This window comes from Stegodyphus dumicola, chromosome X2 (genome assembly GCF_044657685.1).
Source record: "Stegodyphus dumicola isolate Sdum_Otavi_A_Nest chromosome X2, ASM4465768v1".
NCBI lineage: Eukaryota > Metazoa > Arthropoda > Arachnida > Araneae > Eresidae > Stegodyphus > Stegodyphus dumicola.
The window spans coordinates 18,327,528-19,480,960 of NC_140781.1; the positions used below are offsets into that span (position 1 = coordinate 18,327,528).

The window sequence follows — 1,153,433 nt, forward strand, 5'->3', positions numbered from 1 at the left end:
GTTTCACGTTCATTTTATTTTATTTTTTTAAATTATTTTATTTTTATTATAATGTGCTTTTCTCTTCAGACACTTTCTAGTGCATTAATGCTGCAATAATCTCACTGAAAGGATTTAAGTCTGAGTGCTAGATTTATTTCTTTGAGTGAGATTTAAGTCTGAGTGCCTGAATGCTGGAGCAAAAAACATCCAGCGTTTACAAAGATGCGCAACTCACGAAAATGCAACTCCCATTTTTGATGGAAACGGACCAATGGGAAAAGTTTCTGTCACTGACGCAAGCACGGTCGTGGGGGCCGAAGCGAAGAATATCCGTCGGAAATCTCCTCAGTCCTCACCCAGAGAAGCATGAGACTGGTGGTGTTCGCCCTGTTTCTCTCGCTAGTTTCTGGCTCACCCCTCTTATCCTGTTACCTGGAGTGCGACACTAGATGGGTACGTTACCAATTTTTGATATTTAATACGTTTTATTCAAAATTTACCTGCTGCTCTTAAAATTTTTTTAGTAACATTTACTTTTTTTGGTTAAAATTGCAATGTACCTTTCCTATTTTTGTGAGTTTTAGAAACGTAACGTGATACTCATATTGCTATTGCTAGCATGCGTGGTGTGAATAATTGAGTTATACGTAGCTAGAACTCATTTAATCTGACTGAGGCCGTAATTGTAACCGTAATTAGAGCTATGTCTTCTAATTTCTGCAACAGGGAGGAATTTAAAAAATTACTCCCCACCCAAATTATAATTTATTGCATTTTAATTTTTCAGTTCCCGCAGTATTTTATTTCAGGCAAGTGTTTAATTCGTATTTCCATCGCCACATGTTTAGTTATGACAGTTAACTTGGAATTTAAACGAAATATGTGATACATTTCAATTCAGCCACAGGTGGTTCGTTCATCATGATCATTATCGTTCGTTCATTGCCATGGTCATGTTCGTTCATTGCCATAATCGACTAGTCATGGTACGCGAAAACTATTTGCTTTAAGAGAGGCGAAGAGCTATGTAAAGTATAATTACAAGAATTTAAATGAATTTAAAAAAATGCTGTTGCATTTCCAAGTTAAAGTTATTTATAAAGTACCGCTTAATATTTCGAGTACACTTTCAATATTTTCAACTCAAAATTTTTAATTCAATTAAGAGAATAAAAATCTAATTTTTAACAGTTAATAGCAATCTGATATCTGCAGCTTGTTTTGTTTTTTATGTTTTCTGTGATAAAATATGCATTTTCTGATTTTTATTATAACACTGTAAGTTTGGTTTCATGACTGTTTCTGCATTTTCCGCAAACGTAAGAGGAGTACGAGTCATTTTCCTTAAAATGTTCTCGATAAAGGTATCTTTTTTCTTATGTATACAGCCCTCTAGCGCTTTGCGGTGTTTCTTAAACAAACTATAAATTCTAAATTTTCATTCAAAGTTGCTGATGTTTGTGAGATGAAAATGTCTATCTATATATCGAAATGATGAATTGAAATTTACGAAACTTTTAATATGAAAATAAATAAATAAATAAATATATTCAATTTCATTTTTTATGTTTCGTAAACTATGGATATACAAATTACAAAAATCCTTTTTTTTACCAATGACTAGTAGATTCTCTACACTTTTATGAATGATTAATGATCTACAAAAAAGACTATAATCCAAAAGTTTATTGAGCTTGAGCTCTATTTTCCCACAGTTCAGGAACCAGACTCTCTAGTCAAGGGATAGCCAATCTTTTGGTACCTACGAGCACATTCTAGAATATCGGTGGGGTGGCAGACACATTTATTCTTTCGGGGTAAATTTATAGGTTGACGTAAGTAATAATATACAAAAAACTTATTTAAAAAAATGTAATTTCAAGATGTAAATAGTATTAATGGTATTCCTAAGTAAAATAAATAATTACTAAAAAGTGCAGACAAAAGTTTACAAATTCTTTGCTTTACAATTCCTTTTCAAATTCTTTGCAAAAATTTCTTTCTAGAAATGTAATTCGTAAAGTCAGTGGGATATTTGACATTTTATTTCATAGGCCATTTCTTCATAATTAGGAGAGTATCTTGATATTCCTACTTGTAAGCCATAATCAAGTTGCTCATCTGTAAGTCGAGATCTGTACCCTGATTTGATGATATTCGTTGTCCGAAACAATGATTTTGAAACTTTTTAAATCTGAACAAATAACTGGGTCAAAAAGACAAATTGGTACGGATGTTAGGACTATAACTTCAAAGTGGGACAATCCCGATTTTTAAACGAATACGCTATAAGTAATTACTAACTATAAAAAATTTTATGTATCATTTTATTGAACACTGTGTAGAGTCGTTAGGTTAATTGGAAGCAGAAAAGATGAAAAATATGCTACCGCCTTCGCCGGGAATCGAACCACGGACCTCTGGAATACCGGCCCAGCGTGCTACCGTTACACCACGAAGGCACGCTAGGGAAGTGGGAGAAATACCTTATATGCTCCCCTTTTTTAAAGGGCGACTAGGGTTTTAGGGGACATAGTCGCCAAATCCTGGGTGCGGAGAATCATCATCCACAACCCTTTTAGTTCGGGCGCAACTTGTAGAGTCAATAAATTAATTGGAAGCAGAAAAGAGGAAAAATATGCAACCGCCTTTGCCGGGAATCGAACCACGGACCTCTGGAATACCGGCCCAGCGTGCTACCGTTACACCACGAAGGCACGCTAGGGAAGTAGAAGAAATACCTTATAACTGTAATAATTTTTTATCGTGGTTGCACAGCAGTGGGCACAGGTAATACCGCTGGCAGTCGCAGTGGTGCCCTCTGGCATATATTTGGGGACTCCTATTCTAGGCCTATCAGGAAGGATTTAGAGCTCCTTCTAAATCCCTCTAGAGTAAGGGTAATGGACACCCCCAAGATCATTCTGCATTTCCTCGTAATAACGAATAAACTGTTTTTCTTCATAATACAGAGGAACTTGGATGCTAGGAGCGCCTGAAAGAAAGGGTCTCAGTCTGACTTAATTGGGCCCTGCTGGTATTGGGTCTCGGATTCGATTCTCGGAGACTGAAATGGCTGACTGCGTAGGGCTTTCGTGATTTTCCATCCTGTAAAGCGATTACTAGCCAGTTTCTTTTAATAACTCATCCCCACGGTCATATTGTTGAGACAGAATACTTAGGAGTACCATTGAACAGTAAACTATTAACTTGCTCACCCGATCATGTTTTCTGACTTACATACATCATTAGAATTAGAAGTCTAATCTTTGTGCCACAACCTTAAACAGAAGTGTATGTGAATGTAATAAATTAAAATCTTCATAAAATTCTGCTTTTATGTTTAATTTGTAACGTTTGCTTGTTTGACTGATTATGGAAAAGCACGTATCTGTCAAAGTGGAGAGAGAGGAGAGTCAAAGTGGAGAGAGAGGAGTGTGGAGAGTGTCTCTCTAAAGAAAACTGATTCGTATTCACCTTAAACATGCAATTCGTATCGAAAACTAGTGATCTGAAAATACCGCTTAAGGTTTAAAAGAAAACAAGAGAATAAGGGGGAAGGAACAAATATTTCTGTACCAAAATATAAAAGAATACAAGTTACTCTTTGCATAAGACACCTATTCGCATGTTATATTATGTATACATATGTAATATCTGTCAATTATAATAATGCTGCTGACATTTCTAAAAATTTTCAGTTGCAAATAAATTACATCAATTAAATATATATAATTAAATTACATCAATTAAATATATTATAATTTGCATCAATTAGATATACATTATTTTATGGATTATAAGATGCATTTTCTTTCTCATATAAACACTGCTAGAAAGAGATGCGCCTTAGAATCGCAGTTTACTACTAATATTATGGTGTGCGTCTTAGAATCTAAATGCAATATTATTTAGAACATGAAATGAGAATGGTTGGTTTGGTTTATTTAATTATGGTAAAGCACACTAGGGCTATCTGCCTGAGGGGAGGGATGCCTTCGTGGAGGACTTTCTAAGGGAAACTGGCTCGTATACACGTTACACATGGGGAAAACTACGAAAACGTCCATGCAGCCAGCCCGTTCCCGGGATTCGAACCTCGGACCGAACTACCAATGTTCAGAGACTTTACCGCTCGGCCGCTGGTGAGCCCATGAAATAAGAATGTAAAATAGAAGTACACTCATTGTTTTAATCACTCATTTGGCTAAGCAAATGCAGTTACAGTTTGAGAGATAAATTAATGATCTTATGCTGCTTTGGTTAGTTATTTTTTCAGATCGCGTGGAAGTTAAATTATTGCGCTTCGCCTCAATGACAACACTAGAGATATCGCTGGATGATAAATGCTCTGGTAGCATAGTATAACATAGCATAAATGAGGTAACGGCTCTAAGAATTAGAAAAGCTGCCCTATAAATATCTCAATGTCATGTTCATTATTCAGTTTGTACAGCTAATGAAAATTCAGTTGAAGTTTAGGTATTCGACTTAAAATTAGCTTTGGCGATTTATCTAAGATTAGAATAAGAAAGATGTGGAAAAAAATTGATGTATTAGATGTTTAATAATTTTTGCCTTCTCGCTGAAGGTTATCAATAAACTCTAGTTAATTGAAGTTAAAAAAGCGCGAGCTATGCTTACAAAACCGTTTCCATTATTTCCAGCAGTAGAGAAATCCACATATGGGACGTTAGAAACCGGACCATGAATAGGTCTTTCCCCGCTTTTATTCTCGCACAGGAACTTGAAGCAATGACAACCTTGGAAAATTCACACTCAGTTATGCGCTAATGAACACTGTTGCCTGAAATTACCCACAGCCTCTTGCCAGAGGACGATCCATTTATGAACTGACATTTGCGTGTAATGAGTTGATCTTCTTTTGGCACAAAAGTTTGCTGAACAGAACTGAGTAAAAGCAATGCAGAATGTTTATGCAAAACTAACTGTGGGTTTTTTGTTATAACAAATGGCATAATGTTGCACGGCAGTAAATTTCGAGTGAATTAATATTACGTCGACTTTGCTTATTCTGTTGTGTGGAAAGAACTGGGCAAAAGCAACATATATATTCTCAGAGTGTTTATGTAAATATAACTTTTAGGTACTTTTAATTCTTAACATACGGCATAATTCTGCCGGGCAGTAAGTTTCAAAAGAATTAATATGTCATGGAATGAATTAATATGTCTCTCTTTTGCTTATTTTGATGCGTGGAAAGAGTCATGAGATTTGTCTGAAATTTGGACTAGGAAAAGTTTAAAGATTAGAACAAGCAGAAGTATGTAATAGATTGAGATGGTAAGGATCCGATTGCTTGGGGAATTTAGTAGGTAACTGGAAACATGCTGTAATTATATTATCAACTAAACTTTCATTTTATAGGTTAAATTTAAAATTAATATTGAAAGATAAAGAATCACGTAATCAAATTTTTCGACGTCACAAACATTTACAGGCTTAATCTTTCTATATTTCCAGTTCCATTATGTTACATTACTGTACCTTACGATGACATTTATCACCCATGCGGCCTGGGCATGTGTTGCCATTCCACAAGGCGTAATATATTTAATTTATTATTTTAGCAACCTGGCAGAACTACCACATCTCAAAGGTTTTGCCATTTGCCGTGTTACAGAAGCTTCACTGGAAGAATACTTGAGTGATTTTTAAAGTAAAATATGTGCATCTTAATAATTTATATCTTTATTTCATTTTGTAGTAAGTTGCTCTAAATGATGTATTTTATATTACACGCAGTTCAACTGACTTATTTTAGCTAACTGATATTTTTTGGAACCATTTGCATCATTATTCTAATTGACCAAAATTTTTTGCAACTGTCTTACTTTCATATTGCGTAAACTGATGCAGGAAAAGCGTTTGTGCATCACCTAATAACACGTTTTTTATAAAATTTAATTAAAAAAATATACACAACTCTGAAGAGAAAATTTGTTTTAATATGCAGCTTATTTGCTGTTGCGAATTCATTAGAGAGGTAATACATTTCTATAAAAGAAACAGTAGTCATCGCGAACCGGAGTTGAATGAGTCTCATGCCTCTGAGTCCGAGTTCAAATCTCGGGTAAAGCACAAACAAATGTTACGACACAGTGTTTGAGGCATGGGAGCACTTAAAATCTGTAGAGACAGAAGTCCTCTCGAGAGGTTGTGGAAGCGGATAAAGGGAAGAGGGCCTCAGATTCTAACATCCGCGAATCTCTTGGTCAAAAGCGGAATGGAGTTTATTTAGGTAGCCCTCGTCTGCTTTGTCTAAATTATCCAATCCTGTCAATAACAGTAAATTAACCAGTTTAACTATTTAATCAAAATGATGATAAATTAAACAATATTTAACGAAAAGTTTATATGAACAATACATATGAATTTATTATTATTATTATTATTAGTATTTTTTGTTTTTGTTTATTATGTGCTCCTCCCTTGGGCACTACACGGAAAGGGAGGGATGCCCCGTGGAGGTCTTTATAAGGGAAACTGGCTCGTATCCACGTTACACATGGTAAGAACCAAGAAAACGCTCATGCAGCCAGCCCATTCGCCGGGACTCGAACCCCGGACCGAACTACCAGTGTTTGGCGTCTTTTACCGCTCGGCCGCTGGTAGGCCATACATATGAATTTATTTAATTTTTTTTATCAAATGAGCTTCAAATTAAAGCATTTCGATTTGTTTTTAGTTTCTGATATATTTAAAGTACAAATAAATTTTATTATTAATTAATAACTTATTTAGATGAAAGTGAGGAGGATGGAAGGATGTGTTTGGTTAACAAAGCTGCTCGAGTTCCATTCGCACTGTTTTTAAAACAAATAAAAATAATTTTTACATCTGTATTCCTTTTCACTTATTTATGTATTTAATGTTGTTAAATACCAATAACCAGTACCTCAGATTGAAAAATATTTATTTAAATTCCTTATTTCACTCATTTTATTGACTACGTAACAAGAATTAAAAATTGGACTCTTAATCTAATATTCGAGGACGTTAGTAGCCATCTTAATTTTTAGATGGAATTAAATGTTGAATATATGTATATACGTGTGTATGTGTTAAAATATGTTAAAATGAATTTCAAAACTTGCAGAGATATTAAATATTTTAGGAAAGCAATGCCCTCGCCGGGACTTGAACAACGGACCTCTCGAATACGCGCTCGAGTGTGCTGGCGACTACACCACGAAGGCATGCTACCTTACAAACCCAGTACTAAAGCAGCTAGGATTGTTATTTAAAGTAAAATTATTAAATTAAAACTTTCCAGGAATTCCCTGAAAAATCAGCCTAAATTTGCTCAATTGGCAACATCATTTCTTGTTTATTTTAATGTTTTAATTTTCATATGTTTACATATAACAATTTACATCACCAATAATAATTTTAACCATAATAGTAATTAATTATTAATTAAAATTAATAATAATTAATTATTAATTAAAATTAATATTAATAATAATAGTTATTATTATTAATTAAAATTAATAATAATAACTAAAATTATTATTAATTTTAGCCTTTTAGCCTTCTTAAAGGCTAAAATTAATTTAGCCTTTAAGAAGTTACCATCTATATCTTTCTCACAATTATTCTCATTTCTCGCGCTTTATATTTCTAAAATATATTTTATTCTAGAAAGTTTTAATTTAATTTATTTTATTTAGTTACTTTATATATATTAATCGATAATGATTAGTAGCGCACTGAAATATACCAGACATGATTCAAATCAAGAATATAAAATTAATGGAATTAAAAAAATCGACAGCAGTATAATAGATACAACGCCTGAAAGCATGACTACTCTGATATAAAGCAATTCGCACAGACTGGAGTAAGGTATCATACAGTAAATTTATATTATATTAACAACTTCATGCTTGTAAAAAACTAACAAGCTGCACAGTGTATTTCAACAAAAGCGCAATGATTTGCTATTATTTAAGTCTAATACTAAGATCATGAGTTTTAATAGTGAAGTCATTTATCGTAGAAAATAGTTGCAGGAACAATAAAATAAAAGAGGTATTTGAATGTAAAACAAAGGATTTCAGGTCTTTATTCATTGTAAATTCGTGTAGTTACAAACTACTGAGACGAATAAAATAAAATTAAAAAAAAATTAAAGCCATTTTTTCTGATTGTTTTAGAAACAAAATAAAGTACAATAGCATTTATCATTATCATCCCAATTAATTATTTATTTACTCAGCTTTTCAGTTTTTAGCCCACTAGATGTTTCTATATATTCTCTGTGAAAGCTTGCATGATCAGACTCTAAATTGGGTATATTTTGCAACCTGGATGATTTGATAATTTTTATCTTTCTTTTTCATTGTGGAAATGCAAGTGCTTCGAAGTGTCCAGAGCGGGAAATGGACACAATTCTGGAAACATCAGTCGGGATGTGAGCGAATTTTTGCTGTCCTCTACTGAGTTAGTTGTCTAGCGTGATTAGTGATTGAACCCTACTTTTCCCGGGACATTTGAATTTGTGTCGGTTTTTTTTGGTAGGGCGCGATACAATGCGTTTCCTGACGGCGCGCTTCGGTGCCTAGGCTTCCGCCGTCAGCTGCGTCCCCTCTCTTCGAGCCGCTCGTACTACAACGGAAGTGGTTTTTCCGCTCCACCGAATTATGATCCCCCCCCACCACATACACATGGTCCAGGGGTACTTTTCATCGTAACAAAATAGTTTCAAAGGTAGGAAGTGATCCGCAGTCGATTAAAGTTCGACATGAGGTAATATTATCATCAGAAGCTACTTATTGGTGGTGCAGAGTTTACTTTTTAGATTCTTCTTCCGAGGATTCCATTCCGCAAACTCGTTTCTTTAGTTTTACTTTGTTAGTTCGCCTGTAACTTAGCCAGAAGAGGACTGCAATCACTTGTTCGGTTATTGGATGACTTCATATCTTGTGGTTTATATTGGAAGCGGACAGCAGTGGGAATGCGCTCTCTCTTTCTCTGCTTTATATCAAAACTTAAAAAACATATTCTAGTTGCAGTTTTCCAAAGGGAAAGGAATTATACGGGTTCTCTAATTCTGTTCTGTCCCATGCATTCAGTCTATTTTCCCAGCGATTTTTTGCTAATGTTGGGGTCGGTTCTGTATTAAAATTTATTCAAAATAGTTCTGAATCCATTTAGAATATTAGTGTTGTAAAATGTAGCCTTAAAAGTATTCTACGAGTTGTGGATTTTGTGAAAGATGACTACAGAGAGTGTCTCAAACTAAACTAAAATAAAACAGTTCATTTTTCAATTAATTTTTTTTACACGGAGTGTTTTATTGTTATTAAAAATGTAATACGTAAATGATTAAAAGAAGTGAACGATTCTGTGCCCAAATATGTATCATATGGCCTTAGAAATCTCTTTTATTAATTGATAACGATGCTACAAATGATGATAAAAGTATAAATAAGATAATATAAAATTTTAATTCTGTTAAGAATTTAATTGATCATGCATACTAAACGTACCCCGATCAAGCATACCAAATGTACATCAACTTTGATAATAACTACTGATATGTATTTTTCTTTGATCTATATTACACTATTATTCAAGAACTCGAGCATATTTAGAAATATTTTGTTCTGTTTATTATTGCCAACAGGCAAGAAATGCACATAAAATTTGCTTTAAAATATATACACACACACTGCCCAATGAATTAGAAAAACCTTTGAGATTCTAATGTGAATGTGTGCTAGGAATGAAGTATGCAAATTTTTTATGACGTGGGTTACACGTGGTTAGAATGCTAGTATAAGTAAGGCGGAAGAATGCTTTTCACTATGAATGAAGTAAAATGGGAAAAACGACAGATCTTTCATCATTTGAAAAAGGGCTTATTGTTGGATGCCCGTTTAGCAGGGGCCTCGATTTTCAAGACAGCAATTCTTACTGGGTTTTTAAAAGGCACCCAATCAAAGGTTTTCAAAAATTGGAATCAGAACCCACAGTTCTTTTCTAGACGTAACAGCGGTTCGAGCACATATTTCTAAGAGAGTGATCGGCGTCGTCCCCGACGAATTGTACAGGGATTGGATTATTTAATTATGGCAAAGCACACGAGGGCTATCTGCCTAAAGGAAGGGATACCTTCGTGGAGAACTTTCTAAGGGAAACTGACTCGTATACACGTTACACATGGGTAAAACCACGGAAACGCCCATGCAGCCAGCCCGTACGCGGGATTCGAACCTCAGACCGAACTACCAGTATTCAGCGTCTTCACCGCTCGGCCGCTGGTGGGCCTACAGAATAGGGACTCTACCGTGCTTCAACTGACGCAGACCGTCAACCAAGGCTCTTTCCAACAGATTTCAGCTCGAACCATGGGCAGCAAACTGCAGAGGATAGGAATGCATAGTCGGATGCGTATGAGAAAAACCACTCATTTCTGCCCGACATGCAAGAACTCGAGCAGTGGTATCGGGAAAGAAGACACTGTACATATGAGGATTGGAAACGGGTAATGTGGTGGGATGAATGTGTGGGATATGGTGGAAAGGCGCATCCGACAGCACTCTCCTCTTCCGTCTAATTTACAAGATCTAAAAGGTTGCATAGCTTGTTATTATCTGGACGTAAATGCACTTCAGAAGCATTTAGATTCGATGCCCAAATGAATTAGAGCAGTTATCTGTGCAGTGGTCCAATAAAATATTGATATTGGGTTTGTAATTCATTGATTGGCCAGTGTCTGTACCAAATGCAGATAATAACAAAACTAGTTAATTGAGTTATCTTCCAGCTAAATGAAAGACGGGATTTTCATAAATTCTGAATTAATATAAATGTTAGTATGAACAAAGGACAAATTAATTAGAAAAAAATAAAAAGTTTATGAAAGTATTAGGATTAAATTTCAGTTTTGTAGAGATTTTTCCAAACAGGAAAAAATAATTTAAGCTAATAATTAAAACAAAAACAAAACAAAACAAAACAAAAAAACAAGAGCATGAAATTAAAATGCTGTCGAAAAAGAAAGCATATTTTGCACCTCTTTTCATGTTTATGGGGAAAAGATAACAAATTTAAAATGTCAGAAAATTCCTAGGTATTCTGAATTCATGTTTTTTCCAATAGTTTTAGAATTGGCATCATAATAGTAAAAGTACCAAGTGAGAAACAATATGAAACCAGTAAATGTTTTCAGGACATCTGGAATAGTATAATTTTATTTGGATTCGTTATAAGGTTTATATTCGTTATATATTCGTTTCTGCATTATTCGTTATATATTCGTTTCTGCATTCCTTCGTGGTATAACGGTAGCACACTCGGCGCGTATTCGAGAGGTCCAGGTTCGAGCTCCGGCGAAGGCCTTGCTCATTTTTTCATATTTCCTACATAAAAATAACCTAATGACTTTACATGGTAAGATATTTGTAAAACTAACCTACAGGAAGCCCGATGAATCGTCGAAAGTACATACAAACATTCAACCTAAGATCTAACTTGCTAATTAAACTAAGCACCACGTACCTTACTACTAAGGCATGCTAGAAATAAAGAGATTAAAAAATTTGATTTGAATTCTACTTATAAATAAATATTAAATTTTTGCACATGTTTCTATAAATTAATCCATATCATTTTTACGAAATATAATAAAAGCTTAAAACCTCCCCTTCACGCGAGTGATCGTCTATAATCGGAAGTACTCGAGATGAGTTGAACTGTGCCTTTAATAACAACAAGTGCGAACGAACGATCAAGTAATTGAACGAATCGGTAGTGCTCTAATTAGGCGCTGAATGCTCGAACTTCCTTTTTATCTTCCAATTAACGAAGCGAGGTGGAAAAATAATATTTTTCTGATCTTTTTCCGTGATAGAGCAACACGCACCAAAATATTTTCTGTAAGAATATATTTATATGCGTCAACTTGATACTTTCGACTAAATACTTTACTTGATTCTTATTTATGTAACCTCATATTTAGTTGTCGAAATAAAGATTAAAAGCTTATTCGAAATATTTAACCGATACTGTTGCTTCCGGGCCATCCTTAAATTAAAGACACATTTCTTATTTTCAATTTTAGTGTTGCCAATAAAAATATTTTTAAGTATGTAACTCTGTTTTAGATTTTTATTAAAGGAATTAACCCAAGAGACATATTTTTTTAAGTTTAGAAAAATTTTACCAACGCATTTTTCTGTAACGAAAAAAATACTAATATTTCTCGCATTTTGGAGCTCGATTTTTTTCCGGTTTTTGAATATATTTTGGCACCATTTGAGATGATGGGAATATTTTGTGTTATTATATGAGGTAGGACAGGAAAATAACGCTGTATCGAAAAGACAACTCCAAATGAAAAAAATATTAATGCATACATAATGTATATTGATTATTAAATATAGAAACCACCAATTTTTATCAATTCTCTCTAAATTTTAAGAGGTTTTTCAGTCCTCCTTTTTAAAGAATTATGTTGAATTTGATCACACCCAAAACATTCATTTATTACATTTTTAACTTTCTGTTCATTTTGAAAGTTAAGAAAATGCTGCAGTGACTTAAACGAGTGGTGACTGTAGAGGAAGGATCTAGTAGGAATATACGTGAATAACTAAGAAATTTCCATTATTAAGCTTTTGTCGAGTCATTCTTGCAAAATACGATTTCCTGTTATCCCGTAGAGAATCATGTCAGATTTATTCAACAATGAAAGACGCTTAGTGGTTTAAAACCCGTTTTAAATTACTTAGCTGAATACAACAGATATTTGCGTTAATGGCTTGGTTACTTTCTAACAGTTCAAAATAAACCACACCTTCAGTACTCCATCATATGCCCAGCAAAACCTTCTTTGGATGTAATCCTGGTGTTTCTGCGAGATTTTACATATCGTTTAGGCTCAGTCATTGTCTTTTTAGAGAAACATTTAAAAAATAAGCCTTTCTCATACCAGGTCACTTCATGTCTTCTGAACAGACAAACGCAAATCGATATTCCTAGCTGCGAATTAATTTAAAACACAAATACTAGCACAAGCATGTTTGTGTTATTTCTGCTGTTCATTATTTCTGTACTGGTGGCCCTACGAGCTCATCAAACTACGAGTAACTCATCATCCCCCATCTCACTTCTTTCCTGTTTCTAGGCTCGTCTTCAAAATTAAAATGTCTCCTTTGGAACTTCTTAAACTAATCATCCTTAGCATTAACAGTCACTATTATCTTCTGAGTATACAGGATATAAATCTTCTGACTAGCTTCCTGCAACGTTTGTTTATAAGGAAGGAGAATATCATAAACCACGATACGGAGATTATATAGCTTATCATATGACATCATTTACATATGAATAAAAGTGATTAAATTTTAATTCAGAAGAGGTGCGATAGAAAAGACATAGGATAAAGATTAAAAGGTAAAATATTTTTTTTGCAGGACCTCTTCAGTGTACTTCTGTGCACTTAAATTTTGGCGAGTCAAAATCCTACTTTACTTTGCTACAAAGTCGATATGCAGTGAAAGCTGTTTAACTGCCCATCTAAGAAAGAATAAAATTATTAATTTTATTTCATTACAATCATTTTACAAAAGAAAAAAAATACTTTGTACGTGAAATTTAAATTGCATAGGAATTCTTTCAGGGAGATTTTTGTAAGGGCATTGATCCATATTTTCACTAAACATTCGGAAACCCACTTGTTATATTACATTATTGCAAAGGGATTGTGGAAGCTTGTATTGAGTGTATAGAGGTCCAGCAGCGAAATTCATGAGACGACATCAGCCTCTAAGGATTTTTTTGGTAACTACGCACTATAATTATATACTATATTCCGAACGGCCGGCAGATGGCAGCAAATGGAAGGCATTCCTCCCAGTTGGCAGATTGCCCTAGAGTGCTTTGCTGTAATTAAGTAGACCAATTAAGTAATTCTAGCCTTTAAACCACAAGCCGCGCGGCGAATAAACAAGTATAAGGGTGGGGATCAAAACGCACTCTGAAATTCCTCGGGCTCACATTTAATAGACAAACAATTTTTCAAAATTGTTATACACTTTATAACTATGTCATCAATATATTCTAATTTAATAGTGAAAGATGTAAATTAGCTATCCTTTATATTTTGCTACAATTTTATTTATTTACTCCTTTATACTCTAATTCTTATTCTTTTTGTACTGCAATATATATAACAATATTCTTTTTATACTGTAATTCTTATCGGAGTTTTATTAACTCAATTCAAATTTTTTTGTTTTGCATTTAAATAATGTAGCAAAAATGAACAGCTTAGGAATGTAATATATAGCAGCAAATTTTTTACGTAACATTTATAAATTTTAAGTAATATTTTTTATTTTAAGTGAAAGAATTCGTAACAATAATTCCCTAATACTTGCTGGTGTTTTCATATTTCTAAATAAATATAGTGAAGTTTGTTTCGAATTTATAACTTTTTGTAGTAAGTATGAATGCTGAAATAATATTAGATAACTGTCTATTATTATCGCTAAATTAGTAATAATTACATATTAATTGATAAAAGTTATTTTAGAAACAGGTCAAAAGCATATTGAAAAAATATGTTGATGTGTAGTCTCCTTGATGTGGTTTTAATTTTTATCAGCGCGGTTGTAATTTTCGTATTTCTTTATTGCACTCTCAATGTAAAGAGAGCTGTTGAGAACTTGATAAACACTACATTGATAGTATTGATAGTACAATTAGTTTCTGTTATTAGAGGTATCAGTTTAACCACAGTCGTTTTTTAATTTCTTAACAAAACATCATATTATTTCAACATTAAATTATTATAATACAGTAGTTTAAATAACAAAATAATAATAATAATAAAGTTACGCCTACCCCCTATCAGTCACTAAACGCATGTTACCTTTCTTCGCGTTTCAATTTTAAAAGTAAAGCGTTGTAACTTTCAAGCTTGTATTTTACTTTTTAATTTCTGAGTATTGCTTTTCATACTTGAGAGTAGTACATATAATATAAAAATATGTGTGAAATCCGTATAGTAAGATTAAGAAGCGAGCAATATGACAACCGCTTGGAAATATGGTCAAGATTAATAAGACATAGCATTCAGTAAACCACGAAAAAAATACATATTATATAATATATCGTTTCTCATTATGAGTTAGTTGCAATACAGGAAAACACATTTTTTTTTTTTTTTTTTTTAAACCATGAATGTTATTTGACGAAGTCTAAATTTCGGCAAGAATGGGTCACTAAATCTTTGTTTTACCAGCTGGATTTTGCTTATTAAAATTTTACTTGCATCAAATCAACAAGGATAGTAATTTAAGGATCACTCAATCTTTCAAAAGTGTCATAAACTCATAGCCTCGAAAAATTGATGTGAACTTCATTGCGACAAGATAACAAACTCTGAATGAAACAAAGGATCTAATTTCCCGCCTCTTTATTCATTAGTCAGTCTTGTGGCATGGGCTTGAAGTGACAGAAGTGGCCTTTAATGTGCTCCCGAATTAACGATGGGGTAACTTCTAAATAAACAGATTGTTAACCGTTAAGTCGAAAATGTGTTCGATACACTATAGTGTTATATTTGATCAGATAACGCTATTTTAGTCCAATTATTCTAACAGACGTGAAGCGAATTATTGCTGTGTCTGTGAACAATGAAAAGAGAAAGTTAATATAACCTTTCAGTTTAAACAGAATTTAGAACATAAAGTATTTTCTTGTGTTACAATTCCTACAACTCTTGGTGATGGATGTAAAGTAAAATAGAAGAGTCCAAATTAAATAAAATGTTTAACAGATATCGAGGGTTACATAATTAAATACTACTAGAAGCTGTCTCACTATCTCTACTGAAGCGTCAGAATTAAAGTGTCGGCAGCGAGAAATCGCAACGTTGAATAATTTCAATCACTAGAACTGGCAAGAAATTAACCACGTAGCGTGCACGCGATGCCAAAAACATGCTTTGTCTCAAATCCGGAAACCTCAGCTTAAAAGCTCAGTTCTAATTTACATTCCGGTGAGGAGCACGTGAAGAAGTTACAGTGAAAACTAAAATTATAAATAACGGGATAATAACGGATTATAAATAACGACAGATTTCCTACAGCGTCTAACTTAACGGGAACCTTTAACATCGCAGCTTAGCAGCAATGTTTCTCATTCTGTGAGCTGTGAAGGCTAAAAGCTATGTCATGATATTTTTGACTTTAAATATACATTTTATACCGCAGAGACGGCTTATTCTTTATTATTAATATTATTATTATTCAGCCTACGTATGGCTGTTTCATCAAAATCCTGCTGTATATTTACCATGAAACATTAAGATCAATCATTCTGAGACAAGCTCTGCCAAATTATCATTATATGTATAAATACTTTATTCGCCGTCCAGCTGAGATAGTAGTTAGCGAAGCTGATTGTCGTACTGAAGGACCTAGGTTCAAATCCCGGAAAAGGCGTGAATGCTTGTAAATATATAGTGTCTGTGCGGCATGGAGGCACTCTAAATATGCGGCGAGCCGAAAGTCTTCTCGAGAGGTTGTGGTAGGTGAAGAGTGGTGGAAGACCCTCGGACCCGTCCTCCGGATGGTCTTCTTTAAAATTGGGGGAGGGGGCGGAATTGAGAAAAGTCGTACTGTCACCTGTATGGCGCTCGAGGCTGTTGCCACGATGAATTTCGTGGGCTTGTTCTGATGTTACTGTCAGACAAGTGAAGTAAGTCACAACAACAACAACATACTTTATTCTTTCTTTCCGCTTAGTCTCAGAATAAAGAAAAATAAATGTCTTCTGGAAGGATCATGACAGGACTGGTAAATTTGCGAGGGACAATTGTCCTATGTTTTGTTCGGTAAGACATACAACAAAATAACATTCATCCCGAATTTATGTAATAAATTTTAGGAGGAAAAATATTTCGTAGTACAAAAATTTGTACAAGGCCACAAATAAAGGACTTCCCATTAGATCTTAAGATGCGCTTTTATTTCAGTCTATCTTTCATTAAATAAAAAAATTCTACTTATCATCTCAAATGAGATTCCTCTAAAGCAATCATATTCTTTAAACCTCAGTTCTCGAATATATAGTGCAAAACGGTTTATTATCACTGGAAGCGTTTGGAAATGAAGCCATCAATCTGAAACATAACTTTCGGAAGCTGTGGAGTTTGCTCGCATAAGTTGCGATACTCTTAGAAGATCGATAAAGAAATTAACTTTCGCAAAACGGATTTTAATTTTCCACGTTAAGAATAAGGTAAAGACTTGGCGATATTGCTCCAAAAGTCTCTAATTTGATAAATTGCGTAAAGTGCGGTTAGCAAGTTTAAATTTAGAGTTTCAAATTGTTGGTCTGATGATGTATTAATCGGACAAGTCTGTTTTTTAAAGCATTAAAATCTTTATGTAGTTTTGCTTCGTTTTAAATTAAAGCAATATTAGCTTTGCTAATCAAATTGCGTTGCTTCATCAGCAAAAGTGAAGATGCGTTAAAGCAGCCTTGTCAAAACAAACAAAGAAAAAGTGATTTTTGTTTTGGATGCTTGTTTAAAATATTAAGAAATTAGATAAGTGGGAAATAAAAACGTATATTTAGCATATGTGTTTCATATTTAAAATTTAATTAAGATAAGTTGTTGATATCCCCAATTTAAGATTAATATCCTTTAGTCTTTGACAATCGTTAAATTGAAATTTGATTGTAATTTTATATTACAAGAATTTTGAAGAACTGAAAATAACTTTGGTAGAAACATCGTTACAACCAACCGAGTGCTCTGGAAATTGAGCAGGATGTCATGTCAAAATAAATCACGAAGCTCCTTCTCATCCCTTATTTCGCCCCACAGTTTTGTGTCGAAATGAAGATTGAAAAATTAAGCATTCTTGCTTGAGAGACGAGATTTCCCGTCCCAGCTGCAAATTCCGATTAAATATTTCCTCTTGAAACTGAAATGTTCTTCCCTATTTTCGTGTAACGTACAGATGAAGTGTGTGAATCGAATCTGGAACTTTTCGAATCTCAACTTAGATAACCGTGTTCTCAAAATCAGGTTTTTACAAAATCTCATTCCTTCTTTATTCCTTTTCTGAATTCTATTTTACTCAGTGTGTCATTTTAGGGATCATTCAAGACAGACAACCTTATATATGAAAATAAACTCTGTTTCGTTCTGTGTTAAATGGTAAAGATTTCTGTATTTTAAAAATGTACATTTTAAGGTATTTTCCAGCATGCCTTCGATGTGTAAAGGTAGCAGCACACTTGACGCGTATTCGAGAGGTCCAGGCTCGAGTCCCGATTAGGGCATTTACATTTTTCACGTCTCCTGCTTTAAAAGAACCTAACGTCTCTTCAACATTAAAACAATTTTTAACAGTTTCTTCTATCCTTTATTTATATTACACAAAAGTGTGCTGGCATAAATTTAGCACATCAATATTTAAAGTAATGAATAAACAGGAAATATTTTAGTCTAATCTATGACAAGCATCTCATTAGAAATTATTTTAATGAAATATAGGTCACATTAAAATAATTTTAAAAGCGCATTTTAGAAAATGAAAGCCGTTAGTGTCAATCAAGTTCATTTTACTGTTTACTAGTAAAATTAAATTACCAATATAGCGTAATATTAAACAGCTTTGGAATTTGGTATTTCAACCTAACGTCTCTACAACATTAAAACATTTTTTAACAGTTTCTTCTATCCTTTATTTATATTACACAAAAGTGTGCTGGCATAAATTTAGCACATCAATATTTAAAGTAATGAATAAACAGGAAATTTTAGTCTAATCTATGACAAGCATCTCATTAGAAATTATTTTAATGAAATATAGGTCACATTAAAATAATTTTAAAAGCGCATTTTAGAAAATGAAAGCCGTTAGTGTCAATCAAGTTCATTTTACTGTTTACTAGTAAAATTAAATTACCAATATAGCGTAATATTAAACAGCTTTGGAATTTGGTATTTCAACCTAACGTCTCTACAACATTAAAACATTTTTTAACAGTTTCTTCTATCCTTTATTTATATTACACAAAAGTGTGCTGGCATAAATTTAGCACATCAATATTTAAAGTAATGAATAAACAGGAAATATTTTAGTCTAATCTATGACAAGCATCTCATTAGAAATTATTTTAATGAAATATAGGTCACATTAAAATAATTTTAAAAGCGCATTTTAGAAAATGAAAGCCGTTAGTGTCAATCAAGTTCATTTTACTGTTTACTAGTAAAATTAAATTACCAATATAGCGTAATATTAAACAGCTTTGGAATTTGGTATTTCAACCTAACGTCTCTACAACATTAAAACATTTTTTAACAGTTTCTTCTATCCTTTATTTATATTACACAAAAGTGTGCTGGCATAAATTTAGCACATCAATATTTAAAGTAATGAATAAACAGGAAATATTTTAGTCTAATCTATGACAAGCATCTCATTAGAAATTATTTTAATGAAATATAGGTCACATTAAAATAATTTTAAAAGCGCATTTTAGAAAATGAAAGCCGTTAGTGTCAATCAAGTTCATTTTACTGTTTACTAGTAAAATTAAATTACCAATATAGCGTAATATTAAACAGCTTTGGAATTTGGTATTTCAACCTAACGTCTCTACAACATTAAAACATTTTTTAACAGTTTCTTCTATCCTTTATTTATATTACACAAAAGTGTGCTGGCATAAATTTAGCACATCAATATTTAAAGTAATGAATAAACAGGAAATATTTTAGTCTAATCTATGACAAGCATCTCATTAGAAATTATTTTAATGAAATATAGGTCACATTAAAATAATTTTAAAAGCGCATTTTAGAAAATGAAAGCCGTTAGTGTCAATCAAGTTCATTTTACTGTTTACTAGTAAAATTAAATTACCAATATAGCGTAATATTAAACAGCTTTGGAATTTGGTATTTCAACCTAACGTCTCTACAACATTAAAACATTTTTTAACAGTTTCTTCTATCCTTTATTTATATTACACAAAAGTGTGCTGGCATAAATTTAGCACATCAATATTTAAAGTAATGAATAAACAGGAAATATTTTAGTCTAATCTATGACAAGCATCTCATTAGAAATTATTTTAATGAAATATAGGTCACATTAAAATAATTTTAAAAGCGCATTTTAGAAAATGAAAGCCGTTAGTGTCAATCAAGTTCATTTTACTGTTTACTAGTAAAATTAAATTACCAATATAGCGTAATATTAAACAGCTTTGGAATTTGGTATTTCAACCTAACGTCTCTACAACATTAAAACATTTTTTAACAGTTTCTTCTATCCTTTATTTATATTACACAAAAGTGTGCTGGCATAAATTTAGCACATCAATATTTAAAGTAATGAATAAACAGGAAATATTTTAGTCTAATCTATGACAAGCATCTCATTAGAAATTATTTTAATGAAATATAGGTCACATTAAAATAATTTTAAAAGCGCATTTTAGAAAATGAAAGCCGTTAGTGTCAATCAAGTTCATTTTACTGTTTACTAGTAAAATTAAATTACCAATATAGCGTAATATTAAACAGCTTTGGAATTTGGTATTTCAACCTAACGTCTCTACAACATTAAAACATTTTTTAACAGTTTCTTCTATGCTTTATTTATATTACACAAAAGTGTGCTGGCATAAATTTAGCACATCAATATTTAAAGTAATGAATAAACAGGAAATATTTTAGTCTAATCTATGACAAGCATCTCATTAGAAATTTTTTTAATGAAATATAGGTCACATTAAAATAATTTTAAAAGCGCATTTTAGAAAATGAAAGCCGTTAGTGTCAATCAAGTTCATTTTACTGTTTACTAGTAAAATTAAATTACCAATATAGCGTAATATTAAACAGCTTTGGAATTTGGTATTTCAACCTAACGTCTCTACAACATTAAAACATTTTTTAACAGTTTCTTCTATCCTTTATTTATATTACACAAAAGTGTGCTGGCATAAATTTAGCACATCAATATTTAAAGTAATGAATAAACAGGAAATATTTTAGTCTAATCTATGACAAGCATCTCCTTAGAAATTATTATAATTAAATATTGATCACATTAAAACAATTTTTAACAGTTTCTTCTATCCTTTATTTATATTACACAAAAGTGTGCTGGCATAAATTTAGCACATCAATATTTAAAGTAATGAATAAACAGGAAATATTTTAGTCTAATCTATGACAAGCATCTCATTAGAAATTATTTTAATGAAATATAGGTCACATTAAAATAATTTTAAAAGCGCATTTTAGAAAATGAAAGCCGTTAGTGTCAATCAAGTTCATTTTACTGTTTACTAGTAAAATTAAATTACCAATATAGCGTAATATTAAACAGCTTTGGAATTTGGTATTTCAACCTAACGTCTCTACAACATTAAAACATTTTTTAACAGTTTTTTCTATCCTTTATTTATATTACACAAAAGTGTGCTGGCATAAATTTAGCACATCAATATTTAAAGTAATGAATAAACAGGAAATATTTTAGTCTAATCTATGACAAGCATCTCATTAGAAATTATTTTAATGAAATATAGGTCACATTAAAATAATTTTAAAAGCGCATTTTAGAAAATGAAAGCCGTTAGTGTCAATCAAGTTCATTTTACTGTTTACTAGTAAAATTAAATTACCAATATAGCGTAATATTAAACAGCTTTGGAATTTGGTATTTCAACCTAACGTCTCTACAACATTAAAACATTTTTTAACAGTTTCTTCTATGCTTTATTTATATTACACAAAAGTGTGCTGGCATAAATTTAGCACATCAATATTTAAAGTAATGAATAAACAGGAAATATTTTAGTCTAATCTATGACAAGCATCTCATTAGAAATTATTTTAATGAAATATAGGTCACATTAAAATAATTTTAAAAGCGCATTTTAGAAAATGAAAGCCGTTAGTGTCAATCAAGTTCATTTTACTGTTTACTAGTAAAATTAAATTACCAATATAGCGTAATATTAAACAGCTTTGGAATTTGGTATTTCAACCTAACGTCTCTACAACATTAAAACATTTTTTAACAGTTTCTTCTATCCTTTATTTATATTACACAAAAGTGTGCTGGCATAAATTTAGCACATCAATATTTAAAGTAATGAATAAACAGGAAATATTTTAGTCTAATCTATGACAAGCATCTCCTTAGAAATTATTATAATTAAATATTGATCACATTAAAACAATTTTTAACAGTTTCTTCTATCCTTTATTTATGTTACACAAAAGTGTGCTGGCATAGATTTAGTGCATCAATATTTAAAGTAATAAATAAACAGGAAATATTTAAGTTTAATCTATGAAAAGCATCTCATTAGAAATTATTTTAATGAAATATAGGTCACATTAAAACAATTTTAAAAGCGCATTTTAGAAAATGAAAGCCATTAATGTCAATAAAGTTCATTTTACTGTTTACTAGTAAAATTAAATTACCAATATAGCGTAATATTAAACAGCTTTGGAATTTGGTATTTCAAGAAGCTGGCTAAAGTTCTAGACAAAACTTCCAAGAATATTTTTGAATGCATAAAGTGAACAAAATTGTTTTAGACGAACATCAATTGAAACGTGAAAATATCATTGCATGTAATAAGCAGTTTCTTTTACTGTTACTTGAACTCAAAAGGACAAATTTTCTAACTGTCAAGCTTGTGAATAAACTATAGAAGGTTAGATACTTAGAGGGAATTCTTGCTGAATAATAATATAAAATAAAATAGGTTTTAGGTACACGGTAAAAGTGCGGATGAACTCGCACATTTTAAAACTTTTTTAAAGCTAAAATAACAGCATTACCGAATGTAAGGTTACACAATGTAATTTAAACAGACATTCTGGAATGCATTTTATAAGAAACCATCTATGCAAGTTAATGAGCTATGTACTATAATCTAAGTTAATGAGAATATTGTGGATATTCATGCGAAAAACAGGCTCACAGAAAATCAGTGATAGAGTTTACATTTTCAATAACTCATGAAGATAGTCTTAAGATGGATAAAATTTGATAATAGACACATATTCAGAAATTCGTTCAGTGATCATAAATTTTTTAGCCTAGCCGCGGGCTGGAAATAAAGACGTATTTGGTGTGTATTGAGAATACGGCAAAGCACACTAGGGCTATCTGCCTAAGGGGAAGGGATACCTTCGTGGAGGACTTTCTAAGGTAAACTGGCTCGTATACACGTTACGCATGGGGAAAACCACGAAAACGCCCATGCAGCCAGCCCGTTCGCGGGATTCGAACCTCGGACCGAACTACCAGTGTTCAGCGGTTTTACAGCTCGACCGCTGGTAGGCCCGAAAAAAGACGTAATAGGCCACATGTGACTCGCGAGGCACTAATTACATCGTAAATTAAGAAAAATTTATTTCCATAAACATCTCTTTAACGTTTAAATAGTTAAATAGTTAATATAATTAAATAGTTAAATAGTCTCCGGCTTTAAATAGTTTTCCGGCCGTGTGAGATAGTTCTAGCATTTTTTGCTTCTCCAGATTTCTGGAGAGTAAAAAGAGGATGTAATTACGGTTGCAGCTAACACAGTGGTCAATTACATTTATTCAATTTTAATACAAATTAAAGAGATACCTATTTATTAAATGTTAAATGCGCGTGCTCCTGTATTTTTACTTTTCTTGCATAGCTATCTATCTCTTAAAATTTGTTTCGCGCTGCATTGAATGGGGAAATAAAACAATTATAATTATACTGGAATTAGCTATTTAAATACAAAGTTCGTAACAATATCCTATAAGATGTTATGTGACAAAAGTTGTAATCTGAAACCTCATTTTATGTCATGATTTTTTTAATTGGGAACCTTTGTCTTATGCTTAGTTGTTGAAGAGATATTTACGACTGAAAAACCTTTTAAACTGTTCTTTTTTTATCTGACTAGTTTTTGCTCATAACTTCGCTGAAAATAGTAGGAATAAAAATAATAATTTTTTATTTTCTTTCCCAGAATCACAAAGGAAAAGAAATGATAAAAATGTATACTTTTATATCTTTTCAGGACTTTCTGTTTCATTATTTCAACATTTTTTCCCCAAGGGGTTTTAGAAAGTGCTTCTGTGAGAAACTAAATGCTTTTAAAAAAAAGATATTAAGAAGACAACTGAATATGCATATTTCTTTCTTCTTTCTCAAGAGAGATTACGTTTGATCGTGTCAACGAATTCCTATTAATTAATTACTACATTCTTCTTAAGCCCTTTATTTCCCCTCCATAGATATTTTTTTCTTGTTCCGTGTGTTTAAAATAGGAATTCTCAATAGTATTTCTGTCTTAATTACACATGCTTGCTGATTTCTCAGCTTCTAGTTTCAAATTAAATGTTACTTAAAAAAACTATTGTGATATTAGAGGAAAAACTGTTAAAAAAGTGATAATATATCGCACTGGTAGAAGTATAAAAATTTTTAAACATCTGGTTCCATTACTGCTATCTCAAATGCTAGTGAACTTGTATCAAAAGAAAAGATAATAAGCAGCCTGTTGAATATGTATATTTCTTTCATCTTTCCCGAAAACGTTGCGTTGATAACGACACAGAAATCTGATTCTCACACTAATTAATTGGCACTTTCTTTCAAATCTTTTCGGTATGGCTCAAGGACACATTTTGTCTTGCCGCATGATGATTAAGAGTGCGAATTTTCGATAGCACGAATGATTATCTGAATCTGATCGTATGCTGACGATTGAATCTTCTGATTTCAAAATAAACTTCTAATTTAAAAATTATCCAAATATTAGGAAAAAAAAATAATAAAATAACTAGCTGAATTATAATTTTTTTCAAAAGTAACTGGCTTAATCCCTATTAAAGTTGTTACTATTAAAGTTGTACTATTAAAGCACTATTAAAGTTGTACTATTAAAGTTGTACTATTAAAGCACTATTAAAGTTGCAAATGATAATAAGTAGCTATATGAATATGTATATTTATTTCTTCTCTCCCGAGAGAGAGTTTGCATTTGATCACTACTCAGAAATTTGGTTTTATTGCTAATTAATTATTACTTTCCAGTTCCACAAACTTTCCATATCTCTTTCGGTTTTCCCAAAGGATGCTTTGTATTTATTGATTTTTTTACACTCTATGTTTAAAGTAGGAATTCTCGATAATATAAATATCTATCAGAATATGAACGCTAGTTAAAGATTTCAAAATAAACAGCTAATTTAAAAGACTACCGTAATTAAAGATTGAAAAATAAGAGAAAAACTACTGATATATTCTACTGTAGAAATATAAAAAAATATTTGATGCTATTACTAGCATCTGAAACGTATGGTAACAGAGAAAGAATGATAAATGCAACACTTTTCTGTGACTTAACACAGAGTTTGTCATCCGTGAGATGAAAAGAAAATTTATCTATGACTGGTTTACAAGTGAACGAAATCATGCTTAACTTAATGAACACACGCTTTACGCAAAATTGAAGTTACAAATTCGATTTTTGAAAATAAAATATAAGTTGCGAAAAATTGGCTTAATTTCCCAATCATCTCGAAGCGACATTCTGGTAGCTACTGTTGCCAAGGCAACGGGATCTTGGAGGCAAAATTTGAATCGATAATTGTGCTTCACTTTATAAACTCCCATTTGACGAATTGCTGTTATTAATGAATTAGTTCATATTCCCCTAGTTATCTAGGCTTCCTGGTCGTGGCTACGCTGATGAGCTTACAACGAGCTTTCTCTATTCTGTTCTGCGAAACCTTACGGTTCTGCAATATTACTATAAGGGCTCCAAAAATATAAACATTTGAAATTATTTCCGGTATGTTTATATTTGGTGGACGAACAACATTTATAGCAGTTGGTTTTTATTGCGTAATTTGCATAGTAACTACCTTTGCAGATGCCTTTTATCATAGCCTTTTGTGCTTGTAAAAAAACTGGTGCCTTGTACTGGATAGTATATCTTTAAAATTAAACCTTTCCATTGCTGTAGAGACCATTTTGCGAAACTGGAAGCCGTACCGAGATTTACTTCTCTCTCTCTCTCTTCATTTTTCTTTGGTAACTGACAATAATATATACACAAAATATATATGAAAATTACAATTACAATTATATAAAATATTTTATGAAATAATCTAATAATTGAATGCTTTCTTCAAAGGTTGAAAGTGTTCATATATATGTGTAATGCAATATGACTTCTACTGATGGTGTAGAACGTAGAAGCTTAAATCCGTAATGAAGAGGAAACTGTCAGCCGAGGCAGAGTAAATCTCCACTATTTGGGCCTCTTTCAAAAAGTTTACATTTTTGATACTTTGCAGTAGAAATAGTAATTATAATTTGCAGAAGGAAGCAGCAGACATCAGCCCAGCTAGGCCGAAGAGTAACAAGCGAGTGCGTTATGTTCAGGATAAAATCTTAATTCAGACTGAGTTACTTTCGATTCTCAATAGATTTTGATTGGATAATGCTGCTGTAAACTTATTATTTGCTGTTAGAGTTTTAGTTCCACTTTACATCATCAGAGTTATGTAAGAGTCATAGGACATGGATTAGTCTCGAAATGACGATGTGTAATGAGAGATTACTATTTTTAGAGTAGAGAAGGGAAATTAATTTACGCTGCTCATTAAAATTATAATTTATCTTTTACATATTCTTTATTCTTCTTAAACACACACACACACATATACATATACATATATAGTAAACAAATATTCTTATCAAATCTGGAAAAACGTTCTGTAGTCCTTCGAAGGTAACGTTCTCCGTTTGCAATGCACTTTTGACGATGACTGTATAGTTGTCTGTCTGGAATATCCGAAAACGGTTGTCTTTTGTGCTCGTTTGAATCGCGGAACAGAAAGGAGTCTACTGGAGGAAGATCAAGTGAGTAAAGTGGATGATCGAGGCCTCTTCTACAGGTCATAAATTGTTTCACGACGAGAGTCGAATGTTGTCAAAATTTATCCTGGAGATGGAAACATAAATCTCTTGGTTGGTGCACGATGTATCAACCAAAGCTTGTCATATTCTAAACGTATCCAATGTATCCTTTGCAATAAATTTGCTTGATTATCATTGTACGTGTCAGCGTTCATTATTCTCATTCTGACTGACACCTTCTCCATTTTTACAATATTTTCGTCATTGCGTGACGTCGTAGACATAAAACTTCAATTAGCACCTTCAAAGGAATCCGCCGTGCCCCCCCCCAAAAAAAAAGAAAAAGAAAAAGAAAACATTAAACAAGTCATAAAGACATTTTAAAGATACGGTCCCCTCTCCTTAAAATTTGGTTGATCTTATAATCTTTCTCAAATTTCGCAGCTTGAAACAGAGCTTCAAATTCGTTCGAGGTTCCATTTTGCTACATCTTTGAGCGTTAGAATGCCATTAATGCCTAATCCTACGTCGTTCGTAAACATGCTATGGGGTACCTTTTTTTGCGTTTCATCGTTTACCATTACCAGGTCTGCGGCTCCTGTGACGTCATTCACCGAAATTTCATTGTCTTACGCTTTCATCATTTTGTTTTCAGGGTCTCAGTTTATTTCATATTGCGTCAAAAATAAACTTACGCTCCGTAAACCGATTTAATGTTTTGAAAGGAGATGTGAAAATTGAGCTATGCTCTCGCCAGGACTCGAACCTCGGACCTGTCGAATACGCGCCGAGTGTGCTGACCATTACAACACGAAGGCATGCTAAGAAGATGAGGAAAATATCTTATAGTATCCTTAAATTCTAATTAAACTGTATCAAGGGAATTTTCACTATCACTGGACTTAAATCAAAATGAGAACAAACGAACGCGTAGGTATACTATAATAGTATTTATAATATTTATGGTTTACTATTTGTCTTAGCATTTACGCAAACTCTCTGTAATGAAAATTTTAAGAGGTCTCCTGAGTTTGCAGTTTACATGGTCAAAATAACCTATGATTAAACAGCAGTCTAGATATCATTAGTAGGCATGTGCAAATTAAAAATAATAGGGTTCCTTCACTTTGAATGTATAAACTGAATTAACTCTCAACGGCAAAGAAAGATTTTATTACTGATGCTACAGTTCACTTCCAACAGCTACCCTCTCAGAAGACATTGAGTTGTCAGGTGACAAAGCTCGATACAGGTTACAGCTAGAGTTATTCTGTGATCGTATGTTTGATCAATTTGGGTTTTATTTTTAAAATAAAATTTATACAGGACTACTATAAATCATTGGTCTGGTTTCAAAATATTATACTTTTAAAATTATTACATTTACAATATTATTAATACATTACAAGTAATATTAATGCATGAAAGAAAAGGTAATTCACCAGTTTTCCCTCATGCTTATAAATGTCCTTTGTATGCCATACTGGTCATAGGACACGCATCTAGGAGGTAATCGAGTTCAGTCTCTACATTTTACAGCATAATTCTCACACAGCTTTTGATGTAATGCCATGTGCCATGTTCCTTTGGACCTTCACAGTCAACAACTCTGGTAGAACTAAAAAAAAAAAAAAAAAAAAAACGCATCAGTCCTGCTGTGATGACCATCGCGTGCCTGATAATTGTGTATATGTATATTAGTATATATATTAGTTTATCCATCCAATCGCATACAGCATCATTTAACATGTAAAAATAACAGTACCAATTACTTGCCCTAGCACTGTATTAAGAAACTAATATATGAATATGAATATGTATATGTATTATGCGCCTAATGTATATGTACCCAATGACAATTATGCACCTTATAATTGCGTATAAATGCATTATTTTTAAAATACTGTATAATTAATTCCATCAATTATCCTCAACGGCCCTCTACAATGTACCATCTGCTCATGTATATAAATATGCCCTGTACCCATTGATTATGAAATCGAATGATATAAGTATTGTAAATAGGTAGTACAGTATAGCATTGTAAATAGGAAGCTGCACCCATGCATCCGGATATATTTCTACGTAACGTGACACAGTAAGGCAAACTATCAACCTAGCGTCCTGTTATGAAATTACTAAGCATCCATTACTAGTTATAACATTATTTTATGGATCTAGAGTTTATGTAAGTATGTGAAGTAAGTACCACATGTTTATGTCACCAATGAATATTATGTACCAAATATAAGCTTATATACGCTTTTGTCTATATGTAATTGTGTCTGTATGTCCTTGTTTATGTGTAATTGTATCCATGTATCTACTAGCATTATCACATATCTTGGCACTGTATAGTTAATATACATCTATTACGCAATGAATAATCATGTACCTAATGTGTCTCTACACAAAATGTCTGTATATATGTATGTGAATTTATGTTCTGTATATACTCGTATGATAATGTAACTATGCATCTGCACATTTTATCCTGTAACACGGCACCGTATCGCAAAAATGAAACTAGGGTTCCACTCTAAAATTAACTGCACCAATTATCTGTTCAGCATTGTATTAAGTACCTATTGTTAATGTATGTTAAAGTAGTACTTACCTAACGCTTGGGTACCCACTGATTACTGTGTACCTAATACACGTGTTTTAATATCTTTGTACATAGGTTAATGTACTTAGGAAACAGCACAAATAATCCAGTAGCAAGACACTGTACCACATAGTACTAATCTAGGGTCTAACTTTTAATTCACTGTACTAATTACTTATTCTAGCATAACATTCCGCACCTAATATTTCAGTATGTACATGTCTTGTGTATCTAATGATAATGCTTCAAAGTACTCAACATATGAGTACACAACGTTATGCGTTATATGCTACCGTATCCATGATTTTGCATACACCTTGTAACATGGCAATGCATTATCTAGTGTCTAACATTAATTATCTTTAACGCCACTGTATTAAGTACCAAATTTGTATATATTTTTATGTATTAGTGTATTAGCACAATCACCACGTGTGATTATCTAGATAAAGGTGGACGTGGCGCCTTACTGATTAACCGTATTGGTAGAGGGGTGGTGCCCACGTCCTCCGTCGCATGTCGCATGTGATGACCGCATTAACAAAGCAACGTTACAAATGCGATCTGAATAGAAACTCAGTTGTATTTAGATGTGTGGACATGTTATTGATAGAACATGCACAGAACATTTGTTAAATGTAAGGGACTTGATCAGTTTTTCTTTTAGGTTTTTTTTATTCCTTTTAGACAGCAAGTATTAAGGTATATCTATTTTTTAAACTGCTAAACTACAGTGCTTTGAAACACGGTGAACCATATATAATAACCCTCTACAATAATTTATATATCTATGGAGTGAGAAATATCAAGAATAAACTTAAATCTGAAGCTTGCATAGTTTAAGAGAATTATCAACAAAAGTGTTTTTCAAGAAAAAATAATTCTTTTAAATATCTAATTAAAAATTATTCTAAATTAAAAATGATCCGGTTCTTTCACTCTGAATGTGTAAAATATAACTTAATTAACTCTCATCGGCAAAGAAAGGTTTTATTACTGATGTCAAGCTCACTTCCAACAGCTACTCTCTCTGAGGGCAATGAGTTGTCGGGTGACGAAGCTAACCACGGAAAGAGAATTATTCAACATTAATCATAATTTTCTTTGACTAAATATCCATACGAAACAATTACTGTGATTAGGAGTTTTCTATCATTCTTTAATTTGGTCAATAAACCCTGTTAGGATGCAGGTGACTGATCTTAAAATGTTAAATATCAGCTACTGCCAGCTTCTAAATAAAGCATTAATCTTTTCGAAAATGTGAACATTCTATGTACGGAAATCAATATCTTGTGAAAGATATAGTATCGATACAGATTCCTTGCCGGAGTGCAGGAATTTCAGTTACGTAACTTTGCCGAAATATTAGAGGAATTTATGCTTAAACATCTCAAAAGACTACGATTAATGTGTTTAACTTATGAGGGTATATAGAGGACAGTGAACTTGCGTCCATGAAGCTGAAGCTCTGATCACATGTCGTGAGATATTAAAAATGAAAGCTTTATTTAAGGTTTATACGCAAAACAGTTTACGTTATTTATGTTTCTGTTTTGCAGAATTTTTTACAATGCTACATTTCTTAAAATTTAAATGTGAGGAAAATGACATATTAATTTCTGAGTTCTGAACTTCATTTACACATAAGTAACAGCGAATGCAATTATGAATCGTTCTAATGATATATTCTGGATATTAAGTCAGTATTAAATGCTGAAAAAAAAGGGTTTGGAAACGAATTTCATCTGGCATGAATATTAATAATAATAAATTAATTATAGTTAATAAACAAATATGAAGGGTTTCAGATTTTAAATTACGTACAAAGGGGCATTTTTTTTAACGTTTTGTGTGTTACCTTTATTTATTAACTATCATGTTCTTTGCACTTAAACCATAAAATTCAGTTCAATAGCAATGTGGCAAAATAATTTTAAAATGAGCATATCTTTAAAATTTCCGGATATACAGTTCCGCGCGCAGGGGAAAAAAGGTTTTTTTCCCCTCCCAGTAGAGTGTTGCTATTGCTCGCTTTCAAATCGTTGAATTTGATACTCAAAAATTCGTTTACAAAATAGGACGTAAATAAGTTTTACAAAATAGGAAATCAATAATAAAACAAATTCCAAATTTCAAATTTGGTCTTCCACATGCCCATATTCGTAGGAGGATTACGTCATTCAAATTCGATGGCTCTATGTACCGTTGTTTTATCACAATGCGAGATATATATTTTTTATCTTACATACATGTTTTATCACAATGCGAGATATATATTTTTTTATCTTACGTTCATATATATACATTATATATAGAGAGAGATGTATATATGTGCGTGTGTGTCTGCAAAAGACAAATTACTCAAGATTCATTGCGTTATCATATAAATAAAAGATAGAATTTGAATTTTCGCTTCAATTTTAGCGCTATGTCCTCCATCTTAACTTTCGTGGTTTTTCTCTAGCTACGAATATTTTCGAGAATAAAATAAAAAAATAAAAAAACAGAAATTGCTCCACCGAAGAAGTATCAAAGAAAACGTAAACATATTAATCATCTTTACTGTCGCTGGAAACTGGGAAATGGCTCGAGGCTAAAAGTCAAAATCACCTGAATTAGCTTATCTCTTTTCCGTCTCAAATCCCCAATCCCATGTATTAATAACATCAAAGGAAAACATATTTACAGTAAAGCATTTAAAACAACGTAAATAGAAAGAGAAAGCGACAGCAGAAGTTGTAGCCCATTTCTATGGCTATTTAAGAAAATAACTACACATAAGGTGTAGCCTTCATAGAACAAGTTTGGTTAATTTTTTTAAATAACATTAACAAAGTCACTTAAAAGTTCTTTTTTTATTACCGTAAAGTTAACAGTGTTTGATAAAACATTATAATTTTTTATAGCTATAACTATCCAGTGTGTTTTAGACGAAAAGAGCAGATTTTACGTGCTTGGAAAATTGTTATAGCATGAAGCTCAAAACTGTGTCATATGTTACCTGACATGCGCAAGAAGAAAGATAAATCTTCCCTATATACTTGCGTTTAGCATGCCATAAAAACAAATTGTTCCTCACAATTTAATTTACATAGCGCCGTCCAACCGACACAGTGGTTTGCGTCGCTGACTGCTGTGCCGCAGGGCTCGGGTTCGAATCCCGGAGAAGGCATGGATATTTGTAAATGCATAGTGTCCGGGCGAAATGGGAGAACGCTAAATATGCGGCGATCCGAAAGTCCTCTCGAGAGGTTGATGATCGGGAAAGAGGGTGGAGAACCTTGGACCCGTCCTCAGGCGTATCTTGCGCTCCTTGCCATGAAGAATTCCATGTGCTTGGGTTGCTATAGGTCAGACAAGTGAGCATTAGTCAAGAACAATTTACAAAGCGAGCAAGATTACTCTGGGTTGTAGTCTTGGTCTCTCAAACTCCCAGTTTGACCGCTTGTAACTTTTTGCTGTGGCGACAATGACATTTAGTACTATCCTTCCTTATTTACCGATTAATTGGAAATTCTGGAAGGAATTGTGGTAGTTGTCCATTCCATTTTGAGAGATGAGAACCTAGCTAGGCCCAAACAGAATTCAAAGAAATGATTAGTAATTTAATGAATTTTATGCATCTTTCCAATCCGGTTAACCACATTTAACACAATTAAAAGCGACAATATATTACGCTAATTTGTTTTTCTCTTTTGTAGCTGTTTATTTCCTCTAAATGATTGTACTGCTTTCGGATGGTAATTTTCAACACCCCAGTGCATCATTTTTTGTCAAAGGGTGAATTATAATTGCTTGGAACACCGAAGGGAATTAGAGATGAGAAAGCGTTTCGATATACTAAACCGTAAATTATGTGATATTTCCTAGAGAAATGGCTTAGCTCTAGAAAACTACCGAACTGTGTTTCCAAATAATACCTGCTTGCATCTCAATAGATTAATGACCCAATTGAGAGCATATTCACTGAATGAAAATCCTTTTGTACGGTTTTGATGATCAGTTGCGTTCCATCGCACAAAAGAATCTTTTTAAAAGTAGAAGTTGCAAACGACCTCCAACCTTATTTTTTATTTATTTTTTTTCTCTTTTTTACCGTCGAGAGAATTAAATTATAATCCTTTGTCAAAGAGGAAAACATACAATGGCATTTAACGTGACGTCGAACGTTCGACGACACCTTTTGCTGTTAGATATAAATTTGCGCGTTATTAAAAAATGTCATAAAAGATTCTTAACTTCTTATTTATGATTTGTTTTTACAGAATACATTTGTCTGAAATTTTTTTTTTTTTTTTTCAAGGAAAAATGTTACTAATTAATTTAGTAGAAAAGCTCAAAAATGCGATCTAAATTCTAAAGCAAGAAAATGAAGAATAAAGCGCATTGGAGGTTTATGAGATATAGGCTTTATGAGAATGAAATAATTATGAACACTTTTCACATGAACAAACAAACACTAACGGACATTTTTCACTCGTTAAAGGTTCACAGATCGGTTATTGATTGAATGCGGACTATAATAATTAAGAAATAATAAAAATTGCTGCATTACAGGAAATATTTCATGTCGCCAAAAACTGATATTTGATTTTACAGGTTACGGTAGAATTAAAATGAAGTATTTTAATTTTGCTTCATGCATTTTTCTCTAGTAAAAAGAATTGATAACACTGTAGAGTTCCTCGCTCTTATTCTACTAAATTAAATGTCGAGGAACTAGTGAACTGTTAAGCGAATTATCACTTAGTTCAAATAGCAGAGATCGTAAACTCAAGAAGAGTTAATTACCCTACTCAAAATAGGTTGAACAGTCGGTCCCTTTCTTCGGGCTTACAACAAAGCCATCCCTGGGGCTTAAACTCAAAAATATGAAATAAGAACTAACTATATCTAACTAATAGATTTAGCAGAAGCTAATACAAGTCTAACGCATTTGGCCTTTAGTTTTAAACTAGCCGGCGAACTATCAAGAGGCACGTAATACTGTAAAGGCTCTTATTTTCGCGAGGCTTTAATTTTCGCGATTTTCGCGAGCCCGTCGTAATCGCGAAAATTAAAGCCTCGCGAAATACTTTTTTTTTCAACTTTTTCAACTTTACTTAGGTACTTTTGAAAATTTTCAACTTTCGGTTCTGTTCATATAAAATTCGCGAAATCACCGATATATTCATTTTCGCGAAAATTACGCTCCGCGAAAATAAGGGCTTTTACAGTATACGGCCAAGCGTAACAGCAGCAGAGAGACTTAAACCAAATTCAAACGCGAGCTACTTAGAATTCCTAGCTGTCTCTCACGAAGGAAGTTGGACTTTCCTTAAATACTGCTTCTTCCTCATTTGCATTCAACGTGATTCTCAAAACTCATTCTAGTAGGAAGTTGTATGTTGAAACGAGGAATGATAGGAAAGGTTAACTAAATTAAAATACCTGTTATAAAATTAAAATATTCCTTACAACACTCCCGAAGAAAACTGCGTTCGTCGACACCATTAAGGAATTTTATAATTACATTTGGATTAGCAGTCAACAGAGATGAGGTTTGTGGTTGGAAGTTAAACCAAATTTTACAAATCACTTATTTCCTAATAGGAATATCTATTTATGAAACATAATTTGCGTTGAAAAGTATTAAGAACCATTTAAGTTCTCAAGAGGATTTTGAACAATATCTGAGAGATAGTTTAACTTGCGTAGATTTCTTTGAGTTGTTCATTTTATCTTGCAGGTTACCTCCGTCTAATGTTAACTGTTGCATTATTTTAATGTTATAATAATACTTCATTATAAATTGATCATTTTGCAAAGATTTTGGCATTTCTAATCATTCTACTCAATGATTTTACTCAAACTTTTATTTAAGCAATTGACAAGAAAAGTCAATGATTTTTGACATTTTCTGGAAAAGAAAGTAGCTCAAAATATAATACAGCCGATTCAAAATAAATTATATATTATCTAGATTTTTAGCCAACATGCTAGGAAAAACAGGTACGCTGACAGACAACAAACCTTCGCTAACTCAAGGCTTCATTACCGAAACCAGAAGGGTCGGAGTTCCACAAAACCTATCAGGAACGGCAAACAAAAACAAACAAATAAATAAAACGTAATTTAATTTTATGAGAGGCACAGAATTTTATAAATTAAGCTAAATTAATGATAAATAAATAAAGAATCAATTTATTTAAAAATATATCATAAAAATTTAAAGGAAATTATGAAACAAATGATAACGGTAGATAACAATGAATTTAAAAGAAAGGTAAATATTTTGAACAGTGTGCGGTCAGATAAGAACCGTTTCTTTATTCAGGCTTTTAAGCCATTTAAAGTTTCTTGACGAGCTGGATATAGCTCATAAATATATTTCTCTTCTTCATAGGCCTACACTTCGATAGAGAAGTTTTCTTTCCAGTAACGCTTAGCTTCTTTCAGAAAAGCTTATCTGGGCCTGTGTGTGAGCGATTGCGAAGAAAGTGGTTAACATATTCAGCTAACAACTGGCAGTTCTGTTATTTGAGTCTCGACGAGTTATACATCGACCTTTCACACTTCCCCCTCCCAAAATTCCGATAGTTTTTACAGTGGAGTCTGAAATAAAATGTGTTAATGATAAATCTTCAGCCCTTAAATTTGGTCGATTAGGTTTTACACCTCTCCCTGCTTCCATTTTAATTGAGAAAGAGAAATGCAAGGAACGGTATTCCACCCGTACGTGCTTTTAAGGCGATAAATCTTCAGTCCTTGAATTCAATCGATTAGGTCTTGCACCTTTCCCTGGTTGCGTTTTAATTGAGGAAGAGGAATGTAAGGAATGACGGTATTCCTCCCGTGAATGCTGGACATTTCCAGCTATAGTCTGTTACTTTAAAATAGGAAGTTCGCAGTTAATTTTCGACACCCGATTTGACTCATAACCATAGAAATAACAGCTGCTGGAAAATGGAGATTCTCTTAATTTTCTTTTTTTGTCACTTCATTTTCGTTTAGCATGTTTCGCTTCATGAAAAGCACATGAATGAAGGCTGATTTTAAGTCTGATTTCAGATGACTTGGAGAAAATAAATGCTGTACAACGATGACGACGCGAGTAACGATCGCAAATGGAGGGCGACTGGCAATGGAACTGAAGTACCTATTTTAAAGTAACAGACTATACCAGTTGGAGGATTTATAAAGAACTATTGCATTATCTCCTGCTTGTTGTCGGGTTATAGACAAATGCACCTGCAGCTGGCAGCTGGAAGATCCGTGGTTCGAATCCCGGCGAAGGCATAGATAATTTTTATAATCCCTGGTGCAAACACCTCCAGCTGGAAGATCCATGGTTTTAATGCCGGCTAGGGTGTCGTTGATTTACCTTATTCTCTGGTGCGAAATATCTAATTGATTTTACCAGTGGTGCCATTAAAATGTATGTGGACGACAATTCTTCATTACTTTAATTTTGTCGACTAGATATCGTAGTTCTCCTCAGTGGCCTTTTAACTAAGAAATGATTTAAAATAATCTCATTTCCACGCGTATGCTATCAGAATGTAAGTGGTGGCATATCCAGCAAGCAAATGGAAGATCTGTGGCTGGAATCCCACAAGGGCACGAGGGATTTTTCATTTTTCCTGGTTAAGTATCTGATGGTTTCTGTAAATTTATATTTCGAATCTCGACGAGGACGCAACTGAATTTTCATTTTTTCTTCAGTCCAAAAATCAATCTGTCCCAGTATTACACTCTTTCCCGTTAGAATGAGCAATATGTTTAGTAGTTTATATTGATATCAGTCTTTTAAATATTATGAATTCTTAAGAACAAAATTTTCAGCTGACAATGCGATTCAGTTCAGCAGTAGAGTATCATTAGCTTATCTGATTTAGAACTCCAGCTGGAGTTACAGTTTTGCTAAAATGTTTGGAAGTACCGAAATGAACCGGTCAGCTGTACTTAAACCTTGCCTAAAATTTAGGCGGAATTTAAATTTTTGCAAATAGTTTCAACATGTTTTGCAACCTAAAGGGGGCCGATTCTGAAATGGCTACTGCCGGGTACAGTTAAAGGTACTAGCGTGAAGAAAGCTAAACTTTGTGCCTTTCATCATCAGGTGTAGCCCTCATATGTTACCTATTTCTAGATGTAGTGTCCTAAGCATTAATTTCGAAGTGGGAAATACTTAGGATAAAATATAATGGAATGGCTTATGAAATTTTTCATTGCAAGTGGTACATAAGCAACCTTGCTATGAGACTATATATTGCTGAAGATAATTAGGCGCTTAGATACGATGTTTTTATGTTCAGCGAATTTATTGCAGTACGATGACTGGAAGCTTATTTCTGCGATTGCTGACAGGTGCGTGCAGATTTTGTGAAACTGTTTAAGCATATAATTTAATTCTCTTTGTTCTGCTTAATAAATCAGTGCTTCACGCATTTAAGTTCAGTTTTTTAGAGAGGCTACTTTCAATGCGAAAAAAAAAAAGAAGAAAATTTGAAGCTAAAATTGCAAAGATGAAATAACTGAGAAAAAGTCTCCATTTGATTTTGAAAATCCCGGACAGAGAGGTAGACCAGAAAGCAATACTGTTATTCGACAAAAATGATTTATAACGCAATCTAGGAAGTACTTTCTAATACTAGAAACTGTAATGCTATGCTAATGCTATAACTCAACAAATGTATGTTCATCTGTGTGATTTAATAAACCGTACAAGGAAGTTATGTCATGTCCGCATGAGATTATTTTAAAATTTTCTGCCGCAAATTAGCTGTTAAAATTTTATTAGAGAATGGTTTTGAAACCCTCAGGTAAATATAGAAAAATCTTCACACATTTTATTACACTTTTCTCAGCGAGAAAATTTAGTAGGAAGGGATTTTATTGTATTTATTCAAAAAATTTATCATGCTCATTACTTAATATTTCCTATTCTTTATATATAGTCTTTATATATAGTTTTATTAATATTAGAGAAGGTGAAGAGAAAAAATGGGCGTGGCGCGGGTGCGCTTAGCTGATCTTACAAGGTCAAAAGGAAAAACCTTTTCCCTCCTATATTCTCGCAACATGAAAGAGCGACCAAATTTTTCCCTACCTGCATGCGAGATAATTACCACATCAAACCAGGAGGACGTGCATTCTTTAGCATTAAATTTGGCTCACTTTATCATTAAGTTTCAAGCATTATTATTAATATTTAACAATGGTTTTACCCGAAACATTGTGTAAAGTGAAGTTTTCCATTAATTTATATTTTGTTAACTTTAGTGCTCATTGTCGCGAAAATTTTGTGTTAGTAAATTTTGTGTAAAAACAATAGAAAGAATAAAATGATTGATTATAAACAATAAAATAATGAATAATTGTTTTAAAACAATAAAATAATTGATCCAGCTTCGTTTCAATTTTATTACTATCATTAATTATTATTTAATTTAGATTAATCTTCGTTTAGCTTTATCTCCAAATCTCAAAATTTATATACGGTATCAAAGGTGGATTTATTTTCTACTTTTTAATTCCCCCATTCTTAATCCCGCGCGCTTCATACCGTAGTGAGTTTCACGCGTTCGCTTATTCATTTCGCTAGAGAATCGGGGGCTTACGAGTGTAATATGTTGGGGAAGACACGGAAACTCTGCGCAGCCAGCTCGCTTACCTGGAATCAAATCCAAGAATAGCTATCAGTGCTTATTGCTCTTGTCCACTTTGCCTCAGGTAAGATTCAGATTTTATTCAGAAAAATTCCACATTCTAAGACGTTTGCGAAACTTTCTCTGTACGGCTACAGGTATAGGAAATCGATCTACGAAGGAAGTTAGTTTATAATGTTGTAGTGTGCTTTAAATAGAAGTACTTGTACATTCGTGCAGTGCATGAAATATTCTTCTAAAAGTTTATTGTCAGTGCTTTGTGAGATAGAAAATAAATGTAAAATCTTATTGCAAGTACGATCAACCGCTAAAAGGGTTGATACAAATAACTTGGTGATTTATAATGCACTTGTTCGTTGTTTTTAATGCACTTGTCTGTTGGTCTTTGAACGTCACAGTTGCTCATTAAATGTCTGTCTTCTGTCACACTTATAAATAGATGTAAACACGGTTATCTAAACGCATCTTTTATTTGCGTTTCAATTTTAATCACCTTTGCTTCTCCTATACAGAGCTTCAGATAAACTGAACGAACAAATTATTGTACATTTTTTGAAATAATATGAAAATCAACTGTGGCACCTTACATCCCGTTACAAGCTCAAACTGATAATGGTTAAAGCGGTTCTGGATGCTTCGTAAAGTGTGTCACGCTCAACAACGAAAATACCACATGCTATAGCAATGTCCAAAAGGAACAACTTCGATGTTACTTAAGAAATATTATTTTATACTTAGGAAGAAATTTAAGTTCATTACCCTGGTGCCAATTCACTTCTCAAATTTCACAAAGATTATTTTACATTAACATAAGTTCGTTACTTAAGTGCAAATGCACTTCTTAAATTTATGCTACATATTTGTGAAAGGAAATATACGAAGACGGCATTTGGTATATAAAAAAAAAATTTGAAACTGTGGAAGGAGTTACAGAAGGAGAAAAAAAAATTGTCTGTAGGAAGACGGAGTAGGGGCCCCAGATACTTGAGAAAGATAAAGAGTCACGCATATTGTTTGACCCGCTGCTCAGCAGCCAAACTTACTGCTGAGACGATTCGATTGCGAGCATTGTTATAATACGCCGATCTCCTCGTGTCATATTACTTGAGTTACGTTCAATAAAGCGCCTGATGTAATAGCCACTGTTGGACTGTATACCACAGGTCTTTGCGAAACGGTCTGTCAGCAAGTAATTTTGCATAATATTCAAAAATAAAACTCTGATCATGCTTATAATCCAACCTATCTAAGTAAACTGACAGATCTAAGGGAGCATATTTTTAAATCAAAGTAATCTAAAAAATAAGACTAATCTTTATGATGTACATCTTAGGAATGAGATAATATTTAATATGGTTTTATTTATTTTAACACAGTATTTCAAATTTCTGGTACTTACATATCTTATTCATGCCCTCATTCTCTATGGAGTATTATTTAATTTATGACTGTTTAAATCTTTCTGATCTTTGAACTTTTGTCCGATATTAATTATTGATCTTTCATATTAATTTGGAGCCTTTTTAACGGGACAACACAATCTAAAAGTGTTTTCTGATTCTGACCTTTTTGAAGCATCTAAATACATCTTTAAATTCGCATTGAAACTGCACTTTGACTGAGTATTTAAACAGTGCTGTTAAATAAAGCTTTTGAAAAAATATAAAAACACTTACTCCTCATTCAGCGCCGTCCCCACAGTGGCCAAATGGTTAATAAGACCCTTAAATATTGGACGTTTGCCCCGGGTGCGAACTCAGATGAATGTGCTGGCTGCTTGGTTAGTTTTTGCGGTTTTCCACGAGGCAGTTTTCTTTAAAAAGCGAAGGCTATAAATTAAATTAGCAACGAATGAATAAAGATGAATAACATAATGAAAACCTGATCGACATAGTTATCGAGCTGCTAATTAAGTAGAAAATTTAAAAAAAAATCAAAGAATTTGCAGCCAGTTTTATTATAATATCAGAGCGTTACATGAGACACTAGTAATCTAAAAACGAGATTTGAATTTTATTTATATTTTTTTTTGTTAGCATATACGTAAAAGTAAATATTTTCCTATGCTAGGAATGTGTGCAGTTTAATATTTTAGTTCTTTTTATTCCCGTTATGTTATGTTGCAGCAAGTTTAGTTACCAGGACATTTTTTATCCGCATAGCTTGTAAGTTTTGCCGTTAAATGAGGCATAAATATTTATTTTGTCATCCACTTGTCCTGGCAAATTGTCATCTTCCAGAGATGTTGTCAACTGACGATTCTGAAGATCTCTAATTTGTGTATCGACGATTCTGAAGCTCTCTAATTTATGTATAGACTTAACGGAACAATTTTTTCTCTGTATAGTAAGTTCTAAATTATTTTAAAAGAACCCTAATTTTTGTAGGTCAGTGATGACTATTAAGCATAGAAATGGTAAAATTTTATTGATTGTACGTGAATTAAGCTTGAACAATTTTTAAAGACCTTTTTGGTGGGGAAGGAGAAAGATATTCTACTTTCGCAATAATAAATGTCGCACAATTTTAGTCATCTATTGCTCTTAGCCGGGTTTCGGCAGAAGTTCCTTTTGGAGAAAATTGGATTAAATAATACGAATAAATCTAATCTATGAGTGAAAGAACCAGCTTATGACTCATAATGCAACTTTGCAAATTTTTATATAATATACTCTAAAACATGCTTCAGAAACTGATTAGCAATTATACACCCTTTACAGCGTAATTTCAGTTACGTAAATCAGGAAGATTGTGAATTGCATGCTTGTGAGAAAGCAATCTAAGACAGGTTTGTTTATGTCTTAAAAGGTCTACAGACAATTTCTTACGATAAATATGCACAAGATGCTGCCTTCGGAAAGAATTCTTCCTTGGGTATAATGTCACTAAGAAAAGTTGCTTTGTATTTACATAGTACATGGGAAAAACCAGAAAAATATACGCGCATTTCATCTGCTTTTCCTGGGAATCACCCCAGGTCTGAAACAGGAACGTATCGGGATCCCGTTCACTCGACCACTGGTATCCCTACAGGAACCTTTAAAATGGAAAGTGGAGGTGTCAACGTACTTAACACTATAACTGGACCACTGTATGTTCCAATACAGTTATGACGTCTATCTGAAGATCATGCATCAAATGCGTACAAACACTGGCTTATTAATACCAATACTCCAAGTTATAAAGAAATGTCATCTTCCCACATTACGTGATCCCTTGGTGTGAGTGAAAGCAAGTTCTGTTAGCATCCGAAGACCTGAAGTTTGAATCTCGGCAAAGGTATATCCGAGTATGTGTGCTCTCTGCTCTAAATAAATCTCTTATAGCTCTACAAACTCTTATAGCTAAAATGTGGTGACCGATGTTTCGTCATTACCTGAATTAGAAGACTAAATCTCCTCCGTCCCCAGTCACCTTTAAGTTAGGGAGAATATACTAAATTCTCACCTTCCGCATGACGATTTTTCCTGGGATAAGTGAGGGCACGACTGACTTGAATCGAAATATCCGAACCTCGAATCCCGCAAAGGTGTATCTTATTTTCGTATTTCCTCCTCCAAATAAGTCCCCAATAATGCTACAAAGTTAACTCAGAAATATGCAGCTCTTAAGTTCACATGGATTACAAAGATCGCATAATGTATACTTAACTTCAAGTTTTTAAAGTTAATATGACCAATCAACAATGCTTTACGTTTTGCGAAAAAAGGTTTGAAACGTTGTCGACAAAAGTTAGTCAAATTACTTCTAACACGAAAATACGCTTTGCCAGTAGCATCAAATGTGATTATTCTTTAGCTTGTACTAAGCAATCATTGCACGTTAATGCAGAAAAAACTGAAAAATTGTTTAACATTCAATATTTAGTTTATTAAACTCCGTTCTCATTGAATCACTTTATTTACCAGACTTCTGTTTTATTTCTATTTATGTAGAAAGAAATTGAAAAGTTTACAAAACTATATGTGGGATAGACAATTACTAATGTGCTGAAAGTTAACGATTCCCAAAGTGCTGAAAGCGTGCAATTACATATTTGATAATGCTTGCATAAATCTTTCCTCCATCTGATGATATTATCAAAGTTCATTGATTTTCATCTTGTTCCCTTGTAACACACTGTTTAGATGATCTTCAGATCAAGTGAACGTTTTTATCGCGTAGAGCCGTTTGATTATTTATTATTCTCTCTTTCAGTAATCTGATTGCTGTTGCTATATTAAGTGTTGCTGAAATTTCAAGCTTCTTATTCAGCGTAAAAACATTTACATCTGCCCTGCATTTGGTACCATTTAGATTCGATTGGACAGATAAAAATCTGTATCTTCTTCATGAAAGGGATAAAATAATATGTTAACGTATGTTGAAATAACATGTTTATTATGTTGACTATATACTCGTATTTCCTGAGTATTATTCTATTCCATTTAATTTCTTTGCTTAGTTAATTATTTTAGTTTTGGTACCTAAAATTTTGCTAAATCTACCAATAACTATTTGAATGATTTAATCAAGAATTAACATTGATAAATTGAAAAGTTTATTGCAATTAATGCTTTGCGATTAATTCCTCGTTTCCCAAATATTTCTTGCCTGATTGTAAAGTATACGTCGCCCATCATGTAAGTAGAATATCTTCTAGTATAAAAACCTAAGATATAGTAAAGATTGGACTCAGTAAAGATTAGTATATGACCAGATTTTATATTTATTTACTAAAGTTGAATTACATTATTATCATTTTGAAAAGTACTGACTGTTTTGACAAGTAGCGAAATAAGTGACTTCTATTTGCAGTGGTATTTTTGAAAAATTATTTGTCTGTAGGTTAAAATAAAATTCAGTGTAAGAAACTAGATATATAGTTTTATTATAGTTTTTTATTCACGCTATTTTTATTTCATTTCACGATTAAAACTCTCGAAATATATGGAGGTGGATATCATGCACACCCTCGCATGATATCCACCTGCTAAATTTTATCATGTTTTGATGAAGATAGTAATTTACATTGTTACGAATTTGCTATAAATGTAAACATTTTTAGTGAAATTATACGTGAAATTGTAGTATTTGTTTGCATAATGTAACACGAAATGTTTGAAAGAGACGAAGCTCTGCTGGAAAAATAAGATTACAGAGCCAAGTCTATTTAACATTGAAGCAAATGGCTGTCTCGCTCAATTGGCGAGATATCGGCAAGCTGGCTAAGGTTTTTTGTCACCAAATTTGGTACGAAATCGCCAAAAGTCGCCAAACCTGGCGATCAGTTGGCGACATTTTTTTCCGGTCCCTGTATAACTCTAACTGGTGCTGTAATTGAATAACTGTAACTAATCCCTATATCTAACTGTAGCCTGCTTGCCCTTAGATGTAACTTTGACCGTATATGCTTTCCAGTAATTTCGAGAAATGGAAGGTGTTAGAGATTTCTCGGAGGCGGGGGAAAACTATTTAAGTTCAGAGAGAGCAGTAGCTCTCAGTTTTTGTTCAGAGCTTACTTCATAGCATTAAGATCTATGTGAGAGCTTTGCCTTTTAGAATTGCTTTCCATTGCGTTGTGCTTAACGTTCACAGTAGTCTGAAATGTAACTATTGATTGCACTCTGCGATACTGAGAAGAGCTGCACAAGTACTTTTGTGGATAGTTCCAGAGTTATTCTTTTGAGAAAATAAATTTTATCGAGCTATCATCAGTTCAGTGCGCATTCAATCCATTATGAACCGGCACGCACGCAACAGTATATTATGAACCGGCACGCACGCAATAATATATTGCAGTATTTCAACAGTATTTCTCTCATATTTAATGAAATAATTTCATAGATTGTCCTCCACTTAAAGGGAGATAGGAGAGAGGCACGAATCCGAGACGACTAGATTTAGGTCTTAATTAATTATCAAGTACGGTATTTTTGATCGGTTGCAACTGCAAAATTAACTGAACTCTCTCCAATTTTTTACCAACGAATTCTCTAGTTTCCAGATGAATGTGCTAATCACTTAAACCCTAGAAGCATACACGAGAAAGAGGTGGGGAAATGCAATAAACCCTTACAAGGTAGAAAATACGAAACTCGTTATTTTGGAATCAACTCATATCATCGCGTAAATAATTATGAAGAAAGAACCATTGATGAACAAATTTAGGACAAATGCTAGAAGTAAATGACGTCACCATGCACTACGCTGCTATGATCTTGCCCTTTCATTTGAGAGGTTAATTGCTGACTAATTATCACATTAAATCTTCTAATGTTTTTGCTTCCCCATCCAGTCCTCTTGGTTATTTTTTGTCCTTAATATTGCTCTGCAGTCAGAGCTTGGTAAAATAAATTGTGTATATTTAAAATTCGTTCGGGGAATTTGTTATCCTTAGCTTGTGATTTTTGTGCTTGCTAATGTTAAATTATAACAATAAGAAAATAAAGGGGGCAAGGAAGAATGACGTAAGGTTAGAAGCGTTCTATAAATTATGCAAAAGAACTGAAAAAATAATTTACATGTATTATCTCTATGTATTGTTTTAATTTTTATATATCTCTTTGAAATTTATTGTTTTGGCTGATAGCAATTAATCCACAGGAAAAAAAATAGAGGAAGTAAGTTTAAAAGAAAGGTGCTTGAATTTTATTATTCTTGACTGTGGTTTTCGGATTTATCAAAGTTAAATTACAGTGTAGAGACTTTAGGTATTTCCTGAAAGCAGGAAAGATGAAAAATATGCAACGCCTTCGCCGGGAATTGAACCACGGACCTCTGAAATACCGTGCTGACCATTACACCACGAAGGCTCGCTAGGAAGGTGGGAGAAATACCTTATATACTCCCCCTTTTAAAGGGCGAGCCCACCAGCGGCCGAGCGGTAAAGTCGCTGAACACTGGTAGTTCGGTCCGTGGTTCGAATCCCGCGAACGGGCTGGCTGCATGGGCGTTTTCGTGGTTTTCCCCATGTGTAACGTGTATACGAGCCAGTTTCCCTTAGAAAGTCCTTCACGAAGGCATCCCTCCTCTTAGGCAGATAGCCCTCGAGGCTTTGCCATACTCACACACACACACACACACCTTTTAAAGGGCGACTGGGGTTTTTAGAGGACCCAATCACCAAATCCTGGGAGGGGCGAAATCATCACCCACCACCCTTTTAGTTCGGGCGCCACTGTAGAGACATTAGGTATTTTTGGAAGCAGGAAAGATGAAAAATATGCAACGCCTTCGCCGGGAAGCGAACCACGGACCTCTGAAATACCGGCTCAGTATGCTGACCATTACACCACGAAGGCTCGCTAGGAAGGCGGGAGAAATACCTTATAACAGTAAGGAGGAGAAAACCACGGGCTTGAAGAATGTAAGGTTTGATAAGTTACATAAGGCCGCCCAACTGGGATAGTGGCTGGTGAGTCTGACTGAAGTACTGAGGGCCTCGGGTTCGAATACCGGACAAAGCACAGATGTTTGCAAATGTATAGGTGTCTGTGCGGTATGGGAGGCATTCTAAATATGCGGTGAGCCGAAAGTTCTTTCGAGAGGTTGATGGTAGGAAAAAGGGGGTGAAAGACCCTTGGACATGTAACCCTCGGGGTGCTCTCCATCAAAATTGGCGGCAGAACCGAGCTAAATCGCCTACTAATCGCATTGCCACCTGTAAGGTGCTCAGGCTTTTGCCAACGACAGGAGTATCTCGAGGCGTACCTTTCCACGAAGGATTTCGTGGGCTTGGGCTGGCTGCCTATAAATCAGAGAAGTGAGCAATAGTCAAGAACAATTTATAAAGCGAGCAAGATTACTCCGGGTTGTAATTTTGGTATCTCAAGCTCCCAGTTTGAGCGCTTGTAACTTTTTGCTGTGGCTACAAAAGGTGCTCTTCCTTAGAATTGGGGCGGAGCTGAGCTAAAGTTGTGCTGTCAGCTATGGTGCTCAAGGCTTCTGCCAACGACATTGGCGCATTTGACTCCTTCCACGATGAATGTCGTGGGCTTGTGATGACCATTGTCGGGCAAGTGAGACTGGTAACAAAAATACTTACGCAAAAGATTTGAAAAGCAGATAGCAACAACAAAAAGGATTTTACTTACTTTCGTGTATTTTAGCTATTTTATTTGCCTCTTTGAATTATGTTTAACTGATAGTTATTTTTAATCAGCAAGAAAGGATTTTTTTTGTGCTTATCAAAGTTAAATTACAACACTAAGAAGCAAAGCAGTGGAAAAGTAATGTAAAGTTTGAAGCCTTCTGTAAGTTAAATAAAATAATTAAAAAAATATACAACGGAAAAAATAGTTAACATGAATTCCTTTGCATTTATTCTTATTTTTATCCATCTCTCTGAAAAGCTGTAGTTTTACGCAATAAATATATTTAACCGAAGGAAAAGATATACTGTAGAGAAAAATGTTTTAAACACTTTGGAATAAAATTTGGGATTGGGATTATTCACTTATGGCAAAGCACACGAGGGCTATCTGCCTAAAGGGAGGGATGCCTTCGTGGAGGACTTCTTAAGGGAAACTGGCTCGTATACATGTTACACATGGGGAAAACCACAAAAATGCCCATGCAGCCAACCCGTTCGCGGGATTCGAGCTTCAGACCGAACTACCAGTGTTCAGCGGCTTTACCGCTCGGCCGCTGGTGGGCTTGAATGAAATTTGGAAAATTTACGATTGAAATGGTAGTGAATTTTAGATTTCTTTAGATAAGACTCAAAAACCAGTTTAGAATAATTCAATATGCTTTTCGTTGCTTTATTAAATTGATTAATTATTGAATATTTCTTGATCTCACTTAACTTAATTTATTCTTTAAATAAAGTGCAAATGTAATTCACTGTATTTATGGTAGGAATGACTTAATATAAATCTGAAAATGCATCAATTCGCTTCATGTCCTCTCTGAGGTGAAATTAGAATTATTTGGAAAATCCCAGCCACAAAAACCGCAAACGGAAGTTTTAATTTGATGGCCTTTCAAAACAATTAAAAAAAAAAGAAAAAAACTGAAACCGAATTTTTCAGTATTGTTTTTATGACTATTTTATTTAGCATCATCTTAAAACACACCTGTAAAACACTATTCACTTGTGATTTTTCTCTAAGTAGTTTTCTGGATATCGTTACGAGGCAAGTTGTTTTAAGAAATCACAGCGTTGTGCAGTATTTATCCATCACCTGAAGACAAGACACAAAGCGTAATATTGTTTTCTGTAAAAACTACAATTATTATTAGTCTTTTTCTGCATTTATTTTTTGTCCTTAACTTTGTATGTTTTAAAAAATTAAATGTTTAAGAAAAAGATAGCAGAAACATTCCTTTACTTTTTGTAAAGACTTTGTTCAACTGCTGCTTTTCACCATAAAAGAAAAGGCCGTGATGAGCAAACTGGTTTCTTAAAATCAGAGTACGAGACAAAGTAAAAACCACGACTTTAAGTTCTTATGTTTCATGATTTTCTCAACGAATCTTAACCCGATTAGTCAGAAGATTTCGTTTGGGGAGAAAAAAAGAAAAATCCCCAGTATATGGAGGGATTTCCCGTCCGGAAACAGGATGCTCTTATTGTTCAGAACTGTCCCGCTCTTCAATACGCAGCATCCTCATTATACAGCATTTGTTGATCAACTTTCAATCAGCAGGTCGTAAACCTTTTATAAATTAAAAATATTGTGATTGGCATTAGCTGTTCCTTAAGCAATTTAATTAAGCTGAATTACGGTTCCGCTTGTTTAGTGAAATAAAATCATAGACTCATGCTTTTTACGATTGTGTTGACATCTGATAAATACCGGAACAGTATTTATTTTTTAATGCTTTATATATAATTCCTGTTTATTATTTATGTGATAAAACATTGTTTAATTTTGTACTATTAGATTGGATTGTATTATTTTTTGTTGCCGAAAGTCTTAAAGGAGATGGAAGGTATTAACAAACATGTAAAACGTTTGTCCCTTCCCCCCCAAAAAAAATCCAACGCTGGATTAATGAACTAGAGAAAATTTAAGATGAAGGTTTTAATGCTTCAGAAGTTCTGGATAGCCTCTTCCCACAGAATAAAACGTACGGAACATTCATTCAATCACATAGAACTGTCAGAAAAGTCCTTGTTTAGGATCTTATTCAACTTGTGTGTCATTGTGGCTTGAATGTCGGTTGTGTCATGATAGCGTTGACCCTTCATATGAAGTCTGATTTTCGTGAATAAAAAAAGTCTCTTTGCACCAAATCGGGTGAATATGGAGAGTGGTCAAAAAATGGCAGATGTTTTTCCGCCAGAAACTGCACAGCAATCCCAACAGTGCGAGCCCGCGCATTGACGTGCGGCAAATATAAATCCCTCTCCTTCCATCGTTCCAGACGAACCCGCTGAATCCTCTTGCACAACCGATCTGTGTCACCCGCGAATTGCATTTCCAGTTTTATTCCAGTAATTATCCCCGAAGATTTTCGAGAGAAAAGATTAGTTTCGAGAAAGATTTTCTTCTATATGTCGACAATAACATATATGCTCTGGTGTAGGTCGAAAAGAGAGGCGTATATGTACACACTGTCATTGCAAAAGGAAGTGTACCACAAATAAATGCATTTGTAAAAGCAAGGGCCTATTGTTCAATTAAAAGTGTCATAATAGTTTAAGTTGTTGCAATAAATAAGATTTGAAGCACATAATTTAATAAGTTTTTAACTTCTATTACTTTCCTTTCTCATTTTGAATGTACTGTGTGTTTTAAATTCTTATATTCTTATTTTAAGTCCCAAGTGCGTTTTTTCGCGACTGAATTACGGATAAGAAAATATAATATTCTTATATGTTGAGCATTCACAATTAGTACATGGTGAATGTCGACATTTACCGGTGTAAGTCAGAAATAAGAGTATTTGGGAAATATTTCGGACATACACCAAGAGACTATGTGAATATTGACATTCACCGGTGAAAGTCGACATTCTCCAGATTTCGGTGTTTTACCGTAACATCTCTATTACTATTCATTGGGTTTTTAAGTTGCTCACTAACTATTCTATTGCTTTTAATAAGATTCCCCTTTAATACGCCTTCTTATTTAAGAAGTTCCTAACACTTTCGCTTTGGAAACTTAACGAGGTTCTTCTGTATATAAACATAAATACCAAGTATAATGAAGGTGAAGTATGTTAACTGTAGCACAATTATATATGCCGTAAAAACGAGAAGACAATTTAAGTTCTATTAAACTGAAGACATTAAATTTCGTTACGTAAACGTTCGAACTAAAATTGAGGATCTGAAACTGAACAATAAATATATAGTATTAAATTTCCAAATTTCCTCAAATCTACAAGATTTACTAGAATTACTTAATTATTAGCCTGTTAATTTTAAAATTTATGAAAATGAGTAATTTTAAAGGTTTTGTGTTTATAATAGGGGAAACACACTGGATGATTAAGAGTTCATTCTTTTTAATCATTCGAATGCTTCATTCTTTATTATTATTATTCTGAGAATTCAATTTTTGTTCTGGTTGAATTTTCTTTAAATTAAAAATTTTGAAATGAGAATTTCCTGGATGTAAACCAAGAGTGCATAATGTTTTTAACCCAAAAATCCTTAATTTAAAATTTTAAAACAAGAATTTCCTGTACCCAAAATTTTTAATTTAAAATTCATTCAGAAATGGAATCAGAACAATGGCGGATTTTGATTATGTTCATACCCGCTCCTGATGACGACCAATACCATATCAAAGTCATTCTTTCCCTTCCTTACTCTCAGTTATTTTGAATTGTGGATTTTGTTCTTATTTTTTGCCAATTAAGCTTTCTTTTACTTGATTTACATGAGAAACAAAATAAAATTAAACAACTTTGATACAATTGCTTCATTACTTATTTATATTATTTTTATAAGAAATTTTCGCACAAAGACCGAAATTGGAGAATGTCGACTTTCACCGGACAATATCAACATTCACCAAATACGTCGGTGAAAGACCGAATATTTCACTACATTCTTGTATATTCGGACCCTCACCGGTGTGACAATCACAGATATGCTCTGGTGAAAGTCGAAAAGAGAGGTCATAAAGTGCCATAATAGTTTAAGTTGTTGCAATAAATAAGATTTGAATCACATAATTTAGTAAGATTTTATTACTGTTATTTTATTTTCTCATTTAGAACGTACTGTATAATTAAGTAAGTTTTTAACTTCTGCTGTTTTCCTTTCTCATTTTGAATGTATTGTGTGTTTTAGGTTCTCATGTTCTTAAGTTCTTATTTCAAGTTTCAAGTGCGTTTATTCGCGACTGAATTGCGGAGAAGAAAATAGAATATTGTTATATGTTCAACATTCACCATTAGTACATGGTGAATGTCGACATTGACCGGTGTAAGTCAGAAATAAGAGTATTTGGGAAATATTTCGGACATACACCAAGAGACTATGTGAATATTGACATTCACCGGTGAAAGTCGACATTCTCCAGATTTCGGTGTTTCGCCGTAACATATATATATATATATATATATATATATGTAATAAGATGACTTGGGGTAAGCCGCAACAAACTGACGATGGTTCTCCGCGTTGTATCCTGGGAAGACCAGACTGCGGATTTAGAAAGATGACACTGGAAGAAAAGAGTTGTAGAAAGACATTGAATATAATTTTTATTGGTAGACACGAACTAATTATGAAAAACATATTCTTGATCACACATGATCATGGGCGCAATATGCACCTCACAATTTTATATAAATTATCACATTTTAGATAATGGGGTAGCAGCACGACAAAGGAAACGGAGTGACTGCATTAGGGTCTGTTGAACTGCAGGAGTATCGTGACTGCAGGAGGTATGAAGCTAAAAGTCCGCAGTTATCCAATATGGAGGCTCACCAAGAGAAGTTCAGATTAAAGAGGTTTAAATTAGAAAGGTCTCGGCTCTCAAAATTATGAGTTCAGGTTACGAGTTAGCTGATGTCCGCCGATAACATCGCGGACGAAAACGTCACGGAGAAAAACATGCAAGGCGAAAGCGTCGTGCTACAAAACATCGTGGGAGAAAACATCGCAGTCCTAAAACATCGTGGTACAAAACATCGTCGTCGAAAATAAAGCGGTTAAAAAATTTCGCGGTTTAAGAACATCGTCGTCGAAAATATCGTGGTATCGTATCTACAAATCATCGCATGACGATAACATCGCAAACAGGCTTTTTGGAGCATTAACAACTGTAAATGGAAATATGGTTCCCATAAGGATTTGTGAGCGCAAGCTGTAAAGAAGGATAATTTTTACTTTCACAGTTTTTTTTATTGACTAATAAATTTTTACTGAAAAAGTAAGAAGGAAACTTAAACACAGAAAATTAAATGCAACTTATAGATTAGGCAAAGAATCTCTCCTTAGAGATTCTTTGGATTAGGGATTCAAGATGGCGGATAAAGAGCTTGGCGCGTTTTACACGTCTCTTGAAAAACATTTTGATACTATCAACACAGCATTTGCATCTAAATGTAATATGAACGGTGAGCTGCGTGAACATGCTAGGACTGCTTTGGGTGAGTTAAAATCTCTTATAATTAAAAATTTTGAAAGATTACAATCTGCTAATTATAGCGAAGCTTGTGTGGCAAGTTTGAAAACCTCTGTTATGAGACCTTCCTATGCTGAGGTGGTATCGCCATCTAGCGGATAAAATGTAAACAAACAGTCAAATGACTGTAATTTGCTTGTTTCGGCAGCTGCTGGATTGGAAAACTTTACATCTCTTGACGTTAAAAAACTTTTGAAGGAAAAAAATTAATCCTACAGAAAAGAAATTAGGTATAAAAAATATTAGGACGATTTCTAATAACAAAATTTTAGTGCAATGCTCTCCCTCAACTGGTCGTGATAAACTAAAAGATGAAATCAACAACAAACCTGAACTAATTTCTTCTCTTCCAAGACAGAAAAATCCTACTCTACTTATTAAAAATGTGCCAAATGAAATTGATGATAAAGATGTATTAACTGCTCTCTTTGATCAAAATCCTGACATTTTTTATGGCAATGAATGTATTAATGACATGAAATTCTGTTTTACTCTTAAAAAATTCCAAAACTCAAAGCATATCGTTGTCGAAATGAAACCCGAGCTATACAGAAAATGCCTATCTTTGGGGTATTTGCATTTTGAGTGGTCGGCTTGTAAAGTAGAGGAGTTTATCATAATAAATAGATGCTTTAAATGCCTTGGCTATAATCCCAAAGGAGCTAACTGCAGAAATTCTGTTGCTTGCTTCAAATGTGCAAAAGAACATAAAAGTGAGCACTACCAAACTCAAGAAACTCAAGCTTGTGTAAATTGCATTCGTTATAATAGCAAAATCAAGGATGTTGGCAAGAAAGTTGATGTCAAGCATAAGCCTTTCTCCAAAAATTGTACTTATTAATGATTAGGGCTGAAGCTTCGTTAAATTATGTTGCTAATCCAGATCCTCCATTTACTATGTCAGAAATTAATAGTGTCATAGAAAACCTTAAATGCAATAAAGCTCCTGGTCTTGATTCTATTTCAAACGAAATTTTGAAGCAAGTTCATAGAATGTTTCCAGATTTATTCTCCAAAATCTTCAATACTTGTCTGAGGCTTGGTTCATTTCCTCTTTGCTGGAAAACAGCGAATGTCGTATCCCGCATTTAGATAACTTGAGATGCATTAGTCTTCTTCTCAATTTAGGAAAATGCCTAGAAAAGATCACATTTTTATGAAGAATAGAATTATTTCTCAAATTGATTATGGCTAACTTTCCCATTTCTGTTCTTAAAATTATTCAACTTAATCTTCATCGTTCGAAAATGGCTACTTAGCAGCTTGTTTTAAGTATGGAAAATTCTAACATTGATATCGCTCTTGTTCAGGAGACTCACTCTTATAAATGCTCTCTTCCCAACTTGTCTTCCTCTTACCGGGTTTAATGCTAATAGTGATACCATTAAAACTGCTATTATTGTACGGAATCAAAAGCTGTCTACTCTGCTTGATATTAATAATCTTGATTATAATATGGTGTTTCTTCATGTTACTCTCAATACTCATGATTTTATCTTTTTTTTTCCTATTATTTTGAACCTAATAGAAATATCGACTTGGATTTGCATAAAATTAATGTAGCATTAGCTTCAAAAAATTGTAATAGATTGATTTGGGCTATGGATGCCAACAGCAAATCTGAAATTTGGCATAGTCCAGTTTCAGATTCTCGAGGGGTTAAACTTTGGGAATTTTTAAATATGAATAATTTGTTCGGTCTAAACGAAGACTGTGGTCCTACTTTCTGTAGTACTCAAGGTTCAAGCTATATTGACATTACGGCTGTGGAATCTGACCTTCTTGCAAATATTTTGTGTTGGTGTCAACCAGATTATAAATCCCTTTCTGATCATTGTACGATTGAGTTTGAACTATCTGTAGCTTCTAATAACACTCTCTATGACAGAAAAAAACAACAAGATTGTTTTCAGTGTAAAGAAAGCTAACTGGAATATTTTTTACAATACATGTAAGCAGTCGATTGATGAGTTGTCGCAGTTTATTGAGTGCTGTACGGATAAGCATGCATTAAACTCTCGACTAGAAAATTTTGTCTCGATTCTCTATAACGCATCCAAGGCTTCCATCCCTCTAAAAAAGTCAAGAGTTCATAAGGTACCTTGGTGGACAACTAAAATCGAATGTATGAAAAAGCAGGTTAACGCTGCTAGACGTAGGTTTCAACGAAATCGTAACTCTACTCTTAGAGAGTTATATAAACAAAAATATCTTCACTTAAGACATAGTTACAGCTTAAAGCTCCAGGGTGCAAAGCTTAAGTCTTGGAGAGAATTCCTAATGAGTATAATGAAAGGAATGTTTGGAAAAAAATATATGCGAATGGTATAAGGAAAAATTTTATGAAAGGAATTGAAGTCAGTGGAATTTTTCTCCCATCTGGTAATTGTACAAAGTCGCTTGAAGAAACTGCTAATGAGGTTCTTAACAGAAGCTTTCCCACGGACCATTTTAGCACGGATAATTCGTTTCATAGAATGATTAGGGTTGAAGCTTCGTTAAATTATGTTGCTAATCCAGATCCTCCATTTACTATGTCAGAAATTAATAGTGTCATAGAAAACCTTAAATGCAATAAAGCTCCTGGTCTTGATTCTATTTCAAACGAAATTTTGAAGCAAGTTCATAGAATGTTTCCAGATTTATTCTCCAAAATCTTCAATACTTGTCTGAGGCTTGGTTCATTTCCTCTTTGCTGGAAAACAGCGAATGTCGTTTTAATCCCTAAAAATAGTGGTCCTCGTATCCCGCATTTAGATAACTTGAGATGCATTAGTCTTCTTCTCAATTTAGGAAAATGCCTAGAAAAGATCACATTTTTATGAAGAATAGAATTATTTCTCAAATTGATTATGGCTAACTTTCCCATTTCTGTTCTTAAAATTATTCAACTTAATCTTCATCGTTCGAAAATGGCTACTTAGCAGCTTGTTTTAAGTATGGAAAATTCTAACATTGATATCGCTCTTGTTCAGGAGACTCACTCTTATAAATGCTCTCTTCCCAACTTGTCTTCCTCTTACCGGGTTTAATGCTAATAGTGATACCATTAAAACTGCTATTATTGTACGGAATCAAAAGCTGTCTACTCTGCTTGATATTAATAATCTTGATTATAATATGGTGTTTCTTCATGTTACTCTCAATACTCATGATTTTATCTTTTTTTTTCCTATTATTTTGAACCTAATAGAAATATCGACTTGGATTTGCATAAAATTAATGTAGCATTAGCTTCAAAAAATTGTAATAGATTGATTTGGGCTATGGATGCCAACAGCAAATCTGAAATTTGGCATAGTCCAGTTTCAGATTCTCGAGGGGTTAAACTTTGGGAATTTTTAAATATGAATAATTTGTTCGGTCTAAACGAAGACTGTGGTCCTACTTTCTGTAGTACTCAAGGTTCAAGCTATATTGACATTACGGCTGTGGAATCTGACCTTCTTGCAAATATTTTGTGTTGGTGTCAACCAGATTATAAATCCCTTTCTGATCATTGTACGATTGAGTTTGAACTATCTGTAGCTTCTAATAACACTCTCTATGACAGAAAAAAACAACAAGATTGTTTTCAGTGTAAAGAAAGCTAACTGGAATATTTTTTACAATACATGTAAGCAGTCGATTGATGAGTTGTCGCAGTTTATTGAGTGCTGTACGGATAAGCATGCATTAAACTCTCGACTAGAAAATTTTGTCTCGATTCTCTATAACGCATCCAAGGCTTCCATCCCTCTAAAAAAGTCAAGAGTTCATAAGGTACCTTGGTGGACAACTAAAATCGAATGTATGAAAAAGCAGGTTAACGCTGCTAGACGTAGGTTTCAACGAAATCGTAACTCTACTCTTAGAGAGTTATATAAACAAAAATATCTTCACTTAAGACATAGTTACAGCTTAAAGCTCCAGGGTGCAAAGCTTAAGTCTTGGAGAGAATTCCTAATGAGTATAATGAAAGGAATGTTTGGAAAAAAATATATGCGAATGGTATAAGGAAAAATTTTATGAAAGGAATTGAAGTCAGTGGAATTTTTCTCCCATCTGGTAATTGTACAAAGTCGCTTGAAGAAACTGCTAATGAGGTTCTTAACAGAAGCTTTCCCACGGACCATTTTAGCACGGATAATTCGTTTCATAGAATGATTAGGGTTGAAGCTTCGTTAAATTATGTTGCTAATCCAGATCCTCCATTTACTATGTCAGAAATTAATAGTGTCATAGAAAACCTTAAATGCAATAAAGCTCCTGGTCTTGATTCTATTTCAAACGAAATTTTGAAGCAAGTTCATAGAATGTTTCCAGATTTATTCTCCAAAATCTTCAATACTTGTCTGAGGCTTGGTTCATTTCCTCTTTGCTGGAAAACAGCGAATGTCGTTTTAATCCCTAAAAATAGTGGTCCTCGTATCCCGCATTTAGATAACTTGAGATGCATTAGTCTTCTTCTCAATTTAGGAAAATGCCTAGAAAAGCTGTTTGTTAATAGAATTACCTGGTTCTTGCATAATAAAAAACTGCTAAATAAAGCACAGTTTGGTTTTACCCCTCATAAGAGTTGTGAAGATGCTCTTTTGTACTTAAAAGACATAGTGGACGAAGGTAAGAAGAGAAATTTACACACAGTTTTAGTGTTTCTTGATATCAAAGGTGCTTTCGACCACGCCTGGTGGCCTGGGATACTTGTTTTTTTTAAGGAAAGCTGGTATTCCGTGTAATATTTTCCGCCTTATTAAAGATTTTCTGCATGACAGATCTGCATTGCTCTCCCTTGGCCACGTTTCTTCCTCCCGAATTTTGGAAAGAGGTTGCCCTCAAGGCTCGGTTTCCGGACCTTTATTGTGGAATTTAATTATGAATGATCTACTCAATAGACTCTCACATTGTCCGAGTTGTAAAACAATAATTGCTTTTGCTGATGATCTACTAATTTGCTTTCAAGAGAAGTGTCCCATTACTCTCTTTAATACGGCTCAGAACACCCTTAATATTATTTCCAATTGGTCCAGAGAACAGAAATTGGAATTCAATCCTAATAAATCTAAAATTATGATAATTAAAAGAAAGCATGACAGCTATACAAACCAACAACTGTACTTGGATAATACCTTACTCCAAACGGTGAATGAAATTAAATATTTAGGCGTTATTCTTGATCATAAGTTTTGTTGGAAAAATCATATTATGTATTTATCCAATAAGTGTGAAAATATACTTAGAGGACTTAATCGTGTCTCTTGCAATACTTTCGGTTTAAAATCTAATGTTATTGATATGATTTATAATCAGGGTATTGTCCCCTTTATTTGCTATGCTTCTAGAGTGTGGGGAACAGCTTTAGAAAAGAAGATTAATTCCTGTATACTTCGCAGAATTCAAAGAAGAATTTTACTAAGAGTAGTGCGTGGCTACAGAACAATTAGCTATGAAGCCTGTTTCGCAATTTCAGGATTTCCTCCGATTGACCTTTATGTTTTAAATGACAAAAAGTTTAAAGATCCCATCAGCAAATTTATGTTCGATACCAAGGTGTTGTTTGAAGGTCTTCCTCATCCTGCCAATCGTTTGCCAATTTAAACTATCATTTATGACAATTCTGTTGATGATAAGTTCCCTGTTGTGTGTTGTACAGATGGCAGTAAAATTAGTAATCTAGTTGGATTAGCTTATGTCGTTTTCCATCATGGTTCTGAACTGGAATACAAACTCTTTAGAATTCCCAATGAATGCAGTGTTTTCCAAGCCGAATTACTGTGCATTAGTGAGTCAATTAAGTGGATATCTAACAACTGTTCGCTAAGTGCTAAATTTCTTATTCGCACTGATTCTCTTTCATCCTTGTATTCTCTTAGGAATAACTTCTCATAAAATAAATTAATTGTCACTTTCCATGCTCTTCTTAAAGACCTTAATAATAAAGGTGTTGATGTTATCTTTTCTCATGTACGTGGCCACACTGGCAGTCTAGGATATGAAAGGGCTGATTGGTTGACAAAACAAGCTACACATCTTCAAGTAATTACTCCAATGATACTTCCCAAGTCGTTTTACAAGAACAAAAGTGGGAATGATACAATACTCAAGTGGAATGAACTATACAGGAATTCTACTACTGCCTCTTTGACTAAACTATATTTTCCTTCCATTCCTCACAGACTGAATAATAATCACTTTTTCTGCAATTCTGAAGTTTCTCAATTTCTAACTGGACATGGTAAATTCAATTCATAGCTGAAGAGATTTAGATTATCTAGTACAGACTTGGGTTCATGCAGTTTCGGGGGAGTGCAAAATGTCGAACATTTGTTGTTCTATTGTTCAAAGCTAAAGGAAGGACGAAAGGAACTCATTTCTAGGTTAAACTCTGTGAATATTACATTTCCTCCCCCTCTTCACGTATTTGTCCAACATAAAATGGCTTTCTCTTTCTTCTGTAAATTTATCTCTTACGTGTCATCTGTGAATTTGTAAGTTTATTTTATTTTGTGTTGTGTTGTTGTATTTGTTTGTTTTTTTTACTTACCTCTGTAAGCCGTGTGTAATACTATATGGTGCACAAGGATTTAGAATTTTCAATTAAAAAAAAAAAAACTTATAGATTATTCTTTTCATGACAAATTACCAGTAAAATCTTTATAAAAATGATTTATTAATGGCCTTTGTTAGTTAACTATGTCGGTTTAAAATTCTATTGAGTGCTATAAGTTGCATTAATTTTCTATGCTTAAGTTTCCTTCTTATTTTCTCAGCAAAAATTTATTAGTTAATAAAAATATGAAAGTAAAAATTATCCTTCTTTCCATCTTGCGCTCACAAATCATTATGGGAATCTCCATTTACTGTTATTAAATCCTGAAAAAATAGGACTGCGATGTTTTCTCTGCGTTATTTTCTCCCACGATGTTTTGTAGCACGACGTTTTCGCCTTGCGTTGTTTTCTCCGCGTCGTTTTCGTCTGCAATGTTTTCGGCTGTAACCAGTTAGCTACGTCATCAGCGTTACGCAAGCCATGTAAGATAGATTGGTCTAGAAATGACGCAGTCCAGAAATGTTGTTATTCTTAAAGAGACGAAATACCCAAATTAAAAATGAGGAATTAACAGACTATTACTAAATTTAATTATTAAGTTGATTTACATATTTTTAATGTATATATATATATATATGTGTGTGTGTGTGTGTGTATACACATCGTGATCGTTATACGTAAACGATCAAAAAGAAATATTATCAAAAGAATCCCTAATTGGCTAAAAGATACAGTAAATTTAGAAGAAATAAAGCAAAATACAAAGCAATTTCTTATAAGTTTTTCCATTATATTAAAATATAAGGAAAAGAAAAAATCAAAAGAATTAAAGATAAAAAAAAAGGGACATGCCTTTTAATATTTCTTTACGAGGTTGGAGCCATAAGATAAAAGTAACAAGATATCCATAGTTCTGAAATATATGATGTATAATGCAATAACGGAAAACATTCCATTAAAATCAAAATAACAAATTTCCGTAATTTTGCACATATATAAAGTAGCTAATTATTCATCACCGTAGTCTCTCCCTACGTGCCTAAAAAGAAGCACGTGCTACGATCCGAACTGTCTAGCAAACAAATTGAATAAACTAATCTTGGACCACAATGGACGGAATGACATGAAAGCAATCAGTTAAAAGCAATAAAATCAAAATGTCAAGGCTTAGAAAACTGCAGTAATCATAAAAAATAATCTATAGATTATTTACTTCTAAAATGAATTATTTGTATGATTGTTGCAACCTACAGGAAGAAGAATTTTAATAAAAACCTTTGCATAATAACGAGTGTCATATAGATTCTTCAAGAGGTCTTATTTAATAAATAAGTATTTATTAACCTACTTCCTTTCTTTTGGCTTATTCGTACACTTGCCAGATTATCTACAAATAGAAGTTTCTTTATTAGCGGTTAAAATCGAATGTGACCGCAGTTTTTCTTCTGATGCCTAGTGCCAAGTTTAAGTAATGAAAAGAATAGAAAATAGGAAATGGTAGAATGGAAAAGACTGAAAATAAATAAGAATCGGAGGGTGTTGAGAGTAATAAAATGAAATGATGTAGAGGATGGGGAATAGTGAGGTTGAAAAGGGCAGGAGGATATAAAAGATTTCATTTCATAAAAGGATTCACTTAAACAGCAGAAGCAACAGAAATATAAGTCGTTAACGTTTAAATAAAACTTTAAGATTAGCATTCAGTTTGAAAGAACTTAATAACATACAGTATAGTCTTGCACTTTTAGGGAACATGCAGTATAGTATTGCTCTTTTAGGTAGCATACAGTAAGGCAAGCCTCTAAAAGACTTAAACGAATTATCGCTATGTCTAGTGAATCACACAGAAACTACGAAGCGTGTAAAAGACCCTTGTATTAAGAACTCAATATAGTTGAACAGAAGGCACTTCTGGTGCTTATGAAACTAGCCAGCATTTATGGCGTAACTAACAAAGGTAAGGAATTCAAATTTAAACTAAAGCTAGGTCGTTAAGTTAGCCAAAGACTACGCAGAAATAGTAAACGTGCAAGTCATTATTATTATTAACGTGTTCCGCCCTAAGGCACTAGAAGGAAGGAGGGATGCCTTCGTGGAGGACTTTCTAAGCGAAATTGTCTCGTATTAACCCTTTGCGACACGCATATTTAAAATATATTTTAATCTTTAAAAAAATGCCGTAGAATAAGTCAGATGGACTTACTTAAGTGCCTTTAAGGCTTGAAAAAAATTTTGCGCTTTTATTTTTTACGGGGGAAGGTGGGATACCGTTTGTCCCACCATGCAACTAGCACATGTCTTATAGCATATTGGTGTATAGCAGGAAAAAAAATCATATATAGAATGAATAAACAAAATAAAGCGTGCATTCTAAAATATTCATAATAAACACACTAAAATGCATTTTGTACTTATTGCATATATGCATGACTTGTAAAATTTTGCATATGCACATTTTGCATATATATATTTAATATTTTTAAATTTTAGGAACAAAAGAAAATATTTTCTTGAATATTATTTTAAGATTAAAATTTGATACTTGTACATATGATACTAAATAAAATATTAAAATTGGCACTTGATTCAAAAACATTTATATATGATTAAAACTGAAAAAAAAAGTCATTTTTCATGAAACTTTGAAAAACATGTTGTTTCATTCTTTTGTATGCATGGAGGCACTTCACATGTTTCGCACATCCAAAATGTTCGTCGTTCTTCTTTCGATGTGCTGCAATATGCACATCTTCTCCTGCTCGTTCTCTTTGGCATGTGAATTACATTTTTTAGTCTCTTTTCTGGTTGTACGAACGGGTTTTTAGTTTTTATTTGAACTGGGGATTTCAGTTTTCTTTTCAGCTCTTTCTTGCTTGCAAGTGCCATTAGACCTTCTATAAATGAGAGAAGAAAATCTTTCATTGTTTTTACATCATGATCGGGTTCGCGAACAAACTTTACTATACTCGCATCTAAAAAGTAAAAAAAAAAAAAAAAAAAAAAAAAATCATGTGCCACCATTTCTTGCTTTTGCGGTCTATTTCATATAGTACTTTCAGTTGATCAATCAGTCGACATATCCCATATTCTTATTGTATGAAATAATGCTATTTGGGCACAGTACTTTTTTTGTCTTTCCATCTCGTTCTTTTATATTAATTTCTTTCATTTCAGTTGCCTTTTCCAAGCAAGACAGGATAGAAACATATCTTTTATCCTTCCATTTTATGCAATAAATTGAATCATCGCTAACTGAAAAGTCTATATATTCTCTTGACATACATTTGTCTTTTAAATTTTTGGGTAGATACTTCCGATTCATATTTACAGTGCCACATGCATAGATGGCAGCCACATGCATAGATGGGTCTGTGTCTTTAAAAAGCGAAACAAATTATAACTACTTCCCTTTCTTCTTCAGCAATAAATTCAACCTCAGTTATTCTCTCCTGGATTTCAATTTCATCTGAATCAGAACTTACATCTGAAGCATATGAGTCGCAATCAAATGGCAGTTCAGCAAAAAGATCCAAAGCTTCCTGAGTTGTTAATTTTTTTCTAGACATTTTAGCACATCAGAGCATACAACGGATGTAAAAACGCGCGCAATCACGAAAAAAGTAGATGGAAAAAAGAAAAGAAAAAATAATCGTGAGTGCTGCCATCTATTGAGCGAAAATTCAAGTGTGTGGTGGGACAAATTTTAACCCACTTATTTCAACTGCAAAATTAATGTTATAAAATATTGAATCCAATTAAGATTTTTGAAAATAAAATACCTTTGAATATTAAAAAGAATCATACATATCATAAATTGTATACCAAAATGTTTAAAATATTGAAAAATGCGAGATACATGGATATCACTCTTGTGTGACCCTATTTTGAATATTTTTTGCTTATAAACTTAAGCCCTGGTATAGTAATAACATCTACTGAGAAAAATAATAACTAAAATAGATTATTTTTAAAAGATTAGAAAATATCTAACGGAAACTGCTAACTGAGAAAATAAATATTAATTAGGTGGGACATATATTGACCCACCATGCCGCAAAGGGTACGTTACACATGGGAAAAATCACGAAAACGCCCATGCAGCCATTCGAACCTCGGGCCGAACTACCAGTGTTCAGGGACTTTACCGCTCGGCCGCTGGTGGGCAAGTTGGTTCAAACCTAGACGGACGTGACAAGCATTATTGACAAGAATAAAGCAACGCCGAAGACAGAACGCTGTTGTAGAAAATGTACCTAGTAACTTGGCCTTTAGCAGGTGAAACGCGCTCTAACTAAAAGCAATTTAAAATCTTAATACTATCTTTTTCTACCACATTTAAAAACGCGCGAACTAAATTTAGCATTCTGGCAGGAAAGCCGAAAGGAAGTGACAGTAAAGCTGCGTAGCGCAAAATAATTGGTTAATTAAAATAAATAAATACAATATAATCAAGTTCCTTAATCCTCCAAAACATTAGCCACCCCTCCAATAACTTTACATGCGATTATCCTGCCTGCTAAAAGTTTGCATTGGTAATCTTGGAGCCGGGAGGAGAAGAAGAAAAAGGTAAAATTATAATTGGAAGTTTTAACTGCTCATTGTTTGTAGGAAAATTTTCAGTTTCCTTCTAAAAGTGGAGAAAATATATCCTGAAAGCAAAATAATACTATAAAACGCCCTAGAAGTTAAAAATATTTGATATAACCAATAAACATTGGCTTTCAGTGTATGTGTTTCAAAATGTCATAACTGTATTCCAGTGGTTCTTAACTTTTCTTGTTTTTCCATGCACCCCTTTCGACCATTACTAGAAGATCATTCCCCTCCTTCCTTAGGCTCAACAGCGGCCGTCGATCCGAGGTTCGAATCCCGCGAACGGGCTGGCTGCATGGGTGTTTTCGTGGTTTTCCCCATGTATAACGTGTATACGAGCCAGTTTCCCTTAGAAAGTCCTCCCGGAAGGCATCCCTCCCCTTAGGCAGATAGCCCTCGAGGCTTTGCCGTAATTAAATAACCTAACCTAACCTAACCTAACCCAACAGCGGCCGATCGGTAAAGTCGCTGAACACTGGTAGTTCGGTGCGTGTCTCTAATCCCGGTAAGCGGGGGCGGCTGCATGGGTGTTTTCGTGGTTTTTCTTATGTATAACGTATATGCGAGCCAGTTTCTCTTAGAAAGTCATTCCCTTAGGCAGATAGCCCTCGGGCGCTTAGCCATAATCAAATAAATAGAACTAAATCACCCCCTCCTCTTCCAAACTCGAAAAAAATATATGGTTATTTCGATTTAGATTATTTTTGAACGTGTCTTTATAAATTAAACAGTAAAAATATATAGAAAATATTGATAAAGGGCAAAACTTGAGTAAAAGTAGTTTTTTATGTTCATAAATTAAAAATTAAATAATTAAAAAATAAATAAAAGGCTGACTGCATACCCCCATCTGAAACTATTAAGTTCCCATCTAGGAAGAATTACCCCCTGGTTGAGAACCCATGCTATGTACAGTGAGAACTTATTTATAATTAAACAACTATTCTGCTTCCACTGCCCTTTGCAATATGAATTAAGGAAATTTGCTTCGCCTTAGTCGACTAATGTTACTATTATTGTCTCATATCTTTTGTTAGAATTAAGTAGTTTTCTTCTTTTTCTTCCTTCCCCCTTGTTTTTAACAATTCATAAAAATTCCATACATTTTATTGACGACAAAGAAATTGAGTTAGAAGTCAAACAACAAAAATCAGCGTTATATTTTTTAATATTTTTCAAATATTTATATAGTTATTTTTCAAATTGGTTTTATTCATAGGAAAACGAATAACATTCCGATTGTATTTCCTTAAAATAATGCTTTTTTTTTTTTGAAAGTGCTAAGAATAATACAATTTAATAAATTTCTAACAGTACATTTTTACTTAAAAAGCAATCCAAAGATTTACAATTATGTTACTTTATTTGACTTGAAAAGAAGACACAAAATCCAATTCAACAGACAAGATGTGATACTTAGCATAACCCTTTTGGGAACGAAATACCGAAAAATTATAGCTCAGGAATCATAACGAGTTTAACTATATTTACATAAATATAACTATATTTAAACTTGTTATGATTATTGACTAGTCAATAAGTTGGAGAAACGAATTATTCCACGTTCTATATATTAGTAGTGAAAATAGTTTAGTAATGCGGAAGATTCCAGTTTTCTTTCTAAAGTGGAAAAAATAAAGCGTATTTGATTGCATGAATTTATTGATTTTGACTAAAGTAAGTAAATTTTTAAATCGAAATTATGTAAGCACGTAGATTATGATGGTTTTTAAGAATTATAGCTTTCCTGCCAAGACTTTACTTGTGGTGTAATAGTAACACATTGAACTAGAAATTTAAAGATCTGTGTTCGATTCGATTATTCAAGCTATAAAATATTATTAATCTTATTAATTATAATTAAGATTATTTATACAAGTTATCAATGTTTATAGGCTTTATTTATTTCTGTAATCTTTACCTAAAAAGGTGGCAGAAATGGAGAACGAGTAATCTTGATCTAAGCAATAGAAGATAAACAAAAAATTATAAATAATACCTATTTAGCTTTGTATTTGTTTCATTTTCTACTCCAATAAAAAATGTTGTTTTGGGTTCTAGCTGCTACTCGGTTATTAAGTAAGCTACTTAGATTGCAAGTACGTGTGTTTGTCGAATCTTAAGGATTGGACTCCTGTCCAATCCTTAAGATTAGATTTAGGCCAAGCTTGCGAGGTAGGACATTAATGATAAAAGCTTATAGTCCTGTCATTTGCAGAAATACATTCATAATAAATAAATCAGAAATAAACAGCCTTTTCAAACAAATTCTAAATACTGTAACATATCTCAGTATACATAAATTGAATTATTTTTCAAAATTCGAAAGATTTAACTTAGTTCTTAAACTGTTAATTTCTCAAACTTGTGTAAAATCTTCATCAAAAGGAAAGAAGTTCTTAAACTGTTAATTTCTCAAATTAGTGCAAAATCTTCATAAAAATAAAAGAAGGTCTTAAACTGTTAATTTCTCAAACTAGAGTAAAATCTTCATGAAAATGCAAAAAATACGTAACACTTTTATATTGTATATTGAAAGCATTCCTATTGCAGCCTGAGCTCGAAATCTCACCACTGTCACAGTTAAATCATCATTAAAACATGATTTCCTACTTTCATAATCCACGACTCTTAAATAATGCGCACAGATATCATTCCACAGAGGAAGCACAGTCATCTTTCTCTTTTCAGAGGGAGCCAAGTAGCAGTTCCCCAATTTGGAGGGTTGAGGGGAGGTAGCTATCATTAAAGTAAATTACGAGTGACTGGATCCTGCACAATTCTTATCTGCCCATAAGCTTGATTCACCCCTCGCTTAAAAACGAAAATCTGGAGGGGACGTAGATGCAGAATAAAATTCTCACTTTTTCCATAAAAAATCCTTGCACGTAAAACGGAAATCTTAAAAAATGGAATATGAAATTTTTAATTCAGCCAAAATGATGCTTAGACTAGCTAAAGAAAGAAGTTACTAATATTGCTTGTAAGAAATTTTATGTGGAAATATATTTTAATCGTCAAAGAGGGCGTAAATCTTTCATGATCACTTCTTCTTCTTCGATCTGGCAGTGCCAGTTGAATGTGTGTTAGGTTTTTGTCCCTAAAAGGAGAAGTGACTGGATTTCAACACTAGAGAGAGATTCTCAGCAGTTCCCAAAGGGAAATAACGATTTTCTATTAATACATGACTCCAATTAATAGTTTAAGAATTTTACAAGGTATATAATTTGCATGAATTAGGAAATGGAGCACAGCCAGTTTAACAATTGAGCACAATCTGCTGATCAAAGATCGAATAGAAACAAACGTATACACATAACTCTGTGTCTTAGCTTTTCTTCCAGCTGGAAAATGTAAAATTATTCTGTGCAGAAGAAAATAAAATAATGCTGAATAGAACAGAATTATAAAATTAAACTCTTAGGAATACCATATAATTTAAAACAGTGAGTAATAAATAAGCTAAGTTAGGCTTAACTTATTTATTACTCACTATATTGAATCTTCTTCTATTGAATATTAAAAAATATTCAATAGAATATTTTTCATACAGTTTATGTTATTATTTTGTATAAAAGAAATATTAAAGCATTTCCAAATACTTTACAACATAGGGCAATCATGAAAAGCAGAACATCAAACAAGAGAAAAAGGAGAATATACTGCTTGCTTCTTAGTCCTCTTAGTAAAACGTCGTCAGTTGACAGTGTTTGGCATTACCGAGATAAGAAACAAATTGCAACAAGGTTGTTAAAGAAGAAAAAAGAAAATCACCTTATAAGGCATTTCTCCCGCCTTCCTAGTGTGCCTTCGTGGTGTAGTGGTTCTGCACGCTGGGCCGGTATTCCAGAGGTCCGTGGTTCGATTCCCGGGGAAGGCGTTGCTAATTTTTCATCTTCTGCTTCCAAAAATACCTAATGTCTCTACAGCCTTATTGAAGAATCTATTATTACGCATTCAAGCAGTTTTTATAAATATTTACAATATTTGCAAGTATCATTTACCGAAGTGTTCTGATAATGATTTAAAATGTCCTTTGTAACGAAACAGTTCCCTAATTTTATGTTGTTTAACTTAAAATGAAGTTTCATATTTCTATTCTTAATGCTCAACATAAATATATTTTCTATCTTTACATGTATAAAATTGGGCAGTCCTTGGTTTCAACTTGTAATTAATAACGCAGCTGAATTTTCAGAAGACGCGTTACAAGGGTAGAATTCCTTCAGAAAGTACAAAAGAGATTTTTGTATAAACAGGTTATACAGAAACATTCCTGAAGAAGACTACAGAACATAACAGCCCTGGTGCATGATATGATTTCTGATTCCATGCCATTTTGCAAGTCATTATCTACAGATAATTAATTTAAGAAGAAAATATATTTAGCGAAAATAATGCACTAATTCCAGAAATCGCCATAGCCCTTTAAAAATGCGAAATTCTACACACATTTATAAAGTGGTTCTACTGTATTGGCCAACTCCGTGTACTTTAAGAATACTTACTGCTCTTCCCTGCATCTGTCATGCAGATTAGGGCCCATTCTGCAGTTAAGGACATACGATAGAGTAGCTCGCTCAAAATACCGGCATGTCACGTACACATAGCCATTTCTTTCAGCGTACTCGTAAGTACTAAGCTTCAGAATCCTGACAGGTAAGAAGTTTATTAAACGTGATTAAAGGCGATAATTTGTAAGCAGTTTGTAAAGTTTATTTCTTCGCAAGCGCTCAAACTCTGGTTTAAAAAATCATTACAAATAATAAATCGCATATCATGTGATAAGTTTGTGAAAACGAGATGTAACAGAGATGTTACTCGTTGATAAACGGCTGAGAAATTGGGATTCTAAAAGGGATAAATTTCACCTAAATATTGGCTTAAAAGTTAAAAAATGACTAGAAATAGATAAGACTTGTTGATAGAACGAATGTTTACCCGCTCCTTTAAGGTCGATGCCCAAACTACCCGGGATCTGATAACACTGGAGGTCGAATAGCTTGTATAAGAATGAGCATAGTTTCCTCATTCTCTGCACAATTTCAGTCTCATAGATCACTCGAAAGCAAGAAAATATAAAGATAAGATATTTAAAAGGTCAAATATTTAGGCTTTATATAACAGATTTATGATGTTTCTGAAAGCCATCAAATTGGTAATCCTGAAAAGAAACAGAATTTCAACTTCGATTATTAATGTTTCTTTGTTTTGTAAGACTGCGGTTTAAATAATCAGCTCAACTCTGTAATTAGGACTAAGAATCTGTTTAAAAAACGTAATGCGTGGTCAAAGATTAGATATTTGATTCTTAACTAAGCCAAGAAGAATCGCCTTAGGTCAATACTGATAAGTTCGTTTATTTATTATTTTCACTCTTGGATTATACTGGATTTTACTCTTGCAGCAATTAGAAAAAACAACTGTTAGATCATAACAGTGGATTGCTTTTATAAATTGAAAGAATCCTATTTAATGTATTTAATCTTGCCTTAAGATTTTTAGAATTGCTATGTTTCGATATCTTATTCTTTTATTTCTTTACCCACTATAAAGAAAAGATAAAACTAATTTTTAAGTGCCCTAAAGATTTTAATAAACGTTTTTAAAGACTAAATCTTATTTAGATAAATCTTACTTAGAATTTAAACAGAATAATGCTGAATCTTAGGAGCTGCTTTTAAGGTTCTAGGTTCGGAGACCGAATGAACTATTCGCACTGATGCTTTCGTGATTGTGTTTCGGAATAAGATAAATAAGATAGTAAAATAAATATCTCTAGTTTATCACAGAAAATCCTCCATAATAGAGTTATTTCCGAAGAGGATACCTTTAGGGTTTACCTATATCATTTTGTTGTGATTTGACTTTTGTAAATACAAGTGACACATCTCAGAAACTAATTATTATACTTCAAATCTATATGAGCAGAAATCCTACATCTCTCGTTTTTTACAGATGACACGCAATTCCAGGAGTCTTTTGCGTCCACAATATGCATCTCTCAGTAAATCGACAGAAAATCCTCCATGTCATCCAGTAATCAAGCATACTTCTAAGGGAATGTGTGATGTGACTTCATCCGCAATGTCTTAATAAGAGCATACTTCCTGCGTACCAGTTACCTGCGGCAATAGGTATCATCGTTTCTTGAAACACTAATTACCTGTGTTCTAAGTCCTATATCAGTTTACTCAGCTCAAGTAAAATTTCCGCTGAATATTCATCTCAGTGGGAAGTACTTCAACAGCAGATTGAAAGGAAAGACTTTATCGCATGGCCTTCCCAATTCCCTTCTATGAATCCGGCTAATTACTTAACAGGGCAGCCAATGATGGAAATTTATGCTCATACCTTTGTTACATCTGACGAATTCTAGTAGCGGACTAAAGACGCTGCCATACGTTTCGATAGCCCTCCTAGACTCTTTTTAACATGTACGTTCCTCTCCCGTCCTACAGTTTTCGGCACATATTATAATAACCACATATGTATGTTACCTGCCATTCATATCATTGTATTCTCTTCCATATTAAAAGTTTCGTATGTTGCACTCATACAAGTCTTTCAATTCGTGAACTATGTGTTTCCTGCACGAGAAACATTTTTTTGGGATAAAGTCGCAAAATTTTTTTGTTGACCTTATCCCATAAAATGTTTCGCGGAATTTGAACTGAATTCTGGGCATCCTGTATATGTATTTATGAAGACAAATACATTAGATTCCAAAAACATCAATTAATTAATTTTGGTAATAAAATCGAGTTATCCGCCTAAAGGGACGAGTGTTTTCCCAGAAGATTTATTACAGAAAACTGATTTACATTTACGGTAATTCCAAAAACATAAATTAAATAATTTGGGCAATAAAATCGAGTTATCCGCCTAAAAGGACGAATGTCTTCCGAGAGGATTTATTAAAGAAAATTGACTGATATTTACGTTACATGCAGTGAAGCAATATAATCCTCAAGCACCCATCATTTTCGATGAGTGATGAATCGAAATGCGATGAATCGAAATATTAGCAACCTCTGGCTTTATCTAATTTGCAACCGGCGATCCATCACGTTCAGAATGTCATACCAATTTAGCAATAGATTTAAGGGCATGGATCTCCAGTACTTATAAAGCTTCTTAGAATATGATATATTGTATTTACCCGAGTATTTTTTGTCTCTCATAATATTGTTGCGTGCGTACGGGTTCGTTACGAAATGAATGCACAAATCCGATGAAAAACGAACAAACATTTATTTTTATCACAACAAATATGATTAAATGTACTCCAATAATCGTGCAGTATCACAATATATCACAGTAGTTATCTTCTAACTACTCAAACGTTCAAGAGAACTTAATTCAAAACAGCTAAAGAAAGCTAAGCCGCGAATTCGCTACAGTCAACAAGAGCAGTTTTCTAAACAACAAAAAACTAACTACTACAACGAACTGAGAGGATTTCCTCCTTTTATAAGATTTTAAAATCGCGCGCGAGAATTTTCTAGTACTTTCTCGAAATCAAAAAGAGATATTTATTAAATGTTACATGCACGCGCTTTTGTATTTTCAATTTTCCCGCTTAGCTTTTTTTTAATATTCGTCACGCGCTGCACTGCGTGGGAAATAAAACCATTTAATTTACAATTCAACTAACATAAGCTATTTAAATACCAAATCCGTAACAATATTTCCCTTAGCATTTTAGCACAAGATGCTGAATTTTTTTTTAAGTATTCTTGAGATTTTTCAACCTTTTCAAGGCCTTCAGAAAGTAAGCTGTCCTTAATTTTAAAATGAATTCGTCCACGTAGTGGCTATTGTCATCTTACTAATTGATTTGCTCGTAGATTTTGGGTGCATGGGCTCTGACTGATGAAGCAATAATAGTGACGATCTTCAAGAAAACCGGGATATTTAAGGCTGTTGATGTTTCTGAAGATCAATGCACTAGGATAGACGGACTGAGCGGTGACGAAGAAGATGACAACAGGAAATACGACGACGACTTGCTAGCTGTAGCAGACAATGCACACAGAACTAACAGCAGCATTAAGTGATTTGAGTTCCAGGGACTAGCAATGAATAACAATAAGAGCGTGCGAGATTTTAGGGAAGTAGATTGGATTGCATTGGATTATTCATTTATGGCAAAGCACACGAGGGCTATCTGCCTAAAGGGAGGGATGCCTTCGGGGAGCACTTTCTAAGGGATATTGGCTCTTATACGCGTTACATATGGGAAAAACCGCGAAAACTCTCATGCAGCCAGCCCGTTTGCGGGATTCGAACCTCAGACCGAACTACCAGTGTTCAGCGTCTTTACCACTCGGCCGCTGGTGGGCCCTTTAGGGAAGTAGAAAAGAAGATATTTTATTAGACACTTTAATGTTAATATACGTGGTTTTCTTTTGAATATTGATTTCTTTAATTTCTTTTATATATTGTGGCAGTCACCGATAGTTTATTCATAAATATTTTTCATTTGTTATGCTCTTACAAATACTTTTCTCTGTAAATAATAATAAAAAAAACTTTTCTGGGTAAATAATTTTAAAATATCTTTCACTTGTTATGTTCTTACTGTAACCACGTCCGTTGTAAATTACATTACGTGCATAATTTTCCCCCTCTTGATTTTTTCACAATGAAATTAATAATAAAAAAAGATGAAAATTATGTATATCCTGAAACAGAAAACTAGACCGGCGATTTTTTTTCCACTCATTTTATGTCTCTTTCTAGCAAGATATTTCACTGCGTTACCAGAATATAATAAATTTCAGGTACAGCTTTTAGTTTTTTTTTAATTTGTGCTATCAAAATGCTGTAAATTTAATGTAGTTAGTTTCACCAAATGAAGCTCTAGAAATTTCATTTAGAATTAGCTAAAAGATATTTTGTCCATTCTTTCCGCGCTTTTGTGGTATGACCGGGTAGCACGTTCAGCTGGCAATCAGAAGGTCCAGGTCTGAATCCCGGGGAGGGCACTGCAGATTTCTTCAGTTTCCGAACATCGAAAAATTCTGAAAGCCTCTGCGAGTGGCGCCCGAGCTAAAAGTTGACGGGCGATAATTCGTCACCACCAGGACTTGGTGACTGATTCCCCTCATCTGCAGTTCGCTCTTTAAGGGATGGAGTATATAAGGTATTTTCTTCCTCCTTTTCCGCATGCCTTTGTGGTGTAACTGGATAGGACGTCTGGTTGTCAGTTCGGAGGTCCGGTGTTTGAATCCCGGCGAAGGCACTGCGGATGTCCTCAGTTTTGTGCTTCAAAAAAACCAACTGACTATACAGTGCTGTGAAATCTGTATCAACGAAATGGAAATATGTAATTGTTTCGTAAAAAACCTAAGTATAATTTTACAGCCAGTCACTAGATGTAACATTAACTCTGCAGGCACATAAGTAATCAGCCTATGAGGTATAATTGCATATCAAAATATTTTAGCGGCTATTGAAAATTCGATAGCCGCTATATAACGATAAACTGCTGTATCAAATATATAGATTTAAAAACAATAATATGATCTTTTTTTAGTGAAACCATACCGTAATGTAAAACGCAAAATTATATGCCTGCTATTGGCAATATTTAAGTTATTAAATACTCATCACAAACTCTAACTCGATTTCCCAAATTCCTAACTTAAACTACTGCGCTAAGTAATTTTGCTTTACCGCCTGTTATGTGTGAATGTACATTAAGATGACAAATTACAGAATATTTAAAAAGTAAAATACAAAATTAAAGGAAATATGAAATAACTCACAACAATATATTCACTTCAATACAAATTAGTTTATTTAATTACCGGTTACAATCAGTCTTAATTATTTATAACCGTCCTTAATCTTCCACGGGTTATCTAATTTATATCTTCTTTTAAAGTGAATTCTTCTGCTTATTTCATAAGAAGAGAGAGTAAAAATTTAAATTACCTGTCTAGGAATTTAGGGGAAGTATCTCTGCAGTAAGAAATAATCATGTAAAAGAGAAGCATGTAAAGCATGTAAGAAAAGAGAAGCATGTAAAGCATGTAAGAAAAGAGAAGCATGTAAAGCATATAAGAAAAGAGAAGCATGTAAAGCATGTAAGAAAACAGAGAGAGAGCATGAGCATGAAAGAGAGCATAAACATGTAAGAAGAGCATAAGCATGTAAGAAAAGAGAAGCATGAAAAGAGATGCACGTAAGAAAAGAGAAGCATGAAAAGAGATGCATGTAAGGAAATATTTCCTCTCACCTTACCGACCTTATCGCTTGCCCGTGTAAGTCGTGTAACTAGAAAGCATGTCCGGTTAGAAATCGGAAGTTGGCAAAATCAATATAAAATATAGGACATAATATGTATGTTCGAATCCTAATGAAGACATTGCATATTTTTTGTGTTTTCTCCGTCAGTAAACCTAATTGACTCTAGAGTGGCGTCCCGAGAGAAAAACAAATAATAATTCGTCACCTACAGGATCTGGCGATTGGGTCCCGCCTCCCAGTTGCCCTTTAAATGGCGGAGATTATAATGCAGGGGTTCTCAACTGGTGGCACGCAATGAAGCAAAGTATTTTTAACTATTAAATTTAAAAATTAAAACCCTAGTATCCTGATTGAGATTTTCTCTAACACTTGTAAATTTATGCGATCTGAGCTATGTTCAAGAGTGGTGGTGGTGGTAGTAGTACTTTGTAGTGATGGTACTAAAGGTTTTTAATTTTTGTTTAGATGGTACGCGTTAGTCAAAAGGTTGAGAACCGCTGGTATAAGGTATTTCCTTTCTTCTTACCACGTGCCTTCACGGTTTCATTGGAAAGTACGTCCAGCGAGCAATAGGAATGTCCCGAGATCGAATCCAGGCTAAGGCACTGCACATTTTACATGATTTCTGCTTCGATAAACTTAACTCTGCTCGTCTCTACAATATTAAGCGCAGCACTGGCAATAAGCAGAATTGCTAAATAGAATTCCAGGGAAAGTCGTGTTAGTTGATATAAATTCTAGTGAAAAACGCGCACACATGTAAACAGCCGGAACGTATGCAAACCAATTTACCGACGAATGTGCGAGATGGCTTGCATGCTTGTGAGATGTCTACATTTTCCGTTTCTTTTAAAGCCTTGCCTGACCTTACATCAGCCATATGATTTAAAATTGTTATTTAATATACTCCAAATTTTTGTTTCTAGCTCCCAAGCAAAGAGTGCTAGTTTTTGAAATATGAAAAATAAAGGAGAGCAGAGGTTAAAATATGAATGATAATTACCAGCAGCTTTAAAAAACCATAAGCTGTGTCCATAGCGTCAAAAAGTACCGGAAGGAAGATTCCTACATTTTTCATAATAAAAATGAAGGTAACTTAAACGGCCTTTCTATTATAGAATTTTAATTTATTTCTCGATATAGTGATTTAGTGTTGAAAGGAAGAATAAATATTCAGTTTTCTGAATAAGAAAGCCTGCAGGAAAATCTTGTATTTAGTATATATTATTTTGATGCGCAGAATTAATTTCCAGTTGTATTAAGACATGATAAACTTTTTTGCATGCTGTCGTACTGCAATCAATTCTTTCTGTTCCACAACCTGAAAATTCCGCATTCCGAAGACGCTGGCTGTCGTAGAAATGCTGTCCAAGACACAACAAACAGAAATCTAGGCCCTGATGCAGCTCGATAACATATCCATTTACGGCATCTTCCCACGATATTCGCCAACCAATGATTTCTTGTAACTCATCTATATTTCGCTATTCTTCATCACATCCTGCAATCTCTCTTTCAAGCCACATTATCAACACAAATACGATTTTGAATCATGAAATTTCTGCATTTATTCAATAGTAATATTTTGTTTATAGCATTTAAGTTCCTGTTTTTGTTTTACTTCAGATAAAAATCGGTGCTTCTGTGTTAATTGTAAAACTAAATATGCCACTCTGTTCTTGGAGTATTTTTTCATTAATTATTACTATTTTCAATTAAATTTGCTATTTAGACCAGAGCATCATTACTTTTCATGGAAGAAAACTCTTTTGACTGGTGCTGCTAATCCTGATAATCCTGATAGATGATTGCATAAACTTGCTCACAAAAGTCCTTACCGGCTGGTACTAGACATATACTTTTAGCAAAAGTACATGTCTAGTACAGAGCAAGTACTCATGTTTGATATTTTCAAATTATAAAGAAACCAGCTTCATAAAAATTACGAAATGTAACAGTTTAATATCATATTTCTTTCCCTATATTTATATTTAGGAAGATTTTATATTCTTTATAAAAAATGAAAACTAATAAAATAAAAAAAAATGACTCTCTTACAACCAAAAATGGCGGAGATGTATAATTTCAAAGTATTGGGTATTTGGTGTAATTTTTAACTTGCCTTAAGAGGTTGCTAAATAAATAAATTAAAATTGCCTAAGTTTCATCCCCCCCCCTTAAATACCACACAATGATATTCTTTTGTCATTTACTACTGAGTAAAATTCTTTAATTTATCATTTTCTTTCAACTGGTCTGTCGAAAAAATTTTCACACATGTTTCCAAACGTTAAAAATACGTTACTAAAACTCTCATGGTTTTGTTACTTTACAGCAATAATCTAATAATCATACAAATAATTCATTAAATTAAAATTTTCATTTTTAATTTATGAAAATAATGCTATGAGTTCACAATGTTACAATACAGAAACCTGCCAGGGTTTCCTAGAACACAAATTCTACAAGATTCTCTGAATAATCTCCTTCTTTGAAGAAATTGTTATCGATCAATACTTTTCCTGATAACGTGAGTAGAAATGCTTGTCATTTAATTTATTAGCATTAGAAACTTTTTCCCTAAGCTGTTATTTTATTTTTAGCTAAGAGCAAATGCAAATATTTCGCTTTTCAGTTTGTGTACGGCCTTTGAATATGATCTGCAGTTTATCCAAAATGAAATTTACATTTTTCAAATCTAGATTTTAAAAAAGTTAAAAGTTCCACATAAAATATTATAGAGGGGTTCTGAAGCCTCTTTGAAAGTGTAGGATCGCGGAGCACATACCTCATTTGCTCTGAGTAAATAAGATCTTGTACGAGAATATTGTTTTGTTAATTTTTCACATATTCAAAACTTGAACAGTTTTCTAAATTATCATGGTTTGATTCTCTCTCTTCTTTATTTTAATCATTTTAAGTACCTCGTACCAAAAATAACCATACTTAATGTGGGTTCCGATATCCTTTCATAAGCTTCGCACATTATTGCTAATTTTTTTCAATTTTAATTTTCAAATCTGGGATTATTATTTTTATAAATAAAACTTCAACAAAACATTTGTCCATATCAGCAACTCCTCCTTTAGAAGCGTGTGTGTATTTAATTATGGCAAAGCACACTAGGGCTATCTGCCTAAGCGGAGGGATGCCTTCGTGGAGGACTTTCTAAGGGAAACTGGCTCGTATACACGTTACACGTGGGGAAAACCACGAAAACGCCCATGCAGCCGGCCCGTTCGCGGGATTCGAACCTCGGACCGAACTACCAGTGTTCAGCGACTTTACCGCTCGGCCGCTGGTGGGCTCCTCCTTTAGAAGAAACTATAGAATTAAAAATTCTTGGGGGGACTTCAGAAGTTGAGCACTATGCTCAAAATCCCGCCTTAACTATATTTATTCATTCCGGGGCTCTGCACCTTCAAAATTCTCATTTCGAATTACGTTACTAATAATATACCTAATTATGCTCTTCAAAATTTTCTTCATTTACATCCCTTTTGTTGGTCTAGAGCAACGATTCTCAGTAGGTAGTACGCAAGAAAAAAATAAGCGGTACGCAAAGTAGTTTTAACTACTAAATTCAAAAATCTCGTGAATAACTACTAAATTCAACTACTAAATTTAACTACTAAATTCAAACTACTAAATTAACTACTAAATTCAACTACTAAATTTAACTACTAAATTCAAACTACTAAATTAACTACTAAATACAACTACTAAATTCAACTACTAAATTTAACTACAAAATTTAACTACTAAATTCAAAAATCTCGTGAAGAAAAAGAACACTTCATAGACATTTCCTATGATTGAACTAGGACCCACTCTTAGCGGCCGAGCGGTAAAATCGCTGAACACTGGTAGTTCGGTCTGAGGTTCGAATTCCGCGAACGGGTTGGCTGCATGGGTGTTTACGTGGTTTTCCCCATGTGTAACGCGTATACGAGCCAGTTCCCCTTAGAAAGTCCTCCACGAAGGCATCCTTCCCCTTAGGCAGATAGCCCTCGATGCTTTATCGTAATTAAATAACCTAACCTATGATCGAACTCTAACTGATGGTTCCAAAAATAGCACACTTGTTAACTTTTAGCGAACCGAAAAAAATAATTTAAAGGCATTTCAAATAAAGCTATTAAATTTTTGTTATTTTTTTGCACAACCTGTGTGAACAAGGATTTTTTTCCATGTTATATTTGAAAAATAAATACAGAACAAAGTTAAAAGTGGATCCTAATTTACGATTAAATTTAAGTGAAATAAGACCAGGCAGACATAATTAAATGATCTCTCAACAATCCCAAATTTCACAATAAATTTTAGAATTAAATTATTATAACTTAAATTTTGATAGTAAAAATGCTAATTAATTTTTAATCTAATATTTTTATGTGTTTAATTTTAGTATAATAGCCCAAATAGGTTGTGCAAATGGCAAAATATTTTTTAAATATTTCTATTGAGTAATTGAGAAATAATCATTGAAGTAGCGGTACTAAAGTTTTTCAATTTTTGTTTAGATCATACGCGTTAGTTAAAAGGTCGAGAATCGCTGGTCTGGAGAAACAAACTGCTTTGGTTTGCAAATCAGGGGTGGGATTAAAAGTGCCCTTTTCCAGCTGCTAATGTCTCTTTCAATTAAGTTGTTTCACAGCTTTTTCTGGGTTTTAAATATTATTTTTTTATTTCTTTCTGAAAAGTTAAACGAGTATTTTGAAAAATAATTGAAGGATGAATTAGTAAATAACGACAGTAATTGATAGGATTTGAAAAAAAAAAAAAAAAAAAAATGCTACGCTTAGTGTTTTGCGCAAGAAATTTTACACTGGGAGAGAAAATGACATGTGAATTTAATATTTTCATGGGGGCAGCTGTGAATTCTCAATTATGAGTGCTGTTCCAGCTTTCTTGCTACGCTTAGTGTTTTGCGCAAGAAATTTTACACTGGAAGAGAAAATGACATGTGAATTTAATGTTTTCATGGGGGTAGCTATGAATTCAATTATGAGTGCTGTTCCTGCTTTCCTGCTACGCTTAGTGTTTTGCGCAAGAAATTTTACACTGGGAGAGAAAATGACATGTGAATTTAATGTTTTCATGGCGGCAGCTATGAATTCAATTATGAGTGCTGTTCCTGCTTTCCAGAACAGAATCAATCAACTAAATAGACTATATTTCTTTTACAGTATTTCGTTCTTAAATTTGGGTAAAAGGTATAGAATTTTATAACAGTTAGCATTGAAAAATTATTAAAAGTAAAAACATTCTGAAGTAGCTCCGCGAGTTTTGCGCGTAAATATATGGCATCTTTTTTATTTAACAGATAATAATGAACATTTTATTAACCGAAATTTTTATTTACAAAGACAATATAAAAATTATATTTTATAGTTACAGGACAGTCGCACCACAGTGCCAAAACAATTTTTATAAAATTATTTATCCTATTTTCAGGCAGATGGGATTAGCATACTTTGCCATAAACTAATAAATCTAAACCTTACGCGTTTGTGTTTCGCTTTATATTTCTTGCATTTTATAACGCAAACTATCGTGTAGCTTTGTAACGTTAACGATTTCAACTTATCGAAGAATTCTTCATTTTCATTTGTTTCATAAATTTTACTGAGAGAAATTTCTTTTTTCTTCTTCCCTTCTTTATACAATGAATCCTTTTTTAACATTTAATCGCATAGGTACATACGTATTGACTTTCGAATTTTATTTTACGAGTCTCAGAGACTGATCATCATGTTACACTATGGCTAGGTTCATTTGCTGGGGATTATTACATGTACCTCCGAACTTGAATCATTTTCAACGAAGCTATCTAGCGTATTTTATCTCAAATAGAACTTATTCATAATTTAAATGAATAACTGATTATATATTGGAAACACTCAAAATTATAATTTTATTTTTGGGTCCATAGGATATAACTATATAAGTTGCATACAAATTTTCACCGTACGGTTTAAAGCTCATTGATATAAGCCAAATGTTTAGATATTTATGCCTAGTATTAAAGTGATGAATAGAGACTGAAAATCTGTTTATAAAAATTAAGAAAATGATTCGTTGAAAGTTCCCTGGCTAAAAATGTTTTCAAACGTTTATTTTCCCTTTCCATTAACATGTTTAAATTTTGAACTTCTAGAAAACTGTGTTGCGCAGATTATCAAAGAAATTTATAATCTCACATTAAATAAATTAAATGCAAACACGTAGATCGCGATGATAGGCAATTAAGACAGTGAAATACTTCAAAAGACAAGACAGTTTGAAATGGTCTTCTTAACTTCTAGTGAACACGCAACATTATTCAGGAATTGTGGAGAAACCAACACATGCGTTGGCGACCATAAATCGCTAAAACAGCCCGGAAAAATAAATCTTCGTAACAATTTGCAGAAATCATAGGAAAATATTTCCGGGATAATGATATCTTCTGCGACTTAGCTGACTTGCAGAAAGAAATTACTTGGAGTTCAGAATTGAGAAACATGAAGAGTTTACTTTTCACTTAAGCCATAAAATTCAATTCAGCAGCAATATCGCAAAATAATATTAAAATGAGCATATCTTTAGAATTTCCGGTACACAGTCTCGCGCGCTGGAGATAATTTTTTTTTTTTTTTTTTTTTTTTGTACAATGTTGCCATTCCTTGCTTTGAAGTCTTTGAGTATTTTAATCAAAAATTCTTTAGTGTCTGACAAAATATGAAATAGGTAATAAAACAAATTCAAAATTAGAGCTTCCAGATGCCCATGTGGAGGGTTACATTATTGAAAATTTGATGGCTCTAGGTACCGTTGCTTTATCACAATGCGAGAAACATGTATACATTTATGTAGATTCTTCACTATTTAATTTCTTTAAATATAACACAGGGCGATAGTATTTGGTGGCAACAGTCTGAAATGTGAAACAGACATTTAAAGCTTTTGACTCAAAATGCCAAAACGAAATTAATAGCCCTTCTGGGCTAACGCCCTTTGGGATTAAAAAAAAAAAAAAAAAAAAAAAAAAAAAAAAAAATTACTTCAGCTGTATATGAAACTAAAGGGTTAAAATTTGCTTCTTTGTTATATACAGATTGTGTAAGGACTTTTTAAAATCAAACTGTCAATGCAATTTAGTTTCTGTCTTCGCATATGCTGTGTAATTATGAAGTGAATATATATTCCACGGGAAGAATTAGTATTGAAAATTAGTCTAAACAATGGTAGCTTACAATCTGAAGCGTCATATGAAATGCTGTACGTATATATATATATGGACGAATGTATGAGTGTGTGTACAGCTTTATAACATTAGAGAAACTAACAGTGCATCAAGTTACCCCAAATACCTTTTCCCTATTTCTATGATTGTGATTTCAGGTAAAATTACATTTTTCAGTAACGTATCACTGTTGAACGGTTAACGTAGACATATTTTTGTTTTGTTTGTAGTTATGATAGTGGCATAAGCGTTACTGAGCGGTAAATTCGCTGAACACTGGTAGTTCCATCTAGTATCAAATCCCGACGAACTGGCTACATGGGGATTTTCATGGTTTTCCCCAAGTGTAACATGCATATTACGCTCATAGATTTCAAGTGATTTGCGAAACTTACGGTAATCTTACGGAAACAGATAATCCCATGTTTTATAGTCAGCCAACTGCAAAAGTAAAGTGATTACATTTCTAGGCAACATCGTTATCATTTCGTAACATTTTATCATCTTTAATTTGTTCCGTTTTGAACTGAAGTTCTCCCAGTTATTGAGTACAGAAAGTTTTCGAACAACGAGACTTTATTCTCCGAGAAATACTTTTGTTAGAAGTTTATTTTACATATCTTGTAAACAACAGTTAAACACCTCAGTTTGTTATCCAGGGAAGACCTTCGTTCCTATGACTACCCATAAAGAATCACGCGATAAGTAGCTAATTTAAATGAAGGGAAATATATTTTTAAAGGATTTCCAATTCAAATTTAATCTTTTAATGTTTCGTTAACTGGAGTAAAAAATTAAAGAGTAACAGAAAAAAATAAAAATACCTACTTAAGTTTGAAGTACTTTATCTAGTCAGAATTTTAAAGTTCCTGCTTATATAAGAATATGCAAATGAGGAATTGAGTACGCAGCAAAAAATTGGTGTTAAAACACTGATAATTTGTTCAAAAATATGTCTTCAATCAATGAGAGAAAATCGTGATTATTGTCATAATAAGAAGTCATTTGAGCATCTGGGAGACAGTGAGAACGGTTGGAAAACTGGAAACCAGGAAAAGTCAGTTAAAGGTATTCAATGTGTTAGATCTACCTGAAAAATATTCTGTAGAGACAATTCAGACGGACGGAGAAGAGTAGGCCAACAATTAAGTCAAAGCACTAATTTGTTGAATTATCAGCGAACAGAAATAGGATAATTGGATAGAGTAAGAGGCGCTTGCTCTCAGATGGTGGTTCACATACAGGGACATTAATGCTATGTTATATTTTTCAATGGTGCATCGCGCACTGCATCTAGGTTCTTAGAAGAACGTGAGTTTTTATCCCGGGTGAGTTTAGATTTTTGCTTTAACAAAGATCAAAGATCTAGATACATTGATCTAGAACAGTAATCTCCAGACGTTTTGGATCGCGTACCCCTGAGGCGAAAATAATTCTAAGTTGCACCCGATGTAATATAATATAATATTATATCACTCACTCGATCATACACTCGCAAGTGATCGTGAGTTAACTTCTTTGACTTACCTGAAGTATCTCTGGTGTACGCGTACCTCACTCTGAAGACTACTGATCTAGAAAATGCCTAAAATAAGCAGCATTACAAGAAGCATTCCAAAAAGACATATATTTAACTGTGGAGGGAATAATATCAAATATTCGCATAAAACTCGCAAATTCTTCAGGGTGGTTCCTTAAATGCTCAGATGTTTAAAGTTGAGATCTTGGATTTATTATAAAAAAGTTTTATAGAAGTTACAGACAACAAATTCCTTACATGGAACATGGTGTGCTATCTCATCGAGCAGAGCTGTCTGTAAGTATTTGATAAGTAAGAGTATTCAGCAAATCCGTGGACTAAATCCAACTGAAATACTTCAGACTTTAAAGATCGCCTTATAAAGTAGTTATTTCCTCCTTCTAGCATGCCTTCGTGGTGTAACGGTAGTAAACTAGGCGCGTATTCGAGAGGTCCAGGTTCGAGTCCCGGCGAGGGCATTTAAAAGGGGGAGTATATAAAGTATTTTATCCCTCCTTCCAGTATGCTTTCATGGTGTAATGGTAGCACACTGGGCGCGTATTCGAGAGGTCTGTATTTTTGCCCTTCTTCCAGCATGCATGCATGGTGTAACGGTAGCCCACTCGGCTCATATTCGAGAGGTCCCGGTGACGGCATTGCTCAATTTTCCTGTATCCTGCTTCAAAATAACCTAATGACTTTTCAGGCTATGTATAATCTAATAGTATTTTAGAATTTCGTCTTCTTTAACGTGCACTATAGGAGCTAAGAGTTGAACTGAAAATATAAACATGAAATTGCAAGAGTTTTGTGCCACTATCATTTTATTATCTGGAAAGCTACAGACGTTATGTCCGTTTTTGCTAATATTACCTTTTCATGCCCATTTTAATCCTTTGCATAATTTAAACAGTTTCCTCTTGTTGTAAAGCAAAGCAAAAATACCATCTTCTTTCACATACTGAAAACAAATTTTAATGGAAATTATTATGAAAGATTTTCCATATGTAAACGAATGACACTTAATTCCTTTCCATTGTATACAGTCTAGTCCTGTTCCTTCCTAAGTTATTATTGTTTTGCATTTCCTGGAAAAGACATTCAGGTTTTGGATATTTTTATGACAACAAATGATAGGTTTCTTTTGCATTTTTTTTTTCAGATTTTGGATGAAGAGGACTTTGATGTCGCATGCAATGAAACCTGTAAGGTACAAAAGGTAAGAACTTTTATTTACATTTTAATAGTAAGCTCTGTTACATTTTATGGATACACTAAGTGAAGCTTATTATAAGCCCATATTAAGTGAAAGGCTTCTTTCAGCACCTCAAAATTCTCAGAAAAATTTTGCGAACGTTTTAAAGATCAAATTATTTTTTTAATTTACCTTTTTCTCTCCCTTTCTCTCTCGCCAAAATTATTAAATTTCTCTTTTGCTGAACTCAGAAAATTTTTGAGGTAAATTTTGTGACAGGTTTACATTCATTAAAAAAGTAATGCAGAATTTTAAATCAGTGATTAATTATTTGGTTTTGCTAATTTCGTGCCTTAAGGAAAGCTATTTGTAGAGAATTTAATGAAAAAAGGGCATATATATATATATATAATTTTTTAAACCGAAATAAAACTTTTCAAATAGGCTTTAAATGCAGTGACTATTGAAGCAGTAAATATATAAAAGTGGTAAATAGGTAACTTTATGCATATATTATTTGAATTATTTCATGATTTATTTTTTATTATCATCCAGATATAATTCGGAAATATGAAACTTGGCTCTGTTGAATATATTTTTTCAGCTCCTACTTGAAAAAGACCAAATTATTTTCAACTATTTGTTATATTATATTATTAAATTTTTATTTTATTTTAATGAGTTATTTTTGTTTCAGTTTTGATTTGCTTCAGGTTCATATATATATATGTGTGTGTTGTGTGTCTGTTTATTATTATTATTATATGTTTAGAAATGTAATGAAGCCTACAGGGTACAAAAGGAAGGAAGAGCTTCCCTTTGCATAGTAGATAGTAATTTCTATTGCATTTTAAGAATGTTATGATTGAAATTTATTATAAATTTACAGAGAGGCTTCTTCTCCGAACACATCAAAATTCACAGAAAACATTTATGAACGAAAGCGAATTAAGGCGAAATAATTTTTATATATAATATAAAGGTGAACATGTAAAGCTTTATATATATATAAAGGTATTTATTTACTGCATTTTGCTACATTTATGGACTTATTACTTTTATGGCTACTGCAACTTAATATAAATAGCTTAATTTTATGCACACACACAAACTGTTTCTCTCGGAAAGATTACTCTTTTGAGTAAATACTTGTTGCAGATTCTGTCGTAAACTCATGGCTCAGATTTAAGATATGAATCAAATAATGTGGTACGTTTTAACGTACAGACGAGGTTAGTTTTGGCCGCGTGATGTTTTTTAGTGAACAAATATTCAAAAATAAAATTTTATTACTTACACCGCACAGAAAGCTTTCGAGTTGGCAGGCAGCTTCTAATTTTTCTTAAGATCTTTTCAGCAAAACTGGCGTTTAAATATTTCAAAATTATTCAAGACTATTCAAGACTTAATTCACTGCCTGTAAAACACAGACTGAGAATAGTGTATTTTTTTCAGTCAGATAAAGATTGAATAATTTTGCATAAATTTTTAACTTTAGCGATTGAGCAAATAGTAATTCAAAACAAATACTTTATTAGGTATTTTCTCTCTCCTTTCCGCATGTCCTCATGGTGTAAAAACACCACAAGTATCACCCGAACTAAAAGGTGATGGAAAATAATTTGTCCCCACAGGCTTTGGTAATTGGGTACCCTAATCCCAACTCGCCCTTAAAAAAGGGGGATTATTTAAAGTGCTTTCTCTCTCCTTCCAGCATGCCTTTGTGGTGTAACGATAGCACACCACCCATTCGATAGGTCCAGGTTCGATTCCCTCGAGGGCATAGCACATTTTTCAAATTTCTTTCTTTAAAATAACCTAATACATCTACAACTTGTTTAATCATATACGTTTACCCAAAAATTGAATCTTTTAGAAACTTAATTCCATTTGTTTTCGTAAATATGTTTAGTCATATTATTGTACCTTATTCCAAAATTGTCGTGAAAGTTACTCGTTTTATTTTTGATTTTCAGACGATGGAAAAAAATGACTAACATGATAAGTGGAAGTAATTTGCTCGCTGAAATTTCTTTTTGCTGTGCCTTGTAAAAATTTCAGCTTTATATATTTTTGTTAGATGGTGAGCAAAATTGCATGGTTTTAAAAATCTGCTGCGATTCAGTATGTAAACTCGATTTTTCATCACCTGTTCTGCAGATATTGAGCCTTGCATTATATATATATATATAAACTTAAAGCATCTAAAGTTAATATTCAATTAAGGCAATCTCTCAGCAATATTAATAATTATAACCTTGTATAAGAGGTTGAACACAGTATCTAAACAAATCAAAACTAAAATAAGAATTGATAGTAGAACAAACGCGAAAAATAAAAATGCGAAAGGGAAAATATACAAAATTATAAAAAAATATATATATATAAAAATAGAAATCTCCTTTTGCTGAAACTCCAATTCAGAACTCTTTAGGGGAAAATGAATTAAACCTTCATAAAAGTCGATTAATATGTTTCGTTCTCCTGGTTCATTTGAGATCAAAAACCGAAAATAGATTCAATTAAATTTTCATTTAAGACATTCAACTTCCTATAAAACCGGAAAATCGAATCTCAAATGCGCCAGAATTTTCCCTAGAAGCTTTGGAAACACTTGGAAAAAGAATAAAACATAACATGTGCCAAATTGACTACTCAAAAAAAAAAAAAAAAAAAAAAAAAAAAAAAACTTTACATTATTAAAAAGAAACATCTAAAATCATTATATGTAATTTCGAAATTCAAAAGCAGTTACAAATAAAGAGCAAAACAAATATACTTTAAACCAAATTGTCATTTAAACAACACTCAAAAATTGGTTGGTCCCCGATTATGCCAAACTATTAATACCAACAAAACGAAAAAAATTTCATAGCGATTTCAATTAATAATAAGAACTAATCTGTGGCCTTAAACGGCTAAAAACTGAAAACCTACTTGAAATAAAAATTGAAAAAAACGCAAACTTACTGAATTATTAAAACGACCTTCTTAACACAAACTAATTGAATTGTTAAGACAACCAAACTGTGTTCCTTGCAAAAGAATGTAGAATTCAAAGCTGCTTTGGAAAAGCCAAAAATTTGTAGTTCCTGGAAAACGTATGCGATAAGGTTCAAAGCGTCCAATAGCAGAACTAAGTATTATTTATATACAGCATTTTTTTGGGACATTCATAGTATTTAATTAAATAACCCTCAAATCTTGTTTTATAGAGACCCTAAATGCTTTGCATTTTTGTGGAGTTTTGTATCATTTACCTAAATTGACCGCTGTATTTTCTACCGCTTCAATAATACACATGGATAACATGGATAACAATAGAATTATTCTGATGCTAAATCTGAAGTGTATTTCTTCCAGATGCTGTAAAATAACAATATTTGTGGCGTAAATCAAATCTAAGTCACTTATTATCTGGATTGCCCGTTTAGTTTTCTGGAACAAATAATGAATTCTCAGGACGGTGAACTGATTGATACAGCTATGCACAGTATCGCAGATCGTTGTCAAAAACATTTGTATCTCGCTGCAGTGTAAGTCAATCATCATTCTAATTAAGTTCATTTATGTTCATTCCATAGCGCAATCACCAGATAACTTTAATTCAAAAGGGGAGGGCGAACTGCGTTTAATGTTATTCCTACCAACAGAAAATGTCCTCAAGTACTCTTTATCCAGAGTGGATAACACTATTGAACACGATTTTCCTCTCCGTTTTAGGCTCATGGTTTTGGGTTTACATGACCTTTCATGAATTTTTAAATCTGTGACATAAATATGAGTAACCAGCCGTTGGTGTTGGTCTCTTAAGAACCAGAATGTCATCTTTCCTAAGAACCTTTAAGCGCTTTATAATAAGCTTATAACATAGCTGACCGTCTGGGAAAGCTGTCTATATACACAAGCAAACTGCTGTTGTATATTTTAATTAACATATCAAAAGTTTCACCTTTGACGTGTATGAAGAGTTAAATGAAGACTAATTAAATGGTAACATATCTAGGGATAGTATAATTTAGTATTTAAAAGAAATATCATACTCAGTAATAATTATTACAGCTATTGATATTTATCTATTGGTATTTTTCCTTTTTCGTAAAGAAATAATACTTTATTATAAGACTTATTAAAAGGTATGAAAAAATTTACGTAGAATGTATTTCAGTTTATAATCACTCTCACAATATTCGTCACCGTATAAAAAGGAGAATGGAGAATTAAAAAAAAAATGCAAAGAGAAGAACACATTGAAAGTCCTTTCAAGAAATGCAGCACATTTCTTCTTAACGAGAAAGAGGCGTTTACCACTGAAGCAGATCTCATTGCAGGGAACTTCTTGAAGACAAAAGACAAATAAGTTTGCCCTTCATATACAGCACTAGTATAAAGAATTTATAATTGGTCTTGATAACAACACATTTAGCTCTTTAGATGAAGCATAGTAAAATTATTAAAACTCAGTAAAGAAAAACACTTGAGATGAGTAAACTCTTGAGTTCGTGAGGATATTTCTTAAATTCTTTTATGTAACAATTCCTTAATTGGCCAGCATTTTATACTGACTTCTTAAATATTTCAATATTCAAGCATATCGATAATTACTGATTATAAGGACATAGATAAGACACCTTTAACGCAAAAAATTTATTAATTTGGAAAATGTCATGTCCGTCTTGGTATTCGTATTATTTTCAATAATAATATTGAACATATTATGTCTCAAAATGAAAATCCTGTCTATGAATAACTGATTAAAATTTTGTATGACAAATGTTTGTAAATACCTACTACCTACAAATATTTTACCATATTAATTAAAGGCTGTGCATATATTCCTACAGTCAATAATTTGTTCAATTTCGATCTTATAAAATAATTGAGAAATAAAAAGCAAAATCTTTTATTTGAAAACTTTAGTGATATTTCATTAACTCGCTTAAAATATTTAAAGTCTATTTGGGAAACCAGACATGAGAAGAGAATTTTGGATGAACTTACTTAAATTATACATTAAGAAAGTCAGTATAGTTATCTTCTGATTTTAATTTTTAGCTTCTCGAAATCATCAGTAATTATAACCAGTCTTTAATATTTCTAGAGTTTGCTGCATTATTCACAGTTATTTAATTTCATGTTTAGAAACAACATATGCCATTGTTAATGAAACAGATAAATGGAACACAGTTAAAAGCTTTTCAGTTAATACAACAATTAATTTACAGTTAATATTAATTGTGAAAATAGAGCTAAAAATCATAACCTAATATTCGAGATTTCATCATATCTATTTATTAATCAACAATAAATCACTTCAAAAATACGTATGAAGCTACAGCTATAGGTATTTCATTCTTCATAAAGAATTTAAGTTTATTTAAGCTTAGGTATTTGAATAAAAAATTAGATTTTGAAAGAATAGCACCCAAAATATAAAAAAAAAAAAGTTTATGTAACAATACGTATATTTACACTCATGTCCATAAATTAAGGATAATTCTGAGTCACGCGGAAATCGAACTCTAAAATAAATATATCACCTGTAAAATCACTACACACATCTTCAAGAATCATACGCAAATTTCAGGAAGTAACCAGATGACACCGATGGTACTTCACAATGACGAGAGTGTAAGAGAGTGATATATAAGGAATACAGGCAAAGAAGTAAAATTGTTCGCAGGCGCTTTATAAGCATTTCAGTGCAATAACCGAATAGTTATGACACAAAGGACGCATTTGGATGATTTTTTACATGGTAGAATTATCGGCTGTCTGGAATGTGGGCGTACCCAACTGGAAGTATCAGACGAACTTGGAATTTCCCAGAGTGTCATCTCCAGGCTTTGAAAACTATTCTAAGATGATGGTAATGTGAGTAGACGTTACAGCACAGGTCGCCCCAGAGTTACAACGCCGAATGAGGACCGGTATTTGGCAGTTACTGCCAAAAGAAACAGGCGGAGCACAGCCTCAGACCTGTCTCGTCAGCTCTCTTCAGCCACTGGTACGACAATTTCAAGGCAGACCGTGTACAGACGCTTAGGGCAGATTGGTCTATATGCTCGTAGACCTGTCAGATGTGTTCCACGTACTGCAACTCACTGTCGCCTGCGGTTAGCCTGGAGTAGAGAGCATGCATTGTGGACACCGCAACAATGGGCTTGTGTGATGTTTTCCGACGAGTCCAGGTTTAGCTTGCAGTCTGATTCTCGCCGGACTTTCATATGGAGAGCTCCAGGTACCCATCACCCCCAAGAAAACATCATTGAACGACACCGTTACGGTGGTGAAGGAGTGCTCGTTTGGGGTGGAATTATTCTGGGTTCCAGAACTGACCTGCATGTTCAAATTGCAACCATGGCAAGCCAAATCTATTGGGACGTCATTCTGGAACAACATGTACGTTTGTTTCGGGGCGCCATGGGTGCACAATTTGTGTTTATGGATGACAACGTCCGTCCTCACCGTGCAAACATCGTAAGCGAATGCCTTCAATCGGAGGATATCACCCGTATGGACTGGCCAGCATTCTCACCGGACTTGAATCCAGTAGAGCACGTGTGGGACATTCTTGGCCGACGAGTTGCAGCCCGTCAACCTCCTCCTACATGTCTGCCGGAACTTCGGAGAGCATTGCTTTTTGAGTGGTGTAATATCCCCCAAGATCAGATCGATAATTTGATACTCAGCATGCCTAGGCGTTGTAAGGTCTGTATTGCATCGTCTGGGAGACATACAATGTATTAACAATCATACTAACCATGTAATATTGTTTTTTTTTTTTTTTTTTTTTTGTAAATAGGTTTTTTTGTAATTTGCTCCAGGGAGAAAAAAATCGCTATTTTTTTTAATAATATCAAACATATAGCATCTTTTTTTGCTCTTTACCTTTTGTTTAATAAATAAGCTTTATAAATAGTCAAATTTGTTTTGCTTCTAACTGTTCCTTTGCCTGATTTTGCATTATCCTCAATTTATGGACATGAATGTAATTCACATAATGCGTAATGAATTAACACCAAAACTGTTCAGTTTGGTTAAAATGTGCAGAAAAAAATGAATAAAACATATATACACATATTTTCTCCATCTCAGAATCTAACTCGCATACTTATAAAAAAAGTGTGCAGAAGTTTGGTTTTCGAATAAATTCCTTTTTGTTACTAGTGTATTAATTAATATGACTATTTATTAAAACATTATATCGGACATAATTTTATTTTAAATGAATCGTAGGGAATGTAAAGAATGCAAATTAGCTAAATTATTTTTCATTTAGAGAACAATATAATATTGAAGTGCAGAGTTTATCGGTCTTGACATTTATAAATACAAGTCGTTGATAAGTGTAATCTGTCTCAATTATAATTTTCTAAAATTGTTTCAAGATGAAAATAATAGATGGATGATGAAATAAAATATTGAAGCTAGCTCTACTAAAATATGAAATTATGTGAAAGAAATGGTTTTAAATTCTGTGAAGACAATAGAAACACTTCTAATTACTTCATTAAAACTAATGATATCTAAGGCCTGTTGCGTTTTTACCCTCTTTAAGAAAATAGGATTATTTTTTACTTTTTCTTTTTTAAGAAATTTTTATGTTCTTTTCTTTTCGCCGCTGGTAAGACAGCTGACCTACTTTAAAGTTTGCAGCCTTTGTGTTCCATTAGCCAATGTCGATCGAAGCTAATCAGATCTTTGTGCAAAAGATCTCTCAGATACCCTTTAAATATTATTTAAGCAAGATAAAAACAGCTTATGCTACTTAAATTAAGTTTTTCGACACATCTGGCGCTGAATTAAGCCTGTTGCCTCAGGCGATATCGGAATAGCTTATTCGAGCGCTGCCACCATTAAAGAATTTACTTTCCCTATATTTACATAAATATAAACTTATTAGCATTTCCACTAGATCCAACTTTTGAAAACTTAAAGGATACATGAAAGCGAACTTAAGAAAAACTTCGAGAAACCATTATGCAAGATTTTAAGTAACTCTTTAAAAGTGTAGCATTTATTTTGTTAAAAATAATTTTTGACACAACTGGCATCCTACCAAACTCAGAAGATTAAACCACTGCCCGTATGGTCCGCTTTTTAATCCACCTCTGGCATCAGCAATGACTTGCTCTCCGAATCAATGCATAAACCTAAATTTAAATTCCTGTCTAGGAGGTCCAGCTTCTGAAAACTTTTATGAAACATGGAAACGAAATCAGGAAAATGTTTCCCAAGGTCTTATGCAATGTTTTAAAATGTTTTAAAATGTTTTTTTTTTTTTTTTTTTTTTTTTTTTTTTTTTGTCTCATTCGAAATAAATTAAATTTCTGTTTGCCGCATTTAGTAAACGAAACGCATTTATTCATTAAAAGCGGCGATAGGATTAATAAATTTGTTGGTGAAGTTTTAAAGTTCCGGACTTCATATTTGTAGTTAGATTTAATCATGTTAGTGAAGTATTCTGAAAAATGTAGGAAATATAACGCAAGTGCTTTTAAATATTGACATATCTGCTAAAAAATTAGCTCGTAAATTTAAATAAGGAACGTATCTGAGTTTACAGGAAGAAAGAATTGAAAACTTTTGGATATTCACACACGCAAAATTGAGCGAAGAACAAAATTTGGGTTACAAATGACAACCGGTTCAAAATTTTAATGTGTGTAACTGGATTGAATGCCAATGGATTTAATTTGAGTTTCGGAACAACTTCATAAATTATTTAAATAAATAAGTCTGAACATTCTTTCGGCATGTATACATTTTGAAAACTTAAGGGACTTTTTTTTTTTTTTTTTTTCTGCACATATGGTTTCATAAATGTAAACTGTGTAAATGGCAAATACACTAATACGGTGTCCAATAACAGAGTGGTGCAAAACGTCCATTAGTTATGTAAAAACACAAATTTGAGGGGTCCGCTCAACTACCAAGCGCCCGGGCAAAGCAACGAATGCGTGCATCATTCGCATAATTGCTTCTGAAGTCAGTTGGCTGCTTCTGAAAAAAAGGTTAGGGACCTCATTGCTGCGGAGCGACACGATAATTGCCCTTTAGCCTCTCCCACTAACGAGTCACTTCCTTATTAGACTCACTCTGTACCTGCAACGGCATAAACAAGGTTTCAGCTTTGCTGATGGACATACAACAACGGCTACTGCGATAAAAACACCCGACTTCAATCTTCTGCTCAACCAACTTAAAACCCCTCCCATCTCATAATTTTATGAAGCGTGCCTGAAAGGAAGTATAATCATACGTTTGAAGATAATGTCGAAACCTGATGGATTACTTCCAAACGTAAGGATTATTTTCTTTAACTGATACAAGACATGCACTCCAATTTGAGTATTGAATATTCATCAAAAGCCAACGCTTACTTGATTTTGATTTTAAATTAAATTTGGCGTTATTGGTGGAATTTTGCGAGCGGCTATTTTCTTTAAATAAATAGCAAAAATTAATGATATTTATTTCTTTAGTAAAGACACGATAGAAAACTAGCAGAATAAACCCGCCTCTGTAATTACTGTACATGAAATTTATATTTTTAAATGTGCTTCGTGAATGAAAAGCTGCAGAGCATAAATAAAACTTTAAGTGGCGTTGTGCTTCCAGATGATGAATATTGATTCTTCCTTGCCACATTCCGATCAGTTTGATACCTAATGCATAAACAAATCGTTTTTATTATTACTTTTATAGTGCTGCTAGACTTTTTCTGTAAATAATGGTATTTTAAAAATAATTTTTAAGTTAATTGAATTATTTTAAAATATGTAACTTTAAAAAATTACTCCTCATTAAAACGAATGGAAAATTTTGACTCGATAATGGCGTAACCTTTAGCTGCTCTAGAACGATTTATGGTTAAAATGTATTTCGAATATGTTCCTTAATCGTATTTAATTACAATTAAGTAAATCCTTTTTAATTAGTTGTGCATACACACACTTATATATATATATATGTATATAAGTATACTTTCTCGTAAGATTTTAATAAGTGAGAAATGTAGATCCACATGGTTCAGAAAAGATTTTTGAAGGAAACGGAAAAGAAAACTAATCTGTTTTTAATAATTCAGGAAAAGATCCAATTAATTGCTAAATATTTTCAAAATTTATTTAAATAACATTTAAAGCAACTTATGGCACACATACACACACACACATACATATATATATAATGAAGACGCAATAATTAAATCAAATATAGATCAGGAAGGAGACAACTTTCCAACTGGAAATACTGATATTAAACTATAAAAAAAAAACTCAAATTTCAAATCTATTTTGAATTGTTTTTGTTTTAATTCAAATTTTAACTTCAATTTTGTTTTGAATATTTTCTATTGAGGAGTTAGTCATTTTCGTGATTTAATTATTATCTGTTAATTATTCAATTAAATTCGCAGCATACTGCGTCACTTTAATATACATCATCTCAATTTGAAATTTCTTAACTTTTGTTCATATATATAGCTTAAGCCCTAATTATTAAAGACCGATTTAAGCTTTCCTTTTTTATTGCTTTTAAAAATCTGCTCTTAATAACATGAGTTATATTTCTTGTGTTTAAAATCTTACGGGAAGGTGTGCTTCTTTTAAATGATGCTAATTTAATTTGAAAAGCGTTCAGATTTATCATCAAAATCTCCAAAATGTTCAGTACTAAAAATCTAAAATTGTAGAATTTTGCTAATACATGTTATGGGTAAATAACCAGAAAAGTAAAACTAAATAGATAAATTTGGTTAGTCTCGAGATTTCAGTTAGGTTAAGCATTAAGTTAACATTTAAACTATTTTTGCATTTAAAAATTTTTTAAGACTAACTACTTCTATCAAATTGTTGCGTTTCTGTACGGGTTCGTGGATTTGAAGTGATTAACGAAGCCACTTGACGAAGTATCAAAACACAATTTATTAGCCAGTATTACTCAGGACAGCTCCAAAACAGTCGTCGAAAAGCTATGACAAACCCGCTGAAACAATCAGCGATACAGCCTTCAGGGTATAACGGTGGAAACAGCTTTACGGCAAAGCACCAAAGCACAGCTCCCGACTCGGTTCAGTCGTTCTTGGTACTTTCGAGACTCTCCACGCTACAACTAGCGATGCACTCGCTAGACTCACGATATTCCTACGACCAACTCGCTAGACTGGACACTGACTGACTGACTAGACTAGATTATCACTCACTCACTGCTACACCGTGTGCAAGCAGGGTTTATATAGCTTTTGGGCTGCCTTCGAGAACATTGTGGTCCGAACCGGTAAGAATTCGTTCATGAAGGTTCTCCATCCGTCTATGACATAGCACTAATTTTGACGCCGAATGGGCGCTTTCTCGCCAAATTTGGCAACCTTGCCTTCCCTTGCCATTTTCTAGCAACTCGAAACTAGCTTTCAGGGAAAGCTATCTTACCGCGGCTGGACATTTCGTAACAATATGATTGTTAACTACTAATAACCAATGATAACTGCACCATTATGTATGTATGATGTCAATTTTTAAGCTCAAATTTGAAAATTATATTATGTTAATAACAATTTCTTTCTCCTTAGTGCCACGAAGGTTGCGACTTATGGACAAATGCCATTGCATCATCTTCATTTTGTCATGATGTCTGTGTAAGTAATTTAGCGCATATTTTCCCATATATTACTCAAATGTATTGAATTTTTGTACGCTAAACATATCCCATTAATATAAACAGGAAGAAAAGCAAAATAAATTATTTACTTTAGTTCCCAGAAAAATCTGTCGAATTCCGCAAAAAGTGTTAGCGGTGCACTTTTTTCATAGTTTTTATTCAAAAAGATGTTGTTTAATTCCATTGATCTTGAAAATCTTTGTTACTATATAGTTCAAATATAGGGGTTAAAAATTATTATCATTCTAGTCAGAAAACAAATAATCGAAACGCTCAGGTAATTCTTTTAAATAATCAAATCCTGAATTTAATTTTAAAAACTTCAATGAACTAACAATCCAAATAATGTTCTTCACTGCTTGTGGTAACAGTTGACTGAAAGACATCTTTAAAACATGTTGCCTGTACCAAGTAATATTTAACTAATCCCGGAATAGTTGACATATTTGTACTTCGAAAATATAACCTTGAAAAAAAAATTGATGTTATTCTTCCATTGGAGAAATCTAGATTTGCAAAGAAGTGAAAATGTTTTATTTTTGCTACTGAATGAAATTATAATATTGCTGCTAATTATATAATTGGCCGATTCTCCAATGGAAATTAGCTCCCCCTAAACTTTGATTCCAACCCGCCTTTGATATTAATTCAAACTTTAGTCACTTAATCTGCATATTAGTTCTTGAAGAATATTCATTAGCATTTATATGATATCTTATTATTTAGAAAAGGTCTAGAAAAATTTATTTAGCCAAATATAATAAAAGTGTAGAAGTTATGATATGCTATATACATTCCTTCTGCGTCAGTACTCTTATTGAGGAGTTCATAGTCCTTAGATTGCTGTTAAAGTGCAACTTTCAGACGTTTGCTTCTTTGCCGTCCACCCAAATAAAATTTTGAAAAAAGAAAAGAAAAAAACCACTTGGAGAGTCATTAATTTCTATTTATTTATTTACTGTGAGTAGGAATTCTAAAAATTAGCCTTTCTTGCGTTAGGAATTGAACCAAAGCCTTTCACTCAATAATATAAAGGAGAAAATATTTTTAATCCCTTCGATCTCTCTGACACCAACGTAGAAAATGGCTGGGTGAAGGAGGAAAGGCACTGTAGGTCAAGCTGATGGGGATTTATCATATTTATTCCCTATCTATAGCTCTGACCAGGCCCTGGAATATTGCTCTGTTTCAAAACTTTTAAGAACAACCAAACACAAAACTTTCATGTTTTCCAAACCCTCCGTTCACTAGTGGCTGAGTAGATAATACCTCTGAACACCGGTAGTTCGATACGAGTTAGAATTTCGTCGAATGGACTGACCCTGTGTGTTTTTATGGTCTTTTCTATGAGTGAAGTAAGTATGATGCAGTTTTGCTTAAAAGGACCTCATTTGGAATCTCCAACTGACTAAATAACTAAATGGCTTCCTGCTATAGCAAAGGGCAGAGCTGCCATTAACTTCGAAAATGCATAATATGCAAATTTTTTCAAGATAGTTGTACATCAGGACACTTTTCAGCATGTCTTTTCAAGTATTGTTTGAATGTCTATCTCCAATGTAAATTCTGTGTAGCAGTATTAATATAGTATTAATATATGTACAACGGATTTGTAAAGCGCACTAGTTTCGGAATATAATAGTCTATCATAATATTGAACTAATATTATGATTGTATCATACCACTATATTTATGTACCTGTACTGGTGTACCAGTATTTTGTTAATGCACAATATTTTTAAGTGCTTATGTTATGAATTGTATTATACAGCTTATGTTATGAATTATCTTCTTTGAGTAATAGTTTATTGTTATGCATCTATTTTCCAACGAGTACAGGAGTATGTTTGTAACAGTATAGTATTTTGAATGCCCAGGAAAAAAAAAAAAAAAAAAAACAGCTCTGTTTTTTAAACCAAACCAAAAGAACATGACATGCATCGCCCTCTTCAGCTTAATAGTAGGGCAATCAAAACAGACTACTTTAGCCGCACGGCTGACTTCATTCTTTACACTCTTCTTTCGTTACCCTTTGCTTTAAAGACAGCTCATTTCATCCAACTTTCTTCCAATGACTGGCAGAGTTTAAACAGGCTGATAACCACCATCCTTAATCGGATCATTTGCTTTGTCAGTGGAATGAAGAAAAGTAAAGTTAGGATGGTAGCTTATACATGCTTTGCCTATTAACAACAAACAAGCAAATCCCGAGGCCTGTGGAATGCAAAACATAAACTATTTAAAGAGTTAGCTCAAGCAAACCACGGATGAGTTTTACAGACCAATAGCGATCAAACAAAAAAATTTGACGAGCTTTTTTAGTTTGGGGGTTTGAGGGAAACATGGATGTCCTATGAGCCAATTATTTATGCAATTCTGATAAAAGTTGTAAGTCATTTGAATATGTCAGTAGGAAAAGTGATAGGATTAAACTGCCATTACCACAACTTGTCTGTTGTGGTAACTGCTGTTACCACAACATGTTCTCTTAATTTGTAATGAATTCTCTACATGCCTGCTTCGAAGGTTGTTGCTTCTATTATTGTAGCATTTTACTTGAATCACTTGTTGTTTGACTTTTGAATTAGCACTTGCAGGACTTTGAAATTCTCCCATTCCGCAAAGAAAAGCTCATTTTATACACTATAATAATTTATTTGAAAATGGTGCAAATACGGTTTGAATATTAACCCTGAAAATTATAGGATACACCGTGTATTATTGTATAAGTGCTACTAGTCCATCAAAATGGCTGGTTTTAGAAGCAATGTACATTCCGAACTAGTATTTGTAGTTTTGAAAATAGTCATTATCAACATTGTTGATAATGTTAGGTAAATTATCCTTTTGGTGAATTTTTTTGAATTTTTCAAACTACGCTGAAAATCAAGGACAGCTCAAGTTACTTTGAGTATTACATCTCGAGATAATGAAAAGTTTCAGAAAATAAAGAAGAAAATACAATATGCATTCTTAGCATGTTAATATCTACTATGTGCCGAAGTTCTATTACACTTTGCAAACAGAAACTGAAGTTACAGAACAAAGTGCACAGTGCAGATTTTTGAACAATAGAATAAAATGGCTATGCATTTTCTCGACATAATATTTCAAAATAAATACATCAAGAACGAAGTACTTGAAATTTCGTGATTAAGCTACGGAAATTAAATCCTGTTCAGAAATTTTTTCTATTGTCGACATCGTGATGGCGAATGTCTGTTGTTTCCTTGAACCTGTAAGGTTTAGACGTGACTGCAGACTCCTACTTTATTTTCTTTCAGAGAAATGGAATTTTGATAATGACGCATCTGAAGATTCTTATTTCCTTTTATTTAATTTTCCAGTATTCATTAATTCGAAAATGGCAACGTTAAATATTAATTACTATGCGTGTCTTTTAAGCTTTTAATTAACTACAATGCGGGAAGTTTTTAATATACTAGCCTCTGCTATTGTTGCCATTCGTAAATAAGAAATTATAGAAATTATTGATTACATAAAAAGTCCGCCGGTTTTCAGGTCAATTTTGTGAAAAAAAGCAAGTAGGTATCATGAATGAAGACTTGTTAAATATTCACAAGCCAAAGACTTATTAAATATGCACAAATTTTTGTCCAGTTTTCTGATGTTTTAGGTCTTAAATTTTGTACATTTGGTTTTTTAGTTTCAGTTAGAAATGAGAGTTGAGAGAAAAAATATGTTCTGTCAAGCAAAGCTGATGACTGCCTATATACATGACAATGATTCGTTAAGTTGCTTTACATTGCGCATTAAAATCAAAAAGAAAACGAAAGAGAAGAATTATTAGAAAGCCCATTTTTCAATTTCAGTTTCAGTAGCCGCAAAGCGCTTATAAAAACGAATATTCAGTGGAGATTTTCCCATTCTCTCAAACTTATTAAATGTTTCAGTTGGATAGTAAAAATAAAATCCCCAACCTTTGTTTTACTTTAAAAATATGTTTTAAGAGCAAGAAAACGTTGCCTTCCAGCTTCGAATAGCAATAAAAGCTTAAAATATACTCGGAAAATTAACTACTACTATTACTAAAAGCATACTTAGCAACAATTAATTGCAGTAGGGCTGAATAATGTTAAAGAGACAATAGAAAAAATTATTTAAAAAATGGCTCTTGATATTTGTATGCTTTTTTTTAAAAGTACAGTGATACTCATTTATAAATTTTATTAATTCGTGCATAAATTTTAAAAAGAGTTATCTTTTATACTAAATGTGAAATTTCCAGTGATTTAACAAATCCTAGCGATTACGGAATGAACTAAGAAAAGTTTGTGGCATTTCATTTGGGCTTGAAATTTTATAAATTTTTGTCATTAAAAAACATGGTAAAACCATTAATACATGATATACATGATAAGAGTCTTCAAAACAAGTTAAAATCATTAATATTTTCCCTTGTAATGCATTTTCAAGTTAAATTCGGATTTTAATTGTTTTTATTTAATGAATCAAATATTTGTAACAAAATTTTACTATTTTCTTTATAGGTCTAGCAAGTAAAATATTATTTTAAAGCGGAGAATCAAAGTTATTTTATATCTAAGGTGAATTGAAGGAAAACAAAATTTAATGATTTGTCTGAAACAGAGTGGCGTAAACAGAAAAAAAAAAAAAAAAAAAAAAAAATGTTTTTTTGGTCTCTCTCTAAAAGCCTCATTATATGTAACTTTAAGGAAATTTGAGCACGTTTTTGAGTTTCTGAGGTCCTTACAGCTATTTTATTTCAGTAAGCACGTGTAAACCAATAACGTAGATAAAAATATCGTTGCGAAATCTGAAAGCATTCAGATTGGTCTCGCTTAAAGTTCCTCGGTAAATACCAATTTTTTTTTTTTTTTTTTTTTTAAAGCAGCGGGCACTTGCTTTTTAAGCATTGACCACTCCTAAGGCCAGAAGTAGTGGCCACTTTATTGTGAAGGCACCTAATAGGCCGCCACCGTTACCCCTTATAAGAGGGCACACAATTTACATCCATGCCTTCTCCGGGATTCGAATCTGGGGCCTTTGGTATCGCAGTCAACTCCCCTGACAACTGTACCGTCTGGGGGGGGGCAGAAATACCTAATATCGCTACTAAACGAGCATTTAAGCTCTCTTAAGAAAAATAAATGTCAAACATATTTACCTAGATTTACTTGAAATTTTGCTATGGATTTAGTTTTCTTAACTCCTTCTTCATACCCTACAGAGTTAAAAAAATATTATCTGTCTGGATTATATTTTATTCAACGTTTGCTATTATTTAAAAAAAAAGAAAGAAAAGTAAATAAAATTAAAAATGAATAAAACTTTGCTGTTAAGCGGCGCTCAGTTTATTATTCTGTACAGAAGCTAATCAATATATGGAGTTAGAAATTTCTTTCATCAATAACTCTAGGAGTGTAAAACGTTATACATTAGATATATTACAAATTATATTATTTATATATATTATAAGGTATATCTCCCGCTTTCTTAGCATGCCTTCCTGGTGTAGTGGTCAGCACACTCGGCGCGTACTCGAGAGGTCCTTGGTTCGAGTTTGGGCAAGGGCTTTGCTCATTTTTCATCTCTCCTGCTTTTAAAAAGTATCTAATGTCTCTACAATATTATCTATGAGATGTCGTTCTGTAAATTACATCAGTTAGATATGCTATTAAAAGAAAAGGAAAACGGATATTTAAACTGAAATTTAGAATCGGTTTTAATTTGTATTCTAAATTTTAGAAAAGAAATTAAAGGTTTTGTATTGTGTGCAAAGTTCAACATCTGTCATCATATTTTAACTCCGGAAGACGATAAATTAAAAAAGAAAGAATAAACAATAATATAAGAAATAAAACAATAGACCATCTCATAACTAGTTATACTAGGTAGCGTAAATGATAAATGCACTAATAGGGTAACGTAACGTACTGTAATGCAAGTAATTTAAAGACGTTATTAATGGCGATACGTAATTCGCTCTATAAAACATTCTGTACTGTCACCTAAACTACATGTCAGATACAATAATAGTAACAATAAAAATTTTTTAAAAATGCCTTAATTTTCCATGAATTGTGTTTGGTTAAGTTTAAAAGCTTTTCTATAGCTTCGCAGTTTTCAAAGTGATGTAAAAATATTTACTTCTTTTTAATTAGAAGCATGTCCGAAAAAAATTTAGATTCTAATGCCAGAATAATTAGAGATACGGATACGTAATTTTCGTATTTACAAAGAGATGAGAATAAAGGCGAAATTTACCAATATTAATAATTAAATGAGAAATACTATTTGTAAACCTTATTGAACAAAAATGGATGAAAAATAGGTATTTAAAAATAATTCGCCTGACGCTCGTCGACCAGCGTCTCACTACATGTTCGAAGTCTCTTCTTACACATAACTGTCGCCCATCTCCCCCCTCTACGTATTCGGTGAATAGTCCTTATCAGCCGTCCTAGTGTTCATACCTGCCCTTACCTATCACCTGTACGCATCCATTCATTTGCCTCGCGCCAGTCATCTCACTCAGCCAGCTCAGTCGTATGGCAAAATGTGAAAAAAAGCAAGTGTTTCTTTTGTTTTTGAACATAATTGAACGCGCAGTTGAATTTAGTGGATGTAATTATTTTTTATCATATCAGTCGCCATAATAAAAGGTATAATTGACGGAATAAATTACTTTTCGGTGTAATTGACAGAATAAATTACTTTTTTCTGTCAATTACAAGTTTTTGACTTATCTTGTAAGGATCTTAAGTTTTACTAACGTTTATTTTATTTTAAATCTTTACTATCACTTCTTATTTTCTACTTCCGGCCAGAATTATAAGCGTTAACGTAATTATGCAAAGTTTGTCTGGCGAGCGCCAAGTATTTAAGTTGTGGCTTTTTGCCAAGCGAGAGAGAGGAAGCAGTGAGTCGAAGCAGGCCGCTTACCTTAGAAGTTTTACTCAGTTGCTGGTTGCCTTCCAGGCCAGAGGTTTTAATCCTCTTAATAATTTTTAAACGTATTGTAGTGTTCACAGTTCTCTGTACTACATACGGCTTCCTGTTAATATAAGGCCAATCTTCCACGTTTATTATTTTAAAGTTAAATTAGAGTTTAGTTTTATTTTTTATATTTTTACGTTAGACCACAAGTAGCGGGTCTGTGTATTCCGAAGTACGGAAGTTATTGTAAATAGAGAAAAATAAAGGGTTTTGTATACCCTTCTTGTGTATCCTGTCCACTTCCCACAGTGATTGAACATAGCTTTAGTAAGCTCTCTGTTCCGAGTCAGGTCCTTGCATGTTCCCGAAGAAAGTAAGACGGAACATTGAACCTGATAGTGGCGCCCAACGAAGAAGAATAACCATGGCCGAGTTTCAAGAAGAACCTGTGCTGCCTGCAGAAGCGGCTCAGAATCCAGAAATGCCAGCGGTCGCCCTGGAAGGATTTGGTTACATCGTCCAGACCATGCGCGCTTCGATGAAACCAGAAGCAACATTTAATGGAAATTCACCGGTAACCAGTTTTTTGGAAAAATTGGATGACCACTTCATGCTCTACCCCGTGCACGAATTTCAAAAAATTACCTTAGCTACCAGCGCTTTGAGGGGTCAAGCGCTTAACTGGTTCAAATGTATATGCAGAAGTCTCTTGGGTCAAGCAGGAAGTCCCACCTATACTTACGAGAATTTCAAGACTGCCCTACTAAAAGCCTTCCCTGTCGTAAGGGATCGTGCGAAATTAGAAACGGAACTTTTTAGTATATATCAACAAAGAATCGAAAACCTCTCAAGCTTTATTTTAAGAAAAATTCACGTCTTCAAACTCTTGTATGGAAACCGTCCGTATCCTGAGATAATTCCAGTGATTTTGCCGAGGTTACTGCCCCAAGTGCAAGACTTTATTGAATTAAGAAATCCGACTACACTGGAAAAGTTATTTGAGCTAGCAATCCAGTTTGAAAGTAGAAGAACGGCGGACGTCGAAAGAAGACGCCAATATCAACAGCGAAACCAATTTGGTGCGCCAAGACAACAGCAAACTCAAGCACACGGCTACGGAAGCAAAGCGAATCAGTGGGCAAGGAAACCCGAGCATTCAAAAACAGCCGGCGAACGTCGACAGTTCAATAGCAATCCAGGAAAAAAGTCTCAAGGCCAGGGGAAAAAGAAGGAAAGCACGGAAATGAAAAATAAGTTAAACTAAAACGGATTTCTGCTGACGGGAGGGTGCGGAAATCCGAAGGCCAAGAAAACCCCTCTTCCTTCAAGTTAAATACAGTAATGGTGAAAAATTTGACTCTTCCGAAGATTGAAGTGTTGGTGAATAATATCCCAGCCACCGCACTCCCGGATACAGGCGCGCAGTGTTCCTGTGTGGCAGAAGATTTTTTTAGGAAGTATTTTCGGAAATACCGCATATATAATTCGGATAATACGACAGTGTTAGCGGCGCAAGGAGAAAAATGTAAGTGTATAGGTAAAGTACCGCTGTATGTCCGTATCAAGGACGAACAAGTAAAGGTGATGTTTTTCATAGTAAAGAATCTGCAAGCACATATGATCTTAGGAATAGATTTTCTTTCAGAGGCACAAGCAACGCTGGATTTTAATGAAGCGTCCCTTAAGCTGACGATGAAACCAGTTCGTGCAGAAAAGGCTGAACCGCCCATGTTAAATCTTGACCACCTGCCTAATGACGAGCAAGGAAGAATCCGACAAGTGGTAAGTGAATTTGCTTCGTTATTTAGTGATATTCCAGGATTTACTCAGGTTACTAACCATAGTATTGACACCGGAGATTCAATGCCAGTTCGCCACAAAGCATACCGGTATGATAAGAATAAGGAAAAAATTATAGAATGGCATATCACCGATATGCTACGTAAAAAGATCATAACGCCCATCTCAAGTAGTTATGCTAGCCCGGTGGTATGTAAGAAAAATAATGACTATCCTTTGACACATCCAAAAAAGTGGAGATTCGCAATTGACTACCGTAAATTAAACTCCATAACTAAATATCCGGTATATCCGTTACCTATTATTGAAGAAATTCTAAGGAACATAACATCCACCAAATATATGACGACTTTAGACTTAACGACTGGTTATTTTCAAATAGGGGTTAGGCCTGAGGACGTGCCTAAGACTGCTTTTATAACCAAGTCTGGCACTTATGCATTTTTGCGTATGCCGTTTGGCCTTTCAGGGGCGCCGGCAACATTTCAGCGATGTATGGACATTGTGTTAAGACCTGTTCTTGGAAAGTCCACATTTATCTATTTAGACGATATCATTATTACTAGTGATAATCTCGACCAACATGTACAGGATTTAAGACAGGCGTTTTCTTTATTAAATGAGGCCGGTCTAAAAGTTAATGTCGAAAAGTGCAAATTTGCAGCCCCTGAATTAAAATATTTAGGTTACAAGATATCTCAGAAAGGAATAGAGACAGACGAATCAAAAATAATCGCTGTACAAAAGTATCCGACTCCAAACACGGCAAAGAAGCTCTCTTCTTTTCTAGGACTTTGTTCATATTATAGGTCCTTTATAAAAAATTTTGCAGCTATTGCTGAACCATTGTTAAAATTAAAAAGGAAAAAGGCAAGATTCTCGTGGACGGCCGAAGCCAATAGTGCTTTCGAAAAATTAAAACAAGCATTAACGCAAGCCCCTGTGTTGAAATTTCCTGAAAAGGATGAAAATTTAGAAATTTCAGCGGATGCTTCGGATTATGCGGAAGGGGCGGTACTTTCGCAAAATCAACAGCCCGTGGCATTTTTTAGCCGAACTTTAAATCAAACACAAAGAAACTATTCCGCGACCGAGAGAGAGGCACTTGCAGTTTTGTTAGCAGTGCAAAAGTTCCGAGTCTATTTTGGAAAGGCGCCAATAACAGTGTACTCTGATCATGCGGCGGTAACTAAATTGTACTCAGGGAAAAACTTATCCCCAAGGTTAATAAGATGGGCACTCAAGCTACAAGAATACAATCTGGTAATCAAGCATACCCCCGGAAAGGAAAATATCGTAGCAGATGCCCTATCCAGAATTAAAATAGATGAAGAAGGTAATACCGTAAAGGTGGCAATGCTCACAGCATGTACAATAAATTCCCGAGAAACTGTAATAACCGAACTGGGTAAGGATCCTGAGTTTGGAAGCATTTATGAGTATTTAAAGGATCCTGAAAATTTTAGCCACCAAGATATTGTGGCGATAAGAAATAGGGCGGCCCATTACGAACTAATAGATGGTCTATTATTCTATACAAAAACTACGAATTCCAACAACGAATTTCGACCTGTTATCCCAGCTAGTCTTAGATTAAATATCCTGCAGGAGCTCCATGACAGCCCTTTAGCTTCTCATGCTGGTAATCGAAAAACTATCCAACGCGTACGCGAGGCAGTCTATTTTCCTGAACTGCAAAAGTTAACAAGGGCGTATGTCCAGTCCTGCCCAATATGTCAAGCAGTTAATTATATTAATTTCCGCCCGGCCGGGTTTCTAAATAGTATTAAATCCGAATTTCCAAATGAAATAATTGGCATCGATTTATTGGGCCCTTTCCCAAAAAGTCAGTTAAATAAAAGTCGCTATCTCCTTGTTATGGTTGATCATTTTAGTAAATGGACCGAAATCCTTCCCTTAAAACGAGCCTCCGCGAAATTAGTTACTGATTCTATTTTAAATAAATACATTTTAAAATACGGGGCGCCCCTAAAAGTTATATCGGATAATGGTCCTCAATTTGTAAGTAATGTATTTGAAGACATGTGCCAAAAACGGGGCATACGTCATTTAAAAATGGTCCCGTATCGGCCGCAATCAAATATAGCGGAACAGGTCAATAGAAATATAGTGAAAATTATCCGTAGTTATGTTAAAAATTTTCATAAAAGCTGAGATAACTATGTCAATGAATTTGCTTTCGCCCTTAGGACCGCAAAACATGATACAACGGGCAAAACTCCTGCTGAGTTATTTTTAGGCAGAAAGATTATAACGCCGTTAGATAAATTATTTTATGTGCAACAAAGAGCCCCAGAATTTAAAATGGGTGATATAGAAAAACTAATTAAGGAAGCAAAGAAGAATACTGAAGTAGCACAGAGAAAACAAAAACTATATTATGACATGAAACGACGGGGAGTAACTTATAAAGTAGGGGATGAAGTTTTAAAAATTAAGCATTCACTTTCTTCAGCACCAGAAGATAAAACTGCCAAATTTTTTCGACGATTTGAAGGACCATATGTCATAGAAAAAATAACTCACGCTGTAGTAGTGTTAAAAGCTAGAAATGGTGAAACCTGCTCCGCAAACATTGATCAAATCAAACCCTACTATGATCGTAATAAAATGAAAATCTTCCAAGATCTTTTGCAGGACCCGGCACGGCAGACAGCGCAGGCACAAGCTCCAGAGGTGGAAAAACGATAAGTACAAGGGCAAGCCATTAAGAGGCAGGAGCAAGTGAAAAGAAAGTTTCCCCGCGGGAAAATTGAAGGTAGCAAGAAAAAGAAGCCGTTCCACCGTCCAGAAAAGAGAGCTCACTAACACCCCCAGAATGAAGAAGGGAGAAGGACGACGTATGCAAAGAGAGCCAGGAGAAATAACGGCAACTATAACCCGGCTCTAAAACATAAGATCTACTCATCCGACAGGACTCTCCGCAGCAAATGTCGCCGAACTGCGGAAGGGCCACCAGCGGCGGAGGAAAAGTTACAAGGAAAATTTGAACGGCCAGCAACGAGGTCCAAGCAGGAACACGAAAGAAATTTCCCGGTTCCGCCAAGACCAGCTGCCATCAAACGGCCAAGACCACAGGCAGAGGCGAAAAAGAAGTTATTCAAGGGTGACCGAACTGGAGAAAAAAGAAAGCATCTAGAGGAAGGCACTGAAGGGCGAGCCCGTACAAGAAGGAGGATAAATCAAACAACGATCTGCACTACCTTTCAGGACTGGGCCCAGAAAAGAATGTCCGAATATCACAAAGATAAGTAAAATTTTATGTTACTTTGCAAACTTAAGTTAATCTTTCATTCTTACTGCAAGTGGCAGATTTCAAGAAGTTTTACCTCATGCGAGGTCTACCTTTATCGCCAAAAGGGCGAGAAATGAGTTGTTACCGATTTTGGTATTATGTTTTTCAATTACTCGCGCGTAAAACTACAGTTGATGTATAATAGCGTTGTGTAAAGACTTAAATATTGTAAAAAGTTATTGTATAAATATTATTTAAAACATTCTGGCAAGAAAGAAGTTTTAGTCTGAAAGACATTTTGAAATGTATTATTTCAATGTAGAAAGAATTGGCACTTGCTTTGAAAAGAATAGAAGTTAACAATGTACTACTAATGTATGTTTTCAAATGTATAAAATTAACGGCATGTTAATATGTTCTTATATACAATGTGAACTGTTATTTTAAATGTTAAGAAATACCGTGATATGGTAAAAGTGAAAGTAATGTTAAAATTTTTTTTTATTCGTGTGACTGTAAAAAGACTAAATCATGGTGGATATGTGTTAAAGGTTGAATGATGTAGTTAGGCTCTCTGACGCTACACTTCAGAGTTAGCCACTTTCAGAATAGTACCTCAGGGTTTAGAATTGAAATTAGGGTGTGTTACGAGGTCTTGGTATGTTGAAGTTTAACACGTTAGTGTTTTGATTGTAGGAGGAAGTGTTGAACACATAGACATAAACACATTCGTGTTTGGTGTTCTTTTACAACACATGTCAGAGAGCACGGGGAGAGATAACTAAAATAGTTATGAATGAAATAAGAATGTTAAGAGAAATATAATTATACATGTTACTTGCCATTTCATTGTGTAACATTTCATTAAACTAGTTTTCCTTCCAGATCTCTGGAAGGAACCAGATTTGAATAAAAGCTCCTGTTTAGATACAGTACAGATAAAAAAAATTGTGTCCTGGGAGCTGCTATTGTAAAAACAAATTTCTTTCTTTTAAATTTCTAGTTTCTAGCGAAAAATGTTTGTAAAAGATTGGCCTCGCGTTAGATTCTAGAGCTAAAAGTTTTCAACAAGGTCGTTTTAGACCTCAGTTTCAAACTAATTAACTCTGGCGGGAAGTATGTAAGGATCTTAAGTTTTACTAACGTTTATTTTATTTTAAATCTTTACTATCACTTCTTATTTTCTACTTCCGGCCAGAATTATAAGCGTTAACGTAATTATGCAAAGTTTGTCTGGCGAGCGCCAAGTATTTAAGTTGTGGCTTTTTGCCAAGCGAGAGAGAGGAAGCAGTGAGTCGAAGCAGGCCGCTTACCTTAGAAGTTTTACTCAGTTGCTGGTTGCCTTCCAGGCCAGAGGTTTTAATCCTCTTGATAATTTTTAAACGTATTGTAGTGTTCACAGTTCTCTGTACTACATACGGCTTCCTATTAATATAAGGCCAATCTTCCACGTTTATTATTTTAAAGTTAAATTAGAGTTTAGTTTTATTTTTTATATTTTTACGTTAGACCACAAGTAGCGGGTCTGTGTATTCCGAAGTACGGAAGTTATTGTAAATAGAGAAAAATAAAGGGTTTTGTATACCCTTCTTGTGTATCCTGTCTACTTCCCACAGTGATTGAACATAGCTTTACTAAGCTCTCTGTTCCGAGTCAGGTCCTTGCATGTTCCCGAAGAAAGTAAGACGGAACATTGAACCTGATAATCTGATGCATAATACCCTTTATTCTTCCGTGCACGTAAGTCACAGGATGATGTTTCTTAAGTGATTCATATATTCTTATGCATAATTACTGTAATTTTCGTTTAGAAGGTTACAAAAAGGATACTGCAACCAGACATACGGGTAGTGCTAGTCATTTAAAGAAGAAAAATGTAGCCATCCCAGTGCCATACGGGATTCAGCAGCATACTACATTTGTCAATAGTTTTCAAGTGCAAGAACACGCCGAAATGAAAAAGAGAAGAATTTGTTGAGGATACGGGGAAAATGCATTTAAAAACCAATATTCTGCTGCATTAACTAGATCACCTAGCTGTGTGTGATAATTCAGTCAAATACGGACCTGCTCCAGATTATTTTCCTTCCGTTTTAGTGGTTTTCCCTTGTGTAACGTGTACACGAGCCAGTTTCCCTTAAAACGTCCTCCACGGAGGTATCCCTTCCCTCAGGCAGATAACTCTCTAATGCTTTCGCGTAATCAAATATACCCAATCAAACAATGAATTTTATCATGGTCAGGAACCCAGGGTTGCCTCTATAGTCGGCATTGGCCTTGAGCACATTGTAAATGACAGCACAAATTTTCTGAGCTTCGTTCCAGTTTCGAAAACGAATCCCACAGGTAACTTATCCCAGATTCACCTCTCTTTCGTCGCCGAAACTCTTGAAAGGACTTTCGGTTCGCCGTGTATTTTAAGTGCCTTCATGTTGCAAAGACATTACACACTTACAAACATCCAAGCCTTCTCCACGACTGAAACCCAGAATCCAACAATACGGCAGTCAACATCGCTAACCACTATACCGATCAAGGAGGCTCCAGCAATAGTTGACTAGTTGAAGGAATATGAAACGCCTAATTTGTTGAAATAATATGAAATAGAATACTCAAGTAAAAGATCTACTGTAGTAGCAGACTGTGCGCACTACGTAACTAATTCAACTTACTGAAACTACATCACTGGTGGCTATATTTTGCTCGTTTAATGCTGGGCGCATAAAGTGAATCTTGATGGTGACGTATTTATAAAAGAATCTAAAGAATAAAATACAGTTTTATTCAGAATTTTACAGCCGAAATAAAAGCGGTTTTTTTCCGCTTGAAAATAATTAAAGTACTAAATGTGTACTAAGTTAGTACTAAAAGAAAAGATTTTTCAGTTGGTAGTAAAGTTTATTCTGCCCTATGATAAACAGGTGGAATTCTAAGTTTGAAGCTGTCGTTTATCATGCATTTCTCATTGAATATGAGGGTGACAATTCGGGTATCGCTTTTCTAAAGGAATGTTTTGAAAATGATATTCTATGTCGTAAACTATTGGCTCAAATGCCTTCCTTTTCTCAATTCTGTCTAATTGTTCCCCGCGTGTCTTGATGCTGTAACTGGAAAATACGGCCGGCTAAGTTATCAGAAAGTCCGGCGCTCAAGTGCCGGCGAGAGCGTCGCACATTCATCATCTCTCCAGCTCCGAAATAAAATGCCTAATGACACAGTGACGCCAGAACTAACTCATTCGCCAAAACCTGGTGGACGATAATTCGTCACCACCGCGATTTGGCGAATGAGTCACTTTCTCTCCAGTCGCCCCTTAAGTTGAGCGTGAGTATAAGGTATTTTAAACCTTTTTCCCCCCCGTATCTTCTTGGTGATTCAGTTATCAAAACAAATTCAGCTATCAATCGGAAGTTCCGAAGTTCGAATCCCGGCGAAGCCATTGCACATTTTTCACGATTCCTGCTTCGATAAATCTAAAAGACTCTACAACATCACTGGTAATAGGCGTTTTTAAACGGAATTTCAGAGTAAGTCATGTTAGAACGCATGCAAATGTAAATAGTCCGCACGTATACAAGCCAAGTCACTCGCGAATGTGCGAGGTGGCTTACATGCTTGCGATATGTCTATACCTTTCCGCATCTTGTAAAGCCTAGCTCTTACGAAGGCCATATTATTTTAAAATATTATTTAATATGGTCCGAATTTTCCTTTGTATTTAAAATAAATCCTCTACTCCGCCGCCAAGCAACGAGTGCTAGTTTGAACGTCGTTTGCTCGTCACGTCTCTTGCTCTGAAATAAAATGCTTAATGGACTTTACCATTTCTTCTCTTGAGTGTCGAAGTGATGGTTATTTTGTCCATAAGACGTGTCAAACGAGAAGGGTGAAGTTGATCAGAAACAAAGAATGATACTTTTGTGGTTCGGATCTTCTCACCTTTCTTACTTTCATTTTGTGCTCTACGCATAAATCTTGTAAGCAGATCTGAAGATTATTTTCAGCATCTGTGAGCACGAGCCCTTCTACATCAGCTATGAAGCCAAACTTATTGTTGGAAAGGATCTTTAAAATATAATTTTTTAAACAATTCCAAAAAATAGGTTGATCCATAATTCCAAGAATTTTCATAAACAAAATCGTACAATGGTCAGTAAAAATACTTAGTATGTTGATATTATGCAGATTCTTAAAGCAACAGCTTTCTGTCGCAAAAGTTTTGCAAAAGCAGCTATTCGAAGCTTTCGTATTCTCGCTGTAGCGCGGATGTCAAGAGATATCTACAACATCGGCAATTACGAACAGATGCCAAAGTTTCAAGGAACAGAAGATTGAAACATCGGCGATGTTGAATTTCAGTTTTTGTTTTTTCTTCATGTTATTGCAGTAGTTTCTTTGACTATAGAAGACTCTAAAAACAGGGATTTATATTTTTTATAATTTTTTTGCGAATAAACGTGAAATTTTCATATTTGATTTTTTTTATATTTGCTGAATTTCCATTTATTAACGCTTAAAATGATTTATACAGCTTATATCTTTGTTTTTAATAGCTGTATGGACCAAAACAAAATCAAATAAGCCTGGATATAAGAAATAATTGGTGCAATTCTATCCTTAATTCTTTCTTGTTTTATTCTAGCAGGCCATACATATCTTCCATCAAGATCTTAAATCAGTATTAAGAATGTGACATAGACTTTTTTATTTAACATCTAAAACACATAGTCAATCTATAAGCAGACATATTAATGTACATTTCTTATACATAAGTATGAACTGCATTATCAGTGAAGCGAACAGATAATACCTTAATCTGTGAATCTGTATCCAAAAATACTGGTAAAGTTTTATTTACTGAGAAATTTAGGAAACCAAAAAACTATGTAATCAGTCTTATAAAATGAAGTTTATGATTTAAAGTAATTTTCTGAAATGTTAGATTACTTTAATTAACAAATTCAGAGAAATTTTGCACAATCATATCATGCCTCTCTTTCATTTTGCGTGTTCCGTTAATTAAAACGAGTTGTTTTTTCTCGTTTTGTCCAATGTCTTTTAGGATTTCTAAACCTGAAGACTAAAAAAAGTTCTTGTAAATTTACTTATCATTCAGTGTTATTTACTCGCACATTCGCCACTTAACAAACGTTATTTTTTTTTAAATCAAACAGAGATTAGGGTCGGTTAATCGAATATGGCGAAACACGCAAGGTCTATATCTTTAAAGGAGGACTTTCTAACAGAAATAATTTGTATACACGTTAGACACGTGGAGAACCACGAAAACCAACCATGCAACCAGCTCTTCGAATGTGTCGAAATTCCCATATTCAGTGGTCTTAACCGCTCAGCGTCTGGTGGACAAGGAAAATATTACACAGTATGTATCAAATCTGAAGAGAGGTCTTAGATGCAGAACATAACATATTAGAAAAGCACAATATATAAATATACATACTAATATTACTACATTTTGTATCGGAAAAAGTCAGTTTTGCTATCCAATTTACTCTTAACTTTAGAATCTTGAAGTCTATTTTACTTCAATCCTGCAGCTATAGCGCAGGAAGGGTATAAAAGTTTGTTTTTAATTTTAGCCTCTTGTTATTTTTCTTTCTGTATGTATTGTATATATATACTTATTTGTAGTTGAAATAACTGTTCTTAAAGAAAACCATAGAAGTCTCATAAAAATTTATCTCTCTCTTCAAATATAGGAAGAAGACACAACAATATTCAAGAAAAAATCGGTAAGTTCTAAATGCTCTCTAATTAAATCTGAATAGGATTAGTATTACTTATTCTAAATTAGAATCAGTTCTTTGTATAAATAAAGAAATTGTTAAGTGCAATTTGAAAGGTTTGAACAGTTGAACGATGGAACTCTGTCGAGATCTTCTAATAGCTGACGATACCACAAATTCCAACTTTCCTGAAGAATTGCTTATTGATCTGTAAAGGTAATTTTTCACGAGTTCTAGCTTAAATATCTCTGTGAAGTTAGAAGTAAACTACGATTCTCCCGTAATATTCTTGAAAACTTATTTTTCTGAAGCACTGGAAATGGTTGTATTCTCTGCTTGAGATGGAAATCAAAGCTGGGGACACATCGTAATGATTGGGCAAATGAAAGTGTAAAGTTTTCTGGCAAGACTTGGTTGAATTCTCATCCACAGTTGGCTTCAGTTTGATAAGATGCCATAAATCTTGCCTTTGACTTCGTTAGCCTATTCTATCCACGCAAAGCTTTCGTTAATTGTGACCCGCAAATAGTTAGTCACATTCATAAAGATTTTCTATTCCTTGCTTCAATTCTTGTTTTGCATGATTTTCTCCTATAGCATGGTTAGATCATCATGATTTTATCGCAATTACAGTATCGTCCATCGTACAGAGCATGCCGTAAGACAATGCCTATCATTACTGAAGCAGGGAAGACCACAAGTATAAAACAGTTACAATATTAATCCAAGGTTTTTTTCCGATAGGACTCCAAACTGGTAGCCTTGAGTGAGGAGCCATCAACTGTACTCTCTGATTTTAAAAATCTGCTTTTCAAGAAAGAAGATGGCAGCCAGATACTCCAACCTTACTTCTAATTTAATAAGCTTATAAAAGAGAGCCTCATGCCGAGCGCTATCTGAAATTTTGGACAACTACAACATAAGGAGTGCTATACTTTATATTATGTAACATGTAGTTTACGAATTCCATAATTCTAAGTAACTGCAATCTAACTGTAAGTCCTTTCCTGAATTCAAGCTGAAATCAGATACTTTATGTAGATGCTTACTCAGCCTATTTCAATTTTTCAATTTATCCTTTCAAGTAGCTTACCAATGAAGAGCGTAATGAACCCAAAGAAGAACTTAACGGTCTGTAACTGCCTTTGAGCTTTACATTCATACCTGGTTTCGAGATGAGTAAAATGTTATTTTCCTTTTAAATAGCCAGAAAATATGAATGATAAAGACAAGCATTAAAAATGCTGCAAAATTCGGCAATTATTTTATCTCGTAGATCAATGGGCATATTATTATTAACGTTGGAGCTTTCTACGTATTTAACAATTTCTCTCCTTTTACTAAAGGATCCAAATCGATGCAAACGATGTGCTCATTCCTCCTACTCGGGTTAAGTCTGTTTCAGTTTCCCTTTGCTCACCCTGATTACCAGTAGGATATACAAAGATAGTTGTATATATAACCTATTCAAAAGCTCACTGGGGCACATGTGTCTCTTAAGTACATAATAGCTAAACATTAATATTTTTCTTTGTTACAATAAAAAAATTATGTTTATTTCAACAGATCAATTCATCAAAATAACAAAGCAAAATGCTTACCTTTAAATACAGCATAAATAGTCTTCAGTTTCTTCTAAAATGCAATAACTCTGGAGCAAAGTACATGAAATAATGGAAATATAGGTTTTTGAGGTAAGATGTGTAGTCAATCAAGTACATGAAAACTCTACTTGAAACACCGCTATATGAAATAAGAATTAAAAAGGGCTTTTTTATTTCACTAAAATAGAACTAGGGGTGGCTGAGACATATATATTCCGTTGGGCCTGAAAAGGCTATAGAGTTGATTTTGTCTGAAGTATTGAATACGGCAACTGTTTGTCGCACAATGAACAAAACTTGTATTATTAAAATTAAATACTTGATGAATAATTAATAACAGGCATTAAATCATTACTTAATTTACTTTTGAGTTTAATTTTATTTGTTTAATAATACAAAAAGAAAAAGTAAAGATAAATTTTAAAAGTATTAAAGAAACTAAATCATATAAAAATTATAAAATAAAAGCAGCTATATGTTCGATATTTGCTTAATATAGTGGATGTGTGCCTCAATAATACTATTCAATAAATCCACAATATTGAGAGCAATAGTTCTGTGCTAATATAGAGAACGATGTTCCCTATGAATAGCCCAGTAAATATTTCTGAAGATTAGACTACGTTTTTCTACGAGTCTTCTAAATTCAAAATATATTCGTTCATAGCCACAGTCTTATCAACGCAAACATTATAGCAGTTTAGTTAAAGGAGAGAGAAAATTAGTACTACTAATGATAATAATAATACTGATAAACATATTTCATACAACTTTACATTTTAATATACACCGAAGTGCCACTGAATTAGGGATAGACATGGCTATGCAAATTTTATAGCGCTGCGCGGCATCTGTGCTCACTTGAGAAAGTTGTGGTAAATGCACATACAACTAAAACTATGGTTGATGTTAAGGAGTTGTTTCAATTGCCAGTATGGGTAGAACTTCTGATTTAGACAGCTTTAATCTCGGACATATAGTAGGCACTCGACGCATGGGCCATTCAATTTCCAAAATCCTCAGCGAGCTAGTATTTTAAGGTTGACAGTGTCAAGAGTATACCGAGAATACACGGATGGTGCAAAAAAGATCTAGTCATGGGCAAATTGCAAAGGGCAGTTAACCTAGAACAAGCGTGGTGTGAGACGGCTCAGTAGTCAACGAAGCCAAGCATCAGCTCAAATTACCACCCTTGCAGCGCTTGCTTCGCCATATGGGCTTCCGAAGCCGTAGACCCACGAGAGTACCTTTGCTGAATGCATGTCAGCAAGGAGTAATGAGTCTCGATTCCGACTGATTAATACCGATGGGAAGCTGAGAATATGGCGTCAGACTCATGAAGCCATGAACCCTGTATCGCAGATTGGAACTGTACAAAGCCATGGTGGCTTAATCATGGTCTGAGATGTTTTCTCTTGGCAGTGTTTGGGATCTTTGGTACTTGTACCAACCTCCCTCAATGTGATTTGGTGCGTAGAGTTGCTGAGCAATCATATCCATCCATTTATGTAGTCCTGTCATTCACACGAAAATGGAGTATCCCAGCAAGATAACTATATCTCTCACAGGTCCCGGTTGGCTACTGCTTGGTTGGATCAGCGTCCTTCTAACTTCTCTGTCATAAACTGGCTACTTAAAAGCCCTGACTTAAATTCTACTGAACATCTTTCGGATGTTTTGGAGAAAGGTTTGAAACTTCATCACACAACACTAGCGACTCTTCCTAAATTACAGACAGTTCTATCCAATGTTTGGCAAGCCATTCCCGTAGAATGCTTCCAGAAACTTTTTGAATCTATGCTTCGTCGTTTGGCAGCCATAATAAAGGCCAGAGGAGGCCTAAATCATGATTGACTAGCTATCTCTAATTCAGTGCCACTTCAGTGTATTTTAAAATAACTGAAAATTATATGTTTGCGATTTCCTTTCATTAATTGAAATAGATTTTACTGAATTTCTCTTGAAAAATAAATAAAAGTCTAAGAATAGCAGTTGTTAGGAAAAGATGTTTAAAAAATTATTGTATAACACATTCATTTTAAACTAATAATTCGAAAAATTAATTTAGTTTAGAAAATTGAATTTAAGCTCAAAAATTTAATTTTGCTTCAAAGTAGCCCTCTAAACCTTCCAGAATTAAATTTGCTTCCATCATATATTTTTCTTCAGCTGCATTTTCTGAATTTTTTTTTTTTTTTTTTTAAATTTTCTCAGCATTATAATTTTCCTTCTTTTTCATTTTCCCCCATATCAAATAAAAATATTATTACAGTGCACTCACAGTAGTTTTATTTAATGAAAATATCCTGTTTATTCCTTCCTCTCTTTCGTGAGACCATAACGTGGTCCCTTGGGTGTAGCGTCCGAATAGTTTATGGAGTTCTGATTCGTACTTTTTCACACATGAAATTGGGTGAGATAGAAATAGAGTAGCTATCGTTTCCCCTCCATTAAAGATGGTCGAAACTTCTTACTTCTAAGAACCTGACTATGAAAAGAATAATTCCTTTTTTTAATTAGCATTTCTTGGAAAATCTTGTTTCTGTGAGTCACAATACTATTAGCTGGATCCATCTTTTTCAGCGAAAGATACTTTTACTCATTCTCCCTGCTGCCACCTGTTATGGGAAGTAAGCAAAGAAGCAAGAAATCTTTCTAATTTAGGATTTAGAAATGTTAATATTTCTTATTTAATTAAAAAGAGCTATAAACTAGAGGAAAGAAAAATTTAACTACGAATATTAATTTCGTTTAATTTTGTACCTATATTAAAATTTGTGCACATTAACTGGATAATACAAGTTTATTTGATAACTTCCGTTTCTAACCTCCTTGTTCTCAAGCAAGAACCCTTCTACTTTTTCCCGTGGTGCCATCTATTGCTCGATATACAAACGTTTCTAAGAACAAGAAGCGGAAGATCTTTCAATTTTAAGAAGTGAAAATTTTCACATTCCTAATTTAATTAAAAAGAGATATACACAGTCTATTAAAGGTAAATTTAATATGAAGTTAGTTTGCTTTCAATTTTCGAATGAAATATTCATTTATTCATTTAGTTAATGAAAGGTAATTTAATGGCTACAGTTTTTTCTCAGCTGCATTTTTCTCGTAGCGCCATCTGTTATGCAAAATCTGAGGCTGTTTGAATTTTGTAGAATTGTACTCAATTTGAATTGTAGTCAAATAAATAGATCTTTCGATTTTAGAATTCGGAAATTTTCACATTTATTGTTTATCTAAGAAGAAATATAAGAGAGTAGTAAAAGTAAAATTTACTTGTGAATACAATTTTAATTCAAATTTATTCCTCTAATGATTCTTTTATTTATTAAATGATTTCATAAAGGCTATTTTATTCGATTTTTCGTCAAGTAAGAATGCTGCTTCTTTTTCCAGTGGTATGGTGTCATGTGTTGCGGGAAAGTTACACATTTCTAAATGCGAAGAATTAGGAACTTTGTTAAATCTAGGTTTTAGAAATTTCCGCAGTTCTAGTCTGAATAAAAAGCATTTATGGAAGGAGAATCCGGTCCCATACAGAGAATTTTATTAAAATTAATTTTTTTCTTTATGAGTAGAATTGATAAAATATAGTTTAACGCATAATATAAATAGCATTTAGATTAAATCCGTTACGTTTTCAGAAAACTGTTTGGTTCGGGATATGATGTGAATTTAACTGTACAATACCCGAGTCAAGAGTTCTTGGTTCAACTTTGTGTTATTTTTTCGGCTTCGCTTTTGTTTAGTGTATGAAAGTGTTTATGTTGGTATTGATCAAAATTAACTCTTGCTATTCACCAATCATCTAAAAAATTTATAAAATATTTATTGTAATTTAATTATCATTTAAAGTACAGAATTGTTATTACTGAAGTTCTTGAAACTATTACAAAATCCTTATATGGAAGGTATGGTTTTTTGTGTAAATTTCGCAATACTGTAATTTCTGTTGTCATGTTTTCGAAAAATAATAATTAATAATCTTTCTCTGAAAGTTCATCTTTGCAATAAATCTTAATGCAAAATGAAAGGTGTTAACAAACATTTTGTTACCAGAAAAGAAGGCAGAAGGTATCAAATTTAAAAGAAAGATCATTCGCTAATAAAAGACAGAACACTGTAGTGTTAATCCATTACGTACAAAGTTTTCAAGTGTCCTTAATTAGAGGGCTTTCATGGTGAGTTCTAATGATCTTAATTAAATAAAGTTAAAAAATTACACTTTTAAAGAATGACCCGTCATTTATCAGAAAGAGAAAATAGTTAGGACATTCGTTACTAGATGGCGCTAAAGTACCCGTATATTGCTCGAGTAGTGCTCTAATGGAGTGGTTCCCACAGTTTTTAGGATTGCGACCATATTTACATAACTTCAATTTATTATGATGACCAGTAATGTTGTTTTTAATGTGTAAAAATGTATGGCAGAGAAAGAAGAATCCCAGATGAAAATATGTAGCAATGAAATGATAATAAATAAAATTGTTTAATTAATAATAATATAAACTAAAATACATATAACTATGTAGCACAAAAGTAAATCTTCAAACCTTTTTGCAATTGATCTTGAGTAAGGACTTTCGACCTTAATGCCTATAAAACGTAAACGATGCCGATGTACGTAGAGGATAATCCAGCCCGGCTGGCAATATTCTTGCTGAAAGAGGCTTGGCTTTGAACGACCAACGTATTATTTTGGAAATAGACTTTGAAATTGATAAAGTTAAACTCTCAGTTAACAGTTTCGGAAAAGACAGGCAGCCGCTGATACAAGCACCACCATAACTGATGGTCTGGCACAACAGCTGCTCTCTTTGAGGAAGGAAGCTAACATCTTGAGGGAAAAAATGAATTTGTCTGATAATTCAGGTTTAGCTATAACCAGGAGCAATTCTAATATTCTTAAACGTAAAGTACTTAATGCGAAAAATGATGCTAGAAGTGGTAATATTGTTGATGAAGTTTTTAAACTACTAAAACTTCAGAGCAATTAAAAATAGATTTATTTTAAAGATACTTAAAAATAAATTTCATGATCTTCAAAATGGTCCGGTTGAAAGCCCTCAGACACGCCAGGCTGTGCAAAAGAATCCTGAGGCAAAAGCCCTTGACATCTTGCCAATTAAAGTGAATCCTAGAGCATGTTCGTTTAAGGATTTTTATAAGTCAACTTGCTCATACAACTGCCAAATTTCTCGGAAAATTTAAAGGCGAGTTCCTAAAAATATTGCCCTGTACGGAGGATGACCATACAGTTTGTGGTAAATTTACTATTTCGAGAGAAGCATATTGGAGAATTATGGCATTAATGCCAAGTACAATCGACCCATAAAGATAGATTGCCGATTTCGGCCGAGAAGGATAAAATGAAAGCAACACTTCTCGAAAAAGGATTTGCAGTATTAAAATGAAAGCATTTGTGGACATAACGTAAGCGCGAAATTTCAACTTTTAGGAAAACTAACCCTGCGAAATTTCCTTTAAATGCGTATAATTGAGTAAAATCAGAATAGATTTATTTTAATGGTAAACGGAGAAGATGTAATAAGAACTGTAATGAGTTATTATGCAGCCTTAGCCAGAATCTTCTTTTTCTCAAAGCCAGCTATCCTCGTTCTTCTAGAAGCTACTGATGTAGAGTGTAAGTTTTTCTCACGAAATATATCGAGCAATTGACTTCATTTATAACCCCATAAACATTTCGGTAATGTTCTTTTTTATCCATGAAAGGTTATATACGAATAGTGACTCATTCTTTTATAATCAAATTTTTTTTATTCTTTTGCATTTTTGATATGATTTTTCATTGTAAATTTTGCTTTCTTCTATGATGTAAAATATTTAATTACACATACATTGAAACTGCATAATGGTATTTGAAATACATTTCATTATATTAAAGACATTTTTTGTAGAGTCTTTATTGCGTCAGAGGTTGCAACATAGCAATAAACCTATATATTCAATCTTTGGAAGGTAAGCTTCATTTCATACATTATAATACATTACATCTGCCATTTGTAAACCGTTTCATGTATAAAAAAATAATTTTTTTTCCTCTTTCTCCCTTTTCTTTTTTTTCAGAAGAGATAGGGACTCCCGCAGCGCCATACTTAGTGGCTGAGACGCGGACAAATAGCTCCATCACAATCGAATGGACGGCGGCAAGTCCATATCTCAATATATCTTATCTGGTGCAATACCGATATTCTCATTCGTCTGACTGGGAATATTACAAGCCTCATAATTTGCTGAAAGACAACTGGCTCAAAGTTGAAGACTTACATCCATACACAAAATATCGAGTGCGTTTGATTTTATTATTACACGGATTTGTAAAGAGTATTATACTTAACGAAAAGGCAGACTTTAAATATAAATAGAAATTGTATTTCTTCCTGTGTTTCTCAGATAAATTTCTTTTCCTAGTATTACATTATAAACTCTTAAATATCTAAAGCAAAATGCGTTTTATGAGGTATACATGAACAAATATAGTAATCGATCTAGAAAGTGTTTAATTAAGGCCACAAGATAGCCCACGACCAGAAAACTTAATATCCTTACATCATAAAGGCATACATATCTAGTGCAAAGTTTACAGCATTCACACTGAATGTTAATGTAACAAAATGTTTCACAGAGGGAATAAAATACTGTCCAGATTTTTTTTACTGATATAAATATGATACACAAAAATTACCGACACATGTTTGGTAGGCAAAATTTGCAAAAATTCAAAACTTTGTTTCATAGGATCACTAATATACACAGTGAAAACAAATAAGATAAAATTTACACAGTGAAAACAAATAAAATAAAATTTGCACAGTGAAAACAAATAAGATAAAATTTACACAGTGAAAACAAATAAAATAAAATTTACACAGTGAAAACAAATAAGATAAAATTATAAAAGGAGGAAAACTTAAATGTTTATTAAACATATATAAGGGAATTAGATACATACTTTTCTGTGTTTTGTGGTGTTAAGGTTAGCATATCAGTGCCATGATCTGAAAAATAAGGTTCGATTCCCAGGAAATGCACAGTGAGTTTTCCAAAAATAGCACTTCAAAGATCACAATGTCTTTAAAATGTTAATTTAGCTTATTTATCATTTCTTCCTATAAACGTTGAGAAACATCATGCAAAGTATATTGTTGATCTATTAATAAGTGAAAGACATTAAATAAACCCTAAATTGAGCATAAATTTTTGAATGTTTGAAGTATTATGATACTTAGTTTAAACTTTGATTATTTAATATCAAAGAAAATGTTTGGTAAAAGATATTTTTGGCAGATCTTAAAGATACATAAACGGACTGTGATCATTTAAACTACTTGCTGGAATAACTATTGCATGTCATACGTTTGTATAAAACTACGTTTATTATATGAATACAGAAGCTTTTTTAAAAAAAATAAGAATTTAACAAATGGCATTTTATAACTGATTTTCAGTAGAATAGATGAAACGAGTTATTTATATAATCGAAAACTCCGCAATAAACCTGCCAAAATTCAACAGTTCTTTAATTTATTAGCGACTTCCATTTAGAAAAACATTTTTTATTCATTGCTACCAGATAATGCCTACTGCAATATTAAAACTATTCTAATTCACTATATTTTCCTGGTTATTTGAGAAACACTAAAATAGTGCTGTTAGAAAATAGAAGTGTCAACGAAATGATGAGTAACTAGTTATACTTTTCTTGGACACTTAAAAAAGGCGTGCTTGTAAAAACAATGTGTGTCCAGTGCTGATACTGTTAATTAGTTCAAAATTTAAAATTTCTATTGCTACACTTTCCATTTCGGATTGCTGTCTACTTTTATCAATGTATCAGCTGTTTGTTAAGATGAATGTTTTTTAACCTTATACTTGTAATTTCATGAACACGTTACCAAATTCTAAACCGAAACATTTTTTTTTATATTTACTTGATTTTTAAACTGCATCATTTATTTTTTTTATCTGTTAAAATGTTACTTTAATTATTTAAATACTTTCATGAATTGAAATGTATTTTAATATGTGTTAATTACGTTTTCCAGCTTTAATTTAATAAACGTACTAATATTTAATTATGTACTAATTCAGAAGTCAAACAACAAAAATCAGCGTTAATTTACAAAATTTTCACAGATGTTCTTTGACGCGAAATTTTAAGGCTCTCTTAGTTTGGCCAATGTAAATTAAACCGCACTGGCAAGGAATCCTATAAATACCCCAGGAATTCATATCCGGAATGGGGTCCTTGAGTATAGAAGTTGGAATTTTATTGATGGGAGAGTAAACAACCCGAAAGTAAATTTCGCGTCAAAGAACATCTGTGAAAATTTTGTAAATTAACGCTGATTTTTGTTGTTTGACTTCTGAATTAGTATTTATTCGGCGTGTTATTGTGTCTTAATTTAATTATGTATTCAATTGAAATCCCAGATCTTTTCCGTTATAGGACAACACGTGCCAAACAGTTTTATTTAGAAAGATATAACCGTCATTTTGATACTACCAGTAGGAAAACATACTTTCGACATCAGCTATTTTTGACTGAGATGAGAATTTTCTGAACATAGAAATAAATACATCTCTTAGGTTAGTTAATATTTTTAAAAAAGAAAATATAGAATAATGCGATTCGAAACATTTTACTCACAATAACTCCCTTCGAAAACGAGAACATTATTACTACAGGTAAGACCAGTACATTTAATTTAACAGAAAACGTTCACGCATATATCTCGTTGCAGAAAGTTATTTAGCCCGTATTGTCCTATAACAGGCAAGATTTGAAATCTCTTCTGATAGTAATTCGAATGTCTTTTTTCTAAACAGTTTAGAGTAGCTTGGATTCTTCTGGAAAACTATCCTCCTTTATTTTCAGAAGAAAGTATAGTGATATCCACTTTGCCATATGGAGGTATAGAAATATATATTTTTATGAAAACATTTTTATTACTAGCATGAATAAAATGTCAGGTATGAAACAAACATATGCCTTTAATGATAAATGTTGCATGAAATGGTAGGTAAAATAGATCTCGGCTAATCTTTGGAATATGGTAACAGGTAGTTTGGCGACATTTTGGTAAGGCGATAAAGGTTATTAGCCAGGACTTTAGCAGTGTACATGGATAAAGTCAATGCCCTTTTTTTGCAATTCTGGGATGTTTTTTTAAGTGAAAATAGGTCGACGTATTGGATACCGTGTTTGTGCAGTTCTTAAGAACGCAGCAAGCAGTTTGCGATTCTGCACTTTCTCCCAATTTCGCACCTAATCTTCGTCATGATTAAGCATTTTTGTTCCATAAAAGTTCTAACATAAGCGTAATTAGGCTAGCAGATTGTTGGAAAAAAATGTTGAGTAAAAAAAAAAAAAAAAAAAAAAAAAAAATGCCTTTACTTCGTGAAAACAAAATGGCGTCCAAAAAAAACTAGCAGGTTGCTGTAGCAGGGTTGGTCGCCAAATTTTCGCCAAAAAATCGCCAAGTTACCATAATTTGGAGATTAACCCAGATCTCAGTTAAAAAGTAAATCGGAATACACACTTCGGAACTTCTTCATTTCTAAGAGAAACTAAATTCTTTCGAGATGCACCGAATTTTTTCTTTGATAAAAATCCCATAACTTTTCGTTCGACACTTGAAACGTTTACTATAAGACAAAATTGTGCATTGTGTAATATGTTGACAGCTACTCATGATGTTGAACGGATCATTTTAGGATTTCCTTGTTAAAATAGTCATCGTGCAAACCTTTTGAGAGATTTGAAATTTGCTTGCTATTAAGTGGGTAATCAAATTTGCCAGTATTAACGAGTATTCGCGTTAGTTGCTTTATGCAATTAAGCACCTGTTATTTTATTATTAAGAACAAATGATTTGCAAATGAAAAGAATATCTTCAAATTTTAAATATTTATTTTCTGAAAAGAAACCCATTTATAGAAAGTCAGTGCGTTTGCTGTTCACTGTGTGAGTCAGAAATTTAATTTTTAATCAATGATTATTCTGTTACCAACGAGTTTTATTATGTATTTAGATGCTCGCATCAAAAATCACTGGTAAGTTTATTATTTTGAATGGAAAAGGAAATCCTCTTCTGGAATATTGTGATCAAAATTATGCGTACTATTATATACTATTGGTATAGTTAAGGCAAATAAATGATGTTTTAAAATGTTTTTCTCTATAGCTTAAATCAGGCACTATAACGAATTCTTTCCACTTCCTTCATTTGAGCTTGGAATTTCATTTTAAAATTATTTGCATTTAACTAATTATTTTTTATGTTTTGTTTGAGTATTATTTTTTAATGAAAGTTCTTGGCTGCTTTCCGTTGTGGCTTATGATCCATTATGTAATCCATTATGGCATTATAGCATTGTAAATATTCCATTATGAAAACCTTCAGTTCTCTTCAATTTTTTCCCCTATGAAATCTGATTTATTTAAAAAGGAATCATAATATTCCTTTTCTTATATTTCTTATACGACTGAATAGACTGGCAGTATACGCAAGGTCACAAAATTATTTGGCTACCTTCAAATCAGACAAATTTAAGCGACTGAAAATGCTAAATGCGTTCAATATCAAAAAGAAACACAGCATTTAATATTCTGTATTTGATACTATTTTACACCAAAAATATAAGCTAATTGATTCAAAATAGCAAAAAAACTCTTAAAAAAAAGGGTTAAACTATCGTCACGAAAGTATTAAACCACTTGCCGTAAAGAAGAAAAATAAAATGTTAACTTAAGTTAAATTAATGTTAAACTTAAGTTTAACATTAATATTTTGTTACATTACATCTTGCACATGCAACTGCTTTAAATGTTTAAGTCATTTTTTACCAAATGGGGGGCACTTGCCTATAAGGGCACTGGCCACTCGTAAGGCCAGAAGTGGTGGCCGTTTTGTTGTTGAGGCACTTAACATGCGGTCACCGTTACCTCCTATTGAAGGGACAGACAATTTTTGCTTCCATGCCTTCTCCGGGATTCGAGCCCGGGCTCTTCGGTATGGTAGTCAGGCTCCCATAACCACTATACCGTCTGTGCGGCATGTTTAAGTCATATATTTGATCAAATTTTAGGTAAAATTGCTACCAGTTTTATTACATTTTGCTTGAAGACGCAGTTTCAATTTATATATTTAATTTTTCTAGAAATTTTATTCAAAGAGTTTTTAAAAATTCTTCCTATAAATGTTCAGTGAGCTTTAAATCTGGTGACTGAGATGGAGTTTCAAAACATCTAGGAATATTATTAAGTGCCATTACCGCATATTCGCAGTAGTGTGTTTCGGATCACCGTGTAGTTAGAAAGCGAAATTGTCCTTTAATTTACAGGCACTCTTTTAGAAATTTCATTTTAAAATACATATATGTACATATCGATCACTAATGCTATCGATCACTAATGAATTAAAATATACCCACTTACTCGCTGATACACATCCTCGAATTTTTATTGAATTCTCTTTATAGTTGACAGCTGCGCCAGAACTGAGTTCATTTAAATTCTAATCTGTGAATTCATTTAACTACTTCCCTCTTACATGTGTTAAATTTTGAAATGTTTATAAATCCAGTCTTTTTTTCTCATTACTCCAACTAATACATGGTTTCCTCCGAGCAACAAGTCACTATAACCATTATTTCCCAGTTTTCTATATACAGTTTCAATATTTCAATTCTTATACTGAAACGCAGCGACTTCAGAAATAATTTCCATGATGGTTTAGTAGGATTTGCTGTGGCCTAATTCACAGTTTTCCCCTCTTCGTGACTACACAGAATTTTTGATCTCTCAATTCTGAGTTTATTTTTTTTAGTTTCTTGCTGATATATTTTCAAGATTCTTTTCAAGATTGCTGAACATGTAATTCCAATCAGTTTAGAAATTTATCTTTGTGATAGATTATTTTTTTCTTTTCAATTTGATAATGACTTATCTTTCGCTGGACGAAACTGCCATGTTTTCAACATTGTGAAAGTCAAAGTACCACTTTTATCAATTTTAAACTACAAGTTACCTCAAATAAATAATGCAGTCACAAACAAAATTAAAGAATGAGTGCTCTGCGACGCAAGTGTAAATGCGGTGTGATTTTTGGCTCTTGTTATAACTATTTATTCAATTCGACATCTGAAATTATCAAGGCGGCCATTATTATTCGTTCAATTTCTATATCTGCTCTCTTTGGTTTAGAAAATATTGATCATAACATGGTTACTCTTGATATTTCAGTTGCGAATTTTCTTTTGTAATAATGCGTTTAAGGTTAAGTTAACATTATCTAAAATTGCAAAAAGCATAGAAGGGTTATAGGGAGGATGCCTTTGGAGGAATTTCTAAGTGTAATTTATCCTCAGCGTTCAGCTCTGTAATCACTCGGCCATGGTTGGACTACTTCTTTTTAAGAAGAATTCTACTTAGAACTCTTGGGCTACCACGTTGTTTTTTTAGGAAAACTTCAAGGTTTTTGTAATTCGAAAAGCTATATGCAGCAAATTGAAATGATTTTCCAAAGTTGTTTTGCATGATCTAAATTATACATAAACTCATACAAGATTATCCTTAATTGTTAAACGACGACAATGTAGTAAATCTCTGACCTGATCGACGTACTGCTGATTCGTTGAAGTGATACATGAAAGCCGAAGCTGTAAAGTCACTGAACACTGGCTAGTAGTTTGACTGGGGCAGCGAACGGGCTGGCTGCGTTGGATATTTCTTTATGTTCCCCATGTGTAACATGAATAGGAGCCAGTTTACTTAGGAATATATCTCAGGCAGATTGAGAGGGAGTTGTTTTGCCTTAATCAGTTAACCTAAACCATTAGTTGATGTGGATCGTCTGAAAAAGCATGGTTCATCTTCAAGCCATTCTCCGCCTTCTTTAAGCGCCTAAAACTTTTGTTTTTCATTAGCTTTCGAAGTGCTCAAAGGCCTATATGCAGGTTTTGAAGCGTTTTTATAGCAGAAATGCCATTGCGAAAACAAATTTTAGTAAATGTTGTTTGCTTAGTAACATTCGTCACATAGGAAAATTAACAAAGCAAAATACTTCATTCATTAAAAACAAATTTATGTGCAAAGGATAAAAGGAAATACGGCTTGTTGCAGGATGTCTATGAAATTCATAACAACTTCAGAGAAAATTTTGTACCGATTTCTGCTCGCACTTACTTTAAATGAATCATTCTCTATATTTTTTGATCGAAGTGACTAAAAATATTTACAAATGTAAGGACATTTGCGAAAAATATCCCAGGTTACTAGAATTCGATAGATAAGCTGTAGAGTTCCTCACTTTGTAAAGGCTAAGTTGCTGTTGAACGTGAAGAATCTTAGGAACTCCTAAGCGAATAATTGCTTAAGTTCGTGTGACAAGAAACAACAAGATGGAAGGGTAACTAACCCTTTATTATTCAAATAAGATTTAACAGAACTCCGTCTTGGAGTGTACAATAAAAGCCGACACTTGGGCTTGAACTTAAGAGGCTAAGAAATAAACTAAAACTAATCTAAACTAAAGAGATATAGCCGAAGCTATCAAGAGCCTGAGTACGGCCGAGCGTAATAATAGCTTTGCGAGGGAGTAGCCAAAAAGGCAGACGCGCGCAAATCAGAAACTCTGATTCTCTCTAACTCAGCAAATAGAACTTCGCGGTTAAATACCGCTTTTCCTCATTATGTTGTGACGTTACAGCTACTAGCACCCCCCCCCCGCGGGCACAGGTGCTGAATTATAACTTCCTGTTTGTTCGCGGACGAAATGGACCATACCTGCAAAAAGCAGGACTGCAGATAAAACCCCCTGGGAGTTTCCGGACACAAGGAACTAATTATGTTTCTCTTCGCAGATAACAAAACGAGTGAAATCTTTGTGTAAGACTTCTTCATGTGATTTTAAGGTGACAGGACGCATCTTTTACGTTCTAAACCACGCCAGTGGTTTTTGTAGAACAATAGTTTTTTTAATCTGTAACTACAGTAAAAAGGACGCCTTTTTGCGTCCAATCTGCGTTAGCGGATATTGTAGGATTTAGGGCTGTAATGATCAGATTATTTTTATGTTTTAATCAAGAAATCTATTTTAGTTTATCAAATAAATAATTTAAAAGGCAACCTGTCTTTCTTTCACCCGACACGGGTGTACTGACGTTACAATGTATTTAGAGTGATTCTAAAACTACATTCTGGCCGGAAGTAGTAAGTTGAAGTTAAGAATTTGACAGGAAAGGAACTTTAACTTAAAATTTATCTGTTAATAAAATTAACATAATCCTTGCAAAGCTATCGTGTTAATGTAATTGCAGGCTCATAAAATTTATGCTTTATTAAATATTATTTAGACTTTTTCTTCTCTAGCCATAGCTCATAAATATAGATTTTTAAACTTAACTAATACCTAATGCTAACAATATAGTTACAGTACATTGTTATATAACATAAACAAATTTTCTTACCATAAAATGAGGGTAGGGATTAGTTTTCTGCCATTTAAAACTGTTATTTCTGAAACGAGTCTAGAAAGTTCCGCTTAAATTTAAATTTTGAAACATCGAAACGTAATCTTTCCATTGTCACTGTTCGGGTTCATAATTTATGTTACAATTTTCAGAATACATGTTCGTTCTGTATATCCATTGTTTCTGGTATGTATTTCACATATTTCATTCTACCTTAAACTTATGGAATAGTGTATATATATATTATGCGTATTAATCATTTGAATTGTATATATTTTTAATTACCTTATTTGGCTTTAACATTTTCTTTTCACTTAGCCCCTTCAACTCCACCTACTATTACTTGTCTTACTGCTGTGAGCTGTACTCGGGTGTCTGTAAGTTGGAGTCCTCCACCACTTGCAAATGGACCTATTTTATCTTATGTGCTGTATATTCGTGAATATCCTGCGGGCAGCACAATGATAAAGGTATGTAATTCATTAATTTTCAGTCTATGATTTCTCGAGGAAAGCGTTGCGAGTCAATCATTAAAATCGCGAAGCAAGGTTAGTAAAATTAACTTCTCTACTATAAGGACCTTCGTCGCGAAAAGTGAAACATAATGGTCGTGCTGACCGGTGATCCTCACAGACTCAGTGGTATCGAGATTAGGGAAATGTTCAGCATGTTGAAGGTGTTTTAACTCATTTTTATGTTTTTCAAAGCAATCCTTGAACAATTTTGAGGAGTGAATTTGTGCATCAGCTTTCTAATACTCAATATGATTTTTTAAATATAAAGTTTGAGCGACAGAGGGGATTTGGTACATGGATAGTCTTGAAAATGGATCAGGTAGGGTTCCTAGAGATTTCCAAATTACTACTGTGCAACTTATTATTAATCCATCTCCATATTTCACTTGGAGCACGAGACAACCCGGATCATATGCTTCTGAATACCTCCCATCCCCCACCCACATCAGCTCTCCCAGAAGTGGGGGAGAGGGTGAAGGGGGACTCATTGCTGAACATTATACATTTTGGATTGCGAAGTGTCTTATAGTCTGTTACCTTAAAATAAGAACTTCAAAGTCATTTTCCGCCGCCCGCCGACTTTCGTTGTAACCATGGGAACGACAGCTGCAATAGATGATATAATTCGAGTCGCCTGATTTTTTTCCCTCCACTCGATTTCTGTTTAACGTGTTTCGTTTCATGAAAAGTAAATGAAGGAAGACTGACTTGAACCGCAGTCTCAGATGAGTTGGTGAAAATAAATGTTCGGTGATGACGACACGTTTCTATTTTAAAAAGCAAACTAGAGTTTTGCTCTTCTGGCAGCTATGAAATTAGCATTTAGTATGGGCGTTGGTTGCTATTGTCTGGGCTATGGCTATTCGAACCTTGTAAAGCTTCCAGTAATCAATCCTTACACAAACTTGAGAGACTAGACGTATGTTAAAGACTTATTATTTCAGTAGTCGCTTTATGTTTTTCTGGATACAATTTATTTTAATACTGTAGCAAATTTCAAGCAACTTTCTCTTATTTCTGATATTATTCAGACTGGATTGAGTTCTTCGTTCTGTTTCCTGCTCATGCAGGTACGAGCCTGGATATTGTCGTCCTCGATGCATCCAAGAAACTTGCTCTCCTGCGATATTAGTTTAATCAGTCGAACTTTAAAAATTTATCTTCTTTTGAAATTCGATGTATCCCATATTTATATTCTTTAATTCGTAGAATTGTTTACTTCGGGACAGAGAACTAAAAATATCTGTGAAGTCCTTGGCGGGATTCGGACTCTGGACATGCCTCATGTTTTCAATGACAGCACGATGGCGCGTAGTAAGGAGAATTCTTTACATATTTTTAGAATTCGAATTTATTAATTTTAATGATGCTGAAAATTCAAACTTCGCTCTGTCTCTCAACTGCTGTTCTAAAATTCAAGATCATTCAGAGTTCCGAACGACTTAAACGCTAGATTGAAATTTGAGAGGTAATTTTAAAATTAAGAAAATGTACAAATTTTAAAAGCAGGCCATAAAGCTGAAAAGCATGAAAATCTAGAAATAATTCTATCGCATTTCAGTTCAGCCTGATTTGTCACCTTCTTCTGCGGTGTCCGCCGAAAACATCGCTGGCGAAAACGTCGCGGAGAAAACAACGCAAGGCGAAAACGTCGTGCTATAAAACATCGTAGGAGAAAAAAAAAAGCAAAGAAAAAACATCGCAGTTCTGAAACATCGTGGTACAAATATCGGCATCGAAAATAAAGCGGTTCAAAAACTTTGCAATTTAAGAACATCGTCATCGAAAATATCGTGGTAAAAAATAAAGTACTTACAAATCATCGCATGGCGATAACATCGCGCACGTGCGTTTTTCAGATTTTAAAAGCTGTAAATGCATTTTCATATAATGATTTGGGAGCTCAAGAAGGAAAGTGGAATATTTTTACTTTTATATTTCATATTTTTGAATGAACTAATAAAGTTTTACTGAAAAACTAAGAAGGAAACTTAAGCATTGAAAAATTGAAAATGAGTAGAAAATTAATGCAAATTACAGCACTTAATCTAAGTTTAAATTTACATAGTTAATTTACAAAAGTCATCAATAAATTAATCTTTTTCTATAAAGTTTTACTCGCCCAGGAGACGCTGAAGACTTAGAGACTGCATAGTATTTATTAAATCATAGCAATTTTTCAAAAGGTAAGAGTTATTTCACAGCATTGCAAAACCCGCTCTCCCTAGAAACTTTTTAAAGAAAACATATCAGAATTGTCTTACCAGTTTTGCGTTTTAGATATTTAGAATTTTTATTCCATTATTATTCAATTTTTTTGAAGTAATGTTTGTGTTTTTTTTATATATTATGTTAATAATTCTCATTTACTTTGCAAACCTCGTGCTATACATTGCAGCAGATTAAGATGTAGAATTAAGGGTAAACCCCGAAAATGATAAAAAAATAAGGCTGACTTTTATATTTTATGTCCTATGGGTTTATTAACTAAAGAAATTTCAAATTTCAGAACACATTTATAAGTAACACTGAGAACGGCAAGTATCAGCCTCATATTTTTGTAGAACAATAGGAATCTGGTTATAGTAAAAATAGTTTAGAAGCAATGTATTTAAACTATTTTCAGTTCATACATGTTACGCTGATTTCTGTCTTCTAGGATATATCAGATACTTCTGATGGTTTGCATTACATGATAAATGGTTTGAAAGCTTCAACGACATATATTGTTTCCTTGAGCACGAGAAACTCTATGGGTGAAGGTCCAGCTGATGTTAGATATATAACTACTCAGCCAAAAAAAGAAATATCAAGTAAGAAACAATTATTTTCAAGTTAAATTTAGACTCAATTGCAAAGACATCTTTTTTTTAATCAGAATTATTATTATTTTTTTCTTTAGTTATAAATACCTTCAAAATATATACTTCTATTCAATTTTATGAATGAACATCTTATTTTCAACTAATAATAGTAATAACAAATTTGAAAGTAAATAATCTTAGTTTACACTTTGGGAAAATGTTTCAAAGACAATAATGGGCTTGTTTAGAACATAGGTTTGGTTTGGTTTATTTGATTATGGCAAAGCACACTAGGGCTATCTGCCTAAGGGGAATAATACATTCGTGGAATTGTGTGTATAGTCACAGGCTACCTTACCTACATTTGAATTTAAATTTATCTTTTGTTAGTTTAAGTGCCCGCAAGTAGGGGAGGTTCGTCTGTCGCACAAATGTGGACTTCTGTTCGTTTAATAGTTAAATAAAAAGGTTATTTTAAACTTCGTGCGTCATATGCTCTAGACTAAAGCAATAACTCGCTTCACAGTCTATAGGGTCTGCAGACACTGAGACAAGTTTATAGACATAGCAGAACCCTTCAGTTTCAAAAATAAATTCTATTAACATGCAGCAAAACACTGAACACCAAACGAAACAAATATTAAAGTTATTTTCAAACTATTATTATTAATTTCGGATAAAACTACTGAACTTCTAATCAGTGACAAAAACTGGGAAAATAGACGTAGTAAGCATTTTCCCTATCAAACAAGCTGACACTTATTCAGCTTTTTTAAACTAATTTCATAACTTAATGTAAAAGGGCAATTTAAATATTAATATTTTATTTTGTAGTAAAACTTATTGATGATAGTAGATGCAATCTCAGGCACCTGTGTGTTTGGCGGACCAGCTCTGGTATAGTCCACTATGACTATCTAGAAAGTGGAAAAACCAAAACAGCCGAGGTCTACTCTGCTGCAACGAGTTTCATTTGCATTGCATCAGAAGCAATAAACACTGGTCAACAGAAGAGGAGTTCTGCACGATAATGCCATACCTCATACGGCAAAAGCTACCAAAGGAGGTAATCAAACCACTGGACAGAGAAACACCCTGTTCCTCGGACATCACTCCATTCGACTATTACTTGTTTTCGGTCGTGGATAACCACCTGCAGGAACAGCAGTGGTCATATTATGAGCCTCTCTTTCAAGAAGGGCATGAAAATCTTTGCCACATGCACCAAGTGCCGAGAACATCAGGCGTCTGCCGAGCACATATTAAGCTTCTTCGGCCTCCTAGGGAGGATATTTACTCCAGTCCCCTCCTTGTGCTCGACTTTCTTAGAGTCAATGGTCTTTTGGACCTTGTCTGACTTCCTCAGAACCGGAGGAAAAGCAACAACAACAATGACAACAACAGGAACAGCAATTCCGGAAATGCGACGATGTCACAACGGCTGTATTACAATTTTTTGACTCCAGAAAAAAGTATTTTTTTCAAACAGGGCACTTACAAGCTTGCGTCTCGTTGGGAACATGTAACTGAAGTCAGTGGTGATTATTTGGAAGAATAAAATGGGTGTTTAAGATTTTTGTAGGCCGTTTTTGATGTGTGACAAAAACTGCACGAACTTTCTCGGTTACCTGGTAAATAAAAAGTAGCGAGAAGGTTTAAATGATCTTTTTATTTAAACAGACTTAAAAACATAAACGCATTTTCTTCTGCTCACAATATCAGTCACAGCTCATGTTGATGCAACTAAAGGAAAAGTGAAATGCAGGTTAAACATGGAGCAATAGCCAAAGACTACACAGTTTGAAACTTACTCGAAGCTGACTCAGTAATTCGCCAAAATCACAGTGTCGACACCAATATAAAGGAAAGCCGAATAATTACAATTATCAAAACTGGCAGGAAATAAATACGCCTCTGTCTCAAAATTATAAAACCTGAATTCAAATTCTGGCTACTCATTTGTCTTCTGGTGAGGAAAACGGGACGGAGAAGTTATAATAAAGGCTGAATTATAACTAACTGGTTAATCTATATAATAAACTTACAAAATGATAAGTGACAGATCGGAATTACTTAAACGTAATATTTTAATAAAATAATTAGAATTCAGGTAATTTTTGCACAGATTAGGAAAATTAGTGAAAGGCAATACAAATTTAGTTTTATACTATCAGGGTCGCCAGTTACTTGCAATTAATTTTTTTTATACTCATTCTAAACACATTTGCGACTGCATTAAAATTCTGTACATGTTGCTATATTTTTTGAATACTGGCTATTTCATTTTTAGCTTTAATGTTTTTCGGATATACCTTTTATGTTTAAACTCAAGTCATAGTCATTAAGTTGTAGGGTTTATATTTATTTTAACTAACATTTATTTTAAGTTTAAACTATCTTTCCTGTCAAGCCTTACTTTCCCCTGGAATTGCCAATGCCAGAATATGTAAATTTTAGTAGAACGCGCAAGGATTCAAATTGTCAGCGGAAGTAATCTGAGTTAAATAGAAGGGAAACGAGATCGAAGGTGGGCTTTTTTGCTTTACGAGCGTGGAGGTGGCTAGTTAGAAATTGAAGAACCACACGTTTCGGCCTGTGTGCTTGCCTCGGCAGATTGTTAAATCGTTCAACGTAATATTCAGAAGTTTGCTGAATTATCAGCGGTATCTTAGAAAGCGGTTAGGTTAGTTACGTTTAGAGAGCCTCGTAGTTAGTCACTTGTTATTATTCTTTTTTGAGTTTCTTATTTTTATTTTATCGCCGGGTCGGCGTAGTTTGTGAGCGTCAAGAGTACGCATTTGTAATTTCTAAAGTTGAATAAAAAGGGATTTAAACCCTTCTCAAGACTTTGTCTACTTTCCAGTTCTTAGCAGTCACCACTATTGTTGCGTGCAGGTTGGAAGCGCGCAACATTACAAAGTGAAAATATATTTGTAACTGAACTCTTAATTACATGAGAGTTTTATAAGATGTTTAATTTATACTTTGTAGTTTGTTTAAGACTGAATGCGCAATAAAAATTATGTATATCCCATGGAGGTAGAAATATGTGTTTTCTACTGATATAAAAACAAGCATTTCTTTTACATGCCACATTTTATTCCTATCTCATATTAGTTTGATGTTTTATTTTCATGCTATGTCACTTTCATGTGACACTACTTCAACGTTTTCTGATAGCTTTCAAGGTTTTTAAATTTATTATTAGAGCTGATGGGATTCTGTGGTTCTGGTGAATATAAATAATAATTGATTTCTTATAATTTTTAAAATGCATCGAATATTTTAAAACTGGTGTGACTGTTTACATAAACAGGGATAAATACCCATGCATTTCTTATAACGTGAAACCTTTAAGAAATATTTGATCATTTACTTATCTGGAGATTACCTTTGTACTTAAATATCTGAAGTTTTTTTGGTGTACTTACAGTAACTAAAGATTTACTGTATACCTAGAAAGAAATGAGAAATTAATTATTTAATTTTAAATTAATTACCTATAATTTGTTTTAACTATTCTTTTTTTTTAATATAGGCTCACGTCATACGCCTGCTTATCTTGTTTTTGCTGCCAGACAAAAAGTACTTAAACAAGGTCTTCGAATATTTGATGAAGCTGAAGTTTTGTATGACGTTAAAAATAAAACTGCATTTGTAACAGGTAATCACATTTACATTTTTAGTTTTAATTCGAAAAATTCTTCATTTGCGTACATATGCTGTTAATAAATAAATTATACCAGGGATTCTCAACCAGGGTTTCAAGGGGGAGGAATGCGGTCAGCCTGTAGAGTTTCACTTGATTTGGTAATTCTAATTAGTTCGATAACACTAACAGACATGAAGAATTTTATTTTATATTTCTGACAGAATTTTATTCTTTAACATTTCTGCAAAATGTTGTTCTATTGTTTCCCACCCGATAGTCCAACCACATTTTTAGTTGGATTCGAATCACGGTTCTTTCAGTTGTTAATTGATCATACTAAAACATTTATACCACAAGATCACACACTGAAAATGCGAAAATATCTAACAAATGTGTTACAGCAAATTCATTTCAAGATATTTATTGTTATGTGTTGCTTTTTTCAATAACGTATAGAAATAAAAAGGAAACATACTTTTAATTTATGTTGTTGGGTTTCGACTGATCAAACCCGATAGACAGTAACATCAGATCAGGTCTCTGACATCAGAGCAAGCCCACGAAATTCATCTTGGCAGGGGTAAATACCGGGCGTGTCGTTGGCAAGAGCCTTGGGCACCATACAGGTGACAACACAACTTTAGCTCGATTCAGCTCCTAATTTTGAGGGAGCGCAACTCAAGGGGGCGGGTCCAAAGGTCTCCCACCCATCTTCCGCTAAACCAACCTCTCGAGATGACTTTTGGCTCGCTGTATATTTAGAGTGCCTCCATGCTGCACAGACTTTTACAAATATCCATGCCTTATCGGGAATTCGAACCCTGTCCCTTCGGTACGGCAGTCAGCGTCGGGTTGGGAGTTACTTTTAATTTGTTATTTTTCCTATGATAAGTCAGTTATTTTAAACAGTTTTAATAATAGTTTAATAATAGTTTTAATAACAGTTTTTTAATGTATGTATTATAGGAACTGCTCTTCATGTTAAACAAGATTTGGTTTTTATAACTGATTCGTATGGCAATCTGCATAGCATAACATTGAAGAAACCGGAAAAAGTGGATAGAATTATAAGTTCTAGGGCATCTTATCCTATGAAGCTGTCTTTTGATTGGTTAAATGGAAAATTATACATGGCAGAAGATAAACAGGTAAAATAGTTCTTAATAATCTGTTAAAATGTGATAAGTAATGAAGCAACAACTAACCTACGGCAACATTTTTCAATAATACTAATATTTCTCTTTTCGAAAACTTCTTGATTTTAATGCATAACATATCCGATTTGATTCAGTGCTATATTGCCCATCAGCGGTCAGGCATTAAGTTTGCTGAACATTCGAAATTCGACGCCGGCTCACATATCCCGGCGATAAGCTGCCTGCATCGTGGTTTTATTCCATGTATAACATGAATACAACACAGTTTCCTTTAAAACAACCTTCATGAAAGCATCCCTTCCGTTAGGCAAATAGCCATCATATGCTTATTTCATACAATAAGCTTATACAATAATCCATATAATCTAATCAGTGTTATACTGAGGTTTTTAAAAACATTATATGATACTAATTAAAACAAACTTCATGCTTCTATTTCTGCATAACAGTCTGCTTTTGTAACATTTGTTTGGTTTCGTTTAGGTTGTGTCATTAAAATGAACGAGGTAAAAGCTTCTTACTTTGAAATGTACTTGCATCTGGAATTAGTGCTCATTGTAATATGTAATAATTAAGGAAATTAATGAGTAAACTTGAATCTGCCAGAAAGAAAACTGATGAGACGAATAAAAGTAAAATGCACACATTTATAAAGCAGATAATTTCGGCTCTGAAGCAATGTAAATATTCTATTAATTTTCTTAAAAACTTTTAGAAAAAATTAGTAATAATTTTTGAAACGATGGAAAGTAGAAGTCTTTACTTGTTAAAGTCTGGATTTAGTTCAATTTGCATTGCTTTAATGATCTGCTAAATAACTTAACGCTGTTATCGAAAATATATAGTACACTGAAAAAACTCTATAATGAATTAATGACCACATTTATTCCCAGAATCCAGAATAAACGCGTTGAATTGTTGATGCAAATTGTACTTGCTAACGCTGAAGTATTTAAGTTGTGGCTTTTTGTCAAGAGCACAGTTAAATGGAGAGAGAGTTAACCTTCTTGCCACTATACTTCGCGCGAGCTTGCAATCAGTTGCTGACCGCCTTTAAGACCAGAGGTTTTAGTCCTCTTGAAAGCTAAAGATGTATTGTAGTTTTCCGCAGTTTGCGTACTACATACGTAATAATTTAAAGGGCCAGTCTTAGTGTTAGTAACTTGTGTAAATTAAGACACAATAACACGCCGAATAAATACTAATTCAGAAGTCAAACAATAAAAATGCGTTATATTTACAAAATTTTCACAGGACTAGTTTCGATGGTTTTACCGAACCACCATCCTCAGCTGCAAAACCGCAAATGAACAAGATAGGAAATAATGATTAGATAAGATAAGAAAGCCTGGACAAGAATAAGCAAGTGGCGCCATCTGTTGGTGAAACCAGAACTAAAACATAATTTCTTTAAAGGCCGAAGGCAAATTTGAATTGGAATTAGGATCGTTAACTAGAACAGAAAGATTTTTATGAATGTGAAATGCCTCTAGAAAATACAGTTTTCCAATGGAAGATGTTTTTTGAATAATTTTGGCAGCAGAAAAATTGAAAGTGAGGTTTTCGGACCAACAATGTTGAGCAACAGAAGACTTCTTGGTTTTCTTTTTTCTAACATATGCCTCATGTTCCTTGACGCAAAATTTTAAGGCTCTCTTAGTTTGGCCAATGTAAATTAAACCACACTGGCAAGGAATCCTATAAATACCCCATCGGTTTGCCTTCCACCACACTTTAAATCATGTTATCCGACTAAACAAAAGTTAGCTTCATTTTATTCCTATGTTTTCCGTGCTCTTCAAGTTTGCTCCTCCAAACTAGCCCTTGATGAAGAACTAAATTATTTAAAAGCAATAGCTATTGACAGGGGCTTTCCCCCCAACATTATTAATCAAGCAGTTAAAAAATTCTCATCTCAACACATTAAAAGGCACACTCTTGTTTTAGAAGATTATAAAAATTCTGTTGTCATTCCCTTCTTTCCATCAATTAGCTATAAAGTTGAACATATTTTGCAGAAATTTAACTTTCGGTTGTTTATTCTTCCATCAATAAAATTCCGAGTTCCATACTCAAGGACCCCATTCCGGATATGAATTCCTGGGGTATTTATAGGATTCCTTGCCAGTGTGGTTTAATTTACATTGGCCAAACTAAGAGAGCCTTAAAATTTCGCGTCAAGGAACATGAGGCATATGTTAGAAAAAAGAAAACCAAGAAGTCTTCTGTTGCTCAAGATTGTTGGTCCGAAAACCACACTTTCAATTTTTCTGCTGCCAAAATTATTCAAAAAAATATCTTCCATTGGAGAAATGGATTTTCTAGAGGGATTTCACATTCATATAAATCTTTCTGTTCTAGTTAACGATCCTAATTCTAATCCAAATTTGCCTTCGGCCTTTAAAGAAATTATGTTTTAGTTCTGGTTTCACCCACAGATGGCGCCACTTGCTTATTCTTGTCCAGGCTTTCTTATCTTATCTAATCATTATTTCCTATCTTGTCCGTTTGCGGTTTTGCAGCTGAGGATGGTGGTTCGGTAAAACCATCGAAACTAGTCCTGTGAAAATTTTGTAAATATAACGCTGATTTTTGTTGTTTGACTTCTGAATTAGTAACTTGTGTAAAGTTTTCAAAGTTAACTCCTATGTTTAGCTAGTTAGCAGTTCGCATATTTTTACGTTCAGAACACAAGTGGTTAGTCTTTGTATCCCGAAGTGCGGGAGCGCCCGTAATGTGGAAGGGTAATTAAACCCTTCTCATCTTGTAGTCTCTCCTACACTCCATAAGACATAGTTTGTAGTCAAACTCACTGTCTAATCAGGACACGTCATGTTCGCCAAGCACATTAGGAGAAATACAAGTCCTGATACATTTAACTAATAACTTCGTTTTATACTTATTTTTCAGTGATTTCTTTAAAGATAATTAAAGTAGGCTGGAGAAATTAAGTATGACTGAGTAGCTAGCCCATTAAGATACCCATACCATGTTAATCAAGATTTTGACTATGCTGGCTGTAATGGTAAAGATTTAACTAAATATTTGTTCTTAAAATCTTCAGATTTAGCTAACGTTTAGTAGCTTTTGATTATTAAAAAATGTATTTGTTTTCGAAACAATGGAAACAACTCAAGGAATTGTTATAGTGAGAGTTTACCTTTTTATTTCAACAATAAAATAATAAGATAAATATTTCCATATATCGATCCAATATAAAAACTATAAATATTAAAGGATTTTTATGTATTTCATCTTATTTATAATTGCATGAATGCATAATTAATAGCATAAAAGAGTCTTTCACAAAAACGAGAAGATAATAATATATATTTGCCCTGTATATATCCCAGACGAATCAAAACTAAACTTTAAAATTAACAGTAGCATATCCCAGAGCATTTTATATTCTCGTTTGAATATCTATTCAAAAGCAAATTTTCAAGATATGCGACGGATAAATAGCCTGACCTAGGGAATTTTAATTATTACTTTTCATCAAGCAATTACTCTTTTTTAAATTAGGCAAACCAACAGCTTATTTTTGGCGTTGATTTTAAATAAAATACTTTCGATTTCGGGGGGTGATCAGACATAAGCCCTTTTAATTCAGTAGCAAAAGATTTCTGAAAAGAAAGGAGGAATGACGACCTATTTTTCTCAACTCTATGCTCATGTTCATTTTGCCCCGTTCATTGTTTCTGATATAAATGCGGTCCTTGCTCTTCCTTTCATTGCAATTTTTTTTGGCTTCTGAAGAAAAGAGACATGTGTCTCATCTCTCTCGAAACCGACATAATTTTACTTAAAATCTACGTCAAAATAATTTCAATGTTTTGCCTAATTTTAAGTTTTACATTGGAGAGTTTCTCTTCCTTTTTGATCACTTACTATGTGGAGTCTCGCATTTTGGGGAAGCATAAACTAGTAAGAAAACAGGGAACGTAAAAAAGGGTGTAAAAGGACCTTTTATTAAAGCTCAGTAATTTAACAGGAGACGCTCCTTGCGCTTACAAAACCAGCCAGCATTCAAATTAAAACTAAATTAAATCGTAAGTTAGCCAAAGGATACACAGAGTGAATAACGCACAATTTGACTGAAACCTATGCCGGCGTGACAGGCACTAATAGCAAAAATAAAACAACACCGCAGACCGACAGCTATCGTAAAAATTCAAATGGCAACGTGGCTTTCAGTAGACAGAGCATACTCTGATTAAACAATCTAAAATGTTCCTTTCTACCTCATTTGAATATGCGGAAACTAAAACTGGCACTTTGAGAGGAAAGCGGAAAAGAAGAATGACAGTAAAGTTATTTTACGTTAAAATAAAAATAACTGCTTAGATAAAAACACATAAATCCTTACAATTGCATATTTCTTCATTGTTTTTGCCTTCTTTTAAACCAGTGGTATTCCAACTTTATGGCAGTGTGATTCCGTAAAAATGTAAACGACCCCGAAAAACAAATTCCTTTCCCTAATCAGAACATTGACCATTAGTTATATACCACCAATTCAGAATTTTTAGGATTTTTATCTACCTTGTTAACCCACTATAAGTTTTTGCGACCTATAGTTTGAATACCACTATTTTAAACTATTGAAGATAGAGCAGCTGCAATAAGATGCCTGCTCAATCTAGCAAATATTCTGCTTTAAGAGATAAATTTAATTTTCCAGCTATTAATCATTCGCACAATTCCCAAGCAACTAAAGCCTCGTCGGTTTCTATTCCCGGTGGTGGGATAGCTTGTCTGCTTGCGGTTTTGTCTGTAACACAAGTAAAATTTGGATTCAATTAAAAAGGTCTCCATGCAGCATTTCTTCATGCAGGCACATAGCTTTTTAATGTGCATTTCCATAATCAAATAATCCAATTCAGTCATTCATAAAATTCTTAACTGAGATAGTATCTTTTCCAGTAATCTGCTGCAGCTTAAGACAAGCATTTGCAGAAGTTTATAGTGAATCAGCCTTAATCAAACATCATAAACGTTTCATTCTACGATGGTCTTGATTACATGAAATTTATTTGAAATTTGATATGTAGGAGTTATATTTCAAGACTAAGCATTTTCATTGCTGAATTTTCCAGAATGTTTGTGTTACATTTGGGGGCTTATGTTTGTGTTTACATTTGGGAAGGAAAAATACTCTAAAAATCCGCACAGCCATATAACCTTTTCCTAGATATGAAAGATGAAATTTTTTATCAGATACAACTCAGTACTAAACATGAAACGAATAATTTGAATTTAAACCAGTAATCTCTTATTAACTCTTTAAGAGCACTTAAATATGATTTAAAATTTTAATTTTGTATCTTATCCATCTGTTTCGAGGTGCTTCTAGATGCACAGTTAGTTTTGAAAAGCAGTATTCATTGTTGCCCGAGTCTTACTTGTTTGTGTTAATTTATATGCATTTAGTACCTTTTATTTAGAATATGCAATAAACTTAGATGCACTTTCTTGTGATTTCAGATCACAAGATGCGATATCGACGGTAGTAACTTCGAAGTTGTTGTAGGTGACATGGAAAACCGAGCTACAGATCTACAAGTGGATCCTCTGAACGGGTAAGAAAGCTAACCAAAGCTTTTTTCAATCTTGTTTTCCACTGCATAATATATATAGTAAAATGAAATTGATTATACACTAATATTCGATATGAACTATAAACGTAAGCTTATAAGTACCTAAAACAACATTACGTTCAGCTGCATTTAAATAGATTACCAGAATTATATAACTTAATGCACAAAATTTCGATTTGCGGTTAAAAAGGAAATTGTTTTGGTAAGTTATTCTCAAAGATATTATCTTTTCATATTTCTAAGATATAAGTTAAGTAAGTAAAATAATAATTCCGAAAATAAATCAAAGAGATTTAATTATATTTGCATAATTTTCAAAAATATCTTAATTAGTTTTTACCGCTACTACTCTTTTATTCAAATCAGTTGTTCTAAAACAATGCAAATGTTATTGTTATTTTTACGTACGTTTCAATAATTCTCAGAACTACTTTTTAATTACTGTTTTCAGCTATTTGTATTGGACGATGAAAGACTTATTCTATGGAGGTGGTCTCTACAGAGTTGATTTGTTGGAGTTTAATAATGGCTGTGTGCCTTTTGGAAAATCTCAACTAATCGTTAATGATAATCAACTCGTGGCATTTGCAGTCGATTACAAAAATTTTCGCTTGCTTTTGCCATCAGCAGCTAACAATACTATCGTATCTGTTGCCCTGGATGGAAGTGATGTCACTGACATCAGAGAAAATGTTGAAACTGCACTATACACTAACGTTAAAAGTGTTGCAGTACATCATGATTTGTTATATTGGACTTCTGGCAGTTCAATCTATGGCGAAGAATATCATAAGAAAGAAGATAAATTTTACCAAAATGTGTTCTCAGTCAGGAACGGGCCTTTCTCATCGTTAAATATATACCACTCTGATTGCCAGCCACATCCAGGTAAGGGGAGAACCTTTTTCATCTTCCTACTATTGTTGTCTTAGATGTTTATGGTTGTAATCTTTTTCTAAACTTTTTTTATATATTTTCAGTGCCTCTTAATCCCGTTGAGGCTGTGGAAGCATTATTTGGTAGCGACACTGCAAAAATAAGGTGGGCAAGCCCAAGATTACTTGGTGGCCAAGGTAAATGAAAACTGTATTTCCATACTACTCTCAATCATAATCACATATATACATCCTCCATCATGAAGGGTTTTACCCATGCAGTCTTTTCTATATTTAGAAAAATGAATATGGTTATCTTCTCTGATATAAAACATAAAATATTTCTTACTCGTATTTCCGTTTGGAAGAATTTTAAGAATTTAGTTCGTTAGAGCAATGGCAACAAAATTTAGTACTGTGCATTTAAATTTGATCTATAATATTAAATCTGTTTATTTCCGTTCAATGTAATGAACTCAGTCCCTTAACAATGATAAACAGAAATATTTTCTCATATCCTTTTCGAGTTTGATAATATTTTAATTGATTTAGGCCAGACAGCTGCAAGAGCTTTCTACTCATGACGGACGCCCTAAGGTATTTTTCGCATCGTATTATTTCGTTAATTTTTTTTAAATGGCCGGGCGCTTTATTTAATAGCCATTAGCCTTGTGCTGGAAATGGTGGCCATTTTATTATATAAGCACCTAATAGGTGGCCACCGTTGTCTCCTGTGAAGGGACGGACAATTAAACAACCATGCCTTCTCGAGTATTCGAGCCCGAGCCCATTGCTACGTCAGTCATAGTCATTAACCACGATATCGGCTAGGCAGTTTTCGCATTATAAAAGGAGGAAAATAGGAAAACATTAATTAAGGTAAAATAACACGCCGAACAAGTAGTAATTAAGAAGTCAAACAATAAAAATCAGCGTTATATTTGCAAAGTTTCACAGTATAATGCTGATTATGTACACACACACACACACACACAGTGTAACTCATCATATAAAGCTGATTTTTGGTGTTTGATTTCTAAATTAGTTTAATTAGACCTGTGTTTCCCTGTCAATACACTGTGACAAACTGATGTGCTACGAAGTCCCATAACACCTAAATATTTGAATTTTTGCCCTTCAAAATTTTCAAACCTATATATATTTTGTGAAATTCAGAAAGACTCTGACCAGAAACCTATTGTATATTTACCAAGAAATCGTAAATGCAATGATAATTTTTTCTTCCTGTACAAGCGTTGAGTGACAGGGTTTTTGGTTTCCTAATGTGTAATGTAAATGCGAGTTAGTTTTACTTAGGAAGTTCTGCTCTTGATATATATTTAGAGCTCTTCTGCAATTCAACAATCGATTTTTAGTATCTAATGTACAAAATATCTCCTCTTAACTAATGCTGATGATATGGAGAAAATTATTAAAAAATTATTAATTTTTCGAGCTTCGACATTGAAAAGCAGATTTGCAGACACTTCAACCCCTTTCTTTTGATTTATGCGAGATGTGACTATTTCAAAATCTCAAATGAAACAATAAAATACTTTGATTTATAAGTCACAACAATACAACGTTTTTTCGATTCCTTGTAAAGGCCATGTTTGGTCTTTCAACTATAATACCACACAGTGGTCAGCAGTATAGAACACTTCAAGTTCAGACTTCATCAAAAAACAAACGATAGAATAATATTCTGATTATCACAACCAGTATCATCAATATAATTACAACCACTAAATTAGTACTGCTACAACCAAACTACTACCATTAACGATAATAAAAATAACGATAAATGAAACTTAGTACAATAAGATCATGGTTGTAATAAGTTTGTCTTGTGCCTCTTACATCTGCTTGACAAAAACATGGGTGTCGGGTTAAACGTGTCATTAGTTGAAAAGGATTAGAAATTAGGATTGAAACTGTAATATAAAGTTGAACCTCTAATGTTTAATGAAGCTGTCTGCTCCCTCGCTGATGAGTCAAAAAGAAAATGCACCGAATATTGAAGAAAAAGGCGAAAAGCTTTGTTGCAATGAAAAGTACACAGTTTCCAGTCATTCATTTGAGTGGCCGTTGCTTTTAATTAGTGCCTGATATCGTAGCCTTATAAGGTATTTCTCCCGCCTTCTTAGCATGCCTTCGTGGTGTAATGGTCAGCACACTCGACGCGTATTCGAGAGGTCCGAGTCTCGACGAGGGCATTGCTCATTTTTCGCGCCTGTCAACATCACAAATCCTAATGTCTCTACAGTGGCGCCCGAACTAAAAGGTTATGGTTGATGACTCTTCACCACCAGGATTGGAGATTGGGTCCCCTAATCCCCAGTTGCCCTTTAAAAAGGGCAGTATGTAAGGTATTTCTACCGCCTTCTTAGCATGCCTTCGTATTGTAATGGCCAGCACCATCAGCGCGTATGCGAGAGATCCGAGGTTCTTGTACCGGCGAGGGCATTTTCTTTTTTCATGTCTCCTGCATCAAAATAACCTAATGTCTCTACAGCTTTACGGTCAGACGCTTTATTGAACATGTTTTATTTTTGATACAAAAGTGCAAATACTGCGAACTTTTTGTAATCAGAAATTAATAATTCTTTAACATTAATATGAAGCTAGAAAGGTCTAGAGAGAGAGGGAGAAAGAGAGAGAAACTGAACTACTCAGAATAGACGAAAATCAACTTGAAATTTTTTATTCGATTCGTTTGAACACTCTTTCCTTCGATTTTCTCTAAATAATCATTATGCAAAAATTCAGACAGAATTTTAAGACGCTAACTGCATGCCAATTACTTTGAGCAATCAATATGCAATTAGTGCCTTAAAACTTTTGTTTGGACATGTGTCCTGTCATCTAAGTTTCTTAATTGTTTACGTACTGCTATGCTGTTTATGGTGAATAATAATAAAGGCAAGATGATTTTTTATATCAGTGTACGGCGCGCGAAAATTTACTCCCTATTGAAAATTTAAAAAAAAAAAAAATTACTTAATCAACTTTCATGAAACAAAAATAATTTTGTTTCTTACAATGTAAGAATGGTTATGCTTTGCTAAAATTGCACATAAACAATTTCATTATTCACTAGTTTTTGTAAACTGTTGGGGATGCTTGCGACAGGTACCTGCGGTACGTTTGAAAGAACCTGGTGAAATCACTCCTCCAGTGCATCAAAAAGTTTTGGTTTTGTGCGATAAACTTTCTCTTTTACCCTCTTCCCAGAGAAAGAGGTCTCAGGTCGTTAGGTCAGAACTTCTAGCAGGCCACTCCAGTGGGCCGCGACGTCCCAACCAGCCTCCTCAAATAAAGGTATCAAGCCACTCACGGTCAGTACGCGCGAGATGAGACGAGGCCCCATCTTGCATAAAGATTGTATTGTAATTGTCTTGCATTGAAATTGCATTGTAATTGTCCCACGTCCATACAATACCGAGACCACAGTCTTCAAGCAATGTTCGTGGAATTCATGCGACACCATACTGTGACCTTTGGGAGATGTTGGCTTTTTTCAACAACAACGATTATCCTCGAATCCTCTTCTGCCCAATAATAACAACTGAGTCGGTTAATAAACTCTCCATCATGCAATATGGCTTCATCTGACCAAAGGGTATTACCGAACAGATAGGACTAGTCTTCATACAAAGCAAGCATCATCTTCCCATGCTGAAAGCGATCTAATTACGTCTCATGATCACAGTCTTCTAGTGATAATTCCTGGCAGCAATGTGGTATCTGTAGACGAAAATTCAACTCTTCATTCAGTACAATTCGGATTGTGTGATGGATTTAACCACTTTCACGAGATGCCTGTATATGTGCTTTCTGAGTACTTCGAGTGAACATTTCTTGAACCGTTTGCACATTTTCCTCCAGCCTGAAGGTTGAGAGGCGACCGTTTTTCCTAATATCTGTAACAGAACGTGCGTTTGTCAGCTTCGGATGACAAATCCTTGTGGTCTCTGCATATACCGAGTCATTATGTCCTCTTACACATCATCGCCATCTTTGTACTTGTGCCACGGACTGCCATACTTCGTACCGAGATGCAAGCTGAACCCGGTCACACAAAGTTAGATGTTCCGCCATGCTCCGCCACTGACACCTGCAATGATATAAGTGAAATATGTAATAGATTCTTATATTATAAGCAACGAAATGCTTTTTCATAAAAATTGGTTAAGAATTAAAAAGGTTATAAACAATTTTGAATACGGAGTTAATTCCTCACCACCCTGTGATTTACACCAAACAAATAGCTGAAATAAATTTAACAAACAAGCGTCATCTATCCAAGAAACATTGTTTCAATTCATTTCGACTATTTATTTATCTTTTGTTCCCTCCTTGGGCAGAATATATTTGTAATTTATCCCCAAGCGGAAGAGGGACGTAGTTGTCCGATTTCTTTGAAACCAATAGAGGATTTTCCATAAAACTAATGCAATTTTCCTCCTAAGATTATATTTAAGATTGGCATGTATCATTTCCTAATAAATTTGCAACTGTTTATCGAAATTAAAAGAATGAGTAAACGAAATCCATGATCGAAATCTTGCATACATCATTAGTATTCTCCTAGCATTTTACAAATTTAACATTAGTGGAGGAATAAATTATGAAACGGAATACCAATCACTTATGTGAATTATGAATTTACTTCCAGCTAACTTTAAAGTGGATCATTTGACGATGAAATTGAATCTTGCACAGTTTTTTGAGCTGAGATTGAAGCATACGACACACTCCATTTGTCTAAAGTGGGTGCATAATTTCAAAAACCTATCTTCCCTCATCTTGTTTACCTTATATTTCCAGTTCACATTATTTCAAGAAATTGCATTTATTGCTACTATACAAAACATAAACAAATTTACATTTTGCAAAATGTAAAATACAAAGCATAAACAAATTCATAATTTTATGAATTGTAGAGACATTAGGACTTTTTGGAAGCTGGCAAGATGAAAAATTAACAACGACTTCGCCGGGAATCGAACCGCGGACCTCTGGAATACCGGCCCAGTGTGCTGACCACTACACCACGAAGGCACGCTAGGAAGTCGGGAGAAATACCTTATAAAATATCAAAATCAGAATTTGATGCTAACAGCTTCTAGTACCTCATTACCTTCGAATTTAAGTCGTAGAAAAATTTTAATATTGATAAAACTAAAAAGTAATAAAAAACGACCTTATTGTAAGTGTTGCAAAAACATTTATTCTGAAACCATTTTGAGTTTTAAGACCTTACTTATCTTAGAAAAATTTATCACTTACTTATTTTAGACACATTTATTTAGGACATATTTATTTATTATTTATCATTAGTGAGTGGGAGATGGACAGAAATAAGTTAAAATTCGTTTTGAGTTTTATGTCTTAAAAACTATAATAAAAAGCACAGTTCAAATTCAAAGAAATATTCTATTTTTCATAAAATACTCTAAATGATTATTATAAATTATATTGTATACTTATTATAAAGACTTTATGTTTTTAATATTTTGTGCTCAGAATAACGTTTAATGCATACTGTTTTAGGAAAGGGATCTTGGCAGAAATGGTTGTATGAAATTGAACTTTTGGATAGAAGAAGTACATTAACTGTATTTGGAGTAAGCATTAGCTCAAATGCATATGACGTCAGCAATCTGAAACCTAATACAACTTATTCTGTCAAAGTGAGAGCTTATAGTGACGGTGGTAAAGGACCATGGTCTTCTGAATTTACAGGAACCACACTTAAGAAGAGTAAGGATATTTACTACAACAGATATTCAGTTGGTGATAGCGTATTATTTTGAGATATCATCTTAGATTATGTAAATGAGTAAAGGAAATAAAAATGTAACTTTCAGATTTAATTTAGAAGTAAAAAATAATTTAATTTTATATTACATTCTGTAATATATTGTTTTAAACATATAAAAAACTGAGCCTTTAATTCTGGCCATTAAAACACTTTTTTATCTTCCAGGCAGAAAAGCTGGAGAACCATTTATTCTTTGGGGAGCTAGAGAAGGTTTACTGAAATCTGATGTTCTTGGAGAAAACGTTCAAGTTCTCATACATAAGATCAACCTTAATAATGCACATATTATAGGTAATTATATAATAAGTAACTTCTTTGCTAAACACATTATTATGTTCTAAATGTTAAGTATTGATCAATGTGCTTACACACCATGAAAATGGCAGCTTTGCTAAAAAATTAATCCAGTTGTTCTTTGGTTCTTTGGTTTGATAATCTTTCTTACTTATCAAGTTTCTTTGACTACATTAAAGTGTTATAATAACATTTTAGTAGATAATAAAACGAGCTTGTTCTTGATTTTTAAAGGATCAGGCTAGTGGTTAAGGAAAAATTCAACTTCAAGTTCCGAAACAAATTTAGTCATTGAAGTCCATGAGGGAGAGTAGCTTGTATTTTGCTATAGATGTAACTGGAAAGTGCTCAGCAAATAAGAAAATGTCTGAGTTTAAAACATTCGGACGCACATATTGAAAAACATCGGACGGCAATGGCCGGCAATTGGAAAACGTCGGAGGGTCACTCAAACTAAATTTTCTTTCATTGAACTTTAGAATCAAGATCCTTCTAATGGTAGTTGCCTTGAACTAAAAAGCATCAGCTTTGTATATAATATTTATTGACATTCTGAAGCATGAAATATTAAAGAGAAAAATTATCTGCAGCACAGTGCGGCTAAGAACGCTATTCTACTGAAAAAACATAAACATGAACAACTGATGCCATTCACACAAACTCAATAGTAAAATAAAGCATGTTGCCAGTAACAAGATTATTATAAAAAATCATAACATGAAATTAAAGAGTGCGAAAATAAATAAGGCAAAGAAAAAAAGAAATGCAAATATTAAATATACATCCAACAAATGGCATTCACTGACTTTAATTTAAAGGGAGCTCAGCATTTTTTAGGTAAATAACTGGAGGAAAGATACTTTTTCATTTCGTAGCCACATTGAGCACGGTATAGAAGTTTGCAGATGTAGAGTCAACAGATTTGATGACATTTCTTCAACTATTGCATGCGTCTCGCCAGTTTTGTTTCAAAGCCAGAAAGATTTCTAGCACCAGAGCTGTAAATATTTATATACGTAAAACGTATTAAGCTGAATCGTAACGAATGAATACATATTCCTGCAAAAGAAAAATGCTCGTAGAGGAGCTTCCGAAAGCGGGATACCTGAATAACAGGTTCATCTTTTATAATGAATATATGCGAGGAACGTTCTTATCACGTTGACAGAAACTCGAATTTTAAATGTGATAAATTTCGCAGGAAGAAGAATTTTTTAACCGCTTTTATAAATCTTGTACCTGCGGTCAAAGGGTTAATATATATAAACAAATACTCCAGTTTAAATTTAACCAAAATTCAATCATAGATTGATGTAGCTTTTTTTATACAGAAACTCTGTGCACTCAGAAAAGAAAAGAAAAGACTCACATAGATGGCAGAAAGTCAAGCCAAAGGTTAGATTTTGCGTAGTTTTAAATATAAATAAATTAGCACAGAAAATAAAACAAATTCTCGCAAATCTTTAAAAAAATTGCAAATGAATATTTGTACTGATTTGTAACACCTAAATTTACTGTTAACTGTACTTTTATGCTATTAAACTGGTAAAAGTGCATAGGGTACTATAGAAATTATTACAGGATCGAACAGGTATTGCCCCAGTACACTATCCAGCTACAGTTTGACAACCCCGAAGTGGTAGCTTGAGTGGCTGCACCAAAGGGAGCGGGAGGTAAAAGTTTTGATCGAAAGATTTGAATAGACTGGTGTGCTCTTTCTTCTAAGAAACAATGTAGTAGTTACATTTTTACATAAGTGAATATTAACATAAAATCAGGAAAAGCTACATAACAGAAACTGTTGAGTATACTCATCACATAATTAGATTACGCATATACAATAGAACTGATACTTTGGAGATCGTTGCACTGGAATTTTAACATTTGACTACCCTAACGGAATTTCTGGTGTTTGTAACGTGAGGATGTTTGTTACAGGTAAGATCGTGCTAAGGCAAATTCAACAGTTTATGGAACATATATACTCCATTTTTAATTTTTGCTTAGATGTATGAACAATGTTATTGCCAGTGTTAACTGCGGCTTCCGTATTTTGCATTTTTATGTACTTTTTTATTAAACGACTAATTGCACATTAGCCTTCTAACAACATATGGAAAGTTAATACAAAAATTACTCAGATGTTTACAATGACTTTTTATGTTTGCCCCTCCCCCCAAAAAAAGTGTTTTGTCACTAGCAAAGTAAGAACTTCTGTTACGTTATATAATTTTAAAAGTCAATTTCGGGCTAGATACTGCACTAATTTTCTTTTCCACAATAATATTATGTTTGAAGCTCATTACTGTACTCAGTTTTAAAACAGAAAGCAATATTTTACGCTATCTATTATTTTGATGAGGTATGCATAAAATATCTTTATAGATAATTGATAATTTCCTAACATATATAAGCTAAGAACTAAATAAAATTTGCTTATTTCTGATCACTTATTATTTAAATGAAAGGGGGATATACACTGGTGTGCAAAAATTAAGGACGAAGTCGAAAAATTAGCATATCAGCTGAACGAAGAGGCAGAGCGGACAGAAAGACCAATCAGGAGATTAAGTAAGGTGATGTACGGTAGCACATGCGCAGATATGCAGGTAGACGTAATGGGGGAGTGTCTGAGTAGTATAAAGCATGTTGTCGGTGTAAGATCAGTATTTCTGGCAAAGAGATTGCACGCCGTATAGCAGTTAAAATCACACCGAGTTGCTGCCTCAGCGAGAAATGGCGAATAATCAATCTGTTAGACGACATCTGGATGCTTTTACCCGAGGTCGAATCATTAGGAAGTTGGAGGAAGGCCGCAGTGTGACAAGTGTGGCTTCAGAGTTCGGAATTGCTCACAGCATCGTTTCACGACTTTGGAGACAATTTCCAACTACAGGAACAGCTATCCGGGGGTTTAGTAGTGGTCGTCCACGAGGAACCACACCCGCAGATGACCGGTATATTGCCTTACAGGCCAGAAGAAACAGGCGGCAGACAGCGGGAGAAATCGCTAGACACACGACACAGACGACTGGACGACCGATATCGCGTTTTACCGTGGCCAGAAGACTGCACGGTGGTGGTCTGTTTGCACGACGCCCTGTACGGTGTGTACCTTTAACGCCTGCCCATCGGAGAAGGCGTTCTCTGTGGTGCTGGGAACATCGGAATTGGAGAGACAATGAATGGGGACGAGTACTCTTTACAGATGAGAGCAGATTCAGTCTGAGTAGCGATTCTCATAGCATACTCATCTGGAGAGAGCGGGGAAGCCGCAATCATCCCTCGAACATCATTGAAAGGGACAGGTATGGAGGTGGCGGTGTTCTCGTTTGGGAAGGCATCATGCTTGGTAGTCGTACAGACCTTCACATCTTCGACGCAGGTTCAGTCAACGGGACCCGTTATTGTAACGAGATTCTTTTTCCATATGTGCGTCTTTTTAGAGGCGCTATGGGTCCGTAGTTCCTTTTCATGGACGACAATGCACCTTGTCATCGCACAGTAGCTGCCGAACAGCTCTTAGAGAGTGAGGATATTGAACATATGGATTGGCCGGCACGATCTCCGGATCTCAATCCCATCGAGCATGTATGGGATTTTCTAGGCATACGCTTGGCAGCTCGTACCTTACCACCAGTAAAGATTCCGGAGCTTCGATTGGCGCTGCAAGGCGAATGGGCAGCAATGCCTCAACAACTCATTGACACCCTCATTCTCAGCATGGGCAGACTCTGTAAAATCTGCCTAGTAGTCAGGGGAGATCATATCCCCTATTAAAGACCGGATGTTGCTTGCTGGACACCCATCACAGGGATGTTTCGGCCTTCAGTCGCATTGCGCTCCATGCTATTTTTTCAATAAAGCTTCTTTTTATCCCTCTAATTTCTCTTTTAGTAAGTGTTGCTTACATTACTCATGTCCTTACGTATTGGGGATCTTACGGTATTAAATGTGTTGATTTGGAAAGCTTTTGTACAAAGTTATATTGAAAAAAACCGTCTCGTCCTTAATTTTTGCACACCAGTGTAATGTTTTGCTTATGTATACTTTGTTGATAAATGAAAAAAACTATTGTAAATTATTTAAAGAAATGCTTTTATTTATATTTATACTGTGCAAGTTTTAAGGCAGCTGATATATCTTTTAGGGTTATAATTTAAATTATCAAACTCTAACTCGCTCGCTCCATAACATTTAGCAAGAAATTCATTATAGTGTTTGTTAATGTTAAACAAAGAAGTTTAATTAGTTCTCATATAAAAGGAGAACTTTCCTTTAACAATTGGGGAAATATAATAGCACATTGAAGTGTTATATATAATCTTATTTTTTATCTGTTTAAATTATTCTTTTTTATCTCATTTATCAAATTTTAAACAAATATTTCAGTTTTTTCCTTAAATTTGAGGAAATAAATTTTAAAGTTTTTCTCTTTTTAAATAAATTGTGCATATAAAATTAAAAATTGAAATATATTTTGTTTACAGATATTTGCTGGTATGATAAAATGCTATTTATTAACACAAACACAACATTTGTGTATGTTTACAACACGTCTGTTCACAATTCGCTGACCCGGATGCAGAATATCAGCATGGCCGCTGGAATTGCAATAGACTGGTTTGCGCCAAAATTGTATTGGTCCACTCCCGTGCAGCAGATGGTGAGCGTTATTTTCTGTAAAGTTTGTAGTGCAATATATTTTCAAAAAGAGAAAAAAATGAGAAAGATATAGAAAATAATCAGAATTCTCTTATTATAAAGAAATGGTCAAAATATAAGACAATACCGGAATTCATTTATTATTAAGAAATGGTCAAAATATAAGACAATACCGGAATTTACTTATTGTAAAGAAATGATCAAAAATGTAAGACAATACCATTATTTAGTTTCTTTAACATTTTGAAAACCATGCTAGTTTTAAATATGCAGCCAGACTAAGATTTTGAAAATTACAGTAAAGTAATTTGTTCAGTATTGTTTAGTTTTATTACAAAAAGTATACTTCTTTAGTTTTACCTCAGGCTAGTATATTTCAATCGCTTAATTAACTGTTTTCTAGAACACATTCAACTTAGTTAGCTCGTATATTTGATACCGCCTTGTATGCAAGCCATTTTTTTATTTCTTAGCTCAAATAATTCAGGATTGCCTTTATACGTGAAAGTTGCTTATATTCTGTCGAATACGGTAACAGTTTCATACAGAAATTCTTTCCGACGATGCCCGTTGACAACAGATCATCTCAGATCATAATCTCTTTGTTATTTTATCATTTTCTTTGACATATAAGATATTTCAGCTTCAGTTTTTTTGTTTGCACACACTATAATACATTTGTGCGGCAGTTTTTAAGTTAAGTTCGAATGCTGAAACATGCTCATCGTCCCTCTACCTCCCAAAACATGTTCGCTGCCCCTGTCGCCCAAAACAAATTCATTGTCCCTCAGCATTCTTCCACTGCCCCTTGAGGGGAGGTATCGACCCCGTTGAGAACCAACGGTTTAGATATAATTTGTTATTTAATATTTTTAAAGTATTTTAAAATCGTAAACTGACTATACAAAAATTCATAAGCCTGTAATTTTATGTAGCAAAACATAAGTATCTGCATATTTCCAATTTCTAGCAAGTAATTTTAAAAATTCAAAACTCAACCCTTATTTTTTTATTCTATTTATTACATTAGTATTAGAGAGCACTGGAACAAACATTGAAGAATCTGGCCGTTTCATTTGAGCTTGACATATGTATGCCAAGGACATATGATCGACGTAGGCATTACCTACCCCAGGCAAGAGGAAATACGTAAAGGATTTATTAGATTCTATAGGTTCATTATTTAAATTTTTTTTTATCTGATGCAAATTCAACATACGTGTCTTTTTTTATAACGTAAAAACATCTCTTGGCTGCATTTTTAATTTTAGGTTATAAGTAATATGGTAATAATGTAAAGCTTTTTCCCCTCTTCTTACTCGTGATATAATTGGAAACCACGTTCAGCTAGCAATCGGAAGATCAGGAATTCAAGTCCTAGCGAGGACATAGCTCGTCTTTCCCATTACCTGCATAAAAAAAAACAAAAAAAAAAAAAAAAAAAAAAAAAAAACTACTGACTCTACAATATGACATGCCATTTCTAAATAAATAGAGTAGTTTGCTCATTCTACTCGCAGGTTTGAGAACAAAAACTATAGCATATTGTATAACAGTCGTCAATCAACATACTCAGGTTTCTTATCTTTAAGCAACATACTCAGGTTTCTTATCTTCTTATAATTAAATACCTGTTCAATGATCAGAAATCTGTATCTGGATGGTATTCAGATTAATGAACTCCAGATAATTTAACAAAATAATGATTTCACAAAGCATTAGTATTTAGAGAAAATAATATTTTAGATGTATAAATGTTTTATATTTTTTAACTTAGGCTATACTTGGAAAATAATGTAACTTCATTTTATGATTTTAGAGAATTTTTATGAAATACTGTAAATATATATGTTAAATACGAGAAAAGGAGGATTTCTTCTTAAAATAAATTACTCCTAAAGTATGTTTGGCTAGAAATTATATTTGAGTTTTATTTAATTCTAGAAAAATTTATATTATTTTTATCTATATTATATTTTTATTTTGATTCACGTCACTGTTAACTTCTTAATTCTCAAATTGTTATGCTGACAGGTGTGAGTTAGCCTGCTTGAGCAAATATACTACTTGTATTTCATATATAGTTTGATTGAAAAAATGACTTCAAGTTCTATTTCTTCAAATATCAATCCTTGTCATGTTCATCCGACTATAAAGTGTCTTAAAACAAGGCAAAGGATTTTATGAGAATAGTTTTACACTGTAGATTGGAGGGTATTGTAAAAATAGAACTTTAATTTTTATATTGTTCCTGAAGAGCGAAAATTCCTGAAAATCATTATAAATTAAGTGACGCCTCATGCTTAACTGGATTTCAAACATTAAAAAATTCCTATCTTTACAAGACAAATCCCCAGAGGTATTATTAATAAATTATTTCAAGCGACCAGCTGCACATATAATAACAAATATTGCTCTTCTCAAGGCAGAGTCATTGACCGCTAAAACGAGTAAAATATGTCTTTTTGGTTGTTCCCTAAATTTGTTTTCAAAGTCTTGCACTACCTCGGTAACCGAGAAGGAAAAGTGGTCTTAAGATATTCTTTCGCGAATTTTGTTCATAGAGGTATAGAATGTTTTTGTTTTAAACTTATTACAATATGATTACTATTTTACTAACAGGAATTTTTAACTCTGGAGGCGGTTATATAAAAGATAAGAAAGATTTTTATTTTGGAAAAGTTTTACAAAACTTGATACTGATAAAATTATCTACTTTATTATAGGGAAAATTCCAACTGAAAGTACTAACTCGAATCTAATATATAAGGAAATAATGCCTGTAGTCACGTTTTTCAACATCCTGTTGTAATATATACGAAAGTGCAAAGCACTTTCGTATATATTACAACAGAACCGGATTAATTAACAATCAGAACCGGATTAATTAACAATCAGAACCGGATTAATGAAACTTAAGATTAACAGTTCTTCTGGGTTACTTTACGCTAACGTTTAGACTATAATTTGGTAACTTTTTTGTCTTTGACAGATACAAATGAGAAGCAATTGTTTAAAATTAATTTAACATTGCATTTAAAGTGATTTTGATTGCATTGGTATTTTGCTTCACATTACTAAAAAAAGGTAAAAATTATTTTTTATCTCATTTTGTCGTAGATTTCTAGATCTAACCTTGATGGAAGCCAACCAGAACCGCTTCCGATTTTGACCATGGCGAAGGAAATAGCAATAGATTCTGTAAATGGTTACCTTTATTGGGCAACTTCCCACAGTGTAGAAAGATCGCACCTAAATGGGGCGGATCATTTCATTTACATGAAGAATGCTCTCTTTTCAGGAGCACATGGTATATTTTATTCTTGTATTTTTTAAATTAAGTTTTTTCGCTCGCTTTTTAATATAATTTTTATCTTTCGCTTCTAGACAGTGCATGTGATGAGGCGTTAATTTTAATAAAATTGCTTAACAGTAAGTTCCTAGTATTGGTGTGCCTTATAAACCATACTTAATAAAATATTTCATGACGTGACTCATCCAAATAGCCCATGATAAAATAAGCCGCGACGAAAAAAAGCCCGAGATATAATAGACTGAATATCTTATATCTAGTTTCAGTTCTAAAATATTTTTATGCTAATATCGACTTTTTATATCATTTGACAAAATTCACATACAGCTTCAGTATTTAAAAGTAAATAAAATATTTTCTATACATACTTTTTAAAAATAAAAAAAAAGGCCTGTAAGACAAGTAAAAACAACTAAATCAGTGATTCTTGACACTCATATTTCGATAATTGCGACGACAGATAGGGATTTGCTCAAAACATGTGAATCTTCTGTAAATTGTGTAACAATTGTAATTTAGAATACAGTCCCTGAGGATACTACACTTTTGGATGCCACAGTAACCTGTAAGTGGAATTACTACTGCAGAGTCGTGGCTTTTTGATGTTGGAGAAGTAAAACATGAGCCATGCCCTCGCCGAGACTCAAACACAGGACCTCTCGAAAACGCGTCAAGTATGCTTCCAATTACATCACGAAGGCATGCAGAATGGAGGCAGAAAATACCTTATACTCTTCCCCTTATAGAGTCATTAGGTTAATTGGAAGCAGAAAAGATGAAAAATATGCAATCGCCTTCGCCGGGAATCGAACCACGGACCTCTGGAATACCGGCACAGCGTACTACCGTTACACCACGAAGGCACGCTAAGAAGGCGGAAGAAATACCTTATATACTTCCCTTTTAAAGGGCGACTGGGGTTTTTAGGGGACCCAATCGCCAACTCCTGGGTGTGGAGAATTATCATCCAACATTCTTTTAGTCCTACTCAACTTGGTTAAGCTTGAAGTAGAATTTATTCTTGAAGATATTCACTCCAGTAAGATTCCAGGTAGAAACAGAGCAGCACCGCTGCAAACGAGCTTTTCAGTTGTGTACAGATGAGGGGTAATCGGCGCAATCGGCGAGGTGAGTCTGTAGAAATATTAGGTATATTTTTGGAAGCCAGAGATGAAAAATATGCAACCGCCTTCGTTGGGAATCGAACCACGGACCTCTGGAATACCGGCCCAGCGTGCTACCGTTACACTACGAAGGCACGCTATGGAAGTGGGTGAAATACCTTATATACTCTCCTTTTTAAAGGGCGACTAGGGTTTTAGGGGACCTAGTCGCCAAATCCTGCGTGCGGAGAATCATCATCCACAACCTTTTTAATTCGGGCGCACATGTAGAGTAATTAGGTTAATTGGAAGCAGAAAAGATGAAAAATATGCAACCGCTTTCGCCGGTAATCAAACCACGGACCTCTGGAATACCGGCCCAGCGTGCTACCGTTACACCACGAAGGCACCCTAGGGAAGTAGGAGAAATACCTTATACCCTTTTAAAGGGTGACTGTGATAAGGGGACCCATCCTGGTGGTAACGAAGTGTCGTCCACCAGCTTTTTGTTTGGGTACCACTGTAGATTCATTAGGTTTTTTGGAAGCAGGAGACGTGAAAAATGGGCAATGCTCTAGTCGGGACTCGAACCTAAACCTCTCGATAACTCGCCGATTTGGCTACCGTTACACCACAAAGGCATGCTGGAAGGAGAAAGAAAGTACCTAGTATTACTACGGCACCCTATTTCACAATGATTGTGAAACATTTCGGCCAGCATATGTAAATATGTGTTCAACATCAAATGTAAACGTGTTTATTTTTTATGATACATTTGAGTGCAAAGACGTAATTACTAACTGATATATACGTCGCGGCACACTTTTACATCGTCTGCATATATTTATATACTAAAAAATTTAAAACCCTTCCAGTTCAGAATCCTTTGAATTTGGTTTATTTTGCCATGGGCTACTTTTTGGGACCTTTTTTTTTGTCATGGGCTATTTTATCGTGGTACTATTTTATGAAACTTGCAAAATTATTTGTTATTATAATATCACTTTCTTAATATATTCTACAATACGTCAATTTGTTTTCGATGTGTTCAGAAAATTTGAAAGTTTAAAATTTTCATGATTTCCTTCACTAGAATTCACATTTAAATGGCCTGTCATATCAAACAATACTGATAGAGAACATTTTTAACAAAAAATCTTTTAAGTAGTTTTATGTAAAGTAACCAGATTAGCTCTCGCATATTCTTTATTTAGAACATTACTGTAAATTTTTGAATTTAAGTATTTTTCCTTTAAATATTTTATTTCCTGATTAATTTTCTTTGTTCTTTTAGTTATGGGTTTAACTTTGGATTTTGAGAGGAAAAATGTGTATTGGATGGTTCGAAGTTACGAAGGCTCAGTCATGTATCGTTCCCATTTGGCTGGTCAAAATGCTGAATTGCGCAGTCTAGAGAAACCGGAAGTTGTTGGTCTTCTTTCCGAAAATGGAATGTATGTATCTAAAAATATTGTGATAAAAAATGGGTTGTAAAATAAAAGGACACAGTCTTAATTTACTTGGTTTTTAGCATTATTGCTTAATCAAGAATTAATAAAGTTCTCGTTTAGTGATATAGGAACCTGTATTTATCTTCTTTATTACGTAAAGAGCTTCTATGTACTATAATTTAATATTACAATGAATTAAATACACGTAATATTTATGAATATCTGTTACACAAGGTGTCATTTATTTCAAATTTTTATATATGTCGAAAATTTGCAAAATCCTAAATATGCATTTTGAAACTTAATTAACATGTAAATATATAAAAAAATGTACTTTGAGGCTCAGATGTTCTTTTTATTAATTTAGACATGGGTCTATGTGGTACTTCAGTAACAGACTGTTTTGGCTTCATGAAAAGCTGAAAGCATTTGTAAGTGACATAAATGGTAAAAATTTTGCTGGCGTAGAAGGTTTAGGGCTAAATGGGTTGACGTCACTGGAAATAATTGATTCATCTTTGCAGCCACATCCAGGTAAGCATTTTACTTTTCATAAGTAATCTTGCAAGTTTTAGCGTTGATTGACTTTGTTAGTTACTTAAGTATTTTTTATTATTATTTAGAAAGTATAAACGAAGTTATAATGTCTTTCAAGATAGAAGAAAAACATACCAAAATAAAACATAAATTAGGCAACACAGCAACCTTCTGCTTGGTGTAAATTTTAACCAAGACTCCATCGATTTCGAGGGCAAATAGGCGCATGTCCCTCATCGTCAGAAGCAAAGAAATTCTACAAAGGAGGAGCTATATTTAAACCAAACGGAGAAATGTAAAACGTGCGAGAAGGTAGCGCCACCTGTTCATAGAAACAGAAACATGAAAAATTAAGTTAATATTATTTTGAAAGTGCTCAGAAGAACTGGATTGGAATTGAAGTTATTAACTTGTAGAGTTATTTGAAAATTTTGAAGCAGGCGATGTGAAAAATGCGCAATGCGCTGGGACTCAAACCTGGACCTCTCGGAAACGCGTCGATTGTGCTACTGTTGCACCACGAAGCATGCTGAAAAGAAGTAGAAAATACCTTGTAGAGACATTAGGTTATTTGGAAGCAAAAGAGATGAAAAATAAGCAACCGCCTTCGCCGGGAATCAAACCACGGACCTCTGGAATACCGGCCCAGCGTGCAGAACCACTACACCGCGAAGGCACGCTAAGAACTAAGAAGGCGGAAGAAATACCTTATATACTCCCCTTTTAAAGGGCGACTGGGGTTTTTAGGGGACCCAATCGCCAACTCCTGGGTGTGGAGAATCATCATCCAACATTCTTTTAGTTCAGGCGCCACTGTAGAGACATTAGGTATATTTTTAGAAGCAGGGGAATTGAAAATGAGCAACGCCTTCGCCGGGAATCGAACCACGGACCTCTGGATACCGGCCCAGATGCGGAACCACTACACCACGAAGGCACGCTAGGAAGGCAGGAGAAATACCTTATAAACTAAACAAGATAAATCTTTGTGAATGTGAAAAGCTTCAGGGAAATCCAGTTCTCCAACTGAAGGAGCTTTTTGGATAATTTTTGCAAAGCAAACTCTGATTAAGCTCTCAGTTAGGATTAGATTTGTTTATTTCCTCTTTTCGGACATAAGATTCGTATTCCTTGATATGAAACTTTAACGCTGTTTTAGTTAGGCTGGTATATCTAAAATGGTATTTTTTGCTTAGCCGGTTAACATGATTTAGTACGGGGAAGGAAACAAACAGAAAACGGTTTATAGTAAACAATAGTACTAAAATTAGATTCATTGCGCATTATAAGAATATCAAGAAAGGGAAGTGGATTGCCAGTTTTAATTGTTTCCTGAAATAAATCTTGTCTCCATATTGAAAGATTATCCGTGGGTAATCCGCTGAGACCTGTGCTTTCTTGACATTTATATGCACTATTTTGAGGACAAATTAATTGATAAAATATCTTTCTATGTTTTGATTCGCTACATAGTCGACACTTTCGCGATTTTTGTTGGTAATAAAAACTGAACTTTTTGTTGGCTTTTATCTTTTATAAATTGGATTAAACAAGCTATCCAGTTAACTTTTGAAACTGGATCTGACAATATCATAAAACTTGTAAGGGGCGCTGGGCGAAATGAACCTCAGGAAGGGAACAATGAGCTGAAGACTTTTGGAAAACTAGGCACTAAATGCGCACATAGTTTTGAATTGAATGGGATTTCGGTCAAGAAAGAAAAAAATTATTATATGTTATTTTTGCTTTAGATGTTTGTAATATGTAGATAAATTTAGGCCTTTTTCTTATACATACATACATGCTATGTAACTTAATTTATCATATTTACACTGGTTATCATAAAGTAAGGAAAAATTACAAAAATCACTATTACTGAAAAAGTTACATGTAGAATTTAATGAAACTTACCCCCAATATACAACACATAGTAAGGCATCAAATAACATAAAAAGAAATCACCAGACAAATATGGTAGTATAGAAATTAGCACATGTATAAAATGAACAAATCGAAGGTGTCAGTTTGGTATAGGAAAAGTGCCTTCAATATTGAATATGATCGCCTCTAGAAGCAATACAGCACATACAGCGATGTGTGATGCTTTCAATTATGTGGTCTATCAGTTTTATAGGAAGCGAGAGCCATTGCTCTTGCAAAGCAGTTGAAAGCACGACAAGGATCTGAAAGGGGGGTTGAGAGCAGCTAGACGTGTCACTAAAGCATCCCAAACGTGCTTGATAGGATTCAAGTCCGGGGATCGAGCTGGCCACTCCATGCGCATAATTGTTTCCTGTTTAAGATAATTATCTACGATGCGAGCCCTGTGTGGTCTTGCGTTGTCGTCCTGTAACAGGAAAGCACCACCTATTGCATATGGGCGCACATAAACATCAAGAATGTCATCTCTATAAATCTGAGCATTCACGGTTCCCCTTGGAAAGACATGGAGGTTTGTGCGTCCACCCAAAGAGATGCCACCCCAAACACAGACACTGCCCCTTCCGTATGCATCTCTTTCACGGATGTTTGACGGATGATAACGGGTGCTAGGTTCTCTCCATATCAAATAACGCCTACTATCGCTTTCTAGACTAAACCTGGACTCATTTCTAAAGAGAACCGCCCTCCATTGATCAGGCGTCCAGTAGACATGTTGTCTGCCCACTGAAAATGGTCTCTCTTATGGCGTGACGTGAGCGGCACACAAATGGCTGGTCGCCTCGCATACAGACCACCTTCTTGAAGTCTTCTACGCACAGTTGACGTTGATACGAACCTTCCTGGCAGCAAGGGGTATCTAAGAAGAGTCGGAGTAGCGGTTCTATTCCTGCGTGCACATAATGTCAAATATCGGTCATCGGCGCTCGTCGTAGCAGATGGCCGTCCTTGGCGGAACCTCTTAGTGGTTCCGAATCTGTGGTTTGAAATTGCCTCCAAAGTCTATGAACCACAGAAGGACTCACATTTAGCCATCTGGCCACTTCGTTTTGACTTTGTCCTGCCTCTAGTCTCCCAATGGCCTCCATCGCAGTTCTGCAGGCAAATGATGCCTGGAGGTCATTGTTACGAATTGGCTATCTCAGATTTCTGATGTTACTGAGACAGTGAAATATGTGGGCTTGCTCTCAAACGTGGACTTTTATGCTCCTCGCTGATGACGTATTCCGAAAGCAGCGCCACTGATTTGAATATCGCAGTTTTACTCAGCTACTCTTACTTCGCAACATATTCAAATTTTACACGGTTTGCCTTATTTTTGAGGGAGTTGTCGCTATTTTTGTGATTTTTCCTTAATTTATGACAACCAGTATCGTTTAGTTTTATGAACTCTTAAACTAGCTAAATTTAACGCTCTTTTCAAGTGCGTAAAACAGTATTTTGTTATATCTGCAGAAGGCTATGATGAGGACACAGTCAAAGTCGTCCCACATTCAGTTTACGAAGATGAGATTAATATTGAAGGCACATCGGACAGTTTCAATATAACGTGGAGTCCTGTTTTATCTGTGAACTATGGGACTGTGTTCTATGAAATAAGCGTAGATGATGGCGATGAAACCTATAATTTGGTAAGAACCAATAAGTTGTTTTGTAATAAGATTGCTTCTTTCACACGTAAGCCTTTTAAATTGTATAACTTGTATGAATATAATGCAATCTCCTGTTTAACTTCAGGTTACAAGTGACACAGTCTTTGTATATCCTACTATGAAATATCTGTCGCCATATACCCTGCTAAAAATAACGATAAAGGCTTACACCTATTGGGCTTCGTCGAGGCAAACATCAGTATTTTTGCATTCACCTATGTCAGGTATTTATAAACCATATTCTTATTTGAAATGTTCTGAATATCAATATTTACATCTTATGTTAGCCATAGGAAGTATGCACTTCTCCACTTTCAAAGCTCTATGTCTGACTTTGTCTATTTCTAAACTGAATTTCATTTTATTAGTTTTCAGGTATTATAAGTACAATAAAAATTAAATTCTTGCATATTCAAGAATTTGCTTTTTAAAATGATTCTTGTTTGTTAAAGTAAATACCTTTACTATATGTATGTATGACATAAAAGTATAATTTTCTTTAAATCAAAATTTTTCTGTCCAGCTAACTTGTGAATACGTTGTGTAAATTAACTTGTTAATTTTAGTTTACAAATTTCTATTTTAATATAACTTTGTCAGGTTTAAAATAGCTGCTTCGGCGGAAACTGGGATACTTACCTTTTCTTTTCTTTGTTTACGAAGCCATATATAAATACTTTTGCTACAGTATCGCAATGACAACATTTATAAAACTAAAAAAAAAAAAAAAAAAAAAACTCTAAAATTCAGTAAGTTAATTTATTTTCAATTCATTTCCAGTTATTCTCTTAATAAATGAAAGGAATCGTTTTAAATTTAAAAGGTCACTTAAATTTAAAAGGTCACAGCAATCTTTTACAAAAATAATATGTATACAAAAATTTTCCTAAAGTAAAACCAAAGAAATAATTTAAAACATTTAACAGTCAACTAAATCTTCTGAGACCGAGTTCAATAGTGATCTACAAGATGTGAGAGATTTCTTTTACTTGATCTCTTTTTAACGATTAGCCAATGATGAAGTAAATTCAAAACTATCTACTTTAAAATTTAACATTTTATTTTCAGAAAATAGTAAACGAAGACCTATGTAAGCGTTTGAAATCTAGAAGCACTTTTTTTGCTTTTGTATTTAAAAAACATAAAGGAGTAACATAGGAGGAATGAGAACAGGGGAAGAAAAATGACCGTAAATGCTTAAAAAGCTTGAAAGAAAAATTTATGAAGTCGTACCGTCACCTTTCGCTAATATATGGAAAAAAAGAAAAAAAAAAAGGAAAAATAAAAAAATTCCATGTTAAAGCAGAGAAAAGGAATAGTAAAAAAGGTATGAATTTACACGTTTAATAACTGCATACTTAAGAATATATATGCAAAGTTTTCACCTAAGTATCTGATTCAAATTAAACATTTAAATTATGCTGACAAAAGAAAAGTATTTTACTGACTTCCAGACTCCTTTAACGATGTGACCAACTCTTATTTTCTAACACAAATTTCATATTCTTTAGACCAGAATCTCAAAGCCAGATTTAAGATTTTTTTTAATTATTTATTTTATGTCATATTTCATTTTACTTTCTGCTAACGGTTTTGGCAAGATCCCCCAGGTATAAAATGTTGTATATGACCCTCAGGAATTCATAACGAGAATGGAGAGTATTTCAGAAGAATGAAAGAATAGATAATATTTCTTCCAGTTTTGAAATATTTATGATAAACGCCATTATTACAAAGGGAGGAATTTTATTAACAACACAATCTGAAGTGGATAGATACAAACTTCTGTCAATAACAATCACCTTCAAAATATTCAATTACGATTGTAATGCAGAAAGCGGGGAAGATTTATAGACTAATTAGGGAAAAGGGATATTGTAAGAAACACCAGTTTTATATGCATAAAAGTATATTTCAGAGTTAATTGAATGTGGCCACAGAGAAACCAAAAGGAACTGGACAATTCTGCAACAAAAGTAAATCAAGTGTGAGAATCATTGAATATAATACTAGATGATACCGTAGGTCTCGCAAAAAATATTCTCTGAATAAGCTAATACACCACACTATAAGACTTCTCTGATACCAGATTTTTTGACTTAGGCAGATTTAAGCTCCAACTAATAATTGGACAGCAATAATACAGGATAAAATTGGGAGAGGACCTTCTAGACCTCTATACGTTGTAGGGTTTATATTTATTTTAACTAACATTTATTTTAAGTTTAAACTATCTTTCCTGTCAAGCTTTACTTTCCCCTGGAATTGCCAATGCCAGAGTATGTAAATTTTAGTAGAACGCGCAAGGATTCAAATTGTCAGCGGAAGTAATCGGAGTTAAATAGAAGGGAAACGAGTTCGAAAGTGTGCTTTCTTGCTTCACGAGCGGGGAGGTGGCTAGTTAGAAATTGAAGAACCACGCGTTTCGGCCTGTGTGCTTGCCTCGGCAGATTGTTAATCTTTCAACGTAATATTCAGAAGTTTGCTGAATTATCAGCGGTATCTTAGAACGCGGTGAGGTTAGTTACGTTTAGAGAGCCTCGTAGTTAGTCACTTGTTACTATTCTTTTTTTTAGTTTCTTATTTTTATTTTACCGCCGGGTCGGCGTAGTTTGTGAGCGTCAAGAGCACGCATTTGTAATTTCTAAAGTTGAATAAAAAGGGATTTAAGCCCTTCTCAAGACTTTGTCTACTTTCCAGTTCTCAGCAGTCACCACTATTGTTGCGTGCAGGTTGGAAGCGCGCAACATTACAACGTAATACAACACAGCGTTACAGAATATTTAATTAGCTTGTATCATTATATTCTTTCTTTAATTGCTAGAAACATTCTGCTTAAAATCTTTTGTCAAATGCTAATTTTGACGTGAATCCTTTTATACGGGCAACAGACTGTAGATCTGAAAGTAAGACTTATGGAAAGTTTAAAATTTTAATTCTTGGTGACAAAATACAATCAGCTCTGAATCAACCGGGTTACTGGCGAGGACGATCCCCGCATTTAACGTGAAACCACCTTTAATCTTAGGCAGTGAAAAAGGTTCAGAAAAAAGACTTACATATACTTAACATACCTTTTAACAGAAATTACTTACAATTACTACTTAACATAAAAATGCTATCATAAAATGCTTGTATTTTCAAGCAGTTCAAATAAGAGAATTAAGTTAATTTAGCTGCATAAATGTTGGTTTGAAGTAGGAACTTTTCCATTGCACACAATAAACAAACATAGTCTCTTTAGATAAGACCTTTTAATCCATCCCATTTAATGGCACTGTAATCACAATGATAATATTTCTATATTAAACACTGTATTCAGGGGCAGATTTACGACGTGATGAGGCCCACGTCCTGGAACTTTGAGACCCTTCCCATTAAGGCACAGTATATGTTTGCTGTTTCCACACTTTTACACTGGTTTTCCTTGATGGAAAACTGACAAGTGATTTGAAAATCTTCTTGAAAGAGGGCTCCTTACAATTGTAACCTATGAAATCCGGTAAATCAATAACTTTTACTACTTTATAGCAAACATTGTATTTTCGTAACACTCAATCTTGATAGAATATTTTTATTCTTTTTTATCTTGAAGAGCATTTTGTATGACTTGATAGAATTTTGTCTTTGTAAAGTATTCGTAGTTACTTTGTATACTTTTATGCTTAAAGGAAATTTTATAGTTAGATCCTTGCTTTTCGTTTTTTTTTATTATAATACTCTAATAGATAAATCTTTGATGAAAATTATTATAATATAAATAACTCCTTTTGTATTATGGTATAAAAACTAGAAAAGAACGCCGCTTTTGTTAAAAAAAACAGTTCATTAAAATTTCAAGCTCGCGTGTATCCTCGAGAAGGCAGAATTATTATATTATATGTATCTGAAACGAAACATCATATATTTACTGCAATTTCTTGTGTTGTATTGAAATAACAAATGTAACTTCTGAACTTATTAATTAAGTATGATATTTAGAGGGTTGTATTATGTCTTTCTTTTAGTTCCTTCCAAACCTTTGCATCCAAGGATTTTCATAACACACAAATCGTCACCTGTTCATGAAGACGAGGATATTATAGCAGATTTCCGGTGGTCTCGACCAGAAATGGCGAATGGACTTATTGTGAATTACAGAGTTATTTGCTGGTTGAATATAAGCTCTCTTAATGTAACACTGTGTGACGATATAGTAAACGGCAACACACTGCAATTTCAGAGTCACTCATTGATCCCCAATACTACTTATTATTTTCAAGTGAGTCACATCTTAGTTTTATGTTAAGAAATTTGTGGATATGTATTATAGCTTGTTGCACTTCTAAAATTTGTGATCGATAAATTAATGGGTATTTTTCGATTTAGAAATGTAAATTATAAGTGGATTGTTATGGCAGTAATTTTTGAAATGCTACAGTGTTAATCATGTGCGTTTAGAAGAAAGAAATGTTTTACTGTTTAGCAAACGTGTTTTATAAGATGGTAATTATAAATTTTCAATTAAAGATTAATTTACAATAAAAGTCCCCATTTCATTATTAGTCATCCAAGATTCAGACTGCCTCATAAGCATTTGCATATAAAAACATTTCTTTTTGCTTTCTATCATAACTTATCCATATAAGAACTAACATTAATTATTCTTTAAATTAAATTGAATGTAGGTACGAGCCATCACTGATGCAGGTGAAGGAATGCCAAGTGATACTGTGGAAGCTCAAACATCGATTGAACGTCCAGTACCTCAATTATTATTAGCAAAAACTGATGGAGTGAGGGTGGCCGATTTTGATTTTCACGAAGAAAAGCTATTGTATAGCAAAACAACTCATCCTGCTGCAATTGCTTATCTTGCTGAAGAGAAAAGAGTATTTTGGATGGAAGAAGAGGGTGCTATAATGGTCTCTTCATTAGATGGAACCAACATTTCTTTGGTATTTGAATTATGTCCCATTAGATATATTATTAAAAATAAATTCTTCAAGCTATAGCCTATTAGCTAAAGTGATGCTTCGGTTCCTTTGCAAAAAAGTATAAACACAAAGTAAAGATCCAATTGTAATGCAAAATGTAAAAACATAATATGTATGAAATACTAATTAAGAAAAATAGCAAAAGATGAAAGCTTAACTTGATTCAAATTTAAAAGTTAGAGTTTAAAATAAAGAAGATTAAATAAATGCTGAATTTACCATTTTTGATTTACAGATAAAACATTTGGCATCAGAGGGTACCTGCCTAACAGTTGACTGGGTTGGTAGGCAATTGTATTGGGCTGAAGTGAACAAGAAAGAAAGCTCTAGTAGTGTGTGGTCAGTGGATCTGAGCTACAATACGTCTCCTAAACAGATATTTAACCGCTCATCAATAATTAAAAGTTTAGAAGTCGAACCATTTTCCAGGTATATTTTTTTAAACGTGCATCTAGTTATAAAGTTTCTTATTGGTTATAATATTTTACAATTTGGAATTTATTGACATTTCTTTTATTCTTTTTGACCCTTTTCTAGGTATATGTTTTCAGTGCCTATCTAGTTATAATGTTTATTATGAGATTTAATATTTATACTCTTTTGAATTTATGAACATTTCTTTTATTCATTGCATGTTCATTTAGATTCCTTTTCATACCGCCCTTCCCCAAATTTGTATTTCTATTTTTTTAATTTTTGCTTTACTTTCAGATCTTTAATATGGACAATAGTGTCAGGCAATAGCTGCAGTTTAATGATTTCTGATGTCAGTGGATCCAATATACGTCCTTTTTTTTCCTCCCGGGCATTAGAGTATCAAACAAATAAAATGAAAGTTAAAAGAATGACGGGAAAGAATGTGTCATGCAACTGTAATCCATCAATTATGAGAGTCGGACAAGCTATGACAGTTGACAGCACAAATTCGTCGCGGCCTCAGATTCTATGGGTGGATGGAAACTTCGGACATATTTGGTCATCTGATATCAATGGATGTCATTGTCAACTTCTCATAAATACAACCGAGATCAATGTTAATGGTAGGTTTATCGAACAATTTAATTTATAGTCTCTTTTGTTAAAAGCTGCGTGTTAAGAAAATTACATATGTGCTTACTGTTATATTTTATACCATATATTTAAGGACTATAATAGCATTATAATTCAGAAGATATCTACCGTTTTTAATAGAAACACACAAATATATTATTATAAAGCCATTAGATCCTCCAGAGCGAGGAAGCATGAGAAATCAAGTATGCCCTCGCCGGAATTTGAATCGCACATCTTCCAGCTGCTAGGTAAACGTGCTGCCAGATAGACCACGAGGACACACAGGCGAGAATATAATAATTCCTTATATTATGACTAAATGTATTTTTATTTAAAAGTTAGAATTAAATAGCGACATTTTTTTCATTGTTAACTTCGATCGATACAAGAATTTTTAACTTCTTCGGTATTCAATGAAATGAAGTAAAACGATCTCTCTTTTGTATCTGAGTTAATTAAAAATTAAAATTTATACTTAAAAAATTGAGGGACTAGTTAGTTTTAAAAATAACCTCATTATTATAATTAATAGTTGCAATGTGGGAGACTTGCAAATTTCTCTTATTATAATCCAGTTATTCCATCTCATTTTATCCCACTTCTTGATATTGAGTATAATATTCTTTTTAAATTCTATCTGGTCTTTCAGTTTATTCATTTCTTTTAAATGGGTGATAAAAAACTGTAAATATCCCCCTTTCGTTTCATCTATAGAGTTGCTCAAATAATTTCTTATGAAGTAGCCTTCTTAATTATCATATTTATTGCAATTATATCTTCCTTTTATTCTCTTACTCAAATCAGTAAACGCCAAACTGCATTAGAATTTTTCTGAGGAAATTTAGTTCTATTCTTGAAATGAATTATAAGATGTTTAGCAGAAGTTAACCGCAGACCCTTTGACTTTATTGAAGGAGAATGAAAACTAATTTCAAAGACAGCTATGGTTAAATGACATCTACTAGAAATAAAAGGACAACACATTTTTTATAAATTTCAGTTCAGCTGAAACAAGAGAACGTTTGTAATGTGCACAATATACCTTTCGAGAGATTACTTGTTTCCAAAATGGTATTACTTGAAAGAAATAAATTTTGCTTTAAAATTGAAGTTGCCGATTTGCAAGGGCGCAGATAGCTATTCAAATAATATTTTTCAAACTGCTATTCTATAACGGCTTTCTTGAATTCGTTTTTAAAATATAAAACACACATTTCGGCCTACTGAGTCATTAACTACAACTTGGAGACTAAGATATTTTATTATTATGCAACGTGTAATAAACTGATAAAAACCTAAGACTTAAATATACCTTCTGTCTTTTCAAAGCAGTCAAAAGTTGTTATTGATCCTGGATATTATTTCAATAGCCGTGAATTTGCCTTTCCAATCTCTTCCCCAATATTCAAAGATTTGTAAAAATTTGTATTTTAGGAAATAGAAACATCTGACAGAGGCTGTTTACAGAACTTCATAAGAATTTAATTTTGCATTCTATAATTTTGAGGAAAAAACAGGCAAATTATAGAATGCTTATCGAATGATGAAGGACATATTGTTTCATCTACAGGCTACACAGATCTTTCGTCGTAGACTTAAGAGATTTCATTTGATGACTGACTGAAAGATAACTTCTTTTGCATAAGAAACAAAATAGAAAAAGACTTATTTCACACAAAAATGATTACTTAATAAACTATAATGTCGCACAATAATAAAGGGAACATTCTGTTTCTATTATGAAGAAGTTTTTCCTACGGACAGCAGTAGTAACGTTCTATATTGTTACGTTATTTTCTTCCTTCGCGTTCGTACGGGATTCGTAGATTTGGAGTGAATAACGACGACACTTGATGAAGTATCGAAACACACTTTATTTACTAATTAATATAATAGATATTCTCAGGGCAGCTCCAAAATCACGTTGACAGTCGTTGAAGATCTCCTATAAACATGCTGAAACTCAGCGACACAGCCTCCAGGTTATCAGGCTATAACGGTGGAGACAGCTTTACTGCAAAGCACCAGGGTTCAGCTCCCGACTCTGCTCGGTCGTTCTCAGAACTCCACGTACTCTCGACACTCTTCATGCTACAACTCGCGATGCACTAGACGGCACAAAGAGCACAGCTCCCGACTCTTTGGTTCAGTCGTTCCCGAAGCTCAACACGCTCTCTCGACGATGCACTAACCGCGATACACTAAGAGACATTCTTTCGGTGCACTCGACGACCCACTCGCTGCCCGGCTGTCAACTCGATCGACTCCGCACGAACTAACTAACTCGAGACTAACTATCTCGCACTCTAGACAAGGCACTCCCTCTGACTGCGGACCAGCAGGGTTTATATAGCTTTCGGCTTGTGTTTGAGAACATTCTGGGCTAAATCAGTAAGAATTCATTTCAGAAGGTTCTCCATCCGTCCATGGCATATCGCCAATTTTGTCGCCAAATGGGCTATTTCTCGCCAAATGTGGCAACCCTGCCTTCCCTTCCCATTTTATGGCAATCCTAAACTTGCTTTGCGGGGAAACTATCTTACCACACCTGTACATTTCATAACAATATCATTCTTTTGAAGAAAAATATAAAATGGACCTCACTGAACCAAGAATCAGACAAAAATTTGCAGTGATTGTGATCCTCTGTATCAACTACTATGCTGATACTCTAAAAGCAACCATGACTGCGGGTATTTTTGAATTCGAAATTCTGTCATAATGTGGAACAGAAGTTTGCAGAATTTTACTTGCTTCTTATTCGGTGGTTAAAGTTGGTGACAAAATGATTCTTGCAGACAGCATTGATACTTTAACGATTAGTATAATGACCAAACATTAAAACAATAACCCTATTAAATGCGTTTAAGTAAGTTTTAATTTTAACGATCTTTTAAATCTTTTTAAAAAGTGTACTCTTTTTAAAAACTGCATTCTTCGGAGATTTGATTGCATTATGTCCTTCTATTACTAAAGCACAAGAATTGCACAAGGCTCATTAAAATTGCGGTTAATCTATAAAATATTAAGCCTTTATATGCTTGCGGGAAATTTCAGCTTTTTAAAGAATGAGTCTTCTTCTGCAAGATTTTGATTTTAGCTGTAGCGGTAACAATAATGCTAAAATTCAACGTTAATTTTATAAAATGCAGAAGCAGGCCTCCTCCTGCATTCTCCAATTCAGTATCGGTAGTTTCGGTGATTTGTGGCTTACAGCGCAGAAGGAAAACACTATCCCAGTATGTTAGGAAATGAACTTCAAGAGATAAGAGGCCGCAGCATAGTGAAATATAGAACCTTAAACACAGCCTAGTGCTGTCTTGCATCAGCAGTTACGCGCTTGAATACTCGTTTTACATTGAATTATCTAAGCAGGTGGAATGAAAATGGTTATGGCGGAATGTTATGTGTATTCTCAAGTTACAAAATATTTTCATAGTGATTTGATAGACAGAAATATGTTGGCAAGAAATCGTAGCTGTCAGTACTCATAAAGGATTTAATTTGACCTGTCTTTCACTATTTCAACATAAGTTTGTCCAATGCTGCAAGACTACTTCTTCCATCTCAGTTTCAGTAGTATAGGAGAAAAGGAGGTTTTGTGTTTTTCTCCACATGTAACTTAAAAGTGATCCAGTTCCCCTTGAAATATATGCCACGAAGGCGTACTCCCTCCTTAAACAGAAATCCCACGTGTGCTTTGCCTCGTCTAAAATAATCTGAATCTTTCTACAATTTAAGCTAAAATATCCAAAGCCTTGTTACATATTGTTCTTGGAACTTATTACTCTCAGATATGGAGCACTGCTATACGCTCTGTTTTAATGATTAAATGTCAGTTAAACAGCCAAAAGGATCCTTTGGAACAATCTTAACTTTATGGAAAGAACATTTTCTTGAACTTTGCATTTAAACCGTAGCACGGTAATAATGTTACCAAAATAAGAAAATAAGCAAAATTACTTGATTAGCATTTTGACAATTTCCAGTTTTTCTAATTGACACTAAAGCTGTTCTGTAGAATGAATGGGGATATACTTGTATTTTGGGCGCGATAGGTTTTCATGAAATTTATCTCTGCATCGTATCTCTTTAAAATAATACAAAAAGAAATTAGGTATTTTGCTTAAATATGTGCAACATTCTTCTGTATAATTCTACTTTTAATTGAACTAAAATTCTATTTCAGGACTACCTCCAACCTCGTTAACTGTGGACAAATCTCACATATACGTGCTGTATTCGAATAAAACACTTGGTAAATTATATAGTATGAGCAAAGAAAATGAAATTTCAGAGTATTTAACTGAAAAGCCTATTTTCATGTCACACCAAAGAAACCCTATAACAGCAGAAGCAATTACAGGCATCCGAAGTATTCGAGCTATTGGTGGTCATTTACAGCCTTTCCCAAGTAAGAAACTATATAACTAAGACGTTTATACTCAGATAGAGACGAAATAAATTTATTTAAAATATGTAAAATTTTCTTAGTTCCGTGAAGTGAACTGGAATGTAAACATTTTCTTTTCTAGAGCGAAAAAAATGTATCTCATTTTTTTTCAGGTGCAGAATGTCTTATCTCAGAGCTCTATAATGAAACTGCTGAGCTAGTAAGCCGGACATCTTACAGCCTAACGCTATATTTACCTGAAGTTCAGAGACCTGAAATTTGCAACAAAATATCCTCCCCCACTGTTCTTTTCACAGTTTATTACGGACCATCAAATATTGTTTTGACCCATGAGTGCTTTGAAGAATCGGATAAACTGCTATGCAGTAAAATAGTGAGTAATTAAGTTTTATCATATTTTAAATGTGAAAAGTATGTGAACTCATTAAGTCAGTGTCAAATGCCACGTAAAATTATGAAGCTTTAATATTTGATACAGCGCCTTTAAAAATAACTGTAACTTTGGGAAAATGTGCACTAGCTTTTAAACTATGCCCTATTGCTCATTCTTGGAGCAAATGTGTGTTATTTCAAATTTATACACTTCTTTTCAAAAAGTAAATTTTCAAAAATGTTAATAATTCTTTTTATTTTTTCCAAATTTTTCTCTAGAGCACAGATAATAATACAGTAACAATTCGTGATCTACATCCTTTCACAAATTATTCAATACGTGTGTCAGTGAGGAATTACTATACAAGAGGAAAATCACTTTTTGGACCCGAAGTTATTTATCAAACAGCAGAAGGAGGTAAGAATTAAAAGCTACTGCATTAGTGACATGCCTTTACAAATATTTTTTTAAATATGTATAAATACGCATATATATATATATATATTATAAATATATATAATATATAAATATAACGCATAAATATAATATATATATATATGATATGATACGAATGATTTGGAACTTGGTGGTGGTGTAATAAATGCATAGCGAAGGATCTTGACAAAATTAAGTTAGGCGAATCACCATCTTTATTTTTAGGCACATCAAAATCATTTCTTTATAGGCAATATACCTTTTGATCATAAGCAATTACAATAATTTTTATATAAAGCATAGCAGCGCATAGATGTTTTTGTAGGAGCATCTTGCCAGGAGGAAAGCGTAAGCGAAAAGTGACGCAGTAACCCAGAGGAAGAAGGGAGCTAGTTAAAAGTTTCAGTTCGAGTTAAAATAGTTTTGATTTGCAATTCGTTGATTGGTCAAGAGGTATCTATATTAAGCGTTACGTAGGATCTTATGATTAATTTGAATGACGCAGTTTAGACTTATAGCCCTATTTTTGAGACGGAGAGAGGAAGTCCCGAAATTAAATAAATATAAAAGAAGTTATAGCCCTATTTTTGAGACGGAGAGAGGAAGTCCCGAAATTAAATAAATATAAAAGAAGTTATAGCCCTATTTTTGAGATGGAGAGAGAAAAGTCCCGAAATTAAATAAATGTAAAAGAAGTTATAGCCAATTAAAATTAGAAGTTTGTTTTCATGTTTATCTTACACATTTCCCCCTTCAAAGAGTATAAGGTGGAGCGATAGAGAAGCCTTTCTGAGAGAAAAAGCATTAGAACAGCAAAATATGAGGGATATGATTTTGAAAATACAAACTATAAAATTAACTTTTGCACAGTTAAAAAATTAAAAGTCGTAAAATTTTGAAGTCAATAATAATTTTAAGCACTATATTCTTTTAAAGTAATTGCCCATTTTTAGAGCCTTATTAAGATTCGAGTCCAATCTGTAAAACGTTCTTGTTTCTGGAACACTCACATCATAATTTTTATACTTCAGGGAAAGATTTCTAAAACTTTTTACACACAGTATCACAATTATAAAAATTTTATATACCCATTAATCATTACGAATAAACATAAATCTTAAAATTTTGCACCATACTAATTTTAACTTACATAAGTAATATTTTATCATTTGTAATAGCATTATTGAAATTATAGTTTTTTACTTTTATTATTACATTTTACAAATTTCTTATTTTACGCAATCTGGAAGACCCCACAGCTTTCTCCTAGTACACACATATCCAGTTATTTAGGCATAACCACTTTAACAAACTCGTGTATTAAATTTTCATGATTGGTTAAGGGTTTCATTGGCAGTCACTTATAAAGGCCTCCGTTTCTTGTTTAAAGGCAACTGGTCTTTTGAACTTCACTATACATTCCATTTATTAAAAAAATGACACTCCATTATATGATAAAAATAAAATTCCTACGTAAAAAATTAAACAAAGTGAGAGCTTTCAAAGTTTACATTAGGAGTTTACATTCCTTTTACATGAGGAATGTAAAAGGAACAATTATGCAGAGGTAAACCAGGCCTCTGTTTTGAACCAACACTTACTCAATATACTTTATGTTTAGCACACAGTTATTGATAACTATAACATTAATTTACCATAATTCCAAGTAAATTTTAATACATTTTTGTTCTTAATTAAATTCTCATATAAATTTTATTACGTTTAATCAATTTCTTAAATCTTTGGGCCCACCAGCAGTCGAGCGGTAACGTAGCCGAGCAATGTTAGTTCGGTCCGAGGTTCGAATCCCGCGAACAGGCTGGCTGCATGGGCGTTTTCGTGGTTTTCCCCATGTGTAATGTGTATACGAGCTGGTTTCCCTTAGAAAGTCCTCCACGATGGCATCCCTTCCTTCAGGCAGATAGTGCTCGAATGCTTTGCCGTAATGTAATAAATAAATCTTTGGAATTTTTATATAAATTTTAACAACTTTATGTTGCTTGGCTAATATATTAATGCTTTTTCTGTCACCCTTCTCTCCCGACCTTTCTTTTGAAGGAGAGGTATGTAATATATAACAAAATACAATGGCTGCTTTAAGAATAATTGGCGACCTCAAATCAACCATTCTAGATTTGGTGCTGTCCCCCTAAATTCATCTGTTCTTCTAAATTTCAAACAACGCAGTAAAATACTACACACATATATATTAGATTTTTATGTTTTGTAATGTAGAAATAACAGCATGCGAAGTCAATCGGTCATGTTTCAGATCTGTTGGCCACGTTTAAATAAACAGTGTCGAAAATCGTATAGATTACTTAATGTTAAAACGAAATGAAATGATTTTATATTCCATAAAAACAAAATCAAACATAATTTTAAAACTGCCATATTTATTATCATATGAAAGCTACAAATTTCTGAATATGAGGTCATATAACCTGGAATGTCTGCCTACTCACAGGATATCACTGTAATTTTAAAAATTCGCTATGTATACAATGAAACTTCATAACATGAATTTTCCATCTTATTACGCATATTCATATATACAATCTTATTACGCATATTCATATATACAATCTTATTACGCATATTCATATATACAATCTTATTACGCATATTCATATATATACATGGGCGCCAGATGTGTTTTAAAACCACGAGAATCTTTGTCACCGGACTCTTCATCTGCAAACACGATTATAAGCCGCAATTTACACCACTTAGTGACGTGATGATTGGTCTTTATATCTTTCATAGCAAAAACCAAAACAAATATGATGCCTTTCAATGTAAATTTTCGCTGAAAGTTGTGAGCACTACCATCGATGTTCTCATATTGACGCATGATAAGGATCGGCAGTTCGTCTTTATATTCGAGATAGTTAATCGGTTGAATAAGGCTTGTTATGTTGGCGGCAGAAACATAACACAAATGTTTTCCGCATTAAAGTATTCAGGTTATAAGTTCATAATATATTTTTTAAGCCCACAGGCCTAAATTTCGGATTTAAATTTAGACTTTGGAAAGTGCCGTTATTTTGATTTTACCGGATAATTGGGTGCTGTTACAAGAGATTTTATTGTATACATTTATACAGATAGATATACATATACACAGATAGAGAGAGGGAGTAGGAGATACAGATGTAGATATACACTCAAGAGCCAAAACATTATGACCAGCCCTACATTTTGCGATGAATGCGCCTGGATGATGTGGAAGGCGCGTGATCCTGTGGAAGTGGTATTTAACTGCTGCTGGAGAGTCTGAAGAATCATTCTTTCACTTACTTCTGTGTGTGATGGAAAAGGCTGCGGATCTAAGCGACTTTGATAGAGGGCAAATTGTAATTGCTCGAAGGCTCGGAACAAGTATTTCCGAAACTGCACGACTCGTGGGTTGTTCCCGATCTACAGTTGTTAGTACGTATGAAAAGTAGATGAATGACGGTGAAACCAGCAGTAGACGACATGGTGTTGGACGTCCACACGCTATCAAAGAAAAAGGTCGTCGGAGACTGTCTCGCATGGTGAAACAAAACTGGAGCCAGGCAGTGGCTCAGCTGACAGCCGAATACAATGCAGGGCCAAGTAGAAAAGTATCGGAGCACACTGTCTAGCGGACACTGTTGGATATGGGGCTACGCAGCAAACGTCCCACTCGTGGGCCTTTGCTGACCAAGCGTCATCGCCAACTGCGCCTGCGCTGGGCCCGGGAACATCGCGACTGGTCCATGGATCAGTGGGAGAGAGTTGCCTGGTCAGATGAATCACGGTTTGTCATTCATCACGCCGATGGCCGTGTCAGGATACGCCGTTTTCCAGGCGAACAATTGCTCCTTCAATGCACAGTAGGTCATACACAGGCCGGTGGTGGCGATATTATGCTCTGGGGGACGTTCTCTTGGGCGTCTCTGGGACCCGTGGTTGTGGTAGAGCAGACCAGGAAATGCTACAGGGTATCTGAACATCATTGCGGACCAGTTGCACCCTTACATGGCCTCTGTTTTTCCAGCTGGAAATGGAATGTTCTAACAAGACAACGCCCCGTGTCACAAGGCTACAATTGTGTTGGAGTGGTTCCAGGAACATGATGCTGATTTCCATTTAATGTCCTGGCCGCCTAACTCACCGGATCTCAATCCGATAGAACAAATTTGGAATGTCATGGGACGGCAGCTCAGAGGTCAAAGACCACCAATTCGCAATATCTCGGATTTGCGTGACCATTGCTACAACATCTGGTACAATCTGTCTCCGGCCATCTATCAAGGACTTGTGGCATCCATGCCAAGGCGGGTTGAAACTGTGTTGCGCGCCAAAAATGGCCCAACTCGTTATTGACAGGTGGTCATAATGTTTTGGCTCTTGAGTGTATAATTAGCAGACATTGTGAAAACCTAATTCTACAAAATTAAGTTAAAATAGCAATTTTTTTAAATACGCAGTGTGCGCAAAGTACGGTATTATGTGTATTGTTAATATCTGGAATAGAAAATAAATTAAAAAAATTAAATGTAAAAAATATAAAACAAAAGAAAAAATTGGCTACATTAGCAAGACTCGAACCGCCCTAGACTTAGAAGTACCTAAATTTTAATCTAGAGGGATTTTCCATAATGAAATAATTTTAAAATTTAGAACTTAAAAAATTATAAAAATAACTTATTTATTACAAATAGAACAGGAAATAGTCTCACTGGCATTGGCATTAAGTGCATTAACAGTAAAAAATATTGAGTGGGTAGCGTTTCGAAGGAACACATTTTCTAACCAAATATGACAGGTTATTAGAGCTTAATTTTAAATATATACTTGCGGACATTATATACAATAATCTTCTCCCACTCCACATCAGAACAATTTATTTTACCCAAATACAAATATTATATCCATTCCGAAAGATAGAAAAAAACACAAATTTACCCAGTTTCAAACTCTCATGTTAGTCTATGGAATAAACGCAACTGCCAAATATGACGGCAGAAATCACACCGCCACATGCCAAAGAGACGTTGCGAAACCAAGATTCTAATAAATTAAATCAACACATACAATACATGCGTAAATATAATTAATATAAAATTAATCCAGAAATAAGGTTCCAGTCTAAAAAAAAAATTCCAATAACCTTTCCAATCACATATATACGCAATTCTTTGCATCCACATACATACTAAAGTTCAGCTTTGATTGCAATATTTCATAATAGGAAAAGCATGTTTATAATTTATTTACGCTTATGTATAATTAAATGTATAATTTTACACGAAATATAAAGAAAATTGACCTCCCTCTTGTATTAAAATTTAGTTACTTATATGTCTAGCATGGTCCCGTTCTTGCAAGCGAAGACAATTTTTTACAGTAAGACCCCGCTTAACGCTGTTTCGTTTAGCGCTGTTTCGGTTTAGCGCTCTTTTATTTCAACCCGGGGATTCCACGAAATCGCTCGCAGCATACGGGGATTCCCCGAAATATTATGCAGCGATAGGTTTCAAATACATATCCGAAAGAGTGTACTTGTATTTCTTGTTTGGTGCGGTATTGTACAGACATATTTTGAAGGGGTAAATGTGGAAGATGTCGAAGAAATAATTCAAGAAGCAGCGACTAGTCTTTCTAATGATGAGCTCAAGGAATTAACTGAACAAGAAGAAAACAAAAATATTGACAGCAGTGATTCAGAAGAAGAGCAAAAAGAACTTTCGATGGCGTTTGTAAAAAGGAATTTGTCTACCATAACTGAAATAATGGATCAATTCTTTGAAAATGATCCGAATTTTGACAGGAGCTCAAAAGTAAGGCGTGGTGTTTATGAAGAACTTTTAAGAGAACAACGCAAAAGAAAAAGGCAAACAACATTAGATGCTTTTGTCACAAAAAGGCAGAACACTGAAAACGCGGAAGGCTAACTAAATATGACTGACTTAGAATTTTATTTGTTTTTTTTTAAGAATATTCGTTTTGTTATTTATATTTTGTTTTTATTTTTGCAAGAAATAATAATGTGGTATTAATTTGGGCTTTAAGAAATAAATGTTTGGTTTTATTTTCATTAAAAAAACATACTTTTTAAATTTAATACCTAACCAATTTCCTAGCCATCTTCCCCTAACCCCAATATTTACATGTAAAGATAGCCTTGTTTAGCGCTGTTTCGCATTACGATCTACTTTGATGGAACGTATCCCCCGCGTTAAGCGGGGTCTTACTGTATTTAATTTTGAATGTACAGATTTTATTGACGCACAACTGTATTTTGTGCAGACTGCATATTTTAAAAATTGTTATTTTAACTTCATTTTATCGAATTAGTTATTTTGATCATTACTGTATGCAAATTATTTTTATATTTATCAAGAAATCTCATATCTTTGCTTAAAATTAAAACTTGTAAGTACTTAAATGTTACTCTTCCTCATTCATAATCCTGTCAGTATCATAATGTTGAAGACATCACTTAAAATCTAAATCTTATCAAATATAAAGTGTTAGCACATGGTATTAGCGTGCTATCTTCTTAGTGAGCTACAGATTTCTTTTTAACAACACGTGCTAAAAATTAATTATCCGGGACTTTCCATTGTCATACCTCCTAACACATAAAATAATTTTGTTTCAGTCCATATATGACCAAATCTATTTTAATGAGATTTTATATAATAAAAAACTATCTATCCCAATTAATGCCATAGAAGCATACATATATTTTAAATGTAATAAAGTAGTTTGATATATTATAATTAATTATATCCAGAATCCAATAGATAATACTTCGTTTTCTTTAATTAACTTATCGCAGAATTAAGGATAATTTAAATACCTAACTAGTTTCTTCATAATTCTGACACATTCAATAAATCCGTTTTCATTACTGCAGAGATTAATGCAATCAAGTGTGTAGTTTTTTAGTAAATATTTACAGCGTGATCCGGGTTGTGTTGGATGTGCTCATTATTTCCAAATTTAGAACAAATAATTTCATTTTTAATCGTATCATCTTCATTATTTCAACTGAGCTGTAATAATATAAGCATTTTGTTTATTATTTGACAGTTCCTTCTCCACCAATGGCTATATCAGCTAAGCCAGTTACACCATTTAAAATCGATGTCACTTGGCTGCCTCCTTTATTTCCAAATGGGTATCCGATTTCATATGAAATTCGATGGCGAGTGAAAGATTATTCTAAAACTACATTGTCCGCTATTCATTCTGGATGTGGAGAGCCTTCTGGTGCTGAATTAGCCATGTCAATATCTTCTGAACCTGGGAAGGACCATTACATAACGGTGGGTATACATTTTATTAAGTCCTATTTGGATAAGAAGCAGATATCCTTTAACCTTGTTGCAAAGTTAAGCAAAAATTACATAAAAATTCTGCAAGTTACCAGGAGAAGTCGTTTGTTATTGAGCATAAATAAGTAACACTATTTATTTATATTCTGTATAAGTTTAACTTTCTTATATATTATTAGATTATGCTTTCTCTATCATAGAATTTTAAATGCAGAAATAGACTTTTTTTAATAACGAACACTTAATGAAAAAAAAAAAGAAAAGAAAACGAAGCATTAAGTTAAACAAATTGGTTGACAACAGCAAATGTAGCATAGAACCTGAATTTACCTGAATTCAACACAAGATCCGAGAAATCACCTGATTTATTTTGACTTTAACCTCGTGATAGCAAGTTTGGTACCATGAGATAGCAAGATTTGCTATCACAAGATAGTTTTTGCTCGTGATAGCAAGACACATTATTTTCAGTTACATATCCAGAAACTTATTTAAACTATAATATTGGACCTTGAAGTAAATCAGGTATGAAAGGTGATACTAGTTAACTTCCGGATAAAGACATTTTTAGGGTGTTTTAGTAGTTTTCGTAATTTTATCTTATATGTGTAAAATATTTTAATATAGGTACGAGCTTACTCTTCGAATTGTGATATGTACAATGACAGTGAAGAGGTGACAGTGACTTCATATATTCTTCCCAGCAACTTAACATGCCAGAATTCGACACCCTCATCTCTTACATTGTCATGGATAGCTCCTAATGATAGCAGTGTTTTATACTTTTCTTTAGAATATTTACAGGTATGATAAAACTAATTTATTTTAAGTAAAATTACTTTACTTTTGAAACTATTTTTTTTAATTTACATAAATCAATGAAATAGTTTATTTTAGAAATGAAATTTTTTTCGTGTGTTTCTAAAATTCTTCTGTAACTAAATTCAGTATTCACAGTTTTCCTAATGCCACCTTTTTTTACTCTGGAAATATGATTATTTTGCTTTATACCATTAATTACAGAAAGCTTCTTTTTGTCAAGTACTTATGTATCTTTTATATGATATAAGAAGTCTTGGTGTAAATTGTATAGAGCACGAAAATATGTAGCCTTGTTTTCGAATAACTTACCTGATATTCGACATGAGAAAAGTGAATAGTGTCAATAGAAAATATTGGTTTAAAGTTATATATTTGTAGTAATTATTCATTTAATATTTTGTAAGGTACTATCAACTACTAAATGAGATTTTAAATACTTGTTTCTCTTTCTTTAGGATGATGGAATAGAAGGTTACGAAAGTTCAACTTCTAAAACACAAGGGTTTTCTCCGCAAAATGTAATTACCATAACAAATTTGACTCCTAGAACTGAATACAATTTTAGATTAATCTTAATATACAGTGGAAAAGAAGAAAAACTCATCTGGCCTCAGAACTCTTTTTTTCAATGTACAACAGACGGCGATCGTCCAAGTACGCCAGGAATACCTCAAGTGAAACACATTGGACGACAAGGGCAACTTTACCAAGTCTTTTGGCAGGAAGCTATTAACAATGGTTATGAAGATCTTATTTACGAGCTCGAAATGAGGTAGCCAAAATATGGAAGTAAATTACAGAATTTTTTAAAATTAAAACTTCTGATGAATCTTATTTGATTATATTTATGTTTAATTTTTAATTGATAGGTCAGATCATTTGGAGTCAGATTCAGATGGATGGGAACTTGTGCACAATAACTCTAACACACAATGGATTGTTGATCACGTCTCGGGAAACATCAACTATCAATTTCGAGTCAAAGCCACTAACGAATACGGAAGCAGTAACTATAGTTACTCTGAAAAGCCTTTTTATTTGCCTGAGACAGAAGCATATATCGATCCTGGAGATAAAACCGTTAATATTGTGATTTCTTCAGTAGTAGCTATTATTATTATACTGTCTGTAGTGGTTGCTCCTCTCTGTATCAGTAAGTGCAATCTAGTATGTTTATTAAATGTAACTAAGCATGTTTATTAAATGCAACTAAGCATGTTTATAAAACATTTCTAAAGGAATGTCTCTTTCTAACATTTGTATTTAAAATAAGTAAATTGCAAGCCTCTTTGTTTAATAATAAAGATAATTTTAAAAAAAAATCTATATATATATAACTTACCCTTGTAGAAAGAGAGTTCGTTTATACGTGTTTTTTTCGATAAATGTATTGGCAGTCTTTGGAGATTTGAAGCAGTTTGAAACATTGACTGGCAAAATATTTAGATTTTCTGTTAAAATAACTTCAAAAATTAAGTAGCTGTTGAAAGCATAAAATATATCTGTATATATTAATCTGTTTTATCAAACTATCATAAAATATACACATATCTATAAAAAATTTCAGATTTTCCACGATGCTAGCAATCAGACTTAACATACTATTACTCATAGTTAGAGAAATGTAAATAAACGTTAAGATGTAGCATTAAATCATAGCTGTAGAAAATTAACTGTAACACATACTGGCTATTTTAATAATATCATACCTTTCTGCTATTGAACTATTAGAGTTAGACTTAAGTTCTGTTAATGGTTCATCAATCCAATAAGTTGACATTTTCAGCAGTTCCTGGTTATAGTGTTTAATTCACTCCTATAAATATTAACAATACCATATACCACATAAGAAGTTTTATTAATGATAATGGCATTGTCTGTAAAGAAGAAGTTAAACTATTTAATATGTACTTTAGATACTTTCAATGCAACAATGTTTTACATTACTTTATTATAAATATGATAATAATCCTGTATACCATAAAGACTTTATTGACGGTTCATTCATTAATATACAGCAAGGGTGCGAGAAAGTAACGCGGATTTAAGACTCCTATGAATATAGTATTGTGAATAATATATATATATATACTTTCTTTACAATGTTAGAAATTTCTGGTCATCCAATTTACTTTATCGTAAGACTACAGCTTAAATACCTGAATATTTAATAATATATATAATTACCCGAATATTTTTATGTAGTCGAATTTTTAAAATTTCATAATATTTTATTTTGTGTACCCTTTTTACATAGTATATTTAAAGAAGGAAAAGTGCAAGAAGATATTACAAGAAGTGACGCCAAACAATCAGTTAGTGTCTGATTTAGAACTGGCGACTTTACAAGATTTACCAATGAATGGACATTTTGTACATGAGACAAATGCTCTTTACAATTTAGGGTAAGTAAAAAATAGTCTTATAAAATGCGTATGCAGAGAGCAGGAAGTGAAAGCATGTTAAAAACTTCAAAGTAGTTGTTTGGTATTTTTGACTACTTCAAGAAAAATCCCTTGTTTTTATAATGCTTTCAATTCCACTGAATCTTCAATGAATCGATGCTTTATTTCTTTCTCTTCCTAGCACTGTAAAAGTTTGTATAAATAAAATAATTAAAAATTTGTGTAAGCCAAAAATAATTTAATAATATATAAAATATATTTTAAGAACACATTTATTTAAAGAAACTTTCGTTTAACCGGTTGCATAATTGATGAAACCATAATCTTAATTTCAGCTGAAGTACAGAACTGATTTATCATCTTTAATTAACTTTTATTCTTAATCTTCAAAGTGCTTCTTTCAATTCATTTTAGTCCAATTAATACAGGCATATTTTACGAAGATCTTACTAACTTTACGTATTTACAAGCTTGTAAATAAATATATATAGAAGTAGTAATTATTAAATCTTAAGGAGTATTATATATATATTTATATATACCCTTTATTATATGTAAATAAGAATCATAAAAATAATAGGGGGACCGGAAAGTAATGTCGTTTCTGCGCATGTCGACAACAACATGCTAAGGGCAGAAGTAGAAGCAAATCCATGTCAAACACTCTTAGCCAACATTGGTCGACCATCAAAGAACATTTAAAGCAGAATGGAAAAATAAGCAAAGCAGGTGTTTGAGTCCCCCATAATCTGCACGAAAAGAACAAAGCCACCCTACCCATCACATGCAACGTATTGCTTCAACGGCACCATACAGAACAGTTTTTGATCGTTTGGTTAGTGGAGACAAAAAAATAAATCCTATATGATAATCCAAAACTCAAAAGGTAGTTTTAATAGGGATTACAAAGGGTTTACATCCCAAAAAGGCGCTTCTGGGTGTTTGATGGAGTATTTGCGGAATTGTGCATTTTGAATTGCTGAAACCTGGACAAACTGTTAATGCAGAACTTTCTTGTGAGCAGTTGGATGGAGTGAACCAATCTTTAATCGAAAAATAATAGTTGTCAACAGAAAAGGCGTCATTCTGCAACACGACACTGCAAGACCGCACTGTGCAAGACGAACACTGGAAAAAATTAATAAATTGGAGTGGGAGGTCTGCCATACTCACCCACCATACTCGGCCGATATTGCAGCATTGGATTTCCATTTATTATGATCCCTACAACATTTTCTTAGTGGCAAAAAATTTGGATTATGTCCAAAATGTCCTCTCGAGATATTTTACTAAAAAACCAATTGATTTTTATGGGTCTGGGATTGAAATTCTGCATATTAGATGGCAAAAGGTTATTGATAACGAGGGTGATTATATTAGTGATTAAGAATAAAAACTTGTTAAAAATGTATTCGTTTGAATTTAATGTAAGAAAGCGACATTACTTTCCGGTTTCCCTATTGATTTTGTTCTTTTTAAGATTGATTGGGCAAATTTTCACCCAATTGAAAATTCTATTTTCTGTGACATGTCCTCCTTTAAGTATTATATGACACTGCTTACAATAAATGAAGGGTACTGTAATTAGATTTATTTCGCATATATTGTTACTATATTACAGTGATGAACGTTTCAAATATTTTGATATATAATAATGTTTTAAGCGCATAAAATTCATTTATTAGGTTTAAAATGTAAATTTCAGCTGTATGAAAAAGACTATTATATTTTCCTAATTCATTTTTATAATCAGCGCATCTCCAGAGTTTTAAGATTCATTCCGTAAAAAATCGAGATTGGAAGGAGGATTATGCTTTTACTTATGTTCAATTTCATCCTGTTTATCTCTTGGCGCGTTCATAAAACTTCTAGACTGTTCCCTAGAAGTAAACTTTTAAATCATTCTTTCATGTAATAATTGCAAGTTTCTGAATTAACCGAAATGAATCCTCATGTACCAAATCGCTAAAGTAAGGAGGGTGATTAAAGCCAATTAAGCTTTTTCTTTCAATGACAGTTAAATTGTGCGAACTTTGCCCTGTATAATCACTAAAATTAATAATGGCAGATAACGAGTTTATGAGCTAAAACATAGAATTCTTTTTTTAGTGGAAACAAATTGAAATACGTTAAGGAACATTGTTAAATATTTACTATTTGTCTTTTACTGGGATTTGGTTGAAAAAATTATGAATAAATCTTTGTGAACGTTCTACATGTGATATCTTTCTGATTAAATGAAAAGCGTATAAAATTTCATAAATGATCAACTTTCTTTTTCTTTTCTACATCGACAGAACAGCTGGCCAACGGGGTTAGGTGTTTTTCAGCTTGCTGCCTCCCGTCGATGGAATAAAAAAAAAGAGCCTAATAGGGTGTCCTCCGATGAATAATTAACTGTTGAATTCCGAAATTTGAAGATGTTTTTAGAAAATTAAGGGGTTATGGATCAGTTGTAATATAGTGGTATCTCAGTATAAGTCCGCTTTGAAATAAGTTCTGCCTGAACGCGAAAATTTTTGTTTGATATACGATATTTGTTTAGAATTCGGGTCTGATGAGTCACGACTGCGCGCACTGCACCTATTCACCTGTTTCGATACAATGCTCCAACTGCCCATGAGCGTCATTACACCTTTTGCTACTATTTAATAAACAATTTGCGCTATGACTGAATTTTTCACGTGGTTTTTGCTTTTTCGAGTATATTTATTGTAAATTTGTTAACGATGAGTTTTAAGAAGATTAATCAAAAGAGTCAAGCAATGAAGAAACTGGTTAGGATTTATCCCCATGGAAGTGAAAGAAGAGATTGTTGAAAAATATTAAGAAGGCAATGCGTTTCCGGGACTTGGCTATTGCATACCGTATCCCGAGAACTACGGTAACTACGATAGCGAAAAACTATCAAATCGGCTATGGCTGAAGAAGGAGTAAGTCGACAACCAAACAAAGTTAAGAGACATTAAAGGCATGTTGAGAAACTGCTTTTCATCTGGATAACAGAAAATTATTTATTCAGAGTATACACTGACTACCAATAAGTATTTGGACACCTATGCAAATGACGATATCTGCGGTCCTAAAGTACGTCCCAGACTCCGCCGTTATATATCGTGTAGGAAACAGCATCGGCTTTAGTCGCATGCAAGATGCCTCGCAGTTCGGAGCTCTCGGATTTCAAGAAAGGTATAATTATCGGGTATCACAAACGTGGCCGATTCTTAAGGGACATATCTAGCAATCTGAAGTATCCAAAATCGACAGTGGCCTATGTGATTAAGAAGTGGAAGGTGAGCGGTGATTGTCGAAATGTTCCCCCAGTCGGCAGACCAACGAAACTGGGAGATAGAGACCGACGAGTGCTGTCCAGAGAAATTCGGAAGAACCGCACCCAACCGATGGCCCACATCGGCGAGGAGTTTCAACAGGCATCCGGGAGTATTGTTTCAATGAATACCATCCGTAAGGCAGCACATCTGCTTGGTTTTCATCGTCGTGCTGCTGCCCATAAGCCTTTGATCACAAAGTCCAACCGCGCTGCTTGGTTAATGTGGTGCAAAGCACATCGAAATTGGACCGTAGATCAGTGGAAACGAGTTCTTTGGAGTGAGAATCAAGGTTCACCCTTTACCGTTCGAATGGCAGGGTCTGGGTCTGGCGTCTACCTGGAGAACGTCTCTTGCCAGAATGCATTGTGCCAACAGTCAAGTTCAGCGGAGGTGGAATTATGGTCTGGGGGTGTTTCTCCTGGTATGGGCTGGGACCCTTGGTACCCATTCATGGTAAGCTACACTCCGATGCCTACTGCACTATTTTGGATGACAATGTGCTTCCTTCGTTGTGGCAGTTTTACGGGTTGGACCCCTGTTACTTTAAGGACGACAATGACAGTTGTCATATTTCGACGTTAACCAAGGCTTGGTATGGGGCCAATGGAATTCATCGAATGGACTGGCCTGCCCAGAGTCCAGACCTGAATCCTATCGAGAACCTCTGGGACGAGTTGCATTGCCGAATTCAGGGGTGCACTACCAGTGCAAAATCGGTGAAGGAACTTCTATGTCTTCTCGAAGCCGAGTGGAAAAAAATACCACTATCTGTCATACAAAGACTTGTGGAAAGTATGCCCCGGAGGGTCCACGTTGTAATTGTCTCTCGTGGAGGGTCTACCAACTATTGATTTTGAATAAAGTTAGTTTTTCTTTTCTATCACAGGTGTCCAAATACTTATTGGTAGTCAGTGTATATTTCAACCACTACATTTGTATTTTAATAATAAAAAGTTTTAAAATAATAAAAATAGGACTCTTTTATGAGAACGGAATAATTAGTTTTCATTTCTTTCTTATTAGAAACGGTTGTTTGTTATACGTCCAGTTTAGTATAAGTCCAAAGATCTGAAATGGATTGATACCAGTGTTATACAAATACAAAAAACTAATGTATAAGTTATTTTGATTTCTTTTATGTTATATTCATTGTGCTTGTTACTTTTACCTTTTGACATAATTTAATATGAACTTCACTTTGACAGGGACTTGCCTTCAGATGAAGAATTAATAACGTTGCCACATATTCAAAGAGACAAAATTATTCTGACAAAATTTTTAGGAAGTGGAGCGTTTGGTGAAGTGTTTGAAGGCGTAGTGTTTGATCTAAATGAAGACGAGCCATATCTTAAGATCGCTGTAAAAGTGCGTATGGTTTTTAACAAATTATGACTATTTTAAGCATACTTGTGCATATAGTTAGAATTTGCCTCATATTTCTTTGATGGTTATAAACTCATCAGTAAAATCTGTTACTTTAGAATTCAGTCTGTTACTTTAGAATTTAGAATAAGCATTTCAAGACCATTCCTACAAAGCCATGCCTCATAACCATGGTTACGATTACTGAAGGGAAAAAATGTCGAATCTCCTAATTTGCTAAAATCCCCTCTGAGTAAGGATGACGACACAAGTTATGATCGTAAATGAGGGAAGGGTCGCTACGATCTTGATGTGCCTATTTCAAAATATCAGATTATAATGATACTGTACTTTTCCATTCATAGAAAAATTCTCAGAGAGAGTTTTCATTTCACGTAATTCATAAGTTAAAGGTATCATTGAGTCTTTAAATGTAATAATTACTAGAACAAGATTTAAAAAATCCTAATATAACGTACCTCTTTCCATATGCATATTTAAATTTTTAAAACCAGTCAAAAAGAATATTTCAAGAATTTCCGGAAATTAGCATACGAGGGACAATAGAAAATACCATAATATTACTTTGGTGGTCACTACACTTCTTTGATCCCTCCTAAATAATTTTATTGCTTTACTAGTTCTGCTCCGCATTATATGGTCACAGTATCATTATATGCTTTGCGAAATATTATGCTTATAAGGGTGCCAAGAATATACAGCATCAAAACTTAAAATTAGGCAAATTGCTTTTTAGTTATAAATGTGTGTACCGATGTAAAAAATATTTTTAATTTACATATTTTAACAAGCATTCAAATTTTAGGATTATTTCGAATTTTTTGAAAAGTTATGAAGTTTTTGTTAAAATTTCGTAATTACTTAAATTAATAATTAAAAAGTAATTTTTGGAAAATTAGAAAAATTTCTGAAAGATATATTTTTCTCAATTCTCCTTCCCGTAATTATTAAACATCATCTTACTCAATTTCACAATTATTATTTTGTTGCATTAAAGCTGTATAAATTTTAAATGAAATGAGACATATGACTAATATGTAATAAAATATAAGATAGTAAGTAATCCAGAAAAGAAAAAAATATTAAATTTTATTCTATTGTAAACTAAGTTTTTATCTTATATTCTTCCTTGTCCGAGTTCAGTACGTTTCTTTCCTTTTGTTAGACTCTGAAAAAAGGAGCAACTCAGCATGAAAAAGAAGAGTTTCTGAAAGAGGCCAAGTTAATGAGGTTAGCAACAAGTATTTTTATTTTTGTGCACAGAAATTAGACATAAAATTTTTATGTTAATTTCAAGAATGTTGACTGTTAGGCGCACTTCATCTTTTTTCAAAATTTCTATCAAAGCTGTTTATTGTATTTAAATAGTTACTTTTGTTGATATATTTTAACATTTCTACGCAGAAGGTATACAAACAACACGGACATTTTGTTTCCGCATTATGGAAATTTCAAAATGCATTTGTTTCAAAACACATTTGAATAATTGCCTTTCCCTATATGTGCTCTCGTGAGCCATCCAACTAGCAACTGGAAGAACCATTATTCAAGCCTTGGAAAAGACGCAATGGACTTTTCATGTTTCTTGGCCATAGTCTGTACTTATTTATTTCAACAAGATGTGAAAAATGTTGCAGCATTCATTTACACATGTGATCTGGGAGCATAATGAAAGGGAAAAGGACTTTGAGACGTCATCCATTGCCTTTTCTTCACATATATGTTTTTACTACCGATTTAATCACATATCTACACATAGCCATTTGACATTACCATCACATTGCAATAGAAAAGGAACATAATGCAACAACTGCGGGTCACCCTTGAGGTATGTTTAGAAGAAACAAAGATGTTTCTGTTGAGACTGGAGCACCAAAACATTTCCGCGCCTATGTTGGCTATGTTGAAGTTATGTAGTAGGAACATAATCTACAAACGACAGCATTTTGAGGGGTATGTAAATACGATTTTCCAATTTCTATGCAAACAATTTCTTATTAACTAACAAGCATAGAGCTGTGCATCAGAAGCATAGAACTGTGCATCGCGATTCAGTCTCATCAATGATGATCAATGAATCAGAATCTTGGCGACTTGAAGAAGATTGGTTGATCATTTTCTGACGCCATACCGTACGTGAAACATACCGTACGTGGCTTGTGATGGCACCTGCATCAACGGTCAGTCACTTCATATGCGTAAAGGATACACTGATGGCCCGCACGTGCGTTAATGAGATGCTATACCAAAATTGAATTTCTGATCACACCCAAATAGTATTTATCAGCTTATTAACTATTTATCAGCTAGCATCTGGCCATCGCGGAGGCTTTGTCAAGTGGTTACTTCGCATGTACAGAATTGAAATTTCTTGCAACATCTGGCCATGATTGTATTATGGTTAAGACATTGGGTTAGTACAGCTAACGTCTTTTACAAATGACAAGATGATTCTTTGACGAGCATTATTTTGAGATCTGTCACTAAAAGGAATCTACGGAACATGGTTTTCCGTTCAATGAACGAATATTCATCAAAGCCCTCACAGTGAGAAAGAATTAGAGATCTTTGCTCAATTCTGCATGGCCTACGAAATCTCAGAACAAAATTCGAGTATTCATTAAGCCAATGTCACGTCTAATTAACTGTTTATAATCTAAAGATGTGGCAACCCTGCCTTTTTAAGAGTTATCCTGCGAATTCGGAGTGTTTAACACCTGTAATTGTTTGAAATTAAAATTATTCTTCGTATTATTTTCAGAATATACTTCTTTTATTAGTGTGCAAGTTTTGTCTTATTAAAACATGTTCTTCCCATGCTGTTGTATTTTCTCTGTGGAAAAGTGCATGTTGCATCTTTTTTTTAAATGTTTAAATTATTAAAATACGTTCTTTTGATAAGGCAATATAATGCCAAGGGATATTTTGCTGTCACAAGAAAACAGTCTCACAAAGTTCTACCTGTAATAAGAAAATTTATATCTGAATTAATTACGTGGGATAGTTAATTGCTTAATTAATCATGCTTGTTAATCATCATCATAACATACAATTTTTAAGAGATGAAAATCTGAAAATCAACTTTTAGTTTTCGCGTACTGTTTATAATGAATTATGACCAATGATTTATAACATTTTCTCATGAAAACTAATTGGCCCACCAACGGCCGAGCGGTAAAGTCGCTGAACACTGGTAGTTCGGTCCGAGGTTCGAATCCCGCGAACGGGTTGGCTGCATGGGCGTTCTCGTGGTTTTCCCAATGTGCAACGTGTATACGAGCCAGTTTCCCTTAGAAAGTCCTCCACGAAGGCATCCCTCCCGTTAGGCAGATAGCCCTCGAGGCTTTGCCGTAATCACACACACATGAAAACTAATTATTCATTTTATTTTTAATGTGATTCGTTTTCATTGTATTTGCCATTGTAGTCTCAATATTTCTTATTAAATCTTAGCGCACGCATACTAAGATTTATTGCACGCACACCAAAAAATATAGCATCAAATCATAAGGTACTAACTCATACCTATACGCAGTTTTAGGCAGCAATTTTTTTGGAACGACCGCATGATTATATTTATGTCTGATATTTGAAAGAGACCTAATTTTCGTATTAAGCACTATTTTTGAGGTATCGGTACTTGCATATTAGCGTAACTTGTTTAGTGAATTTTTGCAGGAGAAAAAGAATGATTTCTAATTGTATAAACATATTTATTACGTATACATTTTAATTTTAATTAGGTATTTATACCAAAAAGCAATGAATAAAACTACTTACAATATGCTTTTGGTCCCTTATCTTCTGGTTTAGTTTTGTAATAATTTCTTTAAGAATATATTCAAAGCTGTTGTATCCTTTAGCAACTATTTCTGCCTACAGTGGCGCTACCTGCTTGTTCGCTTTGCTCCTTTTGGGTATATATAGTATATACAACCGTGGCTTCCCCTGCGTTGCAGATTTCTTTGCTACTGATGAAGCTCCCTGCACTTGGTTGTCTTCGAAATCGATAAATCTTGATTAAAATCTACGCCAAACACAAGGTTCTTGCTTTGACTAATTTTATGTTTTACTTTGACGTGCTTTTCTTCTCTCTCTTAATCCTTTGACTAGTTTAGCGGCCTGACCTTGGTGCCACATAAATTCCTCTAATTACGATTCAAAGTGGTTAATAGTTGTTCCTTGCATTTCTTATAATACTATTTTGCGGATCCCTTCAGTCTTCCTATGTGCTGCGTATGTATGCCAGTTGCGGGATCGATAAAAGTTGTATGTATGATTAATCGTTTTGTGCATAAATGTAATTTTTTGTGCATAAATGTAATGATATTTCCGTGCTTAATATTCTCGCTTATTTTCTGCATTAACATAGTTGTTTTTGCATTATAATGCTTAATTAGGAACTAGAATCAAGAAAGTTCCTTTCGTTTCCGGCAGATTCCTTTCTAAACATATTACAACGGTCGAACACATCCAACATTGTGATTTCGTTTTGTAAACAGATTTCTGTTTAAACGATTAGATTTTTTTCGCCATTCTTTTCTGTTATTTGACCTCCTTATCAAGAATGCAGATGACTCTCTTCTCCGTGAAACGGTGTTTAGTACACCAGGGTACCTGAGCGACAAGGCTCTACCCCTTGTAAAACAGTTTGCAAATTGCGAATGGTATGATGAAATAACCTAAAAGATATCTAAGTACTTTATAATAAAGTTTCTAAAATGAATAATTAATAATTTAAAATTTATATTTAAGCCAGAAGTTAGGAAATGCTAAATAAATTGTAAAACGATGTCAAATGAATGCGGCAAGGTTAGGCAAACACTGGTAATTTGAATCCGATTAGTAAATGCAGATGTCTTTCTTATACCTCATTTTCCCTTGTATAATAAACATGCTATGAATGATAGCGTCTTATACAAGGTCACCCGAAAATTGAGAAAAAAATTTTTTTTTACCTGACGGATTATTTCTTTTTATTGGCCTGCTGGATTACAATTTAATAGGATAAAAATATTGCACAAAGTTATTGCAATTAGATTTTATTAAGTATACAACTCGTAATCAATGTTAGAACTCCCATTCATTAGCTGCACCTCATCTGTGTACCACCTACTAAAGTACATAAGCCTCAGGTTCCCCAAATGCATTGTATCAGTTAATCTTTATTGCAGACAGTCTTGTCCTAAGAAGTTTCTTATCTTTAAGATGACTTAGTATACACTCGAGGGAAAAATCTTTTGTTAGGAACTAGAAACGATATCATTTGAAATCTATACACCACTTTGTTCACCAATGAACGGGGGAGGAAAGAAATTTTTGTGAATCTCAAATGAAATTTCAGATGTTTTGGTATTTTAAAGAAGCAGTTAAGCGAAGACCTTGGCAGTCTAAGGATTAATACGCACGCCCCATATACGTCGTCAACGCATATGGTTTAGTTTGGGTTCGTTGGCCGCAAATTTATGATGTATATTATTGTTAACTATTAAATATCTAAACTTTATTTGAGTCATATTATCTACTGTGTTGTTTTATACGTATATAACTCATTATTTTACATTTATCTTGACTATGTACATTTGTAGGTGTTATTCGTTTAATATACGAAATATTCAAATTCAAAATTTATTTCCAGCAATTTCAAACACGAGCACATTCTCCAACTCTTAGGGGTTTGTATAGAAAGTAATCCAAATTTCATAATTTTGGAACTAATGGAAGGTGGAGACCTCTTGTCGTTTCTCAGAAGCAATAGGCCAACTGCCGTAAGTATTATTCATAGCTAATTAAATTCACTATTAAAGTCACTAAACATGACTTAATGTAACGAGTGTTTTTTCTTTTTATTTATTTAGTTTCACAGCAGTAATTTGACAATGGATGACTTGTTGAGCATTTGCACTGACGTGGCGAAGGGATGTAAATATCTCGAAAGTTTGCATTTTGTGCACAGGTACGTAAAAGCTTAAGAAATAAATTATTTTAAAAGGACGTTTTTTATAAATCTTTCAAACTAATGGTATTATATTGAACTATTAACAATAGTTAATTGAATGTTAGGATTGTTTATAAAAAATATGTGCCATCATGAATGGTACAATAAGAACCTTGGTACAGTCTCCCGGGGTAGTCTCCATCAAACTGAGATTAAACTTCTCCGTTTTCGGGGGTGTAAAATGACAGTGGGCAACGTTTTCGGAGATGAGATGGCTAAACGACCGATTCGTATTAACGATTTTTGACGAATGCAGTAAGTTATAAGTTTCAGGGCATTTGCAACAACAGCAACATACATGATCTTACTTCATTCTAATAAATAACGTTCCATGAGTGCCTTAATGTCATTGGAAAATCACGCTCAATGTACTTACCCAGTTGCAAACAGAATCCTGAAGTTGAATCATTCTTTAAAAATTCGGGGATACCAGATTCTTTATTCGTTGATCCCTGGACACGTTGCCATTAAGGGGAATGAATTGGCGGATATTGCAGCTAAAACTGCAACCACAATGTGCAATCTTCAGATTCCACTTGCAGACATCAAAGGGTTTGTCAAAAGCAAAATTCTCAGCAAATGGCAGAAGCAATGGGATGACAAAATATATAACAAGCTGAGAAATGTAAAACTCACCATTGGATACTGGCCATGTATGGTTAATAGAAGGGAGGATGTTCTCTTGACTCGACTGAGAATTGGCCATTGTCGTCGCCTGACCCATGAGTATTTTCTGAAGGGAGAAGAGAATCCCAGCTGTCCAAACTGCAATGCAGATCTGACAGTCCATCACATCTTGGTGGAATGCCAGAGTTTTAGTTATTTTCGCCAAAAACATTTTAATTGTTCAGACACGCATTTATTTTAGCATTTATTTGCTCAGAACTGGACTTAGGAAATTTAATTGGAAAAACACATCATCGTAATTTGTTTCTGTTTCTAAAAGATATTGGCTTTTATAATAGACTTTAACCTGTGTTTTAAAAGATATTAGCTTTTATCATAGACTGTAATCTGTCTCTTTACCTAAGCTGGAAGTTCTTACAAATGACTAATTGCATTGTTACCATTTGTCTGGCTCAGATAACCTGGACAGGTTTCGTGCCAAATTACAATAATCCAATCCAATCCAATCCAATCACGTTTTTTAAGTCCCACAGGAAAGGGAGCGTACACGCACTTTAAGGTAACGAGATCCTTTAATCCCTAATTGAGAAGACTGACAACATTTTAAAGAGCTAGTAACAAGACTATTAAGCAACTTTGCCAACCTTTTAATTGGAATAAATCGTGAAACTCGCGGATCAAAAAAGCTCGTATGTTGCAAAAAATCATAATAACAATAAAACTTTGGAAATAAGCCCCGGAGTTAGACATTACGACAATACATAAATTTTGTATTCTAATTCTTGTAGCAAATGCAAGGAAAGCAAAAATCAAGGAATACAAATTTAGAAAAATAGATTTACAAGATAAAGGAATAAAAAATTATTTCTTAAGGTAATTTATATTTTACCATGAAGTCCCACGCTGAGTGAATGCTAAGCCTGGCATTGCTTTTGTTTGCATTAGCAGTCAGTGTTTGTCCGTGTATATGAGATAGCGTTTGGTACGGTTATTCTATTATTTTCGCTTTTGAAATATTAGAATCAGCTGTTTGGCTAAAATAAATGCGTGTCTGTAATTCTTAACACAGTAGATAATAGAGGTCCTTGAAAAAGAACGGCCCCGTCTACGGAGCATAGTTCGATTATGAGTCTGTGGGATCTACCCAAAAATGAAGGTGATGTTATTAGTTTCTTATAAGAGTATAATATATTGCCGAGTAAGTGTCAATGTTCCAATTTTCACATTTATACGCAAAATATCGAACGGGTATAGAGGTTTTCAAAATGGTGGAACAAGAAGCATAGGGATACGATTAGACACTATTTTTGAGGTCGTTACTTTGCGAGGTTATGTGGGAGTGAAAATTTGAAGCTCAGGGAAAAAGCAAAAAAAAAAAAAAAAAAAAAAAAAAAAAGAAAAGAAAGGGGGGAACCTTTCGAAACTATTTTAGAAATGATTGCCAAACAGGTTTTACTCAACATAAAGAAAAACTAATTGTATCAAATTAACCAACTCTTCTACGCTAACACGTAAGTACTTTTTTTTATACTATTTCATGTTAGTCTGCATCGATCTCCTTCATCCTCTGACTATTGATAGGCTTTTGCCCTTTGTTAAGACTAACATCAAATAAACCTTTCTTTTCAAATGCTTTGACTTTCATTTTTTTACATCTTGATAGTAAATAAAATTGACAGGTTTGTATTGGCATTCCTTTGCATGCCTGTACGTTTTCGAAATAGGTACTTCAACTTTGAAAATTATGTACATTATACTGTTTCATATCCAGTTATTATACATTTTTTTTATTTATACAGAGATTTAGCTGCAAGGAATTGTCTTGTATCCAGCTACGAGAGGGAAGACAGGATAGTAAAAATTGGAGATTTCGGATTAGCTCGAGACATTTACAAGAATGACTACTACAGAAAAGAAGGTGAAGGTCTTTTGCCAGTGAGATGGATGGCTCCAGAATCTTTAGTATATGGCGTGTTCACAAGTCAATCTGATGTCTGGTTTGTGTTCTCTTTCATCTACTCAGATTTTAACTATTCTGTTTATAAAACATGCAGAAACTTTCGAAGTTAGGAACCTGATTATCTAAAAATTGAGTATTTTTTTACTGTTTAGGGCATTCGGAGTTCTCCTGTGGGAAGTGATGACTTTAGGTCAGCAACCATATCCAGCTCGCTCCAACATGGAAGTGCTACATTATGTAAGAGACGGAGGACGTTTAGATAAGCCAGAAAATTGCCCTGATGATTTGTAAGTGTAACCGATGCATAGAAAAAATAACTAGATACGAAAATAGAGATGATAATTGTTTTCAATAATATTTCAACTGCAAAAAGTTCAAGGTGCATATCGGTTATCTCCGCTGATATTTTCTAGACCATAATTGTTTTCGCTTCAGGATTATTTGGCAAAAACATACCATTAACCACTTTTGGTTCCACTTACCTGATTATCTCTAAATATGGCATCTGGGTTTGCCTTCTGCACATTTTATAAGGTATACTTGCTCATCATTATTAATTAAATTTTTAGCTGCTCAAGTAAAGAAAAATCAGCGAGTGAAACTGATGCACTGGAAGATTTGAATAAAACATATGAATGATTGTTGCTGTCTTTCATAGAGGATGAGGGGGGAAGCTAGAGAAAAGAAGCAGATAAGGATTCGCAAAATGCCAAGGAAGATATTGTTTAACTAAAAAGTTATCTTCAAGAAAGTATGAGCTGGGAAAAACATTCAATACTGAAATCTATGGCTAAAATTTAAAGGAATTCATTTAACAGCTGCAGAAAAAATGAGTACCATTTAGCTTCCAAAATATGTGGAAGTCTTTACCTCATTATCACTCTTGTACTTATTTCTAATTTTACCTCCATCTAATTTTACCTATCCTCCAGTTCCAATTTTTATTCATTCTTTAAAGGTAGTTGCAGTATTTCTATGATATTCTTCCTGTAATTCATCATGATGTATTTTTCGGATGCAGTGCAGATGCTGTTTTGATTCATTTTCATTTTCAGAAAGAAAATAATGTTCATTTTCATTTTCAGAAAGGAAATAATGTTAAGCTGCTGGAGCTATGATGCTGATGATCGTCCAAACTTTTGTTACTGCTTACATGCCCTCGAAGAATTAAGGAGAAAGTTAGAACCAGCTACATTAGTCATGCCGTCTGTTTACAATTTCGCTTATTATTCTCAAGGTACCTTTTTAAATCCCTACATTCATTCTATAAAGTATTAATTTTTCGACATTCAAAAGGTTTCAAATCAGTATGTTCAGTCTTCTGTTTTCACATCAGTATCAAACGTGCGAGTACATACAATTCAGAATGCAAAGTGACATGAATAAAAGCCACGAAAATAAAATAAATTTATAAAATACTATTATATAAAAGTTTGTAGTAACATATTATGATATGTTTTTATGATTTTTCCGCTATAGTAAATTTCTTTCATAAATAATTAAGGTAAAATATGCCTGTGCCTGACCATCATAAATTTCACGTAATAAAATTTTAAATTATTTATTGTTCCAAGAAAACTTCCATAATATTAGACTGATATTCAATTTATTCTACCAGTATCAGGTAGTTTACTAATGGTAATTATTATTTACATTTATGTTATAATTAATAAATAATTATATTTATATCAGCTGTTTCTGTTGATATGTTATTAATTCTAGAAACTGTAATCCTTAATGATTTACTTAATAATAATCACTAATATTTATCTCTCTCTTGATAATTTATGTGATCAAATGTCTCTAATATTTTAATCTAAAGCTTTGCATCAGGATATTTGTCATAAGAATGAATTTTATTATTGATTTGTTCTTTTTTAAAATGTTGATGCTATTTTAACTACGTAAACATGCTTAAAATAAATATTAATTGAAATTTATTGAATTAATCACCTATCATTGTTATTTTGTAAGCTTTATTTGAGAAGGAATAAGTAATATTTGAAATTTTGAGCCATTTTACAGAATTTCCTTTCCATTAGGTTTTGACAATTTAGGTTACTGTGAGAATGAAATGACTGAAATCTCACACATTTCAGCTAACAATACCAATGATTCATATAAAGCAGAAACACCAGGTAGATTGCTTGATTATACTGCACATTGTGTTGCACACATCAAAACTTTCAAGCACTTGCATCTTCTTCCAAAAACCTCTTTAGTGATTGTCTTCCTTTTTTACTACACTTTATTTAATTGAAATTTTTGTATTAATTCTCTGGTTTATTAATGCCACTTCAGAAGGTCCAGGACACGAAATTATACATTTTCTTTGTTTATGATTATTTTTGTAGAATTTACCCTCGAAATGCGTGTTTTAATAAAGATGCCTCTATTTATGAAAAAGTTTAAACTTTGTAAATAACTAGAAATCTTGTTTAGAAATGTTTTAATTCCAAATTTTGAAACATGTATAATTTTTTAAATAACTTTTGAACCAGTCAATAAATGTTTATAATTATTTTCACTTTTGGGCTCAGAAAAATATTCCTTCTTATTTGGTTAAAATGTTTATAAAAATATTATTTAAAAAACTTTTATAATTCCCAAGGTAAAAAAAGAAATCCACATTCGTTCGTTTTGGTTTGAGGCAAATATTTTCCCATTTTCAGTCAAAAGCTTAAAATAGAACAAATGAAGTATGCAGAACATTTTATACATATACTTTATAAAGAAGTTTATATACAGCTATTTAAAATTAAGAAGTGATGAAGAAATCATTCCAAGATTTAAAAAAAAAAAAAAAAAAAAAGTTAAATGATTTTCAGCAGTTATTTTTCAACATATTAATAATGTCTTGCTTTTTACCACCTAAACTCATAAATCTACTTTGGTTTATTTTTATACAAATAATGCAGAATAACAGAAAAACGGATTTGATAGTACGTCTGAAATTAAATTTTGAAGTATATAATTTGAGCAAAAACTGTAACGAACTAATGTCATTCTGTTTTATAATGCTCCAAGTTTAAAGTAATTATAATGTTAGGAAGTTTCTCCTTCCTTTCAGAGGGCCTCCGTGGTGTAATTGGAAGCATATCCGGCTGGCCGCTGGAAGGTCCGGAGTTCAGATCCCGATAAAGGCATCGCTGAATTCCTTGTCTCCTGCAGTGCAAAGACTAATAGATTCTAGAGAGCAAAGAGTTTAAATTCTACTGAAAATTTAAATTCCGTTTATAAATTAATAATTTTTCATGCATAGTAATGGTAGCTGGTTGGTTATATGAATAGAGCTAAGTACACGATGACTATCTGCCTAAGGAAAGAGATACTTTTATGCAGGAATTCCTATGGAAAACTGGCTAGTATTCACGTTACACTTGGGGAAAACCAAGATAACCAGCCATGAAGCTAATCCATTCGCCTGGGTTTGAAACCCAGGACGCATAATCACTATTCAGTAATCGTTAGCCAATTAACCAATGGTGAAGCTTCATAGAAATGATATTTTAATTTTAATCGAAAGTAAATATAAAACTTGTAGCAATATTCTATCAAAACAGGTTAAATTGACACGTCACAAAACAAATGATGAAAACATCGGAAGTAGATAAATGTTGCAAGAGTATAGAAACTCACAAAATCAAATAACAATTCGTTTCACTTCGTAAAGCTAACAAATAAAATATATAAATAAAAGTAGAACATTCAAGGAACATTAATTTTTGAATACGCAATAAGCCAGAATTAGACATAAATCCTAACAGAATAATGCAAGAAAAAAGATATTCTATCTTCTGATGTAATTATTGTAAAAATAGCTCTTGTGTTACTTGATTATAAATTTTCTGCTCTATGTTTTAACTCAAAAGTATTGAAGTGTAATTTTATTGAGATTTTCGTGTCCTGGTCATTTTATGGCTATTTTGGTATAGTTTGGTATACACGTGCACTGTTCATTCTAAAAAATTATAAATTAATCAGCAGTCTCTAAATGGTATATTAACAAATAAATTTTAAATAAATTTACAGGTGCTTATATTGGTCAAAACAATACTCCTAACAATGACGGAACCAAACTACAGGATGATAATATAGATTCACGAAGCACTCAAAGTGATCCATCAGCAATGACAATGCTAATGGTAAGTTATACACATTTCTCTATACCTTCATATTCTATACATAAAATAGATTTTATACAGTTTATATTTATTTAAATGAAAAACAGGTTTAAAAACCTTAGTTAACTTTAGAGACCCAGTTTTACTTGCACAATTTCGAAGGTATTAAAATGCTTTAATTTTTATAGCTTGACAGCATGACATTTGGGAACAACTTCAATGGACTGGCAATGATTTTTTGGCTTTGTAATAACTTGGAAAGGCTTTAAGTGCGTAGTTAGAGAGTTGGCATTTGAAGGCAGACATGACTATAAATTCAACACATAATTTTATTCTTTGATAACTAATCCTTAGGGGAAATATTTATCTTTATGGGTATTTAATCCAATCCAATGCTTCAAACAGAAAAACCGCTTGATGACAGAAAAGCCTTTTTAGAACAAAACATTAGAGCGTTAGCGAGTGAAGATAAGTATAATTTTGGAAAAGACATAAAATTTTTAATCTAATTTTTTTTTCAAATTACAAAATTTTGTATATAAGATTTCCAACAATAAATGCACAGTTTAGAGATCTCTTGAAATTTTCAGTGCAATTTCAGGAATCTGCAAGTGCGTTCTCTCTTAAAATATCATAAAAATTTTCCAAAATTTTTCAAGAAATAATTGTAAATGTTCACAATTCTTGGGATCCTTGCTTTTTAAGTCCACATAAAGTCCACATCATTGTTCTGCTGCAGCGCTTCAAAAAGTAATCCAGCCTGGGTTTTATATTAAACGCGATGTGGTGTTTTCAGAGACTGAGGGTACGAACTTTTCAAATCATTACAATTTCCCATTCCTAGTACTTTAGAAGGTAGTAATCTTTGTTTAAAGAATGAGCTTTAAGTTCGCTTGCCATATACCGGGTGATCAAAAAGTCAGTATAAATTTGAAAACTTAATAAATCACTGAATAATGTAGATAGAGAGGTAAAAATTGACACACATACTTAGAACGACATGGGGTTTTTTTTAGAAAAGCAATAATTAGAAAAGCAATAATCTGATCAGAAAAGCAATAATTAGCATAACAAATTAAGACAAAGCAAAGATGATGTTCTTTACAGGAAATGCTCAATATGTTCACCATCATTCCTCAACAATAGCTGTAGTCGAGGAATAATGTTGTGAACAGCACTGTAAAGCATGTCCGGAGTTATGGTAAGGCATTGGCGTCGGATGTTGTCTTTCAGCATCCCTAGAGATGTCGGTCGATCACGATATACTTGCGACTTCAACCAAAGCCAATAATCTCACGGACTGAGGTCTGGGACCCTGGCAAGCCAAGCATGACGAAAGTGGCGGCTAAGCACACGATCATCACCAAACGACGCGCGCAAGAGATTTTTCACGCGTCTAGCAATATGGGGTGGAGCGCCATCCTGCATAAAAATCGTACGTTCCAGCAGGTGTTTATCAGGCTGGCTGGGGACGATGCGATTCTGTAACATATCGGCGTACCTCTCACCCGTCACGGTAGCAGTTACAAAACCAGAATCACGCATTTCCTCGAAGAAAAAAGGCCCGATAACAGTAGATGTGGTAAATCCAACCCATACCGTGACTTTCTCGTCGTGCAATTGAGTTTCCACGACAGTTCTAATAAAACCCCATGTCATTCTAAGTATGTGTGTCAATTTTTACCTCTCTATCTACATTATTCCGTGATTTATTAAGTTTTCAAATTTATACTGACTTTTTGATCACCCGGTATTTATTTTGACTTCTTATCTTCTTCATTAGTGTTATGTTCGTCAGTCAAAAACCTCAAAATTACGATACCCAGTAGAACGTTTATCCATAGCAGAATCTTCTTTCAGTCCTATTGTATTAAATTATAGTCACTTAGGTGAAAAAAAGCTCAAATAGTGGTATATATTTTAAAATTTAACCTCAAGTGGTTTAAAAATAAGTTTTAATTAGTGCAGCTAGGATTATATTATTATTATATAGAAAAATAGTAATAAAAATGATACTTGAAAATTTAAATATGTAATCTATTTTCTTATTATATCGGATTTTAAAAATTTAACACTTTTTTATAAAAATAATTAACATTTTATGGTATCAAGAGGTTTAATATTTCATAATTACGTATAGTAAAATTAATTAATGAATTTAAAGACTTTTAATTGATTTATTTATTGAAAGCTATTAAAAATTACTTTATTCATAATTTTATATTTGAATTATTGTTTAAAAACTTATTAAATTAATTATTTAAAGAATTATTTTAAGAATTAATAATCATTTTAAAACTGGCATAAAAATGGATATAAAGTTGTGTTTGAATATAATGTAGAAAGCATAAAATGTTTTGATATTAAATATTATCGTTATGGATATAGAAGTGCGAAAAATGATTGAATGACTCGAGTAATTGTGATAAGTTTATATGACTAATGTAATTTAAAGTAAAATTGATTTGACATTGTTGTAAAAGAATGTTATAATGATTTAGTAATTGCATTCAAAGACAGAGTATGTTGAGTGAGTATTGGTTCAAAAACAGAGGCCTATTTTTAGGCATAACTGATCCTTTTATCCTCCTCATGCAATATAAACTTTAAAGGTCCCTCCCCCCACCTTATGAAAAAATGAAAAAAATGAAATTTTTTATATAGATTTAGTTTTATTTGTTATTTTCCTTACAATGGAATGTGGTTTATTTATCTATCTATCTATCTATCTATCTATATATATATATAATGGAATATTTTCGCGCAACTCACAAACGCCAGCTACCTTATGTACGGAACGGAGGCCTTCATAAATAACTGTACTTTAACAATTGTACCCTTTAACAATTGATACCCCTTAACAATTGGTAAATTACACTCAGTTAAAGTGGATATGCTTAATTGATGGAAGTGATTGAATTTGGAGAAAGCTGTCGTGTTTTCCAGTTTAGTGTAAAATAAAGAATTACAGACGAAATAGCCAAAAATAACCATAATTTCAATATGAATTATAATGTTAAAATATCTGTTATAAAAATGAAAATTAGCTACGTAAAAGATTTAAGACTTGTTACGGTTATTCAAAACAAGTAATGGGTGTTATAAAATTTTTACATTTGTGATACTTTGTGAAAAGCTTTGAAAACCATTCCATGACCAAATGTGATTATGTGAACTCTAAAACAGACTTTTGGCCTGAAAATTGTAATATGACTCTAAAATATTTTCGCCTTTTTTATTTTGCAATTATTTAAATGATTATTTTGGTTAAAAATTTATGACTTGTTCCTCTCAAATTATATTTCACTTTTGCTAATGCTTTGTAGCGTTTTCTCTCTCAATACTGTCGCAAAGCCTTTTCTCTCTTTGAAGGGGAAGAATATGTAAGATAAAAAATATGAAACAAACTAATATATTAATTTTGCAATAACCCCTTTTCTAATCCCCCTAATTTCTGTTTTAGTTTGGACACTTCCCCTTTCCATCCTTTAAGTAACGATGATGAGGTAACCAATTCGTAACTTAAAATTTCTAGAACCGAAAGCTTTCTCCTAAATTAAGCTTCCACATTGAATAACTACCCACTTTGCTTCTACGCCTCAGCGAAGGTAGATTGCTGCTTGCTGTTTCTTTTCTTATTACAAAGCTATCAGAAATGTAAATGTTTTGAATTAGGCGCGACTATAATGTCGGGTGAAACTGCGACCACTAATATCAATTTAGATAAAAATGAATATTTAATCTGCTTCGGCTGCCAAGTTTGTTGTTTATTATGGATCAACTTAAATCCTATCAGACATATGCAAGATAAAAAACAGGTAAATCAAAATTGTAACTTAAATTAGAAATATCCGCTTAATTCTTCATTTTAATTTGGGTATTTCCCCTCTCTATTCTAAAAATAGTAATAAATTTTTCTGAACTGCGTCGCTTCTAGATTGATACATATCAAATGACTTTTACATAACCATGATGACGTAGCTAATTCGGAAGTTAAAATTTCGAGAACCGAAACCTTTCTCCTAAACTAAGCTTTCACACTGAATAATTACGCACTGGCATAGTTAGACCGTTGCTTGCTTGCTCTCTTGTAATCGCGACTATATCAAAAATGTAAATGTTACATTATTAACAGGCCCGATTAGAATGTCAAGTGAATTGTAGCCACAAATATCGTTTGAAATAAAATGAATATTTAATCTGCCTCAGCTGCCAAATTTGCCACGGGCTGTCATCGTCTAGTTAGATTTTGCGCCAACGCTTATGCTTGGTACTAAATATCCCCGTTAACAGAAAAATATCACAAACTTTGAATTATGCATATGATGCGCATAACTAAATTTTATATTTTATTGCAAAAATATATTATTGTGATTCTTCTATAGTTTTCAGAAAAATGTGTAGAAATTAACTAAAACGTATTTAGTTAGTCATGTATTGATAATTTCATTCATACATGTATCTGATTTTTTTCTTTTGTCTCAGATTTTGCTAATAGCTTTATTTATTTATTGATATTTAGCACTTTAGAAACGAACAGAATGAAATTTCTGGACTTTAAAGAGCTAAATTAAGCTTTCACTTAATTCTGCTCAAAATATTCTCAATAAGTCTGTTGAGATCTCAAACCGAAATTCATGTCTTAAATCATGTAGAAAACTTAAACCATGTAGAAATGTATTTCGTGAATAACAATTTTTTCTGAAATTTTTAGACATTTTATTTTCCTAAACAACATCTTGAGTGCTTACGTACTGTCGGCCGTAAAATTATGGAACCATCAAATTATGAAAATTGGCGAAGATACCTGTGAAGTTACGGCTATCATTCTTGCCGAATTCTGAAGGAATTGTTCGTGTAAAACAGTATTTATTAACAATAAATACTGTTTCTTTACTCTCTTTATTTCATACACAATCAGTATTCGACCCACTTCATTTTGGCGCTTCTCAAAACGTCCTCCGTTGATTTCTACCATTTTGTTAGGCCCCTCGATTTTACCGGAAGCTGTGGTTACAGCACTATAAGTACAAATTTCCGCAGATAATTTCTCCATTGCAGTTTTGTTGCCCATGTTCAGCTGACCATATCGTGTTCATTTATACACAATTTTTTAGGAGTAGGATCCCATAACGTTGAAAACATTCCTGTTCTTGCTGTTCTGTAGAAAGTAGGTTCCAAATTTTAATCATTTTTTTAGTGCAAGGGAAAGATGGATCAACAAACAGTTAATTTAAATCCTCGTTCATAAAAACTAAAGATTGCTTAGATGGCTCAGTCGAAATATGGCTCGATCGGGTTTACATCGAACGAAAGTGCAGATGTTATAGTTGTGTTGTTACGTCACGCTTACCCATAAATGACACTAAATCGCTCTATTTGGCAAGAGTGTCATGGTCGATGGGATAATATTAATTTAAATCCTCGTTCATAAAAACTAAAGATTGCTTAGATGGCTCAGTCGAAATATGGCTCGATCGGGTTTACATCGAACGAAAGTGCAGATGTTATAGCTGTGGTGTTACGTCACGCTTACCTATAAATGACACTAAATCGCTCTATTTGGCAAGAGTTTCATGGTCGATGGGATAATACGTAAGTACCATATTTTGTATGATTTAAAGGGGGACCGCAGTAATTCTATTATTGATATGATGAATTGGAAACCATACATCTTTACAAAAAATATTTTGTATTAATTATTTTACGGAAATAAATCAATCTTTTTAGCGTTTATGCCTAGTGGTAGGCAAGATATTATATAAAAGGAAGGTATCAGAAAAACGAACAAAATAGTAGTTGAGCTATTTTCCTGTCCAGCTCCAACTTCATCTTGCTTAACTTAGATGACCGTTTAGAAATTTTGCTAAATTTTAAATTATGGTACAAAAAAAGCAATTTTATAATCTTTAAGGGAAACGTTTCATGCAGCTTTTAAGTAAATATGTTTGTTTTATTTACAGGCTGAAGCAAATTCTGTAAGAAGGTCACTTTCTTGGACAAACTTGATGTCCGAAACGCATAATGAGAATCTCGGAAGCAATGAAAGAAGAGGCAACAATAGATCTAACAGGAAACATGTAGTAAATAAGTATTTGGAACTGCTCGGAGACAATGAAGATTCTGATGGCTATCAAGTTCCAGTAAAGCTTGCAAACTCATCTAAAAAGGCAACCCACATCCCTGAAAGGAAACATGTTCTTGGAAATATCGGTGCTCAGTCTTCATCAAATGCTGCCAAAGACTTATATAATCACCAGATAATAAATTCTTCATCGCTGAATGCTATTGGAGGTTTACCTAACACATCAAACTATAAAAATGAGTTTGATGTAACTAGTCCAGAAGCGCTTAATTCAAGGATAAACAGCAGTCAGCTAACTGAGAGATTTAATTTAAGCCCTGAGTATGAAACAGCGACTGAGGAAGCTGAAGCATCAGGTATATGCACTGAAAATGTTTTACAGTGGATGAAAGACTGCGATGAATGGTCTACATCTACGGCTTCATTAACCACTTACCATTTTGATGCTTGTAGAGATAACCAGAGGAATAGCGGCATATCTGCGCTGTCTTGTGTTTCAGGTATCGATATGAACTATACCTGTAAATCATCATACTGCTAAATGTGATTATCATAGTCACCTGATACACCTGAGAAGGACACACTTAGCCTAATTTACAGGACATCGTGTAGTAAAAAATCGATAACTGTCTCTTAAAATTAAGTTGAATTATTCTGCAATTGTTTCGAAAAAGAGGTGGATGAAGAACGTATGCCATATATTGAAAATGGCATACGTTCTTCATCCACCTCTTTCCTAAAGATAATTGATTAAAGACCACATGTCCGGGTTGAGTAGCCTCATATACTCTGATACTTGTATAAATTAATATAAATAAATCTGAAATTAATGGTAGTGTTTAAGCTTAAACATAAAAATAATAATATTTATTTAAATATTTATTAACTGAATCTGGTTAGGTAAGTTATTTGAATACTACAAACTTCAAGGACTATCTACCTAAAAGATGGATGCCTTCATGGGGAACTTTCTGAGGGAAAATGTCTAGTATTAACGCTATACATGGAGAAAACCACTAAAATCAATCATTCAGCCAGCCCACTTTCTTCGGTTTTAACCAAGAACAAGGTTGAGCTACAAGTATTCAGCGGTCTTCACCACTAGTGGTGGGGACTACAGTGCCGGAACACTAGTGGCAACTGAACCCGGATGTGATGGTTTATAATTGCTCAAAATTCGAAAATAATTAAAGTATAACGCATATTTATGTATTATTTACTATCAAAATATTAAAATTAAAATTTGCTTTTAATGTTATATGCTGTTGCAGGCAACATAAATGCATGCTATGCTAGTCTTATATTCACTGTCATAGAAGGCGCAATTATTCGTGATTTTTGCAATTAAAAGTTAATGAATGGTAAAACATTTATAATTTCATATCACAACTTATGTTCTGACAAGATCTATTGTTGGCTTTACAACGAATATTATCCAGTTGTAATGAGTTGTAGCTAGACAGTACATTACAAAGTCAGATCCACAAATAATAGAATATTCATTGCAATATTTAATACATTACATATCCAAAAACAGTAAATATTACCTTGCATTAAAATACTTAATCATGGGATGCACATCCTCGGTGAACGAACGTTCATTTGTAATGGCCGCCTGGACCCAGCATAGCAATAATAATTTTTTTTTTTCGAACGTTGAAATTAGCGTAGAGAATGTTCGCAAAGAAATTATGGCAGTGAAGTAAGATGAAGCAATTATGGCAGAAAGTCGGTGAAAAATTCGTTGAAAACTTAGCAGTTGTAGAGAATGAATTGAGGTAAAGTCCTGAGAAAGGCATAGATGAAGAAGTTGAATTTGCGACGAAGAACCGGACATCGATGACCTTCCAGTCAGCGAGAGTTCGAGGCTGAATGAAAGGGAGCTGGTTCAGTAGCCAGGGTGAAGGTAGGAACAGGGATGATTTCGATTGTTGTGGAGGAGTTACACTATTGTCTACAGTGTGCTCAGTAAAATTTGTAAAACTCTCTTCTTCTTTGGGCCGTTTCCTGTGCTGAGTTTCTGTAGTAGTTGAGAACTGGGATTGTGGAGTTGTCTGCCTTGATAATATCATGGTAGAAATTTTTCTATAGTTTGACCATTACTTCAACAATTAATGGGATTTTGCATTCATTGTGAATTGCGTCGTTTCTGATATACGAAGGACAGTTTGCCAGTTGTCTCAGTGTTGTGTTTTGATGTTGTTTGATGTTGTAATTTTAGTAATGTACTTTTGCAAGCATAATCGCAGACTTGACATGCACATGTAAGTATAGGCCGCATCATGGAAATATAAATGAGTAATTTTTGGTCTAAAGTTAAAACGCTGCTTCGAGCGATTAAGGGGCTAAGTTTAGATTTACTAGCTTGAAACTTTGTAGCTATGTGTTTAGTGTGAGACTTCCATGTTAAATGATGATCTAAAATTGCACCTAGGTATTTGATTTCTTTGACCCAGGGAATAGGAGTATTTCAGAATGTGAGATCTTCATCAATAATCAATTTTTATAAACATGACAGCAATAGTTTTTTCAACATTAATTTTTAATCTTCCATTTATTAAGCCAGAACTCAAGTGTATGAATGTGTGTTTGTAGCTGTTGTATAGCTGAGCTAATAGATGCATTTTGTGTGAGGATCGCAGTGTCATCTGCGTTCATAGCGAGTGTGTTCTGTGTGTGTGGGATATCGTTCGCGCACATACTAAAGAGTAAGGGTGCCAGGACATCCGCGCGTATTTTTTGCTTAGTGGAGTATGTGTTTTTGACGCGAGCGACAAAATAACTGTCTAAAAGATAGGATTAGAGTGTTATGATGATGTCTTCTGGAAACCCCAGAGTGATTAATTTGTAAATACGTTCATCGAGCCAAACGCGATCAAATAGCAGCAGTGTTCCGTTATACATTCCACATTGCATTTAAAGCTGAATATATGGTGCTATAATAATGCATTTATAAACTGAATATATGATGTATTTTTAACTTCTTTTTAATGTGTGTATGTTACAGTGGATTTCTTAAATCTTTTGAAATGATGCATTTTACTTCTGTAATAGACTGGAAGTAAGGCAGGGCTTTATATTAGTAACAATCCTGCAATTCAAAACTTTTTTGCCAGAATAAGAAATCTTTGTCATATTAAGCGACTTTTCTATACATTAAGTGTTAATTGCCTTAGCTATATCCAGGAAAATAGCAGCAGTGTTGAGTTTTTCTTGTACCCCAAATGAAATCATTTCTGTAACTCGATCAAGCTGATGTACAGTAGAGTGATGTTTTCTGAACCCATATTGCTAGGGGATCAGAAGTCCTTGGTTTTCAGCATGGTTACTGATAGATTTGAGGATAATAAATTAAGCTATTTTGCTACAGACTGGCAGGAGGTTGATGGGACGATAAGATTAAGGTTTAGTGGCTGTTTTTCCGGGTTTCGGAATTGGTTCTATGACAGCTGTTTTCCACTGGAGAGGAAAGTATTGAAGATTCACAATATATTCTTGTTACTAATTCAGAAGTCAAACAACAAAAATCAGCGTTAAAATCATTTTGCGGTTTTGCAGCTGAAGATGATGGTTCGGTAAAACCATCGAAACTAGTCCTGTGAAAATTTTGTAAATTAACGCTGATTTTTGTTGTTTGACTTCTGAATTAGTATTTATTCGGCGTGTTATTGTGTCTTAATTATATTCTTGTTAGTTTGCAGGTTATCAGAAATCCCATTTTCTTCACTATCTTGTTAATGTAATTATCTTGTTAATGGACTGTTATATAATATAGGAATAACAGCAGACATAGATTACAGTGTTTGCGATAAAGGGGTGAACTTCTCTGTAGTTTAACACAAGAGAAATATGAGAAAAGTGCATTGCATTGCTCTTAAACACATCAGTGTCTGTGTTACAGGGTTTGCGCATTGAGACGATGTTTAACAGGAAACATAAACCACTGTTGAGCTGAGCAGTAGGTTACATATCAATTATTTTACGTGAAGTGTCCTCATGAGTTGCAGTCCCATAACAACTGAATGTATGTTGTTTCAAAATGCATTTAGAACTGAATATATGGACCTTCCGTTATACATTCCACATTGCATTTAAAGCTGAATATATGGTGCTATAATAATGCATTTATAAAATGAATATATGATGTATTTTTAACTTCTTTTTAATGTGTGTATGTTACAGTGGATTTCTTAAATCTTTTGAAATGATACATTTTACTTCTGTAATAAACTGGATCTAAGGCAGGGCTTTATATAAGTAACAATTCTGCAATTCCAAACTTTTTTGCCAGAATAAGAATGTTTGTCATATTAAGCGACTTTTCTATACATTAAGTGTTACGTGTTGAGTGTTCTACAATAAAAACAATTAAATACTTTCAATAGTATAGAACTATGTTTCATAGACTTTAAAATTAAAAAAGGAACTAAGTAAATGTGTTTTGTTTAAGTGTGCAATTTAAGAAATAAATTGTAAATTATGTTATTATATTTTGTGCATATTAAATTAAGTATAAAAATGCTTTGATATTTCAGAATGCATTTTATCATGTTATTTGTTTATATTACTTATTTTATTATGTTACTTATAGGATCACATTATTTATAAAAGTAATCTGACCCTATATTAGATCTAATGCAGTAATTTGCGATACAAGTACATTAATTTATAGTTGTTGCCGAAACGTCTCCCTACTTCGATACTAATCACAAAAATATTAATATATCTGTGCTTTTATATGTTTTAGATATTGCAATTGCTCATCAATATATCTTTTCTGCTAAAATGTAGGTTTGTTGCGATGTGCGTTTTAGTCTTGTGAAGTAGTAATTTCATATTAAATTTTGACATTAATATCATGCTGTTGGAAATTTATACATTTTGTTACCTGGTCTTACTACTTTGTAAAATAACTACAGAAACAGGTATATGTGTTCTGTCTGGGTTCTCGACAACGAATTTCTTATCCAAATATTACACTTAAGTTTTATCTTTGTGTGTAGGTGCTATAGCTGAATTGTATCCCTCTGAAGTTGTAAATTTTTACTTTATGATAGTTTAGAAGCTGCTAAATGTTTACCAAAAATGTTTGTATATTTGTATAAATGTGTTGATGCTTTTTCCATTCTCATTAATGTGCAAATATTTTATGTCATTCATACATTCCTCATTTGTTGCATTCATTCTAATCAGTTGTATAAAATATAAGTTCTATATACATTTTAGGATCATTGAAAGTCAAAAATTACCTTTGTACAGTGTAAATATTATTTTTAAGTATCATTCATTTTTATATTTTTACTTAGGTTGTACTTTATTATGTTCATAATTTGTAAATTATTTCATTTTTGTATATACCTGTGTTGGATGTCTAACGTTAAATGTAATGTGACGATACGTCATGCAAGTTTGTTACTTTTTAGTTTTAATATTGTGTCGATCTTAAATACCACCTCGGTTGCATTGTATTTCGAAAAACGACACGGTAATCTTATCAAAAAATCATGGTTATTGTGTTAAATAAATTTTAATGTAAGCAATGATACTTGAGAGGTACACTGAATGGACAAATAAATGTTGTCAATGTTGGAAAGCTTTCTGTTTAATATAACATACTTTCTCATTTACTCCATTATTTATGGTTTGATTTGGTTTATGTGATTATGGCAAAGCCTCGAGGGCTATTTGCCTAAGGGGAGGGATGTCTTCGTGGAGAGCTGTCTGAAGAAAGCTTGCTCCTATACACGTTTCACATGGGGAAAACCACGAAAGGCCCGTTTGCGGGATTGGAGCCTCGGACCGAACTAACAGTATTCAGTGACTTTACCGCTCGGCCGCTGGTGGGCACCATTATTTCTGACATTAAATGTATTTAAAAAATTGCTCATGAGCATAGGTTAAGAATAAATAGATTAACTTTGAACTTTGTAGAAGTTTTATAGAATATCATTGCATACATTTTACAGAATTCTAGTTTCAAATTTACCGAAAGTTAAGAAATTTTAAGCCACAACTATCATGATATTCCAGGGAATTTGGATGAAGTTTAGGTGAGAGGTTGTTTGGATTACTTGTAAGGCATACAATGGAATGTTAGAAACCAGGAAAACATCTTTCTCCAAAGAAAAAGCTTAATTTTCACTATAAAGGCATATTTTATTTTAGAAGCGCAAATCATGAAGTATAGAAAGATTATCCCTAAAATAAATAAAGGAGCTATGATAACAGAATTAGTTTTAATTTTAGTATAAAAGAGAACTTAATTCATACTTTCCCTAGAATTTTTTTATCATTCCTATAGTCTTTATTTCGTATACTACCAAATATCCTTGAAACGCGAAATCGATAAAATAATCTTTTAACCCTTTGCTGCTCAGTGTTCTACTACATGGAACACTCAAATTGAATCGCTTCTGAAACCTTTAAATTCAACCGTAAATAGATAAAAATGCCTTTATAATATACTTTGAACTTTTCTTTTTAAACAGTAAATAGCAGCATATCACAAGGAGAATTTTCATTTATTATGTGTTATTAAAATCACTTTTTTTCAAGTAATTTTCTCTATTTTTTAATGATATAAACATTTTTATTTGGAAAAAAAAATTAGGCATAATTTTGTTGGCTGTACTCCAAATAATTTGTTCTACATTTTTTAAATCTTTCGTACAAAAACCATACGCAGAATCATTGAATGAAACCGGGTGTTAAATTAGCGAGAACACTGCGGCTTTAGCGATCTCATGCTGTTACGAATCAGAACATCTGTGCTTAGGAGAGGACATCCGTTGTTTACGTTTTCTGTTTCCGTTGTTTTTTTTTTGGGGGGGGATGAATTCAAACAAAGCAGTATTGAGGGGTGAGGTGTGTTTTGTGTTATGAAAGCCTTAATATTGGCATCTCGGGATCATTTTGGGAGTAGTTTTTAGGCGGGAATTTTATTAGCTTGACTCATCTTTACTTAGACCTGCGCGAATTTTTTGCTGTCGCATTTTAGTCTCATTCCCGCTTATTTTCAATAACTGTGTAGATATTTTTCGTGTATGTATATATTATAGGCTTATTTTTCTTTATTGTTAATATTAATCGTAGTTAATTTTTTTATTATTAATTTTCCATAAATTGCGCGGAGAGGTCTAACTCTTTTCGAAGCACTCTTTTCGAAAATTTGTAAATATTTTTGTATATAGGACTTGTGTATATAGATATTTATCTCATTTATCCGTATATATTCAAGAATATTGTGTATATCCAGGAAACCATGTATACTATGGCTGTACAGAGTTTTTTCATTCTTATACAAACGCTTCTACTCATTTTCGTAATTTCTACTTATTACATTTTCTCCAAATTAAGTAATTATCACTGCAATGCTCGATTAGTCGCACTTTTAAAAGCTCTGGCGACGCAGTGTTCCACCTCGTGGAACTCCCACAGAATTAAAACGGTAAGTGCAATTTTTACAAAATTTTACCTGTAATTATTTTAACGAAGAGGGGTTTCTTAATTCCAAAAAATTCTTTACGTACGGCAGTAACCTTTGCAGGTTAACGTACGGTTCTTAACGTAACGGCAGTAACCTTGGTAGGTTAACGTACGGTTCTTTAGGACTAAATAGACTGCATACAACTTTTTTTGTTGAAATTCCGACGTTAACGTATAGTGCGCCGCAAAGGGTTAAGAGTTCATCCACTTAGTTTGAATAGTCGGGCGAGTTAGAAAACAAAGGCAGATTGTCCCTGGCAGTTAATGAGTCGAATTTCTGATTTTGACCGCAATCGTACTACTATCCGAAAGGAAAAATAGCAGAAGAAAGAAGTTAAAATACTAAAGTCAGCATGTAAAAAGGAATAACTCCAAACTTGAACTACATAAAGCGTTGCTTACATAGGGAGGCAAATCTTGAAGAAAGTTCAGTATCCTCTCGTCCAGAGTCAAAACATGACCTTCGATATGCCAAACCAATAAGCTAACTATTGCACTACAAAATCACTTGAGAGAAATACCTTAATTTCTTTCACACCATCTCAGCAGAAATAGCCTAATGTTAAAAAAAGTAGCATGCTAGTGGTTCCTGAAGATATGAATATTCATTTCGAAGGAATTCGGAATTCCTGAAAGATTGTCAAAGATTTTGAATACTTACTGTAAAACCAAGAAACAGATCCCTTGAGAATGCTATAAAATTTCCTTAAAATGTAATCTAAATCAAGAAAATGACTTTATCATTAAGTCTATTATTTAGAATGTATTAATAGAAATATTAAACGAAAATGAGTTATTGTTTTTTCATGTTTCCGCATGTTCACTATTCCTTGAAATCAATGCCACAGGAATAAAGCCTTGAAGAATGACATTTTTAGCTGGATCAACTAATTGTCCACAAATGCTATAAGAAACGAACAAAAGAACACTTGCTGTCACAGAGCTAAACAGAAGGGTCCACTTATCGAAAATCGTTTTATTTTGGCTACGGCCACTTTATCTAATACAACGAAAAGTTCTGCCAGGGTCTGATTTTTTTTCTACCTTGAAATCTCTTACCTCCTCAGCTTTAGGTTAAGTTCCCACTGAACCTTTCGTAGAACTCGCTTATACTTATTTTCTGACAGACACCGAGATTCAAATTGCAACTCCAAATTAAGTAATTATTTTAACGAAGAGGGGTTTCTTAATTCCAAAAAATTCTTTACGTACGGCAGTAACCTTTGCAGGTTAACGTACGGTTCTTAACGTAACGGCAGTAACCTTGGTAGGTTAACGTACGGTTCTTAACGTACGGCAGTAACTCGAAGCTGAAGTTAATTCTGCAACTTCAGCTTCGAGTTTCCTTCTATAACTTTCACAATTTGCATTCCTTAAAATAAAAGCTTTTAAATTCTTCCCCACGTATTTCATATTTTCCATGCAATTCAGATCCTAGCAAGGCACGGTTCCTAACTTCTTGAAAAGCTCTTAAACGTGTGGCCTTTAATACATAGTTATAGGATTTAGGATTTAGGAACGGGGAAGACGGGCACCACATCTTTACCATTTGGTTAATTGGTTTAGCGCCGCCTCCCCACTACGTGATCCCAGCCGTTTATTGATATTAGCAAACAGATACATAATTTGAAATGAATACAAAATTTAGAATGATACATTATTGAAATGAATACATAATGTGGAATGATACATTATTGAAATGAATACATAATGTGGAATGATACGTAGTATGGAATGTAAAAAAAAAAAAAAAATTGAAGCATAATTATAAATGTACAGAATTTTGAATGTAATACAAAAATTTTAAACATAATATATAACATAACTCTTTAAAATATGTGCGGAATTTTGAACATAATATGCGACGAAAAGAAATAGTAGTGATGAAGAGCAGTTTGGAGTTCCAACTAAAGTCTATATTCAGAATTCACAGTTCAAAGTCTATAGTCCATATTCTATAGATATAGTACAAAATCTATAGATCAAATTCTGCAAGTTAAATATAATACATAGTAATAGTTAAATATAATACATAGTAATAAAGAGAACTTATAATTTTCACCTCTGATTTCTCCTAACACATTCTTCTCGATGCCATCGAACCAACTGAGCTTTTTACTCTAAGTGCGGCCTTTGCTCTGACTGTTGTTTGCCAGAGGAGGTAGCAGCAGAAGATCCCAGATGAAGAAGTAGACGATATTTTTCAAATCTTTCAAGATTCGCGAAATGAACGATATCGCAGAAAGAATTAAGCATTTGAAAACTATCACGGAAAAATTAGTTATAGCCTTCGAAGCAGTGAAGATAACTCTTGAATTTTCAGAAAACGAAAATTAAGCCTTGATACATTTTTAAACCGAAGTTCTTTATGCTCTCACTAGATGGCGACTCACTTAACCTGCTAAACTCCTGAAATCTTATATCGAATCCGTCTTTTGTCTCGCATTTTTCACTTCTTCAATTTTCGACCTTACTCACTTTCCTTCAACTTCCTCACATGTTATGCCTACCACCTCTGCTAACTCTTTACTGCCAATCTCTGCTAGCAACTTCAAAACTCTTTTCTGTCATTCCCATGCTATATTCAATGTTCGAAAAGTAGATTTAACTGCTATATTGGGATAGTGGTCTGACCCAGGAGCCCGATTTCATTGAACTTCGTTCGGAGGTAGCAGAAAGTGGCTTTCTAGTCATTCTTAAACCAAAATTGAATTTCTTCTAACGAAGCTGATGGTTGGCTTAATGGACGCTCGCATGGTATCCACTTATGTAACCAAACCCTTCCATAGAAATTGCCGATGTTGCACCAACTTGAAGTCTTGTGGAGGGGATTAAGAATTCCACCATCTCTTGACATCACTTACTTCTGGGCGCCAAATGTACGTTTTCTCTCTGTAATTTAACAAATGTTCTTAAACCCTAATAAGACCAAAAAACTTAGTCATGTGAGTTATCGCTCTGCTTATGAAATAAAAACTGAGTTTCGAGAAGCTTTAAGCAAGCATTTTTATTAAAAACTTCAAATTGAACAAAATACACAACTGGTACAGTTCAATTCTTCTTAGCTTGAGGAATATCTTTAGCAGAAAATATTAATTTATAATCTAAATTAAATCTATGCTGGAGTATACAAATGCAAAAAGGCCTGAGTAAGCGTTGGCTAAGTTTTACTAAGTGCGTGATTTACTTCGGCTAGCAAATTGGTTAATGCCCTGTGTCTGAAGCTTAAAAAAAAATCCGACTTAAATACTTTTAACTCGTTTATGTGCTGTTGAGAGCTAACGAAAGAAGAAGTAATAGTAAAGTTTCAAATTATTAAAAAAGGTTTAATTAACATCAGATATTACCAACAAAGAACCAACAAACTTAGAACATTACCAACAAAGTCAGTGTCATTGATAGGAGAATGCCCAAGAGATAGGAACATGAAACATGTTCAACTGTGCTTTCAAGAGGATTTTTAGTTTATCTGAATATTACAAAAAACACGAGGGCTATTTTCTTGCCTTGGAAAAGGAAGGAGGGGAGTTTTAACTTTTACCGTAAAGCTTTAAAATATCTGATATTTGAGAGGTAATAAATTATTACTAGTTTCATTTTAATTCAAATAATAAATAATAAGTGAAAACATCAGTTTTTACATGAATGACATACAATTTTTGGTTTTTGATAAATTACCTTACATTGTTTTTTACTTTGAATTTTTTTTAAATAATGCTTAAATAACTAGAAATTTCTTGAAATTATATCGCTATTTCTAGAAAGTCTAGTTGAATCTGATGAACATTTGTCCATTTTAACATATGGCTTGTGTGAAATTTGGCTACGCTTCTCAAAAGTCATACAAACAATTCTGAAAATGTAAACACATTTTTTTTATTAACACAAAAGATACAGTAACCTGATACCTGCTTTGATTATTAACATAAAATCTGGTTCACTTAGTATTTTATGTGAACATCGAAAACTCAACGAATTAAAAAGACTAAGTTAGACCCCTGACATTTTTCATAATTATATTTTACAGTTAAATTTTATCTAACGTTTTAAAATTCCCTCTGTTGTAAAAATGATATATGCATACAGAAGGAACTGAGCCACAACTACGAAATTGGACATTAGTAAAGAGTTCCAGTTACTAAACAAATGATCAAAACCTTGGACCAAAAAAAAAAAAAAAAAAAAGCGGGTTATTTACTAGTAGCAATAAAAAGAATGGGAAAAATAGTAGGTGGTAAAGCCACTTCTGGCAGCTGTACAAACCAATACCCGGCTGGGCATGGAGTTTACTAAGTTGCCAAAGTGCCTTTCTGGAAGACTGTGCCACAAACGCAGCAGCTGGCCAGCGAGTTGCAATGTATTTGCACATGGCTTAATTTACCTGCCCAGCATGTTCTAAACATGTTTCCCGAAGATGTTCTGGAAGCTAGTCATAAGGAAAATATAAATACTAAGCCTATTATATTCCAAAAATCTTCCAGAGTGAGTACAAACACGGATATATTGAATATGGTGTTGACCTTATCAGATTAGGTAAGTGCTGCCTACAGAAACCAACTCAAATAAGAAACTAACATACACAGAAGACCCTCACTCAGATTTTTAACAGATGTGATTGCCACGTTTGATATTCCAGACTTACATGGAGTACGCATGGACTGAACTGATGATATTCATACCTATAAAGACGAAAAGCAGTTAATAGTAAGAAGTGTTTTAATTTATGTCTATTTATGCATTATTTCACTGTACTTATAATAAATATTAAAAAAAAAATTAAGCACTTTTAATCTGAAATGTCTTAAAATCTTTATACTACATAACATCCTGCCTGAGACAGCCTTCTTTATTTGTTTCGCTTGCTTAAAATGTTTTAAAATCCTTTGTTTATTTTTTGGTCTTGAAGTACATTTTAATACATTGTAACGTGGTTAAATTTACTTGACTAAGGATTTCATTTTGTGATAATGACCCTTTAATGATTACAGTTAATTTTTATTTCATTTACATAATTTTAGGTAAATTTTCGCGGGGAAAAATTTGCGGGGTGTCGAACAGCGTACAAACTTTATGTGTCCGTTCTTCCTCAGAATCTGTTCCCGTTTTCGCATTAATTCTTTACCCTTCGAGGAAGGGGGCAAGTCTCCCTTCGATATTGTTAGAACGTCCAGTGGCTTCTACAAAGTCAAGCTGTCCACTTTTTCAGAGTGTCGGGAGACACTATAATAAAAGACTTTTGGGATTCATGAACATTCTTTAGCTATAGTGTACCCTTTAGAGCATGAGTTCCCAAAGATTCATTTGAAACTTCTCCCTACTGCCGAAATTGAAACTTCCTCTGCCCCTTCCCTAATAATAATAATAATAATATCTAACTATATAAGGGTAGTAAGAGCAAAAAACATGAAGGTTTTATTATGGAAATATACTGTTTGAGACACTTACCAAAGGAATTTAAAAATATACAATTGTATTACTTGTATATTATGAACTATGTAAGCATATATTATTAACTAGTATATAAGCATGTGTATATATGAACTATGTAAGCATGTATTATGATAGAGGGTCAATGTATTCCCTTATAGGGCCCATGAGATGTTGCCCCGGATAGTTGCGGAACCTGGACTAGACCCGAATAGTCTAAGTAAGCCGCACGGGTGTCCAGACTCGCTCTCAACTGTCAACTGTGCAAATAAACCTCCACCTAGACGGCGTAGAGGTTAGTGACGCAGACTGTAGTACCGAAGAGCCCCAGTTCGAATCCCGGAGAAAGGTGAACGTTTATAAACCTGTAGTGTCTATAGAGATGCAATATCTTCAAATTTTTTTTAAACATATAAATGCCTTCCTCAAAAATAGACGAAGCTTTATTCTTTATAGTAACGAAACCATCATTAGACAGCAAACAAGATGTTGTCGACAAGTGTCTTGTATAAGTGCGGATCTCTGAAATATTACGTTTAACAACATCTTCGATTGCCACTGGCCATTCTATACAACAATATTCGTATTTGCAGATGGCACTGCCTTCGTAGTAAGCGGATTCACAAGAGAAGAACTTCAAGAAAACTGCAACAATATTTTAAATATCTTTAATTATTTCTCTAAAAGCATTAAACTACACAGTTCCCATAATAAATCGTTAGCTCTCATTATATACAAGCCAAGTCACAATATCAACAGACTGCCAATTCTCAAAATCGATAAGAATAAAATCAAATGTGTTAAGACTATCAAATATATTGGTCTCATAATAGATCATAAATTCACATGGATTCCTCACCTTGTTGAGTCATTAGGTTAATTGGAAGCAGAAAAGATGAAAAATATGCAACTGCCTTCGCCGGGAATCGAACCACGGACCTCTGTAATACCGTGCCAGCGTGCTACCGTTACACCTCGAAGGCACGCTAGGGAAGTGGGAGAAATACCTTATAAACTATGATGTAAAAGATTAAAAGCAACTAAACTAGCAAATTCCATCAAAAGGATTAAATATTACAAATGAGGCTTCAATTACCACAGAATCAAAATCCGTCTTCAACCTGTAATGAACAAAATAATCACATAGAGTTCTGTAGTATGGGAAGTACCAACGACAGCAAGAAAAATCCGAAATCCAAAGTTCACACAAAAAGCATTCTTAATTAATACAACTAAAGCCTTCAGCACGGTTGCCATGTATGCACTTCAAACCTTAGCCGGCATAGAGGATCTCTGTATAAGCTGAGATCGATGCAACCGTTGTCAGAGTCATCCATTTATGAAGACTAGAACATATGCTGGAGTAACACACCTACAATAATAATTATTAAAAGAAAGCCAAATATATAAAACACCTAGTTATATCACTATAGAACCTCTTATGTATTATAGATCAACAGTCACCAATAACTGAGTTCACAGCCTTCACATACGGCTTCAAGATATAAGAAAAAGTTAGAAGCCGCATATACATTATCTCTCATACAGGGTACGAGTTCACCTAACTAGAATACCTGCATAAAAACAATACATCAAGAGAAACTAATAGTAGTTAAACAGAGCCTGAACCTTCTCCTATAACTTCCAACCAATAACATCCATGTTGTCACAGATAGCTAGTCTTCTATATCTGAGATTAAAAACAGACATCCTAACTCTCTAACAGTACAGATTCAAAAGAGCATAATTAATAGCGACAAAAACTTTGTAATAATTTAGAGAAAACGTCATATTTATGAAGGCCAAGAAAGAGCAGCTATTCTCGCAAAACAATCTGTACTTGATCATGATCCTCATTAAAACATAAATTAAAAATATCATCGCAAAGAAAATGGCAACATCAATGGGATGCAGAGCCACAAGGCCACAAAATGTGTCGGGTTTTACCTATTAATGACAATATCATTATATTAGCATATTTTATTTCGCAATATATCTTCAGTCATGGTCCCTTTCCCACCTATTTATATGCTAGAAGGTTAGGTTATTTAATTATGGCAAAGCCTCGAGGGCAATCTGCCTAAGGGGAAGGACCTTCGTGGAGGACGTTCAAAAGGAAACTGACTCGTATACACGTTTACGCCTGGGGAAAACCACGAAAACATCCATGCAGCCAGCCCGTTCGCGTGATTCGAATCTCGGACCCAACTACCAGTGCTCAGCGACTTTACTGCTCGGTCGTTGGTGAGCCCCCTCAATGCTAGAAGGGGAAAGAAAAAATCCTGCCAACTGTTTCTTTACATGTTCTCTAACCGAGAGATTTCAAGCTAGACACCTAAAATAGCTATGACATCAAATTAAAAAGACTGTTGATGTGCCATTGAAGGATATATAGCAAACTTAAATCCATCATCGATAACAACAAGAAGTCCTCAAACTGTGTCACACTTAAACTCTACTCTTAGAAGCGTGCCTTCAGATATTCCATAACCAACTCTGAACAAGAAAAACTTATTCAAGTATTTAAAAGAAAGACTTGATGATCTTTCTAATATTCCTGCAAACTAACGGGAAACTACTTTATTAACATGTCACTAAGAATTACCTTCTTTTGATCTACTGAATGAACTTACTTTAGATATATTTATGTATTATACTATTTTGAAGTATCAAAGTGAAGCGATTCTCCATGTGTAACGTCACTTTAAACAGCTTCACTGAAGGGTGTATAACACCCCGTAATCATTTTCAAAACCGTAAAGCCCAATCTAACCTACTAATTACCGAATTCCGAAACAAAATCTAATCTGTCTATTACACCATTAATGTTATTACTTGAATTCAATGAACTGTTTACAACCCTAAATTATGGACTCGGTATCATAAACTGCTATATGAGCTATATTACAAGAACTACTAATCTAAATTATGTTTATAATATTTAAGGATTTATTTAGATCAAAATTCTAACTATACAAGTGTACAGTCATATCTTCTATATATATAGATAATTATATCTCATACGTAATTCCATAAACGTTTTGTAAAGAAGTTATAAGGTATCTTCTCCCTCCATTCTGAATGCCTTCGTGGTGTAACAGTAGCACACTTGACTCGTATTCGAGAGCACCACGTTCGAGTCTCGGCGAGGGTACTACACATTTTTCACATCTCCTGCTTCAAAAAGTGGCGCCCGAACTAAAAGGTGGTAGATAATTATTCTTCACCACCAGAATTTGGCGATTGGGTCCCCTAATCCCCAGTCGCTCTTTAAAAAGGGAAGTTTATAAAGTTTTTCTCCCTCCTTTCTGCATGCCTTCGTGGTGTAATTGGAAGCATACTCGACGCATATTCAAGAAGTCTGGGTTCGAGCCCTGGCGAGGGCATTTTTCAAGCCTCTTGCTTCCAAATAACCTAATGTCTCTACAAAGTATATATTAAGTTTTTTATACATGAAGTATATTCATTTTTATGTAAACGTGTTTCTATAATTTTGCTTTAAGTTAGGTACCCCTGAAAGGGCCATGTTTCCTGATGGTTTGTGTGTTTTTTCTATGACGCTGTTTTGGTGCTGACCTGACCTGTACGATTACATCAGTCTGTGACACAAACTGCTAACAGGTCTGCTCAGAAAAATGATGCACACAATGTAGTTCAGAAAACTCAGCAAAGAGATTACGGAAGTCACTAATCAAACTCGTTTTCCTAGTGTAAGAGATTGCGTGTGGGTTATACATTGATTCCAGCCAAATAAAAGTGACAGTTTTGCATGAAAAAATAATATATGTCTTATTTTTACAGCGAATTTGCGTGACAATTCGAAATCAAAGTTGTTGAGTCATCAGGTTATTTCGAAGCACGAGATGTGAAAATTGTGCAGTGCCCTTGCTAGGACTCGAAACTGGACCTTTGAAATACTCGCCGATTGTTCTACCATTACAGCTTCGAAGTTATGCTGGAAGGAGGGAGAAAATACATTATATACTCCCCCTTTTAACGGGCGACTGGGGTTTAGGAAATCCAATCGCCAAATCCTGGTGGCAACGAATTATTGTTCATTACTTTTTAATTAGAGAGCCACCGTACAGTCCTTAGGTTTTTTTTGAAGCAGGCGACATGGCCCACCAGCGGCCGAGCGGTAAAGTCGCTGAACACTGGTAGTTCGGTCCGAGGTTCAAATCCCGCGAACGGGCTGGCTGTATGGGCGTTTTCGTGGTTTTCCCCATGTGTAACGTGTATACGAGCCAGTTTCCCTTAGAAGGTCCTCCACGAAGGCATCCCTCCCCTTAGGCAGATAGCCCTAGTGTGCTTTGCCATAATTAAATAAACCAAACCAAACCGAAGCAGGCGACATGAAAAAGGTACAATGCACTCGCCGGGACTCGAACCTGGACCTCTCGAATATGCGCCGATTGTGCTATTGTTACACCATGAAGGCATGTTGGAAAGAGGGAGAAATTACCTTATAAAGTTATTAACACTTCTTTCCTGATATATGAGTATGTGGGTGGTCACATTCTGGCCACCTTGTATAACTTTTGTACAGTTGCATTTTTACTTACAAGTAAATAATTTTTAATGGATTTTTTTAAAATTCCTGTTATCTTTATGAATTAATTAGTAAACATCTTCCTAAGCTTGAAGAATGAATAACAGGCATTTAAATTAATTGCAATTAACTAAGTAACAAAGAAAAGTGAAACTATGAAATATACTTCATCCCTGTTTAAGATATATTCGCAGTTACTATATAAATAGAAATCTCTTATATGTGAAACTAAAACCCCTGCGCAGAAAACCTTGATTAATCTTTTCTGCGTCATTGCTTCTAAAATAAAGCATATAATTAATTTTTATAAGAACTAAAGATCAGATCAGAAATAACAGGAGAAATATAAGCAATTTTCTTTGGTCATTTGCGCAGGTTAAAGGTATAATGTTCGCAGAATGTATATATATCTCCTAACTAGGCAGTTTTCCAACTCACAGCAAATTAATACTGGAGTAATAATAAATTGATTTGTTCTTAGTGAACATAAAAAATATCTTTCAAAGAACATCTTAAAATAAATGGTGATTTCAAAATTTTATTCGGGCAAATGAGGGAAAGAGGAGGTTAGATCAAATATAGTGTAGCCAATCAGAAAACACTGATTTCCTAAGACCAGCCCTCATAAACGCTGTTTATATATGTTAGAATTTGAGCTTGAAGATGAAAATAATAGAGCTAAATGAAAAGGTTTATTAAAGCAGTAATTAGTGAAATGACCTTTCTGAGAAGTTTGCATGATAGCGGATAAAGAAGAAAAGTAAAAAGAGCTGTAGCACTTAAAATAGTAATAAAGAATTGAAAACATAGCTAGATATATTTTGCAATTGCTGGAAACATTTTTCTTAATTTTCTGTGATAGCACTGCAGTACTGCCTTTGGAAACGTTAAAAATAAATACGAAATTTCTAAGATTAATTTTTGTCGTTTCAGAAAATGGTTTTTAATTATATTTCGACTTCAGAAACTTATTATTCAGAGTATTAAAATGATTTTCTTTCTAAGTTTTCGGATAATTTTCTGAAAAATTATGTTTAGCAAATTGAAAAGGTAAGCCTTAACTGATTTCAACAATCGCACTCCATTTTATTTTTGCAACTTTCACCATTCGTTACTCCCGTTCGTGAATCATGCGAGTATTTTTGAAAAATCCATTACGCTTAAAACCGTAAAAAAGCTTCAAATGAATGACGGTAATTCGAGAAATAATTTTAATTAAAGTGAAATATCCAAACGGATTTGCGAAGTGAATAATTTTTTATTTGCTCTCAAAATTGGTGAAAATAATTTGAGAGCAAAGCAATGTTGGAAAGTTGGAAATTATGCACTGCGGTGACATTTAATGAGGAAACAGTAAAGGAAATAAATTTGAAAATACAGAAATTGGCGGAAACGTATGTTTATGGAAATGTTTCAATATTTTATGACTCTCACTTTGAAGTCGTAAGAGGCCTTTTGAAAAGACTTATCTTTTTAGTAGAATTCACTTATCTTTAATAGACTTATCTTTTTAGAAAGATTATCTTTTTAGTAGAATTCACGAATCCATTGCCATGGAATTTTGTCATTACAAAAGAAATTATAAAATGAAATTATTGTCATATATTAGACGTAATCATGCATAGTAATTTCATCTTTTTATGCAACAACATCATTATTGCCTTTAAATAATGAAATTGAGAAGGTGTTTCACAATGGGGTGAAATTCGGTTACAAAAATAGCTCTAGAAGGCAGTTAAATTACACTTTTAAAAATTAAAATGTTAAATTACTGTTTGAAAGGAAAGCCTTTGAGGTTTTGCAGTTATGAGCTCTTTTTCGAATATTGTTTGAATTTCAAATTTATTTTGTTCAAGATAAATTATTATTAATTTGGAAATACCAAAATTCCACTCTTTTGAAACTTCACGCACATTTGATAAATCTCTAAATTTAGAAATTATGCAAGGGTTTTAGTTATTTACTTGCATATGTTTCGGTTTTGAAACCGAATTGTTACTACGAGTACATTTACGATTCATTTCTCAGATTATTAATTACCTAACAAAAGCTGATGATGCCTATAAAAAGAAATTATGGCAAATATTTGTAATTTAATTTTAGAACTTTTTGGATGCTCTGAGTACACATAATTTAATTCTAAAGTTAAATTACATTTGAATAAGTAAATTCAATTTAGAATTGGTTCTTTCATGTTCAGTAATTTTTAGAATTTGTTTTAATTTTTTACTTCACAAGACATAAAAAGTGCAGTAAATCATGAGCTGGTTCCATGAGAATTTCACTGTTTTGCGCATGTGTAGATTATATCTGGCGTATTCCTCGAAAAATGCATTTCATGGTTCTGTCAGATAGACTTAATGTGATTAAATTATCAAATAAGTTTAGTTTACAATACATAAGAAAAAAAATTCCTCTACTGATAAACTGAAACCTATTCCATGTTCCGATTTTTAAAGATTCCATTTCTGCCCTTAATTCTTGGAAAATTCATAGTATATCAGTTACAGTCGAAAACATCGCGGCAAAAACATCGCGGACGAAAACGTCGCGGAGAAAACAACGAAAGGCTAAAACGTCGTGCTACAAAACATCGTGGGAGAAAACATCGCAGTCCTAAAACATCGTGGTACAAAACATCGTCGTCCAAAATAAAGCGGTTCAAAAACTTCGCAGTTTAAAAACATCGCCGTCGAAAATATCGTGGTAAAAAATAAAGTATCTACAATTCATCGCATGTCGATAACGTCGCAGACATGCTTTTTTCAGGCTTTAATAACTGTAAATGGATATTCTCGCAATGATTTGTGAGCGCAAGACGGAAAGAAGGTTAATTTTTACTTTCATATTTTTTTTTATTAACTAATAAATTTTTGCTGAGAAAATAAGAAGGAAACTTAAGCATAGAAAGTTAATGCAACTTATAGATAGAATTTTAAATAGAATTTTATAGTAGAATAGAATTTTAAACCGACATAGGTAACTAACAAAGGCCATTAATAAATTATTTTTATAAAGTTTTTGCTAGTAATTTTTCATGAAAAGTATAATCTATAAGTTGCATTTAATTTTCTATGCTTAAGCTTCCTTCTTACTTTCTCAGCAAAAATTTATTAGCCAATAAAAAAATGCGAAAGTGAAAAATATCCTTCTTTACATCTTGCGCTCACAAATCCTTATGGGAACCATATTTCCATTTACAATTATTAAAGCCTGAAAAAAGCGTTGTCTGCGATGTTATCGTCAAGCGATGATTTGTAGGTACTTTATTTTTTACCACGATATTTTCGACGACGATGTTTTTAAACTGCGAAGTTTTTGAACGGCTTTATTTTCGACGACGATATTTTGTACCACGATGTTTTAGGACTGCGATGTTTTCTCCCACGATGTTTTGTAGCACGACGTTTTCGCCTTGCGTTGTTTTCTCCGCGACGTTTTCGTGCGCGATGATTTTGCCGCGATGTTATCGGCGGACACCAGTATATCTTGTCAGCATGGTTTAAAAACATCGGCCAAACAAAAAGAGCTTTAAAAGTTTCGCATCGCGGAACACGAATCTTATGTCCGAAAAGGGCGAAATTAACAAGTTTTCGAAATCTAATCATAGTTCGAAATTTAATTATAATTTAGACTTTGATTCTTCAAAAATTATCCAAAATGGCTTCTTCCAAATTATCCAAAAGTATTGGTAAATTGGATTTCCTTGAAACCTTTCACATTAACAAAGATTTATTTTGCTTAGTTAGTGACTTTAATTCCAATCTAATCCTTCCTAATGTTTTTAAAATTCTATCAACTTAATTTCTTAATTTTCTTACTATTTCTGCGGACAGATGGCGTTACCTTCTCATTTGCTTTACTCCTGTTAGGTATGAATGCAAACATGGCTTTTTCTTCGTTGGAGATTTGTTTGCTCCTGATGAAGAGGGTCCTATGCCTTCGAATGCCTGTATGCCTTCGAAATGGATGAAGTCTTGACTAAAATCTACGCCAATCTTTGAAACCTCTATTCAGTTCTTGCTGTAATCAATAGCAAATCACTTTCGCAGATTATTATCATTCAGAATATTCAAGTTAGGAAATTAAAGTTATTTATTCCATAAATGCGAACGAAGTAAAATTAAAAAGCTGTGACAACTAGAGCATTTGCATTTCTCGGTACATATTCATCAGGGTGTTGGTATGCCAAGAAATGCAAAAGAATAAGATTGTTTCTGAGTCAACAGATGCAGAATTCAAACATAGTATATAAATTAAATGAAAAATAAACTGGCTTATTTTTTTGCATTTATTGGTGCACCAAACCCCCGAAGAAGGTATGCCGAGAAATATGAATCTTTTTCTTTACTTTTATCTTCAATTTGATTATTTTTACAGTCATTTCACGGCGTTTTTTGCAACATTTGGGGCCATTTCTTTTTCCATTTTACTAAACTGATTATGATATTTGAATTTGATTATGGCCACAAATTTACTGCAGCTTTAAGTGCGTAATTTCAATTTCGGTTTTATATATATTAAATATATATTAAATATATATATATATATATATATATATATATATATACGGATATATATTACCGTGAAAAACCGAAATCTGGAGAACGTCGACATTTTCCGGCGCATGTAAACATTCACATAATTTCTTGGTATATGGTCGAAATATTTCCTAATTATATGACTGATTTTATACAATTTTATTTATTGCAACAATTTAAACTGTTATGACATTTGTCTTCTAGGCTTCTCGTTTCGACTTCCGTCAGAGCATATCTGTGCTTATCAACATACACCGCTGATAGTCCGAATGTGCAAGAATATAACCAACTATTCGGTCTTTTACCGACATATTTGGTATGTGTTGACATTCGTCAGAGAATGTAGACATTCTTCAATTTCGTCTTTTGCTGTAACACACACACACGCATATATATATATAGACCAAAAAACCGTTAACCGTGACATAAAAGTCCGTTGGCGTTTTTAAGTTCAGTGATTCACTGAATAGTGTAAGTATAGAGGTAAAAACTGACACGCATGCTTTAAATGTCATGAGGTTTTATTGAAAGCAAAAAAAGTGCTTAAAATAGCCAACGGATGGCCCTTCATATGATAACAAAAGCAATAATTAGCAAATTAGCAATTGAGCTTTAGCAAAGACTTTATAACAGAAGTTCAATCTGTCGGCCGTCATCCGTCAACAATACCTGTAGTCGAGGGACAATGTTGTGAACAGCACTGTACAGCATATCTGTAAGTATGGTGAGAAACTGCCGTCGGATGTTAGCTTTTAGCATCCCTAATGATGTCAAACGATCGCGATTTCAGGTAACCCTACAACCAATAATCATACGGATTGAGACCTGGGGTCCTAGGAGACCAAAGCGTGACAGACTTGGCTGCTCAGCTTGCGATACTCACCAAACGATGTGTGCAAGATATCTTTCACACGTGTAGCGATATGTGGTGGAGAGCCATCCTACATAAAAGTCATACTTCCAACGTGTGGTTTATCAGACAGATTAGGGGTGATGCGGTTCTGTAACATATCAGCGCACTTGGCACCCGTCACACTGACAGCTTGAATTGCAGAACCACGCATTTCCTCGACGAAAAAGAATCCGATCACGATTGTTGTCATAAATCCACATCACACCGTGACCAACATTTCGAGACGAGGATAGAAAAGTGACAGTCATGAACGGAGTGATTCCCTCTCTCACTACAGCTCATTTCATGCACGATTCTCATGCGTTGTCACTGACATTTCATTTAGCTGCCCAACGCCGTATGTTGGCCTTTTTTTTTTTTTTTTTTTTTTTTTTTTGCAGCTTTTTTTTTTCTTTCCTTTCCTTTCTTTCTTTTTTTGCTTTTAATAAAACCCTATGTCATTTCAAACATGCGTGTCAATTTTTACCTCTCTATCTACATTATTCCGTGAATTATCGAATTTTCAAATGTTAACGGATTATGGGTCACCATGTATATTCAAGAGATAATAATTGAATCAAAATGCAATCACGGAAAAGAGCTAACTTCCGATCACGAAATACAGGTATCAAAAATTAAAACAAGAACATTTCAAAACTGTAACAAAAATACAATAAAACTCTTAAAGCAGTTCAGTCAAATTTATAAAACTGATATAAAATACGTAAAAAGGAGTGTTGAAAATTCCTCGATCTTTTTCAAAGAGTAGCTGAAGAATTTTCAACAGAACCACTCTTCTGAATTATATGTAGATGATTTTTAACACTGGAAACATCTGAAAATAAAAGGAAATTGCCAATTATGATAATTTAATTAAAATTAATCAAAGTGCTTTAAAAGTGCAACAAAAATTATATAATTTAATTAATCGTCAGGATGTAATTTGCTCCGATGTAACCCCAAAATAAAAATTATAAGTGTTTAAAAAAGATTATAAAAAGAATTCTTTAGAAAGAAATTGGAATAGTTATTGGGTAAATCGAAATCAATCTTCTAAACAAATATTAATTAAACATTAATGAAATTTTCGAATAAGAAGCTAGAAAAAACGTTGGGTTTGGGTAAATTAAAAGCAATTCTTCTAAACAAATATTAAAAGAAAATGGCTAACATATATATATATATGTATAGGTACTTACGTAATTATTTGAGCCCACCAGCGGCCGAGCGGTAAAGTCGCTGAACACTGGTAGTTCGGTCCGAGGTTCGAATCCCGCGAACGGGCTGTCTGCATGGGTGTTTTCGTGGTTTTCCCCATGTGTAACGTGTATACGAGCCAGTTTCTCTTAGAAAGTCCTCCACGAAGACATTCCTCCCCTTAGGCAGATAGCCCTAGTGTGCTTTGCCATAGTTAAATACACTTACGTATTATCCCGTCAACCATAAAATTTGGGGTTATCATCGAGCCACGGAAGTTGGAGGATATTGCAATTGCGCCAATGGTTTCTACGGAATTCTAAAGGAGCTAACCCTCTTTTATTTAATTTTATTTAATTAAACAATCAATATTAGATCAGCTTCATTTTTGCGTTTCGTAAAAAGCTTTCGTCTATTTCGACTGTTTTGTTAAGCCTTCCAATTTTATACAGGGAAGAACACTATGAGTACGCACTTTCGGCAAGTAATTTTTTAGTCCATTACTGTTTTGTCGGCCATGCGCAGCTGACCATATCGTGTCCATTAATGCACACGTTTTTGATGGTAGGATCCCATAACTTTTAAAATGAATCATTGGTTGTTGTTTTTCAGAAGACAGTTTCCAAATTTTAAACATTTCTTTTACAAAATGGAAGGAAAAACATAGCTGTAACAATTAATTTATATCTTTGTTCATGAAAATAAAATGTGACTTGTCGTGAAGTCGAGTTACATCAACAACGGAAACGTAGATGTTATGAGTGTGTTATGTCACCCTTATTCGTAACTGAAGCTAAATCGCGCTGCTTGGGGACAGTTTCACGGTCGATGGGTTCACGTAAGTGCCGATATATATATACTTGACTAGCTAACTAGGATTTGTACCCACTCCTGTAACTTAATGTAACTACGGGGGTCTCACCCGTTAGCTCGTATCCTCCTTGTCGGGCAGGAGACACCATTCTAGGAGGAGTCGCACTCTACGATTTTCAACACACCAAGCCCCGAAGCCTTTGCTAACATATAACCCTCGTGTGGAGGCGGCTTCTCAGGAAACCAAGCAGAATTTGGAGATATTTGGACCGTCGTCAAAACCAGTCGTCAAAACCAGTGATAAACCAGTCGTCAACCGTTGCCAAGGCTGCCTGCATACAGATCCTTTAGATAGCACAATAATATATATATATATATATATGTGATGTACCAGCTTTTGTCCGGAATAAATAGATTGGTGAAGAATCATAGATGTAGTCGTAGCTTAAATTATCAGACGATAAGTTTAAAAAACAGGATCCATTTATTATGTTTCAGGAGAAAATAGCAGTTACCAAAATTAAGATCTCCGGAGTAAATAAAAAATAATTACTAATAACTTTTCGTATGAAGTTTACTGCATCGTGACATTTAAAAAAAGCCCCCGATATTCCTTTGCGAGTCCTTTTATAGCCTCTGGAAAGACGGAGCTTCCAATAAATGACGTCAGCCATTCCAGTTCCATATATATATATATAGCTGTCCTGATTATCGTCAAGTATATATATATATATATAATTTATTTACTAAATACTGATTAATTGATTATATTATCTGATAAGTTTAATTATAGTAGGATTATCTTAAAAGAGTGAATCCATACTAGTAAGTTATATTTTGAAAGATGTTTTGAAGTAACTTGTAATTAAAATGTTAAAAATGTTTTAAAGGAGAATATATATATATATATTAAACTGTTTGAAATGTGCAACAGAACACACATTTCACATTTCAAACAGTTTACATTTTTTATTCACAATACCACTTAACTTTATTTTTCTTCAAGCAAACTTACATTACTTATTGATTGGCTCAGTTACTTAACTCCCTAAATAATTGATAATTACTACCTTTAGGATTTTTAATTTTTAATTTTTAATATTAATGTTTACAAAAAATTTTTTACTATAATAAAGATAGCAGCTTAACACTCAACTTTACCTACATAAGCGCCATCTATATAATTTGAACAACACTTTTGCAGACCCCAACACTCATATAGTAGGTAAGTTAGAATTAAAACTTACTATTTACTTGCTTTAAGTATTCTTTAAAATTTTTTATGTAGTATTTAAGTATTTTCTAAATATGAAATTATATTTTTAAATATATATTTGTTTTTTAAAATATTGTGAATTAGTTCTTTTTGTTTCTTATTGGTTTATATGGATTATGTCTAGTTCTTTTTTAGTTTCTTTTTATTGATATGCATATTCGTGTCGGGGAGGTTTCTGTAGACAAGGGTTTCTAAAATACATTGGTTTCTTATTATTTTTAGGAAAATAATTTTTTAAAAAATTTAATTTTTTGAAAAAAGTTTAATTCTTGACTTTACTTGTTTCTCAAGACTTCATTAGTATTTTCTTTTCAGAACTTTAATTCTTAATTATTAATTCTTAAATGTTAATTCTTAAATGTTAATTCTTAAATGTTAATTTCTAAGGGTACCACTTTATGGGTATTACTTTTGGTTTTGACTTTTACCCTTGCCTGCATGAATGACGAAACACGAATTGAATGATTGGAGAGTTAGGTTTGGAGGCAACTTCCCCTTGATAAGTCTGTCTCCTGCCTACTCAACGGTCATTCATTTATGCATTTTTAAAAAAGAAATTGTTTAATTTAATTTTAATTTACTAAATTAGTGAATTTATTTTCATGGATTGATTTTGCACTTGATTTGCTTATGCTTCTGAATTTAAATGATATTGTAGATTAGTTCGAGAATTAAATCTTTTATGTGTTTGCACATTTTTTTAAAAATTATTTTGGCTTTTTTCCTTTTTTTAGGATTTAAATTTGCTTTTTTACTTTTATACGTGTTAGATAAAAATTAAATTTAAATTTATTTAAATATATATATATATATATACTTGACGATAATCAGGACAGCTGTAAGTTGTACGCTATTCCTACATCGGTAACGGTTGCACTGAACCTCAGGGGGAAAATATGCAAAACTTGCAGAACAAAATTATTTGCTCTGTCCTAAATGTTCCATGATATTAAAAAAATTCTCCGAAATCACTGTAGTTTTGTAGAAACATTAGGATTTTTTTTTGAAGCAAGACATGCGAAAAATTAGCAATGGCCTCGGCGGGACTCGAACCTCGGATCTCTCGAATATCCGCCGAGTGTACTCACCATTACACCACGAAGACATGCTAAGAAGGCGAGAGAAATACCTTATATACTCCCCCTTTTAAAGGGCGACTGGGTATTACGTGACAGAGTCGCCAAATCCTGGTGAAGGAGAATCATCGTCCAGCATCTTTTTTAGTTCGGGCGCCACTGTAGAGACATTAGGGTTGTTTTAAAGCAACAGCTGGGAAAAATGAGCAATGCCCTTGCCGGGACTCTAGCTTCGGACCTCTCGAATACGCGGCGAGTGTGCTGACCATTACACTACGAAGGCATGCTAAGAAGGCGGTGAAAATACCTTATAGTTTAAAAGCAAATACTATTCGTAACACTATTCTGACTACTAACCCCAATTTCTTTAAAAGAGGTGATGGTTAAACATGCGCAGAAATTCGAAATTCATTGAATTACATCTCTGCTTTGGACAATACCTTGAACATATTGACAACACATTGAGCGCCTCTATATTGAACAATTTTTCGTAACTCTATAAAGTGTTATTACCGAATTATAAAGTCTCTTACTATATTTTATTTAGATCCTCATTTAATCGAAATATAGCTCAGTTTCTAAAGATCCGTTGGCGCTTTGGTGATATAAGTGATAGCACATCCAGTTAGTAGTTGGGAGATCCATGGTACAAATTCCTTCAAAGCATAGTTGTCTTCTCCGCTTTCTAGCTCTAGAAATTACAAATGTCTCTATAGAGAAGCTCGAATTAAAATGTGGTGGACGATAATTCGTCGCCATCAGTAATAGATTATCGATTAGATCTCGAGCTTTTCCCATATCGCCTTTTAAGTGCGTGTGGTGGTGTGGAGAAGAATTTAAGGAATTATAGCATTTCATTATGCGTGCTTTCGTAGTGTAAATCACAGAATATCTAGTTACTAATTGGACGATCCGTGGTTCGAATTTCAACGAGGGCATAGCTGATTTTTTATGTTTCTTGCTCCTGGGAGAAAAATAAATAATAAAAAAAAATAAAAAAAAACACGACTCTATAACCTAAGGGCATTTTATTACTTTAGAATTAAGGTACCGTTTTTCTTAACATTTTAAGCTTCCCCCCCTTAAGGGGACTCATACACCTTAAACCCCTCATGATCTTCGAATATGTGACTGTTGCAAGAATTGAGATATTTTATTTATTTTAAAAGCCATTACTTCCAACCTTTTACAGCTAATTACATAATATAGCTGCTTTGGAAACTAGTCACCAGAAAGTTTGTGTTGCCACAAATATTTTTGCAATTTAATCCTCTTTGTAATAAAATATTTCGCCATGTTTCCACCTTGCGCGCATTATATTTTATAAATGGCTAATGGTACATACTTGAAATTTGATGGAATTCTTTATATGGGCACTATTTTCTAACTGAACCAACAATCTGATGAATATTTTAATATTGAAAAATTTTATGGACGAAAACATTATAAAATATATTTTATTAACAAAATTTGTAAACTCAACTCAAAATAAAATAAAAATTTAACACGAAATTTTTAGAATTTTTGGTTCACAGTAGTTCCCAAATGTTATAAAAGCTGTATATCAAATATGGAATTAACTTATGAAACAGAATGTTTTAAACTGTGCGCGCAAGTTGGAAACATGACGGAAAATGTTGTCACAAAGCGGATTAAATTATAAAAATATTTGTGGCAACACAAGCTTTCTGATGACTATTTCAGAAAGCAGCTATATTATGTAGTCAGCTGTAAAAAGTTGGTAGTAATTGCTTACAGAATAAATAAGTCATCTCAATTCTTGCAACAGTCACCTATTCGAACATCTTATGGGTTTTAAGGTGTATGAGTCTCCTTAAACGGCGTGTGCTTGGGTATGTCGGGATCGGCCACTCCTAAGGCCAGAAGTGGCTGTCTCTTTATTATGGAGGCACCTAACAGGTGGGCCACCTTTGCCTCCTTTGAAGGGACAGACAATTTACATCCATGCCTTCTTCGGGATTCGAACCCTGGCCCTTCGGCATCACAGTCAGGCTCCCCTAACCACTATACCGTCTGGGTGGCACATTTTAAGCTTCATCGTGCATAAAAAAACTTTACTATTGCATTAAAAATATAACGCAATTTTATCGGTCATATAAGTTGTAGGTGTAATTAGCAAAGTAAGGGACTTGACTCCCCCCCCTGCGTAGTATCCTTTTCCTGCAGAAAGAGAGGATTTATTAGTCTCTCTTCCTCAAATCCTTCGACCTTCTTCTAAAATAAGGACTACTCTAAAGCTTTTACTAATTTTATATTAAACATTGATATGCATCTCTTCAGATGGATGAATGAATTGTGAAGGATCTTGCCAGCCTTAGCCTTCATGTAGCTGTGAATAATTTAATAGTAATAAATTTTAAAAATATAAAAATTTTTTCTGTCGATTAAATTTAGTATTTATCGGAACTAACTCAAAGAAACTATTTCAGATAACACTTCCTTCTCTTCAGATATCTCATGAAAATCATTTTTAGCAAAAAGAAATTTCATTTAACACCTCCTTCTTTTCATATGACCCGTGGCAATTATTTTTGGCAAATAAAAGCAGAAATGAATATTATCGCATTATCAAGCATATGTATTACAATATATTTACGTATATCTGCATAATTTACTTATACGTATGTATTATTTAAAGTAATGAATGATAATTTCTGGTTTTTATTTTTATTTCGGTTCTTATATCATTTTTGAAAGCAATTTGCATACATGAAATTCTTCAGAATTTCTCTCTGAAACTTCTTATTTTCATTTAAATTACGCAGAGGAAGTAGAATTGTTTGATTAATTGGTAAGATATACATGATTTTTGCATTAAAAAATTGGAAATTTGGCAAAGATAAAAATTTCACATTTTTTTGCAATAAATAAATAAATAAATAGTAGGAAACAGAAATTACTGTTTCTCTGCTCTTACAAACTACTGCAATAATATAGAAAAAAAAAGTAATCACATGTTTAATCCGCCATTAAAATTTCTGATTTATCTTTTAGTTGTTATTTTATTGTTTCTTTCCTGCAATATACGCAAGGTGGTATATACTTAATATTCAAAGCATCTTCAGAAGGACGTTATCTGAACTAGGGACGTCATTTACTGAATAATTACGCATAGCTGTATGTTGTTGTAACTAATGTTACGGAATATTGGCGTTTAAACGCGTTTTTGGCGTATCCTAACCAAATATTTCTTTTTCCATCTGGCACGTCTTTACACTTGAAAACTACCGAAAACGACAGTCAGTCGCTTAATCCTTCTTGCGTTTTGGGGGCGGGGTAGATTATTCTTCACTAAATGGATAGCATTAGTACTATATTTGTTTGAGTATCCCATTACTGGACTACTACAAGACCATTGTAATATTTACGCTTGACGATATGTGTCTCTCACTTACGTACGGATCCTCTTGTATACGAATCCTCTCCCCATTTATTCTTTAAATTCTTGTAATTCATTTAATCGAAATATAGTTCAGTTTATAAGGATTCACCCCATTTCTCCGTAGGCACTTTGGTGATATAAGTGACAGCACATCCAGTTAGTAGTTGGAAGATCCCATGGTTCAAATTCCTTCAAAGCATAGTTGAAGTTCTCCGCTTTCTCGCTCTAGAAATTCCAAATGTTTTGCGAACTCTTGTTTTTTTAATGAAGGGCCATATTGATAAAAATTTACGATCACTTAGTTGAACTACGCACCGGTTCCCCAAAAGTTATACGTAGATATATATACTTCTAATTACAGATCTTTTTAATGACTTAACTATTCATATTCTGCCATTTTCAAATTTAAAGAACTCAATTTTGTAAAAACTAATAAATGTAACTTTTTATAGCTTCCTTTGGATCCTATACTTATATTTAGAAAAATGTTATACTCGTCATAAAAAATATAGCCCCAAAGGTTTGACTTCCATAAAGCGCAAATTAGCCGAGATATTTAATTTGAAAATTTGCGATTTTTGACTTTATTAACAGTTTGCACTCAGGGGCGGTTAATAAATAAATTAGAATAATTTGAGGTTGATTTTTTAACGCCATTGCATGATTTTTCTTTCGTGATTTGCTTTTTTTGATTCATAATTTTGTGGCATTTGGTATGCCGAAAGAATTTTCACACAAATAATTTATAAGTTTCCTCAGAGTTTAAATTACGTTATTAATATTCTCACGCTGTTCTATTACTTTAGCTTCATTATCTGGTAAAGGAATTCATTAAAGTGGAAATTTTTTTATTATTGATTTATGCAAATAATTAATATTACGGGCTGATGCGTGCCAATCCTGAAACTTGCATTTTCAAGACCACTTTTTCTCTAACCTTTCGTGAATAAGAGCTCCATTTTGAAGAAAAAAATATATATAGATATTTATCAATTTTTTTAGAAAAAATTTGCACGACCATGCTCGTCACTTAATCTCTTAACATTAGAAATCTTTTTCTAAATGATCCTTTATTTTTAGTTACGTACGCGAACATTTCGCTCTTCAATTTGTGTACGGTCTCTGAATATGGTTTTTGAATTTAATATCAAATATCTCGGTCAATTTTTGCCCTATGAGAGTCATACTTTTCGAGTTTTAATTTTTATAACGAAAACAACATTTTCCTAAATAGGGACAGGAGGAATGTATCAAAAGTTACATTTTGCAGGTTCTACAAAATTGATTTTTTAAATTTAAAAATGATAAAATATGAATCTTTGTGTCATTCAAAATATTTTTGTAACTGACAGGTGTATGGCTATGATCAACGGTTGCGAAAATAAAAGAACGGGTAAGAACTTTTGTGTACACGATGTACACTTTGCATATATTATATTTACATATAGCATTGCTCTAACACAGATATTTTTAAACGAAATCGGACTTTTTCTGAAATGACACGCCGATTGTTTTCCATATTTTATTTCTACGATTCAAATTACACCCAAATATTTAATTTTCTAAAATATAGTGAGAAACTTAACGAGAAATTTAAAAATTTATGTTGGGCCTTTTTTTCAGTTTGCTCCAAGAGTAATTCACTTGACGAAATTTTTAATTTATAGTAACTTATTTTCCTTTCCCTTTTTTCATTATGCACGAGAATGAAAAAAAGGTGCATCGCTCATTTTTGCATATATTTTTAACCGAGTGCGTAAAGCACATTTTGCATTATTCACGCTTATAACAAATATGCCAAATATGAAAACTCACCAATATATAAATTCACGCATATCTTTGCAAATTTTGAATAAATAACTCTATTTTTTTGCAGGTGCGCCTAGAAATACATCTACTTTTAGGTGATGGCAAAAATTTTATAATTTATAATTCAAAAATGTTTCGAAAAGTGTATAAAAATTACTAAATACAAATTTCAAAAACAAATCATAAAATAGTTACGAATTTTATTTGGATTGAAACAAATTTCGAATAGTGAAGGAATCTAGTAAGTTTAATAAAAAAGAGGTATTACTAAATATATACCAAATTCAATTAACACTAAAAAGCTAGAATTTTGAGAGCTAATAGTTTGAACACTACTCTTGCAATTTTTACAAAACTTGACATTTTGGCATAATTTAAGTCGTAGAATCTAAGTATGGGAAAAAAGTCGATGTGTCATTTCAGAAAGAATCCGATTTTTTGACGAAACACCTATGTTAGAACAGTGCTGAATTATAAATCAAAACTATATCCAAAATCGCGCTTTCGAGACATGAAAAACGCAAGTTAAATTTTATCAATCGGCCTATTAGAACGAGAGATATAGATGTATGGTGTATATTTAGAAAGCAAAAGGAAAAAAACGTAGGCTTATTCTCCAGTTTGTGATACGTGTGTGTGATTATAGCAAAGCCTCGAGGGCTATCTGCCTAAGGGGAGGGATGCCTTCGTGGAGGACTTTCTAAGGGAAACTGGCTCGTATAGACGTTACACATGGGGAAAACCACGAAAGCGCCCATGCAGCCAGCCCGTTCGCGGGATTCGAACCTCGGACCGAACTACCAGTGTTCAGCGACTTTACCGCTCGGCTGCTGGTGGGCCCCATAGTTTGTGATACGACTAATGTAGATCAGTGAAACGATTGGTGCGAAACGAGTCAGTAGACGCAGGAGGGTTTGGTTTGGTTTATTCGATTACGGCAAAGCACATGAATGACTATCTTCCTAAGGGGATGCCTTCGCGGAATGTTTTCTAAGAGAAATTGGCTCGTATACACGTTACGCATCGGGACAACCACGAAAACACCCTTGTAGCCAGCTCGTTCGCCGTGGTTCGAACCCAGGACTGAATTATCGGTATTCAGCGACTTTACCCCTCGGTCGTTGGTCGGCCCGGTGTGGAAGGGAGAAAAAAATTAGTCATAGTTCAACAAGCCATAGTTCATAGCGTCGCTTGACAGTGAGCCTTATGCAAATTAAACAAATTAACTATGAGTACCTGTTTTTCACCAATTTTCTTTCACTAGTTCATAAGCAATATTTCACAATTAATCGCTATTCTGGTAAATTTCACATTTATTGGCATCTATTTCGTAACTACGATAATTACGTATCCAGAGTAATAACCAAAACTATGTAAGTATTTTTATTTTTGTGGCAAATATAACTTTTTCCTCTGCTGTGCTTAAAACGTTTAATCATTTTTGAGCTTCTACCTTTTCGTCTTCTCCCCAGAATGTAAATTATGTGAATTTAAGTAACAAGTCAAAATGTAGGCTCAGAGAGACAGAGATTTGGCAACTTAGCTTCGGGACGCTGTAATGCTTATTCGGCCTACTGGTGTACTGTGCTGATTTTTCGTGATTTAGCTTTCATTTGAAGCCCGGGATTATGCTGGTTCTTCGTGTTTAATATACGATTTCTAAATAATTGAACAACTGATGGATTCTCAGAACCGCAAGCACTAGAAACTAAATTTTTTGTTAATTTTATTTGTGTAATCTCAAGTTGAAGAGCTGTTGAATGTTTTAGTTGTTTTTTATACGATAATGCTATCACTAGAGTTTTATGGATTCTAAGCAAGGTTCGGGACGAAAATTCGTCTAGTTTAGTTTTATTCATTGTTTAAATAGAGTGTAATTAAAGCATAACATTATAATTGCATCAGTTTCCACCAACTAAATTTGAAAAATTGCCCGAAGAAAATTAACGGTATAGTTTAAATGCACGAAGACTGAAAAAATAAATAAAACATAATATAACAAACAAATTTAATAAAAAAAAAGAAAAGAAACTCATTATCCTGTAAATAAACATGCGTTTCTCGTTTCATAAATCTGCTTCTGAAACACCACCAATATGAGTGATTGACCACTGAATAATTCCTTTATAACAGGGTAAACTTTATGAGAAATATCTTACCTTTGATGTTTTCGCTTTCAATGAGCTCTTTTTTGTACAAAGTAATAGGGGGACCGTAAAGTAATGTCGCATTTTTACATTAAATTCAAACGAATAAATTTGTAATAAGTTTTTATTTTTAAGCAATAATATAATCACCCTCGTTATCAGCAACCTCTTGCCATATAGTATGCAGATTTCAATCCCAGACCGATAAAAATCAATTGGTTTTTGAGTAAAATATCTCGAGATGGCATTTTGGACGTCATCCAAATTTTCAAATTTTTTGTCACTAAGAAAATGTTTTAGGGATTGGAATAAATGGAAATCCGAGGGTGCGATATCGGGCGAATATGGTGGGTAAGGCAGTACCTCCCACCCCAATTCATTATATTTTTCCAGTGTTCGTCTTGCACAGTGCGGCCTTGCATTGTGGTGTTGCAGAATGACGCTTTTTCCGTTAACAATCGCCGAATATTTTTCGATTAAAGTTTGGTTCACTAGATCCAATTGCTCACAATAAAGGTCTACATTAACAGTTTTTCCAGGTTTCAGCAATTCAAAATGAACAATTCCGCGAATACTCCACCAAACACCCAGAAGCGCCTTTTCGGGATGTAAACCCTTTTAAGTCCTATTAAAACTGCCTTTTGAGTTTTGGATTATCATATGGGACTTATTTTTTGTCTCCACTAATCAAACGATCAAAAAATGGTTCTGTATGGTGCCGTTGAAGCAATACGTGTCCTATGATGGATAGGTTGACTTTGTTCTTTTCGGACGGATTATGGGGGACTCAAACACCTGCTTTGCTTATTTTTCTATTCTGCTCTAAATGTTCGTGGATGGTCGACCAAGGTTAGTTAAGAGTGTTTGACATGGATTTGCTTCCACTTCTGCCTTTAGCATGTTGTTGTCGACATGCGCAGAAACGACATTACTTTCCGGTCCCCCTATTAAATTTCAGTTGAGACAATCCATCAATAACCGTACACAAAATCCACCTTTGAAAATGTCGTTTTACTTTCCTTATTTTATCTTATCGTACAGAGATGCCAATTTCCATTTTAAGTATATTATTTATTTCTGAAAGATGGAAAAAAACGGAAAACAAAAATCTAGTGATTATTGGTTTTAGGACTGATTTATTCAATATACTTTCTTTCACCATTTTCTGTTATACCTGAATTTAATTTCGTTATACCGGTTAAATTCATTTAATCGTGATTTTACAAAAAAATCAACTTAAGCCACTTCTACTCTTGTATACAATGTACATTACAGAAAAGAAAAGACAGGAGCTGCACTTCTGCGGAATTTACTAAATGTGTATTCAGCTGTTACTCTCAGTTTAATTGTTGTTCACCACAATTCATTCTAAGTGTAAATTCAAAAGCTTGAAATTCTTTCAAATGCTTTAAAAATGCATTTTATCTTTGCAAAAAACTCGATATTTATTGTGAAAAAAGTGCCTGATTATCAAAGTGAACAAGGAAAAAGTCTTGTGATTATTCCTCACAACTAATAAGTAACTTTTGGCTCAGTACAACTACTATCTTTCACTCATTTCGCAACTTTTAAAGGGAATACGACGCGAATGGAGTAAAAGATTTGTCACTGAAAACTCTCAGTTCTTAAGACAGTTCTTGAAGGACTGTTAATTCCAAAGACAATTATCATCAAGCATAGTCTTCATTAATTGAGAAAATCAGAACATCGTTAAACATATTCCTCCTTCATTTTCACGACGTACTTCTTTTCATGAAGCATAAAAAGCATAAATAAGTCCCATGTTTTCAGGTCCCACACGTTTCGGAGTGACTGAATTACAGTGCCATTGCAAATCTAAGCAATTCAGTTACAATACGAATGCTCTTCCATTGCAATTGGGATCACTTGTAATGACAATTAAAGCTATTACACTGTAATTGTAATTATATAAGTCAAGCAATAACAATGTAATTTCAGTTAAAATTAATTCAACTACAATGTAATGGTATTATAAATCGTATAATTACAATGTAACTGCATTTGATTTAATTACACTGTAATTGCAATTACAATTAGTTCAATTACTATAATTATAATTGCATTACAATTACAAGTACGTTAAAATAATAGCCGCAGTTATAGTATACATCAACTAGGATTCCAATGTAATTACAAATAAATTTGTTAGTACTCGTCGTATATTGCATCTTGATGGAAGCTCATAATTTTTGTTATTATATAAAATATTGTACTTATTATTTTTACTTATGATCTAAAATATTGTGGGGAAAACAAAATCTGCATACACTATAACGCCTATGAAATTGAAGGACTAAATGAACGTAAATAATGTATAAGTCACATTCGGAAAGTGCTATCGATACGCGATATATAAAATCTTAAACATTCATGTGCCCTCGAGTGCAGAGTTTTTTAGAATGTTCTCATTTCACAAAGCTTAAGATCTTTAATTTATTTTTTAAATTTAAGCTATCTTTTATTAGCTGAACAAAGTTGGTGATTCATTGTAATTAATTTTATTGTTAAAACTGTAATTAATGCAGCTATAATTACCGTTATAACATAATGGCATTTACAATGTAACTGCAAACTCAATTTAATTTTTAGCTTAGCAGAGACCAAGTGGTTAAGACTTCTTACATTATTTGTAGATCGACCCCGGATAACCTTTGTGTGCTTTTCTTAAAAAGTGGAAAATAGATGGTACAGATGGAATCACTTGTAAGTAAATAATGTTTTTAATATTAATTTATTAAAAATTTATGTTGTATTTAATAATAAACTAATTAGCACCCAGCATCCTTACGGGCAATCTTAGTACACTTAGCAATTAAGCAATTGGATAAGAGTCATGCTTCTTCCAGCTAAGGTAGCTAAGGTAAAAAAAGGTAATTCAAACAAGAAGACTAAATGAAGTTTTCGTGATTTATTTTTCATGTGTAATATTCTTTTTTCTTTCTTTAAAGATGTCCCTTAACAATTCAAAAACAAAAGCATCTCATTCCATAGGCGTATAGTCTTTGTTTGCTTTCCCTTAATTAAATCCACATATTTGTCGGCGAACACCATAAATATACATATTTATTTAACAAAATTATGCGTAATTAGTCCTATATTGAACAGCCATAATTAGTGTCTTTAAATGCACTCCGCTTTAACTGTATTTCTTTTGCAAATTTACTGAAAATGTATGAAGCATTTAACAAAGGAAAGCTGTAGTGCATGCAGAAATTAACCAATATGATTCTAGACGGAACATACTAATAATTTTCTTATATGCTATTGTAAGGATCTTAAGTTTTACTAACGTTTATTTTATTTTAAATCTTTACTATCACTTCTTATTTTCTACTTCCGGCCAGAATTATAAGCGTTAACGTATTTATGCAAAGTTTGTCTGGCGAACGCCAAGTATTTAAGTTGTGGCTTTTTGCCAAACGAGAGAGAGGAAGCAGTTAGTCGAAGCAGGCCGCTTACCTTAGAAGTTTTACTCAGTTGCTGGTTGCCTTCCAGGCCAGAGGTTTAATCCTCTTGATAACTTTAAACGTATTGTAGTGTTCACAGTTCTCTGTACTACATACGGCTTCCTGTTAATATAAGGCCAATCTTCCACGTTTATTATTTCAAAGTTAAGAGTTTAGTTTTATTTTTATATTTTTACGTTTAGACCACAAGTAGTGGGTCTTTGTATTCCGAAGTACGGAAGTTATTGTAAATAGAGAAAAAAATAAAGGGTTTTGTATACCCTTCTTGTGTATCCTGTCTACTTCCCACAGTTATTGAACATAGCTTTAGTAAGCTCTCTGTTCCGAGTCAGGTCCTTGCATGTTCCCGAAGAAAGTAAGACAGAACATTGAGCCTGATACTATTATTACTTTATTTTATTTAAAAACTCGGTATGCAAAATGGTGAACCATTTCGGATGTACTGTTATTTACTGCAATTTTCATTTACGATCGCTATTTCACTAAGCTATGTAACAGAAATTATCAGAAACAAATACTTTGCTATTTAAGTAATTATAATTACCAACTGCAATTACAATTACAATTATGTTCGAATTGTAATTACTTTCATAATTACACTGCAATTGTAAATAGATTATATAACTGCAACTCCACTGTAATTTTAATTAGATTATGCAATTACTTGGTAATTATAACTGCAGTGGGATTGGAATTGAATTTTAATTAGATTTCCCAATTACTATATAATTGCAATTTGATTATACAATTACCTTGTCATTATAATTACAGTATAATTGAAATTACATTGTAATTGCAATCAGATTTCAAAATTACAGTGTAATTATTGTAACGTTCCATTATGGTAATTAAACCCCTTATATGATTTAGAGCTTTACTGTCACTTCTCCTCTCCGTTTCTATGATTAATTAGTTCGCATGTATTTAAACTGAGGTTTTTAAAAGATTGTAAGTCACAGCGTGTTCTGCTCCTCGAGCCACGTTACTTATTTGCTACTAGCTCAGATAAGAATTGTAGACTTCTGCCTTGCATTATAATTGCCGATATTTGAATATCTATGCAGGTTAGGTTGTGAGACAATTTCGCGTTTAATTGAGTTGTGTAGTCTTTGACTACTTGTTTATTTTAAGTTTGAACTTACTGCTATTTATGTTACCTCGTCATAAGTGCTGGCTGAGTTGTAAAGCAACAGGTGCACCTTCCGTTCTTCTAATGATCTTTTACACCCTTCTCAAGGTTTACTTGTTATTTTGGACTTCGAGACAATTCGCTTAAAGTTTACCAAGAGTTTGGGCATTAATTGATGATTGTGAAACATACCAATTTGCATACTATAATTACATTGTAACTGCAATTACATCGTAATTTTGACTGAAAAAGGAACTACTTTGTAATTGCAATTACAAAGTGATTGCACAAGCTTATTACGGCTACAATGTGAGTACAATGCTCCAATTAAATTTGCTCCAATTACAATTACAATATAATATTAATTGTAACTGCAAGTACATTTTACCCAAATTTGGTTCAATCCAAGTCCAATGGGCTAGCTGCATGGTTGTGTCCTGTGGTTTTCCTCATGTGTAATGCGAATATGAGCTAGTTCCCTTTAGAGATTTCTCCACGAAGGCATCTCATCCTTAAGGCAGATAGCTGCCGTGTTCTTTGCCATATTGAATAATCTAATAGACATTTTTAGCTCAAGTAACAAAATCGATCTAGTAATATTGTCTCTTATGAATAGAACCAAGGCAGACAACATCTAGTCTCAGATGAGTGTAGAGGCTTCAGATCACATAATGTACTTTTTAGTCAACATTAAGTAGTGTGTCCTTTAATAATAAATTCGATGAATGATTTAAAGACATATTTACTTCAAATTAACTTTTGTGAATAGCTTTGCAGATAAAATAACACAGAGACCAGAAGTAATACTGAAGAAACTCAAAATGCTATTTTCGAGAATTTTTTTCTAAAATAATTATGGCCTTAGATTATAATATGAATAAATGATGAAACTTCGCTCTTCACGCGAAGCAATGTGTTTACCGAAACCAATTTCCAACTGTGTGCTTCTCACATCTGTGAACTGTATTTTCTAAGAATAAAGTAGAAAAATATACACGTATGGAAGAAATACACAGTCAACTATAACAAAAATATTTTCTTAACTATACAGAGAGTTCCAGAAAAGGAATCCTTGGTTGCATACCTTCAGAACTGCTATCAATTGCCTCTCACTATTTTGTTTACTTGTTAAGACGTATCAGAAAGGTCAGATATCTATATTAAATATGAAAATAGAGACTATTTTCATGCTACTGTATTTAAAATATTTGAAACCCATCTGTTGAGAAAGATTGCGTGTATGTTTGTATGTTTACGCATCATAGTAGTGGAGATATTTAAAATCATCTGTATCCAGTTGTTCATAAGTAAAAAAATATAATACAATAATGAAACAATAATTATACGCACAATCGTTCGCTTCAGAATAAAGAGAAAAACTGTTTCATATGTCAAGCATTGATAATTTTGCTGGAAGAAAGGATGAGCAACATACACGTGTTAAAATTTAGGTAGAGGATTAAGATTTAGTTTTTCTAATAATTAACAACTTAAAGTTCATTGACTAGTGATGTAGTAGACACAAATAACGTTTTCGTAACATAACATTCTCTATAAAAGATCTGAATAAAATACTTCTGAATACTTTAAATCATATAGAAAATATTCATACGTAAGTCGCAAAATTTCGTTTTCTTTATTTAGCTTTATAATATTTGAAATACTTGAGGGCGCTGTGCTCTTGAGCTGTATGTATTTTTCCTCAAGGAACGTAGCGGTAAGTTGCAGCTGGGTCAACAAGACACAGATTAGAGCATTCGCCTCCATCTAAGCTAAAACCGTTTGCGCCGCTGTAGTAACGATTACAAAAATCTTTCTTATAGCGGCGATCTTACCAATGTCACAGAACGAAGGCTTTCGTACTCTTGGGGCTTCAAAAAACGCGTCAACGAACATAAAAACTTTAAAAAGCTTAAGAAATAGTAGATATGCTGCAACAAACGTTTCCGAGACGCCTACTATTGGTTCGAGGCTCTTTGGCTTGGAAAAAAGTGATACTTCTTCCCCAAATATCGAACAAATTTCACCTGAGAAGCTGAATCCCAGACTGGGTAGTATTCTAGATAGAAGTCCTAAAAGAGACGTGAAGAAACCGCTTCCGTTTGAAATAGCTGATGTTCGAGCTACGACATTCAATCATCCACGCCAGACATCGTCTCTTCCGCGAAATGTTGTAAATGCACCTATTTTGAAGTCGAAAATTCTTCCCACCGCTTTAACATCTTCAAGAAAGGTTACAGAAAAATCTCATTCAGCGCAAATAAGGAAGCCACCGTCATTTGCCACTGAGCAAATATCGCCTTCATCTGGATATGAAGAATTTAAAACTTTGCATTCTAAAGTTACTAATCCTATTGATCGATTTTCTTTAAAAAATACTCGACACTTATCTTCTTCCCTGAGTCAACTGAATGCTGATAATACAAAATCTGGAACTGACAGAAAAGACAGCTCAGCTAAAAGGTACAGTGGCTTATTAGCGTACGAAATACCATCAGTGACAGAAAAACGGGGAATTTTCGAAGTACAGTCAAAGAGCTTTGAATCCCTATCTAAACTCCCAAATGTTTCGCAAGAAAAAACGCATTTTTCAAACCTACCTAAAAGTGAAATACACAAACATTATGATGAAGACAGTAAACAAAACACTTCCTTACAAAATTATTTGCCTGATTATAATGACAATAAAAATGAAAAGAAAAACGAAAACCTAGAGTTATCTAATATACAGAGTAAAGTTTTGGCCCTGAATGAAGCCGGTTCAAATACATTTCAAGATAAATCTGACTTAAAGAAGTTCACAAATAATGCCCTGAAGAGATTCTACCCTCCTCGGGGATCTAAATTGCTTGAGAAAGAAAATGTTTTATTGAAGAAAAATTCTGATATTTATCAATCTCCATTAAAAGATATAATATCAAATACCCAGCCGGATAATCTAGGTGTTCAAGATATAGCAAATGACAATGAAAATAATACGGGTATGGATAATATGCAGCAGCAAGAAATACCAAAAAGAGATCTTAAAAATATTAGCCCTTTATTATCTAAAAGTGAAATTTATGCTCCTGTTTTTAACGAATTAAGTTCGAAGGATCAGAGCAGAGAAATATTAAAACTGAATCCTAATTATGACAAAGAAATGCCAGCTGTCAAAACGTTAGCCAAACAACAAGACAGCAACAGTTTTTCCATACCAGGTGGACCAAGAATAGGAAGCAATTTTAGTGAAGCAAGTTCGGATACTCAGGTAAAAGGAATATTTAGACCAAAATATGAAAACCTTAGCATAAATTCTTCAGTAGGTAATGAAATGCAATGCAAAGAAATATCAAGGTCTGGAAGTGAAAATATCCCTTCAATATCAGATACCGAAAAGTATCTATCTATGTATCCCATGACAACACTTCCTATTAAGTACCGTGGACTTGAAAACAAAGCAGTTAGTTCGCTGACTGCTGCACAAGAAAGTACTTTGTCTAAATTCAAAGCTGAGGAAATGTCTGATTCCTCAGAATTTTCTCAAGCATTTATGAATAGTAGAAGCTCAAAAAGTCACGAAATATTCCAAGGAAGACAAGAATTATCAAAGATTTCACGTTTTTCGAAAGATAATATTTCTTATGTGAAACTACAAAATCAAGAAAGAAGTTCCCAGAGTAAAGAAATGAATGTAGAAAAGTCGATTAATGCAGCAAAAAGTAACTCAAATGACAGTAGCTTAGTCAAACTGGATTCAGAAGACAGTTATCCCTGTTTTGCAAACTCTGTTAAAACAGATGTGTTCTTCGAAGACCGAATAGTAGATAACAGTTTACAAGCATTCGAAGAAAAGAATCAGGAAGCATTTACTTCTAGCAGTCAGTCAGTAAATGAAATGATGGAGTCTTCCGTCATGGAAAAACGAATAAAAAGCTGTGGGAAAAGCGCGGTACACCACAGGAAGGAAGCGATACAGGAAGCAGTAGCAGTTCAAAAAGCGAAGTCTTTCAAGACCATTCAAGAAGAATTTATTTCCGATCAAAGTGAGAGGAGTTTAAATGAAAAGGATTTAATTTCACAGAAGTCAATCATGTCCCAAAATAATATTAAAGAAAATGACAAACTTTTAGCCACGAAGAACATGGTAGCTTTAGAAGATATGCTCGACTTCAAAGAAAATTCAAATGATCTGCAAAATATTGCCTCAGAACTGGATTTTGAAAGTAACCGTTCTGCTTTCTCAGGAAAATCTAGAATGGGAATATTTTCTGCTCACGAGAAACAGGAACAGCAAAGATCTTTCTCTAAACGAGAGCATACCGAATTCCAATCTTTAGATAAAAGCCCTGATTTCTCATTCAGTGACAGAAGAAGAGGAGTTTTTGAGAGACCAAATTTTCATTCGACTGACTTCCAGGATGATGAAACCGCCGCTGAGCGAAAAATTAGTTGGAATCATTCAGTGAGTCAAATAGATGAAAAAATGAATGAAAATTTTAGTGCGCAAGAGGAAACTAATTTTACTGAGGACAATAATGTTCAAAGTGAATGCAGAGACTCTAGCTCAAGATTTGAAAAAGAAATGAACAAGGAAAATCATATGTACAGCAAAGTGAGTTCAAAAAGTGCTGCCATTCGGACTGAGAGGTTACAAAGGTCAATCGTTCTCAACCAAAGATCATCATCTTCTTCTTCTACCGTTACTAAAAGGATGCAGATAGGCCAACGTACGATCCAGAGGACTTCAAGATACACACGGTAAGTCATTAGTTTATTATGTTACCTATTCTCTCACAAAACATGCCTGTAATATTTCAGTCCAGCTATAGTATGTGACGGCTTATAATTTTGCACTAAACTCTAGCAGAGTTTGGTACTTCGCGATCAATAATAAATTATTATTAAATAATAAATTAAAAAAGCAATATTTGGATTGTAAGACTGAAATAATTAGAAAACTGCAAAGTAATATATTTTCGTTGAAAAGTGTGTAAAATGCAAAAGTGCTATGTATGTAAGAGTAATAAAAAACACATCTCCTCTTCCTTAAATTACCTGGAATTTTAGGGACCTACTATAAAGGAACTATGAAAGAATATTGATATTATAAGAAACTGTTAAAATCTCGATAATTCATGCACGTCCAAGACTCTAGATGCTTTCTCAATACTTCTAGATAATCTCGCAAGTTAAATTTATTCCTTTTAAAGGATACTTTTATCTCTCACATGTAATAAATTTCGCTACTTTAGATTCTTAAAATTTATTAAAGCATTTTGTTAATTTTTTATTATTTTACTTTCGCTTAAAAACATGCAATTCTAAAAGTTACCTAAATTCCTTAGAAAGAAAATACTGTACTACAGTAATATGCTAAAGAGCTAACGAATGCTAATAAAATTACCTCCTTTATACTATACAAAACTATTTCCATTATCATTATGTAAATGAAGTTTTATTTCAGAATGGCTGAAAGCTAGCATTTTAAAACACAAGTAACTACAAAAAGTACTGTATTATATAATGTACAATTTTAGGAAGAGTCATGAATATTAACGATTTTTATTATCGACACTATAATTTGAATAAATAGTTGCGAAATTATCAAAAAATTCACAATGAGAGAGAAGACATTCTTTCTTTTAGAAAAACGAATTGTTGATCCACTTGTATATTTCTAGGCAATCAAATTGATAAAGCTACATTTAATGAAAACTAAATAAGGATTATTAAACAACAGCTATGTGAAAGGCATGAATAGGAAACCTGCTTGAAATGAATCAACATCAGTTACTGCAACAAGTATACATCTTAATAAAAAATTATAATACATAATATTAAAATATGCATATGCATTTATATATTCCACTATCTATGTCACTTATCCCTCTCTCTGTCTCTCTCTATATATATCGTTATATATATATAAATGTAGCAAACTATTGCATTCTAAAGATGAAACTAAATTTAAAACAAATATCTTTCCATGTACACTTTCCATATAAGCACACCCTTATATTTAAATACTGTTGTTATATATTGATCCAAGGAACTCAGATTCGCTTGATAAATATCAAAATAAATGCATAATTCATTTACTGACGAAGCTTGAATAGTTTTGGTTCATATGATCCATGTAAATTCTCTTTCTTTTCGTTAGCGCTGATGATTGAATAAAAACTTTATATCATAAGCTTCAAACGAAATAAATCTTATTCGATTGGAGAAAATTTCAAATTGTAAATAAGGATAAAAAGAGAAGACACTGCCATATAAAAATTCTAAGAAGAATTTTAAAATATAGAAAACATCGCTGAAACGCTTCGGCTATTACCTTTAAAATTATCCCCTTTATCTCCCTGATTTTCAAAATTTTTTAACTTATTTACGTATTTATTAAGTTTCTACTGCATTGATGTCCTGTTAGCTGGTGTTATCTTTAGAGTACTCAATAAATTGGTGGGTGACATGAATTTCTTACTTCTAAATTGTTGTCGAAATAAACCTTATTTTGTATGGATTGTGTTTCCATTTTCTACTGCGGTTTTGTTTTAACTTCATAAATGAAGACTTTACCCAGGTTTTGAATTTGATTATTATACAAGTATTCGATTTCTTGGTCCAATGAATAAAGTGTATAGTATTAATATTGCAGTTACAGACTTTACGGCACACTGTCGCACACATCTAGTATAAACTCAACAAAAATAGTAACACACGTTTTTGAAAAATCTTTCGATACATATACTTGACATATTTGATTTGCGTACGTGTATATGTATAGAAAGATTTTAATTTTCTTAATCAAGCTAAAAAATATTATTTTTAATTAAGCGAGCTTCCTAAACCTACAGCCAGTTTGACAGTCATGAAAAGTTGTAAAACCGACTAATAGAAATTAAAGTAATTTGGCATAATAAGAATTCTGCTTATTTTTACATAATAATTTTTGTTTTTTAACTTACTAAAAAAATCAAATTTCTGATTTTGGCGTATGCAAGATGGATAGGTCAAAAACCAATTTATGGATTTACACAAGGAATCGCACATATGCCGCCCGCTGATGAGATATATATGCAATTTTGTGTATCTTTTTTTTTTTTTTTTAAATTAGTGTATACGAGCCAGTTTCCCTTAGAAAGTCCTCCACGAAGGCCTCCCTCCCTTTAGGCAGATAGCCCTCGTGTGCTTTGCCATAATTGAATAATACCAATATACCAATACCTTTTTTTAATTCTTAGATTGCTTTTCTCTTTTAGTTTAAACGAAAGAAAGTTATTGATTTTTTCAGAAGTGAAATTCGTGATTAGTTTCAGAAGAAAGGAAGCTAGTGAAATTTTTGCTTGCGTTTTTGTTGTGGTGTGTTTGCTTCAATATTCACTCATTTGCGCTTTTCTGGAAATATTTCCCTTTGTCTCATATTTAAACAATAGAGTTAAGAAGTGCTTCTTACCTCCATAATTTAAAAAAATTCTCATTTTGTGTTGTACTACCTTTAAGCATATATTAATTTTGTGTGCGTGTTTACATATCTCTGTAACTCTTAGTCTGACTCTACGTGAGGAAATATAGCCTTAATAAGCATTTTCTTTTAGCCTAAATAGGTAAATTTAAATCTTTATTAATAACTTTATATAACTGCATGCTCCAATATTCACACATTCGCGCTTCTTTGGAAATATTTCACTTTGTCTCATATATAAACAACAGATTTAAATTTACCTATTTAGCCTAAATAGGTAAATTTAAATCTTTATTAATAACTTTATATAACTGCAACTTTATGTACATTTTGAAGTGAGTATGTATTATATTTTGTTTCTGTTTTACAATTTTATTTTTTGACTTTAATTTTTGTTTTGTTTTTATAGTATGCCTGTGTGTGTATATATATATCTCATAGGTCCTTTTTGTTTAGTTCATAAGCTTTCTTTACAATATATATATATAAATTCTAAATGAAAGTAAATTATAAAGCCTATGACTTGCGCTAATAATTTATAAGTAATAATTTATAATTAGAAAACTATTTATATCCCAGTATTGCTATAATATACCACTACTATTCGTGACTTCTGATTTGGCTCTTGCAGAATTCAATTTGATGCTTACTTGGAAGAAAGATGAAATACTCTTACTTATTTTAGTTATTAATTGATGGTAGATTGGTTTATTCCCTTGATAACTCGATTAATATGCGATTAATGGCAATAGCTGCTTTTTTCAATACTTTAAATTTTACTTTTGATTTTGGTATTTTTGCGTTTAAGGATTTTTCTTTACAAATTTTTATGTTTTTAAAGCAATAAAGGTCTAGTTAATACTATTTAAATTACTGATTAAAATACTGAAAAAAAAATTTAATAATTCATGTTTTTTATTGAATTTATGCCCCTTGGAGATGGTATATAAAATGTGGTCTAATTATAAACTATTGCTTTATATATAAGATAAATATACGTAAATCAAAATTCTAAATTAAATTTGTAATATTATTATATGTTATCAGTTTTAATTACGTTAGTTACACTTTCTGTTTTGCTGAAAAAAGCAGTTGTAAAATTTTTCTATTTTGTTTTTCCACGATTTTTAACATCTGAAAGACTCTTTGCTCTTTTTCCTTTGCTATTCCTTTCCTGGCAAAATGCCAGTCCATGCGTTATAACAACTTTTCGCGTATCTTAGGAATGATAGTAGTAAATCGCTATCAGGATAACAAACAGAGCCATTTAAGAAATAAAGTGCGGTTTACCATAATGTTTTGAGATACCTTTCGACAGCAGCGAATTCGTTAATGCTTATAATGAGTAAACGATATTTCATAAGCTGTACATTATGTTCTTCTATTGCTGAACTTCTGCAGAACTCTCCTGTCTCCTCTACACTATTACACTGATCGCAAGTTAAATCTAGTGATAATAATAAAAGTTTATGGAAACTTTATTTGTTTTATTAACTTGTTTTAGCTTTAAAATTGAATTTTGCAAGCTTTTTAAAAATGAATTTTCGTTTTCTCTTTTTCATTAAATTCCAGACACTGAATCGGGACAATATGAAATTTCGACATTTCCGTTTAGGTTAGTAGCTGTTTTCACATTTTTCTGTCTGGGAATTTAATGTTTGGTTACTTAAGTTGAGTTTTGCCTTAAATTTTTTTTTTAAATATACGTTACATTGCGTATTTATGTTTTGCATCTTACTTGGTTTTCACCATGGTACATTTTGCTTATTCTTGGCACCTTTTCTTGTTTGATTTGGTTTAGTTTATTTAATTATGGAAAAGCACACGAGAGAGCACACACACACTGTCTAACAGGAAGTTTGTCTTCGTGGAAGAATTTCTAAGGCAAACTGATTTGTATACATATTACATATGGGGAAAACCGCGAAAATGTCCACGCAGCCAGCCCGTTCGACGGGATTCCAATCCCGGACCAGTGTTAAGCGACTTTGCCCGTCGGCCGCTGGTGGGCTGGCACTTTTTCTGAAGAATTCTTCTTTGGCTTTCGTTTAATGCAATTATGTTTAATGTAACTCGTTGCATATTTTAAATGCGTAGCCATTTAAAATTATTCTTTGCTTAGGCATTTAAAATATGCAAAACGGAATTTATTATGAACTAATAAGATTTTATGCTTAGGCATTTCGTAATTTTGTTTTTTTTTCCCAATTTTCTTTCTGTTAATAACTATCACAGTTCTACTTTTCTGGTATTCCAAGTTAGCACTTTTAATTTTTTTTTTTTTAATTTTTCTTCCCTTGTTTCAAAATTTAGGTACGAGAACTTTCTCCAATTATTTCCCTCATATTTATTTTTTAATTACAGTTTTTGTTCACATTAAATAGCTACTTTCTGTCGAGTTGCTTCCAGAAAAGTTATATCATCATGAATGCTTTTTCGAAATTAAAAAAAAAAAATTCTTAAAAGTTTCCTTTAAAACATTCACTTAAAGGTTTTCCTTAAACTTTTACTTGAAAAATTATTTAAATTTATTGTAATTTTTTTACTCTTGTTTTAAGTTTAAAAAGACTTTCATTTGTTTATTTTACTTTCTCAAGCCGTGCAAATGATTCAGAAACGTAATTCTTTATAACGTTTTTAGCTGCTAGTTGGGGGAAAAAGAGAATTATCACCTTTTATTCCATTTTTTGCATTAAAATATTTTTGTATTAAAATTTATATTAAATTATTTATATTTCACGTTTTTTTTCCCAGTTCTTGTTTGAATTTAATTTTATTTGTGCATTCTTGTTGGATAGTTTATCATTCCTTTCTGATGTAAATATCCTATTTATTTTAGCTTTTTATTATTTTACTCCCACATAAATATTTCTTATTTTGAACACTTAAAAATATATATTAAATTTTAGATGCCTTCTTGATGATGTCGTGTCTATGGCAAAGTGCAATTTTATAGCTCCGAAGTTGTCAAAGACAGCTTTTGCAACCTCGGCAGCTCTATCAGTATAAAGTAGGTCCACTGGGTCTTCAATGCCGATGTTAAACAGTCTGGCCTGGATTGCTGGGCAGCTGAAGATGTGATGGCGAGACAATGGGATGTCATCTGGGCAATGAGGACAAATGTTGGTGTAACTACGCTGTCCGTCTGCAGAAATCCTCATCCCTTTTAAGTGATCTGTCTTAAGTCTTGTTATGATAGTCGATATGGCTCTGTCACAGTTCAATTCCGGGATGGAGTTTCCTTTAACTTGACCGATTAGTCTTTGGCTGGCAATTGCATTGGCATCAACGAGGGTTAGATGCCTTCTTAAGTTGTAGAAATTATTTTCACCTTCGAAAGTATAGTATATCAGGCTTCACTATCACTAGGGGAATTATTTATGTTTTGTTTTGTTAGGGCGTAGCCCTAACAAAACAAAACATAAATAATTCAAATAAATAATAATCATAAATAATTTAATAACAAAGTTTGCCCTATGACCCAAGAGGGAGATTTATGTATCTAATTTTTGCAAATCCTTATACCGACAATGCTAAATTGCCTATTTTCGATATACCTGTTCTCAAACTCTGCTGTAGATACACGCTTGAATTTTTTTTTTTTTTTTGTAATTAAAGCACACCTATCTCATTATACTTAAATGAGCTTTTGAAACGTTTTGAATTTGAGTACTTTATAGAATATTGTATTAGGCATAGAAAAATTTAGCAATTTTCTCACAAAAAAAATTCGTGAATTTTTTTTCTTAGTTTATCACAAAAAAGCTCATTTCAGTAACTATTACAAAACATAATTAAAAAAAAATTATAAAAATGTTACATACCTGTGAGCAGTAGTTCCTGAGAAAAGGTACATCGAGTATAAAAAATCACGTTTGGAGAAAACGCGTTTTTATGTAAAAATCGTCATTTGTCAAAGCATTCGATGATAAATTAAAACTAGAATTTTTACAGGTCTAATTTTCATAGAGATGGTATTTTTAGAAAGCTAAACGTGTAGAGAATTTGAAAATGGAAATATCCAAAATCACCATTTTATGAAGAGTTTTGGGTTCCAACACCCCAAGAAGAAAAGCGACATATTTACGTATTTTTTTAATTATCTGTAATTAAAATATGGCCCTTCGTCAAATTTGCAAACTACCATTCTGATTTAGTTTACATATGCTACGCATGTACAAGTAGATCTGTCTTATCTTTAAAAAAATACTTGATTCACAGTTTACGAAGAATTTACACTTTTCACATTAAAAGGTAAGAACAGGGTCACGACCCAGATAAACATTTCATGCATGTGTCTTTCTTATTACACAGTAAAGTACTGTGTATGCGTCATTCAAGAGATTCTCAGAATAGCCGTATAAAAGCGAAAGACGTATAATCGCAGTTTCGGCTTAATAACAGGAAAAGGTACGTTTTGCTGCAGTATCTTAATGCTATTACCGGACTACTGCCATTATACAAATTTAATTTTATCAACCAATTTTTAGTTTACCTAAAATATTATCCTTATTTTAAAAAAAGGTAAAAGTTTTCAATTTTCAAGTAAAAAATATTCAAACTAGATAATACGTGTTTCATAAATGAAGATGACCGCACCTTTATTTCAATTGCCCAATTTGAATAAAAAATATTCTTTTCCAAAAAGTTTTAATCAAAACTCAATTTTAATTTTGACTGAAAAATTGAATGGTATCTGTTGTGTCGTTTGATTTTGAACATTAAGCAAAGCTCCAGTAACGCAAAAGGTAGGATTCCCATACATTCCGAATATATAGTACTATATATGGAACTGTCACCGTATTTCATTATTCAGTCCGGTTTACTATTTGACCCGTTTTCGTGAAAAAGCCGGCCCGCAGTGATACAAAGCTCACTTGGAGATATAAAGTATATTACTGCAGATATAAATTATGCAGTACTGATTAAGACTTCATTTCTAATAAAGCTTTGCGAAAACGTATTTGTCATTCCAGCCCACAAAGCAACTGTGGAGAAAATATTTTCTCTAATGTCAACTCGGTAGTCGGACGAAAGAAACAGGTTGCCAGTGTGGAGACAACTGAAGAAATTTAGATCTCTCATTATACTTTTTAAATTAATTGCGCCCAATTTTATAATTTTATGAAAGAAGAAAATGATTTAATTAAGAAAATAAAATCAACTTTAAAATATGACTGGGATAAAAAGGCATCTTTTTTATTATTCTCATTGTTTGTTTTATTAGCTCGCTTTACGGACTTTTTTATCAGCGTAACCATTACCTTCCCACAATTATCACGTTTTATTTATTTAGCACTTAAATGTCTCGTATCAATGCTTGGCTATTATGGCCCAATCCTAGCGAAAGGCAATAACAATGCAGGTAAAGCTAGCTTACTTAAAAGACATCGGAATGAAGCAAACCCGTTATACCTAACGTCTTCCTTTCTCCTCATATCCAAAATTACAGATCTTATATGCTAAAAAAGGCTATTGAAAGACACGCATAACTTTCAGAGAGACTGTCAGAGCTGAGAAATAAAACGGCAGTGAATAATTGAGGGCTTAAACGATGTGTAATCGAAGTAGCATTCCGTAAATGAAACTTTTATTACTACCATGAGTAAGAAGGAGTTGGGATATAATAATATATGACCTAATAAAATATAAAAGACGAGTAAAAGAATAATGGCAAAATGTATCTTCAAAATGCTAATAAATATTGTAAGCTATATTTTAATTTTATAGCAGTTATTTTAATTTTGAAATCCTTTCCTATCAATTCTTGTTTCCAATTACAACTCCCTACCAGAATGAATTTTCAGAATCGTGTTGAATGCAGATCAGTTAGAAGAAGTATTTAAGGAAGGTTAAACTTACTTTGATAGAGAGTGCTAGGAGTCGTTAGTAGCGCATGTTAGCCTTCTGGATAAGTCACTCTTGAAGCTGTTACTCTGGGCCATACTATACTTGCCTTTTGATATTCGCTGGCTAGTTTAATTTAAAAGCCAACTTCGTTAGATAATTGTGTCTAGCTTCGGATAAGTCTCGTTTGGTTAAGTATAGTTTCTTATTTCTTATAATGAGTTAAAGCCCGAGTAGAGGCTTTCTGTAAGCCTGAGAAGGGACCGAATGTTATTCTTATTTGAGTGAATAAATGGGAAGTTTAATCCTTCTCGAGTTTACGTCTTAGTTGCTCTGAAATCAACGATAAGTCACTACATAGTTCACTACGCTCCTCGATGTTCATCTTAGACAAAAGGAGTTAGAAACACTACAAAGTTTTAACGCATCCACCTTGACGCAGTTTGGCGGGTCTTACAAAAGAAAAAGATAGTTCTGGGAGTTTTCGCGTGTCAACTTATAATGGATATGGCTACCTAAAGAAGTCCAGTTTAGTTAGTTATAGTTCAGTTTCTTATTTCTTATTCTGAGTTAAAGCCCGAGTAGAGGCTTTGTTGTAAGCAAGAGAATGGTGCCTACTGTTATTCTTATTTGAGTAAAATAAAGGTTATTTTAACCCTTCTCGAGTTTACGTTTTAGTTGTTTGAACTCAACGATAAGTCGCTACACAGTTCACTAGATTCCTCGACGTTCAGCTTAGACAAAATAAGTGAGAAACCCTACAATATATAATATTTTAGAAAGTTCTTTTTTAAATTTGTTTTGTTGTTCTGATTAGAATAATTTATATCAAGCATAAGATGCCCGGATGTTATTTTTAATTAAAGGCAGAGGTAACTGACTATTGAATCAATATTCCACGTCCTTAAACCACCATATGAACTTTTAGTTAAAATATTTATATTAATATAAGTTCCGAGCAATTTTTGCCGCTCTTATTAAATATAACCATGCATATAAAATATTTCACAAATATCTGGAAGAAATAAATAATTCAGGCTCAAATTAAACGGCATTTATTAAAAAGTGATAACATACTAAGTAGGCTCTAATTCTGCGAAATTCTTCATAGAGAGGTGCACTATATTTTTTCCTGTTTCTGTTCAAAATTCAAAGTATACGTAATAAATAAGGCATTTAAAATTTCAAAATCAAGGCACATCAGAAAAATCTTTCCACTCAGGTTTTCAAAAGTTTTATAACTCTCAAACACATGCATGGCCATAAAAAAGCATCTTTATTATCAAGTCTGATGATGTGAAGTCATCATCATTAAATGTCAATGTTGAGATTATGTTTTCTAAAAGACTCTTATTCTAGTCTCTAATAATTTTTAATGTAAAGTACCTTCCCACTCATGAATTTTGCTAAAATGTTGTTAATCATAAGTAAGACTTTCTGTTTATGTGAATATGAAACGATAAATAGAAAAATATATAACTTTTAAGGTGTTGAACTAAATAAGATCTCCTTGTTTTCAAGCTTAACAGGGAACTTAAGGAGATATGTCTAATGCCTGGAGAGTTATCGCCTATCTTAATGATCAGCTATGAATATTGTAGAAGAAAAACTCAAAATTTAACGTAGAAATCTTTTAGCAACCTGGAAGCAAAACTATGCAAAGGCAATAACAAAATATATTATTGAGCTCCTGTCTACTATCAGCTATAGCGACCTGCTGCTAGTTACGGTTACGAACATGATTACATATTCCGAGTCCGACACCTATTCATTCATTCACTTATTCAGACTTGCAACGTCTTTTGCGAAATGCAACGCTTTTTGGGAAAACCAACTAACTTTCTAACGATTAACCGACTCGGCGAATCTTCCGACTGTTCTAAACTTTCGCTCTGCCAACGTCTTCCCCGTCGGCAAAGCGGCAGTCAACGGAGTGAATTCCGTTCACCTGGAGCTGGTTAAGATTTATCTTACTTTAACGAACGACGCTTGCCATAAATTTTGCATAAACCTTTGGTATGAGTAGCGTAACGAGTCACGGCATGTAGGAAACAAGTTAACATAAAGTTAGCTGTTAGTAAAATTTGATAATAAGTGTTACAAAAGTGCAGTTTTTTATTGCCCAAACTGTCAAAATGGCATTTCATTTCAAATAGTTTATTGCTAGGTTTTAGTTTCAAGAAAAGAAAGAACTGTAACGATACATACAAACTGCCGTTAAAAAAGTTACCAACTATAGTTTTTTTTTTAAAATCTCTATACGTCCATAAAATGCGTTAAGTTTCATTTCATTCTGCACTACTGCATGCATTCTTTAAAATGATACAAAGCCAATACATTTTTGACTTATCCATTCAATATACGCCGTCATATAATAGATAGTTGCTTTAAATACGAACTTCAAGCAAAATTCCATTTCATTTTCGAATTCAGTAAATTGCATGTTAGAAGAGAGTACACCAGTTTGAAATTGACATTTCCTCAAAACTGAACCTTTAAACGTTAGCATAAGGTTTTATTTTGCCTTAAATTGAATAGCAATCGCCGATTCATACATGTGTAGGATTCATGATAAGAAGTCTAAGATTTCAAAAGTTTCAAACGAAAAATTAATAAATTATGAGTTTCCGAATCTAAAATAATCGAACTGTGAACATGAACTACAACCTATAATATGTGAATTATGATGAATAATATATTCATGATATGTGACAAATATATTTATGATTACTACTATGGTATGGGAAGAATACCCATCATTGAAAGGAAATAGTGGAAGAATATTATACAGTTTAGACATACGTATGTGAGAAATATGTTCCAGTCCTATTGAAAGCAATTCGCTTTTCTTCTTCGACCGGACCCCGTTTCCAGGCTAACGGGCTGACTCGGTGTTTGGCTTTCGCAGATTTTTACTCATCTGTAATGTGAATAGGAGTTATTTTCCCTTAGGTTCTCCACGAAGGCATCCATTCGCTAAGGCAGATAGTCCTTTCGTTCTTTGCTGTATCCGTAAAACCTCACCCTTTTCGCCTTATCTCGATTTATCTGCACTGCCAAGGTATTTTTTATTTCATGATGCAAAAATTCAATTGCATAGAAATAGAGAGTTCTGCAGTCTGATATAAACTTGGAAAAGTTGATACATTTCGTTTTGTTTGTTGTATGTCCTTACTTCGAATTGTTATTTGGTAAAAAAAAACCTTGAATTTGAAAATGCTAGAAAATACACTACTTTCCATGGAACAGATGTTATTGCATGACTTTTCCTATTTTTAGAATTTTTACATCTATACCCGTATAATGGATAAGCAGAAGGCTGTGCATATTGAATAGATAAAATTTCGAGGAAAGCAAATTTAGTTTTTAAATATTAAAATCTCGTGTTAAAATCTCGATTAAATAATAGAGTAACAAAAACCTGCCAGTTATTTTAAAACAAATATTCTTTTTCCCCTCCAATATTATTTAAAGTTTATATAAAAATATCAAACAAAACAACCAAATTTCTTTTTTTTTAATTTGCATTGCTTTCCTTGCGTTATTTTAATATTATTTAAACATTTTGTAACTAAAAATTCGTTTTTAATCTCAAGATTGGAAATTTCTGCAAAAGAATCTAAAATATCAAGAAATGGGATTAATAACCAATCTAGAATTTTCGAATTTCAAGAAAGCAAAAATTTCGGCAAAGCGCAATTCCAAACACAGTTTTTTCAAATAATTAAAATAAATGTGCTCAAGTTTTAAACTGGTCTTTTTTTTTTCAATCCAGTTAAACTGCAGTGCTGAAATAGAATTACAGAGGATACCGCAGCCAATCTGGTTCATAAAAGGAATCAGTAAAACCGAATGGTATGATGATCCTCTTATACCTTATTTTCAAAACGAGTGCGTGACTGTGTAAAATAAATTTATAAACATTTTCTTATTTCTCGTTACTTTTGAATCAAACGAAAATACTTAGATTCTCGCATTTGCAAAAATTTATGAAACAGCCTTTTACATTTAACAACAGCAAACCGCTCAAAGGCTTCCTGCATAGTGAAGAATGCCTTCGTGAAGAACTTTCAACGGAAACTGACTCGTATTTAAATTACTAATGGGATAAACATGAAAGTGTGACAAATCAGCCATTTCAGCTGTCGAACGCGGATAAAAGACCTCTGCGATCTAACTTAACTCTGCGAGTGTACGTCGGCTTCAATCACTCGGCAAAGCTAAAATAGCTGCTAATATACATGTTGACAAAGGCGTTGTGTCATTCCAGAGACCACTAAAAATAATCCTCTGAATGAGGAAGACGAATCGAAATCTCAATTTAAGAATGTGAAATGTATACTTTTCTGTGGAAATTTAATGCTACTACTAGACTGCTGCTATTATACAGATTTAATTTTATCAGCTTGCTTTTAGTTTGCTTAAAATATTAGTCTTATTTTTAAAAAAAAGTGAAAATTTTTCATTTTCAGAGATAGCAATTCAAACTAGAGGATTCTTAATCCATAAGGAAAATGACTACACTTTTATTTTAATTGTTTATCTGGAATAAATAATATGTTTTTCCAAAAGGATTTCATCATAGAAACAGATTTAATTTTTCCTAAAATAAAATTCAGATATTGTCCAATATGTTGCTCGATTTTGAACCTTAAGCAAATCACTAATAACGCCAAAGGCAATAAGAATGTAATTGAAACATGCCTAGTAAATGCTGTAGGAACGAAATGTCTTCCTCAAGAAATCCGTCTGGTCAGCAGTTACTTTATTTTATCCATCTTTGCGTTATCCCTTCCTACTCTAGCCGGATTTGAAACCCTCTCTGGTTTGAGATACCAGCATCTTCATTTCCCCCGGTATCCAGAATTATAATTTGCTACTAAATGCTGAAGAAAGAAGCAAATGATTTTCGGAGAACGAGAAATTTAGGAGAGCAAAGGATTTTTGTATGAGCTGATAAAATAAACATCAAAGAATAGGTCAGGACATAAACGACATACAAACGAAGTATACATTCTGTAAATGAAATTTTTGCTGTTAATATGAACGGGAATAAATCGAGGCAGAGACAAAATGACGTAAAAATTTAAAAGACATACAAACGACGTTTCACTGTATTAAGAAGTATGTAATATTTTGGGAAGATCTTTGTTAAATTTGTTTTCCTGTTTTTATTTACAATAATTTTCATCAAAAATAAGGTGCTCACAGATGTGATCTTTAACGAAAACAACGATAATTGATAATCGCATCAGTACTGCACATACAATAACACTGCCACTTTAATTTTTAATTAAACATTTTTATATTACTATAAGTTCCGAGCAATTTCCTCCCTCTTATTAAATGTAACTATGCTTGTACAAGTATTCCATAAATATTTTGCGGAATGAATTTAGACTTGAGCAATTTTCTTTCTATTCTTATTAAATAGTTATACAAATGTATAACTATTTAATAAGAATAGAAATATTCATAAATATTTCGAAGAAATACATAATTTAGATATTAATTAAAAGCCACTTAAAATGATAATAGACTAAGCTGGCTACAGTTCTACAGATAATGTCTTCTTAAGAAACTGTAGGGTTCCTCACTCTTTTTGGTCTAAGATGAACATCGAGGAACCTAGTAAACTGTTTAGCGACTTATCGCTGAGTTCAAACAATTAAAACGTAGACTCAAAAAGGGTTAAACTACTTTTTATTTCACTCAAATATAAATAACAGTTGGCCCCTTTCTCGGGCTTAAAACGAAGCCTCCACTCGAGCTTTTAACTAGGAATAGGAAAAAGAAACTAAACTATAGCTAACTAAAGGAAACTTAGCCAAAGTTAAACGCAAGTATCAAACGTAGTTGGACCTTAATTTAAACTATCCGGCGAATATGAAAAGGCACATAATAACACGGCCGAGTGTAACAGCTTCAAGAGTGTAACAGCTCAGTCTTCCGAGCTCTCTATCACGAAGTAAGTTGAACCTTCCTTAAATACTTCTTCTAACTCATTTGCATTCAAAGCGATTCTAAAAGCTTATTCTGGTAGGAAGTTGTAAGTGGAAACAAGAATTGATAGGAAAGGAACTTTAAAATTAAAATAACTGATTAAAAATATACAAGACATTATTTATACTCTCATATTCTCTTCCTGCTCAAAATTCAAAGTTTACTTAAACACGAAGGTATATAAAATTTCAAAAGTGAGAAGTCTTATCGATCAGGATAAAAAAGAAGTTTTTAAAAATCTCTAAGACACGCGTGACTAACAAAAGAACCTTAATGAATAAGTCTGATGATTATGACAACTATTTAATGGCAACAAAAAAGTTAATGCTTGAGTTGATTATTTTATTCCAAATTATTCCGGTCTCTAATAATTTTCAAAATAGCGTACCTTCACATGGATTTTACATGAACATTGTTAATCACACATAAGACTTTCTGTTTTAAAATAATATGAAACTACAAAATTTAAAGTGTGTAACGTTTTGAACTTGTTGTCAGCTTAACATCTGAGCATAAAACAGGTATATCTAATGGCTAAGGAATTATCGCTTCTGTTAATATTTAGCAATGACTACAAAATATGAAACTTAAAATAACTGAATACAGAAATTTATTAGTCACTGAAGTAAACGAAACTGTATAAAGCGAATAACAAAATGAATTATTAGACTTCTTGTGAACTATCAGATACTGCTAGCTACAGTTTTGAACGCGATTGCACATTCAGAGTCACAACACCTATTCATTAATTTACCTGCTCAGAGTCATAGAACCTTTTGGATCTTATGGAAAAACCATTTAACTTTCTAACGATTCCCAACCTCGGCGAATCTTCGGCCGTTCTAGCCTTCCCCTCTGCGGACGGCTTTCCCTTCACAGTTTAACCGCGTGCCGTCGCTTAGTTAACCGCTGATTAGTCCCCTTGCCGTACATTTCGCCTAAAACTCTGGTAAAAGTTTTAGGCAAAACGTACGGCAAGACAACTATTTTCTTCCGCATTACGAACCATATCATATGGAAGAGAAATCAACATAAAGCAAACTGTTAGTAACACTTAAATCATAAATATCACAAAAGTGCAGTTTTTTTTATTGACAAAATTTTCTAAGTGTCATTAGAATTCAAACAGTTTATTGCTAGATCATAGTTTTGAGGACGGAAAGAACTGTAATGATCCATACCAACTATACTTTAAGAAAAGACTTAGCCAATTATTGCTAGTTTATTATTTATACATCGTTAAAATAGCTTTCACTCGTTTTAATGTTACTTATATCCTTTAAGATGATTCAAAACTGAGATAGTTATAAACTTATTCAAAATATGCCACCATTAGCAGTCAATTCATTTAAATACTAAATTAAGGAAAATCACTTCTCTTTTTCGAATACAGTAAATTGCTTGTAAGAAAAGAGTACACTAGGTTGAAATTAAAATTTCTGCGAAGTTGAACCTTTGAAACAGGGATTCCCAAACTTTTTCTTGCATCGATCCCTTTCAAAAGAATATTTTTCTTCATCGAACTTCTTACAGTTTCCTTCATAATCTACAACACGCATTATGAGCATAATGCAAATAATTGCTTGTAAATAACTTAATTAGATTAAGAATTAGACCAAGGATGTGAACAAAAATGTTGAAAAACAATTGATTAAATTTACGTTTTATTGTTTTTGTATTATCATTTTTAATTTTAAGGGAACTCATACACCTTAAAACCCATAGGATGTTCGAATAGGTGACTGTTGCAAGAATTGGATAACTTATTTATTTTAAAAGCAATTACTACTAACTTTTTACAGCTGACTACATAATATAGCTGCTTTGTGAAATAGTAATCAAAAGTTTGTGTTGCCACAAATATTTTTAAAATTTAATCCGCTTTGTGATAACATTTTTCGTCATGTTTCCAACTTGCGCGCATATTTTAAAACATTCTGTTTCATAATTTAATTCCATATTTAACATATAGCTTTTATAAAATTTGGAAACTACTGTGAACCTAAAATTCTAAAAATTTCATTTAAAATTTTTATTTTATTTTGAGTTGAGTTTATAAAATGTATTTTATTAACAAAATTTGTAATGTTTTCGTCTATAAAATTTTTCAATATTAAAATATTCATCATATTGTTGGTTCAGTTAAAAAATAGTGCACATATAAAGAATTCCATCAAATTTCAAGTATGTACCATTAGCCATTTTTAAAATATCATGCGCGCAAGGTGGGAACATGGCGAAATATTTTGTCACAAGAGGATTAAATTACAAAAATATTTGTGGCAACACAAACTTTCTGGTTGCTAGTTTCCAAAGCAGCTATATTATGTAGTCAGCTGTAAAAAGTTGGAAGTAATTGCTTTTAAAATAAATAAAATATCCCAATTCTTGCAACAGTCACATATTCGAAGATCATGAGGGGTTTAAGGTGTATGAGTCCCCTTAATGTAAACAAATGTTCAGATTCTAATTGCACAAAATCTCGACTTTAATTAATTTTTTTATTTTAATTTGTTTAATATTTATCATGAAATTGCTTAACTTGCTTCTTAAATTACTTCGTTCAAAATATTAAAAAATTTTCTCCTTTTCCATAGTAAACCCGTCAGCGGTTGTGAGGTAAAGTCGCTGAACACCGGTAGTTTGGTCTAGGGTTCTAATCCCGCCGAACGAGTTTTCTGTGTATACGAACTAGTTTCTCTTAGAAAGTCCTCCATGAAGGCATTTTACCTTTTAGGTAGATAACCCTCGAGAGCTTTGCTCTAATTAAATAAACATAAATCTAAAACATTTCCGTAGTTAAATTATTGACGTGATTGTTATTATTTGACTGTACTGGTGAATTATTATCTTCTTCCACAAGGTAAGAAGAGGGAAATGTCAAAAATCTTATTTGATAGTAACTTTTATTTTGGGATATTTCTCTCGGATGATTTTGAATTTCCGAAACTTATGCACATATATTCTAAATAAGACTAGCGCCTGAAAATCCACCTTTCAACGCAATCAGCTCATCTTGTATTACAATATCAACATCAGATATATTTCAGGTCTGAGCCTTTCTGTGAGCCATGCTGGCACATCCAAATTTTCAATATCATGGAAGTGAACAGTAAAAAATCTTCTCTTAAATTTTGCAAGCGACTCATGTGTAGCAATATAGCTTCTGAGAACGTTTTGTGCCCTTCGTATCTTTTGATTGTGTTTTCTTGTGTTTCTGTCTTTCTTATTCTTTTTATGTTGCACTTTGTGCATAAAAAGAATTAATGTATTTTGAAAGCGTATTATTGATTTTTAAAATGTAATTAATATTTTTGGGTATTTTCCGCCTTATATGTTTTTATAAGATTCTTAACTGACTCTTTTAAAATTTCACCAATCCCCAGGGAATCAGTACTGATCTTGTTGTGAACCCCTGCTTTAAAACTTTTGTCTTAAATTAAAGGGTAATTGGCAATGAAGTATGTATAGGATTTTCGATAACAATAAGGGCAAATAGACAACTCAAACGCTGTTAACAGATGTTTCTAAGGGAAATAAGGCGAAACTTTAAATTATTCAGAAGACTTTGATTCTTTCATTTTAATTCGTTTAAAATAATATAAGGTCAACCAAGGTTATTGCCTTTCAAGGTTAAACCTTTTTCTTTCCTACGATTGAGGCACTTGCATATAATCATGTGCTCAGTGATGTCACTTTACTTACAGAAGTGACTGGGTAAAGCCTTGCTTTCGAGCAAGCAAGGACGTCGACGTCAGCACGCTGTTGACACTGGTCGAGAACAACAAGCCTAATTTTGTTTACGAGTAAGAGTAAAAAAAATAGCTTTTCAATTGCTAACTGAGAATATTCAATCGCCGAGTAGTTAAAATTATTGATCATTGCAGATTGTTCCATATCTGACATTAAAAATCGGCTGGGATGTTTTTAGAGATTTTTTTTTCACATACAGTAAGGAGCTAGTTTTTTTTTTTTTTTTTCGAAATTCCTCAGCAAAGTTACTTCCCTAAACAGTTAGCCGCTAGATGCTATAACTAATCTAGCATCAGATGCTAATCTATTTAAACATTTGTATGCATTTGGCACAAAGGCATACATTAACTGCTGTGAATTTCTCGATATAGCGTTAGCAAAAATGCTTACTTCTTTTACAGCTGAATCATTCATGAATGTGTTTTGCTGTTCCTAGATACTGACTAACTAAATATTCATATTTAGCATTTTGAGGCTTATTAAGATATTAAGCATGTAGATGTAATTCATAGCTATGTGAATCATATGTGATTTCAGACTTTTTAAAATTTGCTTCATATTTAAAGATAGTTAGAATACATTTTTTATTCTAATATGTAAGTAATCACTTCGCAAAATGCTTAGGTTTGTAATTGTAAATGAAATTCTACTGCTTTTTAAGTTACGGCTCTTATTAGATGTGGGATAATAAACTTCTTGATTCTGAAGTTATAGCAATTTCTATTTGAGTGTCAAAAAATATACTATCAGTTTTTTTTTTTTTTCAGATAGTGATTGGCATTACCTTAAATTCAAAATTGCTTGTATGATATGCAGTGCTTTCATTAGACATTTTCTGCAGGGAAATGGCGAATTCAAATTTTAGAAAGCCGCTTTCTGTAGCAGCTTTAAAATATTCATAATGTCACTTTTATTCAGCAAACAATCAAAAATAAACTACCATATTTTCTTCGTTCTTTTAAAATGCTCCTCGTATTTTACTTTTGCATCAGCAGCTGTACTTCTCTCTTATTTCAATCGATCGCTCTTTTTAATCCCGGCTAGAATATCCCGGCAAGATTGAAATGATTTCAAAACACTACGTCATATTCGCTTTCTTTTCTCTATATGTATTTTAAAATGACGAGTTAAATATACACTTCCTGTAGGGTTCTTAAGAGTCTTATTGTTTTAACATTTCATTGGTAAATTTCATAGATATGATATGTTTTTGCTGCATTTATTATTTCAAGGCTGAATAAAATGCGTAAAAACACTGGTTTCTTTTGTTACATAAGATAAAAAACTTCTGCAGTTCAGTTTGGGCACGTCGTGGAGGTTCAACCTCCAACTATTACCCTCCAGAGGAGCAGCGCACCACCTGGAAATCACCAGGCAGCACCTGTCGTCTAATGCTCCTACCAGTCGCATGGGCGAGCCCGTCGCAGTGGGCCGTTACCCAGCAAACCGGGGGGAACCAAGCCCTCCGGCTACGGTTCCACACCGCTCAGGACATGCCAGTCCCCGAGGCCGGCCAATAAGTGACCTTTCCCAGGGGCTTCAGAACCACCAAGTTCATAAATTTTATCCTCCGTGGCCGAGACTGCCTAGGTACAGATCCTAGCCAGTAACTTCGCAGAGTTCTCTACGTCGACCCCCGGAGGGGACATACTATGTAACTGTAATAACTTCTTAGACACCTCCTGTTGCCTGGTGTTGAAATGTTCTCAGGAAGAGCCTGCTTATGACGTAGGCTATTACAGACTGTCGATTGAGATGTTAATCCTAAAAGGGTACCAAGTGTGTCAAAACGTTAATTTAAATAAAGTAAATGGCGTTGAAAATTGATTGCTCTACACCCATTGTTCTGAAAGGAATAAATATTTTTTTATGTTTGGTTCTTACGTATTAACTTAACCACCTTAGTGGAAGTCGCCAAATTTTCAGAATGTGCCAAACTCTGGCAACCATTCACATAACTGTTCTTCCGGCAACCATGCTCATAACAATCCTCCAGTCAAGCAAAGCCGCCGTTTTCGTTTGCTTTCTTTTTGTTGTATTCCAAGTTCCAAAGGATTTTACACAGTTGGGAATTTTTTTATTAAATTTAATTTCAAAATATGAGCTTGTGGGATATGCCAGCAATGGAAGAAACCGCGGTAAAGTTTCTGCAGGAATACAGAATTTTGTCGAAATTTTTTTAAGGAAACAACAAAGAAATGTGTTTCCTAGATAGCCAGTGTTGGACTGCACGAAGTCGAATATCCGAAATTCTCTGATGTTATTTTTAAGCTAAAGCAAATCGCTGTGTACTTCGGGAAAAGAACAGCGCAAAAAAATCACAGAAAGATTTTAAGAAAAATGTGTTTTATTTCTTTAATGTATCCCCTAATCCTTATTTAATAATTCAAATTTGTATTTTGAATTGCTAAAGTATCATATGTTGACAATGTTTACCGACTGATAATAAATATCTATATTATGGGAATCTTTCTGAAAAAAAAAAAAAAAAAAAAAAAGAAGCGTACAAAGCACCAGCTTGCACCCAATAAGTAACTTTTACCTTTTCATCTGTAAAAAATTGCCAAATTGCGATACGGTGGTTGCATTAATAGGCAAGTAGCCGTCTAATATCAATATATCTTTTGCTATTAAGGAAAAAGAATAAGGAACAACCAAAGAATATCGAATTAAAAGTCATTTTTATAAGGTGTGGTATGATAGCGTATTCATGAAATCACATCACGAGCGAGCAGCTGCTATTATTATATTAAACATTCTTTAGAATTCTCTAGGTCAAATAATAGCTCCACGAATTTTATTTATCACTGAATCTGTTCCTTGTTATACGACGATCCCGGTACAATTCCTTCGGGCGGTGTTGGAAGTTGTTTAATACTCGTCCTAGTGGTCATTAAGAGTTCTGGAGACGATAATTCGTATGTGGTCTTTCAGTTCCAAAATTACGACACAGAATGTTTTAAAATTTCTCTTTTGAAGTATCACCTTAAGAACCTCGTTATTCTTGAAATTACAGAAACATTATTCTTCAAATGTTTTCATCAATGAAAGCTTGATTCTTGACAGTCAGACTCTCCAATTTAATGTTATGGTGCATGGTTTCTTATGAACTATGCTAGTCAAAACATTTTAAGAATGTTGTCAAATTCTGCTAAATAAACGCTCGCAGAAACACGCCTATAAACTGACACATATGCTAGACATAGTCACGTAATCGTGAATTGTCAAAACATGTTATGTAGTTCATTCAGTAGGAAGTATTTAGTTTTCCCGCCATGTGACCATCACTAATATTTCAAAAATTAGCTTTTAAGGAAAGACAATTAGTTAATAGTATCATAAAATTCGCAAGAGTTATATGCTGCCGTAAGGGCCCTTCTGTGGAAAACTGCTTCGTGTTAATATTGAGATAAAATAATATAATTTTGGGCATATAGTTAAATCTAGAGGGAAGGCCGTTTAGAAGGAATAGTTTTTTACTGTCAGTAACACAACTTTCATTTACAAATGTAGCTTTTTTATTGTCAGCAACGCAACTTGCATTTAAAAACGTAAACTTCTCTTTCTTACGGAGAAGTAATACGTATGGACTATGATTTCTTCTCTGGTAACATAGGTTAGGTTAGGCATAAATGCAAGGGCCACCTATTATTTACCCTAAGTAAGTAGGTATAGGCCCCTTACACTAGATATCCAGAGTTGCAACGCTTTCTTGGGGCCCGCGGTACCATGGTTCTGAGCGTTGAGGTGCTGCTGTTTGCATAATGATTTGGGTCGGATCACTCTGTGTTTCAGAGTTCTAGACCCTTTGATGCCAGAATATCCATTATTTGGGTTATGCGCTTCCTCATATAGCTATTACTGATTGCGCATTTAACGTACGGAATCACATTTTATTCTAGTCTTGGTCTTCTCTGTTGTTATGATGCATGTGAACAGGTAATGCTCTGGATCACCCCTCTCCCCACATACGCATAGATATGAATGGGCGAGATTCCTCTTGAAGAAATATGTAGGGAATCGGTCATGGCTTGAATTCAGCCGTGTTGTTTGTCTACTGACGACGTCTGGGGTGGAATTTATTCTTGGATATAGGTCGTATGTGCGCCTGCCCTGTTCGGCAGAATCCCACTAGTGTTGCCATGCTTTTTGAAATGTATTTTAGAGTTGCATCTTGAGGTGGGAGCTTTGCCATGGAGCGGTTAGTTTTCGTTGCATTTATACCTTTAGCTGCTCCTTTTGCTAAGGCGTCCTCTTTCTCATTTCCCTTGTGCGCTTTGGTACATGGTATTATGAAATGCTGGTTGGCAATGTTGAGGGTGTCCTCGATTATTGGGAATCTATTCGTTGGGGAGGCTATTGAGTGCATTGCGGATAAGCTATCTGTAAACAGATAGGAGGTTTTAAAGGAGTGGTGACTACTGTATTTGATGGCTTCTAATACTGCAATTGCTTCTGTTTGGAAAACAGTATTTTTTATATTTAGTTGAAACTTTTTATCTTCTGTTGACTGACTGTTGAGATATATTTTTGACGAACATCCCTTTCCACATTCTAAGGCGGAGCCATCTATGTAAATTTGTGGAAATTTGTTCAAGAATGGCTTTTTGTTGATGTAGAGAGTTATATTGTTTGTTCTTCATTGCAGGATGTCGCTCAAACGGATGTGATACTAGAGTGAATTTTAAAGAATGCATTTATTCTATTGTGGTTTATGCGCTGTCGGCGAAGTAGATTTAATTCAATCCAATAAGTTTAAATGAAATGCAAGAAAAAATGTGTATAATTTAATATTCCGTACAAGGAAGTCATGTGGTGTACACATCAGATTTTTTATTATAGTGACGTTAAAGATATATATTTTACAATATTTTCTGACTTTGGCTTTTATTAGGTTAAGTTAGTTAATTACGGCAAAGCCCCGAGGGCTATCTGCCTAAGGGGAGGGATGCCTTCGTGGAGGACTTTCTAAGAGAAACTTAGCATTCTGCTTCCCCGGTAACATAGGATACTTTTATACCCATATTTCTTTTTATTCTCGGAAATTAAAACACTTTCCTCGCATATCCTGGAAAGTAAGCATTAACTCGGCCTAAATGTATTTCTTATTATAATGAATAGAAGATATGCAGTTCGAATTCCGGCGAGGGCTGATTTGATTTTTCTAGCTTCTTGCTATGAATATTCTAATAGTCTTTAACAAATTTTGAACTTCAAAGCTTTAGCTATCGCGGCATAAAACTTCATTCAACGCAACTCTACTGTTATTGAAGGAATCGGCTTAATTTATCATCTCAAGTAAATCTGGGGAGAAATTACAACTATTCAGTAATTTTAACACCTTCGCCACCGTTTTCTTCTATGATGAATGTCACTAAATAACACAAAATGAGGATATTAAAGAAACACGCAATTTAAATCATAGCAAAAATATCATGGAATAAAAATGTGTCAGGATAGGGCACAGCAGATATAGTCTTTGAAGGCAAAGTGGCAACTATATTTACACGCTTAAAACCAGTAATGTCGATAAATAAAAACCACAAGCTTCATGCATCGTTCCACCTGAGGGCATGTGATAAACAGTTTCAAATTCGTGTATTTTGTTTTGTTTTATTGTTGTTCATTTTACCTTTTCTTCATTTATCTGATTTTTTGTCCAGAATTCGTTCTGTGGTCTTGACTTCTGTGGTCCAACAAAATCAACTTTTTATTTTAATTTTATTTCCATAAAGTCTTAATTCATGAACATCCGCAGCTTTCTAGAACGTATAAAGTATTGCTTTATAAATTTTAGGGTTAGTAGTTAGGTTAACAATATCAGCTGCTAACGCTAATAACACCCTAATGATATTTTTTTAACCCTAATTGCTCGTTATTTGAAACTTTGTCTAAGTTTATTAATCTTCTCAAATTCTAGAAGTTTCTATAAAAAGTTAGTAAATGCCGAAGGTCTGCATATTGATTTTCAATTAGGAAAAGCTGTCTATAAGATGATCGCTATTCTTCGATTAGAAGCAGTAAAATATGTTTCAACGAAAAAACACGAGTCACGCATAGAGACAACAAAAAGATTTTTAAAAAGCAACACATGATTATTATTCTTCTATTTTCTAATCTCAGTTTGGGTAAAGAATGAAATTTAAAATAAAATCATATTAGAAATTTCAGACAGATTGAAATGCGTTTTCGAGTAAATTTCCAAGCAGAAGGTAGATAATTTTAAGCAATAGAATATACGTATATGTCAAAATCATCAAGAATAGAATAACACGAATGTTATTCAAAATTTGCCGTTTCTTTGAGAATTAAAGTTCTTCTAGTTATATCCGAATTTTGTGACATATGCTTTACTTTTTCACTCAAACTAAATGTTAATAAACGAACTTAACTTTGTGTCTAATGTTTTCAAAATGGAGGTTATACTTTTCTATCAAGTGGCATTAACATATTTATGAGAGTATATAAATATGTAACTAAAAATGTTCGATGAAGTAAAAGATGAAAGACGAATTTGCTTTATATGGCAAATATTCGAAACTAAATAAATACAGATAACGTATGTGATCAGAGATTGTAATATTGCTGAAAAAGAAGTCAAGACCACAGAACGAATTCTGGACAAAAAATCAGATAAATGAAGAAAAGGTAAAACGAACAACAATAAAACAAAACAAAATACACGAATTTGAAACTGTTTATCACATGCCCTCAGGTGGAACGATGCATGAAGTGCAATCAACGGAATCCAATCATATTGCTAAGTGTACTTTCGAAAACTTTAAGCAAATTCGGAATGTCTGAATGGGGGGACATAACATTAATCGATAGGTAATTAGGAAAATAAATAGTAAGCTGGCTACCTACTATTGAGGAGACAAGACAAGATCGGTATCTTTAACGATAAAAAAAGTGAAGAATAGTAATGTAAAATGTATGCGTTTATGTAAAGTGTGCAGTAGCAGTCTATGACTGTAAATTAATGGAATTATTTTGTAAAAACGACGTAATAAGTATAGTGAATAAATATATAAATTATTAAAAAAAGATTCATCTATTTAGTATTACCGAAATTGAAAATAATAATGCACACTTAAAACAGGAAAACTGTTAACTTTGACAGTAACTGTCAAAAAATCGCGATAAATTTGTCTCGCAAGGCAACTCATGTAGTATTAGAGAATGTCTCAGGTCTGCAAATTTTTATCCATTTTATTCTATATATTTTAAGCCCCCGAGCGGTAAAGTCGCTGAACACTGGTAGTTCGGTCCGAGGTTCGAATCCCGCGAACGGGCTGGCTGCATGGGCGTTTTCGTCGTTTTTCCCATGTGTAACGTGTATATGAACGAGTTTCCGTTAGAAAGTCTTCCACGAAGGCATCCCTCCCCTTAGGCAGATAGCCCTAGTGTGCTTTGCCATAATTAAACACACCACTTGATATCTATATATTTTAATGCTATTTTTAGATTTATTTCAGAGTTTATATTTTAAGCCTTTAATATTGTTAATTTCCTGTTAGTAATGCAGCGTATTGACGTACATTTATACTTTTACAACTTTTTGTCTTTTGCTTTTCTTGCTGTTTATCTGACGTATAGTTCGCTCTCTTAACATTGCAATGTTATACTAGTTAGATATCAGTTTTGTTTACCTTTACTTCTCGTCCAGCAGTCTTCTATTCTCATATCAGACTGCATTCATTTACTCTATTTGTTTAAACTTTGGAATGTATATATACGTATGTAGTATATATTCGTAGAAACATTTTGAATTGAATGTCAGTTATGCTTAAAAAGCGTGTAACTGCGAAAGAGCAATAGAAACTTAACAAAAACAGCATAGAAGTGTGGAAAGCTATACAGAGACAATATTATAAGAGTGACGTGTATGCTATGTTTATGCTAGAAAAAGAGAATAAACTAAGATTTTATATGTAAGACGAACAGCTACTATTTCAACTGACAATTATTTGAGTTGGTGTTATTCCTTCTCTAAAACTTAACTAAACTAAACTCGGCGGCACAAACACTCGGGCACTAGGCGCTGATTGGTTGCTGGATGCTATTAGTAAACTTGATAATTTCTTCGTATAATTTTTCCTTGTTTGTGACTCCAAGTTAATGGGCTGTGTCTCTATAAATATTCTTGAATAGATTTTTCAGTTTGTAATTCCAGTTCTACTGTTTAGGGAAAGAAGTAAGCTGTTGATGTTTATTTGCAGCAGTATGGGATTGTTTGTGATTTGAAGAAAGGGCAGAAATTGCTGAGATACTGCAGCTGTAGTTCATATTGTTGGCAAGGGGAAAATCGATTACTGAAGAACTGTTGTAATCGTAATGAATAGATTCATACAATGAGTAAATAGTAAAATTTTTGCTCTGGTCAGTTTGCAGATTTCTCTTCCTATTCACCCAGATTCCAGCATTGATGCTTCTCGTCAAATTGTTAAATTCCTCTCCGACTATAACAGGAGTATTGAGACGTTATCTGTTTCATACAAAACTGGGAAACTGTTGGGTGGTATGTAAATGATTGAAATGACACATTTTTTGTGTTCTATTTCGATTTCCATTAATTTGCTTTCAAAAGAGATAGAGTAATTTTATTGCTTATATTTATTGCTCCTTTTAAGGAAAGTGATTATCTCGCCTCCCCGTCCAGTCTCTCAACTTGCACGGTAAGTAGTAGAGTTCGCATATAAAACTTTCAAAGATGGCTTTAGGCGAGTGTCTTTCATTAATACAACGTTGGGTTCAAGCTCCAGATTTAAGTCTCCAAACTCATCTTGTAGGGTTTCCCTTAGTTTGAATAACCAATCACACTAATTTTGTTATCTTTTCTGAGCTCCTTAATTTCCCTTCTCATTTCTTCACCAGGATGCAAATTAAGGGAAGAAGGATATTTAAAAAGGCGGAAAGAGAAAGTTAGTCAGAACATGATTTCGCTAGCATAGTGCATGTTGCTATTTTGTTCATCTTGCTGTTACTCTGAGCTGCTTCTGGTCGTTTGTTTAAAGTCTACTGAAGGTGTAGGTTGCCGGGTCAGCATACTAGTTTTAAATAGTACAGCAGTACTCTTTACTTACCATTTATTATTAATTTATTTTGAAGTTCCCACCGCAAGTTGTTGGTGTTATTTTGAGAATAAAGTACGTGCATTTTTGTTAAAGAGTTATGCAAATAAACGGCAATTTAAACCCTTTCCCTGAGTGCTATTTCTTCTCGCCTGTGCGAGAAGTCGCTTGGCTTAGTAAAATTGTTTCCTTGCATAACAGCCAAAAGGGTGCAATCTCACAATCTTTTTGTTGTTTCTTCCATCTTTAGAATAGATTTGTCATGCGATAGTTTGAATACTTCTCATGTTAATACTGCGTGCCTTACTAAAGGTTATGATTGTTATTTTTCTGTAATGTTCTGTATTGCAGGTAGTTTATGTATGAGTGAAACCCTGTTTCCCACGGTTTCTAGTCCTTTTACTATGATGTTCCAGATTATTGTTAAGAAATGCCAAGCCGCGGTAAGATAACTTTAGGGTTGCCAGAAATGGGCAAAGAAATGCAGGGTACCCAGATTTGGAGCGAAATCGCCCATTTGGAGACAAAATTGGCGCTATAGCGTAGACGGACCGAGAACATTCATGATCGAATTCTTATCAGTTTATCCCCAGAATGTTCTTGGAGGCAGGTGAAAAGCTTTATAAAACCTGCTTGTACGCGGAGTAGTAGCGTATCGTCGAGTTTATCGTTAGTTTTATCGTGAAGAGTATCTTGAGTCTATTTATCTCCGAGAAAGAATCGACCGAGTCGGAAGCTATATTTAGTGTTTTACCGTGAAGCTGTCTTCACCGGTATAGCCGAAAGGCTGTGTTGCTGATTGTTTCAACGTGTTTTTCGTAGTTTTTTGACGATATTAAACTTGTCTTTGGAACTCTCCTGTGAAATACTGACGAATAAATTGTGTTTTGATTCTTCGTCAAGTGTTTTCGTCAGTCACTCCAAATCCGTAGAACGCAGCACTATACTTAGAACCTTGGAGAGCATGGGGTTCGTACTTTGATTTTCTGGTTTTGATATGTTTTTATCTTGTCAGTACTGCGAGTGGTAAAAAGTCGTTGTGCTGCGTTCTGCGCGGTTTTTTTGCTACTGGTGGACGAACTAATTTTTCGGTTCTTGGCCTTATCGGACAGTAAGCGTAATTGAGAGAATAAAGGCCTTTGCACTGACGGCAGGTGGTTGTTTAAGTAGGAATGTCTTCGCGCAGGCCATTTTAAGGAAATCTGAGTCGCATTACTCATGAGTTATAAACGTTACGCATGGGAAAAACCATGAGAAATCTAATGCCGTTTCTTATTCTAACCAGATTCGTTGGGTCGAACTGCCAGTGTTCAGCTATTTTACCGCCTAGTCAATGGTGATCTGAACAACTTTCTATTATTTACTTCTTCTTCTAGCCTATGTTGTTTAAAATCTATCATCTTATTTAATTTGAATGTAATTTTCATTTATTATTTAGTTCAAAAGTTATGCAATTATGAATTACGTTTTTCACGAAATTGCTTTGTTTTCGAAAGATATTTCGAATCAGTGTAACCAATTTTCGAGATTATTAAAACCCTCTAAGCGGCAAGGTCGTATATATTTTTTGTGATATCTGCAAGAACGTATATATAGTACGTGCATATTAAAATATGTCAAAGAAATTAAGGCAATATATAAAAAGTACGCAAATCCAGGTATGAAATACTGGGAGAGTTTTTACATTAAAATCAAAAAAATTATTTGTTCTCATTCTAGTTTGGGGAAATTTGTGTTTTCTTAGCGAAAATCCTGGCCGCTCAGAGGGAAGAAGCTGTTATAATTTTTGTTGAAAATTCCGCAGCTAAAACAGCATTACTTTTTCCTGGGTACCGTATTTCCCTCCTTTGCTTACTTTCCCCTAGGTTTTTAGCGCCAGTTTCTGAAATATTAGAAAGTATTCGCATAATTTTCCCCTTCTTCAGGGTGTTTAGAGAGCGAGCTCCAATTAATTTTAAAATGGATTCACTCATGTAGTGATTTTGTTTTCATCTTACTAACAAAGACAAACTCTTACAAACTGTCTGGAAGGTCACCTTTGATACTTTGATACTGTTGGGTAGGCCTTGTGTCATCAGGAACCTTATCCCGCTATTACAGGCACCTCAGATACCCCGATTAGGGTAAACCTGACATGGGAAACCTCAGATGTGATCACTGGTGTGTGAAATGATTGTGTATAGTAAAATTTTAGGGCCTGACCTGAGAAATATTGTGCGATGTGAAGCCCTATGTGATGTAAGTATAATAGATGGAACTTAATTGATGAAGTCACCAAGGTAAGAGCTGACAAATCCGGGAGAGAAAGGGTGTGATATAATGATTGGCTGGCGTCAGTGACGTGGGAGGTCACCCTCCTAAGTACTTACCGCCGCTAATGTTGCTTGAAAATAAGGAGGTAGGGAAATTTAGATAGTTATTAAAATGAGAGATAAAATAGTTAAATATCATATGTAAAAATACTTGTTGCATAGGGACGTAGGATAAATCTTCCTCTAGTAGCTCATATTTGAAATTATCGGATTGCCCTTATTAACCCACCAGGCGGCTCGCATTCAAATCTGTTTACGTCTCGAAAACTGCAGTAAAAACTAACCATGTTTACAATTTTTTTTTCATTTAGAGTGAACCAAAATTGTCCTGAAAACGGCCTTTGTTAGATTTTCTTCCCCCCTCCTTGTAGGGCGATCAACAAGTCGTTTCACTTAAGTGATGGTTTCCTACTGTCCTTTGATTACCGCCTAGAGGTGTTTAAGCAGATGGGCTGCTTTTGCCCTTACGGAGGAAGGAACACGTTTTGTGTCCATGCTTTGGTTAGACGAAAAAAGATATTTTTTTCTGGAAATCCAAAACAGAAAAGGAAGTTTTGTATTGCCATGTTACTAATTTTGTGCATATTTTTAATCTTAATTGCTTATCAGAGCCGTGCCAAGATATTTTTTCACCTGAGGCAGAAAGGTCAATGCGCGTCCATATAAATATAAAAATAGCTACACTTGTATTAAGCAAAAGTAATTGTATTAAATCAAAATATCATAACTATTATAGCATAATTATACCATAATTCTTAAAGTATTTTTTAATCGTAGTTTTATAAATTCAGAGAAATGATGTAGCCAATTATTTATAATTTTCAAATGAAAACGTTAAAAAATTCGTTTTTGATAAATAAGAAATAACACTGAAATGCATATTGCATTAATTTCCAGGTTTTCTTGCAATTTTTTTGGTTTGTTTTATTGATTTAAGTTTGACGAAGCCTATTTCCCCTAATAATTAAAGTAATTTTCGAATTCGTATAGCCAATTTGGCGCCTCTTCTAGTGATTCACATGAGCCCGGCTTTGTTGCTTTTTAAGTATAAATGTCATTGATTTTTATTGCGTTTCGGTATTTTAATGTACGTTTATAGAATGTTAATTTGTTTTTATATGCATATTTCAGTAATATAATCTTACGACTAGTGAGACAGTGTAGTTTAACTAATTTTCTGCTTTTGATTCATGTTATCGAGCTTTAACGCTAAGAAAAAATTTATAAGAGGCTTAAAATACCTAATTCCTATTTAAAGCTACATGTAATTGATAATTAAATTACTATTAAAATAACAAACACATGCTCAGTGTCAGTCATTTCGACATAATGTTTGTAATTCATTTTACCACAAATTTATTTCGTTTATCTTGTTTCATATTTATAAAAGGGAAGTTTACCTTTATCGCATTTATTGGTTGATAGAAGTTATGAAATATTGAATATTTGAAACAAATTTCAGTCATAATAACCTTATTAAAAATTTTCTACATATAGACAAGATGTCACAGATACCTCTCAGTTTCCGAACTAAATTACATGGTACTGAAATTCGGTACATTTTCATATGATTATTTTTGACAGAAAGAGTTACCTTACGTAAATCACAAAAGAACATTGTTTTAATTCTTAATTAAATATAGCACTTGTATTAAATTGCTAAAATTCATTGTTAGGAAAATCTCGCTCTAAAAAATTAGACATTTTTACCTTTCAAAGTAGTAGTGGTTTTCTCTGTGCATAATGTGGGGCCGAGTAAGTTTTTCTTAGAATGTCCTCCACGGAGGCATTCCTCCCTTTAAGCAGATAGCTCTCGCGTGCTTTGAAGGAAAAATAAAGCAAACCAAAACAAAAGCTTCAAAATTGGTGTTTAACATTTTTTTGGGTTCAAATACGCAAATTACTTAGAGATCTCAATTCACATTATCAAATGTTATTATTTAAATAAATAAAAGCAAGCTGAGGATTTCCATTTAAATTGTTTGTTTTAAAATAAAAAATAAGAACAGTAAGTTTTGAATAAATCTTGTCAACATCAAGCAGGGACAGGAACATGCCAATGTAAAATTTAATATTAGGCTAAAAAGAAACGCTTTGACGTAGATTTTGGATAAAACTTAATCAAATTCGCAGGCAGTCAGAGACAGGCCTTTCTTCAGTAGAGAGAAAAAAATGTTTCTGAAGTATTTGTGTATTTATTACATAAATGTTTTAATGCTTCCATAGCACTGCTAATCGATAAAATTTATTTGATGAAAAGTAGGAAGTTTGCTTTTAAAATTCCGATTTTTCAACCTTTTTCAGTGACATATGTGGCATCGAAAAACACGTCTGGCCAGGAGGCAGATTAATGGCTGAAAAATTCTTAGAATTTAAAGAGGCATCGAACAAGAAAATTTAGGGATGGCGAAATTCTAAGAATTTGGCACTTGACAACGGCAAAAGTTTTAGAATGTAGAGAGCTACAGAATTTAGGCAGCGTAAAATATTTTAAATTTATAGAACATCGGTCAGTGGAATTAAGATCCCACAGCGATTGCACTGAGAAACAAATCGACCTGCTTCTCGATTATGCGGATGGACGCAGATTATTAACTTCCGAAAGCTCAGTGAAGCAAGAGCCATACATAATGCAGCTATTTACGATTTCTGCTATAATAAACTGAAATTTAACACTGTATATCAGTTTACGAAAACATGATGATACTTTTGAGAAATTTTCTTTAATTCCCCAGTACACTAAAAAAAAAAAAAAAAAAAAAGTACAATAGATTATATAATGATATTACTAACAAAATGATGCCGATGACGCATTTAATTTTTATCTTTTTATTAATCTAAATAAATTTGTCATTGAGTTTTCCATAACTTATAGTTTTGCAAATTAAAAATGTTCAATAATATAATATGTGATTATGGTATTATTGGTATTGTACTATTCAAGGCAAAGCACACGAGGGTTATCTGCCTAAATGGAGGAATGCCTTCGTGGAGGACTTTCTAAGGAAAACTGGCTCGTATACACGTTACACATGGGGAAAACCACGAAAACGACCATGCAGCCAGCCCGTTCGCGGGATTCGAACTTCGGACCGAACTACCAGTGTTCAGCGTCTTTACCGCGCAGCCGCTGGTGGGTAATACGTGATTATGAAAGCTGTGTAAAAGAAGAAAAATTCTTGCACATTCGTCAGGCAGCATACGATGGACACCTGCTTGAGGAAAAGGATGCGTTTGTAGATGACTTTTTCAGGGAAACTGGTTTGGTATATTCAACCTAAAATTCACCAAAATACCAAGCAACGAACGCATTCGCCGGAATTCAAACTTAGACAAAACTACCAGTGTTCAGTTGAAAAAGAGAGTTAACAACATAAACAGGCAACATGTCTGAAATTAGTATTTATTGCATCCAACAGTGATATGATTTTCTGATATAATTTAATGGAATATCACTGTAAAAGAACGGGAATCTTTTCTTTTTTTTTTTTTTTTTTTCCTTTTGTAAGGAGAATTTTTTTCCGCTTTGTTTTCAACATTTGGTTGAAATGCAAATTAAATAAATATTTACAAATGCAGAATATTGGATAGTTATTGATGATTTCGAGATTCAGTTTCTGAAATCCATTTCATGTGTCATTTCCTTAAAAAGGTGATACTGAAACCAACTTTCGAGGAGTAAAATGATTACTAGAAAAGAGTTTCCGATTTCTTTCATTCTTTTATTCCCATTATAAATTTATCCCGTAGTTCTTAGAACATTCTTCTATCCGTAAGTGATGATTTGCTTTCTGAGAAAATTTTCTGAAAGGAATAAATTACTTAGTCTTCAAACCATGGGAAAATCTTGCCATCGCCGGTACTTAATTACCTTCATTTACTGAGATAACCTGCTTTGTTATAAGTATGGTACTTGTTTTCTGATTTTTACTGAATTTGCATGCTCAAAGCTATCTAAATAAAGAAACGCTATTGTGAATATCAGGGTATGAGAACATATATGAAAATGTTATATATTTTTCAGAATTCCCCTATGAGCTGTTTATTCTTAGGGCAGGAAGAGGGAAAAGCTTGCATACATCGCCATTCCCGGAAACTAGACAGTACCGAAAACATTACTATACAGTCCGGTTTACCAAACAATAGAGTTTATCTGATTCCTAGTTGTAAAAGCTGACAGTTATAAATTGTTATGTCCATGGCGACCTTCAGAAGGCATGAAATTACTTCAAAAGTTCCGCTGCTATAAATTCTCAGACTGCAATTTTGTTCCTTTAAATTTTCGAAAATACCTATTTTTTAAGTATTTTTCGGTACTTATATTAATATTGATACAAATAATATAGAAAGCACCAAACGTAGCTATAATGTATTTCAATTTGTCCTTAGTATTTTCTCACATATAGTATTAACACTTTGTCTACACGTTTCTAATGTTTCACCATAGTAAGCCTTCTCTTTCCGAATGTATTCAGTTCCTTTTCGCTTTCGTTTTCTGCTTCTTCTTCTTCTTTTTTTATTTTATTTTATTTTATTTATTTATTTATTTAATGTTACCATATCCTGAGTTTTACTCTAGCTATTAGCTAGACTAGCTACTAGGTAGCATTCATTATAGTACATTCATTATATTCATATAGCTACTAGCTAGCATTCATTATAGTACAAAAACTAATATAGCTTGTCAATATCAACACAATTTTATCTTCAATAAAATCCACTAATTCGATTGATGCTGTAAAAATTACAATTTAATACTTTAGCCAATTATTCTGATTATAGTGATTTAAATTCGATTTTAGGCAACATATGCATTCTTTTAGAAAACGCGATATATTGAGCACCGCTGTTACAAGTAAATACTGTACATTCGACCATTTCATAATATGTAAATGTAGCATAACTCCTTTTCGAGTGCTTGCACTGAGAGTCTCCTTCAAGTAAACCTTAATGGAACTTTATTTCATGAAAATTTAGAAGTATTATAAAAGCCTCAGAATTATTTCCATTGCAAACATTTATGAATTATGCAGAAAAATATATAAGAAAAACATCAATGAGAAACTATTATCGAATATACATTTCATGACAGTAGTAAAACATTTTTTCAGTACCGACGGTATGAAAAAGCTCAATATTGTGATAAGCTAAATAAAATAAAACGGTATTAAAAGTTTAATATTGTGATAAGTAAAAGTATACTAATCTATAACACTCATTTGATATTTTTGCCATTAGAAATATAATGTAATTCTAACCGTTAAAGTAACATTGTATTTGTATTAACTAGAATTATAATTGTAATTTCAATTAAATTTAACAGTACTCGTTGTTTCCTGCACCTTGAGGGAGAGGCATTATTATTTTTTTTCTATTATATAAGATACTGTCCTCAGAAAAAAATATCTCTAGACATGATTCTGTCTCCAAAATTAATGGATGAGGTGAACAGAAATAATCTTGGAACAGCCTTTGGGCAAGTGCTGCAAGTACGCGAAATGTAAGACTGTAATTAAACTTCGACCATCCTGGAAACTACACTCTCTTAGAATATTGCCATTCGACAAATTATAAGACCTTCCATTTATCTTTAAAGTTTAAGCTATCTGTTATTGACTGAGAAAAGCTGGTAATTCATTGTAGTTACTCTGTAGTTAAAACTACAACTAATGCAGTTATAATTGTAATTATGCCGCCTAGATGGTTTAGTGGTTAGGGAAGCCTGACTGCGATACCGAAGGGCCTGGGTTCGAATCCCGGAGAAGGCATGGTTATAACTGTTCGTCCTTCAATAGGAGGCGATAGCAGCCCACATATTAGATGCCTCCATAATAAAGTGACTGCAACTTCTGGCCTTGTATAGACTAATGGACTGTATTACACTGTAACTGTTCCCAATCTGCCCTTGGGGAAAAATTAAAATAATAATAATAATTGTAATACAATGATTGTTCGAATTACAATATAACTTCAAAAGCAATTAGATTTTTCGCTCAGCAGAGTAATAAGTCGTCTTTTGAATATTACTAATTCAAATCGGATGCCCATTTTGGCAAACAATCTAAATGTTTAGATAGCTCCGTGGATTTCCTTATGTGTAAGATGAATACAAATCATTTTATTTTAGAAAGTTCTCTATGAGTACATCATTCTTTTTAAACGTTTCGTTGCATTCAATTAAATAAAGATCTTTTCCTGCTTTTATGAACGGGTGATGTGAACATGAGCCAGTTTCCCTTAGAAAGTCCTCCACAGAAGCATCTTTGCAGTCTTTATCGTAATCCAAATAATATGACAAGCACAGGTGCATAAGAAAATTGTACTTTTATTTATTCTTACGGGAAACAATGATGGAAAATAGTTCATGCAAGTGCTTTCACTTGTAACTGAATAATGCATTTTAACTATTTATGGAAAATGTGTGTTATGTTGAATAAAAGACCAATTCGTAATTTTTTTTTTTTTCCAATGGCAGGTAGTAGCCGTTTATAGACATTGATCACTACTAAGGCCGGTCATGTTATTAAGGAGGGAACTAATACGTGGGCCACCGTTGCCACCTATGAAGAGGACGAACAAATTACAGTCATGCCCTATCCGGGATTCGAACCCAGGCTCTTCGGTACGGCAACCAGAGTCACGAACCGCTTTACTGTCTGGGCGGTAATTCATAATAAATGGATTTAGTAAAATGTCTAATACACACAGCAATTACATACTGATTGCTGAGCAGAATCCTTTTTTACCAGCTAAAGCAATAGGTTGGATAAAATTATGAGACTTAGTTTAGTCCTTGATGATCTCCTTTCTGAAAAGAAAAGGATAAATGTAATTTTTATGATTTATTTCTTGTGTAATGTAAACAAGACAAGCGTCTCGTAACAAATCCTTTGCGAAAACATCCCTTTGCACTGGCATAAACTCTGCTTGCTTTCCCTTAATCTTGTAATTTAAGGTCACATGTATATCGAAGATCATAAACATACATATTTGCTTACTAACGTTATGTGCATTTCGGTCTATATAAAATATTTCCTTTAAATAAACTCCTATTTATGCTGGTACCACAAACTACAATATATGTAAGATGATTCAGAAGACATGACAGAAAATATTAATATTTTTCTTATAGGTGATTATCCCGTTGTATTATTTAAAAAACTCAGTATCCAAAATGCAGAAACATTTCGAATATAATATTATTGACTGTAATTTTCAAATATTATCACGATTTCCTTAGCCTATGTCACTGAAATTATTAGGGGCAGTTGTTTTTCTGATTAAATAGTTACAATCATCTGCTGCGCAATTTTAATTAAGAGGTCATTACAATTGCATTGTAATTTTTATTAGATTATATAATTACAGTTATACTGTTTATTCAATTAGATTTCACAATTAAAATGCAATTATAATTAAAATGCATTTGAGTAAATTGTATGTGTAATTAAAAATGTTACATTGTAATTACAAGATAATTGCATAATATTATTCCATTTACTATGTGTTTTCAATTGCATTCTGCAATTACATTTGCAATTAAGATCATGATTTTCCTGGGCTACGTAACTGCTTTTATCAGAAACAATTGCTATCCTAATTACATTATTATAATTACTTACTGGAGTTACAATGACAGTGTAATTGTAATTAGATTATATGATTGCAGTTGCATTGAATATGAAATTGGATTTCACAAATATAGAGTAATTGTAATTTAAATGAAATTACTTAAATTGTAATTGTAATTAAAAAACAGCTACTTTTTAACTATAACTACTTAGTAATTGCATAATTTTATTACAATTGCATACTACACTTAGAATTACAATTATGATCATAATTGCACTATGTTAAGTAATTCTAATTATCAGAGACAATTACTTTCCTAATTACGTAGTTATAATTACCTACTGCAATTGCAGTTAAAATTACGTTGTAATTAGTTAATATTACCGTAGTTGTGATCAGATGCAATAAAATTTGTAATTGTAATTAGATTATATAATTATAATGTTTGTGATTATCATTGCATTGTAAGACTTAAGAATTAAAATGCAATTACATACATTATTGTTGCATTTAAAAAGTACTTACTTTCTAATGTAATTGCGAAGCTAATTACAATTGCAATATAATTGAAATCACATATTTCAAAATATTGTTGCAGTTTCTTGCAATTTTAATTTTAATTCCAATTACATTTTGCCAAACTGCATCTAAAATTTATAGAATAATTAGGCTGGAAAATGAAAATTCTCTTTACGAACATAAACATTTAAGTTTACTATAGCTGGTATAAGCACAGAACAGCTAGAAGTTTTGAACGAGCTATTTATTCCGAGCTGTTATTCAAAACCTAACGATAAAACCCATTTGTCCCTAGCGAATAGATAGTTTCCTCTCCTCAATTACCTCCCGCAGAGAAAAATTATCACCTGTCAGTTTACATTAAGAGCAGAGAGGGGAGGGCACTCTGAGACAGGCCGTATATATGCTGCTTTGCTGTTTCGTGCCAAAATTTAAGTTTACGTATATATGCTGCCTTGCCGCCATGAGGACCAAAATATTTGGACGCATATATGCTGCCTTGCCGCTATGAGAGCCATTATTTTCGAACGCATATATACGGCCTTGCCGCCTGGAGGGTTAAAGAAGTTCATATGAGTCACTCGATTAATGCTTTAATATCCTGAATTTTTAAGTCTTTATGTAGGTAAGAATTTTGTATTAACCATGGGTCTCCAGTAAAGGAAATTGTTCTGGAAGGTTTGTAGCTTGATGAAATCGGTGTTTGAAACAGTGCACCAGCCTGGAGAAGCTTAAGTGAGAAATGGGAGAAGAATGGAGGTGTACATTCGCCTTTTACTTGCGAGATCAAATGTTTTTAAGATGTCGAAAGGAGGTTGTTACGTAGTTTCCTTGATATTCCAGAAGCTTTTCTAATGGCAGCAGGGACATGCGGATTACATGTGAGGGTGGTATTAAATCTTACATCTAAATACGTCGCTTTGGTGACCAGCGGCACATTTTCATTAAATAGTGTCAAGTCGACATCTACATGTTTTCTGCGATGCCGACCGATGAGCAGCAATTGGGATTTTGAAGCGATAATACAAGTTCGCCCTTTTCTGCATCAATGCTCGATCTCATGGATCCTGCCCTGAATGCGAGTGACAGAATGTCTGGGATTTAGTGATGAGGAGAGAATTGGAGTGTCATCCGCATATCGGGTGGCAATACAGTTATTGTCATAGAACACAGGAAAATCCATTGCATGTATTAAATACGAGCCTTGCGGAACTCCCGCTGATATTTTTTCCGTGTGGAGTATTGATTTAATAGTCTGATGCTGAAGGTGCGGCCGTTAATAAAATAATTTATGAAAAAGGACCAATTCCCGGGCAGTGTCGAGATTGCTGAATTTGTAAATAAGACCATTATGCCAGACGCAGTCAAAAGCTTTGGCCACGTCCAGCATAAGAAAAGCAGTGATTTGATGCTTGTGTATGGCAGAGCAAATAAATTCTACTATTCTTACGAGTTGTGTGGTAGTGAAAAGACCTCTGAGGAATCCATACTGCTAACTGGGCACCGCACAGAGTATCGGATCCCAATCGTTTGTAAACAATCCTTCCCAATATTTTTCCGAGCGACGGGAGTAAACTTATCGGGTGATAGTTTCTCATACACGTATGATTTTCTCCAGGTTTTGGAATTAAAATAATTGTGGCATGTTTCCACGTCGTCGGAAAGTAATTCAGATAAAAATAGGCATTTATGATTGCATAGACCATGGCGATGTACACTCTTAGAGAAAAAAAAACGACGCACCACGACGCACCGAGGAGATATAAAGCAAATTGGACGCAAATTGATATGCCTACAGGTTTCGACAGAAAATGCAAAATTTTACATTTTGGCTGCCAATGAATGAACGGTTGTCGCTACAGCGCATCTGATCTGCGCAACTGGCAAGATATTTAAGAGGAGAAATTACGAATACAGGTCATATATTCTTCACGAATTTCATTCCGTGTACTCTGGTAGACAGTAACGATGCTTCACATACAGGTGCGCGAACGATATGCGCAGATGTTACAATTTGAGAGAGATAGTGTAGTTGAGCTCAAAGAAGCTGGTTGGTCTTATCGGCGAATAGCTCGACATTTGAGCAGGAGCGGTGCCACTATTAGACGATGTTGGCAGAAATGGGTGAATCATGGCCGCACACAGCATCAAGAAGGAAGCGATAGGCCTAGAGAAACGACAGAACGTGAAGAACGAGCAGTCGTCAGAGCGGCACTCACAGCCCCAGATGCAACATTATCATCGATTCTACATACAACTAGTGCTTCAGTGACCGCAAGGACCATTCATAGACGGCTCACAGAAAGAGGGCTGAGGTCACAGCGCCCCTAACGCCGACTACCATTGACCTCTGTAGAACGTCAAGCTCGTTTGCAGTGGGGTCGGGTTCATTCGCACTGTAATGTCACTGACTGGAATAGAATAGTCTTCAGTGATGAATCTCGCTTTGAACTGAGCCCCGATGAACAGCAAAGGCGAGTCTGGAGTCTGGAGCCGCCCCGGACAGCGGTGTGATACCAAACTGACTGTCTTCCGGCAGACAGGCCGACAACCAGGAATGCTGGTCTGGTGTTCCATTTCATTTCATAGCAGGACCCCTTTGGTTGTCATCCGTCGACGAAGTTCTAAGGCTCGTTGTGTTGCCCTTCATGTCACGCCTCCCTGGGCTCACATTTCAGCAAGATAATGCCCACCCCCACACCGCACATGTTTCTACTGCTTACCTTAGTGCTTGCCGACATTACGTTGGCCAGCAAGGTCGCCGGATCTCTCTCCTATTGAGCACGTTTGGAGCATTATGGGCAGGCTCTATCACTTCAATAAATCATCCAATTGTTTTCAAACTGTAATAATTTGTTTTTCTGTACATGTACATCACTTCTACCGATTTTCGTCCCATTCGGATAATTCCTTCTTGGCGCGTCGTTTTTTTTTTTTTTTTTTTTTTGTCTAAGAGTGTACATGTTTGGGAGGTTCTTCATCAATTTTATTTCAGATATTCTCATAACCTGGTGCTTTTCTATCATGCAATTTAGTAACGAGATTTTTAATTCAGTAGGTTCTGCGAATTTCGGCAGACTGTTTACAGCAGGCTGTAGAATCCACCTTTCAACCTTGTTGTTGACATGAGTTGCGAATATCGGATCAGCGAGGATTTCATTTGGCGTGACTTGTGTTTCGAAGTGATTATTTTTTTTGCATTTGTGGTAAAGGTGACCGTTGCTGGTTTGAAGGGGCATATTTTTTATCTTTGTTGACTTCTGGTTACGTAGAAATTTCCAGAAGGCACCATCTTTCAGTGTTAAGGTTGTCTATTTTGCTACTCCATATGTCTTTTCTATGCTCTTCAATCCGATTCGTAATTTTTCTGTTTAATTCATCGACACATGATTTGACCGCAGGATCGTGGGAGTATGTGTAAATTTTTCTAAGCCGACTGCGTTTGCGAGTCATGTTTTTTATGTCCGGAGGGAGTTTCATCATATGTTTTTAGCAAACGTGTTCAACTGTGGAGGTTTCAAAGGCATCTCTTATATTGTTTGAGAGAGTGTGTTTTGCCAAATAAATTGTTTTAAGAGAGCTTGAGTTGGGGGGGGGGAGTTTAAATTTTCCTTAAACTTGTGCCAGCCAGTAATTTTGTAGGTACTTGCATTTTCTGATTTAAAAATTCCAACATAAGCAAGTATAGGGACATGGTCAGAGCACAGATCATCGATTACCTCCAGATTAATGGGGGTATTTAAAGAAGCGAGGAATAAGTCCAAAATATCCGGGTATTGCCTGCGATTGGTAGGACTGAATGTGAAGTCTTCTGGCGGGTGTAAGTAGTAAGGGTTGTCGTATAGAAAATTATAAAGTATGTCACCATTACGATTTGTTTTCCTGCAACCCCAACTAGTGTGTTTTGCATTGAGATCACCACCCAAAAGGTGTGATAAGTTCTATCTAGTAAGTTAATTAAATATTGGTCTTGTAAGTCTGGAGGGTTGTATAGAACCCAAAATGTCATCTTTTCCCAATTTGGGAGTTAAACAATAACACGGATTTCCTGAAATCCCTTAGTGTTATCTGAACTCAGTAAGCAAGAATTAAAACTACTTTTTTACGCAAATAAGGACTCCTCCGCCTCGGTGCCGAATCCTATCTCGACTGTAGTTTGATGTGCTTAATGTGTTTGATGGAGTTGAGTGTGTTTCAGTAATCATAACAATGTTTATGTTATGTGTGATAAGGAAATTATGTAGTTCTCCCATCTTCTTAGTGAGGTTCTGAGCGTTCCAGTTCATTAACGTCACAGGTGTCATTCTAAGTGAGTGTTTATTGTTCATAATTATTTTCAGTACTTGGCCTCACTATTTTTGGCTCGCCGGCCAGGTGACTTGAATTAAAATTAGGTCTGAAAAGTTAAATTAGGTCTGATAGGTTTCTCATGACTTTGTGCCTCACCGCCTTCTGGATTTTTTCGGCAAAAATGTCTGTTTTAACTGCGCTGGCATGAGATTTATTAATAATAAACCTGTCATTTCCAGGCAGATTCTTTTCAATCACCTCAGATTTTTGTTTTAAATAGGCTCTCATATCGCTTAACCAGCTGCCTTTCTAATTATTTATAGATGGTCTGATACGAGTAACAAAGACAGCAAAAAGAATGGACGAGTTTTAAGGTTAAATGAAGTAAATATAAAGATACCTTATTAGATATAAGGTTAATATTACTATGTATTCTTATTGAAAGGTAAGTTTCGTTTAAAGAAATAGCATTCTGATAGTGTCCTGTAGTTTATCTATGACCATTTTTCATTTTTTTATGTTCTTAATATAACCACGCCCTTCGGAAATTACATTATTCACACAATTTGCTCCTCTCGATTTTGGGATTAGAATATTAGTTAAAAAAAATAGTCGAGGGAATACGGTGTAATAACGAAGACGGATGAATACTTTATTTTTTCAAGCTTATCTTTAGTAGGTGAGGGGTAAAAAATAAAAAGTTCATTAAATTGAAACAGTGTATTTTTTGTATTAAATGGAAACAATGTGTGTACAATTCTTTGTAACAGACATATTTTTTAAGAAAGACAACCACAATACTTTTTTTATTAACGTCTGGCCTGGAATGTAGATTTTCTGAATCATTCAATTACACACATAGTTTACGATGCAAAAAGTGATAATGCTTGTACAATAGGTTTTCGTAGTCTTTTGTCATTATCTTATACACATATTTGTTAACCGATATTAGGTAAGCGTACTGCTTCAGTGAGGTAAAATAAACAGCAATAAATATCAGCCACATATATATATTTCTTTCGATTTCTGACACTTTCCTATGTAAGTTATTATCCCTCAGTACGTTTCTGCTTCACTAAAAATGCTTAATGAGCATGATATAAAAATAATTTCTTTCAAAGAAGCAAATACGGTGATGGTACCATCTTCATATGGGTAAAATCTGACAGAAAAAATTTAACAAACACAATGTAAAACAAAACTTCACAAAGTGCTGTAAAATAAAATATATTTTTATATAGTTATTCTTCTACAAGAAAGAACTTATATTGTAGAATAAATATTTATCTATAATTGTAATTCGGAAAATGTAAGGTGGCTCCATCTGTTGGATACAAACTAAAATTTATTGAGAGGGAATTTTAAAATATCAATGTAAGCGCTTCTACATTTGTAACTGTTAAACATGATGTTTTATAATGCATGATAATGCAGTTTTACAGTCAATCATAAATATATTTATGCGGAAACGTTACTCAGCGCTTTGAATACAGCGCAAAGTGTAATACGAATAGCTTAAACTAGTTTGCTCTTTATGCAAGCCTCTTAAAAGCAGAAATATACTTTCGCTATTTAGACGATGAATATGTAAGTAATTTAAAATATATATAAATGAATAACATTCCCCTTTTTACTCAATACTTCCAGGTTATTATTCGCTATGTCTTAAGACAAATTATTAAATTTTCCTTGCATTATTTTCTAAAGGAGTAACGCTTATCACCAATGCAAATTAGAATGGGTCTTCTGCATTTGAGCTAAGTATCATAAAGTTAAACTGCAATGATCAATTTAGCATTCCTCAGCTAGGTAATATAATATACTCTAAATTTTTTATGTAATCTACTCAGCTGCAAAACTTCTGCCGTTTTGTTTTTGAAAAACTTTTACTTCCTCTTACTCTTATTTTCCTTTTTATATGCTTTTTAGACTTGTTAATTGATTTTAACATAAAAGCAAAAGTATTGCTAGATACTTCAAAATCCTTCTTTTGGATTAATGCCGGATTTCAAAGTCCCGCAGTAAATACAAAAATAAGATCTTTGGTTTCATCTCCAGGGTCATAATCGTGAAAATTCTGCAAAGAATGGTGCAGCGGTGCATTTTGAAAGTTTTTTGAAGCCACAAGACTACGTCTTCATAAATTCTGCAAAATACACTGAACACAGACCTGCCATTCGATAGGCAAGGGCTCATATCGTTATAAGAGCGAATTAAAATCTAAATCATTGTTAATTTTAGAGTGGCATCAAGTGAAGAATGTTGAGAATCACTGCGCTGGATTATAATAGCATTACATCTATTCCTTTGTTCAATTTCCCACCAGCTGTTAGCAATAAAATCCCTGAACACTGGTAGTTCGATCCGAGATTCGAATCCCCGAATGTGCTAGCTGCATGGGCTAATAAATGCCATGTTTCTAATAAGAATGTGACTAAACATTCTATAATGTTAAGTGCTATCCCTTAAACAATGAATAAATAAATTTATATTTTGTAATGTGAAATATTGTGGTACCTTCTAGATTTAAATGAAGTATTGCGTTGTCTTTCAAAAAGTGTAGAATCAAGCGTTCCATTTTCAAACAAAGAGCAAATGAATTTGCGTTTTGTAATGTGATACACTTGTTAGATCACTCCTCCTATCTTAACTGTAGTTTAATTTCTCTCCGAAGAACTATTTTTGTTATAATTCGGAAAGTTTGAACAAGAGCAGCTGTAGAATGATTCAATTCAAGTGTCTCATATGTGAAAGAGTCTTCTTTTATGCACGAAATGCTTCAATTTTAAAATAGTAGCTGAGATACAAAATAACCAGGGATATCAGTTAATATTAACTATAAATATATATATACGTAAATTTAAAAGGTAAACGAAACATAATATACAATTTTTAGATAAAATCAGAGATGGAAATAATAAAATTTGAAATCATGGGTGGGAGAAATTTGTATAATTTTGATACAATTTCATTTTTCATAATTGCGGTAGATAGTTTTTATCCCAGAACTTTTGAATAAACATCTCATTTTACACTTTAAAATAGACTAAATACTCCATGCAGTAGAATGTACTTAAATTGTACAATTTGTCGATTAAAGAAATTAGACTTCTTTTAATTTGATCAAAAAATGTAGCTTAAACCCTGCGTTTGACTCGATCACATTACTATTTTTTTCCCTTACAAATATTTGAAAATTAGAGACTCAATAGCTTAGGCTATTAAGTCTGTAATTTTCAAAATAGTGAGTATAATAGAGTAGTTATATTAATAGCCTAAGTTCTTATAATAGAGTATAACAGCTTAGGCTATTAATATAACGCTCTCGAAATAGTTGCTTTTTGTATTAAAATAAATCTTCTAAAGCATGATAAACAGCTCTCAGAAATTAATATAATATATAGTTTCGTCTAATTAAATTAGCAGTTCTTAAATTTTAAATGATTTAAATATAAATAGAAATTGTAAGTTTGCTTGAAATACATATTTCGTTGATTATTTTTATAGTTCTCCTTTTAGATCTAATGTCCATAGTTAGGGGGACACAAAAAGATTGCATTGAAAACTTACGCTTTTTACAACATATTCTTTTTAAAGTTGAATAGTTAGGAGCCATTAAAATAATTTTCCTGTAGAATATGAGAAAACGCTGTCAGTTATTTACTTATTTTGACACCTACCAAAAATTTTTCTTTAGTCTTTTCTAAAGGCAGATAGCCCTCGAGAGCTTTGCAGTAATTAAATAAATCAAAACAAACCTTACTAAAATATAAATTACAATTTTACGAAGCATATTGTAAGTTTACTTGTCGAATTATAAATTCTTCATTAAATTATATTATAAGTAAAAATAACATGAATAAACTATAACTTCTTTTGTAATATTATAACTTTACTAATTAACTTCTTCTTTAATTTAACAAAAAATTGATTATAAAACTTTCTTTATCTTACGTATATCTCAATTTTATTTGAAATATTTCAGTTATTTGTGCTTACTGCCTTGACAGAAAAGAATATAAAGTAATCTTAAAAAGAGAGACGAGTTTCCAATTCAACAAAAAGAATCGTTTAAATGATTAAATGATGACCCTGCTATTGCTTCTAGCCTTGCTTAGTCTCAGCTAAGACGTTAACTCTTAAAGGTACATGTAGCTGCTGATAAGCTGATCTAAATCCAGTCCGGAAACTGAATTCCCGGGGTTTATTTATATTATATTCAGTAGTTTGAGGTTAGAAAGGAAAATTGTGTAGCTGGATTTAATATGAACAACCATAGATTTGGTCTTTGGTTGAAATGGTCTCCTACTGTATAGCTGTAAATTATATTTTTATTTATCCTAAACTTAAGCCTGTTTCTATTGTAAATAGTATTTTGTGCATTGCTAAGTGCGAATATTGCTTTGATTTTGATTAAAAAACCTAAGTAAGGTTTTAATTCGATTAATAACCTAAGTAAGTTTTCTTACCACATTTTGAGTCTTGTTTATTACTAAATAACGAAGAAAACTTGTTAATTAAGACTCATATTTTTGATAAAATTGGTTAAAAGTATTAGTACAGACGGAAAATTTAAAGTATCTAAAATCCTTAATAGCATACAGCAACCTAACTTCAACCAAGTTTACGCCTTGATTTGTAAGCGAATAATCTTTTGTATAAACTACATACTCTATAAAAATTATATTTTTTACATAAATTCTAGAAAATTCTGAGGTTAAACGTTTACATGCATGAGAATTTCCTCATATTGCAAAACAAAAAACATAATACATAACACATTGTTTTATTGTATTATCAATTATTAATATGGCATGTCTTCCTCATGGAAAACCGAGAAGCTCTAGCACGAAAGCCGAGAATTTCGGAAGCTTTTTCGAGTTGTGTGGCTTCGCCAGTTCAAAGGGACTCAAAATTGACTTAAATTCACTTAATAATGCATGATTTAGCTTATTGAACTATCTCTAATATGATTTTGATGTAAAATGAATTCATTTTTACTTAGATCTTTTAAAGTTTAGGTTTTTTGGCTAATTATTTGGTAATTTTCTCTGAATTTTATGCTGAGAAAGTCCTGAGTAGGAAAGGAAAGCTTTTCTTTATCAAATAAATTTGAAATAGCATAGAAATAAAATTAATAACTTATGAACGCACTGTTGTGTATATAAATTTGGTAATGTGTCACTAATTGGTGTAAAATTAAATTGAATACAGATATTAACATTGATTAACACTAGTTGAATCTTTATAAAAAGTTCTGCAAATAATTACAGTAAAGTAAGATAAATCAAATCAAGTAAAGTTTAATACGAAACGTTAGGCTGGAAATCAGTAGGAATGGGAGAAATGTATCTGCACAACTTAAGTTTCCTTCATTCATGAATTTTATTAATTGCTGGGGATAATTTCCTTAGTAACGCTAAAAATTAAAAAACTGGAAAATTCGATGACCAACCAGGAGACGGGGAGGCGTAAAACTGGGAGTCTTCATATAAAATTGAGAGAGTTGGCAGCTATGACATCTTGACGTACATCTACACACAGTATCTTCAAGTTCATGAAGTACACTTCATTTGAAATGTTCAGAAAACCTAAAGATATAAAATGAGCTTATTTTCAACATGTAACGTTTAGCTGTCAATCAATTTATGCAGTAGCGGAAGCGCAAAATATCAAAAGACATTTCGAGTGTTTTATCGTACTTTTACTAAAGAAGCTCTTGAAAACCAAAGATACGACGAGAGTTGTTCATTCATTTTTTATCACAAATAAATACAGGTGCAAAGAAGGTAATTTTAATCGCTTTGTTGCGGTATAAGTTCCCATTAAAAGTTACATATTCATACTGAATCATGCTGAGAAATGAAACTATTGAAATAAGATTACATGAAGTTTGAATAGCTAATACTTATAACAAATTGAATATTTAAAAGTTAAGAAGTAAGAGAGAATAAGAGTTAAGAAACTTGAATGCCTGTAAAGGAAAAATTTATTTTGTAATTGTTTTAATGATTATAAAATAATATATATTAGATTAGTATCAGAATATTTAATTAAGAATAAATCTTCATGAAGTTTTCATATTATGACTACTTAAACTGCTAAAACATAAAAATTCATTTATTCGGTTTTTAAAATCTCAAACAGGAAAAGTTAATTTAAAAAAGTAATAATAATGGGATAGTTATATGCTAATATAGTAAAATTAGAAATATAAAAATAATGCAGTTTGAATAGTTTTATAGCTATTGAAATCCTCGTGTAACATTCGGTCAGAAGTGTCAGGTTTATGCTTCATGTTGTTGTTCGAAAAAAGTAAATTTCCAAACTAAAGTTTGATTAAATGGATTTGAACTGATATTAAATTAGATGAACCGAAATATCCTAGTTGAATAATTAATATTTTAGGGAAACTAAGGTCCTCAAAACCAATCAAATGATAAAACTAATTTAAAGACTAAACTAATCAAATGACTAAACTAATTTTAAAACTAACTTGAACATAAAGGTGATTTTTTTCACCAGCCAAGCTAAGTTTATGCATTGATTTCCAAGCGAATAATTGTTTGTATAAACTACATACTCTACAAAATTATATTTTTTACTTAAATTCTAGAAAATTATGATGTTAAATGTTTACATGCATGAGAATTTCCTCCTTTATAAGAATTCAGCTCCGGTTAGTGCAAAAAAGTACACTAAAATTTAGAAAGGGGGGGGAAGTGGGAACTTTGTAAATTAAAATAGAGGACACATATATTTTGAAAAACTCCTTTTACCAAGTTAATTTAATTTACTGTCTCTTTTTTTTTCTTTCTACTTCGTGTTTTATATGCGCAGAAAAATGCGCATTAGTAATCAAGCAGCAGAAAAATGCGCATTAGTAATTAGAGATAAAAATTTTCAATATTTTAGACATTTTCTTAACGCTAATTTCGTTAATATAATTATTGAAACATTTGTAATCTTTAAACCTGGTATGGGGTTCTATCCCAGGCAAATGGGCTGACTGCATGGTTGGCATTTGTGGTTTTCCCCATTTGTCACGTGAATACAAGCTAGTTTCCCTCAGAAAGTGTTGCACGAAAGTATGCCTCCTGTTAGGCAGATAACATTCGTCGCTCTGCCATTTCAAATAAAGAAATAAAAAATCTAATAACAAAGATCAAATTCTCTAGCGCCTGTTGCGACCTTACATGTTTTCTCAGTAAGCAATTATGTAGAGACATTAGGATTTTTCCAGGCCGTAGAGATGAAAAATTAGCAAACGCCTTCGCCAGGAATCAAACCACGGAACTCTGGAATACCGGTCCAGTGTGCAGAACCACTACACCACGAAGGCACGCTAGGAAAGCGAGAGAAATACCTTATAATTATATTCAAATGATAATACATTATATAGAGCTTTTAGACTTTTCAGTCTCTGCAGTTTTTCATTGAACCTGGTAAGCTATCCTTTGAGATGTTTACCACAGAAAATATTTATGTGACGTTTTTGAAATCTTCTGTGAGTTATTGAGCTTTAGTAAATATGTTACAGGAATAATTTTTTAATATTAGTAAAGGACACTGAATCACAAAATGCTCTTTGATTTTGTGACACTGAAAATTTGCTGAATCACGTATAGCTTTGCAACAGCTGCCTGATGGTACGCCAAAGTATTTTGATTCACTATGGATATTTCAACGACATATTTGATTTGAGAGATGGTAAATTCAGTGCGAAAACCTTTTACATTTATGACTGGAACCTAGCATTAGAACATAAATCCTGATTTGTGACTTTTGCGAAGCGCATTTATAGGTAATCAAAGTATTTTGATTCTCTATGGATATTTCAATGACAGATTTGATTTGAGAGATGGTAAATTCAGTACGAAAACCTTTTACATTTATGACTGGAACCTATCATTAGAACATAAATCATGATTTGTGACTTTTGCGAAGCGCATTTATAGGTAATCAAAGTATTTTGATTCTCTATGGATATTTCAATGACAGATTTGATTTGAGAGATGGTAAATTCAGTGCGAAAACCTTTTACATTTATGACTGGAACCTAACATTAGAACATAAATCATGATTTGTGACTTTTGCGAAGCGCATTTATAGGTAATCAAAGTATTTTGATTCTCTATGGATATTTCAATGACAGATTTGATTTGAGAGATGGTAAATTCAGTGCGAAAACCTTTTACATTTATGACTGGAACCTAGCATTAGAACATAAATCATGATTTGTGACTTTTGCGAAGCGCATTTATAGGTAATCAAAGTATTTTGATTCTCTATGGATATTTCAATGACAGATTTGATTTGAGAGATGGTAAATTCAGTGCGAAAACCTTTTACATTTATGACTGGAACCTAGCATTAGAACATAAATCATGATTTGTGACTTTTGCGAAGCGCATTTATAGGTAATCAAAGTATTTTGATTCTCTATGGATATTTCAATGACAGATTTGATTTGAGAGATGGTAAATTCAGTACGAAAACCTTTTACATTTATGACTGGAACCTATCATTAGAACATAAATCATGATTTGTGACTTTTGCGAAGCGCATTTATAGGTAATCAAAGTATTTTGATTCTCTATGGATATTTCAATGACAGATTTGATTTGAGAGATGGTAAATTCAGTGCGAAAACCTTTTACATTTATGACTGGAACCTAGCATTAGAACATAAATCATGATTTGTGACTTTTGCGAAGCGCATTTATAGGTAATCAAAGTATTTTGATTCTCTATGGATATTTCAATGACAGATTTGATTTGAGAGATGGTAAATTCAGTGCGAAAACCTTTTACATTTATGACTGGAACCTAACATTAGAACATAAATCATGACTTGTGATTTTTGCGAAGTGCATTTATAGGTCTTTTAGGTCTTGAATTTGCTCTAGGTCTGCGTATAACAAAATGTAAAGATTGATAGAAGAAAGAGAAAAAAACCTCAAAAACCATTGAAACTGAAAGAAATCACTATTAAAACGCTATCTGTGCCCCTAAACAGCCTACTGTAAAATTATAATAACGAACCAATTAAAAAGAGCATGCGTGCTTGATTTGGAGTAAACTTCCAGCATAATTAGCTTCTGCACAAAGTTAAACTGATTTGAGAGCTACGTATGCTGGAATCGTCAAAAGATTTACAAACGTCGATCGAAAAATCGGTTCATCGAAAATTAAAAATTCTTCACTCCGGCCCCTCAGTAATGAATGGGAGAAATCTGTCAGCTGTATAATGAATATTTTCCTATCAGCAGCCTCAACGCCATGTAAGCAAACTTCCCGAGAATTGTTTTCTTTACATGGCAGAGAAGAATCACTACCTCCATGTATATCGGGAGAGTGATGTGGCAAACAGGGAAAAGAAAAATCGTGAATCTGTAAAGACAGAAATTATTACCTTCTTGTATATTGGGAACGTGATGTTTCTAATAAGGATCGGAGGAATCATTGATAAAATTAAAGAGAGAAATAATCGTTACCTCTATATATATTAGTTGAGTGATATCTTAAATAGGGAGAAGGAAAATCATCAGTCCATTTTAATACGTTTCTTCCTCCTTTCCGCATGCTTTCTTGATGTAACTGGAAGCATGCACGACGCGTATTCGGAAGGTCCGAAGTTCGAAACCCGGCGATGGCACTGTACAGTTTTCACGTTCCTGCAACAATATAACTTAATGATTCCGTACCAAAAACGGAGAAATAATTAACTCCATGTATATCGGAAAAGTAAGTGCTTAATAGAGAAATCATTAGTTTGGTTTAAAATAAGGAGGGAATTCAGTAATCAGTCCCATTAAAGATATAAGATCGGACTTTTCCATACTAGCAATGTCACTCTTATGTAGATAGATAAATTCAGTAATTTCTCTGAAGTAGGCAGGCAAATGTGAGAAATATTGCAAACGTAGTCATGACAATTAACTGACAATATGTTAAAAATGTATTTTTTTAAACTAAGGCATATATAGGGAAAATTACGCGTGGGCTTGTTATTAAGAATGACTGTAAACTGTTTAATAAAGATAAATGTTTCCTCGCTCCAACAGAAAATTCTTTAATTGCTGTTAAGAACAATAATTGTTTTCCTAAATTTTGGGTTGGACTGCATTTAAAATTCGCTATAAATATCCGCACAATAATTTTCTGTAACTATTTCCCGCTGCGTGTAAACTGTTAATACCCTAACTATGAACGTTTTAATAAGATGTATAAGAAAATTCGTAATCGAAATAAGGTGATCTCGATTTTCATGTCAAATATCTACTAGATGACCTTTCATTGGCACTTTGGCAGCTGAGGAAGATGGTTCGGTATTTAAATCATTGAAACTAGTCCTGGAAAATTTGCAAATATAACTCTGATTTTTGTTATTTGACTTCTAAAATAATCTACCAGATGGTTCGAAACTCTGAATATATTTTTTATTTGAGATATGAAATAAAAATGTAACGAAAAAGCTTCCAGATTTAAAGTATATATTATTTAATAATAATATTATAGGTTTGTATCTCTTTCATTTCAAATATGATCAGTGACGAATCCTAGAACAAAGTATGATTTTACAGATTCATATTTGCTTCAATGACATATTAGTTTTTAACGTTTGTACGTTTTTTTCCTATATTTAATCCATCGTCTGAAACTTTGTTAAGAAAATCTAAAACCATAGAGTTTCCCTTTTTGGATCGGAGTTTACGATAGGTCCATCACATGATATTAGTGCTTATTTTTAAGGACATTAAAATTACGTTGTGTTTAAAAAATGAGAGAGTGCGTGTCAAAAATATTGTTTCTTATTTCTTATAATTTTTTTCGATAGTACACATAAGCAGAAGAAATTGTTCGAAATCAATGAAAGCCTTTTTTTCTCATTTCAATAAACTAACTATAACACAAAACAGTGCTTCTAAAAACTAATATTAATGATTTCCACCAGCCAGATCATTAACGTTCATTTATCTGTGACTGTAGTTAAAATTTGCTTAATATTTTGAGGTTTTAGGTATAAAATATATAAATACTGCGAGAAATGAAAGCATGGAAAATGTTCAAAGATTAGAAAATTGAGTTTTGTTCCAATGGAGAAATAATGCGTCTTTTTTCCTGAAATAGACTTCTGTCTCATTTTAAGTCGTAAGTTCTCATGCCTCATTTTACTGACCGTGTGATGTGGGTTATTTAGTACCACAAAGCACACTACAGCTATGTACTTGTAGAAAAATGCCCCCAATGGAGAAAGAGATATGATTTCGCTTTATAAAAGTAATAAAATGCTAAAATGTCACACAACTGGCCCGTTCATTGGCCGGAATAGGACGTGGCAGTAATGTATAAGAGCTTTATCTACTCGGTACCACAAAGTGCACAAAGCACACTACAGTGCCACAAAGCACACTACAGCTATGTACTTGTAGAAAAATGCCTCCAAAGGAGAAAGAAATATGATTTCGCTTTATAAATGTAATAAAATGCTAAAATGTCACACAACTGGCCCGTTCATTGGCCGGAATAGGACGTGGCAGTAATGTATAAGAGCTTTATCTACTCGGTACCACAAAGTACACTACAGTACCACAAAGCACACTACAGCTATGTACTTGTAGAAAAATGCCCCCAATGGAGAAAGAGATATGATTTCGTTTTATAAATGTAATAAAATGCTAAAATGTCACACAACTGGCCCGTTCATTGGCCGGAATAGGACGTGGCAGTAATATATAAAAGCTTTATCTACTCGGGCACTAAGGAAATGGCCGAAGTCACGGAACGCATGGTATTTTGCTTTCAGTTAGATTCTCAAAGGCTGAAAAGGAATCCAATCTAAGGCGATTTCTTTCAATCTCCTGCTATTTGTGTCGAGTTTTCATGTTTTTTAGTACGTGGAATGCAACCGCGAAAAAAAATATTTCTAAAAATTCCTTTATGAAGGGACCACCCCTTCTTGGAATACAGCCCCTATAAATGCCATTTAAATAGCATTTTAATACTTTGTTGCAATTAACTAACCAACCAGTCATTATATGTTAACACGTGCTTCACTGCACTCGTTTTAGTCTTTTAAGTTTTCAGATTAAGCTTTTCTATTAAGTTATATGATAGAGCGTTTAGCAGAGTTTTTAGCGTTTACAGGTGAAAATATTGTCAAAAGACACTTTTGTTTTCGCACTATATGCTTAAAAACCCTGTGTTTATTTATCTTAGTTGAAAAGTGCTTTTAAATGGATAAATTAAAATTTTTTGGATTTTGAATTTAGCAGATTTAAGTACACATAACTTAAATATCCATTACAAAAACTAAAATGATATTTAAATGCAGTCATCCTAATTAAAAATAACCATTTTAAAATTGTACTTAATAAATACAGAGGAATACATTTATATTATGAATTTTAAAGAAAGTACTAAAATATAATTTTTATGCAGTTTTTGATATGTCGCACTATCGGAAAACGGTTTATTTGTATTTAAAATACAATCAAATGTTTTCTACCTTCTATAATTGACACGGATTTTGATAATTGTAAGGAAACAAGACAAAAGAAGAATTATGTAGAGATGTCCTTCAATTTGATTAGTTTAAAATGTTTGCTATGGCAGAATGACAGTTGCCTTAGATTTACTTACCGTATTCTTATCTTGGATAGCAAAGAATTTTCGGCCTAGCATTTAATGGATTTGGAAAACTTTTTTCTGTATTTAATCTAGCAAACCATTGAGCAAAATCACCTTTATTTGCGTGTGTTTTGAGCCAGGCTGATAAGAAGCTCTTATCATTATTTTTTGCAGGTTGTTTAAATGTCAGATCATTGGTTAAAGAGCATTCTGTTGCATTTACCATTTTCTTCTATTGCAGCGAAAATGTAAAATGTAAATTTATGCGAAAAGAAAAAAGTTACATTTTGTTATATTTTCCATTTTCTTTTATTGCAAAGAAAATGTAAAAAATACATTTATACGAAAAGAAAAATTTCAAATAAAATATAAGAGACACAGTAATTAGTATTACTTTAACCTTTTAACTGTCATGCCCGAGGCACTGGTGTTCGAAAATGTCACGCCCGAGTATTTCTCGGGGTAATTTTTTTTTTTTGAGTGCATCGTATTGTCATACCCGAATATATATCGGGAGATGTTTATTTCGGCTACATTTGGTTTTTCCAATAAAAAAATTTGACAATTTGTGTACCCAAATCATCAAAATAACTTGCCAGTTAAAGGGTTAAAAAGTAATAGAAAATGCATTTTGTATAGCTGTGTCCTTTCTATATTGCAGTGCACACTACTTAATTTACTGTAAAAATAGTTTTATAATTTTAATATTCATTTTAATGCTCATCATCACACAATTATTTGAATATAAATATTCCTCATTTTAACTTAAGATAACTATTAGACGAAAATGCAAATTTGTCTTAAATAAACGTTCAAGTAATTTACTGAGTCATACGCCATACTATAAAAAAGACGGTTACTTTCTTTTTATCATTTGCTAGTTCTTCAACAATGGGATTTTGTTCCACTAGGGTTTGGCATGATATCATCGTCGATTTCCACAGATCTGCCAAACCCAAACTCGTCTTTTAAGTTGTAGTTTCCCGTTCAGAATTTCTTTAGACACCGTTGATACTGGCTTACCCTTATTGTCCAATCCTCATGTACTGCATTAATATTTATTGAAAATTATTTAACTGAACTCGTGAAGCAAAATATACCGACGAATATGTTTCTTTGTCACTTTCATTAGAGTTTTGACAAAAAAAAAAAAAAAAAAAAAAAAAAAAAACCCTTAAACTGCATTTTTTTTTAAAGCTTGCGCTAAGAATAAGAGCAAGGCAAAATTACTTCTTGTCTTTACAGCAAGTTGATGGAGGCCTCTTCCGACATTTAGTCCATACAGTTGAAAAAAACTGCATTAGTTATGAGAGGAACCACTATGTAGATATTTTTTCAATAGGAAAAAAAGCTCTCTTTTCTTCCTTGTCGTAAATGTTTGTTCGCCATCATTCTTAGCTCAAATTATTATAATTTTGAAGAAACTGAACTTCTTTTGAGTCCCAAAATAATTTGAAGCAGAAATTTCATTTCTAGTTTGAGAAATCGTCCAAGAAGGTGCTAATACTTTATTATTTACTGCCCTTTTCACACTCTCAAAGAATAGTTCCGAGCGCTTCTTTGATTTTTATTTTTAAAGGTATTTATACATTAATATGATTATCATTCTCATAGTGACTTTAAAAGTAGTTTAAAAAATATTGTTTCCCTGAGAATTGTTTTCCAGAAATCTAATATTTGTACTGAAAATTTTTAAAGCGAATTTTTATAAATAAAAATGGAAGTTAGTGATTTTTTAGGGTAGGTATTTTGTAATAGACTGTTTATTTAAAGGAATGTTCTCGTAATATAGATACACTTATTATTTGTAAATTGTTATTGTTTTGTGCGCGAATTTGAAAACCGTTCCCAACAGAAATTTTTATCATACGAGAACCTGGGTTTCATTTGGAAGAAGTTTTTGCTGGTGATAAACAATAACAAAAATATAATTTAAATAATTTCGCTGCTTTCTTTATGCTGAAAATTAGTATCACAGTGAAAAATTTCTTTATGTTAAATATTCATTCGGATCAGAAAATAATTTGCGCGCTTAATATTTGCTTACAATAGTTTGCGTGAAATTAAGTTCAACATTTCTTCATTAATTATTATTTTATTAATAAGTAATGTACTTTTATGCTAAATATTATTTGTTTCGCTGTTACTGAGTATTAAAATGTGGCAGTTAATAATTCAAAGTCAGGTTTTCTTAAGTGTTTTTGTGGGGGATGGGGGGAATTGGCTTTTTATTTCTCAGTTTCTTTGGTAGCCAGAAAAAGGGAGAAAAACCAGAAGTAGTACTAGTAATTGAAAACTTCGTTTTCCCGCCGTTAAGTTTCACCAACTATCCTTCAAAGAACGACCGGACATTCGGCCCGGACGAATGGGTGTCGCTCGGGATGGGACGACCGAGAGGACCACGTGACAGTTGCAGCAGCAGGTATCGATTCCGATGGCCGGAAGCTCCAAACCAAGGCCTCGGAGAGCACGAAGCGTATCGTCCATGTTTCCGGCCTTATCACGTCGTCCAATGATCCAGCTGAGAGATTTGGGAAACTCTTTTCCTCCTGCAGTTTCTCGTGGACTCGCCAACACCTGCGCCCCGTCAAAGGTTGTCACCTCGCTTTGACGTCACGAGCGAAGGAAATCGGTGCGCTACTCGAATGCTCAGGAAAGTCGGAATGCAACGCCATCTCCTGTTACCGCAGGCGCTGCCCCGAAGACGGCACTCGTGGATGTGCGGGTAAGCTCTTCGTCGGATCTCCTAGAGAGGCGCAACTTTTGCCTATTCTCTCTTTCTCTCTCTCTTCCGCCCCCTTAAGAGTTAGAACGTGGGTTGTCGCGCTCCGTTCTCTATCAGCTGGAAGAAAAGTCATGTGCGGCTGTGCCGCGTCCTTTTTAAAAACACTTTGCGGGACAGTCCGCGTCGCAGTGCGCGCGAGCGCGATCAGATTGTTTCGAAGATTGGAAAAACTGAAGAAAACAAAACGTCGATACTCTGATATTGTTTTCTTTATTATTATTTAATAGCGCTTATCTTGTTCAACCAGTATAGATATAACTATGAAAATCCTTCGAAGTACTTGGAATTCTTATTGAATTGTTATGTTTCCCAAAGAGTGGTAATAAATGCCTTTACGAAAGATAAACAATAAATACTCTTTTATTTAGAAAGGTAGAATTTTATTAAAATCCTTTTTCTCTATTATCTTTTTAAGTATTTCAAATTTTATTTGACATTTTGAGATCAAATGCTTAAAAAATTATTTCCATAATATATATTATCTCTAAACAGAAATGCTATATTTGTTTTGCCATAACCTCATATTTATGTTTACAACTATACCGAATGCAAATATTAAGCATCCCAGCTTCGCTCAAAGACCTCGATATATTTTTTCGCAAGCAATGACTGTTGTTTCATGCTTCTTCATCCCTTGGTGTAATCTGATCACTTTTCTCACCGCAAATTGTTTAGTGTGTGGAGCAAAACATCTATGAAGTATGTTTGAAATGTATTCACTTTCAAACGCACGTTTATGAATATTTTAAAGATTTTCTATGTTTAGCGTATGTGTATATATTAAAAGATTAGCTGCTAAATACATATAAATAGGACACTAGTAAATGATATTTGTAAATATGCAGAAACAAACATTATAATAAAAAGGAAAATGTGCAGAAATTAAAATCGTTTACTTAGCTTCCAACAATGCTCAGCAAATGTTTTTCTGCGAAAAGATTCAATTATGTTTAATTAAAGGCTTGAAGCTTATCGACTGTTATTAGCTCATCATTACCCACTTATACGTTGATAAGTGCTTGTAAAGTAGAAATTGTTTATTTTCACAATGTAACGTGTTTTCACGTGCATTTTTTTTAATTTAATGGTGCATTCATTTTTTAATGCATATCAGTAGAAGTCTGTCCAGGTTTTTTTTTAAATATTTAAGTACCGATATTACAGGAGACAAGTAATACAGTAAAGAGAAAAATACTGATTAGCTCTAAGGAATATTACGCATATATTCTTTAAGAAAAAGATTTATTTGAAGACTTTATTTTCCTAGATTTCATTATATTAAAGGTGATATTTATTTAAACATAGATACTCGTTTGCAAGTCGAAATTCGTTTATTTGCTAATTTTTGCAATGCAGTGAACGGTTTTCTTTTTAACTGACTACTTAAGATCTTCAAAATATTTCAATGCATGTTAACTGTTTTCGTATTTTCATCCAGTTCTTGAAATATGCTCAAATTCTGTGTTTCGTAATATTTCTCAAAATTAGTATTAGAATTTTCTTGTCGTCTGAGGAATCTTTAGTGCTGTTTTGCTCGAGGAAAGATCAGATCAGAACGTTTTCGTTCTGGGAAGAAATTGCGAAAAAATATATGAAGTGATTGAAGGAATTCCCTTCTGAAGGATAATCGGGAATTCTATCGCCAACGACTACGTGATCTGAATTGTTGAGATAATTTTCCACTACCGTTTTCCGTCCAATTCACAGTTCCTTATATGAGAACAGCATGCCTTTCATGTAATACGTGCTTTGAATATTTTTAAAGAAAGAGAATATACCGTTGTTTTTTCTCTGTAAAACATGTTTTAACATTCAACATTGGCTCTACTTATCATTTTATAATTGAATTTAGCATATGGAGTCAGTTGCGATTTCCTCCAAAATACTTTTTCTGTATTTAAGTAATGCAAAACACTGAATCTTACTTACACAAAGTTTATCATTGCAGAGGTTTGCTTCCGTGTTTTTATCGTTCTAAATCCAGAATATAAATTAATTGATATCTACAAAACACATACTTTAGTTCTTAAAGTAATTAAAAGCAACTGAGTCAGAGTTTAATAATCTATAATTTTTTTCATGCTTGCTGTCATTAAATGCATGTAAAAATGGAAACGTTGTCTTTAAATTTATTAATTTAAATCATTATTAAATTAGAGATATGCTTAACGTTTAAGTATCTTTTTGCTTTAAAAAAATATGCTGACGAATTTACAGTTAGAATATTTCTCGAAGCATTAAGATACGAAATTATAATATAAATAAAATCTGTGAATGGAAAAATATATAGTATTATGCAAATTAAAGTAATGAAATTTTAAAGTATTTAAGTCATACAAGATTTTAAAATTTCAAATGGAAACGTTTATAATATATTAAATAGCATGTCAGAAATGAATTGAAACATGCTTTAATAAAAAAATTAAATTTAACATTTGTAAAATGTAAGTAATATCATTTGTAAAATATAAAGTATTTATGAGAGGAAGAGTAACATAGATTTGCTTTTATTAAAAAATCCACTTCACTACAAAAACAAATGTTTGCGTCAGTAAACGAAAGTTATCATATTACATTTACACTCTCCTTTCAAAAGGATAAAAAATAAAAGAAATTTTTCTTACTTCATTTTATGATGTTTAATAATTGTGCTGCCGTATCACTTTTTATCCACCTCATATTATTCCATGTATGATGGAAATTTATCTCTGAAATGTCTGTTAGGGGATTAGGCAGTTGTTTTAGAAATGGTTTCCCTGTACAATATGTAATTTTAAGATTGATTAATGATTAATAAGTAATAATTTCATAATCATTATAAAAATGATATTATAATAGTTCTAACAATTTAATAATGATTAAGTTATAATAATCAGAATTTTATAATTAGATTTTCTTAAATAGTAGACGAAAATTTCATTTAGTGTTACATTAATGCATATCATTCAAATTCTTAAATTTAGGTATTTTTTTAAAACTAGAAATGCTGCAAATTTTTAATGAGGGATGCAGTTTGTACTGTTTTCTGAAATACTCTTTATCGTGTTAAACTAAATAAAACAAAAACAAAAAAAAAAAAAAAAATGAGAATTACGTCTTAAATTTAATAAAAAAAGTAATTTAAAATACCTTAAAATAACTTATAATATCACGCAAAAGTAAAATGTGTTCTCTAGGACGCAATACACAGTAAAACTGAAAATATTTCTTTCCTTTTCTTGCAATCTGTAGTTATAATTCATTAGTTTTAAATGCCTTTTTAACAGCCTCTCTTTTTTGTTGTACTTTGAGTACTTTGTTATTACTATCTAATAACTTACATAGACATTAGTGTACAACAGCAGAAAAAGACATTTTCTCAATAGTTTTGTATTTACTGTTTGTTACCAAGGTTTTGAGCACTGTAAAATGAACTGTCGTTTATGGAAACTATTGCTTGTAGGTGAAAATATATAACAACTTAAACAGAGCTGCTTTAGGTAGCAAATAATAAAAGAAGAAATTCTTGGCTTCCTCAAAATTTACAAAAGTGAAGCTATGTGCCATGAGGAAACAGTACCACCTATTCCTGTAACTAATATACTATGTTACATGTATACATAGGAAAACCTTACTTAACGCAGTTGAGTGATATGTAAATTAATGCTCGTTATGTGAAATCACGTTAAGCGAATGCCGACAAAATATAGGAATAAATATGATTCTTCCATAATTTAGCGTATGTTCGAAAAGCTCTAAGTGTTACAGTATAAAATTATAGCAGTTAATGCAATCAATAACTTAATTTTTATATTATGTCTAAACATTTTACTGGCGTTTTTTTTTTTTTTTTTTTTTTTTTTGTGAGCAACAACTTCAGCAAAATGTTTTAATAATGTTAATTTTTTTTTTAAATCTTGCCATGCAACTTCTAACAGTTCATAGATATTTTATGTAAATTTTGCGCGACTATGGAGTTTCGTTTACAAATGGAGGGCCCACCAGCGGCCGAGCGGTAAAGTCGCTAAACACTGGTAGTTCGGTCTGAGCTTCGAATCCCGCGAACGGGCTGGCTGCATGGGCGTTTTCGTGGTTTTCCCCATGTGTAACGTGTATACGGGCCAGTTTACCTTAGAAAGTCCTCCACGAAGGCATCCCTCCCCTTAGGCAGATAGCCCTCGAGGCTTTGCCATAATCACACACACACGTTTACGAATGGATCAACATCAAGCAGAATTTCCTTGATGAGATAAATATAATAGACAAGTAGCTCAAATTCTTTTGCATGTAGCTTAAAATTAATAATAATACTCCTTTATGTTATAATATGTTAATAATGTTTGCATCCATATCTTTATGTTTTTATATACATCTCGTTTAACTTTTGAATGCGAAGAGAGCAAAATTTTGTATCATAATCATTTTTATAAACTTTTCATCTTTCGATAGCTTATCTTTTATTAAACGTTTATCTTAAATATTCTTCTTTTAACTTTTCACATATTTTAATCGCGTCGATTTGTCCAATAAAGTTATGTGTCCGGTTATAAGAAGTTATCAGCTGGGTAATGTAAAAATCTTTTTAACTGATTAATCACTCGCTTAAAGCGGGAAATAGTAACATTTCATTCAGTCGCTCTGACGGATTATCTCGCACATCGATTTCACATTAAGCGAGCTTTCTCTGTATGGTTAAGCGCTTAACCGTTCAGCTACCTCCTTGGCGAACATGTAACGTTGAGCATGCAAAGCAACAGAAATCCTTTACCTCTCAATACCACTCAGATAAGATGGACCTATTCTCATAATAGTCAGCACCTTTATACCTACTGGCAAAACATCTATTCTTTGTTAAGTATTTTATACAATCTTCTGTAGAAAGGGCTTGTGAATTTTGATCTCAGAAGAAAGCGATCAGGATCCAACTTAAGAAAATCTGGTTAATAATTTAAATATTAAAATGAGGCGATATCTTGCGCTGTGTAGTTTCCAATATTCTAAATCGTGATTTAATTCTGGAAATATTTTATGTATATTTTCCCGATTGCTTTAATGGTCTTCCGTTAGCTTTTCTTTTTGATTTGAAAGATACCGATCCATTTAATAAGATATAAGATTCCATCTGTGATGAAAGTCGCAGACAAAAATTTCCATATCTCTAAATGCGCTTATCTTTTTTAATTTAAAATTTGAAAGTTTTTTTAACGTCTTTTTTCAAAGAAAAATGCACTTATACTTCTAAACCTTTAATGTTTCGATAAGTATGAAAGAATAACGTATGTTAAGACATATATCTCAAAGAAACATCTTCTGTCTTAAGCTAAAACCATCGTAAACTAATATAAACATGTTTTAGAAATTATGTTTACTTTTACGTCACAGAAATGAGGAATCCTGATTAATTTGTTAAATTAATTGCGTTTAAATGAAAGCGATTGATTTTTACGTTTTTCTTTAATTAATATTCTCAAATTTTGCAAGAAATTATTATTATTATTATTATTTTTTTTGTGTGTGTGTGTGTGAAAGGAAAAACTTATTGAAAATGCCTTTTATCAGGAAATTATTCCTTTGTATTTCCGAGCAACTACGTTTCCATAACGAAGCGGTGTACCAGCGCCCAAGTGGATACGGCTGCTGAATACTTGTAGTTCGACTCAGGTTCAATGCCCGACGAGCAGACTGGTTGCATGGGCGTTTTCATTGTTTTCTAATAAGTGTAACGTAAATAAAATTCAGTTTTTCTTAGAAATTCCTCCACGAAGACGTCCCTCCTCTTAAGCTGATAATCGTTGCGTGCTTTTTCATAACCTGAATAATCCAGTCTTTTAGAAGTGCTTCACGAAGGCACGCCTTTCTTTAGGCACATAGCTCTAGTATACTTTGTCATAATTTGATAAATACAGACTGAAAACACATGAAATTGAAGTAAACTACTGATCCGTTCCCAACATTTTTTAAATGTCTTACACTTTTTTAAATGTCTTTCACTGTTTCAAAAGGGAGAGCAGAGTGCACTGAAAGTATAGGAATATAGGAATAATACACTAGGTTTATTATTCCTATATAAGGGAGAGCGTATCCTGTATAAGGGAGAGCGGAGTACACCCCTTTTTTTTCATACAGTAGTGGTCTCAAACTAAAATTGCATGCGGGCTGAATGCATCATCTGAAAGTACATAACGGGCCGAATTATTTTCTTTTCTTTTTTTCCTTTTTTATATCAAAAAGGGAAAAAAGTTGTTTAGCAAACCAGACTTTTTAACTTTGTTTGTTAACTATTTATCAAAACATTCATAAATGATAATAATACTGACTCTAAGGAAAAATTTTCAATTTCTATTTATTTTCTGCTTGAAATGTAGAGATTGGTATCTGCAAGAAATTTCTGATGGTTACACTTTGTAATTTAAACGTATTGATAGCTTAATGTTAACTTTTCAGGCTGCCGTTAATTTCAAATAATTCTAGTATATTGAATAAACCACTAAATAGCTTGAATAAATTACTAAAAATAATCAAAATCTTCTAAACATTCCAAGCGGGATAAAACTTGGGAATAAATAATGATAATCTATTAGCTTCCTTTTTTATTTGTTAAATTTTCTTTGGTGCGTACAGGAAAAATACATTTGCATGTACATAATTATAGACTTCTTTATTTCTTACTACAACGCCTCATGATATGTCGATTTTGATAAAGATTATAACCTTGTAGAAAAATTTGTAGAAATTACCCTTCTACAAATTTTATATCCTCATCCATCAGCTTTTTTTTTTTTTTTTAATTACGGGGAAAAATGTTCACATATAAATATATTCCTTATTATTCTTTCGCAAAAATTCGTAACAGAGGATATTTATTTTTTGACAAGTACGAAAAAGTGTAAATCAAATCTATGTTTTCAAATCCTTGAATAAGATTCATGTTACTAGGGGCCCACCAGCGGCCGAGCGGTAAAGACGTTGAACTCTGGTAGTTCGGTTCGAATCCCGCGAACGGGCTGGCTGCATGGACGTTTTCGTGGATTTCCCCATGTGTAACGTGTATACGAGCCAGTTTCCCTTAGAAAGTCCTCCACGAAGGCATCCCTTCCTTTACGCAGATAGCCCTCGTGTGCTTTACCATAATTGAATAATCCAATCCAATCCAATCCATATTACTAGGTAAAGTATTTAGCTCCATTTGGCGATATACTGGGGCATTACTTACTTTCGTTTTTAAGGGGACTCGTGCACCTTAAAACCCATAAGATCTTCGAATAGGTGACTGTTGCAAGAATTGGGATAACTTATTTATTTTAAAAGCAATTACTTCCAACTTTTTACAGCTGACTACATAATATAGCTGCTTTCTGAAATAGTCATCAGAAAGTTTGTGTTGCCACAAATATTTTTATAATTTAATCCGCTTTTTGACGACATTTTTCGTCATGTTTCCACCTTGCGCGCACAGTTTAAAATATTCTGTTGCACAATTTAATTCCATATTTAATATATAGCTTTTATAACATTTAGAAACTACTGTGAACCTAAAATTCTAAAAATTTCTTGTTAAAGTTTTATTTTATTTGGAGTTGAGGTTATAAAATGTATTTTATTAAAAAAATTTGTAATGTTTTCGTCCATAAAATTTTTCAGTATTAAAATATTTATCATACTTTTGGTTCAGTTAGAAAATAGTGCCCGTATAAAGGATTACATCCAATTTCAAGTATGTACCATTAGCCATTTTTAAAATATCATGCGCGCAAGGTGGAAACATGGCGAAATATTTTGTCAAAAAGAGGATTAAATTACAAAAATATTTGTGGCAACACAAACTTTCTGGTTACTAGTTTCCAAAGCAGCTGTATTATGTAGTCACTTGTAAAAGATTGGAAGTATGTGCTTTTGAAATAAATAAAATATCCCGATGCTTGCAACAGTCACATATTTGAAGATCATGAGGGGTTTAAGGTGTATGATCCCCCTTAATGATAATGAAAATAATGTAAAATTTAAATCAAAATATTTAGCCTCTGTCCAGATTCCTAAATCAATCATTGTTATAATAAAAATGCTAATTAAGTTATGAAAAATGTAATCGCGGGCAGCGTAAAATTGCTTCTGAAGCTACATGTGGTCAACGGACCACCAGCTTGAGGCCATCGCACGCAAAACCAAGAAAATTACTCGTAATTTATTACTTTTCACAATACGCATTGTATGTCTATGGTGCTCAAGCGTCATGTTAGAAATCTGTCACACGGAATATAAAAGAACATCGACATGGAAGACTATATTCTAACTGAAGTGGGACTTAGTATATATACTTTATATACAATAAGGTATACCGTAAAATTTCTTTTCTGAAACTGGATTGGATTATTTTAATTAATTAAGATAAATAAAGAGTTCTATCCCGTAAAGGTAAAGGACGTCTTCGTGAAAGGTCTTCTGAAAGAAGGAAGTTCATATTTAAATTTCAGATTGGGAAAAAATGTAAAAGCTCCATGCAACTACTCCATTTAACTAGTCTAAATCCAAACCAAATCCTGTATGCGCTTACCAGTGCTTCGAGGTCCTAGTCACCCTAGTAATGGACATATCTGTAATTAGAAGTATGATGTATGTTTTCTTTAGGTTACTAAATTATTTTCTGACTCTCTGACCGAAGGCAAAAAATTCATAAAAGCGTAACAATTATTTTTTTCTACGAAATTAATCATCTGCGAATATGTTCTCGATACTTATAATTTAAATGAAAAATTTTGCTAAAATGCGAAATAAAAATATTGATTTTCATGTACCGCTGAAGTAGTAGCCGCGATAATCACATTTCCTTAAGCATTTATGATCGCGTTCACAAAAGCAGTCGCTATTTGCGAATCCTGCTATCACAGTATTAAGTAATGGTAGAAATAAACAATATGCTTTAATAGAAAGAATTAAAAATGCAAAAAAAAATGCACCTAAAATTCTAAAAAAATCTGAAATTAATTTAACTTTAAGTCTGAAAGTAAGTTTTAGTCATTAAGTCTGAAAAAATCTAAAAGTAATTAAAAGTTTGAAAGTAACAGAACCTGAGAACAGATGTTTTGCACATTGAACAAAACTATTCACTGCCTTTGGGGAGAGAAAGCAAACATTTACAACGAACACTAGTTCTATAGATTCAGAATTAAGGAATTTTCTACTTAGTAAATAGTCATTCTTATAAAATGGATAGACACACTCAAAGGTATAGAAACAAAACATATAGCAACTTAAATTTAATGCCAGCATTGCCTGAATATTCAAAGTTAGTGAAGGTGCTAAGGCAATAAGAATCAGCGTAATATTCATAAATTTGCAGGATAGGTTTCGAAGGTTTAAATATAGAACCTTCTGCTTCAGCTGCAGAAATGCAAATGACGAAAGTATTTGCACTTCTGCAGGTGAAGAAGAGGTAGTTTTTATATTTAAACCTTCGAAACTAGGCCTGCAAATTTATGAAATATTACGCAGATTCTTGTTGCTTTAGAACCTCTAATAGTCGTTGTTTGGAGTGTCATTTTAAGTCAGATTCAAAGCTGTTAAAAACTTTTCACAACACAATTACTCAAATACTTCCCGACGATCTACTGCTACTTTCCTCCATGTATAACGCCTTCATAAGCCAGTCGTCTATCTTCATTCGCTAGATTTTAAGCGTTGCTTGAACCAAGAAGTAGTATTTAGAGGCGACCCAGAAACAAGATCATAAAGTCTGTTTTTAGACCAGGTACATCGGGACATATTCCTCTCATTTGTACCGAGGAGTAGTAGGAGGGACTCTTACTACTTAAGAAAGCAAAATTCAAACAGTGAAAAGTTGTATAATTAGACTATAGAATTACTTAATTAGAATAATTTGGAATGTGACTAATAGAAATGCTAATTACGTAGCAAACATTCTCTAATATATTTATTTATTTTTATAATTTTTTATTTAAATTCCTTCCAGCTGTGCTACTCTGCAATAATCCTAGTTAACACAGCCTCTATTCGCCTAGCCAAATGATATTGAATATCATATTTTTTACTTTATTTTCATTTTTCTTTGGAAACCGGCAGCGAAGATAAACGACGCGACACGACACATTAAAAAAAATGCAATATTTCGCCGACTACAACACAAAATTTTAATAGGATGGCGATAAAAATAAAATATTTTTGCGCATGGCACATAAATCTTCCAAATCCAAATACTGGATCGTTCCCTTTGCTTCGCCCTCTTTTCAAAAGCTTTCTGTTGCGTTATTCAGCAACTTTTAACTCTCTTTATGTGAAATGAAGAATTTTCAATCATTATGTAAATCTCTTTATTACTTGGTACTGATTTTAAACGAAAAGATTCATTGTTTTTTTAGAAACAAACTGATTCCTACAATTTGAAATTAACTGAAAATAACTGATGCCGATTTTAACGAATTCGTATAGCTCTTGATATTGGTTCGCAAATCTTTTCATCTGTCAGCTGTTAGTTACTGATCTCACACTGTCACATGCCAAAACGAATAAATTGAATTAGCAGCAAACTGAATAAAATCTAATTATTTGCTGAGTAAGTTCAGTCCCGTATTGATCTTGCTCCAATATGTCCGCAACTTTACATTCTCAAAGGATTATCAAACTCCCTATCAGTTTATGTTATACATTTAACGATATCATCACTAGTTTAGGATCCTAGCCAACATTTTATAAAGTCTTCTACAGTCTTTCGGCTTGTTGACGTTTCAGAGTAGACGCTGACATCAGTACGGTGCATTAATTTTCGCTTCACTGTCCAAGGTCGATATGTTATTTAATTGTCAAGCGCTTGAGCTCTGCGGGAAGAAACATTTTTGTCCATGCGCTATTACGTCACACATTTGAACAAGCTGGAGATAACTTTCCTTAATTCCAACCTTTCACTTTTATTTCCTAACAGTGATAAACTGGTCACCAGTGTAAAAAGAACTGATTTAATTTAATAAAATCGAGTATTTTTTTTAATTTAAATTTTTGCTTATGTTAGCAGTTTTGGTTCCTTTTAGATATCCTGAATAATCTGAATTGCATATACCGATATCTCGCAGTCTGAATGAGCTTTCAGTGATGAAACATAAAAATCAGTGTTAAGTTACCATATTTTTATTCAAGCCGAAATTCAATTTACACAGCAGCTCTCAATTTACACAGCAGTTCAATTACATAGCAGTGAACTGAAATATCCTCCAATTCTGAGCGTCTGACTTCTGGATTGGTTAACGGCAATTCGTTCTTCAGTCTAGTCTAGAGTGCTGGCAATAAATGTTTAATGTAAATATTTTTATTTAGTAGTCAGACCTTGAATCTTTGCAGAGAAGCTCAATTACCTCCCAGGTGCTGGAAACGTGAGACCATTTATTGAATGCTACGGTAGCACTTACGTTGCTTAACCAATTGGCAAATAATTTGTATTCATTATAATTTATCAATTTTGATTAGTCATGTTACTATAAAATTCTACTATCAAATTAAACAATAAGAGTTATTTAAAAGGTAAGTTTACAAGAGTTTTGTAATTATGTTAATGTAGTTTATGATATATTTATCTTAATCCGATTAACTCAAATCTGCAATTCTTTTTCTAAAACCTATTCAGTTATCAAAAATATTCAGTCGTTGTTATCTGTGATGCCTGCTGTAGTACGATTTTACTGCTTTGTTGCTATGAACAACGCTGTAGAAATGACAGATATCCAGCTCCTTACATCTTATATATACTACTCAAATGTAGCTATTTCAGATATAGTTAGGCAAAGACGTAGAAAACACTATCATTTAGTGCGTGGAGAAATTGGGCAAGGGCTTAAAATTTTCAGCAAATTAAAATATGTATTCTTATATTAAAACCCAAAATCAAGGAGAAATGATTTCAGTTTTCTTCTGGTTTATTTTCTGAATCGCTTTCAAATTTATTTGGTTTATTTATTAAACACGGAAGAATACTTGAGGGATGCGGGTCGAATGCACGATCTTAAAGTAGCTGATGGACCAAAATGTTTTTTTTTTCCTTTGTAACCAAATAAGAGTGAATACATATTTCCTTAATGGAAAAGTTTTCTTGTCGTTGTAAGGCAGATTTCTGAAACTTAACGTTTTTTACCTCAGTTTGCCTACAAAATTTTGCTTTACGGTTCGGTTCGTTCCGTAATGGCAACTTACGGTGTATTCTTTTCGAACTTTCCGAAGTAATCAGTTGTATTGTTCACAACTCCATGCCCTTCGTCCACTCTTCTTTCACCTTTGCAGATTTATCCCTTTATAAAAATCATTACTTTAATTTTCTTTACAAATTTAATTCAACAGGATGAAGTTTCATGTATAGGTAATATTCAAAAGTTCTGCAGAGTTCTTAACGATAGGTGTTAATATAATTAAGATCTATAACACGCACAAATAAACACGTATTGTAAGCCAATTTTTATAGTTTGTTTTCATCTATACAGCAATAGAAACTGCGCAGCTATGCATCCTGCTAACCAACTAGAGACTGATTCAAGGAAAGCGTATATCGGAAGTACCGATTCAATAGAAAAAGTCGGTAACTCGAGAATACTAGAGCTTCACCAACTGCGGCTGGCGAACTAAATTTACTGATTTCACCTGCATGGGAAGTTCTCCCACCTTAAAATAACTATATGGCCTAGTATACACGGATAAAGTGACAAAGGCAAAAACCCTAGTCTGTTCATTCTATCTTATTTTCGCGTCAATACAGTCTCGCACATAAGCTCAGTCCATATTTCTATGTCTCTAAAACTGGTAGAACTGTATTTACAATTAAATGCATAACTGAAATGTGCTTGCCGGCCCTTTCGGGACCACCAGTTTGAGAACACGGTTCTAAAGAATTTCTTTTATAATTCTTCTAGGTTTTTAGATAGATTCTACAAATTTTTCAACAGCCTCCAATCATATTATCGAGTTTATACTATTGGCTACTGAATGAATTAATCACTAGAATCGAGCCCATATGAGCTTTAAAATATTTCTTGGAATTACATATCTTTACATTTTAAGTAAACACCATCAACAGGCCACCTGTTTTATATTAACAAAACTTCAAAAAGAGAAAGTCGAACCACTAGTTAAACGACGACGCATCAGGAATTTAAAGATTAAATACGGCATTACGTTAACATGTAAAAAGGGAAGAATGTCTTAGTAAAAGACGTTAATAGATCTATACATGTAGCTTGTTTTTTTAAAAAATTATTATGAAACTGGGATACTTACATATAATGTAAGTATTGTTATGTTAACAACTTACATTATATGTAATACTTACATTATATGTATACTTACATATAATGTAAGTATTACATATAATGTAAGTTGTGTGTGTTCGTATATACAAACACACACATATATATATATATGCATATAATTTTGATGTGGTGTTGTAGAATATTATGAGGGAAACTAGTACATAAAGTAATAGTAGCATTTATGGTCAGCTGCGCACTTCTTTATTGCTACCAAAAGTTTCTTAAATAGGAAATACACTGCTCAATTATAGAAAAATGCTCACACGATGCTCAGTTATAACATTTATACTTTTCATATTTAATATATTTGAAGTAAGAAAGAAAAGTGAGTTGTAGCGTACTATCAGGACAAGGAAGCTGAGTTAGGGTTTCTAATTTGCAAAATTTAACACTGTAACTGGCTAAAACTCTTTTTGATTTATGCAAGTACATTTTTCATGAACTTTATGAAAGAATCATATGACAGAGATTGATTTTGAAATGACACAATTCAGAAAGATATATTTATAAGCATACTGATATTTTTAGGATAGAAATGAGAAATAATCATGTAGAATCATTAGGTTTATTTCGAAGCAGGAAACATAAAAAATCAGCAATACTCTCGTCGGGATTCGTACTCTTGATTAGTTGGAATTTTATCTTACCTATATTTTGTCTTGTACTACAATATGTGTCCATAAGCAATTAAGAATAAATTACTTTTAAGTAATCTTAAGTAAATAAATTACAATTTGAAATGCTAAAAAAGAATGTGAAGTGAGCATTATAATAAAAAATAACAAGCTCAAAAAATACTGCCTATATTAACTAATATCGAATGTAAATTATACGGTTCTTAGATGGTTTTGTTTTTTACCGTACTTATTTAAGTGTGTTGGTACCGAAAGATTGTAACTTTTTAAGACCGCATTTACATCTGAATATATCAACGCGAATTCAAAACGTCTACATTCTATTGCGAACGATTTTTAACAACGTTTAAAGGCAACAGTCCATTAAATGGGTAATTGCGGAGAAGTAGCTTTCTGCTTCTGCCGGAGAATTACAAATGAGCTTCACTTGATGTTAAGAAAAAGCAAAGGAATTGAAACTCCTTTAAAGAAATTAAGAAACAAAGAAAGAATGAAATTTCCTTTTTTTATTTTGATTAATTAAAAAATTGCGAGCTTTGTTGCAGAAGAAAAGAAAATCTCCTAAGAAATACCACCGTTTATCTGAGGGAAAATCGAAAGCAGATGTCATTACGAAAGTGTCCTTCTTTCTAAACGAAAATTAGTTTGAAGACACGGTTAGTTCCATTAACAAAGTTTGCTTAAATTGCGAAAATAAAAGCCGCTATTCTTTAGGAAATATAAAAATTAAGCTCCGCTAAGTGTACGCCAGTCCTTTTCCAATATTAATAGTTCAAATATTGAGCAAACGTTTGCTCAAACAAATAAAAAACTTACGTGCATTATAAACAATACTTATGTGGAGTTACAATAACCACTGTTGTGTGTTATTGTAACTTTATTAATAAATTACAATATTTACAATCTGTGCATGTAACTATTTCGATATCAATTCAGTTTAAAATGAGCTGAGTGATATGACTTTAAATCATAACAAAGCTTTGGTGTATTCCGTAGTTGCATTCACGAATTGTGGCGTTGGTCTTCTTTTCGTACGATGCAGGAAATCGTTAAAAATATATGAATTTGATTGATTGCTGTTTCCTTTTCATTAAGATTGTTTAAATTATCTGAAAGGATGCAGATAATCGTGGTATAGCCCAGAATTTTATTTGAAGATGGGATGTAGACATTTAAAATTTCCTTGTGCGTTCATTGATGCTGTAACAAGTCTTGAAATATGAAGAAGCTGAAAGTAAAACGGAAAATATAATTAGAAATTAGCTTCAACTTTATTCAGTTTTTGAGTTTATAACTCTACTCCAAAATGGGAGCTGCTACAGCATGGTTATATACAATGTTCAGACTCGAAGCATTATTACACAGGGATTTCATTTTAACTTCTGAGGCTATATAAATTAAAGTCACCAAAGCCGTATATTTTATATCACTAAGTGTAACAAAAATGTGAATGACGCCATTGGAACGATTTTAGAAACCTTCGGATAAGTGCACACCAATTTTACGATGGAAAAGGTAAATTAATAACGAAATCATTTCGGGTTTTCAAGAAAGTTTATGCTGCATGCAGTGAAACGCGGAGAGTACCTCTAAAAGAGACGTCGTCCCCTGAGAACATAATTAATGATACTGAGCATCACCGTTAACAGTGTTCTGTGTGTTTTGTATGATGACCAGCTTTACATAAAATCAGCAATAAAATCGTGTTAGGAAACTTTTATTTTGCATTTGTGTGTGTGTTCGTATATACAAACACACACATATATATATATATGCATATAATTTTGATGTGGTGTTGTAGAATATTATGAGGGAAACTAGTACATAAAGTAATAGTAGCATTTATGGTCAGCTGCGCACTTCTTTATTGCTACCAAAAGTTTCTTAAATAGGAAATACACTGCTCAATTATAGAAAAATGCTCACACGATGCTCAGTTATAACATTTATACTTTTCATATTTAATATATTTGAAGTAAGAAAGAAAAGTGAGTTGTAGCGTACTATCAGGACAAGGAAGCTGAGTTAGGGTTTCTAATTTGCAAAATTTAACACTGTAACTGGCTAAAACTCTTTTTGATTTATGCAAGTACATTTTTCATGAACTTTATGAAAGAATCATATGACAGAGATTGATTTTGAAATGACACAATTCAGAAAGATATATTTATAAGCATACTGATATTTTTAGGATAGAAATGAGAAATAATCATGTAGAATCATTAGGTTTATTTCGAAGCAGGAAACATAAAAAATCAGCAATACTCTCGTCGGGATTCGTACTCTTGATTAGTTGGAATTTTATCTTACCTATATTTTGTCTTGTACTACAATATATGTCCATAAGCAATTAAGAATAAATTACTTTTAAGTAATCTTAAGTAAATAAATTACAATTTGAAATGCTAAAAAAGAATGTGAAGTGAGCATTATAATAAAAAATAACAAGCTCAAAAAATAATAAAAAATGTTTTTGTGAAGAAATTAATAACTGAAGAGTAATATTAGTATAGTTGTGATAAAACCTCCTTTTAAACCTTTCATTCAATATATTATTCTTTCCATTCATCTGATTCACAAAATTTTAAATTCAGATGCTGTATTCGGTTTAAAGTTCTAAACTTATGTTTAGCGCGCAAAGTTAAATCTTTGATTAGTGTTGATTCATCAAAGCTAAAAATGCTTGAATTTTATAACTTATTAATATTCTAGCTAGTATTCAACTCGCTAGTCTATTATATTTATGGGTTCAATAGTATTTAAAAAAACAGAAAATTTAATAGTCTAACTACGTTGAACAATTTACAAGACTATGCTTTAAAGCAGCGGTTTACAATCATTTCATGAAGAGGATTTCTATCTCATAGGTGAGAATTGTTGACTCCATCCCGACAAAGGATTAAGTAGTTTAACTGAGTGCTTGGTATTTAACAAATGCCCTCCAGAAAGTTTACTAAATGGACCTATTTGCATTTCAAATGAATATCTTATTATACCCTAGAATAAGCTGCTTCGTAAATACAATTGCTCATAGTCTATTCTCTAGATATCAGAAATGAATTTATTAATACAGATTTTCTGACTGAATAAAATTATCTTCATACAAGATTTAATACTCATGCACGATAAATCTGTAAACATGATTTAATTTTTTATTTATTATATTTGACATTAAAGATTCCTTAGGATTTAATGCACACATTTCGAATATGAAATGAAATCTGAACTTTTGAATTGATCACATATTTTCTATGGATAATATATAAGAGAAAATGGTGCTCCAGTTTTACTAGATATGGCAACAGTTACAGTGACAATAATTTTCGTGAAAGGAGACTTGTTTTTGAATTACATTCAATGTTGAGATGGATGAAAGTTTTTCTCGTGGCTTAAATTTAAATGGCTTGGGATGAGCAGATCATTTTTAAAGCATATATACAGAAAGAAAAGATTTTTTAAATCTCTGATAATGGCATATCTTAAATAAGCTGAGTACTGGCTGAATTAAAAATGAGGTCGTACATTTTAGAACTGCTTATTTTCGCCTGCTGTTTAATGTTGTATTTGAGCCTTCGTATAACTAATCTAATAAAAACATTAAGGCTTGTCCCGCTAAAATCTAACACACCAAGCACTAAAGCAAGACAAACATCCAGTTTGCACAGTACCTACCAATCTTAAATGCTAATATCTGGCTTCGTAATGAGAGTCAGACGACTTATTGCCCCGTTCTAATCTTTCAGGAATGTGATACCAACTTAAAAGCTTTGAAATAAATAATCTTCTTCTAAGTTGGTATTACTTTCCTGAAACTTCGGCCTAGCAATTTACTGCTCGCGTAATAACAGAAGGCTCTACTGATTGCCTAAACAGCAGATAGTAAAAGTTAAAGTGTAAATTATGTACATGAACTATGATAATTAATGATAAAATCTGCTTATAAGTCGTGGAACAGATCCTTGATTAAGGCGATCGTACACGACAAGCAAAGACCGAAAAACATTCAAGTATATATAAAAGCTGCGGGAAAATTGTATATATAGCTTTGAGACTAAGTTACAAGAACTTATTTCTTTTAGATGTTAACTAATTTGCCTCGTTGTGGAAACAGTGAAAGTAGAAGTTTAGTGAAAGTAAGACAATAAGATAGTGTATATGTGGACAGTACAATATGTGGACAGTACATGACCTCCCGCCAATTCCATGCTTTGGATTGCATGCCGCCGTACGAACAAGCTTTAAGCAAACTATCACTTCCGGTTGATCTTTTGCCAATAAAATCTAATTTTTTAAAAAATTTATTACTCAATGTTAATTATAAATGCTATATATTTTTTATTATCCTATTCCCCTCATACAATTGACAATGATAGCTATAGGTGACCATGTACACATTTCATTCTCATGCTTTGAGCTGAAAATATCGCATCAGTTGTAGTATATCCTCTGATCACAATACGGTTTCGGATTCATAAATCAATGACTTAACAATCACAAAATTTTTAAAAGCAGCATATCTTTAGAATTCCCGCTAAAGTGTTACCATACATTTCGTGTTTAGTCTTTCCTCAGATTATCAGTATTCAACTGTCTTAATAAGATTACCAAACGTTTTTTCTTAGCACTTAATGTCACATAAAATTCAACAACAAAATCACAAAAATCATTAAAATTAAGCATCAAATCACATCATCAGCATCAAATCACAAAATCATTAAAATCAGCATATCATTAGGATTCCCCATAGTGTGTTAATTGTTGCCATACATTTTTTATGTTCACTTTATATTTGCTCTATCATTTCTTTAAAAATAATACATAGAGATAAAATTTGGTGGCAGCATCCTTTTACTTGAAACTTGATTTTACACAATACTAAAACGAACAAAAAATTAAGGGATAATACGTTTAATTGTTTCATAGCTAGAGTTCTTCATAAATAGCTTATTCTCAATGAATTTAGCATAATTCAAAGAATACATTTAATACTTATATGTGTAACACATTGCTCTCAATCACATACCTATTGTAAATACCAGATTTGAGAAATGTTGTATTATGTCATAATATATTTTTGGACAGAAGTCTGTTTAGAACTTCAAGTAAATTATCACTTTCGATTTAGCATTTTTATCCAAAATCTAATATGCTATTACCGTTAATAGAAAAGGCTTAAGTATTGAAATTAGAAAGCTTTGGATTACATTTTAATATTTTAATATAGGTTTTCATTAAAACGTGCTATGGGCTTATTATAAAGTACCGATTTCTGTTGTCCATTAAAGTCTGTTATGTGCTTTCTCTAAAGTACCACTTCCGGTTGCCAAATTTTGTCCCAAATCTAATCAACTCTTTATATGAACGTAGAAAGATTAAACACGGAAAATATAAATTTATTGAAAGTTTCATGTAAGAGTTATCGAGGATGAAAAACTCGTCCCACACGTATTGATATACAAACATCATTGTAAAAGTAGTAAAAATGTGTGGTGGTGTCCCTGATTTGTGCTCATTTGAAAACTCACTATATGCATATAAATTGGCTGTCATTTTGATAATAAAAAATATTCCCATCACAAAATGCTAAACTAGACTTTTGCAACATAGAAAATAACAGCGTCTACAACATAGTAAATCTTATCACTATAAACATATGTATATGTACATAACAGAAAAAATCTGATGTATACACCACATGACTTCCTTGTATTGGAATATTAAATTATACGCATTCTTTCTTGCATTTCATTTTAACTTATTGGATTGAATTAAATCTACTTCGCCGACAGCGCATAAACTACAATAGAATAAATGCATTCTTTAAAATTCACTCTAGTATTTGTTTACCACAGCGACACTCTGGCGCTAGATTCACTTAACAATATTAATTATATAACAGTTAACTTATATAATAATTATGTAACAGAAACTAAGTTAACTGTTATATAATCCAATAATTATATAACAATTAACTTATATATTTCGTTCATATTATAACTCATATTGCGCAAAATTTATATCATTTAAAGAATAGAATTATCTAATCGTTGCCACATGTTCTATTCAAATACTATAATAAGCTAGAATGATGTATAAAAGAAATTAAACAAACAAAACAAAAAAGAAACAGTTTTTCACAGACGATTGAGTATTTCTCATTTAATTAATTCAGTTCTCACTTCGCGAGAAGGCAAAAATACATAAAAACTCAAAATATCTATATTAAAAACTACGAAGTAAATCTCAAACGCTTATTTCCTCGAATAAATTCCAGAAAGAATTAAGCATGATTTAATTGGCAATAATAAATGAATGCGTTATCTTTGTTGTTGCGAAGCTAAGTTTCTCTAGATTGGCAACAAATCCACTAGTCTCCTGTTTCAAATGTAAACATCAATGGCCGCCATTAAAAAAAGGCTTAGCGGCAATTAAACAACTTTAAAATTGCTGATAATTCTAAAAATATTGCACACAGATTCACTAAAGGCACAAAATCCTTAACCGGAAGATAAAAACAACATAATTCAATCATTTTTAAAGCAAAAAATGTACAATTTACAAACATATAAGAGTAAAGAAACTGAGATCACTGAGCCGGGTAACAGAGTGGATATATATATAAATATATTTGTATACGTTTGGTGCGGCCGATTGTAACCAAAATATGAGGTGCACATCTACATGTTATAGCAGTCCTATATACAAAATTTCAACGTTCTGAGGCTACTCGTTTTTGAGTTATGCGAGATACGTACGTACGCACGTACGTACATACGTCCGTACAGACGCCACGAAAAATTATCTTCAGAATTCATTTTAAAGCAGTTTTATAATTTTTTTGAAGGAAAAGAGTATTTTATTGTGTCCTTACGTACAGATATCACGCAAAAACATAGTTAAATTGCATTCGATAGCGGTCAAAATGGATATTTTCGTTGAAATATGCTGCCTGAAACTTTTCGCGATTACAATACTTCCTTTTTACTTCGTACAAGGGAGTAAAAACAATGCACAACATCGACAACCTAACCTTGTAAGATATCTTATTTTGTAAAACATTCTTTGCGCAGCAAAATAATGTTATGCGTCATTACCCCCCAGTGTTACATGTATGGCAAAGTATGAAACCCCGGCATTCTATAGAATACCTAGGCACTTTATAGTATGCCTCGCATTTTTTTGGCAAAGTATGAGATATGAGAATTATTATGTACTTTACCTAGGCATTGTATAATATATCTAGGCATTCTATAGAATAACAAAGGCTCTTTAGGCAAAGTATGAAGAAAGGCCATGATAAGGCTTTTATTTAAAAGGCGTTTCATTCCTCCAAAATACAAATGTTGTTCTGAAAAGATAATGAAAGAGTACCATTAAAAATTATTCAAATTACATAATGAAAATCGTACGAAACAAAATTGATGCCTTTTTTAATAAAGAAATCAAACTTTTCGTATAAAAAAGGAAATTAAAATTAACCTATTTGTTGCAACATGGTAGACCTTGAATGACATTTTGAATTCCCTTTATTACTTTTTTCACTGAAAGACATTTCATATTTCACCAATTTGTTTTACACATGCACTGGACGAATCCTTGGCCCATTGGACTGAACAATTACAACTGACCAAAGATGAATTTCTTGGTCAGGAATATCTACAATTATAAGCAGGTTCTTAAGACATAAAATGAGCTGGGATATCCTATATAGCTGTTCTAAAATTCTTTCAGCCGCCCAACCGGTATAGTGGCTAACGTAGCTGACTGCCGTGCCCGGGTTCGAATCCCGTGTGGCATGGGGGCGCTCTAAATATACGACCAGCCGAAAGTTCTCTCGAGAGGTTGGTGGTGGAGGAAGAGAGGTGGGAGACCCTCGGACCCGTCCCAAGGTGTGCTCTCCATCATTAGGGCCGGAACTAATTCGCACTGTCATATGTAAGATGCAGGAGCGCAAGTTTATGCCTCGTGGCAAGGAGCGCAAGTTTATGCCTTGTGGCAAGGAGCGCAAGTTTATGCCTCGTGGCAAAAGCTCCTAAGTCGGTAGAAACTATCCTTTCTTACATTCATTACAACTGCCAGTACATTTCATGTATTATTGTGTGCTTTGCCTATGTATTGTATATAATACGGAGATGTATTTCATACTTTGTCGGTTTTTCATCTGGTATTCTATGCCAGATGATTCTATAGAATCATTTATAGAAACGGGTTTCGTATTTTGCGGTTAACATATATAACAATATTGACATGCAATATTAATATATAATATATAATAACATATAATAATAATATATTCATATCTTTTGTCAGGAAGTCCATCTATTTTTTAAACCTGTACGCTAATCTGGAGTTGTAAATAATAGTTATTGTCATTTGAAAATATTTTACTGCATAATTCTCTTCTAAATGCGAATGTAATTTGATATTCCCAAATATACAGATCTGCTTCTTCGTCTACCTTTTACCATTTACGTCGATTATTCACTTTGAAGAAAGTATTTATATATTGTTGACTGTTGTTGCCTGTGTGCTGGTACAACCTAAGCCAAATAAAAATCTGAGAATTAATGAGATTCCGAAGGTTGTATTAACGTGTTACACTTTCCTTCCTATCAACCTATTCTTCTTAACACTTTTCTTTGAATTGTTTCTTAACCAAATTTCCGATGATTATCTCTTAAGAGAGAATATTAAGAACGATATACTTTAAAAGAGTTGCATATTTCGCAAACGAGGTAACCAATTTATTACCACAAATGCCAGAGAGACTACTTTTCCAGAAAAAATTCCCTACGTAGGGATAAGGAATATTAACATCTGATTCTTGATTAACATTTTGTAACTGATTGCGTTTGCACGTTATTTTCTCTTCAGAAATTTTATCAGAATATAACATTTACAAATAGCTACATTTAATCGACCTTAAACCATATAGTACCGCTAAATCGGCGGCACGTAATTCAAAGTGATAAACTGATATTACGTTAACAGAGATAAGTGAGAAAAAGTAAGATAATTTCTTCTACTGGTTCCAAGATAGCTGTTGTGCAGTCAAATAATAGTTACCGTTAAAAGACAGAATGAATAAATGTGATAACAAAGCACTATTTTAAGTAAAACATAAAATACTCAAATTGGGCGATAAATCGTTCTTCTACAGGTGAGAGAATGAGGAAATTGAGAAACAAGCTACTCCTCAAGCTAGAGTCATCAAGGTAAAATGTATACATCCTTTACTTGGAACGCATTTGCGGTTATGTACGTAGCTAGCTCGCGTACTCTCTGAACAGTTCACTGGCCATTCAGTTCCGTGTTAGCTGACGGACTTGGGCCTACTCTGGCTTCGTCTGATGTAAGATGTCTAGGGAAACTGTTTCTGAGTAGTTCTACGTAAAAGTTTTAAGCCTTATTTATTTATTTATTTATTTAGTGGTGGAGAGAAATTACTTTAAATTTGGAGATGAATGTTTATTTTAAAATTTTAAAATTTAAAATCAGCGTTTTCTAGTTAATAAATTTATGCCTTTTTTCTTTATGGCCTGTTATATTAGGAATTATTCCAAAGGCACGTTTATCGTATTATATTCAGATATATTCGTCTACAGATCAGGATTTAATTTTTACATATTACAAATATCTCAGTGTTTTCAATTTGTAAATTATGAGCCTATATGCTTTCAATAGGCAGTGAAAACTTCTAAAACACTTGAATTTTATCCACAAAATAGCTTTAAAATTAATCACTTTTCTTACAAAAATAATCGCATTACCTTAGGCACGTTTATCGTAATATATTCAGATATATTCGTGTACAGATCAGGATTTAATTTTTACATATTACAAATATCTTAGGAACTTCTAATTATCTATCAAGAACATATTCCATAATTACCTTGGGAAACGTTTAACTTTGCATTTTTTATACGAACGTTCATTGGAAAGTTATTCGAAATTAAGAAAAAGAGAAGAGTAAGGAAAATATTTATATAGCGACGCGATTTAAATAAACGCACTACTTAAAATGTTTACAGTTACTTTTTCATATAACCGTCGGCGTTTGATGTATTACTTTCTTGTTTTTGAAGTCTGAATAAACTTTTATTGTATAAATTGTACGCCGTTTCTATGCTTAAAACGTTTTTTTATCTCAAATTGTTTATTTTTTCCTTTTTATTTGTAAATTTTTTGGGAAGGATAATCAGTAAGTAAGCAATCACATAAAATACTACGTAAGGTGAAATGTAATTTTATTTCAAATTCTTATACTTTACTTGAACATATTGACAAAAATTTCAAATTTCACCCTTTCGTAACGAGTTGTTTATCTGAGAAGGATAAATTAATTCAACTAATCAAACTGACAGCCAATGACAGGATTTCGTATTTTGAAAAGAGAAGTTAAAATAAAGTTTAAACAATGAACTAAGGTTTTCTCCTATTTCAAAATTACATTTAATGTTTAGGATATTGAGAAAAATGGCTAAAAGTAAGTCTTATGTTATTAAAGTTTGAATTGCAAAGTAGTGTTTATGAGACCCTGTATGATAAAAACCAAAAACAGCATTTATATTTGAATAAATTAGTAGATTATGGAGCAGCACCGTTATTCGGTTCGCTAGCTCGGTTAAGGTAAAATTGCGAAGGAAAAAAGTTCTGAAAACATTATGGATTCATCGAAGCAAGAAGCGTATCATTAAGTACAAGTTACTAGATATCTTTCCGACGCTTTTGCTGGCGTACTGGTACCTTTTTGTTTATCTGCTTTCTCCGCTAAAAGCAGTAGTTGTTATTTATGTTAAGGTTTTAAAACTTCCACATAAACTTAGTACATATTTAGCGAAAAGCTGCGTTTCAGAACTCATTACATATCCCAGGTTGCTGCCAACATTGAAATGTTTTGACAGTAAAAGGTGGAATTTACAGAGCATCCATGAATAGTTAAGTTGTTAATGATGTTTGTTCCGCCTTAAATACATTTAGTCGTATATGGTATCACTACACCGTCATTTTACTTATCTCGCTATGATGCATGGTAGAGTATTTCATAAAGAATCCTAATGAGTCGTTTCAACAACATGTATGTAAGAATCATTAGCTCATGATCATTTTACATTGGTAAAATAAAAGCGATAAAGAGAAAATTAAATATTGTTTGGCTCATTTTATCAGTTAAAAACACATATTTTTCACACAAATAGCATCTATGAAAATATTTCTAAAGTGAAGTTTACATTACAAACCATAATTACGATGAAAAGAATTGCTAACATTTTACTGAAATTAGTTTCTATAATATCAAATAAAAGCATTTGTCTCAACGTTTTTCGTCTCCTTGTTTTGCATAAATAACAGTTTGGATCATATATTATTTTCTGCTATATGGTGTTAATTTCAATTCAAAAAGACAATAAGGCGTTTTAAACACAAATCGCGGCACCACAGGTTTGGCAAGTATAAGAATTACATTTTCTTCTTAAAAATGCCAGTGTAGCATTGAATAACGTTTTCATTAATTTCAGGCTGTTTCTGTATTTTTCCTCTCTATTTTTTTAACTCTGATGCCAAATTTTCACCAAACTTCTGATATTTTCGGGATTCCTACATTCACAAAAATCCTGAAATCTTTGGCAATCCTAGATGAAATTTTTGGACTCTAAATCACGCGCAGAATTTTAATTCCCGACTTCCCTGAAAATATTCCGAGCATCTAACACTAAAGAGGAAGCGGATGATTTGGATCTAAGTGTAGTGGTATTTCTTTCTATGTATTTGAGTTATTAGAGTTTGCATTCAGTGGTATGTTCTGTGTTCTACATTACTGCTATCGTTAGGAGGATTTCATCTATAAATTTTAATATGACAAAGGATGAAGTGGTGTTCATTACAAATTTAAATATATGCAAGCCTGTTGTTTTGGATTGACTTTTTATTAAAATAAACTAGCATTTCTAGTATCATTTCCAGCTCTGATAAAGGAACAGATTATAAGTACCAAAATTTTATTAAATACTAAAACCAAAATTTGTGAATGTGCATAGAATTGAGTTGAAGTTAAAAATACATATTTAACGGCGCGGAATATTTTTCAACTTCCGGTAAAAAAAGATAATATTTTCTATGAATAATTTCTGTTAGAATAAAATTAACACTTAGTGTCATAAATTATAACTTCCTTTCTAAATTTAGGCGTTTTCGTGCACAGTACAATGACGTATAAAATCATTTAAATGCATGTAAATAGCACAGAAAACCTGTTAGAATCGGTATCGGAATGGCAGAAGTTAAAATTAAAAAAATTGCTCTGATAACTAGCCTTAGGAAGTATGTTCCTTTCCATCTTTTATTAGCCGGTGTAAAAATTTGTAGAGTTTAATAGAACGTTTTTTGGTTAGACGAAGTACCTGTTCTGAAATTTTAAGCATGTCTTTTACTCGTATTACTTGACTTCGATTTTCTCGATCAGCCGAGTAGAGTTTTCGAAGGTTTTAACCGTATAGTCTTCGATCAGCTTGAAGTAGTAACATTTTCAAAGCTTATTTATATTGCCTTATTTGGCTGACAGAATATGCGGCTGAAATCTAGGAAGGGGAGTCTAAGGATTTAAATTTAATACCACCGTTTATTTCCATAATCTTCCTTTTACGTAATTTTATAGGGAATTAAATATCATGAATTAATACATTAACGTCCTCCCTTCATCTAAAAGTATTTTAAATGACCTGTTTTTTCTAAGTGTCAATGCAAATTTTATTAATTTCTGATTTACAGCTATAATTCTAAGCGATGAGATGTATTTATCGCAAATTATTTCAACATAGAGTTTTGTGTTAGTGTATTATTTGTATTTTCCTCATATACGAATAAAAGGTCCGGCCAGCGGCCAAAGACTATAAGGTATTTCCTCCCATCTTCCAGCATGCCTTCGGGGTGTAACGGTAGCACACTCGGCGCGTATTCGAGAGGGGCAGGTTCGAGTCCCGGGGTGGACATTGCTTATTTTTCCCGTCTGTAATATAAAAAAATTAATAACTCTAAAGGGCCACTAAATACTGATATTTCGATCCAAGATCAAACGCAGGAGAATGGGTTCTCCGCGTGACTGGATTTCGTGATTTTCCTCACGTGTAAATTTTTGCGTTCTGGTTTTGGCAACACTGATCGCGCAGAGGAACTAAGGGAGTTTGTGAACTTTACATTACACCAGTATATAATATATCAATATTTGGTAACAACAAGTTTTCTGCTTTTATAAAATTTCCAAATTTGTAATTCTTTTATTATCAGTCATGTTTAATAATCTTTGTTTGTTAATTTAAATATTCTTTAATTTTTATTGACTTACGATGTTTTTTAAATAGTAAAATAGGTAAAAAAACATTAAAAATGCATACACGGTCAAAATCATCGCATCTGTGACTTGTGTTAGAATGAACATTTGTTCTTATAGCTATACTAAATTCTACTATCTCTCTGAAATAATACATTTATTATATTGTTATTCAAGTTAGATTTGCCAAAATACATTGTACTGCTTCAAACCTCTTTGCATCGCAATATTTATATGAATCTGCCGGTGTCCGCCGATAACATCGCGGCAAAAACATCGCAGACGAAAACGTCGCGGAGAAAACAACGCAAGGCTACAAAACATCGTGGGAGAAAACATCGCAAAGAGAAAACATCGCAGTTCTAAAACATCGTGGTACAAAACATCGTCGTCGAAAATAAAGCGGTTCAAAAACTTCGCAGTTTAAAAACATCGTCGTCGAAAATATCGTGGTAAAAAATGAAGTATCTACAAATCATCGCATGACGATAACATCGCAGACATTTTTTTTCAGGTTTTAATAATTGGAAATGGATATTCCCATAATGATTTGTGAGCGCAAGATGTAAAGAAGGATAATTTTTACTTTCACAATTTTTTAAATAACTAATAAATTTTTGCTGAAAAAGTAAGAAGGAAACTTAAGCATAGATAATTAAATGCAACTTATAGCTTATACTTTTCATGAAAAATTACCAGTAAAAGCATTACAAAAATTATTTATTAATGGCCTTTGTTAGTTAACTATGTCGGTTTAAAATTCCATTAAGTGCTATAAGTTGCATTAATTTTCTATGCTTAAGTTTCCTTCTTATTTTCTCAGCAAAAATTTATTAGTTAATAAAAAAATATGAAAGTAAAAATTACCCTTCTTTCCATCTTGCGCTCACAAACATTATGGGAATATAAATTTACAGTTATTAAAGAATGTCTGCGAAAAGCATGTCTGAAAAAAGCATATCTGCGATGTTATCGTCATGCGACGATTTGTAGATACTTTATTTTTTACCACGACATTTTCGACGACGATGTTTTTAAACTGCGAAATTTTTGAACCGCTTTATTTTCGACGACGATGTTTTGTACCACGATGTTTTAGGACTGCGATGTTTTCTCTTTGCGATGTTTTTTCCCACGATGTTTTGTAGCACGACGTTTTTGCCTTGCTTTGTTTTCTCCGCGACGTTTTCATCCGCGATATTTTTGCCGCGATGTTTTCGACTGTAACCGAATCTGCCACTACATTCGCATTTTGTATTTCATTTTACTTTTTATTTCAGCATCTCTATGTCATCACTATTTGCAAGTGAATTTATACGCAATACCTACATCAATGATTATTCGTAGTAATTTTAATCTAAGAATACTTATTACCATTTTATTTTGATGGAAATTTAGTAGAAATACATTTCGAAATAGAAATGAAAAATAATGAAATTTATTAGCCATTCATTGAAACTAAACATTATGATATTACTTTCTAATTTCGTTCTCCTGGCATGAAAATTCCAATATTTGGGAATTGTTTGGTTGGATCGCGAACTTCAAGCATTTCTGGTTAAAACTCGCAAGCGATAGGATTAGTTACTATAGTTTTGCATTATTGTGCCAAATTTCGTGATTCCTCCTTTAGCAGTACAATTTGCTAAATCTAGTGAAAGCTGGTAATTTCCTCTGTAGTTCAGTTCTGAGAAAAAATGAGTTAGCAATATCTTCCTTTAAAATTGGGTAAAAATACAGCACTTTTCATTTTCAAAAATTAAACTTACGTATTTTCTATGTCTTTATAATAAAACCTTAATGCAGAAATTCAAAGAATTATTCGCATTCTTTGTGAGTAATGCAATTAAAGCGACTATAATATTTTTTGTCGTAAATCGCAGTTTTTCATTTGCGAAAGTTTTCTACAAAACCCCTGTTTATTTATAACCCTGTATAAGGTAATTATACCATTTAAAGTCATTTCCAGAGGCTTCACAGTTCTTGCTTTATATTTAGTTTGATATTAATACTTATTACTGCAGAGAGTTACATAATGACTTAGGCTTACGAAATTCTCAACTGTACCACCACTTGTGCGTAGTATACTGGTATATTAATATTAAAATTTAACTTCGAGCATCGCAACTGTTTTGAGAAGACAGCAGTCGCAATAAGAGCGCCTTAGGAATCTAGCACGCAGTCATCTATCTATGTAACAAATTTTTAAACGCTTACTAAGATATTTCTCCCGCCTTCCTAGCGTGCCTTCGTGGTGTAGTGGTCTGCATGCTGGGCGCGTATTCTAGAGGTCCGTGGTTCGATTCTTTGCACATTTTTTAAGTTTCCTGCTTTCAAAAATTCCTAATGTCTCTACAGTGGTGCCCGAGCTAAAAGAGTTGTGGATGATGAATCTCCACACCCAGGATTTGGCGATTGGGTCCCCTAAAAACTCCAGTCGCTCTTTAAAAGGGGAGTATATAAGGTATTTCTCCCGCGTTCCTAGCGTGCCTTCGTGGTGTAGTGGTCAGCACACTGAGCCGGTATTCCAGAGGTCCGTGTTCGATTCCCGGCGAAGGCGGTTGCTAATTTTTCATCTCTCCGGCTTCCAAAAATCCTAATGTCTCCATACGCTTTTATGCTCTGTACAGATTTAAAACTGTGATATAACCTAAAAATACTTTTGGAGTGCCTTTTATGATTAAAAGCTTCGAATGCTGTGATTTAGTAACTGTAATAGCTTACCACCTTTGGTGACGTCTCATAACTGTTAGATGCTAGGTGCAGAATAAAGGGGGAAATCATTTCATTCGGTAATTCAGAATCACGTGCCATTAAACAGTTGGGAATATCCATGAGAAGGGTTTCAAAAGGGTTCAGCTTCAAATCCCAGCGGAATCTAGATTGTTACAGGATACGCAATTAGACAACTTTAGAAAGCCTAGGCAATTAGACACCTAATTATTTATTTTATGCAAAGATTTCATTACTAATTAAAAGCAATTAAATTTCCCACAGGAAATTTAGTGCAATGTACCTTTTGTAGTGAAAACAGTTGTTATCGAAACAGATATAAGTTAAAACTGAAACGTTATGTTGTTTTCGGAATCTGATTCAAATCAAAAAGCAGATTGACGTCATAAGCCAGATGATCAACTTGTTTCTCTCTAACTGCCACATGTACTTACAGCGTTTGTCCTAAAGAACACATTTGTATCATATTAAACAATTTTTCCTGGTACATCTGCAATCTTTGAAGTAGCGGGAAAAATAAACACTCGTTTCAATACTGATTAGTTTTATCTGTGTTATACAGATTTACTTTCCTTAAACGCATTTACAAATTTTGCGTGTATAAATGATCGAATGCGTTATAGCTTGTCTTTAAAAATGAAGAAAATATAGAGAAGCATGACTAGTTTATTTAAATAACCGTGACATAACATCAATAGTAAACAAGTAAAATTTTATGCAGAACGTACTGAAAGCTGTTTTAAACACTTCACAGATTAAAATCTGTTTCAAGAGAGGAGAAGAAATGAATACTTTTTGGTTTTGAGAAAGAAAGGACCAATTATAACACATATCTTGTCATAATGCAATTTTCTATTAGTTGCCTTGAACCTAGGTAACATCTTTGTTACATACAATTCAATAAGTTGGTTATAATTATTACTAATGTGTTGCATTTTTATTTTAAGAAGCAGTGTTTTTTTTAACTAAAAAGTGGAAGCAACGTATAAGTGAACACTCAGATACCCCACTCGAAGTTTAGCATTTGTCAACGAAACTAATTTATCTCACAAACTTAAGTAGAATCCAGGAAAGGTTTGGTTTGGCTTATTTACCTATGGCAAAGCACTCGAGGATTATCTACCAAAGAGGAGGAGGTTTTAGGAAGCTAAGCTTGTATACACGTTACACGTGCGGAAAACCACGAAAACGCGCATGCAGCCTGCCCGTTCACCTGGATTAGAAAGACGGACTGTACTACTAGTGTTCAGCCACTTTACCGCTCGGCCAAAATCAGATGAAGGAAGTTAGACAGAGATCAGCCGAAAGAAAATTTAGTGTATATTTTTACTTTTTATACGCATCTTACTGTATATGATACAATATACACCATGATGTGATACTATACTGAAACCGATTAAAGGACTTAATAGTGGAATATTTCCGTATTATGCTACACTTCCTGATTCATAGACAAACTGATTACAGATACATCATGCAGTCCATATACACATGCAATAAATGTAGATAAAAAGATAATGATTCAGAAAGGCAGTTAAATGCATTATGCACATGAACAAAGTATACGAGGGTTACGTTGCAACAAAAGATACTGAACTGAATGTAATAAACAATATTACAACGCCACTGTTCGGGGCTTATCAGGGAAAAAGATAGTAGTAAATGTAATACATAGTAAAGGAATTCGTCAAGTTGTATTCATAGACTGCAATTTTAATTGACCACATGAGTGGAAGCAATGTATAATAGTTCATCATATAAATATGCAAGAAAGCGTAAATTTAATTCTACCAAATACGTGTTTCCAAAGTGTTATTAACTTATCATTCCATGCAACGATAATTAAAATTTTAATCATCGTATAGCACAAGGATTTAAGTAACAAAAGTTTTTATTTCCCCACAAGTGGAGATACAACTCTAAATATTTAACGTTAAGGGGTCTCAAATACAACACCACTAACTGTGTTGTATTGGAAACCCCTTAACTTTAAAGAATTGTGTCTGCCATCTAGAATACCGCAAAAAAAATCTCCCAGATGTTTAATTGGAACTACCCTTCTGATAACTAAAAAACAGTGTAGTGTTTCTCACTTTTGGAATTCTAAGTTAATGTTGGAAGTGAAGAATCTAAGAACTGATAAGCGAATAATCGCTTGTGTTCGGTGACAAGAAACAACAAGATAGAAGGGTAACTAACCCTTTATTATTCCAATAAGATTTGACAAAACTCCGCCTGGGAGCGTATAAGCAAAGCCCACACTTGGACTTGAACTTAAAAGACTAAGAATTAAACTAAAACTAAGATTAACTAAAGAAGTATAGCCGAAGCTATCAAGGTTCAAAACGAGTTGGCCCCCTTAACTTATTTGACCACGAAGCTTAGAAAGGGCCTGAGTACGGCCGAGCGTAATAACAGCTTTGAGAGAGAGAGTGGCCAAAAAGGCAGACGCGCGTAGATCAGAAACTCTGATTCTCTGTGAGTAAGTAACTTCGTGGTTAAAATACCGCTCCTCCTCATTAAATATTCAGCAAGATTCCAAAACTACGTTCTGGCCGGAAGTAGTAAGTTGAAGTTAAGAATTTGACAGGAAAGGAACTTTAACTTAAAATTTAACTGTTAATAAAATTAACATAATTCTTACAACAGTCCTCCATAAAAATCTCTTTAGATTCTTAATTTTAGTTTAAAAATCCTCAAGTATATACCATGTCTCACAAAAATATTTCTTAGTTTTGCCTTTGATAGTAGTTTTTATTATTCTAAAGAAGCTTTATATGCTTCGTAAAAGCCAAATATTAACTAAGCACTTTCCACGAGAAAACCATGAAAATATCAATCGGACAGTTTTGGTTATAAAATTAGTTTTCGTTTTCCTATCCTTTTTCCAGTTTTTATTTTCTAAAATATTTAGTACATAGCAGCAAATTGTCCTTAACTAACAATATTTAGCTCATTTTTAAAGCAAATAACATCCATGCTCTTTTTTTAGGCATGAGTAATAATGCAATACAAAGCTTTCTTTGTGCAGCTAAGATACCGTTTTCTCAGCTGATATTCCAATTAATTATTATCGCGAAAGCGAAACTTTTGTTACGCGGTCTTGGTTGTTACAACTAGAAATTACTGTACATTTTATATCATCAGTAAGATAAAATTCAACATTTTACATTTTATATTCTATTAACAGTAAATAACTTATTTTACTCGTTTCCCCTTTTTATGCTTAATTCTAATTGTTACTGCCTATACAACAGAAAGCTCTCTTTCATAAATGACAGCTTGTTTTTTCTTATTAAGTAATAAATTGTCTCTTATGTGGATGGAATTTCTGATGTCTATTATTTTCTTGTGTTAAATGCAGTATGTTAGATATAAATGTTACGCTCTATTACGCAAATAATATTCTGCATTTGTGGATAAGTTGTAGCTTAATTGCTGATGTTTCAATTATTATATGGCACCTTGTATGAAGTCATCGCATACCCCCGTGCTTGTTCTCGAAATATTGCACATCCAGCTAGCAACTGTAAGATCTGTGGTTTCAACACCGACGAGCGCATAATTGATTTTTCAAATTCGCTGCTTCGGAAAAGCTAATAAGATCTACACTGATGCTCTAAGGAAAAGTGTGATGAACAATAACTCGTCACTACCGGGGAAGTCTTTTTCCTCTCCACAGTACTTCCTTAAATGGGGAAGAATTTAAAGATTCATCAATTCTCCCCTTGCATTGTCTCGTAATGCAAGTGGTTGACACATTTAAAATAGCAACTGGAGGTTCGAATGCTGGCAAAGACACAAAACCTAGCAGTTCCCGCAACCTAAACGAGATCGTTCGTGGGTAACTGATATTCTAATTTTTCTGTAAATAGCTAAGCATTCCATTATGCATGCTATACTCTGATTTCATGTAACTTACGATGCTGTGCTGATGTGCAAAGTGTACTTTTTAACGCAGTACTTTTCTTTTGTTCTCGCCGCCTCACCTGCGGTTGGCCCATTAAGACTGCTGAATACTAGTTCGATCAGATTTGAAACTCAGGGTTTACGACTTAGGGGAATGGTCTGAGTGCATGGTTGCTTTTTGTGGTTTTCCCCACATTTAACGTGACTAAGTTTATCTTAAAAAAATCTCTACGAAGGCATCCGTTCCATTAGGCAGGTATCCCTTCTGGCCTCTGCCATATTCAATTAACCTAACGTTTGTTCTTACCTGCCATTGTTACTTCTGATCGAAAAAAAGAATCCTGTTTGTCAGAACACATTTTAACATTAACAGAACATTATTTATCATTGGTTTACATCTGAGATATTAACTGAAATATTTTTAAAGAGACTTAATTTTATTAGATATTTTAACCACTTTTCTCATAAGTCTGAAATTTTTATTGTGTTTGTAAATGAAAACTTCATTATTTTGCGCACGTTATAGTTCTCCAAGCAGTTTTAAAGACAGTAATCTGCTTCAAGTTATAAAGACTGTTGGTAACAGCTGTTCTTTGAAATATTTTATGATCTATTTTTAGTTATATTATGTTAGATCTATTATGTTTTCATCCTATATTCAATTAGTTACAATTACTGAAGCAGAGAGAGTGATAAATTGATAAATAAATTTGTGCATCTTTCTTGGCAATTAGAGAACCAGTAAAACGTTCTGTCTGTTTTGGCTTCTTCATTACTTCCCTATTTAATGTAGAAGTCCATGAAATTGCTTCAAAGTTTTCTTATTGCTTTTCTGTACTGTTCTATTAGTTATTTCTATATTTTTAATTTAAAAGTCCTAATGTACTTTCAATGCAAGCTAAAAGTGCTGTAATTGCAAAGAAATCAACTTTTGTGACTTTTTCAATGAGGAAAAGTAACCTTACAATAACTCGTTTCTTTTAGCGTAGCATGATACTGTGATTAAAAATATTTTCTTACTACTACAACCCAATTCTATTACGTCAAGTGCTACAGGATTCTGCCTATGAATTTTAAGGTAGTAATGCATCTATTTCTACTAGTTAGAACTTTAATTACAGAATAACATTTCGAATCATTATAAATGCATTGGCATATTTCATCACGATGTTAAAACTGCATCATAATACGTTCAGACAGCTTGCTATTCAAAACTAAAAAAAAACACTAAGGCTTTCCTTGAATTCTTCATTTTTCTTTATTTATTATAAATAGTAATGGTTTACTATGAAAATTCAATTAGTCGTTAGAGAAAAAGGGGATTTACCTTTCAGTTTCCAATATTGAAAATTTGTTTCCGAAACTTCCAAATTATGATACAACGTCATCCAAGTTGAAGGCAATTTCTCTGCATGAATGTCCGAATATTAAAGTTCATTCTGACTCACTGTGAAATAAATGTTCCCCATGATCGTTTAGGAGATTCCATACGGAAGCAGACGTTGGTTGATTACTTTACTTCTATTCTCAGAACAATGCTAAAATCATTGCAATGCTAAGCTAAGGATTTCCAGTTGCCACAACAGTTTGTTACTGGGCATAATAATGATTTGTCGTGGTTACTGAGTATCATTATTAGAACAGTTACTTCTCTGTAAGTGCTCGCCGTGTAAAACGGGCTCAAGATTTAGAAACGTTTCTAAATTATTATCTACTAGTATATAATAGTTATATCTGGAGTCTAGATTGTGGACCTGAATTCCATATGTAGCACGTTTGGCATGTTCTCTGAGGAATACTTACAAAACATCATTTCATTTCCAGCACATTGCAAGAATGAAGCGACACTATGATGTATAAGGCTTATTTTGCTAACAATTAAGCTGTTAATTATCAAAATATGTGTTCTCTTTTGTTATTTCTATTAAATCCGATTTTCTGCTAAACCCCAAATTATGTAAATAAATTGAAGAATACAAGGCAACACTTGAAGCCACAACATAGATTATAACGGTTTGCAATATAGCCTAATACCTTCTGATATTCATTGGCTTTGTTGAGATGCATAATCACTGTTTCTATGGACTTCAGAGGTTTAATAGTTTAGTGAGTAGTTGCGTTTACTATTTAGTGGACGGAATAAAGTTGGTTTGTGGAAGAGAGTTCCTATAAAATCCCTCTGAAAGAGTCAGATAATATATGTTTCTTATGAGCTAGAACTGAAGCTTCCCAACTACAATTATTTTAAGTTGTATAATTGAGTTGGTTAAAAAATTTAATTTTGGTATTACTCTTTAAGTCAGTGGTTCCCAAACGATTTTCCAAGTCGTGGCGCCTTTCTTCAATTGAAAGTTTTCCTTGGCACCCTATCTTAAACGTATGACTAATCGTAAATAGATGAAAATAAATCCGTCTATCTTCATTACTTAATATGTTTTTACTTTATTAATATTAAATTAATAATTAATGTGACAGATGAGCCTGCAAATGACTGCACATTTTCTCTCGTGGAATTAAACTAGACTCACATTTCGTTTTCCAAACTGATTTTTACTCTATACTTGCATTTTACTATAGCGACTGCCGAAAACTCAGCTTCGCAGAAATACGATGTCGAAACTGAAATTAAAATCACCTCAGCCTTATCAGTTACAGGATATTCACCTTTCATTAAAATCCAAACTTCTGTAAATTCTATACTGCCAAATGTTTCTTTCAAACTGTTATCGTAAGATAACTCAATAAGATTCTGTTTTACCGCAGAAATAAATTCGGAAGTAGCACTAGTGTTAAATGGATCTTGAATCCATGCAAATCTATCGATATTTTCATTTTGAAAGTACTTCTCAAACCTGATGAATTAGTTGTGATAAATGCCTTTCAAATTTGGTTTTTATATCTTGAGAAAGATAAAGTTCATTTGAAATAAAAAATTACTGAAATATTAAAAAACAAATCTTTGCCTGCATATTCATTCAGTTTTCTTATCCATAGTTTGAGTTTTTTTTTTTTTTTTAATATAAGAGCTGATATTTTTCAGTTGACCTCAAAAGGTGAAAGCTTTCTTCCCCACAGGGAGAGATTAAGAGAATTCAGCTTTTAAAAAATGTCGTATAAATATGCCAGTCTTATTAAAAAATCGGCATTAGCAATATCTTCTGCACCTTTGTATCCTTCCTCTTTAAGGAAAAGAAACATTTCTTGCCGCATTTCAAAGGTACATGATAAACATTACCACAAAAGAGCCATTATGCACCCAACAACAAAGAAGAGTGTTCGGCTCCAATATCCTCACATAGTTCTTTTAAAAAAAACTCCTTAAAATTTAAGGATATTCTATAATATCCTTAAACGGAAGGATATTATAAAATTTACCACATTTACAATATATTCAAACACCTGATTCAGTTCAGGATTCAGATGCTTTGACAGAAGAGCTTCTCTATTAATAATTAAATGGATCTGCAGTGCATTTGGCATTTAAACCTATTTAAACCTATTTCCATATAAATTATTTTACGTTCCTAGACGAAATGTTGATTATTTTAATTTTGCTTTTAGACATCAGAGTGCACTCTTAATCAATACGTTCGGTTCCATTTTCTACAAAATTCAATTATCGTGCAAAATCTAGGCTCCTATCTAATAAAATGTTTCTCTACGCTGTGGAATAACAGACGCCAAGTAAGGTAATTAAAAGAGGAACGTCTAATTGTTTGGATGTTGTATTTGACTATAGTCATAAAAAAGAGTAATAAAAAGACTATGGTGTTATGTTATTTATTTAACTGAGTAAAAGCATCGAAGGAACTTCTTTCTTAAGCATAGAGGGTTATTCATTAAAAAAATATGATTTTTCAGGCGCTGTTTCACACATTTTGTTTTTGTGCGAAGACTATTAACAACCCATTTTGTTTTATTGAACGGTGGAAATAAGTAATTAGATAAGACATTTTATTTTTTTATCAGGTAAGATAATTTGTACTCATAAAGTTTATTCGTTCTCTCAAAATGTACTTTGCCTTCTTTTTCAGTTCAGTTAATAAAATTAGAATAAATGATTACTGCTGAAGAAAAGCTGGTAGTTACTAAATGTCAAAATTAATTTCGTTACACTATTTCTTAAAAATATTTTCTGTGAAAAGTATACATTTGTTATTAGAGACGTTTCTACAAGTTCAAGTTTCAGAGCAATATTATTCATATTGTGTTGTTGCTGTTATCTTCATATTCATATTATGTTGATAAACGTTTCATAACTAATGATACATTATCCTTCTATAGCAATTCATAAAATTATTATAAAATATTCTACAGATTCTGTGGACAAGATTATCTGTTTCTGAATTTTCGAAAATTTAAACTGATTAAATAAAAATTGTTTCATTAGAAGTCGTTAATGAATTTTATTATTGCAATAGAACCCATTTGTCTAAATTAGGGAGAAATCCCCCAATTTCTTATTTACCTGTTGAGTACTGAGTTTGAGTTTATGAATATAAAAAAAAAGAAAAAACTATTTTTATTCAGGTTTTTCCATTTATCAATATTTTGTATACTTTTTCTTGATTAATTTATATAATACATTAAAAAGTAATTAAAATTGATGTAGGTAGACTTCCAAGATTCGAAATCGAAGGAAATAAAATAAAAATAATTAACTCCCTAAAATATTTGGACATCATCCTTTATAAAAAGCTTCACTTTTTAAAGTTTACCTAGACTATATTAAAAGCAAGACGTCTAAAATCATGACCAATGTAAGAATGAAAGAAATAGGTTGGGGATGAGCAAACCAACCCAAGGTCTCATCTAACGTACAGTAATCGGGAAGATTGTCCTATAGGCGTCGGCCATATGAGCAGAACCGATGGCAAAAAGAAAGCAAAAATAACTTCATGCAATCCAGCGGCTTTTCCTTCTCAATTTCACAAAAAACAATATAACATCAGATGGAGACTTCTTTTAAATCGGTAACCAGCGCATCACATTTTATACGGGCTGAAAAAGAATTCTGCAAGGCGAATAGCCGCTATAACTCCCTAGAACTTACAGCAGAGAAATACGAGACACCGACACACCCATACAAGCATCACTCAGGAAAGAAAAATAACATCAAATTAAGCATGGAAAAAAGTAGCAAACAAAAAGAAATTTCCCCATTTCTATACAGGCGGTTCCGGCCTAGATCGTAAAGCAGAGCAATCAAAATCTACCTAGACTTCAACTCGGAAAATGAACAAAAGTTTCACTTATAAATAGCAAAACATCGTATTCCAAGTAGAATCAACCGCGTTCCTAGAGGTAATAAAATACAGCGTCACAAACTTCTTAGACATCATATATCTTCCCCGACAGTCCTTCAGTGATGCTCGCCACCGCAAACTCACACCACAGATCAAAATTAATCCAAGAAATTACAGAAACAACTTCAACATCACAAAATTAATATTTCTTTGTCTTTTGCTCGAAAGCACATGCAGGTACAAAAGGCAATGAGAAGGCTGACATCTTAGCCAAAAAGCAGTCTGTGATTAAAATGTGCAAAACTCATGAGTGTCACTGCCTAGCTCGCACCTCAAAAAATTAAATAAATAAATAAATAAAGAAATAAAAACCCATAACCAACGAATACAAAGGGGAATTGCAGAACTCGTTCGACAACACCGAACAAGGGAAAGGAACATATCAAAACTGTTTCCAAAAGTAGGCACTGCACCTAGTTCAATAACAAGAGAAATAATGTGGTTCATACCGAGGCTTGGCCCCATTCCCACGTATTTTTATGCAAGAAACTAACTTAGCTACATCAGAGCAGTGTGTATGCGAAGAAAGAGGCAGCCCCAAAGACTAATTATTTAAATGCTCTCTGAAAGCTAAATATCATCTAAAATTCAAGAACTCAGAAAGTGAAATAAATTCTTTTATAAGATATGCTATATAATGTAGCTTTTATAAGATATATCAAGAACAAACATCTCAGAAAAGGAATCATGCACATAATGAACTTCCTGTATACAAGAGGCACGGAGCTATGTATCATAAAACACAGCAACGCCTGGCAAAGCCCCTTGTGGGCCCTGTGAACGATAGTTATCTGACTAATTAATGCAGCTGGACAGTACCTACAGCATACTTCAGCATATTCATGTCCATATGCATTGCGGCCCATCAGCGGCCGAGCGGTAAAGTCGCTGAACACTGGTAGTTCGGTCCGAGGTTCGAATCCCGCGGACGAGCTGGCTGCATGGGTGTTTTCGTGGTTTTCCCCAAGTGTAACGTATATACGAGCCAGTTTCCCTTAGAAAGTCCTCCACGAAGGCATCCCTCCCCTTAGGCAGATAGCCCTCGTATTCTTTGCCATAATTAAATGCACCAACACCACCACCATATGCATTGCAGAGACATTAACTTATTTCGAAGCCAAGAGTCATGAAAAATGAGCAATGCCTTCGCCGAGACTCGAGCCTCAGACCTCTCGAATACGCGCCGAATATGCTGAACATTACACCACGAAGGCATGCTAAGTAGGAGGAAGAAATACCTTTTATACTCCCCCTTTTAAAGGGCGACTGGGGATTAGGGAACCCAGTCGTGAAATCCTGGTGGTGGAGAATCATAATCTACCATCGTTTTAGTTCGTGCGCCACTGTAGAGGCATTAGGTTATTTTGAAGCTGGAAAGATAAAAAAATGAGCAATGCCTTCATCGGGACTCGAACCATGGACCTCTCGAATACGCGCCGAGTGTGTTGGTTATTACTCCACGAAGGCGTGCTAAGAAAGTGTAAGAAAAACCTTATAGCATAATAGCAAACTACTTAAACCTTAGAATGCATACAGAGGTTGTGCACAACTTCATAGTTGTATAAATTTGTCATTTGTTTTATGATCCGAAAGTTGTTATCTTTGAATTAAAAGGTATTCTGTTAAGAAGTAATGTGGTTTCACTTAAACTCTTAGAATTATACTTGTTTTTATAACGAGGTAGCTTACCTCCCCATTTATCCACTCTTGACTGTCAAAATTATGTATCCATTCTAGGGTTAATGAAGAAAAACAGGCGTAAGAAGAGAAAGTGTTATGTTATTGACATTAGATTGAGAATGGCGATGTTACTTTATTTCTCTATAAAGAGATACAGCACAGTTTTTTTATTCTTGCTTAGTTAATTAAGTTTCGGTTTTAATACAATTGGGTTTAAACTTTAGACCCACTTTTGCCGTTATGTAAGTATGCGCAGTGTTCGCTTTATATACGAGTAATACGATAACTCTTTATTTTGGAATGGTGCACTCGAGCAACATAATCATTTTACTGTTTTTAAGATATAAACGGGGATTAGCTAAATTAAGAAGGTAATTTAGAAGCTGTTACAAACTGAAATTAGAATTTTATCCTACATACGTATTTATATTCATTGCGTTCAGATACCGAATTATTAAAAATTGAAGGAAAAAAGTAGTATTGCTGAAAATAATGTTATCGTAATTAATGAAATCTCATCTTTTTAATTTTTAATTTATGCGCCTTAATAACAAAAAAAATTATTTAAAAGTCGTACTTGATGAATGAACGATTTGCAATCCAATCAAGTAAAATAATCACATGAGTAAATTTAAATCATTTTATTCTTATTTATTCCCCAAATTCACGCTTTAATAATTTGCTCCTTTAATTTTCCTCTCTCGTCCTAATTAGCGTATGCTTTTATATTTCCTTTGATGTTTGCCGCTCATACTTGTGGGCTTATGTTTCTCAGTTGGGGGTTCAGAATTCCACAGAACTCTTTTAATGTATCTGTTAATAATAATAATGAACAGGAGAGTCTTATGTAAATAAATGAATAATCGTTTGCAGTGTTTATGTAAGAGTTCATCTCTTTTTGTCACTCTTTATGTTTTACAAAATACGTATTTACCTTGTAGGGTTCCTCCCTTTTATCTACTAATTAAGTGTTGAGTAACCTAGTGATAATCACTTAAGTTCAGAAACAGAAACGTAAACCCAGGAAGGGTTAATTACCCTTTATTGCCCAAAAATGAAGATATACAGTCGGTCCCTTTCTCAGGGCGTACAGACTTTACTTGGGCTTAAAATCAAAAGTGTAAGAAATAAGAACTTAATTAATGACTAACTAAAGAGATTTAGCCGAAGCTAACACAAATCTAAATTAGTTGACCCCTAAATATCGAATTATCTAACGAAGCTATCAAGGGCACGTAATACGACCGAGCGTAGTAACAGCTTAGAGAGGCGTAGCCAAAAGACAAACGCGCGCTATTCTGATACTCAGACTCTATCTCCCTAAGTCAGTGAAACTTAAATATCACTCCTTCTCATTTGCATTAAACGCGATTCTCAAAATTCATTCTGGTAAGGAATTGTAAGCTGAAATTAGGAGAGATACGAAATTTGCATAAACTTAAAAATAACTGTTATAAACTTAGGATAAACCTATGAAGTATTTCTTCCGTCTTCTTAACGACGTGCCTTCGTAGTGTAGTGGCCTGCATGCTGGACTCGTATTCCAGAGGTCCATGGTTCGATTCCCGGCGAAAGCGTTGCTCATTTTTCAAGTGTTCTGCTTCCAAAAATTCCTAATGTCTCTACAAACCTTACATCTTGAGTATGAAATAAATTTTCATTTTCGTTTAAAGTAAAAATGCACTGTAACACGTCTCATTAACTGCACTAGCAAATGAGTCGTTCTAGAAAGGAAACTTAACATCTTGAAAAATATTTGAAAGGAGAAGGAGTTCAATAAAATCACTATATAAAACAGATTAGAATGCTTTCCAAATTTGACAATTTTGAAATGTTTTAAACATAGAGGGTTTTTTGTTAATTATTGATGTATGTAGTCCTACAAAAATTGCGCGTACTCACTCGAGTATTTTTTATTCCTTATGGTAGCATATTTTGGACTGAATTATTTGATTTAGGATAAGAGCACAAGAGTTGCCTTCCTAATCTCCTATAGAGTGATAGCGAGATCATCCTGAGGAACTGAATACGAAATTCATGTGCGACCTTTTCCTTATCACGAAAGCTGTCTTCTTAATCTGTTCTGAGAAGACTTGGCGACATGTATAAAATACCATCGTTTTGCTACACAAGAAGACATAGAAAAGTCATTCCTTATCTGGGATTCGATCTTAATTCATTGAGGTCTACAGTCAGTCGTAGTGACGATGTTAACCGTCATACTATCAACAAATTCTGTAGTGATATTTAAGATAACGCTTTCCTTTAATATGTTTTATACACGACTTTCTAAATGTCGTATGCTTATTGTTCATAATGGAAACATTGTATAGCATGTTTTACATGCTATGTATTTATGCTTATGTTTTGGTAAAGGTTTCTTTTATGCCGAAATTACAATAAAATCCAAATAAAATATTGTAACATCAGCGGATAAATAAGTCACAAATATTAATCTTAAAATGAAGATCGCCAAGTTTTATGGGTGTCATTTAGCATTCCTCTATATTAAAGAGCGAAACAACCATTGTTAAAGAAGCTCATTAATGAAAATCCGAAGATGAGGTTAAAGTAAGCGTCTATATCAAGATTAAAATGAATATTATTTTATCGATGGTTGAGGGTGTGCATTTTTCTTATCTGTAAGATTAAACCCATTAAATATTATTTTATACGTAGATGGCATGATTAAGGAAGTTCGTTATACGATAAGGAAGTAGATTTATTCATCAAATTAAAAAGTGTATCGTTTTCACCCAGACTAATCATTCGTATGTTTTCGTTTCTTTCTTTCTTTTCCTTTTCAATCAAGATTACATGAGTATAGCATTTATTCTACATATAAGTGGAAGAAACAATAATCATGAAAAGAAAATTACGTAAATTCTAGGACGAGGCAGCTGAAGTAAAACCTCTCGCTATGAGTTAAATGCTTTCCTTTCACCATGATTAAATGTGCGTCTTTTTATCAAAAATAAGCGCTTGAAACTATGTCTTATGCTATACATAACTGTAAAGAGACATAATCTAAGCTGATCATTAATGAAAATCCGAATGTAAGGCAGGGTTTGATAAACTCATCAAGATTAAATATTTTACTAAGGTTTTAATACTTATACAGTCTCGTTCTCTTTGGTAACATAAACTATGATAACTCTACCTAAGACGAAGAGACTTATAGCTATGTCTTGGAAATTACAACAGAGACTGTGAATGGCCTAAAAGACCCTTTTATTTATCTGAGATTCAAAGTTAACAAAAGACACGTCTTGTGCTTACAGAATCAGCCATTATTTATGGCCTAACTCAAAAATTAAAGACCTGAAATTAAATTTAAGTTAATCTAAGTTAGCCGTAAAGGCTACGCAGACAGAAGAAGCGCAAGCTGTCGTATGAACATAACTTCTTGCATTGTAAATAATCTGTAATAGTATGATAATGCTATGTCCTATCAACATAACTTCTTGCATTGTAAATAATCTGTGATAGTATGATAATGCTATCCTATGTGTTGAAGTATGTTCTAACAGTATGTTGCGCTATGTCCTATACGTTGTTAGTGCTATGTCCAATGTTTACTGTAATCAGGTCCCCTGTGGAAATGGACGGTGCCAAAACCAACAAGCTCTATAATGAACATAACTTCTTGCACTGTAAATAATCTGTAACCATAAGTTAATGCTATGTCCTATGTGTCGAAGTATGTTGTAACACTATGATGTTCTATGTCTTATTGTCTTATTCGTTGTTAGTACTATGTCCTGTGTATACCGTAATCAGGTCCCCTGTGGAAGGGGCGGTACGCCAGAGAGGTAGTGCATGGGGCTATACCATTTTTGTCAATGGCTATGGCGTACAGGGGGCACCCCTGTACTTATTCCTGTCCTGGCTCAGACCTAATATCGACGCGTCAAGCCTAATGGCGAGAATAACGCAACGCCGCGAATATACTGCTCTCAAGAGAGTCAAGAAGCAAACGTGGCTTTCAGCAGGAGGAACGCGTTCTAATCCTTCCCTCTAAAAATACCTTTAAATACTATCTCTGTTCTACTTCATGTGGATACACGCGAACTAGAAATTGGCAATCCGGAAGGAAAATGGAAAGCCAGAAAGGCTAATTAACGGTAAAATAACTAGTTATTGAAACTAAGTGTATGCTCTATATACTTTTCTAAGATTAAACTTCTTTACTAAGATTAAAAAAGCGAATCATTTTCCACGAGATTAAATATGTACCTTTCTCACAATTCATATAATCTTCGTGCTTGTGCTATTATGTATTACTGAATTCCCATTATACATAAATGAAAGAAATAAGAACCAATTCGTTTACTGCCAGAAACCTTAAAATGAGACAAGAGAAATCTATTTCTTCAAATGCTAAACAAGCGAATCTTTTCAACAAGAATATACGTGTACGTGTTTTATTAAGATTCAAGGCTTGTCATTAAGCAACTTACTACAGATTATAGCTAAACGAAAGTAGCTAAAATTCCTAAGAAATTGACTAACATGTGGTTTAAGATTGAAGTAAATTTCTTCAGCATGATGAACACTTTTTGATAAACAAGATTAAATGTGTGTCACTATCATTAAGATTTAATTCGTGTTATTATATATTATTCAGCAATGAAAGAAACAGTTACCTTGGACAAAAAGTGCAAAAGGAAATCTTAAAATAAAACAGAAGTAGTACTGTTTCTGGCAAAAAAAAAAAAAAAAATCTGGTTATAAAATTTTATCATTGGAATTTTTTTTTTAAATGATGCAAGAAGTACATTTCTTTACAAAGATGAAGATGAATATTTCTTTTAGAAAGATTAAATACGTGTCTTATACGATGCATAAAAGAATAAACGACATCGTGTGTTGAAACGTTTACTAATGGAAACTCTAAGATCAGTAGAAATAAATAAATTTATTCACAAAATGTCTATTTCAAACGTTCTTTAATAAGTCGCTAAGATGTTTCAGTGATTGAAAATTATATTAGAATACTCGTTCTGCAGGGAAAACATGGTTTTAATACTTTTTATTCAAAGCGCTAATTCGACAGTTGAGCATTTGTGACATATAAAAGATACCACTGAAACTCTTTGACTAGCTTACACATTCCTTGTAAAGTGAAGTTACCAATATTTTCAGGACTTTTATACTCAGTAAACTGTGCTACGTATCATGTTCTTTTCCTTCTTTACGTAAAAAGTACCAGTGACTCTTTATTAATTACTTTGTAGAGTCATTATGTTATTTTGAAGCAGGAGATGTGAAAAAAGTTCAATGCCCTCACTAGAACTCGAACCTTGGACCTCTCGAATACGTGCTAGTATGCTTCCAATTACACCACGAAGGCATGCGGAAAGGAGGGAGAAAATACCTTATGTACTTCCTCTTTTAAAAAGATACTGGGGATTACAGGACCCAATCGCCAAATACCGGTGATGACCATGCACCACCTTTTAAACTCGAGCGCCACTTGTAGAGTCATTAGGTTATCTTGAAGCAGGAGACGTTAAAAATTGTGCATTGCCCTCGCCGGGACTCGAACCTTGGACCTCTCGAATACGCTTCGAGTATGCTTCCAATTGCGCCACAAAGGCATGCGGAAAGGAGAGAAATTGCGCATAACTTACATTGTATACTAAAAGAGAGTTTAACCAAGCTAAAGCACCGATAAAGTTTGCGAAGCTGGTCAGTTGATTGAATTGAAATACTGAATACTCCAAACGGATTACTTAACACTTTAAAATTTAACATACCTATTCTGATACTTTTGCTTTCAAAAGTTTAAGAAAATTTTGAGTTTTGCCGTCTAATTTTTATATTTTTTTACGAAGCAGTTATTTTGAATTAGATTTAAAATTGAAAAACTGTGACTGGATGGCACTACATTAATTACTGTGCCACTTTGTTTTCCTCTTTGTTTCTCTACGCGCAATTCAGTATAAAAGTTTAATTTGAAAAGCATAAAGTTAGATAAAACTAATGCATTTTCCAACTAGAAAACACTGACAACAAAAAGTGCAAAAAGAAAAGAAAAAACACTGCGCATTAACTATATTAATAGTAATAACGAGCACTTAATTTTTTTTTTCATCTGATTAAAAAACTGGCCTCTGATTTGTTCACATATGACTTGCTCAATTGTCATCTTATTGCTGATTTGTCCAGATTTCAAAGACTAAAAAAAAGTTCTACTTGTTGCTACGTCTCCTGATCTGAAAATATAAATCTTGACCATGCCCTTCACCCACTACCTTTCTCTGATTGGTTCCTTATGCTCATTATTTTATGAAAGAAATTATCTATTCATAAAAATCATCTTAAGCTTCATGCTTCGTATATAGAAAAAGAGAGAGAGAGAGAGAGTGTGTTATACGATCTTCTTTGCTCTGAGAAACTAAAGGCTATGCGCGAGCGAATGATCGGTTAACTGCGACACAAAATCAAGGGGGTGGATCGTAAAATAGTAAAGAGGGAGGCCCCTACTTCTTGTGGCGCCATTCCCTCACATATCCACAATTAAAAACCCGCCAAAGTCTCAGTCAGAGATGCTTCCGTCGTCGGCAACGCAGGCTATGATGTCGAGTACCGTTGAGGGCATTTTTTGCTTCCTGACTCCTCCACCTTCTTCTCGTCGGCGCCACTCGTGGACTCATACCAGGTAAGGACCACGTATTTGCATCCATGGCAAGGAGCATCTTCTCTGCAAGCTCTGGCTATGCTCCTGAGAAGATCTCAATTTCTATCATTTCTTGACTACTCTTTGCATCTTTTTTGGAATTGCGTTTATTGAATCCAAGGCATAAATGACAGTCATAAATTTCTGAATTATTTAACTTCGCGTCATTTCGAAATAATGTTTAAAATATCCAAAAGTTATTAAAGGCGTTGAAATTTGGAGTTAAGATCATTTAACAGAAAGGGAACGGAACTGCATTACTTCGCGATAATTACATATTTGATGTTTTTAACATGTATTTTTATTTCTGGTGAAATGGAGTTCTAAGTGATTACCAGAACGCGAGCGTGAAGTTTTATTTTTAAAACAGAGTGACTTCCTCTTTTAAAAGTTCTTAAGCTATTTTCATTTATCTAATGTGAATCTTTCAGTGATTTTAACTTATCCGTTGATTAACTGAATGCTTTTAATACCGACGTTTTCTAAACTTGTAGGGCTATATGTCCGATTACTGTACTTCATGTTACATATAATGCAGTTTATACGCAAAAGTTAAGATCGGATATAAATAAATGAATGCTTGAGATCGGATCTTTTTAGTGTCAGGTCAAGTCACGGCTGTCAGGTTTTGTCAAGATTACGCAACTTAACCAAACCAGATAGCTGTTTTCCACGCTAATATTTCTCTGTCGTAACTTTAAAAATAATTTCTTAAAGTTTAAAAATAATTTCTAATATATAATGATATTTCAAGTTTAAAAATAATTTCTAATATATAATGATATTTCAAGTTTAAAAATAATTTCTAATATATAATAATATTTCAAGTTTAAAAATAATTTCTAATATATAATAATATTTCAAGTTTAAAAATAATTTCTAATATATAATAATTTTTAAGTTTAAAAATAATTTCTAATATGTAATAATATTTCAAGTTTAAAAATAATTTCTAATATGTAATAATATTTCAAGTTGAAAAATAATTTATTAACATACAGTAAGTCGTACGCACAAAACGTACGCTAGTACGTCGTACTTGCGGAGTAATTCAAATAATATCTCTGTAAGTATTTGAAACGCAAAAACAAAACATTAAACTGCTTTACAAAATTCACTCTTTTTATTACTTGCAAGGCTACATACATATCACCAAATATGTAAAATGATTAAATGTGGCTCAGAAAATTTTATTTTTAATTAGCATATAATTTTGTGCTCATATGAAGAAAAGAAAGACTTTCGTGTTAATAAAGTAAATTGAAAAAGAATTTTCTTCTGCTAATTTAATTAAAGATTAAAGCCATCAAGTGCAAGTATATATTTCGCATTTCAGGTTTAGCCTAATTTCTGAACTTGTTATCTTAGATAGCTTATTGAACTGCAATTGAAATTTAAATCTTACGAATGCGAATTAATGGATAAATGAATAAGAAAGCTGAAATCGAAATATTGAATTTAAACCTTAATAGATCGAAATGATAGAATAAATGATGAGGCTTTGATTATAGAGAGGTGATTTATATTTAATGAAATACAATTTTTCATACAGTCTTAGCCAGTAAACAGATTGTTGAATAAGGAACGGTTATTCATCTGCTGTGTAGCTTAAACTAAGCATTCGCTTTTCGACAGTTATTAATTTATATAAAAACGATCAGATCCACGAACTCAAATGGCATTATTGATGGAAAAACAGAAATAATGTTCGTGATTGCCAAATCAAAATAGTCTAATTACCGTAGTTATATTTATGAACGTTTCGAAAATAATTTTGAAAGTTTATTATTAGCTACTGAGCATCAAATTATTACCTTTTTGAGAAAAAAATGAAACATGAATATTTGATAATGTATTTAAAACGCGTTCTACAAGACAGAGCGAATCGAAATACAGGTTAGATAGAAGTTCTGTGATGTTCATTGCCGTTTCATCTTTATTCATCACATGAAAAAAAAAGTTCTCTTTTTTTTAATCAAAGTAATTCTCATGGTCACCAAATGTAATGATGGCAACGTGCCTACTTCTGGAAGTTCAGAATAGCTCTTTACATGCTTAACGAGATGGGGGTGGCAGTAATTGACTCGAGTTCAAATGTGTTTTTTTACAACTGTTTCAATGATTCTTGTCGCCATCCATAAATCCTCTACCCATTTCGGGGAATCCAGGAATTCCAGGCATGTTACTCTGTCCGAAGAATTCATAAAAATGACTCTCTTAGTGATACAAAATGAACCGGGTATGTTATCATACTCAACAAATATATACAGAATAAGTTTTCTGCGCTGAGGAAAATGCTAGTTTCCTCCCCGTAAATTTTTACTCTTAGAGTGTGATATATCATAAATATATGTCTAGCAGAATTCTATTTTTCTCTAAAATTTGTATCAGTCTTTCAAATAAATGCTTTTTTAATATTTAAAGTGGCTTATAAAGCATTTTCATCCTCCTTCCGCCATACCTTCGTGGAGTAACGGTAGCGCATTCGGCGCGTATTCGAGAGGTCCAGGTTCGAGTCCCGGCGAGGGCATTGAACCTTTTCCACATCTTCTACTTCAAAAAATCCTAATGACTCTATGGTGGCGCCCGAACTAAAAAGTTGGTGGATGATGATTCTCCCCTACCAGAATTTGGCGACTGGGTTCCCTCATCTCCAGTCTTTTAAAGGGGCAGTATTTTCTCCCTCCTTTCTGTATGCCTTCGTGATGTAACAGTAGCACGCTCGGCGCGCATTCGAGAGATCCAGGTTCGAGTCCCGTCGAGGCCACTGCTCATTTTTCATCTCTCTTCCTTCAAAATAACCTAATGACTCTACAGGCTTCAGTAAATTTTCTTGGAATATTACGGTCATTTTGATACGATTCTTTCTTGGAACTTTGCTTATCTCTCATTCAAAGGCTAATTTCTTTGAGAATGAATATGTTAATTAAGTTCATTATAATATGTTAATATATATATATATATATATATATATATATGAATGCTTGAGAATGAATTTGTTAATTATGTTCATTGTAATATGTTAATTAATGTAATATGTTAATTAAGTTCGGGTAATTTGGATAAATTAGGCTGAAGTGCTAAAATGCATTTCATTGCTATTTATAACCTCTTGTTAAAGGTGCTAAGGTATCCGTATCTCTCTTATCTATGGTACGCATTACTGTCTAAGTAAATTCACGTCTCCGTCATTTTTATGTAGCATTTCGAAGTGTTCCTGTATAGTACCTATTCACTGAAGTGTTAAGTGTTAAGGAAAGAGCTCTTACACAATCTATTTAGAATTCGTATATGCATCTCCTCATAATGTATTCTACAGGAGCTAATTTTCTTCTACTTGGAAGTTTTAAATGCGAAGTAAATTCTCAATGGCTCATTTCCTATGCTATGAAAAATGTGCCAGAGAAGTTGAATGTGGTGCATCGTACAGTTAATATCATCATAGTTGTGTGTTAAATTAATGCTAAAACTGCAAGCTTCCAAGACGGCGTAATTCCTAAGAAATCAAACACGGCAGCTAACATGGAGATGTACAGCATTGAAAATTTTATTAGACTAAAAAACGGTTTAAAATCATTTGACAAAGAATTGTCATGTCTTTTAGTAAACTTTGCGAAATTTCTGCAAAATACATCTCTGTCACCCATACGCAGAAACGTTTTTGTCTGTATATTACGTATGAGTCCCATTCAGTACTACAATTGTGTTTAGTTTGAATTATCATTAAGGGTATTTTTATGAATGTTTGGTAAATTGATTCAAACAGTCTAATTTCTTGGTAAAATTAATAAAAATTGTTGAACTCGAATTTAGTATGACTTAGACAACCAGTATGCTAAAATGTACCTCCTATAGCTTAAGTCATACTACGTTTAAAATTTGAAAATTATGATAAAACATTTTTTCTCATAAAATTTATTTACACAGTTAACTACAACAACGATCACAAATATATTTTATAAAACTTTTTTGTCAGCTCCAGTACATAACTCGTGTACCCCTCCTTTGCATTTTAGGTACTTAATCATATTCTTAATCCTCACAAATATTTCAAGAAGACGAAGATCACGGTGTGAAACAATATGGTTGACTAGTGGGATAACTAGTTTTGTCGGAAAAGGCGCAGTTGACGTGATATTACGCCTAATATTTAAGACGTACGGCTTAAGCGGTCGTACGACTTGCCGACTTGCGCAACCTTAACCTAACATCAGTTGATATGCAGTCATAGTTTGTTAAATGTTAATTTGTACTGATGATTGAATGATTAAATGTACACTTCAGTCTCATTTTATGCAATTCATTTATGAAGAAATTTTTGTTCCTATTTCTGGATATATGAAATAACATGCAAAATATTTGCATGGCGTAGCTTCTAAAGCGCATGTCGTATTAGAAACATTCTCTTCTGTTTATCATATATAATATGGCATTTAGAAAGTGTTCTAGGAACTGTTACAAAATTATATTTTTTAAAAAACGGAACATGAGTTATTGTTCTAGAGTCATTAGGTTAATTGGAAGCAGAAAAGATGAAAAATATGCAACCGCCTTCGCCGGGAATCGAACCACGGACCTCTGGAATACCGGTCCAGTGTGCTACCGTTACACCACGAAGGACGCTAGGAAAGTGGGAGAAATACCTTATATACTCCCCTTTTTAACAGGCGACTAGGGTTTTAGGGGACCTAGTCGGCAAACCCTGGGTGCGGAGAATCATCATCCACAATCCTTTTAGTTCGGGCGCCACTGTAGAGACATTAGGTATTATTTTAAAGCAGACAAGATGAAAAATATGCAACCGCCTTCGCCGGTATTCGAACCATGGACCTCTGGAATACCGGCCCAGCGTGCAGAACCACTACACCACGAAGGACGCTAGGGAAGTGAGAGAAATACCTTATATTGTAACTAAAGTGGAAGCATTAGCGTAAAAATAATATTTACGGATAACTACACAAGTTTAGCATATCTAATTTGAGATCAATTAATGTTTTCCCCCTTATGGGAAATACATGCAAATTTTAAGAAGTTTCCTGAGAGATAAACGTATATTTGAAAGATAAAAGGATTGTGATTTTTGTTTAGAACTGTTATAATACCTACTGTTTGCAATGAATATTTTCACGAAAATCATCAGTGAGTGAATCAGGTTGAACTGTAACGCTAAGAGTGACGAAAAGCTGTTTCAACTGATAGGTAAATATTTTCTTTGCTGCTTAAAAGCAGATGCAGTGGTGTAAGAGGCGAGAGAAAGGAAATCATAACATCACGTCTTGATGAAGACAAATGTTCTGTTATCCAATGAAAGTTGTATCTGTCTTTTCTTTTCGAATGTTTTATAGTTCTTAGAGAAAAGATTTAATTGGAACTAAATTAAACAATATTTAATTTTTCATTTTAACTATTATTTAAACCAATATACAAGGTTTGCATTATAATGTGTAAGATTTAATTATTTTGCTAATAGTTAAGATTCCTTTTCTTTTGTGCTATACTCTCTTATTTATCGCAATATCTCAACCCAGAGGTATGCTGATGAAAAACTTGAAGCGGCATTTAAAAATATGCGACTTTAGAATTGATTGATTACGATGAGATTGCTCTTAATCTTAGTATCTGCGAGACGGCATGTTATAATGGGATTGCAGACGTTGTTTTCACTTGGGAGTTGCGGACACTGCTAATTGCCCATAAGCCCTAAATTCCCATGAAATAAATTCTTTACTTGAATAAACACAGACATTATTTCGGATTTAAAGTTAAACTCGTTTAATTTGCATATAGTAGAAAATAAGCGTTCTGTAAAAAAAATTCAAATTGCAAACTTTATCGTTCATTATTAAAGTCATAGTTGCCTTCGCTTTTAATGTGCTTTCTATTAAAACGTTTGTTAGAAGTTTTTTGTTTGCTTAAAACTCTTGCATGCGTTTAACGTTTTCACTTAGAATTTAATTGGTTAGACGTGAAGCAAATATTTATCAGAGAACATGGAGTAGTTTTGATACGTATTAAATGTTGGATTGGGTAATGAATTATGGCAAAGCATTTCAGGACCTAGGAAAGGACGCTTTTTTGGAGGGCGTTTCGAGAACAACTTGCTCGTATTCCTTATAAAGTTGGAAAAACTCAAAAGCACATACGAAAGAATCATGCTGCCTACAATTTCCTTAGATTTGAATTTATTCAGAAGCAAATAACTTGAGTTAGAAGAAACTTAGTTACAAGTCAGTATTATTTCTTGTAATTATGAGATTTTCATCATAATTAACATGCTTAGATAATTATCTAAGGAAATCTCCCAGCCTTTGTTTATTATATTTTAAATAATTTTTTATAGTTCCGAAGTATAATTCAATAAACTTTACAATTTGAGGTTATTTCTATTTTTAGTTCGATTTAAGTTCTGTTAAAAGCAAAACTTTTCTGGGGGAATTAATTAAAATATAGTAAAAAAGAATGACAGAATGTATTTCTCATCTTCATCTCAAGACGCAGGATATCAAATGCTTTTCACAGACAATATAACATTTTCGGGTGCCCAAAACCAGTATTTGAACTATATACGTAACTTGACATATTGGAAAGCTCAATCTGTTTGCGATTTATGGAAGAGTACGAAGAGCACATGATGTCCTGCTACATCATGGAATGCTTGCAATAATATGACGGCACTCTTCATGCGAAAGATAATGAAGATACTGTATTTGTATTGGATATTTACTTGAAGATTTTAAGCAATAAGATTTAATAGCTGTTTAGATAGCTTAGCGCACAAATGGAACGCCATTGGGATTTGTTCCGATATGAGTGCAATTTTTTAGTCACGTTAAAATCTCCTACCAATAACAGAGTGAGTAAGAGCACTGTAGTTCGTTTCAGGCTCGGTTCCCGATAAACGGGTTGTTGGGCTGAAATTTTCTTGATTTATCTCCTCTGTGTAACATGAATATAAGCCAATTTCCTTATAAAAGTCCTCCTGGAAGATGTTCAACCTATGGCAGATAGTCATTGTGCTATTTGCCATAATAAGTCAATTAACAAATTCTCTATTCGCATGAAAAACCTATAAAGCTTTATTTAAACTTACTAGTTATTTTTATGTTAATTGTTTTCCTTCTTTTGTTTTCGACATCCTTCTTCAGTAAACTTTCAAAAATATATAAATTTGGCTAACTAAAAAAGCACCAGGGTGAATTTTTTAGTTAGTTTGCGTTGCCAATATTTACTGCTCATTTACAAGCGATCAACTTATCCTTGTGAATTTTGAGGTTAACTACCAAGTTGGACCTATAGTGGTCGCATTAATTTAAAGTTTTCCTTTTCGCTTTTCTCCCTTCCCGCAAGTAGAGGTGAAAAACTGTTTTTCATTTTTAGGTAGTAATGTTCTACAAGTTTCAGTTTATATGTATGTAACGTTTTAGTTGTCCTTGAGCTAGAGCACGAGAGAATTCGCCTCAGAGAGATACGATCTCGGCCGGTTGCGAGATTAAGCAATTCTTTCTTCTCAGATATGCGCGATATTGTCAGTCTTCAACTTGTAATGCAAGATGTGTTACTTTGCGACCACTGCGGTGCGTAAATAGAATGCGAACTGAATACGTTGATGACCATGAAAGCATTAAAGACTAAGTAATAATTTAATGAAGAACGTACTTTCAAAGAATAGCTGATTCATAAAACATGATTAGATCCTGATAAATAGCATAGATGAGAACAAGGAAGTCAGAACTCCGAGTACATGGCACCTGGATGTTGAGCATAACGTAGGTTTTAAATATAAACCTTTACCAAGATTTAATGTTAGATTTAGGAAGACATTAACGCGTATGCATAAAAGGTTAGCATGACTACATTAAAAGCCAATCACTCAAGGTTAGATATTTTTGTATTGAAAAAGAATAAGTAACTTGTTGAGTATGATGTGGAGCGGGGAGACACTTCGAAAGATTATCTGGTAGTCTGGAAGAGTTCTTGTGTGAGAATCGTAATAGATTTTCCATGATTAATACCATTAATTAATATCAGTAATGAAAAAATAATAAATAGAAGCCGTATCATTTTTGTCTTGAGAAGAACATTGTATGGACATGTTCTAACGGAGTGCACGACAGTTTACTAATCGATTTTTGTAAAATTTCCGAGCAATTATTGAGAGTCTTAAAATAAATATATATGTGAAGAGAGAGAGAGAGCAGACTTCTCAGAAAAATCAAGGATAAAGCTCTACGAAACATTCATATTATTTAAATTCTCTTCTACTAATTAGCAGCCGTTGTTAACCTTGTAGTAATTCCAGAACCTTGCTACTTGAAAGTCGCGAGGTTGAAGTTATCGGATTCTTCAATAGCTTTAACGTTAATTTTTTAAAGAAAATTTATTCATAACAATATTTTAAAGGAATGACACAAAAAATAAAGCACTCCGAAATTTCGAAAGTTAGTTCCTCTGAATCTTTGCTTACCAATGAACTTAATTATTTGAGAGCAATTGCGATTGACCGTGGATTTTATCCCGTGATCATTGATAAAGCCGTTAAAAAATTTTCAGATCCCATCAAATAAGACATTCCACTGTTAGAAATAATAATGACCTTGTCGTACTTCCATTTTATCCTTCTGTTAGCTATAAAATTGCACGGATTCTCCAGAAATTCAATTTTCGAGTCGGTTTCTCCCCTATTAAAAAAATTCATCCTTCGATTCTAAAAGATTGCGTTTCTGTCTTGGATTCTTGGGGAATTTATAGTATATCGTGTCAGTGTGGTTTAAGATATATTGGCCAAACAAAAAGAGCGTTGAAGTTTCGTATCAAGGAATATGAATCTTATGTCAGAAAAGGCGAAATTAACAAGTCTTCAATAGCGTATCATAGTTGGACATTTAAACATAATTTTGACTTTGGGTCTGCAAAAATTATCCAAAAGGCTTCTTCCATAGGCGAATTGGATTTTCTTGAGGCTTTTCATATTCACAAAGGTTTAGCATGTTTAGTTAATGATTTGAAGTCCAATCCAGTTCTTCCTAATGTCTTTAAAATTCTACTATCTTAATTCAGTTATTTTTGCCGATAGATGGCGTTATCTCCTCGCGTTTGGTACTACCAGAGGGTATAAAAATCCGTTCAGTGGTTGCTTTCCATTCGAAGTTCAGACTTTGAGCGCGAAGGTGCAGTTGCCCCTCGCTCCCTATTTTTAACTTCGCTAATTTTTCTTGTCCTTTGTGTTACATGTTTGATCAGATAGCCTGGCTCAGTAAAAGTAGGCGGCCAGTGTAACTCTGATTAAAAATCCGGTTATAACCACGTGCAGTGCTGATAAAGACACGTGTTTCTGAGACTCCTACCCCTTTATTCTTTCTAGGTATTTCTTTCTCCTGATGAGGAGGGACCTTTAGCTGCCCTCGAAATCGATTGTTCCAATATACTTACGCTAAATACAAGGTTGTTTTTTACGATTTTGATTGTCACATTAGCGTGTTTCTCTTCTAGTTCTAGTCTACTCCGAAATGTTCCACTAGATGTGATTTGAATAAATTTACTTTAAACTAATTTGTAATAAAAATGTTTAAATATAAAATACTGGTATCAGAAGCATTCGATATATGACAGTTTACCAAATTCCACCTTTTATTCATATTACGGGTTCGTGCAACAGTAAAATATAATGGCAGAAAATACGAATCCACTTTATGTTGAAGAGGATATTGTGGGAGAAATGTTTGTAAAAGTTAATGGCAAAACACTTTTTCCTTGAATTTTGATGAAACGTTATCCCGAAAGAATGAAAACTGAGAATAATCACAATTTTTCAATGTGCCTTACTCCAGTATTTTTGTTTTAAACTTTAAAAATAGGGCAGTAAGTTAGAGCAAATTAAATCAGAAACTGGTTTTTGCACAAAGTTTAGTACACCGTTTTTGCATTAATCTCTATAAAGTACTCTGATTGTTAAATTTTCTCTCAAAATAAAATAGCATTAAAATTTAATAGCATTGATAAAAATACATATTATGAATAAAAATTTAAACTGGGATAAAATATCATTTATTCATTGCATACAATCTTAGTACTCTATATTTCTACTTTTTCATATAAATCAGTTTTGAATAAATTTGTTGAACTGCACAACAAATTAGAATAAGTGCCAAAAACGTATTGCTTTAAATCAGAAAATTTTGTCGCACATTTTGTTCTGCATTATTCCCTTAAAATTCATTCATTTCTATGAAAATATAGCAATAAAAACACCGGAAGCTGCCAAAAAAAGGATTTCGATCTTATGTCCCCGGGTTAATAACTGTAGTCAATACAACCCGATTTGCAATGCTCGCTTTTAAGAAGGGAATTCAAATAATATGAATATTGCGTAGAAGTGTATGCTCAATTTTCTCGCTTATTTCTGAGGCGTGAGTGCAATCTTTCCATACACAGTTTTCTATAATCATGCAGATTGCGAACGAAATCGCTAAAGCATCGGTAATGCTCTCCCGTTGTAAGAATAGTGGCTGCATGTTAACTTTATATCAAATGCATTAGTGTTGAATAAAATCACTATTGCGTAGTTTACGAGATTGTGGTTGAAATGTGATAAATATTCAGAGTCTAAACAGGTATGTAACAAAGAATATTTACCTATCGTACAGAAATCAGACTTTCATTAGTTATTACAAGTATTTAGCTTGATACTTATGCTTTCATGATTGGATCTTTATGTATACTTATGCCTATATCTATATTCACTTATGCTTTGATTGGATCTTTATATATACTTATGCCTATATTTATATTCACTTATGCTTTCATAATTGGATCTTTTATATATACACATATAACGATTGATTAACTTGTTTACTTATATATATATATATATATATATATATATATGATTAGTTAGGGAAGGTGTAAAGAATAAATCAAATACTATCTAGCCACGAACAGCTCGACCTAGTTAGTATTCTGCCGAATATTTAAATCGTTAGATTCACATCGTCCGAAGGCTAACATAGAAAGACACAGGAAGTTAGAACGACGTTTTCATAACTTTCGCCTCATATCTTAATGTTATTCATACGAGTAAGCTGCACCTCCCCCTCCTCGATTTCTTTATTGTATTTAGGGAAAAAATGATTCCTTTTCGCAAAGATGACAGCCAACCATTTTTTTTCACTGATAAATCGAATCCACATCATACACCCATGAGGTTTTATATTGATGATCGCAGTACATGTGGAAAGCAATATTTAGACAGCGTTTCTGAATAAAGTTGTAATAATTTCCCGTCATATATTTTAAATGTTCGCTTTAATCCCTGTATAAGAACAAATGGATAATCCTAATAAAGTTAAGATTCCAAAAAGGTGTTAATTTACTGCTATTTTCCTCGCTTGTTTATATTTCTAAATATGTGTGTTTGAAACGTTAGCAGATTTCCTATAGCATTAAAATAAAAACTGTAATAAAAAGAGTAATATTCACTTATTACAAATTCTGATATATGCAGTTGCCTTCAAAGTTAATATGTTGAAAAGTAATGTAATCTCCAAGGCAAAAAAATTATTTAAAGCAAATGTTTTTAGATGAATGAATAAAAGTTGTGTTTAATGAATAAAAAATACCACCTTGAATTAGTCGAATTATCATTTTTACAAACTGCATTCTAAATAGAGATTACTAACTACAACAGATGCTAACTCAAAAATGCTAAGTGAAAAAAATAATACTTGATGCATTTCTTATTTGGAATCACTGCGTTAACGAACAGAATGAGTGTCATATTTTGTACAACTGTTATTATTATTAACCTAGAATTTATTGAAACATTTAGGAGACTAAACTCTTGAGTCTCAAAATTCGTTCTTTTAAACAACTCAGGTTATAAAATACACATCCTAGGAAAACTGCAATGATAATCATAAACGGATGCATATATTAAAATATATTTACCCAATAAACCACAGTAAACTAGGCAAATAAAAATAGACGATTTAATGATTTCAAATTGGCTCAGTTACAATTTTGTCCGGAGAGCATCCAACATAAATCAAAGTGACTGAATTCAGTCAAATATAAGTTAAAATCATAAAAAGCGTCACTTGATTATCATCATCATTGTTTCCTAAAATGTAGATCTTGTAGTTGTAACTTATCTCACTTCGTAGAGTCGTGTTCTTTTTGGGTGCATAAAATGTAGACCCTAATGAAGACGAGATAGCGAATTTTCGCTATGTTTTGAAAACAGATGACTGCCTACTAAGGTTATAACAACCTTTCTATTTTAACTAAACTGAACAGAACACGCACGCACTCGGTGCTCACAATTAACCACCACTTATGGCTAAGTAACTTAAACACAAAATAGTATGTACAATCAGAATGAATTAAATTTTAGTTACACGACTGGCTTCTGCTTCAATGTAATTCAGCGTTATCAGCTGCACACAACCAAACCGAGTATAAATTAACAATATAATATAAAGTAAGTAGCTAGCACAAAAATTTAGCTGTCGCTGAATACTACACTTGCAAAACACGCTATTTGCAAACTACTCGTTATCGGCATAAACCTCTCTACTCGTAACTAACTCTTCTACTACGAACTCTTAAATTCTGTTACTTAAATACTATTTCTGAACTCATTGGATTTTGCATATTTGCATTCTGGCGGAAAATTGAAATCAGAAAGGGAAAGGAAAGTTTCTTAAAATAAAAATAATTGATTAGTATAAAATAAGGTCTTTACAACTTGCCTGACAGTAACAACAGAGCCAGTCTACGAATATTATCGTGGCTAGATTGCGTCTGTCATGGGTCTTGAGAACCTTGCCGATGACAGCACGACGTTGACCAATTCCGTCCCAGTTTTGATGAAGAATTTTGCAGGGGTAAATCCAAGTGTCTCCCACCCTATTTTCCTTACAACTAAACTAATCCAGAGTAATTTCGGCTCACTGTGAATACTAAGCCACAAAAACAGTACACATTTACCAAATATCTAAACCTTTTCTGGAGCCCGAGCCTGAGCCCAACTATATGGCAGTCAGCATACCGCTTACGGCAGCCTGTAGATAGTAAATACAGTTTATATCAAATAGTGACTAAAACTAAATAAAATAAAATGCTTAAAATCAAGCTAAATTGAATTTCATATTTATGTTCGAATACCGTGTTAATAATAACAAATGCAAATTTCTAAAATGAGTGAAAATATACCATACTTCACACACATTGGCAAATTTGAGAGTTGCAAATGAAATCAAAATACGCGTATGGTCAATACCGCAAGTTAAATGCTGCCACTGATTGATGAATTGCGAAATTAAATTGATTGATATGGTAGAAAATCGAGCAGATGTGTGCAAATGATAATTAATAGCCTAAAGGTACAATCTAGATACTAATAATGCAACTACAGAGAGATCCGCCAGAAAGTATTTGACCAAAGCTCTTGATCTTATGCTAGCGTAAGCCAAGTTTTATATTGGTACAAGCACTTCATTGTACTTCGACTCCTTTAATACACCTGAAAATATATAAAACATTTTATTGAAAGTATTATAGAAAGATTTGGCATAAACAAAAATATTTATTTTGTCTGAAGTAGGAAGGTAACTCTCGTAGGGATTCGGACCGCGATCTTCCAATTCCTAACTGGACGTGCTAATCACTTTCACCGCGAGAGCTCGCATAGAAAAATGTGCTAAGGGATCACGAGAGAAAGTGCACGATAAAGAAATAGTTGCTTATAACACATTATTCAGCAAAATTCATGTAGTAAGATGCATTGTGTATAATGCACCAAAAAAGTAATAAAGATAAGTCAAACCGACCAGGAAACTGTTCAATCTGACGCTGCAATACGCAGTCTATTCCTGTGAGTATATCAAAAATCAAAAGCCAAAACGGCTCATGCACCAATAAAGACGGTTATCTGAGATTCTGGAATACGGCCAAATGAATCAAGAATTTACGATGCCCTACGTACTAATTATGCATACGATGATGTTCCAAATGACATTGCAGTTCTTACCAAACCATGAGGCCCTTACGAACTTGCAAATGTATTCGCATTAAGAGCTCTCTTAAGCACGTGCCTTTATTTTCAAGTACTTTAATGCAGTACTATAATTCATCGAAATGCGTACCCTTATGAACTTCCTCCTTCCTTTAATAATGCAGCTGTTTGGTAAGACATGGTTTAGATTACTTATAGTATATTATAGTATAGTACACATGTCCTATACGTCTGCCTTTGACGTATATTTGCGTTTTGCAATGTCTTTATACGTAACGCAGTGCGACAGGCATACCTGCATCGCTAATGACAAAGCTTCTGGTGTCCTGTCCACTTACTTCCATCCTGTCCCCCATGGAAGAGGATCAAGCTTTTCGGGTCTACATTCAGATAACATAACATCATATTTAGTGAAATGGTATTTAAGTGCTGCATCTCACCTTTTGATAAATGAAAGAAATTGCTTACAAATTATTGAACTGTGTGATTTACAATTCATATTAATGAATATTCAACATGCTGTTGATTCTGATTTCAATCAAAATAAAACATTAAGTTATTTATTATTTATATTGATGTCTATTTGAAAAAAATAATAAAATAATAAAAGTTAAATAAATCTATGAGTATGTTTAATGAAACTTAATTATGTTTATTAAATTTGGTATGTATATATACAAATAAGAAAGGTACTAGGCATTGCAAGAAGAAAAGCTGAAACAAGGCAACGATGACTCGAAAGTGTTTGAGAAACAGTATTGAACAATGCTCAAGAAACTGATTTACATGAACTCGTGGAAATTAGTACATGGGCAGGTTGCCTACAAATATATACATTATTATAGATAGGACTTATTAATAAAAATGATGATATTCATGTAAAATTTAAGAGCTTCGAAATGTTGTTGGCGGAGTCCAAAGTTACAGGGAGTCCTTCTATATTTCCAGTTCATTATTCTCGCTTTCTGAACGTAAAAGCAAAAGTAATTTTTAATCGATCCTGATATATAATGTTTTTGAGTGTATGCAATTAAACTGAAATTTTCGTAATTTCTCTTTAGTAGTTTGGTGTGCTTTATTTAGTTATGGCAAAGCACTCGAGGGCTATCTCCCTGAGGGGAGGGGTGCCTTCGTAGAGGTCGTTTTAAGGAGAACTAACTCGTATACACTAAACCACGAAAAACGCACATGCAACCAGCCCGTTCGCCGGGATTCGAACCCCAGACCGAACTACCAGTGTTCAGCGACTTTACCGCTCGGCTCTTGGTGGGCCTTCCTTTTGTTAATCTACTGTTCAAGATTTGCCTACTGCATAGTATTTCTGTTTAACGATGTATTAATAATGATTTTTACAGCTACGGGTTTTTGAAATTTGGTTAGTTTAACAATTATTAATACATTTACAATTAATTATACCTCTTACAAGTTAGATGTTTTATATAGCAATTCATGGAACTTAAGTAACAGACATTAATCATTTGTGTTTTTGCTTGTTTAATTTTTAAAGCATTTATTTTAGAAGTATAACTTTCTTTTATATGCAGAAAAATGCTTTACCAAATTTTTTCTGCATGGCTATTAGATATGTACAACGACTGCTTTCTTTTTGAAGTTGCGAAACATGAAGAATCCATAATGTCATTGCCGGGATTCGAACTTCGGACACCCGATTGTTAGCTGGACGTGTTTTTAGTTAAACAACGAAGGCACGAAGTAAGGAAGAAGAAAATACCTAACAGATACAGCGCTAAAATTCCTATGAAAAAAAGGGAAAACAACTCATCGTTATCCTTAATAAAATATTTACAAATTTGACTGTTGCCTACAGCTAGTAATGTTAAATTCTCCAAGCAATAGTGCTGTATATGATGTATTGCATCATCTTACGTAGTTATATCATATAAATGACTCGTAAAAGTTTTTATTAATTATATTTCGATCAAATTTATAAAAGTACATTATTTGAATATTCATATGCTATTCAGCTGTTCATCGGTGAGTGCAGGTTCGTTATGAAATCTGCGCAATAGTCGGTACATTAACTTCTAAGATCGCCCATTTGCACTTACGCTTTCCCCGCTTCGCGTTTGAACGTCTATGTTTTCATGCGTTTGATACTCATATGCTGAGAATGACTTTGTTAACGTTTTTTGTTTTTATTAGATAAAAAGTACCTGTTTCTGCACAAAATCTCATTATAAATCTCATTATAAGTTTACTTTTAATACACTCAATTATTTTTACTTAAATTGAAATTTGGATATTGTTGCGTAAATTTTTAGAGATGGATGAAAAGCTTAAAGATGTACCGATTTCTTTAAAAGAATCGTTTTCTAGTATTAATGCTCTTTATAGTACTTTGTTATGGAACTAATGATATTCTTTTTCCCGAAAATGTTTCTCATTTATTCGTAAATTTCAAAATGCATATAAAGAAAATTACGTCAACAGATGAATAGCGGTGGGATCTTTATTCATCCTTTTTACGAAGAAACATTTTTCTGTTGTATTTCTGCGTGTAATGACAGCATTTTTGCCAGAAACAACTGCACGTAGGCTTCGCGTTAACCAGAAACGTCTTAGTTTTCCCAGCAGCTGTTGCTGACGTCTATAAGCTTCCTAAAAGTGCACGCTGCGTTCGTAGAAGGGTATAAAAAGATAGATAATCAAACCTGCTCTACTGGCTGGCAATTGCTTCTATTATGACTGTGAAGATGCATAGTGACACGACGTTGTCAGACTGTTTATATTTTGCATAGGTAGCCTTGATTCCTCCGTAATTCCTCGAGTTAGAGGAGGTACTCACTGGCCTTGATACGTCGCTACACGTTCAATCTGAGATACTCGCTGCTGAAACAAAGCATATTACTTCACGTAAGAAGAGACATTTTCTTAGTATAAAGCATAATTTCCTCTTAGTAAATTACGCATTTTACTAAGTGTTTAATGCTTAGCTAGCATTTTAAGGAAACCGAGGCTTGAAATCGTAGTTGCTGTATTTCTCACGCTTTATTTTATTTTATCTCTTCTCTAAAATACTGGTGACATGTAAATTATGGCTATAAAATATGTCTTGTTTTATAATCATAAAATATGTGGAATTATTGCTTTTGTTTAACCAGTGATAGACGTCAGAACATTTTAGAAGCAAGTAAGATAAACTAAGCATAACTATGCGCTGTTCTTAAAAACATTTTCTCATATTATCCACCATACATGGTGATAAAAAAAATAATAAAATTAAAAGAAAAAAAACTTCGAGCGAAATCAGATCGCAAGAACTTCCGCAGAATCAATCGTCCGGAAACGAATTTTTCTTCCCTCTGTTGATGTTCTTTTCATATCCACAATTCCATCTGGAATTTTCACATCGATAACTCATCACCGTCCACAGACTTTCTTACCGTTAAACGTACATTTGAGTAGCAAGTGAAGAGGAGATTTTCAAACTGGTTCAACTGACCAATAAGTTGGATTTATTACTTCTTGTCACGTTTAGAGGTGAGAGAGTTTTAAAAACAACACAATTTTATAGTGTATTTATAAATAAAAGTCATTCCACCAGGATTGCTGGGATGTACTAACCCTCTACTTCTAATTACTCCTTTCGGTTTGGTAATAACCAGAAAATATTGCAACTGTTCCTTGAAAAACACGGATTCAAACTGCATGGCTCGACGAATCCGAAGATGTTTTATTGTATATGTATACAGGAAAAATTATTCGATTGCTCTTAAAATTTATAGATGAATCACGCGGCTTAGAAATATCTAAAAATTTAAGAAAAACGTTGAGCGTATTTTGAATAAGAAACATATCAGCAGAGATATGTCTATTTTTAAATTCCCAACTATTAGCAAACGTTCTCCCTATATCTTGTTCAAATTTTCAATCGTTAATAAAATACTTTTTATTCATCCACTCAAGTTCAAATACATTTTTTTAACTTGTAGTGGACGACACTTGATGTTAATACAGATTTTTCACATATTAAAAATAATTTTTTTTTTAATTTTTCTTCGTTGACCTAAGTAGGACTTTTTTATTTTTTTATATTACTTGTTTATTTGCTATTATAAGGTAAACTCATTATTAAAAAGCTTTCCGTTTCTGTCATTTGCTATAAGTTTGGTTTATTTAATTATGACAAAGCACACTAGGGCTATCTGCCTAAGGGGAAGGATGCCTTCGTGGAGGACTTTTTAAGGAAAACTGGCTCGTATACACGTTACACATGGGGAAAACCACGAAAATGCCCATGCAGCCAGCCCGCTCGCGGGATTCAAACCTCGGACCGAACTACCAGTGTTCAGCGACTTTACCGCTCGGCCGCTGGTGGGCCATTCGCTATAAGAAATAGACCTGAGATTGCACTGTAAACACGTAGCCTTAGATTAGCATAAAAAGATTTTCAGGCTAAACTGACAATGTCTGTCTTCTTCAGGATTACAAACATTATTCATAATACACAGCAATATAAGGTTATTTGCTTGTCCAATTTTAAATTATTCATTGATGTGTTTCTTTTGCAATTCGATGTGCGGTTTGTTGCCAGCATGAGTCGTTAAATAAGATATTTAACAATACAGCACAGTATTGCAAATGTGTTTTCTCTTCCTCATGTGATATTTTGTCTAACATTTTCTTTCTTTCCTTTAACTTAATATTTTCTAAGAATACAGTATATAAGGCGTATAATGTAACCAACACTTCTTAATCGAATGCTGATAAAATCGAGAATGCTACCATTCAGGGGTACGCTGTTACTCCCTCTGTCCCCATAATAGTAGCAGTTGATGAATTTAATTTGTCACATAATAATAGTAGCAAAAGAAAATAAATATAGAACGCAACTTTTATTATCAAAAAGCCAAATTAAATTAAACTATAAATTAAAAGTAGTACTCCTAATTTTTATTTTGAATGATCAGATAGTTTCTGGATTTTTCATTAATTTCGTTACCTGCATTTTAAACTTGAAAGCAAGATCTTTAAACTTGAAAGCAAGATGTATTCAGTATTTTGGCAGAAATATTAACAAAGGCTATGTATATTTCTTCTGTGGTGAGTCTTCTGTTAAGAGGCTAGGTTTATTTTTTCTATGGCGCGTCTTATAATAAGAGAAATATGTCTAAGTTTTCTTAACAATCTTCACATTTTTATTTTTTCAAACACTCGAGCATCGGCGTATAGAATTATTAGGTTTTTTTAAGTAGGAGACGTGAAAAATATGCAATGCCCTCGCCGGTACTCGAACCTGGACCTCTCGAATACGCGCCGATTGTGCGAAGGCATGCAGCAAGGAGGGAGAAAATACCTTATATTCTCCCCTTTTAAAGTGCATACAGCAAGAAGGGAAAAAATATCTCTCCCTTTTAAAGGGCGACTGGGGTTTATTGGACCCAATCGCCAAATCCTGATGGTGATGAATCATCATCCACCACCTTTTAGTTCGGGTGCCACTGTAGCGACATTAGAATTTTTGATGCTGAGCGAAGTGAAAAATGAGCAATGCCCTCGCCGGGATCCGAACCTGAACCTCTTGAAAGTGTGCCTGGTGTGCTACCGTTACACCACAAAGGCATGCAGCAAGGAGGGAGCAAATGCCTTATAAGCAAAGATTATCCTTGACAATTACTTTCAGAAGCACATTTCCAAATTCTTAATATGATCATTCTGTTGCACTTAAATTGTTTTGCAACTAATGCAATTGCACCTTTCGGCAACATTTCTCTCTCTTTTTTAGTGCATCAAGAACTGGACAAACGTAACTCGATCTTTGCTTGAAAAACTCTGGTTCTTCGTCTAACATTTACAATGGGTTGATTTCAACTGAAACAAAACAACTGATTTCGATCATCGGATGAAATTAGAAAAAGAGTTGTAATTCGTAATAATTAGGTGAACCTAAAAATTAAAAGATGTGTCGCAACAAATTACAAATATTCATTTTGATTGAAGGCTTCGCAATTTTGCGCTACAACATAACTCACAGCTCTGCAGTAGCCTCTAATTCCCGTTTAAATATTCACTTGCTACTGTAAATATGAGAGAGAGGGAATGCTCACATTATCAGCCCACCAGTCGGCGATACACTATATCCGTATCCCTAATACTTGTGTTATTCAATATTACGTGTATTTCGTAAACATTTAAATTTTCCGCAGTAATTTTATTAGCATCTAAACTTACTAATATAAGATCGTGCATTCGTACATTTCATATTTTTTTTCACTTATTTCACGTTCTGTTTATTAAGGAACATAGCGTCTAGATTAAAATACTTGAATTTAAATATTTTCAGGACACTTTTAAGCATAGCAATTATTAAGTGAATTATCAAAGAAAAATCGTTACAGGAGTACATTGATGTGCTTAATTTCCTAAGGTTTTCTACACTTATTGAGTCACAGTGTATTTTTTTTTTTTTTTTACTTATTACGTGCTTCGTCCTTAGGTACTATACGGAAAGGAAGGGATGGCCTGCGGGGTCTTTTTAAGGAAAACTGGCTCGTATCCATGTTACACATGGGTAAAACCACCGAAACGCCCATGCAGCCATCCCGTTCGCCAGGGCTCGAACCCCAGACTGAACTACCAGTGTTCAGCGGCTTTTACCGCTCGGGCGCTCGTAAGCTTTATGGTGTATTTAAGTATTAAAATTTACAGATAAATATAAATTTTAATGAGTTAGCTGGATACAGACTGTTACAATTTCAAAGATTATGATGATATGTGAATACCTGGTACGTAAAAATATGAGGCAATTTTAATTTTAAAAAAAAGCTGATATTTTTAGTAGGGGCCGAATAACACTTTGTTTTATTTATGTTTATTTATACGAATCATATAATTTATTTTAGCTGTATTACGTCCCTGAGATTGAATTACATTTATTTTAGAAAATGAATAGATAACCAGAGAGTCCAAAAGAAGCTTATGGGTTTTTATTTTCTCAAATATTGTCTCTTAAGATATGTTTCACATCACATGTTTTCTTGAAATAAGATGCAGAATTTTATTGGAACAGTTTAAATATTTATGGGGGGAGGGCTATTTAAGAAATGTAGTTTTTGCTATGCTGTTTCCTTACAATAAATATTAAAATTAGTTATACATTCATTATATTTTATATAGTTAAAAATGAAGCGATTTTTACCGAAATCTAAGAGACAACCTATAAATTTAATAACAAATGTTCTTTAACTTCTTAGTTCCTTACTCCTTCCTTTCAAACATTAATTTATTTAACAGCAAATATTTGTAAGACAAATTTTTCTTCCTTACCGAGTGCCTACGTGCTGTAATTTGGAAGCACAGCTGGTCGAGAGGTCCATAATTCCAATCTGGCCGATAACAGTGCTGATTTTTTTTGTTTTCTGCTCCAAAAATGCCTAATGTCTCTAAACACATTTAAGTATATTAAGAAAATTTCTTTTCATGAACATAATGATATAAACATTTTTTGAAGCTGTCCGGATTTACTTGTCCGTTCTCTAAAGATTTCGCAAAATATTCTATTATATATAATATATTCTAATATCTTCTATATAATATAATATATTCTAATATCTTCTATATGATATAATATATTCTAATATCTTCTATATAATATAATATATTCTAATATCTTCTATATAATATATTCTAATATCTTCTATATAATATATTCTAATATCTTCTATATAATATAATATATTCTAATATCTTCTATATAACATATTCTAATATCTTCTATATAATATATTCTAATATCTTCTATATAATACATTCTAATATCTTCTATATAATATAATATATTTTAATATCTTCTATATAATATAATATACTCTAATATTTTCTATATAATATATTTTAATATCTTTTATATAATGTATTCTAATATCTTCTATATAATATAATATATTCTAATATTTTCTATATAATATATTCTAATAGTCGTTTGCAAAAAATCACTTACAGAAGTTGAGCATGAGTGAAAGATGGATGAAAGTACAATGCCTAAACGACTTATCTTCTCAGTAGAGAATTGTGCTTTCAGGACAGTGGCACAAAGATAATCGGTCTTCAAGTATTTAGCCCAATGTAATGCAAACCTCAGCCCACTTTGGCAGAATATCCTAATTTCTTTGCTGCTTAAAAGTGATCTGCAAGTTTACTAGCAATGTAACGTCGATTGTTTTCAGCTGTTTAACGAAAAATATCGGGCATCTTGTGCTGTCGTAGCGAAAACGGGAGCTCCTACATTATGTTCGGAATACATTCCAGTAGTGCGAAATTCTGCCTAGAAACAATATTTCGTGCATCTAGAAACTCCACTGTAATTTTGGGGATTTTAAGGTTTTGTTACAACTTTCCTATAATGTCTCTTCTTCGGTTATTTGGATTATGGCAAAGCTAACGTGGGCTATCTGCCGAAGGGATCCCTTCGAGAGGGATTTTTTTTAACGCTCGCCTAGTTAACTCGGTTATTATTCCGAATTAACTTGGTCTCAAGAATTTGTCAAAAATAATTGTCACAAGTTAACTTGTGATTCATGTTTCATGACATACTTTTTGTGTTTGTTTCGAATTAACTCGCAATTATTTTGTGGTTATGCTGGAGACCTTCAAGATGTGTTGTTATTAGGATACATGAGTTTTATGCTACGCACCTTTTGACTCAGCATTAATTTCACAAATCAGATAATTATTTAACATTTATTTTCCGTCACACAAATATTAAAAAATACAAAAATTTTGGAATCATTTTTGTAGAATCCTTTGTTTTGTTGTACTAATGAAAAGAACACAGTAAAAAATGGATAATATATGCACGGAAACTTAAAAATAAAGGGTTAGTTAAGAAACTGGCTCGTATTCATTTTACACATGCGAAAAAAAAATACTCCCATGCAGTTAGTTCTTTTTCCGAGATTTGAATCCAAGTTAAACTACCAGTTTTCAGCTATTTTACTGTTAGTCCTGGCCTTCCGCGTAGAAAAATGAAGGGAAATGTCACGTCTTTCCTTCAGCATTCAGGATTATTGCAATTTACAAATGGTGATAATTTCTTTTTCACTTGTTTTCGTAGTTACCACCTGACTTCTAAGCGCAAGAATCGAAAATATGCATTTCACCGGCTTTTTGCTGCGCGCATTCTAATCATGGAAATCACAACAACTTGGTCCATCGGGTTCCAGCAGAGCTACCACTTATGATGTTACCATCACTTTTAAATTAGCAAAAAACAAATCAAACAGCCAAAAAAACTGTATTCATCATTTTCTTCACCAGACATGTAGTAATGTGAACCCGTTAACCCTGGAAACAATAATAGAACTCATTTAACTCATTTGAACAAAGCTTTATCGATTTCGACAGCGATCAGACACAAGTCTCTCTTCATTAGGAGCAAAATATTTTCGTTATAGCATGTTATAGCAAAGGGATGAAAAACAGTTTTTTTAATTGAAAAACAGTTATGGTCTTGTAAGGCCACATTCTAAGTGTTTAGTAATGCTGTGTAAGAAAGATTTATATATATATTTTTAATTAAAAACTTTTAAAAAAATAGTTAGAATATCGTGTTAAGTCATGAAGTAAAAGCCGAAAATTGTGTTTGAGAAAACAAAGATGTAAGCAAAGTAATAGGATAATTATACAGAAATCGATCCTTGAACATGCATATTGAAGCATGATCGCTTCGATATGATATCTCAATCTATTTGAATTCATTTTTTAGTTCCTTGATCAGTGGCACAAGTATTATTTTAATGCTCGTATAATTAGCAGATACTGTATACGTACAGACTTGCGTATTATCAGTAAGTTTCAAAAATACAATGTTATGGAATCAGATAAATCCACAACCTTGAATTTAGAGTAACTCCGAAAGGAGTTCAAGTATAACGCATGCAAGAGAAAGTCTATAACTTGAATTTTAATATCAAACATCATACTTAAATTAGAACGTGGGTTTCTTATCTTCCATAGGATTATTAGAGGCCAAATAGGTAGAACTATTGAACAGAGGGAGTTGAAAATAGATTTATTTCCGGATTAAGGGGTCGTTAGCAAAAGGTTTCCATGAGTTACCTCTTGTGTAACGGAAACATAAGCTAATTTCTCTTAGAAAGTCCTCCGCAAATGCATTCCTTTTAAGGAAAATAGGCTTCGTTGCCGTATTAAGTTAACTAACTTTCTCAGTCTTCTTCGACTAGAAACGTTATTTTGCATCTCAATGAAAAACTTCAACGCTTAAATGTAATGAATAAATTATACTCAATAGTGAAGAATACGGTGATGAATTTTAAAATGTCTTTTCCTTTTCTATAAAGAGAAGAAACCGAATCTTCATTTTCTTAATCTGGTAGGAGAAAGGCAATATATAAGAAAACTTTACAGGAAATGTTTTATCAATACCTATTGCAATATGTAGAAATAAAGGACCATTTAAAAAACACGTATATTGCAAAATTTCTCTTTCGTTACATTTTATAATGACACCCGATATCGTGTAATCACTATCTGAAACTATGAAGTTCTTGCTGCCTGTTTGGAATAACCTTATTTCAGATAACCTGCATTGTATTATCAGCAAGTAACTAAAAATCAAATTTTATAATCTTTTACGATAAGAAATAGCTAACACTTTCAAAGTATCTTCCTTACCCAAAAGTAATTTATTTTATCATCTTTTATCTTCAAAGCAGATTAAATCTGAAACCTACCAGCGATGGAACATTCCACTCCTTCAGCTTAAATTCTTTTAATGTCGTCACTAACTTGATTTCTACTTTAAAAAATCCACTTATTTTCCTTACGTTAGTATTTTTTTATTATTTTGTTTTTATTTGATACTTCCCTTGTGTTGTTACTATGAGAAGAAGCAACGAGTGGTAATGTTTCAGGGTGAAACGCTTATTATGTAAATAGTACGTTCTTGGAAGGTTACTTGTTACTTACGGTAACAGAAAAAAGTTATTTTTATGGCCAAGACACCGAAATGTCGTTAGTGATATACATTCAAGTTAAGCTTTGGGCAGGAGCACAAAATACAATCATAGAATGTTGTTCCTACGTATCGATTAATTTTGGTGGAAAATGAAACGTATTTCTCCCATTACGATTCACACCGAATTCACAGAAATCCTTACCAAATTTGTATTTTCCTGCCCTTTGACCGTATACTTCCAATTATAAAAAAAATTAAATGACCCAAAGATTCATATTTTGGCAATTTTAAGTTTAAAAAAATGAGGGATCTAACTTAAACCTTTCTCTGGCCTCTTTATTTATATTTAAGAAATCTCTCTCTCTCTGTATATATATATGTGATAATAGAATTCCTATATATATATATATATATGTAATAATAGTCAAGAATACACTTAAAATTTTAACTGTATGTTCTTTTCATTTTAAATTTGAAAGTACGTGGAATTAAATCCATAGCCTCGTAGTCAAGTTGTTTTTCATGCCTTTTCTACACTTACAGTTATAGAATGTTCTGGAAATATTTAATGCGAACTGGATTGGCTGACGAGGCTGACGTCATTTCTTGGAAGCTCCGCTATTCCAGAGGCTATAAAAAGACTCGTAAAAGGAATATCGGGGCTTTTTCTTAAATGTCACGATGCGGTAAACTTCATACAAAAAGTTATTAGTAATTCTTTTTATTTACTCCGGATATCTGATTTTTGTAACTGCTATTTCTCCTGAATAATAATAAATGGATCCTGTTTTTTAAACTTATCGTCTGATTATTTAAGCTGCGACTAAAGCTGATACATCACATATATATACGTATATATTATATTTAAATTAAAATTCAATTAGATTAAACATTCGACGTCTCAAAGGCAGAGCAGAGAAAGGCCTTTATCATCTTGAAAATAAATCAATTAATGATGTTTCTCGTAAAATACCTGGCAGAAAGTAAGCATGTGCATTATTATTCTGCTTTCCAGGGATTCAGATACATAGGATTATATGATAAATTGAAATATAGGTATAAGATAGTTATGTTTCGTTTGAAAAAAAGCATACATTGATTAAGACATGATTATATACTAGCAGAATATTTATGAACATCTAATTGCAAATTCACACTTGCTATTTAATGTATTTTTTCACTTCTGGAAATACTGTTAAAATTTCAAAGCATTTTAATCAGGATAAGTTTTTTTAACTGATTAGTTTAATTATTTATGATGTATGAGCGCTCTACTATAGTGAAGAAATAGCATTTTCTGTAGACTTTCATAAAATGAGTAACAACAATACAATTTTAATCAAATGTGTACATAATACAAAAATAAATTGTTAAAACAATGTGTAGGAAAGTACGAGCGCAGTTTTGTCATGTTGACCGAAATATGTGAAACTACGTAGTTACGTTCACTAATTTTTCATTTTCTGTTCATTTGCTTTTGCTATTAACATTTTGAACATGGATATTTCTAAAAGTTAGAACTTAATGTTTGTTAAGTATAACTTTTATCGGTTATATCCCTAAATTTATGCTAATGCTTGTATATGTCTTTTAATGTAGCTTGTAAGTTATGTTTCGAGGTTAAGTTTTATATTACGACAACATTTATATTTATGAACAGACATTTGTGATCAGCTAACTATGATAAAACAGAAAAGACTTTAAAAATTTTGTTTGAAACTGACATTAAAATTTTGTTTTCATAAAAACATGTTATAGCAAAAGGACGACTCAAGAATCTTCTTCAATGGCCAGACAGCCCAGGATGGGCCCTTGCCGTTCTCAGAATCGAATTTCAAACTCTTCTATTCCTGGCCATGGATATCCAATTGGTTATTTTTAAAATTTTTAAGTCTGTTTCCAAACAGTCGAGCCACCTAAGTTTAGGTCTCCCTCTTTTTCGGGTGCCGAATGGTCTGGCCGAGAAGGTCTTTTTAGTTACTCGATTTTCATCCATTCTGCACAGGTGTCCTGCCCATTTAATTCTCTGAATCCTTATGTATTTTACTATATATATTTCGTTAAAGGATTTATAGAGTTCAGAGTTAGTTCTTCTTCTCCAGATATTGTTACATTTTTTGCCACCAAAATACTTCTTTTCTGCTAGTGAAGTTAGACCTTCAAGTATTTTTTGAAACCGAAAAAAACATCGGTTAGCATCTGTGACTCTACTACGAATATCAGGCATTAAATCATTGAAAGTATTAACTTCTGATCCTAAATATTTAAATTTGCTCACAGTTTCAAATTTGTAATTCCCAGTTTCAAAATAGGGGCTGCTGTTATTGCAACATGGTATGTATTTAGTTTTATTCTGGTTGATTTCTAGATGCATTTTGCTGAATGCAGCTTCTAGAGATGTTAAGTGAGAGCAATTGCGTGCGACTATGTCAATATCGTCAGCAAACGCAAAAATCTGAACAGACTTGATAAAGATAGTTCCACGAGTATTAATGTTGGAGTCTTTTATGATTTTTTGGAGGGCAAGGTTAAAAAGCAAGCAGGCCAGTTCATCACCCTATCTGAGCCAATTTGAAACAACCAATAGGCTCAGAAAGATTATTCTGGATTTTAAAAGTTTTGTCTCAGTAAGAGTAATGGTGACCAAATTTATAAGCTTTTCAAGTATTGCAAACTTCGGGTAATGCATTGCATGATAATGCTGGTTTGAAAAAATGCGCATTGGTAGTGACGAAACAATTAAAAGTTAATATTTCACATTGTTTTAACCCATTAGCCGCTGGTGTTGCGTTGACGCAACGGTCAAAATAAATGCGTATATAAATATAACTACCTAAGATATTTTATACCAGCAGATGATTTTGTGTAGGGAATATTATGAAGATTATTTCTGTAAAAAATATTTGCCTTCAACAATCATTTTGTTTATAATAATTAATCTCATACTTTAAGCAAAACTTTCGACCGGGTATTTTTGCTGAAAATATTTAACGAAAGAATCTCCGTCTTTATGAGTGATCTATTTGTAGTCAAGGTCACCGTTTATCAGTGAGATGTTTATATTTGTGTTGGGAAGGAAGGGAAAACAGGTGTTGCGTTGACGCAACGTCAGCAGGAAACGGGTAGTCAATCTCCTTTTTCACTCATTCCTTTCGATGTTCTGGTTCATGTTCTGGTTGTTTAAAAATGCCAAGAACGAGGTATCTTACATTAGAAAAAGCCCTTCAAAGATTTTTTGATGAAGAAACACATGATGATAATGTTAATAAAGACCAGAATGAAACTGATATTGTTGTTGTTCCCCCAGAAATTGCAGAGGCTAGTGACGAAGAAAAAAGAAATGGCAATGTTTTAAATAATGATAATGATATTTTACCAAATGATACTGCTGAGGAAGTTGAAATTCACGTAAGAAGTAAGTTTCAGCCTTCTAAAAGCAGTTATAGTCACACTAAAAAGTTTAAAAAGCAGAAGACTGAAATCTTGAAATGGATAAAAAAAGGAACTGTTAGTTATGTCTCAGGAAGAACATGACGAAAGAGATAGAAGAGAAATTATAAAAGACAAAACACAAGGTAAAACTAGTGCACAGATTTTCGATTTTCTTTTTGGTTTAGACATTTATTCTCTTCTCGTTGAACAGACAAATATGTACGTTCAGAAAAAAAGCGCAGAATTTATTGCATCTGAAGCCTATATGAGAAGATTTATTGGAATATTATTGCTTACGGGATATCATTCTTTACCTCATGAAAAAATGTATTGATCTTTTGATAAGGACATTTCTGTTCCTGTTGTACGAGAATTGATATCACGTTTACAGTAAAAGAATATGAAGCAGAATTTGCATTTGACAATAGTCAAATTGACAATATTGATAAATTATATAAGGTGAGACCGTATCTAAACATACTAAATATCACCACTTTTTACTACTGGAAATATAACGGCTTTTTTAGATTTCAGACGCAAGAATGCATTATTCCTTTTGCAAACTCCTACTGAGAGTGTAGAATTGGCCAGAAATAGATCAGCAACAGAATTCAGCATTCAAAAACGATTGCATGGAGATGGTAGATATTTTATCGTAAAGTCTGTTGATAACAAAAGTGTTGTAAAGAGTACCATAGCCAGACTGTTTATAGATGCAAAGTATGTAATGTAGCTTTACATCATAATTGTAATCAAACTTTTCATGTTTGAATCTTTCAAATGAAATAATCTGTATTTGTAAAAGAAATAAATTGTATATTTTAATATTAAATTAATTACAAGTAAAATGATTTGTAGATTTATAAAACGTTATACAGCTAAAAAGTAATCCTGCGCTCCACTCAAAAGAAACATCACACGAGTACAATCCCACTCACTAAACATCCGTAGTCTTATTCCGCTGACGTTGCGCGAACGCAACACTCGCTTTTTCCACAGGTAAGAGCATTTTTTTTTTTATTTTCAATGTAAATTTATGTTATAAATGCTTAATTTAATATTTATTATTATTTTCATGAGAAAAGAAACATTCCTTGTAGTTTTCGCGGTTAATGGGTTAAGATATTCATTGTTTAGTATATTTTACGGTAAAACAGACTTTTCTCATATTTTGAGATAAGTGACTTCTTGCTTGTGCATCCGAAGGGAAAGCTTCCCAAAGCTTAAAACGTGCTTTTATGTACTAACTTAAAATAGAGAAAGGGAGTGAAAGGGTTAATATGAAGACCTTTTGCTCTAACATTTTAAAATCATTATTTTTCTACATAGCATTTCCGCCCAGTATTTTAAATTGGAAGTAAATATTCGTGAAGCGAGAACAGAATGCAAAATAGGTAACGAAGAACAGAAATGTGGCTTTTAATGAATCTTAAAAAATATACGTTACTAATATACTGCTATATTTATGAGTTCTAATTTTGAGTTTTATTTTCAAAAATAATCTTTCGTGAATGTCTGGGATTATTTGCAGTACGAGTTAAAATTTTGGAAGATAAATTTGCAGTTTATAAAATGAATGTCCTATTTAAGAGCCATACTTCACTTTTCTATTTTCGCTTTCTGGAAAGATTATTTCTGAATGTGCCCTCAGTTTTACATTCATCCATCTTTTTATTTTTATTTTTACTTTTTTATTTTATTATCAGTGCCGTGTTGAGGAACGTCAGCTAGCTCGTAAATATTTATAAACATTTATTATTATTTCTAAGCCAAAAGAAAAGAAGTTTGTATAATTTAACAATTTTGGAGTTACACAGTAAGCACCGCATGGTATTTGAGAAAATAAGTCCATTAATCTTTACTTTGAATGTTTCGTAGGGAAAGAAGCAATTTGGGGGAAATACGAAAACTTCACGCTATTAAAGTTTGTATGTAACTCTCATCGTGATTGTGACGGATGGCAGTTTGCGGTGCTGAAATAGCACGGTTCATTCTTTTACGTCGCACCGAATTTGTTGCTGATAAACTTACATTTAGATATAGTAACCGAAATAAAATATTTTTCTGCTTTTTAATTTACTTTCTCATTGCACTGTCAGAAGATCCAACTGAAAATGTATGTCATATTTACGTGCTTACAGGTATATTTTTTCAGATTTATTAATTAAGATTATTTTGTAGTCTCATTCAGCCGTTTAGACAGTGGTTAAAATTATAATGCAACGAATCAAAGCATCTCTTTTGATGATTATTTGATGATTTTGACTCATAAATCAAAGCATTTCTTTTTATCATTACTTTGCGTCACATTTATCTTTTTTAACTGCTCAAAAAAGTGTTTTAATTATCTTGTCGTTGCTGTTGTAACCTATCTAATTTGTTTGACGGTGTAATAAAATATGTTGTGCCAAATGTGATGATAGAAGTAAGTGTTCTAAAAGGGAATATAAAATTAAAGTAACTTACCCCCAAAAGATGACAATTCAAATAATGTAAATTAAGTAATATTTATTATATCTTGACATCATTAAATTTTGAATCAGTACCAGCATAGATTAAGTAAATATCGCCAGACAGAAGCTTATTAACCGTGATCGAATAGCGGCTGAAAGAAATAGTCCTACCATTTTGAATCTTAACCTTTCGTACAAGAAATGCGTAATATTCCAATCAAAGTAAATCTCATTCCATCGCCTTTAAACAAAGTTTCATGATAAAAATCAAATTTTATAACGGAGGAAATTGAGTTGGCTGGTTATTTCAATATATTTTTGATGAAACACAAGGCGAATATTCGTATCATCAGGAAAACGGAACACATGCACATGAAGTCCTTTCGAGGATATTTCAAGTCGTAGAACATCATTAATTTACTGCAGAAGTCAGAATCTAGATAATTTTAGTTGAATCTTCAGTACCAATTTCTATTTCCTAGGAGAAATGCATTACTCTACAAAGAATATGGAGATGGCAGTCAAAAAAAGGAACGAAAAAGAACAAAATGGCATACAAGCGTCATCCGGGGTGAAAACGGCCAGAAGACCGTCCTACACCTTCGGAGCCCAGCAGCAGAGGAAGGAGAAACCGGTTGTAGCCGTCAATTTCGCTCTGTCATTGAGCGGTCGCAGTGAACAGACTTGATAGTGAATAAATGTGGAGGCTTGCCTGCAAAGACGGTATTATCAGAACAAGCCCACGAAATTCATCGTGGCAAGGACAGCAAGATTGTGCCTGTAGTTGGCAACAGCCTTGAGCAGCATACAGGTGACAGTACGACTTTGCTTAGCCCATTCCCCAATTTTAATGTAGAGCATCCGGAGGGACGGATCCGAGGGTTTCTCGCCCCTCTTCCCCTACCACCAACCTCTCGAGAAGACTTTCGGTTCGCCGCATATTTAGAGTGCTCCGTGCAGCACAGACTACATTTATGAGCATCCATGCCATCTCTGGGATTCGAACCCAGATCCTTCGGTACGGCAGTCAGAGTCACTAACCTCTGTCCCGGTTGGGCGGCGTTTCAGTTATCTTTATCGTTACAAGTAAAGACAGAAAACATGAGAGTAAATTGTTGCCAGTAGATGATGAATAAGTTTTTTTGGAAGGGGTATCTTTTTAAGTTACATTTAAATATTATTCTATATAATGATCACAAACACTACTGATGTTGCCAATGAAAGATGCATAAGAAATTTTATTTATCATTGTCAGTTAGGGATAAAACTTGATTCTTTACAAATAAAAGATCAGAACATTCATTACAAATAAAAGTCAGAAGTATGGCAGCACTTTGCTGCCAGTCGATCTTATTTGATAATAGGAAACTTCCTAAAAGGTAACGTAATGGATGCATATTTACGCCACAGATAATCTTTAGTCTTTTTTCTGCTCACTTATAAGATCAAAGAATGCAATGATCTCGCCTTTGAGTAACCTGTTGACTAACTTCAGCTCTAACATGTACAGTAAACTGCATAATTTTGCCGAATTTAAAATTAAATTTACGCAAACCAAGCGGAAAAAATGTTTCGTACAGCTGTTCGTAAAGGTGGCTATAGGCTTATTTCTTTAAGCTTTCGTCCTAGACATGCATTTCTTACCACGAAGTTTTTCAAAGTAAAACAAAGAATTTTTATAAAAAATTTCAGCACTAAAAAGTTGAAAGGATTTGTAAATATATAATCTAACAGTTTATATGGGCTCATACGAAAAAAAATGAAATAAATGAAACAATCACTAAGCTTTAGTAAGTTTAATCATAAAACGCATTGTACCCTTATATGTAATTTAGCAGAGATATTCGAGAACAAAGGTACGAAGACGGTCTTTCCCTTAGAAAGATAACCCTCGCGTCATCGCCATAATCTAATTAATCCGAATACTCTATTGTTTTCAAATACATTCAGTTTATCAGTGACAAAAAAGATACGATGATTGGAATACTAGTCATTTTTAGCAGATGTGGATGCTGGCCACCAGACCGGTTACCTGCAGATATTTTTATACCTCGTTACTCTGTGTAACATGAGTACGGATAGAACGAACTAGCTGCATAAAGATTTTAGTTTTTCTTGACCATGCTCTAAGGATGAATCAGTTTGGTTCAGAAAGTCCTCCACCACAGACATAGATGTTGATTTATTATTCCCGAATGCTTTGCCGTCATATAAAACCTAACTTAATCTGACCATTTGAGCTCAGATTAAGCGTAACAAAACAGAAGAGAAACACACCAAAATGAAGCATAAAATTAGCAAAGCAACAGCCATATGCTTGGCGTAGATTTAGTCAAGATCTTAATTGATTTCGAGAGCAAACAGGTACAGATTCAAAGGAGCAAAGAAATCTGCAAGATTGGGAAAGCAGCGGGAAGGGAAGGGTATTATCAAATACCCTTCTTTTCCTTGATATTCTCATAATTCGCAATGGATCTGATTTCAGAACTACCGAAAATGCTTTTCTGTGCTAAGTCATGTTACCCGGCTAAGCAAAAAAAGGCATCTTTTTTACTTACTATTCGCACTCTCGAAGTTCGTTCCTCAGAACTTTTGCATGCTAGTGGACTCAACTACTTGAGATCAGTTGTTATTGACGGAGGATTTTCTCTCGCGGTCATTGATAAAGCCTTTAAAACTTTTTCAGCTTACCATCGAAGAATACATTTCGATATTAGAAATAACATTCATAATTCTGTCGTGTTTCCTTTTAATCCTGCTGGCAGATATAAAATTGCACGGATTCTCCAGAAGTTCAATTTTCAAATCATATTCTCGCCTATCAATAAAAACCATGCCTTGATTCTTAAAGATTCCATTTCTGACTCGAATTCTTGGGGAATTTATAGCATATTTTGTTAGTGTGGTTTTAGGTATATCGGCTAAATTGAAACAGAATTAAAGTTTCGTTATCAAAGAACATGAATCTTATGTTCGAAAAGGCGAAATTAACAAGTTTTCGACAGCTAATCATAGTTGGAAATTTAATCATAATTTTGACTTTGGGTTTGCAAAAATTATTCAGAAAGCTTCTTTAATTGGTGAGTTAGATTTTCTTGAGGCTATTCATATTCAAAAAGATTTAATATTGTTTATTTTATAAAGGTATTTCTCCTGCCTTCCTAGCGTGCCTTCGTGGTGTAGTGGTTCTGCACACTGGGCCGGTATTCCAGAGGTTCGCGGTTCGATTTTTCAATTTTTGCTAATTTTTCAATTCGCCTGCTTCCAAAAAATACCTAATGCCTCTACAAGTTAATAACTCCAGTCCAGTCTTGCCTAACGCTGTTAAAATACTATTAACTTAATTTTTTAAAATTTCGTTAATATTTTTGCCTGCAGATCGCTTCTCATTCGCTTTACTGCTGAAGTGTATTAATACGACCATTGCGCCCATTGCTTTCTAGTCTTGCATATTTCTCTGCTTCTGATGAAGAGGGACCTGTATTTGTTTGCCCTCGAAATTGATTGAGATCTTGACTAAATCTACGCTAAGCACAAGGTTGTTGCTTTGCTAATCTTGTGCTTCATTTTGACGTGTTTCTCTTCTGTTTTATTATGATTATTCTGCGCTAAAATGATCAGATTAAGTTAGATTTTGTATGATGGTAAAGCATTCAGGAGTTATAAAACAACATCTATGTCTGTGTGGAGGCCTTTCTGAGGCAAACTGATTCATCCTTAGCGTTATCTATGGTCAAGAAAAAAATTAAAACTCTCTACAGCTAGTTCGTTCTATCCGTCCGAACAGAAGGTTGTTGCTTTGGTAATTTTAAGCATAACAGTATAGATTAATATTGGTGCTGTGCATAACAGTATAGTTTAATATTGGTGTGGTGTTTAATATTAGTATGTTATAGAACGGATCTCAGCATTGGACTTAGTAACAGAATATTACATTTTAGAAGTATATAATACTTTTGCAGTAAATGGCTTCGCTATTTTTTACTTCAGAATGGAGTTTAATAAAGATTTATTTGTAATTTGTATTCTGCTTATTTACCTGTGGTAAAACCTGTTTTCTCTACACGGAAGATAACAGTATTCTTATCATAATTCCGTTATAAAACGTTAATTATTACAAAACATTTGTAATTAAATTTTTCGCATTTTATTTTCTTCTCTCGTTATTGACCTCAAATGATTAATTATTCAAGAAATTGTCTGAGAAATACATAAGTTTAAATGCTTAAAAATGAAAATCGTATAATTATTGCATTAGAAACAAGCAAATAAATATATAAAAATAGTCAGGAAAATTAATTTCTAATCAACTATAATTAAAGTCACGTTTTGTAAATGTGAAGGGATAGACACATTGACATTTAACAAAATTTTATGACCTTAAAAAAAAAGTAATAGGGCATTTTTTTCTGCTACGGCAGAGATTATAAAACCAAAATTTAAATAAAATGCCATAGAATTCCAGTTATCCAGGCCACATGGGATTTCAGCCATCTAAATAATCAGAAAATCCAAATAATTGGGTTGTCTTTACTCTTTAGGCCAAATGCGTACATTATAATGCAAGTGAGAGAATGTATTTCCTCGTTTATCTTTTTTGATTTTAACAAAGATTAGGCAGTTCGTAAAGACGTTACACTTTACAATTGCCTCAAGAATAAGGAATACAGAAATATTCATTACTTGTACAGAAAAGTTAACGAGAAGTATAAATAACCAATTGCAGTAATATGGAGCCATTTTTAGGTTTTTTGAAGCCGGGAAACAAAATCCGGCAGTGCCCTCGCCGTGTGGTGTATTGAGAATACGGCAAAGCACACTAGGGCTATCTGCCTAAGAAGAGGGATGCCTTCGTGGAGGACTTTCTAAGGGAAACTGGCTCGTATACACTTTACACATGGGGGAAACCACGAAAACGCCCATGCAGCCAGCCCGTTCGCGGGATTCAAACCTCGGACCGAACTACCAGTGTTCAGCGATTTTACCGCTCGGCCGCTGATGGGCGCCCTCGCCGGGATTCGAACTCCTTACCTTTTGAGTGATAGCAAGACGTTCTTCTAATTAAACCACGAAGCCACGCAGTAAGCGCTACGTATTGAAGGAAAACATTCTATCATTGGTGAGGAAACTCATGGAACGTTACCTCTCTTATTTTACTCGTTTAGAAAAAAAAAAAAAAAAAGTTATTGAGTTGTAGAGTATATAGGTTATTTTGAAGCAGAAGATGTGAAAAATGTGCAACGCTCTTGCCAGGACTCGAATCTGTATGTCTCAAATACGCGATGAGTGTGCTACCGTAACGCCACGAAGGCATGCTGGAAGGAGAGAGAAAATACCTTATAAAAACAAACTGTGATTTATAAAGCCAGCAAAGAAATGATCTATATACAGTATGGGATTCCTCATCTAGTAATGTCAGAAAGCTGCTTGTTGATTAAATGATGTGTGATGCCAGACTATTCAATTAAATTCTTCAAATGTGCATGATGTATTTATTCGCTTAAACTAGTTTTTAATGTAAGTCAGTAAGCGGGTTACATGCATTCGTCTGAAACAATAATTTCTTAAAATTATATACTGCATTCTTTTAATCTTTCGTACAATTCAAGTCAAATAAAGATTTAATAGGCATAAGTAAATTAAAACAAGGCTAACTTTAAATAGCCTCGGAGGGGGGAAACAAGCGATCTACTTTATTCGATTGTGGACATTTGAAGTCAAGATACGTGGAATCCTATCTCTAAACCAGATCTTTTCAGGTCAGACATGTTTCGAATCTTGTCAGGCTGTTTTTCTACATAATTGATGTTTATTGATGTTGCACAAAGATAAATATTTGAACGAACTTGCCGACTGGAATACATAACCTTGCAGAAATATCAGATTATATCTCTAATATAATCCCTGAAACACAAAGTGATCTTTATTAAAGAATAAGTTAATTAAAATTAGAGAATGAGATTATGAATAATTGTTAAAAGAATGAAACTTTATAATTAATTTTATATATAAGGCATGTACAAATAGCAATGAATGGCAAAGAAGTGACACTGCATACATCTTTATATCCGATCTGTGACGTCAAACTTAAAGTTTGTTCTAAATTGTTCACAACTTCACCATTAAAATCAAGTAAAAGCCCATCTTTTTCATATTTTTAAAACAACCTGTTATTTTACATTTTAAATATACAAAATTTCTAAGAAGACCCGCATTGCTAAAATTTTTCGACAATTTGTTAAATTAAACTAAATCTTCTAATATATTTTCGTGAATACATTGCATCAGACGTATTATTTAAAAGAAATCATAATCATATATGTTACAACAGAAACAGTTTACGCTAATTTCATGATATTCACTTGTTTAAGTTACTATTGTATCTTTTCTTCAACGTTTCTTTCATTTTATTCATCTGTGAAAGTTGAGTTTGTAGATATCAAATGTGTTCTTGGAATGTGGAAAATGCTGTGCGCATTTTAATAATATTCTGCTGCGGATTCTCCTCGCAGAAATATCTGCTCATTTATAAAAGTCTGAAAATTTTCTCAGTTGTTGCAAGCCACTGTCATATTCAAATATGGGTAGAATCAGTTACATCGGTTACTTCAAATTTTTATTTCAGTTACATCGGCCATGATATTTCAAAATAACTTGCACAGGCATAAAATGCTTTTGCTGTAAACGAGACTGCTTAAAAACGCTCTATTAAACGCACTTCTTTTAAACAAATTAGCCCTAACGTATAAATGAAAAATCTGTGGGGAGTGTAATATCAACGATTAATTTCCACCAAACAAATGGGCTTAATCATATTGGCTCCACCGATATTAAGCTATAATTCCCTTGTTTAATGGGGTAAACATGCCTTGATTACATACGAAAAATAACTTGCAATCTTTATAGCTAGCGCTGAAAGATCATAAAAGCATCAAATCATTAAGACTATCATAATCTACGTCGCTTCAAAAGGCGTTACAGATTCAGGGATCAAAGTAACAGCTTGCCAGAATGGCACCTGATTTATGAGTATTTATCTATACTGATACTCAGTGCTCCAAATTGAGTTTAATAGGAAAATGATATCGATAATTCCAGTACGCAGAGGGCAAGTGCTATCTCGTCAGTATCTTGATATACTTCTTACATCATACATTATATTTCGTTTTTACCCAAGATTTTAAAAACGTACTATTTTTAGACATAATGTTCTCCGGGTAAACTGCAGGATATGCATTAAATTAAAAATGCATTAAATATTTGACAAACATTTTGTGACAGAGGATCAATAGCCTTTAAACATTCTTCGTAACGTGATATATTACTGATGTAATCATACTTATAATTTATATTTCTATATAATATAAAGCTTGGTTGATTAATTATAGGAACGTAGCTGAGAAATTATCTGCCTAGTACCATCTGGAATAATTTCTTGATTAATTTAGCTCATATATTTGTGGCACTCACAAAATTATAAAGATTCCCCATAGAACTTGTCCCCGCCTGTGCTCTAATCTTTCTATCACATTAAAGCCAGAATTAAATGTTAATTAGTATAATAAGTATAGATTATACATTTTATCTGAAATCCTCAAAAAATTCTTAGAAAGCAAAGACAATTTTTTTCAACTCTTATGCCATACCAGTGTTCGTACTTTTATATAAAGACGTTTTCATGTGTTCTAATGTAACTCATTCTGCAATAGAAATATTTGCTTTCGTAATTTTAAAAATTAGTAATTATAAGGCCTAAAGGAAAATACAGCCAAAAATGTACTTTTTTATATATCTAATTCACGTAAATACTTTGAACGGGACTTCTGAACTTCACTTTACTAAGTCATTTGATAACAATTATTAGTATGTTAAACCATTACACATGTTCTGTGCTTTTTGAGACGGTATTGAAATCTATCAAAATTCTTCCCAAATTGATACCGTCCTAGGGTTAAATCTTATAGCATCTGAAAATTTAATAAAGTAATTTTATCTGAGAAAACATAATAAAGAAGTAACATAAAAAAATTTCATTTCTTGCAATAACAAGGCCCAGTTCCATTTAGCTAATTCTTATAGTAAAATCTTAATTAAAAAAACATAAGGATAAAATTCCATTTAAGTCATTCTTGTTTTTATAGTAACAGCAAATAAAATTATATCTAAATAAATCTTTAAGTAACATTTTGGAAAAAATTTCATACCAATGTAAGTTTCATTTTAACAAATACGAAATATTATATTCATTCAGTATTTAAATTAATGCACTCTGTGCAGTTTGCTAGTAACTTTATAATACCTCCTTTAATATTTATAAATAAATATTTAGAAAATTCAGTGAAGTTTGTGACAGCAGACATTTATTATTATTATTATTATTATTTATTTTATTTTTATTATTTATTTATTTATTTTGTTAAAACTTAAACCTGAAATTTTCGGAATTTACAACACTTACAGACTGTTTGATAATTTTAAGTACTGGCGTCGTTCGGTTGAGAAAAAGTATTTGTTATAACACAGATTGTGGGTTATGTTACAGGCTAGGTTATGTTAGTCAATTAAAGCAAAGCATTCAAGGGCTCATGGACCTTCACCAAACTTCATCTGTGACGTTATTATGTGTAGCGTAATGCATAAATGACAATGTCTTTCATTAGCCATGAGACTTTCACGTGCAGTGTATGATGCTAACAAAATTCCAATAGAGTAAGTAATCTAATAATAAAAGGGCTAACACAGATGTTTATTTAAACATACTGTAACGTTTAAGTTTTAACATTCTGTCTTGCCATTGGTGATATTATAAATTATTTTAGACTTTACTGGTTGAGAGGATGGTACAAATTATTTATGGACTATGAATATTGCGATTATATTACGTTTTGCTTTAAATTCGCTTAAGCAATTTAAATTTTTTATTAACTGAAATACAATAGCCATGATTGGAAAGTTTAGATTATACAAAAATACTTATACCAAGTTACTTATCCTTGTTTTATCCATTATATATGATAGTATTATCCACTATACAGAATAGTATTTTATCCACTATACAGAATAATGCAACAGCGTAGTAACCTCTAAAGTTAAGGAAGAAAGTAATCTTAACTGACACAGATTTTTGAGTAAAACGTTTCCGATTATGAGGGCGTTCAGGCATTACCTTTTTGCTTAGTTTTAAATTGTACACTAGCGTTTTTATTTGCCGATTAGTTCTGTAGCGATGGCCCATATTGTAGGCAGAATTGTACCCAAATTGTACACTAGCGTTTTTATTTGCCGATTAGCTCTGTAGCGATGGCAGAGTAGGGCAGAGATCAGATATTATAGCCCTGTAAAAAAACAGTAAAGATTAAAAATATATTTCTTCAATAATCTTTATTAAACAAATAACTTTATTTTCACAATTAACCCTCTAGTTTCACAATTTTAATATTTAAAAACTTAAAACATCATTAAAAATCAAGAAAAATGAAAAATGTAAAAATCAAAAAATCAAGAAAAACAGAAGTAAGAAGCAGAAGATATTCAAAAAGAAACAAACGTAATTCTGCAAATATATTTGTTCAGAAAACGTTATGGAAATAATGTCTACTAAAAATTAAATTCTTAGCATAATTCAAAATTACAAATTTATTCAAAGCATATATGGAGTAACTTTTCATTTATATATGGCAACTCGAGGCAGCAAGTAAAAAACTATGCATAAACAGGAGAAGGGCATGAAAGTTTGCCAAGTTTTCAGTTGGTAATAAAGGGCGAATAACATGCAGGATAAGAAAAATAATCAATGATTTTTATTTAATGAACCAGATTTTACACATAAAAGCTTAAAAAATTCATAGATCGCAAAATTTTAAATATATATTTTATTTAAATTAAAAATTGTGCATATTTACATTAGAATAAAAATGAAGATTGCTTTGCGTTTCGTTGAAAACTGCTTTTTCACATTACTTGACATAAAAATGTTAGGCATTACATATATCCGTAATCTGAATCTAGTGAAGAAGAAAGATTGTCCAAACATCTGCGTTTTTCCCAATGCTATTTAATTGGGAGATTTTCCTTAAATCACTTTTCGCTGTCAAGCCCTTCATCATTATCGTATCCCGTAATTTGATTGGTTACTTTTTGTAACGCTTTACAAGTCTATATTTTCTATCTTCATTAACTGAAATGACGTTATTTTCGACGTATTAAATAGCTCCGTGAATGATTAACCACTTTGAGTTTGAATAAAAATTGAGGATGTATTCCGCTTATCTTTCCCTAAACTAAAAATTACCGAACATGTTACACAGACGGATATGAAATGCAAAATGAAAATGAGCTGCTATATTTTATCAAAATAATTACCCTTCATTAGTTGCCATTAATTCTTTCAAGTTTAAGAAAAAGTAATGGACTTCACTGATAAAATCGTAAAGATGTTTGCAAAGACGAAGCAAAGTTCAGGGATAGGACAGCAAATGCCATTCCTTAAAGAGTTATAACCGCAAATGGAGTATAGAAGACGAGAAGGAGTAGAGAGAGACCACCATTTCGATATTGAATTTCTTTTAAGGCCGCGTGTAAAGGGAAAGAACATCGGGGAAATGTGAAATGGAAGTTTATGTGACATATAACTGAGAGTTTCCTTTTAAGTCGTGTTGTACAAACGAAAATCGAATTACATTACTTCGCCATACGTTTGGGTTAAAACCACTAAAAACTGGCGCAGAACTGAGAGAGAAGTGTATTTGAGAGGCGAAAGCATTAATTAAATTTGTGAACTTAGCTTAAATCCTGCTGTCATTCCATCTGTAAAACGAATTTAATGCATTCCTCTAACATATTTTATTCGTTAACTTATTTAAGATATTCAGTTGAGAGCTTATTGAATATGAATGAATAAAATATCAATTTGCTCATTACAAATAATTTCATGAGAATTACACGAATTATCATTAAATTATATTAAATTCAATAAAATATAAATTTTAAAGCCAGTATTGTGGTGTTTAAAAGCCGCAACCAATGTGTTGGTCTATACTCAGAATTTCTTGAGCAGTCTCATAATAAAAGTGTATTAGATGATCGAAATCCAGACTTGTAAATCAAAACTGAAACAATAGCTTCTTATCTTCCAGTTCAAGCAAACTCCGGTTACTTAAATTAAGATTAGGTTATTTCTTACAACAAAGTACTCGTAGGCTATGTGCTTCAGAAGAGATGCTTACTGAAAAGATTTTCCGTTGGAAACTGGCTGGTATAGGCTTCACATATTGAGAAGCCCATGAAAAATCCATACAACTAGCTCATTCAGTGGCCAGAAGCTGAATTCGGGATCTGATACTAACGCTCACTGGTCACATCTAACCGGCTACTGTTGAGCTTCAATCAGTATTAATAAAATTACATTTCCAGAACATGTTGATCACAAACCTAGTTTGAACCTCTTAGAGCATGTACATCGAGAGAAATTAAATTAAAATGTGCAAAAAGGTGTTTGCTGATCCTCGAAAGATCTGGCATATGTCAGATCAGCTCCAGAAGGTTGTTGATCGCCAAAATATCAACAACAGTAAGAGGAATGGATGTTAAGTCCCCCTTAGAAAGTTCGATGCAACTCAGTATGGATCCGGTGAAGCTGGATGCTCACAGGAGTTTTTACAATCGGGATGGATTTTTCTTCCACTATCAAAGGAAAGACATTTAAGATGGCCACTTGTTAGTCAAGCCAGAGCAGTCTGGAAGCCACGGTCACATTTGATTGCCAGCAGAAAGCCAGGGGATACTCCTGTGCACCATTGGTGCGTGGGTGGAATACGCCATATTATACTGAGTTTAGATCTTTCATTTGAGTAGCGTTCTTGGTGAGTAAGCAAGGAACCAGTGACCGTTTCATTCTCACTACCTCTTTAGCCAGTCTGTCAGCGACCTCATTATCGCTAATGTTAACATGCGATGGGATTCATTGAAGGTGGACGTAGTGGGTCTGAGAGATCTTCTCAGTTTGAGCAGAATAGATAGGCTGGTTTCATCGTTTGCGGAAGACCAGTTACCAAGATGTTGTGCACTGCGGCTGTCCGATAAATTCCATAGTTCCCCAAAATCACAATCATAAGACATGATAGCATCAAACCCCACGTTAATCGCAATTAACTCGCTCCTGAAGACAGTGCAAGTGTCAGGGTTGCGTTGCTTTATTGAAGTTTGAAAGTGGGGGGGGGGTCCTAATAAAAATACCGCTGCCAGTATGAAAAGTGATTTTAGGTAAAGAAAACTATGATTTAAAATCTTTATTCAATTTTCCATTGTGTTGCTTGATCATATTTCGTTATTAAACATTTATTTTTCTTTCATATTGGTTAAAAATTATTTTTCGGTATTCAAGCTCAAATAATAAGTCACTTATGCATTTTTTAACTATTAGAAAGAAAACATGTTCTCTAGAAAATTCATTCTTTGAAAAGTCGATCTTCACACAATTTCTTGTCGTTTCAACTGAAAACTTCTATATGAGATGAATCCTGTCATTGCATATGCTGTTTATACTCAAACTCCCTGAATTCATACCTCCACAAACGAAAACGTTCTATCAATTTTCATTAGTCCAGCGTGTACCAGTTTTCCTAATCAACGTTCATATGCTTGCAATTTTGATAGAATATATTGCAGTTCTTACACACAGAAAGTTTTGAACCAAATACGATCTCATGAAAACATAGCATGACTATCATCGGCTCCTTTTGAGCTAGTGAATTTCAGATTTTGACAATCTTAAACGTATTTTCCTGAGCAATAATCTTTTATTGACCTAGTATTTTATTTCCTATAAGCAAATAAATATGACTGAAATAGCTTCACGTTGGTAAAGAAGTTAATGTTTGTCGGGGGGAGGAGGTAGTTGAGATCCTTAAGCCTATTAAAAAAAAAAAAAAAAAAAAAAAAAAAAAAAAAACGAACTCAGTTTGGTTTGCTAACTATGCCATAAAGCTCTAAATTTCCTAAATATTTTACATGGCCTTAAATTACTTAAGAAGAATCAATATTTCCATTTTTAGCCTTCTAATAGCAAAACAGTATCTCAACAATTAAAAAAAGTCATTGATGATGAATTTGGATTTAGTTTAATGTAGAATGACATTAAATCTAAGATTCATCATCTATTTTAATACTATATAAGTGTTCCATTATATAATCACCCTACCAGTGTGATAAATGTTAAGTAAGATTGCTCTATTCGAAAGAAAATTGCATACTGCTAGTTAACATTTTCGACAATATACTTTTTTCGTGGTTTTAAAGGAAGTTAAGAAATATGCTGTGCCTACCTTATGAAAATCACTTTGTAAAATATACATTAACATCGTTAATTGAACATACCTGTTCTTTAAGTATTGCGTAAACTATACTGTCAAACAAAGTTTTTGTAATAATAACCCACGAAGATTTATATGAGGAAAAAGAACTTAATTCCTGGCTGAAGCTACGGTTGAAATTTCCCGCAACATTTGAAAGAAGAGGAATCCTTTAATCGAATTACTTCCCGGCTTAATTACTAAACCCCCGAATTATCCGCTTTCATTTCGTGTTAAGTATCACTCTAGTACGTACTTAAGTTATTATATAGACTTCCTTTCTTTTGATGGGAAGTTCGTTTAGCTAATTCACCGATTAATTTACTCAGTTTTCCACCGAAAGTAATTGCTTCTGTGCTCTTCGGATTCGCGACACCTTATGGATCTAACCGGCCACGATTGAATCTTAAATATATTTCAAACCTAAATGCTGCTTCAAAATGTAAAAAAGCTTAAATAATGAAAATCTAATAGCCCAAACATTTAGAATTCATTTTCTGAATATACTAAATAATCAATTGCTGAAGATTTGAATCGAATTATTATTACAAATTTCAAAATCAATTTGCTGCAGGCATTATCAGTTAAAAGGCTCTCCAGTTCTCCAGAAGCGTTACGAATATCGATTTCCAAACTTTCATTAACTTAATAAGTATAAATCTAATTACCTTTATTTAGAAAAATTAACGGCCTTAATGGGTTTTTAGTATATAAGCATATACGTAGATAATGTTAAATAATTACTTTCAGATTTCCAAATAGTTGTCTGAGAGAAAAAAATGTATGTTTGCAAAAAAATGATTTCACCTAGGTAATTTTTAAATGTAATTAATGCAACCGGAATTAAATTATCACATTATGCAATAGCTACTCATGTGATATTTCGAAATGAAATTTAAATTCTGAAACTTGCTGTGGAAAACACTACTGAGTGTAAAAAGAATTCCTTTGATATTTGTGAATTTCGTTTTTACCTTTATTATATATTGAATTTAATAATCATAAAAAAGTAGTTGATGCACGTCTGTTTAGCTTTTCTATAGTATTGTTCATTTATTATTTAATTTCGCTTCAAGTCTAAAAATTTGTATGCAACTTTAAACTTGGATTTTTTCTCTACTTTTTAATTCTCTCATTCTCATTGCCATGCAGTTCATACCGTAGCGAGTTTCACGTGTTCGCTTATTTTATTCGTTAGAGAAACGAGAGCATATTAGTATATTAAGGAGAGATGATTATTAATAGTTTAATACAGGTCAAGACACCACTCATCAATTCAATAAATCTTTATTTAGGATTTATTTTTAACCGTAAAAAATAATTACTAACCATATATTGTGCATCGTGTGATTAGACTGCAAGAAAATCACCTTTACGCATTCCAATCTGCTGATAGAAACCGTATGATTATGCAGTAAAAGTTTTTTTTATACTGTGGTGGTAAAAATCCTTATTTCATTGCATTGTATCTTTGACGATGCAGATTTTTGATATAGATTGCATGCAGCTTCAATACACCTCGAAATTTATAACCCTGGGGAAATTTTTGTCGATTTATATTTTAGTTTTGCAAATGTTAGATTAAATTATGAACACCTTTTAAAATTTAATTTATATAATACACAAGACGCAGTCTTGAATTAAAAGCGAAAAGAGAGAAATTTAGTGATAAAATGAAGTTATTTAACCAAAACTCTTTCAAATGTGGCAATAAGTAACAGTCTTAAACCGCATGAGCGAGGAATTCCTATTCTGAGTGACCGAATGAAATGAGTATATGTGTACTTTAATGTAGCATCATTACCAATATACACCGCAAATGCCCTTTAAAGTATCACCATTAACATTACCATTAACATCATAATTGCCATTAAGGGAACCACTCGATTTATGTAGGTGATGAAATTATTATGAAAATCTCTGCACTGCGTTTCCCTAAGCGTTCTATATTAAACCTAAGAGCTTTGCCAAGCACTTTTAACAGTAATGGAAAAATTCTTGTTTTCGCCATCATATTCGTTCATTCCTAATTGACATTTTATATTTGCCTTCTTTCTGTCCAGAATTTCAAAAGAACCCAATTAATTTTCAATGAGCAGAAATATTTCTCAAAATCACCGAAGTTAATTTATTTTCGCAATAAGGAATTTTGAGTAATAAGGAAAAGAATGTTTAGAATTGTTTTTCGGCTTGTTTAAGTTTCAGGAATTTATGTAATTCTGATAATGATTTTTTCCCTCTTTTTCATAAGTCATTTAGCATTCTGCGTGCTGATTGATTTTTCAAATTAAAATAGTTTTGAATTAATCTTGAAGCCACGAAAATATTTCCTTTTTGATCCTTAAATTATTTGTTTTTGCATTTTCTGGGTTACTTAAAATTCTAATGTTTTATTTTCAGTCTGTTTTTGCCACTGTAATTTCAGCATTACTCTCATTTACTTTATTTACTATTACTTTATTTTAGATTAAAATTCTACTTATATTAAAGTAATTTAAGTGCTTTTAAAATTTATTATGCCACGAAGTCTTCAAAACGCTTCAATATGATCCATCAATAATAATAAGAACATAAGGACCGTAGAACAGAGTTACATACATTCACAGTGGAGTTTTGAAAATTTATCTCAAAAGGCAAAAAATTGCAAAGGAGCCATACGAAAAGGAGAAACAATCGTTGGAAATTAAATATTACAAATCTGAACATTATTACGAATGCAATAAGGAACTATTTATGAGGTAGAAATGAAAGTTAAATTCTGTACGTAACAATTACTATTATCTTTTTCCCTCGTTATGTCTAATCAAATGAAATACACCAAAGGTTCTTAAGCGTATGCGTTTATAATATTCTAGTTTCCAATTTGTTCATATTCAGTACTCCTTTGCATTTTAGGTTTGTTCTTTAACAAAAAAGTAAAATATTTAACAATGAGATGTAATATATGTTCCAAATGAAAGATACGATTATTTTCTCTAATAAGCGTTCTCACGAATATTATATATCGAATTTATTTTTCACGAATATTTTCTTTAATAAGCGTTTTACGTAGATTACCACTCAAATGTACGGAAACATGTTCTTCATTCTCAGATATCTAAAAATATTCAAAAATTCTTAATTGTCAGATATCTAAAAATATTCAAAAATTCTTAATTGTCAGATATCTAAAAATATTCAAAAATTCTTAATTGTCAGATATCTAAAAAATAGTCAAAAATTCTTAATTGTCAGATATCTAAAAAATATTCAAAAATTCTTAATTGTCAGATATCTAAAAATATTCACAAATGCTTAATTGTCAGGTTGTAGAGTCATTAGGTTAATTGGAAGCAGGAAAAGATGAAAAATATGCAACCGCCTTCGCCGGGAATCGAACCATGGACCTCTGGAATACCGGCCCAGCATGCTACCGTTACACCACGAAGGCACGCCAAGGAAGTGGGAGAAATACCTTATAAGGTATCTAAAACATATTCAAAAATTTGTCAGACATTTAATTTCCCATTGCTTTAAAAAGATATCTCTACTAACCGACAATTCTACAGCGCTTCGCAATGAGCCAGAAGATCAGTGAAAAATGTTATCTTCTCCCAAATTGATTCGTTTTGGTAAAAGTTTGGGTATAGAGCTCTCATATCCATCTCACTGTTTTAACTGGAGCTGACTTTAACGAAGATAACTGGTGAAAATCCTGTTTCATTTAAATAGAACGATGCAACGGTTATCAAAACTTTTTTACATGCTTTTAAATAAAAGACTATTCAAAACCATGTGATAATTCAAAACCATGTGATAATAATAATCTTAATTCAAAGCCTCGTCAGATATTTCTCTACATACTCCTTGAACCAAATTTCAGTGGTGACAACAATTTTGGCTGTGAAAAATATTTATTCCGATTGTGCAGCTCTGAAGCTTCTATAAAGTATTAGTCGAAGAGATAAACTGTTCAGTGAAATCAAAAATTCTTGATTTTACTCAGACTAAAATAGTTTCTTTCAAAAGTGTTTACAGAAAAGAAGGAAATGGCTCAAACTTTTACACATCTATATTTTTAGCGGAGGGGGCGCCTGTAGCAGCAATTTGCTTCTGAGAGCTGAAATTTTATATTTGTGAAATGCGGCTCTTACCTAACAATGGACTGAACTTTTCAGAAACCATTTATACATAAAGATGTGATATATAATGCATATTACGCAGGTTAATTTTAGTTAAGATACGACTCTTAGATGTTGTTAAATTGTACCCAGTCATGGAAAGAAAAAAGAGAAAAATATTCAAATGGTCACGAAATGTTTGATTTATTTCACATCAAAAGCAGTAAGACAAAACAATCTTATTAACAAGTGTGCTATATTACCTTTCACCTTAACAACAGCCTACTTTTCTTTTATGAGCTACGGAATGTGTTTAGATTGCTAAGAGGTAACAGTATATCATTATAACATTATATCCTGAAGCAATCGAAGGTATTCGCATAACAGCACAAAGAAGCCTCAGATATTTCTTTAATAACATGAAGAAATCCCACATGCTCAAATGTGAAACGAAGCAACCAAAAATGTTCCGATAATAACGCTCAACAAAGACGAATGCAGAGACCAATACCATGGAGAAAGCTGAAGAGCTTGCGCGAGAAAATAATAGAAAACAAATACCACTGTCCGTGTTTGAACGGTTTCATACTGAGTATATAACTTAACAAGCCAAATATCTTCGAAAAATAACAGCTCAAGTTTTGGATATGAATTAGCCTTCGGAGTTTGCGACTAAATACGAGAATTTTATCTTAGGTTATCAAGATATTATATTTATTTATTTATTTATTGACATCTTGATGTTTCTGGATGTCTACGTAAATAAAGAAACTCTTAGGATAGACAAATCTAAATTTTCTTTCAATTCTGTGAATAAATATTCTAATAAATTGAATATAATATCACTGGGATGACGGCTCATTCTAACGTTACTTTTTATAACTATCTTTTTTACCACAGTTACATAAGTGCCCTGACGTTACGTGCGAAAATTATTGTTGGAAAAAAATTTAAAACACAAACACTTTGAAAGCTCTTTTACTTTTCAAGTGCTCTTTTTATTTTTGACAACTGGAATCTTAAACTTCCTATCTACATCCTGAATCTATCCTGACTAAGAAGTCTTAATTATTGGAATTAACTTCAGTGAAGTCATTCAAACATCGAGGAAACGGCTCTTCCTTAGAACTTCAAATTCGCTAATTCCTGAATTAAGTGGATGACTCAGATGCTTAAATGAAAACTCGGCGTTCATTTATTGGCACAATCTCAAAGTGTTTTCATTAGGCTAAATTACATTATGAATGCTAAAATACGTTTAAAGCTGAAATGTGGTTTGATGAAATCGTACTTAGACTAGAAGTCGTTCATTGAGGTTCTTTCATAGTGATAAAGATTATGATTAAGCTTACAAATTTTACGCTATAGTGTATTTTCCATTAGCAACGGAGTTAAAAAAGGCATTATAATAAATGAAATTTCTGTTTTAACAAGATTTTTATCAAATAGCTAAAAAATTAAAATTTAAATGTTCGTGAAATTGTAAACTTCATCAAGCTGATTAGTAAAATCTTCATAAAGGATACTTGAATGGAAGAATAAATATCGGAGTAATTATCACATATGAAAAAGATATTAGGATTAAGTATTTATTCATAAAGCAATTTAAAAATTATTAACAAAGTACTTCATTTGCTGTTGTACAAAGAATTTTGTATTTGATCCAAAGTAGATATTAGAGGGCGACCTTTCCTCATCTTAATTTGATTTGAAATATAATCCATTAAATTATATGGGATATTGTAAGTGTATGATATTCCTTAATCAAAAATCATGGAGGTAAGCATTCGGTCTCTGAGAGTCTCGATTTCAGTTTTTTATCGAATCAAAATCTTTACAAACGCAGATTAGAATCAATTTAATCCTATTTTTCAGATTAACTGAACAAGGCCTTTGTTTTATTTCGTTGTGCGAAGTACAGGAAGTATGGTAATCGTGAAAAATTTCTGGTATTATATTCCAACGAAAATGTCTATTTTGACAGTTCTCGAATTCATTTGGACGATTTTTTGTATGACATCTGTACGTATCGAGAAACTAAAGAATCTATTTTCCCAAAGCGGATTGCAAAACGGACTCAAAATGAGTAATTTGTATATGGATTAAATTTTGTATATGGGACTGCTATAACATCGAGTAGATCATCTCCTTTTGTTATTGCAATCGGCAGTGCCACACACACATAAACAGAGTGATTCCAAATTCATGGTACAAATTTGGAAGGGCGATACAGAACAAAGATACGAATAATGTTCACATAGGAAATCCAGATCTCAATCCATTTATTTAGTCATATATACAGGATGTCTCACTTCAACTGAAACGAGACGTTTACAAAACCTGTTCTAAATTCTGTCCACTAATAAAGATACATGCTTGTGGTGAAGCAACTGGAGTACACTGGCAAAGTTGCAAGTATTCCAAGCACACATGCAGCAGCTACTGATATTCGAGCTACGAGATCCACGGCTGAGTCAAATGAATTGCAGAAATAACTCTTCAGATTTCCCCAGAAAAAGTAATCGAGGCTCAAAAAATCGTTAGATTGGGGTGGCCAAGCGACTGCTTCACTACGGCCAATACATCACGCTACAAAAGCACTATTCAGGTATCTGCGAACATCACTGCTGAAGTGGGCTGCATCCAATTATGCTGGACGCACATTCGCTTACGAATGGTGATCGGAACATCTTACAGCACTTCTGGTAACATTTGCTCCAGAAAAATAAGTTAGCGCTGCCATTGAGTCGTTGTGGCAGCAGGTATGGGACAATTAAAAAGTCGTGGACGATAGCCACCCATACATTCACACTGACTCGTTGCTAAGAGGCATGTGGTCGCTCTGCGTTTGGATTCTCAGTTGCTCATTAAATACACCCTCAAGAGAAAACGTCGCCTCATGAGTAAACTGACCGTGAGCTGTGAAGTCCGGATGCAGTGCAGATTGCTGCAAAAGCTACTGGCAGAAGTTCAGGCGCAGAGGATAGTCTTGCGGATTCAAAGCTTGTACTCGCTGAAAATGAAAGAGCTTTAAGCGATTTTCGTTTAACGCTCTTCAAATGGTATGTTAGCTCACGCTTGTATTTTGTGCAATGGCTCTTGTACTTGACTGGGGTCTATCAGCCACACTGCTCAAGATGCTTTCATCAAATCTTGGACTGCGTGCAGTTCATCATCGACCAGCATCCTGCCTGGTGACGTGGAAAGTATCTGTTCCACAAAGTTGACCATGTAACCGCTGAAACATTCTGTGATCCGGCATTCGTCTATCCAGAAACTGCACGTGATACATTCGTTAGTTAGCTCTGGCGTTATCGTACGTGTAATTTTATGTCCCCTTTTTCGGCATACGTAAAGTCTTCCATCACTAACGATAGCATAATCGGGGATGGCATCCTTCCCCTACTGAGATGCACACCTACTGACCTCTACCGGCAACGGTGATTTTTATGCAAATTACTAATATGAAAATGTGTTTTGTGACGTAATTTGAAGGAAAATCGTTCTAAATGAATTATAAAAGTTTGTGTGGGTGTTGTCCTTCTTATGAAGCAATTCGTATGAAATGCTATCTCATTTTAAAGTTTTCTTATTGTAAATGCAGTTTAACTTGTATTTATGACAAAATAAATCAATTGCTACCTGGGCTTCCTACGTTAATATCATTCGTATCTTTGCTCTGTACCTCCCTCCATGTTTGCACCATGAATTTGTAATCACCCTATATATACATATATATACAAGGGGCCTACTAAAGTCCGGTGCCACCCGTTTAACTAACGAACGGCTGTAGATATAGTCGTAAAAATGGTATCTAAACGTAGTAAAGTGGCTATGCGCTACAAGATGAGACTGCTCACGGCACCACCTGGAGGGAAAAGACGGACTTAACGTGCCTATCTCAATGGTGCCGAATAAGCGGAAAACTTTAATTTAAAATGTTATAGAGAAGTAACAGTTTAGTATGAAAAGACACCTTGTGAATATGAATGCTAAAAACAGAACGCTGAAAACGGATTATCCTTACAGACAGAGTCGTGCACAATCGTGTCGTAAACCGCATCAACTCAACACACTTGAACTTGGTGAGAGAAATTTGTGCATTATGCAAATATTGTATGAAACGTCCCACCTGTTAACTTGAGACAACTATGAAAGAGATATCTCCGCAGGGTTGTGCATTGAAGCTCATGGTCATAGAGCCACTTTCAAAAAATGATTATTGTGCGATCGTTCTACTTTACGGTGAATGTGGGTGCAAGGATAATCGGCAGCGCGGTTGTATCAGCAATTTTTTTCCTGCAGGCCCACATCCTTCGCACAAAACCATCCTACAGGTTGTGAAACGTTTAAGGGAGATAATCTGCTTCACTAACCTACTTCTATCCGGCTGAGCAGATAAGGTAGAGCGGAAAGTAAAACCACGAGATGTATTATCATATGCCCTCACATATACGAACAGTTACACAAGAGAGATAAGTGAAAGTTGTGCCCATTCATATCGCGTTTAGAAAATTTTAAGCGATGCTCATCCATACCAGCTAACTCCTCATTAAGCTTTATTGGACGAGAACGCCGAGAGATGTTTCGCATGGTGCTATTTTGTCATGAAGCAGATAGAAGTCCAGATAACATTCTTGGTGGATATAATATGTACGGATGAAGCATGCTTTTCGCAAAAGGAAATATACAAGAGACAAAACAGCCATTAATTGGCAGGGAAAATTCCGTCATGTTCTGCCGATGTCCGACATCAAATACGATTTTCAATTAAGATTTGGTGTGGAATTTACAGTAACAGGCTAGTCTACCTAGCATTTTATCAGGGTACGTTAACGGCAACTTCTGCAAGACGTAATACCCTATTTTGTACAGAACCTGCCATTGCTTCAACTCCGAAATGATTGGTTTCAACATCCCGACGCTCCTGAGCACAAGACATGACTAGTGGAGGAGTACCTTATGAAGTAATTCGGAAAACGAATAATCGCGTATGCGTATAGTGGTTTCGAAGAACGGCCTCCACGTTCACTTGACCTGACTGCGATGGACTATGGACTTTTTCCTATGAGGATACCTCAAACAGCGGGTATATGCGATTGTGGGAAAGGTGGCACCTGCTATACTACAACGTGAGGAATGCGAAGATTTAAAAAGAGTCCAGATGTGCATTTTAACTGTTGGAGAGAAGTCTGAACATCGAAAATAAAGGTATCTTGTGATAACAAGATTTTTCCTCTCTTTAGATAGTTTCGTCACGTCACAGTGTGGGAAACCAAGAGCAAATAAATGCGCTTTTAAAACTTTCTGTTCTTGACATTCATGTCCACGAGGTGTCTTTTCGTACTAAGTCGATGATGCTGTATAACTTTGTAATTCACTTTTTCCTCCTATCTCGTACCGGTTTCGAGATAGGAATGCTGACTCCGTTCCACCAGGTAGCGCTGTAAGCAGGTTTATCTAGTAGCACACAGCCACATTATACCCGACATCCCTTTTTATGACTACAGTTGCAGCCGTTCGGCAGTTAACGGATGGTAACGCACTTCAGTGAGCACTCTGTGTACCCATGGGTTTAAATATCTTACCCGGCCTTTATTTTCCCAATCGTTGGTCGTAGTCATACACTTTCGATTACAGAAGTGTTTTAAATAACGAAATTCTTCATGCTTTGGCAATTCAAAATTTTTAAAAAATTAATTTTTGAGAAATGACGAAATCTAACTAAGTACATAATAAGAGTTTATATATGTAATTAGTCTAACAATATTTTATCAGTTTATCGTTGTAAGTATCTTACAATGTTTAATATAAGTTTATTGCTGTTATAAGAAGAATATTTAATAGGCCTTACGAGGAAGTCATGTGGTGTCCACATCAGATTTTTTTCAGAATATTTTGCAGTTATAATTCATCAGAAAATTGAGAGTAATAGAAGAAAGACCAAAAACAGGAAGATTTCAAACTAAAATGCCTCAGTTATAAGCTTCATTCAAAATCCTAGAGTATACGTAGGGTATTGCATTAAAAGTTCGAAAGATTATGTCGCATGACAGCATAAAATCTTTATAGGTTTAAAATGTAAGGGACCTGCGTTGATAGATAAAGCATTCAAGTAATCTAAAAAGTTTTAGAAAGTTTTTTTTTTCCGTAGCAGTAGTCTTTTTGTTAATTCTTCAGCAATTTCAGAGAACTTGAAAAGCAAATAATGAAACAGCCACAGCACATATTTGGGGGTATTCAACTCGTAATATGAAGAACTTAGCAGTATGATATACCTTATGAAAATGAAAACTACATAAGAATGAAAAATTCATCAGTGGTAACATGAAAAGATTTCTAAAAATAGCCTTTCATTACTTAAACTTTAAAACAGTTAGAGGATTTTTAAAATTAACCTCAATCACAGTAAACAAAGGAAATTTACAATATACAATATTTACAATATTTGGTATTGCAAGAAGCAGGTACGTGTCAGAGAAGAAAACGAAAACAAAGAGGAAGAGACCGTAAGCTACGCTGTGTGTGTGATTATAGCAAAGCCTCGAGGGCTATCTTCCTAAGGGGAGGGATACCTTCGTGGAGGACTTTCTAAGGGAAACTGGCTCGTATACACGTTACACATGGGGAAAAACACGAAAACGCCCATGCAGCCAGCCCGTTCGCAGGATTCGAATCTCGGACCGAACTAACAGTGTTCAGCGATTTTACCGCTCGGCCGCTGGCGGGTTGCCGTAAGCTATGTAAATATGTCTTATGGAGTACATCTTATGTGAATCACATAATATAAATATTATTGTAAATGTTTCTTTATATTACATTATACTCTATTTTACTGTATTTTTATGTGTTTAACGGTAAAAACTGCTATTTTAAAAAAATAAATATTTCGAAACTACATTTTTTGCCTTCAACTACTTCTCCTGACTGTTTATTCGATTTATAGCTGCTAAAATTATATGAATGTGTGTCATAAAACGCATTAGCTTTTTAAGGTTTACTGAGTAAAATGAATGTTAAATAAAAATGTACTAGCTGCTCAGCATCTACAGTATTCTGATTTCCGGGAAGAAAAAGTTAACATTTTTCTAAAGTACGAAAGCATTTACTTGAAAATTCTGAATTATTTCAATAGAAATGCATTAAATCTTGAAATTCATGAATTGTTTCATTACTGTTAGTTAGCTGCATTGTACGTTTACAGCGAAATAAATTCATACATTTCAGAAATGATAAATGAAATTGTTTATTTTTTCCCTTTTCTTTCTAGAAATTGCTTATTCTTGCTTTTATTTCGCCGGGAAGTATTCTGTGAAAATTGCAACATTTATTTTATCAAGTATCATTTATTTACGTACATAAATGTTTGCAATTAAATTTTATGGATATGCATTGGGGTTTACTTATACATATTGCGATTCTTGTTGTAGAACTATTTTAGTTGAGAATCCTTGAAAATTATTACATACTGCAAATTGCCTGTACAATTTAGTAGGTCATCATTTTAGCACAGTATCTTCATGGGATTTATGAATTATGCAAAAGGATTGTTTATTTAAATATTATTCTTGCTATATTTTGGGCTACCTGGTATATTATTTAGAAATCCTTGACATCGATATTATTATACCCGTTCTCTCTGTATTAAAACTTCATATACATTCTCGTGGTTTAGAAGGTTGTGCACTTTTTTAATGCAGGCCAACTAATCCACTTTAACCCCCGTATATTTTCATTTGTTTACTAAAATTAAGATATAAAAAAGTTTTAACATATTTCTTTTAACCATGTTATATATCTTTTTAAGCATTTTATTTAAGACAGCTTCCCTGGTTCTGATGTGTCTATACTTTATACATATCGTATATTTGTAATATAATTTGCATTTTTTAAGAACTTGCAGCTTTTGGGTCCAGTAGCTGAAGTTAGTTTTAATATAGGCTCACTTGAAAACGAGATTTTACGAAGCAACTTACTTGAATAACCTTTTATGTTAAGCAAGTATAGCGAAAGCTAGCAATAATTAAACAAAAGAAGATCACATATAGGCGAAATATCTCAGCGATGCATCAAATTGAGATATTAGTTTGTTAGAATAAAATGCAAGAGAGTTATCTGCCTAAGGATTGAAATGCCTTCATGGAGAACGTTTTAAGGTAAACTGGCTTGTATTCTTCTTCCACATCGAGAAAACCCCCAAAAGTCCCATTCTGATAGCCCATTCGTCTGTATATGAACCCAGGTCAAACTACCAATATTCAGTAATCTTAGCACTATGCCGCATATAAGCCGCTTTGGATTAAGAATCTATGGTAACAGGATTTCTTCTACTTGTATTTTTATAATGGTATTTGTGGAGTGTCTTGTTCTGAATTGGTTCCAAACGTATCACTTCATTTGAATATATCACAATTATTAATGTCATTACGCTTCAGTGAACCCTTCCAGAGAAGTTTGTTTATAAGATGAATTGACAGGTCACTGGAGAATTGTCTCTTGAAAAGTTCTTCACGGTGTCATAATAACTTAGAGTGGTAGCTTATAAAAATTGTTTTGATAAAATCTGACTATACCAACAAGAATCAAACAGTTTGTTTTAATAATTACCTTTAAACATTTTAGCTTCTCGTATATTATTTTTGTATATCATTTTATCTTCTATTTGGAATTACGGTATTGTAGATCAGTTGCGTAAGTCTACATTGACCACTGACTACGGTGATCCAAATCAATTTATTCAGGAAAACAGAAGAAAATTTTCGCTTGATAGTCTTCCTTTTTCATACTGGCAGATTAGCTTCTCATCGCAGATGATTATTTTCTTCTGTGTAAGAGTAATTTTTTATGATGTTATGAAGCTATTTCTTATGTGCAGCGAACATTCGTTAGTACGTTTTCGCTTCTGCGGGCGAGTGTTTTCATCTGCATTAGTAACAATTTGTTATGATGTTTTGATGTTCATATTATTCGTGTGAACAAATAATCGGTTTCCTATAATATTACTCCGAAATATCAGCTATCTAATTTTATGACTTCTTCATTTCCCTAATTATTCGTTATTTACTAATCATAATTATTTACTAATCTATGCAGATTATTTTTGTCCAAAGAATACCCTAGAAAGTCTTATTAATATTTAAATTTTGTTCCCGAATTTTATCAAATGCCTCCAGTTCCCACAACAGAATTTAAATATTTCTTCAAATACAAGTCGAAAGCAAAAAATGGATTTGAAAGTAAAACATTTCTTTTAGTTGGAGAAAAATAAATAGCTTGAATTTATATAGTTTGCAGCGTGAATGTATCAAGTTCTGATTAGTTCTAATTAGTCATGGAAATTAGTGAAAGCCATATTTCGACCAGTTAAAAGTAATTTTCTTAAAATTACTTTTCAGATTTTCTGAGACATTATTTAAAACAAATACTTTCTAATAATTTATTAAGAAATTGTTTCTCTTTTTCAAAACAGCTTTAGATTTCTTCCAGTAAGCATTATATTTTTATTTGCACGTCATTACGAACCGTTATTTTTATAACGTAATGAAAAAAGTATACTTTGTTTGCAAACTCGTTACAAATAGAAGCTCTTGTTTCATAAAAATATATTCCGAATTTATTTTATTTTACTGTTGAGCTCTGCAAACATTTTGAAACCACCTAGACTTAGTATTAACGAGGAAAGGAAGGAAGAATCTGCTTTAGTTCTTTCAATCTATCATTTGAAAGACCAATTTAAAATTTATTTTCCTGCTCTTTTATACATACGAATAACATTTCATCATACTAACTAAAACTTTCTACTTCTTGAGTTATAGGTTTCATTCCTTTTGTAGATATTGATAAATTATTTTTTCTCGTTTTATTAAAACAAAGAAATGGGTTTTTTATGTCCTTTTTATTCATTGAGTATCTTTTATGACTATTAAGGTTTTCGAACTGACGCTTTGTACGATAATTGAGGAAAGCGTTAAAGTAAGATCCTTGTGTACTCCTTAAACATAAATTTGAATGCTGTAATATTTTGTTACTTAATGGGATCCGTTTGTCATAAATGCCATAAAGAATTCACATGTAAGAATGACTTGCTGTAGATTTTAAAATCTGCATGAAGGTTTAAAATAAGTAACTGTCATAAAAAAGTTGCTTGTTCGTGGCTTTTAAAACAACTTACAACGTCATTATATAATCGGCGTGCCTTTGAAAATAAAAAGAACTGGGATATTAAAATTTCGCAATAACTTGTGACACTTCATTTAACTAACAGTTAATTTTCGGCTTTTCCTTTATGACTCGTTTCGTCACGTACTCATTGGTTTCAGGGGTTTATGAAGACTTTAAGGCACGCGGTGTAGTTTAAGTTTCTAGAAGAAATGAATGACTTGTATTATTGTTACGTCCACAGTTGTTAGATTAAAAGTAATCGCCGGGCAGCAGAACTTAGCTTTCATTTGACATTGGCTCCAAATAAAGTCTCATTGCGTTTCGAGAAGATTAGAGGAAAAGTATTAATTACAACTCCTGAACCAAAGTCATTTCTTGCGCGAGGATAGTTATTTCATCAGTGGCCAAGTGTGTAAGGCTACTAAATACTAGTAGTTCGGCCCGTGGTCAAATATGACAAACGAGCTACTTGCATTAGTGATTTAACGATCTTGGTTCCTGTGTAAAGTGAATTTGAGCCAGTTCCCTTAGAACGTCCTCCGCTAAGGTATGCTTTCCACGAAGGTATCCCTTTCCTTAGGGAGATCCTCTTATGTGCTTTCACAGAATCTAAACCTCAAAATAAGAAATGAAGTCTTTTCATTTGTAATCTAAGCCCCATAAAGTTAACATCTGTATGATCTAAAAATTTAAAAATAAATGTTTATATATCTTTAATTCCCCTTTTCGAAATTAACTAATAAAAGTTATAGATGATATCTTCAGAATCAAAACTATGATCAGGTTCAAATTTCGGATTAAACCTCAACGAAACCTTTTCATCTTGGTACGTGTTTCATAAAACTCAAAATTACATGTTGTGTTATGTTTAAACGTAGTCATACGAATAATACTGCGTCAAGTGTAACATCAGTCAACTCACGTTGACTGATGTTACACTTGACGTTTTATAATTCTATTATCGGTAAAGAAACCGAGGGGTAGAGAGTAGAGACGTTTCTCCGAAAGCCTAGAAAATGAAGCATTTTGAATTCTTGAAATATTTCAGAACATCTTAGAGTATACAGAATTCATACGAAATATTTATGACCCAAATTTCTTAATTACTTTCCACTGCTCTGCAACTTTAGAATACTCGTGGCTGAAGTAAAATCGTTAAACCCGTTTGTTTTCTCCTTGGTTCGATATCTAAGGAATAACGGGCTGGCGAAGGGAAATTTCCCAGCTGATTGCCCTCATAAAGTAAATTATAATTATTCGCTTTAGAGATCACTGTGTAAGAGATACTACGACGTAGTTTTATCGCAACTTGCGTTAACTAACACATTCTTAGTAGCATTTATAAAGAGTCTTGTATATACACATTTAAAAACAATTTTTGCTTCAAGATTTTAAGCATTGAGCCTGATATACAGGAAGTCTTGTAATAATACATTTAAGGAACAAATATTATTAAACACTATTTAAATTGATTCTGTAACAACATGGAATCTGTAATATAATCAAACACAGATTAGAAATTTTTACATAAAATATAGATGCACGAATACAGATCTTTTTTCATAGCTCTTTACAAATGAGGAATTGTTAGGAATATGATTAGGTTTATATCTTAAGAGTAATGATTATGGTTGGTTAATTGATTATGGTAAAGCATACAAAGCCTGCTTGCTTTAAAAGGGATGGCTTTCTAAAGGAAGCTCGCTAACCTGCATGTAACTTTTGAGGAAAAAATCACGAAACCCCGAGCTGCTAGTTCACTGTACGGTTTGAGTTGGTTTGTTTAAATACGGCAAAGCACTCGAGGAGTAACGTCTTAAGGGGGAAAATGCCTCCGACAAGGATTTTCAAAGGAAAACTGGCTGATATCCACGTTACACACGGAGAGACGCCCATTCAGCCGGGCCGCTCGCCTGGAGTCTAACCGAGGTTGAACTACCAGTGTTCAGGGACTTTACCGCTCGACCGCTGGTGGGCTTACTGATTATATAAGATATTTCTCCCACCTTCTTAACGTGCTTTCGTAGTGTAGTGGTCAGCACGCTGGGAGCGTATTCCTGAGATCCGTGGTTCGATTTCCGGCGAGGGGGTTGCTCGTTTTTCAACTCTCCTGGTCCAAAATACCTAATGTCGCTGCGATTGGACCAGGAAACGAAACCAGAACGATCTTCCAGTTTTCTGCAATTTAATCTACTCGGCCATTCAAAGGCTTGCAATGTATAAAGTGGAGTACTTATGAAGTTGTGCAAAAGGAAGATGTGTGCGATAGGCAGTTTTATCAAATATGACTGTTAGTGTGAGACAAATTACGATGTTTTTTTCTTTTTTCAGAACTGACATAAATCAAAACGGAATTCTTTGCCTTATATCTGAGGTATGCTGTCATACTGCTTAGGCTGTTGAGTATCCAACTGAAATGTAATTTCAAAAAATTCTTGTATCAGCGCAATGAGGAGTTGAGTAAAATTATCTCGAGCTGGGGTTTCCAGAGGGAATGGTATGGAAACCCTGGGGCTCGATGAAATTTTAAAAGTAGTTGAGGATGATCAAGGAGTCGATTGAGGTTAATTAACTGAATATCCGCAGACAGTTGACAAGGATAACAAAAATTCCACTGGTTAACTCCTTCCCAAAGAAAAGGAAGGAAGAAGAAAAGAAAAAGAAGAAAATTGATAATTGTTTATTAAGGGAGAAAAATCATAAAATAAATATAAAGCGGAAAATGCACAAAAATTATTTAATATAATTTTTAATAAATTATATTTTTTTAATGTATGAATTATTTATGAAATAACGCAATATAAAAAATAAAACGCGGAATCACAAGAAAACACAATCAAAGAAAATACAAAAACTCAAAATTTTTTCGGAGGATGTATACGAAATACATACGAGTCACTTTGCAAAATTTAAAATATTTTAATATTTTCTTCCAAGGCAATCAAAATGTGAATGGTCTCGATATTATGTTGCAAGTAAAGTTGATTGCCTGTTCAAGCACTTTCTATTAGAAAACGCGTGGATACGCTAAGCTTTGCAACTTAGAGGTCATCCGAAAGAAAGATTCTCAAATAAAAATTGTTACCGAACCAATATTATTGCCTTTTCTCTCTTCTTACCTAGTCGAAGTAAGCTTTAGTTAAGTCAAGAATTTCCTATGGAAAACAAGAAATAGGTTGCTAAGTTAAGCAGTGCTGAGCCAAATAATAAAAGAAATAGCATCAATACATAAAGAACAACCACCATGTGCTTTCGTAGTGTAAGCTAGCAGTTTAGGATAGCCCCCTTTGTTCGAACCCCGGTTAACGTGCGATTCACCTTTGAACGAAAGTTTTCTCTGCAAACGTAATATTACGTATTTCTTTTAATGTGTGAATACTGTAAAATGTGTCCAAGCTGTTAGTTAATGTTTCTATCCTTTGCATTCTAAAATCGCGATTACTTGAAAGATTATTTTCCTTAAGGCAACTTAGTCATCTTTTTCGTGACTTAATAACTAGTTAACCTACTCGAAACAGAAATAATTTAAACAAATATTATTATTCAATGATCTTCTTATTCATAAAATGGAAAACAAATACTGTTTAACTGAGTAGAGAACGGTAGTAATGAATCTGACATCGGTATTCAACGTGGAAGAACGCAGTAATGTCAGAGTTATTTGCGTCTGGCAGAGAACGAGCTATCAAAATAATTATAAGCCGAAGATTTTTATCATCCAAATGTAAGTTATTTTTAAAAGCTACTCGTTAAATTTTAAATAATTCTTGCAAATTTTATCTTGCGTACATTGAATTTTCGTCGTCTTTAGCCAGATATAAAAACAGGAGGAAGTAGTTTTGAGATATTTCATCCGATCAAAAAGAGGTCACTAGCGAAATAATTCTGAGAAGCCTTTTCTAAACAATCATTTCAAATTAAGTCTCTAGCAGCTATCACTCTGCTGAGCAGAAAGTTACCTAAAATATGCGTAGGGTGACAACTTTATATCAAAATAAAATTCCCAAGCATGACTTACGCAAAATCGCAATGATATGACTGCATCATATTCGACAGGGTTAGCTCAGCAACAATGCTTGTTTCGTGGAATCGAAATTACTGGAGAGCTGTCTGCGATTGAGATGAATATGATCTGTGTTTGATGTGTGATTTTTAAAGGATCTGCGTTTAAATCACAAATCTCCCATAATGTTCACTCGGAAGAACAGGAGTTACCCATAATGATCAACAGTGCTGTTTTGTATTATTTGCCGGCTCGACGGACCAAGATAATTTATATGAGCATATGAATAATCATGCAGGAGAGAAGCCTTTATATGTGTGAAGTATGTATGAAGTCATTTAGTTATAAGAGTAGTTTAAATAAGCGTAATGTTATTCATACAGAAGAGAAACCTTTTGTGTGTGAAGTATGTAATATGACTTTTACAGGAAAGTACGTATTAAACAAACATATGCTTATTCACACGGGAGAGAAATCTCATGAGTGTGAAGTATGTAAGAAGTCATTTAATGCAAAGGGTAAGTTAAAAAGGCATATGCTTAGTCACACAGGAGAGAAACCCCATGTGTGTGAAGTATGTAAAAAGGCATTTAGTCAGAGTGGTAGTTTTAACAGGCATATGCATATTCACACATCAGAAAAACCTCTTGCGTAAAGTATGTAAGAAGTCATTAACACTGAAGTATTATTCATATATACATATCCAGAAATCTCATGAGTTGTATATGTAACAATTCATTTAAACAGAAAAATAACATGAAGAAATGCATGTTTATCTACAGAAAAGAGAAGCTTGATGTGTTTTGAGGATATCATAGATTTGTAACAACCTTAAATTATCAATTCTGTAAAGATTTGATAAGGCAGCAAACAAACTTCAGTGGTAAAATTCCTAGATAAAGTGGTAAAATTCCTAGATTCAGTGGTAAAATTCCTAAATTAAAGGTGCTTAATGGCAAAATTTAGGATTTGCAGGCATTATATCAAGTGGTATAAAGCTGAACCTATATGAGGTATCTAAATTGTCACATTTGATTTTAATTTGTTTCCGTATTATTTACATTTTCTTGCTATCCCGGAAAAAATAGTTATTTACGTATTGAACTTCACAAATTTCCTTCTCTCTCTCTCTTTAATATATATATATATATATAATATATATATATATATATATATGTATATATAGCTAAGATTCTGCCCTGTCGCCAAATATTTCTCAGCTAATACAAAACAAGTGCGAAAACTTGAGCTTACATTTGTGATATTAAGAAATGTTACACATTTAATTAAATAGTCGATTAAATATGGATATAAAATCATCATAATTAGACAAAAAATATCATAATAAAACAATAAATTCACAATTTTTCCGTGCTTATGTATGTCTCACAAAAATGGCTTGCCTACTATCCCTACTCTTTTCCGACTTCTATTAAAACATAGAATTGAGAAAAGCAATATCTTCGTGATTTGCTTACCTTTCTAACCGCTGGTGTTTCCAAACTTGTAGACTGAAGAAGAGATTGTGGATAAATAATAAATTTCATTACTGTTCAAAGCTGGAGGAAATGTAAAAATAATAACTTTTATGCAGAATATATATAGCTAAATAATTTTTGTCCTAAAAATTTGTATAAACTTCTGTGCAAATTAGAATCATTTGATCAATAATTGCAGCAACAGTAAATGCATATGTGTGTGTGTGATTATGGCAAAGCCTCGAGGGCTATCTGCCTAAGGGGAGGGATGCCTTCGTGGAGGACTTTCTAAGGGAAACTGGTTCGTATACACGTTACACATGGGGAAACCACGAAAACGCCCATGCAGCCAGCCCGTTCGCGGGATTCGAACCTCGGACCGAACTACCAGTGTTCAGCGACTTTACCGCTTGGCCGCTGGTGGGCCGAGCATATAGCAAATGCATATGAATTTCTTATTTGTAGGTAGAAGAAAGATGATTATTGATATAGTAAAGTGTCGTCTATTTTCTCACCACGCGCCTCCGTGATGAAATTAAAAGTCCCTCCGGTTAGCAATCAGGAATTTCGAAACTCGAATCCCCGCTAGGGTAGGGGTAATTTTCTGCGTTTTCTGTCTTCGAAATACATAATGCCTCTGCTGAAGCTCCAGATCTATACGTTGTGAACGATAATTCATCACTACAAGGATTTGACGTTTGGGTCTTGGCTTCTTTAGTCGCACTTTACTGCTTAATTTTTGAAGGGAATGATACTGAATGAAATGGGGAAAAATGTAAGGTATTTTCTCTCAGCTTAACCGTGTGCCATCGGTGTGTAATTGGAAGCACGTGCGGCTAGCAGTCGTTGTCGGAGTTCGAATGTTTCCCTGCTTCGACAAACCTAATGACTCCGCAATATTTATTGGAAAGTGATTAGGTGCTTTTGTTTAAAGAAACAATGACAGAGAGAAGAAGCGAATGTTACAGCTTCTACTACTGTCCTTAAGTTTAGCTGTCCTGTTAAATTACACTATTTAAAGTGCAGCTAATTTGTGTTCTGGCGAAGCCTTGCGGAAGATATACAAGTTAAAGGGAAATATTAACACAAAAATAACTTATCAACTATAGTAAACCTTCCCACAAGATATTCAAAAAGCCGCTGTAAATAACTTTTGATACTCTGTACAGAGAGGTAAGAAAATGTAAAAAATTCAAAATTTCGTCTGAGGAAGAAAGAGATTTAAGAATTGGCAACATGTAGTAATTATGCAGCCCCAAAGTACAGATAACGTCCACTCATAGTCCTTTTAATGTAAAGAAATGGCTTGTCAAAAGTGTTTCAAAAAATAAAACAAAAGAGAAAATATAAGTTCATCTACTTATGTATGAGAAAGCGCATTAAGACTGATGGGTTTCCACCGCTTGCGATTTCTCAAAATTAAGCAGTAAATGTTAAAAATTATCTTGAATAATCTCCTGTTACATCCTACTTAACACTTATTAGTGCTTACTATTTCTCTTTAAAACGCGATTAAAATTCCCATGAAGACTTGCTTAACTTAACCCATATCCAGATAATAATCTCTAAAATCGAATTCCCTTGTTATATTTGTTATATTGTTATGTTTTCCGGTTAATTACAATAGGCTCCAAGCATTTGTTCATACTGAAGCAGCATCTATCATTTCTATCATATCTATAGACATCATCTATCATTTCGTATTGCGCGCATTGACAGCATCCATCTTTCACATCGCGTGAACACAATCTATCCATCTTACTGCACTGCAATAGAATCATCCGTTTTTACTAGAACATTACATAAAAAAACAGAGCTTTATATTTAACGTACATAGGTGTGAATTTCCAACTCTCATAGAATGATAATAGATAATTGTTTCAAGAACAGATTCACTAGTGATAACGTTTTTCGGCTTAACATTACACACTCTGCGACTCATTCATTGCCCCTTGTTATTCTGCTCCTTAGATAAGAGTTATCGAATGATTTATGCTTCGTTGTTTGTAAGACTCGATAAGTTTATCAGGACCTCCGAGAATTTTCTTACTTCGCAGTTTGTCTTCCTTCTCACAGACTGGGATCTGACCTCCACTTTGTGGAGGTCTCTCACCTTTTCAGTGGAATATGTCAGAAATTCTCACGTGGTAAGCTTCAGTGCTTATTCCACGCGCAGGGCTTAATTTCTAAAAATTAGAAGTGCCGGAGCCCTATGAATACGAGGAACAAAAGAAAAAATAAATAAATAAAATAACTAAAAGTTAAAATAATTGAGTAATTAAATTTGAATTAAACGAAATGCAAAGAAATAAAAAGAAATCTAACAAATTATTACATTAGTTAAATTAATTATTAAATTGAATTGTTAAATAAAAAAATTCCGAGACCCAAATAAAATGAGGTCCGATAATTTTTTTATTTAACTAAAAAATTATTATTAATAATTAAAATATTTTTATTTAAATAAAAAAAAATTCCAATTCCACTCAGAAGCTAAACAGCAGCTCAGCCGATTTCCGTCTTACGTATAATGCGCTATTTCAAGGGATGACGGATACAAAAACCATTCCGTTTTTGCTGCACAGCAATGAAAAAAAGATAAAAGGATTAAAGCGTCACTAAGGAGAATTTTGATAATTCTAGAAACACTATGCAATATGGAAGGAAATTTTAGAAGAGAGTGTAGCTTTGAAAATGTACACTGGAAGAGTTGAAAACTTTATGATCGCGATGCCCTACCGATATAATTCTAACTGTCAAAAGCAAATTTTATCTGAGTACACTCCAACGTGAGAATAAACGTAATACTCCTCTGTACAAATGACAGCAGGGTTTTTGGTTACATCATTCAAAAAGTCTACAGCAGGAAGTCACTAGTGTGGAACGTGCACAACCATGGTATCACTTCTAGTACTTTCAGGAAGACAAAATGTATCCGCTCTCATAAATTCATTGCACATTCTAGAGAATAAGCCTTGACATATGAATGGATATTTTTCTTCCCTTAAAAGTCTCAAACTCTGTGCAAGGTTTGAGTGCGAGAGAAAGACAGGCCTGCATTCAGAAATTAGAATTGATTTTTAAGGCAACATACAGTTAAAACAACATTTATCAGACTAAAATTGTAGTTCACTTACATAAAAAAGTCCTTGGAGCTAGGCTCCGGCGCAATTTAAGCTATGCCCATGAGCATTTAAGAAGAAATTGAGATTTCAAAAACTGAAGTATTGGGTCACTAAGTACATTCAGTTGCTCAATCAGTCATGAACACCACACGATTTAAATAAATTGTAGAGTAGGCTGAATAAAATCTATTTAAAACTCTCATTTTCTATTTTGGTCCGTTTTTCCGGAGTAAGACTTGACATACGTATTTGGTAAATATGGCTGTGTGTGTTCCTCTTCAAAGCTCTTCTCTAATTTTTATAGATATTTTCCTGTTTAGTACATATTCTCACAATCTTAAATGCGGCATTTGTCGATATTCTAGTACAGTTGGCTATTAAATGGAAAATTAATAATTTTGCCATCAGTGAGGATCATAAATGGAGAATAAGCATCATCGAAACATTTCATGGTTAAACTAAAGATGCATGATACAATAAATTACAATGAAAGTAAAAGTATATTTTCTTAACATTGTTGAGGGATGAAACATTACAGAGGTGGTGGTGTATTTAATTATGGCAAAGCACACTAGGGCTATCTGATTAAGGGGAGGAATGCCTTCGTGGAGGACTTTCTAAAGAAACTGACTCGTATACACGTTACACATGGAGAAAACCACGAAAACACCCATGCAGCCAGCCCGCTCGTAGGATTCGAACCTCGGACCGAACTACCAGTGTTCAGCGACTTTACCGCTCTGCTGCTGGTGGGCCATTACAGAGGACTAAGAAAATAATAAAAATAGAAACGCACAATTATTGGTAAGGGATAGAGCAGTGTAGTAAGAATTTCACTACATCAAGATAATTCCATGTATTACGTAATCTTTTACGTGCATAATTATCTCCATATTTAGTTTTTCATAGTTTGGTACTGTTCTAAGAAATACACAATTTTATACTAAAAGTAATGTCACTGCAGGTAAACATCTATGCGCAAAATTCAGGATGACTTGGAATGAGGAATTGGAAATCAAAGGATTCTGCTAATAAATTAACACGTATCTTAAATACATATGTTAAAATTTATTATAATCTTCGTCCTCCTCGATTTCCAGTTCAAAGATCGGATTTTTTTTAATTTGTACGAAAATGATCCCATAAAGTCAAGAGCGATTGTTTTACAGTTGAGTAATTCATAACGAATTCAGTAACCTTATTAAATTAGTGCTGAATTGTGAGACAGCATAAAAATGACCTCTCTGGCGCACTTTTTCTGACATCTGAATGGATCTCTCACGTGTCAAGCATTTTAAACAAAATATGTGTGTTTTTACACATTTTTTAGATGTGAAAAAGTACACAAAAATTTGAAGTTTTTAGAATAAAAATGACATGAAAAGGTACGTTTTTAGATATAAAAAGAGTCTAAAAAATATACAAAAGTCTTAAGTTTATGAAATAAAATGTATATTTTTTAGATATGAAAAAATACACAAAAATCTTACGTTTTTAGAATTAAAAAAAGACACAAAACTGTATTTTATCCAAATTAAAAATAAATATGACTCAGAGTTAAAAAATTATATATTTTTAAGGTTCTTTTTCTAATTCATACGAATGTTCTCCATCAATGATACCTTTACAGTTGAATATGTAATTACTTTATTGATTTTTTGATTGCAATGTCAGAAAGTTTTCTATGACACTTTTCAAGATAATACTCTTTTCTTAGATACTTCATAGATACTTTCTTAGATACTTTCTTCAAGATAACACTCTTCGCCATCTACTTCTATTTTTATCTATCTTATAAATTGGCATATTTAGTCTGAATTTTTCTTAGATCAGATTATATCTCGCTGGCTCTAAACGTTTTAATTTTAGAGTTTTCGGATAATATCCGAGACTATTGAATTCTTCCATTTATTGGTAAACTTTTTAATGACTTTTATAAAATAGAAATTTGGAAATAGTTCACCCACAATTTAAATTCCTTTAAACACTATATAAAATTCCTAACCCTTTCAGTTTAATAGCTTCATTTTCTTCGTTTTCAATTTGCTCAGTCATTGCCTGAAATTTTTCTGATAATTCTTTGTCAGATGCTTCAGACAGCGAAGCTGACGCTTCTGAAAACATTTTTCATACAAATCATTACAAGGAGGACATCTTTTCACGTTTTATAAAATTTAAGCTCTAATATCACTTAATGATTCTTCCATTTATTTAGAAATATTTTTTAGACATCCAAAAGGATACCCTAAAGTATAGTTGTAGAAACATTAGGTATTTTTTGGAAGCAGGCAAGATGAAAAATTAGCAACGTCTTCGCCGGGAATGGAACCGCGGATTTCTGGAATACGCTCCCAGCATGCAGACCATCACACCACGAAAGCATGCCAAGAAGGCGGGAGAAATACCTTATATACTCCCCCTTTTAAGGGGCGAATGGGGTTTTTAGGGGACCCAATTACCAAATCTTGGGTGGAGAATCATCATCCAACACCCGTTTTAGTTCGAGCGCCACTGTAGAGACATTAAGTATTTTTTGGAAGCAGGCAAGATTAAAAATTACCAACGCCTTCGCCGGGAATCGAACCACGGACCTCTGGAATACGCGCCCAGCATGCAGACCACCACACCACGAAAGCATGCCAAGAAGGCGGGAGATATACCTTATATAGTTTCCTTAAAACTTTTTCTCGAGGTTTCCTCTAATTTCTGATACTTAAAAACATAAAATTTATCTTGAAATTTTCCCATCAATTCTTCCGTTATTTCTTGATATTCAGAACTGCATTTCCAAACAACCTTATCTTCAAACTTTTCAATAAACATTTCCGATAATTTTTGGTTTTCAGAAACACGCTTCCAATCAAATTTATCTTAAAATTTCGCAATAAATATTTCGATTAATTCTTGATAGTTATCTCGAAATACTTCTACAATTTATTTAGAATTATTTTTAAAACATTTTGATAAAGACCTAATTCTCTTGTATGAATTCAATCTTCTAATACAAATATTTTATGATCTTTTTGAGATAAAGCTAATTCGTTTACTTGAATATAAATCATGTTTCTTACTTCTAATGTGATTCATAGTTCCATATTGTTCGTTTTTATTGAATAAACAATTTTTATAATCGCCAAACGTAATTCTGTTTTCAGCTACACATTTTTTAATCCTTTATATTTTCTAATTATTTTGTCTTCAACTTTATTAGCATATATTTTGTATCTTAATCCTACAAATTCAATAAATACTTTACCCTTATTTTCATCTTTTATTTTGCCTAATACTTTCTGTTTTTCAAAGGTATGTTATGTCTATTTTCCTTAAGGTAATTCAATGCATCAAAATAAGCAATCATACCTTTCATATTTTCATAAAAATTGTCTGTTTTAATATCATACATAAAATTATCCATATCCCTATAAAGTAATGAAAGTAATATTTAGGTTTCATAACATTATAATGAAAATCCTATATTAAATGTTTTGATAAATCTAAAATACACATTCCTACGTAAATTGGGTTACTTAACTTTACTTCTGTTTTATTCATATCAATAGCTACTAGATTTTCACTAAATATTATTCTACGATTAAAATTTAGTTTATCGATTAATTTTTAACTTGATAATAACTGGTACATAATTTTATATCCATTATTTTTCTAAAATTTTCAAGATTTTACATATAATGCATAATTTATAAAATTCTTTCTCAAAATCATTACCAGCTTTTTTTCCTCATTTCGGTACTTAATTATATATATTTTTTAACCACTCTGACTGTTTGAATTCTAAAATTCTATGTTCTTTTTAAAATTTTAATCCCATATCTAAATACTGTTTTAAACTTTTACATTGTATTATATAATTCGTTTTATCATATAAAGTTTTTAATAATTTTTCTTGTGTAACAAAAAAACATCAGGAATTTTCTTTTCTGGTGCTGTAGATAAATCAGAATGATAATCGTGTAATTCTTTTGCATATTCTAAATCAACATCTAGTATGTATCCTTTTTCTAGATTTTATCCATATTTTCTTATATAAAAGGATCTTCTACCTATTTAAATCCAGCCTCAGGTAATATAATAGTGACTCATAGCCCAACCATATAAATTATTAGCATCTAAATATATTAAATAGTTAGATTCTTTAAGTATCATAATCTTTCATACATTTCTTATTTGCTTTTTGTATATCTATTAGAATATTGTGATAGTCCACCTCTTATTTCCTTTTCTACCATTAAAACAGATGTCCGAATCCCGCGAACGGGCTGGCTGCATGGGTGTTTTCGTGATTTTCCCCATGTGTGACGTGTATACGAGCCAGTTTCCCTTAGAAAGTCCTCCACGAAGGCATCCCTCCCCTTAGGCAGATAGCCCTCGAGGCTTTGCCGTAATTTAAATAACCTAACCTAACCTAACCTACCATTAAAACAATATTAACATCATTTATCAAATCTAAATTAATTTCAGTGTTTCTTAACATTGCATGCCAAGGTAAATCAGGAGTTGTAAAATACCAAGCAGGAACTAATTTATATGTTTCTAAACAAAAATCTGTAAACTTTTCAAAAATATCTGCTAATAGTAAAACATCTGTTTTAATATATATTTTTGAATATTCTGCCTAGTTTATTTTTACCGTATACTAATACAAAAAGTTCTTTTTTCATAACTATATGCATTAACAGATATATTATTCAATTTTTAAAATTTTTTAATTTTATCTAAAGAATCAGGAATATCAGTTACTGCGAAATTTAATTTAATCTCGTATATTTTACAATTTTAACCTCTTTCAAAGTGAATGTTTGTTGCATAAATTGCAGATAAAACAGACTACGTGAAACATTATTTTTTACATTTCTAATATTTTTTCAATTCTTTAGTCTATTCTGTATAACTTATCCTTTTAAAGGATCATATTTATTACTATACTATTCTAAAAATTTTATTGCATCTCATTTCCATCCTGATCATTCGTCTTGAAATTTAGTAGCTTCTGTGAATAATTTATTATCATAAATGTCATCTAAATCTCAATACTACAACATAATGTTTTGTTTTAAATGAAAATTCTGTAGGTTTATCATTAGGATCATTCAAATAATTTTTAAATCACAAAATAAATTAAAATTTACTTTTAAATCTTTTCTTTTATTTAAAGTTTCTTTTATTAAAATTTTAGCAATTTTACTTCTTATAATATATAAAAATTCATTAATTCATAATTTAATTTGTTCCATAGATACATTTAAATTCCAATATGTTTTTAATTTGCACTTATAACTAGATTCTACTTCTTGTTTTTCAATTAAAATCGCGCTTCTTTAACTTCTTCAATAATGATTTTTATAAGATCTTTATAATATCCACCATGAATACTACATTTTTTTTGTGGCTTTATAAGTGTTCTTGGATTCGAAAATAAATCTTTATCGAAAGGAAATAAATTTTAAAAAATTGTGTTTGATCTTTTATGTGTTGAATTATATCACATTTATTCATGGATTCAAAACTTTGAAATTTATGTTTTTTTACGATAATTTAACAACTCTTTTTAGATTTGGTTATAAGATACTTTTCATCATTGAATAAAGCAAATTTTGTTTTAATGACCTTGAAGGATTTTTATATAAGATGGATTATAAAATTCTCCACAAATTTTATTTCAGTTTTTGGTTTAGAATAAAATCATTTTCTAAATTAAATGCTTCACCAAATTCTTTTCTGACTTGCTCTATCACAAAATCAATAAGATTTTTTTTATTAAATCTTGAATAACCGCGAATATTATGAGCTTTACAAAATTCATGTAATTTTGTTTCATAGTCATAAATTGCATCTCCATTTATTAGGAAACATTCTTTCAAGGGAAATGTTTTCGGCTAGGTGTAAAGGCTACGGCTAAGAGGTCATTTAGAAATATACATTATTTTATATATAAAAGCAATAAAAATATGAAAAGCGATTAAAGGTACTTTTAAAAATCACTGAAAAAATTTAAAAGATTAAAAATTAATTTTAAAAAAAACTTAAAATAGTACGAATTTAAGCACGAAAGATTAAACTCAGAAGTTTTTAAATTTTAATCACTAGATCAAACATCTTGTTTCAGGGTGTTTAAAATTGGAATATTTTTGTATTTTTTCGTAATATCCATTCATATTCATAATTCCATTCATAATACCCATAAATTCTCTGTATCCATAATAATAATTTTTTTCACATTATAAAGATAATTTTACAGTTCTGTATTATATTCTAAAATTTCTTCCCTCTTCATTATGATGGTATTTCATATTTGCTAAGTCATAAATCTTTTCATATGTATAATTCGTCCTTTCATTGAATGTAGTTCATTTAATATATCGCTTATGGCTTGTTTTTCAGTTATCGATTCAGAGAGCAAATTTGAGGTTGTCATCCTCTCGTTTGACACTTCAGACTTTGAAACTAACTTTTCAGACACAAAAAAATTCTATAAAAAAATCTTTTTAATTTCTTTTACTCTTTCTGTATAACGTATGATTATTCATTTATTTATATTAAAAATAAGGAGATCGTGAATTTTTAAAATAATTTTCGTCTTCTTTAACAATAAAATTGTAGATTGCCTCAAAAACTCGAAACATTAAAAAATTGGACATTCGGACTTGGAACACATTCATACTCAAATATTAAAATGTTCTATTTCAAAGAAAATCCAGGATTTTTCAAAACTTCAGGTAACTTAAAGAGAAAGAACAACCAGAAGTATCTGGAGATTTTCTGCCTTTTTTGTTCTCTATTTTATCATCATTAGTATTAGGAGCAGTAAACGGTATAGGCTCGTATGGGGCTCAAAAAGCTTTAGGAAAAGGCTGTCAAAGCCGAAAGGCATCAGCCTTGTCGAAAGGGAGTATCTGAGTCACGGGAATTTCAGGACAAATGATTGAAGAAAATATGAAAAATGAAAAAGTATTTAGTGGATAAGTTACCAGGTTACCTACGTCAGACAAATTACCTAATAAGATTAAAGAATTTTAAAATAGAGTTATTAATTTAGATGTATCTAAAGGTCCTGGAGCTCACTGGGTTTGTTATTACAACGAATCTAAATATACTAAATATACACGTCCTCAAAATATTGTCCAAATATCAATATTGTCCAATAAATCTTTTACAGAATTTCATAGCAAACATAGCAAAAATTTAGTTATGGGTCCTTAATAAATTAATACACTTTTTTTCAAATATATTTAATGTGTACAAGATTCAAACTCACTCTCAAAGACGAAGTTTTACGACACTGAAGCTGGAGCTTCACTCTCTGACAGCGAAGCTGAGCATTTCAGCCTCTCGTCTGACGCTTATGAAGAATCTGAAGACAGTAAAGATGATATAAAAATATTTATTAAAATATCTAGGAAATAAACAATGGTTTATTTTAGTTTAGAGGATGATTTTCATTACTATTTTAATATATATACGTTTCCAAAACAGAGGTATAAGAATAGAGTATTTTTATTTAATAAAATTAAACGAAAAAATGTTATTATTTTAGCTCAAGAAGCAGATGAGGTGTTTTAAAATTTATAAACTCAACCCTTTATGAAAGAATAAGTGATTATTTTTTTGTAAAAAATGTTTATAATTATAATATTCCAAACGAAATAAATATAACCTTCAGCCGAAAAAGAAATAAAATAAAAAGGCCTTAAAAATTGATATTATAAGAAAAGGATGTGTCAAGAATATTTATACACTGTAAGATTGTAAAACCATTCGATGATTTTTATGGGCATTGTAATTATGGAAAATTGAATCGTGATAGTATTTGTAAAATTTGTAAATCTAAAATTAATAATACAAAATATGCTTATGAATGTGGTAAAAAATTTTCTATTGCCCGTAAAAAAGACATTTAAAGAGTAATTATAAAACGATCTAGTTATAACAAATAATTAAAATAAAATTATCATTATAATAAATGCGGCTTATTATCTACTTTTTTGATGATGATGATGATGATGAAATCAAGGAAGGATCTATAAGTCCTCCCTCTATTGGTTTTAAATTAACGAATAATGGAAATTATGACATGGAGAATAAAATTTTAAAACCTTGTTTAAATCTTGTAGATAATTATCATGGCGTTAATCAAGAATTTGTATTAAAATCTATAGAACATAATTATGTTGAACTGAAAAATGAATTAGTCGAGAAAATCAATAAATTAGACAGCAGTTTGTTAAATTTTACTGAAGACAATGCAAGCATATTAGAGCCCTAGTAGGAAAGATTAACGAAGAAAATTCTGATGATAATCAAATAAATGAAAGCATATTGTAATTTAAAAATAAATTATAAGATTAATATTTGCATATTAAAGTTGTTTTGGATGCAAAAGGGGAAAGAATAGAAAACGTTGGAAATCCAATAAAAGATCAAGTTGCTGAAACAAAAATGTATATATTTGTTATCATTAACTAACCTTTATGTGCTACAAATTCAAATGTTACTTTTCATACTGAACCTAAAAAATGGAATATTATCTATTTTTCAAAATTTACAAAATATTGAATATAGAATAAAGATTCTAAATTTTTAGTAGATGAATATATTTAAATCACATTATTTTTCCAAAATTTCGGTTAAATTTTGTTGAAGTTCGAATTAAAATTGGTGATAACGAATATGAATTTGGTACACTTATAGATAAAGATACATAAATTTTTACACATACTCGTATGGGTGATGAAATTAAAGTAGAAATTTGAGCCATTCAATGATTTTTATGATTAAAAAAAGGTGTCTAAGTCTGAACCTTATTTAAAAATTGAAGTGTTAGACTGCAAGCCTGAATTCTGAATATAATAAATTAAATAAAGACTGAAGTCTAATATTATTAGCTGACATATGTACGAATTAAAAACATGTTTTCTAATAAATGAATGATATCAAACGTAACGAAAAGAGTGAAGAAGCAGTAAATATTATAAATTCTATAATTGAAATTGAAACATAAATCAAATAAACAGGATATAAATTTCCTTATATTAAATTATATTCATAAATTATATGATTACATTGAAGAAATGAATAATGATTTAGAAAAAGGAAAAATTATTCTTTGTGCATTACCTACATAGCTGCATGATAGAAGAAGATATAAATAAAGCCTTTATACTATTTGCACCTTGTAAAACTTTATTTCTATGGTATTTTAATATAATCATGAGATTTTTATCATAAATCTTGTAAAGAAGAGTAATCATAATGCAAAGAGTAATCAAAATAATTATTTTATTCAAATGTCCAAGCATTCAGATTATAATAAATATATTGAAGAAACTTCTCAATTGTTAGAAAAATTGATTTAAGTTCTTAAATAAAGGTAGTTATAAAAATTTTCCTAAATAAAAAGACTTTAAAAAAATGTTTACCGATAAACTGAAGAATTCATTATTTTCCGATATTATCCTAAAACTCTAAAACTGAAAGATTTATATCCTATTCTGATTTTACTGAGAAAAACTTATACTAAATATTGCGATTCATATACGTAAAAATAGAAGTAGATGGTGAAGAAAAAGATCATTATCTTAAAAAACGTTATAGAAAACTCTGAGTCATGTTTATCTTTTATTTTAAAAAACGTACATTCTTGTATCATTTGTATTCTAGAAACTTAAGACTTTTGCGTATTTTTTCATACCTAAAAAACATACATTTTATTTCAAAAACTTGAGATTTTTTGTATATTTTTTAGACTTTCTCGTATCTAAACAACATACATTTTTATTGTACTTTTGTTCTGAAAACTTAAGATGTTTTTGTATTTTTTCACATCTACAAATTATGTAAAAATCACATATTTTATTAAAAAAACTTGACATGTGAAAGATTCTTTCTAGTTTTTGGGAAAATGTGCCAGAAAGGTCCGTTAAACTGAGCCTAGTTTTAGTGAAATTCTAATCAATTAAGCCTATTTATTATAATCCTCAAAATTCTTTTTTTTATGGGATTATAGGCATATATTTGAGACATTTAAAATTTCTGAAAATTGGTGCTTATTCCTAAACTTTGTAAAAACTAAATAATTTTCTACTCTGTATTTGTACTAAATGGAAAGCATATAGTTATTAAAATATTTTAAATGATAGTTGTTATAAGCAAATAAAACGCAAAATCACTTCAACTAGCTCATCGATTTGTGAACAATAGAAATCTTTGTCTGTAATGACCTGGCTTTTATTTGGATGTTATAAAACAATAGTTATATCATTTTATTTCTTTAAAGAAAGAAAAACTATAAGGAAACTTAGGAACTAAATGTTTTCTTAATTTTGAGGTAGAAATAAATTTAAATTTCAAGTGAATCTGAAAACTTTGGTTTTAATGTTTGATATAATAGTTTTAAAAGAGTTGGCCTTGCAGTTCAGATTAATGCTCCATCAACAGCAATCTGGTTCCTGAAACTATCTGAATTTTTTCTAAAGATTTTATGCAGCACAATGAACAGAAACGTTTCTCATTATATGACACTTTTATGATGTAAATAATCCAATGATTTGTTTTAATCTTTGAATTCGAAATATTTCATTAATATTTCCTACATGTGGAAGGCTTGTGACCTTAACAGTTTAACTTTATGATGGCACGAAATCTGTACTCAGTCATTAGAAACAGGTAGTTTTGTTGGGGGGAAAGGTGGACAATAGGCTGCAGTTAAACTTGTAGAAGGAAACTGACATGCAGTCAGAAGAAATCGTACTTTAAATTTTGCATTATGCTATTATATTGAAATAGCAATATGTGGTGGCTAGATTTTAGGTTAATTATATTTGTCGATTCTGAGATTCCTGGGCTGCTATTGTGACATATCCCACTTGTCTAACAGTTACATCAGAACAAGCCCACGAAATTCATCGCGGCAAGAAGAGAAATACTGCTCCTGTCGTCGCCAATAGCCTTGAGTACCGTACAGGTGACAGTACGGACCCTGTACATTTACAAACATCCATGCTTTCTACGGCATTCAAACCTAGATTCTTGGGTACCGCAGTATTCTCCCCTAACCACTATACCGTTTAGGTGGCCGTAAAGGAGTTTTAATTCTTAGTTTTTATGTGTGGTGCCCTGTCAATTCCAATGTATTGTTTGTTTGGTAGTATTTTGTGTTTGTGTTGTCCTTATATATGTACCTTTCCTTATTTTTGTTTTCTTATACTAACAGATATTTTACTTGGTTAGTTATTTTTGGTTTTATGGGTGCCCCTTTAAGATCATAAGATCACTTCGTGATCAGGTGGGTGGGGAGCATTCCAGCAATCTTAACCGTTTAGGTGGCTCTGAGGTTCCTTTTATGGATTAATAATAACTATGATTCAGTTTTATGATGGTGCGAAATCGATGCGCAGACAACAGAAACTGAACTTCAAATTCTAAAAAGGTTTCTTTTCTCAAACTCGCAATCAGTAGTAATATGCGCTACTCATATGGATGAAGACGTCGACAAGCATATACACTATATTATTCCTTAGTATAAGGAAACATGAAAAAAAGAACAAACTATACCGTTAAAAACTTTTTGCAATTTCCTGAAGAACAGTATACCTACAGAACTCTGACCATACAATAGGTCACCTGAAGAGTAGGTGGCTTTCTGCTACTCACCCTCGAAGATCATTAGAAATGGGAGAAAGTGAAGACCTTGTATTATTATTTCACACTATCAATTATTTTTAATCCTTCAAACATTCTCTAGATTAGTGCGCTTTTATGCATGTATCGGTGATGAAAGCAGTCCTTATTTTCATATGATATTCAACACTTTATGAAATAAGCTCTGTGCTAAATAATTTTACTCAGTTATAAGTTAATATGTTTCCTAGATTGATCTATAATATCTATTATGTTAAGTGAATTAGAAGCTTTTTGGACATTTGCAGCTTAAAGTGTGTTTTGAATACATTTCATGGATTCTAATCTAGACTAGAATTCTTTAATTTTAATCCATTATTCCTAACCTACACTAGAATTCTCTAATTACAGCCCATCTAATCTAGATTAGAATTTAATTTCTAATCTAATGTTCTGTAGAGTTATGTAGATTACATTAGTCTCTGTGATGTAGTCTACCGATTAATCGCTTCTTAAATAATTCACTGAGAAATGTAAAAAATAATATTTTTGTTGTTATACGTTAAAATATATCAATGCATATACAGGTTTATCTCGTATGCATATTGTAAAAAATTGTAATTCGATTCTAAAGACACCTTCTGGCATCCAATATGAATTTTTTTATTGAAAAGATATGCGCAAAATTTAACGTACAGGGAAAAAAGGGGTGTTTAAATACACAAATATACAGGGTTTTCTAAAAAAGTGGCTGTAAGGTTTATTTCCTTTAATTCTGATACTAAATATGTATTTTCAGCAACACGCTTCTGAAAATAAAATAGGGTATTCTATGAAAAGAGTTTCATCTCTTGAGGTCGAAGAGAATTTGTAAATATAAAATTAAATTTTTTTATCTAATTAAATATAAAATATTCCATATTTATACGTGCACTGTTTATGGGGCTCTAGAACATCATGGGGCAACTGTTAAGTTACACGTTATGTTTGTTTTGTCTTCCTTTCCTTTTAGCCGATTTCACCAATATGGAGGCAGAAATCTGCATAAGATTTGATGAACGATAGGTTATGGTAGAAGACTATATTATTAAAATTATGGTATCATCACAGTAACTGACGCAGCCTGAATAGTAAGTATACTGTCAGTTACCGGTCCGAACGGAATGTATACTGTTAGTTATGACATGGGATGCAACTATTTCTCAATTTAAGAAATCAGATATATAAAAACTGCGAAATAAAATTTTTGTAGGTCTCCTGGTTCCTGTAATTATAACTGTTGAAATTTTTTTCTCGTCATGAAAAATAAAACAGACTTTCGTAGAACATAAATTAAATGAGATATGTAATTTCCAAAATTTGGGGTTTAAGCATCCCTTTCGTCAAGGGGGCTCGATTAAAATATTAATTAATGAAATTAGAGGTTAATTCAATATCATTCAGTTATATTCACTTGTCATTTACTGTGCAACATCCTTTAACTTATAATTTTGATGCATATATACCATATGCAACAAAATTTGCCAGAAAATTTGCACTTACATTATTTCAAAATTTCCAGATTCTAAAAATACGTTATTAATATTCTGTGGCAGTTTTATTACTTTAGGATCATAGTATAATAATCATACAAAAAAATCTTAATCTAGAAATATTTACATTTGTAATTTGTGTAATTAATGTTGTGCGCTGGGGGATATTTGCCAATACTGAAAAGCACGAATTCTGTAAATACAATCTGTTTCTTTTAGAAAAAATTATATTGATCAATTTTTTTCACGACGATCTGCATAACAGTGCTTGTCACTTAATCGATTAAGATCAGAAACCCTTATAAACTGATGTTTTATTTATAATCACGTACAAATTCAAACATTTCTCTCTTCAGTTTATCTATTATCTCTAAATATGATCCCTAACTTTAAAGTTATATCATACTACTCTATTTTTTTATACTGAGTCAAACATTTTGTTTAACTTTTTAGAATGAGTACAAACTTTCACTAAACGAAACCCTAGGGACCAAAGGGACCATATTAAGAATTAGACTTCGTAATGCTTACAAAATTAATTTTCTAAATTTAAAACTGCCAAAACATGAACATCTCCATCAATTAAAATTTTTCAAACAAATTTTTACATTATTATATATAAAATTATACACATGATTATACAAAAAATAATAAAAGTATTTTATGCCTTGCTCTAATTTTTAATTCTTCTGTGGTTTGGCTTGTTTTATTTGATTATGGCAAAGCACTCAAGGGCTATCTGCATAAAAGGAGAGATGCCTTCTTGGAGGACTTTCTAAGGGAAACTGACTCGTACACACGTTACGTATGGGGAAAACTACGAAAGCGTCCATGCAACAGGCCCGTTCGCATGATTCAAACCTTGGGCCAAACTACCAGTGTTCAGCGACTTTACCGCTCTACCGCTGGAGGGCCTTTAAAGCTTCTATGATTTAAAGCAGAAATAATAATCAAAGTGAGATATAAAATACTTCGGAGCTCATTTACTGTGTGCAAAATGAGTAATAATAATCTTATAATAATAAAATAAGATACAGATTTAAAAAATATATTCAAACACATCATAATCATTACAAGCTGCAAAGAGAGCTTCCAAAAGTGTAAAAATTATAAATCTAAAATGTTGAAAAAAGATTGCTCCAGTGAGAAACATATAAAGTGAACTTCAATAATAAAAAGAAAAAAAAACGAGTTTATATAGTTCAATATGGATATTGTCTTTCATAAGACGATAGTATTATCCATTTCGTTCCCCTTCGTTATATAATATATATATTTATCCGTTCATTATATATATGTGTGTATATATATATATGTGTGTGTGTACGCAATATGAGGTGAGAGAAAGAGGTAGTATAATATCAGTAAACTATAATATCAGTAAACAAACAAGTTAGCTACTAAATAGAGTTAAATGGCGTTATTTTACTAAAGAGGAAAAAATAAGACATCACAGATTATGAAATCCATTAGATGAAGAAATAAAATTACAAAGAGAACAGTTACAGCAGTTTATGCTTCATTGACGAGATACGTATACATGGATTTACGTAAACGCTAGTAACAGGATTTTCACATATGTCTAGATGAAAGCGAAGCACCGCAGTGCGTCATATTGTGAAAGTTCGCTATTTACATATACGGTCATTTTCCTCTTGAGATGTTTGTATTATTCGTTAAAACAAAATAAAGAACGCATCTGGAGATTGTTTCATATAAGCCGCAAAACGTGTGATCAGATTCTGGGGTAAAAAATAGTGTCGACATTTTTAGGTATTGTTTTTCAAAATTATGCTCTCTTGATTCATATTGACATCGAAATTAATGAGTTTATTTTTAAACTAAATGTCTGCAAGTAGAAGGAATTAAAAATGAAGCCATTATGTGTCCTTTACGCACTAGAAAGATGTTAAAACTCTAAAAATAAAAATAGAAAAATAGCAATCATTTATTACCAGTTTTGAAGTGAGGCTAACTCCGTATGGCTAACATGCCGGTCGGAGGCCAACTCGAGAGTTGGTCTTACTCTAATTTTTAGTAAATTAGAGTAAAATTTAAATTAGAGTAAATTTTTAGTAAATTAGAGTAAAATTTAAATTAGAGTAAATTTTTAGTAAATTAGAGTAAAATTTAAATTAGAGTAAATTTTAGTAAATTAGAGTAAATTTAGATTTTTTAAATTAGAGTAATTAATTTATTAATATTAAAATCAGAGTAATTACTGGCTTACTCTAATTTAATTAGATTAATTTAAATTAGAGTAAGCCAATGAGTCAAATTGCATAAGATGTAGATGCAAAAATTTGAACACAGATTGCCTTTGTAAAGCAACAGCATTGCCATAAGAAACAACAGAAAATTCCAAAGACAATAACAAAGCAAAATATACAAATTTATCCAATAATATTACAGTTTTGCCGTTAACTAAAAAATTGAAAATACTCAGTGCATTTTTGTGATTATGTAAAGATTTAAGATTAATTTCGTAAAAAATCGGAATTATAAAATTACGATTCGGTAACTGCTTAGCCATCTACACATATTCCTTTTAATACTATGCGTCTCTTGCTACATTGATAAAGCTTTTCTTGATTTCGTCTACGAAGGCATCTAAATTTTATTTTACGAAATGAGAATGATTTTCAAGTGATATATCTGGTGAAGAAAGGGGATACTTGTGAATAAACATCCTTCTGTTTGCGATAAACTGTTTGACGATAGTTGCATTGTTTGAAGAAAACTTAATTATTCCTTCATTGTTAAATCTTTGAATCTGTGAAATCAAATAAAAATACCTGTTAAATCTCCGTGGGTAAATAAGAGATATTTATAAATTAGGAAATTCAGTTTTTAACAATCATTTCTCGTAGTTTTTGTTTGGAAATTTCTTTTGGACTGAATTGAAAAGTTCAATACTAAAACTTACAAATACTATAAGTGATTTTTACTGCGCATACTATTTTGGAGTAGGATGTACACTTTGTTCGGATCTAAAGCCTAAAGCATTTCTGGTCCAAAACGTATTTAGAGGATTTCATTTAAAAAAATTTCTGAAATTCTTCAGATTTAGATAGTGTATTTTTTTAGTAAACGTTTTGAAATGATTTTTCGTTTCTTTTTACAAACTATAAATTTAGCTTTCAATTAAGCCATAAAAATGGGATTTCCTTTAGAAAACGTGTCGAGTATTTACTAACGCTTATACAAGGTCTAATGTGAGTGATCATAGAAAATTGCGCATGAAAATAAGACGACAAAGTAAAACCTATACGATTGTTTTGATATAAAACGTGACTTCAGTCAGAGCTATAAAATTATTGTTACAGTTAGCATTCCTAGTCCTACAATATAATAAGCCCAACAGCGGCCGAGCGGTAAAATCGCTGAACACTGGTAGTTCGGTCCGAGGTTCGAATCCCGCGAACGGGCTGGCTGCATGGGTGTTTTCGTGGTTTTCCCCATGTGTAACGTGTATACGAGCCAGTTTCCCTTAGAAAGTCCTCCACGAAGGCATCCCTCCCTTAGGCAGATAGCTCTAGTGTGCTTTGCCATAATTAAATACACCACACCACACCACCTACAATATAATAGGAAATAAACTTCTTGCGTACTGAAATATTTTCACTTAAGCCTACTTTCTTTTTCACAGTAATCCTGAACATAAGAATTATCATCAAAGTAAGAGGTATATTACTAGAGTAACATGTGTTTTAAAGACAACTCCCTTTTTGGTCCCTCCTCTTTCATATTCACAAGCATGGTCAAAGAAAAATAGTTAACAGGTGAGACGCTCGACGGGAGGGAAATATTTACACATCTGTTTAAGTGTAGTGTGTGCAAAATTTCAACGCCTAATATGATTAAATCTTAAAAAAACACTCACAAAACATAAAAAATTATAACATAATTACGAATAGAGGACAAAACTAAGAATAGTTTACTAAGTTGTGAATTACGTTTAAAAACTGCAATCAGGCAGTTTTCGCCTTGTTTTTAATGCGAAGGAACTTTCTTAAAATGTTTATTCTAAGTCAGAAAGTAATTGAAAGAATAAACGAAAAACTAAAATCTCTCGCGGTGTTCACTGAAACTGTCCTCGCGGATATTTTCCTAGAAAAATCAAAATATCAATTGGAGTATGTTTATTTTCTTAATTTAAATGATTTTCTCTTCGTTAAAAAACTTTGCTTGGGATCATTAAGAAAGAATCATTCTAAATAATATTTGGTATTTGAGATCAAGTTCTTAAATCTTTCTCTTTCACAGCGTTCTTCAGGTATTTGCCTGCATCTACTCGTTTACTATTTCATTCTTTCTTGGTCAAACTTTGATCATTAAATAAGAAAAGCAGGTATGTATTAAATAGAAAAGAATGCAGCAGCTTACTTAAGTATCGTTTAGAAGCTTTACCTTTCGATTTATTGCTTGAGAAATCTCTCTGTGGGGCCAAATAAACGGAAAATTAAATTAACCGCGTAATATCGGTTCTGGAGATAATAGTAGGTCGGTCAGGGTTTTCCGTTTTCTTGAAAGAAAGAGAGAGAGAGAGAGACTCTTAGCGTTATTTATTTTTTATTGCCTTATTTTTTCTTATAGCATTAAAGCCGCTCTAATTGTCTTTCTTAAAGTATGTTTCCTGGTATATTTTCTTAAACTATTATCGCGGTCAATGTTTTTGAGTTGAACAAAACTCCATACAAAAGACTATGAAAATCATATTTTGAAAATTATAAATAGTGTAAGTGATTTTTGAGCAAAAATTTATTTCTTATATATGTTAACATGAAAGACCGAAATTGGAGAATGTCGACTTTCACCGGAGAATATCAACATTCACCAAATACGTCGGTGAAAGACCGAATATTGCACTACATTCTTGTATATTCGGACGCTCACCGGTGTATGTCGACAATCACAGATATGCTCTCGTGAAAGTCGAAAAGAGAGATGATAAAGTGCCATAATAGTTTAAGTTGTTGCAATAAATAAGATTTGAATCACATAATTTAGTAAGTTTTTTATTACTGTTATTTTATTTTCTCATTTAGAACGTACTGTATAATTAAGTAAGTTTTTAACTTCTATTATTTTCCTTTCTCATTTTGAATGTATTGTGTGTTTTAGGTTCTTATGTTCTTATTTCAAGTCTCAAGTGCGTTTATTCGCGACTGAATTACGGAGAAGAAAATATAATATTGTTATATGTTCAACATTCACCATTAGTACAAGGTGAATGTCGACATTGACCGGTGTAAGTCAGAAATAAGAGTATTTGGAAAATATTTCGGACATACACCAAGAGACTATGTGAATGTTGACATTCACCGGTGAAAGTCGACATTCTCCAGATTTCGGTCTTTCACCGTAACATATATACAAGCATTTAGAAATTTTACTACTATATCGTCATTTTAAAATTATAGTGCTAAGAATCAGTTAATTAGTAAATTAATTGTTGCGAATCACGTGAAAGTTGTCTGCCTAAATAAGAATGCCTTTGAGAACTAGGAAACGCATTTCGTATTTACACACATAACGTAACAAAAAACAAATCATACTGTTTACTGGTTCAGCCTCTAAGAATAGAAACCAAGAAAATCTATACGTAGTAATAGAAGTATAGATTACATTACAATGAATTACTTGATTTCTTATTCACTTTTAATCTTCGTCTCCTATGAAGGGACAGACAATTTTTACATCCATGCCTTTTCCGGGATTCGATCCCGGGAACTTCGGTATCGCAGTCAGGTGACCCTACCCACCATACCATCTGGACGGCTTCAGCCTAATGCTAAAACCAAAGTAGTGTAGAGACAAAATAAACTCGACTATGTATGTTATAAATAAGGGAATGAAAGACCTCGGAATTTCTAACACATTTAACTGTCCTTTATCGAGAATCGATGATAAACTTGATGTACCTGAAAGCTAAAGCTTCTCTTATTTTTACCACTCTTACTTTGAGACATTCATAATTATTTATCATGTTGAATTATAGAAGGTTTAATGCATTTTAATATTTTCGATCTTTTATGTCTTCTTAATAACATAAAATATCACATGTAAGGGTTAAAAATGCTTGATAACAGCTAACACACTCTTTACGAGCTTGGAATGCCGTAATTAACTATTATTACTATTATTGTTACCTTTCAAGATCTGGTGTACACAAATACATCACGTTCATTGGTTCAGGAAACTTTTCACGTTCACTTTCAGGAAATCTAAAGAATTTTCTGTCAAGTTTAGGAACGTCTTCGACAGGATCCGAACATTGTTTGGACGTCCGAGATCTATCTAGCTTTCTAAAGTAGCAAAAATCATGACTTAGAGAGGCCTATTCGATATGCCATTTTACCCTTGTTGAGATAAAGGTTTTGGGTCGCCCAGACGGTATAGTGGTTAGCGGAGCCTGACTACGATATCGAAGGGCCTGGGTTCGAATCCCTAAGAAGGCATGGACGTAAATTGCTTGTCCCTTCATAGGAGGCAAAGGTGGCCCACTTATTAGGTGCCTCCATAATAAAAAGACCGACACATCTGGCCTTAGGCGTGACCAATGTCGACATTGCCAAACGCCCACCATTGGGGGAAAAAATAAAAAGAAAACATTTTGGTCGTCAGATAAAGAAAGGGGCTCGACATGATCGCACATAAGCCTGGAAAGAGTTGTCTGAAGGTTTTCGGTTGCTCTCATATGTATGTGAGGCTCCGAGATTGCTTTTGTGATACTATTAATAAAAGGGGGAAAATTTAAAAAAAATGTATTATAATTAAATATTACCCTTGATGCCATTGTTTTTCAGGTTTACATGGGATTGAATCCCATGCTGAATATTGCTGTAACCATTTACTGAAAAACTAGAGTTGTGTCGTAGTTTAACTAAGGGGCATTAGTTATGAAGAATAGCATTTTTTTTTAAATACGAAGTCAAGTAAGTAATTCAGTCAGGCAATGATTTAATATTCGGTAATGGTGATAGAAACTCGGGGAAGGGGCATTAAAGGGGCTCATAAGGTTGATAGATATTAAAATAAATAAATAAATACCACAGAAATTCAATTGTTGATTGTAAATTTGAATATATTTTAACAAATAACAAAAGTTCGTTACTTTACTTGTGTCATAAATGTTGTTTTGCTCGCTCTGCTTCAATTTATTTTTGTTCGCGTGATATTTTGTGTTTATATTTTAATCCTTAGATGATATATTTTTATATTTTTACTTTAAAGTTTTTAATAATCTGAATGGGTGGAAAGAAAGACTCAGTGAAAATTTAATGGGACAAATCGAAATACTGCTACAAACTACATAACCAAAGGCTATTATTAGAGCTTTTACCTCAGACTGTAAATGCTATCAAGACAAACATACCAAAAAATTAAAATTTATTACCAAAATGTGTAGGCGAATATAAGTGTGAAAAGATAATATACACAAATGCTTTTGAAAAATCACAGATCGTAACACACACAACTGAAATAAATATGGGAAAATCATAGTGCATCAGACAGCACCATTACTGTTAGAAGATGCCTTCTGAAAGCTTGATCGAAGCTTGTAAGCCATGATGAAATTTTCCGTGATATAAATAAATTTTCTCCAGCCCTATGCCACATGGAAGTCTAGCCCTATGCCACATGGAATTTTCAGGATTGGAATAAAGTATGTAATCAGAATTTAATAAAAAGGGCGATATTATTAGACACCAGGTACAAAATTTTTTCTAAGCTCATGTCTAAGCTTAATTCATTAAAATTAAGTATAAGTTTTGATATTATTTTAGAAATAATAGTGGTTTTCTGACCTTGCTGACCAACTAAAACAAGCTGAAGCTTGTTTTAGTTTACACAGTAATTACGACTATTAATTCAAAACAGCAGTAGTTGCATTTAATAAAGAGTCAATAACTTAATAACGCTTTTTTGTGTTTGAAATTATTTGCATATTTAAACGTAAAATTGATTTATTTACTTTTATAACACGGTAAAACACAATTGGAAATATTTTCGTCATTTTCTTTCATTTTTTAGGTTTCTTTTAATTTTTTAGTTTTTAATAAAACTTTAAATTTATTTATTACTATCTTTCAAGTATGCTATCAATATTTCATTCTTTGTCTCGAATATTGTTACTAGCATTTACCTCCTGTAACTCAGCACATATGCAAACTGAAATTCTATGAAAAAGAGTAAAAATCAGCTATTATTTTATTAAAAAATTAAATATTAACATTAAACCACGAATACCTTCTCGCTGAATCGTATCATCTTGTTGAGTAAAACTGAAAAATAAACATACAATTCTGAATAATACTTTTCTTATTTCTTTTATCATACGACTGAAGACAAGAAATTCGAAACTTACGTATACCAGATGTGAGAAATGAATTATTTACAATGCGGATTTTTAGTACACGTAGAGTACTTTTAGACATCTGACGGTAACACAGTGTTATTTTAAAGGGGAAAAAATCTTGAGTAGAATAAGAACACGTTTCTCATTTAAAACATAAAAGCCTTTCTTGTTCTTTCAAAATTCGAAGTACTGCAATGTGTAGTCTGTCATAGACTTCAGAGATCTGGCAACTCAGATAGAGAGTAATAAAGTAGCTTGAATTGACATATGTTCAGGGAACTGCCGTAAGAGAGCTCCTTAGCACCAGCATAGATCGCTTCGCTGCGTCCAAAGAAAGAGAGTGAATTAAAGAATGGGACTATCTACAGCTTCCGTGAAACAGTTGAAGTGGCAAGAACGGTTTTAGCAACCTTATTCTTGTTTGAGGGTACCATGAGATTTAACTACGAAGGAAAGAAAATTGTGCGACTTTTTTGTTTAGATAAAATACTTTATTGTTGCTACTCTAGGGAAAATGCCATTTTTGTCTAGAGTGTCTAAAAATCAGTCAATCTCCATTAAAATTAAGCTTAGAGCGATACAAAAACTAAGTTTTTTGTTGTCTAAAAAAGCTAGAATTGTGTTATTTTTCAATTAGATTTTTTTTATCATTTAACTCTAATTTAAACTCCTCGTGTTTCACAAAGTGTACAAAGAAGCTTACGCAAGTAAACTATAGCACTGAAAACAAAGTACACAATTGTAAAATAGAAATTACAAAAAAAAAAATATTAAAAAGATAATAATAAGTAAAATAAAAGTTATAAAATAAAGAGAACTCAATAATCCAAGGAAATTCCAAAATGAATTCCAATGAAATGAGAATAAAATTCCCAAAATCAGAAATTATCTCTTTAGCCAGAAAATCGTGGCCAAGATAAAGGATGAGTTTCAATGTTGCCCGAAGTACCTTTCTATACTGGACATGATGAACGCACTGAAACAGAAATGTATTTATAATCAGATTTTCAAACAAAAATGTATCTATGTAAGACTCCGCTAATGTTAATTCCAAATATTGCTTTTTTAAATAGGATTATTTTCTAATTCTTTTAGCTAACTATTTTTTGTACAAAATAAAAAAGCTAGTTTTTGCGCTGCAAGGAATTATCACTTTCGCCCTACATCCTCTTGGGGTATAAGTCGTAGGCATGGCTATCTTGCAAGTGGAGGATCTCTGCTTCCAATATTGGTGAAGGCATAAATAATTGTCACTTCGTTTCCTATCAAAAACTAAATGGGGAAGTGTAAGTTCAGTTTGATAATTTTGATTACTATACATAAAATAGATTTCAAAATTTCTATTATGAGCTTTTATTTTCATCTGAATCTCACTTTATAGATTTCTAGAAGCAGGAAATACGGTTTGGTTTTGTTTATGTGAATACGGCAAAGCTTCGAGATCTATATGCCTAAGTGTGTGTGTGTGTGTGTGTGTATTTAATTACGGCAAAGCACACTAGGGCTATCTGCCTACGGGGAGGGATGCCTTTCGTGGAGGACTTTCTAAGGGAAACTGGCTCGTATACACGTTACACATGGGGAAAACCACGAAAACACCCATGCAGCCAGCCCGTTCGCGGGATTCGAACCTCGGACCGAACTACCAGTGTTCAGCGACTTTACCGCTCGGCCGCTGGTAGGCTCCTATATGCCTAAGAGAAGGGAAGTCTTCGTGGAGGACGTTCTAAAGCAAACTGGCTCGTATATGCGTTGCACATAGGAAAAAAAACCACGAAAAATGTCTATGCAGCCAGCTCGTTCGCGGGATTCAAACTTCGGAACTGAACTACCAGTGTTCAGCGACTTTACCGCTAGGCGTGCCGGAAGTACGGAAAATTAACTGTATCCTCACTAGGCTTGGTACCTCAGAGCACTTAAAGCAGGAGTTCACGCACTGGAAAATTACAATAACAAAATAATAGAAGAGACATATATCTCTAATTGCAAAATCAACAGTGTTAATTTTTTATCAATATCATCCTTTTTAACCTATTGGACCAATGCTCCTTAGAAAACTTTTAAAAAACTCAGGACAAAACTTAATAGCACTTTTGGCATATCATTTAAATGAATGACTGAGTAAAAATATCAGCTTAATAAAAAGTACAAATTAAAAAATAAATCTGGTAAAATTACTCAAGTAATTAACGTAATAATTCCAAAATTCTATTCTAATTACTGTGACTTTTAATGATAAGCTATTGAAGTATTTCTTCGCATGGTGGCAAAAATTTGCTTAATGTAAACTGCAGAGATTTTTTTAATGCTTTCAATTTTTATACAGTTTTTTTTCTGGGGGGGGGAAGGCGGAATCTTTGATGAATATGCTTCAGGTTTTGGTAGTTGAACCACTTTCAAAGAACTCACTTTGGATCAATGCGAATTTTAATTGGAGTAATCCATCAACGTATTTTGATACTCGACAGTCTTTTTCTAGACGTTGTATACTTCCAAAATTAATAGTTTTTGCAGTTTATTATTTCTGTATACAATATATGGATATAATTTGTATTTGCTATAAAATACAGGCTTATATTTAAAGAATGCAGATGAAAAAAAAAGATTGATTCTGAAAAGGAAATGTGTGGTAATTAGTTTCTTCACTCATTAATTTTTATTAAAAAAAATTAATCTACACAGAATAAAGAAATTTTCGTTTTCGAGCTTACGTTTTTGCTTTTGAAACTTTACGTAACAGGCAAGATTTATTAAAATTGAAATTCAGATGTAGTATCCATATTCATCGTTTAAAGGTTTAGTCCGGTGATAAAACAATAAGACTGGCTTAGAAAGGATACAGTACTATATTACTTCATTACTCAAATAAAATTAACATTGATTTAAATAGACACTTTCCGGCTAAAATTACGTTTGGCTCTATTATATTTAGGCATTTAAATGCATCATTTGATTATGATTTTTCTTACTCAGAAACTCAGGTGCTCAATTCAAGCAAGTGTAATACAGTCATGATCGAACATAATATTCAGTTAGGAGACGAATTAGACTTTTCCTGAAAAAGAAATTTGTAGCTTTATATTTCAGTAGCATTATATTTATGAGTATTACATTAATCCTTTACAATATCTGTGAAAAAAAAAAAGAATTGCATTTATGTAGGAAATGACCAGTAGTAATTGTAACTGCAACTACTTCTGCGCTATTCATGCGCTTAGTGTGAGAGAAGACGCTTCATTATCCATTCAAAGCTTCATTTTTTCCCCTTAAATCTTTTGCTTTTTACAATTGTAAATAAATTTATTTTAGTTTTTGTTGGTTTAGAATCTCTTTCTCCTAATGTGTATATTTTCCGACATTTGTGGTGTCTCATTTGCTACATTTATATAATATTTCCAAAGTGAATCATTTGTACTATTGTGCTGTTCCGACACCTTCTAGACAGTTACAAGGCCTGAACACGGCTACCTGACGTCACAGCAGAAGACCGGTTGCCCGGAGCTCTGCTCCTGATTCCCTTCTTGCATAACGCGTTTATTTATTTACCTCCTATTTATTTCTTTCCGTATTCGCACTCCCGATTCCCCATTTCTAATTTCTAGTGAAATTTAATGTATTATTCCAGTAAAACGGAAAGATTTCTTTGTTTTTTATTACACTGAAAAATATAGGAAATAAAAGCTGATGAATAAATCTGAATTCTTATTCTCTCGCTTAATTGATTTTTATTTTTAGATGATTTATATAACCTGATCAGTAATTCTCTCTTACAATAAATTTGAAAGAACTTCTTTACTTTCAAATTTACTGTAGTGAACCTTACTTTCTGTTATGAAATATTTCCAATGAAGTGGCATTACAAGATATATGCACACAGTTTTACATTTCTTAATAATGTAAATTTCAGAATGAATTTAACTTAAAAGTCGTTTGCATAATTTATTGTTAAATGATACCAAAACAGATTTTTGCTATTTTGCTGTTGTTCTATATTAATCATTTCATTTCAGATCTGATATTCTAATCTAAATGACTCTGAAACTTTTTTCACGAATGGAAAATAAAACATTTGGCTCTGAAAGAAAGGCAGAGTATCAATTTGCAACGGTAGAAAGTAGAAAAAACACGCTAACTATAACTTGATCGCTGGAGTACTCGGGGTTTGAACTTGCGGTGCTTCATAGTCTTCGCATCGGTCTTCTGATCATGATATCACTAACCAGTTAGCTGGTCACGTTCAGACATTATTCTTCGAGACGTTGTTGGCTGTTATGTGGGTGCGATGATCTCCTGATTGATGACTTATGTAATTAGAAAATGACTGATTTTATTCTTGGTTTTATTCGTTTTGTAACAGGAGTGACAGGCTGGAATTAGATGACTAAATCTAGAAGTCGTTGACAGATCTAATACACATTGAAGATATTAGAAACAGTTTTTGTGAGTTTTTGCATGTTTATTTATCGTTACCACGAGTGGCCTAAGATATCTAACCACTGGGAATGCCGCTGAGGTTTAAATCCCCGACGAATGAGCTATCTACATGGGTGTTTTCAATGTTCTTACCATATGTAACCTTAATACAAAGAAGCTTCTCTGAAAACGCTCTTCAAGATGGTATCTTTCCCCCTTATGCAGATAACATTCTTGTGCTTTACAAAATTTAAATTAACAAATAAAACATACTATACGTTTCAACCCAGTCTCGCCCGTCTTTTTTACTCTATTCGTTTCATTCAGTTTATAGAAAATATCTATTACCTTTATAAAAGCCTGCTACCTTAATAAAATATAATATACCTCTGAAAAAGTATATATTCGTATGCATTCATTTTAATGCTTATAATGAAATAACAAAAGTTTTTCGAATAAGAGTGTATCATTTAGTATTACAATGCTAACTGAATAAATATAACCCTAGATAGACTACATTTTCCAACAATGGATTAGCTGCAATCCTATTTTGACAGGTTGGTTGTTGCTGTCAATCATTTTTCAATTATCATTCATACATCGTTCGTTCACCCTTATTTTCTTCAAACTCAGTCATGTAAACATAATCTGTTTTCTCAATGCATAATACAAGGTCTTTTCCTTGAATGAATGACCTATATACAAATACCTCTTACACGGTAGTTGTATTTCGAGTGAAAATAATTTTAAACAGAGGCTCTGAAAATAGTATATTCTAGCATGGCTTTTCTAAATAAAAGAACATTTTTGCGCGATTTTTGTGATTTTTTTTTTCCATTGAAAGCTACTGCGTAAAGAAAATTGGTGTAATTTAATAAGGCAGAAACAAAATCAGTTATATGATTAAAATGAAGGTTTAAAATAATTAGAAAATTTAAACTCAAGCATTCGGAATTACATGGAAGCGAGTCCTTAGTATAAGGAATTAGGAGAAGACTTACTAATGTCAAAAATTAAAGTTACAAACGCATTTTTGCAATAATTAAAAGTGGCTACCCTCATATTAATATTTAAAAATTTATGTCATATGCAGAGTGCTCGGAAAATAACTGGTAAATGTTTAAAGGATGTTACAAGGAACCATAATAAGTACCTTTTTTTAACATAGAATATGTGTCCAGAAATGATGTGTTTAAGCGTTGGTGATGAAAAATGTTAAAGGTGACAAAAGGGCAGGCTGAAGGAAATTTAACAAACTCTTTAACGAGCACTCGGTTAACAATGGATGATCAGACGAGTGGCCACTGACATGAACACACGCTTCAGAGCGTCATCACATGGATTCAAAGCTACCCCTACAAGTAAAAATCCGGACATGACAAATCTGGGAATAGTAGTGCCCAACGAATAGGTTCATCTCGACCTATTCAACGGTTTAAATATTTGACGTCTAAATAATTCTTGACATCAGTGGTAAAATATGTGGTAGGAAATTGATGGGTTTACTTCCAGGTGCCATATATTGGCATTATACGCGTCAATTTCAGGCACACATTCCGAAGCAAAAAACGCTTCTTTCAGTCCTTTTACCACTCTAAATTTTGCTTATTATTATTATTTTCGCTTGAGTGCAGAGCGGGTTTTATTCTTTACTACAAAACTTGCAACACTCGTGTTACATTTTTCCATTTGGACGCGAATAAAATTTTATGTTGTTGAGTTTAAAAATAACTGAATAGTTTAATAATAGTAAAAACGTAATAAAACAAAATACGGATTTATGAGGTTTACCCATTTCATCTGTCTAATTTTCAAAGATTCTACCGGCTCTTAAAGAGTACGAAACAATTAATTAGTTAAATTATAAGCAACTCAAATGTGTGTCAAACGTTTAAAACACCACAGTTTAAATTTATGATAGCCTCAACATAGTTCTAATAGACCTTTTTTCCGAGAACCTTGTAAAATTTGGGGAATGGTAAATGTAATGTAAGAATGTGGTGCTTGTTAAATTTTTAAAAGGGATACCTTTTTTAAGGAAACGTAAAAGTGATCGGTTTCTAAATTTTCATGATTCGCTTATAGAACTATGTTTACGGCAAGAACAATTACAAGACTGACTGATTTCAATTGAAAATGAGTTCTTGCAATCCTTTATACGACGGATTGAGGTGGAGAAGCAAAAGACTTCGGAAATTTGATATTAGCTGGCGAACTACTTGTGTTGCAGCAGAATCCGTGTCTAGTGAAGACAGAATTTCTTTTATTTTTTTTTTAATTTTTATTTTAAAGGTCTATTAGAACTATGTTGAGGCTATCATAAATTTAAACTGTGGTGTTTTAAACGTTTGACACACATTTGAGTTGCTTATAATTTAACTAATTAATTGTTTCGTACTCTTTAAGAGCCGGTAGAATCTTTGAAAATTAGACAGATGAAATGGGTAAACCTCATAAATCCGTATTTTGTTTTATTACGTTTTTACTATTATTAAACTATTCAGTTATTTTTAAACTCAACAACATAAAATTTTATTCGCGTCCAAATGGAAAAAAGTAACACGAGTGTTGCAAGTTTTGTAGTAAAGAATAAAACCCGCTCTGCACTCAAGCGAAAATAATAATAATAAGCATAAGTAATAGCACCCACAAGTAATAATAATAATAATAATATAAAAGAAAAGAAAAGAGTGAACCCTATACGAAAAACATAAAACTTTTTAAAATGTATATTATTTCAGATAAAAAACATTTGCTTTAGCAAATAAATGACCATATCAGAGTATGTTTTTAAGTTGTAGAGTTCATAACAGCATAGTTTTAATAGGTTTTCTCGAAACCACAGGTAGCACTTAGTCATTAAAAACAGCACCGTTTCAACAGCTGAAGCGGGCGTAATCTAACATTAGACTTTTACTTTACGGCACGTGCAGCTTCAAATGTGCAATAAAATATAAGAAACGTGTATTTGTTTTCTTTATCTTTTAACGGGGTGAGGACTGCTTTTTATTGCACCTATAGATTGTTTTATTATACCATAAAATCTTTTCTTATTCTTAAACAAGAGAAACAAATAAATAAAATAATTCACATCTATACGTATATCAGACCTGCTGATAAATCATTTTAATATGACAGTCCAGTAGATTTATTTAGCCTCTTATGGACTATACTATCGGCAATTTATTTAAACCTTGTTTTTAATCCCCTAGCTCCTCTTTTCTCCGTCTTTCTTTCCCTTATCAATTGAAAATTTTCCTTTACAAACTTATTAAACAAAATTATTTTTATTAGTACACTTTATTTAAGGTAATGTCGTCCAAATTTACATTTGCGTTGAATGTAAACTTGTAAGAAATTTTCTCCTCCCTCATCGTGTGCCTTCGAGTTGCAACTGGAACCATTTCCTGTTAGCACCGGGAGTTCTGAGTTCAAATCCCAGTAAGCTCATTGCAAACCCCTTTTTTATTTATTTATTTATTTTTTATTTTTTCTAGTTTTGAAAGCGAAGTAGATTCTGCAGACTCAAGTGATAAATTAACTGTACCGCGATATTAACAGCAACACTTATGGAGCTGCATGTGGTCACAGAATTTAACTGTCGTTAAATGCATGGAAATTTTCATTTTCCATGCTAGGCATGTTAGGCAATAATTTGTAGAAACTATTAGGAGTTTTGGAACGAGAAATGTGAAAAATCAACTATTCCCTCACCGGCATTCGAACCAAACCTTCCAGTTTGCTAAGTGGGCTAAATAACCACCTTACACTATGACAGCATCCATGAAAGTTTGGATTAATCAATTTGTATATTCCTTCCTGCTACCATATAAGCAACTACTCGTACTCACCCTTCTTCTGTTATCCGTATTAGACGTGAGAGTGTGTTCGTAAGCTTACAGAGGGATAGTATTAGCGAACTCTCTTATACCCCACCACTCAGATATCCCACTATCGAACGGGGATTGAAATTTCCATGCACCATAGAACCAGATGATATTTCTGGGCACTAGAATTTATCTCTCAGACACATTACTAAAAGTGTGGAGCTTATGAAATCGATGAAGGTATTAGTCGTCGCGCCATCCACTCGGATGGCCGAAGCCACTATCCTCCGGAGCAGCATAGGCCAACCTTTCGGATAGTAGGAACCGGACTCGTGTAGCCAGTATTACGACCCTACCAGGTACGGGATTGGGACACGTTAATTCCTTATAAATCTGCTGGGTAATTAGAGTCTTTACAAGGTTACTCAAGTAAAATGCAGCAGATAAAACAAGAAGTGCAAAATGCAGTACATACTATACATGAAGTAAATATACAGGATTATGCATATTTGAATTAAAATAATTACGTCACATCCGTTTTCTGAATACATTTATTAATTTACCATGCATGGGTGTATGCACATACAGGTCATAAACTGTTTTCAAAAATAAGTTTCCGTCTGACTTCTTTATTTCTTTATGAAGTTAAGTTTATGATCGCGAGTAGCTTTGAAATTGATACAAATTGAGATATCTGTGTAATTTGAAGGAGTATCAATCATTATTTAATTGACAGTAACCTTAATCTGCAACCATGTCATTTAAATTATGTGATTTCCAACAAAATAAATGCAATCTGAAACCACTGAATATACAGCAGTTTTAAAACAGGAAAGTTCTTTATTATTCTAAAAAATTTCAAAAAACAACTTTTTAAGATATTTGTTGCAGTTTGAATAACTGCGCAGAAGATTACTTTTGAAGTACAAGTTATAGTTACACATTTCAAAAAGTATGTTAATTTTAGTTAAACATTTCATTTAGTCGGAAATAGAAGTTATTATGTCGTATGTAATTTTTCTTTTGACGCTGTCAATATTCTTGATTGTGGGTGGAATTAAATGTCAATGCAACAGGTGTTTATTCTATGTACCTGTTACGACTATAATTGTTACAACGTTACACGTCATTAAGGAATAAAAAGTCTTTAAGTCTTTAAGTCATTAAGGAATAAATAGTCTTTAAGGAAATAAAAATTAGATATGCGCATAGTTACTGCGATGGAGATAATTTTATATTTAAAGACAGTCTCCTCATATAGCTTTTTTAATTTATTTTGCTGTTACGTGAGTCGTATAAAATATAACATATTGTTATTCTGTTCCGATAAATTTTTTATGAAATATTCTCATTAATTTGCTAAAATACTGATTTTTTAACATAAAACGCAAAGAAATTATCACACAAATAATTAGCAGAAAAAACGATGAGTATGTTTTTATACTTTTCACACAAAAGCAGCAAATAATGTCATAATCAAAATGCATGTGATACTAACAGCAGTAAAAAGAGAAAGCTGTCTGAAGGGTGCGTGTATGTTTGTTCTAACTGATCCAAAATCACTTGAACAAATGACGTTTTCTGGACATAATTTTAGAATTTAAACATAGCTTATTAATCTGATAAATTGCCAGCGTGTTAGTGTGATAAGTTTTCTACCTTATCAAGCGATATAGTTCGAAAATGAAAAAGCATATTGTACGAAAAGACCTCTTACTCGAAGCATTAAGTTCTTTCTTTAAACATTTATGTGCTGCTGCCAATGGAATTCGCATATCATTTTAAAAATGAGTGTTTTTAAGGGACGTCGCAATTTTCGAAACCTATTGCCTTTGTATAGGTTAAAACATGGTGAGGATGCTAATGCAAAAATTTATTTCCAGCTGATGCATTTCTAACTTATGAGAAACCAGGCATTTTATAACGTAGTGTAAAGGATACAGATCAATTTATTAATGATAAATTTATTAATAGTTAGAACACTTTACCGGAGTTTGTCTGCCTTCCTTTCTTTTTCTCTTCATCCCTCTATCTCTCTCCACCTCTTTATGTATGTCTGTGTCTCTCCTTAAATCTCTCTAGTCTTTTCGATGAAAGTTTCCTCAAAAAAAAAAAATTAAAGGGATGAAAAGAAAAGATATCTCAGTAACATTATTCCAAGTAGGAATTTTCCATCATAAAATTTCATGAACAGGTAAAAGGTACGATTATCCATTGCAATATTCCGGTACTAAAATATTTATATACTGTTGAGAAATTTTGGCATTCCATAATTTTTTTAAAGAAAAGGAAGAAAAAACTTACTTAAATAGAGTTTGTAACTCAATAATATGTACAGAGCTGAAATATTTAAGAACGGTTAGAGATTTTTGGATATGTTTGATGAAGTACTTGATAAAAAATATTGATTCTTATTTACTTCGTGGTAAGAAATCCCCACATTTTTAATTTACTCCGTGTAATTTTTTAAATAGTGCTCAAAAGTATAAAAAGGCGTAACATTTATGAGCAAAGGATTTGATTTAATTAGATTTTAAAAATGATCAGCAAATTGCTAACCTCGCCTCCAAATTAGCAAAAATATTGCTGAGATAAATCGTTAAAGGGTGTAATCTCTCTTCGTATCAGTATTTTAAATTAGCTTATTTACTAGAATGTTCAATTGTTTTAATGTTTGGCAATTAAATCTTTGAAGCTGTTAAAACCTTTTCTTACAATTATAAAAATAAGATACAAATGCAGAATCTTTTTTCTTTCCTTGGCATGTTGATCAGCGCTTAAGCCTTTCTCTAAGAAGGGGAAAATATTTTGACAATAGAAAAATTTGAAAGGAAAAGAAATATTCAAATTGAAAAATCGATTTTTGAAGCACTTTTGTGCTGTACAGTGCATTAGATGAAACCATACTTTTGTTTGTATTCTCAGAAATAGCAATATTTAGATATGCGCATAGTTCCAAAACAGCTTTTTGCATAATGATATGCCATCTGATAAATAAAGCAGCGTCAACTAAGCCCAGATTTTATTTCCATTTCAATCTTGAATTGCGGCTGCGTGAAGCCGATATTATAATAAATGGTAGATCGTAATATATTTCTACTGTTACTACGATCTACCATTTAAAATAATTTTCCATTCAACAATTACTGAGAGGTTAAAGGAGTTTACAAAAAAATTAATAAAATTTTATTGTAAATTGTCCTGTATCTTCAAAACATAAAAAACATCATACTGATCTCGTACATATAGCTTTATAACGAATTCAACAGACAGGTCGTGTAACGACACAGATCGGCGAAACCTTCAGTTCGAGTGCTTCATCACACCGTGTAAACTACTATAAACTATTGTCCTAGGTACTCTGAGTGAACGATAGACATTTTAAACTTACCTTCTTTATACATACGTAATTTTATTGATCCTGCTATTCATTTCACTTTTAAACTTGAGACATCTAATTCTTTTCCGTTTCTCGGTGGTCACAGATAACGTTACCAACTTCAGTACTACTGTTTACCGTAAACCTTCGTCTGTTTGTCTTCCACCGCACTTCAAATCATGTCATTCGACTAAACAGAAGTTAGCTTCACTTCATACCCTTGTTTCCAGCGCGCTTCAAGTTTGCTCCTCCAAACTGGCTGTTGTTCAAGAACTAAATTACTTAAAAGCAGTTGCTGTTGCTTTTGCTTTCCGCCCAACATTTTTAACCAAGCAGTTAAAAATTTCTCATCTGAACACAACAAAAGAAAACCTCTCGTTTTAGGAGATTATAGGGAATCTGTTGTCATTCTTTTCTTTCCATTGATTCGCTATAAAATTGCACATATTTTACAGAAATTTAACTTTCGGGTCTTTTTTTTTCTTCTATCAAAAAAATTTCCAGTTCCATAATTAAATACCCTATTCCGGATACGAATTCTTGGGGTATTTACAGGATTCTTTGTCAGTGTGGTTTAATTTACATAGGTCAAACTAAGAGAGCAGAGAGCCTTAAAATTTCGTATTAAAGAACATGAGGCATATGTTCGGAAAAAGAAAACACAGAAATCCTCTATTGCCCAGCACTGTTGGTCGGAAAAATCACCATTTATACTTATCTGCAGTCAAAATTATTCAAACAACGTGTTCTATTGGTGAATTAGATTTCCTAGAGGCGTTTCACATTCAAAAAATCTTTCTGTTCTGGTTAGCGACGTTAATTCCAATCCAACTTTACCCCCAGCCCTTAAGGAAATTATGTTTCAGTTTCCTTGTTTCATCAATAGATGGCGCCAGTATGTTGACTTCTTTCCAGTCATTGTTCTCTTGTCACCATATTCTATCTCATTCCTTTTAATTAGGCAGCTGAAGAAGATGGTTCTGTAAACCATCAAAACTAGTCTTGCAAAACTTACAAACATTAGGTTGTTTCTTGTTGTTTAACTACTCCAAGATACACATGCAGCTCTATATGAATTACCATATAGCTGATATACCTTTTCAAGGTATGTGAGACAGCATTTTATAGTTTATGCGATTTCATGATGCACTCGGAATGGTGTTTTCTTCAATCTATGTCGTTGCATCAGCAATCTGGTGAATAACATACTGATGTTTTGAATACACTTTATGGAGATTTAAAAGTTAATTTTCTAAGAACTAGAATGCTATTTAGGTTTTCAGTGACATTCAATCAAGTTTTCAAATTTAGTGAGTTCGAATCGTTCAGTAATGTGTAAAGAGACTGGCTAAATTTTATGATTAAAAATGCTTTCACTGAGTCGCAATTACAGATGGCAAATTTAACTAACTTTACCACTCCAGACGTGATGTAAATTCCTACTATTATTAAATTAAATTAACATTTTCACTCCAGCTGTGGTTTAAACTGCTATTACATGCTGGATATCAAACGGTCAACCAAGCAACGGGAGAAGGCACTGAAAGTTGTGAAAATCTAGTCGCCGAATTAGGCCCTCTTGGCCACAAAATATTATTTCAAGGTGTGTCCTCAATCATTGTGTCCTCTTAGATTCTAACTACAAAACCACACTTCCAGGATCAGTCAGTAATAGTTTATGAATTTATATTTTCTTTTTAAATAAGCTACTATTATTATTCTCAGTAATTTACACAGATGTAATATGCATCTGACATTTCTTGATCCCTATTTTTGCTTTGTGCCTGATATTGCTATCCGACCCTTGCTTTCTCACTCAAGCTGCTACAATGCATGCTTTTGTTGCAACATCCTTTAGCATATCCAGGAGGTTAAACAGATTCTTCTCTCTCTTTGTTGTAGCAAATGTGCTGGCATGCGCTTTGTGTGGCACCGCAGCCAGGAACTAAGGCAAACTGAACAAAGTGGGTATAAAGTGCTTGGATATAATAAAATATTCCTATTCCACCCTAACTTCTGAGGAGGTTTGAGTTAGAAAGAAAAAGCAAAACAAAGTAAATCTTAAACAGAAATGGATAATTTAGCTTCTAAATTTTAGAAACGTTTTAATTATGTTTTTAAAGTACTAGGAATAGTATTAACATAACTTCTTCAGCTTCGTAGAGCGAAATATTGTTCTGAGAATACCGTAATTATTATAATGCAGGAGAAAATTTCGGTGATGAGCTATAAAGAATTTAATCACTCACACGTCTTTTTCTCGGCCACACTGACTGCAGCTTAAATATAAAAGTTTTAAATTTATGTCACCTCGAGCTACAATCGCAAACTCTGCGATAAGAAGAGAAAGACAACGTTTTCATTTTTTAACCGTAAAAATGGTGGATCCTGAAAGCAGCTTTCAACGCCTAGTTCGGCGTAAATCCGCATTGATGCTTATAAGCAGCAACAGGTACTTTTTTATAATAGTTTGCTAGCTTTCTGTCCTTTAATCTCATTTATTTTTCTGACTATTTAGTATATAACGCAGGCAAAATGTTGATTTAGGGAATTAGTAAAATGTTGAATTCTGCAAGTAAAATGTTGAAATCAGATTTTTATGCAGAAGCATAGAATATACTGCTGAATGTTGAAATCAGATTTTTACGTAGAAGCATAGAATATGCTGCTTAGTGTTGAAATCAGATTTTTATGCAGAAGCATAGAATATTGAGTTCTTTCATTTAATTAATTTTTTAATTATTTTCATTTAATGTGGAAGTTGCTAATCACACTACTATTTTAATAAGGATTTGCCTCTTCTCTAAGATCTACAAGCTACTAAATGAATTCGATTACTGAACTCTGATAATCTTTATGCTAGCGACACAGCGGTTAAGTTACTGAACATTGGTTATTCCGACTTGTGTTCTTTTTCAGATGAACGGACTAGCTGCATGGACATTTTCGTTGTTTTTCCCATGTATAATGTGTATATAAGCCAGTTTTCCTTCGAAAGTAGTTTATGAAGGCATCTCCCCTTAGGCTTATAGCCGTAGTGTGCTTTGCCGTAATCCAAGAAAACCGTAAAATTTGCAGTAATCCAAGTAAACCAAACCAAATCTAACATTTACGCCAAAGATGTAACGGATTGACTACAACAGCACTTTCTTCACTGGTCAAGGGTTAGTGCCTACAAGACTAGCAATCCTTTGACTAATATGATGGTATAAGAAACCTGCAGGAAAACGTTTCGCGTAAAATGTGTGCCAGCTATTAATAAATAGAAAAGCAAATTTACAGCTATTTTCACCTTTTTCCGGATCGTGGTTTATGAAACCTATTGAGTGACGTAACATCTGAAGTGCAGATATGGAAAGTTACATCTAGCGCTGAGTTGTTCGAACGACTTCCCATGCTGGTAAGACCTTAACAGTGTCAAGCAGCTTGAATCCGTAAACTCTGGTAGTTTGTCGTGTGCTTCCTTGTTTTGCGTTGATATATCCATGATCTTTCCCTAATCATAACAGCACTATGCTAATTTCTCTCTGTTTTCTGTAAAGGTATCATTTATTTGGCAGATAGCTCTGAAAATTCTTACACTGATAACGCATATGCTTTCTGTTTTTTGAAAACTGCTTTCTAAACGGTCACTACACGTTAATTTTGAACTGTCATCATCCATTCTCAAATTCGGAATTACAATTATTTATTATATGAGTGATGTGTTTTTTTTTTATTCTTAGTTACAACTAATAATACTTGCGTAATTATTTTATAAATGCTGTGTAAATTATGTTTGTTGTTGATGGACTATAAGTTTCGTATTTTACCCTTTATATTTTTGATTAGGCAATGTGTGGTCTATAATTCTCTTGAGAGATTTGCATCTGCATTAATGGTTTGTCAACAGAGATTGATTTTATACATTTGTATTTAAAGTAGAATCTATATTCAAATATAGCACTTTTCACGCGTAATAACGGCACAGGAAGTTTTTACAAAATTTAAAATTTAAGTATATTAAAATGATCCCAAAGTTCTACGTTCCTGAAAGTTAAAAATAAGAATTTTAAAAGCTAAGGCAGTTTATCACTTCTTCCATTATTATTGTATTTGATTACTTTTCGCATCTTCTCAGTCAAATCCTATCAATTTATATATGATTAACAGGCGTGTGAATTAATTAAATGTAAAATCAACATTTTTGTAGAGAATTACATTCTGTAAAAATTGTAGTTTTAATAGTAAAGCATAAACATTTATTAGAATGTATTTATTCAAGAAATGAGTTTTGAAACTGAATAAGTAATATCTTTTCATGCAAAGCTGTCATTAATTTTCACGTGAATTTGTTAAAATATATAAAAAAAAATCAGCATTCTGTTTTGCTCTTTGAACAGTTTAAATTTAGTAGAAACTGATAATTTGATCTTGAAATGATCTAAGAATTTAATCGAAATTGACGTTAAAATTATTCTTCTTGCTAAGAATATGATCAAGGTTAAAGTATTAATGAGGCTCTTAAAATTCGGTTTAAATTTGTATGAATTTAAGTAAAGAATGTAAACAAAAAGCATTGGAAAACTGAACTACATTTGAAATTCATATTTAAAACAAATTTTATGTGAAATAAATAAAATCAGATTAATAATGCTGTTTTTAAGATTTCTTGCTTTACTGCTCTTTATTAATTATCATGCCTCACGCATGTTTTTGATTTTTATATTCATGACATCTAAGTTTATTAAGATAAGTTTATTGTTTTCATTATAAGCATTACGCATTACCGTTTATCTTTGAAATTTGTCACACACTCAATGCATAAAATTATCAGAGAATAAACCCCCAAATTTATACCATATACATACAAAACTGTACTTCAAATCATCGAAATTAGGTTTTCAATTTTTTTTATATAATCAACTTATAAAAATAAATGACTTCGATATAAGCCAAGTAATTTTATCGCATTTAAGCTGCATCTAAAACTCTCCTCTTCTCTTATGCATTTAATTATGAAGATAATTCAGCACACTATGGGGGTCTAATTAAACTAACTATTAGGTTAGTTAAATACTTATGTGTTGTATTTCGTAATTTCATTATCTTTAACTATAATAAACTTGATGCAGTACAACCTATGTCTGGCACGTTCTCCTTTCACTTATGGAAGGAAACCTTTACAAAGTAATGAACTAAGGCAAATATTTTGTTTTCTTAAGTATATTTTTCCTAAAGACGTTAATCTTCCAGTAGTAGGAATGTAAATAAATAATGTTTAATATAGGAAGTTTTAGTGTAACAGTACGGAAAGGCCTGATGCTAGCGACAGCCTAATGTACATACTATTAAGTACAAAAGGCTTACCCATCCAGAAATGGCTAGAAATAAATTCTAAGATTCTAAAATGTTGTCTCTGAAACTGTTTCAAGTTGAAATTTACTATTGTACGTCACTTAGAAACCTTGTAGAGGAGGATGGAAAAATCTTTGCAATCAAATATCTTCGAGTAAATACATTTCTGAGCAGAATTTGCAAATGTTATTTATTTTATGAAACAGATTGAACCAAAAGTACTGACTATGAAACCGAAAAAACTATACAAATATTCGCATTCGACTAAACATATACGTGCCTGTCTGTGGAGCTGTGCTTGTGGAAGGGCAAGCACGCAAGAGGCTGTCGGCGATTCGTGTTCTCGTACCCCTTCAGGACATTCGCCGCCATGTTTCTGGAAAGAGCTGGGTAAATTTTATAAGATGTCAGATAAAATTAGTAGCAGTAACGTATGGATGATGGAATCAGATGGAAAATTGTTAGTAGATTGGAGGCAGGTCAATCACGAACGCAGGTAGCTATAGAGCTCAGTGTAACACCCAGTGTCGTCTGCAGTTTACAGTTTCAGGACACTGGATTAATATCGAGAAGATCTGGACAAGGTTGACCGAGATCCACAACAAGGAATGAAGGTCGTTATTTGACACATTATCACGGTGACAGAAGGCTGCTACAGCTTCACAATTCTTACATGAGCTGTATGTTTCCACTGGAACCCGAGTTTCATGATCTACGTTACCTGAAGGCTTCATGAGATAGGGAACCCTTTGTTTACGTTCTTTCTCTTTGCAGCATGTAAGACGTTTAGCATGGTGCAGACGACATGCGTGTTAGACCCGACTTCAATGGTGCACCGTGCCTTTTACAAATGGGTCGAAATTCAGCCTGGACACTAATTCTCGGCGTACTTGTATCTGGAGAGAGCCTGAACACGATACCATCCTTCTCTCATCAGGGAAAAGGAACATTACGGTGGTGAAGGTGTAATAGTTTGGAAAGGCATTATGTTGAACTGCCGCACACCTCTGCATGTGTTTGACAAAGGTTCCTTGACTGCTATCGGGGATAGAAAGGAGATCTTAGAGTCCTATGTTCGACGTTTCAGGGGTGCAATCGATCCTGGGTTCCTATTAATGGACGGCAACGCTCGTCTTCATAAGGCTCAGCTGGTCGATGATAACTTGGAAGATGATGATTTTCGCCGCGTGGATTGGCCAGCGAGATCTCCTGACATTAGCCCTATACAGCATGTCTGTGATACTCTTGAAAGGCCAATTTCATTTCGCCATACCTCTACGAGAAACATCTCAGTTGAAAACTATAGTACTGCAGGAGTGGGATCGGCTGCCAACTGTGTAAAAATAAAAACTGTGTAAAATGAAACACAAACAAAAACACTTCCATACATGAATTGACCGAGATATTTGATATTAAAATCGAGAATCATAATTACGGGTAGTACAGAAACTGAAGAGCGAAATGTTTGCATTTGTACGTAACTAAAAATCAAATGTCGTTTAGAAAAAGGTTTCTGATGATAAAGGATTGATTGCATGATGAACATTTCGATGCAAAAAACTGTGAAAAATATTGATCAATTTATTTTTTTCCCCTTCAAAAAGGAGATCTTATTTGCGTAATCTTGCAGAATTCATGTTCTAGAAAACAGTGGAAAGCTTAAGTACTGGGACGCTGCCAAGTCTATTATTTGCATTAATTTAAAATGAAAAATATTTGTAATTTAATGAATGCTTTGGGATTACCAGATATTATGATTACAAATTAATAAAACTTCCTAAGATTATTAATAATGCATTTTTAAAATTTGAAAACTTCTCAATTATTTGTATGAAAAATCTTTTGGCATAGGAAATGTAACAAAGTTATAAATTAAACGCACTACTAAACCACAAAACACTATCATTAAATGACATTTAAGAGGGTGATCAATCTAGAATTGTTCTTATTTACTTTACTTCAATACAAATATCTATAATGTGTATTTGATCGGTTTGGAAAGAGGGTCGGTTTGAACGCCTAACAAGCACCGGACCACAGTACCTATAAGGTTAGTTAGTTAGTTAGTCCTAAGCACTGGCCCCCAGCCCACCTAGCAGGCGAAACCTGCCATATGGCTATGAGGGGACAGGCCAAGCCACAAAGGCATAACAACAAAAAAAAAAAAAAAAAAAAAAAAAAAACCTAAAGTAGATAGTACATACATCCCAAGCACTCTCGGTGAGTTAGTATATAAATGCGTCGTTTCCATTTCTGTCTTTTTTCTGAAGTTTTATAAGTTTTACTTTCAATTAGTTATTATTATTCAAATCTTCTTTATATTATCAAAATTCATCTTAAATTTATAAGTTACCTCAATTATTTCTGTTTTAAGTATGATTTTCTGCTTTGTTATATCTCGATACCAATATTCTTCTTATTCTCAATCACCGTTTGCATAATATCTCTTGCAAATTTTCTAAACAATTTATAGTTATTAAATAAATCCTCAAACTTCGAAAATTTATATTTTTCTCTCACACTTGTAGTCAGGCAACAGTCCTCGACGAAATGCCTTGATTCGCCGAATTTATTACAAACTTTACATATAACATTTTCCTGTAGGTGGAACCATTTTAAGTAAGCAGGGAACCTTCCATGTGCAGTGAGAATTTGATTAACATCTGCATCTCCTAAAATTCCCATTTTTTTGCTTATTTTTAAACATTTTAGATAGTTTTTGTTTCTTTCAGAGAGATCCTATAAATGTTTCCAGTCTCTAATAAGCTTGTCATATATTATACTACATGTCTTCTTTCTCGAATCTTGAATAAAAACCTTTTCGGTCCCAACCCCCAGGAAGGCTTCTTTCGCTAGAGCATCCGCTCTCTCATTCCCATAATGACCAGCGTGAGCTTTGATCCAATGTAAATTCAAAATATGCTTCTTTCGTAGTTCTAAATATATATGCTTAATTTCATTAACAATATTATTCTTTTGAACGGGGCGAGAGAGCGCCATAAGAGCTCTGAGTATATGAGCTGAGAGTATCTGAGTATAAATTAATGTAATACCCCACGGATAATTTCTTGATCCAGGATAAAGCCATTTTAATTGCCAACAATTCTGCTCGATAAACTGAATTTCTTGGTTTTAAAGCAAACGTTTTGTAATCAATTTCAATACGGTGTAAAAATACAACAAAGGCACAGCCGATGCTCTCCGCAAACCCTGATCCATCTGTATAAATTTCAATTTCTCCAGCTGAAATATAGTCTTTATCGTAGGATATACCATAATATTCGCTGGGATGGCTTGAAGTCAGATCATGTTCTAAAAAAGCCTCGCTGGTAATTGCTCTATCTTCATACATTATTATCTGTTTTATACCATATTTCAGACAAAATTTGTCATAAGTAAATTTAAATTGTAGTGACAGAGGCGTAAGCACGCAACTTCTGTCGGGACTGTTCTAAATGATCTTGTAATTGCAAGAGTCCAGGCCCTCTGCAATGAGTCTAATTTCTATCTTGTCTTGACCAATTCCCCCGCTCGATCACTCCATGCGCCAATACCATAAAGAATTTTCGGTATAATAATATTTTTGTAAATATCCCTCAGGGTAAAGCTTTTGTCAGAAAGAGTAATTGGAGTAAAAGTATTTTTATAATTTAAAATTTTTTCTATCTTTCGTTGTATTGACTATGCTCTATAAAATTCAACTTATCATCGATCACTACACACAGGTATTTAAAGGTACTCACAAATTTTATTCTTTTTTGATCATATTTCAATTTGGGGGGGTCTAACATTTCTCCCTTCCTGAGGAAAAAACATACCATTTGTTATTTCAATATTAAATTCTATATTTTGCTCAGTACTCCATTTTTTAAAAACATTTTCAAGCAGGTTAAAAGTAGCCTCTATTTTTCCGAGGGAGTCTCCTGCAATAGTTACCATAATATCATCGGTATAACAGGTAATATTCGTATCAGGTACATTTTCTTGTAGTAATTTATTTGCTAAAAGGCTCCAGAACAGGGAAGCACTACATGAGCCCTATAAGGTATTGAGTACCTATAAGGTATTTCCTCCCTCCTTCCAACATGCCTTCGTGGAGTAATGGTTAGCACACTCGGCGAGTATTCGAGAGGTCCAGGTTCGAGTCCAGGCGAAGGCATTGCTCATTTTTCATGTCTCCTGATTCAAAATAACCTAATATCTCTACAGTGGCGCCCGAACTAAAATTGTTGGTGGATGATGATTCTTCACCACCAGGATTTGGCGATTGGGTCCTCTAATCCCCAGTTGCCCTTAAAACCTGGAGTGTATGAGATATTTTCTTCGTGTCGTTCGGTTCCCAGTTCGAGTCCCGTTAAGGGAATCTTTCATATCTCCAAGCATCAAAATAACCTAATGATTCTACATACCTTTAAATACAAATTAAATATATGATGTTAGAAATCTCTTAATTTTAAGTTAAGTATATCCTTCAATTTTGTGGTACAGGAATCAAACGGTTTGAGTTTTATTTTTTACAGCTAGCACAAAATTCACCTAACTGTAAGTACAAAGACCATAGGAATGTAGGAAAAGTTAAATTTCTTAATATTTATAAAATTGATGTTTTTAAATTTAAAAATGCCAAAGTATCAATCTTTGCGTCTTTTATAAATTTTTTTGACTGGAAATATATGTCTACGACTAACGGTTTGGAAATTAAAAGCCAGGTAATGATGTTTGTAAATACTATTTATGTAGTATTAGTTCATTACTACACGACTCTATGCAAAAAATTTCCGTTTTAATCTTTTTTTTTTTTTTTTTTTTTTTTTTTGTGCACTGTGTTCAAATGGGTTTCGTTAAATTATAGACCTGTGCCCATGGATCGCGAGGGTAAAAGATTTCGGAAACACACTGTGCTAAGAAATACCTTTAAATTTTGTTTTCCAATAATAAGTTTTGGTGTAGACTCCATTTTCCCGTGGCAATCCTAGAAACTATGTTTGATGGCTCATGTGATCCTATGCTGTTCCCGAATTCTTTGATTATGCAGAATGCTTTTTATCTCAGCGAAAGGTTCTCCGAAGTAAAATAGGGGATTTCTTTCAGGTTAGGGAATTGGCGCAACGCTCCTGTTCAACTATCGTAAAGTTTATTCCAGACTTAGCTAATTTAGTAGGTGATCGAATACTGTTTCGAAGGCCATCTCTGCTAATAATCGAAACCTGCGAAGTTAAAATGAAGCCTTAATAGCCTTTCTTTGTGTCTTAATATCAAACTCATTTTGATGTGTTTAATAGTTCTTGAATAATAGGTTTTCATATTTATTTTTCTATCACATTGTACAATATTTGGATTGATTTACAGCATGTTTTGACTAATAGTCAATGTTTCGTCGACAGAATACCCACATCCTTAGTCATCAGTTCTTCATAAAAATATCGCAGCAAAATCTCGTATAAACAACTGAGCAAAATGTTGCTTTAAAACAAAACATAATAATAATTTGAAATGAATGCATAATTGCTTACATATTATCTATCAGTTCGCTGTTTAAGAAGTTTCCTTTCTTAAGGGCTGTTGGAACCGAAAAATCTTCAAAAAATTGTGATTTCGGATATTTGCATTTTCAAATTCTCTACACTTTCATTTTGCTAAAAATACCATTCTTTAATCTCTATGAAAATTATAACTGTAAAAAATCTAGTTTTAATTTGTCTTCGAATGAATAAATGGGGATTTTTACATAAAAACGCATTTTTATCCAAACGGGATTTTTTTAATACTCGATGTACCTTTTATCAGAAACTACTGCTCACTGGTATCTAAAATTTTTAATGTCTTTTCCTTTAGGTTTCCTAATATTTACTGAAATGAGCTTTTTGCGAAAAACTAAGGAAAAAAACATTAAAAAAATTTTTGTGTGAGAAAAGTGCTAAATTTTACTGTGTCTAACAAAATATTCTGCAAATTACTCTGAAATTCAAAATGTTTCAAAATCTCATTTCAATATAATCAGATAGATATACTTTAATTACACAAAAAGTTTTAAGCATGTATCTACAGCAGATTTTGAGAAAAGGTACATCGAAAATGGCCAATTTAACATTGTCGGTATAGGGGTTTCTGATACTCCTTAAGTACTCGAATTGAAAATGATTGACTATTCAATCAACCTTTCAGATTTGGTTAAATTTTATACCTCAGAATGGGTGTCTCTGCAGATGTCTTTCCAGAAGAAACAATTAGCGTTCATTTTTTACGCAGACAAAATTGTAGAAACAGTAGCGAGTCCATTTAGAAGTGGAATGTAAACTTGAATCTACTAAGAAATTCAGTAAAAATTTTTGGCATTGTTTCTGTCTTGCAGCATTTTTTAAATCTCTAGCTTAGCCAAAATAATTTGTGAATTAGACATATACCTCAAACATTGCCTAAATTTCTTTCAGAATTTTTTGCTCCTGATGAAGAGGGACCCGTTTTGCCCTCGAAATCAATTGGGATTTTATAAAATCTACGCCGAATACAAGGTAGTCGATCTGCCTGTTTTATATTCCACGTCGGCGTGTTTCTCTTGCGTCTTGATTTTTACATACCTGTCTTCTACAAACTCAAAGCTGAGAAGAGCATTTATTTTTTTTCCTATATAAACAGCCAATTCGCATACACCGCGTACGCTGACGTAGATCATAAAAAAACGCATCTGCTCATCATTTTATCTCAACTCGAATTACGCTCCCCCCCCCGAAAAAAAGGAACTATTCCGTTCGATGTCTATGTTTGGGAATGCATGAACATTTTCGATACATTTGCCTTCATTTATCATTTCTTCTATTGTATTCCAAAGTTTTTCTAACAACGAATTTTAACCTAGTGCGTTTTTGACGTTGCCAGAAGAGCGTCGAAAGAGAAATAGCTTGAATAAAGTTTGCATAAAAAGTATTTCATTATGGAGTTCGTAAATTAGCATTTATTCAGCCATGTAGTCGAATACTAACGGCAAAGGAAACGGAGGAATAAAAGTTTGTAAACTCAACAGCAAGAAGACCTTTCACACAATTTAATTGTACCCCTAGTTCTTGTCTCAATTTAAGGATCTCAAATGTAAAGAATGAGTCAGCTTGTAAATGTCGACATTTCGTTCCAATGCATATAAAACTGAGGTCATGTGGGTATATTAGTTTTTGTTTCCTTCCAAACTTAATATACCATTCTGAAACACTGTCTTACATTTGCAACAATTATAAATTTTTTTATTAGGAGATCAGAATAAGTAATTTATGGTTGAATCCTCGTGAAATCATTATAGAGAATACAGCTTAAAAGCTGTATTATTAAATTTCTAGGAAATGTTTCTTGACTTCAAAAATAAATGATAAGGTCAAAATGCATGTCCAATTATTATATACTTAGCCTAAAATGGCTAGTGCCCGCCATAAAAAAACTGTTAGATACTTTTCTTTTTGTTTCCCTAAAAATATTTAAGATAGATCTTATGTGCTTTGACATAAATAACTAAAATCACGTTTACCCACCGGTTTTGACCAGGGGTTCTCAACCGGTGGTACGAGCACCACTGGTGGTACGCAAGAGAAAAATAGATGGTACGCAAAGAAGCAAAGTAGTTTTAACTATTAAATTCAAAAATTAAAACCCAAACATCCTTATTGAGTTTTTTCTCTAACACTTGTAAATTTACTCGATCTCAGCTAGTGGTAGTAGTACTTTATAGTGGTGGTACTAAAGGTTTTCAATTTTTGTTTAGATGTTACTCGTTAGTCAAAAGGTTGAGAACCACTGAGTTAGACCTTCTTACTGAACTACTTTATGCGGTCATATCAAAAATTTTATTCCTAAAATTGATGCTATTTAAGCATCAATTTTAGAAATAAGAAAAGCATCTCAAATAAGTGGCTAAACTTTAGTTTTTCTACTGTCGTAACTTGAGGATAAAATGTGCTCAGCTATTCTATTCTACAAACTGGCAGATATTTCTCTAAATTCATCCCTGTTTTGCTATGTTAATGGGTACATTTCGTTTACATAATGTGACAGTTCTTTGGAGATAACTCTGAAATCTGCCAAGTAACAAACTATGTTTACGTCACTTGGCAGTATTTCAAGCAGAAAATAGCAACTTAAGATTTTCATCATCGTTATTTTAATTACAAATTATAGACTGTGACACTTTCTATTTCCCTTCTGCAGCTTATAAAAATATATGAACTTTTCAATGATAAAACTGCTTTGCTTATTCAAAGCTTTATTTGATAACTTTTTGCGAATCCATGATCCAATTTATTAAGCTTTGCTTACTAAATTCGATAGTTTATTCATTAGAGTTCTTTTTTCCAATTTCCAGCATTCTTTGAACTTTATAAGAAATACACGAAAGTAATTCAGTATGATAAAATGTTAATTTTTATTAAAGAAAAGTAATTTTAAGTATTTTGCTGGTAAAAAAGTAGTTGGGTTTGAAATTGCGCAAGGGGGTTCATCTTGTGTAAAAATGTTTAAGCCATTAAAAAAAGTATTTTAAGGTAGGAAGATGAAATTCACAACATGCATGCATTTGGAAAAAGTTCATTTTCAATCTTACAAAAGTAAAAAAAACTAAGTAAAGGGCTAGTAAAGGGCCGCAGTTTACCTGACTAACTAAGTCAAGTAAATTACGGCAATTAAGTTTTCACCGTAAGATAATGCGTATCTGCAGTAGGCAAATGGGTCTGAGGTCTGAGTCACTTTAGGTAGCCAAATGCAAAACTAATAATGGTCTGTGAAATTTATGAAGCTATGAGCATGGGGCTTGTAAAAAGCAACAAACAGAAAATTTCTGATTTTAACTTTCAGTTATTATTTTAACCAAAATTTATAAATTTTAGCTATTAAATGAGAAACGCAACATCTAAGGTGTAATATAAACAGTTTGAAAAAAGCGTCACAGCGTAGAGTATTTTAAGAGCCATAAAGTTCAAATAGAAAGAATTAATTCCAAGCTTATAAGGAGCATTAGAAGTGAACACTTAGAAAATAAACATATTTCATGTAAAATATTTCATTTAATTTGAGAATTTTAACAGTAATCATTAGATTATGTTAATTAAGTACAACAGAGCTTAGAAGAACAAATCATCCCTGTATTCTATCGGGTATTTATTTCAGTTTTATGAAATTTAATTAAAATGTATTTACTCGGTGCTAAATCTCGTATACTAGCAGCATTTACTCAGAGCACAGAAACATCTTTTTGGTAACAACATTTGCTCAAAAGCCTTACTTTGCCCCTAAAAATTCATTTGTATGGGTTGTTCTACTTAATTTTTCCAAAACCACCGAGAGGATCAGGATATGAATACATACTGGCTGCATGGCTACTTTTGCAAGTTTTTCCGCGTTCAATGCTCATTAGCGGCTGAGAGGATGAGGTCGCTGAGCATTGGTAGTTCAAACCTAGTTCAATTCTGGACCACCAGTCCCGAGCTGTAAAGTCGCTGAACACCAGTAGTTCTTTCCGGGTTTCGAATCCCGGCGAACGGTTGGCTGCGTGGGCATTTTCGGGATTTTCCCCATTTGTTTTGTGTATAGGAGCCAGTTTCCCTCAGAAATTCCTCCACGAAGGCATCCCTTCCCTCAGACGCTCAAGTGCTTTGCCATAATCAAATAAACCCAGAAAAACCGCTTAAAATCGCGACTAATGGCTTAACTGCATGGTCGTTTTGCGGGTTTTCCATCTATAACATGAATACGAACCATTTTTCCTCATCAAGTGCTGAATAAAGATATTCTTCCCTTTTTAGGTAGGCAACCCTAACATGTTTGCCATATTCTACTAAGTAAATAACCCAAGTCTAAAGTTCCAAAGGTGCCTATATAGTTTTATTCTTAATTTTTTAAAATTTACTTTAAAGAGCAATCATTCATTTAGGTGTAAATCAAATGTCATCTTGTAAGTAAATAATACAAGTACCAAATTCTGAAGTATTTTAGATTAAAATAAACTATTCAATTTCTGAATAAAAATAAATAAGCGTAATTATGTCATTTTTATTAATGAATAGTTTAGAACAGCTCTTTACTTTTCATGACACCTTTAAAGAAATATTTTACATTTTTAGGAAACTACATTTCCAAATCATATCGATTTCTACTTGGCCGTCTCTTCACATCAGCTCTTTCGTCAAAATGATCAGACAAGTTTCTAAACATTCTGCTTAAGTGCAACATTCTTGTCAGTTCTAATTCTTAAAAATATGTTGAGCGGTGAGATAAAAAAGAAAACTGCTATCTTTTTTACTAAAGTTTGATATATTTACTTGTGGCAATATTCCAGGAAAGATGTTTTACTACTTGTGCATTTTCTTTTCAAGTTATTACAGTCCCATCACAAGAAAGCTCGAGCAGTGCTTCATCATTTCTCAAAATACGCAGCAGAATATGTATTTTTTTTTATTTTGTTTTCACGCTTGGTAGGGTAAGTGATGAGACAAAACTGTATTTGTATTTCAGAAGCATACCCTAGAAATTTACATACATTAAGTAAAGTTATGTTTACTGAGAAGTTTTTGATATCAAAACTGAACTTTTGATAGCCCTTTGAAGTTTATGTTCAGTGTTAACATAAGGTATAGTTAAATAAAGCATGTAGAGTAATTTTAATTGGTAAAAGTAAAAATTACGAAAGATTTATTCCAAGTAGAAAGACAGAGAATTAATTGCCCTGGACCTTCGAAATTCCAGGCTGATTTTAAAAATAAAACTGTTTATTTAAGCTGCCAATCCATAAAATGAATTAATTTTTTTTTTTGTAGAAGACCGAGAAACGTAAAATAGTTAAAATCACTTTTTAAAGAAGATTAATGTAAAATAGTCGTCTCTGATATAACTATATTCTCTTGTTGACAGGGAGTACCATAATGGTACAAGCAAAAATCTGGAAATCAGATTTAAAGGACACTTTAAATCTAGTTCTTTTACTATATATTTGATTTTCATTACGTAACTCTACTTTAAAATGCAAAGCTGGTTTGGCAACTGTACAAAGTCTCGAGCAACCACTCCGTTCGCTAAGATAATAAAATGTAGATTAGTTTATAAATTAAAAGCATAGAAATACAGGATATTTCAATACAGTAAAAATAATTTGTAGTCAGTTAGACTGAGAACTGCAGAATTTTGATAGGGAAAGAAATAAGCATATGAGCTTATTTCTTTATATTGAGCTTTTTTTAAGCCCAGTTTTTTTTTCCTTCTTCATCTTTTAAGTGTTTCAACTGCATATATCTGCTGCATTCAAACTGGCATCTAGTTTTTAAGCAATCACCGCATTCTACCGTGAGTGTTCTCTTGGAGAAAATGGGTAGCATATTCAGCTGCAGTTGGAAGAGCAGTGGTTCAAATCCCGGCGAAGGCACAGTTGATTTTTCAGGTTTCTTGGTCCGAAAAACATAATTATGGTGTATAAAATAGTATTGGATAGAATGTACGTTGGATAACAAAAATTTAAATGCTAAATTTCATGTAAAGCATGTCATTTACTTTCAAGTTTATGTATAGCCAAGACAATACGATGTCTGAGCACAATTATTTCCACCCGAGATTGAATCGCAGCGAGTTTGTTGGTTGCCTGTGTATTTTCATGCCTTATGTACACGTAAAGTGAAAGTGAACCGGTGTTCGTTCCATGAAAATATTCTTTAGGATAATAAGCTACGGCAAGCTTTGGCATAGCAAATTAACCTAACAACCAACCAACTATTTACATTAAAATTTTGAATAACAACTGTTACTTTGTTTAAATAATTAAACAAAGCAGAGTAAAACTAGTTGGATTTAAGGCTAACTTCTATACTGGACACTTTTCTAAAAGAAATAGCTGGTACGTTTTATAAATTCAGCTGTCTTGTTGAAATTATATTTCACGACTGAATTGAAAATGTGACCATTTCGACTTCCGAAATTCTCAAAAGCAATTTTAGACTGGATTATAGACTTCCAGTTATTTCTTATTCCATATTGCCAAATTTCATGCTAGAAAGCTGCAGCAATTTTCTTAAAGTTCAGAAGAAAATTAGCCATGGTCTGAATTAGAAATGATACAAATAAAATTCCTGAAGTTGTCTAAAGGCAATAAATATAAACCTTGAAACCAGCAGAGCGTATCTCATTATCTCATTAGACCAAGCTTATGCTCGAGTGCTTCTGAAAACAGCTTCATCACCAGAGATAATTGTAAAAAGAATTACTATGCAAAAGCTTCAATGTCGTTTTGACTAGTTTTGACACTTGTCTGCAAGTCATTATTTATTAATATGTTACTAACATAACTGCAACTACAAAAATAACGCTGCTCACTTTTCATACTGGCAGAAAATTAATATAATTTATTTATTTATTTATTTATTTTTACATTTACGTACTGGCATTAAAGTTCTGATTTCCGTGTCCGTTATTTTTTTACTACCAAACTTCGATCATTGATATGACGATTTATGTTTAAATGCTTCTCATTGCATTTAGCTTAATTGTGGAATGTACGATTTGAACTTGTAACGAGGGATATAAATTTGACATTTTAAAGAAAATTTGATTCACTTTTTCCCGTCTTGTTACCGACCTAAGCTCGATTCCAAGCAAACGGACTGGCTACATGAGAGTTTTAATAGTTTACCCCATACGTAACAACAATACGATCCAGTTTTTGTTGGAAAGTCCTCCAACGAAGGCATTCCTACCTTTAGGCAGGTAGGCCTAGCGTGCTTTGCTATAGTCAAATAAATCAAACCAAACCCCCATCTTGTTTCAAAGGCATTTGGTTCGTTAGGCATAACTAGAAAATAGGATAGGAGTAGCTTGTATTCCTTAAACCATATTTATGCTATATTACATTTATTTTTTAAACATGAAAAATGAGGATGTTATTGCAGAGTTTGTTACTCAGCATTTTGAGTTTGTTACTCAGCGTTTTTCTGCTGAGTTTGTTACTCAGCAGAGTTTGTTACTCTCATTTGCCAAATATTTCTCCATACAGAATAAACTAACCGTAGATTCACTATCAACACAAGAACAGGTTCTTAACCCTTTGATGAGCCTTGCCCACGTCGGTACGCACTATGCCAAACTCGACGAGTTACACCCGTTAAAGTTTCTACTGTAACATACATCAGATTGGCATATGAAACAGAGTAGATTTTCATCAGCATTTATTTACGAAAAATGTTATTCTATTGCAAAAGAAATTATACTATTGCAAAAGAAACTATACTATTGCAAATAATTATATTACCTTATTATACTAAATGGAAACAAATTTAAAGAATTTTTAAGCAAATCATCTTCGCATCGAGGGAAATTCGAAGCGTTACGTTAATAATAATCTTAAACTCTAGTTCATTTAGACAAATTATATTCTAAAACCTCTTTTGTTTTCAGATCAGCAAACAATATTCTTCAAGATTCTTCAAACAATAAACCATTTTATTAGAAAGACACCTTAATTAATTATATTTCTAACGTAACTATTTTCAAACGTACTTCAGGTTTTGTTGGGAAGCGTAAAACGTAGTGAAATTATCACGTGTGTTGTCATCTAGAAAGCAAATATCATGCGTGTTAAATGAAAGCATGAAATAAAATTAGTTGCAAACAAATTATAACTAAAATTTCTATCTGTGTCTACGCAGTTTGATTTTGGGATCAAATTTTAATGAAAAAACGTACGTCTTGCACTCCGAGGCAGTGATGGTAAGTACCATCATTGGTAAAAGTTCCTGCTAATTTGTGTAAACAAAATACTCAAAATCAAATTATGAAGTAATTTTACAACACATTCGCCTCTCGTAGGTAATGATATTATGGACGTTGCTTCATGAAGGCTTTTCTTTGATAATCACAGATGTAAGAGGAGCATATTACGTTCACATTTGGCCGTGAGTTTTTTATCACTCATTTCGAAATTGATTTCTATGCTGTTCTGTAATATGAAAGGAATGATGCTAAAAGTGTCTAAATAACTTCAAATTTAGTATATGAAAGTGACGTCTATAGAATTGATTTGAATGAATATGAACAAGGTGAAATAAATCAGAGGGAATTTAAGTGGACAGTGAGTAAGAAGTCAATGAGTTAGGAAAAGGGATCACATTTGAAAAGGAAAGCGAGTAATATTACAGAATTAAACTAAGTCACAAAAATTTAAGGCTTAAGTCCTATTTCTTTGAGTAAATTAGAGAATTATTCAAAAGTTTTATGTGTCTTAGAAGAACATTTTAAACAAGATGCTTAGAATTTTCCTTTCTGCCAAGAATTTGCAAGTTTATAACATCTAAAACAGGTAGCTGAGATGAGGTTGTGCATCAATTTATTGCGGTTATCTTAAATTCCACTAAAATGTAACACGTAAGGACACATTGCATGGTTTAAATATAGAATTAAAAGAAAGTGTAAGAAAAGATACTGTTATTTCATAAGTGCCATGTAAATGTTTTCAGAAAATCTTTAATGTAATAAACTTGAAATTTGAATGACAAATTTCTCATATTATATTAGTTATTTTTACCATACCTATAGATAATATCAGACAAAAAAGGTTTAGTTTTAGTAGGATTTTCATACAAGATCTAAATTAAGGGAATTTTTCTAGTATTTAAACGCATTTTAAATTAAATTAATGCAATTTCAAACACATCGACTTAGTTGCGCCATAAATGTTTTGTCACTCTTTGTTATCTACACGTTCAAATATGTTGAAACAACTTCTGCGTTATACATACGCCTAAGCAGAAATGGAAAACCGCAGGTTTTAGTTTATAAGGTATTTCTCCCGCCTTCTTAGCATGACTTCGTAATGTGGTGGTCTGCGCGCTGGGAGCGTCTTCCAGAGGTTCGTGGTTCGATTCCCGACGAAGACGGTGCTCATTTCTCATGACTCCTGCTTCCAAACACACCACTGTAGACAAACATACCCCTGTAGAGACATTAGATATTTTTTGGAAGATGAAAAATAAACAACGCATTCTCCTAGAATCGAACCACGGACCTCTGGAATACGCGCCCAGCATGCAGACCGCCACACCACGAAGGCATGCTAAGTAGGCGGGAGAAATACCTTATAAGTTTGTTTCTAGAAATACAAACTGTGTTTTATAATTACTGCTATAAAATAAAACGTACTTTGAGGCAAATTTCACTGTCCGATCTTTAGGTTTCATTATTTTAATGATAACATTTAGCTTAAAATTTGATCATAATAAATATCACTTCACTACATAGTATAAAACAAAGTCGCTTTCTCTGTCCCTATATTCCTATGTATGCTTAAATCTTTAAAACTACGCAACGGATTTTGATGCGGTTTTTTTAATAGATAGAGTGATTGAAGAGGAAGGTTTATATGTATAATAACATCCATTAAATAGTGGAGAAATACTGTTATTTTTTAGGTTTCTAATGTGATGTCATAAATAATTACATTTTTTCCGCTTACATTGCAAACGCAGGCTGAACCCTACGAGATTTATCAAAATAATGTGCTAAGTATTGTACACATTGAAAAGGTCTACAGATTTAAAAATTGCGGGACGTAGCGTTTGCGGCGGTACCGGCCGGCCGGGGCGGCGGGAGCGTGCCTATAAATAGCGCGTCGAAAAAATCTTTGTGTTTTGATAGAAAACATCCAAGAGTTAGTCAACAATGTCTATCCTGACATTGATAACATAAGTTATAAGACAATATCTTGGTTTAAAGATCTGTCACCAACTAACGAACAAGTAGATAAGGTAAATAACTTGATTCTTTCAAAGATTGATGCGCCGACGAAAATATACTACTCGGTCGATACTGTTCTCGATTTGGAAGAAGCTGTTCATTTTCCTACAGAATTTCTAAACTCTTTGAACCCGTTTGGACTCCCTCCTCACAAAATGGTGTTGAAAGTAGGTTGTCCTGTTATTTTATTAAGAAACCTGAATCCACCTAAACTTTGCAATGGCGCGCGTTTGCTGGTAAAATCACTAAAAACTTTCATAATAGAGTGCACAATACTCACAGGTTGTGGCACCGAAGAAGATGCATTGATTCCCCGAATCCCTCTGATACCATCGGATTTACCCTTCCAATTTAAACGTTTGCAGTTTCCGGTAAAGACATCTTTTGCAATGACCATTAATAAATCGCAGGGTCAAACCTTTAACGTTGCAGGCTTAGATTTGAGCATTGACTGTTTTTCACATGGCCAACTGTTTGTCGCTCTTTCAAGAGTAACCTCTAGAGAAAACATGTTTGCATTGTCTAATGACAAGAAAGCTGTGAACGTTGTATATAAAGACATTCTGTACTATATTAATTGTTGTAAAAATAAAATAAATAGGTAAAAATGTAAAAAGTAAATAAGTAAAAATGTAGTGTATGAATTTAGATATTCCAAAGATAGCAGGAAATCTTCATGGTATAGGGAAAGGGTAATTGTTTTACTCCAAATTTAACGCGTGCGGGCCACGGGCAGTAATGAATAAATCAAAACTACTGGATCGATTTTAATCATTTTTTCAGTGAGTGACATAGGCTATATATTTTATACCCGTGCGAAGCCGGAGCGGGTCGCTAATATATTATATAACAAAACTGCCAAATATAATAACCAGATTTATATAATATATTAAAATTATCAAGCATCATAATCAATTTTGATATTATACTGCATATATATACTATATTTATATTATGCTATATCAGTTTTTTTATATTATATTGTTATAGTAAACTGAAATGTGGTTTTCCTAAGTAAGTTCTTATGGAACTCTTTTTTCGATTCTGAGGCTTCACGAATCGCTCCATATCAAGATCCGTTATATCAGATTCATTATCATCATGCATGTATGATCGATCAGAAAAGGACAAATTCTGCACAAACTAAGGCAAATTTAAGATGTACATTGGCACAAGGTTTTGCTCAGCATCTTGTTTTGCCAATATTTTGGAATACATCCTGGAATAATAAAAAAAGGTTAATTCATGTTAGTCATAGGATTTCAAATTATTGTTTCTAACAGTACCACAGCAAGAACAATACAAACAAAGTACAACATTTTGCAAAAAATTAAAATATCATTTTCAACGGACATCACTTTCTCTCATTTAAAATCTTAAAATGTGTTATAACGCTGAGTGACTCTAGATCAGTGACTCTAGATCAAGATTTAGATTTGTCAAGTGATGACAAATGACTCTAGATTCATTAAGTTGTCTTTTTTGTAAGAAACAATTAAGCAAAAATCATTGTCATCATATATGTGTCTAATTGACAAATGTGTAATGACACTGACAAATGCATTTCATTCCTTCGTGTACAAGGTAATGAAAATTCTAGATACGCTCACGCCAAACAGCTAGTTTACAAAAGTCAGTTTGAATTTCCATTTGTGATATTTTCAACAAATTATGAAAATGGTCAACAGTATAAAACATATATATGTAGTGTGAAATCTACAGTTTTTAATAACAGTAACCAATCGAGCTGATTTTGCTGCATTTGAGTAAAACGATTTAAATAGCGCATGCAGCCCACAGTCCTACAATTAGCTACTTCTGCCCTAGACCCTAGATGGGGTGAATTATAGTTACGAAAGCACAATTTACTTTCCATTTTATGGAAATATTTTATTGGTTTTGTTATAACTCTTCTGCATCATTCCGATGACTTCAAAGTGCAAAGAGCTAACTCAGATTTCCAAACATTTTAATAGTTTTCAAAAACTTCGTTTACTAGATGGGAATTTTCAATTGAATAGTTTCCCAAAATAACAAGAGCGGCTAATAAGTAGTAAACAAAGAAATAATTAATGATACTTCACTTAAAAGATTAATCAGTTTTCTTCGATTCCGACTGAAGAATGAAATTTTAAGTGCTTTGTTATTTTCTGAAAAGAAAGTGACTCCAAAATACCCATTTAACAAAGTCTGATTGAGGAATATCAAACCCTGGTTATTTAAAGATGAAAATTAATTGATCTTTCTTACTTGAAGATGAAAATTAATTGATCTTTCTTACTTAAAGAAAAAAAAAGATCTTAGATATCGAAGAATAATTTTGAACACTGACGTCAATTTGATCGTGGAACACTTTCATGTTTTAAATTATTATTTTCATATATCAACCCCAGAAGCAGAAGTTCATCCCGGATGATGTATATTAACTTCAAAAATTAAGTAAAATTACGTAAACGATCCTGAAATCAAATAGCAGAATATACAGCATTAAGCAAAACTATCAGCAGCTGGCTTGCTAATTAATATTTTCTATGTCATCCTATCATCCTTTTTAAGTTCATCCAGCAGTATCATTGTAAACAATTTTTATGTGTGTTAAAATAAATAATACATTTATAAAAGTTAATTTTTCTCTCATCTTCTGTTTATCTAAAAGTTTATCTTCAAATTTCAGGAACACTTAACTGGCGAGTGGATAATAATGTCTTGCTTATTTTTAATTTATACTGAATTTCAAGAATTTAAGCTCGAGTTAATTAAATATTTTATGTTAAAATCTGTGAAAATAAGATTCAACAGTAAGCTAATTCTTTTTAACATCAGTTAAAAAGAATGAGTCAAGGTATTTCTCCCGTCTTCCTAGCGTGCTTCCATGGTGTAGTGGTTTTGCACGCTGAGCGGATTTTTCAGAGGTCCGTGGCACGATTCCCGGCCAAGGCGGTTGCTAATTTTTCATCTCTCTTGCTTGCAAAATTATCCTAATGTCTCTACAATCGTATAGCTTTAGACTGATAAATATATTAAAATTACAAATAGAAAGATTCCGTAAATATATCTTTGCACTGCATTTGATCAGAATTCTAGTTGTCCGCCGATAACTTCGCGGCAAAAACGTCGCGGCAAAAACATCGCGGACGAAAACGTCGCGGAGAAAACAACGCAAAGCGAAAACGTCGTATTACAAAACATCGTGGGAGAAAACATCGCAAAGAGAAAACATCGCAGTTCTAAAACATCGGGATACAAAACATCAACGTCGAAAATAAAGCGGTTCAAAAACTTCGCAGTTTAAAAACATCGCCGTCGAAAATATCGTGGTAAAAACGAAAGTATCTACAAATCATCGCATGACGATAACATCGCAGACATGTTTTTTTCAGGTTTTAATAATTGTAAATGGATATCCCCATAATGATTTGTGAGCGCAAGATGTAAAGGACGATAATTTTACTTTCACATTTTTTTATTAACTAATACATTTTTGGTGAAAAAGTACGAAGGAAATTTAAGCATAGAAAATTAAATGCAACTTATAGATTATACTTTTCACGAAAAATTACCAATATGAACTTTATAAAAATGCTTTATTAATGGCCTTTTTTAGTTAACTATGTCGGTTTAAAATTCTATTAAGTGCTATAAGTTGCATGAATTTTCTATGCTTACGTTTCCTTCTTATTTTATCAAAAAAAATGTATTAGTTAATAAAAAATATGAAATTAAAAATTATCCTTCTTTCTATCTTGCGCTCACAAATCATTATGAGGATATCCGTTTACAATTATTGAAACCTGAATAAAACATATCTGCGATGTTATCGTCATGCGATGATTTGTAGATACTTTATTTTTTACCACGATATTTTCGACGACGATGTTTTTAAACTGCGAAGTTTTTGAACCGCTTTATTTTCGAAGACGCTGTTTTGTACCACGATGTTTTAGGGCTGCGATGTTTTCTCTTTGCGATGTTTTCTCCCGCGATGTTTTGTAGCACGACGTTTTCGCCTTGCGTTATTTTCTCCGCGACGTTTTCGTCCGCGATGTTTTTGCCGCGATGTTTTCGGCTGTAACCGAATCCTAGCTACTAAAGGATAAATAGAGGCCCTTGCACGTAGCGTTATGTTAGGCACAAGATCAGGAATCACGAAAAGATGAACAAATTTAGTAAAATGAGAAAGAGATAATAATAAAAGAAAACAAAAGTTTAAGATTCTGAATCTGATGAAGAGCATTTCCTGTAAAGACTATAGCATTTTTGCAACAAACACTTTCAGCTATTCTCGAAGATAATTTCACAACCAAGCAAATTTAGAATATATATAACCAGAATACGATTAGCTCTGGAAACAATCATCTCTTGGTGATTGGAAAGGAGGAGAAAAACGAGCATATCAGTTTTTGTTACAAAAGGGAATTTTTTCCTGAGTTCAAGTAGTTGAAATTTGTCACCCTAGTGCAATAATTAGATCACCTGAAAGGTTCAAGAATCATACGAATGGCTGAAAAGATATATTAAGGGGCTGTTTTATGAGCAGGCATGGATACTCGGTCATGTCAATGAGGCAAATTGAAAACGTAAAACAGGAAGAATCTTTCAGATTTCAGAATGGTTAAAATATTGATATTTTTAACTAAATAAGCCTCTAATACATAATTAATACTTATATTTATGGAAATAATTGTGTTTGTTCCTTACGTAATTCTTATTTGTGATTTTGATAAATGTGTTTTGTATTTAGAAAAAGCAAGGAATTGTTTTCCCGCGTCTCTTTAATTGGGCGAAATAAAAATACTGGTTTTAAGGATTTGTTAGAAGTAATTCCAAAAATCTTTCTCAGTTTTTATTAATTGCATCGCATTATAAATGACAATTATTTAAAGTTAATAAAATATATTTTTTAGACTTTCTTACATTTTTAAGTTTTAATGGTTCGTTAAAGGTAGTTTCTAATTAAAAGGGACTCTTTTTCATGTAGTAGTAAACGCATTTTTTGCCAGGAATGAAAGTCATGTTTAGAGCACAGCTTGTCTATAGTAAAGACAAGTTTTCTCATACTCTCGTCTTATGAGGATACGAAAAACATCAAAAGGTAAAAATTGACTAAATAAGTAAAACGAAATAAAAAGAAAACATTTTTAGGGAAAAAATGCGTAGTTGAAAGTAATAAAACATACGGTTTTAAAAATTAAATTTAAATAAACAAAGGAATCTTATCCAGTTTACTGAAAAAAGTGTTAATTTTGTGCAAAGCCCGGTTAACAGTAGAGGAAAGATATCAATATTATAAGAAGAAATTCTACATTGCGTTTAGAATTTTCAATTTTATACATTTTTAGCTTGTTCTCCATCAGGGAACATTTCTTTTTTCTGTGTTGTGACTGATTCTACTTGTCTGACGGTAACATCAGAGCAAGCCCACGAAATTCATCGTAGCAAGGAGCGCACGATTGCGACTGCCATTGTCAAGAGCCTTGAGCACCGTACAGGTGAGAGTACGACTTTGCTCAGTCCCGTCCCTAATTTTAATAAGAGCACCCCCGGAGAGACGGGTCCGAGGGTCTTCCACCCTTCTTTCCCTACCACCAACCTCTTGAGAGGATTTTCGGCTTGCCGAATATTTAGAGTGCCATCATGCCGTACAGACAATACATTTACAATCATCCATGCCTTCTTCAGGATTCGAATCCGGGTTCTTTAGTACGGTAGTCAGCCTCGCTAACCACTATCTCGATTGGCTGGGCTGCGCTTCCTTGTAGTTCACTCATATTCTATCACGGATGAAATAACCTATGTAATCTTTAGAGTACCATTGAATTATTGTCAGATAGTTGACAATTTGAATTTTTAACTTCGTTATTAGAACTTGATTGATTGATTAACTTACTTTAATTAAATCCTCCGATCAAGAAATGCAACAGAAATAAAAAATACTCTAAAATATTTGGTTAATATAAGCAGTAAATAAAACATTTACTGCAAATAAAACATAAAATTTCTTTTGGGATAAAATATTTAAAAGCCACTTTTTTTCAAGTAATAATTCAAATAAATAAAATTGTACTTAAAGTGGGAACAATAATAATTTGAAATATTTTTCAACAAATGCTTGGAGCTGGAAACACGTACATTGGCAGGCTAATTTATTAATTCTGTATAAGATGCCGTCTCCCAATCTAAAAAGATTCTCCATGTTTTTGCTAACAAAATCCTGCAATTCGGGTCAAACATCAGTCAAAAGCTATGGGTCTCTCAGGAAGATAAAGGGATACTCATTTCGAGCACTTCTGTCACGTTACTTAATCCTTCTCCGTTTCTATCTGCTGGATCATTGTTTGTCCCCTCTTTTGTCTTTCTATCCATTAATCGGGGTCTGTTTTTATTTTACTCTAGTGGCTCTGAGGCAAGAGACAGATATAAGAAGAAAACTTGGCGATGTAAACCTACCATGTATCTTGCTACATTCCTGATTTCAAATTTCTTTTATGTCCTATTTATTCAAGTAATACTTCTAAGCTCTTTTTTGTCTTTTTGGTAGGAAATAAGACTGAAGTTAAAGGAAATATCATCAATAAATCCCCCTACAGGACAGACATTTTAAGGAAATAATTCTCGAAAATAATTTTCAATCCATCATTCAACTAAAAATCTCTTAAAATAAGATAGAAAAGTTTATAAGAATACTTTCAATGCTGTGAACGAAAAGCTTCTTTAAAAACAGAACCTATTTAACGTATTCTCCTGATGTCTCCTATTGTCGCCGGTTAATACCGGCGACAATGTACTACGGTTAACCCAAAATTCCGGTTAACAAAAAAAAACAAAACAAAAAAAAAAAAACAGTTTATAAGGTATTCCTCCCACCTTCCTAGCGTGTCTTCGTGGTGTAGTGGTTCTGCACGCTAGGCCGGTATTCCAGAGGTCCGTGGTTCGATTCCCTATTTTAAGCAGGTTCATTTGGTCACTAAGTTTCTTTGGTTGTGCAAATTCAATCAGCATCAAAACAAGAACGCAATTTAAAGCCCAACGAATATGGCATTTATTTGTATTACTCCTGTATCTCGACAGGAATCAATAGGAAACAGAAGAAGGAATCAATAGGAAACAGAAGAAATCAATAGAAGATCAATCGCTGTACATTTAATTTATTTTTACGACTTAACTAGTTATATTTACCATATGATTTAACAATGTTAATACATTCCAGAATATGTTCAATTAAATTATGTATTAATGCAAATAAAAACAATTACTAAATACTGTGATATCATCTGCTGTCACTGTTGATAGCCTAAACATTTTTTACGCCTTTTTGTATCTCCCTTAGAAAATTTTCTTCAATCTGATTGCTTGTGATAGTAATTTTTCATAATTCAGTTAAAAATAAACTTAACATCCCTTGATAAAACTCTGTTAATTCGCAACCTTGCTAATTTAGGTTAGGTTATTTATGGCAAAGCACATGAGAGCTATATGCCTAAAGGGAAAGATAATTTTATGGAGAACTTTCTGCAGGAAACTGGATCTCGGTTAACTGAGAATTCATTAAATTGAAGCAATTCCCAAAGAATGAAAATTCCAAATATGAATTATGCTTTAATGACTTAAAAATAGAATGCTTTTTATACCTTAGCGGGTACAATTCATGGAAGTTTTCGAGAACAAATTTACTGATAAGTCACTTTCCCACTCGTATTTTTCATGCATTAAATTCGAGCCTAAGAAAAGATTTAGGAGAGGCAAATACTTGCACTGTAACAAAAGCATACATGTATGGCTCTTGTATACTAACAGTGTACAAGACATGACAACATTTCAGGGGATGTCATGAGAGAAATTCTTTAAGATAGCAATATTTTCATAGCGCAACAATTACCTGGTACCTGGTACATATGCATAATAATAACGCAATATTAATACAGCACCATAAGATGTGACTGGGGGTAGCAGTATAAAAGACTTACGATGCGAGCCGTGATTAGTTATTCTGATGGAGTATCTGAAGCGTAGCCATACCGTTACTGTGCCACTTTGATAAATATACGTGAAACCATTCGACGCAAGTGTCCTTAGCATCTTGAATGATGGTGTCATCCTCCTGCATGTCAATGCCAGGCCCAGTACTGCTTTCTAAACTCAGAAATTGCTGCATAAGTTTAAGTGTGTAATCACCCCTCCCATATATAGCCCAGATTTAGCACCCAGTGACTATTCCCTTTTCCGAAATTGAAAGAACATTTATTTAGAATAAGGCTCTCTCCAGACAGTGATGTGAAAACAGTTACCGAGAATTATCTCAATAGACAGGGACATGATTTCTGCCAAGCCGGGTTAAACACGGTGGTCCTACGTTCAGGTAAATACCTAAATAGATTTGATGATTACGTGGAAAAGCGACAGGCAAGCATGCCTCTTAATTATCTCTTGTATTTTTTGTCTATTGTTAATAAATAAATGTTATTACCCTTGTAACCTCTTCCTTTTTGGATACACCCTCGTACATTTATTTCAGTTTACATTATTTTTAAATGTGTTTTAGAAATTAATCAAGAAAAAGTATAGAAAATGTTGATAAATATCAAAACTTGTATAAAAGAATTTGTTATATTCCTAAGGTAAAATTTAATACGTTACAGGTAAATAAAAGTTTGGCAGCATTCTCCCCCTGACACTATGAATCCCGTGCCCCCTGGTTGAGAACTCTTACACTATACACTAACAAATATCGAAAACTTTGCCGAGATTCGATCCTCGGCCTAAAGATATAACAGCCAGCATTTATGACAGCTATACCAGTAAAGATGGCTCAAAGAAATATAAATCAGTGACTAATGAAGAGATGAAATATCCAATGCTAATCGTAAGAAAAAGAACAGCTTAAGGCTATAACTAGAGTCATGGTTGATAGCAAAGCGAAATTAAGTTATTCTAAGGTAGCTGGGCGGCAAATTCAAACCTTACCTTAAAAATCAAAAGATGTCATTTCTAGCTAAGTCTGCCTTTAAATACAGAAACTGTTTACATAAACCAACAACAGAGTTAAACAATTATTTTAAACAGGAATCAATGCGATGGATACAGTATTTTAAAACTTCTCCGAAACGTACTTCTTTTTGTAGCTGAAATAACTGCAATAGTAAAAAAGGGATGATACACAAGAGAGGTGTGAAAAAATGTTAAACAGAAAATAATTCTTGAAGTACTCGCCTTCCTTGAACTTCCCAGCAAACTAATTATTTGCATGAAGTTTCTGCAACTGTTTTCAAGAATCCTTATAGAAGATTCCGTAGAAAAACTGTTCCTGTAAATATTTTCAATAAATCCTTTTCAGTAGTCAAAGACGCGGACATTTTGCAGCCAGTTCTCTGAAAAAGCGCTGAACAAACCTCTGCGCACTTTGAGTTGTCCAAATGATTTTTCAGAGGACAGACAACAAACACACTATTTTCACTTCACATTTCCTTGCACTTTTTAACATATACACGAATTCAGTCTTAACACATGTTCAGAAGCCAACAATAGATTTTTCGAGATTTTTATGGTAACATTCCTCCATTCTTCCGAGTTTCTCAGTTACTCTCAAATAATTATTAATACAGCTAATTTAAGATGTATCTTATCGTAATTTTAAGTAATGCTTTAATGACTGATTAAATTTCATTTTAAAACCTTCACTTTTACTTTCTCTAGATATGCATAGTATACACTCTAGATATGCATAGTTTCTCTAGCTACACATGCATATTTTTTCACAATATTTTATCTTTTAACATTCCTTAATCCTTTCTATTTTAAGAGATTTTCCCATCACACTGCAATATAACCCACATTTATTTTGATGCATCAATATTTAGTCTGCTTAAAATAACACTGATAGAAAACACAAGGCTCTTTTAGTGATTCTTATCATAATCTGTCATAATCCTTAATATTATCAACAGAAACTAATATAATAATAAACTGTGCACTACAAACTATGTTTAAGTGTTTGAAGTTTCCGTCCAAACGAGTACTAAGTTCTTCAACAACCAATAACTTGAATATGCTATTAAACCGAAATCTCAAAATCGTTCAGGACGTAAGTAGGAACGGAAATGAAATAATTCTCTTATTTCTATGACTACATATTCTATTTCTATGACATATTCTATTACAACTACGCGAACACAAAAAGGGAACATTATTTTTTATTTTACGTTTATAAATTAAATAATAAAATTTTGAAAGTATTAATTTATGCATTTTTACCTTTTTCTGGAAACATTTCTGAAGTTCAAATTTAGAACAACTTAACAGAAGCTCAAAGTTTATTACTCCAAACAGTTTTTAATATTAATTCAAATAGTTTTTTAATTTTTCAGGAAATTTAAAATCGCGTGACTACGAGTTGTATCTTCCAAAACCCTATAAATGTTGCTCAGAGTTTTCAGAAAAAAATTGGAATCTCATGTAAGTTTACATAAGCTCAACCTTCTATTGCTTGTGAACTACTGATGTAAAGATTTGAATTAAATTATGTTACTAGTACTTTTTGTGTAGATCGAATTTAGTTACATTTTTATTAGAATAATGTTAATAAAAATGGTATGTCCTATCTCCGTATATAAGTTTCGCTTAAGAGATTGATGCCAATTAACTGCTTGGCTACCTTTTTAAAGGCACAGATGATTATGTGCATGCATGTGTGAGCTGAAACATAAAAGCCACATGTGTTATTTCAACTTCCGTAAGAAGGCCATGTAGTCGCATAAATTCTGCTCACCTGAAAGAAGTCGGGAAGGAGCTGAAATTTTTGCACTGTAAATACCACATATTTCCACTAGCTACGTTTTGATAAGTGGCATCAAGTCGAAAATGAAACATATCTCATTTATTACATTTTTGATTAAGTATGAATGTGTAAGACAGAAGTATAAATATTGGGAACGTAATTAGAGAAGCAGCTTTAAAAATGTTGTGCATGTAGATTTCTACATACTTTTCTGCAATTAATCTTTAGTGTTACTTATTTAAGAGATAAGAATTATTTCTCTTTACTGAAAAGTGTTAACAATTTTTTTACAGTTACCGTTTTCCCTTCAGCATATTTCCAAAAAACAGAAAACTTGTCAAACATCAGCGGTTTCAAAAATAAATTTTGGGGATGATTTATTTTTAAGGATTAGGGTAATTTCAGAAAATATATCTTTTCTCATCATCTCAAAGGTTAAAATACAAGAGCAGAGCAGAAATGCATTCGCATCTATGATTATAGTTTAATTAATTTTCATTGCTCAACCATAAGCTACCGGGTTCTGTCCTAATATTTCATATAAGTCTCCCCATATTGATTCCCAGTCAAAATTAAGTTATTTTGGAAAGACAACGTTTTAAATTTTGTCATATATTGAATACATTTAGAAGTCCATATAATACAAATTTTATTTCACTGTAAATATGCATGTAATATGAATGGGAGCCATTGCCTTGTCTGTGATCATCATCTTGTTTAACACAAATAAAGTACTTGTAGATTTTTTTATGGTAATGCGTTCTTTTCTGTGAAACAATTAGCTTTATCAGGTTCAATGTTCCGTCTAACCTTCTTCGGGAACATGCAAGGACCTGACTCGGAACAGAGAGCTTACTAAAGCTATGTTCAACAATTGTGGGAAGTAGACAGGATACACAAGAAAGGTATACAAAACCTTTTATTTTTCTCTATTTACAATAACTTCCGTACTTCGGAATACACAGACCCGCTACTTGGGGTCTAACGTAAAAATATAAAAATAGAACTAGACTCTAATTTAACTTTAAAATAATAAACGTGGAAGATTGGCCTTGTATTAACAGGAAGCGTATGTAGTACAGAGAACTGTGAACACTACAATACGTTTAAAAATTATCAAGAGGATTAAAACCTCTGGCCTGGACGGCAACCAGCAACTGAGTAAACTTCTAAGGTAAGCGGCCTGCTTTGACTAACTGCTTCCTCTCTCTCGCTTGGCAAAAAGCCACAACTCAAGTACTTGGCGTTCGCCAGACAAACTTTGCATAAATACTTTAAAGCTTATAATTCTGGCCGGAAGTAGAAAATAAGAAGTGATAGTAAAGATTTAAAATAAAATAAACGTTAGTAAAACTAAAGATCCTTACAGCTTAACTTGTAAAATACTTTTGTCTTATAGTGGAAGAAAATAGTTAAAGTACAAAATTTTAGGTCTAAATACAAAGTTATGGCATTTAAAATGAAAATTTATATATATATATATATGTGTGTGTGTAATAATAAAATTCCATAGTCAAGAATACACTTAAATTCTAACTGTATGTTCTTTTCATTTTTAATGGCGACGTTCTCTTATTTGAAAGTACGTGGAATTAAATCCACAGCCCCGTAGTCCAGTTGTTTTTCCCGCCTTTTTCTACACGTACAGTTATAGAATGTTCTGGAAATATTTGAAGCGAACTGGATTGGCTGACGAGGCTGACGTCATTTCTTGGAAGCTTCGCCTTTCCAGAGGCTATAAAAAGACTCGCAAAAGAATATCGGGGGCTTTTTCTTAAATGTCACGATGCAGTAAACTTCATACAAAAAGTTATTAGTAATTCTTTTTATTTACTCCGGATATCTGATTTTGTAACTGCTATTTCTCCTGAATAATAATAAATGAATCCTGTTTTCTAAACTTATCGTCTGATAATTTAAGCTACGAGTACATTTGTATTTCTTCAGGAATCTATTTATTTAGGACAAAAGCTGGTACATCATATATATATATATATGTGTGTGTGTGTGTGTGTGTAAATGAAATCAAAAATAATAGATTTTGTAGTCAATGCTATGGTATGATTTCAATAATAATAATAAATAATGGCTATCTCAATCAAGGGAATGCTTTTAAAATCGATTTGACTAACTTTTTAAAAAGAATCTGCAAAAGAAGCAATCTAAACAACAGTCATGTTGCCAGAGATATAAATAATATATCCATTTAATGTAATAAAATATTTATAAATTAGCACTTGTCTATCAAGCTGTGACGAAAGTACTTTTTTTGAGTCACTTAATTACAATTTGTCTTTGTTAATCCTCAAAATGTTTACTTGCTGCAATCTCTAAGCTTTCATTTATAAAACAAATTCAGATAACACAGATTTATGGTTTTAGCCCACTGTTGTTGAAAGTCAATAAAATTTAAAACGTAAACATAAGCGTCTCCTTTCTCTGTTTGCCCACGAGAGGTTAGGACGGCTAAGCATTCGGAGGTTAACCTGGTTTCGAATCTTACGTACGAGTTGGCTGCTCTAAGTTGTAAGGTTTATCCCAAGTTTTTAACAGTTATCTTAGTTAAAACTACTTTCTTGCTCCTCCTAATTTTAGCTTAAAATTTCCTACCAGAATGTGTTTTTAGAATCGCGTTTAATGCAAATGAGAAGGAGTGGTAAGTCGAAGTTCCGCTGACTTCGTTACAGAGCCAGAGTTTCTTACTAGCGCTGTGACAAATTCAACAGAAAAGAGTTGTTTTTGCTCGAAAACTTTGCTCGATAACCAGCATATATGCTAAGAACTTATAAATCGCTATACAGAAATGAGTATTTTAGCTTCTCCTTGTCACACAGTATTCGTCTGATGTGCCTCCATTTAAGTCTTTTTGTTTAAAAAATTGAATGAGCTCGTATGTAGTATTTCATATTGCTGTGAATATGTGGTATTTCATATTGACGACGATGATAGGATATCATCTAGTACAAACTCTTTATCTCGGGAGAGAATAATACCACGCCGAATGATCGACTCAGTCACAAATACCAGAATTGCTTCATCTTCTCCAGGCATAGCATTTTATAATTTTAAAGTGCTCCGTACTTTAAAATAGTATTCGTCAGTAAAACATTCTTGATAGACCAAACTTCGTAAAGAAAAAGAACTTTATTTGGCCAAATATCCCATGGCATGCATTCAAAATCACTCAAATGTACTTGAAATGGCCAGAAGTAGAACATAACATTTGTTTTTACGTTACAAAAGAGAAAAATGGCATTTCTTTTCTGATATGATATGTGGATATGGATATGGTGAAGTGTGGTGAACACGGAGAATATTTTTATAACCTTTTAGAAATGCAACGCTATGTAATTATTAAAATCTTTTATGCCTGGAGAATATAAAATTTCTGTCAGCGAGAAATCTTTCTTATTTGATATTAAGTTGATATTAAACAGTGACCAACATCTTTTATTGCTTGCTAAAATCGAAAAAAGGATTAAAAAGAAATATATATATATATAAACTATTCTATTTTAATAATTAGAAAGAGCACAATGGGAAAACTAGTTAAGCTACAAATGCTTTGATTCAAAATTTACTTCGGAATCATTTATCAAACTTTCGCTATTCTTCTGCCATTAGTACTTTCTCCATCTCATACTGAATCAAATTAAAATTTAAATTTAAGCTTAGGAAAGGAAACTGGGCGATCAGCCAAAACGAGTTACATTTTCTTTAATTCTCTTTTGCCAGCTGAATCTGGATTATTAATTGCCGGTAAATTTGAGTAAAATGACAAAAAGCGTATTTTCTTCCAGTCAATATATCATTTTAGGATAATATCACAGACAAACAATTAAACTTTCTGAGTTTAGCCTAAAAATTTACATGAAACAGTGACTAAATTCCTCATACAATTTACTTTAATTCCATATGTTCTTTATTACAACTTTTCAATTGAAAAAAAAAACTGACATTTGTGCGATTTCGAAACCCATTGCATAAGCCAGCAGTTCTCAACCTTTTGACTAACGCCTACCATCTAAATAAAAACTGAAAACCTTTAGTCCACCATTACAAATTACTACTACCACCACCACTCTTGAACAAAGCTCAGATCGCATAAATTTACGAGTGTTAGAGAAAAGCTCAATCAGGAGGTTGGACTTTTAATTTTTTAATTTAATAGTTAAAAATACTTTGCTTCTTTGCGTACCACCTATTTGTCTCTTGCGTACCACCAGTGGTACGCGTACAACCTGTTCAGAACCCCTGGGATAATTTATAAAAGTTGTTATTTGAGTACTAAAATCTTCTTAGACATAACTTGGTAAACTTGCTGAAGAAATCTTTAATTAACAATATTAAATTGACAATTTCCGTTTATGCACCTAGTTACCGATGTAATTTGCATAATCCAATGTCTTAATATTTTGATTTACTGAGTAATGTTTCGTCAAGAGTATAAAAATTTTATTATTAAAGCATAAATCCGAACAAATTTTATTGTTTCCATGAAAATCAAAATATAGTAGCCCACACAAAATAAAGAAAAATATAATGACGCGAAAATTTAAGATTCGTACTAATAAACTGATTCATTTCTTTTATAAATCTCTTTTTATTTATCTTTTTATATATCACTTATCTCTTTTTGAAAAAATTCAGTGTTCGATTTTTAAAAAAATTTTGTTTTTCATGCACTTTGGAGGGAGTCTTTCCTTTATCTTCTTCCATTATTTACTTATGTACTATTTCTTTACACATTATGATGCTTCTTGCATATTATTCTTTAACACTTGTCATTTTATTTTTAAATATCTAGAGTTATTTTCTCTTCTTTTTTTGGTCTCAGCTAATACGATTTCTTATATCAGTGTTTTCTCTTTTTCTTCATGCCCTGAGAGGTTTCTTTATAGAATTTATACATGACTTAATGCACAGTCTTGCTTACTGTCAAGATGTTAATAATGCCAAGGTTTCAAATTCTATTGTGAATATATATATATATATATATATATATATATGTATATAGTAAATATATATGTAATGTATTTGTGATAAATATGAGAATGTGTGCTTATACAACTTATGTAAACAAAAACTAATGAAATGTTTCATTTTGAGAGAATTCGTGAATTCATTAGCAGATAAAAGTCAACTTCCAAAAATATCGCTTCGCAAAAGAAGCGCTATTATGTCATGCATTATCAAAACCTTTATTCATTAACCACAGTTCATGCATTCAGAACACCGTTTCACGAAATCCACCTCCACCGAGCATCGATGCAGAGCTATTTTCCTACCTTTGAAACGCAAGGATGTATTTGTAGTAAAGAAGAATCAAATATTGTAAGCGTTAGTAAGGAAAGATAGAGGCTGTCAGACAAATTCCATTGATATCGTGAGTTTCAGACACTAAAAATAACACTTCAATGAATTCTGTGCAAAGGAATTTCCACCGGAGTTGAAAATCAGAGGCTTGAGGTAATAAGGTAAAGAGTTCAGGAATTGGGTCTTCGCTTTTTAAACCACTCTTACTTTCTCATTCACATAGCTTGACAGACAGTAATTTTATTTTTGTGCCTTACATAGGAAACTGATTAAATGAAACGAACTTAAGCAGTCAGTTCTAGTCGTTTTGTAAAGATCTTTTATCCAGTTTCTGAGCTTTCATTGTAGTTCTCAAATAATTATTCTACTTTTTGTATGACGATAAACTAACTGTTGCGTTTAGATTACACTAGTATCCTGTGTTAAATCAGTTTTCTCTAAGACCAAAATAAGTAACTCACAATTGAAAAAAGAATAATAAAAAGTTTATTTGAACCCACATTTTTTAATATAACTCAGCATAATTTACCACATAATGCCTTCAAGTGTCGATAGTTGAAGAACAAATTCGACAGCTGACTTAAGGCTACTAACGAAGTTACAATTCTTACTACTAAAGCATATCTATACTGAAATAGTCTGTTTTACTGCATGGTTTTTAAATCATGCTTAGAGAAGATGTTCTCACTAAAATCTAATTTTCAAGAATATGTAGAAACTGGAAACTAGAGGAGTTCTTCGCAAAAACTAGGCTCAAGCATATGTTGCAATTAAGAAATCGCGGTTACTTAGTCTTGAGTAATAGAGGCTTGCGTGAAATATCGTTCTTCTTCTCTGATGTTATTGGCATGCTCTCTATCACAGGTTAACCGCTATTGAATATGATGGAAGATTACGTTACATATAAAAAAATTTAACCTTGTTCACTAATTTGTTACTGGACATTTATTTATATTTCAGTCATTTTAATTCATTCCAATTATTCCGGGAGAAACTAGAAACAAAGGGAAGAGTATCTCACTTTGTGCTGCAACCTCCGAAATGGAAAGCCAAAAGGATGTAAAAACTGGAAAAGTAGCAGATAAGAGGAAGTGACTAGAAAAGTAGGAAATATCAATGGAACTCCAGGATCGTGGCCCCGATGTAACCAACAGATTAATCCCCTGAAGGGCTAGAGTACCTCGGGATTGCCACACTGGTACTAACGAAGAGTAAAGCAAGGAAAAGTGCAAGTTAGAAATGAATTAATTGAATACGAAGGCGATCAGAAGATTAAAAGATTGATGACGATTATTTTAAGTATATTCCTAGTAAGCGAGAATAAATTTTAACTAACGCATGTTTGATTACATCAGGAAGAACACGCTGATTATGAAAAACGTGGGCGACTAAAAGAATGGAAGCCAGGTTGATTCCAAATTGTTAAGTATACTCCAGAGTATCACCTTTAGACTGCAGGAATCGGTTTCTAGAGTTACGAGATGTAACTCGTAATCCAGCATAAGACTGTCCATGGGCTTCAACAGTCATTTAGGACTTAAACTACAAAGAGAAAAGGACAGACGTAACAAAATAGAGTACTCGAAAATTTTTATATATTAAGAAGTATGTATCGAGAATGTTTTTGCTTATTTTGCTGCACAAAAGAAGTTTCGACTCAAAATCATCCATCATGTGACTTGTCGTTTCTGCAACCATAAGGAATGCGTTACTGATATAGTATAAAACCTTCAAATATTTTAGAAACACTTAAAAGTTCAGAGGAATGCTTTTCAAAACTTCAATTACTTCCTTAATCGAGTGATATATGCAGTTACTTGCTAGATTTACGGTTTCTAATATAACGTTTTAATAACAGCAGCACTAGATATAAAGACCAGAAATACTGTAGCTTCGTCAACTGCAACTGTTTAGTATAGCAACTCTAAATTTAAATTCACATAACTTTTTAGCAGTAGCTTGACCCTGAAGCCAAGGAGCTTCAAGATCGAAGATAAATTAGTGAGAAACCTGAACGGGACCATTATATGTTTAACGCATCATGGAAACGAGGAAGTAAATACAGACATAAAAATGATACACATAATGGAGGTGGAAACCTTTCGAATATATTATGCGTAAACATTATAGTGTATACTAACATATTAGAGTAGAGAGCATTGTCAGTTGACAATTGTTAAAATAATCAAGGGATTACTTAAACGTTTGCTGGTGTCGTAACCTTTAATAATCCTTTACTGAATTATAGAACAGCTTATATTCTTCACTTCGCTTACACAGTTTCTGCTGCCTGTAAAACTGAAAAGGCCTACTACTACAAAAATAAAATTAAACCTTATAAAATCGGTGTCGCCTTAGGAACATCAACTTTTAAAAGGACTGATTCAGAAGTCAAACAACAAAAATCAGCGTTAATTCACAAAATTTTCACAGGACTAGTTTCGATGGTTTTACCGAACCATCATCTTCAGCTGCAAAACCGCAAATGAACAAGATAGGAAATAATGTTTAGATAAGATAAGAAAGCCTGGACAAGAATAAGCAAGTGGCGCCATCTGTTGGCGAAACCAGAACTAAAACATAATTTCTCTAAAAGCCGAAGGCAAATTTGGATTGGAATTAGGATCGTTAACTAGAACAGAAAGATTTTTATGAATGTGAAATGCCTCTAGAAAATCCAGTTCTCCAATGGAAGATGTTTTTTGAATAATTTTGGCAGCAGAAAAATTGAAAGTGTGATTTTCGGACCAACAATGTTGAGCAACAGAAGACTTCTGTGTTTCCTTTTTTCTAACATATGCCTCATGTTCTTTGACGCGAAATTTTAAGGCTCTCTTAGTTTGGCCAATGTAAATTAACCCGCACTGGCAAGGAATCCTATAAATATCCCAGGAATTCATATCCGGAATGGGGTCCTTGAGTATAGAAGTTGGAATTTTATTGATGGGAGAGTAAACAACCCGAAAGTTAAATTTCTGCAAAATATGTGCAACTTTATAGCTAATTGATGGAAAGAAGGGAATGACAACAGAATTTTTATAATCTCCTAAAATAAGAGTGTGGCTTTTAGTGTGTTGAGATGAGAATTTTTTAACTGCTTGATTAATAATGTTGGGTGAAAAGCCCCTGTCAATAGCTATTGCTTTTAAATAATTTAGTTCTTCATCAAGGGCTAGTTTGGAGGAGCAAACTTGAAGAGCACGGAAAACATAGGAATAAAATGAAGCTAACTTTTGTTTAGTCGGATGACATGATTTAAAGTGTGGTGGAAAGCAAACCGATGAAGGTTTACGGTAAACTGTAGTACTGAAGTTGGATGTGTTACGTGTGACCAGAATGTCGAGAAACGGAAGAGAATTTCAAGTCTCAAGTTCAAAAGTGAACTGACTAGCAGGATCAATAGAATTCATTGTTGAAAGAACTCTATTTAAATCATCTTTATTACCTTCAAACAGGGTAAAAGTATCGTCTACGTAGCGGAACCATGCCGGGAAGTTTAAAGTTTCAAACAATTTTGATTCATAATAATGCATGTAGATATCAGCCAGGATGGGACTGAGGGGGCTTCCCATGGCTAATCCCTCAGTTTGCTTGTAATATTTATTTTGGAAAACAAAATGTGTTTGTTTCAAACAGAGTTGAGTGAGAGAAATTAGCTCATCAATTTCGATGCAAGAGAAATGAAATTCGCGAAGTCTGGTTTCTAGACATCTTAATGCACCCTCCACTGGGACATTGGTGAATAATGATTTTACATCAAAAGAAACCATGAGTAAATTACGAGGAGAAATGTTTTTAACCTTTTTTACAAACTCTATTGAATTGAACTCTATTGAAAAAAGGTTAAAAACATTTCTCCTCGTAATTTACTCATGGTTTCTTTTGATGTAAAATCATTATTCACCAATGTCCCAGTGGAGGGTGCATTAAGATGTCTAGAAACCAGACTTCGCGAATTTCATTTCTCTTGCATCGAAATTGATGAGCTAATTTCTCTCACTCAACTCTGTTTGAAACAAACACATTTTGTTTTCCAAAATAAATATTACAAGCAAACTGAGGGATTAGCCATGGGAAGCCCCCTCAGTCCCATCCTGGCTGATATCTACATTCATTATTATGAATCAAAATTGTTTGAAACTTTAAACTTCCCGGCATGGTTCCGCTACGTAGACGATACTTTTACCCTGTTTGAAGGTAATAAAGATGATTTAAATAGAGTTCTTTCAACAATGAATTCTATTGATCCTGCTATTCAGTTCACTTTTGAACTTGAGACTTGCAATTCTCTTCCGTTTCTCGACATTCTGGTCACACGTAACACATCCAACTTCAGTACTACAGTTTACCGTAAACCTTCAGCTGTTTGCCTTCCACCACACTTTAAATCATGTCATCCGACTAAACAAAAGTTAGCTTCATTTTATTCCTATGTTTTCCGTGCTCTTCAAGTTTGCTCCTCCAAACTAGCCCTTGATGAAGAACTAAATTATTTAAAAGCAATAGCTATTGACAGGGGCTTTTCACCCAACATTATTAATCAAGCAGTTAAAAAATTCTCATCTCAACACACTAAAAGCCACACTCTTATTTTAGGAGATTAATAAAAATTCTGTTGTCATTCCCTTCTTTCCATCAATTAGCTATAAAGTTGCACATATTTTGCAGAAATTTAACTTTCGGGTTGTTTACTCTCCCATCAATAAAATTCCAACTTCTATACTCAAGGACCCCATTCCGGATATGAATTCCTGGGGTATTTATAGGATACCTTGCCAGTGCGGTTTAATTTACATTGGCCAAACTAAGAGAGCCTTAAAATTTCGCGTCAAAGAACATGAGGCATATGTTAGAAAAAAGGAAACACAGAAGTCTTCTGTTGCTCAACATTGTTGGTCCGAAAATCACACTTTCAATTTTTCTGCTGCCAAAATTATTCAAAAAACATCTTCCATTGGAGAACTGGATTTTCTAGAGGCATTTCACATTCATAAAAATCTTTCTGTTCTAGTTAAAGATCCTAATTCCAATCCAAATTTGCCTTCGACTTTTAGAGAAATTATGTTTTAGTTCTGGTTTCGCCAACAGATGGCGCCACTTGCTTATTCTTGTCCAGGCTTTCTTATCTTATCTAAACATTATTTCCTATCTTGTTCATTTGCGGTTTTGCAGCTGAAGATGATGGTTCGGTAAAACCATCGAAACTAGTCCTGTGAAAATTTTGTGAATTAACGCTGATTTTTGTTGTTTGACTTCTGAATCAGTATTTATTCGGCGTGTTATTGTGTCTTAATTTTAAAAGGACTCTTGAAGAATTATCTTCTAGCCATTATAAAACTAAACAGAGATCAAAAGAAGGGTTTATAAGACCTTTTTATTCAAGAATAAAATTAATTTAACAAATGACTCATCTTGACTTAGAAGAAGCCAACACCTCTGGCTTAACAGAAATATGTAACAAATAATAATTTCGAGGTGTGGTAGGTTAACCTAACGGCTCACAGAATACTTTAAAGAGCAGGAAGAGCTCTGGTCTATAGTAACCGGCGAGACAAGCCTAAGGGCGAGAATCCATCAACGCCGCTAACGCAAGTTGCTAATAATCACAGCACAAAGTTACACGGAATATGCAAACAGGCTCTGAAACTAACTTTCTAAACTCTTACTTAAATAGCACTTCATTCTACCTTAATCTGAATGAACTCTCGCTAATTCATTTACATTCTCGCATGAAAAGCGTGGGTGAAAAGAGAGTAATAGGAAAGTCCTTCAACTTAACATGAACTATTAGTTAAAAATAAATAGATAAACCTCACGATACTTAATAATACGAAAGAATGGTATCAAATTAGATTGTTTAATTACTACAAAGCACAGGTAAGGTTCTTGAGTATGGAGGGGGGGCAGGATGTGTTTATGGAAGATTTTCTATTGGAAAAAGGTCCTTGTTTACTTTACATGTAAGAAATGTTGAATATCTCATAATTTAAAGAATAATCTCGCTTGCTGAAATTTGTCTACTGTCCGTCTTTCCACCATGTGTATAGAGAAATTCAAGCATCATGATAATAAAATGAATAGGCAGAATTTATCAATGTCTTCTTTTAAATAATTATTTTGTCTTTTGCAATTTGAGATATATATTTCTCTTCGCAGAGTATTATGTGTTTCTAAATTTTTCTAATAATATGGCAGTATTCTCTTGCCTGAAAACATATATTTAGAATTTTTGAAAACTAGAATTAGGAAAGATATATTAGCGGCGAAAATATTCCCATTTTATGAAGAAGACATACAGAAAGCCACTAGTGAAAATTGCATAAGGAAATAAATTAATTTGCATAGTTTCACTTCGGCGTGTTTGTGTAAATTCTCGAGGCACCAATCTGTTTTCATCCTTCAGAAATGTCATCTTGTGCCTGATATAACAATTCATTAATGCGCTGTATTTATCCCCAGCGTGAATAACTGCGAGAAATTATTTAATTCAAGTAATCTAGTGAATTAAATCTCAATTCTAATTATTTAACTCAAATTCTTCTAATAGTACTTTCGTAACCTATTTTTATAACCTCTCTAAGTCCGGATTCAGTTTAACTCAATGCAAAGCAGTGCTAGTATAATATTTTTTGTGACACGTTTTCAGTCTTAAAAAAGTTACATACTCATATTATAATCATTCATTATAATTATTATAATCTGCCAATATTAATCTCTGGATGCATTAGATTAAATAATTAAGCAATAAAAATAATAATTTAATAGCAGACTGCAATGAAATAATTAGTAAAAAGGTAATACACATCTTCTCTCCAAATTAGAATCCCAAGCTAAATACTCCTGCTAGTTATTATAGAAATACAAAAAGTAAAATATGTCGAAACAGTTCAGGAACATCTTGATAATATGGAAGAACTGAATATTATTTAATGATGTATCCTTTTCAAATTACTTTAAAAAAGCTTTTAGCTATCAGCTTTAGGACCAACTACTCAGACATCTGACATCTCTCCCTGTAGTCTAAAACTTTTAATAATGAGATAGTAAAATACATCTAAACGGTAATGTAAGGCAAATCGAATTCATTAAAAATTTTGAATTATGTGAAAATTAGCTAATATTCAGGGTTGTACAGAATCTGCAAGTGGATCTTCGAGTCTCCTTCCCCCCTCTTACCATATCATCAACCTCTAAAGGAGACTTTCGGTTCGATAGTGCCTTGATGCCGCAGTGACACTATGCATTTCCAAACATTCCTTCTCCAGGACTCCAACACGAAGCCAAGACTATGGCAATCAGCTCTCATACCAATTTGCCAAGAGGACGGTAAGGGAGATAACAGGTAAGAGGGATGTTGAGCTGCTAATCAATAGACAAAACTGAGCGCTTTTACTACCGTACTACCATTATGCACATTTAAAACTTTCAGTAAGAATAATGTTAATCTTAAATAAACCTGAACCTTTTATTGGTTATAAAAATCGTATCTATGTTATCAAAACGAGTAGATTTGAAAAGCACGAGGAATAGTCAAATAAGTGTTCTGGTCAATGTACAGCTAATGGTTGGTTGTATACAGACCCAAAATCAGCAAGAAGCAATTTCTCGTCTTGTATGCTTTTGGTGTCAACGTCTGATAGACTTTCAGGCAATATTGTTTATCCCATTTTCCTCAATTTCCAAGAGACAATATACCGTATTTATCGGTGTTTAAGACGCACCGGCCTATAAGACGCATCCCTTTTTTATACACATTGTTGAAGGATAAAACTTTATTACTGATCATTATAATGAACTTACAGTATTTTAAATGTAAAGTAATACAAATACAAAGTAATACTTTCTGCAAATACCCAATCTATCTGGGAAAGAACACTTTTTAATCTTCTTCTCAAAACCCAGACACTCAATCTCCAGAGGTAAATGAAGAGTCACTTGAAACCTCTTCTAAATCAGCATCTGAGTCATCATACAACAAATTGTCTTCTGTACCGTCCACTGCATTACTAGTGCCACACTTCTCAAATAATTTAACAACTGTCTCTGTTTTCACAGCATCAAATGATCACAAAAATTGGAAAGTTAAAATGAACCCAACTGTGATCTTCGTTGACAGCGCATGCGCATTCACTGAACGAAGTAAATTACATTCACTGTAAATGTAATATTGTCGTGAAATTCACTGTAAATGTAATATTTCCACATTTCCCAAGAAAAAAAGGAAAAAAATCACACGACTCCGAACTGATGAAATTTCCAGAAATGAATGTAATCAAAAACTGAATATCGACGTATAAGAAGCAGGATCAACGTATATGACCTACCCCGTTGTGCAGACATATTTTCAAAGAAAAAAAGTGCGTCTTATACGCCGGCAAACACTCTAGGTATTTTTTCATAAAATATTTTGTTTCTATCGTGTTCCCGAATTATTTTCTTGCTCAGAACACACTATGAATAAAGATAATAGTTTTCCGTCTTTGAGATTGCAGGCTTCGTAACACAAAAATGTGGCGTTCATTGCATTAACATATTTGCTCCATACTTTGTTTCTTTAGATCCTAACATATCAAGCGTTCTTGCCCACTGAATTTCTGAATAAAATCTCGATAGATCAATTTTGAAAATTTTAGACTTCATTAAATCAGGAGCATTTTTTGAAACCATGTTCATTATTCAAAAAGCATTTGAAATATTCACAGCATCTTCACTTTCAGATATGTGTGCTTGTGGGATAAATTTATTTTTCTGCTCACGGACCGTATTTTTTTCTGTTATTTAGTCATTTTACAAAAGCTGAAAATGGCGTTTTTAAAGAAGCAGATTTATTACATGCTCAGCTTTTTAAATCAAAATTCCTCGCAGTCTGAAATCTGGAAAATACAAACTTTTGAATTTTGTACAGTTTATCTCTATGACTACCCAAATTTTTTATTTGTTTTTTCCCACACGTACAGCTGAGAATAAGTTTCGAGCAAAAGTAAATCAGTTTTGTGTTGGACGAAGAATATGATGCTTCGTTTTCTTATTTTGCCCCCGATAGTTAGAAAGGTTAGAACAACAAAACGTTAAATTCAAGACCAAATTTTTATTACATTATATAATGTGCGCGAAATAAAAATATACGCAGACAGAATATTAGTAAAACACTGACTTTATTATCGCATGCGTAATATGGACTTATATATAATACACAGCCTTATGGCACGTGATAAGTCTACAAAAAGACACCGTTCTTAATTGCATCAACGCAAATCAAATTACTATGCTTTTCGGCTCACCTTAGGTATACCTTTATTTGGGACACTTTGTATGTTCATGTTTCTGTCTGTGAAAGGCTTCGTATTATTAATATTATGCTAATACCTCATTTAATGTTTGGCAATTTTATTGATAAACTCATCAGGCAATGCTTCATTAGCCATTTAAAATTCTAGATGTTGCTATTTTTATATCCTTTCTTTCGTAATTCAGCAACCTATTTTCCGCAGTCCAAAACTTCTTGGTACACTTAGTAATATCCTGTGTGTTTTTCGATTACTTTTAGAATAAATTTTTCAGAGCACTTTCTTGTAAGAAAATTCTCTTCTCAAACATCCCCACTAACGGGCTGGCTAGTACATGTTTTTGTTGTTTGATCCATATGTAGAGCAGATATCAGCTAGCTCTTTTAAAAAGCCCTTCATGAAAGCATTTCTTCCGTGAGTTTATAGCCGCCACGTGCTTTCCTGTATTCGATTAAATAAAAGCAACTTAACTGTGGAAGGCTTGTCGTTAATAATCAACTAAATTGCATACGTAAGACTCCGAACATGGATTATCGTAGTTCGAAAATTAATTTCATTCTGTGCATTATTACGTACGCTTAGTCACAATTATTCTATCAATATTCAGCATGAAGAGCAGAGTTTAAAATTGCAAGCATTGCCCTAGAAACGCCTATACTAGGTATCGTCTAAAATTTAGTTATGCTCTATTCGTGAAATTAAAAATATATTTTTGCAATAATTTCTTAAAGTGAATTTCCATTAACTTTCAACTCATGTATTTGAATTATCAGATAATATTACTTCTAAATAATTCTTTAAATAAAAAATATTGCGTAAAATTTCCACTTTGAATGCAATAAATCCATTAATCAAATCTTTGCTTTATAGATGCAATGCATTTTTAAAGCATTTACCACTATTTTTAGGTTATTTATTATAACTTAGCACAAACCTTCTCTATGCAACTCAGGATTTGTATGCAACGCATTTTATCGGAAACAATGGCTTTTGCTGAAAGTGGTTGACATAGAAGCATTTATGGTCACAACATTTTCAGATTCTCGTGTTTTTACAATTTTTAGCAATTTTTATTCCATTTTTCAACTAAGAATCATAATTTCAACAGATTCTTGGCTTTGTAGACAGAAACGTTTTATGTTATGCATCACTGTAACTGAGAAAATTTGCATTGTTGCAACAGATGTTTGTAAAATTCCTTTTATTATTATTATCGCCCGTTTTCATCAGTTTGTTTCTTTTACTTTTATAGAGTAATGAGGTACTATTACACAAAACTATTATTTTACGTAGTAACACTGTTATTTAAAAATATAAAGATTTCTTTAAGTAAATCAAGTTGTGATGTGAATATGAGCCAGTTTCTCTTAAAAGCCCTTCACGAATGCATCCTGCCCTTAAGTAGTTAAGGCTCTAGTACTTTGCTTTAGTGAATTAAACAATAACAACAACAGTTCAAGTACCCACAACTCTTATTCTGCTCTTTTTTATGCAATACTACTTTCTAGAAATTGATTTATTTTTTTAGTATAAAAGTAGAAGCATTTTATACTTTTCTTTCGTATTTTATTTAAAGTATATGCAATTAAAAAAGCAGTTAAATTAAATGAATTACACTTTTATTTTTGTTTAACCCAACGGAAAAACATATTTATTTTGACAAAACTGAATTATGAATTTATTTTTGTTTGCTTAAGTACACAATCCATTCCTATTACAAATAGTTAGAGTTTCTGATAAAAATGATAAACATTTAAAGATTTCAGGTATCAGTTTACATCAGTTTCAAACGACATTCGTGCTTTTAATAGATCGATGGAGGGGTGGGGAAGATTGCGCTTCTTCTTCCTTCTAAATTCAGATTTGAAATAAAGAAACAGAATTTCATCACATTCTAACATTATCATCAGATAAGGCGGCAGACGTTTTTATGCATTTTTCAAAAAATACTTGGAAGGAGGCGAAATTTATCGAAGGGAAAAAATAGAGTAGTTTTATATAGAAAGCTCTGACGTCCTTCATCTCGTGTTTTAGGAACAGCCATTAATAAGACCACTGTTTAAACTCATTTTACACGAAGGTCTTTACTCCCATTACCCACTTTCACGCTAATTGTAGCACAAATGAAGGTTCTTCGTAGGAAAGGTGGCGGGTACATCCTCTCATGACAACCTTACAATATAAGAAAATTATAAGAAAATGGCAACGCATTTTACCTTGGGGACACAAATATATTAATTTCTATAAAAAAATATCAACGGCAAGATTTACTTTAACCTTCAAAATTCATTATTTTCGCAATTAGTGGTCATAGACTTATACTTCCAGCTGTTGTAATGTTTTGATGTGTACAAATATTCATGTTCCAGCATTTTTAAAAACGATAAATTTTATAGAAATGAGGAAATTTAACTTTTTTATGCAGCCTTACTCCGTTTCTCTACTTATATCTAGGAAACTTTTAAACTCGTCATAAAATAAAAAAGCATAAAGTTTGACTCTCGTACGTAAACAATTGACGGCAATATTTCATTTCAAGTTTAGGTATCACATTTACGAGGATAACATTTATTGAAGTCAAAATGATTGCATTCTTACGTAACTAAATATAAAATGCCAGTTATAAGGTATTTTCTCCTTCTCTTCAATCTCCCTTTATGGTGTTATTGGTAGCATACTCAACTCTCATTCGGGTGTTCGAGTCCCGGCAAGGCATTGTTTATTTTCCATGTCTCCTGCTTCAAAGTAACTTAATCGCTCTACACAGTTTTAGAAAAAGAGTTCTTATGTTGTTAGATTAAGTGACGAACATTTGTACATGTGTTACCGTGAAAGACCGAAATTGGAGAACGTCGACTTTCACCGGAGAATATCAACATTCACCAAATACGTCGGTGAAAGACCGAATATTTAACTACATTCTTGTATATTCGAACTCTCACCGGTGTATGTCGACAATCACAGATATGCTCTGGTGAAAGTCGAAAAGAGAGGTCACAAAGTGCCATAATAAGTTTAAGTTGTTGCAATAAATAAGATTTGAATCACATAATTTAATAAGTTTTTTATTACTGTTATTTTATTTTCTCATTTAGAACGTACTGTATAATTAAGTAAGTATTTAACTTCTATTATTTTCTTTTCTTATTTTGAATGTATTGTGTGTTTTAGGTTCTCATGTTCTTAAGTTCTTATTTCAAGTTTCAAGTGCGTTTATTCGCGACTGAATTACGGAGAAAAAAATATAATATTGTTATATGTTCAACATTCACCATTAGTACATGGTGAATGTCGACATTGACCGGTGTAAGTCAGAAATAAGAATATTTGGAAAATATTTCGGACATACACCAAGAGAGTATGTGAATGTTGACATTCACTGGTGAAAGTCGACATTCTCCAGATTTCGGTGTTTCACCGTAACATATGCATGCTGTCGTGAAATGTATTGATCAATATGAATTTTTAAAAGAAATTTTATTCACAAAATTTTATAAAATTCATGTTCTAAAATACACTGGCAGATTTAAATATTAACACATAGTGAACTTGTAACATTATTTACATAAAGTGGAAATGAAAGATTATTTTTAATTTATGATTATTAGTTATGATTCTAAAGTAATAAAACTTCGTGAAGATATTAGAACTTCATGAAGAGCCACAACGGCTACAATATCTTACAATGTTATTTAATATATTTTCAAATGCTAGATATGCTGTGACTGTATCATCTAATTTCTTCATAGAATGATAGTGTCTCCGTCTCCTGTCAACTATTAACTGTTTTTACATGCGTCTGTATTTCCTATTCACTTACATCACAGTTTTACGAGAAGTATTACTTTTATAATCTCACAATAACCAATATAAACTTTGTAGACACACAATGTCTCTACAAAAATTATAGTTCCGAAGTCATAAAAAAATCGAGTTTTAAATGAAGTAACTTTAACAGCTGCAACAACTTAACATTTGCTTATCATATATGTATCTATTTAATGCTATACACCTCTTCGGATGCCCATAGAGCCTTTCATAGGAGCTAACTGCAGGAAATCCTTTTACTTTCATTATATTTTTGAATATCTAAAAATTTCCAAAACGATGCTTTCCAAGGAGATCTTTCAATTGCGGAAGCGAAAAGTAATGAATAAGTTTCAAATCAGACCTGTAAAGTAGAGGTTTAAACAATTACATTTTCCTTTGCAATAAACTGACGAATACAGGGAATTAAATATTCCCTTGCAAGTATGGTGTAGTGATTAGATTGTTAGTCAGGTAATCTGATAATCCGACTTTGAATCTCTGCAAAGACTCATTGAATTTGTTTACAAAACTAACTTTATTGCATCTGCAATTACAAAAAATGCTGTTAATTCACTTTATTAATGGAAATATTTAGTAAAATAAATATTTTAGACAAAATTTAAGCTTTCTTTTAATTTTACAAGCAAAAAATATATTAGTTTCCATGTATATTTTATTAATTAGGCCCCCAAAGAATTAAATTGCTCGGAAAGACGGTTTTCATTTCTTATTTTGTACTCCTGGTTTTAAAGGCAATTAAAATTAACCTGTCGTTTTAATCAAAAGAATAATAACTGGAAAAACTAAGAACGTAAAATGACTAACAAAGTACTTTTATGTACTATATTAGCGCTCAGCGAAATTTTATTCAAAAATAAATTGGAAACAACTGCTATCAGAAGGTAAACATACTTTCATCGAATTTTTTATTATAAAAAATTTTGAACTTTTAATTTATTGTTTTCTTGCATACTTTTGTTTAGTTTTAATTACGTTTTTTATTATCTGAATGTTGATCAACTTTTAAAAACTAACGAAACATAATTCTTCGCTTTGCAATTAAAGTATGCTAGTGAAAATTCTTCTTTTCTTCAGAATTCGAGACATTAATTAAAATAATGATCTTCAGTTTTAAAATGAATAATTCATGTCCTGCTAAAGTAAATAATATCTATTAACTTACCTAGAATTAATCTTTATTTTGACTCTCATGCCGACTTGGCTTATCAGTGTTATTCGTTTCATTTGCTTTGTTTCATTTTTTTTTATTAATCATTGTTTTTCGAACCGTACACTTAAGGTATGTAACGCAGGGGAATATAACAGAATGCAACTATTTTTTCTATAAAATTTTGGTTATTGCGTAAGTTTTTAGGTTTTTCGTATTATTTCACACTTTTCAACGGAGGTAATACGTCCTTAAATAATTACAAATATCAAGCAAGATATGTAAATTTAAATATAAATGTAGAATATTATTTTTTAATATGTTCTTTTCTATCTGAGCTAAATATATGTATATTTCTGAAAGATTATTGATGCATGAATAACATCCTATATAACTAATAATCCTAAATAACGTCCTAACTAAAATAGTAAATCCAGATAAAAGGAATGCAGAGATGATGTTTTTTTAATTGCTGCCAGCAAGTAAAAGTATAGTTAGGGCAAAGAGCCAATACTTATTTGGATTACGGTAAGCCAAATATGCCTTTGTGAGGGCATTTAAGGTAAACTTGCTCATACTCAGGTTACATACTAGATCCACATGAAAACTCGTTTGTAGCTAGCCTTTCTCTAGGATTTGAACCCGGGTCAAACTACTAGTATTCAGAAGAGATTTTATCAGTTGTCCGTTGGTAAACCGAGCCAGTTTTTAACCTAAGGGCTCATGAACAATGCCACTTTCAAATTAATATGGAATAATTATTTATAAAAGGAAAACGAAAGATCTTGAAAATTAAATAATCCTAACACAACATTTCTCATTTGAGTTCATACATTTTAGTTCTCGAAACAGTCAATCGAGAATAAAAACATTTAAAACAGTCACAAGTTTATTAGCCGAGCCAGAGTTTATTAGCCGAGATAAGTACCACAGCTCAACGCGTTCTTTTTAGTTTTTTCGATAGGGAATTAAAAATTATCTGATTATTTCTACCATTCTAAAGGATATAATCGACAAATTTGTTTTAGATCATTTTTGCTATGCTGTCCAAAAATCAGTTTCTTAGCCCCTTAATTTTCCCCATGTGTAACGTGTATACGAGCCAGTTTCCCTTAGAAAGTCCTCCACGAAGGCATCCCTCCCTTTAGGCAGATAGCCCTCGTGTGCTTTGCCATAATTGAATAATACCAATTCTTAACCCCTTAAAAATTGGCAAATTTCATTTCCTATATGTTAATCATACTGAAAAATGTGATATTTTTTAGTTATGTCTTTATTTATTTTAGCCGCTGAGAATATTTACATATACCTGTGTATATTAAATGTATAGAATGCCATTTCAAATTTAACTTCTTTAAAAGCAATGAATAAAGCATTTCCTTCTTCCTATCAGTATTCTTTCTGCTACATAAAATTGATTACTTCTGTTATATCTCTCTTTTATTGCTTTATCTTATCGACTCATGCTCTCCAAAATCTTGTTATGTATTTTACCTTAAAATGTACATCTCTCAATAGACAAAAAAGTGAATTATCCGAATAATAATTAACTAACTTACGCAAGTCTTTTAACTAATTTCGACACATTTCGCTTTTCTTTTAACCGTCTTTAAAAGCTGAATGTAGCATTATCATTAGCGTGGAAGTGCAGTTAGATCCCAAACACGCCAATGTCCGTTATTCGTCATCTATTTCTAGTGAAGATAATGTGAATGTACGGGAAGGTATCCGCTGCCATGGCTGTTTGAAATAGAAGCACGACCTGAGAGTTGAGCACACCATGAGCAATGATATCATATAGCCCTTCCGCGTAATGAGACGTCCGGAAGTATTAATGTTATTCATATAATACTCGACAAGCTATGCATTGATTTGCCATGGAGTTAGCCAAATACGTCTAGAAAGCCTTTTTTCCATTGTCTCGGTAAAATGGAAGATTGTGTTGCTTGAACTTAACCTGTACAATAAACAACAAATGCTATATCCGTAGTGCGCTATATCTTAACACTATACCGCGTGATCGAACTTTTGTTAAACAGTAAAAGGCATATACATGAGCTTTATGTTGTTCGCTTATATATAATGGTACCTAGATTATTTAAAGAAGTTTTTTTCATGAAGCAAATTTATCAATGTCACTTTTACGTTGGCTTAGGCATTTTGACTATCTTTTATACCGAAAATATATGTACTTTCGCCACTTCCGTTTGAATCTGCGCTTTCATTTCTTTTTTTGCTGACTAGCATACAGTTGTCCTAAATAAACGAATTTCATATGAAACGCCAAAAAATAATGTATTTCATGTTTGAAGTAAAATGCAATAAATTACTGAAGGTTCACTTCTTTAGTTAAAAATCCTTGAAATTATTTCTCAATCTAGCTTTCTTGAGTTTCTAGAAAATCCAAGAACATTTCTTATCAGCAAAGGAATATATTGTTTGCAGTTTCGTGGTGTCTCTATGTATAACGTAAATTCGAATTAGTTCCTGTCAGAAAATCATTCAAAAGAACATCTTTCCCGTTACAAGCCTCGTGTGCTCGTCTTAATCAACTTGTAGGGTTTATATTTATTTTAACTAACATTTATTTTAAGTTTAAACTATCTTTCCTGTCAAGCCTTACTTTCCCCTGGAATTGCCAATGCCAGAGTGTGTAAATTTTTAGTAGAACGCGCAAAGTATTCAAATTTTAAGCAGAAGTAATTTGAGTTAAATAGAAGGGAAACGAGTTCGTAAGTGTGCTTTCTTGCTTCACGAGAGTGAAGATTGCTAGGTAGAAATTGAAGAACCACGCGTTTCGGCCTGTATGCTTGCCTCGGCAGATAGTTGAATCTTTCAACTTAATATTCAGAAAGTTTGCTGAAATATCAGCTGTATCTTAGAACGCGGTTAGGTTAGTTACGTTTAGAGAGCCTCGTAGGTAGTAACTTGTTATTATTCATTTTTAGTTTCTTATTTTTATTTTACCGCCGGGTCGGCGTAGTTTGTGAGCGTCAAGTGCACGCATCTGTAACTTCTAAAGTAGAATAAAAAGGGAGTTAAACCCTTCTTAAGAGTTTTGTGTATTTTCCAGTTCATAGCAGTCACTACTGTTGTTGCGTGTAGGTTGGGGCCGCGTACACCACAAACTAACATATAGCTACCACTCGAATTAGACAGAATCGAAAGAATCAGCCACCATTCGTAGCGATGTAACTAAAAATAAGAGTAAATTCAGTATTTAAGTAATCGAAGGTTACTCAAATTATTTAACGCTAAAAATCTTCTCACTGGTATAAAATTTAAAATGACAGAAGCTACAACGAAGCCGAATAATATTATCTTATCTGAGCTAGCGGAAACTCACTAACGTGGTCTCAAGATGCAGAAACACGCTCTGTCTTATTCGTACAATCCGAAAACCTCAACGTAAACTCTCAAGCCAGATTTGCATTCTGGTAGGAAACGGAAAGGAGAAATGACAATAAAGATCTAAATCTTAATAACCAGTTAGATTAATATAATGGAGCTTTACAAACCAACCAATCTTCCAGCAAAATATTTTAGTTTTTTTTTTTTTTTTTTTTTTTTTTTTTTTCTTCTTCTTCTTTAAATAGGGATGTCTGCCTATAGAGAGGATATATGTCTTTGTAAACGACTTTCTAGGATGAAACGGTCCATATTTAAGACAAATACGAAAAGAAAAACACGCAACCTTATGCAATTATCCCGCTCGTCCGTCGGGAATAGAAAGAAAGACAGACTGTTAATGTCTTGCAATTCTGTCCGCTTAACAGCTGGACAATCTAAAAAAATTGAATGAAATATTATTTTCTCTTAGTAAAAGTCTCGCTTTTGGTTCTTCAACTTTTAAGTATGATTGAAAATTTGTACTACGAAAAAAGGATTGGAATATCTGAAAGGATATTTGTAATTATATTTACTAATAATAATTAATAAAAAGGAGTTTTCCCTCTGCTTTTATTTTCGAAGCTGAAATTCGAGACGTTCAAAATGATGTTTTATAAAAGGTACATGGTGAATCTATAGTAATTTAATAATTCGAATAATTAAAATAATTAATCAACTAATCTAATTTGTAAAATGAAAGTTTGGGGAGCACTATTTTATAGTAGTCAGAGGCATGATTAAAAAACTTTTAAGTATGATTCAATGAAGTACTTTAAGCATGATTAATTAAAGTACTTTAATGAAGTACTGATGAATACTTAATAAGCTTAATGAAGTACTGATGATAATGAATGAAGTTACTTAATGAAGTACTTAAGTATGATGAAGTATTGTATCAAACTTTTAAGTATGATTAATTAAATGAAGTATATGAAATAAGAATAATAAAATAATATAACTACTAATATTTTTACTAAAAGTTTTAATTAAAATGTGTACCTGATAAAGCAATAAATTAACAGCACTGATTAAACTAATAAAGCAATAAATTTACAGCAAAGCAGAAGGCCAGTAATTTTTAATCACCCGTATACTAGTATTTAGAAGTAATGCAAATATTTCTTATATACATTATTTTATTCCTTTTAATGGAACTAATACTGATTGTCCGAATATTTTACACTAAATATATATTTTGTTGTAGAGTCATTAGTTTTTTTTTGTTTTGTTTTGTTTAATGCTGGAGACATAAAAAATGTGCAATGCCCTCATTGGGACTCAAACGTGGACCTCTCAAATACGCATCGAGTGCGCTTCCACGTATGCAACACAGGCATGCAGAAGGGACGGAGAAAATACCTTATACACCCCCTTTTGAAGGTCGACTGAGAATGATGGGATCTAATCGCCAATTATCGTCCACCACCTTTTAATTCGGACTGCACTGTCATTAGGGTGTTTTTTTTTTTTTTTTTTTTTTCTCATGTTGGACACATGAAAAATGTGCAGTGGCCTCGCCGGGATTTCTGGACCTCTGGAATACGCATTGAGTGTGCTTCCAGTTACACTAGGAAGACGTGGAAAGGAAGGAGAAAACACTTTATACCACATTTACTCTAAAATGAAACGTAGATTCAATTTTCAATTAATGTGCAAAATCTTCTAAATTCAATCAATGTATTTGCTGATCAATCCTTTAATTACGTTACTTTAAAAAGGCTGCTTATCTAATTTCGGATATTCCTAGGCTCTTTTCGGGTTTTCCTATCCAAAAATATATTTTGGATTTTACGCTCTGCTGACTGAATTTTTCTTTCAATTTGGTGGTATTATTTACAAGATATCGTCCAAATTATCTGTCTTTACCTGTCCGTTCTTATTAGCTTTTCAGAATTAACAACTTATTAACTATCGCTAGTTTATTTAACATATAATTTAGGCTCGTATTAAGTTATTCGAAATAAGAAGGAAGTTGTATCGCAGCTCATCTGAACAAGGGCTCCGATTATCTCCAGAAAAAATTACAAGGGAATGTTGAGACACTCTAGGACACTTTATGTTTTGGCTGAAATAAATTACTGGGTCCGTACTTAGTTTTAACTGGACTGTAAAAATTTAATTGAATACGCATTATTTGTTTCAATCCTTCACATTATTTATCTACTAGAGGAAAGATGCTGGACTGAGGTTTGTGTACGAGGCCTTTTTATCATTATCAGTTTTATTTTTAAAAAGATGAGTGACGGCAAGGGAATAGATTTTGACAAATAAGCTTAATTACCTGCCGCTAATTTATTTGTGGACAATAAAATAACTCTAATATAATGCAGTTTAAAAAAATTGTTGGAAATTTTTTTTCCCTCTGTACCTCTGCACTGCACTTAAAAAGAGATCTCGGAAAGGTCAGTTGATGAAATTTAGTCAGAATTAAATTTGATCTTCATTTTCTTCAATGCTGACCCCTTCTTCATTGATGAACTGCAGCTATTTCAGCATGACCGGAAAACTCTTTGAAAGATTTTGATGGAACTGTATCTAGCATAAATATCAATTCGGAAAATGTAATGACCTTTCAGATTGAATTTCAGTCTAGTGAATAAAAGAAGTCACGATCTGTCAAACCTGATAAGAAGAGGTTATGAAGAATCATTACGAGTTTCGTTTCCGTCAGACAGACTATCGCGTCTTTCAGGACTGTCTTCGAGCGTTCTGCTTCTTCTTTTCTCAGCCGTCTCTTCATAACCGAAGACGATGTTGGCAGACTAACTGAGGAGATAAAGTTCGGAGCGCTGTGTTCTCTAATGTCGGAAAAAGGTTTAAACATTGTTTTTATTGCACTTTAGATTTCTTGGTCTCCCGGAACCTGGAAAGTCTGAAATTCTGTATTGTGCGTTCCAGAGATCGGCATTGACCCAGGTGAATTATAAATCACTCTCATATTTTCTTGAAGACATACATAGAGGTTAGTTGCACGCCTTCTAAATGACTTCCGAGAAGCACTGAATTCATTTCTCAAATGATCAGTCCATAATGCGGAAGAAGACTGGCTACTTTGAAAGGGATATAAATCAATTTCTTTGAAACAAGCTTTCAAAATCTAATTGGCTTTGTCTGCTTTCTTTTAAGTCAGGATATTAAGTGAGGAGAGAAGTAGTATTACTTGCTGATTTAGGTATTTGATTGAATATGAAAGCAATACCGTCAGTTTCTTGTTTTATTAGTCTAAAGAAGTATGTGTTAGTTTAAGGAATTAAACGCATTCCTCCTTTGTACGTCTTTCTGGTGTAGTGGTTAGTGCAACTAATTAACGACTTGACTATTTGGGGTTTGATTCCCGGTGAAGGAGCCGTTGGTATTCTAAGCTTCCTTTTCCGAACAACCTAGCAATTCTACAAAATTATGTACGTCAGAATTTTAATGAGACTTATCTGCATTTTGCGGCAAATTATAAAGAGTAGATTCATATTCTACAATTCAACTAAAATTTGTAATAAATACGTTTTTTATATCTCTGGCTGTTTAAAATGCAATTTATGAATTTTTCTGTATTACTCTCTCCAAAATATACACAGTTAGAGCTGAGAATTGGCTTTGTCTCATCTGATCTGGCTTTGTCTCATCTGCCTTTGCTAGGTATATTTTCAAAAGAAAGAAAACTCTAACACACTGAGTATGTCATTAATTGAGTTATAATGAAGTTCACAAAAGCAATTTTCCATAGAGAATACAATAAGAGTACCTGCATCACATTTCGAATGCATATTTTTTTAAAGCTGCAGCAATCAATGAAGTAATTTCTCTGCTGCTCAGTATTTATATGCATAAGCTTCCAAAACGTGATTACTTTATTTCTTTTTCGTTACTACGTTTTGGCCGATCGTATTGTATAGAGTAATTATCTCTCTCTTCACTTGGCAGCTCTTCCATAAATAAAATTTCCATTATTTTTCATGTTACATTTTCTTGTACTTATGTTATATTGTTTTTTATATTTATTTAGAATTTCAATTTCGACGATATTATCTCTCAGTTTGTGAAACGTAAAACGAAACACAAACGGAAAAGTTTTGAATTAAGATTACTGGTAGAATATGCAGCAAATACTTGCTGATTTAGGTAAAAATATTTGCGTAGAGAAATCTTTGTAACGAAATTCGTTAACCTAACTATGTGACTTCTGTTCACGCTTAATAATTAAAAAGTCATCCGAAATTTTTATTTCAATATTCTACTAAAACAAAATTACCGTTCAGAAATCAAAACATGTGGAATATATACTTAAAGGAAAAAATTATAAGATTTTTATGAATTCATCCACGTACGGTTCGCGCACTATCTAAAACGATTTAATTACAATTATCCATACCATTAACAGTTTGTTCTGCTAATATCAAATGAAAACACGTTGAACGTGTTTTGATTTGTACTCTCTCATTTATCTACGTTAATGAAATCAAGTTTCCTTCATTGTAATTCTTAAAGGATGATTAAAAATATAGCCGTGAATGATATTTCACCTTTAAAGGGGGAAATTTTAACCTATAAATTATGATCTTTGTTTTTGAAATTTAAGATATCATGTTCAAAATAAAACTGAAACGAAACAGGAAGCTTAAGTCAGTACGAGGAACACAACAACCACTAAAATAGATCGTTGTTTTAATAAAGTTAATTAATTAAATCTACAAATGTAAATTTTATTTACAAAACATTTTATATGTCACGTAGAAAGATAATAAAACGAAAAATAATTTTATATTTCTTTAGTGAATACTTTAAATTAACTTCCCAATAAAAATAATATTGAAGTTTAAATTTTCTCTTTAATGTTATATCCATGCTATTCGAAAAATGTGTTTAATTGCATTGCTTGATTTTTTAAATTTCAAGTAGCTCAAGATATGATTAAATTCTCTGATTTATGCAAAGAAGGCGTTATTATACATTTGGTGCTAAAAATTGAGTCCACTCGAACTGCAGAAGTCAGAATTAATATCCATGTATTTTATTTGGCATCGCAAAGAAACAGCAATTATCTTCGAGGATATCTAACGAACAGAAAACGACGTTTCTAATTATATGTACTGTCTCCCCTGTTAAAATGCAAAAGGTTTCGTTAGAGTGTAATATTTTCAACTTAAATTGGTGGTCTTGTTAAAGAATTGATAACCCGCATTTAAATAGAATATTCAAAATAAAAATTGTATATCGGTAAAATTTCGTCTTTAGCTTATTTGACATTTAAGACCACAAATTGTCCGAAATGCAATCTTTTTAGTTAGGAAATATATTTCGGTTCTAAAGATGTGCAACTAATGCGTTATTCAGAGTGTTTAAAAAAAGTAAAGCTACAAGCTTTCTTTTCTCTAAACGATTGTCTTAAAGTGAATTTCTAGCTGCAAAGTTCTTCAAAACAAGGTAGAGTTTCATGAAAACAGTTTCAGGTTGGCACTGATAAGAAGATGGTTTTAAATTACAAAATTTAATTATATGCCTTCTGTAGAGAAAAAGATCCAATTAGAAAATGAAAATCATTCATTATGCGTAAGTAGCTGTAGCATAGCATGCGACATGGCGTGTATCCTATCTTATCAGCATTAAGCAACCATACGGAATATAATTTGTTATCAATTCATGTACCCAATTTTAACTTACTTTATTGTATGAATTCAATTTCTCCCCGTTTGGAAAGGAAAAGACATTCCGCTTACTGTGCATTATTGAATTCTTGCTACTAATTACTTTTATATTTAAAGAAATATATTTTGCATATTACAAAGGTTACTTAATACGTCATACAGAAAATCACATTTTACTCATTGCAAATATACGAGTATGTTTATATTTTACAGTTTCATATTGAAAGTACACATTACAAGTTACATTATGCAACTTCGAAGCATTTATAAACTAGGTGAGAAAATAGAGTAGCGAGAAAAATAGATAAGACATTTCGTTTCCTGTATGCTATTAATTTCTTATTACTAATAAGAAATATATTTTGTATATTACAAAGATTACTTAAAATGTCAGATCCAAAATCCCATGTAAAATTTGAAAAAGAAGTAATAAGATTATAGACATGTATTTATCATGTATAAAATATGATTTTGTGTTTGCCATACTGTAATAATCTGTGTTTCTGTGTCATGTATTCTGATTTTCACAGGATAGGTAATAAAAGCTGATACCTCACAGAGGAACAGCTGCCTATTCCCTGGTTTACTGTACTACACAAATGCAATATATAATGTTTATTAGAATACAAAATATGTGTTACTGTATCATTTATGAGTAAGAATTCTGGGTAACCATAGACATTAATATTTATATTTCTGATGAAGCACAAGTTATATACGGATTTACAACTACGAGGTATCCTGCCGCTCCTAAGCCCCGCGTAATTCAAGATTTCGCTATACATGTCTAGAATCAACATTTAGAGAAATAAACCTTGTAGCGAACTTTTTGGAATATTAAATATCTCGTTTTTAAATGCTTCAGAATCTCAATAAGATTATATTTATTTTCCTACCTGATTAGATATATATGTCAAATAAATTTGACTGAACTAGCTCTAGATAAACATTGTAGTCAACGTTTTGGAATAATAAATATCTCGTTTTTAAATGCTTCAGAATCTCAATAAGATTATATTTATTTTACTACCTGATTAGATATATATATGTCAAATAAATTTGACTGAACTAGCTCTAGATATTTTATAACAGAAAACTATGAGTTATCCTGCTTTTAAAAAGAAGGTCGTTTTTCTTTAAATTAAAAAACATGATAAAATGGGTCAAAAGAAATACAGCAAATTTTTTATAAATGCCTCTATAAAATATGCTGATATAAGAAGAAAGAGTGAACTACACGTCGGTTTTTATTAACCATGATTGTGAATGAAAAGCGTCGAATGAAGGCTCGTCTAAAAGTAGAGTTCGTATAAAAAATTAGATCATATTTGGTAAAATATAGCCTTATTTACCCTTTAGTTACTAAATAAAAAAATGAAAATTGAATAAAGTGATACATTTATACCTTTTTTGGGCTTCGACATATGAATTTGGTAATTTAAAATATTATCAAGAGTTTCTTAATGTTTTCATGTTTTACGATGTTAAATAGTACTGCACTACGCTAAGGTATCGATAATGCTAGATTTTTATTGCTTACTTAAAAATATCGGTAGTACTTTACTATCTGTTAGAACGAGAAGTAATTTTCTTTACATTCAGTAGATATTCAATTCCACTGCTATTTAAGCAATTCTAACTAAGTTTTATTCTTCATAGCTTTCAGCTTTAGATTTCAAAGGTTACGTCTTCAGAACTTTTGATCCCACTTGCAAGCTTATCAGCATGGATTTATATATGTATATATATATATATATATAAATGTGTGTGTGCAATCACTTTCGCTTTTAATTACTGAAAAATAAATTTCTGCTTATTACTCCCTTTTAATGTAATTTTTCCGTCGATTAAATAATCTGGTCGATCATTTCAAAATTAATTTTTTAATTACACTAAAACCTTGAATTGTAATGGGAGTTCAGAAGTATAAATAAGGCAAATTACTAAATGAAACAAATTAACTCCAGTTTTCTCAACGACGCAATCTGAAATTCCTCGTTTATGTGTAGTAGCAGCTCTTCTCTTTATCCCGGGGATTCAGTTGTCTTTAAACACTTTTGATTAAGTCCTTAATTGTTTTCTGCCACGAATAATTTGATTAAGTTTTTTCCTTTTTATGTAGCTGTCAATTTGCTTTGTTTGTTCTGTTATCAAATATTTCTATTTTACTGCGGCTGTTACTGAGTTCTTTTACGTTTAAATGCATCTGACCTGAAGCTTCCTGCATTCGACGAATACAGTCTTTGAAATCTTTTTAGTCTGGCATAATTGTTGTAAATCTTGATTTTAGTTATTACAGTTATTAAATTCTCAGACCCAAATTAATAAATAGTAGCTCCAGGATAAAAATGCAGTAATTATTAAAAGACTTGAGAAGAATAACTTACGGCATTTCACACACTGCACATGTACACGTATGGTGTTCCTTTATCAACTCATTATTTTATCATTGTGGTGTTTCCGTTATATTGTTATTTTCTTTGTATATTCAAACAACCAGCGATTCCATTAATATCGTTTGATGTTATTTAATGGTTTGTTATAAAAATAAAATTTTGCTTTCTTTTATAAACTGATGCTTCTTTTTTGAAACAGGGAAGAATAAAGAATTTTTCATGTAAAACATTCGTACTTAACTAAGTTCTTGTACTCGAAAACAAAAGTAAAAAAAAAAAAAAAATTCTAAGTTTTATGAGTAACCGACAGACCGCTAGTTAGCAACGAGTATAGGAACCTGAAATATCCTTAGTTGATAATTAAAATTTAAAATTTTGAAATATAATTTATATGAAAGAAAATAAGGAAATTCAATTAATAAAGAAATATTGACAAAAGTTACTTGTCGTGCGCAAACTGGCAGTTTCATCAACTTTTTAAAAGAACCTCGTCAAACTATCGATATTTATACAAGTCGGCAATTGATTCGTTTAGCACCATATATCTTACATTATGATATCTACTAGCACTCTCCCCATGTCCACAGCGATTTGTTTCCGCTTGAAAAAAATCAGAGAACTGCACAAACACCGCATCGCACACAGCCTCAGAATGTCTCACTCGGTATGATAAAGTACAATTTATTGATTAAGGATTGTGTGATATATGAAAAATAAAACTCTTACCTTTTTTCGAAAAATATATTTATTTGTCTCATGGGAGATAATGCATCACCTAACAACAAAGAAATAAGATTACCAGATTAAAATCACTATCTAACATTGGCTTCCAGTTGACACTTCACTTTAGACAAATGCGAAAGTATATGCATGCTATTTTCAAAATAATTGCAAAAACAACTTTGATATATTGAAAGATTGCACAGATAACTTTAAAATGAGATGATTTTTTTTTTTTTTTTTTTTTTTTTTTTTTTTTTTTGGCTAAGAATTGGTTCGGGGAAAATGGTCATGTGATTTCAAAAAAATATTCAATTTTGTGGGAAAAACCACAGTGTAATGTATATCTTAAGTCATTTAATGTATGCCATCAACATAATAAATATTGATCACGTGATGTATATCATATTAATCTCTAATATATCTTTTAAATTCTTCCTATAAAATATGAAAAAAATGCAATTCAAATTTACAGAAGATTTATAAAGAACTGAAGGTACCGAATTGTGTTTTGTAATTTTATTTATTTGTTATTAATTGGCACCCTGTGCATTCTGCTTTAATGAATCGTACAGTTTTACCTATTGTATATGTGTTGCATACAGATACATATACCTACCATATTGTACACAGATACATATACCTATTGTATTGTATATGTACATGTGTCAATAAACAAACGCGTATTATTAAAATGGCCTAATCCACTCATGAGATAGTTTAACTGTTATTCTATCTCCAGATGGTTGATAGAACAAATTAAAATAAGGTTTTGCTTTACGTTTAATAAACATTTGTCGTATTAGATAACAACTTCACTTCCAACTGTCTGTTAATCGATTTCGATAAAGTACGTGAGGGCTATCTGCTAAGGAAAAGAATAGTTTCATGGAGGACTTCTTAAAGGGGATGGGCGTTTTTCGTTATACATGTTACAACGTTTACTCTTGCGTGACGTCACTGACTCTTAATTTGCTCAAAAACAACTAATTCCTTTGTGTCTTCGATTGTCCCACTTGGGTAAGTAACGTTAGCATTGTGAAGAGCCTAACCTTGTTTGTCTACTGACTTTAGACTTGTTGAACTACCTGTTTACTCGACCGACTATAGATCTTCGCTTTGCAATAATCATGCGCACTTTCGTGAAACTGGTGTTTCTGGATTATTTTCAGAAAGAGTAAGAAGTATTTTCCTTTCCGCTAGCCTCATAAGGCCTGTTAAGTCTTGCAAATTGTATCAAGTTAACAACTTTGCTGTCTTAACAACTTTGCTTAGTAGACATTGTCTTTTACTTTTGAATGCAATATAATCGTATTCTTTATCGCATTTATAAGATACGAAAGGAGAGAGAAAATATAATGTTCTATCTAGGTTTTGTCTGAATTGATGTTTTAATATATTTATTATTTACTTTTTAGACTGTATCTATTTCTCTATTTTTTGTATGTCATCTGGTGCAATTTACTTTAAATCTGTTTGACTATTTTTAAACGCTAATGCATCTGTTTAATTTTTAGTTTTTCTTAATATGACTAGAATTTTCCTTACTTTTACATTTCGATTTCAAATTCTAAAGTAAAGTCGATGTCATTGATTTTTTTTAATATATTTTAAAGCAAATTTGTTATGAAAGCTTTTATCTTAATTCTCATCATCTTTGTAGTTTAGGTAAAGGTTTTTAAAAACTATTGCTTCATTTTAATCAAAATTTACCGTATATAAGCGTACCACTATATATATTTCACTGTATTGAGTAAAACTGCTAAGTACGTGATTCTTAACTGGATTTATTCAATGGTAGTACTGTTTCAGAAAGCTTACATGTATCAATATGCTAATAGTTTATAAATGTTACGCATTTGGATGTTTAATATTACTAGATAATTATACACACACATCTAAATACACATCTGTAATTTTTTTCGTAGGTATTTATTATTTGTACAGTACTTTGTCTGCAGATAGTATCCACTTATTAAACAGCTTGCCATTCTGGTAGATTTTGATCTTTGTCATGATAAATTTTTTACTGCTAACATCGAATGAGAAAGTGACATCTGAAATGAATATTTTTTTCCCTTCTTTTCGTAATCAATTTTAAAGAAAATAACTATTTCTGTGATTTTCGACAGATAGGTATTTAAATCTTTTACTGCATTGCATCTATTTATCTAACTCGCAAAATGTTTGTTTAAGTATTTATACCATCAGCGATGAAATAATTGCAAAGGGGCAATTTTATCACCTCCCCCCCCTAATTTTCGCATTAAATTCATAATGTTTGTTCTCTATCAATACACCCATAATTCACACGTCGTAAAATTTGAATGAAATTCAGATCCTGTTACCAAACTTACACGATACTTTGAAACTGTCTTTGAATGCGTTAGATTATGACTTCGTGAAGTTTGAAAGAAAGGCGAACGGTCATAATATGATCCTCTAATGCTTGCAAATAATTTTGTCACGCTTTAATAGTGCGAGACAATCGTGGCGCGTAGTGCTGGATGCTCGTGATGTCGCGTCCCGCAGAGCTGTGAACTGTTTGTCAACTTAAACGTTGGGCAGCAGGAAGAGCGTGATGTGCCGATTGAAACGACCTCGAGACGCAGAATAAAAGGCCGAAGAAAGCCACAAGAGGTACGTGTTGTGTGAGAGAAAGGATGTGTATGACGAAGGGAGCGATTGGCCAGCTCGATTGTCGAAAGACTCGTAAAATACGGCCACATTTCGCGCTTAAAACGGCCGTGCGCTCACTTTGAGGTTTCTTTTCACAATGAATGTACCTTTGTTCAAAGTAACTAGCCCTAAAGAGGAGGATTCCCACACTCCCTTGCCTGTACGGAATCGGTTTCTTCGCTTATCTTTACCTGCTGGTTTATTTAACAGGAGGCGGTATTCAGCAACCACTTGTAGCAGGTAAATCCACTTCCTCATTTTATTGCAACTCGGCATTACATTCCCAGATAACCAAAAAGGGAAAAAAAGAAGCCCCTTCCCCAAAAACTCTTTTTTCAATTCTTTTGGAACTATTAACACACGTAACTTGTGATACACTCTTATTGAGTTCTTAGTACTATATACGTCAGCAAAATGCAAAGATCTGAAAATTATTAATTGTTTCTTAAATGTTTCATACCTGAAAATACCATCATTTCGTTTAACCTTAGTTAGAGATTTTAAGAGTAGAAAAGGCATTCAAAACTTTTGAATCTCAAACTAATCTCAAACTAATCTCAAACTTTTGAATTTTGCCTCTACAGGACGATGGGTTTAAGCATTCATATGTAGAAGGAGATACTTTAATTGGCATCGCATTGTAATAAAAACCACAAATAAAAGCAACGATAAATAAGTCAGGATTCCTTTGCGATATAATATGTCTGTGCCGACAATTTTTTTGTTCCCAAAATGATTAAAATATCACGCAGATATTCAATGTCCGTAAGTCTTGTATTTAGTGAATTTTTAACTACTATTTTAACTAAAAATTTACTTCAAATTTTTTATGATCGTGTGCCATTGTGGGAAAAACCTTTACTACCCAAAATATGTTTTCCTCTTAATACCATATGCAATTTCACTCGTCCATGGAGTTAAAAGAAACCTCAATATAAATTACAATGCCTGCTGGTAACGTGAATGCTCTGCCAAATATAATTATTGCTATGAATTAGTCTTTACATGTTCACTTGTTGGAAACCCGAAAATTTATAGAGTTGTGAAACGTTTGATTAAAAAGGAATACTGTTGAAATACAACACTACTGTAATACGTTTATTAGGATTACTTCGTGCATTTAGTTCGCTATTATTGTCGTAACTACACCAAAGTTTTTATTCATATATTCTACTTAAAAAGAAGTTTTAATTATAAAAATTATGATCAACCTTTTTTAAACATAATTTGGACACCTTTTATATACACAAACAGCTCATAAGACTATTGCATTACACAGAATAGATTCTTTCTTTTTTAAGCCTCCCCTCATGCAAGTAGGTTATGAATGTTTAGCATCTTTGCTCACTTAACTTCATGAAGTAATACTGGAAATTTTCGTTGAATGGCAGCAATATTAATAAAAAAAAATTAAATGTACCTCAGCCATTTATCACAAATAGTCACTTCAAATAATAACATACAACTCTTAAAAATTTATAACAGCAGCATATGTAAGCATTTATTTTGTTTGCTTTGTATACCCACGTAATTTTCAAATCTGTTTTTTTCTTATGAAATTTTTATCCCAAGAGTTAGCAAAATCACAAATTGAAAACGTCTCACGAAATGTGTTTGTAAGGTTTTAAACGTAGTTTTTTAAAGATTTCATATTTCAGAAATGTTGCTTATTCATTTTGCAAGCAATCATATAAGTCTTGTGACTAAAACGTCCTTATCAAATTTTCACCATTTTCCTTTCGTACGATAAATTAAAATTTGGTCTTTGTGGCTTTCTTAATCGCAAGGCTAAAATATATTTGCGTTCATACTTTAGTGCTGAAGGTTTGCTTTAAAAAACGGGTTATTGGTTCCGATATGTAAATCTTTCAGTCGCAATGATAGAATCATCTAGCTTACTACATATGTGCCCCTTTTTCATTACTTATTTAAATTTGCTTAGTGATTAAGATGTATGGTTTTAGTTTTAATTAAAAATGCTTCTTATTAGTTACATTGTTCCTTTATTTTTATCTTGGAAATCAGATTTCTTAATTCAAGCGTATTGAAATTAAATTAGTCAGCTCTTACAAATAGAAGGGATATATAAATGTTTACCCTGATTAAAAAACATTACTCACGGTTTCATGATTGTGCACGGATAATGAAACATGCATAAACTCTCAGAGTTTATAATCATATTGAAAATATTTAGTAAACTTCCACAAGTGCACCCCTGGTAGCAGGCAAAATATCCAACAAGTACTCAATTTCACACTTCTTCAAAATCCTTGTGTTTATTACGTGAATGGCATCCGTAATGCTCTGTCGCAAGGTCACAATATCAGGAACTGCTGTGTTAAAGACAGACAGTGTGCAGTGTGGTACACACTGTCTTTAATATATCCCCAAAGAAAGAAATGTAGTGGAATTATATCAAAAGAAGCGTATGGCATGAAACTTAGTACTCTATGGATATTTTGCGTGCTACCAGAGTTGCACTTGTGGAAGTTTATTAATTGGTTACATGATTATAAACTTTGAGAGTTTATGCATTGAAGGCTCAATGCATGTTTCGTTGTTTATGCACAGTTATGAGTTACCCTGCTTTGTAATCAAGGTGAACATTTATGGGCATCCTGTATATCAGGTCGTACTGATATTCTGTCAGGTTATGAGAATGCACATGTATGTTGTCCCTCTGTTACTAAGGGAGGCAAGATATCTGCAAGAATGAGTAAGTTATTTTGAGTTTTATAAAACTAATGGACTATTAACGGCTAATAAATGCGTTATTTATTGCTTACGTATTTGTAAGTTCAATTAGTAAGTCTAAATTAAACATGCAAATACGAAATATGTGATGCAATAATTAAAATCTAGCCGGCTAGTTGCAAACATAAGTAGTGTTGTTTAAGCGTACACTGTCCTTTAGTGCTGACTTAGAAGATGTGTGTCTGTGTGACTAGTCTTGCCTCTCTGAAATCAGAGAAAGCTTACGAAATTCATCGTGGCAACGAGTCAAGATTGTCCCTCTCGTTGGCAAGGGCCTTAAGCACCATACAGTTGACAGTACGATGTTGCTCAGCCCCCCCCCCCAATTTTAAAGGAGTGCATCCCGATTAAAAGTTATGCATACTGAGATATGCCAGTAACTGAGTTCTTTTAAGTTCAGGCTTTCAGAAACAAAAAATTTATCGGTTTTCGCTATCGTTAAAATTCTAGTAATATACCAAATTACTGATAAACCAATATATTGCTGGAAAGTTTTAAAAGCTGTGTGAGAGGCATTTTATGCTACATATTTAAAATTTCAGTTACTGAACTAAAGAAATCCAGTGTTTATTTTTACCGAAGCTTTTCTTAAGTAACTATTAGATTTTATAAAAGCTTCTCTCTTCTTTTCGTAATTGCAAATGCATTTTAGTAAGTCTGTTTCAGCAAAAGATTTTGTGATATTTTATCATGAACGTATTACAGTTTCTTTCTTTTGTAAATTTTAAATTTGCATCGAAGCTGTAATTTACATATTTTGTTTTTCATTTCCTGCTTCGAGATATCATTAAAATGTACAAAAGCGTTTGAGCGAAATCTTCTTTAAAGAATTTTCTACAAACTGCAAATTTTTTTGAGAAACGGGCGTTTGCATCTTGCTACAAGATTAAAGTTTTGAAAGTTCATCAAAAGCAAAATATGATAGGACATTTTAACCTTACTTGGTAAATAACTCATTTAATAGTTTGATTTAGATCGGATTGGTAATGAAATACCAATCCGATCTAAACTACTTGGTAAATCCGACTTACTAATCTTACTTGGTAAATAGTAACTCATTTTTGAAATAAGTTCCGAATTCGCCATCTTTGTAACCATTTACTTATGTAAGTTATGTATCTTAAGCTCAGTAAGTAGCTAGAGCATTTTAATCTCGATAACCATAAAATTTTCTTATTATAATTGGTAATACCATCTGCTGGGATCACGCTACCGGTGCTTCAATAGCTGTTTTGCCAGTGAAGATACACTATTTAAGTAGTTCCACTGTTACAGTTATATGCTGCTATCGTTTCTTTAAAATTCCGCTGCCTGAAGAAATGGCGATATAGTACATCAAATGCATGGAATCTACGACGAATAATTTAGCTATTTGAAGAAATGAGGTTATTGGAAGTTTGAACTGGGAAGGGAATCAAGTTGCTACTCCCATTATGGATATGCCATACAACCAAGGCACGATATATATTCCTTTCGAAACTATATGTAATATACTACATTTAAGTCTGCTTAAGGTGATCGGACGTAAGACTTGTGCCCATGATATTGATATATGCCTATGATGTAAGTCGAATGCCATTCAGTTTATAACCTTCGCTGAAGTGGATTATTTTGTTAACAGATGAAGGTCACTCTCATCTAAACGTAGTTGTGACTACTGTGGTATGTAGTTGTGACTAGTTTCTGGTATGAGTTACTTAAATATCTCGCATGCAAATGGATAAATTCCTTTCTTTTTTTCCCAAAGTTATGGACGGGTGAGGGTTATCGTAAGACTTTGATTATTTTGCCATTCTACTTTCAGGTCAATAGCCTGTTTATTGCTGAGGGTTACCACGATATGCAACTATGCATAGATTCAATCATTTTCGTAGAAAATGGTACTCTTCCATATCTTAGGAAATCTCTTCAAGAGAATTTTCTAGAACATCTTGCAAAAGCCAGAATTATCAGCTGTTCCATTCAGCTAATTTTTCATTTAAGACTAATTTGGTTTTTCTCTGTCACTTCTAGCTCTTATAGTTTGTCAGAAACAGGAATACTATATACTGCGCAATAAGACTGTAACAGTCGCTAGTAAAAACATTCCATAGTCATTATCACAATACAAAGGATGCAGTTTATGTCTTTCCAGCAGAGTTTGCTCTATGAACAACTAAGCCGGTGAAAAATAAAAAGTGTATTTTCCATGCTTATGAATGTGGTCTCTTTACACCATATTTTGCATACTGAAAAATTACTACAGTCAATACATCATGCAATTATACGTTGTTAGTGTATTTTGGATTTAGTTATTCCAGGAATGCATTTTAGTGAAATTATGCAATATGTAGGCCTTCTTCTAAATCTTAAAAGATGGATATTTTTATTTATGATTCATGTTGGTTATGTTTCCAGTCTTTTATTAACCTTTTATTTAATACCTCCAAAGATTTCATTAAATTTCACAATCTGTTAAATTCTAAGACATTATAAATCAGTTGCTGAAAAAGAGCTTCTTTGAAGGATGAATTTCATTCTAAGAATTCTATGCTTTTCCTCCCTTGTGGCTCTTGATATGTTTTCTAATTCTGGTTTTAATTGTTTCAATTAGTGCAGTTCTTTTCATTAGTAACACATTTTTCTGTGCTACCTTTCGGTATCTTTTGGAAATATTTTTTCTGCTAGAATGTTCACGATACTGGGCCGTGCTACATACTGTGTTATTCGATCTGATGGAGGCTCGTTATTAATGAATGTAACCTAAAGATTATTGTCTTTTGTTCAGCAGAGCTGTACTGAAACCGTTTCGAGATTTGTGTAAACGTAACATAATTTTGTGTTACCTATAGTACTTTCTTGAAGTTATGCATTGGTCATTTTCAGTTCTTTACCCGGTATATTAATGGGCTGGCTGCATGAGGTTTTTTGTAGTTTCTTAATTTGCAATCTATATTAGAGCTAGCTTCCCTTTCAAAGTTACCCGTCAGTGGCCAGTAGCTAAACGGGAACAGGTAGTTCGTTTTGAGTTCTATTCACGGCGAATAGGCTAATTGCAGGAATTTTTCGTTTCCGCCCACTCCCGATATCTAGTGTGAATTAAAGCCAATTTCTTTTGAAAGGCTGTCACCAAAGTATCCCCTTCTTTTGATAGATGAGCCTGCAAGGCTTTTCCTTAATTGAAAACAACCAACGACATAGTTAGAAATACCCCCCATGAAGACATATCTTGTCATAAGCTCTATGCGTTTTCGTAATCAAGTAATCTCATCGAATTAAAAAGAAATACTATATTCGTCTACTAATCTCCTTTTCTCAACCGAATAGCTCAACTGTAACAATATCGTTTGATGCTTTATCTTGAAAATCGTATCACGAAAGGAACTGGTTTTGAATTGTTTTCTATTTTTGAATCATTTCCGCTTGTAGGAGAATAAGTTGAGTGGCGTCGCTTTACTTCCTTCCTGTAGATGTGCAGAATTTGGTTAGTTCCTCACAGGATGTAGCGAACCGCATTAAGCTACGAATTTTTTCTCAGATACAGAAATTTTACTTTCAACAGTCTAGTTGATTTGGGAACTGTAAATTAGGTATGCATTGAGCACCATGAGAAAAATCAAATCTTATTAGTGGTTTAGAATCCGTGTATATTAGAACTAGCGACGCAGAAATGTGTGTCTATCATAGCATTTGTATTAAGAAGAAAATTTCTTAAAGAATGGCATTCGTCTTCGCATATATTAACGGAATGGATGATCAGAGCAAGAATTTTCGGCAGCAAAGATGTGAAACTACTTCTGTCTGTGTTGATGCAGGAAATTTTATTTTATTGTAAATAAAATTTTCATGAAGCTCTAAACGAATGCAGTTCATCGCAGGGTTTACGGATTAAAATCATTGTACCTAATAAGCGAAGTACTAGCAATAACTCAATTGTGCATAGTTTTTATACGAATGGTATAAGCTTGGGTAATGACTTGCTTAAGGTGATACATCTCTCGGTTAAAAGTTGTATATTTTTTTATTTACATCTGCAGATTTTTACATATGTAAATTTGTGCAAAATCAAGAAAGCAGAAGAAATTGCATATGTCAGACTAAAAACAAGCAGCATTTTATTGATTTCAATGCATAATACGGCATTCTGTCAGCCGATGTGATTTATTTTCGTTGCAATTCCCTTAACGAATAGCTAATGCATGAAAGTAGAAAGCTTTTGCGCTCTGTTGGAAATGTGGTTTATACGAAAGCGGCAAAGTAAGTGAAAAAGCTCTCCTCTTAATGATATTTAACATACATTTTTTACAGTGACAAACTTAATGCAGTCCTACGAAATTTAGTGCCCATTCAAACATTAGATAATAAATAACAAATATTTTACTTTGCATTATATTTCACCACACCAACAAATACTTTATGTGGTCAGTCATTTAATTCAACACAATTTCCTTTACTTTATTAATTTATAAAAACACATTTATATCAGACCCTTTTCAGAAATTTCTCTTAGTCCGAATAGTGAAAGATTGCATATATATATTAAGCTTTTAAAAAATTGAATTCTTCTTATCAAAAATATTATGTTATCCTGGAGAATGTAAATTGTAATATGTAGAAGTATTGTAATTAGAAAATATTTAATAAGTAAGTAAAAAGTAATTAAGATTAAGCAATTTAAAGTACAAAGAATTTTCCATAAATTTTTAAAGTACTTTTTTAAAGAAATGAAAGTAACTTTTCCAAAATAATCTGCTACAAACTACAATTAATTACTCGGAAAAATCCCTTTAATTTAAATTACTTAATCACTTTTTATTTGCTTAATAAATACTTTCAGTTACAATAGTTCTTTACGTTTTCTAGGACAGTATAATCACTTTTGTTTTTACAAGAGAAAAATTATATTTTTAAAAAGTTAAATTTTCAATCTAAGCTGCTCATGCTAGAGTTTATTATTTAAGGCCTTAAATTTGATTACTTTATTATATATTTATTTAGTAGATAATTTAAACAATATTCATTACTTACTTATAAGCACTTCATTCTTCTTTCTTCTCAGCAAAATTTTTAATCTGACAATCAGAATCTTATGTTTTGCTTTTGAAGTTATATAAATATCTATACCATGAATTTTATATTTTTCTCATCACGTTAGTTTAAGCTTCCAAGGTACAAATTTTAATTGTTAAATAAGGATAATGTGTTCATTAAAAAAAATAAAGTACTTACTTTTTTTATCGTAAGTTGGCACACATTATCAACATATCAAAAGCAAACACACTTTAGCATTTTAAAAAGGAAATTTTATTTTTTAAATAAGGATTATATGATACATAAAAAAAGCACTTACATTTTGTATCGTAAATCGGCAAACGTTTTCAAAGTATCAAAAGAAAATATACTTTAGCAATTTGAAATACAAATTTTAATTCTTAAATAAGGATTATATGAGTGATTAAAAAAATAAAGTACTTACTTTTTTATCTTTAATCGGCAAACATAAACAACATATAAAAAACACACTTTAACATTTTTAAATGAAAAGTTAACTTATTAAATTAACATTTTGTATCGTAAATCGGCAAACGTTTTCAAAGCATCAAGAGAAAATATACTTTAGCAATTTGAAATACAAATTTTAATTCTTAAATAAGGATTATATGATTGATTAAAAAAAATAAAGCACTTACTTTTTTATCTTTAATCGGCAAACATAAACGACATATAAAAAACAAACTTTAACATTTTTTAAATGAAAAGTTCACTTATTAAATTATGATTATATGATATATAAAGAAGCATTTCTTATAGTAAATCTGCAAACATTATCAACTTAGCAAGAGAAAACTTATTTTAACCTGAAATATAAGTTTTAATTGTTAAGTAAGGAGTATATGATACATTAAAAGAATAAAGCCCTAGCTTTATTTATCGTAAGTCGGCAAACATTATCATCATATCCTAAACATATCCATCATATCCACGAACAGTTGCAACTTCAACATTTATTCCAACGTAATGAAAATAAAAGAGGAATTCTGTTTTCCCCGTTTAAAAACAAGTCGTTGGCAATCAAAAACAGAGACCACGTGGCCAAGAGAGGAATATCTCATAACCCCATTAATCTGAGCTATCAAAACTTAAGTTTGCCAGAAAAATATGATCTAACAATGAAACTGCCAAATTTTGTATGCACCGGATGTTTTACTCTAGACCTCTACTAAAGTAATTGCAAGTAAAGGTATTATCAGTTTACTGATCACTGTACTTACTTTGTGCAAAGAACAATTTCATGGATGCTGAAATCTGATCTTAAAGTTAACAGCTAGTACATAACTCCTACTTGCAGCCCACCAGGTGGCCTATTGGTTAAAATAACTGAACGTTAGTAATTCGATCACGCTTGGAAGCCCGGCGAAGAGGCTGGCCTAACAGATGTTTTCGTGTTTTTTTCTTCACGTGTAATATGAACACGGGCTAATTTACCTTAGGAAGACCTTAACGAAAGCATCATTTACTTTAGGCATATAGTCTCGTGTTCTTTGTCATATTCAAACAATCAAACCAAACCACACTCATTTGCAAATGATGTTAAATATTGAACCGCCTGCTTATAGCCGTCAAGGAAGCAATTTCTGAAGCAATCGTCATCACTTCAAGCAAAATTCTTCTACATATAGAGGTCTGAGCACATTTTAACGTGAAGAAGTCATGGGTTCTGGTCTCAGTTAAAGACGACTTATTTTAAATTAGCGGGTTAACTAAGTTAACTATTTTTTCAGAATAAACCGAACTGTTCATCTAAAAGTACATGCCTTCTTGGAAGTATTTCTAAGGAAAAGTTTCCAATAGTGATTTTTATAATGTTGAAAAGACAAAAATGAAGCGAATACAGTCTTGAAAGCATAAAAATATCCCTACGTAAAGAAACTCAATTTTTTTTTTTTTTAACATTTTGAGGTTAGAAAAGATTTTTGGGTGACATTTTGAGGTTAGAAAAGATTTTTTTTTTAATCAGAGTCTTTCCAAAATGTTTGGAATGTTAGTTACGCGACTATGCATTTACCATACGTGTCACATGGTACGTGTAACCGTCGCGCAGTACTTATACCTTTGTTTTATATTCTTTGAGGCATGGAGTGCTGTTATGACAAAGATCTTTAAAATTCAAGTCCTTTAAAAACTGAGCAATTTAAAAATAGTAAACGCACTTCATAATAACGTAAATCTTTACTTTAGTAACGTAAATCTTCATAATAATGTAAATCTTCATTAAATTTTTACTATAATCTTTTTTCAATGAGACTTCAATTAATATTATTAGAAGTATATTTAATTTGTGCATTTGTTAACTATGGAGATTTGCAACTTGATTTATTTGATAAAAGAGACTTCTAACTTCATATATTACATGCCTCCGTAGAAACCAAATTGGGTTCAAAGTTAAAAATTTTATTTTTCTTCCTTTTCATTTTAAATATGTTGAAGAAAACACACTATTCAATTTAACGGCTTGAAATTTTTTGTAAATCAATTGGTAAATATTTTCTTTGAAAATTATTTGTTAGTGCAACAATTATGCAATGATGTGTCTCAGATGTTGAGAGGATATTTACCACTGTATGGTCCCGTTAACATGATAAGGATTATGTTACATTCAGCCGCTTATGAAGCTGGACAAATACTTAATTGAGTCAATAAATAAAAGTAAATAAACAGGCGTGAAAAGTGAAAACAACTTTTAGCTAGTACCCAATAGTTCATTTTAGTTTTATAAAGTTTAGGTTGGACCCAAACGAAAGTTTTGTTGAAACTACTTACTACTACTAACTTTTTGAAAACAAAAAATTACTCTAAACTTTGATATTATTTCTTTCTTTTATGGTTTCTATGGGAACAAGCAGCAGAAAACATTCTAAACATTCACTGAAATGTTTATTTTGGAACTTCTGACAATCTTCATCTCAATGCTTTTGCTATCGGAATTTCTTCTTTCAGTGAAATGAACATTTTGGATTTTTCTTCCCGCCTTTACTTTCCGTCTATACTCAGCATTTTATTTGCGGAATTTTAACAATGGATGTATTGGTTTCGGCTTTTTTGATTACGAGGGGAACGGGGCATAGATTTCTCGATTCTGGCGTTTCAGTATTGTTTCCTCAGGCGAAGCTTCGTAAATGTGATTTCCATACATGTGTAAAATATTTATCCCCAAAATGAGAAGCGTCAGCTTTTCCATTCTGTTTATACGGTAGTTTATCCGAAAAATTCAGTTTCAGTTAGGATTTACCAAGTTTATTAAGATTTTGCAAATATATAAAAATGTTACAATAATTAAGGAGTGAAAATATTTCAATTTTCCGTTGAAAAAAATTATTTTAAAAATTATTTCCAATTAAGCTATAATTTAAATACGACAACTACTTTATAAATTCTGGAAAACAAGGCAGTTTGCTTGCAAGGTTTCTACAATATTTCCCTGTATTAACGAATTTCACAGTTTCAATCTGAACCTGTATGACTCTCTAATTGATTTTTGTGGCTTTCCATATGTATTACGTAAATACTAGCCAGTTTAACCCAGAAACCCCTTCACGAAGGCATCCCTTAGGCAGACAGCGTTCTTTGCTTTATCATATTGACCTAACCTTGCCTTTCTTGCGGTCGAGGTAAAAAAATTTGCAACAGTATATTTTTTCATCCTTTCCATTCTGCATACATCTCTATATTCAAAGAATCGATATAGGTATTTCTTTCTATGGTTTTCAATAAATTATTTACAATTGTTTAAAACATCTATTATCAGGTATCAGAAAATCAATGTGAAACAAATAGCTTAGATTATTCTATACAGCTGTTAGATCTTTTGATTTCTTATGCTTGATTTACGTCTACAATTAATACAAATGAATATTTGTTTCTGAACTACGTTTTCATCTTCTTTAGTTAAAAATGTTTTTTTTTTTTCTTTCTGACAAACCTAACTTACTATTTTATATATAAGTTTCCCCACACCGATGTCTTAGAACTTTACGCAATCTTATTATACAAAGGTTTACATTAAATCTTGTTTTAATTTGTTAATTATAAAATAACATAAACGATAAAGTAAAAGTTTTCTTAAAGAGTATGCTATTTGAAAGAATACTATCATAAATATAAATAGAATTTCATATGTAATATGTAATAGTAGTACTTTAATATTATTCATAAAAAGAAATAAATATAAAAGAAATATCGTATATGATCTAACATTTTAATAAGTAGAGGTACTTCAGTATTAATTGACTTTAACACAAAGTATTGATTACAAATAAAATATCATACATCATGCAGCATTTTGATAAATAGAGGCAATTCAATATTATGTGGAATTAACTTTGGCATAAAAAACAGCATAACATTAAATATCACAAACGAACCATTATATTTGGTCTAACATTATAATAAGTAATGGCACTTCAATACTAATTGGCTTTAACACAAAACATTAATTAAATACAAAATATCATACATCATGCAACATTTTGATAAGCAATGGTAGTTCAGTATTATAACGTAAAAAATCTGTATAACGTCATATGTCACTAAGGAAGCTATTGTTGTGGGATTAAATGCATTTTTGTAATCTAATCGATTATAAATACAGTAACAAATGAGAAAAGACCAGCATTTCTTATAGAAAAGTTGAAAAAAAAAAACACCACTAACCTGTGACTGGAAGCCAAGAATACGTGGTGTGAAAGAATGCAGAATTCAAATAATTTCTAAAATATTTCAAAGTATTTAATTCAAATGCAAAGAAAAGAAACTTTTGTATTAGAAGATGCTAAGATGATTATAAATTTCTTAAATGAAAGATTAAAAATACAGAACAAAGTCGATTTTTCCTAAACATCAGAGGTATGCTGTGAACCACTATGTGACATCTAGAAAGAGCTGAAAGAATACTCTCAGGTTCTCTCTTTCTGCTGTTAAGGTATATATACTTTCGTAAACTCCGCCACTGTATAAGACATTCGCCAGGGCGGAAATCGGAGGTTAGCAAATCTGCTTCATTAAGATTTTTTGCCAATTTGTTATAAGATATGCCTTTAATGTGGGATGTTTCATGTTGCAATTGTTAGAATATTCTCTTCATTGTTATAAAATGAAAACAAAGTTCTAGGTGGGAGGAATGTGGGTATCAAGAGCAGTCATTTGTGAGCATGTTTCAGTTTTCGTAAGCTTCGTAATTTACTTCGTTTTTCTCTCTTGCTTTTTCTCTTCTTACTTTTTGGAGGGGGTAGAGACATTAGGTTAATTGGAAAAGCCGGTGAGATGAAAAATTAGCAACGCCTTGCCCGGGAATCGAACCACAGACCTCTGAAATACCGGCTTAGTGTGCTGACCACTACACCACGAAGGCTCGCTAGGAAGGCGAGAGAAATACCTTACAAAGGTTTTCTCGAAAGATCTTTCCAACTTGGCAAATATGAAATTTTACTATTACTGCTTCATTAAGTACTCAAATTATAAAGCCCAACATCTCAAGTTTATTAAGAATGAGATACGTTGAATCAGCATTTTTAGAATGCAAGACCTAACTTTAAATGCCAAACTTCTGAAACTTTTTAATTTTATGGCTAACCAGAGTTGTCAAAGTGTCCTGAGCAAATTATTGGCCTTCAAAACTTAAATTAACAAATTAACATATAAATGAATAACAGCAATTAAAATATTTATTACTGATTATTAATCACAAAAATTAAGATCACAAGTTAAATTTCTACTGCGATTAGCTATAACAAAATCTAAGTAATAAAAGAGGAATTAAAAAAATATAGGTCCTAGTCTGAAAAACGCTAACTTAAGCTCTTGCCAAATTCTCAATTAAAAAGTATTTTGATTATTGACCTAAAGCTATGCTGTTCTTTAGACTAACTCTTAATTTAAGGAACTGCAGACTAAACTAAATGTGCTTAGAGCGCTCGTGCAACAAAATTTTCAGTGTGTGACCTGTCAGTTACCTATACTCTAACTGTGCTGCATTCACTTTAATAATAAAATTAACTTGCATCTTCTGCGTGGAAAATCAGGTGAAAAGTAAAAAAAAATCTAATTTGTTAGTTCTCAAAATAAGATCATTACCAGTAGTTTAAATGTCCAATGTATGCATGTTCCGTTAAATCAAAGAATATTTGACTTCCGCACTTCATAAGGACACCTGGCAAATAAGGAATGAATATTAACTATTGAGTCATCCGGAAAGTTCTGAGGATTTTCGAATGGCAAATGCAAATGAAGCAGTACAAAACCATAAGCAATTTTCCTTCCAAACGCATAAGTGCTACAAGTCTTGTATCACGTACTTGTCACATAAGTCTACAAGTACGCATAAGTACTTGTATTTCGTTCTATGACCGTCTGTCAAGCGGTGACAAAATAATTAGAAGAAAATGCGCTTTGATTTATAAAACCACAGAACGTTTCTGGATGACCCAATAAAATGTTAGGACAACTATTTCTGTAACTCAATCAAGAGGAGAATCTACTGCACTGCTAAACAAAAAGAAGCGCCTGTTGAGATTTTACATCTTAACCATGTTTATGAAGCAAATTGACGTTTAGTTACCTAGAAAAGCCCTTAAATCGTTTCAAAGCATAACTGTTTAAATATTGTAGAGACATTAGATGTTTTTTAAAAGCGAGAAATGAGCAATACTCTCGCCGGGACTCGAACTACGGACCTCTCGAATACGCGCCGAAGCATCTTGACCATTAACACTACGAAGGCATCCTAAGAAGGTGGGAGAAATACCTTATAATATAAACTGAGAGAAATTCGAAATCACAAATTTCAATCTATTAAACTGCACTTATTCTCACAAACGTAACGAAAAGCTTTACAAAGCAAGCAGTTTAACTAAATACAGCCAAAATATCTTATGATTCTTTGCCGGTTTCTTTGGAAAGAAACGTTTTTTTCATAAAAGCTCGCGGTTAGAAATTCCAAACTCAAATAATCAAGTTTAAAGTTCACTTACCCTAAAAATGTAAATACTCAAATAGTAAATAATCCAGACCCAAATATGGTTGCCGCAACCGAATTAAACGATAGTCACTTGATCGAAGCGCTACTCAATAACAGCATATTTTCTTTACTAAAAGTATTGATTTGCTGAATTACGAAGAAATAGCACACTTAAACAGCAATTAAGGATTTAACTGAGAAATGTTATAAAAACCTGATAGCTGTCATCTCCAATCAAAGCAAAGATCGAAGCACTACCGTTCAAGGAGAAAGAGTGAGTTGAACATGACTTCTGTGACTTTGGCGTTATGTCTGCCCAGAATTAAGAAACGGAAAGTGTAAGGACCCGGATCTGAAGTAATAAGAGATCAATTAAGAAGCAAGTAGGAAATTAATGGCGATCGGTTGGGTAACTTCTCTGCTAAATCACTAATCACGTTGGTAACTTGAGCTACCTCAGGTTCGATTCCGGAAAGAGATGAAGGAAATATTTCGCAAACTGGCCGTCATGGATCTAAGGATAAATCACGCTTTTCCTTTCAAGGGCTAGAAATTCGGGTATCATTTATAGAAAAATAAGAATAAAAGCGAGTTATAATAAAATTTCTTAAGTTTTAGTTATTTCAAAAATCTCTTATCACTTATAACCAAAAATAATGAATATGTGGGTGACTGGGTGGCAGGTAGCGCTTCTGACTCCGCAATAATGATTAATACATTTGTGAGGTTGCATAATACTTCTTGCATTTTATAACCAAAAATAATGAATATGTGGGTGACTGGGCGGCAGGTAGCTCTTCTGACTCCGTGATAATGATTAGTACATTTGTGAGGTTGCATAATACTTCTTGCATTTTAGACTCAAAGCCTATTTATTACAATTACAAGAATCCCTTTACAAATATATATAACTCATGAATAGCATAGAATAATTAATGTAATGAGGTATAGTCCTCGTGACGTGAGGATACTGATAACGAGGGTCTCTCTAGTCGAGAGTTCAAGAGCATTCTGAAATGTTGTTCCGATGGAAAAAATCTCTAGACTGAATTAGCCGCGCCTCCTTAATTTTTCAGTAATATTTTACATCCTCTGATTCGTTATATCTAGAACGATATTAGAGGAAAAACAAGATCATTGGTTCGCCAGCCCTCTTGCAATCAAGAGGCTTTGATGACAGACACAGTGCAGAACACTAAACTCTCTTGACGCTGGTCGTGAAGTTATGTCTGTACTGTCACCTGAAACGAATTAATACGTCTGCGATGTCAGAACCATGTCGTGTGACACGTTCTTAAAAGCTTGGAAACAGTGACTTGCGGAGACCGCACACACAATTTTCTCATCTCTGTGTGGTCCGCCGCAAATATTTTTAAACGACAGAGAAGATTATTCAAGGAATCATTTTTGCAAATCAAAGAAAATGAGACATTCCAGCATTATATTTTGTGTACATATTATCACCTTTTTAACATGTCTGCTACAATAAGCAATTTATTCCAGTTCCAGGTTACAATTAATAAATCATCGTTCGTTCTTCGCATAATTTCTATAACTAGGAAAGCGGTGCAAAATTTAAAGTTTAAAACCTTATTCATTAATGACAAATTAAATTTTATCGTAAAATTCCAAATGATTATTACTTGAACTCTTTATGACCCTTAAGATCTCAAAACTGAATGTAATTTTGCAGCTCACATAGATTCAAGAACTACCACTTTTGGTATTTTTTCTAAGAAATTTATTTGCTTATTTTAGGTATTTTTTCACTGTAGAAATTTTTTAGCTGTCAGAAATTCACCTTTCCTTACGTGAACTCGGAAATGGAAGGAATGTATAAATAATGACGTATTTCGTTTTTAATTATATATAAACTGTACAAATACACACACACCATGATTGTAAAGATTTAAACTGCTGAGACTCCAGCTCCAGACACGGTTCGATTCACGGATCACGCTCCTGGGTAGAATTACGGATCAAATCCCGAATAGCCTTCCCATGGAAAGGAGTTCTGCAAATAAAAGCTATCCGAAGCCGTTATCCGGCTCCAGATAATTTCTATTGAAACTGTGAAATTCGCTTAATTTGACCCTGAATAATTGATCCACATGGGAACTGACCGGCTGCTTTCATCACACTTCTTCCTGCTATTTTGAGGATGAACTGGTTTCGGCCACGTTCAATGACAGTGGAGGTATTGCTGCCCCTTTAAGGGGTCTATTTTTGTTTTGGGACACTGGAAGTATCTGAGCTGAGTCTTTGACTGGAGATCAAATAGACGTCTTCTTCGTATATTAGCTAACTGAGTTAAGCGTTAGCCAGCTTCAGAAAAATCACTTAAGATGATATTCGGATAATTTTGACCATTACTAACTGATATGACTGTGAACAGGCTGCGGGTGCTCGTCACAAACTAACAGAATTCTGCCAGAGGCAATGATAGTGTAATTATAGTCAGAAAATGAAAAATTAAGTAATTTTAATTCCATTTAGTTTTTATTCAAAATAATCCTCCGTTAAATTTAAAATAATCATATAAAAACTACATTATTTGACAGTCCGACTTCGTCCTCGTAACCGAAAATGAAGCTCACCGTCTGAAAGTTTTGACACGAACTCAACTTTTGCAGCCTGAGAAAGCAAAACCAAGTTTTTTTCTGATTCTGCAAGAAAATATTCTATATGTCTCTTAGCTTAAAAACGAAGCCTTAAGATACATTGGGCGAGGGTAAATATGAACTTTTGGAAATTTATCTTACATTCAGATAAAAAAGAAATCAAAGGACTGAATGCAGAGGAAAGAGAGACTGGTCCTTTTTTTTTTTTTTTTTTTTTTTTTTGGTCCACCGCCTTTTCTATCCCACATCGTTTAAATTCAAATTCATAATTTCGATTTGAAGACTGCATTTTAAAGGGATTGAGAAGTGAAACACCTTCCAAAATTCTAATTTTTTTCATTCTAAAGTTTAAAAAATAGAATGGATTTTTCTGATTAGAAAAATATTTAATTCCAATTTATTCTGCCTCTTTAAAAATGATTATTAAGCATTTAAAGATAAACAGGCACCAAATTTCCGTTTGGCCAACACTTTATAAAAATACTACAATTTCCATGCCTTGCTCTGGATTCGAACAAACGTCCTCCAACACGGAAGAAGATTTCGTGGGCAAAATATCAAAAGGGCAGCGGAGATATCATTTTGGTATCACAGACCGAAAGCTGGACCTCATTTTAGCGAAAAGTTTGGAAAAATCTGAAGATATTTTAATTATACTGTTCCTTAAAAAAAGGGGGGAAATAATGTTTATAGCGAAGATATTGATGAGGATATTTAAGCTGTTGTTATAAATCGCAAAGATGTTAAAATTTTAAAAGAATATTGTTGTAAAATGCATGTAATATTCTTATTGCAGTCCTTACTCTAGTTTCGGTAAGTTATCGCATCGTATAGTAAAGCGAGGTTCAAATAAATATAGAAGCTGATAAAAAATAATTATATTTATTTTTAAGCCCAATTTTTAACTCTCAGGCTAAAAGTAAACATACTGTACTTCATATTACAATCAGAAATACAAAGTAAAATTTGAAAAAAAATATTTTTAATAAAAACAATCACGTACATACATTTCTTCAAAATTCTCCCACGATGACATCCCGCATAACCTCTTTTTTTATTACTTGCTCCGCCATTAGGCCCTACGCAGAAAGAGAAAGATGCTTCGTGGAGGACTTGCTCTGGATTAGAAGAAGAGAAACTGATTCGCATCTAACGTTAAAAATAGGAAAAAAACAAGAAAACGCCCATGCAGCCAGCCCATTCGCTGGGCCTCGAACCATGGACTGAACTACCAGTATTCAGCGCCTTTTATCTCTCGGCCTCTGATGGGCCTACCGTTTTACTTTGTACCATGCATTTAGAAATGTTGGAGCAAGCAGCACAAAACGTCAGTTATGCTGTCGTCGAGACGTCAGTTATGCTGTCATCACGGACCTTCAAGTTGCCAGTTGAACATGCTCCCATTTACACCAATAGAGCACTTACGGAAAAGTGAAAAAATTCATCTGTGTGAGGCTTTATTCATGACTTTTGCTTAAAATAATTTAAACTTAGTAAATTTATCTTAAATAGACATACTTCTAGATGGTGATTAACTTTTTACAGTTGCTGATACATAAAGCCATCTCAATATACCACTCGCCGGCTAAGAGTAACCTAGAGGAAGATCGATATTCAGGTCTTATAAATCAAGCAATGATACTCAGGCTGTCTTCATAACTCTTTTTTATTTCGTCGTTAACATAGCTCTAGAGCGAGGAAGAATGAAAGAAAAGGAGACAGACAGGAAAGTCAGCTGAAAGGTTAATCGAACTACCAAAATAAATATGCCTTGCAATATAAATACACTATACATACGTATATGACAAAATGTGTAGCTTTAATTCAATAATTCGGATGCGCTTTCAGCTGTGAAATCAAACTCAGGAAAAGAATAACATTGCTGTGGGTTTACCTTGGAGCCACGCATGATATTAATAATGCACATTATTTTCTCATAGTTGCATTTATCCATACAGTCGATTCAGATCATTCGATCAAAAATTTTATTCCCTGATTGCTTTGGAGTATAGTCACAGGCCCGCGATTTAGTCTCATCCATTTAAGCAACAACCTAATAGCATCCATCGCCACCGAGGATCTTCGTGGAGGTATCCGACTCTAGCGGGTTAGTGTATTGGAGCAATACCTGCTCGATTCTGTAGTGAAGTCTCTGGTGCTTCATGCACTTTTTCCTGTCCTTATCGCAGGTTTGATATAAGTTTACACTCATTCTAAAATATAAAATAAAATCGTTTGACGGTTAATCTTCGGATTATGTTAATTTGGCGATTTTTTAACGAAAAGTTGGCGACCAACCCTGCTACAGCAACCTGTTAGTTTTTTCTTTTTTGGACGCCATTTTGTTTTCACGAAGTAAAGGCTTTTTTTTTTTTTTTTTTTTTTTTTTTTTTTTTTTTTTTTTTTTACTCAACATTTTTTTCCAACAATCTGCTAGCCGAATTACGCTTATGCTAGAACTTTTATGGAAAAAAAGTGCTTAATCATGACGAAGATTAGGTGCGAAATTGGGAGAAAGTGCAGAATCGCCCACTGCTGCCGCGCTTTTAAGAATTGCACATACACGGTATCCATGTACACGTCGACCTATTTTCTTTTAAAAAAACATCCCAGAATTGCACAAAAATGGCATTGCGCGCACTCTTGACTTTATCCATGTACACTGCTAAAGTCCTAGCTAGTAACCTTTATCGCCTTACCAAAATGTCGCCAAACTACCTGTTACCATATTCCAAAGATTTGCCCGTTTGACTTCCAGGAGACAAAATTTGACCGATGTTAAATATTTAAATATATTTAAAGTCTAAAGAAATATTTAAATTCTGGGATTTTTTAATGTACAAAAAATCTAATGTATCGTTCTTCTTGAGACCTACCAGTGACCGAGTAGTTAAGAGCGCTGAATGCTGATAGTTCGTCTCCTCGATTTCGAACTCTAACGAACGGGCTGGCTTTTGGGTGTTTTCCGTGACTTTCCCATGGGCAACAGCAACACGAGCAGATTACCTATAGAAAATTCTCCACGAAGACATCCTCTCCTTAGGTAGATACGCCATCGTGGGCGTTGCCATATTTGCATTACCTAACCAAACCTAGCGCTCTCCTTTAGTGGTTGATTAAAAATAAATTGAAATAATTCCAGGTTGATTTCTCTTTTTTTCATTTACATGCCGTTTAGAAATATCTCTGTCAATTGTTGCCTAATTTTTAAGTTTTGATTTTTTAAATGAATATACACTGTCACTAAATCTAACTAAAGAGACCTGGACACCGTATAAAAAGTTTAATTTCGTAAAGCAAAGTTGTTTTTTTTTATTAAAAAATTAAAAATTGTGAAATATAAATATCTGCTGCATTTAAAACATTTTTGTACGTGTTTACAGCCAACTGTTTCCAACACAGAGGTCGCCCAATGACTGTTACGGGCACTGTATATCGTAGAATCTATTGCCGTAATGAAGAATGCATCTTCCTTAAAAAATTTTGTAAAATATCAAGAGATAGGCTTGTATTTTTTCAACACGCAACTGCCAGTAAAATACTCTGTGGAACTTAGAAGTACTGCTAGTACTAAAGTATACTACTATTTCGCTTGGATTTGTTTCGCGAATACTGAATAGGCTGGCTACATGTACGTTTCAGGATTTACTGCATTCGTACATCAGTTTTTCTTAAATGTCTTCCACGAAGTCATTCTTTTAAAGCCGAATATCAATCAAATAAATCGTATATATCAGTAAATTAAATCACAGTAAAATCTATCCATAAAATAAATATATTAATAAAATATATCAATAAAATAAATCACAAACTGAATTCCTAGCAAATATATAAACTGTTGATTAAAGGCAGGAGAAATTTCTTCGCAAAAAAAAAAAAAAAAAAAAAAAAGCATTAAGAATATTAAAAAAAAAAAAATAACTGTATTTTTGCCAAATTTTTGTATAAAGAAAATCTTCCAGCCTCCTTTCAATAGCAGCCTTGTGCGTGAATGTTGAGTTTTGATGTTTTGGTCACATAATCAGCAGATGCTTTTATCATAGGTTACTCACCATGCAAATAGTTGGTTTTCGTGCTTTCATTGAGAAAATGAAACCTGATTAATGTTTCGTGATTTTAAGCAGATAGCTGCCGTGGGCTTTGCCGTTTTAAAATAACACTCTGTTTTCACAGCATTATCAACAAATGTAGGTTAAGAACAGATGTCTGATTTTTATCAAAGATCTGGGACATTATCCTGTCGTATGACTTCATTTTTCAACACTATCGGGATCAAGATGAAGACATCTCAAAGTATAATATATAAGAATCTTACTCCTCTTCCCTTACAACCAGCTAAGCCAGATAACTTTCGTAGAGGTGGACTTTACGTGCCCACGAAAGTGCTAAAAATCGCAGTTTTCCAAGAAACTGGAACCTCCGCCCATCGTCTCGGAAACTGCCACAGCAAACCACCACAGAGACTGAACAATTTCCGCTTGGTGTCTCTAACCAAATGTATTGTGAAAATACTTCATTTTAATCAATAACAGAAATTAAAAGCCAAGCACAAAAATTGTCATCTGAACTCTAAAAGACGGATATGAGAGGCAGAAAATGGGTGGCGTATAATGAGCTGGTGAGCGGAGCGCGGTTGACTAAAGACGAAAGATTGTGTCATTTCAGTTGATGCTGGGTGTATTTATTTAACGCAAATTGGACATCGAAACAACAAAAGAAATCACTTGCAAGAAATCTGCTATTCTCCACACGAAAGAGTGGGATTTAAGATGTATCCATTTACAATAGATGCAACACTATTCATTAAACTTGTTATCGTTCGGGTATAAAAAATTGCGAAATTATCGCAAATTTAGTCAATTATATTTGTTATGGAGCTTGTTTCAAAAAGCTTGCACAATTTCGTATCTTTATCGCAGCTACGTGGTTACAGTTTACCAAGTAAATCAAAAAAATAAACTATGAAATTGCGACCACTTCGATAATGCATTTTTAATGAAAATGTGCAAAGTTAAAATTTTTATGGGCACGTTGGAAAAATACGACAGCATAAGCAATGCTTCTCGTAGCCGAAGATGAGGAAGGGGGGAAATGGTCATCTGTAGAGTCATTAGGTTAATTGGAAGCCAGAGAGATGAAAAAGAAGCAATCGCCTTCGCCGGGAATAGAACCACGGACCTCTGGAATACCGGCCCAGCGTGCTACCATTACACCACGAAGGCACGCTAGGGGAGTGGGAGAAATACCTTATATACCTTATATACTATATTTTAAAGGGCGACTAGGGTTTTAGGGGGCCTCGTCGCCATATCCTGGGTGCGGAGAATCATCATTCACAACCCTTTTAGTTCGGGCGCCACTTGTGGAGTCATTAGGTTAATTGGAAGCCAGAGAGATGAAAAAGAAGCAATCGCCTTCGCCGGGAATCGAACCACGGACCTCTAGAATACCGGTCCAGCGTGTGCTACCGTTACACCACGAAGGCACGCTAGGGAATTGGGAGAAATACCTTATAATCTGATCAAGAAAGATGCCCTTCTTAAGTAAAATCTTAGATTAAGTTATTTGAATACGGCAAGGCATATGAATGCTGTCTGCCTAAGGAGAAGATGTCTTCGTGGAGTACTTTCTAAGTTTAGGTTACCTGAACATGGAAAACGTACGAGGACTTTCTGCCTAGAGGTTTGATTTGGTTCTCTTAATTACACCAAAAGCGAACGAGGACTCTCAGCCTAAGAGGAGGGATACCTCCATGGAGAACTTTCTAAGGGAACTAGCTCATATCTACATTACACACGGGGAAAACCACAAAAACGCCCATTCAGATGCCTCGTTGGTGGGGATTCGTTAATCTACCAGTATTCAACTCGGTCGCTGATGGGTCATCTGTCGGAGAAAAGGTGCCTTTGTGGAGAACTTTCTAGTAGAGCCTTGCTCGTATTCACGTTATACACGGAGGAAACCACAAAAAACTAGCTCACTGGTGGGGCGAAGCTCCATAAACACATTGGCTAAAAACATTTATGTATGTTAAGTTATTGAGCACAAATTTCTCTGAAGGATGTCATCTTAAGTAAGATAAGTGTTAATATAGAAGCTTGAATAATACTGTGCTTAGGCTCGTTTCTGTTTCATTCGTAAATATATTAGAATTCTAAAATATTTATCTTATGAAGTCCATTTCTTATACGCTTCTTTGAATCGACGTATTTGCTGGGGTCGGGGGGTTAAGCAAAATAACTTTGACAACTGCATTCAAAATCAATTTCTTCTCCCCCCCAAAAACAAAACTGTTTCGAAATTTTCTTGGTACATGTTCTATATCAAAATATTAATTTCTTATATATTCTGTAAAATGTTATATTAAATATATTTATTCTTAAAACAAACTCTTAAAATTTCAGTACTAAACCCTCAAAAATACAAATTAAAATATTTGTGCTTTTTAAAATTGTATATTTAATTGTTTTATTGTTTTCAAGAAAACAAGATGTTTTGGGACATTCGAATAATTAGAATTGTTTAACAAGATGTTTTCCGATATGGGACATTCGAATTCTACGAATTTCGCAAAAGATTTCGGGATTCGAAAATTTGAATCTTCGCGCATTTTATATCAATGGAATGTTTCAAATCTCAACCTAAGAAAGTCATTAAATGTTTTAACTCAAATTTTTGGAAAGGATAGTTTCCTTGACATTCAACAGAAGTGTTTACTACAAAAGAACGTGAGGATTACACTTGAGGAGATCTGGATCACTGATATTACCAAGTGACGGCTCTGAGTGTCACATTATTTTCCGAGGAAAATTCATCTTTCGCTGGTTTTGTTTTTGTTTTTCTTTAGCTACGTTAACTCTTTAAATAATCCTCCCCCTTTACAGCTGCTTCGATTTAAAAGGATGCTGCAAAAGTGGAGAAATTTGAATCATTGCTCAAAAACTTTTGCCTGATTAAGAAAATGAACTTTAAGATTCGATAGTGTTAAATATTTACTTCGTTTACTTAATTTTATTTGTGTCTTCTTATTAAATACTGTTCTGTTTTAAGAAACGATATTCTCAAATCTTTTTCTCCTTAAACTCATATTCAATTTTTTTAAATATCTTATATTGAGTAAAAGACTTGTTTTCTTCTTATCGTAATTCTTACATGAAAAGTGCCTCACCAGTGGCTGGGTGGTTAGACCGCTGTGTACTAGTAGTTTGACCAGGTTTGGGTTCGATCCCAGGTGAACGGGCTGGTTGCATGATTGATTTTCTTGATTCGTGTAATGTGGATGCGAGCATGTATCCTTTATAAATCCTTCGCAAAGGCATCTTCGAAACAATTTAGGAGTCATTCCTCTTCTAGTTATTTTTTAAGCTGCTGGAAATGATTCTTCTTTGTGAGAAGCTGTTCGTCTTTGTGAGAAAATACCATTTTTAACCCGAAAGAGATGTATTGTAAGGCGTCATAAGATTCATCGCATTTCATAGTTTTAACGCTGCCGTTTTGTTTACTGTTAATTTTCAGTCACTCAGCAAAGCTGCGAAATGTTTTCACAGAAACAACTCAAAATCAGAAAGGAAATTCTTATTTATTCTTTTAAATTTCGTAAGGAATCATAAAATGTGGTACAACATGTAATTCACATAAACGTGGCACCAAAATTAAGAAATCAAAGTAATTTATCGATTTACTTCTAAAATGTCCGTAAGCTTAAGAGGACACGTAATACAAAAGAATTATTAAACTATGAATGTCTCTCTTGCAAAGTATTGATCGTGTATAATACGCTATTTTCATAACTACATATATATCACAGTAGTGAAAAAATAGACCATACTTAGAAATCTAGAACAATTAGATGATAACAATTAATTAGATATAAATTTTAAGCAACTAATTTCAATTATTATTACTTTGTTGTACTAAAATTCTTAATTCTACGTCATACTCATAGATATGCAATCGAAATCAGATCATTGTTTTTAATTGCATTCACAATTTCTGTTTCCCTTATTTTGCTTTGCACGCTTTTAATTTCATAATTTAGGTCTTGCATGCATTTTTGTACTTTCGCATTCCTTCAAGGTTATTTATCTTTCCTATTAAGGTTAACTCATTTCATATATTTGAAGGCTCTTTGTTTAACGTCATTTTTTTTTCTATTTCGCCATTTTCATTCAAAGTTTAATCCTCCCTCAAAACATAACTTCATCAGCTTTTGAAGTATACTTGCATCTCTCACACCATCCGTACAATCATACTTAGAGACGTATCAGCAGCTTATAGCGCAACAAAAGCCAAATCTGTTATTTTTATCTTTACTTGTACATTTTCATTTTATACTTAGGACCCATATATTTACGCACTAAATACATATACGTATTTTAAAGAACACGTTTTGTAAACTTTTTGTAAGAACTAGAATTTGATGCTGGATGAGTTTCATCAGAACTGCATAACTTTCTTCTCTTTTAGCCATGGGAGGGGGTAAGGAAGGTTGAATTAGTTTAGGGGTATCAGAAACCCCTATATCGACAATGTTAAATTGGCCATTTTCGATGTACCTTTTCTCAAAATCTGCTGTAGATACAAGCTTGAATTTTTTTCTGTAATTAAAGTATACCTATCTGATTACACTGAAATGAGCTTTTGACACATTTTGAATTTTAGAGTAAATTACAGGATATTTTGTTAGGCATAGTAAAATTCAGCACTTTTCTCACAAAAAAAATTTAATTTTTTTTCCTAAGTTTATTACAAAAAGCTCATTTCAGTAAATATTAGGGAACCTAATAAATAAGCCATAAAAAGTTTAGATACCTGTCAGCAGTAGTTCCTGAGAAAAGGTACATCGAGTATAAAAAAATCGCATTTGGAGAAAAACGCGTTTTTATGTAAAAATCCTCATTGATCAAAGCAGTAGATGACAAAATAAAACTATATTTTTTTACAGTTCTAATTTTCATAGAGATTAAAGAATAGTATTTTTAGAAAGATAAAAGTGTAGAGAATTTGAAAATGCAAAAACCCGAAATCACAATTTTTTAAAGATTTTGGAGTTTCAACTCCCCTTTAGTGAACAATTTGCTTCTTCATTTGCAAAACTGTGAGAATTTTTTGGAATTGCAAGAATTTTAAACTTTGGCTGTATTATATTGTTCACTGCGTAACAGCTATCCAGTTAGGTTACTCTGTAACAAGGCTGTTCCAAAAGGATTATAAGAAGTTTTTTTTTTTTTTTTTTTTTTTTTTTTTTTTTTTTTACTGTATTATAACGCCTCGTATACTTTGGTAGCATAAACTAAGCTCGACGTTAGAAGACTGTGTAGGGAATTATCCCTAAATCTTAAGCAATGTCCAACGAAGGGTGTAAAGAACCCTTTATTAACTCAGACAAAAGTTCACAGGTGGCACAGACTCGAACTTACAAAGCGAACTCTTTTGGGTTAACTCTAAAAGGTAATGATTAACTTAAAACTAAACGGAGTTAAGGTTAGCCTAACGGCTTCACAGGCGACTTAACGCGCAGGCTGGCTCTGACTCGTAAAAGTCGGCGTAAACAAGCCCAATGGCAAGAAGCGCTCAATGTTTCAGAAGTCTAAACTCTAGTAAGTCAAAGATAGCAACGTGGCCTTCAGGCAGGTAGAAAACGCTCTCTAAATTCCCCTTCCAAAACCTTCCTTTAAATACTAACTTCTTTCTACCTCATCTGAATACACGTGCGCTAACTCATTTACATTCTGGTTAGAAAGCGTGAGTTGAAAGCAAAAGTGATAGGAAAGTTTGCTTCAAAATAAAATTAACTGTTAAGTAAGTTAAATAAATCCCCACAGTATTATTTCTGCTAAATGTAATGCAACTCTTAGCTAGTTGTTTAATTCATGATTTATTTTCAGCTTATTTCATTAATCTATTATTTTCGGCTTTACATAAGATAAATCAATTAATTATTTTATTATCTGAGTAAACATTTTAGTGCTTTCTCATTGCGAATATTAGAAATTTTTTTTTTTTTTTTTTTTTTTTTTTTGTAGCTGTGATATTAACAATTTTCTTATGGCTAAAAGCGAGCTGATATTTTTCAGCATATAAAATTGATTTCTTTGCTCGGAACGTTCCAGAATGAGACAGATAAAAGAACTGCTCGTCAAAGAGTATCATAATATCCCTGGGGAGAGCAATTTTACGACGTAAGTGTCCCAGGAGCTATGACTGAAGAACTGGTTCTAAAAGTGTTCTCCCATTTTCATCGATTGGAAGAGGTAGTTTTAAAGCAAAATGCAGCACTTATTGAAAATCGCCGTTTTCTAACGAAGGGATAATCGTGTAGGTTCTGTTCGACACATTCTTAAGAGTTAATTCACCCCCTCCCAAGTAACATAATGAATCTCAAAGGAGTTGTATCTTCCCGTGTTTCTAAAAAATTCCTGATCCTTAGTTTCTAAAAAATTCCTGATCCTTAGTTTCTAAAAAATTCCTGATCCTTAGTTTCTAAACATGTAAGCAGATTTGAATTTTTCACAATTTATTGATGGTTATTTTTAATTAATATATTCATTACGTTTTTTAAAGTTTTAATGTTTTTGCATTAAACGCATATTATTTAGTGACAAGTAATATGAAATAATAGGAAGTTATTTCACGAAATCTAGTAAAAAAAGATAGTCAATTTAGCACAGTATTGCACTGAATCGTACGAACGATTCTAATTTTCAAACTTGCAGACTACAGAATTTTCGTAAGGCGACAACAAAAGTGTAATTTTAAAGGCTTCTCTCCACAAAAAATGTTAGGAGAATGGGAATATCAAAGAAAGAATAATACCCAAAACTCAAAATTAGAATTTAAGGAAATGTCATTTCAATGGCTTTACGGAAGCATGCGGTTTTTACAAAAACTTATTCCAAAATGCATACTTCTGATCAGAAATATTCATTCCTAGAAAAGCAAAATACACTACAAATTGTTCTTTCATCCAGGAAAATATTTATGACACCATTACTGTAGACTGGTTTGGATTATGCCATTAACGCAAAGCAGATTAGAAGTAACAGCCTCAATATTACCCACTTTTGATCAAGAATATACAGAGTCTCTTAGTCCTGTCCTCTTACCACCAACCAATCTTAACGACTTTCCAGTTAAGTATTCCCACTTACCATCCAGATACTACAGTCTCAAATGTCCACCCTTTATCTGCACAGCACTGCTCAAGGCCTAAGCAGCAAAGGCCTGAGGCCATGGGGCCCCAAAGGTCGTTCTATAATTCTTCATAATCCTGTTTTTCCCATTACAATTAAGGTTAAAATTTAAAATAAATACTGTGGTTAAGGCTCTTTTTAAATCTGGCGCTTCTTATCCCATATTAGGACCAATGCCAAACTGCATGGCGATCAGCCTCAGCTAACCACCATTACGTCAGGATTTGCCCTTAGTATATTGAAAGAAAGCTGAAAAGAACACGGATGCTCAGACTCCTTAAGTAAAAAAAAAAAAAATAATAATAATAATTTAAACTGTAGGATCTTGAAAACGTGGTGATATTTTTATTCAGCTGTAGCATAAACCCTTAGTAGTGATATTCATTAGTGATCATCCGTTTAATTTTATGAGGATTTAAAGCTTCTTTTACACCCGTACAGACTATCCGCATGTATTCTGGAGCGAAATGAGACGGGCTGTCTAATTTAATCAGTATGTAAAATGTATCTCTGGTAAAAGATGGTGAACACATACGAGCGCATATATAATATTTATGTTATATAAGTATGGTACATAATCTTTTGGTTTCAAAAGACTTAAAAACTAAAGGGATATGTCTGCCCCATTGCAAAATGCCCCTCATAGTATGTGACAAGGACTTTTTCATGGATTTTTTTTTTAATATTACGGTTTTTGCCATTATATTCGCGGCGAAGCTAACCTGAGAACATTAAAAGAGCTGGAGTGAACGAATTGCAGCTATTTTCGTCTACTTCGTTCCACTGAGCATTGTTTTAGAAATTCAGGGACCATATTTGAATACTTATTACTTTTTTATTCATTTCAAAGTAACGTTTCCTCTCGACAGCATCGACAGTATTCGATATGAATGGATAGACTATGTGCATTGCTTTCCGACCATTTTTCCTGTTTGGAATGTAGTTATTTCGTGAGCTTTGTAGAAACACTTGCAATAATAATCTTTGATGAACTGTCTGAAGGCTTTCCACGAACGTGTGAAACTGGGAAGGAAAACGTTTGCAGTCTACATGCCGTTCTAGCTCACTGTTTTACGCTTTGCTTCACATTCGGAAGATTAAAAAAAAAAATAAACTTAAATACAGTTATTACTTCCAGTGTAATTTAAAAAAAAAGAGGTTTCCAATAATTTTTATTAATTCAAAAGCAAAACTTTTAAAATCATTGAAAATGCTAAACATTTTTAAAATTTGTAATCTGGATTTTTTATATAATATATATATATATATATATATAATATATATATATATATAATATATATATATATATAATATATATATATATTAATGTTGAATGGAAGGGAGAGAAAAATTTATGATATTAATGCCATCATTAATTAAGACCATGTGGAGACTTTTGTGCTTATTTCATAAAAAAACGTCGCTAGATTGGATGTTCCCGAGGTATACGATAAACATTTTCCACAAATAAAGTGGCAACAATTTGTCTTTTGCGAGGACACGAAATTAACAAATAATATATATATATATATATATAAGGTATAGGGATATATAAGAAAACATCAGAGAATAGCATAAACAAATTCTAAACTCGTGTAATAGTCAATGTAACTGGAAAACGCGCTGTTGAATGGAAGGGAGAGAAAAATTTATGATATTAATGCCATCATTAATTAAGACCATGTGGAGACTTTTGTGCTTATTTCATAAAAAAACGTCGCTAGATTGGATGTTCCCGAGGTATACGATAAACATTTTCCACAAATAAAGTGGCAACAATTTGTCTTTTGCGAGGACACGAAATTAACAAATAATAACATAAACAAATAAAAAAATTAAACAAATTAAAGTAATATTAAGTTATCAGGTTCAATGTTTCTTCTAACTTTCTTCGGAAACATACAATGACCTGACTAGAACAGAGAGCTTACTAAAGCTATGTTCACTAATTGTAGTAAGTGGACAGGATACAGACGAAGGGTATACAAAACCCTTTATTTTTTTCTTTATATACAATGACTTCCGTACTTCGGAATACCATGACCCTCCACTCGGGGTCTAACTTAAAAGATATCAAAATAAAACTAAACTCTAATTTAACTTTAGAATAAGATTGGCCTTATAATAACAGAAAGCGTATGTAGCACAGAGACTGTGAACACTACAATACGTTTAATTTATCAAGAGGATTAAAACCTCTGGCCTGGAAGGCAAAGTAGCAACTGCGTAACTTCTAAGGTAAGCGGCCTGCTTCGAACTCACGGCTTCCTCTCTTCTGCTTGGCAAAAAGGCCACACTTAAATACTTGGCGTTCGCCAGACAACTTTGCATAAACTCCTTCACGCTTATAATTCTGGCCGGAAGTAGAAAATAAGAAGTGATAGTAAAGATTTAAAATAAAATAAACGTTAGTAAAACTTAAGATCCTTACAAAGTTATTGGAAGAAATTTATCGTGGCGTCGAAATTCAAATAGTAGAAGGAATTATATAAACCTGAATATAAATATAAAATGAAATTATCTGTTTATGTATCAATTTTTTCTTTTAATAGTTTTTTTAAGGAGTTTCGAATAAGTAAAGTTTTACTGGTAAAAAATATCTAGCGAAATGGCGAATACCCTTTCTTGCCTGATGTAAGATTCTTGTGCCTTTCACTGATTTCAGGTAGGCTTTATGCTGCATATCATGAATAGCTGAGCACATGTTTTATTAAAACTAGATGAATAAGAAGTGAATGCTATAACCACATTTGCCATCGTTTAAGAAGTATCTGATTCATTGTATTGCTTAAGATTCTGATCTATTGCAAGTAGAGGTTTCTTTTATTATACTGCCTGATATATATGCTTAGAATCTTTGAATGTGAAATTGTATGAGCAGACCTCTTCAAGATTTAAATACGCAGCAAAAATACATGTGCAGTTGAGCGCCTTGTTTCTAAGATTACGTTGCTCTAAGTATTTTTTAATTCATAAAAAAATGTGCTAAAATTAGTTTTTATTTTACGTTATGAATAACTGATCAAAGTCGTCCAAAATAATCTGGATCATCATGACTGTTTTGTATCTAAATGTCCTGCAGTCAACAGAATGCAACGTCAGCCCTCAATACGCTGCCGTGCAGCTTTCTGTTCAACGTAACATCTCTGTACGCCAACGTGCTTCTTAGAAAGATTGTTTCCCATTGATTAAAAAAAATATAAATAAAACTGATTATTACTTACCCATTGATATAGAGAAATATCACACAAAGCCAAATCTTATTCAAAATAATGCGACAGCTAAGTTTTGAAATATAAAAGTCGTCAAAGAGAAATATCCCAAACCAAAAATTGTTATCGAACCAACATTATTAACTTTTCCTTTTCTTAATTAGTGGAAGTAGATTTAAATCAAGTTAATAATTTACTACGGAAAACAAGAAAAAGGCCGGTCATTTTTGAATGCGGGGATTTAAGAATTAAGCAATTTTATTCCAAATATTTAAAAAATATTGCATCAAGCTCAGCCATCACATTCATTAAAATTAAACTTTTGTGCAAACAGAATCTCTTTTTGTTCCTGGAAACTAGTTTCTATCTGTAAGTTTTAAAATAATGATAATACAAAAAAATCAAATTTGTAAACTAAATCTAATAAATCCCCTTTTTCCAGAATTGGTGTACATATGCTTAGTCAAATTGTTATCTTAAGTTAGGAATGCTTTTAAATTAGAATAAATGTTGTGGTACAGCAATATTTTTATTTGAATCTTATTCTTTAACTTGAATCTTGTTTTTAATTTAAAGTATTTTCATTCATTGGAATAATGAGGAGGAAAATATCCACAACTGTAATGAAAGCTATACTGTGAGGCTGTAATACAGTTTCATTGTTTTATAAAATTCGCTACAAACGTAGATTTTCGCCTGCATGGTTTCCTATACATTTAAATAGCTAGATTTCAATAAAAGGTATACGTATTACCTCATTATTGTATGAGGATCCAGCTTTCTAGCAAATGCATCTCACCTGTTTTTTGTGAAATTTTCAAAGAGAATTGCAAGCCAAGAAAGAGTTAAGAGTTGACAGTGATTACAGAAAAATCTTGAATAAAGCGTGCCATGTTGACAATAGGGCTGCACTTTTGAAATATAGCCTCAGAATGGTCTGTAAGACACAGCACTTGCTGAACTTAAACTCCAGGCTTTTGTCAAATTCAGAGCTTTCTGATATATATATATATATAACAAATATTCTCTACTCGTGTAAAGCTAATTTAAAGTTAATTTAAAGTTAATTTAAATTTAAATTTTAAAATTATGAAATTTTAATTCCATACAAATAAACGATTAATTATTGCTGCGAACTAATTTACAATATCATTTAAATTTTTACAAAATCATTTAAATTAGTTTGCAGCAATAATTAATCTTTTATTTGTATGCAATTACAATTCCATAGTTTAAAATTTAAATTAACTTTAAATTAGCTTTATACGAATAGAGAATATTTGTTGAATTCAAATTTCATTCCTTGCAGCAAAGGCGCAAGAGAATTATTTAAATTTAATTTAACTTTACTATTTATTCTTGGGAAACAACATATATATATATTGTAGAGTCATTAGGTTATTTGGAAGCAGGAGAGATGAAAAATGAGCAATGCCCTCACCGGGATTCGAACCACGGACCTCTCGAATACGCGCCGAGTGTGCTGACCACTACAACACGAAGTCATGCTAAGAAGGCAGGAGAAATACCTTATAGCATATGTATAAATTATATTTTATCTAGACTCGCTAGACATAAAAACAGTTGTAGCCTTCCAAAATCTCCACTTTTTGAGGTGAAAGTTAGAGATACGTGGCATATCTCGATTCTAAACATTTCATTTGTCGCAGTGCTACCTTTAGTTTGTACAGTCTCTGTTTTCAGCACTCTTAAATATAGTGCTCAATAAACTAGCTAGTAATATTTCACTATCGTTTATTAGTTATCATAGAGCAACTGTAACTAACCTTTAGTTTTAGCAATAGCACAATAGAAATAAAACCAACTAAAATTATCTATTGAAATTTACCTCATAAAACCTCATAAACCCTCATAAATCCTCATAAACGTCATAAACCCTCATAAATCCTCATAAACGTCATAAACCCTCATAAATCCTTATAAATCCTCATAAACGTCATAAACCCTCATAAATTCTCATAAATCCTCATAAACGTCATAAACCCTCATAAACCCTCATAAACCATAAAACATCGTAAAATTTACCTCCTAAACCCTAGCTGAACTAATGGTTTAAAGCCCTTCTGGTACTTTCAAGGAATATAAAGTACTTTTTGAATAACTAGTTTAAATAATAGATCTGACGCTCAACTTTAGTGCATTCAGATTTCAGTCAAAGGGAACTAATCTTTGCTTTAAAAAGCTGTCGCTGAGTTCTATGCTGCAGATAATGAATCAAGTTACCTCGCCGATCAAGCCTAGGTATAAACATTAACCTCATGTTCATTATTCTCAGCAAACTGACAGGCAATGAAATTTTCAAGAGTTTAGTCACATAGCTTGGTACGCCTCACTGCTAATTATTATATCCTGATGCTCATGATATCCTTTTTGGTATTAGCTAAATTTGTTCATTTCTGGAATGGTTTTGATGGAAATGAGGAGCAAAGAATAGCAGAATGACACCAGAATTGGTTAGTTTAATTTAAAAACCGGAGAGTTTTCCTGAAATATTACCTCTAAAAATAAATTTCCTTTTCCCCTCCCAGAGCATAATATTCAGCTGTTTAATTTAATCTGCCTTTCAACAAAAGATGCATTTAAATTGTGAAAGTTAAAAAATTTCACATTTTAAACCAAAAATAAAAAGGAAATTTTACTTTTTTCCATGTAAAATAAAATACTAGATACGTAAATTTGGTGCCTTAAAATCTTTTATTCCCATTTTATTCAGAATAAATCTTCATTATGATGGCAAAGATTTACACATTTGACTTAATTTCATTTGCTTTTTGCAGCTTCGATACTCAAGATGAGTCTCACGAGAAAGAAACATCAACTAGTTCCAGTCCTGGATTGGTGCTACAGGCCTTGCCGCAGCGCAGGGAATCTTTCCTTTATCGGCCGGATACTGACTTTGATTTGTCGCCGATTTCCCGCCATTCTTCGATTGCCAGCGAGTAAGTATTCATTTTAATAAATACTTTTTGTTTTAAACGTCTTCTTTTTCAATTTCACGAAAAGGTTGCATTATGAAAATACTGTGAAATTTTTAGCAGTAACCTTTTAGCTTAGAAGTTATATTATGTGCAACTTTTTTATGTTAATTTATTTTCCTGATAATTATACTGCAAAAAGTGATCAGTACTTTCCGATAATGAAGCGCCACTTAGCGCTAAACATAAACGTTGACACGAAATCTAATTAGATGGCGGCAAACGTAAAGATTCATGAATGGAATGACTACTTTATTAAATACAGAAGCATTACAAAAAATATACAAATACAAAAATGCAAAACAGATTTTACCAGATAAATTTTATATTACGCAGGAGGTATAAAAATGCCAATTTAATTTTTATGCAGTCACTACCATACGAATTGTTTGGTTGGTTATTTGAATATGGCAAAGCATACAAGGACTATTTGCCTAAGCGAAAGGATGACTTCGTTAAGGACTTTTTAAAGAAAATTATCTCGTATTCACGTTACACATGGAAAAGCCATGAAAACCAACCAAGCAGCCCGTCCTTTCACCTGGATTCGAACCCGAAACGAATTACAAATATTCAGTCGTCTTTAACCGTTCGGTCACTGGTGGGGCAAAAAGAATTGGATAAGGAGATGGTTGCGGCCAATGCACATGGCATTGCGTATGAGGATCAATAACGATGTAGTACTTGTAGTTAACTTGCAGATGCCAATTCCTCCGCTTAAGAAACTAAAGATGTCAGATAGAAAAGTCTTAGGTTAACATCCATTCTTCCCATTTATTCACAAGGAAGTCATTGCATAACTACTCATGAAACAAGCTACAACATTTGGTGCTCTGAAGCACATTTGGCAGTTGGTCCCTCTTTAACAGAAAAGTACCAAATCATCATTCTTATATGATTTTGTAACAGAAATGTTGTTATTTAACTTACACCAGATAAATCTCCATAAATCTAAACCTGGATACCTAAAACTGTCGCCTGGATTTATAGAGATAAACTAAATATTGGTTAGTGATAACACGTAATTAAAGGAATAATATCAAGTAGTACTAGTTTTCGCTTTCTTCATGATATACAGCGTTTTCTGGAGTTAAAGAAAGTAGAGTTATAAAAAATGTTTTACATCCTTGTAAATTACAGATTACTATTTAAGAATTGTTTCGTTTAATATTAAATTTAAGGCAGCATTCTTGCTGTAGTATCAATGAAATAATGTTATTTCTAAAAAAACAAACACCAATATTCCCTTTACAATACAATACTTTTCAAAAATTTTATTTTTCATTAAAAATCCATCGAATTTGTAAAAATACCATACCACAGTTGAACAAGGCTCATTGTCAAGGTATGAGAAACTAAAAAATTCTGATAAAATAAAACAGGATATCTTTATAGGAGTTAAAAGGGTGGATCTAATTCAGAAGTAATGGACTACGGCAATCTATCAACCTTCCAAACTGTTATTATAAGTGATCTTGACACTGTTACATAATTGGGCCCAAAATAAAGATAACAAATACATTGTAGCTCAAAATACAAAATTTTCCCCACTAATAAATCTTAAAATTGATATATATATATGTAAGATATAACAAAATATGATAGCTATAATTGGCGACCTCAAAATTAACATTCTAAATTTGGTGATCTGCCCCTAAATTCATCTCTTTTCACAGGTTCCAGATTTTTCTATCTTACGTAACGTTTTAATTCAGATACTTCTTGTCCAATCAAATTAATTGTAAACCAAAACTCTGAACTGAAACTTTCCCCCTCCCAACCTTCTTCCTCTGAAAGTACTATAACTTTTCCCCTTTTCCGCATAAGCTCTCCTGCCGGCAAGATGCTTTTTATGTATGCTGCTGCCGCTTACTTGCTTAAAACGACGTCGTACTTCAAAATGCAACTTACTGTATTCAAATATAATTAGGAAACATCTTGTCTGAAAAAGGATGATTTGATATGCTTAAAAAAAATAAAGATTATGATTTTTCAAGATACGTTGTGCTAAATCGCGTCATCATGCTTACCACTCTGCCACTCTACGGTCTTCTCGGTCATCTACGCAGTATCGTAAGCTGTTTAAGTTCCAGTGCCTTCATCTACGCATTTTTAAAATCATTACATATATATAATTTGGAAAAATGAATATGATTCCCATACGCATTTGATATGAAAATGTTTGAAATTTGCAGTCTTCAAAAGAAAATTGAGGTGTTCTCTGGGTGCTTATTGATACCGAGTTCATTTTTGTGGACGGCGAACTTGTAGTGAAGATCTACAAGTTACTATGTTTGTACGAACCAGTGGTTTAAGAGTGTAGAATAATGATTGTGATCAAATAAACTCACCTTTCAACAAAATAAGTTCTCTCTATCATTTAAAAGATGAACAGATGAACTGAGATGGATATTACTGGAAACTTTATGGTTGGCTTCAGATTTCTGAAAAATAGTATGCATGTTATGGGAATAATTCCAAGAAAGACGAAGATCGCCCACAGGTCGTCAAGGCCATGAGCTGGCAAATGTTTGGCGCCAAAGCAGAAGAATATTGACCTCCCAACGCTCCCTTTGAAGCATAACAACCGAGACAGAGAGCTTGCTTCCATGACGAATGCCTCCAACTTCCCAAAATCAGGTTGCCAAGCTAAAAATCATTTTCTTGTTAGATTCACGAACATTTTAGAAATGTCTCTTTAAGAACTTAAACATATTTCGCAAGAATATGTTACGAAGCAGTTAATGCTCAATCATAAAAATTCCTTCTACTTAGGATAAACTCATCTCCCTCTTGCACCAAACGACAGTTTTTAAAGCTGCCAGCATAAACTAAAATGAAGTGGTATATTACTTTTAAAAGTATGGGACTGTCATTAATTGAAATATATTGCCATTATAGAATCTCCACAATTTTGAAGAGGCTTTTTAATCATTCGTTTTAATGTATTTTGATATATATATCTATTGACAACGGTTTTTGAGAATTTTCGTTTGGAAAAGAATTTAAACCTGTAATCCTTAACGTAATATGCCTTACTCATCCGATTGCCACTGATTGGCATAAATAATGCCATTATGTATCAATTTTTAAATATAAATTGAATGTTATGATTGTAAAAGTCTGAAAAAATCGCTGTTTTCTCGAATTAATATAGTGCTAACAATAAAACTGGTGTCTTAAAGCCTAGTAAAAAAATAACAAATGAGTAATAGTTATATTGCGCAATAAAGCTCAAAACAAGCCTTATTGCGCAATATGTCTGAAGCATAAAAGCGTTCTTAACTGCAATAAAAATAAATCTTTAACATTAATTTAATAGGAATTGATGCACTAGGATTTATAAACTTGTTTCTTGCATTAATTTAATAACCTAGAAAAATCTGTAAAGCATTTTAGCCTCTTTTTCTTTTTAACTACTTAAAATGTCTTTCATAAATAAAAAATAAAATGCTATGTAGTACCAGGATATAGTGTATAAAACTCAATATGGCAAAATTAGAACCTGCCTGATTTACAAGCTTATCGTTCCAGAATGCTTTTATGGAATAATCTTAAAAAAGCATGTAATTTAAATACTTCTTTATAGCATAATTTATGCCGTAATCTAAAGCAAGGAGAGTTGAATTATGAAGCAGTACTTTTTACATCAAATTCTAATATAAAGGATATTCTATAAAAAATACAAGCCATGTTTTGCAGTTATATATATTTAACATTAAAATATACTTAAATAATAAATGTGAACTAATAAACGTGAACTGAAGAATGTAGTTAAATACATGGTATCTTGTCTTTATCATTCCATCTTCTTAAATTTCTAATTTTGTGCACAATGTTTTGTTCACAGCCCCATCCAGGCTTACTTTCAATTGCGTCAAGGTTTTGGATTAATTATTGTATTTTTTAAGGTTATCTGATAAGAAAATGCTTGGTGTTCTTAGGCCATCGTACTTGAAAACCGTTACCGAAAATTTTGTGTACGAAAGAGATGGTAAGAAAGATGGTAATATAGAGATGGTACTATTACTCAAGTTCTTGTTGAACACATTTCTCTGCAAAGCCCTTAAACCTACCCCCCATGATATTCGTAATTAATTACCTTTTAGCAAAACAACGTCTTAATTCCCTTTCTTCCTCCAAATTACCCCCACCAGCAATATTTTTTAGTATTTTCTACGCAGTCGATTCCAGAGATCAATCACGTTGTTTCAGAGAAAGATCCTTCTAATACTGTACAACATTTGAGTAATTTACAACCCATTGTTTTAGCATCGTAGTTGTCCAATGGGAAGTTCTGGAACAGTTATGAAACAAAATCTTTCTGAATTATTTTTTATCAGATAAATTTCATAAATATTTTTCAGTTTTCCGTATTACCTTACGTATTTTTTTGGTTTTGAAATTAGTCAATGTATTAAACTGAAAAATGTTTTTGGTGCCATTCATTTGCTTTATTTTATAACGGTTATCCAGCTTGTGATTACTTGAATAGCAGAAAGAGTAGTAAAGAGCTATAAAACAAAAATGATTAAAGTGTACGATAATTTATGATATTACCGTATTCCATTACAACGACTACTGCAAAGTTAGACTTTACAACGACTTTAGTTAGCAACGACGCATTGCTAATGATAATTGCTTTTCAGTAACAGCAACAGTTTTTTTATGAACTCAAGAAGAGTGAAACAAATTATGCTCAAGTGTCTGCAGATCTCATAGATAATACTCGTTCTAAGAAAAGACCGAAACAAAATGAAGTAGTTGAGTGATAAATTAAGAAATCTTTTGATAAAATGGTGTAACCATTTCTAATATGCGAGTATAAAACAAAAAAAATCTAACGCAATAACATAGAGGGGAAAAAAATTCAGTTTTTGGCGTATCAGCTCTCGAAAGCAGATAATTTAAGGGGGTGTTAAATTTTACACTAGAGAAAGCAGATGACAATTATTGCTTATATCCTAAATTACATTTAAAAAAACATCAAAATTGTTGAGACTGCCATTAAGGGAGGATATTATTTTTTTTTTGGCTTATCCCACCCGATCGAAAGAGTAACATCAGATCAGGTCTCTGATATCAGAGCACGCTCATCGGGGCAAGAAGTCAAGATTGCGTCTGTCGTGAGCAAGAGCTTTGAGCACCATATAGGTGACAGTACGCCACCAATTTTGCCACCAATTTTGAAGAAAAGCACGCCGGGGGGAACGAGTCCGAGGATTTTCCAACACTCGTCCCTTACCATCAACCTCTCGATAGGACTTTCGTCTCGCCGCATATTTAGAACGCCCCCATGCTGCACGAGCTCTATAAATTTACAAACATCCATGCCTCCTCCGGGATTCGAAACCGGGCAGTCAGCTTCGCTAACCACTGCCCCGGTTGGATGGCGGATATCAAAATAGTGTTTATTATTATGAATCAAAGAATTTATTTATTTTTTTCCTCCTCACATTTTTACAGCTTTACAAATATTTGTTTATTGCTGCATTTATCCCGAGAAATAAATCTACTCTTATCACTTCAAGTATTACGCAGTGCATTAGATAAAAACTGCTTATGTATACACATTCTTGATTCGATAAGCTCTTAATTGCCCCTTAAAAGAAAAAAAATGCTTTGAACTATGTTTGTAAGGATAATTCGACACATTTTAGGGGGAGGTAATATAAATTCACGAACATGATCTAAATTCCTGATTTTCGAAAATCGAATTTTTAGCTATGAATGTAAATTTATGGTATAAATACCATTCTAAAAATTTATGTAAGAGCTTTGATTACCATCTACTGAGAAGTAGTTAAATTATTGGTTATTGCTGTTGCCTTAAGGTTAAAGGTTAGATTAAGTAGAGTTAAATTGTTGGCTTTCATGAAGTGCTAAAGTAATGCAAAATGAATTTTTTTAACTCGTATGAGTTTGTTTGGTTGCTTGCTTTTTTTTTTTCATTTTGTTTAGTGAGGATAGAAATGTGATAAATATAAATAAATAATAGACTTTCAGAATCGTGATAGTTAAGTTATAAGTCTATTACTACAGTCTATCATTGCTCAAATAAAGCGGTTTTATTCCTTATTAATTCAGATCCAAGACTGGCCGAGTAGATAAGATAGACGATGAGCAGCGGCGGATTCGATTTCTTATTGAACGTGTTGCTTTTAAGGCATTTTCTATTTTTTTCCCTATGTTTGTTTTCAGAAGTCCTCCTCAGAGCTTTCCTTTACCTTAAGAAGCCAGCTTCAAAGGTATTTCTCCCACTTCTCTAGCGTGCCTTCGTGGTGTAACGGTAGCACGCTGGGCCGGTATTCCAGAGGTCCATGGTTCGATTCCCGCCCAAGGCGGTTGCATATTTTTCATCGTTTCTGCTTCCAATTAACCTAATGACTCTACATGCTCTTACTTGCAGCAAACCAACAAGCTGTTAACACCGCCTTGCGTTCTGTTAAAAGACGAAGATTAGACCAGTAACTGTAAAACAAGAGTTACTTGCTTAAAACTGATTAAGCTTTGCATGACTTGGTTAAAATTGCTCTTGGAGCCCCAAACAGCAATAAATAAATAAATAAATAAAAATAAAAATCTGAAAGGTTTGTGATTTTTAATTACATTCACAAGGGCGTTTAACATTTTGTCTGTTGCCTTTATTTATTAAATATCACGTTCTTCGCACTTAAACCATAAAATTCAGTTCAAGAGCAATATCGCAAAATAGTTTTAAATTGAGCATATCTTTAGAATTTCCGATATAGAGTCTCTTGCGTTGGAGATAAAAATGTTTTTTCTGTACAACGTCGCCATTTCCCGCTTTGAAATCCTCGAATTTGTTAATCAAAAATTCCTTAAAGTTTTACAAAATATGAAATTGATAATAAAACAAATTCCAAATTTCAAAGTTGGGCTTCCACATGCCCATATTCGCAGTAGGATTACGTCATTCAAAATTCGATGGCTCTGTGTACCGTTGTTTTATCACAATGCGAGAAATATACATACATTTATGTAGATTTTTCATTATTTAATTTCTTCAAATATAATGAAGGACTCTAACATTTAGTGGAAGCAGTTTGAAAAGTGAAACGGACATTTATAGTGATTCAACGCAAAATCACAAAACGAAAACAATAGTCCTTCAGGGACATAACTCTCAGATTCTGTACAAGCAGCTCCAAGAGCCTTTTCGCCGCTTATCCAAATAATAGTCAATATTAACACTTGGGTAAACTTCAATACCTAAATACTAGTCAGTTTCCTTCAGGAAGCCCTGGGAAAGTAATTTTTAACAGAAGCTTTTAAGTATTTTATTATACTAAACTACATTCTTACTTAAAACTGCTGTTACATGTATAATTTATTTAAATGTTTCAAGCAAGGATTTACTACGCTTAACTTTTTATCATGCATGGAGTTGAATCATTAAATTTAGGTAAAAGAAATCATGTTCAATGAATTGAAAAATTACTGAGATACTATACTAAAGAACTGAGATAAATTAATGAAGCAAATATAGCAAACCACTCAATTTAATTCATTTTTTTGCGTCAAGATTTAAAAACAGAACTGCGTACTTTGTTATCGAAATTATCAGTCGACCTAACTGCTGACAGTGTTGATGACAAAACTGGGCATCAGTTAGATAAGAAGAAATGATCTTTGGCCCTGTTATCTTATCCACCAAATCTTTGGGAATCAGTGCAATATTTCTTGTCCCCTGGAATATACAACTCTTATCCTTTTCGCTTCTTCTACTGATTACTTAAAGAAAATCCCTTTATTTGGTAGATTTCTTTCTGAAAGAGCTTCCGAAAACTGATTTTCTATTATCTTTTGTTTGCCGCTGTTTAAGACAACCTCTTGTTAATTTTTTTATTAGTTTCCTGGTGTTTTCTTAAATGTCACAAATCACGTACACAGGGAGATTAAGATTATTCAGGGTAAACCTGAGACTACCCACGTACCATTTTACAAAGCTCTCATAAATGGATTTTGTGTCGCAATTGCGATACTTATAAAAAACAAAATGTTCACACATGCTTAAAGCGTTTCTCTTCGCAGCAGCAATTCTTAAAAGGGCATATCGAACGAAACTTAAATACCATAGTTACTTGAATTCAGTGGTTAAGCAGATAAATGAATATTCTGTATTCTTTGTACGTAAAAAAATCATACAGAAGAAAATTTTACTTAACTTTAAGTATTTTGTAAATTTAAATAATCTTATTGATAACAATTGAAATCTTAGTTCATGTCTGCACATCGTGTGACCTATAGCTCTTCTATTAATGATATTTAGAGCAACCACGTAAGGTTCTTATTATTTTATCTGTACAGCAAACTGAACTTTCATCAGCTCCCAGCAGCATGCGAATTAGCTAAGTTAGTACATAAAATCACTGTTCTTGAAGTTAATGAGGGAGCGTTTAGCTGCGATCCTGACTTTCGTGATATTTCTCGCCCAGCTCTTAGAATTACCTAAATCGGCTTTTGCCTTTTGTATCCGTTCTGCTCGCGTATTTGTAGCCTAAGCCAAAGCATGATAGGACCTGCCTTTGCGAATTCGGTTTTTAACTGTTTTAAATTTTATTTAACATTTTATATTAATTTAAAAATCGCAACCAGAGAAAATTGGTTTTGTGAATCCCGAGTTGTGCATTTTGTTAAGTTTGAGGTTTTAATAAAAAAAAGTTTACATTAATCATTTTCTGATTACAGTTATTCAAATACGACGGAGCGGTAAGTCGTCTGACAATCAGGAAACAAATTTTAACTTAATTAAGTTCCTCAGTTAAACAAATTTTAACTTAATTAAGTGTTGGTACAAACGTATCTGTTTAACCTACAAATGAATGTTTTCGTGTAAACCTACAGATGAAAGAATGGCATAAAATTACACAATACAAGTTTGTAGTAGGAAACTTGTGTGTGTGTGTGTGTGTATTGAGAATACGGCAAAGCACACTAGGGCTATCTGCCTAAGGGGAGGGATGCCTTTCATGGAGGACTTTCTAAGGGAAACTGGCTCGTATACAAGGAAACTTGTGTTACGTGAGCTGTAGAAAATAATAGTGGGGTGGCTGATTGAATAAAAGCGCTGAACATTGATAGTATGATCCGGCTTCGTGACTACTGCAAGGTTGGATTTATGATTTTCTTAGTGTGAAACGTAAATATAACCTATTTTTGCATTAGTTTGCAGTTTGCAGTCATTATCTATAACGTGTATAAAAGATTTTGTGCTAAAGGCATCCTGGTATAAAAACCATCAAATTTTGTAGCATTACATTTACTGTATGTACGTTCTTGAATACAAATATGCATTTAATGAATCGAAAGATTGAAGGGAAATGGGAGATCTCAATAGATGCGATGCAGAAGCACAAATTCTTTCTCTACAATTTCTCCAGCATGATTAAAAAACTTGGCCTTTTGCCATGGTGTTTTACCCCTGAAGGGCATTTCAGACTTATTTGAAAATATTAAACATTTTCTGAATTCAATTCTTCATTTGATACGCTTAAATCTAGGGCAAAAAGCCCATCGTTCCACGTGCAATGAGTTTATGTTTCTTTTTACTATCACATTAATTTCTCATTTATTATTGCGTAACAAAAGCGAGTTAGGTTTTTATTATCAGTTTATTGCATATGAGTTTTAAGGTAATAATTTAATCGATTTCCATTTCTCTTAATTTAGTTACTCTGGTTTTCATATTTATTTATAAATTATGTATTTATTTTTGCAATTAAGTGTTAGAAATATGTTACATGTAACTGCTTGGGACGATAATATTGACTTTAGCACTTAAACAAGAACATTATAACATTCTACCAAAAATAAATGGGGGAAGAAAGAATAAAGTAATGATAGCAAATTTATTAAAATGCTGAGATAAAAAAAATAATGGATACTTAGCTATTATTTTTGCAGCCAAGATAAATTTATGCAGTAAAATCTTTAGAATAATTTATCAAGTTACATCCTTTAGGGATTACATACAAGCCATCTGCGGTTATTCCTTATGTTCTCACGTTATTAGATCAAGAAACACTCTCAGTCATCTAATTGTCTAACTTCATAGTTCATAGTAAGAGATTTCCAAATCCGTTACATTAAAGGAAGTGTCTGACTTAAGGACTAACAAATCTGATGAAACTGCGTATTAATAAAAGCCATGAATTTAACTAAGGTGATGCAGGTCAATATTTGTAGCTTTTCTAACATATCTTATGAAATTGTTCTACTTTTATACTCCAAGGACTTGAACACTCGTGAAATACCATCAACATGTTTTGGCTATTTCTGTTTGACCATCTTTAAGTTCTTATCGGTAGAGTTAATAACGATGACAAATAACGATGATCACTAGGCAGATAACCTTCGAATATCTTTGCCGTAATCAATGAAACTAAACTAACCTGTATAATGATCCCAGGTCCTTAAGAATTTCAATATTTACTCAAGATTTCAGCTTCAGCCCATCGGTATGGCGGCTTTATCAGTTGACCACTATACCTACCGATTGGTATATGCTAGAAAATATTTTTAGATTCCTCAAATTTTCTTTCAGAAATGCTGCTTTTTCTTATCCTAAATTTTAAATATGAGATAAGAAAAAGCCCATGAGTTATCATGTGCCCCTAAAAATAATCATGTGTTTTTGAAAAGCCAATGAATATTCTTGAATATGACAGCAGCACATATGCAGCAGGTCATAAGTCTTGGGGCTCCAGTAATCACAGTATGTCTTTGCCAACGTATACCAGTTTCGGTAGAGATCATCCCGGAAAGGAAAATGAAATATATCGCACCCTTCTTCTCCTTAAAAAGGACTCAAAAGAACTTCTGACTTTTAAATATCTCTACTCCCCACAATTCAAATCCCCATGCCTTTTCCAGGAATCGGATCATTCGATGTGAATACAGTATCTGCTGACCACTCCACCGATCGGGTGGCGTAGAACCTGGGAACTATATATTAGGGAGACATATCAGCTAAAGTGAATTATTCGTTGAAGTTACTGTTATTAGAAGTAACAGTCTTTTCAATAAACAGTTCGTAAGGATTTTAGTTCACGTAGTAAATAAATTTAATGAAATAATAATTTGTTAATTATATTAAAGTATTATGCATTAAATATTTTGAAAAATTGACAGTATTTCAAACTGCGCTTAATTAAATGTTATTTTTAGCAAATTTAATTTAAACTTTTAATAGTTTAATTTTAGAGAGTTAAAAAAAGAAACGCAAAAACAACCGAATAAGCACCGTTCTCTGAAAAGGAAGGGGGGAGGAAACTTTGCAAGTGCGAGAGAATGAGCACCTATCTCTGGAAAGCTAGAAGTTTGGATTTAAGCTTTTGAACATTTTATGTGACAGAAAGATGCCATTTTTTTCTTATTTTTGTCATAATTTATTGCTGTATACAATTCTGAATCGTAAAAAGTAACTTATTTCGGATAAAAGAACACCTAATAGTTAAAATTTAAGCTTTTGATGCCTCCATCGTTTTATGAGAAAGAAGAATACCTTTTTTTCTCTTTTTGCCATAATTTATTGCTGTATACAATCCTAAATCATAAAAAGTAACTTATTTCGTGAAAAAGAACACCCTGTTTATGCTTGGACTCGTCATGAATGAGTATTTATAGAAATAGCGAGTTTTCAGTAAATATTCATTCATGATTTGTGCAGTAAAAATACGTTGCAACATTTTTCTACTTTTACTTTAACAGTGGCTCCTTGATTTTTAAGTCGAGCATGCGTTCCATATTTCTTTTCGCACAAACAGTACCCGCCGCTTTCTAAACTCACTGTTTAATAAACTCCTCCGTTTAATAAGTTCAAATTTCTAAGAACCAAAACAAATATATACTAATCAGTAGAAAACCGCTGTTTATTTAAACTCATCTCTGTCGCTTATTGAAGTGGCAAGAGACTAATTCTTCAAATCCCAAATAAATTGTTTGTGACTAATAAAAGTTATTTACACTTCATTCATTTATTCACTATTTACACTTTTAATTATATAATCCTTCAATAAAACGGGTTTAACAGAAATTTCGGCTATTGTAGTTAGAACCAAGACCCCCTGGGCGTGTTGGTTGTCCTTCCCTAATCTCTGTCAAGAATCCCTGTTGTAAGTCTTTCCCCAGACTAGAGCTGAGAGCAACAGAATACCTTTATCTTATTATTAGCAAAAGCAGTACACTAGAAGCACTAGAAACATGTTTTTTGATTGTAAATGAGCGAGTTGCTTCCAAGGATTAAAGAAAGGTTTGAGTGAGCATTGGTGCCATTTCTCGAACACCAGCAGCTGATAATGGATGGAAGTACACACACGCATTAAATTTCCAGGGTGTTCTCAGCAAACATCATGAAATGCTTCCTTGCATTACCGTTGATTATCAATCTGTGATTAGAAAAGGAGACTTTACTGTCCCCCTTTTCCAGTTAAAGATTTTAAAAGTTTGGATTATAGGCTTAGTAAAAAGAAAAGAAAGCATTTTTTACACGTATAATAACGATGAAGTGAGAGGTCAACTTGGCAGACAAAGCGCAAGTTTCCTGCTGGCCAGAGCCGCTAATTATGGACTTGAACAAATCATTGGAAGAGATATTTTTATTTGCTGTGTTCGCGACTCGTAACATGCCGAAAATGCCTGAATGAACTTATTTAAGCCTGACAGAAAAGAATGAATTGCTGAAAGATTAAAATACGTTTGGTAAACACGGCCAAAGAAAAGCAGCATTTCAAATTTCATCAGGTATTTAATTATAAAATAAATACATTTCAAGATTTTGCTGATAGTTCTATTTTATCATTAATTTTCATTAATAGTTTTCGTATTCATGCTTAGATTAACTGTTAGTTACTGTCTCACTAAATAAGTTCGAAGCTGATACAGTGATTTACAATATTGAAATCGTTATTTATTAAACTCAGCCGCTTAGTAAATTGAAATATGTTTGGAATGGAAATGATTTTAATAACCGACGGGGACTGTATTCCTTTTTATACCGTTTCTTGTCTTACGCAAATCAAAATCGCAATAATGATATCTACCAATATGTAAACTGAATACTTGAGAGAAAATCTAAAATATGTCATAAAAATATATATTTACTTTACATTCACAGAAGAAATAACGTAAATTCCTAAAATTAAAATACATTTTATTCGTTTCACTTAAGTAGTATTGTACTGTTTCAAAACAGTAAACTTTTTGCCAAATTTGCTGATGTTTCATTGGAACAAATTTTAGATTAACTGTTAGTTACTGTCTCACTAAATAAGTTCGAAGCTGATACAGTGATTTACAATATTGAAATCGTTATTTATTAAACTCAGCCGCTTAGTAAATTGAAATATGTTTGGAATGGAAAGGATTTTAATAACCGACAGGTACTGTATTCCTTTTTATAACGTTTCTTGTCTTACGCAAATGAAAATCGCAATAATGGTATCTACCAATATGTAAACTGAATACTTGAGAGAAAATCTAAAATATGTCATAAAAATATATATTTACTTTACATTCACAGAAGAAATAACGTAAATTCCTAAAATTAAAATACATTTTATTCGTTTCACTTAAGTAGTATTGTACTGTTTCAAAACAGTAAACTTTTTGCCAAATTTTCTGATGTTTTATTGGAACAAATTTTAAAGTTTTGTTGAAATTTCTAGTCTTGTATTTTTGAGTCTCGCTCAATCTATGGGTAGCTATCTAGAACTGCAAATGTTTCTGTATTTTTTGGCAAATTGAAGAAAATTATAAACATTTTGCCTTACTAATGAAACTCAAGCGTTAGAAGCCTTGTATTCATAGACAGGATAGCTTTCAGTTTAACGTGGAAATTCAGCCATCAGTTAATTGGCGATTTAACAAAAGTTCATTGATATCCAGATTGTCAGAAACTTCTTTTCCAAATCCAGGTAATCGTTTAATAACATAATTGTTTCCTCTTCTGTTATTGGACTTGTATTATCTATTGTAACCACTAAATACCATGGAAAAAATATTTTACGACACGTAAATTAAGGTAGTCAGATCTGAGTCATCTATGTACGGTAAGTACCTTCCTAATCAAACTACGATGTCTCCAACAACAATGAATACATCTTAAATAGCCATCTTAAAATTTATCTTAAAAAGCATCTTAAAGCCATCTTAAAATGTATCCTGTAGAGATTAAATCATCCATACTCAAAACTTACTGTAATATACCTAATAGTTTAATAAAACAGAAATAAATCTTTATATATCCAAATGTCTGTTTCAAAAAGAATGTGATTATCCCCAATGGGACAAACGTTTTACTATTTTTGACAAATTAGGTTTATAATTGCTGCATGTTGCTCTTATACGTCATCAAGGTGAGGATCAACATGAACTCTTCACATATTTCATTTTAAAACAGGAAAACATTTTTCCAGAGATATGTTGATGCAAAAAATCTGATGTGTACACCACATGACTTCCTTGTATTGGAATATTAAATTATACGCATTTTTTCTTGCATTTCATTTAAACTTATTGGATGGAATTAAATCTACTTCGCCGACAGCGCATAAACCACAATAGAATAAATGCCTTCTTTAAAATTCACTCTAGTATTTGTTTACCATAGCGACACTCTGGCGCTAGATTCACTTAACAGTATTTATAATTATATAACAGTTAACTTATATAATAATTATATAACGGAAACTAAGTTAACTGTTATATAATCCAATAATTATATAACAGTTAACTTATATATTTTGTTCATATTATAACTCATATTGCGCAAAATTTATATCATTTAAAGAATAGAATTATCTAATCGTTGCCACATGTTCTATTCAAATACTGTAATAAGCTAGAATGATGTATAAAAGAAATTAAACAAACAAAACAAAAAAGAAACAGTTTTTCACAGACGATTGAGTATTTCTCATTTAATTAATTCAGTTCTCACTTCGCGAGAAGGCAAAAATACATAAAAACTCAAAATATCTATATTAAAAACTACGAAGTAAATCTCAAACGCTTATTTCCTCGAATAAATTCCAGAAAGAATTAAGCATGATTTAATTGGCAATAATAAATGAATGCGTTATCTTTGTTGTTGCGAAGCTAAGTTTCTCTAGATTGGCAACAAATCCACTAGTCTCCTGTTTCAAATGTAAACATCAATGGCCGCCATTAAAAAAAGGCTTAGCGGCAATTAAACAACTTTAAAATTGCTGATAGTTCTAAAAATATTGCACATAGATTTACTAAAGGCATAAAATCCTTAACCGGAAGATAAAAACAACATAATTCAATCATTTTTAAAGCAAAAAATGTGCAATTTACAATCATATAAGAGTAAAGAAACTGAGATCACTGAGCCGGGTAACAGAGTGGATATATATATAAATATAGTTATATACGTTTGGTGCGGCCGATTGCAAACAAAATGCGAGGTGCACATCTACATGTTATAGCAGTCCTATATACAAAATTTCAACGTTCTGAGGCTACTCGTTTTTGAGTTATGCGAGATACGTACGTACGCACGTACGTACATACGTTCGTACAGACGCCACGAAAAATTCTCTTCAGAATTAATTTTAAAGCAGTTTTATAATTTTTTTTAAGGAAAAGAGTATTTTATTGTGTCCTTACGTACAGATATCACGCAAAAAGATCGTTAAATTGCATTCGATAGCGGTCAAAATGGATATTTTCGTTAAAATATGCTGCCTGAAACTTTTCGCGATTACAATACTTTCTTTTTACTTCGTTCAAGGAAGTAAAAATGTGAGCAACCTTTCTTGCGTATTTTTGTACAGTCTTGTATGTTGGCCGAAATTTATTTCAAATTTTTCCGGCCTCTCAGAATTTATCATACTCCTTTTATTTTCTGTTTTCTTTAAAAATAATTCCTATCGATTTTGAGCCTCGTGAATTTGTCAGATAGTATTGCGTAATCAAATCCCAATAAAGTTACTTTTAATGACTACCGTTTCTACATTCCAAGCACGTTTTACAAGTAACATACAATTCTGAATATTTCAAAAATCTTGAAATCTGCTTTTACGTTCCTTAAATAAGATAGCTAAATAGTTTCAAGTTATTGAAGAGTCTATTGGGGATATCTGAATGCCAGATCCTTTAGATTTTGGTATGGTGTGAAAACTACGCAATATTTGTTTTTGTTTTTCCTTGTAATGAACACTTAGCTTCCCTTCAAAAACAACTTCTTTATTCGCCCTTTAAAACAAGACTAAGATAGTTGAAATTTTCTTTGATATCGCACAGAAACCGTAAATGACACACTTACTCGTAATTTTAATTTCTCTATGTTCTTTATTATTTTCTTGTAAGCATTAATTAATGTCTTGGCGTAAAGAAAGACGCCGAAAGAGAAAGTTTCCTCTGCTTAAACATCGCACCCAGTATGCAAAAGAAGTTGTATTTACCGCTTATATTTCTAACAAGTTTTTAAATTTTCTGTTTTGGTTTCGTGAACGAATAAAATTCATTATATTTGTTACCATTTTCATTACGTTGTCTAGTTCAGTCATAGGGAAACGTGATGTTAAGTTTTTTTATAAACTTTACCGTGAATTATAGACATGTTAAATTACGCTTTCGTTTTAATCTGGAAATAAATCGGTTTCCAAATCCTGCTTTGAGATATTCATATGTGCTCACAAACTAATTTCTTTATATTAACATAATTCTTTCCCAACTATAACCTATTCATATCAAGATGGCTTTTGGCTCTGGCTTAATTCTTAATGGATTAAAATTTTAATATTTTCTCATGAATTAAATTCTGAACGTTATAATACCTTGCGAAAATAGAATACTGTGATACAGCTGAGAGGTCGGTGCTAAAAATCAAAGATGTACAACTTTCTAAATTTTCTGTATTAAAATCAGAAATGTATTTTGGAATATTTTCAGTACACCTAAAGCAAGTAGAATCTGAGAGTTACATGTTTTTAATTAGCTTAATTATTTGGATTTTAATATTACCAAATTTATGAAATAATACATCAGAAGAATTGATGGAGCATTCTTTTACCATTTCTGAGTCAGTAAATGGTTTCATATGTTTGCAATGTATATAATAAATTTTATGTGATTTTCTTGTCACTGCGGTGTTCTGGGAAATCGCCACCGGCATTACATTTTGTTCTTGCTGCAAAGATTTCTTCAAAATGTTTTTCACTTTTTAAAGACCCACGAGGAAAAGCGTCGCTAAATGATTTGTGTTTCTCAATAAAATGGCAATCATTGTTGTAGTTTTAATATCACACTTCCTCGGCAAAGCAAACAAGTTGTTGAACCATGTTTATTTTGTACAACAAAATATTCCTCGTCCAAATTATCTTAAAATAATCTATATTTTCGTGAGCTACTTTTCGTTTGTGTCTTGAAAACGGCCCTGGTGTTATGAATCGTAGATTTTTACAGATGCAAGGCTTGAAATTTAAACAGTCGTAAATCAAAACTATCACATGTCGACGTAAATGCCCCTTTTTTTAGAGAGGGGAGAAATAAATTTCGATTCGGGTCCCATATATGAGCTGATCCGGAGGACCTCAGGTGGATTGTGAAAGATTTAAATGCGTTCAAATGCTAAGCTTGGCTACTTCAGCGCTGTAGTAGAAACTTCCTCTCATCTACTAGTATGGCAGAAACCTTAAGCTGAAAATTAAAAAAAGGTTCATTAGACAAGGAAACTGCTTCCAAAACAAAACTCTGTCTGAACATTTGATTTTATAACCTGGAGGAACAAATTATTTGCTAAAAATTAATTTCATGATATTTGGAATTTTCGATTCTGAAATAAAATTTATACGCTATGCCTAGTTTGACATCATAATTACAACGTATCGTTTGGCAACGTCTGGAAGTGTAACTTAAAAAGGATAAAGATTATCCAGCAGCAACTACAACAACGAAAATTGTTGTCTGTTGTTAGCTACTGTTTAAAATACAGATGGAGTTTCACTCATCTACAGCGAAGCTTTTGTTTGCGGCAAGACTTAGAGAATCAAACTGTCTGCTTCGTCTTTACACAGTTGATTCTTATCCATATAAGACGATATTATGGGCCCTTTAGCCAAGCGGAACTGCATTTCTGTAGAAACTCTGAGGAAAAATCTGCTTGTGGATATGTAAATTGCAATCAAGCTCTCGTCTATGACAAATCGAGATCCTGTGGGAAGTAAGCCAGACGACCACTTTTTATTTTGAGAAAATTTGACATAAATAACAACAGGAATTTTGCGCTTAAATTAAATTGTGGTTGTGGTTATTAATTAAAAATTAATTAAAATTAAAAAGTGTATTTGGGGTTTGGACAGGCATAAATTTATGTCAATAAACTGGTCTGAGCAGGCATAAGTAGTATATATCAGTAAATGCAGATACATGTCGTTAAAAATGGTAATCTGACGGCACAAAGTCATATAGATGAAACTATTAAACATACGATCTTGCCGTATGCTGCAGCTGTCTACGATTTCTTCCTTTCATAAAAATTAACATTTAATACTTTATAAATTAATAAATGAAGAACTTGCTTCAAGATGAGAACATAAAGTGAACAGAATGCCTAGCATGCATTTTTCATTTAAATTTAATGAAGCATGCTTTGCATGCATTTATGGTTTACCCCCCCCCCACACACACACACATTGCAACAAAGCCGACGTCTTCACTATCATTTTATGGGCACTTCCTGACTTAGAGACACACAAATTTCATGTCAGTTAAATGCGGTACTCTGATAATCATTCGAATGGACCACATATCCTACGAGAGTAAGTTATCACCCATAAAATGCAATTATTCCTCGTTGTATAAATATGTATACTCTTGTATAGCATATCTCATAATTTTCAATGATGGACTATATTGCGTAAAAATTGTGTAACTAAATATATTGTCTTATCTCACATGTAAATACAGTAAGACCCCGCTTAGCGCTGTTTCGTTTAGCGCTGTTTCGGTTTAGCGCTCTTTTATTTCAACCCGGAGATTCCACGAAATCGCTCGCAGCATACGGGGATTCCTCGAAATATTATGCAGCGATAGGTTTCAAATACATATCCGAAAGAGTGTACTTGTATTTCTTGTTTGGTGCGGTATTGTACAGACATATTTTGAAGGGGTAAATGTGGAAGATGTCGAAGAAATAATTCAAGAAGCAGCGGCTAGTCTTTCTAATGATGAGCTCAAGGAATTAACTGAACAAGAAGAAAACAAAAATATTGACAGCAGTGATTCAGAAGAAGAGCAAAAAGAACTTTCGATGGCGTTTGTAAAAAGGAATTTGTCTACCATAACTGAAATAATAGATCAATTCATTGAAAATGAACCGAATTTTGACAGGAGCTCAAAAGTAAGGCGTGATGTTAAAGATGCTCTATCCGTTTATGAAGAACTTTTAAGAGAACAACGCAAAAGAAAAAGGCAAACAACATTAGATGCTTTTGTCACAAAAAGGCAGAACACTGAAAACGCGGAAGGCTAACTAAATATGACTGACTTAGAAATTTATTTGTTTTTTTTTTTAAGAATATTCGTTTTGTTATTTATATTTTGTTTTTATTTTTGCAAGAAATAATAATGTGGTATTAATTTGGGCTTTAAGAAATAAATGTTTGGTTTTATTTTTATAAAAAAACATACTTTTTAAATTTAATACCTAACCAATTTCCTAGCCATCTTCCCCTAACCCCAATATTTACATGTAAAGATAGCCTCGTTTAGCGCTGTTTCGCATTACGCTCTACTTTGATGGAACGTATCCCTCGCGTTAAGCGGGGTCTTACTGTAATAAGTCTCACGTAATGTCTTGTTATGACCATCCCTTACCATAAGTAACATTTCTTGTCCTTCTAATTATTCTGAGCATTGTCACATTTCCTTTGTCATTTGTGAGTCTTGAATACATGCTCAATGTGAGCTGAATATTCAACAAGCGTGTAAAAACCTTAACTCGTAAAGCTACATGCTTATACGTAGTAAAACATCTTGTTTTAAATAACTGACATCAATGAAATAATTTGTAACATTTAGAGATTTTCATAAATTTTACTATATAACAGAAAACAATATTGACTTATCCTCTTAATATAGGTAGTTTGAGATTTCTTAGACATTTAACACACCGTAGACGATTCTGCTTTTAATGATACGGTGAAGATGTAAACAGATGACGAAGTCTGCAAAATATCCCAAATTTGTCCCCCCCCCCATTCTTTAATTTCTTCATTTCATACCTCATAATAGCGCTGGCATGATATCAGGAAAATGTGCAACAATGTCTGTAACTGAGAGGCAATATGTGGTTTATTGTCCTACTAATCTAAGAAAAGCAGTTATTCTTCTTGGACAATCACCGGAAATAAACTGACGTCTCCGTTGTCGATGCGTTTCTTTTAGTGGTTAACTGTAAACGCTCAACATTTTAAAAATACCTGCAACTCTTTCTCTGATAAACCCGAAGTTTTAGGACTTGCAACAGAATCTGTAGTGTCCGTATAGCACGTCAAGGTCAGATCCATAGCCGGCCGTTTCATCATTATTTTATTTTTGAAAATAAGAATTCCAAATCTGATAATCATGCATTCGTGAACTATAATAATATGCATCAGCTAATTTATATGTACCACGTTTTATTATACGCATTGTGTATGTCGATCTCTACAAACTCAAAGCATAAACTTCAAATGCAAAATTCTTGAAAAGCAGAAAGAAAAGAATATTGATTCCTTGCATTCTTCTTAGAAGTTATATGCCACAACTCAATGCCTGCCCTCTAACGTTATGTGAAATTAATTCCATCAGTCACCAGAAATGAACTAGTAAATAAATTGATAGTGTCCCTTGTTTTTAATACTGTAATCACTGCTCATTCTCGATAATGAATTGATTCTAATTTTAAAATTCCTGTGGCCCACTTAATAATGTAATGTAATATATGAGCACATTCGTATATTACATTTCATTACTAAGTGGGCCAAGAAAATCGTTACATTTTACTTCATACTTTGTAGAGTCTTTAGGACTTTTTGAAAGAGGAAAAGATGAAAAATGAGCATGTTCTCGCTGGGACTCGAAGTGCCGACCTCTCGAATACGCGCCGAGGATTCTGACCATTACACAACGAAGGCATGCTAAGAAGGCGGGAGAAATACATTATAATTTTGCTAAACCTCGTAAAACTTTTCCCTTTGTCGCATTCTGCTAAACATCTAGAATTAATTGGCTGGAGGTCGAGATAAAAAAATGTTGTACTTTTCTCTCTTTGTTTTCATATCTACGCTTCTTCCGTTAAAATTCCTCCATATTCTGTTACTGTTTATGGTACTCTCTCTTGTCTCAATAATGCGCTTTAAACATTTTAACTTATTTTATAAAGTATTTCTCCCGTCTTCTTTGCGTGCCTTCGTGGTGTAGTGGTCTGCACGCTCGGCGCGTATTCGAGAGGCCCGTGGTTCGATTCCCGGCGAGGGCATTGCTCATTTTTCATCTCTCCTGCTTCCAAAGAATACCTAATGTCTCTACAATTTCAGTGGGGTGATGAAAAAAGAACTACCTTTGTTTCTGTCATTCCATGAAATAGTATATTCAGTCCTTAAATTCAGCTGGAGCTACTTCTTGGTTTTTGAGTGGAACTGTAATGTAATTCCGGCAGGAGCACTAAACAAGACGGGTATTTCATCTTATTATTTAACTATTAACGATTAATTTAATAATATATTAAACTTTTATTATTTTACTATTTTATTTATTTTTATTTGTTCCTCTTTCCTGGTAGTCTTACATAGACCTCCGACACTTCTTTTTTAGAAATTAAGCCTCGTATATTGCACAAAATAATAGAATATGCAATTGCATTTATTATAACGCTTCTATTCCTCTCTTCAGCTTATGTTTCCAAACAACACATTTTTAAATGTTCTGCATTGTTTTGTCTGCTGTTAGGACAATTTTGATTGATGTAACTGAAAGTTTTTCATATTTTTGCCTGAGTTTTTCCGTGTTCCTACGTTTATTAATATATACTTGAGGTATCAAATATCCCTAAAGAAAGCAGTCACATACTGACATGTCTGTACGGGTCTATAAATCACACGACTAGGAAATGTGTTATTGAAACAAGTCGTGATATCCCATCTCGCTACCTCTTGCAAACTTAGTATTGATAACTTACATTGCTGAAGAAATCATAAAATTCCGCGGTAAACATATGAAAAATGTATTGTTCATGAAACAGAAGACTGAAGAAAGGAAAGCATTGTTTACGGTAAATGGAATTGCATATCTTATTGTTTCATAAAATAAATAAGTATTCGAGTTGCATTGCATGATGCTGGTTTTCGACCTTAAAATAATCAGATTACCATACCTCACCCTTTAAAAAATAAGAATATTTTAGAAAATATCTCACGTTAGTAATTAACCTTGCGGGACAAACGTCAGTGTTAATAGTCAGTTATTCTAGCAGGATATTCTAAAAGGAATGCAAAGAATTTTAATGAAATATAAAAGTGCATATGATTATTACCTCTAGTTTGATCCCCTTCATTACAATTTATTATAAAATTGAGTACGAATAACATAGTATCGTAGGATATAAGACATTTGATTAGCAGAGGATCACGTTTCCAAAGAAAAAAAAGATATGTTAAATGTAAAAAAGAAAATTAAGATGGAAAATTCTGAAAAGAATTTCATATATTACGCTATTGCCTCTTGAAAATCCAGTCAATTCTCGAAAATATCAATCATGTTTGTTTTTATCAATTTCTAATCAAACCTGAATAAATTAAATGAAATAATTTCCTCTGAAAAGAAAACTTCGCTTAATAACTATCAAATCAAAAATTATGCCAGTAATTTTAATAATTGAAGGATATAGTTAGCAAGGTATATGTCGATGCATGTGCTGGAAGCAGACTGAAATAATCTCGTTGTTCTTTTCTAGGTCCTTTTATCACATATCTGTGTAATCATACATAATCAAAATATCATGTGAAAATATCTTAAAGCTTTGATCATAATGGTGCTTCTTCTTTTTCTGCATAACATTCAATAATTTAATTTAGACTAGCAGGTCTGTTTTTTGGTATTATCTGAATACATTCAAACATCTGCGATAATTACATTTAGCAGCTGGCAGAAACTGCGAATCAAACATGAAAGTAAATGAAAGTGCTCTGTATCCAGAAAGAAATAAGAAATTTAGGAAAGCATGTATACAGAAGTGAGTGCACAAAAACGTAAGATCAATTTTTGTAAAACCAAAACTTTGGGATAGCCTCAGTTTTGTTCTCTTTATTTTATAAAATAGCGATTGATAATTTCAAGCGAAATGAAATGGAAAAAAACACTTCCATTAGGCATCATTATATAGGCGTAAGCTTACCATTTTCGGTCTACATTATGGTCTACACCAGGGGTTCTAAACCGGTGGTACGCAAGAGGAAAATAGGTGGTACGCAAAGAAGTAAAGTACTTTTAATTGTTAAATTCAAAAGTTAAAAACTCAACATTCTAATTGAGTTTTTTGTCTAACACTCGTAAATTTATGCGATCTTTGTTCAAGCGTGGTGGTGTTAGTAGTACTTTGTAGTGGTAGTACTAAATGTTTTCAATTTTTGTTTAGATGGTACGAGTTAGTCAAAAGGTTAGTCACTGGGTCCCCACAATGTTTGTAAAACACTGTTTAGAGTGATCTTATTTTCTTAAAGGAGTGAGAATTATATGAAGAAACTCTTTCTAATTTTAAAAGTTTTATGATTCTAAATATAATGGATCTTATTACAATAACATGATAATTTACATTAATAATAAATTTTTTAAATATTAGAAAGCTTAATTCCAGAAATAAGACTGGTACTCACTCCAAAATACCATTCACTCAGTATTCAAAGCCTACAGGCTCCACCAGTGCCGAGTGGTTAAGATGGTTGAACACTGGGAGTTCTGGCTGGGTTCGATCCTCGGCGAACGGCTCATTTGTATGGTTGGTTTTTCTTATATAGAACATGAATACGAGCCAGTTTCTCTAAGAACGTCCTCCACAGATTCATCCCTAGCCTTTAGCAGATAGGCATTGCCCGAATAACCTTGCCTCATAACCAACAATTGCATGTTGCACAGTAGGTAAAACCGCCTTTCAGACGCACATCTGTAACCTACTACATTAGTGGTCTGCACACTGATTTTCTTAAAAACAGTCAAGAATTAAATCTTGAATAGTGAAGGCCTGGCAAGATAAAATTACGCTTTTACTAAATAATAAATTTTACGACAGCGTATTTATTCATATAAATTACGTATGGAAATAGTTGAACATAAAAATGAATTGATTATGAGCAAACATTGTCCATTCTTATATAACAATTTTTGGAACAGTTAATAACGTACAATGTTTTCTCTATCTCTTTCGCACTGTCACATCATAAGTAACACCTGGCTCTATATTCCGCCGAAATGGCTCACGAACAAGTAGGTGCAGAAAGTTCTCGTCATTCATCTTTTTCTTGATGGGCAAAAATAGCATATTTTTATCGCACAGCGTATTTCATAGGTGAAAATTATCTTCCTTTTGCTATTTATATTTATATAACTGCATTTCCTACTCATTCTACATCGAAGAAACCTTCTTCTTCACTTACCTTTTCGCACTGTTTTATTTGTCCCAGTTATATTAAATAGCTATCATTATAGTTATTTCGTTGACCTCGTAACAGATTAAGAAAGCAATGTTTTTTAAATCACTACATATGTCAAATCTAATACTATAATATCGGTCAGAAAAATCCGAAAATTAAATAAATTAACAAGGCAAAACAGCTAGATCGTCAACATAAAAATACGTAACACTATCACTAAAGCTTCGCAATACTGAAAGTGAAAATTTAAAATCTCGAAAATAATATAAATGCAGCAGAAACAAATAAAACACCAATAAAGAGCTGGTGATTCAGTTTCATATTCCGGCACACGGGCTGGCTGCATGATATTTTTCCCGTGCGTAAGGTAAATGCGTGTCAATCTTCCTTAGAAATTTCTCCATGAAAACATACCTAGTGTTATGCAGATGCTTTGTCGTAATTTAATACCAATTTCACTGAAGCTAGAGATCGTCATGCATCAGCTGAGTGTCTGCAGAAACAAAAATCAAGCAGTAGCACCCATGGAGGTAGACAATAAAAGGAGAGACCCTAACTAGTTTTTCCCATGCACTGCTTTGAAGCAATGGCGCACCCCTCGTGGACACCAACACATTCAGTGGTCTTGCCATTAAGATCAGTTGGTTTTGACATGATAGGAGGTAAATATTTCTTAAAAGCATCGTGAATTATACGTATAAATACGTATATATTTTTTTCTTTTTCCACAATATTTCAGAGTCTTAAACATGTGAAGTGAATACATTTAAAAAAAACATTTCATTCTGAAAGGAATTAAATGTTATACTTTTCCCAGAACTGTTTAATTTGGAGGAAATATTTTCACAAGTTTTTGTTAATTTCGTTAGAAAGAAATTTTACGGTAATTCGATTTTATTCGGTTAACAGTTACAAAAATTAAGGTCAAAGGTTTATTCTATTATTAATATTAGAATTATGCATTATTTCTTTCCTATTTACAGAGCTTCATCCTGAAATACTTTCTCAAATATGAGATGATTTTTTTTTTTTTTTTTTTTGTCTCAAAACATTCTTTAAATCAAAAATCAGCGTCATTTTATAATTAATGCTCTGTTCGGTTCATGTCAAATTAGAGTACCTTTTATTTTAATAGTGAAATACGTTAAATATTGTTTGATTTCCATATACTTAACTATTAGTACTATGAGTATTTCTGAAAGTGATTGAAAAATGCAAATTTTTAGTATTATTTAAAACCTGTAGCTGAGTTATTATAAAATGTAAGGAAATAATTCTTTTAATACTTATCATTTTTTTACCCTTAATTTCAACAATACATTATGTATTTTAAAAATGCCTCTTTACTACTTCCTTAAGTACGCATCTCACAGACTGTGCTTTGCAACACCTTTTAAGGGGTTGCTTTCCAGTAGGAAGAAATCTTACTTATAGTTTTATAAATGTATTTGTTCAACAGAATTTCAATTTGTGTTTACAGTTAAGTGTTAAGGTAACATATATTTAGATCATATTTGTAATCATTGTAAATTTAGATATATTTAATAACTAGATTTCTTCACAGTAACATGCACAGGAGTTTACGAAGGAATAAATCCTTCATTTCCGAATATGTTTATAAATAATTTAATAAATATTTACGTATTTTGTTAAAGGCAAATACACGCTTTTTACAAGGATATCTCGAAATACCCATATATATTTAATATTTTTCATTTTCGGCGTGTGTAACTCTTTCATTTCAGTACATGCACTATACTTTTCGAGTAAAGTTATGGAGTCATTAGGATTTTTGAAGCAGGACATGGAAACAAAGGCATGCTGGAAGGAGAGAGAAAATACCTTATAAAGTAATTTACAATAATTTAGCATATAACAGAAATTTTTACGTAAGAATTATATATAAATATAACTTGAATGAAAATTACATACATTATTTTTAAGACGCTCTCAAAGGTCAGTTTTCCTTCGAAATTCCTTCACGAAGGCATCTCTCCCTTTAGACAGGCAGCCCTTGCAGGCCTTACCCTATTTAAAAAAACTTAACCAGATGTACGTGCCTAGTTACAAGCATTTTTACATGCATAATTTTATATTTATATTTAGCAATCAAGTTTCAAACTTTTGACTTAAAACAAGTTTTCGGATATATTCAGCATCATATTCAAATTTTTTAGTAAATATACTTTGGCAGAGCATTCAGTACCTCTCTTGGCGATTTTACCCAGTTTAATAGTTCTCTGATAATATAATAATTGCACAAATAATTACAAATATATAAATACATAAATTACACAAACTTTCACGCAAATAGCACTTAGCTATAATGAAATTGAGGTTTAAAATGTGTTATATTTTTGTGATATTTTGTCATTTTAAGGGTAAATTAAGGTATTTTTCATTCTTTACGCGTAACGTACGCATTTTACTAAAATCTATATTTTTGTATCCCATTAGCTTAGAATTTTATGAAACAAATTCATAATCAAAATTGCTGTTGCAAGTTTTCAAAAAATAGCCAAGATGGGATTTTTGCGTAAATGCCACTAAACTATACAAATTGCAATTATTCACCCAGCAATGAATCTTTCTTTTATGCGGAAATGTCCCCTCTTTTCGATTTTGTGTGGAACTGTCGTGCGTGGAAATACTATTAAATCGTTGTCGAGGATGCTCTGAATGTAGATGAAAAACACCCTCTCTGAAGACCAAAGCTTGAACTCACTGCGTCAGTCGTAGTGCGGCGTTGGCGCCTCATTTCATTCTTACCTCCATGGTAGCACCGAACGGAATTGTAAATTTTACAAAGATTTAGTGATCTAGCATTTAAACTCATATTTAGTTCAATTTCTGCTAGCTTTCTCACTATGCTTCACGTTTAAAAATTTCATTTCTATATTTTTTCAAAAGCATTTCTATATTTTTATTCAAAAGCATTTCTATATTTTTGTTCAATTTTATACGTTGTAGAGAATGCAGGAAAAAGGAAGTAGAAAACACGCTAGCAACATTTCTTATCGAGGAAACAAGAAACAGTGACATCTTTGTTCACGCGTTACTATAGTACACTGACTCGAAGAGTAAAAACATTTATTAGCATTTTCACTCTTAATTTAATATTATTGAAAAATGTTTGCTTTATTACTTTATTGGCTAGAATGTAAAATGACGTGCTCCCTCCGTAAATTTCCTTCTGGAAATTCTGCCGTCGACTCTGCTTAGCTTAAGTTCAGAACATAAATCAAAATAACTCATCATTTTTCTATCAGTAATTTTTTTTTTTTTTTTTTTTTTTTACTTTAAGAGAAAATATGTCTAATTAATTTTATCTCGAAATATGTTATTTAGATCATTTAATTATTTTTCATGTATGGCACTTAAGCTATTAAGCTCAAACATGTAACGCATGTATACGCAGTTTTTATAAAATACCTTCACAAATAAAAATCTTCTTATATATGAGGCAGTTGTAGATTTGGGTCAATACGCTATTTTGAACTTATATCGTGATTTCTCTTTTTAGATAGCTTAGCTTAAATTGCTTATGGAAAAACCATGAAATAGAATAATCTGAACGTTGGAGCGCAATTCACTAAAGCATAGATTCAGACAATTTAATAGTTACTGTTTAACATGTAATCAATAGTGAGGTGGATAAAGTTCCCAAACCCTGGTTATTTCTTCTCAATCGGAAAAAAGGGTTCGTTTTTCATGCCTCCTTTCTACTCAAAGGAGAAATACTTTCGTTATACTAAATACAAATACGAAATTGTTTTCCTTAAAAAATCTTCGACAAAAGGTAAATAATAAGTTAAGCAAACTTTGCGTCCATAATGAAATACCTAGTTTCGTTTAATACTACGTTGATCTTACCTTATGCAACAAATATGCATTCTTTATTTCCTATTTGAATCTGTCAGTTTTAAGTAAATACTTTGTTAGAAATATATAGAAGGAGTTAGATTTATTTATATATGTGTACAAAATCATTTTATACTCACGAAAGCTGAAACATTAGATTACAGATAATGAGTAAGCGCTTTTGTTTGGCTGGAGGTGAGGTCAAAGGAAAAATGAACTTTCAGGCTAAAAAAAAAAAAAACTGCATTAGTTTTATTACCCAAAAGAAAACGAGCAGTTTATAAATTTAATTTTGCAAAAGTCTTGCTGACACTTTACGGAAATTTGAGGCTATTCATATGATGCAGCTATTAAATACAGTATAACTAGTTTATAAAGAGTCCTGATTTAACGAGGAAATTGGAAATACTTGGTTGGTACAATGTTAAGTCTAGAACAGCATAACTCGCTTTTAACGAGCAAACCACGGATATAGAGAGCAATTATTTTTGTGATTCATAAAATGTCTATTATTCCACCTCTCCAGCTCAGATAATTCTTTCTTAAATTCCTTTAACATTTCGAAGTCAACCGAAACTTAATGATGAATCATAAATACAGCGAACGCATGATGGCGGCCTTTTTCATCTTGTGGAATGCACGTGCAAGGACATCCCATTGCGAGGACGACCTTGAGAATGAACTGAGACGACGGAGGTTGTTGATTGGATTAAGTTTACTCTGCGTAGAAGTGGCAGGGTAGGGAACTTGTGTGGAGGTTATTCTTCGATCTGCATTCATAGACCACGCTCATCAAATTTTCTCTTGCCATGCCGAAACCTAGAATTTTGTCAGGTGACGAAAAATTAAGATTTTTCGAGAGTTAGAGGATGGCGTAAAAAATTCTGAAATCTGCAAAAAGTATGATATATCTTCTACTATTTCAAAACTGTTATAGATCAAGGAAAAATTGATGGCTGCATTCGATCAAACTAAGAATGACTGTGAAGAAATATGCTGCAGATGATTTGGACGAAGCCTTTTTAAAGTGGATGAAGGAGCAACGTAGTGTAGATTTTCCTGTGGTCCACTTTGAAAAGTTCATGCAGAAGAATTTGCTGAAGAGTTTGGCTCTTCTGGATTTGTACGTTCGAGTGGATCGCTTGTTCGATTCAACAATAGACATGAGATAACCTTTGCAATAATTTGTGGTGAAGCAAAGCCTGCACAAATGGCGGATTTCGCGACATGGATGAGTGAAAAGCGATTAATCATCAGAGAAGGATACACAAAAGATGACATTATACCAATGAAACGGGCGTTTTCTATAACGTAACCCCACAGCAGACTTTTAAGTTCTGGGTAAAAAGTGCCTCGGAGACCAGCTCTCCAAAAATCGATTGACAGCTTTAGTGTGTTTTAATATGCCTGGCACTAACAAGTATGCCAATAACTTTGTTATTGGCAAGTCGAAAACCCCTAGGTGTTTTAAGCACGTAAGAAATCTCCCGTTCTTTGTGACCATAGTAAGGGATTATCTAACTTATAGACCAATGTGCCATCAGAAGTTTTAAATCAAGCTTTCGTAAGCAGTTGATTTCGATGCTTCTAGATATAAGAGAAAAAATAGGAACAACCTCAGGTACTAATGCAAAAGTACTCGAAGCGATATGTTTAATGAACGGTGCATGGAAAAAGTTAAATCAACATGCATTACCAACTGCTTCCCTAAGGTGAGATTGGCTATTTCTCAAGAGAGGCAAATCATTGAGGAAGAAGAAGTAGACAACTTGAAAATTTTGGAAATGAGTAGAGAAGAATCTGAAAATTATGTATCTGTTGACACCAATGTTATCACTTCCGAGATACCTACTCCCGGGGATACTGTAGCTGAAATTCAGCTAAAGCAGGTGAAAAAAATATAATGAAAGCGTTGATGATAACAACAAATGTGAAGAGCTCTAAACTTAACCGCCCCCAACATACTCAATGGCTTTTGAGCGCACAGAAAAACTTCAAATTTTTTTCCAAGCCAGGGGTGCAAATGACGATGCTTTTCAGGCTATGACGCTTCTCCGAAGAGCAATAACACAAGAAAGAGACAATAAGACAGTTAAAAATCAACTTTCGTACTGTAGAGAAATTAAAAATAAATAAAGTAGGTATATATAATATAGAAAGTATGTATGAATTTTTATGATTTTTAACCCGTTTTTTACGAGTACTCGGTTATAGCGAGCAAATATCGCAGTCTCTTTGCACTCGTTATAAGCAAGTTCGACTATAATGTCAATTCTGAATACTGAATTTTGTTTTGGCATTTATTTACACGCTTAAGCTCAAGCGAGTAAAGGAGTGAATTAAAAGTGTATTAAGTACTTTAAATAATTTGGGTGCAAAACTTTTGAAAATTTCTCTTTTATAAGGTTTTTAGTGTAAACATAAATACTCAAAGTGATATTTAGAGAAAATTTGTCATCATTTAAGAAAATACTTTAGAAGTAACGTTGGAGATACAACTAAATGAAAGATACGCGCTCTCTTTTCATTCTCTTGCGATAGTTGACAATATACGCTGAAACATGCGAATATTCAGAAACAGTTTATGGAATTAAATTTCAGAATTTGATCAGAATTTCATATGAAACGGTAAATTTAGGAATGCTGATTTATAATTTCATTTCTTATTATTCAGTAGTTTTAGATACAAAAGCAAGAGCAAGTAATGCTCAGTTTACTGCATATATTGCATGCATATTATAATCGTTTCCGTTATTTTAAATTATGAAGAAATATGCATACATATCCTGATAAACGGGCTAAATGCATATGCGTTTCTGTGTTCTTCCTTATGTGTAGCATGAATACCCACCAGTTTCTCTTAGAAAGTCTTCTATGAAGCACTTTGTCGCATCCATTTCACCGAATAACTTTATAAAAATCCTTACTTTTATCTTATTTCAGTTTATGTTTTCAGAGATAGTTGTTATGTGCTTTCGCCATAACCAGTTAAACAAACACAAAAACAATGAATGTACCAGTGCTTTATCAGAGGAAAGCAGCTTTCTAAAGCTACGTTTTTTTCGTGGGCAGATATTAAAGGTGAAAATTATCGAAATCTTCGAAAATCTTCAAATTCTAAATTTCTAGATGGCGTTTTAAACATAATTTTAAACATTGGCTTCTTCTTTTCCATGAAGGCGTTCTTCTAGACAGGTAGCCCTGCCATTCTTGGCCTTAATCAAAAACAAAAACAAAAAAAAAACATACCCTTATATCCACTGCAGAAAATGTATTTACATCTGAAAGAAGCTGTATAGGTCAATATAAAGAGAAATTTCTTTTACTTTAAGCAGTATTAAATATATCTGAACGCAAATTTATTTTCCATATACTTTTAAGTTGGCTTCCCTAAGTTCTTTCAAACATACACGAAAAACACTATTACAGGAAATTAATTAAATTAAATAAATCGTTATGAGGGAAACTCTGAAGCTTTTAAAAAAAATTAAGCTTTTGTAAATCATTTTGAAATTTTAAATATAAATTTACTTGCATATTCAACACTGGAAATTACCATGGTAGGTTTTGGCTCATAATTTTTAATTAAAAGATGAACTATGCTTCTTTCCTGTGCCTCCAAGACCTCAGGAAAAAAGAACATCCTAAAGTACCGGAGGATCAAAAAATGTCTCGTTGTTAAAGATGTATTATAATAGCCTGATTTTTGCTCTTTATAGTTTATAATAAGCAACAGTTAACAAATAAAAGAAGTAACGGAATAATAATTAAATATTGTTAAGTGTTTCTTTAAAGATGTATGTAATATATAGAGAGAGAGACAAAAAGTAAGAAATTTAAAACCAAATTCATAAAGAAAGGAAAGAAATGAAATTCAAAACCAATACCACAAAAGTCCTTACTCAATCTTTATTATCTGAGTTATTGGTCGTAGACAGGAGAGACAAATGTTTTGTATTTTATTTTTTACAACGAGTACAAAATATTCCTATATATAAGTATAGGAACCGGAGGAACATGTAAAGAGTTAAATTTCGTAATTCTTATAAGATTAATTTCTTCAAATTTAAAAATGCTAAAACGTGAATATTTACGTCATTTAAAACATTTTTGTAACTGGCAATATATGTCTACGACCAATGATTGCGAAACTAAAGGCTCGGTAAGGGCTTTTGTGGGCACAGGGGCGCACATATTTTAGCTATCTATTTGAGCTGACAACCCTGCCAAAATGCACGCGCGTGTGTGTGACATACTTACTTCTATGGAGAGCTAAGAGTCAGTCAACTAGTATGCGCAGATTGATGGCCGGTAGTTACGGACCGCAGATCTTCATTCAAATAGGCTGTGTGACAGACTCTTAGTAGCTATTGCGGCGGAAAAATGAAGATCGTCAGAGCTGTGGTGATAGCAGTTCAGTTGTTGGATTCAATTTGGTTTCAACAAGACGGTGCAAAAGCAAATACAAACATGACTGCACTCCAGCAAGCATTTCTCAATTGCCTGATTTCCCGCTTTGAGCATTTTGGCTTAGCCATCTTGTTTCCTTGATTTAACAGCTCTTTTAATGTTACCTAAAAAGAGGCCCACCAGCGGCCGAACATTAAAATCGGTGAACACATGTAGTTCCGACCTCTGTTCGATTCCAGGCGAAAGGGGTGGCTTCATAGGCGTTTTTGTGGTTTTCCCCATATGTAACGTGTATACGAGCCAGTTTCCCATAGAAATCATCACTTCCTTTAAGCAGATAGCCCTATCGTGTTTTGCCATAATAAACCAAACCATCCTGAAACGAGTCTTTGCGTATCCTTTGCGAACAGTTAACGACCATTTAATCATCGTTTGAGGATGATCCTCCAAGTAACTTGCACACAGTTCTTCAGATTTTCACTCTATTTGCACAATGCCTAGTGAGCATCTATGACGTGCTTGCTCTAGCCAAGGCTTTGATAACCGCAATCCGCAGTTGTACAAATCAACAATCCATAATACATTAATTGCCTGATTCCTGGTTTCCCGTGGTATGTCACACATGCGCACGAACATTCTGGCAGGATTGCTAACTCACATTCGTAGATACGATTCGTGTCTCTTGCAGAGGACTTTTTTTAAATATTCAGTGTATGTTTATTGTATAACCGATTATGAAAACGTCCAACCTATTTAAGAAACATGTTGTTGTTGTTATTGTGACGTATCTCACTTGTCTGACAGTAACATCAGAACAAGCACACGAAATTCATCGTAGCAAGAAGAAGAAGATTGCGCCTGTCATCGGGAAGAGCCTTGAGCACCATACAGTATAACTGTATAACTTTGCTCATACAGATGACAGTATAACTTTGCTCAGTTTTGCCGCCAGTTTTGATGGGGAGTGCCCTGAGGAGACGGGTCTGAGGGTTTCCCAACCCTTTTCCTCTACAGAGTTTCAAACTTTCTTCAGTCGCGACCCCCAGGACCCCATATTATTTACTAAAATTTTGTAGGACCCCATAAGCATTGCGCAAATCCGACACACACGTGTATGAAAAATGTCAATTTTTTCACTTGTACTGTAGTATACATTTGCACTTTTAGGTCATTAACTTTAATTTCCAATTTTAAGACATAGAACAATGCGAATATTTTAAATAAGTAACAGACGAAATGACAGCGCCACGTGCAAAGCAAGTAAAATGAACGTTTCTATTATAAAAAGAATACGTCGAAACTTTTTCCTTTTTTCTTTGTCTGTATTGTCTTATCTTTATCTATTTTCAGATACTTTGTGTAAAAATGTTTGGTAATTGAAAATTATTATAATAAGTTAAAGAAATAGCAAAACTGCTAAATTTTTTGGTGACCACCAGGGGAGTCGCGACCCACAGTTTAAGAAACGCTGCTCTACCACAACCTCTCGAGAGGACTTTTAGCTCGCCGCATAGTTAGACTGCCCCCATGCCGCATAGACACTATACGTTTATAAACACCCATACCTCTCCGAGATTCGAACCCGGGCCCTTCGGTACAGTCAGCGTCTCTAACTACTATTCCGATTGAGCGGGATTGAAAAAAACATTTATTCTTAAAAAAATGATACTAGTTTTCTTATGAATTCTTAACTTTTATTCAAATAGACGAAGGGGACAAACGCGATCATTCCCAGTTATTGCGGATTTTACGGAAGAAGACAAATTACCCTTGATAAGTCAGCTTTCCTCTCACGAGATCAACAATAATTATCTCTCTTTTAATTATATTATTATCTCTACATATAATAAAAGAAAGAGCATGTCTGTGTGTCAGTGTGTGTGTCTTTCGTTCGCACTCCGCGTAAGCTAATAGACCCACGGCTACGAAATTTGGTACATAGGTGCATCTAGACAAGAGCCAGTGCACGTCGAAGCGATTTTTTCGAAATTCGAATTCAATTTTTTTTTTTTTTTAAATTTTTTATTTTATATTTTGTGACGAAATCGCGTCATTTTGAGACATAATGGGCTATAGGAAAGCGAGATTTTACTCTGCACACTCCATTTTCACATCGTCATGAAACGTAGGCACCTAGCTATTTTACGAACTTAAAATAAATTTCGTGTTTCAATAAATCGATTAAATACGACTTTATTTAACAAAGTGAGCTTAACACCTTTTCAACGGAATTTTTTCTAAAAAAGTTTATTTTTAAAAATGTACAGTTTATTTTCATTCATTTTTGGACACGTTAAACTTTTATCCTTGCGAGTGCTTTTACAACAAAAATTGTGGAAAAATTATATTTTGTATTTTGTATTTTTTTTTTTTTTTAAATTTAAATGAATCTTCCGAGTACACTTCTCACATCTCTCATCTTTAAAAATGTGATTTTGGCAACAATTTTCCTTTCTTATTGTTGTTGATAGATTTTTGATGAAATCGCATCATTTTGAACAGTTTCATTCTTTTAGAAATGTGGGTTTGGCAACAATTTTTCATCGTATTTCTTATGTCACTGTTTTTAAGAGATTGGCATATTTCATTGTCATTTTTTATACATATAATACATTATTATTGATTTTTTTTGATAAAGTTGTTCTACAGAGTAAAATTCTGCGCGGAATTTTTTGTTTTTTGAGTTTCTTTCATGTTATTTTTTGCTTATTTTACAATTTGTAAGATATCGAAAAGTTTTGCATGATTTTTTTTTTTTTTTTTTTTTTCTTTAACGGAAAGTTGGCTAATTTTTTCGTTAGGATAATTAATATTTGTATTAAGAGATACAGCTTATTTCATTGTAATTTTTTTCTCTTGAAAATATAAGATAAAATATCATTAATTATACTTTGCTTTTCAGAATTTTTTGTTTTTTGTATTCTTTTATGTTATTTATTGCTTATTTCACTGTCTTTAAGATATTGAAAAGTTTTGAGTGATTTTTTTTAGGAAACAAAATTATTAACCTCCTTTATACCATTTGAGTTCTTAAGATTTTGCAAAGGGAAGTTGGTTAATTTATTTATTAGGATAATTAATATTTGTATTAAGGAATATTGCTTATTTAATTGTAACTTTGTTATACGTAATAACTTTTTTTATGAAGTTGTTCTGCAGAGTAAAATTCTACGCAGTTTTTAAATTTAACGTTTGGTGTTCCCTTCAGCCATTTTTCTGGTATATTTAAAAGTCAGACGAAGGCTGGCAGCGAAGCTGCTAGTTTATAATATTTTTGTAATTTTATATGTTTTTGTACTTTGAGTTTTTGATGATGATATATATACATATGAAAAAAATTCAAAAAAATTCAATAAAAATACAAACAATGAAACCAATGAAAATGAAAATCCTGTAGTGTGTATAATAATGAAATATTATAAAGAGTTTGCATCCTTCGGCATATTGTCTTCAGGGGGTTTGGCGTAACGAGATAAGTAAATGGAACAGTTGGTTTCTGAACTGAGATCGACACAAAATTACAAATTAAAATTTAAATCTTCACTAAACTACAAAACAACTTGTGTCCTTATCAGTTCAACCGCTGCAGGCTAGAATAAGAAAAGCAAAATTACCCAATTTCCCCCCAAATCGCCCAAAACCAAATAATTGTGGAAAAAAAAAAAAAGGCATTAAAACTATTCATTTGATAAAAATGATAAAAATATGAAACATGTCGAGCAGACTGTCTAAATCTAAAGAAACAGTTGATCTAACAACACCTACAACATCAAACCTGGATGAGAGCAAGAGTCGATCCTTAATATGCAACAGCCTAGTCAAATTTAGGAAATAGCATTGTTTCGAACATTAGAATAATGGAAATGATTGTCAGCAATATTTTGGTCTTTCTCAATAAAGACGTCAAAAACTAAAATGCTGAGAAATCTGTCGATAATAAATACAGAAGCTTGATATAGATAGAAAGCAGAGGCAGAGGTTTATATCAGTCTATTAGTATTTATATATATATATACCTGAGTGATTGTATGAATAGCAGGATATTAATTACTAAAATTAATTACATACAAATATGTTATCTGAAATATTAGTTTTCGTAGCTCTATCTCATTCAAGGCAAATAAAAAGTAAGCATATGAGATCAAAATCAGCTGAACAACAAAAAGAGACAAAAATAAAGTTATAATATATACATGAGACAGAGAGAGAACCTGATTAAAAATATGTATGTGTTGTGTGCATTACTATAAATTTTACTGATCTTCTAGAAAATGGGCAATTCCAAGAGTTTTAAAGGCAGTGAGGAAATAAATAACTGAACTTTGAAATATGTATGTATATCCGTTAATAGAGTTTGCAAACAGAGATAATTAGGGCATTTTTTTCCCCTAATGTTACTAAATTCGAGATAGCACTTTTTTATGCATCGGCACGCATGCTTTATTGTGGAAGTTCATGAATAAATTTTTTTCTTACAGTCCACCCTGCAAGTCACGGGAGGGAAAGAATTTAGCTGTAATATGCCCTTCTTGATCAGCAGATTATTTCGCCTAATTAACGTTTCGGCCTCGACTTACATCATGTTTTTTCACGATTAGCGGGAGGAGCTGAAGTTAAAATTCTGAACAATAGATGGCGGTATGTGTAATATCATCGAAAGGGAAGTTTCGTGGGAGTAAGATGTCTGAAGCTGCGGAGGGGATTTCTTGCGCGCACGTTTATTTTACGAATTCCTGCCAGTCAATTCAAAATAAGACATGTTGTCAAGAATTTCATCAAGAACTTATGAAGTGTCGTTTGATATTGCCGATCTCCATCCTGTCCATAATACCGGCCATACATGTCACATTATTTTCAGTAACCGACTAGATGGAATCGCAAGAGGACAATAGATACAATCTTTACGGCTTCTGCAATTTACATTGATATTTATTAATTCGACCTCGAGTAAGAGCCCTCCAGTCCTCAAGTTCAAAATACTTTGTGTATAGATTGATATATCAGATCTCAGCATTTATTCCTCAGACTTTTAAGCAAAGGAATTTCAATTCCAGAAAGTTACTAAGCAATAAATTCAAAGTCGTGGATCTACATTTAAGTCATGTTTTTTATATTTAAGTAATATATTTCATATTTTAAAACATACAATGTCTCTAATTCTTGCCATGGACTATAAGGAAGAAGGTGCGTTGCCAAGGACGCTTAGTACGGGTGTTCTACGTTGTAAACAAAGATCTTCGTTTTGGGAAAAACTCCAACCAGGATTTGCCTTTTCCGGGTATATATATGAATATTTTGATCCCATAGGATAAACCTGCATATTTCATGATTATATAAATCTTTAATTTCTTTGCATGACATTATTTATAAATTTTAAAACTGCGAAAATGCTTTTGTTGTGGTGTATGATAAACTTTTCACGTTCTCCTTATTTGAACTCCAGAAAACTGTAAGTATACTATTTTAGTTTTGAACAATTTTCTGTGTCTCGGTTCTTAATTATTCAGTTAAGATATTAGTTCAGTGTAACTTTTTGACTCTGTTAGTTGAAGTATGATATTGTCTAACTTTTTACTGAATTTCAAATATTAATCATGGTTTTTAATAATTATTGTACACTTAAATATGTGCGTTTGAATACTGTGTACTTTTTCTAATAATTGGTGTATTTGTAGGCACTGTGAAGATCTTATTGTCACACCTTTTGCTCAGATTTTGGCCAGTTTGAAAAATGTTCGGAATAATTATGTTTGTTTGACTGATCTTCCTGAGAGGTAAATTAATTTTTGTTAAACTTTGTTTTAATTTTTGATAAATGATAATAATTTTTCTACCCTAAAAGATATGGTCTTTAGAATACAAAATTATATTATAATATGAAGTATTTTCTTCTCTGATTGCAAAGTTAATGCTCTTTGGAATACATAATTATATAACAATATGAATTATTTTGTTCTTTGGTAGCAAAGTTAATGTGACTGTGAAAGTAATGCATATATGCAAGTAGTTCCAATACGTAAATATTTTGAAATTTATTTTTTATACAAAATTCTACATTTATTTATATGTACTGCCGTTATTAACCCGCAGTTGTCCTATAATATGCATTTATATTTAAAACTCCGAAGGAAACAATTTTTCTTTATCTTTTGTAATTTATATGCTTATAATGTTGGAGGATAAAGAAGTGTGTATAACAAAATTTGTTAGAACATTTTAGGGCCTTATTAATTTTTAATTGTCACTAATAGCTCTTAATCACTTTTAATTAATTTTTATTTATTTAATTTGAATTACAACTGTAACAGTACTTCAAGAATAATGCACATTTGAATAATATTTAGATTTATTCCAATAACAAATAACATGGATTTTCACAGTTGTCATATTTCAGATTAGTATGGATTGAATAGAGTAACTAAGCAAAGAAATTAATGTTATTTAAATTTATCCCCCTTACCCATCTTTGTCAAAAAAGTGCTTATGAAGAAGAGAGAGACCATGTCTGTTTTCTCTTCAAATGCACTAAAACTTTTCATTAGAATTCAGTATCAAACTAAAGTTTAATTTTTAATTTTTTAAGCATAAATTTCTCTGAGCTAGCTTTGTGAAGTGTTAACTTGAACTCATGAAGTAAAGTTGCCATTCTTTAAATCCATATTTTAATTAAATTTTTGTAAATAGATCAATGCTAAACAGTATACTCAGCAGTGAGCTATGAAAAATTTACTAAAGGTCTCACACTTTATCTTATAAAATCAAAATATCAAATTCTAATTTAATGTTTTACTTTTTATAAAAACAGAAAATAAAAGTAATTATAAATGAACAAAAAAGCAGTTTAAAGTAAACAAGGTCTGTAAAATTAAAAAAAAAAAAAAAAGTTACAAATTATCACAGAAATAGCATAAAATAATGAGTAAATTCAGTTATGGGACACAAATTATTTCAAAAGCTGTCACACATTGTTTTCTTCTTTCATATTATTTGATCTAGGAAGCCTGGACCAAGTGATAATTTTTCAGAAACATTTTTTATAATTACATTATCTCTAAGAAATTAAAATTTAAAGATTATGAAATTTAAAGATCCCATTTAAAGATATTGTCATTTAATCTTAAATATGCTGCATAGTCGGAGAAAATCTTTTTGTATTTTCTATCTTTTAATAGAAAATTAAACAATGAGACTTCTTCCATCATCTTGATGCTAAAATAAAACCATAACTCGGAGGAAATTAATAAGGAAATAAAAAGAACAAGGGACAAACAAATTTAACAAAGAATCCTTGTGAGCCCATTAAAACTTATCACTGGTTATACACAGTACACACTTTGAGGTATTTATAGCCACAGGCATAGAAATTTCTTGAAAGTTCTAGGCAGGTATGGAAGTTTTTTGAAGGGGTCTTAAAATTTCTTCATGCCACCAGATATGTATTCATTCTGATGCAATGAATGGCTTTTATATTAAATTTCTTATTATAGAATTAAGATTTAATGATAATAATTTCATATCCATGAGAAATAATATTTATCTGAAGTATGGTGCATTAAGTCAGTTTATTTGTTATAATTATGCATTTAACTGAACACCTAAATAACTGGACTGCAGTTTTATGAATGAAGTAATAGTCATAATTATTGCACATTCAAATTTCATTTAAATACATTTTAAATAGTATGCATCAAAATTTAAATTTAAATTATGTAAAAGATTTTAAAATATTTTTAAACATATATATAGCACACATACAAATAAATAAATAAATAAAAAGTTATTTAGGATATTTTGTTGCTAAACTTTGTTTAGATGTAAAGATTTTTACTGCAATGTTTAATTTTGCTTATTTTAATTAGTAGCAATTTTTGGTTTCTGTGTGGCTAATTAGATATGAATGCATGCTTTGTAAATTTGTGCTTAAATTTTGCACTTGATTTTTTTATGCCTGTTATTACTATGACTGGTACATACATACAAGAGCAACAACCTGGCACAATTTGATGCTTTTTTGCAGAAAAGATTTAATAACATCTTGTAATTTCAAAAAATTATTTAGTGTATACACATGTATTTTATGTTTTAATTAGGTATTTATTTTGAAAATTAGTCCATAAACATAGAATTGAATTTTCATATCTTTTATTTTGGTGGAAAATTTGTGACAGTCATTAAGAGTAGACTCAAAGTACTTGCTCCCTTTAAGTGATTTTTGGCAAAATACTGTACTCCTGCAGAAATTGTGGAGAACTTTTTTTCTCTGTAGGCAAGTCTTGCAAGCACATATTGTTGTAATACTAAGTTTATGAAGTAAAAAAAAAGTCTTGATTTTCCTAAAAAGACTGAACACTACAAAAAGAACAATTACGAAAATAGCACTATTATTGCTAAAACAAAATAGTGTTTATGTGCATGGTTGCCAGAGTATGGTGACTTTTACTGAGGTGGTTGCATTAATGCATAAGTACTCTATGATCTTATTTTAAATGTTGATGACACATAAGTACCAGTAATTGATTGATTTGCTTCATGCTGAAGTGTGGCCTTAAAATTTATGCTACTAAAATAATCTTGAGCTTTCAGTCGAAAAAGTATTATTCTCAGCCTTTTTCTCAAAAGCAGGGGGAAAAAAATTAATATTAAGCAGTTACGACTCTGAGCTGAAAATTCTTACTTCTCTTTTCGTATGTCCTTTATATGTTTATTTCCTTTATATATGAATTTGTGCACATAGGAATGGTGATATAAAAGTACCTCCCAAACATGTAAAGGTAGATAAAAGCTACTGAAATAAGTAGATTGTAATGAAATGTGTGTACAGAAATACTACATTGAGATGCTGCAGCATGCTGTTGAGAGCAGTAACTGAAAGCAATTCATTGTCATAAATCATCATTTAGTTTGCAGATTTTGAGTGTATACATGGATATATGTGCATGGAACTTGTCCACATGCACTTCTATATGGGGCTTGCAAATAAAAATAGAGCAGCTGGTCAAAGGATGTTCAAAGAACATTACTGAAGTACTGCCAAACATGATGAAGTTAGGAATGGAGAAAAATAAATAAGCAGAGATTCATCTGGATTAACATATATTGAAATACAAAATCATTATAGGCACAGTAAATGTTACGTGGTAAGCATAGTAAAGTAAAACAGGTGACAACAACTGAAAACATTGCCAAAAACAAGAAATAAAAATCTTGTTTCCACACATGTTGCAAAATACAAATTAGAAATATAATCACAAATTAAAAGTTATTTGCAACACTCCCCCTTGATTAAATTTCCCTCAGTCCTACACTGAACCTTTGATTGAACAAGGCTTTCTTTTGCACACTCTTTGTCAACATGTCTGCTGCCTTTGAACTAGAAGGCACGTAGGTAAAGTTCAACCTCCTCTCTCAAGAAAAAATGCTTGAGTTCAATATATTTGTTATGCTCTGAAGTTACATAGTTTTTAGCTAAAGAAATGACACCCTGATTATCAACAAATAAGTTTTGTGGGAAATTAAAAAAATTTTCTTCCACAATTTCCTTTAAAAAAATTTGGAACAACAGTACATCCTTGGCTGCATGGTACATTGAGAGGTACTCAGCTTCAACTGTTGACAATGCAGTCATCTGTTGTTTCTTACTGCTCCATGAGACAGCTCCACCTGCTAGTAATACCACATAGCCACTAAATGATTGTCTATCAATTTTATCAGTAGCCCAGTCACAATTGCAGAACACTTCCCTTTCCAGTCTTTTGGAAAGTCAGCTTTAATTCCTTGATCTGTTTAAGTTAACAAAGGATATGTTGTATGCCAGCCCAATGTTCCTTGCTGGGGCAATTATTGAATTGGCTCATGTAAGTCATAGCAAAAGCTAAATCTGGCCTTGTTCCTCCTGCTAGGTACAAGATCCCTCCAACAGCCTGCCTATATTTTAATGCTCCTTCAGCATTCAACATGTTATCCTTAGTGGCTGTTACATATTTCATACCTGAATCTAATGGCATTGATGCTCCTTTAGCATCTTGCATATTAGTTGTTTCCAAGAGCTTACTAGCATAGACACTTTGGGCAAGAGTCACACAGCCATCTTCCTTTCTGCTTATTCTAATTGAAAGAAGGTGATGTATTTCTCCCAAGACCTTGATTTTAAATGTGGTTGCAATATTGTCCTTAAATTCCTGAGTGATGAAATCTTTGCTGGACATTACAAGGAGATCATCCACATACACATCTACAATTAACTCCTTTTCTTTATTGAAGTAAACATAAGGATCTGCTCTGGATATTGTTAAGTTCGCTGATTTCAAAAATTTATCAAGGCATATATTCCACTCTCTCCTAGACTGATGAAGTCCATAAAGGCTTCTCTTTAGCAATCTAACGTCTCTATGTGTTTTCTCATGCAGACTCACTGGTGGCTGTTCCATGAAAATTGTCTCACTCAATTTTCCATTTAAATAGGCTGCAGTAATATCCAGTTGATGAACCTGCCAGTTTCGCTCAACTGAGAATGCTAATAATGTTCTAATTGATTTTGTTTTTATTACAGGAGAAAACGTCTCTTTCTAGTCAATTCCTTCAACTTGGGTATAGTCACGAGCAACTAAACGATCTTTATATCTTTCCACTTGTCCATCTTTGTTAAGTTTTCTTTTAAAGACCCACTTACATTTCACGACTTTCCTTTCTTCTGACCTAGGAACTATGTCCCAAATTTCATTTCGTTTTAAATTTTCCAACTCCTCTGCCATGACTAACTTCCATTTTTCTGCATCTGGACTAGTTAATGCCTCTTCTAAAGTTTCAGGATCATTCTGGAAAGCTTTCTTGAGTGTTGAGCCTTCATATTTCTGTTTCTTGGATTGTCAACTGCACTGCTTTCCACTTGTAATTCTGAAGGATGTTCTTCATAAATCTCTGAATTTTCCATGATATAATCCTTTGTCCATTTAGGTGCTGAAATTTGTCTTCTAGGTTGAGCCTCCTTTTCTGGTGTATTCTTCACTTCCTTCTTTTCCTGTTGAGAGCCTTCGTCTATTACTTTGTTTTCAACTTCATCATCTTGAGACAAGTTTCTTTTGCAGAGGCAATGTTATAATGTTTCCTGTCATGAAAGGTTTCTCTTCAAATATGACATCTCGGGAATAGATTACTGTACTGGTTTCTTTGATGTAAATGTGGTACCTTTCATCTCCATCATACCCAAGGAGATAGCCTTTAGTTGCCTTTCTGTCCATCTTTCTCCTTTTCTGAACTGGGACACAGTAGCAAGTCGATCCAATGATATGCATGTGTTTTATTCTGGGTTTCTTTACCATCCATATTTCATAAGGACTTAAATTAGGAACTGAAGACTTTTCTGTCCTATTCAGTATATAAACTGAAGTACTGATGAACTCTGTCCATAGGGAAGCTGGGGAGTCCACTTCTTCATTCGAGTATTTGAGAGTTCTGGCCATTTCTAGAACTGTTCTGTTCTCTCGTTCAGCATTGCCATTCTGTTCTGGTGTATATGGAGCTGTGAACCTCTGGGAGATTCCATGCTTGTTCAAGATCTTTCGAATGGCTTGGTTGTCAAATTCTCCACCATTGTCACTGAGGATTTCTTTAACTGTATGTCCTAAGTTCTTAACAGGAGCTATGAAATTTTCAAGCACATCTTTTAGTTCTGATTTGTGCTTTAAGAAAAAACAGTATCGAAATTTGGTGTAGGCATCTTTAAAGATTGCAAAGTAACAGTATTTCCTAAATGGTTGATCAAATGGCCTGCAAATGTCTGTCAAGAACAATTCTCCAGCTTTTGTAACCTCTTTCCTGGTTCCAAACTTTAAGCAGTGAGCTTTCCCATATACACAAGCTTCACATAATTTCATATCAGACTTAATATTCAACTCTTTCTCAACAATGTCTTTTACATGCTTTTTATCTTGGTGACCCCAACGTTCATGACAAAGTTGGAGAGTTGATTCATTATTCTCTGTCATGTTTATGTCAATGTGAGTTTCAGGAACTAAGGTCTTCATCACGGCTTTGAAGATACCCCCACCAGCATTTCTTGTACCATGCAGAACTATTTCACCATCTATTTTTAAATAGCAATCCTTAAATGTTGATTCAAACACACTGTTCTGGTTTCTATCTTGAGATGCTAATATGGAAAATAGATATTTACTTATTTCTGAAACATACCAGACATTTTCAAGATTTTTGATTTCATTCATCCCATTTACAATGGTCATTATCTTGATAGTGCCTTTTCTAATTGCTGGTAATGACTTTCCATTTGCTACTGTGATGCTATGGGAAAGCTTAAATTTTTCAAAGTCTATAAAGTAGTAACTGTTATTGACGACATGCTTTGAGGCCCCATTATCAATAGACCAATCATCAGAATTTGTTTCTGCAGAAAATATTGCCTCATCTACAGCTAGAAGTGTCATATTTCCAGCAACACTGTTCTTACCTCCTTTGTTTTGCCCTGTATGTGGACTAGGTTTTGGTGGTTTTCCATCAGCTATCCATTTCTTGCATGTTCTAACCCATTGTCCTCTCTGGTGGCAATAATTGAACTTGCCATTGTTTTTCTTGTTAATAGATGATTTTCGCTTAAGTTCCGAATTTGCTATCAATGCTTCCTGATCTAAAGTTTCTAAAAAATTTGGATCTTTCCTTAGTTCTTTTTCATGGGTGCACAATTGTGTGGTTAATTCATCTAAAGTTCTTTTTTCATCACTAAGAAGTAACCAACTCGATTTGAAAATACGATAACTGGGAGGAAGAGTATCCAATATTTTACAAATCAACAGCATTTCTGGTACTCTGTTTTCTTCCTTATTTTCAAGTCCACTGTTCAGATCATTTCATAGATTTTTTCAATTTTGATAAATGAGCTGCCATATCATCATTTGGGCAAATGCATTTGAAGAACTGTAAGCATATGTTATAAAGTTGAGTATCGCACAAATCTTCAACTACTTTGTGAAGTTCCAGCCAAATGTCTCTTGCGCTGTCGAATCTCATTTCCTTTTGTAAAGTATCTTCAGTCATGGAGTTCATAAGAATCACCATAGCGCAATTATTGGGTTTATTAAAAATCCTTCCTTATTTTCAAGTCCACTGTTCAGATCATTTCATAGATTTTTTTCAATTTTGATAAATGAGCTGCCATATCATCATTTGGCCAACTGCATTTGAAGAACTGTAAGCATATGTTATAAAGTTGAGTATCGCACAAATCTTCAACTACTTTGTGAAGTTCTAGCCAAATGTCTCTTGCGCTGTCGAATCTCATTACCTTTTGTAAATTATCTTCAGTCATGGAGTTCATAAGAATCACCATAGCGCAATTATTGGCTTTATTAAAAATCTTCATGTCATCTCTGAATCCCTTTCGAATCTCTTCGGTGGCCGCATGATCAGGCTCCACTGGCTTCTTCAATTTTCCTTCCACGACTTCTAGAGCGTTTTCGTGATAATTTAATACGAACTTAATTTGATATTTCCAAATAAGCCAATCACTTTTTCCGCATAATGGCTTAATGGATATCTTCGCAGCTTCCATTTTTGCGAACTAATTTCCCGGTTCACGTAAGGCTTAAGAACTGCCGTGTTAGGCTTATAAAGTGCTACTAATGTTTATCTCCACTTTGCTTCTAAATGTTTCTGCACAGTTATAGCATGCTGGGGGCCATAACCTGATGAAGTCTAGCATTAAGAATGGAGACAAATAAATAAACAGAGATTCATCTGGATTAACATATATTGAAATACAAAATCATTATAGGCACAGTAAATGTTACATGGTAAGCATGGTAAAGTAAAACAAGTGACAACTGAAAACATTGCCAAAAACAAGAAATAAAAATTATGTTGCCACACATGTTGCAAAATACAAATGGGAAATATAATCACAAATTAAAAGTTATTTGCAACAAAACATTCCAGCATATAAAGTAAGAGCTGAATCTAGAATAGTGATTGTGCTTTTAAGACGGTATTTTAAAAAGCTGAATTATTAAAATTCTTTTGACTTCAGCTGTCTTCCTTACTTAACTATTCATACTTGCCGTATATGCCAGCATTTATGCATGTCATTTCTACCTACACATTCTATTATAAAATCTGCTTATTTTGATCCTGTGCATTTTTGCCAGACATTTTGGAATCATTCTGCATATGTACATATGTAAATATTTATATACATATGTAACATAATGTGCATATATAAATGTTCATATAGTGATGCCAAAAGAAATTACAGTTCACATAATGAAATATTTGCAATAAATATGCATTATATTTTGTTTTGAAAGCAATTGTAAAGACAAAGATATTTTAAAACTCAAAAAAAATTTAACTTTTAAAATTTTTATAAATTGAACCTTCAACTTTTTTTTTTTTTTTTTTGTTTCAGATTTTATAATTATTTTTTAAATGTTCTTTAATTTCATTGGATTTGAAGATAAAGTTTGTGTTCTAAGTACATTTTAGCCATTATCTTTATTTGAACAATTTGTCTTTTGAAATTAATAAATCCATGCATAATTTTGTTTCACTTGCCTCCTCCACCCAAAATATGGTTTGCTGTGCATATGGGTGTCACAAGAATAGAAGAGTATGTATAATTGTTAAAATTGAAATTTTGTTATAAGAGTCATTTCTTATGTATCTTCTAGACATATGTAGCAGTAGCCTTATTAGAAGTTATTTAAAATTTTAATTCTTTTATTATGCATTTTAATATGTATAATATGCATTTAACATAACAAAAGGTTTTTTTCATCCCCTTTGTTTAGGTCAAACAGAAGACCATCTAATTCTTCCTCTAACATTTCACCGGTATCTAAACCCCTTTCTGGTAAGTAGAACTGTAAAATCAATGAATCAAAATTTAGAACAAAGAACATGTCTGTATTGAATAATTGTCTCAGTGTTTGACTCATTTCATGATATAATTTCCTATGATTTTGCACCTGTGCATATTTAGTCTGCTTAGTAGAAAAGTCTTTGTGTTTATTTTTTTTCCAGCGTTGAGCATGTATTGGCACAATCTATGGCAGTTATATTCCCTTAGTTTCTCTTTCCACCTTTCTCTTCAGTTTCTTTTTAAACCTTTTCAATTAAAGTATAATCATAGAATCATAGTATTAATTGTAGTTAAGCCTGTTTAATCAAACAGCTAAGCCAGTTTAATCAATTCTATAATATCTAATGCAAGAAATTTATGTAAAGTAATCTGTCTCTGTTTATGTCTTGTCTGAGAAGTGCTCATATCAGTGCAGAATACAGATCTCATTTATTCTGCTGATGTTCAGAGTTGAAATGGTTAATGAATAATCATGATTTTAAAATCTGCTGTAAAAAAGTGTTTGTTATTATGATATTTTTGATAAGATTTTATATTGTGTAGGATTTTTACAAATAATTTATTCCAAAATTAAAATGTCAGGAATAAATTAAATTTGGAACTTTGTTGTGTAATTTTTTCATAATGATGAAGGAGTTGTTTGCTTTCCTTTTATTTTGAGAGAATTCCAGGTATATGTTTGTGAATGTTTAATTCACAAAAGTCAGTATCTGTGTTTAAAGTAACCATTGGAAGATTTTATTTGTTTGTAACAGTTGTACATTTCTGCTTTAGTTTCATAACAAAGAAATATCAGTCATTTTGGATGACTTTTGGCAACATGATGACTTTTGACTTTTTTTTTTTTGTTTCAGATTTTATAATTATTTTTTAAATGTTCTTTAATTTCATTGAATTTGAAAATAAAGTTTGTGTTCTAAGTACATTTTAGCCATTATCTTTATTTGAACAATTTGTTTTTTGAAATTAATAAATCCATGCACAATTTTGTTTCATTTCCCTCCTCCACCCAAAATATGGTTTCCTGTGCATATAGGTATCACAAGAATAGAAGAGTATGTATAATTGTTAAAATTGAAATTTTGTTATAAGAGTCATTTCTCATGTATCACTTTGTGATGACTTTTGACTTTTGGCACCCTAAATTTAATCATATTATTTTCACATTCATTAATTTAGTCATACTGTTAGAGAAAATTCAGCATTTGCAATGAATGGCAAAGGTTTTAGATGCCATTTGTCATCAATTTTTGTTTAATTCATCATTAAACATCAATTCAGTTTTCAGTCTTGCTGACAGAGGCATGATTTTCATGTGAATATGCATCAACCATCCTTAAAGGGCTATAAATATATTTGCTATATGTTAAAAAATATTAAAACTAACATAGTGTAGGCTCAGGGTACTCATTTGAAAGGCAGAGGAATTAATGTAAAAAAAAGCAGTGTTATTACAAAGAATATTTAACTTTGTAATTTTGGGGGCTGAAGACATACATATCAACCCAGCTTGTAAAAAAATTGGTTAAGAAGTAGGGACAACATGTCATTAGTTCTAAAAAGACTTTATGGTCTTTATAGAGGGCACAAAGACGATTCAGAATCACGCAGCATCGTAAATTGGAAATATCTTTGTCATGTAGTAGAGGGCACTGAATGGGAGGTCGCGTGAACAACAATTATGTTGGAAGTCAGCATTTGTGAACTGATTCGAGCGGCAGTAGGATAGGCGAGTATTCAAATGTTGAACTGGTCTGTAAGCACCTCCCATATGTAGCTGGGAATAGTAACGGGCACACTACATGTATGCCAAAAATGTATCCTGCACCAGTGTGCACCTCTTCATATAATCTTTACAGAAAGTTATGTGAGACTGGTTGTTTCATGAAACCTACCATGAATCGGGACCAAATGATGAGACACCTGCCAATGAGGAGAATGCCCTACATCTGACAGAAGGCAATTGGAATATGAATATAGGTACTCGAAGATATGGTTCATCTCAATCCATTGTATGAAGGATACTGTCAGGAAACCAAATGTCTTCGTACCATTTGCAATGTGTCCAAGCATTGGAGCTTGCAGATTATCCATTCCGCAGGAATTTTGCTTCTTGGTAACTTCAACAGTGTGTGCCAAATAGTGCATTTGATGCATCCATATTGTTTGTGGATGAGGCATTTTGCACAAGAGAGGGAGCCTTCAATCAACATAATGCCTATTTATGGGCTTTGGATAACCCTTATGGCACAGTGTGCATTATTAGTGCAGCGCAGAACCATTTCTCTGTCAATGTTTGGGCCAACATTGTTGGAGACCACCTCCTTGGACCGTATCTTCTACCCCCTCACCTGGATGATAGGGCATACTTGATCTTCCTACATGAAGGTCTGCCTAAACTTCTTGAAGAAGCATATGTTCCTCAACCGTTGCTTTGCTCAGTGTGATTCCAGCATCATGAGGCTCCCTGCACTACTACAGTGACAATCTTCCAGCACCTAAATGTTACATTTGGACAGCATTGGATAGGTCATGATGCTCCGTTTCATTGGCTACCAGATTGCCAGACCTGTGATGCGTGGATTTCATTTTTTGGGGTCAAATGAAGGCATTGGTGATTCAATTAAAGACCTCATCGCTTACATCTGTGTAGCTAGCAGGGATATAAGATATCAGGACTCTTCCAGAGCATTAGGACCATGTGGTGCTGCCATGAAGCCTGTGTGACTGCTTTTGGATGTCATTTCAAACATTTTCTTTAGCACATATATTTCTTTAGCATATGACAGGGGATAGGATTCATTTTATATACAAGTTTTGCCAATGTAAAACTTGTATATAAAATGAATCCTATCCCCTGTCATATGCATTTGATTACCTTTCTGATTAGCAAGGACAAAAATTTTAAATGTGAGTTATTTATTATTGTCTAAGTATATTTATTTATAATAATTATTATGCATGGCAGTATGCATTTACATTTGATGGTAAAATATGAGTTTCATATACAGAATATGCATTTATCAAGTGAAAGCTAAGATAAAATCCAGGATGAGTAAGTTTATTAGATTAGAAACATTAGACCATTTCAGTTAATAATTGGATGTACCATATTCAGATGATACTAAGACAACTAGAGTTTATTTTGGCATACAAACAGTTAACAATATGCATTTCCTTGGTGTAATTTAGTGTCATAATTTAAATGGATCTTTTAAAACCCCTTTTCGTATAGCACATTCTTTTGCAAGAGTTTGTTTTTTAATAAGTTTCTGTATAGAATAATTGAAACTTTGATATATCTAGTTTGCTTTGAAGTCATCCAGCATTGCATATGGTCGGAAGCATTGTTACCCTGAAACACAAATAAATGCTTTACAAGCTGTTTTACAACACTCAGAGGGAAAAAATACTTCAGAATGTGTGTATGAGATTTTTATTTACAGCTTGCACAAACAAAACATAACAACCCTCATTGATGTTCAAATCATAACGTGAGTTAAATCCTTGTTAATGTAAAATATGATGCAGTTTCCTATCTTGATTTTATTGCATTATCCTTATCCATAACTGATATGTGTATATATATATATATATGCATGCACATGCATTTGTATGTGTGACTTTTACTGAATAATTATCTTTTTCCATCTGTTTTCATTTTAATTCTTGTACTTTTGTCCTATTCAAAATGCTTTCGAAGTTTTTATGGAGATAAAAAGTTGTGCTTTTGGAAGATGTGTAATTTTCTGCATTTAAATGCCAGCTTTTTGCTTTTTCCACCTTCACTTCTTAATGCTTCCAGATTTGCTCCTTATTTTTAGCTGATGCGTTAAAATTATACTTATTAGCTAATCGTTTAAAGTTTTTCCATGAAGTTATAGAGCACTTTTACAGTTCCATCTGTATGTTAGGTTCATGTTAGGTTAATTTTGACTTTCTGTCTTTTATACTACTAAAATAAATGGTCCTCAATATGATGCCTAACACAGGAGTTTGACCAAGCCAAGATTCTCTTTTTCCGCACAATTCCCTCCCCCCCCCCAATTAAACTAATAGGTTATGAGACCTTTCAAGTCCTTTGATAATCCCTTTCTAAGTGATGTTTGACTTATAAAAGGAAGATTGCTAATAATTCACTTATAACTCCCATGCATTTCAGTATGGTTTGGCTCTTGTGTGCTTAGTTGATATGCTGATATCCTTTTCCATTAATTTATGTAGTCTGGAAAAAAATTGTTTTAACCATTTGAAGTATAAAATTATTGCTTTATAGCAGGGTTTCTTAAACTTTTTTCAGTCACTACCCCTTTTTATGACTGAGATTTTTTTGTGGCCCCCAGGACCCCATAATATTTAGAAAAGTTTTTTGGAACCCTGCAAGTATTGCGCAAATCCGACGCATGCGTGAATGAAACTGTCGATTTTTTTCACTTGTAATGTAATATACTACTGCAGTTTTAGGTCATTAACTTAAATTTCTAATTTTAAGACATAAAACAATGTGAAAATTTTAAATAAGTAACAGACGAAATAGCAGCATCACGTGCAAAGCAAGAAAAATGAACATTTATATCATAAAAAGAAATGCGTCAAAACGTTTTCATTTTTTTCTTTGTCAGTATTGTCTTTATCTATTTTCAGATACATTGTGTAAAAATATTCGGTAATTGTAAAATTATTATAATAAGTTAAATAATTATCAAAACTGCTAAAATTTTTGGCGACACCCTGCGGGCAGGTACCGCGACCCACAGTTTAAGAAACCCTGCTTTATAGTACAATATTTCTGCCTTTAAATTGATATAATTCATTTGTTTTAATTTATAATATTTTTTATTGAAGAATTCAATTCACAAATACATTTTTTATAAAAAGAACAATTCAGTTTTTCCATGAAGTTCAATTGTTTTCACTATATTTCATAAACTGTGAAAAAAATTAGGGGCTTTCTGATTATCTAAGACCAACTGAAAAGTTATAAAAAGTATTTACAAAGCAATGCAGTAAGCTACCAAAATAGTTATGTAACAACCCACGATGTCGTAAAAAAGTATTTTATGTGGCAGCCCTAGTATGCACTAAGCACACACCTGTGTAAGTATATGTGATTTTGTACTTTTGAAATTGAGCTGTCATTTTTCTGATTAGTTTTTCTTTTTGCATTGAGTATGTTTGTTCTCATGAAGTGCAGTGTGGCTATGGAGTTTGATGGAGTAAAAGAAAGCCTCGCATATCTGCAGAAATATGAAATTTACAAATTCTTATTCTATGAAGTTATATTTAGTTGGCCAATTTTTTTATGTGATGTGAAATTGCAGAATGCAGTTATTCACTTTATTCACAATATCTCATTTACAACAGTTATTCACTTTATTTATTGTTGACTTGTGTGCAATACCAAAACTGTATGCAATATGGAATTCATTCATCAATGTTTCTTTTTTTTTTTTTTTTTTTAGTGAAAGCAAATTGTTGTGTACATGAGGAAATTATACAGGATAAAAAATTACTGAAAGTGTTCTCAAAAAAGGCAACTAGTATGATTTATTACTGATGGTTCTTGCTTTTTTTTAATTTTATGCTTGATTTCTCTTCTAGAGAATCCTTAGTGTGGTACTAATTTTTAAAATGATGGTGTTTTTGGTATGTAAGCTTGGCAAGAAATTAATTGCTGATAGGTATGCAAGTGCTGGCAAAAATCACCAACAAGTTTGTGACTTTTCAGTGGGGATGTGGAAAATGCGAAAGTACCAAAAATTATTTAAACAAATATAGTTATCTCTTAATAATGAACTGGCATTTAAAATAATCTCAATTTTAAAGGTCTTATAATATATGAGGCAGTAGGGATATTGAGCAGAAATAAAGGCAGTGAAGATGCATAAACATTCTTGAACATGGAAACCAGAATTGAAGTAAATCATTAACTAACCAGAAAACACTTTTAAACTTGTGAATTAATGTTATAATTAATGTTGTGATACTTCTTACTTGGCACATTGTCTTAATATAAGCTAAATTAAAAATTAAACTTGCTTACAAAACATTACTTTGGAGTTAGGTTACTTTAAGTGTTTCCAAGTTTATCTAAATTTATCTCCTTTAGCTAATCGTTTAAAGTTTCCACACACCTAAAAAATTTAGAAAGGAAGGGAAATGAAAAATGACCAAGGCAAGTCTGAAAATGTAATTGAGAAAAATTAGAATTTTTTCCCAAAATGAGATGTTGAGAAGGAAAAGGTAACTATCACTCTTCTCAAATGTTTCAAATAATAACCAATAAACAAAAATTGCCCATCACAAAAATTGAGCTCTCCTATGCTCATTTCTGAAACTTCTTGTAAAATTCTCTGTTTTATCTTGGGAAAACTTATAGTTGAAAGTACATGTCAAGAGTAAGTCTAAGGAAATAAAGTGTGTACCCACCTTCTTCAAGCATGCTGCACAAACAGAAACGATTACAGTTGTAATGCAAAACAAAGTTAAGTAACTTTTGTAAGTTTCTGAAACTTAGACAAAATTACCATCTTTTTGTGTAGTTTTTGAAATTTTCTGATCTGACTAAATTTACTGAAATTTTCAATTTTGATAGCAAGCAATATAGTGTAAAAAATTTTTCATTCTGTATGTTCATGATATGCCTATTGTCTATGACTAGACATATCAAACATAGTCATGGACAAAATAACTTTCACCCTTTAAAAATATTATTATGCTGACATGTTATTGTTTGCATACTAATATTTTTAGAGGATGAAAGTTTACCTAAGTTGGTTTTGCTTTCCTCTCTTCTACTTTTTATTACTTATTTGTGATAAATGTAGTAAGCAAGCTAAAAATAAACCTGATAACTTTTTACGGTATAGTCATGAACTGCTAAAAATTTCTAATGTAAGCACTTACAGAAACATCGTAACTTGAAGGAACAAGTCTTATATGCCAGAAATCTTTTGCATGTGCATGATGAAAATTTTGAACTTATCATAAATACTGATGATGAAAGCCAGATTGTTAAACAGAGGAGGCAATCATGATCCAGTTGAATGCATCTTTATTCTCAGCGTAAAGTGTAAATAGATGAACTGGCACAAGTCATGCACTCTTTTTCCATAATTATTAGCTTACTTTTCACATGTTCACAGAGTTATAATTGATGATATAAAAGAGGCAACCAACATGTTTTCAGCGTAGGGAAGAATGGAAGTTTACAGTATTGATACTAGTTTAACAATGGCAATGTTATGGTTCCACCTCTTTTGACTGGCTAAAAGTTTTGATTTTTAAAGATTTCAGTTTCACTTTTGCCATTATGCAAGTACATGCATCACTATTTTTGTGTGAAAATGATATATAGAGGATTAATTTTGATCTGATGTCTTTCAGAAAGGTTTATTGTAAGTACTATATTACTATTTTCAGAATATAAAGGAGAAATAACCAAATTTAAAAAATGAGACTTAACGGGCTGTTATAAATTAAAAATAGAATTCTATCTTAGCGTTTTCTTATCATACTTGTATATTTTCATAATGCAAGATTTTGACATAAATTTTGTGCAGAAATATTTTGAATTTCACAAATTAACATTATTAACTTTTTTAATAATATTTTGAATACAAAAAATTTTAGAATTTGTCATAACTGTTAAAAATAATTTGTTTTGCACATTTTTCTATTCATCTGGTTATGTGTGAAAGCTAAATTGAAGATTAGAGGGGTCAAGAAATATATTTTATGTTTATAGACTATACATAACTGAATATTTCAAGTATTAGTTGAATTTCAATATTTAAAATGTTGGAAATGAAAAGTAAATTGATTTTTAAAATATGCTGCCTTCAAAAATGATAATTTTTATATATATATATATATATACATTTATTTAGATGATGAATTTTCAAAGCTGGCATCCGAGACATTGGCAGAACTTGACTGGTGTCTTGACCAGTTGGAGAATATACACACCCACCGCTCAGTTGGAGATATGGCCTCTAGTAAGGTATGATAGCATTAGCATTATAACCATTAAATTATCTACATCAGCCTCATTGTCATAGATAGAAATTTCGTATTATGTTTTATATTTTATGTACACAATGTTGGTATTGAAGGCTGAAATATTCCACGTTCTATGATAAGCCTTTAATCAAAATTAAATGCTTAGGCTAAGATATTAACTAATATTAATATTGAGAGTTTAGTCTGTATTTAATGGATGACATCACATGATAGTCATTTGTCATTGAAGTTTTAAAGTTTAGAGATAATAATAGTCTGAATGATGATTTCCTATTTTTGATATTCTGGTTTTGCCACATATAGTTCATGTCAGTTTCTGTCTTCTATATACTGTAATATCTCTTTCCATACATCTTCATAATGAGTTATGACTATGAAACTGTAGGCAAGGATGTAAAGTGACACTAAAGGAAAATTTAAATGTTATATATCATTTAAATAATTAAAATGAACAGTTCTTGTCATTGAAATCTGTGCTTTAAATGGTATATATCATTTAAATAATTAAAATGAACAGTACTTGTCATTGAAATCTGTGCTTTACAGTGTTCAAACTTGAGCTCATCTTTGTGTGTAGGGGCATATTGAAAACTGTGCTTTATAAAACATTGCAGGGGAGTTAATTCCAGTTTATCATCCTTCAAAATGCAATTTAGTTGCAAAACCATGCATCTGAATATAAGTTATTGAAAGGTCATTTTTTATAACTCCAGTTTAGCCAGGATGATGTCTTGTGGTCAAATATAGGTACAGATACTGTGAAAAATATCCCGGCACTAAGTAAAATGCATGGTTTCGCTGTTAAAGATTCTTTTAAACCAACACCTTCATCTCCAATGAAACTAATGTCTTCAACCATTTAAAAAAAGGGGGGAAGATGTTTCACCTAGCTGGGAGGTATTTTGATTTAATGATGTCAAAAATATAAATTCTTGAACTCCATTGAACAATACAGGACAGAAATAAGCATACTTGTTCCCTTGTTTTGTCTAGTAGATGAATGCAGTGTTATCTGCAAATTCCAAGGTTCTTGTATGGTTTGACAATTGATGTAATATCGAAAGTATCATGCACATATACATTTAAACATATGTTTTATGCAGTGAAATAAACACCTGTAATTTCAACCTTCGCATGATTTGGTAAGATATTTTAGTTCATGAAATATTTCACAACCATGTGTAATCAGTATGAAGCAACGAAACACGAATGGCAAAATGCCTTCTTTTTTCTTATGTTTCCAACAATTCCCTGTACTGATAAGTGGCAATAAAAATGCACCTTAAAAATCTCACAGGCAGTTTCAACCACGGAATCGTTCCTTAAGCATTTTATGCAGTGATGAATCATAATTTGCATAATATAAGCATTTATTTTACATTTTGACACAGAAAGTATAGCATGAGTATAAATAAAACATAGCCTATTACAAAAAAAAAATCATGAAAATAAATTGTGGGAAGTATTAATCACATGTTTCCAATGTTATCACATTCCACTCACCAGCTGCATTTCGTTGGTTGCCAATAATGAGCTGGTGGCCATTATTTCAAGCCCTTTTACAAGAATGGAGCCTTACGTTGCGGTGGTGTCATTGAATGGGCTGATGATATATTTACTACTACAGTAGAATTCCAGAAATCTGCAAAACTTGGGACCAGAGGTTGTGCGGATTTTAGGATTTCATGACAGAAAAGGTAAAGCATAATATTCGGACTAAAAGTGCAAAATGAATAAGGCGTATTACATACATTTAATTAAATTATTATGTACATTATTGCAATAATTTATTATATGCATTAAATTATTATTACATATATAAATTGATTATACTATTATTCATTGTATTATATGTACACAGCATCGAGGTTTGCCGATTTTGCCTCGTGCAAAGATTTCTGGTTTCGGATTCTGGTGTTAGACTCACTGTTGCTGTAAAATTTCAACAGCTTTTCTTTATTTTTCCGTATATCATACACAATCGTGTCGCAATTCCATACCATTCTGCTATAAATCGAGGAGTAGCACCTGCCTCCATCTTTTGCAGAATTTCCACTTTCTGCATTACCGTTAATGCAACGTGTTTACGTTTTTCAGCGTTGCAAGCAGTAAAATCACAGTGTGTTTCTTATCTGTCATTGTATTAAAAAGGGCTGAAATTAAAAATATTCTTAATTTATCCACAAAATATCCGGATTAAAAAAAAGGCAGCACTAAACAATCTCGTGAAGTGACATAACAAAGCTCAGAAACAAAGAATTGAGTGAATCGTCTGCTTTTTTTTACCTCAATGCAGATTAGAGGGGAAAAAACTTATCTTGTTTATTTTATCTTATTTTTTAAACTTTTTTATATCAGTAATTTGGTATTTCCGCTTTGACTCATTATTATTCAGTAATTATGAGGTCATTATTCGGTAAGTACTTTTTTCTTCGATATTTCGTACTGTTGCGGTTTCCGGAACCTATAAACTAAATGTTTATATTCCGAGAGGCAACACGGATTTCAGGAGTTGGCGGACTTCAGGTCGGCAGATTTTCAGTATTTGACTGTATTTATAAAATAAATTTGATATTCATAACTGACTGATTATAGCAAAGCATAGATAACCTACGTATAAAAGTTTTCTTGGAGGACTTTTTGTGAGAAACAAAATCTTATACATGTTACGCAGTAGAAATGCCACAGATAGATAGATAACCTGTGCACTTACTGATGAACTTGCAGCAAACTGTCAGTGTTCAGCAGATCTGACCAGAGGGTCCTTGGGGTTCACCATTTTGGATTTAAAAGATGTAATTTAACATTGTACATATGCATGCCAGAGAAAGCTTGATTTAGTGATGAAATGACATAAAGAAAATAAGGAATATTTGTAAAAGCAGACTGCATTTAGCATGTTTTGCATAATGCCACAAAATATGCCTGTATCTAGATGTGGGTTTAGAAATACTCTAAGACATGTATGGACACATTTTAGTATCAGGAAGTAACCAAGCATTTAAATCATTCTTTGCTGATGTTGACACAGAAGTGTATAGAAATTCTTTATGTGTTGACTGAGTAATTTTCACTAATAGCAGCTACTGACAGGTTAATAAAAAAAAAACTGTCTGATTTCTTATTTTTATGGCCCCCACCAGCAGCTGAATGGTTAAGTTGATGTCTTGGAAATGTACTAGCTGTGTGCTTGGTTTTCAAAATTTTCCTCGTATGTAATATGCATATGAGGCAATTTGCCTTAACAATTAAGTCATTGATGAAGACATCCCTATCCTTAGACAGGTAGGCATCGTGTGCTTTGCCATTTTCAAATAATCTAACCTTTATTTTTAGGATGATCATAACTAAATCTTCCTCATTTTCATGATACAGAGATGGTCATCCTAATTCAATATTGGGAAGTTAGGTATGGATGCATAAAAATTGATGAAAAATAATTCTATTATGAAAGAACTAAAAATGCAGTCTTGTTTCTGTAATGCGGTACAAAGTCTGTAATCCGGACTCTTCGGGACTTCGGCGATTCCGGATTAGGGGTTTTTCCGGATTATAGATCATCAATTTAAATCTGGTAAGATGGCATGCAGAAATTATATAGTTAAAAATATGAAACCGTAATGTATGAAATAAAGAGCAATTATGATCTAAAGGGTATCAAAATTTACAAAAAGAAAAGCTTGATATTTATTTGTTTACTTTATTAAACATTTCTTTCAATGTAAGTTGTTTAAGTTGCTTTGTTTTTTGTGCTAATACTTTCTCTTTAATTCGATAAACAGACATAATTTCTTGTTCAGTTACAAAGTTCCACTGTTCAAGTCCTGTAATTGCTGTGTCGAGAATGCCGATTAACTTGTCAATCGAAATTTTTTAGTTTTCAATAACCTCTCACTTTCTTCACTATTGGAAGCGGTATTTTCTGGAACTAGATTTCTACGTCCGTTAGTTGATTGATGATTGAGGCATTGTCATCACAATGAAAAACTCCTGTTATATCATCTTCATTTATTACCACTTCTCCACATTTCTTTACAAAATCCAATAACTGGAAAATTTCACCTTTAGTTTGCAATGCTAGCCTAGCTTATACCGTCCATTATACATTAAATGCACATGCATAAATGCATTACGTGCATGCGTAAAGCATACAAAAAGAAGTTTGTGGCTTTGAGATCCGGATTATAGATCATTCCGGATAATGGGCATCCAGATTACGGACTTTGTACTGTATATTCCCATTCTTCTGGTACAAATGCATAGTCTCCATAGCCTTTTGTTTTGGACATACAAATCAGTGATCTAGGCATAAGCTGACGTAAAGGTTTTTCAGACTACTCTAGTATAAATGCTTGTCTCTATAGCTTTTTGTTTTGACCATGCAAATCAGTGATCTAGGCATAAGCTGGCTGTAAACATTTTTTAAACTACTAATTTATATACATTTATATTGCCATTTTATGCTTTTCACCAAAAAGAAATATGTAATGGAAATATTACTGTAGTACTTGTTTATGCTGATAACAATACCTTGTTTTGCCAATTAAACCTGTCAACAATATGATGGCAATTTAATTAAATGATATTGAAATGTGTACTGATTGATAGAGCAGCAAAATTTGTTACTTAGTTTCAAATATTAAATGCAATATATTTTAGGATCTAAATAAACTGTTTCAAAATAGCATTTATCCTTGAACCTTCATCTAATTGAACTTAATTTTTATCAATATTTTATTACATGTTGGTTGAAGATATTTACTTTGTATTTAAATTTAATATTAGCTGTCAGTTCTATGTTGTTGCAGGCTTAAAAGTTTTTTTTTTTTTTTTTTTTTTTTTTTTTTTTTTTTTTTTTGTTTTTGTTTTTATGTGTGTTTGTGTATTTATTTTGGAAATATGTGTTTCTTTTCCTTAGAAGATATTTAGTACATAATTTATGTAACTAGACAGTATAAAGCTATAAATGTGTTGCTAACATTAAATTGAAAGGTAATTTAAATCAGCAATCAATATGTAATAAACTATTGCTAAAAATTATTTTCACCGAGATTAAAATGCATCAAATGTTCTTACATGATGAAAAATGCTAACAAGTTCACATATAATATGGTATAAGTTAATAATTTCATTTAGAATAATGAATCTTCATTCAGCTTTCCTTATAGGAAATTTTAGAACATTTGTTTCAGTAACTCTCTTTTTACGGACAAGTATAAAACTATATTTATATAAAAGGAAGATGTGAAGTAGTTTGATATGCTTTAGGTTGGCAGTATTATCACATTCAGTAATAAATTGAAAATGCAGAGTTTAATTATCTATATTAATTAATTTCCTCTTATATAGTATCTTTATTTTAGTGTCTCATTGCTTGAATGCCATGTGTCATGAAACCATTTTTTGCTCATCTTACTCATGTTGCACAAAATTATCTTGTGTCTTTGCAGTTCAAGAGAATGCTTAATAAGGAATTGAGTGTTTTCTCTGATTCCAAGTCCGGTAGTCAGATTTCTGAGTACATTTGCTCAACTTTTCTTGGTGAGTATTCTCTTAGAGCTGTGGCAGTATTACATAGATAGTAGATATCAGTTTAAACTTTTATATTTGATGTCATTATTTTATTGTTATTTATTTCAACATGAATATTAAATATGTTTAAGAGTTCTGAATAATCAGTGTTCTAACAATGTCTTTCTCAACAATAGTTCCTAAATCATTAAAACATTCAAAGTATTTTTTTTCATTAATTGTAGTAAAATTTGTATTCTAGTGATTTATTAGTTTTTGTGATTGTTATCATAATTGGGAAATTTTATATTAAAATACATTTTCATTATTTTTAACTTACTAGAAAACTGTGAATATTTAGTTTATTTGAAAAATACTGTTGTGTCTGAAAGTAAACAAATTTTTCCAAAATGTATCATAAAACTTCAATATGTTTTGGAATTTTTGGTAACAGGTTTCACATTTTTTTTTTCTTTTTTTTTTTCTGCTATAGTTTGTAATTGCTAGTCATGGCAAAATGAGCAAAGAGCCAAACTGTGTAATTCATGATTTTAATGAAGATTGGGGGGAGGGTTATGTCATATGCATTGTATAGAAAATCAGTTTAATTGGAAACGTTAGAAACTGCATCATGAATGAGAATAAAAGAAATGTCTATTTTACCCATCATAATGCTTGTTAATAAAGCAAATTTGCCTAATTAGCATTTCATGACAGATGCATATTGATTATACAGATGAACAGCCATTGCTATGCTTGCATAAAAAAATGACGTCTGGAAGCAACTAGATACAGCAGAGCTTCACAGGGTAACACCATATTACATTAAGTATTGCTCTCTGTACTTTACCTGGTAATGCTTTATGAGCTCCAAGGGAATATTTCTGTCACTTCTCATCTCATTGTCATCCCATACTAATGCTGTGCTTTTAGTATTTTGCAGTTCAGATAACAGAATGAGAAATACTGGAAGCATTCTCCCAACACAAAGCCACCTCAAGGTTGGTAGCAGAATCTACAGTGGTCTTATGCTTTCACAGCAATTGATGGGTTGAAGCAAATCCAGAGTTAAGCACCTGGGGCAAGGCATGCAATTTAATATAAGCAGAAGTAATGTAGGTGTTAGCAAAGCTGTACCCATTTCACTATTTCTGCATTGAAGTAACTCCAATGCTACATTTACATTTTGAATGGCTGATGGAACTGAAAAATACAATCCGAAAGTTCACCCAATTTCCTGCTATTAAACTATTTATCTTTGAGCTCCAGGCTTCACAAATGCTTTAATAAAGGCACATTGCACATCAAAAATGCTCAAGTAAATACTTTCTTATTTACTGCATATTATTGTACATAGAAAGTCAGGGAATCCTACATTCTAATATGTAATTTTTTAAAGAATATTCTTTTTAGAACAACAATAAATTGAAATTACATATTGTTGCCACTCACAAGTTGCAGTAATATTGCTTGCATTTATATAAAGTTAGTGTGCCTATATTAAAATAAATGGTTAACAAGCAGACAATAACATCCTTTCACCTTCTGATTATGCATTGTAATCTGAAACTTTTATTTATGTTTTCACATCATTTTGACTTCAAATATACAATGTAATGGAACATATTTTTTTTAAGGCTAACATTAGTGTGACACATAGTATAAATAATTTGAAGTCTACCTTTTGCAAATCCATCTTGTCAGGAACTTTGATCTGAGCACCTGATCTACATATTTTCATTTTAGATTTTAAGATACTTTCAGTCAACTGAGTCCTTATTATCAATACAGTTTACTTTTTCTGCTTTTAGAATGACATTTGGGAATGAAAACTCCAAAGAAAACGCATGCTGAATAGGATGAAGTAATTTTGAATGGGAAGTTTGTATTTTTACAAGTTGAACATGTCCATCTTTTCGAGGAATAAGTTCTGTTTCTTATCCTAGTGGCCAGTTGCTTCTTTTACTATTGTCTGTTCCAGTTAGCATTTTATCTCCAACAGGTATTTTAGGAGCATCTCATCTTTTGTTCTTTGTACAAGAAGCCCTAGGCATTGATTTCTAAAGGTGCCTAGGCATTCTTCTTGACAATTTCTCAAATCTTTTTGCAGATTTTTTTCTGTATTTGATTCTTTAATTCTGTTGGTTGACAGCATCAACATCTGGTGTATTCCATTCCTTGATGTATTGCAGGAAAACAGAAGCTGATATAGGAACTAGTTGTTTGTCTTCAGATTGATTGGTAGGTGAGTGGCAGACAATTCATTAATGCTTCACAGTCACTAAGGACTTACCAATCCTTCATAAAGCAATTCTGCTAAATCTAAGATCCTTTTTAAGAGGTCTGTCACCATTCAAATCAATCGTTCCCACCAGGCTGCAGTTGGTGGTTTGAACTTACATAGATAGTAGATATCAGTTTAAACTTTTATATTTGACGTCATGATTTTATTGTTATTTATTTCAACATGAATATTAAATATGTTTAAGAGTTCTGAATAGCTTAGTCTTATAATTCGATTCCAATCCAAAAAATGAAAGCAGCACCAATGAAATTGGTACCATTGTAACAATAAATAGTGGAGCATTTTCCGTGTCTAGCAACAAATCTATGAAAAGCCATAAAAAATGGCTCATATAAACTGGTGACAAGTTCTATATGTACTGCCTGGGAAATGGTGCATATAAATAGCAGTACCCCTGCTTTCTGAGTCCCTCTAAAACATAATGGTCCAGCTGTGGCCACTCCTGTGATTTGAAAAATAGCAGCATATACTGAACAAAGTTTTCTGATAATGGTCCAAGATCAGGTTCTAGTTTCTTTGAAGTGAAATACTAACAAATGATGCACTTTTGTATGATTTTGTGTGCTGTTTTCCTAGTATATTTTGCAAGATTTGAAGGCAACATGGGATAATTTTCAGTGAGTTTCCGGAAAACTTTTTGATTTGATTGTAGAACCATTGGCTTTCAAAAATCTTTTATCTTTTCTATTGACAGTGCATGTCTTGACACATGCAATTGTATCTTGATCTAGGTAAATAGCCAGACTTTTAAATATTTATCTTCTCCTGTGACTCTTGTTGAATCATCTGTACTGATTTCAACTCTGCTTTTTATAATTCAGAAATGCGCTCTCCTACAGTTCTTTCTTACAGAGATATTTATTTCTAAATCTTAAAATCTAACTCACTAAATGAACTATTTGTGAGTATTTAGAGAATTACAAGTAGATCATGTAACACTGGGTAGTATTTTCAATGTTAGCCAAAGGTTGTAGATTTTAACTTCTCTATCTCTTCTTCACTAATGTCTCCATTTAAGATGCTTATGCAGCAGCTGTGAGTGTGATAAATTTCTATTTTAAGTTTTAATTGTGAATGCTAAATCTGAAGTATAATGCTTGTTAACCAGGAAAGAAGTATCTGATCGAATTTTAGAAATGCTTAACTGATGTTGCATATTTTCATTTCAAATATATATAGTCTTATATTAGTACTTACGAGCATCTGGAAAGAACATTTTCAAATTGAAAGACAATAAAATCTGATTACAAATCGTTACTGACAGAAGAAAAATCCTAGCCAGTTTTCGTGATAAAGAATGTAAATTTTTAATCTTAATTAAGTGAAACATTAGTATGTATTTTGTGTTTCATAAATGAAACGTTTTGCAGCAAGTGTGGGTTTTGTTTTATAATTGCCTACCTGTAGAATAACTTAAGTTTTGCTTCATAATCTCCGAAGCCTAGACTAAAAGTTTAAGATCTAGCATTTCACAGAAATTGTTACTCAATGCATGATTTATACCCTAGAAGTTGTTTAATTTTGTAGTCTGAATTCCTTTATATAGATCCCTTGACAAAAAATATGCAATCAGCTAAACTTTATGCTACAGCTGCCCATTTTACTATTAATTTTGCAAAAAAGCCCTTTCTAATATCATTCCACTGAATATAATAATTATTGTGCAAATTAGTCTTTTAGTTATTTTTTTCTTGTTTTCATTTCTCAACATTTCACAGAAAGGGTGTTTTTTATTATATGTACATAAGTGTATTTTTAACATGCCATAAATTTCCATTACATGTGTTTTGAATCCCAATCTTATTTATAAAATTATTTCTGCAGACAAGCAACAAGAACTTGATTTGCCAGCTCTTTTGGATGAAGAAGCGCAAAATGCTTCGAAGCAGAAGACCAGTCAAACCATGTCTCAAATTTCTGGTGTTAAGAAGCCACTTTGCCATACCAACAGTTTAACTAAATTGCCCAAATATGGTGTTGAAACACCTCATGAAATAGAACTTGGAAAGGTTGGTTTTAACTGTCTATTCTATTTTTATTTGATCTAGTTGATTCTGATAGTCTATTAAAAGTCATCAAAGGGCATGTATAAATTTTATAAAAATATCTTATATCAAGAAATTTAATGTGAAAAATCATGTATTGATACAATATGTTGATGTTTCTATGGAGAAGATAAAACAATGTTGATATATTTCCAAATAAAAGTATATTGGCAGTATGTTGAATGAACTTTTATTTGAAATATTGTCAAGTATGCTGAGTTTTCTATTTGAAAAGAAATATATAAATTGAAGAGTGCTGCATAACTGCCAACTTTCCCAGTACTCTCCATCTCCTGATCTCCCATTAGATCACTGAATCTCACAGTTTTTCATTTTTAGCCTTTACTAGTGAAAGTGTTTTTCAGCAGTAAAATTAAATTGTTCAAATAAAATAAAATGTATAGTTAAAATTTCATTATTAAATTAATGAAGCATAAATTGTGCAAATGTTATTATGTCATCTTTACTGGTATTTCTTATTAAATTTTATTTGATCTGAATTGTCTTTATCATATCATTGACATTTGCAAAAGAGATAGAAAGATTCCATGAAAAGTTTAATCATTAAATATTTGTATTGAGTTTTGTTTCACATCAATATCTAGAGTCATTCGACCTATTTCAGAATAAGAAGTATGAAAAATACGTAGTAAAAATAATTTTATTTTCGCTATATTTAAAAGCACTTTGATAAATTAAAGCTTTCCTACCTTAGTTGAAATTTTCTCAGTAGAAAAGCATAAAAAAAGCACTGAGCAGCATTTTTTTTTTTTTTTTTTGTAGAATTTAGGAAGGTACTGGGCAACAGACTTGGCCACCTAAAGTTGTACTGGGTAGCTAACTCTGTAGCACTAGTCCTATCCCTCTTCCACATCAGCTCAAGTGTTGAAAGTGTGATCGTGGTGTGATCCAATACATTGCTATTGGCTGTGGTGCGACTCTCTAGCTGGCTAAGTGTTTGAAAATACCAGCAGCTCCCTAGCCTACAGGTGTTTGAAGGTGACATGCAAAAATGTCAGACAGAAGAAAATTCGCATTAGCAGCACACCCTGTCCTTTTTGTTCAGTATTATATTCTCCGCTCCTTGATTTTAAAAGGGCAAGGTTTTTTTGCTTTATTTAATTTATTTATTGGCTGGTGGTCTGCAGGTCCGAATATTGGACTTTTGTGCTGTACTACTTGAACCAATGGACCAATGGATTGAAATGTTATTGTCAATTTCAAAAAGCTTTATACCAAAGTTCTTCAATAATGTTTTAAATTTACCACTTACGCATAATTAACCCAAAAGAAATTTTGGGAAAATTATTTAAATATCCTTTACTGTTTGCATCATATTAATTGTGCATGAGCAAATGTTTCTGCACAAACACTATAATCAGTCTGGGAAAATCTGTGGTTTGCCTATACCCAAAGAATTGTTGTGGGAGGACTTGAAAACAAGTTTAACATTGTAGATAATGTCTTTTCCTGGGTAAGACCATTCATTTAGACATTAATAAAGCAGATATAGATGAGTTAGTAAAGAAGCACAAGACCGAGCTGACCACTGTAGAACAACATAAGTTAATTGAGCAGTAGAAGAAAAAAATGAGGAAGAAAATTAAATTTCTGAGAATTTTGTTTATTAATTGTAATTGTTCTTTTTATACAAAGCATGTAAAAACAAAGGGTTTTATAAATAAAACTAACAATATCTACTTAAATGGATACTGTTGTTTTTCTCCTCCCCCCCCCAAAAAAAACGAAATTTCTAAATCTGGGAATGACTTGTTCTTCCATGAACGAAAACGAAAAACTGGCTTTTGATGAGAATGAGTTAAGCTTGTAAATCAAGGTACCACGTTACTTTGTTTTCCTTTGTTAAATGTTAGAATTAATAACATGATTCTTTTGCTGTCCGTGGAAAAGCCACTGATTCTGTAACGGAAATATGTTCCTATGATGGACATAGAAAGCAGGAGGTGAGGCTCAAACTGGTTTTTCGCATACACTCCCTTAAATCAGTGACGTACCAGCGACTTATCAAAACATTCAGTGACTTGTCATTAAGATTAATAGGTTTTGACATGTTTGGAGTAAGCATTTTGTAATTACATCGTAAATATAGGTACAGATGTGTATATTTTCTTTTTCTACAGTATTTTGGAGTCCTAAGTATGTGAAAAAATACATTTTTGAACGGAATAAAATGCTATCCTTTTTTCATTCTCAGAATAGTTTTAATTTGAGTGAATTGTTTCCACAAGTTTTCTCTAATTACATTAGAAAGAAATTTTAAACTGTTTTAAAATTAGCAGACCACTACTCAGTCTCTTTCCTTTTATTAGTGATTACATAAGAAATCAAATTCAGTTGTGTTTTGTTCAACAATATATGTGTTGAATGACAAAGATTTTTCATTCATATAATTTTTTATTACATTTAAACTTTAGTGTGATATTTTCCCATACAACTCTCTTAATTACTGACTATGAAATAAGTTTTGTATGCAATTGGCACATAGGTATTGATTTATTTACAATATTTTTGCAAAAGTAAGTGTATTTTATGTGCAAATATTGCATGAACCTTAAATTTCTGGGAAGAAAAGACTTATGTGGAAAGCCTTTAAGAATCTGGAATCAATAAGAGAAACATTTTTGGTGGAAACCTCCTGCAACAGAATGCACAAAGGTTTTTCACTTCCATGGATCACCCTATCATAAAATTTTTAATAAGCTGTTTTGATGGTGTGACATCTTCACATGATTACATCATCTTGATTATACATGGCATCTGTGCTGAATTTCAAAATGTTTCTGTATACAATTATGCACAAATATATGGTTAATAATGGAAAGAGTGACTTATTAGCATATCCATTTATATAGTTGTTAAAGGATTTCAGAATTGTGAAGTAATTTCATTTTTCAGTTAAAATATGTAAAGCGAAAGTGATTATTTTTCAGTTGTGTAAACACTAAATGAGCAAATATTATACCTCTGCTCTAAAATTTTAAATAGGGTGTATTACAGTACTATGTGGATAAAACAAATGTATTTTATTTGAAGCATTTTGATACTTGAAACATAAAAGAAAAATAGAAAATGCACTATCAAGGACACTGAAAGAAGTATAAAAATTTTATAAAACAAATTCATAATCAAAATCGCTGTTGCAAGCTATCAATACCTAACTAAGATGTGTTTTGTACGGAAATGTCACTAAACTATACAAATTGCTATTACCCATCGTGCAGTGAATGTTTTGTGCAGAAGTGTCTTTGATTTTTGATTTGTGTGGAAGTAGTACTTTACCGTTGTCAATATGACATGCCATGGATGTAAACAAAAAGACCACACTCCACTTAAATACTAAAGCGCAACAGTACTGCTTCAGCTGTGGTGGGAGGCAGGCTTTTCTATCTGTTCTTACTTCCATGGTTCGTACTAAAGCTTTTAGAAGGCAGGCCTTTAAATGAATGCAGAATGTCTTCAACTTACATTTAAGAGCCTAAAAATGTTTAGACTATTAAAAACACTGAACAAAATTTGTAAATGTGTATGTTTTTTAATTGTTTGTAAAGCAAAGCCATAAAAATATAAAAAAGTGTTTGTGAGAAACATTTATGATCAGTCTGTTTACAATGAACAAAATAATCTTAAGTATGTTTAAAGTTATCTTGAAATTCATAAAAGTATAGCTTAAATCTTGATGAATACAGAAATCAATGTATGGGTATTTAAATCCATTTTATGATGCAATAAGTGTTTTAGGAATATGAGATACCATTCATCCATTCCCATGTTGATCATTTTGGTGCATCTGTGGATTAACTTTATATTATATTTTTATATTGATAGCTGATTTTTAATCTTTTTACTAAAATGTTTGTAAAAGCAATGTCATGGGGAATTTTGTTTTTATATTTTAGATGCTAGAAGAAGTGAATAACTGGGGTTTGGACATTTTTAAAATTGATTATTGTTCTGAACATCGACCTCTTACAGCTGTTGGATACCAAATATTTAGAGTGAGTAAACGTTTATATGTTCTTACCTTTAATTACATATATGACTTAAATGAATAAACATATCTGTGCAGATGCAATAGTGTTTTAATGCATTATATTGAAAGGCATACAAGAGTGCTCTAAAATAATGCAGGAATTAAATTAGTTAATGTACACTACTGGCCACCATAAATACAACACCCTGAAGGAAGCATGCAAATAAAATGAAATTTACAACATGCATAAGCGAAGGTTAGATATGCAAATGATTAGAATTTCAGCGCAGACACACGTCATGTGCGCCTGTGGCACCACTTCAAAGTGCTATTTAAGGCATTGGATTTTTTGACTATTTCAAGTTCGGCAATTGTGTTTATCTTGTGGTTTTTTTTTCTTCAAAAAAACGATCAATTATCCCTCGTAGTAAACACTGATCATCGTTTGATCATGTATCCGAGTTCGACAGAGGAAAGATAGTGGCCTACCGAGAGTGTGAATTATCTTTGAAGGAAATTGGTAGTTGTGTTGGACGAAACCAAAACAACTGTAATGCGGATATGTGACCATTGGATGCAGGAGGGTACGATGGACTGATGTGCTCAATCGCACCTCAGTGCGCCATTTCACGTGATGACAGGAACATTGTGCACATGACAGTGTTGGATCACTCAGTCACATCACGAACCATAGCACAGCACATTCAGTCTGTAATGCATCATCCAGTGTCTGCGCGTACCATTTAACGCTGTTTACAGCAGAGTGGTCTGTCCGCAAGACATCCATTGCTTCATCTACTGTTGACGTAGAACCACAGATGGCTCTGCCGCCAATGGTGCAATGAAAAAAGGATGTGGAGAGCGGAATGGAATGAACTTTTCTTTACTGATGAGTCATGCTTCTGTCTGCGACACCGCGATGGTCAGATTCGAGTCTGGAGACACTGTCGAGAGAGGATGCTGAACAGCTACCGCCACACTGGTCCTGCATCAGGTATTATGATATGGGGGCGGTATTGGATATCACTCTCGCACTCCTCTAGTAGGCATTGCCGGTACTTTAAACAGCCAGCGCTACATCTCCAAGGTGTTGGAGCCAGTTGTCCTTCCTTACCTTCAGGGCTTATTACCACAGCCATATTTCAACAGGATAATGCACGACCACATGTGGCACACGTTGTCCAAGGGTTCTTTGTCAATTGCCAGATTGAATTGTTTCCCTAGCCGGCTCGCTCTCTGGATTTTTCGCCGATAGAAAACATGTGGTCCATGGTTGCTGAACGATTGACCCAAATTACATCCCAAGCTGCCACACCAGATCAACTTTGGTAACGTGTGGAAGCTGCTTGGTCTGCTGTATCCCAAGAACACATCCAAAGTCTCTTTGAATCAGTGCTGAGGCATGTGGCAGAAGTGATCTCCAACAATAGCGGCTACTCTGGCTACTGATTCTGGAAGGAACCACACTTCACAGAAGTCTATAAATTTAATCATTTGATACTTGGTCAACATATTATCTACTAAATAAATTTTGTTGTGATATCTCTTGTCTTTCTTGGTGTTGCAATTTGGGTGGCCAGCAGTGTATATTTATCCTGCATTTGCAATGAAGGACATTTAGGTGTCTAATTTATAATATTTTTAGATTTGATAACTGATTTTAAATGCTGTTGTTGAATGCTGAGGTTGAAATTATACATTCATTTACGCATCATTTAGAGAAAATTAAATTGTTTTGTATTTAAAAGTTAATATTATTTGTGGAGAATGTCTAGAATCCTATTAGCTGTTTTTATAGTTTCATTTTGTGTTTTGTCACGTTTATTAAAATAAATAAAAGCTTGGTACTTTCTGTTGGCTCTATTTTGTCATAATATTTTATTGAAAAATTATTATTAATTTTAATAAATCCTGATTATGTTTTTTCTCTTTTGATAGGAGCGAGACTTGTTGAAAACATTCAAAATTCCTTCCAAAACACTTTTAAATTTTCTAATGACTCTTGAAGATCATTATCTTAAAGTGCCATACCATAATCGTATACATGCTTGTGATGTAACTCAGTCAGTTCATGTTTTGTTGTCTTCCCCAGCTTTAAATGTAAGATAACTTTCATTTTTTCTAAAGGAAATTGTATTTATTTTTATGTAAGTTTCTGTAGGTGCTTATGAAATTTTAGGTGTGAAATAATGGTAAGCAATGTACTATTTCAGCATCTGAAATCATTTACAAGTGTTTGTTATTAGCAGTTTGAAATCACTTATAAACTGTAATTTTTTCTTATTATACTTGATTTGTTGCACTTTTATTCTTTTGCTTTGAGTGCCATATTTTAAAGCAGCTAATAATTTAAAGTATTAGTAGACAACTACAATTTAACACTCAGTAATTATAGTTTCTCTTTGCTTTTATTTTATTGAGCTTGTGAAGTGTTCTTATAATTTTTTTCATTTTAGTTTAGTTAATCTTTCTAGGAAGCATTGTGGTATTTTTTCATTTTGCAAGCAATCAACAAGCTTGTTGACAGCTAGTTAAAGACTTCAATAGCCTTTCTGTCAAATGAAATTAGTTTACCCCTAAGTTTTTTTCTTCCTAATTATTTTTAACTTTTTTAATTATTCAGCTCCCCCCCCCCGTAGTAAACTGTAATGGCTTTGATCTGGAGCAGATCAGAAATTTCACATTTTCAATGCTTTTATTAAATGTTAAAATGTTCAGTTTCCTTCATTTTATAAATCTAAAAACTATACAATCAGTATTGTAGCTAAGATTTCATCAGTTCACTGTCTAATGCACTATAAATGTTTAACTTTTTGTCTATTCGACTGTATTACATATTAGGGCATCAAGTTCAACATCATTTGAAGCTCAGCATGGCTACTGCAGTGAATTTATTGTCTTTGGAGGGAACAGCTAGTTTTTCCATAATTATTTTGCATCTTCATCTTGTGTCAATTCATGTGTAATTGTTTGATATTAAAGTTTACTCCCATAAGTTTTGGTAATATTACATTGATTTACAGATTTTATTGGTGAGCTAGTAGTTTTTCCCTGTATCATAAAAGACTACTGTTATTCCAATTCATTGATATAAGTTTATGTGTTTTATTAAAATCTAAGTAATAATAATTTTCTGCTGCATTTCTACCTTGCTTTTGTCCAAATGTTTTTTGTAAATGAGAACTTACCATAATTTCCGGAAGAAAGGCCGCATCAGTGTAAACACCGCACTCAAGAAAAATGACGGGAAAAAAATTAAAATTACACAGAAACGCCGCAATAGATTAAATTGCACGTGACATCGTCGTGAGCCGTATAGATGCAAAATCTCAACCTAAGTCCTGATATATGACATACCAATTAAGAAAAATGCATAAAATGAAACCATAACTCAAAAATAAATTAAAGGTAAGAAATGTGGAAAATATATTTACCTTCACGTATATACTTATATTACCCACTGAAGAAGTCCATATTTGTAATACTCAGACTATATTATAAAAAATGTTGCAACAACGAAATATTGAATTTGGATGGCAAAAGGAAATTTTAAATTTTACTTAAAAAGGAATTACAGCAAACTATACATCATATGAAGCCATCAAAATCTGATTCTTCACTATCTGAATTAAAAAGATTTAGTAAATCCTGATCTAAGTCTTCCAGATCGTCACATTCATCCTCTTGGTTTAGTCTCTTTATCTAAGGATATAATTTCAGCTTCTTTGAATCCTGCTATTATTGACGATGTTTCTACCGATTTCCACGCACTTCCTACCCGCTTTGCAACTTCTTCATAAGATGCTCTATGCATTTTACCGCTTTTGGTATACGTATGCAAGCCTTCACTCATCCAACACTTCCACCGCTTTCGGTCTTCAGCTTTGAAGGATTTATTACCTGACAAATATAACGGTTATAAGATTTTTGTCAAACCACCAGGAATTATTGCTATGGTCGTCGACAATTTTTGACATCTGGTTTTCACTGACTCAAGTAAATGAGCACGCATGGAATCCATTATCAATAACCTTTTAGTTGGAAAAAAGATTCCATACGACACTGCTAAACTTTTTGTAGCCACTCATTTTCATGCTGCACATTTTCATGTAATTGCATGGTATTTAAACTGTATTCGTGGAATAATGCAATACAAGTATGAATAAGTTTGTACCAGTCAAGGTATGGAATCAAGATCACTTGGGATCTATTTATGATTTTCTATGGCTTGGTGAGGATTTTTTGATCCACAGTGATAGATAAACTCTCATTTCCACATTAAAGTGATGTACTTACATTTCATCACCAGTAATCACCAGCTTTAGAAAATTTGGGTAAAAATTTTTTGGCCATTACAGCACTCTTTGTTCTAAAAGTGTTCCCCATTTTTTCTTTATTTTGGCTGTTAATATATACATGGCAGAAACTTAGCAGAAATCATTTTTCATCTGAAGTTTACCCATCAAATTGCATAACATGCGATAGAACAGCTTCTCATATGGTAAGCTGAAGGTTTTCATGAATGATTTTCCATGTAATCAATTTCCAAATGTGGATGGGCAGGCACATTTTGCATCATTTGTGAATGAAGTTCAATCCCATTTGGAAAAATAGTACATACATAATACTACATGCAACTTTCACATTTTTTTAACATAACTATTATGTAATTTGTCTTATCAACACTTGGTGCAGTTTATTTTATTACTATGGCTATTAGGCACTAACCAGTGTTGCTTCTTGCCTGCATTGTATACAGAAACATAATTTTTCCGTTTCTGTATTGTTTCTCTTTTAATCATAAATGTTAAAACTATAATTAATAGTTGTAATTTTCATTTAATTGTTATAGTTTAGCCTATATATCTGTAATGTGATGTACCTTTTAAAAAAATTTTTTGACACTATTTTCAAATTGCTTATTTTCTTATATGATTTTTTTACAGTCCGTTTTTACTGATTTGGAAATATTAGCTGCACTCTTTGCAGCAGCAGTTCATGATGTTGATCACCCAGGTGTTACAAACCAATACTTAGTGAACTCCAGTAAGTAGCATATAAGAAGATATTGTATTCATGTCTTTAACGGTTCATTAACCAAAATTTAACTGGCATTATTTTGCATAATATTGATGTATGATGATGGTTGATGATAATCAAGATGTCATGATACTGATGTTACTAATCAATTTCTTGTTCTTACTTATGTTGCAAGAATTATGCTAATAAATTGAGTACCGAGTTCTAAAATTATATAGTAGTTGCTTTTTGAGAGAATAGCTGTTAGAAGCACATTCTTATTATTCCTTGGTATAAATATAAAAATAGTGATTATAGAAACTTCTGTTTTCCCTACATTCAATAATAGAGGAGGAAAATATATAGAGTAACTTGGAATATAGTTTGTCTGGGTTACTGAATGTGGCAAAGCTTGCGAAGGTTTATCTGCCTGAAGGGAAAGGTGTTTTCATCAGGGGTTGTCTATGAAAAACTGGTATATTTCCTTTACACATAGGAAAATTATTAAAAAAGCCTATGTATGTATCTACATCATTTACTGCTATTTGAACATATCAGTGTTCAGTGAACTTACGTACTAGGCCACTGAAAGATTTAGAATATAGTTACCATTATGTTAAAAAGAGATGTGTGTAGTGAGACTTCTCTGTTCTTTTCCTCTTTCTTCCTGAGTATTGATTTATTGAATGCAATAAGCAGTAACTGCCTTAGATCCAATACTATGTGAAAAGTAATTAAAAGAAAACAAATAACTTATTTAAATTAACTTTAAAAATGAAGTGTCACATAATTTCAAAAAAGCTGTTTATTCAGATCTCGGATCATTCATTCTCACCACCATCATCCCTCCTAGCATAGTTTTTTTCTTTTATACTCTGCAGGCCTAAGTAACTGTTTTGTGCATGTGCCACCTCAGTCATAAGCTGTTGTGAAGATTCATGATGTGTGTGTATCATGTAGATGAACATATGACTCCATAATTTACTGCCTAAAATTTAATTAAAATAAATATTGTTTACAAAGACAAGAACATTAGAGAACAATGTACTGCAGCCATGCAGTGGGGAAGACTGACACTCTTTCTGGGTGGAACGTTGAGCTGTAGAAACTCTTCCTATATCGATTATTGATATTGGTATGATCACTGAAGATATCTCCACAGTGAACAAAGTGATAGCAGGACAAAATGACAAAAATATGTTGAATAAGTATGCATAAATGCAGTTTTCATTTGAAATCATTCATATTCATATATCAAAATACATGTGCAAAAATCCAAGAGCTGTCACAATTTGGTGTACTGTAAAATGATAATATAATAATTCAGTGCATTAGATGATGGTGCTTTGTCTTGTTGGAAAATATACATGGTAGGTCTGAAATTGATGCATTTTGATACTTTTCATAAACTTTGGGGATGGAAAAAGATTCAGATTTGCATGAAAATCTGTCAATTCAGTCAACATGAACCCAGGTTTTAAATGATCATCAGACTATCACATTTTTATCATTTATTCTTATTGCAAAATCATTTTCCTTTCTGTGTGGAACAAGATGTGGACCAGTATATGGGAGTGTGAGTGAAAATTTTACGCTATCAGTACGCAAAAACACAAGAGCAAGTTTGCAACGAGCAATTTACATAAATTGATGTATTCTGCTGAGGAAATGTTTAGAGGTAGGTTTCAGAGACTGCATTAATGATCTTAGTTGAGATATATAAGTTTAAGTTACTATGCAGAAATATCAGTGGGTATTCTAAAAGTTGTTCTGCATACTAATTCTTTGCATGAAGCATTTACGGTGGATCAAATGCCTAGGTTTTGTTTACTTGATTATAGCAAAGCACTCGAGTGCTGTCAGATGCCTTTATGGAGGACATATAAAGAGAAACTGGTTCTTTTGCACAATACTCATGGGAAAACCATGAAAATGGCCCTACAGCCAGCTGATTCACTGGGATTCAAACCCCGAATTGAACTACCAGTGTTCAGCAACTTCACTCCTCGACCACTGGTGGGCATTGAATGCCTAGCAACACAATAAGGCTAGCTTTAGTTGATGTAGAATTACCATGGACAATTAAAGGACATTTAAGAGGTCTGTGTAAATGCTCCACCAATGCATTCATCTGAGGATGATAGGAATTTAAAAGAATGCAGCTCAAATGCAGATTTGTAAGTTGTTGAAATAAGTAAGATTCAAAACTGTGTCCTCGATCTGTTATGTAATGACAGGACAGCCAAATCTAGAGATCCAAACACGAATAATTGCCTTACAGGTAGTTTCTTCAGTCATATCTTTAGCTATGAGTACTTGCGACTATCTGGTGAAATGGTCTGTTACTGCCATACAATAAGTGTACCCTACAGAAGGGGGAAGAGGGCTGATAAAATCTATATTAATATGAGCAATGATCACCAGGCCTAGAAAATGTGTTAGTAGGTGATTTTGTGGGTCTTTGAATTTTTGAACACTGGCAGTTCTGACAGGTCTCAACTGCTGTTTTTATGAATGTTTTCACATTGGGCCAAAAAATAACATCTTGTAGTCATCATTGCTGATGTGCCTGCATGAGAAATATGAATATTTTCACAAATTTTAGAACAAAAACATTTTGGGATAAGTGGAGATGAACTTATAGACATATCACAAAACAGAGTAATTTCTTGAGGAAAATGTTTCTCTAATTTAAAACTTAATTCTTTAAGCTTAGCATCTTCCATTTGTGCAAGAGACATACTATGAAAATCTACAATGTCTTTTGATATACAATCAGTTTCTATATGAGACAAAGAATCACCAATTATATTTTCAGACCTAGTTTGGTGTCCAATATCAGTAGAGAACTGTGATGGGAAATCTAAAAATCTAAATGCCTTGGTGGCATGTACATGTCAGTCTTTTGCTGAAAGGCATAATTAGAGACTTTTGATCAGTATTGATAGATAAATTCTCAAAGGTTTTCTGTCATAAGTGAACCAATTGCTTTGACTTTTGGGAAGTTCCATGTACAAAAATGCAATGGGTTCTCATTTTCCATTAGGAAGTTGCTTTAAGTAACTTCTGTTAGTGACATCAGAGGCTTCAGTCCAAAGACTTAAAGAAGCACCTGGAAGTGGATGTTTTAAGAGGGTTGCTTCTGCAAGAGCCGTTTTAGCTCTGGGGGATGGATCAGAGGATCTTCCATATCTGCAAACCTCTCAAGAAGATTTGATTTGCCAAAATTTTAGTGCCTCCATGGCACACTTAATGCTTGCAAACATCCAAGCCTTCTGTGGGATTTGAACTTGAGTTCAGCAATACAGAAGTCGATAGCATTAACCATTGGTCAGGGGTATTGAAACTGACACTATGATAAGGTTGTAATAAATTGGCTTAAAGGCTGTTGTAATAAACTGTGCATAATAAACTCTTAAGTTTAATAAACTCTTAAGGCTCAATGTTTTAGATTGGTGAGTAATTACACATTATGTGTTAAAAATCATGCATGTTATATTTTTATGTAGTTTTATACATTCTTTTAAGTGCAGACTTAAGTGATTTTATTAACCTTTTTTTGAAGAATTCAGTTAAAAATCCAGAACCTTTAAAATTTGCATATTTTTTTTGGTATAACTTTTTCTGAGTAGTTGCTAAAAATAGCTCCAGAAAAAATATAAAATGTTTGTATCTTATGGATTATTGAAATACACTTTAACCAGCATGTTTCAAATAATTATTTTTCAGGTTCTGAATTAGCACTCATGTATAATGATGAATCTGTCTTGGAAAACCATTCTTTGGCTGTTGGATTCAAGTTGCTGCAAGATGAAAACTGTAATATTTTTCAAAGTTTAACTAAGAAACAGAGACAAACCTTGAGAAAAATGGCCATTGATATGGTAATTTTTCTTATTTGTTTGTATCATTTCATTTTTTATTTGCATTATAAAACTATCTTGTCATTTTCCTCCCTCTGTCCCTTTTTATATATATTGATTTTTCATGCAGATCATTTTTATTTTGTTTTATTAGTTTTCTTACTTCTGTTGAGGTTTGCCCATCATCTTTACTGCTTAATGTTGGTGTAATGGCATTGTAAAACTGAAGTATATATTTTACAAAAGATCTTGAATTTCTGAACTCTTTCTGTCCTTAATGACAACATTTATGAATAAAGTACAAGATAGTCATAAGCTTTCCCTATATATGAAGCCCTAGTGACCTCTGTGCTCAGACAAACAAAATGAAATTTCATATGTTATTTGAAGATATTCTAGATTGTGATGTTTGAAACAACAGAGCTCTCATGGTTTATGGTTACAGTGAAAAAATTTCACAATTTTCAAATGGTAACACCTACTTTTTCTCCTGTGCAAATTATCAGCACATTTAACACCATAAATAATGCTGAAATGATACACATATAATGAAAATTACTGAAGAGTATTTTTAAGGACTATAGACAATGTAAGAGAGTTGAGGGAAAAAAAAAAAAAAAACTTTCATTGGAATTACAAGTTTTCAACCTGCCCTCCTTAGCAGACAATAATGCCTTGTATGTGGGAGATTGTTGACAACAATAACAAATATAACATAGCAGGAGGAATCTGTATAACTTAACGTTTTATGGTATCTTTCAATTCGGATATGTCTTGTGGGTCTGATGTGTAGACCTTCAATTTCAGATAACACCAGAACTAGAAATCTATTGGGGTGAGGTTAGGGGATCAGCTTGGCCACAAAACTGCAAAGTTTATTCTACAGCATTGTTATATACCAAGTATTTGTGATGGAGCGTGTTTTCATACCTATGAAAGAGACCTCTTCAAAGAAGCATGCACCGACAACAAATGTGCTGGTGATGCCATACCGCACAGTTACTTTACCTTCATGTGAAGGTGCAAGTGCCACATCATGATTTTCATCAGCTCACCGAACTTAGTTCTTGGAGTTTATGTTCCCAGTTAATGCACCTTATCCATCCATAATATCCACAGCAGCCATGCCATCTCTTGATCATATCTGAGGAAGAAAATATTCACACAGTTAACAAGCTGTTGCTGATCTCCAGGTTGCAACATCTGAACATACTGGAAGCAGTAAGGAAACTTCTGCAGAAGCTAAGTGGTAGCTACGAAATGCTGATTTTGGGAATTAAATATTAGATAAAGGAGCAATCATTATTCAGTTTGTAATTGGACAACACAAAAGGAAGATTTATTTATTTTTTTTTTAAGATTCATAACCATCTAGAGTATTAAGATCATTTACATAAAATTATGACTGTTAAGAAACTGTAGAATGTATAATTTATGTATTGGTTCAGTATTTAAGGAAATAAAACTTGTAGCCATGATTTTCAAACACTCTGTATAATTTATAGTTATAATATGAACATATATTACCTACCTATACAGTTATTTACTTTGTCTAAGCTCTCTCTCATTCAATTTTTTGAAGTTTTTCTTTGTGTTTTGTCCTTTACTAGATGGACTCAGTATTTCTAAAACAATCATAATATGATTGCAGGTGCTTGCAACAGATATGTCCAAGCACATGTCACTTTTAGCTGATCTAAAAACTATGGTTGAGACAAAGAAAGTAGCTGGATCTGGAGTTCTTTTGCTTGATAATTATACTGAAAGAATACAAGTTAGTATATTTATATCATGTTTGTTTTTTTAATTTAAGAATTTTTAAAAAACATTCTTTTTTCAGTGTAAGCAAATTCTTCTCCCAAAAGCACTCTGAGAACTTATCTTAAAATTCTTCTCAGTACTCTTATTTTCACCCTCTTCTTTTCTTTTACATACAAAATTACGTAAATTCTCTAGGTTCTGCTTTCTGTTAGGGTAATAAAATGCACCAAGTTCTTGATCTTATCAGGCTAAAATTCCTAGAAAATTCATAACATTCCTTTCAAAATTATATCCAGAAAAAGCTAAAAAAGAGAGTATAAACAACTTATTGTGAATATTTTTGGTCCATTGGTCATTCTTTAATTTATCTTTCTGCTAAAATTTTTCAAATCTCTTAGATAATTAGATTAAATTTAGATAAGTTTCTTCCCATTCATCAAGATATGACAACTTTAGTGAATGATTTTAAGTATTTCTCTAAAATTAATGCCAATTTGGAATTGATTTAGAAGTCTATTGTTGGTATGCTTCTCTTACATATACTGATAGGGTATGCCATGGACTTTCTTTAATTAGTTTGCTATTGTATTAAAATATAAACTCATCTCTTGTACTAAAGTATACCAAATAATATTAAAGGATGCCTGGGATATTTTGCATCACGTACAAAATTGTGTACTATCTGGCAGAGCCAAGTCTAGATATTTTTCACATGACGCAAAGTGGTAAATTCACATTCCTTCAAATTAACTATATCTGTACACCTCTATATTCATCACAAGTATATGTTTCATATAACTGTTCTCATATTTTTAAATCGTAGCTTTATATATTCTGAGAAATGACATAAGCAAAGCTTTATAATTTTTAACATTAAAAAACCTTTTTGATAGAAATGAATAATACTGAAATAACAGAAATAGTAATAGCCCATATTATTGTAATATGGCAAAATAGAAGAATTCTATCTGCGTAACAGGAGCAATGACTTCATGGAGCACTCTGCAAAGGGAATACCTATGTTTGACAGTTTTTCTTCACAAAGTGAATATCTTACCTAAGTATTCATTACCTTATGTTTATAGAATGTTCTTTCCGATCTCTCTTTAGTTAAAATATTTTTAATTTCAGCTTTGAAATTGCATAATTGTTAAATTAAGCTGCATTCACAAATTATCTTTAAAAGATATAAACACCCGACTACTTCAAGTTGGAAGTTTCATGACTTTTAAAATTAAATAGAAAGCAGTAATATCTGTGTAATGTTTGTATGCTTGTTTAATTCATATGACGACATTCAAAGCTTACAATACCTGTCTGCCTAAGGAAAGAATGCTTTCATGCAAGAATTTCTAAGGGACAGTGGTTCACATTTACATTACACCCTAAAGAAAACATGGAAACCTCCAAGCAGCTGTACCATTCCCCGACATTTGAACACAAGTTAATCATTGTATTAGGTTGTCTGGAAAATAATGCTGGTTTTTAACCTATATCTTTAAAGTATCATAACTGAAAAACAATTTTATTAATCAAAATAAGCACCAGCTGAATCAATGCATTTTTGCCAACAAGATATAAGTTCATTTATTCTGGTAAAATAATATTCTGGAATTCTGGACGCGATAAAGTTGTTAAAGGAGTTTTTGGCCTCATCTTGGTTTCTGAAGCATTTCTGCTGTAGAAAGTTATCCAGATGTTTGAAAAAGTAGTAATCGGTCGGCGAGAGGTCAAGCAAGTATGGGGGAAGAGGGAGACTCTCGTATCCTAATTCATTCGATTTCTGTAGGATGGGTTGCATGACATCCAAGCATTGTTTTGGAGAACTGGCCTCTTTCTGTTGACCAATGCCGAGCACATGCATTGCAATTTTTGGTGCATTTTGCCGATTTGCCAACAGTACTTATCTGCCGTAATCATTTTGCCCAGATTAAGGAAGCTGTGGTGGATGAGACCGGCCGCAGATCACCGAACAGTCACCATCATTTTCTTTTAGAGCAAATTTGGCTTTGGAAAGTGTTGTGGTGTCTGATTGCGGTCCAACCACTGAGCCAAACATTGCTGGTTCTTATAGAGAATCCATTTTTCATCATAACAATTCAAGAAAAAGGTCATTTTTATTGTGAAGAAGAAGAGTAGAAGGCACTTCAACATTGCAATTTTTTTTATTTTCACTCAATTTGTGTGGCACTCACTTATCGAGCTTCTTTGACTTTCCTATACAATTCAAGTGATCAGAAATCATTGTTTTGCTTATGCCAAGCTCCTCAGCAAGCTCTCGAACAGCTGTGCCGGGGTTTGTTTCAACTAGTCTTCAAATCGTCGTCATCAACAGCTGAAAGCATCAGCATCCATGACCCTCTTGATCTTCCAGGTCAAATTCTCCATCGCGAAACTTTTGGTACTACCATAGAACTGTAGATTTTATTAACACTTTTCTCGTCCCATACTTCGCTGACATTTCGAGCCGTTTGTGCTGCGCTGCAGTCTAGCTTGTACTCATAAAAGTAAATTTGCCGAAAATCCCGTTTTGACATCTAGAAAAAAACACCTAGTAAATATTTTTTTAAATAATTTTGGAACAAAATGATTATTATAGAAATATAAAGTAAAAAAAAGCTTCAAAATGATATATAATCCAATGTAATTCAAAGTATTTTTGTTGCTAAAAATATACAGGAAAGATAAACAACTGCAAAAACCTGCATTATTTTCCGGGCAACCCGATCTTAATCCTCTGAGCAGCATGACCGGCTTTATCTAGTCATGAGATTGTTTGTCACGTGGTACATATTAGCATACAATTTAAGGTATTTTGCTTTCCTTTTTCCTTTCATAATATAAATGTTATCTTAGTGAATGTAAGTTTATAGAGACCAAAATAAATAATTATACAAATTTAGCAAAAGTGCTGTTTAACTACAGATCTTCCTGAGAAATCAAAAATCCTGTGCCACTCAGAGGGTTAAAATGTCAGCTGTATGTACTGCTACTGTTTTTATTGGATTAATTTTTTTTTTCCTGTTTCTTGCAATATTAAATTCCAAGCATTAATTATTTTCAAGTTTTTTTGGTATAGTACCAATTAATCCATATCATAAAATTTAAATAATGAGTAGAATTAGGAACAAGTACTGATAGATATTAAAAAAATGCAAGTCCACATCACTTGAGAAAGTTTAGAGGAAAAAAGCAAGCCTTTAAGCATATTAAAATTTTGAAAATTAAGAGTAGTTAGTGAGAGTAGAACCTGTGACTTGATGACATGATAAACATTTTAAATATCCATTGCAGAATTTTATGTGTGGGAACTGGTGTAATTGTGGTAGTGGAGAGATAAATAATGAGGATCCCCTCAGATGATAGAAGTTAACGTCAGAAATCGTATGGTATTTTAAGCATACCTATTATACTGTGATGAATTCAGACCTCTAATAGCTCTTACATTTTAGATCACAAGAAGATGCCGTACTGTTGGCCAGTAATAGATCTTTGTTGTTTAGCTGAGGTAGGAATTGCAAAGTCTTAAGTAGGAATACTCTGAAGTGCAAAATTATGTCTGTTGAATTGTAGAAAATAAATTTTGACTAAGACTTTAATTAATATGCCAATGTTTTTAATGTGTAGGTCTGAATGAATAACATCATTGCAGATTTACCACGGTATATTATGAGCTAAGTGTAAGGTTTTGCTTTGAAAGGTTTTCAGTATTACTATATGTGTCTTTGCAGCAGTACTCCAGATGGTACATACATACATGGAAATTGGTCTCAAAATCAATGTATAGAGAAGATCTTTTTTTAATTGACAGACTGCTCTTTTGTGCTAAAAATGGGAATATCTAGGATCTAACTGTTTTCACTTTTTTAGCACTGTACTGAATATGAAGAAGCCCGATTAATTTGAAAGAGGATCACACCAAGATACTTATATGAACTACACCAGCGGATGTGATTCTCAAAAAGCTTTAAATTAACAGTGGGGCAAGTAAAAGATGACTGAGAAGGGAGGCTTTGAGTTTTTTGGCCAGATCAGTGGTCAAACTGTTCTAAGCAATAGGTTTTCTGTTTCATACTTTGTTGTTCCTAGATTTGAAGTGCAAACAGTATTTCTAGTTGATGCCATGAGGTCAAGAACTGATGGCACACTTCATAGGGTTTAGTACAATCTCTCGCCTGATGAGGCAAATATAAATGCATTTCTAGGAAAGATTACAGGCTTCAGAGCTGTGAAAAAAAGTCCTGATAGCATTGAGAAGGACCTTTGCTGCCTCTGAAAATCTCAATTTTAACCTCAGTTTATAGAAGTTTCATCACTCAGTAAATTTCATCCACCTTCATGCTGTTGTGTATTTGCTCTCAGAAGAGCAGCAGCCGTCTTTTGCTCTTGTAACGTTTCAGTTGTAAAATCTTGGGTACAGAAAACCTAGCACCTCGATTGCAGTCTGTACAACTTTGATCAGGGTTACAGAAAGAAGCCCTCAAATCATGAGTTTTAGTGGGTGCTCACTTTTGAGATTGTGAGATATTATATTAAATTTTGTTATCAACAAGCAAATGCATGAAAGCATCGTAATCTGCTTCATTTGATATAGTTAGTTTTCATATTTCTGTTGATGAGATTCAGCCGGCGGTGACAATTTTAATTAGCGAAACAGAAAGAACCAGTCTACCCTTGGCTTGATGTGAATTAGAAAAAAGGAACTGGGGTTTGGATGGAGAATTCTCAAATAGTTGCTGAGTGAGTATTGGCGCCAAATCTTACATTCTTTGGAAGACTGAAATTGATATGAGACAAGTGTGTAGTTATTATTCTGGGATTTTCATTATTTGTTAAAAATTTTTATTATTAGGTGCTTGGTGGGCTTAGTGAATTTCTGTGAGTCTTGGATTCTGATTCTTTTTCTTTTTGATTCAGGATTAGTATAGAAGATGGCCAGAATAGGATTTTGATTTGAAATCTAGTTTTCAATATTGTGATTAGTTTTTTGTTGTTTGTGGATAATTTTTTTGGCATTAGGGGTAACTGAAGCATTGATTTTCTCATTTATTGATGTAATTTTAGCCAGATATTTGTCTTCTGTAATAGGTAGAGTAAATAAGGGAATGCCTATTTTCACAAAATTGATTGTCACTGTTGTAAAATCCTAATTTAAAAAAAAAAAAAAAAAAAAAAACACGTTTTTGCTTGACTTGGTTCAGTTGTCTTGGTTGAGATATGTTTCAATATAAAATTTATTACTAGTTTGATTTTCTTTGTTATTTTGCATAAATATCTACAAAAATGTTTTGTACTTTTATGTTTTTCCTTTTGTGTTGCAAATGTAACTTTTTTGGGGAACATTTTCGATTCACCGCATGCATTTATATATGGTTGCTTGTAATTCAGCCTAAAAATAAATAGTTCTGTTTTATATAATCATGTATTATGTTCACATCAAAAGAGTAATTGTTTAACATCAGTTATATTATGAACTTTCAAGGATGTTAATTTTGTATTACTTTAAAATTGCATTTAATCGAGCCAGAGCATTCTATTTATTGATACAATTCCATGTTTAATAATCATCCTGGAGTTGATTGTTTAGCCATCTCTTCATTGTTTGGGGTCTTGCAATCATAGTTTCTTCATTTGGAACTGTTAAGTCCATGGCTATTTAGCAAAGTCCATGGAGGATGGCTGAGATGAGGAGATTTTCTTCTTGTTAGAAGTAGTAACTGCTACTAATGGCTGAGGTGGGGAGATTTCCTTCTTGTTAAAAGTAGTAACTGCTACTATTCTCAGGAGTGAAGCTTTTTGCATCGTCATATTATTCTTTGAAACAGGAGTATTATTAAGGGAATTACTCTTGAGCTCAGAGCATTTGAATCCACATTTGAACTTCTTCATCAGTGTCCATGACACAAATTCAATTGAAGGGAATGACAGTATTAAATTTGATGTAATTAACATGCATAAAAAATTTTAACATGTCCTTCAAGATGTTATTTTCAGCCTGTTGCAGTGATTTAATGTTTAATAATTTTATAACTTTGACCCAGTAATTTAAATGTTAAGTAATAAAATGAGGTGAAAGTTACATAAAATATTATATATTAATTTTTCTGTTTCACATTAACTACTAAATAATTTTATGTCATTAAATTTTCAGTTTGATTTGATTAATTGGTCAAGAAGGTAGGCAAGGGCAGCATGTTTGAGGGGAAAGATTTTATGGAGATTTTCTAAGAAAAATTGGCTTGTATGCACATTTTACTTGAGCAATGACAAGGAAGCATGTTCACTAAAATTTGAGCAGAGTCAAACTACTAGTGTGCAGTGGGTTTTCTGCTTAACCACTGGTGCCCAAATAAGTCTTTACTTGTAGAGAATTGCCGAAGTTTTTTAACTTAGCTCTTATGTTATTAAAAATTATAGTAGAAACTTTTATATTTTTTGTTATGGTTACATTGATAAAACAATGTATATGTACTATCATTATTAGCAAGATTAGGTACATTTTTTTTTTTTTTCATGTTACTAATAACAGTAAATATTGGTGTTTTTGCAGTCTTAATACTGGTTACCTTAGAATATGGCAAAATGTTTTGCCTTAATTCTTCTGCCTCAAAACTCAGAACTTGAACCTCCTTGCTTGAATCTATGTACTATCATTATTAGCAACATGAGGTATTTTTTTTTTTTTTATGTTACTAATATCGGTAAATATTGGTGTTTTTGCAGTCTTAATACTAGTTACCTTAGAATATGGCAAAATGTTTTAATTCTTCTGCCACAAAACTCAGAACTTGAACCTCCTTGCTTGAATTTTAAAGGATGAAAATTTTGTTGTTGTTCCATTTTAAATAATAGAACAAGTTGGACAGTCTTATCTTTGCTTTTTACCTTCCTCTCACAACAGAATACGAAATTAAGGTGCCAATTCTTTCCATTTGACTAGCAATAATTATAGCTATTCTATGAATGACTAGAAATGAAACAAACTAATCAGTTCTGACAGAAAGTAGAGTTTAAATTACATTAGAAGAAAACCTCAAATTGTAGGTTTATATAACAGCTAATTTTGTAACAAAAGAATATGATAGTAGTGTACATTTGATATTAGACCTCTGTGCTTAATCTTGCAATGCCAATCCAATAAAATTTTGTATGTTAGGCTTGCTGAAGCAAATATTAAGTGACAGTTAGTGAACTCTAGAAAGCATGTCCGTATCCAGAATATCGGGACGCCCAGTATCCAGAATGATCCAAAATCCGGACCTCAAAACCGCCAACGTTTTTTTGAAATGCTTTATGCATGCACATATAATCCCCCCCCCCGTAGATAAAACGTGTGTAGTGTCGAAATTCTTAATTTCCCTTTGGCACTAAAGCACTAAATGAATACTTCATTATTGAAGAAACAATAATTTTGCATAAATTTGTGTAATCAATAATTTGGCTCCATAGCTGCTTATTTGCTTGGCATATATCTCAAACCGAAACATTTTTGCTTTCATCAACACATGACCACTTGAGTAATGACTCATGCAGTGATGATCAAATATTTTTTTTTTTTTTTTTTAGTATTTTTTATATTAGTTCAAAGAGTAAGGTAACCTTTTATCTTGACATTCTTACTCTTGGCAATGATTACAAATTTAAATTAAATGTGGTAAGAAATATTGAGGAGAAACATTTAACAAAAATTTCTTACCATACACTAAAAATAGATTTTGTTAATGATACTCATAGTCCAGCAGATTTCATTTAGTGCTATTTGAATGAAGAATAACTTATTTGTCTTTCACAAAAACTCAGAACTGGTGCCAGAGTTTGTATGGCCACACTAGGCGGAAAAAGTTAGGGAAGACAAGATGTTTGGAATTTAGAGAAGCACAGAGCAACAAAATAACAGGATGAAAATATTTTTAGAATTTGCAGAAAACACTGGGATCCAAAATTTAGGGGCCGCAAAAATTTAGAACTTAGGGAGGTGCTAGCAGAATTTAGGACCCGCAGAGGCAGCATCAGGTGGTATTAGCACTGGTACTCAATAAACCTTAAGTATACGTGGAAATTATTCAGGATTCACATAAGCCTTAAGCATGTGCAAGGAATAGACGTAAGTATAATGAATAACTAAACCAATACAATCGGGCTTAATTGCTTCAGTGCAAGATAGAAGCAAGACAAAATTTAGTGGAAAAACTTGTATTTCATCACCAATGTCATAATATATAGCGGATGCTATTAAGCTAGGCTAAAATTATGGTGTACCGATTCCAAGGAATTTCAGCCAATATAGAAGATCGTGGTGTTCCTTAACTTTCTGATTTGATTTTGTTCAATTATTTTTGCAGGCTGTTTTTATTACAGCAACTTGATGAAAATTAAAGTTTCAACTTTAGATCATGTCAAAAAAAGTTTCTGATTCTGGAGCTGCAACAGGATCTACAAAGCGAAAGCATGTTTCGAAGTTTATTAAACAAAATGTGGAAATGCGGCAAAAAATGGAAGGTATATTTGTCTCAAAATTATGCGAGGACTATGGCATTCGAAAGTCAACTGTGTATGACATAAGAAAACAGAAAAAGGAACTTTTAGAATTTTTTGTGGATTCCGACACTCCACTTGCAATGAATAAAGGAAAAATATTCATTATGCTAAAAGTGAAGATCGTGACAGAGTGATAATTGAATGGATCAGACAGCATCACAGTGTGGACATGCTGTTGACGGGTCAAATGCTAATGGCGCAAGCTAAAATATTTCACTAAGAAATGAACTTAAAAACTGAGTTCATATAGTCGACAGGTTGGTTAACCAAATTTAAAAATCGACATGGTGTAAGGCAATTAAGAATTTCAGTTAAAAAACTTCAGCTGATACTGAAGCTACTGAAATATTTGCAGATGAATTCATTGAACTTGTCAATAATTAAAAGTTACATCCAGAAGAAATTTACAATGCTGAAGAAACTGGTCTTTTCTGGCAATACATACTTAGCAACCTCTATAGAAAAGGCTCATGTCAAAGATTCCGAAGCTGACTAGCAATTTTTGCATGTGCAAATGTGGCAGGAACGCACAAGTGTAAACTTTTCATAATCAGAAGAAATGCACGACCTCAAGCATTTAAAAGAGTAAAGACTTTCCTGTTATATGTCGTGCAGATAAAAGAACATGCATGACACAAGTGTTAATGAATGATTGGTTTGAAAATCTTTTCATACCCGATGCTCGGCAGAATTCGGTTAGTTTATCTTATAACGCAAAAATTGTCGTGATTGTAGACACCTATACAGCTCATACTTCACTTAAAGTTTTAGTGAAAGCTTGAAAGCTAATGTATCCGTATTATTCACTCCTCCAAATTGTAGGTCAATCATTCAGCCTATGAATATCAGAATAGTGCGTGCGCAGAAATGGAAATATAAGAATTCAAATTTTTTAAATCCATGTTAAATTTCTTGAATAATAGCACGACTAATTCGAGAATTTTTTTAATATTTTAATGTAAAATTTGCTTTGTGGGAGGATGTCTCTCCAGATACTTTCAAAATATGCTTGGCATAATTTATGGCCAGCTAGCATATTTCGTGGTGAGGTTGATAAATATGATAGCCATGAATGTGAAGGTTTTCGTATATTGCAAACCAAAGGTTAAATTTTCCAATTAATAATATTTTTTTAAAAAAAAAGTGGAGAAGCAGTAATAAATGAAGATGATATATGAGAAGTTTTTCATTGCATTGTCATTGCCCCAATTATCAATCAATTAATGGATGGCGATATCTGTAGTATGGTTCTAAATCCAGAAAATACCACTATCGAGAGTGCAGAAAGTGACAGACAGGTTACTGGAAATGAAAAAATTTCAATTGACAAGTTAGTCGGAATTCTTGACATAGCAATTACAGGACTTGAACAGTGGAACTTTCTAACTGAATAAGAAATTAGGTCTGTCTACGGAATTAAAGAGATAATATTAGCACAAAAAAACAAACCACTTAAAGAACTTACATTTAAAGAAAAGTTTAATAAACTAAACAAATAAATATTAAGTTTTTTTTCTAAATTTTGTTACCCTTTAGTTCATAAATGCTTCATTATTTCATAAATGATGATTTCATAATTATAATTTTATAATTTCTGTATGCCATCTCATAAGCGTTAAACTGATGATATGGGACTTTGTATTGTATATAGTTTATGAATTACTGATTTCATCTAACAATATGAGAAATATGTTTACATGTGTAACAAACACCTCTAAAAACATTGTAAAATTAAACTATATACATTCAGCTAATTAATACTGAGATGTAATAGTAAAATGCCATAGGAAAAATTTTGTAATTTGATATTTTTGATTACACAATGAAAACTAATTGTGAATGTAAATTAATTAGCACTAATTATTTATGTCAGTTCTGAGCAGTTAAGACGGAAGCATAAATAATCAAAATGTAAATGGGAGAGGAACATGTCAATGTAAAATTAGACAAAAAAGCAATGTTAGATTGGGATAGATTTGGTATAGCTAGAAGCTTAACCATAATTTGACTTTAGTTTTATATAAATTATCCACAAAGCTTCTTTGTTTGATGAGGGTAGACCTTTTTTACACCTTTAATATTCAATAAAATGTATCTTTAGTTAATGACATTAAATGCAATCCAGTTCTTCACAGTTTAAAATTAGAATATCATAATTTTTATACTTCAGTACTATTTTATTCAATTGATGATGCTGTTTTTGCTTTGCATCGTGCATTAATTTCCATATAAAATAATTGTTGCTTCTCCCACCTTTGCAAAAAAATTTTGCTTCAGAAGAAGATGGACTTGTTTCTGATTTCTCAGAATTGATGCAACTTTATTGAAAAGCTACACCTATTTAAAATTGCTTTTTTGCCTAAGTATAAGTCAAAATATAGCTGTGTAAAATTACAATTGTGCATGGCTACCACAAAAAATTAACACTTCTGAAGTTTTAAATGAACATCATACAGAAGTAATGTTTTTAAGAGTTTAATTAAAATATTAAATTTTACATAGACTATTTTTTAGAAAAGCATTTTTTATTTTATTTTTGCTTTTGACAATCAAGGCGACTTTTTTCAGACAGTGCAGTTAAACACTGTTCAAAACAATGATGTCATTAAAATGAAATTCTGTTTATTCACCTATATAGTGTTAAAGCTTGTATACATATTCCACTGTCCTTCCTAATGACTTCATCATGAATTGGATGTCTTTCCTTGAAGCTGTAATAAATAGGAATATGTTAAAATTTAGAAGCAGAACAAATTCTGAATTTCTCGCATCTGAATCTCTTAAGGTTCTTGAGTCTTTTGAATCCTGCATATTAAGAGTAGTAAGAAAGAATGAATGTAAGAAAAACCTTTTGCTCAATATTAACAGTGCCTAATAAAAACAAAATCTGAAATTTTTATTTAATGAAAAATGAATGAGTAATCTCACCAATGATTTGAGTTTTATAACTTTTAACGGGTTTTTAGGTTTAAATTCAGAAGATTCAAACAGGGGGAGGGTAGAGCATTCAGATTTTCGAGTCTTCACTTTCTTTATATGATTCTCAAAATGTGAATGTCTCATTTTTATTAAAAATCTATTGAAATACCAAACAAATAAAATTATAAATACTTCAGAAATACAGAAAGCTTGAAACAGAACCAGCACATCGTAGAGAACAAAAACCTGTACGAATATTCCTATGGAAAATTCCAGAACTTTGAAGTGTTTCATTTGATAAAAATACATTTTATTTACATATCATCGGATCTGTGTTCATTCAATATATTACGAACCCCTACTCATGCAACAATTTTGGTGTCAGGAGTGGGGTTGAATGCCAGTGGCAAGAGTAATGGATGAGCAATGAAGACAGCTGCTGGCAGTCTTCACGAATTGGTCTTTTTCTTCTTAAGTATGTGGTGAATATTTTATGTTTGGTGCTAAATTTGCTATTTAATTTAAATATGTACTGTGGTTAAACAGTATTATGGTTTATTATACTAAATTTAATATAGTTTGTACATCATGGTCATTGTTTTTTCATCTTCCTTCATTATCCTTCTTGTATTTATCTGCTATCTTCTCGTGAGCCGTAATGTCAAGAATATCTGATCAAATCTTGTTTCATCATTCCTTGTTTTTCCTTCTTTGTTTATACATATATAGTTTTAAGTTTTTGAATCTGAGAAATAGTGTCAGTAAAGCCCATTGCTTCTACCTCTTCATCAATAGATTGTGTCCTGATAAACAGGCTGGCTGCTTGAGTTTTTTTTTAATTTACTTTTTATTTAGTGCAAATATAGTCAGTTTCTCTTATAATACCGTCACGAAGTTTTACCTACCCTTAGACACCCCTTGTGCCTTCCTGCACTTTGCCATATTCAGGTAAAATAAGACAAAACTTTGTCTTGCAGAACCTTTCTACTTTATTAGGAATCATATCTCATGATCAAAGATTAGCATAAACGTTTTAACATTATTCCAAGTCTTGGCATTGAGATTTTGTGCATTAAAAAATTGTATGTTTTCTCCTAAAAGTTTCAAGTTTAATTCATCTCTGTAATGTAAGCAAAACTTTTGCATAACAATTCTCATAATTCATGTGTGTTCCTTGGGAGTGTGTTGACAATCAGAAGTCTGTATTAACTAGCCAAAAGTATAATATACTTCATTTTTTTTACTTCAATATGTGTAATTATTTGAATTTTGTATTATGCTTAGGTATTGCAAAATATGATTCATTGTGCTGACCTGAGTAATCCAACAAAACCCTTAGAGATATATCGTACCTGTGTAAACCTGATCATGGAGGAATTTTTCCAGCAAGGTGACAAAGAAAGAGAAATGGGATTAGACATTAGTCCAATGTGTGACAGAGAGAATGCAACTATTGAAAAGTCTCAAGTAAGTTCTTTTTAACACACAGAGTGAGAGTTTTTTTTTTAAATTTATAATTAATTTGATAGTTACGTGAAGAGGTTCTGTCATCTTGAATGCATTTTATTTCTCAATTATAAAGAACTCTAATATATTACTTATTTAAGGTTTAAACCCATACTTGAAAGCACTCTATCTGTCTTTGAATTTAGGTTGGTTTCATTGATTATATTGTTCATCCTCTGTGGGAGACATGGGCTGATTTAGTTCACCCTGATGCTCAAGAAATATTAGATACTCTTGAAGAAAATCGTGATTGGTACCAGAATATGATTCCAGTTAGCCCAGACTCCAACAACCCTGAAGAAGAACAAGATCAAAGTACACAGTCTTCAGAACTAGCAGCTGCAGCAGAAAAAATCCAATTCCACATAACATCTGAAGATCAAGATGATCAAGATCTTGAAGAAGCAGAAAGAAGCTGAGCAGATACTTTGCAAAAAAAAAAAAAAAAAAAAACTTTTTTTTTTTTTTTTTTTTTTTTTTTTTTATGTGAGAAACTGCTGTGCAAATTATTTGTTCAAATTATTGTTCAAAATGTTTAATAAGAAGTTTTGTATGGTATGACTGGTTTTATCTTCTTACCATATGGAAATTCTGTTTGATTTCATATCATAAAAATAGTTGCTGTCAAGTAAGTTTTACATGTGATACATTATTTGTTTATCATTGCAATGTTTTTAAAATGTTTTAATAAATTTGATTGAAACAATGTACTTATTACTAAATATTTTTACTTTGCAAAATATTATTTTAGAATCAGAAGTACCAAGATATAAATTTTTATCTTTATGAGATACTTTTTATAGTCTTTCTATTAAATTTTTCTCACTTCAGAAACTATGAATTACTGTACATTTTATTACAGTTTATAATTTTGTGCTCTAAATTCGAATATTACTGATTTTTAACTTTATATTTTTCTTAATATTAAGAAATGTGCATGGACTATTTGAAAAATGCATTATCTTCATATGACAAGCTGAAGTTTGAAATCTTGAGTAAAAAAAAACTACTCATGCTCATCGTCCAAAATTATATTTATTGTCTCATTATGTTTTGGAAAGCTATTCATATTGCTAACATTTGTATAGTAAAGTGACCTTAATAATATGTATACATTTTCATGTGTTGCATTTTAAATGTGTGTAAAATATTTCATCTTTTCAGAATCTATTGGTGTTTGTATTCCTGTGAAATGTTTATTTTTATATTTACAAGCCCACCGCATTTTAGTTTCTTTGTAGACAGTTTTCTTTTCTTTGGCTAATTCTGTTCTGTTATCTTAGCTGTACGAATCTAAGATACATTTTGTTTAATGTTTTCTATAGGTGAGCATGAAAAAGTTGTTTCTTTTTCTTTTATTTAGATCTAAATAAATCTAGTCACTATTGGTATTTAACAGCAGAACTGTTCATGAATTGAAAGACTTTTAGTATAATAAAAAATTATGTTTTATACAAAAGTCATGGATTTAGAGATAATTGCATCTTGTTACAAGATAGCTTTAACTGCTTTCAGTCAAAGAAACATGCAGATAACATAACTACTTAAACAGCAAACCATTCTTTGATCATAAATATCCTATAAGTCATAATATTATATGATTTTTTATTATATTGTTGAAATTTTATTTATGATATATTATCCAGTTTTTCTAAAATAAGATTGAATCTGCAGTGTAAAGAAACCAGGTATGCCGTTGTTGAGTCTTACATTGGATTTCATTAAAATGACACGATTAACTGAATGTAAATAAATTGAAGAAATAAGTAGTTCCTGGCCAAAGCAAGAAATGCTTGATGTTGAATCGAATTAAAAATAATGCTGAATGTGTCTTGTATGCTGTGTTATTTTAGTGGAAAAAATTTAAAAGTTAACTATGTGATAGATTTCATTCAGTATTTTACTATCTGGCAGTATACACAAAAAATTATAAAGAAGTAGTATTTTAAAAGATTGGTACCGCCTTCCATCGCCCCTTCCCCACATTATTTTCCCTTAAAATATGAATCTCAGCATGTAGGAATTATAATAGAAATCTTGAGTTTCAATTTAAGCTGGTATTGTCTGCACTTAATAGGAGTTGCTATAATTGAGAAAGCTTTGACATTTTATTGTTGGGTGAAATTGACATTCCTGTCATTTGTTATAGCAATAACATACTCGTATTGATAGAACGTTTGTTGGGACTGAGAAATAAGTCTATTTTATTTCCTGTTAAAAATTTCTATGTCTATTTTTTATTAATTAAATAGAAAAAATGTTTATAGAATTTATCTTTGTTATTAATGTTCATGATGTAAATAACAAATAGAGTTTTCTATTTTATTGTGTTCCTAGATTCATCAGAAAGTATTATTATTTTTGTGCATGTCTGTTCATGTTAAAAATGGCAACTTTTTATGTCATATATGAACACATCTGTCTCAAATAGTAACCTGTTTTTAGGAAACTATGTGTCAATTTTTTTAATCTTAATTGCATAGTCTCTGAAGTAGTTCTAGTTCTCATATAAGTCTGTTTATAAAAATATATCTGTTTATAAAAAGTAATATTTGTTTTTAAGACATATTAAATATCCCAAATGTGAAGTTACACCACTGAATGAAGTGCTGTATAGTCTAATCTCTAGTCATGTGAACGATATTCCTAAAAGTGTTTAAAAATTTATGCTGCAAGATTGTTCAATAAAGGCTGTTCTGTGTTTTCATTTGTTTGCATTTAATTTAAATCAGAAAAATTTGTATTTCTTTTTTTGAATTATAATATGAATAAAAAAGGAAGTTTGATTTTAAGTATGGTAGAATATCCAAAAGGTATCATACCAGTAGGAGAAGCTTTCTAATCAAAACTAACTTGAGATATTTAATGCTGGGATGCAGTCAAATCGCCTAATAGGTTAAATACCCTTATTTGCAATTGATCAGTGAAATCAAGTACATTTCTTTGATCATTCATGAGTCGCCTTTTCTCATATTATATGCCTCCTTGCATTTCACCTCAAATGGAAACCCCACTTTTCTTTCTAAATAGGAATTATGTATAATATTTATTTGCATTATAGAATACTTAGAGTACACAGCAGGTGATTCTTTGATTAATGTTGTTTATAAATCATAATTACCTCACTAAGTAACATTAACTTATGGTAAGGAAAAACCCTCAATTAAATTTTTTTTTTTTTTAGTATTAAAATTTTGATGATAAAAAAAAATCAAAACTTGCAAAGCCCTTTGCGTAGTTGACCACTACTCCATAGAATTGAGAGTAGAGTGGTTTTGTTTAATTATGGCAAAGCATGCAAGGGCTATCTGCCTAGAGGAAGTATGCCTTCATGGAAGACGTTTTAAGGAATTGCTTTGTATCCATGTTACCTGTGGAGAAAACAATGACAACGTCCATGAAAACAGCTGTTTTGCTTGGAATCGGACACAGGTGTTCAACAACTTTACTTCCTGGCCACTGGTAGATACTAATTGAGGATGGAAGGTGTATAAAAAAACAAATTATTTCATTTTAAATATCTGTGAACTTATCAGAAAGCTGCCCATTTTGAGTTTCATTAGTTCTTTAAGATCTGTAAGGTAATTATTATTCGCAGTAAGCTGTTTCCCAAAAATTCCTTGCCAATTGATGCTTAAATGCCAGCATGTTAAAATGCAGTAATTCTGCAACTCATTATGAGCATTAAATATAGGTTTAAGGGTTATTATCAGTTAACAAATATCTTCTAAACCAGGGCTTCTTAAACATTTTTCAGTCATGACCCCAGGACCCCCATAATATTTACTGAAATTTTATAGGATCCCATAAGTATTGCGCAAATCCAACACACGCGTGAATGAAACAGTCAGTTTTATCACTTGTACTGTAAATATACTATTGTAGTTTTAGGTCATTAACTTTAATTTCTAATTTTAAGACATAAAACAATGTGAAAATTTTAATTAAGCAACAAACGAAATGACAGCATCACCTGCAGAGCAAGTAAAACAAATGTTTATATTATAAAAATGTGTCAAAACATTTTCGTTTGTTCTTTGTCTGTATTGTCTTATCTTTATTTTCAGATGCATTGTGTAAAATTATTATAATAAGTTAAAGAAATATCAAAACTGCTAACATTTTTGGCGACCCTCTGCTGCAAGTTGCAACCCACAGTTTAAGAAACTCTGTTCTAAATAATAAGTAGGATAAATTGTGATACTGCATTCAGTACTTATGTCACCTTACATATTATTGTATTTTGACTGCTCAGCAATGAAATCATCTGTAACTAAAGAATTATGCACTCTGATACTTCCATATAAAAAGTTATTCTTACCCTGATTTTTCAAGGTGCATAAAAATTTGCTTGAAGTATATTTAATCCTTAGCGCTCCGCTACAGAGCCATCCGGAGCCAAATGTTTTTAACATGATTATGCTTAAAATGCTGCGGCATCGTCGCTGTTGGCAGTTGTTATCTGTAGTTAAAACATGCTCAGTCTCTGTACTGTTATGATTAAAGCATTTTTTTACCTTTTTCGTGGTTAGCAACATGGAGAAAAATTATTATTATGACGAGAAGCCAAGTGTAGTTGTCGGGTACACAAAGTCGATGGGTGGAATTGATCAGGCTGATCAATATGCCTCCAATTATTGCTTTTTCAGGAAATCACTCAAATGGTGGGGGAAACTGTTTTTTTGGGGGGAGGGTGGAATGGAGACCTCAATAATCAATTCATACATTCTGTATAAAACTGTACAGCACAATAAAAATGAGAAAGCACTGACACATTTACAATATCGAAAAATTTTAGTCAATCAACTCGGAGATTTTCGTCAGGAGAGATCAAGAGTTTCTACATCAAATTCTGAAATCAGACTAAAGGAAACTTAATATAATGAGGAAAGTTTCGAAGAGGGACTGTGTCAGGAGCTCTACAAGGAAACAAAAGGATGGCAGACGTCAAACAAGTGACTACTGTGACACTTGCCCAAGTAAACCAGGATGCACATGAGAGATTGTTTCCAAAGATATCACACCATGGTGAATTACAAAACTTTAAATTTATCTTTCATTTGCAAGAAGAAAGAGCATATGTATAAAATGAATAAAATTAAAAACATTCACAAGCACGTGTAATTCTTCCCACTTAAAATAAGTCTCCGTTTCACTCGTTCCGCTGCGAAAATGTGCCGGAGTTGCTGGTAGGCAGTGTCACAAAAATGTGCAGAGCACTAAAGGGTTAAGGGTGTTTGGTAGCCAAGTTCTTGGGCTAATGCCTTGTCTCGGTTGAACATATGATAATTGTTATTTGATTGTAGCATAGAACACTATGACTATCTGGCTGAGAAAAAGAATGCTTTTTACAGAGAACATTTTAAAGGGAAAATTGCTCGTATTTGCATTGCACATGTTGGGGAACCATGAAAATATCCATGCAACTTGCTCGTTCTTTAGGATTTGTACACGGATCAAACTACCAGTATTCAGCAAGATCTAAGCCACTTGAACGTAGGTGGACAAACATTTGACAAATGCAAATAAGTTTTCAATTAAATATTATGAATTTAAAGTCTTATGAATGTGAAGACTTCTTTAATACGAAGGCAAAAAAAGGTGTGGAAGAGTATTTTTTACAGGATAATGCAAAGATAGTATGTGCAATGAAACTTGCTGCAGGATACGTAAAAGTACTTTAGGACCCTTTGAAGAATCGTTTTGTATTGCAATTATGATCGTAAAAATTATATTCAACAAATCAATGGAGAAAGGGTACAAGCAATTTAATATCAAGTCCCTCGTTAGCCCTTGGTTTTCAACATCAAGTGAAAGCTTTGGCCAGTTTGACTAAAACATATGGCCTGATTTATTTGATTTAGGCAAGGTAAGTGAGGATTATCTGTCTGAGCGAAGGGATCTCTTTATGGTGAGCTTTCTAAGGGAAACTGTTTTGCATCCACGTTTTACGTGTGAAAAACAAGAAAATACCCATACAAGAAGTCATTCGTCAGAATCTGAACCTAGGTCGAATTACCAGTGCTCAGCGGTTTTACTACTGGGCCTTACAAAAAAAAAAAAAAAATTATGCTAACTGAAGGCAGATTTAGCAAGCACAGGAATTACTAAGCGTGGGTCACAAGATAAGCTTGCTACATATAAAGAGAACGTTTCTTTATCAGTTAAGGCATGAGACAGAGTTTTACAAGCTCCATACTTGATAACAAAAGAGATGTATGATGAAGTATCACGTCGAGATAAGTGAGCTGAGGAAAATACTATTCTAAATATTTACAGATTTCACTTTATATTTTTCGTAGTGAATAAATAGCTACTGTTCGTGTTGATTTCGTTTGGGATAAGAAATGCATGTTGCACAAAAAACTGATTTGTCGTCATGATATATTGCAAGCGTGTTTCTCATGAAATATTCGCAAAAGGCGCTCAAGAAGTGAGTTATGGGGAAATGCTGACTCTGAGTTGCACAGCGCGTGGAATCGGTGATGGCTGGACAAATGACGATGTCCTTTCTCTCTAGGTAGAAATGTCGTCTTGATCATTATTAGTGGTTAGCAATTTTGTCGTACCCATTTGTTACCGGCTTCGAATCTTGAAGAAGTCTTGATGGTTGTTAGTATATAGTGTGTATGGCATGTGGCCCTTTAAAATACTTACGAGCTGAAATTCCTTTCAAGTGGTTTCGCGGTTGGGGAAAAGCGGGGAGACCCTGAGATCCGTCTTCCGAGGTATTCTCTATCAAAATTGGGACGGAACTGTACAGTAAGTGCGGTGTGAGACGGTTGGTGAAGTTCTTATATCCCGCTTACTTCTGTCCTGCTAGGTAAAAGTTAATCATATGTGGTGTTCTGCGAGACTCAGGATGAATAATTTGAGTATGACAACATCCAACCACATACAGTTGCAGGCTTTGATTACACCAAAAAATGAGTTTCAGTAATTCTTCTTTATGATCTACCTGAAATGAAAATCGCAGTTTTGCATTGTCTGATATTCTAACAGATCAAGCTACCTGTTATCCAGAGTGAGAAGAAAGTTGAAATGTGGGATATCGGATATTTGTATTAAAGCGGAAAATGCATAAAAATGTGAGGTCTAGAAAAAATGCAACTAAGTGAAAAAGTATGGAGAAAACTAAAAGTAGTGGTAGAAATATTAAATAGTGGGGGACTGAAACAATGCGAACAGAGAAAAAAAAAAAGAAAAAAGCTTGATCAAGCAGAAAAGCCAATTTAAAAATAGAATCGACCCTGTATCACATGAAACAGCATACATATCGTTTCCACATTTACCATTTTCTTAACACTATGTTTAGTTTTAAAATTCTCTTTATAAATACTGGCAATAAATAAACTTTTAAGATTATGTTCGGATAAAAATATATATCAGTAATTAAAAAAATCTTGGAGTCATTAAAAAATAAAACGAAGATTACTCTTATTTTCAACTCCAATTTGAAGAGAAGCATTCAGAATTTCACAAAGGATTCGATTTCGTTTTAAAACGTTTATTTTAATTATTTTTATTACTTTTATTCACAAACATATATTAACAATTTCCAGATTATTAGAAATTACAAAATTGTACACATAACAAGTTGACAGGAAAGAATTTAACAAGTTGTACAGATTCCATTTCACACATACATTGACTTGAAACTAAAATAATTTTTAAATGCTTAATAATAATTTGAAAAAAAACCTTGGGATTACTCTTGAATAAAAGTAATTAAATAAATAATGATAATAATAAAAAATTACTCCTTCAGTTTTCATCTCCAATTTCTAAAAAAGCATTTAGAACTTCATAAAAGTTTCTATTTTGCTTTAAAACGTTTACTATTAACAATTTGTATTACTTTTATTCACAAACAATATTAACAATTTCCAGATTATTAGAAATTACAAAATTGTACACATGACAAGTTGTGAGGAAAAGAATTCAACAAGCTGTACAGATTTCATTTCACACACACAACATTGACTCGTAACTAAAATAATTTAAAATATAAAACGAACAATAGTTTTTACGTGACTCCTGAGTATATATCCCGCTTTCCTATCCTCATCCAAATAGTCTTCCTTGCTTCGTGCAAAGTACGGTCAATCTCGGACCACTAAGGATGCATCCAACACAAAGTCAGTGAAAGGAAAAATAAGTTTTTACCCTGAGGTTTTGAGTCTGTGGTTGTTCCAGGATTAAGCGCAAGCGCATTCCTTGACGATCATCCCTTTCTGACGAGTAACAACCAACTCTGGTGGAGTCTTGTCATTATAATGTAACAAATCAAGAGGTCGTAATTTCCGGGGAGCACAACATGGTCTCGATACTTTGCGTCCTTTATAATTGAGGATGCTCTGCATTAGAGCATGTGTACTTGCAAAGCCATCTGAAACGTCACGACACCGACCTTTGCAGTAGAATGCTTCAAATTCAACTGGCTGTACTATCCAGTCCCATCCGATTTCTTTGAATGATATTTTGAGGGATCGCTTACAACATTCTTTGTTGCATGCCGCTCTTTTTGTTCGTGCCTTTCTAACCAGAAGTTCCAGTCTGGCCTTCCGACACCTCGGTTCACCACAGGCTAGCATTAAAAACTCGCTTGAGTCTTCCCTCCATCGCTTAACCGCTACCGAAACGTCCACCACTGATGAATTTGGAAACCGTAGCCTTGCCCATTGCAAACTGGAAAGAAGCTCCATTTCTGGTTTAAATAAGAGGTAGCTGTCCCTTTCATAACCTGCAAAAGAAAAAGTATTATTACCATACTAATCCAATAATTCATAAATATGGCTACTTGATTTTTATATATTTCACAGTTCCTTCGCTATAGCTACTTTTGAGATAGCGAAAATACTTTAGCACTAACTGAGCAAATTTACTTAAAAAAGAAACCACCTAATAATTGATAATACTTAAAAAAGAAACCACCAAATAATTAATAATACATATAGCAAAGTGCGGAATAAACACGGTGTTAAATTCCTGATAACGATGTATGAAACAGTGGGAAGAGTACACAAGCGGCTAAATTCACGACGAAATTTTGCGACACTTCTGTAACTATTTTTAGTAAAGATTAGATAGCTAACAACTTTTACACAGCTAAGAATTTAGAAGCTCAATATGAAGTTTGTACAAATTAATCTCCCTAATGAAAAATCAGTATCAAAAGGATCAGTTATGACAAATCAGATGTATGTAAACATCTTGAAGCAAATACTACATCGAAAAGCACCGAGAACCGAATTTAAGAATTATCAGTAAATGCGCACTGTTCAACAAAACTAAAGTAATATATTATTTTTGTCAGCATTTCCTTTTATACAATGCTTTGATGAAATTCATATTTTTAATGATATTCCATGTACGTTTTCTCCGCTCCTCCATTGTTGAATCGCAGCACCGTGAAGAAAGATCAGTAGAATTTCGAAAAACACGAGAACATTGGAAAGAAATGAGATATACAAGGTTTATAAAATGCATGCCTTGCGATTGAAAAACATTTTTATTTAGTAAGGCTTGACTTGAATTTATTAGATTAAGGCGAAGCTTACTACGGCTATCTGCCAAAGGCCTTTCTACAGGAGGATTAGCTTGTATTCATGTTATACATGAGGAAAACCTCTTATTCACGCAGCCTCTTCACCGTGATTTGAGGCCTGGACGAGCTCCCAGTGTTCAGTGGCCTTACATGCTTGGCGTCTTTTAGGCTTCATTCAGTTTAAAGAAAATGTGCAGCATTAGAAGCTATGGAAACATTTATCCTGTAAATACATAAAATAAATCAGATGATTAAGTGTCGTAAACTGCGCCAAGAAGCGTATGCTTCAGCATTTGATTAGTTCCTGAAGGCAGCTGCCGTACAAGAAAGTCCCATATAGAACATTATTGGAGATTAATTCTGAAAAGACGATGATGTGCCAGTCAACTCAACCTGTGCTTGTATTTTACAACGCATACAAATTATTTGCACTTTCAAATAATTGGTTTCTGAAGGATCATCCCATTTTTTTTTTTTTTTTTTTTTCATTTCATTACTTAACGATTATTCAAAGGTAAATCGTTTTCATTCTTAAAGTCATTTTATATACAAAAGAGTTATTTAAAACTAGAAATTGTTACTAATGTAGAACTCGTCTCTACTATTCTTTAGTTGAGATTCAGATTTTGAAAAGAAAAATGGAATACTACATACCAAATGAAATGTAGAAAATTCAGTTCGCTTATTTGCATAATTCCTTGACTATTACAGTTGTTCCACAGCGGTCAAGCGAATTAACCACGTGACTTTAATAGTTCTGTGCCAACTTTCTTATTATGCTTATTCTTATATCCAAGTGTGCATCATCGGAATGACCACAAGCAGGGGCGTAGCTAGAGGGGTGCAAGGGGGCATCTGTCCCCGGGCGCAGAATCCAAGAGGCGCCAAACTGGTGTTACGACATTTTAGAATTAAATGTTTTCCATCCTTGGCAAGCAGTAGGGGGCGCGAAATCTTCAGTTGTCCCTGGGCGCTGAAACCCCTAGCTACGACTCTGACCACAAGCATAATCATGGAGGGGGGGGGGTCCTTGAAGCCCAAATGGTGGCAAAACTACTGTATGCCCAATTCCACCCCAGACAATAGTATCATCTCGGAATCAGAACGACACTGTGTGCCCTAGAAAGGCTTTGGTAATTTAGATAGCTAATGTAAAGGACCTTTCCTTATTTATTCAGGGTAAGTAATAGGTGGCTCCAGCACTTATACCTAACCTGGCTTTACTTAATTTTGACCAAGAATATCCCGGCGGATGGGTTCCGAAGGGTCTTGTTCCTCTCCTTTCCTAAGACCAGTTATTTGAAAGAACTTTCGGATCAACAGGTTTTAAACGTTCCCATGCAGCAAAAGACATACACTTGCAAAATAATCATCAATGACCCCAGTTCCAAAAACTTAGGATCTTCATTTGCTTTGCTGCAATCTTTGAATTCTTAATGTACTAAAGCTTATTACAGTCGCAGCTGATAAGCTGTTGAACAAACTGAAGTCCAATAATAGAAAAAAAAAAAAAAAAAAAAAAAAGCCCCCCCCCGAAAAAAAAAATCTGAAAGGTTTCAGATTTTAAATTACGTCCAAAGGGGCGTTTTTTTTTAACGTTTTGTGTGTTACCTTTATTTATTAAATATCATGTTCTTTGTACTTAAACCATAAAATTCAGTTCAGTAGCAATGTCGCAAAATAATTTTAAAATGAGCATATCTTTAGAATTTCCGATACACAGTTCCGCGCCCGCTGGAGATAAAAAGGTTCCCCCCCCCTCCCGCCGTAGAGTGTTGCCATTGCTCGCTTTTAAATCGTTGAGTTTGTTACTCAAAAATTCGTTAAAGTTTTACAAAATATGAAATTGATAATGAAACAAATTCCAAATTTCAAATTTGGTCTTCCACATGCCCATATTCGTAGGAGGATTACTCATTCAAAATTCGGTGGCTCTATGTACCGTTGTTTTATCACAATGCGAGAAATAGACATACATTTATGCAGATTTGGCGGCAACAGTTTGAAAAATGAAACGGACATTTATAGTGATTCAACGCAAAATCGCAAAACGAAAACAATAGTCCTTCAGGGACAAAGCCCCCTTCGGACTAAAAAGAAAAAAAAAAAAAAAAAAAAAAAAAAAAAAAACCGCATTTCTTACATCCTTGCAATCTGCTCATTATATTGAGTGAAAACAAGTCTCAGCATGTTGAGACAAATAAATTTCGGAAAACAAGAGCAATTAGGAGAAAAACTATGCTTGATATTTGGAGATCACTTGCTGAACATGTTAAGAATACATCATCAGCTCTCTTGATGCAATTGCCATATGAAACATTCTTAAGAAAAAAGTGTTATAGAATAACTCAAGAGGTTCTATGTAAACAGAACTATCAATGTTTTCTGCTAAACTAAAAAAAAAAAAAAAAAAAAAAGCATTTTTCAGAATCGATTTCATAAATATATAGCAAGGTCTAACACATTTAAAATTCACGCATGGGGTTTATTTTCATCATAATTAAGTCATAAGCATTGAATAAAAAAAATGCGCTATCTTTCCTCAGTGTCAATAAAACTGATACTCATGATGAGATCAATATTTAAACTAAGGGCACGTAAATTTTTTACATAAAAAACAAAATCATATTTATCAAGGCAGTAGAAAGTACCATGCTGAAAATCATATTTAAAAATTAATGAAGATTGCCAAATATAAGCATTTTAAATTATTTTTCGCATAAGACTTGGTTTCTTGATGTAGTTACATTTTTTCAGAAGAATGGTGGCATTTAACAAATATAATATATTAAATTTCCTGAGGTATTTTTAATTTATGTCATAATACGAGAGGCTAACAAATAAACAGACAGAACTCAGGTGTTATTCAAATATACCATTCTGAATCTTAAAACGACCACTGTTGTATGGACGATATAGTAATCGTCAGTGTTTCTCACCTACGCCATACATAAAATAGTTGATATGTTGCTTAAGAGCTTTTACTTTCTGCGCAGACTGTTGCGCAGAGCCCAAATGTATGAAATATTCACTGCAATCCAAACTAGCTAACCTGAAACTATATTTCTTCACTGCAGAAATGTATTTTTTCACTGTGTGACTGCAAAATTAGAGCAAATACTACAAATATGATTAAAAAGAAGCTCTTAATTCATATTTTTAATAAAGGAAGCTTAAAATTACTGGGAACCAATCCTTGATACCTCTTACAGGTACAAACACTGAATATTCGTATAAGTTCTAATGCTTTCGTATTCATCTAAGATAAAATATTGAAAATACATAAAATGATAGGCAATATGAAAATTCTCTCGTCAATTAACAGCATTTGTGGTTTAACTATTACAGGACTCGAGGAAGGTATTTTTACGTTAGGCCCTTAAAATGTGGGTCGCGATTTTTTAAAGTTACTTATTTTATTTGTTTATTTATTTTAATTTTTTGAATTGAATATGTTCCTTTGTGATATGAGTTTGAGAACTGATTATGATTTTTAATGCATGCATTCAGCTGAAGCATGGCTCTAGGATTTCTCTGAGAAAAGACTTAATTGCAGTTAGAAATCCAAATGGTATGAACACGTATATTTCTTTTAGCCTTTAATAAGACTATTCTGGTGCTATTTTATATAGATATACACCTTGCTTTCTCTGGGAAAAGTAAAGGCTCGTTTACAGTGTCAAAAGGCTGAGTGTAAAAGTGGCAAGAAACGAAAGCCGAGAGGTCTTATATGAAGAAGATTTCAATTAGATTAACATAAGTCGAACGGTTTAGTAGTTTGTTTGATTATATGAAAGCAAGAAGGACCATCAGCTTAAGGGAAGGGTTGCCTTCATTAAGAACTTTCTCAGGGATGCATGGAGGAAACCACATAAGCCGAACGGATGAAATATTTTTAACGTGATGTTCGAGACACTCGAAAATTTATCACATGATAGATTGTTGATATTGGATTCTAGAAACATGACGGGAGGTAACAATTTCCGATCATAAGTTGTTGTAGAATCCAGTTATAGGGAAGATAAAATTTTAGTGAAGCTAAGACTGATATACCGTCAGCACTGAGACTTTTATATTTAATAGCTTACATGTACGGTTCTGATATGCCTGCATTAGAATTCTCCACGATAAATGTTTCCATTTATAAATGTATTGTTCAGAAAACATTTGAATAAAGATATACTGTATACTGTTAAATGAGCTGAAATGGTGTCTTAATTACACGTCCTACTATCAATAATTTATACACCTTCCATTAATTATATTGTTTAATTTAATATTTATAATTTAATTTAATATTATATAGTTATGTACCGTTTAATATATATTTTTTTAAAATTTTAATCATTTATTAACTATTGTTATATTTATTTTTTCACGATTCTTAACATACTGCACATAGTTCCGCCCTTTTATCGTTAAAAAGTAAGCTCTGCTTACATAGTAATGTACATATTTATTTAAAATTATTGATTGATTTATGAGTGCTATTATATGTATTTTTCGTTATTTCACTGTTATATATATATATTTCAATGTTTCTTTCTTTCCTCCTTCTAAAAAATTAGTATATGCGGGTGCGCAGCACTTATGTAACTGAAAAATGATTTTCAGAATTCCATAAATCTACGTGATTTCTTGAAATTCTGAAAATCTTTACACAGACTATAATTCATAACTGTTGCGCTTGATCAGTTGTTAAAAACTAGGCATATCATATATGTGCGCACTGTGAGCCCATAGATTGAGCGCATTAAAGTTATGAACATTATAGTATATCTATGTGCATATACTTATTTCCTTTTGGTATTAGAGTTTTTTTTAAATTTAAAGGTGTTTTTAAATAATTTTCTGTTGAACGCTCCCCATAATTTTATCTCGTATAATATCGAAAGACGGACGAATTCGTTTCCAAGTTTTGATTGTGTGATACAGTGGCTCCATCTAGCGGCTGTCAACGGAACTTTTAGATGAATCTCGTTACATTCAGGGAGGAAATGTGTTCGTTTTGCAGTTACTAAAGCTATAAATTACGAGAGTATAGCGTTGCAGAGGGAATTAGCGGGAATTCATAACAGGAGATGAAACGTCAGAATCAGCTCCATTACTCAATATGAATCTTTACTTTCTTGTGTAGTTTCTTTTGTAGTGTGTAAACGAAATTTATGAACTTAATTTTGAGAATTATTCTCATTTACGAACTTTTTATTTTATGGATTTGTTTTTTAACCGTCCGTACTTGTTAGCAAAATCAGCAGTCCGCTGCGTAAAATATAGAATGATGGGACATTTGAATGGAGTAGGTTTTTTTTTTTTTTTTTTTTTTTTTTTTTTTTTTTTTTCAGAATACTACTAATAAGCTGTGCTATTTCGTAACTGTAATTCCCATAAGGAAATCAAATTTAACCTTTTTCTATCAAAGAAAAAATATATTCCTTCCTTTAGAAGCGAATGCTATCGTAAAAAATGTACTACTTACATATGATATTATAGTACTTAGGAACAAAATATTTGTTGCAACAATAATTCAGTATTTCCTTAACCGAACAACGAACTGTAGAATGAAATTTAATTCGCAAATCATCTTGATGAAAAATTTGAACCAAGTATTTTCATGGAAATTTAGTTATTCACGGAACAATTTATGATGGAAAATTCCCTTCAGAATCTAATAAACCAATCAGAGTAGTAACTGTGATGAACTCAGGATCATTTTTTATGTGCTGACAGATTTTATAGGGATCATAGCAGTGGTTAGTTTCACTGTGTTAGTAATAATCTGCAGATACTTAATATTTTCAAGAGATAAGCGTATTATTTTGGGTGTTTAAAAGAAAAATGTCCCAAAATTTTAGCTGAATTAAGAACATATTTGTAAAAAATAAAAAATAAATGTCACATTTGGCAGAGATATTTTTTTTAAAATATGTCTTTTAAGTACACAGTTACAGGAATTAAAATTCGATGTACATCAAATAAGTAGCCTAACTAGTAGGGAATAAAGAGAACCCAACAAATTTTAGAATAACATATCATAAAGTCTCATTTTAATTTTCTAACCAGTTATATATTCTATGCGCAAAAAAATGTGTTAGTAGGGATACAGAACAGGACATTTTTAGCAAATAAGAAAAAAAAAAAAAAAAAAAAAAAAAACTGGAAGTCTCTAAACATAAGTGTCGAAAATTTAAGATCTGAAAAATGGGTGTTCAGAAAAGAAATAAAATTTTTAAAAAGGAAAGCAATTATCAACGAAGAATCGAGAAAATTTTACTTAATGAATGCAATGTGAACTTAAAAAAGAGAAATATAAAAACATGTTCCATGCTTTTCCATTGGAATGCTAAGTTTCTTTGGCCTCAAGTAACGCAATACTTCAAACTTCGAATCCTTACTTTCATTTAATGTTTCTTTTTTTTCACTTGTGTATCTAACATTTTAATAACATTTATACATTAAACAGAATCTGACGTTTCTCTTACCGAAAGATTTTCCTCGAATTGCATCTAATCTCAATACCGTTTGATTTTAACTAAGCTTTTCCAGAAGAATTCCTGAATTATCCAAGCTTCACTCTCTTCAGCTTAACGAAAAAAAAAAAAAAAAGTTAAAATAATATGTAATAATCCTACAGAGTACTGCATCGTATTACGAACTTGCAGATCAGTTTATCTAAGAGAATTCACCCACCAGGGACCCAGCGGAAAAACAGCTGAACCCTGGTAGTTCGACCTGGCTTCCAATCTCGGTTAGTGGGCTGACTGTATGAAAGCTTTCTGGGATTTCTCCGTGTGTAAGGTGAATACGAGCCGGTTTTTCTATAAAAGTCCTTTCACGAAGACACCCCTCCATTTAGGCAGATAGCCGTCACCTATTTTGCCGTAATCTAAATAATTCAACCTAAACCCTTAAAGAAACCTGGAAGATGACATTCCCCCTAGACAGTCATTTCTCATTTAATTATGACAAAGATTTGCCATAATTATATAAGCGAATTCTAGCTTTGCGAAATCCCACTAAATTTACACCAATGATACTTTCTGTCAGGATTAATTTGCTACACACTTATTTTCACAAAAAAATGTAAAGTAGTAATTGGTAGTATTGGAACTAAGCTGAATGTTACAGTGAAAGCACACTGATCACTCTTAGCATTCTCATCTCATCTTAGAGCCTAATACATATTGCAAGGATTTGAATTTTCTTTAAAATGAAATTAAAATTTTTAGGAGATACAGCTGATATTTTATTTTTAATTGATACTGGAAAATTCACAAATCAAAGCATTAATGTGCAATCCTACGACGCGTAAGTGCACAATTCTACACGCGTTTGTAGAGTATCACCTTCATTTTTCTTCTAGGCTGTCGTCTCTTGTGTCTTATAAACTTTTCTGCATAACTTACCCCTATCAGAAAGTAAACGTAGTATATGTCTTCGTTTTTAAGAGATAAATATTTTTTTAAAAAAATTATTAAAATGTTTTTGAAAACTAACATTAGAAAAGTTAGAGAAAGGAGGAGCAACTGTACAGTAGGGAAAATTTTAAAACACTTTTAACCTGAGTAAGGTTGACTTATATGACTCCTAGGCTAAAATGCCATACTAAATGTAATAGCTTATAATTTGTTTTTTTGGCTTCGATAAGTTTGAAACTGAAACTAGAACTTAAGTTAAAATGTAAACAGAAATAGTAGAAACTGCTAACTTTAGTAGATATAAAAGCGATCAATAACGACTTTTCTGAGCGGCTTTATTAAACTATTAAGATATTTTTATATAACAAAAAGACAGATCGATATATAACTGATATTATGTAATGAAATTAAGGGGAAAAAATCAAGAAAGCTTCATCGTAAAAAAAAACAGGCAGGTTTAGCCTCTTAAAGAGAGAAGATAGTCACTTTAAAATACACTCATATCCATAAATTAGGGACAATTCAGAATTACACGGAAATCAAACTTAAGTAAAAATTTCACCTGTAGAATTATCTCACACGTCTTTAAAAATGCTATGCAAATTACAGGAAGCCACAGATGACGCCGATAGTACGTCACAATGACGAGAGCATAAGAGGAGTGTATATAAGGAACGATAATAAAGAAGTAAAATTGTTCATAAGCGTTCTGTAAGCCGCTCAGTGCTATAACCAAAAAGTTATGATACAGAAGACTCATGTAGATGATGTTTTAGGTGGTAGAATTATCGGCCGCTTGGAATGTGAGTGTACTCAGATGGAAAAAACATCCGAGGAACTTGGATTAGCCCAAAGTGTCATCTTTAGGCATTGGCAACATTTCCAAAATGATGGAAATGTCAGTTGACGTTACAGTATAGGTGCTCCCCCGGGTTACATTGTCGAATCCTCAGATTGAAAGATTGCCTTCAATCTGAGGACGACCGGTATTTGGCAGTAACTGCTAACAGAAGCAGATGGAACATAGCATCATACTTGTCAGCTATCTTAGGTTGTCAGCAGGGTTTCTTAAACTTTTTTTCTGTCGCGAGATCTTTTTATCACTGAGATTTTTTCGCAACCCCCCAGGTTCCCATAATATTTACAAACATTTTGTGGGATCCCAGAAGTATTGCGCAAAACCGACACACGCGTGAGTGAAACTGTCAATTTTTTGACTTGTACTGTAATATACTATTGCAGTTTTAGGTCATTAACTTTAGTTTCTAATTTTAAGACATAGAACAATGTGAAAATTTTAAATAATTAACAGACGAAATGACAGCGTCACGTGCAAGGCAAGGAAAATGAACGTTCATATTATAGAAAGAATGCGTCGAAACATTTTTGTTTTTTTCCTTTGTCTGTATTGTCTTATATTTATCTATTTTCAGACACATTGTGTAAAAGTATTTGGTAATTGTGAAATTATTATAATAAGTTAAAGAAATATCAAAACTGCTAGAATTTTTGGCGACCCTCTGCTGCAGGTCCCGCGACTCCCTTGGGGATCGCGACCCACAGTTTAAGAAACCCTGTCTTAGAGCATAGGTACAACAGTTTCAAAGAAAACCACATACAGACGTTTGGAACAGATTGGTCTATATGCTAGCAGGCATGTCAGATATGTTCCGCTCACAGCAACTCACTGTCGCCATCGGTTAACCTGGAGTAGAGAACATGTAATGCGGACATCGTCACAGTGGGCTTGTGGGATGTTTTCCGACGAGACCAGGTTGAGCTTACTGTCTGATTCACATCGGACTTTCATACCCGCTACCACCAAGACAACATCACTGAACGACACGGTTACGGTGGCGTAGGATTGCTCTTTTGGGGTGGAATTATACCGGGCTCCAGAACGGATCTGCATATTCAGATCGGAATCATGACAGGCCAAATTTATCGGAACACCATTCTGGAGCAACATGTACGTTTGTTTAGGGGTGCCATGGGCTCAGGATTTGTGTTTATGGATGACAACGCCTTTACGGTGCAAACATTGTAAAGAAATGCCTTCACTCTGAGGATATCACCCGTATGAAATACCCAGCATTCTCATCTGACGTGAATCTGGTACAACATGTGTGGAGCATGCTTGACCGGCGAATCAAGTCAAGCATCTCCTACATGTGTACCTGAACTTCGAAGAGCAATGCTTGCTGAGTGGAGAAATCTTCCTCAAGATCAGCTCAATAATTTGATACTCAGCATGCCTAGGCGTTGTGCGGACTGTATTTCATTGGCTGGGAGACAAACAATGTATTAACCGTCATAACAACTATGTAATGTTAAGTTTTTTTAAGGGAGTTATTTTTTGTAATTGCTTCCGTGAGCAAATTTCGAAGTTTTTATGAATGGTATCAAACATATACTGTTTTGTTCTTTAGCTTTTGTTTAATAAAGGGGCTTTATAAATAAGTCACATTTGTTTTGTTTCTGAACATTTATTTGCGGAACTGGCATTATCCTTAATTTATGGACATGAGTGTAGTATATAGTATACAAGCCCTAAAATACGAAATGCTATTTTGAGTCTTGGGAAATTCAGTTCTAAACAATGAAGATCTTCTCTAATTTTGTGTGCGATATTTCCAGGATAACATGAGTTCTTCTTTCTCTAGAGTTTATATTGTTGTGGATATACGAGCACATTCAGTATTTTCTATATTAATGGTATGATTTCATGTTTAAAGTTATATGTAAAGCATGCATAGTTTACTTCCAGGTCCGTGATGTTAACCACTACTAACTGGTGGATCGAGCTACGGATGCGTAAATTAGGATGAATTTATTCTTGTAGCATTTATTTTATACAGTGTCTAGTTAGAGTATCTAGTTACTCTGCAGTTAATGTATGTTACACTGCATAGTATGTTGCAAATAAGCTTAGTAGCTATAATTGCTGTCAGCAGTTTTTTTGCTCCAAACCTTTTATGTTGAAATGTATCTTTTCCTATAATATCTAAGTAAAACTTTAGCTTCGGTCCAACGGAACCTCAGAAGTTATTTATCTCATAATATATATGAAGCAGACGCATATCATGAGAAACCAAGATTTTGAACTTTCAACTGCTTGTTCCTGAGTTCAAATATTATCCTGTATCATTAGTTTACAGGCTTTATGAATATGTACTATATCACGTTTTCAAAGCAGTTTGCCCAGAAGCGACCGAGTGGTGGATCTCGTGTCGAACCTAAACCTGAGTCAGTGTTTCAAGTTCAGGTTCAGTCTAAAGCTTCTAAATACTGGTAGTTCCACTTGGGATCAAATTCCGGCGAATGGATTGGCTATATGGGAGTTTTTCGTGGTTTTGGAAAGTAAGTACGAGCCAGTTTCTTTTAAAAGGTCCTCCAGAAATACGTTTCTTTCCTTAAGTAGATAACTCTCGAGTGCTTTGACATAATCTAAACGATCCGATGAAAGAAGTTTTTTATACAAGATTCTTCCTCTTTCCTGTCAGGTTCCCGCATTTTTAATATTAGCTTTTGCCTCAAATCAGCTAGTTAGCCTAAAGTACGTGCTATTATGTTACTTGTTTCAAATTTACTTTAAATATTTTTTATTGTTTTATTCGTCTTCAAATGAGAAGGAATTCTGTCCTGGAATGTTACTGTTCCCGTGTCACTGATTAGGTTTGCTTTATTAATCTGTATACCACATTTTCAGATTCAAAAATATTCTCTACTCAAGATGTTTCCTCCTCCATTTTAGTTTCTTTCTCATATTCAAAGAGTTTCAAAGTCTGACGCTTGAAGTCTTCGCAAAATTAACGTCAGACTTTACTGCAAAATAATTGCCTTAGCCTTAATCAGTTTATTAAACTGATGAGCATGAAAAACAAGCAGAATAAATTCTATGTCTGTGCGCGTGTGAGATGTAATTTAAAAGCTAATTTTTTAAAGTGTAGTTTATAAAAGATACGGAAGTCAACGCATAACTTGAATGTTTCCTCTTCACCACACATTTGATAAATATTAAAGATGAAATTCTCGGCAACAAACAAATCACCAGATAACCATTAAAGACGGCAACTATAGTTTTACTGGTGAAATCCGTCGTATATTTTATTCCTATACATAATTTATCCACGCAGATTTCTCTCTAGAGCAATTTTTCAGATAAATTCTCATGTGCATTTTCAGGAAAAATTTTATGCATGTCGTCCAGTAGCGATTCAAATTCATGTTTAATGTCACATAATTTAAAGTTGAGTTAGGACCCCAAATGAAATTGCCTGAATTAAGGCATCGAAAATAATGTATATAACAGCAGTTGTCTAAGCTACGTTAGTAGTAGAAGACTCGGTCATTTGTTAGTTGAGGTTAAAGTATTTAATTAAGAGATGTGTTGATTTCCATATTTTTTAGATTACAATTTAAAAAATTACACTTTAGATTAGATCTCACATACGCGCACACACACAGAAATTAGCTGTTTAAATATTCTTCGTGTTTACCTGTTCATCAGTTTTACTTACCTTTCAAAGCATTCAGGTTCCTTCTTTTAGATTTACCTTCACCTCTTCTCATAAGTTTAAGCTTGTTGATGTAATCATTTATCTCATTTACCCACTATATACAAATTATTAGATTTTTTAAATGTATAAATAGGTAAAAGATAAACAGTGTGATAAAAATAAAGAATTGCCGCACAAACACGAGCCACTTACAAACATCCATGCCTTGTCCGGGATTCGAACCCAGGCCCATGGCAGTAGGCGTCAATAAACCACTTTACCGGCTGAGCGACTGATTAGTAAGTGTAGCATATTCCACGAGTGGTCGAGTAGCTAAGCCCGCTGAATACTGGTAGTTCGACTTGGCTTGTATCGAAACAAACGAATGGGCTGACTGCATGGATGGTTTTCATTGTTTCCCCATGTGTAACGTGAATACGAGCCAGTTTCTCTTAGATGCCCTCCCTGATGGCATCCCTTTTCTTAAGACAGATAGTCATCGTGACTTCGCCATATTCAAATAACCTAAGAAAACTTAGTAAGTATAATGCTAAAAGCATAAATTCAATTGTTTTTGTTTATAAGCGAATTTGGAACTATTCCCGTTTAATAAGTTAGTTTTGTCTATTTTAGTGAATACTAAACGATAATTTATAGAATATTATTTAAATTTAAAATACGAGCATTAGCTGTTTATGTTTATCAGTATATCCTTTTTATTAAATGATTCGCATTTTAGTGCAGAGATGCGTAAAATATGTTTTTAAAAAAGAGATAGATTTCTCCAACTTAGGATAAATAACTTTCAACTTTTGGAACTTTTGTTTGGAGAATCGACATTTTTTGTTAATACTGCACTTTGTACATTTTTAATAGGATATTCAATTTTGTAATTTGGAATAAATTTATAAGGTATTTGTCCCGCTTTCCCAGCGTGCTTTCGTGGTGTAGTGGTTTTGCACACTGGGCCGGTATTCCAGAGGTCCGTGGTTCAATTCCCGGCGAAGGCGGTTGGTAATTTTTCATCTTGCTTGCTTCCAAAAATACCTAATGTCTCTACAAATTTAACAGAATATTTTAAATAGAAATTAAGGCAATTAAAATAATCAATAACAAAAACGGTTTCATTTTCTTTGTTGTTAAACGCTGAGAAATTTTTAAATACCTCATATCTATTAATCTTTCTCTGTTCAATGCAAAGAAAAACTAATAACAGAAACGATTTATTTCCTTTTCGTTGAATGAAATAATTATATATAGTTAAACGCTGGAAAATTTTTAAGTACGGCATACTTATGCATCTTTCTCTGTTCAATGCAACAGTCGCTATTAAAATTTTATCGAAAACTCAGTTCTCATTTATTCTATCAGCAAAAGAGTTTCAGGTGGAAGACGTCAGAACTATCAATAGGGTTTCTATAGGTATTCAGGATTTAATTAGTAGCTTACCTTTTTTTTCATAAAATTTCTGTTAGCGATTAGTCCACCATCCTACTGGTTCCTTTTTTTTTTTTTTTTTTTTTTTTTTTTTTTTTTTTTTTTTTTTTGAGATATTTCCGAAACTATTGCTAGAATATTAGCAAAATGCATCAACAAGAATTCCTGCAAAGCTTTTCTATCATCAGATGTCAGTTGATGAAAGGTTGTAGAGTATTTAGGTTTTATATATATATATAATATATATATATATAAAACCTAAATATATATATAAAGCAGTAGAAGTGACAGATATTCAATGTCCTTGCCGGGACACGAACCGTGAACCTCTCGAATATGCGTCGTGTATGCTTCCAGCTACACCACGAAGGCGCGCGGAAAGGAGGGAGAAAATACCTTATGAGGTGATGACATATTTTTTATTATATACCAAAATTATTACCGTGTCTGTTTAAAGAGAAAGGTAAATTACATCTTATATGGGCTTTGCTCATGGTATGCTTCAAAGAATCCATCATTTCACATTGGGAGTTTAAAACAAGCAACAGTCAAATTATCAGAAATTTAAGAAAAAAAAAGAGTTTGAAACTAATGTTAGACATCTTGTATATTTATTGTAAAAATGCACATTGTAAAAGTAACAAAAATTGTAGTATGGTAAAATTGTAAGAATGCTCTTTTCAGTTGCTCTCGATTCTTAAAAAATTATCTGCCAAACACTGCATAGATAATCAAACGTATATTTTCGTAGGATGTTATTATATCAGAAAAAACTTCATGTATTTATAATCATATTTATATTTATTGCAATAATAAACCTGTCTTGGTGTTTACAAAGAGTTTCTGAATCAAACGTCTTTATCATTTTGGCATATTCATTTCGTCTTATATAAAGTGAATTAGAGTTTACATTTTTGATAAGTAAACTCTAATCCACTTTATATAAGTTGCATCAATTATGACGGATTGCTTCAATTATGGCAGAGCGAAGTGAAGTTAAAAATAGTTACTGCAATAAAAGATGTTTCATAATTTCTGTACTTGAGGTAGGTAACGGAAACATATAGATGCTTGCAGGTATACTAGGTGTTTTGACAAGGTATTGTTTGCTATCAGATCATCGATAATTTGTCCAAACAAAGCTTTAATTCATAAAACTGCTATAAAAAGGTCAAGACTTGGCCTGAATAGCCTAAATAAATGGATAATGAAGCATTGCAACAACTGTCCGCCTAATCACTTGTGAAATGGATAAAACGTAGATACCGCTGTATAGCTATAGTTCCTTATCTGTACGACAACGATAAGAGGAAATTTTTAATTCTGAAATTCTCAATGAGTGTCGCTGAGTAATTATGATCACTTAATGAATATTTGCCCATTTTTCATACTGTACTGAAGCACTATTGCTCAGCTAATCACTAGAGCTGAAACTGGATGCTCTTTGTGAGTAAAGCACATGTTTGCCAATAGTTAGAAAGAAGTACAATTACAGAAATAGGCTTAAGATCTGGAATCTTTTTCTGAGAACTGGGACAGATATGATCCACACGTTCACTGCATTAAATAAGACTCAAGGAATTTTAATTCACTATGGAGTTTTAAAATTTATTATATAATGTAAAGTAGGAAGCGGTAGACTTTGTCGAATTGTTTCTCGTTTTCTTCCTGCCTGAATATTTGACACTGTAAATTAAATATTAATCTCTACAGACCACAGTAAAAGATTAAACCAGCCAGCAAACAATGAAGCTGAGTGTTGTTGTAATGATGAAATTACTTTCATCTCTACGACCCATGCCTATTACTACGAAGGTCTTGAACACCTCAGCTCGAGCTTAACTATCCTCAGTATAGCAATATTCATCTACTTTCTTAGCGACGTTTATCCACATGTGGCAAAGGTGACCCACCGAAATTGCTTGATATCGAATTGGAAGTTCTAATGCACGTGGCGTATTTACAAACTTGGGGGCCTATGGACTAATACTTATTACGCGTGCTTTATGCGAAGATATATTGCGACAAAAATTACATAGAATAAAACATATTCGCGTATAAAACAGAGTTTTGAACATTTAATTAAATATTAGCAGCAAGGTCATTAAGAGTGGAGATCAATATGCGGTAGAACAAAGCTGAAGCGAATATCAAATTAAATCTCTTGCTGGTGCATACTTCTCTTCGCTGATTTGAAATAGAAATTTTCTGCACTTCAATAAATTCTTTTAGTGGATGTGATTTAAAGTAAGTCGGAGAACATAATAATAACAACATGATTTCGCAGTTTTTATTTAATTGTTCTCGTTACGGATGCACAAATGCTAGTTTAAAATATTCGGTTGTACTTCAGGGATAGAAAGCTATGTATTTTCATTTACGTTTTTTACTAAGTTTCAGCGTAAGCAGTCTTTCTTTGTTTGCGTAAACAGAAAAAAATAGGAAGTGTTGGAAAGCTCAGTAAATATTGGAGGTTCTATGGCAACAAGAATCAGCTCAATATTCACAAATCTGCAGGAGTAGTTTCCATGATTTAAATACAGAACCTTCTTCTTCAGCCGCAGATGTGCAAGAAGACTATGCATCTTCAATGATCTTTACTCGGATCTTATTTTAACTCTTGGTGCTTCCAATAATCGTTATTTAGCGCATTATTTTAACCCAGTAAATATGTTCAGTATTTATAATAAATCATCTGCTTAGTATTTCTATAGATATTTTTTATTGTAAGATTACATTATACAGGACCGTCGGAAAGTCGGTAAGGATTTTAAGAAATTGTAGAAATTAAATGTGTATTACGGAACGCGGTTTGTTCCAAAATGAATGGCAAAAAGGAAAGCATAGCTGGCCAGGATTTAACTTTTCACTGATAGAGGGTGGCAGAGTATATCGATAGTAAGGATCGCAAACAGGAAGACGTTGAAAACCACATAGCGCAAATTCTCGAAGTTCTGATGGTGGATGTCCTTTGTGATACGTAACAGGATTTTTTCATCCGTATAAATGATCTTCAGTTCTACTAGGGCGGCACTCGTTATTATCAGCTTGGCAAAGCGCTATTTTACCAGTCGAGCTTAATATTTAACCACTTTCAGAGAGGTCTCTTCTTTGGGACTCCCTTTCGTACAAATCGTACTCCTTTAAATCCATTTACTCGATTTTCACCAGTTTTTGAAATCCTTATGGACTTTTGAACCAACTTCTATGCATTGCTGCGCAATGATGAACTGCAATGAATTGTGAGGAAAGAAAAAAACAAAAAGAGGAGAATGGTAATGGTAGGAATGTCAAGGGAATCTGAATAACTGGTTTTAACGATGTTAACTCAAGTACACTACTTTTGTGTACTTCTAAGTAGTTACTTTGTGTTAGTAAATTAGTTTAGAGATAATATTTCACCATCCTCCTAAAAAGGCATAGGCCCACAGCGGCCGAGCGGTAACGTAGCTGAACACTGGTTGTTCGGTTCGAGGTTCGAATCCCGCGAACGGGCTGGCTGCATGGGTGTTTTCGTGGTTTTACCCATGTGTAACGTGCATATGAGCCAGTTTTCCTTAAAAAGTCCTCCACGAAGGCATCCCTTCCTTAAGGCACATAGCCCTCGAATGCTTTGCCGTAATCTAATAAACCAAACCTAAAAAGGCATAAAGTTAGGTTATTTAAATACGCAAAAATAACCTCTGCCTAAGAGGAAGGATGCTTTTTTGTAGACTTTTTAAGGGAAACTGGCTCTTATTCACATTGCACATGGAACCACGAAAGCGGTAGAGATATAAGGAAAAATTCACAGAAATTAGCCAGGGAATTTGTGACAGTAGTAACGGAGTACAGATGGAATGTTCAAAACGATAATAAGGAGTGGATATCTAATATGTTACATTCTTATTACTTTAGACCTTGCCGCCCTGTTTCAAACAGTTCAGGTAGTTAGTAAATATTCAAGAAACAAAATCTGCCCAACTATGGTCGAGTGGATTAAAAACCGCAGAATTTTGGTGATTCGATCATGGTTCGATTCTAAGCTAAAGCACAGTCTGCATGTGGTATTTGAGGATTTTCTCTGTATAGTGTAAATAAGAATCAGTGTTCCTTAAAAGGGCCTTCACGAAGGCATCTCTATGATTTCAGGAAGATAGCTCTCGTATGCTTCGCCATCTTCAATTAAAATAACAAATGAACAATACTTATAATTCTGGTATTCTGTTTCATTGAACTTTTGATTTTATCATCATAAATTACGCGTCTTGCTTCTGCGGTTTTGACAGTCTGGTTCTGAAAAGAAGAAAGTTTCATAACTGCTTATCATTTCCGGCAAAGCATGGGAGGTTATCTTTCACAAATGAAATTATCCTACCTATCTTCGTGAAAAACATCTTGTGTATGGAATATTGTTTCATATTTCTCGTAATTATTTAGCGAATAAGATGTTTATGAGCTATTTAAGTCTTTTACATATTTGTTTGCTTATTTTAGCTTACATTTATTCTTTTAAAGAGGGCAATATAATGATATTTTGCTGTTTTCATTCTAATAATCCTCTTGTAGAAACCTGTTTACATTGAAACATTATCTTGTAATTAATTAATTTTGATCTTATTATTTACATTTCAAATTCTAGTCTTATTATTTATTTAAATTTCTTTATTCTCGATTTATTTAAAACTCTGACATTCAGGCCTTAATTTTTAACCGTTCTGATGTTTTATTCTCCTAAAGTTTTAGCAAATATTATGGTTTTATTTTCTTGATATAAATTATAAACTGTCGGCCCAACAACGGCTGAGTGGTAAATTCCTTGAACAATTGTAGTTCCGACTTGGGTTCGACACACAAAGTACTGATTTCCGAAGTTAATTTTTTGTCTTGTAAATTTGATCATTTATTTGTACCACTATCAGTAATATGTGCAATAAATTTCATTCATTTCCGGCAATTTCCTTATGGTGCTGTATTTTTCACAAGCATTAGTGTATAAACTTTCTTGCCTATGATAAGCTATAGTTGAATTTTAAGGTTTTACAGTCATTTTTTAACATATCTTCATTTTTATTAATAGGTTTAGCTTACCATTTTTACCAAATCTTCACGTAAATTTGGATTTTTGTTGATTTTATTTCAAATCTGAAATATTTCTTTTCGCTTCTTGGTCTAATTCCTTCTTAATATTCACAAATAATTCTTCAAAATTCTTCACATTCTCCAATGAAGAATATGAAGAACTTGGAATGAGTATTCTAGATGCACTCTTGTTATTACTGTGCAAGTATGCATGTATGATACTATTCTACATTTTAAACTTTTATTGTCGCTGCTATATGTTATCAAAATTTGACATTTATGACTGCGGCGCGAAACTGACATTAATTGTTCTAATAATTATTAATCAAAGGAAAATACTCGTTTCCGTAGCTCTACACTCAGGGTACTTCGCAGTATTTATACTATTCTAGTTTATTCAATAAAACAAACTGGTTATTATTTTAATATTACTCGTTTCAGTAGCTGTACACTCAGGATACTTTGCAGTATTTATACTATTCTGGTTTATTCAAGAAAACAAACTGGTTATTATTTTAATATTACTCAAAGGAAAATACTCGTTTCAGTAGCTGTACACTCAGGATACTTTGCAGTATTTACACTATTCTGGTTTATTCAAGAAAACAAACTGTTTATTATTTTAATGTTTAGTATGTTACATCGAATGTACAATAAGCAGGTTTATCAAACCTTCTTATATACTCCTTGGGAAACTGCTTTAACATATATATTCCCCGTTGATTAAGTAGCATCAGATTTGAAAATTTAATGAAATGTCATCGAGGTTAAGTATACGTAATCCGTCTCCTTTATTTATTCAAGAAATATATGCACATGCAATTTTCAGCTATTTATCTTTTAACAAATTTTCTTTTAAGGAATTTATTTTACATCTTTCTCATTAATCTTTGTAAATGTGAGTTGAGTGAATTATATTATTAAGAATTTGGGAAACCTGGTGTCAAAATTACTTTGCTAGATTTTTGAGGATAGTTTGAGTATATTTATTGTTCTATAAATAATATTAGACTATCAAAGCTCATAATCACTAACAATTACGGCACTTCCCAAGTCCTCTACGAATTCGTTTTAAAAATTCATAAACAGAGTGTGAACTGCTTAAAGTAAGTAAAAGTCAAATTACATTTAAATATCTTTGACAAAAATTTAAAATATGCAATACTAAGACCATAATAATGGACCATAATAAGACCATAATATTATCACATATTTTAATATGATTGCTTGAGAAAGATAAATTCTTTAATTTCTTCTCACGTATGTTTAATACCTGATAATATCGCTTCTAAGCTATTTGACAACCATTTTTGCTCTTTTTTCAATCTCAATAAAAAATTAATTTGAGGACTTTATCATTTCCAAAATACAGTTTCAGCAACCTTGTGAAATAATAAGTAAAGTAAAGTACCCTACTGGCCTGAAATGTAAGGACCTCACACCACTTAAGATAATCTTGCATTTCTTAAGGTGGTTTAAAAGGAAAAATATTGCTTGCATTCAACGCGACTTAGGACGGAGACTTAGCATACGCTGCCAAGTTTTCTGCAAGAAAGTGTCATAATTTATAAATTGAATGTTAAACTAAGTGAATATGTTTACCTTTAACATAAAAGTTAAGTATAAATGATAAATTACCTTAGGTCTGTTTTATATGTTAGGAATGTGTATATAAGACAGCTACGGATTCCTGAACGGTACTTTCAGGAGAAAACATCGTCTTACACTCTAGGGCCAGTAAGATATTCTGTTACCAGTCATCAGTCACTAACATTTTTTTTTTCGGAATATCACAACTAGTTAGGAAAGCCAGAATACATAGAGTTATTTTTTATTGATTTCTGCGATTGTTTTAATTATTTTGTTTCCGTTACTTAGTACGTTCTACTCAGCTTATACTCAGTTTGTGCTCTTCATTTCTGCCATTTTTTATAAAGAAAACTCAAACACTCTTATTTTAAAACTCTTATAAATCTGAAATTAAACATTTGAGTCTTCTAGTAACTTCCATGCAAAAATTTAATAATTTAAAATGTACTTAATTTCACACAGTCATGGTATGCTCTCTTAGGAGGCCATTAAATAATTTTTTAAAACATAGGGGAATATTTTTTTTTAAATTTGGATAATGTTATATTTAAATTGCTTAATGTTTCATTTAAATTCTCAGTTATTTAGATGATATATATGTTTTGCTTGTGTCTGGAACTCGAATGTTTTTGCAGTATGAATGTATACTACTACTATATACAAGTTTGATGAATCCTCATTGAGGGGCAAGTTGTTAAAAATGAAATGATCATGTGATCAGACGGCTTGATTAACGGTCGTCTGAATTCTTTTCCCGGCAGGCCTTGTGGCAAATGTTTATGAAAATAAGACTTTAGAATTTTGGTGCAACATATTTCTTGGCTTACTAGGTTTAGTTTATTCTTTTTCTAAGATTACCTGATTAATTATACTTGGTTTATAATTCAGTGTAATATGTTATGTACGAGATGTGTTATGAATTAAAATTACAAAAACTTGAACAACACGGTTTTGTGAGAATCTCATTTAATTTTCTACTGATGATGTTATTGTTATTTTTTTTCAATAAAGATTATGGAAAATTTAAATTAATTTAATTTTCATTATTGTATAAAACTTCTGCTTCATTTCCTCACTAAAGAAAACCATAACATATACTTTTGAAATTTTAGAATACTTTCTATGAAATTTTTAGATCAAGATTTTTTTCAATGTTTTGCTCGTTAGTAATCTGAGACTGTTAAAGTAAGAATTTGCTTTTCTATTTTTTTAACATTATTTGATCGAATTAGATTAACTTTTTTACATTTTGGGTTCATTATTTATTTCATTACATAATACCATTCGCTGTCCTAATTTTAATTAAAGGAATACATGTATTTGTCTTACGCTGGGCATATGCAATTTACTTGAAAGTAATTTGCATATGCCCAGCGTGCTGGTAAGAAAATATTAAAATGCAATCATCATTCCATCTGATTTCTATACGTACATAGCACCAATGAGGTCAGGTAATTTTATCCCAGATTCTTTTATGAGCGGGGGGAATAGACTTTTTGCATAGAAAATTCCGCATTTTCTCATGTGTAACAATCAACTAGTTTCATTTAATTGGACTGGATTTCACTTAGAAAGGATAACTTCGTGGAGGACTTTCTAAGAGAAGAAAGCTCATATTCATGCTGTAATAAGAAAAATCACGGAAACGCCCACGCAGCCAGCCCATTCACCGGGAGCTGTACCCGGGTCGAACTACCAGTGTTCAGAGGACTTATTCGCTCAGCCAAATGTGGACCTTTACTTAAAAGATAAATCTCATATAACAAACAACCTCCGAGTTCGTTGTAGCAATATATTATTTATCGCATTTACACCGGCACACATATATATACAGATATATTTACTATATATGTATATATGCATGTTCATTACCATTTATACAGCATGCACATGAAAATATAGGCATACATAGCTTATGCCAACCACATTTTGTTCAGACATCGGGAATTATTAGCCTACAGTTATTTTTCCTAATTTTCTTATATGTGCTTTTCATGGAACAATAGTAAGAAAAGAAAAAAGAAAGAAAAAATCATTTTTTAACATAAGATAACAGTTTATGGAACTTTTCCAGATGTAAGAAGTACTTAATTTAAGAACAATCGGAAATCTAAAAAGCAACTAATGGCCATTAACATAACAAATAGCCAATTTTTGCACTAATTGCAAATTAAGAGTGAAGCAGCGGGCAGGAAATTTGGTTAACTCCGAAGCATCAAAGATACTCAGATTTTTCCTGCAAGCAACAAACAATTTGTTAAGGATTTCAGTAAATTTGCTGCAGTTTCTACTCTGTAATAGTCTCGGAATACGTAAGGTATACCCGAAATAGCATTAGTATTCACTAGATGGCAGCACCAAAATAACGGAGAGGAGTTTGACGAAATAGAGACGGATTACAGTTTTAAACCTTTTAAAATTAAAGTGGAAGTTTTAAAAGCAAATATTTGCTGTTATCATTTGTCACACTTATCATGTCTGATATTTAACCATATGAGCAAAAGGAGAAAACTATTTCTGACCTTTATGACGGTATGTTAGAAGTTCCTGTTCACTTCTCCGCACGTTGTTGAAATACCTTCGCGTCATGCGCTGGACTTGGGCAGAGGAAATATTCACAGCCCGAATGTCCGGTAGTCTCTTCATTCCCAAATCTGACAGAATCCTCTGTTTCAGGATATGTAAGGCCTCTTGCGCCTCCGGTTCCAGATGCGCTGCGGCCGTCGTCGCAAGGAACATGAGCAGAGCCGACCAGGCCCCACGCATGGCCTTAACGCCACTGCATGCACGCGGACTTCTCACGTCGTCGAAACTTCTCACACTGGCGATACCTTTGGCGGAACTTGGCGACCGAATCGATACCAAGGCGGAGTTTTCGGGGAAGGACCTCGATCGATGGTTCGCAAGAAGCACAGGTGGAATCCTCCTCTCTCTAGTGACTCACAGTGGGACTCACACGGCAGGCATTCGCAAAAGTCCTTCCAGAATTTATTCTTGAATTCCAGGCGCGTATAGGGACTCTGCCAAATCCGGAAGCTCCATTATATATCTCGGAATTGGCGATTGCACTCGTTAGTGAATCATTTCGTGCGAAGGCGTGGGTGACAATGTTTCAAATGTAGTAACCCACCATTCGACGTTCGGACAATGCTCTCCCGATATTACTTTGTCCGAGTTTCTTTTACAACTTTTTTGCCGTTGACATTTCTCTGAGTGGGGTGTCTATTCATCTCAAAACTTGGTAGCTTGGAGGCGATGTTAAGCTATCCGCTGTTAAGCCACTACTCCTAACATCAACGTTATCATGGAATGATAGAAGAATCATTCTAAATTTCGGATTTCGATCGAGAGCATTTGAACGAAGGACTGGATTTTCCTCTTTCTTTATTTATTTGTTTGCGGTTTCATTTGTCGTTCCACAAGAGAGCTTCTGGGAACGGTGCGGCCTAATAATTGTCATACGGAATTCCCCACCTGCACGGCCAGGTAGATAAGGGGTTATCCTATCAGTTAATTCGGAATTCAGGCTCCAACCTTGCTTTCGTAACAGATTTTCCTGAACGTTGAGCTTTTCCCTTTAGCTCCCATCAAGGCCGTGGTGCGGTAAACGAAAGAATAACAAACACTCTGTTGGATGGCTTAGCAATTTTGAAGGAGGGAATAACCCATATGACGTCGCTGGTTCCGTGCTTTAGGCCACTTCACTGCGTTTTTTTAATAATTGCTTTTTATTTTGTTTCTTTTTTCGAATCTCAGACTAAAGTCTAGGCTGCTTTTAGCAATGCACATTCAGCCTGGAAACGCAAGATTAAAATCCTTTCGTAACAAGCCTTACGGTTTTTCTAATTAGAGACTCAGGTTTGTGCTCACTTTTTAGTTCTTCTTCAAAGAATGAATATGTTTAGCAAAATTAATCAAACCGGTGGATAACTTCGGATCCGTTTTCTTCTTTTTGATCTTCTTTCCTATTAAGCGTTTATTCACCTTGTTCAGTATTTGTTTGTGAGTATATGTTGCAACTTGATCTTCGGTATATTTTAAAGAGCACAGCTCTGACATTTGCTGTCAAGCAACTGAATCACATTCTTTTTTTTTTTTTTTTTTTCTGAATTAATGTTTGCTGTATGCTTAAGTTTAGCGTACAGTAATAATAATTTACAAAAAAAAAAAAAAAAAAAAAAAAAACTTATATGAAGGTATGGCTAAATATAAAGCATAATCGCTTTGCTTTTTCCATTTCGTTAAGCAAATAAAATCTTTGCATAGAAAGGTTTGAATTCTAGTGTATCAAGCGCGCTTGCCTTGTAATTTTCTAAATATTTCAGTTTACAGTGATATTTGTGGCCTCTTGTATTGTACGGTTTGTGAATACATTAATCGTTTAATGTTTAAATTTCATAACTAGTAAATGTAAATACTATTTTTTATAAAAGATTTTTTTTTGCCTCACAGTAAATTTCTTAACAAATGGTATAAGAAGATAAACAGATTTTTCCTTTTTTATTTTAATTTTTGAGCTGTTTTAATTCCACCGTTTTATATTGAGAAGTATTTTTAAAAAGTCATATTTTAAAGCAACAACTTTAAAGAATTATATTATTTCTTCTGAATTCAAAACCAAACCACAAAGTAACATATGAAAATGAATAAAACTATTTGATATTGTGAAATTTAGAATAAAATTTGAATATATATATATATATATGTATATAAGAATAAAGTTCTTCGAAGTGAATTTTAAAATGTTTTTAGAGTTTGAAACGCGTATTCGCAAGTATTTAAATTAACAAAATTCGTGTACGCATTTAAATTACCAAACTGATGAAATGCTTATTTTTACCAATTCCCTTATTTTAAATGCTTTTGGAAACAAAACAAGATTAGGCAAGATTTAAGATTTTAGATTTAGGCTTTTAGTTAATAATAGCTGTTGCTTGATAAGCTGCCTATATATGTTGTTTTTTATTATCACCAACGGCATACTCAGTTTCCTATAGTTTTTTTCACATAATGAAGCACAGGTTTTCCCTATTGTATAAAACTGCATTTTCATCAGTGGCAACTATACGGAGGTTGGAGTTTAAAGCAAAATGTATTTCCTTTCGTAATATAGGTAACGTCAATTACATAGAACCATATTAGTAGAGAAATGAAAAATTTAATTATATTTTACTGAGAATAACATTCAAACTCTGTTTTGAGTGCAATATACATTCATTTTGCAGTGAACTAAAAATGATCATTCTGCGATTTTAAATCCTTTTCTTATGATAAATAGAGAATATTATGACTGAATGCGCGTTCTAAGGTAACCAATACATGTTCGAATCCTTTGTAAAATATTAGCAATTAAATTACTCATAATGGTTTATATGTTCTTCTTTCTTTTCATCTTATTTTTGTGGTCTTTTTATTTTAATTAATAACTCAAGCTATTTCTTTCTTTTATCTTGTTCACTTCGCTTCAAAACTTCGCAAAACATGTATATGAAACACGCAGATTACAAAACATTCTAAAAATGTCATATAAAAGGTAATAGTGGAACCTCAAGCCCCCAAGAAAAACCTATTAGTTGCCTCCTAAAGGATTTGATACATGGTTAAAATTTAATCCCATAAAAATTTATGTGGACGAATGATACTTAACAACCCCCTATTAATTCCTAATTAAGTAGATTAAAGTTATTAATGGTTGCCAGGAAAGGAGAGATCTATTGCGCTGTTCATTTTGAAGGCAATGTTTAAATGCTTCTTACATATGGAAATTTCTTTGAGTCTTGTTTTGCATAGATATACATGATATGAAGATATAAATGATATAGTATACATGATATGAAGGCCGAATCGTGAAACTAAATAAGTAAATTATTGCAAAATTTCTTTTGCTTTAAGTAGATTATTATGTGATGGTGTGATACTACAGGTATTTTATGTAAAGTTTATGTAAAGTATAGTGCTGTAATAAATATTTATATTTAATATTTCTTTAACCGAAATATTTAAGTCTGTCTTAATTTTCATGTGATTTCTCGAGTGCATAACAAGTTTAATTTCATGGTATCGGATTAAATTATTGCTTTATCGCATTCGACCTTAAACTGCAGTAATACATATTTACATTTAATTTTTCTTCATTTCCGGATAGCGGCAATATGCTGGTCAGTCTTTTAAATCCTCCTGTGATTTCTCCATAGCATAATCAATTTAATTTTATGTTACTAGCATCACTTAAAAAACAACAAATATAGCACACACATAACTACAGATAAATAAATAAACGTCTCCAGTGCGAGGGATGATTAGAAAGCTCAGCATAAACACTTCCCTAGTTTATCTTTCCCTTTTCTGATATTTTTCTTTATGAACTTGCTTCCTACACAGTTCTTCTTGAAGTAATGCGTCTGATAATAAGTTATATTTACATCCAAAATGCAATGTCTAGTGCTATTCAGGAAGTTATTGTTATAGTAAAAAGAAGAAAAATAATTGCATTTCAGTTATTTCTGTAATGAAATTCAGAAATTATCTTCCTTGCTCAGCTGTTATGTTTCGTTTTTCATATCATCTTCACAATTGCAAACTAATTCTTGTGTTTATGTTTCAACACTCGTCAGAATAAATTATCCATTTGGAAGTTATATATAAATATTTTATGACTTCGCATATACTTTATATATAATAACTGTGCATAATAGGCTATATTTTACATGAAGGAAGACTTACTATGCTTGCTAATATTACTGCTTTTTGAGTTTTGTTCACATCTTCAGTAACATATTGCTAAATTTTGCTTTCGTTTTCTCTTACACATTTCTGCTAAAACAGCAAATATTAATTCATGTAAAAATTTAATTTTTATACTTATACTTTCATCATGCTTCATAAAAATTACGCTTATTCTAATAGTTTCTGACGAAATGTATCACTTCCGTGATTTGGTGATATCAGATTTCATTTGCATGCACATTTGCCAGTATAAAATATTACTGCTGCAAGACAAAAGAGAAGGAACAGTGTTAACTTCCTGAATTTTTACGGATAAAAAAGGGAAGATTACACGAGAGCACGCATTCACCGAGGGTGTTCTGGCATAAGTGATCAGCACCTCCAGTTGGAAGATGCAAAATCCTTGCTATCCCTGCGACGGCTTTTCCTGATTTACGGCATTTAATTTGAGACAGTGACTTTTTTCAAATGTTAAAATTCGTGAAACATTTACTGTTACATTTTTCAAATTTTACTTTCAAAGTTGGAAAATGTATAATATATGAATTTATTACTTCAGTACCTTCTCGGCAATAGTAAAAGATTAGAATGCATTGCCTTTTTACTAGGTATAGAACAGGTATGAGTTCATAGTATTCATTACATCTAAGTGGTTTAGAGTATAAGGAAAAGAAATTTTAAATATCTGCAGTAGTGTGTGCCAAAGAGATTGTGTGTGTGTGTGTATTTAATTATGGCAAAGCGCACTAGGGCTATCTGCCTAAGAGGAGGGAGGCCTTTCGTGGAGGACTTTCTAAGGGAAACTGGCTCGTATACACGTTACACATGGGGAAAACCACGAAAACACCCATGCAGCCAGCCCGTTCGCGGGATTCAAACCTCGGACCGAACTACCAGCGTTCAGCGACTTTACCGCTCGGCCGCTGGTGGGCCCGCCAAAGAGATTGATGCAAAACACAAAGAAGCTATCTTGGAATTAAATTATTTTCTCTTGTAAATGTAATTATAATTTGCGGAAGCCTCACGTTATATGCTAACTAGATCACCAAACAAAAATTTTAATTCGTATTTTTATTAGAAGAAAAAATAATTTCAGTGATACTTCTGATGAATCGAGTTTCTCTGGTATTTCAAAACACATTGCATATGAATAATTTTTGAAGTAATAAATACTACAAGTGAAAAAAGTCCGTTAAACAGATTTAGTTGGAGTACAGGGTTTTCTTATATAATTTGTCAACGAATAAATTTCACTTATTATCAGTTTAAACTGGAGATGCCGTAAGTTTTTCTATCGAGTTTATTCTTAAACAAGCATAGTGTATTTCCATGTGTGTTTCTCTCCCAATAATTGAGACTGATAAATTTATTTGATTCATTATGTTTACTTAAGGAGCTGAAAAGAAGCTGAAATAATTTTTTTCTTTGGCAACTGTTCTCTTCTCTTTTCTGCGTTTGATGAACATGTCAGTGACATGACCATTATTGTAGTTCAAACAATGAAAACAGTGCTTTTCTGTCAAATGTATTTTTCGAACTTGGTCTTTAGCAGAGCTTTAATCGAGCTCGCTTCTCTTATCAGAACATGCTTAAGTGCAGACACGATACTGCATAATTCGTAAATATTGCGGAAATTAAAACTGCATAATTAAGTCAAGTTTCTCTGCGATGTAGTACACTTTTACTTAACCTATAAATATTATATATCCTATTCGTATACAAAAAATTTTCAAAATTATAAATAAACAAATAAATTTTAATTAAAGTTTCGAAATTTGCATCTAAATTTTAAGAAGTATGCTATGAGCATTTTTACATTAATGACCGTTTTTCTATCTGTTAAACTATAAATACATTTTAATTGCAGCCTTTGCGTTTAAGTATAAGCCTTAAGAGAATTATTTATGAAAACTGATTGGGAAAGTATTCAAGTAATACTTATTGTAAAGGAAAAATATTTTACCAAATAAATAAAAAATGAGTCGCTTTAGTCCGTTAAAATAAACATTAATTTCTTTTCAGAAATTGTTTTTGAATTAAAAAAATAAACACGAAAATCAATCTGTAAGTTAATTATCCATTGCTTAATGTTCCAAATAGATTCATCAGGGGATATCCAGGACAGCATAATCTTTTTCTCGTAAAAAAATTCTTTTTGTGAAATTATATGTATTACATATATAGGTATATTGCTTAAAATAGTAAGAAAATTTTTATTCTTATGATATACATAACCTGAAGACTTCAAGCATATACCTTTAATTTTATTTTTAATTATCACCAACAAATATCCCCAAACACATCTGGCAACAATTCTATTTCATGTTAATAGTTTTAGGAGGCACTTATGATTAAAATACTATAAATAATACTTCGATATTGAAAAACAATTAAATACCGATTTTCCTGTTATCTGCATTCATATTATATAAAAAGTATGAAAATTTTTTTAAATATTAGATTGTACTTTTAGGCTGCTTTCCCACAAATATTAATTTTCTGCTCTTTGTTTCGAAAAGTAATAAATTAATGTAAATTTATTAAATTATTTCCTTGTAGCTAATATTCCCACTGCATCACAGGTGCGTACGCTTCCTAAAATTTGTGTTACATTTCCTTACATTTTAATCATAAAGAAATATAATACTAAAATAATACATAAAGCTATATAATATGTAAAGACATGTAAGCTATATAAATTCCAATTTCCTCCTGCACTAGTTCAGGGTTTTCCATTTTCACATATACTATTCCTATCTGCATTGAGTTTACGTTAATTAACCTCTTAGAGTATGAAACCATTTTACAAATTTTGAATCCAAAAGTGTTTAGACAGAAATATTCCCCTTAGGGGAAAAGTGAAAGCGGCTTATTTAAACACATATAGAATAAATATTTTATTTATCAAACTGAATCCTAGACATTTCTATTCACAGAGAAGCTCCAATTTGCGGCTTTAAACCTTCCCCTCTATCTTAGGTCTATGATTTGTGAAAAGTTGAGAAAGGATCATTGCCCATATGGTTATAGACTTACTCACTTTATGAAACGTTTTTCAAAGGTCAAATAAATCTTTACTGAGGTTAGCTAAAATCAATTTTTTGAACATTCTTCTTCAAAATGGAAGGCTTCTCACTGCAATAATTATTTGCTCATAATAATAAAAGATTTTATACTCAAGATAAATTCATTTGTTTCTATCAGTTAATTTATAAAGCAATTTCAAAGGTCTGTGAGATCTGCTGAAAATCATTGCAGCTTCCCTGTTGGCCACTACTACAAAAGCATGTAAGCTTACATTTTTAAACATTTTATTATTTATGAAAGAGATATGGATTTGTAGTGTAGTAGTTTACTTCATGAGGTTAACAGTAGACCAAAATAAGCTTGCGTTATTTCATAAAGTGTTTTGAGAAGCAAATGATGACATAGAGAACTTTTGACTAGTTCGACCGCCTAGAAATTCTTCCGCTACCTATCCTCGCAAAGAAATATCTATCATATATTTTTACTCAAATGAAATAACTCACATTATTCAGTGCAGATGCGTCGAATCTAAATGGTCATCATGAAAATTTAAAATTAACGTTATCGCTCGGTATTCTGTGCTTGTTCGACAATAATGATTAAATATTTACCAGAAATAAAACCCCAGGCTCTTTACAGGTATTACCAGCTTGAAGACTTCGTGTGTCAAATAGATATACATTTCAGTGTACCTTGCTTGTCAAGTTACTACAGCTAGGTAATCGAAATTGAGTTTGTCTCCCACTGGTCTAGCACGGATGTTTTAATTTTCAATATTCTCCTTTACATTGCTCGCCTCAGACATACATTTCATTTAGGAGTAGAAAACTTTATTCACGAAAGGCTGCTTGCACTTAAACAAGTGTGGAAGATCACATTTCTTTCTTTAGGAATAACAGGCTGTTAATAGTCTCCCATTAACATTGCTGTTTAACATACTACCACTAACGTACAAGCAATAAGCATTCCGCTGTTAATCGCTAAAGTTGTAGTTTAGTAGTATTCAGATGCAGTAAAATCCTAAGACTCAAATTTCTCTTAAACTAAAATTTCGCAACTGAAGAGAGCAGTAAAAAGTATCGAATAATCGTTAAGTGCGACTTAGAGAGAAAAGTTAGCATTAGTTCTAAATCCTACACTTTCATATTTAGTTTAAATTATCAAAGCTCGAGTGATGGAAATTTTACTATATTTATCAAATAACTGAAACATTAACCAAAAATTTTCATAATAATGAGAATTTATTTGGAATGAATAATGAAAATCTTAATCATATGTCGGATTTATTGATATATACTGCTACATCGAATATGTGATATGTCGAAATATTTAAGGGAAGTTTATTTTTAATTATTTTATTTTTAAAGGAGTATAAGAAACTAACTGTTCCAAATGATAAATCTACTAATTCTAGTTTTAAGCAACTCCTAATCTATTTTGAAGCGATTTCTAACCGCCTGATATACTAACATTTATAATCTGACAAAATGAAACTTATCTTTATCTCTCTGTTTCCATTCACATTTTTATCTTCATAGTTTCATTCTAAAATCTATTTGGCTGTACCAGTAGCCTAGTGGATAATGAATCGCTGAATGCTGGTGTCAAGATAAACCCTAGCGTTTTTGTCACCGTAAGCAAACCTCAAAATTGCCTCTCCTCAGGTTTAAAAAACTTTAAAATTAAAAGAAAACAAATTTATAAAAAAATAAGCAGAAAAATGCCGTCTGATCTAATTTAATTAAGATAGTAACACTCATACAATATTTAAGATTTTTTTTATTAAAAACGCACAAAATTTGGAACAAAAACTAGTATAAACAACACTAAAAAAATTAACAAAGAGTAAATAATACCAGTACAATACTACAAGTTGAAATCCAAATTAAAATAATCCCTTCTGAACCTTTTTTTTTTTCTGCAAAATCGCGAATAAGTTCTTTCAGATCTACTTTATTACTCATTTCGCTTTCAATGGCCAACATTGCTAACGTATTAAAATGATTTTGAGTAGCCATGGTTGTTAAGAAATATTTTGTTATTTTTAGTTTAGAAAAAGATCTTTTCCCGATAGCAACAGTTATGGGCAGGTTTAGCAAAATTCTTAAAGCAATGCTTTAATTTGACTTTGGATAAATCAAAATCATTTGACTGAAATAGCGTACTTATCGGATTACTATGGTTGAAAATTTTATACCAAATGACGATCGAACATTAAGAATTAAATTGTTTTATTGTATCAATAGTGGCCTCATTTCGAATCATATCATCAATTTCTACATTTTCATAAATACTTAATAAAACATCTTGAATACTTTCTATTTCAAAACATAAGAGTTTTGGAGAATCTATAAGACGAACGAGACCCGCTCAGGGATTTTCAATGTAAGAGTTTTAAAGTGTTTTCTTAATATGGCCCGCCGAAAAGTCGACAAATGCAAAAGATATATCTAGCTTTTGAATCATACTATAAAAATTCATTCAATCCAAATCGCGTAATATACGAGATCATGAACTCTGATTTGATATGCTCTCATCGGTATTGTTATCCAAGTTAATCTGCATAGCAATTGGGACTGTTATAAAACTGATTTATGTATCAATTACTCACTCTCCATCCATCTTAACTGTCCTCCTGGACTCATTGACCAAGTAATCACTCTACTTCAAGGCAAACACATCAAGACAGCCGGAAAAAAACATGCATTTTACTTGTTAATCGCGGCGACTAGCGGAACATGTAACCTGGAAATTAAAAAAAATTCGCTGCCTCCAAGGAAGATTTTGCCATGTCTTTAACTTCTATGTTTAATGAATGGCTACTGCAAGGTACATAAATGCTCTGGGATTTAACGTTTTAATTCTTAACTGTACTCTCACTTTGTCTCTTCTCATATTTAAACCAATGCCGCAATCTTCACCTCTCATATTTTCTAATTTTAATACAATTTGCTTCAAGTCTCCTGATAAAACTTGATATAATTCCTTACCAGTAGATCTTTCAATAAAAAGCAATCTCAGAAAATGGTCATTAACGTTGCATTCAAATCCCGCTTTTGACTGATCAGTGGAAACTTACAAAATATCATTTGTTTCAACCTTACACGCATCAGGAGTGCAATCAAGAATAACCGAATAATATTTCGCTTTTTGAACTTATAGTATGACTTTATGTTATCGTATAACAGTTCAATAATTTCGTTCTGAATGTTTTTTTTCCTAAATGGTTTGCTCTTTTTTTTCATTACTGAGGATTCTACGAACATGTTCCATCATTATTGCGTCAAATTCAGCTAGCAGTTGAACTAACTTCAGAAAATTGCCCTTATTATGTTCATTAAGCTTGTCGCTTGTACCTAGAAAGGCTAGAGAACTTCCAAAAAGCAATTTAATAACTGACATAATGCGTAAAATTAATTCATGCCAATATTTAATTTCAAAATTTATTAATTTTTGTGCAGCTGAATTTACCTGTCCGACAAATTTTCAAACTTCATTTCAGCTCTGTCCATGATTTCAAATTCCTTATATGAGTTTTCGAGTCTCCAAGCTTTTCTAATATGTCACCAATATTTTCCCAGTTTCTTTAAATCCCATTTAAAAATGAACTCAGTTTTGAATAGTCAAAAATTCTGCAACAAAAACAGAATCTCTTGACACTGAATATACCTTTCAGTCTCTTGACACGTGTTCTCCATTTTTTTAAATTCTGTGACTCTGTGTTTAAAATCGTTAGAATATTAAAGGAATTAACTTAGAATATTAAAGAAGCTGGTGGCAGAAACAATATTAATGTACCTCATAAAAGCACTTTTCACATCCACTACATTGCAAATTTTACATAAACTCTATCACTACCAAAATCCAAATGGACTCCTCAGTCATTATTACATAAATAAGACATTGTTTCCAATCTTACTCTCTTTTATTAGATGGTAAAAAAGCTTGTTAAATCCTGTCAGCGGCGGGTGCGAATTTCTTACTTCGCATCGCGCGATCGCGTATATATATACCCTGTACCGAGAGCTTAGAAGCTTGTCTCTTCTTGTCTGCTGTATATTTCAAAATATAAAGGAATGGCCAGAAGCTTGTCAGTTCCTGCTGTATTTAATTTTATTTTACCATTCTTTTATTTTATAGATTCAGACAATATATATAATATAGGAAGAGTTCAGTTGGATTTGAAGCCTCTAAATGTTGCCGCCGTAGGCAGTTGCCTAACATTTAGGGCGGCCCTGCTGGTAGTACCACTTGAGTTCCAACCCAGGCAAATGGGGACTGGCTGCATGATTAGGCTCCGTGATTTTTTCCATGTATAATATGAATACGAGCTAGTTTTCAGGAGAAAATCTTCATCGACAGCTTTCCTATATTTAGGCAGACAACCCTATTGTGCTTTATCGTATTCGAATAACTTTAATCTTAATCTGAAATTTCTTTAGGTTCACCAGTGGCACGCCAATAAAAGAGCCGAACACTGGTAGTTCTTGGTTAAAGGCTAGAAGAACAAGCTGACTTTATGGCATATTTTTGTACTTTTCCGCACATGTAAAGTAAATATGAGAAAGTTTCCTTTAAACAAAGTCCTCGATGTCGGTCGTCAATTTGTCGGTAGATGTCGGTTGTCAAAAAAGTCCTCGATGTCGATTTAAAAAAGTCGTCATCCCTTCCCTTAATCAGATAACACTAGAGTGCTATGCTATAATTTAAATAATCACAATCTTGAAACCTATTTAATACTGGGAGTCCACCCGAGTTCGATGCCATGAAAACAGGATGGTTGGGTTGCTTGTTTTCGTGATTTTCGGCATGTATAAGGTGAATACAAGCCAAGAGAGGGCTTCCTACAAATTCCCCAACGAAGGCATCCCTTCCCATAGGTAGATAGGCCTCATGAGCTTTGTCATATTCCAATAATCTAATCTGAAACCTATTTAGTATTTATTGAGTTAATATCCCGGCGAACGGGCAGGGTTTTTTTTTCTTTTTTTTTTTTTTCTTTTTTTTTTTTTTTCTTTTTCTTTTTTTCCCATGTGAAACATAAATACGAGCCAATTTTCTTGTCCAGTCGATTTAGTTTCTGTCTTGTAATAAGTTCTTTTAAAAATCCATAATTTTTACGTGCTTGGTCGTAATCCAATCTGTATTTAGAATTTCGTATAAATTTCACTTTTTTTTTTAACTTTATCTTCTTGTTTGAGGTACTAAATTTCACGAATTTAAGAGCTGAGTATTTGGCATTCAAACAGAACTTGTTTGAGTAAGAACTGAGTTTTTTTGTATGTAATAAGAATAACAGTCATCTATGGTGGCAATTCTCTTAGCAATAAAGACTCTCTTTTGTTTTCTTTGTAGCGTTGCGCGCCTCCAACTTGCACGCAACCAAGAGGTGACTGTGAAAACTGGATAAAAGACAGAGTCTTGTTAAGGGTTTAAGTCCCTTTTTATTCAACGTAATAAATTACAAGTGCGTGCTCTTGACGCTCACAAACTGCGCCAACTCGGCGGTCAAATAAAAATAATAACCTGTAAAGAAACTAAAGACAAGACTCTAACTACGAGGCTCTCTAAAAGTAACTAACCTCACCGCGTTTTACAATACCGCTGCTAATTCAGCAAACTTGAAGATCACTTGAACGATTAACAATTCTTCCAGGCCAGCACACAGGCCGAAACGCGGGGTTCTTCAATTTCTGGCTAACTACCTCCGCGCTCGTGAAGAAAGAACAGCACACCTTGAACTCGTTTCCTTTCTATTTAACTCAGAATACTTCCGCTGATAATTTGAATCCTTGCGCGTTCTACTAAAATTTACATACTCTGGCATTGGCAGTTCCAGGGGAAAGTAAGGCTTGACAGGAAAGATAGTTTAAACTTAAAATAAATGTTAGTTAAAATAAATATAAACCCTACATTTGCCGCTGCCAGAATTTGGAAAACTTGGAAGCAGGTCCTACAAACGACCTGTTGTAAGTTTCTATAATTCTGAACTAACTCTCGAGAACCTCGTTTACACAAAAAAAAATCTTATGTAACAAATTGTATACTAAAATTCTGTGTATACTTATAACTCTCTCTTCTTACAGCAACTTTTCCTGGACTTCATCAATCAATCTTGGTCTTTTCCTTCCAGCATCTGGAAGGAATAAGTATCAGTATCTTTCTAAATACATTATAATTTACACTTTCTTGACACAATAAATTTTTGTTTTTAAACGATTCGTTTTCCTTAGTTATTGCTTAATTCACATTCATTCAATTTTTCAAGCATTAATTTAACTTTACCCTGGCTCTCCACCATGTGTGGTGTCAAGCGGGAATATTCGTGTTTTAGTCTTACAACACTTCCCCTAACCACCATGATTTGTTAGAATTCAACGACCAAATAGACACACCTTACTCGACATTCTACAACTCGATGAGCTACTTTAACATTCTTAAAAATTCAAGTGTAGGTGGAGAACCGTACAAAACACATTCATTCTAACTTCCCCCTCATTCATCTTTAAACATGCAGGCTTTCGCTATAAAGCATGACTTTATCTACAGTTTAATGTTTAAATTTTGAATTCATTCCTTTTGAGTATTTTACTTTTAGCATCTAAAATTTTATGCTTCTAGACTAAATTCTACTTTTACATAACATTCAAGTATTTACGTACATTTACAAAATTTTAATACATATGATTTTTACAATTTACCATAAAATGAATAAGAGAAAATAAATTTTTACTTTACTCATTCTTCGCCAAGCTGGCGGCACTGAAACTAAAATTCTTATTAATACAAGAATACGAAGTTATTTTTATCTTCGGCCAAATTTTTGGCTTTAACATAACAGAATTAGTCTTTCGACCAACAGGAAATGCTTGTTCTTAGCTTTTATACTTAAAGAAAATAATACTTTCGCCTTAGCTAAATAAAGTAAAACAAAACTAAGTCTCAACCGAGACATATTGACTTTCGTCAAAACATAGAACTTCGTACTTATGCATAACATTTCGGAACAAAAGAGAAAAATATTTATAGAAGGTTTTAACTTATCTTTGAGTTTTCGATGCTTGAAATTCCGTCATCCGTTTTTGGCAAAATTGATCCCAAGTTAGAGGTGTCATGGATGTCAATCTTCTCCTTATTGATCTCCGAGTGTCGTCCCCGTTGCTCTTTCTTTTGCGTCCTCTACATGCTGGCCTCTTGACGGAGTAATCGTCTGGTTGTTGGCCTTTGCGTTTCTGCCTGGGACGGCTGGTCTTGACGTCCTCCGGTCTGGAGTCCTTGAATTTCTTCTGTTCCTCGTACTTCTGTGCCTCCTGTTGGCGTTTCAGTTTCCGGAACGGCGGCCTTGCTGGCACCTGACTCTGTGGCCGTGTGCGCGTTCTCCTTGATGTGTAATTTCTCCTGCCATCTTTTGTAGGTGGTGTTTTCGTCTTTACCACGGTTTCTTTACCCGGTTCATCTGTATTTTTGTTTTTCTTAAACGCCGGAGTTTGAAAATCATTTTTTCTTTTTGATACCGACGTCCGGGTTGTAGAAGTGCTAGGTCTCTCTTCAGTTCTCCGTTTCTTGGGTGGTGGAATAGTTGTTGCAGTCTCTGGCCCTTCTATTTCGTTTAGACTTGAGTCCTGCAAGAAACTTTTAAGGATTTCAAAATCATTTGGATTATAGCATTTTTTCACCTGGTCGGGACTTGCTTTACAGATTTCCCCTCTCTCGTTTTTAAGATATAAGACTACTCCTTTGATTTCCTGAATTACATAGGGGCCTTCAAACTTTGGAGCTAGCTTTGCCATAAAATTGTCTGGGGCACTTGATAAAGAAAATTTCCGTTTCAATACTTTATCCCCAACTTTAAAATCTGCTTCACGGCGTTTTCTATCGTAATACACTTTTTGCTTATTTCTTGCCGTATCCGAGTTTTTAAGCGCCTGATCAATCAGTTTTTGCACATCTTTCTGTTTAAACTCTTGCTCTCTTTGTTGCACAAAGAATAATTTATCTAAAGGCGTAATTAACTTTCGGCCTAAAAATAATTCTGCTGGGGTTTTTCCCGTAGTATCGTGATTTGCCGTTCTTAAAGCATAAGCTAATTCATTTATGTAGCCATCCCAGCGCTTGTGATGTGTACTAACGTAACTGCGAATTATTTTTACAATGTTTTTATTAACTGTTTCTGCTATGTTAGCCTGTGGTCTATACGGAACCATTTTGATATGGCGTATATCAAGTCCATTTCATATGTTTACAAATATTTGACTAATGAATTGTTTTCCGTTATCGCTAATGACTTTTATCGGTGCACCGTATTTTAAAATGTATCTGTGTAAGAATGCATCTGCGACTGTTTTGGCTGACGCGCGTTTAAGTGGAACCATTTCTGTCCATTTTGAAAAATGATCTACTATTACTAAAAGAAAACGATTTTTATTTAACTTGCTCTGGGGGAAGGGACCAAGAAGATCTATGCCTAAAATTTCATTCGGAAATGTAGCGCGAATGCTATTTAAGTACCCGGCTGGGTTGTAATTAATATCATTTATTAACTGACATTGATTGCAGGACCTGACATACGCCGTTACTATTTTGTATAATTGCGGGAAATATACCGCCTCGCGTACCCTTTTTAAAGTCTTTCTGACCCCTAAATGACCCGCTGTTTTCGCGTCGTGTAATTCCTTCAAAATGCTTAATCGAAGCGAGGCTGGGATGACTGGTTTGTACTCAAGATTTCCGTTTGTTGTTTTCGTATAAAATTATAAATTATCTATTATTTCATAGTTTTCTGCTCTATTTCTTATCGCATCGATATCTGTGTGCTCAAAGCTTTCGGGGTCTTTCAAATATGCATAGATACTTCCAAATTCAGGATCAGCTTTCAGTTCAGTGATAATCGTATCTCTAGAATCTAAAATTTTTGAAGTCAACACAGCGCGTTTAAGTTCATTTCCTTCATCGTCCAGTTTTATACGAGAAAGTGCGTCAGCTACATTGTTTTCCTTACCCGGTTTATATTTTATTGTGATATTATATTCTTGGAGTTTTAAAGCCCATCTTATTAACCTGGGCGTTAGGTTTTTCCCCGAGTAAAGTCTACCAACAGCCGCATGATCCGAAAAGACTGTTACTGGCGCTTTGCCGAAATAAACTCGAAATTTGTGTACAGCCATTAATACGGCTAATGTTTCTCTTTCTGTAGCTGTATAATTCCTTTGTGTCTGATTCAATGTTTTACTAAAAAATGCCATAGGATGGCTATTTTGCATAAGAACCGCACCCACCGCATAGTCTGACGCATCTGCTGCAATTTCCAGGTTTTCGTCCCCCTCCGGGAATTTTAAAACAGGGGCATTGATGAGCGCTTCTTTTAATCTTTCGAAAGCTGTGTTTGCTTCCGCTGTCCACGTAAATTTACCTTTCTTTCTTTTGATTACTAAGAGTGGTTCAAGAATATTAGCGGAATCTTTTATGAAAGACCGATAGTAAGAACATAACCCAAGGAAAGAAGAAAGTTTCTTGGCGGTGTTGGGCGGTGGGAAATTCTTGATAGCTTTTATTTTTGAATCTTGCGTTTTTATACCCTTTTGCGAAATTTTATAACCGAGATATTCAAGTTCTTTAGTTGCGAACTTGCATTTTGAGGCGTTAATTGTAAGACCGGCCTCTTTTAATAATTTAAAAACTTGTTCTAGATCATTAATGTGTTGTTCCAACGTACTACTCGTTATAATTATATCATCTAGATAAATTAAAGTTGATTCTTCTAGGACAGGCTTTAGAACAATGTCCATAGCTCTCTGGAATGTTGATGGGGCCCCACACAACCCAAAGGTGCATAAGTGCCCAAAGGTGCAAAATGCATAAGTGCCCGATTTTGTTATAAACGCGGTTTTATGTACGTCTTCGGGTCTCATAGCTATTTGATAGTAGCCAGACGTTAAGTCTAAAGTAGACATGTATCTTGTCGATTTGATCTGTCTAATGATTTCCTCTATAACCGGCAAAGGGTAAACTGGAAATTTAGTAATACTATTTAGTTTTCTGTAATCGATAGCAAACCTCCAAGCCCTTTTATCCGAAGGAGGAAACTCGTTCTTTTTCCTACATAGTACGACTGGACTCGCGTACTCACTATTTATGGGCGTTATTATTTTATTCTTTAACATCTCCTGAATATGTTCTTCGATGATTACGTCTTTTTGTTTGTCGTACCGATAAGGTTTAGTCCTACAAGGTTTTTCGGCAGTTACTTGTATCTTATGCGTAACTATCTGACAATTTCCCGGTTTTTCTGAAAACAAGTTAGCAAAATTACTCACCACTTGCTGGATGGCTTGCCTTTCATGGTCATTCAGATGGCTAAGGTCCACTTGCGGTGTCTCCACAGGTTCCACCACCCTCTGGTCCATCTCCAGTACCACGGAACTGTCTTGAAAATTCAATTTGGCCCTCGCGGCCCTTAAAAACTCCATACCTAAAATAAGAGAATTTTGCAGATTTTTCACTACAAAAATTAATACTTTAAGGCTTTCCTCTTTTACCTGTATGTTTAATGATAATTTCCCGATGCAGTGACATGTTTTTCCTTGCGCCGCTATAATTTCCATATTTTTGGTTTTTAATAATCGTACCCTATAAAAATTCTTTTTGAAGAAATTTTCGCTCATAAAATTCCCTTCTGCTCCTGTATCGATGAGGGCTTCTACTGGTACATCGCCAACCAGGACTTGTATAATTGGTAGATGTGAGTTTTTTACGATGACCGTATTTAAATGTCTTTTTGAGGGTTTTTTTAAAACTTCCGGGGTCTGGACCCTCCCTTTCACTGGCCCCTCTACTCGTTTAAAGCTTTCCTTTCAAGTTGTGCCTTCTGGGTACGCGGATGTTTATCTTCGAATTTTCTTTTTGGGCCTTGACCTTCGAGTTTCGATGAGTTAGCTTGATAGCTCTTTCCCCCATAAGAGCGATTTCCATTTCTGGCTTCCTCATTTGAAGATTTCCTTCGGGTACTTTGAGAATACGTTGCCCCTCTAGCTTTTTCCGCTATTCTGCGATTTTGAAACTTCACCGCCAATTCGAAGAGCTCCTGCAATGTGCTTGGGTTTCTAATTTCGAAGTAGTCTTGAACAGCGGGTAACAATCTTGGTAAGATTACTTCAATAATTTCCGCATCGGTTTTCTTCCCATACAGCATATCCGTCAGCTTAATTTTTCGTAGAATAAAGTCCGTCAAATCTTCTATATCCCGTTGATAGAAACTATATAGTTCGGCTTCCAGCCTTGCTCGATCTTTTACTATGGGGAAGGCATTTACTAACGATTTTTTGAAATTTTCAAATGTATATGTCTGGCTTCCAAATTCCCCTAATAAAAATTTGCCTATATTTTTCCACCATAGCGCGGCCTGTCCTCTTAGTGCGGATGTGGCGATGGCAACGTTTTGTCTTTCAGGAACAGGGTAGAGCTGAAAGTGGTTTTCTAGACCTTCTAGAAATACCGCCACCGAATTTTTTCCGTCGAAATGGACGTTTGGCTTGATTGACGCTCTCAAAGTCTGGATCAGGTATCCAAATCCTTCCAATTGGCTTGTCATTTCTTGGTGTTGTCCAGCGGCTTCCATCCAATTTTCGGCCATTTCAGTTCGATAAGTGTTCGGGCGCCAATGTAGCGTTGCGCGCCTCCAACTTGCACGCAACCAAGAGGTGACTGTGAAAACTGGATAAAAGATAGAGCCTTGTGAAGGGTTTAAGTCCCTTTTTATTCAACGTAATAAATTACAATTGCGTTCTCTTGACGCTCACAAACTGCGCCAACTCGGCGGTCAAATAAAAATAATAACCTGTAAAGAAACTAAAGACAAGACTCTAACTACGAGGCTCTCTAAAAGTAACTAACCTCACCGCGTTTTAAAATACCGCTGCTAATTCAGCAAACTTGAAGATCACTTGAACGATTAACAATTCTTCCAGGCCAGCACACAGGCCGAAACGCGGGGTTCTTCAATTTCTGGCTAACTACCTCCGCGCTCGTGAAGAAAGAACAGCACACCTTGAACTCGTTTCCTTTCTATTTAACTCAGAATACTTCCGCTGATAATTTGAATCCTTGCGCGTTCTACTAAAATTTACATACTCTGGCATTGGCAGTTTCAGGGGAAAGTAAGGCTTGACAGGAAAGATAGTTTAAACTTAAAATAAATGTTAGTTAAAATAAATATAAACCCTACATCTTTCATTGCGTTTTTTGTTTATTATTGTTTGGAATAGGTTTCATCCCAGGGTAGAATTTTAAACGGAAGTAATACAGAACATTTGTTTCAACTGTTTCCCATAAAATAGTGTTTTCAGTGAAGCATAACTACTATTTGCAATTTAAACATAAAAGAAAATTACAAGCAAATCCAGATAGTATAAACTATTTGGATTACGTAACGTAACATAAAATAAACGTAACATAACATAAAACGTAACATAAAATAAAAGCAACCTAACATGAAACGTAACAAAAAATAAATAAACTGCACAAAAGAGACTCGACATATAAACACAAAAGTTGTAAGACGCAGACCACATATTAACATTAAAATTAAATTCTGAAAACAAAATACATTTTCGTTTTCCTTTACATAGAATTTTATCAGTTGGTTTTAATACCTTAAAAACAACCAGAAGTGTTCATCATTAGATTGAAATAATAAATTTTTGTTGCAAGAATTTATTATTATTTGTATTATTTAATTATAAACAAGCATTTTTTAAGCATTTATTTATTATTAGCAGTTTTAAAGTGTTTATTCATTATTATACTGTTTAAGCGTTTATTTCTGGTTATTTAACTTTTAGTATTAAAACCCCTTATTATATGTAAATTTAAATTTGCGAAGGAAAACATTTATTCTAGCTAGGCACGGATTGTTTTCTTAGAATAAATGAAATTTAAGGGCTCATAAGCGAGCAGAATTTTTACATTGAAAATATTTGTATGCTTTTCTGCTATAAAAGATATGATTTCTTAAACTTTTTAATATATCTGCTATATGATTAATCACCGACATTAAAAAATTTCGTAAATGATCTAGAATTAACGTCTAATCAAAAATACTGACAGAATAAAGAGCATTGTATGATCCTCCCATAATTAAAATAACCTAAGAATTATTTTGCATCTCAGAGGCCCATTTAGTATTAATTTAGGTTATTTGGATATGACAAAGTCCACTACCTAAAGAAAGGATTCCTGGAGGACTTTCTTAAGAGAACTGCTCCGTTACTCATACGAAAACTACGAAAACCACCCGTGCAGCCAGCCCATTTGTCTGGGCGAGACCCCTTGTAGAACTAAGAGTTATTCAGTAGCCTTGACCCCTCGGCTTTCCGGTGGATAGATCTTTGTTGGTATTATTAGTTATCTTAAGAGCTATTTAATGTTCCTTTTGTTTCATTCAAAATCATCAGTTGGGATAAAAATGAAAAAGCGACAAATTACAAAAACTGAAATATGCAAGTTAGATTAAATAAATAGCTTAAAGTAGAGGAAGAAATTCATACCAAACTGTATGACTAGTAAGATGTAATAATATTCGTTGTCTTATGTTATGTGGTTAGAGTAGTATATCTTATTTGAAGTTCCCACCTGTGGCCAAGTGAACAAGATCGATAGACTCTGATTATTTGATTCATTTGCAAATCTCGCGATTAGAGTAGATGCACGGAGTTTTCGTGGTTTTTCCTATGTGTAACTTGGAAATATGAGCCAGTTTTCCTTAAAATATCTTCAGAAAAACATTCCTCTCATTAGAGATAATTATTTTGGGCCTTGCCATAATGAATAAATTAAGGGGTATCAGAAACCCCTATACCGACAATGTTAAATTGGCAATTTTCGATGTACCTTTTCTCAAAATCTGCTGTAGATACAAGCTTGAAATTTTTTCTGTAATTAAAGTATACCTATCTGATTATACTGAAATGAGCTTTTGAAACATTTTGAACTTTAGAGTAAATTACAGGACATTTTGTTAGGCATAGTAAAATTTAGCACTTTTTTCACACAAAAAAAATGTAAAATTTTTTTTTCTAAGTTTATTACGAAAAGCTCATTTAAGTAAATATTAGGGAGCCTAATAAATAAGCCATAAAAAGTTTAGATACCTGTGAGCAGTAGTTCCTGAGAAAAGGTACATCGAGTATAAAAAAATCACGTTTGGAGAAAAACGCGTTTTTATGTAAAAATCCTCATTGATCAAAGCAGTAGATGACAAATTAAAACTAGATTTTTTTACAGTTCTAATTTTCATAGAGATTAAAGAATGGTATTTTTAGAAAGATAAAAGTGTAGAGAATTTGAAAATGCAAAAGTCCGAAATCACAAGTTTTTGAAGATTTTGGGGTATCAACTCACCTTAACCAACTTTATCCTTAGGTATGGGACTAGGAACTCTAACCTGTGTGAAGCTCCTGTGGATTGAATATCTAACAATGCCTGAAACTATTGGAACTAAACGCAGGGTATTTGAGTGTATTCTTTTGTTAGAATTGTATATTAACATAACTTACTGCTTTACATTCATTTATTATATTTCAACTCTACGAGATATAAGTTATAAATCTTTAATAAAAGCTTTTTAGTTGAAGTTTTAATGTTTTAAAATTTCTTTTTTCTTAAAAAAATTACTTGAATTTCTTATTTTGCGTTGCTCTTATTTGTTATTTAAGACCACTTAAAATCTTACATAAAATCTTTCCCGACAGATTTTTGAATATCTATATATATATATAAGCGAAATACCACTGATTCATCACGAGGTCTCTGAAACTATACATCCGATTGACTTGAAATTTTGCATAGTTACTCATTCTACGATGTATTTTCTTTTATTGTTGCCAAAGCTAGATATGAATACAATGTTGCCAATGAATGCATTTACCTTTAAAATCACTAAATTGGTAAATAACGTGCATTTATCCAATGAATGCAAACCACATTTAAATGATAAGGTTAATAATAACATTTATATTTAACTGTTATCATAAGTTTCAGGAAAATAAATGTTATTATTAAGAGAAATAAATTATTGTGATGAAAAATAAAAATGTTGTTATTTATAAAAATTGCCATAAATAAAAAATCAAGGACAAATAATTATAATTGATTAAAAAAATTAATAACAAAGATAATAGCATTCATTTTCATGAAACTTATGATAACAGTTAAATATATATAAACCTTACTTTTATGTTGGCAATTTTTCGTGGTGTAGGCCTACTGGATCCCACCACGTTGAATAATGGGGACGCATCCCAGTACCTCATGAGTGATGGGAAAATCTGTTTACGACAGATTCACTGACTGGGACTATATTTCCCGACTTTAAATTTTAAAAAATTACATTAATTATCAATTCGAAATTAGAGATCAATTCGAAAGTTCGAAAGTTGCTTAAAAATAAAAATAAAATAGTGAATGTTTGTTGATTTTAGTCACACTTAGGCAGATGTTTTTAGCGAAATCTTAATGCAAAATTTCGTGAATATCAAGGTCCCTGCACAGCATTTTTTGGAAAAGGTTGAGTTACGGACAATGGTTTGGTAAATCTAATGCATTATCCTCTTAACAAAAGCGATTCGAATAATTCATTAGAGAATAAGAGGGGAAATATTGGCAGAATGTACATAGTCGTTTTAATGCAACAAGAGTCGTACTTTTTGTGACTCTAATGCTTATATACTCGGGAAATGAAACATTATCTATCCAAGTCATGATTATAAAAAGATTTCTTATTTTAGTATTTGCTTAATCTAATAGAATTTTTAATTAAAAATTCTTCGTAAGCCTAAAGCATTTTGATTATTTGCATTCACGTATCCATAAATTATTTTCGGGAGAATGTTTATTCAAACGTTTGCTTTATTTATTGAGGAAACACTTAGGCCAAGTTAGATTATTTAAAAATGGCAAAGCACAAAAGAGCTACATATGAGAGGGATGCTTTCGTAGAGCACTTTCTAAAGGAAACTATCTCGTATTCAAGTTACACATGAGGGAAAGTCACGAAAACCACTCATGCAACTGCCCTACTCGCCTGGGTTCGAGCTACCAGTATTAAGCGATTTTGACTGTTCGACCGGTTGTGGGGCCAGAAACCATTTTCCTTTATTGTGGTATTGTTAAATAATAAAATGATGACTACGCATCTCAAATGAAACTGTATATAAATATATGATTAATTTTTCGCCTTTCTTTTCGTGTCCACATGTGTAAGTATCATACAAAAATATGTTCAAAAACGTTTCCCCCGGCGATAAAAAAATGATATTTTATAGCAATAACTTTCAAAAAAGCGTGTGCTAAGGATTAACTAACGAAGTATTTTAAGGAAAATTCTTGTACAGAGTTGCTAAAAACCAGAATATATGCTACAAACTATTTAGCTTTAAGATTATTTTTTTCTTCTTGACATGAAGAATTCTTATATTGAGAGAGAAATTATTTAAAGTTGAAAATAAAATTATTCAACCTAATTTTATTCTCTTTTCAATCAATAATCGTAAATGCTACGTATCTTAGAAAACGTAATTCTGGGAAATGGATTTTTCAAAGAGAACATATTATGACAAGTTATGGAGCCTTTATTACGTAAACTGTTTTAAGCATTCTCTTCATCATGTTGAAATTATGATTTAAGTTTATATGCAGCATAGCTAACACTTCTAGAAAACCCATTTTCAGAGATAAGGTATATACTTTCAAAGATATAACAAATTTAAAGTGGAAATCCTTGCAGTTGGAATGCTAAACATCACAGGAACTCGTTTAATTAATTATATATGCTAAGCATGTGCTCAGAGCCACTGTCATGTGAATGAGAGTGAAGAAGTTTTACTTAATCTCCATTAATTTTTCGTCATTTCTTTACCAATAAAACTTATAAAAGTAGAGATAAAAAGAAAAGTAAGAATTACTCGAATGATTTCTTTGGAGGTTTTTATGCTTTTATTTTTTTAATAATTTCTCCTTTCAAAGCATTTGTGGCACTAGCATATTACACTTCGACTATAGTAATGCCATAATTCTAAAAATCTTGTTTTTTAGTATGTGTCGAAACTGAACAAAGTCTTTAAGAAAACATCCTAATGATTTTTGCGAAAGACTGTGTATGGTACGAAGGGCTATCTTTTTGTACTTGAAAATGATGTGAAAATTACTCAGATTTCACGTATCTAGTCTAGAGAACGTTTAGTAGCAAAAATAACAATTTAAAAAAAAAAAAAAAACTTTGAGTCTCCCTTGTTAACTGAAATATGCAAATTTAAATAGTAACTTTTTTAATATGATTTGCGTTTCTGTTCCTGACTCACTCTTCAACACTTAGTTAAGTTACTTCAAGATGACAAAGCCTACCGAGGGCCATTTACCTAAAGGGAGGAATGCGTTCGTGGAGGATTTCTAATGGAAATCAGCTTGTATTCATGCTACAGATACGTAAAGCCACAAAATTCAAACATGCAGCCAGCCTCTTCGGCTGGGTTTGTAACCGAGTCGAATTAAAAGTATTCAGCTGTCTTAACTACCCGGCAACAGGAGGAGAACTGTCAACAACGCTGCTCAAATGAATAACTAAAATACTCAGAATAGGTAACTCAGCAAAATACGTTAAATTAGAGCTACTTAATTACTAATATTTCTTTAAATTTAATAATGACATAATTAGTTTTATTAGTTTATTTTGGTTTGCATGCATAATTCGTGTCAGAGAAGTACCTATATAGGTTTGGGATTCTAAATTACTTTGGCTATGTACTTTTAATTTGCTTAATTTAAATTAATTTTTTCCTATAGTGGATTTGTTTTCTAAATTTCTCAAAATTCCTTAAATTTTAAATTTCTCATTTTAATATATCACTACTTTTGGTTTTGTACTTCTTACCCATACCTATAAAGATGACGAAACATGAATTGGGTAATTGAAGAGTTCGGTTATCAGGGACTGTGTTCCTCCTTACTTGCTTTGGGAGCATTAACTGTCCTGACTCGGAACAGGGAGCTTACTAAAGCTATGTTCAATAAATTTGGGAAGTAGACAATGCACACAGGAAGGGTATACGAAACCCTTTATTTTTCTCTCTTTACAATGATTTCCGGAACTTCGGAATACAGAGACCAACCACTTGTGGTCTGAACGTAAGAATATAAAAAATATTAACTAAAAATCTAACTAAACTAACTTTGGATTAATAAACAAGTGCCTAACTCCAAGATTGGCCGTATATTAACAAAAAGCCGTATGTAGTACAGAGAACTGCTAACACTACGATACGTTTAAAATTATCAAGAAATTACCTCTGGCCTTGAAGGCAACCAGCAACCGAGTAAAACTACTATGGCAAGCGGCCTGCTTCTAATAGCTCCTTCCTCTCTCTTGCTTGGCAAAAAGCCACAACTTAAGTACTTGGCGTTAGCAAAACAAATTTGCATAAATAAGTTAAAAGCTTTTAATTCTGGCCGGAAGTAGAAAATAAGAAGTGATAGTAAAGATTTAAAATAAAATAAACGTTAGTAAAACTTAGGATCCTTACACGGTTTGGGGCAACTTTCCCTTGAAAAGTTCTGTATCTTGCCTGTTCAAAAATTATTCACTTTATGCAAATCAAAATTTACTTTTAAAATTTTTTTTTAAATTTCAGGATTGTATTAATTTTCTGGTATTTACATGCATGCACTTTAATTACTTATGTTTCCTGAATTTAATGATATTGCAAATTAATTCGCAGCAATAATTAATCAAATTATTTTGCTAGCAATTGGTTCGCATAATTAAAATTTTAATTTACTTTACATGAATGAGAATATAATATTGCATTTATTAAATTCATATTGACATAAATATGTTTTATCCAAATAAATCTGAAAAACTAGCTCATTTTACACCTGATTACTGGCAACAAATTTTGCAAGAGTGCATTTTGTGCAGTTGTGAAATCGGACATCAGTAATCCTAATATGGTATGAACCCAACAACCATTATGTTTTCTTTCTTCGTCGAAGTAAATAAAGTATTGTAATTGCGAAGAATGTCGGATTTTCAAAAGAAGTGTATATTTTGGCCGTTCCCGAATCCATTGGGATGATTTTTTGCGTGACGTCTGTATGTGCGAAAAGATAAAGGGGTCTTTTTTCCTCCCCAAAGCGGGCGTGCGAAAAAGAATAACAAACTAAAAAAGACCTGTGTGGTCAAGAATTTTGCGCATTGAACTGCAAAATTAGAAAACAAGATAAAAAAGAAAATTCTTCATGATATTGCTTTAAAGCAAATGTGATACTGTGGTTCCCATGAATAATTTTTAAGTTAAAATAAATTGCAATTAAAAGTTAAAATACAAGATACTGTAATTATAACAAGAAATTATAACAAGAAAACTGACAAATAAAAAGTGAATGTAAAACACAGATCAAATTTAAATGTTAAAAAATGTTGATTAAAGTTTAAACATTCCTAAAACATTTAAACATAAATACAAAAGTTACTTAAAACACAAACAAAAATACAAAGAAGCGGTAAATGGTAAATTAGCCTAATTAAAATCTCATTGCGGACTCTTCAGGGGAAATGCAGACTGATCTTCGAATCCAGCTAATTTCATATCGCGTTTCGTCAAAACAGAAGAATTGAGCCTGAACATGAAATAACTTTTGACTATTAAACTTACAAAATAACCTATTAAAACTTAAGTCTCAATTCCTCTGCTTCCTTTCCCGACGCGTCCGCTGGTTTAAAGTAAATGAGAAACACATTAATGGTGTAAGAAAAAATTATACAGACTAGCCTGGTTAGGCATATGTACAGAACAAAATAAATAGCGAATTGCTACTAGTATATATATATATATATGTGTTTATATATCTCCTTACCCGACTTAAAACCTTTACTCGGGCTTTATTTACGCGCATTCGTTGGTCATAGTCATATACTACCAATTACAGAAATGGTCTAAATGAGGAAAACATTCATGTTTTGGTAACGTCAAATTAAAAAAAAAAAAAAAAAAAATTCTGGATCGAAAATAACGAAATCTAACTTTTAATGCGCTCTCCCGTTTCCTATGCTTATAATTGGAAAAGTTTTATGGAAAATAAAATTATAGGAAGTTCGACTCCCGTAAGACAAAAATTGAGCGGAATATTTAATTTTAAAATTTGCAGTTTTTTATGTCATATTCAACTTACCTAGAGGAATCGGTTAATTAAGTTAGATTAATTCGATTAAATACGTTTAATTGAAGGTTTTCAAAAAATGTGTATAATTTAAAATTCCGTACAAAGAAGTCACGTGGTGTCCTCATCAGAATTCTTTTAATTATGAGATTATTGAAGCTGTCTTTTTAGACTTATTATGGTTACTTTAGTCTTTCTCAGTTTTATTTTGGTATTTTCCCCCTGGATGCATTTACAAACGTATGTCCTTCATCAGAAAGTGTGCTCCTTTATCTAATTTATTGATATGAACTAAATATTGTTTTTTTCTTGGAGAGGATCCTTTCAAAATAATATTGAATGATTTTAAAGCTTTTACACATTCTCAAATGAATAATAATAGTTCACAGAAAAAGTATTTCTTTTAAATCAGTTATTTACAGGTTTAATTTATGAGTTTATTATTATTATATTAACTAATGAGTGACTTAAAAATAAAAGAAGAAACCAAACTAAACTAAAAACTGGCTTCAATTTTCTGGATAAAGGTTTCTTGGCTTGATGTAATTTTGAGAGAAAAGATTCAGATAACTATGTGATATGCATAATTACTATCTTCTGAAACGTTTGGTAGATATAAAGTATGAAAAGAAAATTTTAAATATAGTTATGTTTACTGGTGTGTTGAAATGGGTGATTCTAAATTGTTTTTACAAATTAAGAGGGGTGACAGTACTCATCCAGTGCCACAAAACATAGGTTCGTATTCCACTCTGAGAGGCAGAAAAGAGGAATATTAGAATTCCAACCTGAACTTACAACAATGTTGGGAGAGCGAATGAACAAGACCAAAGGTTGTACAATCAGTTCAGTGAAAATCTCACAGAGAGTGCACAAAAGGGATAAAACCGAAAACCAAAAACGTGGCGTTCGAGTGTTAATTCGAGCTCACACTTTGATGGCAAACACTCAAATACACATCTTTGGTTGTCAAGGTCTCAACCTCGCAAACGATTGCAACAAGTTAATTATCTAATCAAAGGCTGAATATTATCAACTAACTCCAACTTCCACTGTATGCCGAGATTAGCATGAAAAGTTCATGCTGTGTTTCGACTGTCAGAACTTCGTATCCCACAAAAGGCCGCTTCAAGCAGAATGAGCGCAGCACAGTTAACTCCAGGAGGACAGGATAGAAGATGGCGAAGGGGGAAAAAACTGCTACCTTGATACTTGATATACTAGGTAGCAGTCTTTCCCCCCTAATAGATAATGTCCCCCTAATAATTTAGATAATTAACTTCTTGCAATCGTTTGGCGAGGTTGAGACCTTGTCAATCAAAGATGTGCATCAAAGTCTGAGCTCAAAATTAGCTGTCAATCAAAGATGTGCATCAAAGTCTGAGCTCGAATTAACACTCGAACGCCAAGTTTTCGGTTTTTATCCGTTCTGTGCACTCTCTGTGAGTTTTTCACTGAATTGATTCTGCAACGTTAAGTCTCGTTCATTCGCGCTCCCAACACTGTTTAAGTTCAAGTTGGAATTATAATATTCCTCTTTTCTGCCTCTCAGAGCGGAATGCGACCCTATGTTCTATGGTAATTATTACTCATCTGGATGAGTACTATCACCCCTCTTAACTTACAAAAACAATTTAGAATTACCTACTGTATTTATTTACTTATTTACTGTGAGGGATATCTCCTGGGGAAAGGATATCTTCATCGAGGATTTTCTAGAAGAACCTAACTAGCCATCACGTTAAAGACGGGAAAAAACATGAAAAACCAGTTGTCGTCAGTGGAATTCAGACCCGAGTCGAACTACAACTGTTTACCGGTTTTACCTATTCGGCCACAGGTGGAAGTTATTTTTAAAACGTTTTAGAGAAAAGTAATGAACAAATATGCTGTTAGATGCAGAATGGCAGCCCAGATGTTATTATAAATAAATGTACTTCAGGTTTAAAATTCTGCTAGATCGATAACACAACGTTATTTAATTTTTAACTTTGTGAAGTTTTCTTTAAGTCTTTTTGAAGGAGTTCAAAAAGGCTCTTTCATTTATAACAGACCGATCATGATCAGTGAAGTGCAATATTTCAATTTTTGGTAAAGTGAACGGACACCGTAGTAGAACGTAAATTATTTTTAGATCTGGTTTTAATTAAGAATATAAAAGGCATTTAGCAAATCAAATGAGATTTCACGGCTTTAATTAAATTCAAAATATAAAACTGTGCTATTATTTTCCTCAGCACAGTGAAACTATACATATCGTCAAAGAATATAGTCTCTAAGATCTGTGTACTTTATAGCGATTCGATTAAAATTGCTTTGCATTATGTCTACGATGCGGAAGCTGAGATTTGTTTTCCGTGCACGCCGGAAATAAAAAAAAATCGTCTAAGTTTCCTTCTACTTGGAAAAAACTGCAATTATTTTACTGAGAGTTGTGCCGTTTCACCAAGGAATCCTATGATTCAGAGAAAGAGATTATTGGCTTCTTTCCAAACATTAAATCGTAAATTTTCAAGAGCTTCATTGACTTAATAGCAATTTCGTTGTCAACGAACATTGCACTTAGTGCAAAAGGTGATGTATATGAGAAAAGCATCTAGTATGAGCAAAAACAAAAGAGAACTTTCCTTGATATTTCTGTATATATACAAAAACAAATGCGTTGTTTTAATTTATATTTAATAAAAATTTCAACAGATGAAAAAAATCGGATTAGAAACTAACTATAGAGCAGATCTTTTGAAATGACGGTTATTTTTATATATTTCGGTAAAACCTAATTACTATTATTATTTTATGAATATTTATAAACTACTTTTTATTTTTCTATAAATGCTTAGAAATGACAAAGATTAAAGATGCATACATAAATACAATAAAAATTAAAGTATAAAATTTACTTACTGCCCAAGCTGTTTTATATATGTTACCGTGAAAGACCGAAATTGGAGAATGTCGACTTTCACCAGAGAACGTCAACATTCACCAAATACGTCGGTAAAAGATCGAATATTGCATTACATTCTTGCACATTCGGACCTTCACCAGTGTATGTCGACAATCACAGATATGCTCTGGTGTAGGTCGGAAAGAGAGGAGTATATGTACACGCTGTCATTGCAAAAGGAAGTGTTCCACAAATAAATTCACTTGTGAAAGCAAGGACCTCTTGTGCAACTCAAACTGTCATAATAATTTAAGTTATTGCAATAAAAAAGATTTGAATCACAAATTTAGTAAGTTTTTAATTTCTATTATTTTCCTTTCTCATTTTGAATGTACTGTGTGTTTTAAGTTCTTATATTCTTAAGTTCTTATTTTAAGTTTCAAGTGCGTTTATTCGCGATTGAATTACGGAGAAGAAAATATAATATTCTTATATGTTCAACATTCACCATTAGTACCTGGGGAATGTCGACATTGAGCGGTGTAAGTCAGAAATAAGAGTATTTGGAAAGTATTTCGGACATACACCAAGCGACTATGTGAATGTTGACATTCACCGGTGAAAGTCGACATTCTCCAGATTTCGGAGTTTCACCGTAACATATATATATAACTCAACAAGATGTAAAAGTCTTGAAATTCACAATGTACGTTTTTATCATTCTTTAAGAAGAACCCCCTACACTGATCTAGTCAAGGTCAAACTGAAATTCAAGGAGAGTTCGCTTGAGTCCGAGGACCTACCAGTGACTCAATAAGACCTTTGAATACTGGTAGCTAATTCAATCTGTGTTCAGATCTGGCGACTGGGTTGCCTACTTAGAGTTTTCGAAGATTTTCCCAAGTACAAAATAAATACGAACCAGTTTCCGTTAGAACGTTCTACACAAAGGCACCCATTTCATTAAGTAGATCGCTTAGATATCTCTCGCCTGTTTCTCTTCAATTATTCAAGCAGTCGACCAACGAAACACATTATCCAGAGGACAGTAGAAGCTAACTACATTAAAACAATGATACCAGGTGCTTTGGTTTAAGTCTCAGGCGAAACTTAGACTTTATATGTATTTTAGAGCCTTTTTAGGGTAGTTGTTCACATGATTCTCGCAATTAAAATCTTAAGGTTATTTTTTCCGACTTTTTGATAGTAATCTTCATATCAAGAATTCTTTCTTCAAGAGTTTTAAATTTTCGAATTGTCCAGCATAAGACAGGAAAGAGAATCGTATTTCTTTCCTTTGGTTCCTACACATTTTTTTTCCGACGCTAATAAGTTTTTATGAATAGTAAAACGCCGAGAACGCAAGGAATGCGGGAAAACTTCCTGAAGCAAACATCGGCCTTAAACGACATAGTTTTATTTTTATTACCTTTGGGGAGTTCCCATTTGTGTTTTTACTCATTCCGTTACTCTTTCACGGGACATTCTTGCGTCTTTCCCTGTAGCCAACGGAATAAATATTACGGAGTTTGATTTTTGTTGCATGTTAAGCGTGGTAAATGACATTTTGTTTTTGTTTTGCTTTAAGAAACAATTAAAAAATTGATTCTCATATGCTCAAAAAAAAAGGCAAACAATGAGATGATTGGGGATAATTGTTCTGCTGTGTCCATTACGACTTCCTCAATCTGTTCATGCCGCCTCGAACTTTAAATTCGAATCTATATAGTTCGTTAAACTACTTGTGAAACTACTTTTACTGATGACGACAAAATCTTAATTTTTCACTCAAAATGGAAGAGCTTTAGTAGAAGACACATCAGATACTAATTTTGCCCTTATACATTCACTAAATCTTTACAGGAAATTTATATTATATTTTACGCCTTCGTCGGTGGAGTCGTTAGTGATGCTGGTTCTCGGGTTCTAGTCCAGGAGAAGGCTGGATGTTTCTAACTTGGATGCTGTATGCGGTATGGGGTTACTTAAATACTAGCGAGCCGAAAGTCCTCTCGAGATGTTTAGTGATGAGAGAGAGAGAGAGAGCTCACAAGTTTGTTGCCAGTGGTGTTCTCAAAATTGGGATTTATATTTCCCATTCTCAGTGATATAATTCAGTCGTCCCTATGGTTCACTATGGGCAACGTTTCCGTCGATGAGAATGCTAAATAACCAATGGGTATTCTCAATGATAACGAATATATTAAGGCTTCAGCCATTTTGAACAACATATTGCTTTTTACAGAGATTTTGTTTCGCAAGAATCTGAAAACTGTAGTATTTAACACTTTTGTGTAAACGGGAATGACCATTTTGTGCACTAAAATATTTACAGCTATAAAAGAAATAAAATGAGTTTATAAAAGAGAACTGTGTAAACAATTAAAAGGCAAGAATAAGACAAGTAAAACATGTGGGTGTACGTACTTGAAATAGTCCGGCATTTGAATCGTATTTTTTTTCATTTTCGGGACAGCGAGTTATGCATAGTGTAAAGTTACAATTATAAGACATGTAAGAAAGTTGCGAAATTTCATACCCAACTTAAACTAGATTTCTAGGCATCCATTAAATTCCATGGCTTTCCAAGAAAAAAAAAAAAACATTTTTTCTCTAAAAATTTTCATATTTTTTTTTGTTTTTTTGTTTTGTTTTCTTCTAATTATCTAGACAACAGTATAGATCTTTTATACTTACGTATTAACGGAATCTCTTTACTAGAAGTAGCCAAATTTTCACAATGGGCGAAACTCTAGCAATCATGCGCATAAACATTTTTCCGACAGCCATGGCTCATAACAATCCCCAGTTAAACTACGCCGCCATTTTCTAATGCCTTTTCTCCCCCTCCTTGTATTCCAAATTACAACGGTTTTTATGAACAAATCGTGATATTTTATGCCTTCAACTTAGTTTTAAGATATCAGCTTGTGAAATTTGCCAGCAATGGGAGAAACTGCCGTGAAAGTTTTGTAGGAATTACATAATTTTGCTGAAACTTTTCTAAAGGGAACAGCGAAGAAATGCGTTTCCTGTACAGCCGTTGTTGCCGAAGTTTGCATGAAGGCGATTCTCCGCTATTCCCTGATGTTTTTTTAAGCGGATCCAGATCGCTATATACTTCGAGACAACAATAGCGTGAAAAAAATTAAGGGAAGATTTGAATAAGAATGCAACCGTTTTATTGTTTTTGATATATCTTTTACACCCTATTCAACAATTAAAATTTCTAAATTATGGTTTCTTGTTCTAGCTTGATAATGCTTATCGACTTACTGCAAATACGGTAGTTTTGGGAATCTTTCTAAAAGGCGCGAAAACCACCAACTTGCATACAATGCACCCGATACATCAATAAATACACCCGATACAACAATGCACCCGATAAATAACTTCTACTTTTTCATATTTTTCCAATTTGGTTGTTTTAATACGTTAGTATCAGGTTTTGTTTGTTTACGGCAAAGCATGTGAGGGCTAAGATGCCTTCATAGAGAACTTCCTAAGCGAAAATGGCTTGTATACAAGCTACATATGGGGGGAAATACGAATACACCCATGCAGCCAGTTCGTTCGCCTGCAGTGGAACACAGGATAAATTATCAGTGTTCACTGATTTTACCGCTGGGCCATTGGAAGGCCTCAAGGAAAATTATGAAATTATGAGATATGTTCTAAATTTTGCCCACCAGAAGTGTTTCTAATTGCAATTTTGCCCACCAAAAGTGTTTCTAATTTGGAATTTTGATTCTACGAAGTATCACTGCCAGAGATCAACACTTTGCTGGACTGTTAAAAATGACAAATTATTTTTATAATTTTATTTTGGCAAGCTTCTGATATTTTTAACAGCCATGTTGAATGGAGCATCACTATAATTGCTTTTCTCCACTTCTGACAAAAATGTAGTAATAAGCCAACATTTTCATGTGAATAGTAATCTAGATCTCCCCCCTTGAAATCCTAAAATATTTTATTATAGAGTTACCTAAGTTCATTGTTTTACAGAGATCATATATTCTAATAGTTTATGAGAAAAAAATGCCATGCAATGGCAAGTACCAATTAATTCCTGCAGAAATTCTCTTCCTACTGTTTATTCCTCTTTATTTTGCCTTCGGAAAGAACTCAATAATTATATTTCAACAGTCATAGTTTATTATGAGATATTTATTGTTTTATTACATATGATACTTTGTCTGGCAATTAAAAAAAAATTTGCTCAAAAATTCCTTAAGGAAATACCCCAGTTTTCATCCATCCCTTTGCTAATTGCATTACTGTTCAATAAATATCTCACTAAAATAAAATATTTTCAAACATATCAGACTACATGCATAAAATGAAGAAATTTTATAATATTGTCGAGTGAATATGAGCAGTTTTCCTTACAAGGATCGTACACAAAAGCATTCCTCTGCTTAGGCAAGTATCTCTTGTGTGTTTTGCCGTATCCAAATAATCTAACCTACAATCTTTTCGGAAGAGTCAGAACTTATAAGACAAAATAAAATGTCGAAAACAGAATTTACAGTTATGCCCATAAAAAGACATTGTAACATAAAATCCTGAAAATATGGCTTTGTTTTCGAATTTTCACTATTTTCAAATTCAGCTTTCTAACTAGAACTGACGTTTTTCAGTTTTTTAGTTGTTCTAAAAAGATTATAAAAATTTCTTTATTTATGTTATTACTATTTAAATCTACTTCAGCTTATACTAGTTCTTCTTTTAGTTCTAGGTTTGGTTTGACGTTATTTGATTTTATTAATTTTTAAGCATTCTATATATATATGTGTGTGTGCATGTGTGTAATAATGCCAAATTAAAAAAATAATTTTTGACAAATAACGAAATCAAACTTTGAAAGCGGTCTCCCGAATCCTGTACTTATATTTGGGAAACTGTTTAGACTCGTTAAGAAAAAAAAAGTTATAAAATGTTTGACTACCGTACGAAAAAAATTGAGCGGGTTATTTAATTCTAAAATTTGCAGTTTTGATGTCATTTTCTCTTGAATCGGGAAATCGGTTAATTAAGTTAAAAGAATTCATTCGAGGAAATAAGTTTATATGAAGTACAGCAAAAAATGTGCATAATTTAAGGAGACTCGTACACCTTAAAATCCATAAGATCTTCGAATATGTGACTGTTGCAAGAATTAAGATAACTTACTTATTTTACAAGCAATTACTTCCAACTTTTTATAGCTGACTACATAATATAGCTACTTTCTGAAATAGTAAGGAGAAAGTTTTTATTGCCACAATAATTTTTATAATTTAATCTGCTTTGTGACAAAAGGTTTCGTCATGTTTCCACCTTGCGCGCACAGTTTAAAACATTCTGTTGCATAATTTAATTCCATATTTAATATATAGCATTTATAACATTTGGAAACTACTGTGTACCAAAAATTCTAAGAATTTCATTTTAAATTTTAATTTTATTTGGTGTTGAGTTTATAAAATATATTTTATTAAAAATATCTCTAATGCTTTCGTGCATAAAATGTTTTAATATTAAAATATTCATCAGATTTTTGGTTCAGTTAGAAAATAGTGCCCATATAAAGAATTCTATTAAATTTCAAGTATGTACTATTAGCCATTTTTAAAATATCATGCGCGCAAGGTGGAAACAGGACGAAAAATTTTGTCACAAATCGGATTAAATTACAAAAATATTTGTGGCAACATAAACTGGATTTAGTTTTCTGGTTATTAGCTCCCAAAGCAGCTACATTATGTAGTCAGCTGTAAAAAGTTGGAAATAATTGCTTTTAAAATAAATAAAATATCCCAATTCTTGCAACAGTCACGTATTCGAAGATCATAAGGGGTTTAAGTTGTATGAGCCCCCTTAATAGGCCGTACAAAAAAGTTATGTGCTCCATTAGACTTTTTACTTAATCATATAAATATAAGCAAATAAAAAAAATCTTCCAATTTAAGCATTATGCATGTCATAAGGCATTTCTCTCGCCTTCTTAGCATGTCTTCCTGGTGTAGTGATCTGCACGCTCGGCGCGTATTCGAGAGGTCCGCGGTTCGAGTCCTGGCGAGGGCACTGTTCATTTTTCATGATTTCCTGCTGTCAAAAAATATCCTAATGACTCTACAATGCTAAAGTATTCTAAGCTCCTATTTTCGCTGTGAATTTAATGTTGAGAATCTAGTTTAAGCTTTAGAATCAAACTTATTTAAGATTTTTCAGAGAGTCAATCTAAAAATACTTCTTAAAGCGAACAATTTGTTATGAGGGAATAGTGTAAGTTTATTAGAGTAATAATTTTTTAGATTGAAATTCTTTAAGCTATTTGCACGAATAAGTAAAATAAAACATCGGCATTAGGTAGAAAATAAAAAATAGAGGGACATTCAAGTTTTAAATGAGCAGAGTGCAACACCATAATTGAAGAAGTTGTTTTGAATTTATCGAGATGAATTTGAAACAAGTATTTATACTAAAATACACTTAATAAAAAACGAATTTTTACTAAATTACTAAGCTAAAGAGTTTATTTATTTTCCTGAAACTGAACTGGAACAGAAATTCGAAGATCTGAAAACAAAACTAAACAGTATAGGAACTGATATTAATACCATATGAAATGAAAACTTGATTGTAAATACCTCAAGAAGGTTTTCTTCAGGTGACACTTACTGAATCGAGTATTATACGCAGTTTGGGTCTTAATCTCATGATTAACAATCTACTGTCCTATGTTTCTGCTTCAAATTAGTTGTATTTCACTACTCCTAAAGATCACGTAAAATTAAACTTTAACTATTCGGGCAATGATAAATCATCAGATTGATTAGAAATTGAGCTCCGAGAGGTGTTATAGTTAAAATGTTACTTAATAATATAAAGCGATCATTGTCATTTGAACTTCGATTTTGTAATGACATCGAAAGAAGAAGAAGAATAAAAAAGAACTTTTATCATCTGCCTCCCTTAAAAAATTACTACTTCTATTACAAAGATCATATACGTCACTCCCTAGTTTTCCTTTCTCTTGCAACAGACACGCCCGCCACCTCGCCTGGCGCCAGAGTTTTACGATCTTGTCGCTGTTCGCTGACAGGATCGAATCGCTGACAGGATCGATGACAGGATCGCTGTCGCTGTTCGTTAACTGAAAACTTGAAAAATTTCCGGTGTGTTTACAGATAATGGGTTTTAATATCATTTGTAAACAATGTAAAATCATTATTTCTATAACTTTACTGTGAAATATACTTCACAATTCTTGAAATACTATCGAATTCCGGTATAATAAACACCGTTCGGTTCTAAATGGATTATTAAGGGCGTTTCCAAATATATTATAACGGGTATTCTGATTGGAATACATGAAAAACCTATGCGGAGTTGATTTATGTTTAGAATTTTTATATTTAAAATAAATTTTCTTGGTAATTACGTTTAGTACTACACAGGCTAAATTTTAATTAAATTGGGAGTTTAATAGTAAACAGTTTTAGAAGCAAATGCGGTGAAATTTCTTCAGAGAGGATTAAAAAGTCAGTCACGACTGTCAGCCCGATTAATCTCCAGATTTTAACCTGTTGCTAAGTTAGGTTAAGCTGTTTAGGTATGTAGGGTTTACTTTCAAAAAACATGGTGGAGCACACGAGTGATGCATTCTTAAATGCTTTATTTTACTAATAAGAAATAAATAGAAGGTAAATTAAGTAAAAATTAATATTGCAGGTGGTCTCACAATAATTATACTCAGTCCAAACAGTTCTACAGGATTCAATGACGATGATGATTAACACACAGTCTTCAATAAATACATTCAAGGGCCCGTCTGCCCTTTTATATGGCTAACTATAGACAAGCATCTTGAAGGATCTGTAGGCCGTCTGCCTACTTATTTCCATCTCAAAATATCCACTCTGCGCTTCAACATGTCTCGTCTCCAGTACTTCCAACGGTCGTCTGCTACTCTGCAAGCTGCGCTGCGTCATCATGCCTTGCTGAGTTGAAGTAGAAGTGAAGGTAGTTGAAGAATTTGCTTCCACGGGTATGACTTAAGATACGAGAGCTCTCTAAGGGCAGAAATGCCTTAGTAGGTTTTACACTCTTAAAAAAAAAAAAAACTGCTTCCTATCTAGACATCTTCCTATCTATATCTTCCTGTCTTCTTATCTTACTTTGGAAAAAAGATGAAAACTCCAGTGCAGTCAGTCTTTTCGCGGAATTTGAACCCGTGTTGAACTACCAGTGTTTAGCGATTCTATCGGCTATTAGCGAACGACTTCTGAAGGTAAATTGACTAACTCACATTACTCTTGGGAAACATTACAAAAAAAATCTATACAGCCAAGTCCATTTGCCTAGGTTCGAGCCCGAGTCGCGCTGCTAGTGTTCAAAGGTTTTAACCACTCAGGTACTGGTGGGGCTGTTGCTAAGTTAGAGTTTCGATCTTATTTAGGTTAATTGTTACGGCAAAGAAGGGTCTTTCTGTGAAAAGGAAAAGAAAAAGAAAAAAGAAAAAAAGCTAGCCCGTATTCATGTTACATTTGGAGAAAACTATGAAACCGTCGTGCAGTAGTTTATTTTGCTACCAGAACAGAACCCAGGATGAACTACTTTGTGTTCACGTGGCTGATTTTAAGACAAAGCACGAAAGGATTATCTGCTAAGGAACGAAAACTTTCGGGGAGGACTTTTTAAGGGAAACTAAGCTGGAAGTGACGTTCCACAAACATCGTTATGTCATTTTATACATTCAGCCACCACAGGGTGTTATTTGTATTTGACGTTGAAACTTGCTCTTTTTCTGTAGTGGTTTTATTTGCTCGTTGATTCGTATCATGCGTGTTTCGAAATGGCCTATGTTGCAATGAGAGACGTGGGGGCAAGATATCAGTCGCGTATTTTAGATTGTGTGCAAAGTAAAATCCTACATCTTACAAAAATTTAAATGATTTAGGAAAAGAAGGTTTTGAACATTTATCTGTGAACCATAGTACAAAATTTTGTGGGTATCGAGTCTGGCTGTCATATAAATACCACAGAGGGTACGTGGCGGTATGTTAAAGCTACGTTTTGCTGTCCGAAGAAGCATTCATTATGGTAAGTACATTTTATTTTATTGTTTTTATTTTGTAGAATGTTATGTTCATTGTTTTTTTACTATGAATATCTGTTGTTATTGTTGTTTTTTGAATTGTTTGTAATTTATTTTGTTGATTTGTGCACAATGCCTAGATTGTGCAATTCGTTGATTTTTTTTTAAGTTTAAACAGAAAGCTGTGTAAATGGTATTCTTTAAAATTTATTGTTGTTATGTTAATTTATTAAAGCGAGATGTTCGTAGATTCCTTCGCTGCCTAGATTGTGCAATTCGTAGATTTTTTTTTTAAAGTTAAAGCATATCGCTGTATACATGGATTCTTGTCAAATATTTTTGGTTAGAAACTTTACGTTTTTGCTATCTATATTTTCTGTTTTTGTTTCGGATTTCTAGCTTAAATTGTGTGTTCAAAACGTGGTTTTTGCAGGTGCGAAAACCGCGTTTTTGGAGACATTTTAGGTTTAACGTTCGAAATGTAGGCAAAAAAATTAGATAATAATAATGTACAGTGGAGTTTCTCGCCAAAAATATTTGGCGAGAATTTTGTCGGCAAGCGAGGGCGTATATAACAGTAGTTCCATGTAAATTTTCTAAAAAAAAAATTGAGTTTCAGACTTCAACACTGAAGTATTTTTGTAGATAATTAAATTAAACATAAAAATAAAATATCTAAATCATTATGAAGTCTCGTGAATCACGAAATATGGCAGCGATTCCGCCAAACTTGAACCAACCATATCGGCAGACGTTTCAAAGAACAAACCGCTCTTTATTTAGTTAGATAATCAACAGATACAAGTTACGGTTATAGCTTATAAAAAGCCTAAATCCTTCGCAGAATTTTTCATGTTGTATCGCCATTGTTTATCCATTTTCAAATCAAGTCCCATATCATGCTCATTAACGTAGCTTTACTTAATGCCAGGATCCCATAACTCTGAAAATACAGTGGGGACCGCTTATTAGGATTACGTTCGTTTTGACCTTATTTGGTTTTATAAAGCGGTTGAGTTTTATATGTGGTGCTGTACCGCACGCAGGATTTCGTTTCGGTTAGGAGTACAAAGCTGGATAATTTGGGGGGGGGATATAAAAAGAAAAATTTTTAAAAATAGACTTATTTTATGTAAGATTTCAATAATTTTTTATGAATGATATGCACACATACCTGAACCTCTCTCTCCTTGCATGCAGCTCTGCTGTTTGGATTAATACTCTTTTCGATATGCTGTTTATTACGTAAATTACATACAATTTTTTTATAAAACTTTCATTATTTTATCCCGCGGATGACAAAAGTAGTCTTAATTCAGAAACATTGTAATTATTTCAACATCTAACAAGTTACAATTGCATGGCACATCATCTTAATAAATTTGCCATCCTTCCATCTAGTATATGCCAAATTTGCAATTCGAGCATCATGAATGTAGAGCATCTTCTTATATGCTCAGAACTAGATAAAAAGTCTCAGAAACGTGGTGAGACAAGTAAACTATATTGGAATGCCATAACTTTCATGAACTCCTTGTAAAGTCTGCATTCCTTGTTGTTTAAAATTTTAACAACCGTACCGTTGTTAAACATCTATACATTATGTAGATTCTTTATTATTTAATTTCTTTAAATATAATAAAGGGCTGTAATAGTTGGTGGAAACAGTTTGAAAAGTGAATCAACACAAAATGCCAAAACGAAATTAATAGCCCTTCTGGGCTAACGCCTTTTGGGCTTTAAAAAAAAAAAAAAAAAACTTTACCGCTCCACCAGAGGGCCTCGAAAGGCAAGAGCACAGCGGTCTTATAGCTCCTTGGCCGCTAACTCCTTCACTCTTGTTTCCCTTAATTCGAGCCAATTTTCAAGGAAAAACGAGTGAATTTTCCTTAAAAAGTCTTTCATAACGGCCTTTCTGTGGCAGATAACTCTCGAATGCTTTGTCGCAACCTAAATCTTACAGTTCGTTCTGCTTTCGATTCTCAGAGAACAGGCTAGTTGCGCAAGGTTTTCTTTTTGGTTTTCTACATGTATAGCATGAATTCTGGCTAGTTTTTCTTTGAAGTCCACCCCAAAGGCGTTCTTTCCTGAGGCAAATTCTGTTGGCGTGTGGTCAGTTCGTCAAGAAACAGCATAAGGGCAACAGAAAATTACGATCAATGATACTTTCAAAAATGGGAATTTTCAGTTAAAATTCCAGAAAATGAGCTAAAATTAGTTAATTGTAAAAAATGAATATAATATATTATTTTGTGTCCTTAGGCATTTAATTAGTATCTTATTTTAGATTGAATATACTGACTTTAGATTTAATTTTATTTCGAATATTTCTGTTGATTTGATTTTTCAGTTAATTCATTGTTTGTTTTAAACTGTGTTTGCTTGTTTGTGGCTTATCCCACCTAGTCGACAGTAAAATCAGATCAGGTCTTTGATATCAGAGCAAGCCCTCGACATTCATCTTGGCAAGGGTCAAGATTGTACCTGCCGTTGATAAGAGCCTAGAGCACTATATAGGCGACAGTACGACTTTGTTCAGTTCGCCCCCCCCCAATTGTCAAAGAGGAAAAAAAATGACTCTTCGCCTAACACAATCCTTTCAAGAGGACTTTCGGATCGCCGCATATTTGGGAGTGCCCCCATGCAGCACAGACACTATTCGTTTACAAACATCCATACCTTCTCCGGGATTCGAACCCGGGCAGTCAGCGTCGCTAATAACTATCACTGTTGGGAGACGTTTTAAATTGCTAAATTGTTTTATAAATTAAAAAAATTTAACATTTCATGAACAACTCAGGCAAGTTAACCAGATCACAGATATTTTAATACATATTATTAGTACTAAGCAAAAAAAGTTTCGGAACATTTCACTGAATTTATATGTTCTAAGCAACAGAATAATTTTAATTAATTAAAACTTCAAAACCAAGAAAATCTGAATTTAAATTTTAATGTAAAGTTGCGTATAGACGTTAAAGAACACATTTTTAGTATACTCTCTGATTATAATATCGAAAAGAATTTTATGGAATGTATTTCGTAGAATATGAACTATAAACTGACCCAAAATTTAGGAAACTGATTTTTCTAAGGATTGGATTTAAATTTCAGTCATTTGCCCACTTTGAACGTAAATTTTTCATCTTAGCCTCTTGGGAATATAACTGAGGGAAGAATAAACTGTATATAAAACGTTTTTTCATTTACACTAGGTTTATTTTCATTTTATATATCAACTAAAACTTTAAGCACGTAAAAATCAAATTAGGAGGCAGGTAAAAATTTAAAAAAACTTGCGTTATCATTAAGCACACTGAAGTATCATTAGTTTTCAGTTTGTAAATGAGCCCTTTTAAGAACAAAGAACATTGAGCGTCCTTAATAAATATTGGAATTTTTTTGGAAAACGAAACCATTACTGAATTCTCTGAATCCGTGTCTGTTTATCATATACGTTTGTAAGCATCAATAAAATGAAATAACCTTACGTATAATATTTACAACAGAATGTACTCAACACAGTACATGATCAATAAAATTTCTATCAACGAAACTTTTGTTTAGCTGTAGATCATAATTTGCTGAGTGCAAAGGTCATTAATGGGTAACATCTTTCAATGAATCTTGAGTATTTGGGAGTGTGTGGTGTATTTGATTACGGCAAAGCCGGCGAGTGCTATCTGCCTAAGGGGAGGGATGCCTTCGTAGAGGACTAAGAGAAACTGGTTCTTATACACGTTACACATGGAGAAAGCTACAAAAACACCCATGCAGCCAGCCCGTTCGCGGGGATTCGAGTCGCGAACTACTACTGTTCAGCGACTTAGCAGCTCGGCCGCTGGTCGGCTCCCTGAGTATTCAGATGAACATAGTTTTAGGAATCTATAGTTTTTCTAGTACTGTTTTTTCATTTATTTTTTATTATATTTACTGAGATTTAACGTTTAGTCAGAAAAGGGGCTATAAAATAGATTACCTAATCCCACTTTTTCCTCCCTAGGCCTTTCTAAAGACGGAGTGGACGCACCAATGGACAAGTGTTTATGACCACTGAATAATGGTAGTTCGAGACGAGTTCGAGCACGGAAGGACTGGTTATATGGTTCGTTTTGTGTTTTCCCCATGTGTGGTGTGAATACAAATCCTTTGAAAGATTTCTACAAGGGCCTCTTTTCCCCTAAGCAGATACTCTCCTTATGCTTTTACACATTCAAATAACCTAACCTAATCTTACCTGGATGACTGCACCATGTAAAAAATTGCCAATCAGTAGCTGAGCTCACCAGGCCGAGCAGTGAAATCCACTTAATACGCAGATCGGTCCAGGGTTCGAGTCCCGGGGAACGGACTGACTGAATGGGCATTTTCTTGGTTTCCCCTATGTGTAACGTTGATATTCCCTTAGAAGGTCTTCCACGGAGCATTCCTCGCTTCCCGTGTATGAAAAAGGGGAGCATGAAATTTTTAAAAAAATGTAATAGCTGTGTGAATAAGACTTTTGATATTGTTAATTCGACTAGGGTTTGAACTACGGCAACAGGCTGGTTACATTGGTGACTTCGATTCTCCCATTTTTAACGTGAATACGAGCCACTTTCCTTTAGAAACGCTTTCCAATGAACTTCTTTGCTTAGGCAGATAGCCCTTGTCTACTTTGCAGTGACTGATTAAACAAACAAGCATCTAAAAGAAATTAATTACTAGAGTAAACGTTTTAGGGAAATTGACTTTTATTTAACTATATTAACGTAGTTAAAAATACTCCAGTCTGCAAACTTCATATTGGATTACAAATTCTTGAAGAAGATTTTACAGTTAAACATTTTTAAAAATTAAAACATACGTACAGTAGTACGTGTTTCTAGAAAATAATACACAAAATGCTATTGTTTGAGAATAAACCTTTTTTTTGGCCTTTGCCTTTCAAATATATTTGTTTTTAGCATGACTACAAATTTTTACTCAATCAACTTTTATATCAGTTATGCCTTTCACACATCTTTAAATCCATGTAAAAGAATTTTAATGATGTCATGAACAAGTGTGAATGATTACCATATTTGAAATCGCCAGAAGTTAAGGAAAGAGCAAAACGATTGCTCACTGTGTTGTCAGCATACTACGGCGTTAACTTTCCTGACAATACAATAAATGATAAATTCTAACAAATACAATATTTATTGGAATAAAAACACACACATTTTATTCAGTGACGTCAGGTATCTTGCAACGACAGCAGAAAAATTGTTTCTATGGTTGAAAAAACGTCCCTTGCAGGGCTTGTTGCAATGTACAAATCGTAAGGATTGCGTTCTCGGATTAAAGAGGAAACAATGTAGACTTTAATTGGGGTCTATTTCTTTCTCTTGTGATGTGTATTAAGTTAACACTTTTTAACTAAAAGATAGATCTTCATTTGCCCACAAGTGAGGTCAATATTTTGTAGAGTCACCTAGAAAAAGAAAAACAATAGTTTAAGTTTGGTATTTAGGGAAAGAGAAAACTAATATTACATGGTGATGTATAATATCAAAAATATAGTATTGGTTTTCAGAAGACCTGAAGGGAAAGATGAATGATTCTAATTCTTTATTTTTCAGAAGCATTTTGATGTGAAAAATTCCTATTGAATAAACATAATTTGAAAATAATTTTATATACACATAATTACAAAAACTTACTTAGAAAAGGCTTAAATAATTCAACTCTAGGCAATGACGTTTTACGAATTTACCAAAAAGGGTAGAGTAAGGACATATTTGTTTTCAGACATTTATAGGGGACTTAAATATAGAGTTTTAATCCTCTATAAAAAATTAAAAAAGACAACATTTCAGTTGACAATCTGTAAAAAAATATGTTTTATCTATCAATAACGACAAATATCACAAAATTCAGGAGGAGGAATACGTTTAGAATAAATGAAAGGCAAGCAAAGAAAGGCCTCATTTAATCTCCATTAATGGCAAGATTTACAAGACTTAATAACAAGTTTTTTATTGTTTTAGCGTAACTGCAAATTTTCATTCAAGTTCAATAAAAGTAAGATTTTTACACGATTCTCGTTAATTTTAATTAGTCACAGAGAAGAAAATATGTTATCTAACATCCGCTTAATTTGGCTAAATTTCGCAGAAAATTTCTAAATGTGAAATTCTTGGGAGTAGGCAGAATAACAGGAATGGTTTAAAATAACCGATAACACTCAGCTTAATTAAAGTTCAAAAAGGTTTCAGACTACGCAGAATTTATGTACGATATAAGAAATATAAAATGCGCTAAATTTAAGAATTATTCTGTAGAGGTATTTTACCAGTCATAAAAATACTGTTTAATTATGTCCTTCTTTAAGCTACAGTTCATTTTTGAATTAATTAAAATTAATCTTTGGAAAGATTTCGTTTATTGTATATATATATTTAGTACAACAGAAAGTTTTTTAGAAAAAAAAAATCCAAAATCATTTCCGCTCAAAATACATTTTTAATTGGGAGATTTCGGGATTGTACTAGTTTTACATTTCATTTCTTTCATCTCTTTGTGTTTTTTTTTCAACTAGGAAAGAAATTTATGAAGGCATCTATCCTTTCAGGTAGACGGTTCTGGAGAGTTTTGCTTCGTCAATTAACCTAACTCTATTTAATTCTTGATTCTTTCGGTCTCACTGAAGACATCTGCATTTAGGAGTACGTGTGTTGGACAAGATTAGAGATGCAACAAAATCCGCATACGCAATTTGTTGTATGTAGGCCTGTAGAATTATTTCTACAGACATCTGATTTGTTTTTACGGTACACAAAGAAAACATTAGCTAACTTTACCTCTGAAAGTCTCCAACAAAGGTATCTCGCTTCAAAGGTAGACAGCTTTCGAGTGCACCTCCGTAATTAATCAGATATCCAGACCTAAACCCTATAGAACATGCCTAGTGGGTAGCTGCAAGTCGCTTTCACCTTTCAGAACACTACAGGACTTGTATACATGGTACTTCAGGAATGGGATAGACTGGCCACAGCCATTTATAAACTGCTTCAGTTCCAGTATGAAGTTACGATAGAGGTGACCATCTCCATATTCGCCTCACTTTGTGTTCGATCTAGCCAAAGAAAGTCTATACATACATATTCTTTGATCTAGCAATCTTTTTTAGATCTTCCTGCGTCAGTGTGCCTTACGCATGCTCATGTGTGTGTACTATGACTGTAAGTGAGGTATATTTTTTATTTTATTTTATCAACTTATGACCATATCAAATGTCATTAAAATCTAGTCTATCCATTCTGGAGATAATCAACTAATGTGAAAATTATCTTAATTTTAAACAGCAGTGTAGTTGAACAACAGTGAGCGCGTGATTCTGAAATTCAATAAGAAATCAGGTCATACTGTGTACATTGCTCGACATCCAAAATGCAAGTACAAGAAGTACAAGAGATTCCAAAAACCAACTTTATTTCAGAGATTACACATAGCATCAATGTTAATTTATTTGAAATACAGCTTTCTTTGACGTGAAGAAAACGAAAAAAATCAGTAATGAGTGTTGTCTCCAGGCTTTTCAGGAACTGCTCCTACAAGCCGCGGCATTTACTGAAAGAGGCTTTGGATGTATTTTGGAGAAAAGGTAACCCATGCTTGCCTCCACAAATAACCACAGTTCATCTGGTGTACACACAGGTGCAACATGCCGTTCTAGGCGTTCTCTTATCATTTACTAGACATTGACGTTTTATATTTTAAAGCAACGAAGAAGTGTACATGATTTTTGAATAGTGAAAAATTCAGATTCTGTTCAAAAAATTCAACCCTCTCTTTTATCCCCCTGCGTATGATCATTAAAACTCATCAACAAAGTGGATTTGCCGTTCACTTTAAATGTGGGGCATATAAGATACCCAGAAAGTTGATAAAAATCAGGTGAAATTGTATCATAAATACCATCAATAATTATAAATGTACGATCTACCACAAAGATGAGATCAAGATACTATTTTGAAACATTAAGACTGCTCGAAATGATGCTGACCGAATCAATGGCGCGATTAAGGATGTGTGGAGTCTGAAATTTTATCTTAGACATAATATTCTCTCAAGGGGCCTTCAATGTTTATTTTTATTATTTTCAGAAGGAAAACAACAAGGTTAGAAGTTATAGGACGATTTAAAGTCCTCTAAAATCTAGGACCCTAAGCTATTCTATAAGTAACTCATAGAAGATCATTTTTCTCAAAATGCTATTCCAAGGAAGCATCCTTTTCTCCAAAACAATTCAATCCTGCGTATTTTTTCCATCAACTAGCGTTAGTTAAGCTAAAATTGGATAAGTTCAAATTTTGGATATGAGGGTCAGTTTTAGAAAAAAGTTCTGTGAATTTGAAAAGAATCTGACAAGTACCTTCCACCTTAAAGATGTACTGGCATTTGGGGATTGTATGTACAGCAGAATTTAAGGGAAGAAAGAAGTCAACAAATTTATAAATAGGGCTTTTAAAATTAGACTGGAATTAAAATTATTAAATAAACTATAAATCTGCACAAAATTTGAAGGTTCTGTGGAAATCTGAGTTTCAAACTGAAGACGTTTAAAAATAAGACCTGAGCGGAGTCGACAACTTCACTGCCGGTACAGGATCAGCACTACAACTCTAAAACCGATTTCGATCTTATGCCGGCTTTGAGTCTGCACCGTAACTCTTAACAAATAATAATTTAATTAAATCTTTAATCTCTTTATTACGTGCTTTTACTAATTATAAACCTTGTATATGCTATGCGAATATCGATTGTATTGCCAGTATTAATTCTCGCTATCGGTCCTACGCCGTGTCCTTCCTTTACCAGTTCGATCCTATGCAGTATCCTTAGTATGTCTGTTACAACTCAATAAAATGATTAATGCACGTGATAAATGTGTATTGTATCATTAGTACAACATTATCATAATTTATATTTTATCGTGTCCATCGTACGTCAATATTGATTCTTTCTATGCCCACGTACATTCTACGTTGTGTCGACGATATACAGTGTCGATTCTTGTAACATAACCCAAGGGACTAACAATGATTAATGAAGAAGATTTATGAATTTTTCCTTGTTCTTTTATGCTAAAATTTAGAGTTCTCTAAGCTAGACTAATGTATATGAGACTACGTGTAAAAAGAATGTTATAAATTTCTCAAGATCTCAAATTTAGCGGACATCTAAAAATTGGATTGCAGATTTTATTAACAAAGCGGAAAAGAAACTTGAAAATTTGGCTTTTTGGAGAATACGAACAATATTTTTTTTAAGTTGAAAAAAATAAAATCATGAGACGATGACAAAATTACGAGATTGTTTTTAACGGAAGATTGTTGCCTATAGCGGCAAAAGAAAATCTGCTAAAAGCTTTATCAATAACGGAATGAAAGAAACCTCTGTCATTAGCAACAACTTTCAAATAACCGAGTTCTTGAGAAAAAGTAAACTGTGAAGAACGCGAAGAAAAACTGTGAAGAACAGGAAGCGCAGAAAAAGCTTGCGACCGGGAAGAAAGAAACTATTTGTTGTTTATCAAAGTGATAAGATTTAGGCTGAGAAAAAAGGTAAACAGGAAAAAAATATTTTCATTAAATTTTAACGATGGAATTAAATGGATTGCATTTTAGTAGAACGTTTAAAGCTATGTTATATTAAAAGATTCTATTTCAAAACTAAATGAGGTAAGCGAACGCAATAACTGATAAGATATTTATCTAACCATTTTATCCCTAATAAGGCGTAAACATCAAAGATGTAGCCAACTTCAAGAGAGAAAAGTTTATTTACAACTTGGACTCAAAATTGTATATATCAGTATTACTATTAATATGATCGAAGAATTTTCTATGCCCAGTCTTTCTATTTAAAGTTCAAGTGTTTTGAAAAATAAAATGTATCTGATTTAAAGAAAATTTAGGGAAAGACACTAATTCCTGAATTAGTGAGAAAGAAAAATAAATTTGTTGAAATCTGCTTCAACAAGATATTTTAGCAATATTAACTTAAATTTTATTATTTAATATTAAAATACACCGTAATAAATTCCAGAGAGAAACAGTCTTGAGTCTGCTGGCTAAATTAATATAAAATATTCACAGTGTCTGATAATATTGATAGTTTTACCCCCAGTTTTATACATTACTATTTTATAAACATTTACATAATCATTCGTGTTATTAAGTTTATGCATTAAATATTTAAATTTTATGCCTCACTTTTGCAGTGTTCGACAACAGTGATAACAAACAATATTACTGCAGATTAATGGAATAATACTGTTATCTAAATGTCAGTCTGATAGATATGAAGGGGTTTCTGAATAAAAAAACACTGCGGTAAAGTAGAAAGCTAGTTTTACGAACTTTCAGAGAAGTGGTATACTTAACATATTTTAGCAATAGATGGATAAAGCGAGTTAGAAAGTTCATATTGAATTACGTAAAATGTGAAATCAGGAAATGAAATGGCTTCAATAAAAGCATCATCGCTTTCATTTAAAAGTTCCGAGAATTAATCAGATACATAAATTTAACATTTCGTATACAGATTCAAAATCTTCCGGCCTAATATACTTCTAAAAAATAGAGAAAATGTTAGTTTTTTATTTTTCATTATCTTTTAGCTCGGTACACTTTTTACATCGTTTAATAAGCAGTTCTTCTCCCCTGGAAAAGTAATCTAAAGATTTGGCTTCAAAAATTTCCATAACTGCTATTTTCACACCCATCGTCATCAATAAACCGCTTTCCACGAAGGTCAGATTTCAGTGTAGAAAACAGATAATAATTAACCTGTGTTATAAGAACTCTTAAACCCACACTTCTGTTTCCGAATTTGCATTGACACGTTGTGGTTTTTAAATTGCTGGAAAAAAAAATTGGAGTACCCATCTCGTAAAGACATTTTTCAGGTGAAAATGTTCATATAAAATGCGCAAAACATTTAGTTTAGACAAGAAGTATCTTACTGTCGTGTCTCACACCTTTAATTTCCTTTAACTGAATATTTTTCTCTGGAGGCGAGCAATATTTTTTGATGTCAATGGCACTAATGGCCAACCTTCATGAGAACCATTTTTTTCAGATTTTCGATCCATGCGAAATTGTTTTGCCCATTCCCTGTAGAATAGGCAGACGGCAAATAACTATGCACAAGATGCGAGAGTTATTTTATGGTTTTCGCATTAGGACCTTTTAGTCAAAACTTTAATCGCAGAAAAGATAGTCAGTTTTTAACATTTTAGAATGTTGTGGCTAATCTCATTTATTTGATTTCATCAAATATGGCATGAGCCTTGAGTGTCATGTAGGTGACAGTACGACTTTGTCCAGTTCTACCCCAGTTATGAAGGACAGCAAGGCAGGGGACGCGTATGTGAACCTTTCATCCGTTTCCTCTGCCAAATCACTCGATAGGACTTTGGCACACTGTGTATTGAGTGGCTCCATACCATATAGACACGATGCTTTTACAAATGTCCATGATTTCTCCGGAATTCGAACCCGAACTCTTCAGCGTCGGCATTCACTGTCGAAAGAACTCATACGATGTTTCTAACGAAATTTCCATATTTATTCATCGCAAACAGTTTTTTTAGCTTTAGTGTAGAATTGGGTGCCCCTTCTATTGGCGACATTTTTAAAAAAATTTTGGCGATGAAACCTCACTTCTGGTTATCACGATAGTTTTAACTTTGTTTTAGTTTCCCGATTCTATTTAAATGAAAATAGATTGATGTGTACGTGGACATATTTAAGGCAGTGCGCAATGCCTAGTTTGTGCAATTCTAGGATGTTTTTTAAATAAAAACAGATCGATGTGTACATGGACACAGATCTTATGCAATTCTTCGACTTCTTATTTTGGTTTTGTGTAGCGGCCATCTTGAAACTGTGACTTCCTGGCGCCGATCTTGGCGTCAAAAAGAATCTCCAATAAACAAGGGGCACCCAATTGTAAACTTTTACCGTTTTTTTTTTAATATTAGGTCAGAAACTTTAAAATTTACCTACGTATTTGAACTAGAATGAATCTCATGAAAATCCTCCAGCTTAAGATTATGAGTAAGTCATTTATTGCTGATAAGTTAATATTATGAATAAATGTGTGGATGATGATTTCTTTCCTTTTTCAGGAAATTTGCTTGGATGCACACAGGCAAGATTTTTCTGAAATTAACGTGAATTTAAAGTTAAAATTTTACAAGATTTTAAAGTTGAAGATTGGCTTTTTCTTGAGTTTAAGATTTTTCCCTAAACTTAGTTACGTGACCAAATGCGTTTACTAATCAGAATCCTCGATTAAACACGGAAGTTAAAAAATAATTAAAATTCTGAAGATGAAAACGTAGGCTTCATATCAAAAAAGGAAATCTTTTCCTTTCTTGTAAAAGAAGGAAAAAATGGATAAATATATTCTCGAGCTTAACATTCTCTAATTGTTTGATGTTATTAGTTTTCTTTAGATTAATCTTACTCGTGCTTCCATCTTTTTCAAAAATTTTATTTCGTATTTCTCCTTAATTATTTATCATACAATACGCGGGTTTGAAACCCAATCCCTCCCACAACTTAAGCTGTTTTCTCACCGGGACGTATTCATTCAGTTTTCTCTTCTTGGTGCCTTTAGTACCTTTCGTTCATACTTAGCTAACTGGCATTCTATTATGGTGGTCTGTTTTCTCACCGGGACATATTCATTCAGTTTTCTCTTCTTGGTGCCTTTAGTACCTTTCGTTCATACTTAGCTAACTGGCATTCTATTATGGTGGTTTGTTTTCTCACCGGGACATATTTATTCAGTTTTCTCTTCTTGGTGCCTTTAGTACCTTTCGTTCATACTTAGCTAACTGGCATTCTATTATGGTGGTACATTAATATCACGATCCATCTTGTAAGTAGTGTTACTCTTTTTACTAAGGAGAATACAAAGTAAAAAGCAGTTAGCAACATCTTTTCGGATTTGTAATCCAGGTAATTCAATGATTTTTCTTTTTTCTAAATAATTCATTTTTGTTACCTTTTTTCCGCTACATCATGTTTAATGTTGTGGTGGGGGTGTTTTGTAATAATTCTTATTACTGAATTTAAAATTCGTAGTTTATCTAAATCCATTACTTAGCACACTTTAGGCTTGTAGAGACATTAGATATTTTTGAAGCAGAAATACATAAAAAATGACGAATGCCCTCGACAAGACTCGAACCTGGAGCTCTCGAATACACGCCAAGTGTGCATCCATCCCCGTTTTTAGTTCGGGCGTCATTGTAGAGACATTAGGATTTTTTGAAGCAGAAAAGACGTGAAAAATGTGCAATTGCTCTCGCCGGGATTCGAACCTGGACCTCTTGAATATGCGCCGAGTGTTGCACCGTTCCACCACGATGGCATGCAGAAAGGAGGGAGAAAATACCTTATAGGCTTAGCAACGGTATTTTGCTACCAAACGAAATGAATGTATATTTTTTTTCATTTCAAAACGTTTTGTTGCTCTAACTGTACAGATATTAAGAACTAGCTCCTTTTTTAATTTTTATTTTTAAAATTTAAATTCAAATTTTCATATGTTGGGTTACTTATATGTAAATTACATGCGTTCTGGAGTCGGTTCACTTAAAAAATTTAAATTATTGTTATTAGATTTTTAAAGTTTTGTTGCTTGTTTATAATTTTATTGCTATAATATTTTTTTTTACTAAAGTTTTTAACCCGACCTGTATGGATTCAAAATTTACGTATATTTTTATTTTTTTTATACATTGGATTGCTTATATTTGTATATTTTGTTTTGTTTCTTGGATTCGGTATGCTCGAAATAGTAATATACTTTTTTAATTTATTTCTGTTTCTGATGCTATAATTTTGCAGAGTTTACACCGCTTACTTCGGCCCCTAGGGGTTTCACTGATAATGACATAGATTACCTTTATTATTTTCTGAGATTATTTCAAGTTTTAAACTTTAATTTGTATGTTTGCTGGTTCAGAAACAGGCTGATTTATTTACACCTTTTCTAATACCAACCTCTGACGACACAGCGAAAGATTTAGATTTCCTTTTTCATTGTTGGTTTTGACATGTTTTTCTTCCTTTTTCTTGCGGTTGACCAGAATGCTTCTGTTTTTTTTTTTTTTTTTTTTTTTTTTTTTTTTTTTTTTTTGCATTTTTCAGTTTTGCATATAATTATTCCGAACTGCATAAGATGCGAATTTCAAATGCATTATTTAATTTGATTTGATTTTGCATCATTTTTTTACTAAAGGTGTAATAATAATTCACTGTCATTTCGAAAGATATAATTGTAACTGTCGATATCTGTAAGAAAAATGCAACTATCTGAATTTGCCATTATGTTATGCACTTAGAGGATTCCAAAATATACTGCTGGTCATTAAAATTGCAACACCATGAAGGAATGAGCTGACGAAAGTCAAAATCTAATGAAAGTAAGAAGTTGGAATATGCAAATAATTTTTATTTCAGCGCATTTAGAAGACACAGAAGGGACAAACGAGATCTGATGCACTGCATAAAAAAAAGTTGTATTGTGGGTTTCTCATTCGGAAAATGCTTTGTAAAGTTGGAGTTTGCTCAGAATATCGTGTTATGCCTCGAATAAGAAGAGGAACTGCTTACCAGCAACAGGGATCATTGCTATCCAAAGTGTAGATTATAGTTCCGTGATATTGCCAGTCGCAATGGTCGACATCCAACCACTGTCATGCGAATATGGAATCAATGGATTGTTGAGGGTCACAGTGAATGGCATGAAGGATCTCGACGCCCTCCCATGTCTAACGCCAGAGAGGATAGACATATTGTGAGGTTAGCCCTGCAAAACCGTACGATCAAATCACAGACCATTAGTCAGGAAATGGACATTTTTGCAGCACGCCCAGTATCAGCTCGTAAGGTGCGTCGACGTTTTAAGCAGCGTGGACTATCAGCAGGGTGATCATTACTTCTGCTTCCCTTGAAAATGCAGCATAGAGAGAGACGAAGTCACTGGTGCTCCAAACGACAAAGCTGGGTACAGGAGAGGCACAGTGTCGCCTTTTCAAATGTGTCCCGGTTCTACGTGCAGTATTCTGATGACCGTATACGTGTCTGGAGTGTCCGAGGAGACCGCACGTCGCCTGCTTGAATTCGATATCGGCATAGGGGCCTTGCACCAGGTGTGATGGTTTGGATACACGACACACACATGTATAGTTCGTATCGACGGAAATTTAAACGCAGATGGGTACATTTCTGATATCTTACGTCCAGTGATTGTGCCCTATCTTCGAGGCCCCCAAGTACCATGTTCCAACAAGATAATGCAAGACCACGTATTTCACGTCGTGTTCTGAGCTTCCTCTATACACGGGGTTTTCGATTGCTACGCTGGCCGGCATGGTCTCCAGATCTGTCCCCCCCCCACTGAAGCCATCTGGTCATGGTTTGCTGAGAGACTAGCCCGTTATCGCTCTCCAGTCAGTATGGTTGATGAAATGTTACATAGACCTGAAGTAGAATGGAATGGTTGCCCATTTCTGTTATCACCTAGTTTGACTCCATACCTAATGGAGTAAGGGCCGTTTTAGCTATCAGGGATGACAGCTGTTTCTACTAATTTCGCACCCCTGTGAAACTCCAAAATGTTTAGCAATTTAATCATATTGTCTTCCTGCCGCACTGTTTACGTGCAATAAATACCTTTTTTTTTTTTTTTTATTTATTTATTTATTTTTTTTTATTTTTTTTATTTGCTTTTCTTCATGGTGTAATTCATGCAATTTTAATGGCTAGAATTTCCTTCATGCAATTTTAATGGCCAGAAGTGTATTACGAAGCAGCGTAAGAAAATCTAAGCATAATTAAATTTCTTTGCATATGTAATATACAGAATTATTTCTTTACATGAATATGTTGGTACGATCTGGAGGGTAATACTTTGAAAACATTGAAATTCAGCTGTTGCACAATGCATGTGATGAAATAATAAGACAAAATTAATAAACTTATTTAAAAGTATCTAATGAATTTTATTTCTTTGTTAATTAATAAAAATGTTCTTTGCATTCAAGTTCTCTGAATGTCAATTAATAATAAATGTTCTGTGCATTCAAGACAATAGAATATTACTCAGTAAGAAGAAAAATAAGACAGCCTATTTTTTATGCAGTTTTTGCAGTAAAATGGAGCAAATAACTAAAAGACTTTGGGAATCACATACATTTATCTTTTCGCATTTTTTCATTCGGATTAATGAATATAAGCTCAGTCACTCAGAAATAAAAAGTTTAATTTTTTGGCAGTGAAGCAAAAAGTTTAGAATTTTTCTAAGCTTAAGAAGTTTTTTAATAAATTTTACATTTTAGTTTATGTTCAAAATAAAAAGTTTTGAGCTTAACGATAATCATCAACTAACTCTCAGGGGCTCAAAACTAAGAAGTTCTAAGGTGCACGCAATAAGATGCTTTGGACATCAGTAGAAAAACATTAGTTTTTAGTTCATAAGGGATTTTGATGTGAAATTGAAACAAATAATTTAAAGTGGTTTTTGTCTTTATAATATATCAATGGATACGTAATTATACGGAATATTCTTCTTCTTTGACAGGCAAATGTCTACTTTTCCAAACATTTCTCTTAAAAGCTTTTTCTGGCATCTGTTGTTTTCTTTCTTTTTAATTCTTTGTTTCTTCATTCCATATTTTTCCTCTTTTCTCAATTATCTTTATTTAATGTTCAGAAGCATGTCCTTTCGCTACACTGCTGAAACCTTCACTGTGGATTTACCCAGACGCCGTTTCTTCCTCTTAGCTTTTTTCCTCTGAATGAGTTATAATAAATTAGTTATTTCAGGAATGTGAGATGAATATTACATGCTCTATTATTCGAGTTTAAAATTGGACCTGATAAAACTACTTAAGCTTTGTCTCATAGAGGTTTTTTTTCTTTCTTTCTTTTTTTTTTTTTTTTTTTTTTGAGGAAAACTACCAGACAGTAGTAGACCGATAAGCGAGTTATCTAGTAGACTGATAAGCGAGTTACCTAGTAGACTGATAAGCGAGTTATCTCTCTAGTTTGAATCATAATAGAAACTCTTATGAAGATTAAAATAACATTTTTATTAATTGCTTAAATTTAACAGAAAGCACCACTTGTGATTACAAAACAAAACTCCTCACCTGACAGGTATTTAAAATAACATAATTCAAATATCGTAGCGGGAGACTACATAAAGTGGTCCATTGAAGCTGGCTCTAGGATTTGACTGCGCGTTTGTAACGTCGGCTAGTAAAATGGCTAAAGCCGGAATAATCTTCCGCAAAGCTCGCGATTAGATGTAAACTTGAAGTAACGTAAACTGCCAAAAGCTCTAATTTTATAACATTCAGACCCTCGGCTTAAATACTCACACAAGTAATTTGCCTTCTGGTGGGAACGAAGGAAAGAAGTTATAGTAAAGGTTCAAGTCATAATAATTTGTTCATTATAATTAAATCTACTTTTAAATTTTAAATTGGTATGTTTTTCTTCCATAAAGTATAGATATGACCAAGAGAACCTGAACAAAATCATCATTACATGCTTTCAATTAAACTGCTCATAAATCCACTCTTAAATGTGCATTAGTTTATATAAACTTACATAATTTATCCTTTCTTTGAGCATTAATCTTTATGATCGCTCCCCATGTCACCTATGAAATCATTAAGTTGTTCAATCCATTCTTGGGTGGGTTTTGTGGTTTTGGAATTTATCTTTCTTTTTCATCCTTTAACCTTAATAAAATGATGCTAAAAAAGAGCTGAGGAGATCTTGATTTGAGCTAAACTGAAATCTTAAAAACATGTTAACTTACTTTAAAACATTACTCTAAGCGCTATTACTGGTGTCTGGTGACGAAGGCAGGGGGCACCTGATGTCTAATATAAGTAAACAGGCGTATGTCCCACTCACTTTCCTATCTAAAGCAACATCTCCAAGGGGCGACATGAGTTCCGCTTCGGGAGTTTATGTATTTTGAGCATAAGATTTCCATAGCTAATAGTTCTTACATTGGTTACAATGCTACATGTGGTTTTTACATTGGTTACAATGCTACATGTGGTTTTTACATTGGTTACAATGCTACATGGGGTTTTTACATTGGTTACAATGCTACATGTAGTACCTTTGGTTTACTCACAGAATTATAAAATGTAGCATATATACGTACACCATAAAACTAAACATAAAATGCAATCTGTTTCTTGTTTTCATACGTATATTATGTGTATAAACAAACATATGCATGAATATAAACACAAAACATAAAAGTGCACATGTAAAAAATTTTAAAAATAAATATAAAGTAGAGTACACTGCTGCTTTGTCATAAATGCGTTGTTATGCTGTATTGTGCAGCTGTTAGTTCATGATTTAAAGCTTTTAACAGATTTTAGAATGTTTATAAGCTCACTACTTAATCATATTCAGCTGATGCAAGCATTGTCACTGTTGAAAACGTTCAGAAGATTATTGGGGAGGGGGATAAATGAAATAAAGTAAAATCCGTTTTGAAGTGATAGCTGAGGGATTATTTAAATTTAATTTGGCTGATATATATTTTGCTCCATTGCTGCTATTATGTTGTTAATTTTATTAATTGCGCACAATTTTTTATTATAAATTTTCTGTATGCTGTGTCGTAGCTGTTTGGTTGGCGTTGGTTGATTTGAGTCTGTCAGTGGCACTGGAAGATATAATGTTCTGGGAAACTTTAAGTTTCACAAACGCAGATGTTTGTTTCTGAGATACTTAACCTACGGAAATATGCAGGAAATGGATTATGACCTGCTATTGGCATAAAGTCACACGTTCGTCTTTCAGTTGCACCGTTGTCTTATTCATTTTACCATTTTTGGACTGCCTTTTCTAAAAAGGCTGTTTTTTTAAGTATGAGATAGGAGTTGGATAAGTGAGTATAATCGCTTCTGTATTATTAGTTGCTTTCTTTGACTAGTTTAGCTGCTATTTCATTACCTTCTATTCTTGTGCGTGCTTTCAGCCATTTCAGATTTATATGCTATGTCTATTATTTCTTAGAAACTGCTGAATGTTGATGATGATTGGTGAAGTGTGCTGGTAATCAGAGATAGCTAGCATCAAGAACATATTGCCGGCATGTAGTTGAATTCCATTTATTCGTGTCTATTACATGCTATATAGCTTACCGTACTGAAAGCGCTTCTGTCTGAAAAATGCTGTTATAATAAGCCAAATGCGCTTTCCAGTTATATGTTTGCTTCTGGTCTTTAAACTCCACAAACGCATTCCCGACACCCTCACTAGTTTTCGAATTATCCGTTTAAATAAGAGTGTGTCTGTTACTGGTGAGGAAGAAAGACTCTCTTTTTCATCAGTTTTGACACACACAGCTATACCTTTGAGACTTGGGTGGACGTAAAGCATAATTCCTTGGTAATCATGCATAACTGGACTGTGCATGGTTTCTTCAAACGCGGTATCCGTCCGTTTGAATAACTTTGGTGTAGACAGCCTGTTATTCTTTGCGAATGTGCATGGAGATCAGATCTGCAAGGATAAGCGCAGCGATCGCTGCTGTGGTTTTATAGCCTGTGCAGAGAATTTAAGGCAAAGGGACGCTGAGCACTGTCCCCCACTGGTCGCGCCCAAACGGCTGTAGCATACTTAGTATCATTTTTTCTACTACTGTAAAGTATAATAACTTTTGTAGATGTGGATTTTGTCCCCAGTTATTTTCTTGAAATTTTCGTGCAGTTCTGGCAGTTATGCGTGTTTTGATATGTAATGACTATGAAATGTACACAAATGTACATGTAATCTACGGGTAGAAGGAAGGTTTGACGCATAAAAAATACAGGATAGCTTCACTAAACGTGAATCCAATAATCAGTGCGGGCGATTTATTTTGTTAAATTTTGTAATTAATCAAACGAATGATTACTCAATTAACGCAATGATTTTTACATTACTTTTTAACTTTATGCAACCTTGCTACGTAGATGATTCCATTGGTTCTAAGAATCTAGATGAATAATAAATAAAGTGTTTAAGGAACTCGATAATGAAAACAACAGAATCGTGTTCCATTCCCTTTAAGAATAGCTAAACAAGAACATATCTTTCAAATGTCACCTAAAAAAATCGAGCGTAAGCAAGAAGACACAAGAAAGGACGTTTCGGAGCAGAACATAATGAAAGAAGAGAATATTAGGAATAAGAATCTAACTGTGAAAGATTGGATTGGATTATTTAATTATGGCAAAGCACACGAGGGCTATCTGCCTAAAGAGAGGGATGCCTTCGTGGAGAACTTTTTAAGGAAAACTGGCTCGTATACACGTTACACATGGTAAAAACCACGAAAACGCCCATGCAGCCAGCCCGTTCGCGGGATTTGAACCTCGAACCGAACTACCAGTGTTCAGCGTCTTTACCGCTCGGCCGCTGGTGGGCCCTAACTATGAAAAAACTTGAGCTAGTTTTCAAACACTAATTGCCAATCATGCTCAAGAGAGGATGCTAAAAAAATCCTAACTTGGAACGAATTTTCAGTATTTTTGATCTGGCTATTGCCAACTATGGCAGATTGCATGACAGTATGAAACACACAAGCTGATCTAGTTAAATACATTTATTTATATCTTTTTATGTGAAACAGTAGCTCAGATAAACATACAAAGGCCATTATGTTTTTGGAGCAGGTGATAAGAAAAATAGTATCCTTGCCGGGATTCGAATCACGGATTTTCTAACTGCTAGCTGGTTGAGACAGCCACATACGTCACGACAGCATACCCAAAGCAATGTGACAATTCCTTTAATTCTTATACTTAAAGGACATTTGGCAGAAGAACGATGTCCAATCGACCATATTCAGGTGTTGGCCAATTTGGGGTGCCTTTGGTGTGTGTGTGTGTGTGTGATTATGGCAAAGCCTCGAGGGCTACCTGCCTAAGGGGAGGGATGCCTTCGTGGAGGACTTTCTAAGGGAAACTGGCTCGTATACACGTTACACATGGGGAAAACCACGAAAACGCCCATGCAGCCAGCCCGTTCGCGGGATTCGAACCTCGGACCGAACTACCAGTGTTCAGCGACTTTACCGCTCGGCCGCTGGTGGGCCACTGGGGTGCCTTTGGAAAATTTATAAAGATAATGACTTATACTTTTAGCAATGAATTTTGATTATTACTTTTTATTATGCACCCAAACCTTTACTATTCGTGAATAATACCCATGCTTTTATTATTCATGATAATCATTTCATAAGTTTTAAATAAAAGTTTATTTTATATATATTTTTTTAGTCTCAATTGTGCTTTTACTTCTAAGTATTTTGTTATTATTTAGAATATTACGATAAAATATATTATTTCTAAATTTACATTCATTTTTTATGTACATTATCTGTGATAAAAAAAAATTCATGTGTTTGATCTTAGATTATCTTAGGTGGTGAACTCGCATTCTTTCTATTTCCGCTACATTATTTTTATTACGCATTTTTCTCTCAGTCGGCTTTGTGTTACCTACCTTATCTTTATAACATATGTTTTTGGATGACAGAATGTTAATGCCATCTAAAGGAATACAATATTACGTTTCACAATAAAATTAAGAAATCAGCTTCTAAAATGAAATGCTGAGAAAAATGTATTTAAATTATTTTATTTTAATTTTTTCATTTCGCACGACATAGTTCGTCGCAAATAATTGCAAGCGTTAATAAAGCTATAAATTCAGTTGTTTGTAAGAATCATAAAATGATACATGTAGAAAATGCAAAATTTATCCATGAAAAAAAATGTGAGGACGAAATAGCCTTTATATAATGTAAGAAGACTTCTATAGTAAGCTTAGTTTATGTGCAAGTAATTATTTCTAGCAAGCTGCGAGAAATAAATAAATAAAATCAATATTAGAGAAAAAAATGTTTGCATTAAATGGCATCATACTTTAAGCGAATCGCATGTCGCAAAGAAAGATGCAAAATTTTCCGTTCTGTTTAAGGTCATACGCAGCATATTTTAAAAAAAGCTCAGAAAATTATTTATTAATACCTTTTTATAATTCTTGTTTTAAAAAAGGGCGAAGAATTTGCTTTATAATCTGTGATAATTTAAAACTTTGAAACATAAACATATGTTACCGTGAAAGACCGAAATTGGAGAATGTCGACTTTCACCGGAGAATATCAACATTCACCAAATACGTCGGTGAAAGACCGAATATTTCACTACATTCTTGTATATTCGGACCTTCACCGGTGTATGTCGACAATCACAGATATACTCTGGTGAAAGTCGAAAAGAGAGGTCATAAAGTGCCATAATAGTTTAAGTTGTTGCAATAAATAAGATTTGAATCACATAATTTAGTAAGTTTTTTATTAGTTATTTTATTTTCTCATTTAGAACGTACTGTATAATTAAGTAAGTTTTTAACTTCTATTAATGTTAAACAGTCACCATTAGTACATGGTGAATGTCGACATTGACCGGTGTAAGTCAGAAATAAGAGTATTTGGAAAATATTTCGGACATACACCAAGAGACTATGTGAATGTTGACATTCACCGGTGAAAGTCGACATTCTCCAAATTTCGGTGTTTCACCGTAACATATGTTATATATATAGATGTTGAAATTTTAAAATATCAGCCATTAAGCAGTCGGAAAGAAAAACCCAGCGATTTTTGTAAATTCGCCCCAAAATCAGAAGTCACATTAAAAATTTCACAGAAATTTCAATTAAAAGATATTTTTTCCGCTTTTTCTGATGGTGTAAGCAGTAAATTCTAATATTTTTAGTTTTCTGGTTAAACGAACATATGTGCGGAAATTCGTTTCAACATTGAATTTTAAAAAAATTAAATCGAATTTTGAAAAGTCGCTTATCCACATTCTATTGTCTTCCGCAAACAGTATGTATGCATCTTGATAGTTTATCATGAAATAGTTTTAAAATCGATGACAAACTTTTGACCATAACGACAATAAGAATTATAAAAAAGAAATAATAGTGTTTTGAGATTAATATGTAGGTATTACATATGATTAAAATAGACATAAAGTCTCCATTATTCCATTTTCCACCAGCCGGTCAGTCATCTAAAGGAATCAAGACTCGATTATAACTGGAAGGGAATTAATAGATTCCCGACTTAGAAGAAGTTTGTTTATTGCAAAACTTCCGAAAAATTACTATCACAAACAGTCAAAATAATGCAAAACTGTTTATGAAAGATGCCAAAGGAAAAGATAATGCGTAAGATAACAGCAGTGAATTGCTTATGATGTCATAGTATCTGAAGCTGTTTTTAGCCACAACACGCGTTAAATTGCACTCAATCCAGAATATATAAACAGTGCATAATAAAATTAAAATAAATAAAAGTACTAGCCGATTTTTCGAACACAATGATATAGTTCAGTATCAGTTGTAAAAATTGTTTTTTTAATGCCATTTATAACTTAGCTTCTTCATTTCTAATGACGTGCATTCTTCCGTTATTTACTGTGCGCTCTTTTTCGTTTTGAAACTTCATTTAATTTCCGTAACCAAATAAATTAACTTTCCAATTTGAACTCCTTAGAACTACAGTAAATTTTTTAAAGTATTTTTTAAAATTAAAATAGAAGTTATTATTCTTTCTTTTCTTTTTTCACCTTAAATGCTTTTGGATTAACCGTGAACCGTGGGTATCGTCTGCGGTATTTACTCCGGTAAATAGGTTTTGGTTTATTTGATTATGGCAGAGCACTTTACGGCTATCTACCTAGGGAGAGGGATGTCTTGGTATAAGTCTTTTTAAGGGCAACTGGCTCGTATCCCTTAACACAAGGGGAAAAGCGCGGAAACGCCCATACAAGTGAGAGGTAACAGGAGTTAATTCAGATCTTATGTTAAAAAGTGGATTTCATTGCCATACAAAGACATTAGTTGTTTTACAGATAATTTTGATTTACAGTAGTGGTTGTTTGGACACACTGATAGAATAAAATGCCTATAAATATAAATATGACACTTGAATATGAACATACAACACATTAAAAAAAACATAAATACAATTACAGACATATATAGACTTAACTTAGCAATAATACATAATCACAGGAATACAACACAACGTACATGCTAGGACCAGAATACAAAATGCTACGTACAGAATACTTAATACGTGCTATATGCTAAGTGCTAAAAAGTTTGCGTTATTTACAGTATGGTACATGATACAAAATTGTACTCTTAAATGCAGATACTGATACAATAAAATACACATAAATGAAACATTGATACAATAAAATACACATAAATGAAATATTGATACACTAAAATACACATAAATACAAATATGACACATAAAAATGACGTATACAACACATAAATAAGTACAGCGCATAAATACGACACATTAATGGAATTACAGACTCTAGATGTATTTAGATTACTCTAGATGTATCTTGTCTAAGATATGTAATCACATGAATACATACTAATAAGCACATGAATACAGTACAAGGTACATACTAGAACGGAAGTACAAAATGCTAATTATGGAATACTTAATACTTGCTATATGCTAAGTGCTAAAAAAAGGTTGCTTTATTTACAATATGAAACATGACACAAAAATTTTGCTCTTAAATGCAGACTATAAAATACATATAAATAACAAATATGACACATACAACACTGCACAAAAACAGCACATAGATGCAATACCGTAAATGTAAATGTAATCGCGAAATATTTATTTTCATATATATAATATATATTTTTAGTTTTCTTAAAGCAATATAGTAAATGACTCCTTACATTTATAAGCTTTTACTATAGAAATAATTTTGCTGCAGATATACTCATTTTTAAATTAACAAATACCTTTCATAATACTGTTATTTTTTATTAGTCTGTTTGTAAGATGTTTTACAAGGAAAAGTATCGACTAAAGCAGAAAAACAAAAGCAGAGAAGGAATACTGAAATATTAGAACAGTTAAAGTAATTAAATGAGAAATATATATAATATACAAGAAACAAAAGCAAGAGTTTATTCAGTTATATGCTTCAAAGTACTTAATGAATAAAAATGTGCGTACTATACTCTTATTTTTTTTTCTAATTTTCCCCCCTGATAAAAGTACAACGGAACGCTCAAATATTTCAGCAAATGTGCAAATTTCTTTAAACGCTTTGAGAAGTAAATATATTTTAGTTTCTAAATATCTATGATTGTAACTGGAATATAAATGGATCCTTTACATACTGTAAAATATGTCAAAATAATATTGTTATTGGCATGTTCATCGTAAATTCAGAAGCATTCTTTATAAACATGATATTTTCTTAAATCTGATAAATTTAATTAAAATCTGATTTTCTGAAATCTGACAATTTAATAAAAATTCTTCTTATTGAGTGATGACTTAAATATGTAGTGCATACATATAGAAAGGAAACCAAGAATATTATAAAGGCGTACGCATAGAAGTGGTTACTGAATGAAAACTTTGCGTACTATAATGTCAGTTTTTCCCTTAATTTTTATTTTTTCCTGGTAAAAATATGACGGAACGCTCAAACATTTCTCTAGAACACGCAGTTGTTCTTTAAACACCTTGAGTAGTAAAGAAAAGACTTGCCAAAAACGAACTACTTAGTGAGGTTGCCACTTCCGGTAACTTTAAAAATTTGTGCAAAACGTGTAAATAGAAAGAAGTATCTAAACTCGGCAACTCCGAGTTATATTTAGATAATGACCGGACATGAAGGCCATAAATATTGCATCGGCCTTTTTTTTTATCCTCTGCTTTCACCTTGCAATGCAAACACTCCGCATTTTTTGCGTTCGTCGCACCTTAACATTCATAATACGTCGCTAAAAATACATTAAATACAAACCCGATATTTAAAGAATGTTTTTTGCAACCCTTCCCATTTCATTTTTTTTCACTCAATGCACCTACAATGTGGAGCATGAGGTTGAGATAAGAAGATATGACTGGAATTCGGCTGCGACGGTGAGTAAGGAGCAGGAAGATGTTGATAATTTGGGGAGAGGAATTTTGGGGGAAAATATTCTACCGGATGGAGTTTGTTTCTCTTGTTTGGGTGCGTTATTACAGACATCAGAATTTGAAAATAAGCCCTGCTTTAAATGAACAGGAAGAAAGGGAAAATTCCGCCGTACGTATCCAAACCGAATGTGTCTTTATAATGTTATAGTTACCTTGAATTCGTTTTAAAATCATAACTCGTAGTACAGTACTAGCCTCGTATCTGCGGGATTTATCGTTGTTCTGCGTAATTGCAGATGGTACCGAATGTTGTATGTGACTTTATAATCGTGTACCATACACGCACATGGTAACTTTTCACTCAGAAATTCCAGTTAGAAAGACAATTAATAAGGTAAAGTATTCTGTGCACCTACCTACATTGTATTTCTACAGTGTACTTTTTGTCTCTAACGTTCGAAAGTAAAGGTCTCAGACATTTGAATCAAATCCTCAAGAAGAGATATAGCAATGAAAATAATATTTACCTTCTAACTGTATAATATTATATATAGTTCTAAAGGGTAGTAGAACAATAAACAGCCATGCATTTCCAACAAAACACTGTATACGCAAAGAAATACTGCTCCAAACCGTTTGTCCGCATTTGTGTTCATGGTCGCCACCACTGTCGTGGGAACATCGTGCTTAATGTGTTTGAGCTTCGGCATGTCTCTATACTACAGCCTATTCTCTCTTGAGTACGTTTAGTATAGTTGGTAACTGAGATCATATAAGGGCGCCAGTGCTTTATATTGGGGTCAATGAGTGTTGTCCTTTGACTTGTGCTTACTCTGAATACATCGCGTTTTTGGGTTCAATATTTATTCAGCATTAGTCAATGAGAAGATTTATAATAATATGCGCGGCCCTTGCGTTCTGATGATTGCGATGAGTTTTTCGTCCTTGCCATTTCCTCAAGCAGCCTGTGCACCTAAAATGCGGAGTCATTAGCTTCTATTCAATAAATTAGATTCTAGGCAGTTAGCGTAGCTTCAAAATGTATTTCACCCTACGCTAAACTCTATATATTTTACCTCACGTTAAACCGAGAATTTTAGAGAACACGACTGCACAGCTGCGTATGAAATAAAATAATAATTTTTATAAGAAATGCAACGTACAGTTGGTCATATAAAACATATGCTAAAAAGGCTGCACGTATTTAGATTTATTTTCGGTTTCATTGTAAGAACAATGATGAGATTTATTTATTAAAGACAAATTTCTTTTATAAACAGCTTTTCAAGTTTCTTAATTTGCCTTTACATGAAAAGAAAAGAGTTTTCATTGATACCATGGTACGGCTAACTCATGTGTTTTTCTTCAGTTTGCATTGATTCTGTTTTACTTTTATTCTGACTAAATGTTTCCAAATTTTCACAAAAAAAGGCCCTTTTTCTGTTATTATTGAATTTTCCAAGTTCCCTATTAGTAATTCAATGTTATAGAAATTTTTTTGTCAGTCTGTTATGCATTATACATGGCAAGGTTTCTTTATATTCAATTTCATACTGCGAAACCTATCAAAATATCACATACATAGCGCAAAAACAGTTGATGCATTTACGCCTCTTTCTTTTACATTCCTTTTTTGTTTTGATAAATACTTATACTTTTCATAGTTTCCTCGTCTCTGTTTTTCAGTTGCTCTGAGAAGACCTCGATCAGGTCCATAAATTTATCATGGCCAAAATGTAATAAGAGCCTATAGTTGGCCAGAACACGTAGTGTCTATGCGACATAGGGGCACTTAGAACGCTGTCTACCGAAACGTTTGCTCAAGGATTTGTGGTAAAGGAAGGAGAGTAGGAGACCAGCATTAGGTCTTTGTCTGACACCAACTACTTGAGCGGGGTTTTCGGTAGACAGTGTTTTAGGTGCCCCCATATCTCAGAGACACTACACATTTTCAAGTATGCATGCGTAGTTGCAGATGGAAATATGGTCTGTCTTTAAACATTTAGTTTTAGTTTATGAGCATAAAAAAACTACTTTTGTTCACGTTTTGGTATTTATCAACATTTTCTATGTTTTTTTTTTTTTTTTTTTTTTTTTTGTTTAATTTATAAAGCATGCTAAAATAGCATAAATCTGAGTAAATGTATAATTACGTATTTTGAGTCTTGGAAAGAAGGGAAGTAAGATCTAGCACTAGTCAAAGGGGCAGGTAAGATAAAACATGTTGTAAACCACTGATCTAAAAGCTGTAGGGAAAATGTCGTAAGATGGCCAGCTGCCGCTACCAGAAGATATTCCCTAAAATTCAAGAATGCTGTTTATTTTACACATTATTAATTTACACCCTGGTGGTAGCCAACGAGAGTAGAAATGACATTATAGGCAAAATAATAATGGGTTAATAACAGATAAACATAAAATCCTACAATGTGATTGCAACTTCCCTAACAAACTTTTAATTTTTCAATAAATGCCCACAAACACTAAAAAAAAATACACGTTACGTTTACGTTTTAGAAAACCATTAGCAGCAAAATGAAAACTAATATGATTATAACTCTAGCACATTTTTAAATTCAAAGCATTAAAAACATTATAAAACTTAAAAACTTTAGTTTTTACATTATACTAATCCTATCGAAATCTGGGATTAAGACTGCAAGCATTCCTCGATTTTTGTCCTACCCTCCTCCCGTAGTTTTTAGCTACTGACACAATAACATCTTACGTGCCGACATGCATTAATAAGGTAACTGCAAGGAAACGTGGAGTAGGCGTTCACTTAAGCCCTGCGTGAAAAGAAAGTAAAAAAGTAGAGTGAAAAGGAGGAAGTGGAAAAAAAATATGACCGCGACATTGACTAGAATGAAAAATAAGCCAAAAGAAAAACCAAAACAATATACTCGCGTGGCTATCGAGTCGTTGCATTCGAATGTTGCGGTTAGGCAACGCAGTATGATTGATAACGGAACAGATTACGTCACAAGGAGCACATCTATTGTATTCTTTACTCTTGAGTAACAAATGAGAAAACCCAAGATGTCGTGATAATTAGTCTGCATCTTTAAACGGAATCTAAAAATTGACTTACTCAGGATCCTGCGAACCGGAAATGTAAAATTGCAGTGCAATAACATTACCTTGTCATAAAATGTAACAGGAGGAAATTCCCTTCTTCATGCCCCTCATTTACTCATTAATGGCGGGAATCGTCGAATTAGTTTCAGAACAGAAAAGGAAATATGTATGCACATGTACATACAATTTCTTTGTTCGTATGTATTTCAAAAGTTTTTTTTTTTCAGCCAGCATCCAGTTTTTCAATACATGTTTTAGAGATCCTTCCTATAATTTTAGGAGTGAGAGATTATGAATATGAAGATATATTCATTACAAGCCTATCTGTTTCTTTTTCACTAAATTTTCAGCTGTTTTATTAAATTTTCCCGCATAACTTTTTCTTTTTGCATTAAATTTTTAGTCATTTCATTAAATTTTAAGCTGTTTTAGATCATTCATGTAGCTTTATAACTGCAAACTGGAAATATAAAGCTATTTTTAGAGAACGTTCATTTAATTTGTGGTTAGTTAACTATATATGTGAACATATTTTTAATTAAAATTACAGTTCTCACTTTTTTATTACAATTATTTTTTTATTGCAGGATCTGCATTTGTTAATCTTGCATCTAGTGATATTTCCGAAATCATCATACTGCTTGTTAATGAGTATCATTTTACAGTTGAAAATTGGATTTTTATTCAAAGATTATTAATAAACAATTATCTTAGCAATAAATCTATCATTAGCAATGTAGTTTTGTAACTAACGTAACTTTCTCATTACTAATGAGCAGTAATTAATTTTTAATTAATAATGGCAAAATTTTACGAGTTGCATTTTAATAGGTCCTATATGTGAAATTTAGGTATCTCGCATTTTGTAGTCCTATCTTCTTTTCCCTTCTTTCTGTCTTTTTCTTTGGCTTAATGACATGGTAGACGTCCCATATCATTGGGCCATTACTGTAAAGAATATTTCTAATTAATGCGCGCTTTTTATTCCTTTTATTAGGGTTTCTAACTTAATACGAAAGAATATTTAGCAATGATAACAATCGGAATAAATACTCTTCCTACTCAATTGTAAAACTGGAAGAAATGAAAATAAAAAAAAAAGGCTTTATTCAAAAAAATATGCTGTAGTAAGCGTGAAGCATCATTAAGCATTTAAAATAAAAATGTGGCTATTCTTTGGAATATGGTAACAGGTAGTTTGGCGACATTTTGGTAAGGCAATAAAGGTTACTAGCTAGGACTTTAGCAGTGTACACGGATATAGTCAAGAGTGTGCGCAATGCCATTTTTGTGCAATTCTCTGATGATTTTTTAAGTGAAAATAGGTCGACGTGTACATGGATGATACCGTGTATGTGCAATTCGTAAAAACGCGGCAAGCAGTGAGCGATTCTGCACTTTATCCCAATTTCGCACCTAATCTTCGTCATGATTAAGCACTTTTGTTCCATAAAATTTCTAGCATAAGCGTAATTCGGCTAAGCAGATTGTTGGAAAAAAATGTTGAAAGGGAAGGGGGGAAAAAAATGCCTTTACTTCGTGAAAACAAAATGGCGTCCAAACAAAAACTAGTAGATTGCTGTAGCAGGGTTGGTCGCCAAATTTTCGCCAAAAAATCGCCAAGTTACCATAATCCAAAGATTAACCAAAAATTTCAGTTCCGGAATTCTAGGTTTAGTCTACAAACATTATTTGAACTAAAACGAAGTAGGTTTTAAGTTATGAAATTTGTTACGTATTCTAAGTAACGCTTTTAGAACTTCAAAATGTATTAAAATGCTCATATTATGCATTTAGGTGTTAAAATTTAATTTAATCAGAAATTATTTGCATATCCCTTTAATATATTGTAAATTGAAGTAATAAGTTAATATGTAATTTCTTTCATTTGTTGTTGTAGCCCACCAGCGGCCGAGCGGTAAAGTCGCTGAACACTGGTAGTTCGGTCCGAGGTTCGAATCCCGCGAACGGGCTGGCTGCATGGGCGTTTTCGTGGTTTTCCCCATGTGTAACGTGTATACGAGCCAGTTTCCCTTAGAAAGTCCTCCACGAAGGCATCCCTCCTCTTAGGCAGATAGCCCTCGAGGCTTTGCCATACTCACACACACACACACACTTTCATTTGTTGCTTAACTAATATGCATTTTAATGGTCGTTCACTTGATCTAAAGCAGAACTAAGAAATTAATGGTGTAATAGATTAAGATTTGCGTACTTATAATATCTAGTTTATTCCCCCTCCTCCAATTAGACGTTAAGATTAGCAGCAAGTGGCTGATATAACTGTTCAGAACAAAAAATATTATCTGATAATTCTTGCAACATAGCCCAAAATACTTATTATCTTCGATTTTTTTTTTCTGCTCTCCAAAATGTTCAGTTTTTTTTTTAAGAACAACTATTGTATGGTGCTGAACAAAATAAAAGATTATGTCCCTAAAAATTATGAAACCAATTATAATGTTAATGTTTCAATTAACGGGTTATTTAAAATTTCAGTCTTTATTATAACTTTTCTTTACCGTTTCCTCATCAGAATGCCAATGAGATTAGCTAGTATTTAAGCTGAGGTTTTGGACTGTGTTTCTGTCCTGCGTGTGCAAACTACATTTATTTCCTGCCAGCTCTGATAAGTTGTAACTATTCAGCCTTGCGTTTGATCGTGCCACGACTTAAATTTGATAAGCCGTTAGCGGTAGCTTTGAGTATTATTTAAATTGTGTAGCTTTTGACTACTATTTCACGTTAGCTGGAATTTGACTGTTCCTTGAATTTCATCACCATGAGCTGTGGTTGATATTTTTAGCACGAGAACGTGCATTTATGGTCCAAGTTCCGTTTAAATAAAAAAGTTTATTTAAATCTTTTTCTGACCTTGTAGTTACTTTCAGACATAGCCATAATTCTCTTCACGTCCGTTAGTAGTTTTGGACTAATTATATTTTGCCAAACCAAGGAATACTCCATACAATATTTGTTCTTAAAAAAAACTGAACATTTTGGAGAGCAGAAAAAAAAAATCGAAGATAATAAGTATTGTGGGCTATGTTGCAAGAATTATCAGATAATACTGTGACTTACACTTGAAAATAATTTTTTTCAAAGCTTTGAAAATATATTTAATTCAGTGTTTAGGTTGGATAAAGGATTAATAGGCAAAGATAGTCGAAATTTTGTCCAACTACGCTTTCGTAGTTTCCAGAAAATTACTGTTAGTGTTTATCGACTATGTGTATTATTAAATTTTTACTGAGAGTTTACAAGTAGCCATAACGGGCCTTTTAATAATTACATATTTAAAATATAATTTCTTTGACAGTTGATATAAGAGAAATAAATAAAATTTAATCTTAGATAAGCTTTAGTTAAAACACAGCTTATAGACTTTCAGATATGATAGAATGTAGATCTCTTGAAATTTAGAGACTATTTAGTGCTGTTAGCATTAATCTAAGACTTAAGTTTGACTAATTTCATTCGTATTATTTTTTAGCTTTTTTGTAATTACTTTTCTTTGCACAAAGTTTAATACAAATTTTTCAGTTCATAATTTATTTTAAGTCTTTTAAATAATTATTCATATTTTATCGATTATTGATCCATGCTATGAAACTCTTAAACTTCAGATATTAGACTACCAATTTCTTTCCCCTTCATGCTATTTAATTATACTGGTTCTTAATAGTTAGTGTTCATTAAATACCTTTATTCCTCAAAATTATGAGCATCCTTTAAAGTCACGATTTCATTGTGACGAGCTCCCTCATTTCTCAAGTATATATATGCAACTATATAAAACTGAGTAATTTCGTTTCAATTAACTGACACTTTCCAGTATATATATACTGGAATATATACATATATCCAATATATCTATATCTATCTATCTATCAATCTATCTAACTATCCATCTATCTATCTATCAATCAATCTATCTAACTATCTATCTGTCTCTCTCTATATATACAGTATATCTATATCTATATATCAATCTGTCTTACTATCTATCTATTCATACATATATACTAGAATATATATATATCCAGTATATCTATATCTATCTAACTATATCTCTCTATATATACTGGAATATATATATATATATACTGGAATATATATATATATATATATATATATGTAATTTATTCAGCAGGAATTTTGTTGGCGTAGAAGTGTTGATCCATAATTGGCTAGGAAACTGGAGGCGAAGGCAGATTAAATCTTCAGTTTTATTTTCAGCAACATGTTGCGGCTACACACAAGTGGACACATTAAATGTGCCTGTTTCAAAGGACTTACATTTTTGATAGATTTGCAGCAAAAAAGAAGAAGCAGACAGACTGAAGCCCAGCTAAGGCAAAGCGTAGAAAGAAAGTGCGTAATGTTCAGGATGAAATCTTAAGTCAAACTGAGTTAGTTTTGGCTCTCAAAGCATTTTGATTGGATAGTTAATATTGCTGTAAAATTATTATTGGTTGCTTGAGTTTTAGTTCAAATTACATCACCAGAATTACGTAATAGTCATATGATATAGATTTTTCTCGAAATGACGCAGTGCAAATAGATGTTGCTATTTTTAGAATAGAGAAGGGAAATTCATTTACACTGCTAATTTAATCTTTTACATATTCTTTATTTTTCTTACATATATAGAGAGAATGGTCAGCTTTATTCTTTAAGGCAAAATTTTGAGTCATTAAAATAAATTTCAGGGAATATACCTAAACTTCTCTAATATTTTAATTTAATTCAACTCAAAATGTAAGCATTTCATTAAGTCTTAATTTTTATGTGGCTTTCAATCTTTCTTGGTCCATAATTTTTGACAGTTTTAACAATCATAAACGCCTTATTTTCTAAGTCATTCTCTGAGTGATCTCTAAATAGCGCAAAATATCCAAATCTGAATAATAAACGAAAAAAAAGTTTACATTTTTACAGTTTAGAAATTACAAAGAAATAAAAACTTTCTACTGAACATATTTTATAAATATTCACTAGTTAGTTTCTTCAAGATACAATAAATGTTGTAATAAAAGTAATAAATATTTCACACTTAAGTTTAGAGCGAGGAAGATCTTTAAAAATGCTAAATTCTATTCCATTAGCTCAACCTCATATGCAGTAGAAAACTTGGTGTCATTTAACCTCAGAACGCAATGAATAAGTCAGCAGCTATACACATATTACACAGAAGGAACATTTATTGAAGTCCACTACTTAGTTACAGAAATGCATTTATTCTTTAACTTCCAGTTTAATAACCTTGTAAGATTCTAGCTAAATTTACTTTGCTGACTAGATCTTTACTTGAACTGTGACGCCGCTATTCGTTAAGTTCAAACCGCATCAATGACAAAACGTGAGAAGGGTGAAAAATCCATCTTATTCAACTGAGGAAGGAATTTACAGATAGCACTTCTGGTGCTTAGCCAACACACTTAGTTACAAAACAGAACAGTAATATAAAATTTAAAAAATAATAATTAGCCGAAGATGTACAGAGATCATTAACCACAGTTGGCTCTTAGCCCTACCACCGACGTGCACAAACCGGCAGTTACCTCGCACGGCCATCAAATATCAAGCTTAGATCAGGGAAACAACGTGGCCGAACGGCATAACACGCTTTGCCTGAAATAAATCAGACACCAGCTTAAATACTATCTTTTTACCCTACTTTGCATAACACGCAAAACTGAAATATCATTCTGGCAGGAAGTGAAAATGAGGAAACATAGAAAAGATGAGTAACTGAACAAAAACTGGTTAGTTTAAAACTAAATTCTTCTTTACAACCTTTATCAGAAAATCTTATCTATCGCCAAAGTTATTTAAAAGAGTTTTATTGGAAGTAGCTTTAAAAGATAAATTGTGTTTCAAGACTGCATACCTCTGCACATCAACAGGATAGCAGGGAATATCAGTGATGCAAATTTCAGATGTTGGCGTAATTCTTCTCGTAGAACTCAACCTACTGAGGTATATTTGAGTGGAAAAAATCACTTCTCCATATCCGGTTTTCTATTCCCTTTTTTCATCCAGAATCTATTTTTAGGAAATGAAATAAACCGATTGCATTTGCCAGATTATGAGTTCTATTGTTTGTGTAATCAAAGCCTACTAGGGCAATTTGCCTAAAGGGAGAAATGCTTTCGCTGATGATTTTCTTAAGAAAACTGGTTTGGATTCTCCAGTATATGGAGAATACCGCGTAAATGTACAGCCTGTAAACCAGGATCTGAACACGGTTCGAACTGCTAGAGCTCAGGGATCTTATCCAATCGATCATCAGATGGTTTACTGAGGGGAGAAGCAATTAAATAAGGAGAATCTTGTTTGATTGCCTTGGCTCGTTCGAAATTAAGAAAAGGAGTAAGAATATATTTCCTTGGTTCACGTTGTCCTACACCCAGTGCTAAAAATCTGGGCTCGCCAACGTGGTCGGTATCTTACCTCAGGGGATTAATATGAAAAGTCCTTAGGGCTCAGTGAGAAGCAAACTGATGTTTAGAGAGTTTTTAAAGATTTTAATGTTCAATAGAAAATAACAAATATCTAAAATTTCCTCTGCATGTATTAAACAGGCTTCCTGCTTTTTTAAAAATATATTTCTTTAATTACATTATTACAAGAGTTAGGTTGAATTTCAAATACTTTGTAAATATTAAGCAACTGAGAAAATAGATGCAATAAAAGAAGATAATTTGTAAATATTTTTTGTCTTAAGGATTAGGTCGAATTTCAAACATTTTTTAAATCCTGAGCAACCGAAAAAATAAAAGTATAATGAGAGTATTTCGGAAATATTTGTTTTGTACTTTGGAATGGTGATTCACAATTTCAGCAAAAGATCTGCAGCCTTGTTTCTTGATTGGGTTATGTTTCCTTCTGACTCCTGTATAAACCGCAGCACCATGTGAAACAGAATTTGGAGCAACTTATTAGGCATATTTGTTATCTCGAAGCAAAAGAGTTATTCAGAAATGAGACTCTGGAATTGCTGTGAAGAAATTAAATATTTTAAAATTTTCACTAGTCCTCTATTTTATTTTAGCATTTTACTCTTCATATGTTTGAACATGGATCCAGCCATGCTAAATCACTTAATTAAGCATGAAACAGGCTGAATTTAGAACCTAACGAAAGAGAACATAACGATTAAAAGCTTATAAATCATGAGCCGAATGTAAATTGTCTATTAAAAACTCTAACTTTTCTCGTTAGAAATAAACTTTAGTCCAACACTGGAATATCATGGGAAGGGCCTTTTTCAAAATTATCATTTATTATGTACTATCAAAATTGTTAGCATTCAAAAACTTAGATTTAAAGTCTCTTTGGTACCCATATTTCATTTTGGGGATGTATACGAAGTATTATGGTGTAGAGTTCCTCACTTTGGAATTCTAAGTTAATGTTGGAAGTGAAGAATCTAAGAACTGATAAGCGAATAATCGCTTGCTTTCGGTGACAAGAAACAACAAGATAGAAGGGTAACTAACCCTTTATTATTCCAATAAGATTTAACAAAACTCCGCCCGGGAGTGTACAAACAAAGCCCGCACTTGTGCTTGAACTTAAAAGACTAAGAATTAAACTAAAACTAAGATTAACTAAAGAAGTACAGCCGAAGCTATCAAGGTTCAAATTGAGTTGGCCCCATTAACTTATTTGACTACGAGGCTTAGCAAGGGCCTGAGTACGGCCGAGCGTAATAACAGCTTTGAGAGAGAGAGAGAGTGGCCAAAAAGGCAGACGCGCTTAAATCAGAAACTCTGATTCTCTCTGCCTCCGTAAGTAACTTCGTGATTTAAATACCGCTCCTTCTCATTAAATATTCAGCAAGATTCCAAAACTACGTTCTGGCCGGAAGTAGTAAGTTGAAGTTAAGAATTTGACAGGAAAGGAACTTTAACTTAAAATTTAACTGTTAATAAAATTAACATAATTCTTACAATGGTATCATCAAAGCAGTCGTTGACATAAAATGCTTGGCCAATTGCTACATTCAGTGTTTTAAAAAGTAGAATAAAAATGAAAAATGGGAAGCAGCTCAGTCTTTTTTTATTCCAAATTTAAAAATGTACATTCTGCTTATAAATTGAATTCTTTTTAGTACAATTTTAATGCCCAGAAAGTGGGTATTTGCTTCCAACAATACCTAGCACCTGGAAGGATTTTTAACCGATTAAAGCATAATATTATACTGGTTAATGATATTTCAATTCTACAAGAGCTATAGAAAACGTTAAATGTTTTGCTCAGAATTCCTTACAGTTAAAAGTGTCTTTACCTTATTTTTGAAAATTTTTATAAACTGGAGACAAGCGTCTAGAATCAATATTTATGCAAATAAATAAATAAGAAGAATATAAGAAAAAGTTTAAAAATATCAAATTATGATTATAAACTATTAAAGTTACGCAGTATACGGCGATATTAACTAATTAATTAAGAGATACTAATTAAATAAAAAAAAAGGTTAATAGTCTAACATACATCAAAACGGAAACAAAAAGAAAACAATTCAATAATATTCAATAATTCATTTAATAAAAATAATATAACAAATTGTAGAAAATTTCTAGGTCTTTTTCAATAAAGTCGACCTTAGTTTTGGGGTAACGTTGAAACATATTACATCTTGATGACTAATTAAAATTTTTATAAAATGTAAATTATTTTTACTTTACTGTACTTTAAAGGACTTCAATTAATAATTTTAATTAAAGTATCTTTTATTTGCCATTTTTAATCGTTCTTTTAAATTATTACAAGACTTTATAATCATCCAGATATACAATGTAATTAAGAACAACGGCTCTGCTGAAATTCTTCTGCTGCTCCATAAAATAGACCAAGGAAATTTCTATGTTATAGTTTATTGATTTTTTTCAGTTTTTAATGTATGAGCTTCCTGTAAGAACTGTTAACACCTTTTTTGGTTTAATTATTATCTCTTTATTATATATATATATATATGGTGTATATATATATATATATATATATATATATATATAGTATATTGTAATCAGTTTTAGCAAAAGCATCTTATTTATCTAAGAGTCAAGCAGGGTTAGGAATGTTTTATCTTAATAAATTATAAACAGTTTCCTCAGCAATTCCCTTTAGCTTAATAAATTGTCAACATTTTCTCATTCAGCAGAATTAAACGGAGTGTTTTTCTTGTGTAAAATTTATACTATCATTGCCTTGTCAAATGTTATTTTACTCTGATTAATAAGAAGGAAACAACATTGGCCACATACAAATTTAGTTTTTAGGCCAAAAAAAAAGTCAGATTAACGGCATTTTTAAATACTTCGAAGAGGAGGTTTTATTATTTTCCCCACACGAGTTTTTTGAACTAAGAAAGTGCCTGAGATCTTTGTTGCAAGCCTTTCGTGCAAGCGATGCAATAAAAAGAAAGCATAGTTACGTACTGAATAATTCTTTCCTTTATTAAATAGTTACGAAAGTTCTTAAGAGCTTTATGCTCTTAAAATGTCCCGATGGTTTCTAAGATTCCTTCCTAAGAGCAAGACATTAAAAGGGAACTCAAAATTAAGGCTGAAGAGTCTAATTAGAATTTTTCGCGCAAGAAAAATGAGAAACCAGTTTATTCTTTCTCCGGTATTCAAACTCCTGACGTTCCATTGCCAGGAGAACGTGCTTCTAGTTACAACACGAAGGTATGCGATGAGTGGTTAGTGACTCTGACTACCATAACGAAATTTCCGAGTTCCAATCCCGAAAAAGGCATGGATGTTTGTAAATGTATAGTGCTTTTCCGGCATGGATTTACATGTTGACCACCACCCGGCATGGTGAGCCGAAACCCGCATGGCATGGTGAGTTGTACACCCCTCATGGTGAGCCGAATGTCCTCTTGTGTGGTTTGGTGCATGGAAGTAAGAAAGGAAGGAGTGGCCAACCGGCACTAGAAGTGAAGCACTGCTTCCAAGCTTCGGTCACCAGATGGGTGTTCTTTGTTTACATTCAGAAGCTCGCTTGACAGACAACAGTTCCATACACACAACAGCTCGACACACAACAGTTCCATACAAATCGAAAAAGGGACACTTTCGCATGAAAGAAACATTCATAGTGTGATGGATTTGTATAGTTTAGTGACATATACGCAAAAATCACATCTTGGTTATTTTTCGATAACTAACAACAGCGGTTTTGATTATGAATTTGTTTTATAAAATTCTAAGCTGTTGAACTACAAAAATATAGATTTTAACAAAAATATAGATTTTAACAAAAATTTTATGCTTAAAGAATGAAAAATACCTTACAGTACCTTTAAAATTGTATACGTCTTTCGATACCCTTGATAGAGTATTCGCTACTTTTATTTTATGTTCCAAATGCCAAAATGTTTTAAATAAAATACTTTTTTTTTACATCCATATATTATTGTAACATGTACCTTTTAAATTTTTTTAGAAGAGAGGCTTTACTGCTGCTCACTTCAAACTCATCGTTTTAATTTTAGGTATCTGAAAAATAATCACTTTGGGCTTACACGTAAAGTTAAGTACTATTTAAAGTATTTCGCTAATTTCTAATAATTCTCTGATTTAAAATGAACCGAATAGAGCATTAATTATAAATTGACTTATATTTTTCAATTTAAAAGATGCTTCAGAAGCCAAAAAATCTCGTCATATTTAAGAAAGTATTTTAGGAAGAAGCTCTATAAATAGAAAAGAAATAATGCATAATTTTAATATTAATAATACAATAAACTTTGATCTTAATATTTGTACCTTAACCGAAAAAATAGAATAATCACTTAAGTTTGAGCGTTACTTGTAGAGCATAATAGAGTTTTTGGAGTAGTAAAGATGAAAAATCAGATATGCCCTCCCCGGGATTCAAACTTCCGTTGCTATCCCAACCTTCCCTTCCTATCGGGATAGCAACCTTCCGTTGCTATTCCGACATGCCTCTTGAGCACTTATTGTGGGACGTAAGTAAAGTCTTTTATAACTTACAGGCAAGAAGGAAATTTCACAAAATTATCAGTTAGAGGGATTATAAATGAAATGAGCTCAAGTATATTAATTACTTATATGACTGATATAAAATTAAACAGTAACCTACAGATCTACATTCAGAAGGTTACGAATAACCTTCAATTTGACAGTAGCTTGTGTGAGACGACACAGTAAATACTTAATTACTTTTAACTAACTCGATTTATTATGTAATTATTTTTACATTTTAAAAGATAAATTAAAGATCTAAATCTTTAATTTATCTTTTAAAATGTAAACATAAGAAAGTAAAATGTAACGTAAAAAAGTCGAGTAGAATGATAACTGGCTGAAAACTATCTACCTACCAGTGATATTAAAGGCGGAGCAGAAAATTTTCGTTTCTGCCAGGACACGTGTTTGATAAAAGGTATGGTACCGTAACGAAAACTAGTTACTAAATTCAGTTTATATATAATTAGCATTCTCTAATTAATATTAAAAATGGCCTCAGGAAAATTTCAAAAATAGTTTCGTTTCTGTAACCTTTTGCACTTGAGGCTCTTTTCGCTCGAGTGAACGAGCAACTTGAGACGATTTTTCGCGTATTTGGGGAATTTCTTATAGCTAACGTAAAATGATTGCGAAAGCCGCTGAACACTGGTAATTCGGTCTGGGATTCGGGATACGAGCCAGTTCTCCTTTACAAGTCCTCCATGAGGCCTCCCTTTTCGTGTAGCGCCTAATAGCGGAGCTCCTAATAAATACATAAATAAAATAAAAGTTAAAACGATCTCAGAGAAGTTTAGCTGTTCTTTTATGCCTGAAGACAGCTGCAGTCATGCGGCTCTTTCGCCAGATACAAACTGTATTTCTTTCGAGTTCTGTGCACATTATCCATTCAAATTTTCTGTCTCTTCAACGGAATCACTGTCGCTTTCGCATTCATTATCTTATTATCCTGATTTTTTGCTACCAACACCTCTTACGTTATCGTTATCTTCATCACTGCTTTCCTGCTCTTTATTGTCAAGTAGTCTATGCACAGACGTAATTTCGTTTTTAACGAAAAATTGGACTCACCTTCACTTGAATTGATTCCTTCATCGTATCCAATGCTTATTGGGAACCGTAACTTTAAAAGAAATATTCCTGCTGCCATGACTGTCGAGTTTGAACCAACGTCGAAAATAAATAAGTGAAAATTAATTTAATATTAAAGATTGGTAGTTGTTTTATAAGCAAATGTTGTTGCTTATAAAGCAATATTGCCAAACCAAACCTTGTAGAGTCATTAGGTTAATTGGAAGCAGAGAAGATGAAAAATATGCAACCGCCTTCGCCGGGAATCGAACCACGGACCTCTGGAATACCGGCCCAGCGTGCTACCGTTACACCACGAAGGCAAGCTAGGGAAGTGGGAGAAATACCTTATATACTCCCCTTTTTAAAGGGCGACTAGGGTTTTAGAGGACCTAGTCGCCAAATCCTGGGTACGGAGAATCATCATCCACAACCCTTTTAGTTCGGACTCCACAGTAGAGACATCAGGATTTTTTTGGAAGCCAGAGAGATGAAAAATTAACAACCGCCTTCGCCGGGAATCGAGCCACGGACCTCTGGAACACCGGATCAGTGTGCCGCCGTTACACCACGAAGGCACGCTAGGGAAGTGGGAGAAATACCTTATAACTTAAATAAGCATCGTTATCGCTTCAATTATTATTACGTCAAACCGAGTGGTGATCAAGAGTCACCCCTCGAGTTATCGCGTCAAATCAAGTGGTGACCGAGAGTCACCTCTCGAGTTGCTGCATGAAATCAAATGGTGACATAGAATCACCTCTCGAGTGAAAAGGGTTAAAATCCAATAGCACGTAAAATAAACATAAAATTTATTAACATGTCACAGAAATTTGCAATGTAGAAATATTTAGGGAGGAAACCTAAACTGCCAAAATGCACTAATAATCGACATTACGCTACCATAAATGTATCGTTCTTCGCCAAGAGTTACAACAGCATGAAGCATAAGATCTTTATCTTGTACATGGATTTGCCATTAACCATTTCTCGGCGCCTCTGTTTGGCAAAACATAAGATGTTTTTATCTATTCATTAAATACAAAAGATTATATTTGTTTTTCGTATGTAATGAATCTACAGTTGCTTTACAAACTTGACAATTTATTATTACTTAGCGCGTTTTTTATTCGTTAGACTTTTATTTTTATTTTCAGTAATATACCTAATTCATACAGATTTAAATACCGGAAAGCTTATTGTAATCACCATCACTAAGTCATCTGTTTTACAACATACGTGCCCGATACAGAAAAATATGGCTTTACAATTTTTATGTAGCTGTTCACCTATACAGGAAACAGAATGGCTCACTCGCAAAGACTAAATTTTTACCAAATGCACATTTTTGCAACCAAATTGGTATTATTAGATGAATGAAACAGCAAAAAGTAAAAGGTGATGATATTCGTTCTATAAACGACATTTGTGCGAAATTTTAATCTATTATTTTAATCATTTATTATAATTTCATTTATAACAACATTTGTTCTCAATTCAATCAAAACGCTTGTTTAATTGATTAGAGCAAATTCTTTAATTTATAATATTTTTCTTCTAATGCCTTCTTAGCATTTGTCATTATTTTATGAATTTGAAGGTTTCTATATATATACACAATTTATTTGTCGCTTTGATGTATTTATTCGAGAAACCGAAAAATTCCTAATTTTAAATACCTGATAATTTATTTAAGTGATAACTAATCACTTCCGTAGGTGTTGAGTTAGGCAAGCTATAGCTATTACTTTCTGTGCATAACATATTCCGGCAGCTTTGGACTATGCGAAATGTTTTCCAGGTAGGTGGGACTTATGCCGTAATTGCATTCCTGAGGAACTCGACCTACTGAGGTAGAAAGCAAAGAGCTCCCAAGGAGATGTGCTCTAAAAGTCCTTTAGTCAAGAACCAAGCTCCTCTTCTTCCCTCCTGGATAGAAATCGAGGAGTTAAGCAGAAGGTCGAAGAAGTAGACGCTTGATGTGTATGAACTGACGATGTAACAAAAGAAGGACAAATATTATTTGTGAATGTACATCTATAAAAATTGAAAATAAGTATTGTACTTAGCAAGGGGATGTTATTCAACACGTCACTTCATTCCTTTTCTATTTACCGTCAATTTGTTTTCGTACTGAGAATAGCTTTACTCTTCCCTTTACGATAAGTTATTATGATTAAAGAAAAAAAAATTCTTTTTCCTTTTCAGATAAAGCGCCTACAGACTATATTCCAATATTTTTATTTTAGGCATTCCTTGCTTTAATTCAGATGGATAGCAATTATTAAGTTCCTTTCGAAACATGTATTGCACTTAAAGACCTAACTATCGCCTTGGTCGTTCTGGCCTTTTAATTCAGGATCAGTTTCGAATTACCCCCTCTCTCCTATTTAAGATGCTTTGCTTTGATTATACAATACTGTCTCCCAGGGAAAGTGTAGGAATTATCTAAGCTTCCTCATTTTTCTCGGATACAAGAGCTGTATTCGAAAATGCGTGGTTGGGTTGAAATTCTTCATTTACGTAGGTGTCTTAAAGTCCCTAAGAATACGTTTTTTTATTTAATGAAGAGTTTCTTGCAGTTTCGTTTTGCTGAACTTACTTTGAGTAAAGTTCTAAAAAACTTTTATTTGAAGAAAGTGTGCCTGGGGTTCCGTTTCTGATCCTTTTGTTTGGAATCTTATCATACATGATTTGCTTTGTAATTTGAGAAAATTCTAAAGCAGTCACCAGATCCCTTTTGCAGATAATTTATTTGTTATTGTACACTGTAATAACTTTAATGATGCCAATGTTCATTTTCAGAATATTTTAAACTATATTTATGAATAGTGAAAACTCTGCAAGCTTGAGTTTTATCCTCAGAAGTCATTAAAGTTATATAATGGTACATAAATAACCAAGGTCATCTTATAATATTGATTTAACTATCGGCAGTGACCTATTGAAGAGGTGCAGTGAAACAAATATTTAGGCATTATTGTTGATAACAAATTACGGTATGAACAACATATTTCTTTTGTATCCAGTAGACGTGGAAACTTTCTCATTTTATTACGAATTTCAAAGAACACTTATGAGTTTAAAAACTGATGTTCTCAAAAACTGATTTAAAACCAAAGCATTATACCACTTATTTCCTATACCTCAAGATCTTGGGGAAACTGTTTAAGGAAGAAAATAGACTGTAAACATTTTAGAAGAGTTCAAAGAAGATTTCTCCTTCGCATTATTCGGGGTTACAGAACTGTTAGTAATCAGGCAGCATTCCTCATTTCTGATCCTCCACCTATCGATTGAATAATCTTGAATGATCTTGATGTTAGAGGTAGACTTTCAAGTGGCAATTTGTGCTTTACTTGAATGGTATGCTGCGTACCTGAAGTTTGCCTCATTTAGACAGACAGACAGAAAACCTGTGATAGTTGTTATCCATGATAATGATGTTTTTAAAGAATACAGAACTATTTGTTTCACTCATGTTAGCAAGTTAGGCGAAGAGTTGGGCCGTGCACTTGTTTCTATGAAGACGGTAAAGAGAGTGAACTGTTTAACATAGAATACCAGATGAACATTCTCTTTTCCAGGCATAACTGAGGTTAAATCTTGCTGGTAAATGGATACAAAATTCTTGCAAAAGCATGAGACGTTTAAATAACTTATTTGAACAGATTCATACTATCAAAAGATATACTATCAACATAAAAACTGGTGGTGACAATTCGCTCCATTTTAAGTGTGTGCTTGAGCAAACTGCAGGTTTTCTTTTTACTTACTTTCGAGGTCACAGTGGTATTCTGCGTACTGAAAGGTCTGACCCGTTGGCTAAGCTAGCGACATATCGTGATACTGATTTAATGTTGTCTGTTTCTAAGCCGTATTGGAAGCATGCTGCTTGGAATAAAACTGTGGTTGACTAGAATATATGAATACTTTACTTTATCGAAGACTCAGTGAACAAAGGTTTTTCCCAACAAATCTTTAGTATTTTAAGTGGAAGCACATTACACCAGATTATAAACTAGCTCAAATTTTAACTGGTCACAAAAACTTTAGAAATTACTTATTTCGTTTTAATTTCGTGACCTGTGGGCTTTGTGCTTGCGGTGCTGCTGTAGAAGATGGAGAATATATCTTATTGTACTGCAAGTTATATGCTAGCACCAGAACTACATTTAAGGCGAGTTCAATGCATCTCTTCATTTGCTGACCTCCCCTTTTATCCAACCTCGTCAAGAGTTCTGAGGCTTTTGTTGTCTTGCGCACCTTTATTTGTTGTTTAAACTTTTATTATTGTTGTTAGTATTAACTATTAATGCATTATTTTCTGTTTTCGCGCAATATATAATAGGAAGAAATATTGCAGTGAGCTCGCCAAAAAGTTACCAGGAGCTGTGGCTCCAAGAAATAGTTCAACCATGGAGGTAGGAAGTAAGAAGGAGTCGCCCTAAACAAGTTTCTCCGCACCCTGCTCTGAAGCACCGGCGATCCCTACGTGGTGACCAAAACATTGGGTCATTTACCATTGAGTTCTATGGGATTTGACGCGTTCGGGTGTAAATATTTTGTAATTACATCGCAAATATACATATAAATGTATATATTTTCTTTTTCTACAACACTTCAGAGTCCTAAGTATGTGAAAACAACATATTTTTAAACAACATTTCATTCTGAACGGAATTAAATGCTATACTTTTCACGGGACAGTTTTCTCAGAATGGTTTAATTTGAATGAAATATTTTCACATGTTTTCGTTAATTACATTAGAAAAAAAAATTAAGGTAATTCGATTTTATTCGGTTAAGGTACAAAAATTAAGATCAAAGTTTATTGTATTATTAATATTAAAATTATGCATTATTTCTTTTCTATTTATAGAGCTTCTTCCTAAAATACTTTCTTAAATATGACATGATTTTTTGGCTTCTTTTAAATCGAAAAATGTAAGTCAATTTATAATTAATGCTCTATTCGGTTCATTTTAAATTAGAGAATTATTAGGAAAATAGTATTTGACTTTCTCTGAACATTTCTGAAAGGGAATAAAATAAGTTTTTTTTTTTTTTTTTTTTTTTTTTTTTTTTTTTTTAAGTATTATTTAAAACTTGTAACTGAGTTATTATAAAATGTAAAGGGAATAATTCTTTTAATTATACTTATCAGATTTTTTTTTACCCTTCATTTCAACAATACATATTCCAAAACTCTTTATTACGTTCTTAAGTGCGCATCTCATAGCATTTGCTTTACAATACCTTTTAACAGATCGCTTTCCAATACGAACAATTCTTGCTTAAATAGTTTTATAACGTATTTGTCAACAGGATTTCAATTTATGTTTACAATTCAATATTAAGATTATTATATATTTAGATAACATTTATAATCATTATAAATTAGATACATTTAATCATTAGATTTCTTCACAGTACTATCACAGTTGTTTATAAGTGAATAAATTCTTCATTTCAAATACATTTATAAATAATTTAATGAATATTTAAGTATTTTGTCAAAGGCAGATACATGCTTTTTGCAAGCACATGCATAAATACCCATACATATTTCCTATTTATCATTTCCGGCATGTGCAAATCTTTAATTTCTGTGCATTCACTATATTTTTCGTGTAAAGTAATTTACACTAATTTAGTATACACCCGAAAGTTTTACATAAAAATATATATATGAATATAATTTGAATGAAAATTATAAGTATTATTTTTAATACCCACTCAAAGGTCAGTTTTTCTTCAAAATTCCTCCACGATGGCATCTCTCTCTTTAGGCAGATAGCCCTTGCATGCGTTACTCTATTTAATAAAAACTTAATCTGACCTATGTGCCTAATTACAAATATTTTAACATACATAATTTTATATTTACATTTAGCCATCAAGTTTCAAACTTTTCAAATCTTCTAGAAAATAAATTTTGGCAGATCTCTTTTAGCAATTTTCTTAAAATCTATATTTTTGTAGTGCAACAGCTTATAATTTTATAAAACAAATTCATAATCAAAATCGCTGTTGTTAGTTATCGAAAAATAACCAAGATGTGATTTTTGCGTAAATGTCAGTAAACTATACAAATTGCTATTATCCATCACACTATGAATGTTTCTTTCATGCGAGAGTGTCCCTTTTTCGATTTCTATCGAACTGTCGTGTGTCGAAATACTATCAGAATTTTGTCAAGCGAGCTTCTGAATGTAAACAAAAAACACCCCGTCTGGTGACCCAAGCTTCAAAGCAGTGCTTCACTTCTAGCGCGGAATGGCCCCTCCTCCCTTTCCTACCTCCATGAGTTCAACGCAGTATTTTTTTTTTTTTTTTTTTTTTTAAATATTAACATGGAAGGGTGAAAAATTAGCCTACACGCGAAATAAAATGCAGAATATAAAAAACTGCAGCATATTGCACAAAAATTTTTAAGACCAAATAGGTCTTACAACACAATGCTTATTAGCTTTTCAGTTTCATTTATATATATGTATATATATATAATTTATTATTAGAAAAGGATTTTCATATAACATCTCCAAGGAAAAGAAATTTAATTAAAGCTATGAATTATTAGGAAAAAATTAGTAGTGATATTAAGTAGTATTTTAAGTCAGTATTTAAAGTATACTTAGATTTCTATTGTAGTAAAAATTATTTAAAATCTGTACAGAAAAATTTTAACTGTAAAAATTCTAAATATTAAAATCAAAATTTAAAGTACTGAAAATGTAGCTATTGTCGTTGATCACAGATTAATTGACTTATCGAGGGGAACAAACCAATCTACTTTCCATAAACAATAACCGAATTAAGTGAGATCGTTTCATCTTTTTTCCCAAGTAAGGATGAAATTAGATATTTTGCTAGAGTTAAATCAGAAGCTACGAACAGTACTAATTATTCGAAAGGTATTAGTCTACTTAAGCCAAAACATTTTGTCATAAACAAACTCTAAAATAAAAATTTGTAAGATATTCTTGTAGAGTCATTAGGTTAATTGGAAGCAGGATAGATGAAAAATATGCAACCGCCTTCGCCGGGAATCGAACCACGGACCTCTGAAATACCGGCCCAGCGTGCTACCGTTACACCACGAAGGCACGCTAGGGAAGTGGGAGAAATACCTTATATTCTTCTTAATTTAATGTATTCGTTAAGAACTGAATTAAACGAGATCCTTACTTTAAAAAAAAATTTTCCCCGACACTCTCACATTATTAGAAAAAACAATAAAAACATTTAAAGAACTATCGATACTTGTACAAATTAATATATGCAAATGAAGACATTAATAGAAAAATGTACAAAGGAATGCAATATTTTATATTAAAACATTCTTTTAAGATCAAACTCAAAATTAAAAATAAAAACGAAATTTATACATTCTTTTATATTAAAACGTTAATTTCAAAATCAAAATTAAAATTAAAATTTATATATTCTTTTACATTAATACGTTAAATTAAAAGTTGTTATTTACATACAAATCTCGGAACAATGCCAGGTAGGAAATTAAAATTAACTTATATATCTGCAAAATTTAAAACGAAATGGTTGGAAATGTAAATGTATTCAGTGATGGAATGTAACAGGGTTGTCGTAATAAGTGGTTGGTAAACTGTTGTTCTCTATTTTATGTATGGTACTTAATTGGCGAGATAATTTTACTGTTAGTTAAAATTGTCAGATTTTTTGAATAAAAAATTAAAAAAACTTTTTTAATCAAACAGAAGAAAATAATTCATTTCTGGCAGTGGCCTGAAAAGCATAAAGAAGGATGTATCTTTACTGGTAAAGGGCTATTTACCAGTCTGAGAGAAAAAAGAAATAAGCCCATTAATCCGTAACAGAATAGAATGCCAAGAAAAACATGTAGTTTACATTATATACAAAAATTATTAACAAAAGTTACAAATCTTTAACTAACAGATATCCAACTTATTCCGCTTTTTGAAGTCTTAGGAATAAATTATCATAACCCTATTAGTTAACAGATTTGACCAGAGTATTTAAAGCCTGCTTTCTTAAGACGGTAATTAATAAGTTTATCTGGTACCAAATTACTTTTAAGTACTTGAATTAGTATTAATATCTCGTTTTGAATATCAAGTGTATAGGTACAAATATTTTGCAATCGTTGTATTTGACTAAACTTATATGTAATATATGTATATGCTCTTCGTGTTACTGAGTTTCTGTAATCCTCGTGGAATACTTTGGAGAATACGAGGAGTTTTCATTTGGTTTCTTAAAATATGTATATATAAATATACATACACAAACATACATATACGCATCTAAATAATCAAGTTGTATATCGCTGGTTCTAAAGAACAAATCAGTGTTTCTGAATTTTCCCTTTGATTTTTTAATTCTCTGTCCTATCATAAATATTAAATTTAGTTAAATTTAAGCTTTTAAAGTATACAGTTTATGATTCACTTTATATTAATAAAATAGTATGAGTTTTATTTTCTCAAGGTAAAAATATTTCTCCGCTAACTTTATTTGAAGGAATAAGAGGAATTAATCTTACATCTCTCTTTCTTTGGTCATTAAAATCCGATATGGAAAATCTAATAAGCTTCTATTAGTTTATGCAGCTTAACCTTCCAGCACGAGCGTATGCGTAAAACTTACGACAAATTCAGCTTTTAATGCCCATTTTTCGCATATCGAAGCTAAGACGTCTGAAGGTCATTTCTATTCCTCCTCTCTACCCTTCCCCACATCATGCAATACGCCAAAAGGAAGTCATTTGATTTTTTTTACTGGGCTTTTTGTGCTACGTGGAAGCTTTTTCATAAAAGTTACGACACGCACGTGGTCGTGGGTGAAAATTCGGAAAATATTTTTTTCTCAAATATTATGCAATTTTGTGTTATTAATTGCCGTGTATTATTTTAATTTGAATACATTTGGCTCTGTAAATTTTATATCGGTTTTCATGGCAAAAATATATGTGCAACCAGCTGATTTTCTCGCATTCTTCAAGAATTATCTGTTCCAAAAAAGGAAAACAAGAAAACCTTTGGATGGGAGAACAATAGCGATTTCCATTCCTTATTTTCTTTTATTTCTATTTTTAGAAATAAATAAAAATATTAAATTTAGTTTAAAGTGCGTTTTTGTAACCAGTAAGAAGTAAATTTCCTTGCAGAAGTACCGTATATACCCGCGTAATAAGTCGAGATATTTTGGACAAAAAAAAGACTTCAAAGTGGGGGAGTCGACTTATACGCGGGGCCATAAAAAATTAAAAGAATCGGAAGTTCAAAAATTTCTTTATATAATGCAGTTGTTTTTTCCCCGCACTCAAACTGGACGACTTATCAAATAAATCACTTACTTGAAGTAATTTCATGACTTAAATTATGTGACGGACTAATCACAGAGTTTCATACTTTAACTAGAGTAAGTTTCGATTAAACCAAAGAATTTTCGGCACCCGAACAACCGATCAATATCGAGCAATAAAAAAGTTTCGCCAACACTCCAAGAAAAGAGAAATGCGGATAGTTTTTACGCACGTTTAGCAGATAGATTTTACGCAAGTCTTTATAATAGTTATTGTTCATTCATGAAATACTTTTGTTAACAGGCGTGCAAGTCAAAAACACCTAAAAACGACTGTGGCCGTAATTCCGGGAGGATTAACATCCGTCATTCAACCCCTAGATGTCTGCCTCAATAAGCCCTTCAAAGTAAATGTTAGAAAATATTGGGCAGAGTGGATTAGTTCCGGTCGACCAACATTTACAAAGGGAGGCAACATTAAAAAGCCCGATATTACATTAATTGCTCAGTGGGTTAAAGATGCTTGGAACGAAATACCCTCTGAAATGATTATAAAATCATTTAAAAAATGTTGTATTAGCAACGAACTAGACGGCACGGAAGATGATGCTGTTTTTGAAAGTGAAAATGACGACGAAGGCTCTAGTAGTGATTGTAACAATACAGAGTTCGAGACTGAAAATATGTATAATGACGAGCCAATGACTACAGAAGAGTTCTATGAAATGTTTGGCGAATTTGACTATGAATCGGACGTTGAAGGAGTTTGATTTTGTTTATTTACCAAGGTATTTTTTTATCGTATATTTACTTTTCTTTTCTCAGATGATTTTGAATAAATGTAGTACTTAAAAAAAAATTTCGAAGTTTCTCGATCGATTTCGGAAGTGGGGGGGGGGTCGACTTATACGCGGGTTTCTTATTTTCTACGAAATTTTTATGTCGAAGTGGGGGGTCGACTTATAGGCGGTATCGACTTATACGCGGGTATATACGGTAAGTAATGCTACTCTTACGTTTTTTTGGCCAAGGTGTTTTTCTTTTTCATTGTCTATACTTGCCTTTGATGAATATTAAAATTAGCTTCGATTTTAAAATATAAGTGTTAAAATAATAAATTAAAAATTTTCTATAATGAAATACATCATTGCATTTCCATCTCACTAATATAAGAACTTAAAAATAATTATGTTTGAATGTGATATCTATTTTATTTCTTAACAAATTTATTATCAATATTCACTCATTTCTGTCGCTTTTCATGCAAAAAAAAAAAAAAAAAAAAAAAAAAAAAAAAAAAAAAAGGTAAAATAACGGATGTCGTAAAAAATACGACCCGCGCGTGCTCATGTAAAATTGCCAAGCGCGCGTGCTGGTACGTTAAATTTTTTTAAATATTTAATCACGCTGTTTGTTGATAAATATTAACCATCCCTTTCGGAACTTTGGAGTTCAATAGAATATTGATTAAAAAACGCTGTTTTATTTTTTTAGTCAATTACTGCAAAGCAAGAGAGAGCTATCCGCTTATGGGTAGGGATGCCATTGTTGAGAACATTTTAATGGAAACTAGCTCATATTAACATTACGTATTGGAGAAAACACGGAAACGCCTGTGGAACCAGCCCATTTTCAAAATTGATGTCTGGGTCAAACTACCAGCGTTCAGCGGATTTACCCACTCACGCGGTGCGCAAATGCTGCTTTAAATGCATTTTATGGTTTACTTTATAGTCTGTATTAAATCATATTAATAAATATCAGTCTTTTTATTTTTCATTCACTTCTTTTACTCGACCACTATTTTATACCTGCTAACACATTATTAAATTTATGACTCTGCATTATTCCCTCTCAATTGTTTATTACTGTTTTTAACTTCAACTAAAGTTAACCTCATGTTTGATTATCTGAAATCGGAACGTCATGCGGTTTTCCGTTACCATTTGTAGAGTACAATTTGGAGCTATAATGACCTGCAATGCGATGACCCATTCGTGGTTTACGAACGAAGTAATGACCTTACACGCTGTAACTAATTATACAGACTAGTGGCCGTCGGAAGAACATGCTTGAATTCCAAGAAATTTAACCAGGATGATTCATGACAAAAACACAGGGGAGTGGCAACGGAACAAGATCGGTAATCACGGTAAGAAGTTTCAGAAGAACTGGAACTAATCCATTATCTTAAAAAAACGTCAAGTCATCAGCGAAAGAAAGAAAAACAAAAAAAGAAATCAACCGTTTTTAAGTGGGTTTCTCGACCGCAGTAAATGCGTGCAGGGTTGAATATTTAATAAACAGAACTGTTGTTATCTTTACCCGCATAAATATAAAAATTACTTTGTTAACATTGAATTCTCTGCCTTTAGTTTAAGACCTCATAGGTCTCTGCCTTAGACAAGCCATGTAAAATAATTTATTTAAATCATTTAAATTGTGTAATATTATAATTTTGCTGTATTCCTCTTATTTTAATCATTAAATATAAAAGCTATATTCGATTCGTTTCAGTACTCAAGATAATAATCAAGATATTAACTGAATATTTTTTCTTCTTCTTTCTTTCTTTATTATTATTACTTGTGTGGTGCGCGTTTATAAATAAACTCTGTTTCTTCGTTTTCTTCTTTTCAGTAGATACAGTTTATCTTTTATCTTTAAAATAATAAGCTTTGTTTATAAATCAAAATTTTCGACTGTTGCTTTGACTAATTTGTACTCTTCTGTTTCTTTATTACTCTAATTTTATGTTTCAATGTATAAAATGCATATTAAGCCAAAAATAAACGTTAAATTTCATTTGCGCCGGAAATCAGATACACTTAGCTTATAACATAAAGACAGTCATCGGTTTTAATGCAAACTCTTCTCAGCTTAAAACTATAATATACAAAGGTTCCTAATTTTTCACCTGTTAGAAGTTTGCTACAGTACTTGTACTATGTCATATAAAGCCGTACCTTACAGATAAAAATTCCACCAAATGTTATGTCAGAAGGGACCTTAAATTATTAAAGTACCACATAATGAATATGTAAATCATTCATTCAATAGTAATACTATGTTGCAAGTACCATATTTTCACTAGTAAACAAAATATTATAGATAAGATATGTATATACAAAATTTATTCCAATAAATCTTGTATTGAATGAAGTAAAAAAGGTGGATAAAAAATCTGGAAATTATTTTGAATATTAACAGGCCCAAAATGCTGAAATGGAAATATATTTGATACAAGTATGATAAAAATTCTCAAACAATGGGCAGAGAAAATTTAAGTTTCCTTCTCACCAAAAATAAACTGACTGTAATATTGCGTATAGTTATGCTTTAGAAAGAAACATAAGTTTAAAAAAAGGCGAAAACTCTAATTTCTTAGACCTTTCGTTTGCGTATCTAAATACTAGCAACAGCTAACTGCGGAATAATCTTGGCAGATCTACATCTCAATATGTAATGGTAAACAAATGAATTATTAATCTGTTTGGGATTTCCTTAAAGCAGATACTGATCGCTAAACTCCTCAAAATCTTTTTCTCGGAGCTGCGACACGTGTTTCGCAATCACCCAATTGGAACTGATTGAACTTAAATAGTAAGATATAATTTCTTGAACGAAATGCAAAATAAATAAATATTAAACTTTACTTCCAGATGCGAGAGAGTTTGACAAATGTCTTTAAGGCTATTTTTGTCGTTTAATCTTTTGAAATTTGAAAACACTGAAACATGAACCTTGGAACGTAAAACTTAGCAATTACATCAACAAAGATTGTAGGTGTTTTGTGAAATGATTATGGCAAAACCTCCAAATGTTATGTGTTTAGGAGATACGCCACCATGGAGAAATTTCTAAAGGAGTCTTGTTCGCTTTCACATTATTCACAGGAAAATATTATTATTCATATGGTATTGGTAAAATTCTAACCCGTTTTCAGAGAACAGAACTGAAAGCATTCAGCAGCTTTATTCTCTCAGCCACTTGTAGGCCTGTAGGTCTACTGTTATTTTTCAGGGAATCTCATAAGTAATATGCGCTTTCAGACAAGACCTGATATAACATGTTTAAACAAAGAATTTTCCCGGTAGTATATATAATACCACTGAGCAAATACAGCGTCAAGATAAATTCTGGTTTGCAAGCATGCGCGTACCGATTTGTTGTTTTCTTATCCCTCATGAAAGCAGTGGTCACAGAAGATGACATCTGACCTATCATGTTTTAAGAGCGTTGAAAAACGGAAAAAGAAAATACGGCAAATTCTGTAAAAATTGGGAGGAAGTTTGTGGTAAAAGTGTTTTGAATATCTTTAAGTGCCAACGATGAATCTGTAAATTTCGACAAGGCGGGCCTGACGCTGTGGTACCTGACGCTAAAAGGTACCAGACGCTGTGGGCGTCGTGTCTTTTTTTTTTTTTTTTTGATAATAGTGTGTTGAAAACTTTTACTGAAAGAAATTCATATATATTTATTGGAGAGTTGACAGAAGAGGTTAATTCGCCATCATCAGCTGTCCATTACCATTTTAAGGATCTTAGAATCGTGTCTAAGCTTAGCAACTTTTATAGCGTTAAAAGAGTGCTCTTGACTCAGATGGAGGGAACATGCAGTTGACTCTTTCTTATTTTTTATCTTTTCTAAACCTTCTTAAAAAAAAAAAAGACATGAGTTATGGAATGGCTTGTTATTAAGCAGCAAAATTTCTTTTATCTAAACTTCCCGTGTTAGTTACTTCTCTATTAGTAACTGGCGTAGGCCCGTTTGACAGCAAAAAGAACCGACCTTCATATGCTACAACTATCGCCATCCATGCATTACTTACATTGCAAAATTATTCCCTCACGTCATAATGCGGAATGCAAATTCAGTATTAGTTTCTTATTTGAGCATAATTTATCCAACTTCGTAGAAAATGATGGACTTCCGACCAAAATATTCTCGTATACAGAAATATTGAAAAGTACATATTATCAAAGACAAAATGAAATTCAATGCACAAACATCCTATTAAAAGTGTGTTTTAGCATTACTTTTACCCACATCATTGAAAAGTCATTAATTTATTTAAAAAATTATTAGATTCGATAACTAATTTATAAAACAATAATATTCAAATATGCGATTCGTAAACATCTCGATCAATAAGAAAGTGCTTTGTGATCTCATGTATTCATATTACTTATCAGAATAGAAGAAAAAATTTTATGTGCCAGAATTTCGGGAAAGTAAAACTTCATTTCTTCTGATTCTCAAACATGTCATTTAATCCCTAGATGTTTTTTTGTGATTTAATACATATCCAGAACTTGGGAATCGTTTATATTTTCCAGTAAAATTCCGAAGAAAACATTTCTAGTAAAATTTCAGGAACGTTTAAAGTTTTCAAATTACAAATGTGCACGCTCATGTAAAGTCTTCCGCCTAGAATCAAACATTACCTGGAAAGACAGCTAGTGCGCACTTAAACTAGATTATTCTGCGCAAAGGGTCTTGTTTTCCTGGAAAATGACATATGGAAAAGAATCAATACTTCGAATCGGAAAGTCTGCAAAGTTTAGCAATCGAATTCCATCAGTCACAGTTATGAAATAAATATCGCTTTTGGACAGTTAAAAATAAAAAAAAGTCCAAGATCAAGGTAATTCGTACTAACAGCTCAAAAGATGGCAAAATTACGATATTGGCCCAAATATGAGACGATTCAAAATGTTTCTGCACTTTTTAAGTGTCTTTTAAGAAAGTAAAAAGACATACGGACGAGATAGCTTCAACATGCAAGAGGTTAAAATGCTGAGAGTATTTTTGAAAAGAAATAATTAAATTGCCATAGTGACATACCTTGAAGTATAATTATTTTTAAACTATGCTAAAACTATATTTTAATACAAAATTTAACTTTTAAGTTTTAGGCTAAGAGCTTACGATACATAAGATTTGGAATAGCATTTTAAGAAGGAAAATTCCTCTTATATTTGGTTCAATACTAGAGGTAATAAAGAAGACTACTTAATTTAATCCTTTATGTTAAATATTTTATCCTTTATGTTAAAATAAGATGAAAGTTTATCGCCAGTAAGAATGAGGATTTAAACTATAGCTGTGCTCAATTGATGAGTATAAGATCCTCTATTATATCTAGTCGTTTCATTAAATATATAGCTTATATCTGAGCACAATTACAAATCTCGCTTGCACATTGGCATGTTTCAATTTTCATTATATTGAATCTAATAAGCCCAAATAAACTAGACTTACAGGTCGTCACATAATAATTAAAAAGCGATAGATTATTTTCCAAAGGGCTACACGAGTTTTTAAGAAGTAAAAAAGATCATTCTAAAAATACGAATTTCACAAAGGACTGAAAGATTTACCGTATGAGTAAATCTTTCAGTCCTTTGTGAAAAAACCGAATTTTCTATTTGCTTACAACTATGTAAATTCTAAAACCTATTTCCAGTTTCTTATTTAGACTGCTGATAATGCCCAGTGACACAGAAAAACTAGAAAATTATGTTCTGAAAAGTAATAAGCACTCATATAAATATTTTACATATAAAATAAATCTTAAGCTACGTAACACAATCAAAAGAAAGAAACTTTTCCCCTTATAATTCATATTCTTTGTAATAGGTAAATTATGGTTAGATCGACAACACAGTTGTCTTGACAGCCCGTTACCATGGCAATATCTTTTTAGGTAAAAGAAATAAAGAATAGAAGACTAGATTTTCCCGAACAATGCATTTTAAATGGTAAAAGTGTTTGCATGGCTTTAATAAAATGCATCAAGATATTTCTCAGATTCTTAATGATTTTAAGTGATGTAGTAATAGTAAATAGAAAACGTTATCCTGATTTGAAGTCTGAAATTAAAAAAATATATAAATAACCTTTCTATATTCTGCTATGTTCACCGTACCTAAAATCTTAACTTGTAGAAACACTAGGATTTTTTTGGAAGTAGGCAAGATGAAAAATCAGCAATCGCCTTCTCCGGGAATCGAACCACGGACCTCTGGAATACCCGCTCAGCGTGTAGAGCCACCACACCACGAAGGCATGCTAGGAAAGTGGGAGAAATATCTTACATACTTCCCTTTTTAAAGGGCGACTGGGGTTTTTAGGGACCCAATCGCCAAATCCTGGGTGTGGAGACACCTCTTCCAACACCCTTTTAGTTCGGACGCCATTGTAGAGACATTATGATTTTTTTGGAAGCAAGAAAGATGCAAAATAGCAACCGCTTTCGCCGGGAATCGAACCACGGACCTCTGAAATACCGGCTCAGCGTGCAGAACCACTACACCACGAAGGCACGCTAGGAAAGTGGGAGAAATACCTTATAAACTTAGGTAAATGCAATAGCATGCTCTCGATTTATCATTTCCAAACTCTTCAACGAAATTCAAAGAACTTTACTAAGAGGTGTGCGAGGCTGCAGAACAATTAACTACGAAACCTGTTCAGCAATTGCACCCCCCTCCCGATTTAACGTCCCATTTTACATGACAAAGAATTTAAACATAATATGAGTAAACTTATGTTCGATACTAAAGTTTTGTTTGAAGATCTTTTTCGTCCTTTCTCTATCGTTTTCCAGTTCCAGCTATAGTATACTACAATTCTGTTGAAGATAATTTCCCAGTTGTGTGTTATACAGATGGCAGATTAATCGAGTTGGACTAGCTTATGTCATTTTTCATCCTGGTTCTACACTAGAAAAAAAAATATTTAGAATTCTCAATGAATGCAGTGTTTATTACGCCGAATTACTGTGCATAATGCATCAGTTAAATGGATATCTAATCATTGTTCGTTAAGTTGTAACTTTCTCACTTGTACTGATTCTCTTTCATCTTTATATTCTCTTGTAATAAATAAATTGTTATTTCTCATCAGATTCTCAAAGAGTTTAGTAATAAAAGTGTTGATGTTATCATCTCTCATGTACGAGGCTACACTGGCAATCTAGGAAATGAAAAGGCAGATTGGTTGGCTAAACAAGCTACAGAGTTTCAGATAACACCTCATTGACACTACTTAAGTCCTTCTTCAAGAAGCAAAGTTGGAATAAAACAATTCTTAAGATCCTCTGACCGTCCACGGTTTTCGCTAAGGAAGCACAAATTTTACAAAACTATTATGAGAAAAATTATTTTCTTGATTTTAAGTAAAATTTCTCCTGGCATTTTATACCTGGATTTGTGTGCTTTTAATATATTGCCTTAATTTCTTTAACATATTTTAATATGCACGTATATTTACGTTCTTACAGATATCACAAAAACTATTCTAAGCCGTATATATACGGCTTTGCCGATTAGAGGGTTTTAAGAGGAATGAATTACATACAAATTTTCTACTGCCTCTCTGACTAAATTATTTTCCCCTTCTGTTCTTCAAAGACTTAGTAATAAACACTTTTACTGCAATTTTGAAATTACCTAATTCCTAACTGGGCACAATAATTGCAATTTATATTTGAAGAGATCTGGATTACTTATATAGACTTGTGTTCCTGTGGTTTCGGGAAACTGTAAGATGTAAAACATTTGTTGTTCTACTACCCAAAGCTTACTCAAGGAAGAAAAGAACTCTTTTCCCAGTTACATTCTTTAAGCATTTTCCATAAGTTTATTCAAAAAACGCACCCTCTTCCTTCTGTATATTTATTTTTACCTTCATCCGTGAATTTGTAAATTTTATTTCGTGCTGTTTCGTTCGTATTTTTTTAACTTACCTTTGTAAGCCATGTATTATATTGGGGGAGTGCACAAGGAGTTAAAAGTTTCTAATATCTAAAAAAAAAAATTTAAATCACCAAAGAATTTAAATAAAATAATCTTGAATGCAGTGTTGCAATTCTTATCCCAGCAACAAAGCATACAGAAGCATTAAGGAAGAGTTGTTTCATCTTTTATTTCAAGAAAATTAAAAATTCTTGTTATCTTGCATTTAGAAGGGGAAATGAAAATATTGTACTGAGTTCAAACATTAAAAATGGATAAATCAGGACTAAATAATAATTAATCATATCGCATGAAGTGTGGTTAAGACATTTTTCAGAAAATATCTTTTCAGAATAGGCCTCAGTCATTTTAGAGACCCATCAGCGGACGGGCGGTGAAGTCGCTGAACACTAGTAGTTCGGTGCGTGGTTCGAATCCCGGCGGACGGGATGGCTGCATAGGAGTTTTCGTTTCTTTTCCCATGTGTAACATGTATAAGAACTAGCCTCTCTTAGAAGGTCCTTCCCGAGGACATCCCTTCCCTAAGGCACGTAGCCCTCGTATGCTTTGCGTAATCAAATTATCATTAGGGACAGCATTTATCTTGTCGAATTAGTACAGCAAAGAAATGAGGTAAGACCCGGATGTTAGTACAAAAAATGAAATGAATCCCTGATTCTCATATGTCGAGATTCGTTCATGCAGGAGATTTTGCATATGAATCCTAGAAAGAATTCAACACTAACTGATTTTTTTTTAGAGAAATGCTTTGGAAAATACATTTGAAAGTAATGAGTTTACTGCCTAGTGAAGTAGATGCTGAAGAACTTGTTTATTGAGTCAGACGTTCAGGTAATTAAATGATATGCAAATGGATTTCTTGGGAAATACGCAAAACTTTATGCGCTTATCTTGTCTAAAAGCGAGTTTTATTCTCTGCGCCATTATAGAGCTTGTAACACATTGCGAATATTCAACTTGCGCAGTCAAAAAACACGAATGCACTTAAACATCATCCCTTAGTAAACAAAACTGTTGAACTATTCAGAAGTTGTCTCATGAAATGTCGAAGACCGATTTTCGGTTTACATACCGGAGGAAATTAGATCATAGCAATAAGTTGTTATTTTACTTCCTGGTAACGCTTACAGTGTTTTTATCGATTTCTAATTTCAAGTTTGCGCTGCTTTGTATTAATAACTTCCAATTAAAATCCAAATGTATGTGTTCAGATATACTTCTTGAATTTTTACTAATACAGAATGCATGAACACATGATATGATTAAACTGTGGGCATTCATATTTAAAAACACTAGGCCTGTGTTGTGTTATCGCCATTGATCATTCGAATATTACTTTCTCTACATTAAAATACGTAACAGTTTCAACCATTTGTACCTGAAGGTGAGACGACTTTGCTAATTTGGGGACCACTATGTAAAACTGATATATTCGAGTCTTAGGACTTTAGGACTTTATAATACTCTTCATACTGATTACATGTTGATTCAATATTATAGAAAAAGACGCATATAAACTTCCTGTTAACATTTAATAATAAAAATAGCTGACTTAATCTATTAGATTTCTTTTAGTCCCTTTTGCTATATACCACGGGTGACCAAATTTAACGTCAGTAACAGCCGCATATTGAAATTCACAAAAGTTAGAGAACGTAACTAGGATCAAGGAGGATCGGTACTCGAACAGGTTTGAGATGTAAAGAAGCATCTGATAATTTTGTAAAAAGAAATGAAATAAGTTAATTAATTTCTTTCGGGCACAGAGTAGTTTTAGTTGACCATATTTCATATATATATTTTATTTGCGTAAAAGCCACACCACTCTATTTTTCTGTCAGCATTTTAGCTGTAATCATTTCAGCAGCTTGGTAGTCAATGTCAATCATTATTTGATTACCATACATGCGTTATTCGTTCACCTTTATTCTCTTTTAACTCAGTCATGAAATATAATACACATTTTCAATAGAAATTGCAAGGAGCTTCTCTCACTATATTTAGTACTTACTTACTACAAGCCTTCAGAGTAAATGCATCTGAAAAAAATAAAGGGACAGAATATTAAAAAAAAAATATTCCAAATAATGAATGCAATATTTGCAAAATAGCGCTATTTATTTGTAAGCGAAAAAAATGTATACGTTCTGTCAAAAAAAAATAATAATAATAAAAGAAAAGAAATTGGGAGCAAATATATGACAAAGGTTTTCTAGACTACGTAAATTTTATCATTCTAAATTCATTATTAAAAGCACATTTGTATTACGATGAAGACAGACCAATAGACCATATACACTGACTACCAATAAGTATTTGGACACCTATGCAAATGACGATATCTGCGGTCCCAAGGTACGCCGCTGACTCCGCCGGTATATATCGTGTAGGAAACAGCATCGGCTTTAGTCGCATGCAAGAGGCCTCGCAGTTCGGAGCTCTCTGATTTCGAGAAAGGTATAATTATCGGGTATCACAAATGTGGCCGATCCTTAAGAGACATATCTAGCGATCTGAAGTACCCAATATCGACAGTGGCCTATGTGATTAAGAAGTGGAAGGTGAGGGGTGATTGTCGGAATGTGCCCCGAGTCGGCAGACCAACGAAACTGGGGGATAGAGACCGACGAGTGCTGTTCAGAGAAATTCGGAAGAACCGCACACAACCGATAGCCCTCATCCGCGAGGAGTTTCAACAGGCATCCGGGAGTATTGTTTCAATGAATACATAAGGAAGCATATCTGCTTGGTTTTCATGGTCGTGCTGCTGCCCATAAGCTTTTGATTACAAAGTCCAACCACGCTGCTCGGTTAATGTGGTGCAAAGCACATCGAAATTGGACCGTAGATCAATGGAAACGGGTTCTTTGGAGTGACGAATCAAGGTTCCCCCTTTACCATTCGGATGGCAGGGTCTGGGTCTAGCGTCTACCTGGAGAACGTCTCCTGCCAGAATGCATTGTACTAACAATCAAGTTCGGCGAAGGTGGAATTATGGTCTGGGGGTGTTTCTCCTGGTATGGGCTGGGACCCTTGGTCCCCATTCATGGTAAGCTCAACTCCGATGCCTACTGCACTATTTTGGATGACAATGTGCTTCCTACGTTTTGGCAGTTTTACGGGTTCGACCCCAGTTACTTTCAGGACGACAATGCCAGTTGTCTTGTTTTGACGTTAAGCAAGGCTTGGTATGGTGCCAATGGAGTTCATCGAATGGACTGGTCTGCCCACAGTCCAGACCTGAACCCTATCGAGAACCTCTTGGATGAGTTGCATCGCCGAATTCAGGGGTGCACTACCCTTGCAAAATCGGTGAAGGAACTTCTATATCTTCTCCAAGCCGAGTGGAAGAAAATACCACTAGCTGTCATACAAAGACTTGTGGAAAGTATTCCCCGGAGGGTCCACGCTGTAATTACCTCTCGTGGAGGCTCTACCAACTATTTATTTTGAATGAAGTTAGTTTTTCTTTTCTATCACAGGTGTCCAAATACTTATTGGTAGTCAGTGTATACGATAAATACGTATATCTAGAATTATTACGTTTTTAGTTGTAAAAAATAGACAACTGTGCCACTAATTACACATCTTCTGAGGTGCTGTCATTCAAAACTGAAACACCAAATAAGCAAATAACTCCTGTGCATTTTGCCTTCATTAAATGGTTAATCTGATTCTGCCTTCCTTGAAAAAAGGAAAGCTTTCTTTAAACCTTTGGAAACAGTAATAATTTTTGTTTATATTGTTACTTTTGATGCATTTTCAGGAAATGCATTTTTAAAACCATTTTATATCAGAACAAAAATACTTACAAATGATATTACAAAAGTATAAATGCAGTAAATAAAGCATTTATATTGCATTTTTTTTATTGACACAGGAAAGATTAGCTATAGGAATCTATAATTTCTCACAAATATTGCATTTATGCTTTTTGTAATATCATTAATAATGATGATTCGTAATGATGATTCGTAATAAGATTAATAATGATGATTAAAAACATTGATTAATAATTTGATATAAAGTGATGTTACACAACTAACATTACACTTTTTGTAATATCATTGGTAATTATGGTTTGTTGATTAACTGATTATACTAAAGCATCGAGTACTATCAATTTAAAACACTTTCGTGCGAGACATTCAAGGGGACACTGGAGTATTCATATTATATATAGGGAAAATCTATGACGACCTGTACTATCAACGCAATAGCGAGGTTTGTTTTGTTTTTATTTGATTATGGCAAAGCCTCGAAGGCTACCTTCATAAGGGGAGGGATGCCTTAGTGGAAAACTTTCTAAGGGAAACTGCCTCGTATACACGTTGCACATGGAGAAAACCACAAAAACGCCCATGCAACCAGCCCGTTTGCGAGATTCGAGCTTCGTACCGAACTACCAGTGTTCAGCGATTTTACCGCTCGGCCGCTTATGGTCCCAATCGCAAGGAAAAGAACCAGAAATCAACTATAGTATTCAGTAGTCTTACCTACTCTGTCCCTGGTGGGTTATGATGCATCGCAATTGTGCAACACATAAATAGTGATAATTGTGATTTTTTATTTGTTTATTCAGTTTAACTTACGCCCTAATTTAAATTTTGTATTCAAAATATAATATTGCCCCCCAACTTAGCGTCGCTGACTGTCGTGCCGAAGGGCCCAGGTTTGAATCCCGGAGAAGGCAGGGATGTTTGTAAATGTGTAATGTCGGTGCGGCATGGCGTCACTCTAAATATGCGGCGAGCCGGAAGTCCTCGTGTTTTTTGGTGGAAGGGTAGAGGAGTGGGAGACAGTCGGACCCGTTCCCCCGGGGTGCTCTCCATCAAAATTGGAGGCGGAAGTGATCCAAATCGCCCTCTCACCTGTTAGGTGCTCAAGGTTGTTGCTAACGACAGGCATAATCATGCGCTCCTTTGACACGAAGAATTTCGTGGGCTTGGGTTGACTGCGCCAGACAAGTGAGCATAAACAGCAACAGCAACAAATATACTACTTCTTCAAAATATAGTATTTAAAGAAACTAAACGCAGTGGCGAAACATGGCCGGGCCTGCAGTGCCCGAAAATCTGCTTTCTTGACCGTGGGCCCCGGGGTGCGTAAGCATATGCCCTGAACAAGTGGTCAGCTTGTTGCAGGACCCCCAGTGAAATATACTATTTACCTAGAACTATTCTCTGTTTCTTTGGATATGCAATAAAATACCATTGCAATGAAATAATGTACTATTTTCTTAAATTAAATACGTATGTTATTACCTTTTTAAGATAGGGAACATTTTTTGCTACTAAATTTCTTTCATGCTTGTCTGTTATTTGATTATTTGTATATCAATTCGAATAATGCAATTATTCTCTGCTTATAGTCCAAATGTTTATTCAATATAAGTATGCTTTCTTAAGAAAGTTAGAAAAACATGTTTTATTATGCTATATGATCTTGAACCATTGTAACTTGAAATTTTTCTCTCTTAACCGTTCATTCATCTCTAAACTATCTGAGCTGAACCCAGCGGGAAGTTTAACCCACGCGCATAAAGTCTGAAACTTCCGTACAAATCAATGCTTACAACCACTAAAGTTGGTCCGAAAATATTTTCACGGGACAAAAACTCTACTGTCCAATCTTTAGTTCAGTTTTTTATGCATTACAATGCATTTGAAATGCCAGACTGATGAAAGCAGATGGTTGTTATGGCAGATTTCTGTATGTACACCACCGGTTATCTGCCATAAATATACAGTTATCGCTATCTAAGAGAAATTGAGCTTTCTGACATTTCGCCAAGAATGCGATTAACGTCGCCAACTTCACGCTACCAACCTACGTCGTTTACTTTAGATTTGCCAAGGAAAGCTTAGAGAAATTAAAAGAATTTGAAGATCACTCTTTTTCTGAATTACTTTTCTTTTGGCAGCTTTCACATTTATGTACAGGTGCTGAGTGATTTAATTCTCATTCACATTCATTCCACTATATTCTACTTTATGAATGAAAAATTGCAACTTTTCTTATTCCTCCCTAGATTTCAGGAGGTAGTCCTTTCATGGAAGATGTCTTACACAGGATGAGAAATGCTGATGTAAAAAAAAAGGTTTTTTAAAAGTTAAATGCTAAAAATGTTTACCTTTCTTAACTTCCATTTATTGCATCATATAGTATAAAATAAAGGTGTGTGTTTTGCGTAAATGAATTATTCTCCTGGTGACTTTTGCTGTTCCTAAGAATTAAATGTTTCTCTTCGAGGCAATTCTGCTTTTTTATCGAACGATAAATATAGATATATGAAAAAGAAATTCATATTTAGATCACAGTTTGCTTTAACAGTTCAATCATTCAATATCTTCTGACAAAAATTCAAAAGTAATAATTAATAAATCATTACTTTTAATTTTACGATGTCATATAAATTCTAAATTGAATAATTTAACAAAGTAATAATTAGTAAAACATTAAAACGAAATAAGGAACATTGTTTTTAGGTTAAGTGTATGTTCCGTAGAATGCTATTAATTATACAAAATATATTAATTAAACAAAATTAAATTATTATTAATTAAATTATTATTAAAATTAAATTATATTAATTAAACAAAATTAAATTAAATTAAAGAAGAAAATCGTAATAATTTCAAAGACAAAGATATTTATTTTTGAGTAAAATAACTTTAGCGAATGAGTTTCATCAAGAAGATTTGAAAAGAGAAAAAGAAAAAGTTACCTAACGAGTGGGCTTATTTATATTCATGTTGATTACCTAATTACACAAAGATTCGGATTTTCCTTGCAGTTGGATGAATAAAAATTTGGTTTTTACGAGGGTGAATCAAATATAAATGAGTCTTTTATTTAAACGAACGTTAGTTAACAGGAAACATCTATATTTCTACAAATTATGTTTCTAAATAATCTCCTCTTTTTATGATACATTTTTCCCAATGTTTTGGAAATTTTTTCATTCCATTCCCGTAGAATGAAGTTGTAAGTAAGTTGAAGTCTAACCATTTGCTCACGAATGTTTTCACTGGATCGTTGGTCTCTAATCGCTTTCCTCCAAGCGCTATTTTGAGGGGGTTTAACATGTGAAAATCGCATGGCGATAAGTCTGGACTATAAGGTGGATAGATGATTAAACGTTTTTCAGGGCATTTCCATCAGTTTCTGCTGCGTTATACTTGTTGTGTGGGACCTGGCGTTGTCGTGGAGGATCAAAACCTGGCGAATGGGCAGGACTCGTCTTTTGCATCGACACCGAAGCCTTGATGCAAGATGCGCCGACACTTGATCGAAGATGCCGCAGTAGTAAGTTGCATTGTTGGTCTGATGTACGTGTAAGAAATCCATCAGTAGGACCCCCTCCAGTCCCCAAAAATCGTGGCCAACACTTTCCCCGCAGGCAAAATCAAGTTTTGGCTTTCATAAAGTTTCCTTCTCACTTCGTGCTTGGAGGCTTTAATTGGGAGGTGTAATGATGCACCCACGTCTAATCACAGGTAAAGAGTTCATGCAAAAACGCTTCTCTTGATTATGGAATGGGAACTTCCTCAAACTGGGCATGTAGTTTGCGGTAAATTTCGGCTGGTGTCACGTTTTCACAGATAAAGAACTTTATAAATAGGCTTTGCGCAATAGAGACGGGCACACTCCTCTGACTCCTCATAAGGGCTACTAAATAAAGCTTGGGACAAGCCAGCTGGTATGGTTACCTTACTTTAGGCAGCCACATCTAACGACTGCCCAAACGCATGCAAATACACATATAGACGCTCAGCCAATAAAGGCTCGTTCATATTTGATCACCTTACGTAATAATTATGTAATTTTTTAACTTCCTTAGAAGGAATGCTCCACATGAATTTGTTGTTTTACCACGCGTAGCCTCTGGAATTAAATATGAATTATAATACTAAGGAATGGATAAACAGTATTATGCTATGGAAGATATGAATATTATTATGCTAAAATGTTGATGCAATATGATGTAAGGAATCTATGAATGATATTGCTGAGGAATATATGAAAATATGAATAATTTGTTATGCATTATGAATAATATTGCTTCAGCTAAAATAGGCAGTTGAAAGAATCGGCTAGTGTTGATGCATAGAAATATAGAAGTGTTTCATAGGTTTTCAAATGAATATACGAAAAGCATCATTAATTTCTATTTGAGCACTGTGAAAAATGGCCTACACTGAATAAATACTTTGAGATATTGAAAATTATATGTTAGATAGGCATCGCAAGAATGCACCTAAATGCTGTCAAAAATTGCATTAAATGCTAAACATTTGATTTCTATATAGTTCGAAGATCCTAGATAATTATCCAAGTATATACAAAACATACTATACTTTTTTGAGCTGATTATTTTGTTTTTATTGGTGAAAATTAATTTGCAGACTTTCTTGTGTACTTTTGAGACGTAGACATCTTACTCAGCAAAACGTCTGAGAACGAATGCACTATTTATATCCAAAGACTGAAATAGCATATGAATAATACTTTCATGAACCGTGATATAAACTGAATAAATACTTTGAGATATTGAAAATTATATGTTAGATAGGCATCGCAAGAATGCACCTAAATGCTGTCAAAAATTGCATTAAATGCTAAACATTTGATTTCTATATAGTTCGAAGTTTCTAGATAATTATCCAAGTATATACAAAACATACTATACTTTTTTGAGCTGATTATTTTGTTTTTATTGGTGAAAATTAATTTGCAGACTTTCTTGTGTACTTTTGAGACGTAGACATCTTACTCAGCAAAACTTCTGAGAACGAATGCACTATTTATATCCAAAGACTGAAATAGCATATGAATAATACTTTCATGAACCGTGATATAAACATAAAATACGTCAAGTTACTATTATGTCTCTTTTTTAACGCGCTTAACTAAATATTGCAAAAATTTAGAAACTGGGAAAAGATAAGATTTTGGTAAATATTTCTGGTAAGCCACCATAAATAAACAGTTTTTTATGTTGCTTAATAAACTTCCAAGTATACATATGTATATAGCATATATAAACTAATATTAATTTGAACAACGGGTAAAATTTTATGTTTTATCTGGCAAAGATTTCAAAAGAAAATTTCGAGCGACATGAGTTAAGAAGATATCTTCCTTTCTTCAAAAACAATAATTAAATTAAAATAAATGAATTAATTGTTCTGTTTTAGTTTATTTTAGAAACATAAATCCGCTGGTAATTTATGGGATGGCACTAGTGTTCATGAAAATCTTAAGTTCTGATTTTTTTCGGCTAAGTACTGCTTTCTATCTACAGCATGGGTTTGGCTATTAGCTGCTGCACAAAAGGTCAACAATGCTCGCCGAGCATATCTCTTAAATGGAAACGCACCCTCAAAACTATTAAGAGATTATAGTCTTTTAAATAATGAAAAATGAATGTGTTTTAGAAACATAATACTCTTGAATGCTTTAATTTATTTTTCTCGAAATGGCTCAGTGCAAATAGAAGTTACTATTTTTAGAATACAGAAGAGAATTAATTTTCTCTGCTAATAATAATACTATGTAATTATTAGATATACATATATGTCATAATAAAAGCACAAGGAAAATACGGAACACTGTAGATGCGTGATTAGACCCATATTGATGAAGATTTTGATTGCGTAGTATGCTAGTAATGCTAACTTGGTAATATCTAAAGAAATTCGCAGTCGAGGCAGTTTTAATTCCATTTTTATTTGCAACTGATATTTGTGGCCACAATCATTTGGCACTCTAGTCGTGCCTTTCCACAGAAGATTTACATTTTTGATATTGTTTAGATAGAAAGCAAGCCGGCGAAATTACATCTTAGCCCAGTAGAGAGCAAGAGCTGAAGTGCGTAGTTATGAAGGATGGAAGCACGGCGAAGAGAAAAGTTTAAGTTTACAAAGGCAGTTTCAGTTCCCAATTATTACGTCATCAGAGCTGCGCGGGCCATAGAGTGATCTAGAAATGACGCAATGCAGAGAAGTTATTACGATTTTAGAACACAGAGGAAGACTTAATGTTTATAGTTATATTATAATTTTGATTCATATAATTTTATCTTACATATATATATATATATATATACATATATATTTTTTAAAACGTGTTGAACTTTTTGGAGCAACAGCTCCTGGTAACTTTTAGGCGAGCTTACTACAATTTCTAATTTACTTATTTTGCATCATATTGCGCAAGATGTTTTCTAGACCAAATTGGTCATTCAGTATTGTAATTACTACCTTGCTTGATATATATATATATATATATATGTAATAATGTATGTATTATATATATATATATATATATTATTTCATAATTAGAATTCAATTTTTTGGGTTTATACGATTATTTGATTTTTTGGTCTTTGTTAAAAATTATATTTTGGTCTTTGTTAAAAATTACTTCTAAATTTCTCACTTTATGTGTTTACTGATATATTTATTTACTTATATATACACTCTGAACTATATATAACAGCATATATATATAAGAAGTGAGCAATTTAGAACCATTTTGACAAAGACCCAAAAGAAGTGAAAATCAGTAGCATTAAATTTTAAAATTCCCTATAAATATATACAATTAAGCAAAAGTCAAAATTAAGGAAATGTAAAATGCAAAATTCCCTAAAATATGAAAACCACATAAAATAAATACATAGGAAGAGGAAGGGAATCAAATATGATATAACGTTATCAAGAGGAGGTACATCAGACTCAATTGAGCCCCTCTTCCTTGAAATCCACTGCGTTTCTGTTATCCAAATTTAACTGATGGATCTTTCTAAATTATTTAATTATAAGAGTTCACCGGGAAATCTTGAATTCCTCCCCGACGCAGTGTGAATATTTAAATAAGTATCTCTTTTCTACAGAATGTAAGATTAAAATTAAAATAAAAATTGAGGTGAAATTATAGGAATGCAATACGAACTATTCGTTTAAGTATGAGTGCATCAACAGGGGCCTGAGCTAAATTACTCAACTTACGTAACTACTTAAACATTACTTATCTTACGTGAGGTCTTCTTTTCGTTCAAGTATAGTTCTTGTTAATTAAAGAATATTTTGAGATGTAAAAATTACAGTTCACATTTGAAAAACTACGAAGGATATCCAAAAATATTTGCAAAGTGTCTCAATTTCTCTAAAAGCCTTAGGCAAGCGAAAATGTTCTTTTAATACCTAGACGTTCGTTTTTCTAAATTTCTTACATCAAAACAGGAGAGAGTTACCTGAATTGATATTTTAGACGAACTGGTTTTCGTTTCTTCATCTAGACGTTTCTTCGCGTTTATTTAATCTATCATATCAAAACACAAGAAGACTATGTGTCTAAAAGAAGGGATGCTTTCTTAGAGGGCTTTTTAGGAAAGCAGGCTCAAATGCATACCATGCGTGGAAAAACCAAGAAAACACTAAGCTCTTTTTTAAAGATTTAAACCCTAACTGAATTACCAGTGGACTTATCCCACTAGTGCCCGAGCGATTTTTTTCAGCTAGATACTTAAGAATTTTGAGTGTCTTTGTACTTTCTCTCATTATAACGAATTATACTGAATCGGTACGATGCGGAATAAATTTAACTAATTTTCACTTTTATACTGAAAGTGAGAAATCGTGTTTTTCATTCTTATTTTGAGCAGAAGAATACCTTAGATTGAAAAACTTAAATACTAGGAGATGATTTTTTTTTATTTTATGTAAAACGCTAAGTATGTGAAATTAAACAAATTTCTTTGAACGTCTGAAATTTTAATTTCTGTAAAGTAAAACCGGTTACTTGCATTCAAAAAATCTAGAACACTAATTTTGCTTTCATAACTTATATTAAGAGCAAAGAATTTTTTTTCATAATTTGCCCAAAGGGGCGTTTAACACAGAAAGGCTATTATTCTCGAAACGGCATTTTGCGTAGCTTCACTATAAATGTACGTTTCACTTTTCAGATTGTTGCCACCAAATATCATCGCCTTGTATTATATTTAAAGAAATTAGATAATGAAGAATCTGCGTGAATGTATGTATTTTTCTCGCATTGTAAAAACAGCGGTACCTAGAGCCATCATCAAATTTTGAATAACGTAGTTCAACCGAATAGGGGAACCTAGAAGCCCGAGTTCTGAATTTGAAGTTTGTTTTTCCTACAGACAATCTCCCGCGCTGCAGATAAAAATGTTTTTTTCCGTATAGTGTTTCCATTGTCTCTTTTATAGTTTGTGAAACTTTAACGAATTTCCGATTAGCAATCTCAACGATTTCGAAGCGAACAATGGGAACACTGTACGGAAAAAACATTTTTATCTGCAGCGCGGGAGATTGTCTGTAGGAAATTCTGAAGGTATGCTGTTTTTAAATATTTTTAGCCCAAAGGGTCATTATCCCAAATGTCTCCGAAACGTGTATGTGTAAATAAAAAAACGGCCCTTTGGGAGTAATATGAAATCTGAAAGCTTTAAGATTCCCCCCCCCCGAATATTCAACTCAGTAATTCTGATGCTCTTTATTGGCTACATAGCATGGTATACCTGCCTCTTCCCCTAAAAAAGAGAGTGTTTTTTATTTTTAAGTATATAAAAGATTGAATAAAAATAATAAATTCCATTTCTTTCTGTTCCGATTTCATTTCTACTTTTAATCATTTTTAATAAAATTAAAAATATAATACCAGGGTCTCTGTTTTCACGCTTTTTAAAAGCGTCTACCGTATTACATGACATAACGTAGCAAATGGTTTGCTGCTAGGTAACATGAATAGGTCAGTGATGCTTCGAAATTTCGATCGAATTTATTTCGGGTGAATGTAATTATTTCGAGAAACGAAATCCGGCTACTATAAGGTTTTTCCGTGTTATCAATGGAAAAGTTAGAACTCTTTTACTCAGAAATACATCACTAAGGTGAAATCAATCACACTAATTTTTTACAAGAAACTAAGCCGGATTGATGTGTTTTATCAAAGAACACCGCACTTTTTCTCATTTTATTATACATTTCTGATTACTGAAACAAAATTCTCGAGAAATTTTCGTCGGCCGATCGGAATTCTCTTATAGAAAAACCTGGTTTTTCTTTATGTCATTTGAGATAAAGGAAAAACCAAATAAAGAAGAATAATCATTTGGGAAAATAGGTTAAAGGTTAAAACCTTTCATCAGCACGTTTTACAATGGGTAAATGGCAAAAAAAAAAATCTGAGAATTCATTTCCTGGAGTTTAGATCTGCTTTCTTGGTTGCCGACTGGTCTAGCGATATGAACAAAAGTTACATTGCATTGTATGCATTAAAAAGGCGTAATTATAAGAAAAAAAAACTTTTTTTCTCGGAGATTTTTTGGCTTTCTTTGTTAAATGCTTGACTTTTAACATTCTATGTGAAATCTCCATTTCGTGGGAAATTTTGATATTTTCGTTTCTTTTCAAAACAAAGAAGGAGGTTCAGCAGCTTTCTTCACGTGCCGAATCTGTCGAAGCTATTTCTTTAATTGATTTCTATGTAAAAACGAAACAAGGAATATTCCGATGGCTTTTGCTTTAAAGTTTCAACCTAATATGGTATTTAAGAAATATAACAACTTTTCGTAGAGGCCTATAAGTTTTGTCGGTGGGGGAAACGTAAGAAATCAACTGTTATCTCTCTGGCATTTAAAGCATGGATCTTTAACTAATGGACGTGCTAACTACTTACATCACGACAGCATGGAGAATCCGATAATTCTTTACATTCTCCCTCCCTTTAACAGCGGATGAGGAGAAGCAAGAGACGCAGTCAACTACGCACTTCTAGTTACACTACCAAGGAGAACATTTCTTACATTCGATTCGCAACAGAAGTTCAACTACTACTGTTGCTTCTTGTCAAAAAAGCTGTTAATTCTGAGAAGACTTGAAAGCCTGACTTTGTAACGTTTGGCAAGTGCTGACAGTTAGTTCTGCTATGTCTGTCCGATTTAATGTAGCAGTTTCGCGTAGAGTTGCTGGAGCTGTAACCCAACTTAATGTAGAGTTCCAGCAAACCGCTGCTCACAAGGTATTTACAATTCGTTTTGTATTATTTTCAGCTGAGTTTCCACAAACTGTGTAGAAAAAAGTTTTATGTTAAACCTTTTGAATTGTCTTGTGTCCACAGCAAGAATTTAGGAAAGGCGATAACTTGCCAAAACTTAGAGGTAGCTTCTAAAGCTGAGCAGTTAGTAGTTAAGTAGTTAAATACAAAGATTTTATAACATGAGAAAATAATTCATATTTTGGAACTACTCTTGTATACACCCTCACTTGGCGCCAAATACTTTTGGCGAGAAACTCCACGGTGCCATATTACTATCTAATTTTTTGTCTACATTTCAAAATTTAAGCCTAAAATGTCTCCAAAAACGCGATTTTCGCACATGCAAAAACCAGGTTTTCAACACACAATTTAAGCTAGAAATCCGAAACAAAAACAAAAAAAATTTAGATAGCAAAAACGTGAAGTTTCTAACCAAAAATATTTGACAAAAATTCATGTACACAGCGATATGTTATAACTTAAAAACACATCTACGAATTGCACAATCTAGGCAGCGAAGGAATCTACGAACTACGCACACCTCGTTTTAATAAATTAACAACAATTAATTTCAAAGAATACCATGTACACAGCTTTCTGTTTAAACTTAGCATCTACGAATTGCACAATCTAGGCATTACGCACAAATCAACAAAATAAACTAAAATAACTAAAATAAATTACAAATAATTCAAAAAACAGCAATAACAACAGAAATTTATAGTAAAAAACAATGAACATAACATTCTACAAAATAAAAACAATAAAATAAAATGCACTTAACATAATGGATGCTTCTTCGGACAGCAGAACGTAGCTTTAACAGGCTGCCACGTACTCTCTATGGTATTTATATAATAGCCAGACTCGCTATCCACAAAATTCATACTATGGCTCACAAATAAATGTTCAAAACCTTCTTTTCCTAAATCCTTGTAAGATTTCCAGCCATCCGAAAAAATAGTTATACAAGGCTCAATCCACTTTTTAATACACCGCATCAGCGTTTCCTTACTTCTATCATGCACAGCCACTAAAAATAATCTCCCAGACCCTCTTGCAACCCCGTCTCTCATTGCAACATAGGCCATTTCAAAACACGCACGACACGAACCAACGAGCAATTAAACAACTCCAGCAAAAGTTTTCAACGACAAAAGGGTTGCCATACAACACGCAATCAAGCCAAAAACCAGCGCAGAACACATATCGCCACATTTGGTGATCTTAGGGCGCATATAAGAGTAGCACCCATATTTTTATAATCTATGTTTATATAATAGTTTATATTTTTATAACACACCAGATAATATGATAATACTTTTGATTTCACTTAGCATTATTTTGAATAACCAAAACAAAATTTGATTTTGATGATGAAACATTTTTTTTTTATTTTTCCCTTGAATGGAAATATTTCATTATTTTTACATAAATCTCTTTTAAGTACTTTCTTTTATTAACCATAATTCAACTCCTCGTGTTCCACAAAGTGTACCACGAGGCCAACACAAGTAAGTTATTGCGCGAACAAAATAAATAAACAAATGAACAATAGCACAGGAAAGAGGGGAGTATATAAAAATACCCGTTAAGAAGCAAAAATTGACAACTCTTCATAAATCTGCTGGACATTAGCAATAACGTATCAAGAAAATTACTCAAATTCAAAATATAAAGTTGGCAACATTAAACTTCAGATTGATGTTAGTTTCATGGACTGTTTATTCTCAGAAATTCGAATGATGCATGGAAGGCAAAAATAATACATGGAAGGAGAAACCCACTAATTATTGTATAAGGTAGTTCTCCTGCCCTCTTAACAGCACAATCAGCGCGTATTTGAGAGGTTCGTGGTTCGAGTCCCGGGGAGGGCATTGCTCATTTTACATCTCTCCTGGTTTCAAAAAACACCTATTGTCTTTGCAAAGTATGCAAAGTTAAGCAAAATGCTAAATTAAGCTAAGTTGATACCGGTGTCATGAAAATAATTCTCCGCGTCAGTGTGTGTGGGGGGGGGGAGGTAACATAGGTCTTCTCAATTTCAATATTTTTACTTCTTGATAAAAAGGAACAAAGTGTTAATCACTTTGAAATACTGAGAGATTTTTCATAAAACTAAATTCCTCTAAAATTGAATTTTGTGTCATTTTAAAACACGAAGGAGTATTATGAAATCTAAATAGAATCTCCATTATTAAACTTACCACTTAAATTTCTATTCATTTGCCATTAGGAAAGTGCTTGTTCTTTTACCTCCCACTCATCAATTATAAATTAGCTTAACTGATTTTTTTTTTCTTTTTTTTTTTTTTTGCCCTTTACATATGTGGCAGTAACTGTACCGGTAAATAACTTTAGATTCTGAAAAACAGTATTGAAAAAAATAAAAACTTTCTTTCGTTAAACTTGATTTATGAGTTTTTTCGACAGCTGGTTTCAGTAGTTTAGTATCTTTAATGTTTGGTCACATTAAAGTTTTTACTTCTATCACCTTTTTCAGTTATATGAATTTGAATTATGTGTGAGTTCAGGTGTCTGACACAAAGAATTATACTTTTCAGTGTCCCCCCTGAAATGGTATTTGACGCGTACATTCAACATGTTTTCTAAAGTAAAAGGGCTATTAATCTAATTTAAAAAGATTCGGTGATAAATTTTAGTGCAATAAGAAAAATTGTTAAAAAAAATATTTCAGTGAACAACCAAGAATTATCAGCAGTAAAGAAATGTGATTATGTAAGTCAGAGCAAAGAATTTGCTGTGAGTGTTGCATAGTGAAGAGAATTTAAAAAGAATTTTCTAGGAAAGTTTCAAAATTCTAACTAACAAGGAAAAAGGAAACCCTTCGTTTAGAGAAAACTCACATGTTGGAGTGAGGTGAGTTTCAAAACCTGGATGACTTGTTTATTCAGAGGGGGATAGAGGATTACTTTTGAAAGTAAACTTACTTGATACTCATTCTCAAAAAGCATCATTTTCAAGAAATGAAATTAAAAAATTCTCGATATAATCTTTCTTAACACATTGTTTTCGAAGTTTGAAATTTTACTTACTGCTAGTAAACTAGTAAAATGTTTGTCCTGAAATCCGCTTAGAAAATCTCCTTTTTCGCCGGACTTTTTAGTTAAAAAGTGTCTGGCTTTTCACCAGCGGGGAACAAAATTATCACCAGTTATTGTAAAACACACATCAAGTTAAAAAAGTAAATAAATAAATAGCTAGTGATAATTCTTTTAAATTCTTACAAATTATATTTGACTTAAGACAGTGTGTAAAAGTATCTCAAATGTTTCACTTTTTATGACATGTTTAGCTGCAGACAATAGTTAACATTACTCAGAAACTATCAGGTAATTCCTCTTTCGTTTTCGATTGAAATACAAACTTTTGATTTATGAGACGATCAGACTTTCGTTTTACCCTTCTGGCAATAGTAACTTTGGATTCTGATGGAGGCATGGAGTTTTTCTTTCTGCATGGAGGTGTAAGTTTCAGATAATAAATTTTAGTTACTGTTGCGGAATTGAAGGCCATCTTCCATTCATAGCAACAAAAAGGAACATCCAGTTTTATATTTTATTTAAAGCAGTAATTCCCAATTTGTGTCTTGCCCCAGAAATGACCAACAAAACGTATTCTTATTACTGACCACGAACTTCCTGTTACGTATGAATTTTTACGTTTTCTTCTGATAGAGCATAGCGCACGCATACACAGTGCACAGACAAAATTTTGGCAGTATGTTAGTTGACTGGGTGAACGTGCTATTTTCAATAAATACCTGGAATATTCTCTTTCCCATAAGTACCTGGAGTATTCCTTTAATTTTCCCATTGTCATTTTCCATAAGTACCTAAAGCATTCTCTTCAATTTTCATATTTGCTATTAGTATTCTCTTTAATTTTCATGTTTCTATTTTCCATAAGTACCTAACGTATACTCTTTAATTTCCATATTTTGTTTTTGTCTACAGAACTGAAGATAATTTTAATTTTTTTTTTAAATTAGCATTGTTATTATTGCAAGAGGTGTTGCAAAGTATTGTCTAAACTAAATACAGGATGTTTCAGCAAATCGGTTACAAACTTTCAGGAGGGATAGTGTACACCCAGATGATGAAAAATCATCTAGCAATGCATGGTCGGAAGAGCTTTTCTGCTGCGGTAGTGACGACACGAAACACAAGAAAGGATGGAACATGAACAGGGTGAAAACAGGAAACAAATCTTAAAAGTAAGTAAAAAGGTGCATCTGATCTATGGTTTTACGCTTGCTTGTGAGTTTATTCGGATGTATACGAACCTGATAACGCGGTGAAAGCTTCAGTACCTTCCTGAATGCGTCTTCAACAGAGTTGGCGGGTGTATAAAGCGCATTACACTCGGGAAGCATTTCATTTGTAGTTATCACGAATAAACCGAGCGAGGTATCAGACGTACCAACACTAATGATGATTGGCCTCTGGTTCCAAGCGTGGCAACATTTCAGGAACTGAGCAATTTGTGAACAGTTTGCATGCTGATGTGTTGAAAGTGCGATGGAAATTGCAAATTACTCTAGCCAGGACAGCACTATAGGAACTTATACAAATGATAGGTTACTTTAAAACCATGTCGCAAAAGTGACTCCCATTTATTATTCTATCAAATAATAATCTGTTTGTGCAATTATTACCAGCTTTTAAATTATTGTTAAACCTTTTTTAAAGATTCAACGAGATTTTTTAAGTAGTACATCTAGCCTACTTTTTTCTCATTCTTTCTACATTATTAGTTTAAATATCTGTTTTAAAGAGATAATTTGTTTTAAAGCTTATATTTAATTTCTTGCCAAATATGTTTAATAAAGTTTAAATCTTAACATTAAGCAGATACTAATTCAGAAGTCAAACAACAAAAATCAGCGTTATACCTACAATTTTTTTTTTTTTTTTTTTTTTTTTTTTTTTTGTAAAAAAGAATTTTTTGTAGGTATAACGCTGATTTTTGTTGTTTGACTTCTGAATTAGTATTTATTCGGCGTGTTATTGTGTCTAATTAAGGAGATATTTCGAGGATATTTATCAGCAGTTAAAAACCACATATTCAGGGCAGTACGCTCAGGATCATTGTCTTGGCAGAATTATGAATTATTCTTCAGGTTAAGTTTGAGGTTCGATGGTTATAAATTTTATTGTAACTTATCAAATGTTTGTGTTAATCAAATGGAGTTCCCATACACTGTCAAAAGTATTCTTTCTTTTCTCTTACTGACCCAGGCCAGCTATACATCGGTAGCTAACTTTGATATAATGTTGTCTTTCCAACAGTGTAGTTGAGTAACGACATCATCTGAACTATTCATGTTGATTTACACTTTCCAGTGGAGCAGCTGTCTAATGCTGCGACTGTAAAATCTAGAGAATTTTCATTTCAATTTGACAGTTATTTCTATCATGTTCCGTTACACAAACACCTTCTGTACAGAAACGAACTGCGGATGCTATCAACAAAGCCTCATATGCAACTTGCAACGTCATCCTTGAAAAATTCAAATTTCTCCGTGAAACTTAACCTATTACAAATTTACAGCGTTAGTTAGTTCTCTTGCACGTCAATTAGTCATGGAATATTCAATCGAGAAACAAATTACGTGTGACTAAAGATGTTAATAACACCAAAACCTTCACTTACAATGGGGAAAATATTGATAATGACTTGAAAAGTCGTAATGTTTAGTTTGCTTCTACAGTTAGTTTGCATGACGCATTTTATGTACTTACCTATTTCCTCAATTCTCTAAACGCAACAATTTAACCAGGAAATCCTTCCTTTATACTTTCATCTCATTTCGACGTATAGTCTTCATTACATCGATTTTTTGAGAAATTGTATGACATTTAATCTACAGCTGCTTGTTAGGGACTGATGACAGTTTAATTACAGCTTTAACCGCGCTCCAAAGGACATTGGCTTTTATGATTCTTAGCACGGGCAATAGTATCGTTTAGTGGTGAATGCAGAGCACGCAGAGCTTGCCACAGAAAACCACAAAAGCCCTACTGATGTCTACCCACGATATTCTTTCATTCTGTGGAAGGAAATGATAAAACAGCTACCCGGACATGTGAAGCTGAGAACATTGTGGTCAAAACTGGACCACCGTTTCTAGGCAGTGGGCGTTCTCCGTAACTCGGACACGAATGGGGCCACTATAATATATGTACTATCGATGCAGAAAGATGGTATTTCTTATTTAATTATACGCTTAACAAATTGCAGGTTTTTTATTTATGTGATATGATACGACAAGGCCTCGATTTTAAGCTTTCCACCGTGTGAAATAACCGCAGAAATTTGAACTTTGGCGTTTAGTATTTTTACGTGATTTTTTGTTAACCTTCAGTATCTCTTTGTATCTTTCTATGAGGAAACTTTTTACTTGATACTGCATTACAGTTTAGTGATTCCCAGTATCTTCAATGTGTGAATTATAATGAACATAACTATACCTCATTAAAATGCCTGATTTATTGTCTCGCATCTTGATAAAAACTAAAGGGCAGTGAAGGTATAATGTTGCAAAGGGGGAAAAAACCTGTAATGTGAAATATGAGATTAGTCAGACTATTTTTTCACGAATTTCAGCGTATTGAGAAACTGGTTAATGGCCAGAGAAAACCGCAAAATGCTCTTGAAATAAATTCGGTGAGAACATAGAGAAATTCACTAGAAGCAAATGTTTAATTACATGCAAATATCTTCCAAGAAAATTATTTCTTCAATATTATACCAACCAATCAAACACATTATATGAAACTAAGCTGAAAAAAGTATTAGCCAAAAGAAACAAACAGCATTTTTAATTGGTACAAAGTAGACACGGTTTCGCATATATTCTTTTTATTAAAAGTGTGATCGCATTTTTTCACCTTAAACTAATTAATTCGGTCCGAGGTTCGAATCCCGCGAACAGGCTGGCTGCATGGTCGTTTTCGTGGTTTTTGCCATGTGTAACGTGTTATACGAGCCAGTTTCCCTTAAAAAGTTCTCCACGAAGGCATCCATCCCTTCCGTGTATTGCCTTAGGGCGAAATACTTAAATAATAATAATAATGGGTGGAAACGGCATGAGCTGGCCTACTTCCAAATTTAATCGGATATCCTTTTCTCTGAAACTTAGACCGTGTAGCAGCAATTATTGCCTCCTGTGGTATTAATTTTTTTTAAAGTTTCGTAAGTCGAACTAGGCTGTAATCATTTTACATTTGTTCAATAAGATATTTATAAATAAATATTAAATTTATAAATAAATGTTAAATTTTTTTATTATTATTATTTTTTTTAAAGTTTCGTAAGTCGAACTAGGCTGTAATCATTTTATATTTTTTCAATAAGGTATTTATAAATATAAATATAGTTTTCACAACTGTTGCCTTTTATGTTTCACATTAATGGTCAATAACGCAGTAAAAAGAAGGGGAAAAAATGCCTGTGACTTAAAAAGTGACTCAGTTTTTAAAAGGACAGACCACAACAGTATATTCCCGAAATGTGAGATATGATTGAAATTTACTTTAGTTTGTAAACCTTAAGTGCAAATGACAACTTTTTTAAACATAATTGCATTTTAAAATTTTGTTTTTTAGAATTTAGACAAGAAATCTGTGAAATATATCTGCATTCAACCATACTGACTCTATTCAGCTATTTATTTTGGAAAGTTCCGTCATTTATCAAACTAGTATCGTTTTGCAGCACTTCACCAACAACAAGAAATTCTTTTTTATTTATAATTTATTTCTCGAAGGTTTTTGTTGCGAAATTCTGCTAACTAAGCAATAGCTGGAATCCCAAACCTTCTTTCACACAAAGGTACCTAACTAAATTCAAGAGAGGACTTATAAGGAAAACTGATTCGTATCAGAGTTACGCATGATATTACTATGAAAAATCCTTACGGTCGCCCTCCAGTCGGTATAGTGGTCAGGGAAGCCGACTGCAATACCGAAGGCCCTGGGTTCGAATCCCGGAGAAGGCATGGTTGTAACTGTCCGTCCTTTCATAGGAAAGGCGATGGTGGCCCACCTATTAGGTGCCTCCATAATAAAGAGACCACCATATCTGGCCTTATATAGATTAATGGAATGGGTTACGTTTGTAATTGTTTATAATCTGCCATTGGGGAAAAAAAAATCCATATGGTCAGGCTGTTCGGTGAAATTTGAAGCCGGATCGAACTCCAGTACTCAGCGATTTTAATCACTCAGTAACTTACCGTATTCTTTCCTAAGGTAAATAACGAGTAAACTACCCAGATTTTGGTAGGTTTAGTCAGATCTCCCTTTTACGTCCTAACACTTATCTACACTAAAAAAATAAGCAGCAAAGGCAAAACTCTTTAATGGATAAGCGTGAAGTTGATCCAAGAGGTTGGTGCAGCATTACTAGACCACACAGCAAACAATAAATTGTCGTTCCTCGCTTGCTTGGACAATAGTGTCCATGCCTGTTGTAATACACGTCGGAGCTCATAGAGGGTGCCTGACGGCACACTGTGATCTGCTATCCGTCGTCCCAGCATGTCTTACACGTGCTCTATGGAATTCATGTCCGGAGATCTGGCAGGCAAAGTCAGATGTGGAAACGCTTCACTCTCCAGATAGAGCTATATGCGGGCGGGCTTTATCATCCATAAATATCACGTCGGTGCCTACTGCAAGGATAAAAGGACGCACAAGAGAGTGCAAAATTTTATCGGGATATAAAACGGCTGTGACGAAATAACCAAGAATCACATAGAGGTTGGTACGGCTGATCGTTGCTATCCCAGCCCACATAAGTAAGCCTCCTCCTCTATAATGGTCTCTTTCGACAATGTTGGCCCCCATAGCTTGTCCCTGGATCTCGCCATATCCTGCCATTTGAGAATCGCTCTGAATGTTAAACCGAGACTCATCCGTAAAGAATATGTGCCCCATTGTTCTGCTGTCCAACTGCTATGTTCACGAGCCCAATACAACCGCGCACTGACATGCGATGGGGACAAAGGAACACAAACCACACGTAGTCTGGCCTACAGTTCACCTTCAAGTCGACGTGACACAGTTTGGCGGGATATAGACCATCCTGTAGTAGCAGAGAGAGGGGATGCCATCTCTCGTCCTGTTATTGATTTACGGTGTTTGGTACATAGCAACATGATGGGATCATCTGTCGTTATGATAATCCTCCAGCGTCCAGACACACGTCTTCTACATGGGTTTTGATCCCTTTGGTAACGATTCCACAGTCTATTGATGACACTACAATGCACAATCAGCTCTCTAGCAATAGTGGATTCTCTTGCATCAGCTTACAACATCCCAACAGCCCTCTAACGCATTTCATCGTGCAAATAGTGTCTTCGGTTTTGATACAAGGTACTATCGCTGCTTGTGAACTGACGCATGGATCCGGCATGCCTCTTTTTAAGTCGTTGTGGTGTGGCTATAGGATTGCGTTTTATGCCAATTTTGGTTGCCTATTGAATTTAGCGGTGCAACCTCTATCTCATCTGTAAATTGTATGTTTTAAATCCTCTTTTCACTATCGAACTTTTTCTTTTAGCGTTTATTGTTTATTTTTTGAGCACAAGTGTTATAAATGGCCCCTTCTGGATCATCATTTATTTCCTTATATTAATTCGAGGTTTTTAAAAAAAAGAGATGAGTTTGCTGTTTACAGAATTCACATGAGGAAAAAACTTACTTTATTTTCACGACAGAAAAATAATCACAATTTTTTTGTTTTTAGCAAAATACAATTCTTTGAATTTTGAACGCGCCTTAATAACTTGTAATGTAATGTTGCTGAAACAATTGCACTTAACACTATGTCAATTAAAGATATTGTTTTCGAGAGTTAATGCAGTTAATGTGAAATTAATAATGCGTTTAAACTACGATAACGTCTGCGCCTCCCTAATGGTCTGTTTCATTCCCATCACCTACAGAAAACTTTCACACCCAGCTTAGGGGACAATATGACTCCCTGCGGAGAAATTCTGATTTAAGCAATGAATTTGCTGTACTGACTTAGCCTTCAAATTCCTCATAATGTAGTCCCTTTGAAAGTAATGCAAGACTTGAAAAAAAGCTGAATGAATAAAATGCTTATAAAGCTGAATGAATGAAAGTAATGCAAGACGTTATAACAAATTATCGCAGTAACAACTAGGTTCAGCGTGTTTTGTTGGATAGGTGAAATCTATTAAAAAATATTATTCTAATAGTTATTCTATCAAGAAAATGTAAAATTTGTGAAAGCAAAATTTATACAGTAAAAAAAAAAATTCCCATTTGATGCTTCATAACTTTCTATTTCACAAACATGTTTAGATATGTTTCTGAATAAAACTAAATATAGGCATAGTAGATTAATCTACATTTGCTTTGAACATTATTCTAAATCACGTTAAGTAATTTCTTTGGGCATTTTTATCAACTTGTAGGGTTTATATTTATTTTAACTAACATTTATTTTAAGTTTAAACTATCTTTCCTGTCAAGCCTTACTTTCCCCTGGAACTGCCAATGCCAGAATATGTAAATTTGAGTAGAACGCGCAAGCATTCAAATTATCAGCGGAAGTAGTATGATTTAAATAGAAGGAAACGAGTTCGGTGAGAGAGTTATTCTTACTCAGCAAGCGCGGAGGTAGTTATCGAGAATTGAAGAACCCCGCGTTGCGGCCTATGTGCTTGGCGGGAAGTAGTTGCAATTGTTCCAGTGAGCTTCAAGTCTGCTGAATTAGCTGCGGTATTTGTAAAACGCGGTGAGTTAGTTATTTTAGAGAGCCTCCTAGTTAGAATCTTGTCTTTACTTTCTTTTTCAGGTTATTATTTTTATTTGACTGCCTAGTATGCACAGTCTGTAAGCGTCAAGAGGACGCCATTGTAATTTATTACGTTGAATAAAAAGGGACTGAAACCCTTTATAAGACTCTGTGGTTTTTACAAGCTTTCACAGTCACCTCTTGGTTGCGTGCAAGTTAGAGGCGCGCAACGTTATATTGGCGCCCGAACACTTATCGAACTGAAATGGCCGAAAACTGGATGGAAGCCGCTGGACAACACCAAGAAATGACAACGCAGTTAGAAGGATTTGGATACCTGGTCCAGACTTTGAGAGCATCAATCAAGCCAAACGTCTATTTCGACGGAAAAAATTCGGTGTCCGTATTTTTAGAAGGTATAGAAAACCACTTTCAGCTCTATCCTGTGCCTGAAAGACAAAAAGTTGCTATCGCCACATCAGCACTAAGAGGACAGGCCGCGCTATGGTGGAAAAATATAGGCAAATTTCTTCTAGGTGAATTTGGAAGCCCGACGTATACTTTTGAAAATTTCAAAAAATCGTTAGTAAAAGCCTTCCCCATAGTGAAAGATCGCGCACGGCTGGAAGCCGAGCTATATAGTTTCTATCAACGGGATACAGCACAATTGACGGACTTTATTTTACGAAAAATCAAGCTAACGGATATGTTGTATGGGAAAAAACCCGATGCGGAGATAATTGAAATAATATTACCAAGATTGTTACCCGCTGTCCAAGACTACTTTGAAATTAGAAACCCAACCATATTGCAGGAACTTTTCGAATTGGCGGTGAAATTTCAAAATCGCAGAATAGCGGAAAGAGCGAGAGGGGAAACATATTCTCAAAGTACCAGAAGGAAGGAGGAAACCAGAAATGGAAATCGCTCGTATGGGGGAAAGAACTATCAAGCTAACGCATCGAAACTCGAAGGTCAAGGCCCAAAAAGAAAATTTGAAAATAAGCATCCGCGTACCCAGAAGACACAGATTGAAAGGAAAGCTTTAAACGACTAGAGGGGCCTGTGAAAGGGAGGGTCCAGACCCCGGAAGTTTTAGAAAAACCCTCAAATAGACATCTAAATACAGTCATCGTAAAAAACTCACAGCTACCAATTATACAAATCCTGGTTGGCGATGTACCAGTAGAAGCCCTCATCGATACAGGAGCAGAAGGAAATTTCATGAGTGAAAAGTTCTTCAAAAAGAATTTTTATAGGATACGACTCTTTAAAACCAGAAATACGGAAATTATAGCGGCGCAAGGAAAAACATGTCACTGCATCGGGAAAGTATCATTAAACGTACAGGTAAAAGAGGAAAATCTCAAAGTATTAATTTTTGTGGTGAAAGACCTCCAACACTCTCTTATTTTAGGTATGGACTTTTTAAGGGCCGCGAGGGCCAAATTGGATTTTCAGGATAGTTCCGTGGTGCTGGAGATGGACCAGAGGGTGGTGGAACCGGTGGAGACACCTGAATTGGACCTTAGCCATTTGAATGACCAGGAAAGTAAAGCAATACAGCAAGTGGTGAGTAATTTTTCTCATTTGTTTTCAGAAAAACCGGGAAACTGTCAGATCGTGACTCACAAGATTCAATTAAATGCCGAAAAACCTTGTAGAACTAAACCGTATCGCTATGATAAACAAAAAGACTTAATCATCGAAGAACATATTCAGGAGATGTTAAAGAATAAAATAATAACGCCCATAAATAGTGAGTACGCGAGTCCAGTCGTACTATGTAGGAAAAAGAACGAGTTTCCTCCTTCGGATAAAAGGGCTTGGAGGTTTGCTATCGATTATAGAAAACTAAATAGCATAACTAAATTTCCAGTTTACCCTTTGCCGGTTATAGACGAGATCATTAGACAGATCAAATCGACGAGATATATGTCTACTTTGGACTTAACGTCTGGCTACTATCAAATAGCTATGAGACCCGAAGATATACATAAAACCGCGTTTATAAGAAAATCGGGGACTTATGCATTTTTACGCATGCCTTTTGGGTTGTGTGGGGCCCCATCAACATTCCAGAGAGCTATGGACATTGTTCTAAAGCCTGTCCTAGGAAAATCAACTTTAATTTATCTAGATGATATAATTATAACGAGTAGTACGTTGGAACAACACGTTAATGACCTCGAACAAGTTTTTAAATTATTAAAAGAGGCCGGTCTTACAATTAACGCCTCAAAATGCAAGTTCGCAACTAAAGAACTTAAATATCTCGGTTATAAAATTTCGCAAAAGGGTATAGAAACGCAAGATTCAAAAATAAAAGCTATTAAGAATTTCCCACCGCCCAACACCGCCAAGAAACTTTCGTCTTTCCTTGGACTATGTTCTTACTATCGATCTTTCATAAAAGATTTCGCTAATATTGTTGAACCACTCTTAGTAATCAAAAGAAAAAAGAGTAAATTTACGTGGACAGCTGAAACTAACACAGCTTTTGAAAGATTAAAAGAAGCGCTTATTAATGCCCCTGTTTTAAAATTCCCTGAGGGGGATGAAAACCTGGAAATTGCGGCAGATGCATCAGACTATGCGGTGGGTGCGGTTCTTATGCAAAATAACCATCCGCTGGCATTTTTTAGTAAAACATTGAATCAAACACAAAGGAATTATACAGCTACAGAAAGAGAAACATTAGCCGTATTAATGGCTGTACACAAATTTCGAGTTTATTTCGGCAAATCGCCAGTAACAGTCTTTTCGGATCATGCGGCTGTTGGTAGACTTTACTCGGGAAAAAACCTAACGCCCAGGTTAATAAGATGGGCTTTAAAACTCCAAGAATATAATATCACAATAAAATATAAACCGGGTAAGGAAAACAATGTAGCTGACGCACTTTCTCGTATAAAACTGGACGATGAAGGTAATGAACTTAAATGCGCTGTGTTGACTTCAAAAATTTTAGATTCTAGAGATACGGTTATTACTGAACTGAAAGCTGATCCTGAACTTGGAAATATCTATGCTTATTTGAAAGACCCCGAAAGCTTTGAGCACACAGATATCGATGCGATAAGAAATAGAGCAAAAAACTATGAAATAATAGATAATTTATTATTCTATACTAAAACAACAAACGAAAATCTTGAGTATAAGCCAGTCATCCCAGCCTCGCTTCGATTAAGCATTTTGAAGGAAATGCACGAAAAAAAAACCACGGGCCACCTCGGGGTCAGAAAGACTATAAAAAGGGTACGCGAGGCGGTATATTTCCCGCAATTATACAAAATAGTAACGGCGTATGTCAGGTCCTGCAATCAATGTCAGTTAATAAATGATATTAATTACAGCCCGGCCGGGTACTTAAATAGCATTCGCGCTACATTTCCGAATGAAATTTTAGGCATAGATCTCCTTGGTCCCTTCCCCCAGAGCGAGTTAAATAAAAATCGTTTTCTTTTAGTAATAGTAGATCATTTTTCAAAATGGATAGAAATTGTTCCACTTAAACGCGCGTCAGCCAAAACAGTCGCAGATGCATTCTTACACAGATACATTTTAAAATACGGTGCACCGATAAAAGTCATTAGCGATAACGGAAAACAATTCATTAGTCAAATATTTGAAAACATATGCAATGGACTTGATATACGCCATATCAAAATGGTTCCGTATAGACCACAGGCTAACATAGCAGAAACAGTTAATAAAAACATTGTAAAAATAATTCGCAGTTACGTTAGTACACATCACAAGCGCTGGGATGGCTACATAAATGAATTAGCTTATGCTTTAAGAACGGCAAATCACGATACTACGGGAAAAACCCCAGCAGAATTATTTTTAGGCCGAAAGTTAATTACGCCTTTAGATAAATTATTCTTTGTGCAACAAAGAGAGCAAGAGTTTAAACAGAAAGATGTGCAAAAACTGATTGATCAGGCGCTTAAAAACTCGGATACGGCAAGAAATAAGCAAAAAGTGTATTACGATAGAAAACGCCGTGAAGCAGATTTTAAAGTTGGGGATAAAGTATTGAAACGGAAATTTTCTTTATCAAGTGCCCCAGACAATTTTATGGCAAAGCTAGCTCCAAAGTTTGAAGGCCCCTATGTAATTCAGGAAATCAAAGGAGTAGTCTTATATCTTAAAAACGAGAGAGGGGAAATCTGTAAAGCAAGTCCCGACCAGGTGAAAAAATGCTATAATCCAAATGATTTTGAAATCCTTAAAAGTTTCTTGCAGGACTCAAGTCTAAACGAAATAGAAGGGCCAGAGACTGCAACAACTATTCCACCACCCAAGAAACGGAGAACTGAAGAGAGACCTAGCACTTCTACAACCCGGACGTCGGTATCAAAAAGAAAAAATGATTTTCAAACTCCGGCGTTTAAGAAAAACAAAAATACAGATGAACCGGGTAAAGAAACCGTGGTAAAGACGAAAACACCACCTACAAAAGATGGCAGGAGAAATTACACATCAAGGAGAACGCGCACACGGCCACAGAGTCAGGTGCCAGCAAGGCCGCCGTTCCGGAAACTGAAACGCCAACAGGAGGCACAGAAGTACGAGGAACAGAAGAAATTCAAGGACTCCAGACCGGAGGACGTCAAGACCAGCCGTCCCAGGCAGAAACGCAAAGGCCAACAACCAGACGATTACTCCGTCAAGAGGCCAGCATGTAGAGGACGCAAAAGAAAGAGCAACGGGGACGACACTCGGAGATCAATAAGGAGAAGATTGACATCCATGACACCTCTAACTTGGGATCAATTTTGCCAAAAACGGATGACGGAATTTCAAGCATCGAAAACTCAAAGATAAGTTAAAACCTTCTATAAATATTTTTCTCTTTTGTTCCGAAATGTTATGCATAAGTACGAAGTTCTATGTTTTGACGAAAGTCAATATGTCTCGGTTGAGACTTAGTTTTGTTTTACTTTATTTAGCTAAGGCAAAAGTATTATTTTCTTTAAGTGTAAAAGCTAAAAACAAGCATTTTCTGTTGGTCGAAAGACTAAGTCTGTTATGTTAAAGCCAAAATTTGGCAGGAGATAAAAATAACTTCGTATTCTTGTACTAATAAGAATTTTAGTTTCAGTGCCGCCAGCTTGGCGAAGAATGAGTAAAGTAAAAATTTATTTTCTCTTATTCATTTTATGGTAAATTGTAAAAAGCATATGTATTAAAAATTTGTAAATGTATGTAAATACTTGAAGGTTATGTAAAAGTAGAATTTAGTCTAGAAGCATAAAATTGTAGATGCTAAAAGTGAATGCTTAAAAGCAATGAAGTCAAAATTTAAGTAGTAAATTGTAGATAAAGTCATGCTTTAGAGCGAAAGCCTGCATGTTTAAAGATGAATGAGGGGGAAGTTAGAATGAATGTGTTTTGTAGGGTTCTCCACCTACATTTGAATTTTTAAGACTATTAAAGTAGCTCATTGAGTTGTAGAATGTCGAGTAAGGTGTGTCTATTTGGTTGTTGAATTCTAACAAATCATGGTGGTTAGGGGAAGTGTTGTAAGACTAAAACACGAATATTCCCGTTTGACACCACACACGGTGGAGAGCCAGGGTAAAGTTAAATTAATGCTTGAAAAATTGAATGAATGTGAAGTGAGCAATAACTAAGAAAAACGAATCGTTTAAAAACAAAAATTTATTGTGTCAAGAAAGTGTAAATTATAATGTATGTAGAAAGATACTGATACTTATTCCTTCCAGATGCTGGAAGGAAAGACCAAGATTGATTGATGAAGTAAAGGAAAAGTGGCTGTAAGAAGAAAGCTTTGTAACGAATAACAGAATTTTAATATATAATTGTTACATAAGATTTTTTTTGTGTAAACGAGGCTTTCGCCAGTTAGTTCAGAATTAGATAAACTTACAACAGGTCGTTTGTAGGACCTGCTTCCAAGTTTTCCAAATTCTGGCAGCGGCAAATGTAGGGTTTATATTTATTTTAACTAACATTTATTTTAAGTTTAAACTATCTTTCCTGTCAAGCCTTACTTTCCCCTGGAACTGCCAATGCCAGAATATGTAAATTTGAGTAGAACGCGCAAGCATTCAAATTATCAGCGGAAGTAGTATGATTTAAATAGAAGGAAACGAGTTCGGTGAGAGAGTTATTCTTACTTAGCAAGCGCGGAGGTGGTTATCGAGAATTGAAGAACCCCGCGTTGCGGCCTATGTGCTTGGCGGGAAGTAGTTGCAATTGTTCCAGTGAGCTTCAAGTCTGCTGAATTAGCTGCGGTATTTGTAAAACGCGGTGAGTTAGTTATTTTAGAGAGCCTCCTAGTTAGAATCTTGTCTTTACTTTCTTTTTCAGGTTATTATTTTTATTTGACTGCCTAGTGGGCACAGTCTGTAAGCGTCAAGAGGACGCCATTGTAATTTATTACGTTGAATAAAAAGGGACTTAAACCCTTTATAAGACTCTGTGGTTTTTACAAGCTTTCACAGTCACCTCTTGGTTGCGTGCAAGTTAGAGGCGCGCAACGTTATAAACTCTTGATCAATTTTTTAACGAATTCTTACAGTGAAATTTTCTATCGTTTATATTAATTCGAGGTTTTTTAAAAAAGATATGAGTTTGTTGTTTACAGAATTCACATGAGTGAAGAAGTTAAAAAGGAAAAACCTTACTTTTATATAGTTTGCTGTTTACAGAATTCACACTACAGGATGAGTTTCTCTGTCTGCCTCGCCTCTCTCTGCTACTACAGGATGGTCTATATCAGGATGAGTTTCCTGTTTACAGAATTCACATGAGTGAAGAAGTTAAAAGGAAAAAACTTCTGAAATGTTCACATAGCTCGTTTAGTTTCGTTTCAGATACTACCACAGGAAATAATATCGTAATATAGCAAAAGAATGATTCAACATCCACTAACAGGGATTTATAAATGTTATCTCCAGCTAAAAATGAGGTTTAGTTACTCCAATAACAGAAATATCCATCTAAGCCATAATAACATAATAAGGATAAACAACCAAAGTTCATCCAATTTATTCTTCTTTGTTTTGGCCATTCATGTATTGAACTCTTGATTTCTGGCTTGAAGCTAAAAGCTTAATTCACACTTCATGTGTTGTCCTGATTTTACACAGCCCGGATGTTCAGAAAAGCGTGTAGAAGATGGGTCATGAATGCTGCCTCTTCACTTTTATAGATTTATCCTCAGATGGTTGGTTCTCAGATCTATTCTCGCGTATCATCTCATTTACCATTATTTAGTTTTTAAAAGTATCGTTTCCTAAATGTATGTTTAGTTTAAGGGGACGGTGGACTTTAAAATAGCTAAAACGCAACCAATATATCGAATTTGTTTTTTTACTCTGGTAATATTCCACATACGTAACTACATCATATGCAAAAAACCGCGTTCAAATATTCTAATTTTTAAAGAAGTTAAAAGCATTTAAAATGTGTAAACAGCGTAAACTTTGCCCTTTAAATTTTGGAGAAAAATGTATTTCAACAGTTATTTACTGATGTTAGAATTTATATATTTGACCAAAAGAAGCGTTTATTTCTTAAAAAAAAGGCTAGAAATGTCAGTATTGACAACTTTAATGAATTTATTGCTATCAACTTTCGTCAAGATTACTCGGACTTTCTACTCCAGACTGACAAAATTTGTTTCACATGACAATTATATTCACTTGGTAACTTCAAATGAGACTACTTTCACACGAGACGACTTTTTCAAACACATCATGAGATCATGTGCAGGTCTTTTCTCCTTTCTGCCATTTTTTGCAATGATAGCTGTAATGAAGACATGTATTTACTAGACATGTATTACTCCTAGGACTTACGACTAGGAGCCTGAAAGAAGTGAACCCGCTGACTTGAATCTTTCTTTGTATTTTAGCAAGTTATTGCTACATGTGCAACAGCTACTTCAGTCATATAAGTTTAAATAATAGCTTGTGTCTTACGTACTTAAATATGCAAGAAAACTCTGGAATATGTCATCTGAAATGTTCACATAGCTATTTACCATAATAACAGAAATTTAAAAGTAGAATTAATTTAAAACTTTAGACGATTCCTACTTGACTATTGAGTTATTTTAATGCTATTTTATAACCTGGTATTAAATCAAACATACTTTAGGGTAACTTATCCTGTTCTACGTGACCCGTAGTACTCACAAATTAACTTCTTGTAGCTCAGTTCGACAGCAACCTAAGGAAATGACTGTATCAGAACTGCGCAAGCTTAAAAGTTAACAGGTTAGCAAAAACACAAAAAACTAACTAGTGAATTTCGAAAAGGAATCTTGATGTAGTTAGTATCTTCTTCCACTGCCGGATGTTTCAATCCTAAACGAATTGCTAATTCTGCTAGAAATTCACTTATTTTTTCCTACATTAGAAATTTATAATAAAGTTTGAAATTAAAGTAATTAAAATAACTTACCCAATGAATTTTAAAATGACCATCAGAATTCATTACTCCAATTATTCGCATAATAATTATAACAGATTGTTATTTTTTCAATGTTCAGAAATGTGTTATGAAGAAGTAACGTTAAGAGATCTGAGAATCTGATATTTTTCTAAATTAGAAGAATTCATGAGAAATAATAATTATCCCTTCAGGAAACCATGATTTAAAATGTCACAGTGACAAATATTATACAGATGTCTTTTCAATTACTTAGTAGCAGTGAAACACTTTGAAGATTATATCTCAAACTGGTGTTTTTAGAATCTGTTGTCGCGAAGAAAGAAACTATCTCAGTATTTTATTTTTGCACGTGAAAGCGCAATGCATCATTCCTCAGCCTTTCATTTTTCTGCAGTTGTGTTTATTTTTAACTCCGAAATGAAAACTTGCAATCTACGATGAAACTAAGATAAGTGCATTATTGTATAGAATTAAGGTAACACAGTTGCTCAACTTATTCCGCTGTGGGAAGTCAGCGATAATTTTCGTAACTTCTATATTATGGAATGTGAATGATTTTCAGAGTCAACTGAGTTGTGAAATTAAAAACAAAAAATCGGCACTTCTTTAAGTAAACATGATCATAATTTCCGATCTACCAACTCTCGATAACGCCTCTTTGACAGATTTTGGAACAACTCAACAAGAATGACGAAACATTTCCATACTCTTTCAGTTATCGTGGATTTTATCAGCGATTTTTGAACACAGAATTATTTTATGTAATTTTTCGCTTCTCTTTTTTGTTAAGGTTTTAGAACTAGGTGAGACAAAGTGTTTTGCCTTAAATATATATGCAACATACGTGTAATTAAAGGGAATTTAAATATTAAAAAAATGCATGTAGTTGTGTTTGAAAAGAAGTTTTTATCCCCAACACATTCTCTGCATTTTGCTTTACATTTGTGAACAACAAAACGAAATACGTTGATGGCTCTGAAATAAGTGGTAATTAGGAGACAAAATCGCTAGACCGATCGACATCAGCTAAATAGTTTATGTCGCCCAGACGCCATAGTGGTTAGGGGAGCCTACTGCGGTACCGAAGGGCCCAGGTTCAAATCCCGGAGATGGCATGGATGTTTGTAAATGTACAGTGTCCATACGGCATGGGAGTACTCTAAATATGCGGCAAGTCGAAACTCCTTTCACGGGAGGGTGATAGGCGAAGAGGGAGCGGAAGACCCTCGAACCTGTCCCCCACGGGGTGCTCTCCATCAAAATTAGGGGCAGAATTGAGCGAAGTCGTATTGTCGCTTGTGTAGTGCTCAAGGTATACGACAGGCGCAATTTTGCGCTCCTTGTCACGATGAATTTCGTGGGCTTGTTCTGATGTTACCGTCAGACAAGTGATATAAGTCACGGCACAACAACAAATAGTTTGTAAAAAGTGCTGATATCAAATAGCAGCAAATTTCTTTAGCCAAATTTTGCCACATTACTTACCTAGTTTTCTCTCATTTACATAATTAATCTTATTATAATCAATAAATTATAATGTGACTAGCACAGTATATAACCCCGTAGATAATAATATCCGATGTAGCTTTACAGATAAAACAGACGCAGAACAGGAAAAATGCAAGACTAAATTCTATTGTGAATGACAAATGGTTTCTTTTACTCTTTATGTCTGGTTTGTGAGTAAGATATTCGAAAACAGAAATCACTTTTCAATACATCTTAATTTTTTTTTCTCATTATGAAAGAACAATTTATTTTTCTGTTTTAACATCTGGATGAGAACTTTAACTGAAGTCAATAAAAATTATGAAAATTTTATATATTCTTTCCTTTAATTATGACGGAGTTATGTTGCTCGAAATTAGTATATCAAGTGTCATTGCTAGAAAGCAGTTTGCACCTCCTTTAATGCTTGAATGCCAGCCCGGCAAGTGTCATATAAGAATTAACTCACGTCATTTAAGGTACGCTTTTCATGGAATAGATCCAGCTTTAACACAAATGCGTGCATGCACATTACAAAATGCATGTATTAAGTCCAACTCAGACTGTGACTTGTAAACAAGAGATGTCATTACGAGCAAATTGTGGCAAACTTCCTATGACGATGGGCTTATAGAACGTCATACATAATTTTGTATATTACTATATCCTCTAATATACAATTATGTGCATAGTTTAGCTATCTTCATTGAACTGTATAGATATTGACGATTTTTGGTATATAATAACGATTCTATATCGCGAAGAGAATTTTACTCAAGGAGATTTCTTAATTTACCGACGAAGATTTTCGGATTCAAATTCATAGACTTGACCTATAGCAGAAGACTCACCGTAAAGATGGGCTATAGATAATGTTAGGTTAGGTTATTTAATTACGGCAAAGCCTCGAGGGATATCTGCCTAAGAGGAGGGATACCTTCGTGGAGGACTTTCTAAGGGAAACTGACTTGTATACACGTTACACATGGGTAAAACCACGAAAACACCCATGCAGCCAGCCCTTTCGCGGGATTCGAACCTCGGACCGAACTACCAGGGTTCAGCGACTTTACCACTCGGCCGCTGGTGGGCGGGCTATAGATAAGACTGGTCACTAGAAGTGCTGAAGAGTAATACAGTTTATGCTTAGATAACGGTTAGCAGTTAATAAAAGGAAACACTCGAAGATCAATAAGGCCATTACTTGCCCGTATAGAAAACAGTCTTCTATGCGAAAACATTTTTTAGGCTGTTCATAGCGAACTGTGTAAACATTTTTTTTCCTTAACAAATGTCATCAAAAGTAATTCTGGAAATTAAGTAGTTATTATTCGGTAAATATCATTTTATTCCAATGGTTTAGATTCTATCCGCAATATTTATGGAACTAGATCAGTTAAGCTCGTTTCTAACAATCCAGCACAACTTGTCTCTTTGCAGTCCAGCCTTTTGAAATTTACTAGGCGCTGATTGCTGAGATATTGATTTTTCAGGTGGAGCCAAAGAGGTCTAAAGTCAGCTGTGGGAGCTATTTAAGGCCTAAGACACTTTTACACGTTGATGCGGCAAACGGTCATTGGACACTACTAATGTAATTTTCAAACGTGCCTATGCCACTTGGAAAGTATGTGATCACTTTGATAATGATTTTTAAATCTGTGTATGATGCTAGGAACAAATTAACACATTGCGCTGGCAACCATCTCACAGATGAGCGTTCATAAATGTTACTCTATTGCCTGACGCGGATCGAAACTGCGTTATGAAAAACTGCCTGAAGAATTTTACTTACACCAGTTTTATACACATATACACTCTAAATTTGTTTTATGATAAATTTTGCACTGAGTGATACATATCAAAACAACTTGGAGTGTATAACACAAAATACTGCTTGCTTTCCTCTGCTATTTTTTAAGGGTTATTAGTCTCGAAACTGCATTTTGCGTCGAATCGCTACAAACGGCTGTATCACTTTCAAATTGTTGCCACCAAATATTATCGCCCTGTATTATATTTAAAGGAATTAAATAATGAAAAATCTACATGAATGTATGTATGTTTCTCGTATTGTAAAAAAACTACCTAGAGCCATCAAATTTTGAATAACGTAGTCCCCCATCCGAATATGGGCACCTGAAGGCCCGAATCTTGAATTTCGAATTTGTTTTATTTTCTATTTCAGGCTTTTTAAACTTTAGCGAATTTTTGATTAACCGTTTGAGTCCGGCGAAGCGCTATCGCACTTCATTTGTCGTATGCCAAAAATACGGTGCAGAGAATCGAGAATGCGAAGACGCTGCTGTTGGTTAGTATACTTTACGCAATTATTGAGAGCAGTTGTAGTGATATCAGTAACAGTTGTTTTATAGGAATTGGAAATTGTTTTCATTTTTTTTACCAAGTGTTATACTGATAATTACGAAATAACCCACGTCAAGTTCGGATTCACTTGAAAGTGACTATGTTATGAGAAGTGATAATGAAGAGTATAGTAATGACCTTGAAAGTGATAGTGGAAGTGACATCATCATTCGTTCTAAGAAATTACGAGTTATTAGTGATAGCAGTGATGATGATGAAGTAACTGCAAGTACCTCCGATGACGATATTATTGATGAGTTTTTACCCGTGGATGCAATTTTTTCGAACGAATCGAATACTTTTTTTGAAGTACCTGGACCAAAGCATTTTCCTCCTCCTGATGCGAAACCAATTGAATATTTCAATAATTTTTTTTCAATTTTCAATAATTTTTTTCAAGTATACTAACCAACAGCAGCGTCTTCGCATTCTCAATACAAAACAATATAAGCGCTATCGCGCTGCGCCGTATTTTTGGCATACGACAAGTGAATCGCGACAGCGCTTCGCCGGACTCAAACGGTTAAGAAACTCAACTATTTCCAAGCGAGCAGTGACAACCACTGTAAGGGATAAAATTTTGTTACGAATTTTGTATGTAGATAGATGATTTTGGTGCAATCATACGTGAAATTGTTGTATTTTGCTGCGTAATGTAACATAAGAAAAATTTGAAAGAGACAAGCTATGCCGGAAAAGTAAGATTACAGGGCAAGTGCGTTTAACATTGAGTAAATGGGTATCTCGATAATTTGGCGAGATATCGCCAAGCTGTCAATGGTTTTAGTAATCTATTTTGTCTCCAAATTTGGCGAGAAACAGCCAAAAGTCGCCAAACTTGACGCCCATTTGGTGACATTTAGGTTCCGTCCCTGTATCACCATAATAAGTATTATAACTGAATAAATGTACATTATTATATTAGCTGCAATCGTAATTCGAACCTCATATTGTTTTCCAGTAATTTTGAGAAGCAGGAAGTACTAGAAATATCTCGGCGGGCGGTTGAAAACAATATACGGCCGGAGAGAGAGCATCTGCTCTGAGTTGTTTAGTTAGCTGCTGTTGTTATTGTTGCGAGTTAATAGTTCAGTGTGAAAAAGAAGATATTTCCGAGTTAGCTTTCTTTTTAGATGCGCTTTGCATTGATTTGTGTTTAACGCTGTCAGCAATTTGAAGCGTAACTGCTGATTGTACTCTGTGATACTGTAAACACCTGTACGAGCATTTCTGTGGAAAATTCCAGAACTTTGAAGTATTTCTGTCGATAAAATAAATTTTATTAACCCATCAATGGACCTGTGTGCGTTCATTCTATTACGAACCCGTACGCATGCAACAATAGTTTTGTCTCCAGCGAGCTAGACTGTCTATAGGAAATCTAGTCCATAAAGGACTTTAAACCAAATGTTCTTGAAACGTGTATATATGTGTAAAAAAAAAAAAAAAAAAAAAAAAAAAAAAAAAAAAAAAAACACCTTTGGGCGTAATATAAAGTTTAAAGCTTTCAGATTTTGTTTTGTTTTTGTTTTCGTACGTATCTTTTTTAGGATTTGTTTAAACTTTTTCGGATGAAATGCTCCTGTCAAAAATCTCCGCCTCATTTACTCCGTCTCCTCATTTACTTTGTTTGTAAATGAGTCGCCTCATTTACTTTGTTTGTAAATGAGGTGGACGTCATTCACGCATTTGGTAGCTCAGAAATGCAAGCAAGTTATAAAATTTGTGCTGCTCCATAAGACGAAATTTCGAAAGCGACAATTTTTTAGTTTTGTCGTAAATTTTTCTTACAAAACAAAACATAAACATTTAAAGATTCCATATCCATCGGGCATATTCAATATTGGTGATTGAAAAGCCGCGCATATCAAACTTTTAAATATGGCGAATATTCCAAAATGCGTAATAACGACAAATTATTTTCAATGAATAACATTCCTATGTTACAAGCAATATGATATGTCTTTTGAAATTTCAGTTTCTGTTTATGCTTTTAGCTTTAAAAACTGCTTGTTTCGTGGAAGATGGCGATGAGCTTTTCTCAAACAGAACGAATTTTTGTGACTGAGAATTGCTCTACATACTGATATGACAGCAGTTTATTCTTTGAAGAGTGAAGGTTTATCTTATATTTTTAACAGTTATCTTTAGTTAAAGCTACTTTCCTGTCCTTCCTAATTTCAGTTTACAATTTCCTACCAGAATGTGTTTTCAGAATCGAGTTTAATGCAAATGAGTATAAGCGGTATTTAAGTCGAAGTTCCACTGACATCGCTAAAGAGCCAGAGTTTCTGCTTAGTGCGCATTTTCCGCGGTTCATCTGCTCTGCTATTTTACTGCTAGTGGAATAGGTTTTCTGATGTCTATGGGTTTCTGACTTCGAGAAAGTCCTGAAGTGACGGGATTGGACGCGGCAGTATTACTTCAATAAGTTCACTTTCGGGCCTTTTTCCATATAGTAAATTAAAAATTTGGATTTTCCTGATGATCAAATCCGTTAAATCATTGAAATTCGTTTGATACTTGCTATACAATTCTGACTCGAGCTTCGCAACGTCTTTAAGAACTGGGAATGCTTTCAATAGCGATGTTTTAAAATTTTCTGAAGCTTCCGAACCTAGATCCCCCAACAAAAGCTTGCCAATTCCTTTGTAGCAAGTGAGAGCTTGGCTTTTTAGATTTTTTATAGGGATGGTAATTTTCTGCAGCTGTTTCACAGGATGTAACGTGAAATGTAATCCCAGCTGCTCCAGGAACGTCATCACGGAGCCTTTGCCGTCGAATGTTGCGGCTGGCTTCATGGCCGCTCTCATCGTTTCTACGATGAACCTAAATCCCTCCATTGGGTTTGCTGGAGGTTGAGGGACTTGAAAGGTCGGAGAGGTCAACAAAAATTTTTCATTTTCCAACGGCATAGTTTGTCAAAATGCTTTGCTCTCCAAATGTAGAGTTCCAACCTTTTATTTAACAGCTAAATGCGTAGGAACCTCGTGAACACTTAAGCGAATAATTGCTTTAGTTTATAAGCAGAGACGAAAACTCAAGAGGTGTTAATTACCCTTTATTTCTCATAATAAGAACTTAACAGATGGCTCCTTCTCAGAGCGTACAGCAAAGCCTCCACTTGCGCTTGAACTCAAAGTAATAAGAAGTAAAACTTAACTAATGCTTAACTAAAAAGATATAGCCGAAGCTATAAAAATTTCTAAGTAGTTGGCCTCTAAATATCAAGTAAGCTGGCGAAGCTATTAAAGGCCTGAGATACGGCCGAGCGTAGTAAAAGCTTAGAGAGTGTATAGCCAAAAGGCAAACGCGAGCTAGTCAGAAACTCTGGCTCTCTAGCTCAGTGGAACTTCGACTTAAATACCACTCTTACTCATTTGCATTAAACGCGATTTTAAAAACACATTCTGGTAGGAAATTGTAGGCTGAAATTAGGAGGGGCAGGAAAGTGCTTTAACTAAAGATAACTGTTAAAAACTTAGGATAAACCTTACAGCTCTTTTCCTAGTTTCAGCAGGAATAACCAACCTGCCATACGTTCTGATAAGATAATGTCTCTTTAGCGAAGTCAATGTTCTGATAAGATAACCAACCTGCCATGTGTTCTGATAAGATAAGACTATTTTACTAAACACCTCATTCCGAAAGGACCCTGTTGTCCGATTTCTTTTACAGGGTCACCTAAAAGGATATGCTTATACGAGAAATCCAGACTGTGTCGAAGGACTCAAAGGAAACACTGAAAAGAAAGTTCAAAAAACGTTCATTCACTGAGAAAGATGGGCTCTAATTTTGGGAAAATGCATTCGTGCGTGCATTCGAAGAAAAGGCTTACAATTTGAACCTTTTTCTGTGGTAATGTTAAAGTTCTGTTCCCTTTGTTTCTCAAAAGAATGCCCATTTCAGTTTAATACATGTTTGTAGTTCGATTTGTTTACTATTTATATAACAAAATATTTTTTCACGATATGCCTGACCACTATGTGTGTTTCACAACTTTTCGCAAATTTTCCCATCACTTAAGAAGAATGTAAGCGGTTATCTTGTTAATCTATTTCATTCATTCCACTATCATATTACAAAAGGAATTAAGTTTCAGTAAATGGTTTTATATTCTTCCATTTCTTCTTTTCCTTTTTCATAAATCCAGTTTTCTTGTGTTTCGTGGGCATTGAGGTTACATCTTTTCTGTCTTTCCACTTTACAATTAAAATGCCGTTGCATAACATTCAAGTAATTTCAAATTATTTTTTTGCAAGGTCTTTCGATATGTTCTTCATATTAATCTAACACAGGGTTTCTTAAACTGTGGGTCGCGACCCCCAAGGGGGTCGCTAGAACTTTAGCAGCTTTGATATTTCTTTAACTCATTATATTAATTTTAAAATTACCAAATATTTTTGCACAATGTATCTAAAAATAGATAGACAATACAGACAAAGAAAAAGTCGAAAACGTTGCGACGCATTCTTTTTATAACATAAACGTTAATTTTCCTTGCTTTGCACGTGACGCTGTCATTTCGTCTGTTACTTATTTAAAATTTTCACATTGTTATAAATGTCTTAAAATTAGAAATTAAAGTTAATGACTTAAAACTGCATTAGTATATTACAGTATAAGTGAAAATATTGACAGTTTCGCTCACGCGTGTGTAGGTGTTGTGCAATATTTATGGGGTCCCACAAAATTTTTGTAAATATTATGGGGTCCTGGGAGTCGCGAAAAAATTTCAGCGATAAAAAGGGGTCGCGACTGAAAAACGTTTAAGAAATCCTGAACTAACAGATGCTGTGGCATTAGATTTTATAGACAGCAACTTTCATTATAGGCTTGACAAAGGACACAATCATGTAGAAACAGGGTAAAACATCTGCAGCGGCAGCGCCAAACAGGCGATACGGACTTAAAAACTGTACAGAAAAGCGCCAATTGGCGAAACAGTAAACCCGTTTGGCAAACCTACAGGCTGACGGGGAGAGAAGAATTTTCCCCGGCAGTCAAGTGGAACTACTTCAACAAATGTGTGCGTCTCTGCTTCGCCGAGATATGTGAACTTGTGTACTCGCATCTGTACTGTGCTCTGAATTTCTTAAGCCGTTATAATGTACCCAGCAACTGTTACTTTTCCTTATTAAATTTGATTATTAATTGTAACATGTCTATCTTAACTAAGATTTCGGCTTTCCTAGTTAATGTTAGGGATATTTTCGTATGCACGTGTTACTCACACGTACATCATTGGTGACCCTGTCCCTCGCTCCTTCTGTTTCGATCCCTAATGACTATCTGTCTCAATCTTTGTTAGAAAAACTAAAAATATGCCTTATTTTGATGCCAATGCTCTTCCTTATGACTGATAAAGGCTCCACCCTATTTATTTCCTCCTCATTTTATCGTACGGATTACACGTGGTTTATCACACTTAAGGAGGATTTACAGGTATGTGGTCAAAATTTTTTTTAATTATCTGTGATTGGTCTTAATTATGTTTTTGTGATATGTTTTGCTCTAAAATTATAGTTTTAATTTAATTATTGATTGTTTAAAATTGATCTTTGGGTAATATTTGTGCTCACGCTTTTATTGAGATATTGAATGTCTTCATTATTTTATTCTAAATTGATACTGTTTTGATAAGGTATAGTGCAAAACATTAAGTTTACGATTTACGATATATTTATAATTGGCAACCATGCCAGGATCGGAAGGCCAAACCAACGAGGAATCGAATATGGCGGTTCAGGAGCCACAAATCTCACACGTGGCAGTTAAAATTCCCCCTTTAATGGAAAAAAAAATGTTAAACTTTGGTTTATTCAAGTTGAAAGTAACTTTGCTTTAGCGAAGATTAGTAGCGATAGTACAAAATACAACCACGTGGTTTCTTCGATAGACCCTGAAACTCTTTCCGCAGTATCAGATATTTTATTTAATCCCCCAGCGACGGCTAAATATGATGCCCTTAAAGCTAGGTTAATAGTAGAATTCTCAGATTCGGAAAGCGAGCAAATACGCAGACTTATTTCCGAATTGCATTTAGGGGACGACAAACCATCTCACTTATTGAGAAAAATGAGAGAATTAGGTGGAAACTGTATAACTGACGAATTTTTAAAAGCATTATGGCTGCAAAGGTTACCTTCCGAGGTGCATGCCATTTTATCAATAAGTTCGGAATCCTTAGACAATTTAGCAAAAATGGCTGATAAGATAGCTGAAGTGCGCACGCCAACGAACAACAGCGTGTTCGCCGTCCAGGCAGCTTCGGCGAGTTCCCCCAGAAACCCTAACGATTCTGGTGCCCCCCTCGAGGAGCTTAAGGCCTTAAGGAGTGAAATCTCTGCCCTAAGTAAACAAGTCGAGCGACTCTCCCGCGGAAAAACGATGAATAATTTCCCCCGGGATCAACATAACAAAGCACGTAGTTTTTCGCGTGGGCATTCCCGAGAGCGTGTGAACAATTATTGTTATTTTCATTCGCGATTCGGTAATAATGCACGAAAATGTCGAGCACCTTGTTCCTTTTCTCAGAACACTACGGCCCAGGAAAACTAGTAGTAGCGGCTGTCGATCGAAATTCATCGGCAGTCGCACATGCATGTCGTTTACATGTTTACGATAACAGATTAAATTTTAACTTTTTGATTGATTCGGGCTCGGCTGTTTCATGTGTGACACCGACTTCTAAGTTTAAGAAAATGCATCCTGATTCGCTTCAATTATTTGCCGCGAATAATTCCAGAATTTCTACGTATGGAACAAAATTGTTAACTGTGAATTTAGGACTTAGACGAAAGTAGTGTACAAATGAGAGAGCTGGCGCAGTGACCTTTGGGGGCGAAACAATGACTGCGAAACCCTCCATTAAAATCGAACCCACTTTTAGAATGTGATGGCTCTCCAACCCTCCATTAAAATCGAACCCACTTTTAGAATGTGATGGCTCTCCAACCCTCCATTAAAATCGAACCCACTTTTAGAATGTGATGGCTCTCCAACCCTCCATTAAAATCGAACCCACTTTTAGAATGTGATGGCTCTCCAACCCTCCATTAAAATCGAACCCACTTTTACAAACGCTACTTTTCCAAAACGCCGCTTTTACAAACGCCACTTTTCCTCTTCATCGCATGCTTCTTTTGCAAGGGGACATTCGTCCCCCACATAATCCACTGGCATGGTATATTTAGTGAGGGTATTAATTTATACCATCAGTGCACCATTATGTATGGCTTCTAGAGCGTCAAAGGAGAGACAATGGGTAATTGATTAATAATACCTAGTGAATAATAAAAGCATTTAAAGAGAAGGTTTGTAGTATATAGAAAGACAAAATGGATTTTCAATCAAAAACAGTTCGACAGTTACAAGATTACTGTCGAGAAAATGATATTCGAGGATACTCGAAACTTAAAAAGGTGGAACTGATCGCCCTCATTCAATACCACAACGGCTTTTCCAGGTTCCACAATGACTTGTTTATCAAGCGAAAGAAGAAGAGGGAGCTAAAAATCAGGTGTTGCGGAAAGTTAATAAAGGAATCTAGCATAAATAAGCACTTACAAACTAAAGCTCATCAAAACTATAAGCCTAAGAAGGCCAGCCAGGAGGTTCACAGAGATGATTTTGACAATATGCAGGGGCTGCATCATATGACCATTAACCAACTACGTGAATTTTGTCGATCGCGTGGCATCACAGGCTATTCCAAACTACGGAGGAAGGCAGACATCAAAGCATACATAGAAAGCGTTTTGTTCAACCGTCACTTCGAATTTGATTCCGACCTGTTTTCAGATTCGCGACAGAGAAGGCTATATACCCCCAATGAAATTGATACGGCTTTTGAAAACCGTTTGGTGACGTATGATGTCCAAAATGAGCACAATCTGATGCTTCCCAAAGACTTCTTGAACGATGTTTCATCACTGGTCCGGGGTCTTATTACAAAACATCTGAAGAGGCTGCATGGCTTGAAGGTTAATTTCCAATTTCTCTGTGACTATGAAAAAGGGAAAGATGAAACGATGACAGAAATGGAGAAAAACTTCAAAACAAAAAATGAAGTCATCTTAGAATCAACTGATTTGGTAGCTTATTACAGATCAGTTATCCAAAAATTATTGACGGAGATGGAGGAGTTTGTTGCAAGGGGTTCAGGTTGGACGCTTGCTAGAATCAAAAGTCTTGAGGTGAGGATCAATAAGTACACCCCACTGAGAGGATCATCCTACATTGATTTGTCAAAAGTGATTAAAGCTAAAAAAGCAGTCATAAACGTAAAAAATGAGAATGATAATGAGTGTTTTAAATGGGCGATACTGTCTGCACTACATCCAGCAGAAAAAGATGCCCAAAGAGTCACCAAATATAAGCCATATGAAAATGAGCTAAAGTTCGAAGGCATTGAATACCCAGTAAAGATGGAAGACAGAGTACTCGAAAGGTTCGAAAAATTGAATAACATATCAGTGAACATATACTCATACGATGAAAAGACTAACATATACCCCTTAAGAATAACTAAGCATAAAGTAGATAAGCATGTCAATTTACTTTACATAAGAAACGAGAAAGGGAACAGTCATTACTGTTGGATAAAAGACATGTCCAAATTAATATGTGGGCAATTAACCAAGCATAATGGAAGAGTATACCCATGTGAAAGGTGCCTGTTATTTTTTCACTCTGAGGAAGATCTTCAAACGCATGAAAAGGATTGTAAGAAAAATCAGGCTGTTAAAATAGTAATGCCTGAAAAAGATTCAAAATTAAAGTTCAAACATTACCATAAATCGCTACGAGCACCTTTTGTAATGTATGCAGATTTTGAAAGTTTAACAACTAAGATAGATACATGTCAGCCAGATCCCAAGAGCTCTTACATGCAGAAGTACCAAAAACATGAACCCATGAGTTTCTCACTTTACATTAAATATAAGCACGGAGACTACAAACCGCCTATCACATATAGAGGTCCAAATGCAACTAAAGTATTTTACGAAACGTTGAAAGCTGAGGCCTTAGAGATAAAGAAAATTTATGATAAGAAGCACCCAATCAAAATTACTGATGAAGATGACAGGCATTTCAAGAGAACCCATATATGTCATATCTGCGGGTTTAACATCAAAGAAGTACCATCACCATATTCGCCGAAAGACTCTGAGGACTTCCAAAAAGTAATGGATCATGACCATTTACTCGATCCATCCAAACATGAATCAAACTATAGAGGGCCAGCTCATAAATTATGTAACTTAATGTACCAATACCCTTCCCTCATTCCTGTCTTCATTCACAACTTATCTGGGTACGATTCTCATTTATTCATAAAAGAGCTAGGTGGTGATAATGGGAATATCGATGTCATTCCAAACACTGAGGAAAAATACATTTCATTCAGCAAAGAGGTTGGAGCGGAATGGGTAGATGCAGGTGATGGTAAAAAGGTCAAGCTACCCGGAATAAAGTTGAGGTTTCTGGATTCTTTTAAGTTCATGGCTAGCAGCATTGATAGTTTAGCCAAAAATGTGAAAGAATTCAGAGAAACAGTCAAATTCTTTCCCAAGGACAAATTGGACCTCGTTACCAGAAAAGGCGTGTATCCGTATGATTATATGGACTCGTGGGATAAATGTGACGAAACACGACTACCCAACAAAAAAGAATTTTATAACAAAATGACTGAGTCGGATATATCACACGAGGACTATGCACATGCCAAAACAGTATGGAAGACCTTCAACATTAAAAATTTAGGTGAGTATTCTGATTTGTATGTGAAGACTGATGTACTGATCTTAGCTGATATTATGGAACATTTTAGAGATGTCTGCATAAGGACTTACAAATTGGATCCTGCATGGTACTTCACTGCACCCGGTCTCTCTTGGGATGCTATGTTAAAAACCACTGGAAAGGAATTAGAATTATTGACTGATTATAACATGATTTTAATGTTAGAAAAAGGAACCAGAGGTGGGATTTCTCAGTGTTGTAATAGGTATGGGAAAGCTAATAATAAATATATGAAAGACTATGACAGAAGTAAAGAATCTAATTATTTAATCTACCTAGATGCCAATAACTTGTATGGATGGGCAATGAGCCAATTTCTACCATATGGCGGCTTCAAGTGGGGGGATACCGATATAGATGTAACAGCGATCCCCGACGATTCAGATGTGGGTTATATCTTAGAATGCGACTTGGAATATCCTGAATATTTGCATGATCTCCATTCAGACTTCCCACTAGGAGCTGAGAACAGAGTTCCTGATGGCTCAAAACATACAAAATTACTAACAACCTTATATGACAAAGATCATTATGTGGTTCATTACAGGGGTTTGAAACAATTTTTACAAATGGGCTTAAAATTGAAGAAAGTACACAGGGTATTAGAGTATAAGCAAGCACCTTGGCTGAAGACATATATCGACTTGAACACTGAAATGAGAACTAAAGCAACTAATGACTTTGAAAAAGATTTCTATAAACTCATGAACAACTCTGTGTTTGGTAAGACAATGGAAAATATTAGAAAAAGGCTTGATATCAAACTGTGCTGTGATGCGGAGAAAGCCGAAAAACTTATTGCTAAACCAAATTTTAAAGGAAGAACCATATTTGAAGAAAATTTAGCCGCTATACATATGCACAAAACTGCAGTACTCTTTGATAAACCTATCTATGTTGGAATGAGTATCTTAGATTTATCCAAAACTTTAATGTACGACTTCCACTATAATGTGATGGCACCTAAATATGGGAAAAACATTATACTGTTGTACATGGATACGGATAGTTTCATCTATGATATAAAAACTGATGATTTCTATGAAGATATGAAAGGAATGCTTGAACATTTTGACACGTTTGATTATCCGGAGGATAATAGGTATGGAATGCCGCGAGTTAATAAAAAGGTTTTGGGGAAGATGAAGGATGAAAATGCAGGGGGGATCTTGGAAGAGTACGTTGGCTTAATATCTAAGATGTATGCCTGTAAAACTGAAAAAGACTTAGTTAAAAAATCAAAAGGTATTAAGAAATGTGTAGTGAAAAATAGAATTACTTTCGAGGATTACAAAAACTGTCTATTCTCACATCAAAAACAGTACAGATCTATGAATCTCATTAGAAGCACAAAACATAATATTCATTCCATACAAGTAAATAAGATTGCCCTTTCAGGAGATGATGACAAGCGGCACATATTACCAGATGGTATCCATACCTTGGCTCACGGTCACTATGCGATAAAGAGCAACCTCAAAAGTCACCTGTACAGACGCCAGGCGAAGGATCAGCATTTTGGTAAGGCCCCCAAGAAACCTCTCCTCTATAATAGCTCGGCTACGTACTGAACATTTCAAGGGTATCACCAACTGGTCCTATCCCAACTGCTGTCCTGAATCCCTCATGCCTCTTCGAACTCCGCCAATAGAGATCCGCCTCCAGAACTGGCAGCACCAAGACTTTTTGATTTTTGCACCTCATGCACTTATGTATAGACATGACAACAACATTATCAATCAATTTAAAAGGGATTAAAAGGAAGACTTATTAAAATAAATATGGACATGACGGAAGAAATGGAGGAAATAATGAGATTGTTTAGTCCAGACACAGAAGTTTCTTCAGACTTGAAAACTAAAGAGTGTGAACACAAATATGTAATTGGTGATGACTGGTACAATTGCCAAGCATGTGGTGAAGAACTGAGATATAATCCAAATAAACCCCCTATCAAATTAGAAGATTTATATTTCGAAAAGGCGCAGACAGCTAGAATGAAAAGCAGAATGACAAATCTTTATAAATGGATAAGTAAGTATAACTTTCCTTTCGAAGAAGAGCTTATGATTGATTTATCATCTTTTATCTCTAAATACATAGAGTTGTATCCGAAGCGTAAGAACTTAATTAGCAAAGACTATATTTTATACCAAATGTTACGGAAAAGAGGTGGTTATGAGGTCCCACTTAAGCTACCTAAACTGATGACAACGCTAGCTCAGAATGAAGAAATCTGCAGAACCATCTTCGATGCATTAAATTGGAGCACAAATATGGGTGCGATGACCCCAATGAGTGAATTATAATTTTTAATAGCTTTCGTCGGCTATTAAAAATAAACTAAATCCTTCTTATCAATCCAGCTAGTCTCAGGATAGCCTAACCATTTTACTAGATATTTGTCCCCTTTCTTTTTGATGACTTTTTCAATCTTATATACGTTGTCTTTCTTATCATACTTTACCAATTCATTTTCATAAAAAGTACCTTTAACCTCTTCATTATTTAAATCCTGAACTCTATAAGTGATTGGATCAGTTTCTAATACTTCAGAAATGACAAATATTTCTTCTGTAAAAGTTGCTTGATAACCTCTTCTGAAGGCAGACTTATATATTGATATTCTTACTTTATCTCCTACTTGGTATTTAGGTTTATGTATGACCTTTTCTTTAAACAAATTGTGATACACATCACCACTGTTTTCTTTTAGACTGGCTTCAACAGGTGTCATTTTGATACTTCTGTGGTAGGAATTGTTATAATTTTTTACTAACTGACTCAATACATCTATGTATTTTTTTGTATTGTTTGCTGCTAAATATTTTCTAATTTTACCGTTTAAAGTTCTGTTGAACCTTTCCACTATGGAGCACTTGATTTCGACATTTTCAGTAGTAAACCAGTGAATATTATTCTCTTTAAACAGTTGTTGCGTCTCTTTGTTAATGAACTCGGTCCCCTTGTCTGTCTGAATTTTTTGAGGAATTCTTTCCTTAAAGATCTTTTTAAACGCTATAGTAACTTCTTCTCCCGTTTTTCTGCGAACTGGTATAGCCCAAGCATATTTGCTAAAAATGTCTATGACTGTTAGTAAGTAGTTGTTACCATCATTAGAACTTGATAATGGTTTTAAAAATAGCAAGTCTGCTTGCCATTGGTCGTCAATGTGTGATACGTAAGTTCTCCTTCTTTTGAATTTACGGATAAGTGGTTTGTGTTTGGTATAAACATCTTGCTGGTGTAAGAACTCTTCGATATCCTTTCTAGGAACATGCACCTTCCTCTGAAGCTCCTTGATGCCGCAATATCCAGTTTCAGGATCATAGTACACATCTCTCAGTCTAGGGGTGTTCTGAGTTACCCCGTCAACTTTAAAAAAGAACTTTTCCTTGATCCACACTTTTCACACTTTCCTTTCATAATAGGCCTTCCGTTGCTTGTTACCGAATTTTCAACATTTAGTGTACCTGTCTTCTTTTTACAAATCAAGCAATATGTCACAATAGCACCTAGTCCAAAAACTCTTTTGGTTTTTATGATAGGTCGGATGATAGCCCTAGCTTGTTTTTCTCCGAGTGGATAAAATCCGCTGTTTGGGTTTTCAATGGCATCTAAATCCTTTAAAAGCTCTTCATCTGCAACATGTCTCTGTCTAGTGTCTTTTGTTTGACTGTATGCTATGTCATGCTTCTTACATGCTTTATCTACTCTGTTAACTCCTGGATCCCCTCTAGTCAATCTTTTAGAAAGCTTTGTAAAAGGTCCACAGTACTGATAACCAGGAAGATGCATTTCTGGTGGATTGAGCTTATCTTGCATCCAACCGACTAAATCTCCACCTTTAATCTTTCTATCTTGTTTGCTCATTTATTAAGAATATAAAATTATTTTTCGTACCCGTTCAAACCTTTCTCCTTTAAATATTTTTCCATGGGGAAGTACTTCAAGTCCTTAATAAATTCTTGCTCTTTAATCAAAGCTTCCTCCTCCGAAATAGTCTTTGCTCTCAAGCAATTTAGTAAAGACTTATAAAACTTGTAGGCAAACTTGTATTCTTCTTTCCTTTCTGCGACATGCAAGGATTTATCAATAATCTCTATGACACTGGCCACGATGCTCAAGGATGCTAAGGGAAGCAGAGCGAAAGCTGTCAAACTCGAAGTACCAAACAAGAACTTCGCAATTGTCAGAGACAGACTAACATCACTGTAGAATTTGTAGCTTTTTCTGTATGCGTACAAGCATGACTCTAATTTTTGTTCCATGTTTTATTTAAAGAAGAAAAACATTTCCTATACCTCATTTCAGGGTTAACTAAATCAAGCATGAAAAAATCATGAGGTTTCGTGACATACTTTTTGTACATACTATCGAACTCCTCGCTGGTGAGACTACCATCGATTTCCCTCAGGATTTGTTTAACCTCTCTTGGTTGGAGTCTAAAGAAGATAAAGTAGTTACAGTTCTTGCGTATGTTGATGGGTGTTGAGTAATATGATTGAGATATATAGATGATGGACGCATTTTTCTTCCTACCTCTTATGAATAGGTCCTCTATGACTTTTTGCTTCTTTTCTGTCACGCAGTCATCGAATACAACTAGATTCTTAACGTTAGGATCAAGTTCATCTACTGTTATAAAATCGCCCAACTCTGACGTGAATAATGTTTCCTTCTTGAATTTGTGAAACATTTCTAAAACTTTTTCTTTATCAACCTTCTTAACTTTTTTAAGGCTAAGAATATCATCTTCCTCTATATCATTAAACTGCGTGTATGTTTCTTGTAGAGATGAATACTTGGGCTCAAAGATGTCTTTAGCACATACGTAGAGATTGTCAAACTTCAACCAATCATAGATGAAGTTAAGAAGCAAGTTTGTCTTACCACACCCTGAAGGTCCGGTGATTAAAAGTCTGAAGGGATGTTTGGGTAGCAAAGGATGCTGATCAGCATATGCAAACTCTTCAGGTTGCATGTAATTCTTTATTCGAATCATATCTTTATTTAAGGTGAAAATATTTGCTTTAAGGCAAAAAATATTTACTTTAAGGCAAAAACATTTACTTTAAGGCAAAACTTTATTTGCTAAGTAATAAAGATGAATCAATTAGAAAAGGAACGCATTGAAAAGATAAAGGGGCAGATACTAGCCCAAAAAAGATTGGGTGAGTTACAAAAAGATCTTAGAAGAAAAAACGAGCAGCAGCTTCAAGAAAAATTAGGTGTTCGAGAAATGTTAACAGAGTTTCATAAGCCTGTGACAGAAGAGATGACTAAGCAGGAAGTATCTAGAAACAAACACCTTAAAGCTGTTCAGGATGCAATACAGGAAATATCCTCTCCATCGTTAGAGTCCACAACAATTCCAGAATTGGATTATGGAATAAAAGATTTGGAGCGCAGGATTTATAATTTAAACTTAAATAAGGATATCGACGAGTCTTTCATTCGGGAAGAGGGTTTTGAACTACCATCGGAATTAGTGAACAAAAGTGAGGGCGAGCTGAATGAAATCATAAAACGCGCCAACGACAGAAATAAAGAATTCGGAACTAGAAAAGGGCCTATGAAAAAAGAATGGAAGAACAGTGCAGAAGATAATGAAGATAGGAAAAAATATTTAAGAAAAGAGTTGGACAAGTTCGACTACAAAATTCACATGATGAGGAACTATACAAAAGCACTCAAAACACTCAGGGATGGAAATTATTATTCAGGCGAGGGTATCGATAGGGTGGAGCTGCTTTCGCGACTGACGGATAAAAGATGTGGAGGGAATAAAAGTAAAACGCTCTACAATAAAATCGTTACTCTGTTGGATGCGCTTTTGAAAAAGGGTGAGCTAACTAATGATTTTGTAAAAAGCTACTACGCAAAGTTTTTGAGCTAACTAAAATTTTCTCTACATATAATAAATGAGTAACTACATTAAAATAAAAGTGCATCTGACTGATCATCAGATCAACAAGTTAAAGACTGCACACAAGAAAAAAGAGGAGGTCACTCTACAGATCAATACCTCCAAGGCGCCAAATCATGATCTATATCTTACACAAACACAGATCGAGCAACTAAAGAAGGGCAAACGCATAAAGATCAGCAAAACACAACTGGAGACAAATGGTGGATTCTTGCCTTTTCTTCTTCCCATTCTTACTACTTTAGCTACCGGTGCTCTTTCGGGGGCAGCTGGATGGGGAGCCAAAAAGATTATGGATAAAGTGAGCGGATCCGGTTGCGGGGGAAAGAAAAAAAAGGGGAAAGGCGTTCTACAAAACTGGGAATCTCGAACAAAATGATTGAGAAATGCATGAATGGTGAGAGAGGATTTCGTGGCGTCTTCACATCAGACTTGCTACCCAAAAAGATGAGAAAGTTTGAAAGTGGAATTATTAATTTAGACTTGTCGACAGGGCCTGGAACACATTGGGTGGCTTACTACAACGATCCAAAAAATAATTTTGTAGAATATTTTGATTCATTCGGAGACTACAAATATAAAGGTACTACTTTAAAGGATGACACTATCCCGGCAAACATATTTCATTACCTGAGAACATCAAACAAAGAAGTTCGGTACAATTCAAGCTTCCTGCAGAAACCCACATCTGAGCGTTGTGGCTACTTCAGTATGACATACATAAAAAAGAGAAATAGAGGACACCCTCCTTGGGACATCTTATACTCCCTAACTCAAGAACCAAGTGATCATAATGAGAAGAAAGTGCTACTTTAATGAAACATGTGTGTTATTTTAATAGGTAAAAGCCCATTAAAATAAAAAAAATAAAATGCTTATAATAAAATGACTCTGCTTATATTAAACTCAAAAGACTACCCGAAGTCAGAAGACTTTACTGTCGAATACGCTACGCCTCTGAGAATCAAGAGGGTTGCTTTGCAATCATTTTCCTTATGGGTTTCATGGTACAACATTTGCAAGGCCTATGAGAACAACATGCTTTCATTCTATGATGGAAGCCTTTGGTATGATCTAACTATTCCGGATGGAAATTATACTCTGGGGGAGCTAAACGATTACATGATGCAGTACTTCAAGGACGAAAGTCCTCCCATACAGTTTGGCGTGATATTCGCTCGACAGAGATTTGTGATAAAACTGAAAGAACACTACAAGCTTGATTTATCAAAGAGTAAGCTTCATGAGATTTTAGGATTTGAACCAAAGATTTACGAAGAAGTGAAACAAGAAGCCAAGTATGTGGCTAATATTTCTCGAAGCATCGATGATATTCATATCCATTGTGATATAATAGAGGGAGCTTATTTGAACCAATTTGCATCAGAAGTTATCCATTCTTTCACACCGGCTCAAGAGCCAGGCAGTTTGCTCTCTAAAGATTTTGACAGACCTATCTTTTTTAAGACAAAGAGTAACCACATATATAGGATCAGGATGCGTCTGACCAATCAGGATGGTGAACCTATTGAGCTCAATAATCAAAGGGTACTTTACAGGTTGCTGGTGGAGTGAAGAAAATTTTTGTACTTACAATAAATGAACAGACATAGACTTTACGGAGCAAGCAAGAGGATACAAGGGCGAGGTTTCTTTGGGAGAAAGCTTTTGAACCTAGCTAAGAAAGAGGTTGAACAAGAGGTGCAGCAAGCAGTGAATAGTAAATTGGAGTCAATCCTTAATAAAACGATTAAAAGAGGCACAGGTTTAAAAGTAGTGAACGAAGCTAAATTAGAAGCTATCCTTGGAAAGAATATGAAGCGAAAATAATTTTACTGCATATAATAAAGATGAACAATATTTGGGAGTTGAAACAAACGTCAGAAGACGTCATCAGAGATATAGAAAGTTTTGAGTATAGAGAAATCAAAGAAACGCACAACACTCAAGATACGAGTGAAGATGCCACGTATAACTTTCACATACTCGATACAAACGCTAAAATTCTCTACTCCAAAGGATATATTCACCAAGAACTCAGAGTCCTAAAAGCAAATGGAGATTCTGTAGGGGAAGAGAACGTGACATTGGTGAATGGTGGAGGTTTACTCAGGAGAAGTATCATGACCATCGGTGCCTACGAGATAGATTCAGATGTGCATGACACATCCTTGATGTTACAGGTTATGGGTTTAATTAACTTCACACCTGATTATGCAACTTCGGAAGCGACCAATATGTTTTACTATATAGATACCTCCGATTCTACCGAGAGAGGATCGTTCAAGTTTAACGGTGCCCTTACCGACGCTACAACAATAACAAATTTTTTCGCTAACTTAAGAGTGAATGATGACCATAACGAAGGTTTTACCAAAAGATGGATGTATACCCGAGATAGTCAGTCTGTGCACATATTTATACCGCTCAAATACATTTTCGGCTTCCTCAATGATTATGAAAAAGTCATTACAGGCTTTGATGTAAAATTTCAGTTTCAAAGAAACAGTCACAGGAATATGTTGTATACAAATGTACCTAATCCTAAATATAAAGTACAAGTCAAGAAACTTTCGCTTTGGCTACCTTATGTTAAATTCAATTCTTCTGTTGATGGTCAGTTTACAAAACTGATTCTGTCGGACCAATCCATCGACATTAACTGGAGGCAACCTAGAGTAGTCAAGTCCAACATTTTAGAAAATAGCAGCGGATCATGCAACATACCCGCCACTACTGATGAAGTGATGAGCCTTTACGTTGTGCCCCAATATGATAAAAGAAACGAAAACTTTTCTCAAAACAACATGCTGTTCGATAACTTAAACATGATTGATTGCTGGCTTATGGTCAATAACGTGAGGGTGCCAAACATCAATTATACTATGGACTTTGAGAAAAAAGATTATTCGAGACTCTACACCGCTCTCTTAGATGCAGGGCTTAACAATATCACTTCCGAAGCCGGATGTCTGATCAACTATGAAACCTTTAGAAGTCTCTATCCAATCATATGCTTCAACTTATCTTTTCACGAGCCGTACGTAAATGTTAGCAACCTGATGATTGAATTTCACTGGAGACTGAAGAGCAGCCCTGATGATAAGTATGTATTTTACTTTGTTTTGAATGAGAGAAAGAGATGCAAACTCAATATGGTAGAAAAGAAGATCATAGTGTTGAATACTTTAAGGATGTAATATTTAGAGATTATTTTTAGATTTTAATAGATTACAATCTATTAAAAACTTATTTATATAATAATAAAGATGGCTTGGTATCCTTTTGGAATATACTATCCCAGAAAAGCGGTGGGTCTTCGCGGTCCACCTGGAATAGGGTTTAAACTCACAAACGATGGGAATTATGATATGGAAAACAAGGTGCTGAAAAACTGTAAAGATCCAGTAGACGCCAACGATGTCACCACGAAGTCCTTCGTTTCCGGAGAATTGGAGGATTTAAAGCTGGAAATTAGGACACTTTATGATGTTATGACCAACAGAATAGAGGAATTAAAGCTGGAAGCTAGGAGAAGTAATGATGCTATGGTAAACAGCTTTAAAAATTATTCGTCAGAGACTTCGAAGAAGCTTAAAAGCTTGGAAATAGGATTCAAGCATACTGAAGAAAAATTACAGGAATATACTCAAAGTGTTTATGTATGCGCAGATCCTCCTGAAAGCGGGTACAGCAGCTCAAAATTTCAGAAGGTGACATTTACTTCGTTCAGTAATAATTTACTGAATGGAGCACTCATGACATTGAATGAAAGTGTAAAGGCTAAAATAACCTTCTTCGCACTCATAGATAATAATGGTACTTATCTTGAAAGTGTGGTTGAAGCTCAAATTTTTAACGGTAATAAGATGCTGCGGGAGTTCAATTATAACACCGAACAGGTATCATTTATAAACTATATTAAGAAAGATAAAGAGATACAAGTATTCGTTAAGACTAAGGACCTAAAAACTTATGTATACTTGAAAGTAGAAATTCTTTTGTGTTTATAATAAATGGCTGACGTAAATTGGAACGATATTTCGAAGACCGGTTTGTTGGAAGGACAAATCAGGGCATTACAACAGAATATAAGTTGGTCGCTCGTGAGTCGATACTCGACTCTTTCGGAGGAGTTCATCGAAGAATTCTCAAATCAGGTGAACTGGAAGGTCATTTGTCAGTATCAGACGTTATCAGAACCATTTATAGAAAAACATGAAGGTTTAGTTGAATGGTATGAAATCTCCAAATACCAGAAATTGTCGGAACCCTTCATGGACAAATATGCCTATAGTTTAGACTGGGAACAAGCTTGCAGGTACCAAAAGATGACAGAACCTTTCCTCGATAAACATATAACAAAAGTGCATTGGATAACAGTTTCCCACTACCAAGTACTGAGCATAGACTTCATGCGGAAGAACAAAGACTATATCGATATGGTTCTTATCTCTTCCCAACAAACACTCACTGAAGATTTCATGAGGGAATTCGCAGAACAGCTGGAATGGGAACGAATTGTCAGATATCAAACCTTTAGCGAAGAGTTTATCTTAGAACACCAGGATAAGATAGACTTTTGTCATCTGATGACTTATAAACACCATTTACTATCGAATGCCTTTTACGAGATGCACTATAAAAAACTGATTTGCATCCTTCTAACTAACATATGCAACAGAAATTTATATAGATATAGCAGCGAAAATGAACCTTAAACCTAGTAATTTTTTAATGCTGTGTAGCATTAAAAATAAAATAACTACCCACAATTTGTTATGATCGTGTTTCCGTTTTCAACGTCCCGCGTGGGGAAAAAAAATCGAAGCGAACGCTGATGAAATGACCTTGGAGTGAAACGTGTTCCTAGCTTGAGGAAATGATAAGTGCTTTTTTTTTTATTCTATCGTATACGTCACGACCTTGACTGCGTCTAAATGCGTAGTATTAGAAAGTGACAACAGATGGCAGCACTTCACAAAACATGTTTGATATGTTACATTTATAAGACAGTTAGCAATTATTGAATACGGGTACCCTGGCTGAACGGTTAGCGCGCAGGACTACTAACATCAAAGTCCCAAGTTCAAACCCCGACCTCTCCCGGATTGATGGTCTTAACCTAGCCAAAAAGACATGTCAGCTTACTCTCGCCGTTGAACCAATAGAGTAGCATTCACCGTTATCCCAGCTTACTCTCGCCGTTGAACCAATAGAGTAGCATTCACCGTTATTCATAAGTGGGATCCCCGACGCTAAAGCGTCAGAGTCTTACAGTGTATGTCCTCTATGTGTCTTATATATGTTGTGCGATAGGTGGCCTGTGGAGGTGCAGCTGGCGCGCCTGTGAGCCCTGTGAGTCCAGTCAGACCACAACTCCAGGTGAAGGGCGCTGCGCCCTCCACTGAGAAAAAGTTGGAGGGCGCTGCGCCCTCCAACCTCTACATTGGGAAAAAGTATGATAGCTTATCTTATCATGATGGTAAGGCCGTCTATATTTACTGTGTATGTGCGTGTTGTAATGGCTGTTCGCTCAAAGTTTAGTCCAATGGGGGAGAGTGTCCGCGGGGTCCTTCGGTCATGCTTGCGGGGCCTTCCTGGCTTTCTTCTCGGTACCTCGGCGAGCGAGTCCTTGGTATCGTTGGTGAGTGTCATCATAGTTAATTACTACAGCTTATGAATATACTGATCTCAGAGTCATTTCAAACGAAGGTTTCGTAAAATTTCGAGGGGTCTGATGAAACCTAGTGAATAATAAAAGCATTTAAAGAGATGCATTCTATATGTAAAGATGGCAAATATTTATGACTTATTCGGTGATATTAGAGCTTTATATAGCTCAGGTAATAACAGCAGAATGTGCGGCCTTGCTAGAATGTGTCAGCATTTACTGACTGCTGTTGAAGAAGAAACAGATATGAATAATAATTATCCTGAAATTCATTCGCTAATTTTAAAATATATTATTCAAATGTATCAAATACTACACGAAGAAAAGAATAGTAAGGTACAGAATATGGGTTATGACACTCTATCAAAAATGACCAGATTTCTTTTGTGTAACTAAGCCTACTTTATTTTTTAATGATTCTAAAACCATTAAAAAAAAAAAGTTATTGCTCAAATTTAAACATGTTTCCAGGTTGGGCTTTCCCGACATCTTTACTTCCTAAATAAACAAAATAAAGAGGTTTAATGCCATTGAGCTTTAAATAATCAGATGCTTTGTTATCACATCGCTTCGGTAAAGATACAACACACTCAGGTAAATGGACTATTATTTTTTTACCATACTTTGTGTTTATTTCTCTAATTTCTGTAACCGGATACTTTTCATTGATATTAAGTTCGCTCATTTTCTTGAACTCATTGAGAGAACTAAATGTGTTTAATTCTTGTAACAATTCCATCTTTACATATAGAATGCATCTCTTTAAATGCTTTTATTATTCACTAGGTATTATTAATCAATTACCCATTGTCTCTCCTTTGACGCTCTAGAAGCCATACATAATGGTGCACTGATGGTATAAATTAATACCCTCACTAAATATACCATGCCAGTGGATTATGTGGGGGACGAATGTCCATTGCAAAAGAAGCATGCGATGAAGAGGAAAAGTGGCGTTTGTAAAAGCGGCGTTTTGGAAAAGTAGCGTTTGTAAAAGTGGGTTCGATTTTAATGGAGGGTTGGAGAGCCATCACATTCTAAAAGTGGGTTCGATTTTAATGGAGGGTTGGAGAGCCATCACATTCTAAAAGTGGGTTCGATTTTAATGGAGGGTTTCGCAGTCATTGTTTCGCCCCCAAAGGTCACTGCGCCAGCTCTCTCATTTGTACACTACTGACGAAACTTTTCTTGGAAGTTTTTAATCGCCGATGTACCAGTGCCTATAATAGGAGCCGACTTTTTAAGGCATTTTATTCTTTTAATCGATTTAAAACGAGGTAGGCTTATCGATAATACTACGAAATTAACTCGTATTGGTTCTCTTTCCGATTCTAAAAATTATTTTTCGGTAAAGTTAATATCTGGTGATTCACCATATCACAGAATCTTGAAAGACTTTCCGGAAGTACTGAAGTTAAAATCCGATTCGTGTAGAGTAAAGCATAGTACGGTTCATTACATCGAAACAAACGGTCCTCCTGTGCACAGTAAACCGCGTAGGTTAAGCCCTAAGTTATACGAAGCAGTAAAAAAAGAATTTCAATTTATGATAGATCAAGGTATTTGTAGACCATCAAAATCAGCATGGTCATCACCTCTTCATGTAGTTTCTAAAAGTTCGGGCGACATACGGCCAGTAGGAGACTACCGAAAACTAAACGCGTGCACCGAACCCGACAGATACCCTATCCCGCATTTACAAGACTTTAATAATACGCTTAGCGGAAAGACAATTTTTTCAAAAATTGATATCGTTCGGGCATATCATCATATACCAGTCCATCCAGATCATATACCGAAAACTGCAGTTTGCACCCCATTTGGTCTTTTCGAATTTCCGTTTTTAAATTTCGGACTGTGCGGAGCAGCTCAAACCTTTCAAAGGTTTATGAACGAAATTCTTGGAGATCTAAAATTCGCATACGTCTACTTAGATGATATTTTGATATTTAGTGATACGGAAGATGAGCATAAATCTCACCTGCGTACTGTTTTTGAAAGATTAACTTCATATGGATTGACAATTAACGCTTCGAAATGTGTTTTCGGCGTTCCGGAAATATCTTTTTTAGGCCATATAATCAATAAAGATAGTACCAAGCCTCTGACGAACAAAGTGGAACCGATACTTAACTACCCACTTCCTAAAACGGTAAAAGATTTGCAGAGATTTTTAGGATTTTTAAATTTTTACCGTCGATTTTTACCCAACGTAGCCCAGAATCAAATACATTTAACTTCGTATTTAAAAGGGGCTAAGAAAAATGATAAGACAATCCTGAGTTTGTCTGAGGAAGCGCGGAGTGAATTTCAAAAGTGCAAGCAGCTAATCGCTAATGCTGTTCTTTTGGCACACCCAAAAAAAGATGCCCAGTTGGTTTTACAGGTTGATGCGTCAGACTTCGCGATCGGTGGAACGCTATCACAAATAGTTGATAGAAATTTACAGCCTCCCGCATTTTTCTCACGAAAGCTTTCGCAGGCGGAAAGGAACTATAGTGCGTATGATCGAGAGCTATTGGCAGCTTATGCTGCTATTAGGCATTTTAAGCATATGTTGGAAGCACGGAACTTTTTTTAATCACCGATCACAAACCGCTCACGTATGCATTCCGACAGCGTTTGGATAAGTGTTCACCTCGTCAGGCTAGGCAGTTAGACTTTATCTCACAATTCACCACTGAAATTCGCCATATAAAAGGTTCGGAGAATATCGCTGCCGACGTACTTTCGCGTATAGAAGCAATAAGCATGCCTAACCCTATCGACTATGAGGAAATCGCTAAAATGCAAGAAATCGACCCAGAATTACAAACATTGCTTAAAGAGTCAAAAGTTCTACATCTCAAAAAAGTTACCTTACCGAATTGTAGCTTACCGATATATTGCGATGTGTCAACAGGTAACGCCCGTGCTTACATTCCTCCGGCATTCCGTGAGAAAGTTTTTGCCACCTTGCACAAATTGTCTCACCCCGGCATTCGCGCATCAATAAAGTTAGTATGTTCACGGTTTGTTTGGTCTTCCATCCGCAAAGATTGCGCGAAATGGGCACGGCAGTGCATTCCGTGCCAGAAAGCAAAAGTAAGCAGGCATACTAGAACCCCGTTAATGAAGTTTCCAGACCAATCACCGAGGTTTGATCACGTCCACCTTGACCTTGTTGGTCCCCTACCTCCTTCTCAAAATAATTATTACTGTCTAACTATGATAGATAGATTTACTAGATGGCCCGAAGCAGTACCCATACCAGACATAACAGCACGCACAGTAGCACAGGCTTTCTATGACCACTGGATTACTCGATTTGGTTGTCCGACTGTTATTACTACCGACCAAGGGCGACAGTTTGAAAGCGGCTTATTTCGAGCCCTTTCCCAATTATTGGGAATCAAGAGGATCAGGACGTCTCCGTACCACCCACAGGCGAATGGACTGATCGAGGAATTCCACCGTCCTTTGAAAGCTGCCTTAAAAGCGCACGATACCAGTGACTGGGTGGCTGCCCTTCCAACGCTGCTGATGAGTTTCTGCGCCGCTCTCAAAGAGGACATAGGGGCAACCACTTCTGAACTGGTCTATGGAAAGACTATCCGTCTCCCAGGAGAATTTTTCAATCCGACACCTCCGGATGCGTCCCCCAAACAGTTTGTGGAGGATTTAAAATCTCACTTTGCCAGTGTCCGCCCGACCACGACTTCTAGCCACGGCCAACTAACATGTTTCATTCATCCACGCCTTCACAAGTCCACATATGTGTTTGTTCGACACGACGGAGTTAGAAAACCACTTCAAACTCCTTATGATGGACCATTTAAGGTGCTAGAAACACAAGATAAAACGTTTGATCTCGAAATAAAAGGGACTAAGCAAACGATCTCCATAGATAGACTGAAACCCGCTTTTGTAACCATGGACTCTTCTCAAGTTGCTTCCAAGAGTGTGAAAAAAACTTCGGACAATTGTATCACCCGTTCTGGACGATTAATCCGACCCCCACATCGGTATGTCACATTTCGTTGACACTGCGGAGGGAGTATGCAGCGGCAGCGCCAAACGGGCGATACGGACTTAAAAACTGTACAGAAAAGCGCCAATTGGCGAAACAGTAAACCCGTTTGGCAAACCTACAGGCTGACAGGGAGAGAAGAATTTTCCCCGGCAGTCAAGTGGAACTACTTCAACAAATGTGTGCGTCTCTGCTTCGCCGAGATATGTGAACTTGTGTACTCGCATCTGTACTGTGCTCTGAATTTCTTAAGCCGTTATAATGTACCCGGCAACTGTTACTTTTCCTTATTAAATTTGATTATTAATTGTAACACGTCTATCTTAACTAAGATTTCGGCTTTCCTAGTTAATGTTAGGGATATTTTCGTATGCACGTGTTACTCACACGTACATCACATCCTTGCGCGTCTGAATTTCTTACTCTGTCTTGAAACATGTATGCTTTCAATTTATACACCCAGTTTAGATTGCTAATCTAAATTGCTTAATATTCGCATCGCTTTTTTATGTACTTAACCGCATATAAAACTGTTGGAAATAATTTTTATTAAAGACTGATCAAATAATATATATTCCTCTGAAGTGTCAATAATTTCCAACCTTTCGCTGAGATAGACAAATTTCCAAATTTATTCAAAGAACCATATATTTTTCTGCAACTTCATTACTGGTAACGTATCGAAAGCGAGCCATCTGTGCAAATCATCACGATGGTATTGCTTTTTTAAATACAGTATCAGGTTCAATGTTCCGTCTTACTTTCTTCGGGAACATGCAAGGACCTGACTCGGAACAGAGAGCTTACTAAAGCTATGTTCAATAACTGTGGGAAGTAGACAGGATACACAAGAAGGGTATACAAACCCTTTATTTTTCTCTATTTACAATAACTTCCGTACTTCGGAATACAAAGACCCACTACTTGTGGTCTAAATGTAAAAATATAAAAATAAAACTAAACTCTTAACTTTGAAATAATAAACGTGGAAGATTGGCCTTATATTAACAGGAAGCCGTATGTAGTACAGAGAACTGTGAACACTACAATACGTTTAAAGTTATCAAGAGGATTAAACCTCTGGCCTGGAAGGCAACCAGCAACTGAGTAAAACTTCTAAGGTAAGCGGCCTGCTTCGACTAACTGCTTCCTCCCTTTCGCTTGGCAAAAAGCCACAACTTAAATACTTGGCGTTCGCCAGACAAACTTTGCATAAATACATTAACGCTTATAATTCTGGCCGGAAGTAGAAAATAAGAAGTGATAGTAAAGATTTAAAATAAAATAAACGTTAGTAAAACTTAAGATCCTTACATACTTCCCGCCAGAGTTAATTAGTTTGAAACTGAGGTCTAAAACGACCTTGTTGAAAACTTTTAGCTCTAGAATCTAACGCGAGGCCAATCTTTTACAAACATTTTTCGCTAGAAACTAGAAATTTAAAAGAAAGAAATTTGTTTTTACAATAGCAGCTCCCAGCATACGCAATTTTTTCATCTGTACTGCATCTACACAGGAGCTTTTATTCAAATCTGGTTCCTTCCAGAGATCTGGAAGGAAAACTAGTTTAATGAAATGTAACACAATGAAATGGCAAGTAACATGTATAATTATATTTCTCTTAACATTCTTATTTCATTCATGACTATTTTAATTATCTCTCCCCGTGCTCTCTGACATGTGTTGTAAAAGAACACCAAACACGAATGTGTTTCTGTGTACGTGTTCAACACTTCCTCCTACAACCAAAACACTAACGTGTTAAAATTCAACATACCAAGACCTCGTAACACACCCTAATTTCAACTCTAAACCCTGAGGTACTATTCTGAAAGTGGCTAACTCTGAAGTGTAGCGTCAGAGAGCCTAACTACATCATTCAACCTTTAACACATATTCACCATGATTTAGTCTTTTTACAGTCACACGAATAAAAAAAAGTTTCAACATTACTTTCACTTTTACCATATCACGGTATTTCTTAACATTTGAAATAACAGTTCACATTGTATATAAGAACATATTAACATGCCGTTAATTTTACGCATTTGACAACATACATTAGTAGTACATTGTTAACTTCTATTCTTTTCAAAGCAAATGCCAATTTTTCTACATTGAAATACTACATTTCAAAAAGTCTTTCAGACTAAAACTTCTTTCTTGCCAGAATGTTTTAAATAAAATTTATACACTAACTTTTACAATATTTAAGTCTTTACACATCGCTATTATACATTAACTTTAGTTTTACACGCGAGTAATTGAAAAACATAGTACCAAAATCGGTAACAACTCATTTCTCGCCCTTTTGGCGATAAGGTAGACCTCGCATGAGGTAAAACTTCTTGAAATCTGCCACTTGCAGTAAGAATGAAAGATTAACTTAAGTTTGCAAAGTAACATAAAATTTTACTTATCTTTTTGATATTCGGACATTCTTTTCTGGGCCCAGTCGTGGAAGGTAGCGTAGATTGTTGTTTGATTTATCCTCCCTCTTGTACGGGCTCGCCCTTCAGCGCCTTCCTATAGATGCTTTCTTTTTTCTCCAGTTCGGTCACCCTTGAATACCTTCTTTTTCGCCTCTGCCTGTGGTCTTGGCCGTTTGATGGCCGCTGGTCTTGGCGGAACCGGGAAACTTCTTTCGCGTTCCTGCTTGGACCTCGTTGCTGGCCGTTCAAATTTTCCTTGTAACTTTTCCTCCGCCGCTGGTGGCCCTTTGCATACGTCGTCCTTCTCCCTTCTTCATTCTGGGGGTGTTCGTGAGCTCTCTTTTGTGGACGGTGGAACGGCTTCTTTTTCTTGCTACCTTCAATTTTCCCGCGGGGAAACTTTCTTTTCACTTGCTCCTGCCTCTTAATGGCTTGCCCTTGTACTTGTCGTTGTTCCACCTCTGGAGCTTGTGCCTGCGGTGTCTGCCGTGCCGGATCCTGCAAAAGATCTGTAAATATTTGCATTTTATTACGATCATAGTAGGGTTTGATTTGATCAATGTTTGCGGAGCAGGTTTCACCATTCTTGGCTTTTAACACTACTACAGCGTGAGTTATTTTTTCTATGACATATGGTCCTTCAAATCGTGGAAAAAATTTGGCAGTTTTATCTTCTGGTGCTGAAGAAAGAGAATGCTTAATTTTTAATACTTCATCCCCTACTTTATAAGTTACTCCCCGTCGTTTCAAGTCATAATATAGCTTTTGTTTTCTCTGTGCTACTTCCGTATTCTTTTTTGCTTCTTTAATTAGTTTTTCTATATCACCCATTTTAAATTCTGGGGCTCTTTGTTGCACATAAAATAATTTATCTAACGGCGTTATAATCTTTCTGCCTAAAAATAACTCAGCAGGAGTTTTGCCCGTTGTATCATGTTTTGCGGTCCTAAGGGCGAAAGCAAATTCATTGACATAGTTATCCCAGCTTTTATGAAAATTTTTAACATAACTACGGATAATTTTCACTATATTTCTATTGACCCGTTCCGCTATATTTGATTGCTGCCGATACGAGACCATTTTTAAATGACGTATGCCCAGTTTTTGGCACATGTCTTCAAATACATTACTTACAAATTGAGGACCATTATCCGATATAACTTTTAGGGGCGCCCCGTATTTTAAAATATATTTATTTAAAATAGAATCAGTAACTAATTTCGCAGAGGCTCGTTTTAAGGGAACAATTTCGGTCCACTTACTAAAATGATCAACCATAACAAGGAGATAGCGACTTTTATTTAACTGACTTTTTGGGAAAGGGCCCAATAAATCGATGCCAATTATTTCATTTGAAAATTCGGATTTAATACTATTTAGAAACCCGGCCGGGCGGAAATTAATATAATTAACTGCTTGACATGTTGGGCAGGACTGGACATACGCCCTTGTTAATTTTTGCAGTTCAGGAAAATAGACTGCCTCGCGTACGCGTTGGATAGTTTTTCGAATACCAGCATGAGAAGCTAAAGGGCTGTCATGGAGCTCCTGCAGGATATTTAATCTAAGACTAGCTGGGATAACAGGTCGAAATTCGTTGTTGGAATTCGTAGTTTTTGTATAGAATAATATACCATATATTAGTTCGTAATGGGCCGCCCTATTTCTTATCGCCACAATATCTTGGTGGCTAAAATTTTCAGGATCCTTTAAATACTCATAAATGCTTCCAAACTCAGGATCCTTACCCAGTTCGGTTATTACAGTTTCTCGGGAATTTATTGTACATGCTGTGAGCATTGCCACCTTTACAGTATTACCTTCTTCATCTATTTTAATTCTGGATAGGGCATCTGCTACGATATTTTCCTTTCCGGGGGTATGCTTGATTACCAGATTATATTCTTGTAGCTTGAGTGCCCATCTTATTAACCTTGGGGATAAGTTTTTCCTGAGTACAATCTAGTTACCGCCGCATGATCAGAGTACACTGTTATTGGCGCCTTTCCAAAATAGACTCGGAACTTTTGCACTGCTAACAGAACTGCAAGTGCCTCTTTCTCGGTCGCGGAATAGTTTCTTTGTGTTTGATTTAAAGTTCGGCTAAAAAATGCCACAGGCTGCTGATTTTGCGAAAGTACCGCTCCTGCCGCATAATCCGAAGCATCCGCTGAAATTTCTAAATTTTCATCCTTTTCAGGAAATTTCAACACAGGGGCTTGCGTTAATGCTTGTTTTAATTTTTCGAAAGCACTATTGGCTTCGGCCGTCCACGAGAATCTTGCCTTTTTCCTTTTTAATTTTAACAACGGCTCAGCGATAGCCGCAAAATCTTTTATAAAGGACCTATAATATGAACAAAGTCCTAGAAAAGAAGAGACCTTCTTCGCCGTGTTTGGAGTCGGATACTTTTGTACAGCTATTATTTTTGATTCGTCTGTCTCCATTCCTTTCTGAGATATTTTGTAACCTAAATATTTTAATTCAGGGGCTGCAAATTTGCACTTTTCGACATTAACTTTTAGACCGGCCTCATTTAATAAAAAAAACACCTGTCTTAAATCCTGTACATGTTGGTCGAGATTATCACTAGTAATAATGATATCGTCTAAATAGATAAATGTGGACTTTCCCAGAACAGGTCTTAACACAATGTCCATACATCGCTGAAATGTTGCCGGCGCCCCTGAAAGGCCAAACGGCATACGCAAAAATGCATAAGTGCCAGACTTGGTTATAAAAGCAGTCTTAGGCACGTCCTCAGGCCTAACCCCTATTTGAAAATAACCAGTCGTTAAATCTAAAGTCGTCATATATTTGGTGGATGTTATGTTCCTTAGAATTTCTTCAATAATAGGTAACGGATATACCGGATATTTAGTTATGGAGTTTAATTTACGGTAGTCAATTGCTAATCTCCACCTTTTTGGATGTGTCAAAGGATAGTCATTATTTTTCTTACATAAAACCACCGGGCTAGCATAACTACTTGAGATGGGCGTTATGATCTTTTTACGTAGCATATCGGTAATATGCCATTCTATAATTTTTTCCTTATTCTTATCATACCGGTATGCTTTGTGGCGAACTGGCATTGAATCTCCGGTGTCAATACTATGGTTAGTAACCTGAGTAAATCCTGGAAGATCACTAAATAACGAAGCAAATTCACTTACCACTTGTCGGATTCTTCGCTGTTCTTCATTAGGCAGTTGGTCAAGATTTAACATCGGCGGTTCAGCCTTTTCTCCACGAACTGGTTTCATTGTCAGCTTAAGGGACGCTTCATTAAAATCCAGCGTTGCTTGTGCCTCTGAAAGAAAATCTATTCCTAAAATAATATGTGCTTGCAGATTCTTTACTATGAAAAACATCACCTTTACTTGTTCGTCCTTGATACGGACATACAGCGGTTATTTACCTATACACTTACATTTTTCTCCTTGCGCCGCTAACACTGTCGTATTATCCGAATTATATATGCGGTATTTCCGAAAATACTTCCTAAAAAAATCTTCTGCCACAAAGGAACACTGCGCGCCTGTATCCAGGAGTGCGGTGGCTGGGATATTATTCACCAACACTTCAATCTTCGGAAGAGTCAAATTTTTCACCGTTACTGTATTTAACTTGAAGGAAGAGGGGTTTTCTTGGCCTTCGGATTTCCGCACCCTCCCGTCAGCAGAAATCCGTTTTAGTTTAAATTATTTTTCATTTCCGTGCTTTCCTTCTTTTTCCACTGGCCTTGAGACTTTTTTCCTGGATTCCTATTGAACTGTCGACGTTCGCCGGCTGTTTTTGAATGCTCGGGTTTCCTTGCCCACTGATTCGCTTTGCTTCCGTAGCCGTGTGCTTGAGTTTGCTGTAGTCTTGTCGCACCAAATTGGTTTCGCTGTTGATATTGGCGTCTTCTTTCAATGTCCGCCGTTCTTCTACTTTCAAACTGGATTGCTAGCTCAAATAACTTTTCCAGTGTAGTCGGATTTCTTAATTCAATAAAGTCTTGCACTTGGGGCAGTAACCTCGGCAAAATCACTTGAATTATCTCAGGATCCGGACGGTTTCCATACAAGAGTTTGAAGACGTGAATTTTTCTTAAAATAAAGCTTGAGAGATTTTCGATTCTTTGCTGATATATACTAAAAAGTTCCGTTTCTAATTTCGCACGATCCCTTACAACAAGGAAGGCTTTTAGTAGGGCAGTCTTGAAATTTTCGTAAGTATAGGTGGGACTTCCTACTTGACCCAAGAGACTTCTGCCTATACACTTGAACCAGTTAAGCGCTTGGCCCCTCAAAGCGCTGGTAGCTAAGGTAACTTTTTGAAATTCGTGCACGGGGTAGAGCATGAAGTGGTCATCCAGTTTTTCCAAAAAACTGGTTACCGGTGAGTTTCCATTAAATGTTGCTTCTGGTTTCATCGAAGCGCGCATGGTCTGGACGATGTAACCAAATCCTTCCAGGGCGGCAGCTGGCATTTCTGGATTCTGAGCCGCTTCTGCAGGCAGCACAGGTTCTTCTTGAAACTCGGCCATGGTTATTCTTCTTCGTTGGGCGCCACTATCAGGTTCAATGTTTCGTCTTACTTTCTTCGGGAACATGCAAGGACCTAACTCGGAACAGAGAGCTTACTAAAGCTATGTTCAATAACTGTGGGAAGTAGACAGGATACACAAGAAGGGTATACAAACCCTTTATTTTTCTCTATTTACAATAACTTCCGTACTTCGGAATACAAAGACCCACTACTTGTGGTCTAAACGTAAAAATATAAAAATAAAACTAAACTCTTAACTTTGTAATAATAAACGTGGAAGATTGGCCTTATATTAACAGGAAACCGTATGTAGTACAGAGAACTGTGAACACTACAATACGTTTAAAGTTATCAAGAGGATTAAACCTCTGGCCTGGAAGGCAACCAGCAACTGAGTAAAACTTCTAAGGTAAGCGGCCTGCTTCGACTAACTGCTTCCTCCCTTTCGCTTGGCAAAAAGCCACAACTTAAATACTTGGCGTTCGCCAGACAAACTTTGCATAAATACATTAACGCTTATAATTCTGGCCGGAAGTAGAAAATAAGAAGTGATAGTAAAGATTTAAAATAAAATAAACGTTAGTAAAACTTAAGATCCTTACAACAGAAGTGACTGATTATCGACATGTATGACATTTTTTTAGCTATTTGGAACGAAAACAACTCACTATGTGTTCCAGAACAAGTGGTTAATTTCATTATATGCAGGCTTTTTTTTTTCAGCATGTCTTAAGCATTCGTACATCTTCCATCAAAATTCATAATTCAAATTATTCCTATGTCTGATTGCTGTGTCATATTTTTTTGCTCGCTTCATTATTGTTAGCGCTCCAGCACACATGTTAATTTTGTCAAAGGTTTTTTTCGGTTAACCTCGTGCATTCATATATCTCATATCATATTTCGTAATTCCAATCATTCATTCTTCTGATTGTCAAATCGCAATTTTCTGCGATATCCTTACCGGTAAGTTTAGAAAGCAAACCACCATCGATTTCTAAATTCACCAGTGATTTCAAAATGACATTGTTTTTCGAAAGATGGAAGAAATGACTGTCAACGCGTGTAATACATTCATAACGATTTGGGGATAAAAAGCAGCCCGCCTTGTGTGGACTCCATTCTACCGTAAGTGGTTAATTTTGTGAAGACTTGTTTCCAACAGATATTTAGCATTCCTACAGCTCTCATCATATTGTACAGTCGTTATATTATTTTAAAGACTTGAAAAATGAGCACTGCTCTGGCCAGGACTCGAACTTGGGTCTCTCGAGTATGCTACCGTTACACCACGAAGACATGTATGCTACCGTTACACCACGACACCACGTTAGAGTATGCTACCGTTACACCACGAAGACCGAAAGGATTCTCCATCCTTTCGGCAAATACCTTATGTACTCCCCCTTTAAAGGGTGACTGGGCATTAGGGGACCTAGTCGCCAAATCCTGGTGGTGGAGAATCATCATCCACCACTTTTTAGTTCGGGCGCCACCAGAGAGACATTAAGTTATCTTAAAGCCGACGACGTGAAAAATAGGCAATGCCCTTGCCGGGACTCGAACCTGGATCTCTCGAATATGAGTCGAGTGCGCTACTGTTACACCACGAAGGCATGCCGAAAGGAGGATAAAATACCTTATAATATTTTTTTCAAATCATTCCTTCAACTGATTGTAAACTTTTCAGTTACCTTGCATTTCATGGGATAGTCGAACTTCGAGATTTTAAGCGTGAGTCAGAATGAGATGCCTTTCAAAGATGATTTATTTCAACAATAAAAGTGTTATTTATGCAAATTTCTTTTACTTATTTGGGATCAGTCACATACAATTTTAATGTTTTAATTCCAAATGTGGAATATGGTATTGAGATTTTTTAATTTGTTACTTATTTTGTACCAAGGTAAGTTACATGCTTTGAGGTTAATAAAAATATCGCTGTTGCTAAACAAGAGCGTCCTTTACTTTTCTTAATTTTATGTACCTGATTTCTCGGCTTATAAGACGCACTTTTCTTTGACTTCTAAGACGCAAACTGATTCTCTGGAGAAAAATGCTATTAAATACCTTTTCCGCATTAAGATAAAAAAATTATTGCCTTTATTATAAATGTGAGAAATTACCCAGTTTTTAGTCAGTAACAAAGCATTAGAGTTTTATTATTTCCTTGACAGTACTTCCAAAAAATAAATTCCCAAATAAATCTTATATGTATACACTGTAGCGTATATGTAGGTATACTATGTAGTGCAATGTAGTTTAGTATAATCTCAACATGTTATACTGTGGACCGCGACGCTGAAAGAGAACTATCGTAGCACTTACTTAGGGTCAGTGCAGAACTACTTTCAGATGCGTCATTTTTTTATTAAATAGATAAAATTATAAGAAATTCTGGTTTAGTAATGTGCGTATTAAATACAATTTAATAAAAAATAAATAGCACCACTTCTCGTTCGAAATTACTGCCGTAATACTTCTTTTAATAATACATTAAATGTATTATAAAAAGAAGTATTACAAACCACAACAGCCAATCGTTTTAGCGGTACGGATGTAATTTCGCTTTTAAAGCGATCTAACACTTTTCAACATTTCTCTGTTATTACGATATTTAGCCCAACTTACAATGGAAACGGTAATATTCCTTCTTTATTATTACCTTTTGAAATACAAGCAACAGCTCATGGGAGTTGTCATGTCTACACAACTCACATTTGTTTGTTTACAGCGTGTTTGGCTCTTCAAAATAAAAGGGCTTTTCTGGTTGGACAGTTTCTATTTCCTCAAAATGAAAGAGTCTCAATGATATATTCAATGTAATCAGAACATTTCTTTCGATAAACTGATAATCATTTATACTTAAGTAGTGTGAGAGTGGTTTTCAATGTAGTAACGTTCCTTTTGCTTTAGTGTTTATATCTGCTTTTACACAGAGAAACTAATTATTGAAATAAAACGCTGAAATTAAAACATCCTCATGGGATCTAAAGATAGTCGTACAATATTGCATTTAAACTTTAAATCGTAAATGACACTTCAGAGCACAGAAACAGTGCAGCTGAAAGGCTTTTTAGCCCACCTCCGACTGAAGAGATGATATGGGAATGGATAAGATATATATAGTGAATGCAGATAGGAGCAAAAGAACTTTGTGTGTTAGTAAATAACTAAAGCTTGAGGAATATGTTACGAATTTTATAACAAAAGGAAGAACGGAATTGCTGTTTCAACAGAAATGATTTTAATTAAAGCCAGAAATTTAGCTATGGATAAGTCTATCGTCATGGTGAGAGAGATTCGTGAAAAGAAATGATTTGTGCAAGCGTATCGGAACTACAATAGCGTAAAAAGTGCCACTTCAACACCAGAAGTTACATAATTCCACAAATCCGTCATAAACTTGACAAAAACGATCTGTTTGGAGATAGGACAGATAAGAAATAAGGATGAGGTACCCTTGAATGTTGATGGTCCATCAAACGAAACAGTTGACGTTAAAGGTGCTAAGACAGTAATGATAAAGACTTCTGATAACCGAGAAGACCTATACTGCTGGTTCTTGTGTGTTGTGCTGATGGTTTAAAACTCCCTCCTTTGTTAATCTTTAAAAGAAAAATGCTGCCTAAATGTACAATTCCATATGGAATTTATGTACGTATTTTTCCCAAAGGATTGCTCCAGCGTGTTTGGCTCTTCAAAATAAAAGGGCTTTTCTGGTTGGACAGTTTCTACTTCCTCAAAATGAAAGAGTCTCAATGATATATTCAATGGAATCAGAACATCTCTTTCGATAAACTGGTAGTCATTTATACTTAAGTAGTATGAGAGTGTTTTTCAATGTAATAACGTTCCTTTTGCTTTAGTTTTTATATCTGCATGAAGAGGGTATGAAGCTGTGGTTGGAGAAAGTATAGTACAGGCACCCACGTGGATTTCAGAAGAATTCGTCTTTATTAGTGTGTTATCAGTTTAAAGCCCATATAGTGGAATCAGCTACATTCTTGCTACTGGGATTCCTGGTGGACTGCTCAATTGCAGACTTTGGACTTTTTTGTCAATCAACTTCTCAAGGGATTTATGCACGAAGTGCGGATAAAGAGGATTAAGGCTCCAACTCATGATATCACACCAACGAGAACAATGAAACGGCAGTCAATTTCTAATGGTTGAGAAGTAAAAGGTGTAAAAACGTTCTGGCAGGAAGTAAAAAATGAGACTACCATAAAGTGCTTTAAAAAGTGTGGAATTAGCACGTTAGGTTAATATAGCAAGCAATACGCATGTGCTCTAGATGAAAATAAGATGACACTGTATATAATGAAAGTGAGAAATCCAGTGAAAATGACAACCAAAATGAATCTAACTGCGTATATGATTTTAGCAGCAGAGACGACGGATTTAAAGGATTCTACTATGAATAAACACTGATATATTTGCTAAATTTTAATGTAACTGTTCTATTTTCGTTTTATAAACTGTTATTAAAAATAGGTACTTTGATCCTTTTCTGTCTGATCCAACTATTGTTCGTAAATCCTAACCTAATAAATCGCAATGCGTCTTATAGGCCGAGAAATACGGTAAATTTTATATGCATTCACGTAACCTAGAAACTTAATTTCTTGGTCAATGTTTGTTTCTCAATAAGCTTTTTGTGCATAACATGAAAGTCATCATTTTTTAAACTATATCATAAAATGATGCTTTTCACCTCCTATACCTCGGCTTTGAAAAGAATGCATTCAAAAACAGGTTCAATATGATGCTTCGTTGTAGCCTGCAAAATTTTAAAACGTCGCCTGAAAATGTCGCCCGTTTCAGACAAAAATGTCACCTGAAGCATAATCATTGTAAGAAAGTATTCTAATTACTACTTTTACACTTTGATGGGCTACAAATATTACTGAAATAAAAAGCAGCGCCATCAGACTCAAACTTTGGTGCGTCAGCAGATTATCTCACTATGCAGGCATTTCAGTTGTTGAACAGGTCAGTTGCCGATCCGTTAATATAGCAAGCAATACGCATGTGCTATATATATTCTTTCATTTTTGTAATAGTCATCGCTTACATTTTTTTGTTATTTCATGATATTTTATTTATGTGATTTTCCCAAAACATCGTTAAAGGGCACTCAAGCAAAAATTTGTTTTTCCTTTAAATCCTGAAGCTTCTATCGTAAACATTTATTTAAAAGCAATAAATAAATATTATTAAAATTGAATAAATAAATAAATATTACTATTTAAAAGCAATAAATAAATATAAATTACATTCACTAATTTTGCAATAAAATACGCATTCTATTTATTCATCTAACTTTTTCTTTTCTGCACCCCAGCAATTTTTCTATTCCGGATACATGTGCGTCTTGGTATCAGCGTCTTGAAACAATTTCATTATCTTCAGACCAGTGGCATTTAGAAATATGAGATTTTTTATCACAGTATTATCACATATTTATGTCACAATAAATAAAAAAAATTATTTATTACGAAACGTTTCGTACTCACTTTTTAAATGCAGTCATGTGATGCATACCCTTCTTAATTTAGGTAACAAAGTAATTACTTAATTGAAAAGTCGGCTTATGAAACTAGACATCGAAGCTTACAATTTTATCAGGAATTCAATTCCATGAGAACAAACGTCGTCGAAATAAATTCCAGCTTGTTTACATAAAATGCAATTCATTTCGAAGGAAATAAAAACATTGTTTATTTAAAAAATCGGTAAAACTCTGTTGTTGTTGTGATTTATCTCATTTGTCTGACAGTAGCATTAGAAAAATTTCACGAAATTCTTCGTGGCTAGGAGTGCAAGAGTTGGCAAGAGACTGAAGCACCATACAGGTGACAGTACGACTTTTGACGAGTTCCGCTCGTCTTTGACGACTTCAAGACTTTTGACGTTCCTGGGAGAGGGCCCCTACCATCTCTCTTACCCTATCCCCAACCTCTCGAGAGGATGTTTGGCTAGCCGCGTATTTAGAGTGCCCCCGTGCCCACAAATATTTTACACTTACAAACGTCCATGGCTTCTCCAGGATTCGAACCCGGGCCCTTCGGTAACCACTATCCGGTTGAGCGGCGGTAAAATTCTGCTTACTTCTAGATGAAATCTGCGCCTAGCAGACATTTCTGCTGCATTTATTAAAGATTATCAAGAAACATATTTAATAGTCTATCGAACAAGATCCAGGCGAGGATAGAAATTATAAAGCTCCGATCTTTTACATTCTGTATAGATTCATTAAAATTCTTAATCCAGGTGCTTGTAAGCTACAAACAATTAATTTTTTCTCCCTAAACTTAGGCCCAAAGTGATAAAATATCGTAGCAATAAATATTAACTACGTAGCAGTTATAGCTGATTGGCAGTCAAATCCTTTTTCTACAGATACAAGCTTTGATAGTAAAAATAATCTCTTTGCATATTGCTCAGTTTTAAATTTATAAATAAGTCCATTTCCTTTAAGCGGTGAAAGCTAATTTGAAACCTTCTGTTTCATCGCTTTTAAGCAAGCACTAGGTAATATCTCGAACAAGGTGTGATTGTTTTCTTTATGCAGATATAATGTTCTAGCAAAACAGAAGTTTTTTTCGCTTTATTTGGAGGAAATATAGTATGTTGCAAGCCTTCTGCGCAAGCAATCTAGCGAAAAATAGGCAGAGCTAAGTCTTTACTAAAATGTTTCTACTTAGCGTTAATTTATGATGAAATGACATCACAACAAGTTTTTTTTTCCCCTCTTAGTATAAGTATTTTGACTAGTTCGTTTTAAATGTGTGATTGTGTCGTCTGTATCTTGAATTTCTTCTGATTAGTTTTACTGTGATGTAAAATTAACTTGAAGCGAACACTAATTCTAACGGCTAACATACATAATTAAATTTAACCTGTTGATGAGTTATCGTCTTCAACAGTTATTTTACTGTACAACGCAAAAAAACAAATTAAATTAAAATCCAAATAAACTTTATTAAGACACTCTAGGTGGTTTACAGTTGAAATTATAACACAAAACTAAAAACTGAAAAGATACTTTTTCGTATCTAAAAGTATTACGAAGATGACGCTGCTTACCCTGTACCTGAATTTCAAATATTATTATACAAAGTTCTAATTGAAAGCTGACTGGTCTACACTAGAATTAAAAGTTTAAATCCTTTACTGACACAGCTACTATCTCATTTTTGGCCTACGTTGCATTCAATAGAAACTAAGTCTCAATCAAACAGCAACGATGCGGCGAACACTCCAACAGTCTATGATTAAGGATAAACTTCTACTTTTAAATTATGCCCCTATACCTTTAAATTTTTATAACTTTCCGGTCTGAGCGAAAATTGTGACATGAGCGAAGAAGGACAGATTAGGGTTTACGCAAAATCTGACTGTTAGTAAAACGTTAAACCGTTTGTCACAAATTCTGAAACTACTAGACTTGTCGTAACTGTTTAGCTCAAAATGTTAATTCAGATGTTAAACTTCAAACAAAATACGAGAATCTGATTTCAACTCAGTTTTTAGAACTTTTAACATTTCATAATTATTTATTTTTTTATAATCTTTTATGGTGAACGTGTTATACTTTAATCTGACTGAGTTTTCAAATTGTAGTTTTGTTTTACGAATTTTTAACTCTAAAGTAAAAAATGTTAAGCAAAAACAAAACAATATTTCGAAATTATTTCGTGAGGTATTATTATTATTATTATTATTATTATTATTATTATTATTATTTTGGTGAATACGAGAACAAATCAGAAAGTCTTTGCTCCTATTATTTTAGCCAAATTGCGGTTCTAAATGCGAATTCAACATAACCCAGCAGTGGATATTTCTTGGATGACACCGACCTTATCTGCCGGTAGCTCCGCGGGGCGGCGCTGCTGTCAGTTGCTTTAGATGGCGGTTGTGCATCCCACGTCCATGGCGTACGAGTAAACAAGTGTGATTCGTTTTCTATGGAGCAAGGGACGAGCGCCCATCGAAATCAATAGGGAAATAGTACAACCCACGTATGGGAACAAGTGTCTTGCTTTAAGAAGTATAAGGTAGTGGTACTATGAGTTCGTAAAAGGCTGTGAAGACTTGTATGACAATGAGAGTTAGGGGAGGCAGTGTTCGTCGATGACTGACGACAACATCTCCCTCGTGGATGCAATGGTGAAAGCGGATCGGCGTGTACGCCTCAAGGGCATTTTCCGGAAGCTTGACATTTCGTATGGGAGTGTTTACGACATCTTTCACTGGTCCTTAGGGTACCGGAAGGTTTCCAATCGAGGAGCGCCTAAGAAATTGGATGACACGATGAAAGTGAAGGGCATGATTGCTTCACTGAATCACCTCCAACGTTATGCTGAGGAGGGTGAAAGTTTCCTGGACCACATGATTCCTGGATTGAAACGGGGATACTGCATTTCAAACCGGAATCGAAGCAGAAGAGCATGGTGTAGAAACATCCGGGTTCGCCTGTGATAAAAAAAAATTCCGTTCAATACCATCTGTTGGGATAGGGATGTGAACGGTCTTCTTGGATCACCGTGGACCACTTCTGCTAAATTTCATGCCACAAGAGGCCACCATCAATGCCGAGGGTTATTGTATTGTCACGTCTACGTGCAGCAGAAACGCCGAGAGATTTTCGATGGCGCAACATGGTTATCCTCCACGACAATGCGATACCACATATGGAAATCAGAACCTCCGACAAGTTCCTGTCGTTTAATTGAGAGAGTGTGGACCATCCATCATGCAGTCCGTAGCTCGCCCTTGGTGCTTCCACGTTTCCGATCCGCTGAAGAACTTCCTGGCAGGACAGCGATTCATGTGCAACGCTGCAACCAAAACAGCATTCCGACGATGGTTCTACAGTCACCCTGAGAATCTCTGCCATAAGAGCATCTGAAATTTAGTGCTGGGGTGAGACCGGTATGGGGCTATGTGGATCGGTATGGGAACCGGTCTGATCCGGTATGAGGGCTATGTGGAAAAATAGTGTAGTTACGTAGTACATAGAACAGTACGTATATTTGTAATTACCTGTATGTACCTTATTTTGGCTGATAAAAAATAGGGGCAAAGACTTTCTGATTCGCCGTGTATGAGCAGATTTCTAAATAACAAACAAAATGTAAAATAGAGCGAAACTTGAGGTAAGCGGAAATTGTATGAGATAGTAACAAAGAAAACTGTGTTTTTTTTAAAGACTGCATTAGATAATGTAACTGTTTACGCGCAAACTTAACGAATTGGTAACAACTATAAAAAATATTTAAACAAGTTACTCTTTAAATTTTACGTAATTTTCAATTAGCAAATTGTGAGTATATTTTTCATTCCTACCGTAGAACTGATTTTGAAAGCAATTTGTTTTAGTGAAAAGTTGGTGTAAATTCCAGAAATTTAAAGTAGTTAAATTCAAAAGAATTGCCTTGAAATTACTGAATGACATTTTGGAGATCAGATTAAAGATTGTGTCGTACAACCGAATTCTTTGGAGAAACAAAGCATACTAACAACATTTGTGCAGGGAAAAGGAGACTCTCCAAGAAAAAAATGGCTCATCAGCATTATAATGCATGTAAATAAAACTTCAAAAAAGTCCGACTTTTAAAATTATATGAGGGCTCTGGATTTCAATCATGGTCAGTGCCTGATCAGTGAAATATGTAGTGCATGCATATTATTTACCGGTTGTCCGATTAATGTTACCTTCGCGCAGCTCTGGTGCCGGATTCCGTCTTAGTAGGAATACTTTTCAAAACGCTCCTATTTGTGATTCAGCTAAAGCACCTACAAGAGTCAATTAAAAATCTAACTTCTCTGTGTTCTGTTTTATTCACGGTGATAGAGAGAAAAATATCGAAAACCTGTATTCCGTGTACTGAATCCAGAACTGCTCTGTAAGACTGTATTAATAAAAGACGAAGTTAATATGAAAGCTGTCGAGTGGGAAAGTCTTCTGGTGAAAATTTGTTTTTAAATTGATCAAACAAAAGAAATTAATTAATTTCTGGCTGTCTGCTTTGAAAAGTAATGAAAGGAAAGTAAAAGAAATCTATATTACTCAAGAGCTGCTAAGTGGACTTAGAAATTTGAAAAATGCCCCTTTTATTAGTAAAAGCAAGAAAGAAATGCCAAACGAAAGGATTTTTATATTATATACAATAACCACAGTAATTACAATATTTACTAATCCTTTAACTGATAGTCATCCAACATATTCCGCCTTTTAATTTTTAGTAATAAATTAGCATAACCCTATCAGGCAAATGATTTAGTTTGAATATTTAACAACTGCTTATTTAAGACAAAAATTAATATATATTTCGCTTCCATTAGAAGAAATCTATATTAGCCTACTTGAACTATCCAAAATCTTTCCTGCTATGCTGACAGTTCTAGAATTTAATAGATGGAAAAACTTCCTTAACTACACTATTTTAAAAACTACATTAAATATCAAAATCTACTTTTTAAGCAAGTAAGAGGAATCCCAATGGGAGCTCACATATCTGCAAATCTTTGTAACATATTTTTATTTTTTAAAGAATTTACATTCCAAGAAACTTTACAGCAAAAACTTTAATTTACTACGCTCAACATACAGATGCATAAATGATCTTATTACCTTTAATAATTTTAACAAAATTTAAAATTCACAAATTTATCTAGAGAGCCTCATTCTTAACAAAACAATTACTGTACGAAATGTAGTCGACTATCTAGATCTTCAAATAATATACTGCAAAAAGATTCTACCCTTTGACAAAAAACGCAACTGCAATTTTACTACTAACAAATTAATCAGCTGAACTTCCAACATTTGCAAAAAAGTTATTATTAACACAATAATTGATCAAATACAACGTATTAAAATATTTGCACAGATGCAAAAGATCTGCAAAACGAAATTCTATTCGTTCTTATTCAAATTCCTAAAAATAATCTAGTGCAAAATAATTTAATTAATATTTGTCTTAAAAGAGCAGGTGTTAACTACTCAATCTAAATCATTTGGCTGATAGGGTTATGATAATTTATTTCTAAACCATTAAAACCATTAAACGATCTTATGTTACACAGATCCATAATATCGAATTATATATATATATATATATATATATATATATTTACGTTGATTTCAAATTCGGTTATCATATTTTCTCATTGAGTTTTATTTTTGAGTACCTTTTACAAAAATAAAACAGAAATCGGTATTTTTCGTACATAATCTTGTAAGATTCCTGTGTTTTAATCTACAGCTAAGTTGAGGAACCTTAAGAACAGGTAAGCGAATAATCACTTTAGTTCAGTAGACAGAGAACAGAAACTCAAGAAGGGTTAATTACCCTTTATTATTCCAAATAAAGTTTAATAGACAACTCCTGCTTGGAGTTACAATAAAGCCTCCACTCCCACTCGAGCTTGAACTCATGAAACTAAGAAATAAGATTAACTAATCTTAACTAACAAGATATAGCCGAAGCTATCAAGATTTTAACAGAGTTGACCCATTAACGCTAAATAACGGCGAAGTTATCAAGGGCCTAAAGTACGGCCGAGCGTAAAAATAGCTTGAGAGTAGCTTAAAAGACGCGCTAGTCAGAATCTCTGGCTCTCTAACGAAGTCAGTGGAACTTCACAGTTAAATACTTCTTCTCTTCATTTGAATTCAATCCCGACAATTAATCTACAGCAGCATATACAGTAGTGTCCAAAACTATCTTTACAAGCATAAAATGGAACACAAAAAAGAATCATTAAACAACCTCTAAGGAGAAAAAAAAATTCAACCTCGATTTATTCATATTTATTTACTAACCGATATATCAATGCAAAATGATGTTGGTGTATTTAATTATGGCAAAGCCCACTGGGTATATCTGCCTAAGGGAGGAATGCCTTCGTGAAGGCCTTTCTAAGGGAAACTGGCTTGTATACACGTTACACATGGGTAAAACCACGAAAACGCCCATGAAGCCAGCCCGTTCGCGGGATTTGAACCTCAGACCGAACTACCAGTGTTCAGCGTCTTTACCGCTCGGCCGCTGGTGGGCCGCAAACTGCGAATGAATATTTAGTCGTTACTATATATAGTATAAGAAAAACTTTAGATTGTATTTTTAATACTAAATGATAAATTAAAAGGATCGTAGTTGGAAAGAAATATCTGTCTCTGAAAAAAAAAAAAAAAAAAAAAAAAAAAAAAAAAACATATGCATCTAAATTTCCTGCTTTTTTACTGAATTCATTATTAGGACGGTTTGTAAGGAATTACTAATTGTATTAGGTCTTTCACTAATTATCTCTAAATTATCACTATTTTCTGCTTTAAAAAAAAATTCTTCGGATACTTATACTTAGGATTAAACGGTTTCATTTGTAATTTAGAAGTTCCTTTGTAGAGTTATTAGGTTTTTTTTTATGCTGGAGACGCGAAATATGTACAATGCCCTCGACGGGACTCCAACCTGGACCTCTCGAATACGCGCTGAATGGGCTACCGTTGCACCACGAAGGCATACGAAAGGGAAAGAAAAATACGTTATACCTTAAATTATAAAAACCTGTAAACGAAGACGATGGTTAGGCTATTCGAGTATGGCAAAACCACGAAGATTATTTCACCTAAGAGGAAGAATGCTATTGTGCAGGATATTCTGAGAGAAACTGGCTCCAATTCACGTTACAGATGAGGAAAATCACGAAAGGTAACCATGCAGCCAGCCCGTTTGCCTCAGATCAAATCCAAGTCACGTCGAGCTACTAGTATTCAGCGGTCTTAACTACTCAGCCACTAGTGGAGCAAGGTTAGGTTAGGTTAGGTTATTTAATTATGGCAAAGCCTGGAGGGCTATCTGCCTAAAGGGAGGAATGCCTTCGTGGAGGACTTTCTAAGGGAAACTGGCTCGTATACACGTTACACATGGGGAAAACCACGAAAACACCCATGCAGTCAGCCCGTTCGCGGGATTCGACCTCCCTAATGGAGCCAGAAAGGCGCTTTTTTTTTTTTTTTTTCCAAGAAATTTACGGCATTACTCTTTTCAAAATTTTCTTTCCTTTTTCTGTGTTAATGATATCGAATGGAAGATCGCCTAGAAATTCAGCAAATTATGGATTCTACATGAATTACGATGGCAATAAAAGGGATGTGAATGATTATGCAATAATCATTTACTTAATAAATCACTTACCATGATTTGGCAAAACCCAATCTTAGACCTGTCATTGGTTTTACAGAAACCTTCTCACCTTCTCTTGTATTCGAAGATGACAGACAAGGAAAACTCTTTTTCAAAAGTAATAATCTTCTGTCCTAGTATGTAATATATTTTACCCCTGAAGATGAAAACTGTGCTTGTTTCCCTCGAAATCAATTGCTGAATTTTTTTATAGAAATAAACTCTAGTCTGAGATTCCATTTTGTTTAATTTTATACAGAAGAGAAATATGCCAAAATCACATTTATTAGTTACTGTGTTTTTCACTGCGGTCACATTTAAAACTTTTAGCTCGAACAACAAACTTTAGACACAGATTTTTCTCTACATGTACTAAATTAACAGAAAAATGCTGAGCACTAGCACTGGTGATTCCTTGTTAAAATAAAAGGCAAATAGATAATTACATAAAACAACTGATCACGATTTACTCATAAAATTCTAATTAATAAGCTTAATGAGAAGTTGTCTTGACTGTCTCAAGATTTACATGTTGCAAACGTATTTCTTAAGCTTACTTACATCGCTTGCGTAGAACCATCAAGACAATGTACGATTAACAAGATTGTAATGTAATTGTTACATCCCCAAGTACTAATATCTTACATCTTCACACTGATGGTTTCAGATTTTTATTTCAGAAGGGTCTTTCAAACTGTATAGTAATCTTTAAATGATGTCTCATAGATTTTCCGGCTTGATTATTAAGCCCTTCGTGGAGAGCCTGAATATGTTCATACACATAGACATATATAATCTATGTATATTGAAATTTAAAAGGAAAAAATTAAAAAACATTCTGTACTGAAAATTATAATCTTGGTACATTTATACCAAAAATGTCGTTAATGAAAACATATGGACCATGATTTTAGAACTCGATGTCCTTATTCAAATTCGACGTCGTACAATTAAAATTTGCAAGTCAAATTCATTCCAGAGAGAAATTTTATTAAATGTTTATGCATCCTTTTAAATTACAAATTTTTTAAAAGCACTTTTAATTTCTTTTCGAGAAAATACAAAATTTTATTCTGTCCTATTTTCAGTTTCCCATAAGTTCATTATCGTACAATTCAATCACAAAACAAACAAGGAATTCTATTACAAATGCAATATTTTTGGTAATGAATAAAACTGATATTGATGTTAGCTACTGAGTGAATGCCTTACTTTCCCTCGGAAGAGCAGTTCATGAGGGAAAACATGAGCATCTAAATGAATTCGTTTTGTTCTTTTAGAAAGAGGAATATTTACGTACTCTATCCATTCAGTCAAGAAGACTCTAAATGAATTAAAAGCAAATATGAGAAAATATTTTTTCCTGACCATGTAGAATATGGTTCAAAACTGTTTTTGTTTTCTTAGTCTTCAGTGTGCCATACTTTACTATTCATTAATTCGTTCGCCTACCACGTATGTGTTATCTCATTTAATTTTCACGATGTATTAATTTAAATCATTATATTATTTCTCTAAGTATATTAATTTATAAATATTTTATTTATCTTTCTGCATTTTATTTAATTGAGAATATTCACCGTTTATTATTTTATTTATTATTATTTGCATATCTGTCCTTGTCGTACATCCAGCATGTCTAATTATTGAAATTAAGCCCTGTTAGTAGCCAAAGCAACAACCGAAGCAGTTATTCCTGTGAGGGCTTTAGTGTATTCGTTGCTATCTTTCGAATGGATAAGAATACCTGAGTCTTCTGCCAGTTCAGCATCGTAGTAAGATCATTTTATCACAAGCGTTGAAGTCAGCGCCTTATGTATGTGCTTAAATTACTGAATGGTTAATTAAGCAATATAAGCACATACATTAGGCACCAAGAAAAGAAAGCACAACAAAAAGGTCTTTAGGTCCAAAACATTTCTCTTTGCCGGGTTTATCATGCAATGCATGGTGCTGTTAAACCAAAACGGGAGAAAGAAGGAATGAACAAAAAACTAGCGTAAACATATGTGGGGCTTCTAAGTGCTTAGGACCTCCTTAATCCGGCACTGGGTACAGTGTTGAATATCAGAAATGCTCTTTTAAGTACCACAGGTTCTAATATATAGGAATTTAGGATAAAATACAAATTTCATATGTGCCCGACTTCAAAAGTATGTCGACACATGCATGAGGGAAAAACGTAAAATGGTAAAAGTTAGCTAAATACTTTCGCACTTTGCTTTTTGACTTATACTTCGCTCAGACAGATAACTGAAATAAAAATTGCTTTAAAATATGCTGGATACAAGAAATAGTGAAGCAAAATATTTTTTCTTTTCAGCGCAAGGCAACTTGCAAACAAGGGAAGGAAAAATGTTGTTACATTCCACTGAAATGAAAATATTTACTTCTTTTGTTATAATAAAATCCACTAGATGGCAGCACTATTATAGTTTTAAGCAGCGTGAGTCGGTAATCCCAACCTGGTAGCGCCCGAAACAATTTTATGCGGGCCTGAAATATATTTGAACAGAGCTGGATAAACCGTGAAGCAAAATAAGCACGTACTTAGAGCATCAAAGAAAGGAAGCACCACAGGAAAGTCTCTAGCTACTCAAGGAAAGAGGGCACGGCAAAAAAATTTACCATTGATGGTTTTACTATGGAAAGCGTTTGCTGATAAACCAAGATCGACAGAGATGGAAGGAAAAAAAAAACAGGCATAAATATTTGCAGGAGCACCAAAATCTTTTATATATGTGTAAATAGTTTGCATTTTTCACATTTATCCTTGACTTCTAATTTTACTGTATTGATTTATTCTTAGTAAACAAAAAGTTTGTATACCTATATTTTATTCTTATGTATGTTTTTGATAACATCAGTCAGATTTCCTTACTTTTGTCAAGCCCTATACTGGTTTTCGGTCTCATGTTTTGTTTTCTGTAGCCTTGTGGTGCGTGGTGACTTCCCTCTCTTCACCTCAGACCTCCTCTTACCCGTCTGACTGTTACGTCATGTGCCCATACGGCAGAATTATCAATGAGCCGGCAACATTGCACATATTAGCAATAGCCCGGCAATACATGTATTGATTGATTGATTGAAAATCTTTTAAGCGCTTACGGCTTTTAAATGTTTTAATCCGGTCCTGCATTTCAATTATGTTTCGTTGGAAACACTGCATTGCAAAGATTTCAAAGTTTTAGTTATTTGACGTCCGAGTTTACATCATTTTCACTAAGATTAAAAACAAACACCGCGCCAGAAATATCTATGAGTGGAGCTAATTAATTTACAAAGGGATATAAATTTCATTCAAGGATCTGAAGACACGAAATTTATTACTTTTTTGCTTTTTACTACAAATTAAAGAAGTATTGAAATCTCGAAAACTTTCGGGTGTCATATTTCAAAATAAATATCCATTTTAGTGCATGGCGTCTGTACGTGCGGACTCTTTTTACCGAAACAGATTGCAAAATGGGTTTAAAAAGGATTAAAAAGAGATTTTTTTTTTTTTTTTTTTTTTTTTTTTTTTCGTGAAGTCTGAACGTACTTACGCACGTATGTATGTATGAATCTCGCATAATAGAAAACCTATTAGCCGCAGATCGCTGAAATTCTGTATATGGAACTGCTATAACATCTAGCTGTACACTACCTTTTTTTTGCTACAATCGGCAGTACCCAAGTATATACACCCACTCACTTCTTAATCGGCTTTTATTTTCGCAATTATTAGTCTTAGACTTATATTTCCAATTACAGAATTGTTTAAAATGAGGAAAATATTCATGTTTGGCAATTTCAGATTTTACAAAAAAATATTAATTTTCGATAAATAGTGAAATCTAACTTTTAAAACGGTCTCCCGTTTCTTATGCTTATATTTGGGAAAGTTTTATATTGATTACGAAAAAATAAAATTATAAGAAGTTTGACTCCCACACGACAAAAACTGAACGAGATATTTAATTTCAAAATTTGCAATTTTAGATGTCACCTTCAATTTGCTTTGAGAGACCGGTAAATTAAGTTAGAATAATTCGAGGAGATAAGTTTAAATGAAATGCAGCAGAAATTGTATATAAATTAATAGGCCGTACAAGAAACTCATGTGGTGTCAATATCAGATTTTTTTGCACTTGTCAAATTATAAGCACCCTCAGTTACAAATTTTTTCACTAAAAATAATCACTTCGTTTGAGAGTGCATTTATGTACCAACAGGTTTTGTTCATATTTGAAAATTAATAAGAAAGGAACCGGACAGAGAAATGAACATCTACAGCCCATAATGAAGATAAATTTCTAGTAATATCCGTCTAAGACTACAAAGTTTATCAGAATCGAAACGCTGGGAAGTGTCAAGCTATAGTAAGGAATAAAAAAGTTTATAATTATTTACATACAAACATATGTGTTTTTCTACATGCGTGGAAGAAAAATTTTTCTATATGTTTTTCTATATGCGTCAAAGAAAGGAAGCACCACAGGAAGGTCTCTAGCTACTCAAGGAAAAGGGGCACGGCAAAAAATTTTACCATTAATGGTTTTACTATGGAAAGCGTTTGCAGATAAACCAAAATCAATAGAGATTAAAAAAAAAAATAAAACAGGCATAAAATATTTGCAGGAGCACCAAAATTTTTTATATATGTGTAAATAGTTTGCATTTTTCACATTTATCCTTGACTTCTAATTCTACTGTATTGATTTATTCTTAGTAAACAAAAGGTTTGTATACCTATATTTTATTCTTATGTATGTTTTTGATAACATAAAAGGAGAAATATTTTGATAAATATTTTTAATTATTTAGAAATAATTTGATAAATATTTTGATAACATAATATGAGAAAGATACTGGGTTGTCATTATTTATTCTGAAGTTTTGTCTCACTTAAAACATATTTAGCTCTTAAACCAATTTTTAGTTTAAATTAAAGTAAGTCATTTAATGATTAATTAAACATGTTACAATTGTTTGAAATAAATTTCAGTAAAAAATATTAATATTTAGCTTTTAATGCGTTTGAATTACAAAGTGTAATAAAAAAAAGTGTCTTAAAAGTACCAAACTTTAGATTCCAGATGAATATATATATATATATATATATATATAAATTTATTTTCTTTCAGATATTATTATTATTATCGTTTATATGCGTTCTGATAAATATGTAGCAAGCGAAATTTAAAATTTATTTTAACTGCATTTTGTTTTATTTATAAACATTTTTCATTTCATTAAAAAAAACTGACCCGTCAGCTGTTTTCAGATCCGGCATTCGGCCCGCATGCGATTTGAGCATGAGATCACTGGCAAAGATTATTTTCAATTTGGCGACCACCGAAACAGTTTCATGCGGAATGCGAATAAATTATAATTATGCGTTTATTGTTATTACAACGCTTATAGATTTAGAAGTAGCATAAATTCGTTGCGCATTGGACTGCAATTCAGTATTGATTATTTGGATAACAGAAAAACACTATCGTATATTAGAGTAGATATTATATTCCAACCGAGTTCAAAGGTAGCATTCGCACATACCGTAGGAGACGCTTGAAATTAGCACGCTCATCTACGGCTAATTTGATAACATTAATCAATAAGGAAATCAAATATCGTTCAAAATAGCATGGAGTTTAACTAAATATAAAATATGGCTAGTAACATATGAATAGGCACACTCACATCCTTTTAAATCAAAAACCTTGAAGTTCATATTCTTCTTTATAACTCGACAAATAATTATCGGAGAAGGCAAAGTATGGTATCAATTTGTTCAAAATAAAATGGTCAATGAAGCAAAATAAAATTCCCAAAAATTTATTTATTGCTCATTTTAAAGGTGTACCGTCCTCTTAATTAGCTAAACGCAAAAGTTCATTTATGAACTTCTCATAATACTTCGAAAAGTTATTTGACCAGTGTTGTACCTCTAATATCTATACTCAGGGGAATGCTTGAGGGGAGCCGTTCATTGGAAGAGAATATGCCAGTGCAAAGTTTAGAATTAGGCTTAAAGACAACTTTAGTTTGGCGTCGAAGTTTCCAAAGAATTCTTTCTTCAGGGGAGGGAAATTCTGCACTAATCGGTTTGCTTCTGAAAAACAAGGATCTGTGTCTGGTCTGAAAAACAGGGATCTGTGTAAGCCTGTAGAGTTATTAAATCTACGTCAAAATAAGTTTTTTTGGGGGGCGAGTTTTAAATGATTGTCTAATATCGAAACCAAGCTGTTTACGACTTAATCCCTTACTTAGATACATTTCTGCACCCCTTGGCAATTTTTATATAATCTATTTTGAAATTATTTTGCATTTTTAATTTTTATTTGTTTATTTTACTTAGTTTAAAAAATTTATATTATATTGTGGTCATATTAACCAAATTGTTGACCACAGCAAGCGATGTTATTTCTGTCTTTTTGTATGTATGCAAATGGACGGGACTTCGAGAATTCGGTAACAATATCTGAATGATAACGTTTAACCGCGATAACATTAAGCGGCATCTATTCTCCTCACATATATATATATATATAAAGTTTAATTCTTGACTTTACTTGCTTGTTTCTCAAAAGACTTAATTAGTGTTTTCCTTTTTGAACTTTAATTCTTAAATGTTAATACTTAAATGTTAATTTCTAAGGGTACCACTTTATTGGAATTACTTTTGGTTTTGACTTTTACCCTTGCCTGCATGAATGACGAAACACGAATTGAATGATTGGAGAGTTAGGTTTGGAGGCAACTTCCCCTTGATAAGTCTGTCTCTTGCCTACTCTACGATCATTCACATATGCATTTTTTAAAAAATTGTTTAATTTATTTTAATTTATTAAATTAGTAGATTTGTTTTCATGGATAGATTTTACACTAGATTTGCTTATGCTTCTGAATTTAAATGATACTGTAGATTAGTTTGAGAATTAAATCTTTTACATGTTTGCATATTTTAAAATTATTTTAAATTATTTTGGCTTTTTTCCTTTTTTTTTAGAATTTAAATTTGCTTTTCTACTTTTTTACTTTTATACGTATTTGTTTAGAATTTTAATTTGTTTAAATTTAAATAAATATATATATATAATTACAAAACAATTCTTTGAAAACCAAGTATAAGCATGCCTAGTATTTTCGTGCATTAAGCTGCAGTAAAAAATATCATTAAAGATATAAAATAAGAAATTTAGAACTAATATTTTACAAAGACCAAAAATTTAAATTCATAATTAATAAATTTCAAATAATTGCAATTATATATTTCGATTTTCAAATATTAACTGATTCCAGTTTGGTAGAAGGTCTAGTGAAATTATGCAAAAGTGTTAAACTGATTGTGATATAATGTTGTCTATAACATCTTTCATCTGAGTGGATAGAATTTTTTTAAATATGAACGCAACTTAATGATTATAACCACCAGTTTCATTTTTATGACCGATGCCGTATGAATTACAGACTGTTGATCATAATCACCATTTTTTTTATTCCTATGACGGCTGTATATAAATTTCGAATTTGCAATTATAACCAATCCTCATGGTGGCCCGCGTATGAATTACGAACACGAAAATATGATTATGACAACCGTTTCACTCCCGTCACGATTGCATATGAAATACGAATGTAAACTTGTGGTTAAAATTAACAATTTTCTTAACAGCAAAAGTAATAGAAGCATTAATATGTTAGAATAATAATTATGGAAATTTTTAGTACTTAAAATACAGAGGTTTCTAAATAATAATGCAGGGTTTTCAATAATAATTTTTAAAAATTTCCAGGCTTATTTGGCTCTTCATCTGCTGTCAGAAGACTATACTGTAGGAAACAGAATTTCACGCTTACGGGAGATTCATAGCTGAAATAGTGTAGTTTCAAGTACACTTTACTTTTCATATACTTCTGCCATATACTCGTACTTTCCCAGATTACAATAATACTGTTTACAATAATACTGTTAAAGCACATTGCATTTGATAATCTAAACGACGAAATATCGTTCAATTTGCAGTTAAACAGAAATCTTCAAGAATGTAAAATAAGCATTTTAATGAAATACTCAGATAATATTTGAATTCAGATCGCATCATCAAACTAAATTCTTACTCTTCACAGTTTAGTTTCAGTGGCGTCATCTATTGGCAAAGAACGGAACGACGACTTTCAGTTTGAAACAATTTCTGGAATAATTTTATTTATTGTTATTTCTATAATAGTTGTTAATACAAAAAAAAAAAAAAAAAAAAAAAAAAAAAAAAAAAAAAATTAAACCCTTTAGAAGTATATCTACCCTTTCATACTTAAAGACAAATCAAATGCATCTGACAGCTTTAAATATTCAAAATTTTTAATTTCGCGTGAATGAATTAAACATAACCAAGAACCATTATACTTTCTGATTCGGCACTATAATTATTACTATGTTCAAAACCTGTGGCTAAATACAACTCGGAATCAGTATCAAAGAGGACGAAGAAGTTAGAAAAATATTAACGCTGTGATTTAATGCTGAAAATTAAAATCTGAAACGATTGAGATATGAGTACTGATCGAAAAGTTTTAAGACTGGCTTTGTTTCATTTTACCTGTATTAGAAGTAGCAACCTTCTACTGAGTTTTATGAATGTCAGACATCAACGCAATGAGCTTTCAGTTGAATAACTATGAACTACAGTATTTGGTCATGGATGCACCTAGTATGCTTTGCCGTGGCAAGTGAGGAAAACATCTCAGTGTAGTTGAATTTTGTGTTAAACTTGAGAGGAGTGAAAACAAAGTGATTGAAATACATTTGACAGTATTCATATGTAATAAAATACCTTAATCATGTTTCAATACTTCATTGGCAGAGGTACTTCTAAAACAATATCGACAAAGCACGTTTCGGCAGACCATAACACACTGCGGTTATGGACATTAGCACTGACAAACCATGAACAGACAGTAAGATTGTAAAGTATTTTACATTACCGTATACGTTCACGTAATGTCCACATTTTTTTTTTACTAAAATTACTTCACTAAAATGCGGGTGCGGACATTACATGGGTCATTCAAATGTCGCGCTTTTTCTCGTGAGTAATTTTGAGTGTACATTTCATTTCAGGCAAGTTAAGTTCTAAATGGAAGAAAATGGCATAAGTAATAAAGTATCAATTTAAAGTTGTCTAATAGCTACCTAAAATTTACAAACTCACTTTCTCCCATCAATATATATAATATAAATTACCCCGTTTACGTTATCAGCACTCGGCGCGTAGTAGTTCACGCAGGAGCATAATATACCAGATGCAGAATTAACAAACACTTGTAATTTTAATAGTTACTTTTACACAAATTAAATAAACGTTGGTTCTTTTAATATCTTGTACATATTATTTTTTTTAAAAAAAAATAATCTGTTCTGACACACTGTATGAAAATCCATTTAGTTTCATCATTCCCCGCAACCAACCTTCACTCGCCTTCAATTCCGATGTAGGAATGTCTTCTTATCGTGCCGTGTTCTCGCGTATCCTTGAGAACGCATATCACGAACATACTCAACTACTTTTTTTTCCAAGTTCGTAAACTTACATTTCAACCACGAAACGCAAGTCTTATTTTGTTCGTTGCCGCCAGTTGATCGCGCTGTTATAGCGAACACACTTTTCGTCTACCTTATATACTCTTACTGCTGCTCTTTTTCCATTTCCTGCTCAAATTCTACGACTTTCAGTTTGAAAGTCGCTGTATAGCTGCTGTACTTTCCCATTTCAAGCACGCTACTTGCTAACTACTACGAATTTCAAATGATACTATGAATGAAAAGAGAAAGCTTGAAATATGCGAACGCTCCAAGGAGGAAGGAGGAGGAAGTAATTTCATTACAAAACAGCATTTTCTGGAAGCCAGTGTGGTAAAAACCTGTTTGGATTATCTTCATTTATTATCGCGTCTGCCGAGTGGATTGCTGGCGCCGGTATTATGACTGAATAACAGCTGCGCAAAGAAAGTCTCTGCTTTCCATCCTGGCGCCAAACAAAGACAAAACAAATGCATATTCTTTCTTTAAAGATGTTTATTGACTAATGTTATTGACTAAAGGGAAAAAGGGCGATGTTATAAAAAATATATTTTAACGTAATTCTTGTGCTCACTTTCTTTTTACATAAATTTTATCTTTAAAGTTGGGGTGCGGACAGTACTTGAGCGTGGACAATACACGAGCATATACGGTAATTAACCAATTTTTATGAATTAAAGTTTTGCTGTAGCTTCTGCTTTTCGTCAGCTCTCACCAGGTTGCTAATGTGGTTAAAGAGTATTTAAGCGAAGAATTTTAAATACAGAGCTTTTGTCAGCGGTGCTTGCAGCTCTATTTTCTACTGCCCGAACTAAAAGATGGTGGGAGATAATTCGTCGCTAAGAATGTAAGGCATTTTCTCCTTCCTTGCCGCGTGCCTTCATCGTGTAATTGGTAAAGCATGTTCTAGCAATCTGAAGGTCTGGAGTTCGAATCCTGGTGATGCACTGCACATATTTCCTGTCTCCTGCTTCCATAAACCTAATGTGTCGACAAATTGTTTTATGCAAACCTCCTGAAAACCTATTTATATGCAACCACGAAGAATTAAAAGAGTTTATTTTCTCAAGAAAGTGGGTCTTTTTCTTCAGGACAATGTATTTCCACATGTTGCAGCTGTGGGTTAGCAGCCTCACCTGAAACTGGTCAGAACGAGAAACTGGTTGAACAGTACTTGAATACCAACCAAATTGTCCACATTTAACACGATTTGGTTTCTGGATAATTTTAACGCTGAAAAGCAACTGTGAGGAAAAGGGTGATAAGACAATTAGAGAAGAAAGTGATAAACAAAAAAGCTTCAGTACCTGAAAAAAGGACAAATCATTTGGATCAAGCTTTTGAACTGTTTGTAAAAAGTGTAATTTAATGTGAAGATTTGCAACTAAAAAACAGTACAAAACCGCAGAGTAATCTTTTTCTAAATTTAAATAAAAAGAAAAAGAAATAAAATAAATCAGTCTTAAATCAATGAACCTACATAATACCTTCTAAGAAAGCAAGAACTGTCATTTCAACAATATTTTGAGAATGAAGAGGCAGCGGTATTAATAACTTTAAAATCTTATAAAATCTTTTATCACGACTGTGAGTCGTGATAAAAATTTCTTCATGCTTTTGAAGATATCAAACCATGTTTTCAAAGAAACAAAAGTCGGGTAGTTTCTTTCTGTTAATCACGGGAGATTAAAATATTGATGTGATAAGAACTCGCTGTTATTTACAGAGATCCTATGTGTAATTAATTATGGGATATACATTTCATAAGAACATTTCAACGAAAATATGTTCTGAATGTGTAGAATATATACATATTATGTAAATTAAATAAAAAATTGCAGGCAACTTACTAGTATATATCAAAATTGCATCAGGTAAAAATCCAGTTTAAATACTTGGCAAATGCGTGCGCTGTAACAGTCGCAAAATTAAAACCTAAAGGAAAATAAGCTTCTTGCTCTTTCTTTTGTTAACGTTCTCAATAAATGGACTTTCTTTCTTTCTTTCCAACGACAGCGGAGCACCCGATCCTCTGGGCAGTTAGCATATCGGCCAGGTAACCCCGCTGACGCAAATAATTTGATCCACATTACACACATTGGTGCATATTGTGCTCAAAACGAGTGCTGGGGTGTGCCAACACATGCCGGTGCAATGTGGGTGAGGAGAAGAATTTAAGTTTCACATTTACAGAGTTATTCACAGATGGTTATAGCATAAGTGCTGTCAATAGGCATCCACAACATGAGTACTATGGATAGTTAAAATACAGGTATAACTGAGTTATAGTCAGTTATACCTGTATTTTATAGTCAGCTGAATAGTGCATTAATTATGAATATGAGCAATTAACAGAGTGATTGATAAAATGTTTTTTAAAATTAACATAAATTAAGGCAGAGTACATAATTCAAGGTTCACAATATAGGGAAATAAGTATTAAACGGAAAAGAACAAAAAAAGCTAACTTAAACTAAATAAATTAACTACGAGTACAGAATATAAGGGGGCTGTGCTGGTGACGAGGATAGCAGCTGAAAATTACTCCAGCCTGTCTGAGCTGTTGAATATTAACTCAATCACACATGCGTTTCAATGCATAGCGATTTTTCGAAATAGCTACGGCCGATGCAAGGATATGGTCCGCTCCTGGCTGTCTAAGATAATGTTCTGCAGCTCTCTGCAAATGAACACATGGTGGTCCGAATCTCCTGCCATTCCGTATGAGCACCGATCGTTTTCGCGTCGTCTGAAGCGGTGCAGGTAAGTCATGAAGGACCATTCCCTGTTAGAAACTGGGGAAAGTGAGGCGAGCCACTTCTTAGAAGCCAACAGACTTTGGGGAAAATATGTAAACTCTTCTGCCATTAGTCTCTGTCTCCCACAGATGTTGCCATCACTTCAATAACTCTCTTTCGAGCTTAGCTTTTAAGAACGAACCCGGGAGAGGCACATCAAGTGCGCGAACGTGGGGGTCAGTTGCTGCTCTTTTGGCTGTTGCATCTGCAATTTCATTATCCAATATTTCGGGGGGAGGTACCCACTGGAATTTGGGCATTGTTTTATTATCTAATTCATATTTTGTAAGACTTCAACGAATTAACAAAATAAACAATTTCAAAGGGAGCAATAGCAACATTGTACGAAAAGAAACATTTTTATCTCCGGCGCGAAAGACTGTATCGGAAATTCTAAAGATATGCTCATTTTAAAATTATTTTGCGATATTGCTTTTGAACTGAATTTTATAGTTTGAATACGTAGAACATGATATTTAATAAGTAAAGGTAACACGCAAATCGTTAAAAAAAACGCCCCTTTGGACGTTAATTAAAACCTAAAACCTTTCAGATTTTTTATTTAACTTTTTTATTTTTTATGTATTTTTTTTCATCGTATCTTCGTACAAGTTAGTAAAGAACTTAAGTAATCTACATATTCTAACTGCAGTATATAAATATTTCAACTCAATAAAATCTCACAATGGAGAAAATCAATAATCATCTAAATTATCCAAATTTTCAAATTACAAACATAATAAACATAATAGGCACTATAAATCTTAATGTAAGCCAAAGCAAATACACTCTTAGACAAAAAAAAAAAAAAAAAAAAAAAAAAAAACGACGCACCAAGAAGGAGTTATCCGAATCGGACGAAAGTCGGTAGAAGTGATGTACATGTACAGAAAAACAAATGATTACAGTTTGAGAAAAATTGTATGATTTACTGAAGTGATAGAGCTTCACAAAGTGAAAAAGTCAGTAACGCGTTTGTCCACCTCTGGCTCTCATAAGAGCAGTTATTCAGCTTGGCATCGATTGATAGAGGTTGCGGATGACCTCCTGGGGGATATCGTTCCACATTCTGTCCAACTGGCAGGTTAGATCGTCAACATCCTGAGCTGGTTGGAGGGCCCAGCCCATAATGCTCTGAAACGTGCTCATTAGGAGAGAGATCCGGCGACCCTGTTGGCCAAGGTAATGTTCGGCAGGCACTATAGCAAGCAGTAGAAGCATATGCAGTGTGGGGGCGGGCATTATCTTGCTGAAATGTAAGCCCAGGGTGGCGAGACATGAAGGGCAACAGAACGGGCCTTAGAACTTCGTCGACTTACCGCTGTGCTGTAAGGATGCGACGGATCACAACCAAAGGGGTCCTAGTATGAAATGAAATGGCACCCCAGACCATCATTCCTGGTTGTCGTCCTGTCTGCCAGAAGACGGTCAGGTTGGTATCCCACCGCTGTCCGGGGCGTCTCCAGACTCGCCTTCGCTGGTCATCGGGGCTCAGTTCAAAGTGGGACTCATCACTGAAGACTATTCTACTCCAATCAGTGACATTCCAGTGCGAATGAGCTCGACACTACTGCAAACGGGCTTGACGTTGTACAGAGGTCAAAGGTAGTCGACGCAAGGGGCGCTGTGACCTTATCCCCCTTTCTGTGAACCATCTATGAATGCTCGTTGCACTCACTGAAGCACAAGTTGCACTTACAATCGATGATAATGATGCATCTGGGGCTGTGAGTGCCGCTCTGACGATTGCTCGCTCTTCACATTCTGTCGTTTCTTTAGACCTACCGCTTCCTTCTTGACACTGCGTGCGGCCATGGTTCACCCATTTCTCCCAACATCGTCTAATGGTGGCATCGCTCCTCAAATGTCGAGCTATTCGCCGACAAAATCAACCGGCTTTTTTGAGCCTGCTACACGACCTCTCTCAAATTCAGACATCTGCGCACCTGTATGCGAGGCATAGTTGAGTACTCGGGATGAAATTCGTGAAGAATTTTTGACCTGGAATCATAATTTCTCCTCTTAAATATCCTGCCAGTTGCGCAGCTGATCAGATGCGCTGTAGCGACAAACGTTCATTCATTTGCAACCAAAATGTAAAATTTTGCATTTTCCGTCGAAACCTGTATGCATATCAATTTGTGATTTGTGTCCGTCCAATTTTTTTTTATATTTTATATCTTCTCGGTGCGTCGTTTTTTTTTTTTTTTCTTTTTTTTGTCTAAGAGTGTAAAAAAACGCTTCAGGATGTCAAAATTGCTCATCTTATTAAATAATATTTCATTTAAAACACAAACACATAATATATAAAATAGTTTACCCGATGAATTAACCAGGAAAATTCGAAATTATCAATCAAAAAATATTCGCGCATTGTGATGCACAGGTATTGTTAGCAACCGCATAACTCGTATTCGAACAGCAACCGCATCATTCGTATTCGCATAGAAACCGCAATAGCAACCACATGACAGATGCAAGTAACGAAATGGATGTGGGAGTAACGAATCGGTATTTCGAGTGAGCCAGATGTTCCCGTTACTCGGTAACGAACACGTGCGGTTTGCTCCAGCTCTAGTGGGTAGGTATTAGAGCTTTGATGGCGGGAGGAATAAGTTACAAATTTTTTTTAAAATTACTTTTGTGTTAGGAAAGCACAATATAAAAACAAAACTTTTAAAAAAGCCAAAATTTGATAGTTAATACTGATGCTTCTAATATTATATAACATGATTCTTGACATTTTTTTAAATGCCAACTCTGCAGATTATAAACTCCTTCAACTTCAGATTTTTAGTAGCATGAGGTAAACTCTTGGTGTATTCTTTGCTAAGGAACCACATGCAAATTTAGACTTCTTACATGTTTCTTAAAATAGGCTATGATAAAAATTACCAGGGTCTAAAAATACTTTTTTGTTTTATTTATTAAATTAGAAATACAGGAATGTGTAATAGTGTGAAATCATAAAGCAAAATCGGATTTTCATTATTGCTTTCGTAACATTTACAGTTCTCAAATCTTGTAAATCTCATAGTCTAATAGCTGTATATGAATAACCTTCATTGAGTATCATTTCTTTTATTATTACTATGTTCATATAACTGTCTACGTTTTATTTTAAATTTTATGCAAATTTTTTTACATTACTTAGACATTTTATCTAGCAGATATCTGTATTTGTTGTAATAAAAGTAAGAGTTCAATTTATATAAAAAAATTTGACTACATGACAACTGCTTAAATACCGATTTCAGCATCTTAAAATGTAATTATTATAAAGCTTAGATATATTCTTTGCAGCCATATAGTGTAACTAAACTTTAGTTAGACGTAGGCTTGCCAGACGTCCCGGTTTTCAGACAAAATCCCGGTTTACTTCCCGTCCCGGTAAAAATTAAATTTGATTTTATAGATGACCAAAAAAGTCTAAAAATAAGTAACTGTTAAGTATTATTTAGGATAATTACTTTGTCAGCTATCTGTACTGTATGAAAGGTGAAATTTATAGAAGAGTGATGATCTGCCAATAAATAATATTGTCATCGTATTGTCTTGTGTCGCCAATTGTGACCATGTGCGATTCGAGAGGCTTTTCGGACTCGCCGCTAGCCGCTTGTGATAGAGATAAGATAAATCAGTCTCTTTCGATGGTGTCTGTTGTGTTAGTGAGCTAGCACTGTTTTATTTATGTTTTAAATTAAAATTTATTCTTTCTCTGTTAAAATGCCAAAACGGTCGTGTAAATTCATCGGGAATTTACTAAATGAATTCCCCTTTTTTTTGAAGAAGCTATGTATTGGCAATGAAGATAAAGACGATAGAGTTAAATGTTGACATTGTAATTCTGAGTTTTCTGTTGCTCAGGGTTGTCGATCCGATATCAAAGATCATTTGCAATCGAGTAAACACAAAAAGCGTTTAGCGTGTGCTGCCAGCTTATCAAAACTGACCACTATTAAACTATGTATCTTTTTTTAAGACTGAGTTCTAATGATAAAAACTTCACAGCGAAAGTGGCGGCCTTTGCTCACCACACAGCAAACCATAGCCCAAGTTTCAATTCGAATTCTTATTTATCAAAGCTATTTTCTAAGATTTTTAACCTAAATTCTCAGTCAGAAATACTAAGTGTGAGGTAATAGTTTTAAATGCCATAGCTCCTTTAGTTCAGGAAGAGCTTAAAGAAGACTTGACCAAGTTAAACTATGTATCTGTAAGTATGGATGCATCAAACATAAAGGTTATAAAACTTGTGCCAATTGTTGTGTGCTACTTTAATCCTAATTCAGGTGTGCAAGTAAAGCTGTTAGATTTCAAATTTGTGGCGGGGAAAGCATCTGAAATTCTTACAAATTACTTATGCTCTGTCCTGTTGCAAAACGAGTTGCACAGCAAAGTAGTGGGCTTTTATGGAGATAACTAAACTTCGGTGATTTGAAAAGAGCAGGGCAAAACGATATTTTCTATCAACTCAAGAATAGGCTAGGATGGAAAATCAGTGGAATCAGATGTGGAGCACACATTGTGCACAACTGTGTGCAAACTGCATTAGATAGTCCCCCAAATGATATTGAGGCCTTACTGGTTAAGATTTATAAATACTTCTACATATACACATGTGGAAGTATTTAGTATAACTAACCTAAAATAATTTTATGAATATGCCAAGATACAGTACCGTAAACTCATTCAACACAACGCCTGGTTTCTGTCAATCACGCCTGAGCTGGAAAGAATTTTACAAGATTTTTGAAGGTCTGAAAGCATTTTGTTTAGACCAAGAAATGTGCGCATCAACAATAAAAAACTTGTTTACTGATTTAACGTGCAGGCTGTATTTGTGGTTTGTCCATGGACAGCTTGCAGTCTTTGACAAGGCCGTTCTGGTAATGGGAAAAGGTAACGCTACAGCTTTTGAGATTTCTCATAAAGTTCTCAAAAGAAACCTAACAGAAAGAAAGGCTTTAAACTTTAACCCTATGGGCACAAAGAACATCTACAGGAATCTAGACGAGCAAGTCCGTAACAGTGTGAAAAAAGAATTTGATGGATTTTATAAAAGATGCATTGCATACTTGGACCTCTGGAAGAATAGTTTTGGAAATGCTGAACTGTTTTCTTGGGTGAATCTGACCAAAACAAATGCTCTTAATTGGGAAAACACCGAAACTTCTGCTGAAATGATTAACAGCAGTCTTCTTGATGTACCCAATATGCAAATAAACACTGATCAGGTGTTTGATGAAGTTGTGCTTGCTAAGAAGTATTTGCAGTCAAATTGGGAACTGTGGAAGCAAGAAGAGTCTACCAGGGATGTGATTACTTCCAAGTGAAGAAAAATGTCTCAGGCTGTTTGATCACTTCAAGGAGAATCACACAGCAGTCTCCAATCTGATCAAGATTGTTGAATATGTCTTTTGCTTACCTGGGACATCAGCACCAGTTGAGAGAGTAATTTCTTTGATGAACAACGCATGGACTGATGATAGGGGTTTGATGAAGGAATCTACAGTTAAAGGCTTGATGACATGTAAAATTAATATTAGATTAGCTTGTAAAGATTTTTACAAGATCAAAAACCAAAAAAAAAAAAAAAAAAGACTTTCTAAAAAAATGTCCTAGTGAATGAAAAGTACATGTAAACTAGGTCTAAAGTAACAACTGAATTGAGAACCATGTAAGAGATCCTATTTTAAAACTAAACAAGAACAAAAGGCTTATGACTCAGCTAACCACTCGTGGCAAGATAACTTATGATAACAAGTTCAAATGTAAAATTTAAATTCAAATAAACTAGTAGCCAAAGGCTACCCAAATCAGTTTAATGCAAAGTTGGCTCTAAACTTAACCGGTATGGAATTCAAATATAAGCAACTATAATGCAAGACTGCAAATCTTATCTTATCTAGCAACCTAGTAATGTAGTCTTGAGAGGCAAAACACACTTTGTTTTACAAGCTAAAAACCTCATTTGCGTTCTGGTGGGAAAACAGACGAGGGAAGTGACAGTAAAGATCCCAAACATAAAATAACTAGTTATAAAATAAAGGAATTTTACATTATACTTTGTTACCTGATTAATTATTCACTACATGTAATAGTGTAATACATTTTTGTTTGCATCATATACAAATTATTTATTTTGCTTAAATGCTGTCCAAAACTGAACAGGATTTTGCAAACATATTGCCTATATTTTTCAACCTATAGATACAACACTTCTTCACTTCAGAAATAACATTTATTTTCTGAGAAATCAATTAATTTCATGTGTTAAGAAACATCACTGAGTTGCTGTTTGAAAAACTGTTTCAGAATGAAAAATTTGAGGTAACTATAAATATTATGATCACAACTTTTAAACCATTGCTATGTAAAGCTGTCATATAAAAATGATGTGGTGTATAAAGCATAGAATAATAAAAAGTAACAGTACTTTTCAAAATATTTCATTTAACTCATAATTGGCCCACCAGTGGCCGAGTGGTGAAGTTGCTGAACACTGGTAGTTCGGTCCGAGGTTCCAATCTCGCGAACAGGCTGGCTGCATGGGTGTTTTCGTGGTTTTCCCCATGTGTAACTTCTTTACGAGCCAGTTTCCCTTAGAAAGTCCTCCATGAAGGCATTCCTTTCCTTAGGCAGATAGCCCTAGTGTGCTTTGCCGTAATCTCAATAAACCAAAAAACCATTTAACTCATAATTAAAACATGCTTTTTTTTTTCTTTATTAAAACAAGCTAATTTTTGTTGTCCAATGATTAGTATAAAAGGGCAAACAAAATATAGAGATCTGCGTTTAAAAAGAGAGAACAGTATTTATGAATAGAAAATAAATATGTAGATAGGCTAGCAGAAAAAGGATGTCTTAAGAGAAACTGGCTCAGATTCACGTACATTCGATTTACTTCAACTTGAAATATTTTTTTAATCTACTTTTAATAATAAAATTGAAAACTAAAGTAACATATAATAGCTTTAAAATGCATTTATTAACCTTTAATAAATTTCATTACTCATAACATGCGATTCAGTGTTTCAAGAATTTATCTTAACAGTACTAAGTGTTGAAAATTAGAAAAAGACTTTCTTTTTCCACTATTATAATCAAGGGCTTATTTTTTTTAATTGTTATTTATTCTTGATAATATTTATCCTTGACACGTTTTTGTTGACGATTTGCCATTTTTTTTCCCCGATTGTCATTGGCGATACTAAAGCTGTTCTGTATTAAGTTTACTTTGAATTTTAGAACAGCTAATCTTGAATGATGTATCACATCTCTTTTGTGTTTACACTTTTCCACCTGTCTGAGCACCTGGTGTTTTATAATAATCTGAAAATGGTACTGAGAGCAGTTCATTTTTGTTTGTGCTGTGAGTCATGTTGATTTTGATGTTTAGCATGTGCAGTGGATACCATGTATATCTTGTCCCATGCATGTCCAACCAGAGATTAAAACATTTTCAACTGCAAGAATAAATTTTACCTATTAGGTACAGTTACTGAAGCTATTGCTAGTAATTTGAGGGAGACTGTAGACTTTAGAGGATGAATAAATATTTTAATGAGTAGGGTGAATGTGTTTTAAATAACAAAATAAAAGTTGTTATTTATTTAACTTAGTTTTTCTTTTACACAAACTATATGTTTTCTATATTCTAAGTATTTAACAAAATTAGAAATAAAGTAATTTGTTATTTATTTTTGCTAGCATATTCATTACTTATCTTAATATATTAATTCTAAATTTTATTATCAAAAGAAGATACCAAAAGCCTTAAACAGGATAAATCCACTGTGCAATTCGATAATTGCCATTGTTTATTGTTGCGTTATCTAAAGTAACCATATACTCAAAAGATGAGAATTCTCTTAAACTGCAAGTAGTAATCTTGGTGAACATTCACTGTTGTTGGTTATTCAAGACCTTTACTCTGCTTACCTTATGTGATGATTCTATATTGTAAATGCTTAGTTCACAAAGGGAGTAAGTAACATTCATGTTTATTCTATGGATAAGCTCTGTTTGTATAATGAGTGTATATGTTATAAATAAGAAATGCATTTGTTGTGGAATTATGTTTGAATAGAATATCTTATATTTTTGCATTTATCCATATGCAATAAATTTTACTACTGTGGTTTTCTGTTTATTAAATATCTTATCTAGTTATTTTTATGTTTATTAAATATCTTATCTAGTTATTTTTATGTGTAATTCCAAGAAATATTTTTATTTACTCGTAGTTTATTGTAATAATTTTGCATTTTAGTTAAAATCCTCCTTCCCAATCAATGAAAAATTACTATGCTTGTGCATTTCATAGGTGCCTATATTAACTATTTTATTTTGCTTTAGCATATTATATTTTAGTCATACTGTACTAAAATTGCAAATAAGTTAAGAAAGTTTTAAATATTTATTTAGGAATGGTTGTTCATCATTTAGAATATGGAAAGGGTGGTCATAGATCATAACTGATTGGTGCTTCGCTAAGTGAAACACTATTTAAAGATCAATTTTAATATGAATAAAGGGCGTTTTGAGGAAAAGAGTGGATGCTGAAGAAAGAAGTAAATGTTTGCTATTTTATGGTGCTTTTTAAGTATCTTTTGGTAAAATAAGTAATTGATAATGCATATTTGTTGTAAATTATGTTTAATTTGCAGAACCTGCTTACTGTATTTTTCTTTTACATAGTCATAATTTAAAATGTGGGTGATAATGGATTGACTTTGGGAAAGAAAGATATGTCAAAGAACAAACTGAAGGTAAGCAAAGCAGCATTAATTGACATAGATTTTATTTTAGCAAGAGTACTTTCAGCAACAGCTAAATAAAAGACAAGCATTACTAACAGAAAGGGAGCCTGAAAAATTTTTGAAAACTTTCCAGGGATGTCTTATAAAGGGAAAATAATGGTAAGAAGTAAAGCAAGAGGGCCATCTAAGGATGGAAAATAGAATTAGAAATGATCTGTTTATGGACAGATAAGGGTACTTTTCCGTTTCACTAGTGCAAATCTCGTGAAGCAGACTTTATTGGCGGCAACACACAGTATACACATAAAAAATGGTGACAAATGTTAGTTCTAAGAATTTTTTATTTTGAAGGTATAAACATTTTAATGTTCTTTAAAATTTTGTAAAAAAGCCAATACATAAAGACGATAAATCTATAAATACACATTAATTTAAGAATTTACTATGCTTTCATGGTACAACACCCTGATTCGCCGGTTCACATCACGTGACCCCAAGTGATCTCATCTCATGTAAACTATGCTACAAAAATCTAATTCTCTCAGTAATTATCTACACTAATTTAAAGTTAAATCTTAATTTGAAATACAAGTTTAAACCCAAGAATTGTTTCAGTTCGTACGAATAGCTTACTCTGAAAATAATGAACCTATATTTCATCTGGCTCATAGGTTACCATTTTCAGAAAAAAGAATTGTTGAAGTTCAAGTAGCAGAATGATTAGCACAAGGAATAGTAAAACCTAGTTCTTCAGAATATTGTAGCTCAGTTGTAATGTTTAAAAGAAAAGATGGAACACCCCATTTATGGATTGATTATAGGAGATTGAATAAATTAATAGTAAAGGACAAGTTTCCTCTCCCATTAATTGAAGATATTCTGCATCGGTTGCACAGATGACATGTGTTTAGTATGATGGATCTTAAAAATGGGTTTTTCTATGTTTACGTAAACAAGGATAGTAAAATGTACACATCATTTGTAACACACGAAGGTCAATATTAATTTCTCAAGGATCCTTTTGGACTGTGCAGTTCTCTGGCTATATTTCAGAGGCACATCAACACTATTTTTCAACCTTTAATTAATGATGGTATTGTTTTGCCATATATGGATGATGGAATGATCTTGTTGTCCTCCCTAGAAGAAGGAAACGAACAGCATGAGCAAGTCTTAAAGCTTGCTAGTGAATAAGGGCTTGAGATTAATTTCAAGAAATCTCGCTTTTTGAGTAAGCAAATTTAATTTTTGGGTTATGTTATTAATAAAGGTAAAGTTTTTCCATCCACTTTAAAAACGAAAGTGGTCCTTAATTTTCTAGAACTGACTAATTTGAAACAAGTTTCCTTGGTTTTGCCAGATATTTTTGTAAATTTATTCTGAACTTTTCCATAATTGCTCAACCATTAACTGATCTCCTTACAGAGGCTATCACTTCTAGGGACGTGCGTGGCTACACGAGACAATTCCGAGAAACAAGATTCTAGTAGCACTGCTTCAAGCAGGAGGCTTCCGAGAAATGTTTCATCTAGCTAGGCGCAACATGTCCCGGCTATGAGCAACATTTTTAAACTTTCCCGAAAATGTTCCATCTGGAGATCAAGGATCAAGGATCAAGGAAGTTAATTTACGGAGTGCACTAGGCTAGGCCTTTAACTCCACATCATCAGAGATAGAATAATTACATCAAAAGAGGGGTTCATCTAATAAGGGAAAATTTTGAAGCCTAATTATAAAAATAAAAGCTTTTCAGATAATGCCTTCCGCATGAGGGGGAAAAAAAAAAAAGGAAAACTTTTAGAAAGTCTTTAAATTAAATTTTGTGTTTAAAAAGGGCCAGGGATAAATTTTGAGAGAGGAGTCAACATTCAAAAAGTTTTGAAAAGAATAAAAAGGTGCAATACATTTCCTCGATTCTTGATATCAACAGCAAAATAAAATCCTTAGGACAAGCAATCCGGAGAGTTGGGCAAAAAGGGCTGGGGGTGAAACCCGTTGGGCAGGTTCTAGTAGCAGTTCAGTGTTATACACTGAAGGAGGAGAAGAAAATTATTGGTCGCTTTAGTGCGACGTTAAAAGGTCCCCTTAGGGGACCATCTGGAGATGTGTTCCTCGTATGTTCAACCAATCAGACGAAAGTTCTGCTTCTGATGGATCACGGGTAACTTTCAATATGGCAATGGCTCTCACTGTGAAGTCATGGACAGTGGAAATAGAGGCCGATTTAATTATTGCTGTTTTGTTGTAATATAATTGCGTGAGTTATTTTAAAAATATTTATATGTTCATTAAATATATAATCGTGGAAATTTCAGAGTTGACAGTATTTTACGACGTTCTTGCAGTTCGGATTTGTTTACAAATTGTTCGTCGCCAAAAGTTGCCAAATTTGTCGTATTTTGTGCTGATTGTGTATTATCAATGTTATATAATAGAATTTTATTTCTTAAATTTAAAATGAATAATTTTTTAAAATATGTTTGTATGTGTGCGGCTTTTCTTCTAATTACTTATCTTTTAAATTAATTGCATAATCAGTGAGACATTTTAAACAGCATAAATGATGCATAAAAAAAGAAAAGCATAGTTTATGTAATAATAAGAATACTCATTAAATTTGTTTATTATTTTCATGTTATTAATGAAGTACTTTTTGGATTATAAGTACATTAGAAACTATACTTTTATTGTAAATGCTACATATTCAAACATTGGAAATTTATGGATTTATTATTATGTATGATGAAAAACATTTTTACGGTGAAACACCGAAATCTGGAGAATGTCGACTCTCACCGGTGAATGTCAACATTCACATAGTCTCTTGGTGTTATGTCCGAAATACTTTTGGTTGATCTTTACAATATGGTAACTGGTAGTTTGGCGACATTTTGGAGGCGATAAAGGTTACTACCTGGGACTTTGGTAATAATGTGAGCATTGCTCAGTTCCGATTATGCATTATTTTGTGTGAGGGAAATGAGAGATCATGGGATATGTCATGTGATATTAATGGACGAATTACGGTTCTTTAATCGGAAAAGGGGGGAAGTCGGGAAAAAATCTGGAAATTTTGTATTTGGCTTTATTCTGTGTGGTGTGAAACAGCGTTTGTGAATTTTTGGATCCCATGGCCATAACTAAAGTGAATTCGAAATGGGTATTTAGTGGTATTGAAAAGGGTAGTAATAAATGTTTCTTTAAGGTTGTGCGAGATAGAAATAAAGATGTTTTATTAAGTTATTTATTTTACCTGGTACCTTGCTGTGAAATATAAGTATGATTTTAAAGATCCTGAAACAGAAAGAAGAAAAGTTTATCGGACACGTAATCAAGATTCTGAAGAAGATTAGGTAAGTTAGTATTTTTAATTATTTGAGGATATTATTTTTATGCATTGTTCTAAATGTAAGGTGGAAGTAAAGGAATTTGGTATTATTGGGAAAATTGTTATTAGCAATGATTTAGTTTAAAGTAATTAGGATTGTAAGGTAATTTTTATTAATTTAATGTATGTGCTCATTTATATTTTAAGTAGTGTTTTTGAATTTAATTATATTTTAATTAAATGATAGTTATTTTGTGAATTTCATGTGCGTAGGAATTTGATATACATTTTAGTTGAAGTAAACGTGCATGGAAATAATTTAAATATCTGACACTAAGTATTTGTAATGGTTGCGGTATGAATTCGTTGGTGACGGTTTTTTGATATTTTATTTATTTTATATGTGGAAATGTTCATATTTGGAAAGGGTAAATACTTTTTCGCGATCAGGTAATTTCATATATGTTCTTTTTACCGGGTTTAAAGATTGAGAAAATTGTCACGTATTTTCGTGAAATTTTTCTAATTTATGAGAAAAAAGCAGTGTACATGGACATAGTGAAGAGTGTGCGCAATGCCATTTTTGTGCAATTCTGGGATTTTTTTTAAGTAAAAATAAGTCGACGTGTACATGGTTTAGTGATATTTTAATTAAATGATAGTTATTTTGTGAATTTTATGTTTGTAGGAATTTGGTATACGTTTAAGTTGAAGTAAACGTGCATGGAAATAATTTAAATATTTGATACTAAGTATTTGTAATGCTTGCGGTATGAATTCGTTGGTGACGTGTATAATGTAATAGATGATTTAGAGGTAAAAGTTTTTGGATATTTTATTTATTTTATATGCGGAAATGTTCATATTTGGAAAGGGTAAATACTTTTTCGCGATCAGGTAATTTCATATATGTTCTTTTTACCGGGTTTAAAGATTGAGCAAATTGTCATGTATTTTCGTGAAATTTTTCTAATTTATGAGGAAAAAGCAGTGTACATGGATATAGTGAAGAGTGTGCGCAATGCCATTTTTGTGCAATTCTGGGATGTTTTTTTAAGTAAAAATAAGTCGGCGTGTACATGGTTTATGTGTATGTGTTATTTTGAAAAACGCGTAAGGAGTATGGTATTGTGCACTTTTTCCCAATTTTGCAGTGAATATTTGTCATGATTAAGCAGTTTTGTTAGATAAAATTTCTAGCATAAGTGTAATTCGGCTAGTAGATTGTTGGAAGAAGTGTTCAGTAGATAAAAAGAAAAGAAACATGTCTTTATTTCGTGAAGACAAAATGGCGGCGGGAAAAAAAAAATAGAGGGTTGCTGTAGGAGAGTTGGTCGCCAAATTTTCGCCAAAAAAACGCCAAGTTACCATAATGTAAAGATCAACCATACTTTCCAAATACAGTCAAAAGTCGTTAATCCGGACTCGTTGGGAATTCGCCGATTCCGGATTATCGATTTTTCCGGATTATAGATCATCAGTTTAAATCTGGTAAAATGGCATGCAAAAATTATAAAATTAAAAGTATGAAACCGTAATTTACGAAATAAAGAACAATTATAATCTAAAGGGTATCAAAATTTACAAGAAAAAAAAGCTTAATATTTATTTGTTTACTTTATTAAACATTTCTTTCAATGTAAGTTGTTTAAGTTGCTTCGTTTCATGTGATAATACTTTCTCTTTAATTCTATTAAACAGACATAATTTCTTGTTCAGTTACAAAGTTCCGCTGTTCAAGTCCTATAATTGCTGTGTCGAGAATACCGACTAATTTGTCAATCGAAATTTTTTCGTTTCCAATAACCTCTGTTACTTTCTTCGCTATCGGAAGCGAATTATAATGACGAAGCATTTGATTTAAATCATATCAAAGACAGAGTACATCGAGATGAAATACTACATTGAGTAAGCAATTATAAGCCAAATAAAATAAAAACATCTGCCCTTAAGATAAGGATAGTGCTGACAGATCAACTTCCAATTCATTGCACGCCGCCGCGGCGTTAAAGATAAACAAAGTTTAGATAAACAAACGTTAAAGTTTAGATAATCAAACGTTAAAGTTCAGGTAAACAAAGGATATGCCTTTATCCATTTTTTGCAGCAATTCCACTTTTTGTTTAATGGACTCCGAAAGATACTTTCGCTTTGTATATCCTTTACATATTAGTAAATATATATTGGAAATTGTATTTGACTTAATTGAAAGTTCAAGCTTACTTTTATAAAATTGCTCTAACAGTCTGCAAAAAATAATAATCCGGATCCAATTCGAAGATTAAGGAACAACGCAATCTGCAACATTAACTGAAATAGATAATTAGATAATTTTAGCTTAGCTTATTCCATCCGTTATACATTAAACGCGCATTCGTAAATGTATTTTGCACACGCGCACACGTAAATTCGCAGCGGTAAAGGTCAACGCGACACATGCGCAGAAAGTTTGTAGCTTTGAGGTCCGGATTATAGATTATTCCGGATTATGGGTGTCCGAATTAACGACTTTTGACTGTACTCTTATTTCTGACTTACACCGGTCAATGTCGACATTCACCATGTACTAATGGTGAATGTTGAACATATAACAATATTATATTTTCTTCTCCGTAATTCAGTCGCGAATAAACGCACTTGAGACTTGAAATAAGAACTTAAGAACATGAGAACCTAAAACACACAATACATCAAAATGAGAAAGGAAAATAATAGAAGTTAAAAACTTACTTAATTATACAGTACGTTCTAAATGAGAAAATAAAATAACAGTAATAAAAAACTTAACTAAATTATGTGATTCAAATCTTATTTATTGCAACAACTTAAACTATTATGGCACTTTATGACTTCTCTTTTCGACTTTCACCAGAGCATATCTGTGATTGTCGACATACACCGGTGAGGGTCCGAATATACAGGAATGTAGTGAAATATTCGGTCTTTCACTGACATATTTGGTGAATGTTGATATTCTCCGGTGAAAGTCGACATTCTCCAATTTTGGTCTTTCACGGTAACATATACATTCATTAATATAAATCTTATTCATTACATTAATAAATATATATCAACAACTTCTAAACCGTCGCATCTCTCTATCTGTATGTAAATATATGACTTATTAGATGTGTATCTATATATATGTATGAATACAGAAATGAACATTGCCAAAAAGTTTATTTGAAGTTACTTCTAATTCATATTGCGATCATGTAATTGGCAGCAACTGTAGTCATCAGTTCTTTGCAAATTATTATGGATATGTTATAATCAGTTGAAAAATAATTGATGAGCATTTGAGTACTAAAGAGTGTACAGATTTTGTTTTTGGGTTAATTCATAATTATAGATCTACATAATATAAACATGACTAATAATAAGAAATGCAACGGCTGTGCATTTATAACATTTGATTACTTAAAACAATGCACAACTGATTATCACCTTCATGTGTGTTTACATAATGAATTGTAATTTCCAATTGTGTGCACGGGCCTACTAGTGGCCGAAGCATCATTGAACACTGGTAGTTCCGTCTGAGGTTAGAATGCCGCAAATGGGCTGGCTACATGGGCTTTTCTTGGTTTTCCGCATTTGTAGCTGGTATACGAGCCAGTTTTAAAAAATCTTCTACAAAGGGATCTCTCCTGTTAGGTAGATATCCTTTCACATAAAAAAACTCATGATGTGCACCTCCTAATTTCTAGAGTTGGTATAATTAATGTGTTTTAGGTATATTACTGAGTGTCCTATGGGACAGCAAACAACTCGCACATGTTTGATATCTCATGTATTCATATGCTTTATTTAATCTTCATTTTGCTGAATAGTATCTGCTGGCTGTGAGGATGTAAATATCAGCCATATAAATTTTTGTCATAAAAGGTTTTTTTTTCTTTTTTTGTGTGTGTCTGTTTGTTTATATTTATGGACAGAACAGTAATTATGAGCCATAAAGTTAGTCAAGAAAATGCTTTCACCAGGTCACAAATTTTCCAGTGAGCCATCAAATTTTCATTAGAATGCAGACATCAGAAAATACACATAAGTAATGTCTGATAAATAGACTTATCCAGCACACGTTTCAAATTAGTCTTAGTGTATACAGAATTTGGCTATAACTGATGTAATTGATTGCTATAACCAGAAGTGTGTTTATCTGTTACTTGAAGTGCCAGAGTGGAGATCAATGTGGTTAACTTGATAGCAATCACCTTTCTATTATCTTCCATAACTAACAATAAGGTTTATAATGAAAAGAGTGTGAGCAATACAAAACAACATGAAGAAGCAAACGTCACTTTTGACAATCTGAGCGATAACTGATTCTTGTTTGGCTATAATCTTCAGCCTGTTTACCAAGTGAAGATGGTAACCCAGTTTCGTGGAAGAGCGATTCTCAGAACTTTTCTTCCAAACGTTTTGTTCCGGCAACAAATATCGTATGTGATAACAGCATTAGAAAGGTAATGACTTCCACTTTGGCGACAACAAAAGAAATGCTTTCAATCTTTTGAAACAATGTTTATGTGAAAAACATGTACCGAGCATCTATAATCAGCACAGCAAGACTGAAATACACACTGATGCCAGTACCCATGCTTATGTTGTTTTCTCATGCAAAGATCTATGATTGATAATTGCTTACATCCTGTTTATTACACGAGTAAAAAGCGCATCTGATGCAGAAAAGAAATTTACCAGTTATGAATTTGAGGTATTAGCTGTAATTTAAGTTTTGAAAAAATTTAGGGGTTATCTTTTAGGTAAACACTTTGAAATTATTACCGACTGTAATGTGTTCAAAATGATGATGAACAAGAAAGATTCAAATATATGAATAGCACGTCGGGCATTGATGTTAGAAGATTTCGATTACGAAATAGAACACAGAACAAGAACACGAATGATAACTGAGCAGATCCCCTGGTATGCTCATCACTCATATCAATGAGGATAGCCTCATTTTGAAAATACAAAATGTTCAAGAGCAAGATGATCACATCTGAGCTATCAAAGAAGTCTTAAAAATTAAGTCTTAAACTTATGATGACTATAGTGTTAGAGCTGATATACTTTATAAATTTGTAGACAATAATGAATTACTTGTTGTTTCAGAATCAATGCAAACTGATACAATAAAGGATGCATATCTTCATGGACATTTCACTTCTAAACGAACCGAAGTATTCATCAAACAAGAATTTATATACCTAAACTTAAAGATGAATTTGACAACTATGTTGCAAATTGTGTCCCTTGCATACTAAGTAATCGTAAATGTGGCAAACAAGAAGGTATGTTGCATTCTATACTCAAACAAAATGTACCACTTCATACGTATCACATTGATCATTTAGGACCACTCTAAAGTACTCATAAGAATTACAAGTGTGTATTTGCTGTTATTTACTCTGACTGATCTACACTTTTGGATCTTAATTTTATTCACCTTTTCTTTGATTATGATTATGCCTGTATGGCTTTTCCAAACAAAACCTACTGATAATGGTGAAGTAATATCTGAATTAGAAAATCAAAAATTTGTCTTTGGAAATCCTTTGCATATAATTTCAGATAAAGACTCAGCATTTACTTCAAAAGATTTTCAAGATTATTATTCAACCAACAATATCCAGCACATTCAAATTACCACGTGACTGCCTCATGTCAATGGACAAATTGAGAGATTGAATTCTGTCATAATTTCTGTTCTCTCCAAATTGTCCATTCAAAATCCATCAAAATGATATATATGTGTCTCTGAAGTTCAGCAAGTGATCAATTCCCACATGCCAATGCAGTATAAATACAACTCCATTTGAACTTATCTTTGGAACTAAAATGAAATCTACTAATCATGATAAAATTACAGAGCTGTTAAAAGCAGAGATCCAGTCAGACATCTTCAACACTCGTGATGATCTTCGCAAAGAAGCTAAACAAAGGATTTTGAAAGTGCAGGCTGGAAATCATAAAATATACAATCTGCAATATAAACCATAAGTTCCAGCTTCATGGTTGTAGTGGCAATCAAGCGTACACAATATTGACCTGGTCTTAAACTGAAACCCAAGTTTCTCGGACCATACAAAATCGGGGAAATCAAGCCTTATAGCACTTATGATGTTGAAAAATGTGTTTTCTTCAATGGACCTATGAAAACAAGCACTTGCACTGAATTTATGAAACCTTGGACTTCATCAGAACATATTACCTGAACTTTAGTGTTTTATAGACATTTTCTCATATGAACTGATCTACACATTTGGACTTTAATCCTATCCACCTTTTCTTTGATTATGATTACTAACTATTATTTTTTTTAATCCTATCCATCTTTTCTTTGATTATGATTACTAACTATTATTTTTTATTTTTTTATTTTTCTAGGTGCTGTTATTAGAAAATCCAGATTGAATATTTCATTTTTTTGTGTTAATTTAGTATTTTCATTCATTGTTTAATAGTATTAGTATATTATACTATTTGCGGGTACTATTCCGTTTTGAGGACCGTAAACAATTGCAGCAAAAATGTATGCGCAAAAGCGCCAAATATATCAAACGCTGTCATTTAACTCCACGCCAAATCTATTTTACGTGCTGATTTCAAATTGCGTAAGTTTAGATAGTTATATATTTTTTAAGACGCCATTGAAATGTTAGTTTAATTTTTAAATCCTTTTTTGATATCCTATGGATTTAACAGTTTGGGAATTGCTCATGACAAAAGGTCTGCTATAGAATTTTATCAAAGAAAAGGCATTATTTATTATAGAAAATTATGTTTGAACAACCAGTGAGATGAAATTATACTTTAGTGATAAGTCGGTAACGAAATAGCGATGCAGGAATCCATTCAGTTATCTTTAGCCTTTTTTTTTATATAAATTATACTAATGATCTGAAAGTTATTTATTCTTATGCTTCCATTCAGTTATGTTTAGCCTTTTTTATATAAATTATATTAAAAAAGTATTATATGAAATTAACCTTTCATATAAAATTAAAACAATAATCTTTAGATAGTTATTTACTATTAGACTTCCTTTCTTATGTTAGGGTTGCCACAATTATTTTTGGCAGCACTGGCATCATCAGTTTGGCGATTTTTTACGGTCCTCAAAACAGAATAGTATCTATTAGTGTTATGTTAAATTCCACTGTTAGCTTTTGTCTTCTGAGGACAGATGATCATGATGTCAGATGGCCGAATTATATGGGAGCTGTAACTGTAACTGAGTAAGATTATGTAAGAAGCGCCGTCTGAATGAATGTGTGCAGTTAAGACGAAAGCTGAACGGTGGCAAAGACAGACAAGTCCAAAATGATTTTATGATTATTCTTTTTCCTTTTTTTTTCATTCTAATGTAAATAAATAAATCTTAGTTTGGGCATTAGATGTCTTATAGTGATGATTATAGTAATGCTTATTCATCATCAACCCTTTCTCTACAAATATACTGTATATAATATATGTTGTATATTATATGATAACTGTTTTGGCACAAGCTCTATGTAATATGTATGTTATATTTATCTTGTGCCAAAACAGAGAGGGATGCTATGTGATTGATGCAGAAAACGAGTTCATGTAGAAGAGTTCGCACATTTTAAACTCTCCCTACTGCCTTAACATTTGACATGAGCACAGACAAGTATAACTAGACTTACATCTTCCCTTGAAAAATTTCTGGAAAGCAATATTTATTGATAATCTGTCTAAATGAATAAAGGTATTTGCTTTCCTTTTTCTATGAAGACAGCCTGAAAAAACACAATTTTGAGTATGAATGCAGATTTAAAGACTTCAGTGCCATTCAAACAGAACTGGATATTTTCACTATGTCTTTTAATGCAAATTCTGAAGCAGTGAGGCCAGATTTTCAGCTTGAATTAAATCAGTAGCAATATAACAATCATTTCAAGCAGTTGTTTCTCAGTGTTCCAAAATTAGAGTTTTACGAAACGGTATCGAAAATAAGTTTCCCAAATTTAATCTCTCAGTCCCAGAAAAGTAATGCTATGATTTCTTGATCTTATATATGTGTTTTCTACCATATGAACCTTAAGGAGACAAATGAGCATCATCATTAACTTACAATTAATTTGAATGTTAAGCTTATTGATATCTAATTGAGTTTAACACTTTCAAGAATGTTTGCTATTAGTTGTTTCATGCATGTTCTAAATAATTTAATATTTATGATTTAATTTTCTAGAAATATAATTTTGCTTCACATTGATAACCACTCTTATAACATTAATAATGTATACAAAGTTGATGTATATAATATTTAGGTTGTTATTCAGGTTATCACATCAAGTAGGAAAAATAAGTGTTGTTAAGATTCTCTGCATATTAAAAAGTTGCCTGGTACTTTTCCTAATCTGACTGAAGTCACTGTCCAAGTTAATTTATGAGGGCAAATTAATTTCTTTCCTCATTTTTATTCTTTTTTCCTTTACTGACCAACCCAAAGTGGCATATCATATCAACATTTTCCAGAAATTAGTTATTTAACATCATGACTCATATTTATCACATTTTATGCACGTTCCCAGATTTGGAGAGAAACATGTGACTGGAGAACTAAAATTAGGAGGGGAAAGAAAGAGAAGAATTAAAATTTAGTGTTCACTTCCTGAAGATCCCATCTTTTATTTTAACTCTTGGGAAAATTATAGCGTAATAATATCGGTATAATGTGACATATCAACATTAACAGAGTAAAACAGCATTAAAATTTCACATCAGAAACATAAATCTTCATTAGCTATTTATAGTCACTTAACAGCCATTTTGATTTTGGTTCTTTGAAAATTAACCACAGCTTTTTGGTGAACTGGATTTCCTTAAGCCCTTCTCATTCATAAAAATTTACCTTCTTTAGTTAATAACATTAATTCCAATTCAGCTCTTCCTAATGCCCTCATAATTCAAATATCATAGCTTTTTCACATTTCGTTAGTGTTTTTAACAGGTTTGGCACTATGTTTGCTTTCTTTGTGCTGTGCTTGAGAATAATCAGGTGGTACCAAATGAATAATGCAGTGGAGATCTATGGATGCTTGCTCTTGATAATTTACCAAATTTTATCTTGATATGATAATTTACCAAAAGCAAAATGGTCTTCTATAAAATGGTAGGGTTTTTAAAAATTGTAATTTAAAATTTTATCAATAGTAATTTTTATCAAGCAGACTGACTGAATGATTTCTACTTGACATACTTAATTAATAACTTAGAAATTGATTTTAATTTATGTAGTTATGTGGTAAAGTATCTGCGAAATGTTTAAGTTTATAATTTTATAATTCTAGCTGTAAGGAAATTGATGTAAGCTTAAGCCATACTTTGAAGTCATTATGAAGTACTTTAATAAAAATCTTTGCATGTCTGAAATTTGTATGTATATACTGTGTTGATATTTTATGTAAACTGTTTAACTTTTCTAATCCATAGGATCTTACGTGTGACATGTTTGTAATCCAAATTTTGATTCAAGCCATCTTTTATAGATAATTGGGTAAGTAGATCCTGAAACATTCTGAATGTAGGAAAACTGTGATTTGATACTTTTAAGAGTGAGGAAAATGATGTAATTATTTCTTAAATCCTAGTTTATTTTGCCTAAAAGTTATTTTTGCAAATATAAGATGTAGCTTAGTGCACTGCAATTCTATGCCTTGAATAGCATTGTAGCATATTTTTAGAGACTGCAGTCCACAAGATATTGCTTTAAAAGCCTATTTTACAAAAGATATTTGACTGAGTAATTTTAAAACCTGGAAGACTATAAAATTCAATGAAATATTAAATTTTGGTTGCACAGCAATTACATTGACACACAGATATGTTAATATGTTAATGTATATGTTAATTTAGTTTTGCTTGGCTAAATATTTCTGGTATATTAAACTTTTGACTTATTACAGAAGTAATTTCTGCTAAAACTTCCTTTAGCAGGCATTCTCTCACTATGATAAGTTAAGAATGCATAATATTGTATTAATTTTTACTACCTGAAAATTGAGGGAGGCAGTAAAGTAATGTTTATGCTATATGTTAACTCACTAGGGAATTTTCATCATAGAATATTAACAGAATATATTTTAAGGTTAAAAATTAGTCTCTTTTATCTCTTTTGTTATTTCTTAAGCTGGAAGTAATTTTGAGTTTTATTTTTAAAAATTTATATAAAGAATTTTCAAGATTATCAGGGCTTTTTTTTCTTAATTTTATTTTTACATTTTTCTCCCTGTAAGAAAGTTACTAAACTGTATGTAAGAAATAATGTTTCTCTGGAGAAGTGAATATTGGGTTATTTATTATTATTTATATAAGTACAATATCTAATATAAATAATATGAAAACGTAAGTGCAGCTACTGAAAAGATATTTAGTCATGCCTGTTGCAATTTATTCATTGCCTGAAGTCATTGTGTTGCTTCCAGACAATGGTTATTTAAATATTTTGTTAATAAATTTCGTAAGGAACAATCTTGTGTGCTTGTTATAGTTATGAAGAATTCGGTTGTCTTTTTCGATAAAGGCTTTTGTCATTCCAGGATTTTCTGTTGCTCTTCCGTAAGTACAAATAAATACTTAAGTTTACCACATTTTAAAAGTTTGAAAGGTTCTCTGGAAGCACTACTAAGCAGAATGCATCTGGCAAACAACCAATTACTCAGTTTTATATTCAAAGCATTTTGAAAGGGAATGTTATACTCAGCCACTTAGTGATACAGTTCCTTCCATAGCTGAAAACTTTACCTCGTATTTCTGAAAAACTGTGTTATATTTACCATAATTTACTGTTATCATATTAATGGTTAATCTTATATGTGAATACAATTTTGATTTTATTGTTGTAACTTAATCCATATTTAAGTAGCACAGAAGAACTAATTGCTTTGAAATTATATCCTCATCCTTACATATTGTTATTTAAAGATATTTATTAATACCTTATTTTATGCTTATTCCATACTGCTAATGCTTTTACTATTTAACTGCAGCAAGTTAAAGCATTTTAATAGTGATAATTTTTTTAAGTTTAATTATAAAGTGGTGCTTTTCTTTAACATATTTAAGACAGTGAAGAAAGCATAAAGTTATATGTAATTAGCAGTTTGACTGAATGATAAAATGAGCGAGGCAGAAAAACATTAGCGAAATGGTTTCAACCAGTCCTACAGTAGTATCATCTTGGTCAAAATAAGCTTCAGTATAATCTTGGTCTGATAGCAAAATAGAAGCAAGACTTTAGTGCTTGCTGAGGTCCATTAATTAAAAATTCAAAGCTTCTGGGATTTGGTGATGATATCAGATTTAGTATTTTTGGTAACACCGAATTGTACACTGCTAATGCTTACAGCAGCAAGCTGTGATTGAGAGCTGAGCTTCTCCAGCTCTCAAATACCAAGGGACTACATGGTTGCAAGGTAAATTATTACACTTCTGTTTATCAACAGTGCTATCCACTCTTGTTTATTTAATGCACTAATGGATAGTATGAAAATATTGTTGGTAAGTTTAGATGCCGCCCAGATGGTATAGTGGTTAGGGAAGCCTGACTGCAATACTGAAGGGCCTGGGTTTGAATCCTGGAGAAGGCATGGTTGTAACTGTCCGTCCCTTTATAGGAGGTGATGGTGGTGCACCTATTAGGTGCCTCCATAATAAAGAGACCACCACATCTGGCCTTGTATATATTAATGGACTGTGTTACACTGTAACTGTTCACAATCTGCCATTGGGAAAAACAAGTTTAGTTTAGATAGAAATTAAATATTTTGGAATAGAAACCAAAGCATGAAACTATATATTGTAAATTCATGGCTATCACTGTAAGTGACAATCATACATCCCAGGTCAATCGTCAGGCATCACTCTCTTTGAAATTTTTTGCATATACTCAAAGCAAGTGTTTCAAATTATAAAATGAAAAGAAAAGCTAATATGAAACATATCCTATAAGAAGTATCAGCTAAAATACTTTCAGACACATTTGTTGTTAAAGTTGTGATCATAATGATAGGGTCTTTTAGAAAGGCATATGAATTAAATACTAGTACTATCTTTATTAGGTTCTAGAGAATAAAATGAATTCAAGCAATTTCATTTGTTTTTAATTACCAGTTTTTGATTAGAGAGTTCAATAGAATAGTCACATGTCTACCAATTTTAAGTTTTTTGCACAAAGTGGTCTATGACATCTGCCATGCTGAGGAACTATTCTCCGACAGCATTTTTCTGTTATATGAAAGTTAGCAACATAAAATTACTAATTAATAGTACTTGGATTGTATTGAAAGATGAATCTGCATTACAGATATATGATGCAGACTCATGTATCTTAAATTTGCAATACTGTAACTGTGCTTATTAAGTTCTAAACTTAGAACCAGTAATCTCTATCTGAACACAGGACCAACAGTCATCTTACTTAGGCAGTGATTAGTGCAAGACTGTATAGCCTGTGAGGACTTATACATTGCTGTTAATGGCTTTGTGAATTTCTTATTCATTATGCGGTTGTAGCAGTCTGTTCTGCCAATTCTCCTGTGGAGGCAGAGCAGCAGTAATAGCCTTGTGAATTTCTTATTCATCATGTGGTTGTAGCAGTCTCTTCTGATAACTCTTCCCTGTGGAGGCGGAGCAGCAGTATTAGATTACTTCTGCTAGGAGGACAATAATGTGAGGTGAATTTTATGGCTGTAGGGTCAGCAGTCCTCTTCTGCAGCGTAAAAGTATTGAAAGATAAGGTTTATATTCATATTAAAATACTGTTAAGGTGTGTATCACATTGCAGCCACACGTAAAATATCTTCATTACGTACATAAACCACCATGCAATTGTAAGTGAAATACATCACCTGTGTTTTTAAGAGCTTAGAAACATGAAAGGCATCCCAGTCAAGAAAGCTGCATGTATGCAGCTTCTTTCAACATGGGATTTCTTTCTGAATTCCTGATTATCTTTTTACAAATGTTGAAATATATAAGTAAAAAAAAGTCATATTTAGGAGACTTAAGATGCTAAAAATGACTTTCGCCCCTTCATCAGAGCTAAAGGGCATGGATGCAGTTTCATATATGTTTATTGTACAGGTCTGAATAATTCTAATAGGCATCACATTTCTAAGAAAGAAATTTTCATACAATTATTTTTCCTTTGGATGTGCATCGAGGTCTTCGTTTGTTTTTGTCAAATGTTTATATTCAGCTTTCTGTATAACTGTTTCTTATATAATTATCTGTTTGGTGTATAAACTAATAAATTTATTAAGTTTGTTAATTTCTTTGAAAGTATCATTTATCTAAAGAAATTCTGGTGGATCCTCAGTTTTTGAAATCATTTTACAGTTAGTTAGCTAGAAATATTAAGCGATTTAAATGTAAGATGAAACTTTATAATGGCATCTCTCGAAATTTCTGTGATTTTACCAAATTACATTCAATATATTTTTCCATATACTTTTGTTAAAATTAGGTTCAAGAAAGTAATAGAGGACGATATTTAATTATGTCCAAGCAATGAAGATGAAATGCTTTTCAGAACTGTTACTAGCACATTTCAGGTTTTGAGATTGTATGTATCTTCAGTATAGAAGAAGTTATGTGTGTCGACAAGCAGTGTATTTCTGTAGGAAACCACAATTATGCAGCGTAGTCATAAATAGTTATGTCCGTTTTAATGTAGTTAGAAGAAACTGTAATGCATTAGAAGGCAATGGTGAAATATTATCATAGTTGCTGTTTTTTTTGGGAATATCACTGTTATATATTCTCCTTTCTTATAGATAATGATGACATTATTGGTCATAAATTATTGAAGCATATTTATTATTTCAACAAATGAAATCATAAATTTGAATATTCAGAATTAGAAGCAGAAGTGGTAATGTTGTGGTAGATTTAGTGTTTTATTATTATTAGGGTGCTCCTCTAGGAGACATACCTCGTTACACACCCACACATTATACACCTACAACATTATTTTTAGGCTTGGCTGTGTTTCCTTAATAAGGTATATAGTATTCAAGATTTTTAAACTTCATTTGTGGGATCATTTCATCTTCTATTGGACATGACAGCCTTAATGTTTATCTGTTTTAATCAGACTGAAGAATTCAATGAAGTATTCACTGCATGATTAAGGACAACTCATGCATGAGGAACATTTAAAAACATATTCTGCATTTATTAGATTTAATTCCAAGACAAGATGGCTAATGCTTTAAGTGCCAAAAAGCACAGCATTTGCAAATTTAGCAAACACTAAAAAAATAAATATTTCTACAAGTAACTATAGCCTAAAAAAAATCAGGACAAAATCTAGTTGTCAGTCGTCTTAGCAGATAGTTTTCAATCAGTTGTCTTGTATTTAGCAGTCAACATGTAAAAGCATCAAGCAGGTTTGAAGCAAGTTTGGATAACTGAGTGATGAGATACTTCTGTATAATGATAGCCTCTTTGAACATATTTTCACTTCTACTTTATGATTTTATTATCATCATGCAACCCTCTTTAAATTTGCGCAAATTCTATTTAATATTTACATTATTTTCTTCTACATTATGAAGTTTTGTATTTTCAATTTATTAGTATTATTTTAGTAATAGTATTATTTTCAATTATAATATTTGTACCATGTTTAAAAACCATTTTCTTAATTTTGCCAAATTTTAATAATAAAACTATGTAATAATACTGATTCAGAAGTCAAACAACAAAAATCAGCGTTAATTCACAAAATTTTCACAGGACTAGTTTCGATGGTTTTACCGAACCATCATCTTCAGCTGCAAAACCGCAAATGAACAAGATAGGAAATAATGTTTAGATAAGATAAGAAAGCCTGGACAAGAATAAGCAAGTGGCGCCATCTGTTGGTGAAACCAGAACTAAAACATAATTTCTCTAAAAGTCGAAGGCAAATTTGGATTGGAATTAGGATTGCTAACTAGAACAGAAAGATTTTTATGAATGTGAAATGCCTCTAGAAAATCCAGTTCTCCAATGGAAGATGTTTTTTGAATAATTTTGGCAGCAGAAAAATTGAAAGTGTGATTTTCGGACCAACAATGTTGAGCAACAGAAGACTTCTGTGTTTCCTTTTTTCTAACATATGCCTCATGTTCTTTGACGCGAAATTTTAAGGCTCTCTTAGTTTGGCCAATGTAAATTAAACCGCACTGGCAAGGTATCCTATAAATACCCCAGGAATTCATATCCGGAATGGGGTCCTTGAGTATAGAAGTTGGAATTTTATTGATGGGAGAGTAAACAACCCGAAAGTTAAATTTCTGCAAAATATGTGCAACTTTATAGCTAATTGATGGAAAAAAGGGAATGACAACAGAATTTTTATTAATCTCCTAAAATAAGAGTGTGGCTTTTAGTGTGTTGAGATGAGAATTTTTTAACTGCTTGATTAATAATGTTGGGTGAAAAGCCCCTGTCAATAGCTATTGCTTTTAAATAATTTAGTTCTTCATCAAGGGCTAGTTTGGAGGAGCAAACTTGAAGAGCACGGAAAACATAGGAATAAAATGAAGCTAACTTTTGTTTAGTCGGATGACATGATTTAAAGTGTGGTGGAAGGCAAACCGATGAAGGTTTACGGTAAACTGTAGTACTGAAGTTGGATGTGTTACGTGTGACCAGAATGTCGAGAAACGGAAGAGAATTGCAAGTCTCAAGTTCAAAAGTGAACTGAATAGCAGGATCAATAAAATTCATTGTTGAAAGAACTCTATTTAAATCATCTTTATTACCTTCAAACAGGGTAAAAGTATCGTCTACGTAGCGGAACAATGCCGGGAAGTTTAAAGTTTCAAACAATTTTGATTCATAATAATGCATGTAGATATCAGCCAGGATGGGACTGAGGGGGCTTCCCATGGCTAATCCCTCAGTTTGCTTGTAATATTTATTTTGGAAAACAAAATGTGTTTGTTTCAAACAGAGTTGAGTGAGAGAAATTAGCTCATCAATTTCGATGCAAGAGAAATGAAATTCGCGAAGTCTGGTTTCTAGACATCTTAATGCACCCTCCACTGGGACATTGGTGAATAATGATTTTACATCAAAAGAAACCATGAGTAAATTACGAGGAGAAATGTTTTTAACCTTTTTTACAAACTCTATTGAATTTTTTATGGTGTAAATGTTATTGTCTAATAGAGTGGAAAATCTAGAAACTAAATATTTAGCTAATGGATACGAGGCAGTACCTAAATTTGATACAATAGGGCGGAAAGGAATACCACTTTTATGAATTTTGGGAAGAGCATATAATCTGGCACAATTTGCAACAGATGGGATAAGCGAATGTTTTAAGTTGCTTGAAATGATTTGCGAAGATTTGATCGCAGTTTTTATTTTGGATAAGTCCGAAGGTGAAGGATCTTTAGGGATCGGATTATATGGTCCTTCGTTTAAGAGTTTAGTGACACCATCGATGTAAGTGTTCTTATCCATGACGACTATCTGGCCACCTTTGTCGGCCTTTGAAATGACAATATCCGGGTTAGAATGAATCTCGCGCATTGTAGCTCTTTCTCTCGCAGTTAGATTTGGTTTCAAAGGTTTATTATTCAATTTCACATTATGAGCGATAAGATGCCTAATCATTTCTTTCTGTGAATCTGAAACTTTACTGAACTTGAAAGCTTTTTCGATAGGAGCCAAAATCTTTGGAATCGAGGGTTTACAGGTTTGTGAGAAGTTAAAATTATATTTTAGAATTCTCTCTTGTTCTTCTGAAAGACTAACATTAGAAATATTAACTATTGGCTTGATGTTTACAATGGGAAGATTTTTTGAACTACTTAAACTGGAAGACTGTAAAAGAAGTTTTTCGAATTTAACTGCAAGGATGTTTTTATGACGGTTAACTGCATTCTCCGTTCTAGACCAAGACTTTTGTTCAAGGGCAGTGAATTTTGGATATGTTTTAGCGAGTTCCAGATGAAGCTTATAGAGTTCATGTTCAATTTTGGACAATTGTTGACGTGTATCCCTTATCACGGACCGAAGTAAGGCAAGTTTGCAATTTAACAGAATTCTTGAAACGCGACTCGAAGGTTTTTGATTAGATTTGATTTGAATAAAATTGGGGATCAATTTTTTACATTTACATTTAAGTAAAAAGTCAAGATGATTCAGGAATGTTTGCCGTTTCAGGCATAATTTAGTGAAACGATTAACGGATGAAGGCATGATAAACAATGCAGAAAATCAAACTAAATTAACTGAGCAATAATAAAGTACACACAAAATAGCAGAAAAATCCCTCACTGAAATGAATAGAAAACAAAATGTTTGTAAGCAAAATGCATGAAATCAGACAAGCAAAGCACAATATCCAAATGTACAAAACATAAACATAACTTGAAAATTGCAAAAATGTACTCACCGAAACTCCTACAATCACAAAATGGCGGCCACACCACGTGCAAAAAAGAAAGCAAAATGTAAGCCTGTTTGGGGCTTCTAGAATTAAGACACAATAACACGCCGAATAACACAATAACATTAAGACACAATAACATTCGGCGTGTTATTGTGTCTTAATTATGTAATAATATTTACATCAAGTGTTATCTCTACATATGTTTTGTTTATCTGTTTATTAATAATAGTGATAAACATTCTGTGAATGGGAATGTTTTTGAAAATGATACACACATATACACATGTAAAATAATTATTTATTTTTAAAAAACAGCACATTACAAAATATAAAAACACACACAATGAAAAATAAAAGATGTTCTGTGAGCATATATTTTAGCTCATATAATTTACACCTTATCTGAATGTTTTCTTTTGCATGCTATCACAAGCTTCAGTTCATGAGTGAACTAGCATTAAATACTTATAATGCAAAATATCACAACTTATGTAGTATAAAGTTGGTAAATTTGTTTTATCATACACATGGGTATTTATACCCAACATAATTTATGAATTAGTACATTAATTGGTGAATATTAAGCTTTGATTTTTAAGAATTTGTTCTAAACTTCTTCCTTTAGATACTTGACCTCTACACCATGACTGAAGTACGCTTTTATAACCAATTCTTTGTCTTGTACTTTGTGGTCTTTCACATGTTTCCTTTGAATTATCTGTTAATATAGAAACAAAAATTAACACATTGCATTGTGCACATATTATTTAAATAAAACAGTTGAACATACCAGAAATGATTTTTTTATTTAGTTGATGTGGTTTGTGTTCAATTAGCAATATGTAATATATTTTAATTTTGGGTTGCGTAATTTCTTTTTTTCTATTTTTATATCTGAATGTCTTAAAAAAAAAAGTCTACTTTGATGTGAAAAGGTTCAGAAAACTTGTTTAATTCTGATGGGACTAAAGTATTATTTTCCAAAATAAATTATATGAAAATAAAAATTTAAACCTTATTTAGACAGCATTATTTGTTTGTACCATGTTTCTTTATATTAAATTTAGACAAGATAGCATTCTAAATGCGTTTGAGAAAATAAGGTATTCTTTGTCCCAGCATTAAATTTTAATCTATTTTTCCTAGTGTTTAAGCAATAACAACTTTAACAAAGATAGATATTTGAAATTTTTGGAATTTTTAAAATTTCAATTGAATTATAGATATTTCTTCACTGTTTTTAAGAACATTTGCATAAAGTAGCTTAATAGAAATAAAATTATTGTTCTTTCTGAATATATATTAATTGGGAAACAGTTAACAAGATATTAAATTATTTTCCATTATTCTATTTTTATGTGGTTTTTAAGTATACATATAGTTATTAATTTGAGTTGTCAGTTTAATTTCAGCTTTTCTTATGCAACTCATTTACCCAGTTTAATATGTATAGTCATGTTTGAGTCTTGATTTGGATGCTAAAATGTAATTGTGCATTAATAAGCTTTTTCAATTAACTTTAAGTGAAATGTAGAATCTGAATGTTATTGAACTGTGACAAAAGTCTTTACATGAATGGCTTTCACATTTGCTTAATTATTTAACACTTTGTTCATGTAGAATTTTACATTAACAATATTTTTATATTTCTATTATTGATATAGTTAAATAAAAGTATGTCTTTTAAAGATCAGTATTAAAACATCAGCATCAATATTGATATCATCAGCATCAATAATAGTATCTCTTAGACTATATTACATCTATATGAGAAATGCATTATGTTACATCTAATATATTTCAGAATCTTAGCTTTACAAGTTAGCTAACATACTTTGATCGTTTCTTTTAAGTCTAGAGAACTATGTATTATAATATCACAAATGTATTTTTAAGACACTTGTTAGCCTGTTTGCCCTAGACAATTCTTAGTAGATGAGATTTTTTTTTTCAATTACACTATAATTTAATGAGTGTCAAGTTTTATGTCATATGGCAAAATATGTTAGGAATGAACTTGGTCTTTATTTGTAATACGATTTTATATTACCCAACTTGTTCAAACTCTTGACTTGTTTGAAGGTCATGTGATTAATGAGGATGCCAAAAAATTTCCTGTAGTCTTTGTGAATTTAATACATGGTAATCCTATCTACCTAAATTCCCCTGTTACCCAAAATCCTTCCTGCAGAAGTGATGGCAGTAAGGAAAGCAATTAAATTTGCTTAAAATGGCCGATTCTTATTGCATACCTGCTAGCTTTCACTAATGTTTTGCAACTTTAATGAAAGCAATTATTATCTTATAAATTTTATGTCTGAAATTTCTTTGTAAAGGTAAAAATAATCATGAAAATCTGATAATTTTTCATCAGTTCTATACTTTAGATGTTCAAGAAATTAAAATTGTCATAAATTCTACATTTGTCATAAATTCAGATGTTATTTTTAGTGAATTTAAGAGCTCTTTAGCTTCTAAAATTTTATTTTTATGATTTTAAAATTTTGACGGTTTTATAAAACATAAAAATGTTATTGTGATATAATAAAATGTGTTAAAAATAATGATAATGTGTTTAAATTACATTATTTTTTTGCGAGGCTATTAAAATAAAATTGTTTTCCTCTCTTGTGTTTTATAATGTTTTTTGACTTTTTGTTTGGCTGTGTTTCAATATTCTAAAAATAAATTATTATTAAATTAAAACTAGTATTATAAATTGGAATTTAACTTAGGCCTGCATCTACCATACAAGTCATTATTATGCCTGAAAACAAATAGGTAACAATACATCAGTAACATTTAATAATTTGCTTTCTATTATAATGGTAGAATAGTGCATTTAATTAAGTAGCTTACTTTTCACTCTAATCAGAATCAAATGAATTCTAATCAAACCCATATTCTAATGAGATATTCACCCACATGTTTATTTCTTAAAATCTGTCATAAAACATAAGAATCTTGTTTTTGAGGAACTACAATATTTAATTTTTTGTTTGCTTAAGGTAAATATCCTCTTGTAACTATGCTTCAACATATTGAGATTTGTCTACTTGTTTCCTAATAGTAAAACTCGAATTTTACCTCTTTATATTTTTTACTATTAAGAAGCGGGGAGGGGGGCAGGTAGGTGAAAATATGTCTCTAAGTAAGCAAGCACATAAATACAAATACACATAAATTTCTGTGTAAATATACCCTTTGTATTAGATTGTCTAAGTTTTAAAAATTTTTTACAGCTGAGTCCTTCATTTTAATAAACTTAATAATTCATAAGCAATATTAACTGTAACATTTTTCTAATTTTTAAATGTAGTACGTTACAGAGTTTGAAATCCGGACTCGTCAGGACTTGGGCGATTCCGGATTTGAGATTTTCCCGGATATTAGGTCATCAATTTAAATCTGGTAAGATGGCATGCAGAAATTATACAATTAAAAATATGAAATCGTAACTTATGAAATAAAGAACAATTATGATCTAAAGGGTATCAAAATTTACAAAAAAAGGTTAATATTTATTTGTTAACTTTATTAAACATTTCTTTCAATGTAAGTTGTTTACGTTGCTTCCACAAAAAGTTCAAAAAGTTCCTTTTTCTTTTTTCTTATGTCATATACAGTTGACTTTCCAATGCTATACTCCTCACGTAATTTTGAGAGAGGTATGCCTTTATCCGTTTTTTTGCAGCAATTTGTTTTGTGGGCATCAAAACATGGTTTTGCTTTGTAGATCCTTTGGCAGCTCCAGAATTGGAAACTCTTTTCGACATAATCGAAATTTCAAGTTTAGTTTTTAAAAAATAGCCATAATAATAACAGTCTGCAAAAAATAATAAGCTGGAGTAAGCTAAAAGATTAGGGAGCAACGCAGTCCACTACATTAACTTAAATGCTTTAGAATCAGTAAAGATAATTTTAGTTTATCTTAATAGCGTCCGTGATACATTATTGGCTGTGTATCACAAGATTGGCGATGAAAGCCAAGTTGTTTTGCTAAATTTTGTCTTGCTCCTATTGCATACTGAATCAAGCCTGAATTGTATTAGTTTAGTTATTTACTATACCTATGTTTATTTCTTGTATGTGCTTAAAACTAATCTAAGTCCTGAATAAATAAACTCCCACATATACTTAATGCCGGCGCATATAGGGCTGGTGCTAAATACCGCATGGTGCAGTCTCTACTGGTCCTAAATTCTGCTACAAAGCGCCTTCCTAAGTTCTAAATTTTCACCGCACCTAAACTTTGCATCCCTTTGCATTTTGCCGCTTGGTGCTTCCCCAAATTCCAAGAATTTCGTCTTCCCTAAATTCTGCTGTCCAGTACCGACATATTCTGCCACCGCTTCTGGATTTATCGTGAATAACATATCAGTTATTCTTAATTAAAATAGCACTAAATGTAATCGTTTGGTTCTCACAAATTTATGTATACATGATTGTTTTTCTATAACAAGGTATTTTATTTAGTGCCTAAGTGAAATTAAGAATTGGAATTTTTAAGTGAAAATCTCCACGTTTTATTATTGAAAGAAAAATCAAATGCGCATGTGTAAAGCTTACCAAAAAAAAAAAAAAAAAAAAAAAAAAAAAACTATTTGTGGCTTTCAGGTCGGGATTTTAGATCATTCCGGATAATGGACGTTCGGGTTTCGGACTTTGTACTGTAGTAGATAACAATTAACCCAATAATAGTAGCAGTTGATGTTTGTTAAAAGCGATTTTATATAATTTTGAAATCATTATCATCCTTTGACTTTTGCTGAAATCTTTTCTGTACAACAATTCCTGATCATCGAATTGTTTATACTTCCCATTAATTCATGCTAGTTTATTTAGAAAAAATATGCAACAATTGCTAATTATCAAATACATCTAAAGTAACCTTTGCTGTAGTATTCATTTTAGAGACAAAAAAAATCCAGAATTTTTTAAACAGTTGGCTGTATCTGGGTATGAATGTAGATGGGTAATCCGTCACAGATAAGTATTGAAATTATCTGTGTGACAAGAGGACGTTAGAGATTCATGCAGAATTTTTTGAAGGAAAAAAAAAACAATTTTTTTTGGCTGGTTGTATTTAATTATTTAATGTTTTATTTTCCTTACTTTGAAAATTGTTTCTCCAGTTGTGCAATGCAATTTTTGAGGCTTTTAATAACATTAATGTCTGTGCAATCCATCACAGTTCACGTGAGATATAACTTCAATATTTTTTGGTTTACAATGGAAAACGAAAGTGCACTTTTATTTGTGTATATTTGCCCAACAGCAAAGCATTCAGTTGCATACACAGACCCGTATGAATGAAGCATGGTTGATGCCCAATAGGTCTACTACACATACGACTGGTAGAGCCTCTATTAGCAGGCACTGCCTACGTAGCAAAAATTCTTAGTTCTCCTAATGCGAAATCTTCTGGCTCTCACAATCGATTATGTTGGCTGCGCCAGCATTCACAAAGGTTGAGATAATTGTGGGTTTTCAAAGAGTGCCTTTATGTAGGACAAATTGTGAGTTTGCAACATAATTATGATCCTCAGTCCCATAATTTTCTGCATTATTTATTATTTTTTCAAACCTGATGAACCCATAGTTTTGGTTCAAAATGTTACTATACGTTCTATATTTTACATCTTTTAATTCCTACATTTATGAAATATGGTTTCCTTATTTTAAATTCCTATTTTATGCATGTATCGATTCGATTTACATGTATAAGCAAACCCCTCTGTATACTAAATTCCATCAGAATTTGGTTTTTCATTAGCTAGACTGAGAAGATGATGACCTAGTAATGCACGAAAGAGCAGTAAATATATGTGTTACTTTTGTAGTGGTTCAGTATTAATAGATGAAGACACAATTAGTTCACTGTTTTACTCGGGGCTTAATTTCCAAAATTAGAAGTGCAGAAGCCCTCGGTAGGCTGTCAGGATAAAGGAACACAAAAAAACAAAATAATTATAGTTAAATAAAATGTAAAGAGGTAAAGAAATATTAAAAATTTAGGTTAAATTAATGACAAATAGTTGATTTAAATTACTCGAATTAATCTTATTTGGGGCTCCGCCGGGGAACTTTAGTCAGTAAATGAAAAATATAGCAGCCAGACAGAATTTAAGCTCAGGTTTTACTGTAAGTTAGTAATATTGAATAATTTTGAAGGAAGGATGGATAATTTTGCATTTCTTCAGTTTAAAATAATATGTCAAATGTAGATCTCACTTCCCGCCATATATCACATCACATCCTCTTTAAATTACATTTGTAATTAAACTCGACCTAAAATTTTTTCTCTATTCGGTTGTAATGGAAGAATGAAATTAATCTGTGTAATCAGATGTGCATGAAATCACGAGATCTGGAAAAAATATATAAATAATATTTGTCATTGAGATTGCAGTATGTTATGGAAGAGAAAGACGGCGACGTAAACTATAAAATTAGTAAAATTCATTTCTAGTTCAGGTCAATCTTATCCCTCCCTTATTTTAGTTGCGCGAGCTGATATGAAGTTAGTTTAGTTGCGTGAGCTGATATGAAGTTAGTTTAGTTGCGGGAGCTGATATAAAGAATTGACGAACGAAGCCGAAGTGTATCTAAAATCTGAATTTTTTAATAAGTGATCAATTAAAAAGAAAAGTATAAGGAAGTTTTGAGTGCGTATGAGAGCTGTTTTTTCATCATAATTCTTTGTGCATCAGATGACCAACATATAAATTTGTCTCTCCTTTTACGTGGAACAGTCTTTCTTAAATGCACACAGAACTGATGATAGCTTGATAAAATTTATTTTACCAAAAGAAACACTTCACAGTTCTGGAACTTTCCGCAAAAATAGTCTTACAGTTCTGCACAGTATCGCAGAGTACAGTCAGTAGTTACACTTCAAACTTCTAAGAATGTTAAACACAATGCATTGCAAAGCGCATCTAAAGAGGAAGCTCTCACAGAGGTAGCTCAGTATCCGAGCTTACGCTGAACTAAACAACTACTAACAACTGATAAACTGATACTCTTTCCAGTCTCATGTAGTTTTCACCTGGCCGCCGTGATATTTCTAGTTTTTTCTGCTTTTCGAAATTACTGGAAGGCATATAAGAATCGTATACGTTTACAACTACATAGAGGATGAATTGCAGATATTCAATTACAAAAGCCATTACAGTTATACAGGGACCGGACCCAAATGTCGTGAAATGGTAACCCAATTTGGCGGCCTTTGGCAATTTCTGGCCAAATTTGGCACCAAAAATTTATCACCAGAAGCATCGCTAATTTGGCAATATCTCACCAATTTAGCGAGATGGCCATGTACTCAGTGTTTTCCGGCAGAGCATCGTTTCTTTAGATTTTCATGTTGCATTATACAGAAAAGATACAATTTCGCTCAAATTATCTATGTATGTTCAAAATTCTTAACAATATTTTACTTACAGTAAAATAATAATTCAGACAGGAAAACAAATTTTATTTCCCGTCTCTCAGTATTTAATATAATTATATAAATTAATAAAATTGACACATTGTTGGTTCCATTCTTTTTAAAGTTGCAATTTCTGTTTTACTTTCTGATGCCTGTAACTTTAAAAATTACATATTTAGTTTATGCTTAACTTTGGGCTTAACTGATAGTTAACTATATAATGTTTCTCTAAGTGCAGGTTATGCTGCTGTCTTCTGTATTTTTGTTTTATTTTACAAAGTGCTCCAAAACAGTATGGTCAGAAAGTGATATAATACAGTTAAATAAGAATATTTTTTTATTTGAAATATGATAATGTGGATATGCACTATAGAAAATATTTTTTCTGACTGAGTAAGTTTGAAACTGCGCAAGTTTCGTGTAAATAAAAGAAATATTTATAGCCTAAATATGTATAAAATAAATCACGAGATGAGTGTTTTTCCGTAAGCTGTCAAAAGCTCGCTGCAATTTTTGAAAGATTTCTTTCTGCCTCTTGTTTAGGTTACAGTACTCTGTCATCCACGACTATGCTTCCTGTTTATGATGCAATTGACTGGAGACGATGTTGAAACAATGAGCTATTTGTCTTATTAAATGAGCTTTAAAAAGTATATTGAGCGTTTCTGGACATCAATTATTTTGTTATTTTATAATGATAGTGTGAAGGCGTGCGATTGAAATTAGGGAAATTTTTCCGCAATTTTTCCCTAATCATTGCTGTATTTTCCGCAATAACGGACAATCGTAGAAAATTTATCATAAGTCTGTATTTATAACGATCTAATCTTATATTTGGAGAAAGGAATTCTTTTTGGGAAGACATTCTGTGACCCATTGAGTTTAAAAAATAAATAAATAAATAAATAAAAAGTACCAGTTTCTCTTTATCTCTTACGTGATCTGCATGGCTTTCAAAATAAATATTAAATGATTTCGACACTTCCTTTGTTATGTATTATAGCTCATACGACGTCAGCCAACCATATGATCTAGTCCGACGTAACTTCCTAATGACCCTAAACTTTAGTGTAGCTTTCAATACCCGGATCAACCTTTTTATGCGGAATTTTATTTTGAAAGAAGAGACTAACTAACCTTACTTAACTTGCATCACATCTTCGCTGAATCTGCGACATACGCCCCGTTGGCTTTTCCACCCTCTTCTGCGTATCTTACTGCACTCACCTCCCTTTCAGCTGCAAAGAAAGAAAAATTCTGTACTTATTCTTGATCACTTAATAAATCTTAAATTCATATGTTAGCGCAGCTCATATGTTAACAGTTCATATGTTAAAGTTGAACAAAAATCAATCTAAGCATTTTAACTCATATTTATTGTTTCCGAAATCATTCTAATATTTTGATTTATACTACAGCTCCCCCCCCCATCCATCATCAGTGTTTTCCATTTCTAGTCTACGTTATTTATTGCTATCATTTCCTAATGAATTGTTGGCGTTTTCGTGATCTGGAACATGTATACGAGCCAGTTTTCGTTAGAATGACCTCCACAAAGGCACCCCTTCTCTTAGGCAGATAGTTTGCCGTAATCAAACAAGGACCTAATGAATGGTCGGTTCAATGTACAGGCGGTGTAACTGTAGTACTGCAAATCCTTAATTTCATATTTTAGATTGCATATCATGAAATTTTGCTGTTTCTTTTTCATGTGCAATGAAGATGCTTAATAGTGCCCGAAAAGCTAGGTAATGCGCATATCTATCGCAATTTTACGTCGTGCACACATCTGAGGTCTTAAGTGTTGACACAGGATTTATATAAATGTATTTTTATAGGCTGTTTGTTCACTGAAACTTTTAGAATATTTGATACAAACAATGTTCTCCATTAGCTAACTGCATCACCATTAAAACAGTATAGTCGATGCATTTCAGTTTTGGCGAGAACAGTATTTAAATCAAATGTATTCGTGTTTTGGTTTCTGTTAGAACGTGCACCTTGAGAATATGTTAATATAATTAGCGGGTTTCTACTTATCTTTTCTTATTCTAATCTTTTCTACTAGTAGATATGATATGTTTTTTCACCATTCTTGCCTGTTCTATGTTTGTGTATATGCAATGAGACCTGGCAATATCAGCTTGAAGTCTTTTTCATATTCATTTATATTCTGATTTTTCCTTTTTATCAGAAGTTTAATATCTTTCTACTAAAATTGCATTTTTGCGCATTTCGATTTTTCTAGTATTGGTATACCGAATAAATGTCTGTAAGGAACCTTTTAGTTGGTCATTGCAGTTTTCTTATTTTTTACATAGCCTCTTTTAAATTGTAAGGGCTTACCAGTCCAAATTAATATGCATTTTGTTTTCTCTAGTTCTTCCTAACCGATGAAACTTTTTAAATCTTTCATCTCATCAAGAATAATAAATTACAAAACGTTAGCATGCAGCATGGACCGTAACTTTTCTAGTAATGCCTTTTTATATTTCTGCTCACTTGATTTACTATTGTTTTGTAGCAGTTTTGTTATTATACGATTTATTATCATCAAGAATCCTTTTCTAGCCACTTAATACCATTGCCTTTTTCCAAAACACTTATCACCTCACTCTGTATTGTAGGCAGAAGTATGTAAATACGAATTTTGTTGTAATTTCCCAACCAAATGAACAGTTTAAGTATCTCATCTTTCTTTCCATCTTAGCATATGAACTTGTAAAAGGAAATCTTTGTATTTGCATTTGATTCGTACGTAGTTTGGGGAGCGTATTCCAATTTGTTGGCTGAAGTGAACTTTTGACGACTAATGTGCTTTTGGCATGGGCTTTATTTTTGTGATGGATGTCTTAGAGGTTTCATTATGTTAATATTTAACGTATGAGCAAGTGGCATCATGGTAGATTTTTCGTAAATAACAGTAGCCGTCAGAGGCTGTCTCCCTATACAAAATCTCGAAAAACTGTAAGCATGTGCCTCTTTTTCATTTGGGTCCTTCAAATATAATAGCTGTGCCATCAGTAGCGCACCATTTTGCGAAGACGATCTCGAGTCTGAGTCCAAGCCGAATATTTTAAATCCTAATTTTCTTTGAAGAAGTTTTAATTGAATGGGAATACAGTATTCTTTTTATGTATATATTTACACATTATATAGAATGTAGAATAAAAAATAACTAAGTTCGTTTACAGCATTTTGAATTAGGAATAACCTTGTAACTTTCGAGGCCTTTATCAAGCTTGTTTTTCCATTTGACAGTTCACGTACTTATATTACGTAAGTATCATACGTGTGTATCATTCTGTCATCTCTGAGGGTATGAGTACAATCATAGCGTGCATGGTCAAAAAGGTAAAGCTGCCGAAAAGACAGTTTTAGTATACAGTTAATTTTCCTTCACATTTCCAATAAATAAAAATTCGAAGGATGTAAAATAATAAGAAAATGCTAAACTTTGGAATAAATACAATTCTGAAAGACTGCGATTTTGAGGAAGGGAACTTACAATTTTCATCGTGAAAGTCATAGTCGAGAAAATCCGATGGGATATTGAATCCTCAACTCGAAAAGGGCATAGCTTTCTGTACTTCTTTCTTCTCTCCCGAATCACCTGGAGTCCTCCCTAGACTTGTCGGAATGGGGTATAAGTTCATCGCTAATTTATACAGATAATACTTCTGTAAAAGTATGCGCATTACCATTCATTGTCTTCAGAAAAAGAAGTTGCATAAATTTCTTCTCATTGTAAAATTCATGGCTGCGGCCAACATTGATATTAGCATGGTCAGGGAGTTGACGGAACACCCTGTATATATGCGGATGCAGAATTAGAAAAGAGATGAACAGAAGGATCACTCTGTATATGTGTGTGGCATGAGTTACGCTGTATCTACTATCAAGATTAAAAAGGAATACTCTGCTGCCCCGAAAAAGAATATAATTTTTATGTAAAAACATCTTGTACATAAAATTCGTTTTGGGTTCGAAATTATTTTTCGTCATCAAAGAACAATTTTTCTTCTCCGCTTTACAAAAATTTTCTTTAGCTCACTTCACTTAGGAAAGGTGTATATTAATATCTTTTTCGGTTTGCGAAAGACATCTGAAGAGGATTTTCTCTCATATCGTGGGGGGGGGGATGATAAGATAAGATTAAAAGCGAAAATATCATTCATTTTGTGTTTTACCCAAAGTCTGGACGTTGTGACTTGTGAAAGTGTACGTTGATTTCGGGCAATTGTGCTGAAAATTTTGATATCCTTTGAAGAAAATACACGAAATAAAAGAAAAAATGTCAGTCTGAGGATGTCGAAATAAATATATATCAGTCTGAATGATCAAGCATACTGTCTTTATTTCAAGTCATTCACATCAATCGGAGTAACCTACTATCATTGACTTTAATAATTGAACACGCAGACTGAAGAACTGTAGTTTCACGGGTGCAGATGATGACACTTTGCATCCCGTATCCCATGTCTTACATAATCTCCTGTTTAATCTCTGACAACGCATCATATTCATATCTACCAATTCTAAGCATTCCAATAAGCTTGCTGTCTTTCTTCTTATCTTGAAAGGTGAAACTGCATTACATACGCTAGTTCTTTTTCGGTTGTGTGCCATTTTTACATTTAGTGTTATTATTAGGTTACACGTGTTATTTAGTATAATTTTTCTTTTAATCATTTAACCACCTAGAAGAAGGTTTTATATCTTCTAATACACGAATTTCGTCCTGTCAAAATAGAAATTGATGCCACTTTAATTGCGGGGAATGTTTATTGCAAGCCTCGTGCGCAAATTATGTAGTGGAAGAAAAAGACACGTCTGTGTCTTGAATAATTTTCTTCTTTTTTAAATTCTGTACGTGGCCTAAATGTATGGATAATATAGTAAGTTTATTCACTTCGTTAACATTTCGTGTTGCTGTTTTTAACAGCTCGTTTTGAATTACGATTTTAGGTTCAGTGTATTGAATTTCTGGCAATTAATGTTTAAACTATTAGGCCTGACACAACATTTTACCTTAAAACTGTTTCAGGTTTCAAGCGGAATCTGAAGGTGAAGATCAATTTGAAATTCTTTAAGGAAAAAAATGATTTTTTAATATTTATTTATATTTTAATTTCTGATAGGTGTCAAGACTAGCTATAATTTTTCAGATATTTTTTTTTTATATCCAATTTTTTTTCCATATGAGGCCTGATAGCTCTAATCCCCCCCCCCCTCTGTGTAAATTTAGGGTAGTTGCATCTCCTTTCTTCACACCGTTTCAATGAAAGAAGACACATCTTAAGAAAGGTTTCACGGAAACACTCTAATTTCATAAAGCAAGGGAAATTTGCAGAAGTTATGTTAAGTCACGATGCTGATACTTTATGCTTTAGTTTTTAAGTCCGAAATAATCAAAATTTGAAGCGGTGTTTTAATAATTATTATAATCAGCTGGTCAGTCGAATGAAATTTATATATTCTTACCCTACATTCTGCCGTAAGCAAATCGCGATTGTAACCATTCCCAGAATTTTTAATTCAAGAAAAAGCCATTTCTTATTTATCACAACAGCAAGCTAACAGAAATAAAATCTTTGATCGTATCTGAAATCTGACGTGCTAAATCGGATATAGGTGGGTGTTCTAGATTTGCCTTGAAGATAACGAATGGAACTATTTGTTACCGATATACAGTATTTATTGCTCGCCGATTGACAGAAGCTAGAATGAGGACACCGTTGATACGCATATTTTGTTTTGTCATTGCCAATGGTTTCGAATTCATGCACTGTTGAATTGCCCGGTTAAATCCATTTTAAATCCGCGTTGCATAGTTAAACACATGTAACCGAAAACACTTTTCCTTGTAAAGGTGACGCAAAAACAGCACGACTTGATATTCTGATCCCTCCTGCTTACTAATGTTTCTAAGTAGCTTAAGGTCGTGTGTGATATCTTAAATTAGCGACGCCAAGCTTAGGTCTTATGTAAACTCTGCAAGGGCTTATATAAGACCTTGCGGAGAAGACTGCTGATGCAAATACTGATCATCTACATGTGTTTTCGGAAGTCACAGAGTGTAAGCGCAGATCGTTGTCTAATATTTTGTAATTTTCCATTTTTGAACCGTGTTGAATCTATGCATGCAGTTAATGCCAATGGCTGATAAAACACTACTTCTGAAAGCGCCCTTCAATTGTTTTCGCTCTGCGAACAAAATTCGGTCCTAGTATAGTAGTAAGGTATGGAGCAAGGTTTCTTAAACTTTTTTCAGTCGCAACCCCTTTTTATCTCTAAGATTTTTTCGCGACCCCCAGGACCCCATAATGTTTACAAAAATTTTGTGGGACCCTCCATAAATATTGCACAAATCCGACACACGCGTGAGTGAAACTGTCAGTTTTTTTTCAGTTGTACTGTAATATACTATTGCAGTTTTAGGTCATTAACTCTAATTTCTAATTTTAAGACAGAACAATGGGAAAACTTTAAATAAATAACAGACGAAATGACAGCATCACGTGCAAAGCAAGTAAAATGAATGTTTATATTATAAAAAGGATGCATCGAAACGTTTCCGTTTTTTTTCTCTGTCTGTATTGTCTTATTTTTATCTGTTTTCAGGTACCTTGTGTAAAAATATTTGGTAATTGTAAAATTATAAGTTAAAGAAGTATCAAAACTGCTAAAATTTTCCGCGACCCGTGCTGCAGGTGGGAGTCGCGACCCACAGTTTAAGGAACCCTGGGTATAGACAAACGATGCGGTACGAAGTCTTCTTCATGTAAATAATAACAGTGCGTTATAAAAAAAATGTGTATTTTCAAAGAGAATATGTCTTAATAACATATTGATACTTCGAACGGTTTAACATTTGTTATTTTTCTTTTAGTATAGTTAATTAAAGTAGTGTCTGAAGCGATATTGTGCACCTAGTTATTTCTGTCTGACTCTCTTTCTTGTACGTTTTCCTTTGCAACAAAGCTAAAAATCTAGTTTATACAGAAAATTTCTATAACGACATATAGCTTGCAAACTTCTAAATATATATTCTACAATGCAAACATCTTTAGTGGAGTCTTTTCGAAATTTTTGTACCATTACGTGGCGTTACGCAGTCGTAATATATATATATATATAATACGCTACATTACGTTACATATGCATCATCCACAGGAATAAGTGTCACTGCGCAAAACATAAGTTCTTGAATTTGCTTTCCATTTGGCGTCATAAAGAGCTCTCAAAGTGTTGCCATTCGGCAAAGCATGATCTTTTTTATTTATTTTAAATTTCAAATCACACCTGCTGTAAACCTAGGGAAAATAAAAGTGTTTTACAATATTTAAGCTCTTAATATTTTATAATATTTTTAATATTTAACACTTTTTGATATTTTATGCACTTTTTAATTATTTAAAGCTTTATTATATTTTTTTATAATATGTGGCATTAAAATAATTTAAAGTACATTTCATTTCCTGCTATTAAGCTATAATGAATTAAAAATAAAAAAGGAAATCATAAAAGACTTTACTTCAAAAACTTTAACCTGTCCATCCCGTTTGATGAATATATCAGTCAGATCGAGCATGCAGTTTTGTGCCTAGGAACGCGATCACCGTCAGAAGACTATCAAACAAAGTTTTAAAAACTATTCTTAGATAGAAAAAAACGTTTTAATGCGCTGAATTACACATTAATTTTAGTATATATGGCCAACTAATTTGTATGTATGTAGGGAAACAAACGAGGTAAGTATTATATTAAATATTTTTTAATTATTATCTTTTTTAAACATTCATAAAGTTTTCGAAAAATAGTAAGTAAATGAAAATAAACTGGTTAAAATATAAAGACACCAGTGCCGCGCACAAGGGGGGGGGACTCCCAATGGCCCTTGATTCCCATCCCCCCGATTGCTTATAATCTATAGTACTTAAAATAATTCCAAACAAAGGTAACAATAATTTCAGTTCTAATAAATGAAAAAATAAAATTTCTTTTCTCTTTTTCCTCCCCCTTCAAATTCGAACATAAAACACAACGTGTGACTATTTGTAAGCCTATAGAAGCAGACTGGTGACTGTAAATATAAACACTATAATCATCATGTTTTTAGTTTTGTAATTACAGATTAAAGTGAGATTTTTCTTCTTCTCTAATAATGAATTTGCTTTGCTGTTTTTATTTTTTTAATTATGAAAAAAGTAAACACACAAATTCTTGTGCTTTCTACTTATTCGAGCAAGTATTTGTTATTAATCATTTATTTTATTAATTAATGCTAATTATTTATACAATTATTTATATTTTTCCCCCGACAATCGATAAAATTAAAAAAATCTGTTTGGCGGCGTATTAGGGTAAGATTCGAGAATGGAATGGAGAATGGATCCTTGATACCCCCCTTCAAAAATGGCGGGTGGCGTTCGGACCCGAGGACAGATATCCAGAACCGACCGCTGGCGGGAGGAGACCTGGTGTCTGATCTTAGGAAAGAACTGCCGGCACTTGTCCGGGAGGACAAATGTCTGGAACCGGCTGGAACCCACTGTGAGCGGCGAGAAACGTGCGCGGGAGACCGTCGTAAGCAGTGGGGAAAGGCAGGAGACCCAGCGTTTGGTCAAAGGGCAGGTGATGAGGGATGGAGACAGGTCTTCCTGTTCTCGTCTCCCTCAGTTCAGCATCGGCCTCCTCGTGGCGCCCGCTGGAAACTATGCTGGCAAAGGCTAGATATAGGCTGGCTGGCATAGGCTAACAGATGCTGAACTCTGTGGTTTGCTGAACAGGCTAACAGATGCTGAACTCTATGGGTGGAATTACCGGAACTGACCATTTATGGGAGGAGACCTGGGGTTTTTCCAGACCACTGGCTAGACTTGTGTCTAGACAGTTTCTACCTGCAGAGCAAATAATCAGTCTTCACATTGACTAGAATCATCGTTTATTCGGTGGTAGGTTCAGGCTTGGCAGGGACCGTACTGGTACTGCCTTAGTGGTGGGGACGTTACATAGTTGATGTGATGGCCGTCTGAGGGGGATTCGCTCCTCTCTGTCGGTGTGGAGGGACATATGATCTTGTTCTTTATTTAAGGTCCGTAGAAAAGGAGTACTGCGGGAGGGAGTGGTGACCCCTCTCGTGGGAATTGAACTAGTTATTGAGTAGTCTGGGTGGAGATCGGCCCTGTGGATCGTGACGGTCGCCCGTCGGTCTCTGCCTAGATGAATCCTAAATTATGAGGGAAATTCTCCCTCTCCAGCGACCGGGAGGGGTGGCGCCCTCTGAGTACGGTCCCGGAAGCATGGATTAAACCTTGAAAGGCATGTCTGAGAACATTCTAGGACTTATCCATGTTTTCCTCTGGTTCAATGTCCCCTTCAAAAATGCCAGTGTGCGCCACTGAAAGATTTTTAGGTTTTTTTTGGAAAGATGAACTTCGTCTTCGCCGAAATTCAAACCACGGATCTTTTTCTTGTTAGCCTAGTTGTTCTCAATCTTTTCCCTCATGCACCTTTCATGCATGGGGGGGGGGATGCTCTCAATTCCCATGCATCTCTTTCTTCGTTGCTAGACGATCAATCCCCACGCCCCCTTTTTCAAAACTCGACAAATACATAGACATTTATTTAAACTTAGATTTCTTTAATGTGGTCAATAAATTAAACAAGAAAAACAACGAAAAAGGTTAGTAAATACCAAAACTTGAATAAAAATAGTTTTTTTTTTTTTTATATTCATAAACTAAAGCTAAATACTTAACAGGTAAACAACAGGCTAATCGCATTCCCCGCTGAAATTATGAAGTTCCCTCAGGTCGAGAACTCGTATGTTAGCCAAGCATGCTTTCTTTCTTTTCACCATCGACGAAACGGCTGGCACACTGGGTTAGGTGCTTTTCAGCCTGTTGGATCCCGTCGATGGAATTAAAAATAAATACATAAATAAACATAATTAAAGAGCTTAGTACTGTGTCCTCCGGGGATTGGCCACGAAACGAGGAACATTGAAATAAGGACCAGAACATGGAAAGAAGGTGCATGGTGGGGACTGCTGAGACTAAGCGGAACACTTTTCACTATTATCGTACATGTTAGGCATACAGTTATATTAAGGATGTGCTATAAAAATCAGGTACAGATGTAGAGATGACCAAATACATTACAAGCATGCTAAAATACGGGGGACTTGATGAATTCTTTAGTAAGAATTATTAAATTTGAGAGTATTTAACAATAATATGGATAATTTATGGATTCGCGACCGTTTTATAATGGTATCCCACTAAAAGTGCTGGCACCTTTTTGTAAGTCGCGAGCTGTTTGAAAAGACAAAAATCTTCTTGAATATTCTGAACTTTTATGAAGCTCAGTCTTTAAATATGTAAGTTTTTTAAAGATGTCTGAACTTTAATCATAGGCACTTTTACAAAGCTTTTCCAATTTTCGTAAAATGATCCAAATCATTTTAAAGAAATGGTAAAATGCTTTTCAGAGAGTAGATTAAAGAATATGCTTTAAAAAATTCAGGCTTCAGACTCCGAGTAAGTAAACGAAATTCCGATTTCGTTTATTACAGCTCGATTATGTCGTTACGCCAATTTGTCTTAAGAATGGGCCAAATATTTTTCGCGCTAAATTAATATAAATTATTCATAAAAACGACACCTGTTGTGTCTTTAATAATAAAGGCTGCATAAAGAATAGGTGAAAAAGTAACTTACCTGGTAACGTTTCTACGGATTTAGAAAGAGAGCTGCATCGAATGTAAGCTTGGTAGAAGGCAGAAATCACGATGCACACTCCTGTCATAGAGAAAGCGTAAAGCCACGGGAAGAGTAACACTTTTTCCAAATTCTAAAAATAAATAAGAAATGTGGTATAATTACTCGACCGTATAAAAGGCTGATATGCTGCTGCTAAACTCTTCATTGGAATTTTAAATGACATTCATATTTTAACACTTGAAAGTAAGGAACGTAAATAAATTCGATAGGTTTCGTTTATATATATATAAAAGCATTTTTCTAAAAATTTAAGCAGTTGCTTTTGCTCATCTGATTGTAATATTTTAGTTAACATTATCACGAGTTGCAGTTTTTCGTGAGAATCTTGAAAAATTAAAGCTTTTCATTTTCCTCTCTTTCCTTAAGAATGCTATTTTTCTTTAAACTACCGAGTCTGAATTTTCACCACGAATGTTGTTTTTTAAAACACATTTTCTGTTTATTAGGTAATCATTTGTTTGATAAACAGGATATCAAAGAAGAATGCAATTTCATACGTAAAATTCCTAGTTTAACTCTCATACTTTTAATCAATTGAGATTAATAAGTGATTAATTTTTGCCAATTTGAGGAAATTTATATTTTCAAAATGCTTAGTGAGCTGTAGATTTTAAACTAGGTTAAACAGCTTCTAGTGGAAGAGAGCTAAATTTGTGATTGTTATTAGATTTAATGGAAGTCCCCTAGTTCAGACATTATGCAACGAGTACTAAGAATTTTTTGTTTTATATCCTATAATATCCGGTTTGGAACATAGATTATGTCGAAACTGAGGGAAGGATGAGTAAAAATAATACCTCAAGTTACTTTACTTTTTATTCGTTAATTCGAATAATTTTTTTTAACCTTTTTCAGTAGAATATGTATAGAGGAAACTTTGCGCTTCTGTTGTTAATTTTTTTTTTCGTCTAATTTTCCGACTTCATAGAAAATAAGACTGGAGAATGTTCATTGGATCATGTATTCCACATTCATGCGAGGCATAGTGGTGTGACCTAAAAAACAAGTTCTTAAACGGTTTCTTTTATTTCCGTTGCAATTCGTAGCGCTAGTCCTTCTTTCTCTCAGCGAATTGTTTTAATATGAAGAAGATAAATTTCGTCATTCATAGTTTTATCTTGTTCTCTTGATTTTGAATTCCTAAGAACCTCACTGACGCAGCATAAATTCGGCAAGGATTTTTTTAAAACACTTCTTTCAAATGATACTTAGAATTAACATGTAAAAATGAAAGTGATTGCTCAAGTAGTTAAAATTTCAGGGAAACTATTTTTTTTTTTTTTTTACTAATTAAAAAAATGTCTGCGAAAAGAACCAATGAAACTTTGTCGGATTCAAAACGTGAGGTTACCTTTGATTAGCCTGTCATCTAAAGAAACCTTTATCTAATTAAATACTCCAAGTACCATCTACGATGTCAAAGGAGGTCTAAAAAACTAAGTAAAATAAAAGTGTCTGCCTATCTTGTAGTTTTTTTTTTTTTTTTTTGTTTTGTTTTGTTTTGTATAAGGCCACAGTGCGAAAAGGATTTAACAAGAAATCGCTAATATATCCCGTTTAACCCTTTGTCAGCGTGTGCGTTATTCTACGCGTATTTGCGCTTGGTCTGGAATCCATGCAGGCATAAGCTGGGTGACCAGTCAAAGATTGAAGAATTTGAAAAAGTAATTTTTTGTTCGTTTTTAATCTTTTTAGTCCAAAGGGGCAATTTGCCCTGAAGGACTATTATTTTCGTTCTGGCATTTTGCGTTGAAAATTTTAAAAGGCTGTATCACTTTTTAAATTGTTGCCACCAAATATTATTGCACTGTATTATATTTAAAGAAATTAAATAATGAAGTATCTGCATAAATGTATGTATGTTTCTCGCATTGTGATAAAACAACGGTACCTAGAGCCATCCGCTTTTGAATGACGTAATCCTACTGCGAATATGGGCATCTGGAAGCCCAAATTTAAAATTTGCAACTTGTTTATTATCCATTTCATATTTGGCAAAACTTTAACGCATTTTTGAATAACAAACACAAGGATTTCAAAGCGAGCAATGGCAACGTTGTACAGAAAAAACATTTTTATTTCCAGCGCGTGAGACTGTGTATCGGAAATTCTAAAGATATGCTCAATTTAAAATCATTTTGCGATGTTGCTCTTGAACTGATTTTATGGTTTAAATGCGAAGAACGTGATATTTAATAAATAAAGGTAACGCACAAAATGTTAAAAAAACGCCCCTTTGGACGTAATTTAAAATCTGAAACCTTTCAGATTTTTTTTTAATTTGGTTTATTTATAGTTTATAGAGTATCCCTTGAAGATTAAAATGGCTGCGTTTGATGTCCAGCATGAGTAATGAGTAATTTAATTGAGTTTTTTTGAGTGTTTGACTCGCTGTCTATTCAAGTTTGCTGCAAAAGTGTGCGCAGTGCCCTTAGGACCTCTTCCTTGAAGACCCTCAGACTGTTATATTTCTTTGAAAGTAGGGGATTAAGTTCCGATTCATGTTATGATCTGGAGGTACTCAGTATTAATTAAAATGTTAAAAAAATAACTCATCAATTGCATTAAAATTTTGCCGGTATTTTTTCTGAGTTTGTATAACTAATTTTTCACTGGGCTAGACAACTCAACGAGTTTTATTCGTTGCTGGACATCATATGCAGCCATTTTAATCTCCGAGGAATAACCTACTGAATCTATAACCTACTGAGCGTCGCCTGGGATAACCACTGACCTGACTTTATTGTCTTAACAATTTGAATAGTCATCCTGGCAGAAGGGATTATTTCTTCCATATAATAAATATTACATGGGCATACAAAGCCTGTGTATAAGTATGGAATGTTAATTACAAACATTGTCTTGTATACAGTTACATGAGGTACTTAGATGTATTCAAGACAGTTATGTGTACATTTAAACATTATCTGATTTCATATTTACAATACTGTTACTGAGATAATTATAGTAAACTAGTAATTCAGTTACACATTGACTGGAGTTTCTCTGTTATTTTTAATTGCTTAACAACATTAGTTTTTAATAAGTCCATGCAAAATGGGTAGCAATAAGCTTACATTAGAATAGTATGTGCTCTTACAGTCCAGTTACTGTTCTACGGTGTGAGCTATTTTTCTAATGTTGGTTTTCAATTTTTGTAACGCTATGTGGCTTAGTCTGGGTAGGGAGTTACGTAACTCAGTTTTCTGGTACCTTAACTGATTTGCTTGGAATAGTTGCAACTGCTATTATACCTAGTATAGTACCTATCAAGGGAGTACCTTTGTTACTCTGTTCAATTACTTGGGTATTACTGTTGTCAGAGATAACTACACTTATTTGCTGCTCCGTTGTCTTCGAGTTGTCAGTTCGTGTACTCCACTTTTATGAAGCCTCTGCTCACCACTTTGGTTTGCTATTGAAATTATTTTGCGATGATCTAATTTTCAGGGGCAAAAAAAAAAATTCTTAATACCTTTGCTGAGCATAGTTTGATCACCTCCTCTATCTTACTTTCTGCCTGCTTGTTGCATGGATGGGGCGGAGGTTTTAACCCCCATTTGAACTGGTGTCGAATTAATCAAACCAGAAGTAGATATATAAGAATTTTCAGTGCATTCTTGTGCTACGTTATTTAAAGCTATATACATAAACCACATTTACAGAAAACTGACATCTACAGCAATACGTGTGATTGGTCAAGTTATCAGCTTTTGTTGAGGATCACTTATGACATTCATAACACTCAAACTGTCAAGAAACAAATTTTATATGGAAGCGAATTCATTAACTTGATGGGAAAGTCCTGCTGTCCGAAACCTGACTTCTGACGTGTGAAATTATATTGTTATTAATAAAAATTATATTAACAAAAAAGTACTGCTGACGTGCTTACCCTGAAATATGACTTCGCAATGCTGTTTTATCTCTTTAAATCTTTCATTCCATTTTATTTTATTCAATAAAAACCTAGTCTACAGCGTATGAATTATTTACATTTCTTGTGATCGTTTGCATCGCACATTATCAAAATATCGATCTCTCTTTGGTCTGTAAATGTGTGCAAAATTGGTTACGTAGATGCATCTTTCCGAATCAGTGCACGTATAAGCGGCTGAGAAAGCAGGGTGATGAATATGAATAATTTCGGAAAATCTAATAGCAGTTTCTTGAAAGATAATCTGTATTTTTAAATAAATTTTTGTTATTTGAGAAATGACGTAAAACGCTACCATGTAAGGAAAAGATTTTACTGATTCTATCAGATGTTTTATTTTCCCTGAGGAATGATGTCATCGGTTTGTAACGAGGAAAGAGTATAAAAGATATATATCAAGGTTAAAAAATTTAAAAAAAAATGGGGAACATACTATAGGTTAAAAATGCAGAGAAAGGGAATAAGCTGGAAACAAATGATATTTACAAATATTAAAATGGTTTCTAAGGATGGAAACATGAAATAAATATTCCTCACTTAGGTCGGGAAACAAAAAGGTAACATAATAAAACCTTCTTACATTTTTGCTTCTACCTTTCGTTCAAGGGGGCCATATTTATTCATGGCAAAACTTAAATTTAGTGAATTAGTGGGCCATTCTTGTATTCGAAGGCTCCATCCTTCTTTTTATACCAATCCATAATGGTTTTAGGTGCGTGAACCACAGAATTGCTATGATGTAAATTGGATAAGTTATTTTAAGACAATCTATCAAACTGTATAGGAAGAATCCCATTGTTTTCTAAAATTTCTCAGTTAGCACACTGATTCATCATTTCATTCGTTTGCAGTATTGAACCAAATTTATGACCGTTAAAACTATCCCACAGTGTTATAAATTTACCTGCTGTGGTAAGAGTTGTTTGAACACATATAGGTCTGATTTCTTCGTAAGACCTATTGAATTGGATTGGATTATGGCGAAGCTAGCGACGTCGTAAGACCTATTGAATTGGATTGGATTATGGCAAAGCTAGCGACGGCTGTTTACCTAAGGAGATGGATGCCTTGTAAAGCTTAATCATGTTACACATAGGGTGTAACATCTTCGCCGGGATTTGAAGTGTCGAATTACCAGTATTCAACTCTTTTTTATGCTTGTCTTCACCTGTTGAAATTTTTACTTACGACACTCGAATATAGGCAAATTTGTATCCATCAGACTATGTAACAGCCTTCCATTTATGAACAGTCCATGTCTGGTGAGTTTTGATCGAAGTGATACGAAATTTTCTATTAGCTGAAGTCGGTTTTGGTTTCCATCTATCTCTACTCCCAGGTATTCATTTATGTTATGTTTCTTTAGAAGTTGGCTTGTTCTGAGATTGTAGGATTTCCTGACTTGTTTGAAATCTCCTGATTGACCTGGGGAGAAATTTGTCTGCCATAGCTGTTTCCCGAATTGGTTTTACATCCACAGTTTTTTCTTTTGTTTTCAGCCGAATTTGACATAAAATTTTTATATGCCAATGAAATTGTACTTTTCACGCTAGCAAATTTCGATACTTACTTGATACTATGTCCTTTAAACCACCCAGAGTTTATCGCAACTCTGCATTTTATATTCGATTTTTTACTTACTAATTTTTCCTCCGAAATTTCAAATTTCCATGTACAGTGAAAGAAAGCGTAAGTTATAATAACAATAACACATGATTTGGACTTTAAAAATGTATAATAAGTAAGTATTTGAATAAAATTCACGTTATAATCTAAGATATAACTATGACATCACGCGCTTACATATTAATGCAGCGTCTAATTTTTGTTCTGTCATACCAAGAAGAGATCAGTACGGTGCATGATCCATCACAGAAAAGGTTTTTTTCTGTATCTATATTTCAGGCACTTGAATATTTGAAACGCGCGTATATCTGGCATAAAATACATTTATGAGAAACCGTTGAGGAATGTTTCCCAATAAATATTAAGACAATATTTTGAATTAAAAAAATCACTGTACTTTGTTGAAGATATTTATTTTTTAACGTTGAATAGCAAGATGTTCTTAGTAATACTTTTTTTTACTGGGTTTTGTCACCCTATTCACATCAGTTTCGGGTCTAAAAATATTTCCTCTGGGAAAAAAGAGTAGTTTTGAAAACGGATCAAAGGTTTTGCATGCAATATTTTTATTTTTCACCCTTTTAGTGTTGTCTTTCAGACCATGCGAGAAAGCCGGCAGATAAAATGCGCAGTAAACGAGTCTGCCAGACAAAGGTGAAAATGTGAAAATTAAAATAACAATGAAAACAAATTGAAAACATTTTCTTTTTAGGAATTTCTTTTTAATAGCATTACCCCTTTTAATATTTTAACTCATGCTTTTTGTCTTTTATTTTGAAGTCTGTCGTTAGCAGCAAGTGGCTGTAGATACTGAGGTTTTCTCCATGTGTAACGTGGATACAGACCCGTTTCCTTAAAAAGACCTCCCCTTTCGTGTAGCGCCTATTGGCGGAATATTTAATAAATAAAAAATATCTCGGTAAGGTTTTGTCGGACGAATGTCAAATTTCTTGTGTCTTATTTTTTATAAAGAATTTTCCTAAAATTTTCTAACGTATAGAAGTTTTCGAAATAAGTATACGGACCAGAGAAACGAGTAAAATGTTCGATTTCATATTTTATACGCGCCCACCAGCGGCCGAGCGGTAAAGTCGCTGAACACTGGTAGTTCGGTTCAAGGTTCGAATCACACGAACGGGCTGGCTGCATGGGATTTTCGGTTCCCCTTAGAAAGTCCTCCAAGAAGGCATCCATCCCCTTAGGCAGATAGCCCTCGAAGCTTTGCCGTAATTAAATAACCTAACCTAACCATATTTTATGCAATTTTTTTTATTTGAAAGTACGAAAATGGCAATCTGTTTCAGTTGAAACATTTTTTTGACTGGAAATATACACTGACGGAAAAAAAAAAATCCCAAAGAAAAAAAAGTTAATGTAGAGTAAGGAAATTTCGATAATACATTTGTCTAGGTAACATATTTTATTGATTAACTTTCCAAGATCACAGGTTCGTGCAAGCGCGAAAAGAGCCATTTCAAATATGAAATGCTAGTACATGAATAACCGGTGTAACCGCCAGAATTTTGAGTGCAAGCATGCAAACGTGCGTGCATTGTGTAATACAGGTGCCGGATGTCCGTTTGTGGGATGGAGTTGCATGCTTGTTACATTTGGTCACTTAATACAGGGACGGTTAATGCTGGTTGTGGATGAAGTTGTCGTCCAATGATGTTCCATACATCTCGATTGGAGAAAGATCTGGTGATCAAGCAGGCCAAGGAAACATATCAACACTCTGTAGAGCATGCTGGATTCAACAGCGTTATGAGGGCGAGCGTTATCCTGTTGAAAGCTGTTCATGAATGGCAGAACATCAGGTTGAATCACCAGACTGACGTACAGATTTGCAGTCAGGGTGTTTGGGATAATCACGAGAGTGCTCCAACTGTCATACGAAATTCCTCCCCACACCATAATGCCAGGTGTAGGCCCAGTGTGTCTAGACCGCAGACAGGTTGGTTGCTGGCGCTCACCTCTCATCCTTCTAACCAACACACGGCCATCACTGGCACCAAGACGGCACCGGCTTTCATCAGAAACACAACAGACCACTCCGTCCTCCAGTGAGCTCCAGGTTGACGCCACTGACTTTCAGTGGACTGCACGCTACAGGGCATCTGGCTCGGAGCTAGCCTTCAAATAACCGATTTGTAACAGTTCGTTGTGTCACTGTGGTGCCAACCGCAGCTCGAATTTCTGTTGCAGACGCAGTACGATGCGCCACAGCCATACGCCGAATGCGGCGGTCCTTCCTGTCAGGAGTGCCACGTGGGCCTCCCGGAAGCTGGTCTTCTTCAGTCAGTAGCTTCCCTTGATTAACAGTCAATGCGCAGTCATGCCAACAATCATGCACAGTGGATTCATTCCTGCCAAGTCTTTCTGCAATATCGCGGAAAGAAAATCCGCTTTCTCGTAGCCCTATTACACGACCTCATTCAAACTCACTGAGCTCTTGATAATTTCTCCTTCGTCTTTTTAAAGGCATTTTTGACTAACATCAACTCACTACATCAGATCTCAACGGTAAATAACGCTCGCGAACTTTACAGCAAAGCTGATTTGCATGTTCATAGTGGCACTTATGCGCCTAGGCGAAATTTGAATAGACATCATCTTTCAGATGACGGCTACCAAATTTCGTTCATCTAGCACAACTCCTTCTTGGTGATGGGATTTTTTTTCCCGTTAGTGTATGTTTACGACCAATGGTTGCGAAAAAATAAAAGCCTTTTGTGAACACTGTGAATATTACCTGAGAGAGAAGGCATAAACGATTGTGCTCCTGCATTCAGTTAACATTCAAGATGCTATATATGAACGTAATTGTAACCATTTGATTTGTGAAAACACTTAAGATGACCATGTACTGTACTGTCAGGTGTCCAAAACTAGAGCATTTCGCCTCTAGATATTCAAAGGTACAGTGTGCGTGCTATCTCCGCTTATTTACATTACAAGAATGTTAGAAACCAATAGTTGCAGCAGTGCATTTCGCAACTGTAGCTTTGCTAAAATGTATGTGTAGCGAAAATTTGCTGTTTTAGTACATTATTTACGAGAGATGCACGCATGAAAACTCCGCAACAGCAAACTGCCATCTTTTCCCTATCGGATGATATACGACTCATTTTTGTATTATCATAAAAATAGTTCTACGTGCGAATAAAATGTGCTCCTTCAATTTGAAACATCGTGTATTATTATCCACATTGTTGGCTCAACTGGAATGGGAAACAGTACTCGTAGAATTTTCTCCTGTGGGGGAACGTAAATAACTCATATTTGATAGCGCTTTTTCACTGTACAGGGGAAAAAATATTCAAAGCATGTAAAATTTTGGAACTGTTTAATAAAGTCGACAGACATAGTGGCTGTCTAAGTGTTCTTATCTGAGCGTCCAAGAAGATAGCGTGAATTATAGAAATGTATTGAATAACTGTTTTAAAGGCAAATGACTTAGGACAAGTTTAACATTGCTGAAGAAAGAGAGTCACAGTTTCATTTTGCTCTGTTGAAGTGTTTTCGTTTCAGTAACTATGAACAGTCCTGGCTAATTCATGCTATAGTAAATATTAAATAAACTGATTATATACATATAAATAATACATATGTTGTTTTGGCCCGAATATAAGGCGGCTTCATATAGTAGAATACGGTAGGTAGGACGGCCTGCATTCTTGAAAGTGGCAGGGGTAAAACGGGGAAAAACCAGAGTTTTAAACTATTATTTAATTTTGTATTTATTTCATTATATTCTTTTTGTTTTAGTTTTTATTTTTATTTTAAAATATTGTTCCCCCCTGTTAGTAAATTTAACTCCACTGAAAGATTTAATTTTGTATTAATTAGCATTTAACTAAATATAATTAATGTATACATATAAAATTATCACAAATAGGTAAGGAATTTAAAACCTATAAAAAGCCGTTAAAATACTTGAATGTAACCTATCCTTTTTCCAGAAACATGTAAAAATAAAATCCTTAAGAATAATACAATTTATGAACTAAAAATTTTTTTACAACAGGAAAAAATGGAAAAATCTGAGTAAAAAAATTTTTGTTAATCTTCTCTGTTCAAAGCTTCAAACAGAATTTGTCAAGGGAAAAAGTGAAGCGTCAAACCAAGTTGATTAACTAGACAAACGTAAGCATGTTTCGTCCTAACAAATTTTGAATTAAGCTTATTACACTGATATGATTTTGAGAAGATTGTCTTAAGGCATAAAATATCGTCTTATAATGGTATGGTATACTGTGTACTTAAATATTTTATCACAAGAAGTCATAAAAAATGCCATTCTTCCTTAGTAGAATATTGTAATTAAAAGAATTTGAAGAAGGAAAAACTCTTAAAAAGGTCGATGAAAAAGAATGAAAATTAAAAATTGACGGCGGACTATTACTAACAAAATGAAACACATTTTTATATTTCCGTCGTGCTATTTGTCATGTAAATTTAATGCTGCGAAAGAAACGATTGTTTAAAAATCGTGCAAGCTGATTCCCGATATTTTTGGGATCATCTGTATGATAATGCATATTTTGAAAATGACATTTAAAGCAGACCATCGCTGGAAATGTATGTGGTTTAATGCAGTGGTTTTATGCCTGAAGAAAATGCATTAACGTAATCGTTGCTGTATGAACCACTCGTGACCCATGACAAACTTTCCATTCTTTCCACGTGTAAATTTCTGTACTATAATTCGACGGTCATCTAAGTGTTTTGGATTATTATCATTATAAGAATAATTATTGCATTTGCCACATTCATAGTGACATTGGCTACCTATATCCACCTGCCGTATTGATGTATTGCCGAAAATCTCTTTTATTTGATATCTGTTGCACACATTCTGTTTTGTAGCTATAACTATTGCCTGTATTCTAACGAACAATATGAGCTGTTCGTTATCAACATAACTGTATATTCTACTGCTTGGGTTATCGATGTTGCACATGGATTGAACGGAGAACTGTGCAATTATGTCTGGGCATGAAGAGAGTTAAAATGTATTATGTTATCAGAATTAAAAATGGGAATAACTTTCACGTGAAGAAACAAAGGGTTAAGTATTAAAATAAATATCTTTTGGATTACGTCATTAGTTTTGCTACGAAGCTATTTTAAAACCGTACGTAATTTTGAACTACTACCATTTAGTGCAGTTTTGGTGACAGTGCTGAGTCGTAAAACTAAATGTGAATAGAACCATATTCGTGTATAAATGTGTAAGTTTCGGAGTTCATAGATTTTTCCTACAGGTAAAATTCGTCATGTCAGATTTGCTTTCATTCTTTTTTAAAGGATTTTAATACCGCAAATTGTTTTGTCCTTGACTCTTTAACTTTCGATTATTCGAAACTGAAAATGTCTTTCACATTTGTGAGAAACCAAGTAAACGATAATTTTCCTTGCGTTTTTGATAATCTGCTTTTTTATTAGGTTTGAAATCAAGGATTATGACTCTTCAAAGTTGTAACAAGGTTGGGGGGAAAAAAAGGTTTCTGGGAAAACCAGAAAGCAGAAGGAGTTATGAAATAATCATTGTATTGTTAGAAAGTAAATTCAGATGACTATGTTTCACGTTTATTCCAGAGAAGTTAAAGGCATAATGTCTATTTCATATTAGGGATGAGAAGTCTAAAATGTTTTGAATTATCCAAGGAGTTTTGCATACAGTAGTTGCTTTCATTTAAGTGCTGTGCTTAAATATCATGTAGATAGCCCTTTTTCATTATTAGCACTTTTAAGAATGGTATAATTATGTTGCACTGAACATTTCAAACTTAGCAGAACATAATTAGCATAGCATAATCCTTCAATTTAAGTTCTTCCTCTCGGATTGATGAAAATCAGCAATTTTTGTGTTTATATTATAACCTTTTTTGTTAAAGTTTTTTTTTTTTCTTTTAAATTTGCATTAGAAGACATAAAAATACTTACGCGACGTATGAGTTATTAAACACACTTCATGTAAACTTGTAAAAATTAAATACTGTGGGTTAAATTGCAGAGAGAATTTCTGGTAATTGCTTTGTAAGAAAAGGAAATTCTGAACGGTAATTTGTTATTCTTTCTGAAGCACTAAAACAAGCAATATTGACTGTTTTGCTAAAAACACTTAACTAAAAGCATTTAGCAGTTTTAGTAACTGCGATCGAAATAAAAGGATTGTTGAGTGAATAATCCAGTTTGCACTCAAATATATCTTTAAAAAAACTTGTTGTTCACAATTTTGAATATTCAAAAAAAAAAAAAAAAAAAAAAAAATGTTAAAGTGCTTAAAATTTTCCGCTGTTGTTTTTGTATAGGCGTCTAGGCCTGTGAGTGTTTATGAAAAAAGTCAACGGACTTGAATGTTTTCACCAAGTAACTGTACTCTTAATTTTAAATGAAGACACACCTTTCGTTTTTTTATCTTTGAAGGATCGAAATTTTTTTTAGATTTCTGAAAACTTAAGTAGTGTGATTTGACAACTAAACAATATGGGCAGCATATTTAACCATTTCATTGCCGAAGAATGTTGTCGTGCTTCTCGTAGGACAAACGACATTGGCCGACTCTTAACAGAACTTAATGTAAAACTTAGTATGTAAGTTATAAGATATTTCTCCCGCCTTCTTGGCATGCCATCGTGGTGTGGCGGTCTGCACGCTGGGCGCGTGTTCCAGAGTTCCGCGGTTTGATTTCCGGCGAAGACGTTGCTCATTTTTCATGACTCCTGCTTCTAAAAAAATACCTAATGTCTCTACAAAGTAAACTTCAGAACGCTGCTCGTTTAAACTATTTTGCATATAAATAGACATTTTCCACAGATGTAACTAATTATCTTTTAAAAAAACTGAAGCGACAATGCTTGAATTAAATATTATGTGGAAACGTTTAATTAAATGCTATAAAAATGTATTTAAATTTTAGCTGTCGTACAAAATTTGAGTGCTGTGAATACCTTTATTAATGGAACAAATTAATTATCCTGATAAATCCTTCATTTTTTACTATGCTTTCAGTTTTGCATAATTGAAGCCATATTATATATATATTGTAGCAAATTGTGTAGTCTGTTTAACAATGAGATAAATGTCTATCTCGCTAAACTGGCGACATGTTACCAAGCTGGCGATGATTTTGGTAATTAATTTTTGTCGTCGAATTTGGTGAGAAATCGCCAAAGGTTCCCAATTTGGCGACATTTGGGTCTGGTCCCTGTATAAGGCTAATAATTGGTATTGTAATTGAATTACTGTACTTGATCCCTATATGTAACTGTAACCGTATCCGTTCTTATATGTAACTTTAACCGGAAATGCCTTCCAGTAATTTCAAAAAACAGAAAATACTGGAGATTTCTCAGCGGCTGGGGAAAAACTGTATAAGCATCAGCTCTCAGTTTTTAGTTCAGAGCTGACTTCGGAGTATCGAGAGATTTCCGCGTGAGCTTCGCTCTTTGGATGCGCTTTACATTGCGTTATGTTTAACCCTTTCGCGTTGACTGTCATGTATGCGTGCCAGCAAGGAACGCACTCATATCCTAGCCGGCACACTGGCGTGACAGAGCCTATTCTCATTCACCCTAGTCATCACAGATTTGTGGCAGTTTCCTGGAACGTTTTAAAAGACCACTAAATAGCATTCTGTATCCATTACATTTGGACTGAATATAGTTTTAGGGTTCTGATCTTTAATTTGATCACATTCTGCGTAACGTAGGTGTCAGTTGTTGCGGAGGGGGGGGCGTAATGTTAACAGAGCTCATCTTTTGAAGTCGCCCCGTGATATAAACATTCGCGTTTGTATATCTGCTCGAATCCTTTTTTTTTTTTTTTGCTACTGTGTAGGTCTTTTTAGGGTTACCATGTGAAGTTCTACTTTTATCGCATATATTTCGCGTACGTTCTTTTTTATTTCGAAAATCTTGACTTCAGTTTATTATGGCGAGCAATCGTTATTTATCGGACGAAAATGTGTAAATGAGCCAATTATTGAAATGAATGAGAATTCTAAAGAAGTTAGAGAGCGATTTTTCTAGTGATTCTCATAAGGACATTTTGTTAGAGACTGAGCTGACTGAGTGTGTGCTTTTCCAGTTAACGTGAAAGATTTTGTTACTTCTTCTTGTATTTTTTTTTTATTAATTAAAAAGATTATTAATATATTTTACCAATTAAAACTTTGGATTAATCTCGAATAGCGCTTCCGAAAATTATATCTTAAGTAAGCATTTTTTTTATATATTTTCATTTAAAGTAAAGAAAAAAAGATTATTGAACGCTCATTTTTACATATGGTAGCTTAAGTAACAGTCTAAAATAGTACCAAAAATTATGACGTTAGGACGCAAAAATTTCTTTCTTTCTTTTTTTTTTTTGTTCAAAGTAACAAACAAACAGAACTTGTTTTCGTTTTGCGATTATGCGTTGAAAACTTTAACAGGCTGTATCACTTTTCAAATCGGTGCCACCAAATACTATCGCCCTGTATTATATTTGAAGAAATTAAATAATGAAGAATCTGCATGTATGTTTCTCACATTGTGATAAAACAACGGTACCTGGAGCCATCCAATTTCGAATGACTTAATCCTACTGCGAATATGGGCATATGAAAGCCGAAATTTGTTTTATTATCGATTTCATATTTTGTAAAACTTTAACGAATTTTTGATTGACAAACTCAACGATTTAAAAGCGAGCAATGGCAACACTCTACGGGAGGGAACAACATTTTTATCTCCAGCGCGCGGAACTGTGCATCGGAAATTCTAAAGATATGCTCATTTTAAAATTATTTTGCGACATTGCTGTTGAACTGAATTTTTATGGTTTAAGTGCAAAGAACATGATACTCGTATTTAATAAATAAAGGTAACACACAAGACGTTAAAAAAACGCAGCTTTGGACGTAATTTAAAATCTGAAACCTTCCAGATTTTATTCATTTATTTTATTTATTTATTTATTTATATTTTTTTTTCTTCTGAAGTTAAGCTTTGCGGACGAGAAGACCCCGGCCTCTGGGACGACTCCTTTCGACTCCCATCTGTTCCGAGAGAACGTCTCTTAAACAAGGACGCACCTTCTCGAAAGGGTTAAACGTTATCCAGTAGTGTGAAGTAGTAACTATTGATTGTGTTGTGTCCTCCTGAGAAGAGCAGTACAAGTACTTTCGTGAAAAGTTCCAGAAATATAAAGTGAAAATATTTTTTTTAAAGCTATTATCGGTTCTGTGCGCATTCAGTCCATTACGAACCCATACGCACGCAACAATTATATATAATTTATAATATATTTTTATGCTGAAGTCTAAGAAATGTATCTTCAATAAAAGTGTTTAAATCGGAATTCATATAGTAAAAGGTTTAATTAAAACGAACATTATTTTTATTATTTATTTTATTACATTATTATTTATTATTATTATTATTTTATTATTATTAATATTATTATTATATTACATTATTTATTTTATTACGAACAAAATCGCACCTTGTAGTTTCTAACCTATACTGAAACGTGTCATAAATTGTTATTTCTACAGTATAGAAGTGCGAGTCCATCAAAAATTTCAACTCGATTTTTTTTTAATAAAGAATATTTATTGTACGTACGATGATGTATAAAACGAATCGATTTTTGATGAAATACAAATAAGATAATCATATAAATATTTCACTTTTTAAAAATAAACTTTAATATCCACTATCGGCATCTAATTAAACTAAGGATTTATTATTTAAATATATAGTTTTTAAGTGGTTTCCGATCTGCATGTTTCGACAGCCATTTATTAGATTAAAATTTTATTTTTGACGCAGCTGATAGTATACAGGTATAAGGCAGATAGAAAGAAATATATTTATTTAATAATGACAAAGCTCTCTAGAGCTATCTACATAAAGAATATATGCCTTCGTGGAGTACTTTGCAAGGGAAATTTGCTTGCGTTCAAGTGCGTATGGGGGGAAACGATGGCAACTCTCATGCAGCTAGCTTGTTCGACGAGATTGGAACCCGAGCTGAACTAGCATTGTTCAGCGGTCTTATCCACAGGTCCACTAATGGAAATTCTTTAGCCGAGGTACATAATGTATCACATCTAAAACGTTTTTTATTAATTACGCTAATGATATAAGATGATTGTTAAGCATGTAAAAGGATAAAGGTGTATTTACGTAGATACTACTTTTCCCATTTGGTTTTATACTGATAAGCTATATACTGCTGTAATGTTTCAGTTTGGTACACTGATAAGCTATAAATTGTTAAATTAGGTAAGTATATAAAAGGTCTTATGCTGCGTGGGTTAGGAGCAGATTAATATTTTGATTGAACATGATTTTTTGAAAACACAGGTGTTGAATATCAATTCAGTATGTGTTAGTATTATAATACACGCAAGTAGTTAATATGTATTCAGAGATTCAGTTTACCTAAGAGGATAGAAATGAAAATTTGATTTATTCGGCTGATAATTCTTGCATTTTTAGGTCACTGGTCTGATCTGGATGTTCGCCTGCAGGCTGAAATATCTTGTTTTGATATCGGGTTGACAAATATGTTTTTCTACTATACGTATCAGGTGCAAAAATCTCGTGTTATAGAAGTGTATCAGGTGAAAAATTCTCGAGGCCGAGATTTTGAAGATGGCATGCTTTGCCTTCGGTTATTTTATTCATTAATTCTTGTTTGAAATTCCTTTTTAACGTTTGCTTTGCTAGGCTGAATGTTAAGAAAACATCGAAAATTTTCAGATTTACAAAAATTTATACTGAAATTCTGGCATATTTTAGATTTGGACATCTCTTTTTTCTATTGAAATGGTTTAAGGGCAGCCAATGCCTACCTTTGGAAAAAAGAGGAAGTATCTTCTAAGCCTTTACCTATGTAACAGTTCTTTGCAGTCACAGACTCGTAAGAAAGGGATGAGCTAAAGTAAAAGCTATTTCGAAATGTTTCGGGAATTTATTTCATTAACGCTATGTTGTTCGATAATTATTTATTGGAGCATTACACATGCTACAGAGTACGTTATAGCGAAGGCTTTTTTAAAAAGCAGTGATGTGGAAACCGTGGTCATGTGCCGTGATGAGATCTGTTTCATTGGCTGAGGATAATGTATTCTTAAGCCAAACTTTTTGAATGGAGAGAAAAATTAGGAGCCATTTGTATGATTTTTAAAGCAGAAAATTTTAATGTGGAAGTTGCTGTAAAGGCATGCCTCTTATTTTATGTAAAGGCAAATTGTACTGACGTCTTCAAATCAAAGTTTAAAAATTTGGCTTTCAGATAATATTCTGTTAATACTTACTATACATATATATAGATATATAAAGTTTCAGTCTCCTAGTTTGCCCCCCCCCCACTAAAAATGCTTCATAAAGCCAGTAAAACTTTCTCTGGTACCTATACAACATCAGTAGACTACTTGTAATCAATGAAAAGCTAATGGAAATTAATACTTGCATCAATAAGCCAAAATTCATTAGTATACATGTTGTCTACTGATGATTTTAAAAATTTTATTTATTATTTTTCATTTATTTATTTTATTACTTATATTTATTATCATATATTTATTTATTTTTGCTACTGTCGAGATTAAGATTATTTCAGTTTTGTAACCAATAAGAACGTTTAATGTTAAAGAGTATATTAGTGAACCCTCTCGTCATTACCACTTTCCTAAGGCACTCACATTTGAAAGCGGTCAGTATTTCTAAGAATGTAAATAAACAGCAGCATTAAACGTGATTTCATTTAGACGATCAGAGTAACCTGGAAACGTAGGTGGTTTTAGAGATGGTTCACTGTCTATGCTTCTTTCCTTTTTTTTTATTTCTTATAATTTTTTGTCGAAGACAATAAACAATAATCAATGCTTACATACATAACTTGGCCATTAGAATTGCAACATCATGGAGGAAAGCAAATACAAAACACATATTTATTGTGCATAAACAGTATGGCAGGAAGACAAAATTATCAAATTTGCAAACATTCTGGGGGTTTACAGGGGTTCGAAATTAGTAGAAACAGCTGCCAACCCTGGCAGCTAAAACGGCCCGTACCCGGTTAGGCATGGAGTCGAACTAGGCTTGGATGACAGAAATGAACAACTCATTCCATGCTGGATTAATACTTCTGTATTAGTTGGAGAGGGCTGGTGGGCCAGTCTCTCAGCAACTCATGATCAGATGTTTTCAATGGGTGATAGAGCTGGAGACACTGCAGGCCAAGGCAGCAGTCGAATATTCTGTGTATCGAGGAAACATATGAGTACACACGTTATGTATATATGCTACCGTATCCATGCTTTTGCATACACCTTGTAACATGGCAATGTATTATCCAGTGTCTAACATTAATTAGCTTTAACGCCACTGTGTTAAGTACCAAATTTGTATGTATGTTTATATATTAGTGTATTAGCATAATTACCACGTATGGTTATCTAGATAAAGGTGGACGTGGGGCTATACCGATTAACCGTATTGGTAGAGGGGTGGTGACCACGTCCTCTGTCGCATATGTATCGAGGAAGGTCAGAACATGACGTGCAACATGTGGTCTTGCATTATCTTGTTAGAAGATGGCGTTTGGCAGGCCTCGAAGATAGGCCACAACCCACTGGACGTAAAGATGTCAGAAATGTACGGATCTCCGTTCAAATTACCGTCGATACGAACTAGAGATACGCGTGTCGTGTACCCAATGCCTGGCCAAACCATCACACCAGGTGCAGGTTCCTATGCCGACATCGAAGGCAAGCAGGCGAGGTGCGGTCTCCTGGGAGCTTTTAGACACGTATGCGGCCATGAGAATACTGCATGCAGAACCGGGACTCGTCTGAAAAGACGACACTGGGCCACTCCTGTATCCAACTTTGTCGTTTGGCGCACCAGGGTAGTCGTCTCTTTCTATGATGCATTGTCAAGGGAAGCCGAAGTAATGGTCGCTGTGTTGATAGCACTGCTGCAAACATCAACGCACCGTATGAGCGGATACTGGGCGTGCTGCAAAACATGTCCATTTCCTGACTAATGGTCCGTAATGTGGTTGTGCGGTTTTGCAGGGCTGACCTCACAATATGTCTGCACTCTCGGGCGTTAGTCATGGGAGGGCGTTGAGATCCTACATGCCGTTCAGTGTGACCCTCAGCAACCCATTGATTCCATATTCGCATTACAGTGTTTGGATGTCGACCTGTGCGACGGACGATATCAGGGAACGATAATTTACACTTTCGATAGGCAACGATGCTGTCTCTTGCCTCTATCGAATTCCGACACTTGTTGGTAAGCATTTCTTCTTATTATTCGAGGCATAACACGATATTCTGAGCAAACTCGGACCTTACAAAGCGCTTTCCGAATGACCATTAAACAACAAATATTTATTCAATACTTCAGATGTCGTTTCTCCCTCCTGCGTCATCTAAAATGCGCTGAAATACTAGTCATTTGCATATCCCAACCTCTTCTTCCTTTCATGGGATTTTGACGTTCATCAGATCTTTCCTTCTTGGTGTTGCAATTTTAATGGCCAACAGTGTACATATGTACTCACATACAATGAAGGCTCTCTAAGGCGATCAGCTACAGATTTATAATTGTATTTATGCCAGAGTCTCCTTAGAGAGTGGTGTTCAATACCAAAATGGCCACTTTAGAAAGTCCTGCTGCTAATCTTCGTATAAATGGTAAATAGCCTTAATATGGTATGTAGTTGTTTGAGGAGAGAATGTGAAATTTTTTCTAAAACATAGATATATTCAGTAAATTCTGAAATGCATTTCTTAGACGCATTAGATATACTTTGATGTAATATTTAACGTAAAACAATATGAATCTAATAGAGGCGCGTGTTCCTTTTAACCATGTTTGAAGAAATTTTATGAAGTACTTGTACATCGATATTGTTAACTGCCGTCATAGTGTACCTCTTTTAGGCTGTGAAATGTATGCAGATGACATGTGTAAACCTTTCCTTTAAGAAACTCTCTGAAGAAAAAGTATTTGCGTGGGTATAATCCTTTTGAAATGATATGCTTGCAGAAGAACCAGCGCAAGTGCTGCATTGTTTCGTTGGACGTTTGACAAGTATTTGGTTCGGACAGATTAATCCTGCATTCGGTGTGGTTACATTTTCTAAGATAATGAAAATTTAAGGAAAGATTGATGTTGCTTATTGTAGGAAAGCTATATGAAGTGACCTGTGCCAGATTCTCTTGAAATGCTCAGAACTTTTCTACAAAACCAATGTCAGTTTAAGAGACTGAATTATGTTTAAATTTAAAATTTAAATCAATATTTTTCTTTATCATATATAAAGTGTTTTGGGGCAAACTCGTACCGTTTGTGAAAAGAGAATCGGTTCACTCTGTACGTACCGAAAAAATGTAAAATATGTTGATATAGATTTTTTTGTAACTCAACATGCAGAGAAAAAATGGGCTACATTTTAAAAAAGGGGGTTACGATATTTTATTATATGTTCGACAACTGCCAGTTGATAAACAACTTGTAAATCTTGTTTGGAAGGAGTCTGAACCGATACAAAGTTATTTAGCAATGGGCGAGCGCCCATTCAGAACGACAGTGGCCTGAAATTTCACATTTTATTACGGCATTGTAAACAGATAACTTCTCTGTTCCAAAGAGTGCCTCCATTAATATTTTTTAAAACTCACTGGCGTAAAAAGTGTGTGAAATAGGCGCTCATTTTAATTTACGCTAGTTAAGGGGAAAAAAAAATAAAGGCTTTGTTTTCTTCGTGAATAATTTGTTGCCCGAATATAGTATTTCAGTGGTAGTTACTAGACCCGAATTTCTCCTTAATGGCTCAATGAATCTGTTAACTCTTGTTACGACATCCAATTAATTGTACTTTTTCACGTATAAAATTCTAATTTTTGATAACTGTTGATGCATTTAATTGAGGAAATTGGGTTAAAACATATGTTTTGCATACTTCAGTACTCCACGATTTAAGAGATTCTTAGGTAGTGAGTGAGTGTATATTTCAGTTTATCGAACAGCATATGAGTTACAATAGCTTAAAAACTTCTTTGGTAAAACTTATCTAAGTAACATGTTACTTCGTTATGAAATGACTTTGTAGTTAGCCTAACAGCAATAATAAGGGGTATTATGGCTTATATTCTGCGCATAAAATATTAAATATTTTATGAAGGCTATCAGTCAAATCTTCAGGAAAAGAAACGTGCATGTACTGTAACGAAGATATATTTATGATTCTGGTTTACAACGATTTCTTAGTTCTGCAATTTTGAACCCTAAATTGAGGTTAATTTTAAGCTTAAGTACTAAATCAGTACAACAATGCAGCAAAAGGCTTCCAGATATGCTCTCAACATTTATTATCAAAAATGAGATAAATATTTGATTATAAATCGATTATAAGATATGAGATATCCGTAATACAAAATACGAAGGGTTCCAAAAATGTAGGTAGTTAATTGCTGTAATCATTCGAAATTCATTTTTAATCCTTAATTTATAACCGTACTTAAACTATGATAAAAGTTATCATTACTGGAGAAAATGAACAGAAAAGTTTAAAATTGCATTAAGCCCTTTACTGTAGACTGGTCTTGGCATTATAATAAAAAAATTTCTCTTGTATTCTGTAGAGTTCATGATGATGTGAAAAAGTAGATAAATAAAGAAAGAAGTTACGCATTTGCTATTTGCCCTAATGCAAACCACATTTTTTCCTGTTTAAATTATCTTTTGCAAACTACTATTGTCTCATATGTAAAATCTCTCAACTCTAAAGTATATTAAGATAATTTATCACTCATCCCTTAACATTTACGTTAAAAGAATGCATAAATTTTTTTATTTAGTTTCACTGCAAAGTGTCATATTTTGACCATTTAATTACCTTACATTTCTTCAATAGATTAAGGTGCATATACAGCCATTTACATTACATCGCGCTCTATTTTTTTTGTAAAATATCTTAAGTAGATAAGCAAATAATAATAAAATAAAATGTTGTCATAAATTAAGAAAGTCTGAATGTCTTAAGAAAATAAAGTGCCGTCGTCGTATATTTGGACCAAGATGTCTTGTAAAACAAACAATGCCATGGAATGAAATTATGGATCACATAAAATTCTTATATTAATAAATGTGTAATAAATATGAATTTGACCTTCAGAATTTTTGCACTTTGCATAATGTGAAATCAGTTCTGACTAGCAATCTGAACATTCACGTTAAAAATTTATTTTATTGAGGCTAGTCTGCACAAGCTTGAGGATTGTGCAGACTAGCCTCAACAAAATAAATCAATAAAATTAGCCTCAACAAAATAAATCAATAGCCTCAACAAAATAAATCAATAGCCTCAATAAAATGGAAGAGCCATCTCAGCTTGAGGATTCTAAAATTTAATTCTCTTGATTAAACTGTTTTTTATGTCGACTTTTTAAATGTGGAACTTTATCCTTGTCAAGATTTTATTTAATATTACAATTATAGATATTGTGATGAAAGCATGTAGCTCATAATTTTTTTTTTTCAATCCAGTGGCCGGACACTTCTTTATTGAACGTTCATAAGGACTGGTCCATTTACCACCGAGAACGTTACCCAGAGTGTTCACTGGGGACAGCCGAAGAGGAGGACAACACAACAGCCAAGCTTTACGCGGGAGTCGAACTCTTTAGTTTGTACAACCAGTCAGCCTTCGCTAACAACTATGCCTTCCAGGATGGCATTTTTCATTATTTTAACCTTCAAAACTTAGTTACGACACTACAGAAAAGCAAATACTGATTGGTACTTACGTGAAATGGAAAGGAGAGCGTAGCAACCGTTAAAGCTGTGCCGACATTTTGAACCCCTGATTCTATAGAGACTGTCCTTCTGACTTGGGGCTTTTGGCGGCATATCCAAGCTGATGTGTAGCCAAGTGTGAACCCGAGGCAAGGTAATAGTATCACAGCAAAGTATAACTGCCATGGCACATTCGCGAATATGTCTGGGAATATGAAGAACTCCATTGTTTGGCAAATTATGATTATAAGCAGGCCTGAAATACTCCCAATCTGTAAATTAAAGCAATGGTTATAAAACACTAATGAAACTTCAATATATTTTAAAAGTTTACTGTCACATGTTAATATTTTGGATAATAATAAAATATTAGATGTCTCCTAATCTAGCAAATCTAAAAAAACTATACATTTGTGCAGTATATTAATAGAGCATGAAATTTTAGAGAGCATCATTCAATTAGGATCATAATACTGACACAATTTAGTGTTGCATTTTAAGCAGTTCCAACTGACAGATTTACATGAATGAATATTAATTATATCATAGCCATGTAATAAACAGGTTTTATGTGTTTCACGTAATATTATTTTTTTCATGTTCTCATGTAATAAACATGTTTTATTTGAGAATTAGAACTCAGTTCAAAACTGCCTGAATGGGATTAATTTAACCTTTTCCGGCACGCTACCTTTTAAAAAAATGTAGGCAGTCTAATTAGTCCTAGAGGAGTACACAAGTAAAATTTTGTGAAGATAGCATTTATCATTTAATTCTGTGGGTTTGCCCAAAGTGGGAATTTTGATTGAATAGAGGGTGGCTTCTCGAATGCGGTCAAGAGGAGGACCTTGACGTTAATTGAGAAGGGGAAAATAAGCAGGTGCGTTAGGGATCATAAGGCAGATATATTGTAAAAGAAAAGTATTTTTAGCTCTCATTCAGTATTCTACAGAGCTCTCTATTCTTCACTGTAAGTCAGTAATGCATACAAGGATACACATGGTACTAGAAACTAGAATGGAAGCAAATTATATTGGATACGAAAAGTTTTGAAGTCAAAATTCCATTTAATTTATTTTAATTATTTATTTACTATATCTATTTATTACTAATTATAATGGAGTGGAATATTTGAATTGGCTGAATATTTAAAACATTATGACTGCGAGAATATAAAAAACATTTTTTGAATATTTTCTTTCTTATAGAATGCAGATGAAGTCATTTTTACTCAATGAAAATCAAATTTAGTAGGTAATTTAATCTGTCCTTTATCGAGCACCTTAGTTCAGTGATCCCTATTAATGTGCCTTTTTTTTAATTTAAATGATTCAAGAATAATTAGGAAAAGACTTAATTATCTTATTATTCTTAAACTCTTCACTAAAAAAACTACATTTTCAGCGATAATCTGAAATAATTCTCTAAATATAATTCAAAGCATAAAAAATAAAGTACATAAACGGCTTGGAAATGAAATTAGCATTGAGATTCTCTTTAAGAAATATGGTGAAGCTTACAAAATATCTACGAAGCGAAGTAATTCCGTAGAATATTTTCTAACTCTTTATGATTAAATTGCACTCAATTATATTTTATAAACGACATGTAAATATGATTTAATGTATATGTGTGGATGTGCGTGTGGCTCACTAGCGGCTGAGCGGTAAAGTCGTTGAACCCTGGTAGGTCGATCCGGGGTTCGAAACCCGGTCAACGAGGATGGCTGTATTGGCGTTTTCGTGGTTTTCCCCGTGTGTAACGTGCATACGAGTCAGTTTGTGCTTAGAAAGTTCTCCACGGGACATTCTTACCCTTAGGCAAATAGCCGTCGAATGCTAATCTATAATCAAACAAACCAGACCAAACAATAGATATATAAATATGTAGCTTAACAAACTGCTATATTTTATGTATACTTATAGTATATAAATATATATGATTGTTAAAAGGAAGGAAAAGTCGGATCTTAATTGATTGTATATAATTTAGTCCCTATGAAGGCCCTAACAATTTTTTCTCACTTAAAGTCGTAACCCAAAAGGAGAACAAATAAAATTAAACTTCAGATCCGTATACAATACTGAAGGTAATACAAAAAATACAAAATATAAAAATAAATTATATGTGTACGAAACCTAACTAACAATTTATATTGATATTACGTAAATATACGTAGAGTAATGAAAATTGTATAATAAAGATATTTTTCTTTCATATTTTATACCTTGTTCTATATTTTGTTCCTTTATATATATACATAGATATATATAATTTAAGGATTCCACATTAACTACTACATAAAAAACCCAAAAGTGCATCAATAATGTATTTTTCAGTATTATTTAACTTCATTCTGAAGAATTTTCCGCAGTCTAGTTTGCGTTATTTTATTCATAAGACTCAAATAAAAACAATTATTGTTCATATGTCATTAGAAAATTAACCAAAAAGCAACGACCACAATGTAATCGAAAAACAGTTCTTAGACGGGAAAGACGGGAAAATGTTGAAAGGCATTTGGTTTAAGACTGTTTTCTCAGATACTCAGCTACTTCGCATGCATGTAACATACTATTCGAAATGAAAACTCAATATTTACTGCAGATTCATTGATGTAACAAATATCTGTCTTTCTACTCCTATGGCTTTAAAAAAGATGTTATTTGCCTTACAGTTTATCGTTCAATAATACATTTTCATTGTACAAAATTGCATTCATTCGAAGAATTCGATTTCTATTTTCCTCTGTATGAAACTGAATGTAGAGAAGTTAGATGTTTAAACGACCCCCACATTTTCTCGAGATCCCGAGCAAGATTACCCCTCCTTTTCAGCTCCCCTCGTGGAAAAAGGGGTTGTAAATTTACAACTTGACCGCATATAGGCTGATTTCGAATAGAGCTTCGAAAAGAGAGTGCTGAAACGAGCATTGTTGTCAATGAACTGACCGATGAGATGCGGAGAAACAAAGAATACAGACGCTCAGTTGTCCTAGATTATCGGTGGGCCCGGTCTCTAGGGTTCGCCGTTTGATTTTAAGCAAGATTTCAAGGTAAAAATTTAAAACTAATATAGAATAAGGAGATTAGCATAAAGCCAAAAAAATAACATAGAAATTTCTTTTCAAACAATTCCTTTTATACCCTAAAAAAAATCTGGAAGATTTCTTTGAAAAATGAGGGTCTTAAAAACTAAACATGGCTAAAATATATGGACTGGTTTGTGTTGAGCTGCCATCTACTATAAATAAAGAAGGTTCAGAGTAACCTATAGTAATCTATAAATCCTTTTTCATTCAATTTTTCTGTGCGTACAGAAGGAAATTTTTAGGTGTGTACAGACCGGACACACTGTGCCGCAAAGGGTTAATAGGAGACTTTGTTGATGTCTAGTCAGCAGCGAGATTTTGCGTAGGTTCCATAAACAAAACTTTTACTGAATGCTAAGTGCTTTAGTCTCAGAATTTTCAATAGCTTGAAACTTACAAGATACTTTTCGATATTATTTGTTAACTAAATAAGTTTTTTTTTTCTTCCAGTTTTTTAAAGTTCTGTATTTTGTAAGAGCTGTGATATTTTTCATACATGGTTCTTTGTGAATAGGTCGAGCACTATTTACCGGAATTTGTTGACTTGGTGCTCCGTATGCACATTCACGGGACTGGTTTTAACTTTGCTTATGTAAGAAAGGTGTGCCTTTCATGGCACAAATTTAGGTTCATGTGTATTTTACACTCAAAGCACATTATTTCTACACACCCAACTCTTTCTGTGCTTATCAGATTTGAAGTGTTATGTAATATGTTTTGTGCAAATTGTAACACTTTCGGTATACGTTAAAATTTCGATTCAGGTCGATTGTTATTTTAGTCATTAACATACTTAAAATTATAACAGGATAACTTATTGTCTTACTATTTAATTATGCTTCCAGTGATAGTTTTTGGTATGTGTAGCTTAGTGATAATATGTAGTTGTTAGCTGCGACATTTTTTTATAATTTTTTAATGCAGAGATACCACATTTTTAGATATTTCAAATCAGATAATAACGCATTGTAGTTCATTTAAGAAAAACATAACATGTTATGGAATATTAATAATCGGAATTTGGTTGAATATATCCGTTGCCGAGGCGAGGTCAATGTATAAGCGTCAATTATACTACTGTTTCAACTTTACATCATTCTGAAAATGGTGGCTACAATAAGAAAAGAATTAACTATATATTTATCTCATTAATGCGATGGCAACAGTTAGAATTATCATGTATCTTCTCCAATTTCATACGACATATAAAACATTGCAGAGTATTAAAAAGTTTGCAAAAGAAAATGTCAAGGCGCTAAATTGACGTTGTAGTTCCTACTGAAAGAAAAATGTTAAGAATTTGTGTACCCTAGTTTTAAGAATGAGGGCATAGGGATACTGGTTTCGCGCATAACTTGCTGAAAGGAAAGGTTTGTAACATGTGATTATAAAAGAAAAATCTTCAGAAAGAATATTTAATTTGTTTTAGAACGTTTTAATTTTTCTTTGGTGTTTTTTTTTTATTATTATAAAATATCATGCACGTTACTCCTTATTTTTATAGTTTTTCAGTTTTCAATATGCCCGCGCACATTAATCATTTAATTGTTATTTTTATGGCAGTTCTCTTTCAGTTCATATGGACACCATGAAATGAATAATTTCAACACATTGAAGCAAGTTCCAGGGCTTGAACAATTATATGTACACGTAGTTTGAATGAAAAATCATGCAGAAGTTTCATGGCATGGGTTGCTAAGTTTTAAAACTGAGTCACTATAGAAATTGCAGTCGAGTGCTATCTTTTAATGGAAAATGATGCTAAACCATAAAAATATAATGCAATATTTTGACGCATAGCTTAACACATTAGAACACTTAACATTAAGATTTAAAAAAAAAAAAAAAAAAAAAAAAAAAAAAGTAAGTGGAGACTGAGAAAGATTTTTCTGGTTTGTGTGCAGAGATTTGCAATAGAATTTGCTGGACTAATAACTCACTATTATAAATAATCTACCAGTAGCTTATGATATTAAATTTGATTTTAGTTTATGTAAACAGTATATATACATGAAAAAATACAATTATACATGGCCGACCAGCGGCCGAGCGGTAAAGTCGCTGAACACTGGTAGTTCGGTACGAGGTTCGAATCCCGCGAACGGGCTGGCTGCATGGGCGGTTTCGTGGTTTTCCACATGTGTAACGTGTATACGAGCCAGTTTCCCTTAGAAAGTCCTCCACGAAGGCATCCCTCCCCTTTGGCAGATAGCCCTCGAGGCTTTGCCATAATCGCACACACACCCAATTATACATGATGAAATAAACTGTGTTCAGTATTCGTCTATCAATTATTTAAGAAATGTTTTTTGATTTGGAATAGTTGTTATTTAGTTATCAGCTTATTAAACCGCAACACGTGGTACGAGGAAAGCCAAACAAATGGTGTAGCTGTAGAAAATGATACGGGGTTTAACATGCAAAGATATTTTTCTGCCATCGATTTCGGAGAAGGGGAAGGTTTTAGAAAAAGAAGGCTGTTTTAGGAGAGAATGCACGTGAGTAAGGGCGTTATGTATCAGAAGTAATTTTTGACTATATTTTATGTTCTGTTAGCCTCATATATTTGCATGTGAATTAAGGTATTAAATACAAGCATATCCATATCCGATTGTAAAGTTAATACTGCAATACTTAAACATAGTTAAACTAGGTTTCGAAGGCATCTTATAATGTTTGAAACTGGTATATTCGAGAAATTAATTGTATATAAAAAATAATAATTCCGATGCTTGTTTTAATCTTTTTTTTAACCATCGGTATATTAAAGGTGATTCCAAATGTAAAATAAATAATAAAAACGGGGTGGAGTAGTTTAAGGGTTTTATTAATATACAGTTAAAGAAAGAAAATTTATATCTTTTATCTTCCGCCTAAAAATAACAGTAACGACACCTATACACATTTCTACTTTAGTTTCTACACGTATTTCATCATAACAATGAGCTGCTGTGTTTATAGCTCTATAAATTAAAGCCCACTAACGACCGAGTGATAAAGTCGTTGAACACTGGTAGTTCGACGTGATATCGATTCTAGGCGTACGTCTGGCTGAATGAGCGTTTTCGTGAATTTCCCCTCATGTTACGTGGGTTTCCTTAGAAAGTTTTCCACGAAGACATTCTTTCTCTTAGGCAGAAAGCTCTAACGTGCTTTGCCATAATCAAATAAATCAATGGACGAATTAAAATTATGCCTTAACAGTTGCGATCAGGCCGATAAATTTGACGCTTTCTTCAGCTGTTAATTCTCACGTAGGCATTTCGTGAACTCTTCAGTTATCGCGTGTTATAAATTAGTGCAACCAAGCAGTTATAATTAGTGCAACTGAACCAAGCTGATAATACAAGTAGCAGGCAGGATATAAGGTTATTTTTTCCATAAAAAACTTACAATTATACATTATATAACCGCATGTAGTAACCGGATTGATCGAATGAGAACAATGGGAGGTATACTTGCATTGTGTTTAATAGTTGCATTCCAGCTCGATTTTTAAGAATTGTCAAAACTCAGCCTTTGCTTGGTATCAGTAATAAAGCCTCAGTACATTTTGATAGGGTAAACGAATTGGTTTCTTCTGTTCAAAACCAAATTATTTAGTTCAGATTAGAGCAAATGAACCAATGCGTGTATTCGGAATAATTTGTTGCAGAAGAAAGGCGACTGCTTGCCTCTGGAATAGCACTGAACTGTCACTTACCTGTTCTTGTTTTTTATTTAGTATTACTTTGAAAAAAATCAGATCAATGTCAGACGTTAAATATTAACGAGTTAAGCTATTATACAGTTAAGACACAATAACACGCCGAATAAATACTAATTCAGAAGTCAAACAACAAAAATCAGCGTTATATTTACAAAATTTTCACAGGACTAGTTTCGATGGTTTTACCGAACCACCATCTTCAGCTGCAAAACCGCAAATGAACCAGATAGGAAATAATGATTAGATAAGATAAGAAAGCCGGGACAAGAATAAGCAAGTGGCGCCATCTGTTGGTGAAACCAGAACTAAAACATAATTTCTTTAAAGGCCGAAGGCAAATTTGGATTGGAATTAGGATCGTTAACTAGAACAGAAAGATTTTTATGAATGTGAAATGCCTCTAGAAAATCCAGTTCTCCAATGGAAGATGTTTTTTGAATAATTTTGGCAGCAGAAAAACTGAAAGTGTGGTTTTCGGACCAACAATGTTGAGCAACAGAAGACTTCTGTGTTTCCTTTTTTCTAACATATGCCTCATGTTCCTTGACGCGAAATTTTAAGGCTCTCTTAGTTTGGCTAATGTAAATTAAACCACACTGGCAAGGAATCCTATAAATACCCCAGGAATTCATATCCGGAATGGGGTCCTTGAGTATGGAACTCGGAATTTTATTGATGGGAGAATAAACAACCCGAAAGTTAAATTTCTGCAAAATATGTGCAACTTTATAGCTAATTGATGGAAAGAAGGGAATGACAACAGAATTTTTACAATCTCCCAAAACAAGAGTGTGCCTTTTAGTGTGTTGAGATGAGAATTTTTTAACTGCTTGATTAATAATGTTGGGTGGAAAGCCCCTGTCAATAGCTATTGCTTTTAAATAATTTAGTTCTTCATCAAGGGCTAGTTTGGAGGAGCAAACTTGAAGAGCACGGAAAACATAGGAATAAAATGAAGCTAACTTTTGTTTAGTCGGATGACATGATTTAAAGTGTGGTGGAAGGCAAACCGATGAAGGTTTACGGTAAACCGTAGTACTGAAGTTGGATGTGTTACGTGTGACCAGAATGTCGAGAAACGGAAGAGAATTGCAAGTCTCAAGTTCAAAAGTGAACTGAATAGCAGGATCAATAGAAATCATTGTTGAAAGAACTTTATTTAAATCATCTTTATTACCTTCAAACAGAGTAAAAGTATCGTCTACGTAGCGGAACCATGCCGGGAAGTTTAAAGTTTCAAACAATTTTGATTCATAATAATGCATGTAGATATCAGCCAGGATGGGACTGAGGGGGCTTCCCATGGCTAATCCCTCAGTTTGCTTGTAATATTTATTTTGGAAAACAAAATGTGTTTGTTTCAAACAGAGTTGAGTGAGAGAAATTAGCTCATCAATTTCGATGCAAGAGAAATGAAATTCGCGAAGTCTGGTTTCTAGACATCTTAATGCACCCTCCACTGGGACATTGGTGAATAATGATTTTACATCAAAAGAAACCATGAATAAATTACTAGGAGAAATGTTTTTAACTTTTTTTACAAACTCTATTGAATTTTTTATGGTGTAAATGTTATTGTCTAATAGAGTTGAAAATCTATGAAACTAAATATTTAGCTAATGGATACGAGGCAGTACCTAAATTTGATACAATAGGACGGAAAGGAATACCACTTTTATGAATTTTGGGAAGAGCATATAATCTGGCACAATTCGCAACAGATGGGATAAGTGAATGTTTTAAGTTGCCTGAAATGATTTGCGAAGATTTGATCGAAGATTTTATTTTTGATAAGTCCGAAGGTGAAGGATCTTTAGGGATCGGATTATATGGTCCTTCGTTTAAGAGTTTAGTGACACCATCGATGTAAGTTTTCCTATCCATGACGACTATCTGGCCACCTTTGTCGGCCTTTGAAATAATAATATCCGGGTTAGAATGAATTTCACGCAATGTAGCTCTTTCTCTCGCAGTTAGATTTGGTTTCAAAGGTTTATTATTGAATTTCACATTATGAGCGATAAGATGCCTAATCATTTCTTTCTGTGAATCTGAAACTTTACTGAACTTGAAAGCTTTTTCGATAGGAGCCAAAATCTTTGGAATCGAGGGTTTACAGGTTTGTGAGAAGTTAAAATTATATTTTAGAATTCTCTCTTGTTCTTCTGAAAGACTAACATTAGAAATATTAACTATTGGCTTGATGTTTACAATGGGAAGATTTTTTGCACTACTTGAACTGGGAGATTGTAAAAGAAGTTTTTCGAATTTAACTGCAAGGGTGTTTTTATGACGGTTAACTGCATTCTCCGTTCTAGACCAAGACTTTTGTTCAAGGGCAGTGAATTTTGGATATGATTTAGCGAGTTCCAGATGAAGCTTATAGAGTTCACGTTCAATTTTGGACAATTGTTGACGTGTATCCCTTATGACGGACCGAAGTAAGGCAAGCTTGCAATTTAACAGAATTCTTGAAACGCGACTCGAAGGTTTTTGATTAGATTTGATTTGAATAAAATTGGGGATCAATTTTTTACATTTACATTTAAGTAAAAAGTCAAGATGATTCAGGAATTTTTGCCGTTTCAGGCGTAATTTAGTGAAACGATTAACGGATGAAGGCATGATAAATAAATTCATTTGCGGTTTTGCAGCTGAAGATGGTGGTTCGGTAAAACCATCGAAACTAGTCCTGTGAAAATTTTGTAAATATAACGCTGATTTTTGTTGTTTGACTTCTGAATTAGTATTTATTCGGCGTGTTATTGTGTCTTAAGCATTCTATCACTTTGCTTACCTTAGCGAGGTCAGTATAAAACTATAGAAAAAAATGACATTGAAGTATTGACTTTAAATATTTTTAGTATCTGACAATGAAGTATTTGACATCAACTCAACGGCGTATTTCAGAATGAAAATTTAATGGAATTACAGATTATTGAATGTGAAATTCTCTGATGCTAAAAACAGAAGAGAGTGAAAGTTGGAGACAGATGGTTGAGAACAGCCTTAGATACATCTTTTGCTAATTATAATAATGGTTAAAATGTTTATAAAAATTATGATTTAGATACGTTATAAACTAAATATATTTAAATTATATCAATTAGGCATGTTATTAAAATAAAATAGAGATTTAAATTGTTAAGAAGGACGTTTATTTCTTTTAAATCACTGAATTTGTGAAGCAACGCAAGATATTTGTAATGCCCCCTTTAGGCCCCCCTTGAGGCTCTGGCAACCATTCTTCCATGAAATTACATGGGCAAGACAACAACTATCCTGTATTTTGACGATACTGTGCTTTTATTAGCGAAGAATGTCTGTAAGACTAATATTCGTTTTTGGTATACAAATACCACAAAATATCTGTTAAATGCTCCCATCTCTGCGGTCTATTCTTAATTAATGATTTTATTCGAATGCATACCATAAACAGATATCTATGTTAGAGGAAGATAGAAGAATGACTAAATTCTCCACTAAATGTTTACTTATTAGACAACGTCACCGTCCTTGATATTTCATAGTTAGCCTTCTTTGTATTTATATTATTAATTCTGTAAACAGGGAAGTGTGTTGACTTTAACGACCGTGACCGATTGGTTTAAAAGAGGATTCATCAAAGTCTCAGACAATTTATTAAAAACTGGGTCAGCTGAGCCTTGATGTGATACATCCAAAAAAGCACTTGAGAAAAAGTTCATTGACATGTTCGCTTTTATTGACATTATGCGGGAAATGCGGATAATTCTGGTTAATCATATCTGCATAATCCAGAATGTATCTTTAATGCTAATGCAGGAAATTAAAATTTCCGAAAAAATTGATCCTTTTGAACAATTTATAAGTTGAAGATCATGTATCATTTGGGCATTAATTTGCTATATACAGTGCAGCTCATTTAAATTTGTTGTTACAGCTAATCTCACTTGTCTGACCTAATCTACGAGCTTCATCGTGGCAGTGAGTGCAAGCTTGCGTCTCTCGTTAAGATGGACCTCGGCCACATTATAGATGATAGTAAGACTTTGCCCAGTTCCGCTCCAAATTTGAAGGAGAGCACCCCTGTTCCCCTATCACGAAACAACTGGAAAGGACTTTCGGGTGAAAGTGTATTTTGAATGCCCCCGCGCCGCACAGAAACTAAACATTTGCAAAAATCCATGTTTTCTCCGGTTTTGAAACCGGGCCTTTCGATATAGCAGTCAGTGTCACTAACCACTGCTGTCTGGGCGGCACATCATTTAAATCTTGTGTGCTAGAATGGTATTATGCATTTGTGTCTGAAATATAGTAGAATCTCGATTATCCGAGGTAATTGTGACTGTAATTACTTCAACTAATCGAAAATTCAGTTAATAGAGACTAAATTTATTAACTAATGTGTCTTTTTTGACCTCTACGATATACTAATACAATGTGGTTAATCGACCTCTGGAGGGGCCCGCCAGCGGCCGAGCGGTGAAGTCGCTGAACAGAATCCCGCGAACGGACTGACTGCATGGGGGCTTTTGTGGTTTTCCCCATGTGTAACATGTATAGGAGCCAGTTTGAAAGTCCTCCACGAAGGCTATTCCCCCTTAGGCAGATAGCCCTCGAGGCTTTACCGTAATCACATAAACCAAATCGACCTCTGACAATTCGCATGCAGAAGTTCTTGAATTTGTTCCACATTTTCGAGGACAATGCACGAGGAATGGCTTCCAGATCTCTTCTTGTCTTCATGGGCATTTGAAGAGCCTGTGCCACTCGAAACATTACGTGTAACGTATTGCCGCACCGACATTAACTTGTCAATGCATGTTTAATTCGATGTATGCCAGTAGCCGATTTGCCCTGTTTAAGGCAGAATTGTAACTGGCTCGTTGTATCGCTTTTCTGATCATGATGTAACAACTGTCTTCAACTCACAGACAGAGGTAGAAACACAAACTTACAGGACGGGACACCCAAATTTTCATTATTGGTCATGCGGATATAATCCCACTGTACTTCTCCGCCTCAATTTTGATGACACACAGCCCGGGAGAAGGATCCGAGAGTCTTGCCACTAGAGAGGACTTTCGGAAGCCCAGAGTTTTAAGTGCCCCATGCCACACAGACACAATACACTTATAAATATCCGTGCCTTCTCAAGGATTAGAATCTGGGCCCGACGATACAGCAAAAAACGTCGCTAACCATTGTCGTGTTTCAAGGCGGCGAGTGCAGTCGTACCTAATCACTAAAGAACCGTTATAACAACTCCTCGTGTGAGACACAGCGATGCCTGTTGGCATACTTGCCTTTCAAAATTGAAAGTCGCTGCAGCTACGAGTGCCAGTCTGCTTCGCCGTTAGCCCAGAAACATTATGATGCTCTCTTTTATAAATGAGAGCGAGTAGATATTTGTCCTGTGTTTACGAATGCCGATTTTCAGAGAACAATTTCCTTTAGAATTATCAGAATTTCTCTAAAAATTTATCTTAGATAATAGATGGTAAATAGTCATAGAAATATGCTAGCATAAGGAGAAATGAACCAAATGAATATTTATAAGTAACATGTATTACATTTATTTCTCAAATTATTTTTTATAATACTTGAATAATAAAGAATGGAGATCATTACTAAAAAGAGCGTTTAATCTTCCCATAACTAACAATCGCAGCTACACGCAGACAAATCATGTCAAAGTTTTTGTAGAATGAGGTTCTTTACCGAGTTGTTTGATTGTAAATAACCAACTTATAGGGGATAATTCAAAATAACTAACTGAGAATTATATATTTTCCCTTTTTTAGTGTGTTAGATGTTTATAAGGAATAGTGAAAATTTTTACCTTGGTGAGGTATGCAGCAATTCGAGGAAACTTCCAATGGACAAGCATTCCTACCAGAACAGGACAAGTGACAGACACTAGAGAGAGCGCCATTTTTCCGTATGGGATGACAACATCCTCTTGATTTAGATTTTGTCCATACATGTACAAGTTAAGCGGCATCATTCCGAGGGCCACGAGCGTGGAACACGTGGTCATTGCTATGCTGTAAATAGAAAGATATCAAGCTATAAACAATTTAGAATTAAATTGCTATAAATTATGGAAAGAATTATGTCTAGTTCCTTTACCTTAGAGATATATCTCCTTCACAGAAGTAAGTGAAAATGTTTGAAGTCACTCCACCTGGACTACATGCTAAAAGAAGAAGGCCTGTCGCGTGCAGGATGTTTAATCCTAGCACTTTGATGAGGCAGAAAGCAGATAAAGGTAACAGAACGAACTGGCTGCACATTCCAATGATGATTCCAATAGGTCGACGTATATGTTCCCATAGCTGTTTAAAATAAAGTTGTAACGTCATTTTATAATCTTTGCACTAATTACAAATTTAGATATCATACTTAACGTAAGTGCTCTGAAATAATATTTTGAAAGAGAAATACATGCATAGGAAGGCTAGTGAAAGATGTGCGTTAACAGCACGGGCATCAGAAGAGCCACATTAAAGCTGAGTCGCGTGAAGCACTTGCCTCAGGTAAATAAAGAGACAGGACGTAAAATTTATGTCTAATAAACCAAATATTAATGCAGAACTTTAAAAAAATTTGTATTTAGGATCTCAATTTCGGAATCTACCTCGAGTGTTAAAAATTTGTTAGCGCAGTTATGACTTGATTTCACAGTATATGCTTTGTTTAGTCAATATTGAAGAATATATTCTGGAATAAAAAACGCGCTTATATACAGGGGAGGGGAGGGGCGTAAAAGTAGGTCTACAACCTTATATCTAGTTATAGCAAGGAGAAGGACGTATATAAAGTAAAAGTTTTGTGCAGTTGTAATGCTTAAAAAGCATGATTTATCCGCCCGAAAGGTCCCAACGAGTGGACAGGACCATGAAAGTTATTTGACTGATCAACATGATTTGCGGTTCTTCCCACAATGATTTCTTCTTTTGAGTTGTTGATATAGATATGGTAATTTCCGTAAAGCCATGAATCCGTGCGTAATTAATGGCATGAAATTAATGCGATATTGGATAAATAACCAAATTGAAAAAATATATATTTTAGCTAAATTTTTTCCACCCTTTATGCATTTATTTCTATTAAAACCTTTGATTCATAATAATTTATAATAAGAAAACTTCCCATATACCATCTCCAAGCAACACAAATTCAATTTACTTCTGTTTTTGCGTTTGAAAATCAGAGTGTAGGGGATATGTCTTCTAAAGTAAGCATCGCGTTCAGATTAATTGTGTTCTAAATAAAAAACTTTAATTTAATAAGATTATTTACTATTTTGTTTAAGAAGATTATTTGGGCTTAAATGGACTAATGTCTTTATTTGGATTGAGTATTAATTGTGACTTATGGTTTGGATCTAGCAAATAATTTGATGCTTACTTAAAAATAAGATGAAACACTTTCTATTAATTCACTTGTTGTTAATTGACGGTAGATTGTTTTATCCCCTTGACAAGTCGATTAATCTGCGATCAATGACAATAGCTACTTTTTCAGTACTTAAAATTTACTTTTGGTTTTGGTATTTTTGCGAGTAAAAATTTTTCTTAACTGATTTTTTTAATAAGGAGATTGAAATTATTATTTAAAATACTAATTTAAATTCTGACTAATTTTTTTTCATTTATGGTTTTAAATTGAATTTGTGTTCCTTGGAGATGGTATATGGAAAGTTTTTTTATTATAAATTATTATGAATTATTGGTTTATTACTCTGAAGCCTTAGCGCAAGTCATAGGCTTTTTAATTTACTTTTAATTACTTTATTAAAAACCTATCAAACTCTTCTGTTCCTTATGAAATAATTAGGAAAGGCACAGTTGAAGCCTGAAATTTTCATTTATTTTTTAATAAAAAGAGAAAAACTGAAAGAATAAAAAGACCTATAATACATTTTTTCTTCTGCTTAGAAAATACGACTTTTTGATCAGTTATTGAGGGTAATGTCAATCAGTGTGTAATTTAAGCATTCGAATTATCGAATACTTCCAAAAACTAATTAATTTTATTCAGAACACGATTAAGCAATCAAGATCCAATGGCAACTCTTACATCCGCTTGAATGATACTATGCTGAGCTCTGGTACGCCCCGACCATTCTTACTCACCTTGACTCAAATACTCATTAATGATTAGCTCGTATCAGTGAAGCGAAAGATTTCATCATTCTTCCTATGTCGACAAGTCTATCTTGGGTACGATGATCATTGCGGAAAGAGTCTCTCCACAGAGGTTAACTACCGGAGTGACCTTCAGCCTCAAAACTTTCGCTTTCGCAAATTTAGGATTGGTAAAACTTTGCTTTTAACGCTTCAGAATTTGCTCAGCGGTGTCATGTTTATATGTATTCGTGTTTTTGTGGTTGTTTAAAGTCGTCCTTCATGGCTCACTAAAGCCGTAGTATATATATATGAGATAAAATTTTAACTTGTAATATCTTCATTTTAATGGCAATCTCACTTGGCTTTCAAAAATTGAAATGAAAGAAAGCGTGTCGGAGAAGGGCATGGCTTCATTTGTTTGTATTCGTCGATGAGTAAGAAAAAAGAAGATTCCAACGGTTATAGAAATTTCCATTATTCAATAATAGTCAAAAAGAGCTATTGCCACGCCTTAATCTCCAAAATTAGAAGTACCCTATGAAAGAATGTCGAAACTAAATAACTAAATATTAGACTGTGTGAAAAGTCATGACGCATTTTTTCCGGATTCTTCAAAGGTATTTGTAAAAAACAATGATCAGTCAGTATATTGCTTGTTTTGTTTGGTAACTTTTTAAAATTTTTTAATGAGTTTTAGTAATTCCTTATTCACAAAAGAATCTAGCTTTATCAAGGAAAGCTGAACAAGGTGCTTATTTATGGCCTCATCTAAATTGAATGTTATACCGAAAGAAATTTTGAAGCGAGCTAAACAAGGGAAAATTTGATGCCACAAGATTAGGGGCGTATGATACGCATGGCAATACTTTTCATCCAAACTCAAACAGTTGTCGTCAGGAGATTAAATTTATGTGTGGTCTTGTTTCCAAGCTTCTACCAACGAGCTAAGAAATGTGTTCTGTCGCCAGCTGACAGTTTCAATGAATCGATCTTCCAGAAACTTCCAGAGCTAATTAATCGTATAGGAGCTGCATTCCATCCCGATAACGCGAGACTATACACGAGTTTGATCATTTGAAAAAAATTATTGGAGTTTGGATGAATAATTTGTGCAATTGAGTGTTCCTGGCATATCATGCTCGTCTGATCTTGTGTCCTCAGATTTTCGTTTGTTTCGCTGTCTTCAAAATTTCTTTCGTAGTATAACATTCAATTCAGATGAGCCACCTTGTTCAGCGTTTCACTGATAAAGCTAGGTTACGAATGAAAAATTAAGAAATTCATTAAAAGAACGCAAACAGTTATCGAACAAAACAGGAAATATACTTTTAACTGCTCATTGTTCTTTATACAAATAAAGAACCTTTGAAGAACATATAAAAATGTGTCTTGACTTTTCAGACAACCAGATAAATAACATAATAAATTTTAATAAGATGTAAAGAAACAAATAAAAGATTAGCAATTAAGTGACAAATCGTTAAAGAGTGAATTAAAATACCATAATTTATCTTATTTAGGATTGCAGCTAAAATTATGATTTTAATCAAAGCTTGAAAAATCTCGGAGCCGGGATCTGGTGAATTTAAGACTTAAGCATGAGAAACAGCTCTTCTTATGCATCATTTACATGTTTTCAATATTCGGCCAACGGGGTTTCTGCGTATGCTAGATGAGGGAAATCTTGTCTGGAATGCTCACATTATTACCCGCTCACGTAATATTGTACCATACCACCGTAAATTGGAATACCGATACCCGTACCACTATAAATTCGAATAAAATACTGAAACCAATATCACCACAACTCAGATGATTGAGGATTGTGGTTATTAAGAAAATGCCTTATTTACTTATTTTAAATCCAGAAACGTCTGTAGAAGATTCACTCCAAAAGTTTGGGCCATTACATTACACCACTAGGAATTTATCATACATATGACCTGGCAAAAAAAGTTGCACAAAATAGTATATGGCCTTTCAATCATCTTTTTCTTTTCCTATAAATAGTTTTTTTAAAGTAATACCATTCGACGTGTCTCAAAACTTTTACCTTTCAAATTATAACTGAATTTGCTCAACAAAATGAGGGATTTAAAAGCAATAGACGTACGTCTTAATAATTTATGGTTTTATTTTATTTTTCTATAATGTATTACGTTGATGTAATTTATAATACATTAATTTATGGTAATCCAGTTGGTAATTTTTATGAACGTTTGCAGTATTACTGTAATTAACGAATAATGTTTATAAGCTATTAATGCATTCGTTACATATCTTGGTACAGGTTTAGTGGGCGGAAAGGTAGTTAGTTGTACGTTGATACGTGCTTTTGTCCCTCTATGCAGTCAGTAAACCACGGGAAAGTCACACTGAGAAAATTTTTTTAATTTAATCAATGTTATCTCGAGATTTTTTAAAATAAGACTAAGATTTACGTACCGCTAATCGGATTGAGAATAGACCGCCAGTATGTGCAAAAGTATTAAGCTGCTGAAGCAAAAATAGTTGAAACATGTTGCTAGTGCATTTTCATCACATTCTCCTGTGCTTCAGAATTTTCAGACGCTTTTGTTTTTGTTTTATTATTATTACTATTATTGTGTCAGTGGTCTCTGGTACCGAAAATTTAAACAGTAAGATTAATAAATTAAAATAACAGTTTCGAGTAAAATCAGACAAAGAAGCAACCTAAAAATTGGCAGGCATTTTGTTGGCGTTAATGGAAACTACATATCGTTTCTGAGCGACTTGGCGCATGTCTCCCTTCTTCAGTGTTAAAACGTTCACATGATAATTTATTCACAATAATCTGTGTCAGATCACACTTGAAATCGAGAGAGTTTTACTTAAAATAAATGCCAATCCAACGTGGCTGTTCTGTCTAATTTTACTTTTTATATTCGCATGCTTCTCTTCGAACTGTTTTGTGTGTTTATAACAGAGGAAATATAGTTTTTTAATTCTATTTTTGTTTGTCAAAATTGTGTATTCGCCTCGGTAACACAGACAGGTTATTTGAATGTGGCAAAACACACCAGAGTTATCTGTCTAGAGGAAGGGATTCTGTAATAGAGGACATTCTAAAGAAAACTGGCTTGTATTCGCGTTATACATATTGGAACATTGGAAAAAAAAGGGCACGAAACTAACGATGCAGCCAGCCCATTCAACACTGGTTGAACTTCGAGCACTGAGTGGTCTTAACCATTCAGTTGCTGGTTGTGGGCAGGTAGCATAAAATTCATAAAATAATATCCTTTTCAATGTCAAATATTTTGCATAGATGATTCGGAGGGGGAGAATCAATATTTTAAATGTAAAGAATTTGGACTCAGTGTGTGTTTGATTGCCTTAATGTGTACTTTAATGCTTCTTAGTGTGTGCTTGGGATGCTAATGGTGAAGATGATGTTTTGAATTATGTGCAGGCTATTAATAATTTATCATCGGGAGTTATCTGTTCTTAAATTATATTTATTTTGAAAGTTTACTTTTATGCGAAAAAGGTTCTGAGCCATTTGATGCATCTTTATAATCCATATCACCTAATAAAATTACTATCCTTATCATCATGGGCGTTAAAGAACATTAACGCACATGATGTAAAGAATTTGGACTCAGTGTGTGTTTTATTGCCTTAATGTATTTTAATGTGTACTTTAATGCTTCTTACTCTGTGCTTGGGATGCTAATGGTGAAGATGATGTTTTGAATTATGTGCAGACTATTGATAATTTATCATCGGGATTTATCTGTTCTCAAATTATATTTATTTTAAAAGTTTACTTTTATGCGGAAAAGGTTCTGAGCCATTTGATGCATCTTTATAAGCCATATCACCTAATAAAATTACTATCCTTATCATCATGTGCGTTAAATAACATTCCAACTAGTCTAGATTGTATAAGAAATTTTTTCTTCGTCTTAAAAGTTACCTTCAGGTGTTCCATTTTAACATGTTTCCGGAAAGATTACCGGGAAATTTATGGATGAGTCGTTCATCGTTTTCTAATCTAAATAACCTTAACGATCTTTGATATATCCTTTCGTCTAACGCAAGCTGTTAATTGCGTCACTCTTTCCACCTGAGGCTGCATTGCTGTGATACATGATCATACTCTAAATCAGAGGTTTTGAAGCCACAGATCGCATAATAATTATTGTGAGGTCAGAGAAGCATCTTAAATTTCATTATTTTTTACTAGGTAAAATCAGATAAGTAGTTTTTATCTCTGCAGATAGTATGATGTACTTCTTATGATGTTTGTATATTGTAAACCGTCTCAAGGCTTTTCTTCAGTTTAAAAAAAGAATAATTCTGTTATTTGCGTATATTTTACATTTGAAAAGCATTGCTTTATTTTTTAATAAACAACGTAAACATGTATTATTAATGTATTATTAATGTATTATTAATAAACAACGTAAACATGTAAAAGAATATTAAATCGGCTGATAAATTACATATTTGTCTTCATAGAACAAGAGCTACCTTAATCAGTCTGCTGATCACACAGATAAAAATTACATAGTATTGATAAATTAAAGTAGAAAATATAGGCATATTTTAATATGAATATCTCACGAATACCTCATTTTGCTTGAAATGAAAGATTTTATAAATTGCGATTAAAATGTCATATGAATACCATATGAAGGAAATAGCGATTTCTTATCTTATTTTAATCAGCACAGTCACAGTTCACAAAAATATATATACATAAGAAACAGTTTTTTTCCCTCTGCAAACAGAATGTGTATCGAAAACTGTGAAATCAATTACCTGTATTGTGAAACTGTAATATGTCCAAAAAAAATAAGCGAAGAGTTTGATTCTAATAATAAGCGAATCTGCGAACTTTCTTGAGCGTAGAGAAATTTCTTTCTTTTAATTCTAATTTATCTGAACTTAGTATTACCAGTATTCGTAACATAAGTGATATTTAAAAGACTGATTTTGCCAATATCAACATTAACTGTAACGGAAGCATAGATAAATCGTACTGAACTAAGAGCATCGCTGCTTTAAAGTTTATACTTGCACATTGCATATTCATTGGATGGAGGTATGAAAGCTGTAAAAGAGAGTAATTTAGTTCACAGATTAGAAATTAGAGCTAAATTAGATTTTTAAGGTTCTCTCATCGAATTTTATGATTGGATTTTGATGTTGTAAGCCTATTTGAAATTGGGTGAAATTTTTCAGGCTGTTTTAACTGTTATTCTGCCGTTCAGATTTAATTCCTATAATACCAGACCACTTCACGTGGGAAAAAGGCCACTAGGCCAAGGAGATGTATATTGCAGTCAGACTTGTTTAAGTAAGCCGTTATTCAAAATGCTGCTAATTGAATATCTTACTTTGAAAATAAGTAGAATGTAACACGGCATATAAAAGAACAGTTGGGAAGAATGTTATTATAAAAAATTAGGGGAATTTAAAATTAAAATAAGATATTTTTTGTATGTTCTAATATTCGCTTTGGATAATTAATTTTCGCTTTAAAAATGCAATCCGATTCAGCGCCACGAGCAGTCTTTTTCATCGTTAATGATTTGAGAATTATTTACGTGTACGATTTTGTGTCTGCACAAGGGCACGATGAGATAAATATGAAGTCGTTGCAAGGACATGCTTGCATATGCAAAGATATAATGCAGAACTAATGGAATAAAAAAGATGTCGCAAAAATATTAAATTATTTATGGCACTCTTTGTGAACTATTTCCTATGAATAGTGTCTTCACTTTTAATTTTTGTTAATACTAAAAAATAATTGTCGAACTAAGCTGTGGCATGCGCAACATACGCGATGAAACCACGTTATTGATATATATTCGTGACAAGAAACCCTATATAATAACACGTTATTGTTATCATATAGGGTTTCTTGTCACGAATGTGGCGAATTTTTCTGAACGTCCTAATCCTTAGCAATGATTTTAAGAAAATGGTCTAAGCTATTTAGTACAATGGAATTATTGCATTGCCAGATGATTTCGTGTAGAAAGCTACTAATTTCTTTAGTCCATTCCTTTTCATGCAAGTTTAATGAATCTCGCATTCTAAACTTTTTTTTAGAAAGTATTCTAGAATGAACTGAAGTGCTCTTGTGTCTAACTGAAGTTTTCGTGTAATATATTTACTTTAATTTGACCATTGGCTCTGAACTTAAATTTACTTTTGGAATTTAACCAAGAGATCTGGTTGGTTTACAACATGTCTGTCCGCGCAATAAAATCATGAATTTAAAAATTATTTTGTATTAACAAGCATTAATAATTCTTCAGCTTTCAGTTTTTACACTTTCGATGCTCTTCTTGCATGGCTTGAAAGAAATTTCGGGCTGAAAAAGAGCTTTTTATTATTATTTACGTGTTCCGCCATAAGGGCACTACACGGAAGGAAGGAATGACTTCGTGGAGGACTTTCTAAGGGAAACTGGCTCCTATTAACACGTTACACATGGGGAAAACCACGGAAATGCCCATGCAGCCAGCCCGTTCGCGGGATTCGAAACTCGGACGGAACGACCGGTGTTCAGGGACTTTACTAATCGGCCACTGGTGGGGCTGAAAAAGAGCTTAAAGGGGAAAAAAATGAAGAAATCTCGATGGTGTAGTTAATTACATTAATCCAGAAATTCAGTTCGATTTCCTATACTAATGGTACAACAGTTTCAACTTTTTCAATCAGAATTTAAAGAAAACAGACCAGTCTATTCGTTTCTCCTTAAATTCTTGCATAGGTAACTGTAACTAATAGCACCATAAGAAGACATTCCAGTATCCTTGTACCAATCTTTTGTTTTATTTTCATGCGTTTTTACCCTATCAACTCCGTTGATAGATACACAAAGTGCGTTGCTCATCATAGACATTTTATCTGCTGTTTTGAACATCTTGCGAGAAGAATTATTTTATAATATGAGTGTCATAAGTAAAATAAATTTATGAGATCCTGTAGCACGTCAATTGAAAAATTTCTATCACTACTTCTTGCTTACATTGTAGAGTCATTAGGTTAATTGGAAGCAGAAAAGATGAAAAATATGCAACCGTCTTCGCCGGGAATCGAACCACGGACCTCTGAAATACCGGCTCAGTGTGCAGAACCACTACACCACGAATGCTCGCTAGGAAAGTGGGAGAAATACCTTATATACTCCCCTTTTTAGAGGGCGACTAGGGTTTTAGGGAACCTAGTCGCCAAATCCTGGGTGCGGAGAATCATCATCCACAAACCTTTTAGTTCGGGCGCCACTGTAGAGACATTAGCATTTTTTTGGAAACCAGAGAGATGAAAAATATGCAACCGCCTTCGCCGGGAATCGAACCAACCACGGACCTCTGAAATACCGGCTCAGTGTGCAGAACCACTACACCACGAAAGCACGCTAGGGAAGTGGGAGAAATACCTTATATACTCCCCTTTTTAAAGGCTGACTAGGGTTTTAGGGGACGTAGTCGCCAAATCCTGGGTGCGGAGAATCATCATCCACAACCCTTTTAGTTCGGGCGCCACTTGTAGAGTCATTAGGTTAATTGGAAGCAGAAAAGATGAAAAATATGCAACCGCCTTCGCCGGGAATCGAACCACGGACCTCTGAAATACCGGCTCAGTGTGCAGAACGACTACACCACGAAGGCACGCTAGAGAAGTGGGAGAAATACCTTATAACATTATCGTAAATCTTAAAACTATAATGGCTATGGTAGTGTTTTGTAATAGCATAATAGACTTCTAATCTTACAGTGCATTTCTCTTAATTAACAATTCATACAATAATATACTTATTTTAATATTTTACTATCTTTATTTATAACATTTTACTTTCAATAAAGGAATGCAAACAGAGCTTTTAAAATTGAACTTCTTTTTGAATTGAGTTTTAATGTCATTCAACAATAAAAATTCTGTTTCTTGCGTTGGCAGTGCAATAGATGTTGTTTTTATTTGAGAAGAGAAATGGTATATTTGCTTGAATTTTTAAATATTTTAAAAACTTTTTTGTGTATTTTTAATTTTAACCTTTTTCGAGGTAATCTAGCATTTTCACTCGCTATTTTTTTTATTCGTTTTATATAAGCCATTCTGTTTGAATGCTTCGGGTAAATAGAAACGATATGGCGGAAGTGACAGAGTCCCAGAAGCCTAAACAATGCTTTTGATCAGACTCCAATGCACTTCTATTCGTTCAATCATAGACAAAATCTCACGGTGGAAATCAGTACAAAAGAAGATCCTAATGAATTTTGATCAAGTTCTGCAGGATTAGTATCTGTGCGACCCAGATATCGTTGATCAGTTCTACGTGTCAAGCCAGTTGTTGGAAGAATTTTATTTTGAAGACTTTGAAACTTTGTGCAAATTATCTTATCTTTAGTATATTTAATAGGTTTATGCTCTTTTTTTTTCTGAAAATATTTGTATTTCCAATAACACGTGTAAAACTTTAGATTTTTCAATGGAAAAGTATTCGAAAGTCGGTTAATACATTTGTTTTCTCACTGGTCAACAATAAATGTTGGCTCGTCAGTGGCCAAGTGTAAACCTTTTGTACTCGGAATCTTCTCATTGGGGGACAGAATAGCAACCCGACGGCACTTGTGGCGAAAATGTAGGCTACGGAATTTCAGAATAAAATTTATTAAAAAATGTAAAACTTAAGTCTGGATCTATACTGTAGTCTCGATCGTGTAAGTCTCGATCTATACTCCAGTACGATCTGTACTGAACTTTGAAGGTCTGTTTCTTTTAGGATATAGTCTTAGACCTGCGTATCTGTATTTTCAAATATATATACTAGTATCCTACGAAAAGTGTGAATATATCTACTTTAAATGCTTATTGTCCCTTTATTTAGAATGGAGTTTAGACCTCACAGGGAATGGACTTCACACATCCTTTTCCGACGTTACACCAGCTGATACTTTTTTATATATCTCGGTATGTAAGATCTTTTGTGAAAGCATGCAATTTTCGAAAATGCCATAAGTTTATCCTGTGCTCTAAGTTTTGTTAACACACAGACACACAGTGTTTAATGCCGTAAGTTTATCTTGTACCATGATTAATAAATTTAGTTTTCCCTAAAAGGGGATAGCTGAGTAGTATGCTAGATTTACGTTGTTCCCTGAGAGGGCACAACATTAAAACCGCTGAATTCAATGCGGTTTTCAGCGGGTTGGCTTCGTAAGGCTTTCGTGATTACTGCAAAATGGAATATATTTCGTTTAGAATGCCTTTTAGAACGGCATTTTATTCTTTAGACGGATAGCTCTTGAGGCTTTGATATAAATAACCAAACAACCAACAGGAGCTGATACTCTTTGCAGGAATTGAAATATGAAACAGTTTGGAAATCGATTTTTTCAATCGTTTCATCGTTTCATATTATATATGTAATATGTTTTTCTCAATCATATATTTAATTTGAGATGTTTTGGATTATCTCATAATATGCTTTTTTGCGAAAGTCGGAGCTTCAAGTAAGTATTATTTTCTCTGTTTATCCTTTTTTTTTTTTCAAAACTGATAAACTATTATTACAAAAAGCAGAAATTGGGTTATAAATACTATGTTTAATTTTTCTATTCTCTCATAAAATGGACAATGATAATATATACGTCTCCATGTACACATTCGTCATGCTTAGATTTGAAAATATCGCATCGGATGCGCAAATCGATGACTTACAATCATAAAAATTTAAAAAGCAGCATACCTTTAGAATACCCGATAGTGTGTTAACTGTTGCCCTAAATTTCGTTTTCAGTCTTTTCTCAGTTTATGGTATCAGTGTTCAGTTTTCTTAATAAGGTGACCAACGTTTTTATTTGCCATTTTAGCTTTATTTATTAGCATCAGTTTCTTTGTACATACGCCACATAAAATTTAACAACAAAATTACAAAATCTTTAAAATGAGCATATCTTTAGAATTCCCCAATAGAGAGTTAATTGCTGCCATAATAGTTTTTCTGTTCGCTATATTATTTGTATTTTCTATATTACACTCTTTAAAAATAATACATAGCGGTAACATTTGGTAACAGCATCCTTTTATATGAAAAGTGATTAGACACAAAGTGAAACGAACACAGAACTGAGGCTATATGGATTGGATTGAATTGGATTACTTAATTATGGCAAAGCACACGAGGGCTATCTGCCTAAAGGGAGGGATGCCTTCGTGGAGGACTTTCTAAGGAAAACTGGCTCGTATACACGTTATACATGGGGAAAACCACGAAAACGCCCATGCGGCCAGCCCGTTCGTGGGATTCGAACCTCGGACCGAACTACCAGTGTTCAGCGTCTTTACCGCTCGGCCGCTGGGGGGGCCTGAGGCTATATATTTAATTGCTTCATAATGGTGGTGTGGTGGTGTATTCAATTATGGCAAAGCACACTAGGGCTATCTGCCTAAGGGGAGGGATGCCTTCGTGGAGGACTTTCTAAGGGAAACTGGCTCGTATACACGTTACACATGGGGAAAACCACGAAAACTCCCATGCAGCCAGCCCGTTCACGGGATTCGAACCTCGGACCGAACTACCAGTGTTCAGCGACTTTACCGCTCGGCCGTTTGCTTCATAATGAGCTTATTCTTATTTGCATTTAGACTAGTGCCAAGAATACATTTAATGCTTATATATGTAATATGTTTTTCTCAATCATATATTTAATTTGAGACGTTTTGGATTATCTCATAATATACTTTTTTGCGAAAGTCGGAGCTTCAAGTAAGTATTATTTTCTCTGTTTATCCTTTTTTTTTTTTTTTTTTTTTTTTTTGTCAAAACTGATAAACTATTATTACAAAAAGCAGAAATTGGGTTATTTGCAAAAACACTGGAGGTATATCTGGTTAAGAAGAGGGATGACTTCGTGACGGATTTTCTTAAAATAACTGGTTCGTATTCGCGCAATCAACAAAGGGAATGTATCTTATATGAAAATAAAAAATGCGGCAGGAAATTTGTTTAAATATTTATTTTATATTTTCGAAAGGAGAGGAGCACAAAATAATCGTATACTAGATTGTTTCTATAACCGTAAAAATGCTAATCATGTTTCCATGTTTTTGAGATTTTTAAGATTTTAATAATTTTTTATTTTTTTATAAAATTTGATGCATAGTTTTCTCTGAGTATGGCCGAAAAGTTCTCCCATTTCTGTCATAAATCATTCACTGGATGGGAGAATTTAATCTAAATTATAGTAAATGGAGTAGCGTTTAAGTTAAAGAATACATCTGCGCTCGGTGAGCCAAATAATTGTTTTTTGTTTTGCTTTTTTTTAAAATTTTCGAGTTCTGCAAAGCATAAAACAAATATATAAAAATATTGGGTAACATAATCTTCTTCTTTGTCCTTCCTCCCTGTCTGATCACTTTTAATCATTTAAAAAAGCTTTTTCTCGCGCCATTCGGCCTTCATTTCTAATAATGACGAACATTGGAATGATAACATTTGCAAGGGGGCAAAACTTTCTTGAAAATTCTTCTCCTTTAGACAAGATGGGGTAGAAATCGGGCGAACGACCGTCATCTTTGAAAATCTCAAAAGACAATTGGATGGATTGGTTGCTCCTTTTTCTACAGTGGGAGAGGAGTTATTTTTTTTTATTTACTTTTTTCATATTTTTTGCATTTTTACATCACTTCAGAAATATTTGTATATGTTTGAAATTAAGCCATTATAATGAAAATATTTCTCTTTAAAATTTTAAAATATAAGTTTAAAAATATAATATAGTATATATAAATATAATATAATATAATAAATTGCATTTTATGCTAAGTTTCGTAATTTTAAGCTAATTGTCAGAGTAAGAAAGGCTGTTCATGTTGATTGCCACAGTAGTAAATCGGTATAAAACACATTTAATACAAATACCAGAAGAAGGAAAGCAAAAAGCAAAGCATTCAAGATTATTGCGACTAAAATATAGGAAATAGGTACTGAAAATATTTCTGGTATGAATTTATGAATTCCTTTCCAAAGTAATGCTGTTCAAACGCAAAAAACCAAAGCAAAACGGGGAGAAAACACAAGTAAAAGAAAAATATGGGGGAGTGGGTGAAGGCCGAAGAGGTCCGTAAAAAATGTACTGAAGTACGCTTAAAGGGTATGGAAAGAATGTCTTTTAAAATAACTTTCTCTTTCGAAATTTAATTTATGTAGTACCTGCTGATCTTAATTTTACTCTTTCATATTCAATTTGTGAAGGGAACGTTTGTACTTTTCTTTCATATTTATTCCCATTCCCGACATTTTTCATATGTTTGTTGGAAGAAATTCGTTTTTCTTTGCTTAATGTTAAATAATTATTTCTTCTTTTTGCTATTATTTATGATCATACGCTTTTACTTGAAGCTTTCTTACCATAAATGGCTATTTTTCTGATGTCTTATGAAAATATTTAATGACATTCCTTTTTATTTCAACTATGGGAGAACTGAAGAGTTTATAAAAGGGAAGGACATTTTTTTTAGGATTTATAAAAGAATTTTTTTATTTTATTTTTTCCCCCCAAAATTTGGTCCTTGTGATTACAATGTCAAGCTGGGGTTTCCTGCTGAATAAATGCCTGGTGTAATGAATTACACAATTTGAAAGCAAAAATTTCTTTCCTTTGAGTATATGTTTGTAGGGTTTATATTTATTTTAACTAACATTTACTTTAAGCTATCTTTCCTGTCAAGCCTTTACTTTCCCCTAGAATTGCCAATGCCAGAGTATGTAAATTTTAGTAGAACGCGCAGAGTATTCAAATTTTAGCAGAAGTAAATTGAGTTTAAATAGAAGGGAAACGAGATTGTAAGTGTGCTTCTTGAATCACGAGCGTGAAGGTTGCTAGGTAGAAATTTAAGAACCGCGCGTTTCGGCCTGTGTGCCTATTTCGGCAGTTCGTTGAATCTTTCAACTTCTTAATCAGAAAGTTTGCTGAATCTTAGAACGCGGTTAAGTTAGTTACGATTATAGAGCCTCGTAGGTAGTGATTTCGTCATTTATTCATCCTGTCATTTATTTTTAGTTGCATTTTTGTCTATTTTGTTAAACCGCCGGGTCGGCGTAGTTTGTGAGCGTCAAGTGAACGCAGCTGTATTTCGAAAGTGGAATAAAAAGGGATTTAAACCCTTCTTACGAGTTTGTGTAATTTACAGTTTATAGCAGTCACTACTACTGTTGCTGACCAGTTGGGGCCACGCAACATTATATGTTAATCAAAATAATGCTTCTGCAGCGGGGTACGTGGCAGATGGCATAATTCTCAGGTTTAACAAATTTCTGTGAAAGTATTGCACGTTCCCTTGTTGTAATCACACTGTGATGCAGCCACTGTGATATCTATATGGAAAATATACAAAGATAATACATTTCTGGAAGGGTGTTTTGAACCTCCGAGAAAGACATTTCACGTAACTGATACTGAATATTTTCAGTCTCTGAATTTTTTACTTTGCCTACGAAAATATTTTAAAGAATTCAAGCAGTCGTCAGTTCAGTGAAAACCGTTAATTAAAAAGCATAGGCGGTGAATATTTGCTGTTGCCTTATTTTTTAAGTATATATATATATATATTTCATTTGAAAGTGATGCCTTATATTTTAACAAACTTAAATTTAACTATCATCCATTGTAAAGGAAGACACATTCATAACATTTATTTCGTTCATAGCATTTATTTGAATATAATGATGCACAGGATTTACAGTGATTTTTAACGTGCCGAGTGTAACTAGAATACCTCAGAATGATATAACCTGACTTAATAGCAGTATACTATTATATATGCATTTTAAACATGATAACTACCTAATTATTTAATATTTTACTATCCCTTATGTGTAAGAGTCAGGATTTAATACGCGAAACAATCGACTTCTGGCCTAGTGTGGATGGTTACAGCCGAAAACATCGCGGCAAAAACATCGCAGACGAAAATGTCGCGGAGAAAACTACGCAAGGCGAAAACGTCGTGCTACAAAACATCGTGGGAGAAAACATCGCAAAGAGAAAACATCGCAGTTCTAAAACATCGTGGTACAAAACATCGTCGTCGAAAATAAAGCGGTTCAAAAACATCGCAGTTTAAAAACATCGTCGTCGAAAATATCGTGGTAAAAAATAAAGTATCTACAAATCATCGCGTGACGATAACATCGCAGATATGCTTTTTTCAGGCATGCTTTAATAAGTGTAAATGGATATTCCCATAATGATTTGTGAGCGCAAGATGGAAAGAAGGATAATTTTTACTTTCAGATTTTTTATTAATTAATAAATTTTTGCTGAGAAAATAAAAAGGAAACTTAAGCATAAAAAAATAATGCAACTTATAGCACTTAATAGAGTTTTAAACCGACATAGTTAACTAACAAAGGCCATTAATAAATCATTTTTATAAAGTTTTTACTGCTAATATTTCATGAAAAGTATAATCTATAAGTTAATTTAATTTTCTATGCTTAAGTTTCCTTCTTACGTTTTCAGCAAAAATTTATTAGTTAATAAAATATGCGAAAGCAAAATTTATCCTTCTTTACACCTTGCGCTCACAAATCATTATGGGAATATCCATTTACAATTATTAAAACCTGAAAAAAGCATGTCTGCGATGTTATCGTCACGCGATGATTTGTAGATACTTTATTTTTTACCACGATATTTTCGACGACGATGTTTTTAAACTGCGATGTTTTTGAACCGCTTTATTTTCGACGACGATGTTTTGTACCACGATGTTTTAGAACTGCGATGTTTTCTCTTTGCGATGTTTTCTCCCACGATGTTTTGTAGCACGACGTTTTCACCTTGCGTTGTTTTCTCCGCGACGTTTTCGTCCACGATGTTTTTGCCGCGATGTTATCGGCAGACACCAGTGTGAATCTAGTTGAAGATTTAGAAGCAAAAGTGAGTGAAATGAAAGCTGGCTTTCGGTAATTGATATGGCTTTTGGCTGTGGTGCAGAAGATCGAAGTTTGATGGTGGTCTGACAGCTGAATAGACTTAAACGCTCAGTCAGTGCATCTGTTACCCAGAACAGTCAGTCAGTGCATCTGTTACCCAGAACAGTCAGTCATCGCATCGTAGTCGGTACGTGCCTTGTTCAGAATTTCCAGACAAGGTACGCTTCATATACCCATGAAGTTCCTACATCATAATATTATTTTTATTAATGATATTTTAAAGTAATGAAAATAGACTGCAGAGGTTCTCTTAAGAGAGAGACTGCCGAGAGTCGCTATATAAGCAATAGCCAATTAGAAAATAACGTGGAAGGCTTTCGTTTGGAGATATTTGAAATACTTTAAAGAAAGTCACAAAAGACTTCGAAGCGCCTAAATTTGTGCTTTCAAAGCTAGGGAGCACATTCGAACATTTTGGGCGTTTAAACGTTATAATTAAATTATAACGCGCTGGTTGTAGAGGGAGTCCGTTTATTCGCGAATATTTTTCCGAAGTGCGTATTGCAAAATTTTTTAAGGTTTATGGTGGCTTGAAAAATCTAGTTAATAATCACCAAATTTAGAAAAAACGTTAATAACATTGGGTATATTACGAATGCATAGTAACGCAAATCTGTACGAAGCGAGGACTTGTCAATATGTACTACGTATACAAACATTTCCAAACTTCACATGGTGCTGGTGGCAGTGAGAGTAAACAAGGGTAAATATTAGTCGTCAGTTAGCAGAGTCCCTTTGACAGTTTCAGCATATGTTAATTTTTAGCTGCTAGGAGTGAATAGTGGAACCAGAACCAGAACGGATATCTGAATGAAAGCTTAAAGGTCACCAGAAAAGGGTTGTTGGAACCCCAAAATCTTCAAAAAACTGTGATTTCGGATTATTGCATTTTCAAATTCTCTACACTTTTATCTTTCTAAAAGTACCATTCTGTAATCTCTATGAAAATTGACAGTTTCAGCAGCATTATGTTAATTTTTAGCTGCTAGGAGTGAATAGTGGAACCAGAACCAGAACGGATATCTGAATGAAAGCTTAAAGGTCACCAGAAAAGGGGTGTTGGAACCCCAAAATCTTCAAAAAACTGTGATTTCGGATTATTGCATTTTCAAATTCTCTACACTTTTATCTTTCTAAAAGTACCATTCTTTAATCTCTATGAAAATTAGAACTGTAAAAAAATCTAATTTTAATTTGTCATCTACTGCTTTGATCAATGAGGATTTTTACATTAAAACGCGTTTTTTTTTCCAAACGTGATTTTTTTATACTCGATGTACCTTTTCTCAGGAACTACTGCTCACAGGTATCTAAACTTTTTATGGCTTATTTAGTAGGTTCCCTAATATTTACTGAAACGAGCCTTTTGTAATAAACTTAGAAAAAAAAATTTAAAATTTTTTTGTGTGAGAAAAGTGCTAAATTTTACTTTGCTTAACAAAATATTCTGTAATTTACTCTGAAAATTCAAAACGCTTCAGAAGCTCATTACAGTATAATCAAATAGGTATACTTTAATTACAGAAAAAATTTCAAGCTTGTATCTACAGCAGATTTTGAGAAAAGGTACATCGAAAATGGCCAATTTAACATTGTCGGTATAGGGGTTTCTGATACCCCTTAAGAGGATCTGAAGAAAGGGTTTTTAAGGGCTTTTAGTGGGCTAATATATGTTTACTGGGTCACATATGCATAAATTAATTTGTAGTACGTATTGACCTTTTGTAATAATTTTGAGGTCGTATCCTAATTATGCCCTGATTTTAGCCACTGTGAATATCTGCTTAAAACAATGCAGGACGACTTACCCTAAGGACTACCAACCAGGATATTTAAGGATTGTCGATAAACATCAAACGAATGCATACTGGCGAAAACAGTAAGTGTCAGTACTGAAAATAATACTGAAATCAAAATTAGTAAAATTATTCGAACCAGTGGCCGTACCTTTGGAGAAAAGGGCCAAGTCTCTTCGGTATTGCGAATATCATCTTTATGTTATATATTTATACTTAGAATATATGCTTATGATAACATCAGTTTTATTACCAGCAAACACTTCGCGAATATGAAGAAAAATGAGAAGGTAACCGTTTTTTTAAGGAATTTCGTCATTTTCCCGTACGTGCTGCTGTGGTGTAAGCGATTATCACATCCAGGCAGTAAGTGGAAAATTCGGGGTTCGATTTCTAGTGAGAGCATTGTTGATTTTTCACTTTCTCATTCAAATAAAAACCTAATGATTTCTACAGTGGCAACTGAATTGAAAATGTCGTTGACAGTAACTCGTCACCCTTGAATTTGGTCGACTGAGTCTCGTGTCTTTCCCCTTCACCCTTTTAATGGGCGGAGAATTGAAGCAATTATCGTATTTACTTTTGAGTGTTTTCATAGTGTAAATATTTAGCACATCCAGCTAGTAAGTGCAAGATCTGTGATTCAAATCTCGACGAGGGAACTGTTGATTTTTCATACTTTTTTGTATCGGAGGTGGGGGACTGAAAGTCTCTACTAAGCTTACTCGTTTTTTATTCTTCAGAAAAAAGAAACATGCATCTTATTGGGCCATCTTTGTTTAGATCTTTTTTTTCCCCCCGAAAGTGAGATCTATATGTCATTTGCCTTGCCTTAATTTCATCTGTAAGTTATCCAGCTCTACAAGAACTTTTAAGGTTCATTCTAATTTTCTAACCCGTTATTGTAAGTTAAATTACTTTTCTATCAATTTTAGTTTCATTTCCCTGCCAGAATGTAAATTGCCAGAGCGCGCGATATTCAGAATAGGTAGACTGAAGGAAGTATTTAAAAGGAAGGTTTTGGAGGGTGAAATGAGAGCGTGTTGTGCCTACTTGAAGGCCATGTTGCCAACTTTGATCCCGTAGCAATTAGAATTCTGCGGCATTGAGTTATTCTTGCCATTAAGCTTGTTTACGCCGACTTCGGTCAGAGTCAGCTTGAACGCTAATTAAACTCAAGCCGTTAGGCTACTTCATTAATTTTAAGTTTATCCATTAAATATTGGTTTATATACCATATATATTGGTTTATACCATATATATTGGTTTCAATAAGCACGAGTTGGTGCCGTCTGTTAAACTTTATTTGGATTAATAAACTGGGAAGCCGTTAGGCTGTAAGGATCTTAAGTTTTACTAACGTTTATTTTATTTTAAATCTTTACTATCACTTCTTATTTTCTACTTCCGGCCAGAATTATAAGCGTGAAGGAGTTTATGCAAAGTTGTCTGGCGAACGCCAAGTATTTAAGTGTGGCCTTTTTGCCAAGCAAAAGAGAGGAAGCCGTGAGTTCGAAGCAGGCCGCTTACCTTAGAAGTTACGCAGTTGCTACTTTGCCTTCCAGGCCAGAGGTTTTAATCCTCTTGATAAATTAAACGTATTGTAGTGTTCACAGTCTCTGTGCTACATCCGCTTTCTGTTATTATAAGGCCAATCTTATTCTAAAGTTAAATTAGAGTTTAGTTTTATTTTGATATCTTTTAAGTTAGACCCCGAGTGGAGGGTCATTGTATTCCGAAGTACGGAAGTCATTGTATATAAAGAAAAAAATAAAGGGTTTTGTATACCCTTCGTCTGTATCCTGTCTACTTACTACAATTAGTGAACATAGCTTTAGTAAGCTCTCTGTTCTAGTCAGGTCATTGTATGTTTCCGAAGAAGGTTAGAAGAAACATTGAACCTGATAGTGGCGCCCGACGAAGAATAACCATGGCCGAGTTTCAAGAAGAACCTGTGCTGCCTGCAGAAACAGCTCAGAATCCAGAAATGCCAGCTGCCGCCCTGGAAGGATTTGGGTATATTGTCCAGACCATGCGCGCTTCGATGAAACCAGAAGCAACGTTTAATGGAAACTCACAGGTAACCAGTTTTTTGGAAAAATTGGATGACCACTTCATGCTCTACCCCGTGCACGAGTTTCAAAAAGTTACCTTAGCTACCAGCGCTTTGAGGGGCCAAGCGCTTAACTGGTTCAAATGTATCGGCAGAAGTCTCTTGGGTCAAGCAGGAAGTCCCACCTATACCTACGAAAATTTCAAGACTGCCCTACTAAAAGCCTTCCCTGTTGTAAGGGATCGTGCGAAATTAGAAACAGAACTTTTCAGTATATATCAACAAAGAATGGAAAACATGTCGAGTTTTATTTTAAGAAAAATTCACGTTTTCAAGCTCTTGTATGGAAACCGTCCGGATCCTGAAATAATTCAAGTGATTTTGCCGAGGTTACTACCCCAAGTGCAAGACTTTATTGAATTGAGAAATCCGACTACACTGGAAAAATTATTTGAGCTAGCAATCCAGTCTGAAAGTAGAAGAACGGCGGACGTCGAAAGAAGACGCCAATATCAACAGCGAAACCAATTTGGTACGCCAAGACTACAGCAAACTCAAGCACATGGCTACGGAGAAAAAGCGAATCAGTGGGCAAGGAAACCCGAGCATTCAAAAACAGCCGGCGAACGTCGACAGTTCAATAGCAACCCAGGAAAAAAGTCTCAAGGCCAGTGGAGAAAGAAGGAAAGCACCGAAAGGAAAAATAATTTAAACTAAAACGGATTTCTGCTGACGAGAGGGTGCGGAAATCCGAAGGCCACGAAAACCCCTCTTCCTACAAGTTAAATACAGTAATGGTGAAAAATTTAACTCTTCCGAAGATTGAAGTCTTGGTAAATAATATCCCGGCCACCGCACTCCTGGATACCGGCGCGCAGTGTTCCTGTGTGGCAGAAGTCTTTTTTAGAAAGTATTTTCGCAAATACCGCATATATAATGCGGATAATACAACAGTATTAGCGGCGCAAGGAGAACAATGTAAGTGCGTAGGTAAAGTACCTTTGTACATCCGTATCAAGGACGAACAAGTAAAGGTGATGTTTTTTATAGTAAAGAATTTGCAAGCACACTTAATACTAGGAATAGACTTTCTTTCAGACGCACAAGCTACACTGGATTTTAATGAAGCGTCTCTTAAGCTGACGATGAAACCAGTGCGTGTAGAAAAGGTTGAACCGCCAAGGTTAAATCTCGACCACCTGCCTAATGACGAGCAAGATAGAATCCGACAAGTGGTAAGTGAATTTGCTTCCTTATTTAGTGATATTCCAGGATTTACCCAGGTTACTAACCATAGTATTGACACCGGAGATGCATTGCCGGTTCGTCAAAAACCATACCGGTATGATAAGAATAAGGAAAAAATTATAGAATGGCATATTACCGATATGCTACGTAAAAAGATCGTAACGCCTATCTCAAGTAGTTATGCTAGTCCGGTGGTTTTATGTAAGAAAAATAATGATTATCCTTTGGAGCATCCAAAAAGGTGGAGATTCGCTATTGATTACCGTAAATTAAATTCCATAACGAAATATCCGGTATATCCGTTACCGATTATAGAAGAAATTTTAAGGAACATAAAATCAACCAAATTTATGACGACTTTAGACTTAACGACTGGTTATTTTCAAATAGGGATCAGGCCTGAGGACGTGCCTAAGACTGCTTTTATAACCAAGTCTGGCACTTATGCATTTTTGCGAATGCCGTTTGGCCTTTCAGGCGCCCCAGCAACATTTCAGCGATGCATGGACATTGTGTTAAGACCTGTTCTCGGAAAGTCCACATTTATCTATTTAGACGATATCATTATTACTAGTGATAATCTAGACCAACATGTACAGGATTTAAGACAGGTGTTTTCTTTATTAAATGAGGCCGGTCTAAAAGTTAATGTCGAAAAATGCAAATTTGCAGCTCCTGAATTAAAATATTTAGGTTACAAAATATCGCAAAAAGGGATCGAGACAGATGAATCAAAAATAATCGCTGTACAAAAGTATCCGACTCCAAACACGGCAAAGAAGCTCTCTTCTTTTCTAGGACTTTGTTCATATTATAGGTCCTTTATAAAAGATTTTGCGGCTATCGCTGAGCCGTTGTTAAAATTAAAAAGGAAAAAGGCAAGATTCTCGTGGACGGCCGAAGCCAATAGTGCTTTCGAAAAATTAAAACAAGCATTAACGCAAGCCCCTGTGTTGAAATTTCCTGAAAAGGATGAAAATTTAGAAATTTCAGCGGATGCTTCGGATTATGCGGTAGGAGCGGTACTTTCGCAAAATCAGCAGCCTGTGGCATTTTTTAGCCGAACTTTAAATCAAACACAAAGAAACTATTCCGCGACCGAGAGAGAGGCACTTGCAGTTCTGTTAGCAGTGCAAAAGTTCCGAGTCTATTTTGGAAAGGCGCCGATAACAGTATATTCTGATCATGCGGCGGTAACTAGATTGTACTCTGGAAAAAATTTATCCCCAAGGTTAATAAGATGGGCACTCAAGCTGCAAGAATATAATCTGGTAATCAAGCATACCCCCGGAAAGGAAAATATCGTAGCAGATGCCCTGTCACGAATTAAATTAGACGAACAGGGTAATACCGTAAAAGTTGCAATGCTGACAGCGTGTACAATAAATTCCCGAGAAACTGTAATAACCGAACTGGGTAAGGATCCTGAGTTTGGAAGTATTTATGAGTATTTGAAGGATCCTGAAAATTTTAGCCACCAAGATATTGTGGCGATAAGAAATAGGGCGGCCCATTACGAACTAATAGATGGTCTATTATTTTATACAAAAACTACGAATTCCAACAACGAATTTCGACCTGTTATCCCAGCTAGTCTTAGATTAAATATCCTGCAAGAGCTCCATGACAGCCCTTTAGCTTCTCATGCTGGTATTCGAAAAACTACTCAACGCGTACGCGAGGCAGTCTACTTTCCTGAACTGCAAAAGTTAACAAGGGCGTATGTCCAGTCCTGCCCAACATGTCAAGCCGTTAATTATATTAATTTCCGCCCGGCCGGGTTTCTAAATAGTATTAAATCCGAATTTCCAAATGAAATAATCGGCATCGATTTATTGGGCCCTTTCCCAAAAAGTCAGTTAAACAAAAGTCGCTATCTCCTTGTTATAGTTGATCATTTTAGTAAATGGACCGAAATTGTTCCCTTAAAACGAGCCTCCGCGAAATTAGTTACCGATTCTATTTTAAATAAATATATTTTAAAATACGGGGCGCCCCTAAAAGTTATATCGGATAATGGTCCTCAATTTGTAAGTAATATATTTGAAGACATGTGCCAAAAACTGGGCATACGTCATTTAAAAATGGTCCCGTATCGGCCGCAATCAAATATAGCGGAACGGGTCAACAGAAATATAGTGAAAATTATCCGTAGTTATGTTAAAAATTTTCATAAAAGCTGGGATAACTATGTCAATGAATTTGCTTTCGCCCTTAGGACCGCAAAACATGATACAACGGGCAAAACTCCTGCTGAGTTATTTCTAGGCAGAAAGGTTATAACACCGTTAGATAAACTATTTTATGTGCAACAAAGAGCCCCAGAATTTAAAATGGGTGATATAGAAAAACTAATAAAAGAAGCAAAAAAGAATACGGAAGTAGCACAAAGAAAACAAAAATTGTATTATGACTTGAAACGACGGGGAGTAACTTATAAAGTAGGGGATGAAGTACTAAAAATTAAGCATTCACTTTCTTCAGCACCAGAAGATAAAACTGCCAAATTTTTTCCACGCTTTGAAGGACCATATGTTATAGAAAAAATAACTCACGCTGTTGTAGTATTAAAGGCAAGAAATGGTGAAACCTGTTCCGCAAACATTGACCAGATAAAACCATTCTATGACCGTAATAAAATGCAAATCTTTTCAGATCTTTTGCAGGATCCGGTACGGCAGACACCGCAGGTACAAGTTCCAGAGGTGGGAAAACGACAAGTACAAGGGCAAGCCAATGAGAGACAGAAGCAAGTGAAAAGAAAATTGCCCCGCGGAAAAATTGAAGGTACAAAGAAAAAGAAGCCGTTCCACCGTCCAAAAAACAGAGTGCACGAACACCCCCAAAATGAAGAAGGGAGAAGGACGACGTATGTGGAAAAGACCGGGAGAAAGGACGGCAACTATAACCCGGCTGTGAAACGGAAGATTGACTCATCCGACAGAACTCTCCGCAGCAAAAGTCGCCGAACTGCGGAAGGGCCATCAGCGGCGGAGGAAAAAGTACAAGAAAAATTTGAACGGCCAACAACGAGGTCCAAGCAGGATCACGACAGAAGTTTCCCGGTTCCACCAAGACCAGCTGCCTTCAAACGGCCAAGACCACAAGCAGAGCACAAAAGGAAGATGTTCAAGGGTGGCCGTAGTGGTGAAAAACGGAAGCTTCCAGAGGAAAGCACTGAAGGGCGAGCCCGTACAAGAAGGAGGATCAACCAAGCTACGGTCTGCAGCACCTTTAAAGACTGGGCCCAGAAAAGGATGTCTGAATATTACAAAGATAAGTAAAATTTTATGTTACTTTACAAACTTAAGTTAATCTTTCATTCTTACTGCAAGTGGCAGATTTCAAGAAGTTTTACCTCATGCGAGGTCTACCTTTATCGCCAAAAGGGCGAGAAATGAGTTGTGACCGATTTTCTTATTATGTTTTTCAATTACTCGCGCGTAAAACTAAAGTTGATGTATAATAGCGTTGTATAAAGACTTAAATATTGTAAAAAGTTATTGTATAAATTTTATTTAAAACATTCTAACAAGAAAGACGTTTTAGTCTGAAAGACTTTTTGAAATGTAGTATTATTTCAATGTAGAAAGAATTGGCACTTGCTTTGAAAAGAATAGAAGTTAACAATGTACTACTAATGTATGTTTTCAAATGTGTAAAATTAACGGCATCTTGATATGTTCTTGTATACATGTGAACTGTTATTTTGAATGTTTAGAAATACCGTGATATGGTAAAAGTGAAAGTAATGTTAAAAAAATTTGTTATTCGTGTGACTGTAAAGATTAAATCATGGTGAATATGTGTTAAAGGTTGAATGATGTAGTTAGGCTCTCTGACGCTACACTTTAGAGTTAGCCACTTTCAGAATAGTACCTCAGGGTCTAGAGTTGAAATTAGGGTGTGTTAAGAGGTCTCGTATGTTGAATTTTAACACGTTAGTGTTTTGATTGTAGGAGGAAGTGTTGAACACATAGACAGAAACACATTCGTGTTTGGTGTTTTTACAACACATGTCAGAGAGCACGGGGAGAGATAATTAAAATAGTCATGAATGAAATAAGAATGTTAAGAAAAGTATATTCTATATGTTATTTACAATGTCATTCTGTAACATTTCATTAAACTAGTTTTCCTTCCAGATCTCTGGAAGGAACCAGAATTGAATAAAGCTCCTGTTTTGATGCAGTACAGATGAAAAAGAAAAAAGATTGTTGTATATTCCGGGAGCTGCTATTGTAACAAATTTCTTTCTTTTAAAATTTTCTAGTTTCTAGCTAAGTTATGATTGTTAAAGGTTGGCCTCGCGTTAGTTTCTAGAGCTAAAAGTTTTCAACAAGGTCGTTTTAGACCTCAGTTTCAAACTAATTAACTCTGGCGGGAAGTATGTAAGGATCTTAAGTTTTACTAACGTTTATTTTATTTTAAATCTTTACTATCACTTCTTATTTTCTACTTCCGGCCAGAATTATAAGCGTGAAGGAGTTTATGCAAAGTTGTCTGGCGAACGCCAAGTATTTAAGTGTGGCCTTTTTGCCAAGCAAAAGAGAGGAAGCCGTGAGTTCGAAGCAGGCCGCTTACCTTAGAAGTTACGCAGTTGCTACTTTGCCTTCCAGGCCAGAGGTTTTAATCCTCTTGATAAATTAAACGTATTGTAGTGTTCACAGTCTCTGTGCTACATCCGCTTTCTGTTATTATAAGGCCAATCTTATTCTAAAGTTAAATTAGAGTTTAGTTTTATTTTGATATCTTTTAAGTTAGACCCCGAGTGGAGGGTCATTGTATTCCGAAGTACGGAAGTCATTGTATATAAAGAAAAAAATAAAGGGTTTTGTATACCCTTCGTCTGTATCCTGTCTACTTACTACAATTAGTGAACATAGCTTTAGTAAGCTCTCTGTTCTAGTCAGGTCATTGTATGTTTCCGAAGAAGGTTAGAAGAAACATTGAACCTGATAAGGCTACTTCATTAATTTTAAGTTTATCCATTATCTCTGATTTAAGCTAAAAGTGTTGGTTTCAATAAGCACGAGTTGGTGCCGTCTGTTAAACTTTATTTGGATTAATAAACTGTGAAGCCGTTAGGCTACTTTATTAATTTTAAGTTTATCATCTCTGATTTAAGCTAAAAGTGTTGGTTTCAATAAGCATGAGATGGTGCCGTCTGTTAAACTTTATTTGGATTAATAAACTGTGAAGCCGTTAGGCTACTTCATTAATTTTAAGTTTATCTATTATCTCTGATTTAAGCTAAAAGTGTTGGTTTCAATAAGCATGAGTTGGTGCCGTCTGTTAAACTTTATTTGGATTAATAAACTGTGAAGCCGTTAGGCTACTTCATTAATTTTAAGTTGATCCATTATCTCTAATTTAAACTAAAAGTGTTGGTTTCAATAAACACGAATTGGTGCCGTCTGTTAAACTTTATTTGGATTAATAAAAAGGCCCTTTACAACCTTTCCCTGTCTCTATGGTATTATAAGGCACAGTGAAAAGTCCCTAACTTTATTTTAGAGGTCTGATCTAATTTTATGCTCCCGAAGAAGATCAGATCCTATAAATTACTGAAAATAAAATGGCGATAGTATTTACTAGGCAGTTGTTTCTTAGTCATCTATACCCATTCCGTTTGACTTTATTGTTTCTAAAAGGTAGAATTTTGATCTGAATTATTATGTGTTTGGCGATAAGAAATACCGAAGGAGAAGCAATAGCTAGTAACAATCAAACAGCTATTTCTATTGCCTTTGCTAATATCTTTTCTTCCGTCACTCCTTTCCTATCACATTTGCGGATTTCAGGGATTACTACACGCTTCATCGCATTTATGCTTTCGGCTATAACAACACCGAGAAAGAATGAAGCAAAATGAGAATGTCGGGCTGTTGTCGGACATTGTAATCCCGCAATGGAAATATATGGGGAGTGTACTTAGTCAGCTGTAACATAGATTGGAAAAATGCGGCTCTTCGATTTAAATGGGTTATTTTTAGCTTTGTTTGTAAAGATTGTAAGATGGTTTCAATGCTATCTTCATATTAATTCTTTCAAATGTAATTAAATCTTTTCAAGGTTAAGGAAAATTCTTAGAGATTACTTATACGTTACTCTGAGCTTTAATATTGTTAACGTGAAATTTTTATGTTATGAGCATTGTTCCCTTAATTAGCTATCGAAATAAATGAAATGAAGTTTCATACTTCAATGCAAATATGTGTTTTTTTCAATAAAACAGCCTTATCATTTTTTTTGGCCTTTCATAATTTTTTATCTTCCTTTATATGAGCGTAGACGAACATTCGAAATGTAATTAACGAACATTCGAAATTAATATAGTATGTGGAATGACATTATTTGAATATACTAAAAGCACTAAATTACATTTTTAAAGAAGTATTGTATGAAAGAAAGAACAATTTTAATATTTTTTACTTTCACAGCAAATTTACCCTTTTGGTCGATATTTTTGTTACGATACCCAAATTTAAAACCTTCGTATGTGCATCTTCAGATTACTGGAATATTGTCTGATACATTTCTCTATCATTTAATATCTTTGGTTTAATAAAAATGTAATTTTAACTGAATGACTATAAAAATAACCATATTGTAATAACGGGGAATGTAATCTACTATCAAAAAGAATTTTTGAGTATCATTAATATAAAATATTTCTACTTTCATTGAAAGAACTTGACAATTTTTCTGGGTATTAATTGTGTTTTTTTTACTTGCACGTTTTTTAAATTTAATCATCATGGAGAGAAATTTTTATCTTTAGTGAATGAATTAGAAAGAAAATGTTCCTAAATATGAATCTGAATAAAAAGTGTATACCAAAAGAACGATGTGATTTCTTATATCATTAATTTTTAAAGTGCATTAATTTTTATATTTTGTATTCTATAGGAAATTTTATAATTTGTGTTCTGTCCTATAGGAACGCTCGTTAAACTGCTTTGAAACAGCTGATGGTTACGGGAATAATCAGTTATAGCATCCAACTGTGTATATTAGATTTGGTTTCTTTGAAATTAATCCTTGTCAAGTCTAGTCTTACCATCTGTGCGTTATATAATTACTTATAACATTCAGTTTTATCTGCTAAATATTTAATTTCAATTAGAAACTTCTATAATCAAGTCTTGACATATATCGTGTTGCCCCCCATTACTTTTGGCTACAATGGCATTACTCACCCACACAGATTTGCAAAAAAGGCAATTTCAACAGTTGTAAATTATGCGACAGAAGATTGGACGTATGCCTTTCGAATGATAGCTATAAGTCTGGTTTTAGATGCACAAAACCATACGTACAAACACAAAATCATATGTCCAACTTCGAAATTTTTTGTTTTATTTTTGAACAGAATGTCTGTTTAATATAATTTCTAATGTATGTCAAGTGCAGTCAGCAAGTCCATCGCGGCCGACAGGAGACGATTTCAACACGCGAAGCCAATTTAGTCGTGATTCATAGAAACAAACGGTCGTGGCTTCTTTAATACTATCATAGTTGAAATCACTATTCTCCGTCCGCACTACATCACCTGTCACCCGCTCTTTGTCTAACACGCAATCTAGCGGCTCCTTGTCGTGCTCTTTTTTAATTCTCAACATAACAGTGTATAAATTGGCATTCCTGTGTACCTCGTATAATACTTCATATTCACCGTGGTGGTAACACTGTATTATCTTTTCAAAAAAATATCAATATTTCTTAGCACTATTACTGTGCAAGATTATAAGTGCCTTCTTTTTATGCTTTAAATTATTTACTACACTTCTTCTGAATTTTCGTGTCCGTTAAAATAAGTGTTAAGCGAACCTCAAAAAGAAGAAGAAGGAAAAAGAAGACATAGCGTTTTCATTATGAATGGAAACCTGATTAATTTTTTACAGTGATAAATCATAAATTATTATTGCTTAATATGTAATGCTTACGTAGCTGTTGCTAAAACGGTAATCTGTAATGCAGAAGGTCATTTTTTAACTTTACATTACATGTATCAAACAGATTACCCATAAAATGGTGATTTGAGAAGAAATAAGATTAGGTATCTTCAACGTTCAGCAAAATGATTTTAAAAAGCTCATGTTGAAATCACGCGCAGTGACTATTGCATGATTCATATCATAAGCCACGTATTAGCAAAAAATATAAGCCGTTTTATGACAGGAAATTTGAAAAAAAAAAAAAAAAAACACCTCTCTTAGAAATGTCAGATCCACTTTCTATTGATTTTAAGAACAAGACTGAAATTATTGCTGCTATTAAAGATTTACAGTTCTCTCGAAATACTTTGATGTCGTAGATTTAGAAAATGAATAAAAATATGAATAAATAGTTATTGTAACGGCATTAACAGATGTTCTTACTTTTTCCTTCATTTTGGCGAATCAGCAGCTAAATGACACAGAACAACTCCTCAATTTTATTTGTTTGATTTTAAAAATATATGCATCCATCTAAAGCAGCGATCTCCAAACTTTTTTAATCGCGTACTCCTAAAACGAAAATATCTGTAAATTGTACTCCAGGTAATATAATATAATATAATGTAATATATACAATTATGCACTTGTAAATGATCGCGATCTTACTTCTTTGGCGTACTCAAGTATCACTTTGCGTACATGCTGGAGTATGGGTAGTTCACTTTGGAGACCACTGCTCCAAAGAATTGTTGGGTATGATTTCTTTGAGAGAAAGGTTAGAGACAAATTAAACTGTAGATATAATCTGTGGATATATTCAACAGATAAACGTCTTTACTAATTTGAAAGTATACATTTTTAAATTAGTTTCAATAACAACAAATGGAGCAAGAGCAATGATATGCCGAAGAAAAGGATTTATAACGTTAAAATGTGAAATAGAGCACGAATTACCAAGTTTTTGAGCTGCCGTTATATAATTAACCGACATGTGTTAACCAGAAAAAGATTAAATATAAAAGAAATAAAGGATGTAGCATTTAAAATTACTATTTTCTTTCGAGCACATACTATTAAACGGCATTTCTTCCAATTGCAGCTTGATGAAGGACAGGCAGATTTATAACATACTCGATGCCATGTGGGCAAGTAAATTTCTGCAAAGATTTCGTGCTTTATTGACTGATACTAAAAAATTATGAGCAAAGTCAAGAATGTGCAAGTTTAAATGATGAAACTTAGCTGAGTGATTTAGCATTTCTTAGCCAGAGAACTTGAGGAAGATTTTTGGAAATACGTCAGTCGAAGGAAGTTTTCCGATATCGCCAAATGTAGGGAATATATCGACTCTTGTTTTGGATCTGCATGTTTATCTGAATCGGCCTTTTTCGTATTTAAAGTTCCTGAAAGCTAAGCATCGTTCCCTACTTTGTGATGTCCATACCGAAAATTTATTATCATTACCTTTGTTTGGATACACACTAAATTACGAAATCTTAGTTGGAGATATACAGACACAGTCTTCCCATAAAAAGGTAACAAAATAAAATTTCATCTGTATTTCTCTGTGGCTAGTATTCAGTTAAAATTGTAATTAATAAATTATCATGCTGGTTTAATATCTTCTTCCCAATTATCAGTTATTAGTACATAAGTTGAAATGTGTTAAATGTCAGAATTTTAGTAAGTAGATCGCGACACATTTCTGCGAAAAAAAAGCCGATCATATATATATATATATATATATGTAATAATAAAATTTCCACAGTCAAGAATACACTTAAAATTCTAACTGTATGTTCTTTTCATTTTTAATGGCGACGTTCTCTTATTTGAAAGTACGTGGAGTCAAGTTGTTTTTCCCGCCTTTTCTACACGTACAGTTTTAGAATGTTCTGGAGATATTTAAAGCGAACTGGATTGGCTTACGAGGCTGACGTCATTTCTTTGAAGCTCCGCCTTTCCAGAGGTTATAAAAGGACTCGCAAAAGGATATCGGGGGCTTTTTCTTAAATGTCACGATGCAGTAAACTTCATACAAAAAGTTATTAGTAATTCCTTTTTATTTACTCCGGAAATATGATTTTGTAACTGCTATTTCTCCTGACCAATAATAAATGGATCCTGTTTTTTAAACTTATCGTCTGATAATTTAAGCTACGACTACATTTATGATTCTTCAGCATTCTATTTATTCCGGGCAAAAGCTGGTGCATCATATATATATATAAGTTGGTCATGTCTGATGTATGTAATTAATAAATTTACGAACGTTTATTTCACACCTTTATTAATAAAATATGCTTCAGTCGCCTCATATTATGTACTCGGTCGCAGAGTAATTGTTCGCCTGCCGCTTAGTAATTATTCTGCAACTATTTTCTTCACAGATATCCTGAGGCTTGCAAAAATTACTGATGTAGTATATTGCGCTCAAATACAAGATGGCTTTATGTGTAAGAAACCCTGCCTTTAAAAATTATTTCAGTGATTAGAAGGAAGCTTACATGTATGAAGGCGTATCATAGATGTGTTTCATGTTTTGAAACAAGAAAGAGTAATTTAAAAATAACATCTTAAATTCTGAAAAATTGAAATCATAAATAACAGTCTCAGTTACATATTAAAAAAATATCATCTGGCCAGCATATGACCAACGACCAACGGAATAGCAACGAACTTTAAATAAACTATAACGTCCTGCAATCGTTTATAAATAAGATCTAATTTCTTTATAAAATATATGGCTCTGCGTTAATTATGAACACTACTCATTTTTCAATACTTTGTTCTCTTATGCAGTGTTCAATGATAACGCCCTCATGTATAAATTCATTCTCATGCTTTAATTCGAAAATATGCATCGATCGCAGTATATCTTCTGGTCATATAGCGTTTCGGTTTCACAAATCAAAGGCTTAATAATCACAAAATTTTTAAATGCAGCCTACCTTTAGGATTTCTCATAGAGTGAATATATATTCTCTTTCTCATAGAGATTTTTCATAGGATTTCTCATAGAGCCTACCTTTAGGATTTTCCCAAAGTGTTGTCATACATTTCTTTTTCCGCTTTTCCTTGGTTTATGATATCAGCGTTCAGTATTTTTTTGAATAAGATACCTAACATTTTTATATACTATTTTAGCTTTGTTTATTAATCATCACTTCTTACTTATGCCATATTAAACTGAACAACAAAATCACAAAATATTTAAAATGAGCATATGTTTAGAATTCCCAGTGGACTGCAAATTATTGCCCTACATTTTTTACGTTCGCTATGTTATTTATATTTACTATATTACTTCTTTAAAAAATACACATAGCGATAATATCTGATAACAGAATCCATTTATTTGAAAAGTGAGAGGCATCATAATGAGCTTATTCTCGTTGCATTTAACATAATGAGCTTAGTCTCGTTGCATTTAACATAATTATTAATTCCAAGAATACATTTAATGCTGCTAATATGTAATATATTGTTCTCAACTACATTCTTATATTAAGTACCAAATCTGAGAAGTTTTGAATTATCTCATAACGTAATTTTTTTGTCGAAAGTCAGAACTACAAATAAAGTATCACTTCCGGTTTATTAATTTTAGCCAAAATTTTATATGTTGTTCCATATAAATGTCTTAATTACTAAAACTGAAAAGTTTGGGATTATATCTTGATATAGTTTTTCCGTTAAAAGCTGTTATTGGATTTCTAGTAAAGTAACACTTTCAGTTTTCCGTTAAAACGTGTTATGGGCTTCAAGTAAAGTGCCACTTAAGCTTGTCCGGCTTTATCCAAAACCTAATTAACTTTCTATATGAATGTAGAAAGCTTAAATACGGAAAATAGCAATTTTTGGAAGTTTCATATACGAGTTGTCGTGGACGAAAGAATCATCATACACGTACAGGCATTGTAAAAATAGTAAAATCGTATTGTGGGGACCCCAATTCGTGCTTGTTTACTGAAAAATCACTATCGAATTTTTGGACCGGAAACGTTAGCTTTCTTAGCTATGTATATAGGGTGACGGGAGGTAAAAATCAGTTTCCACGTGCCTGTTTACTCCGGTGCGAACTACTGAATAGGTAAATTATAGAGTTTTTTTTTTTTTTTTTTTTTTTTTTTTGTCTAATGACAGAAACGTTTAATATTTGGGTTGTTGTACCGTACAGCTTATCATCTTCGCGCCAATGGCTATGTTACGTCAAAGAAAACAAGAAACTCTCTTTTCATGAATAAGTTATGACTGACTTTTGTTTGCCGAGTGCATCTGTGTCACGAAGATTTGTGGACTGATGTCTCGCAGTTTTTTATATGGTAGTGTGTTTGTTCGTAAAGAATACAGTAAAATGTTCCTAAAACATCCGTGTAATAAAAAAAATCGAGTATATAAAGACATGAAGCCTAATTCTACAGCCTTTTTCTTAATGTTTTATTATGAGGTCTAATGTAGTTACCAGAAACTTGAAAGAAAATTTCACGTGTGTGATTTTTTTATCTTATCGCTTTGCAGTGTGTTCTCATTTCCTATCACGCTAAGAGGTATTCCATCCAGAATAAATGAATTAAATTTAGGTATGGGAATAACTGAAGATCAGCATCTTGGCTGACATGACAAAGAAAACGAGAACGAAAAAATAAGGGATACTAATAATTTTTTAGAGTGGGGTGGTTGTAGAAAAAAAAGTCAAAAAATGGAAGCCACAAGAAATAATTTACTACCGATTTGGATTGTCTTAGATTTTAACCATATAAAAAGCTTTTTTGTTTTAATCGAAAGTCATTAATAAATCTTCCATTTTCAGACTATCTAAAGTGGAATAGTCAGCTTGCGTTAACTCTATTATAGGTAATCACAGGATCTATCAATTTTTTTAATCCCTTTATAGGGAATAGTTTCCTCCATCTTTATCCTTGCGTTAAGAAGCGTTTGATCACATACAATGCAACAATTTCCATTTTTGTTTGGTGTTAATTTTCTAACTGTACACATCAATATGGTTTTCCTCTCGTTAAAACAAATTTTAAACACTTTGATATGTTTCAATAAACTGCGTAATTATTTTTATATCATTTTCAGTTCATGGAAATTAAAAAAAAAATGTTTGATGTGGATGTCACATGACTTCCTTGTACGGTCTGTTAAATTATACACATATTTTTTGCTGCACTTCATTTAAACTACTTTCCTTGAATTATCCTAACCGATATCTCAAAGTAAGTTCAAAATGGCATCAAAAACTGCAAATTTTGAAATGAAATATCTCGGTGAATATTTGCCTAGCCCTTTTTTTTAAGTTTTTCTTTCATAACGAGTGTAAAACTTTTCAAACCGAGAGATCGCATTAAAATTTAGATGTCGTTATTTATCAAAATATATATTTTGTTTTAATTTGAAATTACCAAAATATAAATATTACATTCGTCTTTTAAAACACTTCTGTAATTGGAAGCATAGGACTACGACCAACGACTGCGAAAATAAAGGCCTGTTAAAGGCGGGTAAGGGACCAGGTATATTTATATGTATATCCATATTTGGTACATGTATATATATATATATATATATATATATATATCTAGAAATACTGACTAAAATTTATTCCAATAATTCATCGCTTTATCTATTCCTTGGAAATGATATACGAAAACCTTTTTTAATAATATATATGTATATACGTTTGGTATTGCCGATTGCAGTAAAAGAGGGAGGGGCACAACTAGATGTTACTGTAGTCCCATATACAACATTTCTCGTTCTAAGGCTAATCTAAGATTCACATTTTCGGTTCTAAGTTTCACGCTTTTTGAGTTATGCGAGGTACGTCATACATACACATGCACGTGCAGACTTCAGGAAAAAAATCCCTTTTAAATCCATTTAACAATCTGGTTTGGAAAGAAAAGAGTCCTTTATTCTATCCCGTATGTACGGACGCCACGCAAAACAAAATCGTCCAAATGGAGTCAAGAACTGTCAGAATGAATATTTCCGTTGAAATATATCGGAATTTTTTTTTGCGATAACAATGCTTCCTTTACTTCGTACAAGGAAGTAAAAATAAATAAATAAAAATTTTAAAAAATATTGCTTCAGCTTTTTTTTTTTTTTTTTTTTTTCATTTCAGTTTTCTTGATTGCACTTAAAATGTCTACAAGACCACGAAAATTTCTATGACATATTGTAATACTCGGCACAGAAATGTGCCAGAAAATTATGTCCAAAGCGCAAAATAGGCCAATCGGATAGATCAATGTATGGTTCTCGTTGTATTCCAGCCGTGAATAGTATTGCAAGAATTAAAAGATAGTCATTTTCTTTTTCATGCGCATGAGACGGGAAGAGCTGTGGGCCGCGGGGAAGGTTAGTAATCAATCATAGCAATTGCTTCCCTCCCAGTCTAATGAGATGGTCTATTTTTTGCTTTTCTAAGCCATAACAGTTTGCTTATAGTTAATTAATCTTTGGAACTTACCGTTGTATGGTATTATGGCTCAAGAAAATAAGAAAAATCCATTTTGTATTGGTCTATTTTTTGCTTTTCTAAGCCATAAAAGTTTACTTATAGTTTAATTAATCTTTGGAACTTACCGTTGTATGGTATTATGGCTCAAGAAAATAAGAAAAATCCATTTTGTATTCGTCTATTTTTTGCTTTTCTAAGCCATATGGGACTTACCGTTGTATGGTATTATAGCTCAAGAAAATAAGAAAAATCCATTTTGTATTGGTCTAGTTTTTGCTTTTTTAAGCCATAAAAGTTTACTTATAGTTTAATTAATCTTTGGAACTTACCGTTGTATGGTATTATAGTTCAGGAAAATAAGAAAAATCCATTTTGTATTTGTCTAGTTTTTTGCTTTTCTAAGCCATAAAAGTTTACTTATAGTTTATTTAATCTTTGGAACTTACCGTTGTATGGTATTATAGTTCAGGAAAATAAGAAACATCCATTTTGTATGGGTCTAGTTTTTGCTTTTCTAAGCAAGAACAGTTTGCTTATAGTTTAACTAATCTTTGGAACTTACCGTTATATGGTGTTATAGCTCAGGAAAATAAGAAAACCCCAGTTTGTATTCGAATTTCGTTTCGGCCTCTGAAATCTCATAAATGTGGATTCTGTACTTAGATATGTTGTGGAGGCTTAGCTACAAATTTGTTTGGGTCTAAAGGTCATAGGCGTTAATTTCAAAGGGCGTGTGGTAGTGGATGAGAAGACTATTTAATGATAAGTTGTTAACCGATTAATATCTATTATCCTTTCCCAGTAATTCGAAAGATAAGTAGTTATTGCTTTAGAGCAGAAATGCCTAATCTTTTGAATGCCGCGGACCACTTGAGTGATTTGGTATCTGGCTGTGAGCTACTAAAAATATTGAGAAGCAGATTTGCTATAAAAGTATGTTTGTTTTTAACTCTTGAACTCATTTGTAGGATTTAGATAGCAAATATGGCTTTTGTGGCTCAACTGAGTTACATTACTTTACTTAAATTTTACATTTTTATCCTTTTACATTTGCATCATTGGAGAAAAAATAAAATAGTGCTAAGAAAAAACACATGCTGTTATGATACATGCAGATATTATAAAGATACAATAAGATGCATACGACTTCTCTTTGAACAAACTTAGTTTGAAGCTAAAGTAAATTTTGATAAATTACTATTCTTAAAAAGTTAGAAGACTCTCGTGGCTTTCTGTCTCGGTTTCGGGAAATTATTTTTTTGCCACATAGTTTTGATAAAATTCTAAAATTGAAAGTTCTAAGTCATTGTGGAACTCTGAAAATTTCTTCTTTCAGAACATCAAGGCTGATGTTCTGGAGACGATGAACACTACTTGCATCACTCTTGGGTATAGAAATTCTAGAATCTGTCTTGAAATTTAGCCTGTGGCGTAATAATAAGAATAATCTGCGGCTTGTGCTTTTGCCCATTAGCAATTCAAAAACCTAAAAAATGCGTCAGATTGTAGTTTTTGAGTTGACATATGAGCAGTTCAGGATTCGTTCAAAAAGCTTCATACTGAAACAAAATGTGTACCAACTTTTTTTTTCCCTTGACTGAAGCTTTAAATTAAGTTCTTTGGAATAGGAAGATGTATTCGTAAGGAAGGCAATATCTACCGCCATCTACTGTGGATCTTCGAATTTGGGTTCAAGTTCGAAGATTCAGAATAAAGGAAGGATTTTGATAAATTGCCGTTTGTTTTCATGAACTCTTGGATAAAATCTTTTAACCCAAAAGTTTGTGTGAATACAAAGTTTGTGGGAATTTGCTCAACGATTGCATCTCAGAAAAGTAGACATGACTGTTATCTGTATACATACTCTTAGCTGAAAATTTATACTGATGATTCAAATCCTGACCCCTAATAAATTTAAGTGACAACTGTCATTACATTATCGAACCCAGGAGATTTCGCTAAGCGATGCATCTGATGAATTATGTAGTAGGTGTTGAAGCCCAGACACTTTTACTCATGTCCTGAAAAAGCGTAAGAAATCCTAAATTCTTGCTGCGCGCACTCAGAGCTGTGTATTTCGCCGCTCCTATGAGGTTTTCAATGCTGAGCTGACTTTTTTCTGGGATTTCCTTTCATTGCTTCAAGAGTATCAGCTTACTTATTTGTACCTTTTAATGAATATAGGATAAGGAAAATTTACAGCATAACGTTGGATGAAAATGTAAGAATTTATCAGTTAAATTGAGATTCTGATCGAGCGTCAAAAACTAATACAATCTTCCAATTTCTTTTTGTTGACATTTCGCAGCTAGGTCTTCCACTCTTTAGCCACAGAATTCCTAGAGTGGTTAACATTGTTGAAAGCATCAGTCTTTTATGTAACATATGTATTCCACTGCGATCACGGTATTCTTTGGAAATTTATTTTTCGATATCTTAGCAAGTTTTCAATATCTTAGCAAAATGAGCTTTCATCCCATTGTCCTCATCATCAGGTGCTTACCTGTTATTCTTGAGAAATGAAACAGTAACGACATTAAAAAAAAAAAAAAAAAAAAAAGGCTTTGCTTCTTTTTAAATAACGAAATACAACTCAATCCGTCTCCCTGACCGTTATAAATACAGAGGATGCTAAATGAGAATAGCCAAGTTGCAAAAATAAACATCTACATTATTTTAAAAAAGAATTTAAAAATCTTGACGCTTAGCATAAATTACACAAATAAATCACATTTTAAATACTTCCGCACTAAATTTATAAAACTTCTATTTACATTCTATATTCTTTCTAATTTATAAACTTCACATTCCGGAACTAAATTTATAATACTGTGATATGATATCACGTAAGTTAATGCTACATATTTCTTTATTTTTAATGAAGAATTTATACACCAGTTTTTATGATTCCATTTTTAGTGATTCTCCAAGACATCGGTACTTTTAAAAATAATGAGATTTCTTTTGTTCTTCATAGGAGCGAAATTACGGAAAATTCTTTCTTAGTAGTGTCTACATTATGCAAGCAAAGGAGTTCCCCAATTTCACATTTCTAGAATGCTAATATCACATTTTTAGCATTAGCGGTTTAGATTAGGAGGTGACTTATGCCTTTTATACATGAAAATTCGACTTCATTTGCAGCTATTCTTTTTTATGTTATTTTAAATAACATCTATGTAATACTGGATAATTTATGGTAGCCAGTGAGAGATCTGTGTAAAGTACCTTCGAGATCTTGGACCACTATATTGACCCGTGGGCTAAATTGGCTGTGTTTAGATATTGTCGGATGTGTTTCGTTTTGTAATAATAGTTTATCATTTTTGAATTTTTAAGTGGGCGGATGCAGCAATTTCTATGTTCATTCATCAATATCCGTATTTACAGTTAAATATCGGATAACAATACACTTTTTTTTTTACTTTTACGGGAGATTTTTCTGTTGCAGTCATTAATATAAATTTTACTGTTTTAAGTGGCTATTGCTTTCAGTAACAGAATAGATCCACTAGCAAATATTTTGGGAGAAGGCAGTATGACGAATAATATGATTTACATTTCCTTCAGCTATATTTGTAAATTACTTTCTGGAATGGACTTGAATTCATAATTCGTTTAAAAATTCTAAGCTATTTTCCATTACAAACACCCCAAGCTCCCTTCTACCGCTGTGTATACTTTAATTAGAGAGGATCATGTTGAATTATCTCCGGCGTAAATTTTCGTTTTAAAATCAAAGTAAATGTTTCGCACTATGCCAGGTAACAATGATTGCTTACTAACGGCTTTCACTAAATAATCAGGATGAAGCACGGGCTAAACTTATGTGCCCTAAGCCTTAAATAATTATGTTCTAAATTACAGTTTTCTCGCCAATGAATTATGACGCTTGCTACCGTGTTGCTGTAATTTACATTATATGCTGTGGCTCGCATGACAAACTGAGAAGCAAAAGCATGTTTTGGTTCCGATGCGAAGACGCTATCGAATTACAATATTTATCATAACATGTTTTTAAGATCTAAGTATCATGATCTTGAGCTAAGAGTTACTCTTTGATTTGTTAAGCGCATTTTCGCTGCCAGCTGTGAGCTCAACAGCTGCTGCAAGAATCACTGAAATGGTGCTTAAGTGCGAAATGGAGAGTTGGGAAAAGAGAACAGAGATTTCTCAGAGTTGATTTACGCCTTTTTCTTAACTGGGTGTCTGTGCTTGCCAGATTGAGGGAGAGCCATTCACGCTCCAAGTTTAATAAAGCGCCATATTCGACACATGCGAAAAACACATTTTAACTAAAGTATTGCACTTTTGGACGCATTTTTATTTCACGATTTACCTTCATTTATTTGCTGTTGAGAAAAGTGCAAAATGTTTCGCATTTGCGATTGTAGCCGACGGCAATTTTCGGGACACGAACATACGTTTCTATCTTTGGTTCTTATTATCGTAGATGAGAATGTCTTATGATTCGGAGTGGATTATATTTGTAGGAATGATGAATTCCTAATCTTTATTATTTTTGTTTTATTTTACGTGGTTTGTGAATTTTAGAGACAGGGGAGTTGAACTTTCTAGTGGATGAGATATTCATTGACATTTATTTAGTATGTATTGCAAGAAGGATTTACGATTCGTATTCATCTGATGATCAAGTTAGTTGTATTTAGTAAACAATCCTAATGAATATATTCATTAAAATAATTCTAATAACGGTTTTTGACATTATAGTTAACAGTTCTTAATTAGAAGGGGACAAAATGTCTTAGCACACTGAAAATTCGTTCTGTGTTCATATAAATTATGTGCAAGTGAATTCTTGCCACTAAATTATGAATGTAATTGTGAAAATTAAGCTGACAATCTTGCATTATAATTTAATTGCAGCTCACATTATTTAGATGATAGAAGAAGCAATTATATTCTGGTAATTCTGGTATATCTGGTATACAAATTTTATCAAAAGCATTGAATTGCTAAATCTGATAAGGTCTGGACAAGTATCGCCTTTAGCTAAACGTTCCTCTTCTTGAAGGTAACGGATATCAAAAAGTAGCACGCAATATACGCATCTCAAATGAGTTATTTGGAAACACTAAAAATATTATTAATTGTATAGTTGTATTATTATCATCTATACGAATAAATTAGTAAAAGTATTTTTATCAAAATCTCATGTCCCTAATTTCGTCCTATGACTATTTTCAACTTGAAAACCTAATTAGCTTAATTATATAAATAATGAAATATCTACTATACTTTCTGTTTTACAGTACCTGTATATTGTTGTACTTTCTTGATCACCTAAATTGTTTAATAATTTGTTTTCCTTCTATACCTCCTTTCTTAAACCCGTAACGATGTTCTCCTCGCTCTTTCGACCTACATAATTCCGCTTCCTACATATTTCATTTTTATTTCCATGATGTGGTGGTAATTGTAATTATGTTACAAAGGTACTTCGTAAACAAAAAGGCCTGTAATCGTATTGTGCAAGCATAAAAAATATTAACTCATGGAGCTTTATAGTTTTCCATCTATTTGTATTATCCTTGAGAATTTTATGTCCTATTCTGTTTACGTATACTATGTAACTTGATCTCAATAAAATGTTTGCGGTATGTATTAAAAGTGATATTTTTCTGCCTGATAAAATTTTCATTGTGTTTTTCAGATTTTATTGATGAGATGATGCTTGAGAGGATACGATTTCTTTGATCTTCTATGTAGGAGACGGTTTTTAATACTCATTAATTTGCTGAACTTATATTATTTAGGCATAATTAACTCTATTTTCTTTAGGGAAGGATACCCTAAAGAAAATAGAGAAAATAAATTAAAAAATTAAAAATAAATTAAAATAAATTAAAAATCTTTAATATGAAATAAAATAAATAAATTAAAAATAAATTAAAAATCTTTAATATGAAATAAATTAAAAATAAAATTAAAACTAAAATAAATTAAAAATCTTTAATATGAAGTTACCTTCAAATAAATGGTGTTCTTTTATACTAGTTTAAATTCAGTGTGGCATGGAGCTGCGAAATAAAAAACGGCGTAAATTATTTTTTTTATCTCAAACTTTTACATAAACACAAAATAATAAACGGCTATTCCATATTCTCAACATCTGCGTATTTGACCATTGAAAACATTAGAATTTTTTGTGTTTTAATATTAAAATATATCGTAATGTATTTTGAAATTATGTGATGCAAAATAAACCTGTTTTTTTAAATATTTTTTCATGTAGATGCATTTCTCTTGCAAATGCAGTAGCAGCCACATATTATGTTGCGTATAGTACAAAATATTTGAACACTTTAAAAATAATGGTGGTTCATCCATTTTATTTTTTAATTGAGTACCGTGCTCACTCGGCATTTAAACATTTTAAAAGTATTTTTTGATGATAATTAGTGGTTACCAAAGCTTTGATACCTTCATATTAAACTTCATATTAAAGATTTTTAATTTATTTTAGTTTTAATTTATTTTTAATTTATTTCATATTAAAGATTTTTAATTTATTTTTAATTTATTTATTTTATTTCATATTAAAGATTTTTAATTTATTTTAATTTATTTTTAATTTATTTTTAATTTTTTAATTTATTTTCTCTATTTTCTTTAGGGTATCCTTCCCTAAAGAAAATAGAGTTAATTATGCTTAAATAATATAATTGATACCGTGTCGGAAAACTTAGTGAGCAGAGATTGTTGCCAGATTGACAGAGACTGACCTTTGTTGCTACGTGTGTGTTAATATGTGTTAATATCAGAATTAACAAATTATGTTTAATTACATAACACAGCTTGGCTTTCTTGAAAACAATTTCTTAGTTTAACTTTTATAAATTTAAGAAACTTTGATAAATCTCTAATATAAATTAAACAAAGCTAACGATGAGTTTAACTTTTCGCATACGGCAAGATAAAAATAATTTTTTCAGTTATGCTGTGTCTTACAAAATATCGTTTGAATAATTCTACATGCAGCAGTAGCGGATGACATTTCTGATCTGATTACAGGTAATTCGGCTTTCTGCAATCTCAGAGGCTACATAGGTATTTTCCCGTTTTGTAACGTGAATGCGAGCCGGGTTCTCTTAGCAAGCTTTTCACGAAGGCATCCCTTCCCTCAGGCAGAGAGCTTTTGTAGGACATAAACAATTAATCAAACCTGAAAAATGCTCCTCCAGAATGTGATTTTCCTGTACGGAGAGATAATTTTAGCAATAATAATGTTTCTTTCTCGTTGAATTGATGATATTTAACTGATTTATCTCCTTTAATCGTGTTCATTCCAAATTATTTTTCAGTGGATTTATTCAGTTAATTCGGAAAGATCTTTAGCTTTATATTTTACAAATTTTAACGCAATGCTTTTACCATTTGTTTTAAGTTGTTTTTAAAGATTAATTCAAATATTCTTTGGAAGTTATGTAATTATAACATTGTTATATCATTAAAAGTTTGGTACATTTTACGTGCTTTAACATCAGTCATGTACATCTGGAAGCATTTTATAGTCTATATTCTTCAGTTTTACTATTTGTGTATTCATTTTATAACTATTTTTAACAACTTCTTTTTTTCACCTTGCATAGCACATTATGATCGGAATATTCTTCTGTAAATAAAATATGTGCGTGAAAAAAAAATTACCAATCCGTCGTCCGCAGAATTTTCTCTTTTAGCTGGCGGAAATGCATAGATTTTTATTAAAAACTTGAAACTGCTCTGATGTCAGTACATTGTTTCCGAACGATGATCTGCAGAGTTGAATTCTTCGTTGCAGAAAGGGGAGGATTACTTCTCAGCTTAGGAGTCACCAGTGGTCGGGCAGTAATTACTGAATACTGGTAATTCTACCAGGGCAAAAGTCCCGGCTAAAGAGTTGACTGCATGGGAATTTTTGTTAGTTTCCTGATGCGTAACGTGTATGTGTGCGAAGTTGCCCCCCCCAAAAAAAAGTCCTCCCCAAAGGCATCTCACCCCTTAGTCAGACAGCTGCAGTAATGCAAATAATCTAATTTTCAGTTTGTACTATGTAAATAAAGTGCCCGTACTTGTGTTAAAAATCTTATTAGCCATTAAATTATGTACTATACATTATGAATTATTTATAATGCAAAAGATATTTTATTTAAGAATTTATTCTCCTGTTACAGATGATCTCTACGCCCTTACAAATCTTCCTGCGTATCCTGTATCCTAGACCAGATGTCTAGACTGTCTGATGAGTATTGTTTTGTTGCTATAGCAACGAGCGAAAGAAAGCATTTTACATGGTCCAATCGACTTAAATGAAAACATTCCGTAGTTTTATGTTTTAAATGCACCTCTAAAAATGTCTTATACCAATCTAGGAAAAGTGCTCTTAGGAATTGTTGCTTTCTGTGCGTTTTGACGTCTAATTGTAGCGGAAAATTGTTTAAGGAACTAGAGAGATTTCGAAGAATTTACGATAATAAATAAAGACAAGATGATAAAAGTAAATTTTCGAACGATTTATGCCAATTACAAACGCGGTATTGCGAGAATGAATTTAGAAAATTCGTGTACAAAAGGTTATAGAAAAAAAAAACCTCTTTAGAAACAACAAATGTACACATACTTTTTTACTATTTTCTATTACTTGCTGAAGAACTGAACGTAATCATTCTAAATTAAATATAGATATATTAAGGCGTTTGAGATGATTCATAGTAATGTATCTATTATTATTATTGTTTTGAAAGTTGAGAAATATTGACTCTCAATTACTATTATAAAGTCCTCAAATTAATATTAATAATAATACAGTAAAAAGGTAATATGTGTTTCTGAGAAACATCTGATGTTTTCTTCAGCATTTTATGTTTTTTAGTTTTTTCTTTTTTTCCTTAAAAAGAGAGACGGAAAAGAGAGGAAGGAAAAGAGAAGGAGGAAAGGAAACGAAAAAAGGAAAAGAGAAGAAGAACGCTGAGATCAGTATTACATGGTTGTACGGCTTATAGATTCCCATTGCCATATATTGTTATATCTTTCGTTATATTCTGTAACAGCTTATTATTTACAAAACTCTTGTAAGTGTTTATAAAAATTACAGTTGGATATATTATAAATTAGATGCATTTTTAATTGTATTAATTAGATGTGTTATTAAAAAATAAAATCCAGGTTTAAATTATGAAGGAATGCGGTTATTGCTTTTGAATCGCTCAGATAATTAAACAATTATAAAACTGATAAATGTTGGAATATAAATTGAAACTATTATGCTTTGTTGAAGAGCAGTAATTTGAGAACTGACTGTTTTTAAAGCCTCGTGAAAGATAAAATAGAAATCTTATATTTCGCGCGACGACAACACTTGCCAAGACGTAAAGATGACAAATATATGAAAATAGAACAGATCAAATGTTTTGGAAAATTCCACTCAAGGACGTTTTTAACACCAATAATATTAGATTCCACAGTGCAGAGCAGCAGCAAAGATTTTTTTTGTAGTAAGTGTGTAGGGACATTAGGTATTTTTTAAAAGCAGGAGATGTGAAAAATAAGCAAAGCCCTCGCAGGGAATCGAACCACAGACCTCTGGAATACACACACAACGTGCAGGCTACCACACTACGAGGGCATGCTAAGAAAGCAGGAGAAATACCTTATAGGTGGACCAGATGTATCAAGTTTTAATGAAACAGATTTCTTAAAAGCAAGTGAAGGGTCATAGTGTATGTTCTTAAAAGATTATACCTTCCACAGTAAGATTTGTCTCCTTTGTCTCTTTGGCTTTTATTCCTTAAAAACATGCCAGAAAATATTGTTTACTGTGTTTTTAGACACTCATTCCTTAAGAAGAAATGAAAGCTTGGTTTGGAGTAGAGAGATGAGCCTTTAATGTAGACTTATCTCTTATACGAATTAGATGCAGAAGCCTCTGTTTTAATACATTTTATTGACTTTACTCTCGACTGAGCTGCAGCATGTATCTCTCGATGTGTAGTAAAGTGAGATCAACGAGGTCTTTCTTGAAATTCAAAATCCAAATTTCTGATTTGAAAGTAACTCTAAGACCAACAGTTTTTCAAAATTTCTTCAGAAGAAGCTGTTAAAATTGTAGAATTACATTTATAAAGAATTTTCGCTTTTCTCATAGCCTGTTTTTGCTGTGTAAGTAGTAGCATATCCAGCTGGCAATCGGATGATCAGGAGCTCGAATTTCGGCGAAGGCATAGCTGATTTTTCATCTTTCCTGGTTTGAAATGCCTAATAGTCTCTACATATTGGCAGTTTTAGGTAGATTTTATTATTTAAAAAACGCTGGTTAAGGTTGTGTTCTCGAATTCAATGATTAAAAGTTTAGTCATTTTAAAAATATTAATTGTTATGACTTTCAAATGAATTTTGTATTTGGGCTTATTTGTCCCACATATTGAAGTGCGGTTGAAAAAAAATGTTAAGATTAAAAAAAGAACTTATTTTGTAAATTCGCGACGTCAAAAGTTATCGCCATCTCTGTGCTTCATATCCTCTTATTCTCCGTCAAAGAAAAGGACATCAAATTTTGAATGAAATATCACAGTTTTCGTTGTTATGATAATTATGCTGCTACTAAATATAAGTTTTCTGTTTACAAATAAGCATAAAAATGTAATTTAAATTTATATATATATATTTATATGCAAATGCAATTTATAATATATATATATGTATGAATTGCATTATATATATATATATACATATATATATAAATGTAATTTATACACTATATATATGTGTGTGTGTAAAGGAAGTATATGTATATAGTATGTACATTTTTTGCTTTCCATTATACACATAACCTTTAAAAAAGTTTTGCCCTTTTAAAAATCGCCGGTGAAACTAAAAAGTTTTTTATTTCATTAATCATAATAACAACTGCAAATTTTCATAATTAGTTCATCTCTTTCTTTTATATTCCGTCTGCCGTAATATTTCCTTTCCCTTCTACGCATGATTAAGATTAAAAAAAGATTTCTGACAAATGTGCAATTTAAAAAAAGTGAAAAAAAAAAACCTGCTAAATTTACTACGAAATATGCTGCAGCTCTTATTTATTTATTTATTTATTTATTTTTTGGTTACTTCTGAAAAGCGACACATGTCCGATCATCTTCGAAATCGACAGAGTTTCATTCAAAATCTACGCGAAGTTAAGTTTGCTGTTTTGCCTAATTTTAAATATTACATTGGGGAGTTTCTTTCCCAGTTTAATGCTTCGTTATCTGCTTGAGTGTAACGTTTCATGAAAATTTCATTATGCTTCATCGACGAAAAAGGACCCAACATAAACAAGTTATACCGTCTGACCAAGACAAATGCAGTTAGTCTGTACCTCGATCAGTCTACGAGTCTTATCGTGAAATCGGAACTTATATGAGGCATAATACTTCGTCAGTCATGTGTGTATGGAAGAAGTGGGCTCAAAGAGAACTAGGCAAGTCGCAAACCTACCAGAGGGCCACGAAATGTTACGTCAGCAAAACCTTCATCTGCATGACAGTGACGGAGTTTGTAGCTTCACCTGTAGAGTTCGCACAATATTGAATCATTGATACAGATGTGCCATTTTCAGTTTCAACAATTCGGTGCACTGCACTGCGGCTATTATGGTTTCATCAAATCAGCCACTGGCGTGCCGTCTTTTCAAATGAATACCGAATCGGTGCAGCGATGAACGAGTAACGTTAATTTCAATGAACACCATAACCCGGAGTGCATCATCGAATGGCATACTGGATGATAACCTAACGCGGTGGTCTGGGGTGCCATTAGGTGGGCTAGGCGATAATCTGCTAAGAATTGAAGGTTATCTCGCAAGCAGTCGCTAAACAAGGGATGTTGTGGAGCCCAAAACCCTGCCCTTCATTCAAAGTATTCGTGGAATTGTATTTAGGACAAAGCTCGCCCAAATGTTGCCAGAAATGTTCCAGAATTTCTTTTTTTTTTTTTTTTTTTTTTTGCGTCCTTGAAGAGATTTCCTTTCAAAACGGGGACGGAACTGGACAAAGTCGCACTGTTAGCTACTCGTATAAAGTTCTTATGGTTTATATATATATATATATATATATATATATACCTATAAAGTGCTTATGAACAGATGCAATTCTGCCCTCTTCGCAACGATGAAATTCGTGGAATTGTTTGATGTTCCTGCAAGTGGAGTAAGCTAGGTAGTAACTAATGTTCTACAGAAAATTCTCCCCGAAATTAGCTAAATCGAACCTGGTATTTAATTAGTTAACAACCTCATTCACTTTATGAAGGTGCTTTGAGTTGTATAATCATTTGATTATTTTAAAGCAGAAGGCATGAAAAATAAGCAATGCTCTTGCCGTGACTTCGAATCCTGGTGGCGACGAATTATCGTCCACCGCCTTTTAGTTCGGGCGCTACTGTAGAATCACTAGGTTACTTTGAAGCAGAAGACATAAGAAATGAGCAATGCCCTCACGGGGATTCGAACCTGAAACTCTCAAATACGCGTTGAGTATGCATCCAATTACATCACAAAGACATGCGAAAAGGAAGGAGGAAATACCTTACAGAGTTTTCGGGCTGCGCCCACTTCTGGTACCTTATAGAATTTTCTGACATTCATTTTGATACTTATCGCAAAACTGATTAAAAATGTAAATATATAATAATATATAGTAATAATATTTGAATATATTCTTGCATACATCTTAAATATCAAGATGGAAAACTTTAAGAATAAATTTAAAATTATTTCTATAGTCAGATTTGACTGATCTGTAAGAAGATACTAAGGTTGCGTAGATAAGCTTTATTCCAAACTTTAAATTTCTCTTTCAGTATATCCGCAGGCCAGCTTCTTAAATAAGGTTAGGTTAATTGACAAAGGTAAACACATTATGGCTTTCTGCCTAAGGGAGAGACGCCTTTGGAAGACTTTGTAGGGAAATCTGGCTCGGATTTACTTTACACATGGACGAAAAACCGCGAAACATCCCATACGACTAAGCCATTCGCACGATCAGCAGTCTTACATTCTTATCCGCCTACACACTGGTAGGTGCTTCTTAAGAAAAAAAAATCTCGCGGATATTATCTGAAACAGATTTTTTGTTTTTTTATTCAAAAAGGTGAATTTAAAATATTGTCATAATCTGTTTTTACACCAAATATGAAATGTTGTCATAATCTGTTTTTACACGTTGTCATAATCTGTTTTTACTCCAAATATGAAATGTTGTCAGAATCTGTTTTTACACCAAATATGAAATGTTGTCAGAATCTGTTTTTACACCAAATATGAAAGAAAAATTATAGACAGCTATTGAAACTCTTTTATCAAGAAGTGAAAAGTGATATCTTTTTAGAGGAGGATATATTTTCCTATCTAGGAAATTAAAGGAAAATGAGTTAGGCAATTTTCTATTGAAACAGTTTTTCAAAATTCCTGTTCTCTGAAATATGGAGGCTCATTATTATAGATACTCAGTTTTTATTGCAAATTTTATAGTACTTATAGTACTTTATAAACTTAAATTACATCCTGAATTCGCTTCCGTTCCACAAAAATTTTTTTTTGGCTGTATGGATTTTCAGAATTTGCCAATAGGTAATGCGAATAGAAGCCGCTTTTCTTCTGCTAAGGCATTCCGAAGTAAGTAGTGTTCGAGTGCTTTGTCTTTCTTGATAACCTAGTATAACCTAACCAGCTAAGTAGTTATAATAAACGAATAAAATGATGATAAGCTACTTGAAATAGTAACTTATCTGCATAATATATTAAATAGACTGGTCGGATTTAGAAGATGAAAAATTTCTTTGCGAATTATTCCCGTGGATTCAGCTAAGCGTAACATGATTAAATTGAAAGACTGATAGAATATAATGCGGAAATAATTTGACAATGATCTATTATTCTTTGTTCAAAGATTAGTGTTTTTATACTGGTAAAATCTGAGGTTTATGACGCTTATGATGATACGATTTTCTTTGTTTTTTGCTTACTTTTTTTAACATTTTAAGCATTTTTTTTGTTTTTAATTGGTATTATGATGTTTATAATTTGGTACGGGATGCTCTATTATCAGCATTACAGTAAGAAATAGTAGGTGACGTCGCTGAACTATGTCTGATCGCTCTCGAAATTGATATAATTTTGTTCAAAATCTACTTCAAAATAAAGTTTGCTGGTTTGCGTAATTTTGAATATGTATAATGTTCCTGTAAATTATAATCATTATCCATGAACACTTTAACACTGGTGCACGAAAACTGATATCCTAAATAAAACGTACATTACGTACGGGGAACTCCAGTTGGAAAATAATGGCACTGTGATGTGCAAACATAGAAAGTGTTTTAATTGCCGCAAAAAAGTGCATATTCGGAGTTTGCATCAATATTTTTCTTGATTTAGTAGCAACAGTAAAAGCATTGATTAATATTTTCTCCTTTTCTTGAAAATGACGCGTTTACATTAAAATGCCAGTTACCGGTCCTCTTAGATAATCTACGTTTCATTTAGACGCCAGCTGGCTTTGCCTTTCGTTAAAGTGTTAATATTCTTTCTTTTCAAACATGCCTTATGATATTAGTATGAATAAGACAGAATTTAGCAATTAATTAATATTACTGGCATATGATTTCTTTGTGCTTTTGATCCAAAATCAAATGGATGGAAACTTTCCATTTAATATCTCCACCTGAAAGCTTTTATTTATTTATTTACTTTTGTTGTATGTGTGTAAAATAATCTATAGAATTTCGAAGGTGGCGTAATAAGCAACATTCTTATATGGTGGGCAAAATTTTTGGTTAAGGTGAAATGATGTTAGAGAACTTTTGAATAAAGTATTTCTGTTACGAAGCTGCATGTCAAGAAACCTGAAACGGATTTCGTGCCGCAGTGAAGCCAATTATTGTTTCTCAACCGTTGGAAAATTGGTTACAAAGAGGCATCCTGAATATAAATGATTTTTTTTTTATCAATCTTACTTCTTTTGTCTTGCCTTTTTACTTAACCGTCTGCTTACCAATGATCCCAGTTCCGAGCATTTGTGAAAACATAAATTAATTACCTTTCAGATTTTATGCAATAACTCATCTATCTGAATTATTGTTTTAAGTGACACTGTTTTCTATTTATAAAATATACTATTATTTATTATAAGCAGACCTTTTTAGCATACCTAATTTCTTTTACATTTCAGGATGAGAAACAGAACTTAAAATTCAGACTGATTACTTCGTTATCACATTAAGATAATTTAGATATTATATTGCTGGATGTTCAAATGAATTTCAGTAATGAAAGAATATGTGTGAGCTAGATATAAGAATTCTAAAATAACTTCCCCACCAGTGGGCTGAGTGATTAAGACAGCTGCATATTGATAATTCGACCCAGTTTGAACTCAGGGGAACAGACTGGCTGCAAGGCTGATTTTCATGGTTTTCGATATACGTAACGTGAGTATGAGCCAGTTTACTTTATAAAATCCTCCATAAAAGCGTTCTTCTCCTTAAGCTAAAGGTATTTTCTCCATCCTTTCCGTATGCCTTCGTGGTGTAATTGGAAGCATACTCGACGCGTATTCCAGAGCTCCAGGGTTCGAGTCTCGGCTAGGGCATTGCTCATTTTTCACGTCTCCTGCTTCAAAATAATTTAATAACTCTACAAGGGCCCCCCATCTTCAACCACCCTTTAAAAGGGAGAATATATAAGGTATTTTCTCCCTCCCTTATGCATACTTTCGTGGTGTAATTGGAAGCATACTCGACGCGTATTCGAGAGGTTTAGGGTTCGAGTCGTGGCGAGGGTACTGCTAATTTTCCACGTCTCCTTCAAAATAACTTAATGACTCTACAAGGTGAGTACTGTCGAGTACTTTGCCATGTTGAATAACCTGAAACCTAACCCTAATTAATATATGTGAGTATATACGCTGACAGGCTAGGGAGAGGACTTTTCTTCTCAACTTTTATTACTTCCTTTTACGAAGTAAAAAGGAAGTATTGTAATCGCGAAAAGTTTCAGGCAGCATATTTCAACTAAAATATCCATTTTGACCGCTATCGAATGCAATTTAACGATGTTTTTGCGCGACATCTGTACGTAAGGACAGAATAAAAGACTCTTTTCCTCCAAAAAAATTATAAAACTACTTTAAAAGGAATTCTGAAGAGAAGTTTTCATGGTGTCTGTACGTACGTACGTATCTCGCATAACTCAAAAACGAGTAGCTTCAGAACGTTGAAATTTTACACAGAACCCCACTTCTGAATTGGTTATAAAAACAAATTTGTAGAGACATTAGGTATTTTTTTGAAGCAGGAGAGATGAAAAGTGAGCAATGCCCTCACCAGGACTCGAACCACGGGATTCTCGAATACGCGTTGAGCGTGCTGACTATTAAACCACGAAGGCATGTTAAGAAGGCGGGGGAAATACCTTATAAATTTACGAAATAATTCAAAAATAAATGCAAACAAATTTAAATTAATTTAAAATAAAAAGGTTAGGTTATTAAATTTTTTTAAAAATTAAATGTTAATATAGAATATAATTTTTTTATTTGATTTGTACATGATTTTTATTATTTAACAATTTTTCACCACTTGGAGCAGGTTGATATCTTGATGATTTGATTAAAAGGTTTTTAAACTATATTTTGTCACATTGTTTATTAATATAATTTAAGAATACTTTAATGACTTTACATTTTTGTTTAAATTCATTAAATTTTGTTGTTTGAACTTTTGAACTATTTCATGAATTTGTTTTTTCAATCATCTAGATGTAATTGAAAAACGTGGGTTTGTTGAAAGTTTTTCAAGTGCTCCTTGAAAAAGGTCTTCTTTCAAGTCTTTTTTACATTATGTTATTATTTTTATATTATTTTATTTACTTGCTTCGTTTTTGCTTTTTTTTCAGTTTCGATTTGTATTATTTCTGTTAGCTTGTAATTTTGTATTATTTCTGTTTTCACTACCTTTTTATTTAGTTATTGTCTGCCATATATATATATATATATATATATATATATATATATATACATATATATATGCGAAACTGGATATAATGATCCCTGATTACTGCTGCTGTTTCATTATAACGATCATCACAAAACATCCCCAGCTAATGAAAATACGTTAAATCTGCTTTTGTTATATAGCCCCCTTTCTTTTGGACTTGAAGGTTTATTTTAAAAAACATCGTCTGTATATTGAATAAAAAAGAGCAATCAGATACAAAAACAGCATTTCTGAGTTTGATGAAAAGTTCAGTACTTTTTCAAAAACAACAAAATATTTTCAGTTTTTCGGGAGCTGATTAAATTTTTGACTTGCTTTATAAAATTTCTTTCTCATTTTTCTGAATAACATCATTTCCTTTATATGCATGAAAATTAATATAGTGTAAGGGAAAGAAACGCGACACGTTACTATGTAGCAGATAGATATAAGCTAAGTAATTAAGCGATTTGCATTTTGCATCGCTTCTTTTAAGTAAACTATACGATTAAAAGGCAATAGGTGTGAGAAGGATTCCGTAAAAGAATTTCCGATAGTTTCGTTAAATGAGATTTAATTTAACCTCTTGTAAGTTAGAGATTTAGTTAGTCGATTACTTATTTTAAGTAGTGAGGGGAAAGAACTATGTGTATGTAGGGGGAATGGTTGTTTTCAAGTCGTAGGTGGCTGTACCCAAAAATCCAGACATTTCAGATATAATTATTTTGAGTAATGAATGCACATTTAGTTAGCAATAATGTTTTAATTATTTTTCACCCACTAGTATATTCTTTCAGCGTTTCATATTGATACCTTTGAAAGCGAAAACTCGCTTGTAGCAACTTAAGTCGCGCAGAACTAAGTTAAGCGGAGTACAGGGCTTGATTGGTTAGAGTATTTTGGAGTAAAGGGCCGCGATCCTTTTTTGACCATCAGACAGAAACGAGATGGCAGTCGGCGAAAGGCTTTCACTGAGAGCGGGATACATTGAAACAGTTTCAATATTCAGAGATATTTAAAGTTTGAACAATCCTCACAGAGCTCACATAGAAAGCTATGTTAATATAGAGAGAAGACTGTATATGTTTAGAAAACAAGGATGTCATACGTTGGTATGGAATGACATTACATGCTGGTTATACGTATTATATGTATTTTTCAAACGAATTTAACTTGTATTGCACATTCTAATCTTTACTTTAAAAAAAACCGTTTTTACATGTTAACCAATCCTTTTTTTAAATTTATTATTACAATTTCTTCAATGTGACGAATTTGAATCACAGAGCTCACTCAAAAGGCTTGTATTGATGAAGAGGGAAGACTATCTACGTTTAGGAAACAGGGAATTTTATTACACACTGATACATATTATAATATGTATTTTTCAAGAATTTAAATTATGTTGCACATTTTAACGTTTACTTTATGTACGCAATGAAAGAACTGACTTTCATGTTAACCAATCAGTTTTGTTTTCGCACTATTAATTATTACAATTTATTCAATGTGATGCATTTGAAATTAATTGATGACTGTGCTCTTTCGCCTTTTTGACTTTTTCCATCAGTAGCCTGAAAACGTTGAAAATTGTAACATATACGAAAATTTATCTATGCAACATGAATATTTTGCAAACAAGGCTAAAACTAACTATGCGCAAGTCTAAAACTAACTTCTGGTTGTTTTCTTCTGGTGTGTAATCATTACTAACACATATTTTTCCTTTGATCAAAAAACTTCAGATAAATGATTTTTCACTATTTATTAAACTTGTTTATAATGAACAATGGTATTTATAAATTCATTAATTGTAATTGTAATATTCATAAATTCATAATTCGTAATTATAATATTAATAAATCCATAATTCGTGAGTTTAGTATTCATAAATTCATAATCAGTAATAATAATATTCATAAATTTATAATCATAATTTGCAAACATTCGCAGTTTCTAATTATAATATTCATAAATTCATAATTCGTAACTGTAATAATCATAGATTTGCAGTTCGTAGTTATAATATTCACGATTCATAATTATATTGCTCATAAATTCATAATTCGTAAATTTTCATTTATAATATTCGTAAATTCATAATTTATAATTATAACATTCCTAAATGATAACTTCTTTATATTTTTATTATAAATTAATTTACTCAAGTCATTTTATTTATGTCAATAGTCTGGTGACCGCTGATTGAGTTCGAAAATAAAGGGAAAAATATATGTTGTAATACTGGTTTGTCTAGAATATGACTTACTAACATTTCAATATAGTTTAAAATTGTGTAGAAATTGCATAAGCTTGGGTTATTTAATGGAGTGGCGATGCGAAAGGAACACATCAGTGAACAGTATGGGAAAGCAAAATAGGTCACATTTACTATCTAGGTAAGAATTGTTATGAGTAGAAGTGTTTATGATTAGTTGTAGAGCTGATTAAAGAGGAAAATGACCATTAACATTTTTTCCCTTAGTATTCCCAAAACAAAAAGCTAGAAATCTTGCGCAAAGATAGCCATCTGTCATATGCTTTGCGATAATATGTAATCAACCATTTTAAAAAGTGATAAATTTTTCTTGTTTTAGGTTTGGTTTATTTGATTATGGCAGAAACTCGAGGTCTATCTGCCTAAAGATAAGGATGCCTTCGTAGAGGACTTTAAGGGACAAAATGTTTTTACCAATGTTTTTACCAATATCCTGTGTAAGACTAAAGCTTTTGAGTACACTGCAGTTTCCTCTTATTCTGTTCCACTTCTGTTGAAACAGCTAAGAAGCACCTAGGCTCGAGTAAGAAAATATCCATAGAATTTCTGAATATTATATCTAAAAAATATGTACTTCTTTCATTTCGAAAATGAATTCATAATGACAAATTGACCTAAACAACCTATCAAATGAACTACTGCATGACGATTTCTTCAATTCAATATAGTATTTAAATGCTAATGCTTTACGTTCTATGGTAGAGAATCAGAAAATAAAGGTTTTCCTTTCTTTCTCACCTTTTTACCAACCAGCTGTTAAATGTTTCTTTGTGTTCAGTATGAATGCTAATATTTTAGGTATTGCTTTTTCCACGGATTTTGAGTTTACTTTTCTACAAATGGCAAAAACTGCATAGCGGCTTATGCATGATGTTTTCATATCTGGCATCTAGAAGGTTATTAGCATATCGTGATGCGTATAAAGTTTCATCACGTTTCGAGCAAAACTAGACGTCATTTATAAAAGTTTCATGTACATATCCTACAGTTGTCGTTTTTCCATACTGTTTCTAAACTTTGCTTTCTCTTTTTTCGCCTTAATGCCATCTTTACGCGGCATATTGGGATATACTATCTAGATCCTCATAAGATCTGATATGCTAATACCTTCAGAAGAATTTGTTTTTTACAGTTTAACAGTTTTAAGTTTTTAACAGTCGATGTGTACAATTTCCTTTATTTATATTTGGCAGAAATTTTGTGAATGTATTTTTTTATTTACATAAGATCTAGTTCGAGATTTTTTATTAGTAATTCATTGTCATTGACTCAGTAAAAGATTAAGCTTTGCCTCGAACACTAATTGAGTGCGCCTTTTTAACGAATTTGGAGGCTACTTTGCAATAGTTTTTGAGTTCCTTTCTGAAATCCTTTATAACATCTGCCTTAGCCAAGCTTTATACCTCAGCCATACTTTATAACTCTTAATGGATGATCGCTTTCGATACCTAATGAAACCTGCATTAACCACTTAAATTCAAATAAATATAGCGAAGTAAAATCAATAGCAAATATTTATAAAACCGCAATTTTAGACAAACTGAAAGATGAAGTAAATTCAACAACTGGGTAACGTAGCTGTAAGATAAACAAGTGTAGTTGATTGTAATATGTTTTGAAACGTAGAAACTTAATTGAAACTTAAAAAATTGGAGTGAATGCTGCTAATGATTTTAATAATAAAACCCTCATTAAAATATAAGCCTTTACAATTTGAGTCCAGTGCAAAATACCTTGCTTCTCGATATAAATAAATAAACGTCATCGCGTCGCGTGTCGTAGCGTCCTCCGACATAAAGTGTAAAAAGCGCTGCCGCATCGCTTAAATATTTTCTACAATGGTGTTTTTCAAGAGCTTTGGAACCCTGCTGGTCAATAGAAGTATAAGTTTCTACTAATTCAACAACTTTTATAATTCAAATCCAAATCTATTATCCAACAGACCGGAGCGCTAACTAAACACTCGTGTCGGTCGATCAGGCTGTTAGTGCAATCAATTACAGCTTGACCTTTACTTAATCTTATTTATTTTTACCTGGTGTCTAACATAATTTTGAAATGTGTTGAATACAAAGCAAAATTAGGTAGGATTGGAAAAATTGTTAAATTATATTACCAAAATATATATAAAAAAAACCTTACAAGGTAATAAATGGAATTCACGTTTTCGGTATTATAATCTGACATCGTGCTTCATTAATGCTTGTATACCTCTAGGCCCCAATATTTGTTGCTTTTCAAATGAACGTATGGTGCTGAGTTTCTGACAAATTTACTAAAGGTTTTCGATTGTTGGTAATGTTTAAAATTTTTAATGATATTATCAATGAAAAAAAACTAGAATTGTATTTCGTAAAACATGCATGCAGAAAATATTGAATAATCTTTATATGTAAATTCTTGTATTAGCTGATTTTAAATTTTAAGCATGTATACAAAATTCATCCTAAATAATCATTTTTTACGCTGAAAAATATTATTATATTTATCTCCTAGACTCTAACAAATGAAAGAAATATATTTCGTTGCAATTAGAGAAATATTAAATGCGAAGATAATGGACTGTTAGCAGTCTTCTTAGGTATTCAGCGGAAAGTAAATAATTAGGAAATATAGTAGGCATTTCTTAAAAATAAATATGAAGAAAAACGTTTTTTGCAAATCCTCAAAATAAATCTTTTTTTAAAAATTTTTGTGAGCCAAAATTTTTGCATCTCAAGCCTTATATGAGTGTCTCCTTTAAAATATAAGTATTCGTATTGCGAAATCAATAAATACGATATTTTGATCGGTGCGTTTAACATTCCTATGACTTAATGAAAAATACATGCGAGCCGCTCTAAAGTCCATAATTTCTCCTGTGTCCTTTTGATGCTTCATAACATTCATAATTCTACTTCTATTTTTAAACAATAATTTACAACGAGAAGCTTTATCTATCTGTTGCTGAAACAATATCCACTCCGAATTTTAACATTTTCCGTTCCATAAAGCACATCTAAAGGACATATAAGTGAGAATGACAGTAAATTAAAACTTAGAATAATCGTAAGTTAAATTAAAATGAACTAATCGTAAGTTAAATTAAAATTAACTTTTTACTTAATTTCGGTTCTCAGAAATAAAACAGTAAATAATCTTTTATAAATTGAATAAAGCATAACCGAGGTTCTGCACTTTTTATGTAGAGGTGGTTGCGCGGTGTACATATTTTTCTTACAATTTCTGTACAAAGGCATATTTTACAAAACAATTCTGTCACTTTTTCGATAGTAAATCATCTACCTATCCTTATCTTTAAAGCTGCACTTAAGGTTTCAGATTAGTATCTTAAAAATTCTGTTCAATGATAATCTTTTCCATGTTTGAATTAATATTTAGAAAATTTGCATTCTATTTGAGAGATTCCTTTACCTTTTCAGTGTCCAAATTCCGAGCTTATACATCCTTAATTACTGGTAGATCTGTGTGAAGCTTTAAACCTACAATAAGGCTAGGTATTTCCAAAGAATTTTGGTAGCTTTCTTCATGTGAAATGTAAGAATCATCTACTTTCAAAATGTGCTCCAAAAAAGGAAAGCTCTATGTGATGATAGACCATAATCAGCGTTGATTTATCCAAGTTTAATTCTTTTAAAATAGTTCCTTCTTAGAAATGATCGACGTTTTCCTGGTATTCGTAACACAATGATAATTTTTATTTTATACTAAGTGCAAATATTCAATAAAGGCAAGAATCCACGGTAAGGTTAGTGCATTTTTAAAGTAGCAACTCTTAACACTACTAAAAGATTTAAACGTGCAGGAGGCTAGATAAATTACATGCTGAGAGCGCCACTGTTTGCGGCAATAGCTGGCTTGACCTATTGCTGTAGGCAAGAAAGGAAACGAGGCCATGCGCATCGTTTCAAACAATGCTGAACTTTTACTTTCGAAATTTTCTCCTCAACAATTCCCTCTAGTGAGTAATGTTTATAAACTTAACTCTGCGCCGAGTGTCCATCATATTTCAAAAATGAATGCTTGCAACAATTCTGAAATCGTATAGTAAGATTTTGCTGCAGTTTTTGTATCCAAATACGGTAAAAACTTGGAAACCAGAATTCAATAAATGAAATTTAATTATGGTCCGCTTTTAAATAGCTGGAATTTAAGCCAGTTCTTTTCATTTTATCACTTCTCGATATAAACGACTTTTTATCAACAGAATTCAATAAATGAAATTTAATGATGGTCCGCTTTTAAATAGCTGGAATTTAATCCAGTTCTTTTTCATTTTATCGCTTCTGGATATAAACGCCTTTTTATCAACAGAATGCAAAGTGATTCGTGTTTATCTCTTTATGGCTGTCATATATTCGTTCCTTTTTTATGTGGTATCATGCTCCTTGTCTGTTTAATCGTCAAACGATTGTCAAAGGATGGATGTCGTATCAGCCTCAATTAATCTAATTCTTTCGTTGCAGCTTTGTCTATGTATTAGAAAGAAGTTCACGGTATCTAATTTTCTTTAAATGTAAAAAAGAAGCAATAATCTCGAGATATTTATGAAAGATTACAGTGAAAAGAAAATTCCGTGAATTCTTCCCAGAAAAGTTTTAATCTGCTACTTTTCGCCTTAGGATTCTTGATGTATACACTTTTTACTTTTCATCCATTCAAGTTTTATTATTACAGCTGTGTTTACATCTCTTCGAGGAACGAATTCTCACATCGATTTAAGTTATAAAAATAAAATGTTTGATAGCCATTGAATGCTGCTAGAGTTAATCGAATGATTCCAAGATGTACGGCACTTTATTTATGTATTTATTGTTAACTTTTTTAAAGAAGAAATATAAATATTAACTCTTTCTTTGATATAAAGTGATTGGCAGTATTTAATGAAATTATCATTATTAGACTTAAGCTTCAGCACTGAATTGTTTATCAAATGTTGAATTACTAAATGAGAATCCCAATACCTGATCAGTTGCTTCGTGAATTTGAGATAGGTCAAATGGTGTTTGCTTATATGTTATATATACACTTTTTAAAAAAATTATTTTAATTAAAGACAAGAAGGAGGTAATTTTTAAATGTTATGTGCTGCATCGCACGCAGATACTATGCTCTGTTATTAATTTGTTTCCGTAGGAACCGGATGAATGCTACGCCTGAATTAATTTATTTGCTCTAAAATGCCTATTATGCATCTTGGTTATGAATATTTTTTTCATAAATCAAATAAATTAGAAGCTTTCGGTATAGTATCTCTAGATTAAACCTGTAAATTTTGTCCCTCAATTTATTTCTGCATAGAATAAATAGCTATACACGCATTAGGTCATTGTCGCCTGTAAAATAGATGCACTATACGAGTTCCAAGATATTTATTCTCATGAAAGCATATCTATATAATATAACCTCGAAATACAATATTTATAATACAAATATTGACTCACTTGTTCCCATGTTATGTGACATCCCATAGCAAACATTACAGCTACGAGGAGGACCACCAGTAGAATGTCATGTGCAGTTTTGAGGACGGGCACCTGCCCGATCTCCACTGTGTTGTTACCAGTGCTGTTCAGGTTAACGTTCTCCATCTCAAGTTCTGCGGCCGTTACAACTCCGAGTAGCGCTTTTATGCGAGAGTTCACTTGCGCAACTGTTGCTCCGTGAAATCCCGTGTCCGGTGTCTGTTCTCCAATCAAAAAGCGGTTGACGGCGTCTGTTTATCGCGCTAGTTTGAACTTGTGAAGAAAGTTGTATTCTTAGCTCACTTATGTGTAAATAAATAGTATTTAGTTCACTTTTGAGTAAATAAATAGTGCTATACGAATAATGTCTTATTAAATAATTTATAGTTATAGTTATAGTTAATTTATAGTCTGAAACAGAAAATTAAGTGTTACGTGTCTTTTTTAAAGAACCAAATCTCCGTATATGTGAGATGAAAAATTTAGTACAAATCAGTGTTTGTATACAATTACGAAAGTAGGGTAGTAGGTACAAATGTTATCGCCTTTTAGTGTCTTTAGTTATAAAAGCAGTAAAATCACTGATGGGAAAAGGAACCGTGTTTTCTTTTCTTATCATTTATTTGATATGAAAAATGGAAACATGAGCATTTGAAGACATAGAAATGGCTTTTGTTTTTAATTACACATTTAACCGGACCTTCCCACCAACTGCAGAGGCCATTGAATGCCGTAACTGTCGTATGTCTGATCTTTATGATAATTTTACGAACTAATGATGCTTGAATTTCTCAAAATTGCAATTATCCGATGAATTCTCAGTCGCTAAGCATTTTAAAGCTACGCATTTAATAAATTCAACGTGCTTTAATTGCACGTCGAATATCAATATTACTGAATTACAATACGAAATTAATATTAATCGCTAATATTAAAATTAATGTGGCTGGATCTTGTTGAAATATTTGAAATAATCATTTGCGACAGAAACTTGTATTTTTAACTGAGAGGTCGACTGATTAATTGTTAATCAAAATCAATCAAACCGTTTTCAAACTACAACTGGTTTTGGGAGATAAAAATTAGTCGTCTCAATAGAAAACTTATTAGATTAAATTATTTAGCATCTCGACGCTGTTACTATTCCTAAAGTTTTAATAAAGAAAGAAAGCTATGCTTGAAAGGGCAGAAATTTACTTTTTAATGAAGAAAGACAGTTATGCTTGAAGGGGTAGCAATTTACTTTTGATTTTTTTCTTCTTTCTTATCTGTATAATCTTTCATGCAAATTTCTTTTGATTTACGCTTGCCATACTGTGGATTTTTAGAAACAGTTTACGTTATGTTTTGTAGAAAGAGTTTGACTTATTTTAGAAGAATGTGTGGTAATAATTAATCCTTAGTTTATATTTCATTGTCGAATTACGTAAAAGGATCGGAGTAACGTCTTTTTTGGTCCTCTATGCATTCATTTTAGTTCTTCATAGTAATAAATTAGCCTTTAGATATCTCCATTCTGTCTATGAATATTCTATGAAGTGAAAGCAAAATTGATAGCGAAAACGAAAATTTTTAGACCCCGACGGTAAAAATATTTTGCAGAAAATCCTTGTCCATTCAAAAAGGGAAAACTGTCACTTTTGTCATGCATCTGGGCCTTATGAAAAAATCCGTTAAAGTATTGGGGAAAAAAAGTGAAGAATGTTTTAAGTGCCACCCACAAAGTTTCCTAAACAGTTATAAGCAAAATTAAAGAAAGTGTTTTTTGGCCTAGATATTTAGAAGGCTGATGTTAGCTGAAAACTTCATATCTATGATAAGTGAAATAATTAGAGGAAAGGCTAGAAATTTCTTCAAATGTACGTTTACTAAATTCTTGACAGTAACGAGAATTATAAATTTGCGTCATTATTGAAATGCGCATTAAAACTCATTGTTAACCAACGCGCAAATGGTTATGCTGAGGTACAAAAGTATATGACATCAGAAACATACTTTTTAAAAATCTTTTGCTTTTACTTTTCTTTTTTTAGATACAATAATGGTACAAATCTTTATGATATGATATCCCATTTCAGCTTTTCCGACTTCAGGTTCTCTGGAAATAGCAATAAAATTCGTGCAATTTCAAACTGTTTCCGCTTGTGTTCGCAATGAGAACATCAGAAGTCGCACCGTTTCAGACTTTATTTCATATAATGGAAGAATGCTTTTGTCTCCTTAAATAAATAATCCGCACAAAAGCAATATCAAAGCTGAAAACTGTATTGTGTGCGTACTAGACTGACTGAACTGATTCCATATTAAATCTCTTTCGCTTATTGGTCATCGAATGTTTGTTAGCGAGAAAATCCTCTATTTGCTTTGGAAGCAAAAATTAAAAAATTAAATTGAAATGTTTTGAATAATCTTAAATAAACGATGCGTAAAATAAGGGAAACTGAAAAATTGGATGAAGAACATTTTATTTCAACCGGCGTAGGGGGGAAGACGTATCTTCTCTATCAGAATAACGTGTGATAATTTGTTTTGATAGAATCATCAAAAATTGGTTTCTTTGTATACGGGTTAACATTCTCTTCCATGATCAAACGCGCATTTTTTGAAAAAAAGTATTCAGTAAACTAATGAATTTAATTGATTAAAAACTGCAGTAGCAGTATCACGAAGTCTTTAGAACATTATATTTTTAAAATTAGGTATAATGCTAATCCCATTCCTCAAAAGTTCTCATTTTTTTGCTCTTATTTAACTTGTGTAATTCTTAAAATAGTTATTTCACGATTTTTGATTAAAGAGAGCAAAAGAGAAAATTGCAGTCAAATAAAAAATATATTCCTGTTTACTGTATTAGGTATTACTACTATGTGACATTAATGTTGAATCGATTTATAGTCTGAATAGAAGTTTAAGGGGCGGAGCATCATTGTGATATCATTCCACATGTTTAACAGTCACATGACTTAATATAACATTTTCAGGTTTAGCATTTATTCTGAATGGGAAGGCTCAAATGGGAAATCTTACCTACCCGCATCGAGAGATGTTGAGGTGGGACAATTTAAAAAAAAGCCTCATCTGAAGAAAACCTGAAATGGGACATAACCTTTTAGAAAAATTATTAATTCGTTATGTTATTAAATTAAAAAAATAGTTGTGCCATTAATTACATCAGTTATAGATATTATTAAAATACAAAATAAAGATATAAATTATTAAGAAGTCCGTACATTGCTTTTATATCGTTCAGTTAGTTGAGCAAAGTATTGCTTAAATTTGAAAGATAAAAATGCAATTATTATGAACCCTTATTAAATGACAATTTACTATAAATTAAGCCCACCAGCGGCCGAGCGGTAAAGTCGCTGAACACTGGTAGTTCGGTCCGAGGTTCGAATCCCGCGAACGGGCTGGCTGCATGGGCGTTTTCGTGGTTTTCCCCATGTGTAACGTGTATACGAGCCAGTTTCCCTTAGAAAGTCCTCCACGAAGGCATCCCTCCTCTTAGACAGATAGCCCTCGAGGCTTTTCCATAATCACACACACACACACACATACTATAAATTAATTATCTTTTTCCTCCTGCCTCTTTTTCCTATGTCAACATGCGCTGGAAAAATTGAGAACTTTAGGTTGCTCAATGAGTGTTAAAATTCATGATGCATGTAGGCTCTTCCTCAGAAAATGTTTGCCTAAAAATGAGAAACAAGGATGTGATGTGTTTTCCACTGAGGAAATAAGGAGACGCAAAAAGATAACCAAAGGGAAGGAACTTTAACTATAAGTTGCTCAAAATACGATAAATTTTGGAAAGAAGACTAATAAAAGAAACTCTGCCTTTAATAAAGTAGAGTATGTACCTTTAAAACATTCGCCAAAGCCACTGGATAGCAAATAGTTCTTTAGTTAATTAGTTAAGGGGACTGACCCTGCCTGCCTGGCTACGGCGGCCCGCCTTATGACATGACTGGGTCATCTCCATCTTTAGCATTTTGTGGAGGAGCATAAATTCCGCACACACACTAAACCAGGACGCCCACTGATATTCTATTTATTAGAGTTTAAATGTTCCATTGCTTTCTTCCTTGAATTTTTTCTCGTTTTGTCAGGATTTCCTAAAAATTAATTCTATGTTAAAGTCGTTATTTTATTTTAAATCATTTCTAATGCCATTAAAAATTCTACAAGTCTCCACGAAATGCTTTGCGTCGCCTATCTCGTTGCAGTTGACTGTTGCTTGTATTTTGGACCTCTTAAGATGGGATGGTAATCTGTCGTGACCCGTTAAAATTTGGCTGATGTCATGGTACATATGTCCTTTTTTAAATTCATACGTGTTTCATGTAACCCTTATTCTTCTTCCAGATAGTTAATTTTTCCATCAGTGTTTTATATATAAAATTTTTCGTTATAGTCAGCCTTCCTCTTTGAACTCTGTATCTCAACAGTCTCTATTTATTTTTGAATTGTTGTTTCTTTTGCCAGCGCATCGATTGCCTCAGGCAATTTCACAAAGGAAAAGAAAGAGTGTGGTTCATTCGACTATGACAAGCACGCAAGGGCTGTTTGCCCAAAGGGAGGGATGCTTTCGCGGAGGACTTCTGAATGGTATTTCAGAACCACCCGCGAAAATGGTATTTCGCGGAGGACCTTCTGAATGGTTTCCAGGTCATTTTATAAGGATTCAGCGATTTCACCGCTCGGCCGCTAGTGCGCCGGAAAAGAAAGTGCTTACTAAGGTTAAACTTGAAGTAAATAAGTTTTACAGTAACTACATTCTCAACAAACTACAATTTAGATTTCATTCTTGTAATAGTTTCATTGCTAATTTCATTCATTTACATATTACAGCCTGAAACTTCAAATTCCGAAAAAAAACTGTGCGTGTTTGACAAATTTGAAGATCTTTTATTTTAACTCAAATCTGAAGTCATTTTTATATTTGCGACCCCATGTTAGTGCAAAATTTGTAGTGTAATTTTTGAAGAAGAAACGTTTTACGAAACTTAATTTTTGCTTCCTTTTGTAATTAATCTGTTATAACATCATTTTCATTTATCCTAAAAAGGAAGTATTCCTTTGTTGTTTTAATGCACGAAAGAAAGTTTTCTGCATTAAAACAATATTTAACTATTTGCTCTCTCAGTGTCTCCTGCATTTGATTGATACAGAAGTCAGTTTCAGGAATTCCATTGCTAGTAATACAGGTGAAGAATGATTTATTCAAAACTGTACTTTCTTTATGTTTGGTTGCATTAAAAGTTCTTCAGAGTTTTTCAGTTTATTCAAATTTATTCAATTTATTCAAATTCAAATTTCCAAATTCATCTGGTTCTGCAATGAAACTATTTAGGGAATTATCTTGAAATTATTTATTTGTGACTAAGATATACGATTATGTTAAATGTGACTAATTAAGCTTTACTGTACTGTTGAAATTAAAGCTATTCATAAGAATTCGGAGATTTGTAAACTGATGCCATACACTTTTGATGTAAAAATCGTTAAATTATTGTTAGTTAAAAAACTAATTAACAGAAGGTATTAAGCTGTTTTATCATTATGAGGCTCTTAATTAAATTCGCGAATGAATTAAATGAACGAAATAACTTTTTTATTTGAGTAAAAGTATTCGTGTTTAAATAAGGGTGAAAACTGGCGTTCCTTAATTCATTTTCTGTTTTGGTCGATACATTTGAGTGTGAAAAGGGGGGGGGAATGTCCAAGTTATGCATAGAGAACTTTGCTTAATCTTGCATTTTCCTAGATGAATTTAACATATGGCTATTTCCTAGAATAAAGTGAATAATATATTTTATTTTACATAAACTAATTTGTTTCGCCTCGTTCTTCATAAAACATTATTGTTATATAATCCTGTGTGTAAATATTTTAGGCTCCTCCTCTTATACTCAGTTGACTGAGGAAGTACGCCTTTTGTAAATATAAAGAGTGCATTCATAAAGAGTTAGAAATGTGTTTAATTTTCGTAATGCAAGATAAAATGACTTCTTGTAATTATAGAAAAGCGGGAAAATAAATACACTGAAGGGCAGAAACGTACAAGATTAGGAGACTCACAAAGGAGGAGCAGACTGCAATAAATGAAAATGTGATGTAAATTGACATTAAAATTTATTGAGTTTCCGAAAAATATTTTCTCCTTTGTGAAATGCAAATAGCGGTGAAATTCCCTTTGAAGTTTTCTTGAAGCATCCTTCCCTTGTGTGCTTTGCTGTAATCAATCAATCAATCAAAAATTATGTAATCGAAAATTTTGTTGCTTTGAAAATTCAAGAAAGTAAAACCAACTACTAAAAGCGTACAGTGATAAAGGTAGGAAGTTTTAAAGAAATATAAATATATTACTGAAAAGCGAGTAACAAAATTTACTTTCTCTGTTTAATAATCGAGGGGGAAGACTAAAAAACCAATTTAGACCATGAAATCACTTTTACACTTTTAAAAGTATCAATAAATTAGGGTAATATTAAAGAAATAAATTTATCGTAAAGGTTTGTTATTAAAATCACTTCAGATAAGGAGTTACGAATTTTTACTAGCCCTTCTATTTGCATGATCCCAGAAGTAAAAATGTCATAATTTTGGGAATATCTAGACATAGACAATAATAGGAGAAAAATAATATATTATTGTCTTGTACTTTTATTTCCATTTTCTTAATACTTTATATTTACTTATAATGGTTAGGTTATTGATTATGATAAAGCACACAAGGGCTATCTGCCTAAGGGGAATATCCCTTCGTGAAGGACTTTCTTCACCTGGATTCGAGTTAGGGTCGAACTACCAGTATACAGCACTCTTAACTGCTCTGTCACTGGTGGGGTACATTTAATGTGTAGCATTTTTATTCATTGGATTAAAATATCTTAATTTAGATTTCCGATGGAACATATTGATGATTCCTGAACCTTGAAAGAAAAGTAGCCAACGATCGACAAAAACACAGGGTTTAGAACTCTATACCTTTCGTCTGTGAAGGCCCACCAGCAGCCGAGCGGTAAAGTCGCTGAACACTGGTAGTTCGGTCCGAGGTTCGAATCCCGCGAACGGGCTGGCTGCATGGGCGTTTTCGTGGTTTTCCCCATGTGTAACGTGTATACGAGCCAGTTTCCCTTAGAAAGTCCTCCACGAAGGCATCCCTCCTCTTAGGCAGATAGCCCTCGAGGCTTTTCCATAATCACACACACACACACACATACTATAAATTAATTATCTTTTTCCTCCTGCCTCTTTTTCCTATGTCAACATGCGCTGGAAAAATTGAGAACTTTAGGTTGCTCAATGAGTGTTAAAATTCATGATGCATGTAGGCTCTTCCTCAGAAAATGTTTGCCTAAAAATGAGAAACAAGGATGTGATGTGTTTTCCACTGAGGAAATAAGGAGACGCAAAAAGATAACCAAAGGGAAGGAACTTTAACTATAAGTTGCTCAAAATGCGATAAATTTTGGAAAGAAGACTAATAAAAGAAACTCTGCCTTTAATAAAGTAGAGTATGTACCTTTAAAACATTCGGCAAAGCCACTGGATAGCAAATAGTTCTTTAGTTAATTAGTTAAGGGGAATGACCCTGCCTGCCTGGCTACGGCGGCCCGCCTTATGACATGACTGGGTCATCTCCATCTTTAGCATTTTGTGGAGGAGCATAAATTCCGCACACACACTAAACCAGGACGCCCACTGATATTCTATTTATTAGAGTTTAAATGTTCCATTGCTTTCTTCCTTGAATTTTTTCTCGTTTTGTCAGGATTTCCTAAAAATTAATTCTATGTTAAAGTCGTTATTTTATTTTAAATCATTTCTAATGCCATTAAAAATTCTACAGGTCTCCACGAAATGCTTTGCGTCGCCTATCTCGTTGCAGTTGGCTGTTGCTTGTATTTTGGACCTCTTAAGATGGGATGGTAATCTGTCGTGACCCGTTAAAATTTGGCTGATGTCATGGTACATATGTCCTTTTTTAAATTCATACGTGTTTCATGTAACCCTTATTCTTCTTCCAGATAGTTAATTTTTCCATCAGTATTTTATATATAAAATTTTTCGTTATAGTCAGCCTTCCTCTTTGAACTCTGTATCTCAACAGTCTCTATTTATTTTTGAATTGTTGTTTCTTTTGCCAGCGCATCGATTGCCTCAGGCAATTTCACAAAGGAAAAGAAAGAGTGTGGTTCATTCGACTATGACAAGCACGCAAGGGCTGTTTGCCCAAAGGGAGGGATGCTTTCGCGGAGGACTTCTGAATGGTATTTCAGAACCATCCGCGAAAATGGTATTTCGCGGAGGACCTTCTGAATGGTTTCCAGGTCATTTTATAAGGATTCAGCGATTTCACCGCTCGGCCGCTAGTGCGCCGGAAAAGAAAGTGCTTACTAAGGTTAAACTTGAAGTAAATAAGTTTTACAGTAACTACATTCTCAACAAACTACAATTTAGATTTCATTCTTGTAATAGTTTCATTGCTAATTTCATTCATTTACATATTACAGCCTGAAACTTCAAATTCCGAAAAAAAAAACTGTGCGTGTTTGACAAATTTGAAGATCTTTTATTTTAACTCAAATCTGAAGTCATTTTTATATTTGCGACCCCATGTTAGTGCAAAATTTGTAGTGTAATTTTTGAAGAAGAAACGTTTTACGAAACTTAATCTTTGCTTCCTTTTGTAATTAATCTGTTATAACATCATTTTCATTTATCCTAAAAAGGAAGTATTCCTTTGTTGTTTTAATGCACGAAAGAAAGTTTTCTGCATTAAAACAATATTTAACTATTTGCTCTCTCAGTGTCTCCTGCATTTGATTGATACAGAAGTCAGTTTCAGAAATTCCATTGCTAGTAATACAGGTGAAGAATGATTTATTCAAAACTGTACTTTCTTTATGTTTGGTTGCATTAAAAGTTCTTCAGAGTTTTTCAGTTTATTCAAATTTATTCAATTTATTCAAATTCAAATTTCCAAATTCATCTGGTTCTGCAATGAAACTATTTAGGGAATTATCTTGAAATTATTTATTTGTGACTAAGATATACGATTATGTTAAATGTGACTAATTAAGCTTTACTGTACTGTTGAAATTAAAGCTATTCATAAGAATTCGGAGATTTGTAAACTGATGCCATACACTTTTGATGTAAAAATCGTTAAATTATTGTTAGTTAAAAAACTAATTAACAGAAGGTATTAAGCTGTTTTATCATTATGAGGCTCTTAATTTAATTCGCGAATGAATTAAATGAACGAAATAACTTTTTTATTTGAGTAAAAGTATTCGGGTTTAAATAAGGGTGAAAACTGGCGTTCCTTAATTCATTTTCTGTTTTGGTCGATACATTTGAGTGTGAAAAGGGGGGGGGACATGTCCAAGTTATGCATAGAGAACTTTGCTTAATCTTGCATTTTCCTAGATGAATTTAACATATGGCTATTTCCTAGAATAAAGTGAATAATATATTTTATTTTACATAAACTAATTTGTTTCGCCTCTTTCTTCATAAAACATTATTGTTATATAATCCTGTGTGTAAATATTTTAGGCTCCTCCTCTTATACTCAGTTGACTGAGGAAGTACGCCTTTTGTAAATATAAAGAGTGCATTCATAAAGAGTTAGAAATGTGTTTAATTTTCGTAATGCAAGATAAAATGACTTCTTGTAATTATAGAAAAGCGAGAAAATAAATACACTGAAGGGCAGAAACGTACAAGATTAGAAGACTCACAAAAGAGGAGCAGACTGCAATAAATGAAAATGTGATGTAAATTGACATTAAAATTTATTGAGTTTCCGAAAAATATTTTCTCCTTTGTGAAATGCAAATAGCGGTGAAATTCCCTTTGAAGTTTTCTTGAAGCATCCTTCTCTTGTGTGCTTTGCTGTAATCAATCAATCAATCAAAAATTATGTAATCGAAAATTTTGTTGCTTTGAAAATTCAAGAAAGTAAAACCAACTACTAAAAGCGTACAGTGATAAAGGTAGGAAGTTTTAAAGAAATATAAATATATTACTGAAAAGCGAGTAACAAAATTTACTTTCTCTGTTTAATAATCGAGGGGGAAGACTAAAGAACCAATTTAGACAATGAAATCACTTTTACACTTTTAAAAGTATCAATAAATTAGGGTAATATTAAAGAAATAAATTTATCGTAAAGGTTTGTTATTAAAATCACTTCAGATAAGGAGTTACGAATTTTTACTAGCCCTTCTATTTGCATGATCCCAGAAGTAAAAATGTCATAATTTTGGGAATATCTAGACATAGACAATAATAGGAGAAAAATAATATATTATTGTCTTGTACTTTTATTTCCATTTTCTTAATACTTTTAATGGTTAGGTTATTGATTATGATAAAGCACACAAGGGCTATCTGCCTAAGGGGAATATCCCTTCGTGAAGGACTTTCTTCACCTGGATTCGAGTTAGGGTCGAACTACCAGTATACAGCACTCTTAACTGCTCTGTCACTGGTGGGGTACATTTAATGTGTAGCATTTTTATTCATTGGATTAAAATATCTTAATTTAGATTTCCGATGGAACATATTGATGATTCCTGAACCTTGAAAGAAAAGTAGCCAACGATCGACAAAAACACAGGGTTTAGAACTCTATACCTTTCGGCTGTGAAGGCCCACCAGCAGCCGAGCGGTAAAGTCGCTGAACACTGGTAGTTCGGTCCGAGGTTCGAATCCCGCGAACGGGCTGGTTGCATGGGCGTTTTCGTGGTTTTCCCCATGTGTAACGTGTATACGAGCCAGTTTCCCTTAGAAAGTCCTCCACGAAGGCATCCCTCCTCTTAGGCAGATAGCCCTCGAGGCTTTTCCATAATCACACACACACACACACATACTATAAATTAATTATCTTTTTCCTCCTGCCTCTTTTTCCTATGTCAACATGCGCTGGAAAAATTGAGAACTTTAGGTTGCTCAATGAGTGTTAAAATTCATGATGCATGTAGGCTCTTCCTCAGAAAATGTTTGCCTAAAAATGAGAAACAAGGATGTGATGTGTTTTCCACTGAGGAAATAAGGAGACGCAAAAAGATAACCAAAGGGAAGGAACTTTAACTATAAGTTGCTCAAAATACGATAAATTTTGGAAAGAAGACTAATAAAAGAAACTCTGCCTTTAATAAAGTAGAGTATGTACCTTTAAAACATTCGGCAAAGCCACTGGATAGCAAATAGTTCTTTAGTTAATTAGTTAAGGGGAATGACCCTGCCTGCCTGGCTACGGCGGCCCGCCTTATGACATGACTGGGTCATCTCCATCTTTAGCATTTTGTGGAGGAGCATAAATTCCGCACACACACTAAACCAGGACGCCCACTGATATTCTATTTATTAGAGTTTAAATGTTCCATTGCTTTTTTCCTTGAATTTTTTCTCGTTTTGTCAGGATTTCCTAAAAATTAATTCTATGTTAAAGTCGTTATTTTATTTTAAATCATTTCTAATGCCATTAAAAATTCTACAGGTCTCCACGAAATGCTTTGCGTCGCCTATCTCGTTGCAGTTGGCTGTTGCTTGTATTTTGGACCTCTTAAGATGGGATGGTAATCTGTCGTGACCCGTTAAAATTTGGCTGATGTCATGGTACATATGTCCTTTTTTAAATTCATACGTGTTTCATGTAACCCTTATTCTTCTTCCAGATAGTTAATTTTTCCATCAGTATTTTATATATAAAATTTTTCGTTATAGTCAGCCTTCCTCTTTGAACTCTGTATCTCAACAGTCTCTATTTATTTTTGAATTGTTGTTTCTTTTGCCAGCGCATCGATTGCCTCAGGCAATTTCACAAAGGAAAAGAAAGAGTGTGGTTCATTCGACTATGACAAGCACGCAAGGGCTGTTTGCCCAAAGGGAGGGATGCTTTCGCGGAGGACTTCTGAATGGTATTTCAGAACCATCCGCGAAAATGGTATTTCGCGGAGGACCTTCTGAATGGTTTCCAGGTCATTTTATAAGGATTCAGCGATTTCACCGCTCGGCCGCTAGTGCGCCGGAAAAGAAAGTGCTTACTAAGGTTAAACTTGAAGTAAATAAGTTTTACAGTAACTACATTCTCAACAAACTACAATTTAGATTTCATTCTTGTAATAGTTTCATTGCTAATTTCATTCATTTACATATTACAGCCTGAAACTTCAAATTCCGAAAAAAAACTGTGCGTGTTTGACAAATTTGAAGATCTTTTATTTTAACTCAAATCTGAAGTCATTTTTATATTTGCGACCCCATGTTAGTGCAAAATTTGTAGTGTAATTTTTGAAGAAGAAACGTTTTACGAAACTTAATCTTTGCTTCCTTTTGTAATTAATCTGTTATAACATCATTTTCATTTATCCTAAAAAGGAAGTATTCCTTTGTTGTTTTAATGCACGAAAGAAAGTTTTCTGCATTTAAACAATATTTAACTATTTGCTCTCTCAGTGTCTCCTGCATTTGATTGATACAGAAGTCAGTTTCAGGAATTCCATTGCTAGTAATACAGGTGAAGAATGATTTATTCAAAACTGTACTTTCTTTATGTTTGGTTGCATTAAAAGTTCTTCAGAGTTTTTCAGTTTATTCAAATTTATTCAATTTATTCAAATTCAAATTTCCAAATTCATCTGGTTCTGCAATGAAACTATTTAGGGAATTATCTCGAAATTATTTATTTGTGACTAAGATATACGATTATGTTAAATGTGACTAATTAAGCTTTACTGTACTGTTGAAATTAAAGCTATTCATAAGAATTCGGAGATTTGTAAACTGATGCCATACACTTTTGATGTAAAAATCGTTAAATTATTGTTAGTTAAAAAACTAATTAACAGAAGGTATTAAGCTGTTTTATCATTATGAGGCTCTTAATTTAATTCGCGAATGAATTAAATGAACGAAATAACTTTTTTATTTGAGTAAAAGTATTCGGGTTTAAATAAGGGTGAAAACTGGCGTTCCTTAATTCATTTTCTGTTTTGGTCGATACATTTGAGTGTGAAAAGGGGGGGGACATGTCCAAGTTATGCATAGAGAACTTTGCTTAATCTTGCATTTTCCTAGATGAATTTAACATATGGCTATTTCCTAGAATAAAGTGAATAATATATTTTATTTTACATAAACTAATTTGTTTCGCCTCTTTCTTCATAAAACATTATTGTTATATAATCCTGTGTGTAAATATTTTAGGCTCCTCCTCTTATACTCAGTTGACTGAGGAAGTACGCCTTTTGTAAATATAAAGAGTGCATTCATAAAGAGTTAGAAATGTGTTTAATTTTCGTAATGCAAGATAAAATGACTTCTTGTAATTATAGAAAAGCGGGAAAATAAATACACTGAAGGGCAGAAACGTACAAGATTAGAAGACTCACAAAAGTGGAGCAGACTGCAATAAATGAAAATGTGATGTAAATTGACATTAAAATTTATTGAGTTTCCGAAAAATATTTTCTCCTTTGTGAAATGCAAATAGCGGTGAAATTCCCTTTGAAGTTTTCTTGAAGCATCCTTCTCTTGTGTGCTTTGCTGTAATCAATCAATCAATCAAAAATTATGTAATCGAAAATTTTGTTGCTTTGAAAATTCAAGAAAGTAAAACCAACTACTAAAAGCGTACAGTGATAAAGGTAGGAAGTTTTAAAGAAATATAAATATATTACTGAAAAGCGAGTAACAAAATTTACTTTCTCTGTTTAATAATCGAGGGGGAAGACTAAAAAACCAATTTAGACCATGAAATCACTTTTACACTTTTAAAAGTATCAATAAATTAGGGTAATATTAAAGAAATAAATTTATCGTAAAGGTTTGTTATTAAAATCACTTCAGATAGGGAGTTACGAATTTTTACTAGCCCTTCTATTTGCATGATCCCAGAAATAAAAATGTCATAATTTTGGGAATATCTAGACATAGACAATAATAGGAGAAAAATAATATATTATTGTCTTGTACTTTTATTTCCATTTTCTTAATACTTTATATTTACTTATAATGGTTAGGTTATTGATTATGATAAAGCACACAAGGGCTATCTGCCTAAGGGGAATATCCCTTCGTGAAGGACTTTCTTCACCTGGATTCGAGTTAGGGTCGAACTACCAGTATACAGCACTCTTAACTGCTCTGTCACTGGTGGGGTACATTTAATGTGTAGCATTTTTATTCATTGGATTAAAATATCTTAATTTAGATTTCCGATGGAACATATTGATGATTCCTGAACCTTGAAAGAAAAGTAGCCAACGATCGACAAAAACACAGGGTTTAGAACTCTATACCTTTCGTCTGTGAAGGCCCACCAGCAGCCGAGCGGTAAAGTCGCTGAACACTGGTAGTTCGGTCCGAGGTTCGAATCCCGCGAACGGGCTGGCTGCATGGGCGTTTTCGTGGTTTTCCCCATGTGTAACGTGTATACGAGCCAGTTTCCCTTAGAAAGTCCTCCACGAAGGCATTCCTCCCCTTAGGCTGATAGCCCTAGTGTGCTTTGCCGTAATTAAATAATCCAAACCAAAACCTTTCGTCTGTAATTCTTGCGCGCTATTCCTGAGCCATGAGAGTTTTCAGAAATTTTTTGAGTTGGAGCAATATGTGCATTATTTAGAATTTTCTGCTGGATTTTTGTGTTGATTTTTGAGAGCTGCTTTTTAGGTGCCCCATTATTGATTGGGCGGGAATTTATAACTAAGCAGGGATTTCAGAGGGAAAATGCTGTGACATCTTACTTTGTTATTTAACAGAAATATTTTTATTCTGATACTAAACTATGTACTTATGTGACTATTTACTGTGTATTCTGTAAACTGAACTGAGTACTAACTGAGTGTTCTGTAAACTAATTCAAAAAATGTTTTCCGGTAATTATGTTTATTTCGCGCTGACGAATTAATCAAAAATGTGTAGTGGTCTTTTAAATATTTGCATTTTACTGTCATACTTGCGATTTGTGTCGCAGCGACATTAATCATTACTATGAAAATTTCTTATCTAGGTAGTCATCAGTTGTTAAAGCTTTTGTATAAACTTTAATTCTGTATTTTTTCGGCAGTAAGCTTAGTGTCACCACCATTAAGCAAACTTCATATAATTAAGACACAATAACACGCCGGACAAATACTAATTCAGAAGTCAAACAACAAAAATCAGCGTTATATTTTCAAAATTTTCACAGTCAAACAACAAAAATCAGCATTATATTTTCAAAATTTTCACAGTCAAACAACAAAAATCAGCGTTATATTTTCAAAATTTTCACAGTCAAACAACAACAATCAGCGTTATATTTTCTAAATTTTCACAGCTGGCAAACTTCATATGTTTCGTTGCATCCTTGTTTTTTCTTGAGGAGTTATGTGCAACGAACTTTTGGCGATACATTGCAAAACTGACAAAAGCTGATTTCTCATGACCACATTTGAGATTATTTGCAACAGCTTCTCTCCAGTGAATTTAAGCTATAAAGTAAATTATCATAAATTAGTTTAAATTCCTCGCTAAGCCGCCTGACAAAAGGATAGTTAAAAGTAGACAGACAGATATCTTGTTTTGCACCGCTAACTGCCTTCAGGGGGGAAATCAAGCACTGGTGCGAAAGAAATGGTTAGATAGAAGGAGGGCAGTTTTGATAAAACGATAAAAAGCTTCGTTACGCTGTAAACGAAATGTAAAAGCTGGGTTAAACAGTGAGGCTGCAAATACAAGTTCAAGGGTGCAAACAGCATGGGTTAAGGGGGATTGGATTCCGGTTAAACACAGGAAAAGAATTTCATTGTAGCCTAAAGTCTCGCCCAATGTCATCTGTATGCATGGTATGTGTTGCAAATGATATTCTGTAAATATTAATTGAAATGGTACATAACTTTGAACTTCTAGGCTAACTGAAACGAACTATTTTGAAAAGAACTTAGTGTCTTGCAGAACCGAACCCGATATCCGAAATAAGAGCGAAGTCATTTCGGATAACTCACAATCAGGCTTGTTCACATGACATAAAATTGTCGGAATTAATTTTTTTCTCCATGAAGTAATATTATTATTCATTTTGTAAATATAAATTGCAATAAATATATTCTTCTGAAATGTTTAGCTGCATTTAAACCAGTGGATCTTTCCCTGGCTTGCAGCGCACAATATGCGACATATTGTCAATTCGCTGCACGCAGTTTTTTATTTCTTCTTTTTTCCCTATTCCAGTCTCCCAACAGCGGCCGAGCGGTAAAGTCGCTAAACAGTGGTAGTTTGGTCCGAGGTTCGAATCCCGCGAACGGGCTGGCTGCATGGGTGTTTTCGTGGTTTTCCCCATGTGTAACGTGTATACGAGTCAGTTTTCCTTAGAAAGTCCTCCACGAAGGCATCCCTCCCCTTAGCCAGATAGCCCTCGAGGCTTTGCCGTAATTAAATAACCTAACCTAACCTAACCCTATTCCAGTCAGCTCACCATCGGCCTTGACTGGAATACGGATTAATCCAATCCAATCCAATCCCTATTCCAGTCAAGGCTTTCTATTTAAGGAAAGGGAAGGATGCCTTCGTGGAGGACTCTGTAAGGGGAACTGGCTTGTATCCATGTTACACGTCGGAAAAACACTAAAATGTCTATGCAGCCAGCCCATTCGAAGGAAATATGAACCCGCATCGAACTACCAGTGTTCAGTTCACTTTTGGTTCAGCGACTGGTGAACCTAAGGGAAAGGGGTGCGAAAAATAAGGAGCTGTTTATAGTAAAAAAATATTTCCGGTGAGTGTATAAAAGAGAATGTTAAATATCTGCAGTAATAAAAGGTTGACGTGCTAACTTATGCTTAAAGCCTGGAGAAGATACAACGATTTTTCTTTCCACAGCTGTTTCTGATATCCATTTTTGGTCCATACTGATAGTGTATGGACTCATTTTTATGATTAAGTACTCGTATTCAGTCAGTTACATCAGTGTGCAAAACGGATTTCAACGGATAGCGTATCCTTTGAGTGACAGCAGTTGAAATGTAGGTCAGCTTTAATTTTGAAAGATTTACCCTAAAAGCTGAGTTTTATTGCTGTCGCTGAGAAAGTTTAGAAATCTTGGTTTTATCTTCAAAATATTTAACTAGAAATAAAACATTTTTATTTACCGTACTTGAACTAGACGATGCAAAAGATCTAAGAAACCGAGGTTAAATAAAATTAACGTTAGCTTCGTAATTCCCGTGCAAAATAATCGTTGCATTGGAACGAAAGATAAGTTCCAACTGTTGATGTATTTCTAGAGGGTTAATTTGAAATGTAGGTCGGTATCGATATTGAAAAAGTTTGGGCAAAAATCACTGCGTTTTATTGCTTTCCTGTGTCAAAGTTTACAGATCACTTTCTTTCGGACGCATTTCTGGTAGGTCTTGATTTGTGTTTATGATTTTCTTGACGCGGTCATAAAAACTTTGATTATCTGTATCTATATATATCTGCTTTTATTTGCCTTATCAATGTGTCCTTATTAAAAGACCTTGTTGTAGGTTCGGGGAAGTGTCAACAACCGATTCATTTTGCTCAAGTAAGTCGTAGCTGTTATTTTTTAAATTTTTGAGATGCATATAATGGTAGTAGTGCATTAGATTGCAAGAAACTGTCTGTATGATTGTAACAAACTGAAGCAGAATTACAACAAACTGTCTTTTGAATAAAATGTATTTTTATAATCTTTGCGTTTATAAGGCATGGAAAAAATATGATGCACATATTTTACATTTTGTGCTTAACGTGGAACTTCATATTATTTAATTTGCATACTGCTAATAGAACTAGTAGCGCTAGGAAATGCAAAGCTATATTTTTTGTTTTCTTTTCTCTGCATCTTTTTAAAGGTTTTTTTTTAAATTTCCTAACAAAGTAATATATATTAAATTACAATAAAACATATTTATTTGGAAAAAAATCAGAATATTTTAAAGAAGGCAAATAAATTTATTACTGCGTCTGAAGGGAAAATTTCAGCATTCTGTTATGATACTGAACATTTAATGCTACTGAACCACTTTTTACATTGCTGTAAAATGTGATTGAAGCTATACCCTGTTTGGTATGGTGATTAGAAGAGCTGATTGCCATATCGTTGAGCCCGGATTCGAATCCTGGAGAAGGCGTGGTTGGTTATCTATCCCCCTTTGCGTTAAGTGTAGTATCGGCTTCCTGCGGTGCACCCTGGGTGAGGCAACGTTGTCGGTAAAGAGGAGACTAAATAACTGATGAGGTTGTTCATTCCCAACAAATGATTAACGAGTAAATGTCCCACCATTGAATAATAATAATAATAGTAATAATTTTAGAAAAAAAGTATTGCTTATAGTCCATCATTGGGGTACATTCACTTAGATTTGCTCTATCAGTGACCGTCTGCCTAAAGTCACAGAGCATTCTTTGTCCAGTGTTTAAGTCCCAGTGCCGTTAACCCTTAAATTCATGCATTTGGCAACATACTCATATTTAGTGATCTAAATCAAATCAAAACACAAATTTTAGCTTACTGCATAGAGTAACCAGTTGATACGAGGGCCATCCAGGAAGTAGATTACGTTTCCGTCTGTGTCCGCTAGGGGCGGGGCTAGCGCGGCCATCTTGGGGTCAGAGCGTTGCGCAGCTCAGTCTGCATCTAGCCGTGCTAGTGAGAGGTTCGTGCTGTGCTCCGTTCAGATACTGTGACGGTTTGAAATGTCTGCGTTAATTGAAAATCCCGCGAGCTGCGAGGTGCGCTCAGTAATAAGGTTTCTGACTGCAAAAAACTGTAAACCGATAGAAATCTATCGGCAGCTTCGTGAAGTGTATGGGGACAACATTATCACTGAAGGTGGAGTGCGTCAGTGGGTCATAAGATTTCAAAATGGCCGAACCAATGTTCACGACGAAGATCGAAGTGGGAGACCCAGCATAGTGACCGCCGAACTTCTCGAAAAAGTCGATGCTAAAGTCCGTGAAAATCGAAATTTCACAATAACGGAACTTTCTTTGAGTTTTCCACAAATTTCGCGAAGTTTGTTGCACGAAATCATCAGCGAAAAGCTTGGTTACCACAAGTTTTGTGCAAGATGGATTCCAAAAATCTTGACAGAGGACCACAAAAATCAGCGAATGGCTGCAGCGTTGAACTTTTTGGACGCTTACCATAAGGATGGTGACTCTTTACTCGATCGCATCGTTACTGGTGACGAAACATGGGTGAAACATGTGAACTGTGAAACGAAATTGCAATCAATGCAGTGGGGGCACACAAGTTCTCCCCAAAAACCCAAGAAATGCATGCAAACAATGTCGGCAAGGAAGATGATGGCGACTGTTTTTTGGGACAGAAAAGGTGTAATTTTGGTGGACTTCCTGGAAAGAGGCACTACAATAAACTCTCAAAGGTATTGCCAAACTCTCCAAAAACTCAGAAGAGCAATTCAAAACAAGCGCAGAGGAATGTTGAGCTCTAAGATCTTGTTGATTCACGACAACGCCCGGCCCCACACGGCAAATGTCACTCGTAAAGTTCTTGAATCTTTTAAGTGGGAGTTGTTTCCTCATCCGCCGTACAGTCCCGACCTGGCACCGAGCGACTTCCACCTATTCCCAGCAATGAAGAAGTGGCTGGCTATGCAGCGTTTTGATGACGACGCACAGCTGCAAGAAGAGGTAACGAAGTGGTTGAAGGCGCAGGCGGCCGAATTTTTCGACGAAGGAATTTCCAAGCTCGTACATCGCTACGATAAATGCCTTAATTTGTATGGTGACTATGTAGAAAAGTAGTATTTGAGTGTGGCTTTCATCTGTATATAATAAAATTTGTTTCCTATACTTTGTTTATTTTTTTATTCCAAAACGTAATCTACTTTCTGGATAGCCCTCGTACATACTGTTTACGTATATAGTTTTGGGTGGCACCACTTAACGGTGTAGCGGTCATTATTGTGAGTTGATGTGTAGGATATGGACAACATTTGTGTTTAAGAGCTTTTGATTTTGTGTTTGTTGTTATTTTGATTTCTTAAATGTTTTAAAATTGTTGAACAAGATTGTAAGGTATATACAATTACATAAAATTGTTATTACATATTTGCCTATCATATTTGTTTTGTGTAAAATTTAATTATATTTTTTAAAAAATTGGAATAAAAACTTTGTTTAGAATTTTTTAGTATTTATCCTATTTTATTTGATATCAATTGTAATGTAATTTTGACTAAATAAAAGTAAAAATTCACGCATTTTAGGCTTAAGGAGTGCCTACGTTTTGTTAACGTGATACGTACCGTACATAACTTGAATATAACTCATTTTCCCGTAAACTGTCATTTCCTTCTAAGAAGAAATCCTGAAATCGGTTTGCCTCCTGTAATAAATTACCTCACGTATTTTCCTACTCTTAGATTACCATGAGACATTTTTTTTTAGTGAGCCTTCACGTAATTTACCATAATTAGGCTACTAATTTTACGGTGAGGGAAAAAAAAGCGAAATTAGTGAGATGGTCGTAAAATGGTCGTCGATGGATTAGTCTTGAAAACTCGCCAATATTTTACAATATAATTTCATGTCTTAGGAATTTCAGTAATAACTTTATGAAACTTTCGCTGCCAAGAAGTTATACAAACATTTTTAAAACTAATATATACGAAGTGGTAATACAAATAACTGGTCGTAATTTATTAAGCATTCCTTAAATTCATGCTGAAGCTTTATAAACCAGTCAAATTATGGCAAGCCCAGCCAGTGACCGAGTGGTTAAAGCTGTTGAATATAGGTATTTTGACCCGAATTCAAACCCAGGTAAATGGGCTGGTCGGGTTTGTTTTTTTCTCCCAATTTAAACGTTCATAAGAGCAAATTTACATTAGAAAGTTTTCCACGAAGACATTTTTTCCCTTAGGCAGATAGCCCTCGTGTGCTTAAAAAATATATTAAGAAAGCCTAATTGTTGCGGATGGCATCACTTTACACGCCAATCTCTGCGACTGAAGGACTGACGTTATGAGATGAACTGTTATGTTACTGCTCCTTTGCCGTGAACCTCAGCTATGTGTTTTCCAAAAGTCAAGCCCTAAATGGGAATCTTTGAGGATCTGGTTCTTAAAGTATCCTTGAGTACACTTTTATTGGCTAAGACACGAAAACTGTAAAATTTACAGTAGACTCTTCTTTAGATGGACGTTGATTTAAAACAAAATCTGTGCATTACTTAGTACTTGGCATAATATAAAGAAAATATTGTGTAAAATCAGCGCAGCAACTTAGTTCTTACAATGAAACGTCTTAAAATATTGTTCCTTATGAACAGAAAAACTCGCTATACTATATTCAGTCTTTTTTTTTTAAATGTTCATTGAGTCTTCGCATAAAATAAAATGCAGATTCTTTTGTTTAAATAAAAGTCTAAGGCTTGGTTTAAGATTTAGCTTTGCGTAATGTGATGCATGTATTAAATCTATTAAAATACGAGTATTTGCACTTATAATTTTCATTGATTTTAAAAGCGTGTTATTTATTATAATGCTCACATTGTCTATATTAATGCTGTTTTAATCATAATTCTTATTCTCTCCCTATCAAGCTGCATCTGAAACCTCTTTGATTACAGCCATTTTTCAAACAATATATTAAGTTGATTATTGCTAGAAAGGAGAAAATAAATTTTTAATTCACACAAGGGAAACATTTTAATTTTATTAGTCACGTGAACGTAATTTTGAGTTATTACCTCGCAGCTTTTATCTTCCGTTTTCTTTTCTTAAACGAGAGGATCTGAATGTTTACCTTGGGAAAACATTTTTTAATTACTTCCCCCGCTATTTTGATCAAAGTTAATTTTTCTCTCTAAGCATAATTTTTTTTTCAAAAAATAAAACACCTTTAGTATTACATATTTTTTTTGTTACTTGTGCTTTTGTGTTTATTAGTATCTCCCTCATATCTGCGCTCGTCCTTTCACTTTCTTGGTCGTATCTGTTTTGTTTGTATGTCAGAAACAAGAGATCCATAAATTAAAATGCCGGATTTTTGTGCTACGCATTGTATTTGAGTAAATCGGTTGTTAATTCTTTCTCGACTTCGAGTGTTTTTGAACTCATTCGAAAATTAATTATTAGATCAGGAAGGTAAGTTCCGAAGTTCTCATAATTATCTGGCTCGTATACACGTTACACATTGGGAAAAGCACGAAAACACCCATGTGTAATGTGTATGTATACGGGCCAGTTTCCCTTAGAAAGTCCTCCACGAAGGTATCCCTCCCCCTTAAGCAGATAGCCCTCGAGGCTTTGCCGTAATTAAATAACCTAACCTAACCTAACCGTTCGCGGGATTCGAACCTCGGACCGAACTACCAGTGTTCAGCGACTTTACCGCTCGGCCGCTGGTGGGCCCCCAGCATTAAGTTTGAGTTAGAACTCTTTGAAGGCCAATCCTTTTATAGCCGTTGGATTTCCTCCCTCTTAACATTTAGCAGAACCTCTTACTTTGATAATAATTGAGTAAATGGCTATCCCACTAAATTGGCGAGATATCGCCAAGTTGGCGATGGTTTTGGCGACTAATTTTTATCGACAGATATGGCGAGAAGCTACCAAAAGTCTCCAATTTCGGCAACATTTTGATCTGGTCCCTATATAACTGTGATGGGTTGGGTATTGTAATGGAATTAATGAAATTGATCCTCTATGTAATGGTAACCGTGTTTGGCCCTCATAAGTTTTTGAGATTTGGCCCTCTAGTAATTTTGAGAAATACAAGAGATTTTTCGGTGGCTGGGGGAAAACTATAAAACACAGGAGAGAACATCAGTTGTTTTAGTTGCTAGTTCAGAGCTGAATGTGAAGTATTGGGATATCCGTGAGAGATTTGCCTTTAGATGCAATTTTGCATTGCGTTGTGTTTGAATTGTAACTACTCAGTGTACTTTGTGATACTGTGACGATCTGTACGACTATTTTTGTGGAAGGTTCCAGACTTGTGACGTGTTTCTTTTCGTAAAATAAATTTTTTCAACTATCATCGGTTCTGTGTTCATTCAATTCATTACGAACCCGTACGCACGCAATAACTTTTCTTGATAAATTCATAGTGAGAGTAGGAAGCAATTTTAAATATTTGCCTATGCCTTCTCGACCCTCTCTAAAGCTGCCCACTTATGATGGAAAGACCTCCTGGCAAGTATATAAGACTCACTTCTCTAAAGTAGAGGCCGCAAATAGATGGGATTCCCAGGCTAAGGCCTGCTATCTCGCCGCTTCTGTGACAGCAGACACAGCGATATCCATCAAATTCTGTCCGAAAAGCAGAGCTGAGATTTCGAAGTTGCATCCGACACGTTGTAGTTGTACTTCGGCAAAGTGTTTAAAAGACTATAACAGGCATCAGTAAAATCTCGCCAAGGGAAGCCCACGGAAACACTCCAGGAGCTCGCCACGGATGTTGAAAGAGTGTATCATCTCGCCTTTTCGGACTGCCCATCAGAAACAAGAGACATCCGGTCCCTGCAGTACTTAATTGATGGCATCTTGGATCCTGAGATACAAAATGTCCTGCGAATGGCGGATGTCAAGGATTTAAAGAGCACTTTAGTATACGCCATGAAATTCGAGGTAGCCCAGCAAGCAACTCGTAGAGACCTTCACCCAGTCAGAGCTGCTCATGTCCAGGAGCCATTGGATTGACTGACTGCTCATGTAGATGATTTAACCAAGCCAATCAAGACCTTGATTCGGATTAGGAGTGGCAACAAATCGACCCTAAAGTGCTGGAACTACAGTGCTGAAAGCCACGTACGAAGGAACTGCAGAACACCCCAAGGCACGGAAGATAAGAACGCTCGTAACATGAAGGAGAGAAACTAATTAGTGGCCATCTCGAGGGGCGGAGATTGCCAGATAATTGGATTTTGCAATGAGTGGCGGTAATAAAGGATTTTTCTTCACGGGACGTATCAATGAAGTTCCTTGCAATATGACCATCTAATACTAGAGCCAGTGATAATATTATCCGAAAAGATTTCGCTCAACAATTGGAAAGTAAACTCATCTGGACGCTACCCTGCGTTACCCTCCAGACTATAAACTCAAAGTAGTGGAATGTTAAGCTTTAATATCACGTTTGGAAGTGCCGCCTTCTTTCACACGACATATGTAGCTGATATTACCGACACTGGGATTACATTTTCTACTAAACTACAATTCTTCCTTGAACTTAATAATAAAATAACAAACAGCAGAGAGAGCAGCATAACTGCCTCTGAGAACCTAACCGTGTTTGGAATTACAGATGAAGAAGTTAAATCTGTCCACACGTCAGGATGATATCACGGTACAGAACAGAAGTTTTACTACCTGGATCCATAGCTGAAAATAGAAATTTTTGGTACTGCATAATGGAATATCCCAAGAACTGTAATACTAGTATCCTTGACATTATAGCCACTCGTCGTCGATCTATCAAAGACTGTCATCCTACTGAGAGTTGCCAATATATGCATATATACATAATGTTAGAAATTGTTAGAATAAAAATCACAGAGTCATGATTCGTGGATCGAAGTCTCGTGAGATGGTCACCTTCTCGTGTGTAAGTACTAGTAAATGCTGCTTGAAAAATGCAAGTTGTATATAGTGTATGAGAATAATAATTGCAATTAATTACAGAATTAATTTACAAATTACTTTCGTGGAAAGTATGAATTCAAATAAATTTAAAAAGAACTTCTATGAGAACTGTAAATATACGTGTGCACCTCTGATCTATTAGGACTGAGTTTTTTTACAGGCATGATGGTAAAAAATGAAAGAATCGAGCCAAAAAACTTACCGTTCAACATTAAAATTATAAGAAATAAGCAATTTTCAGGCGTTTCGTTTTATGAGCTGTGCTCCCTTTTGAGATGTCCATTTCCAGCAAGACAATGGGCCATGCCACAGCACCAGCATTGTAAATAAGCGTTTCGAGAAACATGATGGTGAGTATTATTTAATTCCATGACGTCTAAATTCGTTGGAATTGAACTTAATCGAATAAGGTTTGAACTGGAGAAACAGTTTCGTGCTATGTACGGGATTTGAAGATCTGTCGTTGAGATCTCGGTGCAAGCTGCCTAGAATAGCTATTCTTCGTCGAATCGATATTTTGAAGAGTGGCCGGTGATCTGTGGGCTAAAGGAGGTTCTTCATTTTCTTAGCCAAATGCTTGTAATATAATATACTGGTTCTTCAGTGTAATATTCTATGATAGCTGACTTGTAATGTTTAGCCTACTGAAAACTAAGATCACATTACTGATAAATGAAAAGCATTCCCATGCTCATAATGAACTTATAATCTTATTTTTATTTTATTTCAGTTCTGCCATGTCACGTCTTAAATTCGGTATTTTACCGGTCATAAACATTTCGAATTAGGGATCTAAAGTCGTATTTATTGGATAAAGTTGGCTGAATACATCTCAGATAAATTAAAGTCGTGATTTCATTGGCATGAACGAAATCTACAGAATTTTAATTATTTGCTGTTTACAGTTTCTCAAATAAATTATTCCTAAAATTAAGTTCACTTATTAAATCAAGTCAGGCCTGGTACTCATTTTTAGTGGTTTATATTTTGTTGATGTGTAAAATCGATGTCTTTACAGGGTTTCATATACTATTTTACATTTCATAATTTATTTTTCTTAAATTAGATTTCGATGTGTAATAAGCCCATTTAGGTATGAAAATATCCTACATTTCCAGCGAAACTTTGTTCAGGCTTAGTTCACATAATATATACTATACAGTAATATATACTATACAATAGAAAATTAAAAATATACTATACAGTAGAAAAATTTAATTGTCTGCAGTATATTTACTTATTATTGTAATGTATTTTCAAAGACTTGATAGTTTAACATTTTAATTTGGCCGCCTCGTGACGAATTTTTAGACTTTGTAAAACTGGCCATTTCGTTTACGTAATCGTTAAACTTACTAAAGGTTTAATTTATGTTATCAATCAACGCGACCTCATTACAGTAAATATACATTGCCTTTTCTAAATGAATCTCATTTCAAATTTCTGTCTTCATTTAAAACTGAAATGCTATCTCTTCTAACCATAAATAAAAGCGCTTGCGCATTATCTGTAAATGGTAAATGCTGTGAATATTCTGTGAATGAAAACTGCTTGTGTAGTATATTCAGCTCAGCATATATTCACAGATTGAAAACTCCATTAATTTTACTGTGGTAAGCAGGCAGTCTTCATTAATTACGTTGTGGAAGAGGGTTTAAACGTCATTCTTATTCGGGTATGTTCATTGTTTAAACTTTCTCAAAAAACTGTTTTAAGCATTTAAATCAAAATTTGTAAAAATTACATTGATAGTAAATTTTAGGCAGCGTAAAAGAAAAAGGTAAATTTTTCTCAGAGCAAAACAAGCGAATGTTAAATTTGTTTGTAAAACGGGCTGTTTGCATATGTCTCGGTGGATTTTCCTCAATTATAAAGTAAATATCAACATTACAGAAGTCAGGCTACCCCGATTAATACGTAGTTTCTCAGAGAAAGTTTAGTCTAAATTATTCCTCCTAAGACAGATACCTTTCTATTGCTTTGACTAAATTACCGAATACTTGGAAATCTTGTATAGAGGCAATGCTTTCGATTATAGCTCTCATTTTCCGTAGTGAAATTTCTCTCTGTCTTTTATTTTATTTTATTATTTTTTTTTCGCTGGGGGTGATAGTTTTTCGTTGTAAATGTACGCATTTGCATGTAAGTTTATTTTGTAAACTGTATTAGTGAAAGATTTGTTTTTCATTTCTTACTCTAGTTTGTTGCCATTAATGATTCGATCATCAGGGCTAAATTTAAGCAGTACCACTTCTCAAATTGCAATGCTTTTTCATTGCATTTTGCGGTCTAAGACCGCAGAACGTTTAACATGTGTGAACTGATACATTGGCCAGTGCTGTAATTCAGATAATATATATGTTATAGCGAATTTTTAAAACTGTTAAAATATTACTGACGTTATTTGGGAATATGCATCACATTAAAACTGTTTTAATTGCAGTTCCTTCTTAAATTCAAGCCTATGCTGTATTTAAAATAAGCTATCGATATGATTAAAAATATTTACTTTGTAAAAAGCAACAAACATTCCTTTGTAAAAAGCAACAAACATTACTTTGTAAAAAGCAACAAACATTACTTTGTAAAAAGCAACAAACATTCATTCATAAACATTAAATTTCAACTGAAAAGACATAACTTCCTGAACATATGTAATGGTTCAGCCAAAAACCTTAAAGCACCTTTTTCTGACGACTTTTTTCTTTTTCTTTTTTTTTTGTATTTTTGTCTTTGGTAATTTTGTATGCATATCACATACTCTTCGAAAAGCAACGTTTCACCTTTGCTGAAGCAAATAATTAGGAATGCATTAATTAATGAATAATTAATCAAAACAGTCTTTAAGTCTATGCAAAAAAATTTTAAAAAATCGTATCATTTCAAATCCATTAAATAACGCTGTCCCAAAGGGAGTTAAAAACAAATGGTTTCAATGCTGCGAAAATAATGTTAAGTTACATTCTTCCTCCTCCCTGGGAGAATGAGAGAAGGTTTATGGCTTATGTTTATTAAGAAATAGGTATCGATAGCCATTAATTCACTGTTAAACTAATACCTTTTCATTAAGCTGTGACCTTTGCGAAAAATGTTTGTAACCTAGATAAGGATTTATTAAAGCGTAACTCCAATAGAAGCCCTTTGTTTCTTCATGAAAGCAGAACAACTGGGTAATCGAGGGAACTGACGCGTCCCCAGGAATCGCAATCTGTCTAAATAGCCTGACTGAAGCTTACTCTTTATAAAAGTCAGTAGGGAAGAAAATAGCAATAAAAGGAGACATGCCGACTTTCGATGTGTTACTTTATGAAAGAGTTTGGCATTACGATTGTTATAGCCCAGACAAATATTGACTTATTTAATATTTGATTTGATTTTTCTCCCCTCAATTAGCGAAATTAGTTGCGATTTATAGCTTTCGTAAATTTCGCTTCATTTAGGTCGATGCGACGGTGAAATCCTTTGACTAAACGAGTACTGAGCGTTGGTTGAAGTTAACTGTCTCAGAAAGCGGTTACCCAAGTAAATGATGATTCGAGAAAAAGAAAACGATGAAATATGTTTATAAATGTTGCAGATTGAGGTAAGTGGTGATACAAATTAAATACGAGCGGCTTCTCATAGTTAATGTTTATTACTTTTCTCCTCATACTATATTCAGGCATTAATGTAAATGCTGTTCTTAAAAGAAAATTAACCCTTCTGTTATTAGGTTATGTGACGCTTTTCTTTTATATCAGAGCAGAAGATTTCAACAACGCTGAATTAGTTATGCATTATATTTAAAAGAAATGATGCTTATACGCTATGCAAAACACATATGCTCCCCAATTTCTTGTCCTGATTAGCTCAAGAATAAGCTGTCAAAGTCTATATTTAAGCTAAAATATTATACTTATGTTTTTTTTTTTTTTTTTTTTTTACTTATTACGTGCTCCGCCCTTAGGCACTACACGGAAAAGGAGGGATGCCCCGTGGAGGTCTTTTTAAGGGAAACTGGCTCGTATCCACGTTAACATGGAGAAAACCACGAAAACGCCCATGCAGCCAGCCCGTTCACCGGGACTCGAACTACCAGTGTTCAGCGCTTTTACCGCTCGGCCGCTCGTGGTCTATACTTATGGTTTAAAATTAAAACTACTACCTGGAACGTGTATCTAGAGTTTTATCATATCTGTCAGTCTTATAGTTATTCAAAAAAGCAGATTATTGTTATTGATCTTATTATCAGATTATTGTTGTTAAAATTAATTTATTTACAGCATGGGCGCTGCGTTAATCACGAGGCCGATTATTATCGGCCAGGAGGGTTGCAGCACCCTCGTATATTACCTTACCCAAAAGTACTAGGAGGTATGAAGTAAAATCTATTAATACCCAAAGTTATGTATATTATTTTTATATCTTTATATCTTTTTTTTGTTTAACTTTAAGAAGAATTTTTTAATTTAAAAAGCTACATGGAATGTATTACAGATTCCCCCATGTCTTTTAAAATTATAATTTTTTCCCTGAAATTTAAGTGCCTACAAGTGGCCGAGTGGATAAGACCCCTGCAATTTGACCCGGGTTTAAATTCCGTCATGGCGCCCAGACGGTAAACGTCGTTATCGACTTTGACTACCGTATCGAAGAGCACGGGTTCGAATCCCGAAGAAGGCATGGTTGTAAATTGTCTTATCTGAGGTGAAAGGCTACACAGTGGCGTGCTGTCTCTTCATAGAAGGCAACGGTGGCCCACTTATTATGTGCCTCCGTAATAAAATGACAACCGTTGTCAGCATTAGTTGTGGCTAACGCATATAAACAGCTAGAACCCGCCGTTGAAACACCCCCGCCCCCCAAAAAAGTACGGTAAACGAGCTGGCGGCTTGGGAATTTTCATGGTTTCCTGCAGGAGTGAATTCCCTTAGAAAGGCCTTCCATCCCCTTAGCCCTAGTATTCCTCCCTTTATCCCTAGTATGTTATCCAAATCCAATTCTGAAATTTAATTTTAAATTGTGCATGGAATCATTAATGAAAAAAAAAATTTGATGAAATTCTAGTTGATGAATTTTTGATGACAACAAAAATACTGGAGGGCGTGGGCTCACATTGGTTGGCGGTACAAGAAGTTGGAGTTCATGAAATTTAGACATGACAAAAATTCATGGCATTGCAGCCTGCATCACTACAGCTGCGAGAAATATAGAACACTTTCGGGTTTTATTATAAGTGTCATGGAGCGTGGAACGGAAGAATCGGAACGGCAAGATTCAGTAAAGATGATGCCGCCCCTGCATTACTACTTGCAATGATAACTATGTGTGCTTGCTAAGGTTGTACATGCGAAAGCGGACAAAGGGCAGTTTGAGATTGAAATGTCCAAATAAATTTAGTTTCTAAGTATTTGTGCAATAATTTAAAAGTTAGATGCATGAAACTGAAGATAAAATCTTTTCATTAGCATTTATGCTTAAGAAAACTAAATTTTCCTGGAAATCCATGTTATGACAGTATCAGTATTAAGACTGATAAGAAAATATTTAATCGAAGCTATTAAATATGACTCTTAGCGGCTTGATCTGGAGTCTAGATAAATATCTCTGTCAAATAGTCAAATGATGAGAGATTAGTAATGGTTTAGCCCAGTTTATCTGCCTAAGGGAAAAACTGACGTCAATTTTGTAACCAGAATTATTAGTACCTAGCACTATATGAAGTTCTCTAACGAAAAATGCAGTACTTATAGGATCCAGAGAAAGATGCATGAGTTTTATCTGAAGAAAGATGCATATTTTAGCATTATAATGCATCCATTCACACAATTTCTTCAACTGTCTGCTGATTTATAGCTGAAAAGTGTAATATTTAGTAATCGATGGACATTTTCGGCGAAACTCTGATGGGATTAGTTGGAGTAATTAGAATATGTTATTAAACTTATGAAAAAATTAATTGGTTACATAAACCTTTTATCTTTTTCAGATTTATCGCATTTAATTTATTGCGACATAATGTCTTATAATTTTATGCATCTTGCGTTTTGTTTTTTCCGTATAACGTTATGCAAATAAAATAAAAAACTTATGAATGTTGTAAATACCAGTTTTGCGTACTGCTAGTTCTATCTTATTTACTATTTTGTTTCCTTGGTCACTTTTTCTTACAGTCTTTTTGTAAATTTTTACAGGTTCTTGTAAATTTTAAGAAGTCCTATAGCTTTGCCTTACACAAATTTATTTGTTAAGAATACAAAAATTCGGCCATTACTAACAATATTTTTTGATGTTTCGTCTTAATTTTATGTCCTTGTAAAAGTTTTAACACTTTTTGCAAGAAGGATATTTTCATTTTGAACATTTCTAAAAAGTAGATTCTATTCTGAATAGGCATTAATCATAAACCTATTTATTAAGCTCGTTGTTATTTTTGTTCCAATATCTGATAGGTAGGGTTTATGTTTAATAGATATTTGGTTGGAATTACTTTTCATATTTTCAAATTTAGTATTTTAATTCTTAAATCCCGCGACTATATGGCGTCTGAAATTTTTTGGAAGGTTTGCTTTCAATCATTTGTCTAATAAATATCAATTTAAATGAACAGCTGATTTTACCGGTGAAGACTATTGGAAATTTTGGAACGCGAAACAAGAAAAAGCAACCACATTTTTTCCGGAAGTCTAACCAGGAAACTTTCAGTAGGGTGAAGAAGAAATTTCTTAGTGTTTTTTAAATTTTTTTAGAAGATATAGTGTATTTTATTATGAAATTTCTAAAAATACAGTTACATCTCAGAAATTTCCAAAAAATTAACATCATGTTTAAAAATAAAATTTCACTTAATTTTAAGATCAGAAAAAGGACTTTTCAGTGGTGAAAAGCAGGTACTTAACCTCAACTTTGTGATACCGTGAGCACCAGTGAAATACTCCTGAATTTCCGACTACTATACTGCATTGTTGATGCAGCTCCTTGGAAAACTGATACACTGTGGCTGGTAACATGACCATGATGAAATTTTTATATAGGATGGAAAGCTACTTGTGGATGTAGTCGAATATTGTTTTCTTAATCTAGGCTGTCAATTCTGATGGCTGTATCATATTATGAACTATCAAGACCTTCATTTTGAGGAGTTTCAGTATATTTAAGCACATTGCAGTGTAAATCCAGGGACAATTTTCTGCTTCAAAAATCGTTACAGGAATCAGTATCAAATTTTGGACATGTCTAATGGCGTGGAGGATTTGCTGCTGGAGATGAATGATATTCTGGATTTAAGCATGTAGACATGTTTCTTCAGGGGAGTTCTTAGATAAAAATCTAGTGGGATTAGATCAGGAGTATCACACAGCACGTTTACTTTGGCAAAACCAATCCAGTGCCCTAGACATTGTAAACTTAAACATTCATGACATATTCGACTAAACTAAGCAGGCAAACAACTAACCAATCACCAATGATAACTTCACCAATGACAACACTTCTTATAAAGAAGGAAAGAAAAAACTTTTGTGACCTTGAGGGGTTTCCAACATAATTATGCTCTGCAAAGTGTGTTAGAAAATCATGCTGAAAGTTTCAGTAATATTCCGTCACTCGTCAAAATGATGTACTCAAATAACACTGTTTTTATTGTAAGGTGTCCTTTCGTCACCCATTAGATATTCATGACTGAAGTTAAAAGAAATTCGGGTTTATTCATCTGTTTTATATCTGCAAATAAATCTGATTTTATGTTTTGGTTACAGAGATTTATATTTTCGCATGAAACAGCCTAGAGAATTCCACTTGACTGACTTTTTTGGTCAAATAAATGGTAAGGTTCTAACCACCTTGAAAGAGTTCTTTACTGTTCTTATCATTTGAGAAATCACTGTTAACGTTTCCCTTATTTTAACATTCGTGCCTTAAGCTCGTTTATAACATTTTTCTAAAGTTATGCTTGCGTAATTGTTATGTTTTAAAAATGTGCAAGCAGAGAAATACTTACTCAAAATAAAATCTTCGTTATGAGTGGTAAAATGAGATATTAGTGCTAATAAAACGCAAAATAGTTCATTGTAAATGTAAGTTTAAAATGGTGTATTTATTGGTGTATTGAAAATACGACAAAGCACACTAGGGCTATCTGCCTAAGGGAAGGGATGCCTTCGTAAGTTTAAAATGACGGTATAAGATGGATGCACATATATTATGACAGTAGTAAATTAAATAAACATAAACCTTATTGTCAGCAATCCAAAAAACGGAAATTATTTATTATTTCACGAATACCCAATTATTTCGCAATAAGGATTTAATTAAACGAAAATTACAATTATTTCCATATAAATATAAAAACTACTGTACGCTTTATTATTGTAGCTTTTGTATCAGCGCAAACAGCAGAAAAAGTTTAGTAACTACTATAACATGCCATACAAATGTAAAGAAAGACAAATATTAAAACTTCATATCTATATATAAAAACCACCAAAATGAATCCTCTAATCTGATATCAGCACTAATTTCTAAAATTGCGCCACAACTGGTATAAAAATCGAGAAGTCTGTGCACAATTGAAGTAGCTCGTGTGTAACTGTTATTAAATCTGACGATTTCACCAACAGTTTCGATCGAAACAAGAAATCGATGGAAACAAATTGTCTTTTTATTTAATTATGATTGAATAGGTTCTGTAACTCAGTCAAGTTATGTGTTTCAAAATTTGGAACTTGATAAATATAACGATTTATCATAAAATATGGATGTGGTTCCTAGACTTTTGAAAAGTAATTTCAATTTTTGTTTCGAATTCACTTCAAAATATTTCCATTTATTTATTTATTTATTTATTTATTTTGTTGGGGAGGGAACACACATTTTTTTAGCTTAAATACACTTTCGGAACATCACGTAAATAATTTTTTACTCTTCTATTTTCCTGTTATTTTATACAGAGATAAATCGTCGATTCACAGGTAAATAAGGTCAGTCAAAACTGAAGGAGAATCGGAATTATTCCACCTTGAGATGACTGCATTTGTCTTGTATTGTCTACTTCCAGTGCCAATTTTTGGCAATAATTTCTGTGTTGGTTTTAAAAATCTTCATGATTTATGTGTTTTCTTCAGTTGCGAATACAGTTGTGTTTGAAGGTTCTAAAATTGCACCTTTATATAAAGACCAAAGTTGGTTTGACTATTCAAGTGCTTACCTCAAATAAAGTGACAATGATGCTGTCTTCATGACACAAAAATTGCTTTCTTACAACTTTTGTATTTCGAAAAGTATGATTAAATTTTTGGATCCTTTTAAACACAATAAAAACATCAAATGAGATAGAATAAACCTCTGTATTAATCAAAATCATGATATGTATTAGCTTTCCCAGAGATTTTGAAATAAAAATTGAAAATCCCTTCCCAAGAGGTAGAACTTTCTTTTACATTTCATGTGGCTTGATTTCAAAATGTTTATGTTAACTAGATATTAATTTTGCGAAAAGAAACAAACCTTTTGTGCCTCTCCTATTTGCATTTTATATTAACATCCTAGTGTAAAAGTTGCATATTAGTATGGTAAAGCTCTCTAGGGCTATCTGCCTAAGGAAAGAGCTTTCTAAGAGAAAATGTATACATGTTACACATGGGGAAAACAGCCCGTTCGCCGGGATTCAAACCCCGAACTTGAACTACCTGTGTTCAGCGATTTTTCCGCTCGGTCGCTGGTGGGCAGTTGCATTTTGTGTTTCATATACATAAAGAAAAATCATACTTTCTCATTTGCCATGTTTTAATCTGTTCGCGCTAATTTTCGACGGAAAAACAAAGGCGTAAATGTGTTTTTCACAAAATTAACTTCTAATTAAGATAGAAAGAAAACAATATGTGCTATATATTGGAAACTAGATGTGTGATGAACTAATTAGCAGATAAGAGGAAGAGGGAAAATTTCGTTAAAGAACTTGTACGTGATATTAATTTTCATTTTAGTGTTACATTTACCAGGTCATTTATTTTTAATTATTGAAAAATGCTTTTAAATCGTTTTTAGTTCGGTATGTTTAGTGATTATATTCTTTGTACTATAGCCCTTCATATATCTTTTAAATAGTGCTACTTTATTGCATTCTGGTTTATCATCATGTGAGGATTAAATGTAAGGAAAATACAGAAACACGTACCTTAAAAATTGCATATACCATAAACGAGTTTCAGGTTTAACTGAACGCAATTGTTACATTTATCACTATTTTGTACTACTGCCTGCCAGTCTGATTGTACGCATGCATGATAATATCAAGTATCTATCTAGACCTAATAAAACATACGCCTATATCTATCATGATGCTATTTTAATGAGTGAATGTAGATTAAATAGCCGGGGTCCGGTGACGCAGTGGCTGGCCTATCGCGCAGGAGCACCACAGGTCCGAGGCTCGATTCCCGGCCTGTGCAAGGTCGACTCAGCCTTTCATCCCTTGATTCCCATCCCTGGGGTCGATAAAATGAGTATCAAGTTCGCTTGGGGACTAAACATTGGGAGTCTTGCGACAAGCTGACCACTTGTTCAGGGCATATGCTTATGCAACCCGGAGCCCACGGTCAAGAAAGCAAATTTCAGGCGCTGCAGGCCTTGGCCCATTAGGGCTGTTACGCCACTGTAGATTAAATAGCCTCGCGGTTCGTACTGTCGCTTTCCTGCCGCGCGAAACTGAGAAAAAACATGTAATTCGGGCCAGCAGTTGCATGGTTCCCATTTTTTGAAATTGTATCAGATCTCTACTATGAAATGCACGTTTAATATTATTAAGTCTTTTATCTCATCTATCTGTCTTTTCCTGTCAAGTGAATTTTCAATTATTGCTGCAGTGTTAGTTTGATGCTCAAGAGCTATCTGGTACATTAAAATCTGTCTCTGTAATTAATAGTTTAAATATAAAATTGTGAACTTAGAGAAAAGTATACTATCTTAAAATTAATTCATAAGCTTATTAACATTTGATTTAAAAGATCTTAACATATTTTTATATCTTAACACATTTATAGTAGCTTTCTGAACCTCGCGTTTAAAGGTTAAAGCTTATTCACATTGTTAATCTTCAAAAGTGAAAGTTTGGGTAACATATTATATTACAGAAGTATTTGTGGGATGCGCCAAGTCTGAAATTATTTCATTGAATTCCTCTGAAACAGTACTTTATTTAAGCAATTATAGACAGAAATTTTATTTACTCGTATAACTTTTGAATAAGTAGAACGCAAACGCAAAATGTATTAACGTGTATTGGGAGTAATTTTTTAATATCAATTTGCATATGCTCTCCCTATTAACTTCAGATAATCCATGGTATTTAAAGCATGTATATTATACATGAATATTGAAGTTGCATTTTTTTATGCTTGCACATATTTTTAAGATAAAATAATAATTGCGTTCCTCATGATAGAACTTACCATGTATTAGTATTTCGTATTTCTTTTTTTTTTATCATCTTCCTGAGACCCTTTTTCGAGTGTTAGTTTTACTGGGCGATGACAAGTGTTGTTGATTGGGGAAACGAGGCTATGTCTGATACGATAATTTTTTAATTTTTTTTATTTATCTGTTTATAGCGATGTCGAAGAATCTTTTTCCTGCAAGCAGATTGAGGAATGTGAAAGATTTGGCTAAAAGGTAGTGCCTACGCGTTAAAATATTGTCCTTTCTGCGAAATGCGTGCTGAAAGTTTTTTTTTTGTTTATTATCTTAATGTCTTGTTAGCTTCTAAATGCAACTGAATTTCGTGCAGTTTGCAAAGGATGAGTTTTAGTTTGCTTTAGGATAGCTTTAGTTTGCAAACTGTTTTGCAATAAATCATTTTTTTTAATATTGCAGTTTCTATTAAGTATACTTTGAATTGTTTCTCTGTTAAATTGATATAAATGGTTTAATAATTCTTAATGGGTCATTTTTGATGTATTTTAATCACTATAAAATTTTAAAAAATATTGCAGGTATATAGTGCAGCAATTCCTTGTGGTCATAGCGTACGTTCCACGACGTACGTTTTGGTCATAGCGTACATCATTGTATTTCCTATAGTAAGATATCAGAGCACAGATTAAAACGGTCTATCAGTGGCCAAGTGGCCTCAGATGCCTCGAATCATTGATAATTTTTTTGGGGTTGGGCTCTTAGCTTCGACTCTTTTGCTTTTCCACGGGTTTCGGTGTGACGCAAATACGACCTGTTTTTTCCTTAAAATGGCCCCCACAAAGAATTACACCGCTTTGTTGATAGCCTTGGGGTACTTTGTGCTAACTAGCCAACTACATCCCGGGTAAGTAAAAAACGTGGCGCATTCGTTGTTTTATGTGACGATGACAAAGGCTTCTTAATATTTTGGTTTAATATATTCTAGCTGATAACTAGGAATCATTATCATATATTCTGTTTTTATTTCTCTTATGGTTAAAAGCTTTTGTCAGGGATCATTATAATTTATAGCGTGTTTTCTTTCAAAACTTCACTTTACGTTTTTTTACTCGTGATTTTATTATTCTTTAAAGAGTGTTCAGGCTCAATTAAGCATGCTTTTCGCTCATGCGAAAATATGCCACTCGAATTATCTTACAGCTCTGAAATTTCATATTTTTAATAGAAATTAGCTGTTTATTTTTCCTCAATATGCGTGGTAAAAGCAACAAAGAATCTTAGACACTAGAAAGACACAAAGAGATTAATAATTAAAATAAAGTAATTAATAATTAATCACTGGAAAATTTGTGGGGAACCCGTGAATTTATTCGTTTATGCAAACTGAACGAAGAATAAATATTACTTTAACAAAAATGACAAGGATTTAAAAGACACATTTCTGTTTAAAAATATCCATTTGTTTTTCAGGAAGAGAAGTTCGATCATCCTTTTTTGGTAAATTGATGGACCGAATATATTTATATAATATGCAGAATTATATTCTCAGCATCACTGGTTTCACATTTTAAAAATAGATGCTCTTGTCTTCCACATGCAGATTTTTCGTTGCACCTAAGTTTGCGAAATCGCAATGGCCTGTGATGGATTAAAAAATGTATGTGCATTAAATAATTTGCATTCATTTATTTTTGCAGAGTCGCCCGGGAAACACTGAAGAAAAAGCAAGCGAAGAACACATGAACTGTTAGGCGATGTTATACAAGTAGTTGAAAACACGTGGGTTCTACAGGTGCTGCTGCAAATGTTGAACATCATGGACCAGGTACCATTTGGCCCGATGAAGCATATTCAGTGCAAATTTCTGTAACTAGTCCCGTTGGACGCTGATAATGGCGTTGCCTATATTCTGTTTCCATGCATCAAGAGCTCGTGGATTATTCTAGTAAACCTTACCTTTCAAGTCTCCCTACTATAAAAATTACAACAAGTTGACCGTGGAGACCATAGATCCTTCAAGACAGTCCTGTCAATGTAAAATAAATTAAAATTCTTAAATGTTCGCAAAAATCTTAAACCCAGTTTATACAGCAAAGGAAGGAACTCTTGTGTTCTGAAGTTTGCAGACTTCATGTGTATGAAAGTTGCAATAGGTGAATTTGGTTAATAGAGAGCGTTAACATGCTTTCTATAGAAAAAAAATGTACGAAGAAAACATCATAGCAGACAAATAGCATCCTTCGTTTTGTTATGTGAATAGAGGGACAATAACCTTCAACCATTTGGTCCTCCCTTTTGATGCCACAGCTATATTACTTACATGATTTCTTCGCATTCGGAACCAGTTGGTCTAAGTGTATCCACGAGGTAGTTTTCAGGCATGATAGCTGTTGAAAACAAAGTAATAGCGATATCAAAAGAGGCTGAGGTTTCTAGGAACTTCAGGAGCGTTTAAGCAAGTGTTTATGTTTCGAAGAGTGTTGCTTTGAAGGTGAATAGGTAGAATTTTTTGTTTTATTTCAAACAAAACAAAAGTGCTCTTCAAATATTTTACGCCAGTCTTTTGAATATAGGAGTATTTTTATTGTCGTCAGTTTCAGCGTAAGATTGTAAAATGTAGGTCGCAAAACCGTTTTTCTTCAGACGAAAATTTGTTTGTGGTTTTATATATCACGGTTTACGTATTTCTATGTATATATATATATATGGATATAAAAACGGTTCTACAGATTTCTTATTTAGTGAATCTCTTCCTGGTAATTTGGAGAGTCACTGGATATTTATCAGAGCAGGAAACAGGGAAAATACAGTCATGCCTTTGACAGGATTCGAACTCCTTGACCTTCTGACTGCTAGCCGGATGTGCTTCGAATTACGCAGCTAAGGCATGCGGTAAAGAAGGCGAAACTCCTTACATTTTCGTCCACTTAAAGGGCTATTAGGGAGGAAGGGATACAATTGCCAAATCCAGGTGGTAAAAAATTATCGTTCGCCAGATTCTAGTTCGGATGCTACCTCTAAAGTCATTAGATATTTATCGAAGTAGGTAATTGGGAAAACATGCTATGCTCTTTACGGATTTTAATACGGACTTTCTGACTCTTAGCTTGGCATGCTTTGAATTACACCACGAAAATACGAGGTAAGGAAGGAAAAAATTCCTTACATTCTCCCCCATTTAAACAGCGACTGGGGAGGAGGGGACCCAGCTGTCAAATCCAGGTGGTGGTGAATTATCATCCACCATATTATGTTCGGATACCACTTGTAGAGCCATTACATACTTATCGGAACAAGAAAAATCAGCCATTCCCTCGCCGTGATTCTGGTTTCAGACCTTCTGATTGCGAACCGAACGTGCTTCCAATTATATGCGTAGGCGCATGGTAAGGAAGGAGAAAATTACTTACAAATTCAGTTTTAGAAATTTTTCATATCCTTAAATATTGTACAAGAATTTTAACTATTTGAGTCCAGCGAAATGTCAAAAATGCGTTGAAGCGTGATCGCGTTGCTGTTTATTACTAGAATTTTCGCATTGATTGAAAGCAGTTGTATTCATGCGAATTGTGGGTTTTATTAATGTCATTCAACTTGCTGTTTTTAATAATATAATAATTAATATCTTATGCATGATGCGCTACTACTATAGTGGCTTACCGTTTGAATTGAAGGATCATTTTTATATGTTGTATTTCAACTTTTTTTTACACCGTCTTGTAACACTGTTAACAATATACGGACAGAATATCCAATTTTCGCTTTTGATACTCCAGTGTCAAGTACGAATTTTTGCTTTTCACACATTGTACTGTTGTAACGTTTACACGTAATTTGTGTTGAAGTCTGTCGTACATAGAAGCAGCCCCGCGCAAAATTCAGCCCTGCCTAAGAGGTTAAGTAAAACGTTTTCTTCAACAAAGAAAAAAAAAAAAAAAAAAAAAAAAACTGCCTGTGCAAAACTTGTGATAGTGTGAGGTATGCAGTAATAAAATGGTAATGGAATTAAACTATCCAACTCCAATTTGAGCTATATGTAAAAAAGGAATTCATGGAATTTGTGCAGTAATAAGTGAGAATAAAAAATATTTGTTGGTAAAAGTTACTTTTTATATAATAGTTAGAGTTAACCTTTTTGCATATGTACAAGAAAATCCTTCAGCATTCAAATGGCGCTAAGAATTCCTACATACGGAAGTTTGGTGGACACGTGTAAATTCTTAGGAGAAACTAAGAGACAGCGCCTTTAGTATTATTTGAAAAGAATCTACTTTAATACTAGTCCCTCCTTCTCCTTAGATAATTTGGGGGAGGCAGAAAAATAAAAGAGTTAGGAACTACACCAATCGAATCCAATGGTATTTTTACTGCAGAATAAAACTAGTTACTTTTACTTGACTCTTAAAGAAGCGTACAAGTATGATTTAGATTTGCTTAGACAGTAGCAAGTTACGCGATAAAATGCGATATGCGTGATTTCATGAAATCATTAGATATTTTTAAAACCCAAATATGAGATTTCTATGCTTTCGTGCGGTCTGTTTCGGAGATTTTTCTTTAGATTATTGCATTAGAAGATGCTCTCATATTAATTGAAAGATCTGCAATAATCTCTCTCTCTTGACCGTAATTATTTTCAGATTTCGCCTCTTTCTCTTTATCATATCTTATCTCATTATATTTGGGCGTATTAATGGATTTAACACGATCCTACTTTAGGATGAAAATTGTGTTCTCTCTTTATCTCAGTGTGCTACTGAAACTTCGGACTGCGTTATTAATCTGATCAATTAATCAACTGGTTCAAATCGCGAATTGTGACCGCGTTCTTTCGATGCGAAATTGGTGTTTCCGCATTAGCGCGTATCGTGATTTCCATCTGTGTTGATGACATTTCGTTTCTTAATCACGTTTTTGCGTGATATCCCCCCCTACGTTTCGTCACCGTGGTGCATTTGTTTTGATAAAAAATTATTTTTCTTGATATATCTTTACTCAGTATTTAGAACTTAGTGTCTTTTAAAATGGGGAAAAAAAACTGGCACCTTTTTCTTATCGTTATACATAATCGTGGCATCTTTTAGTAATTTAGAAGCTTTCTAAACGAAGATGATGAACGCTAATTAAATGCATATTTTTTCATTTAACGTAAGTGCCATTAATTTTTTACTAATATTTTTAAATTCTTCAGAAACAAATATTTCGCCGAAATAGCTTGTTTTTTAGATTTAATTTTCAACTCCTACGCGAAAGGTCAGATTTGTCTGGAGATACTAAGATATAACGAAATGTAGAATACAGAATTTTTTTGTTACTATACAAAACTGCTTTAATTGTTAAGAAGCGAACCTGAAATAACAGGAAAATGATGCGGTCGACTGATTATATATAAAAGAGCGCAGTATCTGAATAATGATAATAATTGCTTAAAACCTTTAGAGAAAGTTTATCATTTCCCTCATTTATAAATACGAGCCAGTGTTTCTTTGGAAATCCTCTACAAAGGCATCTTTCTCCACAGGAAAATAACCCTAATATGCTTTGCCACAATCAAATAAATTACATCCATTCCTCAGCTTTACTTGTTTTTAATTTAATTTTATTATTTTCTTTATTTTGTTCTTCTTTTCTATTATTGAAATGCCCGCATGATAAATTAAGCTGCTCTAAAATTAGTTCAAACATGAAAATTTAAATAATTTACCTTTCCCTTCTGTTACTGATCCAAATTAAAGCTTGGCATTGTAGTAAACTATAAAAGCGGCTTAATGTTTTTTACAGTAGAAACATAATTGCTAAATATTTTCTGCTTTTTTTTAATAACTATACTATTTCGAATATTACATACTTATTTCTTGTTAAAATGCTTTTATGAACATTATATCTATCACCTCGCGCCTTAACAACCACGAGGTGGAATCGTCGATTTCTCATATACTCACCATAGTAGGAAAATAATCATCTTCCGTATTGAAATTTTATACAGTAATTTATTACACATAACGGTACACAATACGCAATAAAACAAATACACTATTATTCATTCAAAAAGCTATTTACAATATAAAGCGCGCAAAACATGTTTAAGTTATCTCTTTCCACACGACATGGCCTGACGTTCCAACCGCCAAAAGTCCCAAGTTCCGTATTCACCCCACCAGCCTGCCTCGACCGGTTTTTCCTGGGGTAGCTATGTCACTTTCCTTAACCCTTTGCGGCACACTGTGTCCGGTCTGGACACACCTAAAAATTTCCTTCTGTACGCACAGAAAAATAGAATGAAAAAGGATTTATAGGTTACTCTGAACCTTCTTTATTTATAGTAGATGGCAGCTCAACACAAACCAGTCCATATATTTTAGCCATGTTTAGTTTTTTAAGACGCTCATTTTTCAAAGAAATCTTCTAAATTTTTTTTAGGGTATAAAAGGAATTGTTTGAAAAGAAATTTCTATGTTACTTTTCTTGGCTGTATGCTAATCTCCTCATTTTATATTAGTTTTAAATTTTTACCTCTAAATCTTGCCTAAAATCAAACGGCGAACCCTATGTATGCCCAGACCAGGCTCACCGGTAATCTTGGACAACTGGAGAGTCTGTATTCTTTGTTTCTCCGCATCTCATCGGTCAGTTCATTGACAACAATGCTCGTTTCAGCGCTTTTTTCGAAGCTCTATTCAATCAGTGTGCCACTTTAGGCACAGCCACGGAATTAAAACGATAAATACTATCTTCACAAAAATTTACTTGTGTACTCCTCTAGGCCTAATTACTGCCTACCTTTTTTTTTTTTTTTTTTTTTTTTTAAATCAAAACTCCGACTTTAAAAGGTAGCGTGCCGAAAGGTGTTAACTGGTTTTCACCCTCGCGGACAAAAAGTTCTGGAAAAGTCTTTCGTTTAGGGAAGGAACTTCACAATATCGGTTTTCTGTGCGCAACTTAACGTTTAAAAACATGTTATGGAAATTTTTTCACTTATCCTTTGATATATACTCTAAAAGTTTAGCTTTGCCTTTGAATTAACTGTATGGATGATGTATGAATGTATTAGATGAATGAATATTTAAACGATTCGAAGATGTATTTCATACTTTTCGGCTTGTCATTTGGCAGTCTGTAGAATGCCTAGTTAATGTATGAAATGTTAATCGTTTCATACATTGCCTGCTAGTTTGCCTGTTTGTATAAAATGCTTGGATATTCTGTAGAATACCGGCTTTCATACATTGCCGGTAACATATGTATTTTCCAGCTTTTCTCACGCATTGGAAGAGTGCCTACTCTTCATAATGAGGTTGCTTTTAGACATAATTATCTGAATGCATATTATATGAAATTTGAATCAAAGAATCGAATGCAAATAAGATAACCTCAAGTAGGAGTTTGTAGAGACATTAGGTATTTTTTGGAGGCCGTAGAGATGAAAAATTAGCAAACGCCTTCGCCGGGAATCGAACCACGGACGTCTGGAATACCGGCCCAGCCTGCTACCGTCACACCCCGAAGGCACGCTAGGGAAGTGGGAGAAATACCTTATAAGTTATTTACATCTCTGAATTCCTTTCAGCTATTTCGTTTAGGACTTGTTATGAGAATGTTTGCTTTTGCAAGAGCTTCAAACAAAAAATTTCATGTTCTGCCTTCTACAGATCTGAGAGTTTATGATATACTGTAGCTTGATGTAGTGTGACACTCTTGTTGAAATCAAAAACAGTTTTACAGTTAATTAGTTTACAGTTTACCAAAAGTACCGATGAGGAGAAAATTCCACCTCATTGAAAAATTCCATATTCCTCATTGAATAGTATTCCATAATTCCTCATTGAAAAACTGCATAACTTGTTAAAATTTTGGAAGAGTCTTGTTTTAGAAAAATTAATTTTAAGTAAGCATTATTACTTAATTAATTTTAAGTAATTTTAAGTTGGCATTAAGGATCTTTCTTTCTAGAAAATCAATCAAAACACACTTTTTCCTCTTCGATCTATTAAAAAAAGAAAGGTTTGAATAATACATTTGATATTTCTCGGAATTAATCTCTAAATTCAAAGATCGTAACACACACACACAAAAAAAAAGGGGGGGGAGAGACAGAGAGACAGGAATCTCTTTCGGGTGAATTTAATATGAATTGCCATCAATAAAGCTTGGTCTTCTGAAAATTAGATTTTGAAATATGTTTTTTATTTTTTTATAGTTTGCTACTCCTTCAGCCTGCTTGAACGAAAATTTTAAATTGAAAGGGTTTACTTATTTTTCACACGCTGTCTGCAGTAATAAATTGAGTGACGTTTTATCATGAGTAACTTGATAGTGAACCATTCCTTTTCCAAGATATCATTTCAAAAATTTCGTATCGAACTGGAAATGAAACCTCATCGTATATACGAAAGGATATCCGCATTTCTGCCAATCGTATTGGAATTTCTTTTATCTCGGTAACGTTGGCTAAATTTGTCGCATCATTTCCTTGTTATCTTAAAACATAATATTAAACGAGAATATGGCCACTTTGAAATTAATACATTTATTCAAGGCCTTTAGTTTTATAATAACAATAGTTATTTAGTTGCATCATTGAGCAGACAGACTCACAGGTGGTGCTTCTGCAACAGTGAATTCAAGGACATCTGTTTAAATATTTGCTGCATTTTGCAGTCTATGTTTTACTGATTAAATAAAAAGATACATATATACCTAACTGCACATTTATGTATATATATTATAAGGTATTTTTCCTGCCTTCTTAGCATGCCTTCATAGTGTAGTGGTCAGCACGCTCGGTGCGTATTCGAGAAGCCTGTGGTTCGAGTCCCGGCGAAAGGGTTGCCCATTTTTCCTCTCACCTGCTTCCAAATACATAATATCTCTAACAATATAATATCATATTTAGTTGTTGAAAAAAATTTATTATTTTATATTTCATAATTCATGGATATATTTACAAAATTGTGAAAAATGGAAGAATTAAAGTAAAAAAGAAAAATCTTCTCTTGCATAACAGTAAATAGGTATTTGGCCTACATTAAAAGGCGTTTCAGTTATAGCTGGACCTTTCGGATGATGATAACTTTCATTTAGCTCGGATAACTGATGGTCTGCTGTATTTTTGATATTAATTCACTTTACGAAACAAATTAGCGGTTGTTGGGTAGACATCAAATATTAGCAAGTTTATTGAATGATCTTCTACGTAACTATTTTAGTTAGAATGTATTTCCTTTACAAACGTGTGTTTCTGATAGCAAGTGCTGCGCATGTAACTCATCCAAATGTGGCAAAAGTAATCATGTTACAGTGCGTGATGTTTATTTAATGAATAAATACTTTTGTTGTCCTTTGAAATATTTCGTTGTCATTCTTAAAGAGCATTTGTTATTGATTTCACAGGATTCCTCTTATCAGTAATGTGACATCTTTACTATGTAAATATACTGTGAAACTTTATTATTTCTCTCTCAAACGCTTATTACTTGTATTTTTATGTACAAAAGAATTGGTTTTGAACATTTTGCAAGTAATAAAAAAATCACAAACTTACGGTAACTCTAGCTCTATATTTCCTTTGAGTTTAGTCTTGTAACCTGTAAATTAAAGCTGAGTCAGCATCATATCCATCAATAACTATCGCTGTCCAGTTTGCATTGCTTTACTTCATCATGAAGTATTCTGTCTGTTGCATTGTGACATCTCATTTTCGACAAGATATGTGCTAATGTGTGTCCAATCGTGCTTCTTGAGTAAAATATTTCTAGCAAATTTAAATTTGTTTCCTTCAAATTATATGCATATTGTCAACAACAGTTCAAGTCTTAATTTCCACCTAATTTTTTCAAAATTTTCGTCAATTTTTTCCCTCTAAGTAATATTTATGAAGAATTTTATATTAATTTACAGAAACTGTTGTACATCCGCAACTTTTTTTCCTATTGCGTAGGTCTTTTATCACAAGAAAGACCTCATGAACACAAATCGAATTTTTTTTTTTTGGGGGGGGGCAGTTAATCGCGAGCTTTAGCTTATATAAAAAAAGAATGCCTAAATAAAACCGGAAGTCTCTTCATTATGGAGGCACCAAACAGGTAAGCCACCGTTGCCTTCTACGAAGGGACGGACAAATTACATCCATACTTTCTCCAGGATTCGAACCTGGGCCCTTCGGTATGGTATTCAGTGTCATTAACCACTTTCCCGTTGGGGCGGATAAATGGCTGCATTATTTGTATTTGTTTCTGTTTTCAAAACACATAATTGTATCTTAAAGATGACATTCTATTTCATGTGATGCGTCGCTTGTGTAATTAGAATATTCTTCAATGTGGTAAAATTAAACGCTGAAGTAATATAATTTATAACGCAAAGATACACACCGAATTAAATAAGTAATTTTTTTATGCCTTAGGCTAGAAGCAAGATTTTCATTTTTCATCTAATTTGATATCAGAAATTTCAAATCTACACTCATGGACAAAAAAATTAGCGCACCAAGAAGGAGTCGTCAAAATGAAACGAAATTTTACATACGTAATGACTACTTTGATATAAGTAAATACTAAGAAAATGAAAAAAAAAAGGATAATTTATTTCAGAGAAAAAGGCAAAAGAACGGAGGAGTTAATACTCCGTTGGACCCCTTCTAGCGCGAATGCACGATGCGATACAATCGGGCATTGAGTCATACAAGTTCTGTATGATGACTTGAGACATTTCGTTCCATATTTGCTGTAACCTTGCCTCTAGTTCGTTCAAACTCGTGGGATGCCCAACTCGTCGTCCCAAATGATCCCAGATATGCTCGATTGGAGACAAATCTGGGGATCGGGTAGGCCAAGAAAGGGTAGTAACAGTGCGGAGACAGTCTTGTGACACCCTTGCCGTATGAAGCCGAGCATTGTCTTGTTGAAAAATGGCTCCTGGGAGACGTTGCATGAGTGGCAACACATGTGGTTGCAGGATTTCATGAACATACCGCTGGGCTGTCATGGTGCCACGGAACAATACTAGGGGTGACCGTGTATTGTAGGCAATGGCACCCCATACCATCACACCAGCTGTGGGAGCGATGTGTCGCTGTACAGCAAAGGCAGGATTGAGGCGTTCACCACGGGCTCTCCACACACGAACACGATTGTCATCACTGCCGAGATTGAATCTGGATTCGTCGCTAAAGACGATCTGGTTCGATTCCGCTGCAGTCCAGTTTCCTCGTGCTCGACACCACTCCAAACGGAGGCGTCGATGGGTGGGCATCAAGGGCAGCACACGTAATGGGCGCCACGATACCAACTGTCCTTCAGCCAAGCGCCTTCGTATGGTTCGAGAAGACACAGGGGCCCCTAGTGAAGGATGTCCTACCTGTGCCTGGATGGCGGCCGATGAAGCAGTTGGCTGTATGCGTGCATTTCTTACGATGTGGCGGTCTTCTCGACGACTGGTCTGTCGAGGGCGTCCTGAGCCTGGTCTTCATGTACATGACATCTCTCGAGTCCACTGGTCCCAACACCTCCTCACAACACAATCAGAGCGGCCTAATTGACGAGCTACTCGCCTAGCTGACCACCCAGCTTCCATCATCCAGACGATTCTTCCCCTTTCAGACAGCGACAACTGATCATATTGTCTTCGAACACGGTGTAATGGCATGTCTACTTCAGCTCTTCCTTTGTAAATGATTCAGCACACTCAAACAAGCTTTGGTTACCTGTTTTATACTCCACAGAGTACGACGTTCAACGCCCTCTACCGGCTATACGTAATGCGCAATCCCGCTGCATTTCTAATCATTTCCATATCTCCCCGATATGTACCTTCATTGCAAGTTTGCAAGTTTCGTTACGATCCCGCAATTATTTCTTTGGTGTGCTAATTTTGTTGTCCATGAGTGTACTTATATTCCTGAAGACAATCTGTAAGAAAATACAGCTCTTTTTCTAGGATCTTTATCTTGAAAAAGAAAACGTAGTGCCGAATTGTTTATATTCCTTTCATTGAACGAACTGGTTACTCCTAACTGTTTTCTCAGTCTAAAAGTAAATTTATTAGTATTGGTTTACTTTGTGAGAATGATAAGGAAACTTAAAGAATTGGCAATCAATACTTTGAAGCAGTTTTATATCTTTCTCTGCAATATTGAAGAAATATCATGTGCTGCTTGTTTGGGAGCAGTAATTAGGGGAATATGCTTTTCTACATGCCTAAACAGAATAAAGTCATAAAATGAGTCCTGAGTTGTAATAAAAGGAGAATACTTTTAAATGCTTTTAAAAACCTTAACTGAAAATAATGTTAAAGTCTGTTTAGTAGTGACGAGCACACTTATTGGTTATACTATTTTCACGTAACTGAGTTAATAGTTACTGGCTTAATGAAGCATATTATTAGCAGTTATTGAAAGATCTAAAAACGAGGTAGCACATTTTTCAATAAAAGTGGAGCGAGGTAGACTGCTCGGTAGAATAAAAGGAATGTTTCTCTTTTGGGGCCAAATTTTTATTTATATGTGATCGCAGTTTAATTGAAACTCGTGAATAATCTCTCTCTCTCTCTTTTTAGCTCTTATAGTGGGTGAAGTTTTAGGAAGACGTTTATTTAATAATAATAATAATACTTGTTTTGTTATCCGTTAATTTATATTTTATATTTTTCTGTCATTCATAAATAGCATTTGTTAATATTTTTAAAGTACTCAAATATCCGAGGGCTATTATGTGGAAGAATTAGTTGTTTAAAACCGCAAACATGTTTTGTCTTTCAGTTTTCTAAAGTGTATCATCCTTACGTTATCTAAAATATGACTAAAATAGAAGATAAATTTAAGAGCAAAATATTTTATATTCAGATTTTAAGTTTCGTTTGCATCAGATACATCAAGCATTTCATTTCACTGAATCTTTCAAATTGTTTCCGCAATTTAAATATTGTCTGTCGTTATATCTTATTCAGTGATATCTTTCTTCTTCTCCAATTATGTAAATGGTATGGACACCGCTCCTTAAAGAATGCAATTAGTTGAAATGCTGTATGATAAATGACTAAAAGGACCGATTAATTTAAAGTTATTTATAACGGTTTTAGTTCGATGGCAGTATCTAGAAGCGCTTTTATCATCTAATTATGCTAAAACTTTTGTCACAGAAGCGCGGGGAAATTAATAATGATAATAATAATAAAAAAAGAGGCGTTGCATTGAAAAAAGCTTTCTATGCAATTAAGTCTTTTAGCGAACACCCTTTTCCTTCCATGGATTTGTTACCACATTAATCACGAAAAAATTAGTATGCTGATGAAAGTATCCCTGCTTCGAAAATGCATATAAAAATTTTAAGATGGTATGGAAAATCCGAGTTTATATCAGTTTTGCACTTATGACTTGAAAGGCAATTCTGAAATAGGAATCAGCTGCTGCAGAAATAAATTTTTTCTAAGTTTGAAAAGCTTAATTTGGGCAACATGCGGCAGGAAAGAGCATATTCACTTTCCTGTAAAAGGGTGGATACAATTTCCACAATTCTTAATTTCTGCAATTCAACCTTCCACACCGGAAAAGATTTCAAAAGAGTTTAACTTTTTCAAAGTGTTTAAGGACGTCACTTTACACCCTGTTTACTGATAATTCATATTTTACCTAATGTTCACATAAATATTTGTGTGCTCGCATTACGCATGTATTATGACTGTGTGTGTAGAGCATAAGACTATCAGGAGTACTATTTCTTCTTATTGCTTTGCGACTATGACTGGAGTCTTGAGTAAGAACAGGGAGTTTACTTAAAACTATGTTCGCGCAAGCGTAGAAGATACGACACAAATGGGAAGGGTTTAACTACCCTTTATTCTTCACAGTTTACAGCTGTTCCCGCACTTTGGGATACAAAGACCAGCACTTATGGTCTAAAACGTAAAAATAACAACTACAAACTAACTAAATTAAATAAGAACTAAACTCAAATACTTTACAAAGACTAGTAAAGCGAAGATTGGCCTTTTAAACTTCACGTATGTAGTGAGCAGAATGCGGGAAACTGCAATACGTCTTCCAGTATCAAAGAGAACTAAGTTCTGGCCTCAGAGGCAGACAAGAACTGACTGAAAAGTACGCGCGAGGTAAGGTTGCGAGAAGTCTCTCTTTCTTTCTTGGCTAAAAGCCACAATTTAAACACTAAATAGTTTGCAAGCTCAAATTCACATAACTAAATCTTTTCGCGTTTATTCTGGCCAGAAATGGAAAATAAAAGAGGATAGTAAAGTTTTAAAATAAAATAAACGTTAGTAAAACTTAAAGTCCTTACCAGACAAGTTAAACTAAATTATTCAGATTGTAGCTGGAAAATTTGCGGCTACCTCCCAGTGAAATGAACAATCTTTCCAATTGACGAAATTATGTAACTTTTAAAATATTCAGTTTTCTGATGAATTGCATTCATTTCGGATTATTTTTACTTGAAAGTTAGAGCCATACAAGAAGTATGCTAGAATTTTTTTTTATATTTCTTTTCCTTTAAGCGTTTTTATCAAATTTCGGAAAAATATTTCACTTTTAATAGTCTTAGGAAGATTTTCTGATTGAGCGTGCACTAAGTTGTATTTCAGTCTGAACGCCTGTTAATGCATGTCTTTGTTCTTCATATTTATATTCATTTTCTTTTCCTCAGTATTCAAAAGGAAGCATATGTAGTTTTTTTAAATGACAACTCTGCTGAAAATGTCCCATTAGAAACCAGTAAAACTTTTTATGGGTATCCATGGAATTCTATGAGTTTCTACTGACTTTTACTGGTGTCCATTGGTCTTTACTCGTTTTTCTTACTGGTATCAAAGTGCCCCATAGAAGCCTGTAAAACTTTCTACCATAAAATTACACATAAAATTTTACTGATTTCTACTGATCTCTGTGGTTATTTTTATTTTTATTTATTTTATGTAACTGTTATCAGCTTGATACCCATACAACCAACATCAATATACCACGCTCTCCTAGTTTCTATTGATTTATACTGATTTGTACTGCTTTTCTTACTGATATCAAAAGAACTATATTGATACCAATACAATCGAAATGGATATCGTTATATCTTCTATTGGTTTATATGGGACTTATGCAAATTTTCTAATTAATATCAACAGACTTCTTATAAACAATGAAAGTTAAGGAAAATTAATTAAAGCTAAGAGTATCAGTAAACCAAAATGCATTGGTATTCATGCTGTCTACTGATTGTTTTAAATTATTTCTTTATTTTTGTTTAATTTATTTACTTATTTGTACTATTTGAGATTAAGGCTATTTTAGATTTGTAGCCAATAGTAACGTTTAAAATTAAAAAAATACCGTGAACCCTTTCGTCCCGATCACATTCCTAGGATTAGCGAAATCGATAAGTTTTTCTAAGAACACAAATAAACATGATTTAATGATTTGCTTTTTGGCGGCTGGCCTGATGTAAGTGGATTGATTTCCGAATAAAGACATAAGAAACAACAACAGCAAATAAACATGAGCATTGAATATGACCTCTTTAAGATCAGAGTAGCGTAGGTGGTCGTCTTAAAAGAGATGGTTAACGATATATATTCGCTTCTTTGCTTATTTTTGTATAAAGTTTTGCCGAAAACCGTAAAAAACAATCGATACTCACAGATATAATTGCATATACACGCACACACAATGAGGTTTCCCTAAGGCGACCAGCCACAGATCCATAAATTTTCTTTGCTGGTGGTTATGTACTCATGTTCTCAGAAATACTTATATCTCTGAGGGATGGTCGTCTTAGGGAGGTTATCTCTACGCAATGATTCTAGAAATGGCGACCAGCCAGAGATCCAGAATTTAGTTTGCGAGTCGTCACCTTAGTTCAGTACCAATATATACATATATTCTCAGAAATACTGGTCTTTTTTAGGGTCTTAAGAAGATGGTTGCCAAACGTTGGCTCACTGGATACGCACACACATATTTATATACGCCTATATGACTGTGAGAACAGAAATAAACACTGGTATTGAACATCCTCTCCCTAACGTAGACAAATTTCACAGAAAACTAAAACTGTCTACGACTTAAGTCTTTTGGCAGTGATTGGATTAGAGAGGTGATATATAGTGTTTGTTCTTAGTAATACTGGTCTTCTTTAAAGTTGGTTATTTTAGAGACGTGATTTCCACGAGAGGGTTGACTGCATGTATAGTGAATACTCTCGAAGACGACCACACATGATTCCAGACGCTTTAGGTCAGTTGTTGAAGTGGTCGTCTTAGCGAGGTAATGTTCAATCTTTATATCTGCTTACGCTCTGCAAAATACTGGTCATTTTCAGATGTCGTCGCCAGGCTAGGGCTCAAACCACAATTCATAAAAATCGTTTCTCTTTTTTCGACAAGGATCATCTTTTCTTCGTTCCTTTTCGGATAAAGAATTGTATTTTCAGCCTCTTAGAGTGACAGTTTCAATTTTACCATTGACCTGGAAAATTTTATGAGAGTAAAACCATTTTTTTTCTGTGTTAACACTGAAGTAAGAAAAAAATTTCCCACCTTTCTTTTCAGAAATATAGAAGTTGCCATTACAACATGGCGCTATTCTCGTTAACGTTGCTATGGTCTTGATGAATAGTACGCTGCAGTAATGAAATAAATAACATTTTTAATATATTTTATTGTTTAAGATACCAGCATTGAATATGAATGCAAAATAATCTGCAAGGAAATGCCAATAGAGCAATACACGTGTAATTCGGTGCTGTTCTGGTGTATAGTAATTATTACTAATTTAATTATTATTTGCTGACTATTGAATAGTTCTGGAATGGAAATTTTTCTCCGGTGCGAAGAAACGAATGCGTGAACTTGATTTTACATCTTTACTTTTATCATAAGAATCGGTGTGCTTAAAGACTGAAAGTGTTTACAGGAAATGCATGAACATATTTTTTTTCTATTTTACTATTAAAACTGTATTTTTGAAATCTTGTTTTACGATTATAATTTAGAAATATTTTCTAAAGCTTTGTTGATATAGATGTTTCATCATCTGAATATGTACAAATAAATTTGAGCATACCATACTTAAAGTTAGGAAAGTTCTTGCATGATTAAATTTAACTTTTTGACTAGTATTAATGTGATGCAGTTATGGAACACATCGTATAAATACCTATTACGCTATAGATTTTATTTATATAGGGTGTATCAGTACAGCGGTGACAAACTATTTGGAGAGATAGAGTACACCTAGACAATGGAAAATCAGGTAGCATTGCATGGTTGGAAACGCTTTCCTGGCGCTGTTGTGACGACGCAAAAAAGGAAGGACACAAACAGTGAGACAAAACGTGTTTTATTATGTTTGGTACAGCAGAAACCAACAAATAAGAACAAAAAACGACCGTCATTAAAGAAGGTATTCGAAATTACGACCACGGACCGTGATGCAGTCCTCACTCCTCCGGCGCATGGAAGATCTGCATCACAAATGGACGATCGCATGGAAGATACATGACGCACGGTTCTTGCATCACGGTCCGGATCGTAATTTCGAACATCTTCTTTGATGACGATCGTCGGTTTTTGTTCTTATTCCTTGTTTTCATCTGCACTAAGCGTAATAAACATCACTCTCACCCTGTTTGTATCCTTCCTTTCTTGTAGTTTGTGACGTCACTACCGCGCTAGGAAAGCGTTTCCGTCCATGCATTGCTATGTCATTTCCCATCGTCTAGGTCGACTCTATTTCTCCTGAAAGTTTGCCACGCTGTACTGATACAGCCTGTATATAATTTTCATATAAAATCTATGGTAGACTGTATAGCACTAAGAGTGAGATACAGAACCATATTATGCTATGGGATAATGCTGCAGTTTCCAACTGTGGGTTGAGAATCGGCATTTGTTGAGTCACGTAAATTTGTGAAAGTTCGTTTCGTTGCTATTATTATATTCTGTGTATTATTAGGTTTATTAAATTTTTTATTGATGTTTGTTGTTATTCTGAGAAATGCAATAGCATTCAATAATGGTTATTGTATGAAGGTGGTCGTCACAGTATTTGTCTATTGTTATTTATTTATTGCATTATATTCTAGGATTCCTCTTTTCTTCCATGCAAAGCATCTGTATGTATGTGGATCATAATATGTTACAGTATAATAGGTGTGTTGCCTTCAGTGCTTAGCCTTAAAGAGCTTGCAACTCTATTAAATTTGAACTCTTTGTTAAATTTCTAATTTACGAGCCCCTCGTTCTTTTTGCTGTTTTGTTTATTTCATATTTTGACTTGCGATAGTTTTGCTCCTCCTGAAAATTAGGATTTCGTCTAGTTTCACTTAAATTTGATTTAATACACTGTAGATAACTTAAATTTAAGCAGATGCGGGAAAATACCATCCGTTGGCACTAAATTTCTTGTTATGCGCCAAACTATTAAATAGCAAGCTGATGCGATGAAAAGTCATGGTTTAATTTCTAAGAAACAGATGTCAGAAAATAAGTTATTACTAAATTGTTTTAACATTTCCATTGAATTTGTTGAATCCTCATTTTAAAATTAACCACTGTGCTGTGTAATATTTCAGATATTTTGTGATTTCTTTTTTAATTGTTAAGATTTAAAAAAATAAAATGTTTCATCTTGCACGATAATTTATATTTGCTTTTTTTTCAAGCAAAAATATTTAATTAGAATTTGACATTTTTTAAAATAAGATAACGTGTTAGTACTCTGTTAAAAGTTTCGTAACTCATCATGCACTGACTGTAATGCTAAAATGCTTGGGAAGCAATTCAAGTATACAGTGTTATGAAAATATATGCGGTGAGATACGACGCTGTATATCATTTGATGGTTGCATATCATGACTTTTGATTTTTATTTTTCTGTTAATTTCGTTTTCAAAATTATGTAAGTGGTGTTTAATGTTAGTTTATATAAATATTGTATAATGTATTTGTACTGACATGCATAGAGAATGGCATAAGCCTGTAGGTTTCGAGGTATACAAAATTTTATTAATTTTTTTGGCATATGAATTTTATTTAAGATTATTCTACATGATCTCCCCCGATATGGTTCTGTGCATTTCTTCTGTGCTAAATGTGTACTCCTGATGGTGTACGCTTATGAATCCTACTTTTTCTGGAAACTTGATTTGCACTTCTATTAGCTTTTGCGCATTATTTTTTATAGTGATTCTGTATACGCGCGTAATTTTCTTGGTTTTCTTTACGGGCTTTTGTCTACTGGCTTTTGCAGAGATTTGGCCTACAGGTACACATATAGTTCTAAGGCTTTTTATGGGGATTTGGCCTACAGATACCAGCATAGCTCTACGGTTTTTGTCTGCTGGTTTTTATGGGGTTTGGTCTACGGGTACCCGTACAAGTCTGTTGGTATTTTCTATGTGTACAGGAAGGCAGAATTCCCATACAATGTTTTTACGGATCTGTACGGGGCATTTTTAGCAGGGTATCTAGTTCTATGTTTTCTAAAATGTATTGAAGTCTGTTCTTAAATTTATTTATCTTTAAACATACGGCATTTAAAAATATTATTTATGACTTATCATACACATGCACATGTCAGCGCATACCTAAGTAGCTAGGGACATAATAATGTTTCCATTGTTTATAGGGGCAGGTACTGAGCTGCAGGCCGCAGTTTTCGGAAACACTGGGTTTTATGCAAACTTTATTTTACACAGTGGTACAGTATATTTATACGTGGTACGATAAATTGGATTGAGTGATTTAAAATTAGTTTCAAATGCCTATACCAACACCGGTATACTGCATGTTTATCGGCGCAGTTGTGTTTACTGCAGCTGAAAAACTCAAGGTGCAGTCTCGATAATGTGAATATCGAGGATTTGCTGCGAAGTGGCTTTCATAGAACAGTTATTCAGGCATTCGGACAAAACAGAAATTTAGATAGCACTCTAGCACTGGAGTCAGTACTGCGATGCGTCCAACTATTTTAAATTAGTAAACCAGTTTAGGTCTATTTCTGCCTTTAAAAAAAAGAACACTGATTGTTTATATTGTGGGTTTCGTTAATTGTTACAAGGGAAAATGAAAAGTTCCTAATTTCCAAATATTGAACAGATATTTTTTGCAGAACATATATATATACGTTGCCAAAAATAAGAGAATTTTTTTTAACAATTTTCACAAGGACTGAGTAACTAATAATATACCAAATGTTTTTCCAAGCATTTTTGCAATTTAGCTTCTAAAAATATGCGTTGTGTCCTTCTCCATTATCCTTCATATGAATTATGAAACAAAAAGTGAAATTTATAACAAAATTCTGCTTTGAGTAACACAATTTGATAGAATAGTAAGGAAAACTATAAAACTCATTTTTTACTTCGCATTTAAACTACATAGAAAAATGACTATAGGTGAGAATCTTTCTGTGATTGCGGAGAGGAACTCGGAGAAGCTATACATAGTTATCATTTTCAGTGAATTATTCATGTTGTTAGTTCCACAATCTGACACAACAAAAGAAATTTCACATAACTAATATTTCAGCATAATACATTCCATACATAGATGAGGCATAATACATTCCGAATTGTCAGAAATAATTCATGCTTAAACGATTTCGAGAATGAGTTTCATATCATTTAACACGCATTCTTCATACACTTACACTGTTTGTATAAAGATAAATATGGACGGCTGTGATAATATTTATCCAGACGCACAGCTCTGATTTAACTTCAGAATCAATCATTGCATCCACAGTTGCTCATCTGTAATCAATGCTTACACAAAGTTCAAAGAATGAAAATAATCATTTAACTAAATCTCCGATGCTCTGCTACACGTTACCTGCCCTAGCAGGAGGCTTTCATATAACATTTTTTAAGGAAACAGTCTCATATTCTCGTTATATATGGGGAAAATCACGAAAGTTCAACGCAGGTAGCCCATTCACGGGAAAGTGGACCGGGGGCCAACGAATAGAGTTCAGTGATTTTATCCAGTCGGCTACTAGTATTAAGTAACGCATCCATTATTTGGTTGCAATAAATTTCCATGGCTGAGACAAAAAATAGTTACAGTTACACTGCAAAAAGAGGCCTGCTGGCCCTGTAGCTATAATTAGCCTTACAGCATTATAATCCTCTCTGCAGTTGCCATCTATTACTGTTGCACCACTTCCGCAGGAACAAACAGCAATGAAACTATGAAAAAGAAAGCGAAGAGGGGAAAGATATAAAAGTAACGTAATCAACTAAAGGAATCACCGTCTTGTGCACACTACAGGTTCTAAATGTGAAATCGAAGTTACAAAGGTAATTAAAAACAAAACTGCTGGGAAGAGAAATGTACAAATTGCTTATTGAGGCAGCAGACAGAAGCTTAACTCTGTGCAGACGGGAGACTATGATCAAAGTCCAGAAAAGAGCAAACTTTGAAAGAAAGAGATTGTAATCACTCGTGCGTAATAGATAGCAGTGAGAAAGTACGATTTGAGGCTTTACAGAAATTTGCGTTTTATTTGCAATTTACGTGTTTAGAAAATGGATTTGCGCTATTTTCATAGTGATGAAAGTGAAATAATTGCATTTTACCAATTCAAAAGTATCGAAACTTACTCGCACCTGCACTTAATTTAGCGGTATAAGAGTTTATATATAATCATGTAGTTGTTTTGTAACTGATCTAACTGCCTTGTGGTAACTGGTAACATTAGGCTAGACCCAAATCCATGAATCCAAGAACTCCCAATAAATCGAAAACGAAGGTAGATCTTTTCAATAGGTCCTCTTTTGCAAGTTCCAAACATGTGATAAGATGTTCAGGAGTGAAATGATCAGAATTACATTTCCTACAGATGCGGTAGATCTTATTTCGTCGGTCAAATTTAAGGCATTTCATGTGTCCGCTTAGGAGCCTCGTCTAAGAAGTCTGCTGAGCACGATTGCCCCCCAAAAGCAATAGCTCCTCCCTGTTGCTTGCCAAAGTACCAGTTATGAGCTGGAGGAGGATGCCAGGAAGAGGCAATAGTAGATTTAACACTCGGTGTAACTCTCCAGAAAAGGTCAGGGTGCCAGTGGTCAGAGTCATTGAAGTACCTTCCTCAGATAGAGCATCAGCTGAGCATTTAATATTAAAGCTATTAACATATGTTCTAATGAAGACTCCACTACCGTAATTCCCATGTTCCTTTTTATTGTCGTCAGTGAAATTTTCGGGCGTGTAGTTCATAGAAAAAGGAGAGTGGTATAGCTTATGTTTAAGAGACGGGGAGCACCAAACGGTAGAAGGCTGACTACGTTCCGACTTCGCCTACTAGTTATAGCTGGACTATGAGGAATGGCCTTCACGCCTATTGTGGCCCTACCATAAGAAACTCCCAACGTACTTCGCCCATTCCGCCCATTGTCATCCCCTCGACACGTTGAGGCAACTAGTAGGACTTAAGGGAGTGTATTTAGTAATCCGTTTCAATTAACTTAAAACATTTTGTCTCATACTGCCCTCTTATTTTATCATTTTGTTTTCAGACTCGATTTCAGAGTATTTTCAGGTGATTCATCGCTTTAAAATTATATACATTTTAAAATTATATAACTAAATAGAAATAAAAAGGAATTTATATTAATATACAAGAAAAAAATTGTGAGTTACATCAGAAAAAAAAATTAAAGATTTAACTGTAAAATATCTCTCACGTCCGAAGCAGGCCTAAAGAAAATTCTAGTGTATATGTTAAATTCTGATTTGAATTGCAAAATACGCAGGTGGATCTAAAAAAAAAAAAAAAATGTCTAGGAGTAGGTAGAGTAAGTTTGCAGACGCGTCAGAACGATTGAAATGGCAAGACGTTTAGAAAAGTGGTATCCCTTGGAGTTGCGAGCTGTGATTCTTTGTTTTGATCGAGTATTTGGAGAATGGCAATACCGTTACTGCCGATCGTTATCGTGCCACTTAGACAAGGTTACGTAAAGCCATCCCACGCAAGCGCCCTGGCATGTTGGTTGAGGGTGTAATCTTCCTGCGTGGCAATGCTCGACTCCATACTGCTCGCCAAACTCAAAAATTTCTGCAAAATTCTAAGTGGGGAATCTGGAGTCACCGCCAAACAACCGAATGACTATTTTCTTTTTCCGAAATTGAAGGAACATTTATCTGGAATGAGGTTCTCTTGAGACCTGGATGTGAAAACACTGAGAACCGGATCAATGGGCCGAGTTAAACAAGTTGGTGCTGCTTTCAGATAAATGCCTAAATACATTTGGTGATTATGTGTAAAAATGACAGGCAAGTATGTCTCTTAACTCCCTTTTATATTTTCTGTCTGTTGTTAATAAATATTTTTTTTATTACACTTGTAATCTTTTTTTGGATTCACCGTCGTATATGCTGTGAATGATATGAATCAAAGTATATGAATGAATGATACGAATGAATGTATATTCATCCGAAAGCATGAATATTGAGACACGGAAATGTTTCCTTTTGAGGAAATAAACGCAGTTAATATGTGAAATTATGTAATGGCTAAGTGTCCAGTTCGAAGAAGCTTTCGAATTCAGCTGTGAAAAAAGATTCAGAATGCTTTTAACAGTCCCTCCCCTCTTCCCCAAACTTCCTTTAACTGAAATTTTTTTTCCCCAAATGACATTAAGCTTTGTGATTTTAAAGATATAAAGTAAACTAGATAAGTTATAGTGTAGAGGCATTAGGTATTTTTGGAAGCAAGCAAGATGAAAAATAAGCAAGCGCCTTCGCCGGGAATCGAACCGCGGACATCTGGAATACACGCCCAGCGTGCAGACCACCACACCACGAAGGCATGCGAAGAAGGCGGGAGAAATACCTTATCCCTTTTAAAGGGCGACTGGGATTTTCAGGGGACCCAATCGCCAAATCCTGGGTGAGGAGAATATCCTCCACAACCCCCTCAGTTCGGGCGCCACTGTAGAGACATAAGGTATTTGTGGAAGCAGGCAAGATGACAAATAAGCAAGCGCCTTCGCCTGGAATCGAACCGCGTATCTCTGGAATACGTGCCGAGCGTGCAGACGACCACACCGCGAAGGCATGCGAAGATGGAAGGAGAAATACCTTATAATTGTATCAATTAAAAAGAACGCTATAACTTGAAATATATCAAGAGGTGTAGCAAACGTATATAAATAACTCTTTGAAGGTAATGAAAAATGATGTGATATTATTAGCTTTTTGTAGAGAATCCATAACTGTTTATTTGAGTGTCACTTCATTGCTCTTTGATCAATAAAAGGAATGGAAATGCTGGCTCAGAATTCTCTTATATACGGAACAAATTTCGTATGCATCCATTTTCTGTCTGTATACAAAGTCTGTTATTAATCATCTTATAACCTGTGATGGAGAGAATTTGATTGGGAAAATGCATTAAATATCAGACTGCATGTATTGCATATTCACTAGATATTTCTTTATTCCCTGTTTTCCATTTCCTGGAAATGATTATTCGAAGAGCCATTTTCTTGTTCTCACAATATTCGTAAATATTAACCAAGAACTTCGGTATTTATTTATTGGTAATTTTAGCATTTTGTCAACAGCTGCTTTGTTACGTAATGAATCTTATGTTACTTGAATAAGTTCATCTCTTCGAATTCCAAAATTCATCTCTAGGTATTTATACTTCTTAAGTTTTCTTCATAATCTTGCTATGTTTTATTGGATGTGTACTGAACATGGCATGCTTCTTATATACGAAAAAAATAAATTTGAAATATTTAAATTTTTATTGCATTAAGGCATTCTTGGGAGCTTAATCGTCTACCATTATCATTGGGAAAGAGATTTTAAGGCAAGGCAGCTTCACGACAGCTGTTGGAGATACTGTTACTGAGTCTCTTAAGCCGACATTTCGCGGAATTCTTTTTCTTTTCTTTCTTTCTGTTTTTTAATAATCTGTAAAATTATAGCTAAATTGACTTTATTTTGATGGCTAGATCTTTATTTGAACTGTGAAGCGACTTTTCGCTAAGTTCAAACTGTATCAATGACAAGACGTGAGAATGGTGAAAACATCCTTTTATTCAATTCAAGAAGGCACTCCTGGTGCTTATAAACTTAACCAATACTTTTGAGTTGCAACTCAAAGTAGAAATATAAGATTAAAACTAAGTTAAATTGTAAAATCTGCCTCTGCTTTTCCCCTTAAACTAAATTAGATCCTGCAATGAGCCTGGCGAATTCTCGCACAGGCGTGAATTAAATACCAGCACAGAAGAACGGTGAAAATAACCCTTTATTAATTCAAACTAATTAACAGAAAGGCACGGACTTCGTGCGTTACAACGACACCGACCACTTGCGGTGGAAACTAAAACGTAGAATGTAATACAAGTCAACCTGAAATAAATAGTGCAAGAGCGCACTCAAGTTTACGCCAAAGATGTGGACTCACATTAATCTAACAGGTGTGATACTAATCTGATAAGGCCAAGAGGCTTACTAGCGTGACTGCGAAATAACAACGAAACGTGCGCTTGGCTAGCGAAACACGCTCTGAATAAACTGAAATATTCACAAGTTTAAATAGCACTTCACTTAATTTTAAATTTACATCCTGGCGAGAGAATGTGAGGGGAAGTTGAGGAGTATAGAACAGGTAATCAAACGTAAAATAATTTTGTTATGCAAAATAAGGAAAACCCTATAAAATAATCAGCCGAAGCTGCACAGAGCTTTTAGCTTGTATAAGGATTGGCTCAAATGTTCAGTTTCATTTCGACAAGAAGAGGGTGTGCCTCAAGGCTGTGTTCTGGATGTTAACCATGTTCAGAAATTTGATCTTAAGAGCACTTCTTTCTGCCGTTTCAGTGTCACTATATGTTGATGACCTCCAAATAAATTGTTAAGATACATGTATGAAATATGTAGAGACCTTATTGTCTATCTGTCTGAACAGGATATAGAAATGGCCAGCAGACATGGATTTGTATTTCCAAAGCTGAAGACTGACTGCATGCACTTTTGAAGAAAACGGAATCTCCGTCCCTAGCCTGAGCTTCATATTCATACGCCATTATTTTTAGTTGTACTGAAGTGAGGTTTTTAGGAGTGATCTTCGACCGCAATAACTTCCTTCGACATATCCTATACTTGACGAAGAAGTATTTCAAAGTGCTGCATCTTTTAAGTCTTGGCGAGCATCTGCTGAAGTGCAAAACGTGACTCGTCGCTTCACATCTACATAGCGTTTGTCCGCTCTAGATTGGTTTATGGCTCAGAAGTTTACAGATCAGTGCGGTTTCTTGTTTCGTTAAAATTAGATCACGTTTATCATCAGGCTCTGCGGATTTGTTCTGAAGGCTTTAGAAGAGCTCCAGTTCAGAGTTGTATGTCTATTGCTTCGAACCTTCGTTTCAGCTGAGACGCGAGCAGCTGTTTCATTTGTACTGCCGTATCATGTACAGCCCCATTTCCTTGTTCCCTTCATATGCTAGAAAACAGCTTTAACCTGTTTTTGCTGAATGGCCCTTTTGTCTATCTCCTTTCCCTACAAGTGCCCAGTTACGGATAAGAGTATTCTACACGTGTGATGTGAATGTCCAGGCAGTAAACCATTTTGAAATCCCGTATTGGGAAAATAAAGAAATTTAGATGCTGAATGTTTTCGGTGATTTCGACAAGTACCACCGGGATCATATATAAGCACAGACATAAATATAGTACTTGTACTTCCATATTTAAAGATGATCGAAGACAGCTAATCGTGATCGAAGACAGCTAATCATTCGTGATTATCGTGATTAGGAACCATGTGGAAAGCAGCAATTGAACGACGCTTGCTGAGTGCTAACCTCTGAATTAACTGTTGTCTATAATACACAGTTGTCCTCTATATCTAAGCTATGCCATTTATAATGATTCGCGTAGTATTCTAAAAGCAAAGGAAACATATTCGGACACACATAATCCTGTGGAAGTTTTAGTCTCCATCTAAATTTAAGGGGCAGTGGATGCCGTATTCTGTACTGCTGAATTATCGGATATGTAGAAATGAAAGGAAATGAGCTGGCAGGCATCGCAACAGAGTCTACTATAGAAATGTTCAGTCGGTTCGTCGCATTTTGAGATATTAAAACTGTTATTAAGAACAAAATCTTTAATAAAAGGCCAGTACTGTGAAATATGCAGGTAAATTGTAAATGGAGGGGCATAAAACTTTAAGTGTATTAAATGTATTGAGAGGCTGCTAGAAACAGGAACGATAGAAATCCTTTTACTTCATCTTAGAATCGGTCACTTTAGAGCCAGTGGCGTAACTAGAACTCTAGGGCCCCTAAGCAAAACAACAACAACAACAACAACAACAAAATCTTGGCCCTCCAATAAATTTACGGTACTAACCCATCTCCCCGAAAAAGATCGAGGTTTCCAGAAGCCAACATTTTGATAATAGGTTTTATTAGATCAGGTTCAACAGTTAAAAATCTGATATGGAGACGCATGACTTCCTTGTATCGCCTGTTAAATTATACACTTTTTTTTGCTGTATTTCATTTAAAGTTATTTCCTTGAATAATTTTAATTTAATTACCCGATTCCTTAATGTAAGTTTAAAATGACATCAAAATTGAAAATTATGAATTAAATATCTCGGCCAGTTTATGCAGTTTTTGTGGTACGGGAGGCAAACTTCTTCTAATTTATTTTTCATAACGAGTACAAAACTTTCCCAAGTATAACTATAGGAACCGGTAAGACCGAATGAAAAGTTAAATTTCGTTATTTGTCGAAAATTGTGTTTTTTAAAATTTGACATAGCTAAAACATTTTTCGCCTTTAAAACACTTCTGTAATAGAAAGATATGACTATTGAGAAAATAATAGTCATATATGAGAAAATAATAGCTTACCAACGATTGTGAACATAAAGGCCGCGTAAGGGGGTCGATATATATATATATATCAACCAAAAAAAGGTTTGTAATTGGCAGTGTACATATATATATATATGTACACCGCCAATTGCAATAAAAAAGAGAAGTTCACAAATGGATATTATAGCAGCCCCATGTGCGAAATTTCAACGCTCTACGGCTAATCTTTTTGGGTTATGCGATGCATGTATATAAATATATGTACATATTGTACGTACGTACATGCGAAAGTATAAATGTCCAGAAAAAATCCCTTTTGAATCTATTTTACAAACCTTTTTTGGAAAAAGAGTCCTTTATTCTGTCTTTACGTACAGATGTCACCGCCTCCTCCCCAAAAAAATATGGATTCGGTTTGGTTTATGCAATTACGGCAAAGTCTCGAGGGCTATTTTCTTAGGAAAAGGGAGCCTTCATGGAGGTCTTTCTAAGGAAAACTGCCTCGTACGCACGTTACTAATGGGGAAAAACCCATTAGTAACGTGTATACGAGCCAGTTTTCCTTAGAAATGCAGCCGAGCCGTTCGTGGGATTCGAGCCTCGGACCCAACTACCAGCGTTTAGGGACTTGACCGCTCGACCGCTGGTGGGCCTCAGATGGATTTGGGAATGTCAAAATGGATATTTCCATTGAAATATGATAACCGAAGTTTTTCGCGATTATGATTACTTTGTACGCGATATTTGTACAAAGATATGAAAAAGAGAATTTTTAATTTCATCCAAAAGCTTTGTTTTCAAACAGATACTACTTAAACAATAAATTAACTCATTTTGTGTTGTAGAATTGAAATATTTAACAGCGCTTGAGAGCATTTTTATAACGTCATTCATTACAATGTCATATTCTTCCAATAATGTGACATCAGATAAAAAATTAGCTATGTATGTAACCATTGTTATTTTTTGCCAGTTATCTGGATTTAATCTCTCTAAAACTAACTGAAATTGCTTTCATTTTTTACAGATTTTTCCCATATTTGACCAATATAGTTATTTGCTTACATCTTGCGGTATGATGAGAACTTCTCAGCGCTTTTTTTTTTCCTCATTATGGGTAATGTTTGCCAGTCCTGTATTCCTGTCGACCACGTCTGTCCTTATTTGAAATTAACCAACATGGTTCGCAATAGTCTTTGTTGAGTTCAAGTGAATAACAAAGTAAAATCTGTCTCAAAACGGAGTTATTAATCATTGTATAATGAGCAGAAGAAAATGATCAGCTGTCTTTATTTTGGGAAGAATCGGCATCTTTTAGTCTACAAAGGCCAAAATTTAAAATAAATCCTTTCTTATACTTTGCAAACATTTCTAGATAATGACCAAAATCGGATTGATATCTTTCATATTTTACATCTTTAAAAGAGGATGGAATATTGTCTGGCATTTCATCACTGTTTATGACTGTAGCTGAAATAATTTCTGATAGTTCGCCTTCTTCAGTGATTTCAGTCGGAATACTTTCTGGTACATTTTTTATTCTTAAAATTATATACGAACAGTCTGCTGCTCCATTTAAATGCTCGCAATTTTCTGATGGCTGTTCCTATTCCTAAGTTGATGCCTGAAATTATTCTTGACTAGAATTTTCAATTCGGAAATACTGATCAGAAATTTTGATTTTCTTCATTGCCCATTCAAAAGCATCGCATAATTCTTTTTTCTTCTTTCTTTTTTGTCCCCCATTTAAAGCTTTCTTCTCCGTTTTAGAAGATTTTTTAATGTTTTAAGTTTATAAATAAAAAGGCATATGAATAGAGTAAATCATTTAATAAATTAAAAAGGAAAGTTTAATAGTATCATTCATTATTTTATGCCGACTTTAAAAGAGTATATTCTGTATCGTTTCTTAAAATTATAAGCAATTTATTTCAAATGGTCAGTGAGGTCACGATCAGAAGACTCAAAGTCCGTAGAGTTCATCTGGAAAAAAAAAAAGAATTCCTCAAGTGAACTAAGATTTCTAAATGAAACAAGTACTGCAGAAGCGATTCGATCGAAAGTAGGCCCTAGCAAAATAAATAAATAAATTTAAATTTCAGCCAAATTAGATTCCAAACATTAAAGACAAGTTTGTGCAGCTTTAAATACCTGACAGAGAGTTAGGTATAAAATAACTGTTCTTAATCTGTTTCAGCATTTAAATATCACTACACTACATATTTTCCAGTTCTTGTAAAATGTGCGTATTTAGTCTGTTGAAGCTAAATGAGTAACGTTATAAACAGCTGAATCTTGAATGTCACATTCTGTAACGAAGGTTGGAAGATTTCTGGTGAAACAATAAATTTCTGAGGGAACTTTACGTAATTAAGACTTATTCTACATGGTAAACAATACTTTACGTAGTTAAGTTTCGACTCCAAATATTAGAACTTTCATTTTTCCAATAAAAAACTGAAAATACCTCAAAAGAAAATACAGAACTACTATTATGAGATGCTACAGTGAACGTCAGTGACGTCCAGCCGAACGAGTCCTTGGCTTTTCGTTTGTTTACTCAAAGTGAGCTAACCTGTTCTACGGACCCTGCAGAAGACCTAAGTCATGACTGTGAAGCAGGAGAAAGTGTCTTCCAGAAGTTCAAATCAATACTTTAACAATGAAATTATAATTAGTGCGTTTTTACTACTCTGTCTTGTGATTCGTATTCTGCCTTGCGATTATATTCTAATTTTTAAATTTACCTTCCCCCCGTCTGCAAATTCGTATTCTGCCTTGTGATTAGATCCTAATTTTTAAATAAAATTTCAGAAACCTTATGGAAAATTAATCAGAAATTATGAACAACTAAATTAATAAGTACTGTAAGTAATTTGTCCTCCTCAAATGGCTGGACAATTGCATCTAAAGCAATGTGTGAGTAATAACAATGAAATAAATTGTAAGAATAAATGTTAAATATTAATTTGAATTAAAGATAAGGCATTTTACTATAAGAAGTAATCATGAAAACTGTAAAATACCTTGAACAGAATGTTTAATTCGTTTGTTTTCATTCATATATTTCGAGGAGACGTGAAAAAGAATATCGCCGAAACATAAAATCAAACGCAAAAAATTTTTAAATTCATTAAATATATAAATGTCTTAAACAGGAAACATGTTACAAAAGTCTGTTCTAAATTTAGATTTTTAATTGAAGATGTTTGAAGGAATTGACGAAGCTATTACAAAATCATAAAATTTGACTACGAAACAAAACAAATGTTGTACTACAAAGGATTTGTACACGCAAAATGAAAAAAGAAAATTTGACTTCTATGTTAATTAGCACAAGAACATAAAATGTGTTCTAAATTGCATATAGATATTATTTTTATTGTCTTACTTTTGCAAATAAATCCTTCCTTTTATGTAAATTAGGTTTAGAATTTCAATGTATTTCAACAGGCTTATCTATTGAACATGAAATTAATGGTATATGTCTAGAGTTTATATTCGGCGAAAGATTCAGTACAAATTTGCATTAAAATCATGTGTCATTGTTAATCTCTCTTTTCAATTTATATGTTTTCTGATTAAATTCGAATTTAAGAAAAGTTAATCTTTTAAAAGAAGAACTAAATCTATTTTTAATGATTTATGATAGAAAATTAAACTGTAATCAAGTAACTGTATTACCGAATGTAATAGAAAATCTCTTATTTCAAGCAGTTGGAAGTATACAATTATTGATTTCAGTTCAAGGTTTTATTATTCCATAAATATTTCTGCTTTCCTGATTCCGAGAAATAAAACCAGGAGTAATAATCATCTTGTCTAAAACTTAGATTGCAGGATTCTTTGCCCCTTAATTCAAGTGTGTATGGCGAACTATATGTTAAAAAATTTGACATTGAAAATGTGTGGGAAGATTTAGGGCAAGAAGATGATGTAAATATTTCAATTCATGTGCAAGAAAATTATTTTTTACAGTTAACAACAGTTTTACCTATATTAACTTATCTTGGAGGCTACTGTGCATATACAGTGTGCAAAAAATTAAAATGCAAACTCATGCAAAAACCAATTAACTGTCGATAAAGAAATGTATTGTAATGATACCTAACAGATTTGTTTCAAGTTTAGACAGAGGAGGCTTCTTACTGTTTACAAATCCAGACGTTTTAAAGATTGTAAGTTACTCTTACATTATAGTTAAAAAATTAATTTCATCTGAATGTAAACAATCATTTTTAAAAGTATAAAATCAGAGGTACTTATTTTGTTCAGTTACTATATATCAATTAAGTTCTTCAGAAATCTTTGATCATTTAGATATGTTTGTCAGGGCATTATGCTGAAGATACTGTTGAAAATTGTTTAGGTTTGTTCGAATATTTTGCTAAAAGTTATTGTTGTAAAAGAAATGATGTCACTAAAAAGAACTCTAAAAAACGAAAACTTCAAACTTTTCAAATTATCAGCTTGTTGTCAAACTTACCTTAATGGGCATATAGCATTGTCTTTGATAAATTGATTTAAACACGTCATTGTAATGGATATCAATTTATTGATTTACTATATTTTATGTATTTATTTTTTGCTACTTCCATAGTTTTAATTTTGCTGATCTCTAGTGCAGGTTATTTCTTGCAAAGTTTATTGTTTCCTGTACTGCAGTCTTAATTTTGTTAATGCCTTGTAAAATTTATTTCATGCAATTTTTTTAATTCTATTGATGGTGTGGTATAGTCTATCCCATACATAAGAAATGTTGAATAATATCATTAAATTTATAAATATATTTATAATCACGATAACTGCATTGTAAGTACATAAATGTAGTGTAGTGTAGATCTTTTTACAGTATTTACTATACTGAGCATAATTAAGGATTTTACATGCCAAAAAGGATATTATTCAGTAACATTACTTTTTGATTGATTGATTAAAATACTAATTCAGAAATCAAACAACAAAAATCAGCGTTATATTTACAAAGTTTTCACAGGACTAGTTTCGATGGTTTTACCGAACCACCATCTTCAGCTGCAAAACCGCAAATGAACAAGATAGGAAATAATGATTAGATAAGATAAGAAAGCCTGGACAAGAATAAGCAAGTGGCGCCATCTGTTGGTAAAACCAGAACTAAAACATAATTTCTTTAAAGGCCGAAGGCAAATTTGGATTGGAATTAGGATCGTTAACTAGAACAGAAAGATTTTTATGAATGTGAAATGCCTCTAGAAAATCCAGTTCTCCAATGGAAGATGTTTTTTGAATAATTTTGGCAGCAGAAAAACTGAAAGTGTGGTTTTCGGACCAACAATGTTGAGCAACAGAAGACTTCTGTGTTTCCTTTTTTCTAACATATGCCTCATGTTCCTTGACGCGAAATTTTAAGGTTCTCTTAGTTTGGCCAATGTAAATTAAACCACACTGGCAAGGAATCCTATAAATACCCCAGGAATTCATATCCGGAATGGGGTCCTTGAGTATGGAACTCGGAATTTTATTGATGGGAGAATAAACAACCCGAAAGTTAAATTTCTGCAAAATATGTGCAACTTTATAGCTAATTGATGGAAAGAAGGGAATGACAACAGAATTTTTATAATCTCCTAAAACAAGATTGTGCCTTTTAGTGTGTTGAGATGAGAATTTTTTAACTGCTTGATTAATAATGTTGGGTGGAAAGCCCCTGTCAATAGCTATTTCTTTTAAATACTTTAGTTCTTCATCAAGGGCTAGTTTGGAGGAGCAAACTTGAAGAGCACGGAAAACATAGGAATAAAATGAAGCTAACTTTTGTTTAGTCGGATGACATGATTTAAAGTGTGGTGGAAGGCAAACCGATGAAGGTTTACGGTAAACCGTAGTACTGAAGTTGGATGTGTTACGTGTGACCAGAATGTCGAGAAACGGAAGAGAATTGCAAGTCTCAAGTTCAAAAGTGAACTGAATAGCAGGATCAATAGAATTCATTGTTGAAAGAACTTTATTTAAATCATCTTTATTACCTTCAAACAGAGTAAAAGTATCGTCTACGTAGCGGAACCATGCCGGGAAGTTTAAAGTTTCAAACAATTTTGATTCATAATAATGCATGTAGATATCAGCCAGGATGGGACTGAGGGGGCTTCCCATGGCTAATCCCTCAGTTTGCTTGTAATATTTATTTTGGAAAACAAAATGTGTTTGTTTCAAACAGAGTGAGAGAAATTAGCTCATCAATTTCGATGCAAGAGAAATGAAATTCGCGAAGTCTGGTTTCTAGACATCTTAATGCACCCTCCACTGGGACATTGGTGAATAATGATTTTACATCAAAAGAAACCATGAGTAAATTACTAGGAGAAATGTTTTTAACTTTTTTTACAAACTCTATTGAATTTTTTATGGTGTAAATGTTATTGTCTAATAGAGTTGAAAATCTAGAAACTAAATATTTAGCTAATGGATACGAGGCAGTACCTAAATTTGATACAATAGGGCGGAAAGGAATACCACTTTTATGAATTTTGGGAAGAGCATATAATCTGGCACAATTCGCAACAGATGGGATAAGTGAATGTTTTAAGTTGGCTGAAATGATTTGCGAAGATTTGATCGCAGTTTTTATTTTTGACAAATCCTAGTCCTGTGAAAACTTTGTAAATATAACGCTGATTTTTGTTGTTTGATTTCTGAATTAGTATTTATTCGGCGTGTTATTGTGTCTTGATTAAAATACATTATCAGAATAGGTATGAGTTTAAACTTTCATTTCTTTTCACATATTTCATGAAATAATTTTGCGTGTATGTGTGAATTTTTATTTTATCTTGTTTGGTTTTTAATATTCTCAACTTCTTGCATACTTTATACTTTGCAGAAGTGTATATCGTTTTTCTGTGTACAAGAAATTAATAATTATATTTTGGCAAACTGATTAAAACATCTAATTATAACGAATATAAATGTTATGTATGGCGAGCAAAGGATTTTAAATATTTAAGGTAAATGATATATCTTTTAATGGTGTTGTGATAAAATCGCATAGAGGTTCTTTGTCTAGGATGAATGATTTCCGAATCCAATAGTACCTTTTTCAGTACATAGGTTAAATCCTGCTGCAATGAAATGCCTTTGTTAATGATTCCGGGTACAGCCTCGAAGGTCACTACAATGGACAAAGAGATAAAAGAAGTCTTTTCATCAGGATCAGGAGATCGACACTTTTGTTATGTACGAGTAAAGGAATCTTCCCCCTCTGGGAGTTCAGCGCAAAGTAAACACAGTGAGATATAGAAGGTGCTTTCCTGAAAAGAGGGGGACAGCTTTTCTGCTAGAGCTATGGGCATATTGTCCCGCTAGAACTATCACTCCTCGTATATAATGCAATAGAGCATCTCTCCTGTTAACAAAATTCTGAAATTAAGGGTTATTTCCTTAATTCCTTATATCCAAGTCCCATACTGTCAAGAATCGCAACTGTTAAAGATTAGGTTAGGTTAGGTTATTTAATTACGGCAAAGCCTCGAAGGCTATCTGCCTGAGGGATGCCTTCGGGGAGGACTTTCTAAGGGAAACTGGCTCGTATACACGTTGCACATGAGGAAAACCACGAAAACACCCATGCAGCCAGCTCGTTCGCGGGATTCGAACCTCGGACCGAACTACCAGTGTTCAGGGACTTTACCGCTCGGCCGCTGGTGGGCCTACAACTGTTAAAGTATTTGTTTTATTGAAATTCAGGTATTGTTATAACTTGAGTTAGAAGTTCATTTCAACCCTGTATTACAACCCGGGGTTTGTGTAGCGGAGTCGCCCACTGCATCACAGTGTATAAAATACTGCAGGTATCTGCTTTCTACTGACATGCAGTTCTTCATGAATTTTTTTATAAGTGACTTAAAACAAAGGAATAAGGTAGCATTTTTATAGAACACAGTTTCAATATAAAACTGTAATAATAATTTACTGCATAAATATTTGTGCCAGAAGCTTTGGAGTTTTTAGATTTAATCTTAATTATGTTTCTATGAAAGTTCATTCAAACTGCTCAACAAATTTATATTGATAAAAAATGCTCTGCACAGTTTGCACTAAATAAAGGTTAAGGATTGATTACTTGTTAACTTACTGATAATTTGTAACACTTATTTTATTTAACACAAGCAATTATTTTAAAAATATTTAAGAGTTTGTTTAGATTACTGACAAAAATTGTATACTATTTGTTTAATTTATTTATATATAGTTAATTAATTAATTAGAATTATTTATTAATTAAAAGCATGCTCCTTTTTTTACTGGAGCAAAGTTTTACTCATTTGCAAAAAAAATTTCAGTGCCATTTTGATTAGAATATTTGTTTTGAAAGGAGATGGTTAAAAAAAATGGAAAGAAGTAAAAATCAGTTTTAATTTCCTTTAAATAATAATCGTAATAAATTATGCAAATCAATGTAAATTCATTCTGAAATTTACAAAATGAATATGAAATGAATGAAGTAATATGAAACTGCATGCATATATCTCATAACGTCACTTCACAGAAAAATTTCATCTGCTACTCAAAAGAAATTTTAGTCAGTTTTTTTTCAAGTACATTGGAAGAGAAAATTATCGGTAAGTGTTTATCAATCATCTAGTAATAATAATCGGCAAAGAGAAAAAGTTAGATTTGCATTTATTCATATGTTCGGTACCTTTCAATGTAATTAAAAAAAAAATTAGAAAACTCCCCGTCTTTCTGGAATAAAACATAAGATTTAAGCCTTAAAATTTCTTTGCAAATTTTACTATGAATTATAAATCGTGAATACTGAATGAAATAAATAGGAAGTAAGCAGGAGTTAAGTAAATAAACACGCAAAGAAAGGTATGAAAAGGAGAAGATCCATCAGCAACCGGTCTTCTAACTGTGATGTCACGCCTTCGTGCTCAGGCAACAGCTTCTAGATAGATGGTCATAAAAAGCCTAAATCCCAAAGCCCACCTAGCCGGCCATATGGCCAAATAAAAGGACAGGCAAGTTCAACGACAAACGATGGCAGCCAGCCACCCGGAAGATTCCAAAACGAACCTAAACAACAAAGACTTGAAATAAAAATGCTAATTAAACTCAACAGCGGGAAAACCTGGCCCGAGCTGCGAGTAACAAAAAAGGTTAATAAATGAATAACATAAGAAACTAAACAAACAGCTGGTAAAAGATAAACGGTGTTGATTTGGTGACAGTCATTTGGTCTAGAAACACGGCGTCTATCTTATGATCATGACCTCACTGACCATTTCCCTTCTCGTGCTCAGGCCTTATCTTTCGAGACGGTGTTGGCTAGTGCAAGGAAAATCTCCCAGATAGTACCCGCTTCCTTTCTAGTTTTTAAATTCAAGCGTCTTTGCTTCGCTTACTTACAACTTCTTTGAATAAAATAGTCTACATAACAACACAGTGTAAATAACAGCATTCTGTGTCGCATTAATATATATTGATATGATTATGACTGAACTTTGTGAAATATTCTAAACTTTTAAGTTGATAACTACCTGCCTATATAAAGCATTTTTACGACTTTACGAAATAAAGATTTCACAGTATCAGGAAATCATCAACCATATCCCGAGAAAATAGAGGCAATCAAGAAACTCAAACGCCGAAAACGAAGAGAGATCTCAAAAGCCTGTTACGATTATGTAATTATTATCGCGATTGTATTCCAGGGTATGCAGAGATCGCCTACCCACTCACGGAACTCACGAAAAATAAACAACCGGAAATACCCGAATGGAAAGAAATTCAGGAGTCAGCATTTCAACAACTGAAAGAACTATTCTAACTGAAAGAACAATTACTGATGTCAACGGAACTGATCACCCCCCCCCCACACTGCAGGATCCGTTTGTCATTCATTCTGACTCATCCCAAATCGGAATAGGTGCATGTTTATCACAGCAAAGAAGAGATAAACTATTTCCCGTGTGCTATGCGAGTAAGAAACTATCGAAATCTCAACAAAGCTGGCCGACTATAGAGCGTGAAGCTCATGCTATAGTATGGGCATTGAAAAAATTTGAACCATGGATATTCGGTTCACCTGTGAAAATTGTGACCGATCACAATCCACTAGCATTTATAGTGAGAAATGCTCCGCAATCGTTTAAATTGCAACGATGGGCCATAGCGTTGCAGAAATACAATCTAGATATAGAACATTGCCCTGGAAGAAAGCTGTCGAAAGCCGATGCATTATCCAGACTCCCCACCTGTGAACTTTGAACATTACTTACTGTTCAGGTTCACCAACATTTTATATAATTAATGATTAGATGCTTTTCTTTGCTTGTGCGAATAAGATATTTATGTAATTTGAAATAGAAATAAAAATTTATTGGATAGCAAATATTCGAGGTAAGTGGTAAATTTAGATATTTTTCTTCTAAGAAGATGAATCATGTTGCAACATCATTAATTAAAGAGAACTTTAATATAATCTTATAGGGGAAAAATTTTCTATGTAGTGATTTTTTTATTCCATGTAAATGACAGGAATAGAATTATATGCTTATGTAAGTAATCTGAATAGAGAAATTTTGATAATGTTTTATTGATAATCTTCATATGTAAAATTGGAAGCTAAATTTTACTTTCATCATTGAAGCAATACCTAGCATGGGTATATTTTAACATATTTACAAAGAATATTAACTTGTTTTCTTTGGTTAAAAATTAAGAAATGTTTATAATAATATTTGGAACCAGTGGGTGACATTAAGAAACGTGCTATCTATGTTTATATAGTGAACTGATGTGAAATTGTAGGTATTATATAGTAGTTGAGATTTGAATATTAGCGTAGAATATTTAAATGTAAATGTAAATTTTTTTTTTCTTGTGTTCATTGATCGCAAACAGTTGCTAGATTTTAGTTTCCAGATCGCTGATTGATTTGTAAACAGCATCAACAGCAATCTTACGACAGGGGTGTGGTATCTGGCGACTGTTTGGCGATCAACAAAGCGTGCTTGACGCGTGTAGCGTCTTCTCCAAGGAGGGTTACTGTATTTTAAGAGAGTTGCATGTTAGCCTCGGAAGAGGAAAGCACTAGATTTTGCTATGCTGTAGGAGCGATGTACGGCTCTGAGTTTAATTTATATTTCATGCTTTGAATGTTATTTTTAATAAATGTGTGTTTCGTTTTGTTACATGGTGCCTTATTCATCCACGAAGCTATCACAACATTTATTAAGAATATTGGAGAAAATTTCGAGTATAAGGAATTTTACTCATCCCACTGATAATTTATTTCAGTAATCGGGTCGAAATATTTAGTCATTACAGATTGGTAGCTTAAAGAGATTTGTGAATGTTCTGAATTTTCTGAGTATAATATATAATTCTGTCTGTAAGTGCAAAATAAAATATTTGTTCTTTGTTAATATTTTAGCTGGAAATCAACTCGTGAAAATTAGACACTATAGAAGAATGTTAAATTGTTCGTCAAAAAATAAGATATGCCCATTATTTGAGAGGTGGATGAGAATAACTGCTTATTTTAATAAGAATCAGATTCCTGGTTCAAATGTTTTAAAATTGCCAGAGTTTTTCTTTTGTCTTCCTGGCACTAATATTGCAACTGAGTGAGCGCTTAGCATTATAATCAGTTTTTGAATAAGACACAGCTTAAAGTGGACACTTCGAAAGGTATTTGAATCACTAAAATCAAAATTGCACGGACCTTTTATAGGAAGATCAAAAAGGAAAAAGATGTCCTAAGAAATATTCATGCTTCAGAGAAATATAAGGCTACTTCATCAAAATAATTTAGAAGGGTTAAAAATTTATTATTTTGTTTAAAGATGAATACTGCGTTTGAATTCATTCTTTATTTATTAAAAGATATATATCAATATTAAAAAATAAAGCAAAAATTATTTATTTTGATTTTTATACACATATATTTTGACCTACATACAACCTCCCCCACAACAAAAACAATGATAAAATAATTCATTTCTAAAAAATTATTAAAATAATTATGTATATAGCGTCCCGAATTTCGAACTTTGAAATCTGGTCACCTTAATAAAATGCATTCAGATTCATGAACATTTTCTCATAGTGATGTAACAACTGAATTCCTTTTTCAAGCTCGTGACATCTGAATTCGGCAATAATAGCAGATCATCCAATCTAAGAATAAATGTCGTGATAGTATCGGCTTATTAATTGTTATTCTGGCCCTGGAAACGTCTATAGTGTGGTCTTCCTTATGATAATTTCAATTCCTCGTGTTCACAGAACCCCGCCATCTGTCAACCTCGTGGCTTGGTAAATTGTCACTTCTGCCATGGTGCCATTTCTTGTGATATAGACCATCATCTACTCGTTTATTAAACATGGCAAATTGCCACTTATGCCAGATTTTCATGTTCTCATTTCTTGCGCTGTAAGATTTGTAATTTACTTTTCATTTACATCAGTACTTTGCTGATAACAGACTGGAAATTTTTGAAGTGTTCCTACTTAATTCCTACCTAATGTTCCTACTTAGCATAGATATTAACTTTTATAGCATTAATAGAATTTTAAAAAGGTGTTTCTAGTATTACATATTATGTTCCTCCGCTAGAGAGTTTTATGAATTTCTAAGTGAAAATAAAAAATATTTGAAAAACTACCCCATTTTTTAATGGTTATCAAAGAAACTCTCATGAATTTCTTTTGCTTAAATAAATTATCCTCCTCATTTGAACTCTTTCAAAGATCTTATAAGTAGTGCTCCCCTAAGTATTATAACACCATACGCATGCCATTGAACCTTTACACCTCTCCTATCAGGTTTTATGCACTCCTCAACTTTGTTTCCAAAACTTACTTTTTTTTATCATTAAACTCTTCGACCTGATGAATGAGATTAAATTTTGGCTATCCTAAGACAGGGACGGGAGACTGTCTTCTCGGTAAAATAAACTCACAATTTTAAAACTGATCTGTAAGGATTTGTCATCAAATAATGTGTTTAAGGTAAGCTTGTGTATGTTTTCTTTCCTCAATAAAATTAATTCACGAGGTGTCGAAACCAATTTTTGTGCCATAATTTCGTTTTTCATTATAAAGGAGGGGAGAGAATACCATTTAAATCAGTTATACTTTTTATTATTTTTCTGTTACTTTTCTTTACATGCGTTACAGCAGAGCACAGATTTGCTCAAGTTTACGGTAGCTGAAAACACGGATAAAAAGATAGGTCTAATTCTATATAAAACTTAGGTATCAAGAATTTCTTCAATTTATAGGGTACATTTCAATTCTTTTTTACTTGTGAATTTAAGTATTTTTCATTATCTCAGCCATTTTAGCCATTTTTCTGGAGTTTATAAATTGATAATAATTTTAAGAAGGAAATCGCAGCAGTTACACTGTAATATGAATTTTTTGTTACACTAAAGTGAAAACAAACTCATAAGAAGAAGCAAAAACCAGTTTATTTTGTAACTTTATACCATTCTTCGCCACAGTATTGCGCAATTACTTCATCTTCAAAATTAAGGATAGTGTAACGTTTTCCTATGTGCAAAACTCTTAAATTTCTGGCATTTGCACCAATCGTATGAGACATTTTCCGTGGATTTTTGTTTGTTCTGCGTAGTATTCACGGCAATGCCTTAGCGAACTATCAAAAGTGAATTGTTTAAATCCATAGATTTGCTCTGGATGTTGGAAACTCGGTTACATGCGATTCTACTGTATTAAATTATTTCAAGTATATTAGAAATGGTTGAAAATGGATGCATCTACTAAATATTAATTGGAAGTTTGAGTTAATGGAATGCTTATACTGAGATGAATGCTATTAATGTCTAGTGTATGTGATGCGAAATAACTGAACGCTTGCTTAAAACTGAAATAACTTTTTATGCTTGTATTATAAATGTGGAAAAATATCGGTAAAATGGTATGTAAAATTGACTTGTTGTATAAGGTATTTCTAGCGCTTTCCTAGCGTGCCTTCATGGTGTAGTAGTTCTGCACGCTGGGCCGGTATTCCAGAGGTCTACAGTTCGATTCCCACCGAAGGCGATTGCTAATTTTTCATCTTGCCTGCTTCCAAAAAATACCTAATGTCTCTACACTGGCGTCCGAGCTAAAAGGGTGTCGGATGAGGATTCTCCACACCCACGATTTGGCTATTGGGTCCCCTAATAAAACCCAGTCACCCTTTAAAAAGGGGAGTATATAAGGTATTTCTCCAGCTTTCCTAGCATGCCTTCGTGGTGTAGTGGTTCTGCATGCTAGGCCGGTATTCCAGAGGTCTGCGGTTCGATTCCCGGTGAAGGCGATTGCTAATTTTTCATCTTGCCTGCTTTAAAAAAATACCTAATGTCTCTACAGTTGTATGCCTAAAATATGTTTAAACTTGACTCAAATATTAATAATATACAGGTGTTATATAAAAATTTTAGAAGTTTACTTTGCTTTAGGAATATTTCCTATTTAATAAATGATATCCATATTCACGTGTAGCTTATGTAATTGAATTTCAATACCATTCAAAAGGATATATTATAGATCTTTGACTGCTGAATGATTGAAAATATCTCATTGAATTGAATTTACTGGTTCAACGATTGCATTCCAAATATTATCCCATGTCATTTGCATATATTCGCAGTAACCGTTTATTCTAAATACTGAAAATGAGACGCCTTGGCAGACATCTTCATTCAAGAGAAGTGAGCCATTTTGAATGCGATCTATCTTGCCGAAGTTGCATGTGAAAGGAAACAAATGAGTAATAATCTTGCCTCAAGTGTTGGAAACTTGAGGCATGAAATGTAGACGTAACGGATAGAAGGCACGCATTTTAAATGCTTAATAAGCTAACCGATGCGACTCTTTAGTGTCTGCGCTAGTGTTACTGAAGTTTCGGGTTAGGATTTATTTTCAAATAATCGCACCGGCTCAAACCGTTTAATTTGAGCTAATGGTAAGCGCAAATACAATAAAAGTGCAAATATATTTTAGTTTTATTCAGTTTGTTTTCGTAAAGATTAAAGCTATTGCGTTAAAGCGGAACTGGCTGGATTCTTCATGGGAATACACCCAAGAAGAATTAAATTCTTTAAGTGTGTGTTTTCATAAATGTCTCTTGAATTAAATAAAGAGGTAAAAGAAAGAAGTGTGAAACATGAACTATCAAATGAGAGAGAAAATTAAGAAAACAAAAATATATAAAAAATATTATAAATGAAATAAGTAAATCGTTGATGAGTGTGTATGAGTTAGCGAGTAGAATGCTAACAGTAACGTTATGAGGTGAAACATTAATTAATTTGTTATCTATGATGTAAAATTTGCAGTCTGTTTCTAGGAATTAATATGAACTTTTCCCAGGTGCGCAGTGTAAATTGTTAATATTTTCCCCCCTCCCAATGGCAGATTGTGAACAATTGCAAATGTAACCCAGTCCATTAATCTATACAAGGCCGGATGTGGTGGTCTCTTTATTATGGAGGCACCTAATAGGTGGGCCACCATCGCCTTTCCTATGAAAGGGCGGGCAGTTACAACCATGCCAACTCCGGGATTCGAACTCAGGCCCTTCGGCATGGCAGTCAGCTTCCCTGACCACTATACCGACTGGGCGGCAAATGTTAAAATATTAATTAACAAATTTGGGTGACGAAATTAATGTGAAGTAAAATTCGTCTTTTGTTTTAATTCTTAACCTTTTGATGGTCACCCAAGTTCTCATCTTTCATTCTAGTTACTCATTGCTGCGGACGATAATAATCTATCGCATTACAAATTTACGGTTAACAGATATCGCGCGTATTTGGGTAGAAATATTTGCTAACAACCGTCGAATGCAAGAGTTGCCGATCGCTAGTAGTTTCGTCAGGCTTTTAATAATATTATATAGACTTTATTCGATATTACTAAAATATACATATTTGCAGTTGTATTATGTAGTAATTTGCGCAAATAATAGCATCCGCTTAAACTTTCCATGTATTGCACGTCTGTTGTTGTTGCTTATGCTCACTTGTCTGACGTAGTCAGCCCAAGACCACGAAGTTCTTCGAGGCAAGAAATGCAAGATTACGCTTGTCGTTGGCAACAGCTTTGAGAACCTAACAGGTGACAGTGCGATTTGGTTCAGTTCTGCCCCCAATTTTGATGGAGAGCATCCCGTGGGGGGACGGGTCCGAAGGTCTCCTATCCCTCTCCCCTTCTACCAAACCACACGAGAGGACTTTCGGCTCGCCGCATATTTAGAATGCCGCCATGCTGCACCGACGCTTATACATTTGAAAACATCTATGCCTTCTCCGGGATTCGAACCCGGGCTCCTCGACACGCTAGCCACTATATCGGTCGGGTGGCATTGCTCGTCTAATTCCGTCAAAACGGTCCATAATCTGCTGATCTACTACGTCCTTTACATCCTTGTAATTATATGCAACTAAAAGATGTAAACTGTTAAGTATTAATCTCAAGTATGTTAATGGTATGGCTAACTGTATTAGACTAGTACTTGATTGTGTACTGAACCGGAATTAGGGATTTCCATTGTATACTATATGTATTGTAATATCTTGTTATTTAACAAATAACTATATTAATTATTGAAGTGGCGACGCCATATTTGTATGATGTAAAATTGTTTAAAAATTAGTATTCTGAAGTTTGACCAGCTAGCAGATGTATGAAAATTTTGCCACTTAAGAATTGTATGCAAATTATCTATCTACCTAAACTAAAAATAAAATTTATGTTCTACTAAGAAGATTATTTGTTTTGTCAATTACTGCAAAATACATTACAGTATAGTAGATAATTAAAGTATTAAATTAAGAGCTACTAACTATGTCTTTAATTAGTTGTGCATATAAAGGTGTGGCCTTTTACCATTTATAATAGGCATTGCATATATATATATATATATATATATAAATACTTAAATCTCAATAAATGGATACATAAAATCATGTAAAATATTGCATGTTTAAAAGTTACTATCTAATAAAAAATGAGTTGTCTTTCAACATATTTTATTGTTAACGCTCCTCGAATTTATATACAAGTTCCATGAATTCTGAATTAAACTCTAACAACTTTATTTTTAACTTTCTTTTTAAATTTCATAACTTTTTCGATGTCATTCAATGTAATTTGAACATTATGCTTTGTTTCTTCCTGTTCAGTCTTTCAAATCTGTCCTCCTTTAGCTCCTAAATTCGAAGAGCGAAATTTATTCTTAAGGTTTGTCTAGGAACTATCATTACAGATCATACACCTTTGATCCTTGAAGATCATCACGAAAGAATGCTAACCTTAGATGCCCTTTTCTTCCTGAGCTGTTTAGCTTGCATGGAATTGCTAGCACAGCCTTGAGCTTTCGAAGTGATAGGCAAAGAAAATGGCAGTATTTCGATCTCTTTGAATGACCTCTCATTTAATAGCCTGTGTAAATGTTAAAGCATCATAACGTCTTCTATTTATTTGAGAAGAAAGGCGGCAGATTTTCACTGAAGGTCAGAAAACGCCCTCGAATTTGCTTTCAAATTATATATGTTTTACATACTGGCTGGTTTACATATTAAAAGAAACCTTTAGCTAATATTCTGAGGGACTGGCTTGTTACTGCTGACCGTTAGCTGCATTTTATATCAAATATTGCGTGTTTTTTAAATTTTGTAAGGAATTTTCGATACTGTATCATTATGGATGGCATGCCAATTCGCTTCGCTATCTAATTTAAATGATTACTGTAATTAATTTTTACTGGTTTATTTTTTTTATTAAAGGGATTTATTTGCTAAATTTAAGGCACTTATCACTGGACGAGACGAACGAACGAGAAACGAGACGAACACTGGTAGTTCAACCCGTGTTCAAATCTCGGCGAAAAGGCTGGCTACATGGGTATTTCGTAGCTTTTCTATGTGGTTACGTGAATACGAGCCAATTTTCCATGGAAGGGCTTCCACAAGGTCACATCTTTCTTCTTAAGATTAGCTAACTCTAATGTGCTTTCCCATAATCCATTGAATTTTAATCAATTTAATTTCTAAATCGATGTATTGCTATAATTACTGAATAAGGCAACAAACATATGGCTTTTTTGTGATTAAAATGTTGCTATAGTATATCAAACAGCAAGTAAATTCTGTCATTAAAAATAAATCGCATGTTAGTTGGATATCAGTTTAGTTGTTTCGAAGATTGTATTATAAAAAAATCTTTGCTAAAATAAAGTTAATAAAGGGTTCATTTTACTTTTGCGTAGTATTTTCTTTGCAAATCATGCTTTTTTGCATGTTAATGCACAACAAAACTCCACCTGAACGTTGTTTTCACCTGTAAAAAAGAATTTTCATTGCAAGTGATATTCAAATTAATCCGTACGATATGATGAAAACTCTAGCGTTAGTATTATCAGCGCTGTATTTCCAATTTCATATTCGGAAACTTTTGTCCCGTCTTTTAGTTCAGAAGTTAACTTTTAAACTAACTGTCTGTGGCGAAGTGGCGAGTGGTGATTAACTTATGTAGATAGTTTTTAAGTGTTTTTAAAAAGAAACAGTTTGAAGATTTTAATTTGCTGTTTATGTATGCAGTGTTATGTTTACCTTCTCTTTGACTATCAGTTAAATTTGTGCTTAAATTTAGCTGCCATGAGTTACTAATTATTCTGTTTTGAAGATCCATCGACCATTATGTGAGGACAAGCCTCACATGTGAACTTCGATATTTAATCCCTATCGAAGCAGTGCCGTTTTGTATGAAAAATCTGGTCTGAAGAGTTTTTCTCTCTCTTGAACGGCGAAGAACGGGCGAGAGGACGTTTCGACATCTTCCCTCTCGCTTTACGTAGCAGCTAAAACATAGAGATTTTTATTTCTCTTGTATACGACGATGCTAAGATGGTCTTCAGTTTTTCATGTTTTCGTTTTCATAGCCAGCAAATTGTAAGAACTCTGTAAATAATGACAACGAGTGCTATTTTTATTTTTCGCGAAGGGCAGCTCATAGTAAGGGACCTTTTGTAGGAAATTTAAGTAATTGAGGAATTGGTGTTTAATTGACAGCTCTGTCTCAGTCGTAATGGCTATTACTAAGTAGATACAAGTAAGAAATAAAATGCAGTTTGATTTTTTGGCACTTTGCAGTATATCGAGGGAGAAATTATTCTTTTATCCTTTATGACTGGGTTATTGCGGTCACAATTTAATTTCTTATTCATATATTTTGAGCTATTACTCATTTTACCGCAAGTAATAATTTTATTGTTGATAATTTAACGAAGCAATTATTTATCAGTGATTAATTTAATTAATAATTGTTAACTGGGTCTCAAGCATGCGATGGGACTTTGCTGTCACTAATCGATCGTAAACTGAAAATAGCGTCATGCCAGAAATGCACTTAACAAGACAATATCAGCTTGCGTCAAATGTTTTCGGCAGGTTCGCATTAACTTATAGTCGAGAAAAATTCATTTAAAACATAATTTATAACAAAGTTCTGAATATATTTTGAAATTTACTGTCTATATGTACCGAAGTAAACTTTAAAAATAACTAAATTTAAAACAGAAAAGAAAGATGCGGTTATCTTACATACGGTACTTTTCTGTTAACGGGCCACTAGCCGCCAAATGTGGTAGTTTGTTTTTATCGCCTTATAAAATAACGCACATTAAACATTACATATGTCACGGTGAAACACCGAAATCTGGAGAATGTCGACATTCACCGGTGAATGTCAACATTCACATAGTGTCTTGGTGTATGTCCGAAATATTTTCCAAATACTCTTATATCTGACTTAACCGGTCAATTTCGACATTCACCATGTACTAATGGTGAATGTTGAACATAGAACAATATTATATTTTCTTCTCCGTAATTCAGTCGCGAATAAAAGCACTTGAGACTTGAAATAAGAACTTAAGAACATGAGAACCTAAAACACACAATACATTCAAAATGAGAAAGGAAAATAATAGAGGTTAAAAACTTACTTAATAATACAGTACGTTCTAAATGAGAAAATAAAATAACAGTAATAAAAAACTTACTAAATTATGTGATTCAAATCTTATTTATTGCAACAACTTAAACTATTACGGCACTTTATGACCTCTCTTTTCGACTTTCACCAGAGCATATGTGTGATTGTCGACATACACCGTTGAGGGTCCGAATATACAAGAACGTAGTGAAACATCCGGTCTTTCACCGACGTATTTGGTGAATGTTGATATTCTCCGGTGAAATTCGACATTCTCCAATTTCAGTTTTTCACGGTAACATACACTGGCGTGCAAAAATTAAGGACGAATTCGAAAAATCAGCATATCAGCTGAACGAAGAGGCAGAGCGGACAGAAAGACCAATCAGGAGATTAAGTAAGGTGATGTACGGTAGCACATGCGCAGATATGCAGGTAGACGTAATGGGGGAGTGTCTGAGTAGTATAAAGCATGTTGTCGGTGTAAGATCAGTATTTCTGGCAAAGCGATTGCACGCCGTATAGCAGTTAACATCACACCGAGTTGCTGCCTCAGCGAGAAATGGCGAATAATCAATCTGTTAGACGTCATCTGGATGCTTTTACCCGAGGTAGAATCATTGGGAAGTTGGAGGAAGGCCGCAGTGTGACAAGTGTGGCTGCAGAGTTCGGAATTGCTCACAGCATCGTTTCACGACTTTGGAGACAATTTCAAACTACAGGAACAGCTATCCAGGGGTTTAGTAGTGGTCGTCCACGAGGAACCACACCCGCAGATGACCGGTATATTGCCTTACAGGCCAGAAGAAACAGGCGGCAGACAGCGGGAGAAATCGCTAGACACACGACACAGGCGACTGGACGACCGATATCGCGTTTTACCGTGGCCAGAAGACTGCACGGTGGTGGTCTGTTTGCACGACGCCCTGCACGGTGTGTACCTCTAACGCCTGCCCATCGGAGAAGGCGTTCTCTGTGGTGCCGGAATTGGAGAGATAATGAATGGGGACGAGTACTCTTTACACATGAGAGCAGATTCAGTCTGAGTAGCGATTCTCATCGCATACTTATCTGGAGAGAGCGGGGAAGCCGCAATCATCCCTCGAACATCATTGAAAGGGACAGGTATGGAGGTGGCGGTGTTCTCGTTTGGGTAGGCATCATGCTTGGTAGTCGTACAGACCTTCACATCTTCGACGCAGGTTCAGTCAACGGGACCCGTTATTGTAACGAGATTCTTCTTCCATATGTGCGTCTTTTTAGTGGCGCTATGGGTCCGCAGTTCCTTTTCATGGACGACAATGCACCATGTCATCGCACAGTAGCTGCCGAACAGCTCTTAGAGAGTGAGGATATTGAACGTATGGATTGGCCGGCACGATCTCCGGATCTCAATCCCATCGAGCATGTATGGGAATTTCTTGGCAGACGCTTGGCAGCTCGTACCTTACCACCAGTAACGATTCCGGAGCTTCGATTGGCGTTGCAAGACGAATGGGCAGTAGTGCCTCAACGACTCATTGACACCCTCATTCTCAGCATGGGCTGACGCTGTGAAACCTGCCTAGCAGTCAGGGGAGATCATATCCCCTATTAAAGACCGGATGTTTCTTGCTGGACACCCATCACAGGGATGTTTCGGCCTTCAGTCGCATTGCGGTCCATGCTCCTTTTTCAATAAACTTCTTTTTATCCCTCTGATTTTTCTTTTAGTAAGTGTTGCTTACATTACTCATGTCCTTACGTATTGGGGATCTTACGGTATTAAATGTGTTGATTTGGAAAGCTTTTGTACAAAGTTATATTGAAAAAACCGTCTCGTCCTTAATTTTTGCACACCAGTGTATATATTTTATATGATACATTGCTGTTATTAAAAGTTTATGTTTTTGCCGTAAAGCTTTGCGGATAGTTAGAGTTGCCACCATCTAATTGGATTTCGCTCCAATGTTTATGTTCGGCGCTACATTCCACCCCGTTAACTAAAAAAGGTATTATACATATACTCGGTATCAATGCTACCAATTGACAGCGTACTTAAAGTATGGTTGAAGGTTTAACATATGATTCAAATGCTGAATTTAAATTAACTGTTAAATGAATGGAATGGCTACAGTAAACAAGATTAGTGTCTACGCTTGTTGAAAGCTTTCAAAAATATAATTGTCTTCAGGAAAATATGTATTTTTTATTATTATACAGATTTTTTCTTTTCAGCACGTGTTTCTGTATACAAAGTAGAACTGTATGAAAGTGTCATATTTGTTTAAGATCGCGGATCTTGAGGTTGGAAAATGAGCAGAATTCGGAATCTGAGGTACAATTTCTAACTGCATCCATAGCTGTTTCTTAACATCTCAATATCAAAAATGCGATAAATCGGAAAGAAATTGATAATTTTTTACGGAAACTTCAGAAATCAATATTAAATGTTTTGATTGAAACTGGATTTGGAAAGGCATTTTAAGTAAAACTTTATTTATTCCTAAGAAAATCTGAATGTAAATTCTTGTCGAATTCTGTTTTATCCAGTGTAAGTGTAGAATATAATTATGCTTGAAAAATTGTATGAGCCTTATTATAGATCTATATATTAGGTTTATGAAAACTTTCAAAATTCCTTTCTATACAACAGCAGTAATGCATTTATTTTTCTGTAGGGGTTACAAGATTTTAACTTTGATTTGATTCCTATTCATTTTTTCTGTTTCTTTTACTAGAGCTTGCTGTAAATGATTTTTCCTAACTGGCATTTATATTTTCTAGCATTTGCTGAATTTCTCTGGGGAGATTTTAGACTATAGAAAGAGAAAGGGAAAACTTTGCATGAAGCTTTCATACTCTTCAGTTAGATACAGCCTTATGGTTCGTTGATTAATTTTTAATTCTTCAGCTTTCAATCACAAGCTTAGTTATATATCGGACTGTATTATATCTCACGTTTTACTAGAATGAGGATTTATTGTTTGTGACTGTCTGCCTCTGCGTTCATCCATTGCACGCTCTGTCACTTTCACCGTTGAATTTCTTTTCCACTCCAATTTTCCACACTTCCGAATTTTTCATGCCATTGTTCACATACGTTACTTTCTATTTCTCTAACGTTTCAGGGGTGCTTTTTCTGATTGACAGATTTTTTTATGTTAATGTGATGCACTAAATTTCGGTCGCCTTATACGAAAATGCTTATATAAGTATTTTTATATAAGCTTATATAAGTGATTTCGATACAATTATGTCACGGGCATATTATCTAACTCTGCACAGTTTATCTCTTGATATCACATATCAACTGTAGTACTGCCGTATCAACTTAAGAATGCCTACGCAATACTAAATTTCACATAAATGATAGTGTATGCATTAAATAAAGTGCTTGTGTATGCGAAATTTCTGTTTTGAAAATAAACCTTTGAATGACTTGCAATGGAAATATCGAGTTTCTGCGTTATACAGTTTCCAATGTGTATTTATTCAAAGAATTAACTTGCCTGCTGTGGAAATGGCGAAATCTCTGAGTATCGTATCTTGGAAACGTTTCCTAACACATTGAAATGAACTTCTCTTGAAATGGGAGGAGGAGTTCTAATATATAGGAATAGACCTTCTGTATATAATGGATATGAAGACTTCATTGAGCCGTAGATTTTCCAAAATGGATTAAATGCTGCGTATTTTGTCTTATTAGTCGATAAATTATTTTGTGCTAATATATATTTTGTTTTCTGCTTTCTTCTAAAATATGATTTACATTAAGAGTTGAATTTTTCTGTTTCTTGTTGTGGGGTATTTTATGTTAATTAACCAGTTATTACGATTTCAGTCTTTACTATTGCTTCTCCTCCCAGTATTTATCACCAGAATGTAAATTAGTTGTGAGTGTTTAAGCTGATGTTTTGGGATTTGAGACAGAGAATGTTCCTGGCATAAGCTCGCTACGTGGGTAGTTTGTGCCAATTTTATCAATTGTAATTATTCAGCTTTGAGTCCTCTCGCCGCCGATACTTTACTTCTCACTCGCTGGTAATATTATTGAGCCAAATTCAAGTTTATTATTTAATTGTGTAGTCTTTGACTACTACTGTCTCTGACTACTCTGTTCTATGAATTTCCAACTTGGAGCATAAAGGCACAAGTGCCTTTATGCTCCAAGTTCTATTTAAATAAAAAGGTTGTTATAACCTGCTTAACACTTTATACCCTTTATCTCAGACGTAGTGGTAACTGGCCTCACGTCTGTTAGGGTTATAGACTAAAATAGCATTACCAGATCAAGTAGTAACCCTAATTTTGTTTTCTGATTTCTCTTTCTCTTAAAACATACCTTCATTAACAGTTCGCTTTCTCTCTTTTTTTCTTCCTTACCGCTTTTTGCCCTAATATAAAACGGTAGTGTAATATTTTACGTTCTCCCTCATTACATTTTTTACCCAATAAAAGTTAGGTGGTTCTGTATTCGTCTGTTGATTTATTGTACCATTTTCCTTCATATTAGTGATGAAGGAATCAGTCTGAAAATAAATATAGAATATTGTGTGAAAAACGTTTGCATTCTATTTAATGCTTTGCATTTTGTATACATTACACAGTTCCTCTTTCAATTATGTCAAATCTAAAATTTGTAATTGCGGAGTCTATTTGATAACCTTGTCTATTTCTAAATTCTCTGTATTAAAAAAGTCGGTAGTGAAACAGAGAACTTCATATACTTAGTGTATATCTACGAAATTTCACGCAAATATGGTTTGGTTTGATTTATGTAATTATGGCAAAGCTCGCAAAGGCTGTCTACCTAATGGGAGGAATGCCTTCGTGGAGGACCTTTTTAAGGGAAAACTGTCGCGAAAATATGTAATTGTGTGCACTTGACAAATTATTAGAATTATGAAAATCATTGTCGGCTAATATAACTAAAAAGACATAAAAACTCTGTCAGTGCTTTACTGGAACCAAAGACTGAACTTTCTAAAATTTTAAGGCATATATAATCTTTGAATCGATTTAAACTTCCATGAATCTTATTTCATTCGCTTATAAAATATAAGCCTTTTAATACTGCGTCACACTAGTTTGCTTACAACCGCTGTTTAAACTGAAATTTCATCGTAAGAGAACTGCATAGCAGCTTTACATTAAATGATTTATAGCTGAAATTTATTAGCAGCCAAGCCTTTGATTACAAAACTAAAACAATCACAAATTAAAAATTCGGAAACTTACAGGTGGAAAATTATACTAGAAATCTTTTCAATGGCAATGACTGTCTTTAACTCAAAAATTTAACCGGTGAGTTACTCAATTAAACTCTGAACATTTTGTCTGAATTTTTTAGAGAGCTTGCTTACACGTAAATCCGCAAGGTTTGTTAGACCATTTCACTGTTAAATAGAAATCCTCAGAAAGGTGGTTACAAAGCATTCAATTCAAACGGATAAGTATCATCTAAAGCAAGAATAATCGCTTTAGTTCCAGTAATAACCGAAATATGTAGTAATGTATTTCTTATCTTCTTTTAGTCAAAGTTAATTAGCATCTTCTGGAGAGAATAGTCCATGTTAGAAATGAAAATAATTGTAGGTCATGGTTACTGCACTATCGTGTTATTTAAACTAAAGTCTTATACCTAGCGGCTTGCAGTAATAACCTATAAGTGTTTCGCCCTATTGTAAGAAAATGAAAAATCTGTTCGAAAGCCCAGTTTTATATTTAAAGCGGAAACTTCGTAACTGCTATAGCATACTGAAAATTTGTATAATTGCTATAAGGAAAATTTGTAACTGCTATCAGTATGCAACAGAATAAGCAAACGAAGATCCCGTATTTACTTATTTGTGCCTTCGGTAAATCTATAATAAATATTACTGCCGAATATAATATGCTTATTTATACTGTGTAGTTAAGTATTCTTTTGCATGGTTTATTTTATAATCCTATGGAATTATAAGCGCATGATGATTTATCATTAAATTAAAACTTTATTAGATGAAAAACAGTAAAAGGAACATATCTGCAGCAACCATTAGAGTTCATTTCTTGTTACTATATATATATATATATATATATATATATATATATATCATGAGCTTTGGCTATTACTTTCGTCATGTGTGAAAATAATGTGACGTGAATGAGTTGGACATCTATGCTTCAATATTTATTCCACATAGCCGCTAGTATGACGAGGAAATATTGTCTGGAGAAGATCCTCAAAGCAGTTCGAGTCTAATAATAGGAAAGGAGGCATAGATTAAGTACAGTGGATGTCTTGTGATAATAATGTTTCCCTCAGGCTTCGATAATACTCTTGTGAGAGAAGTTTGCTCTATTCTTGAAAACCCGCGCTTCTAAGGCTATCATATTTTTTTGTTTCTTTGGAAGTAAAAATGAAAGGGAAAAGTTCTTGCTTTGTCCGTCGTATGGAAGCAGAACTATTTTTTTAACCCCGTAATCTGTATTAAGGCTATGGTGAAATGTTTACAGACATCTTTTTGGAAGTTCCCCAAATATTTTTTTTTACTTTGATATCGTTGGATTTGTCTTCACGGGTTGTCTTTTATAGTAACTTAATAATAATAATAAAAAGAATAGATTATCCACATGCTGATATTTATTACTAAATAGTGGAAGCTAAATAGGGGATTCTGTTTTTTAGAATTATACTAGATAACATGTAATTACATAATATGTGTTGTAATCGACTTGTGAAAGAGCATTCAGTATGGTGTTCTTTGTTATGAAATCACTTTGTGTGTAAAATAAACAAGCTTAACGAGGCTGTCAGGTCTCTTACTAATTTACAAGCACAAAACGACTGGACTGATTATCTTGGTAATGTTTCCACTGATGATAATTCCATCTGGAGAGCCAGACCTAGATATACGAAGTGCCACACTCAAATACCGTCCCTTAAAGGCCCTGACTGTGCTAGCAAGCCGGCATCTACCTTCAGACTATCGCTTCAAGAATCGTCATCGTATCGTCCAAGCCTTTGGTGGCAGTTGTTGGACCGGTTTTTTTCCTCTTTGCTGCTGGGAGTTCAAGGGTGAAGGACGGGCTCCGGCCTGTCTCTTCACGGACTGTCTCTTCACCTACAGCCATGTGACGAAGCACGTTTAACTTTCCTGAAAAGTCCGATAACTGTAATTTTTTTATTGAATATCTTCATTCTTTATGCAGCTGCTGAAAATTCATCCTGGGTGGAATGAAGATTTAAAACAAGAATTTTAACGATCTCATTGTGCAATTTGAGACTCATCCATTGTCTATCGCCACGTGGTGACTGCTCCAAATTACTTCACTGGTAGAAGCTTCAAAATCAAAAGAAATTTCAAGATAAGTATATTCCGGGTCTACATATTTCTTCGATTCCAGATATTTCGTGATCTATAGAAAGTGATGCAAATGGATAGTGCTCTGTAGTATATGGATAAACGAATGGACGCTCTGTATTTATAGTAGGACTATAGTTATGATCTGATATTTAATTTTCTTGTTTATTTGTGTGAGCTCAGCAATAAAATATTTTGATAGGAGAGATAAATAGTAGATGAATAACTTGTATTTTCTTCTTCAACTATCACAACGTCTGGGGTAAGTACTTTATTTTGCTATCCTCTGTGGGTCACATATTTTATCCCTACCATTCGGGTTATTGCGGAAACAACGTGATGTACTCTTAATCATTGTTATAACTTCATCGCTGATAAAATTGATATTCAAAATTTTGGTTATCACTTATACACCTGAATAATTGTATTAAATATTTCTCATAGCTTACAGAAATTAACACATTTTTCATTACATAAGAAATTAAAATATATAAGCATTTTTACCACATACAAATATTTTTTACTACATATCTCTTCTCAATAATATTTTTCACAACACTGACAGGAGCCACTACACTGAAGTAGAGAAAACAAATCTTTTAGCATCACATCTGGAATCACAGTTTCGCGCAAACAGCATTCACTGCAATTGATTTCAATTTTTCAAGCATTCACTGCATATCACTGCACATCGCACCAACTATATAGAGTCGCTGGGCATACCTTAGAGGTTTTTCAATAAAAGAGACACACTGGTGGCATTTATCCTGACATAGCCTGTAGAGACATTAGATAATTTTTGGAAACAAAAGAGATAAAATATTAGCAACGCCTTCGCCTGGAATTGAACCACGGACCTCTGGAATATGCGCCCAGCGTGCAGACCACCACACCACTAATACACACCAAGAAGGTGGGAGAAATACCTTATATAATCCCCCTTTTTAAAAGGCGACTGGGGTTTTTAGGGGACCCAATCGCCAAATTCTGGGTGAGGAGAATCATCATCCAAAACGCTTTTAGTTGGGGGACCACTGTAGACATATTAAGAATTTTTTGGAAGCAAGCAAGATGAAAAATGAGCAACTGCCTTCGCCAGGAATCGAACCATGGACCTCTGGAATACGCGCCCAGTTTGCAGACCACCACACCACGAAGGCACGCCAAAAAGGTGAGAGAAATACCTTATAAGCCAAAGCTTTTGATCGTGTCTGGATGGACGCCCTAATTTACGAAGTACACAGTCTGGGTTTTCCAGATTACATTACACATATAATTAAATCTCTCCTAACAGGTAGACACTTTGTCGTTCGTATTGCAAACACATATTCGACCAGACGAGCTAGTCTAGCAGGTGTTTCACAATGGTTCCCTTTTGCCCCCCCCCCCACTTTCAACATTTATATGAACGATATTCCTAGCACTTCCAGCGAACGGGCTGGCTGCATGGGCGTTTTCGCGGCTTCCCCATGTGTAACATATATACGAGCCAGTTTCCTTTAGAAAGTCCTTCACGAAGGCATCTCTCCCCCTAGATAGATAGCCTTAGAGTGCTTTGCCATATTCTAAATACGTCACACACGGACCTCTGGACTACGCGCTCAACATGCAGACCACCACACCACGGAGGCATGCCAAGAAGGCGGGAGAAATACCTTATATATTCCCCTTTTAAAGGACGACTGAGGTTTTTAAGGGACCCAATCGCCAAATCCTGGGTGAGGAGAATCTTCATCCAACACGCTTTTAGTTGGGGCACCACTGTAGACATATTAAGAATTTTTTGGAAGCAAGCAAGATGAAAAATGAGCAACCGCCTTCGCCGGGAATCGAACCACGGACCTCTGGAATACGCGCCTAGCATGCAGACCACCACACCACGAAGGCATGCCAAAAAGGCGGGAGAAATGTCTTATAAATTGAATTATGTTACATGTACTCAGCTCTTTTATTGGCATTGAGTCGTTGGTATTTGCTTATGTATTATGTGTTACACACCAGCTCATGTGGCTTTCTATGTGCTAGACGGTTTTCTGTAGATTCTTTAAATACACTGGTTGCCATAAAAATTTGTGCACCGAGAAATAATTGTCGGATCTTAACGAAACTTGGCATGAATGTACATGTTGGGTAGATAAGCAAATGGTTAGGAATGCAGAGTGATTGCGGATTGCGTAATGCCACTAGAGGGCGCTGAACTTCGTTCTTCTTGGAGTATAAAACAGGTAAGCAGAGTTTGTTTGAGTGTACTTAATCTTTTGCTAAGGAAACGCTGAGGTAAACATTCCGTTAAGCCGCCATTGAAGCCAATATCAGCAGCTGTCAGAGTTCCAGAGGGAAAGAATTATCGGGATGATGGAAGCTGGATGGTCAGCTCAGCGAGTAGCTCGTCAGGTAGGCCGTTGTGATTTTACTGTGAGGAAGTGTTGGAAACAGTGGACAGAAGAGACTTTATTTACACGGCGACCAGGCTTAGGACACCCTCGACAGACCAGTCGTCGAGATCGTCACACCAAACGACACGCACGCGTAGAGCCAACTGCCTTATTGCCCGCTATCAAGACACAGACAGCAGCTTTATTAAGGGCTCCTACGTCTTCCCGAACCATCGCAAGGCGCCTGGTTGAAGAACATCTGATATCGTGGCTCCCATTTTGTGTGCTGCCAATGACACCCACCCACCGACGCCTCCGTTTGGAGTGGTGTCGCGCACGACAAGATTGGACTTTAACGGAATGGAACCAGATCGTATTCAGGGACGAATCTAAGTTCATTTTGACCAGTGATTACAATCGTGTTCGTGTGTGGAGACCACGTGGTGAACGCCACAATCCTGCCTTCGCTTTACAGCGACACACCGTTCCCACAGTTAGTGAAATAGTACGGGGCGCCATTGCCTACGATACACGGTCACCCCTAATACTGATCCAAGGCGCAATGGCAGACCAGCGGTACGTCCATGACATCCTTCAGCCACGTGTGTTGCCACTCATGGCAGGGTTCCTAGGAGACAGTTTCCAACAGGACAATGCTCGGCCACACACAGCACGGATCTCACAAGACTGTCTTCGCCACCTTAACACCCTTACCTGGACTGCTCGATCCCCAGATTTGTCACCAATCCAGCATGTTTGGGATCATTTGGGACGGCAAGTTGGACAGCCTACGAGATTGGCCGAACTAGAGGCTCGTTTACAGAAATTGTGGAACGAGATGTCTCAGGACAACCATACGGAAATTGTATACCTCAATGCCCGCTCGTATCGCATCGTGCATTCGCGTTAAAGGTGATCCAACAGAGAACTAAAACTTCCGTTCATGTGTTTGTTTTCTGCAATAAATTATCCTTTTTTCTTTAATTTTCTAATCACTTACTTATATCAAAGTAGTACTCACACATGTAAAATTTCGTTTCATTCTGACAACTCTTTCTTGGTGCACAAATTTTTGACAATGAGTGTATATAGTCACTTCTCTTACAACCCAAAATATGATTATTTAAAAAAATAATATTGATACCAATAGTTAGATCATTCATTTAAGTTTAATACCAATAATGAGGTCATTCATTTAAGTTAATCTGGAATTTATTCGAATATTCGATTAGGGGTAGGATCTCGGACCCAGGCACCCTGGTGTCTAACGCCACTCCACCGGAGAGAGAAAATAATAAAAAAAAAAAAAAAAAAAAATAAGTATGCATATTAAAAATTTAAATATTAACAAAAATGAAAATGTATGGACAAAGTTTGAGAATGTTAATACATTATGATTAATAATTTAAACAAAATTCTTACTTCTTAAAACATCCTGCTCACACTTTTTATCTGCACAATCCATGTACATCTGGTTTCCAAGATACCAAGCTATTTTTTACAATTAACAATGGTTTACGGCTATTGTTCAAGCGATTGTTTTAGGTCTACAGTTAGAAAATATTCTTTTTGTCACTTTTGTACTCCGATCAGTAGGTTGGTAGGTCTTTTTGTCACTATGTACTCCCACTGAAGGTTAGCAGTACCAGCTAGGTTCGAATCTCGATGAACTGGCTGTTTGCATGAGCGTCCCCTCTAAAATTCTTCTCGGCGTGAGGAAGGGGCGGCAATGTTTCCCATACGGAAAGGGGAGAAAGGGCGCGCTGTCAAACTGCGGCCGGTTTCCCAACATGGAGGCAGAGCAAATCTTGATGGTATATATAATATCTGCTACACAAGGGCGTTCGTTGGTGCGGCGATGAACCTTATTAGAGTAATCTTGCACATAAGCATTTCGTATCGCACCGCCCGCATAAGGAAAACTCCGTCCTTGTGATTGGATACACTCCAATGATATCATTTTCTCTATATTTGCGCCTAATGGCGTTTAGGCGGGATTTCTATGGTGTTGTTTTCGCTGAATAACATGTACAAGTAACATTGATGTGCAAAAATGTTCCTTTGTTTTCTTTGAATAATAGTGTCAGGTAAAATATTTGCATGCAGCTTTCTGTTTCACGGAATAACAAAATTATGAAATCGAGCAATAATATCAGAAGCAGTCTTAAGTGCTTAGATGATACAAATAGCTAGGTTTATCAATTCAGTCCAAAAATGGATTACAAGACGATCTTGACGCAACTGTAAAGCGATTTTCTCTTTGTAAGTCTAATATTACTGTACTTTTATTACATTCTGTTCCTTTCACACTGCAGGGAATATTTCCTTTGGAGCTGGGTATGCCTTTGCAGCTTTAAAACTTTTTTGCGGATGCTCTAAATTCTTTTTGCTCTTTGCGAAAACTTATTTGCCTCATGCGTTTGGAGTTCGCATCTGCAGAGAATGGATATATAAAAAGTATAAAATAATGAAATAATAATAACACCTTTATATGAAATGTTTTAAATAAAAAATTCATTTACTGGAAACCTCCGCATCCAGCCTTAATGCTCGTTTACGGAATTAGCGCACTGGAAAAAAATATAATTATTCTCTCAAAAACAAAAACAAAACAAACAAAAAACTTTTGTATTCTTAAATTTACAAAACAACATTGCCGTAAGAAACGTAATCTCACGGTAACACATATACAACGCTCTTCATTTATATTCTTTTCAGTGCTGCTATCAAAATGTAAACGAACGGTATGAACTTATACTCTCGAACCCAAGCAACACCAAGGCGCTCCTAGCCATTTTTCCAAGGCTGAATCTGTCAGCTGAAATGTGAACTTTGTAAAGATGTCTAATAAAACGTTACCTATGAATTATGAATTATGAAATGATATATGTGTATATCAAAGTTGCAGGTGTGCTTGGATAGTGCGTTTCGCCCACAGTTACAATACATAAACAGAAATTATATTACAGTATCAAGAAATTAAAGCCAGTAAATGAGTACATCGATATCAAGTTATTTGCCTGTAAGCTTTGATAATCCAAATTTTGAAAATCAGTCGATACCCTATACTCACTCTGAATGAAATCTCTAGCGAAAAGTATTTTTCTCACGGGAAGTTTTGAATGAAAATAACTCCCGAAGTGCATATGCCTGAGTAACGTAAAATAACATGACGTGTTTGCTTGAAAGTTAGCGTGTAGGATTTAAATTTTTTTAATACGAAATAAGCATATTAAACATTGGTTAATGAAATTGTGTTATTTCTCGTATTTTTGTATGTTTCGAAATTTGCATTACTGAACTTTTTGTATCACCTTGTTATTTTATTTGTGTATTTTATTAAAGCTATCTGAGCTTTAATTAATAGGTTCAAGTACATGAACAAATAATGCTACTGAAATGTCATATTTTAAACCCTGAAGAAAAAAGTATTAAGTTTATTTCACAAGGGGCGGAGGTAACCAAGTGAACCTCATTATTAACGGAAATTATTTTGTGTTACAGTATGTCGCATTCTGCTCGAAATTAAGTGTTATATGCTACTTACGTTTGAATTGGCACTTATCTTTGTTGAATGTTTTCTTTCAGGGTTATTTTTTCAATCATGTCTCAAATAGATTTATTAAATTCTGAGTTTCAATCCATGCTGCTTTCCGTAGTATATCTATAGAGAGCTGTCGGCCTTCGTAGAAAGCCCATTAACAAATGTCAAATGAAATTGAAGGCAAAACAATAGAATCTGAAATATTACCGGTAAGTATACAGCGTATTGATTTTTTGGTGAGTCCTTGTAGTCGAGAAGCCCTCAAAACTTCTATCATGACTTTATGAATGGTGCTGGAGAAAGTATGCTACTCTTGTTGCAACCCCGTAGCCCTTGAAAAGGCAAAACTTGGGTAGTGGTAATGGCCGGCCTTGGCCCGTAACCAGTTTACAGAGTAAATAGGGGGAAATATTTGCACTGGAAAATTCATATTACAGCGTGGGACATTTCGCCATCCGCGAATGAATTAAAGGACTTCTAAGCCGCTTTCATCCATAAATCCTTAGGGCTATTTTAAATATCGATGCATCTCGTAAAGCCTTTTTGTTTTATGTGACATCTGCTTTACATTTCAGTATCGTTAGAGGATTAAGTATAGCGCTGTGCCGAATACTTGTGTTTGATTAATTTTCGAGATTAGTAGAATAATCTGATTTAGGTGCCTTCATCTGGCATGGAAGTGGCTTATTAATGAGCGAAAACAAGTATTTCGCAACGTGAAACTTTATTTAAATCTCTTTCATTTACAAACGAATGATTTTAACTCTTGTACTTCCTGTAACAGAGTTATTATATCCATTGGTCTGTGTTAATTACTTATCTGAAAATTTCTGACACAGAAACGAAACATTAAAATCTCTATTGATGATACAGAAGTTTCATTAGCTTGTGAGTAGTTTTATATTCAGAAAGTTCTTCGAAGCACTAAAGAGATTGTGAAGTGTTTTCAGTAAAGTGTGAATGAACAGATAATGTAGAAGGGGGGAATTCTCTTTTTTCTGTTTTGCTGACTTTTTACACTTTTGTTTACAGAGCTGATTTAAATTATATTTAAATCAACATTATGTCGAATTTGTCATGTTTAGTATAGTGAGATGCATGTATTACTCATTATTATCATTTCAACCTTATGAAGACACAATAAAAACCTCTCTAAAATTTTTTACTAAATTTTAATTCATTTTAATATATAAACAATTAAAAAAGATAAAAAAATGATTAAAATATTTCTAAAAACCGGGTAATTTCTAAACATTTTTTACTCCTCAGAAAATAAAAAAAAAAGAATCAAATGACAGTAAAACTAAAATATATAAAATATTATATATTTTATACGGAATACTTACATTAAAAAATTTAAACAATACATATTTCTGAAATAAAATGAAAATTATTCCTTTGTTATATAATCAACATGTTTATTTTTTTTCAAACCTCTGAAAATAATACCACATTTCGTTGTGATTGTTCTCAAGGATATCAAGCCTTATCTACCTGGTGATAGATCTTTTAGCTTTTGAATTTCTTGGTATAATCTGACACTCATTTATTAGTAAACATTTTTATAAAAAAATTTTTCAAAATCAATTCTTCTAATACATTTTGATTTATTGATAAATTTTTTATGTCTTATTTTATAAATAAATAATTATTATTTACATTATTATTACAATTTACATTTTTATTATTAATCTTATTTTTAATTCTTAAATATTTTATGTTTCAGTGAAAAACCATTGATCCCAGATCTGGGCTTAATGATAATTAGTCTGATTTTAGAATTTCTCAGATTGTTTCATGATTTTCATAAATATAATTCTACTTTATCTGATCTTAAAATTTTTCAATAAATTGTTTTGAAAATACTTGATTTTCACAAATTAATTTTCAGTCTACCTTATTTTGAAATTTTTCAATAAATTCTTCTGTTAGCATCTAATGTCTAGAAATACATTCCCAGTCGTTTTTATCTTCAAACTTTTAAATAAATTCTTCTACGATGCCTGATATTTAGAAATGTGTTTCAAATTAATCTTATCTGAAAATTCTAATAAATACTGATTTTTAGTCCAATCTTGAAAGTTTTCTGAAATTATTTTCCAATCTTGAAATTCTTTAATATTTTTTTTTCTGAAATCCAGTCAACACTCATTTATTTACTATTAAATTTTATGAACACATTTACTTTCAAAAAATATTTCTTTATAAATGGAAGAAAAACTGTAACTAAAGCCTACAAATGAGCTTGAAAAAAACTTTAAAACAGCTCGATATCAAGCAACCTAAGGGGTTATAAGAAACATGATTTTATTAACTTATTATCTAAATGTATAAGAAAAACTAGTAAATATAAATATGTTTTAGTAGATTTATTATATTTAGGTGTAAAAATTATTTAAAGAAAAATTTATTTTGAATTCATTGGAAACCACAAACGCGTAATAAAATTAAGAACGTATTTGATTCTTTTAATTTGAAATATGATAAAGAACCAAAATATTTTTATACCGTAAGCCAATCCTAAAACCGAAGGATTGTTTGATTTAAGTGATTTATTTAATCATCATGGTATATATGTACATAAAAAAATGCAAAAACAATACCCTAAAAAAAGAAGTAGAACTAAGGAAATACTAAAATCATACAGTTTGAGATTTTATAAAGATCCTAATGAATTTAAAAGTAATAAAGAACCGACTGATACAGATATAAATCTAGAAAACGTTTTTGAACCAGATTATAAAATTATATATTTTTATGAACAATTTATAAGAAAATGTAACACCTAAAAAGTTATAAATAGCATTAAAAGATTTAAAACCTGTTCAGTATTATAATATTTTTAGAGACTTATTTAGAGAAAGCTATTGGAAATACAAACAGTAAAGTAGATGATATCATTACACGTAATCCTAAATTTAAATGATCCAGTTCATCCTCCAGTGATGCCTACCAAAGGTGCTTGTAGAAGATATATAGATGTTTTAAACCGTAAAATTGAATATAAAAAATTGGGTGTGCATTTCAATTTACAGAAGTCAAATTACTTGAAGGAGGTAAACGCTTTATGTAAAAAAAAAAAAAAAAAAAAAAAAAAAAAAAAAAAAAAGTGAACGAAAAAGATGTAATCAGCGAAAGAAGTATTTGTCAGATTAAAAGTAACGATGAAATTCTGTTTACTAGATCTGTAATAACGGCTCTAACTATTCAAAATCCTGACCTTTTAAGTGAAAAATTGAATTATAAAAAAGTTAACGAAAATGATATTATATATATAGTAAAAAATTAAGATTCTTACAAAAAAATTAATTGTAAAATTACATGAATTGTGTAAGACTCCGTTAGAAATATGCAATTTAAAGCATGTTTAACAATTTGAAGACTTTTTAGATATTCAAATGGCTATATTTGATAGAGAAAACTGATGAAAAGTTATGTAGTGGATAATATAAACCTACATGTATATACATTTATAAAAATAGAAACCGCTTTGACGTTATTACTTCTGTTACAGAATTTTAGGGAAAACGAACTATTGTCATTATTGCAAAGTAAGTTATAATAAAAATAGATAAACACAAATTTCTTCCAAGATATAAATTATTTCTTCCAAATAAAATTCTTCCAAATTAATTTCTTCCAAATATTGCTGGAAGATCTTCATCAATTGCTTTGGTTCATGCAGCACATGCATTTCACAAAGATCGAACAGCAACAGCCCACCAGCGGCCGATCGGTAAAGTCGTTGAACACTGGAAGTTCGGTCCGAGGTTCGAATCCCGCGAACGGGCTGGCTGCATGGGCGTTTTCGTGGCTTTCCCCATGTGCAACGTGTATACGAGCCAGTTTCCCTTAGAAAGTCCTCCACGAAGGCATCCCTCCCCTTAGGCAGATAGCCCTAGTGTGCTTTTCCATAATTAAATAAACCAAACCGAACAGAAACATCTCCTGCACCATTAATCTTACACTGAAATATGACTTGGCAGCAGACACATTTGTGTTACACATGGAAATAGGTAAGCACAGAAGTTTCTGACATTTTTAATATAAAAATAACACATTCGTTTTTGACTGGGTTGAAACACAAGATGTGTTGTTATTTGAGATTTCGCGCCCACCAGCGGTCGAGCGGTATAGTCGCTGAACACTGGTAGTTCGGTCCGAGGTTCGAATCCCGCGAACGGGCTGGCTGCATGGGTGTTTTTGTGGTTTTTCCCATGTTTAACGTGTATACGAGCTAGTTCCTTAGAAAGACCTCCACAAAGGCATCCTTCCCCTTAAGCAGATAACCCTCGAAGCTTTGACGTAATTAAATAACCTAACCTATTTGAGATTTTGCAGTCGTTTATGCACGCAGAAGTTGAAGTCCTCGGCCCATACCTTTGGCACTTCTGAGATTGGAAATCTCTGATAATCTGATAACAAATTTCTATTTTTTCTTTTTCACACGAATCAGATATATGTGAATTTGGCAGTATTTTTGTTCTTGAATTCAATATGCAATCAGAAATTTCTCGTCACATAAGGGTGTTTTTGTAAAATCACGGTTTACATTTTCATCAGTATGTATGTATGCGTATATCAAGGAAAGAAGGCGTTTACATTGAAAAATGTACATATATGACTTTCTGTTGTACTTGGCTTGAGGGAAATCTGTCTTATGGGTTTGGCAAAACTTAGGAATCATGATGGAGTTCCAGTGGTCTTGTTATCCTTTACTAAGCAGTAAGTTATAGGAAACTTCCTGGGGAAAACGCTCATCATGCATCTGTTCGAATGTTTCGCTCTCCCTGCTCATGCCTTCGTTGTGCATTCGGAAATCACGTCAAGCTAGAAATCGGAAGGTCCGGGGCATGAATCCCGGCGAGAGCATTGCCCATTTTTCATGTCTTGTTATCCAAAATAAGATACTTAATGGCCTCTACAACTGACGCCCAAACTAAAAGGTGATGGACGATAATTTGTCACCGCCAGGATTTGGCGATTGAGTTCTTTCTCCCCAGTTGTTCTAAACGTGGAGTAGAATGTAGGGTTTTTACCCCTTACCGCATACTGTCATTCTGTAACTGGAAAACACGTCCGGTTAGCAATTGGAAGTCCTGGAGTTCGAGTACCGGTAAGGATATTGAGTATTTTTTTACTTCTGTTTCAAAAGAAAATACCGGTATTTTTCTGTTATCGGGACCCGTTTCAGAAATATATACATGTATGCGCGTATGCATACGCACATACATACATACATACATATGCGCATACATATATACATTTCTATATCATATCCCGATAACAGAGAAGTACCAAAGTACCCAATTGTTTCTACATAATAAGGATGAAATCTATGAGAGAAAATGCATGTAAAATTTTAAATATATGTTCTATCTTATAACTTCGTATAATTTCAAAAGATCTATCCACTATTTTTCCGAAGTTCTTTAGACAATTTTGACATCTGCTACGCAGCGTTTTAAATTTGTGTGTAAATTAAGACCGTGCATCTGCCACGCAGTTTTTCAAATTTATATAAATTTCTTTCACACTGACAGCATGAACACTAGTAATTTGGACCAGGGTTCGAATTCTGGTGAACGAGATGGCTGCATGGGCGTTTTCATAGTTTACCCCATGTGAAATGTGTATAAGAGCCAGTTTCCCTTAGAAGGTCCTCTACAAAGGCATACCTTCCGTTAGACAGATAGCCCTCGAGTGCTTTCCCGTAATTAAATAAACCAAAGCAAACCAATTATTTTGCATTGTAGAGACGAAACAATAAATCATCCAGCCGTCCAGTAAGGCCAGGCAATTGAGATTAATTGTATTCAGAATGTTACCTTATGCTGTCATGGGAAGTCAGAAGTGACACTACTTAGAGTGTTATTTCCAGAAGAAAGTATATCCGAACACTCAGAAATATATAAAAACAAGTCTTACTTGATACGTGACAAAATCTTTCTTGACTAGTGTAGCTGTAGCTACATAGTTGCTGTTTTGATTATGAATCCTCACTAATAATGATATTTACTCCAGCATTATTGGCATTGGTGTTTCAATGGAAACAATGATCTGTGGTTATAATCAGGGTTTAATTTCCAAAATTAGAAGTGGCAGAGCCTTATGGAAGGTCATCAAGAAAGGTGAACAAAAATGAACAAATAATTAAAATTAAATAAAATATTAATAACTTAAATTAATGGTCATAATTTAAAATACGTAAATTCATCTTATTTGGGGCTTGAGCTGATTCTCTTATATTAAAATAAATTATTTCTCTTATAACCTGAGAATTACCAGAACCAGCCTCCAGTGTTTTTCCTGCTCCGTTATTAACTCTGTCAAATGAGGTTATTTTCTCTCTACAGAGCTGAATACTCAAGTCACGTACGTGATTGTTACAGCGACATCTAGTGTCAAATACCGCAACTTTTTTTTTCTTCGCTGAACAGTGAGCGCATTATTTGAAGTATCTGTTCCAAAATTATCTTTACTTAAAAGCTTTAAATCTCGTTATATATCCCTCGAAGCAAGAATACTGTAATTTAAACAGTCCTGTATGTCACGAAATTCAGGGGCAGATTTATGAAGTGGAATGAAAAGAATATTTTAAAACGGTCGCAGTATCAGCCGAATAAATATACGCATAATTGCTTTAGATAACAGTGGACGGTTCTGATAAAAATTTACTTATGTAAAGGTGAATGCAAAATTTATTGAATTATTCATCATTATTAATATCGATAACCAATTCCATGAAATGAAAACATTCGTAAAATAAAATTAAGCGGGGAAAATTATAGATCGTTATTGAATTTATCGTTGCTTTATTGAGTTATATTTCTCATAACTTTCCAAGGAAAAAATATTAATAACTTTGTTCTATAATCAGAATTCAACTTCAGTAAATTTTCCGGAATGAGGGAAGAAATTCCTTCCCAGTAAACTAAATTCTTATCGATTGTTTCATCACAGCCATCATAAATGCGGAATATAATCCAATCTCCTTCAAGCATCACTTATTTCTAAATTGAGCATCATGTTGGGGTAAATACAGCAATTGTGTCTGAATCGAGAGGAAAATTTCTGAGAGAAGGATTTCTTCTTAAGTGTTATGGTAGTATGATTTTATAAGAATTAACTTTGAAGATTCATTTTTATTTCGACTCTTCTAACAATCTGGACAGTTTTTCTTGTACTTGATAATCGTTAATTCAGAAGTCAAACAACAAAAATCAGCGTTAATTTACAAAATTTTCACAGGACTAGTTTCGATGGTTTTACCGAACCATCATCTTCAGCTGCAAAACCGCAAATGAACAAGATGGGAAATAATGTTTAGATAAGATAAGAAAGCCTGGACAAGAATAAGCAAGTGGCGCCATCTGTTGGCGAAACCAGAACTAAAACATAATTTCTCTAAAAGCCGAAGGCAAATTTGGATTGGAATTAGGATCGTTAACTAGAACAGAAAGATTTTTATGAATGTGAAATGCCTCTAGAAAATCCAGTTCTCCAATGGAAGATGTTTTTTGAATAATTTTGGCAGCAGAAAAATTGAAAGTGTGATTTTCGGACCAACAATGTTGAGCAACAGAAGACTTCTGTGTTTCCTTTTTTCTAACATATGCCTCATGTTCTTTGACGCGAAATTTTAAGGCTCTCTTAGTTTGGCCAATGTAAATTAAACCGCACTGGCAAGGAATCCTATAAATACCCCAGGAATTCATATCCGGAATGGGGTCCTTGAGTATAGAAGTTGGAATTTTATTGATGGGAGAGTAAACAACCCGAAAGTTAAATTTCTGCAAAATATGTGCAACTTTATAGCTAATTGATGGAAAGAAGGGAATGACAACAGAATTTTTATAATCTCCTAAAATAAGAGTGTGGCTTTTAGTGTGTTGAGATGAGAATTTTTTAACTGCTTGATTAATAATGTTGGGTGAAAAGCCCCTGTCAATAGCTATTGCTTTTAAATAATTTAGTTCTTCGTCAAGGGCTAGTTTGGAGGAGCAAACTTGAAGAGCACGGAAAACATAGGAATAAAATGAAGCTAACTTTTGTTTAGTCGGATGACATGATTTAAAGTGTGGTGGAAGGCAAACCGATGAAGGTTTACGGTAAACTGTAGTACTGAAGTTGGATGTGTTACGTGTGACCAGAATGTCGAGAAACGGAAGAGAATTGCGAGTCTCAAGTTCAAAAGTGAACTGAATAGCAGGATCAATAGAATTCATTGTTGAAAGAACTCTATTTAAATCATCTTTATTACCTTCAAACAGGGTAAAAGTATCGTCTACGTAGCGAAACCATGCCGGGAAGTTTAAAGTTTCAAACACATTTTGTTTTCCAAAATAAATATTACAAGCAAACTGAGGGATTAGCCATGGGAAGCCCCCTCAGTCCCATCCTGGCTGATATCTACATGCATTATTATGAATCAAAATTGTTTGAAACTTTAAACTTCCCGGCATGGTTTCGCTACGTAGACGATACTTTTACCCTGTTTGAAGGTAATAAAGATGATTTAAATAGAGTTCTTTCAACAATGAATTCTATTGATCCTGCTATTCAGTTCACTTTTGAACTTGAGACTCGCAATTCTCTTCCGTTTCTCGACATTCTGGTCACACGTAACACATCCAACTTCAGTACTACAGTTTACCGTAAACCTTCATCGGTTTGCCTTCCACCACACTTTAAATCATGTCATCCGACTAAACAAAAGTTAGCTTCATTTTATTCCTATGTTTTCCGTGCTCTTCAAGTTTGCTCCTCCAAACTAGCCCTTGACGAAGAACTAAATTATTTAAAAGCAATAGCTATTGACAGGGGCTTTTCACCCAACATTATTAATCAAGCAGTTAAAAAATTCTCATCTCAACACACTAAAAGCCACACTCTTATTTTAGGAGATTATAAAAATTCTGTTGTCATTCCCTTCTTTCCATCAATTAGCTATAAAGTTGCACATATTTTGCAGAAATTTAACTTTCGGGTTGTTTACTCTCCCATCAATAAAATTCCAACTTCTATACTCAAGGACCCCATTCCGGATATGAATTCCTGGGGTATTTATAGGATTCCTTGCCAGTGCGGTTTAATTTACATTGGCCAAACTAAGAGAGCCTTAAAATTTCGCGTCAAAGAACATGAGGCATATGTTAGAAAAAAGGAAACACAGAAGTCTTCTGTTGCTCAACATTGTTGGTCCGAAAATCACACTTTCAATTTTTCTGCTGCCAAAATTATTCAAAAAACATCTTCCATTGGAGAACTGGATTTTCTAGAGGCATTTCACATTCATAAAAATCTTTCTGTTCTAGTTAACGATCCTAATTCCAATCCAAATTTGCCTTCGGCTTTTAGAGAAATTATGTTTTAGTTCTGGTTTCGCCAACAGATGGCGCCACTTGCTTATTCTTGTCCAGGCTTTCTTATCTTATCTAAACATTATTTCCCATCTTGTTCATTTGCGGTTTTGCAGCTGAAGATGATGGTTCGGTAAAACCATCGAAACTAGTCCTGTGAAAATTTTGTAAATTAACGCTGATTTTTGTTGTTTGACTTCTGAATTAGTATTTATTCGGCGTGTTATTGTGTCTTAATTGATAATCGTTGTTACGCTAGACGGAATGATTAAATTTTGAGAGTTCCAAGTTATTTGCCACTTGATTAATTATGTTGTGTTGTTGTGACTTATATCACGTGTGTGATAGTAACATTAGAGCAAGCTCACGAATATCATCGTGACAAGGAGTGCAAAATTTCGTCTGTCGTTGGCAGGAGCCAACACCATACAGGTGACTACGACTTCGTTCATTTCTATCTCCAATTTTGATAGAGAGCACCTCAGGGGGACTGGTTTGAGGGACTCGCAGCCCTCTTCCCCTACCACCAACCTCTCGATAAGACTTTCGACTCGCCGCATATTTAGAGTGTCCCCATGCGCTCAGGCACTATACATTTACAAATATCCAAGCCTTCTTCTGGATTCGAACCCGGGCCTTTCGGTATGGCAGTTAGCGTCGCTAACCGTTATCCCAGCTGAGCGACTGGTTATCCCAGCTAACCGTTATCCCAGCTGACCGTTATCCAGCTGACGACTGTAAGTACTGTAGTTAATGAGAGTTTACAAGTAACGGATGTTAAATAATCAAGGGCCATTAAAAATATTAAAGTGGATGTTAAATTATCCAGGTTGATTGGATTACAGCTTATTAAGTACTTTATATTGTGTTTATAAGAATTATCACATTCTCCAATGTGCTGTCGTGATGTTATAATGTATTTCCTCCCTCCCTTCTGCATGGCTTCGTGGTGTAATTGGAAGCATACTCGACGCGTATTCGAGGGGTCGAGGTTCGAGTCCTGGCGAGAGCAGTGTGCAATTTTCACTTCTCCTGCTTTAAAATAACCTAATGACTCTACAAGTGGCTTTAGAACTAAAAGGTGGTGGACGATAATTCGCCACCTGCAGGATTTGGCGATTGGGTCCCGCGATCCCCAGGGAAGTAATAAAGTATTTTCTCCCTCCTTTCCCCATGTCTTCGTGGTGTAACTGGAAGCATACTCAACACGTATTGGAGAGGTCCAGAGTTCGAGTACCGGCGAGCGCACTGCACATTTTTCACGTCTCCTCCTTCAAAAAATCTTAATTACTCTACAGTGTAAATGGTTAGTACGTGTAGATGTTAAACAGAAGACCGTGGTTCGAATCCCGACAAGAGCAGATTTTATTTTTCACTTTTCCTGCTCCGAAAAATCTCATTGTCTCTACACTGACATTCGAAAAATGGGGCGGACGATAATTCGTCCCCAGCTGGATTTGGTGGACCAGATCGGGGAGAATGTAAAGGGTCATTGAGTTTTCCCATGGCGTGATTTCGTCGTATTCGTGGTTACTAGTTCCAACTGGCAATTGGAAGATCTGTGGTTGTGAAGGCACATTTGATTTGATTAGATAACAATGGTTTTAAAGAATATTTCGTCGAAATCTGTCTAATTAATAAAAGTAGATTTTTCTCATCATTTTCAAACAGTGATATTTTTCTTTTTCATGCTGGTGGATATCTGAAAATATACTATATAATCTATCTAAATGCTGGCAAGTATAGCAGTCATTTTCGAACTGATAACCATTACAAAACTAAAAGCAAAATTGTTCATTTTCCTGAAGCTGCATGTTAAATTTTGAATCGATGACACCTTTTCCTTTTTTGTTTTACTGAGAAAGAATCATCCCACCTGTCCGCTTTGCGTACGGTCTTGGTTTAAATTAATTAGCATGCCCAAGTAGCTGGAAGATCCGTGATTCGAATTCCGGTGTGGACACCGTTAATATTTCATCTTTCTTACTTCGAAAATCTTAATAATCTCTACAATGACGCCCGAATTAAAATACGGAGCACGATAATTTGTCACCACCTCAGTTTGTTCAGTTGGATAATGTAAAAAAAAAAAAAAAATTATATCTTCCGAGCGTACTGTTGGGGTGTGAATAGTTAGCTGGTCCAACTAGTAACTGAAAGATCCATTGTTCAAATCCTTGCGACAGCATTAATAACTTTTCATGTTTTTCGCTCCGAAAATCTTAATAGTATGTACAGCTTGAAGACCCTTTTAACTTTGACTCCTCTTGCTTAGGGTAGTTTGTATTTTTAGATCAACTACAAAGACTGGATGTGCATTAGAGTTTATTTAACGCTGCTTAAGGGGAAAAAAGCAAATATAACTAAAATCATTTGTGTTTAGACTGCGCCCTATTGTTGCGGACAAGCTACTCTCCGTGAACTTAATTTTAATGCTCTGCATGCTGATTTTATCTGAAGCTTATTTATTCCGTTTTAACAAGAATCTCAGAAATCAAAAGTGGACTGACCATTCTTGGAGCTTGCAGATAAATCCTCTGTTACATATTGCTCATAAAAAAAGAGCTAATAAGGAGTTTCATCTCTTGCTTGTAATAGGAAATTATATATATATATATATAAATTATAATTTTCTTGAAGCATCTGAAAGTGATGGGGGTCATCAAAAAAGATAGTGTTTAAATGCCTTGCTTGCTAAATTTATTTCTCCTTCTGTTCGAGTAGTTCATCCTTTTCCCGTAAAATGGGGTTGAATCCATGGTCTTAAACTTTTATTATTCAGTTCTTTTTTTCATTCCCACGCTTGGTTGTAATTTTAGGTTCTTTATACATTTTAAATTAAGCTAGCTCATTAGATTCGGAATCAGAAAAAATTATCTAAGGGTATAGTTTAATTCCCGAGAGGTTTAAAAGTTATATAGCCTGTAGATTGTGCACTGTTGGTTGTAACATAAAATTTTAAGTCAGACATATTTGTTTACATTATACACTTTTTTAATATTACTGCTTTTTAAAGTAAATGTTTTAGTTGCGATATTGCATTTTACATTGACCAGAATAATTGATTTCATAATTTACACGAAATGATTGAATAATTAATGAAGCAAAATTACAGGATGTTTCACTAATTTGGATACATTTTTAAAAATTCATGGGAATTCAACAAATTTACGTATCACAGCTGATACCAACACACGAAGATTAATCAAAGAGGTAGAATTCTTTTCCCGAAGAGAGAACAAGTTACAGTTTGGTTGAAATTATACGCGCTAGATGGCGCTGCACTGTTAATATCGCAAAATTGTGCAAAAGTAATCCTTTAAAACAAGAGATATAACTTAAAGCTTATGATGGATAGCTAGCTACATCATAGTAGTACAATATTATGTTTGCAAATAACGAGTAAATGTGGTATAATCTTAATTTTTCACATTCTGTTGTAATATTCTAAAACTAACAGCGCCATCTGTCACGTAAACTTAAACTATAAAATATGTTGCCCCCTCCCAATATAATCCGCCTTTGTGATAAGTCTTCCGTTACAAAAACCGCATTCTGATATCCCGGTTTGATGATTTTATATGACATTTTAAAATGTGACCGAATTTATACTACACTTCATACTTAAACAAAAATAGCATGATGCCTTTGTATACTTACTATGGTAAGTACTAAAATAAGACTTTAAAATGAAAAATCGTTGAAGTTAAATAAATAAACTACAAATTTGTGGCGGGATCAATGAAATTATTTCGTGGATATTCACATCTTAGCAGCTCGTAGAAAGTGGGCAACTGGAAAGACAGTTTCAGGAGAAAAATAATGCACTTTTCCTCGTTGTTTTTGCTGCTCGTTTTCTTCTGCTTGGTGTTACGTTTTGTTCTCTAGTCTCTTCAAATGAAGAAGCAATGAGTACAGTTTGGCTAACGAAGAAATTCGAGCTTCATTATCTTATTCATTATGGCATAGATTATTTAGAACTTATTTATCTTAAATAAATATAAGTATTTCACAATTAACTAATTTCCATTCTAAAGTCTAATTTTAGTGTTTTTGTGCTTTCTGTTGGGTTTCAAGTTGTTTTATTTAAATAATTTTGTTTCGTTAAAATTACAAAGAAGGCTGTTGTATGTTTCAGAATACTTCCTTGTTTAATGTATGAATTTCATATCGAATTCCTAATTAAATTTCATTGCTTAAATTTATCTACATTACTCATTGAAGTCCAGGAACATTTTTCTTAATCAAGTTGGAAACGCCTAATATTTTCACTGATCTTTCACTGATTGATAAGAAATTAATAAAATCGTGATTTTGTATGAAATGTTTTTATAAATTAGATTTACGGAAGCTAAGTGTATATATGCATATATATATATATCTATATAGATATAGATATAGATATATTTGTATATATGTATCTTAGACTATCCAAAGCTTTCAGTTGCAGTGTTATTTGATTAATAAGTGATGTTTAGCCTTGCATACTACATTCGCGTTTGTCTGCTTTCTTAGCAATTTGCTAGATAAAAAATCATTTAACAATTTGAAGCTGCACAATTTATTTTATATTAAACTTCTGACATTTATTTCAGACAAACTGCGTAAATCGTCGGATTGCAAGCTGACATCTTACTCGTATCCTGCTGTTGTGGGAGTGTCCGCCAATGTTATGGGTTCTTTATCGCTCTTTCTGTCTAGAGAACTAGCTCCAGGGCTTTTAAAACTTCATACAAGAAAATGACACCTGTCATTGCAACCAATATGCTGTTTTCCAGAGAAAGTTACTAGTATTGCGGACAAGTCTTCCGAAATCAACTAGAAAACACTTGGACTTTAGGTACTGTACCAATAAACTGATATTTGAAGAATTTTAATTCGTAACCGTAAACTTTAAGGAAATGCAAAGTTTGTCATAAAAAATTAACATAAATATAACAAATATAAACAAAGAACTAATAAAATACAGTTAGTAAAAGTATTGATTCGTGTGTCTACAAAATAATTAAAGCAAAGCCAAAAGCAAAAAAGGGAAACTTAATTATGAACAAGTACTTGCTACATATATGCGTGTTTCTGTGATGATTGAGTTGACATTTAGCATGAATTACAATGAACAAGAAAATAAAATATGTTTTGTTTTAGGGCCTTCAAATGCTAAACATTGTAGTTTTTTTTAACACTGATTTCAAATCCGATACTCAACTTTTTTTATTGGGTACTGTTTTAATTTTATTTTAACAAAAAAAAAAAAAAAAAAAAAAAAAAAAAAAAAAAAAAAAAACTGTGTAAGCAAGACAGTTACCTCAGATTAAAATTCTAGTCAATTTTTTGCGCTATTTTACTTCTCTACCTTTTAACAGCTCTCGTATAGCATTTTGAAGCTCTTCAGTCATTATAACACGTCTCCGTTACACATGTATCCTAATGGAAATATTCTCTATGCTCATTATTTACGGCTTCTAAGAAGCTAAAACTGGAGTATAGAAAATAAATCTTATGCAATAGTATACCAAACATGTGCTTTAAAATATTCTTCTTAATTGTGATTTCACTAATTTTTAGGAACTTTGTGTTTAGAAAATGAAAATCCTCTTCATCCCTAACCATTGTCTTCATGAAGCTATTTTTAAATTCAACTTGGTGTGAAGAAGAGAAAAGATGTTCTGAAGATGCAGTTTAAACTCAGAAACTTAATCTCTTTTTTTTCAAGGTTAAATTTTGTAATACAGTGTCTCTGTTTGCCGCTGATATTCATTTCAGTTATGAGGCATTGTTTTTAAACTTGCTTTTGAGTCTTTAAGAAATTCTATTCTTCAGCTTTGCATTAGTGAGGGACCAGTATCATGAATAATTAGTACATGCTGTTGCAATATGTAATTTTTTAATAAATACTTTGAAAATAATTAAATAACTTTTTCATGTATAAGACCGAAATTTCGATGAACTTCGTGGTCATTCTTAAAAGTACTAATATTAAGACTGCTGCATTTCTAATGCTTAATTTTACCACCTACTTTGTTACTGCATTGTATGCTATTTACATTTTTAATTGCTTATTAGGACTTTAAATATGAAATTCATTTTTAATTATTAATTGAGATTAATTGGTAACTTTTAACTGAGTTCTTGTTTAATAACATGAAAATTATTTTCTCTTCTTGGAACAAACCTCCTTAAATGGGCAAAATCTTTTTATATATTTCCTTATGAGTACTGAAACACTGTGTAAACCCAGAGAAAAGTAAATTGAAAATAAGGCACAATTAACATACTCATACAAGTATATATTTGAATCAAATAGTATTTTTTTAAATCAAGCTAATGCAAGAAAAATATTCATATCACTTATATTTGTATCATATTTTTGCTGTGAATGAAACCTGACTATATATCTACTACTATGACTAAAACAAATATGTATATATATCTACTACTACGAGATATATATCTACTACTATGACTAATATGTATATGAGTGCTTAAAGATACTGTAAATCAACAAGCTATAACTATCTAACATCAATCAGTTTATGTACTGCCTATTTAATCCAAGCTATGCTTGAAGATGATTTTTTTAATCTTGTATTTTTACTGATATAGTTATGAATTATCTTTCTAAACCACGTAAAAATATATGTTAATTTATGACAATATATTATCTCATACTGCTGTAAACTTTACGAAATTTTCTTGAGAACATAAATTTATGTTTATTGCATTTAGGAGGCATGCAATTGATCTCATTTCAATTTGGGAATAAGCTGTGGATATTTCAGTTTGGAAGACTCAATAATGTTGTATTCGAAGAACACTGAAATGTAATTCTTGTTTATTAATAAATGTTATATTTTATTTTTCATGTGTTTCTTTTAATCATTTCTTATTAAAAAAAACATATTTCGAAAGGCTGATGCTAAAGATGGCATAAACTGAACAAACCGTTTTCATTGTGTAGAAAATATAGTTTAATCAGCTCTTACATAAAAAATCTGCTTATATGTATTACTTATCATTACACCAAAATTTTAATATTATTAAATGTATTTTTAATCTGTATATGCCTAGCTATTTCATGTTGAAATTATAATGAACAACTATAAGTGTTGTTTTCATAGGGAAGAACAGGGTTGCATATTGCTTTAAAAACAAACACATAATTCTAAATGTATTTAATCAACTTTGGTTCAAAAGATGGTTTGTAATTGGTTGCTTAAATTTATTTTGCGTAGTTTTAAGTACTTTCATTCCAACAAGGCCGTCAATTATGCCTTCAATTTTGGTCATGAAATTTATTTTAAAATTCCGCATTAAGCTTTTTAGATTTAAGCCTGTATATCTCAGTAAAAATATTGATAAGCTTGTTTTAGTTCAAGTAAGAAATGTAAAATAAATATCACTTTTTAGCTCTTTAAATAAAAATATTAAATTAATGATGATAAATTTTACTATTTAACTTAGATCATATTGCATCAAACTTTGATCAACTTGTATCGAACATAATTTTGAATACAAGTTATCATAAAGTTTATAGATTTTGCTACTTTAAAAATTAATTCAGACTTAGATTGGAATTTATTGTAAGATTTTTGTATTTTGAGATAATTTAGCCCTAGTCTCCCCCCTTCAGTGGAGCAAGTAGTTATTTCAAATATCATTGGTTTAAATAAGAAATAAGTGGACCATTGTCATGGCCATTTCTTGATGAAATGGGAGAGGAAATATTAAAACAACCTGCCAAATGTATAGAGAGGATAAAATTTTCAACACTTTTTAAAAGACAGAATTAGAATACAAGTTATAAATTAAAAGTGACAGATTGATGAATATAGAAAGCCATCAACAAAATCTACTGAATTAATTGAATTTTAGAAGAATGAGAGTTGAGAGACTAACAATGTTCCGCAATTATTAGTTTCTCCTTTCCTGCTAAGATTTGTGTTTTTAAAAAATAGCTCTGAATTTAATAAGACTGGCATTGCTGAAATTAAGTTTGTATTTAATTTTCTTTCTGTCATCTTTACACTCAATTAATTAAGCATATAGTGTCTTAGTAGGATTTTCTGATTGCTTTTATTTATACCTTGAAGTTTTGCTTTTATTTATAAAGTTACTGAAATTCATATCGTGCATGTTTTGCAGCTGTTTTTGGACTTGTTCCTTTTTAATAAATATATTAATTGATTAATATATTTATTAATAAATATTTAATTGGTATAGCTTAATAGATATATTTGCATTCTGGTTATCTATGCTCTAATCTAATTAGTATCCAAATTATGATTATTAAAAATTCAGTGCAGTAAATAACATTCCATGTATCTTGTCATTTCATACTGAGAAATAGCCTGTACATATAAAATCATGAAAATGATTATTGAAACGAGGAGCTGATGGAATTAATATATTTTGTGGGTACATTTTATAATAAGTAAAAAAATTTTATCCACTTTTATTGTACTAATAGAATTTATTTTTTTAATTTTAATTTTTAATTTAAGAGTTAAATTTTTTAAATATTTATTTCTGTGTTTATTTAATTAATTGCATATATTTATGTAATTAATTGTATATATATATTTATGTAATTAATTTATGAGAGAGTAATACCTTTTATGATATAAGAATCTAAATCTTAAAAGAAAATAGACACCAATCTTTATCATAGCATTGTAAATGACCCATTTGAAATATATTTAATTCCAGTGAATGTTAATTATTTAGAAAATATCATAGTTTTGTAAATTTAATTATTTGGCATTCAAGTTTAATATAATGTTGCTTGATTGACTTATAAAAACATTGCTGTGACTTCAGATGATATTATTTATTGAATTATTTTTTATGTACTTATATTTGTGTGCAAGTTTTATTTTTATAGCTGTGAAATAGTTTTTGGGTGATTCAAAATAAAGTCTTGCAAAATGTGTTTGACTAACATTTTCTTAATAAAGTTGTTTCATTTATTGCGAATTATTATAAAATTTGTCCAGTTTTTCTAGGGGTGGGGTGTAACATACATTCTTTTGATAGATGAAGTTGATAGTTTTATTGATAGCCATTGTATTCAATTTTCATGCATCATTTTTAACATTTGTTCACATGTTTCATTTTCTAAACGCACTTTTAATGGAAAAAGTAACAAATAATTTTCACTTTCACATAATTTCTCTTTAAGGCTTCTTTTAAATGAAGCTTCTGTTGATTTTGTTTCAAATTTCATTAATTATTTTTAACCTTTGTTCACATATATTTCATTTTCTCAGTGAACGTTTAGCGGAAAAAGTGCTAATGAATTTTTACTTCCGCATAAATTATTTTTAAGACCTTTTTCAAATGAATATTCTGTTTGTATTAGATAGGTTACTGCAATTCTAAAAGTATCTCAAAGACTGTAAAAATAGTAAAAGGTTTATTTTCTAAATACTTTTGTCGTCTAATATTTTAATATCAGAGAATTAAAATTAAAACCAATATATAATGAGATATTTTAATGTTATATAAATGCTTTATGAACATTTCGTTTTGATATGAAATCGCAGTTGCTCCAAAATGTTATTGTCCAACAACCTTGATGGTCATTTGGTTGTGGAAATGTATGTCCGTTTCACTTTTCTTAAAAAATTATAAAAATGTTGCTTGCAGCACAGTTTTGCAAGAGTTAGCAAACTAGCAGAACTGAAAAGCTTTTCAAAATTATGCAGTTGTCTTTTTCTGTCAGGTTTCGCAAAATATTTTGTTGTTTTTACCAAACTTTACTAATGCAAGTTGTTTTCATTTTGCTTTAAAAGAATAACCGCAAGCCCTTGTCAAGTAATGAAACTTATTGTATCAAACGGACACGATATTTCTTCAAACAAGGATTTATGCATTATAATTCATAAATTTTCGGACTATTCTTACATTTTTTGTGAAGTTTTAGCACAGAACAGCTATTATTTGTGAAATGACTTTTATTCATGCGGCATTTATAGAATTCTTTGTGACTGCGGAGGTAATTGAGTATAGGAAATATGTTAAGCGGGAAAAAAATAAAAATGTTCCCCATGCACTGACCAAGCAGCTCAGTTTCCATGCGTAACTATATATCCTCTGCTATAGATGAGAGTAACTTCTATTAAAGTAACAACGACGCTTTGATAAAATTGGATTGAATTCCAACAAAACTGCAGCATTAAATTTCATACTATTTATGATTTTAATTTTTTTATTTTCCACTGTTTATTTTTTTAATGCTTGAAATAAAGATAATTTTAAAAACATCCTTCTCTAGCAGGATTATTTCAGAAAGGAACTTGGAAATTTTAATTAGATAGCCTAGAGGTGAGCGTGCAAGAGAAGGGAACGATGATGAATTGAATATGCTGATACAGTCAAATACTTGTATTACCAGCAGAGGAAATGGGCTCCGTTATACATATTTAACAACAGTAGAGTACTACTTGAAATGAATTTGCTAGTTTTCTCATTGCAGATGAATGCTATCCATGAGAATTCACAGCTGAAAACCATGAGCAATGATTATTGTTTTGCACTTGAAGTGAAGCCTTTTTTAAAGGCTATTATAGGAGACAAGAAATGGACGCCTTACGCTTATGTTACTCTAAACAAAGACAGCGGTTTAACCGAAAGGAGATTTTAAGTCTCACAGAAAATTCAGGATTGCATGAAAAGAAAGTTTTGCTCCAGATATGTTGGGACTTAAAGGTGTGGTTTATTTTGAACTGTTAGAAAATAACACGATTATTAATCTGATATTATCAGGTACATAATTTAAAACTGGTTTTAACTATAAAATGAACTGCACAGATTAAAAAATGTGATTGATTCTTCAGCAGGATAACGTTAAACCACATGCGGCTATAGTGACTCGACAAAAGCTTGATGCTTTTAAACAGGAAATTCTTCCTCAGCCTGCAAAGACTCCAGATATTGTAGCTTCTAATTGTTGATTTTTCAAGTCGCTACAGCATTTTCTTGTTGGCCAAGGGCGCACCAGCGGCCGAGCGGTGAAGACTCTGAAAACTGGTAGTTTGGTCCGAGGTTCGAATCTCGGCGAACAGGTTGGTTGCATGGTTGGTGTTTTTCCCCATGTGTAAACCCCATGTGTAACGTTCCCCATGTGTAAACGAGCCAGCTTCCCTTACACAATTCTCCACGAAGGCATCCGATCACTTAGGCAGATAGCCCTCGAGTGCTTTGCCGTAATCAAGTAAACCAAACCTTGTTGGCAAAAACGTCACAGTAAACAAGAAATTGCAGATGTAATTAACGAATATTTTGCAGCAAAACTGAAATGATTCTTCAAAAAGGGAACTGAAACAGGGGCATAGAAGATTATAGATACTATATTTTAATAATGAAATTTCTGCAATAACTTTTTTTTTCTTTTAGTTCTCTATCTCAATCTTGCATTACTTTCAGTTTAAACCAGTATTGCACGATTACTGTAGTAATGAAAATGATCGAAGGCCTATGTTATTTAAGAAGAAAATTCAGCATTTTCTGGTAAATATTGATACTGATTTTTCTGGTAGGAGAATCTGTACTTGCAAGAGATCTGCATAAATAGAAAGTCATATCATTTTAAATTTTTATCGGGGGGGGGGGAGGATAGCTCAGTTTTATAAAATCGTCAGAACCAATATGCGATTTAAGGATTATCGTATTTTTAGTGTATCTATATGCTGTAAGACATGAAATGCTTGTAATTAATATAGAATTTATATACAGAAGGAAAACGAAATAGTTCTAGAAAAGGTTATTCTCATTCCTCTATCATTTATTTGCAAAAATTTATTAGATCCACTCTATGCATTTTTGCGTTAGTAAAAATTTAATATACTCGCACGAACATGAACCTTGTTGGCAGGAACCTTGTTGGAACCTTGTTGGCATGAACCTTGTTCGAACCTTGTTAGCTGAATCAATTGACTGATGGCTGCTTAACAGCCTCTTATCTATAGCTTTGAAGAATGGGAACGAGTGTGTTAAGCATTTCTGAAAGCTTCGAAAAAAGTCGTTCCTAGGACTTCAAATATTCATTTTATAGAAACATTTAGAGCACCGCCAAATTTGGAAAAAACCGCAAACAAATCCAGGAAAGAGACACAAATTAAAAATTAAATAAAGTACACAATAAATAAATATGAAATTACCATGGATAATAAACTCTTAAATAAAAACAAGTACATAAAAACCAAATTGTAAACAAATACAAATATTTATACAAATATACATCATATAATTACTATTAAGAAAAAAAATGTACGTGTGAAAAATTATTACACTTGACATCTTTAAAATCATCCGAAATCATATTAAAAACAATTTAATTGAACGTAAATTCTTATTGGGAATATTAATAAACAAATCTTTTAAAAGAAAATTTGATCTAAGGAAACATGTTTGCGGAAAATATTTTTCACTGTACTTTCCAAAATCCTATGCATGTATAAGAGATTTTGCATGTTTAAGATTAACTATTTTCTTAAAGGATTATTAATGAACGTTGGCTTTTGAAAGGAAAATCACTTTCATCCTTTGCTAGGCATAAATCGAAAGCACTGTAGTATATTTGCGCGGGTTTTGCTACTAGCGCCCTTCATGCAATTTATTTAAGTTTAATTAAACTAGCGTTATTAAAATCGCTTTAATTTTGAAAGTGACATTTTCTGAACCCAACTAGTTTAAGTATCTTTTTTTCTTCCCTATAGTAAAAGAATTTCAAACATAGGAAATGTGATGCAGAAAACGCTCTGTATCCGTGAAAGCTGTCAGTAAAGTATTGTTGATAAAGATTTATTATACATTTTGTGACATTTTGGGTTACGATAAAATAAGGCAATTGGTCTGTATCTGTAGGTTAACTTAAAGAAGTCGAATCATGTGATAGGCATATTTCTTTTGCATTTGCAGCTGCTTTGTGCTTATGTATAAATGCTTCAAAAATATTGTACGGCTAACTATTTCTTGAGCTTTTCGTTTCCTAGTGGTTCCACTCTGAGAAATATTTCAAGTGAGGTAGGCTTTTAGATTATGACATATTGGATCACAAAACAACTTTTAGTAAAAATAAAGATACTTTAGTCGCCTATAATGGTTAGTGATTCTGACTGCCGTACCGAAGGACCCGGAATCAAATCCCGGAAATGGTATGGATGTTTCTAAATGTATAGTGTCTTTGCGGCAGGGAGGTATTTTAAATATATGGCGAGTCAGAAGTCCTCTCGTGTGGTTTCGTGGTAGAAGAGAGGGGTGGAAGACCCTCGGACAACCCCGGGGTGCTCTCTCTAAAAATTTAGGTTAGAAATAGACGTCCAACCCATGAAGGTAGGAAATAGAGGAGAGGCCTGAATTGATTTTTCCATATAATGCTTTGAAGCTTTGACTCACCCCTCTTGGTGACCAACTCAACAATAGGTTTTGACATGATTGGAGGTAAGTATTTTGTTATTACATCGTAAATATAAATATAAATGTATATATTTGCTTTTTCTACACCGAAGCTTTCGCTAACCTGCATGCTAATAATACCGGAATGTCTTTCGAGATTCACAACAATTTCCTCCCCTCCCCGTCCATTAACGCACAAAAAGGTGTGGAGATTTCAAATGTTACGCACCACCTAAAGATAAAAAACCACAAATAAATCCTTTTAGGACAAGCTGTCTGCGATAAACTGATACAATGCATTTGGGGAAGCTGCTCCTGCTACTGCATACCGTAGGGGAGGGAAGAAAACAACATTGCAATTTCGGGCGTTTGTGGTCATTTGAATGAAAAGCTGTCTCGGGTGTTTTGGCCTTTAAAGGCTTAAACAACATTTCATTGTGAACGGAAATGAATGCTCTACTTCTCCCAGAATAGTTTCAACTTGAATTAAATGTTTTCACAAATTTGCTTGAATTACATTAGAAAGAAATTTTAAGCTACTTCGATTTTATTCGGTTAACGATTTCAAAAATTAAAATAAAGTTCTATTGTATTATTAATATTAAAATTACGCATTGTCTTCTATTTACCGAGCTTATTTCTGAACTACTTTCTCAAATATGAGATAAGTTACAGCTTCTGAGGTATCTTTTAATTAAAAATCATAGTCACTCTATAATTAATGCTCTGTTCGGTTCATTTCAAATTAGAGAACTTTTTATTTTAAATAGTGAATATATAAAATGCTATATGATCTTAAATTCACTTAGTGCGAAATCGAGTTATTCTACTACTTGCGCAATAGCTGCAAAGTAAGTTAATAATAATTTATTTACTAAAGAAATATTGATTATATTATCTCCTAAGATTCATTTTAGTAGAATTATCTAAAAAGAGTGAATCCATAATTAGTAAGTTTAATTCCGAAAATTGTTTTAAAGTAACTTGAATGTAAATTGTTAAAAATGTTTAACGAGGACTTGAGTTAAATCATGAATAACAAAATTTCAATTGTAAAAAGAAATTAAATTAAAAGCAAGTAATTAAATTAAAAGCAAGTAATTAAATTAAAAGCAAGTAATCATTGCCATTGATCGGAAATTAGTTGACTTTTCAAGGAAAACAAGGGTATAATTTATCAATTTTACTGCATAAATTGCTTTTCACTGAAAATTGAATTAGCGAAAGGGGGACAATTACTTAAGTAATTTATCGATTTTACTGCATAAATTGCTTTTCATTGAAAATTGAATTAGCGAAAGGGGGACAATTACTTAAGTAAATTATCAATTTTACTGCATAAATTCCTTTTCACTCAAAATTGAATTAGCGAAAATGCTTAATCAGAATGAGTTCTTTGGTGCTCTGCATTGGTTCTTGATCCCTTCAATTCACGGAAATATTTGGCCTAACTAAAGTTGCCAATTTGGCATCGCCTTTTTACTTGAGTAAAGGATGAAACTCCTTCATATTTATTTCTTAATTATTGTTCATTGAACGGGAGTTGGTTTGTTCCCCTTGAAAAGTCAACTAATTTCCGATCAATGGCAATGATTACTTGCTTTTAATTTAATTTATTTTTACAATTGAAATTTTGTTATTCATGATTTAATTCGAGTCCCCGTTAAACATTTTTAACAATTTACATTCAAGTTACTTAAAAGCAATTTTCGGAATTAAACTTACTAACTATGGATTCATTCTTTTTAGATAATTCTACTAAAATTAATATTAGGAGATAATATAATCAATATTTCTTTAGTAAATAAATTATATATATATATATAGCTAACTCTCTAATAAAAATAAAGAGTGTTCATTACAGACAAAAAATTTATTGAAGAAATACATAGTAATTTCATAATTAAATCCGTGAGAAATTTACGATTAATAGAGAGTACGACCGGGAGCAGAAAACACCGAAGAACATGAAATCGCCCTGCTATAATTACGGAATACTTTTCAATCTTACTGCTGCTAGAATGATGAAAAGCTTCCAGTAAAGAACGTTAAATAAATTACCCTAAAATAAACCTTCGACAAGAAACATCTGCGATACCGATAATTAAATCAACTAATCTCAAGTCATCATAAAAATTTATAAAAGAGAAAAAAGATTCCTCCTTCTCCCCCCTTTTTGCGATCGATATGCATCTGGCAATTAACTAAGAATGTAATTTAAATATAAAACAATGCTTTTCTTCGCTCCATCCTTTCTTTATTAAAACTTTCTACATATTTTAGGATATTAGATTGGAATTGTTTTTGCTCTTCCCGTTACTTGTGTTATCTTCCTTCTATATATCTGTTTGTCAGTAGTTTGTCAGTTTGCTATTTCTAACATATAAATCGCTGCGTTTAGGAGTTTCGCAATCTCGGTGAGAATGTCTTTCAAGAATAGTAACATGTTGCTGAAACAATAGTATTTTGAAGCTCTCCAAAGCTTTGGTCAACTAGTCAGCATCAGAAGTAGAAAATAAGATATCGAATTTCCTAAACTAGCCTCGTATCAGCGTTTCAGACTACACAAAAGGTGACGCTAGTATATACGTATTTAATTTTATTTGTACTGAGAATATGATTTATCACTGAAATAGTTTATCACTGAAAACTTTTGTTGCTTGTAAACTGAGCAGTAAACTAACTAGGAATAACAATAAAAAGTGCTCTATTAACTGTTAACAAGCTTTCTGAGATAGATGTCTGTTGATTTTAATACTGTACTGATGTTATATTTTCTAAATTGAATGCACGGCTCTTGTATTGCTGAATCAGAGGCACCTAAAATATAAGATAATTAAATATTTTATGCATTATGAAGAAATATTATGATGCATGCTGCATGAAGTAAACTTTGTTTAATTGACTTCTATTCAGAGTAGTTAAAAAATACCTGAAAATTATATCCTCTCCGTGCATAATTACAAATAATTTATTGCAAATTAGCTTCAGAAAATATTTTTTGTGATAAAGAAGGGAAATTATAGGGTAATGTAGTATATACGTGGGTATACGGCCAATGAAGTTTCTTAAAAGGCTAAAAAATATGAAATAGTGTTATGAAATACATGCTAAAAAGTGTCCATTTTAATTTATATGAAAGTCCCATCTCTATAGGATTATTTAAAGATTTGTGACAGATATTAAAATATCGAAAAACTATGAGAAACATCTCTAGTAAGATATATGACGCTTGGGAACATTTTAATCATATCTTAAGTATGTGATATACGTAAAATCGGATTTTTTCGAGTTCTTGTGATATTTTTATTTACTCCTCTTGAAAAGCAATTATCATAAGTTAGGAAGAACTCAAAGAGACATGTGACAGACAGCGATTCGTTTTCCCAACTCTCGCAAATATATTTATCTTGAGTTAATTGAAGTTTAAACATTGGCTGGTCCATAAATGGCAAACCTCTCTTTTAGCATGAAACAGCCTTTACAACAAAAGAAGAATTTCCGATGCCGCTCAACTGAGATACTGGTTAGTGAGTCTGACTGCCGTACCGAAGGCCTCGGGTTCGAATCGCAGAGAAGGCCTGGATGTTAGTAAATGTAAATGTATGTGTTATGCGGGGCACTCTAAATATGCGGAAAGCAGAAAATCCTCTCGAAAGGATGGTTGGCAGGAAAAGAAATGGGGAGAATCTCGGACCCGTCTCCCTTGGGGTGCTCTCCATCGAAACTGGGTGGCGGAACTGAGCAAAGTCGTACTGTCACCTGCATGGTGCCCAAGGCTCTTGCCAACGATAGGCGCAATTTTGACACCTTGCCACGATGAATTTCGAGAGCTGAATCTGATTTCAGATAAATGAGATTAGTCACAGCAGCAACACAACAACAGAATTTCGAGATTTCCCGTATGTAAGATATCTCAGCATATCATTTTGTAGCTTATTGCCTTGAATAATTTATTCATGTTCAGGTATTATCTTCCATACTTATCTCACCTCTAATGAAAAGGCAAATACAATTAAATAAATAGAAATGAAATAATTCTCTTTATAGCGGTCCCAATGACAGAAACATTGAATAGTTTATATCCATGCAAGTCGCCTTATTTGTTCAGAGAACATCGAATTCTGCAGAACTTCGTGTAGCCCATTTTCTGAGGTTTTAACCTACGTCTAAATGCTAGTATTTAACATTTGGCTGTTAGTAGGCAGTAAATAGTTATTGGAAGGAAAACTTGAAAATTAATTTCGGGCAATTTCTGCGATCTTTTATTTAAGGAAAAAGGATTATATTAAGTATTAAAGTATCATTACGAAGAATGCGTTCTGCTTACACTATTGTTTCCTCTATCATCACAAATCAAACGTCTGTAATCTTTACAGGTACATCCTTTGGTAATCGACATACGAAAACTTATGCTTATACAATTACTTTATGCAACATTGCAGGTCAAACATCTATAACATTTACAGGTGTAATCTCTGCAAAGCTACAAACAATGTCCTTGTTATGCGTACTCAAATTGCTCATGACCACCCAGCTCTCTTAACAACCTTACATAATTGTTTTTACAGTATGCGCCACTAAATAAGCTAGTTAAAAGCAAATAATGATCTTCCCCCATGAGATTCCGTCTAAGACCTTTTATTGGTCTTCCCTTTGCTTTGTCTGTAATTTTAACGATGATCCGCAGCTTACTAATGAAAGTTTGAGAAACCTAATGGTAATAATCTGTTGAATTTGATTAGCTGTCGACTTTATGATTGTCCACTGAGATCAAAGATCTAATAAATCTGATATAAAATACAGCTGAACTATCTGGGAAACAAGATCTTCCTCTATGGATGCACGGAATGCTGAAGATAAGCTATCAATTAAGATATCTGCTCAATAAAATTTTCTATCAGTACTATTCCACACGCCAGTCATTGAAAATATGCAGGAGGAATCAATTATTTAGTGCCTAGTTAAGCCTATGCTAGCTATGTTTTGCTTCTTCTGCCTTATCAATGAACTGTACTGAGAACTGCACTTAATACATGTTGAAAATATCATTAAATACCAGAAACAGAAAAGGGAAAAAAAGATTGAATTCGTTATTCAAACTGTAGTTAATTCTTATAATAAGAAAGTCCTTTCTGCCAATGTTCTGCTTTACTGAGGTTAAATGATGTTAAGTCTGAATCTTTTCGCTCATTTTCAATTTGTTTTTGTGTATCAAAAACAGAATTTTTTCAAATGGCGGGCGCTTGCCTATGCCGGCATTGACCAATCCTAAGGCCAGATGTGGTGGTGTCTTTATTATGGAGGCACCTACTAGATGGGCCACCTTTGCCTCCTATGAAGGGATAGACAATTTTCACATCCATGCCTTCTTCGGGATCGAACTCGGGCCCTTCCGTATTGCAGTCAGGCTCCCCTAACCACTATACCGTATAGGCGGCTCAAAAGCAGAATTTTAGCCAAGACATGTGATAAGAAGCAGTGGCATACCGTCAATGGGTTAGAAGGGCTAGGCTAGTCCTCTAACATTTTATGTAGTATTGCAAGCGTAGTATTTCAAGCACATCTTTACCTAACATTCAAAAGTATTAAAAAGGAAATCTACCTCTTTTGAAACCTCGCGCCATTTGAGTGCAGTGGTCCTCGCGGAAATGGGAAGAGCTTGGGTCCCGCCTGCTCTAGCCCTGGGCTCTGCTTTAGAGGAATGACTAACTGGCTTTCACCTGTTACGCTAACTGCTTTAGATATATTGTTGACTACTAGTAGGTCCTAAGAAATTTCAATTTTCTCGTGCTTCTTATAAGCGAAATTAATTGAAATTTTATTGTTGTACTTTAGTTCGTCTTCAGGAAAGCGTTCTTATGTTGCGTAAAATAATGCGAAGTAAAATACATCTATGCAGTAATTTTAAGTTTAAACTATCGAACAGAGGAATAAGGAAGCGATACGAAAAGCTAGTCCTACTAAAGCAATATTACGGAGCATGCTTAAGCAACCTCTGATGGCGTCCGTTTCATAAGAACACCCTCTTTAGCTGCCCGTGTCTTACCTCTATAGTCTCGATCGCTTATCTATCATTGCTGATCTATGTTTTTTTTCGGGGGGGGGGAGGGTGATAATTTCAAAAGATCCAAAAATAATGAATAAAGGTAAATTTATTCCATATGTTCTGATTTATGCAAGCATGAAACATCTGTCTTTCCAAAGTGGAATATAATATAATTTCAGAATGTTTAAAAATGTAACTAGGAAATAATCTTTTTGTTCACCTAGTGATCTTTTTGGGATACAATACTTTATTTTTTATGGTATTCATCAGATCAAAAAATATTTATTCATTATGGTAAGATCATTCTTGATTTCCTCTCTTTATTGGATTTTCACAAATTCATTACAGCATTTTATTGTCTTCATTAATCTTTCTATTTAAAATACAAAAATCCTGTCGTGACCTTAGACCTACCTCTTTAAGATAACTGTTTTTAAAAGTGAGCAGTATATCTGAAAACTTAACGAATTCTAATGCTGAATTCACATTATTAAGATGATGACCAAAGTTGTTCGTGCGTGATGATCTTAGAGAGGCTTATAATTTTTCTTCCTACCTAGCCCGCTGTGGTAAAAACCACGGTATGTCACTGAACAGAGCCGTATGTTTTATAATTGTTTCTAGTTTGTTTCGGAATATTATTTGTGGCATCCTTTTTCGTGCACTAAGCTTCTTATTTATGTCCATAAGCAGTTACCCTATACGATCTTTTGTAGCAAACAAAATGCAAAAAAAAGGCCTTAATGCGATTTACATAAAAAATGAGTGCACGCATTCATTTTTTACAAAGGTAGTGACGCAGCTTATGTTGCTGAGAAGCTGACGAAGTCTAGAAGATTCCTTTCGGGAGAAGGGAAGGCATTATGCTAAAATAAATGTTTCATGTAATTAAAAACCTATTCCTATGAGACTCTGTTTCTGATGAGTCTTAAATTTTATTTGTTTTCCAGTTTTCTTATAACTCCTAAACAATATAAATAAAAAGAGCATAACATCGCCTTTCTGTTCCCAAAATCATTTCAGAAAGAGTTTCAAATCAATACAACTAACGAGAAAATTAGTTGATAATTTAAGTATTTTTTTGTCATTGTGAAGGGGTTCATAATTTCTCGAGATAAATTATTTTGCCTTTTTAATTTTACTACAAAATACATTGCGTATGAACTGAATGAAAAATTTCGTGAAGGGATATTTTAAAAAATTTTCTCTGACTGCTCTTACGTTCTCACATACACCATCAAATTCTACAGAGTAATTTTCTAGCAAAACAAGGCTAACCCGATGGTTTTAACAAATCACTTTAAAATTACCACAAGCATTTCCGCTTTTCATTACGATTCACTTGGATTTTCGCACATTTCTCTCCATTTGTGGGTTCAAAACTAGTCTCTTTATGATAAAGAAATATTGCAGCTCGTCCCAAGACACTAAAGGCAGAAGCTGTTGCCGCTATTTAAAGGCCTGGAACACTACACGGCCAGATAAAGTAAGAGCTTGGGGCTCATTTATCCCCATAAACGTGACAACATCGGCATCTTGATCACATTTCTTCTCTTCAGTAGAACAGTCGCCTGTACGTATCTCCTTCGTACATGATCGCAAATGTAAGTTGTTATTTTTGTGGACTATCTTCGTTGGCTAAACTTTTTATTTCCCCTTATAGGCAGTTTCTGCTCAGTACATAAACACGATATTTTATGTCCTCAGGTTTCTAAACTAAGTTTCTTTTAAAGGCTATTTAGAACAAAAATTAATATAGGATTTGTTTCAGTGATTCCAATACTAAATGCAGTTTGTAGGTACTATTTTCAGCCTATTGAAATATGTGATACATTTGGGATATGTGCATTATTTATGAAATGGCAAAAACTATGTTTAATATTTTAAACCCCTGATTAGTTTAATTATATTTTATGCGCGCAATTGCTTTGAATTATTTTATATCTCCAGCACACCTCCAAAAGCTCACGTGAAAATTATAACCTCATTATACACAGCTAACATTTTAGAAATATTATATTAAGGCAATTTATCACTTATTCCTTAGTATCTACGTTCACATGAATCATGTGTTAATTATTTTACATCAGAATATAGTGTTTTTATAGTGTATATTTATATTGTATAGTTACCTTTCTTGTAGCACATCTTCAGCAAAAATCGAGATTAATACGTATGAGACTGTCTTGCAATTTCTTTTATTTCTAATAAAAGATCATTAATGTGAGACCATTCAAGATAACAAGGCATATAAAAAGGTAATTATGCTCGAAGTAAAACTCGTAAGGCTCGTAAAAATATGCCTATGGCTTTTCAATTTATTGTTTTTTATTCTAAGTGAGCTTTTAAAAAGTGGCATATTGGCCCAAATTTGAGAGTTACTAGTTTAAAATCTGACGTAAAAACAGCCAACATGTTTTTCTACATCCTAAATATTTCTATCACATTGCCTAATTAAATTATGTGAATCAATGTGATCGCATTTGTTACATTTCTTAAAATATTTTTAGGTACTTCCACTTTTGACATAAACATCCCTACTAGTCTCTTCTTTAATTTGAATTCGGAATTTTTTTTTTTGGTATTATAATAAATAGTTTTCTGAGAGGAGTGCCCTGAATAATCTCAAATATTTTCATTTCGTTTCATAATAAACCTAAATTCAGCAATTTGGGTATGTGTAACTGTAACTAGCATACGGCCTAATTTTACAGGTTTTATTAATCTCCTTTAAAATAATAATAACTAATTTCCTTTATTCTGATTCAGTGCTTTCACATAGTTATTACTTTCGATAAATGTACACTCATGTCCATAAATTAAGGATAATGCAAAATCAGGCAAAGGAAGAGTTAGAAGCAAAACAAATTTGACTTATTTGTAAAGCTTATTTATTAAACAAAAGGTAAAGAGCAAAAAAAGATGCTATATGTTTGATATTATTAAAAAAATTAGCGATTTTTTCTCCCTGAAGCAAATTACAAAAAAAAACCTATTTACAAAAAACCAATATTACATGGTTGGTATGATTGTTAATAAATTGTATGTCTCTCAGGCGATGCAATACAGTCCGTACAACGCCTAGGCATGCTGAGTATCAAATTATCGATCTGATCTTGGGGGATATTACACCACTCAAAAAGCAATGCTCTCCGAAGTTCCGGTAGACATGTAGGAGGAGGTTGACGGGCTGCAACTCGTCGGCCAAATATGTCCCACACGTGCTCTACTGGATTCAAGTCCGGTGAGAATGCTGGCCAGTCCATACGGGTGATATCCTCCGATTGAAGATATTCGCTTACGATGTTTGCAAGGTGAGGACGGGCGTTGTCATCCATAAACACAAATTGTGCGCCCATGGCGCCCCGAAACAAACGTACATGTTGTTCCAGAATGACATCCCGATAGATTTGGCTTGTCATGCTTCCAATTTGAACATGCAGGTCAGTTCTGGAACCCAGAATAATTCCACCCCAAACGAGCACTTCTGTACCACCGTAACGTTGTCGTTCAGTGATGTTTTCTTGGTGTTAACGGGTACCTGTAGCTCTCCATATG

At 33.3% G+C, this 1,153,433-nt stretch overlaps 4 protein-coding genes and 4 long non-coding RNA genes across 18 annotated transcripts; 4 read left to right on the plus strand and 4 right to left on the minus strand.

The window, feature by feature from the left end:
- Nucleotides 1–332: 332 nt before the first annotated feature.
- Nucleotides 333–215,865, plus strand: sev (receptor protein-tyrosine kinase sevenless). 2 transcript variants are annotated; one of them, XM_085810043.1, is made up of 44 exons: nt 333–435; nt 84,060–84,116; nt 95,668–95,733; nt 113,454–113,486; nt 121,006–121,066; nt 121,175–121,395; nt 123,938–124,022; nt 129,902–130,053; nt 132,758–132,911; nt 136,441–136,566; nt 137,521–137,702; nt 143,199–143,293; nt 143,763–144,199; nt 144,292–144,384; nt 149,743–149,952; nt 150,179–150,304; nt 154,798–154,973; nt 158,093–158,282; nt 160,683–160,842; nt 161,207–161,373; nt 164,773–164,948; nt 165,055–165,193; nt 168,977–169,230; nt 169,637–169,906; nt 170,181–170,374; nt 170,657–170,985; nt 175,188–175,412; nt 175,565–175,785; nt 176,064–176,202; nt 183,289–183,524; nt 184,161–184,337; nt 184,811–185,127; nt 185,225–185,508; nt 186,613–186,760; nt 191,298–191,457; nt 192,641–192,705; nt 197,114–197,243; nt 197,334–197,431; nt 199,900–200,097; nt 200,213–200,347; nt 201,146–201,297; nt 202,103–202,198; nt 204,093–204,205; nt 210,148–215,865. In XM_085810043.1, exons 1-44 carry the CDS (start codon nt 349–351, stop codon nt 210,808–210,810), a joined length of 7,797 nt encoding a protein of 2,598 aa, XP_085666169.1. In that variant the 5' UTR covers nt 333–348; the 3' UTR covers nt 210,811–215,865. The 2 variants fall into 2 exon arrangements, with proteins under 2 accessions (XP_085666169.1, XP_085666170.1); XM_085810044.1 differs by lacking the exon at nt 202,103–202,198.
- Nucleotides 146,875–459,676, minus strand: LOC118182838 (uncharacterized). 2 transcript variants are annotated; one of them, XR_015039245.1, is made up of 3 exons: nt 459,490–459,676; nt 458,087–458,199; nt 146,875–148,303 (listed from the first exon to the last, which is right to left on the minus strand). It is a non-coding gene; the product is annotated as an uncharacterized LOC118182838 (long non-coding RNA). The 2 variants fall into 2 exon arrangements; XR_004757127.2 differs by lacking the exon at nt 146,875–148,303 and adding an exon at nt 301,572–301,906.
- On the plus strand, nt 251,304–656,502 carry LOC118185152 (uncharacterized). Its single transcript, XM_085810045.1, has 14 exons — nt 251,304–254,241; nt 560,304–560,465; nt 599,125–599,223; nt 608,245–608,306; nt 616,205–616,317; nt 621,788–621,878; nt 625,978–626,162; nt 630,116–630,214; nt 632,128–632,289; nt 635,136–635,235; nt 638,938–639,092; nt 640,723–640,845; nt 653,574–653,756; nt 653,942–656,502. Exons 1-14 carry the CDS (start codon nt 251,339–251,341, stop codon nt 654,212–654,214), a joined length of 4,710 nt encoding a protein of 1,569 aa, XP_085666171.1. The 5' UTR covers nt 251,304–251,338; the 3' UTR covers nt 654,215–656,502.
- Nucleotides 656,503–661,286: 4,784 nt separating this feature from the next.
- Nucleotides 661,287–686,642, minus strand: LOC118185157 (uncharacterized). Its single transcript, XM_035354970.2, has 2 exons — nt 685,870–686,642; nt 661,287–662,538 (listed from the first exon to the last, which is right to left on the minus strand). Exons 1-2 carry the CDS (start codon nt 686,111–686,113, stop codon nt 661,994–661,996), a joined length of 789 nt encoding a protein of 262 aa, XP_035210861.1. The 5' UTR covers nt 686,114–686,642; the 3' UTR covers nt 661,287–661,993.
- A 43,178-nt stretch (nt 686,643–729,820) lies between these two features.
- LOC118185155 (uncharacterized) lies at nt 729,821–818,170 on the minus strand. The gene is made up of 3 exons (XR_004757551.2): nt 817,874–818,170; nt 786,573–786,600; nt 729,821–730,732 (listed from the first exon to the last, which is right to left on the minus strand). It is a non-coding gene; the product is annotated as an uncharacterized LOC118185155 (long non-coding RNA).
- Nucleotides 818,171–882,133: 63,963 nt separating this feature from the next.
- LOC118198305 (uncharacterized) lies at nt 882,134–952,007 on the plus strand. Of its 4 annotated transcripts, XR_004759737.2 has the most exons (5): nt 882,257–882,474; nt 885,882–886,001; nt 888,099–888,244; nt 901,233–901,296; nt 949,540–952,007. It is a non-coding gene; the product is annotated as an uncharacterized LOC118198305 (long non-coding RNA). The 4 variants fall into 4 exon arrangements; XR_004759739.2 differs by lacking the exons at nt 882,257–882,474; nt 885,882–886,001 and adding an exon at nt 882,134–882,249; XR_004759736.2 differs by lacking the exon at nt 885,882–886,001.
- LOC118198297 (ileal sodium/bile acid cotransporter-like) lies at nt 909,471–1,024,122 on the minus strand. 2 transcript variants are annotated; one of them, XM_035369943.2, is made up of 7 exons: nt 1,023,948–1,024,119; nt 962,703–962,908; nt 962,413–962,617; nt 949,800–950,060; nt 927,352–927,484; nt 917,765–917,865; nt 909,806–909,910 (listed from the first exon to the last, which is right to left on the minus strand). In XM_035369943.2, exons 1-6 carry the CDS (start codon nt 1,024,092–1,024,094, stop codon nt 917,780–917,782), a joined length of 1,038 nt encoding a protein of 345 aa, XP_035225834.1. In that variant the 5' UTR covers nt 1,024,095–1,024,119; the 3' UTR covers nt 909,806–909,910; nt 917,765–917,779. The 2 variants fall into 2 exon arrangements, with proteins under 2 accessions (XP_085665952.1, XP_035225834.1); XM_085809826.1 differs by lacking the exon at nt 917,765–917,865 and having other exon boundaries at nt 909,471–909,910; nt 1,023,948–1,024,122.
- A 17,294-nt stretch (nt 1,024,123–1,041,416) lies between these two features.
- Nucleotides 1,041,417–1,139,081, plus strand: LOC118198313 (uncharacterized). Of its 5 annotated transcripts, none has more exons than XR_004759741.2 (3): nt 1,041,417–1,041,531; nt 1,135,027–1,135,271; nt 1,137,158–1,139,080. It is a non-coding gene; the product is annotated as an uncharacterized LOC118198313 (long non-coding RNA). The 5 variants fall into 5 exon arrangements; XR_004759742.2 differs by lacking the exon at nt 1,041,417–1,041,531 and adding an exon at nt 1,051,862–1,052,186 and having other exon boundaries at nt 1,137,158–1,139,079; XR_004759744.2 differs by lacking the exon at nt 1,041,417–1,041,531 and adding an exon at nt 1,097,107–1,098,210.
- The last annotated feature ends 14,352 nt before the right edge of the window (nt 1,139,082–1,153,433 follow it).

Coding starts and splice junctions, on each gene's coding strand:
- sev (XM_085810043.1), top strand. CDS start 349: ATGAGACTGGTGGTGTTCGCCCTGTTTCTCTCGCTAGTTTCTGGCTCA. Junction 175,413..175,564: donor TCATTTACAGCCTTTCCCAA/GTAAGAAACTAT, acceptor ATTTTTTTTCAG/GTGCAGAATGTCTTATCTCA. Junction 200,098..200,212: donor ACAAGTCAATCTGATGTCTG/GTTTGTGTTCTC, acceptor TTTACTGTTTAG/GGCATTCGGAGTTCTCCTGT.
- LOC118185152 (XM_085810045.1), top strand. CDS start 251,339: ATGTCACAGAACGAAGGCTTTCGTACTCTTGGGGCTTCAAAAAACGCG. Junction 560,466..599,124: donor CATTCTTCGATTGCCAGCGA/GTAAGTATTCAT, acceptor GTGTATTTGTAG/GCACTGTGAAGATCTTATTG. Junction 639,093..640,722: donor GAAAAATGGCCATTGATATG/GTAATTTTTCTT, acceptor ATATGATTGCAG/GTGCTTGCAACAGATATGTC.
- LOC118185157 (XM_035354970.2), bottom strand. CDS start 686,113: ATGCGTGGGGCCTGGTCGGCTCTGCTCATGTTCCTTGCGACGACGGCC. Junction 662,539..685,869: donor TCTAACATACCGTCATAAAG/GTCAGAAATAGT, acceptor TTTCTTTTGCAG/GTTATGAAAGGGACAGCTAC.
- LOC118198297 (XM_085809826.1), bottom strand. CDS start 1,024,094: ATGGAGAACGTTAACCTGAACAGCACTGGTAACAACACAGTGGAGATC. Junction 962,909..1,023,947: donor GTCACATAACATGGGAACAA/GTGAGTCAATAT, acceptor TATTTTAAACAG/CTATGGGAACATATACGTCG. Junction 962,618..962,702: donor GAAGGAGATATATCTCTAAG/GTAAAGGAACTA, acceptor TTCTATTTACAG/CATAGCAATGACCACGTGTT.